General features: G+C 44.3%; 13 protein-coding genes, 2 long non-coding RNA genes and 1 other non-coding gene across 47 annotated transcripts; 9 read left to right on the forward strand and 7 right to left on the reverse strand.

Annotated features, from left to right (window-relative positions):
- Nucleotides 1–10,198: 10,198 nt before the first annotated feature.
- On the reverse strand, nt 10,199–57,195 carry TTL (tubulin tyrosine ligase). Its single transcript, XM_084829080.1, has 7 exons — nt 56,252–57,195; nt 28,745–28,823; nt 23,236–23,468; nt 19,573–19,708; nt 19,136–19,405; nt 16,619–16,762; nt 10,199–13,217 (listed from the first exon to the last, which is right to left on the reverse strand). The coding sequence occupies exons 1-7, from the start codon at nt 56,406–56,408 to the stop codon at nt 13,103–13,105; spliced, it is 1,134 nt and encodes a 377-aa protein (XP_084685206.1). The 5' UTR covers nt 56,409–57,195; the 3' UTR covers nt 10,199–13,102.
- A 4,717-nt stretch (nt 57,196–61,912) lies between these two features.
- Nucleotides 61,913–80,349, forward strand: LOC146360194 (uncharacterized). Its single transcript, XM_084829074.1, has 7 exons — nt 61,913–62,122; nt 62,746–62,929; nt 68,129–71,431; nt 73,882–74,073; nt 74,699–74,871; nt 77,067–77,184; nt 78,412–80,349. Exons 1-7 carry the CDS (start codon nt 61,917–61,919, stop codon nt 78,598–78,600), a joined length of 4,365 nt encoding a protein of 1,454 aa, XP_084685200.1. The 5' UTR covers nt 61,913–61,916; the 3' UTR covers nt 78,601–80,349.
- Nucleotides 80,057–110,103, reverse strand: ZC3H6 (zinc finger CCCH-type containing 6). 4 transcript variants are annotated; one of them, XM_084829075.1, is made up of 12 exons: nt 109,146–110,103; nt 101,414–101,597; nt 100,704–100,826; nt 97,967–98,204; nt 96,440–96,552; nt 94,593–94,709; nt 93,787–93,898; nt 92,625–92,734; nt 90,490–90,743; nt 85,473–85,942; nt 83,595–83,837; nt 80,057–82,427 (listed from the first exon to the last, which is right to left on the reverse strand). In XM_084829075.1, exons 1-12 carry the CDS (start codon nt 109,235–109,237, stop codon nt 80,935–80,937), a joined length of 3,549 nt encoding a protein of 1,182 aa, XP_084685201.1. In that variant the 5' UTR covers nt 109,238–110,103; the 3' UTR covers nt 80,057–80,934. The 4 variants fall into 4 exon arrangements, with proteins under 4 accessions (XP_084685201.1, XP_084685203.1, XP_084685204.1 ...); XM_084829077.1 differs by having other exon boundaries at nt 92,625–92,732; nt 93,785–93,898; nt 109,834–109,970; XM_084829078.1 differs by lacking the exon at nt 109,146–110,103 and adding an exon at nt 107,141–107,257.
- A 55,620-nt stretch (nt 110,104–165,723) lies between these two features.
- On the reverse strand, nt 165,724–205,275 carry FBLN7 (fibulin 7). Its single transcript, XM_084832830.1, has 8 exons — nt 205,201–205,275; nt 198,349–198,508; nt 193,268–193,438; nt 183,266–183,391; nt 182,540–182,677; nt 177,238–177,375; nt 171,397–171,535; nt 165,724–166,096 (listed from the first exon to the last, which is right to left on the reverse strand). The coding sequence occupies exons 1-8, from the start codon at nt 205,273–205,275 to the stop codon at nt 165,724–165,726; spliced, it is 1,320 nt and encodes a 439-aa protein (XP_084688956.1).
- A 16,253-nt stretch (nt 205,276–221,528) lies between these two features.
- Nucleotides 221,529–221,600, forward strand: TRNAL-AAG (transfer RNA leucine (anticodon AAG)). The gene has a single exon. It is a non-coding gene; the product is annotated as a tRNA-Leu (tRNA).
- Nucleotides 221,601–227,757: 6,157 nt separating this feature from the next.
- On the reverse strand, nt 227,758–316,125 carry MERTK (MER proto-oncogene, tyrosine kinase). 2 transcript variants are annotated; one of them, XM_084829087.1, is made up of 19 exons: nt 315,871–316,125; nt 304,801–305,230; nt 301,442–301,542; nt 300,292–300,462; nt 290,226–290,312; nt 286,239–286,354; nt 275,825–276,008; nt 274,168–274,319; nt 266,333–266,486; nt 264,239–264,362; nt 258,486–258,571; nt 257,049–257,144; nt 251,463–251,543; nt 248,433–248,525; nt 247,340–247,458; nt 243,762–243,871; nt 234,611–234,770; nt 232,053–232,189; nt 227,758–228,493 (listed from the first exon to the last, which is right to left on the reverse strand). In XM_084829087.1, the coding sequence occupies exons 1-19, from the start codon at nt 315,938–315,940 to the stop codon at nt 227,992–227,994; spliced, it is 2,973 nt and encodes a 990-aa protein (XP_084685213.1). In that variant the 5' UTR covers nt 315,941–316,125; the 3' UTR covers nt 227,758–227,991. The 2 variants fall into 2 exon arrangements, with proteins under 2 accessions (XP_084685213.1, XP_084685211.1); XM_084829085.1 differs by having other exon boundaries at nt 264,239–264,395.
- LOC146360199 (uncharacterized) lies at nt 254,644–256,300 on the reverse strand. The gene is made up of 2 exons (XM_084829621.1): nt 255,286–256,300; nt 254,644–254,753 (listed from the first exon to the last, which is right to left on the reverse strand). Exons 1-2 carry the CDS (start codon nt 256,298–256,300, stop codon nt 254,644–254,646), a joined length of 1,125 nt encoding a protein of 374 aa, XP_084685747.1.
- A 19,688-nt stretch (nt 316,126–335,813) lies between the features above and the next one.
- On the forward strand, nt 335,814–428,875 carry ANAPC1 (anaphase promoting complex subunit 1). Of its 15 annotated transcripts, none has more exons than XR_014786951.1 (48): nt 335,814–335,978; nt 337,041–337,277; nt 339,365–339,526; nt 341,038–341,089; nt 341,247–341,356; nt 341,703–341,785; nt 344,305–344,378; nt 347,378–347,526; nt 360,737–360,957; nt 362,746–362,952; nt 364,293–364,388; nt 365,389–365,479; nt 365,596–365,661; nt 367,196–367,333; nt 367,734–367,874; nt 369,287–369,347; nt 370,934–371,121; nt 376,688–376,762; nt 377,269–377,534; nt 378,957–379,048; nt 380,016–380,164; nt 381,670–381,748; nt 381,876–381,912; nt 382,643–382,713; nt 383,427–383,605; nt 383,820–384,046; nt 386,205–386,323; nt 388,032–388,303; nt 390,564–390,798; nt 391,169–391,260; nt 391,467–391,601; nt 392,082–392,164; nt 393,149–393,227; nt 395,083–395,157; nt 397,250–397,326; nt 400,468–400,558; nt 402,938–402,991; nt 406,220–406,413; nt 411,797–411,883; nt 412,320–412,437; nt 413,744–413,821; nt 414,708–414,775; nt 415,792–415,930; nt 417,682–417,764; nt 423,956–424,051; nt 424,481–424,679; nt 426,580–426,714; nt 427,867–428,289. XR_014786951.1 is itself a non-coding variant. In XM_084829090.1 (48 exons), exons 2-48 carry the CDS (start codon nt 337,065–337,067, stop codon nt 427,980–427,982), a joined length of 5,868 nt encoding a protein of 1,955 aa, XP_084685216.1. In that variant the 5' UTR covers nt 335,814–335,978; nt 337,041–337,064; the 3' UTR covers nt 427,983–428,875. The 15 variants fall into 15 exon arrangements, 14 of the variants coding, with proteins under 14 accessions (XP_084685216.1, XP_084685219.1, XP_084685218.1 ...); XM_084829090.1 differs by having other exon boundaries at nt 417,682–417,780; nt 427,867–428,875; XM_084829093.1 differs by having other exon boundaries at nt 417,682–417,768; nt 427,867–428,875.
- A 3,007-nt stretch (nt 428,876–431,882) lies between these two features.
- Nucleotides 431,883–609,322, forward strand: LOC146360201 (uncharacterized). Its single transcript, XR_014786960.1, has 4 exons — nt 431,883–432,238; nt 500,527–500,617; nt 538,518–538,594; nt 601,382–609,322. It is a non-coding gene; the product is annotated as an uncharacterized LOC146360201 (long non-coding RNA).
- A 6,968-nt stretch (nt 609,323–616,290) lies between these two features.
- LOC146360202 (uncharacterized) lies at nt 616,291–853,465 on the forward strand. Of its 7 annotated transcripts, XR_014786956.1 has the most exons (7): nt 616,291–616,786; nt 643,615–687,521; nt 725,350–725,466; nt 787,676–787,750; nt 836,903–837,020; nt 839,906–839,988; nt 851,523–853,465. It is a non-coding gene; the product is annotated as an uncharacterized LOC146360202 (long non-coding RNA). The 7 variants fall into 7 exon arrangements; XR_014786955.1 differs by lacking the exon at nt 851,523–853,465 and having other exon boundaries at nt 839,906–841,464; XR_014786957.1 differs by lacking the exons at nt 787,676–787,750; nt 851,523–853,465 and having other exon boundaries at nt 839,906–841,464.
- BCL2L11 (BCL2 like 11) lies at nt 724,847–779,715 on the reverse strand. Of its 5 annotated transcripts, none has more exons than XM_084829112.1 (4): nt 779,579–779,715; nt 771,264–771,688; nt 752,101–752,213; nt 724,847–734,856 (listed from the first exon to the last, which is right to left on the reverse strand). In XM_084829112.1, exons 2-4 carry the CDS (start codon nt 771,667–771,669, stop codon nt 734,767–734,769), a joined length of 609 nt encoding a protein of 202 aa, XP_084685238.1. In that variant the 5' UTR covers nt 771,670–771,688; nt 779,579–779,715; the 3' UTR covers nt 724,847–734,766. The 5 variants fall into 5 exon arrangements, with proteins under 5 accessions (XP_084685238.1, XP_084685237.1, XP_084685239.1 ...); XM_084829111.1 differs by lacking the exon at nt 779,579–779,715 and adding an exon at nt 773,099–773,474; XM_084829113.1 differs by lacking the exon at nt 779,579–779,715 and adding an exon at nt 773,099–773,472 and having other exon boundaries at nt 771,279–771,688.
- A 9,225-nt stretch (nt 853,466–862,690) lies between the features above and the next one.
- Nucleotides 862,691–925,718, forward strand: BUB1 (BUB1 mitotic checkpoint serine/threonine kinase). Of its 2 annotated transcripts, XM_084829105.1 has the most exons (24): nt 862,691–863,125; nt 863,957–864,156; nt 869,452–869,511; nt 869,598–869,742; nt 872,152–872,348; nt 875,348–875,391; nt 876,765–876,847; nt 880,377–880,429; nt 882,119–882,315; nt 883,626–883,774; nt 884,987–885,390; nt 887,030–887,082; nt 891,682–891,810; nt 893,601–893,702; nt 896,181–896,259; nt 911,142–911,223; nt 915,248–915,419; nt 917,447–917,584; nt 919,496–919,611; nt 920,587–920,748; nt 921,277–921,434; nt 921,542–921,719; nt 922,286–922,392; nt 923,310–925,718. In XM_084829105.1, the coding sequence occupies exons 2-24, from the start codon at nt 864,023–864,025 to the stop codon at nt 923,503–923,505; spliced, it is 3,138 nt and encodes a 1,045-aa protein (XP_084685231.1). In that variant the 5' UTR covers nt 862,691–863,125; nt 863,957–864,022; the 3' UTR covers nt 923,506–925,718. The 2 variants fall into 2 exon arrangements, with proteins under 2 accessions (XP_084685231.1, XP_084685232.1); XM_084829106.1 differs by lacking the exons at nt 862,691–863,125; nt 863,957–864,156; nt 869,452–869,511; nt 869,598–869,742; nt 872,152–872,348 and adding an exon at nt 874,247–874,605.
- Nucleotides 925,718–977,152, reverse strand: LOC146360205 (two pore channel protein 2-like). Its single transcript, XM_084822488.1, has 20 exons — nt 976,861–977,152; nt 976,561–976,808; nt 966,343–966,425; nt 963,155–963,269; nt 962,589–962,717; nt 961,658–961,774; nt 953,032–953,150; nt 951,665–951,766; nt 946,927–947,053; nt 945,511–945,712; nt 943,415–943,559; nt 943,042–943,227; nt 942,109–942,173; nt 940,119–940,206; nt 939,265–939,334; nt 936,301–936,533; nt 935,188–935,268; nt 933,289–933,402; nt 927,646–927,770; nt 925,718–926,352 (listed from the first exon to the last, which is right to left on the reverse strand). The coding sequence occupies exons 1-20, from the start codon at nt 977,150–977,152 to the stop codon at nt 926,207–926,209; spliced, it is 2,787 nt and encodes a 928-aa protein (XP_084678614.1). The 3' UTR covers nt 925,718–926,206.
- Nucleotides 977,153–991,350: 14,198 nt separating this feature from the next.
- MTLN (mitoregulin) lies at nt 991,351–993,162 on the forward strand. 2 transcript variants are annotated; one of them, XR_014786952.1, is made up of 3 exons: nt 991,351–991,560; nt 992,029–992,076; nt 992,858–993,162. XR_014786952.1 is itself a non-coding variant. In XM_084829116.1 (2 exons), the coding sequence occupies exon 1, from the start codon at nt 991,374–991,376 to the stop codon at nt 991,554–991,556; it is 183 nt and encodes a 60-aa protein (XP_084685242.1). In that variant the 5' UTR covers nt 991,351–991,373; the 3' UTR covers nt 991,557–991,560; nt 992,029–993,162. The 2 variants fall into 2 exon arrangements, 1 of the variants encoding a protein (XP_084685242.1); XM_084829116.1 differs by having other exon boundaries at nt 992,029–993,162.
- Nucleotides 993,163–993,254: 92 nt separating this feature from the next.
- NPHP1 (nephrocystin 1) lies at nt 993,255–1,031,568 on the forward strand. Of its 2 annotated transcripts, none has more exons than XM_084829108.1 (20): nt 993,255–994,886; nt 995,966–996,039; nt 997,610–997,670; nt 998,073–998,209; nt 998,675–998,901; nt 1,000,339–1,000,436; nt 1,003,035–1,003,138; nt 1,004,702–1,004,744; nt 1,005,861–1,005,945; nt 1,006,563–1,006,657; nt 1,008,131–1,008,259; nt 1,008,479–1,008,553; nt 1,010,696–1,010,806; nt 1,011,702–1,011,784; nt 1,021,005–1,021,081; nt 1,021,697–1,021,796; nt 1,022,816–1,022,928; nt 1,024,426–1,024,499; nt 1,025,608–1,025,652; nt 1,028,340–1,031,568. In XM_084829108.1, exons 1-20 carry the CDS (start codon nt 994,719–994,721, stop codon nt 1,028,616–1,028,618), a joined length of 2,178 nt encoding a protein of 725 aa, XP_084685234.1. In that variant the 5' UTR covers nt 993,255–994,718; the 3' UTR covers nt 1,028,619–1,031,568. The 2 variants fall into 2 exon arrangements, with proteins under 2 accessions (XP_084685234.1, XP_084685233.1); XM_084829107.1 differs by having other exon boundaries at nt 998,675–998,897; nt 1,000,335–1,000,436.
- Nucleotides 1,031,569–1,032,096: 528 nt separating this feature from the next.
- On the forward strand, nt 1,032,097–1,062,811 carry MALL (mal, T cell differentiation protein like). Its single transcript, XM_084829088.1, has 4 exons — nt 1,032,097–1,032,263; nt 1,053,618–1,053,785; nt 1,054,604–1,054,741; nt 1,060,523–1,062,811. The coding sequence occupies exons 1-4, from the start codon at nt 1,032,153–1,032,155 to the stop codon at nt 1,060,583–1,060,585; spliced, it is 480 nt and encodes a 159-aa protein (XP_084685214.1). The 5' UTR covers nt 1,032,097–1,032,152; the 3' UTR covers nt 1,060,586–1,062,811.
- Nucleotides 1,062,812–1,084,358: the final 21,547 nt, after the last annotated feature.

Consider the following 1,084,358-nt stretch of genomic DNA (forward strand, 5'->3'; position numbering starts at 1 on the left):
GCTGGAGCAACCAATGCTGCCACAGCCTGCCCCCTGTTAAAGAGGTAATATTGATGAACTATCTGCAATGGCATTGGCAGGCTTTCCCCCCAAACTCGGGGAAAAAACAACGCATCACATTTTTTTCCTTAGAAAGATCATGAACTCCTGTCTTTGCTACTATTTGGGGGTGTGTGCGTGTGTGTGTGGTGGTGGTGGGGGGCAACAGGTAAACACACTATTGCCCAGTTACACTAAAATCCTGGATTCCTCAATTGTTGTCTGTGGGGCAGCAATCACTTCACCAGGGAAGGCCAAACTAGGAAGTTCCTTCTCCAGATAATAGGTGTTGTCAATCATTGTTGTGTTTTCATTCATGGGCTAAAAACACTGAAAGGCAGGAGCAGGCTAGTTTCTCACAAAACAAATGGGCATAACAGTGCCTGCACATTTTGCCTTGTATCCCAGGTTCTATAAGGGTCAGACCAACTGCGACCCTCCAGATGTCGTTGGGCTCCAACTCCCATAGTCAAGGATAATGGGAGCCTTAGTTCAACATCTGGAAGGCCAGAAGTTCCCTATCCATGGGCTAGACACTTGCTTTTATAAATCAATGCTCTTCATACAGGGATTAAGGCTCAGTGAGGGGGTTGCAACGGCCTCCATGTCCCCCTCCTGCAGACACCCATGAAGAACTATGTACATTGCTTTGAGCTCCTTGGAGGAAAGGCAGGATAAAAACCGTGATTAAAAAAAAAAATCATGGCCAATAACTCCCTGAGCCAATGGCAGTTTTCAATTGTTACCAGAAATTCAGGCTATGCCACTCTATCTTGTTTCCTATTTTTATGCCCAAATCCCCTCATCTCAACTCTCAATCTCTTCCATGTGCCCTCCTACAGAGTTTTTGACCACGGCCTGAGTTTGGGTGGCGGTTGTTTTATATGAGGGGAGTATATGCTGTGTTCTTCTTGCTGTCTAATCTGGCCCTTCTGTCTGGACTAGGGAGGCCTTTGGTCTGATCCAGCATGGCTCTTCTTATGTTCTCCTCAATATTTAACCATAAACTCTCTCCACGTTGAAGCATTTCTCTGGTTAGACATTTGAGAGAGCTATACATTAGTAAGGATATACAGCCAGCTTTTTAGGTTCTTGAAAATGTTCTTCAGATACAAGTCGCCTACCTAATTTGTTGTATGAGCCTGTGCTGCCATATATTTTAATGCCTTTTTTCCAAGATGGACACACACTCACAGCCCACAAATAAAATCAGGTTTTATATTTTTAATTTGCTTAGGAGAGGTCTGAGTACAAATGTCAGCAAACCATGCACTGCTTACAGTCACATATTCCATTAGGCACAAACACACACACACTACAATTTTCTGAAGACAAACAAAAGATCTGCATGATGTAACTTCAGACGCTGAGTATATATGACATGACAGTTTGAAGTCTTGTAGATGATAAGTTGTTTTTCCATAACCTAGTTCAGCCAACACTAAGGATACATTTGTTGGGCTACATTACACCACATTTTTCTTTTAACAGACAACGCTCAGAGAAGGAGACATGCATTAACCAGTCATACACATTCAGTCCTGAAGACTCTCAAACACAGTGCAGAATGCAAGCCTGACCACTTAGGTGAAGTTGGTTTTGGTCAGAAAGAGCATTAATGCATTTCTAACGGTATACATGCCAACCTCTAAAACTGTAGTAGACATTCTACGAATTTTAGCACAGAAGTTGTAATTTTGAAAAGGATATTTTCCTACAAGATAAAACATTAATCCATTTCAAAAAAGATGCAATGAAGTTAAACTTCACTATACTCCAATGCTACACCATCCCATCCCGTCATGTCGCTTGGGGGGGGGGGAAATTTGGTGAGTTGGGAGGGCCACATTGCTCTCCCTGGAACTTACCAAGAGCCACCCCACACACCGCCAAGTGAAAATTGCCACATTGCCACTGGATTCCTAGCAGAATCACATTCCTCCAGCCTGATAAACAGCTTTGGTGGGAACCTAGTGGTGCTGTGGCAGTAGGGAACCCAGCAGGGGCCACAAAACCCCCATAGGGGGCCACATGTGGCCTGTGGGCCATGTGTTACCCACCTGATGTAGCCAATAGAAAATCAAATGAGTAGATTCAAACCTGCCTTTAATAATCTATCTCCATGCCATCTTGCCTGTCAGACACATCCAACAGCTTTGCTCTACCATATTCTTTGGGGGAAAGGGGGGGGGCATGCGGAGCACTGCATTTTTAATATGAACTCCAGTCAACTAAGATAATCCATCATGAAAAGAGAAAGCGGGGAAGATTCCTGATGGGGAGAAGGGGGGGATGTCTCAATTTGCTGTTTCCCATTGCAGCAACAGGGTCTTTTGTCTGCTAAAAGGGTGGCTACCTGTTTCCTAAAAGGCCACCTGTTTCCTGTGTCAATTCCATAACAGGCAGAAATTCAACAGATGTAACCTACATTCTGGGAAAGCCAGAATTTGTCTGCCATGCAGTTGCTGAAGGCACAAAGTCACTGTCAGAAAAAAAGGTGGCAAAATTACTTACATCTTTGTATGATGGCCTTTCATGTTTCCCTCTGTGGTCATTTCTTACCTTTTCGTGTTTCAAAACTGTTTTTGAGACTTCAGTTGGAACCCAAACTATGACACAAAGGCAGTGTTGATGATCAGTAGAAAGCCTCTGAGGTGGCAACAGTAGCAACCCTTGAGTAACAGTGCAAACCTACGCATGTTTATTTCAGAAGCAAGTTTCACTGTGTTCAATTGAGCTTACTCCCTAGTAAACAGAACTGCAGCCTAAGCTTGCAATCCTATAAACACACCTCAGTTCAATGGTGCTTATTTCTCAGTATCCAATGGCGTCCGTCCATCAGCGGAATGGAGATTGCTGGCAGAATGAATCCCCCCACAGGGCCCTGCGAAGTATCTGCTCCGGAGGGTTGGGGGTTCCTGCAGAGTCGTTTTGGAGGGGGGGAATGGGGGGGTATGGGGGGGTGAGAGGAAAGGTAAGTCTGCTCACACAATGTTGAATGTAGCAGGTTACAAAAACAGAAAACACACACAAAATCCCTTGCTTAAAAGGATTACACAGTAGGCTCAGAAAGTTCTCAACAGCTGGCTCACTTCAAGTTCTGACTAAAGACTACAGTTCTCATAATGCTAGATCAATTTGTTCCAGGAAACCCTGGGGCTTCTTCAGTGCCAAACACACACACACACACACACACCATAACCACAACCAGTAATGTTGAACCAATTTATCTTACAGACGACTTGCTCACCAATACTGAGCTTCCTCTGCAATGGGCACCTGCAGGAGAATGTTAAGTATACTTTACGGCAGGGCAAGCAGCAAGTAGATCTCCAAATGTTTTTGGTTTCCAACTCCCAGCATTCCTGACCACTGACCATGCTGGCAAGGGCTTCTGGGCGTTGAAGTCCCAAACCTCTGGAGATCTACCTTCTGCCCATCCCTGCTTTACAGCACACTCTCCATTCACATGTGGTGACAATATGACCCAGAACAAAAACAGGGAGGAATTGTAATCACGAAAAAAAGCAAGTGACAAAGTCACAACAGTGGCTATTTATTGTGTTCTTTGCCTGCCCAACGTTTCAGAGAAAAGTCTCCTTCTTCCGGGGGTGCCTGCAATATCTCAAAATATACAAGTTTAAAAATTGTCTTACATAAAATGCATACAGCATACAGCGCAACAATAACCATGAAATGTTTAGTTCCTCAAGCCAATTCAAGTAGCACAGGTAAGAATGGTTTGTTTTTAGGGTTTTTCTTAAACTTTGGAGGGTGGTTTTATGGTTTTCGTAACAGAATGGTATTCTTATTTATTTAGTATTACAGTTATATCCCACCTTTTTTCCTCTTGCAAGGAACCCAAGGTGGTTTATACAGTCCTCCTTTCCATTTTATCCTCACAACAACCCTGTGAGGTAGGTTAGGCTGAGAGTCCATGAGAATCACCCAGTGAGCCTCATGGCCAAGTGGGGACTAGAACCCGGATCTCCCAAGTTCCAGGCCAACACTGTAACCACTACACCACACTGGCTCTCACATAATTGCATTTGTAGATGTGAATGTATTTACTTTTATTCAGTCCATGGTTTCATTGTGCTGTACACAGTATGGCTTTTATGTGCAAGTTTTTACACTTGCATATTTTGTGGTATTGCAGGCAGCCTGTGAAGGAGGAGACTTTTCTCTGAAACATCAGGCAAGCAAAGCACAAAGTAAATAGGTGTTGTTGTGACTCCATCACATACTTTTCTTTTTGATTGTATGGTCCAACAGACCTGGCCAACATCCTGCATGAACTAAGTGCACACCCTAGAATATCCCAGTATCCTCTCCAACACACTGGAGTTCCACAGCAGATAAGGCAATGTGTGGAAAGGATTCCCTGAAGATAGAATATCTGTGCTTATTCTTCAGAGAGCAGAGCCATACTTAAACTGCTATGTAGGAATTTCTTGTGGTCACAACTCAAAACAGTATGTGCTCAAACATTAGGAAATGCTCTAAACCATGGTCAAACCCCACCTGAGCTAATCCTTTTCAACCTCCTTTCAGAGTAGGCCTCCTCAGGCAATTCAAGTAACACTGAGCCACTCAACCTAAAATTACACAAAGCAAAGTCACATCAACAAAGATTGCACTAAATATTGTACTTAGACAGAAAACACCACCATTTACTAGCTTGAAAAGGTATAAGTGTCAAGTTATCAGTATTGACTTCTTCATGAAATGGCTGGGCTTTCCATTTATTGATTTGAAATTGGGCAACATGTTCTGTACACTAAAATATGGACAGGGCCACAAAGCACCCATTTTTATTTTTGTTTGTGGGAAATGATGCTTCCGGTCTTAGGTTCATTCACTCACTCACTCACTCGCTCACAAACTAGCTCTTTATTTAAAACCACCTTCCTTGTCAATATCTACTATACAACATTTCATTCATTTTATGGAACAAATGTACATGATATCTGCACTGAGAATATGGGTATTTACACCCTAGTACTTGAATTCATTCTACATTTATTGCTTTGAAGGTTTGCTCAGCAGATTACCAGTTCTGAAATTTTGTTGGAAAAATCTGCTAGCCAATGGATTTTGACAACATAATGAACTTCAGTATGTATGATTCCACCACACTATAAAGGGCACACAAATCAGTTACAGTGTAGAAAATACATACTCAAATATCAGAAGAGGCCATACACATAATTGTCTTATAATGAAATACAGCCCTTTTTAAGAGTTTTTTAAAAAAATCGTATGTGCTATATTAGTGTTCCTAAACAAGGCTTTCCCACAGTTCATTACAAAACCAAAACAAAGATCCTTCATAGTTAATGGACAGAAATTCCAATTCCGCAAGTTAAGGTTTTTAAATACTTTCTTGCTATCCTGTATTTGTGAAACTCTTTCACAAAGTTATCCCATGCCTGATGTTTTGTTTGCTTCCTTCTTCCATTCAAGGTTTGCATGCAAAGGATGTTTCAGGGAGCCACTCCAAGGCTGGTAAAACCTCCGTCATCCAAACCTCTATTATCTTACTTTCAACAATTAACAACACAATCCTATGCATCTACTCAGAAGCGGGACCCATTGAGTTCAATGGGACTTACTCCCAGGTAAGTGTGGACAGGACTGCAACCTGAAGAGAACTTTGTATCCTATCACCACGTCAGTGCAAACAGCGACCCACCCAAGTCATCTCAGTGGTAGATTATTCAAATGTACTGGACGTTTTTAAATTATTTTGAATAAATGAGGTTACATTGTAATTTCTTTGCTTATAAAGAAGATTCAATGCAAATAATCCACAATCCAAGCAAAGTTTAACAGCTTCACTGATAGTTCACATCTTGCCTCCTCAGCCATCAAATTGGTACTTTACAGAGAATTTTGGGGGGAGAGGGGAAATCCAGACAATGAATGGTACAGCGTGTGTGGTGTTAGCAACAGATTGACAGGAGTAAATGACAATGAATGGAAAAGTATATTTAAAAATGTTTAAATGAAGATACCAACAATATCAGCAGCAACTGACAGAAAACTGACAGCAGCAACTTCTGTCAGCAGCAACTGACAGAAAAATAAACCAACAGACATGATCCTAAAGCACCCGTAGGTGCTGGAAAAAAAAGGCATCTGTAGCAGCTATGGAGCACCAAAAGGGTCAAAAGCCACTCAGATATATACACGAATTGCTAACAAGAACAGAGGAGCTGAATGGCTCACTTGAGACCTGAAAAATCCCTGTATGGACATGCCTCAAGGCAATGGGTTTGTCAGAAGCTTATCATGAGAAGATTTATAATGGTGACAAGTCACTCATCCTCGACTATCAATATTCCCCTGCAGCATGCAAGCACAGGAAAGCACTGGATAAGCACAAGTGTGCTCTCAGTTCATCCAAACTGATAACAAGGCCAGACAGGTGTGAACAGCATCCAGTACCCCAGAACACCGCCCCTCAATCTTCTACAGGAGAAGTGGGCAGAAAGTAGATCTCCAGATATTTTGGACTTCAACTCCCAACATTCCTGACCATTGACCATGCTGGCAGGGACTTCTGGGAGTTGAAGTCCAAAACATCTGGAGATCTACCTTCCCATCCCTGCTCTACAGACTGCACACAGGAGGTCCCACAGAAGACATGCCTCTGTAAAGAAGAGGGTCAGTGACTCAGTGGTAGCGCACACACCCAACTTAAACTTTGGAATTAGCTACCACAATAGTTAGCAATGGCCACCAACTTGGATGGTTTTAAATAGGGATTAGACAAATTCATGGAAGATAAGGCTATCAATTGTTACTACTACTACTACTATGTATTTATTTTCTATCCTGCCTTTCCACCCCAAAAAAATGGTGCTCAAGGCAGCTAACACTAAAATCCAGGGTAAAATCCTACGGGGAGCTTACACCCCCATCGATTCTCTTCAGCCCTGACAACTGCGTTGCGCAAGCAGCCCCCACCGCTTGCACAACAGCAATTTAGCGCTTCCTGGGCAACCCAAAATGAGGCAGATCGGTGGAGCGCTCTGCTGACCTGCCTCCTTCCAGAAAAAATGTTTCTGCTTGTTTCAAGGCTTCCCCATGGAAGAGCTAAATCTCCCTTGCGTAAGCGCTTGTGGTAGAGAATTGGCAAGGCAGAAAAGAATCGGAGGGGGCATAAGTGTCCCATTGGAGTCTGCCCCCAGATTAACAAAATCTCAATTAAAACATAGCATATTAGTCAAGATGACTATATATAACCTCCAGGATCAGAAGCAGTATGCCTCTCAGTACCAGTTGATGGGAAACATGAATGGGAGGGTGCTACTGCCCCTGTGTCCAGCTTGTGGGCTTCCCCCAAACATCTGGTTGACCACTGTGGGATCTGATTACTGGACTAGATGGGCCTGTGGTCTGACCCAGCATAGCTCTTCTAACATTCTTATGTGGTCCTTGAAAGCCACTGCCGATCAGAGTCTAATTCTAGGCCAGACAGACAAGTAGTCTGCTTTGGTATGTGGCATCTTTCTATATTCCTTAGCAGGCAAGTCAATGATAAACGTATTCCCTGATGTTTAACCCACCACTGCCCTAGGATTGCTTGGGAAGAATGCAGGATTTCCACCATTTTATCTCAGAAGCCATGGATAGATTTTCCTTTTCCATTCAGGGAGGAGGCCGTACCACCATAGAGGAGAATACTGGAAATGCAGATGAATAGCCGCCTGAGACGGTAGGCCTAATCCACAGTCCAACCAGATTTGCTAAAGAAGAAGGAAAAACGACTGGTTTGGCCAGCTCCTGCACCTTTAACTATAGCTGATTTGCAGAAATTAGCAGGTGAAAAGTTTTACAACATCTCATCATCACGCTGTAGCCCAATAACAAGTTCTAGATAAAAGTTGGCAACCCGAAGCCCAGCTAAGCCAAAGCATTTGCATTTAGGCCCAAAGAGACATGCTAAATTAATCTGAAAATTTTGGAAGCACCTTTCTGACATCGAAGAACTTGTGATGGTGTCACCCAGAAAAGGATTTTATTGAAACTGTTTGGGCAACTTAGGGAGCAATCCTATGGGAACTAGACAGTGGCTAGAAGGCCATAGAATATCTGGTTTTCCAGGAACTGACCTCGGAGGCAGCACAGAACAGTCCCGTCCTCTGCACTCACAAGAGGAGCGCGGAGCGGCCGAAAAGGGGCGTTCCCAGATGGCGTTCCGGGGCGGGGAGAGCGGAAATGCCTGTACGACATATCCAGTGTGTCATACAGCAGCCTCCTCCCCGGCTCTGTCCTCCCGCGACTACACAGCCGCAATCGGCTGTCTAGCTGAAAATACAGGGCAGGAGAAGTGCGGAGGGAACAATCCCCTCTGTGCTTCTCCTGCCCTGCGGTGGATAGGTGGTTGCCTCCAAGTTCAGAGGCGGCCGCCCATCTGAATAGGATTGTGCCCTTAATAGGTTTCACAAAATGCCAAAGACACGCTTCTGTAGCTAAGTTTGCTATGGTAGTCCAGAGTTACAGACACAGTTAATGTTTGCTCAGCTTGGCAAAGCAAGTATCACTTAATGTTCGCTTAAAGAGCTCTACTGTGGCCAGACCCAAAGGCTCAGTAATCCCATGCCTGAAGGGACATCATTTGCAAGCATGTCATACAAGGCCAAAATTATACCATCATATTCAGTGCCCAGTGCCAAGCTGGCCAGCCAGAAGCCTGAAACCTGAGGAGTACATTTTCTATATTTTTATTTCACTTGCATGCAAACCATCACCTTGCAACAATGATAGGGACTCACACACGCAGCCCCAATCCTATGCATATTTACTTGGTAATAAATCCTACTGGGTTCAATGGGATTTCCTCCCAAATGGGTATACATAGGACTGCAGCCTTAAAGCATGATCCTAAGCATGTTTACTCAGAAGTCAGTCCGAAGACAATAGGACTTACTCCTTAACGTACGGGCACAGAACCTCTTTCATCCTGAGGGCCAAATTCCATTTCGGTGAAGCTCTCAGGGGCCGCATTCCAGTGGTAGGAGGGGCTGAAGGCAAAAAGGGGGCAGGATCAAAAACACCAGCATATTTTAGCTTCAAGCTCTTACGGCCAGTAATAAAGCCTTGGGAGAGGCATTTCAACCTTTTAGAATAGGGAAAATCCTGCCTCCAAACCAGGAAATCTCCAAATGATTAGTGGTTGGGGGAAAGGGAGCATAGCCTTCTGGGGAACCCTGGAGGGGCAGATGTGCCCCCCAGGCTTGAGATTCTGCACCCCTACCTTAATGAGTTTACTTCGGATCGCCAGCCTAGAATACCTGAGAATTTTTTATCCACAGCACCCTTCCTAACCACAAAAGGCAGGGCCCAGACTCTTACTGGATGGGTTTGCTATGGGTCATAATTATGTCCTCCACTCCTAACAGGGAGGTCATCTGGTCAAAACTGTCTAATCTTGGATGCTCCTCCCCTTGTAAGCAACTTAATTTCACTCACTTTTCACATTTTAAAAAATTGTCCAACACCTTTGAACTAAACTATTTTAGCATGCAATTATGTTTAGAAATGACAATGTCTTCACAATGCATAATAGTTTATAAACTCTATTGCGACTTCATGAATATTAAACCTAAGGCTGTGATCCTAAGTACCCGTACATGAAGTAGGTTCCATTGAAATCAACTGAACTTATTTCTAAGTAAATACTTATAGGATCAGGGTATATGTTTGCAGTCAGCATCTCTTCTCCTACCAAAAATTCTGAAGATGCCACAAGTGCAACACAGACTACACATGAGATCTAAATTATGTAGCCTACCTCTTGGGTTACTAAGAACGCAATCCTATGCATATTTAGATAGAGAAAAGGCATACAACTCCCAGCATGCCCCAGCCAGCCATACATGCATAGGATTGCACCCTAAGAGACCAACATTCCTTTATTAAAGAAGTTCTAATATTTTTTTCCCTATTGCACTCACTTACTCGCACATAAGTAGGCTTATGACTAAATGCAGAGCTCTTAAAAAGGTACACTGCCAACTTCTTCATACCATAAATCGAATTCCTTTCTTGGCTTTTAGAAAAGGTATGAAGACACATCTTTTAAATTTAGCCTTTAAAATTATGTTATTGTTTTAACGTTTTAGTTTTTAATGTTCTTTTTATTGTGTTAAGGTTTTATTATTTCAATTGTTGTTCACCGCTGTGATGGCTTTTTAGCAAATAAGGTGAGATACAAGTGCTGCTGAATAATAAAATAATAATATTAATAATCCTAAATATTATTATTCATTTTTGATGGGAAATATTCTGTGAATCTCTTGGGCTCATAGGGCTGTATCCCATGTTAGTACAACTTAAGTCTCATTCAATGAGTCTACTCTATGTAGGACTAACACTGGATACAGTCCATATGCCTTTGCCATTTATGAATATACAAAAATATTTCAGAGATATAATCGGGGGCAAAAAGCCTGCCTGCCCTACAGAGGTCACAAATTGTGTTACATTCTGAAAATCTCAATTTTAATGTCAATAGGGGAAGAGTAGGAAATATATTTCATCAGCTGTTTTGCAATACCAGCTTAAAAAAAAAAAGACATAACCTTAATTGGGCATATTTTGGCTGACCATAAACTCATATACCCCCTTTGGTTGTATTCAATGTCAGTCTAACTTAAGTCCCATTCATTTCAGTGGGTCTACTCTAAAAAGGACTAATATTGGATACAAGCCATTATCAGCCCTAGTTTTAGAGGGTCAGTGTCACAAAGGGATGGATGGTGTCAGACAAGGCCCAATCTACCCCTGAAGTGGGCTGCCAGCAAGTCTCCTTGACACAGCCGCCTCTCCTTCTACACACTGCTCTTGCCTCTGGGTTGGCAACTGGTACTCCTCAGGGTGCTAGACTTGAGCCTATAACCTCAACTTGTTGTCTGCTAACACACACAGTGACCTGGTTCACACATAATGCTAAGCCACTGTGCGTTAATTAACCCATGGGGTTTTGCGGTGTGTGCCAGCCGCCATTTTGAATATGCAAGCTGTGGTATGCACATAGTATGGCTTGTTGTGCCATGCAAACCCGAGCAGCATGGGTTATGTGAGAGTTAAGCAACATGGGTTGTTCTGGAGTTATCTGAGGGTTGTTTAATCCTCACATAACCCACACTGCCTGGGTTCGCACAACATGACAAGCCACGGCATGCACGCCACAGCTTGCATATTCAAAATGGCCGCCAGCACACACTGCAATGCCCCACGGGTTAATTAACCCACCGTGGCTTAGCCTTACATGCAACTGGCCCACCCTCTTGGCATTAGTTAACAATGGCAGAGAAACACAGGCCTGTATCAAATGTCATAGCCATACCATTATTTGGCTGTTATGAATGGGCATCCCTCCCTCCACACCCTGATTCAAGGTAACACAGCTTACCTTGATGCATGGAGCAGGCAAACTATGGTTACCACAAGCTGTAATTTGCCTCTAAACCATGGTCTGAACTGGGGTATATCTGGGAATCAAGCTATGGCTGTAGTAACCATAGTTCAGAAGAAGATATCATGGCAAGCTATAGTTACTATGCAAACCAGGAAGCGAGTAAGGGTGTAGGAGGGAAAGAGAAAGGGAGGTGAGAAGAACATGAACTCCAAGCACATTCACAATGGCCAAACCACAGTTTGGTTGTGACGCCTGATTCAGGCCACAACATTTGTCAAACAGGGAAGGCCTCAGTGGCCTTTAGAAGCTTTTATTTTATAGTAAAGTGAAAGGACAGGCAAACGGGATGGGTTTTGTTTTTTTTAAGTGACAGTCAACGATGGCAATGTTCCTTTCCAGTGATCTTTCTCCCTTTAAGACATGTGACTAAAACCAAGGAAAGCATGATAAAAACCAAGAAACACACACACACACACACACATCCCCATGAAAGGAAATCTACAGCTAACAACACACAAAGTTTTGGAGTCCAAATGATGTGAACGTTTTGAAAAATAGTCAAATTCAATCCCAGTGCTAGAGCAAATATGCCATGGTTTCAATGCTTTTTTTGCTATTGGTTTCAGCAGTACCAGAACCTGAGCAATAATGGATTGAAACTGCATGAGGGAAACCACACAACTTGTGGCCAACAAAGTTAAACACTGCCCGTTAACTGCGTACGGCAGCCTATCAGAGGCTTACAGCCCAATTCTATGCATATTACTCAGAAGTCAGTCCTGCCGTATTGAATGGGCAGGTAAGTGCATATAACACCACAACCTCAATAAAAAGTTCTGGTTTCAGCTGCCTGCCAGAGACTAAAAACACATGAGTATTATCAAGTGTCTGGTGGGTTGTGTTTTGACTTGAAAGGGCATTAATTGTGCAGGTTTGTATTAGAGGAAAAAAGGGGGGATACAAGTCCTTCATCCTTCAGGTTAGTCTGACTTTCAAAACACACACACACACACGCATATATATATAAAAACAAAGTTTTTCAAGGAATGGTTTATACCCCACAGAACAGGACAGTTTTTTTACAAACCTCTACAGAATAAAGCAAGAACAAAATAAGTTAATTACTGGGAACAAAGCTAAGGCACTAAAACTGCAGCAGGCAAAGAAGAAAAACAAACAAAACCTCACACATCTTGACTTGACAAATGCTCCAAGCCATGAAGTCCTTGGAAGGATCCTGGTACTACCATTTCCTAAAATACATTATGATGTTAGGGGGAGGGAGGGAAAGGAAGGGTGAAGAAAAACTTGACCATACCCCTGGTTTTGCTTACATTATTAAAAAAGGGTTATGCTGTTCTCCCAGAGGAATTTGCAGGTATTGTTTCTAAAGCAACGTTTTCCCCCAAACACACACAGAGTTGACGAGACAACTTTGGTACATCTTGGACTTTTCTTCTGGAACTTTCCTCCCCTTATGAAATTCCAAGATGGATGCCAGCCTTTATCCCTTGTTTTGCCATGATGCGCAGGTGGTGTGATTGATTCATGTATCTTCTTTGTCCCTACAATCAACAGGTGGCAGTTCTCCCATGTGTGTTGCACGGATGCTTCATTCTTCTTTTTTAATCATCACAACTTAATAAATATTGATTGCTGGCTCTGCTTTTGCAGGGTGTCACTAAGGGGAAAGACACTAGAGATGGCTACATCCACTATGCCTTGGCAAAGCTCTGCATAAAGTTTCCTAAAAACCAAAATCAAGAAGGGAGACGTTAAGATTAAAAATCTAACTTAGAAAACAAAACAAAACCATCATGTGTTGATTCAAACTAATTGGTACACCGGCCCCCATGAAAAAACTGATGTCACAAGAGACATCGCCTTACCCATTTTGACTATGGAATTCACTACCACAGATGTAGCGATGGCCACAAATATGGGTGGCTTTAAATGGAGATTAGATAAATTCATGGAGGAGAAGGCTATCAACAGCTACTAGTCCTGATGGCTATAAGCTGCCTCCAGTATCAGAGGCAGTATGTCCATGTACACCAGTTCCTGGGGAACATGAGAGGGAGGGTGCTGTTGCACTCATGGGTTTCCTAAAGGCAGCCAGTTGGCCACTGTGTAAACAGAAAGCTGGACTAGATGGACCTTTCATCTGATTCAGCATAGCTCTTCTTATGACTCCAGCCCAGAACCTTGCATTCTTTCCAATGACAGCTATGGCAGAGGCAAACTTCAATACCTTTTCCAACTTGTGAGCATAGATCCCAACTGCTAAATCCCTGGGGGGGTTTAATTACTCTAAACTTGAATCTAATTTATATCACAATGTACTATCATCATCCTGATTAACAGATTCAGCTGCAAGAGGGAATATCAAGAGTCAAGGGGCCAATTTGCATGCAATTAATATTGTTTACACATAATTTTATTAATATTATTTATTTATAAGCTTTCAGCTGCCAAGCCCTGAACTAAACCCAGATTCAGAACTAATCTTCAACTCCCATCAGCCCCAGCCAGCATGACAAATGGTGAGGGATGATGGGAGTTATAGTCCCAGAGATTTTGGAGGGCACCAGGTTGGGGAAGACAGATCTACAGGGTTCTTGTTGGAAGGCAATTTCCAGAGGGGTAGCCATGATAGTCTGTTGCAGCAAAAGCAACAAAGGGTCTTGTGGCACCTTAAAGACTACAGTCCATTTTGTCAGATGCATGAAGTGTTATCCTGAGTTACAAGTATATACACATGGTGGAAATTGTAAAGTGAGGTCAGTGGGAAATGAAATGCACTTTCTGTACTTTCTGCATTTCATTTCCCTATGACCTCATTGTATACAAGCCCACCCCATGTGTGTTACATATTCCTGTAACTCAAGGTAACAATTAATGCACGTGATGAAGTGGGCTACAGTCCACGAAAACCTACGCCATCATAAATTTGTTAGTCTTTAAGGTGTCACAAGATTCTTTGTGATTTTGTTGGAAGTTGGAAAGGCTTTGTCCTTTGATATTATTGTGCTGGGAGGAACAGGGTTTCAGAATCCCTGCTAGGATCCACCATGAATACAGACCACCACCCCACAAGAATGTTCAACAAGCACAGACAGAGGGTGGACAAGCCAGCTGGCCAAGACTCTAGAAATGTATCAAGACATCTGTTCTTTAATCCTCTGTCAGTTCGCTTTCATGTGTAGTCTTACTGGTATGAAACTAGCATCCAGTGTTGCTAACAAGCTGATATAAATAGCAGAAACACAATTGTCTACATGCACCAACTGATCCCTTTGGCTATTTTATTTTCATGGTCAAAATTCAAGACTGCTGGTGTTCGTAACCTCTGTCACCTCCTCCATCCCTCCCTGGTTGCAGGAGTGAATGGGAATGTTTCTGAAACCCGAGGAACAAGCAATTTTGCCTTTTGAAATTCCTGTCCTACCACATGAGGAGGCCCTTTAAATGGGTAATTCTGTATTCCAAGGGATTGTGTTTGACTGATCTTACACTAGTATGCAACAGTTTTTTGTGCTATTGCCTGCAGCTGCTCCAACAAGGAACAGTTTGAAAGCAGATTTTGGAAGGAGCAGAAATGCATTCATTCATGCAGATTCCCTTTCCAGGTTAATAGGTTGTTCCCTATACTGCTTTGACTACTGCATTCTTCTTCTGCTCCTCCTGCGGTTTTCCACTGTTGAATCTTTGTGCACTCTCACATCTGTCCAGCACTCTGCTGCCAAAATTATTCCCCTCTCTCGTCACTTAGACCACGTGACGCCCCTCCTTAAACCCCACCGCTGGCTTCCTGTCCACTCCTGCATCCTGCACAAGCTTTTTGCCCTCATCTTCAAACCCCTTCATGGCCTTGGCCGCTCATCTCTCTGTGCTTAGATCCTGACATGTCCCTTCATGTGATCTTTGCTTGGCCAGCTCCAGTGCCCACAGCTGTCCAAAGCTCTTCCTGGAATGACTCTCCCTTGCTTCCCCTTGCACCAAGAACTACATCCTAGAACACCTCCATGCTACCCCCGTCCTTATTTCTTTTAAGTCCTTCCTCATGACTCACCTTTTTCTGGGAAGCCTTTAGATCATCCCTCCAGTCCAGCCTACCCCAACCTGGTGCGCTCCAGATGTTTTGGACTACCATTCCCAGCATTCTTGATCATTGGCCATGTTGGCTGAGGCTGATGGGAGTTGAAGTCCAACACATCTGGAGGGCACCAGCAGGGTTGTTGAACCTCTTTCAGCCCATGGACCAAATAAGCTTTTGGGGGTTGCATTCTAGTGGTGGGCAGAGCCAAAGGCAAAAGGGGAAGAACCAAAATGCAAAAAATACCAGCATACTTTAGCTTAAAGTTCTTACTGCCAGTAATGCAGTTTTATGTGCGACATTTCAACCTTTTAGAATGGGGAGGGGGAGAGAGAAACGGTGCAAAAGCCAGGAAACCATCAAATGATCAGTGGTCGGAGGATAAGGGAAGTGGCCACCGGGGAAACCCCAGAAAGCCTAGACTGGGAGCCCAAGCAGGCCAAATTTGGCCTGAGCCTCATCACCACTGGCAGAAAGCAAGGGCCAGGCAGTTTACTTAAGATCACTCTGCTGAGGGCGTCTTTTCTCACCTCTTCTCCTCCCTTGAGAGGAGGAACTCCAGTTGCTTGGAGAGTGGGGGAGAGGACAGTTTTAGGGCAAAGTGCCACCTGGATGGGCCCCCTCCACTAGGTAGGTTTACCTAGAGCCAAGCAGCAATAGCGTTCCAAGCAGCACCAGGCAAATGACCTCCATTTTAGTTTCTCACAATGTCTCTGATGTAGTGATGCTTTGGGGCATTGTGCGAAGTTAAAATGGCAGCTAGATGCAGCAGCCCAGTGCTGCTTGGAGAGTCAGGCCAGAAAATATATTTTAAGAGGACTCCCCAGGCAGGCATCAGCACTGGGACTCTGGCCATTATCCAAGGCTGCCAGTCCCTGGGAGAGGGGGACGAAATGTTTGTGTCTATTGTTCCCACCCAAACCTCGCCCTTTGGTGACAGCTTTAAAATCACATCGTATTTTTTTGACAGAAATTCCAGGGAACATATTGAGGCACCACAAACATATACTCAGGGGAGTGTATTAGCGTGCAACAAAAATAGGAATGCTTACTGAGCACATGCAGGGGCGCCATTGACTTCGATTAGCCAGACCTTCAAGTCTTCATCAACCATGAAATCGAAGCCAAAGAGCTGGAAGCTCTGGTAGTGAAGGTGTTTGGTGCTGATAGCAGGTTCTATACACATAAGGCAGCTTCTGCAAAAAGGATGGAACACTCCTGAATCAGCCACCAGCATTGTTTTGGGTTTCTAAGGCTGCAATCCTATGCATGTTTAGACAGAAAAAAAAGTTCTGCAACTCCCAGCATGCCTCAGCCAGCATGGCTTGCTGGGGCATGCTGGGAGTTGCAGGACTTTTTTTCTGTCTAAACATGCATAGGATTGCACCCTAAATGACCTCCCATTCAGTCTCTGAGGTCTACGCCAGCTTTCCCCAACCTGGTGCCCTCCAGATGTGTGGGACTACAACTCCCATCCTCACTGACAATTGGTCATTCTGGCTTGGGTTGATGGAATTTGTGCTCCAAACCATCTGGAGAGCACCATGTTGGGGAAAGCTGGTGTAGCATAGGGCTGTCTCATTATGCCTGATCTTGTTGGACGAGGCTTCTTTAAGTCCTCCAACCTGCTGGAACTGGGCCCAGTAACTAACAGCTGGCCCTCCTTTTGTTACAGCTTGACTGGGAACAGGTGGGTCATTCTCCGGCATCCTCCCTTATTTATTTATTTATTTATTTATTTATTTATTTAATTTCTATACCGCCCAATAGCCAAAGCCCTTCAGCAAAGTCTGATAAAAGTATGCCACACTCTGATGGGGGAGGGGAATAGCTGTAGTTGGAAGGACTGGAATCTTGGTCTCTGTCTCTCTTCTCCGTTAAGGAGGTAGAGAATTGAGAGGTATCTCCTGGGAACTGGAGTATGGGAGCAAGTGATTAAAGTATGCAGGACATATAGAGTGTAAGACTGTCTTTACATTAAAGAAAACCCACAGTCCTCCCACTGTGGAGCCTTTCTGCGTTTACAGCGGGCTCCCAGACGGCGACCACAAGATCCCCGAGAGGGAATTTTTAATTTTCAAGGTTCCATAGACAGCAATGAAACAGCGCCACCTAGTGGCTGTTTTAACAGTGTAACAATCTGACTTAAACAGTTCATTATTTCCGGATCTTTTTGAGATGGAATAACCAGGAAATACCTCTGGATGTGCCCTGGAGGTTAACAATGTCATGAAAAGGACCTGCAAACTTCTGTGAGTGAGCAATCTGAATAGCAGGGTAAAAGCTCCATGTGAAGAAGCCCTAAGTTAGGTTTGTTTTTCATCCTCTGTTTATCTTCTGTTTTGTATTAGTAAAGATTACCTTTTGGACTAATCTGGTTGGTAAGAGTTTGAGATTTCTGACCTACACTCCAGGGAGAGGATATCTCCTCCCACATGATCTAACCACTCTGAAGCTACTACCAAAGTTATTAGCTCTAAACTGTAAATAGTGAGTTGCTTCATAAAATTCCAAGTTCCAAGCCCCAAACGTCATAACCAAAACCAGAATCTCATTGGACTGGAGGCCATTCGCATTAAGAATGAGAAGTCTGACCATTTTTAGGGTGGAAAAATGTGTCTGCCTGTGCCAATGTTCATTTCAGCACTAATGTGTGCCCTTGCCTCTGACTCAGATGCCTAAGTGCATTACTCATCTCCAATAAAGATCAGAAGTGTAAGTAGGAACCCAGTTAACAATAAGTAGATCTGGCTTCAGTTCATGATTCCCCCATATGTTTACCGAGATATTTTTAGCATCCAGCATTACAAAGAAATGCCCATTAACTGAACCCTGAAAGCCATTTTTTCCAGGAAAGGTCATTTCGGGAAGAGGCAATTGGAGTGGAAGAGTAAAAGGAGGAGCGAAAAGGAATGCTTGCTCCTCTCCTTAGCTGCCATCTCTACTGCACTTCATCTCGGGGGGGGGGGGGGAGAGTGCTGTGGTTTGGTTACATGTTTTTGCATATCATTTGTAGTCAGGCCCTTAGCTCTTCTTTTTTAAGATAAGAGATAAGCATAGCACTTTGGCTGTAAAATGTGTTGTGATCCAGTGATGCCTTCAGCTGCAGGAGCTTTTGGGAGATATGGATCTCTTCTGCCCACAATGACTTCCCATCAATGAATGGGCCTTCTCTGTGCATGCACGTAAAGGGGTGCCCTCTCCACGGAAGTTAAAGGGGAAACAAGGGCTACATAAGTACAATCTTGGGCTAAGTCTTACTGTGCACACATAAAGTAACTGCAGTAATGGTACTGGGCACTGTGGCGTAGTGGTTAGAGTCTTCAAGTAGGACCAGGGAGATCAAGATTCAACCCTCACTCAGCCACGAAGCTCACTGGGTGTCCTTGGTCAACCTCTCTCCCTCCCTCCCTCTCCACCTAACCTACCTCAAAGGGTTGTTATGATGGGGATACAATGTGGAGGGAGAACAACGGAAGCTGCTTTGCACTTGGAGGAAATAAATAACAGCAACCTTTGCCTTGGTAGGATCTTCATGGTAGTGTTGTAACAAACAAAAAGTGCGTTACCTTATTATATTTTTGACTTGTAGTAAGATTGTATTTTCCAGAGTAATGTTCAAAGCACTCATCAGATACTGATTAAACTCCTCAAAAAACATCTCGTTCCCTTCTTCATATCTCCCATAGTTTTTAGAATATTCCTTCTGTATGCAGTGATTGGTCAAATGGCAGGTTTTGTCTAGAAAATTAGCGCTATTGTAAGGTTCTGAAGAGGTCCGTAGAACGCCTTCTCTGTAGAGGTAGATATTATATTGGTGATCCACTAGTACCCAGCTTCTAAAAGTTAAAAGAAAATACAGAATGTGGGTGGTGGTTGTTTTTTTTAAAAAAATCATGTCTCAAAATTCCAATTCAGGAGAATAAGATTTAATAGCTAATCTTTCATTTCATCCAGTTATTAAAGCAAGTTTTAAGTATAAATATATATAAAAAAACCTGGTTACCTAATATCAAATTTGCGATGACCCGGTTCTAACAGCATAGGCTTCTCGAGATATTTCTGAATCACATGCACTTGCCCTTGATTATCTATAAAGTCTAGAAGTTCAGTAGCCTCTGAAGAAATAAGAATCCCTTCACCTAACCAGGAAAAAAAAGAATAAAAGTCAAAATGTTGGACAGGGGGACTACCACCATCACCATACAACTACAACATATACTTTTATTTTGTGTATTATATTTATATTGTGACCATGATAAAAATCGCTGGGCAGCTAACACCATTAAAACAATAAAATACAACACATCTAATATAACCATCAACAGAGAGGAATAAGTGCACAACAGAGATCCAGTCATATTCACTGACAGCTCGTAAATGTCTGGGTAAACAGCCTGGTGCTGAAATGCCAGTAAACCTGGTGCCAGGCACAGATTTTGAGGGAGGGAATTCCAGAGTCAGGGTACCACAGCAGAGAGGGTCTTCCGTTGTGTTACAACCTGATGTACTTCCCCTAGTGGTGGGACAACAAGACAGGCCTCTCCCTCAGATCTAATGAGCCGGCTGTTACTGGGAGAGGCATTCCTTCAGATACCTTTACATCCCTTCTCAGTAGTGGCCCTGCACCTCTGGAATCAACTTCCACCTGGGGTTGTCAGGCCCCTTCTTTGCATGTCTTCAGGAAAGCTCTGAAAACCCACCCATTTTCACTAGCCTTCCCTTAAGTCTGGGCCTGTTGTTTCTTATTGATAAGTTTAGATATGTAATGGTTTTAACTGGCACTCTCTGTTTTTATGGATTTGATTGAAACATGTCTTTATGGATTTTTATTGTATCCACTTTGTGTGGTTTTTATCTTGTGCGCTGCCTTGAGAGGGCTCCACCCTTAAAGGCAACTAGAAATAATTTTAAATCGATAGATCCCTCAGTAGCACCCAACTAGTCCTTCAGCATCACCAGACTTCCCAAGCCAAGAGGATCATGGGTGGCTGTGACAACCTCTCAACCAGTGGAAGCTGGTGGCTCAGATGTTGGTGGGCCGGTGAATCCACTCCGGGTTTCAATCAGAACCAGGCAGCACTCTAAAGGAGCTATCTAAGGTGCAAATGTTGGACAGCAACTTTAGAGTTCTGACTGAAACCCGGAGCAGATTCACTGCCCCACTGACACTAGAACCACCAGCCTCCACTGCTCCCAACTGGAATGGCCTGTAGTTCTCTCCTCCACCCAGTAGCCCCAGCTACACAAGGAGCAACCACTTTATCTAGAGGGATCCTGGCACATGAGAGAAGGAGAGGCAGAGCAAAGAACATCCTTGCTGGCCATGCTGACTGCGTGACATCAGGAAATGGGGAGTGTCAAAAATGACAACCTGTTTTCCATCATAAGATTAGGCCAGGCAGTCATGTAACCACCTGGGATTGTGTGTTATCTAGAGGCTCCTCGGCCATTTGCTCAAGGCCAGGCGCAGTCCCTGCTAATTGGGAAGTACTAAAGCTGGAGTTTGGGGGGGGGGGAGTTCCAGCCTCATGGAGGCAAGGGTGGTCCACCCAGGGGCTGGGCCAGTGGTTGGCTGAAGGAAAATCAGCCCTGGGTTGCCAGATCTGGGCTTTAACAGAGGGCTGAGGTGGAGGCATGGTGTCTTCCTTTTTCCTGGTGGTTCTGGACAACCAGCAGATTGCTGGTTGCTGTCCAGGGAGATCCATACTTAGGCGTGTACGGATAGGCCAGGTAGCTTTATTACTTTGGCTTGGGTGTGCGTTCATAAAGCTCCCTGTATATGGTTAAATAATTGGCTTTGTACCCTCTTGTGTAACTTGCTACTTCCATTCTTCCCTTTCCCTCTACCCCGTTATTTTTATCTTAATAAACCTTTATCCAACCTTTAGTTGGTGTGATTTCTCTGCATAACCTCAGTGCTAATTTCAGTGCCTCTTGGCTTAGGAGGGTGGCTACAGGGTATTTTGGGGGACTGGAAGGCTGCGTTTGGCCTGTCCTATTTTTGGAAGGAGAGCCAGGATCATTTCCTGAGTGGTCCTACCTCGCAGGGAGGTTGGGTCTGGTCCCAACAGATCCTTCACAGGGAGGTTAAATTTTCAGCAAGGGAGGATAATAAGGCAAGGCGAGAGCCTCCTTGTCTGGTTTCCATCTTTCCTGGCTGGCCAGTTAGGATATTCTAGGGCCCCCCTCCATAGATATACTGAAGGGAGTGGGACCATTCCTGCCAGCCCCACCCCAACATTTCACACCCTGCTGGCCCCCAGCATCTATGCGTTCAGTGCAACTTTTGCGTTGACAGCCTACGTGCGTACAGGTGCACGTGCACAGGCTCCCCTTTCAAACGTCACACAGACATCAGGAGCAGGGCCAATGCACCACGTGATGTCGGGGGCATGGCCAGTGGGGGCGCTCCCGCTCCTCCCCCCCATGCACTGGACGTATGCCAAAAGGGTTGTCTGAACAACCCAGCATCTAGTCAAAGTACAGAGCTTACTGGTTAAAACTTTAAAACGAACACTCATGGAGAGAGCCTGTAGCTCAGTGGTAGAGGAGATGCTTTGCATGCAGGTTCGATCTCTGGCATCTCCAAGGAGGGCTGGAAAAACTCCTTCCTGAAACCCTGGGGAGCCACTACCAGTCACTGTCGAAAATACTGGGCTACATGGACCCAGTATTGGCCCGACTCAGTATAAGGCAGCTTCCTATGTTCCTGTATTCCTAACAGGAACAGTCCTCCACAAGCCCAGGTCGGTCTGAATGACGTACATGGTCTCCTAAACTATTTTGTGGTTTCTTGGAATTTAATGTATGGTCAGCACAAATGGATTTTCTGAGGCCTTTTGACAGCCAAAAGATTGATATTACAACATTGGAAGGATAAATGTTCACCTGCTACAATGCAGTGGACTGAGGACCTAACAACTCTACCAACATTTGAATGGGTGGTATATAGGCGCCACTCACGAATGGATAAATATATGGATATTTGGTCTCCTTTCCTTGAAGCTTACACATACTCTCATGTTTTATTTGAGTTTTTTTAGAAAGTTGTATCTAATGGAATATTGACATTTCTATGCATGTAATTTCTTGTCTTTTTTTCTTTTTTCATGATTTATTTTGTTAAAATCACAATAAAAAGATTAATGGGGGGGAAAGGGCTAGCAGTAGACATTTGTGATGAAAGTGTATTCCTCACCCATCAGGATAATAAGACTTAACATTTATATAGCATGTTTTGAGCATTCAAAGTGCTTCACATACATGCTCTCGGTAATCCTTACAACAAACTTGTAAGGCAGGTCAGCACTGTTATCCTCACACTGCCGGACCCTGAGTCCTAGCGATACTGACTTGACCAAGGCTAACTAGTGAGTTTGTGGCAGAGATGAAATTTGAATTTGGGACCTTTGGAGGCACAGTTCAGGCTTTCAGACATCACAGTACCCTAGCATCTATAGCAGGGATAGGCAACCTGGTGCACTCTGGATGTTTTGGACTACAAGTCCCATAAGATCCAGCCAACATGGCCCAATGGTCAGGTATTATGGGAGCTGTAGTCCAAAACATCTGGAGGGTACCAGATTGCCTACCCGTAAGCTATAGGATCAATGAAAAGTTGTATAATGAAAACTAATGCATTCCAGAGTCTTTGCCAGACGCTAACCTTTGGCACCTGCCGAAGATTTGGCTATCCACACGCTCCCCTCTCCGCTCTCTTTCCTCTTCTGGTAGGATGCCAGGAAGACTTCCCTTTCATCCGTTCTTGTGTTGTTTATCAGATGATGAATCCCATTCTGTGCCGGAGCTACTGGAGTCTTCAGGTTAGTTGGATAAATCACATACGATTCTGGGAACCATGTGTAAGACTCTGCCAATTCAGGACTTGTCTTAATTAGTCTAAACAGAAAGTCAGGGGAGCGGGGGAGATTTCATTTGGTCTTGTTAACACTAAGCTCCAAGTATGTCTATAGGGCACATTGCATTTAAATACCATTCACATTAACACCAACATGTCTCTCCGCTGGAACATTTATAGGTATTCACTACATGGGTCTGAGCTAACACACAGCATCAGCACAGGAGGACATGGAGACTTGACATGTGAAATAGGGGCATCACCCTGAACGTATTTCCAGATCTTACAGCCAGGGGATGCCCCTGCTGAATGAGGTGAGGCCGGAGGCTGCTAAGGAAGAGGGCCTTTTCAGGGGTGGCTCCTGGCTGTGGTGTCCCATCCCATCCCCCAGGCTTGCCGGGTGCCTACATTGTGGTCATTTCGGCACCAGATGAAGACCTTTTCATTTTCCCAGGCTTTTTAGTCCTTCAGTTTTACAAAGTGCATTTTTAGATCTTTGCACAGCTGCTGGCTTTTACTCTGGTTTGTTTGTTTTTTTACTTCAGTTTCATTCTGTTTTAAGCTTAAGGTTTTTATATTATGTTTATTGTACTTTATGGTTTTAAGTTTTGTTTTGTGAACTGCCCAGAGCGCTTCGAATATTGGGCAGTACAGAAATTTCATAAATAAATAACTTTTGGAACCAATCCTGTGGCAAATGTAATGTACTCCTTGGCCCTTGTAAAATCTCGGCCTTACGGTAGCTCAGTAGTAAAGCACCTGCTTTGCTTGCAGAAGTTCCCAGCACCCTTATTTCAGCTTCCAGTACCTTGAAACCTTGACCTTGCTGCTTCTTGGTCTAATCTCCTGTGCTGCTGACCACTGGACCCCTGATAAGGCCCTGCTTTTGGACTGCCCATTTGCTGGTCTGATAAAACTGTGCTCTGACCTTTTGCCTGCCCGATGACTTTGCTAAACAGATTTGCCCTATACTTGGCCCCAGGGCTGAGCCTGTCCCAGCCACAGCAGGACACCCATAAGCATAGCGAGTTGGGTCCTTGGTCTATCCAGTCTACCGAACTTGACAGTTGCTCTCCAAGGCCTCGGCCAGAGTTGTTTCCCGACCCTGCTACACAGGATCTGTTTACTGGAGATACCAGCGATTGAACCTTGGACTCTCTGTACATGGAACATGATCATCCCAGAATGCAGGACACGGAATAATGGGCTCAAGTTACAGGAAGCCAGATTCCAGCTGAACATCAGGAAAAACTTCCTGACTGCTAGAGCAATACGACAATGGAACCCATGACCTAGGGAGGTAGTGGGCTCTCCCACACTGGAGGCATTCAAGACAAGGCTGGACAGCCATCTGCCAGGGATGCTCTGACTTGGATTCCTGCATTGAGCAGGGGGTTGGACTCGATGGCCTTGTAGGCCCCTTCCAACCCTACTATTCTATGATTCTATGAACATGCGCTCCACCACAGAGCTATGGCTCCCTCTGAGCCTTGGCCCAGGCCAGCTTCCAAATGCTTCATGTGCATCTGCTGCCATGAACAGAATTTAGGATATGTTTGGCCTTTGGGAAAGCACTGCAAACCAAAGGTAAAAACCCAACACAACTCCTACTTGGAGTAGACCCATTAAATAAACAGGACTAACTTAAGTCCCATTCATTTCAATGGGTCCACTGGAGTTGTGTTGGATTGTACTCGAACGTTGCTATTTGCGGTGTTCCTAAAAAGCCATTTTGATTTACATAAGAGCATAAGGAGAGCCCTGCTGGACAAGACCAAAGGTCCATCTAGTACGATATCCTCTTTCCCCACAGTGGCCAACCAGACGTCTATGGGAAGCCTGCAAGCAAGCGTGCTGCTTCCAACCCTGGAGGTAGTGTATCACCCTCTTGACTAGTAGCCATTGACAGCCTTCTTCTCCAGGAATTTGTCTAATCCCCTTTTAAAGCCATCAAAATTGGTGGCCATCACTACATCTTGCGGTAGCGAATTCCAAGTTTAACTATGTGAAAGGATGCTTCCTTTTATCTGTCCCAAATCCCCCACCATTTAGCTTGATGAGTTGAGCCTAGTTTCTAGGGTTACGAGAGAGGAGGGCAAAAAGCCTTTCTTGATCCACTTTCTCTGCACCAGGATAGAGGTCCCAGGAGTCAAACCCACACTGCAAAGGCCACCACAGATCTTCCAAACCATGACAAGTTAATTTTTGAGTATTTTATTGGGATGGTTTTGCTCAGAGTCAAGGAGTATTATAATCCATCAGATGTTTTGATAGCTTCAGGATTAAACATAAGCACTGTTTTAGGAGGAAGGTGCTCTTGTAATTCCAGCTTGATTTCTAGCATTAAAGGGCAAGCTGCATATAAATTTTGCAAAGTTCACAGACGGGTCTTAAAAGGCAATACAACTATGGCAGAATCACTGAGCCATTTATTTTTGCCTTCCCAGGGAAAGGTCAGGGATTTTTAGAAATGCTGGCTTGAAAGTAATGAGTCACATAGCCTCAAGGCTTTTCTCTATATGTAAATAAAGACCAAATCAAGAGCTTGCATAATGCAGCTATATATTACCCATTAAAACATGCCCTCAAGCATTCCCTCTCATTGAGTCCCGAAGTTTATGGAAATCGAGCAAAGTTCTGAAAGAAGAGCACTAAAGGAATGCCTCCAGTCATATTATTATTTTACTTAGTTATTTTAAAGAGTGCCTCTGATATCCTTGAAAGGAGAAGCTTGTACTCCAGGGAAATTATCTGTATTGGTACTATTGGGAAGGAGGGAGAGGAAACAGCAAATTACACACAGAGGGTAAAATCCAACTTAAGTCCTACTTAAGAGTAGACCCATTTCCCATTCATTTCAATACGTCTACTTTACATAGGACTTATGTTGGATTTTACCCAGACTGCATCCCTTTGAGATCAGTGTATTGTAACTAGCATCCAGATTCAACCAACGATGGAGGCAATGCACTTTTAAGTAGGGAGACAGCAGCAAGGATCTGGGACATGAAATTCCTACTGCTAATGGTGAGGAGCAGCGTTGAGAAGGTAGATGGGAGTGGAAATTACACGTGACAAGCTCTGGAAAAGGACGACCAGACACTCTACCGACACTCTACCGTAGGGCTGGTTCACACATGCATATTCCTCTCTTGATAACTACAGCATCACAAGTCAAACACCCCAGATAGAGCCATCGCATCATTTCACATCTCTTCAAATGCTGGCTATGCCAACATTTTTAGAGGCTATTCACTCCAGTTTTTACAGATTATGGACTATAACTTGTTATATTCCTGTAACATTCTCTCATAGTGGCTATGTTCAGATGTCATTATTTGTTTGTTTATTTATTTATAGTACTGTTATAACGCTTAATATATTAAAATCCCTAAGCAGTTATCATGATCAATCATGGTTTATTGTGATAGGAATGAGCCTAGCCTCCCCCTCGGTTCATGCGCTCCCCCTCCCTTCTCCAGTGCAGACATGAGGAGTTCCAAAGCTTTTGGTTCCATTTTTCATTAACTGTAGCTTCTTGTGTGATCCAATCCCAACAAACCACGATTAATTTTAACTATAGTTTATTTGAAACAAGCCAACTTCAAACCATGGGTTATGAAGTTGGCTTGTTTCAAACAAGTCACAGTTAAGATTGACCATAGCTTAGGATGCAGACAACACACTAAACTGTGGTTAATCTAAAACGGAAGCTTCCAATCTCCTTGCGGCCTTGCTGGACAATTAGCGGGGGAAACACACAAGCCTGGGGGGGAGCTAGGTTCATTCCCATCATGATAAACTACGGTTTATTGTGATGTCTGAATGCAGCCACATTGGGTGAAGCAGCCAAAACACAAAAGGTCATTTTGGCCCACTTTGGGAGTCTGCAGTCAGTTGCTGTGATCAAAAAACACTCCCTTGACTCTTCTTTAGACATGCTAGTAACTTGTAGAAATGGTCTTAAGCTGCTATCATGGGGACTGGTCTATTCCCAGAGAATGGGCTCTAGTCACGAAGCATATTTGCAAGACCAGCTGGTGCATGGTAGCTGCGAGAAAAGCCTATGCATATTAGCTTTCACCCAGTGGCAAGTTGGTCATGTGTATTCACTGCTATGCCTAGGATTTGGCTTTTGCAAGGCCACATGAACTGATAGTGTCACTTTGAATGTCTGCTGTGGTCTACCAGAATCCAGATCCTATGCATGTTTTTTTTTAAGGACTGTCTTTCAACAATGGTTTCCAAGGCTGGTTTACAACAATACAAACCTTAAAGCCTATTAAAATAGATTTTTAAAAATGCAAAAAGATAATCAAACCACCAACAATAAAGCAAAGCAACAATAAAGGAAAGCATCTCAACTCTGCTTCCCAAACCCAAGAGAAACACACAACCATCTTACTATGGGGTGTAAGACAACATAAACACATTGTCAGCCACTTTCAGCCATGGTCTTAAGTACATGGTCTAATGCATAGGTCTAATCACAATCGCCTTAGTTCCAAAGATAAGAGTCACAGACTATATTTTCTCAGTAAAATGCAGAGCAGGGGAACCTGCGGGCTTCCAAGTATTGTTGGACAGTGACCCCCATCAGTCCTGGCCAGCATGGCCAATGGTCAGGGCTGACAGGACTTGTATGTCAACCACAAATGGAGGGCCATATGTTCCCCCTGGTCAAATCCATCACTCTCAAACTATACAACCTTTATTTGCATATACAATATAGAACAGTTATTCTAAACATACCACAAAATGCCATATGTTTGTTTTTAATGAGAATAAAGATTTAGAATGCTAATGTTCCTTGCCCTTGGCCAAAACAGAGACCAGGTTCACATGACCCCTGCAGCCCACTGTGGTTTATTTAAGCCACGATGGGTTGCGGTGCGGGCCGGGTGACTTTTGCAAATTCAAGCCACAACTGTGGTTTCTCGTGCAAACCCAGCAAGGGTGGGTTGTTGGCATGGTTAACAAATCACTGACAACCCTAAAACAGCTCATGGGTTGTGGGTAGTTTGTTAACCACGCCAACAACCCACCCTTGCCACGTTTGCACGACAAGACAAGCCTCAGTCGTGGCTTGAATTTGGAAAAGCCACCCTGCATACACCGCTAAGCTCCAAGGGTTAATTAACCCACTGTGGCTTAGTGTGACGTGTGAACAGGGTGAGTGACAGCATTTAGAATCTTAAATAGTTAAACATGGAGGATGTGACTGGATGTAATGTAGATATGACGTCAGGGGAATGGCAAAAGGGTGCCTGTATGTTGACCTTTATAGCCCATATTTACACACACACACAAACCTTACTTCACTAAGGATGCTTTGCGACAAAGTTTATCAGCTCCTCTGTAGTAGTTCACCAGTTGTGCAAGCCCAGGTTCATGACCTAAAAAAAGGGAAACACATGAGTTTTTACATCCAGGTTCCTTGGATTTTGGAAGCTTGTGCATTCCTGTGTGTGAGAGAAAGTTTTAAAGAACAAACATTTATGCAAACAATACTGAGGGCCAAAACAGACATTACTTTAAATCCATACCAAGCAGCCATGTTTCCCCCACCCCTGTTTTACTCTACAGAAGACACAGAGCCCCCAATCCAGATCTTAAAAGTCTTCCCGCCCCCGACACTAGGGTCCAATCCAGATCAAGGGGGCCCTGCATCTGAAAACTTTTGCTCGCCTCCTCACTGCCACACCAGAGGAGGAGAGGAAGGGGGAAACACGGGAGGCTGAGACTCATTCACATAATGATAAGCCAGGGTTTACTGTTACATCTCAGTGCAGCCGATGTGTGATCTAATAATACTGAAAGGCAATACACAGATAGGGACTGACACGAAGAGATTAATGTGTCCATCTGTGTGAAGAGGCAAATTTGACCATGCGAGAAATTGGGCATCCTTTAAGTCTGACAAACATAGTGGCTGCAATCTTACAGACAGGCTGCTTAAATTCCATTTGGGGGGGGGAGAAGGATTTAAACAGCTTAACTGCAGTCAGAGTTACAGTCTAAAGTCATGTGTATACAGATCTAAACCTATATGCTGGAAGGAGCCATAACGAAACAGCAGAACACATGCTTTGCATGCAGAGAGGTGACAGGTTCAATCCCCGCCATCTCTAGTTTTTTTCTTCTTCTTCTAAAGGATCAGCTAGCACAGCTTTTCCCAACCTGGTGCCCTCCAGATGTTTTCAACAACGCACAGTATTTCTGACCACTGGCCATACTGGCTTGGGCTGATGTCTAAAACATCTGGAGGCACCAGACTGGGAGAAGGCTGAGCCAGCAGGTGATGAAAAAGATCCTTCCCCCTCTGAGAGCCTGGAGAGCTGCTATGAGATTAGGCAATCCTGAGATAGATGCACAAATAGTATAACAGGGGTAGGCACTACGTAGATCGGGATCAACTGGAAGGCCTCTGGGTGATTTGCAGTAGATTAGCAAGGGTTTCTGAATTCTAGTTATTTTATTTATTTATTTATTCTTGATTATTACATTTATAACCCGCCTTTTCCCCTTTTGCATTGAACCCAAGGTGCCATACACGGTCCTCCACTCCATTTTATCCTCACAACAACCCTTTAGGGTAAATCAAGCTGAGAGTCAGTGACTGGCTCAAAGTCAGCCAGTGAGCTTCATGGCCGAGTGGGGACTAGAACCCAGATCTCCTGAGTCCCAGTCCCACCCTTTAACCACTACACCACACTGGCTCTCTTCTTGGCCATCTTTCAGAGCAGGAGCCTTCAAAAGGTGGCGTACAATAATAAAACACACAATAAAAACCAGTATAGTCTGACAAAGCAATAAAAACAGCAATTAAAACAGCGAACTTTGAATCTTTGTGCCTTCAAACCATAGAGAACATAAAAATACTCTTACCTAACATTTATAACATCCTTTGGGCAGCAATGATGGGTGTCGCATAAAGTTTAAAGATGGTCTGGGAAACTGATCTACAATGCCAAATAGACAATGACATTTGGACCAAACTTTGGACCAAACTTTGGACCTACCTTTTAAGACCATCTCTGCCAATTTGAAAGAGCTGACAATTAAAACAATATACAGATGGCACTTCACTCCAGCCACACTTCATCAGATGAACCCTTCCCTGTCTCCATTTTTGCTGGAGGGGATGTGGGCATGTTGGGACACTGGTCCATATGTGGTAGGACTGTCTCCAGATTTAACACTTCTGGTCTGGAGTATTTGGGGTGATTTCAGATATTCTTCCCCTTCATGGATCACTGCCTTGTTGTGGCGAAGGGGCTTGCGTAACTCAGTGAAGCCATAAGCTATGCCGTGCAGGGCCACCCAGGACGGACAGGTCATGGCAGAAGTTCTGACAAAATGTGGTCCACTAGAGAAGGAAATGGCAACCCACTCCAGTATTCTTGCCAAGAAAACCCCATGGAACGTATCACAAGGCTAAAAGATATGACGCCGGAAGATGAGCCCCTCAGGTCGGAAGGTGTCCAATATACTACTGGGGAAGAGCAGAGGGTATTTCCAAGTAGCGCCAGAAAGAGTGAAGCGGCTGGGCCAAACCCGAAAGGACACTCAGCTGTGGATGTGTCTGGTGGTGAAAAGAAGGTCCGATGCTGTAAAGAACAATATTGTTTAGGAACCTGGAATGTCAGATCAATGAATCAAGGTAAGCTGGAGGTGGTCAAACATGAGATGGCAAGATTGAACATCGACATCTTGGGAATCAGCGGACTAAAATGGACAGGCATGAGCGAATTTAATTCAGGTGACCATCGTATCTACTATTGTGGGCAAGAATTCCTTAGAAGAAATGGAGTAGCACTCATAGTCAACAAAAGGGTGGGAAAAGCAGTACTGGGGTACAATCTCAAAAATGATGGAATGATCTCAGTACGAATCCAAGGCAAACCATTCAACATCACAGTAATTCAGGTCTATGCCCCAACCACTGATGCCGAAGAAGCTGAGGTTGATGGGTTCTATGAAGACCTATAACACCTTCTAGAACTAACACCAAAAAAAGATGTCCTCTTCATCATAGGGGATTGGAATGCTAAAGTAGGAAGTCAAGAAATCACCGGGATAACAGGCAGGCATGGCCTTGGTGTACAAAATGAAGCAGGACAAAAGCTAATAGAGTTTTGCCAAGAGAACACGCTGATCATAGCAAACACTCTTTTCCAACAGCACAAGAGATGACTCTACACATGGACATCACCATATGGTCAATATCGAAATCAGATTGATTATGTCCTTTGCAGCCAAAGATGGAGAAGCTCTATACAGTCAGTAAAACAAGACCTGGAGCCGACTGTGGCTCACATCATGAGCTGCTTCTTGCAAAATTTCGGCTTAAATTGAAGAACGTAGGGAAAACCACTAAACCATTCAGGTATGACCCCAATCATATCCCTCATGAATATACAGTGGAGGTGAGGAATAGATTTCAGGGATTAGACCTGATAGACAGAGTGCCTGAGGAACTATGGACGGAGGTCCGTCACATTGTTCAGGAGGCAGCAACGAAATCCATCCCAAAGAAAAAGAAATGCAAGAAAGCCAAGTGGCTGTCTGATGAGGCTTTACAAGTAGCTGAGGAAAGAAGGGAAGCGAAAAGCAAGGGATAAAGGGGAAGAGATATCCAACTGAATGCAGAGTTCCAGAGAATAGCAAGGAGAGACAAGAAGGCCTTCTTAAATGAACAATGCAAAGAAATCAAGGAAAACAACAGAATGGGAAAGACTAGAGATCTCTTCAAGAGAATCTGAGTTATCAAGGGAATGTTTTGTGCAAAGACGGGCATGATAAAGGACAAAGAAGGCAGGGACCTAACAGAAGCAGATGAGATTAAGAAGAGGTGGCAAGAATACACAGAAGAACTATACAGGAAAGATCTGAATGTCCCTGATAGCCATGATAGTGCGGTCACTGAACTTGAGCCGGACATCCTAGAGAGTGAAGTCAAGTGGGCCTTAGGAAGCATTAGTAACAACAAAGCTAGCGGAGATGACAGTATTCCAGCTGAGCTATTTAAAATCCGAAAAGATGATGCTGTTAAAGTGCTGCATTCAATATGCTAACAAATTTGGAACACTCAACAGTGGCCGCAAGACTGGAAAAGGTCAGTTTACATTCCAATTCCAAAGAAGGGCAACGCCAAAGAGTGTTCAAACTACCGCACAATTGTGCTCATTTCACATGCCAGCAAGGTGATGCTCAAAATCCTACAAGCTAGGCTTCAGCAGTATGCAAACCGAGAACTACCGGAAGTACAAGCTGGGTTTCGAAGAGGCAGAGGAACTAGAGATCAAATCGCCAACATTCGCTGCATCATGGAGAAAGCAAGAGAATTCCAGAAAAATGTCTATTTCTGCTTCATTGACTACACTAAAGCCTTTGATTGTGTGGATCACAACAAACTGTGGCGAATTCTGAAAATGATGGGAGTACCAGACCACCTTACCTGTCTCCTGAGAAACCTGTACGAGGGTCAAGAAGCAACAGTAAGAACCAGACATGGAACAACTGAGTGGTTCAAAATTGGGAAAGGAGTACGACAATGCTGCATATTGTCACCCTGCTTATTTAACTTATATGCAGAGTACATCATGAGAAATGCCGGGTTGGATGAATCAGAGGTCGGAATTAAGATTGCTGGGAGAATTATCAACAACCTCCAATATGCAGACGATACCACCCTAATGGCAGAAAGCGAAGAGGATCTCAAGAGCCTCTTGTTGAGGGTGAAAGAGGAGAGTGCAAAAGCTGGTTTGAAACTCAACATTAAAAAAACTAAGATCATGGCATCTGGCCCCATCACTTCCTGGCATATAGAAGGGGAAGAAATGGAAGCAGTGACAGATTTTACTTTCTTGGGCTCCAAGATCACGGCAGACGGTGACTGTTGCCATGAAATTAAAAGACGCTTGCTCCTTGGGAGGAAAGCTATGGCAAACCTAGACAGCATAGTAAGAAGCAGAGACATCACCTTGCTAACAAAGGTCCGTCTAATCAAAGCTATGGTTTTCCCAGTAGTAATGTATGGCTGTGAGAGCTGGACTATAAGGAAGGCTGAGCGCCGAAGAATTGATGCTTTCGAACTGTGGTGCTGGAGAAGACTCTTACGAGTCCCCTGGACTGCAAGGAGGTCCAATCAGTCCATCCTAAAGGAAATCAACCCTGAGTGCTCATTGGAAGGACAGATACTGAAGCTGAAGCTCCAATATTTTGGCCACCTAATGCGAAGAGAAAACTCTCTGGAAAAGACCCTGATGCTGGGAAAGACTGAAGGCAAAAGGAGAAGGGGACGGCAGAGGATGAGATGGCTAGATAGCATCACGGATGCAATGAATATGAACTTGAGCACGCTCCGGGAGAGAGCGCAGGACAGGAAGTCCTGGCGTGCTATGGTCCATGGGGTCACGAAGAGTCCGACACAACTGAACGACTGAACAACAACAACAACAAACAGATATTGTTGGTTGCATCAGTGTGCCAGATTCCCTCTTAGCACTGCTATCTCTAATGGATAAAGCAAGAGGCAATTTGTGAAAAAGCTCTATTTCTGTTGTTAGCAAGAGCACCTAGAAATAGTACTACACTGGAAAACAGGGGCAGGCTGCACGACGCAGGGCTGGTTCAACAATATCTGGAGAATTGTACTTTCAGAGAGACTAACCCACCATCACAGAGTTCTGAGACGGGGGGCCAAACATAACCACTTCATGGAAGTCTGGTTTCCCTTCACTGTGTTTGTCAACAAAGGGCAGTGGCTTCTAAGCCTCCGATACCTTAAACATCATTTTGGAGAGATCTAATTAAATGAGGGGTGCTCTAAGAACATTTTACTCAATTAAGAATGGGAACACAGTTTCTTTTTATATTTCTTGTTTGAATAGTTGCCCGTTATTTTATTTGTTGACTATAAGCTTGTTGTACTATACACAACAATTGGATAAAACAAAGAAAATAACAACAACAGTGAACATATCAGGGGGGAAGGACAGAGTAAAATAGTATGTTTTCAGGGCCTTCTTGAAAGCCTGCAATGACGGGGCCTGGCGGAGCCCCGATGGGAACTTATTCCAGAGGTGTGGGGCCACTGCGGAAAAGGCCCTCTCTCGTGTGGTTGCTCGCCTTGCTGTGCTCACAGGTGGGCCAGTGAAAGAGACCTCCCTTATTGATCTTAAAGTGCAGGCAGGCTGATATGGGTGAAGATGGTCCTTCAATATTGTTATTGTTTAACAACAGCAACAATAACAAAATGACACCCTCCTAATTATATATTGATGAAATTAAGGCAAATTAAGGGGGTAGGGATAACCAGGAGTGGATTTTTTTGTACAACAGGACTGTGGACTCCATTTAGTTCTGGTATGCAAAACAAATTCCTAGGCTCATTTTTTGTTTTGTTTTGTTCCTGAGTGTATGTCTTTTGAACCTGGCTCCAGTTGGTGGATTTGGGGGTTCTAGTAAAAACACAATAACGAACAAAGAAGATCCTGCAAGCCTGAAGTCTGCCCACCCTGTAGTATAAGACAGATTCTGATGCTGTGCTAATATGCACTTGAAACATCCCGCAACACAATTGACACGATTATGCTCAAGCACCATTATCTGTGTTTGTTTAAGAGTGGAATAAATCAGTTGCTTTGTGTAAACCACCCAGTTCTTTTGTGATTTGCCCAGAGAGCTTCAGCTATTGGGTGGTATAGAAATGTAATAAATAAATAAATAAATGATGTACATCGTCAAACAGCAAGTTGGTCATGAATGCAGCATCCTCCCAGCTGACCTCGGGTGATCTTTGACTGGGCTCCTCATGTATAATGCATCCCACTAGTACCGTAATAGCTTCACAAGGCGTTGCTGGTAAGGCTACTGAACAGAAAATATGTTCATGGAGAGTTACAGGACAGACCTTGCATTAGGACAAGGTTTAGCTAGACTCCCAGACTTGCCCACCCTTGCTGAACACCAATGTTCTCAAAAGCTACACCAGTGGGATTGCTTGTAGAATAAAGTAAGGCTAGGAACATATTCCAAATTTTTAGGCTTCACTGTCACATATAAAGATAAACCATATTTAAATGGATTAAGGCGATATGCACAAAGGGGATTCAAAGGGGAGCTCTACTTCCTCCCCACCGATGCTAGAGCAACTATGAACAAAATGCCTTTTAAAATGGCAACAATGGAGCATTGACAGAACTGAAGAGTTGGTGCTTAAACAAGGAACAGAAAGCATGCCAACGAGCCCAGACTGTATTTATCCAAGTGTTTTTAACCACTGCAAAGAGAGGCTGATTATGAACAAGGGATTCCAGGATTCTGTCTTTGGAGTTAGCTCTGTGCTGGGCCAGATGTTAAGACAGGTTATTAAAACTGTAAGAAAAACCTAAACTTAGACAAGGAGTGAAGGAGCAAAAAGCTGCAGATGACGTAGCAAGTAATTTAGAGTAATCAAATCAGAGGCAGGATTTCAGGGGAACCTGCTCAAGCTATATAGGAGAGGAATCTCTCTGGTACATGAAGTTCAACTTGGATTAGAGAGAGAGAGAGAGAGAGAGAGAGAGAGAGAAAATATGAATATAATTAAGGGATATTCAGCTACACCAGAGGTGGGCAACTTGTGGCTCTCCAGGTTTTTTGTTCTACAACTGCCATTATCCCACACCGCTGGCTATGTTGGCTAGGGCTGATGAGAGTTGTAGGCCATCTGGAGGGCTAAAAGTGACCCATCCCTCATCTACACTAAGGACATGTGTAGCTTCCTGGGGACCTCCAGAAGTCCAGATTTGGCCCTCGGTTCTACATCCCTGTAGCAGAATGTCTGCACCCCAGGTGGCCAGAAGATGGATTGTGGGGGAATCCCAACCATGCATGGTAGTCATATAGCCCACACCTAGGCCAACGAAACGGAAGGGGAGGACAAGAGTTTTCACTGAAGGTATGCTTAGGACTGGGGTGGGCAGAAGGTACATCTCCAGATGTTTTGGACTTCAACAACTTTCAGCCACAGACAGCAGGGGCAATGGTGAAGAATGCTAGGGGATGAAACCCAAAACATCTGGAGGTCTCCTTTCTGCCTACCCTTGGTTTAGGATTACAACATTAAAGTGACAAAGGGAAGAAGGAGAAAGGAAGGTCGGATTAACAGCCCTGCTAGTTAATCCGACCTTCAGCAAAAAATAAATTGCAGCAAAAAATAAATTAAAATAGTGCATTTTTGCTGAAATGGGTTTAATTCAATGAAGCAGGCTCTTCCCTACAAAAGTTCATACCATAATATATTAGCTTTTTTTGAGAACATAAGGAGAGCCCTGCTGGATCAGACCAAGAGTCCATCTCATCCAGCATTCTTCTGTTCACATAGTGGCCCACCACCTGCCTGTGAGAAGCCCCCAAGTAGGACATGAGTGCAATAGCCCTCTCCTGGTTGTGTGCCCCAGCAGCTGGTATACAGAGGCATATTGCCTCTGATACTGGGGGTTCCTTGCCATTTCAGATTATACAGGACTTTCCCCCTTTGAGCTACTCCTCATGAGTTATGAGGCTTATGCCTCTGAAAAAACCAATAATGTTAGTCCTGCACTTAGCCACTCACAACTAACCATTCCTTCCAGGCACGAGTTTTCCAGACCCACCATTCAAGCTATACCACAACTCAAGTACATGCGGACAAGTGGGCAAGTATATTCTGTGAACTCATCTACAAGACCGGATTGCACAAATAAGCCTTAGCTGTCTCAGCTAAAGAAAGAAACCTAAGCATAACTAAATAAACAAAGAACTAAAATAGAACGAAACCCACCATTGTACAGTATGCAGCTGTGGTTCAAGTATAAAAGGGGGAAAGAGCCATTATACTGCTATTATATCAATCAATAATCCATCCTTGTTGGAGATACTTGATAGACTGCATTGGTACATGTCTCAGAGAATGGAGAGAGTTCAGCTAAGGAGAACAGAATCATTAAAACAACAGGGCAGGGCCAGCACAGGCAATGGTCAGGGATTACAGGAGTTGAAGTCCAAAATATTTGCAACAGAGGCTGCAATCCTATGGTCCCTGGAAGAACATAAGAACTTAACAAGAGCCCTGTTGGATCAGACCAAAGGTCCATCTAGTCCAGCATTCTGTTCACACAGTAGCCAATCAGCTGCCCACAGGAAACCCACAAGCAGGACATGGGGGAGCATCCCACAGGCCCTCAGATTTACCTGATGTATTTATCTGATGACTCTCTGCAAGGGCAGAGAGAGAGATCCGCCCTCAGAGGGAGAGAGAGAGAGGGAGAGATCTGACCTCGTAAGCCTCCTTCAGGAGGATGTGTAAAGGTCCACAACCAGTGCTCCTCTGACAGAGCTCCAATGTCAGGGAAGGCAGGGAGGTGTTCCAGGAGAGCCCTCCGGTTCCTAACACGACCCTGGAAAGGGAGGGGGAACCTACTCCTGCCCCGGAGCTGGTATGGTTTATTTCCATCTCACTGGAATCAATGGGAGGGCAATTGTTAAAGAAAAAAAATCCCACAAGAGAAAAAAAAAAGAGAGGAACTGTACTCCCCCTGACCCCACACACCATCTGCCTTGCCTGGATTCTCCCTCCCAATCCCCATAAGATTGTTCTGTTAAAGAATTAGTATGGGTACTACTGGGAAAACATGATTAAACGGAGCCAACAAAAAAGATACCAGTATATCAGTATGGAGAAAGTAGGTAAGCTAGTTCTCCCCTAGCTTATGACAATGAAGAAACCCCATTCATAGCAGTGGAAAGGAGCATTCAGAAGCGATAAAGTAAAATACCTTTCTTCATATTTGTATCACTTTAGTTTAAAATTACAGTTTAAATATAACTAAGCGTGCAATTCTATGCATGGCTGGCTGAGGAATGCTGGGAATTATAAGAATTTTTTCTGTCTAAACATGCACAGGATTGCACCCTAAGCGAGTTTATAGGTAATTGCTTTCTGCCATCTAGCGTTCAAAGCAATTGTCAATCATAAAACACCCAAATTACATAAACCACCATCACCAAAAAAAGAAGAAAAAGACCTCCAACTCACAAAAAGAAATCCACTATTGAGAGCTCAAAGAAAGCTCAGAAGGGGGAAAAACAGTTTTTGCTCAAAGCCTGGAAGCTATAAGAGCAGGCGTTATCCATCCTCAGAGGATTTCTACAGTAAGAGGGCCGCTGAGGAAAGATCGCTGTTTCTAGAGCAGAAAGCCTTATTTCTGCCAGAAAGGGCATCCGATGTAATGTGTCTCTATATAAACTTTAATTTATGGGGGAGGTGTATCCCTACAGTACCTTGGACCCAGGCTAGCTAAAAAAGGCAGAACCAGGATCTTGAATTCGGCCTGGAAATCAAAGAAGTTGACAAAACATTGGGTTTAAATGATTCCTGTACCTAGCCCTTGTCAACTGCTATGCTACTGCATTCTGTATCAGTTGAAGTTTTCAGCCTGTCTTCAAGGGCAGCCCCATGTTAAACACAATCCAGAAGTCAGGTTTATTTCTTCCCCTGTAAACCCCACAACTCCATTAAACTTGGTCTATAATTTCTTTTCTTTCTTTTTTAATTTTAGAGCATTTTATTTTATATGTATTAAATCTGAAAAACAAAATACACACATGCACAAAGAAAAGATCTCACTAAAATTAGAAATATTAAAAATACACAATCCAAATTAAACTCTATTAAGACTGAAAACAAGATTAATACAGAACATAGAACCTTAATATCCAACACACTATCAAAACCTGAGTAGATCACTAAAACATTATATGTAAGGCCTATTTATGCATTTTGCACCCATTATCATAATTCATGTAGATTAATAATTTATAGCTGGATTTATAATTTTTTTAAAATTTCATATACATTTGAAATCATTCATTTTTATTTTTTTGCTGCTCATAATAATTATAAATCGTATTAACAGATTGTTGGATCCAACAACCTTAATTATGCTTAGACAGGTCCACTGAAAACAATGGGGCTTGAGTCCTGACTAACTTGTCCCATTAATTTCAGTAGGTCTACTTTAAGCATGAATTAGTCTACTTTTAAGTCCAAATTAGGGATGGGCGAACATGTGATGTTCAAGATCACAGAGGTTTTCCTAATTTCTCCTTGAAGCTCAGTTCACCTTGTTCGTATTCCTGAACAAGAGTGTCTTTTTCCCCCGTGATAGGAAAAAATGTGCATTTAAAAAAGTGCACATTTTTCCTGATCGAAAAATGTGCATTTCTCCCCATAGGTTAAAGTGTGAAAATGTGGATTTTGGAGGGAAATGCACATTTGCACACTTGTGCAATGCACATTTCCAAAGTTCAGGAAATTGCAAAAATGTCCAGAGAATTGTGTTCCAGTTTGTGTTCGCATTCAGGGTTGCAAATGGGTCATGTTCGCATGATTTGCAAACATGAACAAAACTCTCATACATCCGTAGTCTGAATCGAACTCAGACTTTTAAAATACATAAGTCATTAACACAAAGCCTCACTCACATCTCTGTCCTTCCTTAGATTAAAGCAGAGGAAATTTTATTTATTTACTACATCTCCATACCATCCAACAGCCAGAGCCCTCTGGTGGTTCACAAAATAGAACATGAAATTAACTGCTATCACGTACTCTACTAATTATACCTAGCATTCCAAAAATCCCAAAAGCATGGGTGGCCAGACTTCAGGCTTGTGGGATCTACTTTTGTTTTTTATAAGAACACGCGATCCAACAACCAGTTGCTGTTTATTCGGTCAATCGCTTCCGACTCTTCGTGACTTCATGGACCAGCCCACACCAGAGCTTCCTGTTGGCCGTTGCCACCCCCAGCTCTCCCAAGGTCGAGTCCGTCACCTCCAGAATAGCATCCATCCATCTTGCCCTTGGTCGGCCCCTCTTCCTTTTGCCTTCCACTTTCCCTAGCATCAGCATCTTCTCCAGGGTATCCTGTCTTCTCATGATGTGGCCAAAGTACTTCAGTTTCACCTTTAATATCATTCCCTCAAGCGAGCAGTCTGGCTTTATTTCCTGGAGTACGGACTGGTTTGATCTTCTTGCAGTCCAAGGCACTCTCAGAATTTTCCTCCAACACCACAGTTCAAAACCATCTAACTTCCTTCGCTCAGCCTTCCTTATGGTCTAGCTCTCGCAGCCATAGGTTACAATGGGGAATACCACTGCTTGAACTATGCGGACCTTTGTTGTCAGTGTGATGTCTCTGCTCTTCACTATTTTATCAAGATTGGTCATTGCTGTCCTCCCAAGAAGTAAACGTCTTCTGATTTCCTGGCTGCAGTCAGTGTCTGCAGCAATCTTTGCGCCTAGAAAGACAAAGTCTGTCACTGCCTCCATGTTTTCTCCCTCTATTTGCCAGTTATCAATCAAGCTGGTTGCCATAATCTTGTGTTTTTTTAGGTTTAGCTGCAACCCAGCTTTTGCACTTTCTTCTTTCACCTTCGTCATGAGGTTCCTCAGCTCCTCCTCGCTTTCAGCCATCAAAGTGGCATCATCTGCATATCTGAGATTGTTAATGTTTCTTCCAGCGATTTTAACTCCAGCCTTGGCTTCATCAAGCCCAGCACGTCACATGATGTGATCTGCGTACAGGTTGAATAGGTTGGATGAGAGTATACAACCCTGCCGTACTCCTTTCCCAGTCTTAAACCAGTCCGTTGTTCCGTGGTCTGTTCTTACCGTTGCTACTTGGTCGTTATACAGATTCCTCAGGAGGCAGACAAGATGACTTGGTATCCCCATCCCACCAAGAACTTGCCACAATTTGTGATGATCCACAGTCAAAGGCTTTAGAATAGTCAATAAAACAGAAATAGATGTTTTTCTGAAACTCCCTGGCTTTCTCCATTATCCAGCGGATATTGGCAATTTGGTCTCTAGTTCCTCTGCCTTTTCTAAACCCAGCTTGTACATCTGGCAATTCTCATTCCATGAATTGCTGGAGTCTACCTTGCACGATCTTGAGCATTACCTTACTGGTGTGTGAAATAAGTGCCACTGTTTGATAGTTTGAACATTCTTTGGTGCTTCCCTTTTTTGGTATGGGGATATAAGTTGATCTTTTCCAATCTGTTGGCCATTCTTGTGTTTTCCAAATTTGCTGGCATATGGCATGCATCACCTTGACAGCATCATCTTGCAAGATTTTAAACAGTTCAGCTGGGATACCGTCGTATCCTGCTGCCTTGTTATTAGCAATGCTTCTTAAGGCCCATTCAACCTCACTCTTCAGGATGTCTGGCTCTAGCTCACTGACCACACCGTCAAATCTATCCCCGATATTACTATCCTTCCTATACAGATCTTCCGTATATTCTTGCCACCTTTTCTTGATTGCTTCTGCTTCTGTTAGGTCCTTGCCATCTTTGTTTTTGATCATACCCATTTTTGCCTGGAATTTACCTCCAATGTTTCTAATTTTCTGGAAGAGGTCTCTTGTCCTTCCTATTCTATTATCTTCTTCCGCTTCTGCGCATTGCTTGTTTAAAAATAATTCCTTATCTCTTCTGGCTAACCTCTGGAATTTTGCATTTAATTGGGCATATCTCCCCCTTTCACTGTTGCCTTTACGTAGATTTACGTAGACTACGGCGAAAATAAGGGCAACACAAATAGCGTTGCCCTTATTTTCGCCGTAGTCTACGTAAATCTTTACGTAGACTACCCGTGCCCAAATAAGGAATGCAAATGGCGGCGCCCATGGGCGCCGCCATTTGCGTACATGCTTCCCCCCCCCCCAAAGTCAGCCGTGATAGGCTACGTAAAGATTTACGTAGCCTATCATGGCTGACTTTGAAAATCTAGCCGTGATAGGCTACGTAAATCGTTACGTAGCCTATCACTTTTTTTTTTTTTTTACAATTTACTTTTTTATTTCGCGGCCGGGGAGACAGGGAGCTCCCCCCCCGGCCAGCATTTCGGCGGGGAGGGATGGGGCGCCTCCCCCTCTGCCAAGAATTTCGGGGGGAGAAACGGAGCACCTCTCCCCCCCACCGAAAACAGCTACGGGACCAGGTAAGGGACTTTCGTCCATCCTTAGGTTTTTGGAAGAGAGTGTTTGTTATGCACAGTGAGTTGTCTTGGCAAAATTCTATCAGCCTATGTCCTGCTTCATTTTGTTCGCCCAGACCATGCTTACATTTCAGGTTCCTATGGTGTGTTGATCTTTAGAACATCAGATTCGTCGTTCACCACCAGCACCATCAGCCGCTAGCCGTCCTTTCGGTTTTGAGCTAGCTGCGTCATCACATCTGAGGGTAGTTGAACTTATCCTCTGTTCCTCCCCAGTAGCATTTTGACCATCTTCTGACCTGGGAGTCCCATCTTCCAATGGTATACCAACATATCTCTGGTTGTACTGATCCATTTAGTTTTCATGGCAAGAATACTGGGGTGGGTTGCCGTTTCCTTCCCCAGGGATCGTATTTAGTCTGACCTCTCTGCCATGACCTTCCCGTCTTGGGTGTCCCTTCACGGTTTAGCTCATGGCATCATTGAGGTGCTCACACTCCAGCACCACAACAACGTAATGATCTCCTTTGCTGGAGCCAACAACCAGAGCCAGGTACAAAAGATCCACAGTCCATCTCAAGAGTGTGATCATGCAGACACCATGACTTAAACATCAAGTCCACTTTCTCACCCCGCCCCCCACTGCCCCGGCAACCTGTGTTTTGTAACATTTTGCCTGATAAAGAGATATGGAGATCTTGAAAGCTTCCTCATTTTTTGTGATATTTGGGTTGGCCTAACAAAGCTATTATACTGATATGGACTTTGGAATGTTGTCTTATGGCCAATAAGGCCACCTTTCCTTTTTGTGTGGCTTAAAATTAAAGAATACTGAGCCCAGCCAATTGTCCTGAGTAGCAGAACAGAACAGAGATCACAGTACTTCCACAAAAAGTCCACGCTTAGTTACCCCAGGCTTTCCTCGTGTCAGCAGTATAACTGAGGCTGGGAGGTGTCATTTTGTTGCTGCTCTTGGGCAGTATCCAATGGTAACTGTCTGCAAGTGGGGCCCACCGCTGCTTCCATTCCACAAATGGCCAGCCCTGCCAAGTCCATCATGCAAGCGGGGCCTGCAACTTGCACAACGGAGATTTACCACTTCCAGGGGCAAGCCCTGAAACAAGTGGAACATTGGAACCCACTTGCGCAACAGAATTGGTGGGGCGGCTGCTTATGGACAGTCACGATTGGATACTGCCCACTGTTAAGTAACTGGAAGTAAGAAATCCTTGCTGATTTACTGAAAATCACCCAGAAAAAGACCAAGCTTCCAGAGTGTGGATAACTGTTGCTGGGCTATCTGTGTCCAGATAGGGTCGCAGTCGGTATATCAACCTAAGCTAACCCTTCTCTACTGCTAGAGCACACAACTTTTTTTTTTAAAGGAACAGTTTATCTCAGTCTTCCCCAACCTGGTGCCCTCCCAACCCCCAGCCAGCCAACACATCTGGAGGGTACCAGGTTGGTGCCAAGGCCACCGTTACCCACCACACCACCCATTACACATGGACATGACGTAACGCTACTGATGCTGGAATGGAGAGAGGGGCTCATTTGTTGTCTGGCAAAACCCCAAGGCTCCATAGCAGTCCTTTATCCATTTATAGTGGTGGTACCCAGAACTGTACAGACCTGATCAGAGCCAAGTCAAATCAGCATGAGTTCTCGAAAGTTAAACCTGAAGCTTCTGCTAATGCAACCCATTAGCCTTTTATGCAACTGTACCTCATCGCTGACTCATGTTCCATTATCATCAGCCCTAATTGCTTCAGACTCCGTTCTTCTTACCACTCCTACTGCCTTGGCCAGCTACACTGATTTTGCATTTTGTTTATTATAATTCATTGCACTTCTCTGCAGCTCCCTTCTGCAGTTTACCAAGATTACTTTTGAATTCTGACACCATGCAGAAGCATGCGTTTGCAATTTCTCAGAGCTCTGGGGAGAAAACACACTTCTTTCCTTTATTGCAGTCTTCCCCAACCTGGCGCCCTCCAGATGATGGGATTGGACTACATATGCCATCATCTCCCCAAGCCAGCTATGCTGGGGGAAAGTGGGGGGGGGAACCCCCAAAATTGGGGAAGGACCAAATTAAAAAAAAAAAAAACCCAGAAAAAAAATTTTCCCTAATTTTTCTCCCCCCCCACTTTTTGTCTGTTTTTTTTTTTTTGCCCAGGCCTTCACATCTCTAGGCCAACCAGATGCTTATGGGAATCCCACAAAGAGGTCATGAGGGCAAAAGCACCCTCCCCCTCATAGTCCCAGCAACTTGTCTAATGCAGGAACCAGTCTCCTTGTTGCCACCTCTCTGCACAGAATCACGTGCTCTATCAAATACTAAAAAGCCTAATTGTAAAATGTTTTATCTCTACTGAGTTCCCTTTCTCCATTAAATAAGTAAGATTGTGACACCATCAAATGTTTCCCTCCCAAATCCACAAGAAACATAGATCAGAAGCAACCTGATCCAGAAGTCACTGGCCGTTTCAGATTGGACTAGAGGCATGGCCACGTGCTGCTGTTGTTGTTCAGTCGTTCAGTCGTGTCCGACTTCGTGACCCCATGGACCATAGCACGCCAGGACTTCCTTTCCTGCGCTCTCTCCCGGAGCGTGCTCAAGTTCATATTCATTGCATCCGTGATGCTATCTAGCCATCTCATCCTCTGCCGTCCCCTTCTCCTTTTGCCTTCAGTCTTTCCCAGCATCAGGGTCTTTTCCAGAGAGTTTTCTCTTCGCATTAGGTGGCCAAAATATTTCAGCTTCAGCTTCAGTATCTGTCCTTCCAATGAGCACTCAGGGTTGATTTCCTTTAGGATGGACTGATTTGACCTCCTTGCATTCCAGGGGACTCGTAAGAGTCTTCTCCAGCACCACAGTTCGAAAGCATCAATTCTTCGGCGCTCAGCCTTCCTTATAGTCCAGCTCTCACAGCCATACATTACTACTGGGAAAACCATAGCTTTGATTAGACGGACCTTGGTCGGCAAGGTGATGTCTCTGCTTCTTACTATACTGTCTAGGTTTGCCATAGCTTTCCTCCCAAGGAGCAAGCGTCTTTTAATTTCATGGCTACAGTCACCGTCTGCCGTGATCTTGGAGCCCAAGAAAGTAAAATCTGTCACTGCTTCCATTTCTTCCCCTTCTATATGCCAGGAAGTGATGGGGCCAGATGCCATGATCTTAGTTTTTTTAATGTTGAGTTTCAAACCAGCTTTTGCACTCTCCTCTTTCACCCTCAACAAGAGGCTCTTGAGATCCTCTTCGCTTTCTGCCATTAGGGTGGTATCGTCTGCATATCGGAGGTTGTTGATAATTCTCCCAGCAATCTTAATTCCGACCTGTGATTCATCCAACCCGGCATTTCTCATGATGTACTCTGCATATAAGTTAAATAAGCAGGGTGACAATATGCAGCCTTGTCGTACTCCTTTCCCAATTTTGAACCAATCGGTTGTTCCATGTCTGGTTCTTACTGTTGCTTCTTGACCCTCGTACAGGTTTCTCAGGAGACAGGTAAGGTGGTCTGGTACTCCCATCACTTTAAGAATTTGCCACAGTTTGTTGTGATCCACACAATCAAAGGCTTTAGCGTAGTCAATGAAGCAGAAATAGACGTTTTTCTGGAATTCTCTTGCTTTCTCCATGATGCAGCGAATGTTGGCGATTTGATCTCTAGTTCCTCTGCCTCTTCGAAACCCAGCTTGTACTTCCGGTAGTTCTCGGTTCGCATACTGCTGAAGCCTAGCTTGTAGGATTTTGAGCATCACCTTGCTGGCATGTGAAATGAGCGCAATTGTGCGGTAGTTTGAACACTCTTTGGCGCTGCCCTTCTTTGGAATTGGAATGTAAACTGACCTTTTCCAGTCTTGTCGCCACTGTTGAGTGTTCCAGATTTGTTGGCATATTGAATGCAGCACTTTAACAGCATCATCTTTTAGGATTTTAAATAGCTCGGCTGGAATACTGTCATCTCTGCTAGCTTTGTTGTTACTAATGCTTCCTAAGGCCCACTTGACTTCACTCTCTAGGATGTCCGGCTCAAGTTCAGTGACCGCACTATCATGGCTATCAGGGACATTCAAATCTTTCCTGTATAGTTCTTCTGTGTATTCTTGCCACCTCTTCTTAATCTCATCTGCTTCTGTTAGGTCCCTGCCTTCTTTGTCCTTTATCATGCCCGTCTTTGCACAAAACGTTCCCTTGAGATCTCCAATTTTCTTGAAGAGATCTCTAGTCTTTCCCATTCTGTTGTTTTCCTCGATTTCTTTGCATTGTTCATTTAAGAAGGCCTTCTTGTCTCTCCTTGCTATTCTCTGGAACTCTGCATTCAGTTGGATATATCTTCCCCTTTCTCCCTTGCTTTTCGCTTCCCTTCTTTCCTCAGCTACTTGTAAAGCCTCATCAGACAGCCACTTGGCTTTCTTGCATTTCTTTTTCTTTGGGATGGATTTCGTTGCTGCCTCCTGAACAATGTGACGGACCTCCGTCCATAGTTCCTCAGGCACTCTGTCTATCAGGTCTAATCCCTGAAATCTATTCCTCACCTCCACTGTATATTCATGAGGGATATGATTTCGGTCATACCTGAACGGTTTAGTGGTTTTCCCGACGTTCTTCAATTTAAGCCAAAATTTTGCAAGAAGCAGCTCATGATCTGAGCCACAGTCAGCTCCAGGTCTTGTTTTTACTGACTGTATGGAGCTTCTCCATCTTTGGCTGCAAAGGACATAATCAATCTGATTTCGATATTGACCATCTGGTGACGTCCATGCGTAGAGTCGCCTCTTGTGCTGTTGGAAAAGAGTGTTTGCTATGATCAGCATGTTCTCTTGGCAAAACTCTATTAGCTTTTGTCCTGCTTCATTTTGTACACCAAGGCCATGCCTGCCTGTTATCCCGGTGATTTCTTGACTTCCTACTTTAGCATTCCAATCCCCTATGATGAAGAGGACATCTTTTTTTGGTGTTAGTTCTAGAAGGTGTTGTAGGTCTTCATAGAACCCATCAACCTCAGCTTCTTCGGCCTCAGTGGTTGGGGCATAGACTTGAATTACTGTGATGTTGAATGGTTTGCCTTGGATTCGTACTGAGATCATTCTATCATTTTTAAGATTGTACCCCAGTACTGCTTTTCCCACCCTTTTGTTGACTATGAGTGCTACTCCATTTCTTCTAAGGGATTCTTGCCCACAATAGTAGATACGATGGTCACCTGAATTAAATTCGCCCATGCCTGTCCATTTTAGTTCGCTGATTCCCAAGATGTCGATGTTCAATCTTGCCATCTCATGTTTGACCACCTCCAGCTTACCTTGATTCATTGATCTGACATTCCAGGTTCCTAAACAATATTGTTCTTTACAGCATCGGATTTTCTTTTCACCACCAGACACATCCACAGCTGAGTGTCCTTTCGGCTTTGGCCCAGCCGCTTCACTCTTTCTGGCGCTACTTGGAAATACCCTCTGCTCTTCCCCAGTAGCATATTGGACACCTTCCGACCTGAGGGGCTCATCTTCCGGCGTCATATCTTTTAGCCTTGTGATACGTTCCATGGGGTTTTCTTGGCAAGAATACTGGAGTGGGTTGCCATTTCCTTCTCCAGTGGACCACATTTTGTCAGAACTCTCTGCCATGACCTGTCCGTCTTGGGTGGCCCTGCACGGCATAGCTTATGGCTTCACTGAGTTACGCAAGCCCCTTCGCCACAACAAGGCAGTGATCCATGAAGGGGACGTGCTGCTGTATTAAGGAGCAATTCAATGCACTGCATCATCAAGTTTTGGGGAAGAGCGTAGCAATGAAAAGGCAGAGCTGGAGGAAAAGATGAAGTGCTCGCAGGTCACAGAACAGCAATATATCCCCACTTCAGTGCAAGACAAAGCTACAGCAAGCCTTCCTTGCTTGGCAATGTTGCTGTATTTCAGGGACAGCAAAGGTGTAGCCCTCCAGATGTTGCTGGAATACATCTACCATCATCCCTCACCACTGGCTATGCTGGCTAGGACTAATGGGAGTTGTAGTCCAACAACATCTATAGGGCCACACGTTCCCCACCATTGCTGTACTTCCAGGTGGACTTTCAAAAGGGTGGGGGAGGACCTAATGATTTCCTCATAATACAAAAAAGCCTGCCTTTCGAAGCTCATGTGTGTATGAGCTCTTAGCATCAGAAATAAATGAGCAGCTACTTTTATCTTCAGATGCTTTTATCCAGTTATGATGAATGCAGTCCTTAAATAAACAATTTCCTTAAGTTATCCTCTTTAAGCATCCTACTATGCTCAGTCATAGTAGCTAAAGGGTCGTCGTCCCCCATCACATTTAAAAAAGTAGATAATGGTCTTGAAACATCTGCCAAAGAGAATCTTGGAGGGGCAGATCAGGTGGGAGGAATCTGGACCGCTACTATTTGGGGACCGAAGACTTGATGGTTTCGAACTGTGGTGCTGGAGAAGACTCTTACGAGTCCACTGGACTGCAAGGAGGTCAAATCAGTCCATCCTAAAGGAAATCAACCCTGAGTGCTCATTGGAAGGACAGATCCTGAAGCTGAAGCTCAAATATTTTGGCCACCTAATGCGAAGCGAAAACTCACTGGAAAAGACCCTGATGCTGGGAAAGACTGAAGGCAAAAGGAGAAGGGGACGGCAGAGGATGAGATGGCTAGATAGCATCACCGATGCCATGAATATGAACTTGAGCACGCTCCGGGAAAGAGCGGAGGACAGGAAGGCCTGGCGTGCTATGGTTCATGGGGTCATGAAGAGTTGGACACAACTTAACACTGAACAACAACAACAATAACAACAACAAAGGTGCAGGGGGAAGGAACACCAACTCTAATCCTTTAACTTAAAAATGTCACAACTTTAAAAGCTTGGGTTGGTTTTTGGTCCCCCTTCCCAAATTTCTTAAAAGCCCAATTTTCCTGCTGCTGTTATCAAGAAAAGCTTTGGGAAAAACAGGAGTAAAATTGTATGCAAAAGGATCTGTTCACAAGCTCTAGTTCTGCTAACAAAAACAAATTCCTGGGCTGAGTATTTGCTTAGAGGCACTTTGTCCCACAATTTTATGTCCGCCTTCTTGAGTCACTATTTTGCACCTGGCTCCAGTTGATGAACTTCAGGGTAAGAGGGAAAACAAAGTAGATCCTATAAGACTGCTCGGCCCGGATCAGGGCCGAGCAGTCTTATAGGATCTACTTTGTGTGACACCTCACAATTCTGTAGCCTGCAGGTCCGAGTGACAATTATCCAAGCAAGGAAACTTTGCTACTTGGTTAAACAAGATAATTTTTAATGATACTGTACCGCAGGGATGGTCCACTTGTGGTCCTCCAGATGTTTCAGCCTACAACTCCCATCAGCCCTAGCCAGCAGAGCCAAGGGTGAGGGAATGATGGGAGTTGTAAGCCAAAACATCTGCCCCTGCTGTACAGCATAGCACTTGGTGGAGCCGTGTTCCAAATTAAGGTACCTGACAACATTCTACAGCAACATAGGGTGTTCGCAGACTACTTGCCCTAACTTAAAAACAAGAACTAATGTAATGTTTGCCTCATTTAAAACAATGGCTGAGATTTACAGTGAGTATAGGAGGTGAAATGGCAAAGCACAGAACTAGTAATGTTGGGGGAAAAGCACTTCTGCAAACTGGGAGCAGAGCAGCACAGAGGCCTATGACAGAGTCACAATTCCCTAAGGCTAGTTTCCATGACATTGCTAGGCCTGGATAGAATATATGGATGTGTTTAGTTTGCCTAATCATGATCCAATCGTATACCTGCTGCAATTGTATCCCTGCTGGGCAGCTGGTTGGCCACTGTGTGAACAGAATGCTGGACCCTTGGTCTGATCCAGCAGGACTCCTACGTTCTTGTGGAAGTAAGCCCCATTAAACTCAGTGGGATTTATTTCTGAGTAGAAATGCATAGGATTGCACTGTAGGCCGCTTTTCTGTTTACTAGAATACTAATAGTGACTCAGAAAAAAATATTTTGTATACAGTTGTCCGCTTATCACAGAAAGAAACACAGGGCTCAATGTGTGATCAGCTACTTCCATACTAGTTCTCCTGATACTTCCATTTTTAGGAGGGAAGGTGGGAATGTCTAGGACAGGGGTGGGGAAACTGGGCCTCCCGATGTGGCTGGACTACAACTCCTATCATGCCTGGCCACTTGCCATGCTGGAGAGACACAGGTTCCCCACCCCTTGTCTAGGACTTTCTTCCCTAGTTTGTTTTTCTGCAGCTTGAAAAATATTTTCCTTGTTGTTATAAGCCACCATCTGTAAATACTCTCACTGTACAAAGCACAGTGATTCTGATCTCAGTCTTATTCCATCCTTCCAAAGCTTCTCCTAGAATCATAGAGCTGGAAAGGACCTGAAGGGTCATCTAGTCTGAGTGCCTGTCAATGCAGGAAATCTGCTGTTATAGGATCCCTGATAGGTAGCTGTTATAGGATCCCTGATAGGTAGCTGTTATAGGATCCCTGATAGGTAGCCCTCCAGCCTCTGCTTAAAAACCTCCAACAAAGGAGAGTCCATCACTTTCTGAGGCAGTCTGTTCCACTGTTGAACAACACCATCAGGACGTTCTTCCTAATTACACATTTGACCTCGATTCCTGAAGTGAAAGTGCAGGTGGTACAACCTCTAACCAAATTTGAACTACTGACAGAAATTAATCCCAACTCAAAAGGTTGGGATTTCTCACAAATATACAAAATGCTGGAGGCATTTATACAAAATATCAATGGAAGACACTAATGGGGTAAGGCGGGTATGGGAAAAAGATCTAACTGCCACTGTTGAAGATGGTTGGTGGAATTCATTGTGGGCCCTATCCCCATACAAATTGATTTCATCTAAGCTGAGGGAAAATGCAGTTCAAATAATATAAGGTGGCATCTCACATCAGTAAAAATCAGCTGTATTTACAAGGGAGAAACCCCCAATACTAGAGAAGCTGGGCTCTGAAAGGGACCTTTAAACACTTATGTGGTGGGATTGCGAAGTCATAAAGAGATTCTGGCTAGAGGTATTTCATTTGGCAAGAAAAATTACAGATCAGGACATATGCAAAACAGTGAAACTGGGACTACTGTCCCTCTCTGTGGGAGATAACAACCAACTACTGTGCAAGGATTTACTGACACTGTTCTGCACTGCGGCAAGAATGGAAATTGTGTCAGTCTGGAAATCTATAAGCAGGTGTCAATTGAAAGCTGGGAAAGGAGACTTTGGGATATTGCCTTACTAGAAAAACTAACCAAAGAGCTAAGGGCCATGCACAATAATGCAATTGACAATGACTTTTATACATGTTGGCAACCCTAAATTTCTTTAGCCAACCAGAGCAGCAGGGGCTTGGAACTCCAAAATGACATGTAACCATCTGGAAAGACCTATTCAATACCCCCTAGGTAAATCTAGATCGTAGACCCTCAAGATAAAGTCTAGCCATACAGTTTTATATATCTGTATCACTATATGCAGGCCATTGTCAATAGTTATTTCATGCTTGGTGTCAGTTGTGTTTTCATGTTGTATTGTTTGTTGATGAAATAATAATAGAAGAAGCTTTAGTCAAAATTCCCTTTCTTGTAATCTGAACCTACTGATTTGGGTAGGTTATGGAGCAACTAAAGGCAAATTTGTTCCATCATCTATGTGACAGACTTTCAAATATTTGAAAATGACTATACTGAGAGCCTTTACAGTTGCAAAGTGACTTAAGGCGCAATCCTATGCATGTTCAGACAGAAAAAGTCCTACAACTCCCAACTCCCATCTGGGGGGGCCATAGGATACTTCGCATTTCCGGATCCGAGGTTGGAGACGCTGCTCCATCCTCGGAGGCGGGAATCCGTGCTCCCCTCCCGCTTGCAGCCTGCATGGAGAAAACCACGCAAGTTGCCTCTCCAAGGTCACAAGTATGACCGTGGAGAGGGGGCGTTCTGGTGGGCGGGAAGGGGAGACTAGACAGGTTGGGAGGTGCACTATCCCGAGGGCTCTCCAGCCTCCTTCACACCTCTCCAACAGGCCCAAGCGTCTAGCTATAATACAGAACGAGTGGCAGGAATAACGATCACCTCTGCTGCTGCTCCTGCTCTACACTGGATGCTCATAATCCTCCAAGTTCGGAGACTTACGAGCATCAGCAACGGAATTCATAAGACTGCGCCCTTATACTTTAAGCTTGGTAGGAAAAACACCCACCTCCTATCACTCAATGGACTGAAGATCTTTGTGCTCTTGTTACGTTTGAGCATATCTCCTACAACCATCAAAGTTGTATGGATGCTTATTGAGATATATGGACTGCTTATATTAATGTATATGTATGAAATGTTAATCCTTTTTCTCCCCCTCCTTGTGTTTTCTTTTTTCTTTTCCTTTTCCCTAAGGGTAATGATTACAGTATATTGATATGTTTCATGATATGAATTGTTCCCCTTTCTTTGGGCTTTGGTTGTTGTCATCGTTGTGTTGCAAGCAAAAAGATTTTTAAAAGAAAAAGAAAAAAGAAAGAAAATGGCTATCATATCACCTCTTAATTGTCTGGTCTCCAGTCTAAACAAACCCAGCTCCTTCTATCTTTCCTCACAGGGCTTGGTCTCCTGTTCTAGATGCAATTACTGTAGGTCATTTCCCACAATCTGCCAGTACGGAAGATTCCACTTCAACTGTTTGAGCTACATTCTGGAGTTGAGATCCAGCCAGTGTAAAGTACTAGAGTGCAATCCTATACATGTCTGCTCAGAAGTAAGCCCCACTGAGTTTAATGGGACTTACTCCCAAGACAGTGTGTACAGAATTGCAGCTTAAGGGCGCAATCCTATGCATGTTTAGACAGAGAAAAGGCCTACAACTCCCAGCATTTTTAGCATGCAACATGCAATGATATTTAGAAATGACAATGTCTTCACAATGCATAATAGTTTATAAAGTCTATTGCGACTTCCTGAATATTAAACCTAAGGCTTTAAGTGTCCCAAGTACCCGTACATGAAGTAGGTTCTATTGAAATCAACTGAACTTATTTCTAAGTAAATACTTATAGGATCAGGGTATATGTTTGCAGTCAGCGTCTCTTTTCCTACCAAAAATTCTGAAGATGCCACAAGTGCAACATAGACTACACATGAGATCTAAATTATGTAGCCTACCTCTTGGGTTACTAAGGGTGCAATCCTATGCATGTTTAGACAGAGAAAAGGCCTACAGCTCCCAGCATGCCCCAGCCAGCCATGCTGGGAGTTGTAGGCCTTTTCTCTGTCTAAACATGCATAAGATTGTGCTTTAAATTTCTCACACCAATGCCAGTAAGGTCTGAATGTGTTTAACTGTGGCTGGATTATCTTCCATTATTGTGACATTCTCCTGGTGCTGTCCAAAGGCACAGTAATCTAGTCCTTAGAGAGACCACCTGTTTCTGGAAGCAAACTATTCTCTTTCATTCCTTTTGGCAGGCTGACTCAAATGTTGACGAACAGCATTTTAAATAGCCCCCTTGAAGAAAATGAGATTACTACATACACACAAAAGGCAGAAAATTTGCAGAGTGAGTCTTCTCTTTTTTGTTCACTGAAATGTGGATCAGCTCCAAAGTGAGTGAACCGCTAACTGTGAAAAAGTCAAATACGGATCAACGTAATGGAACTTTTTACACCAGCCTTCCCCAACGTAGCTCCCTCCATCCTGGCTCCCATCCCGATGGGAGTTGTGATCAAACACATCTGGAGGGCGCCAGGTTGGAGAAGGCTGGTTTACACCACGTGCCATGACTTCATAATAAAGATATAACAGTTGTTCACGTTTCATCCCATTTTTGGACCCAATCTTATTTCCCAATTAATTTCCCCATCTTAGAAGACATTTTCCCCATGTAATTTCAACAGATGGCACTTCATTACTTCTTAAAACTGTTATAAAACATTCACAATACGTCGTTTCAGCAGCAACCCCACAGAGACTTACAGCACAATCCTATACATGTGTACTCAAATGTAAGCCCTATGTAAATGAGTCGGAGGGAGCAATCCTATGGGGATAGAAGGTCGCCTTTGAACTCAGCGGCATGCGCCTATCCAATGCAGGGTGGGAAGAGCACAGGGGGGACTTCGGCTGTCTAGTCGCGGGACTTTGTAGCGTTGGGGGGAGGGGAGGCCAGACGATGCACAGGAAGTGTGGTACTGGCACTTCTGAACTCCCTGCCCCCAGGAATGCCCCCTTTTGCCCCACTCATCTGAGCATGGAGCCCAGGGACGATCCGCACCACCTACGAGGCGGCAGGGGAGGGGTGGGGAGGTGGTTTTGCAGGAACCAACCTTGGAGCGTCAGCTCCAACGTCGGTTCCCAGAAACTGAACAATCCTATGGCTGTCTAGCCACTGTCTAGTGGACATAGGATTGCGCCCTGAGGTTGCACTCTTAGCCTGCAATCCTATACCCAGTTTCTTGGGAGTAAGGCCACTCAGGTCAAGGGGGCTTACCTCTGAATATATACATATAGGATTGCATGATTAAGCATGCTTAAACCCCTTGAAATCTATGGGTTTATGTGCAGCCATTATCACTAGATGCATCTTCATATTTTTTTAGCAAAAATGGTGGAAATGGAAAACTTTTCTGCCCATAATTTAATATTGACTCTAAGTGTCATTATGAACTATCTGAGTAAATATATCCAGTCACTGTTAAGAAATGGGAAAGTCCCCAATCCATAGGCCATTAAATACACACCTGCACCTAAAGCAAAGCAAAATGAGGAATTAACTTGGGGGCCAGGGTCTTGGCATCATCAGTGCAGAATGTTATACACCGTTGTTGAGCACATTGGGGTTGAGAAGTCTAAAATGTTTTGGTAAAAGTTATTTACACCCTTCCATAGGGCAGCTTACTGGAGGGAATGTGCTTTGCTTTTCACCAACTTCTAATTTTTAGAAAGGAAAAAAAATCAAAACCAAAGGAATTAGCAAATGTAAAATAAGTGACCAGCCTCCATGTAAGTTTACTCAGTTCTTTGTTCTTCAGTGCTTCATTATTATTATTATTATTATTTGTAAAACCCTTCTGAAAATGTCTGAAAGTTCCTCTGAGGCAGTCCTCTGGATGTGCTGACGTACAACTCCCATCATCCCCAACTAAGTATGCCCAGTGGCACTGTTTGCTGGGATACTGGGCGTTGTAATACAACACATCTGGAAAGTGCCAGGTTGTGCAAGGCCGCTCTAAGGGCTCAGCATTGTGTTGCAATAAAAGTAAATGAGGACTGAAATGTAGTATTATGATTAGGAAAAGAAAATATATCAGTGCGAAATGAGTTCCACCACTGCAGAAATACTACTTTTTCTGGGTAATAAAAATGTTACTAAAATAATAATAATAACAACCAAAAGGTTTAAAATATAGGGCTCCGTTTGAACAGATAACCCACCATGCCATAAGTATATCCTTTACATTTATTCTTTCTCTCCTCCATACACACTCAACAAGCAAGTGGTCCCCCTGACTTACTAATAGCCAAGTCACTCCCTTGTTGCAGCAAGACAACACCCAAATCTAGTATCTGCAGCACGAGGCAGACCTCACTTCCCCGCCCCCAGCACGCAAACTTAAGCGGCCGAATACATCTCAGCAGCTCTTGGGGAGCAGAAACTCCAGGGTCGCGTGGATTCGAAGGGAAGCACCCAGGCCGCGCGCCCATTCCCACGAACAAGCGCGGCTTATTCCGCCGTTGCTGGCCATGCGTGTGCGCGCGGCCCAGCTCGCTTACCCAGTCTCCCAAAAGGCAGCCTGTTTCTCTCCCCCAACATGAGGTTAAATCTGGGGTTGTCTCTTTTCAGCCTCTTCCATTGTCCGGTGGAAAGGAGGAGTTTGGAGACTTCAGCATAGATGCTGCTGTTTTCATCTCGGACCACAAACGTGTACATTTTTTTAAAAAAAATATATAGTATATATTTAAAGAAGAAGAAACCAGCCAGATCAAAGAACGAGCCTAAAATCGCTAATTAGCAAAGTGTGGAGCCCTTCCGCGCACGCCGGTTTCTCTTAGCAGGCTGCAGAAATCTTTTTTTAAAGCCGGCATCACAGGACATCTCTTTTCCCCCCAGGCTCAGTAACAGTTGTAAGCCGCTCCAGGGATAGCGAGAAAGCTGCGCCCTCGGGCCATGGAAATAGGCAACGCTCGCTCGGCCCGATCCCCGAGTCCCCTCGCCACGCCGGGCAGGGAAGGCGATTTAGGGAGGCGCGCGCGTGTCCTTAAAACAGAGCTTGATCAGCACCGTCCATTCCCGGTCCGGGCCCCGAAGCACTTCCTGCAGGCTAGAATGCTTCCTACATGATGATGAAGAAGACGATGATGGTGACGGAGGCGGCGGCATACAGAACTGAGGATCAGAAGGCGGCGGAGGCGGCAGGGCAGCTCCCGAATCTCTCCCGCTTCCTTTGCGCGGCCATCACCGCACCTGCCGACGATGCCCACAAGCCCAAACTTTCGCCGCCCTTCCCTGCAGGCAGGCAGGCGGGCGGGCGGGCAAGGCGGGCAGGCGCACGCTTATTTTATGCGCGGCCGGAGGAGAGGGAGGGAAGAACGGAGGCGCCGCTTCTTCCCCGCTGACTCCTCCCTCCCCACCATGATCCGGTATTGTTGAGCGCATGGGGCGCGGGGCGGATCAAAAAGGGGGCCGGGCCCCAGCGACAGGCTTCTCGGCGTAAGGGGCGGGACAGCGCCGCCGCGCCACGCCCGGTCACCCAAATCCCATCCTTCCGTCAGAAGTCTGGCACGCGCTCGAGCTGGAGTGGGCGTGCATTCATTTGTCTCGCCCTCCCGCGGTACCTTTGCAAAGCCCCTTAGGACGCAATCCTATGCGTGTATAGACGGAGGGCGGGAAGTCCTGCAACTCCCAGCATTACCCAGCCAGCAAAGCTGGCTGGGGAATGCTGGGAGTTGCAGGACTTCCCGCCCTCCGTCTGTACATGCATAGGATTGCACTCTTAAATAAACAAAAAAACGACCGCACCAACTCTTATTTTGCATCTAATAACGAGGATCAGCAATTTTGGTCAGCTGTTTCTCCCTCTCCCCCCCCCCCCCCAATTCAACAAGGGAAAAGGAGCACAGAACAACAGCGGTCCAAAATAAATTTTGCAGCGACCTGATACAGAGCCAGATAATAGGATATGGGCTCTTCCTCGTTTTGTTGCAGTGCAGCATACTGGTGAAAATGAGAAAAAGCCCACCTTATGACTTCCATCAGTGGCTGGCTAGATGTTACGTTGTTGCCTTAATTTAGAGAAAAAGAAGAAGGGGGTGAAGGGGACATGCATGACAGAGAGGTATATAAAATTATGCCTGGTGTAGAGAAAGTGAATAGGGAGAAGTCCCGTCCCCCCCATCTTTCTCATAATAGTGAACTGCTCGGAGATCACTGGCTATTATAGAAATCTAATAAACAAACAAACTAGAGGCCGGGATCATTTCATGAAGCTGGTGGGAAATTCTGGACAGACAAAAGAAATCCTTCACACAGCGCATCATTAAACTATGGAATGTTATACCACAAGATGGCCACCAACTTGGAAGACTTTAAAGGGAGATTAGCCAAAGTCATGGAGGACAAGGCTATCAATGGCTACTAGTCATGAGGTTTCTATACTACCTCCAGTATCTGAGGCAGTATACCTGTGAACGCAAGTTGCTGGGGAACACAAGTGGGAGGGTGCTGTCGCCCTCATGTCCTGCTTGTGGGCTTCCCATAGGCATCTGGTTGGCCAGTGTGAGACACAGGATACTGGACTAGATAGGCCTTTGGTTTGATCCAGCTAGAGGTGCAGCTTGAGCTCGACCTCCAGGCCAAAATCCAGGGCACTGCAGCCCAGGGGAGTGCGGACTGACCACCCAGAGAGCAGCAGGTGATGGGAGCATCAAGGCAGCAGAAGGAAACCCCATTTTATTCCTGCAGTCAAGATGGTGCTATGAGTTACATGAGTTTAAAATGCAAACCTGAATATTCTCAGAGTAATTTTTTTTAATGGGCTGGCAGTTTCGTTTTGTCTAATATAACAGGAATTTAGAAGCAGTTTTTAAAAATAGAAAAGCAGTTGGAGTGTGTGTGTGTGTGTGTATGTGTATGTGGAGGGAGAAATGTTAGTTGTGTGCTTCACAACTAAAATAATACACATGGCTATTGGAAGAGACCACCACCACCATAAGACCATTAAGTCCAAGGTCTAAAATTAAAGCTAAAAGCAGCATTGAGCGCCATTTTTTCGTAGAAAGGTGGGGTACAAATCAAATTAATTAATACAATTACCCAGCTGCACCACTGGATCTAAGCACTGCTGATGCACCACACCCATCGAAGCATCACAAATACATTATTTCTCCTGCCAAGTCACAGATATACACAGCACATTTTGACACATCAGGCCACAGTGCAGCAACTCCAGGATTATTGCTCGTCATTCTCTGTTTTGTTGGGGAAAACTGCATTTCTGGCAGTAAACATACAGGCTAACTAAACCAAGAACAATTGGCAGATCCATATTTCAGCTGTGGAAGTTTCTACCACGGTCATGGTTTCTTTAGCTTTATTTTTGGAAGCAATGGAATGTTTTCACCCTTTCAGTTCTTAACAACACAGGTGACCATTTGCCAGCTAGCACCAGGGTAGCCATGGTTAGGCACCTGCTGAGGGCCCACACCCAGCAGGGGCCCACTGGAGTTGCTCCTCTTTTTCACCATTGCAAACCTGCTCGTTCACCTGCCTCTCACTCTGGCTGAGGCAACGGTGAGGAGGAGCAGGAGATGTCAAGCAAGTAAGTGGTAGCAGTGACGAGGAAGAGGTCGAGGCGCAAGGCAGGCTCACTGAGGGAGGGGATCTTTGAGGGTGTCTTGTCCAAATGCCCTCAGAAACCTGGAGCCACCACTAGCTAGCATCATTTTCACTGATGTCCAGTCTCTAATAGGCTGACGGCCTGTTGCCATGAGAGACATCGTATCTGCCGAGGGCTCCCGTTACTTGTAAACAAGCCAATATAAATGATGTATAAAAGCTGCCATCTCTGTTACATGAATGAAAAGTGCATGTTCAGAAACCCACAGAAGACCCTTAGCAGCAAAGTAAGTTCCCATTCTTATTTTCTGTCACGTATATGTGTCCCTTGGGGGTGGTGTGTGTATCTGAATGATCCTCAGAAAGGAGGGTTTGCCCTGTCATTTTTACCATTTATTCTGAAAAAGGAATTTTGTGCTGGTATTGTGCGTACGGGTTTTTTTTCTTGAGCGTACTGGAACTTCATGATATTTATATTTAAATGTTTTAGATGCAGACGGTAACTTAGGAATATGTGAGATGACCACAGGAAAGAATTGTCTGTCATGTATATTAAATGCCCCATTTTAAAATCATTGCAACTCTTTTCATCCAGCGTAACAGAGAACGCACCGTCAAAGAGGTTCCTTTCTCAGATGGGTCACTATCAAAACTGTTTCCTGTTTTATGGGTTGCGGACAGCTCTTTTAGGGTTCTGACTGGTTCTGACTGAAAGCTGGAGAGGATGCATTGCCCCACTGACATTGGAGCCACCAGCCTCCACTGCACAAGAGGGTGTTATCAGCACCCATGGGGTAGCTTGAGGTTTGTAGAAGTACAAAAAATCGGCAGGGGGGAACCCTAAAGAGGGGAAAAAACCCAAACAGCCCAATGAGGACTGAGCGTGCTCAGTCAGTGGCAGTGGAATGCTGACTGATTATTGGGGGAGGTCAGTGAAATGGAGCAATGCCAGCTCCAGGTTTCTGAGGGCCCTTCGGGCAAGACATCCTCAATGGCCCCCTCCCTTAGCGAGTCTACCTTCTCACTGCCATTGCCAGTTACTATTGGTCCTCATTCTCTTTCTCATCATTGCTACCTCTTCATTACTACATTTATGTCCTACCTTTTTTCCTTTAGCAAGGAAGCCGAGGCGGCTTACATAGTCCTCCAGCTCTTGATGTTATCCTCACGACCCTGTGAAGCAGGTTATGCTGAGAGCCAGTGATTGGCCCAAAGTCACCCAGTGAGATTCATGGCCAAGCGGGGACCAGAACTCGGATCTCCCGAGTCCCAGTTCAACACTCTAACCACTACACCACACTGACTCTTGCTTGCTTGACAGGCAGAGAGAGAGAGAGCGCCAGTAAGCAGGTAGGCAGTGACAGATACAGCTCCTCCTTCTCACCACCACCGTTGTCTGGGCCAGAGTGAGAGGCAGGTGAACAAGAACATTGCAAAGGAGAAGACGAGGAGCAAGTCCAGGGGGCTCTTGTCTGTGGGCCCCTGCTTGGGTGTGGGCCCTGGGCAAGTGCCCAACCATACCTACCCTTGATGCCAGCCCTGAAATGGACTCTCCTAGAAGGGGGCATGGCTGACTAAGTGAAACCCTGAACATGAGCACTCTACGCTGCAACATTTTGTTGCAGGTCCCACTTGTGTTAATGCAATAGGGGAGAAGGGGAGATTTTGTCTGTTGGTGTCTCTAAAGCAGCCTTCCCCAAGCTAGTGCCCCACAGATGTGTTTAACTAAAACCCTTCATCCCCAGCCAGTGGGGAGCCTGTGTGGTGTTAAGAGTGTTGGACTAGGAACTAGGACACCAGGGTTCAAATCCCCAGTCAGCCAAGAAGCTTGCTGGGTGACTTTGGGCCAATCACTATCTCTCACCCTAGTCTACTTCATAGGGCTGTTGTGATGATAAAACAGAGGTGTGGGGAAAGATGGGATATAAATGTAAGGTGATTTTGTGTTTTGCTTTAAAAAAAAAAAAAGGTGTTTGTTCCTATGGTAATTCTGAGTGCAAGAGTCCAACCACTCCTGCAACATCATTCATATAATACATCTTTGATGTGTTCACAAAATGGGAAAACCTCCCAGTGAACAAAGGGACTCTGCACTGGGCAACCTACCATGGTAACCTCAGATCTCAACATATTCTGAATGGGCTTTTCACTATATTTTTTGGGTAACCTGGCACTAAGAGCGTAATGGTCCTTATGAAAATGTATCTCTAGCCTTTGGCATGTTAACTGCATTTCTGCCAATCACTGATAGGTGTGACATGACATCAGACACAGAACTGGGAAGTTTTTTTAGCTGGAGCTGGCTAAAACCGAGATATCATTGGAGTGCAATTGTTCTTTGGGGATCTGATACAGGATTAGTAGTTCTGTTGCCTGCTTCCTTCCTTTAAGATCTGTTGGTATATTTGTAAATATTAGTAAATATACTGTTATTATAAATACAGCACAAGTCTCCAATCCTCTTTCATCACAAGGAAACAGGCCTTGCAAGTGCCCATATCTGGAATTTCCTACAGCATACAATGATTGTATGATATCGGGATATATCTATACTGTAGAAATGATTGAGGTCATTGTGTCCTTTCTGTTTCCAGAGCAGAAGCAATGGAACCCTTTTCTCTGTATGACATCAGTGCTAGAGTTTACACCAAATCCACCGAGAGAATTATTTTGCCCATGGTTGTTGAACTTTACCATTTAATTATAGCAATAGAGTGGGGAGAAGTGAACCATGAAGGTCTTGCTTGTTTAGAGAAGACTGCAGAAGAATTAGCCAAAGCTACTGAAGAGCTTGCCTGTGTTTCAAGGAGGTAATATTTATTTTAAAAGGTTAAATAATTAATTGTGAAATTTGGACTCAGACCAAACAATCAAACAATGGACTGATTTTTCCTATTATGGGAAACCCAGCCCCATGTCTTAAAGCAGGAAATGGAATTGCCAAGTCCAGACCTTAAGTGGACTCCTTGTACCTTTCCAGGCCATTTTCCGCATTATGCTGCTGCAGCAAACCTGTTTTTGACTCAAGAGGGAGTTGCCGGAGATCCCAGATTTCTGATGTGGCCTCTGTCCTCTGAAGTGGCCCCTGCCATGCCTCCCAAATTTGGGAGGCGGGGTGGCAGGGGGAAATTGATGGCTTGCTGCTGAAATTCTGTGGCAAACGGCCAATTTTTTTTTACCACTGCTGCATTTCAGAGGCAGAGCAGTGGCAGGAATACAGCCCACAGCGGGCTCAGGAGGTAGAAAGTGCCCTCCAAATCCCCCCAAAGTTATTTCACCCCTGCAATAGCAGCTGTAGTTCCCATGAAGCAACAAGCAGCATAATAACATAACGTGGAGTGCACACATGATGACAAAGACAGGTTTTGTTCATTGTACCAGCATGACAGCATCCATAATTGAGCTGAGCTCAACTTCTTTCGTCTAATTCTAGATTGGCTGAAGAATCTGATGATGAGGAACTTAAGCAGGAAATGGTGCCAGCTGCAGAATCTCTCTTGATCTCCGGGAGGAGCATCCTTCTGGTAGCTCAGAAACTTCTTATTCAACCTGATGCTGATAACTGCCTAGAGGAATTGGCTGTCTCCGCAAGAAGGGTTCTTGTGGAAACCATAAAAGTACGCTAAAAGTAAAAGTATGCTGTTTGTTTAGACTTACATTTACATGATGCTTTTGAGTGGCATAATTAAGGATTTGCAGAGATGAGATGAGCATTTGTGAAAGCCTGTTGCTAAAGTCAGACCCTGTCTTCCATCTAGTTCCTTGTGTAGGTCTTGAAAGAAAAAAATGGGCAAAGGAGTGCTGATTTCTGCTCTCCTGTTCACTCTCTCTGCTTCAAGTCCCCACTCATCTCCTGCCCTGCACCAGAATGAAAATGTAGGCTAGAAGAAGTGGCATAAGCTCAGATATGTGTAGGGTTGCCAAATTTTCAACCAGCCCTTGTAGCTATGCCTTTAAGAGGGGCTAGATATGCACTCATTTGTAAATGATATTTATCTCCATGTGATGAAAACCTCCATCTACTAATACCTGGAAAATCAAGACTGCTGTTAAAAAAGCAGGGCTACAGAGCTCAACTGAGAACTTGACAACCCTTTGGGTATATTCCATGCAACATCTGTACAGATCTGTTAATCTAGACCGGAGTGTGTGGATGCAAACTGCACATAACTCCCCCTGATGTGGTGACGCAGCCATTTTTGATGATAAGGATGTAAAAGAAAACAACTTTTAATGTGTGTGTCTGTCACATAGATTGCACATTGAGCAAAGTGTGATGAGTTCCCCTCGTGCTCCCTGTTCTCTTAGGTAAACCCAGTGCCGACTCCAGGTTTCTGAGGGCCCTTGGGCAAGACAGCCTCAATGGACCCCCTCCCTCTCACTGATCCTCCTCCTCTTCTTCTTTCTCCTAATTGCTACCACTTGCTTGCTTGACAGGCAGAGAGTCAGTGAGCAAGTAGGGAGTGGCATCTACTGCTCTTCCTTCTCACCAGCACTGTTGGCCAGTGCCAACAGCAACAACAACAGTGCCTTCTTGGCCAGGGCAAGAAGCAAGTGAACAAGCAGGTTGCAATGGTGAAATGGAAGAGCAACTCCAGTGGGCTCTTGTCAGTGGGCCCCTCTGGGGTTGTGGGCCCTTAGCAGGTACCCAGCCATGTCTCCCTTTGATGACAGCCCTGGGTAAGCCAGACTGAAGAGGGCTGGGTGTTCCTCGCTATAGTGGTGCCAGTTGGGTTGGTGGCTGGGAGAGAGTGGCAGGAACAGGAGACTTTTTTATTCCCCTGGAGGGGTATTTGTGAAAGGGCTTGTTTACATGGAGCTTTTATCCTGCAATTGAGATTGCTCACTCATGGAACTTTGCAGGCCCTTTAGATGACGTCGTCAACCTCCAGGGTGTCTCCCGCACGAAAGGACCTTTATTCCGTTTTTTTAAAAGATGGAAGATAATGAGTTATCAAATTACCCCGCTTGTGTTTCGCTTGCGTTCCCTCTGTGAAAAAGGAAAAGCCACAAGAAGAAGAGCTAGATCAGTGAAACACATGGAAGACTCAGATAAGGGAGAGGAGGTGGGGGAAAGGAGATGGGGGAAAGGAAGCACGCGTAAAGGGATTCCATTCTGATCTTGCATTTAAAATGGAAGCAGAAAGCTGTTTTAAATGCAGGATTTTAGGCTGGTGTAGAGATGCTCAAAGATATCTGCCCCTCTATTAGAAGATGTCAAGTTGTTGTTTTAAACTAGATTTGTATTCAGCATTTCAGAATTACAAATGCAAAGAAAAGACAATTGACTTTCAAACAGACCAAACAATAATAAATCAATACACTTTGCTAACAAAAATAAGTATAGAAGAATGACATATGTAAAAGTATAATAATTAGAATCTGGCAGGAAGTGCTTTAAACTGAAATATGCTGGTATTTTGGTCCGGCCCATTTAGCCTTTGGCTCTGCCCACTGCTGGAATGAAGCCCCTGAGCTGGAAGAGGTTCTGCACTTCTGCATTAGATGATGTTCTTGAAAATGATGAAGAGATCACATCCTTCCAGAATGTGGTGTGAGACTGAGCAAAATGTTGTAGAGCTGGATTCCTGTTAGCATTCAATAGGAATGGGAACTAATGCCCAGTAAAGTGATCATTCTGTATCACACCGTAAAGTACATGAAATTGCTGTGTCAGTTAGTCCAGGACTGTGAGCCTCCAGATTGGATGGTACCACTGAGAAATGGAAAGTGGTTCTGTATTTTGCTTAGAGAGCTCTAGCTTAGCTACTTAGTAGTCAGCGTGTGATTAAGTCTTTATAACATCCTTCCCCAACCTGGTGCCCTCCAGATGTTCTGGACTTCCACTCCCATCAGCCCCAGCCAGCATGCCCTGTGGTCAGGGATGATGGGAATTGTAGTCCAAAACATCTGGAAGGAACGAGGATGGAGAAGGCTGATTTATAAGAATAATAATCCTGTCAGAGCTGGGCCATGTACAGCAGTCAGAGGTGAGCCAGGAGCTGTGGAACAAGCCAGTATTTACAAGGCCACAAGGTGAATCCCCCCGCTCAGGCAGCAGATTGGGAGGGGCAGCAGAGGGCCCCCATGGGCACTACTGCCACTGCCTTACCAGCCCTGCTTGCCCACTGCAACCAGCCCCAAAGCAGGAGAGCAGCCAATACAACTCCTTGGGGTAGTCCCCTCCCCCATCTCTCACTCTAAATACTTTACCTGAGCAAGAGATTGCGGGGAGGGGCGCTTCTCCAAGAAGAGGCTGCTCTCCTGATCTCTTGCTTTGGGGGGGGTCCTCAGAGCAAGAGATCAGGCAGGTGGGCTCTCTGGAGACCTCTCACTTAGAGGACTCTTCCAACACAAGAGATTGGGTGAGCTCTCATTCTGAGGACTCTCCCAGAGTGACAGATCAGTGGGCGGCCTCTCAGGAGAGCTACATCAGCCACACAAAGTGGCTGACCTGGCTCTCTGGAGAGCTTGCCCACCCAGTCTCTCACTCTGGGAGAGTCCTCAGAACAAGAGATCAGACAGGCAGCCTCTCCAGAGAACTGCCCAGGCCTAAATACCATGCTTTGAGCAGTCCTTCCTCAAAGCAGACATTGTGAGGTGGCCTTGGAAGGACCCCTCAAAGTGCAGCATTTGGGCCTGGGCGGCTCTCTGGAGAAGCTGCCCACACGGTCTCTTGTTCTGGGGAGCCGTGGATGTGGACTGTGGCAATAATGGGGAGGCATGGGCAGTGGCAGTGGCAGTGGGGGAACGGCAGCACGCATCCCCCTGCTGAGGCGGTGGGACATTTCGCATTGCCACTGAGTAGTCAGGATCAAAGAGCAAGTTGGGACCTAAGAACAAAGCAGGATACACAATTAAGAAGCAAGTCAGAAATCAGGACTGAAAGGCAACCAACAGATACAGGAGCATGCCAGCGCTCAGAAACAGCTTGTTGCCGAAGGGCCCAACTGGCACAGGAAGCCCTTTTATACTCCTTCCTCTCTAGGAGGATCCAATAACCAGCCTGGCTAGGCAGAATCAGTCCAGGGCTTAAGGATACTAAACTGCCTGTACAGAGGCTCCATGTGCAATTCAGAGGCTTACCACACAGGACAGCCTCACACAAATCTAAAGGCTCCCATTTCAAGCTCCAGCAACTCTTGACCACAAACCCACATTGTCAGAAATGTTAAGCATGGATGTTGGCCAAGTCTTAAGACCCAGAGCTGCAGATAATGGCATTCTCAGGACAACTTCTAGTGGCACTTCAGAAGGGAAGATGTCATTTTGCCACTCTAGTGCCCTCCCATAGGCTGAAAAATCCAAGTTAGTTACACAGAAATTAGACAGGCACCAACCCTTCTGGGTTTTCAGCACCTACTGAAAACATAATTTTTCCAGCATGCATTCCTGGGAATCTTGTCCTCTGATACAGTAGTAATATACAGTATTTAACTATGATATTATACTGTATTGTTTTTTACATTCCTTAGAAGTTTATTTTAAGTAAGTGATGCATAAATTGTTGTTGTTTATTCGCTCAGTCGCTTCTCACTCTTCGTGACTTCATGGACCAGCCCACGCCAGAGCTTCCTGTCGGCCGTTGCCACCCCCAGCTCCCCCAAGGTCGAGTCCGTCACCTCCAGAATAGCATCCATCCATCTTGCCCTTGGTCGGCCCCTCTTCCTTTTGCCTTCCACTTTCCCTAGCATCAGCATCTTCTCCAGGGTATCCTGTCTTCTCATGATGTGGCCAAAGTACTTCAGTTTTGCCTTTAATATCATTCCCTCAAGTGAGCAGTCTGGCTTTATTTCCTGAAGTATGGACTGGTTTGATCTTCTTGCAGTCCAAGGCACTCTCAGAATTTTCCTCCAGCATCACAGTTCAAAAGCATCTATCTTCCTTCACTCAGCCTTCCTTATGGTCCAGCTCTCGCAGCCATAGGTTACTATGGGGAATACCATTGCTTTAACTATGCGGACCTTTGTTGTCAGTGTGATGTCTCTGCTCTTCACTATTTTATCAAGATTGGTCATTGCTGTCCTCCCAAGAAGTAAATGTCTTCTGATTTCCTATCTGCAGTCAGCGTCTGCAGTAATTTTTGCACCTAGAAATACAAAGTCTGTCACTGCCTCCACATTTTCTCCCTCTGTTTGCTAGTTATCAATCAAGCTGGTTGCCATCATCTTGGTTTTTTTGAGGTTTAACTGCAACCCAGCTTTTGCACTTTCTTCTTTCACCTTCGATGCATAAATACCATTAAATAAATAAATGGGGTGGTGCCCCTAGTACCACTGCATCTGTTATTGACACTTCTGGAACCCAATTAACTTTTACCATCCTAATTGCCAGTGTTTTTAAGGCTTTCACCACAGAGGGAATATATGGCTTTCACCACAAAGCTGTTAAGGACAGAAATCACTTTGTGTCCATACCGACTCATGGCCAATGGCAGCTTTTAATGCAAACAGACATTCAGGATGTGTGTGACTCCAAACTTTAAAAATATGATTTTGTACCCTGCCCTAGGCCCTCCTCCTGGTCAGTGGGGAGTTGGGGGCAGGTACTTCCTGGTTTCCATGGTGGCTGCATGATGCCAGGGGAAGCCATGTTGCCCAGCAGGGAGGAGTAAAGCAGGATGTTGTATTCAAATAGGTTCCCACTGTAGTGTGTTCTACATTAAAACTAAATCACATCGTTGATATCTTAGGATAAAAGCGCTATGGAAGTTTCCAAATAGCTTATTGCAATTATCTTGACTTTTATAAAATAAGATGAGAGGTCTTGGAGAAATGCTAATATTGCTGGGGTGTTTTTTTTAATTAATTTGCTAGGTCCTCCAAACAGAAGATGATGTGATGGTCAAGAGGATAATCGAAGCTGCCCATTGGCTCTTGGACTGTTTGCTCACGCTGGAATCTGCTGAAGGTGTGTCAGCAATGCTGGTTGCTTTCCGCAATTTTTCAGAGGCTTTGCTGTTGCTGACCAATTTGACAGAAAGATTCCTTTGGGATCTCAAAGAATCTCCTCATCAGAAGCATTTGGCTCAAAGCCTGCAGATCCTTAAAAACTGTATTCCTATGTTATACACAGCAAAACTCAGTAACCTAAAGTATCCCTGTGATCAGCAAGTGAAACTATCAAAAAGCTATATTTTTGACTTGGCAAGAAGCACAGTGAAAGAACTGATCTCCCTGCTAAGGAAGAATGTGGGAACAAAAAAGCTACATGAAAGAAATGGCCTCTTTCCCCAACATTTTCATAAGCTTTTGAACCTCCTGTCCAGTCCTCAACCTATTGATCTACAGGAGGGCAAAGTAAACTCTCTGGTAGAAGCTCTAGTGTCCTACTGTTTGCTGTTAGCGGATTCATCCAGAGCAGCTGTCAAGCTGAAGGTGGTCAAACTCTGTCATCATCTCCTGAAGTTCAGAAAGGAGATTGCCAGGGATGTAAGCACAATTGATGGCTTCCCAATGGAAACCCAATTAGGGGAAAATATCAAAGACAAATGTTTTGCCATGAGAGCTGAGCTGGAACACCTTAATCAAGCAGTACGTACTGCTGTTTTCTATCAGATTCTAGACAGTTTTGCTGAAACTAAGGGGCCCCTGGAGAGGTTGGTGGAAGCTGCCCTAGAACCATGTTTTCCTGCTGAGAAGGGAGGGTTCCTAAGAAAACTGAAGCCTCTTATTACTGTATTCTTCAGCCATTCCAGTCAGATGCTCAAAGCAGCCCATTTTGTTCTTATCACATGCACCAAAACAGAAACCATTCAAGGCATTGAAGAGTGCATAGACCATTTGAGTAGGCTTCTCGCTGCAGTGCCTACCCTGCTCAGTGAAATGAGCTGCTACCCCGGCGATAGCAACATATCCGAAAAATTGCACTTCATGTGTCAAATGTGGTCAAACTCAACAGAAAGCTTGCTGATGTGTTTGGACAAAGTAATTGACCTACACGAATTCCTCGATTTAGCTATTCAGGAGATGGCGGGACACAAAGAGGGGAGTGAAAAAGCATTAGATCTTCAGCACTCTGAAGAATTTTCTTGGCATGCATCCAATCTTTCCAAACAAGCTACACAAGTGGTTGAATTTGTCAGCAGACATGTGGATAGAGCCAGAGATCCCATTTTCCGGAACGGACTGCTAGTTTTAATGAATCAACTGGAAAATGCCATACTGCAGGTGAACATTGCCACAGATCAGTGTATGGCAAGAATGACTGGTCTGCAAGCCAAAGAGGAGTATTCAAAGGTGGCAAATGAACTGATTGAGTCCACTCGCAACATCAGAATGGGGCTAGATGAATGTAATCAGCCAGATATTCTTAGCCCGCTTCGGGAGGGTGCTCGGAATCACCACGTTTCCAAAGACTTTCCAAGCTGCTTCATTTCCCAGGATCCCTTAGAGCCTGGTGCACATATCACCATAAAGCACAGCAGTACAAGGCATTCAGAATTATTGGCAGAGTTCTCAGACAGATCTCTTCCGGTCTATTCCCAAAAAATTCCTAGAGGCAGGATTTTATTCTCTGAAGGTGCAACTGGAAGAGTTGATTTACACCCCGTGATCAGCGAGCTCATAACAGCAACAAAGACACAAGACATCAGGAGGCTGAATGGCGCTTGTTCTGATTTATTGGAGCTTTCCAACTGTTGTGTTGAGGCAGCTAAAGAGGCCTTAAAAGTTGCCAAGTCACCAGTGTCGGAAAAGCTTTTGCATTACAGAGAAATAGTGTCATTAATCCCTTGTCTTATCAGCTTAGCCAGAGAGGTGGACCGAAACCCTGTTCCCAGCACAGAGAGACTTCTGCAAACAGCAATTTTGCTCTCTGAGAGGATTGACAAAACTAAGCAATGTCTGACTGTTGTTGCAAGCTCTTGGTACAGCCTGGCAAAGCAGTTATTTTGCATTGTATCTCCATCTGATTTTGTGGACACCACACAATTGTTAGATGAGATCATGGAGGTTTTAAGGACTGTTGTTCAGCTGGCTGGCAAAACTGCCTGTAGAGATCGCAGTGAGGAGCTCCCCAGGTTTCCCATGGATCATGAAAACTTTCTGCGAGTTCAAGCTAACTTTGCTTGTGTGCAAGCCAGGACAACACACTTGCTTGAAAAGGCACTGGTTGTTAATAAATCCCATTCTGACAGAGCTAAGCTGGAGAGCTTTGATGTGAACTGCATTTTGTGGTCTGTCACCATCCAAGCATTCCTAAATTCGGTGGATCAGTTTACAGGAAGGGATGTATTGTCCTTGAGGGTGTTACAAGCCCAGATGAAATGCCGGCTTTGTTTGCAGAGCACCCTGGCAGCAGTATCAGAAAGTTCTCTGAGAATACAAGAAGCCACCCGGCTGTCATTTCTGTCATGCCCTGGACACAGTGGTGAGAAGGAGATTATAGAGCTACAGGAACAGATGAAAATACTGACAGAATCTTTGCTTCAGCTTGCAGATGTTCTGTCTGCCCGTGCTTTGCCTGCCACACATTTGTCCATTCGTTTTGAGCTTCTCCAAAGACAGCTTGCCATAACAGTCAAAGTCCTCCTGCTTCAACTGAATACAGTGAATGGAGAATACTTGAGCAGCATCCAAAGCGTTGTTGGACTAACTGAGCTGATGCCATGTGATGGTGACAGTGATATAATCAACAAGGAGGCTTTTGAAAAAAGTGCAGGCCAGTTCATGGCAAATATCCAAATGGTCAAAAAGATAATCAGAGACACTCAGGAGAACCCTTCTTTCTTGGAGCTGAAAGAGAGTTTACTCTCCATGGCAGACCACCTTCTGCTCCTCACTGAAGAAGTGATGGGAAGAACTGGGAAACTCCAAAGCCAGTTCGACAAGGAGCATCTCTTGGGAGACAGTATTCTATATGAGTGGTCTGCTAAAGCTGGTTATCTTGTGAGACAGCTTCAATCCATAGAGGGCATCAGTGCAATGACCTTGGAGTGTGTTAGGGGGTGCTTGCAAAACCACGATGGACATATTTGTTCAAGTCAATCTTTCTGTAAAACACAGCCTTCCCCACAGCAGGAAAGGGAGAGCATAAAGTGCCAGAATCTTGCGACTCCAAAGCACAAGGCCGCTAAGATCGGGCAAGGAGCTTTGCTTGCCAGGGACATAAATGAAGTGGTAACATTGATCTCTTCTCCTATAGTCATTTAGCAGAGTAGTGATTAAGGATGTGCTTTGGCAACAATGCGAATTTGCATGTCACAGCTCTTTCAGCGATGATATTGGGATGCACAGTGAGGAGACAGGGACATACTTCTACTCCTAGATACTTTTCTGCAAAATCCACTTGGCAAATTGCATTCTGGTGTAATGTTTTAATCCAGCCTTCCTGAATCTGGTGCCCTCCAAATGTATTAGACTACCACTCACATCATCCCCTAAAATTCCCATGATCCTCAACTTCCAACATCCTCAATGGCCATGCTGGCTGGGGATCGTGGAAGTGATAGTCCAGCATACCTGGAGGGCACCAGATTGGGTAAGGCTGTGATTCTTTCATGGAGGAAAAGAAATTTGCATGCTATCCTGCAACTCTAAGAAAATGCCAGAAGAGTTTTGTCTGGTTCATCAGCTTTAAAGAACTGATGGCCTTAAGTCAATTAACCCTATTTCTTTATAAAGACAAGTTCTCCTTGGATGTAAAGTGACATCACAATCACATCTGGGGGTAAAGAGTAATCTCCAATGTTATTGGAAGTGAGAATTAAACAGTGGGCAGTTTCCCAAAGGCTTAATCACTGAATTTGAGTCAGGAAAGAGAAATGGCATTCCAGAAAATAAGGAGAGAGGCAAAGCCTCAAACTGGTGCTCAAAGGTAGTAATTGATTGTTAGGTGTAAATTGCCCAGCGTGTTTCAACAGCAGTCTTCTTCAGGGAGAAAAGGGTCTCCATCTTACTATACTGTATCAGCTAAAGCAGATCACTAAAAGAATTCTTTAACTGAGCTGTTTTAGTTGATGTCCTAGGGTAAGATTGGAGCTACAACCTATAAATCAATCATTTAGTTCATTAGTACATTTTTAAAAAACGTTTTTGGTTGACTGAAAGGCCCCTCCCCCCACAATTAATTGGGCAACACATTTTAAAATGTTAATTGTTTTTAATGGAAGTTCTTATAAAACTTGCTAGTGGCTGGTGCCGCTTTAAGGCTCCAATCCTATGCACACTTTCCTGAGAGTAAGCCCCATTGAGTTCAGTAGGGCTTATTTCTGAGTAGACATGCATAGGATTGTAAAGAGGCATTCCCCATCCACCAATGAGGGAAGCCTCTTCTAAGATAGTGTATTTATGTGTTGCAGCAGGCACTATCTAAAAACGAAGGAAGCACAAAGAACCCTGCTGGGTCAGCCTAAAGGTCTACTAGGCCAGCATTCTGTTAGCTGTAGGTGCAAGTAGATGCCTCTAGGCTGTGGAGGGTGGTGGCTCTGATGTCAGTGGGGCTGTGAATCCACTTGGGTTTTCGGTCAGAATTCTAAAGCAGCTATCCAAGGTTCCCCCACTGACATCGGAGCCACCAGCCTCCACTGCAGCTAGGAAGCCTACAAGCAGGACATGACAGTACCTCTCCTGCTGTTGCTCCCCAGCAACTGGCTATCAGAGGCTTGCTGCCTCTGAAACCTGATCATAATAGCCTTCAAAACAATACATTACTACCTCTGAAGTGTAATCTCTTCTTCTCCCCCGCCCTCCCCAATCCCCATCCTTGGCTTTCTGGTGTTGATCCTCCCTCCTCCCTTCTAGAAGTCCCACTGATATATTTATCACAGATCTCCAGCAAAGGCATCTGTCAGGAAAGAGCAGGCTGCATTCCACACAGAAATGCACAAATGACGTGTGGGGTGATGATTGTTTTGCCAAAGGCAACATTTTCAGCCTGCATTGCATGGTAAACCAAGGCTTCATGGGAAAAGCGGACAGAACGGGCTGACAGTTCGCTTGGTAAAAAAAAATAAACCCCTCTAATTTGTGAAGTGTTTCAGTGCTTCTCCTTGTAACAAAGTGGTGTAGAACCTCAGGACTGGGGGCCAAATCTGACCCACCTGAGGTCCCAATCCATCTCTCTGGGGTTCCCCAGTCATGCCTCGTTTCCATGGCACCACGCCCTTTGTCACAACCACCGACTGTTGGGTTGTTTCTCAGCTTTTGTGTAGTCCCTGCCTCGCCTAAGGTTTAGTTACTGGCAGTAAGAGATTTAGGGCACAATCCTATGCATGTTCGGACAGAAAAAAGCCTTACAATTCCCAGCAGTCTCCAGTCAGCCATGCCTGGCTGGGGAATGCTGGGAGTTGTAGAACTTTTTTCCTGTCTATACATGCATAGGATTGTGCCCTTAAGCTACAATATGCTGGTACTTTGGCTCTGTCCTTTTGCTTTTGACTCTGCCCTGTTTGCCTTTGGCCCTGCCCACCACTACAATGTGGCCCCTGAATGCTTCTCTGAAATGGAATTTGGCCCTCAGGCTGAAAGTGGTTCTGTACCCCTGTCATAGCAGAAACATGCCATCACTACTGGCATATGAATGTTATGGGGCCCAAGAGGGAGGGTGACATGTTCTGTTATCTCTGTAGCACTGGAGAGATCTTCGAAGTGGATTCCAGCCCAGTCGCTCTGCACGCAACTTGAGAACCAGTACGACTTCCTCGCCGGGAGACCCTGAAAAGTGGCAGCATGGTGGTTGCCCAATTTCACAAGTCACCAAGCACATAACAACTCAGATGTCATACATGGCTCAGTTTCTAAAAAGGAAGGGGCCAATCACGGTATTTCTTCTTTAATGCTTTCTCCTGTAAGAGCGGGTCCATGGGGGCGCCAGGAAGCTAAGATTTCTGTTTCAGGACAAAGGCTTAGAAGGCCACAGTTATTTATGTATCATTTGTTCATTTAGAATGGGTGTTGAACCTCAGGCCCACAGACCAAATCTGGCCCTCAGAGTTTCCCAGATGGCCACGCCCCCATTATTTATTTATTGCATTTCTAAACTGTGCAATAGCCAAAGTTCTCTGGGTGGTTCACAACAGCAGTGGTCAGTTTCCCCAACCACTGATCATTTGTAGTTCCCCAACTTCCCACAAAAGTCAAGAAAGAGGGTGTGGATTGACATGGGGACATGGTCCTTTGAGAAATCCTGGAGGGCTGGATTTAGCCTCCATGCCTGATGTTCTGCACCCGTTCTAGAAACAGGAAACATTCCGATACCCCTGCAGCACAAAGTGGTGCAGTGTACAAAAGGTTTGCCTCTCAAGACTGCAGATTATACAAATTGACTCTGAAACACGGCTCTGTGTTCTTTGGACAGAGGGTAGAAAAGCAGAAAAATATTAATAGAGAACAGGACTGATTCTGGTGTGGGGTCTATTTTATTTTTTGTAATTGCTTCTGATTTAGACCAAAGAGCAACTCCTTGCCTGCGCTACAGAGATCATTTCTGGAGGACATGCACTGGTAAAGTTTGCTGGCATCATTGCAAAGAATTGCCTAGATGAAAGATGTGCAACCGAACTGCTGTATGCCATGGAGCAAACGAAGACAATTAGCTATCAACTTAGCATCATTTCCAGGTGACTGGCTCTTTAAAAAGATGGTCTATAATGTTTTCCATATGATAAAATACTTTGCATTTTATACTTACCATACTTTTTCTAGTGCCAGGATCGTGCCATTCCGCTAGTGCAGCATTCTCCAACCTGATGCCCTCCAGACGGTTTAGACTACAACTCCCAGCATTCCTGACCATTGGCCATGCTGGCTGGTGCTGAGCGGGGTTGAAGTCCAAAACATCTAGAAGGCACCAGGTTGGGGAAGGGAGTGAGGTGATGTTGGATAACCATGCCACTGTCCGCAATGGTTTGCTTCTGTAAATGGGGTTCAATAAGCACATCCATGTTGGCTTTCCATAGTCAACAAGGAAATATTATTATTAGTGACAGGTGAACCTCCCCCAACAGAAATTGTAATTTGCTCATCAAGTTACGAATTCCAGCTAATCTTGGGCGAAGGTTCTCCATTATTTCGAGATCTCGTTGTGTATATATGAATTGTGGCGCATGTGCAGCAACAAAGTGCATCTTGAGAACTGTAGTATGGCATTATGTTACACGTTATGATATCTTGCATTCTGTTCCCATCTCTGATGGGTTGTTTTCACATGCTCTACAGTTGGCATTAGGTATTGGGGGGAGTAATTTGTTCATTTTTCATTTTAATGCGAGTTTACCTAATTTTGCATTTTCGAACTACTATGTGAACCAGAACTGCGTTACCCTTCAAAATTTGCATTTCTCTGAATTTTGCAGTGGAGTACTCCAATGAAAGAATGCACACAAAAATGTGTATATTGAAAAGAAATGTTAAAAAATGCATTATATTAGAAAAATGTGTATATTTTTGTGTACACATATACAAATGTGTATATTAGGCAAAAATGCATACAAAATGCATGTATTAGGAAAAGTGTGCATAAAAATGCTTATAAATTTTCATGTGAATTTGAAAACATATATTCTCAAAGTTTAGAATCAGCTGATTTTAAGACTGGAGAAATTCTCCAAGTTTGATATGAACTGAATTTAAGATTGGAAAAATTAGAAATTGAAATTGAGAGATTTGTCCATCCCTAGTTGATATGGAGCTGCTGGAGCCGGTGCATGTGGCGCAAGTAGGAGCTGAGGAAGAAGCAGCTCCACACCAGCCAGCTGCCCTGGGCTGCATCCTCCCCTTCTGACCACCTCCACCTTGGATCCCATTTTAAGTATAACCCCTCACCCTGCCACCTACCAATGCCCAGGTCTAAAGTAAACTTTTACTGAACAAACAAGAAAAAAAAATTCTGTGCAATACTACAGAGAAATGTCCGTGTTGACTAGCAGGATCCAGAAAGGAAACCAAGCCACAAATGAGAAAGTGACCTCGAACAAGGGGGATACCAAGCTACATGTTCTCTTTCTTCAAACTTGATTGGTTTGTTGAAGGATGTGAAATCCCAGCTATTACACTGATTGGTTTGGGAAACAGTAACAACAAAAGAGTTAATGTGGCATCATTCTATGAGCATTGCAAATAGGACATTTATATTTCCAGCCCTGTCCTCCGTGCTCGCAAGAGGAGCATGGAGTGGCCTAAAAGGGGCGTAGCTGGGGGCGTTCCAGGGAGTGGAGGGCAGAAATGCCTGTACGACACATCCTATGTGTTGTACAGCAGCCTCCTTCCCCACTCCATCCTCCTGTGTCTAGCCAAAATGCAGGACAGGAGAAGCACGGAGGGGATTGTTCCCTCCGCGCTTCTCCTGTCCTGCTTTGGATAGGCGGTCACCTCCGAGTTTGGAGGCGACCGCCTATCTGGATAGGATTGCACCCTTAGTCATACAGACCATGCAGGTGTTCGCAATCAATCTCAGTTTGAATAACAAAAACACTGAAGTTTGTTAAACAGCCATCCTAGATCAGTATACGTACGGGCATTATGAACATAATAGATTCTACCAATGAAGAGTCTAATTTCAAGTTTTGGCAGCATTCCTATTATTATTGATCCAGATTTGCACTTAGTTCCCATTAAAATCAATGGGAAGTAAAGTCATTACTAAGTTGTCCCATTGATTTAAGTGGGACTTGCTTTCTGGCAACCTAATAATAATAAAGCGGGGCCTGCAACAAAATGTTACAGTGTGGAGTACTGCTGTTCAGGATTCCAGCCATGTTACACCTGTTTTGGCCCTTAGGTGTTGCATAAAATGCTTCCTCTCCATATTCCCAAGGGTAAATGCATCGACAGGCAGAAGCAGGTCATCTGCAGAACACCTTGTGAGCAATGCACAGAACCTAATCCAGGTGGCTCTTCAGATGTTAAAGGCAGCAGAAGCAGCTTGTGTCAAAGTAAGTAACAAATTCTATTCTTTGGAATGTTTTACAAGGCACATTTCAGTAGGAACCTTAGGGCACAATCCTATGCATGTTTAGACAGAAAAAAGTCCTACAAGTTCCAGCATTCCCCAGCCAGCATGGGGAATGCACCCTTAAACTCCTTTATTCTCTTTAAGTATTAGCGCTCATCCTGCTTCTATTCAAAGTGAGCTTTAGCATCACTTTTATTTTTCTTTCTACATAACTCATAAATCTTGGTGCTTCTCTTTGCCCAACTCAGCTAAAATTCACCCCCCCTCCCCCCGCTCCGTCACTATAGCTATTGTCACATTCAGAATGGTGCCACTCACTTAGGTCTTTCCTTGCCATTTTGATCTTATTTATTTGATATCACCCTTATTTATATGCCACCCTTTTAATAGGAATCATCAGGGCAGATTACAGACAACAATAAAACACAATAATAAAAGCATAATTAAACAACAATCAAAAGAGTGGAATAAAAGCAGCAGTAAAACAAATATTAAAATCTTATCAGAGGTTAAAAGCCTGGGAAAATAAAAAGGTCTTCTTTACCTGGTGATGCTGAAATGACCGCTTATGTTTCTCTCCATTAGGTTAGGACCAAGGCAGACATGACTTGAGAGGTTTATGATCAGATGATCCCTTTTACCTTTTTAAAAAACTTAAATCCAACCCTGGGAAGCTCAGATTTTGACTGTGGGAGAGTGTTTTAATCCTTTTACTCTATGCCATTTTCTTATAGAAATGGTCTCCATGAAGTTGCTGTTAGTCCCACCTAGCATAAGGCAGCTTCCTCCTTTTAAGTATTTTTCCCCAGAGGGCTACTAGCTGCTTTTGGAGTAGGAGGGAAACTTGACATCCAGAGAAAGTGGCAGCTTAGTCTTCAACCTCTCCTCAGAGCCACTGCTCTGATCAAAATCAAAGCCCTCCCTGCAGCTGCTTTAAAGTAAAACACAAAAACATCCGGTGACCTGATCATGGATCTCCAATATCATGTCTATTTTGAGTCTTTATTTTACAATGTAAAGTACACAGACCCTGGTTGAAACAGGAGCATTTTCATACCTCTCCTTTTTGTGTCTCATCCTGAAACGTGCAACCCGTTTTGGCAGAGCATTCTGTTATTTCGCACAGTGCATAATTTTAAAGCACTTTGTTGTGAATTAATGACATATTAAAATGGTGTCACCCTTTTCTCATTTTTCCTCCCTGCAGGGTTTGCAACAGCCATCCCATAATTCAGAAGATGCCAATGTAGCTGCATTTTGCAACCAGTGGAGAAAAAGTCTATGGTGGCACAGGGTCAAGGAAGCATTGAATTCAGATAGAGATGAGTTAGGACTCCGCAAAACAAGATCATGGCCTGAACCCACCTTCACATCTATGATCCAAGAACAGCTATGATCAGCTCAGTAAATCCCCCAGTCTAAATATTTTGGAAACCACCAGAGATACGAAAGTTGCTCACAACTAGCAAGATGGCCACCACACACACACACACACATTGCCCACCCTTGCTACCAGCAGCTCTCTCATCTCAGGCAGAGGTCTTTGCCATCACCTGCCACCTTTCATTCATTAAGTGGATGTGCTCCATCCTGACCGGCTGTCCCTCCGTGGTTCCTCCCTCTTCAATGAATTAAAAACAAAAGATGCTGAAAGTGTCAGGGCACTATTGCTGTAGGAAAGGACAGCAGAATTTCTCCATGCTGGTGAGAAATAATGTGCATTTATTGCACAATAAACTGATCACACAGAAAAGAGAATTTAAAATTCAGGGTACCTTGCCCACTCCATTGCAGCTTAGATAGGATTATTCACCCACCCAACATCACATGGGGAAAGACAACGATTGAGGGGGAAATGTCAGCTACCTGGGCGGGGAAACAACCAAATTCCTTTCCTCAGTCCTGCCTGTGCTGCTATTGAAGAGGTAAAGAGCATCTTCACTCTCCCTCCAGTATTAACTGCCTTTTCCTCAACTTGAGTGTAGCAATCACAGGAGAAATGCAAACAGGGAGTGGTCAGAGCCCACATAGGGAATTTAAATTCTCCAACCCTACTATACAACAAATTGCAAGCAATAGTCTAGGCTGGGGTTGGGTGGGTGGGGAGAGATGGGGGACTAATTAAATTCTGTTTAAATTATTCAGGGATAAGCCAAGAAAGACAAATGTGAAAGTTTATCAACACTGCTGGTTCTGTCCAGAGGCAGGCTGAGACACTGACACTGTTTATGCTCCAACTTGTAGAAAGAGACATTGCTGACAGAGAATTATGTTCTTCTTATTAATTATAGTTGCTGCAGACGGAGTACTTAAGTTCCATTCAGGACAGAATGCTAGCATAGGGGGACATGGGTTCAAATCCCTGCTCAGCCATGAAACTCACTCTGTCTCAGGCTGACTTACCACACAAAGTTGCTGTGAGGATAAAATGGGAGAGGAGAAAATTACTAGGAGAACCAACAACCATGTACTCTTTGGAAGAAAGTCAATACAAGGTTGTATCCAATGCTGTCCCTTCTGCTCACAGAAAGCTCTTTGATCCAGCACAGACTTCCATGAATGGAAATGGGAGGGAGGGAATTTTCACTAATTCCACCTTCCCTCTGCAGCACTTTATACCCTCAAAAATCTACTCCAGAGAATCAGGGGGCTCTTCAGAACAGCGTGGAATGTCGTACAAGGGACTGCAGGAGAAAGGGAGAGCTGGCAAAAATTGTCTCCCTCCCTCATCTGTTCACAGAAGCCTCCTCTGGAGCAAAGAGCCTTCACTGAACAGAAGGACAGCACTGTTTGCAATGCAGATTTTCCAGCATTTAACCCACATGTGTTTTAGTAGTCTACTCATGTCAAGGTCAAGATTTTCTCACTTTTTTAATTTGTTAAAAATGTCAGACACATGAATACATGTTACTGTTGTTACATCAATACAAAAAAGCAATACAAATTAAGCCATTGAATACAAAAATACATTGAATACATGAACACCACAATGTGACATAGCACTAATTGAGAATAGTGTATACATGAAAAAAGTAAATACATTTTTAAAAACACAGACAACTTAGGGTGGTTTCTACTTTAACAGTAATGTTTCAGTTATGTCCTTTGCAATTTCTTCTATATACAGCATAGAATAAAATACTTTAAAAAGTTGTTACAGCTCCTCAATATGCAATACAGTATTTTTTTAGGCTAAGAATTTCAATTTAATGAATAAAAAATGATACCTTGTGTCAAATGTTCAGAAAAGATCAATATTTTTTATTTTACTTAGCAAGTTGGACTTGATAGATTAGATAATTGTCATCTTAAATAGTGTCTCTCACAGTAATGTACATTATATTGCTTGAGCCTGTACAATCATACAAAAGTGGCAAACATTCTCTAAATGATTTTGAAAAGACACATTACACATATACAAGTCTTCAAATTAAATCCTTAACGATGATTATTTACAATGAAAGTGCTTCTCTCGGGTCTAACATGATATACTAATATATATTTTAAACAGATCACTGATTAATCTCCCTGAAATGGGAAAATTATATAGAAAATACCAACTTGGCAAACACTATAGCATAATGTATTACTGCATGTGGTTCTGGAAATAGCAGCCGAAAAGTGTTTCTGGTTATAATTTAAAAATAAATAAAGCATAGGGGTAAACCAGTTACAAAACTGCAGAAACCTGCATTATTCACAATGGTAAAAAGTCTTAGTAAACAAATAGCTAACAAAAAGGTGAAGCAGTTGGGTCAAAAGTCTTGAAAACGTCTTTCAGTGATTTGTCATCCGATTCCCCATTAGGATCACTTTCTGGTGTTTGACTGATTTGCCCAGGCTGCCTTACTTGCCTCTGATCACTGTACTGTGGCCTGATTAACCCTGATAAAGCTTGGATAGGAAGATTGTGCACTGCTGGAGCAGCACTGGAGTGTTTAGTCTGAGATTTATTGGCACTACCCACTTTATCTGGACTGGCTTCTCCAAATGCTTCCAGGTTTTTTTCTACGTGTGGGGATGTTTTTTGAGGCAACTGTTCTTCTGAGAGAGTAGCTTCATTTTGGCCAGCATTTTTCAAAATACCCTTTTTCTGATTCTCTCCATTCTCCCCTGAATTAACTGGAGAGGGGTCCAATGAAGTGTGATTTCTTGGATCGTACAAACTAATGCCACTTAGTATTGAGCTAGGAGTGCCCAGTCTAGCACTAGCAGATGACAGCTTAGGGGCATATGGAGGCAACACATCTGAGTCAGCCTGAAAGCTGGCAACTTCTGAGGACTGTGATGTACCAGTGCTAGATTTAGCTATCCTGGGATCAGTTTTTGGAGGCAAAAGATCCTTCCCTATTCCGTGGTGGGAGTCTGTACTGGATAGTCTATGGAGTCTGGGATCAATGGTTTTCTGCAAGCGAGGATCTCCTAATTTGCTTGAGTTACCAGGATGTGAATCTGTAGAGTGGTCCAAAGAGCCACTTCTGTTTGCTAAATTTGTATTTTTTGCTTTTGCTGCTAATCGTGGGTCAGACGGAATTGCACTTGGGATAGGATCACTTTTGATGTTCCGTAATTGGTTAAATCTCTGGTCAGCTATAAGTGGAGGAAGGGGTAAATTGATTGAGGATACTGGGTCTGGTTTCGGCAAAGGTACTGGCAACAAATCTTCAGGAGCCCATACAATATGCTTAGCAAAGTTGGGTTTGCTCAGAACAATGTCCATTTTAATATGGCTGAACTGCCTAAGCTGAGATCTTGGATCACGTAATGTTACTCCAGGTAGAGGTTCCAATGGTATTAAGAAAGCTCTCTCTCTCAGCTCTCGTTCTACATCCTCCTCATCTTCATCCAGTCCTTTTTGCATGGTCTTGACACCAGGGTGTGTGTGATGCAAGTCCAGCTTTGCTCCACTAGCAGATGAGCTTGTATGACTAGTTTCATTACTTTTTAAGATTCTAGGATCTCGTGCAAGCCTTGGGTCCAAAGCTCCTGGCTCTGTTTTTCTAGAATTTGATCTTGAAGCTGATCTGAGCCTGGGATCAACTGCTTGGCTTCCTGGGCCTCGCTCTTTAGCAAGTCTTGGGTCAGTTGGCATAACTCTCAGCTGTTGGTCTGCTGACTGCTGATTTCTAAATGTCTCACTTTGTTTCTTTAAGGTCTTTAGTATTGATTTAACACTGCTTCCTTCTTCCTCTTCACTACTGGAGTACCAGTTTACATTATCATCTAGAAAAAGGAAAGGAAGATACCATATAAATGACAGGAGCTATTATATTGTGCATTTTCTAACCTAAGATAAACAAAATAGAATTTTTCAGTGGTGCCTGGGAATTTTTAATAAAAATCAGATTACACAAGAGAGTTTCTAGTTTCTCAATAGAAGGACAAATAATTTCCCATTAAAATGGCAAATCTAGCTCTGTCTGAGGCTCGGTAGAAGCATTAATGTTCAGATGTAAAGCACTTTGCACACTGAAAAAGTACATGAACATGCACATATTTTAGTGGGATGAAAAGTAGGTAAAACATGAAAGCATTCTTCCCCTTTCCCCATATTTCTTCCTTCCCATATATCTACCTTCTTGCAGCTATGCAGAGGGTAGGAAAAAGGAGGAAAAGGTGATTGGGAAGATTATGCCCATACCTGGTACAAGCCAGTTTTTATTTGAAGAACTGCCTTCTCTCTATCCTTTCCTCTAAATGTTGAACTACTGCATGGAAAGAACTTCATTTTCATCCAACAGTGCAAAACTGAGCAGGCTCTGGACACTCACTGTCCAGGCTCAGAGTCCAGTTCAATGTTGTACTGCTTAGGTTGGAAGAAAGCCTGGCTATTAAAAAAAAGTAGAATCTAGTGCTGCTGAGAGAGAGGGAAACCACTGATTCCCTCTATATTAGCTTCAAGATGAAAATGCCTGTGGTCTGAAGTTTTAATCTTCCCAGTACCACTGAGATAATCGAAGTTCCATTGTGCAGCAGCAGCAGCACTAGTTCTGCTGGGGAATGAATGTATTTACCCTCATTCCCTTCTTCCCATGAATGTATGTCACCTTTGTCAATATGTACTTTATGTAAATGGTGGTTATAAAAAGAACAATGGTTATCCTTGGCCCCTGAAATCAGGATGCAGAGAGACTACGATGGAGAAGCAACACTGTCATTTCAAGATTGACTGTTCTTTGGTGGGGGGAGAAGGGAGATTGCCAAATCTTCATAATGGAATCAGCTTTCCCTGGACCAATTGATTGCAATGTGAGAAAGTGCCTTTAGTAAAAATTACAAGGAACTAAACTGAGGCAAGCAGGTAGTATAGCACAATGTTCACAAACATCTGAAAAGGACAGTTACATGTAAGAATATTACAGTTTGTTTAAAAAGTGAATTTGACAATACCTTCTTCTCTGCTCAGTGACCTTTGACACCGACTGCTCATCTGCTCTCCGTCATCTTGTTGTTTCTGACTGAGCCTTACAAAAAGAGCTTTCTGCATGGCAGGAAGAAAGTCTGGTACATTAATAGATGAATTGTGGCCTGCTGTTGTGGCACCGTCTGACTCATACTCATTTCCACTATTATGTGAATCTGAAGAAATGTGGTGAACTTGGGGATCTGTAAATTCTCCTGGCCATGTACCATCTGCATTCAGTATTACAAATGATTAGTATTTACGATGAACACAAGTTAAAAAGACATTTCCAAGCAACACTGATTACCATTTGATAATGATTGGGTTTGGATGATATGCCATGGCACTTGCGGGCACTAGGTTGCATATGCACCCTCTGCTTGGGGTTTGTCCTGTTGTGCAAACCTAGCAAGCATGGGTTATGCAAGAGTTAAACAACCTGCACATAACCCTAAAACAGACTATGGATTATGCAAGGGTAGTTTAATCCTCACATAGCCCATGCTCGCTGGGTCTGCATGGCACAACAACCCCCAAGCCAGGGAGGGATATTCAAACCGGTAGCTGCATGCACCCTGTAGTCTCACCATGGGTTAAATAACTCATGGTGTGCTGTCATGCCATGCAAACAGCCCCAATATTTCTATAAAAGTTAGTAACCAGCATTCTGTCATGCATGGCCATGAAACATAATTGATACTGTTGCTAGGCAGATTAAGAGGTAAGGCTGTAGAGATCTGAGCAGGGTTAATTTTCAGAGGCTGGAGTCACCAGGGGCAGGGAGCAGGCTTACGTCCCACCCCAGTAACTTCTCTGGGTTTACCCTTTACTTTTTTCCCATCTAAGCAGGTTTCAACAGTTCCACTTACCATGGCCAGCTGACATCACAGACACCTCTGGAAAGCATGTTGACTAACCAGACTTCCTCCCAAATTTGAAGATGCAGGGATGGGCATGATGATTCCTGCCACCTCTCCAGTGCCAAAGTTGGGAGGAAGTCTGGGTACTGCTTGGAAGCTGTGTGGGCAAGGGACCTAGAGCACTCTGGCCTCACAGGGCCAAATCAGCAATCCTCTGCCAGCCATTCCTGATCTGGAACAGGAAAGGGGCTGACAGGTGGGTGGGTTGGGTGCTGCTGCCTGAAGGCACTTGGGGTGTCTTCAAGCAGCGGTACTCAAACTGGCACTGCTCCCCTCCCTACCAGCTTTTCCCTCTGAAGCGGCTGTGTTCAAGCTGGGACACTTCCATCCAGGGAAGGCCACGAGGGAAGGGGAAAGAGGTGTTTTGGTGCCGGAATCTGTGTTATGCCTTAATACCAAGCCCCTAAAAGTTGTATATAACGTGACTGCAAGCATGCCCCTCACCCCAAGGGCACCTCAAGCCCTTGGGAAAGGCTGGTGAGAGGCTTGCTGGGTGAAGAGGGCTGGCAACTAAAATATTTGGCTTGAACCAGCTATAAACTGCAGATCCCTGCATGGAAGTTGCCATTCCCCCTTATGGGAAAACTTAAGTGCTGTACTTGGTGGGAACCACTGCAATAGTGACAGGATAACACATCCTCCACACCTGACCAAGGATGTCCCAGGTCCCACTAACAAGAACTCTATAGGAGGGCTCAAGTGTCTGTGCACAGTGCACAGCGCACAGAGACATACTGCACCTTCAAGAGTCATGCAATAGACAAGACCTTCCTCTGCACACAAACACTCCATCATAATGATGGGTATTTTGAAAATACTTTTGTAAATCGTGAATAAGAATTAAGACTAGATGACTGACAACTATAAGACATATCAAATTCTCCCAACAGATACACCTGTTTAATCCACACATCTAAGGATAAAACTTTATATATTTAAACTTACCACCAGCATTATCGGTTGTCTGGAAGCTATGTACAGCCTGATGTGAATAGTAATTGTCATAGAAATTGGCTGGATTCTGAAGAGACTCATAACCAGTATTTGGTTGCCGTTCACCAGGAATATGCTGATACGGTGGACCAGGTGGGCAGTGATTGTCCCTGGGCATATTTGCCATATGTTCTTGAGCAACTGCACAGCCGTATGATGCACCAGGTGGTGTTAAAGGTGGACCACCCTGCTGACCATGCATAGGGATGCCGGCTTGACCCTGTGGTCCTAAGTAACCTGGAGGAAGTGGCTGCAAAGGTGGACTCTGTGGCCCTGCTGGAATTGTGCAGGGATGCCCAGGAGAACCTGGGAGTCCTGCTGGTCCATTATGTCCTGGGCTTGATTCTGAGTTGTACATATGTGGATCATTTCCTTCAAATTCTGGTCCTGGTGGTGACGTGCTGTTATAGAATGCTGGTGGACTGTAAGATAGAAAGTTAGGTCAAGGACATTCTTGTACAAATATTAAAATCAGACTATAGACAGCATTGTGGTCAAAAAGTTAAAAAATGGCGATATATACTTTTACTTTCTCCTGAAGGGGAACACTACTACTCAGCATGGTGTGTTGTTTTTAAACACTACACCACAGCATACCATAAGCTTCCAATTATTCTGGCCCCCACCTAATTAATGGTGAAGAAATTGGATATGTTTGAGATTACATTGTGAAGGAGCACGACTGTGGTTCTCAAATATTTAAGAGCCAAAGAAAAAGATGGAAAGCAACTGTTCCCCTTACAGGACAAGACAGAATGGGTAAAAACTGCAGGAAGAGAATCCGGTCTAAAGTATTAGACTCCAGCAGTAAACTCTCACTAATAACATAAGGGATGTAGGAATTCCTTATTTAGACATATTTAAAATAGGATTTGATTGGACAACTAACCACCCATCCTTCTCAAAAGGATTTCAACAGAATGCAATTAGATTTCAAACAGAGGTCAGATTTTAGCTCAAGAGGCAGACAATTATTATTTAATTATTTAAAATATTTCTTGGCCACCTTTCAGGCCAGAAGCCGCCCAAGGCGGCTTACAAAAACAAAATACTTAAAAAAAATTAAAATATTAAAAGTGATAAAAAGATAAAAACAATAAAACCAACAACAAAGTTAAAAGCAGCAACAGCGATGCTAACAGCAGCAACAGCAACAATAGCAGTCATATCAACAGAAGGCCAAAGTAAAATAATATGTTTTCAAGGCCTTCTTAAAAGTCTGCAATGATGGAGCATGGCAGACCTCTGATGGCAGTTTGTTCGAAAGGTGTGGGGCCACTGCAGAGAAGGCCCTCTCACCTGTGGTCACCCACCTGACTGCTCTCACAGGTGGGCAAATGAGAAGGGCCTCTCTTTCTGATCTTAAAGTGCGGGCAGGCTGATATGGGTGTAGGTGGTCCTTCAAGTATCTTGGTCCCAAACCATTTAAGGCTTTAAAGGTCAAAACCAGCACTTTGAATTGGGCTTGGTAACGCTCCAGTAACCAGCGCAGCTGGTGCACTATAGGAGTTATATGATCGAATCGCCTTCCTGCCACCAATACTTGGATGGCCGCATTCCGCACAAGCTGGAGTTTCCGAACCATCTTCAAAGGCAACCCCACGTACAGCACATTACAGTACTCCAGCCTAGACATGACTAGTGCATGGATAACTGAGGCAAGGTCTGTCCTCTCCAGATAAGGCCGCAGTTGGCATACCAGCCTAAGCTGGTAAAAAGCACTCCTGGACACTGGAGCCACCTGGGCCTCCCCAGTTAGCTCAGAGTCCAGGAGGACTCCCAAACTGCACACTTGGTCTTTCAGGGAGAGTGCAACCTCATCTAAGACCAGTTGTAAACATCCATCCGAAGTAGTTGGTTTCCCAACCCACAGTACCTCCACCTTGTCTGGATTAAGTTTCAGCTTGTTCACCCTCATCCATCCCAAAACAGCCTCCAGACACTGGTTCATGAGTTCACAGCCTCCCTGGGATGTGCAGATGGAAACGAGAGGTAGAGATGAGTATCATCTGCATACTGATGACATTTCAGCCCAAACCTCCTGATGACTTCCCCCAGCGGTTTCATGTAGATGTTAAAAAGCAGTGGGGACAAGATAGAACCTTGCGGCACCCCACAGGTTAATGGCCATGGGGTTGAACCAAAGTCCCCCAGCACCACCTTCTGAGACCACTCCTCCAGAAAGGAGGAACCACTTTAAAACTGTGCCTCCCAAGCCCAATCCAGATAAATGATCCAGAAGGATACCGTGGTCGATGGTATTGAAAGCTGCTGAGAGGTCCAGGAGAACCAACAGGGTTGTACTCCCCCCATCCATTCTCTGGCGTAAGTCATCAACCAGGGTGACCAAGGCTGTTTCTGTCCCATAACCAGGCCTGACACCTGATTGGAATGGATCTAAATAATCAGTTTCACCTCAAACTGTTTGGAGTTGTGAGGCCACCGCACGCTTCAGGACCTTGTCCAAGAATGGCAAATGTGATACTAATTATCTGGAACCATGGAATCTAAATTTGGTTTCGTCAGCAAGGGCCTCACCACAGCTTCTTTCAAAGCTGCAGGGTCCTTGCCATCCCTCAAGGAGGCATTTACCACCTCTGAGGTCCAGATATCCAGCCCAGCTCTGGCAGATTTCACAAGCCAGGATGGATCTAAAGGACAAGTAGTAGGCTTCAGTCCTCCAAGCAGTTTGTCCACATTCTCAGGTTGCACAAGCTGAAAGGTATCCATAACATGACTAGATGGTGCACCAGCCCCATCCATGTCAGACTCTGTCAAAACAATGTCATTCAAGTCAGCGTGAATACCAGCAATTTTATCTGCAAAGTGTCTGGCAAATTGTTCACAGCGGGCCTTTGAAGGTTAGAGTCCTTGTGTTCCAAGGCAACCCAAGAGGCCTTTAACCACATGAAACAGCTCTGCTGGATAACACTGAGCAGATGCAATGGTGGCGGAGAAGTAGGATTTCTTCGCTGCCATCACCGCCACAGAATAAGATTGCAAGTGGATTCTTACTCGTGTTCGATTGCATTCATTCTAAGTCTTCTGCCATTTCTGCTCTAATCGTCAACACAGTTGTTTCATTGCCCTCAGCATCTCAGAATACCAAGGAGCTGACACAGTTCTAGGACTAGGTCTAGGACATTTGGGAGTGATCATATCAATAGCCCAGGTCATCTCCTCATTCCAAACAGTGACCAGGACGTTGCCAGGACCACCAGCGAAGCCTGCAGGGAAATCCCCAAGAGACCTCAAAAATCCATTTGGATTCATAAGTCCCTGGGGGCGGACTATCAAATTTGGTCCCCCACACCTGCGGAGGTTACAGGTGGCCTGAAGGTCAAAACTGATCAGATTATGATGTGTCCATACCAAAGGAGTCACTACTGGCTCCCTCACCTGCAGATCATTTTCTCCCAATCCAGCACAGAAAACGAGGTCCAAAGAGTGTCCTGCCACATGTGTTGGGCAAGATATTATTTGAGACAGGCCCACTGGTTGACATGGCGGCCATGAAGTCCTGACAAAGTAGCCTCAGCATGAATATTAAAGTCCCCCAAGACCATAAGCTTTGGGGTCCTCAACATCATGCTCGAGACCACCTCAGTCAGTTCAGGCAGGGAGACTGTTGAGCAGCAGGGCGGGCAGTACACCAACAGAATCCCTAACCTGTCTCGGGTGCTCAACACCAGGTACAGACACTCAAAACTGGCTGACTGTCGGACAGGGAATCTGACCAAGGGGATAGAATCGCTATAGACCAAGGCTACCCCCCTTCCCCACCCCTCTAGCTGAGCTTGGTGCTCCACAAGAAATCCTGGGAGACACATTTGGGAGAGACTGACTCCTCCCTGTTCATCCAACCTGGTTTCGGTAACACAAGCCAGGTCGGCATGTTCTTCAGCTATAACCTCAGAAATTATGTTACTTTTTGAGTAGCCAACCTGGCATTAATCAGCAGCAACTTCAGGCTAGAGGGGACTGCAGGCAAGCCACTAAAATCACTGAGGTTGGAAGGTGGACTGGAAGGGGATACAGCATGCAGGTGACTCAACTGCCTTCCCCTCTCCCGATGTCGTCGCCCCCCACCACCATAACACCCTCTGCCCGGCACTACATCTATAGTGGCCCCAACTTCCTCCATCGGTAAATACATTTCAGGCCCACTAAAACCACATTCCAGGTTCTGGTTAACTGATGGTGCTCTCCCGAATTACAGATTGACACACTGGAGGAGGTCAGGTGGTAGTATCTCTCCCCAGGAGTAGATGTTCCTGCTGCTGTTTTTGCTGTTGTACCTGTGTCTTCCAAGATGGAGGGAGAATTCTGCTGTGTACTCCTGCGTGCATCTCCAAGTGCGTCACTCAGTACGCACGTATTGCATGAAATTTTCACTAAGGTGTCAGTTCAAACATAGCAGATCTGAATAAGGTTTTTAACAATTGTTTTTAACTCCATTCTCCTAAAAACTTAATGCAGCCTTGCACCTTGCTATTGGTATGGGTGGAGTACTGCTACCCTAGCTGAGCAACAGTGTGGCAAACTGCACCTGCACCCCACTATGATATGTACAAGGGCCACTGTACTTGCAGTTCTCGTTTTCTCTTCTAGCCTTAAAAAGAATCAGTAGCAAGAAAAACAAAGAGAGCCACACGTGCATTGAGCAAAGCATGTACTGTTGGATGCCGACAGGAGAAGCAGTTTGATGCTGTTCTGTTGCATGTGTGCGCCTTTCCCTCTTCTAGTGCTAAGCAAGAGTTCCCCACTTCTGGAAATGTGGGACTGTGCTACAGCAAGGGAGGAAGGAGAAATGGGGTAGAAAGGGGAAGAGTCACACCCAAGTGGAGCAGGGGGTGGATGACTAAGTCCTGAACATGTTTACTCTAAGCTTGCCATTCTAAGGCCACCAATTTTCTGAACTCTTCATTGCCTCATTAAAATCTCACGTGCAATTTTGACAAATACTTACGTTTTTCCAATTTTGTGTGCTAAATCCACAGTAGGTTTCACAACTATCTCAAAGAGAGATGGAATTTTCTTGAATTCACCAGAGGGATCCTGAAAGTCTTCTCCATCTTCCTCAGTAAATGAGTATGGCTCTGGTGGGGTTGGCAAAAGTCCAACTCCTGGAGGTGGCTTAGGAAGAGGAACGATGCCACGCTTCCTAAGTTCTTCCACTTCTTTCTCATCATCATTTTGTGGCTCCTCTTCAGTATTCAGTACCTAAAACACATTAAAAAGTATATAACCAAAATTATAAAAGTTTCAGTTCTGCAATCTTTTGGAGGCCATTACAGAAACCCACCCTCATGTACGTAATTGGAATTCTATCTTGCCTCACCCTGAAGGTTCAGGGTAGGTTAGAAATCTTCAAAATTGAAACGAGAAACATCCAGTGAATCCAACAAGACTAAAACAACAACACAATATGGTATACCCATGCTTATCTCAAAATTATTTGGAATTGCCCTTCAAAATCCCTCCCAGCTTATGAAGACCTAGCCAAGATTTATGCAGAGCGTATCGTTAGCCAGACTTCCCCAAGATATGGTGGACTACAACTCCCATAATGTCCAGGGATGGCACCAGATTGAGAAAGGCTGTCCTAAGCTTTTAGACCAGACTGCAGTCCACCATCGAAATTTTCACTGCTATGAGTGTTTTAACTCCTTGGCAAACTGAGATCCAAAATGGGGGCACGGTCTTTCCTTCAAAAGGAAACTATTTCAACTAGTTTCATATATGGACCTGGTTCAATAATCTCACTTGCCACCTTCACCATGGCAAGAGGATCGTCAGGCTCTGGCAAGTGAGATGAGCCCAAGGCAGGATTCCTTTGAATCTGGAGCTAAAGAGAGGATTTCCTTTCCCTAACCCCAGTGTTCTGCTGAAAGCTCTGTTTGGTTTGGCTGTGCATTTTCTGGGCACAAGCACAGAGCCACACCAAACCTCTCCCTCCCTTCTCCAGCCCCAAGCTGGAGATGTGAGTTGGAAGCAAGTGGGCTTGTTTCTGTGCCTGCCGGACACAGAAGCAGAACAAGCCAACCCAGCTACGTATCTCTTTTCCAGGTCCAAGGTGGTGGGAGGAGAAGGTGCTCTATACCTGAAGGGCGCTCCGAGATTGCAGCTCCTGTTGGGTGAAGAGGCAAAGCAAGGCAACACACCTCTGCCTCTCCCTTCCAGCTCCAAGCTGGAGGGAAAAGCAGAGGTATGTGGGCTTGCTCTGTGCTCACTGGGCTCAAAGGCAGAGCAAGCTGACACGCCAGTGCTTCTCCCACTCTGATCTTGGAGCACCCAGCTACAAAGGCAATGCAGGTCAATGCACTTACAATTCTCCCTTCCTGCCTGACATTCACATATGTAACATGCAAAGCTTATGAAGCTGGAGGAAGCCTGGCTCACCCTACGGTTGAGGAACCTACTGTGAACTCCCTTTTTATATTATGTCTGTCTCCACTCCAAGATACTGGGCAGAATAAACAGGGTCCATGGTACAAAAGATGCCTAATCATCTGTTTCAGTCTATCTTTGTATATGCCAGACAAGATGCAACACGGAGGACATATATAAGGGGACAAGCAGAAGAGAGTTGTTTCTAACTCCAGTAGGAGTGCAGCCCTTTCTAGTTACCTCAGCTCTCTGCACACCACAGGTGGTACATGGGATGGAGGAGAGGAACTGAGGGGAACCCAAGGAAAGAATTCCTTTGGGCTGCCAGCAGAACTGGATACCCTTTTACTGGGCTTTGTCTTGCATGGAGAGAGTGGAAGGAAGGGTTAGGGGCAGGCTGCAATCTCATCAGATACAACTTTAAGGGACTGGGGTTAAGGCACAATACAGCTTCCTGCACCAAAATATATTAAGTTAGCAGATGGCATCCTAGCTTTGTTGTAAATAGTTGTATAGAAAAGGCAAAAGCAACCCTATTTTTACACACTCTGCAACTGAGCTCTCAAATGACTTCCCCACGTTCCTTGGAAACTCCAGTTAAAACTGTGCTATTCACTGGCTTTTTCTCATTTCTGAGAAATAGCTTTTTAAAATAACATCTTCAAATTAAGGCACAAGGCTGCATATTCCATTGAAAGAAGGAGCATTACTTACCTTATCAAGCAGCTCTTTTGTCTCTTTAGTTAGTGGATCATGAGAAAACTTGCACTTGTCACCGTGGTAGCATTTAGCTCCTGTATGATAGAACTTGCAAGGAAATTCATGTGAGCCAATATTAAGGATTCTTAACAATTATAACAATTTTTTATAACTTTCCTAACAGTACTAGTTATACAGCCATAATTTTGACAGGTATGGGGTGGTGGAGTGGGGAATATATTGAAAGGAGCCTGTGGAGGTGTCCAGATTGCCATGTGAGGGATCACTGTCACTGAGGGGTATGGTGAATGGGATCTCTATGGGGAGTTAAATCTTTTGGATACAATTTTCTCCCTTTCATAAATATACTCGCCTGCTTGCCAGTGACAAATGCCCCTTTCCCATCTGGCAAAAGCCCTTCTTGTGGAAGATAAGCCACATTTCCTCCATGGAGGAAAGATGTCGTTCCACTGAAAGTTGTGCTCTCAGCAGTACCTCACTGCCGCTTCCAGCAACAGGAAGAGAGAAAAACTACCCCCCTTTGTTGCCATTTCTCTGCCAAGGAAAGAAGGGATATTCTTTATTCCCCTTCCCATCAGGCTGGTGATGATTAGGTGATCGCTCTTTCTGAAAAAGCACAATTTATAAGAGAAAATCCACCTCTCCTTTTCTCTCCCTCACATCTTTACAGAGGCAAGAAAGGATAGTTTTCTCCCTTCCTGTTGGAAGTTCTGCAGGAAGTAGCAACAGAAGGTGCTGCTTTCACCTTCTACAAAACCCCAACGCAACAGGAAACAGCCCTCAGTTCTCCAGGTTCTCTTAACACGCCGTTAAGACTTAGGAAAGTGTTGGCGATAGCAGCAAATAATGAGTTTGGTTAGTAAGCCAACCCAAATTTTTGGACTCCTGACTTTGAATTACAATTTTATAAAAAGAAGCAACACCAATAGAATGTTTTAGTAACAAAGTAACATTGACAGATTACCTTAAGTATAATACCTCCTGTAATATATGCATGACTATGAACTCCCAACACCCCTATCTAGTGCTCTGGAAATATCAGTTTATGTTACACGTTAAACAATTTTATAAAACTTCTATATACTAGTACAAATGGAACTTTAAAATGAAACCGCTCTAATTACAATATTGTTAGAATGTTTTTATCAAAGGATATTATGCATATAAATACAATTTTCTCCTTTGGAACAATAACCCTGTATATAAAATTTGCAGATTTCCTTTTTCTTCTCTATTTCTGCATCATGATCAAATTTACACTGGTCTCCCTGTGTGCATAAAAAGAAAGTTATGAATCACAAATGTAGAATTCTTATATTTCAAGTTGAATTTACAATGGTGATACAATAAACCTTAGCAAAACATCATTCTCTGCTTTTCAGTTATTTTTCCACCAATGAGGCTGGAGAAAGTTAAAAGCTGATTTTACAAGTAACAGGTGAAAAAACATGCCAAACAAGTCATAAAGGCCACAAATAACAAGAAGCTATATCTGCACTGTCATAAAATAGATTGCACCTGTTTAGAATGTACTGACAGTGTCTGTGTTTTCTTATATAACAGATTGATCCAACTGCTAAAAGCAGCTCTGTTTACAGTGATGCAACACTCTGCAAGAACTTGTATAACACTAGCTACCAGAACAACGATGTTAATATATAACATCAAAACATTTTAAAAAGGAGATCATGACTTCTATTTATAAATTGCACATGTTCAATATTAAATATGGAAGTCTGTTCCAGATCTTAGAAATATTGTGGCCCATTTATCCTTTTAACTTAGTTTCGTGGAAATTCTATAAGTAATTTTCTCCAGTTTCTTTTTATACTGAATACATTAAAACAGACAAAGCTCTAGAAGTCTGATAAATGCTGTGTTGCTAGTGAGCAAACTGGAATAAAATTCCTATGATTCCCCACCACCCCATTTCAGAAAGAGAGTATACAATTACATATCCACCTTAATGCATCGTGCCTCTAGGAAATATTTACAAATCTGTTTTCCTTTGTGTTCCACAGTATGCTGGTTTATGAATGCCTGACTCATAGTTGGCCATTTCTTCACTGGCTTTATTTCCTGTAAAACAAATCTTGTTTTAATGTGGTTTCCTCAGGTGTCACAGGAATCAAGACAATTTCAGCTCTTCAATGATAATATACAATAATCAGTTGAGCTTCTCAAAATGTTTAAGGTCAAACACAGTCATTGATATTCCAATTATGGTAAAAATTACCAGCATCCGGCATAATTGTTATACATGAGTTTCCTCTATAACAGTCTTCATAAGGAAGCAAATAGGATCATCATGGAATGCGAACTAAAGTAAAAGACAAACAGGATTTTGCCACTCTTGTCTTTAGTAGTAGTGATGAGGGAGGGAAGTGACAATACAGATCCCCAACCAAACCATTTACTGCCTGACTTCTCTAGAACTACAGATTTTGCAAATGCAGCTACTGACTACTGATATTTATCTTAATCATGTTACTCTTTCCAAATTACAAGATTTTTACTACCCTCCCTCCAACTTAGGCTCATAAAAAGTTGATTTCATGATGCATGTATCCTTAGGCTGCAATACTCAAGCCACTTACTGCATTCATACTGAAAACCTGGGGGGTATCTCCACAAGCGATTTACTCCGAGCTGGCTGCATTTGGAGGTCACTAGGGATACATGATGTCATGGCCATCCCGCAGCCACCCTGGAGCTTATCACAGAAAAATTGGATTTCCTGGGACTGCTTATCGATTCTTTTCATTAAGTTGGTTTCTCCGTGGTGTAGTAGTTGTGTGCCCCAACCCCCGCATTTACCTCGGGTATGCTAGCCCTGCTCAGGGGTGTGCCTTTCACCGTGACCCTGGTCAAGATGTTTCCTGTCCCTGTGTTTACCAGCACAAACCAGTGCTGTTTGTGCTGGTAAACACAGTGTCTACTCAGAAGTAACTCCCATTGTGATCAGTGAGGCTTGGCCCCTGAATGCCCACTTCAGAATTTACAGAGATCCCCCTCAATTGAAACAGCACATTTTAAAGCACTAATTCCCTAAATGCTGTAAAGCATGATCTCGATGCTGCGATTCTCGGTTGTTTGGTTTATTGCCATTCAGAAGTAACCACTGCGCCCCTGTGCTGCATCAGGTTAGAAAGGGGGCTGGTTTCCCATCCCATTGTTGTCCTGTCCCTGTCTTTCCCAGCACAAACATATGTGTGTCTACTCAGAATTAACTCCCATTGTGGTCAATGAGGCTTGTTCCCAAAATGGGCACTCCCAAAGTTACTGAGATTCCCATGAATTGAAATAATGCATTTAGGAGCCTTAATGTCAAAGCTTCGATCCTAACAGGGCAGGGAGAACACTGTTCCTGTAATAATTGTTGCTTTAAGGAAGTACTTAATGGGGAGGGGGGGAGGAGAAAGAGAAGGACAGTGATGTTGTTATGACACGGGAGGAAACCTCCCAGGATTTTATCGAAGGGGGGGGGAGCCTGGATGAGGGTGGGGAAGCCTCTCTTATTGGTTAAGCAACCCCTGCTAGTCAAATGACATTTACTCCACACACACCCCACCACCCCGGAAGTATGTTCTGTGAAGTGTATATTGGTGCAGCGCACTCACTCGTGGAGCCCTGAACAGACCAAAGTGCACCAAAGTCGATCCCTTGAAAAAATCCGGGTAATCCTCCATTAGCTTCCCCCTGCTTATTCTAATTTAGTAGTATCAGGTCTTCACACTAAACACTTCCACTGGGGCCTAAATAAAAATCCCAAGTTCTAATATAATATAAACCATTGCCATTCCATTTACCTCTTCAGAGACTTTATTTATCCCTCTTCCCCTTCCACGGTCTTTGCGCTTCAATTTCTTTTGCATGCCACGCCCTCGGCCAATACCATAGCTATTGCTTGTTTGTGAAGCACCTACAAAAACACAATTTAACGTGTTCATTTCAAAGTGTTTAGGGCATAAAGATTATGATCTGGAAGAGAACAACGTGCATACGTACCACTTCTACTTTTCTGTTTAACAAATGGGTCACATAAGGGCCTGGTTCATACATAACAACCCAGAATGTGACTTGGTTTGCATGTAAAGTCAACCCAGAGTACTGGTTGAATATGGGTTGTTGTTGAATCTATGGTGTAGCTATGGGTTGTTAACCACAAACAACCCAGGAAGAGAACCCATGGTTTGTTGTTGGGTTGTGACCTCTAGGTTGGTCATGGTTCACAGGCCATGTAACCAACAGTACAGGGTTCACATGTGACAACATACTCTGGGTTACCAGGTCACCGTCCCTTTCCTGCATTTCCAGTCAGAGCTTATTTTTGATGTAATATCCGAGATTATAAAATAGTTAAGTGTTTCTGGATTCCCCTGAGATCTTTTAAAAAATTGTTCTAATGACTAGGCATGTTTTCATTCTCTGCCCACTTAAATATTTAGCCCCCATAGATGCAATAAATGGGAGTCACCCCCCCCCCCCCAAAAAGAGAATGAAGGGAACTGTAGAAAGTAAATTACAAAGAACTACTCTAACCTGGAAAAACTTGATCTGGGGAAAAATAATGTAAAATCAAAGTTGGATGGAAGAAACAAGAAAAAAGATACATGAAATATTCCAAATGAACCAATAAGAATATTATTACATTATTTGAAACAATATGTTGGTATGGTTGATACTGAGATGATTAACAGAGTAATCTATGAACAGCAGCAAAAATCTCAATAGCTATGTAGTAGAAAAAGAAAGTGGCTCCGTCTTTGTCAGATTGGTTCTACAAGATCTGGGACATAGCTATAATGCTTAAATACACATATTATATTTCGGGCCTGTGAAAATCCAAAATATGAAAATCAATTTATTAGGAAATAGACAACCTTCATCAATTTTTGGAATGATAAATTTGGAGATGATATATATCCCTACTCATTGTTTATGTCGGTGTAATCGCTTCAGTATTGGCTCCCTTTTAAAATATATTTATTAAACAAAATCTGTGATTTATATATGTATAAATGTTTGTTTTTTGGACATTTAGAATTAAAATAAAACAAAAAACATGTAAAAAGAACAGTAGTAAATGCTTTAGAGGAGGAAGGAATGGTCAAGAGATAAAAATTCCCAGGAGCAGAATACGCTGCAGTGTAGTAGGCCTTCAGGTTGCCATAATAGTACCACTTGCCCAGACATTAACAGAAAGTGAATGTACAGCCTCAACACAAAAATGTTCCATTCCAGACTGGGAAAACTGCTAGTTTAGAGCACTATTTCACTGTTAATTCTGTAACACTATTCTGCAAATGCAGTCTGTTCTTAGACTACTGCCCTACCTTTCTGGATACCTTTCATCCCTTGTTTTTTCACTGGTTCTTTTGAAATTGGAGGTTCTAAATCAGTATTTGAAGTTTCTTTAGCTTGTCTATATTGTTTTAGCTGGTCGGCAAAATCCTGTTTTTCATCTTCATTGTAGCCAAAATCATCGCTATAATTATCATAGTCTTTGTTTTTGGATTTTTTATTATGCTGTGTCTTCTGTGAAGGGGTATATTTTCCTGAAATATGTCCATGCTGGATGAAAGATAAGAACAATTAGAAGCAAATTAAGATACAATTCATAATAGTTCAACTAGAAATGTCAGGACTGAGACTGGGTCTTTGTACAGGGAAAGCATTTACCCTATCCATTCGTTCCTCTATTGAGATGTTAGTTTTATAAAGAAATACAATACTTAGGCTGCAATCCTATACTCAGTTACCTGGGAGTAAGCCCGACTGAACTCAAAGGCACTTACTTCTGAGCAGACATATATAAGATGGCATGCTTAGTGTTGTTCCTCTGTATTTTTATATCCCGAATGACACTTATTCTTTGCGAGTCATTACATTAGCGCTGTTGCAAACTAAAAATAGCAGAGGACTGCCTCTAGTTCCTGATCATCCACAGATGGATTGACAGGTGTTATGATGAAAGCAGATCTGTGCCTCCCAATTCTAGCTGAGATTTCTGGCATCCCAAGACTTCCCATCCCATCATTTCAGAGAAAGAACACAAGTACCAGTCTTGAAAGACTACAAGATAAAGTGGGGTGACAGTGGAAATGGATCACCATGGATCACCTCTTTTCCAAAATCAGTCTGTAAATCACATGAGAGTGGTCGAGGAAGAAAGAACTGTCTTTATCAGAGACTTGGTGCAGACTCTGTGCTAAGCCAAACGTGTATATGTAAATAATGCAGCTGGATGGAAAAAGCAGTACTGAATTATATTTTATAGCCCCACCCCCACACAGATGCTCAGGCACCCTTTTAACATGTGTCAGGCTATCAATAGTAGCCAAGGCTACATGACTTTGTTGAACACCTGATTTTGTTGCAATGAAACTGGAGAGCACCAAGAAATAATCGAGATACAAAATATTTAAAGGACATAATTTTCTTATGCTTTAGGACACGAGCTGTAACAAACGCCACAGAAGTGTAGGCAGAATGTTTTGCATTAAAAAAACATCCAAAAGCATGTGTGTGTCAAGTTAACTCAAATTTGGCTCCAACCCCCCCCCCGAATAATGCAATATATATGCAAATTAGCAATTTAGTTTTTTGTTTATTCAAATTTTAGCAAAGTAATTCGGGCATGAAGGATTTTTTTTCAAGATCAACTACAGACTTCTCTGTAGGCACTAAAAAGATATCCTGAAACATAACATGTACATTACAGATACTTTTAGCATTAATTATTTCTCAAATGAGAACTACTAAATTCAACTCTTAACATTTCTTACCTAATTTTCTGTAGCATGAAGATATTGGCATACACAAGTGACTACATCCTATTCTCTAGGAGTCAGAATGAAGCAATTCTTTTGCCCTGTTCCACCCCCTTTCCTCAGGGAGAATATCCAATCTGATGACTTCCAGAGATGTGAATAAATTAAGATTAGTAACACACTGCTCGAAGAGGGTTTCTCTGAATTGTCTGGAATATTTGCCTCGCTCTGAGCTCCCCTCTTAGGAGTTTTCTATTTGAATTTTGTTGCAAACAATATTAAACCTTCATGTGATCATTGCAACAATTCAATTGGAATTGTTTCTTGAAGTCAGGCATCACTCTGATTGCACCTTAATTTTAAATGTGTTTATAAGGACATACTGCATATTAACCCATCTTAAACCAAACTCCAGCTAATACAAAGATTACTACTGACTTTACAAAACAGGCATTAATGAAATGGTTTGTGATTCTGAACTGACAATCATCTTCTCACAGAGTAATTGTTAGAAATAGTTAAGAGAAATCAGATGTCCCCACAAAGTCTTATTTTATGCCAATAATGGAAGGAGGCCTTGAAATGAATTCCTCTGGAGATGAAGGGGCCTCTTGAAAATGTCCCTTTTACCTTTGGGAGATATTCAGTTGAGTCACTTAAATATGCTTTCATATTTGAAATGAAAAAAAATCCGTAAGAAACCTTCATATGGAGAACTGAAGTGTGATACTCTGCTAATGATCCTTCTGAGGATCCTTCCCTGATACTGGGATACCACATAGTAAAAAATTAAGCAATGAAGATCTCAGTGGCAATTAAGGATATATGCTACCCAAATCACCTATCTCTAGTTCCCCTGCATTTTTCTTTATTATGAACAAATATAAGAGGCAACAAGAAAACCAAAACACTGGTAAAACCAAAGGTCACACTAATTTCCTTTGCAACAACTTTCATACTGGCTGGAAAAGGGTGGGGATAAAAAATTGTGCCATCCTGACTTGAAACGTTACTAACTGATTAACAGGGAAAATGTAGTCCCCTTTGCCTTGTACCCCTCACACCTATATCAGAAAAATGGTAGCAAACCAAAACAAAAACCACCCACACTCTCCAAAAAATAGAATTAGGCATAATGAACATAAAAAAATAGTGTATTTCTAAATTAACCTAATATAGGTCCAAAGTGAAAACATGCATCTTTTAAGAAAGGATGAATGTAGTAGCCTGAGGTAGGATCATGTGCATAGTTAAATACTGTGGAAAACAAACTAAATTAGGTCCATTTTGAAAGCTGTACCTGAAGAAATGAAGACTCATAATCTCTATAGAAACCAGCTCCTTTCTTATGGGATCTTTCTGTATGTTCAGCATCAGAATCAATACTATAGTCAGAACTGTCATCACTAGAAGGGGAATTATGCTGAAAAGCAAGAACAGTTTCATTTGTATACTGTGAGGATATGAGCAACAATGTATATTGCATTTAAAACACTACGAAAAAGGAGGGATGGAAGAAAAGTAGATCATAAGACCAGTGGTGTACAACTCAAATCACCATGAAGACCAATTTATTACAAATAATAAAGGTTGATTGAACCTTAACTATATGGGCATACTGCAATATTGTATCACCTCATAAGCCCTGCTGCACAGCCAAGCGTACCCCAAGGTATCAGAGAATCACAGAAAAGTAGGGTTGGAAGGAGCCTACAAGGCCATTGAGTCCAACCCCCTGCTCAATGCATATTATAATGTGCTCTTGAGTACACTTCTATGCTCACATGTGGGGCTAGGAAAGCTGGAAGAAATGTGACAACTCAGTAGTCTGGTTCTCTTGACTACCTTGTAGTCCATGGGGAACCCCACCTTCCCAAAGATTTCATTTTCGGTGAAGTCATGCAAGCGTTTCCTAAAGTATATATTGTTTTTCATTGCTTTGAATACAGGAAAAATAATTACTCTAGTTACATGCATAAGTTGCACAGAACATTGAGCAACAATTCTAACCTTATGTTTATCATGTCTTCGCCTTTTTGATTTTTTCTTCTCTTTTTCTTTTTTGCGCTTCTTTCGGGATTTTCTATGGGTTTTCTCATTTTTCTGTTTATCTTCAACTTTTGCATTTTGTTCTTCCTTGTCTTCTTCAAATCCAGCATCATCTATTTCACCATCTTCAAGTTCACCATCCTCTCTGTTTCAGAAATAGTTTAAACTCAATATGAATTTGCAAAATTAAAAAAGAAAGATACAGTTGACAGTGCAATCATACAAACTTGTTCCATGTTTATCTGTCCATCAACCAAAATGGATTACATAAATGCATACAAATTCACCTTAAAGTAGCATCTCATATTTGTTCACATTTCAGGAAATAGCAGTATGTAAATTTCAATTTACTATCTTAAAGTTATAGGTAATTTTAATAAATATTTGTATGATGTTTTTGAACTTTACAGTTTAAATGTGGCTCACAACTACAAAATTCATAAAACACCAATATAAACCAAAAAACTATTAGTGTACTAATAAAGAACCCAAGACAGAAAAGCAGCAGCAGACAAAACCAATAAAGCAGCTAAAACTGAGAGTAATAAAGCAGTAAAGCAACAAAATTAAATGACGACAATAAATTAATCATTAATTAATTTGTCCAGGGGGAAAGAATAGATTTCCTTGTGTCTACATGATGCTAGTGTAGGTGCCCCCTTCACTTGTCTGGGGAAAATATTCCATAAGTTAGGGTTATAGATTATTTTAAATTGTTTTTGGTTTTAATAATTGGAGGTTTTATTGCATTATGGTTTAACTGACTGTAAGCCACTTTGATATAATTTTTTAATTCTGAAAAGTGACATAACAAATTCTTAAATTAATAAAAAAGAGGGGCATCACCCACCAACATAGCCCTCTCTCTGGTCAGCACTAGACTGATTTTGGAAGGTTAGGGCATCTGGACAAGGGCCTTTGTTGAAGATCTTAATGATCAGACAGAGTCATATGAGAACAAATGTAGTTGTTATTGATTCATTATGATAGTACTCCTATAAGGAGACAGTAATGTTCTGTAGCTTGGTTGTGAAAATACACAATTTGTAAGGGAAAATAAACCTTAATTGTCCATTTAATGTTGTGCAGTTACAATGAGTATGTTGTGCATATCTGTTGTTCAATCCCTGTACTTACGACCTTGCACAAATTGTTACTTTTCTGGTTAATCTACCTTACCTTATTGCAAGAACAAGTGAATTTCAAAAAGACTTGAAATACACTTTGTACTATAGAAATGATGAATTATCCAAAAGAAGTGTTGCATAAACAACTATGAAACACTGGGTTACATTCAATGTTTTACTGACAAAAGCCTTCTGTCAGCAGAGGTACACTAGTTGGATTTCACCCACTGATTGTAAGTTGTACAGGACATTGATTTAAAAAGAAAAGTGCCTCACACTAAACATGTCAACAATTTTTTTAAAACTCTGATTTCTCTTATATACACTTAGAAGTTATACTGACACATACATTTAGAGTAACTTTTATGAAGTGCTTATGTTAAACAGGCTATTCTAAGAACAGCTTATGTTTGAAGGCCTAATAAAACTAAAGTTAACACTGACCTCACAAATTTTACTATGTTCTTGATGTTAACAATAGAGTTCTGCCCTTAAGAGTAATGGTTGCTGCTCAGTAAGGCAACTATAGATAGGAGGGATTAAACCTGGTTTAAAGTGTGTATGACTATGCTTAGCATGCCTGCTATTTGCCTATGGGCAAAATTATCAACAGCTGATAGAGAGATCTTAAAATACTGACAAAAAATATCTAGCTCGGGTGAAATTTCCAAACAACATTCCTACACATGCCCTTATTATGGTACTCAGATAACATAATAAACATGGAATAAACTTAAAATATAATGAGACACACAGGCAACCACTTGTTCAGGATGCTGGTTGGGACGGAGGTAACAAAATTCTCACTATAAACAAAGGACATTGATCTAGTTCATCAAAATACCAAATGAGGTGGTGAACTTGTTTCTAGACGGAACCACTTTAGACTGTAAGTGTGGGATCAAACAGTTGAATTCATGAAAAAAAATCCCAGCACAAAGAAAACTACATGTCACAGATAATTTTAGACTCGCCTTCTCCATGGCATGCTAATTTTCTACATGCAAGGAATTTCTTTCATAAGGAAACATTCAACCATTTGGTTCCACACTTGCAGTCTTAAAGTGGTATTTATTTATTTGATTTATACCTTGCCTTTCTGCCAGGAAAATGGCACTCAAGGCAGGTTTTATTTATCATAGATAAAAACTTGATGAAAAACAAACAAATACAATAAATGCACAATTAAAAGCACAACAACAGCAGAATAAAAACAGCACACAACCCAACAGACCATCTTACACGCCAAAGCCCTGCTTGAATAAAAATGTCACTGCCTGCTGGTAAAATAACAGCAGAGAGCGAGCCAACTTAGCCTCCCTCAGCAGAGAGTTCCATAGCCTGGGAGCAGCCACCAAGAATGTCCTCTCTTGTGTTGCCGGTACTAAACATGCCAGTACTAAAAAAAAGGCCTTTTAAGTGATACAGCCCAGAAACAAGTTCACTACCTCATCTGCTATTTGGATGAACTAAGGGAGCAATCCTACTTGCCCCTAGACAGCATCTGGGGGGGGCATAGGAAAGTTTGGATTCCTGGATTCGAGGTCAGAGACAGCACTCTGACCTTGGACCCAGGAGTCCAAGCTCCCCACCTCTTCCCCCTCACAGCTGGTGTGGAGAGAATTGCACCAGCTGCCTTTCCAAGCTTGCAAAAACAACCTCAGAGAGGATGGAAAGGGGGTGCTTCTGTGGGTGGGAAGGAGACTGGGGAAGTGGGGACATAAGCTATCCCCATCCTCCTTCCCTCTCCATCCACACAGCCCTAGCTGGATGGGCAAAAACAGTTGTCTAGCAAAAATGCAGAGCGGGAGAAGTGCAGAGGTGACAAACGCCTCTGTGCTCCTCCTGCTGTGCATAGGATGCCTGTCAGCCTCCCAAGTGCTGATGGGCATCCAGATAGGATTACACCCCAAGTCTACATTTCAATAATTGGCAAACACTACCTAGGTCTGTAGGAAAAGTCAACATGATGCTCACTACAAGGCTGGGCCACAATGTCCACAGGCATCTTGCACTGCCCAACTAGGCAGGGTGCAGAGTTAAGGCTACTGTTTCAGTCATTTGGAGAAAGAATTGCTCAATGTCTTCACTGTGCCTCTACTGAATATTTATCTCAATCACACACAGACATGGGAGGGGCTAAAGAAACTTTAAAGAACAGATAAAAATTCCAAAAAAGAACTTGATGGACTCAAGAGCTCAACAAATATAACAAAATGAAATTCAACAAAGCAAGTGAAAAACATTAAGACAAGGAGGATTAAATCCTCAACCATAAATGGAAGAGAAATAGTTAAGGGGTAAGAAAAGAGATTTAGTTCAGCCATGGAACAAACTGTACAAGGAATATATTAAATCTTCTTTCAGAGTAAGGATGTATGGGGTGATTAATCTACTGAGACTGAGGGCTGGATCCAGATTCACAATGGATCAGCTTTGCTGGTAGAAGTCAAATCCCCAGCCCCCCGTTTGCCTCGGTGGCCCCTCCAGCCCACAAAAATGCTATACAGAGTTAGGAAAAGGAAAGGTTCCTCCTGTGCAAGCACCGAGTCATTGCTGACTCCTAGAGGGACGCTGCTTTTGCTGGCGTTTTCATGGCAGACTATAGTGGGGTGGTTTGCCATTGCCTTCCCCAGTCATGACTACGTTTCCCACAGCAAGCTGGGTACTCATTTTACCAACCTCGGAAGGATGGAAGGCTGAGTCGACCTGAGCCGGCTACCTGGGACCCAGCTTCTGCTGGGATTGAACTCAGGTCATGGGGAGAGTTTCGGTTGCAGTACTGCCGCCCAGCACTCTGAGCCACATGAGGCTCTTACGCAGAGTTAGGACACCCTGCTTAATGGGGTGTGAGAGGCGGGATCCCCAAAAACTAGGCAGAGGAAACTTCCTGGAGCAGAGCCCTTCCTCTCACAGAAGGGAGATTCTGGGTCCAACCCCGAGTTATACTAATGACCTGTGGGACACTTTCCAATATATGCAAGATGCTATAAATATGCCTGTAATTGAACAGTTAAATGTTTATTAAAAGGCTAGTTGCAGGAATTTGGCTGCTGTAATTTTGTAACTAAGATTGACTCATCTCAGATATTTAGGAATTGTATGTACTTAAATTACAAAACGTACTTTTTGCCATATATACCTGTAAAGCATTTTAAAACAAGTCCAAAGGGCTGGTACTTATAACTAAACATAAGCACCACAGCATATAGATTCTGCTCACCCAGTGACAATATATCTTACAATCTGACTTTGAGAACAAGGACTCAATTTTGAAGAAAGGTCTCCAAAATTTCTTCACTTGTTTTTTTTCAACACTGCCCTGCTAATAAACAGGAGCTTTTCTTTAATGATAATGAGCCATTAATAAGATGGTTTTCAGTATTTAATTCTTGACATCTAAAAACAGCTTAGGTGCAACACTATGGGTTATATCCAATATGTTAGTCTAACTTAAGCCCCATTCATTTTAATAGGTCTGCTCTAAGGAGAATTAACAGATACAATCCTATACTTGTTTCCGTTATTTAAACTGAACTCCATAAATCTATGAGCAACTTTATATTCAAGATGACTTTATAGATAGATTGATGGACTTCAGCGATATGAGAAAGGAAAGCTCTTATCTAGGCCGGTAAAAAATGTAGAAATGTTAATGCAAGAAAAAAACATTTAAGTTAGTGAACAAATATGAGAATGGCTCCAAACTGTTTTTACCATCTTTTACCATAACTGGCTGTGGAATGCTGAGAGTTGTAGGACTTATTTCTATCTTAAAGATGCATAGGATTGCACCCTTACGCTAATAAATTCTAAGGCTCCAACACTGGAGACTTCAGTAAGCCTTCTCTAGAGTACATTATTTGGGAATTTCATTGTTAGTGCAGTCCTTGTGCCTATGAAATTTGATGTTACTATAATGGAAAATTATATGTATTTGCATTAGGAAACTATTTAAAGGGTGCATAGTTAAACTATGGAATATAGTTCAACTATAGAATTCACTGCCACAAGATGTAGTGGTGACCACCAATTTGGGTGGCATTAAAAGGGGCTTAAACATATTCATGGAGGATAAGGCTATCAATGGTTACAAGTCATGATGGCTATATGCTACCTCCACTATAAGTGGTGGTATGCCTAGGTATACAAGGTGCTGGGGCATAAGAGCAGACGTTTGCTGTTGTACTCATGTCCTATTTGTGGGTTTCCCACAGATGGCTGGTTGGCCACTGTATGAATACAATGCTGGACTGGATGGACCCTTGGTTTAATCCAGCATGGTTCTTCTTATGTTCTTAATATATAAAAATACTTCCATGTTAAAAAAGATTAGAACTTTGTGATTTTAAGTAACAACACCATTTTGCTTCCTAACATTTGAGCACATAATTATGGAATGACAAATATCCACATGTCATTATGATTAATACTGCATTTGTATTTTGAGCCTTTGGCTGCCAACGTAGCAGTTTGCTTATGGACTCCCAGGTAGGGATATGCACAGCAAGTGTGGCTTCACCATGCAGCAATAGTCCAAATACACATCCTCCTCTCTCACCTGCTGCAGAGAGGTTTAATGCAATGAATGGTACAGGAGAATGGTCAGTTGGACCTCCAAGCATTAGGATGGGACAGCAGCATCTGCAAAACCTTTACAGGGCTCCCTAACCTAGATCTTTTGTATCAAAACAAAACAGGGGATCAAGTCAGAAGTAGTAGCCCAATTTCTATTCAAAATATTACATTTAAGAGCTAAAGAAAAACCCCACTTCACTGTTTTTGAAACTATTCGATGTGGATTTTTCACCCTTTTTGTTTTGCAAGTTAACACTTTTTCTGTCTTTCCTCAGAAAAAGAATATTCTCTGCTAACCACAAGAAAGCAAGGAAGCGCAACTCTTAACTCCACCTAAAAACCCCTTTAATTTGTTACTGGGTCCTTTCCGAAGCTAGAAAGAAACACTATAAAGAAACATTAAGACATATGATAAACAAGCAGGGGAACCAGCCCATTCAAGATCTGTTATTGCTACAAAGCTATACAAATTTACAAACTTTGGCTGTGCTTCTCAAACTACTTAGTGCACCTCCAGCGCATCTCAAAAGATTCTATAGAGGGAGATAGATTGAGGGGAGGGAGGTCAGCTGCTTAATTTTAGTATAAAATTTTTAAATGCTTTGTTTATACCTATAGAAAAATATTGAGTGTCCTCTTTCTACAATGGAGAACAGTTTGGATGAAATGGACTTTGTATTTTTCCCCACTGGTTTCAATTTTAAAATAGCAGTATCTCTAAGAACCCATAGGATAATTAGCCCCGGTTCTATTAATAATTCAGTACTGTGCAAGCTTTTCTTTTAAACAATATTTGCAAGACAACTCAGGTGGCACTCATGACTGTTTATGTTAAAAGTAACAATACTGCACTAGGTAGTATCCATTTTGAAGTACAAGTTGTTTCATTAACATCTTAAACTGCTACAACTACTTTCCTGAAGGATTGCTGGTATGTAGATCTGCGATACAAGGCCCAGACCTGATTCACTGTAGCTCCGTGCAAGTCATTTTAATTGCCGTATGCCTCTGTATCCCAGCTTGTAGAAGAGGAAAAACTATACATTACAGTGCTGCTACATGAATTAGGGGCTATGTAATGTTTTGTACCACTTTGGTTAAACGGTGTTGTATATGGTTGTGTAGGGGCATAGGGACCATAGACATATTTGTCCATTATTTGGACCACCATTACAAATCTTAATCTAAAGAATAAGATTTGCATACATTTGTTGAATGTCAGAGAAATGTTTTCAGAGGGCTCCCCCCTTAAAAAAAAAAAAAATGAGAAAAGCTAGATCTGTATGGAAACAAGAAGCCTGCACAAAAGAGGAAGGCAGTGGACCTCAAACCAGAAAATGCCTCTGGTTTGTTGGCTTAAAGCGATTGAAAAGTGTCAAAGATAACATCAGACAGAACTTCACCTGCACAAAAAAAGAGTTCCAGTTAAATGTGTAAGGTGTAAACATTAACATGTAGTTCCATGTATGTTATATACAGGGGCAAAACACACCGTCTTTGATTTCAAATGGCAGCAGGGTTAGGGACGATAAGAACAACGGTGACATTATACAGACACCCGATGTAAAGTGCATTTTATGAAAAGATGTGTTTGCTTTTTTTTTTTTTTACAAAAAGAGAATGAAATGTAAAGAAGAATGCATGCAAAATGCACCTTGAAGAGAATCACCCCCCCATCAAAAACATTCTTGAATCTAGATTTTTTTTTAATACAGCACCACCACCCCAGGCTGAAGGTGACTTCCCCCCCACTCCACCCTACCCCATACAATGCTACAGACATTTTCTTTTCCTTAAATCCTCCTAGGCATATTTAAGACATCGTTATTATTACCACCATCATCATCATAATCATCATCATCTCACAGCATATCGTCATTTTTAGTTATTATCACCGTTAATTACCACCATTGAGAAGCGGAGAGAAAGAAAGAGAAAGAGAGAGAGAGAGAGAGAGAGAGAGAGGAGAGAGAAGAATGTTACTCGACCTTTCGTCCCCTGCATGTTGCCTGTCAGAGTCGGGCATGTTTTGGTCAAGAACTGGGTTTGGGGGCTTGGAGAACAGGCTTTCAAAGGCCATTGTGCTGGCTCTGGCTGTGTGTGCGGGGAGGAGGAGGAGGAGGAGGAGGGAGGAAGGCAGGACAGACACCGCTGCCAGTGGTGGGGCGTTGGGGAGGGAGGGAGGAGGGGCGCACACCCACACACCATGCACGCTCACACGCACAGCAGCGGGGCTGCGCCTGCCGGGGGACAGTGCTGCGGGGCTCCCCCCTCAGGGAAGCGGCCGGCGGGCGGTTTAATGAGCGGTGGTTGTGGGAGGGGGGCACACGCATACACGGAGGGGCACTTTTAACGGCCGCTCTTGGCGAGGCGAAGCTGCCCAGCGCCTCACCACAAAGGACAGTGAGGCGATGCAGGTGGGGGGGAGGGGGGAGGAGGAGTCCCGGCTGCTGAGGGGTCACAACATCCAATACACACGCACCGCAGCGGGGGGAAGCAACACAAAACGGAGGGACGGGGCGGGAAGCGGCTGGCCGGAGAGTGGCTTGCTCTGGTTATGTCTTCCTTACAAACATGGAGCCCGCTCGGTTGCCACACAGAGAAGAGGGAGAAAGAGAGAGAAATGGCGCGCGCGGGACGGGACGGGACGGCGGGGGAGGGGCGGGACACGCTCACAAAATGGCGGCGGCGGCGGCGGCTGGCGTCGCTCACAAAGCGCCGAGGAAGGGAAGAGGAGGGAACAAGAGCCGCCCAACGCCGCGCTCTCCCGGGTCGCCGCGGCCGAAGCGGCGTTTGGTTGCGCGCTCTTCTGTGCTTCGCTGTCGTCATCGCTCCGCGAAAGGGCTTCTCCTCCCGCCATTGGCCCGCGCCGCTAGCGGGGGAAGGCGCCCATTGGGCGGACGGGGTGACCGTTAAGGCCGCCTCGAGCTAAAGGGAGCGGGAGCCGCGCGGGCACAGTTGCGCAATCGCTTTTGTAATCTTGCCTCCGCCGCCAGTGCCAGTAAACAAAATGCCGGGGTGGGGTGCGTCGCCTCCCGCGCTTTCGTTGGCGCAGAGGTCGCCCAAGGCGCTGGTGCTGTGCGAGGGCAGGGGCGCCTCTTGTAAAGAGCAGGGACACTTCATTTGTTTTGATTAATTACTGTCAGTCCTGTATCCCCACTCCGCAGCGCTAGGACCGCAACAATGAGGCAAGGACATGTCGTTATCCTCATGCACCAAGGAAAGGTGTGAGGGTAGCGCCTCGTGGCGTGAAGTAGAAGCAAACACTTTATTCGTATTACTATGTTTTTATTTATGGACTTGAGCACACCCCGGGAGAGAGCGGAGGGCAGGAAGGCCTGGCGAAGAAGACCCCACGGACCCCATGGTCCGTGGGGTCACAAAGGGTCGGATACGACTTAAGGACTGAACAACAACAACAACATGTTTTTATTTATGCAGCACCTTCAGATTTGGCCTGAGTCATGTTGATGTGGTCCTTGGGGCAGACAATCCAAATGTGCCCTCACAGTGCTAAAAAGATGGTAATAAAACAAATAAGTGGCAGTGTGCTCTCAAATTAGGCCCAGGTTATTTCTTTGAAGACATGCCGCTTTTTCTTGCTTGTTCGCGGGTGAGAGAGATGGCACGCACTGGGTAGAGGAATTAATATTTTGAGGGTGTGGGCAGACACAAAAAGGGTGGTAAAAGGACTGTCCCTGAGCACCATGGCTATATTTGTCAACACAGGAACTTAAGCAAAAGATAACCATCTGCCTGGATTTCCAGAGGGGTAGCTGTATTTGTTGCAGCAAAAACCACAAAGAGTCTTGCCGTCCTTTAGAAGACAAACGCATTTGTTATGGCATAAATTTTCCTGGGCTTCACCGAATTCAATGAGGCGTACTTCTTAGTAACCACCTACACTTGTAGGTCTGCAGCCTTAGATGGCCGTGAGTGGGTGGGAGACGCTGGGTGACAGGGTTGGTAATATTTAGAGCATTAGTCCGTACAAAGCTTAAAAGTGGATTTGAACCTCTCTTCTACTAGATGGCCCAGGTGTGAATGTTGTTAATGGAACTAAAATTGAAGAAAATAAGTAAGACCATGTTGGGGTGCTCCAGACAATAACAATAACAACAAAGCAACATGTGAAGGAATTATGCTATGTTGCTTCATATCTATAAGGATTGCTACAATAATGACAGAAGCTTTGAAAATTGCTACAAACTGGCACACAAGAAAAACAACATTTCAGATAAGCTCTCACTGGGCCACATTCCAGTGGTGGGTGAGGCTGAAGGCAAAAGGGGTGGAGCCAAAAAAGCTAAATACCAGCAGGTTTTAGCTTAAAGCTCTTACTGCCAATAACCAAGCCTTAGGCAAAGCATTTCTACTTTTTAGAATGGAGAAAAAACTGCACAAAAGCTGGGAAACCACCCAACAAAGGGTGGTTAGGGGAAAGGGGTGTGGCACATAAGTTCTGGGGAAACCCAGAGGGCTAGATTTGGCCCCTAGGCCTGAGGTTCTACATGGTAGGTTTCTTGAAGTTTAACTTGAACTTTTCCTTTTTTCTAACAGCAAAGACTTAATAATTTGTTAATTGAGTTTAACGTAGTTGAGCATCTTGTTATTGTACTTATTAATCAGTTTCTATATTCTTCAACATCAGTTTCTGTGGTGGCTTATGAATAGTGGTAAAACGAAAGCATTTTTTGTGGATTGATATACACACCTGAAAGAGAGGAAAGAAAATTATGTATGTTAGATTATGTATGATAGAAAATAATATGTAAAATTATAATGAAGGTGCTATATTTGGATATTTTTTGTTTCCTCTTGCCTTTTATTAGGTTCCTGTTCTGAGTTCTTATTGTTCATAAACATTATTTACAATGATCATATTGACAAACAATGTTTATTTAAAAAAAGTAACAAAACAGAATTCCAAGGAAGATATGCTCAAAACGAGTAAGGATAAGCAAAACACCCACATAAAAATAGTAAGAATAAAAAAGGCAATAAACATACACCACACATTACAACAGTTATAAACCATAAGCAGCAAAAATGGTTAAAACAGCAGGAGAGCTAGAGCTAAAGAAGAAGTTCTAACACATTATTATTATTATTTCATTTCTCAACTGCCCAATAGCCAAACCACATGACACCTGTAGACTAGCTACAGCTATGCATGCCATGTTAACCTCACATTTGGATTACTGTAATGCATTTTATGTGGGTCTGCCTTTGAAAATGGGCCAGAAACTTCAGCTGGTCCAAAATAGGGCAGTGAGATTGTCAGCAAGGACTGAGCAATTTGATCAGCACTGGCTGCCAGTCTGTTTCTAGACCAATTCCAATTGGTCAATTGATCTGCCCAATTCAAACTGCTGGTATTAACCTTTAAAGCCCTAAATGGCTTGAGGCTAGATTGCCTTCCATATATAACTGCCCAGACCCTAATATCATCCTAAGAGGGCCTTCTCTAGGTGCCCCTGCCAAATGAAGTGAAGTGAGTGGTTACTGAGAGCTGCTTCATTGATGGCACCCCAATTGTGGAATGCCCTCCCCACAGAGACTTGGCAGGCACTGTGGTCTTTCCAGTGCCAGGTGAAGACCCTTCCCCCGCCCCCAGACCTTTTAGTCCTTCAGTTTTAAAAATGGCACTAGTGAATTTTTTAATCTTTGCAGTGGTCTTGGCTTTTACCCTGCTTTTTTCCTTTGGTTTTATTCTATTTTCAACTTAAGCTTTTTATATTATGTTTTACTATGTTATTGTATTTTATGGTTTGTTTTGTGAACCACCTCGGCTTCAGCTATTGGATGGTATAGAAATGTAATAAAATAAATAAGGTACTAGGAGACAGCCTAATCTACTGGAGCAAGGAGTCCCACACCCTGGGCGTCACCTTTGTGTGCTGCCACCAACCATATCTCTGAAGATAGTGGCACAAGGAAAAGGGCCTCACTAGAAGATCTTGGAGGGTAAGCACCTTCAAATGGGTAGAGGCAGTCCCTATGGTATCCTGGCCCTAAACCATATAGGGCTTTAAAGGTAATAACCAGTACCTTGAATTGCACCCAGCATATCGACTGCACAAATATAAAATGGAGTACAGTTACATATTAGGGCAAAGATGGATAAATCTAAAGGTGCAGACACAGCTTTAGAAATCCTATGCTTCACCAGCACCAATTAAATAATTAGATTAGAGCAAACAAAGAATAGGGCCAAGTATGTGAGATTACAGGAGAGTTAGAAGGGGTCAGATAGAAACAGGAAGATGGGATCATCATATATTCTTTTTCTGACTCATTTCTCCAAGTTCTAGTGCTTATGTAGCCAAAATGTTTCTGGCAATGCACAAGAGGAAGGTATCAGCAGATTCAGGGGAATCCCAAGGTTTGCAAAAGAATGAAAAATACCCTAAGGGTGCAATCATTTGCATGTTTAGGCAGAAGAAAAGTCCTACAACTCCCAGCATTCCCAACTAGGAATGCTGGGAGTTATAGGACATTTTCTGTCTAAACATGCTTACGATTCTGCCTAAGAGATGGAGCAATCCTATGGCTGCTAGACAGTGGCTAGATGGCCATAGGGTATGCTGTTTTCCGGGAACCGACCTCCCCTCATGTCCACACTGCCTTGGAGGCAGCACGGAGAAGCCCCATCCTCCCATGCTTGGAAGAGGAGTGCGGAGCGACTGAAAAAGGGAGGGGCTGGGGGTGTTCCAGGGCGTGGAGAGCGGATCTGCATGTATGACACATCCTATGTGTTGTACAGCAGCCTCCTGTCCCGCTCGGCCCCCCCTGCGGCTAGACAGCCGAAATCACAGGACAGGAGAGGCGTAAGGGGAACAATCCCCCCATGCTTCTCCTGCCTTGCTTTGGATAGGCGGTCACCTCTGAGTTCGGAGGCGGCCGCCTATCTAGATAGGATTGCACCCTAAAAAAACCAAACAGCCGAATGTATGGGCATGCTCATTAGCCACAGAATGCTGACCGTTGAGAGGAAAAAATCTGAAAACCAGGAAGAATGGGGAATAGAATGGAGTGGCTGAAAATGGGCAGAGGGAGAGACACATAGATTGAAAGGCACCCAATTATTTTACTCAGGGTGTCTCTACACCCATGTTTTGTTGTGCATTCGTCATTCCTCAAGCATAGAATTTTCTGGATGCTTTACATGACTTTGTTGTCTTCCAGTGGTTTTCCTGTGTTTTCCACATGCTTAGCCTGTGTTATTCCCGAATGGGGAAAATGCAGTATTTTCTCTGGTCTCACCATGAAAGTGCCAGCACCAGCCTATATACTAGTACCATGGTGAAATGAGTCACTGTGTGTGGACAGTTGCGGGGTGTGGTTGCGATGGTGATGGCAGTGACAACGACGGGGTAGGAGTGCCACCCTGCCACGCCTGCGCCCTTCCACCTCCTCATCATTCCATATTGTTTGCCAACACAGCACAACGTTGTGGGAGTCCGTAAGAGTGGCAGAACGGCATGCTGCCATACCATGATCAAGAAATAGCCAAACAGTACAACACGGAATGGCCAGCATGGCGGCATTCCAGCAGTCTGCCAGGCAACCAAAAGCCATGTCTGGGGGGGCGGGGTGTCAGTGGGGTTGCTATCCATTCATATTGCATGGCCGTGTCTTACTAGACATGTTTGTTCAGTTATATCTTTGCAAGTTTTATACTAATTAAGCCTCATAGGACCCACACAAATAGAGGTTATACATGCCGATGGTTCTGAAGCTGAAATGGTACCATCCATGCTGAAGAGGGAAGTAGCTGTAATTTTGCAGAAGTACAAACAGAATTTAGAAAGAGACACTTAATAGGGCTGGGAAACCCCCAAAACAGCTGAATGAGGAGTGAGCATGCTCAGTGGCTACAGAATGCTGATCAGCTGTACAGGAGCAGGGGTGGGGATGGAATGGAAAACTAGGTGGGAATGGGAATGAAATAGAGTATTCTAGAAAAAGGCATGGCCAACTGACTGGAAGTTAAACAGACACAATCCACATGGCAAGATTTTCTTTTAGGTCCCGGTTGTATTGATTGCTATAGGACTAGGTTGATAGAAGTTTATTATTTATTCTTTGTCCACCAGGTGGCATATATGAGCTGTATATGACCATGTCTCAGCTCTTGAGAACTTCTTGCTAGTGATAGCTTTTTTTTAAAATGGGAGAATTTGTGCTTCCCAGAACAAAATACAGACAAGATGATTTCCAGAGGGGTGGCTCTGTTAGAATGATACAGCAAAACAAGAAGGAATTTTGTGGCACTAACAAGTTTGCGCAATAAATGTTGTGGGCCAGAGCCCTCTTTGCCAAATGCATGTAATGCCCACCTTTGTGGACAGATATATTCTTTTCAGGGTAGGAAAAGTAACTGCAACTCACCTATGTGACTTATAGCATTGGAGGGGTCTTCGTAGGCCATCTAGTTTAACCCCCTGCTTAATGCAGGAATCTGATGGCTAAATGCTAATTACGGGGGAAAGGAGGCTTTCCTTGGAAGCTCCTTTTGCATCCCAAGCATTGAATGGTCTTTATTTTTTAGGAAAAAACAAAGGTAGCCATGTTGACCATAAGAAAAATCCCAAAATCCATAGTAGTGTAATACCTTTATTAGGCAAACCAAAAGATCACCAAAAAATATGCAGGCTTTCGAGATCTCCAGGGGCTAATCCACACCAGGCTTTTTATTCCACAACTTACCAGGGCTTCTACATCTGGATTCTTTGTGGGATTAATATCTGCTCCTTACACATGCTGACATGTGCTGTTTTTTGGGGTCTTTCTTGGGAAATTCTATATGTTTCATTTTACAGGCAGTAGATGGCACTGTGGTTATAGCGGAACTGTGCAATTTCACATGGCCATTAAAATGGATTTACATTTGTTACTGCATTATCCCTGATCTTAAAAAGCAGGATAGTCAGAAAGCACAGGAGATGCCCTGGAGGTTCACGATGTCGTGTAAAGGACCAACAAACTTCCGTGAGTGACCAATCATGAATGTACAAGAAAAGCCTGGTGTAGAAATGCTTCACATCTCTTCCTCAGGCAAGATGTTGCAAAAAGCAAGTCAGTTCATGTACCTGAATAGAGCAAATCTGTGAGGAGAGGGAGTGGTATAGCCCCTCCCCTGTTTGTCATCACATCACCCTGTACTCATGGAGGGCGACAATCTGAAGAGGAAAGCCTTCTGTATCTGCAGAGGCTCTCCACAAGAGCAGAATTACTGGAAAAATCACGGTTCTTGCTCACATGGGGAGCCTCCATGGATACAGGAGGCTCTCCTCTTCAGACAGCCACCCTCCATGAATACAGGGTGATGGAAACGTGAGGAGGGGGGCAGGGCTGGAGCGTTCCCTCTCCTTACGTGTTTGTACAGAACACCTGATAAAAGGCTTCACTGTCTGCATGTTCAGAGTCCCAAGATGAGATGGGGGGAGGGGTCTGCAGATATTCAAATGAGGATCTGCAGTTCATGTGATGGTTACAAGGTTGGATCTGGAGCTGCCCCTAGGGCCACTGGGAACAAGAAAGGGAAATAGGTTGGCTCCCTCATTTTGGAAATACAAAATCCAGCTGTTACTTAGAGGTGTTTCCATCCTGGGTGACACACACTGGCCCCTTTTACCAGTGGATCACAGTGAGGAATTAGGCAGTCTTTATATTAATCAAGCGGGAGATAATGTTAGATGCTGTCCTAGGTCTGGGGTGGGGAGGCAACAGAAGCCAAACTAGGTAGCTTAAACTAGTAGTTGGAGGGGTTCATCATCTCTCTATCTTTTCAAGTAGAAGTCCCTGTTTAACCACGCAAGCACATTTTCTGTTCTATAAAATATTCAAAGCAGCCTACAATCACAAATACAATGAAATTATACAAAACCTACTGGTTTAAAACCAGAGTTAAGGCTATCTCAGGTTGTCTCAAGTTCCACAAAGCCAGGAAATTGGAAGCAAAGGGCTTCTTGACATGGGGCTTTTATCCTGTGATTGAGATTGGTCACTCATGGAAGTTACCAGGTCCTTTACATGATGTCGTCAACCTCCAGCACCTCTCTCGTACTTTCCAAGCATTTCTGCAGCTTAATTTGAAACGGAAATAATGTAGTAACAAAAAGATCCATTTTCCATTTCTCTATGAAAAGAAGAAATCCTGCAATAAGAGGAGCTAGACCACAGTGCCATCTAGTGGCTGTATAAATAAAATATATAGCACTCGTGGGTAAAGGGGTCGGCAGGCGGGGGAAGGAAGTGCATGTAAAAGGCAATCTTAATCCTGGAAAGAATCCAGAAGCCGAAGCCCTGGTAAAATCACAGGACAAAAAGCCTGTGTGTGTAGAAGCCCTAGGGCTGATGCCTTAACAGACATGCCCCATGATCAGTAATGATATTGTGTAATGTCACAAATTGTGCTTGCTGACAACTTACCCTCCATGCACTCACACTTTTCCTTAGTCTTTCAGGCCCAAATCCAGATGGGGAGGATGGGGCACCTGTTACCAGCAATGATGCCCCATGTTGTCCTGGTCCTATATTGTTTTATGAAGCATCTGAACCTTACAGTATTGCTAGAGGAATCATACTTTGAGTTGATTCATACCTTTTTGTTGCTTGCAAGCAAGCACAATTTGTGACAATGCACAACATCATTACTGATCATGGGGCATGTCTGTTAGTTTCCAGTTTCCTGGCTTTGTGGAGCTTGAGGTAACATGAGATAGCCTTAATCCTGGTCTTAAACCAGCAGGTTTTTCTACCATTGAATTTCGGAGGTTTTTAAAAAGGAAATGCATTATTATAGTATTCTTGGGGGGAGGGGCAAAACACACACACAAACAAGTCATTAACTAAGAAGATTTGTACAAATGAATAGATATGTCTCTGTATGTTCAGAATAGGTTGCTTCTGCATAAGATTCCAGCACAGGTTTTTCCTTTTTCTCCCTCTCTTCACCAGTGATTTGTCCATCAGTGAGAGTGATTCCTCCAGCCTTCAAAATTATCTCACTTGACAGTTTTCTGCTATCCCTCCTCACTGTCAGAATGCTGACAGGAACACTGGAATTCAAAAGAATGGAGTACTGGTTACATTCTAGTTTCGGAGTAACACTGAGCATCCCTGACATAACTTTGCAAGCAGGTGCTGCCATAAGCTTTCATGGGGAAGAAAAAACTTGATAACTTTTCAACTGCTGCTCAGAATTTCACCAAACCAATAAAAGGCACACGTCCTCAACAAGCCTTCTCAAACTGGGGAGAGGTAACGAGTGGGGTACCGCAGGGCTCAGTCCTGGGCCCAGTGCTCTTCAACATTTTTATTAAAGACTTGGAGGAGGAGGTGCAGGGAATGCTGATCCAATTTGCAGATGACACAAAATTGGGCGGGATAGCTAATACTTTGGAAGACAGAAACAAAATTCAAAGTGATCTGGATACACTGGAGCGCTGGACAGAAAACAACAGAATGACATTTAATAGAGCTAAATGCCAAGTTCTGCACCTAGGAAAAAGAAACCAAATGCACAGTTACAAGATGGGTGATATGTGGCTCAACAACACTACAAGCGAGAAAGATCTTGGAATTATTGTCGATCACAAGCTGAATATGAGCAAACAATGTGATGTGGCTGCAAAAAAGGCAAATGCTCTTTTGGGCTGCATTAATAGAAGCATAGCTTCCAAATCCCGGGAAGTACTAGTTCCCCTCTACTCAGCACTGGTTAGGCCTCATCTGGAGTACTGTGTCCAGTTCTGGGCATCACACTTTAAGAAGGATGCAGACAAACTGGAGAGGGTTCAGAGGAGGGCAACAAAGATGATCAGAGGACTGGAAACAAAGCCCTATGAAGAGAGACTGAAAGAACTGGGCATGTTTAGCCTTGAGAAGAGAAGACTGAGGGGAGATATGATAGCACTCTTCAAGTACTTGAAAGGTTGTCCCAGAGAAGAAGGCCAGGATCTCTTCTTGATCATCCCAGAGTGCAGGACACGGAATAATGGGCTCAAGTTAGAGGAAGCCAGATTCCGACTGAACATCAGGAAAAACTTCCTGACTGTTAGAGCAATACGACAATGGAACCAGTTCCCTAGGGAGGTGGTGGGCTCTCTGACACTGGTGGCATTCAAGATGAGGCTGGACAGCCATCTGTCAGGGATGCTCTGACTTGGATTCCTGCATTGAGCAGGGGGTTGGACTCGATGGCCTTGTAGGCCCCTTCCAACCCTACTATTCTATGATAAGTCTGAATAAAGTACATCAGTAGTTTCCCCCAGAATTTGAAAGAAATATATGATATGCAGAGCCACAGCTTGGAATACAAAGTGAAAATGTATTCAACACTTTTAAACTTGCTGTATCTCTGACAATTTGTTTCGGACCAGTTTGAAGGTTTGCATAATTGTAGACCTCACCAGGTAGCTTATGGATGCCTGGTTCCATGTTATGAGCTCAACGGGTGGCATAAAAAAAAAAAAAGCAATAGAATTTTGAAGAACCTTTGTGTGTGACTCATCTTAACTAAAGGGGCACTCCTGTGCCCTTTAATACATAATAGTAAATACAAGTTATCAATAAATCCAACAATCATTTTTCAAAGACTAAACAAGCAGTAGGAGAGTGAAATGAATTCAGCAGAAATTCACTAAAATAAAACAAAGGTGATAATAGACTAGATATTCTGGCCCCAAGCCATGTAAGGCTTTGAAGTTCAACTTCAACACCTTGAACTGAGCCCAGAAACCAACTGGCAACTAGGGAAGCTTGGACAAGTTCAATGTAGTATGAGCTGCAATGGGCTGCATTTTGAACCGATTGAAGTTTCCAGACTATCTTGAAAGACAGCCCCATGCATAGCATGTTGCCATAGTCTACTATGGAGGTGCCTAGAGCGTGAATGACTGAGGCTGGGTCCAGTTTCTCTAAAATTAAATAAAGAGGTGTGTGTGAGGGGAGATGCAGCTGACATATAAGATGGAGATGGATAAAGAAAAAAAATGCACTTGGCTACTGCTGCCAATGCCACCTGGCAATCCAGAACCAGGACTGGAACAGGGAAGCTACATGAAGCTGGAGACAGGGCCAGTGCCAAGAAGAACAGCTGCTTGTCCTGGCATAGGGCGAATAGCTTCATGCCGTGCCTGGCATCCACAGGGGAACACGGAACCACACAAAGTAGGGTGATTGCTTATGAATCACCCCAAAAGAAGAAATGCATCACAAAAAAAAGGAATTTATTTATTTATTTATTAAATTTATTAATCGCCCATCTGGCTGGTCACCCAGCCACTCTGGGCGATGTACAACATATAATAAAACAGTTTAAAACAATAAAAACATTTTCTAAAATACCCTAACCCACACCAAATGCCTGCCTGAACAACCACGTTTTTAATGCCCGGCAGAAGCTCATTAAAGAGGGGGCATGACGGAGTTCCTTAGGGAAAGAGTTCCACAGAGTAGGGGCCACCACAAAAAAGGCCCTCTCCCTCGTCCCCACCAGTCTAGCTGTCCTGGCTGATGGGACAGAGAGAAGGCCATCCGAGGCTGATCTTGTTAAGCGGCCTGTCTGGTGTTGCTGGAGGCGCTCCTTAAGATAGGCTGGGCCGGAACCATATAGGGTTTTAAAGGTCAAAACCAACACCTTGAATTTGGCCCGGAAAACGACTGGTAACCAATGCAACTCCTTCAGCACTGGAGTGATGTGATCTTGCTGGTGGCTGCCTTTAATTAGGCAAGCTGCCGCGTTCTGTACCAGCTGCAGCTTCCGAACCATCTTCAGGGGTAGCCCCATGTTGAGCGCATTACAGTAGTCTAAACGAGAGGAGACCAGGGCATGTACTACCGATGGGAGCAGATGGTCGGGAAGGAAGGGGCGCAGCCGCCGTATCAGATGGAGTTGATACAGCACTGTCCGGCTCACAGCTGACACCTGAGCCTCCATGGGCAGCTGGGAGTCCAAAATGACCCCCAGGCTGCAGGCCTGGTCTTTCAAGGGTAGCCGTACCCCATTCAACACCAGGTCAACATCCCCCAGCCTCCTCTTGTCTCCCACCAAAAGTACCTCGGTCTTGTCAGGGTTTAGCTTCAGCTTATTCCTCCCCATCCAGCCACTCACTGTCTCCAGACGTTTGGACAGGGATTCTACGGCCAACCTTGGTGAAGATTTGAACGAAAGGTAGAGCTGCGTGTCATCCGCATACTGATGACACCGCACCCCAAACCTCCTGATGATAGCCCCCAGCGGCTTCACATAGACGTTAAATAGCATCGGGGAGAGAATGCAACCCTGTGGTACCCCACAAATGAGTGGCCACGGGTCCGAAACCTCCTCTCCCAGTGCTACCCTCTGGTACCTGCCGGAAAGGAAGGACTGGAATCACCGCAATACGGTGTCTCCAATGCCCAACCCCTCCAGGCAGTCCAGGAGGATACCGTGGTCAACGGTATCAAAAGCCGCTGAGAGGTCGAGGAGAACAAGGAAGGAGCATTCACCCCTGTCCAGAGCCCTCCTCATATCATCCACCAAGGCGACCAAGGCCGTTTCTGTCCCATGCCCAAGCCTGAAACCCGACTGAAATGGTTCTAGATAATCGGTTTCTTCCAGGTGTGCCTTCAACTGCATCGCCACCACCCACTCAATCACCTTGCCCAAAAATGGCAGATTTGAGACTGGGCGAAAGTTGTTCAGAACTTGGGGATCCAAGGAGGGCTTCTTTAAGAGCGGTCTTATCACTGCCTCCTTGAGGGCTGATGGCATCACTCCCTCCTCAAGGGAGGCGTTCACCACCACCCTGATCCCCTCACCCAGTCTCTCCCTGCAGCCCATAATGAGCCAAGATGGGCAAGGATCAAGTAAGCAGGTGGTCGGCCTTACAGATGAAAGCACCTTTTCCACTTCATCAGAAGGAAGAAGCTGGAACCGATCCCACAAAACTGGTTTGCCACAGGCCGCTTCTTGCTCACTAACTGTATCCACAGCATGTGGAGTAACATTCCTTATCTGATCAATTTTATGTGCAAAGTGCCTTGCCAAGGCCTCACAGGAGGCCTTAGAATGCTCCAGTGGTTCCGGAGCCACAGGACCGACCAGGCTCCGGACCACTTGGAACAGCCTCCTGGGACAGCACTCTGCAGATGCGATAGAGGCAGCATAATATTCCTTTTTTGCTGCCTTCACCGCCACGTGATAGGCTGAAGATACAGCTCTAGCCCGTGTCTGATTGTCTTTGGAGCGAGACTTCTGCCACCGGAGCTCTAGCCATCTCACCTCCTGTTTCAGAGCTCGTAACTGCAGATTGAACCATGGTGCAGTCCGAGCCCTGTTCAGGGGGAGAGGGCGTTTCGGAGCCACCCGATCTAATGCCCCAGTGATTGCGGCATTCCAGCCACCCACCAGGATCTCGACCGAGTGGCCATTGGCATGCTCCAGAGAATCCCCAAGCGCGTTCAGGAATCCATTCGGATCCATAAGATGCCTGGGGCGGACCATTTTAATGGGTCCTCCACCCCTGCGGAGGGGTTGTGGAACTGAGAAGTCTAACATCACCAGATAGTGATCTGACCATGACAAGGGGGTGGTGGATATACCCCCGACTTCCAGATCACTCCCCGCTTCTCCAGAAACAAACACAAGGTCTAGTGTATGACCGGCTACACGGGTGGGCCCAGTTAGAATATGGTGCAGCTCCCAGGAAGCCATGGTCTCCATGAAGTCCCGAGGTGCTCCTGTGAGGATGGCCTCCGAATGTACATTGAAGTCCCCCAACACCAATTAAGTTAGGGGACTGTACACGCACATCAGAGACCACCTCAAGCACCTCGGCCAGGGAGTCAGTCGTGCAGCGGGGTGGACGGTACACGAGCAGAATCCCCAGACTGCCCTTCGGGCCCAACCTCCAGTACATGCACTCAGCAACCTTGGTCTCCCGGAAAGGGGGTCTGGTGAGGACCAAGGACTCTTGGTAGATAAGAGCCACTCCCCTTCCCCGATCCCCAGCCCTTAGCTGCTGTGCATACGAAAATCCAGCTGGACACATGGCTGCAAGGGTTGGAGCAGCAGCCTCGGCCAGCCAGGTCTCTGTAATACATGCCAGGTCTGCACCCTCATCCAGGATCATGTTATGGATGAGGGAGGTTTTCTGGGTAACAGACCTGGCATTGCAGAGCAGCAAACGAAGGCCAGAAGATGGGGTCACGCCTCCCCCAGCCATCCTTTGGCTCTGGACAGGCCCGGAGCAGGGGACAGATACTATACATCTCTCCTTTGTTCCCCTTACCTGGCATGGCCTGCCCCTAGCGCTCTGCCAGCGCCTGCCGCCCAGCCTCAGTATGTTCTGGGCCCCAACACTCCCCCCACTGCCTCCATCAGGTGGACACATGCCCCCTCGCTCCCGCCTATCAGGCAGGCTACCCACCCCTAAAAACACAACAGACTCCCCCAGAAATTAAACAACAACAACAACTAAAAAATCCCCATAAAAATGCCAGGCAGAAGTCCGTGGGGAAGGCCTGCTGGCGGCGGCAGCTGCAGCAGGCCCAGCAGCAGCAAGCACGCCTCTTCCCCGGTGGTGGTGGTGGTGGCTTCTCTTGCAGGCCCTGGCTGTCCCAGGCCACCTCAGCCAGCCAGCTTATGTAGCCCCTCCAGGGAAGAGCAGGTGGAAGCAGCACAGCTGGCTCGGTACCTGGGGGCCTGGGCCTGCAGGGACTGGCTGTCTGCCAGGCAGAAGTCCGCGGGAATTATGTAGACATTGATCTACATAAAACCTGCATATGCTAATTTATATGTGTATACACAAATTTATAAATTATTATAATTTAAAAAGAAATACAGTACATCTCACATAATGTTGAAGGCTGTGACCAGGGAACCTGTGTGCCTGCTTGCTCATGCTGCTCATTGATAGGCAACAGTTTTTATGGTTCTTTTAAACTAGAATTGGACAGGATAGCCCTTCAAACAGAGGACACGTGGCTACCCTAACATGAAGACAGGGACTCAGCCTGTGCTGGGAGGAGGAGCCTCTGCAGCTCCTGGTGATGATGTCAGTGGGCATGGCTATGCCCCCTATATGATATTGACATCACCTGGCCCATGGTAGGCCTGGTGGGGAACAATCTACCCTCCCACCTCAAAGCAGTTTTGCACCCCTGTTTTAAACCAAATGTTAGCTTCTTTGAGTATAAATGATAGAAAAGCAGGTTATAAATATATACATCCTGGAGGCATTATATAAGCAACTATCACATAAGAAGGATGGAAGGAATTGCATTTGAAAAAGCTCCATGCACATTTACTGTGTCACTCAATAAATAATTCCTTTGTATTTTGTTACATTTATGGTGTAAATTTCTAACTGTACATTCTCCAGTCATCCTTTTTCCTCTCACAAGTGCAAAACGAATGCTAAATGAACACAAAACTATGTAAAGAGCAAGCCCTCCAACAAACATTTGCTTAACTATAATTACATGTGTTTGTGTTGTCAAGGAAAAATGGTAGGCGCATAGGAACCTAATAAATGGCTCTATTTCATAGCTTCGAAGTATAACTAAACTTGGCTGTTTTGGCTAAAGAAATCCCTCAGTACAGTATACATTCTCAGATTACACAAACATCATCGGAGCCAGGTTTTGGTGTGGATAACTTAGCAACATACTTAGCAACCATAACAAATAAAAATATTATGGTTCAAAGTTTCATTAAAGTCTGCAGTGGGATTAATAAGAGTTCTGGAATGTGTTCTTGCTCCTTGGATCTAGTAAAAGTGTTTAAATATAAGCCCTTCAAAGAGATGAGATGTCTAACAATTACTGACCCTGAAATTAATTTCCCTACAATTTAATTGTTTTCGAGCAGTACCAATTTAGTAGTCAAATTGACAAAACTCAGAATGGCCCTGCTCTGCAATTATTTTTCTCCTACCCACCCCAATATGGATAGTGGTTATGTAGTTGAAGATTTGACAGGTAGACAAAATGCACTGTTTTAACAAGAAGATGTATTTCGCATGCTTACCCTCTGTTTTTTCTACAGTGCTTGTAATTTGAACCTAGTTTATATAATCTGTTACTAGTTTTGAAATATAGAGCATCATCAGTGTGACCAAAGTAACCATGTGGTTCCTGCTCAAAAAGTCTACATTCCATCTTACTTTCAGAAAACACGAGTACACATGTCTGCATTCAAGATGCATCAAAATATAGTTGTTGTTCAGTTGTTAAGTCGTGTCCGACTCTTCGTGACCCCATGGACCATAGCAGGCCAGGCATTCCTGTCCTCCGCTCTCTCCCGAGTGTGCTCAAGTTCATATTCATTGCATCGGTGATGGTATCTAGCCATCTCATCCTCTGCCGTCCCCTTCTCCTTTTGCCTTCAATCTTTCCCAGCATCAGGGCCTTTTCCAGGGAGTTTTCTCTTCACATTAGGTGGCCAAAATATTTGAGCTTCAGCTTCAGTATCTGTCCTTCCAATGAGCAGTCAGGGTTGATTTCCTGTATGATTGACTGATTTGACCTCCTTGCAGTCCAGGGGACTCGTAAGAGTCTTCTCCAGCACCACAGTTCGAAAGCATCAATTCTTCGGCGCTCAGCCTTCCTTATAGTCCAGCTCTCACAGCCATATGTTACTACTGGGAAAACCATAGCTTTGATTATGCGGACCTTTGTCGGCAAGGTGATGTCTCTGCTTCTTACTATGCTGTCTAGGTTTGCCATAGCTTTCCTCCCAAGGAGCAAGCGTCTTTTAATTTCATGGCTACAGTCACCATCTGCGGTGATCTTGGAGCCCAAGAAAGTAAAATCTGTCACTGCTTCCATTTCTTCCCCTTCTATATGCCAGGAAGTGATGGGGCCAGATGCCATGATCTTAGTTTTCTTAATGTTGAGTTTCAAACCAGCTTTTGCACTCTCCACTTTCACCCTCAACAAGAGGCTGTTTAGATCCTCTTCGCTTTCTGCCATTAGGGTAGTATCGTCTGCGTATCTGAGGTTGTTGATAATTCTCCCGGCAATCTTAATTCCGACCTGTGATTCATCCAACCCGGCGTTTCTCATGATGTACTCTGCATGTAAGTTAAATAAGCAGGGCGACAATATGCAGCCTTGTTGTACTCTCCCAATTTTGAACCAATCGGTTGTTCCATGTCCGGTTCTTACTGTTGCTTCTTGACCCTCGTACGGGTTTCTCAGGGGACAGGTAAGGTGGTCTGGTACTCCCATCTCTTTAAGAATTTGCCAGACTTTGTTGTGTAGTACACAGGGCCAATGTGGTGTTGTGATTATAGTGATGGATTTGGACTAAGTTGACTTAGAATACTATCTAATCTCCTTTGGCATCCAGGTTAGGATGGGGCAGAAGTGCCCCTCCACCAGCCAAGCGGAGCCGTGGGGGCCCCCAATACACTTGAAGAAACCTCCATAGATCTAGATCTACTACTGCTATTCCTGCAGGTGGTAGGCCCCAAAACAGGATGTTCTTGGGCTGGGCCAGAGGATCCAAAGCCCCTTTGTCCCCCCAAGAAACCCCAGGATTGAGCCCATCAACTATGCCAGCTGTTGTTAATTTTGCCTCCCATTGGGTTCAATAGTTTGTTGGGACTTATCATTATTATGAGAGAAATGGTGGTGGATTCGATCTAAGCCTGAGTATATGTTCTGTACGTTGATCCTTGTTTTCTATCAGTATACCCTGCTTTTTTGCCTATGAATAAGTAGGCCCCATTTATTGATTGAATCCTGTGACATGATTTTAGAGATGCCTTCCTTGCAGACCTGCCCCTCGACGTTGCCAGCTGTGGATTCATATGCAATGTTATGCCAGCCCCAAAATTACAAGAGTTCTCATTGTTCCGCTGGAGATCGCACAACCACTATCACCACAACTAGTGCAAGCAACACCTAGTCTAATAAAGTCACAATGCCTTGCACAATGCCTTGAGCAAGTGGAATCAAGGTATTGGACTGGACACTTGTGCAAGGACAAAAACGGGGTTTCCACAAGCTTTGCACTACCATAATGACATCACTGGATACAATCCTGTATCTGGATTTATAAAGATCAAGGGTGCTTCTGGTCCAGCGTGGAAAATATAGGAAACAGGGAATGATGGTAGTGACACTGCCGGAACAGACCTTAATTATAAGTAGTTGTTTGTTAATACTGGAGAGGCTCCTACATTATAGGACGATGGGATGTGTCACAATATGCCATTAATGTTGTAGCAGTAAACTCTACAATGGACCCCGGAGGAAACCTTTTTCTGCTGTGCTGTTTGAGTTAAGTAAATACCTGGTCTTGTATAAATGGACTTAGGTTGAACCTTGTTAGAAAGTTTCCTTTAATAGAAAAAAATTAAATCATGCACCAGCATGAACATTTAAAAAAAAAACTTTTAATTAATTAATGGCTCATTTTTCCATGGGGAACATCTGCTTTGTTAGACACTTCCTTAAACAATATAGCTGGTATTTCAACAAATCACACTCAGACATCCAAAGCTTCCCTAACTTCATTTACTTGTTGAGCGGAGGGATAATAATTGACACAATCCGGCCATAGTCTGACATTAATAAATCTCATTGATCTCAGTGGGAGAGAGGCTGCAATCCTACACCCATTCCACCGGCAGTAAGCCCCACTGAACTCAACTGGACTTATTTCCGAAAGGTACATATAGGTTTGCACAGTAGTTAAGCATGTGTTCTGCACTGAAGTAAGTGGGATTTAAAAGTACTTCACTTTGGCTGAATTGTGTCTACATTTCTTTCTTCTATTGTGGTTTTAGTACTTCACATGGTTTACCACATCAACACTTACAACAGCCGTATAAAGTTGACTACCGTTATTTCCCTGTTACAGACCAGGAAGATCCCATATATTTTTCTGTCCCTGCATTCATTAACAAACACAGTGGGGCATTGCGTCTATACTATGCTTCTTAGGGGCCACTTTATCATGCACAAATAGAGCAACCAGAAATGTAGTTGCAACAGTAATATTTTAATTTTATTTATTTATTTATTTATTAAATTTATTAATCCCCCATCTGACTGGTCACCCAGCCACTCTGGGCGATGTACAACCCACCATAAAACAATTTAAAACAATAAAATTTTACCATAATTTTTTTTTTTTAAATACCCTAACCCACCTCAAATGCCTGCCTGAACAACCACGTTTTTAATGCACGACGGAAGCTCATTAAAGAGGGGGCATGACGGAGTTCCCTAGGGAGGGAGTTCCACAAAGTGGGGGCCACCACAGAGAAGGCCCTCTCCCTCATCCCCACCAGTCTAGCTGTCCTGGCTGATGGGACAGAGAGAAGGCCATCTGAGGCTGATCTTGTTAAGCGGCCTGTCTGGTGTTGCTGGAGGCGCTCCTTAAGATAGGCTGGGCCGGAACCATATAGGGTTTTAAAGGTCAAAACCAACACCTTGAATTTGGCCCGGAAAACGACTGGTAACCAGTGCAACTCCTTCAGCACTGGAGTGATGTGATCTCGCCGGCAGCTGCCTTTAATCAGGCGAGCCGCCGCATTCTGTACCAGCTGCAGCTTCTGAACCGTCTTCAAGGGTAACCCCACGTAGAGCGCATTACAGTAGTCTAAACGAGAGGAGACCAGGGCATGTACTACCGATGGGAGCAGATGGTCGGGAAGGAAGGGGCGCAGCCGCCGTATCAGATGGAGTTGATACAGCGCTGTCCAGCTCACAGCTGACACCTGAGCCTCCATGGACAGCTGGGAGTCCAAAATGACCCCCAGGCTGCGGACCTGGTCTTTCAAGGGTAGCCGTACCCCATTCAACACCAGGTCAACATCGCCCAGCCTCCTCTTGTCTCCCACCAAAAGTACCTCGGTCTTGTCAGGGTTCAGCTTCAGCTTATTCCTCCCCATCCAGCCACTCACCGTCTCCAGACATTTGGACAGGGATTCTATGGCCAACCTTGGTGAAGATTTGAACGAGAGGTAGAGCTGCGTGTCATCCGCATATTGATGACACTGCACCCCAAACCTCCTGATGATAGCCCCCAGTGGCTTCACATAGATGTTAAATAGCATCGGGGAGAGGATGGAACCCTGTGGCACCCCACAAGTAAGTGGCCACGGGTCCGAAACCTCCTCTCCCAGTGCTACCCTCTGGTACCTGCCGGAGAGGAAGGATCGGAACCACCGCAATACAGTGTCTCCAATGCCCAATCCCTCCAGGCGGTCCAGGAGGATACCGTGGTCAACGGTATCAAAAGCCGCTGAGAGGTCGAGGAGAACAAGGAAGGAGCATTCACCCCTATCCAGAGCCCTCCTCATATCATCCACCAAGGCGACCAAGGCCGTTTCTGTCCCATGCCCAGGCCTGAAGCCCGACTGAAATGGGTCTAGATAATCAGTTTCTTCCAAGTGTGCCTTCAACTGCACCGCCACCACCCACTCAATCACCTTGCCCAAAAATGGCAGATTTGAGACTGGGCAAAAGTTGTTCAGAACTTGAGGATCCAAGGAGGGCTTCTTTAAGAGCGGTCATATCACTGCCTCCTTGAGTGCTGATGGCATCACTCCCTCCTCAAGGGAGGTGTTCACCACCGCCTTGATCCCCTCACCCAGTCTCTCTCTGCAGCTCATAATGAGCCAAGATGGGCAAGGATCAAGTAAGCAGGTGGTCGGCCTTACAGATGAAAGCACCTTGTCCACTTCATCAGGAGGAGGAAGCTGGAACCGATCCCACAAAACCGGTTTGCCACAGGCCGCCTCTTGCTCACTAACTGTATCCACAGTGTGCAGAGTAACACACGTAATCTGATCAATTTTATCTGCAAAGTGCCTTGCCAAAGCCTCACAGGAGGCCTTAGAATGCTCCAGTGGTTCCGGAGCCACAGGACCGACCAGGCTCCGGACCACTTGGAACAGCCTCCTGGGGCAGCACTCTGCAGACACGATGGAGGCTGCATAATATTCCTTTTTTGCTGCCTTCACCGCCACGTGATAGGCTGAAGATACAGCTCTAGCCCGTGACTGATTGTCTTTGGAGCGAGACTTCCGCCACCGGCGCTCTAGCCGTCTCACCTCCTCTTTCAGAGCTCGTAACTGCGGATTGAACCATGGTGCAGTCCGAGCCCTGTTCAGGGGGAGAGGGCGTTTCGGAGCCACCCGATCTAATGCCCCAGTGATTGCGGCATTCCAGCCACCCACCAGGGTCTTGACCGAGTGGCCGTTGGCATGCCCCAGAGAATCCCCAAGCGCGTTCAGGAATCCATCTGGATCCATAAGATGCCTGGGGCGGACCATTTTAATGGGTCCTCCACCCCTGCGGAGGGGTTGTGGAACTGAGAAGTCCAACATCACTAGATAGTGATCTGACCATGACAAGGGGGTGGTGGATATACCCCCGACTTCCAGATCACTCCCCGCTTCTCCAGAAACAAACACAAGGTCTAGTGCATGACCGGCTACACGGGTGGGCCCAGTTAGAATATGGTGCAGCTCCCAGGAAGCCATGGTCTCCATGAAGTCCCGAGGTGCTCCTGTGAGGATGGCCTCCGAATGTACATTGAAGTCCCCCAACACCAATAAGTTAGGGGACTGCACATTCACATCAGAGACCACCTCAAGCACCTCGGCCAGGGAGTCAGTCGTGCAGCGGGGTGGACGGTACACGAGCAGAATCCCCAGACTGCCCTTCGGGCCCAACCTCCAGTACATGCACTCAGCAACCTTGGTCTCCCGGAGAGGGGGTCTGGTGAAGACCAAGGACTCTCGGTAGATAACAGCCACTCCCCCTCCCCGATCCCCAGCCCTTGGCTGCTGTGCATACAAAAATCCAGCTGGACACATGGCTGCAAGGGTTGGAGCAGCAGCCTCGGCCAGCCAGGTCTCCGTAATACATGCCAGGTCTGCACCCTCGTCCAGGATCATGTCATGGATGAGGGAGGTTTTCTGGGTAACAGACCTGGCATTGCAGAGCAGCAAACGAAGGCCAGAAGATGGGGTCACGCCTCCCCCAGCCATCCTTTGGCTCTGGACAGGCCCGGAGCAGGGGACAGATACTATACATCTCTCCCTTGTTCCCCTTACCTGGCACGGCCTGCCCCTAACGCTCCACCAGCGCCTGCCGCCCAGCCTCAGTATGTTCTGGGCCCCAACACTCCCCCCACTGCCTCCATCAGGTGGACACATGCCCCCTCGCTCCCGCCTATCAGGCAGGCTACCCACCCCTAAAAACACAACAAAATCCCCCCCAACAAAATAAAACAAACAAACAAAACAATTAAAATCCCCTTAAAAATGCCAGGCAGGAGTCCACAGGGAAGGCCTGGTGGCGGTGGCGGCGGCAGCAGGCCCAGCAGCAGCAAGCACACCTCTTCCCCGGTGGTGGTGTTGGTGGCTTCTCCTGCAGGCCCTGGCTGTCCCAGGCCACCTCAGCCAGCCAGTTTATGTAGCCCCTCCAGGGAGGGGCAGGTGGAGCAGCACAGCTGGCTCGGTACCTGGGGGCCTGGTCCTGCAGGGACTGGCGGTCTGCCAGGCAGAAGTCCACAGGGAAGGCCTGGTGGTGGTGGCAGCGGCGGCAGCAGCAGGCCCAGCGGCGGCAGCAGCAGGCCCAGCGGCGGCAGCACGCCTCTTCCCCAGTGGTGGTGGTGGTGGCTTCTCCTGCAGGCCCTGACTCTCTTGAAAACAAAATATTAACTTGTAAACTGTACTCAGAATGAAAGACAATTTAGCATTTTTGTAGCATGTGGAGTGTACAAAGTGTGTTGTGATTCTTACCTAATTAAGGCTGCAGTTCAGTACACACTTATTAGGGAGTAAATTCCATTGAATGCAATGGGATGCACTGTGGAGTAAATATGCATAGGATTGGGCTGCAGTTCTCATAACACTCTTATGAGCTAACTTAGGGAGAGAGATGGGGGTGGCCAGAGAGAGAGAGAGAGAGTGGGGGGACGACAACTTGTATTTAGATCAAGTGGAATCCATTTGACTTCCACACCCAGGCTACCAAATTTTACAGACCAGATTATCATTCCAAGATTATTCTGGAAGGTGCCTTTTGGGAGGAGCAATAAAGGATCCATTCACTCTGAGGCACATATTAAGCTCTTGACACGTATGTCCTTCTACTAACTCTTTCTTTAAGCCTACTGGAGTTTCATGAATGTCCACAGGATTATTACTCATGACACCAATGAACTTTAAAGCAAAAATGATCTTATGGGTGCAAGAAAATATTTCCGGGGGGGAGAGGGCAGGAACAATCCTTCAAGTGAGCACCATTGCCCGACAATGGCTTCCACATGTACAAATAAAAGCTGAACAATAGCATGGGACATCAGATGATCCAAAAGCATTCTCATTACCACAGGAGTGTATTCTCTTGAGGTCAGCAGTGTTACTTCAGCAAGCTTGACACTAATGAATTTTCAGTATTTCTTGGAGAACACCCACACTCAGGGCCTTAGGGATTAATCCAAAGCCAGCTGAATTCAAGGCAATGTTTCCATTTAATTCTAGATCATGTCCTAGTAGCGTAAGCTTTGATTAATAGTTTGGGATCCAATTGTCAGAATATCCAGGGACTAGCAATTCTGGCAAAGGAGGCTCTCTGCTTGTCTTTATGTAATGCCATGTGTGCTTTGCTTTGCCTTGTAGGATTCCATTTTATATAACTCATCACACATCAGCTGCTTGTCTTTAATTCTGTAGATGCGATCTGCTAACAGTATAAGTTGGCAGAACTTGTATTCTTAGGACATTTCTCCTAATGTTTAGCTAAAATCTGACTCTCTGCCATTTCCATCCTTTGATTCTAGTCACGCCCTCTGGGGCAACATAGAACAAGGGCTTCTTCACATGGAGCTTTTATCCTGCTATTGAGATGGCTCTCTCATGGAAGTTTGCAGGCTCTTTAGATGATGCCGTGAACCTCCAGGGCATCTCCTACCACTTTCCCCAGCCTATCCTGTGTTTTCCCCAAATGCAAAAAATGTATTTTTTCCAGCCCATGGAACAGGAGCGCCATGACCTCCCCATGAAATTCTCCAATCGCAGAAGAAACTGATGTATCTGGGTGGCTGTGGGCATCTGTTTTTGGTTGTTAGGGGCACAAAAAAGGCATTGAGGATGGGCTGTGGGGTGTGTTGCACCCGGGAGATCCTGAGCAGGGATCCTCTTAGCAAAGAGGGAAGAACAGGTGGTAGGGTTCCTTGCACAGAAGAAGACCGAGCAGATTTGACAGGCGTGAGGGCAAGAATTGCCCACTGTGCTTTCTCCGTGCCTGCCATGTAAATGCTTGAGCACATTCCTTGATTGGAGGGAGGAGAGGGTAATATGCTTCCCTGCAACGAAAGGAGACAGATCTGATCCCCCACCCCACCAAGCTCAGAATCTATGTCCTCTGTTGCTTCAGAGCACCCCATTAAGTTCAATGGGGCTTACTTCCAAGTAAGTGTGCCAAGGGTTGCAGACTTAGTGTGCAATCTTATGTCTACTCAGAAGTAAGTCATAGCTTTCCTGGGGGCTGCGAGGAAACAGTACAGCACAAGTTAAGAGATGAAAACAAGACTCCCCCCCTCCTTTGCACACATGCCAGGGAGGTGGGGGGAGGTGCTCCTTTGATTCCCTCTACCTTTAAAGCCACTAGGAGGGCTTCCGACTTCCCTCCTGCTGCAGAGGAGTGGAGGGATGGGCGGAGCCATCAATCACGTTATAGGAACCAATGATCAGCCTTCTGTCCCGATTTTTCTGTGCAGACATGAAAAAGTATAGAGCGGAGGGGAACGCTATGAGAGATGCCTGTATACAGGGCCAGTCTAAATCCCGGAAAGGATCCAGAATCAAAAGGATCAGTTTGTAGTGGGATAAAATGCCAGGTGTGAAGACAGCCTAAGTCTGCTCCATCTTTTTACATAACAGCCCTTCAGATATTTGAAGATAGCCATCATGTTTCCCCCTAGGGTTTTTCTACACAAGGCAATTATCATGTGCTCATCACTCTCTGCTCGTGGTTGTTCACAGGTTCTTTAGACAATGTCCTGACCCTCTAGTTTTGCTTCTGTGTCTAACCAGCATTTTCAGTGAGTTTTTTTAGAGCAGGGAAAATGCGGCATTTAATTGTGAAAGTGAAAGCACAATTTCTTCATGTGTATTTGTGCTATTCTGCTATACCACAGTGCCATCTAGAAATTATGTAGTGAAAAAGCAGGAAAGGAAACTCTCCTCATGTAGTGCTGGGATTTCAATTCTGATGAAACTGAAAGTAGATACAGTGGATTCACAGCAGATTAACAGCCTTGTGTAGAAAAGCTCTTGATCTTATCTTCTCCAAACTAAATGTGACTAGTGTGTATCTGCATGCATATATATATATATATATATATATGAGCCAACAATGTGATGTGGCTGCAAAAAAGGCAAATGCTCTTTTGGGCTGCATTAATAGAAGCATAGCTTCCAAATCCCGGGAAGTACTAGTTCCCCTCTACTCAGCACTGGTTAGGCCTCATCTGGAGTACTGTGTCCAGTTCTGGGCACCACACTTTAAGAAGGATGCAGACAAACTGGAGAGGGTTCAGAGGAGGGCAACAAAGATGATCAGGGGACTGGAAACAAAGCCCTATGAAGAGACTGAAAGAACTGGGCATGTTTAGCCTTGAGAAGAGAAGACAGAGGGGAGATAGAATAATAGAATAGTAGGGTTGGAAGGGGCCTACAAGGCCATCGAGTCCAACCCCCTGCTCAATGCAGGAATCCAAGTCAGAGCATCCCCGACAGATGGCTGTCCAGCCTTGTCTTGAATGCCTCCAGTGTGGGAGAGCCCACCACCTCCCTAGGTAATTGGTTCCATTGTCGTATTGCTCTAACAGTCAGGAAGTTTTTCCTGATGTTCAGCTGGAATCTGGCTTCCTGTAACTTGAGCCCATTATTCCGTGTCCTGCACTCTGGGATGATCAAGAAGAGATCCTGGCCTTGCTCTCTGGGACAACCTTTCAAGTACTTGAAGAGTGCTATCATATCTCCCCTCAGTCTTCTCTTCTCAAGGCTAAACATGCTCAGTTTACACAGAGTGTCCACCTCACTCTGCCTAATGGTAGGGCTGGCCGTGCTGGTAATGCACCAAACACTGAAGGCAGACTCCAGAGTCGCAGAAGACGTGTTTCAGTCTTGTAGAGAGTGTGAGAGTACTGCCACGCTGCACAATGGAGACCCTGTCAGTATGATGCAATTTATTAGTCTAACTATGAGACTTTGGGCGATTGTCGTCTAAATTCTACTGACGTTTTCATGCTTCTTCTTTCTTTTTTTTTTTAAAGATCTGTTTGGTTTGGCTGCCTCTCAGAGTTTACTGAAATATACTGTGTGTTCGCATAAACAGTACAGGGTGAAAATAACCACAGACCATGGGTACATTCCGATTTTGCTTAATCTTTCTAACACGAGTCCTTCTAAGAGACATTTCCTAAAATAATCATAATTTTCAAAAAATATAAAAAGCTGCTAGACTGTTAGTCTGGCTCTTGATAACACATCTTTGTTTAGCTCCACTGGAACAAAGAAGCTATAAGCTTGCTCTAGGCAGAGCAGCGAAGCACACGGCTTTATGTCAGCTGCTTTCTTCAGTCCTCTGGTGTTACAAAACAACTCTCCTGGACTTTTCTCAAGGGTGGCCATGTATCCTGCTTTACGGAGGACAGGCCTCTGTTGGAAGGGCTGTCGGAGGACCATCCTCTGTTTGAAGGCATCCTCTATATTGGAAGGTCTGTCCAGTTCAAGTCCGTTTTAAAGATAAAGAACCCTAAGAAGGGAAAGTAGGTGTCTTGAAGTTGAACCTCAACATTTAGCACCTGGGGAGCAGACAGAGGGCTCAACGATGTGCTATATTAAATATGTAGCATGCAGATCATCCTAACATTCTTTTTTACCTTCAGGTAAGTAAGGAAGATCAGGATCAATGTGTGTGGGTAGGGGAAGTTTAAAGCTCCCCCTCACAAGTGCTTTCCTCTCCTAAATTCACCCTCACACAAACATGAGGTGGGGGGGGGATAAAAAGAGACAAAACCCCTCCATTGGTGGTATGTGCAACAGTGAAAATGAAAATCCCTTACTTTCATCAGCTACAACACCCTAAAGTGCCAAATGCTTTATGTAAGTTCAAATGTATCAGGGTCTCCTTTTTCCTGTAAACTGTAAATGCCATGTTACTATATCAGACTTGGATTGATAAAAGTTGGATTCAGGGCACAGACTAGTTCCTGTTACTAGCAGCTTGCTAGCACACACATGGAAGTCATTCATACCAAAGCCTCATACTTGGATGATAGAGATGAGCCACCACTAAAAAGGAGTGCTACAAAAATTATATAATGAGGCCAACATCAAGTTGACAATCCCAGAATATTTATGTCTTTGTATTTTTCCATGACTTATTTTTGTCTTTAATTTTTAAATGCACACAAGTAGGGTCTCTTCTCTAAGAGCTATTATATAATTGCATTATTGTGACTGTCTTCTTATGTTCAAATTGGAATGACATGTTGGGATTTTGATTCTGAGTAAAGGAGACTGTGGTCTACTCAGCTCTGTATGTTGTCCAAAGTGCTCTGCTGGCATAAACTCATGGTAATTTGGGCCTTTTGAGATGAATGTTGTTACCAGTTTCCTGTAGGGGATCCAACTATTCTCTAGGCTGTGTTCCTGTTGTAGGGAGATCACATTTTCAATAATATTTTGCTGCTGAGAAAGTGTGTGTGTGTGTGTGCGTGTGCGTGTGTGTGTGTTTCTTCACAGGTAGCTCATCCGTTGTAATGGGGCATGTTCTGTGGACTGTATGTGTATTACTGGCACCTATTGGGCAGTGCTGGTGCATCATTAGGAACACAAAACACATCTTCTGAATTTTGTTGCTGTATCTCAGGGCTCCCAACCTTTTGGGGTCGGTGGGCACATCTGGAATTTTACAGAGTGTCATGGGCACTCTCAAAAATGGATGCCATGAGGGACTTGCTTATTCATAAAATGGCTGCTATGGTGGGCATGGCCAGCCACAAAACACTTATTTCCCAGAAGAAAAACTGGCGTGACTGAAAGAAAAGTACTTTGCCCAAGAAGTACAAGGCAGAGGTGAAACCTGAGCTCCACAACACAAAAACACTCTTTTAAACCCAAACGAAGATGGCACTGGAGGGCAGCTCTTTGCTTTGCAGCATACCGGCCTCCCAGTTTTAAAAATAAATAAATTTAAAACTTATTTTTTGAGATCATATTTTAAAAAATCTTAAAGAACAAAACAAAAATCAGGAGGGGCAGAGAACCAGGCACCAACAGAAGTGTCTGTGGGCACATTGGAAACCCCCAGTGCTAGGGGGTGTCTCTATTGAACCATAGGGTTGGAAGGGTCCTACAGGACCATCCAGTCCAACCCCCTGCTCAATGCAGGAAGCCTGATTCCCAGGCGGTCTCCCATCCGAGTACTAACCAGGGCTGATCCTGCTTGGCTTCCGAGATCAGGTGCATCCAGCCCTTTGTTCGATCTGAGCAATTTACTCTGAGCTGGCTGCGTTTGGAGGTCATTAGGGATGTTGTGGCCATCCAGCAGCCACCCTGAAGATTTTCACGGAAAAAACAGATTTCCTGAAACTGCTTAAAGTCTGATTCTTTTCCTTAAGTTGGGTTCACTGCGGTATAGTTGCTGTGTGCCCCAATCCCCGCATTTACCGCAGATATGCTAGCCCTGCCCAGGGGTGTGCCTTTCACCATGACCCCAGTCGAGGGGGGTTTCCCATCCCTGTGTTTCCCGGCACAAACCAATTAGTGTCTACTCAGAAGTAACTCCCATTGTGGTCAATGAGGCTTGTCCCCTGAATGCACACATCAGAATTTACAGAAATCCCCCCCTTGAAATAGCACATTTTAAAGCACTAATTCCCTAAGGGCTGTAAAGTGCTTTCTCAAAGGTGTGATTCTCCATGGTTTGGTTTATTGCTATTCGGAAGTAACTACTTCCACCTTCGATCATCTGATCCTGCGCAGCATCAGGTTAGAAAGGGGGCTGGTTTCTCATCCATTTGTTTCCCCTCTCTGTCTTTCCCAGCACAAACATGTGTGTGTCTACTCAAAAGTAACTCCCATTGTGGTCAACAAGGCTTGTTCCCGAAATGCGCAGTCCCAAAGTTACTGAGGTTCCCATGAATCGAAATACCTCATTTAGAGAGCTTTAATGTCAAAACTTTGATTGATCTCAGCAGGGCAGCAAGAACACTGTATTCCTCTAATGATTGTTATTTAAGGAAGGAAGTAATGGGAGCGGGGAGAGAGAAAGAGATTGTTCCTGTCCCCCTGTGTTTCCCAGCACAACCCAATTAGTGTCTACTCAGAAGTAACTCCCATTGTGGGCACTGAGGCTTGTCCCCTGAATGCGCACATCAGAATTTACAAAGATCCCCCCTGCCCCATTGAAATAGCACATTTTAAAGCACTAATTCCCTAAAGACAGGGGAGGAAACTTCCCAGGATTTTATCAAAGGAAAAAGCGGGGGGGGGGGTGAGCCTGGAGGGGGAGGAGAGCCTCTCTTATTGGTTGAGCAGCCCCTGCCAGTCAGATGACATTCACTTCAAACCCCCCATCCCACCCAGAAGTATGTTCTGTGAAGCAACTTTTACTGGTGCAATACACTTGCTCCTAGAGCCCTGTGTGGAGCAAAGCCATCTCCTTGAAAAGTCCATGCAAGCCACGATTGGCTTCTCCTTCTGTTGTCATGGAGAAACCACCCTAGTGTTTGCAGATGAAGCTCCTGTTAAAGGCGCAGTTACAGTGGCTGGTTAGAAGCCGGGGGCCCAGCTTCAATGTGTGTTGGCTTTCCCCAACTGGGGAAAGCCTGTGCACACCAGGGTCTCTCTGGCCAAGGCACCAGCTCAGATGGGGCAGCTTTGGTTGTCCCATGCCCTGCCCCAGTGAGAAAGCCTCTGTTGGCTTCTGATAGAGGAGTGAAAGAGACTGAGCTGGGTTAGGTTCACTCCACTCACACTCTCCTTGGCTGGGGAAACTCGGGTAGATTGAAGAAGGACCCTTCACTCCTGGTTTCGATGTAGTTTGGGAATTCTCCAGCTGGGGAAAGCCCACACACACTGAAGCTCCCTGTCTGAGGTGCTGGGTGAAGGAGCGATCCTCTACCCCTTGTCTCAGTTAGGGTGGCTCTTGTCGACCCTGTGTCTTCCCCCATTAGGGAGGACGCAGGGCGGGTGAAGCACTTAGCATGCCACTCCTTCTGCCAATTGGGAGGGAGAATGGCACACAGGGGATTCATAAGGATGTAAGAAGAGCCATGCTGGATCAGACCAAGGTCCATCTAGTCCATCATTCTGTTCACACAGTGGCCAACCAGCTGCCTACGAGAAACCCACAAGCATGACACAGCTGCAACAGCACCCTCCTGCCCATGTTCCCCAGAAACTGGTGTACATAGGCATACTGCCTCTGATACTGGAGGTAGCATAGGGCCATCAGAATTAGTCACCCTTGATAGCTTTCCCCTCCATGAATTTGTCCAAAACCCTTTGAAAGCCATCAAAATTGGTGGCCATCACGACATTTTCTAGTAGCGAATTCCATAGTTTAACTATGAGCTGTGTGAAGAAGTATTTCTTTTTATCTGTCCTGAATCTCCACCAATCAGCTTCAGGGGATAATCCTGGGTTTTAGTATTATGAAAGAGAGAGAGAGAGAGAGAGAGGGAGAGAGAGAGAGATGTCTCCCTACCCACATTCTCCACACCATGCATAATTTTGTAGATCTCTATCATGTCTCCCCTTACCCTCCTTTTTTCCAAGCTAAACAAACCCAGCTGTTGTAATCTTCCCTCATAGGGCAGTTGCTCCAGCCCCTTGATCATTTTAGTTGCCCTTTTCTGCACTTTTTCTACAATACCTCTTCCCTCTCCCCACCTCCTCCCCAAGTCTCCAGTAGCCCCCATGGGGCAGGGCTTGGGAAGGGTGAGGGGCCCACAGATGAAGTCTAAGCCTCTGCAGCCTGGATGGGGAACCTCCGCTGGGCAGCTTAGGCCACGTGCTAGAGGCTTATGGGGAAGGGCCATAGCTCAGTGACAGAGGATATGTTTTGCATGCAAAAGTTTTCAAGTTCAATCCCCAGCATCTCCAGATAGGGCTGGAAAGGACTCCTGTCTGAAGCCCTGGAGAACAGTTGCCTGTCAGTGTAGACAACACCTAAGCTAGATTGCTCAAAAGTGTGATTCACTGCAAGGCAACTTCCTACGTTCCTACCTCCACTTGGGACATTACACTCCTGGTGCTGGATCAGTGCAAGCCCACATACAAGTGTTAGGAGATCAGGCATAGCAAAGGTCCTAAATTTCACAGAAGCCATTTTTTGTATTGGCAAAGATACGATGGCTTATTTGACCCAGTTTTGCTTGCCCTCTAAGGCAACCTTCCCCAATCTGGCACCATCTGGATGTGTTGGACTACACTTCCCATGACCCAGAGGCATTTACCATTCTGGTTGTGGATGATGGGGGTGGTAACCAGGCTGGGGAAGGCTGGTCTAAGGTATTGCCATTTCTATTATCCAATCAAGAAGGAGAAGATGGATGAGTGCAATGCCTGTGTAGGAGCTTATGCAAATGCAAATAAGGGGTGTTCCAGGTGTTCAAAATTGTTGCCCTTTCCCCTTCCTTTGCAGCCGGACATTTAACTTCACCATTAGCTACAGTGGATTCTAGCCTTAAAGTAGCAGGCCAGTATCCTGGCTGGTTGCTGCTTCCCAGCCTGTCAAGAAGACAGAGAACAGAAGTTTGGACAAACCCAAAATGTATATAAATTCCTGCCAAATTTTTATGAGCTTCATGTGCTCCTGATTCATTCTTGTTAAGGCTAGTAAATGCACCATCACCACAATTTATTTTGACATTGAATTTTGTTCTTAAATGGCATCCTGTAAATTGGAGGGTCCCCCCGTCCCCAGTTCCAGTTTGTCAGATCTGATAACACTGATTTGTTCAGACCATCTGTCATAACAAAAAACCTAGTTTGATGTACAACATACAAAATGACAGGATCTATACAGTCATTTTCATGACAATAATCGAACAGAGAGAGAAAAAAACGCCTTTGGTTACACCCCCCGCATAGGTGTATAAAGCCGCCTTTTCAGTTCCAAGTCTATTACTGTTGTGGGCTAGTAGAAATTCTTTTTTGTTGTTGATTTGATAAAAAGCTGCCACCACCAGTGCCAGCGGAACAACAGACGGGAGGTGAGTTACTTGTGAGTCATGAAAAGAATCACATGCCCCCATCACCATCACCTCTAGTTTGGCCTTGAGTTACCTCTTGGTAAGAGGGCAGTCATTTTCCTTTGAGGCAAGGTTGAAGGAGCTGTGGTACTGTTCTTTTTAAATGAAAGCCTGCATCCCTGTCAAGAATAACAAATGCATACAGTTGAGTCAGTGCCTGCCTTTGCAAGGGCTGTTCCTGCCAATGTTCCCTGTAAGTCTCAGGGCTACAGGAAGTGGAAAATGCTATTGGCATCCCTAATCAATCACTGTGCCAACCCCAGAAACAAAATCAGAGCAATCAAGAAAGCAGCACTGGTACATATTGAGTTTCTTCACATGGGGCTTCTTCACATGGAGCTTTTACCTGCTATTGGGATTGGTTACTCATGGGGGTTTGAAGGTCCTTTAGATGACGTCATCAACCTCCAGGGTGTCTCCCGCACTAAATGACCTTTATTCCATTTTTTAAAAGATAGGAGACAATGAGCCATCAAATTACAGCACTTGAGTTCCCTCCCTGAAAAGAGGAAAAGCCGCAATAAGAGGTGCTAGAACACAGCGCCATCTAGCGGCTGTATAATGAAACATATGGAAGACTCACATAAGGGGGAAAGGTGGGGGGAAGGGGGGGAAGGAAACATGTGTCAAGGGAGTCTGTGGTGATCCTGCATTAAAAATGGAAGCAGAAAGCCCCATTGTAAATGCACGATTTTAGGCTGGTGTAGAGATGCTAACTGTGTATGAGAGATAAATTGCAATATCAACCTATTGTGTTTATCTTAAATTGGTTTTAGGTCATTATCACCATGCAATCACTATGTAATAGGGCAGGGGTCCCCAACCCAGCACCCATGGGTGCCATGATGACTGCAGGGACCTCCAATTATACTCACAAAGCTCTCCCCTCCCTTTCCCCTTCGAAAATTGTTTTAAGAAAAACCTTGGAACATGTGAGGGCAGTTTCTTTCTAGCCTCTAGCCTTGCTCTTTCTCTCCCCTCTACCCCTTGGCCTTGCTATTTCCCCCTCCCTTCTAGCCTCACAATTTATCTCCCCCACACCCACCTCTTCAGCTCACCTTTGACTAGCCAGGCCTCCACAGCAGCCATTATGTGGCTAGCCATATCCACCATGGGAGACATTTTGTGGTGGTGCCCACAGCAGTTTCTCAAATTCCCAAATGTGCCCACAGGTCCAAAAAAGTTGGAGACTCCTGTAATACAGATAGAGTTGACTCGAATATGTCCTCCATATCCCTAAACCACCATGGCAGCTTTCTCCAACCTGGTGCTCCTAGAGGTGATGTACTACAACTCAAAACACCTTCTCGTGTCTTTTTCCATATCTCATCTTGTGTCTTTTTCCATATGGCCACCCTTGCTAATTCAAACTAGGGGCAAAGGCTGTTACTTTGATGGTCTCTCTTCTTTTGGGGTGATAACCTGCCCTCGCAAAAGAGATCGTCCAAATACTAGCGCCAGCAGTGCAAACTGAATTATTTTCTTTCTGATTTTTAATATAGGATAAAAGTACTTTGTGTGGGGGGGGATTCTGCTGCTTCCCCTTTAACAGCTTTTATCAGCTCAGGCTGGTATACCAACTACGCCCTTATCTGGACAGAGATAGCCTAGCTGCAGTGATCCATGCTCTGATAACTTCTCGTCTGGATTACTGCAATGCGTTATACGTGGGGCTGCCTTTAAAAATGGTCCGGAAACTAGTTCAGCTAGTCCAAAATAGGGCAGCAAGATTGTTAACAGCGACTGGCCAATGAGATCACATTACGCCAGTACTTTTCCAGCTGCACTGGGTACCAGTCCATTTCCTGGCCCAGTTCAAAGTGCTGGTATTAACATTCAAAGCCTTAAACGGCTTGGGGCCAGGTTATCTGAAAGATCGCCTCCTCCCATATATGCCTGCCCAGACCCTAAGATTGTCCCTTTTTCATGAGCCCCCTCCAAAGGAAGTGAAGCGGGTGGCTACCAGGAGGAGGGCCTTTTCTGCTGTGGCACCCTGGCTGTGGAATGAGCTCCCTAGAGAGGTTCGCCTGGCACCTAAGTCGTACTCCTTCTGATACCAGGTGACCTTTTTATTCTCCCAGTATTTTAGGCTTTTACCTTCCTAGTTTTTTTAGCTTTGGTGTTTTAAATCTGTATTTTAAATCTCTGCATTGCTGCTAAGCTTTATTCTGGTTGTTTTGTTATATTGTGGTTTTAATGCTTTCATATTTTATATTGTTTTATCCTGTGCTTTTTGGTTTCAATTTTTGTGAACCGCCAGGGACCTTCAGCTATTGGGTGGTATAGAAATTAAACAAACAAACAAACAAACAGCTGCATGACAAACAGAAATCAAATAGGTGCAGTTTTCTCCAGCACGACAGCATCCTGTTAAGGAAAGCTGCTCCTTTTGAACTTCTACCCATTATGCAGCTATTAAAGGCACATAACCTCTACCAAAACACGAAGGTGGGAACACCACCTTTCTTTTATATACTTCCAGTTTAGTGTAGGAAGCTGAAATGTGAATGATGCTTCAAAGGCTAATGATCGTTCAGACCAGATCATGTCATCTACTTGCACTTTGCTTGTGCCTGGGGATCATATGCAACTGTATTTGTGTGTGTTTTAGAGATATTTTTAAAGTAAAATAAGAGGACAATGTTGAAGCATTTGGATTGTAACCAAGCTGGTGTTGCTGTGATCTCTTCTCCCTCTCCCTGCCAGGTTAATGTTTTTATTGGAAGCTACAGATGACTCCGCAAGCAGCTCTCTCAACGGAAACCCTTGGACGGAAACAAAATGGTTCACAGTTTACTTTGCAGAAGCCAGGTCTCTGTTCCAGCATGATCCCCCTGCCCCTCCGAATTCCCCAATGCTAGTTTTACAACAGATCTTGGACTGCAATCCTAGACACCAGGGGTGGCCAACTTGTGGCCCTCTGCCTAATTTCATGTGGCCCGCAGCATGATTTCAAAAGCCTTTTGCAAGTGATCCATTCAGACTTCTAGCAAAGTGATCTGTCCCTCCCCACCCAGCCTGCTGTCCAAGGAGGAAGGAGGAGAGAGAGAGAGAGAGAGAGAGAAGGGGTAGTGGAGCCTGGTGCAAAGCACCTTGGATAGCTCCTTTGGAGTTCTGATTGAAACCCGGAGTGCATTCACCACCCCACTGACATTGGAGCCACCAGCCTCCACTGAGAAGGGTATGTCAGAAAGAGAGGGAGAGAGAAAAGGGGGTGAGAGAAAGAAAGGGGTGGCAGTAGGGTGGCCCTTACAAATCGCCGAAAAAGAGGACATTCTTCATGAAGAAAGGACAAAAGAGAGCATACATTTGCATATACTTTGCATATGCTACTGGATATGGATAGAAGCAAATTTAGAAATAATAATTATAGACTGAGACTAGGCAACCTGTGTGCCTGCCTGTTCATTCTGCGGTCCAGGTACTAACTGTTGAACAGCAACTGTTTTTGTGGTTCTTTATCTTTAAACTGGACTTGGACAGGACAGCCGTTCAAACAGAGGATGTCTTCAAACAGAGGATGGTCCTCTGGCAGCCCTTCAAATAGAGGACTGTTCTCTGTAAAAGTGGACACATGGCCACCCTATCCTCGCCCATGGCAGAAAGAGAGAGAGAATTGTAAGCTGCCTTGAATGCCATTTTGGGTAGAAAGGCAGGGCACAAATCAAATCAATCAATACAAAGAGGTGACCCCGCCCACTGCTCCCTTTAGCTCTGCTCATGTCTGGTTTCAGCCCCACCTGCTACGGGCATGCTGCTCCTGAAAGATTACCCCCAAGGGAATGCAGCCCTTGACATAAAAGAGCGCCCCCCCCGCCAGCCCTGCTATAGAACTGACCTGGGAGTAAGTCCCATTTAACTCAATGGGAGTACACATCTACTCAGAAGTGACAAGTATCAGAATACGCTGTTAGTAAAGAAGAGCCTTAATGGAAGGGATAATAAAACAAAGATGGCTGGCGTATTAACATACATATGGAAGGGTTTGAGGATAAGGGCAGGAGCATGGAAACCAAGCATGTGAAGCATGTTTGAAGAGCAGTTAGAGCAGGTGCTTTACCTGTGTAATGAATCCAACTCTTGCTTGCAGTGACTTCCTTGCCCAGAGCGAATTTGGCACATAGGCCAATAAAAGTTCACCACCTTGCCTTAAGGACTGCATTCACTACATGCCCCTTCCTGTATACTCAGGGCTTCTCCACGAGGGGCTTTTATCCTGCAATTGAGATTGGTTACTCACGGAACTTTGTGGGTCCTTTACACGATGTTGTCAACCTCCATGCCTCTCCCACGGTTTCCAGTCTTTCCCATGGCTTAATTTGAAACAGGCTAATTTCAGGCTAATAAGCTAATAAAAATAATTGGTTTGAATTTGTCTGTGTAAAGAGGAAGGCATTCTATAACACCAGCGCCACCTAGTGACTGTATAATGAAACATATAGAACTCACAGATAAAGGGGGGGAAGGGACGTGTATATAAAGGGCCAATGTTAATCCCACAAAGAATCCAGAAGCAGAAGCCCTGGTAAAATCGTGGGATAAAAACCCTTCATGTAGAGAAGCCCTCAGATCTGCTAAACACCCTTCTAGTTGATTGATGCTTACCTTCTTCAGTTCAGGTCTTTAGGCCCCTTGGAAACCTTTCTCTTCACTGCAGCCTTTCCCCAAGAAAGGCTGAATGGCGTGGGTGATTAAGTACATGAGAAGAGCCCTGCTGAATCAGACCCAAAGGCCTTCCTAGCCCTGGATTCAGTTCCCACAGTGGCCCATGGGAAGCTCACAAGAAGGACTGGAATGCAATAGCACCCTAGAGGTAGCCAGCCTCTGAAACTGGAGACAACGTATAGCTATCAGGACTAGTTGCTATCGATAGCCTCATCCTCCTAACCCCCTAATTCTTCTACCCCTCTTTTAAAGCCATTCAAATTGGTGGCCATCATTACATCTTGTGGAAGTAAGTTCCATAGTTTAATTATGCACTGTGTGAAGAAGTACTTCGTTTTCTCTGTCCTGAATCCCCCACCAATGGGCTTCATGGGATGACCCAGACCAGTTGCATGCACCTACATAGAAATAAAATTTCTATTTATTTAACTTTTAAAATTTAGCTCTCACTAAAGAGAGCTTCAGCTATTGGGCAGTATAGAAATTAAATAAACAAATAAATAAATAAATAAATCTGGGTCCATCCCAACAGTAATATTGATATAGTCCTCAAAATACTTCCCCCCCCCCATCCTTTATTGTCTACTTGCGTTCACAGCAGTTCTCCTCTTAGTAACTGTATACCTTATCTGATGTAGCCTCATGTATCTTATATCATGCCTCTGTGCATTTTTTGTGAGGACTTGGCTCTAGAAAGCAGCATATAAATATTCTGAATAAATAAATAAGCAATTTGTAAACAAGTTGCAAAACTCATCTGAGGACTGCAGGGAAGAGAAGGTTGGTTGGTGATGTCACAGGCAGCAGCCAGTGGGTGCCTTCCATCACCAGATTTCCCCCCAAAACTCTGAAAACTTGCTGAACCAGGATTTTTTGGAGTTCACTTCAGAATCGTAAAAAGACTGCCTATAATGAAAGTGCTGTTGCTGCTCTTGCAATGGTACATCTGTCTTCACCCTATAGACATAATCAATTATCATGGGATATTTCCTGAACTGATGCCAACCTCTGATTTGTTTGCATGTTTAAGGAGTGAATCTGAAATGGAAGTGAGATGAAAGACAGTAGGCAACCTCTGTCAACTTCATGGGCTCTTTACTCACCTCTTTCACCCAAGTAAGGGCCTGTTTGTACAAGATACTTTTGTACTTGGGTATAAATAGTTAAGTACAGAATACACGCACTTCACATCAAATATGAAAGGCACATGCATGTAATTTTTGTCCTGTCTTTAAGATCTGCATGATCAGTGATCTGGCCCTGATCAGCCTCTTGATCTCTTGAATTTTATAGTAGATCAAGGCTAAATAAAATATAATACACTCACACACTCTATAATACATGTATTTTATACTTGGGCATATAAACCTGAATACAAAAATTTATCTAGGGTATCATCCTAAAGTGATCATATAGTCCAGACCTCCCCAACCTAGTGACTTCCAGATGTTTTGGACTACAACCCCAATTTTCTGATCATTGCTCATGCTGGCTGAGGCTGATGGGAGTTGAAGTCCAAAACACCTGGAGGGCACCAGGTTGGGGAAAGCTGATACAGTCAAGAGCAAGGTTGTTAAGTGATTTTCTAGATAAAGCTGGTTTTTAGCAAAAAAAAAAAAATCATAATGTAGTTTTGTCACTGCTGTTGCATGGAATTCATATGCCTTTTTTAAGGAAATGCTTCTATTGATGAAATAAAGTCTTACCCATGCGGTTGTTTGTCGTGTTAAAATAATCTTCCTGGTTGTGCTCTCCTGCATGGGAGTTATGAATAATGTAAATAAAAACTCTGTAAAGTCTTTCTGAAACTTAGAGCCAAGCAAATTAAAATAAAATAACCATTGTGCCCAATGCTGCCCCCCTGGATGGACTCGATGGTCTTATAGGCCTCTTCCAACCCTACTATTCTATGGTTCTATTAAAAGTTAACAGCTGCAAGAGGGCAGCCTTTTTTCCGATTACCACTAAAAAAATCTGGCTGGGTGTGCAGGGCATCCAAACCAGGGTTGGGGGGTGTTTGGCCCACTGGCCAAATTTGGCCATCCGGCCTGGCCCATGGGCCCTCAGCCAAGGCCCCTCCCCCAAGCCCCACCCCCAGAAAGCTAGCGGGGACAGGAATCTCCCTTAGCTCCCTTAGAATGCCGTGTGCCATCCCAATTGGGAGGGTGAGCAGCGAGCTGAGTACTTTGCCTGCCCCCTGCCCTCCCCAGTGACAGAAGGCGTGGGAGAGGCAAAACCATCCTGACTGAGGCACTGGCTGGAGGAGTGCTCCCCCAGCTGGCGCCTTAGTCGGGGTGGCTTTGCTGTGTGTGGGGTTTCCGACTGAAGCTCCAACAGGAGGCACTCCAGCCAGCATTTTGGCCACTGTTCGGACTGTGTCAGGTAGGCGTGGCCCTGCCCCCTGATGTCATCCCGCCCGCAGAGGGCCCAGTGGGCCGTCTGACCTTCACTTGATTTAAGTTCCCCACCCCTGATCCAAATGATCAGGGTGAGGGATACTAAGGCACAAACTAGCACAGGTAAAGGAAGACTTGTGTGGCTGTTACTAACTCCACCACAAGCAACAGGTGCCGCTGATGACTCTCACAACTGCATTCACCATGCCAATAGGAATGAATGCGCTATCTGGGGAAGGAGCGCATTTTCCCAGGTGCAAAATATACCACTGTGATGATTTCCACAGCAAAGGAGCTGCCTTGAGGGGATGCTCCTAGGAAGCCAATGCACATTGATTTGATTGCGCAGAAACCCTGGCTGTGTGGAACAGCCCTGAGCCACATATAAGATTGCAGCAATCAACTGCTTCCTAGTTATCGAAACAATACACCTTCTCTGCCAGTTCTTGCTGTTATTGAAATGTTTTGAGTTTAGGAAAAGACAGCTGTACAGATTTCTCTATTTATTAATTTCTTCTTTGGTTTTGCTTCAGGGTGTCATGTTCTCCATTTTTTCTTGGGATAATTACTCTGCAGGGTACATCAATAAAAGGAAAAGCCAGTTCCAGCAGCCGTGACTGAATGATAGGCCAGTGCTGCAGGGCCTGGTGGAAGGTTCAGTTTGTTGCTCATAGATGTTCAAGCCATGGATGGGCTCCTACACATACCTGCACGGCAAAGTGGGCTGCAAAATTTTAAAAAAGTTTACCAGGGTGTAGCAGGGTGGGCAGCAATGCTGTGGCAAACAGCGATGGGAATGGGTGGCACCACACAGCCTGACACTCCAGAGAGAAGCACCAGGTGAGGTGGCTGCAGCAATGGCCATCTTAATTTCCCCAGAATGCCTCTGGGCCCTACATCCAGGCCCAGAGGCATTCTGGGGAAATTAAGATAGATGTGGCTACAGCCACCTCACCTGGTATTTCTCTGCTGGGCTTTAAAAAAGAGGATTTTCATAGAATCATAGAACAGTAGGGTTGGAAGGGGCCTACAAGGCCATCGAGTCCAACCCCCTGCTCAATGCATTTTTTTTTAAGGGAGGCTGGCATCAGCAGTGATGGGCCCTGATATTTACCCCACCATGCCGGGTTATGATGCTGGGCCTACCTTTGAGCCTTTTTGGATTCATACTTAGCTTCCATGGGATTCAGGAGCACTTACTGGGAGTTCTCTGAAATCCTCAGCCCCTGCCTTTTGCTGCCTGGAACCTGCCACCTGTTTCTGTGGCTGAATGTGTCCAGCAGACAAACAAAGAGATCCTGACAGTGTTCAAGATATCAACACAAAGTGCAGTGCAAAAAATATACCTATTTTTTTTTCTGATTTACCATGCAACACCAGTGCAAGGAACATCATTACGTGCTTGTTACTGGCAGGAGACTACTTGCACTGATATTACAAGGCCTCCATATCTTTGCATTTTATTTCTTTCTGTAATATCACATCTCCCTTCACTTGGAATGAAGAGTGGAACTTTCCATGGCGGCACAGGGGTAGACATTCAGTCTCCAGGACAATAGAGAATTCACATAGCCAACACTTGTCCCTGTTACAGAGGGCTGCCAGCACTACCAATCGGAAGACATTGTGCAGCTATTCCACCTTTTTCTCCTTAATGGATTTTAGAAAGTAAAGAAAGGAAGAAGCTGTGGGAAACCTCGGGGGGGGGGGGGGTGTTACAGGTGAAAGATGATGATGTCTGGACCCTGTCATAAAATTCTGCGAATGAAGCAGGTAGATGGCACCATAAAAGCCTCATCTGGAAGCAGCCATAGTGGCTCATGGGCTCACAACCTCGATTTAAGAGTGTTTATTATTTGTTTCCAAAGGTTGTTACCCACTTGCAACCTCCTGGGAAAGCCAAATAAACAGTCACTTTTATAGCCACAGCTGGTGCATGTCAGAGGGCAGCTGGGAATGACGGGAGTTGCAATCCAAAACATCTGAAGGCTGCCAGGTTGGGGAAGGCTGTCATAGGGTCATTCTCTGCATTGATGATATTCAGGATTACTAAAACAGGGGAAAGCCAGCAACCCTTCGAAGTATGTTAAAATTCCGCCAAATTTTATTTTAAGAGTATCTCTCTTAAAATCCCACAGACGAAAATGCCTTTGGTGTCCTTACATATGCCTTACGCAGTGTTTTGCTTTGATAGATATACTCTTGTATCAAGCACTCAGATATTAGGCCTCTCATGCTAAAGGTGGTGGCTATTTTTATGACTTCGGGGCATAAACAAAACTTTGGCTGCACACGAACACAATTATGATCCTGTCACTAACTTCAGATCAGCTAGTTTCAACCTCAGATATACTGCCTGGGGAATTCCAGCTAATGCAAACTTCCTACTCAGTTACATAAGATCTCCTGAACAAACAGTACTTCTTCTTATTTAAGCAAAAGGAATGAAAAAACAACCTTTGCAGTATATTAACGGGGACAAGTGTTGGCTATGTGAATTCTCTATTGTCCTGGAGACTGAATGTCTACCCTTGTGCAGCCGTGGAAAGTTCCATTCTTCATTCCAAGTGAAGGGAGATGTGATATTACAGAAAGAAATAAAATGCAAAGATATGGAGGCCTTGTAATATCAGTGCAAGTAGTCTCCTGCCAGTAACAAGCATGTAATGATGTTCCTTGCACCGGTGTTGCATGGTAAATCAGAAAAAAAAATAGGTATACTTTTTGCACTGCACTTTGTGTTGATATCTTGAACACTGTCAGCATCTCTTTGTTTGTCTGCTGGACACCAAGAGGTGAGGCATTTGGGGGTGCAGAGTAGAGGGAGAAGCAGCAGTATTATTCTTCCAAAACCCAGCATAGCTGTACCCCAGGAAGCACACTAGCTCTTCCTCACTTGGCTAGGCTATAAATACTGGTCAGGCTTGACTTTTTGCCTGAGCAACAATCCACCTGGTCTTGAGCTCAAGTGTTGGCTTTGTGCTCTCCAGCCTCTGTCCCTCGGCCTTAGTTTCCAGTAGGTGTGTACGGATTTTGTTAAATCTGTTCTATGTTTCATGGATGGCATCTTTTGTTCCATCATCTGCACACTGATGGAATAGACTATTCTTTAGGGACGCACGAGAATTTTGTTCCACTTGTGCAAGTGTGCTTTAGCACTAATGTACATTAGCATGAATGCACATTAGTGCAAGTGCACAATTTCATTAATGCACATCAGTGCTAATGCGCACTAATGCGCACAAATCTCACCCAAAAGTAAAAAAAAAAAAAAAGTCCTCAAGACTTGGAAAAAGCTGGTCCACTGTTGAATCCACTGTCAGATTCATCGAAATCTAAATTCATTTGAATCCATTATGGATTTCTCTGACATCTCTAGTTCAGAACAACATAAAAAGAGCCCTGCTGCATCAGACCAAAGATCTGTCTAGTCCCTCATTCTGTTCACACAGTGGCCAACAAGCTGTTGACCGGGAACCCACAAGCAGGGCATGAGGAGGGCAATGAAGACAATCAGGGGACTGATCTGTCAGGGATGCTTCAACTTGGATTCCTGCCAACCGTCCTGCATTGAGCAGGGGGTTGGACTCGATGGCCTTATAGGCCCCTTCCAACCCTACTGTTCTATGTGCAACAGCACCCTCCTGCCCATGTTCCCCAGCAACTAATTCACATAGGCATACTGCCTCTGACAGTGGAGGTAGTTTCCAGTACCTTTTCCTGGATCCTGACCTTGGCTGTTCTTGATTATGACTCCAGCGTTGGTTGCTGTTTTTTGACTCTCAGCCACACAACCATGGCTTTTGTCCTTCTTTGTGCTTGTTGCCCTGATTGGACTGTTTGTTCAGACTGAGACCTGACTTGCGGCTGACTCTGTCTCCACATTGATGCTGCTTGGGATCTGCATCGAGGCTCTCTCCAAATATTGTCTTGCTTCTGCCAGGACTTCGACCTCAGCCCACCTGCCAACTGCCCAGTGCTAACGACTATTGCCCTCTCTTTATGTTCAGTTCCTTTGCTGTGGTCATAGAAGATTTAAAGGACAAAGCAAGGGAAAGGCTTTCAGTGGGGAAACTATGGTTCTTAATCCAGAATTCTCAAACTGGCTTGTAATGAGAGTCATGGGATGTTCAAGCAAGGTGTGCCTGATCATGACACGGGCTGAAGTTTGATGTCTTACAGCATGGTCCTATATATGTTACCTCAAAAGTAAGCCCCATTAAGTTCAATGGGACTTACTCCCAGATAAGTGGGTATATAGGATTGCAGCCTTAAGCAGCAAATGTTCATCCCCTGCATTGCAAACTAACCAACTTCAGCATCCTGTGGTCATAATGGTGGGCAGAAGGAAAGGGAAAACTTATCCAAGATGGTGTGAGGCACACACACAGAATAAAAGTTTCCCAGAGCATTTGCAGTAGGATAGCGCTATCAGTGGTGGCCGTTGGCTCCAATGTCAGTAGGGTGGTGAATCCACTTCAGGTTTCAGTCAGAACCAGTCAGAACTCCACTGAGTGCTATGTTGTCTAAGCTGGGGCCATCCCACAGCAAGTGCTCTAGGGGCCTGCATAAAATGTATATGCTCAGCTCCACCTTGGAGCCACCTTTCCTCCAGAAGAAAAGGCCAGCTGCATCTGAGAAGGAGGTACTTGGGTGTGGAAGCTGACTGAATGTCGCAGTCAAGATTATGGACCCACAGAGATACCTGGCTGGACTCAAAGGATTTATCCAAGTCAGCAACTAGAGAGGATATATGTTTTAGTAACTTTTCAGTACTAAGGACAGCAACAAGGCAACTTAGATGTTGCTACAAAACCCAACCCAAACCCTGAACTCTTAGGTACTGAAGATGCGCCTTGGCTTCTAACCTCACATGCCAATGGCACTTCCTAGCTGATGCGCCTAATTCTGCTAGATCAGGCAGAGGTTCCTTGGGAAGGGAAGGGACTTGAGTTGTTGGTGAGTTCTCAGGGAGCACAACTTGTACTCCATGGTAGTGCCATGGAATTCGTTGGCCATGGGTACAGGGCCACACCTCCTCCTTTAGGGGAATCTTGAAACAGTTCCACCCCAATAAGAACCAGAGAAGGTACTGTTTGCCTGCCTCTTGGTTCTGATGTACTGTTGTTCCATAAACTGACTCCAATCTAGAGATCCTTGTGCACAGATTGTGGGTATGTTGCTCTGTGCAAGGATTGTCTTCTCCAGCACATAGGAATTATGCTAATTATCTGTGGAGAGGGGGAGGGAAGAGGAAATGGAAGTGCCAGGATAGAACTGCTCCACTACGACATCAGCACCACTAGAGATGACAGTGCTGATTTTTCAATGATGCTTGTACTTTGCAGGAGACCCACAATGCATCCTCATTTTGCATGCATTCTCCACTCCTTTGCACACACACACCTCACACTTTTGCATGAAAATGACTTGGTTCAGAAGGGCAGTCTGCCCACAGATGTTTGTTTCCACACACAACTTGCCCTTGCTGGATAAGTCCTTTTGGACGCCTTTTAATGTAAACAGGTGAGTTTTCAAACCACAATCGAGAGCTAAATTTTAGACAAGGGTGTGTCTGAAGAAAGAATTTGTGACCCATTTAGTATTCTTGAAGTTGTAAGATCTAAACCTGGTGGACTTTCTAAGTAGGGATGGACAAATGTGTCAATGTTGGTTTCTCACTATTCCAGTCTTAAATTCAGTTCATCCCGAACTTTGGGAATCCTCCAGCCAGTTGTGGGCCTTTTTTCTGTCTAAACATGCATAGGATTGAACCTTTAATGGGCTGGAGCAGGGCACCTAGGCTTAAGTACACAAGGCTCTTGATTTGCTCCTTCACCTTGCCTGTAGGACCTCTCCTATACTATCAACCTGTCAATCATTCACAAATGCTAATAGTGAATTCAATTGTATGATTGCTGGCCCTTATGAGGCCAAAGCGGCACCATCCACGCACAAGAGGGAGGTATCAGGAGGTTTGAGAGAATCCTTAGCTTTGCAGAAGTGCAAAACAGCTTTAGAAAGAAATTCAGATGTGGGAGAAACAGCCCAATGGAGGCTGCATGTATTCTGTGGGCATGGAATACTGACTGACTGTCTGGGGAGGAAAGGGAATGGAATGGGGTATCCTGAAGAGGAGCACTCCATACTGCAGCATTCTGTTGCAGTTTCCATTTGTTTCCTATTATTCCTGAACATCGACTACCCATCTGCTTCCAGGCTCTATTCAAAGAGCTGTTTCTGAGCTGTAATGGTCATAAAGAGTAGCAATAGTCGAGAGACAGGGAACTATTGAAGGATGCCTGTAGTTTCTCTGTGCTTTCACTAGCTAGTCAGGATCACACATTTCCAGGCTGTTCTCCACATCCTTGATTCATGTGATGATGTGCTTAGGTGGTGAATGTGCACATATGCACAGAACATGTGTAGACCTGGCTGTAGCACTGTCTAAAAGGAGATGGAACTTGAAGGAGAGAGAGGGTTATGCTTCCATTGATGCAGGGCTGGCATCAAAGGTAGGCATGGTGGGGCACCTGCCAAGGGCGCACACCCCAGCAGGGGCCCACTAACAAGAGCCCCCTGGACTTGCTCCTCCTTGGTGGGATGACTCTCATGACTGGAATACAGCAATTGAAGGATATCACTTGTTCAAAAAGAACAGGAGGAACAGAAAGGGAGGTGGGGTTGCACTGTATGTGAAAAATACATATCTCTGCACAGAAATACAGGAGGAGGAGCTTGGTAGCCCCATCGAGAGCATCTGGGATGAAATAAATGGAGCAAAGAATAAAAGGAACCTGGTGGTCGGAGTCTACTACCGGCCACCCAATCAAGGAGAAGACAAGGATGAAACTTTTGAAAAGCAAATAGCCAATGTTTTAAGGAAGCATGATGTAGTAATAACGGGGGACTTCAATTTCCCTGGTATTTGTTGGGAGACAAATTCTGCAAAACATGGCCCCTCCAGGAAATTCCTGACTTGTGTGGCGGATAACTTCCTCCTACAGAAAGTACAGGAAGGAACTAGAGGATCGGCTATCCTTGACTTGATCCTAACCAACAGAGATGACTTCGTGGATAAAGTAGCAGTTACAGGAACTCTGGGGGAAAGCGACCATGTTGTACTTGAGTTCTTGGTTCTAAGGGAAGCAAAAGCTGAGTGTAGTCAAACGCATACCCTGGATTTTAGGAAAGCTGATTTTCATAAACTCAGAACAATGATCAGTAAGGTCCCATGGCAAGCGATGCTAACGAGAAAAGGAGTCCAAGATGGGTGGGAGCTTTTAAAAAAGGAAATTCTCAAGGCACAATCACAAACAATTCCAACAAAAAGAAAAGGTGGAAGACAACAGAAGAAGCCAATGTGGCTTCACAAAAAGCTTAGGGATGACCTGAAAACAAAAAAGACACATATAGGAAGTGGAAAGAAGGCCAAGTAACAAAGGAAGAGTACAGGCAGGTAGCACAGAATTGCAGGGATGGCGTCAGGAAGGCTAAAGCTGAGAATGAGCTGAGGTTAGCAAGGGATGCTAAAAACAACAAAAAGGCTTTCTTCAGCTACGTGCATAGTAAAAGGCAGAGGAAAGAAATGGTGGTTCAGCTATTAAATAAAGATGGCAAAACGATAACAGACGACAAAGAAAAGGCAGAGGTGCTCAATTCCTACTTTGGCTCAGTCTTCTCCCAAAAGAGGGTCTATGACCCCCCTGGCAAAGGCAAAGTACAGGCTGAAGGGGCAGGATTGCAGCTTGAGATCAATAGGCATATGGTCAAGGAACACCGAATTACTTTGCATGAGTTCAAATCTCCAGGGCCAGATGAACTGCATCCTAGAGTAAGAAAGGAACTGGCAGAAGAACTCTCAGAACCGCTGTCTATTCTCTTTGAGAAATCATGGAGGATGGGTGAAGTGCCAGATGACTGGAGGAGGGCTAACGTTGTCCCTATCTTCAAAAAGGGTAAAAAGGAGGAACCTGGGAACTACAGACCAGTCAGTCTGACATCAATCCCTGGGAAAATTCTGGAGCAGATGATAAAGGAATCCATCTGGAAGCACCTTGACAACAATGCCGTGATTACTCGAAGCCAACATGGATTTGTCAAAAACAAGTCCTGCCAGACAAATCTGATCTCGTTTTTTGATCAAGTAACCTCCCTTGTGGACCGTGGGAATGCTGTAGACATCATATACCTCGACTGCAGCAAAGCTTTTGACAAAGTGCCCCATGATCTCCTGATGAGCAAACTAGCTCAAAGTGGGCTAGATGAAACAACGATCCGGTGGATCCACAGTTGGCTACAGAATCGGACTCAAAGAGTGCTTATCAATGAGACCTTCTCAAACTGGGGAGAGGTAACGGGTACCGCAGGGCTCAGTCCTGGGCCCGGTGCTCTTCAACATTTTTATTAATGACTTGGAGGTGGAGGTGCAAGGAATGCTGATCCAATTTGCAGATGACACAAAATTGGGCGGGATAGCTAATACTTTGGAAGACAGAAACAAAATTCAAAGTGATCTGGATACACTGGAGCGCTAGGTAGAAAACAACAGAATGACATTTAATAGGGATAAATGCCAAGTTCTGCACCTAGGAAAAAGAAACCAAATGCACAGTTACAAGATGGGGGATACGTGGCTCAACCACACTACAAGCAAGAAGGATCTTGGAACTGTTGTCGATCACCAGCTGAATATGAGCCAACAATGTGATGTGGCTGCAAAAAAGGCAAATGCTCTTTTGGGCTGTATTAATAGAAGCATAGCTTCCAAATCCCGGGAAGTACTAGTTCCCCTCTACTCAGCACTGGTTAGGCCTCACCTGGAGTACTGTGTCCAGTTCTGGGCACCACACTTTAAGAAGGATGCAGACAAACTGGAGAGGGTTCAGAGGAGGGCAACAAAGATGATCAGGGGAGTGAAAACAAAGCCCTATGAAGAGAGACTGAAAGAACTGGGCATGTTTAGCCTTGAGAAGAGAAGACTGAGGGGAGATATGATAGCACTCTTCAAGTACTTGAAAGGTTGTCCCAGAGAAGAAGGCCAGGATCTCTTCTTGATCATCCCAGAGTGCAGGACACGGAATAATGGGCTCAAGTTACAGGAAGCCAGATTCCGGCTGAACATCAGGAAAAACTTCCTGGCTGTAAGAGCAATACGACAATGGAACCAATTACCTAGGGAGGTGGTGGGCTCTCCCACACTGGAGGCCTTCAAGACGAGGCTGGACAGCCATTTGTCAGGGATGCTCTGACTTGGATTCCTGCATTGAGCAAGGGGTTGGACTCGATGGCCTTGTAGGCTCCTTCCAACCCTACTATTCTATGATTCTGTGATTCTATCCTCTTCACCATTGCACCCTGCTTGTTCACCCACCTCTCACTGTGGCCCAGACAATGGTGGTGGTGATGGTGATGAAGAGGAAAGTAGATGCCACTTCTTACTTGCTCATTGGCTCTCTGCCTGTCAAGCAAGCAAGCAAGCATAGCACTGATGAGAAAGAGGATGAGGGGCAGTAGCAGCTGGTGACAATGGCAGTGAGAAAGGAGACTCATTGAAGGAGGGGCCCATTGATGATGTCTTGCCCAAGACCTCACGGGACCTGGAGTTGGCACTGCAGCTATGGAACACTCACAGCTCAAATTTTCCTTCTAAATTGATTGCATTCCACCTAACAAGATGGCACATGTTTACAGGCAAGAGATACTATTTAACAAATAGGTGGTGTGACCTACATACATATGTACTTTGATTTCAAAAACCACATGAAAATGCATGTTCACTTCCAAGGTACAGACTGGCACATGTTCACTGATTGAAAGAAGCCCAGACTCCCAGGTCTTGGTATTTCAAAGACACCTTCTTCTCTCACACGTTGTTCCAAGGACTGGGTGTATATGATGTACAGCAATTGTTTTACCCTGAGATTGAAGGATGTTATATACGTCATTCATAGTATACTGAACTTGGAGGGGGAGATCTAAAACAAATGGAATTTGAGTGAGTTAGAAGCAATTTGCAAAACCAAGATGGTTTGCTGGTAACATGGGTTGACTGGATTTGGGACACAGTCTCATCATGGCTACTGTTTTCAGGGTCAGTTCACAAATGAAGTGTTTGCCACTAACTGAAACGTCAGCTTTAGTCAATTTCAGCTCTCTAGTGAGTGCACTGGTGTAAGCAGAGCGTCCACTTCCACATCATAGAAAAAGAGGAAATGCATCACCAAAAGAGGACACCAATTTGCATAAAAGTTTGTATAGATGCAAATTTAAAAAGCTGTGCAGGCCTACAATTTAAATAGAAATATTATTGTTGTACTACTACTACAATTCCTACTACTACTACTTTTATTACTACTACTACTACTACTAAAGTCTCCCTACAGCTGAAGATCTCAGGGCAACATACATAATTTGCAGGTGACTTCTGTCCCTGCTCAGTGTGCTGTTGAGGTGCTATTTGTTGGGAAACTGAAAGGCTCCTGATCTCTCTTGCTATGGTTCTTTAAAAAACAACAACTGTACTTGGACTGGGCAGCCTTTCAAACGGAGGACTGTCCTCTCTAAAGTAGGACAGGCCAACTCCTTAAGTGTAATGGGTCTGTGGAGTCCTGGGACTACATTTCCAAACAGCCGCTGCTGTGACTTTTGTCTCCGGGCTAGAGACAGGTGGGTTGTTTTGTTTTCCTGTGAGGAAGCAGGGAGAAAAGAGGGGCAGAGGAAGGACTACAGCCTGGGAGGAGCAGATCCGCAAGGGCAGGTGAAGCACAAATGGGTGAAGATCCTTGTTAGCAGTTTTGGAAACAAAAGCAGCTTTGGGACTGTTGCTGCATGAACTGACTCTGTGGAGAAAAACCCTGGAAAAGGAAGGCCTAACACAAGGGGGAGAGCAGAAGGAAGACTGAGATTTTGTGGTGGTGGGATTGGTAGAGCAACTATACCTTTCATCCCCCATCCTACTGCTAATATGGCCATGAAGTCCAACCCTGAGCCACAAGGCAGGATTCTCCAAGCACCAGCCCCTGTAGCAAGGGTTGGCAGCACACAGCCCCTGCTGGCCCGCCACTGAAATCCACAACAGCTAGGGAAAAAGCACCCGTTTAGTGCTATAGAGTGGTAAATAGGTCAAACTTAGCTTGTTCCCAAGCTAAATTCAGCCTAATTACCACTCTGTAGAGGGTTGCTACTGAATTTTAGTATAAAACTACCACTTTTTTTTGTTGTGCTGCAGGGGGAATTCCTCAGGGCACCAGCAGGAGTGCGGCCCACAGGTGGGTCTGGGAGGCAAATATGGCCCCCAGATCCCGCTGCAGTTGCTCACCTGTGCTTTATGGATTGACCCACATAATTCCATGCTTCCCTCAGCATCTACTGCAGGAAATATGAACAAGTGAATAAAAGCAAAATTAACAAACAAAGCTATTTTTCCCCATGGAGAAGTACAGTGCTAGGGTTTGCTGTTCTTGGTTGGGAAAATGGCAACATTCATTTGGTTAATTGATATGATGTAGATAAATCAACTACCTGCATGAAGCAGTAAGCAAGCATTCAAATGTCCAATGGACCATGCTGATCCCTTAGACACAAATGGTGGCCTGCCCACATGATTTGGCAAGACCCTCGTGGGAACCACTGCTGCATGGGAAGCTTATACACCCAAGCCCATGCACTGGAAGGAACGTTCAGTTTTGTTTGCTCCTCTGTGTAAATGCCTTTGAATTAGTTCAAGCTTCTTAGCCAATGGCTTAATCACATCATTGACATAAATGTTTTGAGATAATTTTATGTAAAAAGAATTGGAAAGAGATAAAAGCTATAATCACCATTGGCTTATTAAGAGGTTTCCCATTTGTATTGCTAACCCAGATTTATTTTCCCTTCTAGCTCTCCCTGGTAGCATATTTATTTATTTATTTATTTTCCCCAATACTGGGACTCAAGGCAGCTTTACAACAGTTGTACATTTAAAACATATAAATAGGAATATACAAAAGTTAAAAATACAATTAAATCATCAATAATATTAAAATTGTATAAAATATCAAAATTTAAAAAGACAACAACGATATAAACAATAGTATCCATCCATCATATTCCTACAGGTCCAGACTATCTATCCCCAAAGCCCTGCCAGAACAGAAGAGTTTTTGACAGCCTGCAGAAACATACCAAGGAGGGTGCAACTCTCGCCTCCCTGGGAAGGGAATTCCAGAGCCTTGGGGCAGCCACTGAGAAGGCCCTCTCCCATGTTCCCCTCAGGCGAGCCTGTAATGGTGGCAGGACCGCGAGAAGGGCCTCCCCTGAAGATCTCAGGGCACGAACAGGCTCATAGGGGAGAATATGGTCTTTCAGATAACCTGGACCTGAGCCGTATAGGGCTTTATAGGTCATGACCAACTTTTCAAATTGTGCCTGGAAACCGACTGGGAGCCAGTGGAGCTGTTTTAGCAGGGGAGCTGTATGCTCCCTATAACCAGCCCCAGTCAACAGTCTGGCAGCAGCTTTTTGAACCAGCTGAAGTTTCCAAGCACTCTTCAGAGGCAGCCCCACATAGAGCGCGTTACAGTAATCCAAATGGGATGTAACTAAGGCATGTGTTACTGTGGCCAAGTCAGACATCTCAAGGAACGGGTGCAGCTGGCGCTCTTGCTTTAACTGTGCAAATGCACTCCTGGCCACCACCGAACCCTGGGCATCCAGGCTCAGGGCTGAACCCAGAAGTACACCCAAGCTGCGAACCTGTGTCTTCAGGGGGAGTGTAACCCCATCTAGCACAAGCTGAATCCCTATTCCCTGATTGACCTTTCGACTGACTAGGAGCACCTCTGACTTGTCTGGATTAAGCTTCAACTTGTTTGCCCTCATCCAGTCCATTACTGCCGACAGACACCGGTTCAGCACCTCAACAACTTCCTTGGAATTATGATGGAAAGGAAAAGTAGAATTCGGTGTCATCAGCATACTGGGCGGATGAGTGTGTTTCCAGGAGCCTGTCTGATCAGCTGTAGCTTGAATGCAGGTTACACATTCTTATGGCGGGCAAGTGGAGAAGTGACCTGTTCTATAGGCTGTTGTATTGTTTATAGCTAAAGATGTTACCTTAATGCGAGCTGAGGGCTGGAAGATGCTCACATAAATTTACATCGATGGCTTATGAGATCTGGTGGCTTCTAGCAGGCCAGGTGAGCCCAATATCTTATGTCAGGTTGCAGAGAAACAATTTCAGCAGCAGAAATGTAAGCAACAAGAGAAACAGGAGCCTGAGGGTGAATTCAGTTGTGTCTGCTAGCAACAAGATAGACACAGTTGGCAGGTCAGGTTCTTCCTCTCCCTGCATCCCCTGTACCCCCCTAATCTGCTTTGGTTGACTGGGGGACCCTCTAGAGCAAATTTGGCAGGGCATGGGCAAGTGTGGGGGGGAGGAGATGAAAGGGAAGTCCCATTGCCCGAGTGGAAGTCCACTCACATGACACTGCATGGAACCCTGAGCTTTCCACCAGAGTTTTGCACAAGAGGATTCCAGGCAGGTATTGTTTGCCTTTGAGGAACTGATGCTGTTGTAGAGATGAGCACCTGTGGGTACTCCCACAGGCTTTTATATTTGTAAATAAACAAACCAGGTTTCTATACTCTCTTCGCAAAGGAGTTGAACTCATGAAATGAACTTCTGATCACTCTGGGAAGGGTGGGGTGGAGTGCAAAACAATGTGATTGTTTTTCAGAGGTCCCTTGTTATACCAGAACTCTAAGTTCAGGGGTGAAATCATAGAATTTTAGAGTATAATGGACCTTGGGGTTCATTTTAGTCTAGCCCACTGCTCACTGCAGGAATCTTGCAAATACAACAACCCTGACAGATGACTGTCCAGCCTCTGCTTAAATACCTTCTGTGAAGGACAGCCCATCATCTGCCTTGGCAGTCTGTTCCATGGCCTGTACCTTTCAATACCTGTCCTCTTGCGCCACTGGATATAGTGCACACCAGCAAGGGGTGGTCATAAGAACATAAGAAGAGCCATGCTGGATCAAACCCATCTAGTCCAGCATTCTCTTCACACAGTGGCTGACCAGCCACCTGGGGAAAACCCACAAGTAGGACATGAATGCAATGGCACCCTGTGTCTGTGCTTGGCAGTTCAAGATGAAATTGGGCTCCATCTTCACATCATTTCAGGTATACATGACAACTGTTGTGGTCACATAGGATCATAGAATAGTAGGGTTGGAAGGGGCCTACAAGACCATAGAGTCCAATCCCTGCTCAGTGCAGGATAGGCTTGGACATGAGAGTCTTCTGGGAAGAAGCCTGTTGCAGAGGTCAATGGGCAAACAAGGGAGGGCAGGAGAAGGCGGGTCAAATGAATCTAAGCCAGGAATTCTGATCCTTTTGGGGGTGGGTGGCCACATTTGGAATTTTAGGAGAGTGTCATGGGCACTCTCATAAAATGGCTTCCAGGGGGGCGGAGAGCTTGTCCATTCATAAAATGGCTGCCATGGTGGGCATGGCCAATCACAAAACACTCATTTCCCAGAAAGCATACTGATGAGACTAAAAGAAAAGTAACTTGCCCAAGAACCTAACTGCAAGAGAGGTGAAATCTGAGCTCCAAAACACAAAACCACTCTATTGAAATCAAATAAAGATGGCACTGGAGGGCAGCCCTTCGATTTGCAGGGTACCAGCCTCCCAGTTTAAAAAATCTTAAGCAATAAAATGAAAATCAGGAGGAGCAGGGAGCGTGGCAGGCAGCACAGGAGGTATCTGTGGACACATTGGAGCCGTGGGCACCATGTTGGAGACCGCAGGTCTAGGCAGTAAGGGAGTGTTGGCTTGAAGGTGACAGGTCACAGTCGGTAAGGTATCAGGGATCTCAAACCAGTAATTCTGACAACTGTATCCAAGCAGTGCACATTCTCTACAGCTGTGATAGCTTACTAGAAGAAGTAGATGCTGACCTCCTGCCCTTAAGGGCACCACCAATGCAGCTGGCCAGAGAGCATGGTACTTGCACTAGTCAGCTGATTCATGGGATCAGTAGTGGTCTACCTGGCTCTATAAAAGCTCAGAGTCTAGCCTGGTTCTCAGTCAGAGGAACTTGCTGTTTGTTTGAGTGAAACCCAGCCTGATTTTAGAATGTCCATCCTGACTTGCTTGGGGATTTCCATAGATGTTCTCAGAATGTCCATCCTGACTTGCTTGGGGATTTCCATAGATGTTCTCAGAATGTCCATCCTGACTTGCTTGGGGATTTCCATAGATGTTCTCAGAATGTCCATCCTGACTTGCCAGGAAATTTACATAGGTGTTCCAAGCCAATCACATGGCTACGCTGGGAGCCAATCAGAGCCTAAAATAACCCCCTGAGGGAACAGCAACTTTGATATTTCTTCCCATGTTTCCGATGCTGGCAGCAGCCTGGACCCAAAATGCCCCCAGGGACTGGCAAGCATAGAGAGCCAGATTTCTATGGAGATATTGCAGCTGTTTCTGCTACTCTTGGAGAACCATTTTTTAAAAAAATGTATGCAGGTGTAACACCAACCAGGAGACTGAATAAACAAGACAAATTTGGATGAATGGAGGCTTGCCACTGTTCAGCTTTATATATGTTATAATCCAGATTTCTCTGCTACATTTCAATTTTTATGATTTATGCTCCCAGAGGCATATATATATATATTACAGAAGAAAAGAAATAAAATCCAAAATACTCAATGAAAAATGCAAACAAAGACATGTTTAATAGAATTGTGTTCCCCACATTTCTTTGCCCAAACAAAATATCTAAGTGGAAACCAACTTCCCATTATAATGCACAACAAATTGCAGGAGGGAATGCAAGCAATTGGGGGGGGGGGGTGTCATTCCCTGTAATTGATGCTACTGAGTTTGCCAAATTTGACAGTTTTTACAATTCCAGTAAATTACCAGTTAATATTATAGTCCTTAAAAATTCTTCATCAAGCCTTAAGATATAGTTTCTTTGAAGTGTACTTCAAAGCTGTATTTCATAGGCAAAGTTTGTGGGGCGGGGGGAGGAAACATTCAAATGTGAGTCTTGATGTTTGATTGAAATTTTGAATTTGTGGCAAAATTAGTTTCAGCTCTATGAAGCAGTATGAGCATAATCCAATGAAAGATAAGGACATCATATCACACTGATTTCAATGGGAGGAATGTGGACTGAAATCGTGCCTCCGAGTAGACATGCATAGGATAGTGCTGTTAAGCACATGTTTATTATCTCTCCCACTGAAATAAAATGGAACCTAACAGTGATTCACATGGACTAGATCATGCCTAGGGATGTCGGAGGAACCTACAACGGAACCAAATTAGTTCAGATGTATATGAATCTGACCTGCCAATTCCGCAGAGGACCGGCTTTTCCCCTGTTGGGCAGATTCTGTGGATTTGCAGACTGTTTTTCTAACCTTCAGGAATTCTGCACAAATTTTGTCATAGAAAAATACCCCCAAATTTTAAAAACAACCAAAAGTGCTCATTTCCTCCATTGGCTAAAGCATGAACATGCGCATTTTGGGGGGATTTATACATTTTTGCATGTGCGCATTTGCGCAAATTCACATTTGAACAAATTTGGAAACTAAAAAAAATATCCAATTCCATTGATGGGCAGACAACAGAATGAAAGGCACCTGACAACCCACAAAACACAGATGGAACAGATTTTTCACAATCCATACATCCCTAATCATGCCCTCTATTTTCTATGTCATATCAGGACTTAGCACCATACAAATGTTGGAAAGCAGAATGAGATCTCTTGCAATAGAGCTATGAGATTATTGTTTATATACATTTTCCCAGATACATTCCCCTTTGTTGAACTTCTGCCTAGAATGCAGGCAGAATGTCTGCATTAAAGATAAGCTGTCTGTATGTGTGGCATCCTGGGTTGGCCAGCAAAAAGCAGGTTAGAGCTAGATGGGTTACATCAGTAGTTGGTACTAAAGTACATTATTATCCCTCCCTTCCTCCAAGGAATTCAGGGCTTCTAAAGGAATTCCTCCAAGGAATTCAGGGCTTCTGCTCTTAACACAGGCAAGTGCCCAGACTGCCATGCCTGAACTCAGTCCCTGGATATTATGGCACCATTTACTGGAGCTGATGGTTAAACAGAACAAAAGGCTCCCAATGAACATGAATAGTCTATGAGCTACTTATTTCCTCCCTGTAAGCAGCTCCCTTTAAAACTCATAAGCAGACACAAAGACGGTAATCTTGGAAACATGCTTAGCTTGGAAGGTGCGGTCCAGGTACTCTGACATGTCCACCTCCACTTCTATGGTCTGAGGCCCCTGCACACTCTGCACCAGAATGAGTTCTCCGGTCTGCCGGTCTGAGCGCTGCATCACAAAATGTCCTCGGCTGTTCCCTCCCATGATCCCAAACCGCAAGCTGTCAGGGCCGGGCCGTCCAGGAGCCGAAGCGGTGGCCATGCGGAAGAGGGGGGTGGGAGTGAGGAGGTTAGATGGCAGAGGGAGGTAATGGAACGAGATGGTCTTTGGGGCATGATGGCATGACCTGCTGTCCATTGGACATGGGTTCCGTTCACACTGACTAAGAAGAGAGAGAAACAAGAAGATTTAGACCCTTGGAAGGATTGTCAGAATCTTAAACAGAAGCATTTGTTTCCATGAATGCTTTGAGGTTGATTTGCTAAAGCTACTTTTATTGTTCTGAATGTTCTGTCTATCAAGCAAGCAAGCGGTAGCAATGATGAGAAAGAGGATAAGGAGCAATAGCAGCTGGTGACAATGGCAATGAGAAGGTAGACCCACTGAGGATGCCTTGCCCGGGGGGCCTCTAAACTATGGGGCTGGCACTGAACCACAGGTATTCAGTTAGTGACTAGAGACAGCAAATGGGGATGCAACTTCCCCTCCTAAGTGCAAGACGGATGGAAATGCAATCCTCATCCACTTGGAGCATTGTGGACAGGGCATGCATTTGCACCAGACAACATACTTCTGGATGAACATATACATCAGAGCTGTTTTTGGGTTCCCAGTCCAGCATGGGAATCTGTGGATGCAAATGTGCTTCCATGCGGTAGCAGCACCAGAATAAAATATTGGGAAGGGCACAGAAACAGCAAAGTGCATTTCAGGGAGGGGGTTGAACATATACAGAGTGCCTTTCCTTCAAGTAAACACAGGGACCCCACAATGGGGGGCTGGACAAGCTACTTTTCTGGTAGGGCACTTAACCCACTGCCTATGGTGTGGATTTCCTTTGGTGGATCTGAGTATAATTGTGTAAAATTATCAAATGCAGTCTCTTAAAATAACAACAATATTAGTTATATCTCTGCCCTAATCACACCGGGTTCCCAAGTCAATAATTTTCCACCCAGACTTTAAAGGCTAAGAGCAAAAGCCAGACAATGTCAGATACTTTGGGGCATCCAATACTGCCCACACACTATCAGGACCTTCCACTAGTGCAAAGCAATTGGAAATGAGCAGAAACAGTCATTTTGGGAAGGGCGCAGTTCAGCAGAGCAGAGCTTGCAGATGGGAGGACTGCTGACCAGTCCTATTCCTGAAACGAGCATTTTCACTCATTTCTGGAGTTCCTTTTGGAAGTGCTAGTTGCTGTTGTGTTAGTAGTAGTGGGTCCCGTGAACACGACGGAACCAGCAGAGGTGGAACAGCAGTACTGGATAGTGCCCTTTAAGTACTGTTTATTTCCAAGGGCAAAGTTTAAGTACATAATTAGCTCTCCCATTGAAATCAATGGGATTTAAAAGTGCTTAACCTTGGCTGGATTGAGCCCAGAATGTTGTCTAAACTCACACAAAGCTGCATGTACAGCGCGTCGCTATGATGATTAATCATAGGAACAGTGCATTGGCCTCATATCAAAGAAAAAATAACCAGTAATCTTCCTGGCCGCAGGGAAAATATTCATATCAAATGTTCCGAGATACGGACAGGTTGTTGTAATGTTTTCCAGTCTATGATCAAACAAACACCAGTAGCTCAACTGGCAAGTTATTCATTTTGATTCTTAGCTTTAAAGGGCAATTCAGAACTGCATTGTGAATTTTCTGACCAGTAATTATTTCCTCCTTTATGCCCACGACTCTCTCCTCAGCATCTTCAAGAACTAACTGAGCATGAGATTTGCTGAGGTAATCTGGAACTGTTTTACACTCATTTGTGGTGTAGTTTGTACTTTTCATTCAGGGCTAATTCACACCAAATCTTCCTATATGGCTAACGATAGGCAGAGCTGGCACAACCATAGAGGCGAACTACATAACTGCCTGAGGCACCAAAATTCCAGGGGTTCCTGTCTCAGCTACATAAATGTCTTGGAGGGGAGAGGGGCATTGCTAGCATTTTTGAAGGAGGTACACATATGCAGCTTAACAGCTCAGAGTGGATGATATATTCTGCATCCCAAGACATGATCAAGAGCAGAGTTTCTCAAACTTTCTTTGTGGTGGGAAATTGCTGGGAGTCTTATCATCCCACTTAATTAACTGTTTTTGTTCTACGAATCAAAGCACATATATAACTCATATTTTAGTAACATCAAAACCAGAGCCATATTAGGAAAATCACAGGTCCTAGGCCAGGCTACTGAGAAGGGTCCCTTTAACTGGTACTTTTGTAGGGACAAATTAGAAGCCTAGACCAGAACTATACTATAAAAATCACAGCCCCTGGGCCAGAGACTGGTTAGCCTGTTCAATAATTTGGCCCTGATGAAAATGACCTTGACCTCCATCATCAGAAAAGAAAATTAAGTGCGGGACCTAGTGCAAATATTCCCTACTATTCCACAACCTTTCTATGGACCATCTGAATGGAGATCACGGACCATCACTGGGCTGCAGACCATAATTTGAGAATCTCTGATCTAGAGCCTTCAAATTACCATCAGCTGTCCAAGGCCTAAACACAGTTGTAAAGGGAGGAAGTCAAGAAGCGACAGGCCTCAAAATTGAAAATGATGAAACAGTATGCCAGCCAACTCTTGAATGTTGTATTATGATGGGGCTTTGAATTTTAATTCATGTAAAGAAACAAAAAACAAAGAAATCCCTTGGGCTGGCCCTGAAGGTAGGGATGTGGTGAAACCTTCCAGGTGGTTTAAACCCATTCACTGTATTTAAGAACAGCACTCCTTGTTTGTTGAAATTTCACCAACAGGAGAAAGAAAGAAAGAGAGAGAGAGAGAGAGAATTCTCTTTTCCCTTTGCCTGATTTTTCTTTACAGATTTACTGGGTATTATGGGCACATGAATAACAAACAAACAAAAAATCAGGTTTTGGGGTCTTTGAATTGTCACTATTCAGCAGTGCCAGCTCCAGGCTTTTGAGTGCCCTTGGGCAAGACACCCACGATAGGCCCTCTCCCTGTGAGTCTACCTTCTTGTAAGCTGCTATTGCTCCTCATCCTCTTTCTCATCACTGCTAGCACTTGCTTGCTTGACAGGCAGAGAACCAGTGAGCACTAGGCAGTGTCATCTACTGCTTCTCCTTCTCACCAGCACTGTTGTCTGGGCCAGCGCAAGAGGCGGGTGAACAAACATGTTGCAATGGTGAAGAGGAGGAGCAAGTCCCAGGAGCGTGGGCCCTTGGCAGGTGCCCCACCATGCCTACCCTTGATGCCAGCCCTGCATCAATGGAAGCATAACCCTCTCTTCCTTCAAGTTCCATCTCCTTTTAGACAGTGTTTCACTTGTACAGCCAGGTCAACACATGTCCTGTGTAGGCAGGTGCCTGACCAAGCCACTGGCCCTGATATTCAGGTTGGAATTCTGAACTTGTTAGTACCGCCCTAGAATACATAACAGAACTAAACTCCAGCTTGTTAAAGTTCATGACATAAGTAGAGCAGTATCCAACTGTGCTCCGGCGCTACCACCAATGGTGTTACACTAGCATAAACCAACAATTGTACAATGTAACTAGCACTTCCCGGGGCAATGGGGAAAAGCGGCAATTTACTGCCATGTTGGTTTACACTAGCACACATCATTTGCACTAGTATTGAGGCACAGGGGAATACTAGCCCTAGTCATGGATTCAGCAGCTTAACTGAAGAGGGTAGCCACGTACCATTGACTAGGAAATTTTCCATGTGCCGCCTCTAGCTGAGTCTTGGGGCTCTTTAACTGTTTCCATTACTGCTCAACCAGCGGCTTTAATCATAAAAATGTTCAGACATGATGGCTCTTTTGCCTTTAAGGGCAGCTTGATGTGTGCAGAAATTGACCAGCTTTTCACAGCATGGAGACCAACATTATATCACCTGCTAATGTTTGCTGATCAAGCGGCTGTTAAAGGCAAAGCTACTGTGGTTGACTGAAAATATGAGAATCCCAAGTCTGACCTATCTATCTATCTATCTATCTATCTATCTATCTATCTATCTATCTATCTATCTATCTACTTGAAGTTAGAAAGACTGAATCAGTCCTATTATTAGTGCTTTTTAAATCTCACTAGTACCAGTGGGCAATGCAGTCCTCTGAGAGCTGGTTGTGCTAGGGCAGACAACAAAGTAGGTGCTTGCGGACTGATACAGTGCATGAGATCCAGCCATGGCTCCATCACCCCTTTTTAAGTGGCTAATAATTACTTGTTGTTTGCTTGTTATCACTGCTGTTTTCCTGAATTGCTCCTAATTAGTCAGTTCCTGTTCCCTGTGGGATGTGTGCCCTTACATACATAACATATTTCTATCCTATTTGCAGCCAGAATAAGGGCTCTTTTATTTTAATTTTGAATTAATGCAATTTCAAAATTACTAACCTAACCTAAAAATTACTATTACTAACTAATAATTCAAAATTATTAACTCCTCCTCCCAGGAATAGGAACTGGCCAATTAAGGGACATTTCAGGAATTGCCCTTAATTAGTCACTTCCTGTTCCTTGTGGGGTGTGCTTGCTTCAGTTATTGGTTTCCTGTTTGCAGCTGGAATAACTGTTCATTTATTTTAGTTAGTTTGTTTTTTTTAAAACTAGTGCACAATTACTAACCAGTTATTAATCCCCTCCCTTTCCCCGGAATAGAAACTGACAGATCAAGGGACACCTCAGAAATGCCCTAGCCATAACAAGCAAACAAGAACCCACTAATTAGCTACTTCCAAAGAAAAGGGCTGGGAGGAAGCTACTAATTAAAGGGGCAGTAGTCCTTGCAAATCCCACTAGAGCTTTGTCAATCTACACTGGACAGGTTGGCACTGCAATATCTACCGAACATTTCCCACAACTCAGGTCTGAGAAAAGATGGATGGACAACATAGAGTGGAATGCAACCAGCTGATGTTATCTCGATTCTCCATAAAAACTGAGTAAACAAATTATGTCAGTTCCATACTAAGTGGCCAGACTGGAAGCAAACTCTTTGTCCTCCAATCAGTGTGAAAGGATCAAGCTGTTCGTGCATGCCTCTCCACTTTCAAAATGGTCAGTCATTGGGCTAAATAATTGTATTTCTAAACCACATTAACTGAAAAACCTATGTTTTATCAATTAGGGTCATTAAGGGCGCAATCCTATGCATGTTTAGACAGGGAAAAGGCCTACAACTTTTGTTGTAGCAGCATACCTCAGCCAGCATTGCTGGCTGGGGCATGCTGGTAGTTGTAAGCGTTTTCTCTGTAAACATGCATAGGATTGCACCCTAAGTCTACACTCACAGATGCTAATCTTTTAAAAAACAGATGTAATTTTTAATCCAGGGCTTAGTGCAGCCTTTCCTAACCTGGCACCAATGACCATGCTGGCCAGGAATTATGGGAGTTGTAGTCCAACACATCTGGAGGGTGCCACGTTGGGGAAGGTTGGAGTGTGTCTGGATTGTAAGAATATATGATTTCCCCTTATGCTTACAATGGTGATGTTTTCACATAGCTGACATTTCCACTAGACTTGGGACATTCTGAAATAACACACTGAAAGCCTCCTCCTGTGTTAATACACGTCATTCCTCTAGTGCAGTTATGCAATGAGAGCGCACATTCATCGATATCTGCAAAACAAATGAAAATGTGAAAGATATAGTACCAGATTCAATGTTTAGGGTTCACACCCTGTGGCAGGAACACTGCTGGCAGTTGATTCAAATAGGAAGATGCCTTATATCTGGTGAGAACATTGTTCCATCTAGCTCAGTGTTGTCTACACCAGCCTCCCTCTGCCTGATGCTGTGCAGATCAGGACTACAACTCCCAGCATTCCTGAACATTTGCCATGCTGGCTGGGGCTAATGGGAGTTAAAATCCTAAACACCTGGAGGGCACCAGGTTGGGGAAAGCTTGTCTACACTGATTGGCAGGAGCTCTCTTGGGTTTCAAACAGGAGTCTGTGGTAGGCCTACCTGGAGATGCCAAGGATTGAACCTGGGACCTTCTGCATGTAAAGGAGATGCTGTACCAGTGAGCTATGGCTGCATGAGAGGGAGTGACTGACTAAATTGCTGGCCTCCCCTTCCCTTGTTGTTCAGTCATTCAGTCGTGTCCGACTTTTCGTGACCCCATGGACCATAGCACGCCAGGCCTTCCTGTCCTCCGCTCTCTCCCGGAGTGTGCTCAAGTTCATATTCATTGCCTCGGTGATGCTATCTAGCCATCTCATCCTCTGCTGTCCCCTTCTCCTTTTGCCTTCGATCTTTCCCAGCATCAGGGTCTTTTCCAGTGACTTTTCTCTTCATTAGGTGGCCAAAATATTGGAGCTTCAGCTCCAGTATCTGTCCTTCCAATGAGCACTCAGGGTTGATTTCCTTTAGGATGGACTGATCTGACCTCCTTGCAGTCCAGGGGACTCGTAAGAGTCTTCTCCAGCACCACAGTTCGAAAGCATTGATTCTTTGGTGCTCAGCCTTCCTTATAGTCCAGCTGTCACAGCCATACGTTGCTACTGGGAAAACCATAGCTTTGATTATACGCTTGGGCAAGACATCATCAATGGGCCCCTCCTTCAGTGAGTCTCCTTTCAGACAGCCACTTTGCTTTCTTGCATTTCTTTTTCTTTGGGATGGATTGAGTTGCTGCCTCCTGAACAATGTTACAGACCTCCATCCATAGTTCCTCAGGCACTGTGTCTATCAGTTCTAATCCCTTAAATCTATTCCTCACCTCCACTTTATATTCATAAGGGATATGATTTAGGTCATACCTGAATGGTTTAGAGGTTTTCCCTACGTTCTTCAATTTAAGCCGAAATTTTGCAATAAGAAGCTCATGATCTGAGCCACAGTCAGCTCCAGGTCTTGTTTTGACTGACTGTATAGAGCTTCTCCATCTTTGGCTGCAAAGGACATAATCAATCAGATTTCGATATTGACCATCTGGTGATGTCCATGTGTAGAGTCGCCACTTGTGCTGTTGGAAAAGAGTGTTTGCTATGATCGGCGTGTTCTCTTGGCAAAACTCTATTAGCCTTTGTCCTGCTTCATTTTGTACACCAAGGCCATGCTTCCCTGTTATCCCGGTGATTTCTTGACTTCCTACTTTAGCATTCCAATCCCCTATGAGAAAAGGACATCTTTTTTGGGTGTTAGTTCTAGAAGGTGTTGTAGGTCTTCATAGAACCGATCAACCTCAGCTTCTTCGGCCTCAGTGGTTGGGGCATAGACTTGAATTACAGTGATGTTGAATGGTTTGCCTTGGATTCATACTGAGATCATTGTGTCGTTTTTGAGATTGTACCCCAGTACTGCTTTTCCCACCCTTTTGTTGACTATGAGTGCTACTCCATTTCTTCTAAGGGATTCTTGCCCACAGTAGTAGATATGATGGTCACCTGAATTAAATTCGCCCATGCTTGTCCATTTTAGTTCACTGATTCCCAAGATGTCGATGTTCAATCTTGCCATCTCATGTTTGAACACCTCCAGCTTACCTTGATTCATTGATCTTACATTCCAGGTTCCTAAACAATATTGTTCTTTACAGCATCAGACTTTCTTTTCACCACCAGACACATCCACAGCTGAGTGGCCTTTCAGCTTTGGCCCAGCCGCTTCACTCTTTCTGGCGCTACTTGGAAATTCCCTCTGCTCTTCCCCAGCAGTATATTGGACACCTTCCGACCTGAAGGGCTCATCTTCTGGCGTCATATCTTTTAGCCTTGTCATACGTTCCATGGGGTTTTCTTGGCAGGAATACTGGAGTGGGTTGCCATTTCCTTCTCCAGTGGATCACATTTTGTCAGAACTCTCCACTATGACCCGTCCGTCTTGGGTTGCCCTGTATGGCATAGCTTATGGCTTCACTGAGTTATGCAAGCCCCTTCGCCACAACAAGGCAGTGAGAGGGAGTGATTGACTAAATTGCTGGCCTCCCCTTCCCTCCTTAGCACTAAACCTCAGATGGCAGTCTCCTTGGACAGATCCTTCCACTGGCAAAAGCCACCTTCTAGGGAGACCTTTCCAAGCAGAGGCATCCAGTTTAGCCTTGAAAAGAAAAGACTGAGGGGAGATATGATAGCACTCTTCAAGTGCTTGAAAGGTTGTCACAGAGAAGAAGGCCAGGATCTCTTCTTGATCATCCCAGAGTGCAGGACACAGAATAATGGGCTCAAGTTACAGGAAGCCAGATTCCAGCTGAACATCGGGAAAAACTTCCTGACTGTTAGAGCAATACGACAATGGAACCAATTCCCTAGGGAGGTGGTGGGCTCTCCCACACTGGAGGCATTCAAGATATGGCTGGACAGCCATCTGTCAGGGATGCTCTGACTTGGATTCCTGCATTGAGCAGGGGGTTGGACTCGATGGCCTTGTAGGCCCCTTCCAACCCTACTATTCTGTGATTCTGTGGTTGCAGGGGTGGGGAAGGGTCCCTGTCATGGCGAAGGCAAACAGCAGCTTCAGCCTTGCCCTGGCTGGAGGGCAAGCACAAAACAGCTGCACAGGTGCCTCCGAGACACTTTCCATCTTCCAGCAGGGTCTGTTGCTGGATTGTGCCCAGTATCATCAACACAACTGGTTTTCTCTGACACTTGTCTCCATTTCTTGAAATCCATACAAATCATGGTATTGTTTACAAAAAAAGGAAAGGTATGGGGGGAAAGTAACAGCCTCCATGTGCTGGCTTTTTCATGTGCCAGCCATAATGCAGAACAGTTTGCTGGGTGGAGTCTCAAAGCCACCACTAGATCAGGTGTTCTTAGAGGCGGCAGATGGTTTGTATCAATGGAAATTCTCCACGCAGTCAGAATTAAGGATGGGCAAACCTGTCAAATTCGATTCCACTCAGTTCCTTGTTTTTCCAACATTAAGTTCATTCCATCCCATTTCTGGATCAGTTTGCAATTCCGCCCTGAAACTGAAAGTCCACTTGAAAATTCAGGCATACTTTTGTGTGCATTTCTCCTAGCATACACATTTTTGTACACACTTTTCTTAATGAATGCATTTTTGCAAGCAATTTCCCCTAATATAATGCATTTTTGTGCACACTTTCTCCAATTATATGCATTTTTGTAACATTTTTTAAATTTGTGAACTGCTTTGCAAAATTCAGAAAAGTGCAGGTAACACCATATAAGTGCATTATGGTTTGCATGTAGGTCCAGGAGGTGTGAATTTGACAAGTTTGATTTAAAATGTGAACTGACAGCATTTCTCACCCATCCCTAGTCAGAGCAGCCCATCTGGTGAGCTGCTTTCAGCCACAGTGTGGAGCAATAGCCACACAAACTAATTCATAGAGGGAGAGGCAGCCTCTGTCTGGAGCCTGCAACACGTAGGCAAGTCTTCAGATAATTAGATAGACGACAGAAGCCATGGTCTCTCTCTCAAGCCCTATGCTGTAGCACGCAGATCTCTAGCAGCTAATCCAGACCTGATTAAAACTCACCTCCACTCATAAATTAGCAGCTTTCTCCAAGCTGGTGCCCTCCAGATGCCTTGGACTACAACTCCCATCATCCCAAGCCAGCATGGCCATAGCCCTCAAATGCAACATGTAGAAAGACCTAATTGGAGTTTAACTGTCCCTGTGTGAGATTATTGTTTGAAATTTTAGCCCTTAGCTCTGTTGAGACTCTGATCCTTAGGAAAAAGGGTAGCTCAGGGGTCCCCAGTATGGCCCCTGCAGGTACTTCCAATGGCACCTGTGAAGGGGTTCCCAACATGGCACCTGTGGGCACCTACAAAACTGTTTTTTAAAAAAAAGTTCCTGTTTTTTTTAATATATGTACATGGATTTGTATATATGTATAGCAATGAATACATATGAAATGCATACAACTTTTTAGCAATTATACATCAGCTTCAACAAAGGCAGACCAAATATCTAAATAAATATCCATTTGAAGGTGGTGTCTATACGCCACCCATTCAAATACTGAAAGCGTTGTAAGGTCCTCAATCCATTGCATTATAGGGGGTGAGTGTTTATCCTTCCAGTGTTGTAATATCAGTCTTTTAGCTGTCAAAAGGGCACGAAGAATCCATTTACGCTGACCATTTGTTGATTTCCATGGAGCAGGTAAATAATTTTAAAGAGTGTGTACATCAGTGAATATTAAAAACTGTTCCAATACAAAATTTATCCCCCAAAGAAGCAGCTACTGGACATTGCCAAAACATATGTTTCAAAGAAGCATTAGCTGTATTGCTCTGACAGCAATAAGATGTATTAGATAATCCCTTATTAAAGAGATGTTGCAGTCCAATAAACATGAAACAAGCATTTTTGCTGAATAGGACACAGCCTAAGACCCATAGATATGACAGGTAGATGCCAAAGCAGCAATCCACTGATTGAGCATTTTGTGGTGGTGCCCACAGCAGTTTTTCAAATCCCCAAATGTGCCCACGGGTCCAAAAAGGTTGGAGATCGCTGCCTTAGGGTGTGGTGAGGATAAAATGGGATAACACTCATGAAACTCTACAGAGGAAAGGTGGATAAAAATTAAAGTAAATGACAAGCTGAAGTACTCCAGTTTAACTGGCTTGTGAAGTGGAAAGTAAAACTTTGAAGCTTTTCTAAGATAAGATGTTTAATTAAAACAAACCCTAATGAACAGCTCTGTTTTATCATAATTTGAAGGCATTTTCTGCAGCCGCCCAAGAGCACAGAACACATGCTTCATAGATACAATATCACTATTCAATTCCAGGCAGCTTTTGGCACTTCATCTTCATACCTTCCAACATACCTTAAATTGCACTACAATGTCCACCTTGTTTTGGGGTCTCTCTCGGTATTCACAGCTAATATTTTAAGTCGTGGTGCATGACAAACTATCACAGAAATCTGGTTTGTTGTGTGGTCTTGGGTAAGCCTGGCTTCTATTCTGTTAGTATTTCATTTCATTAATAGGCATAAAATGGACCTAGTGTCAGCTGTACTGGTGTGGGGACAGGGAGTCTGTTGGAGGGAAATTGAGTAGTGAAAGAATGACAGCCAGCATGTGCACAGGCACGAATTAGATGTTACAGTGGTGCGACCCATGTCTCAAAACGTGGGTTGCATGCTGATTTCCTATAAAGTAGGGGTGGAGGTGGGGTGAAGGGTGCTGAAACTTTTCCCCAAAACTGCTTCTCCTCAGACATTTTTCTTCCAATGGGGGTTGCTTCTAGCCTCAGAGCACCACTAAAAGAAAAGCAAGAACTGAGAAGAAACAGATGTGTGTGGACACAGAAGGAAGAAGAGACCAACACCCCCTCCTCATACCTCTGCCATCTGCTACATGCTTAGCAATTGTAAAACTATGTATCACCTTCACAGCTTTTCCCATCACTGAAGATCCTGTATCCACTGGGGCAGGAGCAGCGGTATGAGCCAGGAATGTTGATGCAAGTGTGCATACAGAGACGAAGGCCTCCTTCCAGTTTGTAAACTTCACATTCATTCACATCTGCAGGGGGAGAAAAAAGTGGCTTTATCCCATAATTCTACATGGATAAATACATCATTTCATAACATGGCTAGGCAGGGGTGGGGGGAGGGGGAATCGTTTCTGGGAGATCGTCGCTACTGATATCAGTGGCATGGCTTTTATTGTTCCAAATCTATGGGCTGTGTGGATTTGTACAAAACATAGTTCTTGGTATTCTTCGTTTGGAAGAACAACAAAGAGTCTGGCAACACCTTAAACATTAACAAGTTTATTATGGCGTAAACTTTCAGGGACTACAGTCCCCTTCATCTGTTGCAAGGAGTGTTATCCAGAGTTGCAGCTATATCTACACATGATTGGAGAGGGACTGTAGACAGTGAGGTCAGAGTGAACTGAAATGCAGAAAGTCACCTACTGTGAAAATTACGTAATTAACAGCGGGCATTCACAAAACAGTTGCTGAATGGTAACACAAACATCTTAGCATCGGGTAAACCAATTAATACATCTAGTAGAGCCTTCCTTTCATCTCCTCCAAAACTAGGAGGATGGGAAAGAAAAACATGCAGTAATAAAGATAGCAGAGAAAGGAAGTGAAGACGATTAGACGTAAACTTGAAATGATAGAAAGAAAAAGTGAACTAAAAATACAACAGTTCCGTGCTCTTGAAATCTGGAATGAACAGGAATTCTTGCAGCAGATCCTAGAATGTGACTCCACCAGACACCTTCTGGACTCTTAGAGAGCTCTTTTCCCAGACCCTGAGTAAAGTCCTGAAGATGTCCTGAAAGCCCCCCTGGGTAGAAGCCTGACATACTCACAAGGGATGTGCAAACGAGTGTTTTTTGCGCTCGGCAAGGCTCTCCTTTCCCCACACCGATGCTCACTTTGCCTGGTTCTCGCTCGCAAATGTATGTTGAGTTTTTTTCCAACAGAAAAAGTATATATTTTCGAACAGGAAAAAAGTGCACTTTTCCAAGTGTGCACACAAATGTACCCCCATTAATTAAAGCATGAAAATGTGTCCTTTTTGAAAAATGTGCCATTTAAATGTGCATGTTTCAAAAAGCACACATTTTGCGAATGCGACCGCAAGCTCTAGAATGTGTGAGTTTCCCCCCAATATTGCAATCACATTTGTGCCTGCGTTTGGGGTTGCGAGTGGGGCATTTTAGTCAATTTTTCAAATGGAAATGAAATTCTCATAGATCCCTAGCTCTGACACCGGTCGATGGCATCAAGGACCTGCACTGACATGGCAAGCCCAGTATGCCGCTACAATTGCTGCCTTCCCTTCCCCATCACTGCAACTCTAGAGGACCAAGACTGGTGCACCAGCATGGGCTCATGACAAAATACTGATGTCAGCCTGCCAGGCCTGGGCTTAGTGAGGAGGCTTCAATCCAGATGTGAGTTTAAACCAGGCTTATTTTTCAATGCCCAGTGGACTTCTGGCAAAATAACCAAGTAGGCTCCGACTATTTCCAGACCAACAATGAGTGATGTTTGGTCATCCACAGTGCAAATGCTCTCTTACTTCAAGCTACAATTTTCTTAGGCTGACGTAACTCATCTGTTCAGATGATCTGAAGGATCATCAAGGTTATCTGAAGGATCGCCTCCTCCCATATGTGCCTGCCTGGACCTTAAGATCATTGTCAGCGGCCCTTGTCCGTGAGCCCCGGCTAAAGGAAGTGAGGCAGGTGGCTACTAGGAGGAGGGCTTTGGAATGAGCTCCCTAGTGAGGTTCGCCTGGCACCTGCATTGTATTCCTTTCGCCGCCAGGTGAAGACCTTTTTATTTTCCCAGGCATTTTAGCTTTTTAGCTTTCTAGACTTTTAGCTTTGCTGTTTTAAATCTGTATTTTAAACTCCTGCACTGCTGCTAGGTTTTATTGTGGTTGTATTGTTATATTGTGATTTTAATGTTCTATATATCTTAAATTGTTTTATTGTGTACTGTTTGGTTTTAATTTTTGTGAGCCGCCCAGAGAGCTTCGGCTGTTGGGCGGTAGAGAAATGAAATGAAATAATAAATAAATATCATTGATGGGGTGGTGGTGGTGATTTACAGTTCCTGAACTCACTTCATATGAACATGGGTTTGTATATGTTCACAGAGTAAGTAAGATACAGTCCCAAGATGAAGAAGAGCAAACATCTTCTGGCAAGATTACAAATTCTTAACTCTTTTTGAACTGAGGCTAAGCAGATCATGTAAATAACAGCAGGATTGTTATCTCTGGTGACTGGAGTTCACAGTCTCAGAAAAACACTGTGACCTGTGAATGACCCAAGGCAATCTGCACAGTGGTGTTGAAACACTCTGGGATTCTTTATTTGTGTGACAGAGTTTGCTATTTTCAGACAACAACCTTGGGATAAATAACCATGATATTAAGGCTTTTGCTTCTTCACTGCATATGTATCCTTCCTTGAAAACCACTTTTTCCAGGAAGCCTGTTGCTCTTCAACTCATGGTTGCAATTCTATGTTTACTTGATTTTGGAGTAAGCTTCATTGAATTCAGTGGTACTCATTTCCAAGCAAACATGCTCATGGTTTGACTGTTGTTCTCCAGGAATTAGTATTCAGAGACATGCAGCCTTTGGGCTTCCCCACACGGGGCTTATATCATGCAATCAAGATTGGTTACTCATGGAAGTTTTCGGGTCCTTTACATCAGGGGTCCCCAACCCCCGGGCCACAGATCGGTCCCGGTCCATGGCCTGTTAGGGACTGGGCCACAGCAGGGCGTAATAGGCATAGCCTATTACTTGCAGAACAGGGACGCAAATGGCGTCCGCGCGGACGCCATTTCCGTCCCAGCGGCCGGAAGTCCGCAAGTGGCCGGAGCCGGCTGGCAGCTCCGAGGACTTGGAGCGGAGCCGGCCAGGGCCGGTGAGGATTCCGGGGGGGGGGTGGATCGCCTCCCTCCCCGGACCCAAGGTAAGGGGGGTTCCCACACCCCTGCTGTGGCCCGGTTCCATCCTGCCCCCCGGTCCGTGGAAAAATTATTTTCCACGAGATCGGTCCCTGGTCCCAAAAAGGTTGGGGACCGCTGCTTTACATGATGTCATCAGCCTCCAGGGCCCCTTCTGAGGTTTATTACCTTTATCCTGCCATTGTAAAGTATGGGGAAAGTCCGATTTTTCTCTAGGAAGCACTTATGAAACACTTGAGTTGCTGTGTAGGCCCATAATGCTGCTATAACAGCAGCACCATCTCGTGGCTGTAAAATGAAACATATTGAACTTGCTGAGAAAGACAAACAGCACATGTTAGTCCGTGTAAGGAGCCATTCTTAATCCTGCAAAGAATCCGGAAGCAGAAGCCCTGGTAAGTTGCGAGATAAAAGGCCTAGTGTGGTGAAGCCCTTTGATACTGGATGTAATATATAGCCATCATAACTAGCAACCATAGATAGCCATGAATTTTTGTAATCCCCCTTTAAAGCCATCTAAGTTGGTGGCCATAACCACATCTTGACATTAGAGTGAGGCAGCCACCCAGGCAGTAAATTTTGGGTGTCATGAAAGGGTATTTTGGGTGTCACAGAACATGTGTACTATAACTTATTTTATTTGTTTTAAAATATATATCATGGTTTTCTTTATAAATTAATTCAAAGTGGTTTATACTTGCACACCTTCATCCCTTATTTCCCTTGCCTCTTCCTTCCCTCCGTTTGTCATCTTTCTCAGTATTGAGATTTATATTGAAAGCTCCTTAGAGCAGGTATCAGTGGGTGTTTTTTTTACTTATGTTATTCTATAAAGATTATACTTCTTCATTGTTAAACTATGGAACTCATTACCGCAGCCAATCCAAGACATTTTGCACCCCAAGGCGGAGCAGCAAGTGCCCCCCCCCCCCGCAGCAAGTATCCCAAACCAGCCAAGTTATTTTCACACTTTAGGTAGATCCCCCCACCCCCACACCTCTATCCATCCCTGGCAGTAAACAACAACAACAACAACAAATTAAATAACTAACCATTTGCTGTCCTTTCACGACACCCAAAATCTACTGCCTGAGATGGTTGCCTCACTCAGCCTAATGGGCCAACCCTGCCCAAGATGTGGTGATGGCCACCAGTAATGGAAAAGAATAGCTTCTGTCAACTGCCAAGGCCCAGCCCTTTTCCAAGATGGCAGATGATTGATGGACCTGACATCACCAGAAATCCCAGCCCTCCCAGATGCCCCACCTCAGGGGAGGGATCACAGCAGACCAACCCAAAGAGTTTTTATAGCCCTGAGACAGACGCGGACAGAATTGGCTGCATAGTGGGTGGGATTTCTAGTGATGCCAGGGCCATAAATCATCCACCATCTTGGAAAATGGATGAGGCTTAGCAGTTTGACAGGAACTACCCTTTTCCACTACTGTCACAAACATAGATTACTTTAAAGGGGGGGTCTATCAATGGCTTGTAGTCATGATGGCTATATACCACCTTCATGATCAGAGGAAGCAGGTCTCTGAATACCAGTTACTAGGGAATAACAACAGGACAGGGGTATTGCCTCCATGTTCTTCCTTGGATTTCCCATGTCTAGTTGGCCACTGTGGGAACCAGAATGCTGGATTATATAGGCCTTTGGTCTGATCCAGCAGGACTCTTCTTAAGTTCTTATGTTAAAGCTCCATTTAAAATGATGAGATGATATAAATTACCATCAACAGTGGTGTAGTGGTAAATTCTAAAGTACAGGCACTCATCCTGACAGTTCCCATAGCCACGCCCCCAAGAAGAGTCCAAAAATTCAAGCAGCTCTGTTGATATATATTGACTAACCAGTTCTAGCAGTCTTCATCTCCACCAGGAGCAGGACTTTTGTAACACTAATGGGTCACTGAAGACCAAGCCACCCCAAAATACTTTGCATCACAACAGGAAACAATATATTGTTGCTGGAAAAATTCATTTCCACCCAGCTACTATGAGAATTGCAGCTAAGGATGGAGGGAACAGGGAATTCTGAGGTGGCAGATGACATCAGCATTCCTGCTAATAAAAAAGTGCTGGTGCTGAGTCCTTGCAAGTCCTAGCTCCGCTACACCACTGAACACCACTAACACCATATTTTGCAGCTTAGACACAGCTTTAAGTATAACTGGGAGCTAAAGTAGTTAACAGTGTTGACCTTTCAGAGGTATCATTCAACTAATCTTTTACCCTGACAGATGCTGTTTTCTGTTGTGCCACTCATATGGAAGCCTGCTTCACAGCTGCAGTGTTGCATTCTGTCGAATTTGGCACAGCGTGGCTTACGACTGAAAGCCGGATCATTTGTTACACTCCATGCTGGTGGTACTAAAAGACAGGGAAGGAAGAAATTGCCTCCAGAACATCTGACACTGTGGGGATGTATACACCATCATTTCTACAAGAAAGTAGGGAAAAGGTCTATCCTTTCTTATTCCTCTTCCTCCTCCTAAAGCACTCTCCATTTACACAAGTTCCCATTCTGTCTTTCTTTTTCTTGTAATTATTCCAAAATTTATGCAAAGGGGCCTTTTCCCCCTCCAAAACATTTGGGTGAAAATGTTTACATTCAGATAAGGGAAACCTCAGGACCACGTGTTCCTTCCTCCCCTTGCACAAGGGGAGGAGATTACAAGGTCAGCTTCTGGTCTGAAGCAAACCACACTTTGCAGTTTGGTCCCCAAACATGGCAAAAATTACTGTTTGAGCAAATAATAGTTTACCACAGCTGGGCGCAACAGCAAACCACGGTTTGCTGCACACCAAAGGCTTCTAAACTCCTCCCCTGATACATGGAGGGAAGAAGGAACTTCCAGGGTCTCTCACCATCCACACCCACCCCACTCTCTCAATCTCTTATTTAGGCTTAAATATTCCTCATTTCCATCCTCTTTCACTCATCAGCAAAATACATACCTGTCTGGGTTTGATACTGGCAGTTGGGACCAGTCCACTCCTGTGGACAAATGCATTTGTATTGGTCACCTCCATCAACACAGGATCCCCCATTCTGGCATAGATAGCTTGTGCATTCACTGATATCTAAGAAAAAACAAATAAAATAATAAAATGTATGAGCTTAATTGGGGGCGGGGGGGAGTCATCTATGAGCTCCTTCTGAACTTCTTCAGCGAAAGCTATAGAATTTTGCCTGGAGGAGGCAATCTCCTACCATTAGAAGACCTAAGGGGTGTACACCTGCTGCAAAATGATGCTGAGGTCCCTCCATTGGCTTTGGTCAGGGACAGCCCTACCATTAGGCAGAGTAGGGCCATTGTCTCAGGTGGCAGATGCTGGAGGGCAGGAGTGGAACCCCCCTGGCCTTTCCTCCTGAGCTTCTGGCCATTACCTCCTTTTGGAGGACAGAGCTGTGTGTGACATACAGCCTGTTCTGCACCCCCTAAACTAATACGCTGCCCTTGGGTGTGGTAGAAGACTGTACCCCATTGCCAGTGTTGAAGACTGAAGTGCCAGACCAGCTGGCATGTGTGTGTGGAATGAAGGCGGGCAACCACATTTGCTGCAGGTATGCTTTACAACACATGAACCGCAAATGGCAGAGAGGCATGTCTGGGGACCCACAAGTCCACTACCCAGGCTCACCATGGTGAGTACCTCACCACCCTCCTTGGGCAAACATGATAAACTCCAGTCTTCCTCCTGATCTGGGAACTGGGGAGGGGAACAGGGTGCCTCAGAAGCACACAGGGGCACACTTACATAATTTTAGACTCTGGACTGAACAGTCTTATGTTCACTTACTTCAAAATGTGGTATGCCAGTACGGTGGCCATGCATCCTCTTTTACAGAGGACAATCCTCTGTTTGAAGGGCTGCCAGAGGGCCATCCTCTGTTTGAAATTGTCCTCTGTTTGAACAGCTGTCCTGTCCAAGTCCAGTTTAAAGAACCATAAGAACTATTGCACCTGTACAGCAGACTGGACAGTCATCTATTTCAAGGCATCAGCTATTTGAAGGGCTGTCCAAGTGTGTTATATAGATAAAGCACCACCAGAAGAGCTGGGCCTTAAAGGTGCCCATCAACAGAACCTAGACAGGAGACCCAGCAAGGCACACAGGTCACCTAGTCTCAGTCTTCCATACTTGACTTAGATTCCTGCATTCAGCAGGGGGCTGAACGCGATGGTCTTACAGGCCCCTTCCAACCCTACTATTCTATGATTCTACTGTGGGGAGATTTGCTATATTTCTATTTAAGTTACAATAATTATTTCTAAATTTGCATCTATATATATACATTAGCACATTCAAATTATATGCAAATGTGCCCTCTTTTTTGTTGAGACATGTCCTTTCTTCTTGCCGTTCATACGTGGCCACCCTATATGCCAGTCTTCTCCTCATTCTGCTGAGTAGTGGGCCCTTGGACTTCTGCCCTGAAGTCTTCTCCTAATGGCACCACTGGAAGCACCAGCCACAGCCCTCCTCTCAAGCTTGGAGCTGGAGCTGCACTGGAGATCCTCTTCACAGTCATGCTGTCCATCTGAGGTGCTCAAAGATCCTCAGAAGTGCAGTGCAAGGGCAGGAATGATCCCTTGCTCTCCTCTCCAGCTGAAAAGAAGGGATGCGTCTTGCCATTTTCATGCTGCAGTCTCAAGGCATCCTGAGGGCTTGAAGCTGAGGAGGAGAGCCGGGGTTGGCCTTAACCTTGCACTGAGTTTTGCAGGCACAGTGCAAGGTCAAAACAGGCCCCTTGGGAGAAAAGTCAGAGTAACCCTGGCAAACCTCACATTTTTGGTTGGGCTATGAAGGGCAGCCAAAATGTGTAGACTTGCGGGCATGTTCTTAAACTCCTGGACACTTGTTGAGGAGACACAGCCCCAAACCTGGGCTCCTGGGTGTGCATAAGTGTGATGCTTAAGGCCACGGCTGGCGTCAAGGGTTGGCATGGTTGGACACCTGCCAAGGCCCCACACCCCAGCAGCGGATCCACTGATAAGAGCTCCCTCCTCTCCTTCTATGTTGCAACCTGCTGGTTCACCCACCTCTTGCTCTGGCATAGAGGTAAGTGAGCAAGAAAACAGCAGTGGTGGTGAGAAGAAGGAACAGTAGCTGCCACTGGCAGCTTGCTCATTGGCTCTCCACCCGGCAAGCAAGCAGGTGGCCACCATGATGAGGAAAAGGAGGAACAGTAACAGTGGGTGGTAATGGTGGTGAGGAAGTAGATTCACTGAGGCGGGCGGCCCATTGAGGGTGTCTTGTCCAAGGGCCCTCCAGACGCTGGAGCCAGCCCTGCTTATGACGACCTGTTTGCCGATCACATGTTACACCTTTGTTCCAGGAAACACTAGCATGTGTTACCCGTGGTGAGCACAACTGCTCTGTAAGGTGTGGAGATATCTTCTCTCACACTGGCTCAATGAGTCTGCCTGCCTCACCTGCCCCAACCCCACAAATATGAGGAGGGGGGCATGGTGCCAAAAAGAAATACAGACACCAGCAATACGTTTGCCATGTGGAAATTTGCCACAAGGGCTAGGCAGTTTCCTCCAAGTTTTGAAATGTCCACATTTATTTCTTGAAGGCAAAAGACCCTGAACAGAAGAAGTGAAGTCCCACAGAATTCCTTTCTCTGCAAGAATTGGGCCAGATTGCCCCCAAATTCCTGTTCACCTAAGGCCCCCTTTCACCTCTCCCCGGCTTATTATGTGTTGAAATAATTAGTGTGGTGGAATTCCTTGAAGAAACGGGCTTTGAATGCTGTGTGGGTTGCAGTTGCTTTGCATCTGCCCAAAGCCAAGTTCTCCTGCTCATCATCAATAGAATATTCTAAATAATCAGGGGTCACCAGACCATGAAGTTATTGAATGAGCAGCCAAGGAGTCGTGACCTTCGCCCCCATGTCCTTGAACGTTCCACTGAGTTGAGATTCCCATCTGGTTTGTTGCGGTGAGTGTGTGCACTGGACCTCAGCAACACCTGGGCCAGGCAATGGTTGGACGTGTTGTAAACTTGTAATGCAAATGACAGTCACTGCTCAGGTATTTGAAAGGGAGGAAAGTGCAGGGTTCCCCCCACCCCTGTGCAGAAGCCAGCTGCCAGCCGCTTTCTGCGTGTGTGTTAGGGAAGAGAATGTGGAAGAAAAGCAGAATCGATGTAGATTATATGAATCACTGTCCTCATCCCTGCCACTCACTGGATTCTATCTGGCTAATACAGTGCCTCGGAATCTCTTTGAGAGACTAAACTTCCACCTTCTCAGCCACAATGGAGAGCCGCAGCTCAGCCAGTGGCTCAATGGCTCATTAGCATTTCACACAATGGGACGGGAATTCCCTTAAACAAACAGTGCTGTCCGCATGCAGGGGCCTGAATGGTCTAAGCGCCCTAAGGAGGAGCGTGTGAAAATTCAAACCACACAGACCAGGGCAGGAATTTTTGCATCCAGTTAACTTCTTTTTTTTAAGAGTCAGGAAAATAGATGCAAATACACTGTGTGTGAGAGTGAGAGAGATTGTCCCGTACACCCTTCAATAGATACATACTTTAATTCAATCCAATGCTTGAGATGAAGAATTCTCCATCAAATGGCAATGCATGAGGAAGGACCGATCTCTTAAGAAGAAACAAAGGGGTCCGGGGTCCTGCAACAAAATGTAGCAGCATGGGAAGCTCCCTGACCATGATTGCTGCCATTCCGTTCCCCCTTCCCCTACTTGTCTGTTTCCCTCTGCCCACAACAGTTAGCTGGCCACTGAGCATGCCTAATCATTATTAGGCTGTTTTGGAGATCACCTCCCTTTTTTTTTCTTTCTTTCTAAAAGTGTTTTCCCGCAAACACTGGGGATCCCCCAAACCAGCTGATACCTACCTCGTGTGTGTGTGTATGAGGGGGCACTTTGGCTATGTAAGCAGTGGCACTTACATGAATAAACCTTTATTGCTGAAATGGCCTATGGCCGCCATTACAGTTTCAATGGCACTTACAAGCTGAACATTGGAAGCAGAGGGAATTATTTTTAAAAATTTAGTTATTTCTATCCACCTATATTATATATAATGATAATTAATTAATTTGCATTATCCTTATATTTGTTTCCTTTTCAAATCATTTCACATAACTCTGATGGTTAAAACTTCTCATTCTTAACTTTGAGACTTCATCAGACCTTCTTCACTGGGGAAAACAGTATACTTTATAGTTTTACAGTTTAATACTGTAGGATTCCGTGTGTTCCAACAAGCATTTTAAAATATTCTAAAGGAGACCTTCACACTGAGCTTTTATCCTGCGATTGAGATTGCTCCTTCACAGACGTTTGCAGGCTGTTTACATGACACCGTGATCATAGATTCATAGAATAGCTGGGTTGGAAGGGGCCTACAAGGCCATCGAGTCCAACCCCCTGCTCAATGCAGGAATCCAAGTCACAGCATCCCTGACAGATGGCTGTCCAGCCTCGTCTTGAATGCCTCCGGTGTGGGAGAGCCCACCACCTCCCTAGGTAATTGGTTCCGATCATTCAAGGAGTCTTCTGCACTAAATGCCCTTTGTTCCATTTTTTAAAAGATCACAGATAATGAGCTATCAAATTACCCTGTTGTGTTCTGCTTCAGTTTCCTCCATGAAAACAGTAAAAGTGGCAAGAAGAAGAGCGAGATCAATGAAAGATAATGGAAGACTCAGATACAGGGAGAAGGCGGGGAAAGGAGGTAGGGGAAAAGGAAGCACGTGAAAAAGGGAGTCATTGTAATCCTGCATTTAAAATGGAAGGAGAAAGCCTCATTTTAAATGCAGGATTTTAGGCTGGTATACAGATGCCCTCAGGAAGGCTGCCACCTTGTCCTACCTCTGCCCCTCGTCTTTAACAGCAGGCTGAGTGAAAGAAATTTAACAAGTTAAGAATGTTCTGGCATGGAGGCAAGTGATGGGAAAAGCGTCACCTATTTCATGCTACTGTTTAAAGCAGAGGTGCAAGGTCAGAAAAAAATGTGGCAACCCTAAGTAAGCTAGAGGCCAATTTCTTTGGCTTAAAGCAGCTAATAATTTCCTCCCTTACATTTTATTAAACAAAAGACAAATATAAAAAATATAATTTAGAGATAAATGTAGACTAATGAAAAATTATTGTTCAACATATAATTTTTATGCCACTGGTTCCAAAATTAACAAACATTTCAGGAGAGTCTACATTTAGCAAATCTGTTTAAATAACCAGTGTTCCAAGATTTAATTAACCATGCATTAATATCTGGTATGAGCACAGATCTCACATTTTTGGCGAAAGCACAGTTATAATAAAATTATTCAGCAATTTCAAAGAAAACTGATTTACTGTGTCATTCCTGCACCCACAATCACTTGCCAACTTTGGCAAATCATGGCTTTGGACTGTAGTGGGTACACTGTAAGTCGTCGATCTGCAGGTGTTATGCCCTGTAACTTTTGCTGTAGCTACGCACCTTTTAGGGCACAATCCTAAACTTGAATTAAGAACATAAGAAGAGCCCTGCTGGATCAGACCAAGGGTCCATCTAGTCTAGCATTCTGTTTACATGGTGGCCAACTAGCTGCCCACAGGAATCCCACAAGCGAGACATGAGTGCAATAGCACCTTTCTGGTCATGTGCCCCAGCAATTGGTATACAATAGGCCTTCTGCCTCTGATACTGGAGGTAATATATAGCCATCATGACTAGTAGCCATGGATAGCCCTATCTTCCATCAACTTGTCTAAGCCCCTCTTAAAGCCATCCAGACTGGTAGCCATGACTACATCTTGTGGTAGTGAATGCCATACTTGAACTATGTGGGCCATGTGAAGAAGAACTTCCTTTAATCTGTTCTGAATTTGTCACCATTCAGCTTCTTGGGATGACCTTGGGTTCTAGTATTATGAAAGAGAGAGAGAAAATGCCCCCACTCTGCACCCCCTCCACACCACTGCAGAATTCTGTATACTCTCTCAGTTCTCCCCCTTATTCACCTTTTTTCTAAGCTAAGCAGTCCCAGACATTGTGACTTTTCCTTATAGGTTATAAGTTGCTCCAGCCCCTGGATCATTTGGGTTGCTGCATTATGCCAACTGATTTCTGAATTACACCAGCTAAAGGGCTATAGGATTTGATGGAAGCCCCTTTATGCTAGTGGAATTTGAGGTACACTGTTGGCCTGAAAGATAAATCAGAGGAACTGCCCAGATATGCCAGTGGAACAGTCTGCCTGCAGTCTCCTGGAGCACCCCTCCCACAATGCCTGGCTGTGAGGAAGGGCCCCCTCAGAGCCAAACACCTGGGCCTGGCCATGGCCAGCTGTCTGAAGAGCCACACCAGTCAGAGCACCCGACACAGCCCTTCAGACAGCCTGCCCTTGGAGATGGCGGCAGTGGTGGCGGTGGCAACCAGGTGAGGGACAGAGACAGGGTGGGGACACAGCAGTCATGGCGGTGGCGGCAATGCGGGGGTGGGGAGCAGCAGTGCTGCTGCTACCAGGAGCCAGGAAGAGCCATGCGGCTCAAGCAGCCGATCAGGAGAGGCAACGGATAATGCCCCGATCCGTTGCCTTCAGGGCTGACCTTGCCCATTGCAACTGCTACTGCACCACCATCCATCCCTGGAGCACCGCTGCTTTTGGTGCTGTGGCAAATATTGATTTTCAGCAGTAATTGCCACAATGGAAAAGGGGCTGGCAGCTCTCCCTGGAGTGCCCATGCCTCACTCTGAGGAAAGGGCCCTTTCTCAGAACAAGGCATTAGGCAAGGTGGCCCAAAAGAGCATCCCAGTGCCACAGCATTCTTGTCTTCTTGTGGCTACAGGCAAACACAATATAACATCTCTTCCAGCATTTAAAATGTGTGTGTTAATCCAAATGCCTTCTCACCATCGCATAACACTCTTCTGCCCAGTAAATAAGTTTTAATAGCAGTAATTATGTATAATTTTCTTGTTTGCCAATCTGGATAAACCACATCTTGGCAGAAGGCATGTTTGCAAATAAGAATATTAGAGTAATAATTACAATGTTTGTGCCATGCCAGTCACTTTTTCAGATTCTAGCATCTGTTATTACAAATAAATTATCTATTATAGGTTTTGATTTATGCCTGGATCTAATAACAGTGAATAACAGTCACATGGATTCAAAACAATAGGCAATATTCAGGGTATATAACTCTTATGGTCCATATGAAAGACTGTATTTTTAAGTCCAGATTAATGGTTTTAGAATAACTACCACTCTAGTTCAAATTACACAGATTAGGATCATCACTCCACCAATAAGCATATATCAAAACTCTCTCTTTTGCTGCTTTAGGTACAACAGTGAGAAGTCTGGTCACAGATAAATTATCTGTATCAACTTATCTTGATTTCATGCCATTAGGCATATCCTAAAAACATTTGATCTTACATTCCAGGTTCCTAAACAATATTGTTCTTTACAGCATCGGATTTTCTTTTCACCACCAGACACATCCACAGCTGAGTGTCCTTTCAGCTTTGGCCCAGCCGCTTCACTTTTTCTGGCGCTACTTGGAAATTCCCTCTGCTCTTCCCCAGTAGTATATTGGACACCTTCCGACCTGAGGGGCTCCTCTTCCGGCGTCATATCTTTTAGCCTTGTGATACGTTCCATGGGGTTTTCTTGGCAAGAATACTGGAGTGGGTTGCCATTTCCTTCTCCAGTGGACCACATTTTGTCAGAACTCTCTGCCATGACCTGTCCGTCTTGGGTGGCCCTGCACGGCATAGCTTATGGCTTCACTGAGTTATGCAAGCCCCTTCACCACAACAAGGCAGTGATCCATGAAGGGGGAATGCTTATTTAACTTATATGCAGAGTACATCATGAGAAACGCTGGGTTGGATGAATCACAGGTCGGAATTAAAATTGCTGGGAGAATTATCAACAACCTCTGATATGCAGACGATACCACCCTAATGGGAGAAAGCGAAGAGGATCTAAACAGCCTCTTCTTGAGGGTGAAAGAGGAGAGTGCAAAAGCTGGTTTGAAACTCAACATTAAAAAAACGAAGATCATGGCATCTGGCCCCATCACTTCCTGGCATATAGAAGGGGAAGAAATGGAAGCAGTGACAGATTTTACTTTCTTGGGCTCCAAGATCACGGCAGACGGTGACTGTAGCCATGAAATTAAAAGATGCTTGCTCCTTGGGAGGAAAGCTATGGCCAACCTAGACAGCATAGTAAGAAGCAGAGACATCACCTTGCCGACAAAGGTCCGTCTAATCAAAGCTATGGTTTTCCCAGTAGTAATGTATGGCTGTGAGAGCTGGACTATAAGGAAGGCTGAGCGCCGAAGAACTGATGCTTTCGAACTGTAGTGCTGGAGAAGACTCTTATGAGTCCCTTGGACTGCAAGGAGGTCAAACCAGTCCATACTAAAGGAAATCAACCCTGACTGCTCATTGGAAGGACAGATCCTGAAGCTGAAGCTCAAATATTTTGGCCACCTAATATGAAGAGAAAAGTCACTGGAAAAGACCCTGATGCTGGGAAAGACTGAAGGCAAAAGGAGAAGGGGACGGCAGAGGATGAGATGGCTAGATTGCATCACCGATACAATGAATATGAACTTGAGCACACTCCGGGAGAGAGCGCAGGACAGGAAGGCCTGGCGTGCCATGGTCCATGGGGTCACGAAGAGTCGGACACGACTGAACGACTGAACAACAACAAAAAACATTTGAGAATAGAGCCACAAATTCCTTAGTCATTACTTCTTCCAAGTGTTCATCATAATTTCTAAGACCAACCTAGACCACTCCATCTTGACAATATGACAAAAATGGCCTTTCTGAAGCTGCTATTCGCATTTTTGGTGCCAATGGGAGTTTCCCTTGAAATGCTGTGGTTTCAGAAAAGCCATTTTTGTTAGAACTGTGGCAGTTAAGAATGTAAGAAGAGCCCTGCTGAATCAGACCGAAGGCCTCTCTAGTCCTGCATTCTGTTCCCACATTGGCCAACCAGACGCCTATGGGAAGCCCACAAGCAGGACATAAGCATAATGGCACCGTCCTGCTTGTATTCCCCAGCAACTGGTATACAGAGGCATACTACCTCTGATCCTACAGGTAATATGTAGCCATCATGACTTGTAGCTACTGAGGCTTTCTACACTTTTATTGTGCGCTTGTGGTTCCTCACTGAAGGTAGTTTGCTGGTCCTTTACACAACATCGTCATCCTCCAGGGCCTCTCCTGTGCTTTACAACCATTTTAGCTTTTTTTTTTTCCTAACGAGGAAAGTCTGGTATATTTCTGAATGGTGTTACAGAACTCTCATGTATTTGTGAAATTCCGCTATACCACAGCACCACATAGTAGTTGTGTAATGGAACATACAGAAAGGCAGAGAAAGGAAAAGCCCAGAAAAAAACATGTGTAAAGGAGCTGATCTTAATCCCACAAAGAATCCAGAAGAAGAAGCCTCAGTAAAGGTGCAGTGCAGGATTAAAGCCTCATGCAGAAAAGCCTATTGTTAGCCTCAGCCTCCATTAATTTGTCTAATCTCCTTTCAAAGCCACAGTCATGCGCTGTGTGAAGAAATACTTTCATTTGTCTGTCCTGCGTCTCTTACCACTCAGTTTCCTAGGATGACCCCAGGTTCTAGGATTATCCACCTTCCCCACATCATGCATAATTTTATACACCTCTATCATGTCCCCCCTTATTCAACCCTTTTCTAAGCTGAAAACTCCCCCTCCCCACCCCAATGGTCCCAAGGCGATTCCCCATGGCTGCTATTCACATAACAAAAATGTGCACATTAATTGGTTCACACAATTAACACAATGTCTAGCTTTATCGTAACCTTGCACATTAGTCAGGAACAAAGCTTTGCATAAGAGTGGCTGCTTTGGTGGTATTCTTCAAACAGTATCATGTACAGTCTTGTATGATAACTGGATGGAAAGGAATAAAAGGGCAAAGTACCTTTGCACTGAGGAAGCTCTCCAGACCAGCTGCCATTTGGCTGACACACTCGAGAACTGGAACCAATGAGCTGAAATCCAGGATCACAGGTAAAATGGACTTCATGGTCTACCATATTCTTGGTACCAAATCTTTTGCCATTCAGTGGGGCATCCAGTGCAGGGCAGAACACTACAAGCACAGTTGGGTTACACAGGGGTTAGAAGATATTTGGTTAGTTGCTCCCAGAGGAAATAGGGCAGAAATTCACAGAAGTATTCTTGTGTATTACGATCTGGATTATTGACTGTGTGCATGGTGACAGTTGATTGATGATTGGATTCACATCACAATGAAGTCATCCTTTGCTTGCTTTACCATGAAGCAATTGAGAAGCAAATGCAGATAACAAAGTCCAACTCAAACCTCATCCTTCTGACAACAAGCCATATTACTAGCATGTACAACATCCTTTCTAATCTTATCAGCAACTACTAGAAATGTAGCTATTTTAGGTACGCTCCCCAGATTATTAAAGCCTCTACAGAATTCAGTTATTGACACATTAAGTACATCTCTCCGTTTCTGGAGATGTATTTCTGTGTCTCCAAAAATGCTGGGCAAGAGCTTAAGAATTTAGAATAATCCCTTTGGATTCCATGTATGTAATTTTCCAAATCCACTAGTTCTTGGACCTACTTATATGACCTGGCAGTGGCTACTTGAAAAGCCTGAGGAGACCAACTGCCACCTTTTGGCAAGTGGCTTCTATGAACCTACCAGCAGATGTAGCATAGGAAGCTAGTCCATCATGGACTATTCCAAATGGCATTGGCTCTCCAGAGTCTCAGCGGAGTTCTTTGCCATCACCTGCTGTCCGATCACTTTAACTGGAGAAGCTGAAGGTTGAACCCTGTGTGCAAAGCATGTGCTCTACCACTGAGCTATGGTCCCTTCCATTATATACTCTTTTTGGTAAGCTCTGGAAAACAGGATTGCCAAGGCATGGTGCAAATTGGATTCAGTGGTAGTGGCTAGAGATGGGGCTACAAGGCCCCACTCTAAAGAAAGGTAGCCACATTTAAACCCAGTTGAAATTAATGCAGCTTCAATTAGTAATGAATGCACTGAAAATGCTTCTATAACAGGTGTCTCTCACCTGCCACTGAGATAACAGTCCTTTCAACACAGAGGCTGTTAAATAACTGATCTGTGTTTGCTGATCTGTGTTTGCAAAGTCCCTCTAGCCTCTGTGTCATGAAAGCATATAAGGGTTTAAAACTTTGGCTCCTGAGTCAAGAACTAGGCTTTTTGGGGTCGTAAAATGTCCTCCATGTTTAAAGTACTGAGTAAAGGAAGGGCATGGTTATTAACAATTTTGGTGCCATCCTCCATGTTCTCCTAGAAATGGATCAGACCCTGTTCACTCGTTCAAAAGATGGGATTGGAACCATGCTTAGAAGGGCTGACTATCCTTAAACTTTATCTCTTTTGATTTTATTTAATGATAAGTTCTGATTCTAATACTTCCATACCTCTATATTATATCATAAACATATTTGTATTTCTGTCATACTTTTAAGAATCTATTACCATTTTAAACTTGACCTTTTTATTTTGCAGCTCTTATAGCCTGTTTGTTGTTTATGGTAGATAGTAACACCTGTTGTGCTCTCTTCCTAATATCTGTTTAGTGCTTAGGAAGACGAAGATGGCAAGAGCTAAAAGCCTCTATCCCAGATTCACATTTTCAGAATTCACACTCCTATAGTGGCCCAATGAATTGTTCAGAGCTGCCATTAAGAAAAGTTGTCAAGAAGCTGGATTCTCACATAGAGTCAAAAGTACTTTCCTGTTGGTAGTTCTATTTCCCTGCCTGTTCTGATTCGGGTTGTACCAAATTGACAAAGACCATGTCCCAGCCATTTCATCCACCTCAAAATTGGCTGTTTTGTCTCAACTATATTTCAGGAGTGAGGCAAAATTCTTTTTTGGGAGGTGGGGATAGAAAATTGGAATGGCTGCCATTTTGTTTTCCTAGAAAGTCCTGTTTTAAGGTGCTTTTGAATTTTGGGAAGTTCAAAATGGCTGCCACCCTTGCCACTCACTGGGAACTGCCATTATAATGAACAGCAGTTGAAATCTACAGAAAACCCACAGTGGACCAATGTTTCTCTAGCAGCTTCTTTAATATGAGAGGTGCAGCATTAAATATCATTCCAAAGAAAGGACAGTGACAGAATCAAGCTCGTTTAAAATTTAAAACCGTTCCATACAATGCTATTTTTAAACCAGAACTACTAGCAAAAATGCTTTTTTAACATCTGGATTTTAAAAAAAGAAAAAAGAATGTCTTGCAGAAAATCCTGAAGATGTTCCATTCAAAAGCAAACCCAGTGGAAAGGCATCCCAAGCCAATGTGGTGTGTGTGTGTGTGTGTGTGTGTGTGTGTGTGTGAGAGAGAGAGAGAGAGAGAGAGATAACAGTGCAATCCTAGCCATGTCTAATCAGAAGTAAGACCCACTGAGTTCAGTGGAACTAATTCTGAAGCAAACCAACAAAACAATTTGGAGGGAGGGTTGATTTGGAATTGGGAGAAGGACCATTTCACAAAATGATTTCTCCTCAAATTATGGAGTCAGTTCCACAAACGTTTGGTAAAATCACTCTTCTCCCCAGCTCTAGTTTTGATCTTCTGTGAAGCACCTTCTGTACTTCACAATACATTTTTGAATGGTTTTAAAGTTTTCAAATTGTGCTTTAAAGGTTGTTTTTTTAAAATTAAATTGTTGCAAGTTTTAACTGTAAGTCTCCTGGTGCGGTCATATTTGGGCTGATAGGCAATTCATAAATGTACAAATAAGTTAATCAGTTAAATAAAGACCACTGCACATCCACTCTGTAGAGCCGGTATGACAACCTTTATTGCAAATAACAGACTGTTGTAGCCCTGCGGAGTAAGGAATGGCCTTTCCCCAGACTTTTGTATAATGGATAGCTAAGAATGCTTGGACGTTGATGTGGGGCTGTCTCCAGGTTTGAGGGCACCTTGGGCAAATCGGACTCCCTCCTCCAGCAGAAGGCACCGGAAGCATTATTTGGCAGTGGAAGGCAGCAGTGGGTAGCAGCATTCCAAGCAGCACTGGGTTTGGGGCCACTTTTCGAGAGCCAATGTGGTGTAGTGGCTAGAGTGTTGGACTGAGAGTCGGGAGATCTGCGGTCTACTCCCCACTCAGCCATGGAAGCTCACTGGGTGACTTTGGGCCAGTCATAGACTCTCAGCCCAACCTCCCTCCTAGGGTTGTTGTTGTGAGGATAAAATGAAGAGGAGGAGGATTATGTACGCTGCCTTGGGTTCCTTGCCAGAGGATAAAAGGCGGGATATAAATGTAATAAATAAATAAATAAATAATATTCACATTTCCCTCAATGCAGTGGAGGCTGGTGGTTCCAATGTCCGTGGAGTAGTGAATCCGCTCCAGGTTTCAGGCAAAACTCTAAAGGAGTTCTTTAGAGTTCTGAGTGGTTCTGACTGAAACCCAAGGCGGATACATTGCCCCACTGACACTGAAGTCACCAGCTTCCACTGCCACAATGCCCCAGAGTGCATTGGATTCACTGTGGGAAATTTAAATGGTGGCTAGAACCAGCTGCTCAGTGCTATTCAGAGTGTTGACCTTTTAAGGGATGCTCAAGGCAGGCATCAGCAGTGGGCTGTGCCAACTGCACAAGGATGTCTGCTGGCAATGCTGGTCCTCCACTGATAGTTACAAAATGCTCGCTAAGGATGCATGGCTGGCTGGTGGCTTCTAGTTGTTGACACACTTGACTGCGTTGGTGAGGCTGGTGAAAAAGAGTTTGGCAGCTGGAATATAACCATAGAAGAAGAGAAATAGTTTTGCATACCTATGGATGGGCTGTCCAGTGCCATGCAGTTTGCTTTGCGTGGAGCTAATGGTGCTGGCTCTGTCTATCTGAATGCCTGCCTGCTTCCCCCACCCCCACCCCCAGCTCAACCCGTATATTCACAAATATTACAAAACACAGTGTAATTCTCCAATTCCCTCTCCTCCCAAGGAAACTGACCCTGTACAAATGGCATCTGCTGAAACTCCAGCCTGAGAACTGGGGAGCCACCAAATAATCTCATGTATTTGAGGAATGCCTCTAAAGAATGCACAGAGGTGGCTCAGTGAAGATGAATTCTGCAGACAAAGCAGATCTCTGCTCTGTGACAGATGCACAGGGAAGGAATGAGAGCAATATTGCTGCTTGTGGCCCATCGACATGGCTGGGGAGTGGTATGTTTGGCACAATGATGCACTGAGATCTAGTATCCTAGGGAGAAATGCTTACTGAAGATGTCACTTTCTACAAAGTGACATTCATTTTAAGCTTCCCTAAGAGATTTGCAAATGTCTGAAAGCTGTGAAAGGTTTTGGTGTTTGTTAGTTTTTTAGTGCTAACTTCTCAACCTTTCAGGTTGCATGTGATCAATACCCTGAATCAGAGCATCATTTCCTTCAAATCATACATTGATGTGGGGGAAGCAAATGGTCCGTCATTCCAGTTGCTACTCATTCACATGGATTAGTAAAATCAGCAACGAGGAAGGAAGGGGGGTAGCGTCACATCTCAACAGCGATGGTAGCGTGACACACCTGCGCTCACAATGAAGCACTTTTTGATCAGATGCTTTCAGTTTTGGAGGGAGGTTTCCCACTCTCATTGCTCCTAGGAACCAACCCTTAGATCTTTTCCACTCTGCAATGCACAGGAGCTCAAATGGAGGACTCTGATAGCAGGATCCAGGTGTAATAACTTGCTAGAGCAGGGTGACTACAACTCCCATCATCTCTAACCATTGGCCAAACTGGCTGGGGCTGATGGGAGTCCAAGTCCAACAATGTATGGAGGGTCTCATATTCCTCAACCCTGTGGATGGGTCTGCTGTTCTCTGCTGTGCTTTCAGCGCCATCACTGCAGTGGTCAAAGGCTGGTATCGCAGCTAGCAACTCAACAAGGGTCAAATGGCCCAAGGAGCCAATAGGGTTCTACCTGTCCCTGCCTTACCACCTCCACTTTAAAGTTCTAATTTTTACCAGTTGGTGGGTCTGGGGTGGCTTTAGCCACTGTGTTTTGCAGAGTTGTCAGTCGGTGTTTCATGATTCGTATTCCCTCTGCAAATCGTGTTTCCTGCCCCTTTAGAAGTTGCTGCATTTGGCGGATGGTAGCCAGAAGATGCTGCTTGCTCATGCAGTTCTGTGGAAAGAAGCAGCTGGGTCAGTGCTTTAAGCATATCACACAGTTGCGGACACTGCTGCCTTATCTGTATATTAAGTATCATAGTTAAGTACAATTCCAAAGCAGTTTGTCCCACTGTCTCCTCCGCACTTCCTTCAAGGGGCTCAGGGTACCATTTTAACCTCACATAAACCCTGTGAGGTGGGATAGGCTGAGCCATTGTGATTTGCCCAATGCCACCCAGTGAGACCCATAGCTGAGCAGAGAATTAAACTGGATGGTCACTTCACACAATACATTTTGAATGGAAAGACATGAAACAATTTGTATACACTCAAAACTGTAAGATGTGCATTTGTCAAATGTGTTTAAGGCTGCAGTCCTATGCACAGCTAACTTGGGAGTAAACCCCCTTGAACACACTGCTGCTTACTTCTGTGTAAACATGTGTAGGATTGCGTTGCGCTTGAGTGCAGTGCATGCATAGCTCTGCGCATCCATTTCCCTAGCAATATAGTCAAAGGAGTTGATATTATGCTGGCTGCTCCTTAGCTGTCCCCGTGTTTTAGGTTCATCCCACACAGCAAGCAAATCCAATGCTTGCTATTTGGGGTGAATGCTATTTGGGGTTCCTGTTGCTGGTCGTCATCTTCATTGCCAGTACTGGTCAACTGAAGATTGGGTCCAGCCCGCTCAGTGCAAGTGCCAGAAGAACATGGGTCTGTATTGGCCCCAGGAGTGTAACCAAGTCACCTGTAGTGTTAGAGTGGCCTAGAGACCCATAATGCTTGCTTAAGTTCATTATTGGTCCAATTCCCTTGCTAGTAAGCCTCTGAGCATGTGAAGATGAGTAAAAGGGCCGATAGCATGGCCTAGCACATTCCATACTAATGAGTAGAGTGCTTTATCAAGCACTCTGCCTGGAAAGCAAAGTTTGTTTGTCTTAAAGCTGCAGGTGGCTGTGCTGAGAACCAGACACTGTTAGTCCATGCTGGGAATGAATGCTAGGAGGTGCTTGCTGCTGTTATGCTGCCTCATTGCTAACATGTATGGTATAAAACCCATTGTACCCCATGGCTCTGGGTTCAGAGAAGCTGTCTGATCCAACCATTGGGTACGCCTGTGTGCTGAAGTTACACAATAAAGTACTCCTTGTAAGTAAACCTGGGTCTGATTTATCACTATCTTGGCACCTCTAAATTAAGAGGTCAAAGCCCATGGCCAGGGCAATACAGGGTCTTGGACAGTGCTGAGGAGCAACTAGCATAGGTGGGAGCTGATGAGGTCATTACCTCACAATTGTCACTGGCTGCCATGCTGCCAATCCATGGTCTGAGTTCTCCACACCTGGGTCAGTGATAGGACAGCCAACCTTTGATTCCAAGAATATTATCTTTCTAGGAAGGGGCAGAGTGTAGAACCTGGTGGTTCAGCAGTGGAGTCTGAATGGAATCTGGCAGGTTATGGGTGAAATCTCACATGATCTGTGTGGTCATGAGCAGAGCTTGACAGAAATGGGGAGTTCTTTGGCATTTCAAACCCAGTACTAGAAGCCAGGGTTTTGTTTTTTGTTTTGACTAGAACAGTGAAGTGCTTGTTGGCTGTTTCATAGAATCATAGAATAGAAGGGTTGGAAGGGGCCTACAAGGCCATCGAGTCCAACCGCCTGCTCAATGCAGGAATCCAAGTCAGAGCATCCCTGGCAGATGGCTGTCCAGCCTCATCTTGAATGCCACCAGTGTCAGAGAGCCCACCACCTCCCTAGGGAATTGGTTCTATTGTTGTATTGCTCTAACAGTCAGGATGTTTTTCCTGATGTTCAGCCAGAATCTGGCTTTCTGTAACTTGAGCCCATTATCCCATGTCCTGCACTCTGGGATGATCAAGAAGAGATCCTGGCCTTCCTCTCTGGGACAACCTTTCAAGTACTTGAGGAGCGCTATCCTATCTCCCCTCAGTCTTCTCTTCTCAAGGCTAAACATGCCCAGCCCTTTCAGTCTCTCTTCATAGGGCTTTGTTTCCAGTCCCCTGATCATCTTTGTTGCCCTCCTCTGAACCTTCTCCAGCTTGTCTGCATCCTTCTTAAAATGTGGTGCCTAGAACTGGGCACAGTACTCCAGAAGAGGCCTAACCAGTGTTGAGTAGAGGGGAACTAGTACTTCCCGGGATTTGGAAGCTATGCTTCTATTAATGCAGCCCAAAAGAGCATTGGCCTTTTTTGCAGCCACATCACATTGTTGGCTCATATTACGCTTGTGATCTACAACAATTCCCAGATCCTTCTCGCTTGTAGTGTTGTTGAGCCACGTATCCCCATCTTGTAACTGTGCATTTGGTTTCTTTTTCCTAGGTGCAGAACTTGGCATTTATCCCTATTAAATGTCATTCTGTTGTTTTCTGCCCAGTGCTCTAGTCTATCCAGATCACTTTGAATTTTGTTTCTGTCTTCCAAAGTATTAGCTATCCTGCCCAATTTTGTGTCATCTGCAAATTTGATCAGCATTCCCTGCACGTCCTCCTCCAAGTCATTAATAAAAATGTTGAAGAGCACCGGGCCCAGGACTGAGCCCTGCGGTACCCCGCTTGTTACCTCTTCCCAGTTTGAGAAGATCCCATTGATAAGGACTCTTTCAGTCCGATTCTGTAGCCAACTGTGGATCCACCAGATCGTTGTTTCAAGCCCACTTTTAGCTAGTTTGCTAATCAGGATATCATGGGGCACTTTGGCGAAAGCTTTGCTGAAGTCGAGGTATATGATGTCTACAGCATTCCCACGGTCCACAAGGGAGGTTACTTGATCAAAAAATGAGATCAGATTTGTCTGGCAGGACTTGTTTTTGACAAATCCATGTTGGCTTCGAGTAATCACTGCATTGTTTTCAAGGTGCTTACAGATAGATTGCTTTATCATCTGCTCCAGAATTTTCCCAGGGATTGATGTCAGACTGACTGGTCTGTAGTTCCCAGGTTCCTCCTTTTTACCCTTTTTGAAGATAGGGACAACATTAGCCCTCCTCTAGTCATCTGGCACTTCCCCCATCCTCCATGATTTCTCAAAGAGAATAGACAGCGGTTCTGAGAGTTCTTCTGCCAGTTCCTTTATTACTCTAGGGTGCAGTTCATCTGGCCCTGGAGATTTGAACTCATTCAAAGTAATTTGGTGTTCCTTGACCATATGCCTATCTATCTCAAGCTGCAATCCTGCCCCTTTGGCCTGTACTTTGCCTTTGCCAGGGGGGTCATAGACCCTCTTTTGGGAGAAGACTGAGCCAAAGTAGGAATTGAGCACTTTTGCCTTTTCTTTGTCATCTGTTATCATTTTGCCATCCTTATTTAGTAGCTGAACCACCATTTCTCTCCTCTGTCTTTTACTATGCACGTAGCTGAAGAAAGCCTTTTTGTTGCTTTTAGCATCCCTCACTAACCTCAGCTTGTTCTCAGCTTTAGCCTTCCTGATGCCATCCCTGCAATTCTGTGCTACCTGCTTGTACTCTTCCTTTGTTGCTTGGCCTTCTTTCCACTTCCTATATGTGTCCTTTTTTCTTTTCCGGTCATCTCTAAGCTTTTTGTGAAGCCATATTGGCTTCTTCTGTTGTCTTCCCCCTTTTCTTCTTGTTGGAATTGTTTGTAATTGTGCCTTGAGAATTTCCTTTTTTTAAAGCTCCCACCCATCTTGGACTCCTTTTCTCGTTAGAGTCACTCGCCATGGGACCTTACTTATCATTGTTCTGTTTGGTAGCGTTGTCCAACCTGGTGCCTTCCAGATGTGTTGGGCTACATCCTCTCATCATTCCCAGGCAGCAAAACCAATGGTCATGCTGACTGGGGATGATGGAGAACGTAGGAAGCTGCCTTACACTGCGGGCTTTTCTACATGGAAAATTTATCATGCACTCGTCATTCCATACTCATAGCTGGTTACAGGTTCTTTAGACAACATTGTTTTGCTTCTGTGTCTAACCAGCACTTTCGGCGAGGTTTTTAGAGCAGGGAAAATGCAGCATTTAATTGTGAAAGTGAAAGAAAGCGTGATTTCCTTGTGTATATTTGTGCTATTCCTCTGTACCACAATGCCACCTAGAGGTTATATAGCAGAAAAGCAGGAAAAGAAATGTTCCTCGTGTAGCATTTGGATCTCAATTCTGTGATGAAACCAAAAGTAGATACAGTGGGATTAACAGCCTTGTGTAGAAAAGCTTCATGACAGACCATGGGTCCATCTAGCCAGGTACTGTCTACACTGACTGATTGGTAGCAGCTGTCCAGGGTTTCAGGCAGGAGTTCTTCCAACCCTACCTGGAGATACCAGGGATTGAACCTGGGATCTTCTGCATGCAAAGCATATGCTCTACCACTGAGCTACTGTGCTGTAATCCATCCCATCTGGAGGGCACTAGGTTGAGGGAGGCTGCCCTAGTCACTTGGTCCCATGCCTTCCAAGGGCTCCAGGATTGGTGCAAAGTTGGTAGGGCCCCTTAAGTAGTCTGGGCCCCACCGAGTGCATAAACCTGCCATCTACTACTGCTGGCTGTGTTATGCCTATATAGGGCTTATCTACATTAAGCTAAAATCCCACAACTTTGCCAGGGCTTCTCCTTCCGGATTCCTTGTGGGATTATGAGTGGCACCTTTCCACAGGGTTTTCTCCTTTTTTTTTTCTTTCTGGGCAAGTTCTATATGTTTCATTATAAAGCCACTAGATGGCACTGTGATATTGCTGCAGTAAAGCGCCATTTCATCAGTACACCATAGATTTACCACGGTTCATAGTGGGAGGAGGGAAAATGCTGGACTTTCATCATCATGAAAAAAAATGCGCAATAAAGTGGGAGGTGCCCTTGAGGATGACGACATCGTGTATAGGACCTGCAAACTTCTGTGAGTGACCAATCATGAATGCGCAATAAATGCCTTTTGTAGAAATGGCCATAGACTAGGCATGTATACCAGATTTTTTAAAAAATTTATTCCTTCCACTTTTTATCCCATAACAAGAAGGGAAAATGTTCAGAGGCACTTTCAGTGTCATATGAGAAACACTTTCATGTAAATGTCAGCCTAGTAGAGAGCAGATGGAACATGAGGGTGCTATTCAGCGGCTGCTGACCCTGCTCTGTGAGCTCTGCGTTTCCTTTATGCCCTGTGCCAAGATGCTTACCCTCATTTGCCTGTGTCTTGGCATGTGCAAGATGTGCGCCGCCATGGAGCATAAAGGGAAGTCTTCCACAGCAATGTTATCTATGACCCAAAGGTTTGATACCTATATCAAAATGAGTATCTATATGGATATCTATACTTATATCCACCCATTAATGCATATCTATATCTATGCATATTGATCAGTGCACATCTGTCACGTACCTACGCATATATCTTTGTCTATGCTTATCAGTGTCAGCCTTCCCCAACCTGGTGCCCTCCAGATGTGTTTGACTACAACTCCCAGCATCTCCCAGCCAGCATGATTAGCTGGGAGATGCTGTGAATTGTAGTCAAGCACATCTGGATGGCACCAGGTTGGGGAAGGTTGATCTGTCTATTCACACAGAGAGAGAGTTTTCACTCTGAAATTGACTTTCTTTGTGAATTGCAGAACTCCACCAGGATTTAAAAGCTAATATTGGGGGCTGGAGCCAGCTCAAACTGAGTGACCACCGCCACAGACACAGCATACCTGACTTTTCTTGCATGTTTAATAAGTAAGAATCTAATTGCAGTATTTCCTATAAGGATGTGCTGGGGCAGAAAGGTTTCTTCTTGCCCAAGACTCTTATCATATGTGGCATGCAGCAGCAGACTGCAAAAAAGGAAGGCACACTGCATACTTTTATAATAAGCTCTTTGTCAAAGGGTTATTTTTAACCTGAACCACTGCGGTACACTTAACCATAATAAACTCCACCAAGGAGCAGCTCACTCAGTCCATGCTGATATTCCAGCAGGGTGACTTAGAATCACTTGGTCTGTGATTACTTGATTGGACCTGTTTATTTAGGCATTCATAGAGAAACAGGTTGAGTTTATTTTTTTAGTCCAGTGAGAGGGTTGCTGTTGCATATTCAACCAATATGATGCAAGAAATGTAGCTAGCAATAAGGTGCAGAGCAAAATCAGTTGCAAAAGTAAGCATTATAAGCCCAGTCCAAAGCTACACTCAGCTCTTCGCCTAGGCTAGTGTGGAGGAAACTGAGAATTATGTGATGGAAAGGCTATTTTTCTTTGGATTCAAATTTCCCCCAATGAAATACTGCTATTACTTTAGGCAATTATGCTTATTGTACTCCCTTTGTATCAGTTACCTTTGCACCTTTTAACTGACTTTGTTGCTTGCACGTCTTTTCTGATTTGCAACACATATACCATGTCTCTTGTCTGTTGATCTAAAGCTGAAAGTTAGAAGATGTATATAAAAGCCAGAGAGCACTAACTGTCATCATCTTACATTGCTGTTACCTTTGGCAAGAGAGCCGAAAGAAAGAGCTAGAAAAGTTCAGCCTTTTCAGCAAAAGTTAGCAAAAGAACTGTTGCTCATTTTACTGTCAAGGAGAGCTGCTTTTCTTTTTCACGCATTGCACATATATTTCCACCACCACCACCAAATTATTAAAATATAGATGTTCTTTTTAAAAAAAGCAAGAAAAATCTTTTCCAAATGAAACAGCAACAACTGGTGGACTGGGAAAGAGAAAGCGGCATAGATGAGCACTTACCTGGGAAGCCCGAGATTCCTGACATGACGTTAGGCACAAGAAAAGAAAGAGGCTGTATTGCAATCCAGAAATCATGGTATTGTTATTCCAAGATAAAAATCCTTCGCGTTGGAGGAGTACTTGCCTAAGCAGCTTCCTCAACAGTCGAGTTGCCCTGGCTGCAAATCAGTGTGGAAAGACGGCAACCGAGCTCCTTTGCTCAGATCAGAAATGACTGCAGCATCACACAGCAGGTTTCCTAAAGAGTAAAACTTCTCATTGGTAGACTGCCTGTGGTGCAAGTGAGCTGTCGCATAGGAGCGGTTTACCACCCCCGCCCCATTTTACACCTAAGATTGTTGGCTCTTCCTGGGAAGCTGACTTGCTTTGTTTCTGCTGCTCAGTGATAACTAGTATAAGCAAAAAGTCCCCCCATCCATCCCTGCTCCCAATTTTAAGAAGCAACATGTCTATTGGGGTAAAAAAAGAAGTATATGATGGATATGTCCTGCTCAAACTGGACAATAATTATGGATAGTATTTGGATTTAATAGAACCTTCCCTCCCAACCCAGCAGGGGTGGGGAACCTGTGATCCTCAAGAAGTTGTTGGACTACAGCACCTATCACCCCCAACCACTGGCCATGCTGGCTGGGGCTTGTAGTAGTTGCAGTCCAACAACATCTGGAGGACAACAGATGTTGTTGGACTGACTAACAGTAATCATGAATGCAGTAATCATGAATCCCCACCCCTGACTAACAGTAACCATGAATGCTGCCTGTGTATGCATGGGGGTGGGGGTTGGAGACTGCTTGTATTTGCTAGTCAGGAGGCAGAAGGGAAAATGGTAATAATGCTTAGTGTTTATATACCATTCCACACAATTAGTGCAGCAATCATTGCAATAACTTTGTAAGGTGGGACAGTATTATGATCCTTAGTACTATTTGCTATGGTAGTGGAGTGGCTCAAGGCCAAACTACATGGGTTGTACCCTATGTTAATCTAACTTAGGTCCCATTAATTTCAATGGGTCTACTCAAAGTAGAACTAACATTGTATACAACTCCATCTTATGTTATTCATGTTTTTATATATAAAAAACATGTGCTCAACTCATCCAACAACCCTAAAAATATACATGAATGTGTTCTGGAGTCTTTTTACTACACAAAGCCATTTTCCAATGTATCATGGGGTGGTAAAATGCCCCACAAACTCAAGTGTGTCTCTAGTATCCTAAGTGTTGTTGTTCAGTCATTAAGATGTTTCCGACTCTTCGTGACCCAATGGACCATAGCCCACCAAGCCTTCCTGTCCTCTGCTCTCTCCTGGAGTGTGCTCAAGTTCATATTTATTGCTTCGGTGATGCTATCTAGCCATCTCATCCTCTGCCGTCCCCTTCTCCTTTTGCCTTCAATCTTTCCCAGCATCAGGGCCTTTTCCAGGGAGTTTTCCAGATGCCATGATTTAGTTTTCTTAATGGTGAATTTCAAACCAGCTTTTGCACTCTCCACTTTCACCCTCAACAAGAAGCTCATTAGATCCTCTTCGCTTTCTGCCATTAGATCTTTAGATCCTCTTCGCTTTCTGCCATTAGAGTGGTATCGTCTGTGTATCCGAGGTTGTTGATAATTCTCCCGGCAATCTTAATTCCGACCTGTGATTCATCCAACCCGGCGTTTCTCATGATGTACTCTGCATATAAGTTAAATAAGCAGGGCGACAATATGCAGCCTTGTCGTACACTTTTCCCAATTTTGAACCAATCGGTTGTTCCATGTCCGGTTCTTACTGTTGCTTCTTGACCCTGGTACGGGTTTCTCAGGTGACAGGTAAGGTGGTCTGGTACTCCCATCTCTTTAAGAGTTTGCCACAGTTTATTGTGATCCACACAATCAAAGGCTTTAGCGTAGCCCATGAAGCAGAAATAGACGTTTTTCTGGAATTCTCTTGCTTTCTCCATGATTCAGCGAATGTTGGCGATTTGATCTCTAGTTCCTCTGCCTCTTCGGAACCCAGCTTGTACTTCCAGTAGTTCCCGGTTCACATACTGCTGAAGCCTAGCTTGTAGGATTTTGAGCATCACCTTGCTGGCATGTGAAATGAGTGCAATTGTACAGTAGTTTGAACACCCTTTGGCATTGCCCTTCTTTGGATTTGGAATGTAAACTGACCTTTTCCAGTCTTGTGGCCACTGTTGAGTGTTCCAAATTTGTTGGCATATTGAGTGCAGCGTTTTAAGAGCATCATCTTTTAGGATTTTAAATAGCTCAGCTGGAAGACTGTCATCTCTGCTAGCTTTGTTGTTAGTAATGCTTCCTAAGGCCCACTTGATTTCACTCTCTAGGATGTCCGGCTCAAGTTCAGTGACCGCACTATCATGGCTATCAGGGACATTAAGATCTTTCCTGTATAGTTCTTCTGTGTATTCTTGCCACCTCTTCTTAATCTCATCTGCTTCTGTTAGGTCCCTGCCTTCTTTGTCCTTTATCATGCCCGTCTTTGCACAAAACATTCCCTTGAGATCTCCGATTTTCTTGAAAAGATCTCTAGTCTTTCCTATTCTATTGTTTTCCTCGATTTCTTTGCATTGTTCATTTAAGAAGGCCTTCTTGTCTCTCCTTGCTATTCTCTGGAACTCTGCATTCAGTTGGATATATCTTCCCCTTTCTGCCTTGCTTTTTGCTTCCCTTCTTTCCTCAGCTACTTGTAAAGCCTCATCAGACAGCCACTTGGCTTTCTTGCTTTTCTTTTTCTTTGGGATGGATTTAGTTGCTGCTGCCTCCTGAACAATGTTACGGACCTCCGTCCGTAGTTCCTCAGGCACTCTGTCTATCAGGTCTAATCCCTGAAATGTATTCGTCACCTCCACTGTATATTCATAAGGGATATGATTTCGGTCATACCTGAACAGTTTAGTGGTTTTCCCTACGTTCTTCAATTTAAGCTGAAATTTTGCAAGAAGCAGCTCATGATCTGAGCCACAGTCAGCTCCAGGTCTTGTTTTTACTGACTGTATAGAGCTTCTCCATCTTTGGCTGCAAAGGACATAATCAATCTGATTTCGATATTGACCATCTGGTGATGTCCATGTGTAGAGTCGCCTCTTGTGCTGTTGGAAAAGAGTGTTTGCTATGATCAGCGTGTTCTCTTGACAAAACTCTATTAGCCTTTGTCCTGCTTCATTTTGTACATGAAGGCCATGCTTCCGTGTTATCCCGGTGATTTCTTGACTTCCTACTTTAGCATTCCAATCCCCTATGATGAAAAGGACATCTTTTTTTGGTGTTAGTTATCCTAAGTAGTGAGTTTTAAAACTTAAAATATTCAAAATATTAGTAAAACTTTAGGCAAAACATTATTACTAAAACTAAGATTTTTGGCTTGTGTTGGGTGTTTTTCTAACCCCATAATGAATTTGTCTCTGATGAATTAAATGTTCCCCCAATGAAATTTCATGCCTTGGGCTAACCTACTGACACCCAGAGCACTTAACTCTGGTTCCCTATGCCAGTTTTCTTTGGAAAAATTAACAGTACATTTTTTTTCACTCCAGTACATTGCTTGTGTTTGGGGCATAAATGCACCCCAATGGCAAAATCAATAGATTATTGGGATATTTTATGTCCCAAGTATGTTTTTGTTTCCAGAAAGAAAGTGTTAAATGGTAAGAGGCTGAAATTTGGGGACATTGTGCAGGTAACAGTACCCAGCAATTAGGGATGTCACGGGAGTCTGAGAGGGGGGTGGAGTCCAGTGGACTTCCCCCCTGCTCAGCCTCCCAGACTCCAGTCTACACAGACCACTATGCTTGCCTAAATTGGCGCATGCCGAGTTGGGCAAGCGTGGTGGTCCCCACTGGTCTGCCAAGCTGCCATTTTGCATAAAAATGGCAGCTCATTCTTTTATGTAAAGAGCCTTTTATGCAAATGGCAGCCGTAAACCAGCCATTTACGCAAGGTGACAGGTGTAAATGGACATTGGTGTAAATGGACCATTTACACCTGTAATCTTGAGTAAATGGCCACTTACGGCTGCCATTTGCATAAAAGGCCCTTTACATAAAAGAATGAGCTGCCATTTTATGCAAAATGGAGGCTCACTGAAGGATCAGGCAGCTGTGCATCACTCAGCAGGCACCCGTGGACCGCCCAGTGGCTCGCTGCATGTGGCAAGCAGGGGCAGGTGGCCAGCAGGGGTCCAGTGAGTGGTGTGTGAGGCAGACTTGGGTGATTCCGTCCATTCCTGCCAACAATATCATGGGAGGACTGTGTTGTAGGTCTACTTCTGTGTAAATTCTGCAGCGTAAAGTGCACTCAGGGTAACTTTGTCCCTGCCTTATTGGACAAGGGTGACCACTTCTATTCTGGAGGAAAAGTGGCTGTGCAGGGCCTGTTCCCATCAAGCATACTTCTAACATTGGTGGAACATGCAAAAGGCCTCCCCAGCTGACCTCAGTGGATGGGCAGGATCAGATGGAAGGAGAGATTCTTTTAAGTACCCTGATCCAAAGCTGTTTATGGGTTTAAAGGTGATGACTAGGGGTGCTTCCAGACAAGGCTTTTATCATGCAATCACCCTGCCTCATTCATGGACTCTAATGTGGGATTCAGATAATATCATCTTCCACTTATAACCCTCTTGGTGTTTTCCCACCAATTCTTCTGCCTTTTCTTCATTCACACACACACAAAATCTGTTAAGGAGGAAAAGACAGAATAGCTGGACAATGCCTTTGCTAGGAACCATCTACTAATGGGACCTGCAAAAAATAAGCCAGCCAGCCATGTCCTTTCCCCCGAGACTCTATTCCCCCTCTCAAAGAGTCAGCCAGCATTCTGTGGGCACTAAGCATGGTTGGTCTTCATTGGGCTGTTTTGGGGGTCCCCCCCTTTTAAAAAAATTCTTATGAAAACCATGTGCTTTCCCAAAGCCTTCCAAACCCTCCCTTGTCTTGCGCATGGACTGTACTATTTTGGCTACGTTAAGAACCTCACGTGGAGAATGAATCCAGTATTAGTATATAGACTAGAATGAGGTGGTAGACTTGAGGTGGTAGAATTCTGGTGAGTGTGCATGTTTTGCATGTTTGCATTGTCAAACCTTGGTATAGCAAAGTGTCGTAGATTGCCCTGTTGGAAAAATTAACGTATCAGCTCAGAACCTCAAAAGAACAGAGTGAAGCAGATTCATTCTGTGCAACAGGGGTAGAGAAACTTTTTGAAGACCCATTAGCTTTACAAAAGTCCTGCTCTACTAGGACTTCTGTAAAACTGATATGGATCAACCCATCTGCCTGAAATTCTGGACACTCTTTGGGGCTAAGGAGACTGTCATGATGGGTGCCTGCACTTCAGAATTTACCAGTACACCATCGCCTTCAAATCTGGGGTGGCCTGAGGTTAGACCCGGCTCTACTAGTAGATAGTTGGGTGATTTGCAGTAGTTCAGCAAGGGTTCTGACTCCCAATTATTTCTGACTCCCAATTATTAAATAAATAAATAAATAATTTAACAATCACACTAACAAATAGGCTTCCTCACCTGCTTACTTTGGCTGTTAGAATCCTTGATCTGCAGATGTGTACTTGCATATACAGGTCATACTAGTATATGGTTCATGGCATGCAATAGGCTCTGCCCCTAACCCACCATTTTGTATCTGGTTTTGTCTGGGGGATCTTGGGGTTCCAGTAAAAAACAAAGTAGATCCAAGAAGCCAAGAGTCTACCAATGGCTGCTTTAAATCTCCTGCATCCATTGCTTTCATACTATCTCTTGCTAAATAGGCTCTTCTCTGGAATTTACCTCAGTGGCTAAAAAGTCCACCAAAAAACACAGAAAGCAGTACAGAGCAAAGAACTGGAAGCTTCCTCCAGCCCTTTAGCCTCCAATAAACGTAATTCCTTCTAATAGCAAACTGTGGTGGTTGAGTACCTAACAGTCTAGAAGTGACATGGAAGCTCCCAAAAATAAATTAATAGTTACTACATACTCAGGTGCTTTCTTAGGTACACAGACATATGCATATACATGAGTAAATTAATCTTTGCAAAACAAAAACAAAGACAAAATGGTGTTGTGAGCTCCTGGCTCTATGTCATGTAAAAGGCATAGAATAGAGAAGCAAAAATTCTTAGAAAACTCACTGCAATGCCTAGCATGGGAGCTACCGGGTTCATGTTGAACTCTTGTCTTTACCGCTACCTTTTTTTTTGGTGGCAGGGCTGCTACATGCTAAAATCCTGGATTTCTCCATTGTTTTCTATCAGCATCTCTCATTTCTGTCCCTAAGGTGGGGTCTAAAAAGGGTGGGCAACTTGTGGCCTTCCAGATGTTTTGGCCTACAACTCCCATCATCTGTCACCATTGGCTATGCTGGCTAGGACTGATGTAGCCCAAAACAACTGGAGGGCCACAAGCTGCCCACCCGAGGAGCTGGAAGTCAGGCACACATCAAGTCTAGAGATTACTTTTCTAGTTGATTATGGTTGAGCCATGGAATGCTGAAGGTGTCAGCTGGGCAAGGCTGTGGGGAGGAAAACGGTGGGAGAGGGGGGAAATGGGCCTGCCTGAGCCCCTTTTATCTTCGAGGTGAGTGTTAAGTGCAAAAGCTGTCCTCTCCCACCTTGCAGCAATAAAATGCCCAGGTTCAGGGCTGGCAACCAGACCCAATCCTGAGGCCTTTGGTACTATATGCAACAGTGGGGGGATGTTTCAGGAGGTGGGGGGAGGTACCCTGAGGAAGACCCACAAGACACAAGACTAACTGGAGTCCAGAACAAGAGCCATTGGTGGCTGAGGATACATTGCAATGTTTTGTAACGGGTGCTCATTTGTTTCATATCTCATTTGGAACTCAAAACAACAACTATGAGTGCTGATAATTTACTTAAGTAAAATGATAGAGGAGTTTGAAAATCCTAAATCCCACAGTCCAGATTTTAACAGCCCGCATTTGGCAGGGAATGGGGAAGAAACACACTGCAACATTAAAGAGAGATGGGAGAACCAGGGATGTTCAGGCTCACCAAAATTCTCTGAACTTCACTTTGAAGCTCTGTTCAGCTCACTACCATTTTCATTTGCAACGTTTTCAGTTCATTCAAAAAGGAAAAGTCTGCATTTCAAACAGGAAATTTATGTGCACATTTATGTGCACATTTTCCAAAAATGCGTTTTTTCCCCATTGACTAAAAGGTGAAAATGTGTAGTTTTTAGAAAACGTGCATTTCAAATATGATTTTTTTAAACACAATCACAAGTTCAGGATTGTGTGGACATTTTTCCAAAACATATACTCCCATTTGGGGTTACAAACAGGGCAAGTTCAGATGATTTGCAAACTGAAGTGAAACTCTTGTACAACTCTACAATTAAAGAAATAATTAATTTATCTGGAGCTCTAGCACCATCTGCTGTATAATTTGGTAAAAGTGCTAAAGTTTAAGCAAGTGTAAAGTGACGCATGTTGAGACAAAAAAATCCTAACTTCACATATAAACTGATGGGATTTGAGCTAGCAGTGGCTGACCAAAAGAAAGATCTTGGGATTGTGGTGGACAGCTTGATGAAAATGTCGATCCAGTGTGTGCCTGCTGTGAAAAAGACAAATTCCATGTTAGGCATAATTAGGAAAGAAATAGAAAATAAAACTGCCAATATCATACTGCCTTTATGGTACAACCACACTTGAAATACTGTGTACAGTTCTGGTCACCACACCTAAAAAAGGATATTGTAGAGTTGGAAAAAGGGCAGAAAAGGGCAACTAAAATGATCAAGAGGCTGGAGCAACCCCCGTGTGAGGAAAGTTACAACACCTGGCCTTGTTTAGAAAAGAGGCTTAGAAAAGAGGCAAGTAAGAGGAGACATGATAGAGGTGTACAAAATTATGCATGGTGTGGAGAAAGTGGATAGGGAGACATTTTTCTCCCTATTCTATAATACTAGAACCTGGGGTCATCTCATGAAGCTGATTGGTGGGAGATTCAGAACAGATAAAAGTTCACACAGCACTAGGCTTCTTCACACAGCACTAGGGATGCTGGAGAAATCTTCAATGGATTTAGATGAAATTCTCCAAAATCCGCAGATTTATGCTTAACGAAGCACCTTACAGCCACAATCTGTTAAAATATGCTAATTATGGCCATAATTTGCCCAAGATATACAAATGCTTATGTCTTGCTCAGACTGCTGTCTGGGTTCATTTGATGGGCAGCGTCAAGTCCCAGTTCTTCCTTCTGATGGATCTTTATGATTATACCACACTTGGGCTGATAGCCCTTTAAATAGTGGATGCTTTCAAACAGAGGACTGTCCTCTGGCTGCCCATCAAATAGAGGATTGTCATCTGTAAAAGAGGATACCTGCCACCCCCCGGAGGGTGGCCGACTCAGAGAAGGGGACCCACTGAGAGCATCTTTCCCAGGGGTCTCACAAACCTCGAACTGACACCGTGTTGGCCTCTGGGTTAAAAAACCAGCACCCTCCGACCCCAGCACTCTGCTGCTGAACTGGGTACTGCCCTGTCTTCTACGGAAGCATCTTTTCCTCACAACTGAAGACCCTCCTCCACCGCCACCTTCTCTCCAACCTTTCTTCTCACACCACTTTTTTGTTGTTGTTGATTCAAGCCCATGCAGAGTGGTGTGGTGGAGGCTGCTGAAAGTGGTGGTGGGCATTGCTTTGTTCACTACTGCCCTTTCATTTTCCTGTACAGGCTGTGGTGGCAGTGGTGCCAGGAAGGCTGCTTTCCTGATGAAGTGGGGGAGGGGGGAGATCCCACATGTGCACATGGCGGGATTTGAACTCCACTCCTGAGAATCTTGTATAACACTTTTACTACGGTGGCCAAGCATACAATGTGAAAAAGAGAGGACATGCATCACCCCCCCCCAAAAAAAAAGAGGACCGAAGAGGTCACAGGCTTGCAAAAAAATTGCATGTTGTTGTTGTTGTTCAGTCGGTAAGTCGTGTCCGACTCTTCGTGACCCCATGGACAATAGCATGCCAGGCCTTCCTGTCCTCCGTTCTCTCCCGGAGTGTGCTCAAGTCCATATTCATTGCTTCGGTGATGCTATCCAGCCATCTCATCCTGTGCCGTCCCCTTCTCCTTTTGCCTTCAATCTTTCCCAGCATCAGGGCCTTTTCCAGGGAGTTTTCTCTTCACATTAGGTGGCCAAAATATTTCAGCTTCAGCTTCAGTATCTGTCCTTCCAATGAGCACTCGGGGTTGATTTCCTTTAGAATTGACTGATTTGACCTCCTTGCAGTCCAGGGGACTCGTAAGAGTCTTCTCCAGCACCACAGTTCGAAGGCATCAATTCCTCGGCGCTCAGCCTTCCTTATAGTCCAGCTCTCACAGCCATACGTTGCTACTGGGAAAACCATAGCTTTGATTATACGAATCTTTGTCGGCAAGGTGATGTCTCTGCTTCTTACTATGCTGTCTAGGTTTGCCATAGCTTTCCTCCCAAGGAGCAAGTGTCTTTTAATTTCATGGCTACAGTCACCGTCTGCGGTGGTCTTGGAGCCCAAGAAAATAAAATCTGTCACTGCTTCCATTCCTTCCCCTTCTATATGCCAGGAAGTGATGGGGCCAGATGCCATGATCTTAGTTTTTTTAATGTTGAGTTTCAAACCAGCTTTTGCACTCTCCTCTTTCACCCTCAACAAGAGGCTCTTTAGATCCTCTTCGCTTTCTGCCATTAGGGTGGTATCGTCTGCATATCTGAGGTTGTTGATAATTCTCCCGGCAATCTTAATTCTGATCTGTGATTCATCCAATCCGGCGTTTCTCATGATGTACTCTGCATATAAGTTAAATAAGCAGGGAGACAATATGCAGCCTTGGCGTACTCCTTTCCCAATTTTGAACCAGTCGGTTGTTCCATGTCCAGTTCTTACTGTTGCTTCTTGACCCTCGTACAGGTTTCTCAGGAGACAGGTAAGGTGGTCTGGTACTCCCATCTAAGAATTTGCCACAGTTTGTTGTGATCCACACAATCAAAGGCTTTAGCGTAGTCAATGAAGCAGAAATAGATGTTTTTCTGGAATTCTCTTGCTTTCTCCATGATCCAGCGAACGTTGGCGATTTGATCTCTAGTTCCTCTGCCTCTTCGAAACACAGCTTGTACTTCCGGTAGTTCTCGGTTCACATGCTGCTGAAGTCTAGGTTGTAGGATTTTGAGCATCACCTTGCTGGAATGTGAGATGAGCGCAATTGTACGGTAGTTTGAACGCTCTTTGGCTTGGCCCTTCTTTGGAATTGGAATGTAAACTGACCTTTTCCAGTCTTGTGGCCTCTGCTGAGTGTTCCAAATTTGTTGGCATATTGAATGCAGCACTTTAACAGCATCATCTTTTAGGATTTTAATTAGCTCAGCTGGAATATTGTCATCTCCGCTAGCTTTGTTGTTAGTAATGCTTCCTAAGGCCCTCTTGATTTCACTCTCTATGATGTCTGGCTCAAGTTCAGTGACCACACTATCATGGCTATCATGGACATTAAGATCTTTCCTGTATAGTTCTTCTGTGTATTCTTTCCACCTCTTCTTATTCTCATCTGCTTATGTTAGGTCCCTGCCTTCTTTGTTCGTTATCATGCCCGTCTTTGCACAAAACTCAAATATTTTGGCCACCTAATGCGAAGAGAAAAGTCACTGGAAAAGACCCTGATGCTGGGAAAGATTGAAGGCAAAAGGAGAAGGGGATGGCAGAGGATGAGATGGCTAGATAGCATCAAGTAGGAATTGAGCACTTCTGCCTTTTGTCATCTGTTATCATTTTGCCATCCTTATTTAGTAGCTGAACCACCATTTCTTTCCTCTGTCTTTGCTATGCATGTATCTGAAGGAAGCCTTTTTGTTGCTTTTAGCATCCCTCTCTAACCTCACCTCATTCTCAGCCTTAGCCTTCCTGACACCATCCCTGCAATTTTGGGCCATCTGCCTGTACTTTTCCTTTGTAGCTTGGCCTTCCTTCCACTTCGTATATGTCACCTTTTTTGTTTTCAGGTCATCTCTAAGCTCTTTGTGAAGCCACATTGGCTTCTTCAGTTGTCTTCTACCTTTTTTTCTTGTTGGAATTGTTTGTAATTGTGCCTTTAGAATTTCCTTTTTTAAAAACTCCCACCCATCTTGGACTTCTTTTCTCATTAGAGTCGCTTGCCATGGGATCTGACTTATCATTGTTCTGAGTTTATTCAAATTGGCTTTCCTGAAATCCAGGGTACGCATTTGGCTACATTTGGCTTTTGCTTCCCTTAGAACCAAGAACTCAAGTATAACATGGTCGCTTTCCCCCAGAGTTCCTGGAACTGATACTTTATCCATGAAGTCATCTCTGTTGGTTAGGATCAAGTCAAGGATAGCCGATCCTCTAGTTCCTTCCTCTACTTTCTGTAGGAGGAAGTTATCAGCAAACAAGTCAGGAATTTCTTGGAGGGGCCATATTTTGCAGAATTTGTCTCCCAACAAATATTGGGGAAACTGAAGTTCCCCATTACTACTACATCATCCTTCCTTGAAACATTGGCTGTCTGCTTTTCAAAAGTTTCATCCTCGTCTTCTCCTTGATTGGGTGGCTGGTAGTAGACTCTGACCACCATGTTCCTTTTATTCTTTGCTCCATTTATTTTAACCCAGATGCTCTCGATGGGGCTACCATGCTCATCCTCCTGTATTTCTATGCAGAGATGTGTATTTTTAACATATAGTGCAACTCCACCTCCCTTTCTGTTCCTCCTGTTCTTTTTGAACAAGTTATATCCTTCATTGCTGTATTTCAGTCAACAGGGAAAACAGGGAATCCCATTCCTGACATCCTTTTCCTTATGAACTTAGGAATGTGCGCTCTTGCTGTGTGCTAGTCAGGGTAGCCAAGCACTCAAAGCCACTGGGCTTAACTTGCAGTCTCTGTCTGGAGGTGTTTGCAGAAATTTTAGCTTCTGACATGGGATTGTCAGGGTGGCTGAGTAGTCCAAGGTATAACGGTATGGTTGCAGTCTTCATCTAGAGATGTGGGTTTGAATCCCACTCTTGACATCTTTGTCCTTGATGTGAAGGTGAGGGTTTGCAGGGATTTAACCCCCTGAACTCCCCTTCATGGATCACTGCCTTGTTGTGGCGAAGGGGCTTGCGTAACTCAGTGAAGCCATAAGCTATGCCGTGCAGGGCCACCCAAGATGGACAGGTCATGGCGGAGAGTTCTGACAAAATGTGGTCCACTGGAGAAGGAAATGGCAACCCACTCCAGTATTCTTGCCAAGAAAACACCATGGAACGTATCACAAAGCTAAAAGAGATGACGCTGGAAGATGAGCCCCTCAGGTCGGAAGGTGTCCAATATACTACTGGGGAAGAGCAGAGGGAATTTCCAAATAGCGCCAGAAAGAGTGAAGCGGCTGGGCCAAAGCCGAAAGGACACTCAGCTGTGGATGTGTCTGGTGGTGAAAAGAAAATCTGATGCTGTAAAGAACAATATTGTTTAGGAACCTGGAATGTCAGATCAATGAATCAAGGTAAGCTGGAGGTGGTCAAACATGAGATGGCAAGATTGAACATCGACATCTTGGGAATCAGCGAACTAAAATGGACAGGCATGGGCGAATTTAATTCAGGTGACCATCATATCTACTATTGTGGGCAAGAATCCCTTAGAAGAAATGGAGTAGCACTCATAGTCAACAAAAGGGTGGGAAAAGCAGTACTGGGGTACAATCTCAAAAATGATAGAATGATCTCAGTACAAATCCAAGGCAAACCGTTCAGCATCACAGGAATTCAAGTCTATGCCCCAACCACTGAGGCCGAAGAAGCTGAGGTTGATCGGTTCTATGAAGACCTAAAACACCTTCTAGAACTAACACCAAAAAAAGATGTCCTCTTCATCATAGGGGATTGGAATGCTAAAATAGGAAGTCAAGAAATCACCGGGATAACAGGCAGGCATGGCCTTGGTGTACAAAATGAAGCAGGACAAAAGCTAATAGAGTTTTGCCAAGAGAACACGCTGATCATAGCAAACACTCTTTTCCAACAGCACAAGAGACGACTCTACACATGGACATCACCAGATGGTCAATATCGAAATCAGATTGATTATGTCCTTTGCAGCAAAAGATGGAGAAGCTCCATACAGTCAGTAAAAACAAGACCTGGAGCTGACTGTGGCTCAGATCGTGAGCTGCTTCTTGCAAAATTTCGGCTTAAATTGAAGAACGTAAGGAAAACCACTAAACCATTCAGGTATGACCTAAATCATATCCCTTATGAATATACAGTGGAGGTGACGAATAGATTTCAGGGATTAGACCTCATAGACAGAGTGCCTGAGGAACAATGGATGGAGGTCCGTCACATTGTTCAGGAGGCAGCAACGAAATCCATCCCAAAGAAAAAGAAATGCAAGAAAGCCAAGTGGCTGTCTGATGAGGCTTTACAAGTAGCTGAGGAAAGAAGGGAAGCAAAAAGCAAGGCAGAAAGGGGAAGAGATATCCAACTGAATGCAGAGTTCCAGAGAATAGCAAGGAGAGACAAGAAGGCCTTCTTAAATGAACAATGCAAAGAAATCGAGGAAAACAATAGAATGGGAAAGACTAGAGATCTCTTCAAGAAAATCGGAGATCTCAAGGGAACATTTTGTGCAAAGACGGGCATGATAAAGGACAAAGAAGGCAGGGACCTAACAGAAGCAGATGAGATTAAGAAGAGGTGGCAAGAATACACAGAAGAACTATACAGGAAAGATCTGAATGTCCCTGATAGCCATGATAGTGCGGTCACTGAACTTGAGCCGGACATCCTCGAGAGTGAAGTCAAGTGGGCCTTAGTAACAACAAAGCTAGCAGAGATGACAGTCTTCCAGCTGAGCTATTTAAAATCCTAAAAGATGATGCTGTTAAAGTGCTGCATTCAATATGCCAACAAATTTGGAACACTCAACAATGGCCGCAAGACTGGAAAAGGTCAGTTTACATTCCAATTCCAAAGAAGGGCAATGCCAAAGAGTGTTCAAACTACTGTACAATTGCACTCATTTCACATGCCAGCGAGGTGATGCTCAAAATCGTACAATCTAGGCTTCAGCAGTATGCAAACCGAGAACTACCGGAAGTACAAGATGTGTTTCAAAGAGGCAGAGGAACTAGAGATCAAATCGCCAACGTTCGCTGGATCATGGAGAAAGCAAGAGAATTCCAGAAAAACGTCTATTTCTGCTTCATGGGCTACGCTAAAGCCTTTGATTGTGTGGATCACAACAAACTGTGGCAAATTCTTAAAGTGATGGGAGTACCAGAGCACCTTACCTGTCTCCTGAGAAACCTGTACGAGGGTCAAGAAGCAACAGTAAGAACCAGACATGGAACAACCGAGTGGTTCCAAATTGGGAAAGGAGTACAACAAGGCTGCATATTGTCACCCTGCTTATTTAACTTATATGCAGAGTACATCATGAGAAATGCTGGGTTGGATGAATCAGAGGTCGGAATTAAGATTGCTGGGAGAATTATCAACAACCTCCGATATGCAGACGATACCACCCTAATGGCAGAAAGCGAAGAGGATCTCAAGAGCCTCTTGTTGAGGGTGAAAGAGGAGAGTGCAAAAGCTGGTTTGAAACTCAACATTAAGAAAACGAAGATCATGGCATCTGGCCCCATCACTTCCTGGCATATAGAAGGGGAAGAAATGGAAGCAGTGACAGATTTTACTTTCTTGGGCTCCAAGATCACGGCAGACGGTGACTGTAGCCATGAAATTAAAAGACGCTTGCTCCTTGGGAGGAAAGCTATGGCAAACCTAGACAGCATAGTAAGAAGTAGAGACATCACCTTGCCGACAAAGGTCCGTCTAATCAAAGCTATGGTTTTCCCAGTAGTAATGTATGGCTGTGAGAGCTGGACTATAAGGAAGGCTGAGCGCCGAAGAATTGATGCTTTTGAACTGTGGTGCTGGAGAAGACTCTTACGAGTCCCCTGGACTGCAAGGAGGTCCAATCAGTCCATCCTAAAGGAAATCAACCCTGAGTGCTCATTGGAAGGACAGATCCTGAAGCTGAAGCTCCAATATTTTGGCCACCTAATGCGAAGAGAAAACTCTCTGGAAAAGACCCTGATGCTGGGAAAGACTGAAGGCAAAAGGAGAAGGGGACGGCAGAGGATGAGATGGCTAGATAGCATCACGGATGCAATGAATATGAACTTGAGCACGCTCCGGGAGAGAGCGCAGGACAGGAAGGCCTGGCGTGCTATGGTCCATGGGGTCACGAAGAGTCGGACACGACTGAACGACTGAACAACAACCCCCTGAACTAGCATTACTTCCATGTGCATATCAGGGTGGCCGAGCGGTCCAAGGCACTGTGTTTAGGTCGCAGTCTCCATCTGGAGGAGTGGGTTTGAATCTTACTCCTGACATCCTTTTCCTTGGTTTGGAGTGTGGGTTTTCACAGAGATTTTAGCCATGGGTCTAGTACTCCTTCCATGCACTTGTCAGGGTGGCTGAATGGTCTAAGGTGCTGCATTGAGGTTACATTCTCCATCTGGAAACACTGATTTGAACCCCACCTTTAGCATTCTTTTCCTTGATGTGAATATATGGGTTTGCAGAGATTTTAGCTACGGAGCTAGTATGCGTTCCATGTGCTTGTCAGGGTGGCTGACTGGTCTAAGGTGTTGCATTCGGGTTGCAGTCTCTGTTTGGAGGTGTGGCTTTGAACCCCACTCCTGACATCCTTTTCCCTGTTGAAGAGATGCGAGTTTGCATGGATATGTGCCTCTGAATGCTCAGGCTAGCAGAGTACTCAAAAGCCCTGGGTTTAAGTGGCAGCCTCTGTCTGGAAGCATTTGCAGGAATTTTAGCCATGGGGCCAGCACTCCTTCCATGTGCTTGGAAGGGTGGCTTACCAGTTTAAGGTGCTGTGTTTAGCTTGCTGTCTCTCCTGGAGGTGAGGTTTTGAATCGCACCTCTGACATCCATTTCTCTGGTGTAGATGCATAGGATTTTACCCATGGGGCTAGTCTCTTCCCATGCGGTTGAGCTGTCCAAGGTGCTGTGTTATGATTGCAGTCTCCACCTCAAGATGTGGGTTCCATCCAACCTCTGACATCTTTTTCCTTGTTGTGGAAATGAGAGTTCGCAGGGATTTTAGCTACAGAGCTAGCATTACTTCTATGTGCTTGTCAGGGTGGCCGAGCGGTCCAAGGTGCTGGGTTCAGGTTGCAGTTTCCATCTGGAGGTGTGGGTTCAAATCCCACCCGACAGCCTTTTCCCTGATGCAAAGGTGTGGGTTTGCAGGAATTTTAGCCAGGGGACTAGTGCTCCTTCCATGTGCTTGTCAGGGTGGCCGAGTGGTCCAAGGCGCTGCGTTAAGGTCTGGAGGCGTGGGTTCAAATCCCACCTCTGACATCCTTTTCCCTGGTGCAGAGGTGTTGGTTTGCAGGAATTTTAGCAGTGGGGCTAGTGCTTCTTCCACGTGCTTGTCAGGGTGGCTGAATGGTTAACAATGCTATGTTAAGTTTGCAGTCTCTCCTGGAGGCATAGGTTTGAGTCCCATTGCTGGCATCTTTTGCTATGGTGTGAAGGCCTGGGTTTGCAGGAATTTGTGCCAAGAGTCTTGCACTCTTGCCAGGATCCATTTGTTTTAATGGATCCATTAAAAGTGAACACATTATGTAATATTATTGGAATCTAAAAATAATATAGATTTTTTAAAAACAAAACTGATCACATTAAAAGTGTTCTATTTGGTTTAATAGAACACTATTTGGCAATGCAAATTGCAGGTGAGGAGGGCCCAGTTGAGTCTGGAACTGCAGCAGAGGGCTAAAGCAGCTCTACCTCCCATGCTAGGATTCCAAACTGGATTAGGGGTCCTATGCTTTCTTTGCTGTCATGAAGGAAGAAAAGACATATCTGTTAGCTATGTCTTTACTTATATGGCCTGACCTGGACAATGCCTTCCCAGGGGAACAGCCCTATGGCTGGAAAGATGAGCCAGCCATAAGGCTGATAATGCAAAGGAGGGCCAGGAATTAAGAACAAGGGTCTGTTGTATCATTGTAACAGAGGCTTGCTTGATGCATGATGCGTTAACCAGAAGCAGCCAGTTCAGCTAACACCTCAGACTCTCTCCTCCCCAAGTCGGCCTCTTCTATGCCCCTGGAGTATAATTACTATTACCTCAGAGGCTATTCTACCTGGTCATTATGTAATGGGAAATTTTAGGCACCTGAATTTGTCTGCTTCCTTCTTTTCTCCTCATACCCCTTTCCTTCTGTGACATGTCTTTTAGACTGCAAGCCAGAAGGCAGGGCTAGGATCATCCTTTAAAATATTTGCATGGCCCCTAGAAAATGTTAGGCACTTTTATAAATAATCGAATAAAGAGATACATAAAACCTGTTTGGCAGTTGAAGCTAAGGGAGAAAAGATTTCCAAACAGCTAATAGCCAGCAGAAAGGACAGCTGGTAAGGGCTCCAGGAAAAGTATTCTCCTTACATACTGCTGCCCCATTAATGAGGGAAATTCAATTCACTATGAGGTAAACCAGCCTTCTCCTAACCTGGTGCCCTCCAAATGTGTTGGACTACAACCCTCATCACCCCCAGGCAGCACTGGCTGGGGAGGATGGGAGTTGTAGTGCAACACATCTGGAGGGCACCAGGTTGAGGGAAGGCTGAGGTAAACAATTATTATTGGCAGGGTAGAATTGTCAGCATCTGACAGGAAAAGTATTACCCTTACATAGCGTTGCCCCATTTGTGAGTGCAATTTACTCTGAGGTAAATGATTACTATTGGAAAGGTAGGGTTGTCAGCTCCTGACAGGAAAAGTTGAGGGAGTTCTTTTCTGTTCATAGTGCCCAACAACAGGGGGGAAAGCAACACATACTAAAATTCTGCCTGCTATGCAGGGCTCAGTTTGAGCTTGGACTCAAGGGCTGTAAGATATTAATATATCTACATAGGGAAAGCCTGTCTACTGAACAATAGCAGCATCCCACCATGGCAAGACACTACTCCTCTTGCCCATAGAGCAGGGATGGGCAACTTGTGGCCCTCCAGATGCTTTGGCCTTCAACTCGCATGAGCCCTCACCATTGGCTATGCTGGCTTTGGCTGATTGGAATTGTAGGCCAAAACATCTGGAGGGCAAGTTGTCCACCCGTCACAGAGATATACTGGAACATGCATATGCCTACAAATACACCATCTCGAAGAACACAACATGCATGGCAGCTGGATTAATGTGGATTAACTTTCATAGGTGGGAAAGAGAAAGACTGGTTTCAGTTTTCAGTTTGAATAATGGTGATTACCCCTTCATGGATCACTGCCTAGTTGTGGCGAAGGGGCTTGCGTAACTCAGTGAAGTCATAAGCTATGCCGCGCAGGGCCACCCAAGATGGACAGGTCATGGAAGAGAGTTCTGACAAAATGTGGTCCACTGGAGGAGGAAATGGCAACCCACTCCAGTATTCCTGCCAAGAAAAGCCCATGGAACGTATCACAAGGCTAAAAGATATGACGCCGGAAGATGAGCCCCTCAGGTCGGAAGGTGTCCAATATACTGCTGGGGAAGAGCAGAGGGAATTTCCAAGTAGCGCCAGAAAGAGTGAAGTGGCTGGGCCAAAGCCGAAAGGACACTCAGCTGTGGATGTGTCTGGTGGTGAAAAGAAGGTCCGATGCTGTAAAGAACAATATTGTTTAGGAACCTGGAATGTAAGATCAATGAATCAAGGTAAGCTGGAGGTGGTCAAACATGAGAAGGCAAGATTGAACATCGACATCTTGGGAATCAGTGAACTAAAATGGACAGGCATGGGCGAATTTAATTCAGGTGACCATCATATCTACTATTGTGGGCAAGAATCCCTTAGAAGAAATGGAGTAGCACTCATAGTCAACAAAAGGGTGGGAAAAGCAGTACTGGGGTACAATCTCAAAAATGATAGAATGATCTCAGTACAAATCCAAGGCAAACCGTTCAGCATCACAGGAATTCAAGTCTATGCCCCAACCACTGAGGCCGAAGAAGCTGAGGTTGATCGGTTCTATGAAGACCTACAACACCTTCTAGAACTAACACCAAAAAAAGATGTCCTCTTCATCATAGGGGATTGGAATGCTAAAGTAGGAAGTCAAGAAATCACCGGGATAACAGGGAAGCATGGCCTTCGTGTACAAAATGAAGCAGGACAAAGGCTAATAGAGTTTTGCCAAGAGAACACGCTGATCATAGCAAACACTCTTTTCCAACAGCACAAGAGGCGACTCTACACATGGACATCACCAGATGGTCAATATCGAAATCAGATTGATTATGTCCTTTGCAGCCAAAGATGGAGAAGCTCTATACAGTCAGTCAAAACAAGACCTGGAGCTGACTGTGGCTCAGATCATGAGCTGCTTCTTGCAAAATTTCAGCTTAAACTGAAGAACGTAGGGAAAACCACTAAACTGTTCAGGTATGACCGAAATCATATCCCTTATGAATATACAGTGGAGGTGACGAATACATTTCAGGGATTAGACCTGATAGACAGAGTGCCTGAGGAACTATGGACGGAGGTCCATAACATTGTTCAGGAGGCAGCAACTCAATCCATCCCAAAGAAAAAGAAATGCAAGAAAGCAAAGTGGCTGTCTGATGAGGCTTTACAAGTAGCTCACGAAAGAAGGGAAGCGAAAAGCAAGGGAGAAAGGGGAAGAGATATCCAACTGAATGCAGAGTTCCAGAGAATAGCAAGGAGAGACAAGAAGGCCTTCTTAAATGAACAATGCAAAGAAATCAAGGAAAACAATAGAATGGGAAAGACTAGAGATCTTTTCAAGAAAATCAGAGATCTCAAGGGAACGTTTTGTGCAAAGACGGGCATGATCAAGGACAAAGAAGGCAGGGACCTAACAGAAACAGATGAGATTAAGAAGAGGTGGAAAGAATACACAGAAGAACTATACAGGAAAGATCTTAATATCCCTGATAGCCATGATAGTGCGGTCACTGAACTTGAGCCGGACATCCTCGAGAGTGAAGTCAAGTGGGCCTTAGGAAGCATTACTAACAACAAAGCTTCCGGAGATGACAGTATTCCAGCTGAGCTATTTAAGATCCTAAAAGATGATGCTGTTAAAATGCTGCACTCAATATGCCAACAAATTTGGAACACTCAACAGTGGCCACAAGACTGGAAAAGGTCAGTATACATTCCAATTCCAAAGAAGGGCAATGCCAAAGAGTGTTCAAACTACTGTACAATTGCGCTCATTTCACATGCCAGCAAGGTGATGCTCAAAATCCTACAAGCTAGGCTTCAGCAGCACCAACTGGTTCAAAATTGGGAAAGGAGTACGACAAGGCTGTATATTGTCGCCCTGCTTATTTAATTTAGATGCAGAGTACATCATGAGAAATGCTAGGTTGGATGAATCACAGGTCGGAATTAAGATTGCTGGGAGAATTATCAACAACCTCAGATACACAGTTGATACCACCCTAATGGCAGAAAGCAAAGAGGATCTAAAGAGCCTCTTGTTGAGGGTGAAAGTGGAGCGTGCAAAAGCTGGTTTGAAACTCAACATTAAAAAAACTAAGATCATGGCATCTGGCCCCATCACTTCCTGGCATATAGAAGGGGAAGAAATGGAAGCAGTGACAGATTTTGTTTTCTTGGGCTCCAAGATCACCGCAGACGGTGACTGTAGCCATGAAATTAAAAGACACTTGCTCCTTGGGAGGAAAGCTATGGCAAACCTAGAAAGCATAGTATGAAACAGAGACATCACCTTGCCGACAAAGATTGATATAATCAAAGCTATGGTTTTCCCAGTAGCAACGTATGGCTGTGAGAGCTGGACTATAAGGCTGAGCGCTGAAGAATTGATGCCTTCGAACTGTGGTGCTGGAGAAGACTCTTAGGAGTCCCCTGGACTGCAAGGAGGTCAAATCAGTCCATCCTAAAGGAAATCAACCGTGACTGCTCATTGGAAGGACAGATACTGAAGCTGAAGCTCAAATATTTTGGCTCCCTAATGCAAAGAGAAAAGTCACTGGAAAAGACCCTGATGCTGGGAAGGATTGAAGGCAAAAGGGAAGGGGACGGCAGAGGATGAGATGGCTAGATAGCATCACCGATGCAATGAATATGAACTTGAGCACACCCCAGGAGAGAGCAGAGGACAGGAAGGCCTGGTGTGCTATGGTCCATGGGGTCACGAAGAGTCGGACACGACTGAACAACAACAACAACAAGAGTGTTGATTTCCAGAATGTTTCAGAAGCTGTGATAAGGTCAACATGGTCAAACAGATACAGAGCTGGCCACTATCTGACCATAGGCCTTAAATGTCTCTGGACCTCAATTTCACACCTGTACAAGGGAACATGTAGACCTGTCTCACTCACTTTACTGTTGTGAGGACAAGACAAAATAAGGAGTATAAAGCACTTTGCAAATGAGAGCTGTTATATAAAGAATGTGCAAAGCAGGCACTTGAATCTAGGGCCAATTCTACTATTAGGCAGAGTGAGATGGCTGCCTACGGCAGCTCATTTTGGGTGCCGTGAAAGGACAGAAAATTGTTATTTATTATTGTTGCACTTTCACTGCCAAGGAGAAGCACTTGTTGGATTTTCTGCCTCAGCTGCCAAAATAACTTGACCAGCCTTGCCTACTATGACTAGGGGAGGGGCACCATTTGCTGCTCCACCTCAGACAGCAAAATGTCTTGGACATTCTGAGAGGCAATACACAAAAAAAATTCAACCAGCTCAAACTATACAATAAATTTAAAATGGCTGGGCAAATAATTTGACCTGGCACTGAAAAGTATACAATGTCAGTGCCGGTCTTACTTCTGCCTTGGATTCTCTTCTCCCACCCATGAGGTGGCTCTACCCAAGTATCAGAAGCAAAGGGCCAAGTTAGACACGATGTTAAATACATCATAGTTCTTCTAAAAGAATTAAAATATCAGCTGTGGGGGGGGGGGTCCAGATTCGGACTTTGGCACAGGCAAAGGGGGCTTAATACTTTCCCCAGCACCATTTTCCACTCCCCCTCCATATATAGGAAGTTGCCATCTACCTAGTCAGATTATTGGTCCACCTGCCTCAGTACTGTCTACGGTACACTGACTGGCAGTTGTGGCTCTCCTGAGTTTCAAACAGGGGTCTTTCTCAGGCCTATCTGGAGATGCTGGAAATTGAATCTGGGGCCTTCTGCATGTAAAACATGTGGTCTACCAGTAAGCTACTGCCCCAAAGTTGGTATTTTGCTCCTGAATATGCCATTTGCTGTCATTTTCAGCATAACAATAGAAGCGGGGGAGGACATGGGTTTTTGTGTATTGTCCCCCTGACATGGTGCCACTCTGGATTCCTGCTGCTACTAAAAAAGAAAAAAATGTGCGACAACAGTGTGTTTAATCTCATATTTATAGCTCATAGAAGCTGTGAAGGAGCCAAAAGACAAACCACCTGTGAGCAAAACCATAATTTAGGGAACCAGGTGCAGGAAAAGAGGAAAAGAAACCAAAAAGTAAACCCAGGATAAGAACAAATAAAACAGACTATCATAATGGGGTGTTGTTTATTAAAATATAATCTCTATAAAGATACCATACTATACAAATAGAGAGAAAAAACATTGCTTCTGTTAGTCACTTGTTGAACAAGGCTTGGAGAGGTTGCTACAAAAGACTGGCTTTGTGTGACAAGAACAAGAAAGTCCACCCAAAACATTTCTGGGCAAGAAGGAGCTCTGATTTGCACTTCAGAAGAGTCCCATTTCTTCTTTCACAGCATGATTTCAGAGTCCTCCAAAGAGTCATCTGCAAACAGCAGTTCATCTGTCAGCATGCTTCCTACAGCGAGTGTGCTAGCTTGAGACCATAACATCCCATTCTGTAAGGGAGTGTGCTGGAGTAGAGGTATATCTTCCTCTTCTGACCTTACCAGGTCAGCAATGTGTTCCTCGCTAACACCGCTTAAAATATATCTGTCCCCCATCCCGTTGCTCTCATGTATGTCGACGTTGACCACCGTGGTCTCTGGTCTCTGGGAACAGGACTCTATGATGCAATCAGGATCAAGGTCCGTGTCTATCTGGGGAAACTCGGAGTCCTCTGGCAGCTCTTCCATGCTCTCCTCCAGCAGGTTTGTGTTAATATAAATTACGTCGGCAGGTTCACTGAGGGTGGGTAAACTTTCCAACAGCTTCTCCAGGTGAAGCTTCAGTTCCGAGAAGGTGGGTCGGTCCACAGGATCTGCCCTCCAACAGGAGTACATTATTTCATACCTGAAGTAACAAGAAATATGCTGTGATGAGGCAAATGGGACCTTAATTCTGCAAAGGAAGGTGAAGAGAGAGAGTACCACTCAAGTATAATAAATCTCATTAATTCGGTGGGGTTAACATCCATTCAAAAGCTACTGTGGGGAACTGCTGGGACTCACCAGCTCCTCGAGGCTCCAAATGGGGAGGGTCACTGTAGGAAACATGCCAAGGACAGCTCACCAGAAATGCCACAGCTGCCACTTATCAAGGAAAGTGGGGCCAAGGCAGAGTTGAAAAGGCAGAGCAGAGGCATAGCTTGGAGTGGGTGGGGTACGAAAGGAGGAAGGAAAAGCCAAACCAGGAATGACTGAAGAGTCCAAAGAAGGCTGGATGGAAAGGCAAGTGATGACCACCTAGTAGAGGAAAAGAAGAACAGAGAAGCATGTGGAAAGGAGGAAGGGATGGGACCTCTGGGAGAAGAGAAGAGCCTCGGTTAGAAGGTGGGAGTAGCCAGTAAGCCTGGGCAGACAAGAACAGTTCTGGCCAGTCACTGTGGAAACAGAAGACGAGGGACTTGCTCTGACCACCCCAGATAGCTACTTCCCTCAGAACCAGAGATTCTATGCAGAACTTCACATACCTACGTGTGCAGGGCATAGAGGAAGAGCAGCCAGTAACAAGCTTTGGGCATCAGAGTGGCTGGGGGAGAAACATGAGAAGAAACCAGAGAAGGGGAAGCTCCCAACTCTTTATTTCCCAGATGAAGGGCATAATGTATATTTACCTGACCCCTTAGCTAGGAGTGAGAGACGTAACTCTTTGCCCTGAAAGGAAGTAGTCTGTGGAAGAGGGGGAGGGGTTGACAGACGAGTGAGGTAAGTAGCAGTACTCAATCAACATCACAACTAACCCTTACTTGAGTTTAATGTCTTAATAGAAATGATGGAAGATGGTACCTGCCTCCTCTGTGCTTTTGGGACATTACAAGACCTCTGTAGCCCCATGGAACAGCTCCCTCCAAGCAGCTGCTGAAGGATAACGCCTAAGGTAATCAATGCTTTGGGGACATGTAACTATGTTTGGGAATAATGCTTTGGGGTTGAGCAGATAATGATATAGGCTCTCTTTAATCAGTTAAAAACTGAGCACTGATATTGACATTGGGTGCGGGGGGCAGCTGTGGCACATAGCACGATGATTGGAAATCTGTGAAATTGTAAGGTTGAGAGATGGCAGACAGCAGAAACCAAGATTCTTGAATGAATGGAAAACATTTACTGAATATTGGAAAATAAATTAAAATGTCAAAATTAGTATTTATGCACGCTTCAATATTTCTTAAGTATCACATTCTGTATATGAAGTTTTAATTTATGGTAGGATGTATTTTGGGTATGGATAATTATCAATTCATTACTCTTTATCTAATTTAATTGTAATGCTGATAACAAGATGGTGTATAATGTTGTGTTTATGTATTGGTAAAATAAATTTAACTGAAGAAAAGGAAGACATGTGGGATACGAATTGTTATTTTTATTATTATTACTATTTAATAGATTTCTTAGATGCCTTTCTCATGGTGACCTACTGCAAAATTAAAACATAGGAAATTCAAACCAGCTAAAACAATTATCCACTGAAATACAACCACCCCCATAAATGAACTTAAATAAATATAGATTAATAAATAATAACCTTGAAGTAGTTCTTTTTGTGCATACAGGGAAGGAATACTGGGGCGTCCTAATATGGTAGAGGAGAATATGTCACGAGATGTTAGGGAGGGATAAACTACAGCAGAATGATGCCCCTTGTGAGGGCTGAGGTAACCTGGTTTTTAACAACTGACTTGGTAGCCATAGGTGCCCAGGACTTCTATGCAGGCAAACAAATGGGCTGATGGAGGAGGGACCGATGGCAATTATTTTTACTAAGAGGCTAGTAGCCTGCATTTCCATGTTGGCTGGAACAGAGCAGGGGGGTCTTCCCTTCTCTGCAGTTAGCATGGAAACACAGCATACTAGCCTCTTACCAGGCTAGCAAAAGTTTCACAGACCAGTAATTTTTGTGGGCTTATTTAGAAGTCTCAGTTAAGCTATTAGGGATGGTGAGGTAAGATTAAGTTAAAATTGTATTTTAAAATGTTGCACACTGTTTTAATATATCTCTATCTATATATCTTGCATAATAAAAGGTACTCAAAATTGTGCAATGAGTCCCATGTAACTGTATTGGCCCCAGGAGTGTAGCCAAGTCATTTATAGTGTTAGAGGGGCCTAGAGATCCATACTGCTTGCTAAAGTTCATTATTGGTGCAATTCCCTTGCTAGTAGGCCTCTAAGCATGTTGAGATGAGTCAGAAGGCCGATATCAAGATGTGCCTGGGAAGCAAAGTTGTTTATAACCAAACACTTCTAGTCTATGCTGGGAATTAACGCTAGGGGTGCTTGCTGCTGTTATGCTGCCTTATTGCTAACATGTATTGTATAAAACCCATTATACCCAAGGCTCTGGGTTCAGAGAAGCTATCTGATCCAACCACTGGGTACGCGTGTGTGCTGTAAGTGACTCAATAAACTATCTCCTTGTAAATAAACCTGGGTCAGATTTATCACTATCTTGGCACCTCTAAATCAAGAGGTCGACACCCACGGCTGGGGCAAAACAGTAACTGAGAAACAGTGGATGATTGCCAGGTAGAACACAATAATCCACCAATCCCTCCTAGTGTTAGTCTTTACTGAGCCAGAAGACTCTCGCAGAAGGGCTGTGTACAGTCTAGTATTACAAAATTGAAATGTACATTTAAAATTTAAAATGAAAATTCTGTCCCAAGAGAGGTGGAGTTCTCAAAGTGGTTTACATTTATGCAAATTAAGTATATTTTCCTTCATGTTGCATAATTTATTCTGCTTCTACTGGGCATAGAGGGAACAAGGAATTATGCAGGGTGCAAAAGCTCATGACAATCCTGCTAGCTTTGGAGATTTTGCCAGGCGTATTCCACAGTTTTTCCAGCCTATCTTCACAGCCATAAGGCTAGAAACATGCTTTTTAAAAAATATTAAATTAAATGCTGAAATAGTATGTCCATAGCTCAGTGAGAGTCAGTTCTTGGCATCTCTAGTCTACGATCTCAGGTAGCAGAGCTATGAATGTGTTTTTTCCTTAATCAAAGGTTGTAGGGAAAGTCCAAAGTGCAGGGAAACATAGAGAGACCCTCCAGTTCCCCAAGCATTGTTTGAGGGTCACCATAGTGTAAAATCTAACTTTTCTAGATCTGGGGAAGCTAATCTGGTATCTCTCCATTCAGCTGAAAATTCAACCACTTCCCAGAAGACACTTCCCAAACAGACAAGTTGGGAGGAGAAAGAGCATTCACAGGGGCAAGAAGGGAGAGAGAGAAAAAGTCCCGTCAAAGAGATAGCAGCCAAACAAACAGTCCTCATAGCTTCCAGTTTTCTAAGTTGGCAGACTACAGACATAACAATTGTCTTGAGCGAGCCATGGTGTTCTGCATTCTACAAAATCACTACCAAATTACGGCATTATTACCGCAGTGAGATCAAATACTTACAACTCATCTAAACATCCTTCTGGCTGCTTCAGCCTGTGCCCATGAAGGAGATAGTCGTAGATTTCATGGTTCTGCACTCCGGGGTATGGTGTCATCCCTCGGGTTGCTATCTCCCACGCTGTAATACCAAAAGCCCACTACAAGGACAAAGAGGGAAAAAAAGACACATAGATGGCATTGCAGAAAGACTGAATTAATTATTTGGGAAAGTTAATTTCCTAAGTCTGCAATCCTATATAGACTTATATGGGAATATGTCCAATTCAACTAGGGGTGTTGGAGAAATCCGCAATGGAAACAAATGAGTTCGGATTTTGATGAATCCAACCAGCAGATTCTGCATAGGCTTTTCCCCTCTTGGGCAAATTCTGCTGACTTACAGACCATTTTTTCCCTAACTTCCCTGATTTTGTGCGAATTTCGTTGTTGAAAAATATGAAAAAATGGCCAAAAATACGCATTTCCCCATAGGTTAAAGTATGAAAATGCACATTTGTGGGATTCTGCACATTTTGGGGAAATTTGTGCATTTTCACATGTGCGAATTTGCGCAAATGTGCATTTGCACAAATTTGGGAGCTAACCCCACCCCCATTCAATCAATGGGTGGACTGTGGAACAAAAGGTGCCTGACAATCTATGAAACACAGATGGAATGGATTTTACCCAATCTGTACATCCCTAAATTGAACTCAGTGAGATTTATATTCAGGTAGACATGCACAGGATTATGTTGTGTTTCTTTGCATGTTGTTAAAAATCATATTTGTGATACTCAGTTCTCAAAGCATTCGATATTATTGTAGTGAAGCTCTCAACACAAACATACACGCACACGTATGTATCTTTTTTGCTGGTGTTACATAATGTCAGTTGCATTACTTTTAGTCCTGTTGTCGTAGAACTAGTAATTTGGGCAAGTAGAAGAACAGACACGGATGGATATCTACTTTCTAATACATTTTAGCACGTGAGCTTTACCAGTTGCTCCTTGATAGAGACGCCACAGCTTATTAGTAGAGTACATGCTTCTTTACGCATAAGACCCCAGGTGCAGTCCCTGGCACCTCCACTTAAAAGATTCTCAAGCCATGGGGCTGGGAAAGACGTCTCCCTGAGACCTCGGAAAGCCGTTACCAGTCCGAATAGACAGTACTGGGCTATACGGACCAATGGTCTGACTCTATTTTGAAGCCTCAGCATAGCAACTTCTTTCGAAAGTAGGGGCTCCAATGCACACGTGGTGCTCCCCACCTTCAACGGCTTCTCCACTCAGTTCATTGCAAATCCTTTTGTGTGTGCAGAGCTACTTCTTCAACTTAAATTAATGGGAGAGCCATACGTGCAGGAGCTCCATGGCAATGCACATACCAGGACTGGATTGCAGCAATGATCTAACATCATGAAATAGTGACCACTTGGCAATGACAGTGTCCCATACACCAGGGGGAAGCTTGCAGCAATGACCTCATTTGACTTATGCAAGAAGGACGGGAATACGCAGTTCCTAAATCAGAAATAGGTTTGCCGGCTTTTTTACCAGGTTGCTATATCTGTGACTTTAACTGCAGCTTGATGTGCTGTTGACATTGCCAAGGCAGCACATGTTTATCTCTCTGCTGTGACAAGAGGTAAGTTGTCGTTTTTTCTGATCATTTCGCAACCCTAGTCAGAGAATGGAGGGAAGAGTCTGAGCAGCAAACACAGTCTGTAACATATTTAATAAGATCTGCAGAAAGCAGTGGTATAATTAAGGCTTTTGTGTTCTCTTGAATAATCAGGGCACTATGAAAACAAACTACTAAATAGAAACAGCTTAAAAATAGCCATGCTATCAGTGCCAGCTCCACGTTTTGGAGGGCCCTTGGGCAAGACACCCTCAATGGGCCCCCTCCCTCAGTAAGCCTACCTTCTCACTGCCATTATCACCAGCTGCTATTGTTCCTCACGCTCTTTCTCATCATTGCTACCACTTCCTTGCTTGACAGGCAGAGAGCCTGTGAACTAGTTAATCGTTAAGTGTTTTCAAACATGTGGCATTTCAGTTTTGCTGAATATTGTATTCGCTGATTTGCTGCATGCAGCCCCGAGTCTGCTTTCTCACCACCACTGACTCCAGCTGCTATTGCTCCTCATCCTCTTTCTCATCCTTGCTACCACTTACTTGCTTGACAAGCAGAGAGCCCGTGAGCAAGCAGGCAGGGGCCTCTCCTGCTGCTCCTTCTCACCACCACCATTGTCTGAACCAGAGCGAGAGGCAGGTGAAGAAGCAGGTTGCAGTCGTGAAGAAGAGGAGCAAGTCCAGGGGACTCTTGTCGGTGGGCCTCTGCTGGGGTGTGGGCCCTTGGCAGGTGCCCAACCATGCTTACCCTTGGTGCTGGCCCTGCATGCTATAATTCCAAAATCACTTTATTGTGTAGAAGAGTTGCTGAGCAAAAAACATAAGAGCCCAATTTCTTTCAAATTAGAATAAGAATTCTGCTGATTCTACACCGGCTGCCCTTCTGGAGCCTGTTTTTTAACACTGAGATCAGGGAACCATTCCCTCGATTACATACCACATCACTTTTTGTTGTGTAGACTCGATCAGCGAGACTTTCTATCGCAATCCACTTCACAGGCATCTTTGCAATGCGCCCCTGCCGGTAATAATCCCCACTGTAAATCTTCTTGGATAAACCAAAGTCTGCTACACACACCGTCATGTCATCGCGTAACCTGCGTGTTGAATTAACGCACAGTATTCAAATAAATGCATTCACAGGAACAGAGACTAGTTTAAAAAATGTGTAGTTACATTATCTGTGGGCTTCTGGGCAGTGGTGCAGTTAAGACTGGAGCTTGGAGCCAAATTCCAGGGCCCTACATCTCAGCCCCCCCACCCCGCCATGTCCACTCAGAGAGGAGCAGGCGCAGAAGCAAACTGCATTTAATTCCTGGAATCCTAATGGTGCTATAAGTAAACTGAGAACACAAAACCGCACATGTTCGGCGTTTGTTTTTTTTTAAAAATCAAGGTTGGCAAACAGTTGTTGTTAAGCATATCAGGAACACAGAAGCAAATTAAAAGCATGGAGTGGCAGTTGGAGGGCGTGAGGAAGAGAGATGTTAGTTGTGTACCTCACAACTGAAGTAATACACATAGACTTCTAAAGGAGGCTCCCAGAAGATCATTAAGTCCAGGCTCTAAAATTACCTAGCTGCACCACTGCTTCTGGGAAAGACAAAGGCATGATTCATAGCTTTGAATCCACATGGCTTTCCCACCAGAACCCTGGGAAAATGAAGACATATTAAGGGATTTCCAAAAGACAATTCTCAGTGCCTTCACTAAACCACAATCCATGGGAAGGCCTTCAGAGTTAAAACAGACCTTTAATTTTGTGGCTTATGAGCACCTTTGGTGACTCTTAAACAGGTCCAAAATAACAGTTTGCACTGATGGGATGTCTCCTGGCATGATTCTTATCAATGAACATTGATAAACAGGTTGCACTAGTCCATGGTTGCAGGAAGATGTTTAAACTGGACTCAAGCAGATGCAGAGAAGAGAGGGTTTAAATACAAGCTGGTACTGCTGAGCAAGGCATACTAAAATATTTCACTGCTGCCTAGCCAAGTCAAGTACACTAGTAAAACCGGAGATCTCAAGGGAACGTTTTGTGCAAAGACGGGCATGATCAAGGACAAAGAAGGCAGGGACCTAACAGAAGCAGATGAGATTAAGAAGAGGTGGCAAGAATACACAGAAGAACTATACAGGAAAGATCTGAATGTCCCTGATAGCCATGATAGTGCGGTCACTGAACTTGAGCCGGACATCCTAGAGAGTGAAGTCAAGTGGGCCTTAGGAAGCATTAGTAACAACAAAGCTAGCGGAGATGACAGTATTCCAGCTGAGCTATTTAAAATCCTAAAAGATGATGCTGTTAAAGTGCTGCATTCAATATGCCAACAAATCTGGAATACTCAACAGTGGCCACAAGACTGGAAAAGGTCAGTTTACATTCCAATTCCAAAGAAGGGCAACGCCAAAGAGTGTTCAAACTACCGCACAATTGCGCTCATTTCACATGCCAGCAAGGTGATGCTCAAAATCCTACAAGCTAGGCTTCAGCAGTATGCGAACCGAGAACTACCGGAAGTACAAGCTGGGTTTCGAAGAGGCAGAGGAACTAGAGATCAAATCGCCAACATTCGCTGCATCATGGAGAAAGCAAGAGAATTCCAGAAAAACGTCTATTTCTGCTTCATTGACTACGCTAAAGCCTTTGATTGTGTGGATCACAACAAACTGTGGCAAATTCTTAAAGTGATGGGAGTACCAGACCACCTTACCTGTCTCCTGAGAAACCTGTATGAGGGTCAAGAAGCAACAGTAAGAACCAGACATGGAACAACCGAGTGGTTCCAAATTGGGAAAGGAGTACGACAAGGCTGCATATTGTCACCTTGCTTATTTAACTTATATGCAGAGTACATCATGAGAAATGCCGGGTTGGATGAATCAGAGGTCGGAATTAAGATTGCTGGGAGAATTATCAACAACCTCCGATATGCAGACGATACCACCCTAATGGCAGAAAGCGAAGAGGATCTAAAGAGCCTCTTGTTGAGGGTGAAAGAGGAGAGTGCAAAAGCTGGTTTGAAACTCAACATTAAAAAAACGAAGATCATGGCATCTGGCCCCATCACTTCCTGGCATATAGAAGGGGAAGAATGGAAGCAGTGACAGATTTTACTTTCTTGGGTTCCAAGATCACCGCAGACGGTGACTGTAGCCATGAAATTAAAAGACGCTTGCTCCTTGGGAGGAAAGCTATGGCCAACCTAGACAGCATAGTAAGAAGCAGAGACATCACCTTGCCGACAAAGGTCCGTCTAATCAAAGCTATGGTTTTCCCAGTAGTAATGTATGGCTGTGAGAGCTGGACTATAAGGAAGGCTGAGCGCCGAAGAATTGATGCTTTCGAACTGTGGTGCTGGAGAAGACTCTTACGAGTGCCCTGGACTGCAAGGAGGTCAAATCAGTCCATCCTAAAGGAAATCAACCCTGAGTGCTCATTGGAAGGACAGATAATGAAGCTGAAGCTCCAATATTTTGGCCACCTAATGCGAAGAGAAAACTCCCTGGAAAAGACCCTGATGCTGGGAAACACTGAAGGCAAAAGGAGAAGGGGACGGCAGAGGATGAGATGGCTAGATAGCATCACCGATGCAATGAATATGAACTTGAGCACGCTCCGGGAGAGAGCGCAGGACAGGAAGGCCTGGCGTGCTATGGTCCATGGGGTCACGAGGAGTCGGACACGACTGAACGACTGAACAACAACAACAAGAACTGCTCCATATTCTGGCACATTAAGGTAGGGATGTACAGATTTTGTTAAATCCATTTCATTTGTGTTTCACAGATTGTTAGGACTTTTTTGTTCCATCATCGTTCATTGACAGAATCAGATTTTTTTTTACCACAATTTCATTCTACTTGCACTAATTTGCATTAGCGCTAATGTGCACTTCCATAAGTGCGCAAATGCGCATTTATTAATGTATATTTGTGCAAATCTCCCCCAAAGTGGAAAAAGTGAAAAAACCACAATACCACAAACAAAACCCTTCTGCATTTTCACACTTTATTCTATGGCGGGGAGAATGTGCATTTTTGATAGGTAGTTGTTATTTTTCCCCCTCTATTTTTGGGCAACCAAATTGGCATAGAGTTCCGGAAAGTAAGGAACTGGTCTGCAAGTCTGCGGAATCCGCATGACTCAGGAAAAGCTAGTCTGCTGCAGAATCCATGGGTCGGATTCATAGAAATCCAAACTCGTTTGAATGTGTTGCGGATTTCTCTGACATCCCTACATTAAGGGCCAGTCTAGATATGATATGGAGGGAGCAATCCTATGGCTGCTAGTCAGCGGCTAGATGGCCATAGGATATGTCGGTTTCTGGGATCCGACCAGAACTGACCTTCCTCCCCTCCCGCGCTGCCTCATAGGCAGCGCAGAACAGTCCCATGCTCTGCACTTGGAAGAGGACTGCGGAGCAGCCAAAATGGGGTGTTCCTGGGGGCATTCCAGGGTGGGGAAGGTGGAAATGCCGGTATGACACATCCAATGTGTCGTCTGGCAGCCGCTTACCCTGCTCCGCCTTTCCGCAGCTAGACAGCCGAAACTAGCTGTCTAGCTGCAAATGCAGGGCAGCTGAAGAGCAGAGGGGATGATCCCCTCCGCGCTTCTCTTGCCCTGCATTGGATAGGCAGTTGCCTTCGAGTTCAGTTATCAGTTATCCTAAACGTGTTATTTCCTTGAAGTATTACTACCTCATTCTTCAGCCCCAAAGGCTCCTAGAGTGGCTTATATAAGATCAATAATAAACAAAGTTGTCCTTGCTGGCAGGCTTACAATCTAAAAGAAATTACAAAGAAGGAAAAGGGGATGGAGAGGGTAGAGGAAAATCAGCAAACTCAGGCACCACCTCTAAAAGTTACATGGTTGTTCTTATGAATGACCAGCTTGAACAGAAATATGTTCAGGGAGGGAAAGAACCAAATGGCAGCTGCTCTCTCAGCCAAGCCAATAGAGTAGGCCCTACTGTCCCATCTCTCCCTCTGCATTAAATGCATGTTACTTATTTTTAAAAAAGCAATGCGCAGAAGCGGAAGAAGATAATAGAATAGGAAGGACAAGAGACCTCTTCCAGAAAATTAGAAACATCGGAGGTAAATTCCAGGCAAAAATGGGTATGATCAAAAACAAAGATGGCAAGGACCTAACAGAAGCAGAAGAGATCAAGAAAAGGTGGCAAAAATATATGGAAGATCTGTATAGGAAGGATAATAATATCGGCGATAGATTTGACGGTGTGGTCAGTGACCTAGAGCCAGACATCCTGAAGAGTGAGGTTGAATGGGCCTTAAGAAGCATTGCTAATAACAAGGCAGCAGGAGATGACGGTATCCCAGCTGAACCGTTTAAAATCGTGCAAGATGATGCTGTCAAGGTGATGCATGCCATATGCCAGCAAATTTGGAAAACACAAGAATGGCCCACAGATTGGAAAAAATCAACCTATATCCCCATACCAAAAAAGGGAAGCACTAAAGAATGTTCAAACTATCAAACAGTGGCACTTATTTCACATGCCAGTAAGGTAATGCTCAAGATCTTGCAAGGTAGACTCCAGCAATTCATGGAACGAGAATTGCCAGATGTACAAGCTGGGTTTAGAAAAGACAGAGGAACTAGAGACCAAATTGCCAATATCCACTGGATAATGGAGAAAGCCAGGGAGTTTCAGAAAAACATCTATTTCTGTTTTATTGACTATTCTAAAGCCTTTGACTGTGTGGATCATCACAAATTGTGGCAAGTTCTTGGTGGGATGGGGATACCAAGCCATCTTGTTTGCCTCCTGAGGAATCTGTATAACGACCAAGTAGCAACGGTAAGAACAGACCATGGAACAACGGACTGGTTTAAGATTGGGAAAGGAGAATGGCAGGGTTGTATACTCTCACCCTACCTATTCAACCTGTATGCAGAACACATCATGCGACGTGCTGGGCTTGATGAAGCCAAGGCTGGAGTTAAAATCACTGGAAGAAACATTAACAATCTCAGATATGCACATGATACCACTTCGATGGCTGAAAGCGAGGAGGAGCTGAGGAACCTCATGATGAAGGTGAAAGAAGAAAGTGCAAAAGCTGGGTTGCAGTTAAACCTCAAAAAAACCAAGATTATGGCAACCAGCTTGATTGATAACTGGCAAATAGAGGGAGAAAACGTGGAGGCACTGACAGACTTTGTCTTTCTAGGCACAAAGATTACTGCAGACGCTGGCTGCAGATGCTGACTGCAGCCAGGAAATCAGAAGACGTTTACTTCTTGGGAGGACAGCAATGACCAATCTTGATAAAATAGTGAAGAGCAGAGACATCACACTGACAACAAAGGTCCACATAGTTAAAGCAATGGTATTCCCTGTAGTAACCTATGGCTGTGAGAGCTAGACCATAAGGAAGGCTGAGCAAAGGAAGATAGATGCTTTTGAACTGTGGTGCTGGAGGAAAATTCTGAGAGTGCCTTGGACTGCAAGAAGATCAAACCAGTCCATACTCCAGGAAATAAAGCCAGACAGCTCACTTGAGGGAATGATATTAAAGGCAAAACTGAAGTACTTTGGCTACATCATGAGAAGACAGGATACCCTGGAGAAGATGCTGATGCTAGGGAAAGTGGAAGGCAAAAGGAAGAGGGGCCAACCAAGGGCAAGGTGGATGGATGATATTCTGGAGGTGATGGGCTCGACCTTGGGGGAGCTGGGGGTGGCGACGGCCAACAGGAAGCTCTGGCGTGGGCTGGTCCATGAAGTCACGAAGAGTCGGAAGCGACTGACTGAATAAACAACAGCAAACTGTTTTTAAAGTGCACATTAAAAAAATGGTATTAGCTATCATGAGGGAGCTGAATGGGGAAGAGGAATGTAACCCTGCTACAATCTCTAATGAAAATGGCCCTTGCCCTCCACAGCGCTATTTACACTGGAAGGAAAGCTCCCTCAAAGAAGCTAATGTCAGGGTTTTCATGTGCATGTTTTTATTTATTTATTTATTCATTTCATTTCATTTCATTTCATTTCTATACCACCCAATAGCCAAAGATCTCTGGGCGGTTCACAAAAATTAAAACCAAACAGCACACAATAAAACAATTTAAAATATACAGAACATTAAAGCCACAATATAACAATGCAACCACAATAAAACCTAGCAGCAGTGCAGGAGTTTAAAATACAGATTTAAAACAGCAAAGCTAAAAGTTCAGAAAGCTAAAATGCTAAAATGCCTGGGAGAATAAAAAGGTCTTCACCTGGCGCCGAAAGGAATACAATGTAGGTGCCAGGCGAACCTCGCTAGGAAGCTCATTCCAGAGCTGGGGTGCCACAGCAGAAAAAGCCCTCCTCCTAGTAGCCACCCGCCTCACTTCCTTTGGCAGGGGCTCACGGAGGAGGGCCGCTGATGATGATCTTAAGGTCCGGGCAGGCACATATGGGAGGAGGCGATCCTTCAGATAACCTGGCCCCAAGCCGTTAAGGGCTTTAAATGTTAATACCAGCACTTTGAATCGGGCCCGGAAATGGACTAGCAGCCAGTGCAGCTGGAAAAGTACTGGCGTAATATGAGCTCGCAGGCCAGTCCCTGTTAACAATCTTGCTGCCTTATTTTGGACCAGCTGAAGTTTCCGGACCATTTTCAAAGGCAGCCCCATGTAGAACACATTGCAGTAATCCAGACGAGAAGTTATCAGAGCATGGATCACTGTAGCTAGGCTATCTCTGTCCAGATAAGGGCGTAGTTGGTATACCAGCCTAAGCTGATAAAAAGTGCTCCGTGCCACTGAGTTCACCTGTGCCTCAAGTGACAGTTCTGGATCCAAGAGCACCCCCAAACTACGAACCTGATCCTTTAGGGGGAGTGCAACCCCCTCCAGAACAAGTTGAATATCACCTAGCCGGGCAGACGAACCACCCACTAACAGTACCTCCGTCTTGTCTGGATTGAGTTTCAGTTTATTGACCTTCATCCAGTCCATTACCGTGCCCAGGCACTGATTCAGAACAGCCACTACCTCACCTGGATTTGATGAGAAAGAGAGGTAGAGCTGGGTGTCATCCGCATATGGATGGCACCTCAGCCCACACCTCCGGATAACCTCCCCCAGCGATTTCATGTAGATGTTAAACAGCATGGGGGATAGAATAGAGCCCTGTGGAACCCCATGGCACAATTGCCATGGCACAGAGCAATAATCCCCCAGCACCACCTTCTGGAATCAGCCATCCAAGTAGGAGCGGAACCACTGTAATGCAGTGCCTCCAACTCCCAACCCAGACAACCTATCCAGAAGGATACCATGGTCGATGGTATCGAAAGCCGCTGAGAGGTCCGGAAGAATCAACAGGGTCGCACTCCCCCTGTCCTTCTCCCGGCAGAGGTCCTCCCACAGGGCGACCAAGGCAGTTTCCGTTCCAAAACCAGGCCTGAAGCCCGATTGAAATGGATCTAGATAATCCGTTTCATTCAACAGTGCCTGGAGCTGTCCTACAACCACTCGCTCAAGCACCTTGCCCAGGAAGGGGATGTTGGCCACTGGCCTATAATTGTTAACATCCTCTGGGTCCAGTTTAGGCTTTTTCAGGAGTGGTCTAATTACCGCCTTTTTTAAAGCAGCAGGCACCACTCCCTCTCTCAAGGAGGAATTTACAACCTCCTGGACCCAGCCGGACACTCCCTCCTTGTTTGATTTAATAAGCCATGAAGGGCAAGGGTCAAGCATACAAGTGGTCGATCGGACTTGGCCAAGCACCTTGTGCACATCCTCAGGCCTCAGTAACTGAAACTCATGCAATAAAACTGGACCAGATGGTGCTCTGAATGCCTCTACCAATGGAGAGTAGTAGTGCATTGCTTGCTCTCATAGCCATATTGCATTGTCAGTGTTGGCTTTTCCTCTCCTGTTCAACCCATGGAGGGGGATCATCAGAAACTACAGACTGCAGAGCATGGCGCAGGGGAAGGGAAGCAGTGAAGCTGGAGAGGGCAGAAATTAGGGCAGCTCAGTAAACAACAAATGGCCTTTGCTTCAGTTTACTGACCATGGATGGCCCTCTACCAGCCTAGAAGCTAAGCCACTCTGCTGCCTTCAGGTGCGGTGGAAGATGTTGGCGTATTGCCAGTGTTGAAGGAAGGTTCAAGATCCAGTTGACTTTTGTACATGGAACGCAAGCAGCTGCCATCTTGTCCTTTGCTTCAGGCAGCAGAATGTCTTGGTCCAGCCCCAGCCTTATCATACTGCTGGCTCATGTTCAGCTTGTGATCAACTACAATCCTGACATCCTTTTCACATGTACTATTGTCAAGCCAGGGATCCCACCATCCTTTTGGGCCTTCACTCCTATTTCCCCAGCTATTTTCCTGAAGTCAATTTTCCAAACATTTGTTTGCAGTTGCCTCGAGAAAAGAAGCTGGAAGAGAGGAATGCTAAGGGCTAAGAAGCCTTCCCCACTCTGAAACATAAACCAACCCTTGCCAGCGCTTTTCACCTGTTTGAAACCTGAGAACTTAGGTTCTCAGATCTGGGTTCTGCAACTGAACATCTAGGTCATGAGCTCTAAGAAGAGCCTTGCTGGATCAGTCCAAAGGTCCATCTCCTACAGCATTCTGTTCACACAGTGGACAACCAGCTGCCTTTGGGAAACCTACAAAGTCAGCCTCTAGAAAACTACCCTATCAGGGAGAATACTGGGCTCAAGTATTTCTTCCTAATGTTTTCGTTTTCTAAGTGCAGGGAACCTTTTTGCCCCAGAAGGAATATTCAAATAGGAAATCCTTCACATACCGTTTGAGGCAGTACAGTCCCAACAGGGCTATATCACACAATGATTTTGAATGCGTGTATCCGCTCCTCAAAACAATGTTCACCAATTTTGAAATGAAGGATTAGAAAAATAGCTTTCACTCGATCTTTGTTCTGTTCATGGTTACAAACTCTGGGCAAGATTCTCTCTGTCTCTGTTTCTGTCACACACACACACACACACACACACACACACTATTCTCTCTTCTAGAGTTACAAACACAGAATTAAGATGAAGCCAGACTATTCTATTCAGAGTAAAAGAAGGAACTTCATAGGAACTCACATGCAGTTTCGGGCAGCCAAGTCTCTATGGAGGAAATGTCTGTTACTGAGGTACTCCATTCCAAGAGCAATATGGACCATAAACTTCAATAAAGTCTGCAGTGGTACATACTGGGAAGGAATGAGACAAAAACTGTCCTGAATTTATCATATTATTAATAAATAATCATAATACATAATGATACTACATGAAAGTAACACATTTGTTTTAAAGCTGTTGCAAATGGGCCTGGTTAGAAAACTGTACATTGATTTAAAACAGCAACCAAAACACATTTTCCCCAACAATTCTATACGGAGCAAAGAACATTCTTGCAATCGCCTCAGTACTTTCCATTTACATAAGCCAACCTTTCCCCAACCTGGTGCCTTCCAGATGTGTTGAACTACAACCCCATCATCCCCAGCCAGCATGGCCAATGGGCTGGTCGCCTGGGAATGATGGGAGTTGTAGTCCAAAAACATCTGGAGGGCACCAGGTTGGGAAAGGCAGGCATAAATTTTCCCTTAAGGCCATTTTCAAGATTACTCATTTATTAATTTTATTACAATTTTTATCCCATTCTTCCTCCAAGGAGCCCAACACAACTCCCTGAGATAGGTTAGGCTAAGAAATAGTGGCCAGCCAGATTAGATATGCATTATTGCACTTTATTATTTGTACTCACCAAAGAATAGCAAAAAGGTGGGTGTGCCCCACACTTTCAATGCATACAAGAGTGCTTGGGGAATTCTAATCCATGTTGCAAGTTATGTCCGTTGCATGCATGCCTTCAGGGAGACGAATGAACTGGAACCTGAACTGACTACTTTCCTGCCTCTATGGAGTCATTGCCCACATAGTCTGGGCCAATTTTAACTGTGTAGTTCAGCCCTCCGCAGGCCATCATATAGTACTATGGAAGAGTTGGTACCTGCACTTGTTTATTTTCCTTTTCTTCTTCCCTTTCCCCTTTTGTATCATGTGTATTAGCTATAAGCCATTATTTTAGATTGTAAACCGCCTTGAGCTCATTGGCAGGAAATTAACGTATAAAGGTAGGAACAAATTAATCAATCTTTTCTTGGACAGTACTACTTCAGGCTGCCAGTGGAGGGTACAATGAATGAATGCGTCCCTATGGGAAAAAAATCTCCCTGCACACAGACACAGAAAGAAGGATAGGCTGAGCCTTTCTCTCTGACATGTTAGTTGTTGACATACAGGGATGCTTTTAGATGGGGAAATCTTCAAGTATGGTGATTCCTTACTGAAGTGGTACAGTCCTTTGCCACTAGGTCCTGCTGAATGCATTAACTGGTCTGAGTGGGCAGACAGGGCAGTGATGGTGTAGCTATTTAGGTTTAATTCAGAGTACAGAAATATGCTATTGCATAAATGGCATTAATGTATGTGTAGCCCCTCCAGAAGAATATTGAGGAGGGACTTGGCTAAAAACACTAAATATCCAGCCAGATACTATACAAACATTCATTCATTCATTCATTCATTCATTCATTTATTTATTTAATTTACTCATTCAATGCATGAGTTGGCCTATAGCCACAACTCTTAGGGCAATGTATGTAAATACTAAATAAAACAATAAAATTAATCAAATCCAGCTACATACAATCAAGACTAGCTGCAGCAACAAAAGTACAATTTCCAACAGGGTGGAATGAATTCACCATTACCACTGAAGTAAAGACAAGGACTAAAGATTACAAGGTATTTGCAATATTACAAGGTGCTTCATTTTGGATTAAATGTTCATTAAAAAATCTGAAAGAAGATCATGCCTAGACTAATTAGAGTCGGTTTTTTAAAAGCTGAAACTACTTATTTATGGGAAATGGGAACAGTTGTAGTTTCTCAGTTCCTCTCCTATGAACCTACCCAGTAGCTGGTGAGTTGAAAACAAAATATATTTTGAGATCTTTGGGGATTTCCTGTGAAACAGAAAATCTCTTCCTGAGCCAGCTCCATACAGATACTACACCAAATACTTGGCCCCTCACAGATAGGCTCTAGCGAATGATACAATGAATGCATCTCACTACATTTAAAAGTGGGAGAAATGCCATCCAATTTCCATCCCTCCTCAATGGCTGGCAGAATAAGGCTGTCTTTGATGGTTCCCAATTACACGCAAAGACATCATTTAATTTTCCACTCATTTGCAGTTCAAGTAGATTCATATGCTGAGCCATGAACGACTTCATTGTTTATAGCCATTCAACAAAATAATCATTTGTTTATAGCAGGGTTGTTTTTTTCATTTTCTTTAGTGAAATAAATATGGGGAATAAAATTAAGCAATTCTATCTTATCACACAAGGGAACGTCATCAACAAATGTGATGATGTCCTTGTCACTGAAAGACTCTTCAATGTGCTGTCCTAAAATGCTCCTTTGTGAGAGGAATTATCAAAATAACCAAAGCTGCTTACACCATAAAATGTGGGAAAACCATCTCTTCCAGGGTGCTGTTTCCAGAACAATTAAAGCTTTTATTTACTGTTCTAATGGCGGAATGACAGTCTATCCATGTATATCACCAACAAATAGGACCACGGGCTGTTCAGTTATCCAGAAAGCTGTCATATAGCTTGTTAACCAGACATTAACATCAACAGGCTTTTTGGTGTTACCATGTTCCCTTCCGTCTAGCTTGTTGAGCAGAAGGATTGTGGCCTTTATAACTTACTGACAATGTGACACAATGAAAACTCAAAGGTCAAGAAATGGCAATGTGGCAGAAGCACACGCAGAATGCAGTCAGAGCTGTTCCAAACCAAGTGACAAAGCAGACTGATCCTCACTCTCATCCTTATTTGCTTACAATTCTAGATCACAACTCTTCTTTGGCCCTCTTCAGGTGTTTGCCAAAGAGGGCTTTACTGTAACTGCGGAGGGAGAAATGATGACACAGCAGGATTCAGGTCTGGTTTCTATATGTTTTGCCACACTGGGTAATGTTGCTGGATAGAGACTCCCAAGCTTCTTAGGAGAATGAAGCAAGATTTTGTTCTCTGCTTTGAGAAAGATATCATAGAATCATAGAGTGGGAAGGGATTGCAAAGTTAATCTAGTCCAACCTCCTTCCAAAGCAGGAACTACACTGCTACAGCATCCCTTATAGACGACCATCCAGCTTCTGTTTAAAAAACTCTAATGAGGGAGAGTCCAGCACCTTCTGTGGGAGTCTGCTCCACTGTCAAACAGTTTGCACCACTGGGACATTCTTCCCGATGTTTAGTCAAAAAACCCCTTCTTGTAGTTTGAACCGGTTCATTCAGGCCCTGCCTTCTGGGGCAACAGAAAACACATTTGCTCCATCAACTATGTGACAAATATTGGAAGATGGCTGTCCTATCGCCTCTTAATAATTTCTTCTCCAGACTAAACATCCTTCAACCTTTCCTCATAGGACTTGGTCTCCAAGCTATTCACCATCTTTGTCACCATCCTCTGGACACATTCCAGTTGAAATGACACAGCATTTCATAACATCAATACAAGCCTCTATTATCTCTTTCCTATCTGGCCTCCCAACCTTCTATTCTGCTGCAATTTTCTGCTAAGATGTTCATTACCTGTGGGCCCATTCCAAGCCTTGAGCGAAGGAGGAAGCTATGCAAATCTCCATATTTCATGAATGGGAGAATCACCATGGGCTTTGGAACCTGCTGAGAACTTGGTTCTATACACACACCTGGGAAAGATTAAAATAAATCAGCACAGCCCTTTCATTCAGTAAAGTGTGCCTGAAATCATGAATGAGGAATTGGTCCAGCAGGATATTATAAAAACCATCTTCAGTAGTCCTTCTTCAGGAGCCCCCACCAAAGCGGCTACTAAGAGGAGGGCAAAGCAAGGTCCACACACAGATACACACTCATGATAAAAAATCTATGTTGTAGGAATGCACGAGTCTTACTACAAAAGACCAAGGGTTCATCTACTCCATCATCCTGCTTTACACAGTGGACCACCAGATGATTTCAAGAATGGAACAGCCCTCCCTTCAATTATGCCCACCCAGCAAGTGGCATTCAGTGGTAAACTGCCTCTGACTATGGTCACTCTATTTAGCTATTGCAGATAACAGCAGTTTATAGATCAGGGGTGTTGAACCTCTTTCAACTCAAGGGCTGAATTTAATTTGGAGGAGCTCTTGGGGGCCGCATTCCAGTGGGTGTGGGCCAAAGGCAAAAGGGGCAGGACCAAAAATACCAGCATATTTTAGCTTAAAGCACCTAGCGCCTTAGGAGAGGAATGTCAATCATTTAGAATGTGAGAAAATTGCACAAAAAATGAGAAACCAACAAATGATCAGTGATTGGGGAAAGGGGTGTAGCCATCTGAGGAACACTGCAGGGCCTGACTGAGACCCCAGGCAGGCTGGATTTGGCCCCCAGGCCTGAGGTTCTACACCCCTGTTATAGACCTACCATTCATGAACTTGTCTAATCCTCTTGGCTATCACCCCATCTTATGATGGCAACTTCCATAAGTCAGCCTTTCCCCACCTAGTGCCCTCCAGATGTATTAGACTACAATGCTCATCATGGCCATGCTGACCAGGGAGGCTGGGAGTCGCAGTCCAACGTATCTGGAGGGCACCAGGTTGGGGAAGGCTGGATTTAATCTTGTACCCAACAACTTGCTACTTGCTGGTTGACTCACCAAGAAGTTTGATGACATGTGGGTGATCAAAATCTTTCATGCATGCAGCTTCCCTAAGGAACTCTTCAATTTCTCGTTGGGAAAAGCTGTCCACTGTAAACATAGTAAAAAAAAAGTCTTGTTAAGGAAGTTAATATTCCATTTTTTTAATGTAACACATCCTTTTGGCTTCCATTTCCTTATCTGTACAAAGGAAGCATTAACATGTTCTGCATAGCTATGAAAAGAACAGGCTGTTCCTGGGGGCTAGATTTATAGGAAGGTCAGTTTGATGGAAATTTAGAGAAGTACAGTATATTCCGCCCACCTCCCTTTCAGTTAATACAAAGGTCAGGAGGCAAGCATGCAGTCTATCAAAACCAGAGTTGTTACCCCCACAACATTTTTTAAGTAGGACAACTAGATATTTTGGCTGAATGTTTCAAAGCCAGCTTTTAGGTTCAGTTGGAATTATGAAATGAGGCAGCCTTCCCCAATCTGGTGCCATCCAAATGGCCACATGTAGGCTGGGGATGATAGAAGTTATAGTCCAACTCTTCTGGAGAGCACCAGGTTGAGAAACGCTGAGCTGAGGCCACCCTTTCACTCCATGGCTAAAATGCAGATTTGGATCCAGATCTCTGAAGTCCAAAGCTCTATCCTTGGAACTGCAGGGCTACAGGATAGGATGCATTATAGCAGCCTTCCCCAACCTGGTGCCCTCCAGATATTTTGGACTTCAACTCCCATCAGAGCCAGCCAGCATGGCCAATGGTCAGGAATGCTGGGAATTGTAGCCCAAAACATCTGGAGGACACCAGGTTGGGGAAGGCTGCATGAAAGAACATGTGATAATTTCACGATGGAATTATTTCATTATCTAATTCTGTTTTCCATATATGACCTCATGAAAACAACTGCCATTTTCAATGAAGTTCTAATACAAGACAGTGTGTATAGTGCCATTATATAGTGTCGGCACTAGGTGGCACTGGACTTAGTTATGTATTTATGTATTTATTTCTTAGATTTATTAGCCGCCCATCTGGATGGAGTTAGGAGTTTTGTGTTGCTGTTCTGTTCTTGTTTAAGAGAGATAACAGGTGCTTCCAGAGGGAGAAGTCTTAGTGCCAGTAGTCAGAAAGCATTGTACAGCTGTTCTATTATTTTCTCCTTAACAGATTTTCTGCATTAAGGCAAAAGATGGAAGAAGCAGTGGGAAAACATGGGGGTGTGTCTGTCATGAACAGAAGGCATCATCTGGACTGCCTATAAAATTCTGTGAATGAGGCAAGGCGATGGCGCCATAAAAGCCTCAAGTGGGAACGCCCAATACAGTTCTTGTCTAGCTTCCTGACTGGTATTTCCTCTAAGCTTTCCATGACAAAGACGAATACTATGATTTCTAATCCCCTAACTAGAGTTGGTCTACTTAAAAGTAAAGGAGAAACTTCGACCTCGTCCCTTGTGTCTAGAACACCACATGGGGCCCATAGGCTGTATACGCCCCCCCACCCCAGGCCTGTTTTGCAGCCCGCCGCTGCCACATTTGCCACCAAAATTTGGTGGCAGCCAGGAAAAATAGCCTGCTCTTAAAGCCAAAAGTATGATTTTCTGCCCAAATTGGTGGTACAGCGGGGACAAAAATGGGCTGTTTTAAAGCAAAATAGTCCCTTTTTCCTGCCACCGAATTTCAGCGCCAAACCACATATTAGATTTTAAAACCAGACTATTTCCCCTTGGCCATGGTAGGGGACAGGGGTGCAGCCCCTGGTCGGGTCCAGGGTGCAATGTGGCCCCTGACTGCTGGAGGTTGCTCATCTTTGGTCTAGAAGTACATAATTTCAGTGGTGAGCCCACTGTGGAAACATACGCACACCAGTTGCAACACATCTTCTCCCCAGACCGAGCCTAGTGGGAATGGGTTTTTCCGGATTGAGCAGAAGATGGTTTACACAGTGCTGATGAGCTGGCTCTTGTATCCGTCACAAAGTTATCTCCTCCTGGAGTGGCCATGTGTCCTAATTTACAGAGGATAGTCCTCTATTTGAAGTTCTGTCAGGGAACAGTCCTCTATTTGAAAAAGTCCTCTATCGGAAGGGCTGTGCAGTTCAAGTCCAGTTTAAAGATAAAGAACCATACGAAAGGAGAAGAGGGGCCTTCAAGTTGCCCATCAACTATTAGCACCTGGACAGCAAGACTGAGCAGCTAGGCACCCAGGTCACCTGTTCACAGTCTATCCCACTATGGTGAGAGATACTGTATTTCTGTTTAAATTTCAGTAATTATTTCCAAAGTTGCTTCTATACCTAAAAATTACCATATGCAAATATTATGCAAATTGGTATCCTCTATTTTGCTCATGTGTAATGGGCAACCCAATCTCCTCCTCCCTTCTCAAAGCAGGCCTGTGCCCAGCATTGATTGGCTGCATCCCTTGTCAATCACAAACCCACCCAATCTTGTCAGAGCAGTTTTCAGAGTGTTAAAACACACACACAGAGGAAACAAATTTCCTGCAGCAAAAATGACTCCTCAATCACTTCTGATTAAAAGTTCTTCTATACATTCTATGCCTAAATATTTAGAACTAAACTGAATGTATGTTCTTCCTGTTTACTTTCATCTCCACCCTCTTCCTCTCCCTTTTATACATCCTTGCCCACTCTGGAGTCCTCCAGATGTGTTGGACTACAAGTCCCAACCACCCCAGCCTCCTGGCTGGGGGTGATGGGAGTTGGAGTCCAGCACATCTGGTGGGCACCAGGTTGAGGAAGGCTGTTCTGTTACTTTCCCCGTGTCAGATTTTAAATTTGGAAGCACAGGACAGAGATCTGTCTTTTTATGCACATTGCTGATGACATACGTAGAAAAGTGGACCTTCTTTCTCTCCATGTACTTGCTGGATTCCTCATCCAAAAGGGGTCTTCTATTATTCTTTCTAGAGAAGTTACACAGCATTGTCTGGTTACCTACCTACATACCTGGAATGCCTCTGAATGCTTCTCCAAACAAACAAATCTAGACCTGTCAAGGTCTGCTGATACTTACACTTCATCGTTTTCACAGCCACTTTCTGAATAGTTCCATCAGGATGGCTGAGATTTCCTTCCATGACGGATCCAAACTCCCCTGAAGGAAGGAAGGAAGGAAGGAATCTGCATTTGTTTCTATCCCTGGCATTACAACCATGAGATTCAGTTAGCAGTTTCATGTTGAAAAGAGGTTATGGTATCATGCCTGTTGGAAGATTTTTTAAGAACTTTGAAATAGCTAGTCTTTAACGGCGCAATCCTACGGCCGCTAGACAGCGTCTAGACAGCCATAGGATTTTTCATTTTTTGGCAACTGAGTGCAGAGCCAGTGCTCCAAGAGTGGTTCCCAGAAAACCAACTCCGCGCCCCTCTCGCGTGCCGCTTCATAGGTGGTGTGGTTTGTTCCCGGCTCTGCGCTCTTAAGAGCAGCATGGAACGGCCGAAAAGGGGGCATTCTTGGGGGCAGGGAGGGGAAGGAGGGAGAGCTGTTACAAGGCTTCCTATGCACTGTCTGGCCTCCCCCCTCTGGCTCTGAGGTGCCCTGACTAGACAGCCAAAATAGGCCATCTAGCCACAAATGCAGGGTGGCTGGAGTGTGGAGGAAAAGATCCCCTCTGCAATCTGCCTGCCCTGCATTGGACAGCCAGTCACGGTTACCTATCCCCATAGGATTGCGCCCTAAGGCAACTTTCCCCGGGACTACAAGTCCCAGCGTTCCTAGCCTTTATTCTGATCGTATTTTTTTATGCCCCGCCTTTTTCCCAGTACTGGGACACAAGGCGGCTTACAAACATTAAAACATATACAATTAAAACGTATGAAAATGTACAAAAGTTAAAATATAATTAAACAACAATACAATTAAAATTATATTAAAACATTAAAACAGCATTTTAAAACAGCATTTTAGCAGCTTACCCCCAGGTGCCAACTATGTCCCAAAGGCCAGCTGTAACAAGAATGTTTTAGCCTGCCTCCGGAAACACATAAAGGAGGGCGTCACAACAGCCTCCCTGGGAAGGGTGTTCCACAACCGTGGGGCAGCCACTGAGAAGGCCCTCTCCCGGGTTCCCACCAAACATGCCTGTGACAATGGTGGGACTGAGAAAAGGGCCTACCCAGAAGATCTCAGGACACGGGCGGGTTCATAAGGGAGGATATGGCCTTTCAGATAACTTGGACCGGAGCCGTATAGGGCATTACAGGTCATAGCCAGCACTTTTAATTGTGCCCGGAAACAGAATGGAAGTCAGTGAAGCTGTTTTAACAAGCGAGTTGTATGCTCCCTGTAGCCAGCCCCAGTCAACAGTCTGGCAGCAGCTCTTTGGACCAATTGCAGTTTCTGAACACTCTTCATAGGCAGCCCCACGTAGAGCACATTGCAGTAATCCAAACGGGATGTCACTAAGGCATGTGTCACTGTGGCCAGATCAGACATCTCCAGGAATGGGCACAGTTGGCGCACTAGTTTTAACTGTGCAAAAGCACTCCTGGCCACTGCTGAAATCTGAGCATCTAGGCTTAGGGCTGAATCCAGGAGCACCCCCAAACTGCGAACCTGAGTCTTCAAGGGGAGTGCAACCCCATCCAACACAGGCTGAATCCCTATTCCCTGATCTGCCTTTCGACTGACCAGGAGCACCTCTTAAGTTTCAGTTTGTTCTCCCTCAGCCAGTCCATTACTGATGCCAAACTCTGGTTAAGGACAGAAACAGCTTCCTTGGAATCTGGTGGAAAGGAGTAGTAGAGCTGGGTGTCATCAGCATATTGGTGGCAAAGGTAAAAAGGTAAAGGTGTCCCCAGCCAGTCGTGTCCAACTCTAGGGTGTGGTGCTCATCTCCATTTCTAAGCCAAAGAGCCAGCGCTGTCCGAAGACGCTTCCGTGGTCATGTGGCCGGTATGACTGAACACCGAGGTGCACGGAACGCTGTTACCTTTCCCGCTGAAGCGGTACCTATTTATCTACTTGCAATTTCTTGCTTTCGAACTGCTAGGTTGGCAGAAGCTGGGACTGAAGACGGGAGCTCACTCCGTCACGCAGCACTCGGGTCACGAACTGCTGTCCTGCCGACCTTCCGGTCTGCAGTTCAGCATCTTAACCACTAAGCCACCGCGGCCCCATATAAGCCACCGCAGCCCCATATTGGTGGCACCGAACTCCAAAACTCTGGACAACCTCTCCCAGCAGTTTCATGTACTGTAGATATTAAATAGCAAGGGCAACAGAACAGAACCCTGAGGGACCCCACAAGCTAACGGCCACGAACAGGCATCCCCCAACACCACTTTCTGAGTTCACCCCCCGCCCACCAGAAGGAATGGAGCCACTGTAAAACAGTATCTCCAAATCCCATCCCAGTGAGGTGTCCCAGAAGAATACCATGGTCGATGGTATCAAACACCGCTGAGAGGTCTAGCAGAACTAACAGGGACACACTCCCCCTGTCCAATTCCCAGCGTAGGTCATCCACCAAGGCAACCAAAGCAGTCTCTGTCCCATACCCAGTCTTGAAACCAGACTGAAATGGATCAAGATAATCAATTTCATCCAGGAACCCCTGGAGCTGGGAGGCCACCACACGCTCTAATACCTTGCCCAAAAATGGTACGTTAGAGACTGGATGATAGTTATCTAGAATGGTGGGATTCAGGGAAGGCTTCTTCCACAGAGGTCTCACAACTGCCTCTTTTAAGCATAATGGAACAATGCCTTGCTCCAGAGAGGCATGAACCACTCCCGTTGTCCACTCAGCCGGTCCTCCTCTGGCCTCTTTAATAAGCCAGGAGGGGCAAAGATCCAGCATACATGTGGAGGCTCTCACCGCTCCAAGAATCCTGTCCACATCCTCGGGCTGCACAAATTGAAAAGAATCCATCAACACTGAACAAGCAGGAGCTAAAGTGACATCCACAGAATCTGCATCAACTACAGCATCCAAGTCAGAACGGATCCGAGCAATTTTATCAGCAAAGTGCTGGGCAAATTGTTCACAATGGGCTGTCGAGTGGTCAGAATTTTCATCACATGGGCCGAGATGTAGAAGGCCCCTGGCCACTCGAAACAGCTCCACTGGCCGGCTCCCTGCAGACACAATGGTGGCAGAAAAGAAAGACTTCTTTGCTGCCCCCACTGCCACAGAGTAGACTCTCAGATAAGCTCTAGCCCGTGTTCGATTGGACTCATTCCGAGTTTTCCGTCAACGTCGCTCTAGTCTCCATCCCATTCGCTTCATCGCTGCCAGTTCCCTAGAGAACCAGGGTGCTGGTGTGGCTCCACTCTGTGACAGGGGATGCTCAGGGGTGATTGAGAGCCCATACCTAGGGAGGCGGTGGGCTCTCCCACACCGGAGGCGTTCAAGACGAGGCTGGACAGCCATCTGTCAGGGATGCTCTGACTTGGATTCCTGCATTGAGCAGGGGGTTGGACTCGATGGCCTTGTAGGCCCCTTCCAACCCTACTGTTCTGTGATTCTATGAGATTTGATAGTGCTCTTCAAGTACTTGAAAGGTTGTCCCAGAGAGGAAGGCCAGGATCTCTTCTCGATCATCCCAGGGTGCAGAACACGGAATAATGGGCTCAAGTTACAGGAAGCCAGATTCCGGCTGAACATCAGGAGAAACTTCCTGACTGTTAGAGCAATACGACAATGGAACCAATTACCTAGGGAGGTGGTGGGCTCTCCCACACTGGAGGCGTTCAAGACGAGGCTGGACAGCCATCTGTCAGGGATGCTCTGACTTGGATTCCTGCATTGAGCAGGGGGTTGGACTCGATGGCCTTGTAGGCCCCTTCCAACCCTACTATTCTATGATTCTACTATTCTATGATTCTATGATGGTGTTCACAGCCCTAGCCATTTCCCTATTCCAGCGATCAGCCAGGGCTTCAACAGAATCACCTGCCAAGGCAGCAGGAAAATCCCCAAGAACCATCAGGAAACCATCTGGATCCGTCAGCCTCCTGGGGCGAACCAGCTTAATCGGTCCCCCATCCCTGCAGAGGCACTGAGTTCCAGTGAGTCTAAACCCCACCAGGTAGTGATCTGTCCATGACAACAGAACAACAGAAAGTTCCTCCATACCCAGATCACGGTCATCCTGCCCAGCATAGAAAACTAGGTCTACAGTGTGACTCATACAGTGTGTATGAGTGGGGCCAGAAACCACTTGGGACAGACCCATGGTCGTCATGAAGGACATGAAGTCCTGAGCCACTCCCAACATGGCAGCCTCAGCATGGATGTTGAAGTCTCCCAGCAGAACAAGCTGAGGGGACTCCATCACCGCCACCGAGATTACCCTGGCTAGCTCAGGAAGGGAGACTGTTGAGCAGCGCAGTGGGCGGTACACCAACAGAATCCCTATTCTGTCCCGAGCACCCACTTTTAAGTATACGCACTCAAACCCAGTAGACTCTGGGCCAGGGCACCTGGTGAGGGGAATAGTATCATGACAGACCACTGCAACTCCGCCCCCCAGTCTAGCCTGCTGTTCTACAGAAAACCCTGGGGAATAAAGCTGAAATAAATTAACACCCCCAGCTTCATCCAACCAGGTTTCTGTAAGACATGCCAGGTTGGCATGATCATCCAGGATCAAGTCCTGGATGGCAGCTGTCTTACCATTCAATGACCTGGTATTCACCAACAGTATTTTCAACCCAGGAAGACTGCTGCCAAGGCTATCCAGGTTATTTGTGTTGGGGGACCGCTTGGGGACAACCAGGACCCTGTTCTGGTCCCCGCTCCCCTGAACAAGCAACTGTCTCCCCTCACCATATCTCCCTCTGCCCTGTATAATTGTGATGGCTGCTCCTTGTGTCCTTTCATCTCCCCTTCTTTCTTTGAAGCACATCCCGCAAAAGATAGATGTGTAACCAACACCCCCCCACCCCTCTGTTGACAAGGGGCAGGGCCCTCGCCCGTGTGTTTCTCCGAAGTGGCTCCCCCAAAGGCATGAGACCCTTTGGTGTTGTCCCGCCGGTGGCTGTCCCACCCCCACAGGAGCCTAGCTTTTATGCCCCCAGGCCAGGAAGATGACACAATTGGGCTGGGAGGGGGTGGCAGTCCTGGGAGAAGCTGCTGAGTCAGGGCCTTAATCCTGCAAAGAGGTGGCACTCACAGTGATGTGGTGGATCAGGAGTCCCAGAGGCAGAAGGAGAGGTAGCAGCAAGCAGCAGATTCCCTCTCCTTCCACCTTGCAGTTGTTCTTGGTTGGGGTCCTCCTCTCTCTTCCCAGGAAAGCTGTGGCCTTTGGCTCTGAACCTTTGGTTCTGTTGGCTGGGGCTGATGGGAACTGAAGTCCAAAACATCTGGAGGGCACCAGGTGGGGGAAGGCTGCTTTAAGGTGCCACAGGACTCTTTGTGGTTCTGAAACTAATTCTTTTACCACACTCTGAACCTCTCTGTGTTTGGAAAGGGAAATACTGTGACTTCTCAGGGAAGACATTTCATCTGGAAGAGGCCAAGAGAAGCCAGCTTGCATCTTGTAGCATCTCTCTCAGCAGAGGGTGACTGGGGACTCACTCATGCATGTTTGGGAAGCAGAAAGTATTATCACAAGTTTGGGACATGCGCTACTTACAGAGATGTGTGAAACTTACCCTCTCCCAAGACCTTCCCCAGGGCCAGGTTGTTCCTGACAATAACAACATCCTGGAGTTTCTCTTGCAACTCTTCGCTCACACCAAGGCTGCCCACTGTAAGAGAAACATTTAGGTGAGCTAGGAAAAAGGGCATATCACATGCCTGAGGCAAGAAGAGGCCACCACCTGGGACAGAACAGCGCATAATTAAACTGTGGAATTCACGACACAGGATGTAGCAACGGCCACCAATATGGATGGCTTTAAAAAGGGGTTGGGCAAATTCCTGGAGGAAAAGGCTATCAGTGGCTACTAGTCTTGATGGCTATGCGCTACCTCCAGTACCAGAGGCAATGAGCCTATGTACACCAGTTGCTGAGGAACATGGGTGGGAGGGTGCTGTTGCGCTCATGCCCTGCTTGTGGGTTCCCGGTCGACAGCTGGTTGGCCACTGTGTGAACAGAGTGTTGGACTAGAGGGACCCTTGGTCTGATCCAGCAGGGCTCTTCTTATGTTCTTAGAAGCTGATCAACATGCGTTATGAATAAGTATTCACAAAAATGACATAGAGCCACTGAAATCTATGGGACCCAAATCCATTGACTATATACTGGATTGTGGCCAAGCGCACACACAAAGGATAAAGACAGGGGTGCAGAACCTCTTTTAGTCCAAGGGCTGAATTACATTTCAGTGAAGCTCTTGGGGGCCACATTCCATTTGTGGGTGGGGTCAAAGGCAAAGGGGCAGGGCCAAAAAATTAACTATCCCAGCACATTTGAGCTTAAGGCTCTTACTGCCACTAAGCCTTTAGAGAGACATTTCAGCATTTTAGAATGTGGGAAAATACGCAAAAACTGGGAAACTCCAAAATGATCTGTGTTTGGGGAAAATGAGGTGGGGCCAGGGGAAGGGGGTACCCAGGAGGGCCAGACTGGGAACCTTTGGGAACTATTTGGCCCCTGGATCTGAGGTTCTGCACCACTGGAAAATAGAAAGCCCGGCCCCAGAATCATCTTGTTTCCATTCTCAGCCTAATTCCTTCATTTCCTCATCCTCTTTCCCCCTTATTCTTGCTCTTTTAAGAGGGGAAGAAAGTCACAAATGGGGCAGGGAGAGGGGCTCCAGGACCTACCCTTATACAATTTTAGAAAATAGATTGTAACCAATGAGTTTGCAGATGTTTAATTCAGTACTATTATGTGGCATCCAGTTCCCCTCTTCCTTGCAGGTGCTAGTGAGTGAGGGCAAGCCAGGAAATTAGGTATAAATTGGTTGCTTGTTAATTTCTCTCTCTCTATATACACACACACATTTCTTTTGATTTCCCTGCTAGGATTATTGTTTTGTTACACCAAATGCATAATCCTGAGGTCATTCCAGCAGCATTGTTTCGTGCTATTTCTTTTAAAAAACACACACAAAACAGCTGTAGTGACACATCTAAAAACTTACATGTCAGTTCAACAGCTCTGTGGCGGTAGGACTTCTTTGCTCTGTAATTTACAGCAAGTTCTGACTCATCACTGCTGAAAGCAGACCTAATGGGGGCAGAAAAACATAACATTTTAATACCACCGAAATATTATTCCCGTCAATGTGAATTATTTGGAAAGTATGGCAGTTGCAGCTGCAAAAAAAGGAAAGGAAAAAAAGCTAATGTTTATCTCATGAGGGAGTTGTCACAGACAGGTGTTTGGCTCACAATGAATAAAAAGAGAAGGAGGTTCCAGTATTCCCATCATGTTTAATTTTTTCCTCTGACTGCATTACACGATATACTTATATCCATCATTTTATCTCAACATGCACTCAATAAACTATACTTGACTGTAGAAGATATGCCAAGTCATTAAACTATTTTGGGATGGGCGGGAGGATGGGAACTATGCTATTCCTTCCTGTTTCTATAGCAGTATTCATTAGTAACAATGTAAAAGCTAAAAACTTTCACTTCCATATGCAGATTTCCTTTTCACTTTATAACTGAACAGTTCCAACATCTCAAAGGAGAAACCAAAAGCTTCTGAGCGGCAAGGGCCAAAGTAATGAATATGAAAGCAATTAATGTTCACTCTTTCAAAATTTAAATAGCTGCCATGGGAAGGGATAATTTTCAGGACTGAAACACACACACACACACACGGGGTGGGGGTGTATTGCTTTCCTCCCCCATCACAACCCTAACAATACCCCCTCCACTAATATTAACTCCAGGAGGAAAGTTTCGATCTAAGCTGAACTGATGTAGCATCCATAGCATCAGCATTCCCAGTGAACTCAAATGGTCATCTTCTCTACTTCCTCTAAATATATATATTTTTAAAAACAAAACCTATTCCAGCAAGGAGAACATAAAAAGCCCACATTTCACAATATCTGAGCTCAGAATATTGAAAGTGACCTCCAGTCTTCAAAAAGCTGTGCTCTGATGTGATGGAGCTTGGAGTCTGAGACACCTGGAATATTATAATATTTGGGTGTAATAATCTGCAGGGGGCTTAAGAAATCAGATGACAAAGTTAGCTTACAGACAGCTCCAAAGAGACTGAAAGGTAATGTAACAAGGAGGGCAAGGACCAAACCAGACATAAGCATGTTCAGTGAAACACATACTTGTTCTTTCAATTATAAAGGGGGGGGGGGTAACTTTTTACACCAAAAGGAACATGCGGAGGAAGGGAGGAACACCCCTGCCTTACCTCCCCACCCTCTGCCACTTTCAATCATTACCCCCTGTGGCGATTCTACATGCACAGTATATAAATAGTAAAGGTTTGTATATACGTATGGTGGCTGGTATGTATCTGGAATGACTGACAGGTGAGTGTGAGGCGGGGTTTGGCAGAGTATGGGCAAGAATGACAGTTTGGCAAGCGGAAGAAAGGCAGAGTGGCTGAGTGAGAATGGAATGCAGGGTGACTGGATGAGAACTTGTGCAGGAAAAGGTGGGGTGACTGCTTCTGGAGAGTCAGATAAGTCTGGGAGTAAGGTAGATTGGGTACAGCTAGATAAGTCTGAGATCAGATTGAGAGATAAGAGTGAGAACATCTAGTGAGATAGTCTGTGGGTTAGAGAGTGTCAGATAGTGTGAGAGAGGGTGTGAGAGGTTTTGAAAATAGAACTAAAAGCAAGAGTTATATTGTGCAGTTTATAGTGTTGCCTTATTTTAATCATCATTCCTGATATCGTTTCCTCATCCCAACCCGGTTCCTATTTCCAATCCCGTTGTACCAAATTCTTTGTTTCTTCTTTGTTTTCCGTTTTAAAAGACAGTTTCCTTTTTATTTCTTAAGAAGGGTTTTGTGGAATAAACATGCCGGCTGCTTGGTCTGTGCTACCAGAAAGGAAGAAAGCAGCTCAAAAAGGGTTATTGGTGGCAGCAACTGAGTGGTGAAGCATCGCAGTGCACCAACAGAAGCTTGCGGGTGAGAGCCTAAAGGTAGCAGTGTGAGGAGAGACACTGACCAAAGCACCTGACCTAGTGACTAGAAGTAGGATCATGAGGTGGTCAAAAATGCCTGCTCCTTCCCTGCCTGCTCTGACTTGGATTCCTGCATTGAGCAGGGGGTTGGACTCGATGGCCTTGTAGGCCCCTTCCAACCCTACTATTCTATGATTCTATTCTATGAAAAAGGCCTCAGGTCCTCACACCCCGCAGCCTGGCTCCAATCCCGGAAGTGGGCAGGCAGGGAGAAAACATCTGAAAGCTGAAGAGCAGGCAGGGAAGGAGCAGGCATCATTCCCATTTGCTGCATACTCCTTTAATGTAAAGTAAACCCAACCTGCAATTTTCTAGCCCTTTAATAAGCACTGAATGTCTGGTTTGGCCCTAAGTGTCCTGCTTGCAGTGGTGCGGGGACAAAGCTCTAGGGAACTAGGCAGGATCAGTACCAAAGGCAAGGTCCATAAGGAGTTCAAAGTCCAAACAGAGGGAGTTCCAGAGAAGAGCAGCAAGGTTATCGGGGAAATACGAGGCAGGAGTCTAACTTTGCAATACTAACTTCGCCTGTTGTGGTCCAAAACATCTGGAGAGCACCAGTTTGAGGGAGGGTTTGGTAAGGGTTACTGCACTAATTATGGAATTTGCCCTCCTACGGCAGCTCCCTGTACTCCCTCGCATATAAATCTGCTCTGGAGGGTTGGGGAAACTCTCCAGAGTCCAAAGCAGATTTTGGAGGGGGTGGGGGCTGCGGGGGGGGGGAGGGGAAAGGAAAGTTCTGTTGTGCAAGCAAAAGTCCACTCGCACAGTGCTAGATCCCTCCCACTGTATTTTTAACTAGATAATTATGCTTCTAAAAGGAGCCCTGTTTACAGTTAAAAACTGCAAGCTACAGTGAGATTTAAAATACTGCAATCTATAACATTCCAACAAAGAAGAACCCCACAGTCTGTTGCATATAAGTGTGATGAAACAAGGAAGATTTTGCATGGAGGTTTCAGCAGAGCTATGAAAAAAAATTTTTGGTACACTCGGGACAGCTGGTTATTTCAAAAAGGTTTTTAAAATTGAAGGGCAAGAGCTGATCTGTTTGGGACTTCATTGTACAAGGTCACAAGGGAAGGCGTTCTGTGAACTCAGACTACAATGGGCCTTTGTTGATGGTATAAAACAATCCTCACATAATGTGGCAGATTGTGGCTGACTCCCATGTTAGAAACGACTAAGGATTAAAAGTGGTGTTTGTGCTGTAAACAGACTAACGGATGCACAGCACAACCTGTTCTATTTCTAGGGTGTTTCACTGCATTCACTTACCAATGCCACTTCGTGAATAGTCACTATAATTGTTTTACATACATCTAAGCTTTAACGTAATTATCACTGTCCATATTTTTTGCATTTCATTATGAGCCCACGGCTAACATTTTTTCCCCTCTCTTTACACATATACCTGCCAATTCACAATGATATTCCATGAGTCTGGTGAAGTGGGCTTTGGTCCATTAAAGTTCATGCCATAATAAATGTGTTAGTCTTTAAGGTGCTACAAGACTCTTTCTTGTTTTGGCCTGTATTTGATTCCCATTGAAAAAATCACTTCCAGTTTTATAATAACCAATGACACATTTCTTTCATCTAAAAGTTCATTCTGTGCAGCACACACTTTCTTGGAAATCACCAAGTACCTTCACTGAAATCCAGAGAGCTTTCAGACACAAAAAAAAGCCCAATAAACTTAAATGTTAAGCTTGCAAAGAACCCTAATCACCTTCATTAGGATTTTATCAATTATATGATGAAATATTTCCCCCTAATTTTTCAAAGTTCAAATATTAAAAAGAAACTTTTTCAAGAACTCCCTCTTCCACATAATCCTTGGGTTTCTTTCATGAGATTTTGTGGTGCAATAGAAAAAAAACCCAGGGCAAGACATAGGCCTGATTCACATATCATGCTAACCCATGGTTTATTTGACCCATAGTTTGTTGCCCTATCCAGGGTTTGTTTGGCAGACAATCGAACAAACCGTGATTTTTTTCCTCAGTCCCTGAGTTGTTTCCCTCCTCCCTCGCCTGCTCCCTCCCTGTATCCCAAATGTCTTTGTGGTGCTGTAGTACTGGCATGTAGAGCAGGTGGTTTTTTGTATAGTTTTTACCACTCTTGTCTACAGCCTCTGTAGCCTGGAGAAACAACCCATGGTTCTGGGTTCACACAATGACAACTCATGGTTTAAACAACCCAACAACAAACCACGGGTTTTCTTTCTGGGTTGGTGGTAGTTGACAAACAACGGCACAGCTGTGTTAGTACATCACAACAACCCATAATTCAACAACCCATAGATTAAATAAACCATGGGTTAGCATTATGCATGAACCAGGGTACTAGGTTGTCAGGTTACAACCTGATTATCTGTAGCAGGTGATAAGACAGAAGCAGGTTCTCCCACTGGTTCTTTTTCTGGTACTGTCATCTGCTCCCCTCCTTCTGTAATGAGCAGAACCTCAGGTGTGCTACGCAATGGGTAGGAGAGAAAGTAGATAACAAGACCCGAAGAAGAATGGACAGGAGAAGTCATTCATTCTGCATGGATGAATTTAAAGGTACAGTGTGGGTTTCTGGATTGCAACCTGGCAACCCTAGCAGGACAGAGGCAGCTATAAAAATATACTGAAGGGAACCCAAGGCAGAGGGTTTGAGCTAGAGAGGTCTGAAGTTTTGAGAGACTTCATTGTGTATCTTGCAGTAAAAATATCAAAGACAATTAAGACATTTAGCAGTTTACAAGCTGTTTACAATCACATGCTCAAATGAATCATGCCCCCCCGCAAAGTTTCATAGCAGAACCTCTGTTATCCAGATCTGCTGATTACATGAATCCCTACTCTGTGCTCTCTTTTAACTCACTGGGGCATCACCAAGCCAATATTTCATTTATTCCAATCCTCTCGGTTTGAGCAGGAGAAAATTAAACCAATGCTTACAGCTGCAGTCTTATGCATTCTTACCTGGGAATAAGTCCCACTGACCTTTGTGTAAATTACTTGTGAGCAGACATGCACACATCTCCCATTTAAATTAATGGGACTTAAAAGTGCCTAACTTTGGCTGGATTGTATCCTTACCAGAATTCAAGGTACTTTATTAGCTGTGGATCATATACATCCTCCCACAGCCTTGTTAGTAGAGTCATTATTATTTCCGTTGCACAGATGGAGTATTAAGGGCACTAACAGAGCAATCTTATGCATGTTTACTAAGACATAAACCTCAGTGTGTTTGATGGGGCTTACTCCCAGGTAAGTGTGCATTAGGATTGCAGCTAACATCTAGTCTTGGGCCAAGCCTGGATTTGAAACCAGATTCGGCACTCTATCAATCAACCACACCGAGCTCTAGATTGAAATAGAAAATATTTCAATCTAGAGCTCCTATTTTCCGCAGCTGAAAATAGCTTTCACCACAGGTGAACATTTGCAACATTCACAGGTTGCGAATGTTCCAGATGCATGTAACTACTACTCTGGTTTAACATGGAAGGTAGACATTAATATCAGTTGTGTGCTGGACTGCTTTGGGAAACCAGTGAAGTCCCACATGAACAGCGAAGAGGGGAGGGGCTGGGGAGAGGCTCTGCCCCCTTGACATCACCCAGCCTGCTGGCTTGGTACAGGGGGTGGAGGCAATTGGCCCCCAGACCAAATTAGGTCCCGCCACACTCCTGGCTTAGATAGTTACTGTTTTCTCTTTCTTTGTTACTTACCCAAACTTGGTCTCCTCTGTCAGTCTTTTTCTTATAATCACAGACACATACAAGATTAATCCAACAACAACAACTCCACATATAAACCCAAGGACAATTGTAATTGAGTCTGTGTTTCCAGATGCTGTAGTTGAAGAAGGTGCCGTGGATATCAAACCTAGGACAATAAGACAAGTTACAGAGAAAAGACACCATAATCTTCATATAATTCAGGGGCGGTGCTGCTTATAGGCAGATTTACATGAACATTGCTTACATTTGTAGATCTATATATTCTGAGCTGTTTTGAGAAATGTTTCAAGTTGGAATAGCCCCTCCTCTTTGAGCTGCAAGGTATTTTAAAGGCATCCACTGCAAGAAGCAAAATGGACTTATACCACAGCAGAACACCCTGATTCAGTTGGAGAGGGCAAGGAAGTGACTCAACGGGCTGGTTTTCATGATCAAATAAGCCATGGTGGGCCGCGATATGGGCGAGCAGCCATTTTGAATATTCAAGCCACAACTGTGGCTTGTTGTGTTATCCAAACTCAGCAGGGTTGGATTGTGCGAGGGTTAAACAGCCCTCATAGAACCCATGGCTTGCTTTAGTGTTACGTGAGGGTTATTTAACCCTCGCACAAGCCACCCCACACCAGGTTTGGTGACACAACAAACCACAGTCACAGCTTGAATATTCTAAAGCCACCTGGCACATACCGGCACATGCTGCAACCCACCATGGCTTATTTAAGCCATGGTGAACCCTGGTGATCATCTGAACCAAGTCAGTAGCTTACTTAGCATAACTATTAATTCAGCCTTGTCCATAAAACACAGTGCAACACATAACAAAGTGATCCTGCTTCAAGGCATCCACTGGCTCATCACACTTTATCATCAAACATGTCTCTTAGGAGGAAGCATAGGACAACCAGGTGCTCAGATACTTCCATATCTTGTTCCTTCCGAATTCCACCCCCACACACACACCCAGATTTAAATTATTTTATTTTACTTTATCCTGGTTATGAAATGGCACTGATGCATTTGCTTTCTGCCATTCTTCCAGTCTGGGATTCTGGAATTTGTACAGACTGCTGCAGTGACAGTGCAGACGCGTGATTTAAGAACATAAGAAGAGCCCTGCTGGATCAGACCAAGGGTCCATCTAGTCCAGCATTCTGTTCATGCAGTGGCCAACCAGCTGCCAACCAGGAACCCACATGCAAGATACAAGTGCAACAGCACCCTCCTGCCCATTTTTAGCAGCAACTGGTGTTCATAGGTATACTGCCTCTGCTACTGAAGGTAGCACATAGCCATCAGGACTAATGGCCATTGATAGCCTTCTCCTCTAGGAATGTATCTACCTCCCTCCCTTTTAAAGCCTTCCAAATTGGTGGCCATCACTACATTTCAGTCGGAGTTCAGGCCTGGTTTTGGAATGGAAACTGCCTTGCTTGCCCTGTGGGATGACCTCTGCCAGGAGAGGGACGGGGAATGTGACCTTGCTGATTCTCCTGGACCTCTCAGTGGCTTTCGATTCTATGGTATCCTTCTGGATAGGTTGTCTGGGTTGGGAGTTGGAGGCACTGCACTGCAGTGGTTCTGCTCCTACTTGGATGGCCGACTCCAGAAGGTGGTGCTGGGAGGTAATTGCTCTGTGCCTTGGCAATTATGCCATGGGGTACCACAGGGCTCTATTTTATTCTCTATGCTGTTCAACATCTATATGAAACCACTGGGGGAGATTATCCGGAGGTGTGGGCTGAGGTGCCATCAATATGCGGATGACACCCAGCTCTACCTCTCTTTTTCATCAAACCCAGGAGAGGCAGTGGCTGTTCTGAATCAGTGCCTGGGCACAGTAACGGACTGGATGAGGGCCAATAAATTGAAACTTAATCCAGGCAAGATAGAGGTACCGTTACTGGGTGGTTCATCTGCCCGATTAGGTGATGTTCAGCCTTTCCCCACCCACTATGTCAGTCTCCAAAAACGTCCGAGGAACATGCACTCCTATGGGATTCCAAAGGAATCTGGATTATCTGCCTCCTTCCAGCTTCTGAATTTACTCAGCTTAACTCATATCATTACATTATTCTGACTCACCATTCCCTGGAATAAAAACTCCTACTGGATTACTGAATGGCCCAGTTCCACCATTCGTGACTGCAGCTACTCGCACTGTACAGGTGGCGTTAGTGGCCACAATCGGAATGTGGATGACACTGGTATCTTTGCTGGCATGACAGGAGAGATTCCGCTGCAAGAAAAAAAAGTTTTAAAAACGCGGAAGAATTAGTGAGAAAACCTTCTTCCCATTACACCCATTAAAACGGGGTCCCAAAACTGTTTGCATTGGTGGGCACATCTGGAATTTTGAGAGTGTTGTGGGTGTGCTCAGAAAATGGCTGCTGGGGGGGGGGGGGCTTGCCCATTCATAAAATGGCTGTCATGGTGGGCATGCCCAGTGACAAAACACACATTTCCCGGAAGGCAAATCGCTGAGGCTAAAAGAACAGTAACTTGCCCAAGAACCTAAGGGCAAGGCAGAGCTGGAGTCTGAGCTCCAAAATGCAAAACTACTCCTTTGATCCAAATAAAATGGTGCTGGAGGACAGCACCACTTTGTCTACCAGTTGTTGTTTCTATTAAAAAAAAAAAACAACCTCAAGAAATAAAATAAAAACCAGGAGGGACTGTGAACCTGGCAGGTGCCAAGAAAGGCATCTGTGATAAGTTTCCAGATTACATTTCATGCTATCTGCCTACAGTAACTCACAGGCATTAATGCCAAGAGAACAACCATCTATTTATGGAGAAAGATAGTACTTCAAGCACTGGGAGGGAACAATGAAATAGCTGACAAGCATTTCTTTTTAAACCCTCTTAACTGCTGAAGTCAGAAGTCAATATAAATTTTGTCCAGTTGTACAAGCTGCTAGCTGCGGTCCATCAGACCTAGTCATTACAAATCTGTCTTCCTACTGGCAAAGCTAAAAAATGAAAACAAAATAAACCTCATAACAAAAACAAAAAGCAGATTGTTCTGTGAAAACAGATGACATGAAGTTTGTAAAATTCCCCCCCTTTCCTATACCCCCTCCCACACCTCTGACTTTACAAAGCCAAAGGAATTGTTCCAAATTCGTTTTTGCTCCCATGATGTGATTCCTGATTGCCTGGAATCACTATTCCCAGCAACTAGGGCCATTTCTTTAAAAAACAACAACCATAGAACAGTTGCTGCAAGGGACAGAGAAGAAGCACAACAAGTTGAGGTGTTGGGGAACATTTCAGAGGCAACGAAAATGACACCTAATATAACATCAAAAATGTTTGTCCATGAACATAATGCAGTCCAAAATAGCAATCCTATCTCCATTGCTTGAAAGTAAGCCCAACTGAGTAAAGTGGGACTTCTGAGTAAACAAGCAACGGACTGCTTGTTTGTTCATATTCCTAAACGTTTTCTAATGATCTGAAAATTACCAGTGTTTAATGCGGTATCACCATAAATGAAAAGATTAATTCAGACAACTAGCCATTCCCTTAACACTGGTAGTAACTGGTTATAGCATGCAAATCCCAAGGGACATGCAGGTTTTGTCCTTGTCATCCTTGTAACAAGGATTCCTCCAGTGATACAATGGGCATTTGAGAAGCCAAATAGCACCAAACAAGAGCAACGCAAATTGTTTTAACAAACCTAACTAACACAGCATCATCCCAACCAGATATGGAAGCCTTCTCCAATGTGGTTCCCCCCAGATGTGATAGACTACAACTCTTAGCATCCCCTAGACAGCCATGCTGGGAGTTGTAGTCCAACACATCTGGAGGGCACCTCACTGGGGAAGGCTGAGATATGGGTTCCATGGGATAGCAGCCGCCTGTCAGATCTGAAACAAGAGATTCCCTTTCCCATAAATTCATTGTCATTTCCTGTAGAGTCGATGAGTCAGCGAAGCTGCCGAGAGAACTACCGTTACTGCTTCCTAGTGAATTAACACCCCAAACGCCGTAAGTTTAGTGATTCACAGTGCAGCTGGCAAGCTGGTATGTAATGTTCAGTAGCTTAGTGGGGCAATGAACTGACTAAGCCAGTATAAAAAATTCTTTGTAAACAGGAACTATACCCTCAGCACAATTATAAAACCATTAAGGCTTCCAGATTTTTTATATATATATGTCACACTTCAAAATGGGCAGATAGTTCGCAAAGCTGTAACAAAGGAGGGATTAGTTTCAAGTGTGCTAGAATGATGGTGCTCATGGGTCCTGTCAAATCGAATATATTGATGTACTCCTTTTCTGCAATTACTGCACTCAGTGTGGGTTCACAACAGATAAGAGTGGTGGTTAAATAGACTTTTACAGTGCATGTTTATTCAGAGGTAAATCCTGCTATGTTCAATGGGACTTGCTCCCAGGAAAGTGTGTATAGAACTGCAGCTTAAAGTGTTTTTCATATATTATAGTGTAGATCAGGTGTAGGCAACCTGGTGCCCTCCAGACCTGTTAGACTACAATTCCCAGAAGCCCCAGCAAGCATGGCCAAAGGTCAAGGTTATGGGAGTTATAGTCCAGAACATCTGGAGGGCACCAGGTTGCCTACCCCGATATAGATTTTAAAAACTGTCCCTTGATTTGCACCAACTTATATACATATCTAACTATACACGACTTTGTAGATGTAGCTAGCAGCTACTTCTTTCTTATTTATTCTAAAGTAAACACAGGGCCCTGATCCAGATTGCGACCCTAGTAACGGGAGTAGGAGGCCTTTAACCTGTTGCCCCTGCTGTGGTCCCAATCCATGCCTGAGATTTTCGTTGTGAAAAAGTAATCAATTAAAACAAATAGGTCCCTTTTGGGCAATGAACATTACAGGCATGATGGCCTTGATCCAGATCAGAACCACAGAAGGGGGCAAAGGGTTAAAGCCCCCTAGCCCCACACTAGGGTATCAATCCATATCAGGGTGTGTGTGTCACTGTGCTTGGTTGAGAGAGAGAGAGAGAGAGAAAGAAAGAAAGAGCTAGCGACATCTTCAAAGTAACATAGTTTGGCCCTAAGTCTTGTCTAAGAGATTTCTACTGCTTAATAAATCTCTCCAATTGCTAGAAGCCACTTGTCCTTTGAAAGGCTTTATTAAGAACTTTTGGCCAGACAATTGATTTTCCATCAAACTTAGGAATGTTAAAACAAACAATGGAGGCCATTAAATTACATCTTAGAACTAGGGATGTACGAAAGTGACTTACGTTTCCACGGATTATGTTGATGTTGGGGGGGAGGCGCTCCGTTCCTCCCCCCCGGAATCCTGGCCGGCTGGCTCCACTCTGCAACGATTCTGCGGAACCGCCGGCCGGCTCCGCCAGCAGCCGGACATCCGGCCAGAGGCGCCGCCGTTTGCGTCCCTGCAGTCAGCCGTGATAGGCTACGTAAATGTTTACGTAGCCTATCAGGGCTGATTTAAAAAAACAACAAAAAAAACGCGTGTACGCAAATGGCGGTGGCGTCTATGCTATTTGCATTCCCCTTATTTTTGCCGTCTTAGTCTACATAAATGTTTACGTAGACTAAGATGTGCCAAAATAAGGAATGCAAATGGCGGCGGCCATGGCCGCCGCCATTTGTGTACGCACGTCTTTTTTTTTTTTAAGTCAGCCGTGATAGGCTACATAAACATTTACGTAGCCTATCACGGTGTTTTTTTTAAATCTAGCTGTGATAGGCTACGTAAATCTTTACGTAGCCTATCACGTTGTGTTTTTTTTTTAAACCTGGAAATGGCGGCGGCGGCAGCCGGTCGGAAGACTGGCCGCCGCCGCTGAACCGCCGCCGCTGAACTGCCACGGGAGCCACCGCTGCCAGGAAGATCCACCCAAGGTAAGTCCCGTCCCAGGGGTGAGGCGGGCCGTTCCGCCACCGATTTTGGGGGGCCGAATGCACTAGCATTCAGCCTCCCCGAGATCCGTGGCGGAACTTTCGTACATCCCTACTTAGAACAGGGTTGGCCCTATTGTTAGGTACAGTGAGGCAGCCACCTCGGGTGATGGATCCTAGTGATGGGGTTTGATGGTGAGTTGTTAGAGAACAAAGTTATGTGCTCCACATGGCCTGCCCCATTCCCCCTAAGCTAGTCTGTTGCCCTTAGGTGCAATGCAGGATTCTATCCTGTCACCAGTGTCAAAGCAACTGCCAGTCCTTCTCTACATGGAATGGGCAGGAGGTTCCAACTCATCTTTTGTCTCAGGCAACAAAATGTCTTGTGACAGCCCTGTCTTACAACTTTAAAAGGCACATGTAAAGTATAAACTGCCTATATCTAAAAGTTTTGACATCTCATGTTTTACTAGGAAAGCAGGCACATAGATTTATGTCTTCCTTCCGAGGATGAGGCCTTTAGCCTGTTGTCTGTAGTATAAGTTGATGAGTTAGCGTCTCTACCCTGTACCAGTCACAAGATCATACTACTTTGCTGATTTGTAAATTCTAAGCACATGTATTAAAAAGAGGAACAGAAAACTCAAGTCCTACAGAAAACAGACATGGATGAATCACCTTTTTTTCTTTCCATGGGAATTTTTTTTTTAACACATTTAACCTGCAATCCTAAACGCATTTACCTAAGAGAAGCCTCACTGAATTCAGTGGTGCTGAATTCAGTGAGGCTTACTGAGCAGACATGCATAGGAGTGTGCTGTGAAGTGTGCAATTTCTTTTCTGTGTCTCAAACTCTGGACTAAAAAAGCCAATCCGATATAAATAAAATCAACTGGTGGGGTGGGGGGGTGTCAAAGCAATCTAAACAAGGGAGGAAGCAGGTTCTGTTTAGGAGCACATGTCTTTCACAAGTACCAGCTTCTTTTTTTTTTTTTGCTTCCCCATGAGATTTGTTTCACAGTTGTTATGAAACACAGACACCCACACACACACAATGGACACAACAGCAAAGACTTCGGGCCAAAGCAGACCTTACATTACATTACTGTTTACTCTAATGTAAGTGCAAGGCCCCCGATCCAGATCAGAACCCTAGCATAGGTGGTGGAGGGGGGCTAACCTCCCCCCTCCCCTGCTGAGGTCCCAGTCTGGATCAAGGTCTTCCACATCTGCAATTTATAGTGCAAAATAGTGATCCATTCGCTTTTATGGATAGAGGGCCCTGCGCTCACACTTGAGTAAAAAAGAATGAAAGACATCACTGCTTGCGATGTCATTAACAAAATGTCTGCTTTGGCCCTTATGCTGTTCTCAGCCAAGTGCCGCCTCAGAGGCCACAGCTCACCAGGGTCTTGAAGTTCAACTGGCTTATACTCTGAAAAGCTCCTACACAAAAGCGCACACAAAATGCTTCAGAGAATTAGATCACAGAGTCTTTCCAAACGTTCCTTTTGACTGCAAGCAGCTAAAGATCTCAGGCCCAATTCCTCTCTCGTTCTTAAGGCTGAGGATATGGAGTGAATGCAGAGACCGGGTCAGGGCAGACTTAAAACAGCCTCACAGCCTAATCCTAGGCATATCTACTCAAAAGTAAGTCCTACCGGGTCAAACAGAACTTACTCCCAGGTGAGCATGTATGGCAGGGGTGAGCAACTTCAGGAGATCTGGTGACCATTTTTGCCCTCCACCCGCACCATAGCTCCCTTCTCAGCGCCCCAATTTAAAAAAAAAAAAACATCCCGAGCGGCTATGGAGTGCCCAAAGGGTCAAAAGTAGCTTCTGTTCAAGCTACCTTTGAACCTTTTGGTGCTCTGTAGTAGCTACGGAGCACTGCAAGGGTCAAAAAGGCTTCAAAATGGCCACTTGGGATGCCATTTCGTGTTTCTGAAATACAACCCCTGGCATACAGGATTCCACACCCAATCTTTTAATTGCAGTGAAATATCCGAGACTGGTTGCACAAAAACACATCCCAGAGCAAACATCCTTAAGGAATATGTCAGCACCAACCTTAATTCAGTTAGTGCTATCCAGGTAACCCTTAACATTAAAAGGGAATCTGGTTAGCATTAACCATCACTGGTTAACTGTGGTTAAGGTGTAGGGCGGGGTGGGATTTGTTTCTGAGAGTGGGGATGCTCGAGAATTTTGTTTGGTCTGCATTTTTGACTGAATCAACCTAGTTTGCACTTCCTGGGCTTATATGTGAATTAGAACACAATTATCCTTTGAATTCTGCAATTCTCAGAATTTTGTGATGCAGTTCTTGGCTCAAAAACTGAGGACAAAAATGTGTATATTAGGGAAAGATGCATACAGAATGTGAATATTAGGGTAACTTGCCTATAAATATGTATGTGATTTTGTCTGTGTGCAGTTTAATAAAAAATAAAAAATTACACAACGATGTGGAAATTGGACAAAATGGATTTATGATAGAACACTTATGAAACTGACATGGACTGGATATAGACTGATTTGTACATGTCTATCAGAGTGGGGAACATGCAATCCCACAGCACACACCAAATCAGGGCCTTTATATTTGCCCTGTTCCAATCAGGCTTTTCAAGAATGAAAATAAATCCTTTTGGACCAATTATCTGCTGCTACTGCTGCTTATTTTTTACAAGTTCAAAAACAGGGGCCTGGCCAAAACTAAGGGCGAAATCCTATGGGAATAGGCGGCCGCCTTTGAACTCAGAGATGACCGTCTATCCAATGCAGGGCAGGATAACCATGGAGGGGATTGTTCCCTCCGCACTTCTCCTGCCCTGCATTTGCAGCTAGCTGATTTTGGCTGTCTAGCTGCCGGAAGGCGGAGCAAGGGAGGAGGCTTTCCCCACCCCAGAACGCCCCCCAGAACACCCCGTTTTGGACACTCATGCTCCTCTTCTGAGTGCGGAGTGTGGGGCAGTTCCGTGCTGCCTGCGAAGCAGCGTGGAAGGTGGGGAAAGTCGGTTCTCCAGGAACTGACCTTGGAGCACGGGCTCCGAGGTTGGTTCCCGGAAACCGACATAACCTATGACTGTCTAGCCGCTGACTAGTGCCATAGGATTGCTCCCCCCATGTTTTTAAACATGGAACAACTGTAATTATGCAGAAAGAGGGAGGCGAGGGTTCTAATTGTACAAACGAAAGAGGTGTGTGGGTGAGGAGTGCAGAACCTTCCCCACAAGCCATCACTGGTATCCTTGCAGTTTCTCCCCTCAGCATTCTTCTCCTCAGCCAAGCTCAAGTGACCATGGTCGGGAGAAAAGCACCTAGAAAAAGGAGGGTAAGTAAGGTACAGGGAAGGTTCTTCACTCTTCACCTGTGCCCCCTTTTGATTTTAAAATCTTATGTTCAACACTGCTCCTTCAGGGTGAGTTCCAGGTTTAAAACATACTTACTGCCACCATCATGCCCAGTTTGGTCCTTAATGGGAAACGGTGGCCATAGCTCAGTGGTTGAGCAGATGCGTTGCATGCAGAAGATCCAAGGTTCAGTCCTGGCACTTCCAGTTAAAAGGATCAGGTAAGAGGTAATGGGAAAGACACTCTGCTGAGACCCAGGGCTAGATGCATAAATAGTCTGACCTGGTTAAGGCAGCTTTGTATATTCATAATCGAGTATTCTTTACGTTACTTATGAAAATACCTAAAATTTCAGACTGTAAACACATCTACAATACTAACACATGCACTAAAGTCTTGTAGATCATTAATCCTGCCAAAGGAGTTTTCCTCTGACAGTTCAAATACCTAATAGAAAACAAACTCTTTCCCAATCAACACATCCGTGCTCGGTTAAAAGCTGTTTTTGTTGGAGGAATGGTCTTGGAAAACTCCTTCAGTGGGATTAATGATCTACCAGGCTTTGGAAGATAATGCATATATCTTCACCAAGTTACCAGTTTACTTGCAATAAAATAAAACTTGGGTAAAGAAGAAGCCAGCCCATTTAGTTCGAACAACCATTTTTGCTCAGGTTATTAACTGTCCCATACTTACAGACAACTCTGAATTCTGCCACACATGAGAGATGAGGTAGCTTTGAAGTTCACCATTCATCTGTGCTGCAGGAGGCTTCATCCATGTGACTATCACGGAAGAGCTGGACTCATTGATTGAGAGTGTGATATTTCCAGGAGGGGCAGAGGGAGCTTAAGAACAAAACATGTACACAAACAACAGAGGCCGATCAATTTTGTTTTGGTGGGATGGGGAGGTAAATATGTAGCATTTGAAAAGCACGATAATGGGGAAGAACAAAGAAAGAGAAGACATCCTAAATACAAAGAGGGAATTCCCCTATACCCCACTCTTTAACACTCATTATCCCCCAAATGTCCACCACTTATGAACAACAATGCAATGGTTGTATTTAGCTTCCCATTTTTTCATTTAATTAAGGAAGATGTGTGCTGCTGACTTCGGAGGAGGGGAGAGCATATATCATTCAAAAAATAAAAAAAATAAAAGCAAGTAGATCATAAGATAGTGAGGCATGGGGTGTGTAGCCTTGTTAGGGTTTTCTACTCTTTTAAATGTTTTTATACATTACTTGAGTGACAAAGCTGGCAAATATTCATAAGGACATAAGAAGAGCCAGGCTGGATCAGACCAAGGGTCTATCTAGCCCAGCATTCTGTTCACACAGTGGCCAACTAGCCACCTACTCATCCACTAACAAAGTGGCACAGGCATGGGAACAGGAGTGGAGGTGCCCTGCTCATCACCAATGACATCACTGGCACTATCCAACTGGTACCCATGATATCCATGTGACTACATTCCATGTAACAGCCATTATCCTAATTGATGTGCTCCTAGGTCGGATCGATGGGTGGGGAAAACTTCATTTTCCCACTGACAAAATATTGCAGCTTGAGTGATAGCTGTGATTTCCTCACAACTGAAGTGATATCTTGAGAAAAAGAATTTTGGATCCCGATGGCACAAATTAGTACGACATTGCGCAATTACTGCATAGCAAAAGATCTAGAAAGTTCTCAAATCATCACACTGTGATACAAAATATAATTTGCAATATATATTGATATAGTGCTAAATATGGAAATATGATTGGATTTTTCTTGAATCTAATGCTGTAAAACCGGACAGAGCTAAAACAGCTACCCTACAGAGGCAGTGTAACACGGGGCTCCTTCACACAGAGCTTTTATCCTGCTATTGAGATTTCTCACTCACGGAAGTTTGCGGGTCCTTTTCATGACATCATTAACCTCCAGGGTGCACCCAGAGGTATTTCCTGGTTGTTTCATCACAAAAAGATCCAGAACGAATGAGCCATTTTTTAACTCGGAATGTTATGTGATTAAAACAGCCACTAGATGGAGCTGTTTCATAGCATTCTATGGAACCTTGAAAATTAAAAACTTCCCCTCTCAGCAATCACATGATCGCTGTCTGGGAGCCTGCAATAAATGTGAAAGGCTCCAGAACAGGAGGACTGTTGGGGTTTTCTTTAGTGAAAAGGCAGCCATGGTGGAAACATTGCTGGATTTATTTATTATTTATTATTGCATTTATATCCCGCCTTTTGGCTGGGTTCAAACCCCTGCTCAGCCATGAAGCTGCCTGATTTACCTTCTGCCTACCCCTGCCATACTGTCGGTCTCTCTTTTGGTTGGTTGGTTTTTCTTACCTCCTTCTGTTGTACTGGCCATAACCCAAGGGCTGAAGCCAGACCATCCTACTTCATTCAGACAAGAAACACAGATGTTGTAATCCTTCAAAGCCGACAGATGCTGAATACGGTACAGATGAGGTGGTGTAGAAGTGTTAAAAGTCATCACAGAAACATTACTTGGCGCAAAAACATCCTTCACCTGAAATGAAAATCAAAGTCTTAAGCAAAGCTGATTAAGCAAAGCTTTCCTACACTACAGACGTTGTAGACAGCAGGCCTGTCAATAGCCCTCCTTAATTTGCAATAACAAAGGTGACAAGCTTGCCAGGAAGCATCCCTGTTAATCCCAGATATTAACCATGACAAATGGCTTTCTGCACATGCTCTGCAGCACTATCAGCTCCTCCAGGTGTTACCGAAAATGCCAATTGTGAGACAGAGAGAGATGGGCAGAGAGATTTTAGGGGGTAATGCAAGCTTCAGAAACACAGTTTGAACCCGACACAGTCAACCCCACCATCTCAGGTGAAAGTCCCGGTATAGGGGAACAAATGGCAAGAACTGTTTTCACTTTTGGCATTAAATGCCCCCTTTAGAATAGCAGGAGTAACCTGGTAGAATGTAGCCCATTTCAAACAACATGAGCCAGAAACATTCAGACTTTAAAATAAGACTGCAATTGAAATGAGGTTAGATGTTTCATTAAAAGATGTCTTTTCAGTGAATGCAGAGTAGTAGACATCTGCTGGATCCATGTATGGTAGTTGGCCATGAAAATCTTTGAAGCTATCTGTCCCAAAGCTTTCAGAACTCTTGGGACAGAGCTACACAAGTCTAGTTCTGTGATTATTATGTTTTTATATTATTTTTAATAATTGTTTTCACTGAGGTCATTGGAGGGCATGCTCCTTGTGGTTCCAAATTGACCTATGGCTCGATTGGAGCCCACCAGGAGAAGAGCCTTCAGTGTGGTGGCCCCCTTTCTTTGGAACTCCCTGCCCTGGAGGTCAGGCAAGCACTAACCCTGGGTTGTTTCTGGCGCCTCCTGAAAATAGCACTGTTCCAGGAGGCATTCCTTAATTGACCAGCCATGGTTTCTATTGGCATTGGGGTTTTTTTAAGCATAATTCTAATATGGTGTTTTAATCTTTTTTTCCCTTTCTTTTATTGTTTCATCTTTTGTGTTCACCGCTCCAAAATCTGTGTTAGATATGGAGTGGTACGCAAATATTGCAAATAAATAAATAAATAAATCTAAGGATGTAAAAATAATAACAAAATATAGTCAGCATGGATGCAGTTTGAAGGTGAGTGCAAGACCAGTGCAAGTTGAGAGTGCCTTCTTAACCCTTTCCCTTCAGGCAGTTTTTCAGCTGAAACTCCCCCCTGCTGCTTTTCCCCTCATGTAGAAAAGAGACAGGTACTCATATACTTGCCCCAGCAGGAATAAAAAGCATCTGGGCAGGGGGTGATCATAATTCCCTCTATTTTTGATGTTCAAGTGTGGGTCCATTGCTAACGGAGCCCAAACAGCACCACCCACTCACAAAAGGGAGGTATCAGGAGGTCTGGGGGAACTCCAAGGTTTGCAGAAGTACAGAAAATTTCTAGAAAAACAAATGCCAAAAACAGCCCACTGAGGGCTGTGCTTGCCCACTGGCCACAGGTGAGTGGGGAGGCGGAGATAGAAAACCAGGCAGGAAGGAGAATGGAATGGAGTATTCTGGAACAGGGCATGGCTGGCTGGCTAGAACTCTGGACAGGAACACTCCACACTGCAACATTTTGTTGCAGATCCCACTTGTTACCCTCTAATTCAACTTCTTTTTTTAAAAGAATGTAGACCCTGCCTTTGCACAGTTGTTTAAGGCAGCTTTCAACATCAATAAAAACAGTTCATAAAGAGCTGTGTATACAAGCTAAAAACTAAAATGAAAAAGAAGCAGAGTCTGAATTTGGGTGCTTGGAGGGAGCAGCTAAACCTCCCCACATTGGTCATAGCATTTGGAGCATTCACACGACACTACCAGGGGTGTGTGTGTGTGTGTGTGTGTGTGTAAGAGCTTTCCTCACAATTCTTTCTCCATTCCAACCACACATACCTTCCCCTTTGCAGATGGGCTTTGCGACATCTCTGATCTCCAGGTAAATACTGCAAGGGGCTCTTATGTTAGATAAGCCAGATGGGTGACCCAGATGGGCCCCCTTTCTTTGGAACTCCCTGCCCCTGGAGGTCAGGCAAGCACCAACATTGGGTTGTTTCTGACGCCTCCTGAAAACAGCACTGTTCCAGGAGGCATTCCTTAACTAACTAGCCACGGTTTTTATTGGCATTCTGTTTTTAAAAAGCATAATTTTAATATGGTGCTTTAATCTTTTTATTCTCTTACTATTTTATTCTCTTACTATTTTACCTTTTATGTTCACTCCTCCAAAATTTGTTTCAGATATGGAGCGGTATAAAAATATTGTAAATAAATAAATAAACCCTTATTTTCCATCACTTGGCAGGAGTGCAGCCAGCCACAATCTAAAACAGGGAAAACTGAAAGAACAGAAAGGTCTCTGGATTCTTATCTTGAAACATAACTTCCTTTACACACTGCTGTAAATAGCGCTTGGGAGCTATTGCAGTACATGATGAAATGTGAGACACATATATATATATATATATATATATATATATATATATATATATATATATGCCCCTCAGGGCATATGTAAGTATGGGCATGCTCTATTAGATAGGACATAATATTCACCAGGAAAATTAACATCAATGGTCTCATCTGGGAGACATCTCTCTCTCTTCAGTATACCTGCATTATAAATTTAAACCAGTTTGAAAACAGTTTAACTGTCCTGGCTTCTTCCAAAGAAACCAGGGAACTGTATTACTGTGTGGGTGCTGGTCATTTTTTAATTAGAGATCACTTAGATTGGCCCCTTATAGAACTACAGTTGCTTGAGTGACAGTCCCCTGTCTGCTCATGTGCAGGGCAAAAGTGTGGAGGGGGACATGGGTGCGGGGCACCTAAGCCCCACCCCCAATGTCCCCGCACACCTGGCTACCAGTTAGACCTTTGTGTGTTGAGTGTAAAGGACTATGAAGGGCTCTGTAAGCCCTTCTCCAAGTGTCCCAGCACACTGAGATTCAGTGGGTAGCTACTCATGAGCAGGCCTTTTCTGCAATGACCCCCAAATTGTGGAATGCCCTCCCTTGAGAGGTCTGTCTGGCGCCACCTTTGTTGACTTTTCAGCGCCAGGCAAAGACCTTATTATTCTCTCAGGCCTTTTAAACTGCTGCTTCTTTTATTTTTAATATGTGTGCTGCTGCATTTTAAAATAATCTTCTCTGTTTTCAGCTGTTTAGTATTTATCTCTTTTAAATGGGACATTTTTGTTGCTGCTTTTAGAGTTATACTTTTTAAATGTTTTATTGATTTTTATCATTGGTTCTATTGTTTTTTTACTGTGTATGTCACCCCGAAAGCTTCGGCTATAAGGAGACTCATTGAACATTTCTACACGAGGCTTTTATTGCGCACTTGTGACTGGTCACTCACAGAAGTTTGCGGGTCCCTTACAAGACATCGTCAACCTGTAAAGTGTCTCCTGCACTTTTTGAGCTTTATCCTGCTTTTAAAAAGATTGGAGATAAGCTGACAACAAATGTTAATGCGCGATATCGGCAGTGTGTAATGATGACATTGTGCCATAATACAACCACTAAATGGCGCTGTATAATGAAATATATAGAACTTTGCCGAAAAAGGAAGTTTACAGTTCAAATCATGTGTCCCCTGTGCAAAGGAGCCCACTGTAATCCCGCAAAGAAACTGGAAGCAGAAGGCCCCAGTAAAGATGCGGGATTTCAGCCTCGTGTGATGAACTTCATATATTGAATCATCATCTGTAGGCGTATTCAGCTGAACACACTAACAGAGATTCCGTGATTGCGAATCCTGCCTTATCAAGGAAGGCAGTGTGGAAAGGGGGCCTGGGGAGAGGGGGCAGGGCCTGGGGAGAGGTTGGCGGGCTGGATGCGGAAGATCCGTGGGATGTATCCAGCCCACAGTGCAGAAATTCCCCATGCCTATGCTAACCCTTCAGTACTGCACCCACTAGACAGGAAAGCAAAATGAAACATCCTTCGATGCTACTTGGTGCTTTGACAAGGAAATACAGGAGAGTAATCATAACCAGCTGTTCCTATTTTTGGATTATTTCAATTGTAAGAAAGTCATAAATATCTTTCTGCCTCTGGTATTCCCAAAGGCAGCAAAACAAGAGGCCGAGGCTGCTTGCTTCAGGTAAAGTAACCAAACCGCACAACCATTTAAAAACATCAACAGTGCAGTAATTCTGGCCTGGGATGTGAGTATCACATGCTCAGAGCTCTGAAAGCTGACTCGCTTTGGAGGTTTCATACACTTTCTAATTTAGAAAATCCATTCCTATGTGTATCATTGCATATCTGAAGCGGCCAATGCAAAATATGAAATCATAGGACCCTCCAACTTATTTCCGGAGCTTCAATAAGAATGCATTGTTGAATACCATTCATATGACAACATCCGGAAAGGAAAGGAATCTATGCCTGTTCCTGATCCACCCACCATAGCTCACAGAAGCAGATTATTCAGAATTGCCAAAAGGTGTTGCTTAAATTGACACCACGGACATAAGAAATATGACATTTAATAGCCAGGCTTCCACTTGCTTAGATTTGCACGGCTGCTCTTTTCTCAGACTTTCATTTAGGTGCTAAAAGGGCAAAAAGGCATGTGTGAGAAATGAGATATGGGAAATTTTGCCCTGACCTTTCTTATGAATGAGTCCCAGTTTCAGGAAATCCTCATGCTGTTTGGTTATTGACAAGAAAGGGCACTTCCTCGGCTGTATGAAGCAATTATTTAAAAATGCTGGATGATCACAAACGGTGCAGTCACAAACCTGTTGTGCGGATGTGACTCTGTGCTCCTGCACTGCTCTGGGACATTGGCTCTCTGTCTACATCTGACTTAGACATGCTCTCTGACACCCCTGTGCAGGTTTCCACTGGTCTACACGCAATCACGGAAACAACAGGGTGCAGTGGGCGTGTGCTCGTGCCCAGGAGCACTTGTGACTGCTCCAACCAATCACTGCACTTGGACTGTGCCATCCAATCACTGCACTGCGCCTTTGCTTCAACTAATCACATGGAGGGGGTTGCTCAGCCAATAACCCATGTGGCTCTGTAACCGAGATCTGTAGCAGAGATTTTCTCTGTTCTGTACAGCACCTAGCACCTTGCTAAGGCTGGCCCAAGACATTTAGCTGCCCAAGGCGTGGCAGCAAATGGCGCTCCATCCACACACCCAAGTCGAGAGGCAAAGCCAGCCAAGTTATTTTGGCACATGAGGCAGAAAATCCCTCAAGCAGCTCACCCTGTCCCTGGAAGTAAAAATGTGATAATAAATACTTAAGGCTGCAATCCTATGCGTGTTTCGACAAAACGTCCAGCTGGAGCCATTTACCATTCATGGAAAGTTCAGCTGAAGCGTTTCTCCTGAGCCCCTCCCCCAACTGCTCCTCCGGTTGGACAACAGAGCTGTGTGTCCCACAGGGCCTACTTGGTGCCCCTCGGTTAGCCGAGAATACACTGCCCCATCCGCAGTGTGGAAATAAGATTCAACTGCTAGTCCAGCTGGCACCTGCACATGGAATAAGGTGGGGAGGGGCACCATCTTGGCCTTTACCTCAGGCAGCAAAATGTCTTGAGCCAGCCTGCCCCCGCTAGTGACCCCTTTTCTCCTCAAGAAAAACTGCTACAGGAGGGGGACAATTTGGGGCTGAAAAGCGGGGGGGGGGTGTTGCTGCAGCTGCTCCCTTTTTTGTACCCATCATTTTCCTTCTTCAAATCTACCTTAACAAATATGTGTTTTGAGCTTGCTGGGGAGCGGCAATATGGAGTGGGAAAGCGATGGAAACGAGGAGGGGTTAAGAACCCCCTCCCCTGCCACTACTTTTCCACTCAAAACTGTCCTCTCCTGGACTATATTATTATTATTAATTGTTGTTGTTGTTATTGTTGACAAATTCTCCAGGTACCATACAATTAAAAATAGAATAATAATACAATAAAAGTGGGAGATACCTGCATTGCTCTGTTCTCTTTAGTGGAAGGATGGGTTAAATTGTAACAAATAATGTAAGCATCCTTATGATCTCAATATAAGTGCTAAATAAGAATGGTGTTGCTCCTCCTCTCTCCAGGCAAAATAAATATGCAAGCATATATCCCTGCTTCAGCATTCATGAGATATATTACGGGTTGGATCCAGACCTATGGTGCTTCCAGACAAGGCTTTTATGGTGCCATCACCCTGGCTCATTCACAGAATTTATAGGAGGTCTAGATGTCATAATCTTCTTCTTGTAACCCTCCCGTGTTTCTCCGCCCACTTCTTCCTAGGGATGTTGAAGGAATCCGGTTGGGGCGTGGAGCTTGATGAGCTTTTGTCCGCTCGGTCCCCCGGACTCCATTCTAACCTCTGCCAGCTGGCCCAACTTGGTCTGCGGCAAGTCAGGCCAGCTGGCGGATTTTCCATCTTTTTTATTTATTTGCGTAAATAGACATTTTTGCGTAATTTGTGGCTGCAATTTGCACAAATGTCTATTTATCCCTCCCCCCCTAAAAAAGTTCCCAAATTTCTGGGAAAACCCACAGCTTGCCTCACAAATGCAAGTCAAGTTTGGGGCCCCACAGAAATCTGGCGAGCCCCCAAAGGGCTGCATTTCCCAGCAACAAACTTCCCTGCTTCTTCCATCTTTTCTCTTACTACAGAAAATCTGTTAAGGAGAAAAAGAGGGAATCGCTGCACAATGCCTTCTAATTAGGAGTGCTAGGAGCCCTCTTTCTGGAAGCACCCCTAGTCATAATAAGAACAGTTCCACTGAAAATCAACAGAACTTAATGAAATCATGACTGCAATTCTGCCCGTAGGCTACCTAAAACCCACAAGGAGTCAAGGAGTGTAACTGTGCACAGGATTGCAGCCCACACCTCAAGGAATTTCAGACATACAAAGAATTATTGTGGAAGCAAGCAGCTTCAGAGAAACCAAGAAAGCTTCCAGCTAGAAATAAAAATGGTTTGGCCATGCTCCAGCATTTAGACAGTTCTGTTCCTTCAATGTGGTTTGACCAAAGATAAAATAATATTGTGGTACTGTGAAATATGTAAGTGTTACGCAGCTGGTGCCTGACCTCATGCAACGTTTGATAACTTCTGGCCATTTGCAAATTACAAGGCATTTCTCCTTGTTGGATGAACTACACAGTAAGCTCTTTTGGCAGTATAAATAATTACACAGTGTAAATGACAAATTCACCCAGAGGACATTAGTTACTGGGTTGATTAGAAATATAAACAAACAAACAAACAAACAAACAGGATTCATGAAGGATGGAATCTAAAATCAAGTGTTACTAGGCAAGATGGTCAGGAGATTAAAGTTTACTCTTTATTCATTTTAGCTGTAAACTGTTTTTCAGCCACCATTCCAGCCATGGGGTAATCAAGGTGACATACAATAAAACCTCATCATCATAAAACATCCATTATAAACACAAGAAGATTAAGCAGCTGAAAAACAACAGCACACAAAAGCCAGCATGCTCAACAAATCCTGGCAAACGACTTGGTAAAAAAAAGTTTTCAGCAACCAGCAAAAGCTTTAAAAGGAAGGAAGCCAACCCGATCTCCTGGAGTGGGAGTAGGGGGCGTTCCAAAGTGTACCTGCAGCCCTCTCTGACAATGTCACCTATAGCTCTGTGCAAAGGTGTATTCCAGGTAGAAATGAAGCCATGGGGAAGGAGATCAGGATTTTGGCTGTTGGCCCTTCCCTGGCTTTCACATGTTCAAGCTGTGATTTGCAAAGGCCCCTACATGTGTATACTTAGGTGTGCGTAGGCTCCTTATGTGTGATCCAGGGCCAGTATCAGAGGTTGACATTGCCAAACTCCTGTCACAGCCCCCATCCTGTTAGGGAGCCCACTGCCAATCCCTGCAACCTCATGGTCCTGCTATTTCTCTTTGTTGCTCTTGCTGCATGTTCACCCACCCTCTCCGAATGAGTGAGCAGCAAGGAGAAGGAGGAGTAACTTCCGCGCACCTTGCCCCACCCCTCTCTCTCTGGGAGCTGGTGCTGACTGGGCCCAGAAGAAGAGGCAAGCAAATGGCCAGCAGGCAACAGCAGCCAGGAGTTGGGCTCAAGGACGGGGTCCTATTGGGAGCATCTTGCCCCAAAACCCAGAGCCCCTGCTAATGCAATCCAGACCCATTGTTTTTCCAGGACATGGATTGTGCAAAGGGAGCCTATGCATGCTGGGTATTGCACCTAGGCTCTGTGCAAATGAGACTTTGAATGTGGGGAGGCTAGGAGTGGGGCTAGCAGGCCTCACCCGCAGATCCCCCTCCATGCACTCATTTTCATCTGGAAGTAATGGGAAGGATTCAACACAACATCAGTAGCGCTATTGATGTTGTGCTAGTGCTGCTGATGCTGCACTATCATAAACCAATAGTTCTGCAACGTAAGTAACACAATGGGGAAAAGCGATGATTTGCTGCCAAATTTCTGTGCACTTTTTCCCATTGCACTTGATATGTTGCAGAAGCATTGGTTTACGCTTGTGCAACATCAATAGCGCTAGCAGCAGCATAATGTTGGATCCTTCCCTTAGTTTGCACAGAGCTTATGCTCCAGTCACAGAAGGTGCTGCATTTGGAGAAGGGGGCCTCTGAGGACTGGGAAGTTGGCTTCTGCCAATCCCCTTCTGTGGGCAAATTATTGTCAGGGTTGGATCGGAGCCCATAGAGCCCCAAAGCAGTTCTGATTCTGAGGAAGAGATAGAAACAATGAGAGAGGAACCCGCGCACTGTTCAGAGGCGCTGCCAGAAGGACAGCCCCTTCCTGCCCACATTCCTGAGAGTGGTAGCGACCCTGGCAGGCAGCAGGAGGGACAACTGGAGCTTTGGGATGCTAGGTGCCAGCACAGGGACAAGCAGAAGATGGAGGGCACCAAGAGGAGGCACTCAGCTCGCTTGGCATGACGTCAACAGCTGCGCCCCGATGCCCCACAGGAAAGGGGGGGACTTTCGCCTCCTAGCCCTTAAGTTCAGAGGCTTCCCGCCTTTACCCTCAAAATGGAGATCAACTGATTCACTAAGGCTAGAAACCCCTAATAGGCAGCTCTCTTAAGTTCCCTCATTAGGCTCATGCGATTAGCATCTGTAAGCGTTATTAGGTTGAATGGAAATAAAGCCTTGGAAAAGAGCCCTATTGTCTGCGTGTTGATTCTGGCTACTTAACGATTTCAGAGGGCAGCAAGGGCGCTCCTGACAATTATCTGGATCCAACCCTCTTTGTCAGGATCTGAGAGCAAGAGCAAATGAGAGGCATTGTCTTTGGCTGCCCCACCAATGAAACTCATGTATGCTGGAGATTCACCACAGTCCTATCCTGAGCACCTTTAGAAGGGTTTTATGATCTGCCTGTTTGGGCTGGCCTGAGCAAGAGTCGGGTGCTTGTAATGTAATGGCATTTCCTTCTGTTTTGCTGGAACCTTTCTGTTCTTGTTGTCCGCTTCAAGTCTTTAGGATGGGTGAGGCGCGTGCACACACATGAACACACACACAGAACAGCTGCGCTGCTCTTTCACCTGGGTGACCGGCTGCCTGATCACCAGGCACTTGCCCTTTAATTTTGTGACCAGACGCAGAAGGAGTTCACAGCAGACTTTCCCCATATTTTGCACCCTAAAGACGTGTAACTGACTGAGGCTTTTGCAACTGGAATGACTCATTGTGCCTTGCGTCAACTAAAGGACGTTTGTCTAGATGTGCCACTCAATTATCACCAAAGTGGAACTGAAAGTGTCACTTATGCATATATCACCCAGTGACAGGAAGGCAAATTCTCCCTTCACCTTTACACTGAATCCACTTCCTGCTTCCTGGTGTGTTTATAGGACTTTTCTTTCCATCCTGTTCTGGCACAAGACAAAGCTGGGGTCTGAGCCCCAAATGCCAGATCACATATTTGTCCTCACAAAGCACAACAAAATACCCATTTCACATGTGGGGCCAGAGGCATTCTTGGAAATAAGGATGCCAGTGAAGGCTAGAGCTGCTCTTTGCCTCCCAGTTAATTTAAAAAAAAAGTCAGGAGGGTCTGGTAGCCTGGCAGGCACCAAGAGAGGTGTCTATGGGCACAGTGGTGCCCACGAGCACCATGTTGGGAACCCCAGGTTTAGAGAAAAGATGCCATGCAGTGCAATCCCAATTTGCACCATCAGCAAAAAAGCATCTAAGTACTATATAAAGGATCCAATCGAAGCACTACACAAACATCTTATTATTCTTATTCTTGTTGCTTACCTGCACACTGCAGCAGCTCAAAGGCGAATAACCATCAAAACCTGGGATCCAAGACACCACGATCGTGTGAGCTGTTCTATTCAGAACGTTCACCTTAATCGGCGGGGATGGGATTCCTGCATTAGAAATAGCAGCATCTTCAGCAATAATGCTTCTATATATGATACACAGTGAAAAAAGGCATGCCACTAAAAGGCAGTTTGGACACAGTGCAAAACCATCAGAATTATTGGATTTTATGGGGGAAAAGAAATACATATGGAACAAGAGAACATGTTGTTCAGTCGTTCAGTCGTGTCCGACTCTTCGTGACCCCATGGACCATAGCACGCCAGGCCTTCCTGTCCTGCGCTCTCTCCCGGAGTGTGCTCAAGTTCATATTCATTGCGTCGGTGATACTATCTAGCCATCTCATCCTCTGCCGTCCCCTTCTCCTTTTGCCTTCAGTCTTTCCCAGCATCAGGGTCTTTTCCAGAGAGTTTTCTCTTCGCATTAGGTGGCCAAAATAGTTGAGCTTCAGCTTCAGTATCTGTCCTTCCAATGAGCAGTCAGGGTTGATTTCCTTTAGGATGGACTGATTTGACCTCCTTGCAGTCCAGGGGACTCGTAAGAGTCTTCTCCAGCACCACAGTTCGAAGGCATCAATTCTTCGGCGCTCAGCGAGAGAGACATAAATACTGCCAAGTTGTTAGCTTGTCCCCCACCCCTCAAAAAGTATATAGAAACCCCTGGGGTGGATGTTTATCAACCTAACTGTGCAATTCTATGGATGTTTACTCAGAAGTCCCACTTTGTTCAATGGGGCTTCCATTCTAGTAAATGTGTTTGGGATTGCAGCCTAAAATGACTATCCTTTAATTATATTAAGGCGCAATCCTATGCATATTTAGATGGAAAACAGGGCTACAACTCCCAGCATGCTCCAGCCAACATGTAGGCCTTTTTTTCTGTCTAAACATGTATGGGATTGTGCCCTTAGTTACATTATCTTACTGTTCATTGAATGTCTAAGGCCGCAAACATATGTATGTTTAGACAGAAAGTCCTACAACTCCCAGCATTCCCTAGTCAGCCATGCAGGCTAGGAAATGCTGGGAGTTCTAAGGCTTTTTTCTGTCTAAACATGCATAAGATTCTGCCCTTAGTATATATTTATGTTTGCCCCATCCTCTCCAAGGAGCTCAGGGTGGCATACATGGTCCTACCCCCCACACACACTTATCCTCATAACAACCCTGTGAGGTGGGTTAGGCGGAAAGAGAGTGATTGCTCAATGTTCTCTAGTAACCTTGATATCTCTTGTTATCCATAGTCTAGTTACCCTGGGGCTGTACACCAAGGGGTGCCTCCAGATGGATAGCTCCTAGCACCACCATTCAAAAGAAATTGTGCAGCTATTCCGCTTTTTCATCCTGAATGGATGTTTGTCAAAAGAAAGAAGACAGAAGAAGTGGTGAGAAAACTCAGGAGGTTTGGAAGTAGAAAATCATAATGTCTTAGTTCTGTAAAGTTCTACAAATGAGGCAGGAGAACTGCATGATAAAAGCCTCATCCAGAAGCATGCCAAGTCGCCCTGGCATACATCCAACACTCTAGCCACTACTATACTGCCCAGTTATGGAAAATGGGAGAAGCTCACACTGCTGACCCAGGGCCAAGTCTGAGCTCAGTGGCATCTTGACCATCACCTGGGACTTGGGCTTTTGCCTTATACTTTCTTCTCGCTGTGTGAGGGAGAAACACCAAATAAAAAGGGTAAAGGAAGGGCTAGAAAGGTAAGTTAATAAAAAAGAAAATCATAAAAACAGTTCTATCCAAGGCAAACATCACTCCTTCTCATGCAAACACAGAAAGAAAATGGTTTTTTTACTGACTTGGCACTAAGAGTGGAACCTTTTTTGCCCTCTGTCCTTCAGACAAATTATTTTAGCAGATTTACAGCACAATCCTATACATGTCTACTCAGAAGCAAATCCCATTAAGTTCAATGGGACTTACTCCCAGAAAAGTCCCATTTCAATTCAGTGGGACATGCTTCTGTGTAGACATCCATAGAATTGCACTGTTATTTCTCTAACAATGTAGGGAGCAATCCTATGGTCCCTAGACGTTGTCTGAGGGGCCACAGAAGAGTGGGGATTCCCTCCTCTGAGGTCAGAGACAGCACTCCGAACTCAGAAGGGGGAGTTGGAGATCTGCCCCCCTCCAAAGCCCCCTCACAGCCAGCACGGAAAGAATCACACTGCCTGGCCTCCAAGGTGGAAAAGTCAACTTCGGAGCAGGGGAGAAGGGGGCATTCCTGTGGGCGGGGAGGGGAGGGGAGCAGAGAGGCCAGGATATGAGCGATCCTGAGCCTCCTCCAGCCTCCTTCCCTCCCCCTCTGTAGCAACATCAATAGGCGGGCAGAAAAGACATTCTAGGGAAAAACGCAACCATCAAAGGATCAGGAGGCAAAGATCGCCTCCGCCACTCTTGCTGCTCTGCTAGCTTCAGCCCAGCAGGGCACTGGACACACGGAAGTCTTCAGATTTGGAGGCTTCCATCCTGTGGCGGCACAACCTGTAGGATTGCGCCCTTAGGGTACTTTAAGTGACATTGGTGCTGGACATCTATTTTGCAAAATAAATAAATTACAAAGAAATCATGGGGGAAAAAACATTAGGGTGGAATGTTTGCTGGAATTACAGAGTTATGAACTACTTATGAAAGTCTTTGCAATACATGCCACAAAGCAGCACTTCTGCATGATCCTTGTTTAGGACCCTAAACCATAATTTGCCTTATTTAAAAGTAAATTGTGTTCTTTTTCATCCCAGTCCTAAACTTAGGGAGATACATGGAGAGTAAAAGCAAGAGAAAGGAAAGGGATCTTTTTAATGTTAGGCTCAGTGGAGTTCCTTAACAAATTTGATCATACATCCCCTAGTAAAGACAAGCTTATTTCAGAAAGCAATAGCTTCCTATGTAGTTAAAACACCTTAAATGTGTGGAATGTCTAAATCAGTACATTTAACTCCCAGGCCTGTTCCAAAGCAGCAAAGTGTATAGGCCCCATCATGCTCCCAGCAAAGCTGCAGTCTGGAGTGTTCCTCTTCAGTGTTCCAGCCAGCCATGCCTTCTTTTAGGATATGCCATTCCATTCCCCCTCCGCCTGGTTTTCCATTCCCCTACTCCCCAATGGACACTGAGCTTCCTGTAGCCACTGGGCATGGTCAGTCCACATTGGGCTGTTCAGGTTCCCTCACCCCATCATGTTTACTTCTGCAAACCTTGGGGTCCACCCAAGCTTGGTGCTACCTGCCTCTTGCTCTTAGTAGCCCCATTTTGGCTACATTTGCCATAACACCATTAGACAGTTCCCATGCTTACTAGCGTCTAGGCCTCAGCCTGATGGTTCTTATGAGCCCTTCTTAATTTTAACTTCTCATTTTTATTTATTTTATTTTTTATTACATTAATATCCCTCCTTTTTTCCTCTTGGAAAGAACCAAAGGTGGCGTACATGCTCCTCCTCCTCTCCAATTTATCCTCACAACAACCCTGTGAGGTTGGTTAGGCTGAGAGTCAGTGACTGGCCCGGAGTCACCCAGTGAGCTTCACAGCCAAGTGAGGACTAGAACCTGGATCTCCCGAGCCCCAGTCTGACACTCTGATCACTACATCACACTGGCTCTCATTGATCCAGGAGCGTCCAGGCCTAGTGAGGCACAGCCTACAGACAACTCGGCAGGATGGAATAGGCCAGAGCAAAAGAGAGGACAGGAGGAGGAAGCTACTTTTCTTTTAGCCTCACCCATTTGCCTTCTAGGAAATAAGTGTTTGAGACTGCCCACGCCCACCATGCCAGTGAATGGGCAAGCCCCCCGCCCCCCAGTCAGCTATTTTGTGGAGGCAAGCACCCTCAACCCTCCCTCAAAATTCCAAAAGTGCCTAGAGGCCCAAAAAGTTTGGGACTTCTTTAAAGTTCATTCCACACTTCTGACTGACCTTTTATATTGATTCGTGCTTCTGTTGACGTAGTCACTCCCTTCTTGTTATGAGCTTCACAATGGAAAATAGCAGTTTCATTAAGACCTGCAGTCCAATTAAAATAAGCAACATAAACTGAGAATGGTAGTAGAACGGTGGGAAATGTGATGACAACACAAAGAAAAGCCATTTAATTCATTTCTCCACTAACCTGGCTTCTTTCTTGAATGCAGACCACAACAAAAGAAAAGAAAAGGAACTCTCAGGTGTTGTTTTACATTTTGGATAAACATCTCTTCAAGTACAGCACTTCTCTGACCGCAAGGGAGGCGCTTCATGGGAAAGGCCGGCTCCTTTCATTTGTTTTTTGCTTAAAAAAAATTACTTTCCTTTGCCAGATATGTGACTGAACTCTTTGACAGAACTATTTTAAAACCTGCCTGTTCCTTATTCTGCAGCTCTGGCCGAGCAGCAAACAAAGCCACGAAACGGAAAATTTTAATGAACCAATTGGGAGCATGGGAGACGCATCGTGCCAGAGGTTCCATGCCAGATTTGTTGCTTCACAGCAGGAGTAGGCAACCTGGCACCCACGAGCCATTTGGGACAATTCCCATCAGCCCCAGCCAGCAGGGCAAATGTTGAGGAATATGGGAGTTGTAGTTCAAGACATCTGGAAGGCACCAAGTCGCCTACTCCTGTTTCACAGTATCTGGGCTCTGGCAAATCACAGTGCTACACCTGTCATTCCACCCATGTCATGAATTAAGGTGCAAGGCTACAGCACATACATGCCACTCAAGGTGCAACCTGCCTGAAATGGCAGGTTGCACCTTGAGTGGCATGTATGTGCATGAGATGTATTCTGGACTGTGGATAACGTGCTGTAGGACGGTTTCTGTTTTTCAAGTGTATCTTTACCACAAAGATCAATCGATCTTCCTCTTGGGTTTTAAATCAGTGGCGGGAAGCTACTGCAGAGTAAACAAATAAAGCACCTTGCAGATGGAGCAGAGCCTTCAGCAGTACATCATGGTGGGGAGTGGGGCAAGGTGTTTAGGCAAGGATCCCTGGCTTGGGACAAGAGCTGGAGTGTTCAAGCACATCCCCACTTTTATCTGGGAGATCCTAGACTCATACAGTTAGAGGGGAGTCCTTGGAGGCTGCCGAGTTCAACCGCCTGCTCGAACGAGGAAATACATCACCCAAAAAGAGGCCAAAAGAGGGTACTGCTTAGCATAACATTTGCACATGCTAATTTATATGTATAGATGCACATTTACAAAGAAATGCTATCCTTTTACATAGAAGCACAACACATCTCACTGTAGTGGGGTAGACTCTGGGCCTGGTCAACCTGCTGTCCAGGAGCAAACTACTGATGGGCAACTTCAAGGCCCCTGTTGCTCTCCCCTCTTAGGGTTCTTTCTCTTTAAACTGGACTTGGACTGGGTGGCCCTTCAAACCGAGGACTGTCTTCTGTATACAGTAGGACACATGGCTACCTTACTGAGTGAGGAAATCCAGAACAAGAGCATTCCTAACAGACAACTGTTTGGCCTCCACTTGATTACCTCCAGCAAGAATAGCTCGGCAACCCATTAGGTAATTGGTTCAAACTGCTCTTTCCATTGAAAAGGTATCTCCTAATGCTCAACTGAAATAAACCCCCCTGTAACTTAAGAGCATTAGATCTAGTCTTTGTCCTCTTAAATGCAACAGCCCTCTAGGTATTTGAAGAGTGCTATCATGTCCTGCACTCAGTTTTCTCTTCTCCAAGCTAAACATGCCCAGTTCCTTTCACTTTTCCTTGTAGGACTTGGGTTTCCATTGTCACTGTCCTCCTCTGAACCTCTTGCAAATTGTCTATTGCTGGAATGTTGGCAGCTATGCAACATTCTAAAGCTAAGCCAGAAATTCAAGAACAGGGGTGTAAAAACCCAAGTGCCCAGTCACCACTGGTGTCTAAAAAATTGGGCCTGGTGACGCGGGGTTACTGAAGATGGCAGGAAAGAGGTTTCTCTTCCTCCCCTTCCTTCCTTCCTTCCTTCCTTCCTTTCTTTCTTAAATGTTTATACCACTCAACTGGCAGATGCCTTCAGAGTGGTTTACATTCATAAAAACAACACACACAACAAACTCAAAACAGCCAAAACAATAAACACAACAATAACAATATTAAAACATTAAAAATGCTTCAAAATCTTAAAGAGCCAGCTGAATAATCAGAGCACCAAATTAGAAATTAAATGCCTGCTGGAAGATGAAGGGCTTAACCTAGCATCTAAGTGTACACAGGGAAGATGCCAGGTAGATCTCCCTAGGAAGGGCATTGCCCAGACAGGGGGCCACTACAGAGAAGGCCCCTCCCCGGTAGCCACCTATTTGTGGGCAGCGGCACCCAGAGGACAGCCTCCAAAGATGGTCTTAGCAATCAGGCAACACATCTTAGCATATGTGCTGCTAATTGGCCTCTGCCTCATCTTACATCTTTTTAGAAATGGAGACTTCTTTCTCTTCTTTTTTTCTGCCTGACATCCTGTCTAGCTCTGTTATCTTTTTTCAAGGATGAAAATGGGGGAGTTTCAGTAGCAGTTCTGTGTTGCTGTTTTTGTTAGGAGACAACAGCCAAACCAGTCCCCCCATGCCCTCGTAGACAAGTCCTTCAAAATTCCCTCTCTTCTCTCTGATTTCCACCCCATGTAGTGCACAGATTCACCCCACCTCAGAATTATTAGTCTTTTGAAAAGCAGGTTTTAAAAATTTGTAACATGACTGTTTCCATTTAAAGATAAGGGAGCAATCCTATACATGCTTAGACAGAATAAAGTCCTACAAAAGTCCTACATGGATGCTTGGGCCATGCTGGGAGTTGTGGGCCTTTTTTCTGCCTAAACATGCATAGGATTGCACCTAGGATTGCACTGGATTGTTAAACCAGCTATTAACATTTTAAAGGAAGATGCTCATTCTAAGCAGGTAAAAGCTTCTGAACTTAAAAATAACCATGTGTGCACGCATGTACGCACAACACACAGTTCTGACACTAATAATTCAGACGCTATAGCTACAATTGTAAATACTCTTACCTGGGAATTAATCCCATTTAATTCAATGGGATTTACTTCTTGGTAGACATGCACAGGATTGCACTATTAAAAGGCTGCAGTCCTATGCACCCATACCTGGGAGGAAGCCCCATAGAACGTAATGGGTAGGATCCAGATTAGTCATAGTTAGAGTAGACCCATTGAAATCAATGGGATTTAAGTTGGTCATGGCTAACATAACTGCCATTGATTTCAATGGGTCTACTCTAAATATGACTAAGACTAGATCCAAGCTGACATAACTTTCTTCCAGATAAAGAGGCATAGGATTGTGCTATAAAATATCTCTATTTAAGATGCTTAGGTTAGGCTTGTAGACAGGGTAATAGGAATTCTTGGTATTGTTATGAACAAATCAGTTCTTTTGCATTCTTCTTTTTTAAAAAGCCCCACCTAGAAATGTGTCAGCCTTCAGTGGAGCAGCAGTCAGGCAATTCTAAATTTAATGGTCTTATTTCCCTACCACCCTTCGAGAGAGGAAGGCTCTGGGCAGTAACTTTCTCTTATCAAGAAGCAGCAACATGGGCTGCTAGGCGTCTCTATTTGTGTTGTTTGAGTAAACAGCAACAGCTTTTCCTTAGCAGAAACCAGAACAGTTGCCACCCACCCTCTATTCACCTTAACGGGGCATTCAAGATTGATTGAAATGAATGGAAGCTGCACAGCGGCAATGCTTGCTGGAATGTGCGCTGCAGCTTTAATACTGTTAGGAAATAGGGGACATGTTGCAGTCCGGCTGGTGGGTGGAAAGAGATGTTTGTAGACTTTTAGGGTAACCAAATTTTTCAAAGGACAACTTCCTTTAAAAAAAAAGGCATCAGGCCTTAAACAGCAGAAGTTTTAAAATGATCCTGCTGTTTAAAGCCTACAAACTTTTGCCAAAATATTTATCTGTATCTTCCAAGGATGCAGGACAACTTCTGAATTACCAGACTTTTCTGCACATTAAGAACATAACAGCCACGCTGGATCAGACCAAGAGTCCATCTAGTCCAGCATTCTGTTCACACAGCGGCCAACCAGCTGCCCACGGGAAACCCACAAGCGGGACATGAGTGCAACAGCACTCTGTTGGATGTTATTCCAGTTGAATAACATAAAGATGCAAATACTGCACTCAGAATCAATGATCCAAAGTTAGATAATGTTAAGCTCCTTTAAATGTTGAACATGGCAACCTTGTATTGAAGCACTCGCCTGGTAGCCATAGGCAGTGGTGTAGTCCTGCCAGGTCTCACCAGGTCTTCGTCCCAGTACCTTTTCTTGAGCCGGGTCCCAACTCATCGATGTGGGACGGACGGTTGGAAGCAGGCTGAGAGGCTGTCGTGCGAGTCCTAGCGCAGCTGGTGCTGCTATTGCAGGGCTGCAGTAGCGGCCGCCACCCTCACTGCTGCTCTCTCATCTCATCCTGCAGTACTGCCCACCCATCCTGAGAGATGTCGGACAGTGCTTCAGGCACGGCCTCCTGAACCTTTGGTGAGGCCGAGGAGGCGCCATATGGCGCTGCGCTACTGCATGCCCTGCCGTGCCCCTGCCTGTCCTTGCTGCGTTCCGTCCCTTCGGGGAGGGCTGCGTGGCGCCCCTCTCTGCTGCCCTCCTACTAAGCCGTCCCCAAGGCACAGCACTGCGGAGCTTGGCTTCTACAGGGCAGGCACGCAAAGGGATTCCCTTCCACCCCGCGCGGCCCAGATCAGCGGATGGTGCAGCCCATTGATTGGGCAGCTTCACCCAGCTTTGTGATTGCAACTCTCAAGGACCCAGGGCGTTTGGACCTAGGAGGAGCGAATTAGGCTGCCTCGCCTAATCAGCAAGCAGGAGGTACTGTAACATTGAGATTGTGGGGGTGGGGGGTTGATAGATAGATAGACAGACAGACAGACAGACAGACAGATAGATCCTATTTTAGCTCTGTGTGTGCGTGTGTAGAATTGGCTTTCCTCTCCTTGTTTTAGTCCTGGCAACCTTAAGACGAAACCATCCAATGGAGGCTTACTAGGAGTAAGGCGCCCATTGAACTTAGCAGGGAGTTATTCCAAAAGGAACATACACTGGGCTGCAGCGGCTCAGGAAAGAGAGCGCTGTCTGCTTGTGCTGGGTTGGCGGTGGCTTCCTCAGGCAGGGCTCCAGCTGCTCCTGTTGCAATGCGCTGCCAGGGGGCTGCTGCTGGCGATGGCAGCCAGACAAGCTCCCTGCGGCCAGCCGAGGGAGCCATCGATTGTCGCTGTAGGAAGGAGAAAGGGAGTTGGGAGCTTGCGTGGTAAGCTTCTTTCCTTTGTCTTGTCTGTCTGCAGGGAGAGCACACCCGAGTTTGTACACTCCCCTTCCTCTGTTCCCTTCCTTCCCCTCCTCTTGATCCAGCCTCCCCCCGCCCCATCTCTCCTTGGCCAAAGTTATTAGCACAAAGAGGGAGGAGGAGGCTGGGTCTAAGAAAGCTCCTGCTGCCTTTCTGGTTTTTTTTTTTCCCTTTTGCTTTTCCCTATGTGCTTAGTGGGAGGGAAACTGGGGAAGGTGGAGTCTGTCCGCGTTGTGCCACTGCCCAGTACATGGTTTCGAGGAGGTTACATTAAAAAAAAAATGGCAGGCGCAGGACCCTAGAAGTTAATGGGGTATGAACACTCATGGATTCCTGACAGGCCTCTTTGATTTCTTTATAACAACAAAACAGCCGGTTTGGCCGTTGCATCTGAAAGAGGCACTGAGCCAGTTTATGTCTCTTTCTTGTGTGTGTGTGTGTGTGTGTGTGTGTATGAGAGAGTGCATCAATGTGTGTTTATGTTTTCTGTGTCTGTGCACTGCATTTTGTAAAAGAGAAGCTTGTGTTAGTATTTGAGTTTTCTACCTTGGAAGAGATATAAGTCTTTTGCTTCCAGGGAAGCATGGAAGATGATTTCCACTAAAATATGTAGTGAAATTTTTTTTTCATTATTACTGAACATTGTTGACTCTCTCTTTCTCTGTCTCTCTGTATGTATGTGTGTATGTTGAGTGTGAGTTCAGTACTGGGGGCAGAGTAGGAGGCTCACTAGGGACAGCTACTCTGGGGTCCATCATGGCCTTGAGCTGGCCCTTGCTGTGTGGCTTTGAGGATATCATCATTAGCAGTGGCGGTAGCAGTTGTTTCTCGAACAAGAGAATGTGGGTCCGGAGGAGTGCTTTTGTGTACTGTGATTTCCCCAAGGTTGAGACATTGCTCGGAAGGCCACATAAAGGGTTGGATCCAGACTTAGTCATGCTTAGAGTGATACTCACTGAAATCAGTGGGAAAAGTTAGTAAGACTTATGACTATCTTTAGGTCCTCTGATTTCAGTGAGTCTACTCTAAGCATGACTAAGTCTGGATCCAACTAAAACACCATAAAATATGACTGACCATGGACTCTGGACTCATAAGGAAAAAAAAAAACCCTATGAAGTCAGTGGTGCAGAGGCCACAGAATGTTGAAAGAAGCCAAAACAGTGATCAACAATCCAGACTGCTGCTCTAGGGAGAATATAACAAGATTTGTTTCTGGCACTTTGGGTGATCCACTGGAACCTCTGGATGCTATCATTGTCTTCTTCTTGCTGAACCTCAAAAAGACATACCTTCATCCTGCATTCATCACTCAGCAAAACTCCAAAATGACCGAAAGCTCATTTTTATTGTATAATCTTACAAAGCTGTATAATCTTAGAAGGGGGTGTGGCTGTGAGGGGGCTTGGCTGTGACTATCATGAAGGGACCCTGCACTTCTGAATTTGCCACTACACTACTGGCCATAGGTGACAAGAAATTGCATGCAGGTGAGTGAGCAGGCAAATCAGCCCAGCATAGACACCAAATGGGCTGGCAAAGGTGAAAAGAGTTCTCCAACCCTCCTTTGTCAGCTCCCAGCAGGTTGATAATTTGTTGTGGCTGTTTGCAGGCTAGTAACTTTTGTGAGCTTATTTACAAGGCCAGGACAGGGAGTGTTAGGAACCCAGGAAGTTGTCAGACTATTTGCTCATCTAGCCTAATACTGTTTATTCTGACAACAGCTCTCCAGGTTCTCAGCCAGAGGGTCTTTCCCATTATCCACTACTTAAAAGCCTTTTAGCTGGAGATGCCATGGACCTGGGACTTTCTGCACGCAAACCATGTGCTCTGCTACTGAGCAATAGCCTCTTCCCATTAAGCAGAAGATGACAGCACAATCAAAGCAGCAACACATTAAAACTGTCACAATAATTTAAAAAATAACACAACAGTTTAGACTAAATAAAATAAAACCTTTGCATCATCACTGCTGCCCTCCTGGGCCATTTCCAGAATAACAGCATCGTGTTGGACTCCCCGAGGTAGGGCTCACAAGGTATGGGTGATGGATAATGGACAGCCATGTTCTCTCCCCAGCATTGTCCTAGTTGCCTTGGTAGTATGGAAATACACTTTCTGTCCTAATACACTGTGCTGCATGAGTGGGCAATAAAGAGCTTTTCTTCACAATGCTGTTAATCTGCTGTATCTACTTTTGTTTCATCGCAGAATTGAGACCCGAGCACTACACAAAGAATGTTTCCTTTCCTGCTTTTCTGCTACATAACCTCTAGGTGGCACTGTGATGTAGCGGAACAACACAAATATGCAGGTGTAAATTGTGTTTTCTTTTGCTTTCTTTAAATAATACTGCATTTTCCTTGTTCTAAAAAAACTCATTGAAAGTGCTGTTTAAAAACATAAGCGAAACTGGAGGATCACATCTAAAGTACCCGTAAACAACCATGAGTAGGGAATTACAAGCACCCAATAATGCCTTGTGTAGAAAAGCTCCAAATCTCTGCAGGACAGGATGTTTGGATCCAGCTGGTGCTTCACCAATGCAGGGAAACATTCCCTTCTCTCCCCACAATGAGTGAGCAGTTTTACCCATTTGCAGCTTGGGAGAGGTGGGGAGGTCACTGCTCCCCTCACCCATAGTATCAGACTGCCTCTGCTGTCGGCAGAGCTGACAGAATGGCTCTGGTCCCTGCTTTTCTGTCAGCCTGAATGCAGTTTGCAAACCACTGGCTTAAATCCTAGCAAGATTGACAGCTCATTTCAGAATACACAAACAAATGTATGGCCACAAAATAGCTCAAGACTTCAAATCAAGAGGGGGAAAAACTTCTAAAGAAACAATGCAAATCTAAACAGAGGCCACCACTGATGACTAGAGTTCATACAGCTTTCTCCTCCCTGATATCTATCAAATTCTTAAACATTGCTGATAATTTTACTAAGAAAATGAGCTAAGTTGTATAAAGGAGGGGAGGGGGAATGCCTGCCTCATTCTGTAACACTGAAACCATTTTAATAAAGGCTTTGGCAAAAAACAAAACAGATAAGCCACTTCGAAGACAACACCCATTCAAATAATCCCTCAACTTGGAAACTGTGTGGCTCTCTTCAACTATTTAAACATACCTCAAACCCCACATACCATCTTCCAGCAATAGCCCTCTAGAACCACAAATGTGGAACTATGAGATAGGCTGGAGAGATACAAATGCCGTTCTGATCACCACTGACTCAAGTTGGTGGGCTTGTGTCTTTGTCTGGTCTTACACCAGCTTCTAAGAATCACTTCACACATTACATTCTTAGCTGATACAAGCTAGACTAGCATTGCATACCCATCAAAACCCACTTCACACGTTAGCTGGAGCAGCAGGGTTGCTCAGATGGTGAATTGTGTGGCTTAGTGCACAATCCTGTATGTGTTTAGACAGAAAAAAAGTCGTTCAACCCGCAGCATTCCCCAGCCAGCCATTCTGGCTGGGGAATGCTGGGAGTTGTACGACTTTTTTCTGTCTAAACACACACAGGATTGCACCCTAAATATCACACTAGCAAAGTCCACTCCGTTGGTAGTTGCAATCCTCCTCCATATATATATATATATATATATATATATATATACATACATACATACATACACACACACACACACATACATACACACACATACATACATACACGTGTGTGTGTGTGTGTGTTTTAGGAATGTATGCACCTCCTTTCAGCTTTAAAAGTCCTCAAGGTCTCCTTACAAGTTGACTGATGGCTGAATTACATGCTGTGTTAAATATGTAGCATGCAGGTGACCCTCACCATTTTGTTTACCTTAGTGTAAGCGCATGGGACAACCATGTGTGGGTAGGGGAGGTTTAAACCTTCCTACCCAGTCACTTTTTCTCCCAAAACTGCACCCCCAATGGAGGATAAAAAAAAAAAAAGAGGGGGCAGAATTCAATTGGTGCCAAAGGACTTTTTTTTCCTTTTTCAGGCCTTGCAATGGGGGAGATTTGGGGCAAAAAAGTGGCAGCGTGGGATGTTTTAAACCTAACATGCCCATGTGCAGCAGTCCCAGTCTGGATCAGGGCCCAGACACCTACCCTGCAGTAAACAAAATGTTGAGGACCAGCTGCATGCTACGTATTTATTATAGTGTATAGTTTAGCCCCCATTTGGAACAGGAACAACATCAATACAATAGGAATATAGGAATCTGCCTTCTCCTAGATCAGCCTCTCTTTTGTCAACTCTGAGTAACAGCAGGTCTCAAGCAGACGTCTTTCCCATCACTTGCTAGCTCATCCTTTTAATGGGAGACACCAGGGATTGAACCTGGGGATTTCTGCATGCGAAGCATGTGCTCTACCACTAAACCCATCCCTTCCCCTAAAGCAGAATGTGCTGCTGCAGTAAAAGCAGCAACACGTTAAAACTGTAGCAATAATCAATAATAACACTGCAGCTTAGGCCAAATAAAATAAAAACACTGCATCATCAACTTCTCCTTCTTACAGAATGGGCCTGGAGAGCAAGGCAGATGACTCCAGGTTCAGCATTAGACGTTTGGATAGAGTGCCTGGAGAATTTTAACAGGCCCCTATTTCAGTGCAGAATAGCGCTGAAATCGTTCAGACGCATATAAGTGCATTTGACTTGAACTCAGTGTACCATTCTAACTCACCTGGCACAATCAAGACAGATGGAGAGGGAGCTTTCTCTGTAATTTGGCTGCTGTTCTGATACCAGTGAATGTCAACAGGTTCAGGAGGCCCCACTGCATGGCATGTGAGATTGAATGGCTTGTTTCGGGTAACGTTCAGTTCCAGGGGCTGCTGGATGAAGTATGGCAGCCCTGCGTGCAACAGAGGAGGAAAGGACTATTACAAAGACTTAAAAATGATAAAGAGACGCCAGGGAATAAAGCTGGACTTTGATTCTCATCATCCCCAGCCAGCATGATGGGGTAGTCCAACCCATCTGGTGGGCACCAGGTTGTGGATGGCTGGACTCTTATGGACAATGGACATTTTAGATTTTCTTAGGGCACGATCCTATGCATGTTTAGACAGGAAAAAGTCCTACAACTCCCAGCATGCCTCAGCCAGCATCAAGAATTCCTCACACATTAGACCAGAGGTTGGGGAATTAGAATTAGACCAGGGCTGGATTAGACCAGAGGTCACCTAGGCCAATTGACCAGTGATTCCCAAAGCGTGTGCCAGAAGAGGGGTGAAGTGTTCCCTGAAAGATGAAGCAATCATGTTGGGTACATCATCCATTCTATATACGATGGAGTGGGGAAGCACTGATCTCTGCTCTATGGGCAGTGACATTATCTAAAGCAGCAGTGGGGAACCTGTGGCCTTCCAGATGTGGGTAGATTACAACTCCCATCTATTCTAGCCAGCATAGCTAATGGTAGAGGAGGATGGGAAGTCAGAAAGAATGCAGTGTTACCTGGGATATGCTGCAGCTTAAGTGAGGATATTGTTCAAGGAGCTGATGGACTAAAGTGTATATCTTTTTGAGTATTTTTACGAACAGAAGAGCCATGCTGTATCAGACCAAAGGCCTTTCTAGTCCAGTATTCTGTTCACACAGTGGCCAACCAGCTGCCTGTGGTCAGTTTCTCCAACTGAACCCCCTGTACCAAAAATTTGAGAAATTCTGCAAACAGGTATCTGCTTCCTTTTTCTATGAGTAATTTCCCAAATTGGTTCTGTGTTTAATCCATTTGTCTGTCTCCAACTATCATATTGCTATGCAAAACCACCCAAGCCTACAATGACAGTCTCTTGTCACTGAATACATTATTTCAAACCTAAGCTTACCTTCCAACAAAATCAGAATAGGATCTGATACTATTTCCTCACTGTGGACTTTTAGTTTGCAGCTGTAGGACCCATTATCAGAGCGCTGGAGTTTGAGTATGCTGCATGGGAAAAGGAAGAAAGACTTATAAGGCGATCAAGGTTTACTCTGTAACTTCGCCAAGAAACATGAACACTAAAATAATGCTGCAGTATTTTAAGGCTAGTCAAAAATAAATCTAGTATGAAGGCAGTGATGGGAGCCGTATGAATTCACATGGAAAATGCCTTGGGAATTTTATTTTTACTGGCATTCTCAGTATTTAAGAGCGCTCCCAGGCACCATTTAACCAGATCGGTGACGGTTGCATATAACGACCAGATGGTCGACACTGAAATCAGATTGACTACATCCTTTGTAGCCAAAGGTGGAGGACATCTATGCAGTTGGTAAAAACAAGACCTGGAGCTGATTGTAGTTCAGATCATGAACTTCTTATTGCACAATTTAGAATCAGACTAAAGAGAATAGGGAAGACCCACAGATCAGTTAGATATGAGCTCACTAATATTCCTAATGAATATGCAGTGGAGGTGAAGAATAGATTTAAGGGATTAGATTTAATAGATAGGGTCCTGGAAGAACTATGGACAGAAGTTCGCAACATTGTTCAGGAGACGGCAACAAAAAACGTTCCAAAGAAAAAGAAAACCAAGAGGGCAAGATGGCTGTCTGCTGAGACACTGGAGGCAGCCCAAGAAAGAAGGAAAGCAAAAGGCAACAGTGAAAGGGGGAGATATGCCCAATTAAATGTAAAATTCCAGAGGTTAGCCAGAAGAGATAAGGAATTATTTTTAAACAAGCAATGAGCGGAAGCGGAAGAAGATAATAGAATAGGAAGGACAAGAGACCTCTTCCAGAAAATTAGAAACATCGGAGGTAAATTCCAGGCAAAAATGGGTATGATCAAAACAAAGATGGCAAGGACCTAACAGAAGCAGAAGAGATCAAGAAAAGGTGGCAAGAATACATGGAAGATCTGCATAGGAAGGATAATAATATCGGGGATAGATTTGACGGTGTGGTCAGTGAGCTAGAGCCAGACATCCTGAAGAGTGAGGTTAAATGGGCCTTAAGAAGCATTGCTAATAACAAGGCAGCAAGAGATGACGGTATCCCAGCTGACCTGTTTAAAATCTTGCAAGATGATGCTGTCAAGGTGATGCATGCCATATGCCAGCAAATTTGGAAAACACAAGAATGGCCAACAGATTGGAAAAAAGCAACTTATATCCCCATACCAAAAAAGGAAGCACCAAAGAATGTTCAAACTATCTAACAGTGGCACTTATTTCACACGCCAGTAAGGTAATGCTCAAGATCTTGCAAGGTAGACTCCAGCAATTCATGGAACAAGAATTACCAGAAGTACAAGGTGGGTTTAGAAAAGACAGAGGAACTCGAGACCAAATTGCCAAGATCCACTGGATAATGGAGAAAGCCAGGGAGTTTCAGAAAAACATCTATTTCTGTTTTATTGACTATTCTAAAGCCTTTGACTGTGTGGATCATCACAAATTGTGGCAAGTTCTTGGTGGGATGGGGATACCAAGTCATCTTGTTTGCCTCCTGAGGAGTCTGTATAACGACCAAGTAGCAACGGTAAGAACAGACCACGGAACAACGGACTGGTTTAAGATTGGGAAATGAGTATGGCAGGGTTGTATACTCTCACCCTACCTATTCAACCTGTATGCAGAACACATCATGCAATGTGCTGGGCTTGATGAAGCCAAGGCTGGAGTTAAAATCGCTGGAAGAAACATTAACAATCTCAGATATGCACATGATACCACTTTGATGGCTGAAAGCGAGGAGGAGCTGAGGAACCTTATGATGAAGGTGAAAGAAGAAAGTGCAAAAGCTGGGTTGCAGTTAAACCTCAAAAAAACCAAGATTATGGCAACCAGCTTGATTGATAACTGGCAAATAGAGGGAGAAAACGTGGAGGCAGTGACAGACTTTGTCTTTCTAGGCGCAAAGATTACTGCAGACGCTGACTGCAGATAGGAAATCAGAAGACGTTTACTTCTTGGGAGGACAGCAATGACAAATTTTGATAAAATAGTGAAAAGCAGAGACATCACACTGACAACAAAGGTCCGCATAGTTAAAGCAATGGTATTCCCCATAGTAACCTATGGCTGCGAGAGCTGGACCATAAGGAAGGCTGAGCGAAGGAAGATAGATGCTTTTGAACTGTGGTGTTGGAGGAAAATTCTGAGAGTGCCTTGGACTGCAAGAAGATCAAACCAGTCCATACTCCAGGAAATAAAGCCAAACTGCTCACTTGAGGGAATATTAAAGGCAAAACTGAAGTACTTTGGCCACATCATGAGAAGACAGGATACCCTGGAGAAGATGCTGATGCTAGGGAAAGTGGAAGGCAAAAGGAAGAGGGGCCGACCAAGGGCAAGGTGGATGGATGATATTCTGGAGGTGACGGGCTTGACCTTGGGGGAGCTGGGGGTGGTGACAGCCGACAGGAAGCTCTGGCGTGGAAGCTCTTTGTCCATGAAGTCATGAAGGGTCGGAAGTGACTGACTGAATAAACAACAACAAGAGAGAGAGCTGGTAGGGATGTGTATGCAAGAGGGGGAGGGTGAAGGGGGATGGGTGCACCCATGACCTGATCCCAATCCCCAAAGCAATTATACATCCGCATCGGGCCTGGTTAGAAATCTATTTGTGAATGACTCTTAAAAAAATGCAAAGTTGCTTGCTACTCAATGATTGCATACCATGCAAACATCTTTTAACAAGGTAGCACTTTTGTGTGGTGGCTTCCACATATCCTGGATCTTGTCTCAGGGGCAATCAGTAATATCCACTTCCCACATTACAAGAGAAGGAAAAGATAAAATTCAAGTCACTTGTATACTGCTTTCTTCTTTGCAACGCTTATAATGGTCCTAAGTCTTCTATAACCTTAAAATTCGTAACATGTGGTTTTTAACATATAGTCCTGACATTAAATCATTAACGGAGGGTTGTATCCAATAGGGTCCCCTCCACTGACAGAATGCTCTTTGATCCAGTGAAAGCTTACATGAGGGGAAAGGTGAAGAAGTGATCTTTACTGATTCCCGCTTCCCTCTGCATCCCCCTGTGCCTCCCAAAAATCTGCTCTAGGGAGCTGCAGGTCCACCTGGAACATGGGAGGTGGCATAGGGACCTGCAAAAGGGTACTTTGCAAAAATCACCTCCTCTCTCCCTTTCTGCTCACGGAAGCCTCAGCTGGGTCAAAGATCCATCAGCCAGTGGAGGAACATGATTGGATGCAACCACTCAACTCTAAAATTGTATATAGCTTATTTACCTGAAAGTGGATATCATAGTGGTGTCTTCATTGTCATCAAATTGATAATATTGGCTGGCCAACCTGTCAGCATCAAGAAGCTCCTTCCCATTCTTCCACAAGGAAATAAGTGCAGAGTCGTGGTTGATTAGTGATTTAGGAACAGTGATAGAGCAATTAAATTTGATGTCCATGTGTTCAGCAATTTGTATACTTCGTACTGTAGGATTAAACTTAATTGACCGAAGGGGATGATCTGCATAACCTTCAGTAGAGGTGAGCCTACTGCCCTTCACAGTACTGGAACCCACAGGACGTGCCGATGCATAGATTATGGAACCATTGTTTCTCTGGACTGGAAAGGAATGGGGTAATCGGCGTACAGTTGTTGAGGGTGAATTTGGTTTTGTGAATGAGTACAAGCCAGATCTCTTTGTTTCTTCAATGGGATCTGCAAATCGAGATGTACAGTTTTGTCAAATTTATTGTTTCAGTAAATACAACCTCCAAGTTCTCTGCATTGTTATACATTTTTAATTTCTCACTATCTTCAGCATTTCCCATCTGAGTAGTTTTTGCTTTGCATATGTGCTCAAGATTCCCACCAATACCATTCACAATGCCACTTTTATGGGCACTTTTATGGGCAGCTTTCTTTCCACAACATCGTTTTGTGTATTGCTTTTGTCGACCATTCTCAAGATGGAAACAAAGGTATATTTCACAGATACCCCTTGAGCAGTTGACTGGGTAGGTGGAAGTCTTATCTGTGCTACATTTGTTCATTCTTGGCCCACAGTTGCCTATGAAGTGCATCATCACTACTGGGAACTGCTGGTTGCCAGTTGCCAATTGCCACTGCTGGGCAATTAAAGGAGCATGGAAATTCATGCTGTTGTTGGTAACTGTCAGGAGGCAGGGATGTACGGACTGTGTAAAATCCGCTCCGTGTGTGTTTTGCAGATTGTCAGGTGCCTTTCGTTCTGTCATCCGCCCACAGACGGATGCAAATATTTCTTTTTCGTCATGCGGAAAAATACAGAAATAATTACGTAAATATTTACCTAAGTATTTACATAAGTATTTACATAATTACCTCAGTATGTAACATTTAGTGTATTGTCCCCATTCCATTCAATGTTTCCTCAGCAGAAACTAATATATTTGTCTACAGATTTATATGCGTAAATTTCACTAAAGTAAAAAAATCATCCAAAAGTCCACGGACTCCGCACGGCCTGAGGGGGTCGCTCTGCAGTGGATTCCGCAAGTCGGATTCTTAGAAATCTGAGCTCATTTTAATCCATCACGAATTTCTACAGCATCCCCATCAGGAGGTGGCAGCGAAGGCAGGAGAGGTTTCCTCAGCACATAGTTGCTGACTGGCTAGCCACCATTGCTGCCATCAGCAGCCCATGCCAGAGGCAGCTAGCCAATCAGCAACCACGGTGTGAGTGAGGCACCTCCTGCTTCCATTGCTGCTGGGTTACAAGAATTCCCCTCCCGCCTCTTAACGGCCCCTCAGCAGCAGCTGCCGGTTCCCATTAACAAACCACTTCACCAACCATTGCTGTTCATGGTAAATATTTCTGTCACTCCTTACCACCTTAGTATATGAATATCAAATTAGTAGTAACTAAACATTAGACTCCTAAATTTTCAGGTGTCAGGAAAAGGCCATAGGGCTGGCATTTCCCGTGGTGGAACTAGGTAATTTTTTACCCTGGACTTAACGGTCTTACAGGGAGGGCCCCGCTTAGATGGCCGTGTGTATTACTTCAGCTGTGAAGCACATAACTAGCATTTCTCTTCTCTCCCCCCTGCCCCACCACAACACTGCCATTCCGTGCTTTACAACTGCTTCTACATTCCGGAGATGGATAAGCAGATTTGTCCAGGGGGTGGAGCTTAGAGGCCAAGTCCTGCCTACTGGAGGAGCCCAAGGTGGCTGGAGGTTCTGCATCCCGGCACTAAGTAATTCAGCCCCCTGGTTGGATGGGAAGGGGTCATGTGACATATTCCCACCATACATATCAGCCTTCTGGGCCCTGCTCATTCCTTCAGTCTGAACATTGTGAAGACTCCTCTTTGTTGTTGCTCTCATCACTGTGAAACCAGCCTTGCCTTTCATTGCCCTGGCTTATCACCTGGGAGAGGAGTTTGCCATGAGCAACAGCAACGGCTCTCATGGCTATAACGCAAAACGAGAGAGATGAGCAAAGGTTGGGATGGAACGCTTTTCCGTGGCATTTGTTTTCAATGTGGAGGAAATGCTTTTTTATGGAGGAGCATTTAGTCACGCAAGCCTCCAGCTTGCAGTCTGAAGTGACACAACCCAGACACAGATTTCCCCACCACAGCAAGTACTGGGCCTTAGCCTACACGGGACCATAGAACACATGAGTTTCAATGGTATGATGTTACCAATATGGGGAGATGGCTGTGCATAGAATCATGGGGTAGATAAAGTCCTACTTTGAGTAGACCAATTGAAATGAATGGAACTGAGGTTAGTTAAGTCCCATAGAGTCAGAGAAGTCGATTTAGCCTTCCCCAACCTTTTACACTACAACACCAATCAGCCCCAGCCAACACAGTCAATGCTCAGGGTGATGGGAATTGTCCAAAACAATTGGAGGGTGCCAGGTTGAGGAAAGCTGGTGTAGGACTTATAGTCCAACCTCTGGCTTGATACGGGACAGCTAGAGCTGGCACATCCCCAAAAGATGGCTGCTCAGCCTTTACTTGAAGACTTCCAGCAAAGGAGACCCTACCCCCACCATTGGTTACTGGTTCCATTCTCAAACTGCTGTTACCATTAAGAGGCTTCTCCTAATGTTCAGCTGAAATCAACCTTCCTATATCTTTAGCCCATTAGATGTAGTTCTACCCTCTGGAGCAGCAGAGAACAAGTCTTCGCCATCTTCTGTTTGGCAGTCCTTCAGTATTTGAAGAGTGCTCATATATCCTCCCTCAAGCTTCTCTTCTCCAGGCTAAACATACCCAGTTCAGCTAACCCAGCCTTCCTCAACCGGTTGCCCTCCAGATGTTTTAACTAGAATCATAGAATAGTGGGGTTTTAAGGGACCCATAAGACCACTGAGTCCAACCCCCTGCTCAATGCAGGAACCCAAGTCAAAGCATCCCTGACAGATGGCTGTCCAGTTTCATCCTGAATGCCTTCAGTGTGGGAGAGCCCACCACCTCCCTAGGGAATTGGCTCCATTGTCATATTGCTCTAACAGTCTGGAAGTTTTTCCTGATGTTCAGCTGGAATCTGGCTTCCTGTAACTTGAGCCCATTATTCTGTGTCCTGCACTCTGGGATGATCAAGAAGAGATCCTGGCCTTCCTCTCTGGGACAACTTTTCAAGTACTTGAAGAGCGCTATCATATCTCCCCTCAGTCTTCTCTTCCCAAGGCTAAACATGCCCAGTTCTTTCAGTCTCTCCTCATAGGGCTTTGTTTCCAGACCTCGATCATCTTCATTGCCCTCCTCTGAACCCTCTCCAGCTTGTCTGCATCCTTCTTAAAGTGTGGTGCCCAGAACTGGACACAGTACTCCAGATGAGGCCTAACCGGTGCTGAGTAGAGGGGAACTAGTACTTCACGTGATTTGGAAGCTATACTTCTGGCTGGGGCTGATGGGAGTTGAAGTCCAAAACATCTTGAGGGCACCAGGTTGGGGGAGGCTGCTAACCTTTCCTCATAGGACTTGTTTTCCATACACCTGACTGTCTTCATTAAGGAAGCAATGAATATGCTCCTTAAAAGATTATGAAAGATCCCCTAAAATGGATGCCTTTTAATTATTTTTTGTATGTTGTTATACAAATTGTTCCCGCCTGCCCCCGTCTATTCTATTATAAACTGCTGTGAAGGTCTTATTCAGTGGGAAAGTGGCCTATATATTTAAATATAAATAAAATATAAAATGAGAGATCAGTAGTGTCACTTTGACATTCCAGAATGCTCATGAAATAGCAACCAACTAACATTTATATGCAGCACTGGTGTCAAGGATAGTCATGGGTGGGCACCTGTTGAGGGCCCACACCCCAGCAGGGGCTCACCGATCAGAGTCCCCTGGACTTGCTCCTCCTCTTCACCATTGCAACCTGCTTCTTCACCTGCCTCTCGCTCTGGTTCAGACAATGGTGGTGGTGAGAAGGAGCAGCAGGAGAGGCCCCTGCCTGCTTGCTCACGGGTTCTCTGCTTGTCAAGCAAGTAAGTGGTAGCAATGATGAGAAAGAGGATGAGGAGCAATAGCAGCTGGAGTCAGTGGTGGCGAGAAAGCAGACTCAGATCTGTGTGTGTACCAAATCAGCAAATACTATATTCAGCAAAATTGAAATGCCACATGTTCAAAAACGCTTAACAATTAACTAGAATTTTGCTTGAACTTTGCCTGTGCAATGTGTGTTTATTGCTCAGGGCTGCTTGAGGATTTGCAGCCAACACTGCCCAAGTTTAAATGGCAAAATATAACCATGGTGCCATCAAGGGTTAGGGTAATGCTGCAGTAGAAAAACAATGCAAGTCATGCCAGCACAAACTCAACAAGTCTCTCACATTGAAAGGCCTGCAAAGGAATGATAATAATTTGGATACATGGGTCCCATTTCTAGCACAGGCGAACAAAAAAGAGCAATCACTGTATGAATGCATATGAATGTTGAAAGGCGATAACAGAAAAGCAGTGAGAAAGTAACAGAAAACATTTTAAAAATATGTCCATGGCAGAATTAACAGTTCATTGTTCTGCTGAGCTTAAGGATGGGGAGATTCCATTTGCAAAACAGAAGCAAAGTCTCCCCATAAGGTAGTACATTATAATACTAGTGAACAGACCTGGCTTTGCACGAGCTAGAAAAGTCCTTATTTCAGGCCTCTGCAATGCAGTGACCGCAGCTACCATCGCACCTGCAGGAACCTCCAATGGAGCCCGTGAATGGGTCCCCAACAGGCACCCAATTCCCCCCCCATTTTTAAAATATTCATACATGGATTTATATGAAATGCATACAACTTTCAAGCAATTATACATGGGTTTCAACAAAAGTGGACCAAATATCCAAATAAGTATCCATTTGAAGGTGGCACCTACGTGCCACCCATTAAAGTATTGAAAATGTTGTAAGGTCCTCAATCCATTACATTATGGGAGATGAGTGTTTATCCTTCCAGTGTTGTAATATCAGTCTTTTCGTTCTAAAAAGGGTGCAGAGAATCCATTTACGCCAACTATTTGTTAATTTCCATGAAGCAGGTAAATAATTTTAAAGCGTGTGTACATCAGTGAATATTAAAGATTGTTCCAGTGCAAAATGTATCTATGTAATAACCTCCCCCCAAAAGAAGCACCTACTGGACATTGCCAAAACATGTGTTTAAAAGAAGCATTAGCTGTATTGCTCCACCAGCAATTAGCCAGATTAGACAATCTCTCGTTAAAGAGACACTGCGGTGTCCAATAGACATGAAACAAAAGTTTTTGTTGACTAAGATGCAGCCTAAAATCCATAGACACGACAGGTAAACACCAAAGCAGCAATCCACTGGTTAGGCATTTTGTGGTGGCGCACACAGCATGGTCTCAAACTTGCAAATGTGCCCACGGGTCCAAAACATTTGGGGACCCCTGCCTTACTGTGATACAGCAAAGCCGTTAAGTACACTTACCAGCTGTCAGAGGTGGACACATTTTGGTCAGCTTGGGATCACAACACGTGATGGTGTGCCTCTTCTGGCATGAACTGACCCGTATACTATGCTCAGCATCCAAGGCCCTTCTCTGAGTGGCTCCTCCAAGGGAGGCTCAGAGGGCAGCAACAAGGGAGAAAGCCTTCTCAGTGCTGGCCCCCCAATTGTTGAATGATCTCCCCAACGAGGCCTGCCTGGCGCCAACAAGGGCATCTTTTTGGTGCCAGGTAAAAACTGCCCTCTTCTCCCAGGTGTTTGCCAGCATATAATGAATTTTAATTACATCTTGGACTGTCTTTGGCTTATTGTTAAAAAAAATTGTTTTTAGATATATATCGTCCATGCGTGTGTTAGATAATATATGTTAGATAATATATGTGTGTGTCTATATGTTTTTATGCACTTTTTTTTTTAACTTTGAGTAATGTATTTTAATGGTTTTTAATTTTTGTGAACCGCCCAGAGCTTCGGCTATGGGGCAGTATAGAAATATAATAAATGAAATGAGTGTAGGCATACCCACTGGCATCCCTAGGCATGGCCCTACCATGGTACACCCATAAAACCCCCTAAGCGAGGGGCCTGTCCACTCCTACCCTGGGAGGGGGAGGTCTCATAGCAGGGGGGAAGGGGCAGCTGTTTAACTGTTCCTCGGCCTACTAATCTCCTCTGGCTTCAAATTGCATGAAGTGCAAAGCCATGCACTGGTTAGGGACGTCTTCCCCTAGTGGCTGAAGATGTTACTGCAAGCTTCAACCACATGAACACATTTAAATGAATTTTGATTAATTAATGCTTAAAAAAACAAACAACCCCCAAGGTACACACCCCAAGGGTCCCCTTAGTTATACATGCCGAGTCCAGATTTCATAGTCTTGGTGCTGTGGTGCTGACGGATGGACGGACAGACAGACACATCCTCTATTATTATTATTATTATTATTATTGATACAATATATTGTCACCAAATAAGAAAACTGGTTTTGAAAATATTCCTTAACTTCCATGCCAGTTCAGTGAAACAAAGGCTCCATTCTGAAAAAATGCATATGTTCACTACTTCTTAGGAAGAATAGAGGAAGCTGCAGAAGCTGCTGGTTTCAGTCAGAGCCAGACAGAACTCTGAAGGAGCACCTTGGATAGCTCCTTCAGAGTTCTGACTGGTTCTGACTGAAACCTGGAATGGGATTACTGTCATCCACTGTCATCAGAGCCACCAGCCTCCACTGGGAAGCTGCCTTAAGCAAACCCTTGATCCATATAACTCAGAACTACCTACATTGAGCAGCAATTATTCTCCAGGGTTGCAGACAGGAGTCTTTCCTAGACCTGCCTGGAGATGCCAAGAACTGAAGCTGGGAGAGACCTTCTGCATGGAAAGCATCTATTTCTGAGCTACAGCCTGGGCTTACAAACTAATAGTGCAACATCCTTTGCGAAGGGATGTATTGGTCTCTCCATGTGTTTACCCATGAAAGGTAATACTCTAGAGCAGAAGTGTAGGCAGACAGGACACTGGCCTCTAGCTTAGTCTCCTTCCATAAAGTAAACAGAAACGCCTGCCCTAAAATACAACAGCATTAGCAACTCTCTTGCACTAAAAAAAAGAACAGACAAAAAAGAGTGCACTGTAAATCTTAACTACAGTTTATTACTTGATTATCTTGCTTCTAACAGTTTTATTACCTAATTCAAATACATGTGATATTATACAGACATGTGAGGCTGTATGTACTCCATAGTTTTTGGAAAGCACCATGCAAGTGCAGAATCTGGTACAGGGCTCAAATTATTGCAAGGGGGGGTGTTAATTAAATCTACAAGCTCCATTGCCTCCATTTTAGCCAAACATACCTCTCCCCACAGCCTTCTTAAAACAGCAGCTAACAGTACAGTCATACATATCTGCTCAGCCCCATTAAATTCTATGGGACTTACTCCCCCAAGTAAGTCTGTATATAGCATTGCAACCTAAGGGAGCCATCACAAAAGGAGGGGGGATGGCCCCCTTCCACCCCTCATCCTTGTAACTGCAACCTAAGGGAGCCATTCCACCCTTCATCCTTGTAATTCAAGTACTGATCTTGTACCTGATGCAGCTTTCAGTGTTCAAAGAATTCTAGCTTTTAAACAAATTATTATTATCATCAACAACAACAACAACAACAACAACAACAGCAGAGGCACTTTTATTTTGGTACTTAAAACACACACAAAGAAAAATAAAACAAAAACTAAGGGCACAATCTTATGCATGTTTAGACAGACAAAAGTCCTACAACTCCCAGCATGCTCTAGCCACAGCCCCACCCCAAATCCCCCCTTTTACCTCTCTTCTATCCCAATGTGCTCACCGATCCCATCCAATTCCAAGCAGAACACTACATTTAGGGGAATTTTTGATAACAATAATTACCGAATCAATAGATTCACCAATTAACAGAATAACATATTTTTAAAAGAGAGAAAAGATTAGGGAGAAAAGTCATGATTCTGATGACAAGCTTGAAGGTTAATCATGGCTGAAATCTTAGTGAGAAGTTCTTCTCTTCTTATAATACTAGAATCCTGGGGTCAGCCCTCTGAATGGTGGTTGATTTAGGACAGTGCAGAGTTAAAATAAGGAATTTGCTTATTTGTCCCTGCTCAATAAGTGGTCTGTCTACACCAGGGGTGCTGAACCAGAATGGGGGGGGGGAATTGCCCCCTACCAGGCTCTCCATGGGCTGGTTATGTCAGTGGGCATGGCCACAGGCACTTACATCATTGCCCGACATCCCCCACTGCACCCCATTTTGCTTTTTTCTGTGCCTCCCCCAGCATGGAGGAAGGGACTCAGCCTGTGCTGGGAGTGGCTGCGTCCCTGGCTTCATACACCCCATGGGGACACCATGTGAAGCCACTTGCCCGGCACTGGAAAAAGTGGCTTCTTCTCCCAGTGCCAATTCCTCCAGAGGGCAAGTCTTGGAGGCAGCAGAGGGTAGTGGCTCCCGTGTCAGTGGGGGGTGAATCTGCTCCAGGTTTCAGTCAGAACCAGTCAGAATGCTAAGGGAGCATTTTGGATAGCTCCTTGGATAGGAAGCACCTTGGATAGCTCCTTTAGAGTTCTGACTGAAATCCAGACCAGATTCACCGCCCCACTGACATCAGAGCCACCAGCCTCCACTGCTTGGAGGAACCCAAGGAAATTCTGTGGGCCAGATGCAGAACCTCTGCAGGCTGCATTAGGCCCATGGGCCAAATATTCCACTTGCCTAGTCTAGCCCATTTGTTTGCAAATTTACTCATTAGAAGATGACCCTCGATGGCCTTTAATTAAGGTGGCAACTGGCTTTCTGTTACAGTCCCTTCCTTTCTCAACATCCAGAGAGTTGCCCAACAGGGTCAGAGACTTTCAAGTGAGTTTAAACTGCTGCAGTTTCTTTTTCTGAGCTAGCAGAAATGTCCCAGTTTCTCAAGGATAGAGATGTGAAAAAAAGGAAATGATTAAAAAAAACTAAAAACTGATGACATCAGGAGCTGAGAGATTCCCCATTACCTCTAGTCTCACAAAAGGAAGCTCTTAGAAAGAAAATGTTTTCTCATAACTTTATGGAATTACTGCGCAAATCCAAGCGCATGTCCCCTAATACCCTACAGGAGTACAAGTGGAAGACCTTTATAGGAGGTATTCTCCAAAATGTTGAGCAAGTTGGCACAAAATAAACTGGCACCAGTGTGATCCTGTATGTAAAGCACTTTGGATAGCTCCTTTAGAGTTCTGACTGGTTCTGACTGAAATGTGGAGTGGATTCACAGCCCCACTGGCATTGGAGCCACCAGCCTCCACTAGTCTCAGCCTGAGCAAACATAGGGAGGCTGAGATAGGAGTACCAGATGAGGTCGATAGGAAGGAAAAGAGGCGCCAGGCAGCTTTGTTCATCTCAGCATGTGTCTCCCAAAGCAGACCACCCCCCCTTGACAGTCATCCCCTAGGAGCTGTGCACCATGCTGCTCTTACAACCATTTGAGCTTTGCATAGAAATGTCAGCAAATATGGCACTGTTTGGAAATTCACTGCATTCCTATGATGATCGTTCGGAAGGAACCAACAGGTCAGGCAATGTTATTCTTTTCCGATATATCTCCACATACACATTGGAAATTCTGGCCAGAGCGGGAAGGGCGGGGGGGGGGGGCAGCGGTGTGTGTAGGGCAAACAGAGCTCGATTTAAAAAAAGAGAATGAACGTGATTTTCAAATCCTGCCTGGGAGTGATGTTCTCTCCTCTAGACACCCCTATTCCTAATCCAAGGCGTGTGAGAGAAGGAAATACACTCTGCACTTCCTCGGAAGCATTCTCTCTACTTACTCATTTACAATTGAACGTAGGAAGCTGCCGTATACCGAGACAGATCCTTGGTCCATCTAGCCCAGTATTGCCAACACTGAGTGGCAGTGGCTCTCCAGGGTTTCAGGCAGGAATATTTCCAGCCCTACCTGGAGATGGCAGGGATCGAACCTGGAACTTTCTACCTGAAAGCAGGTGTGCTACCACTGGCTACAGTCCCTCCTGTGCCAGGTTTTGAGCTCTGTTGCTGACACGTCGCGGGACTGAAACCTGGTGAGCTTTCCGGTTCAGATTCAGCACAACCAACCAACCAACCGATTTCCCCCACTTTGGCAAGCTCCTCCGTAAGGAGCGCCTGGCAGGGTTTGCGTTCCTCCACTGGTCACACAGCACCTTTCTGGAACCTGGGAGGGAACGAACTCCCCTGAAGGGAACACAAGAGTGGAAAGGCCAGATCTACACCCACCCACCCCGCCATCTGGATACGATCCCATCACAGCGCCGCTCCACATCTCTCGCGCGTAGCACACAGTCACATCTGTTGCGGCGTTTGGATGATAAGAAGAGCCAGTGTGGTGTAGCGGCGAGAGTGTTGGACTGGGAGTCGGAAGATCCCGGTTCTAGTCCCCACTCGGCCACAGAAGCTCACTGGGTGACTTTGGGCCAGTCACAGCCTCTCAGCCCAGCCCACCTCACAGGGTTGTTGTTGTGAGGATAAAATGGAGGAGGAGGAGGGCTATGTATGCCACCTTGGGTTCCTTAAGGAGGAAAGAAGGCGGGATATAAATGTAATTAATAAGGAAAGAAAGAAAGAAAGAAAGAAAGAAAGAAAGAAAGAAAGAAGCGGGGAATAACGCTAGAAACGCGGTACGTGGAATGTGCCCCACGAGTGAGCGGCGCACCTCAATCCCGATAAGAGGCACTCGCGCAGTTGCCCCCGCTCCAGCCCGCGCGCACCTTCTCGGCATCCGGCCCCAAACGGCTCTGCCCCGGGACGGATTCCACCCTTGTTCCCGGTCTCGCCCTTTGGACGCGAAGCGAACGCGAGAGACGCGCTACCTTGTGCGGAGGAGGCCGACGCGAGCAGCAGCAGCAGCAGCAGCCGCCGCAGCCCCCGCGCGCCTTCCATGGCTCGGCACGAGCGTCGGGTCGGGGCAGGCGGGCGCACTGCCCCCGCGCTTTCCCTAGACCACCCCGGAGCCGTCGTGTCCTCCGCCGCCGCCAGGCGAGCAATCCCCGGGGGCCGCCCGGGCGCTCAGCCGCCGCCGCCGCCAAGCTGCGCTGGACCGCTGGACCAAAACAAAAGTTCTCCTCGGCAAACTTGGGGAGAGGCGGGACGAAGGAGGGCGCTGGAGGGAAGGCGCCTCCTCCGCCTCTGAGGCCGAGGCGGGGCGGCGCTACCTGGAGCGGGAGCCGGAGGACGCGCCTCGGTGCGCCGCTCCGCGGGAAGGGAGCGGCGCCGAGGGAAGGGGCTCGCTGTCCGCGCAGGGGGCAGCGCGTGGGTTGCGGGGAGCCCCGGAGCGAGGCCGGCGGCGCGGGGAGCCCCCTGACGAGCGCGCCGGTTGCGGCACGAGCGGCGTACACGCGCGCGCGCGCGCGCCCGGAGACAAACGCGGCCCGCAGCCGCAGGGCCAGAGGGCGCGAGACGCGGAGCGGGGATGTTTCTAGGCCCGAGCCTCAAATCGGGACAAGATGGAGACGGCACGCTTTACAGAAAAATCTGGCCTGCGCTTGAGCTTTGCGTAGAAATAGTTTCCAGAGGATCGCCGTGTTAAGTCAACTGCTGCAGAAACAACAAAGAGTCCGGTGGCACCTGAGATGCAACTAACTTACGTCCCATTCCTTTACCTGGGTCTACTCTACATAGGACTTACATTGGCTACTGCCCTAGGGGCGCAATCCTATGCATGTTTAGACAGGAAAAAAGGCATACAATTCCCAGCATTCCCCAGCCAGCTATGTTCTCCAGAACTCCTAGGGTGCAATCCTATGCATGTTTAGACAGAAAAAAAAGTTCTACACCTCCCAGGGTGCTGGGAGTTGCAGGATTTTTTTCTGTCTAAACATGCATAGGATTGCCCCCTTATAAGTCTTTAAGGGCACAATCCTATGCAGGTTTAGACAGAAAAAAAGTCCTACAACTCCCAGCATTCCACAGCTAGCTATGCTGGGAGTTATAAGACTTTCTTCTGTCTAAACCTGCATAGGATTGCACCTTAAAGCCACAAATCCTATGTGTATTTAGGCAGAAAAAAGCCCTACAACTCCCAGCATAGCTGGCTGGGGAATGCTGGGAGTTGTAGGACTTTTTTTTCTATCTAAACATGCATAAGATTGCATCTTAAGTTTTTAGACTTGACTCTTTAGTCCACAAGACTCTTTGTTGCGTGGAAATGTACCTCTTGCATTTCACAGCCTTTTGACCCCACTTTACATTTTCTCTATCTGTGTGTGTGAACTGAGGATGCATTTCAGCATCAGATGAACATTTATGCTAAAAAACAAACTATTAACCTTCAACATGCATTAGACTCTTGGTCCGTGTTTAATCTTTAAGGTGCGGCAAGACTTCTTTTTGGTTTTGCTTAAAAGAGAGATCAAGGTATCTGATCCAGGAACTGAACTTGGGATCTTTTGCATGTAAAGCAAACACCTTATCACTGAGCTACAGCCCTTGTTAGAGAACTTTAAATTGCTTCAAATAAGAGGACTAATTCCACAAATCTGATCTACTTCCGACTGTTGCAAGGTAACTTATCCTTCTTAATGTCTCCCAATGAAGAATGAGAATTTTTTTTAATGTGCAAATTGCAGTCATGGGGAGGGTGTCAAAGGGTTAAAGTCCAGCAAACCCCTACGCTAGAGCCCCAATCCACGTAAAGATAACCCATCCTTACTTTTGAGTAAGGAAAAATAATGCTAAGTATTAAAGGGAGTGTGTAATTTGACCCTTAGCTCAAAATTCATCGGTATCTGATATGTTCTGTGAAACTGAGTTGGTGGGAGCAGGGAGCTTTCTATGCTTTGGGTAGTTTTGCAATGGTGTTATAAAACTGGGCAGCTATAAAAATGTCAATTACACCTGGATTAGTGATACCAGTGCTCTGTCAGTCATCACAAACAACAAATGCATCTGATGAAGTGGACTCTAGTCCACAAAAGCTTGTGCTAAAGTGAATGTGTTAGTCTTCAAGGTGCCACAAGACTCTTCGTTGGTTTGGCTGCAACAGACTAACACATGGTCCAAGCATGTAGGGTATTCCAGATACAAACTGCTTGTCAAAAATAAATAAATAAAAACAAAGGGGAAGAGGGAACTAGCAAATTGTTCCCAGATGCCTTGAACTCTTGAAAAATGCTTATTTGGTATACAGTCCAAGCTGCATTACTGCCAGTGTATTGAATTTCTGTTCCACTCTTTTAGCCCCTGCAAACTTCTAACATCTTGAAATAATCAGCAGCTAAAAAAAGGCACGTGCCTCTAGTAACCAAAGGGCAAGCTAGACGTGACAGCAGCAGAACTGGATTGTGGCCAGTTTCCTCTGAAGCAAGAGGGGATGTAAATTGAAAATACAGCAAGTTCTGAAAATATGGGGGGTGCTGAATCTCTCCCATGATCATGCTTCCCCCTCCCCTGAAATTGCTTCTCCCCAGCTGTTTTTATCTTCGTGGGGCTAACCCCACACCATAAGAAAAACAATGGAGAAAAGCAATTTCAGGTGCAAAGGAGCATTTGGAAAAGGGTCCAGTAGCCCCTCTGGCACTGTAAACGCCCCCCACCTTGTTGAAAAAGAGGTGGTGCCTGAATTCTGACATATGGGTCATGCTGCCATAACATCAGATCCAACCCTTGGAAAAGAACAACACAAAAATGCCAAATAGCTGTTATAAGAAAGAAAACTCAAAAACGTTTTCTTTCCTTTCTAAACTTGACTTCTCTGTTTTTGTTGTGCTCCCATGATGCATACCTCCTTATTTCTTTCTTTGTTTTACTTATTTCAAAGTTCTACAGATGTGAGGTCAGGGAAGGAGGCCTAGAGTCAATTTACAAATTATGACTTTTTCTTTTATTTCTTTCTTTCTTCCTTTCTTTTTTAGAAGAGGAGTTCCCTTCTTTTTGGTCTACATTGGCCCATGTTTGCTTGAATCCAGTGGCATTCAGTTTATCTTTAATCACAAAAATCTGCGCATGACTATCTATAGCAGGGGTGGGCAACTTGTGGTCCTCCAGATGTTTTGGCCTAAAACTCCCATAATACTTCACCATTAGCTATGCTGGCTAAGGCTGATGGGAATTGTAGGCCAAAGCATCTGGAGGGCCGAAAGTTGTCCACCCCTGATCTACAGGGAACCTTTCCAACACCAGCTTGTTTGTCGAGGAAGCCCTGCACACAGGGCATCATTTATGCCAGAACTCAGCACTGGCATCTGCTTTTAGTACTAGAGTCAAGCCATGGACTTCATGAAGTAAGACTGGAAGAAAATACCCTGAGCAGGTGAAAAGGGCAGTTCATAAGAACTCAAGAAACTCCTTCGTGTCAGGTCAGACTGTTTATCCATCTAGTTCAGTGTTGCCTACTCTGACTGGCAGCCGCTGTCCAGGATTTCAAACAGTGTTTCCCCATCACCTAATGCTTTGAACTGCATACCCTCTGAGTGCCTGCAGAGTGTTCCTTTCCACAGATCAGAGATTAGGGGAAAGTGCTTTCGGATCAGAGGGTAGTATTTCTAGACAGACCTGAGCCCCAGCAAGCATCTCCTTTCTATATAATGGTGCCCCTCACAAGGGTTATAGTGATTGTGTGCTGACCTTCAAATAGCACAGCAGGCACCTCACGACGACTGGTGTGGACCAGTGGTGTAGCGGAGTCAGGGCTCGCAGGGATGACACTTTTTGATTAACAGGGATGCTGATGTCATCTGCTGCCCCCTCAAAATTCTCTGTTCCCTCTGAGCTTAGCTGTAATCCTCAGACTAGTTCGATGGGAGGGGGATGAGTTTCCTAAGCATCCATATATAGTTCTGAGCTATCACTGTCATAATGCAAAATATTTGTGGGGGGCTTGGTCTCGAACAGGCAGTTAAGACCTAATAGCTTTATAAACGACCTGCTCTCGGTAAAGATGAAAACTGCTAGAATTGTTTCGTTGATATGGATCAACGCACTGGCCTGAATTTGGGGCCTCTCCTTTCGGGGTGGCTAATGGAGATTGTCATGTTGAGCATTTACACTTCAAAATTTACCATGACACCACCGGTGTGGATAGAAAATAACGGGATGTACTCAGAGATAAAAAGCGACACTCTCTGACAGTGTAGAAAGTCGACTGCAATTCTGCTTGTAGCTTACAGCAGAACAGCAATGATTGGAAGCCCTCATCTGGAGGCAGCCTGTCTGTGCTGCACATCTGCCATGGATGGAACTCCTGCTGCATGTTGCAGATAATTCTGGAAAATGTTATATGGCATGCACTACGAATGACAACATTCATCATGTTAAAAATAGCCACTTATAGCCAAACAGTATGATTTTTGAACAGAAAATCAGGAAACTTGGTCTGCCATTATTGAACTTCTGAATGAAGATTCCCTGTTAAACTTCTGAGGGTCCTGCAGAGTTTTCTGGAGCACAGTTTGGAAAACTCCAGCTTTGGTCTCAAGAGGAAGGAGGCAAGAACAGGGGGGCGGGAGGAGGTAAGCAGGTGAGGAATGAATTTGGCCGGTGGAGGCTGGTGGCTCTGATGTTAGTGAGGCATCCAATCCACGCTTCAGTCAGAACTACTCAAGGTGGACAGCTCCTTTAGAGTTCTGACTGAAACCTAGAGCGGATGCAATGCCCCACTGACATCAGAGCCACCGGGCTCCACTGAATTTGGCACCACTAAGATTGCTACCCAAGCAAGCAAGCCATTTGGAAATAAAACTCAGCCCTAACAGAGGTGGCCCCTTGTGTGTCGTCAAAAAAAAAAAAAAGAGGGTGCAGATTTGCATATAATAGGCATGTTTTGATTTATATCTACAGATGTACATTTAGAAATAATTACTATATTTTAAGTAGAAATACCATATATCTCACCATGGTGAGGAAGACTGTGACCTGCTGGTGGCCTCTATGCTGTCCAGGGACTCATTGTCAAGGGGCAAGTTCAAGACCCCTGCTCTCCCTGCTTAGAGTTCTTTATCTTTGGACCCCTCAAAAAGAGGACTATCGTCTGTCAGCCCTTCAAATAGAGGACTGTGGAGTAGGACACATGGGCACCCTAGATGGAGGGCATTGTAGGCCAACACATAAGGAAGCAGGAACCGCTGGCTTCTTTTCTCCCTGCATTGTTTATCTTTGCTTATCTCTCTCTTTAGGTTCTAATTTCCCCTAAGACTTGGGAAGGAGAGGAACAGGGGATGAGCAGCTAAAGAGCAAGATAAGGAGTGATAAGTGTTGGCCTAGGATACCCTCTGTCTTTCTCCAGTCTCCCCTCATCTCCAGATTAGGGGGAGCTTTTTTCTGGTGAAAGCTGCATTCTCTTGGGGGCTGAAGCCAGTGGTAGGCAAAATTGGAGCCAATAGTGGGCCACCCCTTTTTCTTTCTCTCTATCTCTATCCCTTCTCTTTCTCTCCCTCCCTCCCCCCTCTCTGTCACTGCTTCCTCCCTCTCTCTCTCTCCCCGCTGCTGAGGGAGGGACAGATCCCTCTTGCTAGAGTTCTGAAGAGTGGAGGCTGGTGGCTCCGATGTCAGTGGGGCAGTGAATCCACTCCAGTTTTCAGTCAGAACTCTAAAAAAGCTATCCAAGGTGCTCCTTTAGAGTTCTGTCTGGTTCTGACTGAAGCCCAGAGCGGATTCACCTCCCCACTGACATCAGCCTCCGCTGGTGCTGAACTGTTCGCTTCTAAAGGGCTGTTGGAAGTAGGCAGATGAGTGCATGAAATTAGGCCAAGGGCTATTTATGGCCCTTGGGCTGCACGTTGGCCATTCCTGCTCTTGGGAGGACCTTCAGAATTTTCAACAGGCTGAGCTTGGCTATGATATAACTACTTTTCACATGGCAAGCATAACATGTAGACGAGCTCAGAGTTCACACATCGTGCTGGCCAGGTCAGTTGGTCTTCACCATTGCTCTGGATGAATGCATTCTTCAGAGGATGCATCCCAGCTGCAACTGTGCATTCTAGGGGGCAATTGGTAGCAAGGCAAAAGCAGTCTTTCAGGAATTACTTTTCTTCTCATTGAGGAATCCCTGATGAGTTTCCGAGGATCCCTGTACTGGCCTGTACTATATCCAGAAATATTCCCAACCCCTTCTAGAAGAGGTGGGATCTGAACTTTTGCTGTTGCCACAGTTGCCAAGCTCTGTGGAAATCATTTTCAAAGTCAAGGTAACCGAGGGTCGATTTTCGCTGTTGTGCAGTTGACATGTTGACATATGTAGCCTGACATGCAGGGCGGGGAGGGGGGAACCCCTGCACCTACAAAAATCCCTTTTTACAAATTGTGTTAAAAAGACACAAGTCCGGTCCTCCCTTTCATATAGATAACTCAAGGAAGAGAGTTCCTTAAAGCATGTGTAGAGTACCTCTCCCTCATTACTGATTAGCCTCCAGTTATCTGGCATAAAGGTGAAGGCACATTGTTTTAGAAATGTAGCACCAGGCTGTAATCTTTGACTATTGGGCAGCACAGAAATGTAATTAATGTATTAATTTATTAATAATCAGCAGTGGGAAATGGTTTAAGAACAAAGTAGCATTTATTTTCAGGGCATCTGTTTCAATTAATAAAGGTTGTTCCTGATACTAATTTGCTCCTGAGCTGATTGCACTAATCTATTTTGCTTGTGAAATAACGGTTGTTGTGGTTAAACTTAGGTGTGCATTGGCATCTTTCTCTAAACAAAGGTTGCAAATGTACACACAAGTTTTGCTGAGTTAAAGCAGGCCTTTGTGTTTTCAGAAATGGAGATCAGCCATTGCTCCTGCTTCCCAAAATGCATTGCTAGGTGTAATCTGATACCTGTAACACGCAGCACTGGCTAATTCATTCAAACTGCAAATTTTGAGACTGTCTCTATCTAAATTGCAGATCTCATGGTCATAACACCTGGCCCATTTCTTGGATTGTGTTTCTTCCCCTATCCCCTCAAAAACCTGGCACAATTTCGTGGAATTTTGGTTGGTTCTAATAAAGGTATTGCCCAACTGTGGATTTTGGATTTTTTTTACCCAATTAAAAGACACTTGCTCCTTGGGAGGAAAGCTATGGCAAACCTAGACAGCATAGTAAGAAGCAGAGACATCACCTTGCTGACAAAAGTCTGTCTAATCAAAGCTATGGTTTTCCCAGTAGTAACGTATGGCTGTGAGAGCTGGACTATAAGGAAGGCTGAGCGCCGAAGAATCGATGCTTTCGAAGTGTGGTGCTGGAGAAGACTCTTACGAGTCCCCTGGACTGCAAGGAGGCCAAATCAGACAATCCTAAAGGAAATCAACCCTGGCTGCTCATTGGAAGGACAGATGCTGAAGCTGAAGCTCAAATATTTTGGCCACCTAATGTGAAGAGAAAACTCTCTGGAAAAGACCCTGATGCTGGGAAAGATTGAAGGCAAAAGGAGAAGGGGACGGGAGAGGATGAGATGGCTAGATAGCATCACTGATGCAATGAATATGGACTTGAGTACGCTCCGGGAGAGAGCGCAGGACAGGGAGGCCTGGCGTGCTATGGTCCATGGGGTCACGAAGAGTCGGACACGACTGAACAACAACTAAAATTTCATGGACCAGGTTAACAAAGAGTCTTGTTAGAAATGGCACATTCCCTTTTTTTTAAGTGTCACTTCTGTGCAGTTAACAGAATGCGACCATGTGGTTCTAATCCTTTCTGAATAAAAATCCTGCAGTAGTAAATCACAGAACATCATAATGGTGGCCTGACACCTAGTGCCACCAACTGGAGATGCAGTTGACTTTTTATTACTTCACCATGTATTTTCAACATCTGTCTGCAGCAGCTGAGTTGAATTAAGATCAGAGCTTCAGGTTATCTTCCTGAGAAGAGATTAAAAGTCTGGTGGTTAGAAAATGCTAACAAAACAGGAATGTTTTATTTTATCTAAAGATGTTTCCACACTAGCTATTTTCTCTGGAACTAACATCATTTGTTCACTACACTATTAAAGGAAGTCTAGGCAACTTTGCATATCAGCATTTTTTCTTGTCCTCCTCAGTTTGGGTTGTGACTATTTTTCTGAGTTTCAGTGCAACTGCAGCACCAGCCTTCCATGTGCAGACTGGCAAAAGTAATATTGACGCAAATGGCATGATGGACTAGCTTGTGACAGAGGTGTTTAAAACCCTGCCTTTCTGTATTTTTTTGGCTTACACTTCCACTGCAACCATTGCAATTAATCACAAGTTGAACATGAGTCCACATGCTAGGGTTGCAAAAAAGGTTAGTACAATTTTAGGCTGCCTGAATAGAACCACAATTCCCAGGTCATGAAAAGGAATCTTTCCTCTTTATTCCTTCAATCAACCCAACAGTCAAGGTAATAAAAACAGAGACCCTTTTTTACCCACTCACTGCATACCTATGGATGATGTAGGGCAGCTTTCCCCAAGATGTGGAAAGAAGTTGTAGTCCAAACACACTCTGCAGATGTGTTTGGACTACAACCCCATCCTCCTCAGCCAGCATCACCAATTGCTTGGGATGATGGGATTTGTACTTCACACACAACTGGAGAGTGTCAGGTTAGGGAAGGCTGAAGTAGGGATTTTAATTCTCTTTTTCTTCTTGTAGCCCACCCTAACCCAAGGGCTTAAGACAGGTAACAATACCCCAAGAATTTACTGCTGGTTTGATTGTGTGCTGTTTTTATTCATTGTTTATATTTTATTTTTAACGTATTGTACACCACCCAGAAAACTTGGGTCTGAGTAGTTTAAAGGTATAATCAATAAATCGTATCCCATCGCTTCCTGCTTACACTGCTTCCAGGAAATTGCAGAGGCTCAAGAGAATTCCATAGTTGAAGAGCAAGCACTAGGCATGCCTTCATGTTCACCCGTGCGGTCTTGATTTGTTGTATCAGTGGTGTACTTCACAGTGCATCTCTGTTCAGTTCAAGGTCATGATGGAGAAAAGGATGAAAATGGTCTCAGGTATGATGGACATAGGTCTTTAGGGCTTTATAGGTTATCATTAGCACCATGAATCAAATCTGGAAACTAATATGTGGCCTGTGCACTATCGCACCAGTGTAATCTCTTGATGATTCACTCCTACCAGAAGAAAGGCCACAGAGTGTTGCACTACCTGGAGCTTCCAAACTGTCATCAAGGGCAGCCCTTCATAAAGCTCATTACAGTAACCTGGTAGCTTTTAAGTTATTGTTGGGTCTGCATCTATAAGATGGTGTGATTTCACTGCATGGTTATGATTAAGGTGAGTATACTGTGCCACTTCAGTGATTGTAAGTATGGATCTATAGTTACATGGTTCTTAATATGAGTTAATGTGCAGGAACTGAAGACCTGTCCTTGTGTATTGGCACTAAGATACTTCCCACTCCTGTGAGCTTAACTGATCATGTGTCAGTTCCTAAGATCAAGCTGATATGAGTACATGTATTCTTTGAAACAGAGCACAGTGAAAACAAAGAATATGATGGCACCTTCAAGGCTATCAGATGTATTATGGCATAAGCTTTCATGAACTCGACTCCATTTCATCAAACATGTGTAAGTGCAGAAAGGGGGGAAATGGAAACAGTAAGGTCTGGTAGAAATCAAATGCAAAAAAATTCCCACAAGACTCTTTGTTTTTTCTGCTGAAACAGATTAATATGGTTATCTATCAAGAAAGAGCAAAGTGAGTGATATTCTCTGCATTGTTTTCGGTAGCACATGATGCTAAATGAGCATTGTTTGCTTCAGTGTGCCAGTAAATGGCTAGATGGAACCATGCTCTGTGTGATCTTGTAAAGTTGGCCATAATTCTTCTGCAAGGTGGGGGCACTGGAACATTGAACTCTCTTCCCTGTGGATATATGGAGCAGGATAAATGTTTATATCAGTTGAACCATCTTCTATATTTTGGCCACAGTCACAAAATTACTAGTTCTCTGGAGCTGAATGAGACACTAGCACATTAATTGATTCAGCCCATAAGTTGTGAATGAGAACTTCATTCACAGTCCAAAGCACAAATTGCAAGGAGCATTGCTTGGCATATTAAGTTGCTGGATGTGCTCCAGGGGCTTGTCATTCTGAAGGAGGTTTTTACACAGCTGAGCCTTATTAACCACTTGCATAATTGTAGCTTTTGTATTCCTCTCAGATAAAACAACTTCAACTAATAATATAATACAGAGGGAAATAATGAGGACTAGGTTCAGGGGGTATGCTGACATTTGAGAGGTGTGCTTGTTAGCCATTTCCTGGAACATCAAGACAATGAATGTTAAATTAGCAACAAGAGCTACTGAAAACAAGGAGACAGTTCTACTGTAGTGTACTCTGGGGGGGGGGGAAGTACTCTTATCAGCCTGATCCTATGAGCTAATGCATGAGCAATTAATCTCATCAGTTCAAGGGATGGCATCCTAGCACAAATGCGAAGGCACAAGTAGTGTTGAGATCTGACTGCAGCACCTGTGCAATAATAACCAACAACTTGGCACTGTTTTGTCAGGTTTGTGTGCCTGTGCCTGGGCAAGGGGCCAGTTCTCAAGATAACGTAATGCAGATTAGTTCTGACCCTAAAGTGTGAAACGGGGTGGTTTGCACTGACCTCTATGGCTCTTGTGGCCTCCCAAAGCCCACACGAATGTTGGGGTATGTGGGGCAGAGAGAGCCCTGCCGCCAAGCCAATTTCCCACCCTTCTTCCTGCATCTGCCAAAAAGACATCACCGAAAGAGAAGCATTTCAGTATTCCTAAATCAATTGAAAAGCACAAATACGTATCCTAGGGACTCTCCCAACAGTTTCATACTGAAGAAGAAGACAGATGTAATATATAGAGAGCGATGGGGACTGAGTGGGAAGTGGCCTCAGTACTTTCTGTACAAATGTACCTATTCCTCTCAAGGGTTGGGCTTGGAAGAAAGTGTGTATGTGTTGTGTCGGGGGGGGCAGGGGGAAGAATGCATCTATAATCTGTTCATTTGCAGCAGAAACCAAATTTTCTTTAAAAGTACCATGGTATCAAATGCCTTCTTTATTCTGAACAATATTTTACATGTATTATTCTGTCTCTTCAGTCCTGGTTCCAGATTTTAGGGACCCTTGGCTAAGATGCTCTGCTCTACCCTGAGTGTGCCTACCTCCTCCTTGCACCTCCACTTGGCATCCTTGGGCAGATGTCCTCCCCCTCTCCCTTTTAAAATGAAGTTCCAGGACCCAATTGACAACCATAGTACTTACAGAGTTCAATGGGAGACCAATAACCCCCCTGATACCACCACATGGGAAGATAATAACCTGATGAAGGACAGAACCAGTTCATCCTGACTGGTCTCACCCACCACCATACCATATCTGCCAAGATCACCCCTACAAGTAAAAGTGGCGGTGTGTCCAAAATGAAGCCCAGAAGCGAAGGCATGAGCCCTTCCCTCTTGAGCCCTTGTCATGAGGAGGAACCCAGACTCCTCACACTACCGAAATAGTGGTGGGAAAACACTGGAGGGTTACGAATTGAAGACAATGACATATAGATCCCCCTGTGAAATGGTGTGAATGAGACAGGGCAATGGCACAATGAAAATATAGTCTACGGATGGGTATAGGGAATTATCACACAGGGTACGTATTACTGTGGCAAAAGATTCTCAGTCGCTCATTCTCTGAGAGGCTACAACATCAGCACTCTGGGCAAAGTTGGTTGCAGGAATGAAACGAGATGGGAACCGGAGGCTCCTCCAAGTTCTGGAACCAGAAGCAAGCTTAATGGTAACCATGGCAACACATCCATGGAGAGTATTTGTTGTGGCACCTTGAAGACTAACAGATTTATTGTGCCATCAGCGTTCATGGGGTGCTTCCAGATGAGGCTCCCATGTTTTACCACCACTTCTTCCAGCTAAAAAAATCCACTAAGGAGGAAAAGATGGAAGAGTTGTGTAATGCCTTCTGTTTGGTAGTGCTAGGAGCCCTCTGTTGGAAAATATTCATGGGCTACAGCCAACTTAAGAGTGTTGAACTGGAACTCGGGAAACCCAGGTTCTAGTATGCACTTGGCCATGAAATGCTTTGGCTAGCCTAGCCTCCCTCACAGGGTTGTTGTTAGGGTAAATGTAGAGCAGAAAGATCATGTACGCCACCTTGGGCTCCTTGGAGGAAAGGCAGGACATAAATATAACAAATAAATAATAACACAAACTTTGCCAACTGCATGCAGTGTTAACGTCGGCTGACATGGATACACACAGATATACAGGGAAACAATGGGCCACTTTGCACAATCAAACAGCCCAGCATGGCTGATTTAAGGCACGGTGGGCTGTGGTGTAGGTGGGCAGCCCTTTTTAATATTCAAGCCTTGACCTCGGCTTGTCGTGGCATCCAAACCCTGTTTGGCCTGTTTTAGGGTTATGGGAGGGTTGTTTAACCCTTGTACAACCCATCCCTGCCATGTTCAAATAACACAACAAGCTACAGTTGTGGCCTGAATATTCCAAAGCTGCCCAGCATGCACCACAATCCACCGTGTTTATGTGAACCAGATTATTGTGATCATGTGAATCAAGTCACTGTGTAAATAGTGGGACCAAAAGACCATAAAGTGCAAGAGGTCCAGACTGTAAAAATCGTATCCAGTTCTCTTAATTTATACAATGGCCTTCCCCAACTTGGTGCCCTCCAGATGTGTTAGACTGCAACTCCCATAATCCCCCTCCAGCTGGAGGGCACCAGGTTGGGAAAGGCTGAAGAAAAGTACAATAACTACTCTCAACAGCAGTAACCAGTGATACATCTTCCCAGCTTTCCTTTGCTAATTAAGCTCCTGTAGTGGGAGAAAATACCTAGTCTCCGCTCCTAAACTAATATAATAAAACTTAGCAATAAATTCTAGTTCAGCTATTTCACAGTGTAAAGCAGCTTTCCCCAACCTGGTAGCCTCCAAATGTTTTGGACTTCAGCTTCCATCAGCACCAGCCTGCATGGCCAATGGCCAGGAATGCTGGGAGTTGTAGTCCAAACATCTGGAGGGCATCATGCTGAGGAAGGCTGCTGTAGAGGATGTGTACAGCCCACTGAGAGGGCTTTGTAACAAAAATGCAAACACATTTGCACAATTTCAGGAGCACTTTGCCCGTCTTTATTTCCATAGGGAGAAACATAACTCAGCATATAGCCAGGACCCTGAGCCTGAGGTGCCAGATTTTTTATGAACAAAAGGTGGCAACAACATCTGCTCCCCACCTGCACTGGTTTTTCCGTTTGTTGAAGGAAGTATCCAGGCATACTTATGGCTTAGCACCTATGGCTTGATCTACACACACAGCAGAATGCGGTAGAAGAGTCTTGAGGTGGAGGGCTGAGCCATATAAGTAGTATCCAGTGTTAGTCCTACTTAGAGTAGACTCATTGAAATGAATGACTTAAGTTAGTCACACCAAACTTAAGTCCTATTCATTTCAATGAGTCTACTCAGGACTAACATTGGATACCACCCTACCATTTCACACTGCAGGGAGGGAAGGGTGTCAATTTATATATATATATACACACACACACACACACACACACACTTCACCTTTAACCGCCCCCCCTGCAAATAGCATGAAGCACATCAGTGAGAAAGGTTCCAGCTTATCTCGCTCCCTGCTGTACTAGTTTTCTAGTTGCAGGGAGTTTTCATTTTAGTGTAGCTGAGCGTTCAAATATGTGATTTCCTCTCCTGCAGCCTGAACTGGTATAGTCCAACCACCTGCCTCAGGATTCCAGCAGCTGCCCCCGTCCTATATATGCCTACTCAGAAGTAAATCCCACTGAGTTCTATGGGATTCCCAGGTAAGCGTGCATAAGGTTGCAGTATTAACTACCATGTGGTAGCACATTTAGCCAGCACCCTGTTGCTTTAGAAATAGCAGAGGGCATAAAATCCAGTTGCACAATACCTCTATATTAGGGCCATCCTAAATGCAATGCAAGTTGCCAACTTTCGAGTAGCCCAGAACTTTTCATCAGGCCAAATGGTACTAAAAGCAGGGGACAGGAAAAAATCTAAGTCCCCCACCTGCTGCTTTTTGTATCACCTCACCCAGCCTTCCCCAGAAACATGGCTCCCTCCAGATGTTCTAGACTACAGCTCCCAGCCTTCCTGACCTTTGGCTGCACTGGCTGGGGCTAAGAAGAGTTGAAGTCCAAAATGTCCGAAAGGTACCTGTTGAAATCCAAACTGGGACAGGCAGAGTCCTACCTGACTAAAGGTGCAATCCTATGCATGTTTAGCCAGAAAAAAGGGCTGTAGCTCCCAGGAAGCTGGGAGTTGTAGGACTTTTTTCTGTCTAAAAATACATAGGATTGCACCCTAGGAATTCTGGAGAACCTGAAAGCTTGCACACACATGCCAGCAAGGTTATGCTCAAAATCCTACAAGCTAGGCTTCAGCAGTATGTGAACCGAGAACTACCGGAAGTACAAGCTGGGTTTCGAAGAGGCAGAGGAACTAGAGATCAAATCGCCAACATTCGCTGGACCATGGAGAAAGCAAGAGAATTCCAGAAAAACGTCTATTTCTGCTTCATTGACTATGCTAAAGCCTTTGATTGTGTGGATCACAACAAACTCTGGCAAATTCTTAGATGGGAGTACCAGACCACCTTACCTGTCTCCTGAGAAACCTGTACAAGGGACAAGAAGCAACAGTAAGAACCGGACATGGAACAACCGATTGGTTCAAAATTGGGAAGGAGTACGACAAGGCTGTATATTGTCGCCCTGCTTATTTAACTTATATGCAGAGTACATCATGAGAAGTGCCGGGTTGGATGAATCGCAGGTCGGAATTAAGATTGCCGGGAGAATTATCAACAACCTCAGATATGCAGACGATACCACCCTAATGGCAGAAAGCGAAGAGGATCTCAAGAGCCTCTTGTTGAGGGTGAAAGTGGAGAGTGCAAAAGCTGGTTTGAAACTCAACATTAAGAAAACTAAGATCATGGCATCTGGCCCCATCACTTCCTGGCATATAGAAGGGGAAGAAATGGAAGCAGTGACAGATTTTACTTTCTTGGGCTCCAAGATCACCGCAGACAGTGACTGTAGCCATGAAATTAAAAGACGCTTGCTCCTTGGGAGGAAAGCTATGGCACACCTAGACAGCATAGTAAGAAGCAGAGACATCACCTTGCCTACAAAGGTTCATATAAACAAAGCTATGGTTTTCCCAGTAGCAACGTATGGCTGTGAGAGCTGGACTATAAGGAAGGCTGAGCGCCGAGGAATCGATGCTTTCGAAGTGTGGTGCTGGAGAAGACTCTTACGAGTCCCCTGGACTGCAAGGAGGTCAAATTAGGAGAAGAATTAGACGCCACTCTGCACCAGTGGAAGCGGTGGAGCTGTGGAACCGATTCCAGGTACTTGCGGATGAGACTGGAGGACAGCCTGCAGAGGAAGAATCACAGGGGAACCTGCATGAGAGTGAGCAAGAGGCTAAAGGTCAGTCAAACAGAGGCGATGAAACCCAGGCCTACAAGAAGAAGAAGAGAGGAGTGGTAGTAGTGGGAGACTCCTTGCTGCGTGGGATCGAGACCCAAGTATGTCGCGAAGACCCATGGACTCACCAGGTATGTTGTCTCACGGGAGGACAGATTAGAGATGTGACAGAAAGGTTGCCTGCACTCATAAAGCCCACTGACAGGTATCCCTTTCTTCTCATCCATGTGGGAACAAATGATACCGCCAAGCGGAGCTACGAAGAGATCATGTCAGACTTTGAAGCTTTGGGAAGGAAACTCAAGAACTTTGGGGCCCAGATAGTTTTCTCATCCATCCTTCCAGTAATTAGAAGAGGGATAGAAAGGGAATGAAAAATACTCCGGGTGAATGACTGGCTACAAAGGTGGTGCCGACGAGAGAGATTTGGATTCTGGGACCACGGGCTATACTTCCTGGAAGATGGGCTGTCGGCAAGGGACGGGTTGCACCTCACAAAGGATGGGAAGAATGTGTTTGGCCACAGCATGAAGAACTTCATCAGGAGGGCTTTAAACTGAATCCTACGGGGAAGGGAGATGTAATGTTGGGGGTAACAATGGACATAGGTGCATGCACTGCAATGGAGAGAACAGCTCTGATAGCGCCCAATCATAGTCTTCAGACACATGTAGGAAGAAAGCCAGACTATGAAGCACATGGTCTTCGATGTCTATATACTAATGCCCAGAGTATGGGAAACAAACAGAACGAACCTGAACTCTTAATACAAGAGGGAAATTATGACCTGATAGGTATAACTGAGACTTGGTGGGATGACTCTCATGACTGGAATACAGCAATTGAAGGATATCACTTGTTCAAAAAGAACAGGAGGAACAGAAAGGGAGGTGGGGTTGCACTGTATGTGAAAAATACATATCTCTGCACAGAAATACAGGAGGATAAGCATGGTAGCCCCACTGAGAGCATCTGGGTTCTGGGTAAATGGAGCAAAGAATCAAAGGAACCTGGTGGTCGGAGTCTACTACCGGCCACCCAATCAAGGAGAAGACAAGGATGAAACTTTTGAAAAGCAAATAGCCAATGTTTTAAGGAAGCATGATGTAGTAGTAATGGGGGACTTGAATTTCCCCAATATTTGTTGGGAGACAAATTCTGCAAAACATGGCCCCTCCAGGAAATTCCTGACTTGTGTGGCAGATAACTTCCTCCTACAGAAAGTACAGGAAGGAAATAGAGGATCGGCTATCCTTGACTTGATCCTAACCAACAGAGATGACTTAGTGGATAAAGTAACAGTTACAGGAACTCTGGGGGAAAGCGACCATGTTGTACTTGAGTTCTTGGTTCTAAGGGAAGCAAAAGCCGAGTGTAGTCAAACGCGTACCCTGGATTTTAGGAAAGCTGATTTTCATAAACTCAGAACAATGATCAGTAAGGTCCCATGGCAAGCGATGCTAGTGAGAAAAGGAGTCCAAGATGGGTGGGAGCTTTTAAAAAAGGAAATTCTCAAGGCACAATCACAAGCAATTCCAACAAGAAGAAAAGGTGGAAGACAACAGAAGAAGCCAATGTGGCTTCACAAAAAGCTTAGGGATGATCTGAAAACAAAAAAGGACACATATAGGAAGTGGAAAGAAGGCCAAGTAACAAAGGAAGAGTACAGGCAGATAGCACAGAATTGCAGGGATGGCGTCAGGAAGGCTAAAGCTGAGAATGAGCTGAGGTTAGCAAGGGATGTTAAAAACAACAAAAAGGCTTTCTTCAGCTACGTGCATAGTAAAAGGCAGAGGAAAGAAATGGTGGTTCAGCTCTTAAATAAGGATGGCAAAACGATAACAGATGACAAAGAAAAGGCAGAGGTGCTCAATTCCTACTTTGGCTCAGTCTTCTCCCAAAAGAGGGTCTATGACCCCCCTGGCAAAGGTGAAGTGCAGGCTGAAGGGGCAGGATTGCAGCTTGAGATCCACAGGCATATGGTCAAGGAACACCTCATTACTTTGAATGAGTTCAAATCTCCAGGGCCAGATGAACTGCATCCTAGAGTAAGAAAGGAACTGGCAGAAGAACTCTCAGAACCGCTGTCTATTCTCTTTGAGAAATCATGGAGGATGGGGGATGACTGAAGTGCCAGATGACTGGAGGAGGAATAACGTTGTCCCTATCTTCAAAAAGGGTAAAAAGGAAGAACCTGGGAACTACAGACCAGTCAGTCTGACATCAATCCCTGGGAAAATTCTGGAGCAGATGATAAAGCAATCCATCTGGAAGCACCTTGACAACAATGCCGTGATTACTCGAAGCCAACATGGATTTGTCAAAAACAAGTCCTGCCAGACAAATCTGATCTCATTTTTTGATCAAGTAACCTCCCTTGTAGACCGTGGGAATGCTGTAGACATCATATACCTCGACTTCAGCAAAGCTTTCGACAAAGTGCCCCATGATCTCCTGATGAGCAGACTAGCTCAAAGTGGGCTAGATGAAACAACGATCCGGTGGATCCACAGTTGGCTACAGAATCGGACTCAAAGAGTGCTTATCAATGGGACCTTCTCAAACTGGGGAGAGGTAACGAGTGGGGTACTGCAGGGCTCGGTCCTGGGCCCAGTGCTCTTCAACATTTTTATTAATGACTTGGAGGAGGAGGTGCAGGGAATGCTGATCAAATTTGCAGATGACACAAAATTGGGCGGGATAGCTAATACTTTGGAAGACAGAAACAAAATTCAAAGTGATCTGGATAGACTGGAGCTCTGGGCAGAAAACAACAGAATGACATTTAATAGGGACAAATGCCAAGTTCTGCACCTAGGAAAAAGAAACCAAATGCACAGTTACAAGATGGGGGATACGTGGCTCAACCACACTACAAGCGAGAAGGATCTTGGAATTGTTGTCGATCACAAGCTGAATATGAGCCAACAATGTGATGTGGCTGCAAAAAAGGCAAATGCTCTTTTGGGCTGCATTAATAGAAGCATCGCTTCCAAATCCCGGGAAGTACTAGTTTCCCTCTACTCAGCACTGGTTAGGCCTCATCTGGAGTACTGTGTCCAGTTCTGGGCACCACACTTTAAGAAGGATGCAGACAAACTGGAGAGGGTTCAGAGGAGGGTAACAAAGATGATCAGGGTTCTGAAACAAAGCCCTATGAAGAGAGACTGAAAGAACTGGGCATGTTTAGCCTTGAGAAGACTGAGGGGAGATATGATAGCACTCTTCAAGTACTTGAAAGGTCACAGAGAGGAAGGCCAGGATCTCTTCTTGATCATCCCAGAGCGCAGGACACGGAATAATGGGCTCAAGTTACAGGAAGCCAGATTCTGGCTGAACATCAGGAAAAACTTCCTGACTGTAAGATCAATACAACAATGGAACCAATTCCCCAGGGAGGTGGTGGGCTCTCCCACACTGGAGGCCTTCAAGACGAGGCTGGACAGCCATCTGTCAGGGATGCTCTGACTTGGATTCCTGCATTGAGCAGGGGGTTGGACTCGATGGCCTTGTAGGCCCCTTCCAACCCCACTATTCTATGAATCTATGAATTCTATGAATCTATAAATCAGTCCATCCTAAAGGAAATCAACCCTGAGTGCTCATTGGAAGGACAGATACTGAAGCTGAAATATTTTGGCCACCTAATGCGAAGAGAAAACTCCCTGGAAAAGACCCTGATGCTGGGAAAGACTGAAGGCAAAAGGAGAAGGGGACGGCAGGGGATGAGATGGCTAGATAGCATCACCGATGCAATGAATATGAACTTGAGCACGCTCCGGGAGAGAGCGCAGGACAGGAAGGCCTGGCGTGCTATGGTCCATGGGGTCACGAAGAGTCGGACACGACTGAACAACAAACAAGGGTGTTGCCCAACCGTGTATCTTGGATATGTTTGCTCTGGCTTTCCGCCAGCCATGACCTGCCTACCTTTGTACCAACCTCATGATAGGGGTGTGTGTGTGTGTGGTGTTTTCTCTTTGTTGGTTTGTATTTATTCTTTTGTAAACCGCTTCGGGATTTGTTTCAAATGAGAAGTGTGTGTGTGTATAAATATATATGTATGTATGTATATACACACACACATATATATAATTTTCTACGAGAAGAGGGTACAGAGTCCGTGGCCCTCTCGTTGTCATAGTAACAACGGCAAGATTCCCCCGCCCTCCTGGTCGTTCCCTCTCCTCGGCCACCTCCCAGTTGCCATAGCGACGGTAGAACGGTTGCACTCTACGCTCCCCACGGCCCTGCAGCCGGGTTTCCGCGCTCGCCCTACGCCGCGCTGTCTCTCTCCACGGCCAGCTTGCGACAGTGACGGCAGTAGCCCCGCCCCCGGGCTGTCGCGGGCGGTGATGGGAGTCCCAAGATGGCGGCGCCCGTCTGAGCACTTGCAGGGAGCCCACCTTGCTGCTACTACCACGACTGCTGTTGCTACCCAGCGAGAGACACGGGGAGGAGCTGCTGGAGCCCAGGCCTGCAGCCGATCGCCCTTTCCTGTGTCACTCAGGTCCGTGAGTCCCCCTGCCCTTCACGGCTCCCCCATCGCAGTGCTGTTCCCGCCTTCCTTTCCCCCATCCCAGACGGACGGCCGGCCAGTCAGTGCCTCGCTCCCACGCTGCAGGCGCCAGGGCTCATCCTGTGCCCCTTGCTCCGCATTCATTCATTCATTCATTCAGAAGAGTACTTGGCATGCTCTGATTCTGTGTCCTCCCAGTAATCGCTCAAGTGGAATAGAATCCGAATTACCCTTAGGTTCTTTCATTCTGAAAATGCACGCGTTGATATTTGTTGCCAGCTCTCTTGCCAGAGCTCTTAAAGAGATATGTACAAAAGAGGAGAAAGAGACAAGTGACAACCATTTGGTTTAAAAATAAATAAATTTGGAAAAGTGCAGTAGTAAAAAGAAGAAACACCAATGCTTGCATTGGAAAGTGTGGGTGTGGGGAGCAATCCTGATATGTAATTATTCTGAATGATAAATGCAGGAAAAGGGGTAGCTAAAGGATAATAAATTAAGGCTACAGTTCTACGCATGCTTACCCTTGAGTAGGCCCCGTTGAACTCATTTGACCTTTCTTCTGAGTAACTATATATAGGGTTGCACTATTAGTCTTTTTGAGTATGCATCACAGAATAATTACCAGTATGTATTTCTGGCTGCCCATCCATCATATGTCCAGAGGACACACACACAGCTGTGTGTCATTGACGTCGATGTCTAATTTATCCCATCAACTGTATGGTATCCCTTTATGTATAGCATTTGTTGTAAATCAATGCAATTTCATTATAAACACTTGCTCCCAATTAGGCAAAACAACTGGCACACAAGATTTTCAGGATGTTGTGTCAGCTGAAAATTTCCAACACAATAAAGGACAGTTTTGTATGCGGGAGATCTTGGTTCAAATCGTTCTTCAGCTACAAAGTTATTGGGTGGTCTTGGCTAAAGCTCCGAGAGGTGTTGAGATAAATCAGGGTGGCATCATTAATAAGGGTAATAAAGTATTGTGTCAGCTGGGCAAAGTCGCACTTAATGACTTCAACTTGTATTTTGGTCTTGCCTCAGAAATAATGTTGATATTTAGGACTCATGTCGAACATCTATGAAGAGAGGGCAACGATGATTGCAGCAGGGGATTTGCAGGAGTTTGTCCCTTTTGGCCGTGACCACTGCAAGCACCATCCCAATGCGCTGAACCTACAACTTCGGCAGCTGCAACCAGCCTCGGAACTTTGGTCGTCAGATGGAGCAGCTGGTTTGGTGGGATCCCTTCAAGAAGTTACGATCCACGAGAAGCACAAGGTACAAATGTCTTCTAAGGCAACGTTTAAGCTTTAGAAAACACGTATGTATAGCATGCACCACAATGATCAACAAGGGACAGAGGAAAGGGATAAGGAAGAGGATGGGATGCGGAAGGGAAATATTATAGCCTGTTAAACCAGTTATGGAGGGAGCAATCCTATGCCCCCCAGACAGCATCTGGTTGGGTGGGGTGGGGGGCACTGGATAGTTTGGTTTCCTGGCACTGAGGGTGGAGCCAGAAAACTGCACTCCCATCCACCTCAGAGCTGGCACAGAGAGAACCATGCCAGCTACCTCTCTCTTTTCAGAAAATGGACTATAGGGACATGGACAAGGGGGCATTCTCAGGGGAGGGGAGGAGACTGGGACAGCTGCACTGTGACCTATCCTATGGCCATTCCAGCCTCCTTCCCTCCCCCTCCAAGTTTCTGCTGCTAGACAGGTGGAATTGCCAGTCTAGCAGAAATGCAGGGCAGCTGGCGCACAGAAGCGAAGATTGCTTCTGCTGTCCTCCTGCCCTGCATTGGATACTCGGCAGCCTCCAAGTTTGAAGGCTGGAGGGTATCCTCATAGGATTGCAGCCCAAGTCATACGAATATGAGGTATACCTTTTGATACTGTATGGATGTCAAGTTTAATGAAAATTCAGTAAAAATATTAGTAACGTGAACAGATATCGTAGATGGTGGAATAGAACTGTGGATGTGTTGAACACAACAGGGAATCATCAGCTGTTGCAAGGTTTACAGCCTAACCTACAACTGTGCAATACCAGCTCTGAATACTTCAATTCAGGTTGCGCTGGCATTGTATTGCTATTGACTGGTTGCGCTGGCATTGTTTGCTATTGTAGAGATTGTTCCTAGTGTCACATGAGTGCATTTCCAATCCCTTCAGTTTTCTCCCCTGTACCAGTACTAAAATTGGGGCTGGCTCAGTGCTCTCATGGACAGGCTAAGGAAGAGACATGACCTTTTCTGTTAGAAGTAGTAATGGCCACACTAGAAGAACTGAATTCAAAGGAGAGTTAAACAAAATTTTTGGAAGATAGAAGTATCAGCAGCTATATGATACAATCGTAAGGGCAGTGTGCCCTAATGCAGTATGTTCCTATTACATTAAACATCTAGAGATGAGGAATGAATAGCAGTAGGCTGAGCAATCTGTTGGTATCTTGTGCTATTAAAAATTTCCTCAGATACTACTGTCAGAGATTAGATATTGGGCTAGGTGCTGTTAAGATCATTTGTTTTATTTAGAGAGTAGCATACTGATCAGTGACTTTCCCTTGTTTTGTAGTTCCCTTACCACGCATGAAATTCTTTCTCCAACTAGTGTTTCTTTTTGCATTTATATGGTTAGAAAGGGCACTACTAATGCATGTTTTCCTTCCCTGTGTATTTATACAGCTTATTTTTGGACTACCCATTTGTATGTCATACTCAGTGTAGCTCTGGAGGTTCAGTACAATCTTTGATTTCTTGTCAGAAAGTAATATGCAGAAGCACATCATTAAAATGCATCAGAAAAGCAAACCAAATCTACTGCTTGGGTTGAGTGGTCTGCTGGATTCTGTTGCCCATATGGAACTCTGCACAGTCAAAGGCTGTCCATTCTCTTCATTGTCTATGTGTGTTAATGTGCATGGGCCTGTTTGATTGTTTGGAGGTCAGTCCCATTGATTTAATGGCTTTTTATGGCCTTTCATGATATAGATGAATGCCAATAGGCCAATTTAAAAATAATTAATTTGCCAAGTAGAGCACTTACTGTGCTTCTAGCTGTGTACCAATGGACACATTTCAGACATGATCTGAAATTCTGTGTTTAACTCTAAGAAACAAAAATGTTGTATCCTACTCTTCAGGAAGCTCAGACCACCTTACATGAGGCTAATTAGGCTTCAGGAACTAACCAGTAAGTGAGTGTAAGGCCTGCTTAGCTTTTGTGATATAACAAAGTTTTGTGCCCTAAGACCATTCTCTGGTTGCCACTGGATAGATTTTTAAGGTTCACATTAATGACTCTAATGTTCAGTATTTGTAATGCTTTCTTGTTCATCCCTCCCCTGCATCTTTTTTTAGGAATCTTGGCAGTTAAGGAAGGGCATCAGTGATGTTGGGGAAGAAGTGCAATATGATGAAGAACTGTATGTGGCCGGCAATATGGTCATTTGGAGCAGAGGAAGTAAAAGCCAAGCTTCTGCAGTTTACAAAGCGTTTACTGTCGACAGCCCTGTTCTGCAGGTATGAAAGCTGACAAAAGTACTATAGAGCTTGTTTAGTTGCATGTTGCGAAGGAAGCCTAGGCCACAGTTGTTCTTACACCTGCTCAGGGGAAAATCCTATGGAGATCAGTGGATCCGACAACCAGTCAAATACTTAGGAAGCTCACAAGTAAAGCATTGTGGGAAACACCATTCCTTCTGGTTTGTCTTCAGCGTTTGGCCATTGGAGAGAGATCTTGGTTATCATGGGTAACCGTTATCGATAGTCCTGTTTTACTATTCTGACTGTGGCAGAAAGTTCAGGGATTTCCCATGTTGTGGCGGTATCTCCTGTAAAAACAAATATATAGTCATGCTTCAGCGACTGGCCAGGATCCAAAGATCAGCTTAGGCTCACACGAGGGGCATTATACTACACCACCCTGAAATCTGATATGAAGAAGGGCTGTATAAAAATGTTTTAAATACATAACTAAATGCTAGCCCAATGGAATGTCTGACTTCTTTTCTTTTGAACAGCTGACTCCCTCATGCACAATTTGAACAGTTAACTCCTCGTGACCCCTTGTAAACAGCTGACCCCTTGCGAGCAAAATAATATATTTTACGTTGTTTTGAAATTAATGTATGATTTTATGCATTTGTTATTGATATAGACTTACAGTTTTTGTTGTAAGTCACCTTGGGAGAACTGTAGTCTTGAAAGGTGGCTAAGAAACATATTAAATAAATTAAGGGTGCAATCCTATGTACGTTTGGACAGAAAAAAAAAACTGGATTTTTTCTGTCTAAACCTGCATAGGATTGCACCCTAAATAAATAATACATATCATAAACTGCTTTTAAAACTCCCCTCACTTTTAAAAGCAGTTTGCCAGTCTCCAAGTGAACTAAACAGGCTTTAAGGCTTTTTTTTAAATGTTGTCTGGGTTGTACCTGGCATTCCCATCAGTGCCTTTAGTTTAAGAGGAATGCACTGCACTTGTTACTTTAAATAGACAATGTCTTTTAATATGCAGCTCTTTACATCACACCGTTTTAATTAGCCAGTGTAGAAGTGGGATCTCCAACAAAACATTGCAGTGTGGGGTGCCCCTGTTCCAGTCATTCTGTTTCATTTGCACTCCCCCCTCCTCACCTCTCCCCCAGGTTTTGCATTTTCCCTCCACCCCCAACAGTCCATCAGCATTCTGTACCCACTCAGTCATCATTTGACTGTTTTTGAGTGCCCCCACTTGGATTTTTTTCTAAAGGCTTTTTTGGTACTTCTGCAAACCTTGGGGTTTCCCCAAGCTTGCTGATACCTCCCACTACTACGCGGATGATGCCATTGTGATTGCATAAGGATCTACACTCACGTCTGAAATATGGAATTAGATGGAACGCTGCTGTGCGTGTTACACTGTCTCAAGAAGCTAAGTTTTCCATTCAATCTGTTGGGTTGTGGATGTGTCAGGGGAGGAGGAGTATCTTTCAAAATATGTAAATAAAATGAATGTGTTCTTTCATCACTTAATGTTTTTGTTTCAGGCATTGTGGTGTGATTTTTCTGTACCCCAGGATAAGCCTGACAAAGCGGAAGGCAAGTTAAATTTTTAATCAGTTTCCTTTGAGGTTTGGGATTTGAAAGGCACTGTCCTTTTCAATGTGCTGCTTCTAAAACCAAATGCACGAAATATAGGCCAGTTCTGTGTGTGGAAGCTGAATGGAAGATTGTTAAAATGTTGCTTTTTTCTCAGTTTCAGATAGCAATGAAGTAGTAGAAAAGTGTATCTGCATATTACAGAGCTCTTGCATAAATATTCACAGTATTGAAGGAAAGGATTACATTGCTTCCTTGCCCTTTCAGGTAAGTGTGTGTTTAAAAAAAAATTGAATAAATTAAAGTCTTCTTTTCCCCCTGGCATATTTTGCTCTTAGCATTGGTTCTAACTGGAAACCTAGCCGTAGCAGTGTGGTGCTTTGATAACTTCCTTTGTTATTCCCAGTCAGAGGGGAATAACAATCTGACTGGGAATACCAAAGGAAGTTATCAATGAAGCAGAAATGTACTGTGTCTAGGTAGTTTGTACTGTGTCTAGGTAGCTAAAACATGACATTATGGTCAAGTTGTTCAAAATGAAAAAAAAACACCTTTCCAGTATCACTTAGAAATATTAGAATATTAGAAATATTCTAATTTTTTTGTTTTATAGGTAGCAAATGTCTGGTCAACAAAATATGGCTTGTTGTTTGAACGTAGTAGTTCTTCACATGAAGTGCCTCTAAGTCCAACCAGGTAAAGGAGCATGGATGATTATTTCTTATATTATAGCAGAATAAAGATAATTTTCAATAAATGCGATGATTCTCTGGATCTTTACTTTTGTTTCTTGGCGAGATAGTTTCATAGCTGCCAGAGTAGATAAAAATCAATTAGGGCACAATCCTATTGGATCTGCCCTTGATAGTCTTAAGCCTCTGAACTCGGAGGCTTATGAGTATCCATAGCAGAGTGGGAGGTGAGTTGCACCTCCCTCTCTGCAGTTTAGCTAGATGGGCATTTTTGCCATCTGACTCGGAATAACAAAGGAAGTTATCAATAAAGCATTTTTGCCCATCTAGCTGAGGCGTCGGGGAAGGGCAGGGAAGGAGGCTGGGGAGGGCTGGCAGTACGGCTTAAGCTCTCCCCTCCCTGCTCACCTGTACGCCCCCTTTCCCTCCTCTCTGAGCTCGCTTTTGCCAGTGTGTAGAGGCATCTGGCGTGGTTCTCTCTGCGGGGGGGGGGGGGGGGGGGCAGGGAGCTCAGACTCCTGGGTCCGAGGCCAGAGTGCTGTCTCCGGCCTCGGATCCAGGAATTTGAAAAATCCTGTGGGCCCCCAGGTGGTGTTCAGGAGCCATAGGATTGCTCTCTCTCTCTCTCTCTCTTTTTAAATCAGGTTGAAACAAATACGTCTGACTTCATTTTTTATTTAACTTCAGCTGTATTGAATGTCCCTTCAAAATAACCCTGTCTTAGAAATGATACCTGAATTTAAGAACATAAGAGCTATGCTGAATCAGATCAAAGGCCTATTTAGTCCAGCATTCTGTGGGACAGAATGCTGTCTGTGGGACATGAGCTCAAGAGCACCCTGCCGTTGTTCCCCAAGAGCTGGTATTCAGAGGCATACTGCCTCTGATACTGGAGGTAATACATATTCATCATGATTAGTAACCATTGTTATCCCTGAATGTAACGGAATGTAATTCAAGCATATTAATAAGTCTATACTTATAGGTTGCCTTCAGATATCATGTGCTTCAGTTTTTCAAAGAATTGTTTGAAGGATTGGGAATAAGCCATGTATGTACCCCCTACTCCCCTTGTGTGCCCACCTGGCTTAATAGAATACTTTCTAGTTTGTCAAACCACAGTTCTACTGTTATATGCAAATTTACGATACATTTGAAATGTGGCCTGCAATACTGACTAAGGGCTCAATCCTATGCATGTTTAGGCAGAAAAAAGGCCTACAACTCCCAGCATAAGAACATAAGAAGAGCCCTGCTGGATCAGACCAAGGGTCCATCTAGTCCTGCATTCTGTTCACACAGTAGCCAACTAGCTGCCCATGGGAAGCCCACAAGCAGGACATGAGTGCAACGGCACCCTCCCGCCCGTGTTCCCCAGAAACTGATGTACGTAGGCTCACTGCTTCTGATACTGGAGGTAGTATAGAGGCATCAGGACTAGTTGCCATTGATAGCTTTATCCTCCATGAATATGTCTAACCTCCTTTTAAAGCCATCTAAATTGGTGGCCATCACTACATCCTGTGGTAGCAAATTCCATAGTCTAACTGTGTGTTGTGTGAAGAAGTACTTCCTTTTCTCTGTCTTGAATCTCCCAACAATCAGCTTCATGGCATCACCCCATTGGGTTGTAGTATTATGTGAGAGGGAGAAAAATGTCTCCCTATCCACATTTCTCCACACCATTCCTAATTTTGTACACCTCCCTCATGTCTCCCCTTACCCTCTTTTTTTCCAGGCTAAACAATCCCAGCTGTTGTAAACTTTCCTCAGAGGAATCATAGAATCATAGAATAGTAGGGTTGGAAGGGGCCTATAAGATCATCGAGTTCAACCCCCTGCTCAATGCTGGAATCCAAGTCAGAGCATCCCTGACAGATGGCTGTCCAGCCTCATCTTGAATGCCTCCAGCATGGGAGAGCCATTGTTGTATTGCTCTAACAGTCAGGAAGTTTTTCCTGATGTTCAGCCGGAATCTGGCTTCCTGTCACTTGAGCCCATTATTCCGTGTCCTGCATTCTGGGATGATTGAGAAGAGATCCTGGCCTTCCTCTCTGTGACAACCTTTCAAGTACTTGAAGAGTGCTATCCTATCTCCCCTCAGTCTTCTCTTCTCAAGGCTAAACATGCCCAGTTCTTTCAGTCTCTCCTCATAGGGCTTTGTTTCCAGTCCCCTGATCATCTTTGTTGCCCTCCAGCTTGTCTGCATCCTTCTTAAAGTGTGGTGCCCAGAACTGAACACAGTACTCCAGATGAGGCCTAAGTGCTGAGTAGAGGGGAACTAGTACTTCCCAGGATTTGGAAGCTATGCTTCTGTCAATGCAGCCCAAAAGAGCATTTGCCTTTTTTGCAGCCACATCACATTGTGCCTTTAGAATTTCCTTCTAAAGGAGTTGCTCCAGCCCCTTGATCGGGCATTGTAGGCCTTTTTTCTGTCTAAACATGCATAGGATTTCACCTTAAAATGTTTATACCAGCACTTACTGCAGTGTGTTATATTTTTTCGGTCCATTTTCTTTTCAGAGAACCTTTGCCCACCATGTTCAGCATGCTTCACCCATTAGATGAAATAACACCAATGGTTTGTAAGTCTGCAGGTAAAATATATTATGTATAAAAACAAGGGGGGATGTGGAAATCAGCTGATCAGTATTCAGAGAAGCGCCACAAATTTTGGGTGGTCCCTGCTTTGGTGGCATCTAGAAAAACAGAATTATGGAGTGTGAATTGATCCATAGATTACAGTTATGATTTTGGATGTGAGTATCGTAAGGTAATGCTCTTGGGTTTGAAGATAGGTGATTTAATATATCAATTTCAATGCATATGTATGAAGGGTGTATGTATGTATATGAAAATACAGGTTACTAAGAACTATACATAAACTTCAGCAAAAGCAGACCAAATATCCAAATAAGTATCCATTCGCAGGTGGTGTCTATACACCACCTGTTCAAATGTTGAAAGTCTTGTAAGGTCTTCAATCCATTGCATTATAGGAGGTGAGCATTTATCCTTCCATTGTTGTAATATCAGTCTTTTAGCTGTCAGATGGGCATGGAGAATCCATTTGTGCTCACCATGCGTTAACCTCCAGAAAACAGATAGCTAATTTAAAAGAGCATGTACATCAGTAACTGTTAGGGAATGGTCCAATACAAAATTTATCTGTAGGATGCCCTCTTCCCCAAAAGGGGTAACTAGTGAGCATTGCCAAAACATATACTTAAAAGAAGCAGTAGCTGTGTTACACCTCCAACCATGAGCTGACTTAGATAAACCCTTATTAAAGAGATGTTGTGGCATCCAATAGACATGAAACAAACGTTTTTGCTGACTAGGACGCAACCTGAGATCCATAGACACATCAGATACAGATGCCAAGGCGGTGATCCATTGATTAGGCAAAAAGGGACAATCCAGTTCCCTATTCCATTCCTGCTTAATACCTTGTATATCATATTCAGTCACCAACAATAAGTATTTATAGACATGAATCATAGGTCAGTTTGCCTGACTGGCCTCAATAAGTCCTTCCAATAGTAAGGGGGACGCTGAAGCTGTAAAAGCAGCAGAATACTAGATATTAACAAATGTTGCAATTGCAAGTATTGCCATTCAGCTATAGCTTTCAAATCATTTTAACCCCGCAAAATAGAGAATGACAAAACTCATCATCAGCAGCCACCAGTTGATCCAAGTTAAAAATTGACTTACCTGTTCATGTGTGCCACAAAAACTTTTTTTTAACCCATTTTTAAATAGTGTCAATTTAGCATGAGAAAATGGATCAAAATGTAATTGATGTGACATTTTACGCCACACATCTCTAACAGCCGTAACTATGTTATGGAACCCCATCCAATTGAGTATGCCTAGAACATAATGCCATCTGTTTAGAGAGAGGGTCCAGACAAGAAGATTCCAAACCTGACCAAGGTGGAAAATCTCATTGAAACGGAAATGACCAAAATTTAGTACGAGTCAACAAATAAGCCTGATGATTTTAAGTGAGATCCGGAAACTAAACCCACCTCCGGATGTTTTGAACTACAGCTCCCACCAGCCCTCATGGCCAATGGTCAGGGCTGATGAGAGTTGAAAACATCTGGCGGGCCACAACTTGGGGAAGGATAATAAGTCATTTTGCTGAAGAAGGTTGTCCTCTGTTGCTTTTGTGGTCATATAATTACGGAATGAAAAAAGGGGCTGCACTCTGTAGCAGGGATAGAAAGGAAATAAAGGATTCCAGGGACGTAGGAAGAAAGACATTGATTTCGTTTATAAACCATCCTATTGATAAAATGTATTGACATGCACATCTTTCAGGCAGTCAGAATCTCAAATTGCACAAGTCAATCAATCTTCTGTGAATATACAAATCAAAACAATATGCATGCAACTTATGAGTACTGGTTCCTTCTAATTTTCTGTGTCTCTACGATTTCAAGAAAGATAAAACACAACATAAGTTGTTGTTTCGTGACCCCATGGACCATAGCACACCGAGCCTTCCTGTCCTCCGTTCTCTCCCGGAGTAGCCTTGTGATACGTTCCATGGGGTTTTCTTGGCAGGAATACTGGAGTGGGTTGCCATTTCCTTCTCCAGTGGACCACATTTTGTCAGAACTCTCCGCCATGACCTGCCCGTCTTGGGTGGCCGTGCACGGCATAGCTTATGGCTTCACTGAGTTACGCAAGCCCCTTCGCCACAACATGGCAGTGATCCATGAAGGGGACATATGTTGTAAGAATACCTTAAAATGCTTGTGCTTAATTACAACTGTGTGAATATATTTCTGCAATTTACATAAGATCAGCATTTATGATTTTCCAAACTGATTATTTTGAAGTGTGTTACTCTTAATTTGGTGTTAGGTAGATTTGTACATTTCAGGCGTTACTGACTTCAAACAGTGCTTTATTGTCCATGAGCGGTGATGAATCTAATGCATCAACTTCAGCTATTGGGTGGTATAGAAATGTCATAAATAAGTAAAAATCCTCTTTGATGACTTCCATTGTTGTCAGATGCCTACAATAAGAGGAGCTGAAGCACTTCCACTTCCTCCTCTCCTCACCTTGCTTCTGGTCCTTCTAGTCCTTGATTCCACTTCCACTTCCTCCTCTCCTCACCTTGCTTCTGGCCAACGAGCTCATATTACACCAGTACTTTTCCAGCTGCACTGGCTGCCAGTCCATTTCTGGGCCTGATTCAAAGTGCTGGTATTAACATTCAAAGCCCTAAACGGCTTGGGGCCAGGTTATCTGAAGGATTGCCTCCTCCCATATGTGCCTGCCCGGACCTTAAGATCATCCTCAGCGGCCCTTCTCCGTGAGCCCCTGCCAAAGGAAGTGAGGCTGGTGGCTACTAGGAGGAGGCTCTTTCCTGCTGTGGCCCCCCGGCTCTGGAATGAGCTCCCTAGTGAGGTTCGCCTGGCACCTACATTGTATTCCTTCCGGCGCCAGGTGAAGACCTTTTTATTTTCCCAGGCATTTTAGCTTTTTAGACTTTTAGCTTAGCTTTGTTGTTTTAAATCACGTCCACTGCACAGCATTTTTCTTAGGAGCCTAACCTGATCTTTTGTCTACTTAGCAGGTTTGTTTGGCTCTGCCAGAGTACAGTATGTTGCTGACTACTCCATGAGAATTGTTTTCCTCAATGCTGAGCCTTCCATCTTGATGACCTATGATGCTTCTCAGAGTTTGCATACCATCTGGGCACTTCGTAGAGTAAAAGCTGAGGTAAGAAGCCAATGGGCAAGCACATGCTCAAAACGGTAATGTTAAAAATGCAGAGGTGTGTTGATCACTTGCATGGTCTGGGGTGGCTTATAGTTTTGCGTGCTGTGTGGATATAATTTAATTTCCTAACATCTCTGACATCCAGCTGGTGGACAAGGAAGGGCCTTCCTGTTGCATAGATCACCATTTCAGGAGCAGCTGGAAGATCTTGACTATTGTAGAGGAGAAAAAGCCTTTCATCGATGGCCTTGCTCATGGTGTCACCACCTTCTGAAGAAGGTGGTGTTGCAGAACCCAGAGTCAGAGAGACCACGGAGTGAAGGAAAAAGAGATTCTTTATTTAACGCGCGGGCTTAAGGCTGGAATCATTTCCAAAGAGCCAGAAGCCCCGAAATACATCAGCACATTGGTTTTATAGACATTGTGACACATATGAAACGGCTCCTCCTCCCCCTCTCGCGTGGGGTTGCAGTCCTCAACATTTCTTCTCTTAGCACCATTGTTTATAATACAAGAACTGGGTTATAGGGTAGCCATGATAAGGAGAGAACAGAAGAGAACAGCAGGGAACAAGATATACAATTGTATGACCTTTGACAAGATAAGGAATTCCTGTGTCTCGTCAGCTTACAACAATATATTCAAGGGAGAAAGAGCTCAGCAAGAACGTGAAGCATGAGACTGCATGAGGCTACTTAGTCTGACCCCCGATATGGCTGCTACATTCCCCCCTTAAATGCATAATTTCATTACAATTATAGCATTTCTGATAACTATACAAAGCTTTTTGTGACATACATATTACTTAGCCTCTTGTTGGGCTATTAGAGCGTAGAGGGCAGCAGTTTTATTAGCTGAGACATAAAACAGATTGGTTAAACAGCACATAAGACAAGGAACGCAGAGACATAACAGAACTTTTATGAACAACACTGGTAGAATTAGGATGAACAATGCTTCAAGCCAGCTAAGATCTGGAAGCCAAGGGGTTAATTAATTGAGCTAATTGTTTTGTCTTATTGTTTTGTTAGCTACTATATTGTGCAGCTTGTTGATCTGTTCATCTACAGCATTGCCATTATCAGTTAAGTTAAAACAACAGAGCTTTTGGTGTGTCTCACAACTTAAATGATGAAGAAGGAAGAGGTAATCTATATCAGCTCTATTTTCTAGAACTGCACCTCTTAGATCACGCCACTCTTTATTTAACAATGACAATGCTTGTGAGGTGGCATTTATGCTTTTGGCTAAGCTGCAAGCTAACCGGTTGATTTCCAGACCATTAGCCAAGGCTAAACCTGCAACCCCAACCAGTGACATTGCTAAGGCCAATTTTTCTGAGTCAGAATATAACTGCACATGACTATTACAATTTTTAGTTAGTTGGAGTGCTCGAGGCTGCCGTCGACGGATTTTTCTCGGGCCACAGGGGAAGAATTGGCACCAGGCGGCTGAGGCAACATGGGTGGTTATTAGACAAGTTGGCAGGAATGAATGACCAAGTGCGGGAACTACATGTTTAAAACCATCCATGAGGCAAAAGCATGTGGGCATCATTAAAAGATATGTTTTGAATTTTATTACAGTAGAAGGGGGCCAGGGATAGCTTTATATTTTCTGGGAAATTTTTGACAATTAAGCATTCATGCACACGTAGCATTTGTTTCAGCAACGATGGGGGTGCGTAGAGTGAACTCTGTAGGGGGTAGGATCTTTGCAACCACGCCCCAATTAGCATTTTGGGAATAAGTTAAACTTACACCATAAACTCTTAATATGGTATCTTTTTGAATTTTCCTAGGATGTCTACAGACAGGTATTAGGCAAGAGCTAATAAGCCTGTTTGCAGGTATACCTCTTGGCAAACAAAAATGTTTTATTTTCGTGATGTTAGCCAGGTGAAGCCAGTAATTATCAGCAAATCGCTGGGACAAACTTCTCTTTCTAGGGGCAGACCCCCCTTTTTGCTCCTTATTAAGGAAACACAATGCAACACTACTAACACTACTAACACTACAACATGCATGTTTGATCTTCTTTGGGATCTGACTGTACGCTGGGCAGCTATTCACCTGGCAAGCTGCAGTAGGGTCTAGTCCCCTTTTTTAATTCTCCAGTTGCAGGTCTGACTGTACGCAGGGGGACAGTTTCCCGGTGTGTCCACAGTAAGGTCTAGCCTGAGTCTTCTTACTGCTTTTTCAGAATGATTTTTAAAGGATTTTCAGGATTTCTGTTTACAATCTACTCTCCCCCTCTCGCTCTCTTGACTCGTGTCCAATGTATCCAGGGTTTAACTCCAGCTGCTTTCATAGCTGCGGGGGTGGAAAGTATGACAGTTCTCAGTCCTCTCCATCTGGGAGTCAAAGGGTTATTTTTCCCTCTTTAACTCATACTTTAACTCTTGGTTGGAAAGGATGAACTTCTGTGATGGGAATGGCTTATTTTTTAAGACAAAGCAACGCTGGGCTTGAAGAACTTTGCTCGGTGTTTGGACTTTTTGTTTAAGGCTAATGTTTGCTTGCTCTTGATGCCACTCCAGTGTCAATCATGAAGTCAATGTCACGGCCCCTCTCAAGCTGTCTCCCTCTTCGCCCATTCTGGCCCCTTTGGTTTTCTCCTTTGTGTATTTGATTTATTTTATTTGGGCATTCATGCCACTAATGTCCATCTTGTCCACACTGGGCACACTGGTTCTTTTTTAAGAATCTTCTGCCTCTGCCGGGTCTTCTTCTTTTCTTCTTTCGTCCACGTCTTCTTGGGCCTCTGGGTCGAGGGGGGTATACTGGCGATAGGCATCTGAAAGACGCTCCAAGTACGCTCTGGGGCCTCGGTGGCACCTTGCAGCACTTTAGACACTTTGGTCATATTAATTGACTTCTTTATACCTGCTTTCATGGCTTTTAACAGCAGGGTTTGATACTGGGTGGGGCACTCTAGCCCCACTTGTGTTTTGGGATTCCAGCGGGGGGGTTTACTTACAAGGAGACTTTATTGGGTAACTTACAGCACACAGGCGTACTTAATGGTTGGATCAGACAGCTTCTCTGAACCACGAGCTATTGATCTAAATGGGTTTTGTACCATACATGTTACCCATGAGGCAGCACAACACTAGCAAGCATTTTCAGCATAGGCTAGAAGTGTTTGGTTCTCAGGCACAGCTTTCTGTTAACAACTTCACTTCTCAATGTGCTCGATAACACTTTTATTCATTAGTATGGGAAGACAAATATTTTCTCTTTTTCTTTTTCTTTGCTGATCTGCCTGTATTGCAGATCATGTTTCAAACTTTTTACATAAAACTTTCTGCTCCATGCACCAGCCTTGTCTCTTTATTTGTCTTTTTTTAAGTTAAACTCACTTACTTAAACCTTTCTGCCTTACACTAGTCCCAATGACACACATTTGGGATAGGCTGTTCTTCTCCTTCTAGTTACATTTTCTTCATCTTAAAGAACTATTACATTATTGTGGCTACTTTACCCCAGGTAATAAGCTCTAGGCACAATCAGCTGCTTTTAATTTACCCTGGGGGCAACTATGGCCACGCTTCTTTTCTACAAATGTTTTTTCTTTGCCTCTTGCCTTTTCTTTCTTCTTTTTTTTCTCTCTTCTCTATCTGTCTTTTACTTTCTCTATTCCTTCTTTTCTACTTGCTTTTGTCTTTTCTCCTTGTCATCCATTGGGAACCACACTTAGTATTATTTGGAGTTGCAACTAACACTAATCTGCAAATATCACATATATTTTATGATATTTAAGAAATCATAAAATATACACAACAAACTTTTTCTGCAATTTAACACAATGAATGGAAAACACTTTTTGCATGGTAAGGCATGATGGAGCAGATCCAGCAATCATACTGCTCTTCTGGCTGAAAGCTCAGGGCCCATTAAAATCAAGGGACGGGCATACCCACACACGCAAAGAGTTCTAGGTCACCATTTTTGCATCGGCAACTCTATGCTGCATGAGTTCTGGCAGAAGGAAATCTAAAAGTCATAGATCAAACTCAGCCTGCTGTACACTGAGCTGACTACAAAAACAGACACACGGTCCACAGCGATGAGAGTTCAAGTTTATCAAAAGCGTCACAGCACTGTCCATGGCAAGTCTTTGACAATTTAAAATTTTAGTTCATGTGAAGAGTGTCTCTAAAAAGCCCAGATGATGATGGAGGCAAACAGAGAAGGCTCTGGGCAGTGAAGATGCGATGTTTCCAGCAAAGGCTCTCCACTTTTGCATCAGTTTAAAAAGGGAAAGTGTGGCCCTACACCCCTTCTGACAGACAAGGGCCTTTAACTTTTTAGCAAGGCCTCCTTCTAAACAGAGTGGCACAGCTCAGCTCTCTAGCTGTGACGCTTTAACCTGGGCAACTCCTCTGTAAATTCTGTTTTACTTCTGTCAGGTTCTCACAGACATTCTAAAAACTTACTCTTTTTTTTTTCTCTTCTAACCTGGTACATGAAAGCACTGAAACACTGAGTGCCGAAACTCAGGACGCTGGGTGGTGATGGGCATCGCCTTATACTTGCATTTTTCAGGCAGCCATTAATCTTTGGGGAGGTGGTGGGGTGATTTGCAGGACTTCAGAGGCAAGCTTCTCAGTTTGTTTGTATTTGTAAATCCCAAGCTCAAAACAGGACATGATGAGGTACAGGGCAGCTAAATCTTTGCTTTGGCACGGGCAACAAATAACTCGGGTCAGCTTTCTTCGCTGGGGTCTCAAACAGGAAAACAGTCTTAATTTAAAGTTGTAACATCACTGACAGCGTCAGCCAGCCAGTTACACAGATCTCATCGTTTTTTAAGACAGTTGCTCCAATATCTTCTTTTCTTCTCAATCAGGTTGGGTCTCCCAGCTTACACAGTTTATTGCAGCTTTCAGGAGCATGGTAGTAGCGTGATTTTGGCTTGGCCAGGAACATGCTGTCTGGTTTCTCGGTCTCTTCTGCACACACACTTAGGCAGTGTAACACTGGATGCTTAAATCAGTGAGATTTTTCATTGCAGGGAATCCCACGGCAAAAGCTTAATGGTTACGCTCTTCAGAAATCATATAGCCGATGGTCAGTAGCTACAGGCTCTATGCAATTCTAATCACAGTTCAAAGCTAAACACGGTTACCTTGACAGAGATTTTTAACATGGTCTCTCCGCTTCATTCTGCTGGCACACTTTTCACTCGAAGAGGGGTCTAGCCTGTGCTCTGGGGGCTGATTCTTCACCTTTATTTTTTATTTTGCCTTCATCTTCTGGGTCTTCATTTTCAGTTTCCATTTCTTAGGGATTTCATCTCAATTAGGCGAGGTGATGATGTTGCACAACTCAGAACGTTGTGGGCAATTTTCCTGCCCCCCCTCTCTCGGCGCGCTAGGCTAACAGCTACTTCTTCGGCCTTACACTCTCACGCTCCCACGCTTTGTTAAAAGCCAGACTGTCCTGCGACATTTTTCTAATTAACAGCCTCAGATCTTGTTCTTTTTTTTCTCTCAGCTCGACCTTGAGCTTTTTGCTGTTTTCTCTCTCTATTCTGAATCTTTTTTTTTTTAAACCCTTTTCTTTCTTTGTTTGACATACATCTCAAGGGGGTGCAAGTCTTGAGCAGTAGACGAGCTCGCCTCCCCTTTTTTGTGAGAACACATCTTTTTAAGGGTCACTGCCGATTTTATTAAATCTTCTGCCCAACACTTCAATTCTTCAATTTCTTTTATTAATGCTGATTGAGGTGTAAGAGGGGAACCTCCCGATCCCGTAGAGATGAAAGTCTCGGCAGACAATATCTGGGAGTTGAGGACCGTAGCTGAAATCGGCGAATTACTGCCGGTGGGGCTTGAAACTGATGGCGACAGTTCTAAGTCAAAGCGAGGGGCAATGCCTCTGTAGGGGGGATGGCAGGGGCTCAGGAGCCACAGGATCTGGATCTCGACGGGGCGGTCTTACAGTAACATGGGCCCGTGGTGGAAGCAGGGCATAAGCAGGTGGAAACGCCGTTAGCTCTGCCAGATCTTTACACGAGGCTTCTAACACTGGTTGTAATTTCTTGGCCAATTTTTCTTTTCTGAGCACCAAAACTTTTGCCTGGGATTCTAGGCATTTCTTTAGCCATGGAGGAGAAGCGCGGACTATGGAATCTCACAAGTTTATGTAGGGAAATTGGTCGGGGTGCCCAGGTCTCCCAACCACAATGGCATATACACAGCTGATTTTGCTGGGCTCTAAAGAGCCTTTAGTAGGCCATCCTACACCAAAAGACGGCCACTCTTATTTCACACAAAGTCTGCAACCGTTGAGGATTCATGGGGGGATCCCCATAATCTCCACTAAAACTTTTCTTAAAATTTGCTAGCATACATCCCAAGGGGGTGCAAGGTTTGCTTCCCCCACCACCCATAGCCTCCCTCCTAAATTGAAGACAGACACAATTAGGGAATGGGAATTGGTCAGTGAGTAAGGGGTCTCACTGGCCGACACAAGAGGATTTTACACACCACGCACTTTGCTACTGGCCTGGGCACCCGGACGGTCAACGGTATGCGTCAGAAACCGCAGTAGCCACTCACACAATCATCAATCTCTCCACTGCATCCATATGTCCCTGCCACCCACTTTTCCCACTTTTTACCAGAGCGGAAAGCGGCTTCCCCAGCTTCCTCAGCTTCCTACTGAGTACTGGCGTGCTGGGTACTGGCGCCCACTCGGGGGTGTGATCAGGCCCCCCTTCTACCCGCAAGGAGTAGGTTCTTTATGTATACGTATACCACCAACACTGACCTTCTTCATAAGGCGGGGCCCTCTTTTTTTCTGCCCAGTGGCCTTTCTCCCTAAAGGCGGGGCCCTATTTTTCTCCATATACTTGCCTTTCTCCTGAAGGCTTCCAATGTGGGTTTCAACTCAATTGCAGCTGCGATACAGGCAGGGCTCAAGTTCCTTCCTCCGCTTCCCAAGGTTCTCTTGCTGCTCGCTGCCGTTTGGGCGATCCCGGTGCAGGCTTTCTCCCATTTACCCGACAAAAAGGTCGGTGGCGCCAAGAAAGGGAGGCATGCGCCGAGCTCGTCTTCCTGGTGCGGCGATCAAGAGCAGGCAAATGCCACCTGTCTGGATCAGAGCCTGCCACATCCGAGTCACGGCACCATTTATGTTGCAGAACCCAGAGTCAGAGAGACCACGGAGTGAAGGAAAAAGAGATTCTTTATTTAACGCGCGGGCTTAAGGCTGGAATCATTTCCAAAGAGCCAGAAGCCCTGAAATACATCAGCACGTTGGTTTTATAGACATTGTGACACATATGAAACGGCTCCTCCTCCCCCTCTCGCGTGGGGTTGCAGTCCTCAACATTTCTTCTCTTAGCACCATTGTTTATAATACAAGAACTGGGTTATAGGGTAGCCATGATAAGGAGAGAACAGAAGAGAACAGCAGGGAACAAGATATACAATTGTATGACCTTTGACAAGATAAGGAATTCCTGTGTCTCGTCAGCTTACAACAATATATTCAAGGGAGAAAGAGCTCAGCAAGAACATGAAACATGAGACTGCATGAGGCTACTTAGTCTGACCCCCGATGTGGCTGCTACAGTGGCTCACTACCAGAGACAGGGCTTTCTCTCTGGTGCCTCTTTGTGTTTAGAACTCCTTCCCCATGCTTAGGGGGCACAGGGGGTAAAGTAGAGTACCTTATTTGAGTGCTATCAGTTACGAATCTTGTTCTTTATTTGGCACTAGTAAGATTGACATTTTTAATTTAAAGTAACTGCTGAATTGACTTCTGTTTTTAGTTAATAGCATGTTACTGTTTTGATTCTTTTTTTTAATTGCCTGGCTTTTTTATTGATGTGAATTGCTTTGCGAGATAACAATTGTCTGGAAAATGGGATTTTAAAGGCAGTAAATAAATAATAAACTTTTGTTAATGAGCTTTGAGAACCACTGGTTAATAGGAGGAATATAAAAATGTACATAAATACAGTCTGGTTCAACATTTGGTCTATGTTTTAGCCCAGTATTCCTACTAGTGTTCTCCTAGTGACTACTGAAATTGGATGTGCAGCAGCTCTGTAGAGAATTTTTGTGCCCCTCCTGGCAGGAGGTATGTTTAAACTACCATCCAGTTCAAATTAATTGGAGCAAGCAGTTGAAGGGAGCAGGAGCCCCATCCTAAGCTGTGCACAAACCACAAATATATTAATCTTATTACTTAGATAAAGACATCATACAAATTACAAAATCAAATAAAACATAATACAATAAAAATCCAAGATAAAATCTTTACCAAAAAAATCCTTGATACCCAGTACAAAAACACAATTACCTGCTCAGTAGCTAATATACTAATCGTAGGAGCAAAAACCAGAGGGACTAAATTATACTAAAATCTGTACAAACATAAATACTCCAACAACATCTTAGGGCACAATCCTATGCATGTTTAGACAGAAAGAAGTCCTACAACTCCCAGCATTGCTGGCTGGGGAATGATAGGAGTTGTGGGACTTTTTTCTGTCTAAACATGCATAGGATTGCACCCTTAGACATTCATGAAGTGATAAGATAACATAACTTGGAATGATAGTCATAAGATTGAAAAGTCCTGGGAGAATTAAAAAACCCATGGCCTGGTTCCAAAAGGATAACAATGTGGGCCCCAGGCGAGCCCCTCTAGGGAGAGTGTTCCATAATTTGTGTGGGGTGGAGCCTTGCCAAGAAAGCAGTTTGTAGAAGTTTAATCCATGTTACATCATTCTTTGAAAATTATACTCCCCTCATTCCTTTCACCACCCTTTCAGAAATACTCCATGCATATGTGTGTTTACTAGCATATTCCATGCTATATAATCGATTTTGCATTTGTATAGTGAACTCGCAGAGATGTGGGGTAGGCACATACTTGGGGAAAAGGCCTTGTTGCTGTTTTTCAGGTATTTCCCAGCTTGTTAACCATATAAAGCACAGTAACAAAACCAGAGGATTAAGGCATTTCTTAGAGCTGAACTGCATGTGGCAGGAAAGATGTATGATCAATCTCCCAATGCTTTTTCCTTACTTCTGAGCAGCTGTGCTGGTGTGGCTGAATTGGATTGGGGTGTGGTGCTGGGAGAGGGGGCTAAACTAGTACTTCTCAGTCTGTGGGTTGTGACCCACAGGTAGGGATGTCCGGACTGTGTAAAATCCATTCCATCTGTGTTTCGCAGATTGTCAGGTGCCTTTCATTCCGTCAGGCGCCTTTCATTCCGTCATCTTCCCAGAGACGGATGTGATTTTTTTTCCCGACATGCGGAAAAATACAGAAATATTTACATAAGTATTTATGTAAGTATTTACATAATTTACCTCAGTACGTAACGTTTAGTGTATTGTCCCCCATTCCATTCAACGTTTCCTCAGCATAAACTTGCATATTTTTCTATGGATTTATATGCGTAAATTTTGGGAAAGTAAAAAAAGTCCATGGACTTGGCACGGCCTGAGGGGGTCACTCCGCAGCAGATTCCGTAGGTCAGATTCTTAGAAATCCGAGCTCATTTTAACGCATCGCAAATTTCTCCAGCATCCCTACCCACAGGTGGGTCCTGTCATGTTCTGGGTGGATTGCACAATGTGGAGCTTGTTAAAAATAATTTCCATGGGCTTATTTTCTTTCACCGGGCTGATGGCACACCATTACTGCTGTTGGGCCTCTTTCAGAGACTGGCTTGCTCCCTCCCTCTGTGTCAGCTCTCCCTAACCTGGTGCTTTCCAGATGTGTTAGACTATAGCTTGCATCATTCCCAGTCAGCGTGACAGTGGAAGCTGGTGGCTCTGATGTCAGTGGGTGCTGAATCCGCTCCAGGTTTCAGTCAGAGCTCTAAAGGAGTTTGCATCTTGGATAGCAACTTTAGAGTTCTGAATGAAACCTGGAGTGGATTCAGCACCCCACTCACCTTGGAGCCATCAGCCTCCACTGTAACGTGGCCATAGTCTTTCTGGTTGGGCATAATAGGAGTTGTAGTCCAATATATCTGGAGGGCGCCAGGATGGGGAAGGCTACTGTATATTAAAAATGAAATGCAGAATAGTAACTTCTGCAGTGTTAAATATTAACGTGATATTCTTTTTTTACTATTCCAGAGCAGGAATTAGGGCTCAAATGGTGGAGTAGTTTACAAGTGGGTCCCAAAAGGTTGAGTAAGTTTACAGGCAGATCCCACTTCAAGACATTTGAGAAACACTAGGTTAAACCCTTTCACATTTCCCCAATTAAAGTCCTACCACTCCTCCTCCCAAAGCTACTGTTAGCCCCACTGGGTGGAAAAATACTCATATTTGTCTTCTTCCCACCCCCCTTCCCTGCCCCTTGGGTAATAGCATCTTCAAGGATGGGGATTTTCATTTTTGGGAAAATAGCACAGAGGGACAGACTGTTAACCCAGGGGTGGGGATCTGGCGACCCTTCAGATGCCATCGGACTCTAACTCCCATCATCCCCAGCCAGCTTGGCCAAGGTTTGAGGATTATGGGAGTTGTTGTCTTGGAACATCTGGAGGGCTGAAATTCCTCCACCCCTGCTCTAACCTCCCCTGCCATGCTAGCCCTAAGGACGTGTTACCGGAACAACCACATACTGCTTTTGCATTCAGCCTTCCTTCTTCTTCCCTTCCCTTCTTCTATCAGTTTTCCCTGTGTTGAAGTTTAGATGAGGGCAGCCATCTCTCCTCTTGGACTCTGCAATGCTCCAGGCACACTGATGGAGCTATATAAATGAATAATGCAGCCCTGGTCCAGTTCAGCACATGGCCCCCCTCCTCGCCGCCGGGGTCTGCAGTAAGGAAAAAGACTTTGGGAGATCCTGTCCTGGACCCCTCTTGTGCCACATGTCTTTTGTCCCTTAACAGTTGGGTACACGGAAACAGGTCATGTTTTAGACTTAGATCTATATCTCAAGATTTTATTTATTTATTCGTGTCAGAAGCATCACAATTAAAAAACATACTATAACACATAACATTTAAAATATAAAATGTAGAAGTTAAAATATATAGAAATTAGACAAATCTTGCCCCCAAACTAGCAACATTAATTGCGTTCTGTTGCGCTGTCATAAGGTCCTCATGTGTACATTGGTCAGGGCACAAAAGACAAGTATACATGTGTGTTGTTGTCTGCAAGTCTCCGCAGTCGCATAGGGCAGAGATCTCCGGATAGCCCTATTTATTCAGAGTATCTCTAGATCTTGTTACACCCGTGCGCAGTCTAGTCAATGATTTCCAAACTTCCCAGCTCTCATAGAAACCGGGTGCCGGCTCCTCTGCTGGTTCCCTCCAGGGTTGATTCTTTGTAGCTTTCCATAAGTCCATTCTGCTTTTGAATTCATCAAAGTCTTCCGTTGATCTGAGGAAGCTTTTCCTGGAATTTAATATCTGAGGAGCTGGTTGTAGGCCGTAAAGTGGGTGTTATTTGGATATTGAGAATTTAAGCCTCTCTTTGTAGGCTGCTGCTTCTCTACGAACAGCAGGTGGGGCAATGCCAGCTGTATGGTAGATCTTACCTAGAGAAGTAGGTTTTAGACATCCGGTAATGATTCTACTTGTTTCATTCAAAGCAACATCAACTTGCCCAGCAAGGGCTGATTTATACCAAACTGGGCAGGCATGTTCGCCAGCTGAGTGGCAAAGGGCTAATGCTGTAATCTGAAGAACCCTTGGTTTAGCACTCCAAGTAGTGCTCGTTAATTTCCTAATGATGTTATTTCTTCCGCTGACCTTCAGTTTAGTGTTAATGCAATGCTGTTTATATGCTAAGGCCCTATCCAAAGTAACCCCTAAATATTTAGGGTTAGTGCAATGCTCCAATAACACTCCTTTCCATGTAATTTGCAGCTTCCTAGCAGCCTGCTTATTGCGTAGATGGAAGGCACATGCCTGAGTTTTTGCTGGATTTGGCCTTAGCTGGTTTTCACAGTAATATCGATCCACCCCTTCCAGAGCTTCGCTTAATCGTGGTTCTACCTCCTCAAATGTTTTTCCTTGTGTGGTCATTGCCCAGTCATCAGCATATATATAATTATTAGTGCCTGCAGGAAGCGGTTGATTGTTAGTATAGATACTGAAGAGGGTTGGAGCTAATACACTTCCCTGTGGTAGACCATTCCTCTGATTTCTCCACCTACTTCGTCTTCCCTGGAATTCCACAAAAAACCTACGATTCTGAAGCAGATTCCTAATAATGTTTGTAAGTTTAAAGTTTTTAGTTATATACTTTCTGCTTCAGTCTCCTAAGGTTGATGGTATCATATGCAGCCGTTAGATCTATAAATACAGTTCCTGTTACACTACCCTTTTGGAATCCATCTTCGATGTATTGAGTTAGATTAAGGATTTGTGCGGTACAGCTTCTTTCGAGGCGAAATCCAGCCTGCTGCGGTATAAGCAGGGGTTCTACAGCTACAGTAAGGCGATTTTGTATCAGTCTTTCAAAGATTTTATAGTATGGCACAAAAGAGAGATTGGTCGGTAGCTCTCTTAGGGTTATTAGCCTCTTTACCTGGTTTTAGAACTGCTATAACCTTAGCCTTTCGCCAAACACCAGGGATCTTGCATTGTTCCAAACAGGCATTAAACATTTCTAATATCCACTGCCTTGCTTTCGGCCCAAAATGTGTTATCTGCTTGGTAAGAATATCATCCAAGCCTGCAGCTTTCCATGGTCTACATTTCCTTATAGCATTTCTCAACTCTTCCATGGTAAAAGGGGATGATAGGTTAGTTGTTTCATCCTCCTTTTTTCTATTAATTTTAGTCTTATGATTTAAAGGCATTTGTTCTAAATTGCCATTCTTAAGGAGCTGGCTAGCTATTTGGTCTGCTGTTACATTGGCACATTCTCTAGAGCTAGTTGGATCATTGTTCAGGCGCCTCAGCAGTCTCCATGCTTTGTGGCTACTTGTGCTCATATCTAGGTCCTCTACTAATCTAATCCACCTTTCTCTCTTGGCCTCAGATATATGCTGGCCTGCATTCACTGTATCCTCTGCTATTGGGTCATCGTCAAAGAGAGCTAAATACTTCTGCAATTTATCCTTTGTCTCATCTGTCAGGCCTTGGATATAGTTGGTTTTACATCCCCATGGGATTGATAGCTGGGAACATTTTTTGACATGAATGTAAAATCCACATGCTGCTTTCAACCACATGAGCAGATTTTTAAAGTTTTACTTTTACTTCTGTGCAGGAGCAGAGCGCTGTCCTAAAGTTCTCTGAGCAGGTGGGGACCCCCCAGCATGTAGCTGCTAGCAGCTCCTTCACTGTCCACCTTCGGAGTCTGTCGAAGGGAGACTCACCAGTGACTTCTCCGTTCCAGAACTATTCTTCTATTCACAGTCAAAGCCGATCAGCATCATCCCCCAGCATCCACTCCCGCTCACCTTCTATATCCAACATGGCAGCTCTCAGGTAGGTTGACACAGTTGTGTTTCAGTTGTTGAGTTATAGCCGTCTTCCCCAACCTGGTGCTCTAGTGGGCTGCCGCTTCCGTCATTCTCATCCTCAGCCATGCAGCCATTAACTGGGGTTTCCAGGTGTCACTTTTGGTAATCCCAGCTCTCAAGATTCCCTTGGAGTCTCAGTTTCTCCTTGTCAGTTCCTGGGCAGCCTGGAAATTGTCATCCTCTGATTAATTTCTTACTGTTATTTGTACAGTCCCATACATTTATTTTATTTATTCACAACATTTATATACCGCTGCACATCTAGACAGATTCCAGGGTGGTGGACAATAAAACATACAAAGATAAGCTTAAAGGAAAAACCTCCATGTTAAAAATTATTATTTAAAAAAAAAACACGATTCCGGTAAAAATTGTGGCTGGTCAGTCAAGGAAGGCTTCCTGAAATAAAGATGTTTTCAAGAGGTCCCGGAAACAATACAGTGTTGGCACCTGCCTGACCTCCAGAGGCAGGGAGTTCCATAGAACGGGGGCCACCACACTGAAGGCTCTTCTCTGGGTAGACTCTGGTCTGGCCATAGGCCCATGTGGAACCACCAGGAGCATAAATGCATACATGAACAAAATTAATTTTGTTTTGTTTTTTACCCCAGCCTTCTCTCAGGAGCTTGGAATGGTGTTCAGCATATCCCCCCCACCCTCAATTTCATTTTCACAACCACCCTCTGAGGTAGGTTAGGCAGAGAGAGAGATAGACTAGGCCAAGGTCATCCAGTGAGCTTCACAGCTGAGCAGGGAATCCTACCCGGTCCGCTACATCACATACAAAGCGTTACAAGCAAAAATGACAGGTCCCTACCCTCAAGGAGCTTACAGTCTAAACTGGTGACTGTGGCGGAGGCAATAGAGGAAGGGGAGGGAGAGTCACAGCGGGGAGGAAGGGATAAATGTGAGCAAGTGCAGCTGCAATACTTTTGTTTGCTTACAGTATTGTAGCCAAGTGTGTTGTCACTGGTAGTAATAATTATAATTCTTAAGCGGGATCCAAAGAGCCCCCCACCCCCAAGGGTGCCTCAAGCACTTATATCCATGCACAGAGGCTATGTCAATTTCCCATTCTGACTGCAGTCCCTGGTGCTGTTTTGGGTGCCGCTCAGCCCCTTGGATCCCCTGACACTGAGTTGGCTCAAAGTGGGGGAGCATGGCAGGCTAGTATTTTTATCCCGGTATTATACATGTGGGAGATGAAGCTGAAAGATAGTAGCTTGCCTAAGCTACCCGGCAAGTTCTTGGCTGATTGGAAGATTTGAACAGGGGCTGTCAAACTTGGAGCTCCTGCTCTACAGCAAGAGGCTGTACTACAGGGGTACAGACCCTCACGCTCAGGGCCCAAATGCGGCCCGCCCGGGGGTCCCAGCCCAAGTCTGGTGTTCCCCAGATGGCTATGCCCCTCTGCCCCAGTCACTGGTGGTTTGGTGGCTTCCTGGCTTTTGTGCAGATTTTCCCCCTTTCTAAAAGATTGAAATGCCTCTCCTTATTACTGGCAGAAAGAGCTAGCTAAAATATGCTGGTATTTTGGGTATTTGGTCCCTCCCCCCTTTGCCTTTGGACACGCCCACCACTGAAATGAGGCCCCCGGGGAACTTCTTCAAAATGGAATTTGGCCCTTGGGAAAGAGTTTCTGCACCCCTGCCGTACTACCTCAAATGCTAAAGTACGGACATCTTGCCCTGCTGGTGGAAAGGGGTGCCCTACGTACAACTCATGGCTGCAAAACAATCTTTCTTTCTTGCAGCCGGTCCCACTCCCCAGCCTTAGGGGTGCATTCTTTCTCAGGCGTGCAGAGATTCAACTTCTCCAGTCACGCTCAGTCTCCCAGGAGGCACAGTGCTTGCCATTCTCCCAGCAGTGCCACTGACTCCTTCCTTGCCCCAGAAACTGAGCTCATTGTTCCAGAGCTTTGCATAGACCATCTGTGGACAGAAGCCTTCACTACCACGAGGTCTGGAAGAATCTATTTATTCATGATGTTGTCTTAATAGAAGCCTTGCTTAACTCTCAAACTCACTTATTTACGGTTTTTAGCCAAGGGAGTAGGTACTGACCACATTCACACGTAACGACAAGCCAGGAATCCTGGCTTATTCAACCATGATGCGCATGAGCTGTATGCTGGTGCACACAGACTGTTTGCTTCTGCTTTGCTTCTCCTGCTCACGTGACCAGGATGACAACTCAGGCTCAAAATCTGGCTTGTTTGGGTGCAATGAATCATAATTGCAGGTTTGAACGTCACATGAAGCTATCCCTGCCAGATTTGTTCTTACGGGAAGAGCAAAGCAGGAGAATATGTCCGTACTGTGCCATGATTATTAGGCCCTGGCTTGTTTAGCCACTCCTGCTGGTAGGAGGAGCCACGTGGGAGCTATTGAGCCGCATGCACTAGCTTGCTCATTGCAGATTTAAAAATTCTGGATTACCCTGGCATCTGAATGTGGTCACTGTATATTTTGTGTTTAGGTTGTACAGAAGAAAAATAACAGATATTACTATTAATACGTGATATTAAATGATATGTTTGGTAGGTTATAATGCAGGAGTGGGCAACTTGTGGCCCTCCAGATGTTTTGGCCGACAACTCCCATAATTCCTCACCATTGGCTATGCTGGCTAGGGTTGATGGGAGTTATAGGCCAAAACATCTGGAGGGCCACAACTTACCTACTCCTGTTATAATAGATAGATTTATAAAGAAATATATGATTTATACAGATAGCATCATCATCATAATGAATAACCACAGATTAAGAGAGGCCTAACTTACAATAAGGTCACTCCATATCACTTCTATTTAGGGCTGTCAGTTAATGAAAGAATCTTAGTGTATCTTTTTGCCGGTTAAATTGATCAAGGATACAATCCTTTGCATGTTTAGGCAGAAAAATGTCCTACAGCTACCAGCATTCCCCAGCCAGTATGGGTGGCTGGGGAATGCTGGGAGTTGTAGGACTTTTTTTCTGTCTAAACATGCATAGGATTGCTCCCTAAACTGAAATAAATTTGCATTTAACTGCAGTATAAGTGCATTTTGAGACTTACTAAGCTAGACTTAGGGCATTTTGAGACTTATATGTGACTACTCAGAAGGAAAGCCCATTGAGTTGTGCAGCTAACTCCCAGCTAAGTATGTATAGGATTGCACTGTTAAGAAAGTGTAAAATAACATTCAGTTTAATAACAAAAGCAGGCTTAGGCTAATTTTTAGGCTTCTTATTTGAATAATTCAGCCTTTTTTTCTTTTTTGTTTTTTTACTATTTGGCTTATGATTTGAATGTTGACAGGGAGAAGAACTCTCAAGCCTCCAAAGTATTTATTACAACTGACCTTTGTGGGCAAAAGTTTTTGTGCTACTTAGTGGAGTCCCAGCTCCAGTTGCGGTGAGTGTTTTTCAGTATGTGGACTTCTTTTAACTGTTGTGTAAAATATTGGGACTGTAACAAACGGGAACCGATGGCAGCATCCAACACTGTCTGTGTGCCGGCGGGACCCATTGCTAGTGCAACGGGAAGGCTGGCAGCTCCCAAAGCAGCCCTGGAAATGGGCCGAAAAGCTCATTTTGGGAATGGGGCAGGTCAGCAGAGCTGACAGAAGGGAGCTCCGTTAACCTGTCCTGTTCTGGAAACAAGCATTTCCGCTCTTTTCTGGGGTTGCTCTAGGAGGCACTCCCTTTTGTGCTGGCAGGCGCAGCAGAATGAGTGGAGGCACAAGGGCAGTCTTGGATCCTGCCCTGAATGTTATAGCAAGCGTCCAAATCCCATTTTCAGTATTTAGAGGGGAAGAAATATTTTTGTGTGCTATTGTTCCAGTCCCCCCACCCCAACCTTGAGATAGAAGGTGTCATATCTCACTTCCCCAAATCCCCCATATAACGTTGCTACCTGTGATAATCAGCCTGGAGGAGCAAGGTTTTAATTGATCATAATCTGTATGAGGAGAATTACTATGTACCATAAACATTACACTGGATAAAATAAGTCATTGATATTATTAAGTCTAATACTTTATTGAAGCAAAATCATCACGCCAAGCACAAGCCATGGTTTGCAACCCCACTTCAAACCATGGCGTCTGATTCTGGTTCAGTGGCCGATTGCAAAGCATGGTTTGTCAATTCAGATATCATACCAAGCCTAGTTAAGCTTCCTTAACCGTGGTTTGGTGTGATGACTGCACGCAATTCCTGTCTTAACTTGATGAATCAAGTCAAGTAGCAACATTTATACATATTTATCAAAAAGCTGAACACGAAGGAGCCCTCCCGGCTGGCAATCTTGGTTTTTGGAAAAGATGATAGTGTAAATCTGCTCATATTATACCACAGACATTTCTCATATTTCTCAAGACTTTGATGGCATCATTTTCTTTCCTGCCTTTTAGCTGTGTCAAGTTTCAACAGACTAACGACATGTCACAGTTGATCTTCGGCTCTGTCACCAACATACAGGCAAAGGATGCAGCTCCAGTCGAAGTAAGTTTGCGAATGTAAAATGTAGAGCACAGAGGAGGTTTATGTCAGTTGATTGCATTCATTTAGATGGCAGCAGATTAATTCGCCCTTTTCTTTTTTGTGGGGGCTGTTTACAGAGCATTGGCACAATGCTGGTTCTGGAAGGCAACGGGAACTTAGTCCTGTACACTGGAGTAGTTCGGGTATGGACAACATTTCTTCCAACTAATAGCTCTTCTATTCTCTTGTGCATTTCATTCGGTAGATTGGTCTTCAAAATGTCTCCATTCTTTCCCCCCTGTGTCTTATGCAATCCTTTTCACCTTGGCATGTGTTTCTACCTGTTTTCCTCTTCAATGTTTGGCCGGGGGGTGGGTGGTAACCTTTTTATTTGTAACACAAGTGTAACAACAACAACAACAAAAGCAACAAAAAGGGGAGGAAATTAATATCATGAAGCATATCAGTATATATTAATCATTAACATTCCTCTTGATATAGAGAAAAGGAAAAAAGAGAGGAAAGAAAGAAAACACAAGAAGGGGGAAAAAAGGATTAATATTTCATTTTCAAATACATAGCTTAATATAAGCAGTCCATATATCTAAATAAGCTGCATCCATACAATTGTTTGTAGGAGATACTCTCAAATGTGGCAAGAGCAGCAAAATCTTCAGTCCACTGAGTGATAGGGGGTGGGTGTTTTTCCTTTTTAATGTTCTTCATGTCGTTGTATCTGGGTTGCTCCCCTTGTCGTCCTCCTTCCCAGTTTTCCTTCAGTTATCTCCTGCGTGAACCCCGTCTGTCTTGAAACAGGGCCAGTCAAGTATGGTGTGCCCTTCCATGCCTGATTGCCCCTGTTTCAATGAGTCTGAGAGCCAAATGCATGTGATGCTCAGCCATATGTAGCACCTCCCCTCCCCGCATTCATTCTTTTAAAAATGCAGCCACGATAGCTGCAGTCTGCAGTAAGAAGCCCACATGGGGAGAGGGGCAAGTTTATTAATTTTTCCTCCTCTGGCAAGTTTTCTGCTAAAAATCATGCTCCATGAAGGGAAAAAAGCAGCTTGGGAGAAAGGACTGTTTCTAGTGGAAAACCTGCCAGAGAGAAAGGGGTGGGGGGTTCTTCCATTTCAGATGGCAGCTCTCCAAGAAAAAGCTCCAGGGAAACTACATGTGAATATCACATGTAGTTTGGTGTTTGGTATATATTTTTTTTAAGAGAATACGTACCTAGGAAGTGGGGCAGGACCATAGCTCAATGACAGAAGACGTGCTGTGCATACAGAAGATCTCAGGTTCAACCCTGGCTTTGCTAGTTTTTAGAAAACGGGTCAGGGGTAGGTGATGGGAAATCCAGGAGGGCTGCTGCCAGTCAGAGTAGAATTTACTATATCAGCTTTCCCCAACCTGGTGCCCTCCAGACATGCTGGATTACAACTCCCAGGATCCTCCAGCCAATATGGGGAAGGTTGGGGAAGGCTGGGGTGGACAATATTGGTCTAGATGGACGAATAGTCTCACCTGGTCTAAGGTAGCATTTGAAGTGATTCTATCCATTTCTCTGTGAGCATCATGGAGCAGTTCATTCATGTGTCGTTTATTAAGCATACAGCTTGTTCTAATAATCCACATCCATTGCTTGGGTTTGTTGTGTTTTTTTAAGGATGTGTTGCACTTGAAAAGTTAGCTGTCTTGAAACTTGGCTTAGCTTTTCTCTTTGTTGCCCATTACAAGGTAGGAAAGGTTTTCATACCTGGCTTGCCAGCTCCATCGCTGACCATGTCGACCCAAATGCCTCGGCCAAGCACTCCTTTGGACAGTATTGGCACTCCTTCCAAGCCTTTGAATAAGCACCTTGGACCCTTAGACGAGGTAGGGTCTTTTGCTGAGAAGGCTTGTCTTGCATGTTGTCCATGTGTCTGCATGTAAAGATTATGGATCCTTCTTTGTTAACACAAAGTGGTTCTGGAGTTCTGCCTCACCTGCCTACAGTTTCCCTTCTGGCGCCTGGAACTGACAGTGCTGTTTTTGCTTTGGTCGATTATTCGAAGTTCCTCTTGCCATCTCAGTTGCTCTACCTGTGCTTGTGGACAGAGTGGATACCTGTGTTGAGAGGCCTGTGGAGGTACTTAAGCAGAGGCTGGACAGCCATCTGTTAGGGATGCTGTGGTTGCATTGAGCAAGGGGGTTGGACTAGAATGACCTCCAAGGCCCCTTCCAACACTTTTGATTTTATAATGCTAAAAGATTATAACTTTTGTCCTGTTTATAGCAGGGAGTGTTGTCCCCTGTTCCGGAGCTGAGGGATTCTTCCAAACTTCAAGACTCCTCTTATATTGATGATTGCACTTTTCAGCAACTTGGGACTTTTGTTCATTCTGTGAGAGATCCCGTCCAGAACAGAGTGACTTTGGTAAGTGTTTCTCTCTAGATCAAACAAAGCAAAGTAAGCTGTGCTGGTCCATATGCAAAAAATGCCAAAATCCTCAGTCAGGCAATACCTTTATTAGGACCATTGTTAGTACCAATAAAATATGCACAAAATTGTGGGCAGGTTCATCTCATTAACTGGTATCAGAATACCCTGATAGGAGTGTTTGCATCTAGATTATTAAGTACTCAGCAAGCAGTTAGATCACTAACCATTTCTGAATATTTATGTTCCCAGACAGCCTTTAAGTCCCTATTATTTAAAAGATATTAGTTTTGGAATCTTGTGACAGCAGTAACTGACTAAGAACAGCATTGGGTTTCTATATTGGAGTCTGAATGGAAGACTGTATGATCTAGACAACCTTTGAAAACTACCTTGGTGGTAACTTGTGAGTTGTATTTGAAATTAATAACACAGATGGCAGCAGTTCACCCTGTGCAACTTCATTATATGAAATAATAGCTTACCTCCTCTGTGTTGGAGACGATACCAGGGAATCTCTGTTTCACATGTGGTGGTCTTGCACTGTTATATAATACCCTGAAAGAGCTTGATGCCTCCTTCATTGTAAACCTACGTAGACATTAAGATTGTTTCCTGAGGCCTTGCTCTGGGTACCCCTTCCAAATGAGGTACAGAGGTGGCTACTACAGAGAGGGCCTTTTCAGTGGTAGCACCCCAGTTGTGGAATACTCTCCCCAGAGAGGGCCTGTGTTATGGTTATTTTGGTACCAGGTGAAGACCTTTTTATTTACCCAGGTTTTTCAATGTGTAGTTTTAAAAATCTTCTAGTGCTTTTAAGGCCCTTTGTACTAATATTGTTCACTGTTACTGCTTTTACTCTGATTTTATGCTGTTGCTGGTTTGAGTCTGTTTTAGATTTCATATTTGTGCCTTATTTCTTGGTATGGTTTTAATTTTTACTGTAAAGTGCTCTGAGAACCCACATTACTGGGCAGTATAGAAATATTGTTTTGGAAACATTTGGACATAAGAACAGATTTTGCCATTAAATCAAACTCTAGAATAGCTGTCACTATAGAATGAAATGTAATGGCTATATAATATCTAATGAGACTCGTAAAACAGCTCATTTATCAATATCAATAAAATATTTTTAACAAATCTGTTGTATTTTGTTTAATTTAAATTTGATTTGCATATAAGCTGCCTTGAATGATTGAAAGGTGGGATTTGAATGCAATCATTTATTGTGAAATTCATTTGTTCTTAAGACCACTCAAGGAGGGATGCAGTGCTTTTGATTGTCGGTGCCTTTCTAATAGAGCATACCTTGAGCATGTTACGGATCAATTTAGTTTGTGTAATGATATGTGCTGTAGAAGTTGAATGTCTTCCTCAGGGTGATATATCTCTGTCTTTTCTTCTAGGAACTCAGCAATGGCTCAATGGTTAGAATTACCATTCCTGAAATTGCAACTTCAGAATTAGGTATGATATTGCATCATTGCTCTCCTTTTTCTGATCATTGATATAGAATCCAACAAAGTCCAGGCTCTGGACCAGTGTAGACATAACTCTACTCGTGCTCCCAGTCTCTAACCAGACAGGCCCAGTGCAAGTGTAATGCTGTCTATGCTCACAGCAATTGCTGCCAGGTGGCCTGAGGAACTTAACATTTTGCATCTTTGTATGTTCACATAGTGAACAGATGTTAATGAAGAAGAGATTATTCTTTAAAGAAGCATTATTTAGTCCTATTCCTCTTTAGCTTGTTCACTCATGGAAAGAAATACAACGTTGTGTAAATACAGAAGCAGAGACTGGGCATGTTCAAAAGCCCAGGGGGGCATTCTTTTCATGGTATGCATCCTTCCCCATCAATCTCATTCACATGAGAGCTGGTATTTCTCAGATATTTTGCTTCTTCAGACAGATTCTTTGAGATTTGAAATCTCATCATAGTCATGTTTACATCTGCACCTATGTTAACTATGGTTAGAGTTAAACAAATTCCTCACTTTAACCCAGTTTCTCTTTTAAGCTTTTTATTAATTTTTACTAAATTAGATTAACCCTACAACATGAATTATTTCCAGTATGTATTCACAACAAAAATGTAGAGGCATTAACTATGAACATATATACCATTACATGCAGGTTAATACAGCATGAGAGACATATATTTGTTTAAAATTAGTATAGTTAATCAATGCTAACCCACATATCTCAAAAAGTTGTGTTTTCCTTCCTACCTTCCTTCCTACAGTTGTACAGCCTCTGTTTAACAGAGCTTGTAATCTGGGTTTTAAACTCCGGTTTGAACCTGGTTTGACAAACTCTGTTTGAGAGAATGTGGTTAGCCTTCGTTAATTAATTAAATTTATTTCAAACACATCCCACCTTCCTATTGAAAATTTAAGGTGGCAAACAACGTTAAAAGAAAAATCTACAACAACTAAAGCAATATCACAAATATAATTTAAAATGGACCTGAAAACAGTTCAGTCATCCATAATTGCATATTAAGACATTGGCAGTCAGATTTTGCCATCACAAAGCAATACCCCAAAATGCAAATTGAAAGAGATGTCTTAGCTATCCAACAGAAAGCAAGTGGCAATGGGCCAGGTGGACTTCCTTTGAGAAAGTGTTTCAAATTATTGATGCCACAACAGAGAAGGCCCTGTCCCTTGTGCTCACCTCCCATACTTCTCTGACAGCAAGAGGATCGGGAACAGGGCCTCAAAGGTAAATCTCGATGCTTGAGCAGGTTTGTACAAGAGGAGGTGTTTTCTGGTCCCAGATTATGTAGAGCTTAACTTCATTTATCATTGTTGCTGATGAAACTCTTAACAGTAGTTAAGCCAGGTAGGGGCAATTCTTGCTGGGGAAGAAGCACATAATGCCACATTCTGGTCCATCTTTTAGTGAATAAGATCACTATAATTCCATCTGTACTGTCCCTGGATGAATTAACATCAAATGCGTTTCAAGTCAGATAAATTGATTGAACGGCTCAATGACAAAAAAAGAGAATCTAACCATTATTTTTTGTCCCTCCTCACCCTGAACAGTCAAAAGATGTTTACAAGGCATTAAATGTATCCTGCCCAAAGAGATTGCTGTCCAAATGCTTGTCAGATGGTATAATGCTTACAATGCCCCAGGAGGACCAAGTTACTACTCAGAGTGGAACTTATTTGTGACTTGTCTCATGAACATGATGGGTTACAACACAGACAGAGTGGCATGGACGCGCAATGTAAGTAACCTTGCACTGTCATTACTTTCTAGCCAGCAGCTCATATTAAAGTATCACTTAAAAAGAGCAATTCCCTACAAGTTCTGAATGTTAAACCAAACATCTTCTGTTGCATAATGGCCAACCCTTACTTGCTGGTAACAAGGTATTATCAAGATAATGTTACACTCCCCAGTCCTCCCAAAGTTCAGGTTTTTGCCTCGTACCTCTCACAGAGGAGCTGTTTGCATGACATGACAGTCCACCATGGGGTTATTTAACCCATGATGAGGCTACAGGGCACGTGCAACCACCATTTTCAATATGCAGCCCGTTCGGGGGTTGTCATGTCATATGAACCCAGTGAGCATGGGTTATGTGATGGTTAAACAACCTTCACATAACCCATGGTCTGTTATAGGGTTGTGTGAGGGTTTTCTAACCCTTTCATAACCCACATTTGCCAGGTTTGCATGACACAACAACCCCCAAGCAGGGGCTGCATATGCAACCTGGTGCCTACAATCACCATGGCTCATCCTGGGTTAAATAACCCACGACGAGTTGCAGTGTGTTCTCTAAACCCAGTCATAATCTATCTTAGAATTATTTGAGTTATACACAGAGGATAGGATCCAACACTGCATGAGTGGACTTCTGCTGTTGCAATGGGACTTCACCGTCCTCTGTTCCCCCCTGCAGCCCCCCTCACGTGGCCCAACTCTGCTCTGGAGAGCAACACCCTGGAGCAGATTTGGGGGGCGCAGGGGAGGCTGCATGGGGGAGGAGAAATCCGTTCTGCTAGTGGTTTCCGTTCCACTAGTAGATGACCAGCACTGGATCCAACCCACTGTTTCACAGACTCGAGCAGCAGCATGATTCCTTTGATTTGGCCAGATGCACATTTCACAAGTTATTCCTTCGCTTTGCATGAATCAATACAGATCTTAGAATAGCATTCTGCAGTGGTTACTCTGGTCTTTGCTCACATCAATAACCTTTCTTGACATGGCATTAACTAACTTGAACTGGGATGGCCGAAGCATGGTATAACTTGTTTAAATATTTATGTTTAAATATAAATTGTTTAAATATTTTGTTTAAATATAATACAAATATATTTGTATTAAATACAAAATAACAAAAAGTAACATGAATGTGTGAACTCTGTTACAATTCTAAATTGTTTTCCTCTTGAGTGAAACCGTGGGAAACTTTTTTAAAAAAAAAGATAACTTGATTAAAATTTGGTTGGGTTGACAGGGGCCAGATCTAGTCTGTAAGTCACCAGTTGGTTATCCCTGAACAATCAAGTAGCTTATTACAAAAGCAAATCATTGGAATGGGTTTACATCAGTATTCTTCTTCCCTTACTGCACCAAATATTTACATCAAATTTGTTTTATATGAACAAATGACATATGAGAACAAGTGACACACACGCTTTTTTCTGCATGTATAATTATATATCTGTCTTTGTTACATACACTCTTGTGAAAGCCAGTAGTACAGTTAATAAAATCCATGACTCCACAGTGCAGGGACCCCCCAGATGCCTGCTCAGAGAGTGACAAGTGATGAGGGCAGCAGAAGTAAACTCCATTTTATTCCCATAGTAATGATGGTGCTATGATTCGAATGAGTTTAAAATGCAAAACTGTACATGCTGAGAGTAATTTTTTTAAAAATCAGGGTTGGCAAACAATTTTGTTGTTCAAACATCAGCAGTGTAGAAGCAGTTGTAAACCATGAAATGGTGGCTGTATGAGAAGAGAAATGTTTGGTGTGTGTTTCTAAATTGAAGTAATACACATGGCCTTCTTAAGGGGGGCCCCATAAGACCATTAAGTCCAGTATCTAAAATTTCCTAGCTGCACCGCTGGTGAAAGTTCAGCCTGCGTTCCACAATCCAATGAAGGTGGAACTCTTGAATCTAGGCTGCACATCCCAAATTGCTTAGTCCATAGCCCCAGTGAAGTCCCCCACTCAAGTGGATTAAGGACCACATCCAAAGTTCCGTTGACTTTGATGTGTGGGGACAGGTGGGGTGAAGTCTATGATCTTCAGCTTTTTTACTTATGAAGTCGGTTCCTTTGAAATTAGTGGGCTTGCTTTAAAGTGAAAGTAGTAATGATCATGGTTGCAAAACAGCCTGAATCCCAATTTCTCCATGTGACCGTGGACAAGGAAGTGTAGTAATTAATGACCCATACTTCATAGTATTCCCCCTCATGGATCACTGCCTTGTTGTGGCGAAGGGGCTTGTGTAACTCAGTGAAGCCATAAGCTATACCATGCAGGGCCACCCAAGACGGGCAGGTCATGGTGGAGAGTTCTGACAAAATGTGGTCCACTGGAGAAGGAAATGGCAACCCACTCCAGTATTCTTGCCAAGAAAACCCCATGGAACGTATGACAAGGCTAAAAGATATGACGCCGGAGGATGAGCCCCTCAGGTCAGAAGGTGTCCAATATACTACTGGGGAAGAGCAGAGGGAATTTCCAAGTAGCGCCAGAAAGAGTGAAGCGGCTGGGCCAACGCCGAAAGGCCACTCAGCTGTGGATGTATCTGGTGGTGAAAAGAAAGTCCGATGCTGTAAAGAACAATATTGTTTAGGAACCTGGAATGTCAGATCAATGAATCAAGGTAAGCTGGAGGTGGTCAAACATGAGATGGCAAGATTGAACATCGACATCTTGGGAATCAGCGAACTAAAATGGACAGGCATGGGCGAATTTAATTCAGGTGACCATTATATCTACTACTGTGATCAAGAATCCCTTAGAAGAAATGGAGTAGCACTCATAGTCAACAAAAGGGTGGGAAAAGCAGTACTGGGGTACAATCTTAAAAACAATAGAATGATCTCAGTATGAATCCAAGGCAAACCATTCAGCATTACAGTAATTCAAGTCTGTGCCCCAACCACTGATGCCAAAAAAGCTGAGGTTGATGGGTTCTATGAAGACCTACAACACCTTCTAGAACTAACACCCAAAAAAGATGTCCTCTTCATCATAGGGGATTGGAATGCTAAAGTAGGAAGTCAAGAAATCGCCGGGATAACGGGAAAGCATGGCCTTAGTGTACAAAATGAAGCAGGACAAAGGCTAATAGAGTTTTGCCAAGAGAACACGCTGATCATAGCAAACACTCTTTTCCAACAGCACAAGAGGCGATTCTACACATGGACATCACCAGATGGTCAATATTGAAATCAGATTGATTATGTACTTTGCAGCCAAAGATGGGGAAGCTCTATACAGTCAGTCAAAACAAGACCTGGAGCTGACTGTGGCTCAGATCATGAGCTTCTTGTTGCAAAATGTCGGCTTAAATTGAAGAATGTAGGGAAAACCACTAAACCATTCAGGTATGACCTAAATCATATCCCTTATGAATATACAGTGGAGGTGAGGAATAGATTCAAGGGATTAGACCTGATAGACAGAGTGCCTGAGGAACTATGGACGGAGGTCCGTAACATTGTTCAGGAGGCAGCAACGAAATCCGTCCCAAAGAAAAAGAAATGCAAGAAAGCCAAGTGGCTGTCTGATGAGGCTTTACAAGTAGCTCACGAAAGAAGGGAAGCGAAAAGCAAAAGAGAAAGGGGAATGCAGAGTTCCAGAGAATAGCAAGGAGAGACAAGAAGGCCTTCTTAAATGAACAATGCAAAGAAATCGAGGAAAACAACAGAATGGGAAAGACTAGAGATCTCTTCAAGAAAATTGGAGATCTCAGGGGAATGTTTTGTGCAAAGACTGGCATGATAAAGGACAAAGAAGGCAGGGACCTAACAGAAGCAGATGAGATTAAGAAGAGGTGGCAAGAATACACAGAAGAACTATACAGGAAAGATCTGAATGTCCCTGATAGCCATGATAGCGTGGTCACTGAACTTGAGCCGGACATCCTCGAGAGTGAAGTCAAGTGGGCCTTAGGAAGCATTAGTAACAACAAAGCTAGCGGAGATGACAGTATTCCAGCTGAGCTATTTAAGATCCTAAAAGATGATGCTGTTGAAGTGCTGCACTCAATATGCCAACAAATTTGGAACACTCAACAGTGGCCACAAGACTGGAGAAGGTCAGTTTACATTCCAATTCCAAAGAAGGGCAATGCCAAAGAGTGTTCAAACTACCATAGAATTGCGCTCATTTCACATGCCAGCAAGGTTATGATCAAAATCCTACAAGCTAGGCTTCAACAGTATGTGAACCAAGAACTACCGGAAGTACAAGCTGGGTTCTGAAGAGGCAGAGGAATTAGATCTCAAATCGCCAACAGTCGCTGGATCATGGAGAAAGCAAGAGAATTCCAGAAAAACGTCTATTTCTGCTTCATTGACTACGCTAAAGCCTTTGATTGTGTGGATCACAACAAACTGTGGCAAATTCTTAAAGAGATGGGAGTCCCAGACCACCTTACCTGTCTCCTGAGAAACCTGTATGAGGGTCAAGAAGCAACAGTAAGAACCAGACATGGAACAACCAATTGGTTCAAAATTGGGAAAGGAGTATGACGAGGCTGTATATTGTCTCCCTGCTTATTTAATTTATATGCAGAGTACATCATGAGAAACGCCGGGTTGGATGAATCACAGGTCGGAATTAAGATTGCTGGGAGAATTATCAACAACCTCAGATACGCAGATGATACCACCCTAATGGCAGAAAGCGAAGAGGATCTAAAGAGCCTCTTGTTGAGGGTGAAAGTGGAGACTGCAAAAGCTGGTTTGAAACTCAACATTAAAAAAACGAAGATCATGGCATCTGGCCCCATGACTTCCTGGCATATAGAAGGGGAAGAAATGGCAGCAGTGACAGATTTTATTTTCTTGGGCTCCAAGATCACCGCAGACGGTGACTGTAGCCATGAAATTAAAAGACGCTTGCTCCTTGGGAGGAAAGCTATGGCTAACCTAGACAGCATAGTAAGAAGCAGAGACATCACCTTTCCAACAAAGATCCGTCTAATCAAAGCTATGGTTTTCCCAGTAGCAACGTATGGCTGTGAGAGCTGGACTATAAGGAAGGCTGAGCGCCGAGGAATTGATACTTTCCATCTGAGGTGCTGGAGAAGACTCTTACGAGTCCCCTGGACTGCAAGGAGGTTAGAATAGTCAATCCTAAAGGAAATCAACCCTGAGTACTCATGGGAAGGACAGATACTGAAGCTGAAGCTCCAATATTTTGGCCACCTAATGCGAAGAGAAAACTCCCTGGAAAAGGCCCTGATGCTGGGAAAGATTGAAGGCAAAAGGAGAAGGGGATGGCAGAGGATGAGATGGCTAGATAGCATCACCGATGCAATGAATATGGACTTGAGCACACTCAGGGAGAGAGCGGAGGACAGGAAGGCCTGGTGTGCTATGGTCCATGGGGTCACGAAGAGTCGGACACGACTTAACAACAACACTTCATAGTATTAGTTAAACTCATAAATTATGTAAAGGAACAGTAGCAGCTGTATGCAGAACAATTGCATGTCAGCTTTGCTTCTTCTGACACAATCATTTCTGTAATGTATGTATTTTAAAACGGAATTTCAGGACCTTGGACAATAACTTATTTATCTCTATTTTAGCTTGATTTTGAAGGATCTCTTTCTCCAGTCATTGCTCCCAAGAAAGCCCGGCCTTCAGAAACAGGATCAGATGAAGTAAGAAAAAAATGTATTCATTTATCAGCAATTCCTGACAGGCTAGAGAAATCCTTCTGATTCAGGAGGAGCTGTTTCTTTAGACTTGTATGATGTTTAGTTCAAAAAGGCTTCAAGTCATTTTTGGATAGTGGTTTATTATGTTGAGAGAATGTGCACTTCAGTCTTGACATGATGTTTTGGTCCTGAGGCTGATTCACATACATACATGTCACTTGACAACTTACTGTTTGATGATTATCAGCTCAGCGCAAAAGGGACAGCTGTGTTAATCTGTTGCAGCAAAAACAACAGAGTCCTGTAGCTTCTTAAAGACTAATGAATGTATCATGGCATAAGCTCTTGCAGACTGAAGTCAACTTCATCTGTTCTGGGATTTGGAATTTGGCAGCTCGGTGTGTGAACTGTGTCATTGAAAAATACCGAGCTGGATCCAGATTTAGTCATACTTAGAGTAGCCCCATTGAAATCAGTGGGACTTAAATTAGTTCTTTCTGCTTTACTAGGACTGGGAATATCTGCTAAATTCTGACTACCATAAAAATGTTGAGTCTCACCCGCTGGCCAAAGCTTTACGGCTAGATCCACTGGAAGCAAAATTTCCCAAGGACAATCTTTCGCACAACCACTGCTTGGATACCACCACTCTTCTCTTCCCTCACATCCCAGCCATTTTCTTTGTGCTTCATTTAATCTATGAGGAGCTCAAGCTGAATTGTTTGATGGGTGAAGGGATTCGTTCCCTTGTTGTTCTTCTGGTTCAACTGGCAAGGTACGTCCCCCACAGAAAGCAGTGTGTTTCTTGGCTGCAATTAAGAGAGTTTGGAGTCAGACTTTAAACCAGGTCTAACTTTTGTTACACATTTCAGTAAGAAGTGAATAGGTGAGTGGCCAAGAGCTACTTATGACAAAGAGAAAAAGGAGTCTTCTGCTTATGTCAAAGAGGGAAAATTATGCATGATGTGGAGAATGTGGATAGAGAGAAATTTTTCTTCACAGTTGCAAAGGAAAAATCTGTTGGTGTTGCTCCTCTGCTATCAGTGCTCTGATGGCTGAAGGTCAAAAAGGGAGACATTCTAGGGGCAGATGGGAAACCACCAGATCCAAAACCATCCCATTCCCCCGACACACCCCTGGAATGGGGGAAGAAGTGGGTCCAATTGGAACGAACGTGTAAAGCAGCCTTCCTCAATCTTGCACTCTCCAGATGTGTTGGACTCTTAACTCTGACGATTCCCAGCGAGCGTGGCCAATGGCCGTGCTCACTGGGAATCATGGGAGCTGCAGTCCCACACGTGCGGAAGGCGCCAGGTTGGGAAAGGCCTACATAAAGGAAAATGGTGGGGGGAAAGCAACTGAAAATGGGGAGAGGAAAAATGCAGCCCCCCTGCTGACTCATACCTAGGAGGGCACAGAAAGTGGCAGTTCATCAACCATGAAATCTCTCTCCCCCCCGCTGTTGGTACCTTTGTGTTCATTCTCCCTCCCTGCCTCCCTCCCTGTGTGTGTGTGTGTGTGTGTTTGTGTTAGAGAGAGAGAACCTTTGAGACCCAGTTTGGGCTAGCACTGCGGAGTTCTGGAAATAAATTCCAAGAATGTATTTGTTCCCCTAAAATCTGCTCTGGGGGCACCAGCCCTCCAGAGAAGACGTTGAAGGTGTATGGGGAGGAGGAGCTTCAGGGGAAATGGGAATCACCACTACTGCCCCCCCATCCCGGTTCCACTGACAGAAGCTGTTCTGTCGGTGGGAGGGATTAATTGGATCCCACCCACTTTTGCAAAGCATACGTAGCACTGCGCATCCTCCCTGCACTTTGGGAACATGGAGGTTAAGTCTGGTTTATGTACTGCACAGCTTCCGGGTGGCGGCCTCTTCAGATCACCCCCAAAGCCCTATGGACAGTCCTACCAGTAGGCAAAGGGAGGATAGGACACCATATTTTGTGGTACTTAGAAATGGCAGTGATTTGGCCACTATTTCGCTTATTATTTTTACCTCCAGTCCATGGAGCCATCATTTGGCTTTTCTGCCTCAGGCGCTCAAATGTCATGGGCTGTCTCTTGCTGTGCTCAGCTGCTTCTGTGCCAGTGAAAATCGCCCCGTCCCCATTCTCCTCCCCCATCCCCCAAATTAATAATTTCATGCAGTCTTGCACATCTTACACATTGTGCACTTTGTTATTTCTCTTTGTAGGGACTTAAAACTGGAGGCTTATCTTGATTATTACTACAGGGACTATCCAGTGCTTGTAAAGACTTCCAGGCAGGCATGCATAATTGATCCAGGTAAGTTTCAAGAGAATAGCTTGGATTCTTTGGGAGAAGATAATTCATTCACATTATTTTTCGTGTCGATAGATATGCTTGAAGCCATATTTCCAGGTTCTGACCATGGTGTTACTACTATAAGGCAATCCTAGATCTTTTTAGCTTTATCCATGAGCTTTGCTGTGTGGTGCACTGCATTCTGGCAACATATATTTTTTTTAATTTACGGCAGAGTTAGAAAAAAAATCGCTAATGCTTCATGTAATTATAGATCTTTATTGAATACAGCGGTCTCACTTTTACGAGTGATGCTAAACACTGTGCATTATATATCTTCCAAACATATTTCTTCCACTGTGCATTATATTTCTTGCAATTGTGTGACTCACATATTGCACTTACAGTTTTCTTTTTCTGTAAGTAACATTTGCTCTTTGCTGATCCTCAGAACCCTTTTTAGTGCACACACGTATTTTTGGAAGTTGAAGGGAGGTTTCTCCCTCCCATCAAGGGAGGTTTTTTGAGGCATGTAATTCTGCTTTCTTAAGGATTATGCAGACACTTCTGCCTTCATAAGCTCTCTTAATAAGCCATCTACTCACTACAGACAATATGAACACTCACCATAAATTATGAATGGGTGGCCACCTTACCCAATCATCCATGTATTTTGTGAACCAGGGTATAGCACAGAGATTCCTATGGAAAGAGCAGCAGGGGAAAAACAGTGCTGCTGCAGTCATGGAAATTTCCACTGTCCATGTTCCACCCCGTCCATACCTGGGTGTCTTCATGCATGCGTTCAGAGGTGTGGGTGTGGCCAAGGGCAGCTGGGGGCTGCTTGTGTGTAGGAAGGGCCCACAGTGGCCAGATCACATGGGTCCTGGTCTTTTACAAGTGGTAGAGTAGCTGTCATGTTTTAAAAGTAGCTTATTCTTGCAAAGGGTTCAGGTTATGTGTAGCTCATATATGTCATATGATTCAGCCCAAACAGGTTTCATGCATCACCCTCCCTTTTTTTCGTCCGAGCCTCCAAGCATCTTTCAGTGGCTGAGTTCCTGCTTGAAGGGTGAAAGTGTGCCACCCTACCCTTACTTGCCTGGAATCTGTGAAAGGAGCAAGCTAGTAGTGCTGGTATGTAACACCTGCAGAAGAGACTTGCTTCTGCAAATAGGCATCTGCAACACTTAGCAAATGTGTGAATAAGGTAGGCCTATTGACCATCCCCTAATTGTAAATTCTGTGAGAGCCTCATCATTTGAATGTCCTAAGTGCTTCTTAACAGGAGAAATGGAGACGTTTTAAGGGGCAGGATGCATAATGGAACTAGCTGAAACTGAGGAGAGCAGATAAACAGGGATCTGATGGGACTAAACTGCTCATTATTATTAGGCTATGGAATCATAGCCATACTTCACATGAACAAAAATAAATATTTTAATGGACAAACTGCTGAGGCATATGGATGTGGCTGGTCCTACCACTGGGCAGCATGAGGCAACCTGCTTCAGAGGCAAAATTTGGGGGTACTGCTTATATGTAGGACATTGTCAATTGTTTCTTTGATCATTTCCCTATCACCTCCATCATGTGTGGGTATGGGGGTGCCACTTGTATTTTTTTCCTCAAGCACCAAAATGTTTTGGGCTATCTCTGTGTCTGGATATGTGCTCAAGAAAAGCACATAGTCCTATTCCCTTGTCTGTTTAAGTTATCTCTCAGGCTGTGTTCATACAAACAGTTGTTTCAGTTTTACAAAGCCCTAACATGCTTGTAACTTTCTTTCCCCCCTGCTATTCTCGCTGGGAGAGAAATGTTGAGTAGTGTAGTGTGGCATTTCTAAATGGGAAAATATGTTTTGCCTTGATGCATTTCAGTATATAAAGTTAAAGGCTGCACTGTGCTTTTAGTCTTTATAATATGATACATATCATACATGGATAATGCATACATGAAAGTGCAGAGCTAGCCCAGCATGAGCAAAATTCCTTCTAGGTGATAACTTTGCTATATACTCACTGTGGAACAGATGAACTGGAAAAGTGGTTTGTACTAGTTTCAGATCTGATGTACAACAGAAGCCTTAACATCAGGAGCGTCAGACCATAAAACCATAGAGCATCACTGGGTCTTCTTAGTATTTTCTTTAAAATCATGTGTAGGCTGCCTTCAAGGGTAAAATCCTCTTAAGGATAAAATCTCCTTAGCATGGCGCACGATTTATGAGACCATTCTCAGAGCTAGGAGGTTGGTGCCCGTCATAGGGCAACAGGGTGGCGGCAGCTGCATGCTGTAGCTTATGCTTTGAATGGAGAAGATCCAAGTTTCCCTCCCTGGCATCTCCAGCTGAAAAGGTCTGGGTTAGCAGGGCTGGCAAATACATTTGCCGGAGACCTTGGAGAGCCGTTGCCTAAACACAACACTGCCCTAGATGGACCAGTAGTCTGGCTCAATGGAAGGCGGCATTATATGTTCCTGCGAATTTGACCTCCATCTTTGGCTTATCTGATCTGAACTTAAAGACATATCCTCATGTAAATTCAGTAAATGCCCCCCAAGTGGTTTTTCTTCCTTCCCTCTCTCAGCCAAGATGAATTTTCTAAGTAGACCCTAATGCAGAATTCCTTTCTCCTGAGCAGAGTGTTGTGCTGTACATACTGGGTGACGAAAGAGCTGTTTCAAATGAAGCATCCAACTATTTATCCAAGATAACTTCAGGTAATATAATTTTGAGGCTACGCAAACACCTGAAGAGGTGTTTCTGTCCATAGTTTGCTGCTTTCCTTATAATCCCAAGTAAAAGCAGGAGTAGTGCATTTTTCATTCTCTCTTCTCTTCTTTTTAGGGCAGCGAAAGCAGCAAACTGTACAGGAAGAATCTCAGTACGTTGATTAGTGGATAGTATAAAATTGCATTTGGAAGCAGTTCTGTTGCTCATCCCATTTGTCATCTCCTCCTTCAGCAGCATGAGAATGCACCCTAGCGCAGCCTTCCCCAACCTGGTGCCCTCCAGGTGTTTTGGACTTCATCTCCCATCAGCCCCTGCCAGTTTTTGGCCAATGGTCAGGAATGCTGGGAGATGAAGTCCAAAACATCTGGAGATCTATTTTTTGCCTGCCCCTGCTTGAAGGTGCTTTTTCAGTTTGTGTGCCCAGTCCCGCAATGGCCCCTCCCACCAAAGGCCCCCTATACTCCTTGAGGTGGTCCCCATCTCTCTCCTTTCTCTTCATGGTCTTTTTCCTGATTTGCTCTAGCACAGGCTTGCAAAAAACAGGATTCAGCGAGATTTTCTAAGGCTGAGATGGAAGGAGGGAGAGATGGAGACCTGAGTTTGGTGGTTTCCCAGCTTTTGCACACGTTCCCCCCTGCCCCTTCTAAAAGGTTGGAATGTCATTGACAGGAAGAGCTTTAAGCTACAGTATGCTGGGATTTTGGCCTTGCCTCCTTTTGCCTTGAGCACTGCCCACCATTGGAACGTGGCCCCCAAGAGCGTCTCTGAAATTGAATTCAGTCCTCAGGCTAAAAGAGGGCTGACAGTCCTGGTCGGATGTGTGCATTGCTTTGGGTGCTAAATAAATCAGTACATTAACCTGCTTCCCTGTTGTTGTGCAGGTGCAGTCTTAGACACAACGTGTCTTCTTCCAGTCTTGCTGAAAAGCTAGTTGTCTGGATGACGAATGTTGGTAAGGAGATCTTTAACTTTTTCTGGGGATGGGTGTAGTGTACACAAAAAACAAATCCGCATGTATGAGTTTTGCATGCATTTTTAGAAGTTTTGTCTATAGCGGGGGATGGGAATCCTGTCTCCCTCCAGAAGTTGTTGGACTACAACTCCCATTATCCCTGACCATTGACCATGCTGGCTGGGGCTGATGAGAGTTGCAGTCCAACTACATCTGGAGAGCCACAGGTGCCCCACTCCTGGTCTCTAACCATGAAGGCTAGAAACATCCTTTTAAAATGAGTAAAAGTTGAGGCTAGAGACAGATGTTAGTTTTTTCAATGAGTTGAAGGCAGTTTAAAAGTGGGATTGCTGCTTGTGTATGTAAACATCCCATTGTTGTCTCTGGCCAAACAGGTTTTGCAGGTTTCTGTTTTAAAAATTTGCAAAACCTACTTGACCAGAGTCACAGTGGGGCAGAAGAAATAGATATGTTACACCATGGGAAGTGTGCTTCTCTCAGAGCACTTTCAGCTCTCTTAAGAACTATTGTCTGCCTTCAGCTTGAGATTCTGCTGCAGGTTTTTGATCTTGTGCCACAGCACCTATATGGGAAATTTTCACATCTCTGCTTTTGTGCCTGTGAGCACTAATATGCATATTGGGGCTTTAGATGGATTTATAGAAGTTAGTAGGTAAAATGATTCTCAGGCTTGTATTCTTTGAAAATATTAGGATTCACCTTAAGAGATCTGGAGTCTTTGCCATTTGGAGTTGCTCTTCCTATCAGAGACGCAATATATCACTGCCGACAACAACCTGCCTCTGATTGGCCAGAAGCTGTCTGTCTTCTCATAGGCCGTCAAGATCTTTCCAAACAGGCTTGTGAGGGAAACTTGCCGAAGTGCAAAGCTGTAAGTTCCAAAATTCTCACGTCAGGAAAGATGCGTCCTTTCATAGATTTTATGCATGGGAGTGACTTTTTATCATTTAAATTAAGATTGATTGATATTCCCAGTTTAACAAAGGGTGCATTTTTGTGGAAAGGAGGGCAAACATAAATGTTTAGATTAGCACCTGCGTATTTAGCAGCTCACCAAAGAAGCCATCTTTTTCTTTCTCCAAAAGTCTGACACCCAGGTGCTCTCATCCGAGATGCCCTCGACCACAGAGTCAGAGGAGGACGATGATGGGATGAATGATATGAACCAGGAAGTGATGTCGCTCATATGGAGCGAAGACCTGAGAGTGCAAGAGGTGCGCAGGCTTTTGCAGAGCGCACATCCGGTCCGCGTCAATGTAGTTCAGCTGCCAGAAGTCAGTGACCACGAATATATAGAAGAAAAAGAAAACCGGTAAATGTTTGGCATTCCTAGCAGCTTGTTTATCAATGTCCTACTGTGATAGTACAGTTGGTCCTCACATGTTTGCCAGAGTGAATCTTCCCAGCAGCGCCTCGAGCTGTGAGAAGCTCCTAAGGATGCTGGGATCAGCAACAGTAGGGGGCAATCCAGAAGCTCAGTGAAAAGTATCTTATCTGAAAAGGTTTCGAGAGGGTTAGTCTATTGCAGCAGAAACAACAAAGAGTTCTGTGAAATCTTAAAGATTAACAAACATATCCTGGCATAAGCTTTCGTGGACTGTAGCTCACTATATATGTTAATTGGCTTACCTAGTTTGGCTTGCCCATTTGTTATCAGCAACAACTGCACTGTGGAAGGCCACTGTTAATAGTCTCTGTCAGTACCTTCTGCATTTATGTTGCTTCTGTCTGCAATTCTTCCTCCCACGCCTCACCATGTGTACTGTATATGAACCTGAAAGTCTCCATAATACTCCATACATCTGATGAAATGGGCTATAGTCCACAAGAGCTTATGCCAGAACAAATTTGTTGGTCTTTAAGGTGCCACAAAACTCTTTTGTTGTTTTTATTTGAAAAGGCTCTTCCTGTTGCAAGGGTTAAGATTGTAACATCACTGATCTGACACAGTGTCAGCTCTGCCACCTGGCATTCTGAGTCCTCTGCAGCCCTATCCATCCCGAGGTGCCTTTGGCACAGTAAATAATTTTATAAGCCTCTCGAGGCATAACTAAGACATAAATAATATGGATTGTTTGTATGGAGGTACTCTTGTCTTCTGCCTGGTTCTAGAACCTCTAAAAGAAAAGGTGGGAGAAGAAATAGGGTTCAACTTGGAGCCTACAGTCCTTTTTTACAGTTCACAGAGAGAGAATCCTAGACTGGAAGAAAATAGAGTTGTTCCATTGATCCCTAATACAATCAGGGTAATAGTACAAGGGGAACACAGTCTGTTTTCTTTACGTAGGTTATGCTACGTTTGCAGCAGGGAAGAGAGACAGGGAGATATGTCCTGTCACAATTTTTCTTGGCCCAGTTAAAACATTTGTGGGAGAGGAGTTAGGGAAAAGCTTACGTCCTGCTGGGCCAACCTAAAGGCTGCATCTTAGGATTCCAAGGACCATTTCTCACATTCAGCTTTCTGTGTGGGATTAATGTGCCGCCATCCTTCCGAGGTCGGTAAAATGAGTGCCCAGCTTGCTGGGGGAAAGGTAGTCACGACTGGGGAAGGCAATGGCAAACCACCCCGCTATAGTCTGCCATGAAAACGCCAGTGCGAGCAGCATCCCTCTAGGAGTCAGCAGTGACTCGGTGCTTGCACAGGAGGAGCCTTTCCTTTTTTCCCCTGGGTAACATGAGAACTCCAGGGCAGGACACACGCCGCGGCTCCTCTCTACGCCCACGTCTATCCTCTTGGAAACTGGGGCAGCACGAGCGTGGGGGAGGAGCTGTGGCATGGGGCACCTCCCACCAAGTCCACAGAGTCTCATTACCTGAGTGGCATGAGAAGCAGGTGCCCTGCAGGAGTCCCCGCACCAGTGCAGGAGAACCTCCGCTGAACGCATAGAAGCCATGCTTCCTATTGTGCGGCACATTTGTCCCCACGCAGGCTGGTTCGCGCATGTACATTTATCCCTTGAGGACTGCACCATCACGTGATGACTTGCATGCTTCAGGGTGGGTCATTGTGGGCGAGACACTACAGGGAGGTCCTCGCATCACCTCAAACACCATGTTTTTAAGTAGAATCGTTTCACACATTCAAACTGTATGTACGTTTGTTCATCAGACGTACACTTATAGCTAAACTGTGTACATTCGTGTGTCCACCAGCCCACAGATTGGTAGGTTTCTGATCTGCTTCATACGTTGGGCTTTTGAAGCGTCTGATGTGTTGGTAGAATATTGTGGGGAAGTGGGTGGGTGAGTTTGCACTGCACTTCATTCTTACTACATTTTATTAACCAATTTAAAATGGAAGGGCACTGCATGTAACAGCGACATAATATGTATAACATTTATTTATTTAAGCAGTTGGTACTAATATATTGCCCACTGTTGTGTGTGTGTGTGTGTGTGTGTGTGTGTGTGTGAGAGAGAGAGAGGAATACTGTTGCCTACATTGTTTCTGATACTGATTTCCACAACAGGCTTCTGCAGTTGTGTCAGCGGACTATGGCACTGCCTTTGGGAAGAGGAATGTTCACCTTGTTCTCTTATCATCCAGTTCCAACAGAACCATTGCCTATTCCCAAGTTGAACCTGACAGGTGTGTTCTGTGATATTTAGCATGGTTTCCTTCGAAACTCATGCGCTCTTGCTCTCTCTGCTGGATGAAGAATTTGAAGCCTGTTCTAGAGTAGTACTATTGAAGTGTGAGGAATGGCAGTGGTGAAATGGAGAGGGGGGAAAATGTAGGAATCCTCTAAAGGACGTTTAAGATCTAACCCATTCTGTTTAGATCTCAAAATGATGGATGCATTGCGAAGATCAGCCAGCCAAGATAGCCGCAGGAAAGCACCAGATAACCACAGGAACACCCGCTAAAAGAATGTTGTTTGTATAGAAGCTATTTAAGACCTGCTTCTGGAATCTGAGGGATGCTTCACGCATTACAGAATTAGGAAGTACATTTCTGTGCATCCACGGTGTATTCTCAAAATGTTTGGAACATTTGTATGTTGCTCTTCTTCCAGGATGCTCATAGGAACATTGAGAGTTGCCTTATACTGAGCTACACCACTGGTCCATCTAGCCCAGTATTGTTGACACAGACTGGCAGCCGCTTTCCAGGGTTTCAGGCAAGAGTTTTTCCTGCCCTTCCTGGAGATGCCCAGGGATCAAACCTGCAATCTTCTGCATGCAAACCATGTGCTCTACCACTGAGCCATGGTCTTTCCATGATACATGGCATTTTTCTTCTGCAGCTTCCTGCAGTATACACAGACTATGGGGCAGGCCAGAGGTGGTGTGGGGGGTGGAAGAAGAAAAGTTATTTATTTATTGCATTTATATCCTGCCTTTTTTCTTCTAAGTAGCCCAAAGTAACCATACATAAATAATCCTCCTCCTCTCCATTTTATCCTCACTACAGCAACCCTGTGAGGTAGGTTGGGCTGAGAGTCTGTGACTGGCCCAATGTCACCCAGTGAGCTTCCATGGCCGAGTGAGTGGGGACTAGAACCTGGGTTTCCCAGCTCCTAGTCCAACACTCTTGCCACTACACCACACTGGCTGTCAGTTATATATCCATGTTATGCACAGTTCAGTTCAGATGATCCTCCAAACCATGGTTCAGCCAAGCAGAATTGAACAGTGGGCTTGTCTGCACCTTTCTCTTCCCCTGTTGCATTTAGAATTCTCCAGGTTATCTTAGACTAGAGGTGGGGAAACTTTCTTCTGTCATGGGCTGTATTCCCTAAGTGGCAATCTGTCAGGGGCAACATGCTGGTGGTGGGTAGGGCCAGAACCTGAAGTCAGGCTGCCCGAAGGCTGCCACGTGGGGGGCAGATGACTCTTCCCAGAGGTCTGAACTGATTGCTTGCAGAAGGCTTTTGAAATTTAGCCAAGGGCCACATGAAATTAGGTTGAGAGCTGCATTTGGCCCTAGGCCCTCAGGTTTCCTACCCCTGTTTTAAATGATGTACAGGTAATTCCTGCCTTGAGTGCCATTTTTCTAGGTAGAAAGGTGGGGTATAAATCAAGTAAATAATTTTAATGTCTTTTCCTCTGTTCCTCTTTCTTCCTTTAAAAATAAGATTAAATGGACGTTAATGGGATTTGTAATGCAATAGCACAGCTCTTTGCACTGCACAGCTGAGCCTGTTCCCAAAGTTCTGTTGGTTGTATCTTGTTAGGTGGTGATCTGCTTTCAGAAGTGGAGCCTTGGAAGCTCTGACAAAAGAGAAAACGACAGAAGAAAAACATGCATTTTAGGTTCAGCTACATTTAATTGATTGATTTACCCTTCTGTGCAGGCCGGGCTCCTCCTAGGAATACTACTGTGGACCTCAACAGTGGGAACATAGATGTGCCCCCTAACATGGCTTGCTGGGCCAACTTTCACAATGGTGTGGCTGCTGGGCTGAAGATAGCGCCAGCTTCCCAAATAGACTCAGCATGGATAGTCTACAATAAACCAAAAAATGCGGAACTAGCCAATGAGTATGCAGGCTTTCTCATGGCCCTGGGCTTGAATGGCCATCTCACTAAGCTCGCAACACTCAACATCCATGACTATTTGACAAAGGTAAGCCCTTGGTTCTTTGGCGGGCAGTCTGCAGATTACTTTTTCCATCAGCTGAGGAGGCTACTTTGACAATTCAGCCACTCCATGAGCTAAATAGTGACATCTAGACCCACTTGTCATGTAGATCCTCCCAGTGATGTGGAGAATTTCCTAGCCATCTGATCATTCATCAGACTGGTTGGCACAGAAAGTCAAGGCAAGCGCTGTTGGTGTTAGCGTTGCATCAGTTGTTCTGCAGTGGCTGCAATGCAGACAACTTTCGTTTGTTGAAGATACTGTGTTGACAACTCCTTAGGCTTTAGACTTTTTATGTGTGTTGTACTGAAAAGTGTTATCTGTTATGAATTTTCAAAGCTCTGTGCGTGGTGTGCTGCGATAGTTCTTTGTGACAGCAATTTTTGGCTCAGTTCAGATGTCACACCAAACCACTGTTTTTGCTAACCATAGTCTAGAACCCAAAACCTGGTATGACTTTCCAAATGTGTAGACAAAGTATGGTTTAAAGCTGCTTGTTGGCTTTTCATAGAATCATAGAATAGTAGGTTTGGAAGGGGCCTACAAGGCCATCATTTTGTTTTCTATCTGCACGACACTCCAGATTCAGCAGTCTCCAAAGACAGAGGCCCTGTTCAGACATTCACCTGAACACGTGAGGGCTTAAGGCGGGTTGAGTCTTCATTTCCAAGCATGCTAGCTCCACCCACCTCACTTCAGACCATGCCGTTCGCATCTGTAAGGTCTGAAAGGGAGTGCTGTTTGCATTCGTTTGAACACGAGTAGAACTCTCCACGCTATCGCAGACCATGCCTTAGCAGGGTTCCTGATCGTGCGGAGAGTTCTACTCGGGTTCAAGCAATCCCAAGTAGAACTTCTTTTTAGACCTTGCTGGTTCAACACAGCAAGATCTGAACTGAGGGGGGTGAGGCCGGTGCGCTGTAGACAATGAGGGGCAGGGCCAGCATGCATAGTCCTGACTCTCTATTCACTTAAAGCCCTCACATGTTCAGGTGAATGCCTGAATAGGGCTCATGTAATGGCTATAATGATGGTTTGCCAGTTCAGACATTGCAGCAAACCATTGGGTTGTATCGAATGCTGGCTTAGCACTAGCGGAAGGAACTTCCACCCGCACAAGCTGGAGCACCTGGTTTTTGCTGATTCTCCCCCATCCCCTGAGGTTCTCCATGTCTCCAGAAAAGTTGATCCTGAGAGTTGGGAACCGTGCAGAACAGTACGGGATATGGCGCAGAAGGCCACAGTCGACTGGAGAGACGGGTGAAAATTGGGTGCCCCCCTTTATGTGAGTGGAAGTGCTTTCCACTAGTGCAAAGCCACCAGCGGATACAGCCCCCCATTTCAAAACCCACTTCAAACCATGGTACTGTCTGATTCTGGTTTCCTGGCTGATTGCAAACTATGGTTTATCAGTCCAGATATCATAACAAGCCATAGTTAAGCTTCCTTGACCATGATTTTGGCATGATATCAGGATTAAGACATTGTGTCCGATTGAAAATGAGTAACTAGACCATGTTACCTATAAATGTTTCTTTCAGAACACTGAGGTTGTGAAATCTGCCTCTTTTTGGCCAATACCTTTCTGGCTACAAAGTACAGTTGAAGACTTGTTTGTATTTTGTTTGGGTTTAATGCAAACAGTATATTTGTCTTTTTTAAAACTAAGTTCAGCTGGTGATTGTAACAATACCTGAACGTTATACGTTATATTCCAATCTTGCTTTCAATAAATGCAAAACTAAATTTGAATATTGCTAAGAACTCAGTATAGTTGCCTTTGGCAGATATTGAATGATGTGCAAAATAAAGTACAGTTTAACAAATAAAAGCTACCACTCATTGTTAGAAGGTAAAAGGCCATCTTTAACATTTTCTCTTACACTTCCTTTTGCATTCACACTGGAACCAAAATAACCTCAGAAATAAGCCAGTGTTCCTTAACTCCACCTTGGGTTTCCTTAAGGAGGAAAAAAGGCCGGATAGAAATATAATACATAAATAATAAATAAACTCTCAGGCCTACGAATTAAACTTTGCCCTTATTGATTAATCAATGAATTACTTCAGTTGATTTAATCTATCAGTTAAGGGCTGCAGCCAATATATGTGTTAATTATACTTTTTTAATGAAATATTAAAACATGATCCAATCCCACTTTTACCTTTGGAATGAGTCTGGTTTTGCACTGGTTTTGTTCCAAGCCAAAATGCTTCTGACCAAGGCTCTTGTTTCTGACGGCAGGGCCACGAGATGACGAGCATTGGGCTGTTGCTTGGGGTTTCTGCTGCCAAGCTGGGCACCATGGATATGTCTATCACTCGGTTGCTCAGCATCCACATCCCTGCCCTGCTGCCGCCAACATCCACGGAGCTGGATGTTCCTCACAATGTGCAAGTGGCAGCTGTGATCGGGATAGGCTTGGTGTACCAAGCGACGGCTCACAGGCACACCGCTGAGGTTCTGCTGTCAGAAATAGGTAAAAAAAACCCTACCTAAATTGATTTTTTAAAAATTGTTATAGGCTAAATAGTTCCTGACATTGCATAAATTGGCCCTTCATTTGTCTCTGATAACAATATTGGGCAAAGTATAATGGTCTAAGTCAGCCTTCTGCAACCTGGTGCCTGCCGGATGTGTTAAACTGCCATCATCCCCAGCCAGCACGAAGGTGATGGGAGTTGTAAAAAATAAACTCCTCTGGAGGGCACCAGGTTGGGGAAGGCTGGTCTGAGCTTCTCAGTGCTACAACTGTAGTTCAGGCTTGAACTTGAAAACGGAATGAACGTTTGCTTGCTATTTTCAAAAGTTGACTTAGAGTTGCAGTTATTTGTTTGTTTTGAATGTAGGGCGTCCCCCGGGGCCTGAGATGGAGTATTGCACTGACCGAGAGTCCTATTCGCTAGCTGCTGGCTTAGCTTTGGGCATGGTGTGTCTTGGGGTAAGCGCATCGCTCTTTTTTGTTAACGCTGGTGCGATTCCAGATTGTTTGCTAGATTTTCATTCAAAAGCAACAGCTCTCTGTTTGCTGGATAAGTTGTATGTCTCCAGCTCCCTGCCCACAAATATGTAGGCTTGGCTGTGGCCGTGGCTGATTATAGGATACGAATGGGCTGTGTAACCCTCTCTTGTCGGTTCTTCCCCCAGCATGGTAGCAGCTTGATAGGCATGTCGGACCTCAATGTGCCCGAGCAGCTTTACCAGTATATGGTTGGTGGCCATCGGCGTTTTCAAGCTGGGATGCACAGAGAAAAACACAAGTCTCCAAGCTACCAAATAAAGGTGATGGTTCTGGTTTTATTTTGTTTTTTAAACTGTGCCTTATACCAGATCAGTCTGGCAGCTGCTCCTCAGCTTTTCCGGCAGATGCTGAGGCTTGAGCCTGGGGCCTTCTGCATGCAGTAAGCGTGCTTTGCCTCTAGCTGCGGCCCTCCTCGCTGAACTTTGGCCAGAAGAATTCTTGATGCACTGCTGTTTTGGTACAGAATAAGTTAGATCGATGGATTGACACATGGCACACCTTTCTTCCCAGGGAACTCAGAGCACCTTCAGTGGCATTCCCAGGTTGTCTTCCATCTAACTCACTAGCCAGGCTCAGACCTGTTTTGTTCCAGAGGTGGGGCTCCCTCAAGCACTTCCGGAACATTCCCTCAGCCCGCCCACCTGCCACCCAAAGCAAAGCTGCTTTGCATGAGCTCTGTGTCCAGCTTTTGCTGGACTCTCTGGTAAATCAGCCTGAATGTGCCCTCTTTATCTTGACAGGAAGGAGATACCATAAATGTGGACGTCACTTGCCCAGGGGCAACGCTGGCACTAGCGATGATCTATCTGAAGACTAACAACAGGTAGGGGGCTTAGAATTGTGCTGATGTATAAGATGCATAGCGTTTAGAATCACAGGACTGGAAAACAGTCCTCAGTTCGCCTGCCCATGCTTGTTCAGATCACCATGTGCTACAACAGCACCAGGAGGATTGGTGCTGCGTGCTAGGAGGACTACGGCAAAACATCTCGTGGAGCAGAGTGTTCCAGATTGCTCTAGAAGCCATGTGACATGGGACCGGTTAGTTAAACCCTGAGAATGAAACAAAACCCACTTGATCAGAACTGCCAAAAGAAAATGTCATCAGACTGGCTTTCTAATCTATTGTATAATGTTGCTTTGTGCTTTTTATTTGAAATAAAGCTGCCAGTTCTGATCTCACTCAACCAGTTATTCTCCTCTAGAGAGTGGTTGGCTGCAGATGTAATGTCTCCTGATATCTTAACCACGGTTAAGAGATTGAGAGCACCATGTGAACTTGGGTGTTCCCTGCCTTCTCTTTCCATCATAGGAAATCTCCCGTTCCCTTTTCAGTGTCAGCAGTGTGCCTGTTGCTAGTTCTGATTAGCTTTAAACCAGAGTGATCAGTGATTGGGAAACGTTGTCTACAGTGTACCCTCATGGGGCACTTCCTTAATTTCTGTAATACCAGTTCCAGACTAATGTTTTGGGCCTTTGTTGCCTTTTTGTTAAATTGCAAGAATTACGTTGATACTTAGGGCTACTTCCATCCATCACAAAAGTCAGGTGCTCACTGGAACATGATGATGGCAGCAGCCACTCAAGGAATCTTTGCAGTTCAGTCTGAGCGATGGGCATTGTACCTCTGCAAGAGCAAGGATTGTGGCAGTAGAGCAGCGGAGTTTGGGGAGTAGAGAGGAAGTCAGTAAAATCAGCAAGCAAATTCAGCCGTTCAAGACATGCTCTGCTGAAGCATGTCTTTGTGCTTCACTAAACAAGCCATTTCAACTCATGGCTCTTTCTGAACTTTTTAACATTTTCTTAGGTCGATTGCGGACTGGCTTCGAGCTCCAGACACAATGTATTTGTTGGATTTTGTGAAACCAGAATTTCTTTTATTAAGGGTATGTTCATGTTTTGAGTTTTGCTTTTCTGCTTCAATGCAAGCTGCTCCAAATGGAGTGACTTTTATGCACTGCTGTGCCATGTCTATTAAAATAATTCCTGTGAAATACCTTTGATTTTCTCAGTCTGAACACTTGCAATCTTGTTTCTGCTTGGGCCATTCCTTTTTTTGTCCACACTGCTAGCTTTTAACCACATAGAGCTCCATCCTATCCCAGCTTAGGGTCACTTTGCATAATGCCAAGTTTGTACATGCAAAGCCAGTTGTGGCCAGCAGCTGTATAATATGCCTCAAAAGACACACATGTGTGGTCATCGCTTGAGATTGCACTTGAATCAGTAGAGTATATTGCTTGCCATATAAGAAATTGTCCATTGGTGATCTTCAGCAGCATAAACTAAACTTAATGACAGTGCAGCACAGAAAGTTGTCCGAATGATACAATATGTTTGGTAATTGGACTCAAAGCCTATGGCCTTGATAAGAATGTTACTTCTCTAGACTGATCTGGTCCCATTGGCTGGCAGTACTGTGGTGGGACCCAATTATCCAAGTGCAGAAAAGGGTGACTAAAATGATCAAGGGGCTGGAGCAGCTCCCCTATGAGGGAAGGTCACAACAGCTGGGACTGTTTAGCTTGTAAGGCGAGTAAGGGGAGACATGAGAGAGGTGTACAAAATTATGCATGGTGTGGAGAAAGTGGGTAGGGAGACATTTTTCTCCCTCTCTTATAATACTAGAACCTGCGGTCATCCCATGAAGCTGATTGGAGATTGATTCAGGACAGATAAAAGGAAGTACTTCTTCACACAGCACATAGGCAAGCTATGGAATTCACTTCCACAAGTTGTAGTGAGGGATATCAAATTGGATGGCTTTAAAAGGTGTTTAGACAAATTCCTGGAAAAGTCTATCAATGGCTACTAGTCCTGATAGCTATGTGCTACCTCCAGTACCAGAGGCAGTAAGCCTATGTACACCAGTTGCTGGGGAACATGGGTGGGAGGATGCTGTGTGAACAGAATGCTGGACTAGATGGAGCCTTGGTCTGATCCAGCAGGGCTCTTCTTATGTCATTATGCCTACTCTTTTACAAACGCTACTGGAGTAATATGGGACTGGACTCCCATGCAGTAAAGGTAATATTTACATGAGGCCATATTGAAGTTAAACTTGATAAAAGAGACTCGATGGCCTTGTAGGCCCCTTCCAACCCTACTATTCTATGAAAGGCTTAGAGCAGCCTTCCACAACCCAGCCATACTCTCTGAGGATGCTAGGAGTTGTAGCACCGCACACTGGGAGGGCACCAGTTTCGGGGAAGGCTGGTTTAGGGTAAATTTCTGGTTCATGTTGGCAGTGACAGAAGTGCAGTAAAGCCTGTTTTATAAGCTTACATTTTAAAAGCCTCCCCCACCCCGCCCCGCAAAATGTTGATATTTTAATGACACGTTTGTACTTCCAAAGACATTTCTGGGTAATTCTAGCCATCACACTTAGATAATGTTTCAGAAGGCTAGAAAAATGAGTTAAGTGGTGAATTTATTTTAGTACAGCTTTTTAAGAAATGCGTGTCACTCTTTGGCTATGAAAGCCAATGCCTGACTCATAAGAAAACATAAAAAGCACAAATCAGCTAATTAACAATGACAGGTTTGCAAAGCAGAACATTGACGTAGTGTCTGTTCAAAAGGAGAGGTTGAATTCTCTTGTACAGTTCAGGGCACTTCTCAGTTCTAAATTTAACTTTCTAAAACTATAACATCCCTAGCCCACACACCTTGATTTCTTCAAAATGCTTAAACTGTTGATGTTTTCTAAGCTTACTGCCATTTGCTTTTCTTTGTTTGCAGACGCTTGCTCGGTGCTTGATCTTGTGGGATGATATATTGCCCAGTTCTAAGTGGATTGACAGCAATGTGCCACAAGTAAGTAGCCCACATCCAATCAGTGTCCTATAATAAGTCAGTGGTTTTTGGATTTACTACCTTCAGGAAACCCATTCCACATAATCTAGTCTGCTTGCACATCTGCTACAGAACGCCATGTGTTTCAGAGGAGTCAGGGGACCAGGAGTATTCCAGGGCAGACGTTCATTCAGGTGGAACGATGGCCAGCTGTGTTGGGTCTTATAGTTGCCCATGCATGACCTCTGTCTTAGAACATACCCCACATTCTCATGTGGCAACACACTGCAGGTGAAGTTCGGTAATGGCAGATTCAGCCAAGTTTGCCTGCCATTCCTGATCTCCTCACTGCAGAATCTCTGATAAGCACCCAAGAAACCCCAGTGTTTCCTTGCGCATACATTGAAAACCACTTATCTAAATGGAGGCTTCCAGGCAGTGTTGTGTACCCGTAATCATAAGCAGTGATTTATACCCTGTAATGCAGACTTGGTTGAGTCTTGCAGGATGCTGATAACCTTACATTGTTTCTTCCTTGCTAAAGTGTCATGAAGCAACAAAATGTGGGTGATGCTTTCAGAAGGCAAAAATATGGAGCTCCTGAAAACCTGCCCACATCCTCTGTTTCCTGACAGTGCAGTTGGAACAAAGGCTTCCAGACAGAGAACTACATGCAAATGAGACATTGGGTTGGATCCAGAGTTTGCTCCCACCAGTGGGAGCACTCCCTGAGTAGAGTTGCACTCATGATGCTCCAGCCTGTGGGGTGAGGGAGATGCTTTTCACCAATTTCCACCCTCTCCCTTCCGCTAGCAAACATGTCTTCTCCTCCATTTCACTATTCCACCAGTGGACATCAAAAGCACTGGATCAAAAGTCTTCTGAGGATGAAAGGTGTGGATCCAAGCCGTTGATTCATAGAAACTGACTAACAGGTCAATCTTATGAGTGCTTACTTCGGAATGATGGAGGGTTGCTTCCAGATAAGCATTCATAAAAGTGAACTGTAATTTTCATTAGTTATGGACTGGGTTCAGATGACAGGATAACCCATGATAGGTTAAATAACCCTCAAAGGTTTATTTAACCTATCATGGGTTATTGTGTCGTCTGTCGGGGTTTTGAAAATCCAAGATGGCTTATTTGCCCGAAATAATCCACTCTGATAACCCACAGTCTGCAGTAGGGGTTATTTAACCCAATGCAGGCTATCGTGTCATCTGGTGGGCACCTTGGGTCAGTAGTGTCTATTGTGGGGAAATGTGCATTTGGGAACACCTTAAGTTTGCAGGATTGGGATAAAACTTCATGCACAGCCTCCCCTAGTGAGGAGGCACCTGATGCACCATCAAAACCCTGTGTCCTCTCACAAAGGAGAGGGAATCCTGGGTACACCAAAAAGGGAGTCACTATAGTGAAAAGTCACTATAGCGCTTTAGCGAATGAGTGAGAGCGTGCCACAGCTGTGTATGAAGTTTTGTCCTGATCCTGCAAACCTCCAAGGCTTTATAGCTGCCACCCCCTTTTTGGTGCACTCGAGATTTTCGCTCCTTGGTGAGTAGTTGCGCTGGGTTTTGGTAATGCATCGGATGCCTCCTCACCAGGGGAGGCTGGGTATGAAGTTTGATCCTGATCCTGCAAACCTCCAGTGCTTTAGAGTTGCCATCCCTTTGTCAGGGTGATGCTGGAATGTTGTCAATGGGTGAAACAGTGCCACTACTCGGCCAGGAGGACTGCAGCAGGATAGGGATGACTTCTCAAGCAGGAGGATGACTCAGATTGCACACAGTAGTTTATTAGCCTGTTCGTGTGGCGGGGCATCATGGATTATTAAAAAAATAAGCTACTGTGAGTACATAGAATTCTTATAAAATATATTCGCAATGGAATAATATTTTGTTACCACAACCCTTGCATTTTCAGGCACATTCAAACATCCAAAATTATAGCCTTACTGCTTGGTTCTGACTTAAAAGTTGGAGTTTGCTAATTTAATAATGTTAGAAGAATAATTTGTCGCATAACTTTAATAATAGGAGACTTACTTCCATAAAACTGTGGAAACCTTTGGAGGATTGAGAATGGTCAGTTGCATCTGTCATGTTTCTTACAGATTGTTAGGGAGAACAGTGTATCCCTTCATGCGACAGAGATGCCTTCATCAGAAGATTTGAATCTGGAGACGCTGGCGTAAGTAACCGAATGAGACTGGTTCCTGATTGCCGTTCTTAGGACAATCGTAGCGTCCTTTCACACGTTACATTTGTGGTGTGGGAGCTGCTGCAGTGTGGCTCTTTCTTGTGCTGTGAAAGTAATGCCAGAAGTCCTGAACCATGTGGGAAGAGCCCCTTCCCGAAACTGACAATGTGGGCAGGAGATACCGTGGAGCACCTCCAGTATTACAAGTGTAATGTTGAGTAGGCGCCTGTAGAAATGACTATTCACAGGTATTTTCTTCTGTCTGTTGAGCTTTTGGAGGAGAACAGGAACACAATAAGTGATTTTGTCCAGTACTTACGGCTGAGCTCACGCAACATGCTAACCCACCAGGGGTTAAGCGAGTTGTCTGAATGCAGTGCGTTTTCTGCAGGATGGGTTAATGTGCTGTCTGAATGCAGCACCTTTTCCGCAGGGTGGCTTGTTAACCATGCAGCACTGTTTGAGAAAAATAAACAAGCCACCTTGAGAACCCATGGCTTGTTGTTGAGTCGTTCAGGGTGTTTAATAAGCCCCACTGCATGGTTAACAAGCAACCCACAGAAAACACACTTTGTTCTGACAACACGATAACCCATGGTTCAACAACAACCCACACTGGGTGGGTTAGTATGTTGTGTGAACCCACCCTATGAATAGTCTGGTCCTTTTCTTTCCATCCATCCAGTCCCAAAGGTCCAGGTTTCAGTTACGACTTTGAATCAATAGTACGGCAAAAAAATCTTGAAAGCTAAACCTATAAAACAAGAAAAAAAATCCCAGACTTAAACTCTCCTGATCTATTTTAATTCTGGCCACTAAACCACACTGGGAGAGCCACTTTTCTGGAGGTCGTCCCATGGCACAGCTGTAATGTTTAAAGGCCTGCAACCACGGGAGCAGGACCTGTGGCCTGTGTCCTTAACATGGAATCGTTCTCTGGCCAGTAGAGGTGGGTACCAATGAAGTGCTAAAATTCCTGTATACTTGGCTCCTCCCACAGGGTTGTGCTCTTCAACATTTTTATTAATGACTTGGAGGAGGAGGTGCAGGGAATGCTGATAAAATTTGCAGATGACACCAAATTGGGTGGGATAGCTAATACTTTGGAAGACAGAAACAAAATTCACAGTGATCTGGATAGACTGGAGCACTGGGCAGAAAACAACAGAATGACATTTAAGAGGGATCAATGCCAAGTTCTGCACCTAGCAAAAAGAAGCCAAATGCACAGTTACAAGATGGGGGAGACGTGGCTCAACAACACTACAAGCGAGAAGGATCTTGGAATTGTTGTCGATCACAAGCGGAATATGAGCCAACAATGTGATGTGGCTGCAAAAAAGGCAAATGCTCTTTTGGGCTGCATTAATAGAAGCATAGCTTCCAAATCCCGGGAAGTACTAGTTCCCCTCTACTCAGCACTGGTTAGGCCTCATCTGGAGTACTGTGTCCAGTTCTGGGCACCACACTTTAAGAAGGATGCAGACAAACTGGAGAGGGTTCAGAGGAGGGCAACAAAGATGATCAGGGGACTGGAAACAAAGCCCTATGAAGAGAGACTGAAAGAACTGGGCATGTTTAGCCTTGAGAAGAGAAGACTGAGGGGAGATGTGATAGCACTCTTCAAGTACTTGAAAGGTTGTCACAGAGAGGAAGGCCAGGATCTCTTCTTGATCATCCCAGAGTGCAGGACATGGAATAATGGGCTCAAGTGACAGGAAGCCAGATTCCGGCTGAACATCAGGAAAAACTTCCTGACTGTTAGAGCAATACGACAATGGAACCAATTCCCTAGGGAGATGGTGGGCTCTCCCACACTGGAGGCGTTCAAGACGAGGCTGGACAGCCATCTCTCAGGGATGCTCTGACTTGGATTCCTGCATTGAGCAGGGGGTTGGACTCGATGGCCTTGTAGGCCCCTTCCAACCCTACTATTCTATGATTCTATGATCACAGGTGAGCCATGGGCTAAACCTGTAGAAAAGGGTCTCCCCTGATGCAGCAGTCACATTTAAAAGCGACCTAAAAGACAACTCTCACACAAGAGCGTTGTACATCACTTCTGGCAAGCATTCAGGTGTGGGTTCAGATGAATCCCTAAGACAGGCTTCCTCAACCTGGTGCTCTCCAAATGTTTTGGATTACAACTTCCAGCATTCCTGACCATTGGCCATGCTGGCTTGGGCTGATGGGAGTTGAAGTCCAAAACATCTGGAAGGCACACAAGTTTGAGGAAGGCTGCCCTATAACTACTGTTGCCTTGCACAGCTTCTGGTCAGTTCAGTCAGGCTTGCACAGCAGAACTTCCTGGTGGATTGTATATAAATTAGAGGCGTGTGTGTCGGCGGGGGCGGGGGGGATTTGTAGTCTTGGGTACCCACATGTCTTGTGCTGGTCTTGTGGGGTATATAGAGTCCAAATCTTTGTAGGATAGGGGTGGGCAATCTGCAGCCCTCAGCCTAATTTCAAAAGCCCTCTGCAAGTAAGCAGCTCAGACCTCTCGCCAGAGCCATCTGTCCCCTTCCCTCCAGTAGCCTGCTGGGCAGGGCGGGAGAGAGAAGGGGTGGGGAAAAAGAGAGAGAAAAGGGGGTGGGTGAAAGAGAGAGAAAGCAGGTGATCCTGCTCATGACTGGCATGTGCTCCCCCATGACCAATTGCACCCAAGGGAATGCAGCCCCTGGCAGAGAAGTTTCCCCACCCCTGTTTTAAAGCCTTCTTGTGTGTGTGTTGCATTATCATGAAGTCAATACAGTGGTTGTAGCAAGCACTATGGAAAGGAGAGAGAGCTCTCTGCTTCCTCTTCCTCTTTTTGGAGCCACATTCCTTTCCTCCTGGTCCTGGAAGAAAAAAAAAAAGCCTATGTTTCAAAAGTCTGGATTTATTTTATGCAGAGAGACCTTTTGTATAACCTCATATGCTAGGCTATTTGTGGGCATTCCTATGATGGGTCAGTCCATTCCTCCATTGTTCTCCTCTAGGGCTTTTTAGGGCAATGCTAGCCTGTTACAGAAGGTGCTTGAGCCGTTGCATGGTGGTCTTTAACTGGAGAGGGAGTGGAAGCCACCCCTGTGATGCTTTGATGTAACCTTTCATGGTGTTTGAAACCCTTTCATGTCAAATGAATTTTTCTAGGCAGGCTCACGTCTACATCATTGCTGGGGCCTGTTTGTCTTTGGGTTTTCGATTTGCTGGTTCAGAAAATCTGGCTGCCTTCAATTGCCTGGTAAGTGGATTGGTAGCTCACGAGTATTTATCATGGGCTTACAGGAAATTTGCAGGTCCAGGGCACTTCTTTATGGCCCCTCATAGGCCCAGTTCCTGGACCTAAAAGATGAAAAGGTTTGTAAAGGATGTTTCCTCCGGGCCCTGTCTTCTGTAGAGCTCACTTGCTTGAGCCATGCAGATGGTTTTACCCAAATTGTAATGGAAGGCATGGGCATCTCATGGCTGGGTGTGGGACAACTTGCTCACTCCTGCTTTCTGCTGGTGGCACACTGATCTCCACATCATTCTTGTTAAAATCTCTAGGAAGCAAAAGCATGGCTATAAATTTAATTCATTTAAACACGAGTATCTCCCAACCAACATTTTTTAAAATATGTATTTAATTTATTTCTAGCCTACCATTTGATCCAGAAGGATTCCCAAGGTAGCTTACATAAAATAATAAAATACAATGACTTGGTTCACACATCATGACCCAACTATGGGTTAACCCATAGTTAGTTGGGGCCTTGCAGGAGCAAGTTAGTGCACTACTGCTCACCACTTCTGCTTCATTTCCGCTTTTGTAAACAACCCAGGAATGCCCCTGTTGCTCAGTTGTTCATCCTGATGTGCCAACCCTGAACACTGGGTGGTTGAGAGGGAAACAAGCCAGACTTTTAACCCAACAACAAACCATGGGTTAAAACTCTGGGTTGTTTACCCCTCAACAACCAACAGTTCCAGGTTGGCACATCGCAACAAACAACCCAGGAACAGGGGTTGTTTACAAAAGCAGAAGTGGCAAATGGGCAGGAGACAGTGTGCTCACTCGCTCCCGACAATCCGTGAGTTAAACAACCCATGGGTTGTCGTTATGTGCAAACTTGGTCTTTTGGTCTGCTTCTACTTCCCTTGGATACATAGCACTGGTCTGGGGTAGCATAGTCTCCCCCCCCCCCAGACACCCCCCCCCCCTTCTCATTAGTTTGAATTGGCTGTTCCCATTCCCTTGTATCCTATCTCACTCCCCAACTGCAGGCAACTGGTCATTTCATTATCTGGCTGCTTGTTGCTTACTCTCTTCCACGCAGGACTACAGGTCTTTTCATTAGCCAAGGGCAGGGAGGGATGAGCCGAGCGCAGCAGCAGTGTCTTCTATTAGTTTTTAAGGTACCAACAGTGACACAGTGGTAAATTTCAAAGGGCAAGCACTCATCACTGCAGTTGCCATTGCCACACCCCCAAGGAGAGTCCAAAATTGCAGGCAGCTGGGTTGATCCATATCAATAAACCAGTTCCAGGAGTTTTCATCTGCGAGGAGTAGGCCTTTTGCAAAGCTAATGAGTCTTAATTGCCCACTGAAAACCAAGCTACCCCCAAATACTTTTCATTTCAACATGGAACAATATATTGTTGCTGGGAAAGTTCATTTCTCCCCAGCTGCTAGGAGAACTGCAGCAAATCTCAGCAAAAACAAGGAATTCTAAGGATGCGGGGGGTGGGGGCGTATCCCCCCCTTAATAAAAAAGTGCCAGTGCTGTGTCCCTGTGAGCCCTAGCTCCGTTACACACCTGGGTACCACAAGGCTCTGCTGCTTGTGCTGCAACAGACTTACGTAGCTACCCCTCTGGGAATTTATGTTATTTGTATTTATTAGACACCTATAAAACAACTTCCCTAGGTATCATACAGTCATTTTAAAGCAGAGCAACAGTACAGAAAAGCAGACAGTAAAACTATAACACACAATAACAATGCTTTGGTTTCTCTTCAGTTCGTATAACATACGGTAACAAAAAAGCAGCAAAATAAAATGCAATACAAATTGTGGAACTAGAAACCAGCCAATAAATATAGGAGCTAAAACCATCGGATAGATCAATCCATCAGCTGTCTTATTGCAGCAGTAACAAAGTTCAGAATGGCTTCCATAGAATGCCATTTTTGAATAAGCATGTTTTAAACTCGTTTTTGAATACTTGCAATATGAGTCTCTGGCAGGCCTGGCGTGTGTGTTTGTGTTTGGAGGTGGAGTGGGGTGAGTTTCAGGAAACATGGGCTATAATGGAGGAGGCCCCACTTCTTTTCTCTGGATTACATAGATTTAGAGGTTCTTGCTTCAGGGCCAGGTGGTCTTCTGGTATTTTCTGACTCTGATCCTATGGAAGAAGGATGCAGGGCGCTTCCTTATGGGTGGGATAGTAGCAGAGTGGGTGGTTTGCAGGATTTGGGACCCTAGGGCAGCCTTCCCCGACCCCAGTCATTGGCCATGCTGGCTGGGAATGATGGGAGTTGTGGTCCACACATCTGGAGGGCTGCCTTTGATTCAGTCCCTGCTTCAGAGTTGGCTGTTGCTCTGTTTTAATCTGTGCTCCTTTTGAATTCCTCTTTCCAGTTTGCATTTGCAAAAGATTTCATGAAGTGTTTATCCTCGGCAACAGCTTCCATCGTAAGTTTTTCTCCAGATTCCCTATTAGTAAAAGTGAAACTTGAGACTTCATGATATTGTTCTGGTTGGAGTCCGTTGGGGTTGCCTAGATCCACACATCCCTTGAGCACTGCGTTGCCCTGCTCTTCCACCAGCCAAAGCAGTGGTTGTTTGGAGGCAGGCACGGGTGCTCACACTGAACTTGCTCCCCAACAGTGGGAAAGGGCTTGCGGGTGCCACACAAGGATTCACAGGTGTGTTGCCTGCTGCCGAATTTCCAGGCCGCATTTCCCTCTGCTTTTAGAACTAGGACTGGTGGATGTGGAGGATGCTTCCCCCAAGGACAGGCTGTTGTGCATGTGGGAAGGATCCATGTTGGGAAAACTCAAGGCCCAGATGTGCCAGTATTTGACACATCTGGGCCTTGTAGTGTAGTGAATAGAGCAGTCTTCCCCAGCCCATTGCCCTGCAGATGTGTGGGACTGCAACTCCCATCATTCCCATTAGATAGACGGGGAGGGGGGTGGCCCTCTGGGAAATTGCAGAGGACCAGATGTGGCCCGCAGGCCTGAGGTTTGACACCTTTGCTATGCATACTTACCTGGAAGTAAGTCCCATTGAACTCAGTAAGTAGGAATGATGGGAGTTGCAGTCCAAAACATCTGGAGGGCACCAGGTTGGGGAAAGCTGGGTTAAAGTGTCAGATTAGGACCAAGGAGACCCAAGTTCAAATCCTCATTCAGCCATGAAGCTCATTGGGCGGCCTTGGGCCAGTCACTGTCTCTCAGCCTAACCTACCTCACAGGGTTGTTGTGAGGATAAAACATGGCGGGGGGGGGGGAATCATGTATGCTGCCTTGAGTTCCTTGGAGGAAACTCAGGATAAAAATGTAATAAATCAATTTACTATTTGTAGTAAACTGGAGTTTTCATCCTTTCACAGCCCCTATTTTGGTAGATGGATGCCTAGAAATACAATTAACTGAGTAGCTCTGCAAATAATTATTGTGATTTTTCAATAATTCTTGTGTACTAAAAGAGGGGGAAAAACCATATTCTAATACCAGGAAGTGTGGTATAGTAACTTTCTAAACTGCTCTGTGACTTAAGCACAGAATGGGTGACAGTCATTCTAATACAAACACCATTAAAATGCCCATGGTGCAATCCAGGGTGTTGCAAGAAATGTAGACGGAGCTCATGCAAGCATAGCTTTCCACCTGGGGGAGGGGGCCGATGGAAGGGAGAGGTTTGTGGTAGGAAACATCCATATTCTGAGCACAGTGCGTGGGAGGAGCGGGGGAGGGAAGCAGTGGAGGACTGGATCATCCCCTAAGAGCACAATCCTATGCATGTTTGGACAGAAAAAGTCCTACAACTCTTAGCATTCCCCAGCCAGCTATGCTGCTGCCTGGGGAATGCTGGGAGTTGTACAACTTTTTTCTGTCTAAACATGCATAAGATTGCACCCTAAAAGTATGGATTTTAAAAACTGCTTCAGTTAAACCAATCACTAGCCATTTAAAACTGACTTGAATGAAAAGAATAACAAAGTGTTACGTTGCTTCTGGAAAACCCCTAGTCTCTTAACTTTTTGGTGGGGCAGGGGAAACATCCACTGAGAGAGGGGCAGTTTGATACCACAGTGCTGTTAATGACACTGTGCCTCCACTTAACTTTTAGGGTAATAACTTCTGTCAAGCCGTAAGGAAAGCATTCTTCTTGTAATGGGGTGGTCCTGGGTTGGCAAACTTCAAAATAGAATGCCAGGGTCCATCAGTCACAGAGCCAGGAGCAAAATAGTGGCTCATGGTGAGTGGATGTAGAATGAACAAACAGGATACAGGATGCCTCTGATCACATGCTCAGGCCGGGAGTTTGTTAACAGAACCAGAACTGAGCTCATAGTCCTTTCCTAGTTTTCCTGCAAGCTTTCTTCTTTTCAGCAACTATGATGATGATGATTGGGAAACCCTTGCTCATCAACTGCATAATAATATAAACAACAATAATAGCATTGCTATTGTTAAACAATTGGGAAGCTCTTGCTGATCTAACTGCATATTGCTCAGATCTACCAGTACAGCTTTATTTCTCTTCTTTCTGCTCCTGGTTTAGACAATGCTAAAGTCATTGGGACAAGTATCTGTGAAGTTGGTATGCCTTGTATATTTTGGTGCATTGCTGAAATTAGATTCTTGAAAGGCTGTACCAGGGATGTTGAACCTCTTTCAGCCCAAGAGCCAAATTTGGTTTCGGGGAAGCTCTCAGGGGCTGCATTTCAGTGGTGGGCAGGGCTGGAGGCCAAATGGAGCAGGACGCAAAATGCCAGCATATTTTAGCTTCAAGCTTTTACTGCCAGGAATGATTAGGGATGGCAGAGAAATCCACCACGGACTCCAGTGAGGCCAGATTCCGTGGCAGAATGGACTGCTCCCCCCCGCCACCCCGCGAAGTCCAGTAGGGACGGACCCCACCTGGCGCTGGCCGGTCCAGGGCTGTCTGCAGCCATCTGCTCCCGGGCTGCGGACGCAAATGGCGTCCGGTGTAGCGGATGCCATTTGCGTCCCTGCCTTTGGCCGTGGTAGGCTACGTAAATATTTATGTAGCCTATCACGGCCAAGGGCAGGGATGCAAATGGCGTCAGCTACGCTGGACGCCATTTGCGTGGCAGCGGACGGAAGTCCAGCTGCGGATGGGCCCGGCCAGCGGCTCCGCGGACTCGCCGCGGAGCAGAGCTGGCCGGGAAGGATTCTGGGGGCAGGGACGGGTCGCCTCCTCCCCCCAGCGGACACCACAGACTGGACGGGTGAGTGGGGTTCGTACACCCCTAGGAACGAAGCTTGAGGAAAGACATTTCAACCCTTAGATTGGGACCCATGCAAAAGCTGGAAAACTGCCAAACAATCGGTGGTTGGTGGAAGCCACTTAGAGATTTTATTATGTTTAGCAGTATATAAATATAAATAAACAAACAGGGCAGGGGAAGGGGGTGAAGGCCATCTGGGGAACCCTTGAGGACTGGATTGGGTCACCAGGCAGGTTGGATCTGGCCCATGGGCCTGAGGTTTCATAACCCCTGCTATAATGGAAGTAAGTCCCATTGAACTCAGTGAGTAAACATGCATAGGACTGTGCTAAAGGAAAAGCCGTTTTAATCAGGCCTTCTGCCTAAACATGGGACTGTATGTCTGGCCTGCTTATGTGTAAAAGTGAAACTGACACGTTCTCTCCTCCATGTATATTAAGGCCGGTCACTATAACTTGGAGACTTGTCTGAGTGTGGTGTTGCTCTCCCTTGCAATGGTGATGGCAGGATCTGGAAACTTGAAGGTCCTCCAACTCTGTCGTTTCATGCACAAGAAGACCGGTGGGGAGATGAACTATGGATTCCATATGGCGCACCATATGGCTCTTGGACTCCTCTTTTTGGGAGGGGGAAGGTAATAAATTTCAACAATAACCCCTTCCTCCTTAATAACTTCCTTCCTCCTTAATGTCAGCGTGCATATAAAAAGCCACGTAACAAAATATTATCAGCTCTTGTAATGACCAAGGAACCCAAGAACTTTGCCTTTGTATTCAGTAAGGCTACAAACAGGGATGTGTGTATTCATGCCCACAATATTGCTGGGCAGGCACAGAAACTGGCATTTTGGGTGACCTTCACCTAATAGGAGCTTCAGTCTCTATTTATTTTTTACAAAACCAGGTTCCCAATACTTATGACTCAGGGGTCAGGGGAAAGCACGGGCAGTGTCGGATAAAATCTTGAATGGCTGAGCAGGAATTGCAGTGGTTAGGAAGTGGAGCTTTACAGAAGTCCCAGATTTAATCCCGGGCATCTCCATTGAAAAGGACATCAGCTAACAGGGCTGTGAAAGACCTCTCTCCAGGACACTGAAGAAACTGTGTTCAGTCGTTCAGTCGTGTCCGTCTTCGTGACCCCATGGACCATAGCACGCCAGGCCTTCCTGTCCTGCGCTCTCTCCCGGAGCGTGCTCAAGTCCATATTCATTGCATTGGTGATGCTATCTAGCCATCTCATCCTCTGTCGTCCCCTTCTCCTTTTGCCTTCAATCTTTCCCAGCATCAGAGTCTTTTCCAGGGAGTTTTCTCTTTGCATTAGGTGGCCAAAATAGTTGAGCTTCAGCTTCAGTATCTGTCCTTCCAATGAGCACTCAGGGTTGATTTCCTTTAGGATTGACTGATTTGACCTCCTTGAGGTCCAGGGGACTCGTAAGAGTCTTCTCCAGCACCTCAGTTCGAAAGCATCGATTCTTCGGTGCTCAGCCTTCCTTATAGTCCAGCTCTCACAGCCATACGTTGCTACTGGGAAAACCATAGCTTTGATTATATGAACCTTTGTGGGCAAGGTGATGTCGCTGCTGCCGCTGCCACCACCACCAGGCCTTCCCTGTGGACTTCTGCCTGGCGGACCACCAGTCCCTGCAGGACCAGGCCCCCAGGTACCGAGCCAGCTGTGCTGCTCCACCTGCCCCTCCCTGGAGAGGCTACATAAGCTGGCTGGCTGAGGTGGCCTGGGAGAGCCAGGGCCTGCAGGAGAAGCCACCACCACCACCACTGGGGAAGAGGCGTGCTTGCTGCTGCTGGGCCTGCTGCCGCCGCCGCTGGGCCTGCTGCTGCCACCACTGGGCCTGCTGCTGCCGCCACTGCCACCACCACCAGGCCTTCCCTGTGGACTTCTGCCTGGCAGACCGCCAGTCCCTGCAGGACCAGGCCCCCAGGTACCAAGCCAGCTGTGCTGATCCACCTGCCCCTCCCTGGAGGGGCTACATAAGCTGGCTGGCTGAGGTGGCCTGGGACAGCCAGGGCCTGCAGGAGAAGCCACCAACACCACCACTGGGGAAGAGGCATGCTTGCTGCTGCTGGGCCTGCCGCCACCGCCACCAGGCCTTCCCTGTGGACTCCTGCCTGGCATTTTTAAGGGGATTTTAATTGTTTTGTTTGTTTTATTTTGTTGGGGGGGGATTTTGTTGTGTTTTTAGGGGTGGGTAGCCTGCCTGATAGGCGGGAGCAAGGGGGCATGTGTCCACCTGATGGAGGCAGTGGGGGGAGTGTTGGGGGCCAGAACATACCGAGGCTGGGCGGCAGGCGCTGGTGGAGCGTTAGGGGCAGGCCATGCCAGGTAAGGGGAACAAGGGAGAGATGTGTAGTATCTGTCCCCTGCTCCGGGCCTTTCCAGAGCCAAAGGATGGCTGGAGGAGGCGTGACCCCATCTTCTGGCCTTCGTTTGCTGCTCTGCAATGCCAGGTCTGTTACCCAGAAAACCTCCCTCATCCATGACATGATCCTGGATGAGGGTGCAGACCTGGCATGTATTACGGAGACCTGGCTGGCCGAGGCTGCTGCTCCAACCCTTGCAGCCATGTGTCCAGCCGGATTTTCGTATGCACAGCAGCCGAGGGCTGGGGATCGGGGAGGGGGAGTGGCTGTTATCTACCGAGAGTCCTTGGTCTTCACCAGACCCCCTCTCCGGGAGACCAAGGTTGCTGAGTGCATGTACTGGAGGTTGGGCCCGAAGGGCAGTCTGGGGATTCTGCTTGTGTACCGTCCACCCCGCTGCACGACTGACTCCCTGGCCGGGGTGCTTGAGGTGGTCTCTGATGTGCGTGTACAGTCCCCTAACTTACTGGTGTTGGGGGACTTCAACGTACATTCGGAGGCCATCCTCACAGGAGCACCTCGGGACTTCATGGAGACCATGGCTTCCTGGGAGCTGCACCATATTCCTGGGAGCTGCACAACGGCCACTCGGTCGAGACCCTGGTGGGTGGCTGGAATGCCGCAATCACTGGGGCATTAGATCAGGTGGCTCCGAAACGCCCTCTCCCCCTGAACAGGGCTCGGACTGCACCATGGTTCAATCCGCGGTTACGAGCTCTGAAACAGGAGGTGAGACGGCTAGAGCGCCGGTGGCGGAAGTCTCGCTCCAAAGACGATCAGACACGGGCTAGAGCTGTATCTTCAGCCTATCACATGGCGGTGAAGGCAGCAAAAAAGGAATATTATGCTCCCTCTATCGCGTCTGCAGAGTGCTATCCCAGGAGGCTGTTCCAAGTGGTCCGGAGCCTGGTCGGTCCAGTGGCTCCAGAACCACTGGAGCATTCTAAGGCCTCCTATGAGGCCTTGGCAAAGCACTTTGCGGATAAAATTGATCGGATTAGGAGTGTTACTCCGTGCGCTGTGGATACAGTTAGTGAGCAAGAGGCGGCCTGTGGCAAACCGGTTTTGTGGGATCGGTTCCAGCTTCTTCCTCCTGATGAAGTGGACAAGGTGCTTTCATCGGTACGGCCGACCACCTGCTTACTTGATCCTTGCGCATCTTGGCTCATTATGAGCTGCAGAGAGAGACTGGGTGAGGGGATCAAGGCGGTGGTGAACGCCTCCCTTGAGGAGGGAGTGATGCTATCAGCCCTCAAGGAGGCAGTGATAAGACCGCTCTTAAAGAAGCCCTCCTTGGATCCTCAAGTTCTGAACAACTTTTGCCCAGTCTCAAATCTGCCATTTTTGGGCAAGGTGATTGAGCGGGTGGTGGCGGTGCAGTTGAAGGCACACTTGGAAGAAACTGATTATCTAGACCCATTTCAGTCGGGCTTCAGGCCTGGGCATGGGACAGAAACGGCCTTGGTCGCCTTGGTGGATGATATGAGGAGGGCTCTGGATAGGGGTGAATGCTCCTTCCTTGTTCTCCTCGACCTCTCAGCGGCTTTTGATACCGTTGACCACGGTATCCTCCTGGACCGCCCGGAGGGGTTGGGCATTGGAGACACTGTATTGCGGTGGTTCCGGTCCTTCCTCTCTGGCAGGTACCAGAGGGTAGCACTGGGAGAGGAGGTTTCGGATCCGTGGCCACTTACTTGTGGGGTGCCACAGGGTTCCATCCTCTCCCCGATGCTATTTAACACCTATGTGAAGCCGCTGGGGGCTATCATCAGGAGGTTTGGGGTGCAGTGTCATCAATATGCGGATGACACGCAGCTCTGCCTCTCATTCAAATCTTCACCAAGGTTGGCCGTAGAATCCCTGTCCAAATGTCTGGAGACGGTGAGTGGCTGGATGGGGAGGAATAAGCTGAAGCTGAACCCTGACAAGACCGAGGTACTTTTGGTGGGAGACAAGAGGAGGCTGGGGGATGTTGACCTGGTGTTGAATGCGGTACGGCTACCCTTGAAAGACCAGGTCCGCAGCCTGGGGGTCATTTTGGACTCCCAGCTGTCCATGGAGGCTCAGGTGTCAGCTGTGAGCCGGACAGCGCTGTATCAACTCCATCTGATACGGCGGCTGCGCCCCTTCCTTCCCGACCATCTGCTCCCATCAGTAGTACATGCCCTGGTCTCCTCTCGTTTAGACTACTGTAATGCGCTCTACGTGGGATTACCCTTGAAGACGGTTCGGAAGCTGCAGCTGGTACAGAACGTGGCGGCTCGCCTGATTAAAGGCAGCCGCCGGCGAGATCACATCACTCCAGTGCTGAAGGAGTTGCACTGGTTACCAGTTGTTTTCCGGGCCAAATTCAAGGTTTTGACCTTTAAAACCCTATATGGTTCCGGCCCAGCCTATCTTAAGGAGCGCCTCCAGCAACACCAGACAGGCCGCTTAACAAGATCAGCCTCGGATGGCCTTCTCTCTGTCCCATCAGCCAGGACAGCTAGACTGGTGGGGATGAGGGAGAGGGCCTTTTCTGTGGTGGCCCCCACTCTGTGGAACTCCCTCCCTAGGGAACTCCGTCATGCCCTCTCTTTAATGAGCTTCCGTCGTGCATTAAAAACGTGGTTGTTCAGGCAGGCATTTGGGGTGGGTTAGGGTATTTAAAAAAAAAAATTATGGTAGAATTTTATTGTTTTAAATTGTTTTATGGTGTGTTGTACATCGCCCAGAGTGGCTGGGTGACCAGCCAGATGGGCGATTAATAAATTTAATAAATAATAATAATAATAATAATAATAATAATAATGTCTCTGCTTCTTACTATGCTGCCTAGGTTTGCCATAGCTTTCCTCCCAAGGAGCAAGCGTCTTTTAATTTCATGGCTACAGTCACCGTCTGCGGTGATCTTGGAGCCCAAGAAAATAAAATCTGTCACTGCTTCCATTTCTTCCCCTTCTATATGCCAGGAAGTGATGGGGCCAGATGCCATGATCTCAGTTTTTTTAATGTTGAGTTTCAAACCAGCTTTTGCACTCTCCACTTTCACCCTCAACGGGAGGCTCTTAGATCCTCTTCGCTTTCTGCCATTAGGGTGGTATTGTCTGCGTATCTGAGGTTGTTGATAATTCTCCCGGCAATCTTAATTCCGACCTGTGATTCATCCAACCCGGCGTTTCTCATGATGTACTCTGCATATAAGTTAAATAAGCAGGGCGACAATATGCAGCCTTGTCGTACTCCTTTCCCAATTTGGAACCACTCGGTTGTTCCATGTCCGGTTCTTACTGTTACTGCCTGTTAGATCAAACAGTACTGGGCTAGATGGAAAATGGTCTGATTCAGGATAAAACAGCTCTTTGTAGCCTTTCCTTGACATGATATTAGTGTGTTACCTTGGTGGGGAATTTGGAAGGGCAGATTACATGCATCCTTGATTATGTCCCCCCAAATCCATATCATCCAGGGGTAGGTGCCCTCCATATGTTCTGCACTGTAACTTCCATCATCCCTGTCCATTGCCCATGCTGGCTGGGACTGATGGGGATTGTTGACCAGGAGATCTGGAGGGCACCCGGTTGCTTGTTCCTGATTTAATCTCTGCTGTACAAGGTAAGGCCATGTGCTGTATTGCCTCAAGATGCTGTTTCTTTGCAGGTACTCACTTAGCACCTCGAATTCTTCCATCGCTGCTCTTCTTTGTGCACTGTACCCTCACTTCCCAGTTCACAGTACTGACAACAGGTAAGGCTTAACCAACGGGCATGGCTGAAACAAAATCCTAAAAACACAGTTTGGCACCCAGGAGGCTTTGTTTCAACTCGCAGGTGTCAGGAGCGTGCAGTCAGGTTGGAATCATCATCTCCTTCATGGGGTAATTGCAGTGATCCAGTTACAGCCTGGCTATTTGACATTCCCATCATGTCTCTATGTGATAGATACATAAATAGAGATATTAACATGTGTACGGAGGACTGACTTAAGGAAGACTGAGGCAGGTGGAGTTACATGGAAGCTTTGGCACAATTAGTGGACTCTTTGTTTCGTTAGTGATTTTGATTGTTATTATGTACGTTCTTGTTTTCGTTGCCTTTATTTTGTTAACCTTATTTCAAAATAAAACGAAATTTCATGAAGAGAAAAAGAAGGACGTTCCCGAAACCGCTGTCTTTCTGTGCAGGTATCACCTCCAGGCCTTGCGGCATCTGTATGTCCTGGCAGCGGAGCCCAGGCTCCTTGTCCCCGTGGATGTGGATACAGATACCCCTTGCTATGCGCTGCTCGAGGTTACCTACAAGGTAGATGGGTTCCGTGGGGCGTGGGGGACTTAAAGGAGGGGTTGGCGAAGGGCTCGTCGTTCTCTAAAATGCGGGGGGAGGGCAGAGTGGGAAGCCAGTCTGCTCCCAAATTAGCCACCACTACTAGGCCAGTACTTTGTTGTGTGTTTTGCTAGACTTGGAGAGACCTGGTAAATCATTGTTGCTCCTTCTGAGTTGGGAAATCAAGTTTCTCTGAAGTTTTTGAAAGGGTAGATCTATGGAGACAGAACATGAGGAAATCTTTACATGCACACAAATAGGTTAAGGACCTGTGCACGTGTAGACAGAAAAAAAAAAGTCCTACAATTCCCAGCATGCCCCAGCCAGCCATGGTGGCTGGGGCATGCTGGGAGTTGTAGGACTTTTTTCTGTCTACACGTACACAGGATTGCGCTCTAACGAGATTATTATTTAGCTGGGACTAACCAGTATTATGTACTCATTAACGGTGATATGTCAGTGAGTGGAACAGAGAGCAGCCATTGGGGTGGTATGGGGTGGATTTGGAGACTGATTCTGGCCAGCTGGCCTCCCAGCTTGGATAGTTAGTACCTTGCTCCCAAATTAGCCACCGCTGCTAATGATGCTGAGCCCAGTAGCTAGAATGGTACAGGGAGAGGTCCTGTGCTGCTTCTCCCCTATTTCAGCCCTAGCAGAATGTATGAACTGGAGCATATGGTTCTATAGTGTAGAAGAAGGTATATCTGCAGGTGCAGCTCATCATTTTGTCATGCTGCAGAGGAGAGAAAAGTTCACTCCCAGCATCTTCCAGCGTCGAAAGCACTCCCCACTAGGGAACCTTAATAGTGCTTGATGAAATTGGTGTATCTGATGAAGGATTTAGTCTCTCTGTTCCAGCCTTCCCCAACCTGGTGCCCTCCAGATATGTTGGGGTACAACTCTAACCATTCCCAGCCAGCATTGCCATGGTCTGCAGGCTGGGGGTGATGGGTGTTGTAGTCTAACACATCTGGAGGGCACCAGGTTGGGGAAGGTGACTGTCCTTTTGAAAAGAGGTATGTTCCCAAATCATATGGGCTAAGACAAACTTACCATGCTGCTTGTCTTAACAAGAAAAGCAGTAATTATTTTTTGGGAGAGGGTGGATCTACATCACCCTTCCTCACCCTGGCCCTCCTGGCTGAGAATGATGGGAATAGTAGTCCAACAAATCTGGAGGGAACCAAGGAGCAGAAGGCTGCAATCTAGACAAGAGGTCTGAATTAGTGTGGTTATAGTCTGCATATCAGAATACTTTTTGGCTAAAGTATTTTGTATTTCAAAGGGAACTCAGTGGTATGAAGAGACAACCGAAGAACTAATGGCACCCACCCTTCTCCCGGAACTTCACTTGTTGAAGCAGGTATAAAACAGACCCACTTCATGGGCTACATATGTAAACAAACTTGTTAGCCTAGTGAGAAATATTATGCTTCAGAGTTGGAGAAGCATCTTGCTGATTAATGAGTAGCTCAAAGAGCTTTCTGTGGCTCACTTTGCTCCTAACACCTAGTTCCTTCCTTAAGCCTCTTTCTGGCAAGTAGGAACTGATTTGAATCAAGGCAATTCAAATAGTATTTTTAAGGCTCCAAGGAGACAGCTTTGAAATTACTGCTTGTTAATTAACATTTACACTGCTTTTTACATTCCCACATCAATTATTTCACTACGAGTCATTCTAACCTGTGAAGGGGAGCGGGGGACGGGACCACTTCATTTCCAGCTTAATAGGCCCTATATTCTACATTTAGTATATCTTGTTGCAACCTAGAGTTGTGACCAAGGTTGTGTGTTTATGTACAAAAGTGACAAAGTTGAAATGGGGGGGTGGGGTGAAGCAGTTACAGCTTTAATATTTTGAGATTTCGGTTAGTTCCTTTTCTACGGATAAATTCTGGTCGTGATTTGTGTCAAGCTCCATTAGTATGGAAATAGCTAAATAAAGGGAAAAAATCTGTCTTTATATAGTACTCCAGCTAAATTTTAAAGGGTTCTGTTATAATGATAACAGATTTTTGTTATGTAAAGTGGCTGGGATCTGTCTCCACACCCCCACCCCACAACCTTTTGTGTGTCATGGAATACAGTTCTAGAGGTCCCTGACTCTGGGGCATGTGGGTGCTTTTGGGGGATCTTGGAGGGCTGTTGTGGGAAGGGAGGACTTTTGAGTATCACCACCTCTAGTTCTTTGAGTCCTATCCAGTATGTATCATTTTTTTTCTATAACTGAACTATTTTTCTTTTTGCAGATCAGAGTGAAAGGCCCCCGTTATTGGGAACTGTTGATTGATTTAAGCAAAGGCACAAACCACTTGAAGTGAGTAGTCATGATGAAGGTTTTGCATAGTTTCACAGTGCTCCACAATTATGGTGCTCTGGAGACATACCAGCGTCCAAATCTAAACTGCTCCTGCAGTTGTTACAAAATCTTGTTTGCAAAGGTTTGTCTCCTTGCTGGTGTTAATCAAGTATGGAGCTTTTAACTATTTTTTAAAACAAACAGACAGACATGTCCATCTGATCCAGCAGTTCTCTTCTACGTGTGGAACCCTTGTGGATTCCATCCTGAAAACCAGAGCAGACAGAGGTATCCAGTGCAGTCTGGTGGAGCAAGGTGTTATGCAGGAGAAACAACAAATAGGAATGCAACATGCTTCCATGTGTTTACCTAATATATCAGCAGCGTGAAAAGTGATAAAATCAAGTGGCCCATAGAAATGGAAGCATCAAGGCAGATAGCCAACCAACCCATCAAAATGGTGTTCCTATCCTCCAAATAGTGAATAATTTGCCAAGAAAGAAATCTCTTTGAGACCTTCAAGGACATCTGAGTCCCGTCCCTTGAAATATTTTGGGAATCACTCATTTATCTTCAGTAATGGGCTGTGTTCCTTCACCACCCCCATAGCTCTCACCCTTTTTGTGACCTCCTTATCAGAAGATTCTTGTCCCAGATTCTTGCATGCTCTTGAGGGCACATGATGCAGCCATTTCACTGAAGCTAAGTAGGGCTGGGTCTGGTCAGTGTCTGGATGAGAGACTGGATGAGAGTTTGATGTGTGTGTGTGGGATCCCTGTGTATATTTCCTTGAGTTTCATGGTGGAAGAAAGGCAGGATATAAATGTACCAGATGAATAAGAACTGCAAAAAAAGTGCTTCAATAGGCATGCGTGAGAAGAAAACATGGGTGGAACTTATAATACCTATCCCAGTGGAACAAAGCACTCCTGCTGTAATATCTGTACATATGACCAGGTATAACTTATTAAACTGGAAACGTGGGTTTTTTAAAAACAACAACAACAACACCCATTTTTCTTCCTTTTTTCCAGATCAATTCTTTCAAAAGATGGTGTCCTGTATGTAAAATTGAGAGCTGGGCAGCTTTCGTACAAGGAGGATCCAATGGGTTGGCGAAGCCTGCTAGCACAGACTGTCACTCACCGGAATGCAGATGCCCGTGCATTCAAGGTAGTTCCTGTGCCGTTGTTGAGTAAAGAAACTGAAAGCGGCCATCTGTTGCCTACTAATTATGCTAGCAATGCTGGTAGCTGAAACAGGGTCTTAGGATGTCTTGCTTGCATGTTGGCAGGACTTTTATAATAAAACTCTGCTTAGAAAGCTGAATGTCTCACTAAGTTATTAGACAGAGTTGTGGTAAAAAGGCAATCACTGAAAATTTAATGCAAGCTTGAAAGTGCTTTTCCACCCCCAGCAGACACCTTGAGTTGATTTGTAGATCTTTGCTGGAATATTGGAAATCCCAGCTGCCATTCAAAAATTAAAGCACATTTTGAGGGTATGCTCCCCCCCAAAATTCAGAGGGGTATTTGGAAAAATTACTTTGTATGTGTGTATAGAAGGAGACAGAGAAATTTCCATCTGTCATGGCCCAAAGTCCTAAACTGGTCAAGAACTCCCAAAATCCTACCACTGGCCATAGCTCAGTGAAAGTGCTCCTGCTTTTACATGCAGAAGCTCTCAGGTTCAATCCGCTGGTATCTCCAGGTAGGGCTGGAAAATAAGACCCCTGTCTGTAGACAGTACTGAGCTAGCTAGATGGGCCTGTGATGTGATCTCTGTATAAGGCCTAGTCCGATCTCCTATGGTTTCTCCCCAAGAGCTGGAGAGTCTTAAATCTCCTTTACTTGTACTCCCTGCATCTTTTCAGTGTGATGTCATTCTGTGCTGCGAGGGGCATCTGTGTGCATAGAGTTCCATGAATCTTTCCCACAGAATCAGGACCTCGCCATGGGAAAGGCCCATGGTCTTGCCCTTCCTAGTGTGCATTGTGACACTGCAATTGCAATCTTGAAAGGCCAAAGGGCTATGAAAACGATAAACACCTTCACTTTAAGAATGCTGGAGGAAGGAAGGGTCTTCTGTTGCAGGTTTTACTGGTAGATTCCAGATTGCTCCATGTTGGCCACTATGGCACCTTGTAAGTGTGAAATAACCTGTGAAACCTAACTGCTTTTGAGAAAACTTAAATTGCCTGGCTCTGAAAGTTTCTTCCAGGTGGGTTCAGATGATACAATTTTGTTGAATTGGCTGTGTTAGTAAAGTAGTAAAGATTGTTAGCTGTGTACAACTCTTCTTTTCTGTGGTGGCTCCACAACTCAGGAGTAGTCTGCACAGGGAAATTCATTTGTTGGCTTTTAGATGGCCTCTAAAGACCTTTTTATTCCAGTTCATTTTTGGATGATTTGTGATGCTGTAACTGTTTTATTTGCTGCCACTATTTTGATGTGTGTGTGTTTTTTAATTTGCTGCTGTTATTTTTTACTTGCTTGTTATATATGATTTATTGATTTATGCACTGCTGTTTCTTCTGTGTGATTGTATGATGTTTTAATATTGAAATGTTGCTTTTATATGATCTTACTATGTTTTACTGTGTGATTATGATGTTTTACTGACTGTTTTAAATACATTGAGAGGATAACTTATCCTGAAAGGTGGTTTTAAAAGCCACTTTAATAAATACATGAATGAATGAATGAATGAATGAATGAATGAATGAATGAAATTCAGGGCAGAACCTTTTGCTAAAAGATAGTTACTTGTTCTGACCATGGATTTTTTTCCCCCAAAAGGTCATACCATCTGTCAGGAAAGTGACAGGTTGCAGTAAGGAAGGACTGTGTAAATGGCAGTTTCCCATAAACCACCACGACAAAAAAAGGAAATAATTCTTAATTAAAATGTCACTTTATTTTCAGCCAGAAGCTATTTCTGCTTTCACATCTGATCCTGCGCTGCTTTCATTTGCTGACTACTTTTGCAAACCAGCTGCAAATATGGGGCAAGTACGTTGTCAGGTGCAAAATCTAGCTGGGAAAAAGGGAGGTTGTGCTTTGATGAAGATGATGATGATGATTGTGATAAAACAGATTTTTAAATGGTTTGATGCTCTAGATAACAAATTGTGCATCCTCAAAGCAATCTATCCTTAACCACTTTTAAACAACAAAACAAAATAGGTTTAAGGAAAATTGTGTGCATAAAAATATAAAACAAAATGTTAATATAAAAACTAATATTTCACACAAAGTTTAAAACAATAGATTAGTAGTCTAACAGTATATCATACGTACATAGTTGCAACACTGATTATCAGATCAAAAGGCTGTACAAATATACAATGCCGTTGTCCCAAACACGTTTTGACCAAACTAATCCTCATCAGTGGGAAAAATATAAACAGTAAATACAGTCCTTGTTAAAACAATCTTTTCATGTCAAACTTTCTACACAGAACCAGTAAATATTATCTATGTAAACTTTGTAGTCATCATGTGGTTGGTAACAGAATGCAAAAAAGCGGGACAAGAACATTCCCTCCTACATTCAAAGATGATCAGTTCCTTCCGTTGGTAGCAGCTGTTTGGCCCATACCACAAAGAATAAACAGAATGACAGTTATGTCGTTTAGAATGACAGTTATGTTCCAGACCACTGAACAGATCCATCCTATCCATCCATCAGTGGGATTCCTAATCATCCTAATTTCACATATGCAAAATTCCTAGGGCTGGTTCACACACGCAGCAGCTCTGCCAGATGAACTTCGTGAAAATGCCCTTGGCCTTGCACTTGCTCCCATTTGAGTCTAGGAGCTACCATGTAAACTGGACGAACATTCATACCCAGTTGCAGCAATTCCCCCAGTTACAGCAGCTTCAAATAAATCATAGAATCATAGAATAGTAGGGTTGGAAGGGGCCTACAAAGCCATTGAGTCCAACCGCCTGCTCAATGCAGGAATCCAAGTCAGAGCATCCCTGAGAGATGGCTGTCCAGCCTCGTCTTGAATGCCTCCAGTGTGGGAGAGCCCACCACCTCCCTAAGTAATTGGTTCCATTGTCATATTGCTCTAACAGTCAGGAAGCTTTTCCTGATGTTCAGCCGGAATCTGGCTTCCTGTAACTTGAGCCCATGATTCAGTGTACTACACTCTGGGATGATCGAGAAGAGATCCTGGCCTTCCTCTCTGTGACAACCTTTCAAGGACTTGAAGAGCGCTATCCTATCTCCCCTCAGTCTTCTCTTCTCAAGGCTAAACATGCCCAGTTCTTTCAGTCTCTCTTCATAGGGCTTTGTTTCCAGTCCCCTGATCATCTTTGTTGCTCTCCTCTGAACCCTCTCCAGCTTGTCTGCATCCTTCTTAAAATGTGGTGCCCAGAACTGGACACAGTACTCCAGATGAGGCCTAACCAGTGTTGAGTAGAGGGGAACTAGTACTTCCCAGGATTTGGAAGCTATGCTTCTATTAATGCAGCCCAAAATCGCATTTGCATTTTTTGCAGCCACATCACATTGTTGGCTTGTGATCAACAACAAGTCCAAGATCCTTCTTGCTTGTAGTGTTGTTGAGCTACGTCTCCCCCATCTTGTAACTGTGCATTTGGTTTCTTTTTCCTAGGTGCAGAACTTGGCATTTATCCCTATTAAATGTCATTCTGTTGTTTTCTGCCCAGCGCTCCAGTGTATCCAGATCACTTTGAATTTTGTTTCTGTCTTCCAAAGTATTAGCTATCCCACCCAATTTTGTGTCATCTGCAGATTTGATCAGCATTCCCTGCACCTCCTTCTCCAAGTCATTAATAAAAATGTTGAAGAGCACTGGGCCCAGGACTGAGCCCTGCGGTACCCCGCTCATTATCTCTCCCCAGTTTGAGAAGATCCCACTGATAAGCACTCTTTGAGTCCAATTCTGTAGCCAACTGTGGATCTACCTGATTGTTGTTGCATCTAGTCCACTTTTAGCTAGTTTGCGCATCAGGATATCATGGGGCACTTTGTCGAAAGCTTTGCTGAAGTCGAGGTATGTGATGTCTACAGCATTCCCACAGTCCACAAGGGAGGGTACTTGATCAAAAAATGAGATGAGATTCGTCTGGCAGGATTTGTTCTTGACAAATCCATGTTGGCTTCGAGTAATCACTGCATTGTTTTCAAGGTGCTTACAGATGGATTGCTTTATCATCTGCTCCAGAATTTTCCAAGGATTGATGTCAGACTGACTGGTCTGTAGTTCCCAGGTTCCTCCTTTTTACCCTTTTTGAAAATAAGGACAACATTAGTCCTCCTCCAGTCATCTGGCACTTCACCCGTCCTCCATGATTTCTCAAAGAGAATAGACAGTGGTTCAGAGTGTTCTTCTGCCAGTTCCTTTATGACTCTAGGATGCAGTTCATCTGGCCCTGGAGATTTGAACTCATTCAAAGTCATTAGGTGTTCCTTGACCATATGCCTATCGATCTCAAGCTGCAGTCCTGCCCCTTCAGCCTGTACTTCGCCTTTGCCAGGGGGCTCATAGACCCTCTTTTGGGAGAAGACTGAGCCAAAGTAGGAATTGAGCACCTCTGCCTTTTCTTTGTCATCTGTTATTTTGCCATCCTTATTTAATAGCTGAACCACCATTTCTTTCCTTTGTCTTTTACTATGCACGTAGCTGGAGAAAGCTTTTTTGTTGCTTTTAGCATCCCTCGCTAACCTCAGCTCGTTCTCAGCTTTAGCCTTCCTGACGCCATCCCTGCAATTCTGTGCTACCTGCCTGTACTCTTCTTTTGTTGCTTGGCCTTCTTTCCAGTTCCTATATGTGCCTTTTTTTGTTTTCAGGTCATCCCTAAGCTTTTTGTTTTCAGGTCATCCCTAAGCTTTTTGTGAAGCCATATTGGCTTCTTCTGTTGTCTTCCACCTTTTCTTCTTGTTGGAATTGTTTGTGATTGTGCCTTGAGAATTTCCTTTTTTAAAAGCTCCCACCCATCTTGGACTCCTTTTCTCGTTAACGTTGCTTGCCATGGGACCTTACTGATCATTGTTCTGAGTTTATGAAAATCAGCTTTCCTAAAATCCAGGGTATGTGCTTGACTACACTCGGCTTTTGCTTCCCTTAGAACCAAGAACTCAAGTACAACATGGTTGCTTTCCCTCAGGGTTCCTGTAACTGCTGCTTTATCCACTAATTCATCTCTGTTGGTTAGGATTAAGTCAAGGATAGCCGATCTTCTAGTTCCTTCCTCTACTTTCTGTAGGAGGAAGTTATCCGCCACACAAGTCAGGAATTTCCTCGAGGAGCCATGTTTTGCAGAATTTGTCTCCCAACAAATATTGGGGAAATTGAAGTCCCCCATTACTACTACATCATGCTTCCTTAAAACATTGGCTATTTGCTTTTCAAAAGTTTCATCCTTGTCTTCTCCTTGATTGGGTGGCCGGTAGTACACTCCGACCACCAGGTTCCTTTGATTCTTTGCTCCATTTATTTTGATCCAGATGCTCTCGATGGGGCTACCATGCTCATCCTCCTGTATTTCTGTGCAGAGATATGTATTTTTCACATACAGTGCAACCCCACCTCCCTTTCTGTTCCTCCTGTTCTTTTTGAACAAGTTATATCCTTCAATTGCTGTATTCCAGCCATGAGAATCATCCCACCAAGTCTCAGTTATACCTATCAAGTCATAATTTCTCTCTTGTATTAAGAGTTCAAGTTTGTTATGTTTGTTTCCCATACTGTGGGCATTAGTATATAGACATTGAAGACCATGTGCTTCATAGCCTGGCTTTCTTCCTACATGTGTCTGAAGACTATGATTGGGCGCTATCAGAGCTGTTCTCTCCATTGCAGTGCATGAGCCTTCGTCCATTGTTACCCTCAACTTTACATCTCCCTTCCCCGTAGGATTCAGTTTAAAGCCCTCCTGATGAAGTTCTTCATGCTGTGGCCAAACGCATTCTTCCTAGCCTTTGTGAGGTGCAACCCATCCCTTGCCAATAGCCCATCTTCCAGGAAGTATAGCCCGTGGTCCCAGAATCCAAGTCTCTCACGCCGGCACCACCTTCGTAGCCAGTCATTCAGCTGGAGTATTTTTCTTTCCCTTTCTATCCCTCTTCTAACTACTGGAAGCATGGATGAGAAAACTATCTGGGCCCCAAAGTTCTTGAGTTTCCTTCCCAAAGCTTCAAAGTCTGACGTGATTTCTTCGTAGCTCTGCTTGGCGGTATCATTTGTTCCCACATGGATGAGAAGAAAGGGATACCTGTCAGTAGGCTATATGAGTGCAGGCAACCTTTCAGTCATGTCTCTAATCCGTCCTCCCAGGAGACAACATACCTGGTGAGTCCATGGGTCTTTGCGACATACTTGGGTCTTGATCTAACGCAGCAAGGAGTCTCCCACTCCTACTACTCTTCTCTTCTTGTTGTAGGCCTGGGTTTCATCGCCTTTGTTTGACTGACCTTCAGCCCCTTGCTCACTCTCATGTAGGTTCCCCTGTGATTCTTCTACAGGCTGTCCTCCAGTCTCATCCTCAAGTACCTGGAATCGGTTCCACAGCTCAACTGCTTCCACTGGTGCAGAGTGGTGTCTAGTTCTTGTTCTCCTAACTGTCACCCTTTTCCAAGGAGTATCCTCTACTGCATTTTTCCTCACCTCAGCATTTCCCACTTCTGCCTCAGGTTGCTGTTGCTCTTCAAGCTTCTGGTCTTCACTTTGCTGCTGTAGTTCCACCATTCTGTCCAAGAACTCTTCATGTTCTCTTATTCCCCGGAGGGTCAACAGTCGCCGCTCCAGTCCTCTTACTTTTTCTTCCAGCAGCGTGATCAACTTGCACTTTTTGCAGGTGTAGGCCATGTTGTTCTCAGGCAAGAAAACAAACATTGCACACACCTTGCAGGTCTCCACCACTTGTTGTAGGCCTGGGTTTCATGGAATTGTGTGTAACTGTGTACATATGTACTTCTAGGCAAGAGGTTATTTCCTCCATCCAAGCAAGCATGTGCCTAGAGATGTTTACATAGAGGACATTTCGTGTGACATTTGTGAATTGTTTCTTCATTATCCACATTCTGAGTCCCCACCCCCTGCACCCCACTTGACTCATGCAACTCTGTGTAAACAGGATTCTTATTTTGCCAAATCTCTGATGATGGATAACATCCCAGGCATTCCTTAATTTAACTGAATGTGTACCTTGTCCTATCCAGGCTCAGATGCAGCATGCCACTGAATATCAGGTGCTGGGGTGGAACAGCAGGAGTGAGCTATTGCCTTCAGGCAGTCCTTGTGGGCTTCCCAGGGGCATCTATTTGTCCACTGTGGGAAACAGGATGCTGGACTAGATAGGTCTTTGGTCTGATCCAGCAGGGCTCTTGCATCCTTACTTGAGCGAATATCAGAATGATACTTCCTGAGCTTGGGGCTGATGAAAAGTATACTTAAGGCCACCAACTATTGGGATTCCCCATTTTGCTGTGCATTCTGGCTTCACAGTTTTTGACTATGACACTACTGCACAAGTTGGCGTATCTCAAGGTTACGTGAAGTTATTTTGGAGTGAGAACTCTGTATATTATTCCATATAGGCGAAATAGGAGGGTAAGCTTCAGTTGTGCTAAGGCATTGAGAAGACCCTAAAACAGCAGCGGGGAATCTCCAGTCTATGTGTTGGATCTCTCCTGGCCACACCCTCTCATCTGTTCCTTTTCTACAGTGATTTGATGATGCAGGAAGAGTTGGGTCTGTTCCTACATTGTTAGATTTCTGCATTTTCCTCTGTGTACACTGAGAAAGGGAGTGCCCTGTTTCAGGACAGATAGAGGTTGCAGGGAGAGAACCATGAAAGTAAAGGGGGAGAGAGAGAGAGAGAGAGAGAGAAGGGAAATAAGATCAGGGGAGAGAGGAAAGGAGAGAGAACAGATATAGAATATTGCTTTGGCTACTTTTGTTTTGGCCATGCCCACCTCTGGCAGCCAGCCCTTGGAGAAAATGCAATACCTTGGGTTGGAAAAGGTTTCCCACCCATGCCCTAAAGTATGTTTTTACATAGATTTTTTTTTTAAAGAAAAGAAAGTATGAGTGGGGAGATGCACATTCCAGCTGAAAATATTGGCCATCCCAGAGTTTAACAAAGATACAGGCAGAGTAGACAATAGTCAGTAGATGTCATGCATGATGTACCCTTTGTGAATTACCTCTTTTTCCCCCAGAAACAGGAAGTGTTTGACCTCTTCTCATCTATCCTGTACGAGTGTGTAACTCAGGAGAATCCAGAGATGCTGCCAGCTTACATTGCAATTGACCAGGTAAAGTATACTATGCAGTTCATTCCCTCCGCGCCTCAACAAGTATGCTTGTGCACGTGGTGGCTTATTTTCCTGCTCCTTTTTAAAGATGTTTATATGTTTCCAGTTACATTTGGAAGGGTGAATTTATGCAATCTCTTTTTATAGGAAAGTGTCACCTCATTTCTATATCTTCCTTCTCTGATTCAATAATGTATTTCCTGTTGTTGTATCTTGATTTCAGCCAATGGATATATATGAATGACTCATCACAGAAGAATCTGGTCACCTTTTTACACTGATCATACACATTCACCCTAGGTTTCCTTCCATTTAGTTGAGTCTGTATAGGAGGATTTTATAGAGTAATTATCTAAAGCTATATAAGAGAAATGTATTGTTGCCCCTACACTATTGAGTTAATTCAATCTCCGTTTCCTTTTCTACTAGGCTGTGAGAAGATTAGAAAAAAGAGAAATGTCCGAGACATTTGATTTGTGGCAGATAAAGTTGGTTCTAGAATTTTTTAATTCCAGAAGTCACCAGGAGAGAATGAGGAAAAATCCACACCCAGGGCTCTTCATGAACTCAGAGTTTTTACCTGTGATGAAGTGTTCTATTGATAATACCTTGGATCAGTGGCTGCAAGGTAAAAGTAACTAGTGTTAGATGAATCTGGCAAGTTTCACACGGCTGACAGATATTAGTCTGAACTGTATTGGATCAGATCAAAGGCCAAACTAGTCCAGGATTCTGTTCCCACAACCAGAAGCCTACAGGAAGCCCACAAGCAGGACATGAGTGCAATAGCACCCTCCTGCTTGTGTTCCCCAGCAACTGCTATTGCGAAACGTGTTGCATCTGATACTGGAGGTAATATGTACAGTAGCTGTCATGACTAGCCATAGATAGCCTTCTCCTCCATGAATTTGTCTAATCCCCTTTTAAAGCTATCTAAGTTGGTGGCCATCACTACATCTTGTGGTAGCCAATTCCATAAGTTAACTATGTGTGGTATGAAGAAGCACTTCCTTTTATCTGTCCTGAATCTCCTACCACTCAACTTCACTGGATGACCTTAGGTTCTAATATTGAAAGGAGGGGACAACGACTTCTCCCTATCTACTTTTCCACACCATGTATAATGTTATATACCTTTATCATGCTCCCCCCTGTTACCCACCTTTTAAGTTAAAGCGCCTCAAACATTGTAATCTTTTGTCATAGGGGAGTTGCTCCTTGATCATTTAGGTTGCCCTTTTCTGCTTCTCTGAATGACAGCACTACTAAGTCAAGAACATGAACTCCTTCCCTCAAATGACTTGATTGAATACATTTTTTGCAAAACCAAGAAGAAGTCTTACAAGCCAAACAGCCATTCTGTTCACACAATGATTTGAAGCTGTTCTTTTTCTTTTAAAAATCTGGCTGTGTAGACCTTTGACAATGCATATTATTTTGTTTATTTCTGTGCCACATTCAGTTTAAAAATTCTTAGGGCAGCTCCCACCAATGCAGTCAATAGGAAACATTAAGACAGCAATAAACAAGCAAAAAGTATAAATTAACAGAGTAAAAAAATCAAACCCCAACAGCAGTAAAAAAAAAAAAAAGCCATCAGAGCTTAAAAGTTAGAAGCCTCAGAAGTTAAAAGATTCTTTGCCTGGTGCCAAAAAGATAGCAAAGCAAAGACCAGTAGGTGAGCCTCCCTGGGTATATCTGCAGTTCATGCTGCATAGCGTAGATTTCAGTGTGCAGAGGTCTCTAGGGAAGAAGGGGGCAAGGAACGTGAATGGTGAAAGTGCCCCATCCTTGTGTCATTCTGTGTGTGTGTGTATGTGGTGGGGGGAGAGCTACTGATGGGCCCTCTGTGCACCTCCCCAGGGAAGTCCACCTCCTTTCAGGTTGGAGATTGAGATCCTCTTAGTAAGTTTTGGCCTGGGAGGAACTGAACAATTCTGATACTTTCTATCCATCTAGTCCAGGGTGGAGAACACCTGGAGCATGAATCAGATCTGGCCCCACACTAGCACTGTCCCAAAACACACACCACTCTGGCCAGGCCACATCCCCTCCAGCCATCCTGAATAGACACAGCAGCAAGCACTCGTGTTGCACCAGGCAGCTTTATTCTTTGGAGAATGGCAGGGAGACAAAAAGAGAGAAGCAACTGCAAGCACTCACCCAACTCATTCTTGGGAGTGCTGATCCTTACGCTGCCAGAATGGCAGCATCCACACATAAGAGTGTGTCTGTGTGTCGGGGGGTAAACAGGCTCAGGGGACTGTCAGGGTTTGCAGAAGTACAAGAAAAACTTTAGAAAGAAAAATAGAGAGTGGGCGGCAAAACACAGCCCATAGAGGAGTTAGCATATTGAGTGGCCACAAAATGCCAGCTGACTGAGAGGGATGAAACAGGAGGCCCAAGGGAATGGAATAAAGTATTCTGGAAAAGGGCACTGGAACTGTGAACAGGAGCTCTCCACAGTGCAATGTTTTGTGGCAGCTCCCACTCACGTCCTCTAAATCTGATCTTCTTGTGTGTTGCAGCTGGAGGAGATGTCTGCTTGCACTCCTATTTAAGTGGACAGCCTACTGATGAATCTCAACTTAGTATGTTGGCCTGCTTCCTCATATACCATTCAGTCCCAACTCCAGGACAACTGTTAGCTGGAGGCTTGGAAGGTAAAATTAAACTTCAATTCTGTATTTAAAACAAACAAAGCTGAGAAAACAGTGTGGCTTTGCAGCACTATTAGTAGAATGGTTGGTCCATCTCGCTCTAAGCATTTAGGAACATAGGAAGATGCTTTGTACCAAGTCGGACCATTAGGACATGATCCTATTCATGTTTAGACAGCAAAAAATCTTGGCTGGCTGGGGAATGCTGGGAGTTGTAGGACTTACTGTTGTCTAAACATGCATAGGATTGCGGTCTTAATCTCTCTAACTCCATATTGTCTACATCAGGGGTGGGTAACACATTTGAGATGGGGGCTAAATTGCCACCCGCTGGGCCCAATCCTTTGCATCAGTCATCATCCTTGCCTCTTTTGCCTTTCTCCATGCCGAGAAAGGGACTCCTATGGCGCTGGGACAAGCTGTTTAGCCCAGCACTAGCTGAGTTACTTGCTTTGTGTACTGCGTGCTGTCCCCAGAGGGGCAGTATGTGGCACACAAGCGGACTCAGCTGTCGCTAGGAGCCACTTCTCCCAGTGCCGGCTGAATCCGTTGCCACTCACATCCCCACTGCTATCTCCAGTCTGTGATCGGAGATAACATTGGGGGTTCCTCTGCATACTGCTTGCCCTCCCAATGGGGAGGGGGAGAGAACAGTGGGGAGGGGGAGGGATCCAAGGAGGCTCCACGGGTCAGATAAGGAACCTCCGTGGGCTGGATTAGGCCCATGGGCCAGAGGTTCCTCTTCCTTGGTTTGCATTGATTGGCAGTGAGTCTCCAGGGTTTCAGAGAAAAGTATTTTCTAGTGCTACTTGGAGATGCCAGGAACTGAACCAGGAACCTTTTGCATACAAAGCATTATGCTCTACACTGAGCTGCAGCTCTCTGCCAAGCAAACGATTGTGTTACTTTATTTGCTAACACAATAACTGATAGACTCTTGTTCTCTGTAATGTTACCTTACCTTTTATAAGAGACAGAATGAGTTAATGGCAATACAAATTAAATGTGACACTTAGGTAGCCATATATTTTATAAACAACATAGGAAAAACAAACTTCTAAAGTGGGGAAACACTTTTCTGCTTCCAAAATCCAGCATTTTGATATGTGCATTCTGTCTGCAGATGTGATCAGTTTTTCTGTTTTATTCTCCTAGGTAGTGCAAGCTTCTCAGAACTGCTGTTGAAATTCAAGCCACTGAAAATGCCAGTCCGTGCACTGCTAAGACTCGCACCTCTGCTGCTGGGAAATCCACAGTCAATGGTTTTGTGAAAACAATAATATGAATTTGACACAACCACTTGACCAAACATCAGTACTGATACAGTATTTGACATTAAATGAAAGACACGTTAATGAAGTTGGCTTCACTTTCAAGTTCACAAACTTCTCATGCCTTTTTCATTCCCTTTTTATGTTTTTAGAGCGATAAAGAGAGGTTTATATATTGTTGGACGGTCGACATGCCTGTGCAAAGTAATACATTTCCTTTTTGTAAATAAAGCTTGTTTGCAAAACAAACAAACAAACCCTGCAAAACACCTTGATGATGAATTTAGAAAATAAACCATCTGGAAGCAATTTGTCAGCCCTGTTTAGCACAGTATCCCTGGACCAGTGGCATTTGATTAATCATTTCTAATTGTAACAAAGCTACAAAAAAGATGAATAGTAGTAGCTGAAAATCTCTTGGGGGAAAAAGACACAAAGCCAAGCTCAGCTCCTTCTCTGAAGCCTTATTTGCAAGTCCATTTCCAAAGGCTCAAATTGCTTGAGACAAGCAAAATGTATAGTAAAGTGTGGGATATCCTATGCTACTTATTTCATATATATTCTTTCAGTGTAGGTAGGAGAATGTTAGAGATATTACTTGGGGGTGGGGGTGGGGTGAAGAATTTGCTCACTCCATGCAATGGGCCCTGGGGCGGTGCCAAATAAGTAGTGTGTTCTCGTTGAGGCCTTTCTGCATTTGCAGCACTTTCAGGGCAGAACTAAACATTACAAGAAATACAGGGGTAGCACTGAAAAGTAGTCTTGTGTCATTGTCATCCCTGTGGTATCTATTATTTATTTTAATTTTTTTAATACTGCCTTTGAAGGCAAAGCCTTTTCAAGGTGGTTTACAATTTTTTTAAAAAAAAAACATAAAAGCATAATATAACTTCTCTTGTGTCCTGATGTCAGTGTGTGTGCTTTCCCTGCATAGTTCAGGGGTATTGCTCATGCGTTGCATGCAGAAGGTCCCAGATTCAATCCCTGGCGTTTCCACTTAAAAGGAACAGATAGCAGGCCTGGGAAATGGACTTCTTCCTATATTGGCACATGGGGAAACATACAGCATTATGATGTTGGGTCATGGCATACGTTGCGACAGGGGAAGGGGAATTCTGACATGGGTCCACCCTGGTTTTTTGTGGGGGTGTGGGGTAGCTTCCCATTCTGCCTCAGTGAGCTGAGGATTGTTGAGGGTAGTGCTTGCTAGGGGCGCTGGGAAGGCAGCAAGGTTTAAAAGAAATTTTAATTTAAAATTTGCCTTATCTCCAAGGAATTCAGATTACAGCAAAGTGAATAATGTATTCATTTAAAACATCCTTTCAAATACAATTTAATTACTAAGCATTAAAACAGGAAACCAGCAGCAGAAAACTACCAACGCAACAGCAATTGATTTTTTTCTTTTTTTTTTTTTGAAGAGACAGATTAGACAAGGTTAGCTTGCTGTTGCACCTGAAGTTACTGCAATTCACAGCTGCTGGGGAAGTAAAATGGCACTAAATGTGCAAGAATTATAAATACCACAAGGAGAACAAAAAGTTTCATGGAAGTGCTGCTTTTTCAGAGTTTTCTTATGTAGCCCTCTCTGAATGAGTTAATCCTAATGAGCCTGTCATTGCATCACTACAAGAAGACAGTGTGTCATATCAAGCAATGTCATTCTGTTAACACTAACTATATTGCGCTAGCATAAGAAGCCTCTAGTGTAATGCCTCTGGTTTCCCTGGATAATCTGTCATGCAAGCTAATGCTATTGACATTGCGCTAGAGGTCCTTTAGTCTAGCACAGTGTAATTTGCATTAGCAGAATGAACTGTTGGATGCTTCCCAGTACATCTAAGCATTTATAATCCAGGAACGATGCCACTGGCAAGAGCCCTGCAATGACGTGCTGTCAGTGAACTTAATAGTGCTGTGAGGACTCTCCTCTTTTTTGGTCACTCTTCACCTGAAGGGTCTCAATGCTTTTAGAATATATTAAGGGGCAGAGGATAGGGCCTCTGCATGACCCTAACTGCAGAGAAACCTGAGGTAATTGCTGGAGCCCAATGGTAGCCATAGGGCTTATTTTATAGCGGACAGCCTTCTGTTTGGAGGGCTGTCTAGTCCGACTGGTTTAAAGATAAAAGAACCATTAAAAAGGGGAGACCAGCTGGGGCCTTAAAGTTATCCATCAATGATTAGCACCTGGACAGCAACCTGAGGAGTCATACTGGGCAGCTAAACACAATCTTTCTACTTATGGTGTATTTCTATTTCAATTTAAGTCATTTTGAAATTTGCAGCTATGCCAGCAGTCAGCATATGCAGTTCTGATGCGAATGTATATTGCCTTTTGTCCTTTTTTGATAGTACATTTCCTCTTTTTTGGTGATGTGTAAGTGGCCACTGTAGGTGGCCACAAGGCTAATGTGCTTGTCCTTTTTTGGTGATACATTTCCTCTTTTTTGGTGATGCTTTGATCACTGGGTTTATGAACCTATAAAGCTGCCTTATTTATAATGAGATGGACCATTGGTCTGTCTAGGCCAATATTCTCTATTTTTAACTGGTAGAGGAGGGATGTGGCCCTTCAAATAATGTTGGACTGCAACTACTCAGCCCTCCCATTGGCTATGATAGGGCTGATGGGAGTTGCCGTACAGCATCATCCGGAAGTCCGTACATTCCCCATCCCTGTAGCAGAGGTTCTGCATGGTCTCAGGCAGAAGTCTTGTGCCAATCCTGCTACCTGAGGTTCTTTAAACAAGGGTTCAGGAAGTGAACATGGGATCTTATGTATGCAAGTGCCTGTACTCCTAAGCTGTGGAATCTCGTAAAGAAATTCAGTGCACAGTATAGATGGAATATGAGTTCAGGAATATATGCTTGCAGAATGCAAGTTGTAGCATATACAAATGGGTGGAGATAAAGTGGGGAACAAACAAAGCTGAGAAATGAAAGAACAACCCATACTGATTGCAGGTGCTCTAAATGTAGGAATTTTATACTCAGATGGGAGATTAATTCCTAGTCACTCATAGATAGCATAAACATATGCCTATCTACTGAAAAAATAAAAGTCTCAAGTGAGTTCAATTATGTTTACTGCCAGGTAAGTGTGTGCAACCTTAATAAGCAAACTGATACTTATTTTAGTAACAAGGTGCAATTTACTAGTCGTGATGGCTATATGCTACCTCCAGTATCAGAGGCAGTATTTTATTTATTAAATTTATTTATTAAATTTATTAGTCGCCCATCTGGCTGGTCACCCAGCCACCCAGGATGCCTATATACACCAGTTGCTGGGGAACATGGAGGGGAGGATGCTGTTGCATTCATGTCTTGTTGGTTTCCTGTTGAAAGCTGGTTGGCCACTGTATGAGCAGAATGCTGGACTAGATGGACCTTGGTCTGAGCCAGCATGGCACTTAACTATTTTCTTATGTTTATAATTCATCTACCGTATGCATTCCTGGGTTACACACAGCTGCTGCAAACCCATGGTGTCTAGGAGTTTTAAGCTGGTAATATCTGGGGAAATTTGGAATGGGGAGAAAAGAGTCTTTTTAAAAAAGAACTATACGAGTTCTATTTAAAACAAAATTGTGGAGTGTGGGTTTCTTCCTGACAGAAAAGGAATGCAATAATTTTATGTTTAGGAGTGGCCTCTTCCCTCCCCCAAACCGTGCCTGATGTATTGCTTGGTATTTTAGCAGACAACGCCCCCGGGCGTCTCCCTTCTCGTTCTTGCTGTGTGAACATGAAACCTCCCAGTGAGTAGGAGAAAAAGATCTCAGCTTTGGTGGTTTGCAGTGAATCGAGGGATCCGAAAGGCAATAAACAGTGCAGAAGGGGTTTCTGGCTACTTTTGCAACTGGTTATTGAGGGGCGGGGGGCGTGCATGCACGCACGCACACGGGGCTGGAGGAAGCCTAACGAGTGAAAAGACCTATGCCCCAGCATGTCATTAGATCTAAGAGAGAAGCTTCCTGTCTCTCTGCCTCTTTTATAAAGCTGTCACAAAATTTGAAATCAGCCGGTAACGTGACCCGGACCAATGATCTGGGCAGAGAACGAGTTTCATTTCTGGCGCCCGTTACAAGTGCGAATTTTGCTCTTCTCCCTGCACACGTGGAGGCGGCGGCGGCGGCAGTACCGCAGAGCGCGTCGCAATTTTTAAGGCTACCCTGAAGATGAATGGATTGGCTGACAGCCAAGTGCGGGAGGCTGATCAGAGAGGAAAAACCCGTTCGCGTGAAGCTACGTTGGTAAGATGCAACTCCCCGCTTTCCGGGGATCCCCTTTAAAAACTACGCTTGGGGGACACGACAGCTGGCCCGGACCAATCCTTTAGCCGCAACCGATGATCCAAGTCGGTCTCATGGATGCTTTCGTAATAATATTCGACGTGAACCTCCGCGAGTCCCGCTTGATATACTGCGGTGCAAATGGCACTGCGCGTGTAAGCCAGCAAGGGCCGCGCAGATCCGATCTGTAACGTGCCCGGTGCTTAATGGGGGAGGGGAGATCAAGGGTGTCAGGAAACGCCACCGTCTGATCGGAAGGCCCTTCCCCCTAATCCCTGATGGGTGGAGACTGTGTAAATTACTCAGTGGTGCGGGAAATGGATTCTGATTCTGCTTACTTCAAATGTTCCAGACTGGAGTCCGCGCTTTGAAAACGGGCACTAAGCTCTGATACTGCCCTTTCTGCCTGCTTTGCGAAGTATCCGTTATGTGTGACTAGGAAGGAACTATGGCCTGCTGACTTAATTCTATAAACTGACTAATTATGAGGACCAGTAACTTTATGGTATTCTATTGATAAACGTCTGTGTTATTTTATCGCTTTGGAAGCACACCTACAGAACAGGTTTTGCATAAAGATACGTTGCTTTCTACTGAACAGCCATATTTCAGACTGCGTGTAATTGTGATGGCTAAAAAATGAACAACCACCCCCACCCCAGGGACTGTTATAGTAAATCAGAAGCTGTGGAGGAGTACAGAATGAGATTCTGAGTTTGTGTGGAGGGTAGGAGAAAGTAACAAATTGGCACTTGACTGGGTGGGAGGCTGAACCCCCTCCTTTTGCAAAATATTCATTGCAAAACCTGAGTTGTCAAAAACAAAGCACTACTCTTTTTCAATCTATCTAAAATTATTTCTAGGCAACCTTTAAGGGTGGAACTTTTTGCGTGTGCAAGAGTTAAGCTTTTCTGGAGCAGGGTTTAGCAAAAGCTGTTTGGGCTTGATGTGGGTGCAGATGCAAGGGTTTTCCTCAAGTTTTTCTCTGGTGGAAGTGGAGAGGGGGGAGGGGAGAAAGCAATGCAAGTATTGTAGGAGAAAACAGAATAAAGCTGTAAATCTGCTTTTCTGAGCCTTACAGTATGGCAGTATGAAATGTCTTAACATTTTTTAAAAATTCAAAATATATTTGGGACCAATATAAGTGAATGGGAAAGACTCCATAGCTTAGATAGAGGGCTAGGACAACCTCTACGTGAGCTGCTGGTAGTCGGAGTAATCAGTGTTGGGCTAGATGGACCAATAGGCTGAGTCAGTATAAGAAAGCTTCATAAGCCCCAAATCTCCTTGAGTTAGTATATTTGCATCCTGCCCTTCCCTGCAGGAGCTCAGAGCAGCATTTTCTTTCCTTTCATGAACCTTATAAATTTGGCTAGGCTGAAGGACAGTGATTTGTACAATGCTTCAGAGCTAAACCTGAGCTTCCCAGAATTTAACCCTTGACTCTAGCCACTATGCCATGCTGATTTGCCACTGTAAGCATGAGTCAGATGGCAGTGGAGCCTCAAGGTCTGGAGAGGCCTTTAGATCTTGTATTTTGTTAAAAAAAAATCAGTGGAAATAACATATAAACTGGAAAATGAATGCAGAATTAAATAGATTAAACTGATAATGTGTGGGGTTAAACTGAACCCTCACGCAAGTGGAAGTGTGCTTGTGCAATGGGCCTTCCACATCCTCTTCTGGCCCCCTACAGCCCCCTGTGCATGCCTTAAATTGGCTCCAGGGGGTCCCCCAACCCTCCAGAGCAGATCTGGGGTGTGTGCAGGGGGCTGCAGTGGGGAAAGGGAAATCTGTTCCACTGGCAGTTCCCTTCCGCTAGCGGAATGACACCATTGGATACAACCCATGGTTTATTTGTTTGAAGCACTCTGGTGCTTTACTGAATGTATTCTTTGACCAGTCATTATATTACCAGAGCCCAACCATGCAGGCCTTCAGAAGTACTGTCAGTTTGCATTCTCCTCCTGAACTGAACTTTGCTGATATGGATAGAAAGTGACGGGTAGAAAGCTGAGGGTAAAGTAGAAGCTGTGATCAGGGAACCTGCAACCTTTCACTCCACCAGTGTGCTTTGCTCCTGTGAGTTGCACAGCCATAGGAGTGTCACTGCTTTAAGGAGCCATCAGCAGTTGTTACAATCCACACCCTTAGCTCAGACATATTTGCATGCTTGGCAACCACAGGGCAAAGACAGTTATGTATATCAGGCCTGGAAGCAAAGAGCTGAGGCTGAATATGGGAACATGGAGGTGAGCTACAACCCCTCCCACTCAGCTACACTCTATCTTTATGGTCACATCTCCATACACATTAACACTATTTTCAGTGGAGTGTCTCAGTAGTAGTTTATCTGGTTTGAATTTTAGTTATAAGTTGATGTTTTCTGTGATCATTGCTGCATAAGCTAGCTATCAATTCAACATGTAGAAGAGATAAGGATTGTCAAATTTGTCAGTCAGTCAAAAACCTGGTCAGGCTGGTTTAAAACTGTCCGGGTGGCAAGACCATTGTAGCCATTCCTGGAATGTCTTGCAACATCTAGTAAGGATAATGGCATTAAGCACTGTTTTTATCTTGGGATTGGGAGCTGGAAATTGGAACCCCAACATACACAACATCTTTCCCTCACATTCTGTGAAATCAAAGGGCCCAAACAGACAGTCCTTTAAATCTGTGTCTAGCAGATGAACATCTTTGTTCATTTTTAAAGTAGGTGCAGGGACCCCAACTGGGATCTTAAAAGCCCTCCTACCCGCCATCTTACGGTCCTGGTCCAGATTGGGCCCCTTGTGCCTACTCTAGAGTAAATATTTTAAAAATGACTGCTAGACACAAATTCAAAGTAATGTCTGTTTTGGCCCTCAGTGAGTGGATTGAAGAATGCTGGGAAACAATGCTATATTGAATAGAGAGGCCAGTTTTAGCCTTGGTATAACCCCCCCCCCCGCCCCCCCCTTACAAATTCATGAATACTCTGAGCTTTAAAACAGCATTGGAGCCCAGAGTGTCGATACCTGGTGATGGCTTAACATGCCATGGGACTGCTTCCCAAACTGCTCCAAACCCTTATCATCTGGATACGGGGTACTAATGTGTGAAGAGAGAGTGTTTGGTGTGACCTTCAGATGACCTTCAGGCCTAGGCCTACTGTTTCCTAGTGACAAGAACTTCCACAGCTCACCTGATCAAAGGAAGGGGACAGGCATCCATATAAGGTAAAAAGGAGAGAAGAGAGCAAGATTTGAGTTCTTCCTCTCCCAGCATGAGAGCGTATACTCAAAACCTCTGTTTCCTCTGGCATTCTTCCTCATTTCAATCTGTACTGAGGTGACATTGCTTCCTTACTAGTAAGTAGGAGCAATTATAAAGCCTCAGACAACACCAGCTGCTAACATGTTGGATGTGTTGTTGTTTTTAAACCATCTTTTAAATTTAGGGTTGCTGTGGGGTTGCCAACTGATCAGAAACAAATGGCGTGGCCTGTTCTTTATCAACAACTTGGTCTGCAGAAATCAGCGGGTGCAGCTTTTGAAGGCAAGGAGATCAACATCTATCTGCTGACCACTGTAGGTCAAGCTGTTGTTAAAAGGCACAGGAACAAGGGGAGGGTAAAAATTGGCAATGCCAGGTGCCAGCGTGAGATCCTGAGATGGCTCCCGCCCTTTAAAAATGTGCACAGAAGAGACCATTTCACCAGGCATGTCTTCCCCCATCCCAGTAATGGGAGAAGCTGTTATTGGTATAATTTTCGTTTGTTAAAGGTGAACAGATTCTCCCAGAGTTTGAACCTGGCATCATAAGAGGTTGCTCCTTCCCAATATTCTGTCACCATACACTCCATCTTAATCCTAGTACTGAATATTTAGTTTTAACAGAGCGGAGTACTAGGTGCATTTAGGGCAATGCCAGCCTAGATGCAGTGCCAGCCTAGAGGGGACACACCATCTACGTTAGATGAATAAGAGAAAAGTTGATTAGATTGGGACGGAATAGGGAAGAGTCAGGTGAGGGCTTCTCCACACAGAGGCTTTTTGTCCTGCGATTTTACTGGGGCTTCAGCTTCCAGATTCTTTCCCAGATTAAGATTGCCCTTTACATGCTTTTCCTTTCCCCCTTTTTTCCCCTTTATCTGCAAGTTCTATATGTTTCATTTATACAGCCACTAGATAGTGCTGTGGCCTAGCTCCTCTTATTGCAGGATTTCTTCTTTTCATGAAGAAATGGAAAATGGATCTCTTTGTTACTAGATTATTTCTGTTTCAAATTAACCCATGGAAATGCTGAGAAAGCACAAGAGAGGTACTGGAGTTTGATGACGTCATGTAAAGGACCCGCAAACTTCCGTGAGTGACCAATCTCAATCGCAGGATAAAAAGCCCCATGTGCAGAAGCCTAAAGTGTGTAAGGCTCCCATTTTATTTTCATGACAGAGGCTCAGTTTAGATAGAAAGTCAACAGATAAATGTTTATTCTTCAAACCTTTATGTATCTCCATGGAGGAAAAACCTACATCTGTTGAAATCTGCCTGTCAGGCAGCTGCTAAAGGCCCAAGACCACTGACAGGAAAAAATGGCAACCCTAATGCCACCCCATGTGGCAAATTTGGCCCAGTGAGGTAGTCCGGCCTTCCAGTTGTTGAACATTTATTCACTTTTTCTGAGCATTTGATTGTTTCTTCTACTTCTCAGCAGACTGGGTAGGGCTCCTGGCTGCCCCCTAGCATTAAAAAAAAAAAAAAACGTGGGTGACACACAATCGTGCCTGAACATCTGGATCTCAACTACCATTTGTAAAGCAGAGCATAAAATAAATAGGAGCTGTTCTAGACTCACATCTCAGTGGTGCTCTGTGCTGTTTGCCTGCCACTGGTTACCTCATACAAGATGGCATTTGATTTGTAACTGGTCTACAGCACTGAAGCCCCATCGATCTGAGCTTCCATGACTGCCAACCACACAGCCTCCCTCTTCTCCCACCCACGTCACTCTCGCTGAGCTCCCAATTCCAAAAAGGCTTTGTTGAGGAAATTTATATTCCATATTTCATAGCCTTTGCCCACTGTGGGCTGCATCCAATATTAGTATTCAGTGAGTAGACCCACTGAAATGGGACTTAAGTTAGACTAATGTTGGATGCAGCTCACTGGATTCAACCCTATACGTTCATTCCTCTTTTTTTGTACACCTGGAGTTTGTATCTCATCATAATCCATGACAGGTTTATATACTGACGCTGACCCTGTTTGGATATAACAGTGGTGTCCAGCAGCAATTTGTGGGTTAATTTGTGGGGATGAGAGCGGCTTCCGTTTTCCTGGAACAATCTACAAACGCGGCATTCGTAGTTTGTTGCCGTGACGTCTGAACGCAGGCACTTGGGGCTGTTTGTGGGTTAAACAACCCCAAATTAGCCCATGGCTTGTTCTAGGGTTAACTTGGGGTCGTTTAACCCACAAACAACTGCAAGTGCTCTGGTTCAGATGTTATGGAAACAACCAATCACAGGTGGTTCCAGGGAACTGGAAGCGACTCACACATGGCGCACATCCCTGAAATTCATGGGTTTATTATTATAACATTAATTAAAATTAATCACGAATTGCCACCGGACACTGCCATTTTGTCCAAACAGGGCCAATGAGTTCAAGTTCCGTAGACAAATGGCCACAAAATTACTTTATGTACACACTCCAACTTTGGGAAGCCTTGTTCAATAAGCATGAAGAGGCCTTATTTCTTAACTCTCCACAACTACCCCCTATAGGTTTGTTCCTCTGTCTACTGCTAACTTGATGAAGTACCAGAGAAAATTGTTTCTGAACACACAAGGGGAACCCAAGTAAGGTAAAACAACACATTTTAGTGGACCATTTTCCACAGATGGTTGTAATCATTGTCACAAGTGACCTCTTCTCTCTACTGTGCCTGCTTTGCAATTGTGAATACTGTAGCTGCGGTATTTATCTTTGAGAAACAACACTTTCAAATCCCAGTGCAATTTCCTACCTATTCTAGCAGAGCAATCCAAAGTTGGGCTTGAGAGGAGAGGAGCAGTGGATCCACTGCTGCAGGAAATGCCCTGCAAGTACAAGGCAGAGGTGAGGTCTGAGCTCCAAAACACAAAACCATTCTTTTGAACTCAAATAAAGATGGCACTGGAGGGTAGCACTTTACTTTGCAGCAGGCCAGCCTCCTAGTTAAAAAAACATTTTAATTTAAAAAATCTTAAGTAAAATAAATATCAGGAAAGTCAGGGAGCCTGGTGGGTGCCAAGAGAGATGTCTGCAGGCATATTGGTTTCCCATCGGCACCAAGTTGGAGATCCCTGCTCTGAAGGATCAGCTACGCAGCTTGGGAGTTCTCTTGGATCCAGTGCTGCTCCTGGAAGGTTAGCCTTTTTTTTTAGTTCTCAGCAGGGAAAAGCTCTTCTCTCTGATCAGCCTGCTGGGGGGCCCAGAGCTGGTAGGTGGGATAGAGAATCCCTGGGGGCTGTATCTGGCCTGTGGGCCAGAATTTTCCCATACCGTGTATATCGCCTGAAGCACCTATTAAGCAGAGGGGTGAATCATAAATGTACGAAATCAATACAAGAAAATTAAAAACCTGTTTAAACAACCCACAACAGAACAGCAATAGAATCAAGTCAAAAGCCTTTGCAGGGTGTGGAGAGTCTTCGTTAGCAGACAGCAGGCAACAAGGAGGAAGCCAAGCATACATCTTGGGGGGGAGCATTCCACAATGAACTCCCTACCCCACAGATGCCAATAGCCAATGGGGGCTTTCCTCATGGTTCTAAAATGTGGAAGGGATGTTTGTCAGGACCGCGCTGGTGGGGAGGGTTAACCTTCATATGCCATAGTCCTGATCGTGCTTCCCCTCCCAAATGGCAGCTATTTACATTTTTTAGACCGTGCATCTTAATTACTTACATGCAATTATCATCCCATCTAGTTTGGCCCTCGTGTGTGTGTGTGTGTGTGTGTGTGTGTGTGTATTAGGGAAGAGGTTGCGAGTGGAGTTCTGTGGGCCTGGTTTTTCCTATAGCAGCCTTTCCCAACCCAGTGCTTTCCAGATGTCTTGAAATACAACTCTATTCATCCCCAGCCAGCATGGCCATTGGCCGAGTTAGATGGGGATGATGGGAGTTGCAGTCCAACACATCTAAAGGACATTGGGTTTGGAAAACATAATTTGATCCTGGCTTGTTTTGCTTTTGCTTCAGGACTATCTATACATTTAGATGGGGTTTCCTATATGTTTTGAAAGACCGTTGTCTTTTGCATTGTAAATACAGCTAAAAACCTAGAAAATCTTACCTTAATTCCTTTAATGTTCCCTGAAATTCCTACAGACCCGGCCTCAGAGCTCTTCTAGATAACTTTTGCCTGAGAAGGGACCTCCAGTTATCCTTCACATTCTGAAATGTTGACATTTTAGTGGCAGTCCTAATATGTATCAGATCAGCACAATGTTGTTAATTGGAGCTAGCTCAATGCAACTACAGGTCCTCATGTGATGAGAAATCCAGTGATGTATTCAGAAGCAATGACTACATTAGTACAGAATAATAAGTCAGAATTCCTACCTTCTACCTACCTACCTTCTGTGAACAAGTAACATGCTGGTACACACAGCCTGTTTGCTCATCCTTTTTGCCCAAGCAAGTACAATTAACCATGAAGCAATTGCTTATCATGATGTCCAAGATCAAGATTCTGGTTCGTTGTTCCCAAACAAGCCAGGATCATAAACTTTTTTTTGTGAACCGCCCAGAGAGCTTCGGCTATTGGGCGGTATAGAAATTAATTAATTAAATAAATAAATAACCTAACAAGAAACCCTGGATTATTTGGGAGCAATAAACCAGGATTTGGATGTCATGATAAGCTATCGCTCCCTGGTTTATTTTACCCAATTGTGCGAAGGGAGAAGTGAAGGGCTGCATGTAGCAGCACACTGCTGGTTCACACAAGCCAGGACAACCAAGGAATCCTGGCTTATTGTTATGTGCAGAAGTGACCAGTGTAAAGAAAAGAGACTATTAGAACATCACATGACTGTTGACTGTGAATTTCAGGAGGAAGAAAAAGCCATTATATTCTCCTATTTGTTGTAAACAGGGTTGTTCATTGTGGTTTTATATCTCCCCAAGTGAAAATGCAAAACAAAAAAGTATCCTTGGAGACTGCATAATCATTGCACTAAATTACAGTATTAACAATGTAATTTTTGCTATAACAAGTCAAATAGCAACTGACCTAATCATAAACCACAATACTGGATTAATCCTATGCTCTTTCATAACTTACCTTGCTCATTTATAAACTTGACTGTGGGTTTTTAAAATGTTTAATACTTTCCTACTCATCAGTAGCACAAAGTTAAACAGTCATTTATAAGGCAGAGATCTAGAAATGATGACTGGGCTTTGTAAGCAAGCATTAGTCTCTTCTAGCCAGCTGTGAATTCCAGTCACACTATGATAGTTCAACAATATTATATTAATTTATTAACACAGATACTATTTGAAACTGATGAAGCTGTATAACTCAGGCTTTATGTAGATTGAAGAACACAGTGACATTACTTTTATGTGATGATTCATTACACAGGTTTTGGTAGTTTTTTACCCTTTCAAAATGGACTTAGGCTAGTATGATACTTATTTTTAATTTTTAGTCTAAGAAATTTTACTACAAAGATGGAGGAAGAATGAATACAGGGCGGCATCATGGGTAGGCATGGCTGGGCACCTGTCAAGGGCCCATAGCCCAGCAGGGACCCACTGACCAGAGCCCCCTGTATTTGCTCCTCTTCAGGAGTGCAGCCTGCTTGTTTACCTGCCTCTCACTCTGGCCCAGACAGTGGTGGTGGTGGTGGTGGTGGTGAGAAGGAAGAGCAGCAGATGCCACTGCCTACATGCTCACTGGCTCTTTGCCTGTCTGACAAGCAAGTGGGCAGCAATGATGCGAAACAGAATGAGGAGGACTCACAAGTGGTGACAATGGCAGTGAGAAGGTAGACTCACTGAGGGGGCCAACGGAGGGTATCTCGCTCAAGGGCCCTCAATAACCTGAAACCGGCACTGAATGAGTAGTTTTCCTAAAAGGAATCCTGTAGCACCTTAAAGACTTCGTGTGTGTGTGACATGACTGCAAAATCCTTTACATAATCGCCTGGAAGTATGCTTCATTGGACTCAGTGGTGCTCACTTCTGAATGAATAGGTTCACCTTGTAAAACATGCTGAGCTTTAACAGAGGATCTTCTTTAGCCAGCTGAAATGGAGCCTCCGGCTTTTAATTAGAAACGCAAACAATCTTGCAAAGAAGTGGCATCCCTTGCAAGGGTTCTCGGAAGCAGTTCCAAGCATACAGGGCTTAACCCAATTGCTGTGTCTCCTTTTCAGTGCGCTCTTGGGAGGAGACAATTCTCAGCAGAGAAGCAGTTGGAGGGGATGCTTAACCCTTCACCTACCAGACACATTTTCCCTTAAAGACACAGACACACACACACACTGTTCAGACTTGTATTTAACTGACAAATGTAGATCATCTGGATCCCTGTGGGAGAAAGCAATTGGGGGTAGGTTATGGGGAAAAATGAATAAAATATCCTTTGCCCTCTTGCAAATTCTTCACTGAAAACCACCTCTTTACAAGGGCCTGTTGTAAGGGAGAAGCAATCATCGGGCTAACATTACACACAGTCACAGTGTAATGTTTAGTTTGTCCTTTAAAAGTGCCTAATGTTATACACATTATCTAGGACTGGTCTCAGCTATGAATTAGTGTGAGGCAACTGCATTGGATGGCAGATCCAGGATGTTGTTGTTGATATAGGGATGTTATGGGGGGTGGGGAAGGACATCACTTTGAATTTTGCTTCATTCATTTATTTTAAAACATTTATACCAGCCTTTTCTCCTTGGAGTTCAAGGCAGCTTCAGGAACCAAAATGTCTTGGCCAGTCCTGAATGTTATCTGAAGCAACTGAAATATTTGTCCAGGCGTATGAAATGAGCTTCAAAAGCTACCTGAATTGACTGAGACCTCTGTTTTAGTATCTTTCTGCCAAAAGGTTGGATTCTATAGCCCTCTTCAGGCATTCAATTCCAACCATGTGAAGGGGCCTCTGGAAACCCACCAGGCTTGCTCCACCCCCTTCATGACACTGCACACGCTGGCAGTGCTCCCAAGTGGAGATTTAAAATTTCCAGAAATTTTGAGGCCATGGGAAAAAAAACACATTTCAGAAAAATGGAAAAATAAGCAATAGTTATTTTTTTAGTGCTCTTTACACATCTAAAATCACTTTGTTGCTTTAAGACAGCCTTCCCCAACCTGATGCCTTCCAGATATTCTGGCTGTCAGCTCCTGTCAGCCTCAGGCAGCATGGCCAATGGTCAGAAACGCTGGGTAGTCCAGAACATCTGGAAGGCACCAGGTTGGGGAGGGCTGCTTTGGGAACATAAAGCAGCCTTTCTCTTCCTGAAGTTATTTTATATATGACTTAGTTTGCTCATAAAATTATCATTATATTTTAAAACTTTTAAACGTAAACCCAGTAAATTTCTAATTATTGTCTGAGTAGAATTGTTGTTCAGTCGTTCAGTCGTGTCCGACTCTTCGTGACCCCATGGACCATAGCACGCCAGGCCTTCCTGTCCTGCGCTCTCTCCCGGAGTGTGCTCAGGTTCATATTCATTGCATCGGTGATGCTATCTAGCCATCTCATCCTCTGCCGTCCCCTTCTCCTTTTGCCTTCAGTCTTTCCCAGCATCAGGGTCTTTTCCAGAGAGTTTTCTCTTCGCATTAGGTGGCCAAAATATTTCAGCTTCAGCTTCGGTATCTGTCCTTCCAATGAGCACTCAGGGTTGATTTCCTTTAGGATGGACTGATTTGACCTCCTTGCAGTCCAGGGGACTCGTAAGAGTCTTCTCCAGCACCACAGTTCGAAGGCATCAATTCTTCGGCACTCAGCCTTCCTTATAGTCCAGCTCTCACAGCCATACATTACTACTGGGAAAACCATAGCTTTGATTAGACGGACCTTTGTCGGCAAGGTGATGTCTCTGCTTCTTACTATGCTGTCTAGGTTGGCCATAGCTTTCCTCCCAAGGAGCAAGCATCTTTTAATTTCATGGCTACAGTCACCGTCTGCGGTGATCTTGGAGCCCAGGAAAGTAAAATCTGTCACTGCTTCCATTTCTTCCCCTTCTATATGCCAGGAAGTGATGGGGCCAGATGCCATGATCTTCGTTTTTTTAATGTTGAGTTTCAAACCAGCTTTTGCACTCTCCTCTTTCACCTTCAACAAGAGGCTCTTGAGATCCTCTTTGCTTTCTGCCATTAGGGTAGTGTCGTCTGCATATCGGAGGTTGTTGATAATTCTCCCAGCAATCTTAATTCCGACCTCTGATTCATCCAACCCGGCATTTCTCATGATGTACTCTGCATATAAGTTAAATAAGCAGGGTGACAATATGCAGCCTTGTTGTACTCCTTTCCCAATTTGGAACCACTCGGTTGTTCCATGTCTGGTACTTACTGTTGCTTCTTGACCCTCGTACAGGTTTCTCAGGAGACAGGTAAGGTGGTCTGGTACTCCCATCACTTTAAGAATTTGCCACAGTTTGTTGTGATCCACACAATCAAAGGCTTTAGCGTAGCCCATGAAGCAGAAATAGATGTTTTTCTGGAATTCTCTTGCTTTCGCCATGATGCAGCGAATGTTGGCGATTTGATCTCTAGTTCCTCTGCCTCTTCGAAACCCAGCTTGTACTTCCGGTAGTTCTTGGTTCACATACTGCTGAAGCCTAGCTTGTAAGATTTTGAGCATCACCTTGCTGGCATGTGAAATGAGCGCAATTGTGCGGTAGTTTGAACACTCTTTGGCGTTGCCCTTCTTTGGAATTGGAATGTAAACTGACCTTTTCCAGTCTTGCGGCCATTGTTGAGTGTTCCAAATTTGTTGGCATATTGAGTGCAGCACTTTAACAGCATCATCTTTTAGGATTTTAAGTAGCTCAGCTGGAATACTGTCATCTCCGCTAGCTTTGTTGTTACTAATGCTTCCTAAGGCCCACTTGACTTCACTCTCGAGGATGTCCGGCTCAAGTTCAGTGACCACACTATCATGGCTATCAGGGACATTCAGATCTTTCCTGTATAGTTCTTCTGTGTATTCTTTCCACCTCTTCTTAATCTCATCTGCATCTGTTAGGTCCCTGCCTTCTTTGTCCTTTATCATGCCCGTCTTTGCACAAAACGTTCCCTTGAGATCTCCGATTTTCTTGAAGAGATCTCTAGTTTTTCCCATTCTGTTGTTTTCCTCGATTTCTTTGCATTGTTCATTTAAGAAGGCCTTCTTGTCTCTCCTTGCTATTCTCTGGAACTCTGCATTCAGTTGGATATATCTTTCCCTTTCTCCCTTGCTTTTCGCTTCCTTTCTTTCCTCAGCTACTTATAAAGCCTCATCAGACAGCCACTTGGCTTTCTTGCATTTCTTTTTCTTTGGGATGGATTTCGTTGCTGCCTCCTGAACAATGTGACGGACCTCCGTCCATAGTTCCTCAGGCACTCTGTCTATCAGGTCTAATCCCTGAAATCTATTCCTCACCTCCACTGTATATTCATAAGGGATATGATTTAGGTCATACCTGAATGGTTTAGTGGTTTTCCCTACGTTCTTCAATTTAAGCCGAAATTTTGCAACGAGAAGCTCATGATGTGAGCCACAGTCAGCTCCAGGTCTTGTTTTGACTGACTGTATAGAGCTTCTCCATCTTTGGCTGCAAAGGACATAATCAATCTGATTTCGATATTGACCATCTGGTGATGTCCATGTGTAGAGTCGTCTCTTGTGCTGTTGGAAAAGAGTGTTTGCTATGATCAGCGTGTTCTCTTGGCAAAACTCTATTAGCTTTTGTCCTGCTTCATTTTGTACACCAAGGCCATGCCTGCCTGTTATCCCAGTGATTTCTTGACTTCCTACTTTAGCATTCCAATCCCCTATGATGAAGAGGACATCTTTTTTTGGTGTTAGTTCTAGAAGGTGTTGTAGGTCTTCATAGAACCGATCAACCTCAGCTTCTTCGGCATCAGTGGTTGGGGCATAGACTTGAATTACTGTGATGTTGAATGGTTTGCCTTGGATTCGTACTGAGATCATTCTATCATTTTTAAGATTGTACTCCAGTACTGCTTTTCCCACTCTTTTGTTGACTATGAGTGCTACTCCATTTCTTCTAAGGGATTCTTGCCCACAATAGTAGATATGATGGTCACCTGAATTAAATTCGCCCATGCCTGTCCATTTTAGTTTGCTGATTCCCAAGATGTCGATGTTCAATCTTGCCATCTCATGTCAGACCATCTCCAGCTTACCTTGATTCATTGATCTGACATTCCAGGTTCCTAAACAATATTGTTCTTTACAGCATCGGATTTTCTTTTCACCACCAGACACATCCACAGCTGAGTGTCCTTTCGGCTTTGGCCCAGCCGCTTCACTCTTTCTGGCGCTACTTGGAAATACCCTCTGCTCTTCCCCAGTAGTATATTGGACACCTTCCGACCTGAGGGGCTCATCTTCCGGCGTCATCTCTTTTAGCCTTGTGATACGTTCCATGGGGTTTTCTTGGCAAGAATACTGGAGTGGGTTGCCATTTCCTTCTCCAGTGGACCACATTTTGTCAGAACTCTCCGCCATGACCTGTCCGTCTTGGGTGGCCCTGCATGGCATAGCTTATGGCTTCACTGAGTTACGCAAGCCCCTTCGCCACAACAAGGCAGTGATCCATGAAGGGGCTGAGTAGAATAGAACTACATTAAATGTCTGCTACAACATCAGAAACACAGGACTCTATAGAACTAAACCCAAGCTGTCAAGAATGCACAACAGTGACTCTGCTCACATGTTGGGAAACTGAGCATAAATGTCTATCAGTAAAATATACTTTAGATCAATAATATTCTACTCTCTGAGTAGAATAGAACTACATTAAATGACTGCTACAACATCAGAAACACAGGACTCTATAGAGCAAAACCCAAGCTGTCAAGAATGCACAACAGTGACTCTGCTCACATGTTGGGAAACTGAGCATAAATGTCTATCAGTAAAATATACTTTAGATCAATAATTTTAATAAGGAATGAAAGAACTAACCATGCTGGGAATCTTACAGAGAGGATTAAAAAAACATTTCCCCCATGGCTTCAATTATTTCCAGACATTTTACCTCTCTAGTCTTTCTATAAAAGTGTTCTTACTACATAGTTTCTAGAAACCATTTTGGGGGAGTAAAGGCTGTGTAACAATATATACTTTGTCTTAAATTCTAAAATTCCAGGTTTCTTTCCGGGCCTTCTCATCTCTACTCCCAAGCCAAGCTGATGCACAAATTGGCTGATTCTGAAGGGGGCAACTTCATAGGGACCAGAACCCTGATTAGCCAGAGTTCCCATCCTCATGTTGGAAACGCTGTGCATGATGAAGGTGTCCTGTTCAGACTCACCTGATTATGCATTGACTCAGAAGTGTTGCCAGCATGTACAGCATCCAGAGGACAGAGCTAGCCCTCTGCGTTCCTGTTCAAGCATTTGGAAGTGAATGACTGCAGAGGGCTGACCTTGTCAGTAAAACAGGGCCTGGTAAGGAACTTTGTGCCTCTCTCTACACAGAGAAAGGGATTCGGTCATTGCCTGGAGGAACAGCTCCTCCAGACATGACTTGCTGTCTCGCTACTCCAGGCGCTGGTCAAGCCGGGTGCCTCCTTTGTGCAGCGCATCCAAAGGAAATCCCTGATGTTATCTCTGATCAGCGACTGAAGATAACAATGGGGATTCCTCTCCCTGTGGGGAGGGAGCAGGGTCTGAGCAGGGGCTTAGGGAGGGAAACCTCTGCAGGCCAGATGGGGAAGCTTTGTGGGCTGCATTTGGCCTGCGGGCTGGAGGTTCCCCATCCCAGTTAGAGCCCCGCCGGTCAAAGCAAGTACCACTGGGCAATGGTCTTATACAGCAGTGATATCGGTTTTGCCTTTAGGGGAGGGACCATAGCTCAGTCGTAAAGCATACGCTTTGCTTGCTGAAAGTCCCAAGTTCAATACCTGGAATCACTAGTTAAAAGGGTCAGGTAACAGGTGATGTGAAAGACCTCTGTCTGAGACTCTGGAAAGCAACTGTCAGAATACTGACCATGCTGACTGGGGATGATAGGACACCAGGTTGAGGAAGGCTGGAGTAGACAATTCTGGGCTAGAAGAACCAACTATCTGACTTGGTACAAGGGAGCTTCATTTGTTTCCTTTCCAAAAATTTCTTAATTATACTTAATTAGTATATCAGATATTTATTAATTAATATATCAATTGTGATATAAGGGCAGCATCACATCTGGAAATCTGTGCTTTTAAAAATGTTTAGATTGTCACAAGATCAGATATCATCTTTCACACTTCCAACTTTCTTTTTACAGTGAGGTTCCCCCTTTTTTGGGTCACAGTCCTCAGTATCTATTTTTCAGTGTCTTTGGCAGCAGTGCCATCTGCTGGAGAAAGCAAAAGGCAACTAAAGACAAAAAGCCACCATGCCTTGGTGTTTTCACTCACGAAGCAGGAAGTATAAGCCCTTGTTTATGTATCTGCTCTGTGAATGTGTAGTTTACATTGGCCGAAATGTACATTCAGTTATTTAAACGTCTCTCTTCCAAGTTCTAGTACCTAAGGGTGAAGACAGATAATATTTTTTTAAGAGTTGAAGGTGGCTTGAAAGACAGTCCCTGCTGTGGTAGAGTATACTTTTGTCCCACTCCAACTTTTCTAAAAAATTTTCCCCAGGTTTTTGTATTGTTTCAAAAGCATTTTGACTAGGGGCAGCATTGTGGTGAAAGCAATTGATGGGAAATGATGGTGCCTCTCAAAAATTGTGGTCTATCTCCAGCCTAACATGCATTAAAAACATTAGGACTGCATTCCCTGGCACAAAACTACCTAAGTATTAAGATCACCCATGGAGGCCCATCTTTGGATCCCCACCCTCATCCGGGGCTTCAGGGACAGAGCTTTTTTGATTAAAGCACCCCAGATTTAGAACACTCTTCCTGACGAAGCTTACGTACTGCTGAGACTGTATGCCTTTTTTCAGCACCGGGGGCCCATCTAAATGGGAGGTTTTCTCCGATGCTGCTGTGGCTTAAAGTCAGTAGGGACACATGACGTCGTGGCCACTCTGCAGCCACCCTGGAGTTTACCTGTGGGGAAGCTGCATTTTACTCTGTTGTTTTTCTTTACTTCAGCCTGTGGATCAGCTGCTGTGTGTCCATCCCTCTGCTTTAAATTTGGTGTGATGTGGGGGCATTCCTTTCACCTGGCCATGCCCTTGGTAACCTAGCTAACTAGAATAACTAGCCTGCCTGTGCTAGAGCACTCTTTCGAGCCTTCAGAATCATGCTGCACTTCCTCTTTGCCAGTGGGAGTAACTAGCATCCATGATTATGTTTGCGTTATTTAACTTCTGTGATGTTGTGTGAAGTAGCTTCTCTGATGTCTTGTAATTTCGCTTCTCTGTGATCCTTGAAGTAAGGGCTTAAAGGCATAAGCCCTTATGCGCATAGGGGTTTAATCGCAGTAGCAATCAACCATGGTCTCGGGATCATGGGACCAGAGAAGCCTGTCATTACAAGCAAGGAGAAGTGGCCAGAGAAGGAGAAAGAGGGCTTGGAAGTGATAACTCTGTAACAGTTTGCTGGAATCGGGAGAAATTGGGTTGGTGGGATGCTCTCATGGAGAGCCTTCAGATGCTGCATTGAATAATGGGGTTTTTAGCTTCTTCAGGGAAATCTGAGCACATTGGGGAAAAGGGGGTGAGAACAATAACTCTGCGACAGTTTGCTGGAATGGGGTGAAATTGGGGTGATGGGATGCTCTCATGGGGAGCCTGCAGATGCTGCACTGGATAATTGGAGATTCTGGCTTCTTCATGGAAAAGTGAACATTTCCCCCCCATCGCCCCCCCATTTCCCTCTATTCTCTGCTTTCCTTTGGCATTAAACAAATCCACATAAGGTTTTTATTGCAGTAGCAATCTACCACGGTCTTGGGATTCGTGGGAGCAGAGAAGCCTGTCATTGCGAGCAGGGAGAAGTGGCCATAGAATGAGAAAGTGGGGTTGGAGCTAGAACTCCCTGCCTGTTTGCTAGAATGGGGCTTATTTGCGCTGGTGCGGGGCTCTCATGGGGAGAGAATCTCTAGCCTGGCTTTTTAGTACTGTTTCTAGCCTTCAGAATTGTGAATTAGTTACTCTCCATTCATAATAATTTTGTAGCAGGGGGGAGCCTGGACAGGGGCAGGAAACAAGCCTCTCTCATTGATTGAGCAACCCCTGACGGGTTGGTGATGTTCGGTTCTTCTCCCCAAACCCAACCTGGAAATATGTTCCTTTCAAGCACTGTGTGACCAGTGAAAAGCGGATTTTTAAGGTATGGTACACTCAGCTTTTATTGCTTTGTGTGTCCCTGAAGGACCAAAGCCAATTCCATGAAAATCTGGTTAATACTCCAACGTGCTTCTCATTCTGTTGCCATGAAGATCCCCCACAGGTGAAGATTGTTTTATTTGCCCAGGATTTTTAGATCATTTAGTCTTTTAACACTGAGATATTCTCTTTAAATTTTTGTACTGATTTTTTTTTTAATTGGTTGTTTTTAATCCCTTTTCAGACTGAAGAGTTCGATATTAAGTAAGCTGAATAAATAAACATTCACATACATGCACCCGTAGCACAAGAGAACCTCTCTTAGGGCCAGTTCAGACATAATAGAAAACCCATGGTTTCCCACTTTGTGCAGGCACCATGGTGAGCTTCAGGCTCATGTGTTCCCTCCTCTCCTCCCCTTTTGTGTGCAAGACAAAGATATTAGAAGCACCCACTTTTGCTTTAAACAAAGTCTTTTCATTGGGCTGGTTCGCACAATCAAAACAAGCCCCCGTTGGCTGTTGTAAGGTTATTGGAGGGTTGTTTTCCCCTCCAACAAGTCATGCTGCCCAGGTTCGTATGACATGACAAGCCGTACCTGGGTGGTAATTATGGATATTGCACCCAGCACATGCCACAATTAAATAAGCCATCGTGGCTTATTTTGCTCATGTGAGCCTGGTCATTATCGTCAAACTTGCGGAGCTGTGGTTTGTTTGAGCTTGTTAGTTCAAATAAGCCAGGATCAAACTATAGTTTATGATTTTGGCCTGAGAACCAACTACAGTTTAAACAAATCACAGTTCTCCAAGTTTGGATGTAATGGGAAACTGTGGTTACTTTAAAACTGGAATTGGAGTGTGTGCCAGGGGAGGAGAGCAGAAAGGTGAGTGCACAAACCCAAGGCTCAGCACAGCTCATGCACTTAGTGAGAAAGCATCATTTCCCATTACAGTCAAACTGGACCATTGAGTCTTGTGTGAAAATGCCCCTAGTTGCTAAAGACTACTGTATCATTCTTCCCACATGAGGCTGCAATCAGATAAGCTCGTAATTGTCAGATGTTCTCTACCATAAGCTATCTCTTAATGTTATTTGTAGTAAACTAGGAACAAGAAATGTGAATATAATTTATTTGTTTTTATGCCACATTTTAATTAAGATTTGTTTTAATTAAGGTTTTTTTGTTAGCCACATTGAGTGCCATTCTTTGGCAATAGGCGGGATATAAATAAATAATTTAAAAAGTGCGACCCTCCAAATGGCTCATAATTAAAGAACAATAACATTTATGGCAGTTCATAAAGTTCCCATGTTACATGTAAAGACAACAGCTCAGGGCCTCACACTTTCTATTGGCAATGATTATATAGCCAAAATAATATAGCAGTTGTATTTTTAATCAGTAGATGGCGCAAGGGACACACTACTGCTGGCAAGGATGTCGTAGTGTCCTGATTTTTTGTTTTCCTTGCAAGGGGAAGGCATATATTTTTAAAGTCCAAAACAGAATCACATTAAAACACACACACACCAGCGCCTGGTATGTCTGTAAACACACAGGCCAAAGAGCAGCTGCCACTTCTGATCAGAACCACATAACAGTTATCAAAAGGTCTTCTAAGGACAAGTAAAACACACACACACATGCACGCACACACACACTCCTCTGGGGCTCTAATTTAAGAGGTTTGCAGTCAAACCTCTGTGACTCATGTAAACAGAAGTGGCGCAACTTGTGAGTAATCCCGATAGCGCCTTTCTGTAAATATTTAATCGCAGACAGGCTTCCAGTGAGCCAATCAGATTTTTGGTATTAAGACAATTATACAATCTTAAGAGGAAAGAATGAGGGATGGGAAAGAGCTGTTTTTGTCAAATATGACTTCCCACTTGTTTTTACACGTTGTATTGTTGACCTCTTTTGTTGTAGGTATTTCAAATTTGCTTTGATTCTTGTTGTAAGCCTCCCTGAAAACCTGGTTAGAGGGCAGCATATAAATGCCAAAAATTAATAGTATTAGGGCTACAAATCAAGGCACCAACCCTTTGTGCTTCTGCTAGAAATATCAGTATTTGACTTTTCAAGACATTAATCTTCACTCACAAACATATTTGGGACAAAAGGAGAGCTTTGAGGAAGTGTAACATGATCTCTGAAAAACTCTCTTACACTGTGCTTTTTTCAGTTGTTATTCCACAGTCCTGCCCTGTTCTGTTTCCCTGAGTGATCTCAGCCCATCAGGGACCACAATGTAGGGATCACAGTGATGTCACATCTGTCATCATAGTGCTACATCCGTCAATCAGATTTGCCACTGTGGTTGATAGCCTCTCAGATCTTCAGAAATTTCATTACACCTATGGTAGGTTTGGTCTATAATTTTTTAATGGAATTTCCAGGTGTCGGCTCCCTACCAACAGTTCTTACAAAGTAAAATGGGAAGTAGTTCATTAAAGAGGTACCACTTTCGCACACTAGAGCAGTCCCATTCACCCTTGCAGGGCCATAGCCTCTCAGGGAAGGCTTTTTCAGCAAGCTGCTTGGGCCATGTGAGCAAAGGTCAGGAGCAAGGAGGAAACTAATTGGGGGATGTAAGCTGAGGTTGGTTCCCAACTGGCAGAGCAAAGAGGAGTAGTTAGATAAGCAGGTAGTGAGACTAAGCTTGAGGAACCAGGGAAGGTCATGTTGATAAGCAAAGCAGAAACTGGCAAGGCTTGGTCAGGTACTGCGTACAGGAAAAGCTTTGTTGCATGGGCACAGCGCCTGCAAACAGGAAGGGGAAGTTTATACAGGAAAAGGATGGCTGTGACCAGTCACCTTGAGGAGAAGTGGAGCAAAGCAAAGAAGCCTGTCAAACTATTGGGACCCAAGGAAGGCTATGGCTCTCCACAAAGATAATGACCTTGCTTGGCAATTGCTCTTTCCCTACCTGCTGTGTGCTAATCCTGCTCATGCAGCAATTGGCATGGGAGTAGAGTGGACATCTGGATTGTGGACGTCTGGTGTGCTGCTTTATTAGGACACTTACAGTGTAATCCTGTACATGTCTCCTCAGAAGTAAGCTCTAAGTTCAGTGGGACTTACTGTCAGGGAAGCATGTACAGGATTGTAGCCTTAAGTCTCCTGCAGACTGGTTGCTCTGGTTGCTTGAGAAAATCAATCGCCCATGCAACTGTTTCATACATGCATATATAGCACCTAATACAGTGGCCAGAGAGGCAGCTGGAACACACACGGCTGTTTATTTTTTAAAAAATGTTTGACTACTCGGGGGGGGGGGTTAGCTATGTATTTTAACATCTTTATTGCTCCTGTTTCACTGGCATCTTGTTTGCGTTTTTTTGTTACTGCTGGGTTCTGTTGGTGATTTTTGTTCCCTCCAGATTGACGCAGAGCCCCTAATGAGCACCCGTTGGGTATTGTTGTTCTAGTCAAAGCTGTTATTATAGTGATGTTGGTTCTATAATGCTTGGGAATTTGTATTAATCTGAAATTCAGTTTTGGTGATTTATTTATTTTTGCAGTATTGTTGTATCAGTATCTGTTGTGAAACCAGACTGAATGCAGTAATTACAGAAAAGAGGTATATAAATAAACCTGGTTTGACTTGACCTTTCAGGTGTGTTTTTAGTGCACATGGTGGAAGACGTGGGATTGCAAGCAATGTCCCTGTACCAATTTATACATGCAGGCTCTATTACAGAGGTAGAAAACCTGTGGCCCTCCAGATGTTGCCGGAGTACAACTCCCACTATCCCTCACCACTGGCCATGCTGGCTGGGGCTGATGGGGATTGGAGCCCAAGAACATCTGGAGGGCCACAGGTTTCCATTCCTGCTCTATTCCAACCATAAAATGAACATGCATAGGTTGGGGATGTAGACAGTGAACACTATCCTGCTCATGTGTGTGTGCACACACACACGCACCCCTACACACCCATGTTGCATGAAAAGACTAGCTCAACTTTCCCCAACTTGGCGCCTTCCAGATGAGTTGGACTACAACTCCCATCATCCCCAGCCAGCATGAACATTGGACGGGAGTAGTCAACCTGGTGCCCTCCAGAAGTTTTGGACTAAGCTCCCATCGCCCCTGATCATTGGCCATGCTGGCTGGAGATGTTGGGAGTTTAGTCCAATACATCTGGGCTAGAGCCTCATCACTCACTGACAGACGCCAGATATGTTAACGTACCTCCATTAGACAGAGCAGTACTTGAGGAGAACTCCTCTGAACGCTCTCTCTCTCTGGGGTGTTTGAGATCTCTGGGTGCCTATGTCACACTTGTAGTTCCTCTTAGCTATTTGGATAGGGATGAGGAAAGCTTTCTGGTATGGCGCTAACATACTGACCACCTTATGAACTACTTTGTGCATCTGAGAGAGACAGTGCTGTAGCCTTCGTAAACATACAGTGCAATAATTTTAGCGTGTTCGTCTTTGAAATGTCATAGGATGCTTTGTTGACTTTGTTAGCAGGTGACATAAAGCCATTTTCGGTATCCTCCTTCCCCTATTTCAACTCAAAACAGAAGAAAAAACAAACCTGGGGTGGGAAGGATTCTTCCCTTTGTGGGTTCTCAGCAAACAAGCTGACATTATTTTTTAAAACTGCTCTGTTTTAAAGAATTATCTTGTTTAGGGGTGGGGCAATAGCCTGTCAGATATATAAACACTATAAAGCACACCACATACATTGATGGTGCTATAGAAATCATAAATAACAGTAATAAGTAGCTTAAGTGTCTTTTTCAATATTTTTAATCTGGCAGCATTACTTGGAGTCCTTTTCACTCTGGTGGGAGCTTTTCTTGGCTGAACGATGTATTAAACGTGCCCAGTCCTACTTGATTGCAAACAATGTCAAGAAATCAGTTTCATTAAATCTTGCCTCTTGTCCCTTGATGATCTTGGTGCATACAGTGCCTTCCAAACCAGAGATTAATCTTCAACTGTGAATGGATAGAGAAACCTGATCTCTACAAAAACAAAGACTTCCTTCCCCCAGTCCAATCTCTTTTGCCTCTCCCTACAAGTGAGCGGTTGGCTTCTATGTCCAGAGTACTCCCTCCCTCTCCCCAGCAGGCCTGGTATAACCATCCAGCGTCTCTTATCTGCCAACAGCAGTCAAACCAATAAAAAAAGGGCTGAATAAGACAGAGCTTATCTGGAGAGTGAGGCCTTATCTCTAGTGTGTCTGGGAGCTGGCAGCCCACTGTGTTTACAGTGAGAGGAAATAATTTTCTCAGAAGCAACAGCAGGAATTTTGCTGCAAGATCTGTGTCCTTGGAGACTTAAGTCCTAAGGAGAAAGGCTTTAACTACAGGAGCCAGTGGCTTTTGTAACCAGTTTCAAGTTGCTTGAAAGCCAAGTGACTTGAAATTTAGGGGAGGAAATGGACCTGCCCCTTCTCTCTATGTATAAAAATCAAGGGACTTGCATGTACACAGGAAATTATGTAACCGATTCACCGTCAGAAGTACCAGTACGATCCCAAGTTGCAACTAGGCATCCCTCTATATTGTAGTTTAGTTCAGAGGAAGTTGTGCTGGTCTCAAGGGATATGGGACGCAAAGTACGTAAAATGATGTATTGGACTGGCTTGGTTTGGTGGAAGTATGCATGTTTTGAATAGGCTTGCCTCCTGTTCCTTATTTCAAGGAACAGTTCCTTATTTATGAGCTTTATTTATTGGTGAGATGCGCCATAACTGCAAAAGACAACTTTGATTTAAAGCACTATAAGAAGAGTATATTCTGATAAAAGGACTGTTAATGTTCTGACAAATGTGATATGTCATTTTCTTATTGTCTCACAATGGCTGTGTTCTCACGTCACAATAAGCCAGAATTCTAAATAATTCTGGTTTATTGTGAACGAGCCAGCGTGCTGCTATATGTTGCTCATGGGGGTGGCTAAACAAACCACAAACCTTCCATCCATGGTTTGTTTATCATGACATGCAAACTAGGAACTCTGGCTTGCCTCTCTCTCAACAAGCCAGAATAATAAGCCAAGAACAAACCATGGCTTATGACTCTGGCTTGTCTGGGGAGAAACAAAACAGAGTTCCTGGTTCATGCACCATGATAAACAAATCATGGACAGCAGGTCCACAGTTTGTTTAGCCACTCCTGCTTGCTGACAGAGAACAGTCTTTCCCTATCATGTGCTGAGATCTTTTTAACTAGAGATGCTAGGGATTTGACCAGGGACCTTCTGCATGGGTTGTTGGATGGAAACACAAAGGAAATATGTATCCCAACTGCTCAAAACATGACAAACTGACCATCGGTAAACACTGCCATTGGAAGCAGGAATTATAAACATTATATTATTTTTACTACTGAAAATTCATGAACCCTCCTAGCCTTGAAGATTTTAGAGGTCCATTGTAGGAGGGTGTTTTAGCTTTATTATTACTTTAGTATTTTGCTTCTGATAAGAACTTCAGTTATAAACTAATGGGTTTATTTATTTCTGTTAAGTATTTGTTTTATTGTGTGTGTGCATTTTTTTTGTAGTTTGACCACTGAGGAAGACCTGTGTCGAAACGCGTTTAGTCATTTTATAATTATTCCATATTGTGGTTGTATTGATTATTTTAATTTGTGTTTTTATATAAAAAATAGCATAAAGATTCCAACAACAACAAAAATTCTTTAGAGTTTTTAACGTCACTAATTTGTGGTGCATCCCAATTCAGTGTTTGCCACAGGTTGTTATTGGAAACATAACAGGAGAACGAATCATGCCAATAATTTACTTTGGTTCTATTAAACAATACTCTTCTGAAATATCCCTTTGCTGTGAGGTGGATTCATGTATGGAAAGACAGTGTTAGAAAGGAAAGGTAATGGGAGTGCTCAGAAAGGTTTGCTGGCCATTTTCTATGTAGTGTCAACTTAAAAAAAACAAAAACCTGGACTTGTTGCCAAAGTGGAATTTGGATCAAATATTGTGCTTCATCACTTCCAAATCCAGATCAGAAAGTTCTGGTAGCCAGAATGTCCAACAAATCTTCTTACTAGTTATGGTTACATGAAGAGGCATTATATGAATGAGCATAGGAAGCTGCCTAATGCCAGCTCATATTATTTGCCCATCTGAGCCCACTCTGGACTTTTCTACATGAGGCATTTATCATGAACTCGTCATTGCCTACTCACGGTTGTTTATGGGTTCTTTAGACAATGTTTGACCCCCTAGTTTCGCTTCTTTGTCTAACCAGTACATTCAGCGAGTTTATTTAGAGCAGGGAAAATGCGGCATTTAATTGTGAAAGTGAAAAAAAATGTGATTTCCTTTTGTGTATTTGCGCTATTCCACTATACCACAGTGCTACCTAGAGGTTATGTAGCAGAAAAGCAGGAAAGGAAATGTTCTTCATGTAGGCCCTGGATCTCAATTCTGCGACGAAACCAAAAGTCAATACAGTGGATTAACAGCCAATTAACAGGCTCGCCTAGAAAAGCTCCCTGACTGGCAGCAGCTGTCTGATGTCTCAGGTGGCAGAACTTCCCATTACCTGACCCTTTTAACTGGAGATGCCAGGGATTGAAACTGGAACCAAAGCATATGCCCTACTACTGAGCTGTGGTCCATCCCAGGATAATATAACTGGTTCTCATTATATTTTGGGGCTTTGTTTTGTTTTTGCGACCAGCCACTTACATTGTGATGATTTAACCCATTCACAGAAAACTGTAATTCTGAATTACTGTAATACTGTAATATTGAAACATACATGCGCAAGAATAACAATTTATGTGGGTTTAAGACTACAAAATCCATGACGTAGCGCAACTAGGAGCAGCACAAACATGTACAAAACCTTCCTGGGCGTTCCTGAGCAGTCGAAAACATTGAAGGGAAGGCAGGATAAACTGAACCAGCCAAACCTCAGATAGGCGGATTTTCAACAGAAATATACTTCTTGAGGCTGGAAAAACAAATCTGGAAAATAGAATTTTGTCTGTGGGTTTCACATATGCCTACTTGGGACCCTTAGCCAGCAATTTTAAAAGCACACATCATGCCTGGAAATGCGTGTTAGTGCCTTAACTACCAACTGGTTTGAAAAGCCAGTGTTGGCAATGGGAACTGAAGAAGACAAACATTTTAGAGGTGGATAGAACTGAAGAAGGTAAAAGCACATTCAGACTGCAGATTCCCACACTCCTAGCCAGATGCACCTCAAGGAGTGAGGGAATGGCTCTTGGGAAAGGGAGTATCTGTTCTACCCTGAATGTACTTCTCACCTCAGGCAGCCAGTCATGTAGACTGTTCAAACCCCTTGTGAGTCTTTATTAGATGATGTGGGGGTGGGAAAGGGCAGACCACATAGCACAGTGAACTGGCCTAAGCACAATGTAAAGGCCAGGTCCAAGATGTCCTCTAATGAGCATGAAAGACACCTTCCTCCAAAGCTTCTGCCAGGAGTAAGGGCTTGTAGACTTTGGTCACCAAAGAATATAGCTCATCACTGTCAGAATCAGCGCAGGATAAAGATTCAGGAAAAGCTGCTCTACAGAAAGAGACTCCTTGGGAAATTTCTCCACATAACCTCCAGCTACTGCCATAGGGGGCTCTCTAGAGCACCCTCCATGCTATAGCCCTAGGTCAGCTTTTGAACCCAGTGCTTATCACAAGAAACTGGGGAATTGGCCAGAGCTCTTGTGTAGTAGGGGAGCAATTGGTTTTCCATGGAAAATTTGTGGTACCATATTGTGGCATGCTTTTTTCCTTGAAGATGTTCCCAACGTGGTTTGGAATCTGCATGTTGCCATGACACTTCCGCTGCAGTGGGGGCAGGCAAGGGCATTCAAAATGATCACAACTTTGTCCAGAAAACTGGCAGTATCTCCCTCATGTATGATTGTACAGCAACTATTCATGACACAAATTAGCTGTAATTTTATATTCTATAACTCTGGTCTAGGGGAGAATCCAGTGAGATGCTTATGCCCCCACTGATTCCTTTCTGCCCTGATGCTTCCCTTCCACAAGCAGTGGGACCCTCCAATTCCAGTGCACAAGCAGGACCCACTGCTTACACAAAGGAGATTTAGCGCTACCTAGGGGAAACCCCGAAACAAGCGGAAATGCTTGTTTCTGGAAAGAGGCGGGCTGGTGGAGCTCCCTCATATGAGCTCTGCCAATCTGCCTCCTCCCAGGAACAAGTGTTTCCACTTGTTTCAGGTTGCCCCAGAAGTGCTAAATCACCACTGCACAAGTGGTAAGGACCGCTTGCACAATGGAATTGGCGGAGTGTAAGAGAATCGGCAGCATAAGCACCCTGTTGGATTCTGCCCTAAGTTTGGATTTATAAGAACAGTTGTTAAGATGCGAAGAGCAAACTGGGGAAATCCATGCTTTTGCAATATTCCTTTATGAATAACATCTTAATGATGGCCTTTGTGAAAATTTGAAACCAATGCTATAGAGCATGAAATTACTGTTGTTCGAGCTAGTGAATTTCTTAATAAGAATTATATAATTTTATTTACTTAAGTCAGTCATCAACACATATTTGAGTAATTACCATTCAGTGCATACAAATGGGAGCAACTCTGTGAGTAGCAGGGCGGTAGTTGGCTTCCTGTTGGAAATTTGTGGCAAAATATTGTGCATAGGTTTTTTGAAGATGAAAATCCCCCATGCCTAGGTCATGCTGCTGTATATACAAATGATGTTAGACCTATGTTTGTTAATACAGGCAGTGAGAACAGGCAATTGGCAACTCCTCCTGTCCTCCCTTGATGCACTTGTATTTTTTGCCCATAAGCAGAATGCTTCTGCTATTGGGCAGTATAGAAATGAAATGAAGGAATGGATGACTAAGCAAGCACCACTGTACACAAATGATACCCCCTGAACTTGGCAGAATACAGAGTAAGCTAATGTCAAGTCCTGAGTTATATGCTGAGTTTTGTAAAGACAGTTAGGTTCTTAAGAAAAACATTGTCTCCTTCTGTGCTATATAGGAGCAGATCATGCTCTTGAACATGCAAACTGAAGCATGAAAATGAGTAATCGAATTGGCCTGATGAGGATTCCATCAGCCTGAACACAGTTCTTCTTAAGCATTGCTTAAGGAGCATCTTAAGCATCTGCTGTGGCTTTTCTGGATGCCCAATGCAAAGGTAAAACAGTTAGTACCACACAGTGGCATGGACATCATGAAGATACAAATGCTTTCTTAGAGCGGCAGGAGCGTAATTCATTCAAAGAAAAATCTGCTAATCTGTTGAATTGTGTGACAAAGGTTAGAATGGGTGATGTTTAAAAAGGACATTCGTGATGGACATGTCACTGGACAGAGAGCATAAAAAGAGTTTGTTGAAACATATGGAAACCAGTATCATCGATTTGTGGTCTCCTATGAGAACACTGAAGCTTAACACATGGAAGACAAATTCTAAGACTGCACCTGTGGAACTGTTCTAAGGTACTGCACTTAAAGGAAGATCATGGATTTTTTATGAGGCTGCTGTTGATTGCCAAGTCTAGACCAAGTGTAGATCTGAAAGATGTCATTAGGAATTATGAGCTTGGCATGGTTCCACACACACTCTTTACAGGTGAAGGTGATCTTCCCATGCCAACTTAGAAGTATGACCTTGAGCTGCATGCTGGTGAATAACAGATAGTGATGTACCAAAGCCACAACACATGCAGGTTGCAATCTTTGATGGTATGGCATTGTTGCAAAGTCTCGATAAGCCTCCAGAGCACCCGGGAAGATTTTGCTAACCATTTCCTTGACCCGTTATAATCCTACTATGGTTCCTATGACAAAGGTACAAGCTGTATTACTTGAACCAAATACCTCTCAGGCAGTCTGGCAATTGCGTACCGCGTTATAGACATACTAGGATCAGGAATGTTTCACTGAAAATGTCAAGTATGCAGACAAAAGCAGAAGTAATAGTATACTTGCTCACAAGATCATTGACAAATTTATCAAACAACAAAGGCATGTAGTTGTAGCATGGGAAACAACACTGGCAGCCATTCATTGTCAGCAGGTCCACCCAGGGAGCCCACAAGAATCAGCTTCATGTGGTTCGTGCGACTTCACCAGGTGCTACCTTGGTCCACATTCACTCACTGATTCCCTGATACAGATGTTGTGGTACTAGCACTTGAACGATATCCCATGGTGTGCCCACCAACCTCCTGTGGTATTGGCACAATTCAGAGGAAAAGGCAAGTTCCTCTTCAACCTATTTATGATGCTTTAGGTCAGAGATGGGCAAAATGTGGCCCATAGCTTGTATACAGCACCCCTGGTATTCAGTGCAGCTCCTGTGACTCCCTACGGCCCCTGACACTTCTGAAATAGCTGTTGTAGCAGCAGCAGCAAAACAATCAGCAGTTTGCCACTGAATTTCAACAGCAACTTGCGACAGTGGCCTAAAAAGCCCGAATTTCACTTTAAAGTTTTATTTTAAAGCTAAATGTGCCCTTTTTAGGCCACTGTCGCAAGTTGCCACCAAAATTCACCGGCAAACCGCCAATTGTTCTGCTGCTGATGCTGAAATTCAGCAGTGCCCTGTGGGGATGTGGCCCCTAGGGGTTTGAAATTGGCCCCCAGAGCCCTAGATGTTGTCCACACCTGCTTTAGGGTCAGACAGGGTAGACTCTATGATAGTAGGTGTGGTGAATGTGATACCTAGGTAGTCACAGTGGTTGTGACACCACCGTTGGTTTTGCTAGTAAAGGCAAGTTTCCTTGTTGGAAGGCTTGGCAGCAACCAGATGAAAATATTTTAAAGACTTTTGCTGACCTTGGACTGGATGCAACACAGTATGCCTATGTACACCAGTTGCTGGGGAACATGGTTGGGAGGGTGCTGTTGCATTCATGTCCTGCTTGTGGGTTTCCCGTGGGCAGCTGGTTGGCCACTGTGTGAACAAAATGCTGGACTAGATGGACCCTTGGTCTGATCCAGCATGGTTCTTCTTATGTTCTTAGCACAATCAGATGCTACAACTGCTGCTTTAGAACAGTTGTTTGCCCACCTCTACCAAAACAAAAGCTGGAGATGTCAGATGGGCTCTGTTCCAGAAGACGTTTGCTGAGCCACAGAATATGCCACCAACACAGGCTGCTGTTCGATTTGCCATACTATGGGAACGGAACCAATGTCTGCTATGGCAAAATGACTTCATTGCTAATCTGGGCGTTCCATTGCCAGAGGCAGGTTATGGATGGGAGATACAAGCCAACAGTTTAGTACCTAAGATGACTATAATACCACCAGGCTCGCAGGCTACTTGAGCTAGTGAAATGTTCATGTAAGAAGACCAGATGTGCATCAAAACTTTTCAGTTGCCATTGCATGCACTGACATATGTAACTGTATGAAAGCGGATGAGAATGACTCTCAGAAGTGCAAGAATCAGATGGTGGAGGACACATAGACATCAGATGATGACAGTGAATGGGATTGATACATATGATATTATTGTATGAATGCTTTCTTGATCTGAGATGCACTATATAAGTTCCATGAATAACATATGCTTATATCACTGATACGTCTACTATTGCCTTCTTTTGTAGCATGAAATTGCACCTCACAGATAAACATGTTTGCTTATACCTGAATGTATTGAATGGTAATTACTCAAATATGTATTGATGACTGACTCAATAATAAATAAAACTACCTAATTTTTATTAAGCTAGCTCAAATGAGAGTAATTTCATGTCTACAATATTGGTTTCTAGCCAAGTTTTTATTGAGGCCATTGTTAAGGTGCTGTTTATAAGGAAACATTGCAAAAACATGGATTTCCCCAATTTTTGTAGCACAATATTGTTATATTGTGGTAAATATAACAACAGGATCTGCACGGAACCCACAGATCTTACCAGTTGCTCCTTGACTATGGGATGCTTCCAGACAGAGTTTCCTAGTGCTACCTATGGAAAGGCATTGTGAATCTTTTCCTCCTTAATGTTTTTTTTTTTTTTTGTAAGAAAAAAGACGAAAGAAGCAGTGGGAAAACATGGGAGGATTACAAGTGGAAGACAATGTCATCTGGATTCTGTGTTCGAGGTTGGGTGATTGAAGAGTAAAAGTCTTGTCTGGAAGCACCCTATGTGTGGTTGCAAAACTTGAGAATTGAACATAATAGTGGGATTGGGGGGAAAAAAGATAAGGATTTCTGCTCACCATCTGGTGGAGCCAAAATATGTACCTGAGTACATAAAGGCGGTAGAAAGTAGGGCTCAGCTAAAAAGGGGTGCGTTTTGATAACATTCTCTCCTCCCCCAACACCCTTTCGGCTGGTTGTTTTTGGCAGAGGGTGCAAAACGGGCTAAAATGTTCATGCAGTGAAGCACACCCAACACATACTCAGGCATCTCCCTTCTCACCCCCCGGCATCTCTTGGTTCCTGTCATTCTATCAGCGGCGCTTAAGAGTGAATTCTTTAGTGCTCTGCTTGGCTACAGCTTTGATGCAGTTTTTTGTTTGTTTAAGAACAGGCCTCCCTCATCTCCTAGTAATAGTGACATAGCACCTCATAGCCAAATCTGATTGACTACATGATAATGTCACTGTTACCAGGAGGAACAAGGGCTATTTTTCAAACAAAACAAAAATGGTGCCAAAACTGCAGCTGATCCGGGATGCAAACTGGAACCAAAACAGCTAAGCTGGTGTGTGTGTGTGTGTGTGTGTGTTGGAAAATGCCCTAGGGGCCCTCGTGTCAAAACTGTTTGCCCCAAACATTTGACACAGCCTTAGTATCAAGGCAGCAACTTCTTATGCATCCTCCTCCGTTGACCCATTGTAACTGCCCCCATGTGGTGAGCCGTGTCACTGCAGCTTTTCAGTGAAGAACCTTCTGGACTGACTTAGCCCAAGCTAGCCATTGGCTGCTCCTGGGCAGGGAAGAGTATAGGGGGCTTCCAGTCTCACTGGATCTTTGCCTGAGCACTAAGATCTGAGCTCTGGCGTGTCTTGTGTTTCTGGTGTTGCTCTCGGTCCTGCCTTCTAGTTTGCCCTCTGATCCTGATTGCCCTTTGGTCTTCACTTCTGGCTCCTAACTCACTCCAGAATGCTGCCCATGACCCAGCCTTGACACCCAGGTCCTTGAGACTCTAGCCTTACTTCCAACCGTCTGGCCTTGCAGCTGATGCTCTCCAATTAGACCAGGGATGACAAACCTCCAGTTTGTGAAGCCTCCTAGTATACTTCCAAGCCCTGCTCCCTGGAAGAGCCCCCACGGTTATCCCTGAGCTGTGATCAGAGATAGCAGCGGGGATTCCTTGTGCACTGCTTGGGCAAGCAAAGCCCAGGAGCATCCCTCCTGTCATCTCCAGTCACAGAGTGGAGAGAAAAACGGGGATGCCAACAGTGGGGGACTCAGCTGGTGCTGGGAGGAGCTGCTCGGTAAGGATGGTTTTGCCAGTGTGGTGCCTTCCCCTATTGGGGCGGACACTGTGTGGGCAAAGTGGCCCTGGCTTCACCAGCATTGAACCTTCCTTCATGGGGGAGGAAATGACATGGGCAAAGCCACCCTGGCCCAGGTGACAGCTGGAGTACTCCTCCAGCCTCTACCTCAGTTGGAACGGCTTTGCTGCGTGTGAGCTTTCCCTAGGCGGGGAATGCCTGTGTACAGCAATCGGTACCTGGCCAAGCCACCAGCTGGAGTTCCAGCCAGTGACCAGATGATGTCAGGATGGCCATACCCCTCACAGTGGGGTTTGTGGCCACACCCCTCATGTCATCTGGCCCACAAAAGGCCAGGTGGGGGTCATTTAGCTGAGTAGAGATACATTGTTTGTTTTAAACCTCTACAAATGGGATCTTCTTTTTGGGCCATGACAACTTCCCATCCAAGGAGAGTATCTGTTTCTGGCCACATATACCTGTAGTAAAATATCCCTAAAATCATAGCTGTATGGATGTACGGTTAAAAATTGGGGTCCGTATCGTAATTTTCTCATTCCCAATCTATGACCCTGGTGCTTTGTGTAAAAGGTGAATCAAGCAGAAAGATTCCGGTAGCATGGATCCAACTGGCTTCATGTTCTCCAGACTAAAGGGCTGTATGTCCAAGGCCCACAGCACAGATGGTCTTGTTCTAGTGGATCTCTTGGAACTCTCTCTAAGAGACTCTGGGTCTCTTGGAACTCTAATTACCCACCATTGTATAGTGGAAAAAAGGGAACAAACTTGAGTCACTTGGGTAGTCTTCAACCAGAAATTCAAGTTGCTACATCAAAGAGTTGTGCAGCTGTGAAGCATGAAAGACAAGAGGTCCAAATTAGCAACAAGGTCACATAAAAGTTCAGATAATGCCCAGGGCATGTGCAAAAGGAACATCCTTGGGAATGCGCAATCCACAAAGCAACTGCCATATTGTCTAGACAATTCCGTGAAGGCTGCCATTCGAGAGGGGATGGAATCCTGTCCCCCTCAATACCACCACTTCAGCTGATGTAAATCCATGTTGTCAATATCTGCCAAAGTCAATAGACTTTGGCCTTGTTCTTATGAACAATTTCTTCACAGTTTAATAATCCCTTAATAGTACATTATCTCCTGTTCTTGTTGGGCTGGTGATGGTAAGAGTTAAAGTGAGGGGCTGGCTGAACTGTTTACATATTTCTGCAACTGAATGCTTTTCTTCCTAAGATCATTACCAGAATAGGGCTGTCTTTCTCTCTCCCCACCCCCCGCCCCCCTGCCTTAACTCAGAATGCCTTTGTGTACTATAGAGAGGATATCTACTTTGTCTGATACTGTATGGAGAAACTAATCACCCAAGACTTGCAAGGATTTCTGGAAAAGCATAGCAGAGGAGCTATCTGACTTATTGTTGATGTTTATTTTTAAACATTATTATTACATTCTATCCTCTTTTTTCCTCTTGCAAAGAACACAAGTTGTGTTACTTGTATTATTATTATTACTACTACTATTACTAATAATATTAAAATTTATATCATACCTTTTTGACTTTAAAATATCTCCAAGGCAGCTATGAAAACCAGTAAACATTATAATAAATCAAAATACACACACAACAACAAAACCAGAATTAAAAGTGTCAGGAGGCACAATTCATCTGTCCTACCTGGTCCCTTCCAAATGCTTTATGAAAAAAGCAGGTTTTAACAGCATGGCGGAATGCCATCTTTGATGGGGCCAAGAGGCCTCTGCCACACCTGCATCAGATCAAGCAGCAGTTAATGTCCTTTGTTGGTGGGGCTTCTGTTGTTTATTATTTATTCTCATTTCTCTGCCTGAATTTAATCCTCCTTGTGGGGATAAAGACAAGTACTTGTCAGGGTGGAAACTGAGCCGATAGAACCCCAGAGCAGTTCTGATTCTGAGGAGGAACAGCAATCCGTGGGAGAGGAGCTCGCTCATCTCTCACAGGCACAGCAGCTGGCAGAAATTCCTCCTGCCAGCATTCCTGGGATAGATAGTGACCCTGGCAGCGAGAGAGTGCTGGAGGGGGGCTTGCTGGATGCTCGGCGCAGATGCAGGGAGCGACAACGGATAGAGGACGCCGAAAGGAGGCATAGCGCTCGTTTGGTGCGCAAGCAACAGTCGCGTCCCGAGGACCCAAGGGAAATAGGGAGGATTTCTCCCTAGCCCATAAGTTCAGGGTCTTCCTGTGATTCTCCTTCAAACGGGGACCAACTGCCTAACCTGAATCATAGGATACTCTGCTGTTCCTTGCTTAGTCGCTGGTGATTAGCGTCTGAAAGAGTAACTAAGTTGTAAAAGGATTAAAGCCTTGAAAAGAATCCTTTCGTCTGTGTCTTGAGTTAGCTATTGGAGTAGACTGAAAGAGGCCGCCAGGGCGCTCCTGACAGAACTCTGTAAATAAATCATGTATTAACTGTACAAACCAGAGGCACTTCTGGATCCGTAATGTTATAGAAGCTTTTTACACAGTTTGCCATTGTTTATAAATGGAGCATAAAGTGTCTGTTGAGTACATGGAGCTTCATAAGGACATAATTCTATGATTCTATGATAAGGAGAGCGATGCTTGATCAGACCCAGGGTCCATCCAATTCAACGTTCTGTTCACACTATAGCCAACCAGCTGCTTATGGAAAACCCACACGCAGGACATGGGTACAACAGCACTCTCCCCCACCATGTTCCCCAGCAACTGGCGTACATAGGCATGCTGCCGCTGATACTGAAGGTAGCATATAGCCATCAGACTAATAGCCATGGATAGTTTTATGCTCCAAGAATTTGTCCAATTCACTTTTAAAGCCATCCAAACTGGTGGCCATCACTACATGATGTGGTAGTGAATTCCATAGTTTTACTATGCATTGTGTGAAGAAGTACTTTTATCTGTCCTGAATCTCCACCAATCAGCTTCACAGGATGACCCTGGGTTCTAGTAGTATGAGAGAGGGAGAAAAATATTTCCCTATCCACTTTCTCCATACCATGCATAATTTTGTACACTTCATAGAATCATAGAATAGTAGGGTTGGAAGGGGCCTATAAGACCGTTGAGTCCAATCCCCTGCTCAGTGCAGGAATCCAAGTCAGAGCATCCCTGACAGATGGCTGTCCAGCCTCATCTTGAATGCCTCCAGTGTGGGAGAGCCCACCACCTCCCTAAGGAATTGGTTCCATTGTCGTATTGCTCTAACAGCCAGGAAGTTTTTCCTGATGTTCAACCGGAATCTGGCTTCCTGTAACTTGAGCCCATGATTCCATGTCCTGCACTTGTGAGATGATCAAGAAGAGATCCTGGCCTTCCTCTCTGTGACAACCTTTCAAGTACTTGAAGAGCGCTATCTTATCTCCCCTCAGTCTTCTCTTCTCAAGGCTAAACATGCCCAGTTCTTTCAGTCTCTCCTCAAAGGGCTTTGTTTCCAGTCCCCTGATCATCTTCGTTGCCCTCCTCTGAATCCTCTCCAGCTTGTCTGCATCCTCCTTAAAGTGTGGTGCCCAGAACTAGACACAGTACTCCAGATGAGGCCTAACCAGTGCTGAGTAGAGGGGAACTACTACTTCATGGGATTTGGAAGCTATACTTCTATTAATGCAGCCCAAAGTAGCATTTGCCTTTTTTGCAGTCACATCACATTGTTGGCTCATATTCAGCTTGTGATCGACAACAATTCCAAGATCCTTTTTGCTTGTAGTGTTGCTGAGCCATGTATCCCCCATCTTGTAACTGCATTTGGTTTCTTTTTCCTAGGTGCAGAACTTGGCATTTATCCCTATTAAATGTCATTCTGTTGTTTTCTGCCCAGTGCTCCAGCCTATCAAGATCACTTTGAATTTTGTTTCTGTCTTCCAAAATATTAATAAATATTATAAATATTAATGTTTATTTATAATATAATATTATAAACAAACATTAATAAAAATGTTGAAGAGCACTGGGCCCAGGACTGAGCCCTGCGGTACCCCACTCATTACCTCTCCACAATTTGGGAAGATCCCATTGATAAGGACTTTTTCAGTCCGATCCTGTAGCCAACTGTGGATCCACTGGATCGTTGTTTCATCTAGCCCACTTTGAGCTAGTTTGCTCATCCGGATATCATGGGGCACTTTGTCGAAAGCTTTGCTGAAGTTAAGGTATATTATTTCCACAGGATTCCCACAGTCCACGAGGGAGGGTACCTGATCCAAAAATGAGATCAGATTCGTCTGGCAGGATTTGTTCTTGGCAAATCCATGATGGCTTCGAGTAATCACTGCATTGTTTTCAAGGTGCTTACAGATGGATTGCTTTATAATCTGCTCTAGAATTTTCCCAGGGATGGATGTCAGACTGACTGGTCTGTAGTTCCCAGGTTCCTCCTTTTTACCCTTTTTGAAGATAGGGACAACATTAGCCCTCCTCCAGTCATCTGGCACTTTACCCGTCCTCCATGATTTCTCAAAGATAATAGACAGTGGTTCTGAGAGTTCTTCTGCCAGTTCATTCTCGTCTTCTTCTTGATTGGATGGCCAGTAGTAGACTCCAACCACCATGTTCCTTTTATTCTTTACTCAATTTATTTTAACCCAGATGCTCTCGATGGAGCTACCAAGCTCATCCGCCTGTATTTCTGTGCAGAGATATGTATTTTTAACATATAATGCAACTCCACCTCCCTTTCTGTTTCTCCTGTTCTTTTTGAACAAGTTATATCCTTCAATTGCTGTATTCCAGTCATGGGAGTCAAGTTTCAGTTACACCTATCAAGTTATAATTTCCCTCCTGTATTAAGAGTTCAAGTTTGTTCTGTTTGTTTCCCATACTCTGGGCAGTAGTATATAGACATCGAAGACCATGTGCTTCATAGTCTGGCTTTCTTCCTACATGTTTTTGAAGACTATTATTGGCCGCTATTAGAGCTGTTCTCTCCATGGTGGTGCATAAGCCTTCACCCATTGTTACCCCCAACTTTATGTCTCCCTCCCCTGTAGAATTCAGTTTAAAGCCCTCCTGATGAAATTCTTCATGCTGTGGCCAAACACATTCTTCCCATCCTTTGTGAGGTGCAACCCGTCCCTTGCCAACAGCCCATCTTCCAGGAGGTGTAGCCCGTGGTCCCAGAATCAAATCTCTCATGCCAGCACCACCTTCGTAGCCAGTCATTCACCCAGAGTATTTTTCTTTCCCTTTCTGTCCCTCTTCTAACTACTGGAAGGATGGATAAGAAAACCATCCGGGCCCCAAAGTTCTTGTTCCTTCCCAAAGCTACAAAGTCTGACGTGATTTCTTCGTAGCTCAGCTTGGCGGTATCATTTGTTCCCACATGGATGAGAAGAAAGGGATATCTGTCACTGTCCCACATGGATGAGAAGAAAGGGATATCCATCCTCCTGGGAGACAGCATACCTGGAGAGTCCGTGGGTCTTTGCGACATATTTGGGTTTTGATCCCACGCAGCAAGGAGTCTCCTATGACCACTATTCTTGTCTTCTTGTTATAGGCCTTAGTTAGATATCTCTAGCATGTCCCCCCTTACTCACCTTTTTTCTAAGCTAAACAATCCCAGCTGTTGTAACCTTTCCTCATAGGGGAGTTGCTCCAGCCCTTTGATCATTTTAGTTGCCTTTTTCTCCACTTTTTCCCAGTCTACAATGCCCTTTTTCATGTGCGGTGACCAGAACTGTACACAGTATTCCAAGTGTGGTCGCACCATAGATTTGTATAAGAGGAGTATGATCCTGGGAGTTTTATTTTCAGTTCCTTTCCTAATTATGTCTGACATGGAATTTACCTTTTTCATAGCAGCTGCACACTGTGTCAACATTTTCATTGAGCTGTCCACTACAACCCCAAGATCTCTTTCTTGGTCAGTCACTGCTAGCTCAGATCCCATCAACTGGGATCCCCCCCCCCCCAACATGCATCATTTTACCCTTGCTTACATTGAACTACAATTGCCTTTTAGATGCCCATTCTCCAAGTTTGAGCAGATCCTTTTGGAGCTCCTCGCAATCCTGTTTTGTTTCAACCACCCTAAATAATTTAGTGTCATCAGCAAACTTGGCCACCTCGCTCCTCACTCCTAATTCCAGATCATTCATGAATAAGTTAAAAAGCATTGGTCCCAATACAGATCCCTGCGAGATAGCACTGTTTACATCCCCCCATTGGGAGAATTTACCATTTATTCCTATTCTCTGCTTCCTGTTCTTTAACCAGTTACTAATCCATAAGAGGACCTCTCCTTTTATTCTATGTCTGCTAAGTTTGCTCAGGAGTCTTTGGTGTGGGACTTTGTCAAAAGCCTTTTGGAAGTCCAAGTAAAGAATGTCTACTGGATCACCCCTGTCAGTTCCTTTCCTAATTATGCCTAACATGGAGTTTGCCTTTTTCACAGCAGCCACACGCCGGGTTGTAATGATAGGTCTTGATTCTACATCTCCCAGGCAAAAATTAATCGGTGTAAATAGATGGAAAGTTATGTTCAAACTGTATCCATATAACCTTCCCATTGGCAAAACCATATATGTAACACCTAATGAGAATGTAGGGTTTTGTTAATGGATCATGTCTGCATAATTTCAGTGGGTAGTTGCTTGCAGCTCAACTTCTTATGTGTGTGCACACTCATTCCAAAACGTTATCCCAGGGGTGCCAAGTGTAATGTCTGAGATGAGCCCAGGTTTTTCTTTCCATAAAGTTTCCAGCAGGAGTATGACAGCATGGGACGTTTAAAGGCTCACTGGAAACTCTTTGATTGGCTTTTATGTCCACACAAATGTTCTTGACATATAGGGAAAACATTAAGGAGAATCGGTGGCTTTGCATGTTTCAGAGAAAGGAAGCTTCCCAGTGGTGGCTTTTTCTGAAAACGTTGGTTATGACCACAGAGCTCTGTTTATCTTTCAAAAAAGAAAGAAAAAATGGTTTTGTGGGAGCTTTTCCAGGATTCTGCCTAGGGGGAAAGGCCCCTGCCAGTTTTCCTTAATCATTAGGGCTTATGGGTGAATGTTTTTTGAAGAAGGCTCCAGCCATCTGGGCAGTATACGGACATGTAATTATGCCGGTGTTTAAGGCAAACAAAAGACTTGCTGATCAGCAGTTTTTGTGCAGGCTGCAGGTGGCTGAGAGTTTTTTTAAAGGAATGTCACAATGCATGAGGGGAGGCTGGGCTGGGGGGTGGGGGGATGACTCAGAAATGCTTGGTCACTTGTGGTTTCTCGTTCATGGTTTTGCTATGACTATTGGCTTGTTTTTACTTTAACAAGAAAGCAGGTGTTTTCTGTGTTGGTGCAAAACAGCATTTTGTAACAGGGCTGCTACTGTTCATGCAACCCATGGTTGCTTAGCCTGCCAAGAAGGCAGCTTTCTTCCTTTTTTAATACACCAGGGTCTTGAGTGGTTTTCGGTAACTTTTCTGCATTATCTATAATATCTTGAAAGTCACGGATAGACAGACAGACTGACTGTAGTCTTTGGAAAACTTTTGCCAGGACTGTCCCTGTAAGCACAGGAACAGGTGCCCAAGATGATCATTTAGGTGTATAACTATAAATGGGTGGTTGTTCGTTGTTGTGTAAACTGGTCCATAATCTCTAGCACTTGATTGTATAAAAAAAAGTCCTATGATTGATGGGGAAGTAAAGTTGCCACCAGATTGCAACCCAGAGAATGGTAATATTTTACTTATTGAATCTATATCCCACACCTTCAGAATGGCTGCTCTCAGGGAGGCTTACAAGAGCTGAATCCCATACAACATAAGTAAAATAACAGGACACAAGCATCATGTAGAATATGATCAAGCAGTAAATACCAAAAACGGAAATGTTTATAACCTGGCCTTTTAAATAGATTTTAGTGGGCTTTATTGTTGTTGGTTTTTAATATTTTTAATGATGCTTTTATTGCTGGTTTTAGTATTTATGTTGTTTTATTTTTTTTATCTGTTGTATGGGGCCTTGGGGGTTTTTACAGAAAGGCAGCATAAAAAATATTTTAAATAAATATATAAATAACGAATTGAGCACCATCCCATCCAAAAATTCTTCTCTGACTTGGAATATAAAACCAGGTTTTACAAGATTTTGTGCATGTCAGTGTTCAGCACACTAGAGGCCCAAAACTGCTGCTTTGTTGTAGCATGTGCAAAACTTATTTAATGTTAAATCTCTTACTCTTGCTGAAGTTGCGATTGATTGCTGACTATGTAACTAAGCAGGCTTTTGTTTGGTGAGTTACCTTCTCAACTTGGGGCAATTCTTTCTTACAAACACTGTATTCCATTGCTGACTCCCATCTACATCTAAAACCTTCTCATATTCCCAGGTATGTTTGTTATGTGAGGGAAGGGCGGCTCTCTGCCACATGGCTGGTACTGGGGTGGGAACTACTTTTCCTAGGAGGCAATACAATAAGGTGCATGTGTGCAACAGCACCATCAGTGCTCATGCACCAGCATTACAAGCTGGGAGCGGGTTCTTGAAAAATTTGTTGTTCAGTCGTTAAGTCATGTCCAACTCTTCGTGACCCCATGGACCATAGCATGCCAGGCCTTCTTGTCCTCTACTCTCTCCTGGAGTGTGCTCAAGTTCATATTCATTGCATCGGTGATGCTATCTAGCCATCTCATCCTCTGCCGCCCCCTTCTCCTTTTGCCTTCAATCTTGAAGCTGCCTGAGACCGGGCTAATTGCCTATCTAGCCCAGTTTTGTCTACTCTGGCTGGCTAGCAACTGTTCTCCAGGGTCTCAAGCAGAGAATCTCTCACATTACCTGGCACCTGATCTTTTTAGCTAGGGATGCCCGCTATTGAACCTGGATCATTTTGCATGCAAAGTATGTACTCTACTGCAGAGTGATCGTTCCTCCCTGGAGAAAAAATCTACAATAAAGGTGATAAATGCCCAGCTGACTCCAAACTGAGCTGAGGGGTTTGGCCAGCACTAGCCTGGTGCCCTTGCCAACTCTTCTTCCTCGCTTGCTGTGATGAGCAGGACTCTGGGTATGTTGGGTATTTTGTCCTTACAGTGTGCAAAGAAAGAACATTGGGGTGGATTCCAGAAATCATTGACCCATACAGGTTAGATCTGTGAGTAGCAACTCCATAGTCTACATTTCAGGCAGAACCAGATGTATTCTGCCCCAAACCTAGTTTTGCAGCACCCTACTAGGGAATTCCAGGTTTGCATAGCATGATACATTGGGATTAAAATCAGTGCCACTTGTGCTATATTAATGTTCTTCTGCTGACATTTCATAGCAATCGCTGTCCCTGCCCAAGTGCTGATGTTATTGCAGCATGCAAAGTGGGTAAGGCTCATTGTTACTTGACTGTGGCGAGGGTGGCCATTTATGCATCACCAAAAAAGATGAAATGCATCCAAAAAATAGGACACAGATTTGCATGTTTTGATTATATGTGTAGATGCAAATTTAGAAATTATTACTATCGTTTAAATAGAAATAGAATACATCACGCCATAGTGGAGAAGAATGTGACCGAGTGACCTGTGTGCTGTCCAGATGCTAACTGTTGATGGGTCACTTCAAGACCCCTGCTGCTATCCCTTCTTAGGGTACATTATCTTTATCTTTGGAATGGGCAGCCCTTCAAATAGAACAGGGGTGCAGAACCTCTTTCAGTCTGAGGGCTGAATTCCAGTTCAGAGTAGCTTTCAGCGGCCACATTCCAGTGGTGGGCAGGGCTAAAGACAGAATGGGTGGAGCCAAAATGCCAGTATATTTTAGCTTAAAGTTGTTACTGCCAGTAACTAAGCCTTAGGAGAGCCATTTCAACCTATTATAATGGGGGTGGGGGTATAGGGCGGAAATTTCAAAACAGCCAGAAAACAACCAAATGATCAGTGGTTGGGGGAATGGGGAGTGGCTGTCTGGGGAACCTGGAGGGCCAGATTGAGACTCCAGGAGGGCTGAATTTGGCCTGAGGTTCTGAAACCTGAAATAGAGGATGTCTTCAAAACAAGGATTGTTCTCTGTAATATAGGGCACACGGCCACCCTAGCTATGGCTCCCTACAGGACCAGCTCCAGGTTTGAGGAAGCCCTGAGTAAAGAGACCCCTGGTGGGCCCCTCCTCTGTTGGTGTGTCCACTTGGTCTTACTGGCTAGTGACCAGCAGCATTGCTCTGAACCATGCTACAAGAAACACCGGGTGGATGGGTCTTGTCGCATTTTAATTCCCTACAATATCCCAGAGTGATGCTATGTCAACAGCACCATGGGAAATGGATATGGCAGTTAAACCCAGCCACCCAGTACTGCTCTGAGAGCTGTGCTGAAAATATTTTTAATGGGTGGCCTAAGGCAGGTGTCAGCAGTGGGTCCTACTGGGACACTGTGGTCCCAGCAGCTCCCCAAAGATGCCAGGTGCTGACCCCAGCCTACTTAGGAGTGGATGGAAAAGTAATTAGCCCATAATTATAATTATAAATAATCATAAAAGGGAGCCGTCAAGCATTCAGAACCTGCAACCAGAGGCAGTTGCATTGTTCAATTCATTATCCAATCCTCCTGCTTCTGAATTATAGAGGGGAATAAGGAACTGCTTTTAAAATGCATACTTCAACACAGCAGACATTCCTTCCTGTGCTTCCATGTCCTGATACAGACTACATTACAAAAGTTTGTCATTGGCCAGGCATGCCGCTTGCTCTGTTTGATTAACAGGAAATTTAATTGGCTCCACAGATGTATAACTAACTCAAGGCTTGAAGGGATCTGAATAGCATTGAATTAAATTCCTTCCCAAATCACTACACTAGCCAAAGGAAGTCACCCTGCAGTACCCAGTAAGGTTGCCAACTAAGTCACCAGCACAAGCAAATACCCGCTTAATAAGCACGCATACCTCACAAAATGAGATGCCTGGGGTGGAAGGCAGGGAAGAGATCAAACGGTTACTGTGCCCTGGTTAGGCTCCAGGCCATAATTACGCTCCTGCTGTTTCCATGGTTTCCTAATCGCACAGCGACTTCTCCAGTAGGATTGGTCAATTGTAGGGGAAGCAGGCCTGCCTTCTGGAGCCTGGCTGCTTGTGCAAGACCCTTTCTGTTCTTGGCAGCACAGAAGAAACTCCACACCAAAAGCCCAGTACTTTCAAGAGACACAGAGTCATTTTGTATGGCCAATATTGTCTCCATATTGGTCAAACATGGAGTCCCTCTGGGGCAGATTTATGCTATTTATGCCCATGAACCACAGTGGGGTTTGGGTGGTGAATAGTTGCTCACTGTTGTTCCAAACGGATGCACGTTTGCTATGCTTGCAAACTTAGCAGATATGCCATGGGCATCTGTAATATACTCCGTAACATCTGGGTTGAATACATGTTTTTTCCCCATGATATGTGTGTACATAGTGTATATTAGTGAAAAACAAGATGTGTTACAGAGCACATGATGTGGTAAATATGCTGATCTGCAACATGTGAAACATTTCTATGTGGATATTAAATTTGTGATTTGGGGTTTTTAGTTATTAACTTTATTCTCATATCATATATGAATGCTATGAACTGCCTTGGTTTTTCCTGATCTGTTTAAAAATAACAATTGTCTAGTTAATAGTAATCCTGCTAGAACTAGATTGTCATCATTCCTCTCCAGGGAATATGTGTTGATGGGTGGCCATATAAATCCAATAGTAGTATTATTTATTTAATTCATTTTTATACCGCCCAATAGCTGAAGCGGTCTGGGCGGTTCACAAAATTAAAACCATAAAAATATAACAGAAAATGCAATATAAAATTCAATAGATTAAAACTACAGAATAAAAATACAACCAGAAGTAGCAGTAGTAGTAATCATCCATTCAGGACTTTCTCCAAGGATAATAAACCTTAATACAGAAATGGCAAACTGTGGGTTAGACCCAGCCCCCAAAGCATCTTTATCCAGCTCACCAAATTTAAATCAGAGTGTTCACTTTTGCTCATGTCCTTCTGGGGAGAGTCAGTAGTTGAGTGGCAGATCACGTGCTTTGCATGCGGAAGGCCCCAGGTTCGGTTCTTGATGTCGTCAGGTAGGGGTGTGAAAGACCCCAGTCTGAAACTCTGCAGAACTGCTACCAGTTCACTTCTAAGGAAGTGTGTATGTTCCTCAAAAGAAAAAGAAGCAATGAGGATTCATTTGTACTTCATATAAATTTGGTTTGTATTGCTGTGACATTCGCATTCTGGACAAGCTGTGTCAGCTCCAGGCTTTTGAGGGCACCTAGGCAAGACACCCTCATGGGCCCCCTCCCTCAGTGAGTCTTCTCTCTCACTGCCATTGTCACCCACTGCTACTGTTCCTCATTCCCTTTCTCATCATTGCTACCACTTGCTTGACAGGCAGAGAGCCAGTGAGCAAGCAGGCAATGGCATCTATTGCACCCCTTTCTCACCACCACTGTTGTCTGGGTCAGAGCAAGAGGCAGGTGAATAACCAGGTTGCGATGATGAAGAGGAGGAGCAAGTCCAGGGGGCTCTTGTTAGTGGGCCTCTGCTGGGGTGTGGGTTCTTGGCAGGTGCCCAACCGTGCCTACCCTGTGGACAAGCAACAGACCACTGCCAATCTGCCTCTTGATGGGATCTTTCACAAAGTACAGTGATTTCCTAGCCCCACCTACCCACTGTAGTTTATGACCTCATACCATCTGAATTCATATGCCCCATACTTAGGAAGCCCTCACTGCTAGGTGATGCCATTAATCTCTCCCCCTGCCCCTCCCACTAAAAGTGTTTCCTAGATGGCATAATTGCAGGACACAGGTAGGGCTTGGCATGTTTGAACACTCCCCTACAAAAAAAAAAAAACTCCCTGCGTGCAGCAAACCAGCAACCTAGGGACAGGGTAACTGTCCTTTGTTTTGTTTTTTAAAATGCTGCTCATCCATAAGGAAATCCTCCCTCCCATAGAGGATCGTTTGAACATGGAACCCTCAACTTGCAGCCTGAAGTGGCACAGTTGAGCAAAACCTCTCTTGCTTGATTAGGATGAATGTATAAACTGGCCCTTACTCAGGGTTCAAGAAAATGTGGTCACCAGGTCACTATGATGGATCATACGTTAGTTCCTGCAACTCCCTGCCCAGTCCCAGCATGCCATGAATCACACCTTTCATCCCAGATGCAGACAGCTAGGACAAGGTAGCGATCTCTTCTTTGTTCCAGGAGGCTGATATGCACTCCCCCAAGTCTTCTGCTTTGTGCAGGTGATTTGGGGCTGGGGAGGAAGGAGCCTCTCACTTGGTGCCAGGGTTTGAAGGTGGCCAGGAAGCGACAAGAATCTTTCCAGCTGCCTCTGGGCTCCTGCAAAAGCCCGCATGGAGTGAAAGAATAGCCCCCTACTCCTTCCACAGAATCTTTCATAACTTGTGGAAGGGACCAGACAGAATCATCCACTCACTTCACACTAGGAAGACGCTTGGAAGCAGACAGATTCTTGCTGCTTTTGAGTGTCTGCAAAGCCAGAGGCTGAGTCTTCCCCTCCCTTGAACTAGTTCTCTGTGACTGCCAGAGGACATGGGAGAGGGGAGGGTGAACCCAGATAATGGATGCTCACTGAAGCCAACCAAAATCTATGGACACCCAGTCCTTAAAGAAGTAAAATCAGATGTCCAGCCTGCCTGCTCATAGATACCTAAACATCACAGGGAAGTTTGAGTAATGGGTTTGGCAAGTTACTTTCCCAGAAGAAGTGGCTAACAGCAAGAGTGCAGTAATTTTTATTTGTCCAGGCTTTTCTATTGCTCACTCAAGATTCTCTCAAGGACACTTTCAACATTACTTTTTAAAGACACAGGTCTTTATATTTTATGATTAAAACAAGAACAAAAAGTCAAATTCCTGTGCTTATTAAATTATACATAATGAAAATAACAGAAGAATAAAGATTGTCAAAGTAGTCTCCAAAAATATGGAGTATTTTGGAAGTCTTGCAAAAATGCCCTTAGTAAGTATTCTGTAATCCAACAAGTTTCTTCTAACAGATCCTGCTGCACATGAGGCAGTCAGACTGTTTTGGATCAGTATCTGGAGAATAGAATACCCCAGCCACCCACCCAATACAGAAATAAGTAAAACTTTGGCCATAACAACCATATGACAATATCAAATACAAAATAAAGTCCAAGAGCAGTACTTGTACATTTATTTGGACCACAGCTCATGGCAAGCCATGACGTGGGGATCAGGATACAAGATATCAAAATGTATTCAGTCACTGATCATTAAAACAATCCACCCGATGAACAGAAAGGAATCATAGAATAGTAGGGTTGGAAGGGGCCTATAAGACCATCAAGTCCAACCCCCAGAAAAAATTGGCATACATGCTCCTCTGCAAAGCCATATAGAGCTGCATTTTAAGTTCTGTATCTATTGCTGTTGGTTGATTGAATTAATGTTTTGTTTTGTTGATTCACCAAATGAATGGTGCTGCTTTAACACTTTTCAAGATTTATTCTTGTTGAGGTTTAGACTTTCAGTAACTTTTCCCCTCTGCAAGGGTGGCGGTCCTATTAGAATGGTCCACTCCTGGAGCTAATGGCTTCCAAAGGGTTCTGGGGGATTTTCCACTTGGCGTCACTGGTGCTCCTGTCGAGGACACTGGTCACTCTGTGGGGCATGGAATTGACCAGGGTGGTTGACACGATTGTGCCCAAGCACCCTCTCTCCCTTGGCAAAGCCAGATTAGTTCTTGATAGATCTTGGAGCTGAGGGCAATGAAGCAAGTGGGACATTGGCTAGAACGTAAGTGGAAAAAGACTCGTGCTAAATCCAACTGAACACTGGAGCTCATTTTTAAGGCTACGATGTGGTGGTGAGGGTGGCAGAGAAGTTCTTTTCCACTTCCATTGCACCTTCACAGTGTCATCCAGCAGAGCTGTTTTGGGTGGTGAAGGGGTTATTACAATTGGAGCCTGAGATTAATTACACCTTCATCAGCTTGCTGTGATAAATTCGCATGACACTATGAAGATAAATTTTCTTGTATGACTTGGACTTCTTTAATAGTGTGGTTCCATTAATGGAGGTATTCAGAGCACCATCTGGTTCAGTTATATTGGATGAGTTTCAGTTGTTGAGGCATGAGGATGCAGACAAGGTGCTTGGATGAGTTTGACCGGCCAGTTGTATGCTCAGTCCTTGCCCATCTTGACTTGTTGCATCTTACAAGGAGGAGATGGCCGGTTGGATCTGGGAGGCTGTAAATTCTTCCTTGAGAGAGGGGACAGTATCGGCTTCCTTAAAAGAGGCAGTAATCAAGCTGAAGAAACCTAACCTGGACCAAGAAGAGGAGAACAACTATAGGCTGGTTGTTAATATCCCCTTCTTGGGCAAGGTGCTCAAGTGCATGGTTGCAGATCAACTCCAAGCATTTTTGTATGAAGCTGATTTTCTAGATCCATTTTAGTCCAGTTTTAGGCCTGGTTTGGGGACAAAAACTGCCTTGGTCACCTTGTGGGATGACCTTTGCTAAGGGAGAGACCGGGGGAGTCTGACCCTGTTGATTCTCTTGGACCTCTCAGCGACTTTCAATATCGTTGAGCATGGTATCCTTCTGGAGCGGCTGTCTGGGTTAGGAGTTGGGGCCCTGTTTTACAGTGGTTCCATTCCTACTTGGATGGTCGCTTCCAGAATGCAATGCTGGGGGATTATTGCTCTGTTCTGTGGTAATTATGTCACGGGGTTCCACAGGGGCTCAGTTTTATCCCCCAGTGTTATTTAACATCACATGAAACACTTGGGGAAGTTATCCAGGGATATGGACTGAGGTGCCATCAATACAATGATGAGACCCAGCTCTGCTTCTCCTTTTCATCAAACCCAGGTGAAGCAGTGGATGTCCTGAATTGCTGTGTGAGGAGGGTAATGGACTAGGTGAGGGCCAAGAAACTGAAGCTCAATCCAGACAAGATGGAGGTAATTAGCAGCTGATTCATATGCCCGGTTGAGTGGTATTCAATCTGTTCTGGAGAGAGTTGCACCTCCCCTGAAAGCTCAAGAGGGAGTGCAGGAGCAGTTTGGAGGTGCTCCTGGATCCATCATTGTCACTTGAGGCCCAGGTGGTCTTGGTGGCCAGGTGTGCCTTTTATCAGCTTCGGTTGATATACCAGCTGCAACTCTACCTAGACAGAGATAGCCTGGGGACAGTTATCCATGCTCTAGTAAACTCCTGGTTGGATTACTGCAATGTGCTGTTCAGTTAGTTCAAAACAGAGCTGCTAGGTTACTAACTAGGACTGGCCAATATGATCATGTGATGCCAGTGCTTTGTCAGCTGTACTGGCTTCCAGTCCATTTCCAAGTTCAATCAAAGTGATGGTGTTGTTGACCTTTAAAGCTCTAAACGGTTTGGGACCAAAGTGTCTAAAGGAACATCTCCTTCCATGTATACCTGCTCAGACCCTTAGGTCATCTTTGAAGGCCCTCCTCTGGGTGCCACCACTGAAGGAAGCTGGATGGGTGGCTACAAGAGAGGGCCTTCACAGTTGTGGTGGCCTACTTATGCAATGAACACCCCAAACAAGTTTGCCTGGTGCCTATGTGGTTACCTTTTCAGCACCAGACAAAGACCTTGCTTTTCTCCCAGGCATTTTAGAGACCTAGTTCTATATTTTTATTGCTGTTTTATTGATTCATATGCTGCTCGTTGTTTTGCATTGCATTGTATTGTATTCTTTCAAATATTTGTATTGTATTTTATATTTTAACTATTTCTATGGCATTTTACTGTTTTAACTGTTTGTAATCCACTCAGAAAACACTTATTGGGCAGATTAGAAATGTAATAAATAAATAAATAACACTTCTCAAGAGTTATTCCAAGTCAGCTAAGCGCTTATCAGTCAAGAGCGGTCCTAGAAAATAAGGCAACTGCCTTCAATGTCTGTTTTGGTATGTGTCCGGAAAAGAACAACAACCCTTGCTGTTTTTAAAATGTGAAGTTGTTAACTTGCTGCACCTGAATGCACCTCTTGACTTTTCAGGTGTTTAGTAACTATGCAGGGGGTCTAGACACATACGTGCTAAGTACAAATTATCAGCAGCATTGTGGAGTCAATGATGAATGGCTTTTTGTAACAATAACCTGAAGAGCATTCATTCTAGACGACAACCTGCATTTTTCATTTACCCCCAGAAGAGCTTTGGTCTGCCTCCAGCCATCTACCAAGAACCGTAGTAAATAGTTCATAGCAGAAGTCAATCATTCAGGTTGATTGGCAGGGTAACTTTAGCTTAGCATATTGTTTTCGGCTTTTGGTATAAGACAGGAAATCTGGAAAAGAGGATGGGGAGTGGGGTAGTGAGAGTTTGTTTTTGTGTGTTTCCTCCCATTCACCACCTAGTATGGACCAAACATTATGGGAGAAATATGGTAACACTTAGGTCTGTTGTGTATCAATGAAGCAATCCGGGAAATCTTCCTGGTGAAAAGATCACATTGCTCATTGAAATTCAAAAAGCTTTCCTTAGACTTCCCCATCTTTATTTTACTGGAGAGTTTCTTGTAAGTGTATCCTAATCCCTTAAGAAATGTAAGTCTCTGGGTTGCAAGTCTTGGGCCAGGAGGGCACAGATAGTTCATATTGATATTGATTTTTGCATTCGGTTCTTTTGTCCTTTTCTCCCACTGGCCTCTCTAATTGGCTGCCAGGGTCCCTTTGGAGATTGCTAATAGTGTGAAAGTGCATCTTCCCAAGATCTCACATTCAGCAGGAACTGAAAAGACAAAAGAGAGGAGGAAAAAAAACCCTGCTAGGAGACAAAGCTTATTGGCATCAATTCTAAAACACACTTATTTTATTAGCTTCACAAATGCCCTTTCCAGATGTTTGTTTGAATGGCTCCTGGATTTTCATTACATTTCTACAAGCCATTAGTGTTTGCAAGCCTGATTATTAGATTAATGACTTCAGTTGTGGAGTTATGGAGTGATATAAAAAAAGGTAATCATGCTTTGTCACTTATTGAGGATCCAGATTCCCGTAATTAATGAAGAAAACATGGTCATGAATTGTTCACACAAATGCATATTTGATTCAGTACTGGAAATGAGTATGTTTCACATATATCACTTAAATGTAGTAGCTGTGTGCTGCAGTAAGAAACCTGTAAGCTGATTGTTTTTCCCTTTCAGAGCATACCGTTTCAAATTATCATAAGGAGAGGTGGGATGGAAGAGGCAAGGACAACAAGGGATGCATTTAGGCAAATGCAGTTACATTTATTTTATTTAGTTGTGGGTTTTTTTAAGGAATATCCTGCCATTCCACTAAAACAGTCTTCAAGGCGACTTTAGAAGTTCCATTAAAAACCCACAATGGTATATAATAAATTAGTAACAAAGAATCCTAAAAGTAAAATAAATAGTGCAAAACCAGCCATTTATATATTGGTAAAAGACATCTCATAAAGGTTCAAGGTAAACAGAATTGACTTGGCTAGATGTCTGAAAGACACCAGGCAAATCATACTGGGAAAGGAATTCCAGAGTTACATGTACAAGACTGTGGGGTTCAGAAAGGACTAATAAGAAGAGGAAGGTTTGGAGGAGGGATTTAAATGAAGAGACATAGGCAGTTTGGAGGGGATGCCACTGGCAAGGGGAAAGGGGCACTGGAAAAAAGGAGATCAGAGTGGGGACAGAAGGGCTTGGCGGCGGACAAGATGGATTCTGCTACCAAGTCCCCTGGAATGTCAAGTGGAGCTGACTGGAGGACTGGCGGGGGGGGGGGGACAAGCTACCCGCTGTGGGTGGTGTACCAATCATCTGTTGAGCATGGCAGCCGTGCACTGTGGGTTGTTACAAAACAACCCTCAGCGTGTAGCTTGTCACCCATTGTGGATTAGCATGTCATATGAACATATCCAGTGTGTCAAGGAGGCAATCTGGAAGCGAATTCCCAACACTAGGCAGCACAGGAGAAAAAATGGAGTCCTTTTTGAGATCAGGAGATCTTAAGGTATTTGAGTACCTCAGGGGTTCCAGTCAACATTTCTGGAATCCTGGACAAAAAGGGTTGGGCTGAATCCAGAAAGGGATGGGAAGCCAGCATAGGGATCTGAGGAAGAATACCTCATGGTCTGAGCAAGAGAGGGGTGAGTGATCTTGGTAGCAGAACTCGGTACAGAACTGAGGTATTACCAGGGAAGGCCAGAGAGAGAAGAAAGCAGCAGTAATCAAGGCAAGAGATGAACCAGAGTTTTACCTGTGAGGACCAAGAGGGAAAGAGAGACCTTTGCAATGTTGAATAGTGAAGAAGCAACATAACTCAGGGATAGATAGAATGTGTGGCGCAAACTTGATCACAAAAATTTTGATTATACAGTAGTATTTGGTCATTGTTGGCTTGGGTAATTAATACTTGATTGACTTTCCAAACAGGAAATTGAACTGGTGAATTCCTTTATCATCACATTTCATAAAGGAGTGTGTTTGGAGAATTATAGACTCTTAGTAGGGATGGGGAAATGTGAAGTTTATTAGACTAGTTTCCTATTTCACTTATGGGTCCATACTCTTCTTTCTGATTAGCGACCCATCCCATTGTACACACTCCAATCTCCAAGCCCACTAGCGCCTTCACTAGAAGGGAAGTGAAAAGCAAGGGAGAAAGGGGAAGAGATATCCAACTGAATGCAGAGTTCCAGAGAATAGCAAGGAGAGACAAGAAGGCCTTCTTAAATGAACAATGCAAAGAAATCGAGGAAAACAACAGAATGGGAAAGACTAGAGATCTCAAGAAAATCCGAGATCTCAAGGGAATGTTTTGTGCAAAGACGGGCATGATAAAGGACAAAGAAGGCAGGGACCTAACGGAAGCAGATGAGATTAAGAAGAGGTGGAAAGAATACACAGAAGAACTATACAGGAAAGATCTGAATGTCCCTGATAGCCATGAGAGTGCAGTCACTGAACTTGAGCCGGACATCCTAGAGAGTGAAGTCAAGTGGGCCTTAGGAAGCATTAGTAACAACAAAGCTAGCGGAGATGACAGTATTCCAGCTGAGCTATTTAAAATCCTAAAAGATGATGCTGTTAAAGTGCTGCACTCAATATGCCAACACATTTGGAACACTCAACAGTGGCCACAAGACTGGAAAAGGTCAGCTTACATTCCAATTCCAAAGAAGGGCAATGCCAAAGAGTGTTCAAACTACCGTACAATTGCGCTCATTTCACATGCCAGCAAGGTGATGCTCAAAATCCTACAAGCTAGGCTTCAGCAGTATGTGAACCGAGATCTACTGGAAGTACAAGCTGGGTTTCGAAGAGGCAGAGGAACTAGAGATCAAATCGCCAACATTTACTGGATCATGGAGAAAGCAAGAGAATTCCAGAAAAACATCTATTTCTGCTTCATTGACTACGCTAAAGCCTTTGATTGTGTGGATCACAACAAACTCTGGCAAATTCTTAAAGAGATGGGAGTACCAGAACACCTTACTTGTCTCCTGAGAAACCTGTACGAGGGACAAGAAGCAACAGTAAGAACCGGACATGGAACAACCGATTGGTTCAAAATTGGGAAAGGAGTATGACAAGGCTGTATATTGTCGCCCTGCTTATTTAATTTATATGCAGAGTACATCATGAGAAATGCCGGGTTGGATGAATCACAGGTCGGAATTAAGATTGCTGGGAGAATTATCAACAACCTCAGATACGCAGACGATACCACCCTAATGGCAGAAAGTGAAGAGGATCTAAAGAGCCTCTTGTTGAGGGTGAAAGTGGAGAGTGCAAAAGCTGGTTTGAAACTCAACATTAAAAAAACTAAGATCATGGCATCTGGCCCCATCACTTCCTGGCATATAGAAGAGGAAGAAATGGAAGCAATGACAGATTTTACTTTCTTGGGCTCCAAGATCACCGCAGACGGTGACTGTAGCCATGAAATTAAAAGACGCTTGCTCCTTGGGAGGAAAGCTATGGCAAACCTAGGCAGCATAGTAAGAAGCGGAGACATCACCTTGCCAACAAAGGTTTGTATAATCAAAGCTGTGGTTTTCCCAGTAGCAGCGTATGGATGTGAGAGCTGGACTATAAGGAAGGCTGAGTGCCGAAGAATTGATGCCTTCGAACTGTGGTGCTGGAGAAGACTCTTACAAGTCCCCTGGACTGCAAGGAGGTCAAATCAGTCCATCCTAAAGAAAATCAACCCTGAGTGTTCATTGGAAGGACAGATACTGAAGCTGAAGCTCAACTATTTTGGCCACCTAATGCGAAGAGAAAACTCCCTGGAAAAGACCCTGATGCTGGGAAAGATTGAAGGCAAAAGGAGAAGGGGATGGCAGAGGATGAGATGGCTAGATAGCATCACCGATGCAATGAATATGAACTTGAGCACACTCCAGGAGAGAGCGGAGGACAGGAAGGTCTGGCGTGCTATGGTCCATGGGGTCACGAAGAATCGGACACGACTTAACGACTGAACAACAACAACAAGATGCTGCAAGACTTTGTCATTTTGGCCACTAGGGGGCATTCTCACTGTTCCAGCCGAATAAATCATGGCTTATTAGGTGGAGATTGTTACATCTGACTTGGACCACAATCTTAGGTTTTTTGGACAGAAAATACATATGCCCCTGTAACATCTGAATATAGTCACTATTAACTCAGGAAGCCATATTATAAAGCTTAACACTTTTCTCTATAGGTACTATCACAAACAAACCATTTCATCTGGGTAGATATCCTCACAGCCATTTTTACACATACCTGCTGATATCTTCCCTGTTCTTTGTCAGATGAATAGACCCTTCTCTGCTTTAAATCAACACATTTAATTGTGATTTCTCTCTCCCCCCAAAAGCTGCATCAGCATGCTTGGTGGAAGCAATATTTACCTTCTGAAATGAGGAAATCTGGAACCAGCTCCGAAAAGGACCAGATTTTGCCAGAGTAAAAAATTTAAATAAGGCAATTTAAGTCACCAAGAAAAAAGTATTCCTCTACAAGATGGAAACTAATGGTCAGACCACATGTTATGTTAAGCTTTTTTTTTTTTTTTAGGTGTGCTTAATGCCCGCCACTTAACTTTTCAAGAAAAAGCTGCTGTGTGGGACTCCAATCTGGACTTGGTCCTCTGGGATGATGGATTTAACCCTTTCCTCCCTGTACCAGTGTCCTAGTGAAAATCCCCCCTGCTGCTAAGTGCTATTTACAGCAAAAGTCAAAATGAAAGTGTGCAGTGTGAAGCACACTTTTAAAAAAAGCATGCTTGACTTAATGTTGTTTGACCCTAAGTATCCATGTTGTGTGGTTGCATGCATACATATTCACAAATTGCCATAACAATAAATATGACCTATTATGTCATACTTATAATGCTTGACCTCAAATGAGTCTGATATGTCATGTTTCCCCATCTCGTTCCCCCCGCACACACATGCATACGTTTTGGTATTTTATTAGAAAGACAGGCTTTTAATCAACATTTTTAATTATGGGGAACATGTGGCCCTCCAGAAGTTTTTGGACTGCAACTCCCATCTGCCCTAGCTAGCATAGCCAGTGGGGTGATGGGAGTTGTAGTCCAACAGCATCTACAGGTCCACACATTTCTCATACCAGTACTTCCAGAAGATGGTAATGCTTACTCACATGCTAAACATGGGCCAAGCTAAGCAGTGAAATTATTGACAGAGGCTGGTTATAGAGAGTGTATGACTCACTTGTCACAGCAGCTTCATTGGCTACCGGTCCATTTCTGGGCAGAGTTCAAAGTGCTAGTTATGACCTATAAAGCTCTATATGGCCTGGGACTTTGCTACTGGAAATTCCACTTTCTCCCATATGAGCCTGCCCGGATTTTAAGGTCCTCGGGACAGGCCTTTCCCTCTGTCCTGACACTATCAGAAGCACACTTGGTGGGGACCGGAGTTCTGCCAGATTCTGGAACGCCGTCCCAAGGGAGGCCAGGTTAGCTCTATCTCTGTCCTTCCACCGGCAGGCAAATACATTTTTATTCAGACAAGCTTGTGGTGTTTCACATGTATTTTATTGTTAGACATGTTGAATTTTAGTGGAAAGACAGGATATAACATTTAATAAATGCTTAAACCTGTGGTTTTCTGCAAATCATGTTGCAGTTAAAAGCACAAAAGCAGGCCTGGCCTGAATTTTTGGTCAACTGACAACCCTCATAGTAATTCCAATCCAACACAGTTAGTTGGATTCAGTAGTGCTTAACTCTGTGTTGTCTTGGGGCATTTAAGTATTAATCTTAAACCAGATTATTTTAACAGAAAAAAACACATTTGATTAAAATGTTGTTAAAAATCCTTGTAAAAGTTTTTATTCATTGTGGAGTTTTACTAGTCTTGTTCAAGTAGCACTCATGACCCTGAAAATCGAGAAGGTTAATCTTCTATAGCTAATGTTTATTTGTTTTCTTGCAGGGCTCCTTTACCTTTAACAGCTGCACAACAGAAAGAATCTAACAGGTGCATCCCCCCCCCCCCCGGCATAACAATGCAATGACCAGTTGATTTTGTGCAGCTAAAGACATGAGCCCTGCTAGAAAAAGATCTTTTAAGTACAGAGGATTGGGGAAGTAGTTCTACAAAAGGACACCAAACTGCTGTTTATTATGGGTGAAGTTGGCAGAAACTGTCCCAGAAAATTGGCATGCAAATTGCAGTGGCAGACAGGTGGAACTTCACTTTAATGCGTTTAACTGACACAAACAGGTTCTGTGCTCAGTTTGATTTTTCAGACTCAGGCCCCTCCTCCAATTTCTCTTGAAAGCTGGCCAAGTTGGCCACAAAATAACTAGGCTGTGTAAGATTTCATGTACTGACACATTGAAATAATTACGAAAGGACATTTTCCTGTTTCTTAATCTTTGAAGTGAGAAGGAAGAAAAGGGCAATATGGCAAATGAAGGGAATCCTTACAACCTCTCCATCCACTTAGCAACTGTGCTGTTGTCACATGCAGATTTACAGAACAGGCCTAACCTTCATGAAGCCAGTAGAGATTTAGCCATCAGCATTTTGAGATTCAGTATTCCAATCTTAAGTGGCCACAGGAATCTTTTTATGATGACCTTAAAGGCCAGAATGGCCCCAGATGGCACAGTGGGAGACAAACCTGCAGCTGCTGTGATTTAGGATAGCTCCACAGAAGTCACCCGAGCTCTGGAGATTTACAACACTAACCAGGGGTTGCTCTTGGCATATAAAAAGGTCAGTGCTTCCTCCTCTTCCTAGGAAACTATACATCATTCACAGAATCAATGCATGTTGCCAAAACAAGGAAGAGTTACCTTTTAAAGAACTTAAGTATACAAGGACAGAACAAAATGGTTAACAAAATGGAGTACCATTGGTGCTACAAACCATGTTATGATGGTTTCTAGCACCCTGCACTTCTGGGCAGGAATGTCGGAGAAATCCGCAATGGAACCAAGTAAGTTCGTGAATCCAACTGGCAGATTCTGCAATGGAGCAACCTTTCCCCTGTCAGGCAGATTCCATGGTGTTGTGGACTGTTTTTCTAAATTTCCCAATTTTGACATAGAAAAATATGCATTTTTAAAAGAAAAATGGCCAAAAATGTACATTTTCCCCTTAGCCTGAATTGTGAAAATGCATATTTTGGGGGATTTTTGCACATTTTGGGAGAATTTGCGCATTTTCATATGTATGAATTTGTGCAACTGTGCATTTGTGCAAACTCAGAAACTAAAAAACCATAATTTCACCAATGGGTAGATGACGGAACAAAAGGCGCCTGACAATCTGCAAAACACAGACAGAATGGATTTCACACAATCCATACATTCCTACTTCTGGGACATAGTTGTAGGTGCAGTTATACATAAAGAAAGAATTCTGAGGAATTCCCATTCTTGCACTGAACCTGTCTCCAGCCCCGTTCCCCATCTGGAACTAGACCAGCAAGCCATAGGTGGTTATTACATTAAATCTATAGACAGAGGTCTTCTTAGAGTTTAGAAATCCTATAGGGTTGGAGAGCCTGAGCCCAAGATGATAGGGTGATATGGGGATTATATTTTGCAAGCTGATCTGAACATGTTACTGAAATAAACACATATTCTTCCCCTGTTTCATCCCTGCTGCCTTCACCTCCCACTCCTTCCTCAGTTGCCTCCCCTGTATCAAATGTTAGATTGTAAGCTCATCAGGGCAGGGGACTGTCCACTTTTACGGCATAAATCACCATGTAGATTGATGGAGCTCTATAACAGGGGAAGGGCCGGGTCTCAGTGGCAGAGCATATGCTTTGCATGAAGAAGGTCCCAGATTCAGTGCCAGGTAGCACTGGGAAAATTTCTGCCTGAAACTCTGGAGAGTCACTGCCTGTCATTGTCGACAATACTGGGCTAGATGGACAAATGGCCGGACTTGTACTAAGGCAGCTTCCTATGTTCCTACAATTCATAACAATACCTAAGCAATAACTGGGTGGGGGAGGCAAGCCCTGGGCTGCATCATCCAGATGCCTCACTGAAGCTGAAATGGAAACTGAGGGGTGGAGAGCCAAGAGGCTGGGTGAAAGGAGCTAACGCTGCTGGAAGCCTCCAGTCTCTATGGGTTTAACTTCTACTGTGCCTCCTCAGCTGCCTACCACTGAAGTGTAAGAGCAGAGGAGGTTTCTGGCACGGACCTGTATGATAGATACACAGGTAAGAATGGCAGCTTCTCTCAGTATGGGAATCCAGAGGAGGGGATGTGGCTGGGGCAGCTGTACCTGCCAGTCGTGCAGCTTATGAAGGTACAGGGGAAAGGGAAATCCCTTGGTGCCAGGTAGCAAATAGGAAAAAAAGAATGGGGGGGATTCTTTTCCTGGACGTGTCTTGGACATTCTTTTTGCTTATGGACTCCACAGAGAAGAAGCCTGTGAAGTGGATTTTTGGCAGGAACGACTCCCAAGGGGCGTCAGGCTGGACAACTTGCACGCTGCCCCTTCATCTTCACAATCTACAATTTCTCATGTCATAAAATAGGCAATTCAGATCTTTCCCTCCCCACAAAGCAGGGCACAGCATCGAACTAATAACTGTTAAAAACATGTTATTGAGAGTTACAAAAACTGTTTTCCAAAGTGTTTTAGGTCTATACAGGGTCTAAACAATGTGCAGAAAAGATCATGCTGAACTACAGTCTTAGGGATGTTAAGGAATGTAGGTATCTGCCTATACGGGGTCAAACTTTTAGTCCATCTAGCCCAGGGGTGCATCATCTTTTCATCCCTGAGGGCTGCATCAGGTGTCTGCTGGGTTGCCAGGGTACAGAGACACGCATGTGCACATACACACTCATTCACAATCTCAAATACACACATACACTGACACTCATACACTCACACCCACTCATATGCCCACCCATTCATTTGCATTCCCCACCACACGCACACACACTCCCCCCGCCCCAAGCAGGGCTTTCCCTAACTAGCGCTAACAAGGGATCCTCGGGGTGGGGGGGGGCTCCACAGGCCACACTGGAAGCTGCTGAGGGCTACATGTGGCCCAAAGGCCGTGGATTGTGCACCCCTGATCTAGCCCAATATTATCTGCTCTAACTGGCAGTGGCTCCCCGGGGTCTCAGGCAGGGACTTTTCACCTGCTACCTGATCCTTTAAACTGGAGATTCCAGGGATTGCACTTGGGACCTTCTGCATCAGGGCTGGCGTCAGAGGTAGGTATGGTTGGGCACCTGCCAAGGGCTCACACTGCGCAGGGGCCCACTGACACGAACCCCCTGGACTTGCTCTTCCTCACCACCGCAGCCTGCTTGTTCACCTGCTTCTCGCTCCAGCCCGGATAACAGTGGTGATGATGAAGAGGAGCAGCAGATGCAACTGCTGACTTGCTCAGTGGCTGTCTGCCTGTCAATCAATCAAGTGGTAGCAATGCTGAGAAAGATGATGGGTAGCAAAAGCATCTGGTGACAAGGGCAGTGAGGAGGTAGATTGGCAGAGGGTGGAGAAATATTGAGAGAGTTCTGCCCAAGGGCACTCAAAACCTGGAGCTGGCCCTGTTCTCCATACAAATCATGTGCTCCACCACTGAGCCATGGCACCTCCCTGAGATCTAAGGTTATGGTGCCCAAACCAGCCACAATTATGGGCTTAAGGGCAGTCATCAAATTGTAATGCAGGGGTGATAACTACATGATAGTACAACCTTTCAGCTGAATTTGAAAATCTGAGGTTAACTCAAAAACATAAGTTTTTTTAAAAACAAATTCCAGATGAAATGCCTTTTTAACGTACAGCTACTGGATAACTTAGAAAACCCACAGAGCCCATAAGAAAAGTGAAATGCAGATTGCAAATTCTACAGGTTGTTGCTTTTGACGTACTATCTCTGTGGGAAATTATGATCAGAAAGCAAAACCACTAGTACTGCAGGTGCACTGGGATTGGAACTCTGCAACTGAACATAAAAACTTCAGTGTCCGTATGGCTGAGCATACATCAATTTGTTGTCCAAAGAAAACAACATCCCCCAATTCACCATGCATCAATGAGTATGCCTTAATTATTTTATTTCTTGGATGACATCAGTATTACATTCCCTCTGGAATCACAAGGTCAATAGATTTATGTAAGGGCAGTGTTTCTTCGGCATTAACGCATACATATTTTGTCAGAAGAAGAGATAGTAAGAAATCAAATACCTGGGGGTGGCCAAAGTCCCTAAACCTTACAGCTATAAACCACAATCTCAGTGTGACTCAGAGCCACAACTGCTACCTCATCTTCTTCCTCAAATCATATAATCAGATCAGCCTACTCTTGGCTCTCCAAAACACCAACCATATAGCCTCTACTCTTGCACTCTCCTTTTTATCCTTTCCTAACAATTTTCCCTCCACATCCTTACCCATTGTGGCCTTCCCAACTTTGCAGCATCACCATCCCAACATTGGCCACTCTTCCCATCACTGGGAGCTTTTCTACACAAGGCATTTATTGTGTGCTCATGATTCCTTACTCATGGTTGTTTACGGATTCTTAAGATGATGTTGTTATCCTCCAGTTTCACTTCTGTTTTTTAAGAGCACTTTCCTGGGTTTTTTAGAGTGGGGAAAGTGGGGTGTTATTTATGAAAGTGAAAGAAAATGTATTTTCCTACTTGCGTAGTTGTGATATTCTGCTATAGCACAGCACCACCTAGGGTTTATGTAGTGGAAAAGCAGGAAAGGAAAAGCTCTTTGCATAGAGCTCGGATCTCAATTCTGCAACAAAACCAAAGTAGATTCAGTGTTTAACAGACTAGTGTAGAAAAGCTCTGCCTGCCAAAGTTTACCTTTCTGCCTCACTTTCCAACCCCCCCCCCCAGTTTTCTTTCTCCAGTTAGACTGTTGTTTCCCTCCCCCTTCACTCTCCTAGACCATGATCCTCTTTGGGCCTTTATATATATATATATATACATATACATATACATATATATATATATATATATATATATATATATATATATAAAAATATAAAATATTTCTTGGTTGCCTTTCAGGGCAAAAATCCTCCCAAGGAGGCATACAGCAATAAAACACATAAAACTGATATGATATAAAGAGCAATAAAAACAGTAAGAACACAATAAAAACACCACTAAAATCCAACAACAAAACCAGCAATAAAACAGCAACAACAGCAATCTTATCAGGAGAAGACCAGATTAAAATAATATGCTTTCAAGTCCTTCTTAAAAGCCTGCAATGATGGGGCATGGCAGTCCCTAGTGGCAACTTATTCCAGAGGTGTGGGCCACTGCAGAGAAGGCCCAGTCACATGTGGTCACCCACCTAACTGCTCTTTCAGGTGGGAAAATGAGAGGGGGCTCTTTTGCTGATCTTAAAGTTAGGGATGAAAGCAGTCTTTTAAGCAATTTGGTCCCAAGCTGTTTAAGGCTTTAAAGGTCCAAGGCCTTACAGAATACTGATGCCATCACCTCCTTTATTTGTCTTCTTGTCTCAGGATCCTTCCTCTCAAATATGTAGCTGAAGGGCACGGGAGTAGGGGGGTAAGGAAAGGAAATTGTAGTCTTTATTGTTAGGATTGCATCCAGTGGATTTACCTCAGCAGGAAGCAATGCTTCACTTTAACATGATTATGTCTCAGACCAGGGCCAGGGTCAAGGGTAGGCATTATTGGGCACCTGCTGAGGGCCCACACCCCAGCAGGGGCCCACTGACAAGAGCCCTCTTCAACACTGCAACCTGCTTGTTCACCTGCCTCTTGCTGTACCTGAGACAATGGTGATGGTGAGAAGGAGGAGCAGGAGATGCCACTGTCTGCTTTCTCACTGGGTCTCTCCCTGTCAAGCAAGCAAGTGGTAGGAATGATGAGAGAGAGGATGAGGAGCAACAGCAGCTGGTGACAATGGTGGTGAGAAGGTGGAGTCACCGAGAGAGGGGGCCGATTGAGGGTGTCTTGCACAAGGGCCTCAAAAACCTGGAGCTGGCACTGCATCAGACTGTCCAAGACTTCTTGCACTGAACGTCCTAACCTTGTTTTCATAGGCCTCACAGTTCATCTTTCCAAACCATAACACTATTCATTTTCTCATATCCTCTCTGGCCCCTTATTTCCCGTCCCACAATCTCTTTTCATTTTTTTTGTCCTCTTTAGAGACCACCCATAAAGTATGGGAGGATGCAGTAAATAACTACAGTGCCATGTGCTAGGCTAGAGCTATGGCATGGTTGTGATGTGGCTGTGAACAGCCTGGACTGTGACAGGTGGTTAAGACTAAGGAGCCAGGGTAGTCAGCAGTTTTATAGGACCTGTTGGGCCTCTGTTGGCCACCTTTTGTCACCTGGTCCTTGCTGATTTTATAGTTTCAATTCCACCTTCTGCTTCTCTTCAGTGGTGGCACTGCAGCATATTAGAGAGCAGGCTAGCTGCTCCCTCCTCTGACAAGGGGCATTTCTACATGAGGCTTTTATCAAGGGATGTACGAAAGTCACTTACCTTTGCGGAGCTTAGATTCGCGGTGGGGGGGAGGTGCTCCGTCCCTCCCCCCAGAATCCTCCCTGGGGCCGTCCTCAGCTGGAGTTCCGGCTGCGGACGGGCTGTAGCGGCCGCCATTTGCGTCCTGCGAAGCTGCCGTGATAGGCTATGTAAGTATTTACGTAGCCTATCACAGCAAGCCAAAAAAACACACAACAGCGTACGCAAATGGTGGCAGCTACAGCAGCCGCCATTTGCGTTCCCTATTTTTAGCCGTTTTAGCCTACATAAATATTTACGGCGAAAAACAAGGGGAACGCAAATAGCGTAGTGGGTGCTATTTGCGTTCTTTTTTTTCGCCGTAATAGCCTACGTAAATATTTACGTAGGCTAAAAGGGGGGGGGGGGAGGAACGCAAATGGCGCCCACTACGCTATTTGAGTTCCCCTTGTTTTTCGCCATAATAGCCTACGTAAATATTTACATAGGCTAAAACGGCTAAAAATAGGGAATGCAAATGGTGGCTGCTGTAGCCGCCACCATTTGCGTATGCTGTTTTTTTATTTTTGGCTTGCCATGATAGGCTACGTAAATACTTACGTAGCCTATCACAGCTAACGGCTAATGCCGGGACGCCTTTTGCGTCTCTGCAGAGGCCGTGATAGGCTACATAAGTATTTACGTAGCCTATCACGGCTATGATGAAGAAGCAAATGGCTGCACAAGTCAGCACAGACGGCAGCAGGTAAGTGCTCCGTTTCGCGTGCCTTTAGTGGGTTGGGGGGGCGGGGGCGTCGTTCCGCCACGCATTTCGGGGAGCCGAATGCACTGGCATTCGGCCTCACTGAGATCTGTGGTGGAATTCTCTGACATCCCTACTTTTATCCAAGACCTTTACTGAGGCTTCTGCTTCTGGATTCTTTGTGGGATTAAGCTCAGCCCTTTACACGTGCTTTCTTCGGGGGGGGGGGGGCTTCTCTACCTTACTGTATGTTTGTTTCATTATACAACCACTAGATGGCACTGTGGTGTAGTAGAACTGTGCAATTCCACACTGAGTGGCATTTGGGAAAATACTGCACTTTCCTTGATATAAAATAACCTGCAATATTGGTTGTAAAGCACAGGAGAGGCCCTGGAGGAAGAGGATGTCATATAAAGGACCTGCAACCTACCATGAGTGAGCAATCACGACTGCACAGTAAAAGCCTTGTGTAGAAAGGCCATATTTGCCAAGGCTGCCCAGAAAGTAAGTGCTATAATCTCTGGTTCCCTGGTCCTTATACTGCCATAAGGACCGCTGTAAACACTGGAGTGTTAAACAGAACTATATGCCATATAAGAAATAATAAAGGAAGGATTTACTAAAATGGTGCTGTGTGTGTATGTACAAAGGCCTTAAAAGTGCAACATACATTATGAACAATCGATTATCACTATATTGCCCTTTGTTTTTGAGTTACCGTGACTAGTTAAATTATCTTTAATAACAACTACTTATTGAAGTCCACTTCGTCCTTGGCATCTTAAATGCATTTTTCTTTCTCAGTTGGATCTATGCTTATCCTGTCTTGAACTATTGTCCTCTTGTCAAGGTTAGGACACTAATCCTTAAAACTAAAAACTTAGGGTATTGGGTGGTTTAGAATTATAATAAATAAGTATGCAAACCTATCAAGATTAGGGGTGGGCAGATCACTCACCGTCCATTCCGCGACGGTGTCCGCAGGGGGGAAGGTGATCCGTTCCTCCCCCCCGGAATCCGTCCAGGCCGGCTCCGCTCTGCCTCGAACCTGCAGAGCCGGCCGCCAGCTCCACTTCACTGGCTGCATTTAGGCTAATCTACCAGCCTTACGGCCGCAAATCACACCCACTACACCATTTGTGTCCAGAGCCTGACTTACAGCGATATGGCACGGCAATGGCTGCCGGCTGTATTGACATTCGCCAGAGAGACAGAGCAGGTGGCTGGCTCTGCATGGTCAAGGCAGCAGTGAATCTGACCCGGATGGATTCTGCGCGGAGGCGGAGGTGAGTGCTCCGTCCCGCCATGGGCCCCAATGGGGCCAGCTTCTTAGAATCCGGCCTCATTGGGGTCTGTGGCAGATTTCTCCCCCATCCCTAATTAAGATAGATGTCAGCCTCCGAACTCGGATGCTGACACCTATCCAATGCAGGTCAGGCAGAGCATAGAGGGGATCCTCTCCTCCATGCTTTGCCTGTCCTGCACTCTCGGCTAAATGCAATTTTGTGCGTCTAGCCGGGGCTTCGGAGGGGGGCAGGAAGGGGCCTGGAGACCCCATAGGAAGTGTCAGGGGTGCTTCTGAGCATAGGCAGTGGCAGAGTAGCTCAGATTCCAAAGAGGAACCGCAAAACATGGGGGAGGAACTTTCCCAGACTCTTCCAGACAGGGAGAGACAAACTCCTCAGGTTTCAATAGTCCAGCTGGACGGAGAGAGCTTCTCTTCACACACCCCTATGAGAGACAGTGAACGGGGAGAGGTGGGGCTTGGACAGCCTGAATTCTTAGATGCAGGGCCAAGAGAGAGATGGCAGGGGCAGAGCTTAGGCAATCTGCCCGAATGGCCTGGCGGGAAACTTCCTGGTTTCCCTTTGAACTCCCTGAAGGCTTTTCCTTTGTAGACTGTGAGTTACTGACAATTAACATCTGTATGACCCATTGAAGTAAAAGGATTAAAGAGTCGTGGATAGAAGCTTCTTGTCTGTGTTTTGATTTGGCTATTGAAGTTCAGCAGGGACAAAAGGGAGACCTGACAGGAAGCAACATACAGGGGCTTCCACAGTCTCTCCTCCCTGCCCTGGGAATGCACCCTTTTCGCCTTCTTTTTGCTCTGTTTTATGAGCACGGAGAGGCAGCCACCACAGTTCTCCCCGCACAGGCGGGGGGGGGGGAGGGGAGCACAGTTTCTTGGCTCGGAGAGCTGTCTACAGGCTCGGAGCCAATAAAGTGGAAAACCCTGTGGCCCTCTAGACAGTGTCTAGTGGGCATAGGATTGCTCTCTAAAACACCTAGCTACATAAAAGCCTTTGTAGGATTGGACTACATTACATTTATTACATTTCTATACCACCCAATAGCCAAAGCTCTCTGGCCAGTTCACAAAAATCAAAACCCTCTAATGCAACATGGATTCTCTTACACTATATAGCCTGAATTCACACTGAGGTTGTAAACCTGTATCTGGGCTACAGCACTATAGAGTGCATGTCATAATTGAATGCTCCTCCATAGAAAAAGTTCCCTTTCATCAGCCTTGAATTTTAACAACTTGCCTTGTAAATATAAGTGACCAAAAATTCCAGGCAAGCAAGTGAGCAGGCTGGGAGAGAAAAGAAAGATTACTCTGCCCCTCTTCTACCAGCCCTCTTGGTAGAAGGCATTTCTTTTTACTAGAACCAAAAAGAGAGAGCTAGTCTCAAGATCTAGTCTCCTAATGAATATTCCTAATGAATATGCAGTGGAGGTGAAGAATAGATTTAAGGGACTAGATTTAGTAGATAGGGTCCTGGAAGAACTATGGACAGAAGTTCGCAACATTGTTCAGGAGGCAGCAACAAAAAACGTCCCAAAGAAAAAGAAAACCAAGAAGGCAAGATGGCTGTCTGCTGAGACACTGGAAGCAGCCCAAGAAAGAAGGAAAGCAAAAGGCAACAGTGATCGGGGGAGATATGCCCAATTAAATGCAAAATTCTAGAGTTTAGCCAGAAGAGATAAGGAATTATTTTTAAACAAGCAATGCGCGGAAGCGGAAGAAGATAATAGAATAGGAAGGACAAGAGACCTCTTCCAGAAAATTAGAAACATCGGAGGTAAATTCCAGGCAAAAATAGGTATGATCAAAAACAAAGATGGCAAGGACCTAACAGAAGCAGAAGAGATCAAGAAAAGGTGGCAAGAATATACAGAAGATCTGTATAGGAAGGATAATATCGGGGATAGATTTGACGGTGTGGTCAGTGAGCTAGAGCCAGACATCCTGAAGAGTGAGGTTGAATGGGCCTTAAGAAGCATTGCTAATAACAAGGCAGCAGGAGATGACGGTATCCCAGCTGACCTGTTTAAAATCTTGCAAGATGATGTTGTCAAGGTGATGCATGCCATATGCCAGCAAATTTGGAAAACACAAGAATGGCCAACAGATTGGAAAAAAGCAACTTATATCCCCATACCAAAAAAGGGAAGCACCAAAGAATGTTCAAACTATCAAACAGTGGCACTTATTTCACATGCCAGTAAGGTAATGCTCAAGATCATGCAAGGTAGACTCCAGCAATTCATGGAACGAGAATTGCCAGATGTACAAGCTGGGTTTAGAAAAGGCAGAGGAACTAGAGACCAAATTGCCAATATCTGCTGGATAATGGAGAAAGTCAGGGAGTTTCAGAAAAACATCTATTTCTGTTTTATTGACTATTCTAAAGCTTTTGACTGTGTGGATCATAACAAACTGTAGCAAGTTCTTGGTGGGATGGGGATACCAAGTAATCTTGTCTGCCTCCTGAGGAATCTGTATAACGACCAAGTAGCAATGGTAAGAACAGACCACAGAACGGACTGGTTTAAGATTGGGAAAGGAGTACGGCAGGGTTGTATACTCTCACCCTACCTATTCAACCTGTACGCAGAACACATCATGCGACGTGCTGGGCTTGATGAAGCCAAGGCTGGAGTTAAAATCGCTGGAAGAAACATTAACAATCTCAGATATGCAGATGATACCACTTTGATGGCTGAAAGCGAGGAGGAGCTGAGGAACCTCATGACGAAGGTGAAAGAAGAAAGTGCAAAAGATGGGTTGCAGTTAAACCTCACAAAAACCAAGATTATGGTAACCATCTTGATTGATAACTGGCAAATAGAGGGAGAAAACGTGGAGGCAGTGGCAGACTTTGTCTTTCTAGGCGCAAAGATTACTGCAGACGCTGACTGCAGCCAGGAAATCAGAAGACGTTTACTTCCTGGGAGGACAGCAATGACAAATCTTGAGAAAATAGTGAAGAGCAGAGACATCACATTGACAACAAAAGTCTGCATAGTTTAAGCAATGATATTCCCCATAGTAACCTATGGCTGCGAGAGCTGGACCATAAGGAAGGCTGAGCGAAGGAAGATAGATGCTTTTGAACTGTGGTGCTGGAGGAAAATTCTGAGAGTGCCTTGGACTGCAAGAAGATCAAATCAGTCCATACTCCAGGAAATAAAGCCAGACTGCTCACTTGAGGGAATGATATTAAAGGCAAAACTGAAGTACTCTGGCCACATCATGAGAAGACAGGATACCCTGGAGAAGATGTTGATGCTAGGGCAAGTGGAAGGCAAAAGGAAGAGGGGCTGACCAAGGGCAAGATGGATGGATGATATTCTGGAGGTGACGGACTCGACCTTGGGGGAGCTGGGGGTGGCGACGGCCGATAGGAAGCTCTGGCATGGGCTGGTCCATAAAGTCACGAAGAGTCGGAAGTGACTGACCGAATAAACAAGAAGTCTCAAGATGCTAAAAAAATAGCTTTGTTTTTAAAAAAGCCCAATTTGGGGCTTCCTAACGAATAAAACTATTTTTTCAGCATATTGAAACCTTTCTATATGCAGGATTTCTTGTGTGCTCATCATTACTCATGGTAGTTTGCAGGTGCTTTACATGACATTGTCATCCTCCAGGGCCTCTCCCATTCTTTGGAACCATTTTAGCAACGGTTTTTCTAATGAGGAATGTCTGGTATATTCATGAATGGCAACATGAAACCCTAGAGTATTTGTGCAATTCTGCTATATCACAGCACCACCTAGTGGTTGTATAAAATGGAACATATAGAAAGGCAGAGTAAGAACCCCCCCCCCCCCGAAAAACTGTAAAGGAACTGGTCTTAATCCCACAAAGAATCCAGAAGCAGAAGCCTTAGTAAAGTAGCAGGTTAAAAGCCTCACATAGAAAAGCCTTACCTCTCTCTTTTTGGATCTGTTTTGGATGCTTGCCAGTTTTCTCATATTTTCCTGTTTCTTTTTACTAGCCTGCTAAGAAGCTGCTATCTTGTATTTTTCCTGCTGGCTGCAAAACAGGGCTTCCACTCCATGGCAAGCAAGGAAATGGAGGCTACTAACATCTTAACAAGACAAGTAATTTGGGATGCAGAGGGCTGAGGGAAGGCTTATTTACAAGGCTACCTGGTAGATAGTAAACTAGCGAGAAGGCTTGTAACCTAATCCTCTCCCTCATATACTAGTTTTCTATCTGCAGGATTCCTTACCTGCATCACTATGAAAGGACACTCAGTGATGAGAGCCCCCACCTCCAATTAGAAGTAGTACAGATCAGTGGGATGAGGTTCTTATATCTTCTCTCTCTCCTGCTTTTTTCCAGAGATTCACATTTACTGACTTGTGAATAAAATTAAAGCATGTATCTTCCATATAAACACACCAGCTCTGCATTGAAGAAGGATCGTCCAGAGGTAAACAAAGTACTTTTGTGTTTTTTGTTTTGCTTAGTGCTGAAGCCACACTCTTTCCTCACGCCTTAACTGTGTTTAAAAATAATGACTATGGTTTGCGCAAGAATTTATCACTGGCACCGCAATCCTCCCCTTCTCCTGCCTTTATATGGGCTGGCATTTTGAGTAATACTGATAGGGTGGTACCTGTCTTGGCAGTAGTTTGTGATTTCTGTCCTTTTCTTGAACTTTTGCAATACTTGTGTAATTTATCCTGCCAGTAATGCAGCACTCAGCTGAATTATATTTAGGAAAACTGCTTAAATATGTTTTTAAAATGGATTTCAGGATGTACCATTTCTCTTATTATCACTTTCATAAATAACAAGTATGACGAATCAATTTTTCCAGGTAGCAAAATGACCATAAGCTATTAATACTTCAAGAATAACCACCCTTTAAGGATCTAGCTTTAGGATTGTCTAGAAGCTACATTTGCCAGTTCAAAATTGGCCAGGCAGATAAAAAGTATATTAAATCAACAAGGCTGGAAAGATTACTTGGCATAGAGTGACAGGTGGTAATGAGTGATAACACAAAAGAGCTTGTAAAGAGTCAAGATATGAACTGAGCAAATATGATGCCAGAGTCGCTGAGTCCAAGTATTTATAACAGAAGGGTGGGTGGTACCTGTTCTGGCACAGACGTGAGGGCTCTGCCCTCTTCTTGAACTTTGGCAACACTGGTATAACTTGTCCTGCCGGTGATGTCATGCTCAACTGAATTGAACTGAACGCTTTGGAACAAAGCTATCCGAGCAAAGTGTTTATCGCCAATCCGCTTTTTAAAAAATCAATAAATCTGAGACCTTTATATTTACTTATATTTTTTGTATTTTTAAATTCATAGGCTGCTTTTCCAACATATGGCCCTTTGTTCAATGTGATCCTGCATAATCAGTGTTGGCACGTTAAATGGTTTTATTTGTTTATATTTTATTTATTTGTAAATTTATGAGTCACTTTTCAGCCCAAATAGGGGCCCCAAGGCAACTTATAGTTAAAACTTGCAACAATTTAAAAGCTTTTTTTTTTTCAAAAATGTAAACTTTAAAACAATTTGAAATCTGTAAAAATAATTTAAAACTTTACAAACTTTAAAACAGTGCCACCAGCAGAAACAAAGAGCAGGACTGAATATTAAAAATAAAGTGCAGAGCTAAAAGATTTAGGGTGCACTCCTGTGCATGTTTAGACAGAAAAAAGTCCTACAATTCCCGGCATGACCCAGGCAGCAATGCTGGCTGTGGAATGTCGGAGTTATAGGACTTTTTCTGTGTAAATATGCATAGGATTGAGTCCTTAAGGGAGCAATCCTATGGCTACTAGTCACTGTCAAGAGGGCCATAGGATTTTTCGGTTTCTGGGAACCGAGGTCTGAGCCAGGGCTCCAAACACGGTTCCCAGAAACCGTGCTCCCTGACCCTCCACCCCCGTAGCCAGCACGGTTCTCTCCGCACTCAGAAATGGAGCACGAAAACAGGGAAAAGGGGGCGGGGTGGGGAGGAGACTGCGGAAGCCATGTTTACGCAGCTTCCTATGTGCTGTGTGGCCTTTATACAACCGCATCAATCTCCAGGGCCTCTCATAGAATCATAGAATAGTAGGGTTGGAAGGGGCCTACAAGGCCATCGAGTCCAACTCCCTGCTCAATGCAGGAATCCAAGTCAGAGCATCCCGAACAGATGGCTGTCCAGCCTCGTCTTGAAGGCCTCCAGTGTGGGAGAGCCCACCACCTCCCCAGGGAACTGGTTCCATTGTCATATTGCTCTTACAGTCAGGAAGTTTTTCCTGATGTTCAGCCGGAATCTGGCTCCCTGTAACTTGAGCCCATTATTCCGTGTCCTGCACACTGGGATGATCAAGAAGAGATCCTGGCCTTCCTCTCTGTGACAACCTTTCAAGTACTTGAAGAGCTCTATCCTATCTCCCCTCAGTCTTCTCCAGGCTAAACATGCCCAGTTCTTTCAGTCTCTCTTCATAGGGCTTTGTTTCAGAACCCTGATCATCTTTGTTGCCCTCCTCTGAACCCTCTCCAGTTTGTCTGCATCCTTCTTAAAGTGTGGTGCCCAGAACTGGACACAGTACTCCAGATGAGGCCTAACCAGTGCTGAGTAGAGGGGAACTAGTACTTCCCGGGATTTGGAAGCTATGCTTCTATTAATGCAGCCCAAAAGAGCATTTGCCTTTTTTGCAGCCACATCACATTGTTGGCTCAAATTCAGCTTGTGATCGACAACAATTCCAAGATCCTTCTCGCTTGTAGTGTTGTTGAGCCACGTATCCCCCATCTTGTAACTGTGCATTTGGTTTCTTTTTCCTAGGTGCAGAACTTGGCATTTATCCCTATTAAATGTCATTCTGTTGTTTTCTGCCCAGCGCTCCAGCCTGTCCAGATCACTTTGAATGTTGTTTCTGTCTTCCAAAGTATTAGCTATCCCGCCCAATTCTGTGTCATCTGCAAATTGGATCAGCATTCCCTGTACCTCCTGCTCCAAGTCATTAATAAAAATGTTGAAGAGCACTGGACCCAGGATTGAGCCCTGCGGTACCCCACTCGTTACCTCTCCCCAGTTTGAGAAGGTCCCATTGATAAGCACGCTTTGAGTCCGATGTCTCCCAACAAATATTGGGGAAATTGAAGTCCCCCATTACTACTACATCATGCTTCCTTAAAACATTGGCTATTTGCTTTCCTCATCTTCTCCTTGATTGGGTGGCCGGCAGTAGACTCCGACCACCAGGTTCCTTTGATTCTTTGCCCCATTTATTTTGATCCAGATGCTCTCGATGGGGCTACCAAGCTTATCTTCCTGTATTTCTGTGCAGAGATATGTATTTTTCACATACAGTGCAACCCCACCTCCCTTTCTGTTCCTCCTGTTCTTTTTGAACAAGTTATATCCTTCAACTGCTGTATTCCAGTCATGAGAGTCATCCCACCAAGTCTCAGTTATACCTATCAAGTCATAATTTCCCTCCTGTATTAAGAGTTCCAGTTCGTTCTGTTTGTTTCCCATACTCTGGGCATTAGTATATAGACATCGAAGACCATGTGCTTCATAGCCTGGCTTTCTTCCTGCATGTGTCTGAAGACTATGATTGGGCGCTATCAGAGCTGTTCTCTCCATTGCAGTGCATGCGCCTACGTCCATTGTTACCCCCAACATTACATCTCCCTTCCCCATAGGATTCAGTTTAAAGCCCTCCTGATGAAGTTCTTCATGCTGTGGCCAAACACATTCTTCCCATCCTTTGTGAGGTGCAACCCATCCCTTGCCAACAGCCCATCTTCCAGGAAGTATAGCCCGTGGTCCCAGAATCCAAATCTCTCTCGTCGGCACCACCTTCGTAGCCAGTCATTCACCCGGAGTATTTTTCGTTCCTTTCTATCCCTCTTCTAACTACTGGAAGGATGGATGAGAAAACTATCTGGGCCCCAAAGTTCTTGTGTCTCCTTCCCAAAGCTTCAAAGTCTGACATGATGTCAGGAGTGCCCTAGCGGCCTCTTTCAGTCCACTCCAATAGCCAACACAAGACACAGACAAAAGGATTCTTTTCAAGGCTTTAATCCTTTTACAACTTAATGACTCTTTCAGATGCTAATCACCAGCGACTAAGCAAGGAACAGCAGAGTAGCCTATGCTCCGAGTAGGCAGTTGATCCCCGTGTGAAGGAGAATCATTTGAAGACCCTGAACTTATGGGCTAGGGAGAGATCCTCCCTCTTTCCCTTGGGTCCACGGGAGGTGGCCGTTGCTTGTGCGCCAAACGGGCGCTACACCTCCTTTCCGCTCCCTCCGTCGCTCCCTGCGTCTGCGTCGAGTGTCTAGAAAGCCCCCGTCCCGCACTTTCTCACTGCTAGGATCACTATCTATCTCAGGAATGCCGGCAGGAGGAATCTCTGCCAGCTGCTCTGCCTGTGAGGGATGAGCTGGCTCCTCTCCCACGGATTGCTGATCCTCCTCAGAATCAGAACTGCTCTGGGGTTCTGTCGGCTCAGTTTCCACCCTGACACGTGATTTCTTCATAGCTCAGCTTGGCAGTATCATTTGGTCCCACATGGATGAGAAGAAAGGGATACCTGTCAGTGGGCTTTATGTGTGCAGGCAACCTTTCAGTCACGTCTTTAATCCGTCCTCCCGGGAGACAACATACCTGGCGAGTCCACGGGTCTTCGCGACATACTTGGGTCTCGATCCCACGCAGCAAGGAGTCTCCCACTACTACCACTCTTCTCTTCTTCTTGTTGTAGGCCTGGGTTTCATCGCCTCTGTGTGACTGACCTTTAGCCTCTTGCTCACTCTCATGTAGGTTTCCCTGTGATTCTTCCTCTGCAGGCTGTCCTTCCAGTCTCATCTGCAAGTACGGCTCTCCCATGCTTTGCAACCTATATCACGGGGTTTTTTTAGATTGAGGAAAGTGCAGTATTTTCCCCGAATGCTGCTATAGTTATAGTGTGTAATTGCACAATTCCGCTATACCACAGTGCCATCTAGTGGTTGTATAATGAAACATATAGTAAGGCAGAGAAAAAGAAACCCCGGAAGATAGGACGTGTAAAGGGCAAAGCTTAATCCCGCAAAGAATCTGGAATCAGAAGTCTTGGTAAAGGTGCAGGATAAAAATTGCATGTAGAAGTGCTCCATGTCTTGTGTTCCCACCAACTTAACATCTCTGGAAGCTGGGACATGCAGAAGGGCATCTGAAAAAATCTTAATCTACAAGCATGTTCATATGTTGTTTCATTAATGCAATTAGGGTTTTTTGCTGGGGGAATAATTTTTGTCTTGTAATAAAGAAGTACGCAAAAAGGCGAGGCTGCCTGCAACATCATTTGTATTTGGTGGATTGTTTTAAAAATAGGATTAACAATGATGACTTCTTTGGAAATGAGCCCTTTCTATTATTTGCTGCCTTTTTCAGCAACAGTGCCGGAGCTGAGCTTTGTTCTTTCTGCTCTGTTAGGCTTGGTGTAGGCATAACACTGCGAATCTTGTAATAAGTCATTAAGAGATGGGGAAGAGGCTTGCAAGTTCCACCCTTCCTCATCTCCTTTCTGATGCAAATTCTCTTCCCTGCCCTTTCCATCGTTGGCATTCATAGTGGTTTAATGTTGCATCTTGGCTGACATGATGCTAACCAGGGCTCCTATTTCTTCCACCAGAGTTTGAAGTAGGTTTCATAACCATGAATTATTGTGTTTAAAATAATGCTAAACTATGTTTAAGGTGTCAAGGGGCAATTTTTGCTGAAGAGGAGAGGAGGGATAGGGCAGTAGTGGGTGAGACCCACTCCTGATCTCTCAGCCATGGATAGGAAATCAGTGCATTACTCCTGCATTGCTCCCATTTCCCTTTATTTCAGTGGATGTCCTTATAATGCTGGATCAAATAAAAAAGCATAGAAATATCATAGATCAGAAACGGCACAAGTAAGTCTACTAGGATAAATTTACTAGGAAGTGATTATGGTTTAACAGCAAACTTGAGGAAGGTATAAAAGGTAACGAGGCTTCTTTTAAAATATGGTTTTGCCAAAATGAAGAAAATAACATTCAAACTGTGGACATTAAAAATACAAATCTACAATAAGGCATTCCAAGGAGGGATTTTAAATACAAATTGACAAAGATATGCAAATACTAATAAACTTCTATTTTATAAAAGAGGTAATGGAACCATTAGATGACACTTACGAACTGGACATGGAAGGAAAACAGGGAAATTGCGAAAAACGTTAACTGTTTGTGTTCACTGCAGAAGAAGTTGCAGGGATACCCACACCTAAGCTATTTATGGCTTCCTGGAAGTCTCTGACGATTGGTCTTTATTAATACTCTGATGTATGTCAAGATCATGGTGCACCACATCCTGGAAAACCTTTGAAACATATGCTGAGCCAGGAGTTGGTGATGAGTCACATTTATTATTTGGAGCATTCATAAAACTCATTCACCACCATGGTTAGCTGAAAAAAGCAACTCATGTTTGTTTCACACTGCTAAAAAAGGCAATGTGAAACAACCCTGAATTTTCCACGTTAAGTGCATCAGATGGAATGTTATGCTAAGCTCAGTGATGTCCTTTCTCCCTGAAAGCTCAGGGCCAATTCAGAGGTTCTCTTCTGAATAGAGGAATGCATGGAACCAAGCCCTTGCTGATGTCACCAGTGCTTGTCTTCCTTCCACTCCAGAATAAAGCAACAGGTTTTCTTCTCCCAGCAGCCAAGTCAGGCACCCGCAATAGCAGCCAGTTGTCAATCCTAGCACTAGTCTCTACAAAATGAGAAGCCATTGCCAGGATCTTTCTCCAGCAGCAATTGCTTACCTAATTAGTGAAAGAAGTGCCAAACTACACAAGATGTGGGAGATCTGTGATCAGATCTCCCAAGGCCTTTTTATTTTCCTAAATGCTAGCTTAATGGAGGAGGGAGAAGAGGGGGAATATGAATTAAGGGTTCAGCAGTTGGGGAGGAGGGTTGACCCCACTGGAGGTTCTAGTGTCAGTGGGGCAGTGAATCTGCTCCAGGTTTCAGGCAGAACCAGTCAGAACTGCTTTACACTTTAGATAGCTTCTTTGAAGTTCTGACTGAAACCCAGAGTGGATTCACTGCCCCACTGACATTGGAGCCTTGAACTGGTTGAACCTTTCCCTTGCATCAATTACCTCATGGAAATCAGCTGCTCCCCACCCTCAAAGTTGTTATTAGCATGGAGGAGAAAGAATTCAGGTACAAATGTTTCTCAGTTTTCCCTTCCATGGTTAACAGAAGCTTCAGGAAGGAAGGGTGATTTGTATTGGGGAATCTGGAGATATAATATGGAGGGAAGGTTAAAAAAAAACTCTCCTCCCTCAGCACCACAGCCACAATCCAAATCAACACATGCACACACACACACCCATCTGCTTTTAGTAAAATAAAAAGATCTTGGGAGATCCCGTCAACAGATCTCCCACATCAGTCTTCGTGGCCATGACAAGCAGAAGCAAGGATTTGTCCTCAGACTAATTCACTGCAGTGAGAAACACATGATAGTTCCAAAGCCAGCCAGGAGTACTTGTGCTGGTGGTGGCTGGAGAGCCTTGTGTCTGTTCCTAGTAGCGTAGACAAGCATCAGTGGGGGACTGATTTCTGTCAGGCTCCTGAGCAATGCTTAAGAGGCTTCCTTGCCAGACAGAGTGATTTCTTGAAATGTCCTCTCCAGTCAAAGGAGGGTAGCAGTGTCCGATCCCTCTCCAGCATCCCTTAGGCCCCAGGTTTAGCACTTGCCTGAGTCCTGACAGCTGCATATATTTCCTGATTAATAAGGTAATCTCTCCTCTCAAGAGGCCCCAAGGTTGACTTCTGTGTAGTTCTGCTTTACGTTGCCTAAGGATATGCCTGCCTGTCTTCTGGATTTAAAACACTGCATTGTGTCTTGACAGTGTTTTAAATGTCCACCCCACAAGAGTGCAGCTAGGTGCCTTGGAAGCCTCTCCTTTTTTTTTGTATGGCTTCCTTGTAAATCCTGAGCTAAGGTCTTAGCCTCAGGGCTACCTAATTGGTAAGGTTCTTAACAGCTGGTAGAGAACTACAGACTAGGTGACAGAACTGGTTGAACCGGTCTTCTTATATCTGTTTCCCAGAAGAGAGGGGAATATTTTTAAATTACCAAGAAACTACTTCTCCCATGTCATATTGCTGGGCATGTTTGGACAGGTCTTCAAGAGCCATGGAACAGTGAGCTAACTATGTCTGTAATTTGTGCACGGTTCTGATTATAATGTGTGCATTATGTGTTTCCTCTGTGTGTCCTGAATAGGGCTATGTGTATCTAGTTTGCAGAAAACCCCCTGCAGATTTGGCATCAAAGAAACCCAGGTTTGCTTCCACATTATGCCCTTTTATCTAGAACTGCCATCTTTTCTTCACTCACTCTTTATTTGGGAGTCCACACAGTGTTGTTGCCAGATTGTTGTATTCCAGTATTTTCTGTGTTGCCTTCCTCTATCTTTTCAAACTTGATTTATGGCAATACTTCAAAATAATAAAACACACCTGCAATACAATAGTGCAGCAAAGCACTATTGTGGTTTTTAAGGGCTACCGTGCCTTTAATTGAAAGAGTAGGGTTAGTGTTGTTTTATTGTTTCCTGTTCAGCACAGCTGAGGGATTACTGTTAAATTGCCCCTTCATTAATCAGCTGTTATTCAGGAGGCCAGTTCGCACAATCGAAACAAGTCACCTGGCAAGATTTCCGTAATCACCTGGGTGCGGCTTATGGTGTCATCCAAACCTGAGTGGTATAGCTTGTTGGAGGGGAAAACAACTCTCCAATAACCCATGGGCTGTTGTAGGGTTATTGGAGGGTTGTTTCCCCCCCCCCAACAAGCCATGCCACCAGGTCTGGACAGTATGACAAGCTGTGCCCAGGTGGTGATCATGGGAATTGCACCAGGCATGCGCTGGCATGCGCCACAGCTCATAACGCCTTGTTTAAGCCACACAGCTTGTTTAAGGTCAGAATGGTAAATCAACTGCTATCCAGGACTTGATCCTGGATGAGCACACTGACCTGGCCTGTATTACAGAGACCTGATTGGATGAAGTTGGGGGAGCTAATCTCTCTCAGCTCTTCCCTCCAGGGTTCTCTGTCCAGCAGCAGGCACGTCCTGGGGGGCGGGGAGGTGGAGTGGCAGTGGTCTATCAGGATTCCATCCCCCTGAACCAGGTGGCCTGTCCCACAGTCTGCTGGGTTCAAGTGTGTGTATTTGAAGGTGGGTGCCCAGGACAGAATAGGGATTCTGTTGGTCTGCCATCTGCCCCGCTGCTCAACGGTCTCCCTTCCTGAGCTAGCCAAGATAGTCTCAGGGTTGGTGATGGAAACCCCTCGGCTTGTTGTGCCAGGGGATTTCAACATCCATGCTGAGGCTGCCCTGTCGGGAGTGGCTCAGGACTTCATGCCCGCCATGACAACCATGGGTCTGTTCCAAAAGGTATCTGCCCCCACCCATGCTGCTGGACACACTCTGGACCTTGTTTTCTGTGCTGGATGGGGTGATAGTCAGGGATGGACGAAAGGGACTTAACTTGTCCCGCAGCTTGCTTCGCGGTGGGGGGGAGGCGCTTCGGTTCTCCCCCTGAAGTTCAGGCGAGGGGGGGAGGTGCCCCGCCTCGCCTGGCCGAAATTCAGGCTGGGGAGGAGTGCCCCGTCTCCCCGGCTGCGGAAAAAAAAAGTAAAAAAAACACACACACACGTGATAGGCTACGTAACGATTTGCGTAGCCTATCACGGCTAGATTTCCAAAGTCAGCCGTGATAGGCTATGTAAATCGTCACGTAGCCTATCACGGGTGACTTTGGGAAGAAAAAAAAAAGCGCGTACGCAAATGGCGGCACCCCATGGGCGCCGCCATTTGCGTTCCTTATTTTGGCACGTCTAGTCTACATAAAGATTTACGTAGACTACGGCGAAAATAAGGGCAATGCAAATAGCATTCCCTTATTTTCGCCGTAGTCTACGTAAATCTTTACGTAGACTACCCCTATCCAAATAAGGAACGCAAATGGCGGCGCCCATGGGGCGCCGCCATTTGCATACGCGCTTTTTTTTTTCCAAAGTCACCCATGATAGGCTACGTGACGATTTATGTAGCCTATCACAGCTGACTTTGGAAATCTAGCCATGATAGGCTACGTAAATCGTCACGTAGCCTATCACGGGTGTTTTTTTGTTTTTTTTTACTGTTTTATTTTGTAATGGTGGCGGCGGCAGCCAGTCGGGAGACCGGCCCCCGCTGAACCGCCGCCGGGACCCGTCGCTGAGAGGGACATTCGCCGAAGGTAAGTCCCATCCTGGGGGGGGGGGCAGGGGGCCAGCGGAGAATTTCCCCAACACTTTCGGGGGGCCGAATGCGTCGGCACTCGGCCTCCCGAAGATTCGTGGAGAAATTCTCCGCCATCCCTAATGATAGTGATGTGAGAGTGGAGGAACTCTCTATAGCTCCGTTGTCATGGACAGATCACTACCTGGTAGGGTTTAGACTTGCTGGCACTCGGAACCTCTGCAAGGGTGCAGGGCTGATTAAGATGGTCCAGCCCAGGAGGCTGATGGATTCAAATGGTTTCCCGACAGGTCTTGGGGATTTTCCTGTTGCTTCGGCAGGCAATTCTATCGAAGCCCTGGCCGATCTCTGGAATGGAGAAATGACCAGGGCCATGGACACAATCGCTCCTGAGTATCCTCTCTCACGAAGTGGAGCCACACCAGCACCCTGGTTTTCTAGGGAGTTGGTGGCAATGAAACAAGTGAGAAGACAACTAGAGTGACATTGGCAGAAAACTCGGAGTGAATTCCATCGAGCATGGACTAGAGTCTATTTGAAGGCCTACTCTGTGGCAATACGGGCAGCAAAAAAAAAATATCTGCCACTATTGTGTCTGCAAAGAGCCGTCTAGCAGAGCTGTTTCGAGTGGTCAGGGGTCTTCTATATACTAGCCCGCAAGAGGATAATTTCAACCTCTTGACAGCCCGCTGTGAACAATTTGCTCAGCACTTTGCAGAGAAAATTGCTGGGATCTGCTCTGACTTGGACGCTATAGTTGATACAGACCCAGTGGATGTAACTTTGGCCCCTGCTTGTCCAGCATTATTGGATATTTTTCAATTTGTACAGCCTGAGGTTATGGACAGGATCCTGGGAGAGGAGAGAGCCACCACGTGTGTTCTAGAACCTTGCCCTTCCTGGCTCATAAAAGCAGTCAGAGGTGGACTGGCTGAGTGGGTAAGTGGAGTGGTTAATGCCTCCCGTAGTCAAGGCAGAGTTCCAGCCTGCCTGAAGGAGGCGGTGTTGAGACCTTTGTTAAAAAAAAGCCCTCCCTGAAGCCCCCACCATACTGGATAACTATCAGCCAGTCTCCAAGATTCCATTTCTGGGCAAGATATTGGAGCACGTGGTGGCCTCCCAACTCCAGGGATTCCTGGATGAGACAGATGATCTAGATCCAGTTCAGTCTGACTTCAGACCCGATTATGGGACAGAAACAGCTTTGGTCGCCTTGGTGGATGACCTACACCAGGAACTAGACGGGGGGAGTGCGTCTCTGTTGGTTCTACTGGACCTCTCAGCGGCTTTCGATACCATCAGCCATGGTATCCTTCTGGACTGCCTCACTGGGATGGGACTTGGAGGCACTGTTTTACAGTGGCTCCATTCCTTCTTGGAGGGGCAGACCCAGAAGGTGGTGCTGGGGGACTTCTGTTCGACTCCCTGGCCCCATGCTATTTAACATATATATGAAACCATTGGGAGAAGTTGTCTGGAGGTTTGGGGTTCAGTGTCACCAGTACGCTGATGACATCCAACTCTACTTTTCCTTTCCAAGGAAGCTATTGTAGTGCTAAACTGGTGTCTGTCGGCAGTAATGGACTGGATGAGGGCAAACAAATTGAAGCTTAATCCAGACAAGTCAGAGGTGCTCCTGGTCAGTCAAAAGGTCGATCAGGGAATAGGGATTCAGCTTGTGCTGGGTGGGATTACACTCCCCCTGAAGACATAGGTTCGCAGCTTGGGTGTACTTCTGGATTCAGCCCTGAGCCTGGATGCCCAGGTTCAGGTGGTGGCCAGGAGAGCATTTGCACAGTTAAGGCTAGTGCGCCAGCTGCACCTGTTCCTTGAGATGTCTGACTTAGCCACAGTGACACATGCCTTAGTTACATCCTGTTTGGATTACTGTAACACACTGTACGTGGGCCTGCCTCTGAAGAGTGTTTGGAAACTGCAATTGGTCCAAGGAGCTGCTGCCAGACTGTTGACTGGGGCTGGCTACAGGGAGCATACAACTCCCCTGCTAAAATAGCTCCACTGGCTCCCAGTCTGTTTCCAAGCACAATTCAAAGTGCTGGTCGTGATCTATAAAGCCCTCCACGGCTCATGTCCAGGTTATCTGAAAGACCTTATTCTCCCCTGTGAGCCTGCTCATGCCCTGAGATCTTCAGGGGAGGCCCTTCTCGCAGTCCTGCCACCATCACAGGCTCGCCTGATGGGAACATGAGAGAGGGCCTTCTCAGTGGCTGCCCCAAGGCTCTGGAACTCCCTTCCCAGGGAGGCGAGAGTGGCAGCCTCCTTGGTATGTTTTCGCAAGGAGGTAAAAACTTTTTTGTTCCAGCAGGCCTTTGGGGATAGATAGTCCGGACCTGTGAGAATATGATGGATTGTTAATATGGTTTATATTGTTTGTTGTGTTTTAAAATTTTGATATTTTATACAATTTTAATATTATTGATGATTTAATTATATTTTTAACTTTTGTATATTTCTATTTATATGTTTTAACTGTACAAGTTTTTAATGTTGTAAAGCCGCCTTGAGTCCCAGTATTGAGGAAAAGGTGGGATATAAGAATAAGCCACGGTGGCTTGTTTGGATTGCGTAAACCGGATCTTAGAGTCATCCATTGTAATTGATTGTCAGTACATGTCATAAGTGAAAATAAGATGTGGAGATGGCCATTAACTTTGATGGCTCTAAAAAAGGATGGAAGAACTTAATGGAGGAAGGTATGTTCATAAGATGACATGTGGATATGAAAGAATGGTCCTCCCACCTATGTTGGGAAGTGCATGGAGGAAAATTGGTCAGGGGAGAAGGCCAAGGCCAGAAGCAGGGAGAAGAAGTCAGTATGAGCAGCAGTCTTCATATGCTATCACAACACCTGCTCTTGCTCAACCTGTCTGCTATGTGGCTAGAGGGAAGAAGCAAAGAGAGGAGCTAGAAGAATTGTTGAAGCAATGGTGGGAAGAAGTTGTTACCTCGCTGCCTCTGCAAAATCAGTGCATTTCTGAAGTATGGGTACCAAAAAATTAGAACTGACCCATATAAATTGATGCCACTTTGTGGTAAGCAGGATAACTGAGAACTACCATTTTGTTGCAGTCATGTTGCTGTCACACACACTATCACAGACATTCACATCAATGTGGATAATAAGTATGATATCATTTTCCTACACCACTAAATAACACCAGAGGCTCCAAACCCCCCCAAACCAATTAATATTGCCTCTTGATATCCATGACAACTTTTTCAATACATGTCTTGCAAATAGGGCCCTTACATTTCTTCTCTATAAGTCTCTCATGTTTATTTCCTCTAAGTATTATGTGACAAAGGAATTCCTCCGTTTTGGTTCCTATCTTGTGTTCTTCCAGTTGCCCAAACGAACGCCTGCCCTGGCAGATGCCCTGGCTTCCTTTCTAGCACACGTCCCAGTTCTTTCTATCTTCATTTACAGTTGACTTTGAAGACATGCACTTACTGAACTCTCTGATGAATCTTGGCATATGTTAAAATTCATTCCATTTTGTAGTTAGTCATTTCCTGTGGTGTATGCTTGCAAATACATTTGGAAATGTCCTTGTGTATGTGTTTTTCAGGCATATACTCAGATTTTACAACCCTATATTAAGGCTGGGATAGGGCATTTGGGGGTAAATCATTAAGCTAATAAGATCTTGATTTTAAAAAATGGTGTTCCTTCTGCGACCTCTTGAGCTCCACCAGAATCTGCTCCAGAAGGTTAGGGGACTCTCTGAAGCAGTTTGAGAGGTATGGAGTGCATATGGTCCCGTCCTGGTTCACACATAATGCTGACCCATGAGATGCGTTGTTGAATTCTGGGTTGTTGTGATATGTGAATATGTCCGTGCTAACCATTTTGTTAACCACAAATAACCCAATAGGACCTGGTTTGCCTGTAACAAACCATGGTTTGTTGAATCGTGGGTTGACATTACATGCCAAATTGGAACTGTGGGTTTACTGTGGGTTGTTAACCATGAACAACCCACAAAGAGAACCCATGGTTTGTTGTTGGCTTGTGAACTGTGGGCTGTTTAAACCATGAGCTGTTACATACGAACCCAGAATTGTGGGTTGTTCATGGGTTGTATTGCCAGGCTACAGAGGCAGCAGGCAAGAATGGTAAAATAACCCAGTGCATTTACATGCCAGTACTGCAGTGCCAGAAAGACAGTTGGGATACAGGGAGAGAGCAAGCAAAGGAGGAGGGAAATAACTGGGAAAACAAGTAACTGTTTGTTCAACCATCTGCCAGACAAACCTTGGGTACGGCAATCAACCATGGGTTAGTGTTTTGTGCTAACCAGGCCATTGAATGTTCTGCAAACTGTGAGTAAGGGCAATGGACTTTGCTCCAGCATTTTTGAAACCTACACATAGAGCCACTGTGTGTGAACATGATCTGAGAATGTATGGTGATTTCAAAATTCTAGATCTTCACATGCCATGTCTGTTTTATCTTCCACACTCCGTATTGCAATAAAGGCAGTATCGGTAACAACCAGAAGAATAGCAGGATGCACCTGTGTTTTACAGAAGAGAGTGTTCTGCACAGATCTCTCTAACCTAGGCTTACTTCACTTACGTAGCACTTTATTTATTTTGCACACACCAAAATGACATTTAAGAATATGTCACCTCTTATATTGTAGCAAGTTTCTCTCTCTTTGCAATATCGTTTTGTTTAAAGTCACAGTAATCTATATACCTGGAAGGAACCATGAAATCATAGAATCATAGAATAGTAGGGTTGGAAGGGGCCTACAAGGCCATCGAGTCCAACCCCCTGCTCAATGCAGGAATCCAAGTCAGAGCATCCCTGACAAATGGCTGTCCAGCCTCGTCTTGAAGGCCTCCGGTGTGGGAGAGCCCACCACCTCCCCAGGTAATTGGTTCCATTGTCGTATTGCTCTTACAGTCAGGAAGTTTTTCCTGATGTTCAGCCGGAATCTGGCTTCCTGTAACTTGAGCCCATTATTCCGTGTCCTGCACTCTGGGTTGATCAAGAAGAGATCCTGGCCTTCTTCTCTGTGACAACCTTTCAAGTACTTGAAGAGTGCTATCATATCTCCCCTCAGTCTTCTCTTCTCAAGGCTAAACATGCCCAGTTCTTTCAGTCTCTCTTCATAGGGCTTTGTTTCCAGTCCCCTGATCATCTTTGTTGCCCTCCTCTGAACCCTCTCCAGTTTGTCTGCATCCTTCTTAAAGTGTGGTGCCCAGAACTGGACACAGTACTCCAGATGAGGCCTAACCAGTGCTGAGTAGAGGGGAACTAGTACTTCCCGGGATTTGGAAACGATGCTTCTATGAATGCAGCCCAAAATAGCATTGGCCTTTTTTGCAGCCACATCACATTGTTGGCTCATATTCAGCTTGTGATCGACAACAATTCCAAGATCCTTCTCGCTTGTAGTGTTGTTGAGCCACGTCTCCCCCATCTTGTCACTGTGCATTTGGTTTCTTTTTCCTAGGTGCAGAACTTGGCATTTGTCCCTATTAACTGCCATTCTGTTGTTTTCTGCCCAGCGCTCCAGTGTATCCAGATCACTTTGAATTTTGTTTCTGTCTTCCAAAGTATTAGCTATCCCACCCAATTTTGTGTCATCTGCAAATTTGATCAGCATTCCCTGCACCACCTCCTCCAAGTCATTAATAAAAATGTTGAAGAGCACTGGGCCCAGGACTGAGCCCTGCGGTACCCCACTCGTTACCTCTCCCCAGTTTGAGAAGGTCCCATTGATAAGCACTCTTTGAGTCCGATTCTGTAGCCAACTGTGGATCCACCGGATCGTTGTTTCATCTAGCCCACTTTGAGCTAGTTTGCTCATCGGGATATCATGGGGCACTTTGTCGAAAGCTTTGCTGAAGTTGAGGTATATGATGTCTACAGCATTCCCTCGGTCTACAAGGGAGGTGACTTGATCAAAAAATGAGATCAGATTTGTCTGGCAGGACTTGTTTTTGACAAATCCATGTTGGCTTCGAGTAATCACGGCATTGTTGTCAAGGTGCTTCCAGATGGATTCCTTTATCATCTGCTCCAGAATTTTCCCAGGGATTGATGTCAGACTGACTGCTCTGTAGTTCCCAGGTTCCTCCTTTTTACCCTTTTTGAAGATAGGGACAACGTTAGCCCTCCTCCAGTCATCTGGCACTTCCCCCGTCCTCCATGATTTCTCAAAGAGAATAGACAGCGGTTCTGAGAGTTCTTCTCCCAGTTCCTTTATGACTCTAGGATGCAGTTGATCTGGCCCTGGAGATTTGAACTCATTCAAAGTAATGAGGTGTTCCTTGACCATATGCCTGTCGATCTCAGGCTGCAATCCTGCGCCTTCAGCCTGTACTTCGCCTTTGCCAGGGGGGTCATAGACCTTCTTTTGGGAGAAGACTGAGCCAAAGTAGGAATTGAGCACCTCTGCCTTTTCTTTGTCATCTGTTATAATTTTTCCATCCTTATTTAATAGCTGAACCACCATTTCTTTCCTCTGCCTTTTACTATGCACGTAGCTGAAGAAAGCCTTTGTGTTGTTTTTAACATCCCTTGCTAACCTCAGCTCATTCTCAGCTTTAGCCTTCTTGACGCCATCCCTGCAATTCTGTGCTATCTGCCTGTACTCTTCCTTTGTTACTTGGCCTTCTTTCCACTTCCTATATGTGTCCTTTTTTGTTTTCAGGACATCCCTAAGCTTTTTGTGAAGCCACATTGGCTTCTTCTGTTGTCTTCCACCTTTTCTTCTTGTTGGAATTGCTTGTGATTGTGCCTTGAGAATTTCCTTTTTTAAAAGCTCCCACCCATCTTGGACTCTTTTTCTCGCTAGCATCGTTTGCCATGGGACCTTACTGATCATTGTTCTGAATTTATGAAAATCAGCTTTCCTAAAAAAACTGAAGTTGGAAGAATCTTGTATTCTGACTACTTTTCCTCTGTTGTTTTCTGAACCTTCTCCACAGTGTTAGCGTGCTCCTTTGATGTGTTCCAAGTTGGGTACACAGTGCTCCCGCTGAAGTGCATTATTTGGTGCAGGGTGTCCTGCAAACTGCTAGTTTTTCTGCAGTACTGGGGGAAAAACCCCCAAAGGAAAATCATTGTGCATGTACTAAAAAGAGCCTTCTATAAATTCATGATGGGGTTTTGTTTTTGCCTCCTTCTTCCCCTGCGCATGTATGGAAGGCTGTCTTTTTCCAATAGATGTTGTGCATTACCACAAAATGTACTGATGTCTTTAACTATCATCTGTGCATGTACATACAGCTTGTTGTGAACCTGTGTCACTCCTGTACAGACAGTGGAGTGGGGAGATTGCCGCTGATTACTGCTGCTGTTTCACATGCATTTACTGCAACATGTAATTTATAATGCTATTTCTTCTGATAAGGCAAGGAAACCAAATATGCCTATTTTCATCTGAAAGAGGTTATGAGGATGTAATAGAGAAGTTTAAAGAGCAATAGGTAGGAAATAAAAATCTGTTTGGAATGTATATCTTTATATGAATTTCCATACCAATTGATTGAAACAAAGGATGATGTTGTTTTTCGCAGAAGCTAAGAACAGAGCATTTTCTTTTAAAGAATAAGGATTTATAAAAATCAGTAGACTTCATTAGCTAGCTCCTTTTATATTTCACAACTCTATTTCGGTTGCTTAAACTCTTTGCTGCAGTTTGATTTTTGACTGCGGTTTGAGAGATTTATTTTTTTGTAGTGCAGTCAAATATGTCATGTGAAGCTTAGCCACACATACTTCAATCCCTTAGAATGTTTGGAAAAGGATTGGAGTTTTCTGATCCAGAATTTCTTGGCACCACTTTGTTAAAGCACCTGCAAAATATATATATATATATATATATATATATACACACACACACACACACACACACACACAAGACTACATCCATCTGGCTTGGTTACATGTGAACTGCCTACATTATGTCAAGTGTAATAAAGACAAGAATAAAAACAAAACTATTATCAGCTAAGGACTTGCAGAGACAATCTAATTTTATTTTATGTTTTGAGCTCTGGGATTATCTTTCCACCTAGTGTCACACTAGCAATGATCCTGCAGTAGTAGTATGCTAATGAGCATAAGCGGAGTGGAGAGAAGCGGAGGCGTGCCCGTGGAGTGGGTCTCGCTGCATGTGAAAAACTCATGTCCCTTTTAAAAATGTAATGGGAGAATGACAAATGGTCCCTCCATTGCCAGAAAGGAAGAAAGCACGAATGCTTGAAGTGTTTTTAAACCTCACAGAAGTTCTTGAAATGGGTACAGAGGGGGATGTTACTGTAGTGGTGATAATTACCATGAACTATTTTTTTAATGTCTGCAGTGGAGGAGCACTCACCTTTTACAGAATTAAAGAGACTTTTATGGTATGGGTTTTTTTTAAACCTAGTGCCAAAATTATATAGCATGGGGAGGAGGATGTGGATTATGTCTCCTTCGGTTTTCTTCACAGGTATTTGTGATAATCACACAACAACATTACTCAGTTCTTTCATGGGGGGAAGGGCCATCAGTGGCAGAGTACATGCTTTGCATGCACAAGATCCCTGGTTCGATCCCTGGCAAACCCAGGTAGGGCAGGAAAAACTTGTGCCTGAAAGCCTCGAGACACGCTGCCAGCCAGTGTCAACAATACTGGGCTAGATGGACGAATGGTCTGAATCAGTATAAGCCAGCTTTCTTGTGTTCTAGGGCCCTGGCTTGTACCAAGGCATGATGGAGACAGCCGCATGTTCACCCTACAGAAAAGCATTGCATGAGAAAAGCAATTCCCCAAATCCAGAGGAAGTACTTCAGTTTTGTGCAAACTCCTGCACCAGGATTTGTATAAGCTCCTTATGTTTTCATAGCCCAGTAGAGTTTATATACAATAGGCTGCAATTCTGTACATGCTTACCTGGGAGTAAGTCCCATTAAACTTACTGGGCTTACATGTTTAGGAGCGCATTGATAACAATGCACTGTTATTCACCTTCTTTCTCATACTGTAACACAATTCTGGATACATTGTGGCACAAGAATTCATGGAACAGCACACAAACACATGTTATCCTGCTTTGGATCCAAGCCAATATAAAAAGGACTGCATGCAACTATGGGTGGATGAATCCTGTTCATAAAGTACAACAAGCTTAGGCATCCTTGCAGTCCAGATCCTTGCAATCCAGCCATCATTTATTACGAGTCTGAAGATGTCCACAATTTAGGAATTTCTGTCCTAGCAGCTGCTAATTAATTTGGGGCCTGCTCCACATCTATTCTCAAGACTGCTTTGGCCAAAAAGCCCAGAAGATAACTTTGGCTCTGCTGAGAAACCTCATCCATTTAGATCCTCAACCCATCATCTGTCACCTAGCAGCACCCAATCCATCAGTTTCTTTGCTCCACAACAGCCACTTTAAGGTCAGTAACAGAGTGTCCTGTGAGGCTAAAGTCTTCTGCCACTGGTTTCTGAATATTGCCATTTTTGATGTCAGATTTGTGTCCATTTATTTTCTGTAGAGATTGACCTGTTTGTCCAATGTAGAATGCAGAAGGGCATTGCTAACCGAAGATGGCTAAGGTCCCATCTGCATGGAGACACTTTCTGAGGTGATTATGTTTAAAACCAGATTTTCATGAATTCAGATTTGCTCCTCCCGTGGCACATGTAGCCAGTAAAGCGGTATACATTAAAAGAATCTGTTTTTGTGGGGCAAACGATACCTGAAACCGCATTAGTTCGGGGTTGCGTGGGCAGAGAGTCCTGCGAGTAGAACGGAATATCCTCAACTATTTCTGCATAGGTGCAGTGAGAGGAATGTTTAAAGAGTCATCCCAAAAGCAGTTCCCAATTTCTCTTCCCTCTCTCCAGTGCTGAGTAAGTGCAATTGAAGACAATGTGATTTACTTCCAAGCAGACCCAAAAAGAAAAGGCAAAGCAATTCCCAATTCCCCACCCCTTATGCGCAGGCCTGCTGCAGTGGCTTATCAGAGATTTAAAACAAAACGCAAAGTAATTCCCAACTCCCTGCCCCTCTCTCCACTCCCGTCCTGAGTAAGTCCAATTGAGACAATGTGAATTACTTCTGAGTAGATATGTTTAGCCAACTCCTCTCCTCGTGTCCACTCTTTGATGATGCAACTTTCCCTTCCACTGATCAGTGCTGCTCCCTGCAGCTGGCACCAAAGGCAGTATCTAGTTGAGATCACAAAGACTCCCAAACCACACTGAAGCCGGTGTGATGGGAAAATCCATCACAAAATGACTTGGCAAAAATCTGGGGTTTGTGGCATGAAAACCCGTGGTTGCTGCACAGAGGGGGGAACATTATGTGCCACAACCGTGTGTGAGGTAGCACCAGAGTGAATCCCTATGTAGATCCATCCCAAGAAATTTCACAAGGAGATTAGCATGAGAGACTGCCGAGTTAGAATTAAACCTGTTGATGAATTCTATCACCAGAATCAGGATAAAGGATTTTTAAAAATCACACTGCATGTATTAATTGGCTTACTTAGTGCCAGGGTGTTTGTGATATCAGCAACAACTGCACTGTGAATGACCACTATTAATAATGAGATTGTCACTTTCTGCATTGAGTTTCCTACTGACCTCACTGTTTACAATTCTTTCGCAGAAGACACACACTATATTTACTGCATATAAACCTGAAACTCCCAATAATACTCTATGCATCTGATGAAGTGGACTATATAGTCCACAAAAGTTTATGCCAGAATATATTTGTTAGTCTTTAATGGTGCCACAAGGTTCTTTCTTTTTTCTGCAATAGACTAACATGGCTACTCTCAGGAAACCTAAAACAAACTGCCCTTGTGACATCGCTTCCTACCAGGACTTTATATTTGCATTTTATTTTGGCTAATATAATTTCTCCATATAATTTTTCCCCCTGAGTTGTGGCAAGCATACATTCTTTTCATAAATTAATTTGTCCTTGTAAAGCCTAATGTCAGCATCTTTTTATTCCCTTTTGTGCTTGACATTTAATAGTTTTTTTGTTTTCCATGGCAAAAGATACCGCTCTGTTATTTAAGTAGTAGAGGAGGAGAGGGGAAGGTTAAGCCAAAAGCAATAAAAAAAAAGCATAACCGCAATTAAATGTCAGCTGATCGGGTTTTAGAAAACAGTCCGCTCCTTCCTTCTCTCCCTTTCTCCACTCTCCTTCCTTCAAAGTGCTGTAATTTAGCAGCAAGCCAAAGCAGCCAATGAAGCACTTGTTTTATGCAGCCAGCTTTTAGCAATGTGTTATTGGTTATTCAAAGGCGAAATGAGATGTGAAACATGAACTGTCTCTCCTCCCCACTGTGGGTCCATTAAATTATAGAGACAATATTGTAGTGCTTAGCTGGCATATTTATTGCAAGATGTATCTCATTATTATATACTAGGGAAATGAGTACTTGTAATGAACCAATTAGCAAGGAGGTAGCTATTCAGTTTAGATTATTAACCCCATTTTATAGGGAGGTAAGCAGATCTTTCCCAAAGCTGTACGGTCAGTAGCAGAGGTGAAAAAGGGACCTTTTGAACACACAACTGTATACATATTAAAATTTTCCATTGTGAATGTACAAGTTTGGTATGCTACAGAAGGAGCATGTGATTCTTGATGACTGAAGTATAAGATGATAAGATGCATATATTCAAAGAGAATGTTCATGTTCACATCTCAGTTTGTAATATAGTTAATTTCAAATGCTCAGGGTGCAGGATAAAAGCAACTATGTAATTAAAAAAGATTCTGAAATGTGTGAAGAAATTCACTTATTTGGCCACTTTATCTGGGTTGCATGCTTTTATAGAATCTTTTTTGTTTCACTTGCTTTGACAGATAGTGGGTACAGTTTTGGGAGACTGATTCAGATGAGAAGCAATAAGGCAATGGGGAAGGGTGTAGGGCAGCTGCTGGCTGGGGGTTATGGGAATTGAACACATCTGGAGCACATCAGATTGGGGAAGGATGGTGTTGGGCCATTGGGATGTACTGAATTATTTGTGCTGAGTGAAGTTTCTTGACTACTGCAAATGTTAGCTACCTCCATTTCTAGTTTCTAAATAGCACAATAAAGCTGACTCAGACAGTCAGAAAAAATAAAAGGAAATGTGATATAGTTGTCCAGTCCCAAGACTGTGTTACCTCTCTACAACACCAGAACACAGGTGGGAGATTGTTTATTTGACCACTGTCTCAGATTTAAAGAAAGCCCCTACATGTTTTGGGGGTGGGGAGAGTTTCTGACCATCAGGTTCTCCCTGGGCTTTTCTACATGAGGCTGTTAATCCATTCCATCTACTTTTGGTTTCATCACAGAATTGAGACCTGAGGAGTGTTTCCGTTCATGCTTTTCTGCTACATAACCTCTTGGTGGCACTGTGGTATACCGGAATAGCGCAAATACACAAGAGGAAATGGCGCTTTCTTTCACCATCAGAAATAATACCCCATTTTCCCTGCTCTAAAAAAAATCACAGAAAGTGCTCTTTACAAACTGAAGGGTTACAATGTCATCTAAAGAATCAGTAAACAATCGTGAGTAGGGAATGATGAGTGAACAAGTGCCTTGTGTAGAAAAGCTCCCTGAAATGGTCTGTCACTTGCAAAGTGATTGTGATATAGCAGCAGTGCTCAGAACTTTTCTACACAGGGCTGTTAATCACTGTATCTACTTTTGGTTTATTGTATTTTTATTGCTCTTAGTGTCATATTGGTTTTATGTGTTTTCTTGCTGAAAGGCAGCCACGAAATATTTTTTAAAAAATAAATAAATAAATAAATAAATAAGGCCCAAAGAGGACAGGAGAGTAAAGGGGGAAGGAATCAATATCTAACTGGAGAAAGAAAGCTGGGGTGGCAGGCATTGGAAATTGAGGCAGAAAGGTAAACTTTGGCAGGCACAGCTTTCCTATATGAGTCTGTTAATCGCTGTATCTACTTTAGGCTTTGTTGCAGAACTGAGATCCAAATTCTAGACAAAGAGCTTTTCCTTTCCTACTTTTCCACTACATAAACTCTAGGTGGTGCTGTGCTATAGCAGAGTATCATAACTACACAAGTAGGAAAATTTCTTTCGCTTTTCTTTCGCTTTCACAAATAATACTCCATTTCCCCTGCTCTAAAAACCCCTGGGAAAGTGCTCTTAAAAACACAGAAGCAAAACTAGAGGATCACAACGTCATCTGAAGAGCTCATAAACAACCATGAATAAGGAATCACAAGCGCACAATAAATGCCTCATGTAGAAAACCTCTTAATAGATTACAGAGGGAGCATTCATATATGCTTTTTCTGAACGTTTAAGTTTCCGCTCAGAATACTGCTATTGGAGGGAAGCCAGTTGATCATCTAGTCCAATTCCCCGTCCTCAGCCAGGAAACAAACCTGCCCAAATGTTTGTTTTAAAAAAAATCTTCGAACAAGGAAGGAAGATTCTATTACTTTCCAAGGAAATTTATTTCTCTGTTCAGTAACTCTTTTAGGAACTCTTTTATATTTATCTTCCTCTGTGCAGTTTAAAATGTATTTCTTGCTTTGTCTTCAGTTAAGGTTGCCAGGTCTTCAGCATCCAAAGCCTGAGACTCAAGAGGTGGGGCACCCGAAGAGGTGATGTCACAGCATTGCCAACTCTTGAAAGATCAAAACATGGATATGTGGGTTGAGCCTGGCAGCGGGACTCTGGGGTGGATTTAGACATGCAAACATCTAGAAAAATGGGGTGGGGGTAATAGAGAGAAAGTGGGGAGGCGTCTATTTTGGGGTGAGGGAGAATTGAGATATGTCATAAAAGCACTTTCCCCAACACCACGTGACTATTAGACAGGGCAATCCACTACTCCTGTGCACTGTGTGTGTGTGTGTGTGTGTGTGTCTTGGTGCTGCATGTGCAAGTAATAATGTCCATAGTTACCCCAGGCAGGCAAGCAGGCAGGCAGGCATCAGCCCATCTAGAACAGCTGAGTACGTAGAAGAAGCCATCCAAAGAGCAAGTGTGGGACACTAGCTGATAGGCCTGAGATTTAACTTCATGACCTAAGGACCTGTGAATGAGCCTTAGAGACACTTGAGACCTGGAACCCCACCCTTTGTAGATAGGACACTCAGTAGATAGGCACACACTTTCTTCACAAGATTCTTGTGAAGATTTTAGGATATTTTCAGACATGATATTAAAAAGCCATGGTTTGCAATTCCCTCAACTGTAAATTGAAAGTAATATTTTAAGCTCCTTGGGGGGAAGGAACCTATTTATTTCCCCCTATACAACTCCCTAAGGCACTGTGTACACTGACTGTGCTGAATTTATTTGTAATCATAATACATAATGAATTGTAAAATATTTCTTTTCCACTGTCTATCCTTCAGGGCAAAAATAGATGAGATGCTAATCTCATCTATTGCAATTAGTAATTGTGTAATTGGCTTTTAAAAAGTAAATTGTATGCATCATAGCATGGGGGAGAGTGCAGATAGGGAGCTTTATCTCTTTCCCCATACACGCACACTGCAGTCCCAATCTGGATTAGGCCCCCCATGTCTACAATTTACTTTTTAAAAGCCAATCACACATTTGCTAAATTGGTGTCTTGTCTAGTTTGGGCCTCACTAAGAATGTTCACAGGAACGTACCACTGTCTTGAGAGAAGCTCTGTGTTTTGCTACATTTTGCTTTTACTCATTGCTTTTGGCCCAGGAAAGCCATCCAGCTATTCTCTGACCATAGGAAGAAAGACATGAAGCTGTACATAATCAAACAGGCCTTCTCAGTTAGGATCCTTACAGAAAGCCAGTTTTCTAAGCAGAAGCTAATAAATGAGTGCGACATAGAAATCTGGAAGTTGCTTACCGTAGGATTCACAAGAATTTCCTAGGAAACAAGAAAAGGGCTTACCTAGTTAAGATTGCGTCCCTCTCAAAAGAGCTGCCTCATGTGGAAATTGCCAAGATGCATTATGGAGTGTGGGAAGAGCAGCCACAGATGTCCAAAGGGAGGAGAATTGCACTTAGAAACTAGTAGAGTAGAAGTAGTCTGGCTGAGGGGAAGTGCTTTTCATGAGCTCAGTAACTCCTATGAAAGCTTGATTTACAGTCAGGAAAAAAAAAGACCAGGGATGGCCAACTTCAGGAGATCCAGGGGCCATTTTCACACACCCCCCCAGACACATACGCATACTCCGTGGGCCACAGTCTCCTGAAATACGTTTGTTTTTTAAAAGAAGGCATATAGAGACCAAAACGGTCAAATCTAGCTTCTTTGCAAGTGAAATTTGTCAATTTTAGGGCTCTGTAGCAGCTAGGCCCTGGACTCCAGAGAAAATTACTTGGAACAGAGAGGCTGAGCCATTTATTGTCTTGGCTTTGGTTCTGCATTAATAAAGCAGGGCATGTTGACGCTAGAGATCAGCCTTCTCCAACCTGGTGCCCTCCAGATGCATTGGACTACAACTCCCAGCATCCCCCAGCTGGGAGTTGTAGTCCAATGCATGTGGAGGGCACCAGATTGGGGAAGTCTGACCTAGAAGATTTAATCAAGAAGAGCCAAGCTATGCAAGAAGCTTGCTTACAGAGCGTGCGCATGTGTGTGCACGCCTGTGCACGGTGATCCTGGATGGCCTTGGCTCATGTTTCATCTTAGGTATAGCCCTGTTCAGGCATATGGGGGCTTTAAGTGAGTACCTGCGTCTCCAGGCATGCCTCAGTTCTGACCTTTTGAACTGGCAAGGTCTGAACTGGAGTTTTATTTACATTTGCTTGTTTTCCTATTCATTTCTATTGGAACAACCTGTACAGGTCACGGGAAACAGGAAGACAGACAGGCCAATGAAACTGACAGATATAAAATGGGATCTGTAAAATGGAGACCCTTTGTCCTGTCCTATCTGAAAGTTGCAGGTCAGATCCTTTGCAGGTGGGGTGGGTAATAAACTGCCTGAAAATGTCATGACAATCGGATGGAAGATGCAACAGATAAAAGCAGGGGAAATGCACCTGGTCTCCCATTGTAATCTGCTGGGAGAGGTCATACAGAGATATGATCTCTTTTGGTGCCACTAATACACGGGTGACAGCCAGCTTTATCCTTTCCATCATATTCCAAGGAAGCTGGTGGAAGTTCTGAACCAGTGTTGCTAATGGGCTGGATGAAGGCTAACAAATTGAAACTTAATCCGGAGTGAATATTTCCAAAAGTGACATGGAGCAAAACTAAACCGATTCATCCAGTCCTACCGCTGGCTCCTTGGCATCTGATCAGTGGTGTAGTGCAGCCAGGCTCACAGGGGACTCAGCACTGACAGTTTTTGATAGGCAGGGATGTTGATGTCATCCCCCTTCCATCAGAATTCCCCGTTCCTTCTGAGTTTAACTATAATCCTCATGGGGGGGTGGGGAATGAATTTTTTCAGTGACAATGATATGTAGTTCTGAGCTATCCCTATTGTAAGGCAAAGTGTTTTGGGGTGGTCTGGCCTTGAATGGGTAATTAAGACTAGTGCTGTGCCAAAATTTCTCCCACATTTTTTTTTGAGCATTCTCATTCAATTTGATGGAAGGGAAATAGCTTTTGAAAAGAAATTCAGTAGTGAAGAAATTTCAGAGACTTTCTCACGGGTTGGGTTTGGATTTCTTGGGCTCACCTTATTTAGGAGGTGGCCAAGGCGTGAGCACAAGTATCCTCTTTTTCATTGTACAGTCATCTCTGGCCGCCTGTGGCCTCCTCATCTTTCTACATGTCAATTAAAGCCCAGTTTAAGGCACCATGAGGTAATTCCTCCCATGGGGCCTTTTTAGATCAGGAGGTGCAGGCAGCCTGGGAAGCTAACTGCAATTACATCAGGAAAAACTTCCTGACTGTTAGAGCAATACGACAATGGAACCAATTCCCTAGGGAGGTAGTGGGTTCTCCCACACTGGAGGCGTTCAAGACAAGGCTGGACAGCCATCTGTCAGGGATGCTCTGACTTGGATTCCTGCATTGAGCAGGGGGTTGGACTCAATGGCCTTGTAGGCCCCTTCCAACCCTACTATTCTACTATTCTATGATTCTATTAGGTAAGCTCAAAAACACAACAAAAATAAATTATAAAACATAGTGAATGAGACAGAACAATGGCAGCCTCTTTCATGGGGAGGAGAAAACTTTCAGGAAATTGGAGGACAGATTTTGGCAGGGCACTAACTCCACCTCATCCCTGGAGCTAGACACAACACTGCTCCCACCTGTATTTAGGGATGATGGAGAAATTTGAGACAGACTAAAATGAGCTCAGATTTCTAAGAATCCAACCTGTGGAATCTGCTGCAGAGCGACCCCCTCAGGCTGCTCAGAGTCCGTAGCCTTTCTGATCATTTTTTTGCTTTCCGAACTTTACGCATATATATTCGAAGGAAAATATGCACGTTTCTGCTGGGGAAATGTTGAATGGAATGGGGGACAATACACTAAATGTTACACACTAAGTAAATTATGTAAATACTCACATAATTATTTGCATATTTTTCTGCATGACGAAAACAAATATTCGCATCAGTCAGTGAGCAGATGATGGAACAAAAGGGGCCTGACAATCCGTGAAACATAGACGGAGCAGATTTTACACAGTCCATACATCCCTACCCGCATTGCGGGGGATGCAAACTGGCGGCCAGCCTGCCAAGACAGTTTATGCTGTTGCAGCACGAAACCTCCCAAAACCCTTAGGAAAAAAGAAAGACACTGTGCTACAAGCTCTGCCAATGGGGAGCCCTAGTGGAAGAAGCTCCCTGGCCTAACCCAGGAAGGCGGTCCACCTATACCTATATTTATATAACACCTTAGAATATTCAGAGTGTTTCACTTAGTTATTTAGGTAATTCTTACAGCAACCCTGTAATGTAGATAAGCATTATCATCCCTTTGGTGCAAATGATGAAAGAAGAGTAACTTGTCTAATAAGACTACCTAGTGAATACATAGCTGAGGCATGATTCAGACTAGAGACTCAGCCTCTGCTCAGTCTCTTAGTCACTATACTACACTAGCTCTGCATGCAGATAAATTCCAAGTTGTAGTCAAACACTTGAGCCAATTTAATATGACATTTGGATTTCAGATTAAAAGACTGTAATCTTGTGCTAAATTGTGAATACATAGCTCCTTTCAGTGACGTGATTCGCCTGTGTGAATTAGTTGTTGGGTTAACTTTGGGTTGGGTAACACATGATTAACCCATAGTGTCTGGGTTTGGATGTCACGGAACACCCTCTGACCGGAGGCTGCATATTCAAAATGGCAGCAGCATATGGCACGGCAAATTGTGGGTTAACCCACAGTTTGCCACTGTTACGTGTGAATGAGATCAATAAGTGCATAAGATGGTCGATACTTCTGTGGGTAGAGTACATGTGTTGCATGCCAGAAGTCCTACGCTCAGTCCCTGCCATCTCCATTCAAAAAGATCAGGTAGCAAATGATAAAGTCCTGTCTGTATCTGCGGCTGAGTCAGAGTAAATAATACTGGGCTAGAGTAAGGCAGCTCCCTATATATGTTCACAGCTCATTCAGTTAATCAGTTATGTCTTCAGTTTTATTTGGGAAGTACTCATATTGCTTGGTATTTTTTCACATTAGCAGTAAGGGAATTAACTTCTCCATTGAAAGGCCTGGTCCAGATTCCACAGAAGTCAGTGAGAGTTTTGATGTTGACTTCAGTGTGGGAAAGATTGATCCTTAGTGTTCCCATGGAAAAAGAAATATTTCTCTGGCCTTCTTTCTTCAAAGGTCTCCATGTTCGCAGGAAATTAGAGCCATAAGTTTTGGTTATTTTTCTCAGTTTGTTTACCCATTTCCTCTAATTTTTTTTTTTTTTTAAATAAGGCCCAGTTTTAATCTCAGTTTATAATTTTCCCCAGCAACTTCAGTTTCTTATGAAAACAGATTTCGGTCTATTTAAAGGGACAGTAAAACCTAAGTGATTATAAAGTGTGGGAAAACATTATGCCTTCGTTTCCTCCGCTGCCTTCATTCTTTTTGGCACAGGATTGACATGAGACCTAGTATGGTTATTATTCCCAAGACAAGCGCCTAGGTTGCAGTTGTATTCTGACCTGCATCAGTCTCAATGGAAGCCACAAAAAGGAAATGAAAGGTAAGGAAATGGCAAGTCGCTTTCTATGAATGTACATTATATGAAAGAGTCATGTGTGGTGTGACCACATTTCTAAAGGCACAGGATGTCTGTTGCTTTAAGAACCCTGAAACAGGACAACATCCAGCAGGCACCCATCTCTGCAGCAGCGTGATGGGAGGAGCTGCACCTGTCAGACTTCTCTTTTCCTCAGAGCTCTTAGAGGAACCCAAACCCTGTCCTGGAGGGAATATGGTCGCTCTAGACAGCTGCACTAGACAATGTTTGCTCTAGGCAATGATTTTTATCTGTCTGCGGCGTGGTGAGCTAGACGTAAAAAATCTGGTATTTATTGAAACAATAGACAGAGGTAAATAAGCCTTGTTTTGACTATCTAATGCTATTGTTATATATCCCACTCTTCCTATGACGTGATTTCCCACCCAGATAGCTTGCTGGGCCAGGCCTGCCCAACTTCAACAGTAGGCTGCATTGTAAGCCCCCAGACCCTTTTCTGTTGTTACTTTTCCTGAACTTTTGGAACGAAGCAAGAGAGAAAATCGACTCAATACATATGTAGAACAAAAAATATGTAGCACAAGGGAGGGATCACAGCTGGGTGGTAATGCCCACATGCTTTGCATGTGGAAGGTCTCAGCTTCAATCACTGGCACCCCCAGTTTAAAAGTATCAGGTAGCAGGTGATAGGAAAGACCTCTGCCTTCAATTCTGGAGAGCTTCTACCAGTCAGAACAGACCATGGGCTACGGAGACCAATGGTCTGACTGGGTATAAGGCTGCATCCTGTCTCATTTTTAGTGTGAAATGCCCATTGTCCATTTTTAGAATAATTCTGGGTGCTAGATCAGTATAGTCCCAGTTTTTATAGATGGGAGCGAGAGGCTGAGAACTAATTACTTATCCAAACCTTGCATTGCATCTGTGATCTGTGCTGGAATTTGATCTATAGTTATCAGATCCATATCTGATACTCTGTCTACTAATAGCTGAGAGATACGCCCTCTTTGTAACAGTACAATGATGTCTCCTTGTAATGACTGATGAAATCAGAACAGCATGTGTACTGTATAGAGACAGGAAGCCATTCCAGGAAGAGTGTAGAAGATTTATAAGGTCTGAGCTGTGGGATGATATTTTTCTTATATGCATGAATGCTGCACCTTGCCCATTGTTATCTGATGAAAGAAAATTGTGTGGGGTTTTGTCAGAAGGTTTTGTTTTCTTTTAGAAACTATGTGATAACTAGACCCGTTTAAAAGTTAAAATGGCTTTTGATGAAGAAAAGGTGGTGTGTGACTAATATATACATAATACATAATATACACATGCACTGAGGGAACAATACAGTATATACTATTAGAAGTTTCGGCTTTGCAAATAGGTTATCCCATTTCCTTCATATTAAATGAAAATATACAGATAAGAGTTCTGTGAAGCCCTGAAGGTAAGCTGATGTATTACAATGTAAGGGTTCATACTGCTGTGGTTTATTCACTTCAAGTGGCTGCATTTTCACATGAACAGAAATGAAGAGATTTGTATTATTTATTTGAAAATACAGCTCTTAAGAACAGGAGTATAGAATGCTGTGGTTTCCTTCAGGATGATCATATAACATGAATCATGTTCCATTATGTTTGTGTGGCTATCCGCAAGCTGTTTTTGGTTCTGCTTCCTACAGTGCAAGTAACCAAACTTTCTGCAGCAAAGTATCAGAAAAGATAACAAATAGGCCCTACTCCTCTTATATTCACACAAATGTATGTTTCATGTGAGCATGAGAGGAGTATGGCCTGTTTGTTCCTTCTTTTACTGAGATAAAGGAGCAGGAATTATTCACCCTAGCTCCCGAATACGTAGTCCAGGAGCTAAGATATGTCACTCCTGTTCCTTTATCACTTTAACCCCTCTATCAGGGCCAAACTACATATTATGCTTATTGCACAGAGTGTATCTATGTTTGTTGTTTTACTTTAATTAATTACGGCCAGAGGGGGTGGGAGGTGTTATTTGGATCACCTTGTACCATGAGGGGAGGCTATTCTTCCTCTCCCCAGGTGTGGCCTCCACAAAAATCTCTCCCCCCGCCCCCTGTTACAGGGCTTAGTAAAAAAAAAAAAGTTCCTATTGGCATCAGTGGGAACTTTTTTTTACTAAGCCCTGTAGCCACATTGGGATGGGTGATTATCGGGGGCAGGGGGTTGTGGCTGGGGAGAGAAAGGATAAGCCTCCCTGGCCTGCATGCTGCAATCCTGAGAATTCCTCCCCTCCACCCATGATTGCAATAAAAGAGATATGGCTATATGCTACACTTTAAGCACAGTGAGTAGTTTGGCCATAATACAAAGACCTTTCAACTTAAGTTGCATTTGTTTACTCTTAGCATGACTAGCCAGCCCAAGAAGTAAATAGGATATTTTGGCCCATGTGGTAGCCCCTTGAAAAGGTGCTGAGCATCACACTGTTGAGTGCGTCTTCTCACTCCAGCTATTCCCAGTGTGACAGCAGAAGTATCAGCCAGCCATTTTGTCTGAACTTAAAGTGGGGGTGCCAGTAAGGCAGATGAGGGCTGCTCCCCCTGCCAAACTTCAGGGTTCAGGAGAGGATATACAGCTGGCTTGTATACCTTTACCCCTTATCCCCACCTCCTACTGAAATTGAAGTGAGACTTCTGGCCTAAGGTAACTGCAATTGAAGCCTGTGGTTGCCCGGCAATGGCATGCACATCTTCTCCTTTCTCACAACCAGTTCTTTTTGTCAGCAAGGGTTTTCCACAAGAGGTAGCAGAAGGGGATGAAGGAAGAGGTGAAGGGAAGCAGGAATGAAACTTTGAGCCAGAATGAGCAGGCAGGTGGCAGCGGTGGGGAGGGGGGGTATCCATGAGATACTCCTATTTGAAATTTAACTTACTGCTTAACTTGCATTTACCCTGAAGTGCCATGATGGTCTAAAACACTATGGGACCAATCCAGTTCCAGGCACCAGAACCAATAGGCCATAGAGTTGCTTCCTAAGAGGTGCATCCTGATAGACAGGGGCACTCAGGTGAGTGATGTCCAGTAACTTTTTTTAATGATGAAAAGTCTCAAGATCAGATGAACATGCTCCCTTATAAAGAGGAATATGTTGTTTACGGTTCCAGTCTTATTCACCATTACCTGGGAGTGAATCCCATTGAGTGCAATGGGGCTTACTTCTGAGCACAAATTATTAGGATTGCACTAAGTCTCTACCTGTGTTAATAGATATGGCTATTATCTGTAGATGTGGCTACAGCAAGTGTAGTTGTCACTGCTTCCTCTATTTTAGTTGTTGCTTGGTAGCTTTTCAGAGACGGACCTGAGACTTATCTCTCTGGCATGCTGGGGCATGCTGGTTCAGATGACCCTCACTTGTGAGTTATTTGTAGCCCAACAAAGGCTGTTCGAGGTAGTTCTGGTGAACTAACATGTGTAGGCATTGCTCTTTATGTACACACATGGAGAGAAAATTTCTAAAATTATACATTCTAATTAGTATTGGGAAATACTAATTCCTATTTACTGAGGGAGGTTCAGAGGAGGATGGCATCAAGGGATAGGGCTTTCTCAGCAGTGGCCCCTCAGATTGTGGAATGCTCTCCCCAATGAGGTCCACCTGGTACCAAGATTGTCATCTTTGCAGCACCAAGTTAGAACTTTTCCTCTACTTTTGATGGCAAATTATGGGGCGTTTTAATAATAGTTTTTTATCGGGTCCTGGGAGCTTGATTGTTAATTGTTTTTAACTGTTTTACATTTTTGTATGTTAAAGGGTTTATATTGGGGTTGTTCGCATGTCACAGCAACAAATCATGGGTTAATTTGCCATGGCGTGTTCTAGACATGTTCCACAGCCTTTCTGAATATTCAACCCTCAATCGGGCCAAACCTGGACACTATCAGGTTAATTGTGGGTTAAACTAACTGCTAATTGTAGGTTGATTATTATTGTTTATCACTGATTGCTTATTTATTTGATTTTTTGTTATTTTTTATGTTTCTAGTTATTTTTAATTGATTATTATTGGGATTTTTACATGTTATTTTATTGTGTATTCCATTGTTGTCAGTTGTTTTGAGACCTTAGTGAGAAAATAAGTATTTGTTCTTGGATTCTGTGTCCTCATCCTCTGAGTTCCTTCTCAGGCCCCTTGTTCAGCAACACTTTTCTGAACCATCCTGGCCAGTTTGTACATAAAGACAACCTGTTGGTTTAAAAACTGGTAGGTTGTCAGGGAGGGTCTTCTTCCACTTTAGTGCACAACCCATGATTGGCTCCTTTGTAGGTTGTGCAGCGTGATGTGCGTACCCAACTGCTGAGTTGTTTAGGGACTAAGCAACCCAGCAGTTAATCCATGGTTTGTTGTTGGGTTAACTGCTAGGTTGTGTAACCCCTAACCAACCCAGTATCCCAGGTTCACAGGTTAGGCTAAACAGCCTATGACCTGGCCGACTGTAGCTTGTTGACTGAAGTCGGAAATGAGTGCGTGGGAGGCAGTGCACTTGCTTACTCCTGCTCATGTATAGCAAATTGTGGGTTAATTAACCCACAATTTGCCTTTATTTATTTATTTATTATTATTATTATTAAATTTATTAATCGCCCATCTGGCTGGTCACCCAGCCACTCTGGGCGATGTACAGCATACAATAAAACAGTTTAAAACAATAAAATTCTACAGTAAAAACATTTTCTAAAATACCCTAACCCACCCCAAATGCCTGCCTGAACAACCACATTTTTAATGCACGACAGAAGCTCATTAAAGAGGGGGCATGGCGGAGTTCCCTAGGGAGGGAGTTCCACAGAGTGGGGGCCACCACAGAAAAGGCCCTCTCCCTCGTCCCCACCAGTCTAGCTGTCCTGGCTGATGGGACAGAGAGAAGGCCATCCGAGGCTGATCTTGTTAAGCGGCCTGTCTGGTGCTGCTGGAGGCGCTCCTTAAGGTAGGCAAACTTACAGGCAAACTAGGTAATTGTGCTTGCTGCGTACACCAGTGTAGTACCTGCGTTTCCTATACCAAACACATAAAGGGTGGGTTCGCATGTCACAATAAGCCATTCAGCAAATAAGCCAACATAGGTACTCCTGACAGATGGGAGTACGCATCTGTTGGGAGTACCCATGATGGCTTACTTGCAGGGTGTTCCAGACAGACGATCAGGCTTTCCGTGGCTTGTTCACCCCTCAGCATGTCAGCACATTTTCTGCAGTTGGTCCACTGGGGTTGCCAGCTCCCGAGGGAAAATCCCCACCCAGCATCAGATCGCCAAATGGAATTAATTTTCAGAGCCCTTATGAACATGTGAGCACATTCACCAGCTCTTGTTTTTAATTTTTTTCCCAGGGAATTTTGCTGTTGCGCAAGAGCGCCTCTCCAATATTTAGCCCAGCAGCCTGAAATCCCTCTCTTGTCAGTGTCCTTGTCAATTTCATCCTCCATTCTCTGCTTGCCTTTCTAGTGAATACTTTTATTTAAAGGCGGCTTCACATTACACGGAAGTAAGAACACCCGCCTGCAAAGCACCTTCTCTTCCCCAGCCACTTTCAGCTCCCTCCTCCCTTCCCCCGCATCAGATTGCAAAAAAAAATAAAAATAAAAATCTGAGCCCTTATGAACATGACAACTTGTTCACCAGTTTTTACGTGTTTAAAATTTTCGGGGACTTTTGCTGTTGTGCAAGCATGCAAGTGTGCAAGTCTGCCTCTCTGATATTTAGCCAAGCATCACCATATTCTCCTCTTTCACTTCAGTGCTTCTCTTGTTAGCTAGTGAAGATCTTTTTAAAAAAAGACTGCTTGATGTTACACTGAATTAAGCACACCCACTCCCAAAGCCCCTTCTCCTGTAGCTGCCAACAGCTTTCAGCTCCCCCCCCCCTTGCTTGTTGCTTTTCTCCATTGCTAGCTGTCACATCCTGATATGGGTTACAGAGCAGTGAGCAGGATCGGTAAAGATACACAAATGTCATACCAGTAACACCGAGTGTGAAACTTTGCAAATCTCAGGGCAGAGCAGTAAATGGAAGCGAAAATTGCATAAATGTCATGGCAGAGAAGTAAATGGAAGGGGAAATTGTGCAAATGTCAAGGCAGAGCAGTAAACAGAGGCAAAAATTATGCAAATGTCAAGGCAGCTATCATTCAGTTCTGCGCACTTGCACAAGACTGAAAAAAAAGTTGCAAATGCATTCAGACACTCTCCAGTGTCCTTTCTTTGCAATTTTTAGAGACATGGGGCAGAGGGCACTGAAAAGGGATGAGGGAGGATGGTGGTGGCATGAGCGAGCGAGGCTGTGAGGAGTGGCAGGGGTTTTCGTTCCTCTTGCCAGCTGGTTCTGTAGCTATTCCCGGCAACCCATGACAAAGTCACCCTGCCAGGCTGAAACTACACAACAAACCACCATGGGTATCAACAACCCTAAAACAAGCCATCGGTTCTCAGGGTGGCTTGTTCATGAAAAATAAGCCATCCTGAAGAAACTGCACCAGCTTTGAACAACATGACAACCCACCATGGCTGATAGCAAACCCACGGTTATATAATGGGAAGCCACATTTAAAGCTCCCAGGTGAAGGTAAACAGGTGATTAAGGGGGTATGTCGATTGTTCTCAGTTTACATACTTGCTAGCAGAAATGCTAGTGTGTAATACTGATTTTTTGCTCCTTTGCTGCCACCTAATCCCCCTGACCTATCCCCACTACTCCTGTTCAATCCCTGATCTCTTCCACCATCTCTGTCTTGTCCCTTCTGGGTAGGCACCATAGTAAAGCCAGTACAATGTCTCAAAGCATGCTATTAGGCTTGTTTTATGGTTTTTGCCATATTGATGATGGAACTGGGGAGTAGAGAAATGTGCTAGGTAATAGTTTCTTCTGGAGGGTTGGCTACCAGGTTAGCTCTGTCATTTTAAAGTTGTTACCGGTTCCTTTGGGAAAGGGCCATGGCTCAGTGGCAGAGCATGTGCTTTGCACGAAGAAAGTCCCAAGTTCTGTCCCTCCCCTGTATCTCCAAGTAGGGTTGGAAGACGTCCTGCCTGAAACTCTGGAGGGCTGCTGCCAGTCAGTGTTGACAGTTCTAGGCTAGATGGACCAATGGTCTGAACTCATTATTAAGGCAGCTCCCCATTTTCCCATGATCCTAGAAATTTCTAAGGTTAAGACTACCAGGTCAGAATATGGCTATGTATAGTAGTATATTGGTGGTGCTGAATAGGTATTCTGTATTAGTAGTTTTGAGACTGAAGCTTGGGACCGTTCTAAAAGATCAGCTGTGTATGTATTCTACGCTAAGTATGTAATTCTGCAGCAGAGCAACCCAGATTTTGTTCCAGGAAAAACTGAATTCCAAAACCTGTATAAATTACGCAGATTCATACGGTTTGCATTTTTATGTTATTTTACATAGGTTATTCTGTTTCTGCTAGTTATGTGGAGGTGCAATCTGCTGGAGCCCCACTCCTCTGACTACTGGAATTCTTATTTAGAAGCCATTATTCTTGCTTCTGAGCTTTCACAGAGTGGCCACCTCCCAATTGCCCAAAAGAGGACATTCTTTACCAAAAAAGTTGTATGCACGGATTTGCATGTGCTAAGTTATATGAATAGATGCACATTTAGAAATAATTACTATAATTTAAATAGAAACAACCCATCTCACCGTAGTGGGGAAGCCTGTGACCAGTTCCCTGCTCAGTCTGCTGTTGATAGGCAACTTGAAAGTCCCTGCTCTCCCTTCTTGATGTTCGTTTATCTTTAATCCAAACTTGGACTGGACAGCCATTCAAGTAGAGGATGGTAAAGTGGGACACATGGCCACCCTATCTCAATCATGTCTTTGCAGTCATAAAGAAAGCTGACCGTCTTAGGAAGCTGATTTCTGCAGCCAGTGCCAGAGGCTTTTCAGTGCCTGCACAGAATCACAGTATACGCACACCTTGCCTGTAAAAATAATTCTTTCTCATTATGACAAATATGTTCTACTACTCGTGATTGTTATTTTAAGGTTATTCATTTTTCATTTTGAGCAAGATTACTATAAATCAGGTACAAGAATAAATGATGGCAATACATAAGTATTTCAAGTGCATCCACTAAACGTTGAATACTATCTGTAATTCCTGACTCTATGGCACTTTTTGCATGTCAGAACAATTTCTGGGTTGTTTAAGCCAGGAATTGTCGAGGCTGAGCAGCAACGAGAAAGTGTGCACTTGTTGCTCCTGTGCACGTTGCCTCCTGCGCACTCATTGCTTCTGCATTCAGTCATGTTTATGGGTTAAACAACCCAGAGTTAACCCAACAATTGCCCATGGTTTGTAGTTTCGTAAAACAGAAGTTGCGAGCAGGTGGGAAGCTGCACTCTTGTTCCTGCACAGCCACGCCAATTCCTGGGTTATTTAACCCAGGAACTGGGTATTACGTGCGAACCAGGTCTGTGTGTGAGTAAGAGAGAGAGAAAAGCAACACCCCAAACATATTTTTCTTTGTGGGATACAATTGCTTCTTTCAGATGGAATAGAATGGAGAGCAGGATGTCTTTATTTAAACAGTGTTGGAAAATATTTTCCTCCCACGGTATAGACTGAAAAGGCTCCTTCCTGGAAGAAATTAAGATACAGAGATCCTGAGAAGTTGACTAGTCATACTCTGAAGTATGAAGAGAATGTAACGAGAGGAAGTGGTGGTTGGTGAGTCAGCATGAGTAATCTGGTTACAGTGAGCATGAAGGCTGAGTTGTGTTTTTTCTCCCCTCTTAATCATTTCATGAATTATTTTTTAATGAAGGGAAATAAGTTATATTATGCCTTTGGTGCTAGCAGTTCTTCTAAACCCATCTTTAATAACACACTAACCATCTCTAGATCACAGTTTTTATCCCGATGGACACCTTCTTTCAAAGAGTATGGAAGGAAGAAAAGAAAGGAAAAGAAGTCCAATGGTAAGCATGTCCATTTTCTTTCTTTTTATTTTTGCAGATTGTGCTACTTAAGCATATACTGGAATTTTAGTTGTTTTCCCCAGTAAGCAGAGGCATGGTCCAGAATTCATTGCATTCTCACAGGGGCAGAATGTGGTTCTGTTGTGTATCAGGTTTTTAAAATTCTAGTTCTTAATGTTTCACCTTTTAAAAATTGTTATGTTTTAACTTTAGGATCATACTTAGTTGAGAACAGGCTTGCAAACAAACTGTCTGTGTTGCAGACAGACTGAACACTGAGCAGTCAAGTGGTGCAGAGAACTGCTTGTCCCCTCTCCTGGGAAACTGATTTCAGAATTCAGTGCTGGTTCTTGGACAAACTTGGTACAAGACAGAGCTATAGTTGTTGGATGTCCCTGATTTTAGAAGGTGTCCCTTATAACAAAAAAATCAATTTACATAGTTCTCTTTGTAACACTTGTACCACAAATCCAGAGTGTCCCCCTTTAAATACACACAGTGTTGAGATGGCAATCCTGGCTGAATCATTTCCTCTATTTCATGATATACAAGAAGATGATTTGAGTAACTTGTTGCTATGCCGTTGGATTGACTGTGCTGACAATGCTATGAAACTTAACATATGGACAATTCAGCATGTAAGGCTGATAATTCAAATCGGTGGGAATCTTGCAGGTGAATCCAGTGACTTTGCACTCCTGAAACAGCCACAGGTTTGTTTCACATTCAGTGCATGCCAACAGGCTACCAACTAGGGTTGGGCATTTGAGGAGTAATAATAATAATAATAATAATAATAATTATTATTATTATTATTATTATTTTTAAAGGGTTAATTGACCAGTCAAATAATGGTCAAGTATTTTTAAAGCATCAGCTTAATCAGACAAACAACATAACAACACCAGACTTTAATCACAACATTATGCTAATTATGAAAACATTAATTGCTTCACAATAACAGTTAACTAAATTAGGGTGCAATTATATGCATGTTTACACAGAAAAAAGCCCTACAGCTTCCAGCAGTGCTGGCTGGGGAATGCTAGGAGTTGTATGACTTTTTTCTGTCTAAACATGCATAGGATTGTGCCTTTAACTGTTTAAAAGTTTTTAAATTTCTACACCTGAGCCCAGTCCCACATAGGAGCTTTATGGAGTCACCTGCCAGATCCCATGAATTGGGATACTGCCTGGTTCCTGTAGCAAGGATTGAATCTTGGGTGGTCCTAAGCATTGAGCTTTGCTCCTGATGCTTGCTTGCATTCATGTTTGGTGATGCCTGCAGTCCTAATAGGTGGCCAATGTAAGAAATGTTCCTATGTTTCTAGGTTAGCTTCTAGGTTGCATGTACTGCTACATGCAAATAGCCCTCACTGCTACCCTTGCTAACAAATGACATGATATTTTTAAGGTAAGTCCATCCACACAGTAGCATTCTTGCCTTCATGGAATATTTGACAGCAGTTCAATCATAGGTGGTCAGTTGGTAATTCAACCCAGCTGTCCTCCCATCCCACACCTGTACATTGTCCATGCATCAGGCACTGTGAGTTTTGAAGCTTGTCTACAGTAGAGATAGATAGATACCCACCTACCCCTGTCTGATTTGTAATGAATCATCCAAGAATTGGCATTTCGCCTGTTTTCCAAACTGAAAGATAGACACCTTCTTCCCCTATTACCAGCAAACAGACCTATCAGTTACAGACTTTGGTACTGGCTCCACTATGGAGGTTTATTGGTTGGTTTCCCTCCCTACGTAGTAGGATGTGTTATAATCTGCCAATCCAGCCCCACTAAAAGTCCTGTTCAACAACATACTGACATCTGGTCAGGTGACTCCCAAAGCGCTGCTGATTGGTCCCTGCCCTGATAAAACTGAAGTCTCCTCCCCCCCCCCCGACACACACACTTCCTTGTTCTGAGAAGAATTTATCAGGATGCTTCACACAGAGGACCATTTCCTCCATGAATATCACTTAATTGTAGGAAAACCTCTTCTCTACTGCAAATAGTTGCTATGTATATCGTTTTCCTACATGGAAGTGAAAGCCCTGTAGGAAAATTGTCCTGTATACAGTGAGTCTCTGGCTAGTTGCTGGTACTAGAAGTCTATCTAGACTTCTAGATAGACCTTGTATTCACACTCTTGTCTATATCTTTACCCAGAATAAAGTTCTTTGCTCACAAAGGACCTGACATTTTGTCTAACCATGCTGTATCAGGAAGCAGATCAGCTTGCACTATATTATCCCTAAGTTATAATATGTAATTTCTTTTTAATTCCTCCTGGGAGCTTTGATAGTCAACATGTAGGAGACACAAGAGTGGACGGCTATGTTATGATGCAAGCATGGGGTTTCCAGTCCTGTATTTTATGAAATGCTTAACATATGGCTGTGGAGGGACATTTGCAGGGGCCAGATGGTGGGAGGGGGAGAGCTTTCCCCCACCCATCAAATCTTTCTTGCCAGCCCATTCTCCCTGCCCCTAGCTGGGCTGTGGGACCAGAAGCAAAAACAGCTAATTGCCTTCAGGGGGGCATTTGTAGAGTAGAATTGGCGCATGTGAGAAAATGTCACATTTTGGACAGAAAATGTCACAAATGGCACCACCCACCCACCAATTCTTATCTACAGATGTGTCCCCCCCACACACACACATTTGTGTTATCTTGGTAAGCTCCAGTTTGGGAACATTGTTGTTTGCTGAGGAAACATGCCCTTAGACTTCCTCTCTGTGCACAGCAGCGTTGTGAAAGTACCAGCCATTTCAAATGGGACATGAATGGAACGATCCACAGGACAGCAGTGTTAGCAAGGGACTATATCCACCTTTGCAAAGTTTAGGGGCCAGCTAGACAGGACATTTGTCATGTAGTTTGCCTCTGTGCAGTTGACTTTTTACAGCATAAATAGCCGGTGCAGTGGTGGTGATGGCAGAACAGGCCTGGTTAGGATTTATGTACTGTGGTCCCAGTCAAAATCGTACCTCCCCACATAACTGCTGCTCACAATGAGAGGAAGTTCCCATTGGTTCCAATCAGAAGAATGAATCCCACTTAAATCCAAAGAGCCATGAAAGTTTCAGAGCTGTAAACTAAAAGTTAGGTCCTGTGTGGAACATCTCTGGAAATGAAACCTAAGGATACATTAAAAATGTATTCTTACAGTCCGTGATGATTGGCGCATATGCTCTGGTAAAGAAGTTTATGTATGAGCCCTCTCCCCATCCTATCCTATCCTATCCTGTCCTGTCCTGTCCTGTCCTGTCCTTTTCTTTCTTTTTCTTTTTGCAGATTGTGTTGCTTAAGCATATACTGGACTTTTAAGTTTTAGCTGCTCTTCCTAGTAAGCAGAGGAATGATCCAAAATTCATTGCAGTTTCACAAGGGTAGGATGGAGTTCTGTTATGTATCAGGTTTTTACAGTCTAACTCTTAATGTTTCATTTTTAAAACTGTTCTGTTTTAGCTTTAGGATCATACCTAGTTGAGAACAGGCTTGCAGACAAACTGTGTGCTGCAGACAGATTGAACACTGAGCAGTGAAACGTACAACCAACTGCTTGTATAACAGCTTTTGCAAGCAGAATCAAAGTATTGGATTTGACACTTAGGCAAGGATAAAAACAGAGTTTCTGCATTTGGTTGCAGCTTTGTCCTAGTGGAATGACACCACTGGATACAAACCTTTGTCTGTAGCAGTCCACAGCTACCAGATAAGAGGAAAGAACTGCTTTGCTTGAAGAGGCTTCAGTCCTTAGTTTTTTGGTGTAAGCCTAGTAGTAAATGAATGACCAAGAAATGTTTGACTACAGAAATATACCCTCATCCCAGAGAGAGAGAGAGAGAGAGAGTATAAAAACTACAATGTCATTGTAGGTGAAAGCAGAATTTGAAAGGTGCTGGTTAGCAAACTATCACTCGTCAATTTGGTGCTTTTTTCTATTGGAATTTCTGTGCGTGTGCGTGTTTCAAGTGGTTATAGATTACAGTAAATGAAACTGGGTCTACAGTGTTCACATTTACAAGAGGAGACTTTTTTGGGGTCATGTGTATATTGCTGAACTCCTGACAACCTAATGGGGGAAGAGTGCTATGCTGTCGCCTACATATAATCACTCTAGCGTGTCGGTTTCTGGGTTAAAATGAGTAAGCAGCATGTGTTTTAAAATTACCTTGTTGCTGATGAGAAGAGGTTAAACCAGTGTTCATCAAACAGAAAATGTGCCCTTTGGTTGTCCTGGCTGGTAATTTTTTTTTTTTTAATGTAATGTAAATGTAAACTAGATGCTATGGCAGCATGACTTGTATGCCAGAATGTAGGTTGTGTCAAATTCCTGTAGGGCTGCTTCACACAGAGCTTATATCCTGCGATTGAGATTGCTCCTTCACAAATGTTTGCAGGCTCTTTACATGACGCTGTGACCCTGCTCGGTGTCTCCTGCATTAAATGCCCTTTGTTCCATTTTTAAATAGATTGCAGATAATGAATGAGCTGTCAAATTACCCCATTGTGTTCCGCTTCAGTTTCCTCTGTGAAAAGAGGAAAGGCGGCAAGAAGAGGAGCAAGATCAATGAAAGATAATGGAAGATTCAGATACGGGGAGAAGGAGGGGGGGAAGGAAGCACATGAAAAAGGGAGTCGCTGTGATCCTGCATTTAAAACGGACGCAGAAAGCCCTGCTTTAAATGCAGGATTTTAGACTGGTGTAGAGATGCCTGTACAGAAAGAAGGGCTCTTTAAAACAGGATGGATTGATTTAAATTTTAAATCAATTGTTTTATACTATGATTTAAATCAGTAAGCAAAGCCAATTTAAACAGTTGATCTGAATCAAGTTTCCTTTTGATACTTCTTAATGTATTTCCTAAATAATGTGCACATCTGACCACTAAACCAGGAGGGAATATATGTTGTATTTTCTTTTATTTGGTTGTGTCCAGTGGTGCCTTTCTGCCAGCAGAACAGACATTGCCAGCAAATCAATTTCCCCTCTCCCCTGCAGCCTCCAGAGCAGATTTGGGGGACATGTGGAGGGCTGCAGGAGGAGGAAGGGAAACTCCCATTGTGGTAGAGGTAGTCAAGTTATGGTGGAGTTAGCCCTTAGACAACAGGCGTTTTACTAATTTAGAATATGTTCTGACAAGTGAATGAAGTGATAATAAGGCCTTCAAGTTTTACTATAGTTTATGACAGATTATCATATAGGCAGTCAGCGAATGAGGAAAATAATTAAGCAAAGGCTAGATACTTCTTTCATTTTCTTTGATAGAATTCCTACTACATACTAGAAGTTTAAATGGTAAAATTTCTTTGCTAGATGGTTTGCATTTCTAATTAGAATCACAGAATAGTAGGGCTGGAAGGGGCCTATAAGACCATCGAGTCCAACCCCCTGCTCAATGCAGAAATCTAAGTCAAAGCATCCCTGACAGATGTCTGTCCAGCTTCATCTGGTTGAAGTTCTTTTTTTAAAACTTGGTGTGCCTTACTAGTTAAGCCTATGCAGTTAGAAGGAAGCAGCACTGAGTTCAATGGAGTTCATGAACTATGCACAGGATTGCAGTCATGCGGATCCTAATAATTGGATTTTATGCAAAACTTCAAAATTTACCACCACACCACTGCTTTTAGGATGAGAGATGTCTGCGTTCTTTGAGCCCACCTAGAGGAATTATTGGCTGCAGATGCTGCAGATGTTTCCTACTCTGGTTTTGAGTTCTCTGGAACTGTTTGGCAGCATATCTGCAGGATAGGACTTACTGTCCTTAGAGGTCTCCTCTGGGACAATTGTCTTGTTCCAGCAGCAGCCAGTAAAGAGCTGCTGGGGCATGATGAAGCACAACATCACATATTTTGTCACATATCAAACTTCCCTAATCTGGTGCCCTCCAGATGTGTTGACTGCAGTTCCCATCATCCCAGCCAACATGGCCAATGTTCAGGGATGATGGGAGGTATACTCAACATGGGGGGCACCAGGTTAGGGTAGGCTGCAGTGCATGCTATTGGTTAACACAATACAACTTATAGTGAAACTATGGAATTCACTTCCACAGGATGTAGTGATGGCCACCGATTTGGATGACTTTAAAAGGGGATTGGACAAATTCATAGAGGATAAGGCTATTAATGGCTACTAGTCCTGATAGCTCTATGCTACCTCCAGATCAGAGGCACTATGCCCATGTACACCAGTGGCTGGGGAACATGCTTGTGGGATTCCCATAGGCAGCTGGTTGGCCACTGTGTGAACAGAATGCTGGACTAGATGGACCCTCGGTCTGATCCAACAGGACTCTTCTTACATTCTTATGGTGGAGAGGGAAGGAGATGCAGGCTGGTATATTCTGTGGCAGCCAACCATTGTCCGTAATGTGAAGTTCTGTCCTAAGGGAAATAGATTAGCAGTTCTAGTAGAAGCAGCAAATTAGAAGGTTTATTATTGCTATGCAAAGCAGAACAGTGTGCTGTTTTTTTGTGCAAAACAGCCATTGCACCTGTCTTGGTATACATCCCCTAGTTTGGACTGAGCTAACCACATGTTATGAGTGGCACAAATACTTGTAAGCGCAGCGTCCCCCGCGTCTGATTTGTTCAAGGCATATTTATTTATTTATTTATTTATTTTTATTACATTTATATCCCATCTTTTTACCTCCTTAAGGAACCCAAGGTGGCTTACACAATCCTCCTCCTCCATTTTATCCTCACAATAACCCTGTGAGGTGGGTTGGGCTGAGAGTCTGTGACTGGCCCAAAGTCACCCAGTGAGCTTCCATGTCTGAGTGGGGACTAGAACCTGGATCTCCTGACTCCTAGTCCAACTCTCTCGCCACTACACCACACATATGCTCTCCTTCATAACTCAGGGTAAAGAAGAAAACCAAATTGGCAACGTGACTGGAAATACTACACCAGATTGCTTAATCAGTCCTAACACAAAGGCAGTAAGAGGTGTAAGCAGTGTTTTGTCTCACTTGTCACTGAACCTCAATACTTATTGATGAAGCTGGCTCCATCCTGGCATCGTATAAAGCAGTTTTACACATCAGAGAGCTGTGTGGAAGTTGGAGCATGGCATGGGTAGCAATTGTGCTCTGCTGTGGTCGCCCTGCGAGGGACAATGGTGGCACACTGTGGCTGCTGCCTGTTAGCTGTGCGCTCCTTTTAGCCCCAGGTAAATCTATATAAAATAAGGAGGACTTCAGCAGAAGCAAACCATGTTGCATGCTGGCATTGGGCCTGGGCGAGCATCACGCATCTCTTCTGTGGTGAGATATGTGAACTGCTCATACCAACTTCACAGGGGAGATATGTGAGCCCCCAGTTTCGACACTGCAGAGAAGTGTGAAAGCAGGCAATGCACGCCACTTATACTTCCTGTTCCTTTGGTGAGATGTAACATCAAAAGCTACTCATCATCCAGGACACAGAAAAACAGGGGCTCTGTTTCCACCAGCGATTTACTCCAACCTGGCTGCGCAGTGAAGTCTCTGTGTTTCCAGGACATTGTGGCCATTCAGCACCAGCCCCACATTTTATTGCAGAAAAACCACTTCTTCTGAGACTGGTTATAGTCCAACTTTTCCATCGGCTCCGTTACTGACCTGTTTCCACAACTGCACTGGGTTCGGTATCATAGTCCTGCCCATGGGACGTGTAGCCCAGCCCTTTTGGGTGTGTTGCTCATGACTTCAGTGATCCAACCCTTTCCCTCCCTGTTTTCTGGAAGTTTCAGCGCCGTTTTGGAGTGCCGAGGGACCAACTTTTAAAACATCATTGAAAATAAGCACTAGAACACTAGAAAATAAGCCTGCTGTCGCAGGAAAGCAAATAGTCCCACTACAGCCTGAAAATCAGGTTTATCTCAGGTTGCTTCCCCAGAACTACATGTGGGGAGGATCCACAGCTAATATTCCTTTGTGTCGTTTGGACCAGGGAAAGGATGCCACAAGCATCATAGTCTAGTTTTCGTATTACACGCTAAGTCGCTATCTCATTATCACACTATTGCCCAGGTCTTCCATCAGTATGCACATCCTCTATGTCAGTATCTTCTTATGACTCTACCACTCAATCGCGAAATAGCACTAACATGTATTTGTGCTATTGTGCGATAGCGCTACCACACAATAGCGCATTTTCTGGAACAAGCCTTCTTGACCTTAACAGGAGTCAGCAAGCACCCCTGGACTAATGCGCTATCACGCAATAGCACAAATGCGTGTTAGTACTATTTTGTGATTGAGTGATAGAGTCATAGCAACATACTGACATTGAGGGTATGCGTTTTGATGGCAGACTTGTGCAATGGTGTGATAGTGACTTAGTGTGTGCCTGCTAATGCGGTAGCCTGCTATTTAGAGGGAAAGGAAAAAAATGGGCGGAATGAGGCATACATCCAGGAAGTCTACTCAGAAGTAACTCCCGTTGTGGTCAATGAGGTTTGTTCCTGACATTGCCATTAAGGGGAGTAGAGCCTGGAGGGGGGAGCTTCTCTGATTGGTTGAGCAGCCCCTGCCAGTCTGATGATGTTCACTTCCAATCCCTCCACCCCACCTCGACGTATGTTTCTGTCCGTGACTTATAATGGTGCAGAGAAGTTGTAACTGGAGCGGCACACTACAGGAACAATGGGAAGGGTCGCAGTGCCTGTTAACGTGCAGCTGCGCCTCTGCTTTTTCACTCCTCTTCGTTGAAGCACAATTACGCTTTAAAACTCACTTTAAAGGGAGGAAAAAAGGGCTCGGAAGGGAGGAGACTGGCCAGACTGGGAAACTGGAGCAGAGCAGAAGGGGGAGAAGGAGGAGGGACTCAGCAAGAGGAGGAGGCAGGAAAACGGATGAGGTAATCAGACTCAACCCAGACTCCACCCAGTCATCAAGAAAATAATTCGATTAGAGCTCAGTGGAAACAACACAGAGCCCAGGCTACAGCAGTGATAAGCTGGGACTTTAAGCACTGTGGAAACTGGAAAAGGAGCAGATGTGATTGGGGAAACACTGTAACAAAGCTGAAAGCTAGGTGAAGCTGATAGCGTGGAAACACACCCAGGTTCTCACATTGAAAGCTGATTTGAAATAAAAATTTCAAATTTTTTGAAACGTCACTATCTGGTGACGTTGGACTTCTCGGTTCCACAACCCCTCTACAGGGGTGGAGGACCCATTAAAATGGTCCGCCCCAGGCGTCTTATGGATCCAAATGGATTCCTGAACGCGCTTGGGGATTCTCTGGGGCATGCCAACGGCCACTCGGTCGAGACCCTGGTGGGTGGCTGGAATGCCGCAATCACTGGGGCATTAGATCAGGTGGCTCCGAAATGCCCTCTCCCCCTAAACAGGGCTTGGACTGCACCATGGTTCAATCCGCGGTTACGAGCTCTGAAACAGGAGGTGAGACAGCTAGAGCACCGGCAGCGGAAGTCTCGCTCCAAAGACGATCAGACACGGGCTAGAGCTGTATCTTCAGCCTATCACATGGTGGTGAAGACAGCAAAAAAGGAATATTATGCTCCGTCTATCGCGTCTGCAGAGTGCTGTCCCAGGAGGCTGTTCCAAGTGGTCCGGAGCCTGGTTGGTCCTGTGGCTCCGGAACCACTGGAGCATTCTAAGGCCTCCTGTGAGGCCTTGGCAAGGCACTTTGCAGATAAAATTGATCAGATTAGGTGTGTTACTCTGCACGCTGTGGATACAGTTAGTGAGCAAGAGGCGGCCTGTGGCAAACCGGTTTTGTGGGATCGGTTCCAGCTTCTTCCTCCTGATGAAGTGGACAAGGTGCTTTCATCGGTACGGCCGACCACCTGCTTACTTGATCCTTGCGCATCTTGGCTCATTATGAGCTGCAGAGAGAGACTGGGTGAGGGGATCAAGGCGGTGGTGAACACCTCCCTTGAGGAGGGAGTGATGCCATCAGCCCTCAAGAAGGCAGTGATAAGACCGCTCTTAAAGAAGCCCTCCTTGGATCCTCAAGTTTTGAACAACTTTCACCCAGTCTCAAATCTGCCATTTTTGGGCAAGGTGATTGAGCGGGTGGTGGCGGTGCAGTTGAAGGCACACTTGGAAGAAACTGATTATCTAGACCCATTTCAGTCGGGCTTCAGGCCTGGGCATGGGACAGAAGCGGCCTTGGTCGCCTTGGTAGATGATATGAGGAGGGCTCTGGATAGGGGTGAATGCTCCTTCCTTGTTCTCCTCGACCTCTCAGCGGCTTTCGATACCGTTGACCACGGTATCCTCCTGGACCGCCTGGAGGGGTTGGGCATTGGGGACACCGTATTGCGGTGGTTCCGGTCCTTCCTCTCCGGCAGGTACCAGAGGGTAGCACTGGGAGAGGAGGTTTTGGACCCGTGGCCACTTACTTGTGGGGTGCCACAGGGTTCCATCCTCTCCCCGATGCTATTTAACATCTCTGTGAAGCCGCTGGGGGCTATCATCAGGAGGTTTGGGGTGCAGTGTCATCAATATGCGGATGACACGCAGCTCTACCTCTCGTTTAAATCTTCACCAAGGTTGGCCGTAGAATCCCTGTCCAAATGTCTGGAGACGGTGAGTGGCTGGATGGGGAGGAATAGGCTGAAGCTGAACCCTGACAAGACCGAGGTACTTTTGGTGGGAGACAAGAGGAGGCTGGGGGATGTTGACCTGGTGTTGAATGGGGTACGGCTACCCTTGAAAGACCAGGCCTGCAGCCTGGGGGTCATTTTGGACTCCCAGCTGCCCATGGAGGCTCAGGTGTCAGCTGTGAGCTGGACACCGCTGTATCAACTCCATCTGATACGGCGGCTGCGCCCCTTCCTTCCCGACCATCTGCTCCCATCGGTAGTACATGCCCTGGTCTCCTCTCGTTTAGACTACTGTAATGCGCTCTACGTGGGGTTACCCTTGAAGACGGTTCGGAAACTGCAGCTGGTACAGAACGCGGCGGCTCGCCTGATTAAAGGCAGCCACCGGCGAGATCACATCACTCCAGTGCTGAAGGAGTTGCACTGGTTACCAGTTGTTTTCCGGGCCAAATTCAAGGTGTTGGTTTTGACCTTTAAAACCCTATATGGTTCCGGCCCAGCCTATCTTAAGGAGCGCCTCCAGCAGCACCAGACAGGCCTCTTAACAAGATCAGCCTCGGATGGCCTTCTCTCTGTCCCATCAGCCAGGACAGCTAGACTGGTGGGGATGAGGGAGAGGGCCTTTTCTGTGGTGGCCCCCACTCTGTGGAACTCCCTCCCTAGGGAACTCCATCATGCCCCCTCTTTAATGAGCTTCCGTCATGCATTAAAAATGTTGTTGTTCAGGCAGGCATTTGGGGTGGGTTAGGGTATTTTAGAAAATGTTTTTATTGTAGAATTTTATTGTTTTAAACTGTTTTTATTGTGTGTTGTACATCGCCCAGAGTGGCTGGGTGACCAGCCAGATGGACGATTAATAAATTTAATAATAAATAAATAAATAAAATCCTCAAAATCTGGAATGTATGGTGGCTTTGCATTGGCCTTATTAAAGAGGGCCGTGCCTTCAAAAATATTTCACATCCACTAATAATTTCTCTGTTTATCTGTCTGTTTTACTGATGGCTTCTATGGATACATCCCTATTTTGATCTTGTTCACGTGCTTTAAGAAAATATATATTATTCAGGATTCCACAGGGAGGATGTTCTTAGTTTTCACAATCTTTGATATTTATGCTGAGATCATGTGATACAGACTCTTTCCTGAGGGAGCCCTTTCCATTACTGTCAGATTGCCCAGGAGATATGAAAGCTGGATGACTTGCAGCTGTTAATAACTAAAAAGACTTTTAAAAAGAAATAATTGTTTTGATTTTCTATGACACTACATTTAATGTTTTCACCTGGACTTGAATATGTTCTGCTTGTCAAATTGTAACCACATCCAAGCTGTAGATGTGTAAAAGTTTGCAGCTAAATTTTCATTCTGGCATTCAGAGTTGCACAGTGGCAGGCAAAATGTTTTCACCATTGTTCTAACACAAAGGAATATAATTAAACATAGCATATTAACATTGTAGTCTGTGCTTTTATTTTCCTTTGTTCATCCTGGCTTATCACTTTGCCATATGGTTTCCTAAAGCCAACTTTAAACTCCTTCCGCATTTAAAAGGTGTAGTGGTATTCAACATGAATTTTGGAGTGTATTCTGAGCTTGGGCAAGTATTGATAACTCATTGTACAGCTTTCAGGATAGGTAATGGGATAAAATCTTATGGGACAGGATCCTACAAACATCCTAAGGGCCCCCCACACACACACACACACACCACCCAAGCATCTCTACTACTTTAACACTCTGAGAATTGCAATATTGTGTGAGGCATCTCTTTAAGGAATTACACAGAAGCTGCCTTATACCAAGTTAGACCATTGGAGCTACCCTGGAGCTACCAGGGTTTGAACCTGGGATGTTCTGCATGCAAAGCATGTGCTATGTTGTTGTTGTTGTTGTTCAGTCGTTCAGTCGTGTCCGACTCTTCGTGACCCCATGGACCATAGCACGCCAGGCCTTCCTGTCCTGCGCTCTCTCCCGGAGCGTGCTCAAGTTCATATTCATTGCATCCGTGATGCTATCTAGCCATCTCATCCTCTGCCGTCCCCTTCTCCTTTTGCCTTCAGTCTTTCCCAGCATCAGGGTCTTTTCCAGGGAGTTTTCTCTTCGCATTAGGTGGCCAAAATATTGGAGCTTCAGCTTCATTATCTGTCCTTCCAATGAACACTCAGGGTTGATTTCCTTTAGGATGGACTGATTTGACCTCCTTGCAGTCCAGGGGACTCGTAAGAGTCTTCTCCAGCACCACAGTTCGAAAGCATCAATTGTTCGGCGCTCAGCCTTCCTTATAGTCCAGCTCTCACAGCCATACATTACTACTGGGAAAACCATAGCTTTGATTAGACGGACCTTTGTCGGTAAGGTGATGTCTCTGCTTCTTACTATGCTGTCTAGGTTGGCCATAGCTTTCCTCCCAAGGAGCAAGCGTCTTTTAATTTCATGGCTACAGTCACCGTCTGCGGTGATCTTGGAGCCCAAGAAAGTAAAATCTGTCACTGCTTCCATTTCTTCCCCTTCTATATGCCAGGAAGTGATGGGGCCAGATGCCATGATCTTCGTTTTTTTAATGTTGAGTTTCAAACCAGCTTTTGCACTCTCCTCTTTCACCCTCAACAAGAGGCTCTTGAGATCCTCTTCGCTTTCTGCCATTAGGGTGGTATCGTCCGCATATCGGAGGTTGTTGATAATTCTCCCAGCAATCTTAATTCTGACCTGTGATTCATCCAACCCAGCATTTCTCATGATGTACTCTGCATATAAGTTAAATAAGCAGGGTGACAATATGCAGCCTTGTTGTACTCCTTTCCCAATTTTGAACCAATCGGTTGTTCCATGTCTGGTTCTTACTGTTGCTTCTTGACCCTCGTACAGGTTTCTCAGGAGACAGGTAAGGTGGTCTGGTACTCCCATCACTTTAAGAATTTGCCACAGTTTGTTGTGATCCACACAATCAAAGGCTTTAGCGTAGTCAATGAAGCAGAAATAGACGTTTTTCTGGAATTCTCTTGCTTTCTCCATGATGCAGCGAATGTTGGCGATTTGATCTCTAGTTCCTCTGCCTCTTCTAAACCCAGCTTGTACTTCCGGTAGTTCTCGGTTCGCATACTGCTGAAGCCTAGCTTGTAGGATTTTGAGCATCACCTTGCTGGCATGTGAAATGAGCGCAATTGTGCGGTAGTTTGAACACTCTTTGGCGTTGCCCTTCTTTGGAATTGGAATGTAAACTGACCTTTTCCAGTCTTGTGGCCACTGTTGAGTGTTCCAGATTTGTTGGCATATTGAATACCACTGAGCTATGGCCCTTCCCATAGATTGCACATAGTTGGGTAACCATGTGTCTGTATCTTCGCTAACTGCGGAGAAGAGACAATTTCAGCACATGCAGCTGAGACAGGCATGAAAAAATTGCACTAACTGAAATTCCCTTCTCTGCACATCTTGTCACCCTATGCACAAGCTTCCTGTTAGAAGCTCAGGCCTGAGAGCAAGTGAATACCCTGAGGCAGCCCCACTAGTCTTGCTGGAGCAGAAAGAGAGATAACCGGAATGCCTGAACGAATCGTCCAGACTGAGGGAAGTCTAAGGGCATCTCTACATCAGCCTAAAATCCTGCATTTAAAATGGGGCTTTCTGCTTCCATTTTAAATGCAGGATCACAACTGACTCCCTTTACACATGTTTCCTTTCTCCCCGTATCTGAGTTTTCTATTGTCTTTCATTGATCTTGCTCCTCTTCTTGCCGCTTTTCCTCTTTTCACGGAGGAAACTGAAGCAGACACAGGGTAATTGGATAGCTCATTATCTGCGATCTTTTAAAAAACAGAACAAAGGGCATTTAGTGCAGGAGACACCCAGCAGGGCCACAGCATCATGTAAAGAGCCCGCAAACTTCCGTGAAGGAGCAATCTCAATCGCAGGATAAAAGCTCAGTGTGAAGGAGCCCTAAGGGTCTGTCTTTATATCCAGAAGTGGTGTTAGATTGGCCTGCTAGTGTCACCTGACTTCCAGGCCAGGAGGAGGATGGGCTCTTCCATGACACTCCCAGCTGGAATTCCCTGTAGCTCCTTCCTCCACAGGTGGCACAGAGAGTCAGTACGTGCACTGGAGGGCTTCTGGTTCAAGGCCCACAGCACCTGCCTGGTTCCTCCCTTATCTCCTTCGTGAAAGACGTGCCTATGCAGTCACGCAGAAGTCTACTTGTCCTAATTTTAGTGTAGTGTAGGCTAGACCAGGGGTCCCCAACACAGCACCCTCAAGTGCCATGGCACCCACTGGGGCTTCCAAAGGCACCCACAAAATTCTCCACTTCCTATCCCCTTCAGAAAAGATTTTCTTAATAAAAACCTTGGAAAATGTTAGGACAATCTTCTTTCTCTGCGTTTCTAGCTTCTAGCATTGCTCTTTCTCTCCCTTCTACCTCTTTGCCTTGTTATTTCCCACTCCCTCCCAGCCTCAAGCTTCACTATTCCTCCCCTCCCACACACACTTCTTTAGCTCACTTTAGCCAGGCCCCCAGGGTAGCCATGATGTGACTAGCCACATCCTCCATGGGAGCCATTCTGTGATGGTGCCCACATAAGTTTCTCAAATTCCCAAATGTGCCCACAGGTCCAAAATGGTGAGGGACTCCTGGGCTAGGAGTTCTGGGAATTCAGGCTTGCACCTTCCTCTCCCTGCCACCCCATACTGTTTTCTGCGCTTTGGGTTTAGTACTAAATTTTCACTCTTGTCCTCCACAGACTAAACTCCTAGAGGACTCTTCTGAAGGCATACCCTCTGTCTGTATCATGCATGCAGTATTGGGGGATGTGTGACCTTCCAGATGTTGTTGGACTCCAGCTCCCATCAGGCCTAGCCAGCATAGCCAATGGTAAGGGAAGTTGGGAGTTGTAGTCCAACATTTATTTATTTATTTATTTATTTAAAATTCTATACCACCTTTCTGGAAAAATCAGTCGAGCCGGTTTACAAAAACATTCAATAAACAAAAATCATCAACAAATAAAAAATAGTCAAACGTTACAAACAACCTTAAAAACCATAACAACAATTTTAAAAGCCAGATTAAAAAAAATATGTCTTAACCCCATTCCTGAATGCACAGGGAGTGGGAGCCAGTTGTAACTCCAGCAGGAGTGCATTCCAGAGGCTGGGAGCAACACAGGAGAAAGCCCTTTCCTGGATGCCAGACAAATGGGACTCTGTAAGCAAGGGTATCTTCACATACTCTGTACGCAAGACCTCTAGCAGACGAGCAGGTTCAAACCAAGGTAGGCAGTCCCTCAGATAGCTGCTCCCTAAGTCATTTAGAGCTTTAAAGGTTAAAACCAACACCTTGAACTGAGCCTGGAAAACAGTTGGCAACCAGTGCAGATCTGGTTAGAGGTGTACGAACCCCACATACCTGGGTCCACTGGGGGGTCTGCAGGGTGGGGGGAGGCAATCTGGTCCTCCCCCAAGGAATCCTCCCCAGCAGGCTTCACTCCACGGCGAGTCCGGCCGCTGCTGGACTTCTGGCCGCGGCCGGTCTTCGTCCGCAAATGGCCTCCGGCGTAGCAGACGCCATTTGCGTCCCTGCTCTTTACCGTGATAGGCTACGTAAAGATTTACGTAGCCTATCACGTTAAAGAGCAGGGACGCAAATGGCGTCCGCTATGCCATTTGCGTCCCTGCTCTTTACCGTGATAGGCTACGTCAACAGTCCAGCAATACAGCCATGGCGGCCGTATCGCTGGGTCTTCGGAGCTGGCGGCAGCGAGGATCTGCCAGCGAGGACTTCGCCCTGGAAGATATGGTAGGAGATCCGATCCACAGACTTCGGGGGGCCGGATTCAATAGAATCTGGCCTCATTGGGGTCCGTGGAAGATTTCTCCAACATCCCTAGATCTGGTTGCCAATTGCACTGCCTCTGCCAAGGTTACATCCAGCTGACCTGCCCCAATACTGGGGTTTAAGCCAAGGCGAATCCGAGTGACTTTATCCTCAAAAAATGAGGCACAGTGAGCCTCTGTCCTGTTCTGAGCACACATTCCCCATCCCTGAAATTGAGAGATGATATTTGGCAGTTGTCCCAGTTTCCAGGCCTAAGGCTGGAGACAGATGATACACTTAAGAGTTGAAAGTCACACATGTGCGCGCACACACTTTTTTCTCTAGACAAACAAGTTTTGTAGGTTTTTGAAACAATACAAAAACCTGCTGAACCTGTTTACCAGAGACGCTAGTGGGATAGGTATAAGCAGCATGAGCACTGATTGCTCCCACATATGGAATAGCTGTCTGTCAGGGATGCTGTGATTACACTGCAGATGCCGCACTGAGCAGGAAGTTGGACTAGATAACCTCCAAGGTCCCACCCACCTCTCTAATTCTATGATTCAACACTGGGAAAAAATAATTTGCAGTTTCTCCTTGGACTTTTCCCATGGATTTTTAGCCAGGCAATCTTAAATATACTAACATCATTTAACTTGGTGGGACTTTTCTAAAGTGCATTAAGGATCAGGATATTTTTTAAATGAGAAAATCTGATTGCGAATTAAGTATTCTCAGACTGTACAACCATGTAAATAGAAGGCATTTTACATAGTGCTTGCAAGATTTTTGTGATGGTCCAAGAATTCTTTTTTTTATTTATTTTACTTAAGTGGGGCTCTTGGGAGGTCTTCTATCCAAGTTTCTAACAAGCTCTACAGCTGATTAGCTTCACCATGGAGATGCCACATCAGATGTTCCTGGATCACTTACTGGGGCCAAGATCCACATTTGTGTGGTGAAATCCCCTCAAATTCTACCTTTTGAGACACGTACAGTGCTTTCTGCCAGGGACATATGGCCACTTTGCACATGATGGAATGGCTGGAATGAGAGCCTTTTTGGTGGTCGCCCCTCACGTTTGCGATGCCCTCCCCTGGGGCTAGGGATGTCAGAGAAATACACAATGGAACCAGATGAGTTCGGATTTTCATTAATCTGACCTGTGGATTCTGCCGCAGACTGGTTTTTCCTCTGTCAGGCGGATTCCATGGACTTGTGGACCATTTTTCTAACTTTCCTGAACTTTGCGCAAATTTCATTGTAGAAGAATATGCAAAATAAAAAAACAGCAAAAAATGCGCATTTCCCCCATAGGCTAAAGCATGAAAATGCTCATTTGGGGGGGGGGGATTTATGCATTTGCACAAATGCATAAAAAAAATCCAATTCAGTCAATGGATGGACAAAACGGAACAAAAGGCACCTGACAATCCAGGAAACACAGAACGGATTTTACACAATCCGTGCATCCCTACCTGGGGCCTCTGCTAATGACATTTAGGCCAGGTATCCCCACAAGCACCAGCAGCTTTTACAGAACTTTTCAAAACTTTGGAATGTTTTTTAGCAGCTCAGATAGAGATTGCTGTTGTTGTTCAACTTGATTGTTTCTGCTGCTGTTGTGTTTTAGTTTTTTAGGCTGCAAATCTATACCTAATTCCCTGAGATAAACCTCATTGAAATGAATGGGATTTACTTTTGAGTAGACATACATAGGGCTGCACCATTATAGTTGTATGTAATGTGTTTTATGTTATTAGATTTCATGGTGATTTTGGGACATTGAAGGTACAGGATATAAATGGAATGAGTGACCAAATCAATAAATAGTGCACAGTTGGGTGGGTTGTGGAGGTGCAGGCAGGGTGATGCTTGTGTAGATTAAGATTTTTAAAAATTTGAATCTTCAAACCTTCTTGTTCTTAAGACCTTCTTTCATATCTTTTTAAATTCTGCAGTGGGAATTAAAAACCTAAATGGCAACAGAATCAAATAGATTTTGCTACTGCAAGTAATCCAGGGAGTTTAGAATCCAACAGAAGAGGGGTGGGTGTTTTGTTTTGTTTTTCCGTTGTTGTTTTTTAAACTTACACCTTTGCTTAATGGTGAGCTATTTACCTTGGAAATAAATGCAGCCGTGGTCATAGGTCAAAATCATAATGGGTTAATGCTCTTCTCTGCTTTTGGGCTGCTTAAAAATAAATGTAGTTCTTTGTGAAATTTTGTACTTGACCTCACTTACTGCCAAGAATTAGGTTGCCCACTGACCAGAAAAAAATGGCCTGGCCTTCTCTTATGCTTTTAATAGAAGCTACATCTGCAGAAATCAGCAGGTGAAGCTTTTGACAGTGTGGAGATCAGCATTTTCACCTGTTTAATGTCAGCAAGCCATCAAGCCCTCCTAAAAGCACAGCTAGAGAAGCCAGTTAAAAAGCTGACTACTCTGTTTGGAAGTCACACATTCCTCCCTCCCCTTTGGTTTGCTCTGAGTGTTGTGCATTAGGAGGTGGTGGGGGAGGAGGTCTTACTGATTTTTGAAAGAAGCATTGAAGGTAATGTGGACATCTGGTTTCATTTGGCTCTTGATTGGATTCTGAGAATTGCTAGAACCACAATTCCTAATATGGTGTTCCAAAACTCTCCTGGCACCTCACTATTAATCCCTTTTTACATATGGGGAAATTGAGGCTGGGAATGCGAATTTTGCAATGCCACACAGTAAGTTCATGGCAGAGGCTGGACCTGAATCCTACCTTTCAAAATTCAAGTTCAACTTTCTGTCGGAGGGCTACTGTTAAATCTGCACCACCTTAATGGTTTTTTAAGTGAATAAGGTGGTATATAAATGTTTAAAATAAACAAATATTTTACAAATGGATAACTGACACTGAGAGTGATTTGGCCATCATATAGCAGAGGCTGTTCCTGAATCCCAGTCAAGCCCTTTTTGAAATTACAGCCTCTGTTTCCCAAGTTGTAACTACATGAGTTTGCTATGAAATTGGGGGGGGGGTAACTTTTCCTCCTGGTGGACCCTTCCTTAAGTGGGTTTCCCAGGAAAAGAATTTGTGATAAGCTGCCACCAGTCAGGATGAACTTCCTGACACACCCCAGCCTGTCCAGCTGCTTGGGGAGTTTTTGAGCCCTATTGCCAAGGACCCCTCCCTTCAGCCGAGACCTAGAAAAAAGAAAGGTGCTCTGAACTTCCCTTCTCAAAGCCCAGGAACAGAGAGCTTACCAAAACCCTTAAAAAAAAAACCTTCGAACACAAGCCATAGTGTTGTAACCATGTGGTTTTCACATGGGGAAATGTTCAGTGAGAAATCCCTTTTAAAACAACACAGCCAAATCTCTAAATAGAAAAAGGAGTTTAGGGGAAAAAAGAGAAAGGGGGAGGGCAGGGAATGCGACAATCACACACATACACAGAATTGCAAATAAAATCAAAAGGTCAATCTAACTTATATAGTGACATTACCTACTTCAGTAAGTCTTGGATCCTAGAGCATATGCCACATTTATTGCAGAGAGGATGCTCCGAGAGAGAGCGCGAGCGCATCTGGCTTCCAGTTAGATGGTATATAGGAAAGTTCTAGAATTATTGAGGGAATGCTTTTATGTAGTTCTCCACTCTGTAAAAGCTAGCCCCTTTGCAGAGGTTGATAGTTGGTCAGTCTAATCCCGCAATAGCCTCTGTTTCTGATGTCAGTAGTCTAGCCAGCAAATCAGAAAATTACCTAGTGGCTGGACCCACCTTTTTAATGATGGTAACTTACAACTCAAAAGCCCAAGATGGTTGGAACCAGTCAGCCTAGTCAGGAAGAGGGATTATGGGTTTGTTCCACATTTTGGAGGACAAAGAAGTGAGATAAGGCTAGGTAAAACTATTACAACCGGTTGCCTAGCAGGGTGCCAACTGACCAAATGCTCTAGGGAGTACTGTGGATCTATATCAGAAGTAGGGGTTTGTCACAGAGTTCCTCTCTGCATGTGCTCAAAAGAATGCTTTCTATTGACATGGCAAGATGGAAATAGCAGCATAATGGGAGAAGCTGAATTTTGTCAGGGTTTTCTTTGAAAGGAGTTCTTAGTACTTCTTTCACTGTAGTAGCCTCTGTTGCTTCCAAGACCTCTACGCATGCAATTTGTGACCCATAAGGGCAATGGCTAAATAGGAAGAGCCCTGCTGGATCAGACGCAAGGGAGATCTAGTCCAGTATCCTGTTTCCTACAGTGGCCAAACAGATGCCAACAGGCAGAGCTACCCCAGCAACATGTATGCAGAGGCAGCATATACTATATGCCATATAGTCCGCATTACCATTGATAGACTTACCCTTCATGAATGTGTCTAACCGTCCCTTAAACTTTAAGAGATTTTGGATGGGGGTGGGGGGCAGAACAGGTCCTGAGAATAGGTGGTGGGGCCAGGGAAGCCCAGGTGGAGACAGCCGATGGACCAGATGGGGAACTCTCGTGAACTGTCTCAGGCCCACAGACTGGAGGTTCCCCATACCTACTTTAACACCATCTAGCATAATGGCTGTCACCACAACCTATGGCAAGCAAAATCCATAAGTTAACTATGTGACAGTTCCTTCACCCATCTAAGGACAGCCAAAGAAGGCACTCATGCTGCCACTGACAAGTTGTGAAATAATATACACTTTTTTCCAGTTTTGAGATTAAGTGGAGATTCATCTCTGCGTTGGAAATAATAGCATGGGGCTGAAAGGAATGGGAGTCTCCTGTAAGTCAGAAGTTAGTAGCCTTAAGTATAAATCTCTGGAGAATCAGGAGATAAGATGGGCTGTCTGCAGCTGTAATTTCAGTTGCGCAGTCTTCACTGCGGAGCAGGAAATTCTACACAGATTCCTGTAGAACATCAGGAAGCCTTCAAGTGAATGTGTTTCTATAACCTTTTCCTGTTGTCATCTTTTTCAGAGCGCAGAGAAGGAGCTTTATAAGCAGGGATCTAATTGTTTAATGCTGTATATTAGACACTTGATCTTGCTTTGTATTAGGAATGGATCCCATTTTCCTATAAGTGTTGCAAGATGAAATTAATGCTAGATGACATTAATAGAAAACATATTATTCTATATATACAGTTCCTGGGCGTGTCCATTAGTTTTCGCTGTGAGCCGGCTTTTGTAGCTTGCACCTTGATTTATCTCACATCAACATTCTCATAAATCAATTGAGACCTATGGACATGCCCTTAGAAAGCCAGAAGCCAGGAATAAAGACCAGTTGATTAAATCAGCAGAAGTTTTCTGCATCATACCATTTCAGGTTGTAAGTAAGAAGTTGCTGCTGGGGAAAAAAATGAGGGCACAATCCTATGCATGTTTAGACAGGAAAATGTCCTACAACTCCCATCATTCCCCAGCCAGCATGGCTGCCTGAGGCATGCTGGGAGTTGTAGGACTTTTTTTCTGTCTAAACATGCATAGGATTGCGCCCTTAATGGAGGAGCCCTGTGTTGTATGTGTTGTACTTACCTACAGGGAACCCACCCACCTGCCTGCCTGCCTGCCCACCTCCATGGTGCCCTTATTCAAGACAGTGACACTGTCTTGAGTAATGGCACCAATTCAGTTGATGCAGGTCAGAGGTGGGCAACCTGTGTGTGGGCAACCCAGAGGTAGATCTGGATTTGCTGGTAGATCTGTGGGTGATTTGCAGTAGATCAGCAAGGATTTCTGACTCTAATTTGCTTAACAGCAGCAACAAAATGACTCTTCCTCTTAAATTATACTGCTGAACTGAAGAAAGCTTAAGGTAACCAGGAGTGGATTTTTTATGGAAGGATTATATGCTCAGTTCAGTTCTGGTACTCAAAACAAATTCCTGGGTTCAGATTTCTTTAGCCCTGTGTATGCCTTTTCCACCATGTTCTGGTTGGTGGATCCCAGGGTTCTAGTAAAAAACAAAGTAGACCCCATAATACTGAAGTCTGCCCACCTCTGAAGTAAATGGACAGTTGGCCTGATCTCAGTAAGACTGTTCTTGTGTTTTTAGGCTCTGCTCTTTGGGAGTCAGGCATTTGAATTAGTCATGCCACTACTTCCAACTGATCCATTTTCCAGGTTGTGCAGTACAATCTTATACATGTCTGCTCAGAAGTAAGTCCCATTGAGTGTGTGTAGAGGATTGCAGCCCTGGAGAGCAATCGGATTACCCCCTCTGAGGTAGGAGACACTGCTCTGACCTCAGAAGAGGGAGTCGGAGATCCCTCCCCCAACCCCTGCAGCCAGTGCGGAAAGAATTGCGCCAGCTGCCTCTCCAAGGTCAGAAATAGACCTTGGAGAGTGGGGAAAGGGAGTGTTCTGGTGGGCAGGGAGGGAAGGAGACCAGAGAGGCAAGGGAACGATTTATCCTGAGCCGCCTCCATCCTCCTTCTCTCCCCCTCTGAAAAAAAACAAGGTTGGAGTATGGGGGGGGGCAAAGATCGCCTCCGCCACTCCTCCTGCTCTGCTGCTTTCAGCCCGGCAGGGCATAGGAATCTCGAAAGCCTGTGAGTTTGGGGGCTTCCGAGTAGCAAGGGCACAGACATAGAATTGTGCCCTTAATGGCTTAGTTCTTACTAAAATCAACAACATTTTTTGTTAATGGAACCTGGAATTCATTATATTTCTTGAGTTGAGTGAAGAGGCAGAGCACTTCCTCCCCCTCCTTGTCTGAGTCAACTGAACCCAGACAGACAGACAGACAAACAGATGATAGATCGAAATCTTACATCTTCAGAGTTAATCAACAGGTGGTGGAAACACTGAGTTACACAACATGACAAAAGCGAAGCAGTAAGATTGGGCACTCCCTAACCAACTCATCCATTCATCTATAGCAGGGGTGGGTAATTTGTGGCCCTCCAGATGTTTTTGCCTACACCTCCCATCAGCTCTAGCCAGCATAGCCAATGGTAGATGCTATCTGTAGAAAAGCAACACATGGCTTTCCCCACACAGTAAACATCAACGAGCCATTGCATCAGGCTGGAAGGTACAGAAGTTACAGCCGTGGAAAACTTCAAAGGTTTTGCCATTTCAAAGTTGTTGAAGCACACCCAAAGAAAAGATTTCAGGCCAGGGCTTGGTGCCAGGTAAGATTAATATGGGATAAGGTAGGAGTTCAGCTTTTGTCCATTATTAAAACTGGTAGAGCTGTCAGGTTTGGAAACGTAGCTGTGGATGGATGCTTCAGATGGATATTTAAAAGATGGGCTTTCAGCATGACCTGGAGTCTTGTCCTAGCATAGCCTTCTCTAACTTGGTTCCTTCCAGATGTGTTGGATTGCAACTCCCATCATTCCCAGCCGGTGGAATGATGGGGGTTGCAATCCAACACATCTAGATGGAACCAGGTCGGGGAAAGCTATCCTAACATTATGGGAGTGGAACATTAAAAGTAGGACTGCAATATTTCATTGGTTAGATTAAGCAATTTAAAAACGTTTGATTGACTAAAAAGCTGCCCTGAGTAATCGGACAGCAGATTTGAAAAACATATTATTTTTAACACAAACTTATAAAAGCTTCAGGTTGTCAAGTTCCATCTTCAAAGAAATTTCTGTACTCACACATGGGAGGTAATGCCTTTTCTCTGACCATTCCTGTTACTATACACACATGCACAGTCTAAAAACAAGAGAGGTATGCTTTTTGCTTACAAAGTATCGTTTTCGCTAGTATGAAAATGGAATTGATTATTTATTCAAGTAAAACTGATATGATTCATTTACTACGATTTTTTTCATCAGTTGACAGCACTAATTATAAGCGATGTCTACCACCAGTTCGCTCCAGCAGCAAACAAATGATGAATTTGTCATTCAAGACTACTTATCTCTTGCTTCAGTTTGGGTGTCTCTAAGCAGCACAATAAATACTGAATATACTCCAAAAAGAAAAGAGGTTTTTTTACCTAAAAAAGTTAACACAAATTGAGAACCTGTGCATTGCTACAACTTCTATTCTGTGATACTCCAGATTTACACAACCTCATTTTACTATGAACCACTAATTCTGTCTCCTAAACTTCGATAAAATGACAGCTATGCCACAGTGCTCAAATTTGTGAAATTTGATCATTTCTTTTCTCTCTGCTGCTTGTTCTGTTAGTAGATTAAGGACGGCGTTTTTTTAATTACTGACATCACAAGAGTCGTATTGACTCATTTACTGCTCTCAGGTCCTCCCACCACCATGGAGGAATTCCCAGTGCACAACTAATCCAAAACCTTTGTTTGTAAATTGTGGGCAAACTTGACATCTCACTTCTGTTACGTAACATCATTTTCATAGTAATGTAAAATCTAAAGTGTGTATGATCAGGCCAAACCTTATTTATGCAATACAATCTAGCTGATTAAGGACAGAATCCTGAAGTGGGACTTTTGATCATTAATAATCCTGAAATGTCACACTATAACAATTGAGCCATAGGTTCTGGTGCCAGAATGTGCAAGTCATGGATCTCTGGAAAGGGGCCAGAACCACCCATGCAAACAAGGCTGCTGGGTGCTAGCCATGGTCAGAGTAGGGATGGACAGATATTTCTGATTCTCATCAACTTTGCATGTGTTCAGTCGTAAATCCTTCCCATCCCAATTCCACATTAATGTGCACTTTTTTAAAAGCCGCATGGAAATTCATATATACATACTTATTTCTAAGTCTATTTTCTCACAAAATATGCTTTTATAAGTGTATTTTATCTAAATGTATGCATTTCTAAATGTATTTTATTCTAAAGCGCACATTTTTAAATGCATTTTGGTATGTCTTTTGAGCCGAGATCTCCATCATATAATTCAGAAAAGTACAAAATCTGAAGGATCATTAGTTCAGATTAGTCAGGGAGGTGCAGATCAGGTCACATTGCTTTGGAATTCCTCAGCCTTCCCTCCTTTAGAGGCAGTATGCCTTTGAATGCTAGATGTTAGGGAGAACTATTGTGCAGTGTCAAGACCCATCCTTGGAGGCGCCTGACTGACCACTGTTAGGAACAGGATACTGAAGTAGATGGATCCTTGGCCTGACCCTGAAGGGCTCTTATATAGGGCCCAATTAGGCCTGAAGACAACAGCTAAAAATAATTAAGGCTAGTCTGGCAGCAGAGCTGAAGTTTAGTGCGTACGTTGTACCAAATGGCACAAAGTGGATAGCCTGGCAGCAGGCACTCCTTGTCTCCAGCATGGCCTCCTGATAGTTACCAGTAACAATGGGCTTTTCTCTCCTCCCCCTATTGCCCCACGTGGTCAGTGCCTGTGTGGGAAATGCCTCCCTGAGCTCCTTGGAGGAGAAGATAGGATAGATAAGTTACAAATGATAGACAAGAAACAAGCCTATGCACACTTGCCTACTTGTGAGTGGGAAGTTACCTCTCAGCCAATGTTGGCTCTGGGTTTTAAGGGCCCTTGAGGGTCTCCTCCCTCAGTGAGTCTACCTTCTCACCACCACTGTCACCAGCTGCTGTTGTGCCTCCTCCTCTTTCTCATCATTGCTACCACTTGCTTGCTTGGAAGGCAGACAGCCAGGGAGCAAGTAGGCAGTGGCCTCTCCTGCTGCTGCTTCTCACCACCATTGTCTGGGCAAGAGGCAGGTGAATAAGCAGGCTGCCATAGTAAAGAGGAGGAGCAACTTCTGGGGGCTTCTGTCAGTGGTCCCCCGCTGGGATATGGGGACCATGCCTACCCTTGATGCCAGCCCTGTTCTGAGTGAACCTGGGAATAAAAGTGGACTTCTGAGTAAGCATGCATAGAATTGCCCTGCAGTCCCACACACTTTACTCTTCCAAGTAAACTTGTTCAGGATTGTGCTTTAATGTTTCTCTAATATTAACTTACTTGGGAGTAAGCCCCATTGAACTCAGCAGGATTAACTTCTGAGTAAACATTAATAGGACTGTTGTTGTTGTTGTTGTTCAGTCGTTCAGTCGTGTCCGACTCTTCGTGACCCCATGGACCATAGCACGCCAGGCCTTCCTGTCCTGCGCCATCTCCCGGAGCGTGCTCAAGTTCATATTCATTGCATCCATGATGCTATCTAGCCATCTCATCCTCTGCCGTCCCCTTCTCCTTTTGCCTTCAGTCTTTCCCAGCATCAGGGTCTTTTCCAGGGAGTTTTCTCTTCGCATTAGGTGGCCAAAATATTGGAGCTTCAGCTTCAGTATCTGTCCTTCCAATGAGCACTCAGGGTTGATTTCCTTTAGGATGGACTGATTTGACCTCCTTGCAGTCCAGGGGACTCGTAAGAGTCTTCTCCAGCACCACAGTTCGAAAGCATCAATTCTTCGGCGCTCAGCCTTCCTTATAGTCCAGCTCTCACAGCCATACATTACTACTGGGAAAACCATAGCTTTGATTAGACGGACCTTTGTCGGCAAGGTGATGTCTCTGCTTCTTACTATGCTGTCTAGGTTGGCCATAGCTTTCCTCCCAAGGAGCAAGCGTCTTTTAATTTCATGGCTACAGTCACCGTCTGCGGTGATCTTGGAGCCCAAGAAAGTAAAATCTGTCACTGCTTCCATTTCTTCCCCTTCTATATGCCAGGAAGTGATGGGGCCAGATGCCATGATCTTCGTTTTTGTAATGTTGAGTTTCAAACCAGCTTTTGCACTCTCCTCTTTCACCCTCAACAAGAGGCTCTTGAGATCCTCTTCGCTTTCTGCCATTAGGGTGGTATCGTCTGCATATCGGAGGTTGTTGATAATTCTCCCGGCAATCTTAATAAGACTGTACTACGTATTAATAAATTACATGTGCCCCATACTAGATAATGGGCACCATCTGCATCCTTTAAAAGCAATGGTAGTTTTGCCATTGACCTCAACTGGTGAAATCTAAGGAAGTTTTTCAGCTGATGGAACTGCTTCTGTCAGCGGAAAAAGGAGGGGGCAATTCTCGCTGCAGCCCCCTACACACTCTCAGAGCCTACTCCAGAGGGTTGGAGGATCCTCCCGAGCAGATTCTTAGAGGGCACAGGGGTTACAGAGGAGAAGAGAGAGGAAGAAACTCCTGTCATGCAAACAGATTTCTTCTTGCTATATGGATTGCACCAAAAAGCAATTTATTTCAGTATTAGTAAAATACATGGCATAACATTGTAGGATGTAAGTATATGTGCATTTATGTGTAGATTTTTCTTAGAAGAGCTACCTGCTATACATGAGCGAAACATATGAAGTGATCACAAGCTCTTGTTTTTTTAATGGACTTGAAGTAGCAAATATATGACTTGCACTGCAGTAAGCTTAAGCACATATAAACAGGAAGCTTAAGAAATATATTGTCTACAGTTGCCTTAACTAAATATGTCTGGTACTTCCAGAGCTAAATTTCAGATGCTTCTTTGTTTTAGTAGAAACAGTTCCAGCCAAAAGTCTGTAGGGGGTGTTATTAATAAAGGAATCACACTAGAGGCACTGTTTGATTTTTAAGTTCTTTTACATTTTAGGTTATCGTAGTTTAAAGTGTCTCTGTGTATCAACATATATAGGTTTTGCACTGCAAGTCTAGGTGAACAGTTTGTAAATACATTAAAAATTTAAATTTAATTTCAAGTGTATGGTTTCAGAGGGATCGCTAAGCATCTTTGTGGCTTTTCTTGAAACGAACATGCTGGTGTCTTTTCAGTAATAAACAACCTGGGAAATTCCTATTTAACATCTAGATATCGGGTATCTGGTATGCTGGCACAAGGGCTTGTGGACATGCTCTTCGTTTGCCCAAAGCACTATCATCACAAAGACAGTGCTTAACTCAGAGAAAAAATCTAATATGTGTGTTCCATTGATACAGACCCATTTGGCAGAGAACTGAATCTTCATCGTATCAAGAACATTTCTTGGAAAATATCTGATTGCTCTGGGAATTTTTTAACTCGTTCATGTTAATTCATTTGTATTTTTGTTGCTGCTGAGTTCTGCTGGTGTTTTGTTTTTTTGCTGTTTTGTTTGCTAGGTTGGGTAAATGAAATGACTTTCTGTTTAAAGTTGTCATTATAGGGTTGTTGGTGAGTCTAGTGTAATGAATTGCTAGTAATTGAGTATAATACTGATGACTGAATTGTTCTCAAATTGTTTGGATGATTTATTCATTTTTGCAATGAACTTAATTGTTATGTTGTATCTATATCTGTTGTGAACCCACTTTCAGTGCAGTAATTGCAGAAAAGGGATATGTAAATAAACTTAACTTGACATAAGATTTTAACCTGTACACACATTTTTTTACAGTATCAGTTTGCTATTGGCATCTAATAAACCCATTTGAAGTCCTAGCTGGACATTGTTAATAACTGATTTCAAAATTATACCAGTTTTAATATTGGTATCATTTCCCCTAAAAAACATAGTCTTAACACAAAAGTTAGTGGGGGTGACTGTGGGAACAGAATGCTGGACTACATCTGCCTGTGGTCTGATCCAGCAGGGCTTTTTGATGTTCTTATGAGGTCCATAGGGCCCCACAGAGTTACCTTCAATTCTTTATTTTGCTGTGATGAAGGCATAGAAGAGAAAACAGAAGAGATGCGTAGGTGAATATTGGGATCATAAGAATAGAGAAACGAAAACACACAAGAACAAAAAATGCCTGGGTGAAGTACTGGACTCATAGTAAATAATGGAAGGTGTCCAATATACCCCAATAGCTTTTAAGGTGTCCCCCCCCCAGCAAGAATATTACAAATAAGAAATCAGTCTTGCAAGTTAACAGTATGAGAGTGTTAACTTCCATATCAAGATAAAGCCAGCATGAAGCAGAATTAACCTCTTAGGCGAAAATCTACTCCTGGGGTGTACAGACCCCTGCAGTGCTTTGCAATTTAGGGGAGGGGCACAAATAGGAATGTTTGTTTTTAAAGTAGAAAAGTAGCCAGCCCTCCAGAAGAACAGGGGATGGAGGGAGGAGATAGATGGCTGTCATTTGTATTGCAAAGACAGGAGGATGCTTGACTCACCCTGTGAAGGGGCCAGGAACGCACTGTGACTTCTGTTTTTATGGTACATCTGTACGCAGGCTGGCTCCATTCATGTTGATGTTCCTAACTGAGTTCCTCTCTATAATTAAAGGAGTCTTAGTGTAGTAGATGTTTTTGAGAGGCGCTAACCATTAGCAGACTGCCATAAAATATCAGCTTTATCATGAGATGTTGACCTTGCCATTATCCAGCCTCCTAAGCTGTATAAACAGAACGTTCGTTCTGGGCGGTGCCTGCAATGTCTGGTACAGCATGTTTTTCAGTGCTAGAACTCCAAGGTCTCCCTTTCCTTAGGTAGTCTGAGGTTTTTCTAGGGACAAAGTTCAGGAAAAGGCTTTTGGGACCCTGGAGGACTGGGTTAGTTGGGGCAAGGCTTGGTCAATTCTTTGCTGTCCCCATCCGTCCACACCCAGGCAAACACATCCATGCCCCAATCAGTTGAGGGAAAGCATGAGGAGGACAGGGGTTACTTCCACAAGATCCCAAGATGGCCTGAGGCAAGCCGCTATCTTTCAGCCTCTAATCTGGGGCTAATAAAACTGGCCAGCCTATTCGTAAGGGATACAGTTGGTGATTTTGAATATTACAATATGCAGTGAAAAGCAAGCATGTGTAAATGCACTTGTGTTTCCATTGTCTGAGTAGCATCTTTTAAAAAGAAAAGAAAAAAAGGGGAGGGGGAAACTTGCACACCTAAACTGCTGTAAGCAGCTTTTGAGTAGGGACCTGAAACTCTAGAGTGTACAAGAGACAGAGATGGCCAGAGAGAAAAACTCCACAAGAATTCAGGATCTTAGGGTAATAGGAGTGTATGGTGCAGTATTACTTTACCTCTGGGGCCTGAGGCAGCACAGTTGCCACATTAGCTCTTGTTGCAAAACAGAGGCATATTTACACAAACACAAAGAGTCTGAGGTAACAACGGGCTTCCTGAAGAGCACATTTGCCTTGAGCGCCCTCTATGAAAGGGCACCTAATAAATAGAATCAGTTAAATAAATAATATTCTTGCACATGCCTTGAAGGCAGGTGTTGCAATATTCCACAGGAAGATCTGTTTTGTCTGCTTGAGTTCCTTTCATGAATCATGACAGCAGGATGATTCTCGCCCATGGTTAGGAAAGGCTCTTGTTATCTCTCTTTCACTAGGAGTGTTTTCACTGATTTTTTTTTTACCCATACTCATTGCAAAACACTGGTCTTACCCACATATGTGAGAGTAAAGCTTTCTTTATAGACTCATTTCATTTCTTTCTTTTTTCTTTTTGGTTTGGCTTTGCATGAGTATGATTCTTTCCTGCATATGAATGCCAATTTGAGACTCTGAGCCGCATCTGATCTGCTGAGAGCATCAGATGATAGAACAGTACTAGTTTTTGAAGAGGGGCATGTAATAGTTCCTCACTTCAGTAATAGTTAGTCACTTCAGTCAGCATAACAAAAATGTGTAGGGTGAGTTTCTCTAAATTGGGTATTGTAACAGCCAGCCATAGACATAGCTATTTTTTCCACTCTCTCTTAATTGAACATGGGTCTGTCTTTAAAGACATTCATTTAATTCTGTAGCTGCTTTATCTGCTGCTTTTTAAGTTGTCCTATTCTGATTTTAAATTAATATTTTACTTTGCACATTGCCCAGAGATTTTTGTTATCAGGCAGCTGATGAATGAATGAATGAATGAATGACCTCATGGCACAGGAATATAGCTATGGATGCTTCTCAAGAATAGTCCAGGCCTCTTCCCTGCATTTCCAGGTTTTATTTTGAAAAACAACCAACTGATAGTCTCTAGCCCATTTTATTTATGCATAGTTAAGGGAAAACATGCAAGCAATATTCTGCCCAGTTTTTCAGTAAGAAGTAAGCTAATTCCTTCCTTCCACAGTTCTGCCAATAAGTATAGAGGTCCTAGGATAAGTGTCAGGCACTTGGGCATTTGTCAATTACTTATTAAAGTTGAAATGTATTTTATTCAAGGTAATTAAATAACTTTGATTGAAACATTCAGTTAAGCTTTTGCCTAAATACATTGATCTCCCCCTCCACCAGTGTACCTTTGAGGCCTCTACCACTACAAATGTTGTAACTATATGTTTGTTGTGGTGTGTGCACACAGACTCATACGTGCACATGCGCGCACACACAATGCTCCCTCTTGCTCAGTGTGCAGCTTGGGCCTGAGATTGTCCTGCTTTCACTGTGAATGTCCCATTTAAAATCCTGACACAAAGTCACAAAAATGTATTTTGTTTTGTTGAAGAGCAACATACAGAAGGATAATGCAAATTAACTGTAAAATAGCTATTTAGAATACAATCATTGACATCTGTCTTTAACATTAGTATTATGTTGTATAAGCTTATCCAGAAAAAGCTAGAGCTGTCGTAGGACAGGAATATATTTATTTAATAACAAACAAAGGTTCCACGTTTTGCCTCTTTAAAATTTGACAGCGGGTCCATTGAAATCAATAGAAAAATGCTCACAGACATAAATAGGATGTGAAATATTGGGTCCAATAATCATTACTAATAATGTATAACTTTTATTGTCATAGCTGGCAGTTTATCACTCATTTGGATCTTTGCAATGATCTTTGGATTGAGCAATAAATGCATTACCTACTTACTCATTTGGACACAACATACACAGTCTCACTCTCTGTGTACATATATCGTTGTGAGGATGGTTATGAGTGTACATTTTTCAGAGTATATTTAATATTGTGCTGGAAGCACTATTTTCTTTTACTTTGCATTAAAATCTTCTTTTTGTACTCTATATTGCAGCTTTTATATTTGTACTTTTATACTGAGCAGATAATAGTTGTGTGCTGGGATCATTTTTTGACCAGCATTATTAAAACTGTTGTCCTTTTGTGGTGCAGAGTGTGGAATACAGTAGGTGTGAGGACATGTGACATATGCATTTTCAAATTCTTAGAGGAGTTAAGCTGATTTGCTTAATAGTTTTGAAACAAAAACTATCAATTTAGCTCCAGGAAGGCCAAGCTACAAAATCTGTGAACAGATTGCCAGGGCATTACTTGGATATTCCAACTATACCTTTAATTTTTTAGCTGAATCAGGAGAGGAGGAAGCTATAGGTTTTCCTACTACACATATCCCCCCGCCCACCAGTCCTGTCTTTTACTTCCTCCCTTCCCTGCAATGTGGCACACTAAGAATGTTTCTACACCATCCTAAAATCCTGCATTTAAAATGGGGCTTTCTGCTTCCATTTTAAATGCAGGATCACTACGGACTCCCTTTATACATGCTTCCTTCCCCCCCTTTTCCCCCTTATCTGAGTCTTCAATATGTTTCATTATACAGCCGCTAGATGGTACTGTAGTCTACCTCCTCTTATGTCCGGTTTTCCTGTTTTCATGAAGGAACTCAAGCGGAACTCAAACGCTGTAATTTGATAGCTCATTATCTCCAATCTTTTAAAAAATGGAATAAAGGTCATTTAGTGCAAAAGATGCCCTGGAAGTTGACGACATCATCCAAAGGACCCACAAGCTTCCACGATTAACCAATCTCAATAGCAGGATAAAAGCTCCATGTAAAGAACCCCCTAGAGTCTCCTTTTATCCAGCATGGAGAGAAAGGGGTACAATGAGTAGGAGAAACTGTAGTTTAAATTCATTGGTGAATGTAAATAGGAAGCTCTAGATTTCAGTCCAGCAACCTTAATTGTGAGAGGGAATATCACTTTACCATTTCTACACAAATTATCCCAGATTAAATGTCAATTTTGCCCAATACGTGTATTGCCATTATTATTTCATTAATAAACACCTTTCTTGAACCTTGTATTAAAACTCATCAGGAGTTTTAAAATTCAGTACACACTTGTAAAGATTTGTTGTTGTTGTTCAGTTGTTAAGTCGTGTCCGACTCTTCGTGACCCCATGGACCATAGCACGCCAGGCCTTCCTGTCCTCCGCTCTCTGCTCCGCTCTCTCCCGTAGTGTGCTCAAGTTCATCTTGTAAAGATACTAGGCTCATTTTTATTTACTTGGGGTGGGGGGAGGACTAACTTCCAGTAGATGCTAAATCACTGACCCTGTTAAAGAAAGGTGCTTCATACATCACTTATGCTATGGCAGAGATACCCATTAACTGTCGTGAGTTGATACCATGAAGGCCTTCTGAGTCCCCTTGTCAAGGACATCATAAACAATTTCATAACAACTCAGAAACAAATGTATGGCTAAAAGAAACCACTACAGGCCCCCCTTTTTTCCTTTCCTTTTTTTTGTGTGGAAAGGAAGAAATAAAGAGCATAGATCTAATTAGTGGAACAGTGTCTTATGTTTATGTAATTCCAATGGTGCAATGTATAATTCGGGGCCGCGGTGGCTTAGTGGTTAAGACGCTGAACTGCAGACTGGAAGGTCGGCAGGTCAGCAGTTCGAGACCCGAGTGCTGCGTGACAGAGTGAGGTCCCGTCTTCAGTCCCAGCTTCTGCCAACCTAGCAGTTCAAAAGCAAGACATTGCAAGTAGATAAATAGGTACCGCCTCGGCGGGAAAGGTAACAGCGTTCCGTGCACCTTGGTGTTCAGTCATGCCGGCCACATGATCACGGAAGCGTCTTCAGACAGCGCTGGCTCTTCGGCTTAGAAACGGGGATGAGCTCCGCACCCTAGAGTCGGACACGACTGGTTGGGGACACCTTTACCTTTTTAATGTATAATTCATACACAGAATAGAAGATAAAAAAGTGCTGGAAAGCAATCTAGTGATAGTTAATGTTGGCACTGGTATACTCTAACACCATCCATGCATTAGACAAATACAGTCTAATTCTTACTTAATAAATAAAATACAATTGACTACTTACTGATCCATTGGATTATACTTTCAAATACATAGTTAATCGATGTCTCATTTACCACAACTCAGGATTAAAGTGTAATGAGAGTTAAAAGAGGGAGGGCAACATAATGGTACAAAAGCTTTTGGCTGTCAAATTATATATAATTGTTTTAAAAATTACTTTTCTTGTGAAAACATATATATAGATACACACATAAACGCACATACACACCCACTTAAATCCTGTATCTTCCAACCAAAGGATTAACTTGAATAACTGTTGTGCCATAAGTTTTGGCTAGTGATAACCAGAGGCTTGGGCCCTGAACATGTGAGTATATTTACTTAAGCCTGTACATTTATTAATATACTTCATTTATGTCCTGCTGTATTCCAATTTCCAAAGGCTGTGGGAAGTCTACATAAATATTTTAAAAATTACATTAGAAAATAAAATTAAAAACTAAGAGCACAATCTTCTCCTTGTTGATGTTCTTGCTGGGAGAGGCGGGGGAGGGGGGGCGTTTCCTTCCAGTAGCACTTCTTCCTTTGGCTTGTAATTAGTGCCAGGTTGTCCTTATATGCCATTTCCTGTGCAATCCTACACATGTCTACTCAGAAGTAAATCTCATTGTTTTCAATGGGGCTTACTCCCAGGTAAGTGTGTATAGGACGGTGGTAATGCATAATAATATTGTATAAATTTGCATTTCCTACAATCTTGACACACAGGTGGCTTGCAGTGAAGTGGGCATTTGAATATCCCACAGAGATGGCCAAAATAACTTGGTTGAGCTCACTGGTGTCAAAGTAGTGTGGTCATCTGTATCATTGTCCCAAGCATTAAAAAGAAATGTATCACCTTCAGGAGCAAATGGGTGGTAAAATGGCTATCTTTAACCACTCTGTGTTGATCTTGAAGATAATTGTTGTAAAGGAGGAGGTGTTCTCCCTTTTAAGCAACTGGATGTCAATGGCTGCCTATTAGGGGGAGAGTAGTAATGAACTTGTGGAAGATTTGTGAACTGCTCTCTGGACTTTACAGAGATCTGCAGCCTTGTTTATCTCTGTGGACTAACACAAATATGCAGGTAAGTTTTACATGGTATACATACAAATATACAACTGACCTGCATCATCTGCATTCCATAGAGGAGACTGCTGTCTGCACACATCCTGGGATGCTGTTTTAGCACCAGCTCATCCTACGTGACCATTAAGCATTGTTACGTGTATGCTGCAATACAGTAAAATTGTACAGTAAGAACAATTCTGCCAGGTGTTCTAATTCTGCACCAAGAAAAGCTGAATTCTGCAATCTGTGAATGATGCAAGTTGGACAAATTTCCATAACTTCTTTTATTTAACATTATTGGCGGGGTTGTTGGTAGACATGGTGAAGAGGAAGGAGCTATGCAGGGCAGTGAATCCCCACCACCACCACCACTGGAAATCTTATTCAGTCACCTCTCTGGCTTCTGAGGTTTTGGCAGGCATTGACACACACTTTCAATTATATATTAACCTAGCCACAAGGTCTAGAAACTTGCTTTTTTAAAAATGAAAGTGGAGATTCTCAAGGAGCTAACTTCTGCACTTTTTCTGCACTCCTACAGAATTGTGGCATACAAACAGCCCGGATAGTAAGAGGCTTGGTGTGTGCCGCGACTGTTCTTCCCTGGTTCTTCGCCTGTTGGGTTCAAAGACATGCTTCAGTTGGACCATGTGTTGTTGTTGTTGTTCAGTCGTTCAGTCGTGTCTGACTCTTCGTGACCCCATGGACCATAGCACGCCAGGCCTTCCTGTCCTGCGCTCTCTCCCGGAGTGTGCTCAAGTTCATATTCATTGCATCGGTGATGCTATCTAGCCATCTCATTCTCTGCCGTCCCCTTCTCCTTTTGCCTTCAGTCTTTCCCAGCATCAGGGTCTTTTCCAGAGAGTTTTCTCTTCGCATTAGGTGGCCAAAATATTTGAGCTTCAGCTTCAGTATCTGTCCTTCCAATGAACACTCAGGGTTGATTTCCTTTAGGATGGACTGATTGGACCTCCTTGCAGTCCAGGGGACTCGTAAGAGTCTTCTCCAGCACCACAGTTCGAAAGCATCAATTCTTCGGCGCACAGCCTTCCTTATAGTCCAGCTCTCACAGCCATACATTACTACTGGGAAAACCATAGCTTTGATTAGACGGACCTTTGTCGGCAAGGTGATGTCTCTGCTTCTTACTATGCTGTCTAGGTTGGCCATAGCTTTCCTCCCAAGGAGCAAGCGTCTTTTAATTTCATGGCTACAGTCACCATCTGCGGTGATCTTGGAGCCCAAGAAAGTAAAATTTGTCACTGCTTCCATTTCTTCCCCTTCTATATGCCAGGAAGTGATGGGGCCAGATGCCATGATCTTCGTTTTCTTAATGTTGAGTTTCAAACCAGCTTTTGCACTCTCCTCTTTCACCCTCAACAAGAGGCTCTTGAGATCCTCTTCGCTTTCTGCCATTAGGGTGGTATCGTCTGCATATCAGAGGTTGTTGATAATTCTCCCAGCAATCTTAATTCCGACCTGTGATTCATCCAACCCGGCATTTCTCATGATGTACTCTGCATATAAGTTAAATAAGCAGGGTGACAATATGCAGCCTTGTCGTACTCCTTTCCCAATTTTGAACCACTCGGTTGTTCCATGTCTGGTTCTTACTGTTGCTTCTTGACCCTCGTACAGGTTTCTCAGGAGACAGGTAAGGTGGTCTGGTACTCCCATCACTTTAAGAATTTGCCACAGTTTGTTGTGATCCACACAATCAAAGGCTTTAGCGTAGTCAACGAAGCAGAAATAGACGCTTTTCTGGAATTCTCTTGCTTTCTCCATGATGCAGCGAATGTTGGCGATTTGATCTCTAGTTCCTCTGCCTCTTCAAAACCCAGCTTGTACTTCCGGTAGTTCTCGGTTCGCATACTGCTGAAGCCTAGCTTGTAGGATTTTGAGCATCACCTTGCTGGCATGTGAAATGAGCGCAATTGTACGGTAGTTTGAACACTCTTTGGCATTGCCCTTCTTTGGAATTGGAATGTAAACTGACCATGTAGAAGCTGTGAAAAGAAAGTTGTATGAGAAAGTTCCCTTAAATAACACTAGCAGAGCAAACAGCTCACTTCTACCTCCCTCCCTCCCTCTCTTTAGGAATTACGTCCCCCCTCCCACACACACAATCTGTCTGTCTGAAGAATCTTTGGCTTTTTAAACACAAAAGTCACATGGAAAATGAGAGGCAGGCCAATTTTGCTGTTTTTGAGCATCTGAGGGTTAATCTAACCAACTCTGAGAACAATATGTGATTGACAAAAGCATTGATAGTCTCTCTTTAGTACATAAGACCACTTAAGACTTAAGTGATATAGCTTATAGTAAATCCCACAATGATGAGTGTGTGCTTAATGTCTTCTGCCAGTGACGTGTGGCCCTGGCATCTCTTTCCATTCCCCTGCTTCCATCAACAGGCTAGAAAATTACCTCAGAACTGTGGGGATGGGCAGTTGAGGGGTAACTGGCATGCAACATGTTTTAATAATAAGGACTGGAGTGGGAGTGGGGGAGAGCCAATTATTATAGACTATCATCCTGCCATAAGAACAAAAAACAGTTTCAGCATTGCTCATGTCCAAGATAAATGTGTGCACTATCCCTTAGGTACAGAAATAAGTAAGTGGCATCAGTTTAAGGGGACATTTACAAGATCACTTTCATTACTCTGAAGAAAATGGATACCACAGAAAAAAATATGAGGCAGATTTGGAAGCATGTGAGAAGTAAGTGACCCAGAGCAAATGTATGTCAGAACTCAGAAGTGAGGTGATTTGTGATGTAAACTTGCACTTATTCTACCACACAGAATGCTGTGTTTCCCTTTAGCAAACTCATGCCTCAGTTATGCTGGCTTTGAATTAAGATCCTTTGGGATTTAATTCTTAGCTTTTGTCTCAAGAACCCCAGCCTCCCAGCAGCCCTTCTAAAGGAAGTAGGAAGAGACGGATGGCAGGATTGTTAACAGCAGACATTAAGCCTGCCCAATTAAGCCTATTTGTCTTCTCTTGCCCCCGCTGCTCTGCCCTGGTCTTCAAGATCCTGTGGATCCTGCTCTACTTGGCATCCAAGGCCTCTAGTCCACCACAGGCTTGTTTTTGACTCCAGACCAAATTAGCAGTGATCTACCAAAACTGTCAAGACTGGGAGTGTCTCTACACGAGTAATTTATTGCACGCTCGTGATTAGTCCCTCATGGAAGTTTGCAAGCCCTTTACACAATGTTGTCAACCTCTAGGACATCTCCTGCACCTTTTCCTGTTTATTCCACTCTCAAAAAGATTGGAGATAAGCTGGAATAGGGATATCAGCAGTGTGAAATGCTGGTGTAGCGCCATGAACTTGCTGAGGAGAGGCTTTCCTCCATTCAAACCACATGTCTGCCATGTAATGCTTAAGCGCATTTTTCGATTGGAGGGAGAAGAAAGTATAATGCCTCTCTGCAACTAAGGGAGACAGATCTGACCGCCCACCCCACCAAGCTCAGAATCAGTGTCCCCTGTTGATTCAGAGCACCCTATTAATTTCAGTGGGGCTTACGTCTAAGTAAGTGTGCCGAGGGTTGCAGACTTACAGCGCGATCTTATGTCTACTCAGAAATAAGTCATAGCTTTCCTGGGGGCTGTGAGAAAACTACAGCACAAGTTAAGCGATGAAAGCAAGACCCCCACCCCATCTGCTCCTTGGCCCACATGCCAGGGAGGGAGGGAGGTGCTCCCTCGATCCAAACCATGTGTCTGTCATGTAAAAGAGCCCCTCTTAATCCTGCAAAAAAACCTAAAGCAGAAAGCCCTGAAGGATGTGAGAGTTTTGCCGGTGGTTTGCTAATGTAAAGACACCCTGGATCTAGAGTAGAGTTTGGGCACCTCCCTCCAAACATGTAAAGAGAAATGTAGCTTGGCCTGGAGATGTTTCTGGGTAGGCAGAGAGTGGTATTGGATTAATGGCTCCATCAATATCACACCTCGCTGGTGGCCTTTTGTATGTCTGGGGAGGCCTAGTGTGGCTTGCAGCATTTCTGATCCAGAAATGAGTTCATCATCCCAACTGAAACGCAGGAATCCATCCTCAGGGTTAGCATCATTTTCAGTGCCAACCACACTGTTTACATAACAAAGCTGCAGAGCCTCTCCATAGCACTATTGTCCAGGGAGGGTTTAACCAAGCTGTCAGTATGGGCATTCTTGGACTTTCATCTTTGCTTGTCTCCTACAATGAAGATCCCTCACCATCTTGTTTGCTCGCTTGCTTTCTTGCTTGCTTGCTTGCTTGCTTGCTTGAAGAGAGGAGGGTTATCCTTTCTGCAGGATCTAGGGGTCAAACATTAAATGGATAATGTACTATTATATCTGAGTTTTAAAAAAATAAATAAAATTGAGCTTTTTTTTCTAAGGATAAATGCAGCGTGGGGCGAATATTCATTGGGACTGCAGATGGGGAGGGAAGTGTTAAACTTTCTGTCCCTGTGTGCTGCATTGCAGTTGGAACCCTGTGCTCGGTCTTCATTTTTTCTCCCAAAGATGTTGCATGCTATGCATGTAATGTAACATGTTGTTTGATCCTAAGACATGTGGGAAGTACAGGTTTCCCCCCAAAATAAGAATTAGGCAGAAGATAGACTTGAGAAGAGGGAAATAGTTGGGGGCAGAAAGTAGAGGCTGATCTAAACAACTTGCAGTACCCTGTTTTTGCTATACTGTAGAAAAACAAATTGCACTACTAGTGTTATTTTCTGCTGCTTATTAAGGTGCAAATATGTGTAAATAAATGCTTTCACAAAGGCTGCATAAGATCATAACCAGGCGGCAGCTTGAGTCCAGTAGTATTACATACATGTCAACCCATGCTGGATCACTAAAGAGAACTGGTTGGACTTTTGTGTGTGGGGTGGGCGGGTTCCTCCCCTCCACATTCTCTGAGGGTACAATCCTATGTATGCTTAGACTGAAAAAAGTCATACTGCTGGGGAATGCTGGGAGTTGTAGGACTTTTTCTGTCTAAACATGCATAAGATTGTGCCCTCAATTGCCCTTGGATTTCAGTGGTTATTTCTCTGAAGGAAACTTTAGTCATTCACTTTTTCTCTAATAAATCTATGGCCTTGAAATTACTTCATATTGGGCTGCTAAATTGGTTTTATTGGCTGTAGTGAATTGAGCATTACTGAATTTTTATCAGATTCAGTGTTGTATGGGCCCATTATAATGTTTTGTATTGGTTTAGTACTGTGAGCTTCCTTGAATATCCTGGTGAGAAGGCTGATTCTGAACTGATAAAAACTGATAATAGTAATAATTATATGCAGACTTCTGATGGAAAGGCTGCTGTGAACTTCCCACCACTTGTGGAAGGGGCTGTAGTGAAACAAACATGAATCTTGGTATTAAAATCAAGTGAATTTTTATGTGGGAGATATGCCACCTCTTTGCGGAGGCAACACATTTATCATTGTATAATTTGCTGTTACATAAATCATAAGACATTTTAGGAAAAGTCAACCAGCCCCCAAACACAGTAGTTTTAATGAGTAGAATACATTAAAACACCTCCGAAGTGCAGTTAATCAGCTGCATGTGAATTGGTAAGAAGATCGGCGTTCATTTCTTCAAAGGGTTCACATTAAAGCAGAAACCAAGTGTTTGCAGTAGATGACAGAATGAGGTTTCTTGAGCTCCCCTGTGGATTGCAATGCAGGGGGAAGAAAAACCTAAAGGTTGTACTTCTACTCCAGTCTCACATAAATTGTCATATTCCTCCATGAAAGATTGCCAAAACACGGGTAAAAGGAAATGAATTCGTTTTGAACAATTAGAATTCAGTGAGGAAGCACATGAGGGAATATGCTAGGAAGCATTCCAGGATCTTGCCAGTAGACAACAAAATAGCTCACAAAAGAAAGTCACATCCATGGAATGGCAATAACTTTAGTGCAGTAATATTCACTAGGCCACATGTATGGTACCTAGGCCACCTGCTAAAGATGCTTTGCTTTTACCCCTTAGGGCGCAATCCTATGCATGTTTAGACAGAAACAAAGTCCTACAACTCCCAGCATTCTCCAGCCATCTGTGCTTTCTGTCTAAACATGCATATGATTGTGCCTTTAGTGTGTTTGCCTTCCAAGTTCAACTCATTTCCCTGCCATCTCCTCATTTTATTTCAGTAATCTTTTCAGTCAGTCAGTTTGGGGTACACCCTGGGATGTAAATGGTGTGTGTGTAGGACAGAGAATTAACTGGTGGTCCAGGTGGGTGGAAGAGCTGTTCATGTAAAATGAGTGGGTGTATGTGAGAAGTTGCAAACCATTTTCTTTCTTTAGGTGTCAAATGTAGGGCTGCAGTGATTACTTGGCTAGCTTAATCAGCTAAAAACACGTCCCCAATCAATTGGGCAGCAGACTTTTTAAATAGTGTTTTATCATTTTTAATTCAAATGTTTACTTAAAAGCTGTAGGTGGAAAACACCACCTTGAAATAAATGTTCCGACTTTTCACACACAGAGGAAGCAGGGATTCCACGTCTAATATGAGGCCTGCTAGGAAAACAAAGATTCCCTTAATCAGGTGACAATCTATTAAAAACCACATTCCAGCAAATCCATCTTTGTGTGTAAATGCTTCCTCCCCCCCCTCCTTTTTTTGAGGGCCAGACAAGCGCTGCCATTCATGCAATTAGTGAAGTAGGAAATGGAGAGAATGGCATCTTGTCTAGTTTGGCTTTCGGTAGCCTCCATGGAGGCTAGAAAACCACTACAAAAGTATGCCGACAGATGTTCTGGGCGGCTGCCCCTTGGCGTGGACAGATCAATTTATTTCCGGTCCTTATCAGTTTCTCATGCTTTCATTCATAAGTCCATTCATTCCCATTTCTGCATGATATTTTTTTTAATCTACAAAAAGTTATACTTAAATATGTATTTTTGAATGTATTTTCTCAGGACCTACACATTTCTAAATATACTTTCTCCCTGAGAGAGAGACTGGAAAACCTTTGTTGAAAATCTCAACTGATCAGAGAGTGGTATGGAGGCCTGAAGATGTTAGGTGTAATATTTTATCTATTTTTTAAAAATATATAATTTATGTTTATATAGTTTATATAAAAAACTTTACAAAACTTGCTTCTCACATCATTGGATTTGCAGTCACTATGGACAACTTCACAGATGCAGTTTAAGGCTTCTTTTCTCTTTGTGTGGTGCTCCCACCCAAGAAGAGATGTGTACTTGTAAAAAGTGATACTACATGTATTTTAGTGACATACCTCTCTTTACAGCGCAAGTGAAAAAAGCAGCTGCAAGACTTCTTTTCACTGGTATGATACAATGTGCAAGAGAATTGCTTCTAATTTTTTTTTCCAAATTTGCATGCCACCATTCTGGCCCAGATAAACCCTCGAAGCTAGTTATATCAACCCATAAAACAAAGATGCAAAAAATGCATTACAAGAAATAATTACATCTCAAAATCCTAAAATGGACATGGTTGGTATCCTCTTTCCCATGGACTAGGGATGGTAGGGGGAGCACTACAGGGAGAGAATATTGTCCCAAACTGCATATTCAAATTTGCCCTTTGTTTATGTGTACTTATATAAACATAAATTATATAATTTTTTAAAAATAGATAAAATATTACACCTAACATCTTCAGGCCTCCATACCACTCTCTGATCAGCTGAGATTTTCAGCAAAGGTTTTCCAGTCTGTCTCTCTGAGAGAAAGTACATTTAGAAGAGACATTCAAGAATGCATATTTATAACTTTTTGTACAGATTTTTAAAAAATATGCAGAAACGAGAAGGAATGGACTTCATTCATAAGTCAATTCCTTCCCGTTTCTGCATATTTTTTTTAAAAATCTGTACAAAAAATTATACTTAAATATGAATTTTTGAATGTGTTTTCTCATGTGAACAAATGAGAAACTGACAAGGACCAGAAATAAATTGATCTGTCCACCCCAAGGGGCAGCCGCCCAGAATATCTGTCGGCATACTTTTGTAAAGGTTTTCTAGAACATGGAACATGCTGGCATGCTTAACAGCTGGGTCCTCTTATTTAGTCTTTGAGGTTGTGGTGATACCGTCCATGTCCCAAATTAGGTCAAAGCAGTCTCTCAACTGTAGTCAGGGATGTCAGAGAATTCCGCCATGGATCTCGGTGAGGCCGAATGCCAGCGCATTTGGCCCCCCGAACTCCGTGGCGGAATGGCCTGCCACCCCCTACCCCCCCGCGGATCCCCCCCGGGACGAGACTTACCTGGGGTGGATCTTCCGGGCAGCAGCGGCGGCGGCTGGTCTTCCAACCAGCTGCTGCCGCCGCCATTTCCAGTCTTGGTTAAAAAAATAATAAAAAAAGACGTGATAGGCTACGTAAAGGTTTACGTAGCCTATCATGGCTGGGTTTAAAAAAAACCAAAACCACGACGCGATAGGCTACATAAATCTTTACGTAGCCTATCATGGCTGGGTGGGTTTAAAAAAAACAACCCGCGTATGCAAATGGCGGCTACGGCCGACACCATTTGCGTTCCTTATTTTTGGCCATCTTAGTCTACGTAAATATTTATGTAGACTATGACGGCGAAAATAAAGGGGAACGCAAATAGCGTAGCGGGTGCTATTTGCATCCCCTTTTGATTCGCCGTTTTAGCCTACGTAAAGATTTACGTAGGCTAAAACAGTGAATCAAAAAGGGACGCAAATAGCGCCCGCTACGCTATTTGCGTTCCCCTTTATTTTCGCCGTCATAGTCTACATAAATATTTACGTAGATTAAGACGGCCAAAAATAAGGAACACAAATGGCGGCAGCCGTAGCCGCCGCCATTTGCGTATGCAGGTTTTGTGTGTTTTTTTCCCTAGAGCCCTCTGCGGCCGGAAATCCGGCTGCAGACGGCTCTGGCCTGGCTGGGCCTGGCCAGCTGCTCCGCAGAGCTGCCGCAGAGCACAGCCGGCCATTCGAGGATTCCGGGGGGGAGGAACAGATCGCCTCCCCCCCCGTCGAGGATTCCGGGGGGAGGGACGGAACGCCTCCCCCCCCATCAACATAATCCGCGAAAGGTAAGTCACTTTCGTACATCCCTAACTATAGTATGCATTTCTTTTGTACGTGGCCCAATCTACATGGCCAATTTAATGCAGAGCGGCAGCACATCAGGGTCGTTCACGACAGATGATGCTGTTGCCAATCCGCAGCAACCCCACAAAAGACGTATTTTCATAAAGTCCTTTTAGTGTGTCTTCTTTCCTTAAATGCAGCTCCTGCACGTTTCCGCTGCAGTGTGCCTTGTCCATGCCTATTTCTGTGAGCTGGCAGTGATCTGCCAGTGACATGGTCACAGGGTGGGGTCACCCCTTTCCCCCCTTGCCTCTTTTCCCCCATTTGCTGTAGGGCTTCTTTCCCATTCACAATATCTTAGCCTGTTTTTCCCATTCATAGTATCAAAGTATTGAAGCAGAATTGTTTCAAGCATTCACAATAGCGCAGTAGCTGCTTTCCCCATTCACAGTATGTAGCCTGTATTTCCCATTCATAAAATCGCAACTGCACTGTTTCAAGCATTCACAATAGTGCATTAGCTGCTTCACCTATTCAGATTATGTAGCCTGTTTTTCCCAGTCACAACAGAACAGTATCTTTTAATCTTTCACAGTATGCCAACGGTGGATGAGAGGGGAGCGGTGTGGGTAAACTCCAGGAGCTTACTTCAGCACTTCCAGTAAACTTCCCTGAGCAGGGGAGCGTGGGCAGGGGTGGGGAACAAGCCTATCTCATTCACCGAGCAGCACCTATGGGGTTGATGATGTTTAATTCTACTCGGCCCACCCAACCCCAAAGTATGAGGGTTTCAAGAGCTGTGTGCCTGTGCAAGCAGGTTTTTAGGTAACGTATTCTCTGCTTTTCTTGCTTCATGTTCCCCTGACAGACCAAAGTGATTTCATGAAAATCCAGATATAACCAGAAAGCGATTCTCATTCTGTTTCCATGTAGATGGAGTCCAGATGCTTAAGACTTGGGTACTCTTATTCAGTCTTAGAGGTTGTGGTGATACCATCCATGTCCTAAATTAGGTCAAAGCAGTCTCTCAAATATAGCATGCATTTTTTTTTGTACATTTATACTCATTATGCTCAGGATTGTGAACTAAGATAATTATGATGATTTTACTACTATGTATGTTCACATACATGTGTGTTCCCCTTTTCCACCCTAATAAATTGGCTGCAAAAATACAGAAAACCCCAAAATGGCACTTGTAAAATAGCATAGCTGTGCAGGTTAAGAAACAATCTCACCCTGCCTTCACCAACAAATGGAATTAGGGCTCTTGGTGAATGTGCAGATGTCGGTAAATTCAGATTTTTTTAAAAAAAATTAAAGAACAAAAGGTTCTGAAGGAAGAGGAGTGCAACAACATAAACTTGAGATATTATGTAAACACTGTTATCTGTTTGATGCATTATTGATTTTCATGCTAAGAAATGCAGAAGTGGACAGATAACCATGAGAATTTACACAATGAAGTGCAAATTGCACATGCCATTTTTGTTAATTGTAGGTACCCATCATGGGGGACTTAGCTATAACCATATATTCCAGGAACCACGGTTGTAGAATAAAGATATTTTAGATCTTTGCTTAAAACAAGGAACAGCAGATAACCCTCTTTTTGCATTAAACATAAATGCACAGAATTCTGTTTCTCCATGTGGGTGGGTGATTTTTTTTTTCTTTTTTCAATTTAAGTGGGGGTAATATGGATGTTTTTCTAAATTTGAAACTGGCAAGGGCTTGTCTGACTGTTGAATCTCTTGAAGCGGGGTTTCAGCTAAAGATAAATATAGGCACTGGGTGTGTAAAGCTGACATGTGTGATGATTCTAGCTCCTTTTAAATGTCAGGTATCTACAGCACATGTTATAAATGCTACCACTCATCAAAAACCAGAGCCTTTTTCTTTTTTAAAAACAAAATATTTTATGTAAATTTAGTCTTGTAAAGCCACAAGCTGTTTCTCTCAGTTTTGTTTTCAGCTATCTTTGATGAAAAGATTAGCAGCCTACACATCAGTCAACAGTTACTCCACTATAGATTTAAATAAATATGCCCACAGAAATTTTGTTTGTAGGACATTACACTTGCTCAGTTTCCAGGTTTGCTCCAAATATTTTGGTGGGAGGGGGTTCCCCACCCTAAGAGGACTATTCACTGGAGACTACTATAAAGGCCTTAAGTCTAGCAAAATCTGGCAAGTTTAACCGCTAACTAGAGCAAATTTCGTTTTAGGAGTCATTACAGTACTGCACATGAACTTCCATTGTTGGAAATATTTATCATATATTTTGAACTAACACTGGCCAACTTTTATTCATGAGTATAAATGCACTAAATGATGGAAGCCAGTGGAGTCCAGTGTATATTATTCTTTAGATTAGTTTTTAAACCCTTTTCAGTCCTGAGCTCATGTAGGGCCCCACAGCTGCAGCCCCACCATCTGTAAAACGAGCATAATAGTGGCCTTCCTCACAGGGTTGGTGTGGTGAGAAATGAGGCAAGGACTGCACAGCACATTACTGTAATGCTATAGAAGTGAATAAAGGAAAGAAAAAAAATAATGTAAAGATTCTTAATTCATCCTGTTTTCTGTAAATGTAAACAATGTAATTTGGTTTACCAATCAATTCTATATTGTGAAATGCCTTTTCTGATACTTCAGCTGGGTTTTATTTTTAGAAATGATGTCCCCAAAATACCATAGAATGAAACTTTCCCCAAGAGTAGTAATAGTCTGAAACATCTTTGAGTGAGGAGATGGAATTGTAAAGAGATTGGAAAGTGTTGGAAAGAGCTTCCTATGGCCCCCTGTTAACCAAACAGGTTTTGCAGGCTTAGAAACCATATAAAAACCTGCAAACATGTTTACCAGAAGCAAATATGGGATGGGTACAGACACCATGAGCAATGGTAACTCTTGAAACTGCCTTCAGCTGTGAAAAAGGGTTGTCTTGTCTTCAGCCTAAGGATGCAGTCTTATGCATACTTACTTGAGAGTAAGCCTTAGTGAATTCAGTGGGATTTTCTTTCAAGTAAAAATGCATGGGATCAGATAGTGTATGTTTAGTGAACTATGAGTAGTGATGTTTCTGCTTCCTTTTCTGTACTTGAGGCATGACTGCAACAAGAACATTAAAGATCAAAGTGACATGCATCATGTATTAGGCATTTTCTAATTGTCTTTTCATTTTACCTGCAGCAAAGTGCTGCTTTACTGTTGATATTGGATTGGATCCAGGCTACGTTAGTTGAACTTTGGCCCTGTTGAAATCAATGGGGCCAGTTCATAATGATTTCAATGAGAACTAAGTTCTACTCACTTAGTCTGGATTCAATCCATTGTATTTTCACCTAATTTAGATTAAAGATTTACATATTGTATCTGCAGGGATGTCACTATTTTATTGTGAAGGAGCTGGATTTCTTCTCTCCTGCTTCCCTTTTTTTAATAGGGCTGCAGTATTTAATCGATCAGTTGGTTAGATTAATTAATTAAAACACTCTTAATCAACTAAAAAGCACACCCAATTAATTGTGTACCAGATATTAATTAAAAAAAAAATACAACCCTGCTTTTGTCAGCACACATCATCCTAAAAGAGGCATTTCTCTCCTCTCTCACACTTAGTAGGCCCGGGAATGCTTCTTCTAAGATGATGCCAGCTCTGACACGTGTACATCATCTATTCAAATTATAATTGATTGATGTAATTGTCTAAAACTCATATGATTAATCAACTAACAATGCAATCCTATACATGTCTACTCAGAAGTAAGTCCCACTGAGTTCAATGGGTCTTATTCCCAGTACATGGGTATAAAACTGCAGCTTAATATTTGTTTGACTGGGTAACAGACCTATATTTGTGTATTAATGAATCACTATATGTGTTTTAGTAACATACAAGAACTCAAGGATCTTTGATCTTTTCATGCTTTTTAAAAAAGTGATGCTCATAGTAGGCAATTGATATTTGGTTCTCTAGCAGTATTCTTTATTTCAATATCCCTAAATGTATCCATCAGTGGTGTCCCTGAAAAGGAACTGTATCTGTATTTTCTGATTCAGTTTTTATGACATTGTCAAGTTTTGCTCTTTCCACAATATTAAAAAATATTCAACATTTCTGGACTGTTTGAGCAGCAAATACAAATCAACATCATGCACGATCAATTTCTGTGAAGTCATTTTGAGTTTTGTTCTTGGCAAGGGTGGGTTACGGTAAATCGCATGCACACAAAGAAAATGTTTCAAGAAATGAATGAGTCAAAAGCTGAGGATGTAATAATCAACTGTATAAAATTTAGCAACTTTAAAAAAACGTGACAGCAGTTATGAACAGTCATTTTGGTGAGGAACGCACTATGTAATTAGGAAACAACAAGAATTGCTAATTCATTTCAAAATTGTGCATTTAGCTTCAACAATAATTACTGTTTATTTTATTATTGTATTAATGTGCAGGCTAGTGTATATCTCACTGTTGTTCTAGGCTCAGCATTTCTTTTTTATTATATGAAGATAATGGCTGTACTGCAAGCAGGTGATTTTATGTTTGGTTTATCAGCAGAAAAATATATTTCAGGTTAAGGGATAATTGGATAATTGATAATTGATAAGAACAGACTGGAAGTGAAGAGGATAATGGAAAAGCAGAAATACATTTTAGATTGCTTGTCCTAATCCTTTTTTTTTTTTTTTTTGAGACACTGGTGATTAACAGATCATATACATGGTTACTCAGAAATAAGTCCCACTGGATTCACTTGGGCTTACTCCTTAAAATGCATAGGGTTGCAGCCAAAGTCTGATGTCTATTCTGTACCAATTTGACAGAAAATTGTTAATCTTTCATTGATGATGATGATGACGACAGTGACAATATTTAAAGAGAAAGAGAATAAATATGTTAAGTTTGACTGCAGTTGATGGAATGACGTCCTTTCTAAATCCAGCAACAAATGAAAGGAAACCAGCTTGAATGCTATGATTTCTGAGCGGGTTTGCTGTTTTAGCTGTGCCCACTTTTAGAACCCTGTTTTGAACCTTTCAGAATCGGTTTAATTCAATTTTGACTTTCATGGTTATTAGCAGAAAAGGGAGGTTTAGTGAATGGTTTCAGAATGTGTCATTCTCTCTTGACTCACTCCAAGACAGAGCGTGGGAGATACAACTGCTTTAAAGAGCCGAAAATACTTTTTAAAAATTATTGCTTCAGATATTGCCTAACTGGGAATTGGGTTTTCATAGTAGCTGGTTTTATTTCACCACTAGATTGTCTCGTTATTTTCTCAACAGTACTGGTTTGTTTCTTTTAAACCTCGAAGAAAACGGTTACTTGATTTGTTTGTCTTAGCTGGGCTATGTACAGTTTAGTGTAGCAAGGCAAGAAATTAATCCTCTGTTTTTTAAGGGTAAATGGCAATTTAATTAGTTTGCCACATGTGGCAAAATTACTGTTGTGTTTCGTATCTGATTTGACTTCTATTTTGCTTTTGAAGTAACTTTAATTTTTTTCTGTATGGTTAAAATATTGTTATCTCTAGTATACATATTTCCCTCTATTTGTTAAATATTAAGAGACTTCTAATTTAGCTTTTATTTGTCTAGTCATTTAAAAACAACCAAAATAGGTTTTAACAACAAATAGTTTTGTGGCACCTTAAAGACTAACACATTTATTGTGGCACATGTTTTCATAGACAATGTCCAGTTTAGATTTTGTGGCTGGTTTAATTAACATGTCTTAATTCAATAAGAGAAATTGTTTTGATATTAAACTGCTTGGAATTATATTAATAATACCTCACATCGTATGAAAAGTTTTGACTCTTGTTATTCTCAAAAAGAGGTGAGTGGAGTGGCTGGTTGTCAGGTAGTTTGAATTAGATATATTGGAAACAAAACAGAAAGATTTTAAATTTAAAAGACATTCAATTATTTAGATTCAAAATGGCTAGTATTTTAGTCATTGCTGCATTTAAAGATTGGTTAAGTATTTAACTCTTGGATTAAAATATCTTCACTCTCTCCCCACCCCCACCCTTCAAAAGTTGTGGCTTTCCACAAATTGGGTGTACTGTACATTAGCTGAAGTGTTATAAGAAGTTCAGGAACACAGTGTCTACCTAAAGCATGAGAGAACTGGCCACAAATTGCAGATAGAACTGATAACAGAAGCCAACAACATAAAATAAGTACAAAAACAACACATAAAAAGCTGAAAGACCACTAGACGTGTGTGTGTGTGTTTGTGCATGTTTTCCCCTCATGATGGGACTAGCCCCTTAAATTTAAGCTTAAAAGAAAGGGTTTGCAGTATTTAGATGTTGTTTGATTAATGACCTTGATGAAAATCTTTTTGATAACCCCACTGATAGCAAGTGCTTCTGCTGTCTCTGGGCTCACAATTCAAAATCTGTCTGCTGCATATCCTAAAATTGCTTCACGACCATCTGTATTTAAAATGAAATATTCTTTCCTGTCCAGTGACACAGATTTAAATAAAAGCTTTGTTCAGCTTTTGAATGTTTTATCGTGGCTATGATTGCTGATAAAAGTAATGATCTGACATTTACCTTGTAGTGTTCACATGCCTGCACTGTTTGTTGCAATTGAAGGGAACATTTAAAGGGAAAAGCCACTGTTGTATGATGAAATTACTGTATTAAATATGTATTTCCATAGTAGTACAAAGACAGTGGAAACCTTCAATGTGGTTCATTTGCTATGTTCTGAATAATTTTTCCCTACAAATTGCAGCCTGAAGGCAAGAACACCACCTTTTCTCATCCTCTCAAAGTGTGAGGGAACAGCTATCTGTTAAGAGACTACAATGCATTTGTCTGTTGAAATAAGCAAGTTGTAGAACAGAAAATCCAGGATGAGGTTTTTGTTTTTCTTCTGCCACTTTAATCTTTGTTTTTACAAATAAATACAAATAACTCAAACTGAAACTTGATGACTTTTGGTGATACTAAATGAGCAGCCCTAGGGGGAAATTTTCTTCATTTAACATGGGTATTTCACAACCCACACTTGGTTTCGCTAGGAAAATTGTTTTAACCTTTTCAGCAGCAGAAGCAGAAGGCTTTGAAGTCTAGACATGCTATACAACCTTGGTTCACAATTTGGGCCCTTTCCAGATTCCCATTAAAAAAACCCAAACAAACAAATGAACGAATTCTTTTTATTCTTTGCACTGTAATAAATGGTAGCTCCCTTGATCCAGCAGCAATGGTACAATAACCCATGCTTATGTAATATGTGGAGACAGCCTTGCTGCAGTGGACATAACATTTCTAATTAATTAATTACATTACATTACTAATCTGCCCAATAACCAAGGTTCTCTTCAGGTTCCCCTCCCCCAATTAACTTTTTAAAAGGAGGTGGTGTCTGTCATAATTCTGGGGAGTGGGTGCGCACAGTCTCCAAATGATTGATTGTAGTTTTTTTAAAATAGGAAAGGAAAACTAAACAGAACAGTTTCTCAAAAAGGCTTGCTGGGCTGAGCATCCTTTTTTTCTCTCTCTTGTTTTGCTTTTAAAGGACTTCATGCCTGTGATATAGTGAAGGAGCACTGAGACTGCAATCCTATACCCACTTACCTGGGAGCAAGCCCCATTGAACTCAGTGAGACTTACTTTTGAGTAGATGTGTATAATGTTGCTCTGCCAGTGTCTTAAAAACACATTCTTATTTTGCATTTTCTATATAAAGAAGGGCCCTTTCAGGTGACAAAATGTTGAGTGGGGGGCTGAGGGAGATGTTTCCCACAATTTGGAGGGGATAGTCCAATTCCCCCACCCCACCCCACCCCAGAAACAAAACAGTACAGTTTAAATGATGAGGAAATGGTATTTCCCTACAACCATAGCACTAGCAGGGATGGGAAAGATGTTTAGATCCCCTACAGCAATTGAATACTAACTGTGCATTTGTGGGTGCAGTAATACAATTGTCTGCGGGGTGGCGGGGGGTGGGAAAGCCCTTGAACTCAGAGCAGGATACAGTGAGACATTACATTTATTCACAGTGCTGAAATCAGTACAAGAGCGTTGCCCGCGGTGTACATATTCATCACACAAGGTTTTGCTAGGTTTTGTGGTGCTCCAGAAACCTGAAAAACCAATTTAATCAGAGAAAACAGTGGAACAACAGAAATAGGTGTGTATTGTACAGCCCAACTTCAAGTCTCTTAAAAAATGTTGTCTTTCTATAGACATATCTGAAAATGTATGTGCAGATGAAATAACACCATGGTTAGTGTTGCTCAGGGGAGATCCATTTAAAATGTGAAATAACTATAGTCACTACATACATTTCCTTTAGGCAGTTCCATTTTTTCTATTTAAAAGAATAAGTAAAATAGTTTTAGAGTAATTGATCAATTTTAGACAAGGCTCTCTGAAAGATACTGGTTCTTCAGGGTCAGAGCAGTATTCAGAATCAAATATAACATATTTTAAATGTGTTTCATGCTGCATACTGTTTTTCTCTGGTTTATTGGTTTATTTTTTCTCTGGTTTCTTATCAGTTGTATGTGTTTTCTCCTTTTTTGCTTTAATTCATAGTGCCTGGTGACTGCAAAGCTTTCTTTTTGAGAATTGAAATCGAGGACTTATTCTGTCAACAAGGGCAGCAAAAAAACTATATAGCTGGCAAAGTTTTTGCTGAGCGAAGGCTCCCGCCATGTTTGTGACTGGGATGTGCTGTAATGGCTACCTGAGCAATACAGTTTAAAACTCTGTTCTTCTGAAATGCCAGTGCTGGAAAATCTAAATTCTCTGTCTGCTCCCTATGTAGCTTCATGGCAATGGAATCTTACGTCAGCAGCACTCTTGCTTCTGTTATTTCTAATTGTCCTGAAGTCACTGTGTGCCCCCCACCCCGCCCCAATTCAAGTTGCCATGTGGATGCTTTTTGACCAGCCTGACTGGAGCATTTCTTCCAGTTTGTATGAGCTCAGCCTCATTGTTAGACAATGCATAATGGTAGACTTTAATGGTTTTTAATGAATTAATGTGTGCCAATGATCTGTAGCCATTTCTACAGCCCTTCTGTGATTTGGTTGATTTTTTTTAACAGATCAGGGTCGGCAAATTGTCCAGCATGGAAGGCCACACACCAGATATCTGTAATGAGCCAGAGTGCCACAGATAAATTGCATATGTTTTTGATGCATGTAGTCAACATAATTTGCATGTACTTTTCAGGAATCTGACAGATGCCAAACTACAGCTAGTGGAAATTCTTTTTTTCCTGCATTTGGTGCCATCACAGCAGACAAACCTGAGACAGCCTTTGAAAAATGTTGCTGCGTGAGCTTAGAAAGAATAGAAACAACCAATACATGTGGGCTTTAAAAAAAGGCTCCTGAACCTTTAGCACATTTTTGTGTCATATTTTCATACTTACATGTGCAACCATGAGGGCCAGTAACTTTTTTTTTTTTAAATGAAAGCTGGTTCTAGCAAGAGCCCAGGAGACATTGCATACTTCCCACCTGTGCTATAAATGTACACTGCTAGCGAGCTGACAGCTGCTTATATTAGGAACTGTTGAGGAGGCAGATACCCACAAGTCTGTGGCTTCTGTGATAGCAAAACAACTTGAGATGTTTATGTATTTCAAATGGAAGGTTTGGAGGGCTGTGTGTGTGTTTTTGCCCTACATGTGTCTCAAATATACAGCTATGATGTTTTGACAAACCGGGATGCTGAAAAGCTAGACTCAGGGTTTCGGTGAGATGTTCACATTAAGCAAGACACCGTGTCTCTGAGACTCCCAAGTGAAACGTCTTCATTTCCCTGTTACTGTTTTTTTTTTTATTCCTGACTCTGTGCTGACAAAAATGTGTAGCAATGAAAAGTTTGGTTTGTTTGAAGCCAATTTGTTTTGTTTTTGTTTTTGTGATAATTTGATCACAATAATTTGTTTTTGTGATAATTCTTATCACCAGCAGATGTGATACTGAGTGGAAGGATGCTCTAGCACCTTATAGGAATGAAGGAAAAGTTTTATGCTTTGCTTTAAAAAACCAAAAAACCCAACCAGACGGACAGGCTTATAAATTACCACTTTCTTGGTCACCGGTAGCGACTAAGAATCCTGGTAATAAGACTACTTATCTTGTACACTGAGTTTTGCATAGAAATGTCACAGACTGTCGTCTTGCATTTCATAGACACTTAGCCCCTTTTCGTCTATGGTTCTCCCCACCACCCCCAACGTGTGTGTGTGTGTGTGTGTGTGTGTGTGTGTGTGTCTATATACTGACCAATTGAGGAGAAGATTTCATGCATCTGATGAAGGGGGCTCTAATCTACAAAGGCTTATGCCACAATAAATTGGACAGACTGCCATGAAACAGTTTGTTGTGTTTGCTGTAACAGAGTAACACAGCTGTCCTTCTGGAGTAAGAATCATTCTCTCTCTCTCTCTCTTTCATGTCCCAAACAATTAACATAAATATGTGTGGAGCACACAGTATAGTAGAAGGAATAAATAGTGGGCTAATGAATTTATGTGGACCTATTTGCAAGACTGCTGTAGGAGCCCTCCCTCCTTCTAAAGCCCTGTTCCCAGTCCAGAAGAAGTTAGTTGTGTGAAGAGGTGGGGTGGGGTGCTGGTTCCTTTCTTTTCTGTTTCCTTTTCTGAAATCCTAGTGCAAATTTTTCAAGGCAGCTGAATTCACATGGACAACACAAATCTCAACAAACTTCACATCATCCCTGTTATCTTTCCTCAGTGTGCCCATCCATCATATTTGAAGTGGTCAGCTGGCTTCGCTCTCTCTTACACACACACACACACACACACACACACACGCACACACTTCTAGTCCTTCTAGTCATGGTGTTTGTGTGGTTAAATCAATTATTTTCCTGGTTAAGCTGATACTTAGAGCTTCTGCTACTGAGAATGGTCTGTGGCTATGGAAATAATTATCTTCATAAGATCACTGCATATTTACACAACAAAATTAAGACTTCGCCAGAAATCTTACATGTTGACTTTCTGTATTTTGCTGCTCACTCACTTCCTGTGAGGCCAGGTTTGTTTATCATGAAAAATCCTATTTTTAACCTGTTTCTGCCAATAAGTCATTTGAATGTTAATGCCAGTCATTTGATGGTGTTTCACTTTGATACATGGTTGGGCTCTGCAGCTGCTTCTTTGCGAAATATGACATTCAGAAGAACCGTAATTTGCAGGGGGTGGGAAACAGACATGTTTTCTAATATTAGGTGAGGGGAAATCAGTTCTTCAAGGGAAAGACGACTTCCTAAAACTATCTAAAGTCAAATTCTGTTCCATCTGGTCTGGTGCCATTTATGCAAAGTATTATCTGTGGTTTACAGCATATGAGATATTTGAGGAATTAAAAAAGATTTTACATATTAGGCCTGAGCCTGAACCATACGAGATGTGCCAGTTTTGTAGACTTTCCAGCTCTTCCTCTCTGGCTGGTAGGAGATGATCTGGTTCATGCATGTATGTTTCTCATTTGATGACGTCAAATGCCGTTTGGCAAATGGTGACTAGCCTGTGTGAATGAGCCATCACCGAAACCGATCAAAATGCCACACCCAGAACTTTCATATCACCTCACATCTCCTCACATGTGATTCTTTTCAGTGGAGTCTGTTGGAGAACTGGGCCTACCATTAGGCAGGCCAAGGCAGCCCACTTCGGGCAGCAGATTTCAGGGGTATCATAAAAGGGCAGCAAATTCCCAATGGTTTATGGTTTATTACTATATTTTAACCACCAAGGTGGTGCCACTTGGTTGTTCTGCCTCAGACACAAAAACATCTTGGGTCATCTCTGGTCCACAGACAGAAAGGAAACAGGGAGGGTCTGTGGTTCAGTGACAGAGCTCATGCAGAAGGTCTCAAGTTCAATCCCAAGCTTCTCCAGTTAAAAGGATCAGGTAGGTGAACCTCTGCCTGAGACCCTGGAGAGCTGCCGCCAATCAGCATAGACTATACTGGGCTTGATAGACAAACAGGCTGGCCTGGCATAAAACAGCTTCCTGACTTCACATAATCATGTGATCATTCAGAGTTTGAGTAATCAACCGGTGAGAACTCAAGGAATCCTTAAAAAACAGATTAAACACATTTATGGAGGATACATCTATCATGCTGTCAGCCATGATAACTGAATGCCTCTGAACTCTCCATATTCAGAGGCAGTGTACTTCTGAATACCAGCTGCTGAAGATAAACAAGGGAGGCCTGTTTCTTTTATGTCTTCCTTGTGGGCGTCCCAAAGGCATCTGGCTGACCACTGATGGGAACAGGATGTGGGACTAGATGGACCATCAGTCTAATCCAGGTCCTTCTTGTTTTCATATATTGAATTCCCAAGGGAGGGGGAAGGGGAGACATCTATTAATCTCAGTATGAGCAGACACTGCAGCTTCATTGCAAATATTCAAAAGCAGTTACAGAGCCGCACAGTGTTGGAAAATATGCTAAATTGTGCCCACAATTTGCAAGACACAACTCTAGTTTTACTTGTAACTTGGTTCTCTCTTTGTACCACAATGTTTATATTTCTGGCAAATAATCAAATCCTTCCCAGGAAACCTTTTGACTAACAAAAGCTACCTTTGTACCCATCTCACATCATTTCTTAGTTTTTTTTTTAAAAAAGCATATATTAAGTCATGTGATTTAGCATGAGATACTATTAATACTTCGGACAAGCACAGACAAGCCACTGATATCCGATTGCTTTTGAAAGCCTGACCCTAACCGTGTTTACTCAGAAATAAGTCCCACTCCCTGCCTCCAATTACACTTTCAAAATTTAGGGATTATTAATTCTGTCAGTGTTGTTGACAAAGCTATGCATGCTTTTGATGACTTGGTAAAGTTTATAGCAATGATGTTCATAAGTTGTTTTTTTTTTAATATCCCCTTGTATTTTTTATCAACTAAAAAACAATACCAATTTAAAGTAAGTGTCCTAGAATTGCAGCCTGGGAAATACACAGTGCCTGTGAATAGGGAAGTTCAGTTAAGGTGCAATGCTATGCATGTTTAGACAGAAAAAAGTCCTACAGCTCCCAGCATTCCCCAGCCAGCCATGCTGGCTGGGGAATGCTGGGAGCTGTAGGACTTTGTTCTGTCTAAACAAGCATAGGATTACACCCTTAGAGAGCAATCCTAAAGACACGCACAGTCCATTGTTGATAGCTGGAGAGGCTTAGGATGTAGTAGAGGTGGCCCTCAACTGGTGAAGGGAAGCTCTGCCATGGCAGAGGCCCCACCCTACCTGTGTGGGGGAAAGTTACCACCGGTGGTTCTCCCATTGGCAATAGCTGGCAGAAAGACCCCAAAGGAGTCAGAGGGTCCAAAGCCCCTCCATGCTACAGAGAATGGCCTGATTTGGGCTTATTACCTGTGACAGCCCAGAGCTGGTGTAGGAAAATTCACTCCCTCCGTGACCAAAGGGGTTTTTCTTTTTGTTTTAAACCCTGCTCCACCAGGGAACAAAAGAAAAAGACCACCAACCCACCTTGTGCCCTGCCAACAGGAGTGAGCACAATTGTGGATGAGGCAGTAGATCCACCGTGTTGCACCCCAGTCCAGCCTGGCCCCACTTAGGAGTGCTGTCCCTGGCTGTAGTCCAACACATACTTACCTGACAGTAAGCCCCATTGATGTCAATGCAACTTACTTCTCAGTAGACATGCATAGGATTGCATACATAGTAGACATGCATAGGATTGCTAGCTGTCCTGGATAATAGTCATGGATAGACCAGACTTTCATGGATTTGCATTAAGCCCATAGTCTTCAGCTGTTTGGGGCCCAGCTTTTATCCTAACCTATAGCATGGAACCCAGTTTAAATGATTTGTTACATAAGGAGGACAATGGAGCTCCTGCAGTTTTAACAGTTGTGGGAAGGCATTTTTAGCGGGGACAGCTTGGCATACAGGGGTGAGAAAGGGCTGCTGAATCTGTCGAAATCATCTCTGCTACGCTACACAAGTGTAGTTAAGAAGAAAAGGAAACGTTCTCTTGTCTTTTTTTAGCAGCTGTGGATCACCTTTATCCCTTTCTGGTTGTGTGTTTTAAATTAAACAACAAGAAGAAAATGTTCATGGAGCCACTAGTGTGACCCACAGCTAAGATCAGTGTGATGTGTTCAACTGACCAATTGAAAATTAATAGTCTGAGCCTTTTTGAAGCCATCTAAGCTGGTAGACCAATTAAATGCAGGCTCCACACAGGTGTTGGTAACTTGCCTGATTTATTTGAAGGTAAGGTACTGCTCTCTGTCAGGCCTCCTGACCCAGACCTGCAGCCAGGTCTACCCTAGTCCAAGGGAAGGGAGGAAGCTTGAGTTGGGTTGCCTATAAGGGAACAGTGCACAGTTTTCATTGTGCTGCAGTAGACATCACATGTTATAGCAGTGATTTCCCTCCAGTTAATTATGCATTTTTTCTGAGAAAAAGTACTTTCCTTTTTCCGGGGATTGCAGGGTATCTCAGTCCCTCCCACACTATGCTATGACTTTGTCTTATCACACAGTCTGGATGAAACTTGAGCAGAAAGCAGTTGGGGCTATTCCCAAAAGGCATGGCTGCTTCTGCCCACGGCATTCTGTAAGCATCACAGCATCACGAAGGGTGGGCAGAGCTGGCCTAAAAAGATGGGAAGACCCACATACTCTCAGCTGCTTGATAAGAGGCAAAAATTATAGAAAGATGCCCATCCCTGAAGAGTTATCCAGCCTCTTCTTTTTCAAATGGGACCTATCTGTGTGAAATGTTTGCAACTTGGAACATATCACCACTGTTGCAAAATGCAGCATTTCCTGTTCCAAACACAGAGACTGAAAAACAAGCCAGGATCATAAGCAGTCTCAGGGTGTGCCCATCCTAAGCTGTTTTTCCTGAGATACGTTCCAGATCATTGGTTGTAGTCATGCAGTATACTAGGTAGCTCTTTGACTAGAGGCCCATATCTATATCTTAATACCAATACGGAGAGGTGAAAGGGCTGAACAGTTCCTCTACAACTCCACTAAACACTTTTGTGTTTTGTTGCTATGAAGTTAGTAGCTCATTAAGTTGATGCTCACCTCCCCCACAGTGTTCCTTTTGAGACCTCCTTTTAAACCGTACCCAGTTTTGAGTTTGTCACTAGAAACTGGAGGTTGAGGGGAGAAGGACTACACCAGCTTTCCTCAACAGCTGGTGCCCTCCAGATGTTTTGGACTGCAACTCCCATCACCCCATTTTTACTCTGTTGTCTGGTTCTGATGGGATTTGTAGTCCAAGCCATCTGGAGGGCACCAGGTTGGGGAAGGCTGAACTCCACCTTACAACAAGGCAAACAGGGATGCCCAAATCCTCATTTGCCTTGTAATATGGATGCAGAGGACATTTCAGGGGAGTACCAGCAGGGTGGGATAGGAGTTTAACCCTCTGCCCCATCACCTATCCATTATCCTGTACAATCCTTCCCCCTGACTTTACTTCACCACCCATTTCTTCCACAGTCAGGCTCCAAGACCAGAAATAAGCCAGGGGAGAGGGGAGGAGAAAGAAGGACCATAAGAAGAGCCCTGCTGGATCAGACCACGGGTCCATCTAGTCCAGCATTCTGTTCACACAGTGGCCAACCAACTGCTCACAGGAAACCAACAAGCAGGACAGGAGTGCAACAGCACCCTCCCGCCCATAATTCCCAGCAACTGGTGAACATAGGCATACTGCCTCTGATACTGGAAGAATTGGCAGAGATGGGACAGTTTAAGTATCTACATGCACATACACATACTCCAGTTACCCCCAGCAAATGCCCCCCACCCTGCCCCACATTCAGGGGATCCAAGCAGCAAGCTGGTGCACCACCAGAGTATGTGTGTGGAGAAAAGCTCCAGCTTGCTCTGACTTCCCTTGTCCCAGAAAGAGATTCCAGTGGGGTAGGCTAGCTGCATTTTATCTGTTGTGGCAAAAACAATCACAGAGGGCACTTAAAGAGTGTGTGTGTGTGGGGGGGGGTGCTGTGTGAATTTGGTTGTGTAATGGAATGCGTTAGCTTTCACGTAATACGTGCAGACGTTCTTCAGGGCAGGAGAACAAATTTCATGTTTTCAGCATTGCTGTCCTGTTGCAGTGACCCTTCATCTGAACAAAATGATGATGGCGCTGCTACTGATGTGGTGAAATCGGTACAACTTTGCTTCTTCTTTTTCCAGTGACTTAAGTGTGTGGAACCAATTTTGTGGGTGTCTAGACTGACTCATCCACATCTTCATTCATCTTTTTCCCCAAAGAGTTTTCAGGACATGGTAACTGACAAGCTGGACAGGGTCAGAGCATTCACAAAACCAGTTCAATATGTTGAAACCTTAGAAAAGAAAAGAAAAGAAAAGAAAAGAAAAGCTCATATTGATTTGATTGTGCAAAAGATGTGATGTCTGGGCACATTTTCTACTAGATTGACAAGATGCAATGTTGAGTAGGGCTCCTGTACTTCTAATGGTTGTGTAGAAGAGGGAATTTTGGCACCTGCTGGAATTCTCCGTTCTATCCAGTTAATAAATCTGTACAACTTGCGATTCACCAAGCCAAATGAAGCCTACCAGCAACATATGCCAGCCCATCAGGCTGTGAAAAACCTCCTGGGATTTTTTATCTACCTGCCTAGGACTGCAAAACAACTGTCACGCACCTGGCAGGCCACACTATTTAGCTGGTGGTCTGTATTTGGCTTGGTGGGCTGTAATTCATGCAGGTCTATGTTAAAAGTACAAAAGCCCTGTCTTCATTTTGCCTCTGGTCCCCTGAATAACCAACACAGGCATGTTTGTGTGGTAGGCATGTTTAATCCTATTGAAATTACATGAATGGGCTTAAGCACACCTAGCTTTGTTCTGGATTGCAGCCCTGTGCGTGAATTTATCCTCAGCCTGTGGGCCAAACTAGATATTATGAAGGTTCTGTGTTCCCAATCCCAAGTTTCACTTGTTAATGCTGATGCTGAGGTGGATGGATGGATGGATGGATGGAAATGAGAAAGTGCTTAACTCTTCTTGCACCACTTATTCTCACCTACAAATATTCCCCAGGTAATTTTAAAAGTTTGCCCTGTCCCCCAAGTAAGCATTTGCAGGGAAGGATCAACAGGCATGAGAGTTGTTAAGAACGCCTCCCTCCTGTTTGCTGATCCTCCACTTTCAGTACCCCCCTTCTCAGTTTTGGATCATACATTTTACTGAGATAAGGACCTGGTTTGGATGACATGACAGCCCACCATGGGTTAATTAACCCTCAGGGTGTCACGGCATGTGCTGTCTGCCATTACGAATATGCAAGCCCTGGCCTGGGGTTGCCATGGCTTGTGGTGTTGTGCAAACCTGGCCAGTGGGAGTTATTTGAGGGTTAAACAGCCCTTGCAGAACCCATTGCCTGTTTTAGGGTTATGCGAGGATTGTTTAACCCTCAAAAAAACTGTGCTGGCCGGGTTTGCACAACACCACAAACCGCAGCAACCCCAGGCTGGGGCTTGCATATTCGTAATGGCAGCTGGCACACACCACAGCTCCTCGCTGGTAAATTAACCCACAGTGGGCTTTCTTCATGCGAACTGGCCTGTTGTCTGGTTTGGCCCTGAGCTTTTGCACACACTGAAACTCTTGAAGTGCATTTTCACACATTTCTTTGTTCAATTCAACTGCCCCAAGTTGTAAGCCTTATGCGTAGAGGCAAAGGCTCTGTCATAGTTGACTCAACAGCTGCCCAACTGGTGCACAAAAAACACTGCTGCATCTTGCCCTTGTGGCTAAAGGCATCCCATGACCAAATCCTGGAGTGTCCTCACTTTTCTTTGGAAATGCCCCCGTTAAAAGCAAATCAGTTTGAATGAACAGTAGCATAGCAAATGGTCTCCATGCTTACTGCTTGTTTGTATTTAATAATAAGTGGTGTGTGTAGAGGGTGCAGTTCTGCTTGGGATGGGCCCATGTGTGAAGGAGAAATGTTATCACTCCTTCTGCTTTTGTAAAATACGTGTATTGAAAAGCATTCTGAGATTAAGTCACTAGATACCAAGTTTCAGTTTAATGGGGGAGGATACGGCTAGAGAGTTTCACCAAAAAGATCTAAAATGTGGAACTAATGACACTGGTAACCACAAAGCTGAATATAGGCTGATTTCTATTGAGGTAAGATGTATTATTCCCTAAAACGCTTTTGAGTCTTAGTGCTGAGCCTTACACATAATAGTGTGTGTATTTTTAATTGGTTTTAATTTTGGTTTTATTAGGTGTGGTTCATAACTGTACATTGCCTTAGGGACTAAACTGTAGTAGAAAGTCATAAACATAAGGAGCTGCTTTAATTCTGAGTGTGCTTCCAAACCTAAAGCTCTCAGTGCTACCTATCAAGAGACATCCTGCAGCTATTCCATCTTTTTCTCCTTAACAGATATTTTTCTGATAAGAAAAAAAGACAGAAGAAGTGGTGGGGAAACACAGGACGGTTACAAATGGAAGATGAGGACATCTGGAAACCACCACCACCACACTGTAAAATTCCATGACTGAAGCATGGTGATTGCACGGCATTAACACCCCAACAGATTCGTGTTCCTCATCAGATTTCTAGGGGAACCCATAGCACCACAGGATTTCCTGCAGAGATCAAGTTAGCTCTTTGCCTCCTTTGTAGACTGGGCTCTAGGACTATCTGCTTAGAACCACAGGCTAGGCTAGCCCCCTCCCCTTGGCCTAATTCGGACAAAAGGGATGAGTCATCTTCCATTCAGGTAACTCTCAGGACATGTCTGGGCAAGATCCAGCCAGACCACATTCCTTAGGGGGGAGAGGGGGTGGAAGGAAGCCTCCCATTCACAGATCTGGAGGTGGCTAGGTTAAACCTGACCAACCAGTTTGATCCATTAGAGCAGTCTCCTTTCACCACCAGCAACTCACAGGGTAGGGGAAATGCCTTGAGAGATCATTCAGACTGAACCTCTGTTCCCCCCCTCCCAGTCCCCAAATCTCATTACAAGGTGTGTGCATCATAAAAACATAGAATGCATTCTATGCAGAGGGACCATAGCTCAGTGGTAGTAGAGTCCATGCTTTGCTTGGGGTTCAATCCTGGCATCTCCAGTAGAAAGGCTGTTAGGTAGCTGGACTGTGAAGATCTCTGCCCAAGCCTCTGAAGAACCGCTGTCAGCAAGAGGAGACAATTAGATGGACTTTGGTATAAAGAAGCTTCGTATGCTTTTTTTAAATTAAGGATTATTAGTTTTTTTATGTGCAAATTTATGCAGATTTAATCAATTGATTAATTAATCAAATGCATATAATTAATCAGCTAACGTTTCTTGAACCATTTGACTAGTCCTATTGACAAATGGACAGTTAAAAAACAAACACCATTTTGCTCTTACCTCTTAGACAGATCAGCTTTTGGAAAAGCATTTCATTTATAGCAAATGATTTACCAACAAGACAAAAGCCTCAGGAAAAGGATGATATATTTATACCAGTTGATTCCACCCAACTGAATGTGCTCTAAATGATTACAGGATGGATTCTAGGAAATAATGACATTCATTTTTATTTGTTGTGTCTTGCATGAATAGAGCCCCTTCAACATTGGCCTTAAAAGTTTGCATATTTATGGCCTGAGATCCAAACTTGCTGCACTAGCAAATAAATTGGTCCAGATGGGAGTATTCAGGCTACTGTGTCTGTGCAGTGTCACAATCCAAAACATTACACCAGTATTTCAGGCAGATAGTCCAGTGCATGGCATCCATTCAAGACTAGGAATGCCAGTGCACAAAATGCCCGTCTGTTTGCATGCTGAGTCACTCTGAAATGTGTAAACGTGGATAAAATGTTAAACTAATGCAACATCCCAGTGTATGCTTGTGTTTCTGTGTAATTTCTTCTTTTTCTTCTTCTGCTGCTGCTGAACGTTCTCACCAGCACATGGGGCTTACCTCTGAACATTTTGAGCCATTGACATAGAAAATTGACTCTTGATGCTCAAAATCGACTTCCTGTTGGGGCTGCCTTGCTCTGCCTCTTAGTAAGACCAGCCTTGCTAGCAGAAGCGGGCAGGGGAGAGACAGTTGGAAAGGCAGAGAAGGAAATAGGCTGTGATTGGAGAAGTTGAGATTTACGGGTGGGGGTTCCAGATACCCCTTAGCCCTCACTGTGGTGTGGATGGCAGAGTAAGCAGTCCTGAGTTTAGTTACTTGGGCTCAGTTGCTCTTGGATGTGTGATGTAATGACAGGTATTTATTTATTAAAAGGTTTTGTTCCCGCTTTTAACAATACAAGTCCTTCCAAGATATCTTACAATCAAAATACATGAATAAAATCACAGTACTTGTTTATTGATTATTAACTTTCATATACCACCTTATCTGCTAACAGCCTCCCCCGCCCCATCAATATGGCAATAGCCAAACATAACAATTCATCCAGATCCTTCCCACAGGGTATTGGTGTCAGTTGGTCCTGGGTAGAGGGGAGGGAAAAGGGGGAGTTCAGCTGCAGTAGTCTCTGATGACTTCTTCACCTGCTTCCCACACTCTCCTTTCCCTTTCCATAGGATAGGTGGTGTCATTTGACTTGAGATAGTTCCTCTGACCGCAAGCCATAGTTCCTCTGATCATGTGCAGTGTACTGTTCCCGCACAACTGAGTAGCCCTTGCACACACAGACGTTTAATTTGATCCTGTTTCAGCTTGGTATAGCTATGTCAGCTTGGACCTATGGCCCGATTGGAGTCCACTAGGAGAAGAGCCTTCAGTGTGGCAACCCCCTTTCTTTGAAACTCCCTGCCCCTGGAGGTTAGGCAGGCCTCAACCCTAGGTTGTTTTTGGCACCTCCTGAAAACAGCACTGTTCTAGGAGGCATTCCTTAATTGACCAGCCACAGTTTCAATTGACATCTTTTTAAAAAAAAAAAAATCATAATTTGAATATGGTGTTTTAATCTTTTTATTCTTTTTATTGTATTATCTTTTGTGTTCCCCGCTCCGAAATCTGTTTTAGATGTGGAGCGGTATACAAATATTGTAAATAAATAAATGCATAAATAAAAGGTCCTGTTACTGGCATCAATCCAAGAGTGTAAGACGAGCCCGGCTGGATCAGATAGAGGGTCCATCTAGTCTCACATCCTGTTTCCACAATGAGCAAGCAGATGCATCTGGGAAGCTCGGAAGTCAGGCTTGAACACTTCAGCCCGCTCCTGCTGTCAGTCCCAAGCAAGAGGTGTTCCGACACAAACTGCCTCTGGAGGTTCTATACAGCTGCCGCTCCCTCTAATAGCAGTACCTTCTCACCCCTCTAGGGATGGGTGAGAAGTTCAGTTCTGTTCAGTTTTGATCTGAATTTACCAAAATTCACAAAGTTCTCCGTATTCAGGACAAAAAGAACTTGAGAGTTAAAAAATTTGAATGTGGGAGAAACTGTAACAGACAGATTTATCCATCCAGTCTCAGGGTTTTTGAGTGCTTTGCTCTTAATAGTCTGGGTATTAATCCCTTTGTATTCAACCACGTTTGTGGTGCTGAATTAGGGTTGCCGCCCCCTTTTTCTGACAGGCTCCTCATCTTTAACAGCTATATGGCCTGCAAGTACAACATGGTTCTCTCCATGCTGGGAATAGCTATACCGATTAAATTTAGCTGGTGCAAGTGAGTGAGAGTTTAATTTCAGTTCGTTTTTTATTAGAATTTACCAAAATTCTTAACGTTCTTCATATTTGGGAGAGAAAGAACTTGAGATTTCAAAAATTCAAATGTAGGAGAAGGCAAATTGATATATTCGCCCATCCCTAGATGCCAGAGGGAGGTATCAGCATGCTTGAGGGAACCCTGAGGTTTGCAGGAGTATAAAAAACTTTTTTTTTTAATCGAGGGGGCAAAACACTTCCAAAAGCAACCCCATGAGGATTCATTCTTAGTCAGCACAGAATGTTTAGTATCAGTTGGGGAGGGGGGGAATCGAAACAGAAAATCGGGTGGGGGTGGAATGGAGATAAACAGAGGATCATGGAGTAAAGAGGGCCTTCACATGTCTACACCACATATTTGCCATGGTGAACACTGTAAACTGTGAAAGAAGACGCATATCTATAGCAATGCAGTGGCTATGCTCTAGGGAACATTAACCAAACACAGCTATTAGTGAAATGGATTGCCCACCGTATGCCCCTGCACCAACGTGCACGTGGCAGGCAGGTCTGTTTAGTACAGTGTGAATCAGCCCTGATAGTCATTATGAAACAAACTCCTATGACCAAAAAGGAGAAAAAAAATAGATGAATTATCACTGTGGGTTGATGTCGTGTTTTGAAATGGGACTTTTTCTCCCTTTCCCTCACGCAGCACCTCCCCCAATATAATCCATTGTTGAGTAAACAGTCATAAATCTGTTGCAGACGGACTGGCTACGCCTACTCAAATTGCCTACTGCTGCAATTTCAGCTTCAAGCTTTAATGCCCTAAACATGAATAACTTTTGTGAGCAAGGCACAGATCTGATTAATGATGCCGGCTTGCCAACTGCCATATCCAACGACTACTCCCCCCTCCCGCCACATGCACATATCCCGCCCCGGTCTTTTATCGAACTAAATAAGCAAATTTCAGCACAAAAGCACTAGAGGAGCTTAATAAACTGTAGGACATGGCTGATAAGCTTTTGTGGCCCCACTGGACCAACAAACTCAGCAGACTTGTTCTTTTAGCTTTCTGTTCTGTGGTGTTTACTGTCTTTTCAACTGTTAATTCAGACATAGAAGGAGGAACATGTGTGGTTACTTGGTTAATTAGCCATGTAAAGCAGTGCTGCTTTCCCAGACAGACGGGTGCTCCCAAGCCAGTCAGTATGACTGAAAAACTGGGCAAGGCTGGATTGGCTATTATGCTAAGCATGCTGTAGAAAGGGGGTTCTGATTTGGTGTAATTATGGGAGAGCATAATCCCTATGAGCATTCCTGCAGTTTTGGCTTACAATGGCATAGAAGTGACCGGAGCTTAGAGTTACCATCCTTTTTTTTTCCTGACAGGGTTCCTCTGATTACCTGACAGGCAAAATTTGTGTTTTATCTATCGCATTTCTATCCCGGCCTTCCTTCAAGGATCTTAGGGACAAAATATATGGGATTATCACTTTCTACCTTCACTCCAACCCTGCTAGGCTTGGAATTAGTGATGCATCTAAGAGTATGTGAGCTACATAGCAGAGCAAGGAGTTCAACTCCAGTCTTCCTGATCCAAATCTAATTGCCTGTCCACCATGCTGCAAGAATTCTGTTCTATAGCTGAATCTTTTCCCAGCATGGAGAGGCATTGATGGAAAAGCCTTCACTTGGTTGGGTTGAACTATATGATCTTCAAGGGAATCTCCCTACTCTAAAATTCCATGATTCTGTGTTATATTTCTACCAGTCATCCAGCTACTAAATGCAAATGAACTGTGCCAGGAAAAGGTTGGCAGTCCTATGTGAGGAACCTGCAATAAGAACATAAGAAGAGCCATGCTGGATTAGACCAAGGGTCCACCTAGTCCAGCATTCTGTTGACACAGTGGCCAACCAGCTGCCCACAGGAAACTCACAGGTAGGACATGAGTGCAACAGCACCCTCCCGTCCATGTTCCCCAGCAACTGGTATACATAGGCATACTGGGATTGTTTAGTTTGGGGAAAAGGAGGGTAAGAGGAGACATGATAAAGGTCTATACAATTATGCATGGTGTGGAGAATGTAGGTAGGGAAACATTTTTCTCCCTCTCAAAATACTAGAACCTGGGGTCATCCCATAAAGCTGATTGGTGGGAGATTCAAGACAGATAAAACGAAGTACTTCTTCACACAGAGCATAGTTAAACTATGAAATTTGCTACCACAGGATGTAGTGATGGCCACCAACTTGGATGGCTTTAAAGGGGGGTTAGACAAATTCCTGGAAGAAAAGGCTATCAATGGCTACTAGTCTTGATGGCTATGTGCTACCTCCAGTACCAGAGGCAGTGAGCCTATGTACACCAATTGCTGGGGAACATGAGTGGGTGGGTGCTGTTCTACTCATGTCCGACTTGTGGGTTCCTGGTCAACAGCTGGTTGGCCACTGTGTGAACAGAATGCTGGACTAGATGGACCCTTGGTCTGTTCCAGCATGGCTCTTCTTATGTTCTTACGCCTCTGATACTGGAGGTAGCATATAGCCATCAGGACTAGTAGCCATTGATAGCCTTCTCCTCCAGGTATTTACCTAACCCACTTTTAAAACCATCCAAAATGGTGGCCGTCGCTACATCTTGGGGTAGTGAATTCCATAGTTTATGCGCTGTGTGAAGAAGCCCTTCCTTTTATCTGTCCTGAATCTCCCACCAATCTGCTTCATGGGATGGCCCCACTGGGTTCTAGAATTATATGAGAGGAAGAAAATACACATCATAATATCAGTCCTGCTGGATCAGAACAACAGTCCGTTTAGTTCAGTATCCTGTTTCTCACGGTGACCAACCAGCTGCCTCTGGAGAGCTTATAAGTTGTAACTATTGAATTTATTTTGGATCTTTATAGGGCCTGAAGGCAGTAGCCTTCCCCTGCTGTTGCTCCCCACCAACTGGTATTCAGAAGCCTGCTGCCCATCACATTCTGTAGCCTCCACTGATTGTCTCACTTCAAGGAATTTGTCTAATCCCCTTTTAACACTATCTAAGATAGTGCCCATTAGACTTGCAATAGCAGCATTGATGACTTGTGGGAATCGGCATTTGGCAAAGTATTGATTGATTGATTGATTTGATTTATGCCCCGCCTTTCTACACCCCCCCCATGGCACTCAAGGTGGCTTCCAAAAATAATTTAAAATAGATTAAAACAATAAAACAGATGAAAATACAATCAAAACATATCAATTACAAAATAAAGTGTTTCCTAAAACACCGTAATTCTCACTTTACTTCTTCCTCAGCACCACTACTTGCTTTCCCCTCTCCCCAGCCTTTCCCACATTTTCAGTCCCTGACCTCTCCCCTTATCCTTGTCTTTTCTGCCCAATATAAAGACTCTGGTTGTAGACTTTTCAGTTCTGTGTCTACATCAGGAAGGCTTGCATTGGCAGTGTAATATGGTTTCTCCATGGGATAATCCAGCTGCAATATGTATAGTGCAATCTAAATTGGAAAGGATCCCCATCCATTCACACTGTGGTTATCTGAATCATCTGGCAGTTGCATCTGGCAAATACGTTTTGTGTTTTCCTGAAAATTCAGAATTTATGTTTTCTTAGAATCAGCTCACACCCATCAAAATTGGCTCTACATACAAATGTATAGTATAGATGTTCCATCTAGAAAGTGATTGGAGAGCTGCTAGATACAAAATACCGTGCAGATATTCTGCGTGAAGGCCAACAGGGACCTTCCCACACACGCAAGTACCTTCTTTTTTAAAGATTTTAGCAGTTGATACAGCGTGTTTCAAGTGTTTATTTATAGCCAGGATGAGTGAAAGAAACCTGCCTTTAAAAAAAGAAGAAAAAAAGCAGAGATGAGATTATACTAAAGTCGCTGTATTTTGCACTCAAACTTAAATTCTGTGCTGCCTTGCACTATCAGAGCTGTGCAACTTTCTAAACTCCTTGTTTAAGCATTACATTCTTACTGTGATTTATTTTCCTCCTGGAGTGCTGAAGTGAATACGGTCCAGTAAAATTAATTCCAAGGGAAAAGAAACTGGTTCAACTCTCCTGAGGTCAGGCTGCTATTTCCCTGAGGGAAAGCATCCTCGCCGTTTGAGAAATGTGCCTCTTCCTTGACGCATTTTTCATGCATTGCATATTAGCAAATTAAAAGATGGCAGATATATAATTGCTGCAAGAGGCAAATACATAACAGAAGTCACCTAGTTTGTTTTCCTGTTTCCTTGGGCACAGTAATTGTCTGATAATATGTAATAATCCAAATGGCAAACTGCATGCAAAGTTTAAAAAAAATTGAAACATGTCATTTTGCCCTGCCAAGCCCTCTTTGCTAATCCCCAACATATGTTACAGAAATACAAGGCTCATCTACTGAGCAGGAAGTTGCAGTGCAAGGTATTATGAAGGCCCTAAATTTTGGTGCGCTATCAGCCCTGATGCTGGTTCTTAAATATGATTTGCAAATGGGAGTTGCTGAACAAGCTTTTGGTAACGCACATCACCTTCGTTGACCATGCGCCTCAATATTTTTCAGTTGTGAAGAATTGGCAATGCACTTTTGCTCGCTGTAAGAATCTGGGCCGATCTCCTGAAAAGACACATGGGAGATTTCCCACATTCCTTATTTATTGAACTCTGTGTTTCCGCTTCTCTTGCACTCAAGGCAGTTTAGTCCTCTAAAAACACTTCAGACTGCATAATAAAATCATAGAATCATAGAATAGTAGGGTTGGAAGGTGCCTACAAGGCCATCGAGTCCAACCCCCTGCTCAATGCAGGAATCCAAGTCAGAGCATCCCTGACAGATGGCTGTCCAGCCTTGTCTTGAATGCCTCCAGTGTGGGAGAGCCCACCACCTCCCTAGGTCATGGGTTCCACTGTCGTATTGCTCTAACAGTCAGGAAGTTTTTCCTGATGTTCAGCCGGAATCTGGCTTCCTATCACTTGAGCCCATTGTTCCGTGTCCTGCACTCTGGGATGATCAAGAAGAGATCCTGGCCTTCTTCTCTGTGACAACCTTTCAAGTACTTGAAGAGTGCTATCCTATCTCCACTCAGTCTTCTCTTCTCAAGGCTAAACATGCCCAGTTCTTTCTGTCACTCTTCATAGGGCTTTGTTTCCAGTCCCCTGATCATCTTTGTTGCCCTCCTCTGAACCCTCTCCAGTTTGTCTGCATCCTTCTTAAAGTGTGGTGCCCAGAACTGGACACAGTACTCCAGATGAGGCCTAACCAGTGCTGAGTAGAGGGGAACTAGTACTTCCCGGGATTTGGAAGCTATGCTTCTATGAATGCAGCCCAAAATAGCATTGGCCTTTTTTGCAGCCACATCACATTGTTGGCTCATATTCAGCTTGTGATAGACAACAATTCCAAGATCCTTCTCGCTTGTCTTGTTGTTGAGCCACGTATCCCCCATCTTGTAACTGTGCCTTTGGTTTCTTTTTCCTAGGTGCAGAACTTGGCATTGATCCCTATTAAATGTCATTCTGTTGTTTTCTGCCCAGCGCTCCAGTGTATCCAGATCACTTTGAATTTTGTTTCTGTCTTCGGAAGTATTAGCTATCCCGCCCAATTTTGTGTCATCTGCAAATTTGATCAGCATTCCCTGCACCTCCTCCTCCAAGTCATTAATAAAAATGTTGAAGAGCACTGGGCCCAGGACTGAGCCCTGCAGTAAATGACAATAGGTAATTGTAAGGAAAATAGGTAAAACATAACTATATTCAGCTCATTAAGAAAAACATTCACAATATTTCTGGGGCATCTCTGAAGGTGATGCGATGTTGGGGTGGGCCTCATAGTTCAGTGGTACAGCACTTGCTTTGCATTCAGACAGTGCCAGGTTAATTCCTTGGCACCTCTTATTTACAGGATCTCAGCAGCTTTGAGAAAGGTCTGAGACCCTGGAGAGCTGCCCGAATCAGTGCAGGTACTGCTAGGCGTGATGGATTAATGGTGCAATGTCATGCAAGGCCTGTTCATTTGTGACTTTAAATGTGTCGCATTCAGGCTTAGTTTTGAAATATGTTGTTGCTGTTGTTATTTTTAATAGTTTGATGATGTATAATTAGAGCTGTACGTATTGTGTAAAATCCGTTCTGTCTGTGTTTCATGGATTGTCAGGCACCTCTCATTCTGTCGTCTGCCCATCCACAGAATTGGATTTTTTTGTCCAAATTTGCACAAATGCTCATTTGCACAAATTCACACATATGAAAATGTGCAAATCCCCCCCCCCCATGCACATTTTCATGCTTTAGCCTATGGGGGAAGTGTACATTTTAGGCTGGGTTTTGTTATTTTGTGTATTTCTCTATGATGAAATTTGTGCAAAATTCAGGACAGTTAGAAAAATGGTCTGCAAGTCCATGGAATCCACACAACAGGGGGAAAGCCAGTCCACTGCGGAATCCATGGGTAGGATTCATGAAAATCCAAACTCATTTGGTTCTGTTATGCATTTCTCCAACATCCCTATGTGTAACCTGCTTTGAGTCTATGCTTTTAAAGGCAAGAAGTACAACAATAAACAGATCCCTACTAGGTGGTAATCTTCTCACATTTAACACTTAGATCTGTACCTAGATGATCTCAAGGCTAATGTTGAGCTCTGAGCAACGGGAGACATATAAACACACATGTGCATTTTAAACCCCTTCTGATTATCACTTGGGAATCCCTCTCTTCCCTCCCTCCCCCTTCAGTGAATGGACATTGCCATGTTTGCATGTTATTTTTTCCTGGTTTAAATGTAACTACACCTCCCTCCAGGTAGTTCCGAAGAAAACATTCCTACACTTGGGTACCCTAGATACCCCCTCATCGTGCCCTGTGACTAGACCCAGATACAATCCCATAATACAGTGTTTATTCTTGTCAGTATCACTTCACATTTCTTTGTTTTTAAAAAAGAGAATACCACTGGTATAGGTGGTTCAGTGCTACCGTGTGCATTTAGGGTGCTTACAGATAGATGGCTCCTAGCGCTACTAATCAAAAGGCATTGTGCAGCTATTCCATCTTCTTTTCCTTAATGGTTTTTTTTGTGGAAAGAAAAATGGTGGAAGAAGAGGTGGGAAAACACAGAAGGGTTACAAGCAGAAGATGTTGTCTGGACCCACCCTAAATTCCATGAACAATGCAGGTCAATTGCATAATAAAAGCCTAGTCTGGAATCACTCATAGTCTTTAAAAAAAAAATGCAAGACCTTAAAAGATGATTGGGAACTGAGGATAGGGAGTGAGCAAGAAAGATCCGAGTGAAAAAAGTGCAGAGATAGGCCACTGTTTTTCCATTTCTGCTGTAAACTGTCTCTTTAAAGTTGCAGTTTACTAATTACGCAGTGACCTGGTGCACATGCCGTGGCAATTCCTGGGTTGTTTAACCCAAGGTTGTTTAACCCAAAGCATCTGGAGTGCACCAGGTTGGAGAAGACTGCTTTATATGATGCAATGTACCATTTGTGCCATTAATTCAGCATTTTCTTTTGTTAGTTAGATGACATCATTTAAGTCCTGAGCATGACATTTCTGGCAACCAGTTTGGCTGCTTATATGATGAAGTTAAAAGTGCTTTTATTTTAAACTTTCTCCTCTATATTAAATAAGAATGATTAATTGGATTGACTTTTAAAAAATGTATCTTTTCCCTCTCTGATGCAAAGCAAGCAGTGGGGGGTGGTGGGGGGGAGAAGCCTGCAACTCCAGCAGTCACACCACCTTGCAACCACTGGCACTTGCACTACTTTTGCTCTGAGATTCTTCAGAAGAAAATGAGTTGGCACGTTATTGAACTTATCTTCTACTGAATCCAAAAGCGCTTACTGGGCTGGTTCACATGTCACAATGGCAATACCTGAGTTGTTTAACCCAGGAATTGTAGAGACGAGCAGAGTATGCAAGCTGCATGGTAATCATTTCCATTTTCAGTTAACAACTCAGGAAATGCCCCATTCCTGGGTTCTTTTGGGATGTGAGAACTCGGAAACTCTGGAGAGTTTATGGGTTAAACTACCCACAGTTAACCCAACAATTGTCCATGGTTTATTGTTAGGTTAACTCTGGGTTGTTTAACCGATAAATCAACCCAGAGTTTCCAGGTTTGCATGTCACGAAAAAAGTAATTTTAAAGCAGAAATTACAAATGGCAGCTTGTGTGCTCTGCTCGTCCCCACAATTCCTGGGTTAAACAACTCAGGTATTGCCATTGTGACATGTGAACCAGCCCAGTAAGTGCTTTTGGATTCAGTAGAAGATAAGCAGCTCCCTTAAACTTGGTCAGACCATTGGTCCACCTAGCCCTGTATTGCCAACATGGACTGGCAGCAAATTCCCGCTCGGAATTTTTCCAGCCCTATCTGGAGATGCCAGGGATCAAACCCGGGTCCTTCTGCATGCAAAGCAGTGTGCTCTGTCACTGAGCTCCCCCCCACCCCCATGGGACTTACCTCTGAGTAGATATGCTTAGGTTTACATTGAACAGCTGTAGTCTCATGAATACTTGGGAGTAAGCCCCAGAACCTTGATTGGGCTTACTTGCAAATAAACATGCATAGGGTCAAGCTGTAGAGCCCATCATGTCTGACTTCTCATTGCCATTCGCTTCACTGGCCAGAGTGCCTTTCCCCAGTCCTCCTCTTTTAATTTGGCACTTGAAGGCAGCTTCACACATGAGGTATTTACTGTACAGAGATAAATCAAAGGTATATGCACTTTCTAATGGTTGTATACAATGTTAGTCTAACTTAAGTCCTATTCATTTCTATCGGTTTACTCTAAGCAGGACTAACACTGGATACAACACTGAATAAGGTTCGTGACTGCTTCTTAACGTGGCTAGAATTCTGTTGATAAGCCCTTAATACCATCACAGAACCTTTCTGGTGAATCTCCTATACTATGTGCGATCAGTGATCAGTCGTTGTGGTGTTACTGCAATGCGTTGTTGTTATAATGAGGACTGTTATGTGACTGATGCTTTTTAATGTAGTGTTGCAATTTATAAACTTGCTGTAACTCAGAATAAGAGAACAGAGGAAAGGCATTTAAAATTTGATGGAGTATTCTGGCCAAAGAAGGCTTTGCATTTGCATTACAAAGCAATTTTTCCACTCCAAACTGCTCCCCCCCCCCAAACCCACTTTAAGCCTCATGTGTGAAAATATCCTAAGGCAGAACAGATATTGGAGCACTAGATTAAATTTTAGGATGTTTTATTTAATTGATTTGGTGAATTTATAAGCCAGTGGCTCCCAGCATGGCATACACTTACAAACAATAAAAACACAATAAATATGCAGACGTAAAAACAGTAAAATCATTCCAGCAGCAGACCATTACCAGGTAATGTGCAGCATGCCACCTGCGCCAGAAAAAAACAAACCAAAACCAGTTGCAGCCTTCTCACCAGATGGGGATAATGAAAAGCACAAGTTAGCCATCGCCACAATCTGATGATCTGGGTTCAGTCATCCAAGAGCAATGAATGGAAGGCTGCAAATTCCAAATGACCAGGGCAGACTAATGGCGCAACCCTATGCATGTTTAGACAGAAAAAGTCTTCCAACTCCCAGCATTGCCCAGCCAGCCATGCTGTGCTGTGCAGGGTGGGTGTGGGAGAGGTTCAATATCAAATGTGCAAAAAAGAGAAATTATCAAAAATCCTACACATCCATATTTTGATTTTCTCTGGCAAGAATCAGTCTTTCCCTGGACCTTCATTCCCTGAGGGAATTGCCAGCAATGGAGAGGGAGAAACAGCATGTCTCTGACAGCCAGCAAGATAAGGAGATTTTACAAAGGCTCAGGAGAAGAGACTATTTGCCTGAGAAAACCACTAGTAACTCAGAGAAGAACAAATGTACTCCCTGTATTACTTGAGATACTTATCTCTCTCCCCATCTCAGAACATTTGAGTTCAAAACATTAACACGTGGAATTTGTTGCATCACGGTTGGACACTGCCTGCCTTTTTGCTACTGGGCACAGTAACCACTGTCAGCGGTAGGTGTTTCTATTCACTTCAAGGTTTCATCATGACCTCAGTCTTGTTTTGTGGTTACCTTTTATGTGTTTATTTTTAACATTTTAAGCTCACCTTTCAGTATGCTTAAGGTGGTAACAATCAATGGTTTTTTAAAACAACAACAACAACAAAATAACCGCTTAAAATTATAGTACAGTTCAAAACAGAGTACAAACAGCAGCAGTAAAAACCCTCTTCAAAAGGCAGCACTAAAATTGCCCACTGGAAAGGATGGGTCTTAGCTGCCCGGCAATGGCAGCCACCAGCAAAGGGGACAAGCTAACTTCTTTGGGCAGGATGTTCCAGTGTCTGAACACCTCCATCAAAAAGACCCTATCCCTCTAGCCCGCCCACCCTACTTCCAATGGTGGTGGTAGGTTGTGAGGCGAGGGGACAAAGGGGGGTCTCATAGCTGATCTTATGGTTTGAAGAGTTTCATAATAGTGGAACTGATTTGTAAGATTGTTTTCTTTCTAAGATTGTTGGCTTTCCTATATCTAGTCCCCAATCCTGAACTGACACCATGTAATGTAAAATGTAGAAGTGGGAGTAAAGCAGCCTTCCCTAACTTGGTGCCCTCCATATGGTTGGATTGCAACTCCCAGAATTCCCCAGTCAGCATATTGGGAGTTGTAATTCCACGCATCTGGAGGGCACCAGGTTGAAGAAGGCTGGTGTGAAGGCAACTCACTCCGAAAAGTCTGCAAAATGTCGCCCAGAATATTCATGTGTACATTAAACAAGATCAGTGACAGGATGGAGCCTGTGAAATCTCTCCTGAGAAGTCCCCAAAAAGACAGCAAGCCACCCATTTTTGCTGTCCTTCCTGCAGGAATAAGCAGATTTGTGCGAGACCAATTGTCACACAAACTCCTGCCAGGTTCCGCAACATTTTGTATCAATGGTGTGGCCAGCAAAAGGTCAATAAAATGGGAAAGCACAGATGAACATTGCAAGTAAAAGCAAGCAAACAACAAGGCTACAAGTATGCCAGAAATGGCAGTGGCGGGGGGCATTAGAAACACAGCAGCTACGAATTGTTTTATAGATCTCGTCTGAGATACATATTTTTAGCATTTGAGGTTCTGGCGTTTTGGAGTTAACCACAGTGATAATTTCACATCGTAACTCATGCAGGCTGAAGTATTCATATTTCTACCGAAAAAGTCCCTCCACAGAGCTTTCCAGAGCTGACAGATATAGCCCAAGTGATGCGATGTAAAAGCAGCTCAGAACATCAGCTGGAGAATTGCCTGGATTTAATCAGTTAATTACTTTCTACATATGGGAGGGGAGATTTAAACCTTCTACTCATAAATTTCAGGCTCATAATGTTTGGATGTTGGCAACTTGTTTTATTATTTTATAGTTACTGTTTTAAATTCACAGCTACTATTGGTGCCTTGTATTGCTCTAGCTTCTGCAGACATTTGGTGTGGAGTCACATGGTTGTAATGGTCTCTGAAAATGAGAAAGACACAGACTGCATTCTTTAAACTAATCTGGAGCAGGCTCATTCATTCAACATGACTATTCTGGATCAAACAGCTGGAGGTCTGCAGCCGCAGTGTATAACAGCCTTCTGCAATCTACTACCCTCCAGATGTGCTGGACTGCACCTTCCACAATTCCCAGGCAAATGGGGATTATGGGAGTTGCAGTCCAATATATCTGGAGAGCACCACACTGGGGAAGGCAAGTGTATCGTACTTTTTGTTGGCTCCAACTCCTAATACCTTCCCTACATTTGGGTATATCTACATGACAAATTTACTGTCAGTTCTGGCTCAAGGTTTCTGAGGGCCCTTGGGCAACACACCCTCAATGGGCCCCCTCCCTCAGTGAGTCTTCCTTCTCACTATCATTGTCACCAGCTGATATTGCTACTCGTCCTCTTTCTTATCATCGCTACCCCTTGCTTGCTTGAAAGGCAAAGAGCCAGTGAGCAACTACGCAGTAGTATCCTCCTCCTCACTGCCTCCGTTGTTTGGGCCAGAGTGAGAGGTAGTTGAACAAGCAGATTGCAGTGGAGGAACAACTCCAGAGAGCTTTTGTCAGTGGGCCCCTGCTGGAGTGTGGGTCTCAGCAGGTGCCCAACCATGCCTACCTGTGACAGAAGGTATTCAGAGAGAGAGTGAGAGAGAGAGAGAGAGAGAGAGAGAGAGAGAGTTATATAACTTCTTTATTCTATGGCGTTTTCCCCCTCAACGGAAGTGCTGTGAAGTTGGAAATTTTGATTTTAAAATGTAGAGGATGTTCACTTGAAAAGCAGGTCAATAGAAAGAACAAGCCATTCTTTTTATCTCGAGATGTTGAACCTCAGGCCCATGGCCAGTGTGGTGTAGTGGCAAGAGTGTTGGACTAGGAGCTGGGAGATCTGGGTTCTAGTCCCCATTCGGCCATGGAAGCTCACTGGGTGACTTTGGGCCAGTCACAGACTCTCAGCCCAACCCACCTCACAGGGTTGTTGTTGTGAGGATAAAATGGAGAGGAGGATGATAATGTAAGCCGCCTTGGGTTCCTTGCAAGAGGAAAAAAGGCGGGGTATAAATGCAATAAAATAAATAATAAATAAATGGCTAAATCCACCCTGCCTGAGAGCCAGGCCCATAGCCAGCCTAAAAATTTGAGAGGGGCTGTCAAATGTAGTGGGTTATTTCATCTGGTTTGCAGGCCTTTTAAAGACAACATTGTTTTCTTTTTTTAAATTGTTTGTAAAAAAAATAAACAATCGGGGGCAGAGAAAATTTAGGGGGGCAGGGCACCCCCCCACCCCGGGCTACAGGCCTGGTGAGATCCCAATCCAGCCCTTAGTGTTCCTAAGATGGCCACTGTCCTTTCTCCTGGCACCACCCCTTTCCCCTAACTACTGGTTTTCCGGCTTTTCCACTGTTCTTTTCCCATTTTAAAAGGTTGAAATGCCTCTCCTAAGGCTTAGTTGCTGGCAGTAAGTGTGTTAAGGTAAAATATGCTGGTATATTGACCCTGCCCACTTCTGCCGTTGGCCCCTCCCACCACTGGAATGTGGCCTTCAAGAACATCACCGAAATGGGATTCAACTCCTAGGCTGAACGAGGTTCAACACCCCTGCTCTTAACCAAAGTATGGGTTTACTTTCAGACTCCAAGGTTTCTCCATTTCAAGCTAATTTTTGAAAATATCATCTCTTCTAGCCTATGTGTAGTTTTTTTTTGGTGTCTTGGCAGGAAAATCTGAATACACATACTAATACAGAGAGAGAGAGAGAGAGACATAGATTTAGAGCTCTGGAAATTCTCCACAGTCATGAGGGCTAAGCTCCAGCCCAGATCACAGTGCCAGAAAGCTTTCCCCCTACCTTTCTTGCTCCATAGTCTTGGACCTGACATTTCAGTACAGAGAGCCTATCTGAGACAAGCTCTGTTTGAATTGGTAATTCCTTGCTCTTTGGCAGCTTGCAAGATTGAGCTACAGTCCCTCCAGTTCAATAACTTGCCAACTCACACTCATTTTCTTCTGAAGAATCTCAGAGCAAAAGTAGTGCAAGTGCCAGTGGTTGCAAGGTGGTGTGACTGCTGGAGTTGCAGGCTTCTCCCCCCCACTGCTTGCTTTGCATCAGAGGGAAAAGATATATTTTTTAAAAGTCACTCCAATTAATCATTCTTATTCAACATAGAGGAGAAAGTTTAAAATAAAAGCACTTTTAACTTCATCATATAAGCAGCCAAACTGGTTGCCAGAAATGTCATGCTCGGGACTTAAATGATGTCATCTAACTAACAAAAGAAAATGCAGAATTAATGGCACAAATGGTACATTGCATCATATAAAGCAGCCTTCTCCAACCTGGTGCACTCCAGATGCTTTGCGCTTCAACTCCCATCAGCCCCAGCTGAATGGTTAGGGATGCTGGGTGTTGTAGTCCAAAACATCTCAAGGGCACCAGGTTGGGGACAGCTGATATAAAGTAATTGGGAAATAGTTTGGGTGGAGGCTGAAGGAATTTTGGCTTGTCTGAGACGACCCATTGGCCGAGGCAAGATTTGAACCAGGGACTTCCTGGTTTAGAATTCACACTCTTTCAAAAACGTAATGATCAATCATTAATGCATTAAGATTTTTCATTGTCAATAACAATGAGTGATAGTAGAAATGGAGGAGAGGAATTATAACTAAAACATAAAGTTCTGAAAAACATATGTCCTTTTGAGTGGTACATAACTATTAGAAAGAAAAGAGGCTTATAACAAATTGCCCCTGGTCCCAATGGGAACTTTCCTCCCAATGCAAATAGCAGCTTCAGAGGATCAATTTTCATCAGGACCACCACAGTGGGGAGAGAGGAGCCCCCCTCCCCTCCTGCTACAATCCTGATAAGTATCAGCTGCCCCACCCTGCAGCTGCTATTTGCATTATTTGTAAGTTGAGGGATCATTTTGACAATTTTCTGGGGTTAGGGTGAAAATCTGCCAAACTTACTGGCAGTGGCATTCCTCTTGCCTGTTAAATGCAAAGTTTAATTTAGGCTGCAATCCTATACACACACACTTACCTGGGAGTGTCTACTCAGATGTAGTACTTCTGAGTTGACACATTTAGGATTGTACTGTTAGTAGCATCTAGTTTGATCCTTAGTCGTTACTTCAGTGATGACATGGAGAAGCCATTAGCATAGGATTGTGCTGTAACGGTCTTGGCCTTAATATTTATTTGTACTTGTTTATTTCATTCATTTATAGACGACTTACCATATCCAAAAATATGTCAAAGAGGTTTACATTCCAAAACCAATATTGATTTATTTATTTACTTACTTACTTACAACATCTGTATACCATGCCACATCTTAAACAGATTCTGGAGTGGTGAACATAAAAAGTAAAATGATAAAGAGATAAAAAGAATTAAAACACCATATTAAAATTGTTTTTTTTAAAGCAGAATACCAATAAAAACCAGGGCTGGTCAATTAAGGAATACTGCCTGGAAAAGAGTTGTTTTCAGGAGGCACTGGAAGCAGCACAGTGTCAGCACCCGCCTGACCTCCAGGGGCAGGGAGCTCCAAAGAAAGGGGGCCACCACACTGAGGGCTCTTTTGGTTGACTCCAGTCGGGCCATAGGTCCATGTGGAACCACCAGGAGCAAGCTCTCTGATGACTTCAGTGACCAGGCAGGTTGGTAAGGGAGAAGGCGCTCTCTTAGGTATCCTGGCCCCAAGTTGTTTAGGGCTTTGTACACTAGTACCAAAACCTTAAACCTGGCCTGGTAGTGAATAGGCAGCCAGTGCAGTTCCCTCAGCAAAGGAGTTGCATGCTGAAAAGGGGCTGTTCTCAACAACAACTAAGCTGCTGCATTCTGCACTAGCTGCAACTTCCAGAGCAGCCTTAAGGGCAGCCCCGCATATGCAAAACATGCATTAAAATTCAAAACATCATCATAATAGGATGACAAATCCTCATAAATTAAAACTCAGAACTCAAAAAGAGTTTTTAATTCAGCCATTCAAAAACTGGGTAGCACAATCCATCACCAGAAGTCAGGAAAGGCCTGAGTGAAAAGATGCATTTTTAGCAGACACTTAATAGCATTCCGCTGTTGGCACCTCCTGGGAGAGGGCATTTCAAAAGGTGGACACCAGTATGAAGAAGTCCTGCTTCTGGATTGTTGCCAGATGGCAATCTACAGGTTGCAGTACAACAAACAAGGCCTCCCCAATCTTTGCAATTGAACAGGTCTGTATCAGGGAACAAGGTTGCCCTGTAGCCTGGTCCCAAGTTGTTCAAGGCTTTCTATGTCAACACCAAGACCTCGAACTTGGCTCCGTAGCTAACAGGCAGCCACTGCAGTTATTTTAACACTGGTATAATATGTGCCTGGCCGGTCCCCCACTCAGCATCCTGGCTGCCACATTTTGTACCAGCTGCAGCTTGCAGACCACATAAAGTATATTACAGTAATCTAAATGTGTTCTGTATTTGTGGTGTGTATTTCTTACTTTTTAAAATTAGAAATAAAGCAAATGACATGAGAAAGATGACTTCAAGCTTTCTTCCTAGAGTTACCAAATCTGACCCCAGGTGGGGCTTGTTAAGGGCTCACGGGCAGTTTGAGGGGATGTAGTCTCCCTCTGTACCAACTTTCCTACTGCTCCACCCACTCTCCTGTTCTGCCTGCTATGGGATGTATTACTTTTCTTGGTTCAAGGTTTTGCATTCCAACCTGAAAACCTGCCCCATAACCCCAGACCAGTACGGATGGAGCTACACTCTGTATAGACTCAGGCCCCATCTACACCGAGCTTTTACTCCAGGGCAGGTGCAAGTCAAGGCCCCTCGTGATAGATGACGTAGTCGCAACTTCGCAGCCATCTGTGGTTTTTGCCCGGAAAATGCCGAGTTCCAGGGAGTAATTTTACTGCAGTGGGGGGGGGGGTATTGCGGGTTCCCCTGTGGTTGCGGGCCATCTGTTCCTTCCCCGAACCAACTTCACATTTTACAGTGGGCGTGTTGTAGGCGTGCATATTGCCTGCGTCAGACTGTCATGCCCCTTGACTCCCTCCATCCCTTTGCAGCTGCGCAGTTACAGAGGCACCAAGGGGTGTTTTCATCTATTTAATCACAGTTTTGCACAGTTTTGCAGCTTTGTATCTTCACAACGGTTGTGGACTCAGTACCCAAGAGCCGGGGGGGGGTCCTTGGGGGAGGACCGACATTGCTCCAGCCACCATTTAAGAGCGATGGCTAAGTACGTAGCGCTCACGCTTCTGAGTGTGAACCATCGCGAGAATCTCGGGCCGGGGAACTGACAAACTAATGGTGCAGAAATGAAAGAGCACAAAACACCCACTTTTTACCTAAAAAGGGACAGAAAGACACAGCAGAGCCCCTCAAATACAAAACACCCACTGAAGTGTCACACCCCCACACTCAGGGGACTGCACAGCTTTGCACAGTATAATAGCAAAAAAAAATAAGAGGGCACGGTGAGTCTGTTAGGGAAGCACGCAGTACATGGCGAGTGTATCGCAGGGCATGCTGACTCAAGGCTGCATTGCTGCACAGTTGTGATGGGGTGCGGGGTCAAAGCGGTGCCATATAGATGCAGTCTCAGAGACATTGCCTTGTATTTTATTAACATAAAGAACTAGTGCCCTCGCAGTGAAAATAGGTTCTGGAGATAATCTCTGTCTAAGGATGGACGAAAGTCCCTTACCTGGTCCCGCAGCTTGCGTCACGGTGGGGGGGAGGCGCTCCGGTTCTCCCCCTGAAATTCTTGGTGGGGGGGGACGTGCCCCGCCCCCCCAGCCTAAATTCAGGCCGGGGGGGAGGCGCCCCATTCCTCGCCGGCGAAATTCAGGCCGGGGGGGAGCGCCCCATCTCCCCGGCCGCGAAATAAAAAAAGTAAATTGAAAAAAAAAAAAAAAAAACGTGATAGGTTACGTAACAATTTACGTAGCCTATCATGGCTAGATTTTCAAAGTCAGCCGTGATAGGCTATGTAAATCTTTACGTAGCCTATCACGGCTGACTTTGAAAATCTAGCCATGATAGGCTACGTAAATCATTACGTAGCCTATCACATTTTTTTTTTTTACTTTACTTTGTAATGGTGGCGGCGGCAGCCGGTCTGAAGACCGGCCGCTGCCTCCGCCCCCGCTGAAACGCCGCCGGGACCCGCCGCCAAGAGGGACATTCGCATGAAGTAAGTCCCATCCCGGGGGGGGGGGGAGAATTTCCCCAACAATTTCGGGGGGCCAAATGCGTTGGCATTCGGCCTCCCGGAGATTCGTGGAGAAATTCTCCACCATCCCTATCTCTGTCTCAAATTAAGTCCTGTTTATGTGGACCTTCATAGCTTTGCAAGTACTGTGTCCCTGCCAGAGGGAGAACAGCTAGAGGTTTTCTACTTGTTGAAACAGCTAGACTTTCATCAGTAAGTCTGATTCTGTTCATTTAGAACTCAGTCGAGACCAAGGTTTTCTCTCCCACTGCAAATGTTAAATTAGCACAGCAAAACTAGGAATATTGTGTTATCATTGTTATTGTGTTATCACTGGTGTTGTGAATGATCACCATGCTTATCTTAAACACACAAAAAGTGTAGGTAGCCATGTTGTTATGAGGTAACAAGCAAGCTTTTGAGTTATGTTGAACTTTTTTTAAAGCTGGATATTAAGCAAAACAGCGAAAAGTGGGAGAGGGGAAAGTTTGGCAGGAGGGAAAGATCCCAAAGTCTTCATTTCATATCTTTCTGGAATGGAGTGTGGGGAATGCTATGCGGACTTAATTAGATTAATTATCATTAGATTTAATACAACGCAATTTGGCTTCTGTTGACTCTTTACCTCATGCATCACCCAAAATTAATCTCCGGCTTTACCAATGTCTTTATTTAGAAGATTTATAGCCCACCTTTCGATCACAGGATTGATTCTCAAGGTCATTTACAAGCAACAGGTTGTAAGAATTCCCCCAAAAGCTTATGGTTCTCTCTTTCTCCCATACACACACATACACACCAGCAGCCTTTAGCCCTCCAGCTGATGGATGGTGCCAGACCATGCTTCTCTTTGGTTCTGCAGCCCCAGAGCAACTGTTAGCCAGAGCCAAGTGTTCCTGTCCCACCCCCATGTCCCCCATGCATCTCGCGTGGGCCTTGATCGCAGTTTGTGACCTTTTGACCCCACCGTTTACAAACCCATTTTCTGTATAGCCATGTATATAGCTCTATATCTGTCAACCAGGGAGAGGCTTGGTGCAACTGCCAAAGTGGGCTCCAGTCCACAGAAGTGTATGCTACAATAAACCTGTTAGCTATTAAGGTGCCCCACGACTCCTTTTGGGTTTTGCTATAACAGGCTAACAGATGCCCCCCTGGAATCTGGGGTGTGCTTTGTCATTTGAAGGCAGGAGTGTGGTTTGCTTTCCTATGAAGCGTCACTGTCCCATCTGGCATGTGTGTGAGGTTCCCTTTGAGCTGTCCGCTTTTGCGACATTTCAGGCTGCTGGGTGGAGCCGGCAGTTGAAAACTGCCCGCCGCTCTGCTCACAGAGACTGGAGCCAATTGCTTTCCCTTCCTTGGGTTTAGGTTTGGAGGTGATGATAGTGATGGGGAATTCCAGGGGGAGTCATCTTTTCTTGATTTCCTTTGTTTATTTACAGATTTGTCCAATGGATTCTCTTGCACTTTTCAGCCACAGGCTCTTGCTAGACAGATGGCTCATGTGCTGGTATTGCTGACCCAAATCCCACAAGCAGTCTCCTTCTAAATGGCCGGTGATATTTGCAAAGGTGTTTTATATAGCAAAACATGATGAAAAGAGAAGGGTATTTTTAGGCTGTGGGTGTGGATCAAGGGGGAAAGCGGCATCTGATAGGTTTTTTGCTTTAAAAAAACCAACAACCGCAGAACCTTTCTGTGATGGGGTCAGAGTTTGGAGTGGCTGAAGGCCAGAGGCAGACCAGAGTTGGCTCTCTGCTTCCAAGGTCAGAGGCAGCATGTCTCTGAATACCAGTTGCTAGGGAATAACAGTGGGAGAGGTCTGTTGCCCTCATGTCCTGCTTGTGGGCTTCACAGGGGCATCTGGTGGTGGCCACTGGGGAAAACAGGATGCTGGACTCAACAGGGCTTTGATCTGATCCAGCAGGGCTCCTCTTATGCTCTTACAGTTTATTATCCTCTCTGAAAGAGCCATTTTAAGCTCTGCTAACCCCTGATAACTTCAGCTTCTTAAAAAATAAATAAATCTTGATTTCTGTCCTGCTCTGTTAGAAGCAGCCAAATCCTGCTGCCCTATCTTGAACTGAGCAGTACTTTTACTTTGCAAATAATCTTAACCACAACCCGTGGGGCTCTTCACAGTATAGGAAGCTTCTCCGTATGAGAGAGTACAGAGCAAAATCACGGTATTGACGTGTATTCTTTTCTGGATAGGGTTGATTAAAGAGCCTAGCTTGTGCCAAATAGATATGCATTATTGTTTAATAATAATAATAACCACCACCACCTACTTACCTGGCTTTTCCATGCTGCTTATGGCCAGAATGTCCAAAAAAGCAAATATGGCAGAGTTTCTTTCTTTTTTAATTGGAAATAATTTTGGCAGCTCTGAAGGAGACAAGAAAGGACGAGAGAAGAAGGAGAATTTAAGACAGTGAATAGAAGACACTGGAGTGGGGATAGGAAGAAATTACACAGATATGTGGTCTAAGGAGGACACTGTAGAATAACCAGTAATGTAAGAGTAACATGCACTGGCTCAGAATTACAGATCTATGAGACTGATGTGTGTATCCACTGCTCAGATGGTTGGCACAGTCAGCTTTGGTGGAGCCATCATGTGTTTTGAAGTGGAGGAGGTAAGGATAGAGGCTTGAATTCAGAATTTTCACAGACTGCCCCTCCCAAATAGGTGATTTGCTCTGATCTTACCCCAGCTCATGGGACTGGACCTGGCATGGGGGCCTTCTGTAATGTGAATGTGTATCTGCATGTTTGATCCCATTTAGATATGTAAAGAATAGTCCTTTAAATTTTCCACTGGTATGGCAGGTCCAGACATAAAATATGCAGAGAGAGGCATTTGTAGTCCCTCTGGTTATAGACTATATCACTTTTATGTTCTGCATATCACTTGGCATGTGGCTGGGGCAGTATACATGATAAATCATAGTAATATTAGAATAGAGTAGGAAGGGGTGCTGATCACATAATAGGAGGCAAAGGCCCTAATATCTCTCGTGAGTACAATGAAGTTAGTCAGATTTTAATATCCAGATTTAATATCCAGATTTTAATATCATTAGGTAGGATAAGATTTTGGATGCCTTTAAAGGGCCAGCAAATTGATGATGATGATGATGATGATGATGATGACGATGATAATGATGGTGGAGCAAGCCCTGATGTTGCCTTTGCCTGCTCCAGTTGGACTCCCCCTCGCCCCCCCACAGGGCTAACTGACATCCATGGCCCTATGGGGAAGAAGAAAGAGCGAGCGAGCAGGCAAAGGCAACATCAGGGCCTGCTCCAGTTGGACTCCACCCCACCCCACCCCACAGGGCTAAGTGACATCCATGGCCCTGTGGGAAAGAAGAAAGAGCGAGGGAGCAGGCAAAGGCAACATCAAGGCCTGCTCCGGTTGGACTGACCCTCCTTTGGGAGATGATTGGGGGGAACGGGGCCATCCCACCAGCCCTGCTGACAGTCTACCTAATTCTTTTTTCTCCCCTCCCCATTGTCTTTTCCTTGTGTGTTGTGTCTTTTTTAGATTGTAAGCCTGCGGGCAGGGACTGTCTTCTTTGTTCGTTGATTGTAAGCTGCTCTGGGAGCCTTTTTTGGCTGAGGAGCAGGATAAAAATACAACAGATAGATAGATAGATAGATAGATAGATAGATAGATAGATAGGATTGTGCCCTAAAGAAACTACCGCAACAATATGTATGGCCATGATTTAATTCTTTTGGACCAGTTTGCCTATATTATTATTAGTTGCAGTCACAGTATTCTGCCGTCTATGCATGGTGCTTTACTAAATACAAGAGGACAAGTGTCCCCATACTGAGTGACTTACTCATTATTCAACTCAGAGGAGACATCAGAAGAAGGGGAGGGAAATGGGGCATGACTAACCAATAGACAGCATAAGGCCAGGGAACTGGATTGTGTTCAGAGGACATCAACAAAGATGGTGAAGGTCTGGAGACTACCTTGTTCTATGAGGAACGGTTGAAACAGTTGGGTTTGTTTAACCTGGAGAAGAGATGATTTAAGAGGTGATAAGATTGTCATCTTCAGATATTTGAAGGGCTGTCTCATAAGAAGCAAATCCACCAGAGGGTAGGGCCTGGACCAAGGGCTTCAAATTACAGGAAAGGGGATTTCAGCTAAACTTTAGGAAGAACCTCCTCCTGGTATGGACTGTTTGACAGTGGACGAGGCTACCTCGGAAGATGGTGGACTCCCGTTCATTAAATACTGTCGATTTTAATCAGAGGCTGGAGGGCTACCTATCAAGAGTGCTGCAGTAGTGGATTTCCTGCATCAGCAGGGGATAAAACTATATGACCTTTGAGGTCCCTTCCAAATCTATGATTCTGTGATTCAGCCTGGCAAGAATACTGACACTGTAAATAATTCCCTGCCACTGGAAATAATTCCTCCAGAATTACTGCCTGCAAGTGAGTTGTCCTTATCATACAATGGCAGCACAGGAAAGTACCCCTGCCCTTACTTTCTCTGTCAAATTATCCTGAAAACAGACAATAGCTGAAAGTGGTATGGAAGAGGTATTATTGTCTTTGCTATAGACATACATTTCCTTTTGCCTTGCTACCCTTTCCACTCAAAACAGTCCTACTGGTTTTTGAAACACTACAAAGGCCTGCAAAATCTGTTTACTGGAGATGGTAGTGGGGCAGTGGTGTACAATGCCTCTATCATGCCTCCTCCAACACTCTGAAAAAACTGTTGCTTGCTTCCAGACTTACCTGTGCCTTCCAGAGTTCAGCATTTGCAAATGCCTTCCAAGTCTATCTATACAGTATCTTAGAAGTTCAGATTTCAATAATCAATGCATGGAAGGCAACTTGAATACATAACACATCGTACTGGGAGTTGAGAGAGTTTATTTTCATTCCACATAGGTGGCTATTTTTAGATCCCCACCCCCATCCCAGTAACAGAGTATTTAATCCTTAAAAGGGCAAATCTATCTGAGTAACATAAAACTCATCAAGAAATTTTGGACACTTTAATTTAAAGAGTGTCCCATCTGGATGCTTTAATCTAAAGAGTGTCCCATTTGGCACAGTCTGGATACTTTCTGCTGAGTGAGATGAAATTGCTAAGACTCTCTGAGAGCTGGAACTCTGAAGAGAAGACCAAGATCTGTATAAGCTGAATAAACTTTGCGATCTCTTCCTCACCATCCCCCACCCGCATCAACCACAAGCTACACTCTTGATATGAACCATGTGTTTCAATTATTGAAAACAATACGGATCACGTCTGTATCAACAAGAAGAATGTTGCTTTATACTACTTCAATTACTGCAAAACAGAACCAGTTCCAAAGTTGGCAGAGCACCTTTTCATGCAGAAATAAACTAGGTGTCACCTGACAGGTAGCCAAAGCAATGGCTGGTTAACATCACCGGCGTGTGTTTGCTTTATCCTAATCTGACCCGTTTTACAACATTTAGGGGAGCTTAGCAGTGTCTTGTGCCTGGAGCGGGCTATGCTATCCTAGCCTCTGTGTTATCTGAATAAGTTGCTGTGTGTACTGACATAGGCTCCGGGCCAGGATATAGCGTGTGGGGAACTGAAGACGCGAGGAACAAAACACTGTCTGCTTTGAACAATGGAAGTAAAGTGTGCAGCTCAGGCCAGCGGACTTGATCCAACTGGCATGAGGGGAATGCCGGTCACACAGAACTGTGAAGAGTTCCGCATGTGCTGGAGCAGCCGTGTGATTGTTTTAGCATAGGCCCAACTTGTGGCAACTCGACAGTCGACCCACAGTTACAGAGTGGGCTCTTTGTGGGTGGAAAGCGGCTGTGGGCTGACTATGGAAAGAAGGGCAAATAACAGAGCCTGTGCATGGTGTGGAGGGGCACTTAGCTGATGTTGCCATACTCCCCCCCGCCCTTTTTCAGGTCTTGCTTCTGTGCCTTTAACAGCAGCCTGATAGTATTGGAATTAAACAGGTAATGCTTTCCCCATTGCTTTCTCTCCCTGTGACAGGGGGGAAAATTCACCTGCTGTGACAGACAGCTGTTAAAGGTGCAGGAATAGGATTCCCCCCCCCCAACAGTGAGAAATCTATTCTTAGTCATGTGAACATTTCAAAATGGGGCTCGTGGTTTTAGGATTGATGGACATCCTGCTATAGTTTAAGGCAGAGAGTGGTTTGCTTTATATAGTTCCCCCCTCTCTCAATCTCTCCTTAATTTTGCTTGCTTTGCTTATTGTATGTTAAATATATATCCTCCCATGACTATGTTTAGGCTGTTTTCTTGTTAACTCTGTGGGAGACCAACAACATGCAGTGTATAGATGCGAGGCACGACATCGCAGATTAGGGCCTTACGTAGTTATACATCTGGAAACATGGGAAATGCCAGCATTTTCAGGGTTAATCAGCAATCTGCTGCATATGAGAACGTGCTCAGAATGCCAACGGTCACGGGACATTTAAAACCTGCCCTTCGTCTTGACCTAAATCCATTTGTGTAAATATTCAACTTGTAAACTGTAGGCAATAATGCTGTAAATGTCAGAGTCAGGGCAGTAAATTGCAAAGGAGGGGATTGTGTGAACCCTATTTTTTCTGACCATTCTCTCCCTGTAAAATCTACTCAGGTGGGTGAAAAGCATATGGAACCACTAGAATCAGTACCTAAAATCCAAGTGATTTTGATGCTGATTCTAGTAAACACATTTTCCTGGAAGTACAAATCATTGGAGGCAATTGGATTTAGTTTCAAGTGCTTTGCATTGGGGTGTCAGGCCTTCCAGTCATCTCCTTCATTTGAACCATTATGAAATAAAGCTTTAAAAATGAATATATATTTGGATATTTCCATCAATTCATATCATATTCCTAAGTGTACATTTAACACAAAAACAGGAAAATGCTTCATAGAGACTAATTAGCAGGTTTAAGTTTCTTTATTCTTCTTCTCCATAAATTCTCATGTAGGGATCTCCTCTTGACTCACTACCAATGAAGCTATCTTGCAAGGTTGTCTGCTATCCCAATCTTAAATCTGAGCAGAATTGGAAATAATAGGAGACATATTGCCAAACTGTGTCTTTGCTATCTCTTCCTTGAATCACGTAGTACAACTTGGTACAAATACAATCCATGACATGACTTCATTGCGCTGTACATCTCCCCTTTCCTGCCACACATCATTAGCTGGTGAGATGCACAGCACTATGCTGTCATAGCATGCATTTGATGATGATGTCACGTGCATTATATTGTAATTCACATTATGAAGAGAAGGCAAAAAGCACTTCATTCTGCCAGGAGCTAACAGGAAAAGCAGCTGATGGACAAAGACCTCCATTTTAACTAGTAGCTCAGGTATTTAGTGACATCAGCCCAATTGGTGTTGTCATGTGCATGCGCACACACACACAGAAGGAAATTAAATTTAATTAATGTTATTTGCAGTGGTGGAAGGGCACATAATCTGGTTGGCCTTTTTCTGCGCTGTGGCCATTTCCTTTACATCATGCCTGCGGTGGGAGTCTGTAAAAGGTGGACTGGAGACCCCAACTCAAGAGACTTTAGTCTGCCAGTTGCCAATTGCTGACTATTTTATTCACAGCCTGTGCAGCCTCTCTCCACTGAAATCTATGGCAAAACTCCAGTTAAGTCACCCATTAAGTCTAGACAAAAAGATTGAGATCTCTTCTATAAATAACGTATGGGTGGCTACTAATAAAAGCAGTTATTTGCTAACAAAGGCAGCACAAAGCTCAACAATGAATGGAATTGGGATGCTGCGAGCGGCGGCAGCAGACGCTCCGTGTAGATTTGTGGGGGAGAAGGGCTGTCGTAGTTATTAGAATGGTTAGTGGAATGGAACGGGAAACATGAGGAGGTTGTGACATCACCATTTCAACTTGACATGCGCCATCTATCAGTGATGGCTTAAGGATAATGAAATAAATCAATGCATGATGCAATGAGATGGACGAGATGACCCCACTACTGCTTCCTTTCAGCACTAGTAACTCTGCAACCGGAAAGACTGTGTCTACCAAACATGCTGTAGAAATCTGGCAAGCTACACTTCTCTGGTTCCAAGGGCACCGTTCCCACGGGTGCACAGTTACTTAGTGCCTTGAGACAAGAAGAACGCTATCAATCCTTTCTGACCTACTTTTCCAGTCTTTGCCTATTATAAGTGCCTTTAATATTTCCTTCCCCTGCCCCATACAGACACACATTTCTTGAAATCATTCTCTACAAAGACATGTAGGAAAAATATCTGGGGCAAATGTAGGATAGAGTCAGACAATAGCTTTACACAAACTTTAACATGGTTTGAGAGAGGCTTTGCTCCCCATGATATACACATGTTACTTTTGTCTCACTGCCAAGTCTGGTCAAACAGGTTTGGCAGGTTTCTGAAATAATTCAAAAACCTGCCAAAACTCTTTAACCAGAGACCACAGTGGGATAGGTATACTCATGCAGAGCAGCAATCCCTCTCCCTGTTTGCTTACAACTCCCTGAACAAACCCTTGTCTTGTCTGCAGCCATGTGGAACTGTTACTTCTACAATTGCATGTCGCTGAGAGTAACTTTGAATTGAATTATAGCTTTTCCTTTTAAAACAAAACAAAGCCATGTAACCATTTCCACAGGGTGAAACACATACACAACAGAATTAGCTCTGAAAAGAAAGCAAATAATATGCACTTTCTACGCTCTGCTTGCATCTTTTAAAAAATCCAAATCTAATGAAACTTGTCATTCACTATTGTTTTCCGCTGGGTCACTTATTAAAAAGGGACTTTATGATTTAATAAAACAGGTGAAGATCCGCAGCAGGGTGTAGTGGGAAATGAAAAATCTGCTCTGGTTATGTCAGACCTCCTTAAAGCGTTTGTTGGATGGCAATTTTACTTTATTGTCTCTGATAGCACAATTTTAATACCTCTGCTTCATGTGGCGCATTTGTACTCTGCAGTGCCAAGTTCTGATATGAAGAGAGGACATTATATTAACACACAGTTTGGAAGAGGATGATCAAAGACAACTAAGGATATTGCAGTTCTTTGAACCAATGTAACTGTCGTGGCTTCCCCAAAGAAACTTGGGGATTCACAGTTTTGGGGAAGGTGGAGAGAATTTTTTTGTGAAAGAACAGTCTAAGCAAGCAGACTCTCTAAATCTGTAGGGTTGCCTTAAACAAAACTTAGTTCTGTGTGAGCTTTGGAAGCAGAGCCAGGATCCTTCGTATCTGCAGTCAAATTGCCGACCTCTCAACCATCCTGAGAACCCATCTATGTCCCCAAAGCTTCCTTCTAGCCTTGGCAGCTAGTGTTTCCCAGATTCTGATTGCCTTCCACCATGCTTTCCTGTTTTTTTGGCAACCTTTGTAGCCAAGGACAGTTAATGTAGAGCTTTTCTACAGGAAGCTGTTAATTGGCTGTTAATCCGCTGTATCTACTTTTGGTTTTGTCACAGAATTGCAATCCCAGCACTACATGAGGAGCGTTTCCTTTCCTGCTTTTCCACTACATATCCTCTAGTTGGCTCTGTGGCAATAGTGGAATGGTGCAAATACAAAAAGGAAATCATGCTTTCTTTTGCTTTCGCAATTAAATGCTGCATTTTCCCTGCTCTAAAAAAACTTGTTTAGACACAGCAGTGAACCTGGAGGGTCACAGCGTAATCTAAAGAGCCCATAATCAATCGTGTGTAGGGAATGATGCGCTTGCAATAAATGTCTCGAGTAGAAAAGCCCACTTTCTTAACTTCTGAATGCCATGAGGCAGTTTCCAGACACAGACACACCCTGCAACTATGCCCACCATGCTGCTTGTTGCAGTGGCTATTATGTTGTACAGCATATCACTGCATGGATTTTCTCCAATGTGAGGAAAGTCTTTGCCATGACATTTCCTCTCTTGGGGTTGGACCCAGGTTTAAGCTGGATCAACTGCCCCCTTCCTTCCCACAGCAGCCCCTCCAGCCTCCTGAAAATGCCACAAGAGAATCAGGAGACCCTGCAGATTGGGGTGAGTTGCAGTGTGGGGTGGAGGGGGGATCCCCAGAAGTCAGACGGAGGGAACTTCTGTGAGCCAAGTCCTTCCTCGGGATCCTGGATGCAATCTTTGGATGATTGTGTGGATGCTGCACACTGTGCATCAGCCTTCCACAACCTGGTGCCCTCTGGATGTCTTGGAGCACAATTCCCATCATCCTCAGCCAGGATGGCCATTGGCTATGCTGGATGCAGATGATCAGAGTTGTGGGCTCGAAGTTGGGGAAAGCTGTCTTATTACATCTACTGCATATGGAGAAGAGTGGTAGGTGGCATTATTGCAACCAAAACTCTCCCCACAACCTGAGTTCGATCCCAGCAGAAGCTGGGTCTCGGGTAGCTGTCTCAGGTCGACTCAGCCTTCCATCTTTCTGAGGTTGCTACATGAGTACCCAGCTTCCTGCGGGAAAGGTAGTCACGACTGGGGAAGGCAATGGCAAACCACCCCGCTACAGTCTGCCATGAAAACGCCAGCGCAAGCGGCGTCCCTCTAGGGGTCAGTAATGACCCGGTGCGTGCACGCCCATGTAGTGATTACAACATCTGCACTGGCCCTAAAACAAGATTGCAGAGAGGTTTTTAAGAAAACACGAATTTGATTGCTTTTGACCCATATCCTCCACGATCATTCCAGACTGATCAAAGTTGTCACTCACTTGGAATTCTGCAGTCAAGTAAGGAGTTATGTGCTGGCAAAAAGAGGCTTTGGCACATCTTGAATTTGTTTGCTGCTAATCTGGAAATGCCGAGATTTTCCTAATTCTCAACAAATTTTAATGCCACTCAACAACATATGTGGTAAAATGTTAGGGGCATGTGTGGAGAAGGAGTTTTAAAAGGCTTACTTTTTCCATAGTTGAGCCCGTTGTTATCCTCCAAATTGTAATCTTATCATGTATACAAGCTGTTCCATATAAATAGACCCATGTATATTTTCAGTAGTTTCAGCTGAAACCCGTTAAGAGCAGATGTGCATATGGTTTCCTGGCAAGGATCCCTCCAAAATGTATTTTTCCGTTAGCAATGTTTCCCCATCCAACCCCATCCCCTTTCCTTCCCTGTCCTGGGAAGGGTGGCAGTGGGGGGAGATGCAGAGAGAAGAAAGGAGGAAAAAGTTTTCATTCATCATTAGAGCCAATCTTAAACGTTTTTGAAGCTGGCTTGGTTTATGGCGTTTGTTTATAGGCCTTTAAGAACTTGAAGTGCTGAACAAAAGATGCCTAGAAATTTGTTAACCCAAGAGACATCTTTTTCTCCACCTCTACCTTTTATGTTATAATCTCACTTCTCTGGCCAAAGTAGATGTCATGCATGGAAGATCAGTGATCAGATATCCCAACATTTTTTTTAATGTTAGAGCAGACATGGGGCTTGCTTTGTTATTATTATTATTATTGGAACTACAGTTCGGGGGAGGGGAGGCTTAACAATTCCCCCTCTGCCCTGATATCCTTATCTAAATACCCCCAAAACTATTAGCCCCAGTGAGGAGAAAAGATAGATACAAACTTGTTAGTCTCCCCCACACCCCCCCAGTGGGGCTAATAGCACCATCAGGGAGGAGGGCATTTGGATAAGGAAAACAGTGTAGGGGGAAGGCTTAAGCACTCTCTTCTCTTATAAACATTTTGTTAGCATTTCAAGTTAAAGTTCTAAGATTTGCTCTAATGAAGAATGAAACCATTTTCCTCCTCCAGGTACCCCTCTATTTCCCCTGGTGGGTCTAATAGCCGGAGAGGAGAGGTGACCTTTAGATAGGAAAATAGCATGTGGGAAAGGGTTAAAACAACTCAGGGACAAATGTACTGACAGCTCCCACATGAACCTGCCCAGTTATTAAGATCACTTACAGTGGCCCTGCTGCATAACCTCCCCACCTTCAGAAGTAGAGAGCCAGTGTGGTGTAGTGGCGAGAGTACTGGACTGGGAGTCGGGAGATCCGGGTTCTAGTCCCCACTCAGCCATGGAAGCTCACTGTGTGACTTTGGGCCAGTCACTGCCTCTCAGCCCAGCCTACCACACAGGGTTGTTGTGAGGATAAAATGGAGGAGGAGAAGGAGGAGGAGGATTATGTATGCCGCCTTGAGTTCCTTTCCTTAGAGAAAAAAAGGCGGGATATAAATGCGATAAATAAATAATAAATAAGTAAGGTGTATGGTGACAGGAGTTGGGGCCTTTTCATTTGTGGCACCCCACCTGTGGAACTCCTATCCCAGAGAGGTTTGGCTGGTTCCACCTTTTATTTTATTTTTGCCCCCATCTTAAAACCTTTTCATTTACCCAGGGGGGTGTCTCCACAGTCGATTTGCTGTGAGCTGGCTGGGTTTCAAGGTTGTTCAGGGCACATCATGTCATGGCCATCCCGCTGCCACTCTAGAGCTTCTCATGGAAAAACTGGATTTCCTGAGACTACGTTAAGTCTGATTATTTTCCTTAAGTCGGGTTATCTGCGGTATAGTTGTTGTGTGCCCGAACTCCTGCATTTACCTCGGGTATGCTAGCCCTGCCTTTCACCATGAGCGTGAGAACAGGCTCTACTTGAATGCAGTTAGAAAACTTGGCACTGCCAGGATTCCTGACTGTGAATGCATGTATGGTATTTGATATGCATAGAGCCCATTCTTGCATGGTGCACAGTGCCTGGAGTTCAGCGGTGGGTGCACAGATATTGGGGGCAGGGCTAATGACCGAGATTCCCCTTCTCTGCATGTGTTGATTGAACTGGTGGAATGGAGTGTGAGAAGGGGACTAAATCAGTCACATCCTACAAGGGTCTACAGTTAGGCAGGGTGAGGCAGATACCCCAGGTATAGTATTCCAGGGGAGAGGAGATGATCAGAGGACTGGAAACAAAGCCCTATGAGGAGAGACTGAAAGAACTGGGCATGTTTAGTCTTGAGAAGAGAAGACTGAGGGGAGAAATGATAGCGCTGTTCAAGTAACTGAAAGGTTGTCACAGAGAGGAAGGATTCTTCTCTTCTTGATCCTCCCAGAGTGCAGGACACAAAATAATGGGCTCACAGGAAGCCAAGTTCTGGCTGAACATCAGGAAAACTTCCTGACTGTTAGAGCAATATGACATTGGACCAATTACCTAGGGAGGTGGTGGGCTCTCCCACACCGGAGGCATTCAAGACGAGGCTGGACAGCCATCTGTCAGGGATGCTTTGACTTGGCTTCCTGCATTGAACAAGGGGTTGGACTCGATGGTCTTATAGGCCCCTTCCAATCCTACTATTCTATGAATCTATGACCCCGGTCCAGGGGTATTTCCTCTCCCTGTGTTTCTCATCCTGTGTTTTCCAGCACAAACCAATTAGTGTCTGATCAGAAGTAACTCCCATTGTGGTCAATGAGGCTTGTCCACTTCAGATTTTACAGAGATCCCCCTCAATCAAAATAGCACATTTTAAAGCACTAATTCCCTAAAGGCTATAAAGCGCTATCTTGAAGCTGCAATTCTCTGTTGTTTGGTTTATCACCGTTTGAAAGTAAGTAATTTGCACGTTTGATCATGCGCAGCAGCGGGTTAGAAAGGGGGCTGCTTTCCCATCCCTGTGTTTCCAATCCCTGTCTTTCCCACCACAAACATGTGTGTCTACTCAGAAGTAACTCCCATTGTGTTCAATGAGGCTTGTCTTTGATGTTTACTTCCTTTCTTTTTGGCAGTAATTAATTTGCAGCTTTGCTCCTTTGCAGCATTGGGAGCTTCAAGGGAAAGGAGAAACAGGCTGGTTGGAGCCAGGGTACTTCAAGTATTCATAGGATTAAGTCTCCGAAAGGCTCTGAAGCACTTTTCTAGCTGTAAGGCAGTAGTTAATGCAGAGCCACACTCCATCACAGAATGGGGAGCTTTAATGGAGGGAGAAGATCTACAGCTGTGTTTCTGTAATGTTTCCTGCTGTAAGGAAGTAATTAATGGGTGGGGGGGGGAGAGAGAAGGAATGTGCTTTTGTTGAGACACAGGAGGAAACCTCCCAGGATTTTATAGGAGAAAGGTGTGGGGGAGAGCCTCTCTTATTGGTTGAGCAGCCCCTGCGAGTCAGATGTCATTCCCTCCAACTTCCTCCCCACCCAAACCCAGAAGCATTTTCTGTGAAGCAACTTATGCTTTTGCGGTGCACTCGCTCGTGGAGCCCTGCGCAGACCAAAGCGCACCAAAGCCAATTCCTAGGAAAATCCAGATAATCCTCCATTCAGTTCTCCTTCCATTGTTGTGGAGAACCCCCTCTGGTCATCTAGTTTTGTGCTTATGTTATGTTAGTTGTATGGACTTCTGGCTGCAATTGGCTACTGTGTATTTTACTGTATGTACCATATTTTTATTTTTTGTTTTTAAATGCCACTCTGAGTGTTCAACCATGGCTGGAGACCAACAAATAAATGGCTTAATAAACAAACAAACCCTCTCCTAGTGCTGCTGCTCTTTCTATCAAGATCAGAGCCCCCTACATATACTTTAAAGTTAAAAAAAACACACACAAAAAACACTGAGAGATCAGCCCACGGATCTCCCACATCACATTTGTTTTGGTCCTGAAGAGATTCCTTAAGTTCAAGAGAGCGAGGAAGAAAACAAAAGATAATACTCTTTGAGTCTCCTTGGGGGTTGCAAGAGCAGAGAAAATGTAGACAGCTAAGCTGCTAATAACACTTGGTATTTACTTATATAGGAAGCTGCGGCCTAGTGAGTCAGGCTATGGGTCCATCAGACTCACTACTGATGGGTAGTGGTTCTCCAGGTTTTCAGAGAAGGGTCATTTTCAGCTCTACCTGGAGATGCCTGGAACTGAACCTGGGATCCTTTGCATGCAAAACGTGTGTTACAGCCATTCACTTGGGATGTTCCAGTACACTGGTGTGGAAAAAAAGACAATAGATACTGTGGCATGTGAAGATCTCCCACAAGTGTTTATTTCTCTGGGTGCAGACTTGCTGTTGCTATGTCATGTGCAAAGCAGCCCACAGTTGGATTCAAGCAAGAGAATGCCCTTCTTTGTTTAGTTATTGATTGCTTCTAAATGGCTTTAATTCATACTATAATTGTACTGCAGTCTGCACTCTAGCTGCTGTTAACCCAATGGGGACCTGCTCTTACGGATGGAAGGCAGGATAAAGAAGCAAATAAATAAAACTTGAAAAAAATATGCTAATGTGATCTCCCTAGATGACATTGCCCATTAGTGTGCACAGGCTGTTTCTCTCCCCACCACCCACTGGTGTAGTGTTGTAGGGGGCGGGAAAACATCATGTGTGAAGAACCTCATTATCATTAGTGGAGCATCCATAGCTCAGTAGTAGAGCAAATGCTTTACATACAGAATGTTGCAAGCTTCAGCCTTGGCTTCTCCAGTTTAAAGGGGTGATGGGAAAGACCCTTTGCACTGCCTGTGACCTTGGAAGGTCACTGCTTGTCAGAGTAGACCATCCTTTCCCAGTCTGGTGCCCTCCAGATGTGTTGGACTCTATTCCCATTATTCCCAGGCAGCATGATGGGAGTGGAGTAGAGTCCAACACATCTGGAGGGCACCAGGTTGGGGAAGGCCGGAGTAGGCAGAATTTGGGTTAATTGGACAAGCAGTATAAGGCATCTTTCTATGTTCATCCTCATTGTGAGGGTGAAAAAAGTAAGGGGCATGTTTGTACAGCAGTTGTTTTGGGGATCAGGGTCGTCTACTCCATCTCTGCTCACCAAATTTACATAAGGACATAAGAAGAGCCATGCTGGATCAGACCAAGGGTCCATCTAGTCCAGCATTCTGTTCACACAGTGGCCAACCAGCTGTCGTCCAGGAACCCACAAGCAGGACACAAGTGCAAGAGCACCCCCCTGCCCATGTTCCCCAGCAACTGGTGTACATAAGCTTACTGCCTCTGGTACTGGAGATAGCACGTAGCCATCAGGACTAGTAGCCATTAATAGCCTTCTCCAGGTATTTATCTAACCCCCTTTTAAAGCCATCCAAAATGGTGGCCATCACTACATCTTGAGGTAGCGAATTCCACAGTTTGTCTCTGGGGCAAGGGACTTCTGCTATTTTTCTGCCCATCCACAGTGCTGACAGGACCTATTGAGGGTTCACCTCAAGTGGTCTGCCAAGGGCATCTACCAGGGGTGCAGAACCTCTTTCACTGGAGAAGCTCTTGGGGGCTGCATTCCAATGGTGGGTGGGGGCACAGACAAAAGGAGCAAGTCCAATTTTTTTTTAAAAAATTAGCATATTTTAAGCTCAAAGCTCTTCCTGCCAGCAACTAAGCCTTGGGAGCGGCATTTCAACCTTTTAGAATGGGAGGGAAAACTTCACAGAAGCCAGGAAACCATGCAAAAGCTGGGAAACTACCAAACAATTGGTGGTTGGGAAAGGCGTGTAGACATCTGGGGAATCCCTGAAGACCGGATTTGGCCTGGGCCAGAGGTTCTGCACACCTGGATTGCACCGTTTCCTGCTGTCAGCATGAGAAGCAACCAAGAGAATAAGGCACCTGCATTTTCTAGGGGTGCTTCGGGCATTTCTTGTTTGGTGCAAAAGCATTAAGCCAGGAGAATGGGCAGCTGCTGTGTGTACATGGTCCTAAGGGAGGGAGGGACAATCAGCACCATTTTTTTCTGACAGGGCTCCTGCGCCAGCTGCATGATGAGCAAATTAGTGAAGCTTTTCCCACCGTGGAGATCCAGTGAGGGAGAAGCTGTATCTGTTGATTTCCTGCCCATTATACAACTGTTAAAGGCACAGGGAGGGGGATGGAATTTCTGGGGAGAAACTGGTGGTGGGGGGGAATGGTTTAATCTTTTCTTCCCGAAATGTCATGGACCCAATCTGGGGCTGTGTGCGCTTATGCAGGAGTAAAACCACAGCAGTGAACCATTGGATTTTCAGAATTGCGCAATTCTGCAATTCCGGAGGAGGAGGAGAAATACAACTATTATTAGTTGCTTCACACATGCACACACACACACCCCTATTGTTCTGAGGGAGACAGCCTGTTATTCAGTGGGAAGCTCAGAAGGTGGTTATCTACTTTTGGCTTAAGATAACTTTTCAACAGGCCTCTCTTTTTGTACTACTAGCATATGAAGACATGGGAACAGAATATGGGCCACCAAGATATGTGAAAAGATTTCTATGCTGGGCCTTTCCATGGGCTATTTGATTGCAAGGAGCTATGGTGGTACTCGTCTGGAAGTCTCAAGACATCTGATTGATATTGATTTTGAGACTATTGCAATACTAGTGGCCAAGTGCTGTTCCAACATGCTATATGGGGGAAATTGCCCCCATAATTGTATTTTATCTGCCTGTATGGTTTTCTATGGCTCATAACTAAAGGCAGATTAAACACCTTGCAGTTAACGGAAGTTAAGGGTGCAGTCCTATGCATGTTTAGATAGGGAAAAAAAGTTCTACAACTCCCAGCATTCCCAACCAGCCTAAGGGATGCTATGGTAGCCAAGATGGGATGGATAGACGTTGTTCAGTTGGAAGCCAGAAGGTAGCGGGTTTGGTCCGCTTTCTTTTGCAATGCCTGTTATATTTGCACTTGAGGATTCAGTACCTTGACCTGCTGGCATTAGAGATCACTCCCCTTTAAACAAAATACTGTTTTTATGGGCTGGGACAGACCACTTTGTGACATACCACACCGTTAAATTTGTTAAGCTAACTCTAGGAAAGAGGAAGTTCTTTACTTCAACAGATGATAACACAGGTCATTGAGCTATTTTAATTTAACAATTTTGTTGTTGTTGTTGTTCAGTCGTTAAGTCGTGTCCGACTCTTCGTGACCCCATGGACCATAGCACGCCAGGCCTTCCTGCCTCTTCTCTCTCCCGGAGTGTGCTCAAGTCCATATTCATTGCATCGGTGATGCTATCTAGCCATCTTATCCTCTGCCATCCCCTTCTTCTTTTGCCTTCAGTCTTTCCCAGCATTAGGGTCTTTTCCAGTGACGTTTCTCTTCGCATTAGGTGGCCAAAATATTTGAGCTTCAGCTTCAGTATCTGTCCTTCCAATGTGCATTCAGGGTTGATTTCCTTTAGGATGGACTGATTTGACCTCCTTGCAGTCCAGGGGACTTGTAAGAGTCTTCTCCAGCACCACAGTTCGAAAGCATCAATTCTTCGACGCTCAGCCTTCCTTATAGTCCAGCTCTCACAGCCATACATTACTACTGGGAAAACCATAGCTTTGATTAGACGGACCTTTGTCGGCAAGGTGATGTCTCTGCTTCTTACTATGCTGTCTAGGTTGGCCATAGCTTTCCTCCCAAGGAGCAAGTGTCTTTGGGAGTCTTGGGCTCCAAGAAACTGTCTGCAGTGATCTTGGAGCCCAAGAAAGTAAAATCTGTCACTGCTTCCATTTCTTCCCCTTCTATATGCCAGGAAGTGATGGGGCCAGATGCCATGATCTTAGTTTTTTTTAATGTTGAGTTTCAAACCAGCTTTTGCACTCTCCACTTTCACCCTCAACAAGAGGCTCTTGAGATCCTCTTCGCTTTCTGCCATTAGGGTGGTATCGTCTGCGTATCTGAGGTTGTTGATAATTCTCCCGGCAATCTTAATTCTGACCTGTGATTCATCCAACCCGGCATTTCTCATGATGTACTCTGCATATAAGTTAAATAAGCAGGGCGACAATATACAACCTTGTCGTACTCCTTTCCCAATTTTGAACCAATCGGTTGTTCCATGTCCGGTTCTTACTGTTGCTTCTTGACCCTCGTACAGGTTTCTCAGGAGACAGGTAAGGTGGTCTGGTACTCCCATCTCTTTAAGAATTTGCCAGAGTTTATTGTGTTCCACACAATCAAAGGCTTTAGCCTAGTCAATGAAGCAGAAATAGACGTTTTTCTGGAATTCTCTTGCTTTCTCTATGATCCAGCGAATGTTGCTGATTTGATCTCTAGTTCCTCTGCCTCTTCAAAACCCCGCTTGTACTTCTGGTAGTTCTCGGTTCACATGCTGCTGAAGCCTAGCTTGTAGGATTTTGAGCATAAACTTGCTGGCATGTGAAATGAGCGCAATTGTGCGGTAGTTTGAACGCTCTTCGGCATTGCCCTTCTTTGGAATTGGAATGTAAACTGACCTTTTCCAGTCTTGTGGCCAGTGCTGAGTGTTCCAAATGTGTTGGCATATTGAGTGCAGCACTTTAACAGCATCATCTTTTAGGATTTTAAATAGCTCAGCTGGAAGACTGTCATCTCCGCTAGCTTTGTTGTTACTAATGCTTCCTAAGGCCCACTTGACTTCACTCTCGAGGATGTCCGGCTCAAGTTCAGTGACCGCACTATCATGGCTCATTCAGATCTTTCCTGTATAGTTCTTCTGTGTATTCTTTCCACCTCTTCTTAATCTCATCTGCTTCTGTTAGGTCCCTGCCTTCTTTGTCCTTTATCATGCCCGTCTTTGCACAAAACGTTCCCTTGAGGTCTCCAATTTTCTTGAAGAGATCTCTAGTCTTTCCCATTCTGTTGTTTTCCTCGATTTCTTTGCATTGTTCATTTAAGAAGGCCTTCTTGTCTCTCCTTGCTATTCTCTGGAACTCTGCATTCAGTTGGATATATCTTCCCCTTTCTCCCTTGCTTTTCACTTCCCTTCTTTCCTCAGCTACTTGTAAAGCCTCATCAGACAGCCACTTTGCTTTCTTGCATTTCTTTTTCTTTGGGATGGATTTCGTTGCTGCCTCCTGAACAATGTGACGGACCTCCGTCCATAGTTCCTCAGGCGCTCTGTCTATCAGGTCTAATCCCTTAAATCTATTAGTCACATCCACTGTATATTCATAAGGGATACGATTGAGGTCATACCTGAATGGTTTAGTGGTTTTCCCTATGTTCTTCAATTTAAGCCTAAATTTTGCAAGAAGCAGCTCATGATCTGAGCCACAGTCAGCTCCAGGTCTTGTTTTTACTGACTGTATAGAGCTTCTTCATCGATCTTTGGCTGCAAAGGACATAATCAATCTGATTTCGATATTGACCATCTGGTGATGTCCATGTGTAGAGTCGCCTCTTGTGCTGTTGGAAAAGTGTGTTTGCTATGATCAGCGTGTTCTCTTGGCAAAACTCTATTAGCCTTTGTCCTGCTTCATTTTGTACACCAAGGCCATGCTTGCCTGTTATCCCGGTGATTTCTTGACTTCCTACTTTAGCATTCCAATCCCCTATGATGAAGAGGACATCTTTTTTTGGTGTTAGTTCTAGAAGGTGTTGTAGGTCTTCATAGAACCCATCAACCTCAGCTTCTTCGGCCTCAGTGGCTGGAGCGTAGACTTGAATTATTGTGATGTTGAATGGTTTGCCTTGGATTCATACTGAGATCATTCTATTGTTTTTGAGATTGTACCCCAGTACTGCTTTTCCCACCCTTTTGTTGACTATGAGTGCTACTCCATTTCTTCTAAGGGATTCTTGCCCACAGTAGTAGATATGATGAATTAAATTCGCCCATGCCTGTCCGTTTTAGTTCGCTGATTCCCAAGATGTCAGTGTTCAATCTTGCCATCTCATGTTTGACCACCTCCAGCTTACCTTGATTCATTGATCTGACATTCCAGGTTCCTAAACAATATTGTTCTTTATAGGATCGGACTTTCTTTTCACCACCAGACACATCCACAGCTGAGTGTCCTTTCGGCTTTGGCCCAGCCGCTTCAACTCTTTCTGGCGCTACTTGGAAATTCCCTCTGTTCTTCCCCAGTATTATATTGGACACCTTCTGACCTGAGGGCTCATCTTCCGGTGTCATTCCGGCCTTGTGATACGTTCCATGGGGTTTTCTTGGCAAGAATACTGGAGTGGGTTGCCATTTCCTTCTCCAGTGGACCACATTTTGTCAGAACTCTCCGCCATGACCTGTCTTGGGTGGCCCTGCGCGGCATAGCTTATGACTTCACTGAGTTACACAAGCCCCTTCACCACAACAAGGCAGTGATCCAATTGAATTGTTGAATTGTTTCTCATTTTTTATCATTTTGCTTGGTCTGATTCCTTTGTATGTTGGCATTTTGTATCTCTCTTGGTTTTGACTTTTAGTTTGATGTGTATGCAAAAGCCTGGTTGGCTATTGAGCAATAAACTGAATTGAACAAAACCAGAATGGCTGTCTCGATCAGTGAAGTTTGGACCTGCAAGCAAATGTTTCACCAGCAGCTTTTATTTTTTTCCTTTTCTGATTTTCAGGTTTTCCAGATGACCTGCAGTCTCATTGCCTCCTCTTGCATCATGCAGCCCCCAAGCCATATGCTTTCGTCCAGAAGAAGTGACTCCTTCCTCACTGCCAGGGAACAGCTGATATTTCAGAAAAGGTACTTCCCCATGTCTAAAAACACCATAAAGTTTGCAAAGGTACATACGAGTGCTGTAATGTTGGGAACATGACGGAGTGGCTTTTCCTCATTCAAAAAACACAGATGGTGTGTCAATCAGCAATGAACCTGGGCCTAATTGCTCCCGAGGAAATGGCTGATCCTATTACTAATGGTACGGTCTCCGTTGTGTGCTAATATAATAGAATGAGGTCACATAGTACGTTATCTGGGCTATGTTCTTGAATAGTTGGTACCGTGAGATCTTGCTTCTGCTCAAGTTAAAGTTTGGGAGCCTGAGCTGTATTTTGGAAACTTACAGAATTACACTTCATGATTCAGCTGAAGGTTGATGACTTCTTTTTTATTTTTTCCTGTCTCTCTCTAGGCATGCAGAAAAGTGCTTTCAGATATAAAATGGAGATAACCGAGCTGTGCTTGACCATGTGTATGAAGTGAATGAAATTTGTAAGCTAGTGCTTGGCTGAGTGGATGCCGGTGTAGCATTTGTGGCTAGGATATGTCTTGCGGATATTCAAGGAAAGTTGTTTTACAGTTGTTGTCTCAGCATTACCATGAATCAACTATGATTGTTTACAACGGCAGGGAATCTCAATGTGGCATTCTCCAGATAACTTGACATGGATTAGTTGCCTTTAGTACATTTTAATTGCCTTCCTGAAACCTGGGGGCGGGTGTGCTTTTTCACACTTAAAATAATAATAATATGAAAGTAGTAAGTGCCATATAATGGTAGCAGTGTGGAAGTGGAGACCATTGGTGGCATGAGAAGGTGGAGCAGGGAGGTGGCACACCCTTGCATATTCATCTTTAATAGGGTTGTCAAATCAACTAGAATGTTGCTGGTCCGACCAGAATTTCCCCCTTTTGGCTAGTTGCTGGAATAGGAAGACGTAAAGCTGGTGGTGATGGTGGTGGAATTGTGCGGTCAGTTCATATGTGTTTATCGTTTCTCTGCTTCTTCTGAGGTGTATTATTTTAAAAGAAAATAGCATACTCTTTAGAGGAGAACTCTGTACATTCGCAAAGGCACCCTGTTTCTATGTTTATGTTTTAAGTCTGCTTCACTTGTCAGATGTGAAGTACATGCTGCGCATGCTCAAGAGCAGTTGGTTCCGCTCAATAAAGTGACACTTTGCACATGCTCAGGGACACCTGGGCTGAGGTATCAGAATTTTTTGAAACCTAGAAGTGGCAACCCCCCTTTTCCACTGAGGGAAAAGGAACATTTGACTGTGCCAATTTTAGAATCCCAAAGAAAGGAGCAGATTCCTCCATCAGCCAACAGAAGGAGATGGACATGCCGACTAGATCAGTTTCCTCTTTCCTCCCCCTGCCTTTCTGCAGGGAAGGTGCTGCCACGCACCAAGCTGGCCTTGAAGCAGCACCACCTGAAGTGTTTCCAAACAGCAGCATCAGCTGCTCTCCTTTTACTATTAGACAAAGCCGAATGATGCTATGGTTAACGCGGCACTTCTGCTGCTTGGGAAAAGTCTGGGGCTGCTCTGAGGATAGCTTGGCATACGGTAGCTCCCCTGCCTCCTCCTCCTCCACTTTTGCAAGAGAAGGGATGAGCCCTTCTTGCTTCTGGTAGAGTCAATGAGAGGTGTGGTGCAATGGTAAGAGTGTTGGACTTAGACGAGGGAGACCTGGGTTTGAATCCCCACTTGGGCTGGGATGCTCATGGGGTGACCTTCTCTCAACCTAACCCACCTTATAGGCGGGTGGGGATACAGAAGGGTAGGTCTACCCAAGGATGCCACCCTGAGTTCCTTGGATGAAGGGTGGGATACAAATGTGAGTGGTGGTGGTGATGATGTCAATATGAGTGGTGATGACGATGATACAAAGGTGATGATACAAATGTGGATGATGATGTGAGTCTGCTCCTTTTCTTGGTGTTCTAAAACAGGTCTATGGAGCAAGACTCAATTGCATCATAATCTACAACATTTCACAGGTGGCAATCAGTCCCCTTGTATCTACTTGTAGCACCCCTCCTTTCACATTGTCTGAGCCTACACACACACATCATTTCACATGGCTGAGCTCTCATCCCCATCCGTTAGGTTCATTCCATCTGCTCTATCCTGTCCCACAATGATTTGAAAGCAAAGGAGTCTTTTCCCCCCCTTTTGACAAACGATATACTCAAAACTGGGAGACCCAGTGGAGCAGATCTTTGGGCGTTGCAGAGGGCTGCAGTGGGGAGGAGAGGGGGAGAAAGTTCTGTTGTGCTTGTGGACTTCTGCTAGCTTGATGTTGGATTTGACCCGTAAACATGAACCTCATCATCTGCAGAGTGTAAAGTGGCAGCCTATGCACTAAGGGGTGCCTGAATGTTGATGCATGCATGCATTTCTTTGGCTTGCATGTGCTCTCGAAACACAGTGCAGTCTCTCTTACTCTGAAATTTAACTTGAAGAGTCCCAGAAGAAGAGCCAAGTCCTGAAGAATGGCAATTCTAACATCTCATAAAGACATCCTCCAAGGAGGCAAAAGCTGGACAATAATTTACCAGGGAAAGGAACCAGAAAGGGAAAACTGCCCCCCCCCCCCCGCCGGCTCAAGAGGGAGCACTGGAGATTAAAAGGCATATGTAGCTCTCATTAGGAGGGTTGTGAATCACAGCGTTTAGAAAGGGGACAGAGCAAAGTCTTGGAGTTACCCTGAGCCCAGATATGCTGTAACTTGGGCCTTTCTAGAATCCCATTTTCTTCCATGAAATGGCATTTTTCTGTAGGGCACATTGAGATCTGAAGTATAGGATCAGATTCTAGAAAAGATGAATCACTCAACTCTTCTTTATGATAACATCCTTTCCTTCCCCTCACCACACACCCAGCCTACACTCTTCTCAGATCTTGAAGTGTAAAGGGCTTTTGCAAACCTTATACTGAAAGAACAAGTGAAAAAAATAATTAAGAAAGAAAAACCTCAGTCTGATGTGTTTTGACTACTATGTTGTCAAAGTGGAAAGCATTGCAAAGGCAGAGTTGGGGTTGGTTTCTGTTAGGGTGATCCAGATGCAACTCCCTACTCGGTTATTAAATTCCCTGGATATGTCTTCGTCCATACATCTACCACTCAGCGTACATAATCTGTTTCACAGTTGTTACAAGAATAAATGAAGTGAAGATTATACCAGCCTTCCCCAACCTGGTACCCTCCAAATATGTGGAACTACAAATCCCATCTCCCCAACCAGGGGGTGGGCTGGCTTGCTGGGGAACATGAGTGTTGTAGTTCATCACATCTGGAGGGTGCCTGGTTGGGGGAGGTTGGATACACTTCCGAGTGATCTTAAAATTATTAATGCCTGGCTCCCTTCTAATGCAAGGGGAAACAGGGCATTGGTCACCTTGGTTTAAATAACACGCTGCATTCCTCCAAGTGTCATTCAAGCTATTGTGTGTGGTTGAGGCAGAGTTAAACTGGGATGTGGATTTATTTTTTAAAAGGAATGATCGGGGTGCAAAGAATATCAAGGCAAGAAATAAAAAAAATCAATCTCAGTTATTTTTCAAAGTGTTAGAAACATAGGAAATTGCCTTATTCTGAGCCAGACCAGCGGTTCATATAGCTCAGCAGAAAAAGGCTGACTGGCAGCCGCTCTCCAGGGTTTCAGGCAGTAGTTTTCCGCAGCCCTACCAGGGATGAGACGTGGGACCTTGTGCACACAAAACATTTCCTCTGCAACTGAGCGAGCCCCTCCTTCCCTTCCCTTCCCTTCCCTTCCCTTCCCTTCCCTTCCCTTCCCTTCCCTTCCCGCTCTTTGTTGTTGTTGTCAAAGAGAAACACACACGCCTCCTTTGACGGACCACCTTCTCCCATATGAACCCTTCTCTGCATCCCCTCCTACCTTTGGAAATGAGGTGGTTGGGACTGGGACAGGGTTTTTTTGGTTGTGGCACCCCAGCTTTGGAATGTTGTCCCCAGGGAGGCTCGCCTGATGCGGAGTCTTTTCCGCACCAAGAGAGGCCCTTTTTATTTACCCAGACTTTTTAGAACATGTAGGGCACAATCCTATGCATGTCGAGACAGAAAAAAGTCCTACAGGTCCCAGCATGACCCCTGGCTGGGTCATGCTGGGAGTTGTGGGACTTTTTTCTGTCTCAACATGCATAGGATTGTGCCCTTATCTTTTTTTTATGCTGAGGCTTTGGACCGCTCCACTGGATTTCATAATGTTTATCGATTGTTATTGTTTGCTGCTGTTTTGTTTGTGGTAAGAGCCACTCCGAAAATCTTTGGATGAAAGAACGGGATACCAAAAATAGTAAATACTCCTGCTGACTGCTCATGTCAGCTCCTTCCTTAGGAGCAATTTCAGTGTTGAGACGCCCGTGATTGTACCAACTCGGAATGCAAGAGGGGAGATTGTATTTGACATGACGTGAGGGGGTTTCTGAGTATAGAAGTTCTTTGTATTTTGTACGATTATTGTATTAATTGGTTGTGCCTAGTTTTTTCCTGCTGGTTTATTTTATTTTATTTTATTTATTTATTTCATTTCTATAACGCCCAATAGCCGAAGCTCTCTGGGCAGTTCACAAAAATTAAAACCAAACAACACACAATAAAACAATTTAAAATATATAGAACATTAAAGCCATAATCAGAATTCTGTTAGCTCCTTTAACAAACGAACAATGATGATGATCGTACCATAGATTTCTATACAGGCAATATCATACTGCCATTATACAAATCTGTGGTGCGACCACTCTTAGAATACTGTGTACAGTTCTGGTCACCATGCCTAAAAACAGATATTGTGGAGCTGGAAAAAGTGCAGAAAAGGGCAACTAAAATTATCAAGGGGCTGGAGCATCTCCCCTATGAGGGGTGTTTGCAACAGCTGGGATTGTTTAACTTGGAAAAAAGGAGGATAAGGGGAGACATGATAGAGGTCTACAGAATTATACATGGTGTGGAGGATGTGGACAGGGAGACATTTTTCTCCCTCTCTCAAAATACTAGAACCCAATGGGGTCATCCCATGAAGTTGGATGGTGGGAGATTCAGGACAGATAAAACAAAGGGCTTCTTCACACAGTGCATAAACTATGGAATTCGCTACCAGAAGATGTAGTGATGGTCACCACTTTGGATGGCTTTAAAAGGGGGTTAGGCAAATTCCCGAAGGAGAAGGCTATCAACGGCTACTAGTCCTGATGGCTATGTGCTTCCTCCAGCACCAGAGGCAGTGAGCCTATGTACACCAGTTGCTAGGGAACATGGGCAAGAGGGTGCTGTTGCACTCGTGTCCTGTTTGTGGTTTCCTGTGAGCAGCTGGTTGGCCACTGTGTGAACAGAATGCTGGATTAGATGGACCCTTGGTCTGCTCCAGCAGGGCTGTTCTTACATGGTGATCTCCCAAATCCAAAATGTCATGTGCTTGGAAAGTTCACCTATCATAGAGAGAGGTCCTAGTGCAGACCTCTTCCTAGCACCTTCAAAGACCTTTCCCTATAACTGAAGTCCTGTCTAAACCCTGTCTGTCCCCTGCTACTTTTAACAACTGCGTGGGCTGCTGCCGGGGGCTGCCTGCAGCTGTGACTTCTGCTTTGTCGCCTACTGTGTAGAGGCAGCCTCCAGGAAGAAGCGGTGTGTGTTTCCTTTCAGGAGCATTCTTGGCTCTGATTCCAGTTCTTCCGTGCGAACAGAAGCATAGGCTCAGCTAATGGGGCACCTGCAGGCAGCTGCTGGGAATGGATGCTCTCTACAGCCATATAGGCACTCTTATTTATTTATTTTGCATTCATTTTGTTTTCTTCAGCTGGCAGGAGCCGTTCTCCTTTGAAGAAGAAAGCAATGATAAATTAATAATGCTAATACTGGAAAGCAGGAGTTGGTATTTTTCATCATGTGGAACTGAAAATTGGTTTTCAAAATGAGGGCTGCAGTGTAATGTAGCACAGTGCAATGCATTTTCTGCAAACAGCCCAGAGAGCTTCGGCTATGGGGCAGTATAGAAAAGTAAATGATGATGATGATGATGATCTTTACTCAGAAGCAAGTCCCAGTTCTAAGGCTGTGGTGGCTTAGTGGTTAAGACGCTGAACTGCAGACTGGAAGGTCGGCAGGTCAGCAGTTCAAGACCCGAGTGCCGCGTGACCGAGTGAGCTCCCGTCTTCAGTCCCAGCTTCTGCCAACCTAGCAGTTCGAAAGCAAGAAATTGCAAGTAGATAAATAGGTACCGCCTCGGTGGGAAAGGTAACAGCGTTCCGTGCACCTCGGTGTTCAGTCATGCCGGCCACATGACCACGGAAGCGTCTTCGGACAGCGCTGGCTCTTCGGCTTAGAAATGGAGATGAGCACCACACCCTAGAGTCGGACACGACTGGTTGGGGACACCTTTTACCTTTAAGTCCCAGTTCAGTTTAGTTCCAGGGAGGTCTTATAGCACAATCCTAAAATTGTTTACACAGAAGTAAGGCTCTCTGATTTCAGTGGGACTTCCTTCTGTGTAAGTGTATGTAGGAATGCTGCTGTAGTCAGTTAATTGGATTAATCAGTTAAAAACACTGTGTTTGACTAAAAAGGTGCACAATGAATGGGGCAACAGATTTATTTTTAGCACAAGTGCGTATAAACCCTTCAGATGGCAGGCACCATCTTAGAAGATGCAAGTTCATCCTGTGGGGGAAGGAGGGAAGATACCTCTTCTACGATTATGCCCAGCCGCAATACATCTAAAATCAAAGCAAGCATGCTTTTTTCTGTAGAACTATTGTTTTGCCTTGAATTAAATTTTATACAGATTTAATTGATTAACCAATGAATATGATAGACTAAGAATGGTTGAAAATATATTGAGATCCAGTGTGGTATAGTGCTTATAGTGTTGGACTGGGACTCAGGAGACCCAGGTTCTAGGCTCTACTCAGCCATGAATCTCACCAGGTGACTTTGGGCCAGTCATTGACTCTCAGCCTAACCTACCTCACAGGGTTGTTGGGAGGATAAAATGGAGAGGAGGAGGATCGTGTAAGCTGCCTTGGAGGAAAGACGGGAGATAAATGCAACAAATAAATGAATACCATTGCCATAGCATCTTGAAACCATATAGTTATTGTACCTGAAGTCAGCCATATCTCTCCTTGAGTTGTTAATGGATGGCCAAATAAGGGCACTTGAGCTGCAGCAGTGACTGAATGCAAAAGGTCCTTATCATCTTTCCTGACTTGTAATCAAGGCGTGAGACTCAGTTTTGGCCCTTTTTGTTTGTTTTTAGTTCACCTAGGAAACCAAGAAGGTGGGGGCAGGAGTGATGGCAATGATGACAAGGTCCCTTGACAAGACACTGAGCATTTTCAAAGCGTATGAGTGATGTGGCTATTTGTCTTCTTAGAGACAGTTTGGTTCAGGAAATGATGGAGCTGCAGTGGCTTCTGCATAAGGAAGGCACAGCGGGCCAAGAAGGTGGTGTAAAGACAGTTGAAATAGTTCTGTCCCTGGATCTCAGCTGGGAAGAGAATCCGCTATGTGTGTTCTCCCAAAGAACAGTGGAATAAGAATATGATAAATGTCCTACCTGCAGCTGTGGTGTGTAGACCAGCCTTCCCCAACCTGGTGCCTTCCAGAGGTGTTGAATTAGAACTCCCTGGGGGATTCTGGGAATTGTAGTCCAACATATCTGGAAGGCACCAGGTTGGGGAAGGCTGGTGTAGAGAAACTCACGGCATCAACTGGGGCCATCACATTGTATATGTGATGACAAATAAAATAACAAGTTTTCCTGTTTCTTCCTTCCTTTTATTTCTTTATTTTATTTGTACCCAGCTTTTCTACCAAGAAAATGGCACTCAATGTGGCTTAAGGCTGGCAAAACTCACTGTATGGATGCTGGACCAAGCTAGCAGGAATGGCACCAATGGAAGCTTCCCATGAAATGCAAACAGCTCTTTCACAGATAGCCATGTTCAAATTCACCAAGGTTCTCCAAACATCAGCTCAATGCTCGTCTGTCCTCAATTTGTGCTTTAGTTTACAATCGCTGTTCATTTACCGTGATGGTGAAAATTACCCAATTTTCCCCAAACTTGCACTTATTTCCCCCATAGCTGCACACTATCTTGAACAACTGGAACTGCATAAGCATAGAAGTTCATTTACCTTGGCCCGTCTAAATGGACTCTCCTCTGCAGTTTTGGAGGGACGGTACAAAAAGATCCCCTGGTCAGACTGCCTTTGCTCCTGTGGCATGGAACAGATAGAAACTACAGAGCACGTTTTGCTATGGCGTATATTTTATAGAGATATTCGTGCCGCACTCATCTCCCCACTGATGTCCCGCTTTCCGGGATGTACAGGACAACAATATACCTACATATTGTTGTCTGACACTAATTCGACATTTACATATAGTGTCGCCAAATTTTTTGCGGCCGCGATAGGTGTTCGAAGAAGGATGCTGAGGGAGCTCAGACTTACCTAGCTGGATGAAAGACAAAGTCTGGAGAGTAATGCCATTCACCCAATATGGCTGATATGCATTATACATTGTGTTGAAGTGTCTATTAATTTGATTGGGGATATATGGCAGATAATTTTAATGTAGTTCCTTTTTTGAGCTGGTCTTTGACGGTAATAAAGTTTTATTCTATTCTATTCTATTCTATTCCCCCATAGAAAATGTACATTTTTTAAATGCAAAGTTTTGAACTTTTTTCCCAGCAAATTTTTTGTATTTCTCGACCGTGAGAACAATTTGCAAAAATTTTAGGAGAACACGTTCTGCTGCTTGCGCTCATGTTTGGGGTTGCAAACAGGGCATGTTCGCATGTTTTGCAAGCAGAAATGAAATTCTTGTACATCCCTGTTCAGAGAGGTGATTTTTGTCCCAATGGTGTCAGGGAGAGAAAAAGTTAGACCCCTTCTCACCCAGCCCCCACAGTCCTCACCTGCGATTTACACTGCAAACCCCCCCAATCATGGACGTCAATTGCATCCACGTAATTAACATGTTTGGCTCCAAGTTCTAGGGGACGATGTGGGTGGAGGCTGCCAAATTTACCATAGGGAGGCAATTTCCTGTGGCAAATGTAACATCTAAGGCAGCACTGAATTGAACCTGTACCACTTAGCTTTAGCCCCTCCCATTTGCTGCTTGCAAATACACAGGGTTTTTTTTAAGCCAGTATTGAAATTAAGAAGACAGTTGAAAACAAGTACGGTCCCCCTATCCCTAAGGGACAGATTAGGTGGCTCAGAACAATCCAACATGTGTGGATTCAGGATGCACCTGTAATGCAGTAGCACTATTGTATTACTACTGCAGGAACAAGAAAATGATGATCAGATAACACCATGTTGTAAATGCAGTGCGGGTGACGTGAAACGACCCCTGCATCAAATAGAAGTGCATTAACTAACAGTGCAGACATGGTGTGAGTGAAGAGGGTTTTGGCTGGACCATCCATATTCCACAAGAACCGTCAAGAGTAGTTCCTTTGTGACCACTGACAACTTAGGCAGTACAGCCCTTTCCTGATTTATGACCAGGAACTGGGCAGACTCAGACCTAGAAGTGTAAAAGTAGTTTGAATCCATCTTTGCAGGCACACACCCAGTAGTGAGTTATGCCAAGCATATCATAGCTATATCTCCACATCTGGAGTGGGGTAACTCTGGCTGCTCACACACCCACAATACATTTGTGTGTGTGTGTGTGTGTGTATAACATACGTGTGTGTGTGTGTGTGTGTGTGTACTATACATACACATTGACAAAGTAATTACTCCCTACTCTTCACTCAGCAGTTCATTACTCATCTAGTAAAACAGCTTCCCAGTGTCATGTTGCTGCAGTCCTAGGCAGTTATAGTGTGGGTCGCAGTTCCTGCCAAATTGTATATCAGCCAGAATTTTCTTGACAGTTCATTAAGAGTAATTCTTGTTTTCTGGAGCCACAACTCAGGTTTATGTGTCTCCTTTTGGACCAAAATAAAATAAAGCTTGACTGCCTGTAACCACACTTAACAGTTTGTTTTGTGTCAATATTGTAACTGTAGATCTCTAAAAAAATATAAATTGAGAACCATAGGCCAACAAGGAAAGTAGAGGAGAGGAATGTATTTTGCTTTTTAGGACCTGACATCTGGGGAAACACATAAGTCCTTTGTTTATGTTTGCAGTCAGCAAACAATATGAGGTTTCTTTGTAATGTCTCCTTCTCTTCTGTAATTGCTTCTTTTGTAATTCTTACCCTAAATGACAACAAAGCAGCATGGAACATGGAAGGAAGAATGTGTTCTGGATATCCTGACATTCCAGAATTACAGGGGTTTGGATTAAAATCTGCAACTAAACTTGAAAGCAGAATGAAAGAATGCAGTGGGGGGGTTAGCTGTTGGTCATTACAAATCTATCTCTCACACACAGAGACACATACAAAGTCTAGAATTTTGCAAAATAAAATCTACACATAATTTTCTAATTTAATCTCTCCAATAATAGGACCTTGAAATCCATCAGGTTTCTGGGAAAATTGACTGGTGTATCAAAACCCGAATAAAATATTTTACATTCATTCCTGGATTTACTCTCTTTGTCACACACTATTGTGACCAAGAAATGGAATGGAAGTTGGCGTAAGCAGATGAGAGGTGGGGCAATGTTTCTACAGAACAAGCTTAAAAAAAAAAATTACAAGTTGGCTTACCTTGGAGGCTTTGAATTTTCCTTAACCCTTCCCACCCTCATTGTGAGACACCACTGGGTTTTGTATACTGTTTGAAAAGGTTCAAAACTTAATGAGTCATGTGTACTTGTTGCATTGAATGATGGGAGTTTGGGGCCAATCCAACGATACACAGCAGGGCGTCAAAAACAGCTGTAAAAAAAAACAACCACAGAAAGCAAAAGCTGCACAGATTGCTATTCTTCTGAATACATTTCAAAATATCTGTATCAAGAGAGAATTCTTAATATTTAGCAGAGCACTGTTCCATATAATGTTCATTCTGCAGGTAAGTTAGTTGCAGCATGTCTTTAAAAAGGTGTAAAGGTGTCCCCAACCAGTCGTGTCCAACTCTAGGGTGTGGTGCTCATCTCCATTTCTAAGCTGAAGAGCCAGCGCTGTCCGAAGACGCTTCCGTGGTCATGTGGCCGGCATGACTGAACACCAAGGTGCACGGAACGCTGTTACCTTTCCCGCCAAAGCGGTACCTATTTATCGACTTGCAGTTTCTTGCTTTTGAACTGCTAGGTTGGCAGGAGCTGGGACTGAAGACGGGAGCTCATTCTGTCATGCGGCACTCGGGTCTCGAACTGCCGTCCTGCCAACCTTCCGGCATGTCTTTACTAAGGAGAAAATATAAGAATTCTCCCTTGGTAAAGATATTTCAAAAGGTGTTGGGCAGAATACCCATCTATGGAGCTCTTCCTTTGTGTGGTGGCTAGTCCAGGCTAGGTTCAAAACTTTGGCTGAATGTGTGGACCGAGAGGGAAGAGCCAGCAGCATGATCTCATCCCTTCCTTGTCCTTATCAGCAGTGTAGTGAACCATTCCTGTGCTCCCCTGCCAGCTACTGACTGGGTTCACATGATCACGGAGAGGGAAATAAGCCACAGTGGCTTATTTCCCCCACTGTGCATGCCAGAGGGATTACCATAATTACCCTTGCCAGCGCAGCTTGCTGTGTCATGCGAACCCAGCGAAGGTGGCTTGTTGCCATGGTTAATGGGTTGTTGTAGGGTTCTGGGTTGGCTTATTAACCATCACAACAAGCCACCCTTGCTGGGTTCATACAACACGGCAAGCTGCGCTGACGAGGTTATTAAGCAAATCCCCCTGCTATGTGACGAGCACACGCAGTGGGGGAAATAAGCCACTATGGCTTATTTCCCCTTCCACGATTCTGCGAACAGGCCCAGGATCAGAGGAAATGGGGAAGTCTGAGTGGGGGGGCAGGTGACATCATTATCCCTGCTAATCAAAAACTCCCTGTGCTTTGACCCTGTGTACCCTGGCTCCACTCCACCACTGCTCCTTATGTCCAATGTGTCATGTGAACAGGGCTCTGTTCTTGCAGCAAAGCTGGGGGTGGGGGTGGGGGGAGAACAGAAGGGAGAAGAGCTGGAGAGGAAAACTGATGGGTGGAAGATGCATCTCCCGTGCAAATGCATTCCCTACTCCTGCTGTGGAAGCAAGTAGGATTGGGAATCCCATCTTTGCTGCCTTGGGCCTAGTTCTGATATTTGCTTTAGGAAGGATTGCTGGCAAGGGGAGGAAGTTTGTGAACCCCCCACTTCTGCTTATTCCAAACCCACTCTGTATTTGCTGGCTAGTGAACCGACACTGACATCAAAGGCATCCAAAACAAGAAATCATCTCTTCCTGGGTGGGAGGAGAGGATTTGACTGAGAACGTTTGAAGTGGGTAGCAGCATGTGAGCAGGGGGGAGTCCCTTTCTATTAATATGCTTTCATTGTGTAATAACAGAGCCTTCCAATATTCTGTCTTTAGAGTTTGGAGACAAGCTGGGTATATTAGTGAATTGCTGACCTGGTTGCAGCTGATCAAAGAATTCCTGCAGGGTAGTTTGCATTGAAGCATTTACAATGATGTTATCTGCCAATACCATAGGAGAGCTGCAGAAGGCTCCTTCTCCAGCCATTCAGTACCTCTACAGTAGATTCCAGCAAGGCACAGTTGGCATTAATTTGTTGAGTTCTTCTCATTTTATTTATCCTGCTGAAACATCTGATGCTAACACCACAACATGGATCTTTTTATGTTGCATTCCTGCACATTTTGAGAAGAAAAGTACAATCTTTAACACCAAGCTTTTTATTTAAGTTCCCTACTTTTGTATTTTCTATAATGTCTTTTAAATGGTTTTTAATTTTTGTGAACCACCCATACAGCTTTGGCTTATTTTGGTATAGAAATATAATAAATGAAATGAATACTTTTTGTCACAATGAAAGGGTCTGGTGGCTGGCTCCCTTTCCAAAATGGAATCCCTATGATATTTTTTTTAACAGGTTGGACAGATGCAAAATGAGATGGATTACATTTGATGGGCACAACGGCAACACACAACAGTTCAAAATATGGAAGTCCAAAACCTTGGGAGAGACCTCCAAGGTCATGGACAGTTCCAACATGCTATGGCCATAATTATTAATTCCATTTTATTCTGATCTTCCTTCAAGGATTTCTCAGGGTAGGACACATGGTTCTCCCCCCACCCATTTCATCCTTACAGCCACAACAATTAGCCTGAGAGATGTTGACAGGCCCAAGGTCATTGAGAGAGCTTCCTGCCTGAGGGTGGATTTGAACCTGGGCCTGCTTGATCCTAGTCTGACACTCCAAGCAATATGCCGCACTGGCCATGAGCCAAGTTATTGGGTGGGGGAGGGATTCTTAGGTACCTCTTTCTGGCCCTTCTGGCCATCCAACAATCCACTCATAAGATACAATGAGGCCATTTATGGCCTCCATAAAGGAGTGAAGGCTGGTGGCTCTGATGTCAGTGTGGCAGTGAATCCACCCTAGGTTTCAGGGGTGGAAGTGAGGAGCTGCATAAGTAAGGGCTGGGGTGGGAGTCTAAAAGCATCTGAGCTGGTTGGATTGAGGTCTGTATCTATTACTCTGTGAATATGGATATAGCAGTATACTGTATTCATGCTGAACATCATTTGAAAGAACTAAATGGAGATTATAGCTTCAACCTTGACTCCCAAGGTCCTTACACATTACCTCAATGGCTGCTGTCTTCCACCTGCGGCATCCTGGTGGCTGCTGACCATAGGGCTCTGTAATGTGTGTTTGCCTGTGGCAGTCTTTTTTTCATCTGGGCAAATGTGCCAGCATGCTCAGGAACATTAAAATGTGTTTTGCCTAGGGGGTTGCCTGGAGCAACAGCAAGAGAAGGACTGGATCCAGGATTTTGTGGTCAAGACCTGTAAGGGCCCACTGGTAAACAGCAAAGAATGGAAGGGGTGAAGAGGGGCATTTCAACCCAAAAAGTGTTTTCACACATGCACGCATCCCTGGCACTCACTCTGAAGGTGAGGGTACAGAAAGCCAGCCCCTCTCCAGAAGACCTCAAGAGGCATTTAGTCCTCAATTGTCCCCTCTGCAGACTTGGTTGCTCACCTGGTCCTCTGGTCTGGTGTCCTCTCTGTGTTACTCACTCTGCAGTGTACAAATGAGTTCGGGAGCATCTCCTACTTCATACTAGGTTCTCAAGAACATTAGAACAAAGCAAGGCATTCCTATACTGGTTTTGACCTTCCTAGCATGAATGGTGGTGCAATGGGCTTGATGGGTTCTCCATAAGCGTCCAGGCTTCTAGATTTGTCCAACCAGTAGCACTGTTGATAAGCAGCAGGCCTTGAGGCATCAATGATGGCACTACATCACAGGCCAGTAGAGTTCTCAGCAAAGTAGGAAGGACGTTGCCCTTACAAGTGCTACTTTTCCGCTTGAAGTAGTAGATTAGCAACCATGTTTATTTCTTTCTGAATTAAAAGACCATGCTGTGTTTTACTGCATTACTGATTTGATGCAACAGTTTCCTGTGCCAGTCAAACTCTAAACTAAACACTGGATGCAGAAGCTTTTTCTGAAAGCATTATCATAAAGAGCTAAATTGCGAGCTGTTGTGGCTGAGTGACATTGAAAACTCTGTAACTCACCTGAGTGCCAAAAGAGCAGTTTGAAATGTTTTCAAAAGTTTGGACCTTGCTGTAGGTCAGGAGCATTTGAAAATCTGGGCTGCAGCCCATCCCACAGTTTGATTTGCTTAAATCCCTTTGAAACCAGCAGGTTTTAAACATGATTAATTGTGGCCTGGATTGCATCCTTGGCCCATAAGACCAAAAGGGAAGGAGTTATCAGTTACTTGCTTCATGGAAAATAAGATACTATCCACAGGATCTCTGGACCTGTTTCCTGTGCAAGGGGTACAATCCGTTTCTGCTCTCATGAAGTCCAACTTCAGATGGCACACCAGCTGTGCCTACTCCTATAAACGGGGCGTGTGTGTGCGTGCGCACGCCTTGCTGCTGTCAAAAATGTGTTCTGATGCCTGGATCCTTGTCCTGTGCCACACCAAACTGTGTAAGCTGTAACCAATAAATGTGTGGCCATTTTTAACCCATTTCTGATCTTAACATGATGCTTGCTCTCTACACCGCATGCTTTGTGCTGCAGGCGCAGCTGACTTTACATTTGGATTATTGAAATGTACCCTGTGTGGAGCTTCCCTGAAAAACACTCCAGAAATTACAACTGGTGTTGAATGCTGTAGCCCAACTTTTAATTGATGTGAGCCAGAAAGAACTAATTGGAGCTGTGCTGGAACAGAATCTTTGGTTGAACAACGAAAGAAGCTACCTCGTGAGTCAGGCCCAACAACAAGAGAGGGTGACAGCCTAAAATAAGAAATAGCAAACGGCTCACCTTGTTTCAAAATCAAAGGGGTCTTTTTGGGGAAAGTTATTTGGTGTAAGGAGAATTTTTGAACATGTAAGTCAAGTGGCAAACCACATATGTGACAACCTTTCCCCCTGAAGACAGACTCCTTTTGAGTTTTTCATTGCATTGCGACTCTTGGACTGAACAAATCTTGTTTATATCCATAGAAGCTTTGGGGTGTCACACCACAGATCCATGTAGTCCAGTGCTCTGTCTATTCCAACTGGCAACAGATCTCTAATGTCTTAGGCAGCCCTTCTGTCTAAGATTCCTTTTTTCAAACTTAGAGATGCCAGGGAGTGAACCTTGGACTTCTGCACACAAAGAATGTGCTCTACCACTGCGCAATGGCTCCTCCTCAGAACTGCCAAGCAAGCTGGTCACAGGTTCTATTCTCAAGGGCTGCCAGAGGCCAGTCCTGTGTCTGAAGGCATCCTCTCTTGAAGGACCATCCAGTCCAAGTCCAGTTTAAAGCAAAGAACCATAGGGAGGGGGAGTAAGAGATAGCAGCTGGATAGCAGACTGAGCAGGCACACAGGTCATCTGGTCAGAGTCTTCCTCACTATGGGGAAATGTATTGTATTTCTATTTAAATTACAGTAATTATTTCTAAATTTGCATCCATAAATACAAATTGGCATATTCACTTTTGATGCAAATGTATGCCCTCTCTCGTCCTCTTTTTTGGCGATGCATAAGACGCCACCCCACTTTGGGCTTATTCCAAGATGCCAGCCTTCCCCAACCTGGTGCCCTCCAGATGTGTTGGACTACATCTCCCAGAACTCCCCAGCCAGCATAGCTCTAAGCCGCTAGCACGAGTGGAGAAAATGCAGCCTGCCATGTGGGAGTTGGCCCCCGCTCCACCAAAGCAGAGTTGAGATTAGGAAGAACGTGGGGCCAGGGTGGGAGAGGGACTGGCTGCCTTCTGCAAAACGGTCCTGCCAATCGTTTGTTGGCCTCGCTGACTGCCAGACCCAACACGCCTAAGGAACACGGAGGGCAGCTCTGCCAGCGCCAACCCAGCAGAGCTGGGTGTGGCGCTGGCAGCTCTAGATGGGCTGCTTTCAACAACAAAGCAGATCGGTGACCGAGCGCTTGGCTTCCAAGTGAGCCGTGTGACTGCTTGTGCTCTTTGGTGGATTTTCTATTCAAATTGCCTCGTTTTAAAGCCTTTCTATGAGCTCCCCTGGGAGCCAACTTATCTTTCACCCTGTCGTGAATTTCATAGTCCTGTCATTGATGAGTCTTATTTCAGATAATATAATGCGCACTTTGCTATCTCAGGATTTATATTGAGGCTCAGCCAATTGCTCTTCCTCCTGCTGTTGTTTGCTTATTAATTGCACAGGGCTTTCAAAACAGCAAACATTATTTTTGAAAGTTGCACGGCATCATTTCCCCCCCTCTTCCTTCAAGCGTTGTTTTCGTAGCTCGTTTTCTTCTACCAGGTTACTTTCCCCAGAGAAGGAAGATCAGAGAAGCTGCTGGTAAGAAACGGAGAGCCATAAAATTAAAAGCTTCTCTAGTAGTAACTGCTGTCTGGCATCTGAAAGCTGACTGCTGGTTTCCCAAATCAAATGCTCATACATAGGACTTTCCTGGCTTCTAAGGAGATGGAAGCTGTTTCTGCATCAGCCTCCTCTCCTCTCCTCTCCTCTCCTCTCTCCTCTCCTCTCCTCTCCTCTTCTTTTTGTCCCTTTTGTCCTTCTGGAAAAGCATTCCAGTGCTGCTTTTTTTCTGTTTGCAATCCACATTTATAAAGAACAGCAGGCCAGACAACTTTCTTGCAAGTACATCTCCTCACATACAAGTGTATCAGATTGCCACTTGAAATGGCAGACTTGGACACCAACCAGTGAGCAATTCTACTGACACATAGGTGCACCAGCTTGCTGTTTTAAATGGCAACAAGCTTGTATGAAACAATATTCCTTGTAAACAAGTCAAAAACAAAAAAAGCACCTTTGTAGGAAATACCTTAATGTTTTTTAAAAAATGAATTACTCACTTGCCCAGACCAAAACTCAGAAGTGAACACTACTCAGTAATGTGGTGCAGCTTACACTAGCTGTTCTGAGGAATCACAGAAATGCAGGTCTAGTTTACACAGTCAATTTCCCCTACATGCAAGCCACTGCTGTTGCTGCTCTTTACTCATGCATGGGCTTGCAGTTCTGTGTGGAAAGGTTAATGTGTGATCTGGAATCTACACAGATTCAGCCAGTAGCTGTTCCTGTGGTCGTAGTGGCTGGAAAATCTCTGTCAGCAGTGTCTATATACAGCCTATTTGCTTCTTACATTTGCCTCCATGACCTTGGGGCTGGGGTGGGGGCTGTGGGAGAGGACAGCATGACACTTCCCCATAGGGGAAGTGAACTGTGTGAACTGGTCTTTAGGCTCTTGAACTGGGAGGGAGACAATGTAGCAAAAAGACTAACTTCTTGATATAGGATTTGATAGGGATGAGCTCCCCTGGTGTGGGGACAGATTGGGGCCTGTTTGCATTTATGAGAGCAGCAGCACGTCCAAGACAGGGTGAGATTGGCAGGTGATCAAATCAGTACCAAGGCCAGGGATCAGGAGTGTGTAGGAGGGTGGATGGCAAAGTAGAGACCTATCATTCATGAATTCACCAGGTAGCCTTGGGCAACCAGTATCTGTCAGCCTCAGCTTGCCCCATCTGTATCTTGGGGACAATAATACTGACCTACCTAGTTACTGCAAGATAATTACGTGAACTGCAAAATGTTATAAAGTCAGGCAGGGTTCCGGATGGATTTTGGCACGGAAAAGCCTTGGTTGCCCTGTGTCAAGAGAGAGACCCTGTTGATTCTCCTTGATCTCTCTGTGGCTTTTGATATCGTCAGCCATTATATCCTGTCTGAGCTGGCAGGGGGGGTACTCCACTGCAATGGCTTTGGTCGTATTTGAATGGTCAGCTACAGAAGATGTTGCTTGGGAGATATTGCTCAGCCCTGTGGATTCTCCAGTATTGGGTTCCACAGGGGGTGGGTTTGTCCCCCATGCTATTTAACATCTACATGAAAAGCTGAGTGGTGTCATCTGGAGTTCTGGAGTGTGCTGTCATCAGTATGCTGATGACATGCAACTCTATTTCTCCTTTTCATCTTCACCAGGTGAGGCTATGGGTGTGCTAGATCAGTGCCTGGCTGCAACAATGGACTGGATGAGGGCTAATAAACTGAAACTCAATCCAGGCAAGACAGATGGTATTGTGGAGGCTGGAGGGTTCTTCTGACTGGATGAATGGTGTTCAGCCTGTTCTGGATGAGGTTGCACTCCCCCTGAAGGAGCAGGTTTGCAGCCTGGGGGTTCTCCTGGAGCCATCATTGTCATGTGAGGCTCAGGTGGCCTCAGTGCCGTGGAGTGCCTTTTTACCAGCTGCAGCCGGTGTCCCAGCTATGCCCCTATCTGGACAAGGATAACCTGACTTCAGTAGTTTATGTTGTTGTCATCTCCAGATTAGATTACTGCAACGTACTCTGTGTGGGGCTGACTCTGAAGACAGTTCAGAAAGTGCAGTTTGTGCAAAATGCAGAGGCTATATTGATAATGGGGACCAGAAGGTTTGAGGATATAACACCGATTCTGGCCTGCTTTCATTGGCTGCCTATACGTTTCGGAGCCCAATTCAGGTTGCTGGCTTTAACCTACAAAGCCTTACACAGCTCAAGACCACAATACCTGATGGAGCTCCTCTTCTGGTATGAACCTATCTGTACTCTATGATCAACATCTGAGGCCCTCCTCCAAGAACCTCCTCTGAGGTAGGCTCAGTGGATGGCACAAGAGGGGGGTGGTCTTTGGGGTCATAATTCGTCCTCCTCCACTCTCAATTGTGAAATGCTTTCCTTAGTGAGGCGCTCCTGGCGCCAACATTGCCATCTTTTCAGTGCCAGGTTAAGACTTTTCTCTTTTCCCAGGCATTTGATGGCATATGGTGGGCTGTTTAATGCATCAATTGAATTGTTTATGGTTGCCACTGATGTTTTAGTTGTTTTATGGGGTTTTATTTTAGTGTGGAATTGTTTTAGCTGTTTTACATTTTGTATGTTTTGATTTTGTTGTAAACCACTTTGAGTCTTTTTTCTTTTTGTTTGAGAAAGGCAGCTAAGAAATCTAGATGATGATGGTGATGATTTGAATGCTAAAATGGTGCTAGACAACTATCAGCCCAGTGACACGTGGAGCATGGGTTCTCAAGGTACCTGGTCATGCTTAGCAAACGGTGATGAATCACGTCATGATAAGCCACACTGACACAAACAAGGCTCACAACCCACTGTGGTTTATCATGCCATGCGAACCAGGTCAGTCTTTCACCAATCACTGACAGAAGAAATCAAAACTAGGGATGTCTGAGGAATCTGACCAGGGGATGGAGCTTCCCAGGCTTTCATCAGCTCAGCCCCCTGGATGTTGGCTCATGTCCCCCCGAGCTGGCCCAACTGGATCTGCATCCTAGTTGGGCCAGCTCGCGGATTTTTCCAGTTTTAAACATTTATGTAAATAGAAATTGTGGGGTGCAATTTGCATGATTTACACAAATTCCGGCCAGAATTTGTGTAGGTCACGGAAATTGCACCCTGCAATTTGTGCACATTTCTATTAACATAATCTTATTTTTTGTTTAAGGAGAAAAGTTCCTGGATTTTGGGAAAAGCCCTGTGGCTCAGCCTGCAAATGCAAGCTGAGTGGGGTGCTCGCCAGGAGCCCATCGAACCCCAAAAGGGCCAGATTCCACTGTGATGGACCAGTGGAATCAAAACCAAGCAACATAGCATCCACTCAAGCCATTCATCCCTCATGGAATGGTTGTGTGAATTGGCCCTATGAATGTATCTCATGATGATCAGTACTTCAGGGACCATATTAAAACTAAGAAGTGCAATAAAGCCTGGTGAAAGGGACCTGACTCATCTGTGAAGAACTTAATCTTGTGTGGATTTATTGGGCTGCATAAGCAGCTTGTTTACCTAGCTTTGTGTGAGATTACCGCCTTTAGAAAGAGCGTGCTTATTTTATCTTCGGCAGAAGCCGTGGCAGTCCCCCCTCTGCCACTGCAGACTAATTGTGTTCATTACAGCAGACGACGCAGCAGGTTGCCTCCCCTCCTTGACTGGACTCGCTGCAGCCTCCCGCTGTTCGTTTACTTGATGTGGCTGGAGTTATTAAATGGTTGTTTTCATAATGACATCAGCTCTGAATTAGATAAGGCTCATCCAGGAAAGATAATTAGCTCAGCTTCAAAAAGAGCATGCATAAATACTTGGCGCAAGGAGAGGAGCCATGGCTGGATTCTTGGAGAATAGCTGACTACAATCTAAACCCTTGTGTTTAAGGAAAAAAGAGCATTGTCACACATGAATTACAAATGCTTTTGTTGTTGTTAAAAACACACACCCAGATCTGTAATTTGGATGTAAGCATGTGCATGTATTAGAGAGTGTCTTTGATCTGATCTTTCTGGCCTGCATCTGACAGCATTCATGCATGTATTTGTATAGCGCAAAGGAAGCTCACAGGTGCTTTTAGTGCCATGTGTGATACTCAGAAAATCAGCCTAGCAAGATTTCCTAATTAGAAATTAAAGATTGTAATGCTCATCATCCTCAAACTGATTAGTTAGAGCAGACTGCCCCAACTTGATGCCCTCCAGATGTGTTGGACTTCAACTCCTGGGGATGACGAGTAGGTTCCCAGGTTGGGGACAGCTGAGTTAATTTTATCCACCTCTTATCCAGCTTGTTTGCAGAACTTCACACAGATTCTTAAGGTCATTTTCATATCCAAGCATGTAGTCTACCTCTTCAGCCTCTCAGCTAAAAGCCAAGCTAGATATGACATTTGTTACATAGTTTGCCCTTGCAGAGGTGATTTTTCTTTAGCAAATCACCAGGGGATGGGGGGTGGTCTGAGCTGGATCAGGACAGTGGCACATGGAGGAAGGGCGCTTTAACACTGTGACCCTGCCACAGTCCCACAGAAAGCTTCCCTTGTGAATAGCAGGTGCAGGAGGAGGTGATTCCATTTGGGCCCACAGTGTGGGCAAAGAGTTAAAGTCCCCCTCCCTCCATACCATAGTCCTGATCCTTCTCACCCCCCACCCCTGCAATGGCTATTTCTTAAAGAAAAATCACCTCTGCAAAGGCAAATAACATGTTAAACATCATGTCTAGTTTGGCCCTAAGATTATAGAACTCTAGTTTGGCCCTAAAATTATAGAACTCAGAGCCAATTCAACATCTAGCAATAGCCAAAAGCTATATTGCCCACCAGATTCTCCCCATGTATATGTTGACACCCCCAATGTATTCTAAAAAAAGTTGATGGAAGCAAGACTCCCCTTTGCAGAAGCCATGCTGATTCTTCTTCAGCAATGCTTCCTCTTCTTCGAAGGGCCAATCTACATGTTCAGATAGATCATGTGGATCAGTATTCCTGGGGCTGTACTATTTCAGACTTCAGCTTGAGGACTGTAACAGTCCATTCCTCTCACACCAAAATCTCCCTGCTAACGGACACGTAAGAGAGGGGCTCTCTAACCTAGCTTTCTCCCTGTTGTGATAGTTTTCTGTCTGCCAGGATTTTTTGTACTTGGGGAAGTAATCAAACATGCAACTGCCACTTGTTTTCTGAAATGGTACAGTCCCTGGTACTCTATAAATGTGATGTATTTGTGTCCATTGCCTCTAAACATTTCATAATACTTTGCAACAATTGACTTGGGACAGGTCTGTAATTTCTAGGATTCCCCATAGATCCTTTTTAAAGGGTGGTAACATCTTTCAAGCCTCTGGTAAGGAGGATGAATTTAGCAATAAAGTTATAATTTAGTGAAAAGATCAGCAATTTCAAATTTGAGTTATTTAAAAACTGTAACTTTTTAAAATAGTTTATTAAAACAGCATAAATAGTACTATTTGATATTTGCAATGCACTTAAACATATCTAATGCAATTATAACTACATTTAAAAATGGTGCTTTTAAAGCAAGACAAACAAGATTCAAAAGTTCATATACCAAGTACAAACATAAATCCAGGGGAAGGCGGAAGAGAAGTGAATGCCATCTGGTTGTGATTACCTATTAGTTTTGAATTTGTCAGTCAGTTCTCAAGAGTCATCCTTTGCTACCTCTGTATTTTGCTGGATTTACTCCCCAAAACAGTGGTTCTGCTGTGGATATGTTTCCCAACTGTTCTCTTTAAGGTCACTGGCTTTTTAAACCCATCCTTTGTCAACAAACGGTCCTTCTGCCTCTCTAACTGGTTTCTTGTTTCTTTCTTGGAATACTGGTCACCACACCTCAAAAAGGATGTTGTAGAGTTGGAAAAGGTGGAGAAAATGGCAACCAAAATGATTAAGGGGTTGGAGCAGCTCCCCTATGAGGAAAGGTTACAACATTTTTAGCTTAGAGAAAAGGTAAGAGGAGACATGACAGAGATGTACAAATTTTGTATGGTATGGAGAAAGTGGATAGGAAAACGTTTTTATCCCTCTCTCATAATACTAGAACTCAGGGTCATCCCATGAAGCTGAATGGTGGCAATTCAGGACAGATAAAGGGAAGTGCTTCTTCACAACAATACAAAGTTAACCTATGGAACTCATTACCACAAGATGTAATAATGGCTACCAATTTCTATGGCTTTACAAGAGGATTAGACAAATTAATGGATAAGGCTATCAATGGCTACTAGTCATGATGGCTACATGCTACCTCCAGTATCAGAGGCATTGTTGTTGTTGTTGTTGTTGTTATTATTAACATTTCTATACCATCCCATAGCTGAAGCTCTCTGGGCAGTTTATAAAGGCCTCTATATACTAGTTGCTGGGGGATATGAGGGGGAGGGTGCTATCGCACTCATGTCCTACTTGTGGGCTTCCCACTGGCAGCTGGTTGGCCGCTGTGCGTACAGAATGTTGCACTAGATAGGCCTTTGGTCTGATCCATCAGGGTTCTTCTTATGTTCTTCTGTACTGTAAATGAATTAGTATTAATGTTAATATATCTAACAAATTGGTCCTCAAATTGGTTCTCAGCTTGCCTTGTTGTGAATGTGACATGTGGTTTGCCAGAGTTTGCCTTTGTTCAGGCAAGACAGAAGGTTAAAGGGTTGCATGTGATTCTTAAGATGCCATATGGCCACAAGGAATAGGTGAGCAGGACATTCCATAGAGCAGGGTATGGGGCATGTGGGCTCTATAGTTCCTTGTTCCACCCATGGCTAACAGAAGGAAAACACATTGACCCAGTTCCTACCTATTGACAAGCCACTGTGGGTGAATTCCCTCTGTGGGGCTTGCCATCTGCCAGTTTTAGAATGCAAGCCATTCTAAAATGGCTTGGCATTAGGTGCGAACCTGGCCAGGGTGGGCTGTTGAGGTGGTTAACAAACTACCCACAACCCTAAAACAGCCCGTGGGTCTTCCCTCCCTCAGGGAAGGACTTTGGGGCAGACGCTCAGGGCTCCACTCTGCAGAATGATCAGGAGGGCCCCCAAATGCAGTAGGGTGGCTTGCCACACATTGAAGTAAGTGAAGTAATACCCATTCCTGTTTAGAAAGACCCTTCCCCTCTTGTAAGGCCATTAAGTGCAGAGCCTTAAAATTGCCCCCAAGTGCACTAGTGGGGAAACAGTCTTGAAGAGGACATATGCAGGGGAGAATTGGCAAGTGCAGGAGAGGTTAAGCCCACCTGCTTCCCACCCTCCAGTCCTCCCCTGTAAACAGCTCCCCTGTGCCGTCATTATCTCGAGGGCCAGTTCTACCATCAGGCAGAGTGAGGCAGTAGCCTCAGGCATCAGATGCTGGAAGGCTGCAAGGTATTGGAGGAGATAGCTGTGTCTCATGTGGCTTGCCTTGTGTCCCCTAAGCTAGTCTGCTGCCTTCAGGTGCATTGGAGGATGGTTTCTCACAGTTGCCAGTCCAGTTGGCTTTTCTACATGGAATGGAAGGTGCCATCTTGTTCTTCACCTCAGGCAGTGAAATGTCTTGAACAGGGCTTGGTTATCTCAGCAAAGTTGGAGTGGGAATCATGGCATTTGACAAGATAATGTAAAGTTTGGTCCGGAAGCGCAACATATTCACAGACGTGCACATGATAGGCTAAAAGGCCGTGGTAGGAGGAAGGAAGGACCCTCTCTGTCATCATCTTTGTAGAGCACAATGTGGTTTTATGGTCTGTTGTAAATAACAGACAGTCGTTTATTAACACACATACACACACACACACAAATCTGTGGTCACAATTCTGTGGGCTTACTGGAACAGAAACAAAAGAGAAAGCGGGGGGAGGGAAGTGATGAGGGTAGGAAAGCAAATAAATCCTAACCACTCCTTATATTTTACAACCTCGTTTCTTTCTCTCTTGAGTGAGCTGGAAAAATGGATGTCTTAAGAAAAGAAGAAACTGATTTAATGGTTTCCAAATCCTTTAAGGTGGCAAGTCTCCATAGCTAGCAATTTTCTTTGTTTTCTTTCTTTCTTTTTTTTTAAAAAGGCAAGATTCCCAACTTAAGACACCATTAAAATTAAACCACCCTTAAAGATATACAACAAAGCCAAAGTCCTCAGCAAAGATCCCAGTCTTCAGAAGAATGCTTATGTGTAAGTAATGCGATGCAGCAGTTACTATAGCAATTATCTCCTCACAAGCCGAACCTGCCTCTGACAAGTCACATTTTATCAGATTTGGAAAATAAAAGGTTGATGCATTGGTGGTTTTGAATGGGATTTCTCTGGCCCACTGACAAGTCAGGCTAGCACCTCTGATCAGGAGTCTCTTATATGCTGTGTTTAAAAAAAAACAAAGAAAGAAAGGAAAAGTTGAAATTCTGTGCCATGGTAACCCCAAAATCTATGCCAAGAAAAGCAGAATCTATGACCTATGTATACATTATGCACATTGAATGAATCTATATGTACATACATGCATATGTATGTTGTTTAACAGAATTTATTCTACTTTTCCTAGTTATGGGTGAGGCAAAGAGATACGTAGCACACTGAAGGCCCACCCATGAGAACTGGGAATTCTGCTCATACGCCTTTTGGCTTCTGACATTTCACCAGGTCTACACACTTTCAGACTTTTCTCATAGGACACATGTAAGTTTTTGCAGTAAGCTTGCTATGGAAGTGACACTCATAGGCATATTGGAACTGTGCTGGAAAAAGAACAAAGGCCTATCTAGTCAAGCATTTCCCACAGTGGCCAACCAGATGCCCCACGATAGCCCCTCCTGCTTGTGTTCCCTGGCAAATGGTATTCAGAGGCATACCACTGTCTTTTGATTAGATACACTGTCTTCTCTCCCAGATCAAGGTTAGGAGAAAACCTGTTCATCTGATTTTCAGCAGGTGACAAATCTGCATGGTGCTGATTGGCTGGCCTTAGTGTCAGTCACAAAGCCCCCTCTCCCCATTCTCAGAGCAATTTTAAAAATATTTTTACAATGTAAAAAATATTTTTGAAAAATTACGGAACAAATGTTTAAGCAGAAAATGCAAAAATGAAAAAAGAAAAGAAAGAAAAACAAGGCAGGCAGACTGCCTGCCATATGAGGGGAGTGGGGAATGTTGCTGGATCTGCAGCCAGTATGTCTGTCATTACAGGAGCAAAGGCGAAGAGAAGCAAATCTTATCCCACAATGAGAAAACCTGTACTCACTCCTGTTTGAGTGTACAGCTCTATCAGCAGTGTGGTAGAGCACAATGTTGTGCATGCAGAAGGCCCCAGGTTCTCCAGCTTCTGAAGACAGGGCTAGGAAGGAACCTTGCCTGAAAGCCTAGAGAGCTGCAGCTAGTCAGTGTTGACAATACTGGGCTAGATGGACCAACAATCTGACTCAGTATAAGGCAACTTCCTTTGTTCCCAAGAAGAGCCATGCTGAATCTTTGAGATTTGTTTGATGAGAATATTGCTCACCATCATCAGCATCATCAGGGCCAAGATGAAGATGTTACAGTGGTGACAGACACTGATACCATGTGATGAACCAAGGAGAAAAAGTAGGGTGGATTGGTGCTGTTGAGAAAGGTCTGAATCAGCGCAAAATTTTACATCACAGGAACAGTGTGGTCACTCCTCTCCATGGTTCCATCCCACACCTCTCTGATAACATAAGAATTTAGAAACCATATGGGAGGTGTAGCACCACAAGATGAATCCAACCGTCCTGATTTCCCTACATGATGATCCCACAATTTCTGCATTCTTTCATTACTGGAGTGGCTTGAGACAAAGCCATGGAGAATGCAAACACATTGCTCCTCAATGGAAAAAAAAGCATATTTTCTTCATATGTGATGGAAAGTGAGTTTAAAAAAATGGGATTGTGAAATGCTTCAGTACTGTGAAAGCTAAAAGGGGCAGGTTTGCTCTCTGTCAGGGGTCCGGAACCCTTTCTGGCTGAGGGTCAATTTGGCCCCAGGCCAGTACGTTGGGGGGGCCACTGCTGGCATGCCCCCGCATAAACACACACACATTTTCTATGCCTATGCATATTGGTAGTGCAGCTAGTTGCCTGTTGTGGTTATTGTTATTATTAATATACATTTATACAGCACCATCAAGACAGATGTCATCTTGCAGAGTTATGTAGGCAACATTTACATGTGCCTGCCCCCAGGGAGCCTACAGATGTAATACAGACAGTGAGGAAACAGTGAAGGGTGGAAGAGAAGAATGTGAGCAAATGCCACCAGCTGTATCATACTCAGCATGGCTATTAGTTAGACCTTCTAACCCTTCTGTAAACACAGGTGAGGTTCTACCTGGGCCATGTGTAAGATCCCCAGGGTTGTTTACACATGACAAGGTGCACATTGGGGCTGCGGGATTCAATGAGAGCCTTCACCTAGGTCATTTCCAGCCCTGTATGTAAATAGCCTCAAGGGTTTTTGTGCATCAGGCAGTAACCTTTGTCTATTTCACCTGGGCTGAACCCAGCTTATAGGATGTTCTGTTGCTGTCAGTGTCTCTTTTACATCTCCTGGCCAAGAGGTATTGAGCCTGACTGTTGGGCAAACAGAGCACTTAATACACTTGCATCCTCTGACAAACAGACTCACTAGCTGGCCACAAGGTACGCTTCCTAGAGTTGCAAACCCTGAGCTCCGCCAGCATTTCGGCTCATGTGACCTGTGTTTTTGCCAGGTGCCAGAGAAAGGGAATATGGTGATTTGCAGTTGCCTAGTGTGTAGGGCTGATTGGTGGATGACAAGGAAGACTGATGAACTGTGTGCTGCCAAAGTGGAGCTAAACTGCCCAACACTTATGCGATGCATGGGGAAGTGTAGGGAAAGTAAGTTTCGCACTTTTCCTTCTCCCAAAGATCTAAATTGCTAAAAGTCATATCACACTTCTTCAAATTGATTTGTTGTTGTTGTTCAGTCGTTCAGTCGTGTCCGACTTCAAATTGATTTGTTGTTGTTGTTCAGTGGTTCAGTCGTGTCTGACTCTTCGTGACCCCATGGACCATAGCACGCCAGGCCTTCCTGTCCTGCGCTGTCTCCCGGAGCGTGCTCAAGTTCATATTCATTGCATTGGTGATGCTATCTAGCCATCTCATCCTCTGCCGTCCCTTTCTCCTTTTGCCTTCAGTCTTTCCCAGCATCAGGGTCTTTTCCAGAGAGTTTTCTCTTCGCATTAGGTGGCCAAAATATTTCAGCTTCAGCTTCAGGATCTGTCCTTCCAATGAGCACTCAGGGTTGATTTCCTTTAGTATGGACTGATTTGACCTCCTTGCAGTCCAGGGGACTCGTAAGAGTCTTCTCCAGCACCACAGTTCGAAAGCATCAATTCTTCGGCGCTCAGCCTTCCTTATAGTCCAGCTCTCACAGCCATACATTACTACTGGGAAAACCATAGCTTTGATTAGACGGACCTTTGTTGGCAAGGTGATGTCTCTGCTTCTTACTATGCTGTCTAGGTTTGCCATAGCTTTCCTCCCCAGGAGCAAGTGTCTTTTAATTTCATGGCTACAGTCACCGTCTGCAGTGATCTTGGAGCCCAAGAAAGTAAAATCTGTCACTGCTTCCATTTCTTCCCCTTCTATATGCCAGGAAGTGATGGGGCCAGATGCCATGATCTTAGTTTTTTTAATGTTGAGTTTCAAACCAGCTTTTGCACTCTCCACTTTCACCCTCAACAAGAGGCTCTTGAGATCCTCTTCGCTTTCTGCCATTAGGGTGGTATCGTCTGCATATCGGAGGTTGTTGATAATTCTCCCAGCAATCTTAATTCCGACCTCTGATTCATCCAACCCAGCATTTCTCATGGAAAGGTTTAAAAAGTGTTTGTGTGTGAACATTTGCACTTGCATCCCTTAAAGACTAGAAATCTTGCTTTCCTCCATGAGATTCCTCCACAAAGCTTTGCAAGGCCAGCTTAAAAACAAAGCAAAACGAAACCTTCTCGCAAATTCCCCCAATGGGCATGTTTGTGAAAACCCATTTTTAAAACAACATTTCCCCCATATTCAGGGGTTGGTCACATTCCCAGTTTTTGAAATAGCTCCTATATTCATATTATGCTCGCCCCGCTTCTCTGAGCAATGAGAAGTTCCAGGGGTGCAGTGTTCATCCAAGTTTGGTTCTGCCTGGAAGGAGGTCACTGGGGGCTTACTGGTTTTGTAACAGTTGTCTTTATTTACAAATATGCAGCTAGAGCATATGGAGGCACAGACAGAAACACTCCCAACAGTCAGCTGAAGTTCACTTCTCCCACATCAGATTCAGATCTCATGAAAGAGAGTGAGCTCCCCAAAATACTGTTGGTCCACAGTCTAAAGCTTAGGTCTTTGTCTTTCTGTGCCTTTCTTATTCTCTGTCTGACTCAAATTGCAGCCTATTGTTCTTTTCACACACACCTAGATTACAACATCTCCAGCCAAGAGGGGTGAGGGGGAGGTATCCTCCTTTCAGGTATTTCCTAGCCATTCAGCAGGCCAGCTGTTCAGAGCAATCAGCCAAACTCACTGACAAAAGAAAGGCAGTTGGCAATTTTGTCAGGACTGTTAAGGCAGTCTCCTGTAATACTCCTGGCTTCATTAACCCTCTCCTGTCCAAACATCCAATCTTACAACAATATTCTGAACAGGATGAAACACACTACACAGAGCTCCAAGTAAAGTGTCCTGTCCCACCATTACTGCCAGATCAAGATGGCAGACATGGGTGGGTTACCCCATTTTAACTTCTCAACAGCCCTGTGAGGTAGATTAGACTGAGAGTGAATGATTGGTTAGGAGAAATTGAAACCCAGATCTTCTGTCAAGGCTGACCCTCTAACCACTGCACCACTCTGGTTTTCGGTGCTTGGTTGCCTGTCTGTGTAAACAGCCTGCTCCCTTAGCCATTGGCTAATCTGTGATGTTACTCAACATTCACAAACATTCTAACTTCTTAGGAGAAGTGTTAGTTATATAGTGCAAACAAAGAGTACAGCTTCTATGAGGAAAATTAAAGGTCATTTTGGCAAAGGGAAAAACCTCACCGGATGTGGTGTGTGCGTCCTGAAACAGGAAATGAGAGGGCTAATGGCAGAGGTGAAGCTCATGAGGTGGGGGAAGGGGCTGGGGATAGAAGTGAAGCTGGGCCTATCTGTGAACTGTAAAGAAGCTCTCTTTAGAATATAAACAACCCTCTTCTATCTGTTCCAATAAAAGACTTCATGTGCTTCAGCTTCAAGTGCCTAATCCATTCCTCCCAGCATCCGTCATATTCTTGGTAGGAGGCAAAAACTGAAGCTTTGGGTGGCCTTTCACAGCAGGTTGTGGTAAATGCTTCAATAAGGGGGCTGGGGAAGTTGGGGGCCTTAATGAAATCCACAAGCTCTATCACCTGACTCCTCATCTCTCTCTCTCTCTCTCTCGCACACGCGCACGCGCGCACACACTTCTAAAAATAGTAGTTTAAAGGGGCTGTCACAAAAGGTGAGGCAGTCAAGCACTGGTTGGGATGGTCTTTTTTGGAATAAAATTGTATGTGCAGTTGCACTGCCAATATGCATGTTCATAGTACAATCATACACCTATAGGACTGTAAAGTGGGAGTTCTAGATGTAAAGTGGAATTCTTTGGTATCTTCAAACTAGTGTTTGGTCTTTGAAATGTTTGTAGCAGTTCCCAAGTTTTGTCTGGCTGTGTTGCTTCACTTAAACTGGCAAATAACTGCTTGGACCAAACTGTGGAGCTGGTTTTCAAGAAGCTGCAGAAGAGAGCTGATGCAGCATCGTAGCTAAGCATGTAATAGGATGTCCCCTGTTCCCGTCTCACCTGAACCTGAACTAGATAGCCTTAGGGAACCCACCCTTCTTTCAGCCTTATCCCTTTATCTGCAACATGCGGATAAAGGTACTGGTCTACCTTATTGGGCTGTTTGGTTAGAATTATGGTGATGTGCTTTGAACACTTGAAATGTGGTGTATAAATGCTAGGGCTCACAATATAGATCGCAGTGTGTAGTGGTTGTGCGGCTAGGTTGTGTATAGCATGCAATCCATGAATGCTGGATTGCTCTTTGGATGAACTCAGACCCAACCGGCTAGTACCGTTTAACTAGGTTTGGGGTCCAGAGGCTCAAATAGGATAACCAGCTTCTCAACCTGCCTCTGTAGCCATACCTTGATATGCAGCAATTAACAGGAGGCAGCGTTTGTCTCCATGCCATGAAATGTTTCCTCTCAAGCCACTGTTAAAGGTTGAGCTACAGAGTCTGGTTGAAAAGATGGCAACCCTAGGTTTACGCACTTTGTACTCTCATGGTGAAACACCTGGGGCGGCTGCTTACACATCACCAAAAAACCAGAGGAAATGCATCACCAAAAAAAGAAGGCAAAAGAGGATATCAATTTGCATAACATTTGCATCTGCTAATTTATATGTATAGATGAAAATTTAGAAATAATTGCTGCCAGTCCATTTCCTGCCCGATTCAAAGAGCTGGTATTAACGTTCAAAGCCCTAAACAGCTTGGGGCTAGGTTATCTGAAGGATCATCTCCTTCCATATGTACCTGCCCAGACCCTAAAAAGGAAGTGGGGCAGGTGACTATCAGGAAGAGGGCCTTTTCTGCTGAGGCACCCTGGTTGTAGAATGAGCTTCCCAGAGGGGCTCGCCTGGTGCCAGCGTTGTGCTCTATCCAGTGAATAGCTTTTTATTTTCCCAGGAATTTTAGTCTTTTAGCACTGTTTTAAATCTGTTATGGTATTTTAAATCTCTGCATTGCTGCTCAGTTATATTTTGGCTGGTACTTTTATACTGTAGTTTTAAACTTCTGCATTTTGCATTGTATTTTATTATGTATTTTGTGGTTTTAATTGTTGTGAACTGCCCAGAAAGCTTAGCTTCGGCTATTGGGCGGTATAGAAATGTAATAAATGTAAAAATTGAAATACAGTACATCTCACCATGGTGGAGAAGACTGACTAGGTGATCTGAGTGCCTGCTCAGTCTGCTCTCCAGGTGCTAACTGTTGATAGGTATTTCAAGGCCTCTGGTCTTCCTCCTTATGGTTCTTTATCTTTACACTGGACTTGGACGGGACAGCCTATCAAACAGAGGACACCTTCAAATAGAGGACTGTCTTCTGACAGCTCTCTGAAATGGAGTACTTCCATGTGTAAAGTAGGACACATGGCCACCTAGAACACTCTCTGAAGCATATCCTTGTGCCAAAGTCAGAAATGGCGCCTTCTTGTTCCAAATTGAACTCTTATTACAAAATGACACACAGAGATGGAAACTGGAGGCAGGAAAATGGTGTCCCTCAGGAGTCTTCCTCCTGAGGCTAATTCTTTGTGCTGCTTCCATTAAGGTAGAACAAAGGGCTAGAGTGGCACCCAGCCTGAACTTCTGGTAAACCTGAATGCCACCATTACCCATGATGCCCTGTGGCACAGAGTGCCTCCCCCTTGGTGCACGATAAGCACTTCACTCCCTCTTTCATCTCTGAGCCCCACCTGGCACAAGAATCACAAAGTCCTGTCAGTGGATAGTGATAGATCATATTATCACACAGACAAATAATATTAATGTCCACCAAAATATGGCAGGAGAGAATATGTTCATTTGCTTCACATGAAGTAAGGATATGGGTGTGCCATTTCTATGGACTATGGTGGCATTTCATTTTCCACAACCCAAAGTACACATTTAGATGTTCTAAATCTGTGCACATTAGCTGATTTCAATCCCAATATCCAAAAATTCAAAACCGAGTGCAAATTTCTGCACAATGCCCAAATAAGTCAGATATCATTGTGCCAACCCAAATAGGTCAAGTGTTAGGTACACATCCAGTATACACGAGCATTCAGTACACATAATGAGAAAATTAGAATTGCCGATACTAAAAGTTGGAGGATATGAATATTTTTTCTGCTTTTGCTTGTACTAATGTGGTTTTGTGGGTTTGAGTTTTGAAAAATAATCGGTAGAACAGCGATAGCTCATAATAAAAAAACCTAGCATTTTGTCAAGCAGTGGTTCTGCCTGCAAGTGAACAATGAAAACAACAGGTTACTATTAACTTGAGGTCTTGAGGAGGTCTTTTTAAGATGGAAAGGGAAGTTATAAATATTTTAATAAATAATAATTCAGTAATTCCATCAGTGTGTTTGGGACTTCACAGAATAACAATAAATGGTCCCTGCTTTGAGGTTAATATTAAGTTAACATCATGGTAAAAAGCTTGAATAATTAATAATTATAGTTTAATTGGTAGGACAGTCAGCTAATAGCTCAGTCGTATTCATGCTTACTCCACAGTGCTCAATGGAGCTTATTCCCAGGTAACTTAAGTGTGCATAGGATTGCAGCCTAAGACCCTGATCCAACATAGTTCTACACATGTAGCAGTTGTGCTCACGTAACACTTTTTTCAAAAGCTGGAACTCCATCAATCATTTGTTTGGTGAGGAGGGAGGGAAGTGGACTGAATTTAGCTCCCTGCTCCAACTCCTCATTCAGGTTCAGCTGTTTCTAAAGGGCTATGGGAGCACAGCACCAGCTGCTGGATTGGTGTGGGGAATTGCGCATGTAGCATCAGTTTCTGTGCATACTTCCCTATCCAGCTAGGGCACTCTTCCTTAGCTGGTATGGTTGTGCTAGCTGGGGATGGTTGTAGTCTAACACACCTGTAGGGATCCAGGTTGGGGAAAGCTGAGCTAGGGCAAGGGACAGGAACCACTGGCCCATGCACCAGATCTACCTCACAGTGCCTTTGGATCCAGCCCAGTGCCTTGGCCTCATCCCCATGCAGTAATTAATCCTTGTTTTAAAAAACTCCCATTGGAATCAAGGTTAGTCTTGGCCCCGCCCACCACTGGCATGCAGCCCCCAGAGGTTTAGCCATGAGGGAATGCAGCCCTTGGGCAGGAAGAGGTTCCCTTGCCCATGTCATGTAGAATTGATGATGCCAATTTTATTCCATGGGGCTGGGAGCAAAAATCATACTATTAACAATTTATTTAGACGATTGGTTATCATAATGAGAAATAAACAAAAACAATTATAAAGAAATTTGCCCTTAAATCTGGCATTGCCCTTGCCTGAATATTTTATAGCTGTAGTGGGGGGGCGGGACAGTTCTGGAGATAGTGCCCCTCTCTGCTTTTCAGGATAATTATTACAAGCTGTTCAAGGCTTAAACAACTCAGCTCTTTCTCTTCCTTACTCTCCATTTTCCTTGTTTTGGTAATGGTGTGTGGGTTGTTCGCAACTAACACATAAACGTTTTGTGCCTCAAACTGTTCTTGGCCATAAACAAGCTGATGGACTCCCACAATATTTTTGACTTTTTATTTCTTTAGACCCTTTCCCCTCCCCCACCCCCTCTCTTGCTTAAATGACCATCACCATTCTAGAAACTCACAGGCTCCTTTAAGGTACATAGAAGCCATTGTCTTATTTTTGGATGGCCCCATTTCACTTCTAAACTGGCACTCAGGCACTTGAGTTCACTATTACAGGGAATAATATTTAAATTTAACCAGCCAAAAAATATCAGTCAACTGACAATGGTTAATGGGTGACAGCCTTTTAAACTGGAATTACAGTGGGTGGAGATTAATTTGGCAGATTCTTTCTCAAGCAGTCTAAGGCAATTTGTTCTCTTTGTATTATAAGGGAAACTCTTTATATATGAATTATTATTATTATTATTATTTTAAATCTTTCATTGTAAATTTTCCTAACTCCCACTGTTTGCTTAAAAAGTCTCCCTTACAAGCCTAGTTTTCTCACACAATATAGGGCTTCACTGCCACAAACAATTTTGGAAGAATTATCTCTTTCTAGCTTCTTTAGCTAGCCCTCTATTAAACTGCAAGGTGCCTTAAAAAATTGCATGCTACAAATGTTTGGATTTATGGCACTTTACAAAATCCATCTACAAATCGTTCCAACAGACAAGTTTGCATTTTCCCATAAGTCCTGGCAGAGCCATTTTTAAAAATCCTTGATGTAGTATGCTGATCAGATCAGATTTAGCACCATAAATTAAATCTGCCCGAAGAATATACCGTGGTGAGTTAGGAGGATGTTGCAGGATCTTGCTGTCACAGAGGGTTCTGTCTGTAATACAGCCTTGCCCAAGATGGCTGTAAAGTAGAAATACCTGATTTTAGTACTTTATTGTTGGGGTCAATAACATCAAACCAGGCTGAAAACTAACAGCGTCCGTAACGGAATGCTGAATTGCTCTTTGGAGGGCTGTAACATTAATCAGAGATACTCAACTCCAGTTAAAAAACCTGCAAAGTCCCCAAACCTAGAGGCTTAAGACACAAAAACAAATCTATATTTGCACAGTTGATTTAATCTTAAATGCACACTGTCACAAATAAATGGCTACATGTTTTGACTAGCATGGTAAGAAGGTAGCCTGATCAGTCATGATCAAACGGAAATAATTAATAGCTGTACGAATTACAGTTTGTTGACAAATCCTAATGTGTTTCAAGCTGAAATGTTTTTTTCATCAGGGGATATTTAATTCAAATATTCTTGTACATAGCATAGAACATAATATAAAAGCTCTTTGTGCTGTCACCAGATAACTATTCATGCCCCAGATTTGGTCGGTAAAGTGTGTTTTAGAACCCCTTTCCTTGCATCTTACATGATTTAACTGCCAACCTTTCATATAAGTGTTCAGTCCATTTCGCTCATTGAGGTAGTCCTTTATGTGGCTAAAGAACAGTTAAGATATGAATGTTGAATTTTATGTACTTTTAAAACTGTTGTAAGCCACTGGGAGAATCAAATGACAGATGGTTAAGATTGTTCCTTATTCCAGAACAGCAGAGTTCTGCAAGCAAATGCTGCTTATTTCAGAACTTGGGAACTCGCATTCCTTACTTTTGATTATATAATTTTAAAATTTTGTTTCCCAATACCATCAGTACAGTTACAATATTTCAACTTAACACATATATAGTATATCAATTGTTGCTAAATCCCCTGGTTGGAACCTATTCCAATAATTGATAAACAGTATCCAACTTTTTTGGAAAGTCTGAATGAAGTGCATTTTTCCCTCCCATAGCAACTTAGAACTTGTTATTTTATTTATCACCATAGCAGTCCAAATTTTCTTTCTCCATTGTACCAGAGATGGCATGCATGTTGATCGCCAAACTCTTGCTCAGAGGATCCTTGCAGCTATTAACTCACCATCGCCACTAAATCTTGAAGGATCTAATCTTTAGTATCACCCAGGAGTATAGCTGTTGGGGTTAATTGCAACTCACAGCCTGTAATTTCTCTGATGCTGTTTATTCCTTAACTGGATTACAATGCCACCATATATAGGCAAAAGTTCCTCTACCACCATCTCTTACCACTGGGAAAACATTTTTTTAATTAAAAATCTGTGCTGAAGAGATGACTTTGTGATTGACACAAGGGCTGGCCAATCAGCACTGTGAGAATCCAGTTTCTGCTGCAAACCAGAAAAAAAAAAAACCCTCCAGTCTCAGTTTGGGGGAGAAAATGGCATGTGGGTGTTTCTAGACAGAAGGTTCCTAGCACTACCAATCAAAAGCTGTTTTGCAGCTATTCCACTTTTTCTTCCTTAATAGATTTTTTTCTGTTGAGAAAAAAGACATAAGAGGCAGTGGGAAAACACGGGAGGGTTATGAGTAGAATGCAGTATATGTTACTGTTGCTTTAGGAGCAACTCCCAGAGGATCTCTAGCAGGAAGAAGCTAGTCATATGGCTAGGAGCTGGAGCGAGCTCAATGCAGTCCGAGCCTGGCAGAGGCTTGTTGTTAATATGAGTTAACCAGCTGACACCTCAGTTAATAACTAGCTTTAGTTCAACTATCTTTCCTCAACTGTTTTTTCCTGATCTCAAGAGAACACTACACAGAGAAAGACGTTGTCTGGACCCCCCGTAAATGTCTGTGAATGAACCACATAAGTGGCATGAGAAGAGCCTCACCTGGAAGCACCCTTCATGTCTAAAACATGGCGAGTATACTTCCATAGTGGGCTCATGGCTGCCTCTACTCTATATGAATAATCAGTAGCACTGGCTACTGGACCCAAGTATGGACAGAGGGAAGGTACGCTTTACTGGGGATGGTACACTTTGAGGATGGTACACTTTGAGGAGGCTCTGTACCTAATGTCCAGATCTTGTGATATTTACTTAAGCCAATCAGAAGCAGAGTTAGAGCAGAACTATAATTTGTTTTTATAGTATTTTATTGTATATTTATTGCCTATTTATATATTTTGGTATGGTTTTTATTCTGTACGCTGCCTTGAGGGGGGTTTACCCTGAAAGGTGGCCTAAAAATAATGTTAATAAATAAATAAACAAGCAACATATTGAACAGTTCTCTAAAACTATGATGCAAACCCTTCTCGGAAACAGGGGGCATCTCTACACCAGCTTACAATCCTGCATTTAAAATGGGGCTTTCTGCTTCTGTTTTAAATGCAGGATCACAGCGACTCCCTTGTTCATGTGCTTCCTTTCCCCCCACCCCCTTCCCCCTCCTTCTCCCCGTATGAGTCTTCTATTATCTTTCATTGACCTCGCTCCTCTTCTTGCCATTTTTTACTCTTTTCACTGAGGAAACTGAAGCGGAACACAATGGGGGTCATATGATAGCTATTCTATTTAAAAATCTATTTAAAATCTATTTAAAAATGGAACAAAGGGAATTTAGTGCAGGAGACGCCTTGAATGATCATGGCGTCATGTAAAGAGCCCGCAAACTTCCGTGAAGGAGCAATCTCAATCACAGATTAAAGGCTCAGTGTGAAGGAGCCCAGGGTGTGTGGGCTGGCACAGTTAAACAAGCAGCCAAACTACATGTTACCTGGCAGCTGCATTATTAAAGAAAAATTACAGAGGGGAGCATTCTGGTTTTTATTGGGACCTCCACAAGCAGCGAGGGGAAGTTTAGTACTTCTCTCCCTAATTGCAGTTATAGTGGTAATTCTCCCCCCCCCCCCCATGCAGCTATGGGACTTAGAAAAGAGCCCCCATTGGTGCCAATCGGAAGGAAGGTTTCCCCTCAAACTCTAGCCACGTGCGCAGTGGGAGTGTAGTATGATTGCAAGACTTGTAGTGTGAGAAGCAGGGAAGCACAAATCGTTGTAATGTGACATGCTTTCTAAAGGACTACCAATCCCAGGCTTCCTTGTGCATAGGCAGAAAGCAGAGACAGCTGGTTCGAGGGACAAAGCACAATAATACAAATAATACCAATCAAGGACATTGATCCCAGAGATTGGGAGAGGCAGTGCTACTGATGGGATTTACAGATTTTTTTTTTTTAAAGTGAGTAAAGGTCGCATGCAGGGGAGCCGAACCTCAGGTCCAGGGTCCCAATCCGGCACTCCGAGGTTCCCCAGATGGCTTTGCCCCCTTCACCTGGCCCCAACCCTTTCCCCCAGCGACTGCTCATTTGGTGATTTCCTGACTTTTGTGCACTCTTCCCCCATTCTAAGAGGTTGAAATTCCTCTCCTAAGGCTTACTTACTGGCAGTGAGAAATTTAAGCTAGAATATGCTGGCATTTGGCCCTACCTTTTCCTTTTAGCCATGCCCCCTTTTCCTTTGGCCGCAGCCACCATTCGAATTTGGGCTCTGAGAGCTTCCCTGAAATTGAATTCATCCCTCAGGCTAAAAGAGGTTCCCTGCTCCTGGTCTAGTGCACATGCATATACATACGTACCATACTTCCATGTAGTTAGAAAAATAAGGAGGGTAAACAAAGGGAACTAAAAGAAGCTGAAGGATGCCAATCAATTCCTTTTTTCAAAACAGACAATAACTTTTTGCCACCTGGCTTAGGTAGTAGGCTACCTAGGGAAGTAGCAAAACAAAATAATAATAATAAAAAAAACAAAAATATAGAGACTGCCTGTGTTTGTGGTAACTGATGATGAACACAAGCTGCTAAATGCATCATGGAACTCCAGTTTAATGCTTCCAAAAGATAGAAACTTTGGTGAGATATTCATGATTTTGCAATGAAAAATGCCAGAAACATAAAGCTTGAAAATGAATTGGTCCATTTATAAAATATTTGCCACTGTGCTAGTACATTAGAATAAAAAAGTAGAGACATCAACAGGATAATACCTTTCATAGGACCAACCAAAACGTTACAAAATAGTAAGCTTTGTATGCTGGATGTTAAACAAAATTAGCACAAGTGGGGGAGGCAGTTTTGGGGCATTGTAGAAATAGAAAAGCCCCAGTGTGGGCCATGGTGTAATTTCAGAAGTGCAGACAATTACATTTCAGAGTTAAAATAGAAACCTTTCTTTCATGACTCATGAAATTTTATGTGTGGGAGGGGACCGTAATATGTGTGTGGGAAGGGGCCTCTGTTACAGGTTTGTACTGAACCCCCTGAAATCATGTGTGAGCCTGCTCTGATCCTGAATTAGAGGTCAGCAACTGGCAACCAGTCCATTCCCCAAAGGGATGCCACCTGCTTGGTCCCCACATGACAAATCTCTCCTTCCTGTAGCCCTGGCTGTGAGGCAAAGGGAGATGAAGACTGCATACATAGATAAGCCACAGAGAGGCTTGTTATGACTGACAGGCTCAAATATTCATAAAATTTGGTTTGACAATGAATGCAACTGTTGGATATTTATGTGGATTAAATTTCTATGAATAAGAGACATAACCATGCATTTAGTTATATGAGCTCTTCTCTGTAATTAAATCTGTATTTTAAAACATGGGGGAACTTCCTTCCATTCTCAAAAGTGATGGAAATCTCAAGAGAGTTTACATGTGTGCTGATGTTGCTTTTTTTATGACTGAGGGCACAATCCTATGCATGTTTAAAAAACCTACAACTCCCAGCATTCCCCAGTCAGCATGGCTGGCTGGGGAATGCTGGGAGTTGTAGGACTTTTTTTCTGTCTAAACATGCATAGGCTTGCACCCCAAAGGTATGAACTTGGCTTCTGTACTATTGTAACCCTGTGTTCTGTGCTGTTGCTGTGCTGTATTCATTACAGATGTGATTAGTGCTTATTTCCCCCTGCTCTTGCCACCCCTGTCTTAAGTATTTTAAACTCTCTGTTAGTTTCATTTATAGCTGCTGATTGGTTTGTACATATTTATGTTCGCTTTACGTATTGATTTATTTATTGTTTTAATTTTTGTAAGCCTCCTTGAAATCCTTGATAAAAGGAGAGATGTTATATAAATGTTTTAAATAAATAAGTCAGGTGTAGTTTCAACCATTGTTTTAGTATTATCTGAATAGTTACAAACTGGGGGAGAATAGATTGGGATAGTCTTGAAAGCCCAGCAGGAGCCTGTGGCAACCTTCTTGGGATGATATCGCCTGCAGCAGCCGTTCTAGGCCTCTCCTGATCTCTCTTTCATGAGCCTGTGGAAGTTCACCCACTTGTACAAATAACATGGGTGTTTAAACCCTGGGTCATCTTCCAATCCCAAGAGTCACAAATAATGCCTTTCAGATTTTCTGTTGCCCTCTGACTTTAACCATGAGCCAGCAAAGAAATCCAATCAATCATAAGAACCAAGGTGACACTTTCCTGCCGATAACAGAGGGCACTTTCTGGCCCGGTAATAGCACCAGGTGGCCAGCCAGTTGCAGCCTTGAGAGCTCTGGTTACATCCAGTTAATGGCCAGTCCACCCATGACGAATTTGCACACAAAGGCGGCCAGCATCTCAGAGCACAGCATCAGTTCAGACTCCGTTGAAGTTAATGGGGCTTGTGGCTTTAACAACAGGGCTGTCCAGCAGGGAGTTCTTAATCCCAGCTCCATCTTATTTTATAGGCCACGCAGAAGATGGCGTAGAGAGATAAGGTGGCATTTTGGCGAGGGCGCAGGGGTGGGGAGGGAATGAAAGCGAGTGAGCACGAAGGCCTGTTTTGGAAAACACAGGTGCTGAGTGTAAACAGAGACAGACTCCTGTCTAGACAGTGTGCTGCAGGTCTACGAAAAGCAACTGCCGAGAGAGTACATCCATGTCCCTTGAATGATGGCTATTCATGAATTTTAGCATTCAGCATTTATATAGGAGCTGCACTTAAAAGAAACCAAACTGGCTAGACCAGTAGGCTGACTTGACCTGACCTCTTCCAAACACTTTTATCAAAAGGGTGTATATTCAGGGAGGATGAAGTCACTGATGTTTTTATCCAAACATTGTCTGAGATAAGGTCCCGCCCCCCTCTCTTTAGCTCAAAAGAGATCCTAGGGGCAGGGGGCAGGGGAGATTAAAGTTATTGGTAAAGAATGACAGAAATGTGATCTGCTGTGATTTTAATATCTGGGATTCATACATTTAAAAAGTAATTTTAAGAGCTTCTGTTTCTCAGCCAATTAATTCTGTACTGCACTTTGTTGATAGGGCAAATACAATGTCTATAAAGCAGCTTTCCCCAGCCTGGCACCCTCCAGACGTGTTGAGCTACAACTCTCATCATCTCCAGCCAGCATGCTGGGAGTTGTCCAATGCATCTGGAGGGCGCCAGTTTGAATGACACTACTGTAAAGTAACAGGATCTACTTCCGCCTTAGCGCTTCTGTGGTGTTAGCTCTAGTCCAGAATCAGTAACTTGGCTGTGATCCTGCGCTTGCTGAGTAACCACAGGGGGGCAAGGTGCAGAGGCTATGCACATTTGCCCATGTACAGCAGGAGCCAGGCTTGGCCAGCTGCCAGCATCCTCCTCCTTGCATTTGTACTGGGGCAGTGAATTGGTTGTAGCCTGGTTTCCTGTAAAATGAAAATTGATGAAAATGTGTGGCTTTTTAAATGGACTCTTCAGTGGTCTCACTTGGTTGCCAGTTGGTGTCAATTCCCTGGCCCAACAGCTGTTGCCTGACCCAGTACCCAGAGAACAGGATTCTTTAAGATCTCCACCGAGACCCATCTCTGGGTACTGCCACCTTCAGAGGTGGCGCAGATAGCAACTGAAGATGGCAGCATTTTGGTGGTAGCCTGCCAGTTGTGGAATTCTCCCCCAGAGCTGATGCCTACTTGAATAGCTTTTTGGCCGCAGTGTGGAGATGTTTTTTATTCTCCCAACTTGGTCTTAATGGTTGGCTTACTTCATTCTTCCTTCCTGTTTCTCTGCTTTTGTTGCTGATTTTATTGTGGGTTTTATGGTTTGTTTTATAATTTTTAATATATTTTGTTGTCTTAAGTCAAATGTTGAATTGTATTATTTCCCTTTATTGGTAGCTGCCTTGCAAGCTTCTGTTCAATAGGAATATTTTTGAAATAATAAAAAATGGAGTAGTGACCCTTGTTGCAGGGGAGAAGACCTTTTCACTCTATTTTCCTAATTCCCAGTTGCAGAAATTGCACACACATGCACACACACGCATGTGCATTGGTGTTAATAGCCTCAATGAGAAAATGTGTGTGTGTGTGTGTGTGTGTGTGTGTGTAGGGGGTTATATGGGTGTCATTCCTCTAGCAGGGCTAATAGCAGAGCTTGGGGGGCGGGGAGACACACACCTCAGTCAACTTAGTGGAAAGGAGTTAAGTACCTTCTGCCCCATTCCAATTCAGGGGCCCCTGCAGCATCTTTTTAAAAAGATGTCAAGAGAGAGAGAAAAGTGGTGGGTGGCCACCAACAGAAAGAAAGGTTTCGCACTCCTGTCTTAAGAAGTTCACCTCTTCTGAAACAGTACTGTTCCATAGGTCCCATGAATGTCAATGGGGCCTATGCAGGAGAATGTCCCGGTGGATTTGTATCCTAAAAGTCTCATGGTTGAACCGAGCTCCCCTCTCAGCATCTCTTTCTGCTCCCAGGTCTTCTGTGTCATGTATTGTTTGGCCCTTACAGGCTCTTGTTTCTGAAGAAAATAAACAGAAGAAACAACCGTACTTACCTCTCCTCCTCTCCCCACTGCCCTCCGTACTTACTTGCAGTGAAGTTATGAATCAAACATTCTCTGTATTTTTAACTTGAGATCTGCAGGGCAGGGATTTGCAACCAATGTTTTGGAAAACCAAACGTGTTGGTGTAGGACAGGGAGAGACTAGGAAAGAAAAAGGAAATCCTAGTCATTGCACAGCATCTGTTATTTGCTACTGTTGGATATCAAACAAGTTTTTACATGGGGGTCATATATAGCAACATTTTGTAACCCAAATATATTCCTGCATGAGGAGGGTACATATTAATGTATCTGTATCTACACATATATAGGAGAGCCCCTTAGCTTAATCATTCAACATTATTATTGTATGTAATTACTTTTCAGTAATTCCTCAGGCTACAAGTAGCTTATATTTATCTATTTAATTATTTGATCAATGTATATCTTGCCATTCAGGGAGAACCCTCAGAAAGTGGTTTACAACAAATGAAGAAAAAGTAATATATCAAAAAAAGACTTTAAAATTGATATTATATTATATGGGCCAGGATTATGGATTAGTCTTTATTAGGGCTGTTTACAAGTTTAAAAAGTTCTAATTATTGGTTGTATATTTACTTATATAGCATTATCTGCTTAATTATCATTGCATTTCTATGAATGTTTATTCAGAAGGAAGTCCCACTGAGTTCAGTGGGACTTCCTCCCAGGTAAGTATGTATAGGATTGCAATGTGGCCTAAGTGATTCAACTTAAACCAATGTGAATATTATATTTTTGAAAACCTTACATACATGCCTCTCAGGATACTGAAGTAAATGTGAGATAAGTGAAAATTTCAAAGACAAAAGCTGGGCATTCACTGGGCACAATCCATCCTACGCATCGCATCGTGTGCACATGGCCCTGAGGAGAAGCAGGATCTGCATCTGAAAGGTGTGTACCACAGCCACTTCACTTACCCCATAACATTTTAATGTTTGTATATTAGCAATCTTTATAGAACATTGTTCCAAACCACAAATTGATATTATCAGCCATCTGCTGCCATCTATTATCTGTGGTGTAATAGAAGGCAGGAGAAGTGTAAGTAGGTAAGAAACGTGCATCTCAAAACAATCCCATTTTTCACGTCTTCTTGGTGCTTACCATGAAATATATCTGGCCATAAAACACCAGGCCCATTGTGATTGCTGCATAGACAATGAAATGGAAGATGCATGCTAGAGAGAGAATCAGAGAGAGAGAGGCTTAACCTGCCAAGATGGAAATGAGGAACGCAGATGACTGAAATAGAAAAATGACTCACGTGAGAGGCATAAGAAGAATGGAGAAGCAAAGATCAAAATGATGAACTGGTTTCCTTTCCTGCCCTGCTTTCTAGTCCCTTTGTGTGCTAAAGATAATTATTTTAACATTACGCAGTCCCTTAGGTAATGTTGCCTTTTCTCACAGAATTTAGACCTTTGGGCGAGTAACTTCTTGTACCTAGAATGCCCAAGCTTGTGCAGTTCAATAACTACCTGATTTGGCAATTGCCATAGAATTTCTGAAGAAAATTTAACTGGATATGAAATATCCAGAAGTAGCACTAGCTTCAATATCGCAACAACAAGAACAAAAAACAACCCAAGAGAGGTATTTTTGCATGACATCTGTCATGCATTTCTCTGCCTAGCTTTTAAATTTTAATTAAGCTGCAGCATGCTGCTGTTAAGAATAAGTGTATACAAATAAACCTTACATGGAAATCTTCTTACACATTGCTGCAGAACACACACTTCACCAGCTAGTTCTTTGCTGTTCACTATGGGTGAAAGAAGAGAGGTCAAAATCTACAGGCCAAATTTATGGACAGTTCTTACAGGAGCTTGCAAACTAGCCCATGTGTACAGAAACCTCCAGCTACCTGTAGCAGCTACTGGCTCTGCTGTTTCTACAGGAGAATTAAATGACATGGGGAGAACCATGTATGCTGCCCTAAACTTGGGAGAGGGGAACTTACAAATATCATAGAAGCAAAAAGGTCTTGTGGCTCCTTAAAGACTAACAGTGTTCATAGACAACACACCACTTCATTGGATGGATGCAATAAGTGTTATGCTGAGTTACAAGTATAAACAGTGTGGAAAATGAAATGCAGAAAGTACTGACAGTGATAATTACCTTATTAATAGTGGCCATTCACAAAACATTTGGGGTGATAACACAGACCTCCTTGCATAGGTGAGCTGATTAACACATGTAGTATGATTTAAGATATAGCAGGAGATACAGTTGAACCTCTTGAAGAATTGTAGTTCAGCTGTTTTGCACTGCAGTTGGTCTTTGAAGTTTTTTCTTTGTATTATTATTATTATTATTATTATTATTTATTGCATTTATACCCTGCCTTTTTTCCCCTTGCAAGGAACCCAAGGCGGCTTACATTATCCTCCTCCTTTCCATTTTATCCTCACAACAACAACCCTGTGAGGTGGGTTGGGCTGAGAGTGTGTGACTGGCCCAAAGTCACCCAGTGACCTTTCATGGCCGAGTGGGGACTAGAACCCGGATCTCCCAGCTCCTAGTCCAACACTCTTGCCACTACACCACACTGGCTCTTTGTATTCTTTACTTAAGAATAACCACCTTAAGGTCAATGACAAAGGGCCCGTTTACACGATCAAGCAGCCCACCATGGCTGATTTTGGATCTTGAAACCACAAATTGTCATGTTGTCCAAACCTGGTGAGGGTCAGTTGTTGGTGTGGTTAACAAACCACCCACAACTCCAACATAGCCTGTGGGTTCCGAATATTCAGAAGCTGCCCAGCATGCGCTGCAACCCACTGATGCAATTCTGGTCAGAGCGTCCTGGGAGGTTAAAGTGTTCCCCCACTGTTTTTTGTATATTTCCATTTCCGATGTCAGATTTGTGTCCATTCATTCTCTTTCATAGAGATTAGCCTGTTTTTTCTATGTAGTATGCAGAAAGACATTGCTGGCAGATGCCATTGCTGGCATATATCACACTGAAAGATGAGCAAGTGTATGAACCCCTGATGTTGTGGATAACATTATTATGCCCTGTAATAATGTTGCCAGAGTAGAAGTAGGGACAGAACTATTCTGGCAAATGAAAAGGGGCCTTGGACAAGGCTTTCTGTGCTTCGGGTTGGGTTTTCTATGTCCTTCGCAGCTTTCTAAGCCCCGGTTTGCATGGCATCAGGCATTCTACCACTGCCACTGTTAATCTCTCTCACACACACACATACACACACGCACACACTTCTCCTCCTTTGTGTTTTACCATTTGCCAAATAGACTGAATTCTCCAAATATCACCATCACAATAAATATAGCCAGTGTGTTTTTTAAATGAATGATTTGCAAAACTTGAGAGAAAAATTTGGTGCAGAGTACGTTGATGCAGAGTACGTTTAGATGGGGGTGTGATAAAGAAAAGGTTAGGAGTAGCAAGCATCGCTTAATATATTCATCAGATTGAAAATGGAGTACATGTTTTGCTGGAACTCCTAGAATGTTATATGGTACTCTGAAGAACGTTGGTGAAATATTCTGCCTGTATTTCATAGTTTTTACTAATCATTATTTTTTAAATTACATTTATATCCCACTTTTCCTCTACGGACCTCAGGGTTGCCAACATGTTTCTTCCTACCCACCTCATTTTATGCTCACAGTATCCCTGTGAGGTAGATTAGGCTGCAAGAGAGTGACTGACCCATGATCACTCAGCGAGCTTTGCAACTTGGGGGCGGGGGGGGGGGAGAATGCTCCAAGAAAAGACTAAAGAAATTCCTGTGTTACCAAAATCATCTTGAAGAGCTCACAGACACGCTGCTTTTTTTCTCTTCTTCTTTAAAAAAAAATTGATTTGAATCTTAGCTTAACTTTTCTTCTTCTTTGACTTCTTTTTGATGACTGGGAAACTCCTCTTCAAGGAACCCAGCTGGGATTATTTCTGTCTCTCTTAGCCTCCAGTTTTGGCTGTGACACTGGTGGTCTGTGTCAGTCGAAGCCTTCCAAGGCAATTGCCGCAGCCAGCATTTTCAGAAACAATTAAGGCCTTTGTGAGGTTATGGTGCTTGGTCATTTAGATAGGGCCACAGAGATCATGCAGATTCTGTCAAAACTTTCAGCCATAGCCCTGTGGGAGTATACGAAGTACCAAACTAGATATGTTGGTGGCACTGTCATGTACTTAAACCAAAGTCTGCCCCAATCACATATAAAGGGTTATGGTGTGGGTCAAATTTCTAGAGTGAAAGGGACACGTGAAAAGAACCTTCCCCACAGTTGCAGCTGACCTCCTCATAGGCTCTTCCCCCACATATTTCTCTCAGGGTCAAACTGCACATTATGTTAATTGCCTAGCGTGTAGCTGAGGATAATCTTTTATTTTACTTTAGGGCACGTGCACATGGTGTTGATTCAGATTGGGACCACAGCACACCAGGAAGAGAGGAGTAAACCTTTCCCCCCCACACACACACACAGTTTTCCCCTCAAAATCCTCCCCTCCTTGTAGGCAGTTGTCCTGATCCAAATCATGGCTGTGCGCACTTGCTGTACAGTAAAATAGAAGATTACTCTCAGCTAGCTAGTTAACTAGCAAATTAACATAATGTGCACTTTGACCCTCAGCCTCACTTTGGAGATAAACAGGAGAAAAGAGCCTGAAGAACAAACTGTGAGGAGGGAAACTGGGGGCACGAAGGCGAGGGTTTAGCACCCTCCCCCAGCTTGTCCCTTTCATCTTAAAAATCAGCCCAGCTCCACAATCAGGGCAGACCTGGTTTTAAACAAACAGGACTGTCCCTCTCATTTCAAGTCTAAACCTGAGCGATCATGTAGAAAACTTGTATATCAAAGGGAAGCTCAGCAAGACCTTTTCTCCCTGAGGTGTTACTTTCTGAACACAGGGCATTTTTTAAAATCAAAAACACACACACCTCACGGTTTAAAATCATACTGTCCCAGAAAGGACTCTACTATGTGATCTCCTGAATGTGTTCCTTGGTCCCAACTAACCTATTGATAGGTAACGGTTAAGGGATGGAGCTGTGAACTTGGTTTGAATTTCACCTCTGTCATAAATTTTCTAGGTGGCAAACCATAAATTCAGCAAACCACTTTCTCTCAGCCTCAGCCCCCTCCAGCTGCAATATGTAATGCAATAATGTTGACCGACCTTATAATATTGTAAAGACTTCTGAAATAATATGTGTGAAACACTTTAAACACCCTAAAGATGTTATATAAATGCACAGGATTCATCATAGATCAGCTACTTTGGGTGCTGGGTCAGTGCTCAAAATTATGAGGGGAAAGGTAAGGGAGCCCTTAATTAAATCCACAAGCCCCACCCCAACTTTCCTAATGTTAGCCACATTCTGGTCTCCCATAGCCTTATAAAAACAGTAGCTAAGGGGAGCACCACAAAACATAAAGGGACTGCCCCCTCCCTCTGCCCCTGTTAATTTGAACACTGAATTGGTTGAGTCTGATGCACCTTTTTATATATTTTTATTTTTATATACAAAAATAAATATTATACACACACACACACACACTATCCTAATATCTGTGGGAAGATTATCCTCTCCATCTCAAGCAATAATGTTGAATGGGGAGGTATTTTTACATATTGGTTTATTTTCACACTTCTCTGGTGATTTTCCAGAAAGCAGTGAAACTGTTGAGGGGGAAATCAAACACAATGGGGTCTGAGGCACTCGGAGGTAGACACAATGGGGCAGACAGAAATGTGACACAGGTCATATACTCACTGCTGTTTAACTCACAGCTGTTTACATGAGCACTCTTGGGAGTTACTGAGCAGAAAACGGGGGTGGTTTTCTTTGTTTTTGAGGTGAAAAATGAAACTTTGTCTTGTTTTTCTCCCTTTTGTTTACTTGCAGCTAGGTTTTAAATTTGGCTGACAATTTCTGTTGTGCGGTTGAAAAGGCAAAATATATTTTCTATCACTATTGAAACCCATTCCTGGAACATTTAGTCATATATCTCACATGTATATTTTAAATACAATGTAATGTTAAACAGAAACAGAAGTGGTGAACAATGTAGGTTTCTAGTGAAATGCCCACCAAATGAATTGGTAGGAGCAGCTGTGCAAAGTTATTGCTCACCTCTGTATAACCACATTCATTATTGACCCTTTCCTTCCAGGCCAGTTAAGTATGGCAGTCCTTGCCCTTTGAGTTAGTGTGAGGTTTGTTGGTTGCTAGGCATGCAAATAGATTTGAAATGAGATCAGTGCAATGGCTGTGGATGTCACAAATGTACCACTTTTTGCCCAAGGCAAGGAAAAAGCAGTAATATTTCCCTATATGGTTCCTAGGGGGAATGGATATTTGAAGGAATCCTCCCAGTCCAAGAAGAAAGGTTACTGGTTTCTCCAGTACAGTCTATTTTCTTCCTCTCAGCAGTCTGACAATACTTTTCCCACCCATGCTGGCAAGGTGGAGGAGGAGGAGGAGAAACAGACCAGTCCAGACCAACACACTTGCCAGAGTGTATGACATTATTTATAGATTTCTTTGCATCCTGGTAGTGTGGGAACATTAAAAAAAATGTACAGAAGTTCTGCAGACAAGGATTTGCAGAAACCTTCCCACCTATATTTGACAGTGCAGATCATGTACTAAGGGAGGATGTGAAGCAGTGGTGGAGTGGTAAATTCAGAAGTGCATGAGCTCATTGAGACACCCCTCACAGCCATAGTCACACCACCAGGAGATAAATATAGGGATATAGATACATGCTTTTCTATTCCTTATACTAAAAGAAACTAACACCCTAGATTAAAATGACATTATAAAACACAGACATCAAAAATAAACAAAAACAACCACTAATGAAATCTCACAATTCAGTTCACGGTGCATTACTCCAGTCCTATGCATAGTTACCTGGGAGTGAGCTCCATTGAAGTCAGTGGTTCTTACTTATGTTCATCTTTTAAAACACAAAAAAGCTCTTCATCCGACTGAAATGCAAGCTTTACTTCTAATTAGAAATTGAAACAGTCTTGCAAATAAGTGTTACCATTTAAACTGCCAAAGTGAAGTAGGAACCTCATCAAAGAAAAAAAAAGTATCTCTGCTTGCTTATTTTCCTCATTCTCTGACTTGCTCTGTGGTAAGCTGTCACAAACAATATGAAAACCTGGAAGCCTCATTATCACCTGGTTCACTTGTCAGAGCAAGGGCAATCCATCAATTACCTTGGCTCTCTGCCAGATGTCATCATTTCCCCTGCTCTGAAATAAATTCTGGAGCCGTGTTCCCCCTCCACTAGTGGGGAGAGGGGATGAGGTTCTGGCCTTGGAATCCTCTAAAAATGTTGAGCTGAGCTTACTTATCATCTCTTTGGTGCTGTATGTATGGCCCCGGTCCAACAAGGGGAAGCAACAATGGGTCCCCCAAGTTTCATATATAGGGTCCAACCCCAAGAATCACATGTGGGGTATGTTGCCAAGGCAGGAATCCACACACACACAGATGGCCTTTGCTGGATCAAGGTGAGAGATTACTACAGCCTAACAATATCTCTTTATGTTATAACTGGTAATGTTAGTTCATTAATTCACTGGTTTTAAATATGAATCTTATTCAGAGTTCCTCCTGCTTTTAACAGACACAGAATACATTTTAATTCTCTTGTTTAAATTTAGCCCCTGAATAGGAACAAAAACAAGCACAGGGATGCCTGTCCCCCTGAACAACCTTCCTCAGAGATCTGCTTGGGATTGCTTGCAGCAAGACTAATTCAGACATAAGGGAGTGACTCATCCCAGAGAGGGGATAACACACTTTTAGAAACTCCCTCCCCCTTCTTTTTCTATTTCTCTACTGTCTAGACTTGTGCTTCTCCCCCCCCCCCCGCCTGTTCTCCTCCCATTATTATTACAGTTATACCCTCCAAGGAGCTCAGCATAGCATACATGGTTGCCCTTCCCACATTTTGACCTCACAACAACCCTGGGAGGTAGGTTAGGCTAAGAGATAGTCACAAAGCTCACTGCTTAATCTTGGGCCAGTCACTGAGTGGGGGATTCAAAACTGGGTCTGTCTAGAGCATCTCTACACCAGCCTAAAATCTTTCTTTCTGCTTCCATTTTAAATGCAAGATCACAGAGGACTCCCTTTACATATGCTTCCTCCCCCCCTTCCCCCCCTTTCCCCCCTTATCCGAGGGCTCCTTCACACGAAGCTTTTATCCTGCTGTTGAGATTGCCCACTCATTGATTTTTGAGGGTCCTTTTCATGATGTTGTTAACCTGCAGGGCATATCCAGAGGTATTTCCTCGTTATTCTGTCTCAAATAGATCTGGAACTAATGAACCATTTTTTAAACTCGGAATGTAACGTGATTAAAACAGCCACTAGATGACGCTGTTTCATTGAGTTCTATGGAACCTTGAAATAGGGATGCACGAAAGTCACTTACTTGGTCTCGCAGCTTGCTTCGCGGTGGGGGGGAGGCGCTTCGCTGCTCCCCCCGAAGTTCAGGCCGGGGGGGAGGCTTCCCTCCTCGCCCGGCCGAAATTCAGGCCGGGGGGGGGCTTCCCGCCTCGCCCGGCCGAAATTCAGGCTGGGGAGAAGTGCCCCGTCTCCCCGGCCGCGAACTTCAAAAGAAAAAAAAACAAAACGCCCCTGTGATAGGCTACGTAACGATTAACATAGCCTATCACGGCTAGATCTGCAAAGTCAGCCGTGATAGGCTACGTTAATCGTCACGTAGCCTATCACGGGTGACTTTGGGGGAAAAAAAAAAGTGCGCACGCAGATGGCGGCCCCCATAGGGAGCCGCCATTCGCGTTCCTTATTTGGTCCCTGTACTTTACGTAAAGATTTACGTAGACTACGGCGAAAATAAGGGCAACGCTATTTGTAGGGGTGCACGAAAGTCACTTACCTGGTCTCGCAGCTTTTCGCGGTGGGGGGGAGGCGCTTCGCTGCTCCCCCCGTGAAGTTCAGGCCGGGGGGGAGGCTTCCCGCCTCGCCCGGCCGCGAAATTAAAAGTTAAAAAAAACCGCCCCCGTGACGGGCTACGTGACGATTAACGTAGCCTATCACGGCTAGATCTGCAAAGTCAGCCGTGATAGGCTACGTAAATCGTCACGTAGCCTATCATAGGAGACTTAAAAAAAAAAAAAAGCGCGTACGCAAATGGCGGCCCCCATAGGGAGCTGCCATTCGCGTTCCTTATTTGGTTGCTGTAGTCTATGTAAATCTTTATGTAGACTACGGCGAAAATAAGGGCAACGCAAATAGCGTTGCCCTTACTTTCGCCGTAGTCTACGTAATCTTTACGTAGACTACAGCGACCAAATAAGGAACGGGAATGGCGGCTCCCTATGGGGGCCGCCATTATCCGTACGCGCTTTTTTTTTTTTTTTTTAAGTCACCTGTGATAGGCTACGTGACGATTTACGTAGCCTATCACGGCTGACTTTGCAAATCTAGCCGTGATAGGCTACGTTAATCGTCACGTAGCCTATCACGGGGGCGTTTTTTTTTTTTCTTTTATTGGAATGGCGGCGGTGGCAGCCGGTCGAAAGACTGGCTGCCGCTCCCGCCCTGGACGAAGACCCGACGAACCGCCGGCCGGACCCGCCGCCAGGAGGGACATTCGCCAAAGGTAAGTCCCGTCCCGGGGGGGGGCTCGGGGGCGGGGGGGGTGGAGAATTTCTCCCCGAAACTTGTTCGGGGGGCCGAACACGTTGGCGCTCGGCCCCCCGAAGTTTCGGGGAGAAATTCTCCGCCAACCCTAGCTATTTGCGTTGTCCTTATTTTCGCCGTAGTCTACGTAAATCTTTACGTAGACTATAGGGACCAAATAAGGAACGCGAATGGCGGCTCCCTATGGGGCCCGCCATTAGCCGTACGCGCTTTTTTTTTTTTTAAGTCACCCGTGATAGGCCACGTGACGATTAACGTAGCCTATCACAGCTGACTTTGCAAATCTAGCCGTGATAGGCTACGTTAATCGTTACGTAGCCTATCACAGGGCCGTTGTTTTTTTTTAACTTTTCTTGTAATGGCGGCGGCGGCAGCCGGTCAAAAGACCGGCTGCCGCCCCCGCCCCTGGACGAAGACCTGCCGAACCGCCTCCGGGACCCGCTGCTGGGAGGGACATTCGTGAAAGGTAAGTCCCATCTGGGGGGGGGGGCGGGGGGGGCGGAGAATTTCTCCCCAAACAACCTTTGGAGGACCGAATGCGTTGGCACTCGGCCCCCCAAAGTTTCGGGGAGAAATTCTCCCCCATCCCTACCTTGAAAATTAAAAGCTTCCCCTCTCAGCAATAGAGAGGACCGCGGTGGCTTAGTGGTTAAGATGCTGAACTGCAGACTGGAAGGTCGGCAGGTCAGCAGTTCAAGACCCGAGTGCTGCGTGACGGAGTGAGCTCCCGTCTTCAGTCCCAGCTTCTGCCAACGTAGCAGTTCGAAAGCAAGAAATTGCAAGTAGATAAATAGGTACCGCCTCAGTGGGAAAGGTAACAGCGTTCCATGCACCTCGGTGTTCAGTCATGCCGGCCACATGACCACGGAAGTGTCTTCGGACAGCGCTGGCTCTTCGGCATAGAAACGGGGATGAGCACCACACCCTAGAGTCGGACACGACTGGTTGGGGACACCTTTACCTTTTACTCAGCAATAACATGGTTACTATCTGGGAGCCCACAATAAATGTAGAAAGGCTCCAGAATGGGACAACTGCAGGGGTTTTATTTCGTGTAAAGGCAGCCTCAGTCTTCAATATGTTTCATTATATAGCTGCTTGATGGCAATGTGGTCTACCTTCTCTTATTGTGGGTTTTCCTCTTTTCACTCTGTGTGAAGAAGCCCCTACTTTGACACTAACCATCATACCACACCAGATCAATAAATACTTGCATAATAAGTTACCAAATAGATCCAAACTGCACCATTCTAATATATAATATTAAACTTAGAATAAAATTGTGCAATATTAAACTTTAAATGGACCATGCCAAATGACAAAAGCACTAATGAAAAAGAAAACCTTGGGGGGGAAAGAAAGAAAGAACCAAAGTAGTATGTCTTGATGGCTGCAAGAAGCAAAAGAATGATGCAGATGAGACAACACTGCCCCAGGCACCATGGAGAGAAGGACATAGCCATCACATCAGTTGGTGTATAGCTCCTTGAGTGCCATTTTTAGGGAGAACGGTGGGATGTGTGCAGCAGCCCTTGCCCATGCTGGTGGGGTGATGGGAGTTGTAGTCCATCACATCTGGAGGGCACCAGGTTGGGAAAGACTGGTTTAAGGGTGGTTGCATAAAGGCCCAGGGTGCAGAACTAACCCCACTTATTTGCTTTCATAAAGCAATGACCATCCTAAGCGTATCCCATGAGGTAGGAAAAGTTGCTGAAGAATGTGTAATGCTTCCTGAGAAATATCCTATTACATGATGCTGAACTGTAGTCCTAATTAAATTTGACGTTTCATTTAGTCTAAAGTACGTCATTCGTTGCCCAGCACTGAATCACACACACTACTGAGGAGATCCCTTCTTTCTTGATTCAAGTTAAAGGTAACTACACAATAGTCCCCCCCCTTTTTTTTTGCAGGAATTGCCATTAGCTTCCCCCCACTTCCTACACTGTCATAACTTTTTAATGAGCTCTAACTTTCACAACTACACGCAGGAGAAAATGTCAAGAGAATAAGAATAACCTACAGCAAAAAGTTTGCAGATATTCATTTGTGCATGTTGGGGGGGGCATGGGGGGGGAGACTATGTGTACCAAAAAAGTATTGTTCTACTTTAAAGACTAATAAATGTACTATGGCATATGCTTTCATAGGCTAGAACAGGGTTGGGCACAGGCCCAGCATCAGGGTTGGCACCCTCGGGCATTTGCCAAGGGGCCATCAGTCCACTGCTTTATCTCCCCTTCCCTTCCTTCTCCTTCCCTTGTTGAAGCAGGTGCAAGCAACAGCAAAAAAAAAAAAAATGGTCTCACTGCCAAGCACCATCATTTTAATCCCCCCACAATGTGTCCAGGGTCACAATGGAACATTGTTCTGGAACGACACTCCGAAGAAGCCTCAGAGATACTGTAGGGAAATTGAAATGGTGGGCACTGTAGTAGTGTTTGCCAGCAAGACAAGCTTTCCCCCTGCTGCTGGTCAACAAGGGAAGGAGAGGCAATCAGAACCACTGGTGGCCCCATGTTCACTGCCTAGGGGGAGAGCTTTGCCAGATCCAGAGCTCTTGCCATTGCTGGTGGGGAGGCTGTACCACCTCCTCTGCCCATGGGAGTCTCGACTACCTGTAGGGGTGGGGGATGGGGAGCTTTACTGGTGCTGATGGCCCCATTTGGGAAAGCTGCTGAGGGTCATGTCAAAACTGACATCAGACCTGGGTGGAAAGTGTTCAGGCTTGCAGGATCTACTTTGTGTTTTATTAGAACCCCTAGATCAGCCTTGCCCAACCTGGTGCGCTCCAGGTATTGTGGACTTCAGCTCCCATCAGGACAAGCCAGCATGACTAATGGACAGGAATTCTGGGAGTTTTGTTCCAAAATATCTGGAGGGCACGAAGTTGGAGAAAGGCTGCCCAAGATCCACCAACCAGAGCCAGGTACAAATGACATAGGCTTAGAATTAAAGAATTGTGGGCCCAGGAATTTTTGAGTACCTGAACTGAACTGAACTGAACCCACAGTCCTTCTACACAAAAATCCACTCCTAGTCTCTCTCACAGACACAGACACACGTGCGCACACACACACGCACACAGACTTAGCTTTCTTAATTTCAGCAGTATAGTTTAGGGGGAGAGTCATTTTGTTGCTGCTGCTATTAAACAATTGAGAATCAGAAATCTTTGCCAATCTACTTCAAATCATCCAGAAATGTACCAGTAGATCCCAATCTACCCTCTGTCTACCCCTGGACTGGAGTCCACTTCATCACATACAGGAAGAGTTATCCTCAGTTGACAAGTATATTATACATATGTCTGTAGACAACAAAATATAAACATTGAGGTCAGATGGAAATGAAAAGCAAAAAATTGAGTCTGTGAAAATTATGTTAAAGCTTAAGCATGCAAGCTAAGCACAGTAGCCATTCATAACGTAATTGATAACAAGACATCCTAGCATAATTAACAACTGTAGTGGGATAGGAAACCATTTTCCCGATTCAAGCCAGAGGTGACAGAATTTAACTTCTTGATAAGTTGTAATTCAGCTGTTTCATGTTGGGAACTCCCTTTGAGGTTCCTTTTTTGAAGAATGATCACTTTCAGGTCTGCAAAAGAGTGTCATAAAGGCTGAAGTGTTCTCCCACTGGTTTCTAAATATTACCATTTCTGATCTTAGATTTGTGTCCATCATTCTTTTGAGTAGAGACTGGCCTGTTTGTCCTGTGTTTAATGGCATTGCTGGCAGATGATACCATATATCATATTGGAAGATGAGCGGGTAAATGAATCCTTGATACTGAAGTTGATGCTATTAGGTCCCAAAATACATTTGCCTGAGTAAATATGGGAGTTAAAATCTGAGTTTGTTGCAGGGTCTGGTCCCTATGTCTGTGTCTCTGTTTAATGTTGTGTAAAGAAGATATATTTAAACAGAAAAACCACACTGGAAGAATCTCATGATTTAAACATCAGCTCAAGATCTTTCTTTCTTTCTTTCTTTCTTTCTTTCTTTCTTTCTTTCTTTCTTTCTTTCTTTCTTTCTGCCATCACATGCTGTGTATCATACTTTCAGTGATGCGCAGGAAATGAAAACAAGCTCTACTCCTACACCCATTATCAGAGTGTATGCATTTGCTTCTTTACAAGAAGCATACCTGTGGCATCTGACTTGGAAGTTAGCTGGGATCCTCCCTTGTTGAAATGCTATTCAGACTGGGTTCGGATGATCAGAGGAGGAAAAGAAGCCACCATGGCTTCTTTTCCCCCATCACACATGCTGCTTGCACGCCCACCATTTCCCTAATTACCGTCGCTGTGGCTCAGGTTGCTGTGTTGTCCAAACCCAGCAAGTTATGTGGCAGGGGTAGCTTCAAAACCACCCCATAGCCCTGACAACAAGCCATGGGTTGTGGGGTGGTTTGGAAGCTGACCAGATTAATCATCTGAAAATATTACTCTCTTTTCATATCATTCCCTCTATATCCAAAGTTCAGGAGTAATTGTCTATCCTTATGAAGCTAAAATGGCAGCATTTACATTGTTTTGGCTACACATCAGCAAGCTCCTGGAAACCCGAAGATTTGCAGAAGTAGGAAAAACCTTTAGGGAAAAAAACTCTAAGGGGGCACCCCCATCCCCAAAGCAGTCCAGTGATGCTCAGTGGCCATAGAATATTGATTGATTGTTGTGGGGGGAATGGAAAACTGAGTGGCGGGGTGATGGAATACAATATCTTGGGGAAAATATTTATTTATTTATTTATTTATAAACTGCCCAATAGCTGACTCTCTATACCTCCCAGCAGCCAAAGCTGAAAAGGACATAGCTAGCTGGCTGGCTGGAAACCTCAACAGGACCACTCCATAGTGTAACACCTTTTTTGCAGGTCCTATTTGTTCCTTCTTTAATATCAAAGGGAACCAGATACAGATACTGGTTGAGTGAAGATGGGAAAGCCTTGAAAACACATTGGGGGGGGAAGTGGGGGGAAGCAGGCCCAATTAAGCCTTATTCTTACATCCTAAAACGACTGGGAAATCCCTTTATCAGGGAAAGGAGGCAGCAACAGAATAACAACTTCCTCCCAAGGGACAGTCTTCCTCTTCCAACCAGTCATGATGACAAGTCAGAAAAATAATCTGAGAAGGAAACTCAGACATACAGGGTAGTCTCACAAACAAGCAGAGCAAGAAGGAGAAATGGCTAAGTCATGAATAGTGAGGCCAGTCCAATTAGAAGAGCAGAAAAATGGACAATGGGGTGGACTTACGAGAGCCCAACTAACACCAAAGAAAACTAGTCCCCAGGAGAAAATCTAAGCTCCTTGAATATGGAAGGGTGTGTCAGGAACAGAACCTTACAGGTAAGAACAAAAGATCAATTTCTCTGTCAGGATCAGGTGGGAATCCTGAAATGACTGGGACATACAAAAGCAGGTGTCCCAGGGTGGGTTCCCAAGGAACATGTACTGAATCACAAATAGGCGCACCTTGGGTGGGGATTGCTGCTGATCTGGATAGAGTTTCAAGTGGTATTAGAAAGGGTTGCATTCCCCCTTAAGATCCAAGCTTGAGGCTTAGTGGTCCCACTGACTGTGGCAGCAGTAGCCAGGAGGGTCTTTTGTCAGCTTCAGTTGGTATGCCAGCTGCAACCCTACCTAAGGAAAGTGGGCCTGGCCTTAGTTACACATGCACCTTGTTACATCCAGATAGCACTACTCTAATGTGACATATGTGGGGCTGCCTTTGAAGATGACTTGGAAAATTTAACTGGTACATAATGCGTTGGAGCTAGATGGTCAGATGATATTACACTAATCCTGTACCAGCTGCACTAGATGCTGGTGCGTTTCTGGGCCCAATTCAAAGGGATGGTATTGATCTTTAAAGCCCGAAATTGTTTGGATTCAAGTTATTTGATGAACCGCCTACTCCTGTATGTACTTGCCCATGTTTTAAGATCATCTCTGGAGGGCCTGTTTGCTGATCTGCCACCAAGATCAGTAAGGCTGGTGGCACTAGATAGAAGTGATCCCTACCATATGGAATTCCTCTCCACAAGAGACACAGCTGGCCATAGCTGTGGCTACTTTTAAGATGGTTTTAAAAACGTATCTGTTCTCCATGGCTTTTGATTGAAAACTTTTATCTTATTTGCTGCTGTTGGATATTTTGGAATTGTATTTTAATGTCTTTTATTGGTTTTACTTAACATTGTTTATATTTGATATGACTTTATTAATATGTGTTGCTTTTATGCTGTGAGCTGCCTTGGGAAGACTATGGTTTTGAAAGGTGGCTAAGGAATGGATTAAATAAATAAATAAATATATAAATATATAAATAATAGTGGTTATGGGTTACAGCATCTTTATGCTAAAGGTAGCATCCACAAACATTGAGATGCCCACCTGATAATGCCTGGTGAAAGTGTGGATACTTGGCAGCTCCTAAAGCAGACTGGGAAGGAATACCCACAGGCAATCTCAGTATCCCATGAGCTTTAATAATGGTTGCATTAAGCCACCTCACCAGTGTCAAAAGTTAGACAGCCTCTTCTCTAGGGTGGCAGAATGAGACAAAAAGGTAATTAGTACAACGAAATGTCCTGGTACAGTCAATAGAATACTCAAGGGCCTTCCGGATATTTGGTTGGGTCCAACATCACACAGGTGTAAGTCTGCTCACACAACAGGGCTTTCTCATCCTCTCCTCTGCCCCGCAGCCCCCTGCATGCCCCCCAGATCTGCTCTGGATCATCCCCCAACCCTCTGGAACAAATTTCGGGGGTGCACAGAAGGCTGCAGGGGGTAGGGGAAATCCATTCTGCCAGCAGTGTCCCTTCCCTGGCGGGAAACAGCTCCATTGGAACCAACCTACTGAGAGTGTGCCAAATCTTTTTTTCCTGGGGGTGTTTAGGGTCTGGACAAAAAGAAGACAAGGAGAGCCTTGCAACCTGAATCTACCTTAGAGATGAATGATGAGTCTAGGTATGAACCGCAACCTTGTCTTTATGAAACACACAGGCCTCTAGACATGGGATGCATGTAGCCTGGCTGAGGTTAGAGCTACCAGGAGCATGGTCTTCCAAGGGAGAAACATCAAGGGAATGTTCCCTGAAGGCTCAAACACAACTTTAATAAATAACTGAAGAACTAAGTCCAGGCCCCTGACTGAAAATACATAGACAATGGGTAAATGAAATAATTTAACTCCCTCCAGGAAACTTTGAAAATGAATGTGATCTGAAATACCTTTCCTCCTCTTGCAGGAGAGAATGAACCTGCTCGTGTTAGCCAGAAGACCCTGACTCAAATCTTCCCGAATATTATGAGTGTGGAACTGTCCAAAACGTATACAGAAGTACTGCATGCAAGGATGTGCAGGCACTCGCTCACTTAGATTTAACAATGCAGATAACCTATTAAGGGGCATGGCTGACTGGGGCATGCTGGGAGTTGTAGGAATTTTTTCTGTGTAAACATTCATAGGATTGTGTCCTTTGTTTATTAATTCAGTGGTTTTAAATGCGGATCTTAGTCAGAGTTACTTGTGCTGCTAACAAAGACAGAATACATTTTAATTCTCTTGTTTAAATTTAGCCCTTTAATATGAACAAAAACAAGCACCAGGCTACCTCTCTCCTCACACCCCCTAATGACCTTTTCTGAGGAAGTGCTTGGGATTGCCTGCAGCAAAGCTCATTCAGACAGGAGGGAGGGGGTCATCTCAGCGCAGGGGGCAATGGATGAGAGACACACTTCTTTAAACAAAAATCTTGCTGTTTACTTCTCTAATTCTCTACTGCCTCAAATTCTGCTTCAACTTTTTTTCCTTCCTTCCTTTTCCTTCCCCCTGCCATTATTTCCTCCATCCTCTCCAGTTGCACATAAACTAGAGTTAGTAGTATTTTATGTATTATAAAGCAGTGAGCCTTCATGATCTAACATAAAATGTTTTAAAAGACACTTAACATTTAGTAATGATTAGCATAAAAAGGGGGGGAAAGAAAAAGCAGCAGGACAAATATTCTGTGTATCATTTTTGTTGTTGTTGTTCAGTCGTTCAGTCGTGTCCGACTCTTCGTGACCCCATGGACCATAGCACGCCAGGCCTTCCTGTCCTGCTCTCTCTCCCGGAGCGTGCTCAAGTCCATATTCATTGCATCCGTGATGCTATCTAGCCATCTCATCCTCTGCCGTCCCCTTCTCCTTTTGCCTTCAGTCTTTCCCAGCATCAGGGTCTTTTCCAGGGAGTTTTCTCTTCGCATTAGGTGGCCAAAATATTGGAGCTTCAGCTTCATTATCTGTCCTTCCAATGAGCACTCAGGGTTGATTTCCTTTAGGATGGACTGATTTGACCTCCTTGCAGTCCAGGGGACTCGTAAGAGTCTTCTCCAGCACCACAGTTCGAAAGCATCCATTCTTCGGCGCTCAGCCTTCCTTATAGTCCAGCTCTCACAGCCATACATTACTACTGGGAAAACCATAGCTTTGATTAGACGGACCTTTGTCGGCAAGGTGATGTCTCTGCTTCTTACTATGCTGTCTAGGTTGGCCATAGCTTTCCTCCCAAGGAGCAAGCGTCTTTTAATTTCATGGCTACAGTCACCGTCTGCGGTGATCTTGGAGCCCAAGAAAGTAAAATCTGTCACTGCTTCCATTTCTTCCCCTTCTATATGCCAGGAAGTGATGGGGCCAGATGCCATGATCTTAGTTTTTTTAATGTTGATTTTCAAACCAGCTTTTGCACTCTCCTCTTTCACCCTCAACAACAGGCTCTTGAGATCCTCTTCGCTTTCTGCCATTAGGGTGGTATCGTCTGCATATCGGAGGTTGTTGATAATTCTCCCAGCAATCTTAATTCCGACCTCTGATTCATCCAACCCGGCATTTCTCATGATGTACTCTGCATATAAGTTAAATAAGCAGGGTGACAATATGCAGCCTTGTCGTACTCCTTTCCCAATTTTGAACCAATCGGTTGTTCCATGTCTGGTTCTTACTGTTGTTCTTGACCCTCGTACAGGTTTCTCAGGAGACAGGTAAGGTGGTCTGGTACTCCCATCACTTTAAGAATTTGCCACAGTTTGTTGTGATCCACACAATCAAAGGCTTTAGCGTAGTCAATGAAGCAGAAATAGACGTTTTTCTGGAATTCTCTTGCTTTCTCCATGATGCAGCGAATGTTGGCGATTTGATCTCTAGTTCCTCTGCCTCTTCTAAACCCAGCTTGTACTTCCGGTAGTTCTCGGTTCGCATACTGCTGAAGCCTAGCTTGTAGGATTTTGAGCATCACCTTGCTGGCATGTGAAATGAGCGCAATTGTGCGGTAGTTTGAACACTCTTTGGCGTTGCCCTTCTTTGGAATTGGAATGTAAACTGACCTTTTCCAGTCTTGTGGCCACTGTTGAGTGTTCCAGATTTGTTGGCATATTGAATGCAGCACTTTAACAGCATCATCTTTTAGGATTTTAAATAGCTCGGCTGGAATACTGTCATCTCCACTAGCTTTGTTGTTACTAATGCTTCCTAAGGCCCACTTGACTTCACTCTCTAGGATGTCTGGCTCAAGTTCAGTGACCGCACTATCATGGCTATCAGGGACATTCAGATCTTTCCTGTATAGTTCTTCTGTGTATTCTTGCCACCTCTTCTTAATCTCATCTGCTTCTGTTAGGTCCCTGCCTTCTTTGTCCTTTATCATGCCCGTCTTTGCACAAAACGTTCCCTTGAGATCTCCAATTTTCTTGAAGAGATCTCTAGTCTTTCCCATTCTGTTGTTTTCCTCGATTTCTTTGCATTGTTCATTTAAGAAGGCCTTCTTGTCTCTCCTTGCTATTCTCTGGAACTCTGCATTCAGTTGGGTATATCTTCCCCTTTCTCCCTTGCTTTTCGCTTCCCTTCTTTCGTGAGCTACTTGTAAAGCCTCATCAGACAGCCACTTTGCTTTCTTGAATTTCTTTTTCTTTGGGATGGATTTCGTTGCTGCTTCCTGAACAATGTTACGGACCTCCGTCCATAGTTCCTCAGGCACTCTGTCTATCAGGTCTAATCCCTGAAATCTATTCCTCACCTCCACTGTATATTCATAAGGGATATGATTTAGGTCATACCTGAACGGTTTAGTGGTTTTCCCGACGTTCTTCAATTTAAGCCGAAATTTTGCAAGAAGCAGCTCATGATCTGAGCCACAGTCAGCTCCAGGTCTTGTTTTTACTGACTGTATGGAGCTTCTCCATCTTTGGTTGCAAAGGACATAATCAATCTGATTTCGATATTGACCATCTGGTGACGTCCATGTGTAGAGTCGCCTCTTGTGCTGTTGGAAAAGAGTGTTTGCTATGATCAGCATGTTCTCTTGGCAAAACTCTATTAGCTTTTGTCCTGCTTCATTTTGTACACCAAGGCCATGCCTGCCTGTTATCCCGGTGATTTCTTGACTTCCTACTTTAGCATTCCAATCCCCTATGATGAAGAGGACATCTTTTTTTGGTGTTAGTTCTAGAAGGTGTTGTAGGTCTTCATAGAACCGATCAACCTCAGCTTCTTCGGCCTCAGTGGTTGGGGCATAGACTTGAATTACTGTGATGTTGAATGGTTTGCCTTGGATTCGTACTGAGATCATTCTATCATTTTTAAGATTGTACCCCAGTACTGCTTTTCCCACCCTTTTGTTGACTATGAGTGCTACTCCATTTCTTCTAAGGGATTCTTGCCCACAATAGTAGATATGATGGTCACCTGAATTAAATTCGCCCATGCCTGTCCATTTTAGTTTGTTGATTCCCAAGATGTCGATGTTCAATCTTGCCATCTCATGTTTGACCACCTCCAGCTTACCTTGATTCATTGATCTGACATTCCAGGTTCCTAAACAATATTGTTCTTTACAGCATCGGATTTTCTTTTCACCACCAGACACATCCACAGCTGAGTGTCCTTTACGGGTTTGGCCCAGCCGCTTCACTCTTTCTGGCGCTACTTGGAAATACCCTCTGCTCTTCCCCAGTAGCATATTGGACACCTTCCGACCTGAGGGGCTCATCTTCCGGCGTCATCTCTTTTAGCCTTGTGATACGTTCCATGGGGTTTTCTTGGCAAGAATACTGGAGTGGGTTGCCATTTCCTTCTCCAGGGGACCACATTTTGTCAGAACTCTCTGCCATGACCTGTCCGTCTTGGGTGGCCCTGCACGGCATAGCTTATGGCTTCAATGAGTTACGCAAGCCCCTTCGCCACAACAAGGCAGTGATCCATGAAGGGGGTATCATTTTTAGACAGCTACATTTCTATCCCCCAAATCCTAACTTCTGCTGCTAAAACACCAAACTTCATCAGTTATGTTATGTATCTGTCTACAGCATTTAACAGATATGTCATCTTATACAGCAAGGGCCAGCCTACCATTCTGACCAAGAAGGAGCCAGCTATTTTCTCTAGGAGCTCTGTAAAGGGAATAACCCATAAGGATGAACCCATCTTGTCAAAATAAAAAGTGTTTATCAAATATCTTTAATAGAAAGTATCGGCTCCTGACTATTTTTTAATTAAAATGCATCTTCATCTTCATCATGAGATGTTCAAGAATAGTGGAAGAAGTAAAGATGCTGCCTTCTCCTATGCATGTTTACTCAGAGGTCCTATGAGTACAGTAGGTCTTACTGTTTAATAAGCATGTGGGGGGGGGGAGCCTAACAGTGCAATCCTGTACATGTCTACTTAGAAGTAAGTCCCACTGAGTTCAATGGGACTTGTGCTCTAGGGTTGCAGCCTGTCTCCTCAGGACTCAGATCCAGAAGTAGCCTGATCAGGAGTGTGGAGTTAGATCAAAGCAATTTTTAATACAGTTCTTTTGTAAAGAGTTTCATTAAGCATTTTGGCTTCTTGGTGATACTGAATATCCTTCCTGGAGCGGGTGGGGTTGGCTGTGTTTGATTTCTTGAAAGTCAGGTTTGTTTTTCTTTTTACACAGCTGGCTTGGAGACGAAACCTTGCCCCCACATCCAGCTGCTCAGAGCAACTGCCCACAGCTCTTGAGGGAGGCCTGCCCCACATGTTGCAAATTAGAGACCTAGACAGTACACCAATGACTGAGATGTTACTAAATATCATGCTGCCCCCCTCCCACATGTGTTCACCTAGACAGTACACCAATGACTGAGATGTTACTAAATATCATGCTGCCCCCCTCCCACATGTGTTCGTGAGATAGCTCAGCATTTACTTGTGAACCAGTCTGGATTTTCTTCATTCTTCAAACCTTCTAAGCGTACCTATTTAACAAATGTAGAGCCTACATTCTCAGTAGTTATGGCAGTTGCTGGTCTTTGGTTTGGTTTGTGCCAATTTCTACCTAAGTCGTTTAGGGTGCAATCCTATGCATGTTTAGACAGAAAAAAGTCCTGCAACTCGCAGCATTCCCCAGTCAGCATGATTGGCTAGGGAATGCTGGGAATTGTAGGACTTTTTTTCTGTCTAAACATGCATAGCATTGCACCTGTAGTCAACTAAAAAGGTGCCTCCAATTCATTAGACATAGCGTGCACCTGTGGCCTACTTTACAGAGGACAGTCCTGTATTTGAAGGGCTGTCAGAGGACAGTTCTGTTTGAAGCTGTCCTCTGTTTGAAGTGCTGACCAGTCCAAGTCCTGTTTAAAGATAAAGAACCCTAAGAAAGAGCACGAGCTCTGAAGCTGAACTTCAACAGCAGATCACACAACAGACTGAGCAGGCACAAAGATCACACACTGGCTTGTTTTAATCCCTGGTGTGTGCTGGTGCATGCCAGGCACCATTTCTCTAATTATCCACCCAGGCATGGATTGCCGTGTTGTCCAAACTAGGGTGCCTGGGTGGGTAATTAGGGAAATGGGGATTAAAACAAGCGGCTTGTTTTGACTGTGCAAACTGAGTCACTGTCTTCCTCACTATGGCGAGATGTATTGTAATTCTATTTAAATTATCACCATTCTTTCTAAATTTACATCTATATGCATAAATTAGCATGTGCAAATTTTATGCAAATCTGTGTTTATCTTTTGCCCTCTTGTTGGGTGTGTGTGTGAGATGCATTCCCATTTTTTTGGTGATGTGTAAGTGGCCACCCTAATCAGGTAGCAACTATAGACATATAATTAAAAAAAAAAATACAAGCGCATATAAAAACTGCAGATGGCAAACACCATTTCAAAAGAGGCATCCTCTCTTCTCTCAGACACAGGAGGAATGCCTCTTCTAAGGTGATGCCTGCTAAGACACATGTATTTATCCTCTAAAACAATGTTTCTTTCTTTGAAAATATTGTTCTTCTTACCGATAAGCTAATTTAATTGGTATATTAATGTATTAATCAAGTACAACCCATATGATTAATCAATTAAACTTTATTTAATTAGGTTGCAGCCCTAATTAAAAGCTCATACAGTGAAATGTGTTTTTTAAATCTCCATCATTTTTGAAGTTGCAAAACTGTTCCAGGGTGAAGGATAGATAAGGTAATGATGTCAAAGCCATCTGCCAGTGAATGCAAAGCACAGCTTCCAACCCACAAAACCAGTTTTTCCTGAGCTTATTATCCCTGGAAAGAAATTGGTAGTTTCTGACAACAACATGTGGAGCTCTGGAAGCACACTCACTAACACTTTTTGTTAGGTACGTCTGAACACATCCTAAGAAATTAAAGGCTTGGGAAAGGTAGTCAGTACTCCGAAATCAAGTGGACACTTTTAAGCTTTAAAGATTGCTTTGGGGGGTGGTGAAGGTCAAATAACAGTGGAGACCTGCGGTTGGATCCAGGACCTTCCTTCCATGGAGGGAAGGGCTACTCATGGAAGGTGAGTGGTTTCCTGATAGGCAGCTGGTTGGCCGCTGCTTGTGGTTTCCTGGTTGACAGCTGGTTGGCCACTGTGTGAACAGAATGCTGGACTAGATGGACCCTTGGTCTGATCCAGCATGGCTCTTCTTATGTTCTTAAGGTGCCTTTACCCTATTTTGAGAAATCCCCCTACCCTTCCCTCCCCCCCCACACCACAGCTTACCCCATTCAACAGGCCCCACTGACCCTCTGTGTAGCATTTTCAAGGGCCTGGAGGGACTGCCATGGGGAGGTGAGGGTGTGGAAGTCCACATCTGTCAGCCTGGTTGCACGTGCCTAAATCTGGATCCAACCCCTGGAGAGCAAGTCTCATACTGAGTCTTTTCACCAGTGTAAGCATCAAAAATCGGCCCGGAGTGGGGGGATCTTGTGTACTCGGGGAAGTACAACCCTCAGAGGATAACCCCAACATTGGAGCAGGCTCCTTTGTGGCAGGTGGATTGCGTCAGGGCAAAATTGGTGGATGTGCCACATCTTTAGGCTCCTCAACAGGTTCCAGCACCCGTTTCCATAGTGTGGCTTTCAGCCGATCTGACCTGTTTCTTCTTGCTTCCTTTGAGAAGACTGTAGAATGAGGACAAAACTCAGTGACATGACCTTCACCAAGGCAGAACAGGCAGAGAGAGTGCCCATCTGAGAGAGGCAGTTTTGCCCCACAGCAGGTACGCTCTGAGGGCCATACACTCGTGAGGGCGACTGCGAAAGTCGCAATATTTTTTTTAAAAAAACTAAAATATAAGGAGATAGAAATATTTGATTGAAAGAAAGAAGAAAACCTCAGCTTTTTGTCAAAAATGCTTTGAAACAGCGAAATGACAAGAGAGTCTTCCCTACAAGGCGCAAGCAATGGCAATTGAAAGAGAACTGAGGGAATAAGTGGGAACCCGCTAGGGGCCTGTGCACTGGGCTGGAGGGGGAAGTGTTCCCGCCAAAACTTCCTCAGCTACAGAAGCTTCCCAAATCGAGGCTCCATGCAGGCACAGAGCCCATATATGTGATGCATAGAGACCATGAAGAAGAACCAAGAGTTTGGTCTCTATGGGTGTACTGTTTTTATTTAGGCAAGCATTTATGTTTAATGTTATGGAAGTTAATTCAAGCTATGTTTTCTTTTTCCCTGCTGGTGGAGAGAAACTGCTAATACAGTTGTTATTGTGATTTTATTATCGTCAATTGGTCTTTATTATTGCCAATTATTGTCTTTTGAGCATGAGAGTCCCCCCACACACACACACACTAATGAATATTGGAAAACTTGACTTCAAATACACATTTATTTATTTATTTATTTATTTCGATACCGCCCAATAGCCGAAGCTCTCTGGGCGGTTCACAAAAATTAAAGCATTTCAAATCCCTCCTCAAAACTCAACTTTTCTATGTGGGCGTATCCCTTTAAATATGCAATCCTATGCATGTTTTACACAGGAAAAATTCTTACAGCTCTCAGCATCCCCCAGCTAGCATGTTATAGGACTTTTTCTTCTAAACATGCATAGGATTGCACCCTAATTCTCATTCCTATCTGTAGCCAAGTTTTATATTTGCCCACATTCTTCATTTCCTCTCTACCTCACTTCTCCTTTATTTTTGATTGTAAGCTCCTTGGCATCTGTCTATTTTCCTTCTGTAAAGCACCATCTACATTGTTGGCACAGTATTAAATAATCATGAGATGTCACAAATGTTTATTTGTTTAAGCACTTTTTATCCCACTCAAGGATAAAGTACAAGGGCTCACAGAGCAGTTAACAATCCAAACGTCCTCCTCAACTTCTTCTATTCCCTCCACATTTACAGCAGGGGACAGGGGTAATGAAGAACTTGAGACCTGGGGGGTCAAGCCCTCCAGGATTCCCGAGATGGGCCCTGCCTCCTTTCCCCCAACCACCTATCATTTGATGTTTTCCTGGCTTTTTGGCAGTATTTTCCCCATTCTGAAAGGTTGAAATGCCTCTCCTCAGGTTTAGTTACTGGCAGTAAGGGTTTTAAGCTATTTAAAATCCTAAAAGATGATGCTGTTAAAGTGCTGCACTCAATATGCCAACAAATTTGGAACACTCAACAGTGGTGACAAGACTGGAAAAGGTCAGTTTACATTCCAATTCCAAAGAAGGGCAACGCCAAAGAGTGTTCAAACTACCGCACAATTGCGCTCATTTCACATGCCAGCAAGGTTATGCTCAAAATCCTACAAGCTAGGCTTCAGCAGCATGTGAACTGAGAACTACCAGAAGTACAAGCTGGGTTTTGAATAGGGATGTATGAAAGTCACTTACCTTTTCGAAGGGTGACATTCGCGGTGGGGGGGAGGCGCTCCGTCCCTCCCCCCGAAATTCTCTCCAGTCGGCTCCATTCCGCGGACATTCCGTGGAGCCGCCGGCCAGGGCTGCCCGCAGCCAGACATCTGGCCGCTGGGCAGCCTGCAGGGATGCAAATGGCGGCTACCGTAGCCACTGCCATTTGCATCCCTGCATTTTGCTGTGATAGGCTACGTAAATATTTATGTAGCCTATCACGGCAAAAAACCCCAAAAAACAGTGGATGCAAATGGCGGCAGCTACGGTGGCCGCCATTTGCGTTCCCTTTTCTTTTTGCCGTAATAGCCTACATAAATATTTACATAGCCTAAAACGGCAAAAAAGAAAAGAAAAGGGGGAACGCAAATGGCGGCCACCATAGCCGCCACCATTTGCGTTCCCTTACTTGAGCCGTGATAGGCTACATAAATACTTACGTAGCCTATCACAGCTTCCGCAGGGACGCAAATGGCGTCCCTGTGTTAGCCATGATAGGCTACGTAAGTATTTACGTAGCCTATCATGGCTACATGGACGAAGTGAATGGTGGCCGCAGATGCGGCCACCATTCGCAAGTCAGCGCGGACGGCAGTAGGTAGGTGCTCCGTTCTGGGCCCATTTTGTGGGGGGGGGCTTCGTTCCACGGAACCGTGGCGGAATTCTCTGACATCCCTAGTTTCGAAGAGGCAGAGGAACTAGACATCAAATCGCCAACATTCGCTGGATCATGGAGAATGCAAGAGAATTCCAGAAAAGCGTCTATTTCTGCTTCATTGACTACGCTAAAGCCTTTGATTGTGTGGATCACAACAAACTCTGGCAAATTCTTAAAGAGATGGGAGTACCAGACTACCTTACCTGTCTCCTGAGAAACCTTTACGAGGGTCAAGAAGCAACAGTAAGAACCAGACATGGAACAACTGATTGGCTCAAAATTGGGAAAGGAGTACGACAAGGCTGCATATTGTCGCCCTGCTTATTTAACTTATATGCAGAGTACATCATGAGAAATGCCGGGTTGGATGAATCACAGGTCGGAATTAAGATTGCCGGGAGAATTATCAACAACCTCAGATACACAGACGATACCACCCTAATGGCAGAAAGTGAAGAGGATCTAAAGAGCCTCTTGTTGAGGGTGAAAGTGGAGAGTGCAAAAGCTGGTTTGAAACTCAACATTAAAAAAACTAAGATCATGGCATCTGGCCCCATCACTTCCTGGCATATAGAAGGGGAAGAAATGGAAGCAGTAACAGATTTTATTTTCTTGGGCTCCAAGATCACCGCAGATGGTGACTGTGGCTATGAAATTAAAAGATGCTTGCTCCTTGGGAGGAAAGCTATGAAACCTAGACAGCATATTAAGAAGCAGAGACATCACCTTGCCGACAAAGGTCCATCTAATCAAAGCTATGGTTTTCCCAGTAGTAATGTATGGCTGTGAGAGCTGGACTATAAGGAAGGCTGAGCGCCGAAGAATTGATGCTTTTGAACTGAGGTGCTGGAGAAGACTCTTACGAGTCCCCTGGACTGCAAGGAGGTCAAATCAGTCCATCCTAAAGGAAATCAACCCTGACTGCTCATTGGAAGGACAGATACTGAAACTGAAGCTCAAATATTTTGGCCACCTAATGCGAAGAGAAAAGTCACTGGACAAGACCCTGATGCTGGGAAAGACTGAAGGCAAAAGGAGAAGGGGACGGCAGAGGATGAGATGGCTAGATAGCATCACCGATGCAATGAATATGAACTTGAGCACACTCCGGGAGAGAGCGGAGGACAGGAAGGCCTGGCGTGCTATGGTCCATGAGGTCACGAAGAGTCAAACATGACTTAACGACTGAACAACAAATGCTGGTGTTTGGGGCCCTACCCACCGCTGGAACGCGGCCCACTAAGAGCTTCTCCGAAATGGAATTTGGCCCTCAGGCTGAAAGAGGTTCTGCACAGCTGACTCAAGAGTCCTAAATATATACTGTACACACCCTAATAAGGGAAAAGGTAAGTGGAAACAGCAGTCAATCCTGTAAGAGCACCTGGATATTTTTTATTTAAAGAAGCTTTTTAAAGAGGGTGAATGTCAAACAGTGATGGAAATTTGGAGACAGCAAGTCCCACACTGAGCGGCTACACCAAAAGCTTGACTGTCGACTGACTGGAGATGTGATGATGTTGTGAATCTTTAATATGCCCTGGCTATAATTGGGAACTCCTTCTGGAACTGCAGCCTAATAGATTCTCACAATCAGTTGACAGTCAGACTTTCAGTGTGGCCCCTCAGTGTGGGACTTGCTGTCTCCAAATTTCTATCACTGTTTGACATTCACCCTCTTTAAAAAGCTTCTTTAAATAAAAAATATCCAGCTGCTCTTACAGGATTGAGCTCCGGGCCCCTTGGGTCCCTCTGACTCTGCACGAGCACCTTGTGACTGAGATCAGTCCATACAGGCTGTGTTGGTCAGCACCCCAACATGAGAGGAAGAGCCAACTCTCCCACTTGCTTCAGTACAGACCTCTTGAGATTGACAGCGACTGTCCATACTGTCCACCAATCCCTTCCTCTGTGATGCAGTTGCCTGTACTGACAATCTTACCCGCTGTTCCACTAATGTGCCGTCCCCTCTTCGGTGTCATGCTCGAGTTTGATGTTGGATACCCAAGGTATTTCTCTTGGTTACGAGGCTGCTATGTTGGTCTAAAGGAACTGAGGTAATAAGCGGAAACCTGCTAGGGACATGCACACTGGGACGGTGGAGGAGGGGTTCCTGCCAAAACCTCCTCAGCTACAGAAGCTTCCCGAAGCTTCCACGCTGCCTGTATGCTCCGCTGTCCCAGAGTTCCTCATAGAAATTGCTCTTTCCCTGCCACTGCTAACAGCAAGGAAAGAGACAGGATCAGGATCACTGGTGTGTGTGTGTTTATATATGTGTGCTCATGTACATGTGGCCCCCAGCCCTCAAGCCAGTATCACATGCAGCCCTTGGGACCGAAGAGGTTATGCACCCCTGCTACGGGGCTTTAAACGTTAAGATGCCTGTCTCGAATTTAGCTCAGAAACAAATTAGTAACCAGTGAAGCTCTTATAACAGCGGAGTAATGTTCACTCAACACAAGGCTGGACAACACACACCCTGCAGGCTGCACGTGGCTCCCCTGGCTTCCCCCCCCACCACCCCATCTCTCTGTGCTGATGTGCTGCTGAATTTGCTGCTGAAATTTGGTGGTGTAGCAGCAGCAAGAAAAACAGCCTCCTTTTAAAAGCCAAAAGCAACCGTTTGCTGCCAAAATTCAGTGGTGTGTGGCAGGGGTGAAGGCCAGGGGGGCAGTACCCCCCCCCCAGCATCAAGGGCAGCTACACATATAGCATGTTACTGTAGAGTTCAGTCATGAGGGTGGCAGGGCAAGCATAACAATGGGAAGATCTCTAACTTCCAGGAAGAGACTCAGCTGGTGACAGAATGCATGCCTCCACTGGAGAATCGAGCAGAAATGGTTGAATAAAGCAAACTGAGGGCATCTCTACACCAGCCTAAAATCCTGCATTTAAAATGGGGCTTTCTGCTTCCGTTTTAAATGCAGGATCACGACTCCCTTTTTCATGTGCTTCCTTTCCTCCCCTCTCCCCTTCTTCTCCCCATATCTGAGTCTTCCATTATCTTTCATTGATCTCGCTCCTTTTCTTGCCACTTTTCCTCTTTTCATGAGGAAACTCAAGCGGAACACAACTTGATAGCTCATTACTTGCATCTATTTAAAAACAGAACAAAGGGCATTTAGTGCAGGAGATGCCCTGGAGGGTCACGGCATCATGTAAAGAGCCTGCAAACTTCCGTGAAGGAGCAATCTCAATCGCAGGATAAAAGTTTCATGTGAAGAAAGCCTATATCCAGAAACTGTAGGACTTGGCAAACTTGATTAAGTCATAAACAGATAGTCCCCTGGCTAAGCAGCCAGAAGTGTAAAACACCAGAGCCAATCAAGCCAGGCTTCTACCAGCATAAACCCACCACTAGTATTACGTGTACTGAACATGCTTGTCTTTTTTATATATATAAAAAAGGCCAAAAAGGAAATGTATCTTGCCCCACTGGGCTGCTAGGCAACATTTCCCCTCATCTTGTGACCCCTGTTTGCACCCAGGGCTCTCGTGCATCCAGAGCTGTTAATTCGATCTGCACCCTGAGTGAACCTGGCTATTGCCTCTAATAACTACTTTACAAACTCCAAGAACAAATTAGCCCCTTCATTCGTGTGATCCTCTGACATCGCTACTCCAAACAGTAACAGCTATTCCAAGTCACTTCCCAGCTAAGTGAGTATTGGATTGCAGCCTAAATTAGAAGCAGAATTTATAGGCTGAAAGGCAGTTCGTTTGTTGTTGTTTTCAGATAATCAGTCAATCAATCTTTATTGTTACAACTGTAAGTCACAACAGAAAATGAACAAAATAATAACACAAAATATTCACAATAACAATAAAATATCTAACCTATTTGTTTGTTGTACCTCTGAGAAAACACAAAATTTGTCTCGCGCTTTAGAAGCAGACAAGGCCACTTCTAAACCTGCCACTGCAATAGGGCCACCCTATTACAAGAAGCCTGGTTCCTGTTGCCGTTTCCCAGAAAAGCTGAAAGTGGTATGACACAGCCATTGTTCCTTCTGCCATGTAATAACTCATGCAGTCTTGCTTCTGTTTGTGGCGTTGCAGATTTCTGCAGTGCTGTGCTCCAAAAACCTGTTTGGCCAAAGAAAAGACTGTTCACAGCTGTGGTGAACCATAACTCAGTTGTAGCATACGTGCTTTGCATGGAGAAACTAAGTACAGTGTCCAGCATCTTCAGCTCAGGACCTCAGGTAACATGGCTGGCACACTTCTTGTTGAGACATTGGAGAGCTGCTTCAGGTCAGAGTAGAATATGCTGGTCTAGATCAGGAGTGCAGAAGCTCAGGTCTGGGGGTTCTCCAGGGTTCCCCATATGGCCACATCTCCTTCCCCTGGCCCTACCCCCTTTTGACCAACCACTGAGTGTTTGCTGGGTTCCGGGCTCTTGGGCTGCTTTTCCCCCATTCTAAAGGGTTGAAATGCCTCTCCTAAGGTTTCGTTACTGGCAAGAAAAGCTGAAAACAGCCTTCCCCAGCCTGGTGCCCTCCAGATGGGTTGGACTGCAGTTCCCATAATTTCAGTCCAACTCACCTGGAGGGCACCAGGATAGAGAAGGTAGCTTAAAATATGCTAACATTTTGCCCCTCCCCTTGCCTCTAGCCCTGCCCACCACTGGAATGCAGCCCCTGAGAGCTTCTCCAAAATGGAATAAGAACATAAGAGTCCTGCTGGATCAGACCACGGGTCCATCTAGTCCAGCATTCTGTTCACACAGTGGCCAACCAGCTGTCAACGAAGAACCCACAAGCAGGGCATGAGCACAACAGGACTCTCCTGCCCATGTTCCCCAGCAACTGGTGTACGTAGGCTCACTGCCTCTGGTACTGAATGTGGCATATAGCCATCAAGACTAGTAGCCACTGATAGCCTTCTCCTCCAGGAATTTGGCCAACACCCTTTTAAAGCCATCCAAATGTGGCCCTCGGGCTGAAAGAGCTTCAGCACTTCTGGTACAGTGGACCAATCGCACCTTGTTCTGTTCTTTCTTGATGTCACTTTTCCAAGAACTCTGTGAAACAGATCAGTATTTTGCCCATTTTAGAAAGTAGAATACTGAGGCTGAGTGATTGAGCTGGGGTCTGAAATGAGGTCCATTCCACACAATATGTAGTGGGGGAGAGAGAGGAATGTGGATTTATCACCAAGGGTACACACAACAGGAAACTGTATCCAGTTCTAGGTCTCTGATGAGTCACAAATTCGAAGGGGGTCACCGTGTTAGTGTGCTGCAGCAAAAACAACAAAGAATCCTGTGTTATCATAAAGACTATGAGATGTATTGTGGCTGAGGATTTTGTGGATGCTTCTGATGAAATGGATTTTAATCCACGGAGGTTTATGCTACAATAAATCTGTTAGTCTTTAAGGTGCACCAAGATTCTTTGTTCTTATTTTTTCTCTGATGAGTGTACCTGTATGATACAAGATTCCAAGAAAAATTTTCTCTAAGTCACGCATTACATGTTGAAGGTGTATTCCTAAAAAACAACGCCTTAATGGGTGAAGAAGCCTTCGAGTCCCAGTCAAGCAGATCTCTCAGTTTGTTCTCTACTTCTTCCATAGGTCATAATGCAAATCTGGAGTTACTAAGAGGACATCTGTGCAATAGTATCTGTAGTCCTGAAGAGTTTTTGATGGTATAAACATGAACTGCTGCTGCTGTTTCCTCAGCACCTGCAGTATGCGAGCACTTGGCCAGGGAGAAGCTTCCCCACCATGCGCCACAGCTGTTCTTACCCTTGCCACTAACTCCTGCTGTGCTGGGTCATGAAACCACCCTTGACAGGGCTTAATGGGAAACAAATGCTGCTATAACAACGGTCAAAAAATGGTTGGCTGTACACGGCCTACGAGAGAGAGGAGGGGCTCCCATATTACATTGCACCTCTGTTGAAGTGTTTTATGATTAGGTACATGATACTCCATAAGAAACCATGGCACCTCGTATGAAGCACAGTCTATAACAGAGCCTTCCTCTGTAATTCAAGCATGTGAAGAGCCTTTTGAAGGATTTATTTTCGGGGGAGGGACACAGCTAACCCACCCTTAGTGTGATTCCTTCCTGCTGCTCCTTATTGCATGTAAAGTCAAAAAACAATAAAAATGAATTGAGTCAGGATGTGGTAATTTGCAATCTAGACTAGTGATGAGCAGACCTCCACTCTCCCCCCATGTCCAACTCAGAATTAATCAGAAAAAGGACATTAATATAGCTGACATTCAAAAACTGATCTGGTTGTGAGGGCCACAGATTAATTTTGAATCTTCAAGGCCTAAAGGCCCAGGCCTGCCCTAACTCACATAATTGGAAGCATGCATGTTGGGGCCACGAGCTTTCTCTCACCTCATCCTCCCAGTAAATAATGCAAAAAATAGGGTGGCAGGAGGGTCTAATCTTGGTTTGTTTACTTATTTAATTTTATTTTTTTTAAATTTGACTGACTTTCAGGGCAGGAGCCTCCCAAGGCAGCAAAAAGCAATAAAACACATAATAAAAACCAATGCAGTAATAAAAACAGTCAAAATACAATTAAAGACAGCAATAAAAACAGCAACAGCAGCAAACATTCTAAAATACAACAAACACCAGCATAAAATAAAACAACAGACAACTGCAGCTACAACTCAGTCTGATAAAATATAATCAGAGGAAGGCCAGATTAAAATAGAAAGCTTATAGGCCCCTTCCAACCCTGCTATTCTATGATTCTATGATTTACCAGTCCTTCTCAAACCTGCAATGATGGGGCCTGGCAGACCCTCTGTGGCAACTTATTCCAGAGGTGTGTGGGGCCACTGCGGAAAAGGCTCTCTCTCATGTGGTTCCTGACCTAACTGCTCTCACAGGTGGGCAAATGAGAAGGGCCTCTCTTGCTGATCTTAAAGGGCAGGCACACTGATATGGGTGAAGGTGACTCTTCAAGTAATTTGGTCTCAAACCGTTTTAAAGCTTTATAGGTCAAAACCAGTGCTTTAAATTGGGCTCAGAAACACACTGGTAACCAGTGCAGCTGGTGCAACGTAGTAATTATATGATCTAACTGCCTCGCCCCTGTTCCCGCTCGGGTGGCCACATTCTGCACCATCTGTTTCTGGACCGTCTTCAAAAGCAGCCCCACTACAATGCATTACAGTAGTCCAGTACCGAGGCAAGGTCTGCCCTCTCCAGATAGGGCCACAGCTGGCGTGCCAACCTAAGCTGGTAAGATGCACTCCTGGACACCACAGCCACCTGGGCTTCCCCAGGAGGACTCCCAGACTGCGCACTTGGTCTTTTAGGGGGGAGTGCAATGCCATCTAAGTCCAATTGCAAACCTTCATCCAGAGTAGTTGGTTTTCCAGCCCATAGTATCTCCATCTTGTCTGATTAAGTTTCAACTTGTTTGCCCTCATCCATCCCAGAACAGCCTCTGGGGTGTGTGCGTGCGCGCGCACACACACATGCCAGTTGAGGGGGCCTCAGCTGCAGAGAGGCTTCTTGGCCTGGTGTGCTCCTGATGATGTCCTTTTCAGGGCCTTAAAAGCCTCTGTGCTTCCTGAGCCTCTTCCACTACAGACCAGACACTCCTTACTGCCTCTACACGAAGTCTCCTGGGGCCAGGGGGAGCAGTGCATGTAGGTAATCCCTGAGGCTGTAGGGTGCCCTGGTCATAGGGTAGCCATGTGTCCTACTTCAGAGGGCAGTCCTCTAGTTGAAGCCATTCTCTATTTGAAGGGCTGCCAGTCCAAACCTGGGGTAAAGATCAAGAACCATCAGAAGGAAGAGCTGGGTCTTGATTTGCCCATCGACAGCACCTGGACAGCCAACTGACCTGGCACACAGGTCACCTGGTCGCAGGCTTCCACATTATGGCGAGATCTATTTCTATTTAAATTATAACAATTATTTCTAAATGTGCATGTATAGATATAAATTAGTACATGCAAATTATATGTCAATCTGTGTTCTCTCGTTTAGTTTCATAAGAAGCCACCCTACCTGGTCCACCTCTCATAAGTGACCTCTTGTAAGTGGCAGTGTGCCTGAACCTAGAAGAAATATTGATCTGGAATTAATTAGAAAGCAAAATTATATGTCGGCCCCAATTTTTCCTAAGAATTATAGCTACGCGGGGCGGGGTTACATATCAAGTGAACCTCTTGTTTGGCTCTCAGCACTGTGAAACGGGAGCTGAAAAATGTGAACACACCCAGACATACCCATCCACTCTGTCACTAGACACATGTTGAAGCAGTCACAAGAGCGGTCATTTATTTGTTTGTTTGTTTATTTATTTATTTATTTGCAACATTTGTGTACTGTGCCACGTCTAGACAGGTTCTGGAGCAGTGAACAATAAAAATACAAAATAGGATAACAGAAGAAAACATAATGTTAAAACAATTACTATTTTAAAAAAGAAATAGAATTCTAATAAAACTGTGGCTAGTCAATCAAAGAAGGCTTCCTGAAATAAAGATGTTCTCAGGAAGTGCCAGAAACAACACAATGTTAGCACCTGCCTGACCTCCAAAGGCAGGGAGTTCCATAAGAAGGGGGCTACCACACTGAAGGCTCTTGTCAATCCATCGAAAAGCACAGCTCTGCAATATGGTGTCTCCTTTCCACTCTGTTGCAATTTGTGGGGTGTTCATGCCTCACAGGGCCCCCAAGATGCAAGTAAACCAGAAGCCCGTTCTCGCTCTACCCCCTCACATGGCCACTTCCTCACACATGGCCTCAGAATCATGGCTGCTTGGCAGGTTGCACAAATGATAATGGAGCACAGGAAGCGGTTGCAGTCTCCAGGATGAAGGAAGGAACACGGCCAGCGCTCAGACAGCCCGCTGATTCAGCAAAGTGCGCACAGGCCGATTGAAACCCTATCTCTTTCTCTCTGTTTCCCCCACCAAAATGCAGCTGCTTGGAAGAGTGAACCATTTATCGGTGGGTTTGCATCTAGAAATTCTGTGCCAGCACATACAACTTTTGCAAACTGACAAGCAGGGTGCTGATTAGGAGGCTTTCCCTGTGGCCTGTAGATTAAGGGGGACTTTTAGGACACTAATTTCCCATATCCTCCCCCTCCCCTCAAAGAAGAGTACTGATCAAGCAACCTTATTTACTACATCTAATGCTAGCTCTCCCCACTCATGTAAGGTGCTTCAAGACAGAGGGCTCTTAGTGCTACCAGTCAAAAGGCATTTTGCAGCTCCTCCAGCTTTTCCTCGGCAGATGCTTTGCTGGTTAAAAAAAAAAAATGAGAGAAATGGTGGGAGTGGAAGATGACAATGCCTGGGCCCCCTGTCAAACTCCATGAATGAGGCAGTGCAATTGCACAATAAAAGGCTCCTGGTAATCCTTAGAGACTGGGAAACCCAAGATTCCAGATAAGTGATAGCAAACTGCATAAAAGACTGAAGAATCAAATTAAGGGATCACACATTCTCTGTTATTTGTAATGCTTATGTACACCTCAGCTGGATCTACACGGAGGCATTTAAATCTGGATTTTCATGAAACCAGTTTAGCTCTTTCTGGGGCAAACAGTAACCAGAAACATGGTGTATACATAAAACAACACCCGCTTGCATGGGGCAAATGGCACCTGAAACCACATTAGTTTGCGGCTGGGCGGGCAAAGTCCCGAGAAGAGCACTGAGGAGCAACTGCCTAGGTGCAGGGCGGCGAATGAACGGAGGCGCTCCCACATGCATAGCTTTCCCTTCCACCAATCAGCGTTGCTCCCAGCAGCCCTCACCAGGGGCAGTTCAGGTCACACAGGCTCCCAAACTGTGCTAAAGCCATGGTGGCAGCAAAATCCATCAGAAAACTGGTTTCCAAAAAAATTGATTTTAGAGAAGCAGCACGCTTGCTACGGAGAAGGGTATGTGTCATCATCCCATAATCATCTTGGGGCCACAGCAGGACCAGAGTAAATACCCCATGTAAATAGGTCCCCAATCACAGTAATTGGCAATCTTAAGAACATAAGAGGAGCCATGCTGCATCAGACCAAAGGTCCATCTAGCCCAGCATTGTCTTCATTTATCTGTTCAATCAAGAGCAAAGTAGCTCCTTCCTCCCAAATAGGAAATTAACCAAGCCCTGTTGCCTCCATGTGCACCTTATGAGAGTGAGGATTGTCCCCAGATACTGTGTTCATAATACAAATTAATTTTGTGGGCTAGTGGTTTAGCCCTGTGACTGGGCTTTTTTCCTGCTTAACTCTTAATTGCCCTCTGGCTGGTTAGCAACAGTCAAAAACAACTTTGCTAAGTTGCTTGATGGGCCTCAGATGAGGTCACCTTGTTAGTTTCACATCAAGGCCTGGTTAATTTCCTATTTGGGAAGAGGGAGCTCCTTTGCTCTTGATTAAACAGATAAATGAAGTCAAAGATCCATCTAAGGCAGCTTGACATGTTATGATTTCTTCCCAGAGAGCACTTGCATGTAGTACAGAGCACACAACCCACACGCAGATGGTCCCCTGAGATTGTACATGCCTGCAGCTGAGTGTAGGGAAACAATGGCAGCTGGGACAACAGCCACAAATTCAGAACTGGGCCTGGGAATGTATGTCAATGAGAAACTGGAAATATTGGGTGGGAAGGGGCAAAGTATGTGCACTGAGAACAGGTCGTAAGGTCCTTCATGGCTAAGCAAGGACCTCTCGTAGTGGCTGGTACACTGTGTAGGGATGGAATGGTGCTGACAGACCAAGAGCAGCACAAAACAATCACACTCAGGGCGTACAGTCTGTCTGTTGCCCCTCCCTCACCATACAAAATGAGTAAGAATACCCCCACCCAGAGACCTTGCATAGATGCAGAAGGCATCAGCTAGGACATGCCTGTGAACATTATGGGCAGGCTACACCTCTTGTGTTTCTCAAGCTGATGGTAATGTGGGGATGAGTTGTATATACTGGGGATGATAGGCTGGAGGAGCCGTGTAAGTTTTTGTCCCCCCACCAATTCCCCACTATAGCCTCCCTCCCTCCCAGCTTACATAAGAAGAACTGTGTTGCATCAGGCCAAAGGCCTACCTAGTCCAGCATTATGTTCATACTGTGGCCAACCAGCTGCCTATGGAAAGCCCACAAGTATGGCATGAGTGCAACACCACCCTCCCACCCATGTTCCTGAGCAACCGGTATACTGAGCCATACTGCCTCTGAATCTGGAGGTAATATATAGCCATCAGGACTAGTAACCATTGATAACCTTACCCTCCATGAGTTTGTGTTAGCTAATTCTGTAGTTTAACTATGCACTGTGTGAGGAAGTATTTCCTTTTATTTGTCCTGAATCTTCCACCATTCAGCTTCATTGGATGACCCCAGGTTCTAGCATTATCTACTTTCTCCACACCATGCATAATTTTGTACACCTCTTATGATGTTTTTCCATACTCATTTTTTCCTAACCTTTCCTCAAAGGTGAGTTGCTCCAGCCCCTTAATCATTTTGGGTGCCCTTTTCTCCACATTTTCCAACTCTACAGTATCCTTTCTGAGGTGCAATGGCTAGAACTGTGCACACTATTTCAACTGGCAGATTTATTTTCAATTCCTTTTGTAATTATGCCCAACATGGAATGTGCCTTTTTTTTTTTAACAGCTGGGTCAACATTTTCATCAAGCTGTCCACAACCCCAAGATCTCCTTCCTAGTCAGTCATCTGATCCCCTCAGCATATAAGTGAAGTTGGGATTTTTTGCCCCAACATGCATCACTTTTACACTTGCTTACATTGAACTGCATTTGCCATTTTAATGGCCATGCCCCCAATTTGGAGAGGGCCTTTCAGAGCTCTTTGTAATCCCTGCAACTTGCACTAACAATTCCTCTGTTTATGGAGAGTGATAAGGAACCTTTCATTTACATCGGCACTGATTTCCTGATCAAAATGACATTACTTGAGAGCCCCTAATTGTCCAGAGGCTCCTTTACTCAATCTGGGTCTTTCTGATTAAGCCCTCAAACATGAAAATGATCACATGAAAACATGAAGGGGCTTGCTTGTTCAGCTTAGCTAGTAGTCATCTATGTAAGAAGCCAGAAGCATTCATTTTAAGTTATATTCAACAGTCAGGTTACATGTATCTAAACAGCCTTGACAGTGTAATTGGCACTCAGTTTAGATGAAGCAGGCAAGAAGATGAGAGGCTCTCAAGACACTGTAGAACTGGATGTGGTCATAGTATAAAGCCCTCTTTCATGTCTGTTACAGGCAGCAGCAGCATTCCTGAAAAACCTTCCTCCTGGTCACCGATCCCCCCATCTTTGGATTAATTGAGCTGGACTACTCTCAAGAACAATCTTGGCCCTCTGTTCTGATGCAGAAGAGGTAATAGTTTCTACTAATCCATTTATAGAAGCATTAGGACACTGTGGCCTATTCCTGGAATATGAGAGAATTATTTTGGTTTGCTCCCCAATATTAATGTCAATGGCTGTATTCTTCTACCTTGGTCTAGAAAACATTGAATGCCACAGGCAGCAACATGTCTGCTCCTGTGCTTACAGTTCCCCAGGGAGAAGGATGCTGCAAATGTATGGGAATCCAATGGTATTGGAATTACACGATTCTGCATGCATTACTCTGTTACTGGATATGGGTCTTCCTTCACTCCTGTGATGCTGCAGCATATTGTGCTTCCATTACATCAGAATGGTTGTCTTCCACTGAACTGGTGTGGATCTCTTTATTTCTGACCCCCATGTCAAGATTGTGTGTGTGCTAAAAAAATAATTAAATAAATGTTGATCAAAAGCAGACAACCCCAGTTTTGCACAAAGAAATGCTGAATACTGTGACTTGAATATGTGACGCAAATTAAGCACATGTTCATATATTTGCACATTTTACATAATGTGCATTTTAATCCTATGCATGCTTGCTTAGTTAGTTCCCCTAAGTTCAGTCTCAGGGAAGTGTACATCCAAATGCAGGCTTAGGACAAAACTAGATGTAATGTTGGGAGATCTGTGATCAAATCTCCCACTTCCCCACCCCGAAAAGTAAAAGCAGCCACATCTCCCACAATCAGATTGGGACCTCAGCGGTTGAGTGAGTTTAACAGCTTCTTCACCTTCTGCTGTTTTCCCAATGAAAATTAGGTCATCTCCTAAATGCTGTTTGCACCATGGGGTAAAACTTAACTGCTTTGGGGCAAATAGCAGATTCTTGGGCAATTCACTGGAGATATGGGAAGAAAGGCTTAATCTGGGGGGGGATCCCAATTTCACGTATAAACTGATGGGATCTGAGCTAGCAGTGACTGACCAAGCAAGAGATCTTGGGACTGTGGTGGACAGCACAACAAAAATGTTAACCCAGTGTGCGTCTGCTGTGAAAAAGGCAAATTCCATGTTAGGCATAATTAGGAAAGGAACTGAAAATAAAACTGCCAAGATCATACTCTCCTTATAGAGATCTATGGTGCGACCACACTTAGAATACAGTGTACAATTCTGGTCACTGCACTAAAAAAGGACATTCTAGAGCTGGAAAAAGTTCAGAAGAGGCAACTAACATGATTAAGGGGCTGGAGCAACTCCCCAATGTGGAAAGGATACAACAGCTGGGATTGTTTAGCTTAGAAAAAAGGCGAGACATGATAGAGGTGTACCAAATGTTGTATGGTGTGAAGAAAGTGAATAGGGAGACATTTTTCTCCCTCTCTCAAAATACTAGAACCCTGGGTCATCCCATGAAGCTGATTGGTGGGAGATTCAGGACAGATAAAAGGAGGTACTTCTTCACACAGAGCATAGTTAAACTATGGAATTCGCTACCACAGGATGTGGTGATGGACACCACTTTGGATGGCTTTAAAAGGGGATTAGACAAATTTATGGAAGATAAAGCTATCAGTGGCTACTAGTCTTGATGACTGTATGCTACCTCCAGTATCAGAGGTAGTATGTCTATGCACACCAGTTGCTCGGGAACATGGGCAGGAGGTGCTGTTTTACTCATGTGCTGCTTATGGGCTTCCCTTGGGCAGCTGTTTGGCCACTGTGTGAACAGAATGCTGGACTAGATGGACCTAGTCTGATCCAGCATGGATCCTATGAAAACATGAGCCCACTTTGTGAATTGTTACACATTGGATTAGAGTGATTTAATCATACTTAAGCATAAACCATTGAAATAAATGAGATTTAAGGTGGTCATAACTTACATCCCATTAATTTTAAAGGGTCAACTCGAAGTATGGCTAAATCTGGATCCAGCCCATAATCTCTGCCCTTTAGCTTTGTTTTCCCCCTTCTTTTTTGCATTGTTGTGGCTATATCTGCCTTATTTTTGAACACAGTCCTTTTATAGTTTTATCAGGAAGATTTCAAGCTGTACTGTGAGCACAGGGAATGCGGGGGTTAGGGTAGACGGGTGTTTCAAGGATGTATTGACAACATAAGCTTTGATAAATGATTGTACCTTTATTATAGAATTCTAATTAACTGTTAATTTTTAAAACCAAGCAGTTCAGGTAAGTGGAATAGGCAGGATATGAATGTAGTAAACAAGGCCTAAATGGAAAGTGAGATGTTTGTGGTTCCCTGTTCTGATTGTAATTAATACACCGACTTCATTGGAGGTACTTTCGTATCTTAGATATTAAAAACACAAGCAGCAGCTTGCTGGCTCAGACCAACAGTCCATTTGGCCCAGTACTGTTAAGAAGTGTCCAGTCTATGCCTTTGAAGCTCTCAAGCAGCCTGTTGAGATGAGAGCCGTTCCCTATTGTTTGCCTCTGGCATCTACTAATCACAAGCATATTTTTTCTGGACATGGTTTCCATTTAGCAAACATGGCTAACAGCTGTTGACAAACCTGCCCTCCACTGATTTGTCCAATGTCTTTCTAAAGCCATCTTGAGCTAGTGGATGTCGTATCTTGTGCTAGTGCATTCCTTGTTATTTATGCTCTCCATGAAGTACTTCCTTTGTTTTGGCCTGACCCCACTACTAATCAAATTAATTGGCTAACCTTTAGCTCTAGTATTTGCTTTTTTATTAATGGTGTTGTAAACAGTAAGAGTGTATCTTTTGTCATTTTTCAGTTGCTGTTTTCCCCCCCGTCTCTTTTGTTATAATTGCAAATTAAAAATTAAAACAAAAGTTCTAGTATTATGAGACATGGAGAAAAATGTCTCTCTATCCAGTTGCTTTGACTTTATGATTGCTTTAGGTGCTCTGTTCTGTAGGAGGCCCCAACAATAGTTGAATACTAGGGATTGGATCCAGTATCTGCATTCTATAGATAAAAGAGCTCTGCTCACAAAAGGTGCCTGTTTTGGGGGGATTCCCCCACCCCAATTCAGCTGGTGTGCCATTTTCATGGGGCTGGAGGGGCTGCCATCAGGAGGAGAGGTTGGGACGTCTGCTTCTAGCAGCCCAGTTTCATATGCCTAAATCTGGATCCAACCCTAGAGGTATGAGAGATGGCATTGGCAAACTGCTCTGATACTTGAATGATTCATCATAAGGATTCTTTGGTTATGCACATTTTGAGAGAGGTTTATGGAAATTTAAACTTCTGTGCAAATACAACATCCAGATATTCAAGTCCAGTTCATACCTTTTTGTGTGTATACATGGATGTGTAATTGCAAAAAAAAATTTGTAAAAAGATCCATTGTTAAATAAAAGAGAAATAAACTACACAATGAATAGTTGAAAGTTTTATTCATATAAAATTCATTATTAAGAACATAAAAGATTGCATCTTAAAAAAAGATCTGCAGTTATTTACAGCAGTATTGCACAAGTAAAGTGGCAATTACCCTGTCCAATTTCATCAGTGCAAAACACAAGTAAGCCAGGGAAACTGCAATAAAAATGCTACATATGCTGGGTTCTATCAAACACATTAGTGATTAATCAGTACAAGATCAGTGCTACATTGATGTTTGTACCTGATGACGAGGTGCTGCCATACAGTAACTAGTGGTGTTTAAACCAGGGTGCAAAATTTCACTCTTTCCCTAAAAATTTAGTAGTTCTTGAGTAAACTGCAGGTACGTCTTGTTCATGAGGTAACAGACATATCCTGTGCTACGTAAACTGAGGTCAAGGGATGAGGTCTTAACAACCCTTAATGCAAGCACAATTGAAGGAAGAAACAGGAAGCACCAACAAGGTTGTGAAAACTGGCATCTAACGAATTCTCTACATAAATCTACTTTTAAGATGGGATGCCTGGGAAGCCGAGTTCTCTGTGGACACATGGCATGTGCGAGTTCTCAGGACACATTTATCATTTTTAAAGACTGACTAGCTCAGAGCACTGCACGTTGCTTTAGTAAAACTTCTTTGTAAGCCACCTTCAGTCTCCACAGACTTATTTGGAACAAATTCAAATTAAAAGATACAAATGAGATGCTGGAGCCTTGAGTATGTGCAATTTTTCCCCAATCACACATTTGAATCCCCACCCCTGCCTTCACTTCATATTTGAACACCTTAACAAGATAGGGCAGGTGGCAAGAGGGCAGGTAGAAAACCAAGGGGGTTAAAGTGATATCTAAAATAGCATCATCTATCTGAAACTAGTAGACAGTGCTCTAAACTGATCAATCACTATTTTCATATATACGAAGTAAAATTCAAAGGAAAAGAGACTTTACAAGGACTTAAATAAGCAGAAAATAAATATACATTTCTACAAGTTACAGCATTATGAAACAGTAGAGTGCATTAATTACAAAGAAAAAAGGAATCTACAGTATTTAACAAGGTCAATTCTACAAAAACATTTTTAGAGAAATTTACTTCTGCTATTATACAAAAAATCTTACATGACATAGTAAGAAAAGAAGAAACATTGCACACAGGTAACATTTGGCTCAGATGAGAAGAACAACTGCTCTAATCTAATAAATACTCAAAATATTTACAGTCATTGAATGAAAGAAAGAAAGAAAGAAAGAAAGAAAGCATAAAGTCTTAGTAGATACATTTTCTCTAGGAAGAAATTTGAATCTGGTTTCTCCACAACCAAAGAAAATTCTTCATAAAATGTTTTGGCAGGAATTTTTTTTAAAAAAAGGATTTCTAGAAAAGTTTTTAAAAATGCCTCTACAAGACAAGGTTAGATACATTAACTGACACAAAAGATTTTAAAAACCCACAGGTCTACTGTGGACACAGTGGGGTTGTCAAGGCACAAAACCTGCATTGAACTGTGAAAAACCAAATGGGTCTTGCTTGATTTAGCTTTTTAAGACAGGTATATATATTTATAGATATATATTTATATAGATTAATGTCTGGTAGAGATTTCTTGAAAAACAAGAGAGCTTGGGTTTGGGCCACACAGTGCCAATATCTTGTCATTTACTGTTTACGTTATAATTCACAGAATTTTAAAAAATATTAGGCTTGCAATAAATTTGCCTGAAGCCATGGCAGCAAGCTAATTGCACTCCCATGCTAGCAGTTAACACATATGAATGTGTACACATCTCAAGGCACTGGGCCAGCCGAGCCTTATAAGAAAGGGGGGAGAAAAGGTTGGGGTGGGGTCCAAAGGGCCGTGCATAAGCTGCTGCTCATGCACTGGGGTCCCCTCCCCGCAGCAGCTCCTTATTCCACTAAGCCCTCCCGCCTTAAAAAAACCCTCATCAGGAACAGCATGTCACTATGGAAGAAATTAACAAAGTCCTCCTGCTTCAGGTGCGTGCAGAGAACTCCATGGAATCCAACCACCGATATTATGTCTATAGGAGGAGCTTATACTGAAAGGAATTAAAACTAGAGCACTCCGAATAAAAAAGCATGAACAAAGGTTACACTCTAAATAGAAAATGTGCTTTGGTGATTTCTGAAAGATGAATTCTAGTCCCAAATAGAATTTTAGAAAGCATCATGTTGGGTCAGTGGTGACAACCAACATGAGTCAGTTTGGCCTTAAAGAGACTTCTAATCATTCCCATTGAAAACATGGCCAAATTGAAATACGGGATGTCTACATTCCTATGGCGTACAGACAGGATTACTGGCAAACTCCCAACCAGGAAAAGTGGGTTTGTGTTTAAAAGCTGTGTATCAATGTTACTAAAGCTGGAACAGAAAGGACGTCTTTATGTTCTGGCTTTTGGGATGCCATGAAAAGTCCCTATTGCACAGTATCAATTTAAGCAGCATAATGCTAGATGTTAAAATCCACTTCCTTGCCTTTTCCAATAAACCAGCCTTTTGTGGGTAACATGCAATTATATAGGCCAAATTCCTATTAGCGATGCTAACATTTCTGCTTAAGATTAAAGAAACAAAACAAATTAAAACACAAAGCTGTTGACCAAAACTAGCAAAGAAGAAAATAATGTACCTACAAAGCTACCAAGGCCATGTCCTTGTTAGCCTCGCAGCCATTTTTGCCTTCAGATGAACAGCCTGACCTAGCAAGAGCTATGCATACGAAGTAACAGACTTGCGTATATGCTTTCCCTGTTGAACCTGGAACAGCAAGCTCCAGAAGAGGCTGCATGTGCAGCAGCTGGGAATGGCTCTGGATCCAAAACTTGGGGATGTGTGTGCAGTTCCCAATAGTCAGCTGGGAAACATGCATGCCGTGCCCGTCAACAGCGCTATCAGCTTGGAATGAGCCACTTGCCTCTTTGACGGGGCAGGGAATGGAATATAACACATCCTTCCCTCCTCCCTTGTCTTGAACGGGTGATCAGCCCTATCAACATTGACCCTACCACTCACCTATCAGGCAGCTAGGCACAACTTAACATGTATTCTGATCCTCTGGTCTTCAGAACCTCTGTAGAACAGGGATGTGTCTACATGAGGTGAATTAACCATGTATCCCAGGCAGAGGGTGGAGTCCAGGATATATGATAGAATACAGAGGGATAGACAAAACTCTAGATTATATAATAGCGCTTTGAATGGCTTCAACACAGCTCAACAAAGAGTGCAACTTTTCAAAAGCAGTCACGACATTTTCAGTGGTGCAGGTGAAACCAGAAATAAGTAGCATAGCATTTGGAAACGTGTTTCAAGTAAGATTGAATTGAACCACTGCTTCATGCAAAGTCTCTGCACCATTTTTTGTAACTGATCAATGGCCAATACGTGGGCAGAGCAGGATAAGGGACACTTACATACACAGAACCTTTTAAACAAATACACACTTTCAGAAAGCTCATCTTACAGTTACCTCCCATGGAAAAGTAAAAACTGAAAAACTGATCCATACATGAACCACTTTACCATAATGTGGTGCAGCACAGGTTAATTGCTTGTTTGGTTTTCCTCCTACAAAATTGTCACTTCCAGATCTGGGTTTTCTTTAAATGCATCACCTACTTAGTGACATCTTTTAAAGTTTTACTACTATCCATGACGTATCAAAAGTCAAAGACTAAAGCAATTTGGCTGCAATCCTGCACCCACTTACCTGGGAGTAAGCACTACTGAATTCAGTGGGACTTAACTTCTGCACATGATTGCAGTAAGTATATTTTTAATAAATCACCAAGTGTGATGGATTTCACATAAGCAAAAGCTTTGTTTAATAAAAAGTCCGCATACACATCTGTGCTAAATGCTGGCTACTGGCTACTTTAGTGGACTTTTACTTGATTCTCTTGTCTTTTGGTTAGCTTTTATTAAGATTGGGGCTGTTCACATACCTTGATTCTTTTATCAGTTTTGTATAGGGTTCAGAATTCAGTATCCTGAGAATTTCAGCTCTTTTTTGAAAGCAACTTTTTAACCCTTTTGGATGCAAGGATAAACCTGAAAGTGTCTTCGCAATGTCTGATGAACTCTCTGCAGGCGAAGGATTGCTGGGCAAGATTTCCATGGGGAGTTTCAGAACTTTGATTAGGTCCTTACCAGTGTTTCTCAAACTTTTGATACCTGGGGCACAATGCCAATTTTCCTTCCTGGATTAAAATTAGAGGCATTTCACTTTTACATATCTATTTTCTTAATCAACTCTGGCAATAAATGGGCTGGCATCCTTCTTGCAATGGGCTGAATCAGAGATCTAGTGACTCCTTCCCTCAATCAGGATCTCTCTTCCCATATATTGGCAGAGAAAGGGAGTGGCAATCCATGTTACATGGGCCTTTCCTCAGTCCAACAGGCATCTAACATGGTGGCTTATTTTTCAAGACACACTGCAGCCCCACCCCGGCATACTACTGTGCCCCGTCCACAGCTTGGGAATCACCATCCTTACCCCTCCCTATGGCTTACAGAAACAATTTGCTTAATTTGCATAATTGATTAAGGTTACACAATTTAACTGTTTGTAGTGGGTTACCCTTGGTTCAGAATTTTGCTTTTTTTCCTTTGCACATCACCGATAGCGCTGATTAAGAACATCACAAAACATGGGAGAGCTATATTGTTCCTACTTTGTCTTTTGGAGTTTTGATCCTCTGATTAATTTGAATACTGTGCTGCTGTTGACCTCAAACCCATGCAGCGAGTCAGTAGTCTTTATACATTCCACATTATGGTTGCTCGGTCATCTCTCATTACAATATACTTCAAGAACAAAGGCAGCAATAACAAAATCCAGAGTGCTTTAAAAACAAAGACACCAAAACTGGATTTAAACAAAAGTAAAATACCAAAGTGAGGATCAAAACAGTGCCTGGACTTATGCAGTAGGACCCTGTTGTAACAACTTGGGGCAATATTGCACAGGTGTAGGAACTGCTTTCACCCACATGCAATGACTTATTGCTACATTGCCCCCCCACCCCATCCCACACTTCAGTATATGTTCTAGAATATACATGTTTATCTATACAAATAATATAGGAAGAAAATTGTAGAAGGCAACCTGGTGTAATTATTTGGACCATTAAAATGTTCACAGTTTAATCTCAACTTTCCAAGCAAATTCAAGATTTCTCCCTCCGGGCTGCAAGAGACGGAAGCTTTGCACAACAGGAGATCTGAAATGATGCTTACACGGCAGATGGGTGTATATATTTTTTGCAAACTTCTTCTGTGTGTAAGACTTACGTACAAGGAGAGCTGAATTTTAGGTGGCACATAAGGGCGTGTTGTTGTTGTTTTGAATAACCAAAAGTGCCAGTTCAAACCTTTTCCATTTTGCCTTCACCAGCTTCTTTTACGATTATGTGCTCTTGTTCTGGAATGAATGGAGGACCTGTTACCAGAGTCTGGTCTCCCACTGCTTGAGAATATATTTTTTTAAAAAGCTGTACAGTAAGTCTTCTTTAATATAAAAGCTAACGCAGCTTTACAAAGTAGCTGGCTCAGTCAGTTCTGTTGCAAGATATAAGAGCAATCTACATGTTTCCAAACATGAACACAACATGATTCAATGATTTTCTTGAAAGCTTTATATTATACAGTTTTAAAAAAGAGTTTCAGCAACCAAATGATGTCAGCTCTACTCTCACACAAAATCTTGTTTTTAAAAAAGGTGGTCCATTTCCAAAAATCCATTGTAATTTGTTAACTTGCTTTTCTCAAAACAAAAAAGGCCAACACTGCTTGATATGGAGTCCTCCAGCTCCTTTTAATTTGCTGGATGTTTCTTAAAGACAGGAAGGACCTGTTAACTGCATCCAGAGACACTGTTCATGGTTGCTATTGCTGAAAACAAGTAAACAATTCCAATTGCCTCTTGAAGCATTAGTCACTGCATTCTCCATATGAGGCGGACGATGTAATGCAACAGGCGCAAAATTACGATCTGATGGTTTACTGCTTGGTAATCCAAGAAACCCTGTAAGAGGAAATGAGAGATTATTTTAACTCATGAAGCTTTCCTGTCTGGCAGTAATAATTACTACATTTATAGGCCATCCCTAGGAATTGCTGTGCTAGTGCAAAAGCGCTTAGGATAAGGAATTGTAACAGTTACACCAGTGAGAAGCACAACACGGTACCACTGTTATGCTGGCACTGCAGGCAGCTATGATAGCAGCTCAAGCAGCCAGAATTGATGGATTATACAGTAGTGCCAGGTAGGATACTGCCCAAGATTAATATATATTATACACACATGACACAACTTTAATAAAATTGCAAAGTCAATACATATTGTGAATATTAGCCTCTGTTCACAAATAGACGATTAAAACTAGACTACCCTTATTTTACTTTTCTTTAAGAAAAAAAGAAAAATACGAGCAAGAAAACATGCTCTCTCTTGCTCTGAGTCCCTTTTCCCTTGGCAGGCCTATTGTAATTTAGGCGCCCAGTTGTCAGCATCTAACCCAAGACAGACTGTATCTTTTATGTTTACATACATAGGGGAGGGACCACAGTTCAGTGGTCAAACACATGTTTTGCATGGAGAAGGTCCCAGGTTCAATCCTTGGCATCACCAGTTGAAAGGGTTAGCTAGCAGGCAATGGAACCCTGGTGAGCCTCTTCCAGCCGGACTAGACAATACTGGGCTAGATGAGCAAGTAGTCTGACCTGGTATGAGGCAGCTTCCTACATTCACCACTTGATGACTGCAACTTATGGCTTCAATGTACGAATGAGTCATCTCAAATATACCAACACAGACAGAATTTTCATAGTTTAGGCTCACCTTAAGCACAATCCTTTGCAATTAAGACATGTACGCATTCACCTGCCAGTCATTAAGTGTACAGTATTCAAGTGCAGAAAAGTCATGTGATGTATATGCATGTGTGAACCAGCCTCCAGATTAGCCACTACAGTGCACAAGCTCTTGAAGAGCCTGAGCTCAGAATTGGAAGCCCCCAGATTTCATTTTAGCTCACCCATGAACTCAGTTGAGGACAACCCACTATCTCTGCTTTTCACACACATTCACCATGTTTTTTTAAATATTTGGGGGGGGGGGATAATAACACTGGCCTACCTTGCAAGGTTCTTTCTTATAAGGATTACCAACACAGCGTATGCAGTGTGTTTTGAGCACTCAATATTTACATAATACTGCTCTTAAAAGGAGAATTAATAGTAAACAAATAAAGCAGCTGTTCGCATGTATCGACAACCCACTGGTTTATAAAATGATGGGCTGTTGCTCCCTGCAGCACACCCACCTCTTTTGCTTTTACTCAACAACCCATAATCGGCTCCTTCATAGGTTACTGAGCATGACGTCCAAACCCAGACCGCTGGATTGTTTAGGGGCTTAACAACCCAGCAGTTAACCCAACAACAAACTTCTTAACAGCAGTACTGATAGCAATCAACATAAAAGGGCTGTTCACACGTAATGACAACCCATTAGTTTTTAAACCAATGGGTTATTGTTACATGCAAACCAGGTCAAAATGTGCATATTTCATGGTACCTTATCTAAAGAGGTACTGACACTCAGCTGCAGGCCATTTCAGGAGGCATTCAAAATTGAACAGTGTGTTCTGCTGTAACGGGTGGAGAACATGTGGCCCTCCAGATGTTATTGGACTGCAACTTCCATCAGCCCCAGTCAACATGGGCAATGCTGAAGGATGATGGGAGTTGTGGTCCAACAACATGTGGATGGCCAAACATTCCCTGGTACAAAAGGCCTGATACAAAAGGTGGGGTGTAAGCAACAGTGTTGCACTTTAATCCTAAACAAAACCTTCTAAGTAAATGCAGTTAAGATCTAGTCAGTGAGTCAATGTCCTTAGTAATCATGCACGGTGTTAAGTGGAACATTCTATTCACGTTAAATGAAACTTCACCGGTGTATATGTCTGTTTGCCTGTCTCTTTTCTATTTCCATTCCTCACCACCATTTTCAGGCACTACCCTGATTACCGGAGTGTTTGTTTATGCTCATGCAGGTGCATCTGTTCAAATGGATTCCCTTCACAAAATATGGAGGGAACACGGGGCCATTACAGCATGCTTTCAACCTCCTAGGGGATAGTTTGTACAAACAAATGTGCACTGATTCCCCTATACTGTGTTTGGGATGTTTTAGCATTCCACCTTCTGGTCTAACCTATTCTAGAAGGACGCTCATGAAAAGCTCATGTCTCCCTCAGCAACTAACCACACTTGCCCATAGGGGCTGGCTCCCAGTTTTCTGCATGCTGTTAACTAGAAGTAAATGCTAGGCGTCTTTATCACTGGGTCTAGAGCAGCTGTCACTATATTTAATCTTGTTCTACACTGCTTAATTCACTGCCACTAAGCTTAATGTGAGGTTTGTTACAAGAAACAAATGGTATATAATTTATGAGATCTGGTAGAGCACGCAGAAGGGAAAAAAAATAGGAGAAGCCAAAAACAGGATGGTATTCTTGGAGTATAATTGTGTCATTGTCTAAATTGTTGAGGCCCCAAAATGTTAGAGATTCCCAAAGGATGAAATCTGGTAGCTATAATTTATCTGAGAAACCAGTGATTTGGTGTAGTTTGTGCCAAGAAGCTAAATAAAGCTATAGGCAATCTGTGCCAGAGCTAATGAACTAGTGAACCTCTAAATTATTCTCAAGTGATTCCACCTGTGTAAACACCCACTGGTTCAGTTTGGGTATAAATATATGCAAGCAGATATATTAGAAGAGATGCAGCCACGTAACGCAAAGCATGGCAGGCACATTGGCTGCGCTCAATCTTGGCGAAAGCTCACATGCTGAAGGGAAACAAAGAGGCTAATTGGATGGGACAGTCATGCCAGGTATTTTTCTTTCTACTCTTATTTAGAAAACATTGCCTTCAGATAACTATAGGCCACCTCACACATTACGTTTCTAAGGTATACAATGTTTTATGGGTGTACACTCGAAAATGTCATGGACACATGCAACAAACGTATGCTTTTAACTATATGCATCATACAGGCACGTGTACGAGGGAACCTGAGAAGACAGGTTCAGAGGGATAATTGTATTGCAACAAACACAAAGGGTGTCTCGTGGCACCTTAAAGACTAGCAGATTTATTGTGGCATAAAATTTCATGGACTAGACATGAACTAGAGCTCGCTATATCAGATACCACAGTAAATCTGTTACACTTAATGCACCACAAGACTCTTTTTTCATGTTAAGACCAGAGGCACGACGTATTCTCTTATATCACTGAACTGGTATTTGTTTCAACTGGGAAATACACTAAGGTAGAGCACTTGAAAAAAACCCAGAAGGAGGTGCAACTCACCTAGTGCCAAACTGTTAAACATGCCATGAAATACCTCCCCTCAGTTTTCAAGTCAAGCAAAGGTTTAGCTCCATAGAGAATGTAGCTGACATTTCCAGAGACTAAGCAAAGGAAGGAGAGCAGCAGCTGTTGTAGTTTGGCCATGCCCTTGCCCGACTCACCTAATGGGATTGCGATAAGACCATGGCACTTCCCCTCCATCTCTACATACTAAGATGGGAGGAAATCAGTTTCATGCCTGCAGTTCCTGCAGAGGCACTCTTACAACAGCCTCTGATTTTTATCTTAGATGTACGGGATTGTTCCAAAATTAGCCTTTCAAAAATTTGCTTTCAAAACTATAAACAGTTTATTTTAGGTAGTGGGGGAAAAGAATGAATGCATTCCCTTCCAAGGCAAGCCTGACTTGAGTAGCAAAGGCAGCAGAAAGACTGAATAGAATCAATAGGTAATTATCTCCCCCACTGTTTACAGTGAAGTCTACCATATGGGATGCCAAAAATATGGTGATGCCACCAAAAGCTGACACAAAGACGCATAATACTTCCCCCTCCTTTTTTGCTTTTGTCTGTTGTTGCCATTGTGTTTCAAATAAGATTTAAAAACAAAAAAAATGAAGACATGTAATAGAGTACACAGAAAACAAATTAATCCGAAAGAATAACCTAACACCCAGTTCGGACAACAGGGATACAGTCTCTATATGATGTCTACATGGTCCCCTCCCCAACAAAACGTAGATGAAAGAGAGACAGAGAGAGAGAGAGAGAGAGACTGGTGTTCTGCAGAGACACCAAATTCATGTGATCTTCCTTTTCAAACAAGGGGGAAGATTCATGCAAATTAGGCACTCACATGGAGCAGCTCTGGCATACATAATTGTATGTGCATGGCAAGCTGGAGGTGAGCATGCTTTCTCTTCCACTACATGAAAAATGTCACCTTTCCTCTACATGTATGAACCAGGCCAAAATTCCAAGACACTACTTCTGTGGGGGAATACCTAATGGAAAGTGTAGCTGTATATAAAGGGAATACAATTCAAATAGCCACAACTGCCTGATTCAGAAGACTGACACAAGAAAATTTGGGTTATTCTTCTGGATTTCCTGCACTTCTTCAGTCTTCTTCCCTTGAGCACACAGGTCTGAAAGCACATGATAAGGCAACCTTCATGAAACTAAGCAGCTCTGGTCAAAGCTGAGATGGAAGCCTATCTCGTATGCTTCCTTGAATTCCACAGAAGGTGGGATATAAATGTGATAAATATATAACAGACCCAAGGATACTTGGAGGTTATATAAGGATGGTTGTTGTTGTTCAGTCGTTCAGTCATGTCCGACTCTTCGTGACCCCATGGACCATAGCATGCCAGGCCTTCCTGTCCTGCGCTCTCTCCCGGAGCGTGCTCAAGTTCATATTCATTGCATTGGTGATGCTATCTAGCCATCTCATCCTCTGCCATCCCCTTCTCCTTTTGCCTTCAGTCTTTCCCAGCATCAGGGTCTTTTCCAGAGAGTTTTCTCTTCGCATTAGGTGGCCAAAATATTTGAGCTTCAGCTTCAGTATCTGTCCTTCTAATGAGCACTCAGGGTTGATTTCCTTTAGGATGGACTGATTTGACCTCCTTGCAGTCCAGGGGACTCGTAAGAGTCTTCTCCAGCACCACAGTTCGAAAGCATCAATTCTTCGGCGCTCAGCCTTCCTTATAGTCCAGCTCTCACAGCCATACATTACTACTGGGAAAAACATAGCTTTGATTAGACGGACCTTTGTCGGCAAGGTGATGTCTCTGCTTCTTACTATGCTGTCTAGGTTTGCCATAGCTTTCCTCCCAAGGAGCAAGCGTCTTTTAATTTCATGGCTACAGTCACCGTCTGTGGTGATCTTGGAGCCCAAGGAAGTAAAATCTGTCACTGCTTCCATTTCTTCCCCTTCTATATGCCAGGAAGTGATAGGGCCAGATGCCATGATCTTAGTTTTTTTAATGTTGAGTTTCAAACCAGCTTTTGGACTCTCCTCTTTCACCCTCAAGAAGCGGCTCTTTAGATCCTCTTCGCTTTCTGCCATTAGGGTGGTATCGTCTGCATATCAGAGGTTGTTGATAATTCTCCCAGCAATCTTAATTCCGACCTCTGATTCATCCAACCTGGCATTTCTCATGATGTACTCTGCATATAAGTTAAATAAGCAGGGTGACAATATGCAGCCTTGTCGTACTCCTTTCCCAATTTTGAACCACTCAGTTGTTCCATGTCTGGTACTTACTGTTGCTTCTTGACCCTCGTACAGGTTTCTCAGGAGACAGGTAAGATGGTCTGGTACTCCCATCTCTTTAAGAATTTGCCACAGTTTGTTGTGATCCACACAATCAAAGGCTTTAGCGTAGTCAATGAAGCAGAAATAGACGTTTTTCTGGAATTCTCTTGTTTTCTCCATGATGCAGCAAATGTTGGCGATTTGATCTCTAGTTCCTCTGCCTCTTCGAAACCCAGCTTGTACTTCCGGTAGTTCTCGGTTCGCATACTGCTGAAGCCTAGCTTGTAGGATTTTGAGCATCACCTTTCTGGCATGTGAAATGAGCGCAATTGTGCGGTAGTTTGAACACTCTTTGGCGTTGCCCTTCTTTGGAATTGGAATGTAAACTGACCTTTTCCAGTTTTGTGGCCACTGTTGAGTGTTCCAAATTTGTTGGCATATTGAATGCAGCACTTGAACAGCATCATCTTTTAGGATTTTAAATAGCTCAGCTGGAATACTGTCAACTCCACTAGCTTTGTTGTTACTAATGCTTCCTAAGGCCCACTTGACTTCACTCTCGAGGATGTCCGGCTCAAGTTAAGTGACCGCACTATCATGGCTCATTCAGATCTTTCCTGTATAGTTCTTCTGTGTATTCTTTCCACCTCTTCTTAATCTCATCTGCTTCTGTTAGGTCCCTGCCTTCTTTGTCCTTTATCATGCCCGTCTTTGCACAAAACGTTCCCTTGAGATCTCCAATTTTCTTGAAGAGATCTCTAGTCTTTCCCATTCTGTTGTTTTCCTCGATTTCTTTGCATTGTTCATTTAATAAGGCCTTCTTGTCTCTCCTTGCTATTCTCTGGAACTCTGCATTCAGTTGGATATATCTTCCCCTATCTCCCTTGCTTTTCGCTTCCCTTCTTTCCTCAGCTACTTGTAAAGCCTCATCAGACAGCCACTTGGCTTTCTTGCATTTCTTTTTCTTTGGGATGGATTTCGTTGCTGCCTCCTGAACAATGTTACGGACCTCCGTCCATAGTTCCTCAGGCACTCTGTCTATCAGGTCTAATCCCTGAAATCTATTCCTCACCTCCACTGTATATTCTTAAGGGATATGATTGAGGTCATACCTGAATGGTTTAGTGGTTTTCCCTACGTTCTTCAATTTAAGCCAAAATTTTGCAAGAATCAGCTCATGATCTGAGCCACAGTCAGCTCCAGGTCTTGTTTTTACTGATTGTATGGAGCTTCTCCATCTTTGGCTGCAAAGGACATAATCAATCTGATTTCGATATTGACCATCTGGTGATGTCCATGTGTAGAGTCGTCTCTTGTGCTGTTGGAAAAGAGTGTTTGCTATGATCAGCGTGTTCTCTTGGCAAAACTCTATTAGCTTTTGACCTGCTTCATTTTGTGCACCAAGGCCATGCCTGCCTGTTATCCCAGTGATTTCTTGACTTCCTACTTTAGCATTCCAATCCCCTATGATGAAGAGGACATCTTTTTTTGGTGTTAGTTCTAGAAGGTGTTGTAGGTCTTCATAGAACCGATCAACCTCAGCTTCTTCGGCCTCAGTGGTTGGGGCATAGACTTGAATTACTGTGATGTTGAATGGTTTGCCTTGGATTCGTACTGAGATCATTCTATCATTTTTAAGATTGTACCCCAGTACTGCTTTTCCCACCCTTTTGTTGACTATGAGTGCTACTCCATTTCTTCTAAGGGATTCTTGCCCACAATAGTAGATATGATGGTCACCTGAATTAAATTCGCCCATGCCTGTCCATTTTAGTTCGCTGATTCCCAAGATGTCGATGTTCAATCTTGCCATCTCATGTTTGACCACCTCCAGCTTACCTTGATTCATTGATCTGACATTCCAGGTTCCTAAACAATATTGTTCTTTACAACATCAGACTTTCTTTTCACCACCAGACACATCCACAGCTGAGTGTCCTTTCAGCTTTGGCCCAGCCGCTTCACTCTTTCTGGCGCTACTTGGAAATACCCTCTGCTCTTCCCCAGTAGTATATTGGACACCTTCCGACCTGAGGGGCTCATCTTCCGGCGTCATCTCTTTTAGCCTTGTGATACGTTCCATGGGGTTTTCTTGGCAAGAATACTGGAGTGGGTTGCCATTTCCTTCTCCAGTGGACCACATTTTGTCAGAACTCTCTGCCATGACCTGTCCGTCTTGGGTGGCCCTGCACGGCATAGCTTATGGCTTCACTGAGTTACGCAAGCCCCTTCGCCACAACAAGGCAGTGATCCATGAAGGGGATATAAGGATGGGGGAGGTTATAAATGGCTGACTGGGGAATGCTGGGAGTTGCAGGACTTTTTCTGTCATAGAATAGCGCCCTTATTCACTTAGGTTTACTTAATTCTGAGTAAACATGCACATCATTCACAGTTACTTGTGGGAAGCACGCTTGCTGCGGATATACGTTCTGCTGCAGGGAATGCTAGATAATATCGCCTCATTTTGGCAGTAGAAAATGAAGCACTTGTTTGAATTTGGTACAGACTGACAGTACTCAGTTTAGTACAAACTGAGAAAACACAAAGTGAACCAAGCAGCAAAGCTGGGGATGGGAAAAGAGGGAAGCTATTGTTCAAGTTCCAGGCAGGTTAACAGAGAATAAAAAGCACAGTCCAAAACCATACTGAATACACCCCTATTAAACTGTGGTTGTGTTTGAGCAGTACCAATTAAGGGCAGCGCACAGGAAACCCTGGCAATTGTTTAACCATCCTAGGTGGTTCTTACTGATCCAGCACTTTTCAGTGATAGTTTCTTAGGAGTGGTGCATATGCAATGATGCTGATTTCTTAACCACAGTTAACCAACCAGAAGCTAGGTGCAGAGGTGCTCACACCATTACATTGGCACCAGAGTTTTAGACCTAACCAGGGCTCGTGTGTTAATCATGATCTGAAACTATCTATGGTCTATCAGTGCCAATGTATGGACTAATTACAGTTAAACACAGTGAGGGGAATCAGCAAGAACGATCTAACATATGTTAAGCAACTGACAGTATTACATCTATGCTGTTAATGAATTAATTAATTATATTTCTATACCACCCAATAGCCGAAGATTTCTGGGAGAGGCACTGTACAATCCCACGGCCCATTCTCCATTATTTAACCATGGTTTAAGTAATCACCAGCATCACATGTATGCATAAACTCTTAAGGAAAGTTTTATCACTGAAAAGAACTGTGTCAACAAGAACCACCAATTCAAAAGGCTTTTGCAGCCAGCTGCCTGCATGTTTGGAAGCTTGATTCTCAAGAAGAACAGATGAAGCCAAATGGAGGCACACAGTCAAAGTGCAGCTGCAGGTCTTTTGGAAGAGGGAGGTGAAGCTCTGGAGAAAAACTGAAACTTAAGACTTGGGAAGTGAAGAGGAATGAGGTACACTTTTCACGATCATCCTAAAGAAAGCTTGCAATTCATTAAGACCAGACCACACTGCAAATTCTGTCTCTATTAGGAATAGATTCCTTGCAACTGTATAGAAAAATAGAAGGAAAACAGTTCCTGAAGGTGAGAAAGACTTCATAAGATATGCCTTTTTTTCTTGGTTAGGATCGCTCAGGCCAACCTTCCCCAACTTGGTGTCCTCCAAATGTTTTGAACTACAACCCCCAGCATTCCTGACTATTGGCCATGCTGGCTGAGGCTGATGGGAGTTACAGTCCAGACATCTGTGATGAGCGATTTGCCAAAAGCCCCAGCAAAGGAGAAAAAGTGATTTTGCCTGGCTGAAGCCAAGGAGTCTGTAGCCATGCAGACAATTCAAATTAGAAGAGAAATTTCTCCCAGTCAAGAAAATCCACTCACAGATCTTCCCTGCACATGGGCATGTCTTCAAAGGTTGTGGCCTTCTAGCTTTCATAAACCCTCACTGTGTGATCCAAAAGGCGGCTGCTCAAAGGCTCTTTACAACAGGGGTGGGCAATGCTGCCAGGGGTTTCTAGGAGGTGATGCGTACATGCTCCTCCTCCTCTCCATTTTATCCTCACAACAATCCTGTGAGGTAGTTAAGCTGAGAGTCAGTGACTCACCCAAAGTCACCCAGTGAGCTTCATGGCCAAGTGGGGACTAGAACCTGGGTCTCCCAAGTCCCAGTACAACATCCTAACTACCTGCACAACTGGTTCCCAATCATGTTGAGGGCTGTAACCCTGTTCAGCCGAACATAGTTACAACTTCTCTTCAGACACTCCCCATCAATCTAGATCATCAACACAGGGACAGCAGGGCCAGTGCATCCATCCCAATATCCCCTCCACTGTTTCAATTTCTAAACACCTGAATAAGTCTAAAGTCTTGACCAAAACACCAAGGACTTTGAGCAAAGTTTTGCTCCCTTCAAGACCTAACTAACAATTCAGGTCAGAATATGCCCCAAACCATGGTCCAGATTAGAAGGAAGGCTTCAGTGAGCTACATCATTTAAAATAGAGCCATGGGGCTGAAATAAGAGCACATGGCAAGAAAGAGGGTCGTGTGTAATTGAGCAGACATAGGCAGCTAGCGAAGGAACAATGAAAGGCAATGAAAGATAGCTATTACACAAATGTCAGAAGAACGGCTTGCAAGAAAGGAGTGTCAGCCAATCTCTAATCATTGTGCAGATATTATTTACCTGAGACACTGGTGTAAGATGCAAGGCTGGCATAATACTATCTTTTGAGACTTCACAATGGAGTTTACTGTGCGTTACAATCCTGCGCAGTAATGTAGTAAGTATTCAGAATCTCAGCTGATATAGGACATGCTGAATTTGCCAAGGTCACTGATGCACAGGAACTTTAAAGGTGCCGTGGGAGTGCCCAACCACACAGATAGTCCATAATGGGATAGCTGTAATTCTCTCAAGTAAGCTTTTCCCCCAAGGGTTAACTTCTGTGACTTGATCGACTCCACATGCATGATGTTCTGCAAGTGCTTGGACTGACACAACAGTGGAATGAAGAAATACCCAAATCAAAACAATCTGCAAGTTCAATCCAGGGAAGCAGGTGCATAGGAAACAAAAACAGACCTTGACAGCCACTCGCACTTTCTGAAGTCTCTTGTGAGTTTACTATTGTTATCAGTGGTAACATTTAGTTGTGCATTCTACTCAGGTTTCCCCAATATGAATGAGGAAACCAAAAGGCTGTATAAAACCCAGTAAACCAAATGACTCATCACAACATTTCATTACGGAACAGCCCTTCTGCACGTTATTTTTGTGTGTGTCAAATCAGGTGTGTGATGCTTTGCCAGCTGAACAAGAAAGCTACATAGTCTAAAATAAAGGCATGAAAAACGGGACGGAGCTAAATATAAAACATACTAAACAGCCAGAGAAGTTTAGCCAAAACAAATAGCTAACGGGAAGCAAAATAGTATTGAGGAAATATTTCTTAAGCTGAAAATTGCAGCCTGGAAAAGACTGGTGTGTCAGTCACATAGGTTTAACCAGTAATGCAAATAATGTGGAGGCATTTGGAGGGGAGAAGTGGCAGATGGGAGCTTAACCCTTGCTTCCTTCCCTCACCCCCCCCATGTCCCATGCTTTTCTCCCAAGCTAGCACTAAGATTGGGGGGAAAGATAAATCATCCCCTACCATCAACCACTTTTCCTCTGCAAATGTATCCCTCCCCCATACATTCACTTTAGGTGGCAAACATGAGAATTCCTTAACAGAATTTTTGCCTGTAAATCTTTCACATCCCATGTGGGAAAAGAGCAAAAGAGTGATGCGTCACTATTGTTTCCACAGATCAGTTTGTGGTGACAACATGTGAACTTCCAAGTGAGGTTATTAGGTCTGCCAGCATTGCCTACAGATAGAAATATACCATTCATGAGAGAGAGAAGACAACAAGAGAAATGCAACAGTAATGGAAAAAAGACTGGGGAATGAGGAGCTTGTTACATACATGGGCGTGAGAGAAAAATAAATCCCAGAGTTTAAACATTTTTGAAGGATGGTTTCACTTCAGCAAAAGGAACATACTGCAATCAATTTACTATTTGTAAAATAGGAAGAATCAGACTGTATTAACTGCAGAGTAGACATGTCTGTACTTGTACAGAAGCAAAGCAGAAGTCCTGTCCTATCTACAAATGTGCAGTGCCATCCCTATGTTTCTGTACAGTAGCAGAGTATAATAAACTATTATGAAACACCAATAACAGTCCTTAAAAAAAGTTGTCCTCTTGCCCTAATTATACACAGTCATGATCCCAAAGTAGTTGCACTGCAATGGCAAGGAATTCACATATTTGGAGTCATTATTGCTCACCAAAAGCATTAGTAGTCAGCAGGTAGCCTCACAGGAAAATACAGGCATTTGTGCATGTGAAGGTGACTCTCCTCTACTTTGTCTAAAAGCCAAGCATACCTTCACCTATAACTGCCAACTTTTCTACTGGCCCTGCTCTTCTGCTTTAATAGCAGCCTGGCACATCAAGGTTTAGCAGTTCCAAGCTTTCCTCACCATTTCATCTTCATGCCAGGAAAAACTTTACCTGCATAACATCTCCATGCGAATCTATTGTTGGAGTAATTGCAGCAGGGCTAGTAAACATGTGCACTCTTTACTGCAATTGAATACTCCTTCTGGCATACTGCCCATAAAATCCAAAATGCACTGAACAGCACTGAAGTTCAACCACCATATAAATATAAGCTATTGAAAGAAAAAAATGCATTGGGTCTCAAGCTCTGCCTACTATTTCTTCACCTGATAAATATCTACTCTTCTAGTAGTACAACTGAATTTGTTTGCAATTTTAAAACCTGAAGTTTAATACTGTATGTTGAAGTAGAATTTACATTTTTTGCTTTAAAAGTAGCCTGAGGTAGGCTGAAAACCTGTATCTAATTCTAGCATGTTCAACTTTTAAAGCCAGTTTTCCAAAACCCACTCTCCATTTTTCTATTGACACACAGCTTTTATTGCTAATCCTAGTTTCTGATATTAAAATTGTTGATGGTCTAAGTCAGCCTTTCCCAACTTGGTGCCCTCAAGATAATTTGGACTTCAACTCCCATCAGCCCCAGTTAGCATGGCCAATGGTCAGGAATGCTGAGGGGTATAATCCAAAACATCTAGAAGGCACCAGGTTGGGGAAGTTGGGGAAGTCTAAGTTAACCTGTCACAGAGCTCGCTCAATAGTTCCTTGTCCCCCACCCTCCCACCCCAATGTAGGCACTAACTTATTACAAAGCATGCCAGAATATCCCAAACTTTATGAAACAGGAAAGAGAGAGAAGTTTCCTTCCTTCCTGGCCGTGTTGGTATTTCCTACAGTGATTTTACTAATATGCTCCAATTCAAATCTATGTACAACAGCTATGACACACACACACATGCAATACAATCCCTCCCATCCTCCAATTTCTCTATAGTTTTGCTTTCAGCTGCACTTGTGCCAAATGCCTAAGGGCGAAACCAAACTATCTGTGTAAGACAAAGGAGCAATCTCCCAACTTAAAACAAAACTGAAAAGCTGTGGAGGGCTGTGAATTTGATTGGTGCAATAAGCAGGGCGGAATGAGGTGCTGAACCCATTCCCTTTTTTGATCATAATAGTCTCCCCCTGCTATTTTCCCACCCAGGGCTGACAAGATACATCCCTGTATGTTTCCCCTATGAGGAGCCAGGGATCATTTTGTCTGGAAAAATAGCCCCAAGGGAAAGGATCATCTCTCCTCACAGAATCATAGAATAGTAGGGTTGGAAGGGGCCTACAAGGCCATCGAGTCCAACCCCCTGCTCAATGCAGGAATCCAAGTCAGAGCATCCCTGACAAATGGCTGTCCAGCCTCATCTTGAATGCCTCCAGTGTGGGAGAGCCCACCACCTCCCCAGGTAATTGGTTCCATTGTCATATTGCTCTTACAGTCAGGAAGTTTTCCCTGATGTTCAGCCAGAATCTGGCTTCCTGTAACTTAAGCCCATTATTCCGTGTCCTACACTCTGGGATGATCGAGAAGAGATCCTGGCCTTCTGCTCTGTGACAACCTTTCAAGTACTTGAAGAGTGCTATCATATTTCCCCTCAGTCTTCTCTTCTCAAGGCTAAACATGCCCAGTTCTTTCAGTCTCTCTTCATAGGGCTTTGTTTCCAGTCCCCTGATCATCTTTGTTGCCCTCCTCTGAACCCTCTCCAGTTTGTCTGCATCCTTCTTAAAGTGTGGTGCCCAGAACTGGACACAGTACTCCAGATGAGGCCTAACCAGTGCTGAGTAGAGGAGAACTAGTACTTCCCGGGATTTGGAAGCTATGCTTCTATGAATGCAGCCCAAAAGAGCATTTGCCTTTTTTGCAGCCACATCACATTGTTGGCTCATATTCAGCTTGTGGTCGACAACAATTCCAAGATCCTTCTCGCTTGTAGTGTGGTTGAGCCACGTATCCCCCATCTTGTAACTGTGCATTTGGTTTCTTTTTCCTAGGTGCAGAACTTGGCATTTAGCTCTATTAAATGTCATTCTGTTGTTTTCTGCCCAGTGCTCCAGTCTATCCAGATTACTATGAATTTTGTTTCTGTCTTCCTAAGTATTAGCTATCCCGCCCAATTTTGTGTCATCTGCAGATTTGATCAGCATTCCCTGCACCTCCTCCTCCAAGTCATTAATAAAAATGTTGAAGAGCACTGGGCCCAGGACTGAGCCCTGCAGTACCCCACTTGTTACCTCTCCCCAGTTTGAGAAGGTCCCATCGATAAGCACTCTTTGAGTCCGATTCTGTAGCCAACTGTGGATCCACTGGATCATTGTTTCATCTAGCCCACTTTGAGCTAGTTTGCTCATCAGGATATCATGGGGCACTTTGTCGAAAGCTTTGCTGAAGTCGAGGTATATGATGTCTACAGCATTCCCACGGTCTACAAGGGAGGTGACTTGATCAAAAAACGAGATCAGATTTGTCTGGCAGGACTTGTTTTTGACAAATCCATGTTGGCTTCGAGTAATCACGGCATTGTTGTCAAGGTGCTTCCAGATGGATTCCTTTATCATCTGCTCCAGAATTTTCCCAGGGATTGATGTCAGACTGACTGGTCTGTAGTTCCCAGGTTCCTCCTTTTTACCCTTTTTGAAGATAGGGACAACGTTAGCCCTCCTCCAGTCATCTGGCACTTCCCCCATCCTCCATGATTTCTCAAAGAGAATAGACAGCGGTTCTGAGAGTTCCTTTATTACTCTAGGATGCAGTTCATCTGGCCCTGGAGATTTGAACTCATTCAAAGTCATTAGGTGTTCCTTGACCATATGCCTATCGATCCCAAGCTGCAATCCTGCCCCTTCAGCCTGTACTTCGCCTTTGCCAGGGGGGTCATAGACTCCAGTTGCTCTGATCAAATTTACAAGTTTCCACAGCTGCTTTTCAGTATAAGCAGTCCTAATTTGTTTTTTTAAAGTTAAGGGAGTTTTTAGAAAGCTGTTTTGGGAGATTCTGTCAGGAGGTACTGAAAGACAACTGACAAACACACTTTGGTATATGCTCTGGATTTCAGCAAACATCTCCCTTAATGGCCACTACTAAAACATTTATATATTATGATGCAGTTTATTTACTCGTAGACACAAAATATAAACATGCAAAAATATCCAAGTGATTCAGAAAAGGACTTTAATACTGTAAACCTATTTTTGTGTAGATTTTTTGTTTGGCTTTAAGGTAGCTGAAAATAGCTTTATGGCACAATCCTATACATGTTTAGATAAAAAAGCATCCTACAACTCCCAGCATGCCCCAGCCAGCCATGCTGGCTGGGCGATCCTGGAAGTTTTGAGACGTTTTTCTGTCTAAGCAAGCAATGGAATGTGCCCTTAGTCATTTTAGTTACGACTTCTCTGGATCACCCATGTACTGAACTTTACTGCAGCACAAATGCACATATGGACAATATTTTAAAATAATACCTGCATAATCTAGGCTGAAAGGAAATTTTTTTTTTTCCTCAAGTGAAGATCTGATTTTGGTATACCTTGTAGCAGTTCAGCCACTGACTGGGATGAGACCGAAACATGATCTCATCAGCAAATGGATGGTATGTCATTTATTTTGAAAAACCAGCCAGCTTACTACTTGCATACAGTCACTGAGATTTGGCCCTGTGATTATACGCAAGTGGTAAGCTGGTTGGTTTTTTCATGTTTCTCTTCAAACATGCTTCCTTTTTTACTTGTCTCCAGATTGTAATAGAAGCTACTCACCTTGAACATAGCTCCTAAAAGTTCAATGTGAAAAATTCAGCCTAGTCCCAGGTGCTGAACTATACTTCTCTTAACTCATCTGGCTCAGTAGCCTAAGCTGACTTCTGCATGAACTTCTGCTCAGTTTGAAGGTACTACATTCAGCACTCAAGTCCCAACAGGACCTACTCTGCTAAAATCAGACCTTCTTTTTCTGAGCCAATCTACCTGGTACGCTTCTAGCACTAAATGTAGTTCTTACAGCTGAGCAAATGCAAAGAAAGAAAGGGGGCACAGAAAAACAGATTACGTGATTCTGTATGCAGGTCTTACAATCAAATGCCTAGGCAAGAGTTTGTAGCATAAACATGTAAAGTGTTCAGAATTTTCAGACACTCCAGAATATGGCAATTCTATTCCACGCAAATGTACTTACATGTGTTGGCTCATATTCAAAGCAGCATTAGCACGATAGCAACCAGCAGCCCAGGTAGATGCACCAACAACATGCTAATGCTACAAGGAGTGCAAGCTGGCACACTGGGCGAAATCCGACATCATGTGAGCAGATTTCCGCTTGCACAATGGGACTTTTCCCACCTCTCCTCCCCTTGGCAGCTCTTCACACACACCCAAATCTGCTCCAGAGGGTTCCCCAATTCTCTGGAGCAGATTTTGAGGGTGTGGAGGAGGCTGCCGGGGGGGGGGGGAGAATCCCCCTTTCTGTTCTGCTGACAGAAGCTGTTCTGTCTAATGTTCAGTTAGACATTCTAACTCTAGGAGGAGTTAATAGGAAATAAGTTGATTTAATCAGAGATGCGCACATGGAATGCTAACGCAGATAAGTTCTTTCTTCATAGCCTGAAACATGTACAAAGTTGGCAAACCACTAAGTTATGAATGTCAATTCCACTTCCTGTCTATACCAACGTATTTCTGAAATGTATTTTTGGGCCTCTATTTGACATACTTTCTTCTGCCCTATAATACAGTAATCTACCCAGAAACTTGCCCTTGAGTGTGGTGTAGTGGTTAGGACTGAGAAGACTCATATTCAAACCCCCTCTCAGCCATGAAGCTCACTGGGTGACCTTGGGCCACTCACCATCTCTTTGACTAACCTACCTCACAGGGATGTTATGAGGAATGTACAGGAAAGGGATATAAATGGAGGAAAGGTGGGATATAAATGTACTAAATAAAAAATAAAATTACTATACTGTAAAAAAAGGTGAACTGTTTAAGCAGGTGAGTGGTTTGTAAGTTGCACCTTAAGGGAAATGTGGTATTCCTTGGTAAAGTTTGAGAGCGTTATTAAAGGACTGGGACACCTTCATTGTGTGTGCTTTCCCCTGCAATACTTAAGAGCTCTCTGGGCTACATCGCTGGATAGTATCAAAGAAATGAAAAATAAAAATATTGAAAATTACCCTTCTTGGACAATAGGAAGCATTAAATTCATCTCCAATGCGCCGTAATTCCTGTGCAATCCATATTTCTGGCCGCATATCTTCTGGGATTGGCTGAGACTGCCAACTGGAAGCTGGGTCAAAGCAACACAGAAAAAACACATTTTAAGATTTCCAAATGGTATTTCCCCACCCATCCCCCAATGTGCCCATACATCCAAAGGTTCTATTACATTTTTCTGTCCATATTAGAAGACTGAGAATGACAACTTTTAATAAAAGTACCAAGAAAAGTTAACATTTCACTGAACAAGTCACCAAGAAACTTGTAATTATATTTTACATTAAAGTTAGCATAACATCAGAACTTTCCATCCTTTGCTTACTAAATCTATTCTTAAAATTTAAATTTTCTAGCATAATAATAGTGAATCTGTCATGCTTTTAGGTCAGAACGTTGGTCTAAGGGTAACAATAGATGGAGCAATAGATGGAGATCCATGGACATCTGTGGGTCTTCATATGCTACTTACCCACCCACCCAGGGGCAAAGTGTAACCTACTGGTTTTCCAAAACATCCAAGGCTGTTCCACCAGCTGCACAGAAGATCTAACACTCAAGAGAAGCCAGATACCAATATACAGATTTACAAATAACTCCTAAAATCAGACACTGACAAGTAAAAAGTGAATGGAAATACTGGAGGATTCTCTCTCAAGAAAGAAATTATAATGCAAAGGTGAATCTGCAGCAAGCAAATGTCCTGATACCATGGCGTTCCATGTCCCCCCCCCCCCCATGCTCCTAATGGTAGCAGCAGCAGTAACTGAATTTGGGAAGGGAAAATGCAGAAAGTGTATTAAAGTTTACAGAAGCGAAGAGGAAAGCTAGACATACGGCTGCATTTTTCGTGGCAGTTCTGTGTTTACTCTAAAGTTTAGTTTGGCCCTAATACAAACCCTTGTTTGTAGTCTTGCCCTTCCTCCAATAATCTCACAGTGATGTTTAACCTTAACATCATCACTGGAACACAGGTTTGGCTGAGACAGAATGATTTACTCAAGGCTTCATAGCCAAACAGTGATCTCAACTTAGTTTTTTCTCATCCAAGCCCAACATTCTAGGCATTGCTGTTTTAAGTCTTTGACCCAGTTCACATGTCACACTGACTAAGCCAAAGAGCAGCATACATCCACCTTCGATCCTCCCTTCATGTGAGCAAAGAAACAAGCCAGGATCCATCACTTAAACATCGCTTCCTGTGTTGTGTGAATCAAGAGCTATGGTTAAGTATGTGCAAGCAAGCCAGGATTTGTAACCTAACTTTAAACCCTGGTTTAAAGCTAGGTCTTGATTGCGAATATTTAATCATAGTTCTGAGTTCACACCTCACAGGAAGTTATGCTTAAGTGCCAAATCCTGGCTTGTTTGCCACTTGTATGAAGGGAGGAGCATGTAAACGTATCCATTAGCATCTTAGCAACACAGTAAGGAATTTTAAAAGTCAGAGGTCCTGTTCTAGGGACAGGCCTCAGGTGGAAACAAAGGATACTGTTTACGAAGAGGAAATTCAACCAGCATGGACAGGTATGTTGTTTCACAGAATGAGAGGTTTATAGGCTCTGAAAAAACAACAACTATCTGTTGAAAAAGGCGTGTTTGTTGACTTTGCCAAAACCATCTGTGTAAGGGGTTTTCCTTGTGATGCACCAAACTGCACCAAACAAACTAATAAAAGACTCAATGAAGTTTGATTATTCTGAGAGCACCCCCTTGCATTTCAATGACAGTATGCAATCATAAAAACAGAACCAAACTATGCCTTGTTCCACCTTTGGCTGATGGTCAACAGAAACAGTTGTATGTACACCTGAAAGCAGTAGTCTTCATCCACCAAGTTTCATGCCTCAAAAAAGAGGTACTAACGTCTGTACGTTGTCTTTAGTCTTACAAGGTGTACTGCTGTGAATCTTTCAAGAAGCATGCTGCCGTTTCCTCTCAAGTAAATCTATTCCAGAGGATGCACAGCAATGTGCCAATTTGAGCAGAACATTGCTATGTCTACTCAAATATGTTTACTCAAAAGGAAAAAAAGTAGCAGCACAGTGCTTGAATCCAGAAAGGATTGTCCCTGTGGGATTCAGCTGTGCTTCTTTTTAAGTGAATTTGAGTGGAAGCACAGATGTGCCATTTCAAGCACCTAGTCTCAAGTTCACTCACAAGTAGATGCTGTGGCAAGCCACTGGAAATTGTACCACTTGATTTGGTGTGTCCCTTACAAACTCACCTTTTCCATGAAGCCTTTGGCCCAACACCCTAGTTCCATGCTCTACTGCAGCCTCCCCCAACCTGGTGCCTTCCAAATGTTTTGGACTGCAACTCCCAGCATTCCTGACCATTGGTTATGCTGGCTGGAAGTTATGGGAATTGACACCCAAAACATCTGGAGAGCACCAGATTGGGGAAGGCTGCAGTAGAGTAACCAAGCCTAAGTATGTGCAAGCATTTCAATTGAACATTATTTCCTGTTTACCCCGCCCCATCTCCCCTTCCTCTGTTTCCCCTGTGTAGAACAGAGTGTACTATCCATTCCCCTAGATTGAATAGATTGTGAACTGCCCAGACAGCTTTGGCTATTGGGCAGTATAGACATGTAATTAATTAATTAATTAATTAATTACATTAGCTCCTCAGGGCAGAGACCTTTCCTCTTGTACTCTGTAAAGTGCTATTTACACTGATAGCATAGTAAGAATAATATTTTATCTGTTGCTCTTTGCAGCGATGTACTGCATGTGGACAATGAGACAGAAGGGACAAACCAATTCAGAACAAAACAAAGATTTATGATATATGCATAACCTTGCACTTCAGAAGACAGACTGATCTGAGAAACAGCAGAGGAGTATTCAAACAGGAATGCACGCAATACAAGTGCAGCACATCTCAATCCTTTCCCATTGGCAACAGCAGGGAATGCTTCAAGACATCAAATAATACTGTATTATCTAATTCCTTCCCTCTCTCCATCACCTCCGCCTTTGCTCAATCTTGGCACATGAACAAAAACAGTCTATACCTTGCCTGACAATTAAGCCTAGTAGTTAACTATTTATTTATTTCATTTATGTCTCGCCTTTTTTTCCTCTTGCAAGGAACCCAAGGTGGCTTACATTATCCTCCTCCTCTCCATTTTAGCTTCACAACAACAACCCTGTGAGGTAGGTTGGGCTGAGAGTGTGTGACTGGCCCAAAGTCACCCAGTGAGCTTCCATGACCGAGTGGGGACTAGAACCCAGATCTCCCAGCTCCCAGTCCAACACTCTTGCCACTACACCACATTGACTCTCTAGTGCTTTTGTCAATAAATATGAGGTGAAACAGAAATGAATTCAATCTCCAATACCTTCACTGGCCCTTCAAAATTGGGGAACAATTTGCCGACCACTTAAACTGACCAATTGCTTTATCCCCTCTATGGTTACTACTACTAGCAACAATAGTACTAATGAAACTGTCTCCAGATGCACACAGAAAATATTCCACAACATAGTACATTGAGGGCCAAATTAGACATGGCAGCAGCAGACCTGTCTCTTGTGGCTGAGGGTCTGATTTTAAGTGCATAGGAGTGCATGGATGAAAAGAGCTGAACTATCCCCATTATTTATTTGATATATTTCTGGATCGCCCTTCTACTCAATGAGTACTCAAGGCAATTTACAATGAAGACATAAAAACAATGATCCCATTCGCATGCAACAGCATTTTGTGGGTTAATTAACCCACAATTTGCTATGCACAAGCGCAAGCGAGCAATCGAGCTGCCTCCCATGCACTCCTCATTTCTGCTTTTATCAACAACCTACAATCAGCCAGGGCGTAGGTTGTTGAGCATGACATGCGAACCTGGAACACTGGGTTGTTTAGTGGCTATACAACCCAGCGGTTAACCCAACAACAAACTAGGGGTTAACTGCTGGGTTGTTTTGCCCCTACACAACCAACGTTTCAGGTTAGCATGTCATGTTTAACAACCTAAGACCCAGCCAAGTGTAGGTTGTCAATTAAAACAGAGGTGGCTGATGCACTGCAGCAGCACATCCACTCTCTCCCGCTTGTGCGAAATGGGTCACTAAAAAGTAACTATTCCTAACAAAGCTGATAAAATACATACAATGCAATAAAGCAGGAGAACCTTTTAATATGCCACTGATTGCCACCTTCCCATGATTGACACTTACTTCCACACAATAAAGTCTCTGTGTGAGTGTGAAAATATATATATATATATATATATATGAATGAGAGAGATTTGCATAAATGTTATGATGCAGGGAAGGTGGATTAACTCTTTGCCCCGATGCCAGTTCCTCAACTTAAAAATTACCTCACTAAAGCTATTTGCCCTTTATGGAAATGTGTTGTTGTTCAGTCGTTCAGTCGTGTCCGACTCTTCGTGACCTCATGGACCATAGCACGCCAGGCCTTCCTGTCCTGCGCTCTCTCCCGGAGCGTGCTCAAGTCCATATTCATTGCATCGGTGATGCTATCTAGCCATCTCATCCTCTGCCGTCCCCTTCTCCTTTTGCCTTCAGTCTTTCCCAGCATCAGGGTCTTTTCCAGAGAGTTTTCTCTTCGCATTAGGCGGCCAAAATATTTGAACTTCAGCTTCAGTATCTGTCCTTCTAATGAGCAGTCAGGGTTGATTAGTAAGTAGCAAGTGTGTGGGTGGGTGGATTTAAACTAGGGAATCAAAGTGGGGGCACCACACCACAGCTCTGATCCAAATCATCTCACCCCACTACCTGTGGCTGCTTTTTGAAGAAGAATAACTTGTGGAGTTCCACATGTACTTTGGCCCTTAGTAGCAGAATACAACTGTATCAGGGCTGGGCAACTTGTGGCCCTCCAGATGTTTTTGCCTACAACTCCTATGATCCCTCACCATTGGCTATGCTGGCTAGGACTTGAAATGTAACATTTCTGGACATTTTGAGGCCATGGGAAAAAAACTTTTTTCTGTTTTCTTTTTGGAACAAACAGAAATTTGGGGGGAAATTGAAAAATAAGCAATACTTATTTTTTTAAGCACTCGTTACAGATCTAAAGTCACTTTGTTGCTTTAAGGCAGCCTTCCCCAACTTGGTACCCTCCAGATATTTTGGACTTCAGCTTCCATTGGCCTCAGGCAGCATGGCCAATTGTCAGGAATGCTGGCCATTGTAGTCTGAAATATCTGGAGGCCACCAGGTTGGGGAGGGCTTCTTTAGGAATATAAGAACACACATAAGAACATAAGAAGAGCCATTCCGGCTCAGACCAAGTCCAGCATTCCGTTCACACAGTGGCCAACCAGCTGTTGACCAGGAACCCACAAGCAGGGCATGAGCACAACAGCACCCTCCCACTCATGTTCCCCAGCAACTGGTGTACATAGGCTCACTGCCTCTGGTACCAGAAATAGCACATAGCCATCAAGTCTAGTAGCCACTGATAGCCTTTTCCTCCAGGAATTTGTCCAACCCCCTTTAAAAGTCATCCAAATTGGTGGCCATCACTACATCCTATGGTAGCAAGTTCCATAGTTTAACTATGTGCTGTGCGAAGTAGTACTTCCTTTTATCTGTCCTGAATCTCCCACCAATCAGCTTCATGGGATGACCCTATTGGGTTCAAGTATTTTGAGAGAGGGAGAAAAATGTCTCCTTATCACATTCTCCACACCATGCATAATTTTGCAGACCTCTATCACGTCTCCCCTTACCCTCCTTTTTTCCAAGCTAAACAAGCCCAGCCGTTGTAACCTTTTCTCATAGTGGAGATGTTCCAGCCGCTTGATCATGTTAGTTGCCCTTTTCTGCATATTTTCCAGCTCTACATTATTATTTTTTTTAGGTGTAGTGACAAGAAAACTGCACACAATATTCCAACTGTGGTCGCACCATAGATTTGTATAGGGGCAGTATGACACTGTCAGTTTTATTCTCAGTTCCTTTTCTAATTATGCCTAACATGGAGTTCGCCTTTTTTACAGCGACCGCACACTGGGTTGACAACTTCATTGAGCTGTCCACCACAACCCCAAGATCTCTTTCCTGGTCAGTCACCGCTAGCTCAGATCCCGTCAGGCTATACTTGAAGTTGAAATTTTTTGCCCTAACGTGCATCACTTTAAATTGTAAAGTGTATAAAACAGCCTTTCTGTTCCTGAAGTTATTTTGTGTATTTCTTGGTCTCCTCACAAAATTATCATTATATTTTAAAACTTTAAAAGTAAACTCAGTAAATTTGTAATTACTGTCTAAATTAACTATACTTTTACATTTAATGGACCAAACATGATAATTTTATGAGTAAACCAAGATATGCGTGACATATTTTAGGTCCCAATTTAATGTCTGACTAGCAGGAACATCAGCAAGTAGTCCCTGAAACATCTGAATCATCCTAGAAAGAAGCAGGAAGAACTGGAGGAAGAGGAAGACTGGTGTACAGCTCTGTTCCTGTTTGTAAGGAAGTTTAGGGAAATTCCTAAACTGTTCATGTTTGTGGGGTTGTGTTTAGGGAAACCTGATCTGAAGGAAAAGCAACTGAGATTTTATTTAGCCAGGAAAGACTCAACTTAGGAATGTCTATCAGTAAAATATACTTTAGATTAATTATTTTAATAAGGAAAGAAAGAAATAACTATGCTGGGAATCTTACAGAGAAGATTTAAAAAACCATTTTCCCCCATGGCTTCATTACTTCCAGACATTTTACATCTCTAGTCTTTCTATAAAAGTGTGCTTATTACAGTTTTTAGAAATCATCTGGGGGAAAGTTAAGGGCTGGGTATACATAAACACTTTGCCTTAAATTCTAAAAGAAAATATTTCATAATCCAAAGCTGTTCAATTTTTCAGGGAAGAACAAAAAATGGTCCTCGAAAAAAAACATGTTTTTTCTTAATTTTTCTGGGCCTTCACATCTCTAGCTAGGGCTGATGTGAGTTGTGGCCCTCCAGATGTTTTGACCTACAAGTTGCCCACTCCTGGTCTATACAGACATTTTTTTTTAATCAAATAAAAAACAATGATTGGCTAAACAGAGAGTGATTCTTAAAGAGAATGTATTCTAATGTATAGTTTGCAAAAGAAAGCATTATCAGTGTTAAGCAGCAAATATTAGTTAACATAAAACCATTGTACAATTTCCCTATAATTTGGAGAGTGAAATTAACTTTTGCCCTTCAAAATATCAGTATTTCGAGGTTACAACTGTATTAATATCTAGCCAAGGGTCGTATCAGGTAGTGCGCATCCACCAGTGGAACAGACGCTACTGGCGGAATGGATTTCCCCTCCTCCCCTATGCCCCCCCTCATTTGCTAAGAACAGTTCGGAGACCCTCTGGAGCAGATGCATGGAGAGGAGAGGAAAGGGAAGTCCACTCCCATGACATTGGATGAGCCCAGAGATTATTTCAGTCAACGGTACTGCCATTGCAGGGGTTCTGATAAGATTACCTTGGAGTTCTTTTCAGTTCTATGTTCCTGGTCTGACTTTTCTCCCCTTCAACAAACATGAGCTGAGCAATGACAGCAAGCATGACAGCACTTCTTACACAGAATATTCCACAAACTTGGCATTAAGACCATAACAGGATCATAGGGGAATACTCATAGCTTCCAATCTCACAACAATCAAAAGCTAGCAAAGCAGTGAAAACGTTAAGCAAATGCGCCTGGCTCCAATCTGGATGGAAAATTTATTTCAGAGCCAAACTAACATTTGCTTGGCTTACAGACGTATTGTTTTCACATTATAGTAGTGAAAGACCCTATCAGTTTTCAAAACAGAGTTTGCATCAGGCTCAATTTTAGACACTTTCTTAGCTGCTGAAATTCATTCATTCCTTGCAATACTGGCTTACTCAGTGCCTAATCTTCCAGTCATTTTAAAAGACAAGACTGGGGAGCCAACCAACGAATCTTATTTTACCATGAAATATCCCAGGAGGAGTTCTCCACAAATGGCATCAAATAATGTCAAGGAATTTTTCTTTTTTCTCCAACCAAAATTTAGTAATTTCACTCTGCTTGATCACCACAAGGCATACCTGAGCAGGCAAGCCCCAAGATGGACCACAAACTAATCTCACCCCTGTACAAATCAACACAGTTCTCAAATGGAGGAGACATGGAAAAGACACAACAATCTAGCACAAAAATCATGTTCGTGCCAACAGAGGATCAAAAATATATCCTCTCCCAAACCCAAATTCCTACTCCAGACAGACCAAATTCATTTCATTCAATGGCAGCATGAAGCTAATCCTAAAAAACTCCCAGACTACAAATGCCACTCAAGCAAGTTCTGACACCCAACACAGAATGCAAGTTACACACACAGCAAGTTACACACACACACATGCCAGCCAAAACATTTTGATGCTTGCAGCAGAAACTTCAATTGGCAAAGCTGACAGGCACTAAACAGAGCCACAAATGTGGTGAAAAGGGACATCTAAGCAGAACCAAATCTTAGCGCAACCTTGGCCAAAAACAATACTCCTTCTGCCAGTGGGAATGTGCATGCAGATAGGTGTCTAGGCAGCCTGACAATTAATGTACAGCTTTAGACTAGTTCTCCCCACCAGCCCTCAATCTATTTATTATTTGCCAAGAGGTTTCTGGGTACAATCATATTGATTAGATCAAGGAAACACTGCCTTTTCACACTGAATAATGTACTACATAATTTCAGTAGTAAAGGGGCCAACTCACAGAAGACAAATTTCTTATACGGAAGTCACTTCTGTGTTGGAAACTGTGTGAACTCTGGGTGTAATTAACCATGTGTGGGTGCACATATACCAGTGTTTTACTGTGTGCCCACACAATTTAATGGCTTCCATGTAGGAACTCTCATGCTATTGGTTGTTTGTGAAAGTACATGATTGTCAGGCACGAGGAAAATCTATGATGCGTTAAAGATTTAGGGAAGAGCTGTGCTTTTCTCCTCAGCTAAGTTCTATATTAGAAAGTTACTTCTAAGCCACATACACAGAACTAGCAAGTGGGAGTTTTGCATTATTACACACAGGTCTCAACATACCAAGGACCCCCAGGAAGATAGATGCTTGAAGAGCCACCTGCTTAGGCTTTGTACAAAACTTGACAAGATGTTAGTTTCACATAAGCACACAAAAGCAGAACTGTGCAATTTGCTACCAAAAAAATATATGAACACGCAATGGGACCTAAGGGACTGTGTACATATGAAAAACCTATATTGACTTCAAATGACAGGTTCTACAAGTCAAGAAATTAATATAATGTTTCATGTGGTTAGCAGTGAAATCAATCTGAGGCTTCATAAAGGACTTTCTGTGGTACTGAAAGATCAAAAAGATCAGGAGTGTCAAGTCATTTAGCTATGCAAAGTAGAGATACGTTTTCACCATTCATATTTAATATAATCCATTCCAAACATATGTAAATAAAGCCATATTCAAACAGTACAAGTTATATTTTGCTGCCTCATTAATATTGAAGAAAAGCTTTCTAAAAAAAAAATCATTGTTGCATAGCAAAGATGCCCAACATACATTCCATGTGCCACTTCTAAGACATCCCAGCAAAATCTTGGGAGCTTAAATCTTGCTTTAGACAAGACATCACTAGTTCTTAAGATAATCAAAGAGAAAATCTTAAAACATTACTACAATATCCAATGGAGTCTTAAATGACGGCCAAACTCTCATAAAAACAGTCTATGTTATGTGAGTGCTCCAGCCCATCTCCTGTATCCAACAGTGACCAGCAAAATTAACTTAACTTCTAAAGTGTTTATTTATACATTTAAAAAATAATAAATTGTACCCTCCCTATTAGTGGTGCCTTATCCCCTGATTTGCCAGTTGCTAAATCATTTTTTGTACAAAGGTGAATTAAGAACTGCACTCCACGATTTATAAACTTGTGTTCAGTAATGACCTCATAATATCAAGAAGCCTTGCAATAATTACTTTTTTATCATTAAAGGCCAAACACACCTACAGCTCAGCTTCCATTAACAAATATAAAGCTGTCCTTGATTGGCAGCAAAACTCAAAAAGTGCCTCAGGTATAACTGTCCAATCCTGAAGTCTGCAGTGCCAGCACAAATGCACAAGATAGGTCATTATCAACTCATTTGTACAGTGCAAGACATTACACCGGCGATGCAAAGATATTACTCCCACACTGAGGCTCAACACATCACCACAACTGTTTTAAGATAGGGCTGTAAGAGACTCAAAGGTGGCAAACATTTTTTTCACGACAATAGCTAACGTAGGATTTCCAAGTTGATAAGTCTGGCAGATTTGTACACCACAGACTGACATGGAACAGAGAAAGCAGAACTGAAATTTGATAGCTTACAGGATCTTGTACCAAAAAATGTTTATTCCCAACTAAAATGGAGCTTCTGGAAGGAAGGACAGGTGTTCCGCACCCACCAGGCACTATCCACATAACACCAGCGTCCGCAGTAGGAAAGTTGTAGGCAGCTTACTTGTCCTATTTGAGCCATACTGAACATCCCTTCTGAAGTAAAGAGTGTGTATGCAAAGACTTTGAAAATGTTTAGATAACAGATGTATATCCTGCCTTATCTCTGAAGAGTTCTAGGCAGCTTACAACAAAGTTAATAATTTAACAATTAGAAACACCCTTCAAATTTACAAAAACACGTGAATATATAGTTGTCAATCAGATTAAAAACCAGAGAAAAGCCAGAGGCCATTGGCATGTTGGCTACTTGGGAGAAAAATAAAAGCTGTCAGGTACTCTCCAACGTTCTCGGTGCACTATCCATGTGTACATGACCATTCAAGCCGTCACATTAAATTTAAGACAGCCCATAGAACAGCTGCTGGAATGTGACGCCATAGGTCGTAAGTCCTGAGTAATGCAGCTGAGCTCTTTATACTTCTAGAATGAATTGCTTACTTGCCTTTACTAACACTTAGAATTATTTCCATCAGTTTAATCTCAGAAAGATACTGGCTAAGTAAAAGCACATTAGACATAGGAAAAGTTAATATTCATAATATTCACAATATTCACAATACTCACAAAATATTTAGCAGCATTTGCAGAATCTCACAACACTGCATCACAATGACTGCAATATTTAGTTTAAAGTCCCTACTTTGAAACTGAGAGAATGTCAACTTTCACTAGATCAAAAAGTGTTTAAAATCACACAATTCCTGAGAAGAGCTGTAAAAGACCATGGAGTGCCTTTAACAACACAGAAACCAAATATACAAATATTCTTTGTAGCATCCCTGACTCATAGTTTCTGAACATTTGAGGTTGATAGCACAGTATCAATGTGAAACTAGTCTACACTGGAAAACCTCATACACCATTTAAAACTGCAGTATATCGTGCATACAGGATTCTTACAAATATGTATTTTTCATCAACAAATGTATAGAAGTGTACTGAATTCTCTCTTCAACACAGATGTGTCATAGATGTAATCAATCTAATGAATGTATTAAAGCTTCAGAAAATCCCCCCCACCCAATCCTTACAGATATATAATTAATTTAGCTTAGCTTGTCCTATGCCTGCAAGGGGGGCGGGGGGAGACCCAAAGTATTTTCTGTCTGCTGCAAATGGCTAACCACCTTAAATTACTCCTCTTCATAAATGGTATTGGGTCCAGCTCAGCAATACTCTGAGGCTTCTGGAAGCAGTCACTAACAGCTGTGGAAATGAACAACCCACTCCCCTTGACCAGTACTTTAAAATCCTCTGCAACCACTATTTGAAGCAAGCTCTAAAGCACAAGGAAGAGAATAGTGTACAGTAGCTACTATAAGGTGGCTCCAAATTACAGTCACTTGAGCACTATTTTCTGGAAACAACTATTTTCTTTTCCTTCCTAAGGATTCCCTTACTATGAAAGATAGACACCTAGTTTCCATGCCAAATTAAAACATTCAACACCGGTAGTTATGGATTTGTTAAATCTTTTCAAGCCAAGTTCTAAATGCCATCAATATTTTTCAAAAATTGAGGCAAGGAACCCGTATGATCCCCCACAGAATTTAACACATGCAAATTCTCACAGCAAGGCTAGAATGTTTAGAATATATTATGTATTAGTCTAGCAAAGTAGCTACTTCAACAAATAACTATGTTCATTTAACTGCATTGGAACATTCTGTTATGTGCAACAAAACTACAGAGGGATATTCAGTTTCACTACATTCCAGAATACAGACCTAAATCCTAAACATGACCTATATTTTATGTTTCCAAAGCCAACAGACATCTCATTTTTAAATTAATCCAGCATTACTAAGTATATCAATCATATGTAACAGTTTTTGCCACATCCTATATAAGAAACTCATGCATTTTTTTTCTTTAGAGTATAAAATCCTAGCAATAAAAAGAGAAACTAGTTGTATTTTTCTTTTTCTGTGAGCCAAGGGGTGAATTAAGCCAGCTGAGCTGAGGTAACCACTTGTAGGGAGTAACCCGCTTTCTGCCTCACACCATCTCCTCCCTGTTCTTCTCCACAATGCGGTTGAAAGAGTAAGAAGTAGCGAGAGAGTTGGCAGAGAGGTCATTTAGCTGCCTGTGGAGCAAGCAAAACTGTGACTACTTCCAACTACCAGGATCTGTTGGACTGGAGTCAGAAGGACCTCTAGTGAACTCCAGGAAGTGTAGCAGGAGCATCCAGGAGTGGGAAATGAAAACACTACAACAACGCTATCTGATGCAAGCTGCTTCCCCATTCAAATTGGAAGCAGTTATTTTATCAGTAGAGTGAAAAACAATGTTTTTATTAAAACAGAGTTATAATAATAAAGCAAACACTACCGAAAGAACTGTCCATGTTACTGTGACCATTTAGATCTCAGTTCTCTCTAAGGGGTTAATCACACGGAGCTTTTATCCTGCTACTGAGATGGCTGTCATGGAAGTTTGCGGGCACTTTAGATGATGCTGTTACCCTCCAGGGTGTCTCCCGTAATTTCCCCCAGCCTATCCCATGTTTTCCCCAAACGCAATGAATGTAGTACTTTTTCCAGTCCACGGAACAGGAGCATCATGACCTCCCCATGAAATTCTCCAATAGTGGGAGAAACGGCTCAGTGTGCCTACTGCAGGCGTTTGTTTTCAGTTGCTGGGGGCATGCACGGTCAGGATGATGAAGGCATTAAGGATGGGAGCAGGGCATGCAGGAGCAGATTTGACAGGCACGAGGGCAAGAATCACCTGCCGACTGCAACTCCTGCCTCCGCTCAAGTTTTGCTGAGGAAGGACTTTCCTCAATTCCCAGGTGTCTGCCATGTAAATGCTTGAGCACATTTCTCAGTTGGAGGGAGAAGAGGGTAAAATGCCTCCCTGCAACGAAGGGAGTCAGATCTGATCCCCCACCCCACCAAACGCAGAAGCAACATCCTCTGTTGATTCAGAGCACCCCGCTAAGTTCAGTGGGGCTTACTCCCATGTAAGCGTGCCGAGGGTTGCAGACTTATGGCATAAGCTTACATTTTATGTCTACTCAGAAGTAAGTCAGAGGTTTCCTGGGGGCTGCAAGAAAGGAGTACAGCAGAAGTTAAGCTACGAAAACAAGACACACACCCCTACTCCTTTGCACACATGCCAGGGAGCCCTTCCTAATCCCGCAAAGAAGCCAAAAGCAGGAAGCTCCAGACAGGATGTGGATTTTTGCGGGTTTTTTGCTTAATGTAGAAACACCCCAAGACGGTATTTGCCTGTGTCTGGGGCTCTACCACTTCAGCCTGCAAATGGAAGGGGTGTGTTTGTGTGTGTGTGTGTGTGTGTGTGTGCGCGCGCGCGTGCGCGCACGCACGCACGCTCACAGGATTGAATGCCTCCACAACAAAAAATAACACTATCCACAGAGAAAATTAATAATCAGGAACAAGGGTTCTAAACTTAACCTTCTCCATGATTTCTCATTTTCTACGTTCAGGGAATTTTTTATATGGAAGAAGCATTTGATCATGAGAGTCTGCATCTGCAGTCTGAAGTGGTACAGCCCAGATACAGGCTTATCACCTCAGTGAGAATCAGGCCTTTGTAAAGTAGAATTTAAGATATAACAAAAACGGTATCATAGAACATGTTAGTTTTAAAAAAAGAGAAATCTAGTAAAACTACCTTCTCATTGATTCTAATCTGAATAAATTACATTTCTGAAGATTCCACCCAGACTGAATTCAACATTTTAGGGGTGGAAATTCAGATGTTATGATCTTGAGGTATATCATAAAAAAAGCTGCACATCTTTTCTCAACCATAGGATGTGGGAGCCAGATGAAAGTATGGCTTGCGCACATCTCCACTGGGAGATAAGCAGCTTCCCTCTTTGGATGTTACACCAGAATTGCAAAAAGAAGATGCAGGAGCTTTTTGCACTTCTGCTCTCCCTACAAAATGTTAATGTTGGAAGCCACTCACCATTATTACACAGAAGTCTACACAATCAAGCCTTTTAGCTGCCAAGGTTTTGGAGAACATAATCTCCGCTCACTAGAAAATGTTCAAGTCATCATGTAGGAAGTTTTAACATCTTCTAGGAAGAGAACATATATAGAATGTAATCCATCCCATATGAGTAGGCTTTTTTTTAAATAATTCAAGAACTGAAAGCAGCAAGGATTTTATTCCCTTTCTCCATCACAACAGAAGTGTTATATATCAGTGTGTAACTTAGCATAAACCATGTGTTATCTTCAAGATCTGTGAATGCATTTTTTGGCTAAACCAGGGATGTTGAGTCTGCTGCCCTCCAGATGTTTTGGACTACAATTTCCATCAGTGCTAGCCAGCATGGCCAATGATCAGGGATTATGGCAGTTGTAGTGCAAAACATCTGGAGGGCACTGGGTTGCCTACTATTGGTCTACACCAAGCATTATCTTTTGGTGAGCTTGTGAAACTTGCCTTCATTTTCTAAGAGGACATTTTAATACAGCTGCTTTTCACTTTTGCCACCATTGTGTATAGATTTTTTTCACTGCAATGCTTACGTTTGAGTTTACTATTTAAAGAGACTTTCCAATATACAATCCTATCTCATCCTATCTCAAGAAATATTGATACTATTTCTTGGTTGAAGTGTAGACATATAAACAAATGGACTTATACTGAAAACAAGTCAAACATAAAATCAACTTTCACCTGGAATATGAAGAAAGGGAAGTGGTTATATAAACTGCACAATGCAGAAAACTTCCCCTCTCTTTCATCACTGTAAACTCAGATGTAAACTTTGCCTGAAGCTGCAAAAAAAGACAGGCTTTCAGAAATTGGTCTTTAAGAGAAAATACATCTTAAAAGTCAATTCTCTGCTACAGATATGGTCATCATAAATTACCATAGGACTGAACTTCACAAACCCTATTACCTGTTTGATAGCAGCTGTGTGGCTAACTTGCCTAGTCAATTCTGAATGGTTCATTCTGCATGATCTGTCATGCATATACAGCAAACAACAATTATGAGCAACCCTTAATATTAAAGCAGCACTACTTACAAAAAGGCAAGTAACAGACTTAAATGCAGAGAGGAAAACCTGTAAACTTTCCCCCATGCTTTTATAAAAGTTATCAAAATGCATTATTATAGCCAGAGCTGAAACAGAGGTCTATCACCTTGCACTTCCAAAACTACCTCCTTTGCTGCTTTATAAAACAGAATTGGGGGCCTTGAAGTTTATTATAAGCCATGGGGCCATGGCCAGTTTGCACATCTCAGCTGCACTTGAGCTTTGTGTGCGTCATCCTCAGGAAACCCAAGTTACAGTGGATGGACATGTTGTACTTGCTCTACAGCAGTGTTAATTTGAAACTATTATCTTCATATGATATGCAATTAGAATTCATAAAGCATGAAATTCACCTGCAGAATTTTTAAAAACACACCTCCCCATTTTCATTTTTTAAATTGTTTTTACCATCTTATTTCCTAATTTATCTGGAAAATTATACTTAAGATATAATTGTGAATTCTCAAGACTCTAATCAGAGGCTGCAAGCCACATGCAAGTACCACTGGAATCTTATGAAGCCTGTAGATCACATATTGGTTACAAACTGGCTTATGAGTTTGCCAGACTTTAACAAATGCATACTTTGCCCTCCCACCCTATTCCTAGGACAGATGCAGAAGGAAAGAGCAACATCACAGAACAGCTTTACTGCCCTGGCAGTTGCCTGCACCTGTCTATGGAGGTCTGCCCCAATGCACCAACACAATGGGGCTGAAATAGCAGAAGAACCCTTAAAAGGAATGCCAAACTCTTCAACTCAGGACAACCACCTCAAGCTGCAATCCTCTCTACACTAACTAGGTGTATGTCCCATCAAACTGGATAGGTCTTACTTCCAAATGAAATGCACAAGATCATGTTTCAATACCACCAGTAGATACAAGTTGAGCACCTTTGTGTAGTGATCAAAAATCAGGCAAGTCATCTACACAACAAGAGCAAGGAGTGGCATCTTTGATAGCTGTTCCAGGACTGTGGATTTTTCCCCCCTTGGGAGGCCTGTTAAATCCTACTGCCCGTCAGAAGACTGTTCAGACTTCTTGGTTGCTTTATCATTTGGAGTGGAATCCTAAGGGATCACTATTCAATAGATATTGGGCTTCAAGAGTGGAGCCCTCTGTCTACTGTATGCCTTGCCGGCAGGTCAGGCAGCGGACAGAGGTGAAAACATCTCTTGTTCCTCCTTTTCTTTACATTTTCAGGTAGATGAGCTGAGATACTCATCTAGCTGACCGACCTTGTGAGCAGGACAGGCAATGGAAGAGGCTTTAGGATCCTGCCCATTTTTCCTCCTCCCTCCCCTCCCACCCCCTTTTTCCTCTCCTCAAGCTCTTCCAACATCGCTGTTGTGCTCAGAAGAGCAGCTACTGTGGTGCATTGCAAGGCAGAGAGGGTGGGGAATGATCCGATCTCGGATTCCCCTCCAAAGGTCACAGAAGTCTCTGGAGCCTGGGTGGGGCAGGATCCACCATATCCTATGGTCCTTGGGACACTCTCCCAGGGATCACAGGACCAAAGCAGGTATGGTCAATTTCCTTTCGTTTAGTATGTTTGACATTTTATTACCATCTCATAACATGCAATCACACTCCCTGGTGTCTTGGAACACAGAGAGATTTTTTTAACCAAATAAATTCCAAGAGTAGCATCATTTCTGGGTAAACTGTTACTAAACAAAGTCAATACAATCAGAAGTATTTGGTAATTTATATGTTTGGTTGCCAGTAGTGTGTGAAGCCCCTTTTCACTTGTTACCTTCATTCTTTACCGGGGTTGCCATTTCTTCCCACCACCACCACTACAAAAAGCTCCTCTATTTTTAACAGCTGCAGTCAGAGATCCAACAAGTACAGCTTTCCCCATCATTTCATCTCCATGCCAGGAAAAGTATTGAATTTGTACCTGCCTGACAACTGTTAAAAGGCAACAAAGCCTCTATCATGGAAAAAGATAAATATTCTGTATACAATTTAGCAGCAATCCTAAAAGTACTTAGAAGCAGACCACACTATTTTTGGTTTGATGTTTATTATCACTATCCTATTACCTAATCAATAGGCTGCACAGATATTTCCCAAATGTGTTCAACATTCTGCCTTTTTCAGTTAAGCAAGAAAACCTAAGCCCCAATACATTTTAAAATATCAACTCAAAAGATGCTATTAAAAACCAAGGGATTGTTTTTTTCTAGATTCTGATTGGTAGAATTTTCAGGAAGTGCCTTCAGTTACCATGGTAAAAATGGAAAGATAAACATGCTTGCTAAGATCCCTAAACCACTATAAAAGGTATGTATGCACTTGGGAGTCTACTGGCTTAAGAGCGTGCCTGTGCAGCAGCTTCCCATACCCCTGGTTCAATGCTTTATAACACAAAATTAGACTACTGAAAGAATCCCTGAAAGTGGATGTTACCTTTTCCCTCAGGACGCTTCAGCACTCAAAGCAGGAAACCAACCATGCTGAAGTATAGGGAACAGGATGCACTGTAACCACTTATGCCTCCCCACCCGCCGCCAAGGTAGAACCAAGTGAGATATGCCTTAAGTGGTCTGTACATCACACTGTCAGTTTCAGGTTTGTGTTCCACATTAAATATTGCTGCCTCTTAACTTCATATTGGGCTGGACACAGGTAAACTAATATCACATGTGTGTTTCAGTAATATGTAAAGCTCAGCCAAATATCCCCCTAAAGTGGGTGCAGGGGGAGAGAAGATTCAGCAACTTTCAGGGTGGGTGAGTTCCAAGAATTTACAAGGCGGCCAGTTTCTTTCTTTGCTTTCCTAAAAAGCTCACAGAACTTGCTGGTGCTTCAAGCAGCAATTTGGCTACAGCCTCATTCCCAAGGGCATTCTGTCCCAGGAATTCACCTGAACAGCTTCTGGTGGTTTGGGGGGTGGGGGGAGAAAAGCCCTCAGCAACCTCATATGTAAAGGTTGTATATTTGGCTATTGTTCTCAAATTAGGGCCACGCTACATGGGACTCTATGTCACTTCTGTTTTGTGCACATTTTTAAAATGATAATTAGCTGGCACAGGCCTGATCAGGTTCACAGTGTGCAGGGAGGAGTGGCTCTGTCACTATGGTCTGGACGATCCCAGCCCTACCCCCAATGCTGCTATTAGCTCCAGGAGGGAAGCTACCATTGGTATCAAAGGGAACTTCCCTCCCAGGGCTAATAGCTTCAGGGTGATTTTCATCTGCAGCAGCGGAGGAAAGGGCTAACCCCCTTCCCAGTGGACCATGGTCCCAACCCTAATCACCTCCATCCGAAACATAATATTTAACATTTTACAAACTTTCAGGTTACAGGTTACATGTTTAGTGTTGTGTGTAGTCCGAGCCTTATTTTTTCCAACAGCCCCACAGACTACTCTAAATAAAAGAGCACAATGGCCAAGTATATTGTGAGTTCGTGCTTTTCTGGAATATTATCAAGAAATACTGGACCTCATGGATCACAGTTCAGTCTCTCTTAACTACTACACTACATTAATTCATTCCTTCAAACTTAATGACAAACACACAAAAAGGAGCCCAGGCTTGACAGGCAAGTGAGAGAAAGCAGGTTATATTCATAACACAAATGGAAAAGTTTCTTACCATGGTCTTGCTTACCCATTGCACTTAGATAATGGTTGATGGCTTGACACGGGGGACTTGGTGTCTGTGTGGCCTTGTCACAACTCATAGGTGCTGGACTCCTGTCGGTGTCAAAAGAGAAATACCCACTGGAGGATCTAGACAGCAGTGGGGATCTTCTTACAAATATGAATAACGGGGATCTGGTAGCAAACGGACTGGGGCTGGAGGGTGGTGCCAATGGTCCCTGAGGGCTACTGGGTGATGAACTGTCCCGCTCACCAGAATGATTACCTTGGTACTCAGTTTGTAAGGAGGTAGGGGCCCCAGGCCGAAGATGCTGAGGCTGAGCTGGCCTTTCAGCAGGCTGCAATTGTCCACCTTCTCTATCGCAATCAGAATTTAAATCAGAAGATTGCTTTGCCATTTGGTCTTTTTTTCCCGCCCTGGAAAAAAGGGAAAAAAGAGAAGAGAAAAACATCTCAAATTACATGTAAAACAAGGTAAGAGTGGCTTGCAGGAGTTTATGAAATCACTACTACAATATTAACCATGCAGATCACTCTGCATTTTACATCCCCTCAGAATTTCAAGTACTAATTAACCTACGTGCCAAAATTTAAAAGAAGAAAAGATCAAACATGATTGAAGGCGTAGTATCCAGTCCAACATCACTCAGAAAAAGCCTTGGTAAAAAAGAAATCGACAGCAAAAAGTTTTTAAGACAGAACTTGCTAGCCAGCTGAGCAGTGTTCCAAGTCTGGTCATGCTTGGGAGGGGAGATGGTTCAATTAGCTAAAAAAAAAAAGGAAAGATGGAAAAAGAAAAAAGAATATTACACTCAAATCCTCAACCCCCTCAAGTAATTAGACAGGAGGATCAGATACAGTGTTGAAATGTTAAGTGAGGAGTCCATGCTGTGATTGTGCAGGACGGGGAAGTCCGCCAGGCTCTCGCTCCATTGTTCTACCGAATATGCTGATCACAGCAAGTCTGGAAGGTTTGGCAAGAGCAATCAGTTGTAAAGTGCGTCACAATAGAGTTTGTACACTGCAAGTGCTCCTCCATTCACTCCTCCTCCCCTCATCCTTTTACAGCTGGTTCACCACCCCCAAATCCTTCTCTTAGCTACACGTACAGAGAAAGACACAGGAAAATGTTTCACTTTGAAACCTCCCAAGAAGCTGCAGTGTTAACAGATTTTGTTTTGGGGGTGGCAAAGTCAAAGGAAAGCAAGAAGGGAACCAAAGCAGGTCACTCCAGTAGCAATACAAGAAGAAACCCTATCCTTCCCACCCCTGTTCCCACTCACCTTTATTTACTTTCTTTCCAAAATGTACACTGTGCCTTGACTAAGCAAAGCGCTCCATCGTTGCCCGTAAGGCAGACAAAAGCAACAACAGGTTGGAAAAAAACGCCAATTTTTCGATGTGCATACACAAAGTTGACAAAACCATCACAAGCAAAGAACAAAAAGGTGTGTGTGGGGGAGTCATAAAGAGGCAAATATACGGGAAGGTATTTTCGGGGGGGGGGGGAGAGGCAGGCCAAACACCCCCTTGCTGTGACTCGAAAAGAAATTCAATTGCAAGTCCAAGTTACTCCTCTCGGGTCTGGAGGGCGCTCCTTGCCAAACGACACCGGGTGAGAGCCACGACCAGGAACGTGGAGGACGAATCCCTTCTCACATGAAGCCCAACAAAGGGAGAGCGAGCGCAAGGCAAGAGAATAACAGACCGAGGGAGAAGAGAAAGGGGGAGGAGATAAAAAGGAGAGAGGGTGGAGACACGGGCACACACCAAGAGACCCCGGCCCACAATCTCGTCCCGTATACCCCTCCCCCGGCCGCTACTTACGCTTTATGGCTTCTGAGTCATCCCCGGGGCAACTCCAAAACTTCCCCCAGGCTGATACCCCTCCGCGCGCGGCCCGAGACTAAAGGCAACACGCGCGCGCGCGCCCGGACAGCAGCGCTCCGCCGCCGCCGCCTGCCCGCCCGCGCAGCACAGCACAGCACAAGCCAGCCAGCCAGGAGGGCACCGCCGCCGCGCTCTGACTGCTTCTCCAAGCGCAGGAGAGGGAGCCCTCCCCGTTACCAGTGAAAAACATTGGCTGAGGCAACGAGGCCAATCCGGGCGCGCCAAGGGTGGCCCTGCTCCGCCCACGGCAGCGCGAGGACACTGTTTACAAACTCAGCCAGAGAACGAGAGAGGCACGCATATGCGCGCGCCCGCGCGGCCTGCCACAACCCTGCTCAGCGCCACGGCCCGCCCCCGCCCTCCCTATCTATGTCCTGAGGAGCTTCCTGGAGCAGCCGCGGTGGTGGCGATCAAGACGCGCCGCTGGCTGCGCCGCAGCATCCACCCTGAGCCTTGCCCGCCCGCCCGCCGCCGACGAGCCACATTCCCATTTTGTTTTCAAATCATGGCAGCAAAAACAGCAAGGAGTCTAGGGGCACGCCCCCTCCCCGAAAGCCTGGCAACACATTTACCGTGGCGGCAGTTTTCGCAGGCAAGAGCGCCATGCTACGTCAGAGGCAGAGCCACGGGTGCAGCAGCGCCACACGACATTCCCTACTTCCCCTGCGGTACTGGCTTCTCCCCTAAAACACTAGACTCTGCTCCGCTTTCGCTGAGCAACCCTGCAAATCCAAGGCTATTCACCCCGTTAACCCGGAGCATCCCCGCCCACTTCTCCCGCTCTCAAATCATAGATTCGAACACGTCTGCATTACCATATGTAGTGCAGCCCTCTCCCCTAGGGCATAGCAGGGCCATCCGTCAGCCCTTCCATTTTCTCTTTCTTCCCCCAACACAAATTCTTCACTTTCTGACTCCACACCCCATTCCTCCTAACACATACCATCCTTACCCAGATTCCCACCTTCATGTACCTACCTGCAAGCATGCCCTCCACCATCCCCATTTCACCCCATCAAACACACACAGTCGAACTGCCCTTGCTGCAAATCCTTGGTCTACCATTGCCAGTTACCTACTTTGCCCCCATTCAGCCCACCAGCATCTAGCACCAGCAGTCCTCTCACTCCTGCAAACAGGCCCTCCTGCAGCCACAACACACTGACCTGGTTCACATATAATGACAACCTAGGGTCGAGTATGGGTTGTCATTGATTCATGGGTTGTCGTTCTGTGCCAACCTTACACTATGGGTTAACTATGGGTTAACCACAAATAACCCAGAGTCCACAACCCACCAACAAAGCATGGACTAGTTCACTTCCTGGGTTGTTTGTGGTCAACGATCCATAGTTAAACCATAGTGCAGGGTTCACACATAATGACACCCACAATTCAATGATAACCCAGAGTATGGATTGCATATGGGTTATCATTACATGTGAACCAATGGGTTATTAACCATGAACAACCCAGGAAGAGAACTCATGGATCCTGTACTCTAGGTTGTCATTACGTGTGAACCAGGTCATAGTTAAACCATAGCACCGGGTTCTCACATAACGACAACCCACGAGTCAACAACCCACAATTCAACAACAACCCATTCTCATTATTATTTTTATTTATTACATTTCTATACCACCCCACAGCCAAAGCTCTCTGGGCAGTTTACAAAGTTTAAAACATTAAAATACAATATGCAAAATTTAAAAATATAAGAAACACACAAATAGACAGTATTCACAAAGTCAACATTTGAACAATCAACCAAACCATAAAACAAATCCAGGATTAATTGTTGTTACATGCTAACTAGGCCATACTCAACCCATACCCTGAGTTGTCGTATTTTGCAAACCAGACTGCTATTCCACTTTAGAAAGTAGTAGCAAACCTACCAAACCTATACAAGATTCCCACAGTGTATTCCCTTTCACCCCAGATTCAGACAACCTCCATGAGTTTTCCCTTATGTCTCTCACCCCACCCAGTTTTAAGCTCTGCTCAAATGTGCCATATTTCCTTTCTTCCTCCACAACACCCCCTCCTGTCCATACCACATTGGAAACCGCTCTTCAGCATTACGTTTCATTTCCACCACACATACACTATGAGTATTTATTTATTACCGTTCTATACCACCCAATAGCCAAAGCTCTCTGGGCATTTCGCAACAGTTACAACCATAAAATACAACAACATGACAAAAGTGATGCTTTGAAGACAAAGCCTTGCAGCTCTGCTCCCACAGACTACAAACCGTTGTCCTGTCCCCACCACAACTCTCGGAAGGTTACAAACGGAAGGAGAGGTTGTCCGGACACACACACACACACACACCCTGCCATAAAATTCCATTAATGAGGCAAGGTAATAAAAGTCTCATCTAGAAGCACCCAGACTGTCTCCACTCCAACCAAGCATGCAGTATCATCATGCCATTACTCGCAGCACTCCACCAAACCCTTCCAAAAGCCTCAGGTGTGGATCCCGCAATTTACATTCTCACTCCTCCACACAGAATCCCCTATCCATTGCCAAACCTACCAGAACCTTGCAAATGATCTTGATCTGACACATCTATCTAAAATGAACTCTAACATGGTGCAGTGGTGTTGGGTTTCAGTATATAGGTTCAAACCCCCACTCATTTATATAGCTTGACGGTTGGCCTCATCTGTTTCTCAATCTAACCTGCCTCACAGAATTGTGTTGCTCTAAGGAGGATAAACAGAATATAAATGTAAAAGATAAAAATGATGCCCTAATCTTCTGCTTCTCAAACTAGAGGCACAGGGGAAGAGGTGGTACAAACACTTTTGCATCTCTTTATCAGTAACAGGCCTATAAACAGTCAACCCTGTTGGCCTTTTTCTTTTTACTGGCCTACTCTTGGCCAGCTGCCTATCCAAACACTCACAGTACTGATATGTTATGGGATATCATTAAGTCCAAGTGCCCTTTCCCTCAACTAATTATCACATGGGTCTTTTAACAGAGCCAGGAGTTACTAGCATGGATTGCTGAAAGAGAAGAGCGGGGTTGGAGATAGTAGCTGGGTTCAGATGACACATTAACCCACCATGGGTTGCATTCATGAGTGACCCACAATGGGTTAGTGTGTCATGTGGGAGGCGTTTTTCCCACTCACAATTGGTAAATTACCCACCCGTTACCCACCCTCTGCAGTAGGGGTACGGGGCCCCAAGGTGGCTTACCGTGTCATCTGTTGGGCAATGTGTGGATAAATCTGGCTGCTCTGTGGATAAGTCCCAGCGATCATAGAGACAGCAGTCTAGAGCATCTGGAACTTCTGGTGATGCTCTAGCCAGTGCAGGCAATCTCTATAGCCGCTGTTGCTTAGCGACGGCTGGAGAGGCCAGAGTGATACGCCGCAGCAGCCACTGGGATACATGGCCTCCGCCGTGGGAGGACAACGCAGGAACCACACTGTGGGGATGGGTAAGAGAACCAAGTTGCTCTGCGTGGTGCCATGGTCGTGTGAGGGGTGTACGCATCATAGTTTCCTTACTCCTCCCTGCAGCATAGTCCCCGCCGCCCGATCGTGTGAATGGGCCCAGTGGCACAAGGAGAGAGGTGTATGACAGCAGGCAGATAGGAGAAACATGGTGTGTTGACAATGGGTAGAAAGTGGGGATGAAGGACTCCAGTGGGTACCAAATTATGATACTAGGTGGAGAAGAGGATGGTGACAATCTCCTAATTGTGGAGAAGGGAGCAGGTATAGGTACCTACCAAGCTGAAGTTGAATAGCCTGAATAAATTTATTTATTTAGTATATTTATATCCTATCTTTCTTCCATCATGGAACTGAAGGTGGCATACATAGGGTTCCCTGGTGGCATCTCATCCATGCATCGACTAGACCTAGACCTGCTTAGTTTCACACAGGTGGCTGCATCATGTGCCCTCAGGCCATGTTCTCAGAGGATCTGAAATTTACACATTTTTCACCCCTAGGCTGTCCTGAATCCTGCCAGTGACTCCTGTCATACAAATTAAGTAACCACAATGATAGATCGTCTCCTAATCTTAAACACAACCTGCCACCAATACTGCCTCCCTGGAAGCACTCCTTCCCATACTTGAGAACACTTAGAAAGTTCCTGGCTTTTCTTTAACTGTCTCAGCCCCACCCTTTCACCCCAGCTAATCTGTATATATACACTAGGTCACACTTAACTCCCACCCCCAAGTAAAGCCTCTCTTAAATCCTTCTTCCCCCTCTGCCACCTTGTCACATGTCACTCTATTTTAACCATTATATTCACCCTCTTTTATCACAACGATACTACTTCATAGCTCAGCTATCTGGCGGAATACAAATTCTAGTATAAATAAGTGAGGGGGGGGGAGGCAAGACAACTCCCAGATATTTCGATGCCTGAGGCAGAAAATCCCTTTCCTTCCACCATTAAAAACACAATAACACATGAGGTTTGGAATCCTGTGCACACTTACCTAGGAGTAAGGCCTGTTGAACACGATGGAACTTACTTTTCAGTACACATACATAGGACCGTGCTGAGCAAGTTTGTAGCTTGGGGGTGCTTCTCAACTCAACCCTACTTCTGGCATCCCAGGTGGAGGCAACGGTGAGAACTGGCTGTTATCAGCTTCGGCTGATACGCCAGCTACACCCATTCCTGGAACATGTGGACCTGGTAACAGTGGTGCACACGCTGGTAACCTCTAGGCTTGATTTCTGCATGCGCTGGACTTTGGGCTGCCTTTATATTTAGTTTGGAAACTTCAACTGGTACAAAATATGGCAGCCAGGTTGGTCTCTGGGAACATCCCGTGGAGACCATATTACACTGGTTTTAAGATCTTTACACTGGCTGCCAATTTGTTTCTGAGCAAAATATAAAGTGTTGGTTCTTACCTAGGCCTTACATGGTCTAGGTCCAATGTACCTTAGGGAGCGACTTCTCCCCTACGTCCCAATCCACCACCTATGGTCCTCTGAGGGCTAACTGCTGCAGCTGCCTAATGTGAGACTGGCAGCCACACACAAGAGGACCTTTTCCTTTGCCACTCCGCAGTTGTGGAACGACCTGCCGGTTGAAATGTGCCCGCTGACCTCGTTGAAGGTTTTTAAGTAGGCATTAAAGATATTATCATTCCAGCGGGCCTTCCCTTTTTAGAACTCCTGTTCGTTCTGCTGACTTTTGTATACTGATTTAAGCAGTGTTGTTTTAAGCTGTATTATATTGTTGGATTTTTTTAAAAAAAATGTTTTTAGTTCAAAGTTGTTCTAGTTATATGTTGTTGTATATATTGTCCATATGTTTTTATGTAAATGGTTTTTAAACTTTGTATATGTATTTTAATGTTTTAACTTTTGTAAACCGCCCAGAGAGCTTTGGCTGTCGGGCGGTATAGAAATAAAATAAATAAATAAGGGAGCAATCCTATGGCCATTAGACAGCGGCTAGACGGCCATAGGGTATCTGGTTCCCGGAGAACTGACCTCCCCTGACGTCCACACTGCCTTACACATCCCTGTACTCCGCACTACAGAAGTGTAACATGTGGGGCAAAGCTTGCCCTCCCTCCTTTCTTTTTCTGGTTCTGCATTGCAGCGCCCCTCGAACACCTTGTGCTGGAAAGGCGGGCTACAAATGCCTTTAAATACGCCAACCAAAAAATGACACCCCCGCCTTTCCTCCTCCACCCAAGACATTTTACTGCGTGAGTCAGAGCAGCAAACGGTATGCTCACCACAGTCGTGGTCCATCAGGATACCCAAGAGCAGTCAAACTATTTTGACACCTGAGGCACAACACCCCACAAGCGCCTCTCCCCGGCTCTGGCAGTAAAAAAAGGGTTACAGTTATAAATTAAACCAGTAACCATTATACGCCCTTTCGTGGCACCCAAGAACAGCCTCCTGAGGCAGCCGCCGCACTCCGCCTAACGGTAGGGCCGGCTCCATCCCCACACCTCTCAAGATCACGTAGCGCCCCTCTTGCTTCGCAGGCTGCCCCACACCCCGCTCATCTTTCTTCCCCCGCCTCCCCAAAGAATACCACACTTGTAAAGCCTTCTTTTTTTTAAGCTCCCCCTCCGCGCCGCAGTCCTCCTCACTCTTCGCCCCATTTTAATCTCCACACACCCAGCGTCCAGCCTTATCATGGATGGCCCCCTGCCGGTTTCCTCTCCCACAAGTAGCGCGGACGGGAAGGCTGGCGCACAGAGGGCGCCCCAGGAAGGCGGGCTCGGAGGTGGTCAGACGAGGCAGCCGGCTAAAGCCGAGGGGAGAAGGAAGGAGGGGCGGGGGGCCGGGCGCACACGCCGCTCCCGCGAGAGCCGCCTCCACAGGCAGCGGCTCCTCCGCGTTGGGGAAGGGAACACGAAGGCCCGAAGCCGCCGGGACTCCCGGCCACTTGCCTGCCATTGCTTCCAGCCCGCGCCGCGAGCTTGAGGAAGCGCCCGCCCGGGACGCTCTGGCGGGACTCCCGGCTTCGGGCACCAGTCACCTGCGGGGCGGAGCCGCGCCTGAGGAGAGAAGGGCAGCGCCGCCGCCTAAACAAAAGCAGCCGGGTCGCGCGCGTGTTTGCGTGAGGCGAACGGACGAGCCCGCGTCGTGGAGTCGGAGGAAGCTGGGAGACGTTAGCGGGAAAACTCCGGAGGAGGCGCTCTCGCCTCGGCTCCACGATTTCCCGCCTTCCTTCGATCAAGAAGCCCGTTCTTTGGGTCACGCAGAGTTTCCCCCGCGCGTTGTTCCACAGGACCCTTTCGCACGGAAAGCCCCCAGAGCCGTCACGTCGCGTAGCAAAGCGCATACACGCACACACCCCGCCCTGAGCTCGGAGAAGTTGCCTCTTCCAAAGCTTACGAAGCCACCCCTGTGAACAAGGGGATATGAAAAGGTGTCGGCGAGTTACATCCTTCACATTTATGTCGGGGAGAGAGACTCTTAATTCCCCTCGAGTATGAAGCCAGTATTCTGGATTAATTTGGAACAGAAGGGTGCGGTGAGCCGTAAAAAGCCAGAAGCAATCGAGGTTTTATAAAACTTCTGGGGGAGGTTGAACGCCTCTGATTTTGCCGAGACCCGCTCAAGACAGTACCTTTTGAACAGAGCTCAAAGTGGGTTTGTGATGCTTCCCGTGGTGGTTTCGTGATGCTTCCCGTGGTGCACAAACACCTTTCTTTTTTCCTGCAGTCACCAAACAGGGTGAGCAGGTTTTCGGAAACCTGCCAACTTACTTACCAGAGGAGAATGCGCGATAAGTGGGAATGTGAGCCGGCAACGCGATGCAGCTCCTAAAATAGCAAATGCAGTCTTCAGCTGCATTAACAGAAGTAGTGTCCCAATCACAAGAAGTAATAAGCCCTCCTCAAGTGCTGAAAAAGCATGTAGGGTCTACACATAAAGAACAGGAGTGGGGATGAGTGCTTTAGGCCCTACCTCCCCATTCACAGAACTGTTCTTGTGTAGAGAGCAACTGTCTGCAGCAGGGAGCATCCTCTATCTGTGGAGACTCCACATGATTTGGATCCTGATTTTCCAGGGTTCTAAATTGTGTGGAGAGCCTCCATGGATAGAGGAAGTTCCCTGCTGCAGATAGTCGCTCTCTACACCTGGAGGGTGATGAGAACATTTTTATTTATTTATTTATTTATTTCATTTCTATACCGCCCAATAGCCAACTCTCTGGGACAGAGCTAGTGTGTTTGTTCCTGCTCCCCCTCCTCATGTGTAGACCCTACACACTTTTTCAATGCCTGAAGAGGGCTATTCTGCACTGGTCAGGCTGTATCTGGAGTACTGTGTCCAGTGCTGAGTGCCACAAAGAAGGACATTGAGTGTGTCCAGAGGAGGGCTGCCAGGATGGTGAAGGGGTTAAAAACCAAGTCCTATGAGGAACAGTGAAAAGAGCTAGAATGTTTAGCCTGGAGAAGAGAAGATTAAGGGGGAGACCTGAGAGTGGTCTTAAAATATCTGAAAGGCTATCTTGCAGAAGATGGAGCAGTCCTGTTCAGTGTTGATCCAGAGGGCAGGACAAAAATGAATGGCTGGAAGTTGCAAGGAAGCAGATTTCAGCTAAACGTTTGGATAAATTTCCTCACGGTACAAGTTTTTCACTGCCTTGGGAGGTGGTGGGCTCTCCTTTGTAGAGGTATTTAGGCAGAGGCTGGATGGCCATCTGTCAGGGATGCTGTAGTTGCAAGATGCCTGCACTGAGCAGGGGGTTGGACTAGATGACCTCTACGGAAACCTCTGTTAAGATAAAATTACCTTCAAGGTCTCTAGCTAGGTGATCAAGTTGACTGAGATCTGGGAGATAATTTTATCTTAACAGATCATGGAGAAGGCAGGGGGCGGGGAAGTGAATGACGCTCTACACGTGAAGGACTCATCTGAAGGATGTATATAGTGAAGTTCTTTTGATGAGAATATTCCTATTTTGTTGGGGGGTAGGAGGCGCAGAGACCCTATAGATCCCAAGTAATATAAGTAGTACTTCTATTCCTTCTGGGACAATTCAGAGTAAGGTTGACTTGTTTATAACATTACAACAGAAACTTGGAATTTGTTGAATGTTGATGAAAGTTAAAATATTAATTGAAAATATGTTTTGGAACAAAAAAGAGCAGGATAAGATGACCTTGGATACAGGGAATGACAATTTCGAAACGATGAAAGGACTCAGGAAACTCCCTGATCCTTTTCTAAAGGCTCTTTTGGAGATAGGCCCGTCCCCATGGGATAACAAAGAATGCTGGGAAGATATCATTCCTTCTAAGGAGGTAATGAGTGAATTCTTCTCTACCTATATTTTGTCTCATAAACCAAGGCACAAAGAACAGAAAGCTGCGGCAGAACATGTAGCATACATGGGGTGCGCAGGAGCCATGAGTAAGCTTAGAGCTGAGACAAAAAAGAGGGAGACAGCTGAAAATGTAACTATTAAATTAAATAAGGCCATTGATGATATGAAAACCAAGTGGCACTGCTAAGGGAAGAAATGCTACCAGCAAAGGAAAAGGTTGCAATTTAAGGAGAGCAAAAGTATTTTCTGAAAGAAAAGGACAGGACTTGCAGGGACAGTTGTTCACATCCCAGGGTTCCAGGAGTTGTTTAAAAGTCTCTCTAAGCAACTTGGAGACCTATCTCCCCCGAGATCTTGTGGTTGTAAGGTTAAAATGCAGAACATAGTGAGAAAACTTGAACAAGCTAAATTACAAATAGCTTGTGTTACAGATAACAACAGTAGTGATGACCCTTGTGATGGATTTTATTTTTCACTGTGTGAAGATCATGAATATTGGGATGACACATGTTGTAATCCTATTGGGTCATCTGTGGCAGTGGTGACATGATGATCTACCACAATACCAGAGGTGGAAGGAGATGGTGCACCACCAGTCACTACTACTACCATTCCTTTATCTCCTGCTGATATCGCTACAATTGCTAAGGAGACTGGTCCTACTAAGGGCTTTATGGATAAGATTGATAGATTATACAAAGTCCATCTTGCTTATAACCTAGAGAGGGGAGAAATGGAACAGCTGGTAATTACATTGGACCTCAGTAAGGCCACTAGTGTCTGTGAGGCATCTGCTGATGCTGGGGCACGAGCAGAATGGACTGTTTTAAGATTTCTTAGGAAACTTGGCTTACAGATGGGAACTAGAGAAAGACGGAGGTTGTTAGTCAGTGAAGAGCAGGAAGAAATAGGAGACCTCTTGGCATATTTGCAATGCTCCACTTTGGCCCAAATTGTTCTTGGGGAGTTATCTCCAGGCCAGAGTGCTACTGTGCAAGCTTGCGCTTGGACCACTAAGTTACTTAGGGGCATTAGTACAGGCTTGCATCCTTATTGGAAGGATAAATTAGGTATGTGGGAACAGTGATACAGTATGGCTTGGCAGAAACTACAGTGATGGTTAAGAAGAAAATTGCTTTAATCACACAAACACCACCTTCTGCATTTTCTAGGAGTTTTGAAAGCGGTTCCACCCCAAGTAAACCGAGTGATAGGTGGTATGTAGGACAACCAAGTTTAAGGGGTTGCAGGCACAATCCTAAGTAGATAGGTGGCCGCCTCCAACCTCGGAGGTGACCGCCTGTCCAAAGCAAGGCAGGAGAGGCATGGGGGGATCGTTCCCTCTGCGCCTCTTGTGCCTTGCTCTTTTTCTCTAGACGGCCGTTTTTGGCTATCTAGCAGCGGGGAGGCCGACCGGGAGAGGAAGCTGCCGTATGACACATAGGATGTGTTGTACGCGCAGCTCCGCTCTCCCCGCCCCGGAACGCCCCCCATCTCCTCCCTTTTTCAGTCGCTTCGCACTCGTCTTCCAAGCGCAGATGGACGGGGCTTCTCTGCACTGCCTCCGAGGCAGTGTGGACGAGGGGGGAGGTCGGATTTCTGGGAACCAAGGTCGGTTCCCGGAAAAGAGCATATCCTCTGGCCCTCTAGGCAATGTCTAGTGGCCATAGGATTGCACCCTGCATTGGTTAAAGATCTTTGGTTGTGACATGGCTAAATTTGATAAAATTCCTGCTGAAGATCTTATAAAGGCTTTGGTACTGGAACAACAGAGATTAGAACAGGCTCAAATCACAGGGAAAGCAGGAGCTGTACAAGCTGTTAGGACTTCTCCTGTCTCTTCCTTGGTTCCTTCTGCCCCATTACATGAATCTCCAAAGGAGTTTGAATTATTAAGAAAAGAATTAAACGAATTAAAGGAAGCAATGGGGCTTGATAATTCAAAATCAGATTAGGGATGCCTTTCCAAATTTGAAATTCTACTATTCTTGAGTGTTATAGTACATACTGGTACTGCAAAAAGTCAGGCTTCTAGCACCCAGCACTTATACACCAATTATATTTCAAGTGTTCAAAGCGCTTCACTTACATTATTTTACAATAGCCCTGTAAGGTAGAACAATGGTACTGCCTCTTTATTACAGATAGTTGTGTTACACCGTAATTACGATGCAGGTAGGAAAGTTCTCCCTACTTGTTTCACTTTGCAAGGAATAAAAATCAAAGAGTCAGTGGCCAACCAAACCATTTTTATGCAGCATCTCTCTCCCTCCCCATTACCAGTAATGTGAGCTCACTGACCATTACTACCAATCCACTACAAACCAATTAAACATTATGGAACAAAAAGACACTGTGATCTGGTGACTGACTTCTGTGTAACTAGAGTCAGGATTTCACCACAGATTAAAAAGAAAAAAAAATCCCCTCACTATCACCAAACACTGTAATCAACTCCATGCTTCAACCCTGAAAGAGTGGATCACAGTTTTCATAAGAGATGCTCCAACTCCCTATAATAGTAATACTGAATTTCCTCCATCTGTAATCTGAATGGCTTATAATTTGGAGGTTTTGCAGGTTGAAGACAGGTTGGATTTTTTTTTAGGTTAGTTTAAAACTGAGGCTACTATCACTTAAGCTGCATTCCTGTATACATGCTTCCGAAAGTAAGCTGCATAAAACTCAGTGGAGCATCCTGCTGAGTACACATGTATAGGATTGCACCTGTAGTGTGATTTAAGTTGCTATAATCAATGGCTGAGTTAAAATTAGAAGAGTGCAAGAGTATGGACTCTTTCTGAAAGAATACATCTTCCCTACTCCCAAGCTTTTATTAATGTAAATGTCAATAAAACAATGCCCATTCCACTCCTACCTATGGTGCTACAGTCCACCTTAGAGAGAAGGCGTAGTTACTCTATAGGATGGGTGGGCAGAAGTTAGATCTTCACAAGTTTTGGACTTGAATTTCCATAAGGCCTTGCCAGTATGGCCAATGGTCAAGAATGCTGGGAATTGAAGTCTAAAACGTCTGGAGATCTATCTCCTGCCCATCCCTGCTCTATGAAGCAGAGTCAAAGAGAACTCTGGGTTTTCCTCCCTCCCTGAACATGGTCCTTGTGATGGAAAAAATATGGTGAGGAAGGTACTCCTGTATATAAAGCAACCTTCCACAACATGATGTCTTCCAGATGTGCTGGCTGGGGATGGTGGGAGGTGTAGTCCAACACATATGGAGAGCACCAGGTTGGGGAAAGGTGATGTAAAGAGTTTGTGAACAATACAAAAATAATGCATGCCATCCCCCTACATAACCCCTATGAGAGTAACTAATGCTATTTAGGAATAACTATTTATTTATTAATTAAATTTCTTAATCACCCATCTGGCCAGTCACCTGGCCACTCTGGGTGATGTACAATGGTACAATTTAAAACAGTAAAATTATACATTAAAACATTATTTAAAAATACCCTAACCCACCCCAAATGCCTGCCTGAATAACCAAGTTTTCAGTGCGTGGCGGAAGCTCATTAAAGAGGGGGCATGGTGGAGTTCCCTAGGGAAGGAGTTCCACAGAGTGGGGGCCACCACAGAGAAGGCCCTCTCCCTCGTCCTCACCAGCCTAGCTGTCCTGGCTGATGGGACAGAGAGAAGGCCATCCGAGGCTGATCTTGTTAAGCGACCTGTCTGGTGTTGCTGGAGGCGCTCCTTGAAATAGGCTGGGCCTGAACCACATAGGGTTTTAAAGGTCAAAACCAACACCTTGTATTTGGCTCGGAAAACAACTGGTAACCAGTGCAATTCCTTCAGCACTGGAGTGATGTGATCATGCCGGCGGCTGCCTTTAATTAGGTGAGCCACCGCGTTCTGCACTAGCTGCAGCTTCCGAATTGTCTTCAAGGGAACCCCACGTAGAGCGCATTACAGTAGTCTAGACGAGAGGAGACCAGGGCATGTACTGCTAATGGGAGCAGATGGTTGGGAAGGTAAGGGCGCAGCCGCCGTATCAGATGGAGTTGGTACAGCGCTGTCCAGCTTACAGCTGACACCTGAGCCTCCATGGACAGCTGGGAGTCTAAAATCACCCCCAGGCTGCGGACCTGGTCTTTCAAGGGTAGCCGTACCCCATTCAACACCAGGTCACCATCCCCCAACCTCCTCTTGTCTCCCACCAAAAGTACCTCGGTCTTGTCAGGGTTCAGCTTCAGCTTATTCCTCCCCATCTAGCCACTCACCGTCTCCAGACATTTAGACAGGGATTCCACGGCTAACCCTGGTGAAGATATGAATGAGAGGTAGAGCTGTAACTAATGCTATTTATAGAGGAAGCTGTCTTAAACTGTGTCAGACAGTTTAGGTCCATCAAGTTCAGTACTGCTTACAGTCCCAGCCCTACCTGGAGATGCCAGGATTGAACCTGGGATGTTCTGTATGCAAAGCATGTGCTGTTCCAGTTTGCTACTGCCTTTCCTCATCCTAAATCGAATGAAGTTAATGTACAAAATGCAATAGGAATAGATCCAGCCACCTTTGAGATGTGTGGTAGGTTGTACACTCTGCAATACTTTGTGGTCACAGTTGGGGGGTGGTTGAGGGAAGGGGAATGGCCAAATCTGAGCTCTACAGGTTCGATCATGTGGCCAGGGGCACCATTTAGAGAGGACAAAGAGGTAGTCATCCCCTGGCTGATTTCAGAGCGTGGATGATTATATTTCCCAGAAGTACTCATATCCCTATTTCTTGCGAAGTAAGAAAATTAACCACAACAACTGCAAATAGAATGCATTGCCTTTTTTCAATTTAATTTGCATATATTCAAGAGTAGATATTTGGGCATTGCTCTGAAGCCTCCCCCCTCCCCCCCACTGAAACCTGAAATGGTGCCCCTGCATGCGGCACCTGCACAAGGATGCATGTGTATCATTCACCACTATTCGGAAGCATTGAGTGGCTGCTCATACATTGCCAAATACATCAGAGGGAAGGTGGGGGAGAACAGGGGATGCAGATTTGTATACACTTTGCACATGCTAATTTATGTGTGTAGAAGCACATTTAAACCCAGGTTCATCCCATCTTATCTGGGTCATCCTATCTTATCCAGGGTCATCCCATGATGTGAAAGTAAATAGGGAGACATTTTTCTCCCTCATAATACTAGAACCCTGGGTCATCCCATGAAGCTAATTGGTGGGAGATTCAGGACAGACAAAAGGAGGTACTTCTTCACACAGAGCATAGTTAACTATGGAATTCACTTCCACAAGATGTGGTGATGGACACCACTTTGGATGACTTTAGAAGGGGATTAGACAAATTTATGGGCGATAAAGCTATCTGTGGCTACTAGTCCTGATGGTTATGTGCTACCTCCAGTATCAGAGGCAGTATGCCTATGTACCCCAGTTGCTGGGGAACATGGGTGGGAGGATGCTGTTTCACTCATGTGCTGCTTGTGGGTTTCTCATCGACAGCTGTTTGGCTACTGTGTGAATAGAATGCTGGACTAGATGGATCCTTGGCAGATCCAGCATAGCTCTTCTTATGTTCTTAAAAAGAACAATACATCTCAGCATAGTAGGAAGACTGTGACCAGGTGGCCTATGTACCAGCTGCTCAGTCTGCTATCCAGGTGCTAACTGCTGATGGGCAACTTCAAGACCTCTGCTCTCCCTTCTTATGGTGCTTTATCTTTAAATAGGACTTGGACTGGACAGCCCTTCAAACAGAATCTGCCCTCTGACAGCCCTTCCAGCAGAGAAATGACCCCTGTAAAGTAAGATGCATGACTACCCTACACAAGCATGAATGGATTGATACAATCGATTAACACCAATGTAGACTCACTAGAAACTTCTGCACACACAGCTGAACCTGCATCAAACAGTTCTTCCCTTCTACTCAGCCACCACTTGGCAGCTGTATCAGTGCAGGCAAGGCTGGCATCACCCAGCATCCTCGAGCAGCTGCTGGTCCCCCAGCAGGGCCCACCACTGATGTCTGCTCGGGGGGGGGGGGGCTTTTCTGCTGCTCTGCTGAGTGCCAGGTGGCTTGGAGTTACCATTTAAATGTCCTATAATACTCCAGAGTGCTCCTGACATAGCATTGTTCTGGGGTATTGTGGGAGATAATGGTTTCAAGTCATCCAGTACTCATCTCTGTGCTGCTGCCAGTGCCAGGGGCTCATGGGCCCCCTGAAGGAGAGGCCCCATTAGAGGGCACTATGCCAAGGCCTTGAATGTAAATGGAACCAAGTAAGAGTTAAGAATGCAGGCAGGAGAGTAACTCAGTGACCCAGAAGGAAGGCACAGATTGAACAATGACTAGGAAGTGACTCAGCATAATGGCAGAGGAAGAAAAAGAGAGAGAGAACAGGATTGAAAGGCTAGACAAAGTTCAGTTTTGTATAATAATAATAATAATAATAATAATAAAGTTTTATATAACTCCTGATAGACTCTTAATTGATAGCGTACACCTCTTGCAACAGCAGCCATTTTTTTTCTACATACGTTTGACTGCCCTGTGATATTTTCATGGTTTTCATATTTGACTGTTGCAGTGTTCCAAGACGCCATTCAATTAATTCAATTCTATTTTGAGCTCATCCTCTCCGACGAGGATCATTCAACCTGATCTGTGTTTACTCAGAAAGAGGTCCCATGGGTTTTAGATCATTAGGTAGATAAGTCATGCAAATATCTTCAGCATTGCAGGAATGAAGATGAGAGAGATGGGGTGGGGGAGAGAAAATCCATTTGAGTCCAAATGATTCAAGTCTGGGGGTTGCTGAGCGTGATGAGAAAGCAGAATTCCCCTTCAAAGCTTCTTCCTCTATGGAATCCCCAAGCACTCAGCACTTGGGAGTTGCAACAGCCTATTAGTCAGGTCATGATAGATTGCTTGCATTTAGGGTTCTCCAGCAGCTATCACAAGTGCCCCCTACATTCTGTTTTCTAGGGTGCATCCACATCAGGGGTGCAGAATGTGTAGACTACGGGCAGCCACCAAAAAAGAGAGAGGGAAAATGCTTTAGGAATGGGCTCTATGCTTTCTTGCCACACAAACCTCATTCCTAGAGCATCCTAGAAAGCAGTATTCAAAGGTTCCTGCCTGCTTCCTAGGATGCTCTAGGAACAAGGCTTCTATGGTAGGAGCCATAAAGCTCATTCCTAGAGTGTTTTTCCCCAGCTGTGGAGGGAAGGGGAGGGTTAAAGTTGTGAGTGAGTTGGTGTGTGTATGTGTGAGTGAGAGGAGAAATGCATGGATGTGTATATGAGTGGTAGTAGTTTGTGTATGTGATGGGGGCATAGGAGGGTCCTGATCCCTGACAGAATATCCCTAAGGGAATGTATTTATTTAAGCTGCTTCTGTACTGCTTGACATCCCAGGATTTCCCAGCGGTTTACATAAAAACACACAATACAATATGAAACAGTATAAAACAATAAATACCTTAAAAACATTACAACAAAAGCAGTAAAACAGCAGTGACTACTGATTACAAGTCAGGGAAAGCCTGAGTGAACAAATGTGTTTTCAAGAGGCGTTTGAAGCTTGCCACAGTTTCCGCCTCTCAAACCACACGTGGGAGAGTGTTCCAAAGGGTTGGTGCCACTACCGAGAAGGCCCGCTTACATGCCATTCCCTGATGATACACTATTGGTCGTGGAATGACCAGTAAGGCCTCCTCAGAAGATCTCAGGGGTTGATTTGGTGTATAGGTCAGGGGAAGGTGGTCAGCACATGTTACCCACCCCATCTTAAACTGAAGGGTTTTAAATATTGGAATGTATACAAGACAAGCATAGAATGAGTGAGTGGTGTGCATGTATGAGTGTGAGTTGTATATGAATGTGCATGCACATGTGCTAGTCCCACCACACCAGCAGGCACCTACCTTATGTGGCCTCTGCAGCCATAAAGGTTTTGCACCCTGACCTACATGGACCCCATTCACTAAATCTGGGGGGAAAAAAATCCCTTCTCCACCCCAAAAAGGACAACTGTCCTTAGAGTGCAACCCTATTCATGTTTACTCAGAAGTAACTCCCACTGTGTTCAGTATCCTAAGTGTGCATAAGATTGTAGCCTTAATGTATAGCCTGAAACACAGGAAATAGCACCAGAAGAAAAGTGCTATTTTGAACAAGGTTTTGCATATCTTTCCTCCATGCAGATTCCACCACCCACAATGACTAGTCAGTTCCCCCAGCCTAGCAAAGGACTAACAACAACTGACCACCAAAGGTCCAGCACTAGTGTTATATGGCTTGTAAGCAGAGAGGGATCAAGTCATTTTGGTGTCTGCAGCAGAAAATCTAAGTGGCAATCTCGATGATGATGATGATATATTAAATAATTGACAATCTGCTGCCCATTAATAGTATCCTAAAATCTGCTGCCTGAAGTAAACAGAGACAAAGAGAGGTTTTGGAGTTGGCCGAAGGTACAGTTTGATGGAATGGAAGCACTTATTTTAGGATTTGCTGCTTGCTGAGGGAGTGTCTGTTTGCTTCCAGTGGGCTGTCCTTTCTTTTTGTTAGGGTGGGGCACCTTTGTGGAACCACCACCTTTGTGGAACCATTCATCCCCCATGAAGTGGGGGGAATACTGACAGTGTTTGTGGGATGGCCAGCTATTGGGTGGGGAGTGAATGTACATTTCAGCACAATGTTCTTTCCCCTTTATTTAACTAAAAAAAGAAAAAGAAAAAAGAACAGCTAGGCCACTGGTCCAAACTCCATGGGCCAATCTCACCCCCCACCCCCTGCAAGAATGCCCCTAGGAATGACACTAGGTCATGATGTAGCATCACTCCCATGGTGTGTTTTGGTCCAAATTTCCAAAAGGAACGGAAGCTGGGATGCCAAGTGTAGCTAAGCCTCCACTTGGGGCAGTGGATTAGCTTCTTTCTTTTTTTTAGTTAAAGAAGAAGTAAAGTAAAAACTCTTGGCTAATCTCTCACCCTAAAATCGGTGATTCCCTCTCCCAATGAATATAACCTTTGGGGGGAGTTTTCACCCACCCCACCAAAAAGAGCTGAAAAAAGCAGGGCCAAATACTTTAGTCCAGCACTAATTTTGTAAATAAAGCAAATATTATAAAGACACTGTAAGACTCGAGTGCTCTCTCATCCAAAGGAAACTAAACTGGGACAGGGGGATGCCTTACAGTAGTATTAATAATGTATTCCTGTTGTGTTCTTAAGCTGGACCTTATTATATTGGGCCGATTTAATGACTGTGTTTTATTCTCACTGAAAAAGAAGAATGGCTGTGTTAAGTGCATCTGGTGAAGTATCCCAACCTTCCCCCACCTGGTGCCCTCCAGATATTTTGGACCTCAGTTCCCATCAGCTCCAGCCAGTAATGGTCAGCAATGCTGGGTGTTTTAGTCCAAAACATCTGGAGGGCACCAGGTTGGGGACGGCTGAAGTAGCCATAGCTGATATTCATGATAAGGCTGAAATCCTAAATTCATTTACTAGAGAGTAAGCCTCATTGAATACAGTGGGGCTTACATCTGAGTAATCATGCATAGAATTGTGTTGCGCATCACATCTTTCAGGTACTTCATTTCCCTTTATTTTGCAGTGGTGATATGCTTTTGTCTCTTTATTAATATGCATATACCATTGCTGGTATCTTTCTGCAGATTGGCTATTTTAAAAATAAGTTAGCGTTTTCAAAAAGATAGTACGTGCATGGAAAGAGGTAAAATATGCACTGCAAGAATTGCCTTCTGCATGTTATGTTTTTCTACACTGAATTTTTGCAAAGACAATTTGGTCATGTGCAAAGTTCAGAAAGATCCGAAGTATAATAATATTTTTGCACAGTTGTTCCTTTCATGTGCTGAGCATTTTTCTTAGGTTTGGGATTCCGCTGGTTGATTTCTGTGGGAACGGAGCGTGGTCAGCTTCTCCCATAAGGGATTCAACATCTGGCTGAGATGAACCCATATAGATCCAGTTCTTTGTGTTGTCTCTAAAAGCCATGCCATGAGAGAGCGCTTATGTGGCTTAAAAGAGCAATGACTCACCCCTTCCCCTCCTGGTTCCCATGAAGTCAGAAGTCACTTCTGGTGCTAATATTGACAACTGAAAAGAGAAAAGGGCCAGTGAACAAAGCTCACATGACTGCAATAGACTCTAGGTACACTGAGAAAATTCACACACAGATGCCTATACTGCGTGCTGCTTTGTCTTCCCTGATTCCCAAGAGAGCTGGGCATTTATTACAACTGGCCTCCAAGGTATCAGCTATACAGCCTCTGCTCCATTTGCAGCTTTATTTTGGTGCCTCCTGGGACAGCATCACTGTGGTGTTCAAGTAAACAGAGCTATCAGCAATTTTTTCTGGAGACTGATCTTACAGATAAAAGTTCAGCTTTTGTCACTGGTGTTGTAACAATAGGAGAGATTGAAGCCAATTAACATAAGACTAAAGAAAGAATAGGGTTGATTGTAAAGATAAGCTTGCATTGGTCTCTGGGACATTGACAGAAGAAATATTTGATTTCTATAATTCAATAGTCGCTTTTTCTTCTTGTGTGTGTGCAATCCTATGTATGTTTAGACAGAAAAAAAGTCCTATAACTTCCAGGATGCCCCAGCCAGGGTTGGGATGCTGGAGCATATTGGGAGTTGTAGGACCTTTTTCTGTCTAAATATGCATAGGATTGCACCCTTCAGATTTAAAAGCAAAAACCATCAGGGGGTGGGATGGGGGGGGAAATGACAGGAAAACACACAACATCATAAAAATACCAGATTATAGCGACAATTGCTATTTCAGAGGTGACTGAATGATAAATCAGCAGTGGCCAGCAAAAGCTTTCAAGAACAAATATTCACTTCCCTCCTATTCCTCTGCTGTTTCCCCAGTGGTACATTATAGACTTTGACAGAGCTGGCCCAATACGTTTTGCTGCCTGAGATGGAGGAGCAAATGATGCCCCCACTCCTAAAATCAAGTATTTAAGACCAGTCAAGTTATTTTGGTACATACAGTACATCTGAAAATACCACAAGTACCTTTCCGCTTCCCTGGCAGTAAGAAATAATAATAATAATGACAACTACAACAACTAACCATTTTATGCCCTTTCATGAGACCAAAAAACAGCTACCTCACTATGTCTAGTGGTAGGGCCTGCCCTGGATTGTGAGTTCCTCAGAGCAGGGACCTGTCCTTTTGTACTCCATACAGTATCATGCACACTAATGGTACTATAATTAATTAATTAATAAACAAATAAATAAATGGTAGCTAAAATCGCTAATGAAAAGTGATAACTGAAACTAAGTTGAGGACAAGATAGACATACCTCTCTCCAAAAGCATGCTCAGGGGGCGGGTGTCTCTTGCAGTTTTTTCCCACTTTTACTTCTTTACTGACACACATTCTTGGCTTCTACTCCAGTGACAATTTTAGCTCTGTCTCCATGCTTTGAGAAATCTCTTCCCTCCCACCCTGGTTTCCCAGCATGTTTACCATTTGTAAACCTTTATTTGGCAACATTTTTTAAAGTTTTCTTTTTGAATGCATAAAAAAAAAAAAACTTGGAGTGGGGGGAAGTGACTTCATGAGTGCCACAAGAGCCCGCCAGTCAGCACTCTGCACAGCCGGTTTCTCCTGGAAACAGGAAGAATGGTTGCTCCTGAGCAGCATTCACTTTGCAAGTTTGTATATCTGTCCTAAAAAGGATGACTGCAGATCTACAGGGGGCTCACACCATACAAAGTGTATATATCTGACTCAGCCCTTAGTAAAACAGTTCCACAAAGGGAGGGTGTCACAACTGAAAAAGTTTATGGGTATCCCAACTTGCAGTCAATTTAAGATGGAATTGAAACCAGTTTAGAGAACAAGCCTATGTTGTCGGAGTGGAACCTCTGATATTAGAGGCTCTGCTCTGTACTATACCCTGCTGACTCTTGCTGACAGGGGAGAGGTGTGGTGGGAGGTGGGGCTTACAGTATTTTTTTCTTCTGTCCACAGACAGGGGAGGAAACAGAAAACAGAAATATCTGGCCAGATATTTGACTTTTCTGTTTCTTCCGTTATCCTCTGCTTTTTGTAGGGGAGAACTCTGGAGAAGTCTAAAACTTGCACATTTTTGTGGAATTTTGGTTGGTCCTAATAAAGGTATTGCCCAACTGTGGATTTGGGGTCTTTTTCCCTCATGGACCAGCATGCCTATCTTTGTTTCTGGTTTTTGTTTTGTTTTTTAAATATTTTTTTATTTGCAGTTTTAACAAACAAAAAAAGAGAAAGGACAAAAAAGAACATAACAAAAACAAAAAAAATATCCATTCCCAGTAACAATTAACAACATTCACAACACAGTTAATAAAAAGGAAAGAAGAAGAAAAAGATCCAACACTTCTATTTCAAATATATACATTAATATAAGTAGTCCATATATCTCAATAAGCATCTGGACAAAATTAACAACTATAGGATATACGTTCAAATACATCAGGAGCAGTAACATCTTTAGACTATTGAAAGATGGGTGGTGGGTGTTTATCCTTCCAGGCTTGCTGTATGAATCTCTTTGCAATGGTAAGAGCTCTCAGAGCCCACTTTTGCTCTCCATCTGTTAATCCCTAATTTAAAAATGCACAAACATCCACAGTTATCACAGATAATTATCTATGATTATTTTTGTGTTGTTTTTAATTTACTTACTTTTGTGACCCACACCTATTTGTTTGCTACCAAATGCCAGGCTATACCTGAAACTAAAAAAGAGGGTTACTTCTTTGTCAGGTGCAAACTATTAGCTCAGCCCATCACAACAGGGATGTGGCTTTAACTGGAGTGGCACAAGCCAGCATTTGCACCACTGCTGCTAAAACATTTAAAAGGACAAGCTGTTAATCTCATTATAAATTGGTTTTAAGGGACACACAGATTTTTATGCATTTTTGCTGAAATTCAAATAAATGGCTATGATGATAAAACTAACTGTAAAGAAAGGTGACCATTGTTTAAGAAAACAACAAATGTGGAATTCTTATCACCGGTTAACAACTTGCTTTTCAACACCTCACTGCGGACTACTGTGCAAATGTTGACTGGCGCACGAAACCTGACGAAAGTCCTGACTTATTATTCCCTTTCTGGTCTCCCACCACCAACTCTAACATAGGTAAACATTCCTATAAAAACACAGATGTTGAACATTTTGGGGTTAATGCTATATTTCTGAAATGTGGTCTGGGTAGGTAATGTTTGCCCAATTAAAAGCACTAAATTATAGATCCACATCAGTGCTAGGAATGTTAACAGTGTAACTCAAAAATACAAAGTAGTGCCATGTAATACCTAACCAAAGCAGTTTGGTTTTTGAAAGGAAGTTTTACTAGCTGCTAATTCCAGGCTTCAATACCGTGCATTTGCTGTTCAGAAAAAAAAAATCTATTAATGAAAATAGGCTAGAAATAGGCCTCTGCAATGATTTATGCATTCGGTTAACGTCTTGTGCTGCGAGTCAGCTCTTCTGAAACCTATAGGGTTCTTCACGATGTGTAAAGTTAAACTTGCATAAATCTTTTGCAGAATGAAAAACGGAAAAGAGGAACAGCACTAACTCAGAATGCAAAATCCTGTTGGATATTGTAGTGAATACAGACAAGTATGAGAATTGGAACAAAATTGCATTGACTGGATCTAATTTGCTTGGAACTGGATCAAAAAACAGTCAGTCAATGGTTGCTCCATGTAGAGTAGATAACAAAAGCCTGTCCTTGAGGTTGTGAAGGCACTTGGATGACAGCTGGCAAGTCTGAATCTAATAGGAAGGGCCATCACTTCCATAACAGATGGAGCTGTTGAATGATATACTTGGCCATCCGCCCATTCTGATAGTCTGGGTGCAATGATTGATCCAAGGCCATCTCAAGGCTATGAACCCATGTGATCAAGGGAGGCTAGACCCCACAGATGGAGTTGTTATAATCTCTATTGGCCACAAAGCTTGACCATCATTTTGTCTTGGTTTCGCCTCAGTCAACTCGCATCAAAACCTCAAGGCACCAGATAAGCATAGAGAGTGCAGGACATGGGTCATAAGAAAAGCAAAGGAGTACAGTTGTGTGCCATCAGCATACCCATGATACTTAAAACTTTGTTTGATCTCACCTAGTGGCCTCATGGAGGCAATGAACAGGAGGATCAAGATGGAAGACTTTTGGATTTAATCATCATGCTTAGAATTTATACAGTGCCTTGGTTTTCAAACTGTTTGGGGGAACCCAGGAAAGTTTTTCAGGACCTCAGCAGTGAGAAGATTGGGCTACTGCAATGCATTGTAAATGGGGCTGCTGCTGAAGACTGGCTGAAAACTGCAGTGAGTTCAAAATGCAGCTGCTAATCTACTAACCTTGAACAGTCAGTGAAAACACATCTTGCTAGTGCTTAAAGAGCTTCTCTGGCTTTTGGTCCTTTTCTGAGCACAGTCCAGGTGCCAGTGCTTACCTTGAAAGTCCTACATATCTTGGGATCTGGGTACCTGAGGGAACACCTTCTCCCACATCAACCTGCCTGTACGTTAAGATCTTTTTCAGAGACTCTTCTCACTATCTGAAGTTGTAGCACCTCCATTTGTGGAATTCTGTTCCCAGGGAAGCTTGCCCAGCATCTGCAATGATGTCTTTTAGATGCCAGGCAAAGACCTTTAGATGCCAGATGAAGCCCAATTCAAGATGCTGGTTTTGACCTATGAAGCTCAGGACTACAACAGGTGACCGAGTGCCTCTCCTGCTATGAACCTAGTCATACACTGCAATCAGCATCTGAGGCCCTCCTCAGAGTGCCTCCTCCAAGGGAGGTTCAGAGGATGGCAACAAGGGAGAGGGCCTTCTTGGTGGTGGCGTGGAATACTCTCCCCAGTGAGGTTCACCTGGCACCAACATCATCAACTTTTCAGCACCAGGTCAAGACTTTCCTCTACTCCCAGGCATTTCAAGGCATATGATGGGCTCTTTATGCATCTGTTGTTTTGATTATGGTCTGCACGAAGGTTTTAGTTGTTTTATTATGTTATGGTATTTTTAATCGTTTGTGGTTATTTTATATTTTATATGTTTGTTGTAAGTCTCCTTGGGTCTTTTTTGAGAGAAAGGTGACTGAGAAATTTTACAACAAGCCTGATTGATAGGCTTTTCATTTCCATTATGTGTTTTCATTAAGTGCTGTCTCTAACCATTGCTTATTGTTGCTTTGTCAGTTACAGTTGTTTTATTGTTTTTGTTTTCTTGATGTAGCTGTACACTGCCTTGGAAATTTGTAATTGAAGGGTGGTATATAAATATTCATAATTAAAGATCAGAGTAGCCTTCATAATTAATAATAAAGTGGCTAAAGCAGTGCTTGGATACAATCCAAAAAACGATAGAATGATCTCAATTCGAATTCAGGGTAAGCCATTTAACATCATAGTGATCCAAATATACGCCCCAACCACAGATGCTGAAGAAGCAGAAGTAGATCAGTTCTATGAGGATCTGCAGCACCTACTGGATAATACGCCTAAAAGAGATGTTATTTTTATTACAGGAGACTGGAATGCTAAGGTGGGTAGTCAAATGACACCTGGAATTACAGGCAAGCATGGTCTGGGAGAACAAAATGAAGCGGGACATAGACTGATAGAATTTTGCCAAGACAACTCACTATGCATAACAAACACTCTCTTCCAACAACCTAAAAGACGACTTGATACATGGACTTCACCAGATGGCCACCGAAATCAGATTGACTACATCCTTTGGAGCCAAAGGTGGTGGACATCTACGCAGTTGGTAAAAACAAGACCTGGAGCTGACTGTAGTTCAGATCACGAGTTTCTTATTGCACAATTTAGAATCAGGCTAAAGAGAATAGGGAAGACCCACAGATCAGTTAGATATGAGCTCACTAATATCCTAATGAATATGCAGTGGAGGTGAAGAATAGATTTAAGGGACTAGATTTAGTAGATAGGGTCCTGGAAGAATATGGACAGAAGTTCGCAACATTGTTCAGGAGGTGGCAACAAAAAACGTCCCAAAGAAAAAGACAACCAAGAAGGCAAGATGGCTGTCTGATGAGACACTGGAAGTAGCCCAAGAAAGAAGGAAAGCAAAAGGCAACAGTGAAAGGGGGAGATATGCCCAATTAAATGCAAAATTCCAGAGGTAAGCCAGAAGAGATAAGGAATTATTTTTAAACAAGCAATGCGCAGAAGAGGAAGAAGATAATAGAATAGGAAGGACAAGAGACCTCTTCCAGAAAATTAGAAACATTGGAGGTAAATTCCAGGCAAAAATGGGTATGATCAAAAACAAAGATGGCAAGGTCCTAATAGAAGCAGAAGAGATCAAGAAAAGGTGGCAAGAATATACGGAAGATCTGTATAGGAAGGATAATAATATTGGGGATAGATTTGACGGTGTGGTCAGTGAGTTAGAGCCAGACATCCTGAAGAGTGAGGTTGAATGGGCCTTAAGAAGCATTGCTAATAACAAGGCAGAAGGAGATGACGGTATCCCAGCTGAACTGTTTAAAATCTTGCAAGATGATGCTGTCAAGGTGATGCATGCCATATGCCAGCAAATTTGGAAAACATAAGAATGGCCATGAGATTGGAAAAGATCAACTTATATCCCCATACCAAAAAAGGGAAACACTAAAGAATGTTCAAACTATCAAACAGTGGCACTTATTTCATATGCCAGTAAGGTCATGCTCAAGATCTTGCAAGGTAGACTCCAGCAATTCATGGAACGAGAATTGCCAGATGTACAAGCTGGGTTTAGAAAAGGCAGAGGAACTAGAGACCAAATTGCCAATATCTGCTGGATAATGGAGAAAGCCAGGGAGTTTCAGAAAAACATCTATTTCTGTTTTATTGACTATTCTAAATCCTTTGACTGTGTGGATCATAACAAAGTGGTGGGATGGGGATACCAAGTCATCTTGTCTGCCTCCTGAGGAATCTGTATAATGACCAAGTAGCAACGGTAAGAACAGACCACGGAAAAACGGACTGGTTTAAGATTGGGAAAAGAGTACGGCAGGGTTGTATACTCTCACCCTACCTATTCAACCTGTACGCAGAACACATCATGCGACGTGCTGGGCTTGATGAAGCCAAGGGTGGAGTTAAAACCTCTGGAAGAAACATTAACAATCTCAGATATGCAGATGATGCAACTTTGATGGCTGAAAGCGAGGAGGAGCTGAGGAACCTCATGACGAAGGTAAAAGAAGAAAGTGCAAAAGCTGGGTTGCAGTTAAACCTCAAAAAAACCAAGATTATGGCAACCAGCTTGACTGATAACTGGCAAATAGAGGGAGACGTGGAGGCCGTGACAGACTTTGTCTTTCTAGGCGCAAAGATTACTGCAGACGCTGACTGCAGCCAGGAAATCAGAAGACGTTTACTTCTTGGGAGGACAGCAATGACAAATCTTGAGAAAATAGTTAAGAGCAGAGACATCACACTGACAACAAAGGTCCACGTAGTTAAAGCAATGGTATTCCCCGTAGTAACCTATGGCTGCGAGAGCTGGACCATAAGGAAGGCTGAGCGAAGGAAGATAGATGCTTTTGAACTGTGGTGCTGGAGGAAAATTCTGAGAGTGCCTTGGACTGCAAGAAGATCAAACCAGCCCATACTCCAGGAAATAAAGCCAGACTGCTCACTTGAGGGAAGGATATCAAAGGCAAAACTGAAGTACTTTGGCCACATAATGAGAAGACAGGATACCCTGGAGAAGATGCTGATGCTAGGGAAAGTGGAAGGCAAAAAGGAAGAGGGGCTGACCAAGGGCAAGGTGGATGGATGATATTCTGGAGGTGATGGACTCGACCTTGGGGGAGCTGGGGGTGGCGACGGCCGACAGGAAGCTCTGGCGTGGGCTGGTCCATGAAGTCACGAAGAGTCGGAAGCGACTGAACGAATAAACAACAATGGAGGACAAGGTTCCCTGAAAACATTTTTGTCCATCCCTACCGATCTCCCTCTGCAATGTTCACAAGGAGTGAATAAGTTTCTTGAATAAGTTTAGTGTGAATCTTCTGCAGAGCATAGAAGTTCCATGGGGGAGAAGTCAATGTGGAAAGTTTTCTCTGAAGCTGGAACAGTGTCAGCATCAGCACCTAGGTCAGGGGCTGATTGCATCTGTGTGCAGCTGCCCCATGTGGTGAATCACAGAACTGCAAGTGACAGCCTCCTCTGTGAAATAATTTCAGGCCATGGACTGACTCGACCCACCCAGGCTGGCCATTGGCTTCTCCTGGACTGGAAGGAGTATAAGAGGGCTTCCTGTTCCAGTTGAACCTTACTTGAGCAGCAACGTCTTCCTGAGCTCTGGTGTGTGCCTGTATCCTTGGTTCTGGCTTCTGGTTTGTCCTTTGGTCCTGATTTGCTCTTTGGTTCTGGCTTGCTTCTTGAACCTGCTTTGTCCTTTAGCTCTGAAGTACTCTTCTGCTAGCTTGTCCTATGGCTTCTGTCTTACCTCAGACCATAGCCCAGCCCTAGCAACCTGGCATCCTTGCGAAGCTACCAAGGCCCTCTGCCAGCGCCTGCCCTGCCCACCCCCCTAAAAAAAAAATCTGGCCTGGTGTCCTGAGCAGCACTGGCTAGCTCCTGCTATCTGCCAATTTAATGTCCAACAATTTCCCCAAAGTAACACTATATTGGGGGCACTGGAAAATTAAAAAGGAGGTCAGACACATTCTCCTGATGCTGTTTGGTGCCCTATGGTTGCTGCTGCTGGCTTCCATGTAAGCCCAACAGGATCCACCACCAGAGGGGCTTTTACCTAGAGGCCCCTCAAACCCAGAGCTGGCCCTGAGCTGGAAGGGTCCAAAAACATTGGATACAACTTATTACAAGATTTCCAAGCTCTTGTTTATTTATTATTTTATTGTTCATTATAAATAAATTAAGAGCAATGGATGCAACGTATGTCAAAGGTTCCAAACTCTCTATATACATTCTGTCATTAATACTGGCCACAGCTCCCTGAAGTAGGCCAGTGTTATTCTCGCCCTGTTGCAGATTGGAGGGGTGGTGGTAAGTGTGGGTGGGTGGATGGGTGAAACATAACATGATAATGGTTCCCGTAAGGGACCCTAGTGAGTTTGTTGCTGGGGTAACTGTAAGAACTGAAGGAGAGGCTTCTCAGCTCATAGCTCACACTCTTCTAAGAGTCACCTGCTCTTGACTTCACAGGGAAGTCCTGAAGAGCTGTGAAAACCCATCCCACAAAACTGTTTGGGGCCACCCTGTCATGAAAGCAGAACCAAACCAGGGCTGTCTATCCATCCGTAACTCATAGTCAGTGGCATCAGTGCTGCAAGGTTTACACAGACCTCAATGACTAATAGATGCATTGTGGCATAAGATTTTGTGGCCTAGATCCCACTTAATCAGATGTAGGAGCTGTTAGTCTTGGTTGGTATGTGCACGGGCACAGGTGTAGAAGAATATAAACAGTAGGGCCAAAAGGCTGTGAAATGGAAAGAGGTACCATCTGTGGCATTTCTTTGCAAAGCTCAAATGTATGAAAGATAAGCACAGTGACTATTCACAACAGTGGTAGTGATCACAGTCTTCCTACCTTGGCTATGCTACTTTTACAACTGGAATGGTAGGGAAACCTCTGGTTTTGATTGAGAAATGTCAAACTAGCTAATAAATCCTAGTTCAGCAATTTTACATTGGAGTCTCCTTTGAAGTTCTTGCTGTTGTTGTATGACTTCCAGGTCAGCAACAGGATGTCCTGGGAGATTTGAAATGCCTCTCCAGTCATTTCTGAATGTTGTCATTTTTATGTCAGATTTGTGTCTATTTATTCTTTTGCATACAAAGTGACTTGTTTATGCTATGTAGACAACGGAAGGGTATTCTTAGCAGATGATCACATATATCACACTGGAGGATGAGCATGTAAATGAACCCCTGGTGATTAGATCCCATAAGAGTAGGTTCTATTAGGTCCCTTAATGGCTACAAGTAGAACTAAAGGATCAACAGGTTAACATTTTCCTGGTAGATCTCTTTCCAAGGATTAAAAACAAGGAAGAATATTGTGGCAGCTTATCCACAGACTACTAGTCAAGACCACAAGAGTGACAAGCCCAGAATGAAAGCCAAACCAGCAGAGAAAGCTGATGATACCCATGTATGCTTGCACTTGTAAAGTAGACCTCCAGATGTTTTGGACTACAACTCCTGTAAGTCCAGCCAACATGGCCAATGGTCAGGATTATGGGACTTGTAGTCCAAAATAACTGGAGGGCACCAGGTCACCTACCACTGTTGTAAATCCATCTCCTGCTCATCAAAATAACTTTTTGTTACTGATCAGACCGAAGGGCTCCAGCATCTTATTCCCATCAGTGTCCAGCTATTGATCATTAACACATCTGGTGGCAAAGAATTCCAGTAATTAAATACGCATTGCAAGAATTACTTTCTTTTGCTTATCCTGCATCTACTGGCAATCAATATCATTGGAGATCTCAAGTTCTGATATTACAGGCTTTTCTACACGAGGCGTTTATCATTCCCTACTAACGGTTGTTTACGGGTTCTTTGGACAATGACATGGCCCTCCAGTTTTGCTTCTGCATCTAACTAGCACTTCCAGCAAGGTTTTGGGGTTTTTTTGAGCAGGGAAAATGTGACATTTAAGTGTGAAAGCAAAAGAAAGCATCTTTTCCTCTTGTGTACTTGCACTATTGTGCTACACCACAGTGCCACCTAGACGTTATGTAGTGGAAAAGCAGGAAAAGAAAAGCTCTTCATGTAGTGCTCACATCTCAATACAGTGGATTAACAGCTTGTGTAGAAAAGCTCTATAAGAGGGAGAAAAACTTATCTCTGTCCACTTTCTGCAGACCTCTGTGTGTGTGTGTGTGTGTGTGTGTGTGTGAGAGAGAGAGAGAGAGAGAGAGAGAGAGAGAGAGAGAGCTGCTTTGTTTGTTTGCTGGCTTTGGCATGATGTGTCTTTTACCTGGGTTTGTGTGTATGTTGTGGGGATGTTTGTGTTTCTGTGAGCATCACCAATTTGCCTTCTGTGAAGTGGTTTTCTGTTGTGCTTTGTGGGGACAAATCTGTGATTTGGCATTTGGGGCTCCCTACCTCTGCCTTGTACTCAGTTTCTCGGGCAGGTTACTTGTCCCCAAGCCTCATGTGTTTGCCTTTTGTGAAATGGGTGTTGGTGCAGAAAACGGTGGGTTCAGAAGAATGGTTTTGTGTTTGGGAACTCAGGCCCCACCTCTGCCTTGTAGTTAGGTTCTTGGGCAAGTTACTTTTTTTTAGTTTCATGAGTTTACCTTCTGGGAAATGTGTGTTTTGTTATCAGCCACATCCACCATGGCAGCCATTTTGTGAGAAACCCATGACATACTCAACTTTCCAAAGGTGCCCACCTACCCAAAAGGGTTGGGGACCCCTGGTCTATGACACTCCTAAAATGAACACATTTATTTTGTCATGAGTTTTTTGAGACAAGGAGCCCACCTCATTAGATGCACAGTGAAGTGGGCTCAACAATCTCACCCTCAAAGGGGAAGTTTGAAGACCAGATGGTAACCGGTTGTGAAATCGGCATTGCAATTGACCATTTGAGTAGAGGCTGATTTGAGGAAGTGTGGCATGGCACCCTGGCTTACCTAAATGATACAACAATTACCCCAGCCAAGATATTATGTCAAAAATTCTTTCATTTTGAAGCTGGGAGGATATTGGGCTTCTCCTCTTTCAGAGGAGACCGTGGGCCAAACTAGACGTGACATTAAATGTACAATTGTATTTGACGTGTCTTTTTTCTTCTTCTAAATAACAAGCATGGGAGGCCGCAAACAGAACTGAGACTACAGCAATTTGGATGGCTTTAAAAGGGGATTGGAAAATTCATGGAGGATAAGGCTATCGGTGGCTATTAGTCCTGGTGGCTGTATGCTACTTCCAGTATCAGAGGCACTGTGCCTATGTACACCAGTTGCTGAGGAACATGGATGGGAGGATGCTGTTACACTCATGTCCTCCTTGTCGGTTTTCCATGGGCAGCTGGTTGGCCACTGTGTGAACAGAATGTTGGACTAGATGGACCCTTGGTCTGATCCAGCAGGGCTTTTCTTATGTTCTTATCATGGGCGTATAAGCCTGCCTCCTCCACCATGGTCCCAATGAAAATCTTACCGCAGAGCTGCCTGGGAGAGAAGCGTCCACTGGCACCTATGGATGTTTCTTCCTGGGGATGAGATGGGGATTTTCATCAGGGTCACATAGAGCAGCGGTCCCAAGGGCCGAATTCAGTTTTGGAGGAGATCTCAGGGCCGCAGTCCATTGGAGGGCCACTGGAGACAAAAAGAGGCAGGGCCAAAATGACCAGAAATACCCCCAAAGACCAGCATGTGTTATCTTAAAGCTCTTACAATCAATAACTAAGCCTTAGGAGAAGCATTTCAACTCTTAGAATAGAGAAAAAACTGCAAAAGCTGGGAAACCAGCAAGCTATTGGTAGTTGGGGACAGGGGAATGGGGCGTGGCCACCTGGGGAACTCTGGAGGACAGGAGAGGCCCAGGGGCCTGAGGTTCAACATCCTTGCACTAGAAAGAAAGAGTTAAACTCACATCTCTATGCACTTCATTCCCAATCCTGATCTTCCCTCCACCCGCCCTGCCTGTTATTTAGAAGAAAAACCTGACAAGCTAATGCACTCACACATTTAAGGTCACATCTAGTTTGGCTTCTAACAGCACAATACTATGCATGTCTACTCAGAAGTAAGCCCCGTTTAGTTCAATAGGACTTACTCCACTGTACGTGCATATAGGATTGCAGCCTACTTTAGTCTTTTATTTTCATCTTATGTATTTCCCATAATTTATCCCATGCAACACAGCATCAGATGAGGAAGGACAGAAATGTTCTTAGCACAGTCTCTGACCTTTCTACAACAGGCAGTGTAGAAAAGATTCAGAAAAGTCCATTCAGAAGAAATGTTAACCAGGGTGGGTTTTTTGTTTGTTTGTTGGTCTTAATTTAGAACTTTTTGTGTATGATTTTTCTTTTTTCTCCACAGGATGCATTGGCTTAACCAGGCGACACTTCCTACATGGCAGGAGTTTTAAAATCCAGTTAAATCTGTGCTGAGAGAGGAATTATTGCTTCAATTGCTCAGCAAATCTGATTAATGCCATGTAAGATTATTTCTGGCGCAGGAGGGAGTCATACTTGATTCAAAGCAATGCAACATTTGGCAAGATCTCTGCCTCCTTGTAACATGAGGTTTAGCCTGGGGTCTCTCTCACACAGAAATAATCATTTACCTCAACTCATCCATTAAAAACACACATAACCAAACCATGACCAGGAAAGCCAAATGCAGTGCAACTGAAAGTGACATTAGATTCTTTGATCTTATATTGTGAACTCTGTCCAGTGTCAAGGAAAGTAAGTCATAAGAATTTGTGGGGAACAATGGCTAGAATTGTTTTCTGGCTTGTGTGGGAGACTTGTTAATCTGTGTCCTGCTGGCCACATTGGCCCAAATCTCTTGGATTCCATTTTGGACTCCAGACTCCATCTTGGAAGGCATACGTACATACAGCTGGGTCTGAAAGGCTGAAGCCATGACTCACCTACTCCAAGTGACTTTTATTACTCAGAAGCACACTTTGCTCTGAGTGTGACCCCTCTTGGGAGGAAGAGGAAACCGTCAAAGCCTTCTCAGCTCAGGGGGGAAACGTGGACACTTTCCTGAGCATGCTTATCTAACCCTTTGGCGCCAATGGGGATTTCCTCCCAGTGCAAATACTAGCTATGGCAGAGGGATTTTCCTGGGGATCACAGCAGGGGAGGAAACAGTTCAATTCTCTCTCCATGCCTGCTCTGATCCAGTTAATTATCAGTGCCCCCCAGCTGATGCAATTTGCATTTAAAAACAAAACCTGCAGGTTAAGTTAAATACAAAGAGGCATTTAACCTGTCCTGTCTAGTCTGGCCCTGTGATTCAAGGCCTTTTCAAATAGCTCTGTAAAACCCTCCTGAATCAATTATCAAGGACTATCATGATTCAGACACAGATGTAATTGTCAACAAGGCTTTGTTCGCTACTGGAAGGAACCAGATCAAGACCCTATCCAGTGGAAGAGACCTTTGTTTTCTAAGTTCCCTGTTCATCAAGGCAGCCATTTGGATGGGGAGGATAGGAGTTGCAGTCCAACACAACTGGAGGGTGCCAGGTTGGGAAAGACTGCAACAAGGTGTGCTATATGGCAAGTGGGTTTCAAGAGCAACATAATTTAGGAACTTCGTTCTAACTAGTGATGGGGCAACAGCTACGCTTAGGCTCACAATTGCCCTCAAAAGGCCAAACTCCCCCCTGCCCCCAAATCTGGAAAATAGTTCAGTTTATTTATTCTGAGCCCAGTTATGAGCCACATTGGACCCCATCACACCCCTGATGGTGTCAGCAGGATTATAAGGGTGTCCAAGGCCATCTTCAAATGTGCCTGCCCTCCTCCAGCCCAGCCCGGGCTGTGTTTAATTTTGCTTGTGATGGCTGGAATGAAGAGGCTCTTGGTGGGCCCAGCCACCCGCAGCACTTCACACAGGTTTGGAAAGACTACAACAAAACCCGCAAAACCTATTTACCAGAAGTGGCAGTGGTATGACTATAAACCAGCCTTCCCCAATTGGGTGCCCTACAGATATATTGGACTACAAGTCCCATCACCCCCCAGCCAGCATGTCATGTCACTTGTAGATGATAGAAGTTGGAGTCTAACACATATGGAGGACACCATGTTGGAGAAGTTTGCTGTAAACCAGCCTTCCCCAACCTGGTGCCCTCCAGAAGTTTTGAACTACAACTTCCAGTATTCCTGACCATTGGACATGATGGCTGGGGCTGATGGAATTTGAAGTCCAAAACATCTGGCGGGCACCAGGTTGGGAAAGGCTGCATACTCTACAGGCAAGAATGTCTCTCTCATACCACACTAAACTCTGAAACTCACAGGGTTGTTGTTGTGAGGATAAAATGGAGAGGAGGAGGATAATGTAAGCCGCCTTGGGTTCCTGCAAGAGGAAAAAAGCGGGGTATAAATGCAATAAATAAATAAATACTAGATGACCTAATGCGAGCCACTCTCTCACCAAGTCTCACCCCTTTTTGTAAATATGCGGATGATAATGCCAACCTAACAGGGTTTTATACATATGATAACAGAATCATGTGAAACCCTTTAAACTTTCTATAGTGCTGAAAAAGTGCTAAACATTATTATTAGCACTAAACATCTGATTGTTCTATTTTAAGGCCAAGCATGTGTCACTACTTTCTGTATGAATTTTCTCCCTGTCTTTGACATCTCACATTGTGAGAAATTAACAGATGGAAGTGCTGCATTAAAAGGAAAAAGAAATCAGAAAATTACACACACTTTCCTGCACAAACAACTTTGCTTTTACATAAAGTATTGCTGTGGGTCTGAAATTAAATTTTGCTTGTCAGCACTCCGTATATTACTGTTAACTTGCACTGTTGGTGTATCAAATATTCTTGAGCAGGGGTAGGCATCCTGCTGCTCTCCAGATGTTGTTGAACTACAGCTCCCAGAATCCCTTACCACTGGCCCTGCTGGCTGGGGCTGATGGTAGTCCGAAACATCTGGGGAGCACCAGATTGCCTACCCATGTTCTTGAGGATTGTCACATAAAGCATATATTCCATAGAGTTGGGTTCCTCTAGAGCAGGGTTAGGCAGAAAGTAGATAGGAACTACTGGTAGACTCTAATATGATTTGCAGTCAATTGACAAAGTTTTCTGACTCCCAATTGTTTAACAACATCAACAATAAAAAGGCTCAATGCCCCCCTCCTTCCCGGCCCCAGGAAGCTGCTAAAATCTCTGATCTATAGTAGTTCTAATGTAGATTTGTGCTTGTACATGCAGGTTATCCCAGTGTGTATGGCTCAGGAGATGCAACTGATAATAGGCTCCACCCCATGAGCAACCAGTTTGAATCTGACACCACTCCCAGCCATTATTTGGCACCTGTTGATGAATCTCAGCATTCTAGTAAAAAAGAAAAGAAAAAAAGGCAATCCCATCAGCCTGAAGTCTGCTTGTGCATAGGACTGGGGAAACCCAGGTTCAGATCCATGGTCAGCCACAAAGCTTACTGGGTAAGCTTGAGCAATCATTATCTCTCAACCTAACCTACCTCACAGGGTTATTGTGAGGATAAAATGCTGGGACCGGGAGGGAACACTGTGAATTCCTTGGAGAAAAGGTATGTCAGGATCCCATGTGACCCAGACCTCTTCGGACAAAGAGGGTTAGGAATGTGCAGGAAACCCCACTCCCACAGAAGACCAAAATGATCCAGGGGCTGGAGCAACTTCCCTATGAGAAGAGGTTACAATATCTGGAACCTGAATTTAGAAAAAAAGGTTAGTAAGGGGAGACAGGACAGAGGTGTGCAGAATTATGCATGCTGTGGAGAAAATGGGATCCCTCTCCCGTAATACTAGAACCCAAGGCTGGCCCTCCCATGAGGCAGGAGGAATCCCTTGCTCAGGTGGAAGATCGGGAGGGGCATTGGAGGGCCCTTACAGGTACTTCTGCATAGCCAGTAGTGCTCCTTGGAGAGCAGCGCCCCAAAAGTGGCATAAAGAGGCCAACATGGCTTTCCAGACAGGCCGCTCACCTGATCTCTCGCTTTGGGACAGTCCTCAGAGAGAGATCAGGTAGGTGGTTTCTCTGGAGAGCCACACAAGCCGGAATGCCACACTTTGATGGGTTCTTTCTCAAAGTGAGGGACTGTAGGTGAGGTAGCCCTGGAGATTGCCTGTCTTTCGATCTGGGGGACAGGGTTGTGTGGTGGTGACAGCAATTGGCGGGGGTGGGGGTGTCGGTCGGAGGAACTGTAGCAGTGTGGAGAGCAGCAGTGTGCATCCTCCCACCTCAAGAGGCGGGACATCTTGCACCACTGCTGCTAGAACCCGGGATCATCTGCTGAAGCTGATTGGTGGGAAAGTCAGGACAGATAAACAGAAATACTTCTTCACACAACACAGAGTTAAATTATGAAATTCGCTACCACAAGATGTAGTGATGGCCACCTCACTGGGTGGCTTTAAAAGGGGGCTAGACAAAGTCCTGGAGAAGGTTATATGCTACCTCCAGCATCAGAGGCAGTATGCCTAAGTACTCCAGTTGCTGGGAAACATGGGTGAGAAGGTGCTGTTGCACTCGTGTCCTGTTTGTGGGCTTCCCACAGGCATCTGTCTGTTTGGCCACTGTGTGAACAGAATGCTGGACTAGAGAGGCCTTTGGTCTGATTCAGCGTGCTCTTATGTTCTGTGTTCTTAAGACCTGGAGGAACATGCAGTGGACCAAAGGCAGCTTGAGAAGCTCACTCACAGGACAGGAATGCTTCGTGGGGGTGGGGGAACACCAACCCTGTTCCAAGACCTGCCTCTCCTTCCTTGACTCCTGGGTCCAGAGCTAAGATGACAGAGCATCTGGTAAGAAACTCAGAATTGCCGGAGGAGCACCCGTTTGGCTGCCAGAAGGCTCTATGGCAGTGGGCCTACTCAGGGAGAGTGAGTGACTCAGGAGAAAGGGTCTACTCATGAGGATGGAAAAACCCAGCTGTGAGCAAAAAACCATCACAGGACCAGGAAGCTGGCAGTGTCCATATAAAGCCTTAAGACCCCCCTGGATCTCTGCTGGGTTAACAGCTCCTTTTGAGCCCATTAGCTCCAGCTTCCACACTAGGTGTGCCTGTGGGCAAGAAATGATATTTATTGATGAATTAAATATGAATTAAATAATAAAATTTAAGCCAACAATCCTCATCCACTGCAGTGCACTTGTAGTCAAGTCAGTGGGAATACTGCAAAGCAGGACTGGGAAAAGTAGCACTTGCCTGGTGTTGGACTACAAGTCCCATCATTCCTGACCATTAGCCATGTTAGCTGGGGCTGATGGGAGTTGTGGTCTAACAACATTTGGAGGGCCACAGGGTTTCCACCCCTGCTATAGAGTGTGATGCATTCTGAGACATATCATGACACAGCCAGTGAGGTTTAGTGGTGACGATGACTGCCTGAAAGCTTTTTAAGCTGTTGTAGCCGCTGCATGATCTATATGAAGCTGTCCTCCACTGACTCAAGCTACGAGTCTAGTGGCTGGCAACAGCATTCCAGAGTCACAGACGGGGTCATTCCCACCCATGTTACTGGAAAACCTGTGAAACCTTCTGAATTTAAAGCATTTGTTACACCACTGAACTATGGTCCCTATGACAAACTATGGATGAAGCAAATAGCAGTAGGTTTAATGGTCTTGACTGTGGGACTAGGGCAGGGGTGCAGAACCTCAGGCTTGGGGGCCAAATCTAGCACTCTGGAGTCCTCCAGAAGGTCACCTGGTCACAGTCTTCTTTACTATAGAGAAAAATACTGTATTTCTATTCAAATTATAATAATTATTTCTAAATTTGCATCAATCTGTATAAATTAAAATATGCAAATTTTATGCCAGTATGTGCCCTGTTTTGTCTTCTTTGGCAATGCATTTTCTCTTTTTTGGGCAATGTGGGCCACCGTATCCCACCCCAGCAGTTTCTCTGTTGCAAATTGGCCCTTTCTCTCAATAATATTTTGAAGCAGAACAGCAGCAGCAGCTGCGTTAACATTAAATGCCGCTGCGGTATAATGTGTAGTTCAGCCTTCAGAATAACCACTCTGGGAGGTGATCTGACCCTACCGTTCGGCAGAGTGAGGCAGCCATCTCAGGAAGCTGATCTTGAGTCTCATGAAAGGGCAGCAAACTGATTTAATTTGCTGCTGTTGTAGTATTTTTACTACCAAGGAGGGAGAGATGTGGGATTTTCTAACTCAGGCACCAAAATGTCCTGGCTGGCCTTGGGACCTCTGCACCTTGTCTTGGGAGGGAGGACGGTTCTTGCTCCACCTCAGGCAGCAACATGTCTTGGGCTGGCCCTGAGTGGGCGACAGGAAACCTGGCCAGGCATTAGCTCCACTCAGTTAATTAAGCCACTGTCAAGAGAAGTTTAAATACAGAACCAACTGAAATCTCTTGAGAATTATCTGCATTCCTGGCTAGTGCTGGTTGACACCCACTTTCCTGTCATACCCAAACTCGAGAGACAGTAGTTGTGCTCATTAACCAGCAGCCCTCCTACTCAGTGATGACAAGATTATCCCTGCAGAAGGGAAGAGCTTCAGCAATGATAAATGTGCTCTCTTGCTGCAAGTCTTGCTACCCCTAAGAGCAATTAAAAGCGTTACTATCCCAGAAGGATCATTCCAATTTAAGTAACATGGCTTAATTAATAGTGTGCTGCTTTGGAGCTGGACATATTTTCCATGAGGAAACAGAAGCAGCTAGAAAGAGTAAAATATGAAGCTGAAATACGTGTGCTATCATACTGTATGAGCAGCAAATGTTATCTGTCTTGTCTGTCTCTGTGGCCAGGCCAGGCCAACAAAAAGTTCTAAAGCTGCTCATCTGATTTGTACAAACTTTTCTTCTGAAAGCACATGGCAAAGAACCAAGACTTGCACAATTTAATTTAATAAACATTGCTTATGGGGCTTGGTCTTCAAAGTCCTTCTAACTCTCCCCTGTGTGGCTTGCCCCTTTGTGACATCAGAACAGCTGACCCAATGCAAGAGAGTGCAGCTGTGTCAGTCCTGTCTTCCCAGACCTAATGTATGAAATCTGAGAAAGTTATGATCCGAGGATACCAAAAACAGCAACAACCCCATTGTGAGTTTTATAGATACATATCTCATCACTAGTCCATCTTTTTTTGTTGAATATATTATTTTTTATATGTATGATGCTTTATATTATTACATTTATATCCCACCTTTTCCCCTCTTGCAAGGAACCTCATGCAACTTACATGGACCCCCTCCTATCCATTTTATCCTCACAACAACCCTGTGAAGTAGGTTAGGCTGAAAGCCAGTGACTGGCCCGAAGTCACCCAGTGATTTTCCTGGTTGAGTGGGGGCTAGAACCTGGATCTGCTGTGTCCCAGTCCAACACTCTAACTACTACACCATGCTGGCGCTCTCCATTATGCATATCTTTGTGTACATTAGGGGTGTGGAACCTCTTTCAGCCAGAGGGCTGAATTCCATTTTAGAGAAGCTGGGGCGGGGTGCATTTCAGTGGTGTGTGAGGCTGAAGGCAAAAGGGGCAAGGCCTAAAAAACAGCATATTGTATCTTAAAGTCTTACTGCCAGTAACTAAGCCTTAGGAGAGGCATTACAACCTTTTAGAATGTGTGGGTGGGGGAAGAGAGCACAAAAATCGTGAAACCACCAAATGATCAGTGGCTGTGGGAAAGGGGTGTGGCCATCTAGGAGACACCAGAGGGCTGGACTGGGGGTCCAGAAGTCTGGATTTTGGACCCCCAGGCCTGGGGTTCCCCACCCCTGGTGTACACGTTTGAGATAAAAGTATTTTGTACATAATTGAGGTCTTGTGTTGTGGTGGGATACGTATCAGAGAAAGTCAGCCAATAGCATAACAAGAGGCAACGTAAGTAGGAATTTTTTTTTAGGGGGGAATGAAAATTGTTATGTGTGCCCCATTTCTCTGAGCAGTGAGAAGTTTCGGGGTGCTTTGCTTACCTGGCTTTGGTTTCATTTAGAAGCAGGTCACTGGAGGCTTACTGGCATTTTGTAATATCTGTGTTTATTTACAGATAGTCAGGTTGAGCATAGGTTGAGGTACAGCATTAGACACTCCCACCAGATGCCCAAGGTTCACTGCTCTCACATCAGATCTCGGGGGGGGGGGGGGGGCAGCCAGCACCTTAATATGCTTGCAGAGCCAACTCAGCTCTATTAGTCTGCGTTCTCTAAACAGTTGGATGATATCATTCCTAGCCAAGGGAGGGGGGAAGGTGTGGGGGAAGACATACCCCTTTCTCCAAAATGGTTCTCCCCCTTCCAGAACAGTCTCTGGCTATTTCCTAGTCCTTGTGGGCTACTTACCTGTAATTTCCGTAACAAAGGAGATATTTGCCAGAACCATTGAGATAATCTCCAGCAGTCCTACTGGTTTTGTTAACCTCCTGTCCAAACCCTAATCCTTGTTGTTGTTGTTGTTCAGTCGTTCGTCTCTTCGTGACCCCATGGAGCATAGCACGCCAGGCCTTCCTGTCCTGCGCTCTCTCCCGGAGCGTGCTCAAGTTCATATTCATTGCATCCGTGATGCTATCTAGCCATCTCATCCTCTGCCGTCCCCTTCTCCTTTTGCCTTCAGTCTTAACCCTAATCCTACACCCATACAATCATAGATTTGGAATGGACGTCAGGAGGTCATCCAGTCCAACCCCTCAGTTCCATCTCATTGTACCTAGCTTCCAACAGGCTTTCATGAAGTCCACATCTGGTCACATGGGCCAGAGGCAAGAGGCATCGTAGTGAACCAACTGGAGGTCAGGTATCAGATCTGACAAGCAGGAACCAAGGGCCAGAAACAGGAGATGTAGTCATGGACAGCATGAAGATCAAGCACCAGACTGGAGAGGGGAAAGTCTGCATAGTTACTCAGTAAGACAAGTTGCTCAAACTACAGAGCCAGCCTAGAAGGAAGGGCTTTATAGCTCCTGGTACCTCTCCATTGGTTTGGGACAACATTCAAGCCAGCACTGCAGCCTAGAGGTTGCTCTTGCTCTGTAGAACCTAACCTGACTGGCTAGTCAAAGGCCCAAGGTGCTGGTGACAGTGTGGTGTACTGGTTAGAGTGTTGGACTGGGACTTGGGAGATCTGGGTTCTAGTCCCCACTCAGTCATGAAGCTCACTGGGAAACTTTGGGCCAGTCACTAACTTTCACCCTACTTACAGGGTTATTATGAGGATAAAATGGAGAGGAGGAGGAGGACCATGCAAGCTGCCTTGAGTCCCTTGCAAGAGAAAAAAGTGGGAAATTAATAATAACAACAACAACAATAATAGGAGGCAAATTACAATATGTGCAGACCTCTGTTGTATTTGAGCAACTCTGGCCTGGATTGACTGTGTTTAATACTGGAGCATGTAAATACGGTAACAAATGCATGCTTCATGCTTTCTGCTATTTTTGCAGCCTTAAACTGCCCACTGAAGACGTAACTTCCCCATTCTATGAATGTATAACTTCTTTCAAATGATGCTCTTTCAAGCTTTTGATTTGTGGGACTATTGTGTTAAGACACTCAAATGCAACAGAGGGGCTGCTTTTATTTGATCATGTGGGGGGGGGGCAAAACACAGAGTTATTTTGCAGGTCAGAAGTCATGGGTGTGCACTGAGTGTAAGGAGCTCTTGGCTGTTAGGGAATAAGTTCTTTCTCATCCATGCACACCCTGCTACCCAGCAGAATCGGTTCTGCTGGGAAACAAGGCACAAGGGAAGACTCCCGTGTCCTGTATGGCGGTGGCAGCAGCAGCATGGGAGTGGGGGGGATTGAGGGGGCAGGGCACCCACGATGGGCCACATGTGAGGTTCATGTTACCCATCTCTGCTCTAAAAGATCAAGGTTGTTGACCTGGAGCTGAGAGAACCAGAGAGGTACATGGGCAAGATGTCCAGGGGTGTAGTAGAAGAGTCCCACTCCCATAATGAATGCTCCTGCATGGTCACAGACTAAGAGAGGGCAGGAGGCTCTCAGTGGAGGAAGTTAGAAATGATCCCTGAGAAGGGGCCCAGTTCTCAAGTGATAAACCGATATTCTCTCATGTCAGGGGTGAGTGGGCTTGATCCTGGGAGATGTGATAATTAGGAGGACAGAGAGAGAGAAAGATGATTTGTGATCTAGAGTTAGGAATGAGCAGGAAGATAATAGCCAAGTTTGTGAATGGCACCAAATTATTCAAGATAGTGAAAACTATTAATGCTGAGCCAAACTTTTGAAAAGCCAAACGTTTGGCCTGAATTTGGGGTGCTTTTTTAATGGTAGTTGTAGAAGGAGTCTAACTGCCTCTCCTTTTTTCTATTTTCATAAGTTGGGGTGGGGGGCGGGGGGAGGAGAGAACCTGTCAGAGCTCTTTAAAGTTCTTACCAGATTTCTTAGAATGCCTGCTATTGTTCTGTGTTGACCACCATTATTTCCCAAAATGCCCCTCAGAATAAGACATGAGTCTAAATGGTGACTGCCAGTGGGCAGAACTCTGAAGAACTCTGGTAACCCCCCCATTGCCCCCCCACCACAAAACACACAGATACTTTTCCCAGCCTCCAAATGGGACCACGAAATTGTGTGTGTGTGTTGGGGGAGATTTTGCTACAGCATTAGTGAAAACCCAAAGAGATTTGAAAGAGCCCCCAAAGGTTCTCTTCAAATGAAGTGAATGGGCAGCAAAGTTCAAAATAAGGATCGGTATAAATAAGGGTAAAGCATCACAAAATGGGGCAACTCCCCTTTTTGACATAAATACACTGATGGGGTCTGCATTGGCAGTGACTAATCAGGAGATGGATCATCAGGTCAAGTAGATACAGCTCAATGAAAACATTAACTCAATGTGTAGTGGGTGTGAAAAAGGAAAACACCATACAAGGGACTGAAAATACAACTATCTGTATTAGGGCACAATCCTACCAGGGTAGGTGGCTGCCTCTGAACTTGGAAGCCTCCGCCTATCCAATGCAGAGCAGGAGAAGCGCGGAGGGGATCGTCCCCTCACCACTTCAGCTGCCCTTCATTTGTGGCTAGAGAGCTTCATTTCAGCTCTCTAGCCATGGGAAGTCGGAGCAGAGGAAGTGGTAGCTGGACAACACAATGGATATGTCGTACCAGCATTTCATAGAATCATAGAATAGTAGGGTTGGAAGGGGCCTACAAGACCATTGAGTCCAACTCCCTGTTCAATGCAGGAATCAAAGTCAGAGCATCCCTGACAGATGGCTGTCCAGCCTCATCTTGAATGCCTCCAGTATGGGAGAGCCCACCACCTCCCTAGGTCATGGGTTCCATTGTCGTATTGCTCTAACAGTCAGGAAGTTTTTCCTGATGTTCAGCCGGAATCTGGCTTCCTGTAACTTGAGCCCATTATTCTGTGTCCTGCATTCTGGGATGATTGAGAAGAGATCCTGGCCTTCCTCTCTGTGACAACCTTTCAAATACTTGAAGAGTGCTATCATATCTCCCCTCAGTCTTCTCTTCTCAAGGCTAAACATGCCCAGTTCTTTCTGTCTCTCTTCATAGGGCTTTGTTTCTAGTTCCCTGATCATCTTTGTTGCCCTCCTCTGAACCCTCTCCAGCTTGTCTGCATCCTTCTTAAAGTGCAATGCCTAGAACTGGACACAGTACTCCAGATGAGGCCTAACCAGTGCTGAGTAGAGGGGAACTAGTACTTCCTGGGATTTGGAAGCTATGCTTCTATGAATGCAGCCCAAAAGAGCATTTGCCTTTTTTGCAGCCACATCACATTGTTGGCTCATATTCAGCTTGTGATCGACAACAATTCCAAGATCCTTCTTCCTTGTAGTGTTGTTGAGCCATGTATCCCCCATCTTGTAACTGTGCATTTGGTTTCTTTTTCCTAGGTGCAGAACTTGGCATTTATCCCTGCAAAATGTAATTCTATTGTTTTCTGCCAGCATTCCAGTCTATCAAGATCACATTGAATTTTGTTTCTATCTCCCAAAGTATTAGCTATCCCGCCCAATATTGTGTCATCTGCCAATTTGATCAGCATTCCCTGCACCTCCTCCTCCAAGTCATTAATAAAAATGTTGAAGAGCACTGGGCCCAGGACTGAGCCCTGCAGTACCCCGCTCGTTACCTATCCCCAGTTTGAGAAGATCCCATTGATAAGTACTCTTTGAGTCCAAATCTGTAGCTAACTGTGGATCCACTGGATCGTTGTTTCATCTAGCCCACTTTGAGCTAGTTTGCTCATCAGGATATCATGGGGCACTTTAAGCTTTGCTGAAGTCGAGGTATATTATGTGCACAGCATTCCCACAGTCCACAAGGGAGGTTATCTGATCAAAAAATGAGATCAAATTCGTCTGGCAGGATTTGTTCTTGACAAATCCATGTTGGCTTCGAGTAATCACGGCATTGTTTTCAAGGTGCTTCCAGATGGACTGCTTTATAATCTGCTCTAGAATTTTCCCAGGGATTGATGTCAGACTGACTGGTCTGTAGTTCCCAAGTTCCTCCTTTTTACCCTTTTTGAAGATAGGGACAACATTAGCCCTCCTCCAGTCATCTGCCACTTCCCCCGTCCTCCATGATTTCTCAAAGAGAATAGACAGTGGCTTGGAGAGTTCTTCTGCCAGTTCCTTTATTATTCTAGGATGCAGTTCATCTGGCCCTGGAGATTTGAACTCATTCAGAGTCATTAGGTGTTCCTTGACCATATGCCTATTGACCTCAAGCTGCAATCCTGCCCCTTCAGCCTGTACTTCGCCTTTGCCAGGGGGGTCATAGACCCTCTTTTGGGAGAAGACTGAGCCAAAGTAGAAATTGAGCACTTCTGCCTTTTCTTTGTCATCTGTTATCATTTTGCCATCCTTATTTAATAGCTGAACCACCATTTCTTTCCTTTGTCTTTTACTATGCACGTAGCTGGAGAAAGCTTTTTTGTTGCTTTTAGCATCCCTCGCTAACCTCAGCTCATTCTCAGCTTTAGCCTTCCTGACGCCATCCCTGCAATTCTGTGCAACCTGCCTGTACTCTTCCTTTGTTACTTGGCCTTCTCTCCACTTCCTATATGTGTCCTTTTTTGTTTTCAGGTCATCTCTAAGCTTGTTGTGAAGCCACATTGGCTTCTTCTGTTGTCTTCCACCTTTTTTTCTTGTTGGAATTGTTTGTAACTGTGCCTTGAGAATTTCCTTTTTTAAAATCTCCCATCCACTTGGACTCCTTTTCTTGTTAGAGTCGCTTGCCATGGGACCTTACTGATCATTGTTCTGAGTTTATTAAAATCAGCTTTCCTAAAATCTAGGGTATGGGTTTGGTTACACTCAGCTTTTGCTTCCTTTAGAACCAAGAACTCAAGTATAACATGGTCGCTTTCCCCCAGAGTTCCCATAACTGCTAATTTATCCACTAACTAATCTCTGTTGTTTATGATGAAGGCAAGGATAGCCGAACCTCTAGTTCCTTCCTCTACTTTCTGTAGGGGGAAGTTATCCGCCAAACAAGTCAGGAATTTCTTGGAGGGGCCATGTTTTGCAGAATTTGTCTCCCAACAAATATCTGGGAAATTGAAGTCCCCCATTACTACTACATCATGCTTCCTTGAAACATTGGCTATTTGCTTTTCAAAAGTTTCATCCTCGTCTTGTCCTTGATTGGGTGGGCGGTAGTAGACTCCGACTACCATGTTCCATATCTGTGCAGAGATATGAATTTTTCACATATAGTGCAACCCCACCTCCCTTTCTGTTCCTCCTATTCTTTTTGAACAAGTTATATCCTTCAATTGCTGTATTCCAGTCATGAGAGTCATCCCACCAGGTCTCAAGTTTCACCTATCAAGTAATAATTTCCCTCCTGTATTAAGAGTTCAAGTTTGTTCTGTTTGTTTCCCATATTCTGGGCATTAGTATATAGACATTGAAGACCATGTGCTTCATGGTCTGACTTTCTTCCTACATGTTTGTGAAGACTATTATTGGGTGCTATTAGAGCTGTTTTATCCATTGTGGTGCATGAGCCTTCATTCTTACCCCCAACTTTACATCTCCCTCCCCTGTGGAATTCAGTTTAAAGCCCTCCTGATGAAGTTCTTCATGCTGTGGCCAAACACATTCTTCCCAGCCTGTGTGAGATGCAACCCATCCCTTGCCAACAGTCCATCTTCCAGGAAGTATAGCCCGTGGTCCCAGAATCCAAATCTCTCTCATCAGCACCACCTTCGTAGCCAGTCATTCACCCGAAGTATTTTCCTTTCCCTTTCTGTCCCTCTTCTGACTACTGGAAGGATGGATGAGAAAATTATCTGGGCCCCAAAGTTCTTGAGTTTCCTTCCCAAAGCTTCAAAGTCTGATGTGATTTCTTCGTAGCTCTGCTTGGTGGCATCATTTGTTCCCACATGGATGAGAAGAAAGGGATACCTGTCAGTGGGCTTTATGAGTGCAGGCAACCCTTCAGTCACGTCTCTAATCCGTCCTCCCGGGAGACAGCATACCTGCCAAGTCCATGGGTCTTCGCAACATACTTGGGTTTTGATCCCACACAGCAAAGAGTCTCCCACTATTTCCAAGTTTCCCACCCTGGCATGCCCCCAGGAACGCTCTGTTTTCACCGCCCTGTGCTCCTCTTCTGGGCGCAAAGTGCAGGGCCTTTCCATGCTGCCTACGAGGCAGTGCAGGAAGGGGTGAAGGTTGGTCTTGGAGCATGGGCTCCAAGGTCAATTCCCAGGAACTGACCTATCCTATGGCTGTCTAGCCGCTGACTAGTGGCCATACGATTGCTCCCTTAGGGTATTTTTGGAAAATACTTTATTGTGTCATTGCACTGCCTTGTTCATGGAGTTTTGGGGGGGCAGATGTCATTGCCTTCCACTTGTAACCGTCTCATGTTTTCCTATCGCTTCCGTTGTCTTTTTTCTTTCCAGAACAAAATCTGTTAAGGATTTTACAATGCCTTTTGATTTGTTGCACTAGGAGCCCTCAGTCAGAAATACCTGTATTGCCCTTAGATCAGGGGTGTTGCACCTCTTTCAGCCCAAGGGCCAAATTCCATTTTGGAGAAGTTATCTGGGGCTGCATTCCAGGGGGTGGGGGTGGGGGTGGGGGGAAGGCAAAAGGGATGAGGCCCAAAATACCAGCATATTTTAGCTTAAAGTTCTTCCTGCCAGTAACTAAGCCGTAGGAGTAGCTTTTCAACCTTTTAGAGTGAGAATAAAATGCACAAAGTTGGGAAACGAAATAATCAGTAGTCAGGGGAAAGAGGGTAGGGCCAGGAGAAGGGAGTGTGGTTAACTGGGGAACACTAGAAGGCTGGATTGGGACCCCAGTGGGGGTGTATTTGGCCCCTGGGCCTGAGCTTCTGCACCCCTGCCTTAGATGAACTGATGATACAGTTAACAGTTCTGGTCACCCTGTCTCAAAAAGAGATATCATAGAACTGTAAAAGGTGCAGAAGAAGCTAAGCAAAAAGTTCAGCAAGTTGGAGGACCTGCACTACAATGAAAGGCCAAACATTTGAGTCTTTAGAAAAAATGTGATTAAGGGGAGACATTATAGATGCTTATAAAACTGTGCATAGTGTGGGGAAGTGGATAGAGCAAACTTTGTCTCCTTGCCCCTTAACACTAGAACTCAGTGTCATCACCTCATTAAATTGATGGGAAATAGATTCAAGACAGTCAAAAGAATATGCTTCTTCAGAGGATGCATAATTAACTAACGGCCACGAGATGGGTGAAGCCCACTAGTTTAGATGACATTAAAGGAGATGAGCCCCTTCATGGATCACTGCCTTGTTGTGGTGAAGGGGCTTGCGTAACTCAGTGAAGCCATAAGCTATGCCGTGCAGGGCCACCCAAGATGGACAGGTCATGGTAGAGAGTTCTGACAAAATGTGGTCCACTGGAGAAAGAAATGGCAACCCACTCCAGTATTCTTGCCAAGAAAACCCCATGGAACGTATCACAAGGATAAAAGACACGACGCCGGAAGATGAGCCCCTCAGGTCGGAAGGTGTCCAATATACTACTGGGGAAGAGCAAAGGCTATTTCCAAGTAGCGCCAGAAAGAGTGAAGCGGCTGGGCCAAAGCCGAAAGGACACTCAGCTGTGGATGAGTCTGGTGGTGAAAAGAAAATCCGATGCTGTAAAGAACAATATTGTTTAGGAACCTGGAATGTCAGATCAATGAATCAAGGTAAGCTGGAGGTGGTCAAACATGAGATGGCAAGATTGAACATCGACATCTTGGGAATCAGCAAACTAAAATGGACAGGCATGGGCGAATTTAATTCAGGTGACCATCATATCTACTACTGTGGGCAAGAATCCCTTAGAAGAAATGGAGTAGCACTCATAGTCAACAAAAGGGTGGGAAAAACAGTACTGGGGTACAATCTCAAAAACGATAGAATGATCTCAGTACGAATCCAAGGCAAACCATTCAGCATCACAGGAATTCAAGTCTATGCCCCAACCACTGAGGCCGAAGAAGCTGAGGTTGATGGGTTCTATGAAGACCTACAACACCTTCTAGAACTAACGCCAAAAAACGATGTCCTCTTCATCATAGGGGATTGGAATGCTAAAGTAGGAAGTCAAGAAATCACTGGGATAACAGGCAGGCATGGCCTTGGTGTACAAAATGAAGCAGGACAAAGGCTAATAGAGTTTTGCCAAGAGAACACGCTGATCATAGCAAACACTCTTTTCCAACAGCACAAGAGGCGACTACACATTGACATCACCAGATGGTCAATATCGAAATCAGATTGATTATGTCCTTTGCAGCCAAAGATGGAGAACCTCTATACATTCAGTCAAAACAAGACCTGGAGCTGACTGTGGCTCAGATCATGAGCTGCTTCTTGCAAAATTTTGGCTTAAATTGAAGAACGTAGGGAAAACCGCAAAACCATTCAGGTATGACCTCAATCATATCCCTAATGAATATACAGTGGAGGTGAGGAATAGATTTCAGGGATTAGACCTGATAGACAGAGTGCCTGAGGAACTATGGACGGAAGTCCGTAACATTGTTCAGGAGGCAGCAACTAAATTCATCCCAAAGAAAAAGAAATGCAAGAAAGCCAAGTGGCTGTCTGATGAGGCTTTACGAGTAGCTGAGCAAAGAAAGGAAGCGAAAAGCAAGGAAGAAAGGGGAAGATATATCCAACTGAATGCAGAGTTCCAGAGAATAGCAAGGAGAGACAAGAAGGCCTTCTTAAATGAACAATGCAAAGAAATCGAGGAAAACAACAGAATGGGAAAGACTAGAGATCTCGTCAAGAAAATCGGAGATCTCAAGGGAACGTTTTGTGCAAAGACGGGCATGATAAAGGACAAAGAAGGCAGGGACCTAACAGAAGCAGATGAGATTAAGAAGAGGTGGAAAGAATACACAGAAGAACTATACAGGAAAGATCTGAATGTCCCTGATAGTGTGGTCACTGAACTTGAGCCGGACATCCTCGAGAGTGAAGTCAAGTGGGCCTTAGGAAGCATTAGTAACAACAAAGCTAGCGGAGATGACAGTCTTCCAGCTGAGCTATTTAAAATCCTAAAAGATGATGCTGTTAAAGTCAATATGCCAACAAATTTGGAACACTCAACAGTGGCCACAAGACTGGAAAACGTCAGTTTACATTCCAATTCCAAAGAAGGGCAATGCCAAAGAGTGTTCAAACTACCGTACAATTGCGCTCATTTCACATGCCAGCAAGGTGATGCTCAAAATCCTACAAGCTAGGCTTCAGCAGTATGCGAACTGAGATCTACCGGAAGTACAAGCTGGGTTTCGAAGAGGCAGAAGAAATAGAGATCAAATCGCCAACTTTCGCTGGATCATGGAGAAAGCAAGAGAATTCCAGAAAAACATCTATTTCTGCTTCATTGACTAGGCTAAAGCCTTTGATTGTGTGGATCACAACAAACTGTGGCAAATTCTTAAAGTGATGGGAGTACCAGACCACCTTACCTGTCTCCTGAGAAACCTGTACGAGGGTCAAGAAGCAACCGTAAGAACCAGACATGGAACAACCGATTGGTTCAAAATTGGGAAAGGAGTACGACAAGGCTGCATATTGTCGCCCTGCTTATTTAACTTATATGCAGAGTACATCATGAGAAACGCCAGGTTGGATGAATCACAGGTTGGAATTAAGATTGCTGGGAGAATTATCAACAACCTCAGATATGCAGATGATACCACCCTAATGGCAGAAAGTGAAAAGGATCTCAAGAGCCTCTTGTTGAGGGTGAAAGAGGAGAGTGCAAAAGCTGGTTTGAAACTCAACATTACAAAAACGAAGATCATGGCATCTGGCCCCATCACTTCCTGGCATATAGAAGGGGAAGAAATGCAAGCAGTGACAGATTTTACTTTCTTGGGCTCCAAGATCACCGCAGACGGTGACTGTAGCCATGAAATTAAAAGACGCTTGCTCCTTGGGAGGAAAGCTATGGCAAACCTAGACAGCATAGTAAGAAGCAGAGACATCACTTTGTCGACAAAGGTCCATCTAATCAAAGCTATGGTTTTCCCAGTAGTAACGTATGGCTGTGAGAGCTGGACTATAAGGAAGGCTTAGTGCCGAAGAATTGATGCTTTTGAACTGTGGTGCTGGAGAAGACTCTTACGAGTCCCCTGGACTGCAAGGAGGTCAAACCAGTACATACTAAAGGAAATCAACCCTGAGTGCTCATTGGAAGGTCAGATACTGAAGCTGAAGCTCAAATATTTTGGCCACCTAATGCGAAGAGAAAACTCTCTGGAAAAGACGCTGATGCTGGGAAAGACTGAAGGCAAAAGGAGAAGGGGATGGCAGAGGATGAGATGGCTAGATAGCATCACTGATGCAATGAATATGGACTTGAGCACACTCCGGGAGAGAGCGCAGGACAGGAAGGCCTGGCGTGCTATGGTCCATGGGGTCACGAAGAGTCGGACATGACTGAACGACTGAACAACAAAAGGAGATGGGAGAAATATATGGAGGATAGACGACGAAGAGTCTTGTGGCACCTTAAAGACTAACACATTTATTATGGCATAAGTTTTTATGGAGTACAGTCCACTTCATCAGATGCATGATGTCATTGGCGCAGGGTGGGAGTGGGGCAGAGAATTGTTAACACTGAACAGAGGGAATTGAAATGCAGAAAGTACAGATGGTGATAATTACTTTAACTGTGGCCATTCACAAAACTGTTGTTAGGTAGTAACACAGACATCCTTCCATTGGTGAGCTAAGCAACACATGTCGTGTGATTAACAAAAAACAAAAAACATTATCCCTGTTCAAGCCACAGGAGAAAGAGTTAAATCTCTTGATCAGGAGTGGGGAACTTCTTTCGGCCTGAGGGCGGAATTCAATTTCAGAGAAGCTCTCAAAGGGCAGTTCCAGGCAGGGCCAAAGGCAAAAGGAGTGCAGCCAAAACACAAACAATACCACCATATTGTAGCTTACTGGCAGTGACAGCCTTAGGAGAGATATTTCAGCTTTTTAGAATGGGAAAAACTGCACAAAAGCTAGGAAGCTATCAGTGGTTGGGGGAAAGGGGAAGGGGCAGAGATTCCCTACCCCTGCTTTTGATGAACTGCAGTGTTTCACATTGAAACCTATAGTTGATCAGTGGCTGTTAGCCATGATAGCTGCCAGGCTGTACTCTGAATATCTAGTGTGGGAGAGGCACAAACAGCAGTGAAGGACTTTTGCCTCCCTGCCCTGCTTCTGGGCTCCCCATGAGCATCTGTCTGGCTACCAGGGAGGGGCTGTAGCTCAGTGGAGGAGCCCTAGGTCTGTATTCAGAAGGTCCAAGGTTCAATTCCTGGCTTCCCTAGGTAGGGCGAGGAAAGAATCCTGCCTGAAACCCTGGAGAAATGCTGCCCATCAGTGATGACAATACTGGGCTTGATGGGTCCATAGTGTGGCTCAGTATAAGGCAGCTTCCTACGTACTGTCAGAAGCAGGGCACCAGACTACATGGACTTTAGGTCTGATCCAGCAGGGCTGTTCTTATGTTATTTGGTTCACTTCTCACATCATTCACTTCAGCTTTACTTGTTTTTCTTTCATTGTTTTGGACCTTTTGGCAGCTTGATCTCTCACTCTCCCCAGGTGTGTAAAGTTTGCACACACGTGCAAACACATGTGCATGTGCACACCCACGCTCTTCCCTGCAGATTCAAAAGAAAGCTCTTGCTCTTGACAATAACTTTAGTGTTGTTCTTTATTACATATATGGAAGAGCATTGTTGTTCTTCATTGTGACAATCCTTTTGTAATTTTGGTTAAAATGTGATGGAACAGCCACCTCATTTTTGTTCTTATGATGATCTGTGATGGTGATGATGATGATCATCATCAACATGATGTACAATGCACAGACTCCAAAAAGACTCCTTGTGCGAATTTGCATCTGAGTCCTTAGAGTATTGCATGTGTGTCTGATGTGATGAAGCAAAACAAAACCCCAGCTATGGATATTTGTCATTTGGTTATCTCAGCTGCCTTTGTGGTTTGACATTAAGGCAGCTTCCTATTGCTCTGGGATGTTGTTAAAAGAAATGGGGTGGGGGGGCTTGCAACATCACCAAGCTTGTTTGCAAAGGCAGCTTCCTATTTTTTATAAAATAAAAAAAATCCAATTTGGTATGAACATTCAAACAAGGCACAGGGCCTATACACACAATAATAATAAAAAGTGTGTCCCCCTTGCAGGAGGGGCTGTAGCTCAGTGGCAGAGTACCTGCTTTGCATCCAGAAGGTCCCAGGTTCAATCCCCAGCTTCTCCAGGTTGGGCTAGGAAAGAATCCAGCCTGAATCCCTAAAGAGTGCTGCCAGTCAGTGTCAACAATACTGGGCTAGATGGACCCATGGTCTGACGCACTATAAGGCAGCTTCCTATGTTCCTAACCACATTCTATTCTTTTAGGGCAATACTCCTGATGTGTGTTTTTCATGGCTAATGTTTGTGATACATTATCCAACAGGTTCACATTATGCTTACATAAACCACATTCCACATGGCAGTTACAATTGCCATAGCAATGGATGTACTATCTGGGGAAGTATCACGGTGCAAGACTGGGCAAAAAATAGTTTTAATCCCACTCTAGTAAGCAGCTTTGACTCACATTCCAGGTCCTGGCATCAATCCACTGCCCATAAGGTTTCTCTTTCCCTATCAAAAATCACATCAGCAAGCCTAGGAAAGGTGACATGTCTTCACTTTGTGTAACGTAAGGGTATGGTTGTAGCAATATTTTACAACTGGCTTCTTCAATGGAAAACGGAACCAGTCATCAGCAGCTATCTTTGGATGCTTGAAGAATTATTTATTATCTAGAGTTCAATATAGCAACCTTATGCATACGATGTTTTCCCAAGTATAGAATAGATGCGATCTCTGTACGGATAATTTGCAATCTATATTAAATAGACAACTTGCAGTTGTAGTGAATGGCCCCATATTAGCCAGTGAGTAATGAGCGTGAGTTAGAGGAATGATATCAACAAGTTCAAGGGGTGATGTAGAAAATGACAGGTTGGATTCTTAGAGTAGACCATTGGAATCAGTGGGACTTAAGTTAGTCATGACTAACTTAAATCCCATTGATTTAAATGGGTCTACTCTAAGCATGACTAAATCTGGATCCAACCCAATGTATGGTGCAACATGCCCATAGGCCTTGGGGTGGTTTAAGAACATAAGAAGAGCCATGCTGGATCAGACCAAGGGTCCATCTAGTCCAGAATTCTGTTCACACAGTGGCCAACCAGCTGTTGACCAGGAAGCCACAAGCAGGATATGAATGCAACAGGTTTATTCTGTACTCAGTTACAGTTGGGATGCCAGTCAACTGATTGATCAAATACCAAATATTGCATATAGTCAAAAATGCCCCAGTGTAAGTGATTGTATCATGGTAGAACTAAGGACTTCTTGCTGTGGGAGCCTGTGCACAGAGGGGAAAGGCAGAAGCTCAGGGGTAGAGCACATGCTTTGCATGCCAAAGGCCTCAGGTTCAATCTCTGACATCTCCAGGTAGGGCTGGGAAAGACCCAAGTCTGACACGCTGGGGAGCTACCGCTAGTAGAGTTGTAGATAAGTCTGATCTAGATGTGCCAGTGGTGTGATTTAGTATAAGCCAACTTTATATGCAAAATCAGAGCGCCTGTAGTGAGGTGAACACTGAGAATTATACTATTTCATGGAACATGCTGATCTCTATATTTAAAGAAATGATCATATCCTGATTTTTTTCATGGGGCTCCCAGTGGCCTCCATCCCAGAGACTGATCAGGTCCATATCTCCTTATGTTCCACGATGTTTCTCAGATTATTCACACATCTCACACTTTGAGGTGTGAGAAAAGATTGATTTAGCTTTAGAATGGCTGAATGGCAATTACAGCAATAACACTTTCTAACATTTCCTAAACCTATTTTACATTCTTGCAGGATTTCACAGTGTTATGGTACAGTGTAAAGGAGCTTGCTTTCTTTCTTTCTTTCTTTCTTTCTTTCTTTCTTTCTTTCTTTCTTTCTTAATTTAAATGGGGCAACAGTCAAATGCTCTTTCTATTTTCTCCCTACAGCTTGTTTTGGTTTCTGTGTGGGTGGCTCATGTGAGCCAAAATGTTATGGGGTAAATGTTTTGTGAGTGGAGAACAAGTTGTCCTTTACAAGCTGAAATTTAAAAATTTGCATTTAACTATATTGTCAAAGATAAAAAAACCCAACCACTACTTCTTAACCTGCCTGTACAATAGCATAGGGCACGTGTTCTCCATGAAATATTCTCCAAGAAATCATAGTCAGAAGGGAAATAACAGTTTACAGAAATAAGAGCTATTGGCTTGTTTTTCAAAGTTACAGGGGTGGGGGTCATCAGCTATATTCAGTCATGATGTGTGAACCCAGTGCACTTACAAACCATGGGTTGTTAACCACGAACAACACAGAAATAGTAGCCATGGTTTGTTGTTGGGTTGTAAACACTGAGTTGTTTAAACCATGGGTTGTTATGTATGACACCAGAACCAGGGTTGTTTGTGGGTTCTTTCGGCAGGCTACAGAGATGGTAGGCAAGAGTGGTAAAAAAAGACACCAGTTGCTCTACGTGCCAACTCTCACTCTACATGTGAGTTTTTCTCTTCTGGGCCATTTCATATATTATAATGAGGCAAAGGCGGGTTTTATACCAAGTATAGATTGAACAACCCATATAGTGAGTGTAGTGGTTATTGTCTAGTCTATTTATTTACTTACTTACTTACTTACAATATTTCTAAGCCACTGTTCATCCAATGGATTGCAGGTCATTGTACAATGGATGTAAGAATTAAACAAAATACTAACATGGTAAAACAACACCCTTCATAAGAGTTACAGATTGAGAGACAGTAAAAGACCATAAAAATACCACATGCAGATTGCGGCAACATAACCTTTTTGAATGTCAGGGCGAATAGAAATGTCTTAACTGGGTACTGAAATGATCGTGTCGGCACCAGTCGTACCTCTTTTTAGGTGGCATTCCAGACATTGAGGCATTACCACAGAAAGGTCCCTCTCTTTAGAGCATTCATAACACACCTCCGCTAAGGAGAAGGGCCTCAACCAAAGTTTTTAAAGCATAGGCAGATTGGTATGGGAGGAGGCACTCCATCAGGAATTTGGGTGCCATGCTGTTCAAGGCTAGGAGTGGGGGGACCCACGTTCAAATCCCAACTCAGCCATGAAGCTCTCACCTTAGCCTGGTCACTGTCTTTCAACTACCTCAGAGATGTTGTGAGGATTAAATGGGTTGTGGGAAGGTTAGAGCCATGTACACTGCCCTAAGCAACTTGTAGGAAGCACAGGGTATTGGGGTGCAACCCTATGTATGTTTAGATAGAAAAAAGTTGTACAACTCCCAGGATTCCCGAGCCAGCCATGCTGGCTGAGGAATGTTGGGAGTTGTAGGACTTTTTCTGTCTAAACATGCATAAGATCACGCCCCTTAATGTCATAAATAAATAGGGAACTGCAGCCATTTACAGCTCCCTATGACACACATATTTTAGGCATATATCAAAGAAATTAATTCATGCTGGCCTTCTTTGAATTGGAATTCCTTCCTTGCGCCATCCTTGCTGTCCATTTGGGCAGAGGTAGGCAACATGGTGCCCATGGACACCAGTGCGCCCCCAGACACATTTCTTGGGGCCCACCAAGGTGCGCTACCCCTCCCACTTATTCTTTAAAAAAAATTAACACATTTTCTTAATTGCAGGTGAATTTGCTGTGAAATAGCTGAAAACTGTGGGTTCAAAGGAGCTGTTTAGTGTGTTGGGGCTCAGACCCTACCTCTGCCTTGTACTCAGTCTTTTGGGCATGGTAGTTGAAGTTTGCCATGCCTCCTATGTCAGCCATTTTGTGGTGGTGCCCCAGGACAGTTTCTCAAATTACCAAATGTGCCCATGGCCCCCAAAAGTTGCCTACCCCTGCCTTTATCAGGATCTTGACATTTTAGATACCAAGAAGGTACAAAAGGCAGACGTACAGTATTTTAATACCCCCAAGCTTTGTAGGTCTTTACAAGTAATCACAAATCACCAGCACCCTCTTAACATCCTCCATGCAACCCCCCCCCCGCCCCAAAAAAAAGATTCCCTGGCTGAATATAGAAAACTAGCATGTCAGGCAAGCTAGACTCCTTATCGCTGACATCTAGTTTTTGATGTGGAGGGAATTTTTTGTATGGAGAGGCGTTCAATCATGTGAACCCATACAGCAGTCTGAAGTGACACAATCTAAACACATGTTTTTCACCTTGGTGAGAAGTAGGACTTTTGTCTGCACTGGTGTTGGTGGTTGTAGACTTTCACTCCTATATAATTTTAGGACCAGAAACAGTAAGAGGTCATCATCTTCTCCTCCTCGTCTTCACATCTGCAATCTATTTGGAATGAACCAGACCATTGCTTCTCTGCCTAAAATGACTGATTCTCTGACCACATTCTCCCACGGTGATTCAACATGAGCTATTTTCTTGGAACTAATCCATTCTGATGTTGTGTCCTCATCTGTGTTGGAAACTAACTCAAATATGAAGTCAAATGTTTATTTTGAAATGGCACCTCAGGAGTCACATGACTGAAACCAAGCTTTAAGCAATGTGAGGGCAAAACCCCCACACACAAAACAGCAACACTGTTTTTGTTTAATGACAAGGTGGACCTTGAAACGATGTTCCCGGAGGATTTCCGGCTGAATGAATAGGGGCATCATAGCTGACTTGTTAGATGTATCTTGACCCAGCCCTGACAGGGTTTGTTGGCTCACAGACTTTCATGGCCTAAAATAAACCTCTGGGTGTAAACCATGACCCCTTGGGTGAGTCAAGCTGGAAAAGCTAAAGCTTTGGTTCTAGAGAGCTGGTGTAGCACAGTGCTTAAGAGGCTAAGCAACAGATCACAAAATTCAAAAATCTCACCTCTACTGTGAACTCATTTGTTGGCCCTAGGCAAGCCATTCTCTCTCAGCCTCAGTCTGCAATATGGGGTGGGGGGTGGTAATAACACTGACTGGCCTTACAGGGTTGTTTTACAGATTACAACTAGATAATGCATGTGAAGCACTTTGAACACTTGAAAGTGCCATGCAAATGTTAAGAATTATTATAAGTTTCAGCTCTGCTATAGAACAGCCTTCCCCAATTTTGTGCCCTCCAGATGTTTGGACCTCAGCTCCTATCCTGGGAGTTGCAGTCCAAAACATCTGGAGGGCACCAGGTTGGGAAGACTGCTATAGAGCCAGGGCTTCCTGCATATGGAGAGGCTCACTTCCTGGTAGCTCGAGGTGCTGCAGATAGTAGCTGAAAGACAGCAAGGAGGGCTATGAATGCCAGTGCCATAAAGGTGATCATCTGTTGCTACAGAACCACTCTGAGTGAAGGAGGAGATGGCTGTTGGTCACTAGAGTCCCATGGCCCATCTCTCCAAATGGTTTCCTGCCAAGTGACTAGGCCTGCAGTCCTATACACCAGCCATCCTCAACCTGGTGCCCTTCAGATGTATTGGACTACAACTCCCAGCATCCTCCACTTTTACCTATGTGATGGGGGGAGTAATACTCTGGGTCCAAATCTGGCTCAGGGGACACACATGTAATTTTAAAAGGGTGTTATGTCCCTTCTCCTCTTTAGATAGTGGTAATATGTAGTAATTATTTCAAAATCTGATATGCCAGCCCGCTGTGTTTGGGAGCCCTCCTGCTCATTCTGCTGAGTGGGGCCCTAAGCCCCTGCCCCAGAGTCCTGCTGTAATGGCACCACTGCAGGGCCAGCCGTGCTATTCGGCAGAGTGACATGGTTGCCTGAGGTGCCAGATGTTTGGAGGCGGCAGCAAGGGCCTCGAGAGAGCCGTTTGCCAAGCGACCTGCCCTGTACCCCTAAGCTAGTCTGCTGCCTTCAGGCACAGTGGAGGATGCAATGTTGAAGAAACATCCCAATCAGTGGTTGTACATGGCATGGGGGGGGGGTGTCATTATGTTCTTTGCCTCCGGTGGCAAGGTGTCTTAAGCTGGCCCTGTACCACTGGACATACCGCCAATTGCTAACCCCTGACTTACAGTAAGCAGGTCTTGCTCTTTCAACTCCTGTTGTTAACTACTGGTACATATTAATAAAAAAGGGGGGGTTGGTATTATTGTACAAAGAGAAGCAGCAGGATATTATTTTTATTATAAAATGTCACAAATTAGAGAGCCGGTGTTCTAGTTCACTAGAACTTTTCTTCAGGATAGTTGTTAATCAAAAAATATAGTATAATAAAAGAATAAGGGAAGGGGAGTGAAAAATATGTTCTTGGGTATGGTGGGAAAGCCCCAGTGTGCAACTGATAGACTGTGGAGGAGGTGTTGCAGACTAAATTAGGTTAGTTAGTGCTAGGTCCAATTAAAACAAAAGAGTTGTACCAAAGGCTCTTAGGAGAAAGAAACAATGGGGCTGTTCGCATGTAACAGCAGCAAGTCGTGGGTAAAGTAACCCACAATTTGTTACAGCATGTGCTGGATGTATTCCGCAGCCTTTTTGAATATTTAGGCCCCAATCAGGCTGATTGGGGCTTGTTATGTGATGTCCAAAACCAGACACTATAGGTTAATCATGGGTTAAACAACCCAAAATTAACCTAACTACTAATTGTTATATTCAGCATGGCCAAGGAATGTGCCTTGTACGCATATGCACCGTGGGATTTGCCACTGCTATGTGTGAACCATATCAGTGACTGTTCTTGTCTGCTCTGGAGTAAAAAACAATTGGCTTTCATTTGATAGTAAATGTTTGTTCAGTATGTTTCTGGTAATTAAAAAAAAAACATACCTCATCTTTCATGCTGCAAATGCACATTCAGGGCAGCTTCTGCCATTAAAACTGGCCTCATTCTTAACATGTCTAGCTACTCTTGCACTGGCTAGGCCTCATCTGGAGTACTGTGTCCAGTTCTGGACACCACATTTTAAGAAGGATGCAGACAAGCTGGAGAGGGTTCAGAGGAGGGCAACAAAGATGATCAGGGGATTGGAAACAAAGCCCTATGAGGAGAGACTGAAAGAACTGGGCATGTTTAGCCTTGAGAAGAGAAGACTGAGGGGATAGGATAGCGCTGTTCAAGTACTTGAAAGGTTGTAACAGAGAGGAAGGCCAGGATCTCTTCTCGATCATCCCAGAGTGCAGGACACGGAATAATGGGCTCAAGTTACAGGAAGCCAGATTCTGGCTGAACATCAGGAAAAACTTCCTGACTGTTAAAGCAATACAACAGTGGAACCCATGACCTAGGGAGGTAGTGGGCTCTCCCCCACTGGAGGCATTCAAGACGAGGCTGGACAGCCATCTGTCAGGGATGCTGTGACTTGGATTCCTGCATTGAGCAGGGGGTTGGACTCGATGGCCTTGTAGGCCCCTTCCAACCCTACTATTCTATGATTCTATGAAAGGAACAGTGAGCAAAGAGAAGCATGTCAGATACTGAGCAGACATCTCTTTGGTAATGCTTTGCACCAGAAGCTGTCAGAAGTGCCAGACCTCAGCATCACATTTACTGGCTGATGGTAAGACCTGATTATCAGGTGATGGATAACCCATGTTTTCTTGGTAGCAAAACAAATTATTTTGCAACATTGGAAAGATGAATAGGGCCCATTTATCTGGGAGTGATCCCATTATCTTTTCTTTTTTATTTCACTCCACGAGTTGATACTGTGCAAGAAACCCCTGAAGCCGGATATTTAGTTAAAGAATTGGAAAGCATATACCGGGATGGGTGACCTCTTTCAACCCAAGGGCCAAATTCTATTTTGGAGAAGCTCGAGGAGGCCACATTCTAGTGGTAGGTGGATCCAAAATATCAAACGTATCAGCATATTTTAGCCTACAGCTGTTACAGTCAGTAACTAAGACTTAGGAGAGGCATTTCAACCTTCTAGCATGGGGAAAAACCCATGTGAAAGCTGGAAAATGACCAAATGATTGGCAGTCAGGGGAAAGTGGCCAGGGAAAGGGTGGACAATAGAACAACCCCAGAGGGTTGGATTGAGACCCCAGAAGGGCCAAATTTCCCCACCTCTGGCATATAAAGATATCAATGCATAAACCAACACAAAGATTACCATTCTCTTTAAGATGTTCTTTCTCGGTATAGCAAGGGTGGGCAACTTGAGGCCTTCCAGATGGTTTAGCCTACAACCATCAGCCCTAGCCAGCATAGCCAATGCCAAGGGCTTGTAGGTCAAATCATTGGGAGGATCACAAGTTGCCCATCCATGCTGTATAGGATGGGACCACTAACTGAAGAAACCCCATTTTCCTGCAGGTGCAGTCTTGTAATAGGAAGGACAGCCTTGTAGTGTGGAGAAGGGGGCATTGTATTCATCTTCTGGCACATCACTGGTACAAGTAATGTGTGAATTGAAAACAACAAGTTTTTTAAGAGCTCAACGTGCTGTACAGATAGATGATGTATATGTGTGTGAGAGTGATATTTATTTGTTAAAAGATTTATTTGATTCCTTTCTACCATAAATGGCATTCAAGGTGGCTTCACTACAAAACATAAATACATACATACATACATACATACATACATAAATACATAGTCACAATACACACAAAACATACCACTTATGGGGAAGGGCCATAGCACAGTAACAGAGCACATGCATGACATGCAAAAGATCCCTGGCATCTCCAGGTAAGGCTGGGAAAGATGTCTACCTGAAACTATGAAGAGTTGCTGTCAGTCAGTGTAGAGAATGCTACCCTGGATGAATGAATAGAGTGACTCGGTATTAGACAGCTTCCTATGTTCCTGTGTAACCATTCAAATACACCACAGTAGTTAAAAACAGTTCCAGCAGCCAGTATGCCAAACCAAAACTATCACCGTGAGTAACTAAAACCAGAGAATACGACAGCATTAAACTATGCCCTCAAAGCCCCAATAAACAGGACAGACTTTGGTGCCTAAAAGAAAGTAATAAAGGTGCCAGGAGGATCCATAAATGGGGGACAACCACAGAAAAGGCCTTTTCTTTGGTAGCCACCTGTTTAATCTCAGCTGGCAGGGGCACCTGGAGAAAGGCCTCTGATGGTAAATTCTGTTGCTGGACTAGGCAGTCCTAGTCCCAGGATGCTTCCAGACATGAGGCCCCTAGTGCTGTCTTGATGTAAACTACTACTGGAATCGCAATTGACATTCGACGCTAATAGGGATATTGCACTTTTTCCTATATGTTCATCCTGCTATATTTTGTCCATGCAGTGGACGTGACATAAGTGCTGTGGATGGGGAAAGTTCAGTTCACCTGAGCAGCCATTTGGAAAAAAGAAACAAATTCCAACAGCACTTCAAAAGAAATCCAGTTACTTATTTAGCACTAAGCACTTTAGCACTAAGCACTTATTTAATTAAAGCATTATTGCCCATTGCTGTCCATGAAATATTTTTAAAAAACCAAAGTATTTAACATTTGTTTTGAATCAGATGTGTAGACTGGAAGCGTTTCATTAGGAACCCCCCCACACACACCCACATTGCTAAAATAGCAAACAACAATGACTAGATAAGGGGTGTTGAACACCTTTCCGCTGGAGGGCCAAATTCAGTTTTGGAGAAGTTCTCAGGGGTGGGGCCAAAACACCAAAAATATCAGCATATTTTAGCTTAAAGCAATTACTGCCAGTAACTAAGAGCATCTCTACACTAGCCTAAAATCCTGCATTTAAAATGGGGCTTTCCGCTTCCGTTTTAAATGCAGGATCACAACAGACTCCATTTACATGTGCTTCCTTCCCCCCCCCTTCTCCCCCTTATCTGAGTCTTCCGTATGTTTCATTGATCTAGCTCCTCTTCTTGCGGCTTTTCCTTTTTCACCGAGAGAACTCAAGCGGAACACAAGTGGGGTAATTTGATAGCTCATTATTTCCAATCTATTTAAAAACAGAATAAAGTTAATTTAGTCCAGGAGACGCCCTGGAGGTTCATGACATCATCTAAAGGGCCCGCAAACTTCCATGGGTAAGCAGGCTCAATAGCAGGATAAAAGCTCGGTGTGAAGAAGCCCTAAGCCTCAGGAGAGACATTTCAACCTTTTAGAATTGGGGGGGGGGGGAGATGCAAAAGCTGGGAAACCACCAACTGATTGGCAGTTGTGGGAAAGGGGTGGGGGAAGGAGGAATGGCCTTCTGGGGATCCCTGGACATGTGGGCCTCATGTTCTGCACCCCTGGACTAGATGGACCAATGCTCTGTCTCTGTAGAAGACAAGTTCCTGGGTTCAAAAGTATATAGATAATGCAGATGAAGTTCTACACCAATGCGAAGTATTATTAGTAGGTTTAAATGTGAGTTTCTTAGGTTTTTAACAATCTAAACATACAAGTGAAATCTCCCAACCCCTCCCCAAGGTTGTATTTCTTCCTATTAAAATCCATATAAGTGAAGAACCAGTCATCATTTGAGAGGGCAGATATAACTTCCATTACCATATGGCGCTCTGATGGCATCTTATCTGTCTTTTTCTGGCTAGTTGTCACATTAGCACGACCCTCCAAGACATTTTGGAGGGGCAGAGGATAACGTGTCACAGCTAACTCATGCTGTAGGATTCACCATGTCAATTACAGAGAGGGAAGGTGGATGAGTTGACTGCTCTGGGAATTGCACTCAGCTACAACTGTTTTCTTCAAGCTTCTGGTAGACACAGTGTCAAAGAACTCTGTGTTGTATATTTCTAAATCCCACCTGATGAAACTGACACAAGGCTGGCCACCAAAGCTGCTATGGAGCTATAAATGGGTATGCTTTGACATGTATGTTCAGATTTCAAAGCAAAGCACAAAACTAATAGCCAATTAGAAGTGTTCCCTTTGGACATGGGCTTGCCCAAGTGATCATGTCAAATGAAACTTTAGAAGTTGTTGATTCTCCAAGAGGCTCCTTCTGTCTTCTCAGACCTGAAACGTTGACATTCTAAAACATGTTCTTGTTCCATTTGTAAAGGAAGGTGTCACAGGACCAGCAAGCAGTCTAGTTAAGACAACAGTCTTCTCAAACTCAGACCTAGTCTGGGTATTATTTTCACACACAGGAAAAGGTGGTAGGTTTACATTTTCATGTTGGTTCCTAAATTCAGGGTTTACTGTCACTTCCTTTCCATGCATAGAGATACAAGTGGGTGAAGGACACAGGTAAGAGTACTAAATATTAAGTGCCCCTTTCCTATTTAACACAAAGGTGTATCCACTTCTTCAGATACACTGTTAGGTTGCAATCCTAAACGCACTTACTAGGGGGTAAGCCCCATTGAACATAGCAGATCTTCAGTGTAAACATGCATAGGATTGTAAAAATGTATACAGAAATGTGGTATACAAATAGAGTAACTAGGATTATGTTAAAGACTAGTCTAATTGGTGTAGGAACAAAGTGGAAAAAAACTATGTAGGCTTGGACCAGACCTCTTGAATCACCCAAGGCAAAACTTTTCAATATTCTTAAACAAAGAAACATTTATTTAGGGAAAATGAAAAAAATACAATTCAGACATGTTCTAATCCCCATGAAATACCATATTGCCTAAAATACTGTCTTCTTAGCTTAGATGTAGAAGACAGAAAAGCTGGGTACAATATTCTTGCATTACAATGCTAACAAAAGATACTGTTCTTTTCCAGGGTCTCATGGAGCAATAGAGCTGGTCCCAAAGCAACAACTTCATGACGGGTTCTACTCCACTATTTCACCATTCTGAAAAGGGATGGAAGCTTTTGAACAATTCTGGACCTCAGAAAGGTAAACTTGTACATCACTCCCCTGCCCCCCCCCCCAGCACTTCTGGATGGTCACTCTTGAGAACATAGGAAAATGCTTCCATCCTTCCTCTACTTCAGAAAGGGGACTGGTTCACATCTATAGAGTGAAAGGATGCTATTTTCGTATCTCCATCAACATCAGTCATTGACGTTTCGTTCTGTTTGCAGTCGGTACCAAGGTGTACCAGTTCTGCCTATTGCCATTCAGGGTTGCTACGGCACTGAGGGTCTTCACCAAGTGTATTGCCATGGTCATGGCCCACCTTCACATCCAAGCAGTGTCAGTATATCACTATACAGACGATTGGCTACTAGTGGCATTTACAAGAACCGGGATCATCAAGGCCTTGTCCATTACTTGCCATCTACTAATAGACCTTGGTATCTACATCAATGTAGAAAAGTCCCACGATACCAATGCAACACATCCAGTTCATCACTGTGATACTATTTTCTACTTTGGGTCAAGCCTTCCACTCTCTAGACCAGCCGTCAATATTGGCATGCCTTGCAGGAGAATTAACTATATGGATTGTGGTCATTGCTAGATGGGTACAGAGACTGCTGGGACGTACGGCAGCTACTACCATGGTGGTTGCACTGGCGTGCTTACTGATGCAGACAGTCCAGAACTGGTTTATCCACACATTCAACCTGAGGTGGGAGACCAGACAGACTCAATAGCACTTCTCCACATACGTGGCTGCTATGCTGACTTGGTGGGCAGATGTCCTCCACCTCCAAGTGGGCATACCCTTCTCTCTGCCTTCCTTGTCACAAATGGTGAAAACAGATGCTTCCTTCTCAGGATGGGGTGCACACTGTGGATCCCTGAGAATTCAGGGCAAGTGGACCATGTCAGAGGCAGCTCTGCATATCACCTTTTTGGAACTCCTGGTCATCGAAAAGGCCCTGGGGGTGTTCAAGACAGAGCTAAGGGGATGCTTGGTTCAGATAGTATCCAGGACATCACTATCATTTCCTACCTGAGCAAGTGAGATGGAATGAGGTCTCTTTCCCTTCTCAGGCCTAAACTCCATATTTGTCACTGTGCTCCCCTCTTTGTATTGTACTCATAGGGGTAGACAACTGCCTCGCCAATGGCCTCATCCAAAATTATTCAGTCTCTTATGAGTGGACAGTAGCATCGTTGGTGGTCTTAAATCTGTTTTGCAGATGAGTGATCTGCAGATAGATTTGTTCACTCAAGAGCAGAACAGCAAGCATCAATGTTTCTGCAGTAGGTCAGGAATAGACTTGGGATCGCTCAGAGATGCGTTTCTCTACCATTGGATGGGTCCACTATTCTGTCTTTTCCCACCATTTACTCACTGGGGTCTTGATGAAAATCAAAGCAGATAGGATGAATTGTATACTTCTCACCCCATGGTGGCCAAGACAATCCTGGTTTGCTCTTCTCCTCCACCTGTCACTCAGGGGGTATGTTCACCTCCCATCGATCCCAAACCACCTGACATGGGATTGTGGCAGAATCCACCATCCAGATCTGAAAACACTTCATATGACAGCATGGGGGATTCGGTGACTACTCAGTCTGGTTCAGTGCATCCTTGATGTGGCATGCAAGTCAGCTCATATGCGTGCAAATGAATGTCTTTCTGCACTTTTGCAAATCTTAATGGTTCGATCTGGTTCAGTGCCCATTGCAACAAATTCTACAGTTTATTTTATCCCTTTACAGAAGGGGCTTGTTGTTGTCTTCCTTAAGAGTTTATTTAGCAGCAGTCCCTGCTTCTAATCTTCCAGTGGATAGAGTATCCATTTTTTTCACACACTCTGGTCAGTTTCTCCATGGAGTCCGCAATCTTGCCCCATCAATTCGGTGACCAGTACTGGCATGGAGCCTGGCTGTCATTCTGCAGGCCTTAACCACCATTAGCCATGGTGGACCTTTGTCTGTTCTCCTGGAAGATGGCTTTCCTAATGGTAATCACCTTGGTGTGTAGATTAAGTGAACTTTGCACATTGAACCAGCTTATGTTCTGTCATGATAGGGTAATGCTCCATCCTGACCTGACTTTTCTGCCTAAAATTGTATCTGACTTCCATCATAATCACAGGACATTGTTTTGCGAGCATTTTCTCCTTCACCTTCCTCTCCAGTTGAATCTGCTCTTCATCTTCTGGATGTCTGGCATGCACTAGCTTTCTACAGATCCCAGCCTGAGAATATTCACAAGTAACTTTGCTTGTTCCTTTGCTATGGAAGTAAGGGACAGGGATTTCCGGTGTCACATCAAAGGTTCTCCTCTTGGGTAGTATTCACCATCAAGCTGGCTTATGAGTTGGCAGGCCTTGTACCCTATTCGGGCTCATTCCACTTGAATAATAGCTACATCAGTGACATTTAGTAGAGATGTTCATCTTCCAGAACTGTGGCAAATGGCTGTCTGGTCAACTTTCATCAGTCACTACCACCTGGACATCCATGCTAGAGCTTACTGCTAGTTTAGATGGGCCATTTTGTTGGCTGTTCCCCAAGAGGACACTGACCCCAACTCTGCTAAGTGAGCTTGCTACTTGCCCATATGTGTGATGCACATATACCATGAAGAAGAAAGACATGTTGCTTACATGTAATTGTAGTTCTTTGAGTGGTCATCTGTGCATTCACACAACTTGCCCACTGTCCCCATTTTGGTGTCTCCATCAATACTGAAGTTTATCTTGGTTCTGAGGCTGTTTTTGGCAGTCTCAAAAAACTGATAGAATAGGTGGGAACCTGCTATGGACATGTGTGCTGGGACGGTGGGGGAGGGTTCCCACCAAAAATGCCTCAGCTATGGAAGGTTTATTTATTTATTTGTGGTGTTTATAGATGACTGAATATCATAAATTTTTCAGTGGTTCCTGATCAAGGCGCTGTGCAGATGCAGAGCCCATATATGTGAATGCACAGATGACCACTCAAAATACTTAAGTTACAGGTAAGCAATCTGTCTTCCCATTATTAGACAGATCTTTCTACCTTACAGTCTAGAGAGCAATGCAAGCTTCTGTGTCTCCAGCTGGGACACATTAGATTTCTAAAAGAAGCTTTCAAATGGAGAAACCACATCATTCTTCACAAGAGAAAAAAATTGATCCTTGGGATTACATTCTGAATATAGTTCCACTAATACATGCTTTATTTGTTTGACTTTAGAATGTTGTATGACAGAGCATGTAGGAAACACTGAGATAAAAATCTAACGACAGTGATGATCACTGTGATATCTATACATAAAAAAGCCAATATCCAACATTCTGTCACATTGTACTGTGACCAAGAAACACTGCAGAGGGGCTGTCGCTCAATGGCGGTGCACCTGCTTTGCATGCGGAAGGTCCCAGGTTCGATCCCCGGCATCTCCACATAGGACTAGGAAAGAATCCTGCCTGAAATTCTGGAGAGCTGCTGCTAGTCAGTGTTGACAACACTGGCCTAGATGGACCAATGGTCTGACTCACTAACCCGATTTATACGTCACGGTGGGAATTCCTGGGTTGTTCAACTGATACAGAGGACTGTATTGTCGGGGGTGAGCAGAGCGCGTGAACCCTTTCTGCTTTTAATCAACAGCCAAGGAACTCTGGGTTGTTTATGGGAAGAATCCAGAGTTAGCCCCAAAACAAACCACGGGCAATTGTTGAGTTAACTCTGGGTTGTTTAACCGATAAACAACTCGGCTTTTCCATCTTCGCATATCACAAAAGAACCTAGGAACAGGGTGTGTGTGTGTGTTCCTGCATTGTTGATTAAAAGTGGAAATGGCTTGCATGATTGGATGCTTCGTTCATCCCCAGGAATTCCTCGGTTAAACAATCCAGGAATTGCTGCCATTAAGTGCAAACTAGGTCAGCATACGACAGATCCTTATGTACCCATGATGAGGCAATGCCAATCTGAGCAGGCTGGAGTCCCCAGGGAGCAGGATTTAGGCTCCACTCCAGACCTGTCCCAGATACCCCTTTATTATCTCTCATATAAGTGAATGGTTTCCACCCAGGGCCAAAGTGTGGCACCATTCACTCAATTGGCAATAATTTAAAAGTGTAAACTGCGGGTGCAAGGGGCCTGATCGAGATCAGGACTCTGGTGGAGGTGGAAGAAGGGGCTTTAACCCTTTGCCCTTGCTGCAGTCCTGATCCAGAACAGGGACCTCCCCCCTCCCCGCTAATTACACTTAAAATTCCATTCACACAATTGCTAACTGCATGAATGGTGTCATGTTTAGTTTGGAACCCATTCCTATAGAGAAAGTAAAGCGGTGTACTCTGAGAAACGAGAGCATCTGGATCAAAACCGAGAATCGAGAGCATCTGGATCAAAATAAATGGAGCAAAGAATAAAAGGAACCTGGTGGTCGGAGTCTACTACCGGCCACCCAACCAAGGAGAAGACGAGGATGAAACTTTTGAAAAGCAAATAGCCAATGTTTTAAGGAAGCATGATGTAGTAGTAATGGGGGACTTCCATTTCCCCGATATTTGTTGGGAGACAAATTCTGCAAAACATGGCCCCTCCAGGAAATTCCTGACTTGTGTGGCGGATAACTTCCTCCTACAGAAAGTAGAGGAAGGAACTAGAGGATCGGCTATCCTTGACTTGATCCTAACCAACAGAGATGACTTAGTGGATAAAGTAGCAGTTCCAGGAACTCTGGGGGAAAGCGACCATGTTGCACTTGAGATCTTGGTTCTAAGGGAAGCAAAAGCCGAGTGTAGTCAAATGCGTACCCTGGATTTTAGGAAAGCTGATTTTAATAAACTCAGAACAATGATCAGTAAGGTCCCATGGCAAGCGACGCTAATGAGAAAAGGAGTCCAAGGTGGGTGGGAGCTTTTAAAAAAGGAAATTCTAAAGGCACAATCACAAACAATTCCAACAAGAAGAAAAGGTGGAAGACAACAGAAGAAGCCAATGTGGCTTCACAAAAAGCTTAGGGATGACCTGAAGACAAAAAAAGACACATATAGGAAGTGGAAAGAAGGCCAAATAACAAAGGAAGAGTACAGGCAGGTAGCACAGAATTGCAGGGATGGTGTCAGGAAGGCTAAAGCTGAGAATGAGCTGAGGTTAGCAAGGGATGCTAAAAACAACAAAAAGGCTTTCTTCAGCTACGTGCATAGTAAAAGGCAGAGGAAAGAAATGGTTGTTCAGCTATTAAATAAGGATGGCAAAACGATAACAGATGACAAAGAAAAGGCAGAGGTGCTCAATTCCTACTTTGGCTCAGTCTTCTCCCAAAAGAGGGTCTGTGACCCCCCTGGCAAAGGCGAAGTTCAGGCTGAAGGGGCAGGATTGCAGCTTGAGATCGATAGGCATATGGTCGAGGAACACCTAATTACTTTGAATGAGTTCAGATCTCCAGGGCCAGATGAACTGCATCCTAGAGTAATAAAGGAACTGGCAGAAGAACTCTCAGAACCACTGTCTATTCTCTTTGAGAAATCATGGAGGACGGGGGAAGTGCCAGATGACTGGAGGAGGGCTAACGTTGTCCCTATCTTCAAAAAGGGTAAAAAGGAGGAACCTGGGAACTACAGACCAGTCAGTCTGACATCAATCCCTGGGAAAATTCTGGAGCAGATGATAAAGCAATCCATCTGGAAGCACCTTGACAACAATGCCGTGATTACTCGAAGCCAACATGGATTTGTCAAAAACAAGTCCTGCCAGACAAATCTGATCTCATTTTTTGATCAGATAACCTCCCTTGTAGACTGTGGGAATGCTGTGCACATCATATACCTCGACTTCAGCAAAGCTTTCGACAAAATGCCCCATGATATCCTGATGAGCAAACTAGCTCAAAGTGGGCTAGATGAAACAACGATCCGGTGGATCCACAGTTGGCTACAGAATCAGACTCAAAGAGTGCTGATCAATGGGACCTTCTCAAACTGGGGAGAGGTAACGAGTGGGGTACCGCAGGGCTCAGTCCTGGGCCCAGTGCTCTTCAAAATGCTATTTTGGGCTGCATTAATAGAAGCCTAGTTTCCAAATCCCGGGAAGTACTAGTTCCCCTCTACTCAGCACTGGTTAGGCCTCATCTGGAGTACGGTGTCCAGTTCTGGGCACCACACTTTAAGAAGGATGCAGACAAACTGGAGAGGGTTTAGAGGAGGGCAACAAAGATGATCAGAGGACTGGAAACAAAGCCCTATGAAGAGAGACTGAAAGAACTGGGCATGTTTAGCCTTGAGAAGAGAAGACTGAGGGGAGATATGATAGCACTCTTCAAGTACTTGAAAGGTTGTCACAGAGCAGAAGGCCAGGATCTCTTCTCGATCATCCCGGAGTGCAGGACACGGAATAATGGGCTCAAGTTAGAGGAAGCCAGATTCCAGCTGAACATCAGGAAAAACTTCCTGACTGTTAGAGCAATACGACAATGGAACCCATGAACTAGGGAGGTGGTGGGCTCTCCCATACTGGAGGCATTCAAGATGAGGCTGGACAGCCACTTGTCAGGGATGCTTTGACTTGGATTCCTGCATTGAGCAGGCGGTTGGACTCGATGGCCTTGTAGGCCCCTTCCAACCCTACTGTTCTAAGATTCTATGATTCTAAACCTGTCCATTTGATACAGAATGGCCTGTAGGGAAAGGGTATAGGGTACCTTTATTCACAGAGCACACGGGGAAGAACAGCACCCCCAAGCATTCGTGTAATAATATTGTTATGAGATTGGGGGTTGCACTGGATGACCTTCCTTCCCACTCAGTGACTCAGATTTCTGTGAATGGTGTAGGTTGACTGAGGCATACCTGGTAAGAGCCTTGGACTTGATAATAGTAATAGAATCATGGAGCTGCAAGGGATCTCAAAGATCATTTAGTCCACCCCCTGCTAATGCAGGAAATTCCCCACTGTAGTACCCAGTGGGTGGCCATTCAGCCTCTGCTTAAAAACCTCTAACAAAGGGAAGTCAACCCCCTGCCAAGGTAGTCTGTTTCACTGTCAAACTGCTCGTACCATCAGGATGTACTTCCTCATGTTTAGTCAAAATCCCATTTCCTGTCATTTGTACCCACTGGTTTCAGTCCTACTCTCTGGAGCAACAAAAACAATAATTTGCTCCATCATCTGTGTGACAGCCCTTCAAATATTTGAAGATGGCTATCCTATTGCCTCTGAACCTCCCACTTCAGATTATTGTTGTTGTTGTTGTTGTTATTATTATTTTCATTTCTATACCACCCCATAGCCGAAGCTCTCTGGGGGTTTACAACAATTCATAAAAAATACACCAGCATTACAAAAAAATTAACATGATAAAAACAGTCTAATTTTTTTTAACACAAACAATAAATGCTATAAACAGCTAAAAACAATTTGAGATAAACAATATTTTCCCTAATAGACCTGTTCAAAACAGCAGACATAGATGTCCCATCATATGCCATTAAATGCCTGGGAGTAGAGCACCACTAAACCCTTGTTGCTCGGCCTCAACAGTGAGAGAGGCTGTTGCCTTCTTGTCCTCCTTCTGGGCTTCCCAAAGGCATCTGGTTGGCCACTGTGAGAAACAGAATGTTGGAATCGATGGAACATTGGTCTGATTTAACGGGGATGTTCTGAGTGAGGGAGAGGGGGAGAATGTGACATTTTTACTGCAACCCTAGGAATCTCTGACAATCGCCCATTAATCATGGTGTAGTCCCAGGCTTTTAGGAAGTTCCCTATGTTCTTCAGTGAGCAGGAGGAAGCTCTCTGCATGCTTGAAGTGAATGTGCATGCCTGTGGAGGGTTTTGTATCACACCCACACATCTATTAAGGTGTGAAATAGGTCTACTGGGTAGGGTTTTTTTTGCTTGGCCATGAAAATATTTCCCTCTGAAATCACATGGTATGCTATCCTAGGATTTGTTCAGTTTTTCTTAATATCAAAAGCAATGACCCTCAGAGTGTGTCACTGGTCTTTAGAGATTGGGCTGATCACATGACTTCTACTTTCTGTTTCCAGCTGCCACATAACATTAAAAGAAACTAACACTTAATGCTTTCCTTAATATTACTTTCCATATTTCTCCAGAGTTGCCATGGGGATGTTACGTGAACATGACTAGAAGAGAAAGTGATCTAAGAGGAAACCATTTCCCTATCTAGCTGTTATTCATGCTAATTAAATAGCAGAAAACTACTTTCATGGCAATTGGCATAGAGACAGTTTGGGGGGGGTCCCCACCTTTTCTTTTCATTCGTCTGCTTTGTAATTTTCTGTGTTCGTTTTTGCTTTTTAAATTCTGGCCTCAGTTCTTGACAAAGAGCTTGTGCACTCATTTTATATTGCTGACATTAAGGCAATGATTTGTAGACCATGATCCTAGGAACACTGGGTGTCTTCAGAATCTTTCGAAGTGTTCCTCAATGAGAAGATTGGTAATGGGAGATCAGCCGCCCAAATGACAGCCATCCCAATCCAGTTAGGGAGGGCCATATGTGCAAGGAATAAGGCGAGCACAATTCATTGAATTGCATGGACAATTCAGTGGGGAATTGTGCATGCAAATTGCTGCTATGAGTGCAATTTCCCCACCCATTTCACCATCTGGGTGTGCAGGTAACCCTGGTTGGAGACTGATTTGTGTTTGTTGGAAGTTGGGAACCAGGGGGTAGTGGGTCTGGTGCCCTTCCATTCTCCCCTCCCTGTCAAACAGCTAATTGTCACTTTTCAGTGTTGTTAACTGAATTGCTAACTGGCAACTGCACATAGGTAGATTTGGGCTGGGGACAGCTGCTCTTTTGTTACCAATCTTCCCCTAAATCAGATTGGGAAATGCTAGCCTGCAAGCCTCATCTGGCCCATGGAGGATCCACATCTGGCCAGCAGGGGCTTGGACTCCCTCTGCATGTTCCAGCCACTCCCCTCCCCATGACCTATCCACTTGCCTTGAGGCTAATGAGGTCTTGGGGAGGAAAAGAGGATAGGAATCCTCTTGTTATCTGTGGTCACAGATTGGAGATAACAAGGGGATTCCCCTTACTTAGCCTGCTGCTCCCCATTCCAATTGGGGTGGGGAATGGCACACTAAATGCTTTGCCCACCCCGTATCATGTCCAATGGGGGAAGGCATGGAGAGGGGAGAAGCTGGTCCCCAGCTGAGCTGAAGCAGGTTGGGGGAAGTGGGTCCCTCCTCCCAGCACTCTCTGAGTCCCTTTTACCATGCTGAGAGAGGCACAGAGAAAGTCAAAATCGTCAGGGGTGGAGTGATGATGTCAGTGGGTCTGGTCACATCCATCAGCAGGCATGGCTGTGCCCTCTGACATTCAGCCTGTGGAGCGGGGGAGAATTCGGCCCCATGCTGAAACCCTATTCCCCTCTGCCCTAAAATGTGCAGCTACAGGGAGAAGATGCGGCAAAACCCTGACATCAACTTTTCTACTTGTAAGATGTGTAGATGGAAATTGAATGCTGTGTGTGTGAGAGAGAGAGAGACAGAGAGAGAGAGAGTGAGTCAGTCTTCCCCATCCTGGTACCTTGGTTGGGAATGATGGGAATTGTAGTCCAACAGATATGGAGGGCACCAGGTTAGGAAGGGCGATAAACAGATATCTGTTCATCTGTATACACGTACATACACGCACACACGCACACACACACTCAATTGCAGTCTAAAATGGGACAGCTGAGGAACAGTTTTGCCAGCTCATCTGCTGTTTGTATGAACAGAAACTCAGTCTCAACACCGTATATTTTGTTGCTTAAGTCATATTTTGCAGGAATTCGGCAACAACTGTTGAATTATCTCTAGACTTTTGGAAGTCACAAAATCATTTTGGTTTTTCCCCCTTGACTCAACTCCTCTGCTTTTTGTTAGATTTTATCTTTCACAGAAGAGCTTTTTTCTTCTCTATATAGAGAAGCTGAAGGTGATTTTAGTCTGAGTCTTCAAATCACATTGGTGGCTTCTGTCAGGGTTAGGGGTAGGGTTATAGAGCCCATAAGCACCTGTTTTAAAAAATTACAGCTACTAGGGAAAGATTTACTTTGAGAACATCCTTATAAAGATTTCATTTTGAGCTCGAACAACATGCAGAAAAGCAAGTGGCTTACCCTTCTCCAAAACATTCTGCTGTCACCAAAAGATCTATCAAGCTTATCTCTGCAGATAAGAATCAGTTTAAGCCACATGTGCCAAATGCAAGCCTAGGTTGATCCTGTTTTTGCAGTTTGACCTTTAAGGTACTGAAGCAGCAGTACTAGACCAAAGCTGTGTATGAGAAATGCCATCTTCTTAAAAAATGCAGACGTTTTCGACATGAAGCAAAAGCAGCACCTGCAATGCTTTCAAAAAGTAAGCTTGAGGCCAAACTAGATGTGACATTTGTCACGTAGCTTGCCCTTGTTGATTTAAAATACCAGATTTATTTAAAATAACTTGAGCCAGCCTGGGACTATGGAATTTGGGGTGGGGGGAGCTTTAACCCTTTCCCAACAGGAATCCCCACCCATGCCCGCCATTCACAGTGGGAGGAAAGCTCTCATTGACCTTCAGTTCCAATCTGGACTGCGGGGCGCGGTTTAAAATCCCCTCCTCTTAAAATCCCATGCCACAGTCCTGATCCATCTGCTCCCTCAAACCCCATGCTGGCTACTTATTCTTTAAAAATTGGCTATGCAAGGGCAAACTATGTGACAAATGTCAAGTCTAGTTTGGCCCTAAATGACAACGGATTTTTAAAAAGATTTTTTAAGAACACCAAACCCTTTCAGTGCATGAGGTCAGCTATGGAAATATGATATTTGGTAGCATGCTATACAGTGGTATTTTTAACCCTGTTTGTGAAGGAGCCTTATGGCTGCTCTGGAATAAATGACTTTTAAAGTTGGCAATAGTTTTAGGATTAATTGGGAGCAAAACCTGTTTTGCAGGCAGTGACAGAGCTTTGGTTTCAACTCGTTACTTCTGAAAATGTGTTCATTTCATGTCAGTTTCACAGGAATGAATTAGGCATCATATGGGTGCACATCTGGACACAGATCTACCCATCCATGGATCTTAAGACATTGACCTTAAGATTCACGTTGACAAAAAAAAGTCTAAAACAACCACAGAGGACACCCTCATGGAAACAATAGCCTCGTGGCTCTTGTGTGGCCTAGAAGATATTTCTCTTATCCTTTGGCATCCAGCCGGCTGCCTTTCATCATGTGCTAAACTGGGTGTGAAAATATCCTATGGGAATTGTAATATCCCAGTGGGTTGATGGTAGGGGAGAAGAAGGGTAGAACCCTGTTTTAACAGAAAGACACCAATAATTGGAATACATAGGAACGTTTCACGCTTTAAAATATTTTTTTTGAAATTGTTGTTTTCAAGATATTCTTTCCATATTCAAGGAAGCCCTTGTCCCAGTACTCTATCCTAGAGAGTTCATAGTTCAAAGCATTCACATTGAACATGTTGCTGTTGCACCATAAGCTATTGTACAAGACCTGCCATTACTGCATATAGATTAGAAAATCTGTTGTGGAAATATTCCCTACTGCTAATATTGTATGATAAAAACCTTACTGCATGATTCTCAGAATATCAGGTGAACCTTCTTAAGGAGGCATGGACATGCTATGGAAAGATCAAAGTAGTATGGCTATTAATCAGATGTCTTTCTTCAAGACTTCACTTTTCTTTCTGAGAATCTGCATTTTTGCAGCACTTAAACCACAAAATGTTGTTGCTGGGAAAATGCAGCTCTTTCTCTACCCATCAGTTGCTATAATGAGGAGCAAACTAGATGCAACTTTATTTATTACATTTATATCTTGCCTTTTTCTCCAAGGAGACCAGGCAGTGTATATGATCCTCCTCTCCATTTTATCCTCACTTCAACCCTGTGAGGTAAGTTAGGCTGACAAACAGTGGGCTTCTCCACAGGCTTTTATCCTGCGATTGAGATCGGTTACTCATGGAAGTTTGCGGGTCCTTTACATGACCATGTCAACCTCCAGGGCGTCTCCCACTCTAAATGACTTTTATCCCATTTTTTTTTAAATTGGAGATAATGAGCTATCATTATCTCCAATTTGAGTTGAGTTTCCTCATGAAAAGAGGAAGTTGCGCAATAGGAAGAGCTAGACCACCGCACCATCTGGTGACTGTATAATGAAACATAGAACACGCAGATAAGGGGGGGGGAGGCAGGGGGGAAAGGAAGCACATGCAAAGGGAGCCCATCGTGATCCTGCATTTAAAACGGAAGCAGAAAGCCCCAGTAAAGTTGTGGGAATTTAGTCTGGTGTAGAAATGCCCAGTGACTGGCTCACTCCCCCCACAGTGATATCTTCACAATTGCACAGCCCATCTCACTTTTATGGGGCTGCTCCTCTTTCAAATTCCCTTTGCAGCCTTCCCTGAAAGTTGAAAAATAAATAAAAAGAAAAGACAGAGACAAAAGAAAGAGGTCAGTTTCATTTCACTGCCTTGGCTAGCTCTTGACAAATTGTTTTCCTGATCTATATTCTATCTCATGTTGAATGGACATAGTGCTAGGCAGAAATAATGGAAAAATTGTGGTTGAGGCTTGCTTTACAGGATTGTAATGGGACAGGACTGTGTATACACTGTTATTTTTGTGAACTGTGGGAGTGACATTCTCTTTACTTATTACATTTATATCCCACCTTTCCACCAGAAATGGCACTCAAGGTGTCTAACAGTAATAACACAGAGATTAAAACAAATGTTAATTGGGGTATAACATAAAAACAAATAAATTAAAAATACAATTAAACACACAACAACAAAAGACATGAACAGGATCCAATGCAATAAAAGCCCCTCCAGCAGCAGACCAGCTTAAATGCCAAAGGCCTACCTGAATAAAAATGTTTTTCCCCACTATAGTGAAACTGGCCCTCATCCAGCTTTTGCAGGTTGACAGTTGTATAAACCTAAGGATGGAGAAGGGGCTGGCTGGTAAAAAAAAAAAGTCTTATCCTTCTCCATTTAACTTTTTTCAAATTGCAGTCGGTTTCCCTAGTTTTACTGAAGCCAATGAAGCAGTGAAACTCACAAGTACTTTAGGTACAGTCCAGCCTTCGCCAACCTGGTGGCTTCCAGTCTTGGGCTACAACTCCCATCATCCTCCAGGCAGCATGGCCATTCTGGCTGGACGTTGGTGGAAGTTGTAGTCCAACACTTCTGGAGGGCACCAGGTTGGGGAAAGCAGATATAGTCAATTTCATTCCTGAGGTGGAAAGAAAAAAGAGAAGAAAGCATTTGCATAGGTCAGCCTTCCCCAACCTCGTGCCCGCCAGGTGTTTTGGACTACCTCTCCCAGGGTTCCTGATCACTGGCCATGCTGGCTGGTGCTGATCAGAGTTTAGGTCCAAAAACATTTGGAAGGAGAGGTAGCCTTGCACTGTTTTGCTTACTTTTGAAAGAGCCATATTTAAAGAGCACGCATACCCATGACAGTGTAAGAACATAAGAATCCCACTGGTTCAGACCAAGAGTCCATGTAATCCAGCATCATGATTCAACAGTGGCCAGCAGGTGGTCCTGGGTAACCCCAAAGCAGGGCAACAAGGGCAGGGCATCCTTTCACATACTGTAAAAAAAACTTTAAAACTGCTTTAAAAACAGTTCTAAAATTGCTCTAGGCATGATGGAAGAATTATATTCTTCACCATGGGCCCTATTCCATAAGCTCCCCCAATAAGTCACACCAAATTAGCAATGCTGATTGAACTTCTTGTGGACTTGTTGTGGCTTTTCCAGAGTACAGGTGGAAGATGCCATGAAACTGCAAAACTAACTCAACCACAGACCATGGCAGGAAACAGAGGGGGTGCGGGGAGTGTGCACCAAAGGGAATCGCTGCTCCAGTACTGCCTCCAGTTCTTTGAAAATGTATTATTGGCACACTGTGTCCAAGATAGGATTGCTTTGGCACTTGCTCTCTACAAGTTTACCCTAGTAAGCTAGGAATTGCAGTCCATCCATCATAATTGAAACAACAACAGGGTTTCCACTGGAGGACTTTGTTGCACTGCAAAAGTTATGTTTTGAGGAAGGATGGCAAGCGTGCTTGGAGTGGGTGGATGGGTTTTTCCTGTTGCTTTGATTCTCTGGCTGGCTGAGTTCATTTGCATGATTGTTTCAGGCTTCTGTCTGCCAACGTTTATGTCTGCGATCATTTAATACTACTGCTGGATGAATTGACAACATCTTATCAGTGCAGGAAAGTATTTAATACTGTTGGCTGTTCGCTGCTGTGTTTATCGTAAGGCAAGCTGGCACAGTGCCTGGAGCTTTCACCGCTGGAAAGTCTGATTGTTTAATCAAAGTCAATAAATATGGAGTTCCATTATGTGGGAATGAAGGAAGATTTATTGGTTGGCAAAGGCCTGGGTAGGGCATTTTCATATCACTTCAGGCTTTAGCCTATTAGCTAGCCCTTGGGGGATTTCACAGAGGTTGTGCCTTTGCACATTTTCATTCTGACCTAATGATCTTCTGTGGCTGCAGGGAGTCCCATGCGCACACCACAAAAGCTAGAGTAACACAGAGCATGAACTTCTGCACTGAAGGACTGCGTGCACCACTGGAATCTGTCTGTTAAGATAACTGTTGCCCTGAGACTGCACAGCTCTCACTCTGGCCTTTGCCATGCATTTGTATATGTGTATGTTTGAATCCTCAGGTTTTTAGTATTAATATTATTAGCTTTCAGGTAAAGTATGCTGTTATGTTTGGTATTTTGGCCCCATTCCTTTTCCCTTCAGCCCTGCCCACCACTGGAAGGTGGCCCCCAAGAGCTTCTCTTGAAATTGAATTCAGTCCTCAGACTAAAAGAGGTTCTGTGCCCCTAGTATATATCTTAAAAATAAATAATAAATACATCATCTGAAGCCCTCCTCTAGTGGCCCTGCCAAGGTTGCCATCAAAGATCAGATGGGTGGTGACCAGGAAAGGGCCTATTGGTCACAGTGCCCCATCTCCTGACTGCTCCTCCCAAGGAGGATAGCCTGGTGTCAAATCTCATGACTTCTCACCACGCAGTGAAGGCCTTTTTATTTGCCCAAGCATTTTAGTTTTGATCATATTACTGCTGTCTGTATTTTTTAAAGACTGATTTCAAATCATTGTTGTAAGCTGTCTTAGAAAGTCATTGAACTGAAGGACAGGGTATTGAATTTGAAAAATAAAAGTAAATAGAAAGCTGACATTGGCCTGCATTGTCTCTGGATGGAGACAGGGGCCTTGCTCTATCCCCACACCTCTATGGTGAAAGTCCTATATCCCTGACATAGGCAATTAAGAGTCAAAATCAGTTCAAGTGTTATCTCAAAAGTGAGTAAACTCCTGGTTTTGTCAGATTTCACCCATGACCCCTCTACCACACATTCTTTCAGGCTGTGTCCATAATTCACTGTGTTTTTCCTGGCTTTGCCTCAACCTTCCAAATTCTGTCTTGGTTCCACCTACGGCCCATTAGATTCCTCCCAAGTTACACCTATCAGTATCTACCCCTATCAAAGGGGTAGTATTCTTGAAATCAAAAGTAGACAGCCATGGTTACTTCTAGCACAGGGGTGGGCAACCTGTGGCCCTCCAGGTCTTTTGGACTGCAACTGGCATGATCCCTCACCATTGGCTATGCTGGCTAGGTCTGATCAAAGTTGTAGGCCAAAACATCTGAGGGCAGCAGATGTGTTACAGCAGAATACAGTGGGATTCGATTGGAACAAATAATCTCATATTCACAACTTTTTAACAGCCTCTTGGTGCCAGGTCTAACCCACTTTTACAGGGCTATTGTAAAAATTACATGTGTATGTGTATACACACATACACACAGGGCTTTTAACATGTAGAAGTACCATATAAATAGTAAACTGGTATTATTAGTCATGGCTTCCAGAGTTCTAGCCTGTGAATGTAAAGGCACCAACACTTGGCACTAACTTTTTAATTTTATTGAAATATAATTTTATTTATAATAAGACAAAATAAGGTAAACAAATTGAAAAAGACTATGTTTAATATGGGGGCCTTTTGTACTATATTATTATATGGCATACCTTAACTTGAGCAATTTATCATTATACTTGTTGTAATTAATTACTTGGTTTATTCTTCCCTTCTAATAAAATGGTATATGAATCCATGATTATATTTCATTCTTAATGTTTTTTGTTTTGAATACAAGGATATATGTTTAATGAGCTTCCGTCGTGCATTAAAAACGTGGTTGTTCAGGCAGGCATTTGGGGTGGGTTAGGGTATTTTTTTAAAAAAAAAATTATGGTAAAATTTTATTGTTTTAAATTGTTTATGGTGGGTTGTACATCGCCCAGAGTGGCTGGGTGACCAGTCAGATGGGCGATTAATAAATTTAATAAATAAATAAATAAAAATATGTTACATTTAGTGTTTTATGCTTTTTGTATTTTCTCTTTTTAATATTTAAAACATTTTCTTTGGGCAAAGGTTTAAAATATAATTATATTTCATTAAAGCTCATGTAAATCAAATAAGTAAATATATCAGATTACTTATATTCAGGTTTTTGCTATTTGGGTCTCCCCATTCCTCCTTCCACATACACTTACACCTCAAACCATCCACAGGCCAATAGCTAAGCTCTTTTCATTAGGAAACTGAATAATCCAGACCAGCCTTACACAACCTGGCTAGGGAATATGGGATGGTAGTCCAACATAGCTGGAGAACACCAGATTGGGGTAGGCTTGAAGCCAGAATGAGAACCGTCTCTTGAAACTGAAGCCTTTGAGGGGTACGTGTGTGTTTTGGGTAAGATACAGTATGAAAGAATAGACATGGGGGTGTTTCCACAACAACAGAAGAAGCAAATGGAGGAGTACCGGATTTTTAAAAAGGAATCAGCTTTGCTGTGCTTTGGTCCATGCAGGGCTCCACAGGCAAGTGCTCCACACCAGTAAAAATTGCTTCACAGAACATACTTCTGGGTCGGGTTTGGGGGTTGGAGTGAATGTCATCTGACTGGCAGGGGTGGCTCAACCAATAAGAGAGGCTTCCCTTTCTCCTTTCCCCTGAAGGTCCAGATGCACCTGCATTTCAGGAGCAAGCCTCATTAACCACAGTGAGAGTTACTTTCGAGTAGACACACACATGCTTGGGCTGGGAAAGTGGGGGGGGGGGAGACAGAACACAGGGATGGGAAACCAGCCCCCTTTCTAACCAAAACGATACTGCATGGGATCTCTATAATGAAGCAGTGAAGTAGTTACTTCCAAAGGCAATAAACCAAACAATGGAGAATTGGAGCCTTAGAGTATTTAGGGAATTAGTGCTTAAACTGTGCCATTTCAATTGAGGTGTATCTCTGTAAATTCTGATGTGGGCATTCAGGGGACACGCCTCACTGAGCACAATGGTAGTTACTCCTGAGTAGACACTAATTGGTTTGTGCAGGGACAGGGAAACACACAGGAAAGGCCCCTTGACTGCGGTCACAATGAAAGGCACACCCCTGGGCAGGGCTAGCATACTCGAGGTCAATGCAGGGGTTGGGGCACACAGCAACTATACGAGGGAGAACCCGACTTGAGGAAAAGAATCGGGCTTAAGCAGTCTCAGGAAATCTGGTTTTTCAGTGATAAGTTCCAGGGTGGCTGCTGGATGGCCACGAAGTCATGTATCCCTAACGACCTCAACGCATAGCCAGCTCAGTGTAAATCAGTGGTAGAGACGCCCCCATGGTGTGTGTCTGTGTGGGAGATGAATTGGAACCTTGTGAGAGAAAGGCAACACCTACACTCCAGGAAATCTCTCTTTGCTGTGTAGGTGGAGGTTCTGAGATGTATTATCTTTAAAGGGCAGTTCTGGGGATGCCTTCATCATCTTCTGTCATGAAGATAACAGCTCATCATTTTTCAAACAGAAGCAAGGGATGGAAATTTTACAATGACAAGAGCTTAATGTCATTTGACAGAAAGACAATTGTATGAAAAAGGAAAGTATTGCCTCAGTCATCTCCATTCTCAAATAGCAAGATGTTTAAATCAGAGCAGGCCCAACAACCATATGTATTGGTTTGGAAAGAACAATACCAGTTGTATACAATAACTGTAAGATGGAGCCTTCACCTGAAATTTCACTCTAGTCAGTAGCCAATCTATCATTCACCAACTGAGCAAAAGACCTTATTCCTATATTTACAAGGCTTTCAAAAATAAAAATGTATCTTTTAAGTACTCTGAGCACTTCTTCAAACATTTGCCCTATTTTATTTACAACCTGGTCTGTTCAGAATAGCTCAAAGCCACTTTGGGACATAACAAAGCCACATTTTTAAGGTCTCTTCCCACCAGCCGTTTCGGTCTACCTGATCTGTGTACCTGCGGTGAAAAATACACTTGGGCCACCCATCATATATTACAAAATACATGTCTTTTCCTGCACAAAGATTAATGTTCACACAGGAAAATGTAAGACATAAAGCAAACTTCAGAGGTCATCTACCCTTTTATTTTAGAGCTTTTCTGCATGATCACTCCCAGACAAAGAGGTATGGCCACCAGGAATTTATTTATTAAGCTTAGACCCCCCACTTTTAGAGGTTTCCATATGGTTCCCAGGCAATCTCTTGTACAGACAGCATACAGGACCAGACCTGCTTAGTTTCAGAAACAGAACTGCAGAAGTAGGACCTGCAACACATTTTTGCAGTGTGGAGTGCTTCTGTTTAGGGTTCTAGCCAGCCATGCCCTCTTCCAGGGGGTTACCCCAAAGGGGTTTGCTGCACGTTTGCTGAGTTTGGAGGGCATTTGGAGCACATGACATCGTGGCCATCCTGCAGCCACCCCAGAGCTTTGCACCGAAAAATGGTTTTTCTGAGACTGCTTTTATTCTGTTTCTTTTCCTTAAATTGGCTCCTCTATGCTTCTGTTGTGGTGCGTACCAACCCTCCGCATTTACTTTGGTATGATAGCCCTGCCCAGGGGTGTGTCTTTCACCTGGCTGTGACCTCACTGACCCCAGTCAAGGGATATTCCCCCAATGTTTCTGCCATTTTGCAGTTGACTGTTCAGGAGCTCCCTTATGTAGTTACTTCACCTTGCCTACCACTAACTTCTGGCGGTCATTCCTGAAAAGCATAGCTGTGCTCTGCTCAGTGGCCTCTACCTTAAAAAAAAAACCCTCTTAAACCAATACTGTGTAAAGGTGCAGTATAAAAATAGTGCATTGCCACTACATTGTGAACCTGAAGCAAGCGCTCCCATTCCAGTGACCACAGCCACCAGGGAGGGAGTGGAGTTATTTACAAGTGGGGTATGGTGTGAGTGGACACAGTAAGAAAAAAAGGCGTGGAGGCCAATGAATGAGGCTTGTTTCTCACCTAATTTTTCCCTATGTGTGCACTTTTTCCTATTGCTTCAACCCCGCCCCCCTTTCTCTTCCCCCTGCTTGCAATGAAAAGGAAAGATCATAATAAAGTGGAGAAGGAACTTTACATAACAAAAAACTACAGAACATCAAAGAATCACAACATTGCAATAGCATCTAAGACAGCATTGGAGAAGCAAAAGAGTGCCTTAGGGCGAGCTACTAAACTTAGCCTTTAACCCTTTCACTGCAGGGGAGCGAGATTTATTTCTTACTTCCGAGTAAAGAGAGTTCCCCCTTTTTATCCATACAACAACCCTGTGAAGTAGGTTTGCTGAGAGGTAGTGAATAGCTGAGGCTCAGCCAGCGAGCTTTGTGGTGGGGTAGAGATTTAAACCCAGGTCTTCCTGGTTTTAGTACAAGACTCTAACCACTGTGCCACGTCAGCACTGCCAATCCGGGCTTTCTGCGATTTGCAAGCTCTAACCTTTGTAGCCCCAGTTAGGTGGGGAGCTGGTTGTGGTGACGCTCTGGTGGTGGAGAAAAGGCACTCTGCACATGTTCAAATGCACCCCTTCCTCTTTAATCCAGTCCAATCCTCCTTCTCCCAGTTTCCATCTCATCCCTCCCCATCAGCATTCCCTGCCCACTAACCATGTTCAGTCATCTTTGGGCTATTGGGGGGGGGCACCTTACAGCTTCCCCCGTTAAAGACTGGTGTATATCTGCAACCCTTAAGGTCCTCCCAAGTCTGCTAAAACCTCACTCTAGTGCATGGGCAGTGCCATTTTGGCTCCATAAAGAACTGGCTCTCTGAAAACTGAGATCTCTATTAGTATATTCAAGTGGGGCCTGCAACAAAATGCTGCAGTGTGGCATGCTCCTGTTCAGGGTTCCAGTCAGTGAGGTATGCCCTTTTCTAGGATACCTCACTGCATTTCTCCTTCCCTCCAGTTTTGTATTTTCCCCCTAATAGCATTCTGTGTCCACCGAGCATGCTCAGTCCTCATTGGGCTCTTTTCTTGGTGGTGGTGGGGATTGCCCACATAGGCTTTATTTCCTAAAGACTTTTTGTACTTCTGCAAGCCTTGGGGAATCCCCCAAGTTCCCCAATATCTCCCTCATGTAGTCAAAATAACTCCATCCACACACAAGAATCCATATGGAGAATGAGTTCACTTTTAGCATATACTAGATTACCAGAGAACTATCTATATGTGTACAAACTCTTATAGCAGGTACACTTGAGACAGCATGGTTTAGTGGTTAGAACAGTCTTCTCCAACCTGAAATATAAGAACACCACAAATATTAGAATTTTATGCAAGAGTGTGTAGGGATGTATCTGAGAGCAGGAGTAAGTGTGGTTTGACATGTTTACCTGACCAAATACTTGCTCTGTGTTTCAAAAGGGTGGTGGTGGGGTTTTACAGTTTGTCAGTATAAACAGTGTACACTAATATTGGAGATTGTGACTTATTTCACACCGCCACCACCAAATGGGGAAAAATGGGTGACTGGTGTTCTGAAATCCCACCACTAGGACACCAAATCTGACAAAAAATGTTACCTATTATAGTGGGTTTCTATCCCACCAAACATTCCCAAACTGTAGAGAATCTGACTATCAATCCTTCTTCAGGCTGTATTATAAATCCACATTTTATCCCTTATAGTTCTCTGCCACCACAACACTCTAGTAAAACCTTCCCCTTATTACACCATCAGTATTAAAGTAGCAGTGTATTAGGCCTTCAGCATAAGATGAACAAATACAGATATTTATAGGATACACACACACACACACTTATTTACAATAATATTATATAAGATATTATATAGTTATATAAGCTTAGATGTTATCAATAAGTAATGTACTGTCACTTTAAGGAAGCTACTACCTCCTTCTCTGAGGTCATCTCCTTAAATAAAACTCATATGCCAAGCACTTTTTCCTTAACTCCACCCCAGTTTGTTGTTGTTCAGTCCTGTCCGACTCTTCGTGACCCCATGGACCATAGCACGCCAGGCCTTCCTGTCCTGCGCTCTCTCCCGGAGCGTGCTCAAGTCCATATTCATTGCATCAGTGATGCTATCTAGCCATCTCATCCTCTGAAGGCAAAAGGAGAAGGGGACAGCAATCTTTCCCAGCATCAGGGTCTTTTCCAGTGACTTTTCTTTTCGCATTAGGTGGCCAAAATAGTTGAGCTTCAGCTCCAGTATCTGTCCTTCCAATGAGCACTCAGGGTTGATTTCCTTTAGGATTGACTGATTTGACCTCCTTGCAGTCCAGGGGACTCGTAAGAGTCTTCTCCAGCACCACAGTTCGAAAGCATCCATTCTTCGGCGCTCAGCCTTCCTTATAGTCCAGCTCTCACAGCCATACATTGCTACTGGGAAAACCATAGCTTTGATTATATGAACCTTTATCGGCAGGGTGATGTCTCTGCTTCTTACTACGCTGTCTAAGTTTGCCATAGCTTTCCTCCCAAGGAGCAAGCGTCTTTTAATTTCATGGCTACAGTCACCGTCTGCGGTGATCTTGGAGCCCAAGAAAATAAAATCTGTCACTGCTTCCATTTCTTCCCCTTCTATATGCCAGGAAGTGATGGGGCCCGATGCCATGATCTTAGTTTTTTTACTGCACAGAGGACAAGACTGTTAAGTTTTCCCTCTGCTCAACTCACTGGAAAAAAATACCAAGTTGAATATAACCCTTGGACCCACCATGGCTTATTTCAGGTTCTCCCGAAGTCTTCTTCCTTGTCGGTTACTTGAGAGACGGGATAGAACCAAAAAGATATCACAGTTGCCTCCTCTGCATCTTGAGACCAACTACCTTCTTCTGCTCCTCTAGCCAGAAGCTATCTGGAGAACCACCTCCAGAGTCTTCCTCTCCTGGCTTGCTCTTACAGCTTCTCCCTTCTGTGATCTTGACTTTTCTCTACCTAGGCTCTCATTCTTCTCATACTGCCTCCACTGATCATTACACCAGACTGTTCTGATTGCCTCTTTTATATGGTTTCAGTCAGGACACACTGACCAATGACCTACGATTCCTCGTTAACTGCAAGCTCATTGGCCTATAACTACAAGCCAATGAGAGCCAATAGAATGTTTGTAAATGACCTATCAAAACTTGACCTTTGAATCCCCCTGTCTAATACATAAGCTGTCAGGGCTATGAATCCCCAAGGTCATAACAGCTTTTTTTGGTAACAATAGTAACATCTTTGCAGACAGCTGGCTTATTGCCAGCAGAGGCCTTAGTCACAAAGTAACTAACTCAGAAAAGGTAACCTTTTCCCCTCTCCCAGGTAACTTTTATAAATAACTATATCACATTACAGAATACATTTATAAGTTTTACACAACATTTTAATTATATTTTACCTCAAGATTCTTAGATTCTCCACAATTGTTTAGAGAAGGGAGGAAGTTGGCTTTGTGACTGACACAAAGGCCGACCTATCAGCACTGTGTCAATCCTGTTTCCAGAAAAACAGGTTCCCTGCAAGCCCGCCCTAGGCTAGAACGCAGTCATAACTTATTTATTTAAATATCAGCTATCAACAAAGTCCTCAGGGCACTTTACAAAAATTATGAATCAATAAATTACAGACATAGAATCATAGTAACATCAAGCTATATTTTAAAATATTAATAGAGCCAACAAAAAAACATTAAAAAACCAGCATAAAATTAGTAAAGAAAACTCTGCCAGCTTAAAACAAGTATAGGGGAAGATAAATAGTGCCAAAATGCACTAAAATGTTATTTAAAAAAGGAGAATAGAAAGGTTCGAAAAGACCAGAGCATAAGCACCAGGCAGGCCTCTTTGGGGAGGGCATTCCATAACCAAGGTGCCAGCACTAAAAAGGTGCCCTCCCTAATAACAACCCACCACACCTCATTCAGTCACTCTGACATCAGAGCCTCTAATCTATCCTAAACCCTGCCAGGCTCTTGCCAGGAGGGCAGAAGTGAGCCTCCTCATTTTCTTTTTTCTTCCCTCTGTGGGGGGCTAGGGTTGGCAGGAAAAAAAATCTTCCTATTGCAAGCAATGAGAGAGAAACAAATTACACCAGCTCAAGGGCTGGTATAACTTACACCTTATGCAGGGTGGGAACAGAGGCTGGAAGGGCTGTAGGTCCACAGCAGTTTCCTCCCCACCCATGGGCACCCCAGTCCCAACATGCCTTGTCCACCCCGCCAGCCTGAAGTCACAGTTCTGACCTCAGGGAGGAAGCCAATATGGAACTTTCCATAGTCGCTAGGAGAGGAGTTCTGGGGTCAGATTTCCCCTTTGGACCTCTCTCCACCCTTGAAGGGGGAAATCCACTTCATCCTATGGCCCCTGGGACACCCTCTCAGGAACCATAGCATTGCTGTCTCAATGTGTGTGTGTTTTTGTCAGCTATGAGAAATTTTTCCTCTAGCCTATCAGCTTCACTGTCAAACTTGGCATGGCCTACTGGGCATCCAGATGTTTCATATCAAGTCTGAAGAGCTTCCATATGAAAAGAGGCCAGACTACAAAATAGGCACACCTGATTGCACTAAAGAGTAATCTGAGATTAATTTGCCAGAAAATGTTGAGAAAAGCACCAGATGCAGTTAGTGGCTTCTACAAATCACCCAGGCATTATTTAAAATAAACATGACTCCAAATGAAAGGATAATACTTAAGGTATGATGATAGTGATTATTAATTATTATTATTATTATTTATATCAAGGCTGGCCTTCAAGGTGGGTTTACAAGTCATGTTGAATAACACAAAAATATGCACTCAAACAAGCTTGAAACAAAAGTGGAAATCCAGGATCTATGAGTGGAATCCAACTAAAATCCTACTTAGAGTAGACCCATTAAAATGAATGAGACATGTTAGTCATTCATTTCAATGGGTCTACTCTATGTAGGACTTTAGTTGGCTTCTACCCTATATTTTTATTCTATATTACAGACAGAGCAATCCTACATCCCTCCCATGGATTCCAATTGGATGGAAATAAACTATGCCAGCTCCAAGGCTAGTGTAGTTCTACTAGGGCTAAAGAACTCGATACAGCAATCCTACGCACTTATTTGAATAAGTGTGCAAAGGATTTTAACTGATAGATTGGATCTGATGAAATGGACTCTAGCCCACAAAAGATTATGTCATAATAAATGTTAGTCTTAAAGCAGGCATGGGCCACATGCAGCGCATGAGTCTCAGGCAACCCGCCAAGGCCATTTGTGAGGTATCCCCTATTGCCATGCTGCCAAACATCATCTCTTAGATTCCAGCGCTGCCACCATTTCCAATGGTGATGCCATGGTGACTTCCCCCAGTGGTGATGTGCGGCCCCGGAGGTTCCAGGATGGGCAATGCCGCTACCTTGAATTTGCCCACCCATTTTAAAGGCTGCAACCATGTACACACTTACCTAGAAGTAAGTCCCACTGAATTCCTTGGGCTTTCTTCTGAGTAGACATGTATAGCATTACACTAGAAGTTAACTAAAAGCTCCTTGCTGTTTCTGGCTAACAGGACTACCTACCTCTGGAAGCTGACACAGTTACTGATAGCTTTAAAAACATAGCCTACAAAAAGAAGAGGCCTCTAATTAGGAGCAACAGGCAATAATAGAAGTTGAATTTCACCCAGAAGGCGAACTACTTCTAAGAAAGGAATGGAGTGCTACTGGTTAAAAAACTTATTGTTTGCCACCCTCTTGTGGAAAAGTTGAAAATTAAAACTGAAGTCAGGAAATATAGATGAGCAGTAAATAACAGTAAAAAAATAAATTGGGCGTCCTAAAAACTAATAAGTGTCTTGCGGCATAAGCCTGGATGGGCTAGAGCCCATTTTGGCCACATAATGAGAAGATAGGATACCCTGGAGAAGATGCTGATGCTAGGGAAAGTGGAAGTTTATTGTTTTAAACTGTTTTATTATATACTTTGTACATCGCCCAGGGAGAAGACTCTTATGAGTCCCCTGGACTGCAAGGAGGTCAAATCAGTCCATCCTAAAGGAAATCAACCCTGACTGCTCATTGGAAGGACAGATACTGAAACTGAAGCTCAAATATTTTGGCCACCTAATGCGAAGAGAAAACTCTCTGGAAAAGACCCTGATGCTGAGAAGGATTGAAGGCAAAAGGAGAAGGGGACGGCAGAGGATGAGATGGCTAGATAGCATCACTGATGCAATGAATATGGACTTGAGCACACTCCGGGAGAGAGCACAGGACAGGAAGGCCTGGCGTGCTATGGTCCGTGGGGTCACGAAGAGTCGGACACGAATGAATGACTGAACAACAACAAATGCGAAGAGAAAACTCTCTAGAAAAGACCCTGATGCTGGGAAAGACTGAAGGCAAAAGGAGAAGGGGACGGCAGAGGATGAGATGGCTAGATAGCATCGCTGATGCAATGAATATGGACTTGAGCACGCTCCGGGCGAGAGCGCAGGACAGGAAGGCCTGGTGTGCTATGGTCCATGGGGTCACGAAGAGTCAGATATGACTGAACAATCACATCGCCCAGAGTGGCTGGGTGACCAGCCGGATGGGCGATTAATAAATTAAATAAGGCAAAAGGAAGAGGGGCTGACCAAGGGCAAGATGGATGGATGATATTCTGCAGGTGACAGACTCAACCCTGGGGGACCTGGAGGTGACGACAGCCGACAGGAAGCTCTGGCGTGGGCTGGTCCATGAAGTCACGAAGAGTCGGAAGCGACTGAGCAAATAAACAACAATAAGGTGATTTCCTAAATCTGTCGGTTTATATCAGGGGTGGGCTACTTATGGCTCTTCAGATGTTTTGGCCTACAAATCCCATCAGCCCTAGCCAACACAGCCAATGGCGACGGATGAGAATTGTAGACCAAAACATAAGAAGGGCTACAAGTTGCCCATCCCTGCACAACAGTACAGAGAGAGTGGGGGATGATTTAATTATGCAGTGGGCTTCCAAAGTCAAGAAAATGCAAGACGTTGTGGTTCAGCGTGCCCTGTTTCTCTACAGGACAACATAATAAATACAGTACCTTCCCCAGCCTGGTGCCTTCCAGATTGTGGGACTACAGCTTCCATCAGCCCCAGCCAGCATGTAATCCTCACACAGCTCTGGAAGGAAGTAATTGGAGGCACTTGTTCCAAAGGGATATATAGATAGATAGATATGAACACATTTTATAGGAACTTGGGAAATAACAAAACAGGGCCACAGTATGCTGAACTACAGCTCCCATCCCTCCCCAGTCAGCGCGGGCGGAGGCTAATGTATAGGACTGAGAGGATCATATCTCCTATTTAAACCCCACACTTTATTCAACAAGGGCTCAAGGAAATTATAACTACCACTCACTTCCGGTTCCCAATTGACCGGGAGAAGCAACCGATGCAAAACGGCAACAAAGGGACGAGGGGAAAAAGGACAAAACATCTCCCCGTGCCCTATTATGCTCCTGCCCGCATATGGCGGCATCCACATAGAAACCGGAAGTGAAGGTCGTGCGTGACGCTCACTTTTTCCCTCCCCCTGCTTGTCGCTGTGGCATATTCTTCTCCAAGACACTTTTCTCCCTCCAGAGACCGAAAGCGTACGTTATCCTTCGTTCTGATTGGCTCTTCTTCTGGCGACACTAGCCAATCCCGATGAGGCAAGGACGCCTGTGCGGCTGCGCGGGGAGGTTTGAATTTTCCCCAGCGCCTCAGCCAGTTATGGTGGACGCGGCTGCTTCGGGAGCGCCCATCGCGGAGGCCGCCATGGACCTCTCCGCCCGCGCACAGTGAGTCCTTCCTTGGCCAGCAGAGGCGGTTTCAGGGCGGGACTGATCTCTTAAAGCGGGAAGATCCTAGGCGCCTAAGCCAGCCTAGAGGCTCGCTCTTACCTCTTGCTCTAGAAACCTAAGTAGACGTGGGAGGACGTGCTAAGGCGTCCGGGGTTATTGTTGTTCAGTCGTTCAGGCGTGTCCGACTCTTCGTGACCCCATGGACCATAGCACGCCAGGCCTTCCTGTCCTGCGCTCTCTCCCGGAGTGTGCTCAAGTCCATATTCATTGCATCCGTGATGCTATCTAGCCATCTCATCCTCTGCCGTCCCCTTCTCCTTTTGCCTTCAGTCTTTCCCAGCATCAGGGTCTTTTCCAGGGAGTTTTCTCTTCGCATTAGGTGGCCAAAATATTGGAGCTTCAGCTTCAGTATCTGTCCTTCCAATGAGCACTCAGGGTTGATTTCCTTTAGGATGGACTGATTTGACCTCCTTGAAGTTCAGGGGACTCGTAAGAGTCTTCTCCAGCACCACAGTTCGAAAGCATCAATTATTTGGCGCTTGGCCTTCCTTGTAGTCCAGCTCTCACAGCCATACGTTGCTACTGGGAAAACCATAGCTTTGATTAGACGGACCTTTGTCGGCAAGGTGATGTCTCTGCTTCTTACTATGCTGTCTAGGTTTGCTATAGCTTTCCTCCCAAGGAGCAAGCGTCTTTTAATTTCATGGCTACAGTCACCGTCTGCGGTGATCTTGGAGCCCAAGAAAGTAAAATCTGTCACTGCTTCCATTTCTTCCCCTTCTATATGCCAGGAAGAGATAGGGCCAGATGCCATGATCTTAGTTTTTTTTAATGTTGAGTTTCAAACCAGCTTTTGCACTCTCCTCTTTCACCCTCAACAAGAGGCTCTTTAGATCCTCTTCGCTTTCTGCTATTAGGGTGGTATCGTCTGCATTTCGGAGGTTGTTGATAATTCTTCCAGCAATCTTAATTCCGACATCTGATTCATCCAACCCGGCGTTTCTCATGATGTACTCTGCATATAAGTTAAATAAGCAGGGTGACAATATGCAGCCTTTTCGTACTCCTTTCCCAACTTTGAACCACTCGGTTGTTCCATGTCTGGTTCTTACTGTTGCTTCTTGACCCACGTACAGGTTTCTCAGGAGACAGGTAAGGTGGTCTGGTACTCCCATCCCTTTCAGAATTTGCCACAGTTTGTTGTGATCCACACAATTAAAGGCTTTAGCGTAGTTAATGAAGCAGAAATAGACGTTTTTCTGGAATTCTCTTGCTTTCTCCATGATGCAGCGAATGTTGGCGATTTGATCTCTAGTTCCTCTGCCTCTTCGAAACCTAGCTTGTACTTCCGGTAGTTCTCGGTTCGCATACTGCTGAAGCCTAGCTTGTAGGATTTTGAGCATCACTTTGCTGGCATGTGAAATGAGCGCAATTGTGCGGTAGTTTGAACACTCTTTGGCGTTGCCCTTCTTTGGAATTGGAATGTAAACTGACCTTTTCCAGTCTTGTGGCCATTGTTGAGTGTTCCAAATTTGTTGGCATATTGAATGCAGCACTTTAACAGCATCATCTTTTAGGATTTTAAATAGCTCAGCTGGAATACTGTCATCTCCACTAGCTTTGTTGTTAGTAATGCTTCCTAAGGCCCACTTGACTTCACTCTCTAGGATGTCCGGCTCAAGTTCAGTGACCGCACTATCATGGCTATCAGGGACATTCAGATCTTTCCTGTATAGTTCTTCTGTGTACTCTTTTCAACTCTTCTTAATCTCATCTGCATCTGTTAGGTCCCTGCCTTCTTTGTCCTTTATCATGCCCGTCTTTGCACAAAACATTCCCTTGAGATCTCCGATTTTCTTGAAGAGATCTCTAGTCTTTCCCATTCTGTTGTTTTCCTCGATTTCTTTGCATTGTTCATTTAAGAAGGCCTTCTTGTCTCTCCTTGCTATTCTCTGGAACTCTGCATTCAGTTGGATATATCTTCCCCTTTCTCCCTTGCTTTTCGCTTCCCTTCTTTCCTCAGCTACTTGTAAAGCCTCATCAGACAGCCACTTGGCTTTCTTGCATTTCTTTTTCTTTGGGATGGATTGAGTTGCTGCCTCCTGAACAATGTTACGGACCTCCGTCCATAGTTCCTCAGGCACTCTGTCTATCAGGTCTAATCCCTGAAATCTATTCCTCACCTCCACTGTATATTCATAAGGGATATGATTGAGGTCATACCTGAATGGTTTAGTGGTTTTCCCTACGTTCTTCAATTTAAGCCGAAATTTTGCAACAAGAAGCTCATGATGTGAGCCACAGTCAGCTCCAGGTCTTGTTTTGACTGACTGTATAGAGGTTCTCCATCTTTGGCTGCAAAGGACATAATCTGATTTCGATATTGACCATCTGGTGATGTCCATGTGTAGAGTCGTCTCTTGTGCTGTTGGAAAAGAGTGTTTGCTATGATCAGCGTGTTCTCTTGGCAAAACTCTATTAGCTTTTGTCCTGCTTCATTTTGTACACCAAGGCCATGCCTGCGTGTTATCCCAGTGATTTCTTGACTTCCTACTTTAGCATTCCAATCCCCTATGATGAAGAGGACATCTTTTTTTGGTGTTAGTTCTAGAAGGTGTTGTAGGTCTTCATAGAACCGATCAACCTCAGCTTCTTCGGCCTCAGTGGTTGGGGCATAGACTTGAATTACTGTGATGTTGAATGGTTTGCCTTGGATTCGTACTGAGATCATTCTATCGTTTTTAAGATTGTACCCCAGTACTGCTTTTCCCACCCTTTTATTGACTATGAGTGCTACTCCATTTCTTCTAGTAGATGTGGGAGGACGTGCTAAGGTGTCCGGGGTGGTGGTGGGCAAAACAGTTGCTCTCTGCACATGCCCAGAGACCATAGCTATGAGAACTGCTCTCTGTGCACGCACAGAGGTGTGCTCCTTGCCTGCCGGTATGTAATGGCACAGAGCGGAAAAAAACCCAAAATTAGCCCCAGCTGATGTATGCAGTATTATATTATAGATCATGTGCAGTCTGTCTAATACTGCACATAGTATTACACTTTTAAAATTATTATTTTTAAGTATTTTAAAATTATATTTTTAAAGTATTACACTTTTAAAATTATTTTTCTAGATTTTTTAACAAAACATTAACCAGCATTAAGGGTGCCATCCTATGAGTGTTTAGTCAAGTCAGTATGGCTGGCTGGGGAATGCTGGGAATTGTAGGACTTTTTTCTGTCTAAACATGCATAGGATTGTGTCGTAAGACAACTTGGGAATACACTGACCGCCATCTGTCATCAATATGCCATATTACAATACAGAGGTTGTCCCACCTATATTCTCTTCATTGATCCTACTCCATATCCCATTATCCTAACAAATCTTTCTATAATTGACCACAAGTTTCTGGTGCGTTTAATATTTCCTTGTCCCTAATCATATAAGTTATAAATTGATGCCAAGTCGAATGGAAGTCTTGTTTATCGTTACCATTCCTAGTTGCTCTTTTGGCTTTGGTCAATCACTCTTCTGGAAAAGCTGATCCAACTGGCTTTGTGTGCTCCTTTCCAGCTGGCTGCAATTTCCATCCAGGCTGCTGCCCATAAGAAAGTCAGTAGTTCTTTGTTTTGTAGTTTGTTGTTATCTTTGTCATATATCGATAGCAGACCCATAGCTGGAGACAGATCAGTCACTTGCCCTGTGATTTTACCAGCTTCTACAAAACCTGCCAAAATTGTTGTATAATGATACACATATGAAAAAATGTACATATGTACACATATGACAGCCACATATGAAAAAATGTACCAGTCATATTACAGTTCCAACAACACTTACTATTAAACTTCTTTTAAAAACAAATTGCATCCTACTTTTTTTCCATGAGGGGAGCTCAGCACTTTTAGCTGCAATCCTAAACACAGGTATTAGGAAGTGAGCCCAGTTCAAGATGGTGGGACTCGTAAGTAAACACGCATAGGGTTGTGCTGCAAGACAAGATCAAATAGCATGATCAAATCTTATAACAGAATCACCAGATAGAACAGATTATGATGTAACTTCCCTGAAGGCCTCTCTAATGATCTAGGTTCTTCACTAGGCACCAGAAAGCATATATGGAGGGTCATGGCAGGCATTTCAGGCTGTTGATGCCACAGCTGAAAAGACCCTGTTCCATCTGCCCACCTGCTGAATTTCAGTTTCTGTTGTTCATCTTGTTCTTGCTTACATTCAGGAGCCAGTTCCAGCTTTTCAGGGACCTTGGGCAAAGTGCCCTCTGAGTGACCCCCTCTCTCTTAGTATGAACTGGTAGGCTTACATGGCCTCAGCAGTAGTGCTGTAATTGGCAGATGGCAGCCAGAAACTAGATTTTTTCATGAGGGAATGGGTCAACTGCAGATGGAAACAGAGGAAACCAAAGGAGTTGAGGATTTTGTGGGGTTGGCAAAATGAATCATGCTATGGGCTTTGGCTAGAGGAGATTAGGGAAATACCTGGCCCACACTAGAGTGCCCCCCCCCTGAGGATAGTAGTTTCGACAAGCCTGACATGTATTTATTTAGCTCTTTATAACTAAATTGCTAAATAAAGGCTCTAGGATTGATACTTTTCTTTTTTACTGGCTCTGCTCTCATGTGTTTAAAGAGCAGCCTGCTGTTTAACCATGGGTCCCCCAACAACTCAAAGTTCCACATTTGGACATCACGCTAGACATCCCGGGGATGAAGCATTCCTAGGTTGTTTATTTTAGTGGGGGTGAGCTGGCAGAAACCAGTGTGCTAACTCGCTCCTGCTCATCTTTTCAACAACCCACAGTTTGTTAACTAAGAGTTGTTATAGGGTGCAAACTGGGCCATAGTGTATTCTGGCTGCATGGGAGGAGGAGAGGGGAGCGCATGAGGCCAAAGCTTCACTCGAGCTCACAGACACTTGCAGATGTAACACTAAATCCTGGCTTAGTGTTGCATGCGAATGTGGCCACTGTGGCATCATCCATTCAGGGAAAAGATTTCCCATGAGGTTGAATCTGAGGGCCAAGACAGATGAGATGTGGGAGCCCAAACTGAACCAGGGCTGCAATGCTGAGTGAATTTTTAAAATCTCCTCCTGTACCCTTTCCCCAGTCTACATCCACCCTGCCCTCCATCTGCTAGTAGTCCCAAAGGGGGAAAAATACAGATATCTGTGGAAGCCTCTATAAAGTCACTGTGGTCTAGCCCTATTCTAATACTACTAAACTCCTGTCTTGTGGTCAGTGCAAATACTGATATGACATCTGGTTTGCTTCATAGAATGTTTGAAGCACACATACAGAACTACAGCGGCAACGACCCACTTGATCCTTGGTATAGGTTGGTCTTTTCTTTGACTCTACTCTTTAGTTCCAATTCTAAATTTACTGTAAAGCACACAACTGATGAACTCATCTTGTATTTAGGTACTTTCAGTGGGTAGAAGAGATGTCGGAAGCAGAGGGAAGACAAAATTTCCTATTGCATTTGCTAGAGCGGCTTGTGAAAACATTTTTAAATGACAAGAGGTACCAGCACGATGCAAGATTCATCAACTGCTGTGTGAAATTTGTACGTACACAGGGTAGTGGCAAACTTTACAAAACTTTAGCAAATGCTAAAGAGTAAATTAGTAAGTTGTTTTATGTATTTATGTATGTATGTTCCTTCATGCTTTTAATAAGGGGATAGAATCTGTTGCATTCAGAAGAAACATGTTGAGTTTTCCTTTTGATACCATTTTTTGTTCTAAGATTGTTCATGTTTAATGGGAATCCAGTTTATCTGGTTAGCCATTAGCTGTTTTGTATTTAAACTGAATGCAAATTGAACTTTAGGGTGTGAAAGGAACATGTAGTACTGGTGACCTGGAGACTTTATCAGACCTTGCACGCTCCCCATCTCTTCCCCTCAACATCGCCCATCCCATCCCCCTTAGGTATCTCTGTTGCTTCCTCCTATGTGAATCAAAACACAAGCAAAAAAGTTATTTGACCCCTTACTACCCTGATGTCAACCGCAACAGAGGCTCTGTCATCGAGCACAGGGAGACAGCTCTTTTGCCACACATCCTGCTGCACATCTGTACCGCTTGTGTGGTAAAATTATTCTTGCCATAGGAAGCTGCCTGCTATTAAATCAGACCACTGGTCCCTCTGGCCCAATATTGTCTACTCAGGTTTTAAAAAAAATCAGCAGGATTGCCTAATATTCAGAGTGGTAGTAGCTATCCAGGATCTTGGGGTGTGCTCTTCAACATCTGGTGATAGAGATCCTGTTAACCAGAGATATCAGGGATCGAACCGGGGACCTTCTTTATAAATTCCAAATGTGTGTTCTACCACTCAGTTGGACCCTCGACCATTTGGCAAGATGATATAGGCAGATGACCTTGTCCACATGTGCTTGGAGTTCTCCCCACACGTGCCTCAGGTGTTCACACCTGGTAGCCTATTTCTGGGTTGCACAGGGGAGTGAGCAGGTGAGATGGAGGAAAAGCCATGCCCCCTCTTTAATGAGCTTCCGCCACGCAGTAAAAACATGGTTGTTCAGGCATGCATTTGGGGCGGGTTAGGGTATTTTTAGAAATATGATGTTTTAAAGTAGAATTTTATTGTTTTAAAATTGTGTTGCTGTACATCACCCAGAGTGGCCGGGTGACCGGCCAGATGGGCGATTAAGAAATTCAATAAATAAATAAAAAGAGGTGCAAGAGCCCTTTGCTTGTCTCTTGGCTCATGTGGGTATGAGTCAGTGCGTGGAACCAACATTGCTGGCCTTTCATCCCTCACTCAATTCAAAATTTGGCCTCTGTTAAATAAATTAATGAAGTTGCTGTCCAGGTTAATACCCTGTCCTGAAGGATTTCTTCCTGACATTCATGGAAAGGTCTTTTGCAAACATAAAAAGAGCCCTGCTGGATACAACCAGTCCTATCTAGTCCAGCGTTCTGTTCCCACAGTGGCCAACCAGATGCTTCTGGGAAGCCCACAAGCAGGACATGAGGGCAACAGCACCCTGCTTGTGTTGCCTAGCAACTACTATTGAGAAGTATATTGCCTCTGATACTGTAGGTAATATACAGTCACCATAACTAGTAGCCAGTCATGGCCTTATCTTCCAAGAATCTGTCTTAATTTATTTATTTAAAATATTGATATACTGCCCTTTATCAACAAATTTCAGCGCGGTGTACAAAACACATTATAACCGAAACAAATTAAAATTAAAATCTCCACTTAAACAGAAAGTCTAATTAAGCTAGGCATTAAAATCAGCAAATGCTTGGTTAAATAAATAGGTTTTTAACCAGCATTGAAACACCATCAACGTTGGTGCCTGTCATACTGTAGTGGGGAGAGAATTCTGGCCTGAAAAGGTGCTCGTCCTTGTTGCCATCAAATATACATGTGCAGGCGACAGAATAACCAGGAGCCCTGATCTGTAGATCTCAATGAGTGGGCAGGTTGACATGGGAGAAGGTGGTCCCTTAAATCTTTTTAAAATGTCCGAGTTGGTGACCATCACCACATATTGTGGTAACAAATCCTATAGTTTAACTATGCACTGTGTATAGAAGTCCTTCCTTTTGTCTGTCCTGAATCTCCCACTAGCCAGCTTCATGGGATGACCCTGGATTCCAGTATTATGAGAGAGGGAGAAAAGTGTCTCCCTGTCCACTTTTTCTACACCATGTTTAATTTTCTTCATCTCTCTCATGTGTCATTCCCCTACCCCTTTTACTTGCACTTTTTTCTAAGCTAAAAAGCCCCACATGTTGTGACCTTTCCTCATAGGGGAGTTGTTCCAGCCCCTTTGGCTGTCCTCCTCCTCCACCCTTTCCAACTCTTTAATGTCCTTTTTGATTGTGTTGCTGGTTGCTCCCTTCTCCGTTTTATAACACAGTGTTATCACAGTTGAGCTGATGTTCCTTTTTTTTAAATTAGTGCATTTATGTGCTTATGTCTGTGTCTTCCCTAGGGCACCTTCATTGATAACCCGAGTCAGTTTTTTGACTATTTATACAGCCAAGGAATTGGTAACAAGTCATCCATTCTGTATGTTGCTTGGGCTCAGCAACTTGGCATGCAAGGAAATGTGTCTCATGCAAACGCTGTTATTCAGAAGGGTATTCGCAACGGAGCACAGCCTGTTGAAAATCTACATCAGCAAAACCGGTCAGTCTGTGTATGGCCTGTGCTTGACAGCTAATCTTGTAGAGTAAACCAGTAGACTATAACCAACATTTTACATATAGGAGCTCATCAAAAGATATTGTCCAAGGAAAGAATATTGAGCTGCCTTTATGTGATTTAGCCCTTTCCCAAGCTACTGATTTTCTCCCCACTGAAACTGTATGCAAAATACAGGTGGTCCAGCGAAGATGTACAGTTATGTGTTAGCTAGCCAACTAGCAGGTCTTTAACAATGCAATCCTATACATATATACCTAGAAGTGAGTCCCAGTGAGTTCAGTGGGCTTACTACTATGTAAGTGGATTTATTTATTAGTAATACTTATATACTGCTTAATATAATAAAGAAGTATTTTTACGTCACTCCTCAACCAAAAAGACTCCCAGAGTGGCTTACATATAATTAATTAAACAAGACAGTCCCTGCCCATAGGCTTACTATCTAAAAAGGCATGACACAAGGAAAAAGGAATGGGGAGGGAAGAGAGGGAAACATTTAGTCTTTCAGCAGGGCTGGTGGAATGGCCCTGCTTCCCCTTCTTGTCTCCCTCAACTCAGCCTGCTGGAATGGCTGGTAGTGGTGACATTTGAGGGAGGAGGAGCCTTCCCCCCTCTTTCTCTTTTGCATGTGAGAGGAAGAGACTGAGAGAGTTTGGTTTTGAATAAGCCACCTTTTCCTGTGCCGTCCAAACTTGGGAAATGGTGGTTTATTCTAACTGTGGCTGGTTAAAATCAGCCAGGATGGATGTAATGGGAACAGGGCTAGATGAATCAGCTTGTTTCCTGTCCATGTTGCTTTCATATGTGTTTAGCTGTAAGCCCATTCTCTGCCGTTTCCACATTAATCTACGATTTATATTTTTAAGGCATGAAAATTCACATTTAAATACGTATGCCGAAAATAATGTGTTTTAAAATGTAATTTGATATGTTCTTTGAGGAGAGAACTGCATTGGACTATTCAGGTAGTGCAAAAGCTTGTGGATTACTTGGTTCCGGTCCATACATTAGTCTAGAAGGTATGGATCTGGTTAGTTCATGCTGGAGTTGGCAAAGAATGAATTCCTTCCACTTCCTTAAATGGGGAACTGTGGTTTGTTTGAAAATCTCCTGCACTTGTGAGTGGAGGAGAGGGGAGACAGGAGCATGTGAGCCTGAAGCTCATGCTCAAACAACGAACTATGGCTTGTCGTGTTTGGAAGAGGCCTTGACAAAGGGCTGTGCACATTTGGTGTTCTTGTTTAATTGGATGAGATTGCAAGTAAGTAGGGAAGGTGGTAAGTGAAAATAGGCTAGATGTACAATGTTTATAAATATCATAATTATTTGAAATAACCAGCTGAAAGAGGCAAGGTCCTATCCAGAGAGGTGTAATTGTAAGGGTGGATTCCAGTGTCACATGAGCAGACTTCTGTTAGCATGATGGGACTTTCTCCTCCACCCCTGCAACCTCCCGCTCCCAAAAATCTTGAAGGATCCCCAAATCATCTGGAGCAGATTTTGTGGGTTTACTGGTGTGTGTGTTGGAATAATGATGGCAGGGGATGACACCCCCCCCCCCAAAGGGTGCAAGCTAAGGGTTAGTGTAGGGTGCAGAGCTTGTTAACAGTTCTGCATGCGTTAGATAGCTTGGGATGCAAATAGAGTTTACGGGGGGGGGGTGTTGCCTAGCAACCAGGTAGCACCAAACGCATTTCATTTTTAGCCTGCGTTTCTTGTGTATAAAAAGACTAGCATGTTCATTATGTTCTGTAGTACTAGTGGCTTCATTCTGTTAGAAGCCTAGCATGATTTGCTCTGCTGTCTTATACCTCTGGCTGCTCAGCCAGGGGACTGTCTGTTTATGATTCCGTAAAGTTTGCCAAGGCCTTCACCTTCTGGATTCAGTCTGCTCATTTATTTAGCTAACGGGGGAATTGCCCCCCACCTGCCTCTGCTGGAGGAAGTAGTTCCCTGTTCTAGCAAGGAGGCATCTATGGGCTGTGCTCCCCACATCACTCAGGGCAAGACAGGGATCATGTGACCAGGCCTTTGACCTAGTCCCTCTGATTGGCTCCTCCTCTCCAGTTCATTCCCTTCCTTTGCCGAACACAGAGCTTGCCTCATTTTCTCTGGCCCTCCCTGTCAGCCTTCTGCTTCTGCAACTTTTTCCTATTCTCTTTCTTCCGTATTCTGTCAGTAGAACAACTTCATTGGATTTTCCTCTTAGCAGTGTATTTCTCTGCATGTCTACTTGGAAGTAAGTCCTGCTGTGTTAAAAGGGGCTGACTCCTAGATAAGTGTTCATGGGATTGCAGCCTAAGATGGACAATACTTAAAAGCAGGGGGAAACACATACAAATAAATTGGAAGGATTTAAAACAGAAAAAAATGGTGGAGGTACATAAGGGGAAGAGGAAAGATTGACCTGCGCACGCCATACTGTATAAATAGTTATTGTGGTCGCTGACAGGGGTGGGTGGCAGGGTGGAGGAGGTGTTCACTGAGATTTTTCAGCCTAGAGTGTTGTTTATTTTTTTTATTATTTTTTATTTACCATATTTATATACCGCTCCTCATCAGAAGTATACTAGTTCACACTTACCAGACAAAGAATTGCAAATACAAGGACCGTACATGCTTTTCTGAGTGTAAAAGATGCTGCTTCTCTGTTCATCATGACAATGGCGAAATGGGAAATGGGACTTAAAAGTTAAAGGCTTTCATAGAGTGATTGGCATGTTGACGGCGCTACGTGTGGTGGTGTCAGTGGCGATAATTGGAGAGCATGGAGGAGATCAGACAACAGTTTCAGTACAGCCAACTCTAGAAAACTTTGCCGTTGGTTTCTTCATATATGTGACACACTTGGAAGCTGTTTTTAACAGTTTGTAATAAACATTTCATTTCTGTTCAGGTTCTTAAATTAAATCTTATTTAATGCAGAAATATCTGACTTATCTTAGATAGTGTTAGTTATGGTCTCTTCTCTTCAACCTTAGATTGTTACAGAGCTGCTTGCCCCAGAATCACATTTCAAATCAAGGTGGGTCTAATTCTACTTCATAAATATATTACTATGCAATAATCTTAAGAACTTGATTTTTTTTTAAAAAAATAACTAGGTATTTCTCCTGAACTTATGAAAGCAAACTTGAGATATACTTTCTTCAAGGAAAATGCCAAAAGTGAGTTAACTTAAAAACAGTTGTGGCTCTGTTTGATTTTATTTCTTTTTTAGCCTTCTTTGGAAGCAGAGATCTCAGTCATATATATATAGAGAGAGAGGGGCGGTGGGGAGAGAGAAGAGCACTGAATTTTCTACATACCTAAGATTTTTTTGCCTGGATGTTGATATTTAGGAACTGGGAGACTAAGCTGTTTATGGCCGGAGACCTGGTTCTTGACTGATGGTGCTAAGCTTCTTCCTTAATATATAATTAAGACCACCCAGTGCCCTCCAGAGGTTTTGGTTACAACTCCCATCAGCCGTAACCCATCCCATCCTACGTTGTTTGGGAGGGCCCCCAATCTTCCACAGAGGTTTTTTAGGGTGCACAGATGGTTGCAAGGGAAGAGCAGAGGACTATTAACTTTCTTAACTTATCTTTAAGATCCAGGCTTTGGGGCCAGTTAGATCGATCACCATGACTTGAACAAGTCATGGTGGCTTGTTTAAGCAGCGGTGCATGCTGGGGATCATTTGCCTAATTATGCAGCTGGATGCAGCTTGTTGTGTCATCCAAACCTGGACGGCATGGCTTGTTGGAGGGGAAAACAACCCTCCAATAACCCATGAGCTGTTGTTAGGTTATTAGAGGGTTATTTACTCCTCCAACAAGCCATGCCGCCCGGGTTCAGACAGCACGACAAACTGTGCCCACATGGATGATTAGGGAAATGGCTTCTTTAAGCCATGGTGATTGTGTGAACCCGGTCATAGAGGGCTGTTATTGGCATTATTTTGCTAGACAGAAGCTTTTGCTAGACAGAAGCTTACCTGTCTCTTCTATACTCTTTTTTGCCTTAAGCAAATAGTAAACGAGTAAGATAAGATTGTAATCTAAATCTCTACTTGTTTGAAGTGGTATTGCTCTTTTGGTTCATTCTGCGTTGAAAATTTGAATATCAAGGAATGGAAGCCATGTTCTAGAAACCAGTTTATTTCCCCATAATCGTCTTGTGGATGTGGGTTTAGATCAGCCTGCGCCAACCTGGGGCCCTCCAGATCTATTGGATTTCAGCTCTCATCAGCCCCAGCACGCAATGGCCAACAGTCAGGAAAACTGGGGATTATATTCTAAAATCTTGAGAGGGCACCAGGTTGGGAAAAGCTGGGTTAAACTTTGTACTGGTCACAGCTTACCTTTAATCAGTGGGATCCATTTTTAACTTATCTAACGGTGTATTTTTCTGTAGTTGGTGCCTTGCAACCGCTTAATCCCCAGCTGTCCAATCAAATGGCTTCTAAAGATGACCCGGCCTCTGTTTTTCCAAATCAGGTATCTAAAAATAATAGCGCATTTGAGACATAAGAAAATGGGATCGTGCAGGAGGGTGGGTTGAGTTTATCCTTGCATCCTTCTTCATTGACGTTTTGGGATATAAATGGAGATCAGACAGGTCAGTCACAATGTGATTGTGATGGAAACCTTCGTTTCCTCATCTTTTTCTTGTTTTATGTTTTAATGGCATTAAAAGTTAATATTTCCATAGTATTGTGGGGAACTACTGTGTACTCCCATAAATATCTGTTAAGATCTAGCTGGCCCAAAGCATCACTGAATATAGCCTATATAGAAGAAGAATGTAGCCAAATTAAGTATTCTGTGTCTTAAGAGGTTTTGTGGTTGTTGTTCAAACTTGAAAAATTCTTATCTAACCTTTGCAAATGCTGAGTGAACCCAAGTGTATTGGGTTAATGCATGCAGACCATCTGATGAAGACAGCATTGTAGTTACATATTAATGGGGTAATCATTCACCGTCTCCAGGTTTCTTTTTCCTCCTAGGAGATGCATAGATATAATCAAAAGCTGCTTTCAGGGCCTTATGACTGAAAAGTGGCCTATACATTTAACTATACATAAACAATGGCTGGGTTTGGGTAGAACACTAAACTATGGTTTATTGTTATATACACCACCCTTAGATTTGTGCACTCCCCCTGCCCTCTCCTCCATCAGCACAGCCATGAAGAAAAGATCAGACGCTTTTGCTTCCATTTGCAGCTAAATGTGGTTTGCCATTTTATCCGAACCCAGGCAAACAGGTTAGTCTTGAACTATGTTTTAGGGAAACAAGCCAGGATCAGAAACCACAGTTTGAAGTTGGCTTGTTTTTCCTAAGCCATAGTTAAGATTAATCATAGTTTGCTGGGTTTGGACATAATGACAAATGGTGGCTACTAGAAAACAGAAGCAAAAGCTTCCAGTTTCCACCCCATGGCCACACTGGAGGAAGAGGGGGGAGTGGGGAGCTTGCAGACTCAAGCTTCATACACGTAATGTTAAACCATAATTTAGCGTTGGGTCCAAACTCAGCCAATATGTTTACTACTACCGGGCACTTACAAATATATAGCCATTTCAGTATATTGGAATCTCAAGCTTGGATCCAAAGATCCAAGGATGTCACTGATGTCATTCCTGTCAAGGGCTCCTTGGAGGCCTCTCTCAGTCTAATCTAGTAGCCAAGTCCAGACACAGACAAAGGGATTCTTTTCAAAGCTTTATTCCTCTTTTACAACTTAACAACTCTACCGTTAGCAATTAGATATGAGCAGCAGAATACCTATGCCCTAAGTTGGAACAGTTGGTCCCCGTTTGAAAGGGAATTACTGGCAGACCCCTGAACTTAAGGACTAGGGAGAGTCCCTCCCCTTTTCCCTTGGATCCTCTGGGCGCAGCCGTTGTTTGCGCGCCAACCGGGCACTACACCTTCTTTCTGTGCCCTCCATTTGGCGCCGCTCTCTGCGTCAGCGTCGTGCGTCCATCAAGTCTGCTTCCCGCGCTCTGTCACTCCCAGGACTGCTATCTAAGCTAGGAATGCTGGTGGGAGGAATCTCCGTCAGCTGTTGGCCCTGGGAAAAAGGAGCACGCTCCTCTCCCAGGAGCGACTGCTCTTCCTCAGAATCAGAACTACTCTGGGATTCTATGGGCTCTGTGTCCACCCTGACAATTCCTCCCACCTGCACCTCTCTGAAACTTCTCTGAATGCTTAATTATTTTAAGGAGCTGGAGGGTCCCCCAACCCCTTTAAGCTGGGTTTTTTTAACCTGTTGCATGGTGCTTCTTGAGCCTGTTTAGTGAGCTATAATAATTGTTTTTTCAAATTCCTCTCTCCAGTATATGAGCAGCTTTTTAGGTGTTATGCTGCCACAAACAAGTGAGGCTTCCTGTGAAACCACAATAGACATTCCGTCCAGCCTTAAGGCTTGTGGATAGCCTTTAGTGCAGAGGTCCCCAACGTGGTGCCATGGTGCCCACAGGAACCTTCAATGGCGCCCACAAACTTCTCCACTCCCTGCCCCCTTCAAAAATGTATTTTTTAATTAAAAAAACCCTGAAAAACGTTAGGGTGCCCACTTCTGCTTTGTGTTCATGAACCTGCAGCTGATCAGTTATTCAGCAAACAGGAAGAGATGGAAAGAGTTGCTTCCCAGCCCTGCCCAGTCTTCTGCCCACACAGACTTTTCCCCCTTGTGCTCTCTCTCTCTCTTCATCGCCAGCCTCTAGCCTCACTATTTGTCTCTCCCAGCTCCTTTCCTTGCTATTTCTCATCCTTCTGCATCCCCAGCCTTCTTCTTTCTCTCTCTTTCTAGCCTCACTCTTTCGCTCTCACTCACCCCTTTATCTTGCTGTTTCCACTCCCAGCCTCTAGCCTTGCTCTTTTTCTCCTAGCCCACATCTTTACTTCACTATTTCTTCCAAGGTCGGCCCAAGATACTTTGCTGCCTGAAGCGAAGGACAAAATGGTGCCCCCCCCCATTCCCTGTACAGAAGCCAACTGGACTGGACTCACAGTTGAATCTTATTTCAATACTAGCAATCAATAGCATCCTGAGGGCAGCAAGCTACCTTAGGGGACACAGGGCAGGCTGAGTAACATACACAGCTCTTGTCCTCAAACACCTCACTGCCATTCCCTGCCCATCAGCATCTTCTGCCTGAGGCAAATGCTTCACTCCGTCTAATGATAGGGCTGGCCCAAGGCTTCTGGCCTTGCTTTTTCTCTCCTCCCGCCTCTTTAGTTCGCTATTTCTCCCCACTCCTAGTCTCTAGCCTTGCTCTTTCTCTCACTTCCCCCCTCCCTCCCAGTCCCTAGCATTGCTCTTTTTCTCCCCTTCCCAGCCCTTTCTGTTGTTCTTCACATACACACATGCACACAGAGCACCTTCCCACCTTCACTGAGCACCTACCATTGTACTGTGATGGTAGAGGAGGAGGTAGGGGTGCCAGGTGGGGAATGGAATGGCTGAGCCTGGGTTGAGGCAGGGAAAAAATTTTCCTTTGGGGGCTGGGGGCATTTTCCTTTCCTTTGGGCTTCGGGAAAGGTGTGTGTGTGTGTGTGTGTGTGTGTGTGTAGAGCGTGAGCAGAGCAATCCAATGTAGGCCTACTCAGAAGTAATTCCCACTGCGTTCCATTTAAACATGCATAGGATTGCAACCTTAAATGGGTATTTTCTTGTGCTTCTGTGGGGTCAAATATGTGGATTGGCTTTGGAGTTCAGATGCTTCCTCTGCTTGTATTCAGTTTCATGGATGAATTACTTGCCTTTTGACTAGCCAGGCCCCTGCAGTAGTCATTATGTGAATAGACACATCCTTTGTGGGAACCATTTTGTGGTGATGGCCACAGCAATTTCTCAAATTCCCAAATGTGCCCACAGGTCCAAAAACGTTGGGGACCCCTGCTTTAATGTCGCTCTTCTCCCCGCCCTCCGGGTTGCAGGAATTGGTTGGTCCTGTGTTAGAAGAATCCTCTTCTAACTTCGAACTTTCCTTTTCAAACTTTCTGTTTTCTTTTGTAGAAGCCAACCAATTCTGAACCACAGCCCATTGCTTGTAGGGGACAAGAAAATACGTAAGTAACTGTTTTCAGAAATACAATGCTAAATTATGTTAAGTAGGTTCAGTGTTTTGTCATGGCTAGGGATGGCGGAGAATTTCTCCCCGAAACTTCGGGGGGCCGAGCGCCAACGTGTTCGGCCCCCCGAACAAGTTTCGGGGAGAAATCCTCCGCACCGCCCCCCACACCCCCCCCGGGACGGGACTTACCTTCCCTGAATGTCCCTCCCGGCGGCGGGTCCGGCTGGCAGTTCGTCCGGTGTTCGAGCGGGGCGGGAGCGGCAGCCGGTCTTTCGACCGGCTGCCGCCCCCGCCATTGCAATCAAAGAAAAAAAAAAAAAAGTCCCCTGATAGGCTACGTGACGATTCACGTAGCCTATCACGGCTAGATTTGCAAAGTCAGCCGTGATAGGCTACGTGAATCGTCACGTAGCCTATCACGGGTGACTTTAAAAAAAAAAAAGTGTGTACGGATAATGGCGGCCCCCATAGGGAGCCGCCATTCCCGTTCCTTATTTGGTGGCTGTAGTCTACGTAAACATTTACGTAGACTACAGCAACTAAATAAGGAACGCGAATGGCGGCTCCCTATGGGGGCCGCCATTCGCGTACGCGCTTTTTTTTTTTTTAAGTCACCCGTGATAGGCTACGTGACGATTGACGTAGCCTATCACGGCTGACTTTCCAGATCTAGCCATGATAGGCTACGTGAATCATCACGTAGCCTATCAGGGGACTTTTTTTTTTTTTTTTTTTTTAACTTTCGTGTTCGCGGCCGGGCGAGGCGGGAAGCCTCCCCCCCGGCCTGAATTTCGGCCGGGCGAGGCGGGAAGCCTCCCCCCCGGCCTGAATTTCGGCCGGGCGAGGCGGGAAGCCTCCCCCCCGGCCTGAATTTCGGCCGGGCGAGGCGGGAAGCCTCCCCCCCCCCGGCCTGAACTTCGCGGGGGGAGCAGCGAAGCGCTCCCCCCCACCGCGAACAAGCTGCGAGAAAAGGTAAGTGACTTTCGTCCACCCCTAGTCATGGCTAACTCGACAGAACACATTTAAATGGCCTGGGTCCTGCATACCTGAAGGGACATCTTTGTCCGTATGTACTTACCTGTCCTTTGCATTTGGGGAAGAAGGTCCAATCTTTGTGACGACCTTGAGTCAGATAAAAGCAGCAACGCAGAGCTTTCTCCATGGCATCACCCACTCTACAGAAAACACTTTCAAAAGAGATCTGTCTGTCCCTGTCCTAGTTTTTTATTTGTATTTATTACATTTTTATCCAGCCTTCAAAACCCATCCCACCCACCCCTTTAATCCTCACTACAATCCTGGGAAGTGGGCTAGGCTGATTGATGGAGAGACTGGCCCAGGCTCACCCAGTAAGCTTTGTAGCTGAGTGGAGATTTGACCCTTGGGTCACCTTGGCCCAAGTCCAGTGCTCTGGTCTCACAACTACGCCATCGGTTTCAGTGGCAACTGAAAACAATTCTGTTCTGAAAAGACTTCTCTGGCATTTGAATTGGTGGTGCTGTCTGGAGGCAGCTTATTACTATTTTATTAACTGATCAGTTGTTGGTATTTAATATTTGCTGGCTGCTTGATTGGATAGAATGTTTGTTTGTGTTTATATGCTGCCTTTCTTATTTTGGGTACCCCTTGGCTGAGTAGGCTGCTGATAAGTGCCATAAATAAATCACCACTTTTTCCTTCGCAGGGAACAGCCTAAATATGTAACCACCATTTCCAAATCAGAAGTGTTACCAACGCCTTCATCCAATGCTGTCCTTGAGCAGAAGGCGATGTATGCCAAGAACCTTCTTTATTGTGAAGGTTCTGAACTGTGCTTTGAAGAAGTAAGAGCCAAAGCATATTTGAAAAAGGCCGAACGTCTGAAAAGGCACAAGGAATGGGGTAATTACAACTTAGACTTCTTGTTATCCCTGTTCCTGAGGCTGAAGATGCGGTTACAATATATTAAAAATAGACTATGTTCAATAAATGGATGATATTCTAGAGGTGACGGACTTGACCTTGGGGGAGCTGGGGGTGGCGATGGCCAACAGGAAGCTCTGGCGTGGGCTGGTCCATGAAGTCACGAAGAGTCGGAAGCGACTGAACGAATAAACAACAACAACAACAACATGTTCAGTAAACGCACACTGGGTTGGATCCAGGCTACGTTAGTTGCACAAGTCCCATTGAAATCAATGGGACTTAAGTTATGACTGATTTTTCCCATTGATTTCAGTGGGACCTAAGTGCAACTTACTTGGTCTGGATCCAAGCCATTTTCCTTTTGGACTGTGCTTAACATCAAGCTGAAACCTAATCCTGCATATGAACTTAATTCTGACCCCTGAAAGGCAACCTAAATAAAATGGCCATAGACTGTGGACTTCAGCAACTATGCAGGGGGAGGGAGTTGTAGGCTGCCACATGAAATTCCTGTCTTTGTGACCAAACCTGCAGCTGGGGGCGGGACAGGGGAATTCTCTGTCAGTTTCGCTTTCTCCCATGTTTGCTTTTTGTTAACTCAAGTTCTTTCCATCTGTTTATGAAGAAATGTACCTCTGGGCTCTCTGGCCCTTCGTTTCTTTACTTTCAGGGGCTTCCACCCAATCAGCTTTCCAGCCTTTAGCCTGGACATACAGCTATTCCTTCTGTACAGCTGCTGTGAGACTTTAATCCTAGCCAAACTGACAATTATCGCTTCTCAAAGAAGCTGGAGTGTGTACCTTTTCTTGTTGGCAAGTTTTGTTGCTGACTAGGTGGGACGTTCTCTGCCATTGCAGCAGAACAACCAGACAGAGTTAGAGGCTTCACCACACATGCAATATACAGTATAGATCTTTTGTAGTCTTGGTCCATCATCTAGAAGTCTTGCTCACCGTTCTGTTATTTCCAAAGCCTATCCTTGCTGACCTTCCCATGAATACTCAAATGTGAAGTTACCCAAATACCTCCTTCTGTAGGTTTGTGTGAATATTATTTGTCTCTGGGGATCTTAATGTATTCAGAACTAGCAAGTATTTTTGGACATGCTGTTTTGTCATCCTGGCCTGCTGTGTCTGATCTTTCCTGGGGTTTTCAGGCTTGCTAAATGTCCCCTTTCCCAGCTTTTAACACTAACAAAGGGTGGGGAGAGTCTACCCCCCGCAAACCGCCCCCCCCAGATCATATGCATGCTTTGATCTCTGAAACATGGATTTTGATGCATTCAGAAGATGAAGACAAAGAGTTCATGAAAAAGAAAGAAAATGACCTCCTTGAGCTCCAGGAACTACAGCAGAAACTGGATCAGCTCTCCCAGACGTCATCTTCATTCCAGAAAAGGCCGTCTACACACCAGTCTCTTCTAAGCACCACACTGGTATGTTTGTGGTATTTTGTATTGGGGAGTGGTATCGGCATTTGTTCATATAAATGTGCACCCCTCAATTGTTGACATCATCATTATCATGTTACATGACTGGAAAAGAAGTTTTGACCTTTCATATCTTTAAGAACGCCCTCTCCTCTATATCTCATAGTGCCCGTTAAGGGTATCCCCTTAACAATGCCCACCCATAGAATCTGGGACCTTCTCCCTGCAGTGTGTGTGCTGTGTGACAATGCTGTGACTAGGTTATATTTTGGTCAATAAGGGATATCCTTTGGATAGTCTTGTCACTGTCTTTCCGTGCTCACAGCACTGAGGCAGTGACTGTATCGGGGCAGGTGTTCTGACCCATTAAGTGTGGGTTCCACTGACAGTTAGCCAGGGTAAACAACAGACACAATGTCTGTGAAACAGTGAAAACAAATACTCAGTAAACTGAAGTTTGGGATGAATGCAATTAGAGCTAGTAATCTCTTAAACCAGGCTTCTGCAGCCTGGTGCTCTGCAGTTGTTTTGGACTTCAACTCCCATCAGCACCAGCCAGCATGGCCTATGGTCAGGAGACCTGGGAGCTGTAGTCCAAAATATCTGCAGGGCCAGAGGTTTTTAATATTTCGATATGTTCATTAGTTGTATCTATTGGTTTTGGCTTATGTTGTTGGCTTATGAAGTTGCTGGCTTATGAAGTCTGGGTTGTTTAAACTATGGTTTGTTGTGATGTCTGAACCCAAAACCATGACTTGTCCCTCGCTTGTTTGTGCTGTTTTATTGTTTTGTTTTTTTATGGTTGTAAATTGCCTTTGGGGCATTTACTAGTTGGATGGTGTATAAATAAATAAAACACACTGAAGTGATCTCCTCCCCTCCAGACTCAAACCCTAAACATGGCTCAATGCAGGTTGTCTTTTAAAATTCACATTTCCTGACTAAGCCTTCAGGATAGGATGGGATGCACATTTGGTAGAACCCTTCCTTAAAGCTTGAAACCCAATCTACCTGAGCTTATACATATCCATAAAGGATTTTGTGAACATGGTGAGATTAGTTCTTTTTAAAATTTTAAATGAGTGTGTGAGGTATCAAAACCATGCATACATACACACTTTGAAATTTGTAATGGCATAGCTCAGAAGTGTTTCAGGAATAAAAATCATCATGCAAGGTTCTGTTTGCCAAAATGTTCTCCCTTCTTCACTTGATAAGGGGGGTCCCTGTGTACAAATCAGCACAGCTCAGTGTTGGCCGGAATGGGCAGCACCTTCCCCAGCTGGATATCCACAGAATTATTTGAATTTGGGGACCGACCATCAGAGTTCAGTTGGAGATGCTTCTGCTGCGCAGCCGATTGGAGACTGGCAACAACGATCCATTTTCGGTGAGGTTTCGGTAGGCAGTACTTCAGTTCCACAGCCAAATGGAAATCTCCGGCAACAATCGGTTTTGGTTTCTACAATGGTTGCGCTAAGCGAAATGGCTGCATCCAAAGCTGAACTTGATCTTGAAGACTGTGAGAGTAGCCTGCATAGACTTCACGTCAGCTGTGAGGATTCTGTTCAGCCGCCTCAGAAACGAGCTACCATCTCCCACAGTTACCATCATGGAGAGCAGTAAGTAAAAAATCGGCATCTCAGCTCCTACTTCAGTTGTTTTTCCTTTAGCCACACTGTGGCCTGGTCTGCATATAACACTAAGTCATGGTGTGGTTTGTTGAAATCTGGCTTGCTGTTGTGTCGGAACCCATCCCTGCCAACAAACCACGATTTATTAACCAGCTATAAACCACAAATAGAAGTCACGGTTTGTTGTGATGTCCAAACCCAGAACCATGGCTTATCCCTGACTTGTTCGTGCTGCTGTCTGCCCTGAAACAGCAAGAGCAGCCTGAAAATTGAAACCACTCTGAAGGCTGGTGAAACGGGTGAGAGAGATACAAACCAGAAATAGGGAAAATAACCCGCAGTTTCTTTGTTTGTCTGTAAGTCAGTTAACGGCGAAAGCCACAACACATGGTTAACAGAAACCATAGCCACAGCCATCATGGCCAATGGTCTGGAATTCTGGGAGTTGTAGTCTAAAACTACTGGAGGGCACCACGTTGGGGAAGTCTACACTGAAGCAGCCCTCATGGACATTTTTAAAATTGTTCCAGCCAAGTAATTGTTACCTTATCAAAACGAACTTAACTGAAATTCTCACCCATCCCTATTTGCAAAAGCCCAATTTCCACACCAAGGATCTGCCTGAATGACCCCTCCCCCAGCCATTGCCCACTGCTGAAGCCTGCTTTCTCCCTGAAGTATTAATTAACTCTTCAGTAGACTGCTTCATACCAGCTTCTCAAGTAGTGTGTTAATAAACTGATGGTAGCTTTTCTTTTCACCATGGATCTGTCGCTAGTTCTAAATTACATGCAGTTTGAGCATGCTCAGCAAGATTTATTTTCTGGATGCACCAGATTATTTGCTCTTTGCCTATGGATCCCAGGGGTGGATTACTTCTCCAGGATTCTACACCCCTATTGATTCTGCTCTCACACCAGTACTCAGCAGACACAGGTACGATAATAGATCTCTTCCTTTCAATTAAGAAGTAATTGTCACAGTGAATTACGGGTCTACAGACAAACTAATCTGCTGCATTTTCAGATAAGGAATTCCAGACTCTTCCATCCTTACATCTGGTCAGTTTTTCTCCCGTGTTTGTGATCAGCATGGAGTGTTTCCAAACGCTGGCTAGTGAATGCCACTGTGCTAATCTTAGGCTACCATCCTAAGCACACTTACAAGAGAGCAAGCCCCATTGAATTCGGTGGAACTTACATCCAAGTAAACATGCAGAGCATTGTTTGGTGAAATATCAAAAATCCAAATTTTAGATACTACTTTAAAACTGAGGACTACACATAATTCTTTTCAGTGGATGAATGTTCATGATAATGTTGTACAAACTTGTGTAGAACTCGTGTTCTGAAGGGCATTATTTCTAAAACCAGCGCTAGAAGCGGGGCAGGATGCCTTTTCACTTTTCTTCATGCAGACCTAAAACCATCCCGCTTCTCTTTCAACAGACATAATTAAGGCACGGTCCACCTTTGAAAACCCAGCATCCCACTTTGAGCACTCGCTAAAATGAATGCTCTGCGTTGATCATATTTCAGTATTTCGTTTTATTTTTGTCCTTGTAAGAATTAGGTTGCCTTTAGAGTGGAACCTATTGAAGAACTTATATGTTCATTTTTCCACACAGGCACTTGGATACATCTCACCAGAAACTGCAGCATTCCACAGAAATGAGAGATGGTAATAATCTACTCTCCTGCTATCTTTGTAATACTCTGTCAGCCCTGTAATATAGCAAGTGGACTATCGATCTATACTCAAGGATGATTAACCTGGCGTAATCTCAGCGGCTATTTTTATCCCCCAGACAGTGATCGAGAGTCCAGCAGTGTTCAGGCTTCTTAATAAAGTTGGCACTGTCTACCATAGGAGCATCACAGTTACGGAGCACCGCATAACACAGAGAGCTAAGAATGGTGATGGCTACAGTGTTGGACTAGATGTGGGATGGCCCAGGTTCAGATCCCCACGCAGCCGTGAAGTTCACTGGATAATGTTGAGCCAGTCACATGAGCCATTTTTATGTGTACAATCATCACCTGGAGGTGGGGAGGACTGGCCCCTTCCCCCCGTAGGAATAGCAATGGCTGGAGATCAGACTAATAGAAAGTTTCACCAAAGGGTTCATCTGCTCTTAGAGTGCTAGAGACGCAATAGCAGAGGTCACCCAGGGTGCAGTGCTTATCAGCTCCCCTGGATACATGCCTACTAGCAAGGCAGAGCAAAAGAGGTGTGCTATTTTAACCAGGCCTGCTTCTTGTCCAGAAGAAAAAATTAAGTTCTTGTGTCTAGTGTTTGTGTGTGCCTTTGCCAACCAAGTCAAGTTTGTTTTGCCAAGCCTTCACTTCGTGGACTCAGTTATTCAGCCACTCAGGCTAGCGCCCCCAAGGTCTGCACAAAAGTGGAATGTGCGAAAGGAGGACCTATGTCCACACAGGTAATGGGAACTTCCAATTGTGTGCAGGGAACACCTACAGCTATATATGCACAGGTGCTCTTTTTCAGACATGCTGCTCAATACACCAATGGGTGTGTGGGGGGCGGGGGGGGGGCAGCTTCCATCTGATTATAGGATGCATGATGCAAATGTGAAAAGGGCTTATATTTCAGCCTAACCTACTTTGCAAGGCTGTTGTGAGGAGGATAAAAAATAGGCAAAATATTGCTGCAGAAATTCTTAGGATTGCATTACGTCAGTCCTCTCGCCTGCACTGGCTTCCAGCTCGTTTCCGGACCCAATTCAAAGTGCTGATTTTGACTTATGAAGCTCTTACGCGGCTTCGGACCTGATGGAAGGCCTCCTTCCATCTGTACCTGCCTGTACTTCTAAGGTCATCCACAGAAGCCTGTCTTCAAGTGCCCCCTCACTGTGAGGCTCTGAGGGTAGTAACAAGGGAGGGGGCTTTTCTCTGGAAAGCTCTCCCAAGGGAAGCTTCTGGCGCCCACACTGCTATCTATTTGACACCAGGCTAAGACGTTCCTGCTCTCCCAGGCTTTTAAACCACTTTAGTGTTTTGGTGTTTTATTATTTTAGTGCCTGTGATGTGCTTTTACCTGTTACACCTGACATTTTATTGTATGTTGCGTTGGCACTTTTATTAGTGGTACATTGTTGATGTTGTTGTTTCAAATGTAAAACGCATAGAGAAATGTATGAGACATTTGAGAGAGAGAGAGAGAGAGAAATAGGAAATAAAGTAAAAAAATAAATGAGTGGTGTTGGGGGAGAATAAATCATATATTGCCATGAGATTTTTTGTAGGAAGGGTGGGATACAAATGGAGAGGATTGATTTCGTTTTCATTTCATTTGTTACATTTCTATACCGCCCAGTAGCCAAAGCTGTCTAGGCATGTTACAAAGATTAAGGGGGCAATCCTATGTCCCGTAGATGGTATCTGGGGCACATAGGATTTTTCAGTTTCCCGACTCTGAGCTCGTAGACAGGAAGTCGCACTCCCCGCCCCTCTCCCTCAGAGCCAGTGCAGAGATTGTTCCGTGCTTGTAAAACAGAGTGTGCGGATGGGGTGAAGGGGGTGTTTCCAGGAGATGGGAGGAGGCTGGGGCGGCATTCCTATGATCTTTCCTATGGCAACCCCAGCCTCCTTCCCTCTCCTCCCCGAAGCCTCCAGTAGACGGATGAAATGGCCCATCTAGCTAAAATGCAGAGAGGCAGGCGCCAGGCGCCTCCCTCTCCACATAGGGTACTCATAAGCCTCCAAGTTCGGGGGCTTACAAGTACCCAAGGTGCAACCCATAGGACTGCACCCTAAAAACCTTGAAAATACAGTATTACGCACAATATAAAAACAGTTTTGCTACAAACATATTTATTTATTTTATTTTATTTATTAAATTTCAGAAGTGCCCACCTGGCCAGTCACCCGGCCACTCTGGGTGACGTACAGTAATACAACAGTTTAAAACAATAAAATTCTACATTAAAACATCATATTTCTAAAAATACCCTAACCTGCCCCAAATGCCAGCCTGAACAACCATGTCTTTAATGCATGGCGGAAGCTCATTAAAGAGGGGGGATGACGGAGTTCCCTAGGGAGGGAGTTCCCCAGAGTGGGGGCCACCACAGAGAAGGCCCTCTCCCTCATCCTCACCAGCCTAGCTGTCCTGGCTGATGGGTCAGAGAGAAGGCCATCCGAGGGTGATCTTGTTGAGCAGCCTGTCTGGTGTAGGGATGTACGAAAGTCCCTTACCTGAACCCGAAACTTGATTCGCGGTGGGGGGGAGGCGCTCTGTCCCTCCCCCCGAAATTCTGGCCGGGGGGGGAGGCGTCCCGTCCCTCCCCCCCGAAATTCTGGCCGGGGGGGAGGTGCCCCGTCCCTCCTGCAGTGAATCCTGGCCGGCCGGGATGCAAATGGCGGCGGCCGTAGCCGCCGCCGTTTACATCCCTGCAGTCAGCCGTGATAGGCTACGTAAATGTTTACATAGCCTATCACGGCTGAGTGAAAAAAACAACAACAACCGCGCGTACGCAAATGGGCGCTGCCATTTGCGTACGCGCGGTTTTTTTTCTTTTTTTCACTCAGCCGTGATAGGCTACGTAAACATTTACGTAGCCTATCACGGTGTTTTTTAAAAATCTAGCCGTGATAGGCTACATAAATCTTTACGTAGCCTATCGTGTTTTTTGTTTTGTTTTGTTTTACTTGGAAATGGCGGCGGCAGCCGGTCAGAAGACCGGCCGCCACAGCCGCCGCCGCCAGGGACATTCGCACAAGGTAAGTCCCATCCCGGGGGGGGGGGGGAGACCGTTTCGCCACCAATTTCGGGGGGCCGAATGTGCTGGCATTCGGCCTCCCCGAGATTCGTGGCAAAATTCTCTGACATCCCTAGTCTGGTGTTGCTGGAGGCACTCCTTGAGATAGGCTGGGCCTGAACCGCATAGGGTTTTAAAGGTCAAAACCAACACCTTGAATTTGGCCCAGAAAATAACTGGTAACCAGTGCATTCCTTCAGCACTGGAGTGCTGATCACGCCAGTGGCTGCCTTTAATCAGGTGAGCCGCCGCGTTCTGCACCAGCTGCAGCTTCCAAACCATCTTCAAGGGTAACCCCACGTAGAGCGCATTACAGTAGTCTAGATGAGAGGAGACCAGATATAAACAGAGCAGACACACACATACATATCCAGGCAATATCCCACAACCAGATTAAAAACCTGTCGTATCCTGCCAAGCGCCTGGGAGTAGGAGAAGGTCTTAACGTGGAGCTGAAAAGATAACGATGTTGGCGCCATCACGTATTGCGGTCCTGAGCTGTGTAAGGCTTTATAGGTCAAAACCAGCACTTTGAATCGGGCTCGATGATGATGATGATCATAATAAAAAATACATAGAGATATTCCTGAAAATCCGAAAGAGGGGTGTACTGTTAAATTTTGGAATCTCTGGGCAACATCCAACATGGCACAAGTGGACTTCCACTTGTACAACGGTTCTACCTCTCCTCTCCCCTGCATGCCCCCCCCCCATGCCAGCTCTCTGGACTGGATTCTGGGGCTGTGCAGAGGGCCACAGAGGGGAGGGGCAACTCTGTTCCACAGCGGTGCCCATTCTGTTAGTGGACAGACACCAGTGCATATCACCCTCTGTTTCTTTTGCCTTGAAAACATGATGGTTCAAGAGGCCAAGTAAAATAGCTTCAGGGGCTGCGTCAGGCCTGTGAGCTACCACTTAGCTGTTTGGGACCTACATTAAACCTCAGTTAATGCTGTCCTTTTAATCTTTATTTGGGATTCAAGCCTTTTATCTTTCTGTAGGATATATGTTACGGGTTTTGCAGTAACGTAGGGCACCGGATGTTACAGGATAAATGTCTCGCCCTCTTTGGGGACTGCAGTAACAAACCTGGGATGCAAATCTAAAGCTAAAAAAAAGTCTTTATTGAAGTATTTTTCTGCTGTTTTTCAGCTAGAAAGGCTCCTGGAGCGGCTTACAATCAGTTAAACAATACCATCCCGGTCTGTATGCTTACGATCTAAAAAGGCATGATACACAAGATAAAAGGGATGGGAAGGGAAGAGGAAAAAATGAAGTATTTCAGCAGAGCTGGTGGTGTGGTCATGCTTTCCCTCTCATCTTCCTCTGTTGCAGCCTGCTATAAGAGGATAATACAGTGTTGTTGCTTCTTGTTCCAAAGTTACACAAAGTGTGCCGTTTCTGCAGCAGTAATGGAGCATGTATGTGTGTAACAAATCCCATAAACTTAAAGCGTGTATTCTACAGTCTATATTCTTATGTTGTTTTTCTTATGATTTTAGCATCGGGTGGTAGAAATGCCTCTGCTTTCTTTGGTAATCGTCAGGCTACTCCAAATACATCAAGCCTGATGCAAGCGACTCCATCTAAAGTACAGCCTTCTCCTACTGTTCACACAAAAGAGGCCTTGGGTGAGTGAGTACATGGTCCTTTAAGACAAACAAAATCCCTGGGTGCATTTGGGGCCCGTTTTATTCCTCTTTTTATAGAGTCTTAAGCATGCTGCAAATTTGTAAGATAAGCCAACCTTGTACTTAGGTAGGTGAGTGAGTAGCTGCCTTATAACACAGGTACAAGAATAGATGTATTGGACTACAACTCCCAGTACTGCTTAGCAGGCTTAGCTAGTGGGGGGAGGTGCTGGGAGTTCTAGCTGAACACATCTGGGCGGGGTGTACCAGGTTGGGGAAGGCTTGATCTAGTTAGATTTTTGCTAACCAGTGACAGCTTCCAGAGCGGAAAGATTGTTTGACTTGGTTTGAATGTAACGACAACCCATCGGTTTAAAAACTGATGGGTTTTCATGCGCAAGTGGGTGCGCTACCTGCAGCATGCCTGCCTCTTCCTCTTCAGTGCACAACCCATGATCAGTTTCTTCGTAGGTTGTGCAGCATGACATGCGAATCTGGACTGCTGGGTTGTTTAGGAGCTAAACAACCCAGCAGTTAACCCATGGCTTGTTTTTGAGTTAACCGCTGGGTTGTTTAGCCTCTAAACAACCCAGTAGTCTGGGTTTGCGCGCCACGCTGCACAACCCACGAAAGAGCTGATCGTGAGTTTGCATTGTGAAGAGTAAGAGGCGTGCATGCTCGTGCACAAAAACCCATCGGTTTTTAAACTGTTGGGTTGTCATTGGACATCACATTAAAGAAGGCACAATGTGAATGAGCTTTTCAGTTTTGAATATATATTTCCACATTTTGTCCTGAGAGGTGGAAGGCAGCCAACATTCAGCACAATTTATGACAGCTTCATTGCTGGTAGGTCACAAAGCTCAAAAACTTGTACTCATTTATGTGTGTATGCTTCCTGGGAACAATTTTTTTTGAGCTGAAGAGCAAGATAGAGCCCAGGACATTCTGAATGCAAAGCAGTGGGCTCAACTATGGAACCTTCCTTCCTTCGTACCAAACACAGGCAACGATCCTGTTGCCACTCACGACGAGCTGTATCCTTGTCTAAATGTCCTCGGGACTGGCTCTTTCTGTTGATTTGGGGTCCTGATTCTGTCAGGGCCCAGTCAACGATAGATTCTTTTAGATTACCAAGATGAAACGAAGCCACCTGTGACAAAAAGATGACTATTGACAGAAAATGGATGCAGAATGAGTACACACACACACAGACACACACACACGCACGAAGTTAATACCTCCCCTCAGTTGACAGAGTCACAAGCTGATGTGTCTGTCTGACTCCCCAAGACAGATGGGGAAGCCATTCCTGGGCCAAAGGTTCTCCAAGCTGGTAATGCATATTTCCCCTTGAAGCAAGACCAAATTAGTCTGCTTTTAGCACAAGCTTATATAGGTTTTTCCCTCTAAGTTCAATAGCTGACAGGTTAGATTCACACACACGCATAGGAGAAGTGGGGCTTCCTTCCCCCCTAGGTGCTCGAAGCATCTCAGCCTGGGAAACTAATTGCCTTTCCAGAGAGAGAGAGAGAGAGAGTGGGAGAGTGGAAACCTCCCAGCTCATGGGAGAGATAAGACACCGCTTTCTGTGAGAAAATGGTGAGGTAACCAGGCATATGTAATACCATTTATGGAGTGGTGTGAAAGGCCTGCTTACTTAACCATGGTTAAGCTAAATTACACAGGTCTATTACCAGCATCCAAGAACTCTGTGAAGTCCACAGTTTTGTTCATGAACCAACTCACTACACTGTTTTAATTTTACTTATTTTTTCTTGCCTCGCTAGGTTTCATCATGGATGCATTCCAAGCAACTTCCTCAAAAGATACTACTATGCTTTCAGAGGAGGAGGAAGAAGATGAGCTTGAGGCCTTCTGTAGAAATAAAGGTAGGTATGGAGAGCAACATATGGCAAGGACATCAGCCCTTGTAAGGTGTATAAGTGGCTTTATTGGTAGACTTCTAATGCCAGGAGTTGGAAAGGTGAAAGAGTGCCTCATTGACCAGGGATGCACCTTGATCAGTCCTTAGAGAAGACCTATTTGTTGTTGTTGTTGTTCAGTCGTTCAGTCGTGTCCGACTCTTCGTGACCCCATGGACCATAGCACGCCAGGCCTTCGTGTCCTGCGCTCTCTCCCGGAGTGTGCTCAAGTTCATATTCATTGCATCCGTGATGCTATATAGCCATCTCATCCTCTGCCATCCCCTTCTCCTTTTGCCTTCAGTCTTTCCCAGCATCAGGGTCTTTTCCAGAGAGTTTTCTCTTCGCATTAGGTGGCCAAAATATTTCAGCTTTAGCTTCAGTATCTGTCCTTCCAATGAGCACTCAGGGTTGATTTCCTTTAGGATGGACAGATTTGACCTCCTTGCAGTCCAGGGGACTCGTAAGAGTCTTCTCCAGCACCACAGTTCGAAAGCATCAATTCTTCGGCGCTCAGCCTTCCTTATAGTCTAGCTCTCACAGCCATACATTACTACTGGGAAAACCATAGCTTTGATTAGATGGACCTTTGTCGGCAAGGTGATGTCTCTGCTTCTTACTATGCTGTCTAGGTTTGCCATAGCTTTCCTCCCAAGGAGCAAGCGTCTTTTAATTTCATGGCTACAGTCACCGTCTGTACTGACGGTACAGACGGTGACTGTACTTGTATCCAAGAATACTGGAGTGGGTTGCCATTTCCTTCTCCAGTGGACCACATTTTGTCAGAACTCTCCACCATGACCTGTCCGTCTTGGGTGGCCCTGCACGGCATAGCTTATGGCTTCACTGAGTTACGCAAGCCCCTTCGCTACAACAAGGCAGTGATCCATGAAGGGGGAAGACCTATTAGGTCTATTAAAATAATAATCCAGAAATCACAGTAGGGTGATACCTTCATTAGGGCCAGCTAAAATTTTGAGTTCTCCAGACCTTTTTTTCAGGCTGAATTTTAAGCAAAACCAAGACACAAAGGAGTAAGGGAACAGAGGAAGCTGTCTTATACTGAGTCAGATGCTTGATCCATCTAGCCTGATATTGTCAACACTGACTGGCAGCGGCTCTCCAAGGTTTCAGGCAAGAATTTTTCTAGCCCTACCTGGAGAAGCTGGGGATCGAACCTGGGACCTTCTGCATACAAAGCAGGGGCTCTGCCTGTGCGCTACAGTTCCTCCTCTCTCTCTCTCTCTCTCTCTCTTCTTCTTCTACTTCTTCTCCTCTTTCTTCTTCCACTTCCTCCCTCTTCTTCCACCCAGAGTAAACAGTATGCAAGCGCGTGCTCATTTGGCAGCTTCTCAGGAGAGAGCGATGCTCTGAGCATAGGTTTTTCTCCATGTTCCCAAGGTTTCCCCCTGCAGCTGTCAAAGCATGAGAAATATTCTAGTGGCTCTCATATTGCACTGATGATCAAGGAGAAACATTGCCCATAGCTACCAAATGACGGGAAGATTGTATCCCTGACATTCTCAGAATAAGAGCCTGGCTAAAGTTGCCTTATCAAGTGGCAGATATCGTGAGTGCTTTGAACAATCTGCCGGCGCAGCAGATGGGGACAAGCTAGCTGGAGCTAGTCTAGCCTCCCAGTTCAAGCAGCCTTCCCCAACCCTGCAGCCCTCCACATGTTTTGGACTTCAACTCCCATCAGCCCCGGTTAGCATGGCCAGTGGTCAGGAGTGCTGTGAGTTGTAGTCCAAAACATCTGGAGGGCACCAGGTTGGGAAAGACTGGGTTCGAGTGTGGGACTAGGACTGGGGATGTTTGTGCTCTAGTCCCCCACTCAGCCATGAACCTCACTAGGTGGCCTTGGCCCAGTCACCGTCTCTCAGCCTAATCTGCTTCTCAGGGTGGTTGTGAGAATAAAGTGGGGGTGGGGGCTGATCGACCTCTCAGCCTAACCTGCTTCACAGGGTGGTTGTGAGAATAAAGTGGGGATGGGGGCTGATCGACCTACGCTGCTGTTTGGACGAGGGGAAGGTTGAAAATAGAATGGACCTGCTATTCAGTGGATGATGTTATCCACAGCCAGTGTAGTGTAGTGGTGAGAGTGATGGACTGGGAGCCGGGAGATCCAGGTTCTAGTCCCCACTCGGTCATGGAAGCTCACTGGGTGACTTTGGGCTAGTCACAGACTCTCAGCCCAACCCACCTCACAGGGTTGTTGTTGTGAGGATAAAACGGAGAGGAGGAGGACAATGTAAGCTGCCTTGGGTTCCTTGCAAGAGGAAAAAAGGTGGGATATAAATGCAGTAAATAAAATAAATAAAACAGGGGTTCAGAGATCAACATGCGGAGGTTGCATTACGTCTTCTCCTCCTTCCTGCTAAGAAAAGCCAGATCTATTTGTGTCTCTCTCCCACCACCCTGCTTTGTTGTTGTTGTCCTCTTTAGGACCATGTGAGGCTGTCACCATTAAGCCTGCTGCTGCTGTACAACCTGCTTTTACCATCTTTGAAGACGAGAATGCAGAGTAAGTTCAAATAGTCTGTAAGGCATGTTTGTAGGGACCAATGACATTCCATCCTCTCAAATAGCCTCCTTGGCGATCTTCAGGCTTGGGCTTCTCTTGGTTCAGGAAGAGTATTGAAATCAAGGCTGAGCAAGTAATGGAGCAAATAAAATGGCCAGAAGGTTTTTTTCCCCTTCTAATGAGCTTTCTTTTGACAGTTGCAGGCAGGCAGGCTACCTCTGAGGACATTCCTTTAGCCAAAACCACACAAGCAGAAACCATTTTGTAATGAGAAGCCTGCCAACGCATGCTTGACTCACAAGCTGTTTCTTTTTTTATTCATTTTTTTAATTGTGAGTTTCAACAACAACAAAAATAACAAAACCTAAAAACTGAAAATATAACAACATACTCTAAAGTCCTCAGTTTCAAATAATACAACATTCTGGGGAGAAAAAAATGGGGAAAATAATAGATTACACATAAACTTCAGTAAAAGCAGACCAGATATCAAAATATAAGTCCATTCAGAAGTGATGCCTATATACCACTCTTTCAAATGTTGCTAGTATTGTTAAATCTTCAGTCCATTGCATTATAGGCAGTGAGCTTTTATCCTTCCAGTATTGTAGTATCAGTCTTTTAGCAGCCAAGAGGGCGTGAAAATCAATTTACACTGACTGTGTGTTACGTTCCAAAAAGCAGATAAATAGTTTAAGAGAACATGTACATCAGTACATTTTAAAGAGCTTTCCAATACAAGATAGCTTCCTCCCAAAAGGAGGCAACTATTGGGCATTTCCAAAACATGAATAAAAGAAGCATTAAGGGAGCATTCCTATCTGGATCGACGGTTGCTTCCCAGCCCAGGGGTGACTGCCTATCCAGTGCAGGGTGGGAGGAGCGGGTGTCCTCTGCGCTCCCACCGCCCCGCTCTCGTGGCTAGACAGCTGATTTCAAGGACCTTGGAGAGTGGGAAGGGGTGGCTGGACAACACATAGGAAGTGTCATACTGGCACTTCCGACCTCCCCACCCCAGCCTGCCCCTGGGAACGCCCTGTTTTCCCTGCTCCACACTGCTCTTCTGAGTGTGGAGCCAATCCGTGCTGCCTACAAGGCAGTGTGGGAGGGGGTGGAGGTCGATTCTCTGGGAACTGACCAATCCAATGGCCGACTAGCTGCTGACTAGCGGCCATAGGATTGCGCCCTGATTGCATTACGCCTCCAACAATTAGCCGAGCTTGACAAAGCTTTGTTAAAGAGATGTTGTGGTGTCCAATAAACCCCAAACAAAAGTTTTTGCTAAATAAGACGTAACCAGAGGTCTACAGAGATATTAGATAAAGATGCCAAAATGGCAATCCATTGATCAGGCAAAATAGGACATTCTGATTCCCTATTCCATTCCGGCTGTAGACCCCATGTATCATATTTATTCACTGATCATAAGTATTTCTAAACATAAATGGTAGGTCAATATACATGTTCAGCTTCAGTAAGTGTTTCCAATAGCAAAGGTGACTCTGAGGTAGTAAAAGCAGCAAGACCGAATCTAGATACTAACAAATGTTTCAACTGCAAATACTGCCATTCAGCTGTAGCTGGCAAATCAAATTTATCTTGCAAAGTTGAAAATCCCAAAATTCATCATCAGCACCCAATAATTGATCCAGGGTAACTGCCTTGTTGTGGCGTAGGGGCTTGCATAACTCAGTGAAGCCATAAGCTATGCCGTGCAGGGCCACCCAAGACGGACAGGTCATGGCGGAGAGTTCTGACAAAATGTGGTCCACAGGAGGAGGAAATGGCAACCCACTCCAGTATTCTTGCCAAGAAAACCCCATGGAACATATCACAAGGCTAAAAGATATGATGCCGGAAGATGAGCCCCTCAGGTCGGAAGGTGTCCAATATACTACTGGGGAAGAGCAGAGGGAAATTCCAAGTAGCGCCAGAAAGAGTGAAGCGGCTGGGCCAAAGCCGAAAGGACACTCAGCTGTGGATGTGTCTGGTGGTGAAAAGAAAATCTGATGCTGTAAAGAACAATATTGTTTAGGAACCTGGAATGTCAGATCAATGAATCAAGGTAAGCTGGAGGTGGTCAAACATGAGATGGCAAGACTGAACATCGACATCTTGGGAAACAGCGAACTAAAATGGACAAGCATGGGCGAATATAATTCAGGTGACCATCATATCCAATACTGTGGGCAAGAATCCTTTAGAAGAAATGGAGTAGCACTCATAGTCAACAAAAGGGTGGGAAAAGCAGTACTGGGGTACAGTCTTAAAAACAATAGAATGATCTCAGTACGAATCCAAGGCAAACCATTCAACATCACAGTAATTCAAGTCTATGCTCCAACCACTGATGCCGAAGAAGCTGAGGTTGATCGGTTCTATGAAGACCTACAACACCTTCTAGAACTAGCACCAAAAAAGATGTCCTCTTCATCATAGGGGATTGGAATGCTAAAGTAGGAAGTCAAGAAATCACCGGGATAACAGGCAGGCATGGCCTTGGTGTACAAAATGAAGCAGGACAAAGGCTAATAGAGTTTTGCCAAGAGAACACACTGATCATAGCAAACACTCTTTTCGAACAGCACAAGAGGCGACTCTACACATGGACATCACCAGATGGTCAATATCGAAATCAGATTGATTATGTCCTTTGCAGCCAAAGATGGAGAAGCTCTATACAGTCAGTAAAAACAAGACCTGGAGCTGACTGTGAATCAGATCATGAGCTTTTTGTTGCAAAATTTCGGCTTAAATTGAAGAATGTCGGGAAAACCACTAAACGGTTCAAGTATGACCTAAATCATATTCCTTATGAATATACAGTGGAGGTGAGGAATAGATTTAAGGGATTAGACCTGATAGACAGAGTGCCTGAGGAACTATGGACAGAGGTCCGTAACATTGTTCAGGAGGCAGCAACTCAATCCATCCCAAAGAAAAAGAAATGCAAGAAAGCAAAGTGGCTGTCTGATGAGGCTTTACAATTAGCTGAGGAAAGAAGGGAAGCGAAAAGCAAGGGAGAAAGGGGAAGAGATACCCAACTGAATGCAGAGTTCCAGAGAACAGCAAGGAGAGACAAGAAAGCCTTCTTCAATGAACAATGCAAAGAAATCGAGGAAAACAACAGAATGGGAAAGACTAGAGATCTCTTCAAGAAAATTGGAGATCTCAAGGGAACGATTTGTGCAAAGACGGGCATGATAAAGGACAAAGAAGGCAGGGACCTAACAGAAGCAGATGAGATTAAGAAGAGGTGGCAAGAATACACAGAAGAACTATACAGGAAAGATCTGAATGTCCCTGATAGCCATGATAGTGCGGTCACTGAACTTGAGCCGGACATCCTTGAAAGTGAAGTCAAGTGGGCCTTAGGAAGCATTACTAACAACAAAGCTAGCAGAGGTGACAGTATTCCAGCTGAGCTGTTTAAGATCCTAAAAGACGATGCTATTAAAGTGCTGCACTCAATATGCCAACAAATTTGGAAAACTCAACAGTGGCCGCAAGACTGGAAAAGGTCAGTTTACATTCCAATTCCAAAGAAGGGCAACGCCAAAGAGTGTTCAAACTACCGTAGAATTGCGCTCATTTCACATGCCAGCAAGGTGAAGCTCAAAATCCTACAAGCTAGGCTTCAGCAGTATGTGAACCGAGAACTACCAGAAGTACAAGCGGGGTTTTGAAGAGGCAGAGGAACTAGAGATCAAATCGCCAACATTTGCTGCATCATGGAGAAAGCAAGAGAATTCCAGAAAAACGTCTATTTCTGCTTCATTGACTGTGCTAAAGCCTTTGATTGTGTGGATCACAACAAACTGTGGCAAATTCTGAAAGTGATGGGGGCACCAGACCACCTTACCTGTCTCCTGAGAAACCTGTATGAGGGTCAAGAAGCAACAGTAAGAACCAGACATGGAACAACCGAGAGGTTCAAAATTGTAAAAGGAGTACGACAAGGCTGTATATTGTCGCCCTGCTTATTTAACTTATATGCAGAGTACATCATGAGAAACGCCGGGTTGGATGAATCACAGGTCGGAATACAGATTGCCGGGAGAATTATCAACAACCTCAGATACGCAGATGATACCACCCTAATGGCAGAAAGTGAAGAGGATCTAAAGAGCCTCTTGTTGAGGGTGAAAGAGGAGAGTGCAAAAGCTGGTTTGAAAATCAACATTAAAAAAAACTAAGATCATGGCATCTGGCCCTATCACTTCCTGGCATATAGAAGGGGAAGAAATGGAAGCAGTGACAGATTTTACTTTCTTGGGCTCCAAGATCACCGCAGACGGTGACTGTAGCCATGAAATTAAAAGACGCTTGCTCCTTGGGAGGAAAGCTATGGCCAACCTAGACAGCATAGTAAGAAGCAGAGACATCACCTTGCCGACAAAGGTCCGTCTAATCAAAGCTATGGTTTTCCCAGTAGTAATGTATGGCTGTGAGAGCTAGACTATAAGGAAGGCTGAGCGCCGAAGAATTGATGCTTTCGAACTGTGGTGCTGGAGAAGACTCTTACGAGTCCCCTGGACTGCAAGGAGGTCAAATCAGTCCATACTAAAGGAAATCAACCCTGAGTGCTCATTGGAAGGACAGATACTGAAGCTGAAGCTCAAATATTTTGGCCACCTAATGCAAAGAGAAAACTCTCTGGAAAAGACCCTGATGCTGGGAAAGACTGAGGGCAAAAGAAGAAGGGGACGGCAGAGGATGAGATGGCTAGATAGCATCACTGATGCAATGAATATAGACTTGATCACGCTCTCGGAGAGAGTGCAGGACAGGAAGGCCTGACGTGCTATGGTCCATGGGGTCACGAAGAGTTGGACACGACTGAACGACTGAACAACAACAACAACAACAACAACAACAAAGATAATTTTATTTATTTGTTTGTTTGTTTGTCCAGGTCCACACAGAAACATTTTCTTTCTATTCTTAGATGTGGATTTCCCCATAAAGTCAATTTGGCATGGGAAAATGGGTCCAACTATAATTGGCGTGACATTATATGCCACACATCTTTAACCACCGAGATTGTGGGAGGAGCTCTGTCTGGCCTTAATGTGCCGGGAACCTAATGCCATCCATTTGGAGAGAGGCTCCAAACAGGAAGATTCCAAAACTGACCAAGGTGGAAAAACAAATCTGAGTGGAAAAGACCAAAATTTATTACAGGTGAGCAAATAAGCCCTATGATATGCAGCAAGATCAGGAAAATTGAACCCACCTTCTTTAATTGGATGTTGCATCCTTTTCAAAGATATTCTTGGTGGAAAGGAACCCCATAAGAATTTACGAAACAAAGCATTAAGTTTTTGGTAATATCTGCCAGTAAGAGGATCCCATGTATAACATAAACAATTTGAGATATAGTATTCATCTTAAGTGTATTAATCTTTCCCCATAAACTCAACTTGAAAGATGCCCATCTATCTATTCAATTCAGTTCAATTTTATTGCATTGACAGCCAGTCATTTGCAAAACAATGAACCAGGCCGCACAGCTAAAACATATTTAAATTTAAAAAAACCCACCACTGGTTACCTCCAGAAATTCAACAACCCTTAAAATTCAATACTTAAAACCTCATTTTATTGGAAGCAAGTATTTGTCCTAATTCCTGTTGACCCACATTTTGCCATTGAATCCTTATTCTGGCACTCCTGAGTGGGCCTCTGATTCTAGTCCTGGCTTCCCGTCTCCTCCTGGAGTTATGAATATCTATTGCTAGGCTCAGTGGTTGATGGTCCTGCTCTGGATAAGATCCAATTGAGAAATGCCTGACCTTGTCTAGGCAACCCCCTGAAATCAGAATGTAATCAATCACACTTGCCCCCCAGTGACTAAAGAAGGTAAAGTCACCCTCAAGATCTTTAGAGCTTAAACCATTTAACGGGATTAAACCTGTCTCCCTTATCAGCGAGCAAAGATAATGACCATGGCTATTTACTGAGCAGTCTGTGGACTGGCTTGTGGGTAAATCCCAAGTTGGACTCTACTTGTCCAACCCCTCTTCATTATTTTGGACCAGATCCCAAGATGACCCAATGCGGGCATTGAAGTCACCAGCCAAGATGATCATGGATCTGGGAAACTTCAGTTGGATGGCCCCAATTGATTTGTCCAGCAATTGCCACATTTGGGCGGAATAATGAGGCAAGCCCCTCGAAGGAATGTAAACGTTAATCAGTATCAAATGTAGTCCTCTAAATTGAAGACTAATAGCTTGAAACCAAGGGGGGGTGGATAATCAGTTCATTCGAGTGTACCTCAAGGGATGTTGTAATTCCACAGGCAACACCACCCCATCATGTTGAGAGTGGAAGGCCAAGTTTTTATTTAAAGAAAGTTTTTTTCCTGAGTTCAAGAGGACAGGATGGCTGCAAGTCTTAGTTGACTAACAAGACAAATCACTGGAAGTATGTATTAATCAATTTCATCAATGCTGGAACCGACAACTGGAGTTTTGAAATAAACAGCAAAAGATCATCAGCATAAAGGCTAATTTTAAATTCTAAGACAGAATGCACCAATCCATGAATACTACTATTTTGTCTAATAGCACACGCCAGGGGTTCCAAGCATAAGTCAAGTATCAATGGGGAAAATGGACAACCTTGTCTTGTGCCCCGCCCAAGTTAAAAAAAGCCAAAAATACATCTTTAGTCTTTACTCTCGCTCTTGAAGCCAAGTATAAAATTTTATCCCATTTCAAAAATTCTATAGGAAAACTGAAGTTAGTCAATGTGGTAAAAAAAATTGCCACAAAAAAAAATTACCAGCCTTCAAGACGAGGCTGGACAGCCGTTTGTCAGGGATGCTCTGACGTGGATTCCTGCATTGAGCAGGGGGTTGGACTCGATGGCCTTGTAGGCCCCTTCCAACCCTACTATTCTATGATTCTATGAAAATAATTTCCAATGGATTTTGTCAAAGGTCTTTTCTGCATCCAAGGAAATGATGGCCGCCTGGTCAGTTCTTTCAGAGTTTAAAGTGACTAGATGGACAACTAATCTAAGATTATCTGCCCCCTGTCTATTTTTAATAAATCCCACATGGTCTGGTCTAACCAATGTGGCAATAATTTGTTGCAGTCTATTGGCCAAAATTGCTGTTAATATTTTGATATCTACGTTGATTAATGATATAGGTCAGTGGCACAATAGGTATGATCCTTGCCAAGCTTAGGAAACACGGTAATATAAGCATCATTTAACGATGAGGAAAGGGAGCCCATCTCAGTAATATGAGGCAATACAGCTTTGGAGCTAAAAAGCTGGAGAATGTTTTAGACCACTCAATTGGAAATCCATCCGGACTGGGTGATTTCCCAGTGTCCATATTCATAATTGCATTCATAATTTCCTCCAAATGTAAAGGAGCCAAAAGAAGCTGTCATTGTGAAGAATCTAAGCATGGAAGATCAATATGAGAAAAGAAAGCTTCCATATCATTCATTCATTCATTTATTTATTAAATTTATTAATTGCTCATCTGGCTGGTCACCCAGTCACTCTGGGCGATGTACAAAGCATATAATAAAACAGTTTAAAACAATAACATTCTACAATAAAAACATTTTCTAAAATACCCTAACCCACCCCAAATGCCTGCCTGAACAACCACGTTTTTAATGCACGGCGGAAGCTCATTAAAGAGGGGGCATGGCGGAATTCCCTAGGGAGGGAGTTCCACAGAGTGGGGGCCACCACAGAAAAGGCCCTCTCCCTCGTCCCCACCAGTCTAGCTGTCCTGGCTGATGGGACAGAGAGAAGGCCATCCGAGGCTGATTTTGTTAAGCGGCCTGTCTGGTGTTGCTGGAGGCGCTCCTTAAGATAGGCTGGGCCGGAACCATATAGGGTTTTAAAGGTCAAAACCAACACCTTGAATTTGGCCCGGAAAACAATTGGTAACCAGTGCAACTTCTTCAGCACTGGAGTGATGTGATCTCGCCGGTGGCTGCCTTTAATCAGGCGAGCTGCCGCATTCTGTACCAGCTGCAGCTTCCAAACCGTCTTCAAGGGTAACCCCACATAGAGCGCATTACAGTAGTCTAAAAGAGAGGAGACCAGGGCATGTACTACCGATGGGAGCAGATGGTCGGGAAGGAAGGGGCACAGCCACCGTATCAGATGGAGTTGATACAGCGCTGTCCAGCTCACAGCTGACACCTGAGTCTCCATGGACAGCTGGGAGTCCAAAATGACCCCCAGGCTGCAGACCTGGTCTTTCAAGGGTAGCCGTACCCCATTCAACACCAGGTCAACATCCCTCAGCCTCCCCTTGCCTCCCACCAAAAGTACCTTGGTCTTGTCAGGGTTCAGCTTCAGCTTATTCCTCCCCATCTAGCCACTCACCATCTCCAGACATTTGGACAGGGATTCTACAGCCAACCTTGGTGAAGATTTGAATGAGAGGTAGAGCTGCGTGTCATCCGCCTACTGATGACACTGCACCCCAAACCTCCTGATGATAGCCCCCAGTGGCTTCACATAGATGTTAAATAGCATCGGGGAGAGGATGGAACCCTGTGGCACCCCACAAGTGAGTGGCCACGGGTCCGAAACCTCCTCTCCCAGTGCTACCCTCTGGTACCTGCTGGAGAGAAAGGACCGGAACCACCGCAATACGGTGTCCCCAATGCCCAACCCCTCCAGGCGGTCCAGGAGGATACCATGGTCAACAGTATCAAAAGCCGCTGAGAGGTCGAGGAGAACAAGGAAGGAGCATTCACCTCTATCCAGAGCCCTCCTCATATCATCCACCAAGGCAACCAAGGCCGTTTCTGTCCCATGCCCAAGCCTGAAGCCCGACTGAAATGGGTCTAGATAATCGGCTTCTTCCAAGTGTGCCTTCAACTGCATCGCCACCACCCGCTCAATCACCTTGCCCCAAAATGGCAGATTTGAGACTGGGCGAAAGTTGTTCAGAACCTGGGGATCCAAGGAGGGCTTCTTTAAGAGCGGTCTTATCACTGCCTCCTTGAGGGCTGATGGCATCACTCCCTCCTCAAGGGAGGCATTCACCACCACCCTGATCCCCTCACCCAGTCTCTCTCTGCAGCCCATAATGAGCCACGATGGGTAAGGATCAAGTACGCAGCTGGTCGGCCTTACAGATGAAAGCACCTTGTCCACTTCATCAGAAGGAAGAAGCTGGAACCGATCCCACAAAACCGGTTTGCCACAGGCCGCCTCTTGCTCACTAACTGTATCCACAGCGCACGGAGTAACACTCCTAATCCGATCAATTTTATCCGCAAAGTGCTTTGCCAAGGCCTCATAGGAGGCCTTAGAATGCTCCAGTGGTTCTGGAGCCACTGGACCAACCAGGCTCTGGACCACTTGGAACAGCCTCCTGGGACAGCACTCTGCAGACGCGATAGAGGGAGCATAATATTCCTTTTTTGCTGCCTTCACCGCCATGTGATAGGCTGAAGATACAGCTCTAGGACGTGTCTGATCATCTTTGGAGCGAGACTTCCGCCACCGGCGCTCTAGCCGTCTCACCTCCTGTTTCAGAGGTCGTAACTGTGGATTGAACCATGGTGCAGTCTGAGCCCTGTTCAGGGGGAGAAGGCATTTCGGAGCCACCCGATCTAATGCCCCAGTGATTGCGGCATTCCAGCCACCCACCAGGGTCTCGACCGAGTGGCTGTTGGAGTGCTCCAGAGAATCCCCAAGCGCGTTCAGGAATCCATTTGGATCCATAAGGTGCCTGGGGCGGACCATTTTAATGGGTCCTCCACCCCTGCGGAGGGGTTGTGGAACTGAGAAGTCTAACGTCACCAGATAGTGATCTGACCATGACAAGGGGGTGGTGGATATACCCCCGACTTCCAGATCACTCCCCGCTTCTCCAGAAACAAACACAAGGTCTAGTGCATGTTCGGCTACATGGGTGGGCCCAGTTAGAATATGGTACAGCTCCCAGGAAGCCATGGTCTCCATGAAGTCCCGAGGTGCTCCTGTGAGAATGGCCTCCGAATGTACATTGAAGTCCCCCAACACCAATTAAGTTAGGGGACTGTACACGCACATCAGAGACCACCTCAAGCATCTCGGCCAGGGAGTCAGTCGTGCAGCAGGGTGGACGGTACACGAGCAGAATCCCCAGCCTGCCTTTTGGGCCCAACCTCCAGTACATGCACTCAGCAACCTTGGTCTCCCGGAGAGGGGGTCTGGTGAGGACCAAGGACTCTCGGTAGATAACAGCCACTCCCCCTCCCCGATCCCCAGCCCTCAGCTGCTGTGCATACGAAAATCCAGCTGGACACATGGCCACAAGAGTTGGAGCAGCAGCCTCGGCCAGCCAGGTCTCCATAATACATGCCAGGTCTGCACCCTCGTCCAGGATCATGTCATGGATGAGGGAGGTTTTCTGGGTAACAGATCTGGCATTGCAGAGCAGCAAACAAAGGCCAGAAGATGGAGTCACGCCTCCCCCAGCCATCCTTTGGCTCTGGACAGGCCCAGAGCAGGGGACAGATACTACACATATCTCCCTTACCTGACATGGCCTGCCCCTAGCGCTCCGCCAGTGCCTGCCGCCCAGCCTCGGTATGTTCTGGCCCCCAACACTCCCCCCACTGCCTCCATCAGGTGGACACATGCCCCCTCGCTCCCACCTATCAGGTAGGCTACCCACCCCTAAAAACACAACAGAATCCCCCAGAAATTAAAAAAAAAACCACAATTAAAAATCCCCTTTAAAAATACTGCCAGGCAGGAGTCCACGGTAGTGATAGCAGTGGTGGCGGCAGCGGCAGGCCCAGCAGCAGCAGGCACGCCTCTTCCCAGTGGTGGCAGCTTCTCCTGTGGGCCCTGGCTCTCCCAGGCCACCTCAGCCAGCCAGCTTATGTAGCCCCTCCAGGAAGGGGCAGGTGGAAGCAGCACAGCTGGCTCAGTACCTGGGAGCCTGGTCCTGCAGGGACTGGCGGTCTGCCAGGCAGAAGTCCGCAGGGAAGGCCTGGTGTTGGTGGCAGCGGCGGCTACAGCAGGCCCAGCAGCAGCAGGCACGCCTCTTCCCAGTGGTGGCAGCTTCTCCTGCAGGCCCTGGCTCTGATATCTCACTACCAGTGCTGTAAAGTTCAGAATAAAAATCTGTAGGAGAAGTATATACTTTGTCACTCTCATCTTTAGTAGCTGAAATGACATTTTGATGTGCTTAGCATTCTGCAGCTCTTGATAAAGCTGTGCAGTAGGGGAAATGGTAAACTGAATTATAAGAGATTTCAGCTTTTTATTTAAAAGTATCTGTTGAGCTTTTAAAAAAAAAATTGGTAAGAAGCATAAGCAATAATTCGGCCCCTTATAAAAGCTTTACTGGCCTCCCATGCTCATGAACCCACCGTACTCTCATTAGTATTAAAATACTGTGTCAGTTCAGCTAACATCTGAGTTTTAAACATCTCATCATTAAGAAGAGAAACATTAAGGTGCCAAAGACTGGGGGCCCTAGTGGTGTCAGAAAATTGCAGTTCCAGACATACAGGGGCGTGATCTGACACTACCAATGTGTCAATCTTACAGTCATTTATTTGCCATACCAAAGATGTAGAGGCCAAAAAATAATCTAATCTAAAGCAATTATGGTGAACTGGCAAAATAAAAGTATACTCTCTATCAGCAGGATGTAAAATTCTCCAAGCATCTTTTAAACCATATTCCATCATGTAAGTTTGGAGTGCCAGTATCACAGCAGATTGAGGCTTAGTACTCCCATCCAACAAAGGATCTAAGACCTCATTAAAGTCTCCACCCACCATCAAATAATCATAAGCGATATCAACCAGTTTAGCAAAACAATAATGAAACATAACCGGAGAATCAATATTAGGCCCATATACAATGATCATAGCAATTAATTTATCCATTGAGAGCCAGTGTGGTGTAGTGGTGCGAGTGTTGGGCTGGGTGCCGGGAGATCCGGGTTCTAGTCCCCACTCGGCCATGGAAGCTCACTGGGTGACTTTGGGCCAGTCACAGACTCTCAGCCCAACCTACCTCACAGGGTGGTTGTTGTTGTTGTTGTTGTTGTTGTTGTGAGGATAAAATGGAGAGGAGGAGGATCATGTAAGCCACCTTGGCTTCCTTGCAAGAGGCCAAAAGGTGGGATATAAATGCAATAAATAAATAAAATTAATAAATATACTTCCCAACCAGGATCAAAAAACACCCTTCACTGTCAAGAATCACCCATTGAACTGAAATATAAAGTTGCTTATAAATTAAAATCGCAACCCCTTTACACTGTGTTGAAGTGTCTGTAACATAAACCTCACCAATCCAGTCCTTTTGCAATATGTGTCCATCTACAGCCATCAAATGGGTATCTTGTAAAAAAGCCATATCAACATTAAGCTCTTCTAATTTAGAAAGAACTTTTTTCAGCTTATTTACATTTCGCAGCCCCTTGACATTCCATGAAGTCACATTAAGCATTGAAAAAGCAAAAACAAATTATTTGCCCCTCCGCCCAAACACATCTTTCCATATTTGCAAAAAATAACTAAACTTGTATAGCGTAAGTAGTAGGAGGGAGCAATCCTATGGCCACAAATGCAGGGCAGGGGAAGCGCGGAGGGAATGATCCCCTCCATGCTTCTCCTGCCCTGCGTTGGATAGGCGGTCGCCTCCAAGTTCAGAGGCGGCCACCTATCCCCATAGGATTACGCCCTTAGAAATACATCCTTAGTTTACATTTAGGACTAACCATATCAAACAACATCAGACTAATTTTTATTATATAGAAACTGAGAAAACTTTAAAAATTACTCAAAGGTATAAACAATAATTGAAATTCCCCCCATCAAATAATTCAATTGGTGTCCAAACCTTTTAATTAATTCCAAAAAGAAAAAGTGTCAAAGAACTCCAACAAAAACAAAACTAAAAAACCTTAACAAAAAATAAAAGCTTTTGCCTTTTCTTTGGACTGATGTGCAACCACAGTACTCAGCTAGGTCCCTCCCTCATGTTGAATGCATACACAAAGCAAGATTACAAACAGACTTAACCAGCAAGAAAATAATAATAATAATAACAACAACAACAACAAATGGGTATTTAAGGTTATATTTTATCTGGAGATAAAACTATGTTTAATGTGATAATTACATATAGCCTATGTTTAATCAACATATTTAAATATTCACACACAGACACAAATTATATATGTGTGGTATGGAAAGGAAAAAAAAGAAAGAGGGGGGGAAAGAAGAGGGAAAAAAGGAAGAAGCAATAGAATGCAATGCAATGAAGTCTGGCCTGCTGCCCAGACTTACTGTCAGAAAATGCCAGCGCAAACCAAAACAAGACATGGAAATACTAGCGAGCAACCAAAAATAACCAACCCCTAGCTGAAGATTCAAGGAGATGAGGAAGACAGCTCCTTTGTTTTAATTTTGATGCCAGTGAGAAATGATTCTGCAGCATCAGAACTTAAAAACTTCTTCATCTGGCCTTCGAAAAAAATGTAAAATGTGGCAGGTTATTTGATATGATATTGCAAATTGATTTGCTTTGCAAGATTTCTCACCTTGGTACATTGTCTTCTATCAGCGATTTCTTTAGTATAATCAGGAAAATATAATCTTGTCATTGGCTGGCCCCTATTGAAGAAGCTCTCCTCTCTGCCTGCCTGTACACTGCAGATATTCTTCAATGGAAGCCCGTAGAAACTGAACAATAACCAGCCCCGATCTAGAACCTTGGGTAGAACCTGGAACATGATAAGCACGCTCAATATCGAGTGGAAAATCAGAAGGCAGTATCAGTAACTCATGCAGAAAACTCACCATAAACTCAGCAAGATGAAGGTCTGTTGCCAACTCTCTAAGGCCAAGAATATGCAGATTAGCTCTTCTAATTGAGAAATCCAAGCAGATAATACACTGTGAGAGGCATCCATGCAGTTTCACGAGCCGTGATCCGGTCTTCAGGTGCATTGACTTTTGACTCCATCTTTTGAAGACGAACATCTGTTGAATCTACAGACTCTTGAAGAGTATTGATGGAATCCTGGATCGATTTTAACTGTTCGAGCCGCTTTGACTGAAAAGATAACTATGAAATATTTTTTATCAAATCAGGCGGCTCTTCTCCTTCAGTCGCATATTTAGAAAGATTTGCAGGGGGGGACGATGGTGGTGTTCCTAAGCTTTTCTTCCCTCTTGATGTAGCCATGGCCCCTCTCACTGCTCAAAGCACAACACGCAGATATAAATGTAGAAAACAAAAGCTTTAAACGAGGTTAGTAGCAAATACCCAGATAACACAACAGTCTCAAAGAGGTTTTTTAAAAAGGTGAAACTTGGGAGAGATACAGCGAAGATTCAATCACGATGCCGCCTCCAACTGGAAGTTGACTCATCAAGCTGTTTCTTACAGTGTTAGGCATGCCAACATGTCGATCCCCCCATCGGAATTCAAAAAAGTCTGATGGCATTTGAGGCTGCTACATTGTTAATGCTAAGGAGGTCTTGGTCTGGTCAGTGCCTAGATGGGAGACCGTCTGAGAGTTCCATGTAAGTGGCACAGAGCTTCCTGAAGGAAGAGCAGGCTATGTAAAACAACACATTTGCCAGGAAAGAAGGGAGGACTCCTCTCTTTCTCATGTTGTCTTTATCTTTATCACATCTGGCTGGCATGGCCCACACAGGTGAATTGGCGGCCAGCAAGGAGGAGGGTGGGGTTGAATTACAAGGTATGCTACAGACATTGTAGATGGAGCAACGGAGAAGGGCGAATCAGAGAAGATCTGGTTTCAGCTGTTGCCTGAGATTCCCCACTCCTGAAGTACAGTTCAGACATTCTGTGTAAGCTGCGTTGTCTGAAGTCTTACCCTGAATTAAAGTTCTTTCCCTTTTTAGGGTCCCCCAGCCACTCATGAAGTCAACAGAAGTTAGAGTCTTTGGTGAACGTCCCTCAGGAGGCTGTGCTGCCAAACCAGCTGTAAGTGAATTACCTTTGTATCAGGCAACACGTGTCAAGGATGCTGTTCATGAAGTACAGCAACATTCTTTTTGAGAGATTTGCAACAAACACTGTCAATAACCCATGCAGAGGTTCCCGCACTATGCATAGCGTTTCAAAGGAATTATGCTGCTTTAGCCCTGGGACCCACGAACTCCCTTACCACCTGACAATCACACATTAAACTTTGCATTTATGTAGTTTAACACACCCTTTGAGCAGTTGACTAATTGAATCAATAAGCATTGATCAAGGATAAAACCCTATGCATGTTTAGACAGAAAAAAAGTCCTACAATTCCCAGCATTCCCCAGCCAGCTCTGCTATGCTGGCTGGGGAATGCTGGGAGTTACAGGACTTTTTCCTATCTAAACATTCATAGGATTGTACTCTACTTGTATGAGTTTTACTTGGTTAACTAGATTCATAAACTGACATGAGGAAAAGTAATAGTTTCAAAGGAAAGCGTAGCATTTTTTTGTTTTTAGATGAGCTGCACATGTGTCTTGGCATTCCCCCTGCCTCTCTCTTTCCTGCTGGCCTTTGAAGAGCCATCCCCCCTATTGTCTTTCACGCAGGATGGAATGCCTCCGCTAAGATGCAGCTTGCCAGATACAGTTTTTATAAGAACTTGTGTTAAAAATGGTTTAGCGTTCTTTTCGAAATCTGATCAGGGACCCCCTCTTTTTTTAGTTAAGATATGTTTAATCGATTAATCCAGCCAACAAATCACCTAAACATGACCCTATGTAGATTTCAGGGTGTCTAGGCTTTGAGGTGTACCGTTTGTACAGATAGGACCTCTACATGTTGGGCACTTGTTTTTGTCTGCCCCAATGAAAGCAAAGCCCAACGTAGTGAATATGGCTGTGTGCACATGGGTAGGTGCATTGGGGGTTTCACATTTTTATTTTGTTGTTGTTCAGTCATTAAGTCGTGTCCGACTCTTCGTGACCCCATGGACCATAGCATGCCAGGCCTTCCTGTCCTCCACTCTCTCCCGGAGCGTGCTCAAGTCCATATTCATTGCATCGGTGATGCTATCTAGCCATCTCATCCTCTGCCGCCCCCTTCTCCTTTTTCCTTCAATCTTTCCCAGCATCAGGGTCTTTTCCAGGGAGTTTTCTCTTCGCATTAGGTGGCCAAAATATTTGAGCCCAAGAAAATAAAATCTGTCACTGCTTCCATTTCTTCCCCTTCTATATGCCAGGAAGTGATGGGGCCAGATGCCATGATCTTAGTTTTTTTTAATTTTGAGTTTCAAACCAGCTTTTGCATTCTCCTCTTTCACCCTCAACAAGAGGCTCCATATTTTTATTTACATTTACAGTAACATATATTACTGGAATGCAATTGTGGCCCAAACTCCACTGTGCAAACCTCCCAAGTGAGAGTCACATTGTGGGGAAGCTAGCTGCCTCCAACAGCTTGCTTTAGAGAGTTGTATAAGGGGAGAAGGGCGCCATCTTGTAGAACAGCCTTCCCCAACGTAGTGCCCTCCAGGTGTCTTGGTGGGATTATGGGGACGGGCTTGAACTTGGGGGAGCTAGGGGTGGCGATGGCTGACAGAAAGCTCTGGCATGGGCTGCTCCATGAAGTCACGAAGAGTCGGAAGCGACTGACTGAATAAACAACAGCAACAAAAGTCCAGCACATCTGGAGGGCTCCAGTTTGTGGAAGGCTGTTGTAGAAAGATGAGAGGGGGCAGCTGCTTGGCTTCCTTGTCAGTCTGCCCCAAGTTGGATGCCAAGCCAACATCCTAAGGATCCCACTGGAGCAGACCAAAGGCAGAGTAGGATTAGTGGTAGATCTGTGAATGATTTGCAGGAGATCTCCAAGAGGCTCACTATACAGACCTAGAGAGAATTCTAAAACACTTAATAGGTTGGTAAAATACCAGCCATCCAGTACCTTGACTCACACTCGGATCCCAAAAACAAAGTGGCTCCTCTTGAATCCAGGCCACCAAACCAACCAGTTTATCCCCTCCTTAAATGTATGCAAAGTAGCCCATGCATCACCTCCAAAGTGGTGACCCTCAAGGGGTGAGATGCCTTTGATGTAACCCCTTGGTCAACCTGCTGCCAAACGCGGCCTTTGAGGAAGCAGCTCTGACTGAGGAAGACAAGAAGTAAATCCTTCTCGGGTGGGGTAGATTCTCCGCTGGTGCTGGTGCTCTCTCTCCTGCAGCGGTGTTAGCCTCCTAGGGAGGCTAGATGGCAATATCGCCACCAAGGATTAGGTTGTCTCTGGTGATCACTATTTTGTCGGGGGGGTGGGAGCTGCATTCAGTGATATACTGTTGGAGGTATAGTTGCTGGAGTAAGAGAGGTTGCCTGGCTATTTGGGGTTTGGGGCCAGGATATCTGAAGGACTGACTCCTTCCATATGACCGTGCCTGTAATTTGTGACCATCCGAGGAGGCTCTGTTGTATGTCCCACCGCCTAGAGAGTCTAGGTTGCTGGGTACGTGAGACAGGGCATTTTTGGGAGCAGCACCCCAATCATGGAACTCCCTCTTGAGGGAGGTGAGATTGGCTCCTTCCACTAAAATGATCAAGGAAGGTTTAAACTGTTGGGATTGTTTAGCTTGTAAAAAAGGAGGGTAAGGGGAGACATGATAGAGGTGTACAAAATCATGCATGGTGTGGAGAAAGTGGATAGGGAGACATTCTTTTCCCTCTCTCATAATACTAGAACCCAATGGGGTCATCCCATGAAGCTGATTGGGACATTCAGGACAGATAAAAGGAAGCATTTCTTCACACAGCGCAGAGTTAAACTATGGAATTTGCTGCCACAGGACATAGTGATGGCCACCAATTTGGATGTCTTTAAAAGGGGGTTAGACAAATTTATGGAATATAAAGCTATCAATGGCTACTAGTCCTTATGGTTATGTGCTACCTCCAGTATCAGAGGTAGTATGCCTATGTACACCAGTTGCTGGGGAAGATGGGTGGGAGGCTGCTGCTGCACTCAATGTCCTGCTTATGGATTTTCTGTGGGCAGCTGCTTGGCCACTGTGTGAACAGAATGCTGGACTAGAACAAAGATGATCAGGGGACTGGAAACAAAGCCCTCTGAGGAGAGACTGAAAGAACTGGGCATGTTTAGCTTTGTGAAGAGAAGACTGAAGGGAGATTTGATAGTGCTCTTCAAGTACTTGAAAGGTTGTCACAGAGAGGAAGGCCAGGATCTTTTGTCGATCATCCCAGTGTGCAGGACACAGAATAATGGGCTCAAGTTACAGGAAGCCAGATTCCGGCTGAACATCAGGAAAAACTTCCTGACTGTTAGAGCAATACGATAATGGAACCAATTCCCTAGGGAAGTGGTGGGCTCTCCCACACTGGTGGCATTCAAGATGGGGCTGGACAGCCATCTGTCAGGGATGCTGTGACTTGGATTCCTGCATTGAACGGGGTGTTGGACTCGATGGCCTTGTAGGCCCCTTCCAACCCTACTATTCTATGATTCTGTGATTCTAGATGGACCCTTGGTCTGATCCAGCAGGGCTGTTGTTACGTTCTTGCCTTTGGGCCATACAGACTGTTCTGTTCCATCGCGTTTTTAATGCTTTAATGTTTTGTTGCTCTTCAGTTTTAACCCTGCTCTCAAATTTTGTGTATCTTTCCTCCTTGTGTGTATTTTGTCTAGTTTCATGAGCTGTTTTAATGACACATAATCCTGGATGCTTGCTAGGCAGAGGGTGCAATGTGTAAATCAAATAAATATTGTCATTGTGTGAGGGAGGGCAGTTGTTGGTCCTAATTGCCAACCGGTATGCATAATGTGGACACGTCATTGGGCACTCATGCCATATGCGTGGCCTGCATTGGGAAGACATAACTCTTGTAAGCCTGCCATCCTCTCACTAAGTAAAGTGGATTCTCCGGAAATCCCGTTTTCCTTTTTATATGTCTAATTTTCTTGCTGAAATTCAACTTTCTGCTTCGAATGAGAAGGTGGACGCAGTATGCGTATGTCTTGTTTTCTTTAGGAGGAAAGCCAGTCTGCCGAGGGCCTGACGGACGACTGCACTGTGTGGGCGAATAATTGCAACCGAACCCTGGCTCCTAGTCCGAACGATACGGGAGATTTTGCTCAGGCTGCTCGCCTCGTCTCTACACCATTCAGCGCCATTCTGGTGCACTCCTGCCAAGGGGCTAAAGGTAAAGTGTTGTTCCAGGAAGAATGTCCCCTAGTACATGGGGCTGCCAATAGTCTCGGGGCACAATCCTGTGCATGTTTAGACAGAAAAAAGTCCTGCAACTCCCAGTGCTGGCTGGGGAATGCTGGGAGATGTAGGACTTTTTTCTGTCTAAACATGCATTGGATTGTGCCTTTAATGGTTTCCCTAGGCAAACTCTTCTGGCTAGACCTATTTTGGGAGTGTTCTATATTTTGTGTGTGTTTGATTGTCTTGTTTTAGTTTTTCATTGTCTAATGGTTGCATTTTGTTGGATTTGTAAGCCACCTTTAGTGCTTTTTAGAGAGAAAAGTGTTAGGCTGCAATCGTATACACCAAGGGTGTTGAACCTCCGGCTCCCAGACCACGCACCGTCCCCCTGGCCCCTCTCCTTTTCATTTCCTGCCAATCATTTGATGTTTTCCCAGCTTTTGTGTCCCCCCGCCCCAATTCTAAAAGGTTTTCTAAAACTCTCCTAAGGCTAGTTCAAGGGTGCAGAACCTCTTTCAGCCCGAGGGTTGAAGATCTTGAGCCTTGGAGTCATAATTTTGAAGATCTTTAGCTTTGGAGTCACAAAAAGCAGTCTTCTGAGATGCCGGGATGTTACAGTGAGCGCTTAAAACATGCTTATCCCCATGATGATAGAAACAGCCACTTTAAAACAGTAACAGTGCTATCCAATGCACAGCTACTGGGAAGTATGTCTAATGGAGTTCAAAGGGGATTTATTCCCAAGTGTGTAAAACAGGGGTGTTGAACCTCTTGCAGCCCGAGGGTCAAATTCCATTTCAGAGAAGCTCTCAGGGGTTGCGTTCCAGTGGTGGGCAGGGCTGATGGCAAAAAGGGGTGGGGCCAAAAATACCAGCCTGTTTTAGCTTACAGCTGTCACTGCCAGTAACTGAGCCTTAGGAGAGGCATTTCAGCCTTTTAGAATGGGGAAAAAACTGCACAAATGCTGGGAAACCACCAAATGATTGGTGGATGGGGAAAGGGGCGTGGCCGTCTGGGAACCTCAGGAGAGCCAGACTGAGGTTCTGCACCTCTTCTAAGGCGTAGTTACTGGCAATAATAGATATAAGCTTAAGAATGCTGGTATCTATTGGTGTTTTGGCCCCACCCTTTCTGCTTTGGCCCAGCCCCCTTTTGCCTTCAGCCCCACCCACCACTGGAATGCAGCCCCCGAGAGCTTCTCTGACATGGAATTCGGCCCTCAGGCTACAAGAAGTTCAACACCCCTGCTATATGCACCTGGGAGTAAATCCCCTTTGAGCTCCATTACACCTACTTCCCAGGAGCCGTGCATTGGATAGTGCTGCTAATGTTTTAAAGTGGTTTATTTATTTACAATTTATTTACAGTATTTATATACTGCTCCATATCTAGAACAGATTTCGGAGTGAACACAAAGGATAAAACAGTAAAAGCATAAAAAGATTAAAAACCTACAAAATTACACTTGTTTAAAAGCAAGTGTTATTTCTGTCATCATGGGGATGAGCATATTTTAAGCGCTCACTCATCCTGGCATCTTGGAAGACTGCTTTTTGTGACTCCAAAGCTCAAGATTTTCAAAATTGTTCTTCGTGGCTTGGGCTTAGAGACTGAGGGTGTAATCCTATGCATGTTTAGACAGACAAAAGTCCTACAACTCCCAGCATTTAAAATATCCTTTTTAAAATGACTTTTTTCTTTTCTTTTGTCTGAAATTCAGCTATAAGGCAGCTGATGCCTAAGGGCTGAAAATCCATTTTTGTGGGATATTTTCTATCGTTTTTTCCCCTTCACTGCTTCAGGCATGAAGGCAATGCTGGGAGGCAATGCTGGGAGTTGTAGGACTTTTGTCTGTCTAAACATGCATAGGATTGCACCCTAAACCTCCATGCATTCTCTTCCAGTTTCCAATGTTTAGGCTTGTTTCTTCAAACGTTGATAACTCTTGTCAGTGAGAATCTTGTAGTTATTTCCCTGATCGTTGTCATTGACCTAACCAGCTGTCCCTCTTTTGTGAAGTCATTGAGAACCCTTGGGATGACACCTTGATCCGCCAGCTTCTGTCCAGGCTGCCCAAGCCGATAAGTGCCTACTCAAACACTTTTGAATGGGGATCGAATCTTCCAGTTCTCAGACCTAAGGCTGAGCTCCAGTTGGGTAAGGCCCACCTACTGTGCTTTTTTTTTTTCTGTAATGCGTGGTGCGCACATTGAGAGTTCTGAGAAGGTGATTTGGATTTCTTGGACTTCCTGTGCCCAAAATGAGAACCTGGGTGTTTGGGCTTTTGTTACTCTGAAGCTGATGTGGTGTTCTCTGGGAGCACAAAATATTGTAAAGGTGCAGAGCCCTATCCTGAAAAATTTACCTCTAATGGCTTTGCTTGTTTTTCTTTTTTTCTTTTTCAAGAATATTTTTGGTCCTTGTGGTTGCTAAGACATGTTAGAAAGGGTGCTGCAATCTCAGAAGGGGGAGCAGAATAAGATGTTCATTTCTTGGGACAGATCTTCAGTATCATGGCTTCTCGCCATGACTAGCAAAGCCAGACTACATTGTGCAAAGGAACTAAAAACTGCAGGATGGATCTATGCAAAACAAGTGATTATGCAAATGTGCATAATAAATGTATGCATGTTGAAGAACTCAATTTTTCGTGCACAAAGTATTTTATTTTATTGTTGTTGTTATGGCATGGAATACACATGGCCCTGGTTATATATTTCAGCTGCATAGTTACTTGAGATGTATACTTGAACACTTTCAGGAGATAAACCCGTGCCCCTGAAATCCCCACAAAACGTGATAACGGAACAGAGATTCATTTATCCATCTTTGACAGTGCATTTAAGGAGTAGAATGCAGGAGGAATGTTGGGAGCTGACCATCTTTTTTCCAGTGCAGATATTCTATTCAGTCATCAGGTTGACCTTTCACAAGTCCCATTTATTTAATTTTTATTTACAATATTTATATATTGCTCCACACCAGAAGATTTTGGAGCTGTGAACAACAAGGATAAAAGAATAAACCACCAGGTTAAAACATTTTAAAAAAAGAAATTCCATTAACAGTTGCCCTGAAATATAGCCAGTCCTTGGTAAAATTGAACGGCGATGTCCACACATAACATAAATCATAATGTAGGGTAATGTGTACAGGCAGGAACAAGCCTGCGCAAAGCACCAGACTCATGCACTCCACTCTCCTCCCCCCATGTGCCCAGGAGGAGGAATAAACCTGGCTTCAGTTTTGCTTTAGCATATTCCTGGTTTGTCATTACATCCAAACTAGGAATTGTAGTTTAAAATAAACTAGTCAATTGCTAAACGAACCACAAAAACAATCCAGTGGTTGAAGCTGGTTTGTTTAGTAATGGACTAGAGTTTATTTTAAACCACAATGGTAATGATAAGCCCTGAATCTGCTAAAGTGAACCTAAATTCGCATTTATTCCTCCTCCCAGCCACGCAGAAAACGAAGAGGTGGGAAGGAGTGCTTGACCCCAGTGCTTCTCCCAGGCACGTACTTGTTTATGCACGTAACCCGAAATTGTGGGTTTCTGTTACATGCGAACTCAACATGTGCATGTACTGGGAGGGGTGCGGGCGGACAGGAATTAAAAGACTTTAATTTTAAAAAACCTGGTGAAATATCACTGTTTGCAGGAACTAGTTATGGGAGACCATGACTAGTTTAACCGCTGTCTCTTTCCCCCTCATGCCAACAGACACAAACTTTTTTTAATTAACACAAGTCAAAGGATAGTTTGAAGCAGTTTTATAACATCTCCTGCCTTTTTCCATCCTGGGACTCAAGACAGTGTGTACATAAGATTCCCAGATGGAATCCCATCCAGGCACTGACCAGTAGTCTCAAGCCAGCTTTGCTTCAGTAGGGCTGCATTATCATGTGTCTTCATATGAGGCTTTGAAGGCCTGTGTTCCGCAGAGTTTCTGGGGAGGCTACTGCAGACGGGTTGGAAAGCTGACATATTGAAATGGGTAGTTTTTGCTGTATCCTAACACCTGTCCTACAAATTTCTCCTCTTTCTTGTCCTCACCACTTACTCAGAATCCACATCCTTCCATATTGACTGCTTGCTTGGAGAAGGAGCTTTTGCACATGTCTATCAAGCATCCATCTTGGATATGAACAATGCAAAAAATAATCGGAAAGTAATACTGAAGGTAAGTGGGCCTGGTTTTGGTTGTCGAGCTCCATCCAGTTAGGTGGGAGGACCTCTGCTCATGCAACGAGATTTTCCCTTGCTTTCTTCACCCTGTGCACAGCTCGGATTTGCTCCAGAGGTCCACTAACCTTCCAGAACAAATTTGAGGAGCCGCAGCGGGGAGGAGGAAATATGTTCCCTTGGCAGACAGACAGCTTTTGATAAACCCTTCAGTTCGCTTGTCTAAAAGCAGGAGAGTCTCACAGGGCCCTTGTAAGAAGATCCATCTTGAATGCCTCCAAGCAGGGAGTCTTCTCTCTCCATGTGCTGAAGCTATTGGGGATTCCAGGTTTAAGACTAGGGACTGTACTGGAATAAGAGGAGTTGTATTGTACTGGAATTGCCTCTTTTGTTATATGCCCCATGACCCACAATTATACACCTATAAGGTCATAGGTCGGCCAATGTTACAAGAGCTACTGGACTTCTGGGGGGCCTTTTTTAGCCCCAGTTTAGCACAGCTGAAGGCAAAGGGTGAGTGCGGCTGGGTAGAGGGGATGTGAACTGGCAGGAGAGCTTGCTGGGCCAGAGGCTTCCCACTGCTGGTTTGGAGTCACTCTGCCACGGCACAAGATTCTGGGACAGTCTCCTGCGTGAACGTCTGGCCAGGTGGGGGGCATTGACGGTATTCCGCCTGTAACCCAGCAAGACGTGGCCCTGTTTCTGTCCTCATTTATGGTGGCTATAACGAGGCGTGGTGGTGAAGTGTCCTAGAGACAAATACTTTAAGCTGGGTGGGGAATCTGTGTAGACCAGCCTTCCCCAGCCTCATGCCTTCCAGATCACCCCCCACTCATCTCCAGGCAGTATGGCTGATGGCTGATTGTTAGACCAGGGCCTTCTTGCTCTTGGTATGCGAATCATCAGGATCCTTCTTTCCTTCTGTGGTTACCCGAGTGTCTTTCTTTGTAAGATAAACCTTGTTTGTTTGCAGGCACAGAAGCCTGCCAGCCCCTGGGAATTCTACATCGCAGCTCAGCTGACGGAAAGGCTCAAGCCAAGCATGCGCCACCTCTTCATCCACTTCTATTCCGCTCACTTCTTCCGCAATGGAAGTATTTTAGTTGGGGAACTTTACAGTTATGGAACTCTGCTGGTAAGCATGGCCTTGGCCTCAATGGATGTAAAAGCTACTTTGTGTGGTCTTAGTCTAAATGAGGGTGGGGAACCTGTTGCCCTCTAGATATTGTTGGACTCCAACTTCCATCAGCCCTAGCTAGCATAGCCAATTGTCAGGGATGATGGGGATTGTAGTCCAGCAATATCTGGAGGACCACCAATTCCCCTCACCCTTGGTCTAAATGTATATTATCATTCTCTTATTCACATGCATAAGTAATCTCGATCAAAATAGGTCTTGGAGCTACCAGGGTGTGTGTCTTGTTATAGTAGCAGTACCATTTTCAGGTGAAGCTTCCATTCAATTGAATGGGGCTTGTGCAGGAGAGCTTCCCAGTGGATTGTACTCCTGCAGCCCAGTCGTATGCATATTTACAGTCCCACTGTATCCAATGGGGATACAGTGGTAAGTTGACATAGGGTTGCAGTGTTATTCCTTCATTCTTTCCACTTGTGGCTAGATTATGCATGTGCTGCGTCTTCTCCCCAACTCTCTCATCCTTAGAACACCATAAACATATACAAAAAGCTGACGGAGAAGGTGCTGCCCCAAGCTCTCGTGATCTACTTCACCATAAAAATTCTGCACATGGTCGAAGAGCTTCACAAGTGTGGGATAATCCATGGTGACATTAAACCCGACAACTTTATTTTTGGTGAAAGGTAAGTGTTTTCACTTGTGAGTTGTCTATCACCTTGGTTTGTTTTCTTAATCTGCTCTGTTGAACTGCTCTATGGTAATCATGGTTCCACTTCTTTGAAACATGTAGATTTTTGGACAACGACACATGTGACGTAGATGGCATGTCTCATGGCTTGACAGTCATTGATTTTGGCCAAAGCATAGATATGAGCCTGTTTCCAGAAGGAACAGTATTCACAGGAAAGTGTGAAACGTCTGGATTTCAGTGTATTGAAATGATGACACACAAACCGTGGAATTACCAGGTATGTGGGGTGGGGTGGGGTGGAGTTACATACATAGACTGACTAGTTCTATATAAACACTAAGTCAGACTTTGGAGGCGGTAATGAAAAATCTATTGTTTTTATGTTATAGTTCTCATAGGTTGAACATTCTAAGATTATGCTAACCAGTGTAGCAGTGGTAGTCTTCCCTGACCTGATTCTCTCCAGATGTTTTGGACTTCAATTCCCATCAGCCCCAGCCAACATGGCCAATGGTCAATGATGCTGGAAGGTGTAGTCCAAAACATCTGGAGGGCACCAGGTTGCAGAAGGCCAGGTTAGAGTGTTGGATTTAGACCAAGGAGACCAGATTCAAGTCCCTGCTCAGCTGTGAAGCTCGCTGGTTGACCTTAACTGATCACCAACTCTCAGCCTAACCTACCTCACGAGACTGTTGTGAGGATAAAATGGGAGGAGTAGCAAACTTGTATGCACACAGGGCTCCTCGACAGGGTGGGATTAAAAAATAACCAATTGTGGGATTGGATCCTGATGACGCCATGCAGCTATAAAGCTTTCTATATTATCCCATTCTTATTTTTCAGACAGATTATTTTGGAATAGCTGCAACAGCGTACTGTATGCTGTTTGGCACATACATGAAAGTGAAAAATGACCAAGGGATCTGGAAGCCTGACAGTGTCTTCAGGAGGTTGGTCTAGAATGGTGCCTTTTCAAACTTTCTATCTTTGGGTCAGGCTTTCTGTGTCGGTGGGCTGGTTTATCAAATAAGCCACGACAAATATGCCACTCATTAAAAAAAAAAACACCTTAGGGAGAAAAGAACAGTGCAGTTAGGAGTGAGCGGTAGCCACAGAATGTTGCGTTTCAATTTGAAAGGAAAACTAGATAAAGGGGGATGGGATGGAACAGAGTATCCTGGAGAAGGGCATGTCTGCGTGGAATCCTGGACAGGATATAATCATACACAGCAACATTTTGTTGCAGGTCCATCTGGTTAAGATTTAATGCAGGCAAGACTGTGGTGCTCTTGATCAGTAGGAAATCCGATTCAGGATTAAATATAAAGCCTGTTTTGGACTGGGTTGCGCTCCCTCTGAAGAATTGGATATATAGTCTAAAGGGGTGCTCTCGAATCCAGCTTTCATTGGCCTGGGACAGGGCCTTTTCTGTAGTGGCAGCCAGGTTATGGAATTCTCTCCTCCCAGAGATGTACCTAGCCCCCATGCTTCAGGCCTTCTGTCAGGTTTTTGAGACTTTATTGTTGTTGCCCTGAAATTTTTTTTACTGATTTTTTTTTTCTGCTGCTTTTCTGTTTTTTTAATTACCTTATTTTACTTGTCTGATTGTAGCTTTAGCAGTTAGCCGCCTTGGGAAGAAAGGTGGACTATAAAGTTTAAATAAGACTACAGTAAGCAATGTGCTGCATGTTAAGTGGGTGAGCTTTAATCCAGTGACTAATAGGGTGTAGTTTTTTCTTGGTTGAAAGGACCAACGTTGGTCTCTTGCATTAAAACACTGGACCATGTTTATTAGGATGCAACAGGGTTGTAGCAGGTGCTGTTTCCTTACCAGGCAGAGCTTTTACCCCTGCGTTTATTCCACCAGGATTCCTAATGCTGATGTTTGGACCGACTTTTTTTTCACCTTGCTGAATGTACAAGACTGCAACAAGCTGCCCTCTTTGGGAACCTTGCGGGCAAGACTGAGAGACTTATTTCTGAGTACTTACGCCAATAAAGTAACAGCACTCCGTAATAGGTTGGCAGTGTTGCTTGTGGAAAACAAACGTTCACGAAAGTAGATTTTGAAGGTTTTGGGAAAGGGGAAATCATTGATGGAAACATTTCTTGATATAGAACGTTCTCCACTTTGCAGTTAAGATCCTGCTTGACAACTTGTATAGGCTGGAGTGGCAACGTTCTTTTGCTTAAATGATGCAATGTTCATTTTTGGTTTTACGAATAAACAACTTTCTTTGGGGTGATAACACCTGCCAATGTTATATTGCAAAGTGGCAATGTCAGAGATGAACACTTTCCTGGGGCATGGCACAGTGGGAAGAGAACCTGTCACGGGTTTGAAAGTCAGAATAGAATTGAAAGCAGGCCTCAAGTGAATAGAAGAAGTGGAGCAAAAAGGGTGCATTAAAGGCTGGGAGAAAAATGTATAAAATAAATAAAAATAATAAAAATGAAGATAAAACCGATGGAAGGGGTCAATCTGTTGTAGAACTAAATACAGAACCAGAATGTAATCTCCATTTTGTTTTGGAATGAGTGTGTTTTCAGTCTCTATACCATTTACTATCTGCTTGTGTGATGGAAACAATTTCAGTATTTTTTTCCCCTATGGGTTGGACTATAGGAACAATGTGTGCTAAGCATGGATAATTTCTCAGAATCGGTCTTTTCTTGGCATCTCTAAGGTAGGATAATAGTGGGCTGGGTAGACTGGTGGTCTGAGTCAGTTTAAGGCAGTTTTCCCCCAACCCAATGCCCTCCAGATGTGTTTCTCACACCCGGGCCAGCATATTGGCTTGGGATGCTGAGAGTTGTAGTCCAGCACATCTGGAGGGCAGCTGGTTGGAGGAAGGCTCGTATAAGGCATCAACATTTAATAGACAGATTTAACTTAATGCAAAACTAGTTTGATAACGGCAGTGACACAACATCTGAGGAGTATCATCATGACGATGACGAACATCTGCGGAGTCATTTATTCAGTCCTCTAGTAATAGGAATTAATGGACTGAGACGTCTTCTTAAAGCTGTTATTTAGCTGATCTTAGGTAGAAAGTACACCTCTGCCAGAAATGTATAAAGACAGAAGCCTCTGCTAAGTTGGAAGATGCCCTACAGTACAGTCTCAACAAACCCTTAATTTTAGTTCATCACTGTCAAGAGCAGAAAACCTGGAACTGGGTCATTTGGCAAAGCGAGGCTAATCATTCCCTCTAATAGCAAACTGAAGTTGTTGACTACCTAATCAGTTTGGAAGCAAAACAGGGTCACCTAAAAATAAGAATTTTCTGTACCAGCCTTCCCACCCTGGTGCCCTCCAGATGTTTTGGACTATAGCTCCCAGCATTCCTACCTTAGCCATGCTGGTAGGGGCTTCTGGGAGTTGAACTCCAAAACATCTGAAGATCTACCTTCTCCCCACCCCTGCCTTAGGGCATAGAGAATGGTGTCTGCTGATGGGGAAAAAGAAACTGGTGGCAGGGGATGGAGACAGGGAATTGATTTGCCCAAACCTGTAACACCTTGGCGTAAACATTTGTGGGTGGGGATGTGAATGCATGCAATGAGGTTAAAAACTCCCTTCCCATTCTCCAGAAACATGGTTTGCCCTGCAAGCAATAAAATGCTCAGAACTTGCCAGAGAGAAGAATCTAGGGAATTTAAGGAGGCCAACTGAATTGGATCAAAGGCCTATTTATTTTCCTCAGTAGTCAACCAGCTGCCTATGGGAAGATCACAAGCAGGACTGGAGGATAATTGCCCTCTCTTGCTGCTGCGCAACTTGTATTCAGAGGAATGCTGCCCCCAATTGTGGGGGTTACATGTAGCCATCATGACCAGTAGCTATTGATAGTCCATAAGTTAATCTGGTACCCTTTTAAGTCCTGCTTGGTTGGCATCCATCACCACATCTTGTGAACTGCCATAGTTTTCAATGGCAATTTAAAATATAGATCCTCAAGGTGGCTTACAAATGGGTAATGTCTGTTCCTGCCCGCCTGCCAACATTTAGTTCTCTGGCTTATGGAGGCAGCGGGGATTGTAGGATACAGGACTTTTCATCACATATTGCCAGATGCATGCTGGGTGGCTGGGGCTGTCCCTGCTCGTCAACTAAGTACTCTGACATCTTTATTTCTAGCTGCCATCTTGGGAAGATGAATTCACACAAAAATATGCCCCAGATATTTCGGCCTTATAAGCACTCTTACCAGTTCAGTACCAGCTTGCCCAAAGATCCAGCATTTTTAAGCCAGGCCAAAAAACAAATCAATTTGTTCCTTTTTAGTTGACTAAAAAAAAAAAGACGGGAAAGGCGAAGAACAACTGCCTGGTCTTTACAACTTTATTATTGTTTCCCTTGCATCTTGGTTGATAATGCATCCAAGAAAAACTTTACTGTAGTAGGCAACTGCATTACAGAGTTAAATATTAGACATTTTGTACAAGTCTTAATGCTGTGCATTTATGTAGCATTCTAAGTTCCTATGGTGAAAATTGAGTACTTTAGGCACATCCAATGTGCTTTTCCCTTTGTAAAAATACTGCACTTTTCATGCTTTATATACATATATTTTTAAAAAAATCACTGTGGATTGCTTAATTCATTGGAGGGAAGAATTGGGAAAGCAGAGTACCATGAACCTTATAGTTCCAAGTAGTAAATGGCCCTGGGGGCAGCTGTGAAGGCAGTAGCCGGTGAGGCACAGAGAGGTCTCAAAAAGACAAAAAGTTTCCAGTTATTTCCATTTATTCTCCATATTATGTAGCACTGTCAAAGGCAGGGTTCTTCGGGTAAGCATCGTCTGGGGAAAGGTTTAAGATCTCATCCAGTGACGGACCTTCTTCTTCTGCAGGTATCTCTGCTTCAAACATGCGCTGAAGTAAAGCATCCACAGTCCTGTATCCTGGAGCCAGGGCCAGAACCAAAACAAAACAGTTATTTTCTTATTATAGATGTGTGCAAATACTGAAGTTCTCCCACAAGGGATACCTGACTTAACAGACAACACAGTATGGGGGATGTGCATTTGTTCTGTTGACTACAGAAAGGGTACATGTTACATTACAGGTTGTTAGCTGAAGCAGCCTTTTATTTAAGAAACTTACAGACTGCCTTAAAGGGTAAAACCCTCTTGAGAGGGCTTCCAATAGTGCATAAAACATCAGCGTCAAAAAAAAATTCAAAGTACAAATGAGAAGAACTAACAACTAATACAAAAACATTAAAATCCTTTAACAGCTACAGCTAATAATTTCCAGTTAAGCAGCCCAATGAACCCATTTAGAAGAAATCCACCAAGAACAGATACGTTTTTAAGGCTCCCCTAACGGTCTGCAAATAAGTGGCTGGATGCACCCAAGAGATTGTGTATTTCATGGCTGTGGGGCCACTTTTCCCTTGTGCCCCACCAACCTAGTTGCTTTCAGGGCAGGGTTTCACTCAGGAAGCCTTGGGTATAAACATAAAAGTGTATTACGGGGAAAGCAGTGTATCGCTTTTACTTGTCTGGTGGCCCAGCAGAGCTGGTAACCTAAAAACCATTATATTCCCTACCCAGAGTTTGTCTTGCAGACAATTGAGAAAACAAGCCATGGTTTGTTCAATCCCTGTTTTTTCCCCCCTCTTCCTTTACCTGCTTCCTCCTTTTATCCCAAATGGTTTTGCGGCACTGCAGTACTAGCATCTAGAGCAGCTGGTTGGGGTTTTTTTGCCATTCTTTCCTGCTGCCTCTGTAGCCTGGCGGAACAACCCATGGTTCTGGGTTCACACATAATGACGTCTATGGTTTAAACCCAGAGTTAACAACCCAACAACAAACCATGGGTTTTCTTTCTGGGCTATTTGTGGTTAAGAAACCATGATTTATTAGTGTGGCTGGGTTCACACATCACAACCCAGAATCCAAGAATCCACGGGTTAAATAAACCATGGGTTAGCATTATGTGTGAACCAGGTCTATAACTTGTTTTGTTGTTTTTAATGCAAACACAGAAGCTACACCAAGCAAAAGAGATTCCACTTATGTTCTCCCCCTTCATGCATGCATATGCACACACGCTTCCCTTGGGTCAGTAGAACACCACTATTCTACCAAGGTGTTAGTGCAGTGACTTATCCCTAACCTAAAAGTAGCACACATTTGAAGATGTTTTCCATGCCAAGCATTCTACAATAAAACAAGTTTCTTGATACTTACTTTTGGAAGCAATTTTAAACATCAGTCCTTTAGGCTTCTTCTTTGCTGCTACTCCCTCTTCTCCTCCAACGTCATTTTCACTGGTTTCCATGTTGTCTAGCAGTTTGCCATCTAGTAGTTCATCCCTTCAGGGAAATCCCCCCCCCCCAAAGCCATTAACACACGTGAGATAGCGTCAACCTTCTCAATACATCCCCCTAAAGCTTGGGTGGCTGGGGAGGGGAGGGGGCATTAACACCTTGATGCTATTGCTACAAGACCAAAATTGGCTGCTGCTGGGATGAGTGCATACATGAGCGTGCGCAGCCCCTGCCACCCCAGCAGAACATGATGCTGCCCTTGGGGCCAAAAACGTTGGGCGCCCTTGTCCTAAAAGGCTGAGAGGAGTTTCTTTTGCTAGTTGGTACAGAGCCCTCTCTTATATTTCCCTTTAGAGATATCGCAGCATCTCAGGGTCACTACAGGTGTTGTTACAGGACAGCATCTGTACCTGGTAACCTGTAAATGACATATGTTGCTTTACTTTTTTTTTTTTAAGCAAGCAAGCAAGCAACACCATGGCTGCGTGCTACAGATGGGTAGAATCGGCTCCCAGCTTCCTGTGCTATTAACATGGGTCAAATAAAGGGCTTGTTTCTATTGCTGTATTGCAAATTTGAACTTTTAAAAGGCATATGGCATTTGTTTTCCCGACCTAGCATAACATTCCAGATAGAGCATATCTGGAATTTTGCAGTCTTAAAGTTTAGACCACTGTCTGTAGGTATGAATGCTGCTTGGGTGGTTGCAATGTCACACTAGTAAGCTATTTTAACTTGGGAGTGTGTGTGTGTGTGTGTGTGTGTGTAGAACCATGTATCTCAAAAACAGCTCCCCGCAAGTGCTATGGCCCAGAAGCAGTGGAAGCTGGTGGCTACGACTTCAGTAGGGCTGTGAATCTGCTCTGGGTTTCAGTCAGAACGCTAAAGGAGTTACCCAAGGTGCTGAATCCTATCCCCAAAATAGGTTCCAGCACCTTGGATAGCTCCTTTAGAGTTCTGAGTGAAACCCAGAGCAGATTCACAGGCCCACTGACATCGGAGCCACCAGCCTCTGCTGCCCCGAAGCCAAGGGCTCGGCTGGTACTAGGAAGAGTAACTGCTCTTCCCAGTGCTGGCCAAGGCAGCTTGGGGAACGGCCCACAGCACGCACAGCCAGAGACACGGCCGACGCCAGGAGCAACGTCTGTCCCTCCCAGCACCACCGGAGCCCCTTTCTCTGTGCCTCTCCCAGCATGAAGAAAGTTGAAATGCCTAGGGGGCAGGGCAGTGACATCAGTGGGGAGTGGCCACACCGACTGACATCATCTGACAGGTTGTTGTTGTTCAGTCGTTCAGTCATGTCCGACTCTTCGTGACCCCATGGACCATAGCACGCCAGGCCTTCCTGTCCTGTGCTCTCTCCCGGAGCGTGCTCAAGTTCATATTCATTGCATCCGTGATGCTATCTAGCCATCTCATCCTCTGCCGTCCCCTTCTCCTTTTGCCTTCAGTCTTTCCCAGCATCAGGGTCTTTTCCAGAGAGTTTTCTCTTCGCATTAGGTGGCCAAAATATTGGAGCTTCAGCTTCATTATCTGTCCTTCCAATGAGCACTCAGGGTTGATTTCCTTTAGGATGGACTGATTTGACCTCCTTGCAGTCCAGGGGACTCGTAAAAGTCTTCTCCAGCACTACAGTTTGAAAGCATCAATTCTTCGGCGCTCAGCCTTCCTTAAAGTCCAGCTCTCACAGCCATACATTACTACTGGAAAAACCATAGCTTTGATTAGACGGACCTTTGTCGGCAAGGTGATGTCTCTGCTTCTTACTATGCTGTCTAGGTTGGCCATAGCTTTCCTCCCAAGGAGCAAGCGTCTTTTAATTTCATGGCTACAGTCACCGTCTGCAGTGATCTTGGAGCCCAAGAAAGTAAAATCTGTCACTGCTTCCATTTCTTCCCCTTCTATATGCCAGGATGTGATAGGGCCAGATGCCATGATCTTCGTTTTTTTAATGTTGAGTTTCAAACCAGCTTTTGCACTTTCCTCTTTCACCCTCAAGAAGAGGCTCTTGAGATCTTGAGAGGCTCTAAGAATTTGCCAGAGTTTGTTGTGATCCACACAATCAAAGGCTTTAGCGTAGTCAATGAAGCAGAAATAGACGTTTTTCTGGAATTCTCTTGCTTTCTCCATGATGCAGCGAATGTTGGCGATTTGATCTCTAGCTCCTCTGCCTCTTCGAAACCCAGCTTGTACTTCCGGTAGTTCTTGGTTCGCATACTGCTGAAGCCTAGCTTGTAGGCTTTTGAGCATCACCTTGCTGGCATGCGAAATGAGCGCAATTGTGCGGTAGTTTGAACACTCTTTGGCGTTGCCCTTCTTTGGAATTGGAATGTAAACTGACCTTTTCCAGTCTTGCGGCCATTGTTGAGTGTTCCAAATTTGTTGGCATATTGAATGCAGCATTTTAACAGCATCATCTTTTAGGATTTTAAATAGCTCAGCTGGAATACTGACATCTCCGCTAGCTTTGTTGTTACTAATGCTTCCTAAGGCCCCCTTGACTTCACTCTTGAGGATGTCCAGCTCAAGTTCAGTGACCGCACTATCATGGCTATCAGGGACATTCAGATCTTTCCTGTATAGTTCTTCTGTGTATTCTTTCCACCTCTTCTTAATCTCATCTGCATCTGTTAGGTCCCTGCCTTCTTTGTCCTTTATCATGCCCGTCTTTGCACAAAACGTTCCCTTGAGATCTCCAATTTTCTTGAAGAGATCTCTAGTCTTTCCCATTCTGTTGTTTTCCTCGATTTCTTTGCATTGTTCATTTAAGAAGGCCTTCTTGTCTCTCCTTGCTATTCTCTGGAACTCTGCATTCAGTTGGATATATCTTCCCCTTTCTCCCTTGCTTTTCGCTTCCCTTCTTTCCTCAGCTACTTGTAAAGCCTCATCAGATAGCCACTTGGCTTTCTTGCATTTCTTTTTCTTTGGGATGGATTTCGTTGCTGCCTCCTGAACAATGTTACGGACCTCCGTCCATAGTTCCTCGGGCACTCTGTCTATCAGGTCTAATCCCTGAAATCTATTCCTCACCTCCACTGTATATTCATCAGGGATATGATTTAGGTCATACCTGAATGGGTGAGTGGTTTTCCCTACGTTCTTCAATTTAAGCCGAAATTTTGCAACAAGAAGCTCATGATCTGAGCCACAGTCAGCTCCAGGTCTTGTTTTTACTGACTGTATAGAGCTTCTCCATCTTTGGCTGCAAAGGACATAATCAATCTGATTTCGATACTGACCATCTGGTGATGTCCATGTGTAGAGTCATCTCTTGTGCTGTTGGAAAAGAGTGTTTGCTATGATCAGCGTGTTCTCTTGGCAAAACTCTATTAGCTTTTGTCCTGCTTTACATTGTACACCAAGGCCATGCCTGCCTGTTATCCCAGTGATTTCTTGACTTCCTACTTTAGCATTCCAATCCCCTATGATGAAGAGGACATCTTTTTTTGGTGTTACTTCTAGAAGGTGTTGTAGGTCTTCATAGAACCTATCTACCTCAGCTTCTTCGGCATCAGTGGTTGGGGCATAGACTTGAATTACTGTGATGTTGAATGGTTTGCCTTGGATTCGTACTGAGATCATTCTATCATTTTTAAGATTGTACCCCAGTACTGCTTTTCCCACCCTTTTGTTGACTATGAGTCCTACTCCATTTCTTCTAAGGGATTCTTGCCCACAATAGTAGATACGATGGTCACCTGAATTAAATTCGCCCATGCCTGTCCATTTGAGTTCACTGATTTCCAAAATGTCGATGTTCAATCTTGCCATCTCATGTTTGACCACCTCCAGCTTACCTTGATTCATTGATCTGACATTCCAGGTTCCTAAACAATGTTGTTCTTTACAGCATCGGATTTTCTTTTCACCACCAGACACATCCACAGCTGAGTGTCCTTTCGGCTTTGGCCCAGCCGCTTCACTCTTTCTGGCGCTACTTGGAAATACCCTCTGCTCTTCCCCAGTAGTATATTGGACACCTTCCGACCTGAGGGGCTCATCTTCCAGCGTCATCTCTTTTAGCCTTGTGATACGTTCCATGGGGTTTTCTTGGCAAGAATACTGGAGTGGGTTGCCATTTCCTTCTCCATCTGACGGGTGGGGGGGGGAATTTGCTCCTCTCCCAAATACAGCTCTGCACCCTGGTTTACTCCCAAGCTTCCCAGCAGAGAACAGAAAAAGCTGGAAGTTATTGCAAGTCAGCCATTTTGCAACTGTAGGTGGCAGAAGAGATCATAGAATCACAGAACAGTAGGGTTGGAAGGGGCCTACAAGACGGTCGAGTCCAACCCCCTGCTCAATGCAGGAATCCAAGAGAGAGACTGCAATGCCTACTCTGAACGCCGTTTTTTTTTTTTTCTTGAAAAGTGATTTTTAGGCCTGTTCGAAATAGGTTTGGGATCCAGAGGAGCCATTCAGTTACTGCTTTCGTTTCGCTAGTAAGCATCACATTTGTCAGAAGGTCAGAGTGAAAGAATGTGAAAGCCCGATAAAGCTATGGGGATGAATAGTGTTTTGACAAAGCCTTTCAGTGCCCCACAAACTGAACACAACCCTTGTCAAAAAGTCTTCCATTTCCAGGTTATGACTGAGGCCCCACTCACACTAACCGTTTTCCAGCATGTTCAGAGAGGCGCACCATGAATACATATTTTTCAAAAAGGGCACATTTGACAGTAATTGCAATATGGCTGTTATGCCAGTTTTGTAGTTCTTAATGAAGTGGTTGCACAATCAAACAACTGCCGTAGTTAAAAGCAATCGTTATTAAGTACTGCAGCTCCTGAGGGAACATGGAGATAATGAGATGTGATAAGCGGATAAGGGCCGGCCCAAGGTATTTTGCTGCCTAAGGAAGGCCTCGCCCCATCCGAACTCAAAGTGCATAGCACTCAAAACTGGTCAAGTTATTCTGGCACCCAAGGCTGAACATCCCACAAGTACGTGTCTCCCCGCCCCCACAGTACAGTACTAAATACAATACTCTCTAAAAACACACAACTAGAAATGCAATAATAAAAGTACATACGTAATAACTTCCTGTCATAAGAACATAAGAAGAGCCCTGCTGGATCAGACCAAGGGTCCATCTAGTCCAGCATTCTGTTCACACAGTGGCCAACCAGTTATCGACCGGGAACCCACAAGCAGGACATGAGTGCAATAGAACCTTCCCACTCAACAACACGCTTCCACCCATGTTCCCCAGCAACTGGTGTACATAGGCTCACTGCCTCTGGTACTGGAGGTAGCACGAAGCCACCAGGACTAGTAGCCAACGATAGCATTCTCCTCCATGAATTTGTCCAACCCCCTTTTAAAGCCATCCTTTCAAGACAGCCAAAAATACACACACAAATTATGTGTGTGTGTGTGTGTGCGCATGCGCGCACACATACACACAGTGCCAAATGGCCACAGAAGTTATACTGAAGCTTCTGTTCTCCCACCCCATAGATGGTAACTACTCAGCTTCGCACCAGACATACAATCAGCAACTCTCCCTCAACAATCTGTAGCATGAGACCAAAAGGGATATCTATTTGGCTATTGGATTACTTACTCTTGGATCCCTACACCAAGTTCTTGGATTTTCTTCTCAATCGCAGTTTCTACTTCACTCTTTTCAAGGGAATACTCCACAAAGAAAGCTTCCAGAATAAACGCTATGAAGATGCTTAAAAAATAATGAGTTGAGACATGAACACTGCACTGCAGATATACCACCCTTCCACGTCTTCCCCCTTTTACCTGCTCTATTTACACAGCAATTGGCATGGAAGTGTGTGATCCACGCACCTTCTTGGCACTCATAGCTGCCTTTGCGCATATCAATCATCATTAGGAAAATATTCTTAATCTAGACCAGAAGAGGCCATATATTTTACAGTATGCCCTAATCCAGAGAGATTTGACAATAGAAATGGATGGGACTTCTCCCCAAGTAAGAACAGCTGAGATCTCAGCTTAAATAAGAACAGTCAGGGCTAGGTATATAGGAAGCGGTTTTACGTCACGTCGAACAATTTGTCTATCTCATCCAGTAATGTCTGTCTGGCAGTGACAACAGCGCCAACAAGCAATTACAATTCCCAGGGACAGCTTTGCAAGGGAGCAGCCACTGCTCAGCTGTGACCCTTCTAGTGCTTAATCTTATTATGGATTTTAGATTTTTTGTGTTTTTGCTTTTGCCGTTTCTTTTAGCTTGTTGAAAGTATGTTTTAAACTGGTTTTTTTTTAATTCTGTAAGCCGCTTTGAGCAATTCCACTTTTTTTTTTTTAAGAGGGGAAAAATGGGGTAAACATCTCTTAAATGAAATAAATAAGATAAGATGCTTTCCATGCAGAAGACACTAGCTTCAATCCCGAGCATCTGCAGTTAAAAAGGACCAGCTATAGGTGACGAGAGAGACCCTTCTCTGCCCCAAAGCTTGGAAAGCTGTGACCCATTACAGTAGACCAGCCTTCCCCAACCTGGAACCCTCCAGATGTTTTGGTCTCCAAATCAGCCCCAGCCAGTTAGGAATGCTGGGAGTTGTAGTCCAAAACATTGGGAAAGCACAAGGTTGGGGAGACTGGAGAAGACAATACTGTGCCGGATAGACAAATAGTCTGTCCTGATACATATTAAGGAAGCTTCTTGGGGTCTTACAGGCAAAGCCTGATGAAATCCGAGGAGCCAGAAAAGTGAATGAACAAGTTATCTAGCAGCTGAGAATGGAGTTGTGCAGCACTGTCCAGGTCTACTCAGAAGTCAGTCCCACTGTGTTCAATGGAGCTTACTCCCAGGTAAGTGGGTATAGGACTGTAACCCCATGTAGCTCCTTGACCCGTCACAAGATGGTGAAATAAGGATTTGCAAAATAATCGTTATGGGAGTGGTTCGATTTGCATGGTTTATGCAGATTCAGCTTTTCTTGGCATATAAAAATTAAAGTTATCAGAGCACACAGACATGGATAACCATCCTGACAGCAGAGTATAAACACATTGGTGCAAAATGTTTTTGAAAGAAGTCTATTGCTTCAGTGTCTAAGATCTAATATGCAGGTAAATATTTGGCTGTTATAGCAGCTAATGTAAAGTGTGGTACATTGGCTGGCAGAAACACACCCAGTGCATTTGAGGGAGAAGAACCAAGGTCTTCATGATGCTGTGATCTCCCGAAGACCTTTGCTCCTTCCCCCCAAATGTGCCAGAGTGCAGTTCTATATCCATGACCACACTTCACATTGGTTGCTATACAAACCAACGCATGTACTTCTGGGTAGATGCACGGGTGCTTGAGGGGATACAATAGAAGTGACCAAGAACCTACCCGCAGCCAGTTTTAGAATAACATTGCTGCTGTCTCTGCAAGTGCGTGCACACACGGTTTTGGAACTCAAACATGACATACACACACAAAGTCAAGAGTCCCACCTTGACGCCTATCAAAGGGGAGCAGCAGCACTGGACTTACTTAATAATCATAATAACTACAACGATGTGGAAGGTGATGAAGTACAGCTTTGCCGCCTGGTGAGTCACAAGGGCATATCCACTGGCAAGGAGTGCAGTGTTAAGGACTACAAAGAGAGGCAGCCTTTATGCGCATGTAGCAGCTATGCCCAGCTATCAAGCCAGGGGTTTGGAATACATGATGCTTCCAGCCATTTCGGCAGCTGCATTCCCTCTGGACAGGGGATATTCAGTGACGGCTGTGGATCCAAAGAGCCCCACGGGGAACATGCACCAACACTTGTCATACTCCCTTCTCCCCCCAACCACAGCTTCGGCACTCCTTCCTCTGTGAAAGAAGCCCTTTGTGCTCCATATCACAGGCTTCTGCCAAAGCTCCTCTTGTTTCAAAAGCAGACTCATTAAGAACAGAAGGCTGCTTTAAAAAAAAAAAGAGGGGGGCTCAGAAGCCTTACCTTTAAAAAAACACTCATTGCACTTTCCAATCCTGCTGATTTCTATTCTTTTTGAGGACAAACATTCTAGTTTAGCTAGTACATTTAAGTGTGCACAAAGTCAGCTTAGGAGATCTCTGGCTAGCTCAGGGGTGATGGGAGTTGCAGTCTAACAATATCTGGAGGACCACAAGTTGCCCACCCCTGAGCTAGAGTCTGTGCCGTCTAGGTCAGACCTATATTGGGTTTTATACCAGTTTAACTATCATAGCTTCCCCCAAAGAATCCTGGGATTTGTAGTCTGGAGAGGGTACTGAGAATTCTGTTAGACTGAAATCCCTAGTCCTGCAGGGTATCCTGGTAAAAGAGAATAGTTATCAGTGACATTAAATCCATGGAGTGGGGAACACCAAAAATAATGTTTAGAAGCCTGCCACCCATCAAAGCGTTTCCTCAGTGGACACTTTTTGTTCACCATGTTTTTAAAATTAAACTTTAGTGATTACTTCCAAAGGTCAACACGAGGTTTACTATCGTTTTCAAGGGGATTTGGGGGAAGAGATTGCATATACTCATTTGTGCATGTCATCAAGCTATTTGCCCTGGAAGCATCTTTTGGCAACGCACCTACGCTTCTACTTGTGGGCTTCATTTTAGGGTTCATTTTTTACAATGTCCACGTGCAAAGGATATCATGCCATTGGTTGACAACAGTTAATTCCATAAGGACAATGAAAGATGACACAATGTCATTGAAGTTATTTTTGCAATATTTGGCTTGGGCAAACGTTGTGTCTTTCAGAGAAGGATTTCCGCAGTACAGAGCATGTTGCACGGTAGTGTTCCCGGGAAAGAACTGTACCTTCCCATGGAAGATTTCCATCCCAACAATGGAAAATATGTAATACACCACCTAATGGGAAAGAGAAGGACACAGATGAGTCGGTGAACAATGCTGGAAATATTTTATGTTCACATATATTAGATGGGCTAAGAATGATCAAAGCCAGCATGCCTGGACATTTTACCATTCATGTAAATAATTAGCCCTGGAAATCCAGACATTTGCACCCTCAGCTTCTGCTAATACAAAATGTAACTCTAGCCATACCTGTTCATGCCAGTCTAGGTACCATTGCAGCTGTGCATGTTTTTCAATTCAAGGTGCCAGGCACTTTATAGTGGGTGAGGATTGGGTTTTTTTTTTTAAGAAGTAAAGTAACTTGTTAGAATACATTTGCTTGGATCCACCTTCTGGAGCATCAGGAGAACATTCCCACTGGCAGGAAGGTGGAGGGTGGGGAGAAAGAGAGACAATCTTTGTTGATCCCTCCCTCCCCCACTGTTCTGGAGGAACTCCTAACCCTCTGGAGTAGCTTGGTGTGGGCACAGGAGATGGGAGGAAAAATTGGTCAAAATCATGTCTCCTCCATTCCACAAGCAGGATTTCTCCAATGGATCAAAAGCCTCCTGTGGACGAAAGGCTCCCTTCTGTTCATGGGTGGCAGAGTCTAATCCGGCTCTTATAAGAACACAGTACAGTCTCCAGACATAATTACACAGTAACTCTAGGTTTATTTATTTTATTTACAGAATTCATAAACCACTCTATATCTAAAAAGAAGAAAAGATTCCTGAGTGGTGAACAGTAAAGAAAGGAAAAAAGTCCCCAAATAGAAAAGAATAAAAATATTTCAAATCAAGTTATACCAATAAAACTGGGGCTAGTAATTCAGAAAAAGCTTATTCTTTAGCAGACACTGAAAACAAAACAATGTTGGTGCCTACTAGGGTTGTCAGTCATGGGAAAATCAGGCCCTTCTTGGGCCCGACAGATCCCCATGATGGACCCGGCTCGGCTTGCATTTGCAAACCGAGCCATGTGAACATTCCTGAAACCTGGGAACTTTACCCGGGGGGGCGGGGGGAATGAGCACAAAATTGCCAGCTGATTTGCACAAAATCACGACCATATATAGGGCAATTCGTGCAAATGGTTAATTTTGTGCAAGATCATGGCTGCAAATGGTTAATTAGCACAAATTCGACCATTTACGGCTGCAATTTTGCACGTTGCACTATTACAGCCATGATTTTGCATCAAACATGATTTGTGCACCCCCCCCCGAAAAATCCATGAATTGGCCCACCTCGTCACATGCAGAATCAGGCCAACTCGCAGGTGACTGAGCCAGAGTCTGGGGGGGCCGAGATGGCTCCACCCACGAAACGGATTCCTCCGACATCCCTAGCACCTGCCTGACATCAACTGACAGGGAATTCCACAGAGAGGAAGCCAACACACTAAAGGCTCTACTCCGAGTAGACTCTAAACAGGTGCACGTAGAACCACCAGGAGTAGCTCATCCACTGACCTCAGTGACCAGGTAAGCTGGTAAGGAAGAAGGCTCACTCTCAACTGTCCAGGTTGCAAATTGTTTAGAGCTTTATACATCAATAACAAGACCTTAAGCCTGAACCAGTGGCAAATAGGCAGTTCCCCTGGCAAAGGTCTTACAAGCTGAGAAGATTGAGGTTTAACACAAGGACTAGATCTTTCACTCTTTAATGCAGGGGTATAAAACTGTTTAGGGGGGCAAACTGCCCCCCCACTGGGCCACCCATGGGCCAGATGATGTCACATGCCAGCAGGGAAATCCCCGATCTCAGATTGGAGATAGCAACAAGCCCTCCAAGGGGATTCCTCCAGGAACCCAAGCACCAACCCCTGGAGGAGTCCCAAGGGGCTCCACAGGCCAGATTGGGGTGCCTCAGCACCCCTGCTTTAGCGCCTCGTTCTGACGTGCTGAGATGGGGGCAAGAGTATGGACTCTTCTTTAAAGAGGGGCAATACTAATCCCCTCTTCAGTTGCAAGTGGGGCTCTCTTTTCTGCCCAGTGTGCTGTTTGCTTCCTGGGATGCAAAAGCAGTTCTGGAGAAGCTGAGAGATGTTCTGGAGAAGCTCAGAGTTGGGTTTGTAGCTCAGTGGCTGATCAGAGTATCTGCATGCCGAAGGTCCCAGGTTTGATCTCCAGCACTTCCACCTAAATAAGTCTCTAGAAGCAGGGCCAAGAATGGCCTCTGCCTGGGACCTTAGGCATGCAGATACCTAAGGTCCCAGGTATCTTAGTTAGTTAGCAGCTAGTTAGCAGCTAGAAAAAGCTGCTAACACTGGGCTAGTGGGACCAGGGGTTTGACTTTGTATGAAATATCTCCCAACGTTCACCTGACTCTATCACGCATGAACCTCCTGGAGGAAAAGGCACCCCTTATTCTTAAAAATATGCCAAGACTACAAGAGCAGCTGCGGCCTCTCTAAATTCTAGAATATTCTTGGCATATATTAGCCAGCACTTTCCTTGTGGTCACATGTCACAATCCTCCACGTGTACAAGAGATCACCAAGCAGTAAAGACACATCCAAGCTGCCTTTCCCAGGTCACACTATTTCTTCATGTAGGTAGGGATTGTCTACTCCAGGGTCTCAGGCAAAAGGGTCTTAACTGGGATTGAGCCTGGACCGTCTTCTATGCAAAGCAGGTGCTCCACCCTGAGCTAAGGTCCTTCCCCAGCTCACAAAGCCTTTGTTGCTTCAGGGGTGCGGAGGGGAAAGGAAGATGAGTAAAAGTAAAAACATTGCTCACCAGCACCAATCCACCAAAGGTCAGCATCGTAGGTACGATGTTTATTAGTGTATTCATGATGACACGGAACCTAGAAGGAAACAGTGCATGAGAACACCACGAGGAGAGGGGAGACCTTTTTCTCCTTCTCTCATAATACCAGAACCCAGGGTCACCCCATGAAGGTGATTGGTGGGACATTCAGGACAGACAGAAGGAAGGACTCCTTCACACAGCACATAGTAAAGCTATGGAATTTGCTTCCACAAGATGTAGTGATGGCCACCAATTTGGATGGCTTTAAAAGGGGGTTAGAGAAATTCCTGGAGGAGAAGGCTATCGATGGCTACAAGTCCTGATGGTCATATGCGACCTCCAGTATCAGAGGCAGTAAACCTATGTACACCAGTTACTGGGGAACATGGGTGAGAGGGTGCTGTTGCACTCATGTCCTGCTTGTGGGCTTCCCATGGGCAGCTGCTTGGCCACCGTGTGAACAGAAATGCTGGCCTAGATGGACCCTTGGTCTGATCCAGCAGGGTTCTTCTTATGTTCTTATGAGATAGAGAGAATGCTTTCGGCACCACCAGCCAATTCAATACCAAATGCAGGCACTTTCATGCAGTAGAAATCACCAGTTTCTTTCAGATGCCCTGCTTTAGCTAAGCAGTTCCTCTCATGCCTTTGCTGCTAGAGCTCTGCCCTCTCCCCACTCATTCACTCAAGCGCATTGCATCGCATCAGCAGCAACTCAACTCATTGGACTATGCTAAACTTGCGTTTGCCTGCTACAATCTGTGTTTGCGCACGCGCACATGCACCCCCCCCTTCATGCAATGCTGGTAAAAAAACACAACCACTACGAGTTATTTTACCTTTGTATACTGTCAATAATTCTTATGAGCCTAAGAACTCGTAGGATGAACACGATGTCCAGTACTTGCTGGCTGTTGTATACAGTCACTAAGGAGAGAAATGCACACTGAGAATATTAGCCTCAAGAACAGTCTCTGTCCTAATCCTCATGCCTGGCCATCCATTCCTCACTTTAGCACTGTTTCAGCCTTGCTGGAAACAGCCCTCCTTCCCTCCCCTTGGACACGTGCACTAAGTAGTAATCATATTTTTGTTGAGATGACTCCTTATTTGAACGCAGGCTGGAGTGCATTCCACATCGGAACGTACGCTGGAGGAGCGCGTTGTAACTCATCAGCCCTTGATTCTCAAATGCAGCCATCAACACGGGAGTACAGGAGGATGGGAAGGAAAGAACGACAGCAAAAAAAAAAAAATCAGAGGAAGTATATAAAGCACGGCATACTTGCTTGCTGCAGGCCATCTTGTCCTTGGGTCCAGAGCAGCAGGCAAGTATAGTCCTCCTGCCTCAGCCAAGCGTGCCTTGAAAATGCTGGATGCTACGTTGGATGCATCCGCTGCTCTTGCATCTAATGGAGCAGCCCAGTTCTGCATTGAACCCCCCCCCCCCCGCCCCCGTGCCAGTCTAAGGGCAACAGTGTCATCCCAAGGGAGGGAGGAAGGATATATTGGGAATATATCCCAGTGCAGGGGAATCCCAAAAGCATCAGTCACCCAGAAAGTATAGCTCCATCTCTGTGCTCTGAATGATTTGCAGAGGCAACAGCAGAGTGCCTCGGACTACTCTACGGTTGCAAGGATGATACAGGGCCACAGGGGTGTTTCCAGGTTTTTGAGGGCCTTTGGGTGAGACACCCTCAATGAGCCCCCTCCGTCAGTGAGCCCACCTTCTCACCACCATTGTCACCAGCTGCTCTCGCTCCCCATCCTCTCTCTCATCATTGCTACCACTTGCTCGCTTGGCAGCCAGAGAGCCAGGGAGCAAGCAGGCCTCCACTGCTTCTCCTTCTCTCCACCACCATTATCTGGGCCAAGGTGAGAGGCAGATGAACAAGCAGATTGCAATGATGAAGCCAAGGAGCAGGTCTAGGGGGCTCTTGTCCGTGGGCCCCTGCTGGGTTGTGGGACTCAGCAAGTGCCCAACCATGCCCACCCTTGACACTGGTCCTGCCTGTCCAACAGATCTGGGAGCTGCTAAAGAAAATGCAAATGAACCCGAGGCCACAGCTAAATATCCATTATTTGAGAACTCCTGGATTAGTCTGCGCTGGTTTCATCCACAGGTGGAGAGTCACCCTATAAAGGTCAAACTGTCGAATCATGATCTAGTTAGATCCGGGAAATGGAGTCTTGGCCTGGGCCCAAGTCAGTTATGAGACTGAACCGCAGCAAGCATTGGGCTCATATCCCTCCCTCTCCTCCTCCAGCATGGCCACAAGGAGGAGTTTGGAAGCCTTCATTTCTATCCATGATTAACCACAGCTTGCCTTATCATTCTAACCTGACAAGCTGTGGTTAATCTGAGCTAGGTTTTTGTTTTGTTTTTAAAAAGGCCAAATGGTGAGTTATGAATCTGGCTTGTTTCAATAAACCATGGTGAAGGTTAACCACAGTTTAAGGTTCAGATGCAATGCTATGCTAAATTGTGGTTAACTGAAAACAGACACAAAAGCTTCTGATGTCCTCACAGCTGCACCAGAGGAGAAGAGGTGAGTGTGTCAGCCTGGGAAGAGGTTAGGCTCGTTCCCGTAACACCAGCCTCCACTAAATCATGGTTTAGTATTACGATCAAATGACGCTCCTGTGACTTTCCCCAAATTCCTCATGTTTTGGACTTGCATTGTTTTGCCATCTGTTCTCTGCTTCACCAAGGGTCCCCAGAAAACTGTACTGGAAATGGAGAAGTGCATTAGTCTCACTTGCCGTATACTTCTCCACAGAAGAGATTTAATACACACGCACACACACACACACACACACCCCTCTTACCTGATTTAAGTGTAGTGTTGAGCACTGTTGCTATCAGCGCAGCAATAATGATGGAAGTATCAAACCTAGGAAAGATGAAAAGCAGCAGAAAAGATGAAAAGATGAAAAGCGGCAGGCTAAAATAGAGAGCCCGTTAATTAATTAACCCATGATTTGCTGGGTTGCATGCTGTGCACAAGCCAGTTCTGCTTAGCATAATCAAGCTCCGCTTATAGGTTACTGCATGACATACGAATCTGGACACTATGAGTTGTTTGTGAGTAGAACAACACAAAGTTAACCTAAGAAACAATCATAGGTTAACTCTGCGTTGTTTAACCCATGAACGACCCAAACTGCCCAGGTTCATATGTCATGCGGCAACCTATGATTGGGCTGGAGTTGATTAAGCAAACTGGAAATGGCACGTGACCCGTCAAATCGGTTAATTAACACATGATTTGCCACTATTACGTGCCAACTGGGTCATAGTGAACTCCCCTAAGGCACCTGCCTATTACAGTCCAGACAAAGCTGAATTTGTGCAGTCAGGTGCAAGCCTGGGCAGGGAGTATGGGGCCTTCCAGGTCTATGGCTGGGAATGATGGGAGTTGTAATCCAACACATATGGAGAGCACCAAGTTGGGGAAGGCTGGGCTAGAATGTGCTGCCCTTCAGTTCTGCAGAGCAGGAGCTTTTCACTCCCCAAAGCATATCTCCAAATTCAACTCTCTAGTGGTCAGCACATCCCATTATATCAGGTTAAGGCGAAAGAAGCAAATGTTTTTCCTAGTTTTGAAGTTATATCTTGCTCTACCAACAAGATCAAAAACAGCAGCTACCAGAAGGTTCCATGTTGAATGATCTCCAGTGACAGGATGCAAAAGAGAAAGAGGAGGAAGCGAAACTGGGCTTGTTTGTAAGGAGGACAGCCAAGACCAAGGATGCACTTACCAGTTCCAGAACTGAGTCCTTGCAAAAAAGGTCCTAGGTTCATAGGTGTACACTTTCAGGAGGATCTCAAGTATATACAGACAGAGGAACACCCACTCGGCATAGGAAATATATGGATTCTTCTCATCCAAGGCAATGAAGACAGCATTAATTAGTATGATTACATCATATACCCAAACAAATCCCCTGCAAGAGAAGGAAGGAGAAACTGATTTGGTAATCACTCACCAAGCTGTTTAGTTTAAATAACGTTGATTCTGACACATAAACAGCCGCTCGGCTGGGTGCCATCCGAGAAAGCCCTGCGGGCAGATAGGTGGAAGTATTCTGCTGGTGGCCATCAGAGGCCAAAGGGCAAGTGATACAGACTTACTTGTGCTGGACCATACTGCGTACGAACTGGCTGGGAGCAGAGTTGTACACATGGGGGAGCCAGATGTCCAAGGGATGGCTGTGGAGCTTCATTGTAATCACCTGTATATTCAAAAGATCGGCCAGACGTACAAAAGATGTTTTATCTGTAATACACAAAGCAGTAGAACAAATTACATTTCAGAAGCCGCTTAGGCCATTAATTAGCTATTAAGACAATCATCACATAAAACCAAAAACAAGAACAGATGCAATCTGTATTTGATCAGGTGTTGGAGTTCATGTGCGTTGAGTGTGTGTGCGCTAGAGATGTTGAAGGAATCCATTGGGGGCGGGGGGTGAATTTAGCTCGGCTCCCCAGACTTTGGCTCACTTTCCCATAAGCTGGCCTGATTGAAATCGGGCCAGCTTGCGGATTTCTGTTTTTCACCAAAAAAAATTGTGCAAAGCAATTTGGGCAAATTAAAGCTGCAAATTATGCAGATTTTGGCCACAATTTCTGTAATTTGCACAAATTACTGCCGCAATTTGTGTGATTTGCACAAATTTCCATGCCTGATTCAAGGTGCTGGTTTTGACCTCTAAAGCCTCACTCAGCTTGGGACTGCAGTAGCTCATGGAGCTCCTCTCCTGGCATGAACCTAACTGTACAACTACACTCATCATCTGAGGTCCTCCTCCAAGAGAGGCTTGGAAGGTGGGAACGAGGGAGAAGGCCTTTTCAGTGGTGGCCCCAATTATGGAACAATTTCCCCAGCAAGGCCCAGCTGGCACCAACATTGTCATCTTTTCAGCATCGGGTTAAGACCTTCTTCTACTCTCAGGCATTTGGTAGCATATGATAAGGCTTTTAATAGGGTCCTAGGATTTCTTACTGTTGATTGCTTCTGTTTCTCTCTCTCACTCTGTGTGTGCGAATACACAAACACACACACACACACACACACAATGTGTGTGTGTTGTCTGTTTACATGTTTGTCTATAATGGTTTGTATGCAATTGTTTTTATATTATGTACAATAATATATTTTTAAGGTTTTTAATCTCTGTAAACCCCCCAGAGAGCTTTGGCTTTTGGGCTGTAGAGAAATGTAATAAATGATGAATAAAATGAACAGCTAGCAGAGCAGAGGACTGGGGTAGAAATTATCCCCTCTACCACCACCACCTTTAGGTGAGTTCTTTTTTGTGGGAAGCATTCAAAAGTGGTACCTACAGTTTCAGAGGTGGTACAAGTCCACTTCAGGATGCTGCACATATAAAGGTAAAAGGTAAAGGTGTCCCCAACCAGTCGTGTCCGACTCTAGAGTGCGGTGCTCATCCCCGTTTCTAAGCCGAAGAGCCAGCGCTGTCCGAAGACGCTTCCGTGGTCATGTGGCCGGCATGACTGAACACCGAGGTGCACGGAATGCTGTTACCTTTCCCGCCAAGGCGGTACCTATTTATCTACTTGCAATTTCTTGCTTTCGAACTGCTAGGTTGGCAGACACTGGGACTGAAGACGGGAGCTCACTCAGTAGAACAGGTTTAATATTCAGTTCTCTCTCTCTCTCTTTCTCTCTCAATCTTTTTCACCCTGCCTCCCCTGCCCCCTAAACCCCATCCATCCCTCTTCCTCATCAGTTCTTGCAACTTCACTTTCCAGCCACATGGTTGGGTGGTATTTCAGTTTTCTGCTTCTAGGAAGGGCCAAATTGGTTTATTTCTGGTCTGTGTCAGTTTCACATGTGTTCATGCACAAGCCTGTTCCATCCCAGTTCTGCATTAATGAGCAGTAAAAAAAAAATCACTTTAAAATGTGTATACTGTATGGAGATATTATATTAAGCAGTAGGCAAGTATTATTACTTAAAATAAATCAGTATTTAAAATATGTGTTCTCACATAAAACACATTTAATCTAAACGTATGCATTTCAAAATGCATTTTCTTCTAAAATATGCTTTTTGGAACATTTTTGAGCCAAGAACTGCACCACAATCTTTGGGGGAGTGTGAAATCCAAAAGATAACTGTGCCCCGAACAGGTCTGTTTGCATGAGGATTTGCAAAGGTCAAACTCCTCAAGCCGCCCCCAGCCCTGCCTGCTGCTACTCACCCACATTGCCCTTCTGTTCTTCATCGGATATTCTTAACAAGAGCTCTCTATGGGATGTGCTAATATCAGGCGCCACCAGTTTTACAAGACGCTTCCATTGGTCTTCCTTGACAACAAAGTCCACTCCCTCTTTGACCTTCACGAGGTTGAAGGCTTCTATCATCTTGCGACGTTTCATGTAAGCAAGTTTGCGGATCTCATTCTGGGAAATACAACAGTTTTAAAGAGGAACAAAATTATAATAAAAAAAGACTTATGGGGAGGCTCAGGAGCATGCTTTGGAGCTAAGGGATAATGGTCCTCAAGATGGCTGCCTAGGCCAGTGTCTCCCAGACTCTTGATAACTGGGGCAGTGCCCCACCCCCCGACACTGAAGGCACATCATCCCCTCTATTGACATAATTCCTTCTGTTTCCAGCATCTAGGCTGAGAGTGCTGATGCTTGTCACCAAAACAGCTTCACCCGCACACAAGAAGGACTTATCAGCAGGCTTGGGAGAATCCCAAGATTTGCAGAAGTCCAAAAAATCTTCAGAAAAATCCTAAACGGGGGGACACACCTCATGAACAGCCCAGTGAGGATCACCCATGTTTAGTGGCCACAGAATGCTGACAAGCTGTTGGGTAGGGGGGCGGGGGGAGAAAGGGGGGATGGAACAGAGTGGCTAGAATCGTGAACAGCAACACTCCTACAGATGTGAAGGCTTGGGGGGGAAAAAACCCATGGGGAAAAATTGGGGTGGGGGAACAGAAAAATTCAGGGGGATTTTTTTCCTTCAAATTCTCCAAACATCTCTGGAAAAGAACCTGGATTTTTTAATCTCCCCACCCATATTTTCTGTGTTTTTCCCAGGCCTTCACTTCTCTAAGCACTCCACACTGCAACATTTTGTTTCCAGTCTCGCTTGCTTTCACTCTACACTCAAAGTATCTGTGCTTCCTCGATAAGCCCCTAAACAACCTGTAGATGTACTCCTTTAACTGTAAGATAGCCCAGTTAACATTGCCTTGGGGGATCCTGCCCTCCCCTTTGCTCAGGCAGCATTCACATTTAGGGATGGGGCCATGCTTTCTGGGCAAGTGTGATGCTTCTGGGAGTCCTCTGCACCTTTAGTATAAGAAGTGTCAGAGAACCCCTGTGAGACCTTAGCCCCCCAGGAAGAATGGCCAAGGCGACTGTCATCCCCACAAAGTATCTGCTGCCTGAAGTGCTGCCTCATTCTGCCTAATGGTAGGACCGGCACTGTAAATAAACAAAACAGAAGACATACAACTGGGCCACCCTATCGACATCGCTGCAGTATCCAAATAGTCCCAGAGCAACATGGGAAGAAGCTGCCAAAAATAATTCTCACCATCACTTCCAGGCAAGTGAATTGGGCTTCAAGAACCAAGCCTTCCCTATGCAGAACTTACTTTTAAGTGTTTTCTGTAATTGTTGTACACAACAGCCAAGAAGACAGACATGAAGATGTACGTGTTTATTATAACATAGATGATGAAGAAGAGGCAGTACCACCCACTGACGTCATACGCTGGCATCCTATAGGAGAGAAATTGGATTGGTCATTAAATATAGCATGGAGAATGCGCAGAGCTTTGGAACTGACCAAAAAAATTACTAAATGAATGCAAGTTATTTCCAGAGACTTCTGGGTGTTGGATGAAGAACTTGAGAGTGCTCACCCCACAATAGGGTCACAGAGACAACTTGTGCCAAAGCCCTGTATATATGCATGCATATTCAAATACTGGTGGTAACCAAGTAACATCATTGGCACAGGCACTATTGGTAATTAGCACTATACTCCTGCAAAAAAGAGTGTCGGAGGTAACATGAACCCAGCAGCAGCTGGTGCTAGTCTCTTCCCACTGAATGTTAAACAGAAATGTTTTTCCATACAGCACTATTTTTAAAAAGTCACAAAAAGTCACACTAAAATAAAAACCCTAGAATCTAGACATCACATTCCAAAGTCTAAACAGAGATAATCAACTTATTGATTATTTACTACATTTGTATTCTACTCCACATCCAAACAGATCCCAGAGCGGTGAACAACAAGAGATAAAATGAACAAAAGATAAGAAACATGATATTAAGATTATTCTTTAAAAAAAAAACCAGAGTGTCGATAAAAGATTATTCTTTTAAAAACTTATGCCAGAGCCAATACTTCTGCTGATCTGATCTGATTCTAGTATACTAGAAATGGTTCTGATGCTTTTTGTAATATTATAAAAGGGGGATCATCTCACCCCAGAGTACAAGAATGACAACATTGCATCCAACTGTGTTTGGATTCCACTGGAACAGACAGTGCTGGTGGAATAGATTCCTCCTTCCCCCCTGCAGTTTCTGCTCACCCCCTCAAAATTTGCTCTGGAAGATTGGGAGACGCTCTGGACCAGATTTAGTGAGGAGGAGGAGGAATGGGAAGTCTCCTCGCACAGCATTGGATGTCACCCAATAATAATACTTTCACTTATTCATCGACATCATTTGCCAGCTCTCCCTGTGCCAAATTTCTATTGGAGGCAGCCATTCTTGAGAAGAATATTTTGCTGGAAGGATTCTAGATGAAGTAAATGAATTAGCAACCAAAGTTCTATGTTGAGTTCTAACATAAGGATTCAGGCAATTTAGTAAGTAGATGCAAGAGTAGCCTGTATCCAGTAAACCTCTGAACACATTTACACAGCACCGTTGTTAGAATCAGTGCTGAAAGCTACTGCGGTTCTTAGTCATACATGTTTAACTCCTCTGGGGAGCACATCTGTGACAGGGTTCCATGAGTTCTGTTGCCCAAATAATGTCTCCTCACCACTCTGCTGATCACCCCGGCTGTTCAGTAAAAACGTTTCTTCCCAGTCAGGTCTCAACAAACTACAGAAAACCTGGAACAGGTGGGTATGTTTCAGGTAGACCAGACTTCCCCAACCTGGTGCCATCCAGATGTGTTGAATCTCAAGTCCTATCATGGATGGCCCATCTTGGCTAGGCATGATGGGAGTTGTAGTCCAACTCCAGGTTGGAAAAGGCTGTGCTAGGCACAGGCTAAATGTGCCCTGCCTCCACCACCAAATACTCTAGCACTCATTGAGAACTCGAGCCAAGGAACAGACAGAATTGGTTCCACTTACCAGTGAGGTCGCAAGTCTCCCTCATTGCTTCTGCCTCTTACTAAAGCCCCAAACAAACTCCATCCCATCTCTGAGTTCTGATCATAAGCCAGAGGACTTATGCAGAAAGTGTAGAAAAGGGCAACTAAAATGATCAAGGGGCTGGAGCATCTCCCCTGGGAGAGAAGGTTACAAGAGCTGGGATTGTTTAGCTTGGAAAAAAGGAGGGTAAGGGGAGACATGATAGAGACCTACAAAATTATGCATGGTGTGGAGAATGTGGGTAGGGAGACATTTTTCTCCCTCTCTCAAAATACTAGAACCTGGGGTCATCATGTGAAGTTGACTGGTGGGAGATTCAGGACAGATAAAAGGAAGGGCTTCTTCACACAGCGCATAGTTAAACTATGGAATTTGCTACCAGAAGATGTCGTGATGGCCACCAATTTGGATGGCTTTAAAAGGAGGTTGGACACATTCCCAAAGGGGAAGGCTATCAATGGCTACTAGTCTTGATGGCTATGTGCTTCCTTCAGTACTAGAGGCAGTGAGTACACCAGTTGCTAGGGAACATGGGTGGGTGGGTGCTGTTGCGCTCATGCCCTACTTGTGGGTCCCTGGTCGACATCTGGTTGGCCACTGTGTGAACAGAATGCTGGACTAGATGGACCCTTGGTCTGATCCAGCAGGGCTCTTATGTTCTTATGACTTGCAGGGGAGAGGAGGAGTTGGCAACAGTGGGGAGCCAGAAATAGCGGCCACCTGCTAAGCCAAAGTGAAGTCTGTGGAGCCGTCTGTCTGCCTCCTGTGTCCTGCTCCCAGAGATGGAAAGATTACACTTTAAATGGCTGTCCCTCTGGGGACCAAGCATAAGTGTAAATACAGTTTCTCAGGAGCAACTAACACATGATGCTTTATCTTTATTCAAATACTCATGAGAACTTGCCAGAGAGAAGAATCAAGCGAACATAAGAAGAGCCCGGCTGGATGAGACCAAAGGGCTGCGTCAATGTTCTTCACTGCAAGGCCGGAAGGCGGCCACTGTTGCTCCCAATCACCACAAGTGCAGCTCTTCACCTCTCTCTCATAGACTCAGGCCCCATCTATATGGCACCGCTTTGACTCCCCACCCCATCGCAACTGCACAGCAATGCGGCTTCGAGTCAGCATGCCCTGTGATACACTCGCGATGTACTGCGTGCTTCCCTAACCGACTCGCCGTGCCCTTTTTTTTTTTTTTTTGCTATTATACTGAAATGCACAGCTGTGCAGTCCCCTGAGTGTGGGGGTATGAGACTTCAGTGGGTGTTTTGTATTTGAGGGGTTCTGCTGTGCCTTTCCATCCCTTTTGAGGTAAAAAGTGGGTGTGTTGTGTGCCTTCATTTCCGCACCATCAGTTTGTCAGTTCCCTAGCCCGAGACTCTCAAGATGGTTCACACTCAGAAGCGTGAGCACTACGTGCCTAGCCATTGCTCCAAAATGGTTCCTGAAGCGATGTTGTTCCTTCCCCCAAGACCCTCCCCAGCCCTTGAGTACTGAGTCCAAAAGCAACCATTGCAAAGATACGAAGCTGCAAAAATGTGCGAAAGCGTGATTAAATAGATGAAAACGCCCCTCCGTGGCTCTGTAACTGTGCAGCTGTGAAGGGAGGGGGGGAGTAAAGGGGCGTCACAGAGCAACGCAGGCCCTATGCATGCCTACAACACGCCCATTGCAAAATGTGAAGTCGGTTTGGGGAAGGGGCAGATGGCTCACAAGCATGGGGAAACCCGTAGCAAACGAAAAACATCACAGCAAAACGACTCCTTGGAACTCCGCATTTTCTGGGCAAAAATGACGGATGACTGCGAAGTGGTGACTGCGTCATCTATCACAAGGGTCCTCAGCTCGCACCTGCCCTGGAGTAAAAGCCGGATGTCCATGGGGCCTCACTCTCTTTTTGCAGAAGCAGCTCAATTTCACCTGTAGCAGCCCTCTAGTTTACTTTATGTATTGAAAGTCTTTTTATTACTTAAAAAGACTTCAAAGTATTTTTAGCAAGGTTTCGCCTTCTTGTTTGCTTTAGCAGTTGGAGGTGAAGGGGAAATTGAATGCGTGGGCAAGAGAGAGAAAGCAACATGGAAATTTGGCAGCACTGAGGAGAGCAGCGATGAGGAAAAAATCCATCCTGATCCAAGGACCAAGTGAGCCTGCTGGAATTTGCCTGCCTGGGGACTTGGTGACTGAACGATTGAGGCCTTGCTTGGATGTCACGGACCGGCATGGGGAGGAGAGGCCTGAAAACGCATCCCGCCAAACATGGTTCACACCACTGCCGCTTGACTGAGTGGGAAGGGGGAAGAGGAGAAGCCCCTCATGGCCTGGGAAAGCCCCCCCCGAGCAGTCCTCGCATCAGTGCCCAGAGCCAAGAAGCTCCTGCTTGAAAAATAGTGAATACCTCTGGCCTATGTAGTCCAGCATTCTGTTCCTACTGTGGCCAACTAGATGCCTATGGGAAGCCCATAAGCAGGACGAGAGCATAATAGCTCTCTCCTGCTATTTCCCCAGAAGTGGCATTCAGAGGCATCCTGCCTCAGATACTGGAGGTAGCATATAGCCATCAGGACTAGTAGCCATCGTCAGCCTTATCCTCCATGAATTTGTCCCCCTTTTAAAGTAATCCAAATTGGTGGCCATCACAATGCCTTGTGGTAGCAAATTCCATAGTTTAACTACATACTGTGTGAAGCACTTCCTTTCATCTGTCCTGAACAGGAATGGACAGAGCACAGAATTGCTCAGGGGCAACCAAGGAGTAAATGAGCTCTCACCCTCTGCTGTGCTGCTATTTTAATGTTTTTAATCATTTCCTAACAGCTATTTTTTACTCTATTGTAAACTTGCACTGCGAAGGCTAACTGGCCATTGAATGGGGGAGTATGTTTCAGAAAAATATAAATTAGATGGTCCTAAGTGGTGAGGTTGGGTTCTTCATGTCACTGGGAAATGTCTAGTTACCACCACTCAAGTCTGGAGAGAGGCAAATACCTACATGATGTCAGGGCTATTTGCCGTGGTCACCAGCACGTACATATCAAACACGATTTCAAGGTAATTCGAAAAATATGGCAAGCCTTCCTCAGTCTTCAGGTTCCTAAAACAAAAACAAAAAATGAAAATGAGGAAAACACACAGGACATGTCAGGGCAGATGCAAAGGGTACTGAGTTCAATCCACAGCATTCCAGGCACAGCCGGAAAAACATCTGCCTGAAATTCTGGGGAGCAGCTGCCAATCAGTGTCGACAACACTGGCCTAGACGGCATGTTGCCAATGGCAATTGCCTGATGCAGTATAAAGCAGCTTCCTATGTTTAGCCAGAGAGGACTTCCCCCCACACACAGTAGCTGCTGGGCACCCATCTAGAATGGGCTCCAGACTGGGGCTCCACACCAATTCCCCCCCCCCACGCTATTTACTGCAAACAGCACCTTCCATGGGAAAATAGCAGCCAGTGACAATTTTCAGAAGAAAACTGGCACAGGTTCCATATCCTAAATCAGGCCAAATCCTGAATCGGACATACATTCTGGATCCGCACCCCACAGCTGCTTTTTCTTCAGTATAAAGATGGGCACTTCAAAGTAAACATTTTTTTTTAAAGTATGCAAATTATGCAACAGGTTAGAGGACTTTAAGGTCCTGTTGCTGAAATCCCACTTTCTGAGCACAGCGGTCTTTGAACAGCTATAACAGCTTTCCCTAATCTGGCACCCTCCAGATGTGTTGGGACTCTAATGGGGTAGGTGGGTGGAGGAAGGTCCCCCAACCACCCCATCCTCGTTACATTATTGACCACCAGGTATTTCATATAAACACCCTTTCTCCTTTTCCTCCACTGCATTCTTTTTGATTTGGTTGTTAATATTCCCATGGGTAACCGCTGTGGGTGTTGATGCGATAATTGGTCATCTCATCTCTGTATTGGAAGGCACTGTTGTTTTTCCCCCTGATCTCTTTGTCTTTTGTCCTCCATTGCTTAGAGTTGGAGTCAGCAGGTGTCAGGGTTGTGTGTGTGCACTTTTTTAAATATACTAGAACCCCAAGATCCATCAAGTACAAAATAATGGCTGGACACACACCAAGAATTAAGGAACAGGGTGCCTCTGAGCATATACTCAGCCCAAGAATTTGTGACCAGTACCAGAAACTAGCTACCAGGTCTTTTTACACAAAAAACCACCCCTGCTTTTCCCTCCAACTGTTCTATTTTAGCAACCTAATTGTTTTTGAGGGGGGAACACTTTTTAATTGTTGCTATTATAAGACGATTGCAAGTCAGAAACTCTTGCTGATCTACCACAAGTCACCCAAAGAATTACCTGTAGATCCTAATCTACCTTCTGCTGGCACCCTTACCTGTCCCCAAACAGCTTCAAGGCCATGAGAGAGAACATCAGGACGCTGAACATGAACAGCAGAAAGACATAGGTGATCTCAGGCAGAGTGTTGCGGATGCTGCGGAATGCTCGTCGGATCTGCCAAGAAGGAGCAGGCATTCCTTAGGAGCAGACGTCAACAGTATCTCTATTCCATCAGCGTTACCCTTTGCATATGGAGATGAACCCATCAGCAGGCAGGCCTATACGCCCCTATTTCTGTCTGGATGCAAAGCCTGGACACCCTCTATCCAGTCCCAAAGTTGAGATTTTTCAGATAATGGGGAGAACACAAATGAGTTGGAAGGAGAAAAAAGCCCTCAGGTCCACAGTACTGCTTTTCTAGGTGATTGTAAGAGTTGTTACTGATCACAAAAGTCAATGAACATCCAAGCAGTGTCAGGCTGGTTGAAACCTGATTTATTTGTTTATTTCATTTCATTTCTATACTGCCCAATAGCTGAAGCTCTCTGGGCAGTTCACAAAAATTAAAACCAACAAGCACGCAGTAAAACAATATAAAATATAAAAACAAAACCACAATATAACAATACAACCAGAATAAAACCAGAATAAAACCTAGCAGCAATGCAAAGATTCAAAATACAGACTTATAAGAGCAAAGCTAAAAGTCTAGAAAGCTAAAATGCCTGGGAAAATAAAAAGGTCTTCACCTGGCGCCGGAAGGAATACAGTGTAGGTGCCAGGTGAACCTCACCAGGTAGCTCATTCCACAGCTGGGGTGCCACAGCAGAAAAGGCCCTCCTCCTAGTAGCCACCTGCCTCAATTCCTTTGGCAGGGGCTCACAGAGGAGGACCGGTGACGATTTTCTCAAGGTCCAGGCAGGCACATATCGGAGGAGGCGATCCTTCAGATAACCTGGCCCCAAGCCGTTAAGGGCTTTGAATGTTAAAACCAGCACTTTGAATCAGGCCCAGAAATGGGCTGGCAGCCAGTGCAGCTGGAAAAGTACTGGCGTAATATGAGCTCATTGGCCAGGCCCTGTTAACAATCTTGCTGCCCTATTTTGGATTAGCTGAAGTTTCCAGACTGTTTTCAAAGGCAACCCCACGTATAACGCATTGCAGTAATCCGGAAGAGAAGTTATCAGAGCATGGATAACTGTAGCTAGGCTATTCTGTCCAGATAAGGGCGTAGTTGGTATACCAGCCTTAGCTGATAAAAGGTGCTCTGTGCCACTGAGTTCACCTGTGCCTCAAGTGACAGTTCTGGGTTCAAGTGACAGTTCTGGGTCGAAGAGCACCCCCAGACTATGAACCTGATCCTTTAGGGGGAGTGCAACCCCCTCCAGAACTGGTTGAGTATCACCTAGCCGGGCAGATGAACCACCCACTAACAGTACCTCTGTCTTGTCTGGATTGAGTTTCAGTTTATTGGCCCTCATCCAGTCCATTACCGTGCCCAGGCACTGATTCAGAACAGCCACTGCCTCAACTGGGTTTGATGAGAAAGAGAGGTAGAGCTGGGTGTCATCCGCATATGGATGGCATTGGCACCTCAGCCCACACCTCCGGATAACCTCCCCCAGCAGTTTCATGTAGAAGTTAAACAGCATGGGGGATAAAATAGAGCCCTGTGGAACCCCATGGCACAATTGCCATGGTGCAGAGCAATAATCCCCCAGCACCACCTTCTGGAATCGGCCATCCAAGTAGGAGCGGAACCACTGCAGTGCAGTGCCTCCAACTCCCAACCCAGACAACCTATCCAGAAGGATACCATGGTCGATGGTATCGAAAGCCGCTGAGAGGTCCAGGAGAATCAACAGGGTCACACTCCCCCTGTCCCTCTCCCAGCAAAGGTCATCCCACAGCGTGACGGAAGCAATTTCCGTTCCAAAACCAGGCCTGAAGCCCAATTGAAATGGATCTAGATAATCTGTTTCATTCAAGAGTGCCTGGAGCTGTCCTGCAACCACCTGATCAAGCACCTTGCCCAGGAAGGGGATGTTGGCCACTGGCCTATAATTGTTAACGTCCTCCGGGTCCAGGTTAGGCTTTTTTAGGAGTGGTCTAATTACCGCCTCTTTTAAAGAGGCCAGCACCACTCCCTCTCTCAAGGAGGAATTTGCAACCTCCTGGACCCAGCCTGACATCCCCTCCTTGTTTGATGTAATAAGCCATGAAGGGCAAGGGTCAAGCACACAAGTGGTCGATCGGACTTGGCCAAGCACCTTGTCCGCATCCTCAGGCCTCAATAACTGAAACTCATCCAATAAAACTGGACCAGACGGTGCTCTGAACACCTCTACCGATGGAACTGCATTAATCATGGTGTCCAATTCATGACGAATCTGAGCGACTTTATCTTCAAAGTGCCTTGCAAAGTTGGCACAACGTGCTACTGAGGGTTCCACAGTCTCTCTCCCTGGCCCAGAATGTAACAGGCTGCGAACCACTCAAAAAAGCTCAGCTGGATGACACTGAGAAGATGCAATGCTGGTGGAAAAGAACTGTCTCTTTGACACCCTCACTGCCACAGAGTAGGCTCGATAATGAGCTCTAACCGTTGTTCAGTCAGACTCAGCACGAGTTTTCCTGACCTGCATTCTAGCTGTCTCCCCTCTTGCTTCATTGCCCTCAGCTCAGGTGTATATCAAGGAGATGAGTGGGCCCTGCTCAGAGGGAGAGGGCGCTTGGGCGTGATTGTGTCAACTGCCCGAGTCATCTCTGCATTCCACAGAGCGACCTGGGCTTTGACAGGAGCACCAGCCATACCAGCAGGAAAAACCCTGAAAAGCCCTCTGGAATCCATCAGAATCCATTAGCCTCCAGGGGTGGACCATTTTAATAGGTCCCCCACCCTTGCAGAGGGGAAAGGCTGCCAAGAGTCTAAACCTCAGCAGGAAGTGATCTGACCATGACAAAGGGACAGATGTTAATTCCTCCACTTTCAGATCACCACCCTCCTGCCCAGTCGAGAAAACCAGATCAAGCGTGTGTCCTTTTACATGTGTTGCATTCCAGATAATAGCAAGGAGAGACAAGAAGGCCTTCTTAAATGAACAATGCAAAGAAATCGAGGAAAACAACAGAATGGGAAAGACTAGAGATCTCTTCAAGAAAATTGGAGATCTCAAGGGAACGTTTTGTGCAAAGATGGGCATGATAAAGGACAAAGAAGGCAGGGGACCTAACAGAAGCAGATGAGATTAAGAAGAGGTGGCAAGAATACACAGAAGAACTATACAGGAAAGATCTGAATGTCCCTGAGAGCCATGATAGTGCGGTCACTGAACTTGAGCCGGACATCCTAGAGAGTGAAGTCAAGTGGGCCTTAGGAAGCATTAGTAACAACAAAGCTAGCGGAGATGACAGTATTCCAGCCGAGCTATTTAAAATCCTAAAAGATGATGCTGTTAAAGTGCTGCATTCAATATGCCAACAAATCTGGAACACTCAACAGTGGCCACAAGACAGGAAAAGGTCAGTTTACATTCCAATTCCAAAGAAGGGCACTGCCAAAGAGTGTTCAAACTACCGCACAATTGCGCTCATTTCACATGCCAGCAAGGTGATGCTCAAAATCCTACAAGCTAGGCTTCAGCAGTATGCGAACCGAGAACTACCGGAAGTACAAGCTGGGTTTCAAAGAGGCAGAGGAACTAGAGATCAAATCGCCAACATTCGCTGCATCATGGAGAAAGCAAGAGAATTCCAGAAAAACGTCTATTTCTTCTTCATTGACTACGCTAAAGCCTTTGATTGTGTGGATCACAACAAACTGTGGCAAATTCTTAAAGTGATGGGAGTACCAGACCACCTTACCTGTCTCCTGAGAAACCTGTACGAGGGTCAAGAAGCAACAGTAAGAACCAGACATGGAACAACAGATTGGTTCAAAATTGGGAAAGGAGTACGACAGGGCTGCATATTGTCGCCCTGCTTATTTAACGTATATGCAGAGTACATCATGAGAAACGCCAGGTTGGATGAATCACAGGTCAGAATTAAGATTGACGGGAGAATTATCAACAACCTCAGATACGCAGACGATACCACCCTAATGGCAGAAAGCGAAGAGGATCTAAAGAGCTTCTTGTTGAGGGTGAAAGTGGAGAGTGCAAAAGCTGGTTTGAAACTCAACATTAAAAAAGCTAAGATCATGGCATCTGGCCCCATCACTTCCTGGCATATAGAAGGGGAAGAAATGGAAGCAGTGACAGATTTTATTTTCTTGGGCTCCAAGATCACCACAGACGGTGACTGCAGCCATGAAATTAAAAGACGCTTGCTCCTTGGGAGGAAAGCTACGGTAAACCTAGACAGCATAGTAAGAAGTAGAGACATCACCTTGCCGACAAAGGTCTGTATAATCAAAGCTATGGTTTTCCCAGTAGTAATGCATGGCTGTGAGAGCTGGACTGTAAGGAAGGCTGAGTGCCGAAGAATTGATGCTTTCAAATTGTGGTGCTGGAGAAGACTCTTATGAGTCTCCTGGACTGCAAGGAGGTCAAATCAGTCAATCCTAAAGGAAATCAACCCTGAGTGCTCATTGGAAGGACAGATACTGAAGCTGAAGCTCAAATATTTTGGCCACCTAATGCGAAGAGGAAACTCCCTGGACAAGACCCTGATGCTGGGAAAGACTGAAGGCAAAAGGAGAAGGGGACGGCAGGGGATGAGATCGCTAGATAGCATCACCGATGCAATGAATATGAACTTGAGCACACTCTGGGAGAGAGCGGAGGACAGGAAGTCCTGGCGTGCTATGGTCCATGGGGTCACGAAGAGTCGGACACGACTTAATGACTTAACAGCAACAACAACAATTTTTGTCATGGTGGCTATGAAGTCCTGAGCTGCCCCGGATACAGCAGCCTTGGCATGGAAGTTGAGATCCCCCAGGACCATTATCCTAGGGATCCTCAACACCAGCTCTGAGACCACCTCCGTCAGCTCAGGCAGGAAGTCTGATGGGTGGCACACCAGCAGAATCCCTAATCTGTCCCGGGTACCCAACACAAGGTACAAACACTCAAGATCTGCACTCGAATGAGCAGGAAGCCTAGAGAGGGGGATCGAATTCCTATAGACCACAGCAAGCCCCCCTGCCCGACCCTCGAATCGGTGTTGGTGCTGCACCGAGTACCCAGGAGGGCACAGCTGGGAGAGAGTGACCCCCCCCAGTTCCCCCCCCCCCAGGTCTCAGTAATACATACCAGGTCAGCCCCCTCATCCACAATCAAATCATGGATGAGGGAGATTTTATTTTGGACCAACCTGGCATTCAGCAGCAGCACCAGACCTGAGGGCAAGCCGATAAGGCTGCCAGGAACCATCAGGCTGGGGGAAGAACCAGAAGAGGGGACAGCCGTAAGGTGTCGAGCCCCTCTTCTCCTCAGCTGGCTTGTCAATCCCCCAGCGCCATACTCCCCCTGCTCGTGACCACACTTACGGCGGCACCTCCCCGACCCCCTGCGTTGCTCCATGGACGTCCCAGGCACGAACTGAAATGCTAAAGTTTCAATGGCATGCAAAGATCCATGCCGTCTAGACGAGAGGCGCTGAGTGTCTTTCAGCCCAAGGGCTTCAGAGAAGCTCTCAGGGGCCGCATTACAGTGGTGGGAGGGGCTAGAGGCAAGGGGAGGTGGGGTCAAAGGCAAAAGGGGTGTGGACAAATATATCCGCATATTTTAGCCTAAGGGTGCAGCCCTATGCATGTTTAGACAGAAATGAGTTCTAGAATTCCCAGCATTCCCCAACCAGCCATGCTGGCTGGGGAATGCTAGGAGCTGTAGGACATTTTTCTGTCTAAACACGCATAGGATTGCGCCCCAAAGCTCTTTCTGCCAGTAGCGAAGCCTTAGGAGAGGCCTTCCAACCCTTTAGAATGGGAGGAAAAAACTGCAGAAAAGCTGGGAAAGCCACCCAATGATCGGTGCTTTGGGGGGTGGGGGAGAAGGGGGCATGGCCATCTGGAGAATCCCAGAGGGCCACATCGGGACCCCAGGTCTAAGGTTCTGCGCCCCTGATCTAGACAAGCAGGACAGGTGCCTTTTCTGCACAAATGATGTCTCCACAGCACACACAGGTGGGCAGCTGTAGCTGGCACAGGCTCCCCCACCCCTCCATACAATGGACTGGAGTAGCTGTGGGGTGAGTAGAGGCTGACTGACCGACCATCACTTCCTTCAAGTGCAGGGCTGTTGTGGGGGAGCAGGTGTGATATGCAAGTGGAAAGGTATAGAGGCAGTGAAGCTCTAACAAGCAATGGCTGGGAACAAAGGAGAGCCATCACCTCTGTTGTCCTCTATGTGAGCTGGCAGCCCCCTGCTGGAAACAATATGCTGGGTCATGGTGTGATCGAGCAATGCAATCTTTGGGTTTTGGGCGGAATGAGGTGTAAGTTGCGACAAGCGCTCTTGTTTTGTTCACAAATAGCAAAAGATGTGAAGCCACAGGGATACCGGGGGTGGGGGTGGGGGCTAGAAAAATGGAGAACTGAAAAATTCAAAATACAGTTTTCCATTCCCTCACCCAATGGATTTTTTTTTGAAAATTTTGAAAAAGATATCACCCCCATGAATTTTTCTATCCCCCCCGCACAATTTTTCCCCAATTATTTTTTGCAGGCCTCATTTTAAAAGAGGGCCTGCATGGGAACAGCCTACCATGCCTTCTGCAGGATGGCACATTTTTCACACTGGCCATGAGGTCTGTGGGACTCTGTGGTACTTTTCAACTAAAAACAGCCCTCTGTGTGAACAAAACCCACAGCTGAGGCACCACAGCTTTTGTGTAGAAACAAATCTTCCTTGCTTACCATGAGAGAGTCAACCTTGGGATTCAGATAGAATCAGTCCGAGTGACCCGACTATAGCTGGGTTCTGTTGTCATTGTAATTCCTGAGGGCCTTGCATTTGATCCTGGTGGCCAGAGCGTGTGTGGGCTCAGAGCCCATCTAGACATAGGGATGTCATGAGAGCGCGCGTGCGTGTGTGGTCTGATGGACTCCCCCTCGCCCGCCCTCCCAGACCCTGCTTGCCGAAATGCGGGGCAACCCTGTACCCGCTCGGCGAGCACCCCGCGGCTGCCCATCCTCCCTAGCGAGCCGCCATCCTGCGCAACGATGGTGGTTCAAGGGCTTCTGGGTAGGAAATGTTGTGTAATTGGCAGCCGTTAAGGGCCCATTTACACAACATTACAGGCACAAATCGAGCATTCACACGATGGAGTTGTGCACAGTGGTGGCTTGCTAGGGAAGATGGGCGGCCCTGCGGCTTTGCTGGGTGCTTGCTGGGCCATGATGAAGCTCACGCGGCACCGTGAACTGGGGCAGGCCGGGGCTCGGCAAGCACCCGACAAAGCCAGGCGTGGGCAAGTCTGTCCATCCCTATCTATGCAACACACTCAAACCAACGCAGCTGTCAAAGCATCTATCCAGGAGTACTGGGAAGTGTAATTTCCCCAAGACTGCTGAAAGCCATGGCAGAGGTCCTCAAAGTATACGCCAAGACAATACAAGCCTAAGTCAGTTTCAGCATACTAGACATGCCCTTTACTAGCCAGCAATTAGCACTGCCCATTTCTTCCGCTCCCTCTTCAGAAGTTATGGCCACATGTCAATCAATGCATGAGTAGGGCTGTGCCAGCTAGGCCCTTTTAAATTATTGCACTTCAGATATTCCAGGGCTCAGCCCCATGCCTGTAACAGCTTAGGATGTGACTGACGGCTTTTCTACATGAGGCTTTTATCCTGCACCTTTACCAAGGCTTCTGCTTTTGGATTCTTTACAGGATTATGCTCAGCTCCTTTACACATGTTTTTTCCCCTCCTGGGGTTTCTCTCTCTCTCTCTGCCCTTCTATATGTTCTATTACACAACCACTAGGTGTTGCTGTGGTATAGCGGAATTGTGCAAATACACAAGGGTTCTATAATGCCATTCAAAAAAATTCCAGACTTCCCTCGTTAAGAAAAAAATGTGATAATGGTTGCAAGGCATGGGAAAGGCTCTGGAGGATGACGACATTGTGTAAAGGACCTGCAAGCTACCAAGAGTGAGCAATCGTGAGAGCAAAATAAAAGCCTTGTGTAGAAAAGAACATAGTGCAGGAAGAACATATACACCTCCTGTTCCATGGCATGTCAGTCACATCTGGCAAACACCTTTGCTAGCTGTCCTGCCTAGAAGAAGTGCAAGTTCCCTATACATGTCCCAAGGAGAAGAGAGGCAAAGAAGTCATGCAGAGGAACATTATTTATTTATTTGCTGTGTTTTAACACTGCCCAGAAACAGTACTCCCTGTTGCTTGCACCTGAAGTGACTCAGATGAGCCGCTTTCCTTCACCTCGTGGAAGATTCCCAGCTCCCCGCCAAACCACTGTTTTCCCCTTCTTTAAGGGATCTCCTGACACCTTACCTCACGCTTCAGTTTTCCCAAAGCCAGGCCAGGCTTAAGCCTGCCTGGATGCATAGAGGAGAGAAAAAGCAGAAAATGGTTTCAAAAGGGAGAGAGGGATAGATCTCTGGAGCAGGCAGACAATTAAGAAAATTGAAGCAAGGTCCATTTCCCTACTAGTGGTAGGTTACTTTAACTAGGTAATCCTTCTGGAAGACTGATGCGCACACAGTCTCTTACCTGTCGACTTTCTGCAAAGTTTATTAAGAAGATGGGTCGCATAGGCCTGGACCATCGGACACCACGGATGCTGGAGATCCTAAGAGCTCCATAGATTATTAGGTCAACCAAGGTCATCTGGAGGGGGTGGGGGGGTGGAGGAGAAAAAGCCACTGAAATTCAAGGAACTGTGCTCCATAAACAGCTTAACAGATTATTTTCTGATAAGCAGAATGCAGAGGGCAAAGACACTCATGAATTTGAGTTTCACGCTTGAGATATTAGCAATCCAGATTCAGGATTCTGGGATGAGAAAGTTATAAACCTGGTTCCATGGGAGTTGTAGTCCAACACATCTGCTGGGCACCAGGTTGGACAAAGCTGGTTTAAACCTTGTGCACTAGTGCTCCGCACACTTAAGATACCATGACACGAGTTGCGGGAAATTCAGCTGAAGCCTTATGGGCAGCCATTCTGCACACTGCTCTCGGCTCAAGCAGGATTGCAGCCTAGAGGTCTTACAGAAATTATAAGTGAATTTTAGCTACTCAAAAAGGTATTAATTGGTTTTCAATAGCAATCACAGACCCAGGGGCTGATTCAGAAAATGGCTACCACAGGGGAGCTTGCCCATTTATAAAATGGCTGCCATGGTGGGTGTGGCCAGCCACAAAACACCCATTTCCTGGAAGGCAAACTGGTGAGATAACAGAAAAGTAACTTGCCCAAGGATGTAATTACAAGGCAAAGGTGGAGTCTGAGTTCCAAAGCACAAAACTGCACTTTTGAACCAAATGAAGATGGTGCTGGAGGGCAGCATTTCACTTTGCAGCATGCCTGCCTTCCAGGTGGATCCCAGTTTGGTCGTACTTGGACAGACCCATTGAGATCAATGGGACGTCACTTAGCCATGAGCAACACTGCTACCAGAAGACCGTAAGCTACAACGGACCAGGATTGTTATCATGATGCAGATGTTCTTCGTATCCTTCCAGAACACAAGGCGAGGAGTGACCTGGGCAAAATGGACGAGCCTTCCAAAGAAGACCAAAAGGCATAAGACTTCAATCAGCGAGGTAACCTGTTGAAATGAAGAGAGCGGGTGGAAAGTCAGAAGATAAGGAAAGCCGCACTGGACGGGACCAAAGGCGTATAGGAACAGAGGAAGCTGCCTTATAGCATGTCAGATAATCGATCCATCTAGCCCAATATCGTTGACACTGACTGGCAGCGGCTCTCTGGGGTTTCAGGCAGGAGTTTTTCCATTGAACCTTGGGCCTTCTGCATGCAAAGCAATGAGCTGTGGCCACCTCCCAATGCTATCTAGTCCAACATCCTGTTTAAAGCTAACCAAGATGGCGGTTTTATGCCAAATTATTGTAAAAATAAAATAAAAGGGGGAAGTGTTTGTTTTTTTGATTGTGCTTAAGTTGGTCATTTCAGCTCTCTCACACACTTTATCCAGCCTCCAACTTCAGGATGGAATTATCACCTGTTATATTTGGTCCATGTGCTTACCAAGAAAGGAAGTGGATACAGGGCAGGCTCTTCGAACACCGCGAGTGCAAGGTCCACGAAAATAAAGAAGTAGGTGGCCGCTTGCATAGTCCAGTGGTTATAGAGGTAGTAAAGCCTGGGAAGAGAAGAGTCATAAAAGGACTGAGAATGTCAGTAGGAAACAGTGGAGGCTGGTGGCTCCAATGTCGGTGGGGCAGTAAATCCGCTTGGGGTTTCAGTCAGAACTCTAAAGGAGCTGTCCAATGTGTGAAGCACCTTGGATAGCTCCTTTAGAGTTCTGACTGATTCTGACTGAAACCCGGAACGGATGCACTGCCCCACTGACATCAGAGCCACCAGCCTCCACTGGTAGAAAAGCTCAAGCAAGTGGTTTCGGTGGCGACAGCAGGAAGAACGTTTAGCCCAGGGGCTGGCAACCTGGTGTTCTCCAGATGACTTGGACGACAACTCACCTAAGCCTCAGCCACCATGGCTGATGGTCAGGGATTTGTGGGCGTTGTAGTTGGAAAACATCTGGAAACACTAGGTTGCCTATCCCCAAATTGGCTCATTCAAAACCATCAGAAGACCCTGTTCTAAGATTTTAGAAGTCAAAGTGATGTAAAGTCTAGGGCAGCCGTCCCCAACCTGGTGCCCTCCAGATGCGTTGGACTGCCATTTCCCAGCATCCCTCAGCCATCCATGCTAGGGGATGCTGGGAAATGACATCTGGAAGGCACCAGGTTGGGGGAGGCAGGTCTAGGGACTCAATCTTGATGGTGACTGGAGATTTTCCTCCTGAGTTGGCACCAGAAGTAGGTCTTTGTTGAGATTCCTCATGAATTATTTCCAGGCCACTGAAAACTCATGACAGCAGGTGTTCTCCCCCAAATGTAGGAGAGATATAGCTAGGGAAGCCAAGAAACCACATGTCAAAATACCAGAGAGCCTTGTCATGACAGAGGTGTACAAAATCATGCGTAGTGTGGAGAAAGTGGATAGGGAGACATTTTTCTCCCTCTGTCATAATACTAGAACCCAATGCGGTCATCCCATGAAGCTGATTGGTGGGATATTCAGGACAGATAAAAGTACTTCTTTGTACAGTGCAGAGTTAAACTATGGAATTCACTTCCACAAGATTTAGTGACGACCACCACTTTGGATGGCTTTTAAAGGGGATTAGACAAATTCATGGAGAATAAGGCTATCAATGGCTACTAGTCCTGATAGTCATATGCTACCTCCAGTATCAGAGGCAGTATGCCTATGTACACCAGTTGCTGGGGAACATGGACAGGAGGGTGTTGTTGTTGTTATTATTAACATTTCAATATCACCCCAGAGCCAAAGCTCTCTGGGAGGCTTACAAAGATTAAAAACCATTAAAAAATGTTGTACTCATATGCTTGGCCACGGTGTGAACAGAATGCTGGATTGAAAAGCCCTTTGGTCTGATCCAGCAAGGCTCTTATGTTCTTACTATTTAATTTCTTTCCCACTTTTCAGTAACACATGAACTCAAGACTTTTACAGTGGGACAATGGGCAGTATCCAATGCGACACTACTGCTAACATAAGTTACATTGTGCTAGTGTAAATGACTTCTAGAACAATGCCAATAACGCTTGCTGGAGTAATGGGGTTTCCTGGAAAACTCATCATGCCAGGAGGTGTTATTGGCATTGTGCTACAGGCCATTAGTGCTAGCACAATGTAAGTTGCTTTAATGGTAGTATCATATTGGATACTGCCCCCCCCCAGTTCATAAAGTTACAATTACAAAGTTTTAAGAAGCAGAGGAATCACAGCATCAAGGAGCATCATAAAAACAACACAGAGTGCAATTTTTAAAGGCCTGGGAAAATACAGAATCAGAGAGTTGGAAACAGCCTTCCGGGTCAGCCAGTCCAGCCCTCTGCTCAAGGCAGGAATCCAGAGCTACAGCATCCTGAACAAATGGTGGTCCAACCTCTGCTTAATGCCCTCCAATGAGGGAGAGCCCACCAACCTGCTAGATCAGGGGTCTCCAAGTATAGTACCAATTGGTACCACTGTGACTATGGACTCCTCTCTTGGCACGCACCAGGCTCCCTGCCCCTCCTGATTTTTAGTTTATTTAGATTTTTTTAAAAAAATGTTTCAAGCGGGAAGCCGACATTGTGCAAAATGAAGCACCAGCCTCCAGCACTATCTTTATTTCAAAGATTGCCTCATGTAGCATTCTTGGCCAAGTTACTTCTCTTCTCTGAGCTTCATCCATTTGTGCAGAAGACTGTGGGTTCAAGAGAGTGGTTTTGTGTTTGGGAACCTCTTGTCTACCTTGTCCTTGGCTAATTTACTTTTCTTTTAGCCTCACCAGCTTGTCTTCTAGGAAATGGGCATTTTGTTACTGGCTATGCCCACCACGGCAACCATTTGGTGAATGGCCAACTGTCCCATGGCAGCTATTTTGCGAGAGCATCCACAATACTTTCAGAATTCTAGGTGCATCCACCAACCCATCCCTGCTTTAGGTAATTGATTCCATTGGCAAATCACTCTTACCAGAAAGAGGTTTCTCCTAATGTTCAGTCAAGATCTACCCTCCCATAACTCAAGCCCTTCAGATTTACCCCCTTAAGGTCTTCAGTTGGCAATTGATGTCAAAATGGGCACCAAGCAAACCTTCTTGGAAAGGGCATTCTAACGGTGGGGCAACCCAGCTATAAATGCCCTCTCTCAGCTATCATCACCCACCGCATTTCAAAAAGTGGGGGGTGGGGAGCACCTAGAGAAAGGGCTCCTCCAAGAATGACCTTAATACATGAGTAGGTACATGTGCCATGTTTCAATTTCTCATCATAGCAAGCTCAACACCATTCTTCTCAAAACAGATACACAGCCCCAACAAAACTAACTTCAAGAATAACCACTGCTTTGCTAGCCTTGCTTTAAAAACACTAAGAACACGTATCAGCCACGTTTGGGACCAAATCCCAAGAGACACTTGAGATCACTATAGGACCACCAACCGTATTCCGTTCAACACAACTCTTGGTACCATATAGCCTGTTACAGAACTGAACTTTTCACCACGTGATTTTAGGACCATAACGTGACTGCCCAGCAGGGGGAATGAGCAAGCCCTGGGCGGACTTGTGTTTCACAACGCAGCATTTTGCACCATGCATCAGAATTGTCAACAGGACGAAAAACCACGCATTCACCTGACTGCCTGTGGCGAGGTCTCAAATGGGATGTTCCTGTTGTACTGGGCATCATAGACATATGCTGCTGCCAGGAGGAGACCCTGTTGACAATTAGAAAGATGGATATTTTCAATATAGATACATTTTGATCGCTGTACACTTTACTTAGTAGCCTATTCTAGGCAGATCCAGGATTTCACTACTCTCTTCCTACCCCTATTCAATTTTTCTACTCTCTGCAGCCCCTTTTACCACTCCTCCACCTTACTGCCACAATGGTTATCTTATCCACAGAATGGAATCACCCAGCCCTGCTGTAGCCACCTGTTGACAGTCAGTGATGGCAGAGCGTATTCACGGCATAGGTGGATGGGAAGGCTGGGCATGTATAAAGTATAGCTGCTTTTCAGGGCTAAGCCCTCACAAAGCAACTTAATAAAAGCAGAGCAACATTAACATAGAATGCACATAGAGAAGCAGTTCTGAAATACAAAGTTAATTACAACTTCAGTTTATGGCAGCACTGAAGAGGAAGGCCTTCAAGTCTTGCCTGAACACAAGATGAAGGGCAGATTCAGAAGCCCTTCTCGGACAGAAGGGTCAAGATGAAGTCAATAGGAACAGAATTCCACAGTTTTGGGGCCACCACTGAGAAGACCCTACCTTGTGTGCCGATTCTCAAGGAGGACCCCTGAGGCAGATCTTAATGTACAGGCAGGACTGCATGGGTAAAGGTGGTTCTCTAAATAACAGGGTCCCAAGCCATATAGGGCTTTCAAAGTTAAGACCAGAACTCTGAATGTTATAGCAATCCTGTGCACACATTGTGGGAAACACGCCTCATTAAACACAACAGGATTTACTTGTGGGTCAACACACATAGGATCTGGCTGCAGGACTGGCTAGATCCGTCTTCCCCAACCAAGCACCCTCCAGATGTTAATAAATACACCTTCTATCATCCACAGCCAGCATAGCCAATGGCTGGGATGATGGGAGTTGTAGTCCAATACAGGCTGGGCTACATTAGAGGAGGCAAAAGCTCCATCCCATCTGTAACCCACAGCTGAAAAACAACAACCCACACATGCTTAGTTTAAGATGTTCCTTGGATTGCAGCCTGATGACCAAACAGTTCAGAGGGCACACAGCAAAACATGTAATGAAAGAATACAAGCTGATAACACCAGCAAGGACTATGCAATGCAACAGTGTCAGGGATTATTTTAACTGCATGGTTTAGCTATTAAAATTTAATGTTTAACTCCCCCTGCCCTTAAGTAGTTGCCTTGCAAGAAAGAGCCTGTTTCTGGCAGAAAGATAACTTAATGGCAGCTGTTCAGCTCAAGAGGCCACTCCTCACAGAACTGAAGTGGGGGGCGGGGCAGGGGAAATCTAGTATAATGCTATTTATCCTTTTTTTTAAAACCAACGTGGTCTATAAGTATGCTTTTAGCATAGTCAACAATGCAGCCTACAACCAGGTGGCAGAAGCTGACAACACAAATAACTAATAGCAGAGTTGTAACAGGTTATGTTCAACCCGACAATGTATGGTGCCCTGTCACACCTGTCGACAGCATCACACTTGTCATTCAGGGCAGACAAGCATCCAAACACTCATTTCTGGATTGGAGCAAGTTAATTCTATTGGTGTCTGTGTGGGGGACAATGACAATGCCCACAAGGCTGGCCTAAACTGTATGACTGCTACTTGTCTCTCAGCAAACATAGTATTATTTGAAGTTGCATGTTGAATTACAAACAATTAAGGCACCACACATCTGGTTCTTCCTGAAACCTCTATCATGTAAGCCTATAATCAACCCAGATTATGATAACATCTGTAATAAAGGAAAGCCTGTTCTGGCGGAATGAATGGGAGACTGGACTTTGACCTGGGAAACCCGAGTTCAGGTCTCAGCTATGCCACAGACTCATTGTACAGCGTTGACCCAAGTGCAGCCATCTTTAAGAATGGGAACAGCAGCAAGCTACCTTACAGGATTCTTGCAGGGGCAACAGTTTCACAGAGAATTTTAGATCTGGACGGGATCTTGGAGGTCATCTAGCCCAACCCCCTGCTCAATGCAGGATCTTGAATCATAGCATCCCTGACAGATGGCCATCCAGCCTCTGCTTAAATACCTCCAGTGAAGGAGAGCCCAACACCTCCCAAGGCAGTTTGTTCCACTGCTGGACAGCTTTTACCACTGGGACAATTCTCCTAATGTTTCGCCAAGGTCACCCTTCTTGTAATCTCCAACCATTCGTTCTAGTTCCAATCTCTGCAGCAACAGAGGAGAAGTCTGCTCCATCTTTGGCAGCCTGAAGACCACCAGCTACTACATCTTATCGTTTGCATTAACCAGTGTTTCTGGCATTTTATCGTCAGTTCATTGTGCTTCATATTTATTGTCAATGTTGTTTTAGTGGCTGGGATTCTGAGACAGGTCAACTTAAGGGAGTTTGCAGGAGGACTGTTTACCAATCTACTCCTTCCTGGAGCTCCCAAAAAAGTCACTCCAGGAAGTTGGAGGAACTGTTTGTGGAGTGGGAGGAATTCCCTAAAATTGGTCAGGCCTCCACCCAATTCTGGGTGACTTCCCGCTGCCCCCACTCCCCATCCCACATTATTCAGGGGGGGCCCTGACCCTCTGAAGAGGCTTTTCAGGGATCCCAGTGGCTGCAGTAGGGAGGAGGCAACAGGAAACATTCCTTCCATGAACTTCCTTAAGTCACCTCAATTTTCAAGCCATTATCTTGTAGTAAGCTACCCTGGAGGGTTTCACTGAAGGGTGGAACAGAAATATTTAAAATAAAATACATGATCTCTGTGGTTATCAGTACCACTAAGACGATTTCAAACAGACTCGTTGCCATGATCCTTAAGACAAGCTAAGGAAGAGCAAAGCTCACAGGACCGGCCCTTTTGCTGCCCACAGTATGAGATGGCCTTTCCAGATCCACCTTTTCTTTATTTAATCCAGTGGTGGGGAACCTCAAGCCCACTGGCCATTTCCAGCCTGCGAGGCCTCCCCACCTGGCCCTCCAAGGCCCTCCTTGAAGCCACGCCCCCGCAGTGCAGCCATCAGGAGCCCCCACCTGAAGGCACCTGCAGTGCCTTGATGCAGCAGTTCTCGAAGGAGCAGATCTCTCTTCAGGGAGTTGAGCAGTTGAGGGGGTGGGTGGAGGTCACAAGGAAGGTGAGGTTTAAACCTGCCCTCCCCACACTAGGGTGGCACTGTGACTTACTTTACAAAGGACAGTCCTCTACTTGAAGGCATCCTCTGAAGAACTGTCCAATCCAAGTCCATCTTAAAGCTAAAGAACACTAAGAACAGAGCAGCAGGGGCCTCGAAACTGCCCATTAATCACCTCGACAGGAGATCAGGCAGCAGTCAACTGGTCACAGCCTTCCCATCTACGGTGAGATGTATTGGATTTCTAGTTAAATTATAGCATTTTTTTTTTCTAAATTTGTATCTGTACTTACAAAGTAGCATATACAAATGTTATGCAAATGTGAACTCTTTGTCCTCGTCTTTGGTGATGTATTTCCCTTTTTTGTCAATGCATAAGTGGCCCCTCTAATCTCCCCATCCCCCTGCCCAGCACCAGTGAACAACATTGGATGGTGGTGGGGGAAATGCATAAGAACGTAAGAAGAGCCATGCTGGATCAGACCAAAGGTCCATCTAGTCCAGCATTCTGTTCACACAATGAACAGAATTTTGTGAACCGCCCAGAGAGCTTCGGCTATTGGGCGGTATAGAAATGAAATAAAGAAAGAAACACTGGCCAACGAGCTGTTGACCGGAAACTGACAAGCAGGACATGAGTGCAAAAGCTCCCTCCCACCCATGTTCCCCAGCAACTGGTTTACATAGGAATACTGTCTCTGACAGCTGGAGTTAGCATATAGCCATCAGGACTAGTAGCCATTGATAGCCTTCTCCAGGAATTTGTCTAACCCCCGTTTAAAGCCATCCAAATTGGTGGCCATCACTGCATCTTGTGGAAGTGAATTCCAAAGTTTATGCACTGTGTGAAGAACTGCTTTCTTTTATCTGCCCTGAATCTCCCACAAACAACTCCATGGGATGACCCCGGGTTCTAGCATTATGAAAGAGAGAGAAATGTCTCCCTATCCACACTGCAGAGAGAGGATTAAATCTCACTTTCCTCACTATCTTCCCCACTCCCAGTGCTGCTCAGTTCACTGGGAAACAGCTGAGTGAGGAAAGGGGCAGCGCAGCCCCACCATCATGCAAGCCCCCTGACAGGTTTCCACGAAGGCAATGTGTGTCAGGAGCGCTCTGGTGGCTTCTCCCAGTAGATTCCAATAGCCAACTCAAGACACAGACGAAAGGATTTATTTTCAAAGCTTTAATCCTTTTACAACTTAATGACTCTTTCAGATGCTAATCACCAGCGACTAAAGCAAGGAACAGCAGGGTAGCCTAAGTTTCAAGTAGTCAGTTGATCCCCATTTGAAAGAGAGTCACTTGAAGACCCAGAACTTATGGGCTAGGGAGAGATCCTCCCTCTTTCCCTTGGGTCCATGGGAGGCGGCCGTTGCTTGCGTGCCAAATGGGCGCTACGCCTCCTTTCTGCGCCCTCCATCGCTCCTCGCTCTTTGCGTCTGTGTCGAGCATCTAAGAAGCCCCCCTCCTGCATTCCCTCACTACTCAGGTTGCTATCTATCTCTGGAATGCTGGCAGGAGGAATCTCTGCCAGGTGCTGAGCCTGTGAGGGATGAGCTGGCCCCTGTCCCACGGATAGCTGTTCCTCCTCAGAATCCGAACTGCTCTGAGGCTTTCTGGGCTCAGTTTCCACCCTGATATCGTGTCTCTCAGGCCCAAAGAAGCTCCTCACCCCTGATCTTTTCACAGCCCCCACTACCTTTAAGAGCCACGCATGGAACAATGCAGCCTCCACAACAGAGAGAGTTGGCTACATGACGGGCCAGCCCACGGCATGCAACAGCATTAAGGTCAAGCACTCGAAAAATGCCAGCTCTGGGGCAGCCACAGGACGAGACGTGCATATATTGTTGCAACAAAATGCCGGTTCATATGTCCGCATGTAACCCAAGTGCTTGGGGGCAGGATTAAACAAGCCCCACATTATGCCTACTTCAATGACAAAGCTGTCCATTATTGCCCAGCTGTTTTCCTCCTCTGCAATCCCTCCTAGTTTACAGCCAAAGCTATAAGATACCTTTAAAAAAAAAAAAAAGCTACAATTTTGATCTCTGAGGTGGACCCCTTGCTATGACACTCCCCACAATTCCACACAACACAGTGGCCTGGTCTTCACAGTCGTTTTCAGCCACAATGGCTTAAATAAGCCACTGTGGTTTGCGGCAAGTGCCGGGCACCTGTTTCGTAACCCAACGCTCACTCATAGGTTGTCGTGTCATCTGAACCCAGCAAGGATGAGTGTGACATTCCTGCCTGGATTCTACCTTTTCCCAAACCACCACCTCTGAAACTGAGAAACAAACCCCTCAGGAAACGCCTCCTTTTACCTGGATCAGTTGTTCCCACTGACACCCAAGCTTGAGCCCTTTAACTTTTCCTGGGTTCCAGAGAAACTCAACATGCTCAATTGGTTTTCTCAACCCACTACAGGAGAAGTAAAAAGGAAATAGATGTAATACTGACAGTGTAACAAATTCAATCAACGCATGGGAGTCTGTACTTTAAAAACAAATAAAAGATGTATGTGTAACATGAAGAGTTATATGTTATTATTCATTAATACTTGGTACTCACTTCCCTACCCCTTCTAAAATTCTATCCACAAACCCCTTACTAACTAGCTGTAACTTCCTCAATCCATAAGGCCCTATCTGACTCTTGATGGTTAATTCATTCCTTTTATAACCTCAGAATCTTCACACATGACCAAGCCCCCCCACCTTTCTCTCACTCCTTAACACTCTATTAACCCTCACTTACGTGGGTTACATAAAGCAATATAAACACCTATGTCACAATAACAGGCATGTGCTACAATGAGTTGTTGGCATGGTTAACAAACACAACCCTAAAACAGCCCATGGGTCCTGGGTGGTTTGTTAACCATGCCAACAACCCATGCTCACTGGGTCAGACAACATGACAACCTACGAGCAAGGTTGGATTAAGGAATGGGCGCCCATGGGCACCCGGCATGTGCCGCAAACCACAGTGGCTTATTTAAGCCACTGTGGCTGAAAATGGTTGTGCAGACCCACCCAGAGAATACTTCCCTTGGTGCATATTACAAGCACCAAGCTTCCTCCTGACCTTGGAGCTTGGGGTAGGGAACTGTGCTGTGCTGTGCGCGTGATCAGGGGCCATGGCTCAGTGGCAGAGCACCTGTTTTGCATGCAGAAGGTCCCAAGTTTGATCCCCAGCATCTCCAGATAAGACCGGAAAGACTCCTGCCTGAAACCTTGGAGAGCTGTTGCCAGTCAGTGTCAACAATACTGGGCTAGATGGACCCATGGTCTGACTCAGTACAAGGCAGCTTCCTTGCAGAAAGACAGCGTGATGAGCACACGCCCCAGCTGTCCTTTCAAACTTAGATGTGTGGGCTTACAGCTCCCATCATCCGTAGCCAGCAGAGCCGTTGGGCATGCTCATCCCCATCCAAACCAGAGCCCAAATACACACGAAGGTATTTCCTCACCTTGAGGTATCTATTGTTAATTTTGATTCTTTGCTTTCAGAGCCAATGTCAAAAACAGTACCACATTGACAGACCACCGTTCTTCCATGATGCAGCTCAGGGCAGTGCACATGGGGGAGCCACAGATGGCTTCCCATCCATGCACTGGCCAGCTCCTCTTGGCTTCACCAAGGTGGCCGCATCATCTATTTTGTAGACGCACTCCCTGACAACATTTAAAGTTGTTGTGGGTAGGGGCTTACTTTTCCTTGCTCGTGTTGTTCCATGAAGTGCTAGGTATCTAATCTTAGTGATTTAAAATAAACCAATTTATTTATCTTTTCTGCCAATCTATGCGCACCCACCATGAAAATGGAAGCTTCCCTATTGGATCTAATAGCAAAGGGGGGCAGGATTTCATCAGAACCAAAGCACTGGGGCGGGGAGCGCAATGTTCTAGATCGTTGATCAGCACTGTGCTGAATGTTTGGATCTATTTATTTGCAACCATTCATTGGGGGGTGGGGGAGCTGCATCCAAAAACTGTGGGAAGGGGCGAGAATTTCGGAGAGATTTATCAGGGCACAGGGCTGCAGTGCATACCTTACTGTAAGGAGGTGGCTGAGGGTGTATGTGCTCTTTCTCCCCCCACCCCCATTCTGTCCTTGGAGCTTCTCCGGCTGCTTGAGCTTCTTGGAAAGCCCCCCTAGAGGACATAGCCAGGATTCCTCCCTTGGGGCTTTCCAGTGCTGCTGCCTACTGAGGGCCTGCAAGCCGAGGGAGGAGTTGGAGAAGAACTCCTTACTCAGCCGGGAAACAGAGAGGCTGCAATGCAAAAAAGCAGGTGGGGTCTTGACACAGCACTATTGTTAATTACAGCCGACTTTCTTTGTAAGAATGGCCCATCAAGTCCAATCTTTGAGGCCAGGAAAGGAGAACATCCTCTGCATGAAGACCTCTGGCTGTGACTAAGCCCGGTTTGTCCACCTACTCCAGTGTTGTCCCTTCTGGCTGGCAGCAGCTCTTCAGGGTCTCAGACCGAAGGACTTCTCCATCACCTGCCATCTGGTCCTGTTTTGTAGCTGGAGATGTCAGGATTTGAACCTGGGACCTTCTGCATGCAAGCATGTGCTCTGTCATTGAGCCATGACTTCTCCCCAACGAGGATGGCAGTGAGCTACTGTGGTGTGTTGTGTCTTTGAATTTTCCTACAATACGTTCCCCACCATGTAGACTCTCCTTGCAAAGATCTGGAAGAGTCACTTCCTCCGTCATGAGAGCAAATCAAACCACAACAGAAGCCTGTTTGCAAGATCCAGCTTACGTGCAACAGGCCTGAAGAAGTACAGCTAAGAATACAATCCAGTTTTATGTCACCTTGCACACTGCTTCCTCTTCTGAACAGGACTTTTGCAATAAAGACTTTCCATCTCCCTCCAGTCCCCATCAAGGGAGGAAAATGGCCTACCAGCCTTTCCTAAACCTTGCGAACCCAATCATTGTTGGACTCTTAACTCCCACCATCCCCATCCAGCCTAGCCAATGGTCAGGAATTATGGGAGTTGTGGTCCAGCACCTGAGAACCCAAAGTTGGAAAAGGCTTACTCTTAAGCAGGGATCCCCAGCCTTTTTGGGTTGGTGGACACATGTGGAATTTTGGGAGAGTGCCATAGGCACTCTCACAAAACAGCTGCCTCAGGGAATCAGAAAATTAGGGTTGGAAGGGGCCTACAAGGCCATCGAGTCCAACCCCCTGCTCAATGCAGGAATCCAAGTCAGAGCATCCCTGACAAATGGCTGTCCAGCCTCATCTTGAAGGCCTCCATCTTGAAGGCCTTCATCTTGAAGGGAGAGCCCACCACCTCCCCAGGTAATTGGTTCCATTGTCGTATTGCTCTTACAGTCAGGAAGTTTTTCCTGATATTCAGCCAGAATCTGGCTTCCTGTAACTTGAGCCCATTATTCCGTGTCCTGCACTCTGGGATGATCAAGGAGAGATCCTGGCCTTCTTCTCTGTGACAACCTTTCAAGTACTTGAAGAGTGCTATCATGTCTCCCCTCAGTCTTCTCTTCTCAAGGCTAAACATGCCCAGTTCTTTCAGTCTCTCTTCATAGGGCTTTGTTTCCAGTCCCCTGATCATCTCTGTTGCCCTCCTCTGAACCCTCTCCAGTTTGTCTGCATCCTTCTTAAAGTGTGGTGCCCAGAACTGGACACAGTACTCCAGATGAGGCCTAACCAGTGCTGAGTAGAGGGGAACTAGTACTTCCTGGGATTTGGAAGCGATGCTTCTATGAATGCAGCCCAAAACTGCATTGGCCTTTTTTGCAGCCACATCACATTGTTGGCTCATATTCAGCTTGTGATCGACAACAATTCCAAGATCCTTCTCGCTTGTAGTTTTGTTGAGCCACGTATCCCCCATCTTGTAACTGTGCATTTGGTTTATTTTTCCTAGGTGCAGAACTTGGCATTTGTCCCTATTAAATGTCATTCTGTTGTTTTCTGCCCAGCACTCCAGTCTATCCAGATCACTTTGAATTTTGTTTCTGTCTTCCAGAGTATTAGCTATCCCTCCCAATTTTGTGTCATCTGCAAATTTGATCAGCATTCCCTGCACCTCCTCCTCCAAGTCATTAATAAAAATGTTGAAGAGCACTGGGCCCAGGACTGAGCCCTGCGGTACCCCACTCGTTACCTCTCCCCAGTTTGAGAAGGTCCCATTGATAAGCACTCTTTGAGTCCGATTCTGTAGCCAACTGTGGATCCACTGGATCATTGTTTCATCTAGCCCACTTTGAGCTAGTTTGCTCATCAGGATATCATGGGGCACTTTGTCGAAAACTTTGCTGAAGTCAAGGAAGGGCACCCATTCATAAAATGGTTGCCAGAGTGGATATGGCTGGTCACAAACCACTCATTTCCCAGAAGGCAAACCAGTGAGACTGAAAAAGAACAACGTGCCCAAGAACCTAAGCACAAGACAGAGGTGGGGGTCTGAGATCCATAATACAAAACCACTGTTTTGAACCCAAATAAAGACAGTGCTGGAAGGCAGCCCTCCCCCCCCCTTTTTTTTTTAGCATGCCAGCCTCCCACTTAAAAGAAAACTTTATAAAATAAAAATCAGGAGAGGCAGAAAGCCTGGAGAGCGCCCTAAGAGGTGTCTGCAGGTACCACGCTGGAGACTGGCTGTTAAGAGCACAGATGGCCAAGAGTGAGAAGATGGAGGCAAATCACCGCTGTCCCCCACCAGCTGTGCCCCAGGACTCCCAGGAAATAGCTGGCTCAAGGTGCTGATGCCACACCAGAGAGCTTCTAGAACACGCTCTCCATGTGTGGCAAGGAGCCAGCCACACCCAGAACGGCACAAGAACTGGAGCTTTTCTACACCATGGCCTTCAGTGAAAGACATCGCAGGTGCCCCTTGGATGGCACCACCCTAGTCAGCCACTGAGTTTGCCGGTATAGTCCCGCCGGCCCCTGGCCAAGGAATGCGATGGAAGTGCCTTGCTCAGCTCTTTAAGCGCTTGCTGGAAAGCAGCCTGCAAGTACAAGGGGGATCTAAACCTCCTCACCTGAGGGTTGCCAGTCAAAACGCGCGCACGTCCATTCCTTTGCCCCGCGGAAGAGAGCGCCCTTGGTGGCACCATGGAGCTCAGACGTTCTCGCCCGCCCGTTACCACAGATCGTGCGGCGCTGTTAAACGCGTGGTAACACGGGCCAGCTGAGAAGTTCAGCCTCCATCTCAGCTTCAGACGCGCGCGCGCGCACACGGAGCAGGTCCGATGCCCAGCGATGCAACGAACCGCCCAAAGACCTTCGGCTATTGGGCAGCATGGAAAGGCAATAGCGCAGTACACAGAGGAACAAAATACAGCGAGATAGCGGTGTTTTGTGCAAGAGGGTCGCTGCAGGCTTGGAGCGTAACCGCGGCTTTAAAAAAAGGGGAGGCGGAGAAATCTGGGGAAAGGGAAGGAAGGTTCGGATGAGACGCAGCAGCCGAAGGGACGGGAAGGAAAAGGGGGGCTGAGCGGCAGAGAGCGGGTCTGGGCTCAGCCCGGGCTCGGCCAGCGGAGCAACATGGACGCGGCAGCCCCCCCCCCCAGCGCGGCTCCCGCCGGCCCCCCACTCGCGCCCCCCGGTCACCTCCTGCGCCGAGGCGCCCATGGCTGCGCCGGACGCGGCCACGGCGGCGCTGCTCGACGGCGCGGGGGCGCAGCTCGCCTCCGGCCGACAGGCTCCGTCCTGGACCAGCCCAGCTGGGGAGCTTTAATCCTGGACCAGCCCAGCTGGGGAGCTTTAATCCCCGGCGCCGCACGTGACGCCGGGCGGCGGAAACGGCTCGCGGGCCCGGCGGAGGATGGAGGAGTGGGTGGGCCGGCGGGCGAGGCGCGCTCGGCGCGAAGGCGGCTGCTGTGGTGGATCCCCGCGGCTGCGGCAGCAGAAGCCACTCGAGGCAGTCTGGTGGCCCCTTGGACTACAGTCCTAAACCCGCTTACCTGGGAAGTAAGTCCCGCGGAACTCAGTGGGGCCTACTTCTGAGTAGGCATGGCTAGGATCGCGCTCCTGAAAGCCTGAAAGTCATTCTGGCATGCGCTTTCGCGGACGCCATGGGCTCCATCAAATGCGCGCCGTGTCGCGGTGGCCATTCTTAAACAGAGGGAGTTCAGAGACACGATCAAGGCGAAATGGCTGAAGTTTAATTCTTATTTCCTGCAGTTTGAACGGGACAAAAGTTTGTTTTTTAAAATCACACTGTATATGATAATCTGCGCACCACTGCAAGGATGTCTGTGCCACCCAACAACCTTTTGCGAATGGCAACTGTTAAGGTAATTGGCAATGACTGTACTTTGTGCATTTCAAGTCTCTCTGATCGTGGGGTTTACAACCACCCCACTCACCCCTCCCAGCGTGTGAATATTTGAGGTTAACACTTCATGCATCTGATGAAGTGGGCAGTGTCTGTCAAAGTTTATGCCAGAATAACTTTGTTTCTCTTTTAAGGTGCTAGACGTCGTTGTTTCTTTTGCAAAGTAAGCTTGCGTGCAGCCAGATCCTCAGAATAATCTCTCATTGAGTTCAATGGCATTTCCTGCTCCCGTGCAAATGTGCATTAACCCCCCCCCCCTTCATTCTGTGCCACCCAAGGCATGTTTAAGCCAGAACTGGTAAATGGCTACGGGATTGCAGCAGCCGTGTCCACTCTACATGTTTACTTGAGAGTAAGTCCCTCTGAGTCTACAACTGCTGGAAGCTGTAGGGCTTTTTTCTGTCTACACATGCATAGGATTGCACCCTAATGGAATTCAATCCCAAGGACGTGGTGGGAGTCCCATTAGACTGAGTTGGTTTTGTATATTACTGCCTAAAGACATACGTTTGAGAAGGGGAAGGAAGACAACCACCTGAGCAGGCTTTTCTGTTTGTTCGTTGGTAATTGTGGATGCCCGCATATATGTAGGTCAGTGGATGTGTACCTTTAATACAAGTGAACATGTGGCCTCCAGCTGTTGTTGGACTCCAAGTCCCATCAGCACCAACCAGCATGGACAATGCTCAGGGATGGGAGTTTGAGTCCAACAACATCTGGAAGGCCACCCCTGCTTTAACAGCTGGACAACAGAAGATCTATAGGCAAAACTCTGTCCAGAATGGAAGAAAGCATCACCCGTTGATTTTCTGCCATTCATGCAGCAGTTAAAACCACCAAAAGCATAACAATGAAGACAGATGGTCCCAGGGCATAGTCTGAAGACACATAGGGCAGCCACCTTGCTGAAGCTAAGCAGGTCTGGGTCTGGTCAGTGCTTGGAGGGGAGACCACCTGGGAACCACATGTAGCCACCTTGCATTCCACATTGGAAGAAAGGTGGGATATAAATGTAATAAATAAGAGCCCTGCTGGATCAGACCAAGGGGTCTGTCCAGTCTAGTGCCTTGTTTAGTGTTCAGGGCAGAGCACATGCCTGGTCTGTGGAAGGCCCCACGTCCAGCCCCGGCATCTCCACTTGAAAAGTGCTGTGGGCAGCTGGTAGGAAAGATTTCTGCCTTGGAAGCTACTGCCAGTCAGAGTAGACCAGGGGTGGGGGAACCTGTGCCACCTGCCAGATGTTGTGGGACTCCAACTCCCATCAGCCCCAGCCAGCTTGGCTGATGGTCAGGAATGATGGGAGTTGGGAGTCCAACATCTGGAAGGCTGCAGGCTCCCCATCCCTGGAGTAGGCAATTGTTTGACCAAGTATAAGGCAGCTTCCCATTTTCCTAATCAGGTGACACCCCCCCCCCACTGCTCCCATCTCTTTAACAACTGCTGAATGATAGACAGAAATCCAGCATGTGCAGTTTTCCCCTCTCACCACAAGGCTCATTCAAACTTTAATTTAAACAGGAGGAAAAACGCAGAAGCTCCTTGGTTACAAAGTTCTTATAACACCCGGCTGGAATGTGAACAGTTAAAGCAGAGGAAGATGTTGCTGTTGGCCTCTCAGCTACAGGCCCTGTTTCCCTTTTCTCCCTCTACTGCAGCCTGATGGAGGTAACAGTTGATGGAGGGAGGAGCCTGATGGAGCTGGCTGCTCATCAGAGCCAGAGAAACAGCCCTGCATCCCTTCTCTCCCTCACTGTAGCATTTTTAAAGCTGAGACATCCAGTGCTGCTGGCTGGGGCATGGTAGGAGTTGTAGGACTTTTTTCTGTCTAAACATGCATAGGACTGCACCCTTAACTGGACTATTGGGCTGGAGTAGATTCCTATTTACCCCTTCAAGGGCCAGTTTGGTCCATCCACACTTCCTAGACTGATTGGGTTACACTTTACCACATACATTAGGGGTGGGCGGGCAGGGAAGACAGGCCAGCAGACAGGGCTGGCTCAGGCATTTTGCTGCCTGAGGCAAAGGACAAGATGGCACCCCCTCCCATTCAACGTACAACAGCTAAATGGACTGGCAATTGAGTTTTCTTCATAATTGGCAATGCGGTAGCGTCATCCACCACCCCTGAAGGCAGTAGGCTACTTAAGGAGGCTGCATTGACCACAACCCTGAGAGCTGGTGGAAGCCTGCTTGCTGCAGTTTTCAAAAAGGGATCCGGGGGGATCTGGGAAATTAAAGGCCGGTTACCTTAATGTCTGTTCCGGGTAAATTGGTTGAAGGCATTATTAAAGATAAAAGTAGTAAGCATATAGAAGGACAAGCCCTGCTGAAAAAGAATCAACAAGGTTTCCGCAAAGGTAAGTCCTGTCTCACTAACGTTCTTTGAGAGTGTCAATAAACATGTGATCCGGTAGACATTGTTTACCTGGACTTCCAAAAGGCTTTTGGCAAAGTCCCTCACCAAAGACTCCTGAGCAAACTTAGCAGTCATGGAATAAGAGGAGAGGTCCTCTTATGGATCAGTAACTGGTTAAAGAACAGAGAGCAGAGAATAGGAATAAATGGTAAATTCTCCCAATGGAGGGAAATAAATAGTGGGGTCCCACAGGGATCTGTATTAGGACAATGCTTTTCAGCCTGTTCATAAATGATCTGGAATGAGGAGTGAGCAGTGAAGTGGCCAAATCTGTGGATGACACCAAATTATTTAGGGTGGTTAAAACAAAAAGGGATAGTAAAGAGCTCCAAAAGGGTATCTCCAGACTGGGAGAATGGGCATCTATATGGCAAATGCGGTTCAGTGTAAGCAAGTGTAAAGTCATGCACGTTGGGGCAAAAAATCCCAACTTCAAGTATAGCCTGATGGGATCTTAGCTAGCGGTGACTGACCAGGAAAGAGATCTTGGGGATGTGGTGGACAGCTCAATGAAGATGTCAATCCAGTGTGCGGCTGCTGTAGGAAAGACAGACTCCATGTTAGGCATAATTAAAAAAGGAACTGGAATGTGGCCCCCAAGAGCTTCTCCAAAATGGAATTTGGCCCTTAGGCTAAAAGAGGTTTAACACCCCTAGTGTAGACAATAAGTCAGAGGAAAATGGAACCATGGTCTGACTCGGAATAAGGCAGCTTCCTATATGTTGTGATGGTTGCTACTTTTCTTATAAAGGCCTGGAAAATTAGAGAGTTTATAAGCCAAGATGGGGTATTTTAATCCAAGGTGGTTGCCAAGACCATTTTAGTCCAAAGTGGTCTTTAGATGGTCTTTAGGTGGTTTTTGTCAGGGTGAAAACTGAGCCCATAGAGCCCCAGAGCAGTTCTGATTCTGAGGAGGAACAGCAATCCGTGGGAGAGGAGCTCGCTCATCTCTCACAAGCACAGCAGCTGGCAGAGATTCCTCCTGCCAGCATTCCTGGGATAGATAGTGACCCTGGCAGTGAGAGAGCGCTGGAAGGGGGCTTGCTGGACGCTCGGCGCAGACGCAGGGAGCGATGATAGATGGAGGGCACGGAAAGGAGGAGTAGCGCTCGTTTGGCGCGCAAACAACGGTCGCGTCCCGAGGACCCAAGGGAAAGAGGGAGGATCTCTCCCTAGCCCATAAGTTCAGGGTCTTCCCGTGTTTCTCCTTCAAACGGGGACCAACTGCCTTACCTGGAGCTTAGGCTACTCTGCTATCTTTCCCCAGTGCTGTTCCTTGCTTTGTCGCTAGTGATTAGTATTCTGAAAGAGTCATAAAGTAATGAAGGAATAAAGCCTTGGAAAGAATCCTCGTTGTCTGTGTCCTGAGTTGGCTATTGGAAGGGACTGCAAGAGGCAGCTAGGGCACTCCTGACAGTTTTCAAGGTGGTTGTTAGGTGATATCTAAAGGTGGTCTTCATTTTAGTCCAAGGTGGACCTTTTAGTCCAAGGTGGTTGCCAAGACCAGTTTATTTAGTGTTACTTTCTGTTTTACTTACGTAATGTGCATATATTTGTTTTGTTGTAGCTCTAATTAATAATGGGATAGGCAACCTTCTTGACTTGGATGATTCCAATACTTCTCCAGTCCATATCTCTCAGAATGTAAAAGCCTTAATCACAAGGGACCCCAATTTAGTACAACCTCATATACTACCTAATGGAAATTTTATTTTGAGGAAGAGACTCTTTTGAATACCTTTTTAATTCTCCCCTTCGAGGTACAAGCTGAAATAATAGATAGACTAGCAACTCTGCGAGAAATTCTGCTCGGCCTCCAGGAAGGGAAAACTCTGATTTCAGGAAAATCTCTAGGTTTGGTCCCATATCTAACAACCATGGCTGATAGAAAGACCGAACAAATAAGATTAGAGCAAAGGAATAACTATAACATTGATGACTCGACTAAAACAGCATGCAGTGGGGTTATTAGAAATGACCCCCTTGTGAGAGAACACAATCTCACCCCTATTGTAGCTCATCCCATGATGGATAGGGAGTGGCTGCAAAGAAGGTTTTTAGAACCGAATGAACTGGGTGAGCACGATCTCACACCAGTAAGACAGCCAACAGTGGAAGCTAGCGTAATTGGACAACCACCTATGAGAAATGGGGCAGCGTTTGTTGATAAAGGAGGATAATTAGACCAGATCCATACAGCTGATTGACAACCTGAGAATCAAGGAGCGCAGAGTAGGGATTCTAAATTGTTTAGACCCTGTGCTGATTCTTTGGCCCTTGATAACTTACAATTGGCATCTCTAAATAATTTTCAGCTTAACATCCTTTCATGGAACATAGCTGGCTGGAATTCTAAATCCAGGGATGTTGATGTAATTGATTTTATTGGGAAGTTCGATATTATTCTCCTTCAAGAAACATGGTGTACTGCAAAGTTAGACTTTAATGGCTATTTTATTAATGACTTAACAGCTGTTGCTCCAATTGGAAGAGGAAGACCAAGGGCAGGGTTAGGCAATTTGATCTCTACTTCCCCCTTCAGGTTACTATCAAATGTCTATCGCATTGCGGTCACATTGTAGAAACCTGTCTAATTAATTTTGGATCACTGAGTTTGCTATTTGTTAACATCTATATTCCTATTTCTATAATTGATCAAATTAAGCAAGAATGGGAGAAATTAGAAAACTATATAGTAGATTTAGAGTCACAATTTCCCTCAGCTCATCTAGTTGTGATGGTGGACTTTAATGCACGTATTGGGCCTAATAACGATATCTTGTTCTCGTCTCTGTTTGCGGGTTTGATTGAACATGAGGGCTATATATTTAACAATGATAGGTTCTCCAAGGATTCTAGGGTTAACTTTGCTGGTATATGTTTCGTTCAAATGGCTGCCTGTCTTGCTCTTAGAATTCTTAACGGGACTCTCCTTTTTGAGAAATGTGGTGAATATACATATATCTTGGGGAAGGGAAAGTAGTACAGTTGATTATGTAATGGTCTCTAATGCACTTTTTGCCCTTATTAACAGTTTCTCTGTGGCTGACAGACTTGAAAGTGATCATTTTCCTCTTTCCCTTACTCTCTTAGCCTCTTCTAGATCTGAGGTACAGGTAAACTACCAGTTAGCTGACTCAGCTTTGGTACTTAGGCACAGGAAACTTTTTTGTTCTGAAGGTGTGAATGCTAAGATCATTGCCTTCTTAAATTCTTCAGAGGGTATGAGGCTCAAAAATGTTATTACTGAAGCTTTGGATAATTATACTCGGTTGCTTTCTGGTTTGGATATGACACTGAGAGTGACTCAGGTAAAATTTAGGAACTTAAAGTATAAGGGTATGTCAGCATGGTTTGACAAGGAATGTTTTGAAGCCAAAAAACAGTTAAGGGCAGTATATTGCCAATATAGAACAGATAATGTAGAGCATTACCTCAGTCATATTACCACCTTAAAGGGCATTATAAATCCTTGATTATCTGGAAGAAGAAAGAAGCTATGCAAAGGCAATGGAATATTCTAATAAATTCTTCTTTGGAAAAGGATACTAAATGCTTTTGGTCAATAGTTACAGGTGCATTAGGTAATCTGTCGGGTTCAATAGCATGTACAATTCCTGCCCAGGTTTGGGAACCATATTTTTCCGTGGTTTTTAGGGAACCCAGAAAGCGGGTCTCAATGGATTTTCTTTTTTCCTCTTCAGACATCTCTGACTTCTCAGACTGGGCTCCTGTGACCCAAGCTGAAATAAAGATATTAATTTCTCAAATAAAATCTGGAAAGGCTCCAGGGCCAGATCTAGTTAAGCCTGAACTTTTGAAAGTTAATGTCACATGGTGGGCACCTTTATTAGCAGCCCTGTTTACACAAATTAATAGGACTGCTCAATTGCTTAACAACTGGTCTCAGGCTATTATAATCCCTATCTACAAGAAAGGAGATAGAAATGATCCTTCTAACTATCGTCCCATCAGCCTACTATCAGTAGTAGGTAAGTTGTATGCTCATTACCTTAATAACAAACTTGTTACCTGGACAGAGGATGAAAATATCTTAGGCGATGAGCAGGTTGGCTTTAGAAGAGGCAGGTCAATATTTGACCATTGCCTAGTCTTACGTCACTTATCTGAAAAATATATAAGATCTCTCAGCAAGGGATTATATGCTGCTTTTATAGATTTAAAATCTGCTTTTGATTCGATCCCAAGGGATAAGTTATGGGAAAAGCTTTATTCCTCTTCCATTGATAAAAGATTACTTTATTTAATTATGCATTTATATCAGAATACTACTGTGCAAGTGAGATGTGGTATCGAGGGCACTTTAACTAATTCTATCCCTGTTACTAAGGGAGTATGCCAAGGTTGTATACTTGCACCTATGCTATTTAATCTGTACCTTAATGATCTATGTAAGATTTATTCTCCATGGGATTTTCACGCCCCCAAACTGGCCACAGTTAGCATTCCCATACTTTTATATGCAGATGATGCTGTTCTCCTTTCTTTTACTACAGTTGGCTTAAAACAAATGCTGGGAGCATTTATAGGCTATTGTAAAGAAAATGTGCTATTAATTTTAGTAAAACCAAGATTATGTTTTTTACCAAAAGCCTTTCTCTGAATAAATGGGTTATAGGTGGCCAGACTATAGAACAAGTTAGGCAGTTTAGATATTTGGGGATTGTCTTTCAATCTTCTGGTTCTTGGGTGGCTCACCAGACTTCTGCTATACAATCAGCATCGAACAGTGCTAAAGCTATAGTTTGTTTCTTTTATACTAGTGGAGGACAGTTTATCCCTGCTGCACTCAGAGTAGTTAAGGCTAAGATGCTGCCACAATTACTATTTGGAGTTCCAGTGTGGATCTTAGGGTTTTCCTCTGCCTTAGAACAAATACTTTCATCTTTTTTGCGTCGACTCTTTGGTGCACCTAATTGTGTGCCATCAGCAGTCTTAAGGCTCGAAGCTGGGTTTTCATCGGTGGAATGTATTGCTTGGCATTGGGCATTTAGATACTGGCTAAAACTTGTTAATGCAAATTCCAAATCAGGATATGTTCCCCTTCTCTGGGAAGACAATTACACCAGCCAGTGGTCTAAAGCTATCAGAGGCAAATTACAGATGTTGGGTTTTTCAGATAGCTTTCTTTCCAGCCAAGATATTTCTCAAGCAAAATCTATACTTGCGCTCCAGATTAGACATGGATACCCAATATTCCTTATCTGCTGCCCGTACTACTTGTTCTCCAATTCAACTAGGCTTGACATTTGACATGAAGAGTTGTGCAAAATACCTTGTAAATTTTGACCATTCCTAAATATCGCAACATCTTTTTTAAGCCAGGTTTAATGCAATTCCTTCTGCTGTATTGGATGGTCTCTTCCAGGGGATCCCTTACACAAATCGTCTTTGTTTATGTGGAGATGAAGCAGTAGAGTATCGCACCTACTCCTTTTCTGTAATTTCTATAGAGACGAGTGAATAAGACTTATTATACCTATTGTAAATAAATTCCCTGGAAGATCCTCTGACTGGTATTTGAGTTACTTATTGGCTGATACTAATAAGCATGTAACAGAGGCAGTTTCAAAAAAATTATTTTCTGCTGTTTATATCCGTAAGCTCATTCTCCAGACTCGTATGTAACAATTGGCTGATGACATTTTAATATACTGTGTTAATTGTATTTAAGTGTTAAATATTTAAAATAATTGTTGAATGGGGGGGTTGGTCTTAAGTATTTTATTTTGAGGATTATTTGGTGTTCTAAATGGTCTGTGACCGTATAATAATAAAGTTTGTTGTTGCCTGGGTGGGCTTTTGACAAATAAATGGATTGACCGAGTTGTTGCAAAACCGGTTGTCTTAAAGACACAGCTACAGAGGACTGCTGAAAAGTTGGCGGCCTCTGTGGGCTGTGGTTAATGCTTGGCTGCAATGCTCTGGTTTGTTCCTCTGCCATTGGCGGGGCTTGGCATGCAGGAAAAGGAAGTTTGGCATTACAGTGAGCTTAATGTTGTTTCTCTAAGTCTAAGCAGTGCCCCAGGAATGCTGAGGAAGCAGTTATCTGCCCAGGGACATACACAGGACGAGTTTAAACAGAAAGGGCACAATAAAGTTCATTTAACTGTATTTAAAGGGTGGCAGAGAATCTCAAAGATTATTAGATTAGTCAATATGGACCTACTAATGCAAACTGAACAGAGTTCTAGGGCACCCTAAAGGCTAAAGGATTATTGTGGCATATGTTTTGGTCAGCCAGGGTCCACTTAGTCAGATTCATGAGCTGTTATCCTCAGTTGGCAGATTTTCACACACACACACACACACACACACACACGTGTATAAACAGAAGGAGAGGGTGGGTGGGTTTGTAATTACAAAGTGAATGACAGCGCAATCCCATGCATGTCTACGTGGAAATAAGTCCCTCTGAGTTCAAAGGGACTTACTCTCAGGTAAGTGTATTTACTCAGGATTGCAGCCTTAGAGGTGTCCCATTCCTACGCAGAGTCAAATGCAAACAAAGCCCACCCAGGGAAAAAGGCAAAAGATCCAGTCAAAGCTGAAGTTGACTAACTCCCGCCTGGTAACTGTGATGTCACATGTATATGCTATGAATCTGTGTATGTATATACATATATATATATGTGTGTGTGTGTGTGTATGCATTAATGTTATGACTGTATTTCTGATAAGTAGATCTACAGAGTGAGTGTTATGAGTGACAGGAGGTATGTTGTATTTGCATATGTCAGATGACTGACTGAGTGAGTGGGGAGGGAGGGAGGGAGAAATGGTGTGTGATACTTAAACAGGGCGCAGTGCCTGTGGAGTTTTAGATAGGGAAGAGATAGATAGGGCTTGTGAGGGGATAGCGCGGAGGATCTGTGTCCATAGGATTAGAGTGGGGATTGACTGTGTGTGCATGAGAGGATATATAGAAGGTTTTAAAGAGCCAGTGTGGTGTAGTGGCAAGAGTGTTGGGCTGGGAGCTGGGAGATCTGGGTTCTAGTCTCCACTCGGCCATGGAAGCTCACTGGGTGACTTTGGGCCAGTCACACACTCTCAGCCCAACCTACCTCACAGGGTTGTTGTTGTGAGGATAAAATGGAGAGGAGGAGGATCATGTAAGCTGCCTTGGGTTCCTTGCAAGAGGAAAAAAGGCGGGATATAAATGCAATAATAAATAAATAAATAAAGTGACTCATTACTGTATCAATTATTTATATGTAGGAGGAGAGTAAAGTCGTTATTTACTGGTTAATGGATAAAAAAGAGGAGGGGAGGCACATGTACAGGAAAAAACAATGGAGAAAAGAAATTGGAGAAATCCTAGGTGCCTATAGAAAAAGGTTTATTGTAGTTCTTTTATATTGGCCTGACGCGTTTCGTAAGTATTGATTTCTTTCTTCAGGGGCTACAATAAAAATATATACATACATCATCTTGGTTATTTCATGTTACTCCAGAACACATAAAAACATCTCAAACACTCCTAAAATAAATAATTACTATAAAAATTATATAAATTTCACCATCTACCTCCTCCCCTTGCAGGAATCTTCAGACTTGGCCTATAGAGATGATAGCCCAGGTTGCAGAACTCCATCATGGATCTAATCCAGCCCACCGAGGTCCCCAATCCAGCCTGCAGAACCTCTGGAGGAATTCCCCCTGGAAGGAATCCCCACTGTGATCTCTAATCTCAGATCAGAGGACTTTGCTGGCACGGAGAAGAGCGGCCACTTTTCTCCGCACCGGCAAAGTCACTTTACATAGTGCCCACACATGGTGCGGTGGTGGTGGGTAGAACAGACCAGATGATGTCAGTGGGTGTGACCCATGCCTCAGAGGGTCTGCGGGGGGAGGGGGGCAATCCCCCCCCAGAACAAAGCTCTGCATCTCTGCTGTAGCCACACTCCCTATTGTAATAATTCCAAAACTGTGTGTTGCAAGAGAACTCCCAGTCTGCCTGTTAACAGCTCTGCAGAAGTCCCTGTTCAGGACTTACCTCCTACTACCCAGAGGCGTATCCAGGACAGCAACCCTATACAGCACATCTTTGCATGGGTTTTGTGATAAATGGAGCTGAGGGAGGCAGGACCAGATCATCAAAAGATATGGTTCTAATGTAAAACAGAACCTTGGCTGGGCCTTGCAAAGGAATAGGGCTAAAAGTGGGTTTGTTGGGTTGGGTGCTGTTTTTATTCTGTAATTTTTGGTGTGTTTTTATACATGTTTTTAATGTACTTGTTTTATAATTGTTTTTAACTACATTTTAAAATGTTTTATGATTGTTAGCCAGCCTGAGTGCCATTTTCTTGGTGAGAAGGCAGGGTATAAATTTAATAAAAAAATAAGTCTAGTTCTGCGTTAATCTGATTTTACTACACGAAGGGCGCAATCCTATGGGGACTGGCAGCCGCCTCTGAACTCGGAGGAGACTGCCTATCCAATGCAGGGCAGGAGAAGCACGGCGGGGATTGCCCCCTCCATGCTTCAGCCGCCCTGCATTTGCGGCTAGACAGCCAATTTCCGCTGTCTAGCTGCGGGAAGGCGGAGCGGGGGAAGCGGCTGCCAGACGACACATTGGATGTGTCATATCAGCATTTCCACCTTGCCCGCCTTGGAACGCCCCCTGGAATGCCCCGTTTTGGCCGCTCTGCGCTGCTCTTCTGAGCACGGGGCTATTCCGAGCTGCCTGCAAGGCAGTGCAGAAGGGGTGGTGGGGAAGGTCGGTTCTCCAGGAACTGACCTTGGAGCGCAGGCTCTGAGGTTGGTTCCCAGAAACCCACATATCCTGTGGCCGTCTAGCCACTCACTAACAGCCATAGGATTGCTTCCTACATACCCTTGACACTAGAAATGTTTAAGACCAAGTCCTGTTGCTGTTTGGAATTGCAGAAATAATTACTGTTATTTAAATAGAGATATAATACATCTCAGCATATTGAAGAAGACTGTGACCAGGTGATCTGTGTGCCTGCTCAGTCTGCTGTCTAGGCACCTGCTGTTTATGGCCCCCACTCTTCCTTCTTAGGGTTATCTTTCAATAGAGGACTGGGCAGCCTTTCCAATAGAGGACACCTTCAGAAGGATCAACAACTAAATATTAGATTGGAAACCTTTTATAAAATTCGTACAAGAAATGGGGAAAAATGATATCTATGTACGTGGATTTTGAACTTTGAGATGGTTCCTTTTGTTGTTGTTAAAATCAGGAGAGAAATGAGATAATGTCTGTGAACTCCATGTATGATATACAACTAAGATAAGAACTAGAGAATAATAATAAGCATTTATTGTGTAAGGGGAGCCAAAGGTAGATATCTTACAATTTTAGTGTATGTGTATTGTGTGTTTATGTTGTTGTTGTGTTGCGTTTTTCTTTAAAAAAAAAAAATTACTATATATAGCAAATAGAGGACACCTTCAAATAGAGGACTGGCCTTTGTAAGTACAGCATATGTCCACCATAACTGATAGATATCTACATTTCTGCATAGAGGAGATCCCTTTGGATCAAGGTATATTTATTGGGTTTAAATAGTGATGGGGACAAATCAGGCTAAAATTCTATTGTCACATGGAATAAGGGAATTAGGTTTCCGAAACATATCTTTAGAAAAAACACAGAGAAAAAAACCTTTCCGTGTGTGTGTGTGTGTGTGCGCGAGAGAGAGAGAGAGAGAGAGAATTTAGATTATGGCATTGAACTGGTAACATATTTACCAGTATTACCTTTCCTGATATATAGGCATGCTTTAACATTAGCCAGGTCCAGCGTTTTAGTCTTGGCACTGCTACAAGGAAGATTCCAGGGTAGCTAAGAACATTGTTGTTCAGTCGTTCAGTTGTGTCCGACTCTTTGTGCCCCCATGGACCATAGCACGCCAGGCCTTCCTGTCCTGCGCTCTCTCCCGGAGCGTGCTCAAGTCCATATTCATTGCATCCGTGATGCTATCTAGCCATCTCATCCTCTGCCGTCCCCTTCTCCTTTTGCCTTCAGTCTTTCCCAGCATCAGGGTCTTTTCCAGGGAGTTTTCTCTTCGCATTAGGTGGCCAAAATATTGGAGCTTCAGCTTCAGGATCTGTCCTTCCAATGAGCACTCAGGGTTGATTTCCTTTAGGATGGACTGATTTGACCTCCTTGCAGTCCAGGGACTTGTAAGAGTCTTCTCCAGCACCACAGTTCGAAGGCATCAATTCTTCGGCAGTCAGCCTTCCTTATAGTCCAGCTCTCACAGCCATACGTTACTACTGGGAAAACCATAGCTCTGATTAGACGGACCTTTGTCGGTAAGGTGATGTCTCTGCTTCTTACTATGCTGTCTAGGTTGGCCATAGCTTTCCTCCCAAGGAGCAAGCGTCTTTTAATTTCATGGCTACAGTCACCGTCTGCGGTGATCTTGGAGCCCAAGAAAATGAAATCTGTCGCTGCTTCCATTCCTTCCCCTTCCATATGCCAGGAAGTGATGGGGCCAGGTGCCATGACCTTCGTTTTGTTAATGTTGAGTTTCAAACCAGCTTTGCGCGCTCCTCTCTCACCCTCTCTAAGAACATAGGAAGCTGCTTTATACCGACCCAGACCCTTGGTTCACCTGTGGCCCAGTTCCGTCGACGCCGACCGGCAGGCTCTCCAGTGTTTCAGGCTGGATTCTTTCCCGGCCTTACTCGGAGATGCCGGGGGCCGAACCTGGGACCTTCTCCGTGCAACGTAAGCGCTCCGCTGAGCTGTAGCGCCTTCCCTCTTCAGAAGGCTTTGGGCATTGCTCTGAGGGCTGCGTCCTGGACCCTAAGTGCTCGGCACCTTGAATAGCTCCTTTCGAGTCCCGGCTGGTTCTGAGTGAAACCCAGGGCGGATTCAGCACCCCGCTGATATGGGACCCACCAGCCTCCACTGCTCCCAACCGAGCAAAGTTCGCCCGCGCAGTTTTGCAGCGCGGGTCTCGCAACGCTTCGATGCCGCCCTCTAATGGCCGCTGGAGGGCGCTGCACCGGCGTCAACGCGCCTCCCCGTTTTTCCGGAGTGCGGGCGAAGTAGTTTGAGCCGCGGGCGCCGCCGTAGGAGGCCGGAAGCGCGGGCAGCCATGGCGCTAAGCTCGGAGCCCTTGTCTGAGCGCGCCGTGACGGTGGCGGTGCTCTTGGCCTTCGCGTCGGGAGTCCTGGTCGGCTGGCAGGCGAACCGAGCGCGGAGGCGCTACCTCGACTGGCGGAAGCGGCGGCTGCAGGACCAGCTGGCGGCCACGCAGAAGAAGCTCGAGCTGGCTTGAAACCGTGAGAGAAGGGCGGGATGGCGGCCGGGAAGGGTCATTCCGCCCGTGGCTTTGCGGGAGGGTTGCTCGCTTCTGAACGTGACCTTGCAGCGGGCCCTTTAACAGCAGTTTCAATAAGCCGCAGATCGCTGGCGATCGTGTTTGGCCTCGTGCACGGAATAGCTTGCCATGGTTTCTGCATATCTGCTTAATTATTATTTTTTTTAACCCCCTAGCCGGTTAACAACACTAATTTGGGCTCTTAGGGCATAATCTTGTGCATGTTTAAACAGAAGAAAGCCCTACAGCTCCCAGCATTCCCAGCCAGCTGGGAGCTGTAGGGCCTTTTTTCTGTCTAAACATGCATAGCATTGCACCCGTATTTTACTTTGAATTTTGTCCTTCCTTTTAGCAGCTGTGGAAGCTTTTCAGTTAAAAACTGATGCAGAAAGCTTGGTATATTTTACTGTTTCTTTCATTTTCCTTGCAGGAGTCCTGTGGCTTTGATAATACTGGCATGAAATGAGAAATTCAACAGGTGAAGCTTCCACTACTGTTGCAGTGTTATTTACTGCATTTTTATCCCAGTTTTCAGATGGTTCTTGTCTCCCAAAGCCGCTCGAGGGGGAGAGAGGCCCAGCTATCAGGCTTAAAAATAAAATGACAAGACACACAAGGAAGGGAAATGGAGGGAAAAGAAAGAGCAAGTAGATGAGTTTTTCAAGGCCAGAACACGGTGGTGAGCTGTAAGCAGGCATTTAAATGCACTTCAGGCCAGGGTGGCCTTCCCTTGCTGTTGTTCTTGCGCTGAATAGCAATTGGTGGCTTTTGTTTCTTTCACCGATGGATGGGGCCAGAGCATTCTTTCCCCTTGCTTCTGCAGTCCCAGGGCAACCATCAGTTGGGGCTGGGTGTTCTTCCTGGCAGGAAGGGGAAGCAAGTTCCCTGCAACTGCTCCTGGTCTGACTGATAGATGGGCCAGGTTGGTCTTCCCTTCGGATTGATATTACTCCTAGGAAGTAGGGGGATATAGCCTCCCGGTGGCCCAAGGACCCCAGAGACAGAAGCCAGAGTGTACTTCCCTTCTGCTCATGTTGGGAGGGAACCTTTGCCTGATGAATTTCTGCCCATTTGGTTGTTTTAAGACCTGGGAGATCTTCCATGGGGGAAAATGAGGGTAACCATGGGTTGCCAACTTTGCAAACAGTTTCTGTAGCTGTGTCCTTATTTAAAATATTTCTAAACCACTCTATATTGATAGGTATGTACAACTGGTTTTCAATTTATTTCAATTTATTTCTCTTTCTGTCAACAACCAGGCAAAAGTAGAAGTTACAAGAAGCACTTGAATGAAACCTAACTGCATTTTAAATGACATTAAAGGACACACATACACAATGTTCTTGTGCAGCAGATTGTTATGAAAAAAGACACTGATGGAGTTATCTTTATCTCAGACTGATATTGGCAAAAACATTCAATGTGTACGGAAGGAAGTAATCTAAACAAATGTTGTCTTGCCATATTTGGAAGAACTGATTATTGACACTTGATGAACTATGATGAACGAATCTTGCTAACAAGGTTCTGAATATGACTAAATAAAAAACCTTTATTTTAAGAAGTTATTCCATCTAAATTATTTTGGTGACCTTGTTTACTTTGGCTATGAGAATGAAGGCATGAACCATTTCATTTCCAACAATCTGTGTGAAAGCTTTACCACCTTGTAAACATGAGGGTTAACTTAAGTTAACCTATTCTTTATCTTTGAGTCAGTCCTCAGAGCTGAACTTTTATTTTTTTACTGTAGTATGATCTCCTGTAGGCAGCAGTCAGCTTCAACCACTGCATAAAAGGACTGAGGACTGGAGGTAGTAAATATGTGGGTTGAGACAATTGGTTCATCTTCCAGTGTATTTACTTCAGACATTTGAATATATCACTTTTCATATGCAGGCATGCTCCTGAAGCAGTTCACAATAACATTACAACAACAATCGATTTTTTAAAACAGTAAAAATCAGCAACAGAGAAAACTTTTATAACAGCCAGATAAAATCACCAGATTAAAACTAAAAGCCTGGCTGAATGAAAATGTCTGTACCTGGTGCCAGAAAGGTAATACTTTAAGGTGAGGTAACAATATATAACTTTGCTTAATGTGGGTTTACCTCAGCCAACACACACACAATTTATGTCTATCATATATGCTGTTCATTTACACATCTGGTGAAGAAGGATATATGAATGCTGTGATAAGTCCTGTAATCCTATACCTGCTTACCTGGGAGTAAGCCCCACTGAACTCAGTGGGACTTACTTGTGAGCAGATATGTATAGATTGTGCTGTAAATCAGTGACAAGATGCCTCCGAAGGGCAGTTTAGAAGGAGAACATCCAAAAGGAGGGAAATCCTGTGTTCTGTAAAGAAGAGACCATTATGGTGAGGGAGAGAAGACATGCAAAGATAAATTTGTGGGCTTTGTCCCAGAGAATATAAAACATTTAGAAATCTTGCATTAGTAATCTAGTGGGCATTTCAGCCTGAGATGTTTGTGCAGTTAATCTGAAATAAAATACAAAAAAGTAATAATGGATGTTGTACATGCTGTTGCACACAATGTAGGCTCCTCTCTTCTAGTAGCATGTATCTGTATGCCACAACCTATTGAATTTAGGCCAGTTTAACTTTCGTGGCATATTATCAATAGTTCTTCCGCATCATCATAAGATTTTTTTGACTCTGCAGACTTCCTGACTAAAACACCTAGTCAGCCTTCGTTCCACCATCCACCTGCTTTTTTATAAGATGTTGCCTGATGAAGAGATCTGGAGATCTCAAAGGCTTGCACATTTTTTGCGATCTTTGTGTTAGGCTAATAAAGGTATTATGCTATATGAATAGTGTTCTTGGGAACTGTGGTGTGAAGGTGCTGAGAATTCTCTGGACTTAAAAAAGAAAAAAAGCCACCTCACAGAAATACGGTTTTCAGGATTCCCTTAGAAGAAGGAATGTCTGCTTCTAAGTTTTTCTTTTTCCCCTTTATGGAGAACATTTCTGGTTTCTCGGCCCCGCTGCATGCCGGGGCGTGTAGTTCGATTCGTCCCGTTCTCATAGCAGCAAAGCCCGCCCGATTCTCCATCCTCCTTCCCTAGGAATCCTCCTGGCGCCTAGAGATGACGCCACTATCCCGGGCCGCAGCATCCCGTCTCCTTAGCGACCAGAGGCAGCCGTGCGCAAGGCGGCCTATAGGCCTCGCGGTCGCCGGAGAAATGACCGGGCGTCGGGGCCGGACGGGCCCGCTGCAAAGTGCTCTGCGCCGGGGCCGAGAGCTGCGAGAGCAGGTGACTGTGCGCCTCCCCCGACTTTGCGGAGCGCGGGCGGGCGCTGCGGGAGGCGGGTGCCCAGCCGGCCCTCCTCGCTCCAAGAGGGCTAATTGTGGCACAGTGAAGAGACGGCTCCGGCCCTTGGTGGGGACGGTTCCTTTTGTGCATCTCGCACGCGTGTGGCCTGGGGCAACGGCAGGCAGGCAGGCCCCGATAAAGGGGATCCCTCCAGCTGGAGATCCCCAGCTGTTTTCAGCAACTGCTCGTCACAATACTTCCTGAACACTGAAGTTAAAACCTAGAACGTATCCAATGTTAGTCTGACTTAAGTCCCTTTCATTTCAATGGGCCTACTCTAAGTAGGGCTAATGTTGGATTAGTTTTGTTCTGATACACGAAACCACTGCAACAGGGGTGGGCAGAAAATAGATCCCCAGAAGTTTTGGACTTCGACTCCCAGCATTCCTGGCCATTGACCATGCTGGCATTGCTTCTGGGCGTTGAAGTCTCGAATATCTCGAGATCTATCTTCTCACCCCTGTTCTAGAAGATGCAACAAGGATGCTCTTGCGGATTAAACGGTTAGTTTAAAAAAAAAATTAAACGGTTAGTTTAAAAAAATCATACAGTAAAAACCCAGCAACAGAGAAAATATCTATAGAAGCCTGATAAAATCACAGGCTGTTGCAGTTGCTACAGAATCCACATCTCTGCTAGCACGTTTCTGACAGACATACAAATACCCTGGCTGGGCTGAACTGGTTAGTATAACTCATTCTGTGAGTTGGGACCATCCCTTACAGTGTAATCTGAAATGTGCTCAGAAGTAAGTCCCACTTAATTTATTATTATTTATAAAGTTTCTGTACTGCTCCGCATCTAAACAGATTCCGGATTCCAAATTCAATGGGCTTTACTACCATTTAAGTGTATTTAGGATTGTAGCCTTAGACCTATGCCCACTAACCTGGGAGTAAACCCCATTGAACTCAATGCCACTTCTGTGTAGACATGTATAGGATTTTAAGTTTTACATATATGAGGCTGTACAACTGTTTTCCTTTGACAAAATGAATCTTAATAATAAAATATTTTAGGTGGGTGCTTTGCTTCAAGAAAGCAAGGCAGCAGGAGCCCTGGATTCTGAAAAAAGGAAAAGCTTTAGTCAGAGGTAATGTATATTTTAGAAATTCTTTCTAAATGTATTCAATGTCAAAGTTGCAAAAATAACATTTATTGATGCTTAGTAGGTTTTTCAGATGTGAACAGATTAGGCTACAGTCTTAAAATAATTTAAATTATTTTAGGCTACAGTCTTAAGCCCTGTTATATGGAATAAATTTTCATTGAAATCAGTTGGATTTATTTCCAAGTATATATTTTACATTTGAGGTGTATGATGAAGTTGTATTTATGCAAGGATGTTCATGAACATAAACATTTGGGACCATTATGATGTGCTAGAGGACTGATGAGATCTATTCTCAAAGAACTGTGAAGAAACTCACTGTGTTTTGACAAAATATCTTCTGGGAGCAGTGAATAATGTTATTTCTTTAAAGAGAAAAAAATGTTGATATCCTTTCTCCAGTTGGTTATCTAGAATAGAATGGGCTGCTTTTTAAAAAAATTGGAGCCTGCATGGTCCACCATCGTGTGTGAAATTTGAAAAGCAAGGCATGATGGCAGTATCATATTTATAGTGATTAGGAATGCTTTAACTGTTGCTTTAACATACCGTAATATTAAGGTTCTCTTAACAGTTGCTAAGACATGCTTAATTTGTTAAGTGATCATGAGTATGTGGTCTTGTCTAAACATGGAAGTGTCTTACTGGGTCACATCTAGGCCCACTTACTGCAGCATTATTTGCCAGAATCCCAGCAGCCAGGAGGTACTGCTAGCTGGGATAGGCAACCTGCTGCCCTGCAGATGTTTTGGACAGCAACTCCCATAATCCCTAATAATTGGCCATGTTGGCTCCATACGTTCAAAACATCGAGAAGGCACCAACTTGCCTATCCCGAGGTGGTTACCAGTGGACCCTGATCTACCTTCCCTTCCCTTCCCTTCCCTTCCCTTTCTTTCCCTTCCCTTCCCTTCCCTTCCCTTCCCCCCACCCTAATCTAGAAGCTGATGTTGCACTTTGTCTGCTTGTGCACAAGACCTTTCTCCCTCTCTCCTCCTCTCTGCAGCCCACTGCAGCCCCTGCAAATCTGCAAATCTTGCAGAGCAGATTTTGAGGGCATGCAGGGGGCTGCAGGGAAGAGAGGGAATCCCCCCACACACAACACAGTGGTTGTGCTGATGGAAGTGGTTCCATCAGTGGAAAAATTTCACTGGATGTGATCTTTAGTTGAGATCCTCTAGGAAACAAAGCAGTTGAGTCACTCAACTCAAGTTGAGTTGATTGACTCAACTTGTATAATTCCCTATATATTAGGGAAATATAGCGGAGCACTTTGATGGCTTCCAATGTCAGTATTTCTCTCTCTCTCTCTCTCTCTCTGCACACCAGAAGGAATCATCTAACAGCCAGAGTGCTCCATTGCCTTTCCCTGGCTAGTGAAGTACATTGTAGTGCTGTGGTAACACTTCTGTTCATTCTGGGGCGAGTGGCAAATTAAATGGCTGGTCTATTAAAATTAAGCACAATACTGTTTTGGAAACACTTGGGCTCAACATCTGTCATTCTGGCTGTGTAGGCGATATATAAAATGCAGGCTTTGTTTTTGTTGTAGATGTTTGGAGTTGAAGAAGTCTGTGGATGAAAATGCCTTTGCACTTCAGAACCTGAAGAAAGTAAGTTTTTTTTTTTAAGTACAATGCTTGTTGTTTCCGGCAAATAAACTGGACATAAAGTTCAGAGAAACCTTTTGTCAGGTAGGACCTAACATTACAGCACTTCTCCTGTCCAGGCTAGTATATAGCTCTCTAGATTTATGTCCTCCTACATTCAGTTCAATCCTGCTGTAATGTACACAATTGTCTTGGACAGCTATACATATCCAATATTATTGGTAAAGATAACCCAAAGACAAAGTGCAGGTGTATTTTTTAGCATAGGACCATGCTAATGTCTGTATGTAATTAATATACCTTCTGTGAACGTGATTAATATCAGGCTACCCTCGATCAAGCATAGTTCAAATCTTAAAGTGCACTTGGATGCTCCCAGCAATCTGCTGTGTTGTTGTCTCACAGTCAGATGAGCCTGCGCCTGTGGGAAATTATAACCAGAGAAAGGAAGAAGAAGAAAAACATTTGTTAAAGCTTTCTCAGCAGCTGGGGAAACTTGCTGTAATCTTTGGCCGGGAAAATGTGATCAAGAGCTCCAGCATGTAAGTAGATGAACAGTACAATCCTGTATCTATCCAAAAATAAGTCCCATTGAGTCCAATGAGACTTACTCCTAGGAAAGTGTGGATAGGATTTCAGCCTAAAACAGGTATTGAATTTCTTACCAAACTGGACTATTGCTGGTCTGCTCCAGTCTGAACATGAGTATCAGAAAGAACCAATATTAAGCTCCCTTGTAAAGGCTACAGATGAGAATAACCTTTATGCTTTGTTCCCTACAGCACTGTTGTTATTTGTTACCTTCATCTTGTTTAAGGGATGGGGCAGCTTAGAAGTCTAAATACATTCAAAAAATGAAATTGGGGATCAATTGCAACACCTGATTCCTCCTTGTACCGCTAGAAAAAGAAAGGGGAAGATTTCTTTGATATTGGCTGAATCATGGGTGGATTAACATAAGCAATTATCAAAAGGCCATTGTTGGTTCTATTTCTTTTTTTGGTTAGGGATGTGAAAAGGAAAGACAGCCCAAAGATACAGCAGGAAAATGAGGAGATGGAAGAGGAAGATGAGGAGGAGGAGGAGGAAGAAAGTACACAAGATGAAGAAGAGGAGGAGGAAGATGAACATGACAGTAATGATGAAGACAAACCAGATGATTCAGCTGTTACAAATTGTATCACTCTTGGTGATTTTGCTGCACAGCAAGAAGGGGATCTGACATTTAAAGCAAGTAAAATGTAACATTATTAGATTCTGTGGGCAGAATTCACCAAGCACCGTGGCTGTGTAGCAGCCGTTTGTTATGGTGGAGCTGGTATAGATGTTGCAAAGTCAGTCATCCCTGATGCCTCCCTGCAGTGTGCAACAACTTAATTTGAAGGTGCTACACCACTCTGGTAATGGTGGCTGTTGCTAGAGTACAAAGCTGGTCTGTGCTGCTACATGGGTGTGATGTGCTGAGTTGGCTCGTGACACCAGGGCAGTTCTACAGGTTGTGACAGGGACACAGGCCCAGCAGTTCTTCACAACCCTAAATGTTTATTGGCTATCAGATGGCTTCACAGAAACAAGTAGCTATTGTTATTTTATCATCATGGTTGGAAAGAGACCTTTGTATTGCAGGGGACTGTGGAAAGTAGGAGGATAACAGTGTGCCCCATCCCCATCCCTGGGGCCATTTTCAGTGGAATTTAGAGACCTAGTTTGCACAGTTGCCACAGCTTATTAGCCACAGTGGGTTGCAGTGCCCACGGGCAGTAGGTTGCCCGTGGGCATTTCTCATTATGTGCGAAGCTGGTGAGGGTGGGTTGTCAGGCGGTTGACAACCATGGGCTGTTTTAGGGTTGCAGATGGCTTGTCAACCACCCCAACAATCCACCCTTGCCAGGTTCGCATGTAACAAGAAGGTGCAACGCACCCCTGCCATGCTCTGAATATTCAAAATGGCTGCAGCCACAGCAAGATCCCCGCAGGGAAAATCACCCAGGGTGGCTTCTCGTTATGTGTGAACTGGGGCAAAGTTACAAATCGGGATATGGCTTTACCTCTAGTACAATATGTCCCTAGTGACCCCAAATTTTTGTAAATTTCAGCAAAGAAACAGAATGCAACATTAAACTTTGTACATATGACGTCACAGTTCCCATTTATTAGTACTGGTTCAATCCAAGTCTATTAAAATCAAATAGAAATGTTTTGATTAAGTTGAATGGAACAGAGCTTGCTTCACTGTTTGTGAATTTCCAAGACAACGTTCTGGTATACTGTGTCAAGCCATTTTCTTTCCTTTTTAAGAATAGCAGTCAGAGGCAGCGCATGCCTATATACACCAGTTGCTGGAGAACATGGGTGGAGGGTGCTGTTGCACTCATGCCCTGCTTGTGGGTTTCCCAGACAGCTTCAGCTATGGGGTGGTGTAGTAATGTGGTGGTGGTGGTGATGATGATGTTGATGATGTGCAGCTGGTTGGCCACTTGATGGACCCTTGATCTAGATGGACCCTTGATCTGGTCCAGCAGGGCTCTTCTTATGTTTGTGGCAGAAAACAACGAAGTCGACTACTTCTTTCATTATATATTCGGCACATACAGGAGATACAGTCCCTTTAAACATTTGAATATTAATGTGGTTTTCATTTTATTTTATCTCTTTCTAATACTGAAGAAAGGTGAAGTCCTCCTCATACTGGAGAAAAAGCCTGATGGTTGGTGGCTGGCAAAAAATTCCAAAGGGGAGAGAGGCCTTGTGCCAAAAACCTATCTTATGGTTGGTATACTTTTATTTCTCTCTATTCAGTTTCAACGTTTTAGTAGTATTGTGAGCATCTTGAGAGCCAGTGTCGTGTTGTGGTTAGAGTGTTGGATTGGGACTTGGGAGATCCATGTTCTAGTCCCCACACAGGCCATGAAACCCACTGGGTGACTTTGGGCCAGTCACTGACTCTCAGCCTAACCTACCTCACAGGGTTTTTGTGAGGATAAAATGGAGAGGAGGAGGAGGACCATGTAAGCTGCCCTGGGTTCCTTGCAAGAGGAAAAAGAGGCAGGATATAAATGCAATAATAAATCTATCCATCTTCTTGAGACAGTAGGCTTTCAGTATTCCTCTAGGTGAAAGTGAGGGTAAAATACTCTTTACATTTCCTGCTGCAAAAACCTGGACTTTGCTATGGAAAATAAAATTTGCCTGGACCTAAGTTCTTCTTGTTGACCTCACAGCTCCAACATATCTGGTACTAGCTCATTTGCAAGAGTTTGCTGCAAAACGTGCGTGGATTCCATCCACTCCAGCATTTTGTCAGGGTAAACTCTCAGAGCTTTCAGCTCTTCCAAGGTTTACAAAAAAGATAGTGGTGTGGGTGTGGGGATGAGATTCATTAGGAATCTATAAATAAATATCAATGACATGCCAAGAGAGAGGCATTTCCTGCCGTTCCCTAAATCAGCCTTCCTCAACCTTGATCCCTCCAGATGTTTTGGGCTGCAGCTGCCATCAGCCCTAGGCTGCATGGCTAATAGTCAAGAATGATGGCTATTGTAGTCTAAAACGTATGGAGGGAACTAAGTTGAGGATGGCTGGTTTAGGGAAAGGGCGTCTGCCAACGTATGTGGAACCAGCTCATTTGCAAGAGTTTGCTGGAAAATGTGTGTGGATTGCTCACTATTCCAGCAGGTTGAGAAAAGCTACTCTAAACATTTAAAACTACTCTCTTGAGATACTGAATCAACAATAAAAAGCAAAGGTAGTCATGTAGGTCCATTACCCCCCCCCCCCCCCCCAAATCCACACTTGGGCAATACCTTTATTAGAACCAAACAACATGTCACAAAATAGTAAGCAAGCTTTCAGGTTCTCCAGAGCTCTTCATCAGACAGGATATGGAAGTAAGAGGCAAAATAGAAAAGTGCAAAGATTAGGCTAGATGTTGTAGCCATAAAGTCTGCATTTAGAACCAGCCTGAAGATGAAGATTGCAGACAAAATCAGTTAGTCTCTGCAGGTGCTGCATGGATTACTCCTAGAATTCTTGGATAAAGAAGCAACCTCATTTTTTAAAAAAATATAAAGTTTGGCTGTTACCCAGATCACTCTCTAACTGTAAGAGAACACACAGGTTCCTGATTAAGCAGAGAGCAGGAGTAACCTGCTTTGCACGATTATTTTTGGACATGGTGGCTTAAATAGGCCACAGTGGTTTGTGGCATATGCCAGGTGCCCATGGGCACCCGTTCCATAACCCAACCCCTGCTCATAGGTTGTTGTCTGAACCCAGCAAGGGTGGGTTGTTGGCATACTTAACAAACCACCCACAACCTTAAAACAGCCCATGTATTCTGGGTGGTTTGTTAACCATGCCAACAACCTACCCATGCCATGTTCAGATGACATGACAATGTATGAGCAGGGATTGGGGTACAAATTGGGTGCCCATGGGTGCCCGGTACGTGCTGCAAACAACAGTGGCTTATTTAACAGTGGCTTATTTAAGCCACTGTGGCTGAAAATGGTCGTGCAAACCTGCCCAGTGTTTGTATTAGCAAATGCAGAGATTTGCTGTGATTTTGTCAGGCAGTTGCTCTATGATGAGCGGTGGAGGAGAATATTTCCTTTGGGAAAGTCTTGGCGGACCAGTTATGACCTCTAGGCCATATATTGCTTTCCTGTACCCTAACCCTTGAACTTACTAAATCTTTTTATGAGCTGCTTAAAAAATTAGTACACTTAAGTATGATTTTTTTTAAAAAAGATGGCTCGGATGAAGATAAGGTCTTGGAAACATGCCAGAGCAGCTATCCTGTCACGATACAATGCGGCAACATTGTGTGACCTTGTTATTGTGACTCCTTTCTGAAGTACTCAAAGCACTTTACACACATTATTTCTGCAGCCTTTATGAAGCTCTGCAAGGAAGGCCAGTGAAATGATCCCCTAGTTACAGGGGAGCCTGAGCTTTAGAGGCTGTGGCCTACGTAAAGAGGCTTGGGATCCAGAGTTCCCATGAACTCCACTTGTGGGATGCTTCTGCTGGAGGAAGTGGGAGAGAGCTGATTTTTGCCGATTCCTTCTCCTTGCAACCTCTTGTGCCTCCTAAAAATCTGCTATGGAGTGTTGTGGGACCCTTTGGAATGGGGAATTGGCACAAATCCTCTCTCCCTTCAGTAGGTGCCTCTGCTGGATTACGGTCTCCTTCAGTGAATGGAAGGCAACCTTCCGTTTGTGGCAACTCAGGATCCAACTCATGGTGTCTGAAACAGAACATTCCAGCTCATGCTCATTCCAGCCCACCTATTTAGCTGTATTATCAGAACTTATCTTCCTCTTATAATAATCAGGTGAAAATTATTATACTGTGTTAACTTTGCAGATAAATGTCAAGGAAGGAGAAGACCAAGAACCAAGTGAAGAGGAAACGGAGGAAGATATAGAGGTGGCAGATGAAACCGCAGGAGGAGCCAAAATTCTGAAAAGGTAGAGGCTTTGGCTGCAAATAAATGATCACCTTGTACTTTGTGAATGGGCTTATTTAGTACAAAAGCAGCCTTGCATAGTCTGTGCACTCTCAGTTGGATTTCACCACCCATCCATCTGGTCCTTTACTGATAGCATTTACGTGTTATGCCAGCTCACTGTGGCTTAAGGTGCAATACTGTGCATGTTTAGAAAGAAAAGAAGTCCTACAACTCCCAGCATTCTCCAGCCTCATGCTGGCTGGGGAATGCTGGGAGTTGTAGGACTTATTTTATGGGCATGTAGGATATGCCCATTTAGCTGTGGGGACTGTTTCATTGTGCTGGGCAGCTGTGGTTGCCATTTTGCATGGTTCCTATGGGCTCCTGGCTTGCTGTAGCTTATTGTGTCTTGCAAAGCCAGGTGGCTGGGGTTCTTTGAAGGTTCAACAACCCTCAAATAACCCTGAAACAAGCCATGGGTTATTTGAGGATTGTCTAACCCTCAGACAACCTATGCTGCCTTGGTTCGCATGACATGGGAAGCCAAGCGCCTGTAGGCACCAATGGCACCTGTGGACACCCAGTTCAATGTGACAGTGTAGGTAACTTAATCCACGGTGGGCTGTGATGTCATCTGAACCAGGTCTTTATCTACCAGAAGAGCAAATGGAGCAGAAGTTGGGTGAAGCCGTGTAAAAGGCATGTCTGTATAATAAGAAAATCAAACCGTTGCAGTAGAGATAGGGTGTGTACGTGTGTGTCTCTGAAAAATAATTTATAATTTTAATTTATTATTAACATTTACATACTGCCTTATTCTCTAAAAAGCCATCAAGGCGGTGAGATATAAGAATCATAAAGAAGAAATCCAGAGAGAAGTAAAGAATGTATTTAAATGTAGCTGTCCTCCTCATTTCTCTTGGACTTCTGACCGTATTTGCAGTTGTACACCAAAAATTAAATAACAGGACAACCGTATATATGTCTACTCAGATATAAGTCCTATTGATTTTAATGGGGCTCACTCCCAAGTACTTGTGTATAGGATTGCATCCTAAATGATTATAGGGTGCTTCCAGTTGAATTTTTTATAGCGCCATTGCCCTGCTTATTGACAGAATTTTATGGAGGGGTCCAGATGTTGTCGTCTTCCACTTGTAACCCTCCCATGTTTTCCCATGACTGCTTCTGTCTTGTTTCTTGCCACATAAAATTAGTTAAAAAAATATAGAATTGCTATTCTGTACTGCTCTGACTGCTAAGATCAGGAGCCCTCTGTCTGGAAGCACCCACATTTTGTAATAAAGTGGGTTACATATGATAGTGAAAGGTGAGCATGGAGTAAGAAGGCTAAGGCTGCTGTAGCCACAGGACAAAATTATATTAAGATCCCACCTCAGTTACCACTTGGTCAGAATGCAGATTAACAGAAGTCTCCCACTGGGAATTTAACTTAGTGTTATAGTAATCAACAACCCATCAACAGACACACATATTGCCTACTTGCCTGTCTGCATATTTTTAGTAAATTAATCTGTGGGTTTGGTTTCCATTATATTCCTTTTTTTTATACCACCTGCAGAACAGACTCACACTGGAGTGCTGTTAAAAAGGCCATCACAGAGGTAAGATTGTATATTATAGCATTACATTTATATGTCATTAATAATTTCTGATGAGACCCTCCTTTTGGTCACTGGATTGATTTTGGTCACAAACCAAAGACACCATCATATTCATTCCATCAAACTTGTTACTCCAGCTGTCAAATGGTCTGCCTCTGTATTGCACAGTTAGCAAACTAGGGATCATTATACTTGAAAAGGACATGTGCAGTGCAATCCTGTACATGTTTACTCAGAAGCAAGTCCCACTGTGTTCAGTGGGGTTTACACCCAGGTAAGTGTGCATAGAATTGCAGCTGCAGAGTATTTCTGTTTCGCCAGTGGCTTTTCAGGATACTTGGTGTTCAGTGCCCTAATAGCTGGAGATCAGTGCTTCGCTAGGGATGGACATTGGGCTGCAGGTCCTGGGCCCTACAGCCTGGTGGGCCCGTAAACAACTGCTGGGGGAGACAGTGATGGCAGATTGTGGGTATTGGTGGCAGCAGGAAACAGGCTCAGCACTAGCCCCAAACATGGGCAGCTGCATACAGGGTCTGAGGCCTGGAAACAGGCACAGCATCAGCACCCAGCATGGGCAGCAGCATATGGGGATTGAGGCCTATTGCCATGCAACATCCTTTTTTCATTTTCTTTTTAAACATTTAGTTGGGCAGATGTGCTGCACAGTGAAGTACGTGCTGCTGAAGTTCCTGCTGCCACCAGCTGCTATCTTAATGCCCCCATAGTGCCTCTGAGCCCCACTGATAGAGCCTCAGAAGCAGCTGTGCAGCATGCCCATCTGATGAAACGTTAAAAAAGAAATGGGGGACTGCTGCCTGCCACCACTGCCTGGGAAGCTGTGGGGGGAAGAAGAGCAGAGCGGCCAGGGTGTTGGGCAAGGGGCGGAGGGTGGCAGAACGGGGGCGGCGGCAGTGGGGGGGGAGAAGGCAGGGTAGCAGCTGCGGAGCACCAGGGCAAAGAAAGTGGAATGGTAGCGGAACAGCCAGGGCAGCCCTAGGGGGCACCTTGCCCAGAATCCCCTCAAACCTGGCAGAGCTGCAGTTATAGACTAAGACAGAGACGGAAGTGAACAGCAGAGATATAAAAACTTGAAATATCTCTGTTCTGAATGAATAGAATAATACCTTAGATGCACTGACAACCATGGGAGCAGTTCCTGCAGGATTCCGACCTTCAACACTTGCACAGCTATTGGAAGAAGGTAGGAGTTCCGTAAAGCTATTCCATTAAGTCCAGAATTCTCAAGAGTGTGATGCAGGTTTCCCTGAGGAGGTGTGAATGTTTACTAGGAGAGGACTGGAGTTGTTACTGCAGAATACCATCACTGTTACTGTGTTTATGTGTTTTTAATCACGTTTTTATTGTCACATTCATTCCTTTTTAGGTGCTGGCCAGCAGTGATGGTAGAAACCTTTTAACAGAGTTTAAAAATGCCTCTGTTCCTTCACGATAAGTGTCTATGCTTTAAAGTGTGAATGTGATAGAAACAGATTTTCCAGCACAGGTCATGCAGGTATATTTGCCAGGGAGCTGAGATTAGTGTTTGAGAGAACACTTGGTGCCAAACCTGGCTTGCTGCTGCATAATTTGTGAAAAAGCCACAGGGTTGTGATCCTGGGCACAGTTACTTGAAAGTAAGTTCTGAAATCAATAAAACTTACCACCAAGTCAGTGTGTTTCACACTGAGATGTTCGTCTGTAACTGAGCTACTACTGCGGTCCTAAGTTTTCTAACTTTCAAACCCCATTGAAGACAACCAAGACACATAAAGGGATTAAGGACCACAACCAAATGAAAAGTACATCTTGTTCTTTTAGGAATTCAGTTTCGAGCCTCTTACTTCCTACAACCGGAGCTCACGCCTTCCAATCTTTCTTTCCGAGATCTAGTGTGGAGCCCTGAAAAAGGCACTGTAAGTATTTGTTCTTAATAAAGCCACATAAAGACTAGGTTCACACAAGACAATACCCACACTCAGTGGCTGAGTATGGGTTGAGTGTGGGTTGTCACTGAACTGTGGTTTATCTTTTTGTCTGAACCCAGCACATTTTTCTCAGGTTGGCTTGTTAACTATGCAGGATGGCTTATTTTTCTTGAACAAGCCACCTTGAGAACCCATGGTTTGTTGTTGGGTTGTTCTGCGTTTTCTGCAGGATAACAAGCCACCCTGCAGAAAACGCGCTGGGTTCAGAGAACACGATAACCCACAGTTCAACAAAAACCCACACTCAACCATAGATAATCAACAGGGTATCATGTTGTATGAACTCAGTCTGAGAGTCTGATATCTTCACAGTAACAGAAGACGGGGAAATTGCTAGATGTGGTGTACTAAAACTCTGGAAAACATATTAGGAAGTAAATGTAGCTATAAAATACTAATTTTCTTTTTTGCTGTAGGCAATCTGCATTTGTTTTTATCATTTTGCAGTTGCTAATATTTTTAAAACATGAAATTGTGAGCCATGTGGAGCATCTCTGTTGTTTTTCATAGCTGGTTCCTATGAGAATGTTTGTACTTGGGTATTAATACTGGAGTACAAAATAGACAAATAGCATGTCAAATGGTTCACATACTGATTGCCTTGTGTATGTGTCTTAAGGAGGGACAGTAATCATTCACGAAGCCATGGTTCACATTGGATGCATCGCTCCTCTATTTAGTGCTTGGGCATTCACATCCAAATACAGAAAGTCTAATGTTGGGAGGCATTACTGGGTTACTTCAGGAGAAGGTTAGACTGGGATCCAGACTTAAGATTCCAACAATCACAATAAAGTGATTGGTGCCTTAGAACTTTTGGCCACTTGTAAGCTTTGTGTGGCTCTTAGAAAGTTAGGACACTGGCTAACCATGATAGATTTAAACTTATTTTTTTTTTTTAACAATGAACATTGCCTCTGAAATAAGCTAAAACCTGATATCAATGTAAAGGATGAGATGAAACAAGCCATGATGTTTATTAACACAGCTTGATTGGCTGTTGAATACAAGCATTAGTTGTTAAACCAACAATTAGTTTATTATTGGAAGGGAATTGTTAGCCTGTTCCTGAATGGTTCTGGCTCAACTTATAAGTGGTATTTAGCACACTCTTATTTGTGACTGAAGCTGGTGTTTTATACCAAAGCGTTACATTTTAAAATCTGTTTTTATTTTAAAGCTATAAAATTAATAAACTGGATGTGCTACTGGTGGTCATTTGTTTTGTTTTTGGAGTGCCATATCATGCACATCACATCGCCTGCATATCAGTTAAACATGATACATAAATCTCAGTAACAGACTTATAAAACCTGATAAAATTCCTAGAGAATTGCTGAGTATCTAGAAACGTTAGTGTAGACCTAACGTCTTGCTCTGTTGTTTTGTCTCTTGTTTCAGATTCAGGCGAGGCCAACCCGTATATCGCTAGTTATGACCCTGTGGAACTGTAAAGGGATTCCTTTTCCTGGACTCAGCATACAGGTCCTCAGTAGACATGTTCGACTCTGTCTTTTTGATGGTAGCAGAGTAAGTTCTACAAATCAATTAATTTGACAGGTTAAAACTTGAATTCCATGCAGTGGGTGGATGAATTCCGTGAAGTTCTTCTGTTGACAGAGCCGCTTCTGTCAGCAGAACTGATAAACTAACTTCTGATTCTTCATCGTTGTTTTATTGTCTTAATCTACATTACTTTATTCAGTACTTACAGTTTAAGTCTTCCCCATGTTTTCTTATTCATTTTAGATCCTGAGTAACATTCATACAGTTAGAGCTACATGGCATCCTAAAAATCCCAAAACATGGACCTTTTCTCCACGGGTAAGTATACAGATTGTGATTATGGGAGATAGTGATATTTGATATGATGCATTTTGTGTGACTTCAGGGTTATAGTGTGTACAATTATTTCTAACACTATCTGCTGATATTCCCCCAACCCCACCGAACAAAAACCTTTACCAAAGTGCGTCTTCAGCATTACTTCTAATTCAGAGGATGGGAAACTGAGCCAAGTTGAATGAACTTAAATGCTGCAATGCTGCATGTTGCATGTTCTTTGACAGCTAAATCTTAAACTGTATTGACCAAAACTTATTTACTGAGTACCAACAAGATATGGGATATCTGTGATCGGATTCCTGATGTTTTCTTTTTAAAAAATGAAAATAAAACATCAGTTTGAATTGGGGTTCAGAGTGCTGGGATGGGGGTTCCCTTTAACCCTTGTGCTGTTTTCCTGATCTAAATGCCCCTCTCATCTCCCATTTGCCCTGCTGGAGAAAACATGAGCAAATAGCAGCTTGGAGGGTGATTTTAATCAGGAAAACTGCTCAGGAAGTTAATCCCCTCTCCCAGTGCCTTGGCCCCAAGTGAATTTGTGTTCCCCAAGACTTGCTCTCTCTCACTTTTTTTTTTTTTAAAGGAAGCATGGCTCTTCTAGTTTGGCCCGAAAAATTCTGAGCTATATATAAATAGAAGGAAATGTCTTGTATTCTTCAGCAGGTGGCAATGTTTCCTGTGAAATATTGAAATTCTACAGCAGGTGGGAGGGGGAAGTGGGCAGCTTTATAATGAGCTGTCTGCAGGCATATACTTCAAATGTACATTTTCCCTTGTGTTGTAATTATATCATATATCAGTTTTCACAAGGCCGCTGGATATGTCTAAAGCATGGCAGTATTTTTAATCTCTGGGTATATTTGCATGTATTTCTTCAATCTCACATCAAGTTCCCCCTCTTCTGCCCTGTAACATGTAGTAATGGAAATCCATGATGTCGTGTCTTGACACTGTGAGTGCCCCCTCCCACTGTGGCAGCAGGGGCCTGCAAATGCATGACATGATTGTGTGTCATCATCCATTTCCCTTACTACACTTAAGTGGGGAAAGAACTCAACACAAGGTGACCATTCTAGGTCAGTGGAGGTTGGAGCCGACAGGGATGGGTTAACGTCTCTCCTCCATGAGAAGGCAGGGCTAGAAATGTGACATGTCCCACCCTGAGAAGAGGCACCCCTCAGTCTTTGGCTCTGCCTTCCAGGGAATGGCAGGGTGCCTTAGACTGCTTCAGAACTACTACTGTGCAGCAAAGCAAAAAAAGAGAAGAGAGCGGGCAGACATCTACCTTCTCTTTCCCCCCTCCATTATAGATTAGTCAGCGAGGCAGGGTGGGTTGGGTAGCCTTCACCCACAGATCTTCCCTCCATCCCTCAGGGCACTCCTGGGCTTCCTTGGGAGAGGGTGACTGGGCACAGGAGCTGGAATGGTGCTGAATTTTCTCTCGTTAGATAGTTGAACTTCGCTTGCTTCACAATCAAAATACTAAGGGGGAGAAGGCTCCAGGAATATTCAGACGTGGAGGCCATTGCAAAATAGGCACTCACTTGTGGCTGATGCATATGGCTTGGGTCTGCAGTTCCTGTGAGCAGAACTCCACTCCCAGGATGCTCCCGCAGGAAGAGGGGTGGGGAACTGATTTTTGCCAGTTGCTTCTCCTCCTTGCAGTCCCCTGTAACTCCTAAAAACCTCCTCTGGAGGGCTGGGGGACCCTCTGAACAAGTATGGGAGGTGGTGCTAAGGTCTTCAGGGCGAAAGGGGAATCAGTGAAATCGCCTCCCCGCCTCCTTCCCCCAGTGGGGTCTCTGTTGGATCTCAGTCCCTTCCATGTATGGAAGGAGCCCTTTCTTTTGTAGAAGGGCAAGTCTGGATCCATCCCAGTATCTTTGTGGTGAATAAGACATAGTGCCCGCCCAGTTGTGTAGCTTGCCAAGCACTTGGGGAGTTAACGTCATTACACACAGGTAGACGGTGTGGAAAGATGCTGACTCGGGGTGATGCTTATGACTGAATTTGATGGCTTTCTTTTAAAAGAATACAGGGAAGAATGATATTGGTGTTCTTGAAAAGGGACTCCTAAATAAAATGCTCAGTTCTGTTTGTTGCTTTCCCCCCATTTCATAGATCACCGGCATCTTACCATGCGTGCTTGATGGCGATTGTTTTATTAGATCCAATTCTCCATCTCCAGACGTTGGCATATTATTTGAACTTGGGATCACTTATATTCGCAATGTACGTTCATGCAGGTGACTCAGTGTGTGAAATGGTATTAGACAACTCTGCTTATATGAAGAGCTTAGCATCATAAGCCACAGAAATGACGCACAAGCGGGTTTCAGAATTAAAAGAATGTCAACCTTCCATTGGAACTGGCATGTTGAAAAGAAAAGTTCTTTGCCATTCCCTTGTGGAGTGATCTGGCAGCTTGATCGGTAAATTATATACTTGTGATAAAGAGTCTCTGTCATCTGACACTTTTAAACAGTATGAATGAGGACTGATGTACAAAAATTAATACATCAAAATGATTTCAAGTCAGAAATGAAAACGATGATAAAGACCATGAGGATGTTTTTTTTTAACCTTCCTGTTTTTTGGTAGCTCATGAGATATCAAAGGACTGACAGTTTGTTTCTCTCTTTAACTTGCCATGTTTAATGGCAGGCCCCTGAACCTGTTGCTCTGTTATGTGCAGAAATAACCAGTTCCTAGGGACTGCAAGGGGAAAAAACCAAGTAAGGTTATCTGAGTATGCAGGCTCCATTGCCTTGGTCATAGCAGCAGCCAGTTGACCAGCCCTCCAGATGTTTTGGACTACAGTTCCTATCAGCCCCAGCCAACATTGCGAATATCCAGTGGTGATAGGGGTTGTAGTCCAAAACATCTGGAAGGTGCCAGGTTGCCTAGCCCTGCCTTAGCCATGCCTCTTTGTATGATTAAACCCACCTAGCTTTGAGAGGGCAGTCGTTATTCCTAAATTGGGGAGGAAGGGAGAGGCCTCCACCAGCCTTGTCACTGTGCTAGCATGGATACAGGGGGAGTGTGCAAACACAAGGACTGGATTGTGCCCAGTCGTTTTACACTTTTAACAACCTGGATAATCCATTTCATTCACCCTATTTTCTAGTCAACAGGTGAGAGAGGAGAACTGAGTTGTGGCTGGGCATTTCTAAAACTTTTTGACCCGAGTGGATTTCCAGTTTCCTCCAAGTAAGTTTCCTTTGTGAAGATGGGCGGGGGGTGGGAGGAGGAGCAAAACAGAGCCAAGATACGAAGAGAATTCAAGCAGTTGACATGGTTGGCTTTGCCTGCTGCAGGCCATGTGCCAGCAGTGAAACTGTTGCGTCAGGTAACCCCAGGAGTTCCAGTCATCAGAGCTGATGATTCAGTAACACTAACCTTTATTATACATTATTTTTTATTTAAAAATATTATTTATACATTTATACCTTTCCTCTCTGCCAAAATAAGCATGGAAGGTGGCTTATAAATTAGTATGCATTACTTCCTTTCCTCCTCCCAAAGTTCAAAAAGGCTGACCTCAGTCAAGCTTACCTAGTATTACATCCAATGTAATTTCCTTTTCTTTTTTTTTAAAAAGAACCTTTTCTATGACAGGTAAGGCAGGGCTAAAATTGACTAATGCTATTTAATTATGATAATTGACTAATGCTATTTCCACCCAAGCATTCTACTAGTGTCTGCATTCCAGGGACTCGGCCCAAGGAGTCTGCCCTTGAGATGTACTTTTCGCAGCATACTGCAGATCCTTGAGCTGGGTTTGGATATTGTCTCAAGAACTATTCATTTTGAGGCTTGTGCTAAACATGTCGCATGGCCTGGGTTTTAATGCTGAAACTTGATCTCAGATGATATGTATGCAGCCTGTTAACAGTTTCTGAGAGTGTTAGGCTTGTGAAACAAGTCTCACACCCTGAACAGTTTTGAAGTGTGATTTGAAAATAAATGAAACTTGGGCCCACATTTTCTTTAAAAACACACACACACCCAACAACTTGCATATGGACTTGCTGTATGACTGTTTTAGCAATTGTTTTATATTATTATTTCCTCATTCCTGACTATAGATGTATCCTGGTTTTAACAAAAGGACTAAAAATAAGAGGGGGGGAACGTATTGTCTGCCTAATACTGTTGTTCTAATTTGTAAATTGCATTATTTATTATTTATTTATTCATTACATTTGTACCCCACCTTTCTTCCACTGTGGAATTCAAGGTGGCTACATGTGGTTCTCAGGTGGTCTCCTTTCCAAGCACTGACCAGGCCCAGACCTGCTTAGCTTCAGCAAGGTGGCTGCCTCATGTGCCTTTAGACTATCATCTGGCTTTATAATTTTTAATGTGTTAACCAATCCCATGAGGGAGTTCTCTCTTCAGGACTTTCTGTATGGTCAATTTTTAATGCTCCGTTACCCATTTTAGCATTGTACAGTTTAGACATCTTCCCTCAAAGTTCTGTTCCTATGGTAGAGATATTGCATTTTCCCAGCACTGGATGCCCTTTGTTTTGTACCTAGGGAAACTGTGATTCTCCTCTCCCAGGAGTCAGAATAGCAGATTGCTATTGGTGATTGTGTTGTGTTTTGCAAGTGTCATGGGCATCTGTTGGGCATTGTTTGTGTAGAGCGACCCACTCTCACCCCCATCTCCATCATTTTCTAAACTTTTAAAATTTGTCTTGATCCTTAGTGGCTGTGTGCTCCCCTGGTTTGTTATCCCAGAGCTGGAATGTTCATGCAGCACTGTTAAATAATAATTAATATACCTATCTAAAATTATTTCAAGGCTGCCTTTAAGGATGGAACCCTTCCAAAGTGGAATACAAGACAAAAGCCACACAAAGAGGATACAATAAAAACAAATAAAAATATATTCAATAAAATCCATAAAAACAGATTACCAAATAAAATCAATAAAAACAAAACTTACCAATAAAACCACATCCTAGATTTACAGGAAGGCCAGTGCAAACAGGTTGGTCTTCAGACCTTTCTTGAAAACCTGCAAAGAAGGGACTTGACCAATCCCTGATGGAAGCGGATTCCAGAGGTGTGGGGCCACCACCGAGAAGGCCCTCTCCCTTGGACTCACTAGCCTAACCATCCTTGGTGGTGGGCAAGTGAGAAGGGCCTCTGTTGATGATCTCAGTGTGGGCAGCCTGGTATAGGAGAAGATGGTCCTTCAAGTAGCTTGGGCCCAAACCATTTAAGACTTTAAAAGTTAAAACCAGCACTTTAAACTGGCAACCAGCGCAGCTGACTAAAAAGCTTGATTTTTAAAAAAATTAAGCAACAATATGTCTGTCTCACAAAACAAAATTGTCCCACAAAGCAAGACTTTCCATCCATCATGTGGTTCCTGCACTACTGGTAGTGAATGGGAGCTTGCAAGCAGGAGTCTGTGTGTTTTTTATTTGTTCAGCACCTAGAACATATTAGGCACTCTTAAATAAATAATATTTGGTGATGATGGGAGGTTGTAAGAATGCTGTGCTGTGTTATATAGCAGGTTTATTTTTCATGGTGGAGAGGCCTTTACTTTCATTTAGAGGTGGCTGGAGATAGTGGCTTGCCCAAATTGGGCAGGGGAGGGAGGGGCTTGGAATCGAAGTCCTAGCTAGATCCAGGTCCAATGCTCTGCCTGCTGGCTCTGCATTGCCTGGGATCCGTGAAATCCTCATGCCCACACAGTTGTGTTGGCATTTAGAAAATATTCAGCTTAATAAAAAAGCAGTCCTGAATTTCTTAGTCTGTTAGTGATACTTAACCAGGATGCAGTCTTGCCTGCTGGTTGCATCACATTTTTTAAGGGCTATACTGCACAAAGGATCACAGGAAGGGGGGAAGATTCCAAGGGCACAGTAGAAAAAGATATTGTGGTGCTGATACAGTGCTGCCCTTCAGGGAAGCAAGTAGATTTACCAAATCCTTTTTCTGCAAATGACATACTTCCCTGCACTGCCAAAAATGTATGTACACTGGCTATTTTAGAAAGCCTGAGGCTAGTGCGCCAACCATGCCCATTACTAGAGATGTCTGATCTGGCCGCAGTCACACATGCCTTAGTTACATCCTGGTTGGTCTACTGTAACGTGCTGTATGTGGGGCTGCCTTTGAAAACTTTTCAGAAACCTCAGCTGGTCCAGAATGCTGTGGCCAGACTGTTGACCTGGGCTGGTTACAGGCAGCACACAAGTTCCTTGTTACAACAGCTTCACTGGCTACTCTGTTTCCAGGCAGAATTCAAAGTGCTGGTTATAATCTGTAAAGCCCTATACAGATTGGGACCAGGCTACCTGTAAGACTACCTTCTCTCATATGAGCCTGCCCATTTCTTAAGATCTTCATGAGATGCCCTTCTTTTGACACCTCTGTCTTCAGAGTGTGTTTGGTGGCAATGCGAAAGACCTTGGTAGCTGCACCCTGGCTGTAGAACTCCCTGCCAAAGGAGGGTAGGTTTAGGTTTGCTCCCTCTCTCCTGTCCTTCCACTGACAGGCAAAGACTGCTTCATTCAAGTGGGCCTTTGGTGTGTAAGCAGGTCTGTTGAGCTGGATGCTGTTTTTACTCTGTTGTGTTTTAATTGTTTTTAATTGTGTTTTAAAAACCAATAATGCATTTATTATTGTTTTTATCAAGTTTTATTAGTGATTGTAAGCCAACTTGGGTGCTGTTTTTGGTAGAAAGTCGGGGTCTAAATGAGAAACAGGGTCTTCTCAGTGGCCACTCCCTAGCTGTGGAACTCCCTGCCCAGGGAGGCTAGTTTTGTTCCCTCCCTCCAGTCCTTTCACTAGCAGGCAAAGACTACTTTATTCATGTGGGACTTTGGTGTGTACGTGGGTCTTTTGAGCTGGATGCTGCTTTTACTCTGTTGCTCTGTTTTAATTATTTTTAATTGTGTTTTAATGTGTTTGTTATTGTTTTTATCAAGTTTTATTGGTGATTGTAAGCCACCTTTGGTGCTGTAAATCAAATCAATGGATCAATAATAGTGCAGGGTTCGCATGTAACAACAAGGCACAATTATATGGAAACCAGGCCTCTGTGTCGTATTTTCTGAGGGCTGGAGGGGCTGCCATGGAAGGAGGGGGCAGGGAAGTCTACTCCTGCCTGTGCAAGTTGATCCAGCTTAAATCTGAATCCAACCCCTGATGATTAAGTTGCAGCTACTGTATGATGACTAGCACACAATGAGGTGAACACCCTTTTCAGATTATGTCTTCTTTTAAATCCAGTGTTGAGAGTTGGCAGGTGCAGAGAGTACCGTCAAAACATTTCACATTTATCACCAAGTTTTGAGTACCAATATAACATAACAGGAATTTCCGCAAAGCATATAATTCAGTCATCACTTCCAGACAGGAAATCATATTGAACTGATTAGCACTAGAGTGTTTAATCTGGGAAGAATAATACCTGAAACAATGATAAAATGCTTCCTGTTCAAATAATCATGACAAGCTTTAAAAAGTTGACCTCATTCTGTTCAGAGCAGGTTTTCATGCTTATATGTTGTTGTTTACATGTTTATCCACCCTTCCTCCATGGAGCTGAGGGCAATGTACGTACTGCTCCCCTTATACTCACAACAATCCTGTGAGGTAGGTCAGGCTGAGAAATGGTGAGTGGCTTTAAGTCATCCAGCATGCTGAATTTGAACCCAGATCTTCCTGGTCTAAGTCCAGTGCTCTAGCTGCTATACCACACTAGAGTTGTAGACCAAGATGATTCTAGTAAATATTAGGCTAATGTATTTATTTGAAAACATTTATATCCCATCTTTCTGCCTCAGTTACAGGCATTCAAGGCAGTTTACATCAACAACTCAATGAAAGTAGCAGTTAACAAATTAAAATAAAAACAACCAGGAGACCACAGATAATACAGAAGGAACATAACAGGGAGTCAAGAGGAAAAATAAATCCAAATCAACCATCCAGCAGGGCAAAGGCTTGAGCAAAGACCAAAGTTTAGCAAGGACCAGTTTGTGGCAGTGGATGTCTTTGGATGTAGCTTCTCCATTTTATAGGCCTGTACCTAGCTTGGAAAACTGGCCCATCCCCTGTTCCAAGGGCCAAGTGAAATCATGCTTCTGCAGATAATGGAACTCATTTCTATGTTTGCAAATGCAGGCAAATGTGTGATGCAAACTGATAAAACACACATTTGATTCACCAGCTCATGTGTGCATATTCATTATTTGATATATGCACTGTAAAGTAATGACTTGCATGTATTAATGAACCATCCCAGATTGAACACCGGAACTTCCATATTGCCTCAGTCATCTTCTGCCCAGTTCTTTTTGATGGAATCAGTTCACACAAGGCAGCTGCCAGTCATCAAGTGATGAGAAATAAAGAAACATACATATATGAAATGTATGCAGCAGCCTAGGGAATCTGGAATAGAGTCTGGGAGACAAAAGCCCTGGGAATAGGTGTGGGGCAGTTCACACAAAATGCTTGCTGATGTGTACAGTGAGGAATAATTCTTTTGCCTGCAAAAGAGTAACATTTGAAATAGTTCTAAATGGTGCTGGAATTTCCTGTACTTGTTGAGGGTACTGAGATGCCAGTCCATTGATCCTTTAGTACAGGGGTGGGGGACCTCTTTCAGCCTGAGGGATGAATTTAGTTTTGGAGAAGCTCTTGGGGGCTGCATTCCAGTGGTGGGTGGGGCATAAGGCAAAAGGGTGGAGTCAAAGGCAAAGTCGGGGAATATGACTAATACTGGCATATTGTAGCTTAAGAGAGCAATCCTGTGCCCCCTAGGCAGCAACTGGAGGACATAGGATTCTTCAGTTTCCTGGACACGAGGTCAGAGACAGGGTTCTGACCTCATAGCCAGGAAGCCACACTCCCCGGCCCCTTGTAGCCCCTGTGGAGAGAACCGTGCTGGCTACCTGTCTGCGCTTGGTAGATGGAGCACGGAGACTGGGTAAAGGGGCCATTCCTGTGGGTGGGGAGGGGAGTAGAGGCGACCAGAGCAGCTGGCTTACGTCTTTTTCTGTCGCCATCCCAGCCTCCCTCCCTCCCCCTCCTTGAAGCCTCCACTAGATGGGCAAAATCACCTGTCTAGCTTAAATGCAGTGTGGGAGGTGCGAGGTGCCTCATGCTCTGCATAGGCTACTCCTAAGCCTCTGAGTTCGGGTGCTTGCGAGTACCGAAGGTGCAACTTATAGGTTTGTGCCCTAAACCTCTCAGTGCCAGGAGCTAAGCCTTAGGAGAGGCATTTCAACCTCTTGAATGGGGGGGAAAGCGGCACAGAGCCAGGGAAGCGCCAAACAATCAGTGGTTGGAGGAAAGGGGGTGAAATCAAGGGACGGGGAATGGAGCCACCTGCGGAAGCCCTGAGGGCCATATTTGGCCCCCAGGCTTGAGGTCCCCCCCCCCCGCTTTAGTAGGAAGGGCCTCCTGTACACCCTGTTTAGAAATTCAGCACTAGAGCATTGCTTTGTCACACTTCGTCCCTTTATCAGTTATTTCTGTGACCCTGGGAAAGTTAACCCACAAATGGGGATCGCTTCTGGACATTCTCTGCAGTTTAGATGAAAAGCATAGAATCATAGAATAGTAGGGTTGGAAGGGGCCTATAATACCGTCGAGTACAGTCCCCTGCTCAGTGCAGGAATCCCAGTCAAAGCATCCCTGACAGATGGCTGTTCAGCTTCATCTTGAATGCCTCCAGTGTGGGAGAGCCCACCACCTCCCTAGGGAATTGGTTCCATTGTCGTATTGCTCTAACAGCCAGGAAGTTTTTCCTGATGTTCAGCCGGAATCTGGCTTCCTGGAACTTGAGCCCATTATTCTGTGTCCTGTGCTCTGGGATGATGGAGAAGAGATCCTGGCCTTCCTCTCTGTGACAACCTTTCAAGTACTTGAAGAGCGCTATCAAATCTTCCGTCAGTCTTCTCAAGGCTAAACATGCCCAGTTTTTTCAGTCTGCCCTCATAGGGCTTTGTTTCCAGTCCCCTGGTTATCTTCGTTGCCCTCCTCTGAACCCTCTCCAGTTTGTCTGCATCCTTCTTAAAGTGTGGTGCCCAGAACTAAACACAGTATTCATGATTAGGCCTAACCAGTAGAGGGGAACTAGTACTTCCCGGGATTTGGAAGCGATGCTTCTATGAATGCAGCCCAAAATAGCATTTGCCTTTTTTGCAGCCACATCACATTGTTGGCTCATATTCAGCTTGTGATCGACAACAATTCCAAGATCCTTCTTGCTTGTAGTATTGTTGAGCCAAGTCTCCCCATCTTGTAACTGTGCGTTTGGTGTCTTTTTCCTAGGTGCAGAACTTGGCATTTATCCCTATTAAATTTCATTATGTTGTTTTCTGCCCAGCGCTCCAGTCTATCCAGATCACTTTGAATTTTGTTTCTGTCTTCCGGGGGTATTGGCTACCCCACCCAATTTTGTGTCATCTGCAAATGTGATCAGCATTCCCTGCACCTCCTCCTTCAAGTCATTAGTAAAAATGTTGAAGAGCACTGGGCCCAGGACTGAGCCCTGTGGTAACCTGCTCGTTACCTCTCCCCAGTTTGAGAAGATCCCACTGATAAGCACTCTTTGAGTCTGGTTCTGTAGCCAACTGTGGATCCACCTGATAGTTGCTTCACCTAGCCCACTTTGAGCTAGTTTGCTGATGGGGAGATCTTGGGGCACTTAGTTGAAAGCTTTGCTGAAGTTGAGGTATATTATGTCCACGGCATTCCCACAGTCCACAAGGGAGGTTACCTGATCAAATAATGACATCAGATTAGTCTGGCAGGATTTGTTCTTGACAAATCCATGTTCACTTCAAGTAATCACTGCATTCTTTTCAAGGTGCTTATAGATTGATTGCTTTGTAATCTGCTCCAGTATTTTCCCAGGGATTGATGTCAGACTGACTGGTCTGTAGTTCCCAGGTTCCTCCTTTTTGCCCTTTTTGAAGATAGGGACAACATTAGCCCTCCTCCAATCACCTGGCACTTCACCCGTCCTCCATGATTTCTCAAAGAGAACAGACAGTGGTTCTGAGAGCTCTTCTGCCAGTTCCTTTATTACTCTTAAGATGCAGTTCATCTGGTCCTGGAGCAAAGACCAAGGTTCAACAAGGACCAGTTTGTGGCAGTGGATGTGTTTCGATGTAGTTTCTCCATTTTATAGGCCTGTACCTATCCTGGAAAACTTCCTCATCCCCTGTTCTAAGGGCCAAGTGAAATCATGCTTCTGCAGATATGGGACTGATTTCTGTGTTTGCAAATGCAGGCAAATGTGTGATGCAAACTGATAAAACACATATTTGATTCACCAGCCCATGTGTGCATCTTCATTATTTGATATATACACTGTAAAGTAATGACTTGCATATGTGAATGAACCATCCCAGATTTAACACTGGAACTTCCACATTGCCTCAGTCATCTTTGACCCAACAGAGGGAACAGGGACTAGTCACTTCTGCATGGAACTGTATTGTGCAAACAGCACAAAAGTGGGCAGGTTGGAATGGAATTCAGAACAGAAGTAAATTTAGCACTAGTGTGTCCTGCCTTAAATGACATCTGTGGATGTGCCCAGGGTGTATCTTTCACTTCAGCAAAGCCTGTCGCATACTCACCTGATGAACTTGATGATATGAACCACAGCCCAGAGAACTGCGTGATAGCTGCACACCCAATAGGGCTTTGGACTTTAGTTTCTCAAACAGCGGCTGCTCGTGCCAATGGCTAAAAGACTTTTGAAATTTCTGAGAGTTTCAAAAGTAGCTTATGATACACCATTCATAATGGGGGCTGTTGTAGTTTTTAAAGGTCAAGCGTTCCATTTGGGGAAATGCAAAGGGGGCATTCCAGATCGTTCCAACCTTAGTATGGAGATTAGAGATATTAACAAAGGGAAGAGGGAAGAGCATCCCAAATCACTAGCTTTTGTACATATCCATCTACTCAAATAGCTACCATAAACTGCTAGATAGAATCTGAAAGTTATTTATTGGATGCTGTCTTGTGAAAGATGATCTAATATACTTATCAACCTGGGCTCACCTGGCTTGTTGGGACTATTATTGGGTCATTTTTCATAAGACAGCATCCAGTAAATAGTTTTATATATTATTTGGCAGTTTATGAAACCTATTTGGGTGGATTTGTGAATAGCGTAGTTCAGCACAAAACCTGACATCACACGCACACAAACACACACGCACTAACCATTAAGAAAAACATGCACTAATATTTTTTCTTATTTAAATGCCATGCTAATTCAGAAGAAGTGTAGCATTAAAATTAAATTAAAACTGATGGGATTACTTAATTTTTAATGTTTTGTCATTTCAGGAAAAGGCACATATTTTCACTTCCATCCCCGCTCTGCAGCCCCATGTCATAAAGGAACTTAGGGTCTCTGTTTATATATTTTGCAGAACATATGAGCTGCTTTTGAATGGTGGGACTCCCTATGAAAAAGGGGTTGAGGTAGACCCATCCATTTCCAGAAGAGGTATAGTTTATCTCATCCTTTATCTAAAAATGTGAACAAATGAGTGGGCACAGGATATGCATGTCAGAAATCCTCAGTTGTTATTATTTTATGAAACACTTAATGTTGCAGCAGTAATGCTGTGCAGGTTTTAAACAGAAACCAAAACCACTGGTTCTTGTCAATGGCTTACAATTCAACAGCAAGAAGCATTAGGAATAGGGAAGGGATTATTAAAATAAAACAATTTTAAAAGTGCTGTTGCATGTATATGGATTGCCTGATTGCTGTCAGGTACGGAAAGCTGAAGAGAAAAGAGCAGCTTTAACATTTTCTTAAAAGGAGAGCATGTAGCAGTGACATGATGTGTATGAGAAGGTAAAGATTTCTTAATTGCAAGGGGAGGCAAATGGTACAGAAATGTGTGACTTAACAAGTAGGACAAAATCAGAAATGTGAAGAAAATAAGCCAGAATAATAGAGATCAGAGTAAAACCTCGCATACATACAGATAAATAGGTTGCGAAAGTACCGGAAAACAGAAATGAAGGATTTCTTTAGGACTGTTTAGAGGTACCTTTTTGCTGACTTTAGTATCAATAGACTTTGTTTTATGTATTATTTCTTTTACTAAAGCCACCAGTAGCGTTTTCCGTCATATGATTACACTGAGGAAGCAGCCACAACTTCTAGTAAAACTGAGGTCCTTAAACACACGATCCAAAGCCATATTGAAGTAAGTGAGCAAAATTGGCAGTAGATTTTTCATGATGTTTAGATTGTTGTTGTTTCTTCTGTATAACTTTCTCTCATATGTTGTGCCTATAAGGGTATCACTGATTCAAGATCACTTTTGAGATTTTTCCACATAACGTTAAAAGCCTCTTAAGTCCAAAGTTGGAATAAAGCTCTGTAGTGCGCATTACAGGGTTTTATACTACTACATGGCAACTACGGAATGCTAAATACTATTGCATGTCAACTGTGATACTGTCCACATTACTAAGTGCTATTGCATGTCAACTGTCAGATGCAAAATATACAAGTGGGGAACCAACAGGATACCCAAAACTGTGAACCAAAAGAGAAGATGGGGAGAAACCTCGCAATAAATCATAGACCAAATTAACATAATACAAAAATATTGAAGCTGCAATGTTTAGTTGTTTAATCCATTAGATTTATCAATTTAAAACATTTTGTTCAAATAAAAATGTGTCCCCAATTAATAGATCATCAGATTTTAAACTTTTTTTAAATACAAAAACTTTTAAAAAGAGGCATTCCCTCATGTGTGGGAGAGAATGGGAAATGCTCCTTCTGAGATGATGTGACATGGAAATCTGATACTTTTTAATGGATAGTGTCTGCCTGGGAGCATAGAGGCTGATAACATTTAATTTTGCATAAAAGAAAAAATCTGGAAGGTAAAAGTACTGTCCCCTGCAGTGTTGGGACCCTAATACGTTGCACGGAGAAATACAGAATATGCTACCTTCTTTGGTTAGGGTTTGATTCCTTAAACTGGGTTGGGCTAATATGAATTAACATGTTTGCTTAGCTGTCTTTTTTTGGCTACTTAATGCCAGAATTCATTAGTAGCCAAGAAGACCAAAATAGTAGTTCACCATTGGTCAGAATAAAGTCTGTGTGTTAATATGTTTTCATTTAGAAATCTTGCATGTTAAGTTGTGCTAAAATATTTTAGGAGGACTCTTAACGGGCGCCTTGTTTCCTTTTGTTCTTTTTATCCAGTCTACTACCAGAAGTATTAATTGGCAGCATGTGTTATATACACATCATATTGTTTTATCGTCAGATTCTTGGTGATGTGCTCCTCAGGGACAGACTAAACATGCAAAATGCGGGTAAGCGTGGGTGCTTTCAGAAAAAAAATAGTAGCTGCTTTCTCCACTTGGCCAGGCATGGGAGATGCTTTCAAAATAAAGAGATGCCCCATAATACAGCACACAATTAGTGCATACTCAGGATCTCTGAAACAGTTAAAGAACTACAGATCTGTGCTAAGTGATGCTCAGCATGCACTCTTCCTTAGGAACATAAGGGACTTTCTGGATGGGATAGAGATATTCCAAAATGCCATACAGAGCACAGCATTTTTTTTTTTTGCAAGAATCCCAACAAGCCACAGGTGCTAAGGGGTTCACTGAGGTCTGTTTGTGCCCATCCCTCTCCTAAAAAAAAGTTCAGGTACTAGCACACAACGATGCTTCTCAGGGATTGCAAGATACAAAAACACTGTGTTCAGCAGGCTGGGTGGGCACAGTTCTTGAGCTCAAACCAGCCCCTAGAATAACAGTGGCCAAGTTTTGGTTGAGTGGCTGAATGAGAGAACGTGATGGATGCAGAAAGAAGGCACTGCCAAAGATACTGCTTTTTAAAACTGGTTGTGGTGCATCCGCTGAATTCATGGGTGAGCAGTGATTTGATCCTATATCTTATGGCCCTTTGCTAGTATTTAGAGAGTAACATTCCTAATGAATGTAGTTCCCAAGTGTAAATATCCTGTGGCTGAAGCCTTTGTGTAAAAATCAAGCCACTTAAAATTCCTGTTATGCTTGGTAAAGAATCTGACAACATTTGCACAGTTTTATAGTAAACATTGTGTAATGCACAGCATATGGCATGTGCTCTGAGCCTTGAGTGTTGGATTCTTGAAATATATGTTGGTATAGTGCTACACACACACACACACACACCCTGCCCCGAAACCCACTGGATAGTATGATATATTATTAATAATGTCCACACGTATACAAATTCTAAAAAGTGGAAAACCACACGTTAAAATGTACTGGCTTCTCTTATAAGACAATCAGTTAATTTGCAGGGTCTCTTGCCACACTCTTGCAAGCCATGGAGGGTCATTCTTTTTCCAGTACCTAGGAAAGGAGTATGAGGAAATCAACCCTGACTGCTCATTGGAAGGACAGATACTGAAGCTGAAGCTCAAATATTTTGGCCACCTAATGCAAAGAGAAAAGTCACTGGAAAAGACCCTGATGCTGGGAAAGACTGAAGGCAAAAGGAGAAGGGGACGGCAGAGGATGAGATGGCTAGATAGCATCACCAAGGCAATGAATATGAACTTGAGCACGCTCCAGGCGAGAGCGGAGGACAGGAAGGCCTGGTGTGCTATGGTCCATGGGGTCACTGTTTCTCCACATTCTAGCTAGCATTTCTGGTGTTTATTAAACTGTCCTTGGTGGATGTTCAGAATCTTAAAAGGCCGAGGCGATCGTTTAAATTCTTCTGCAAATTGCTTCTGTCTTACATAAAATATTACTAATGCATCTACAAATAACAAATGCCTTTTAATCTCCCCCCTCCCCCCCCCAATGCAGATTTGATTGGCAATCCAATTTTGGCAACTTTTCCCAAACTCATGGAGCAGCCGGATCTTATGGATGCACTCAGGGTGGGTGAAACGTATTGCATCGCTAATCTGAAAGGACAGCACAAATGAAATCCCATTTCTTTCCAGCACGGGAAGACTGAATGCCTTTGCATGCATACCTCTATCTCATGGCTCTCTAAAGCAGCTGCTCTGATGATGTTAGGCTTGGGTAAATATTCTGGAAGCAAAGTAAACAGAAACAAAAGCAAAATGCCCAAGGTCTTCGGAAAGAGGTGGTTTAGGAGGGGCTGGAATGTAATGACAATGTGTGGTGTGTTGAAAGAAAAGCTCCAAAAAGTTTGTCTTTCCAATAGTCATCACTGAAGGCGTGATTTCTGTTAAAATCTCCAGTGGCTTAATATGAATATGGGGGAAAGGACCTCAGTCTGTGTAGCCTGTGTGTGTGAAAAGTAGATTCGGGGGTTGTATTTGGTAATATCCAAATATTTAAAAGGATGGGTTAGGAAGAGAAGGTGGGGACGTGATTTTCACTGATTCCTCTCCTCCCTGCAGCCCCCTGAAATGCTGCTCTGGAGGGTTGGGGGACCCTCCGGAATAGTACAGGAGGTGGCACATGGGGCTTTAGGGGGAATTGGTGAAAAGTGCTGCTCCCCTGCGCTCCAGCAGAGCTTCCACTGGATCTCAAGCCCGCTCAGTGTTCATGAAAAGAACACTGGATCTAACCCAGTGGAATCAATTATGCCTCCATCTCCATTGGGAGTGTCCCATGAGTGGAGTTCTGCTCATGAAAACTCTGTATCCAACCCATTATTTTTTTCTAAAAATGTAGACCAATGGATTTAGCCTACCTAAAATGTAAATTTGTGTTATACATCAGGGAATCATCCCCACCACACACACTTTAGGAACAGTTCAGTGGGACATGATTTTGGTTGTACAATTCTCCTTTGGAGTTTTTCAGGGGGAGGTTGGAATGGCATCTCTCAAGAGATACGGGATAATGTGTTGTGTGCGCAGCCCCAGTGTGTGTGCGCATTTGGAATCTGCTATTGTCACCTCCAACCCTGTGCTCATAGGATTCTTAATGTTTTTGCCATGTGCAGTCTACAAACTGTTTGAAAACTTAACCTGATGCAAAACCTTGGATCTTTCTATTTTATCTTTTTAGAGCGCCTGGGCAGAGAAGGAAAGCACACTAAAGAGATCTGAAAAGGTCAGAAGGCGAGAGAGCTTTTTTTCTTTATCAAAGTCATATTTTATGTATACTTACACATTTAAGCTTGGCCCTATGCACTTTGGTAACTTGCATAGGATTCAGCGGGGGGCTCCTGGCATTGGCTGAAGGGGACTGGAACCCTGCCTTTGCGCTGGCCCAGGGCACCCATGTCCCTTGTCTCAAAGCCATTGGCACCGTTACTTCGGGGATGAGGGATGATTGTAAGCCGCACGGGAAGACCTGCACAAAGGTGTGTGTTAGGAGTGTTTCAGGGTGGGCTGCCATAGACCCTTCTGCGGTAGATGTAAAGGGCCAACAAGTCTTCATGCCAGCATTGCCTTGTGCTGGTTAAGAGCTGTACCAAAGAGATTCCTCCTTGGATTTAGTGGCATGTGAAGTATTGTAACTGTGCCACAAGTCTGAGTTTGGTTCTTAGTGGCTACAGCAGGGGATAGGATCAGTCTGACCATCTCATTCAGCGGTGTTTGTGAACATTAGAGCTTTAGTATAACATTCCTAACCATAGTCTCCTGCCATTTTACACTTGGGACTCACCTTGAACCCCAACCTGCAACACTGGAACTACTGTTAAGTTTTCCACTGTGTGTTTGTCTTTCTCTCTTCCCTCCCTCCTTCCCTCCCTCCATTTGCCTGCTCTTTAAAAATGATGCTAAACAAAAGGAAGACAAAAAGGCAAATGGTGGTGGTGTGAGCTGCATTAGGTAGAAATGCAGCCCGCTTGTGGGACCTGGCCAACCAGGTGGAGACCAAGTGCTTTAGAACAGGGGTAGGCAACTGGGTGGCAAGTCAGGGGTTACATGCACACACATACACATCCCCCAGACAGGCAAGGATGTGTGTGTGTGTTAAAGCTCCCCTCCTTGCCTGCTGAAATGGGATTTCTGTTAACAGGGATCTCAGCAGCACCAGAATTTCTGGGGGCTGGGGAGGTTAAAGCCTCTGCCACCCTCCAGCAACCCCAATCAGGATTGCTGTTTTCCCCACCACCATTGGCTGGGTGGTGGGGAAAAGAAGGTGGGGCTTCCCGGGACTCTGCAGGCTGCATGGAGAGCAGTGGAAGGCTGCATGTGGGCCATGGGTTGCCCACCCCTGCTCTGGAAAGTGCATTGCAAAGGCTGCTCTCCTCGCCTTTCTCTTCTTTAACTACATCTGTAAAATTGAGGTGAGGCAGGGCCGCACAGAGCGGATGCGATACAAATGTTTAAACTGATGGTTTGGCTTACTGTAATTAAGTATATGAATAACTAACCTGGCTAGTTTATTAGTGTAATTAACCACTAAAGTTTTGTTTTTAGTAAATGGAGTGCAGTTAATTGGTCTGTGGTGCTAAAGTGAATTAAAATGTGTCTCTTAATGGCCAACAGCACACATACACCCCTTATATATGGATGACTAAGAAAGGTAGTCATTTGCTGCTCCTTAATGGTTTATTCAAGGTTGGGATTTTTTTAAAAAAATGACAGATCTGAATGAGTGAATTGTTCATCCCCAAATAACAGGCCTTTGGTGGCTGTTTATCAAGGGAAGTGTACCAGGGCTTGATCCTCACGGGTGGAGTTTGGAGCTGAGATTCTTAGTCTTCGAGCTGCCAGAGTCAGGATGAGGCTCAACTTGCAATTAAGGACAATCTCTTCTGGCTTTATCACCCCCGGTGGTTGAAGGGGTGGGGTGGAGGATTCTCTGCACCTGGCAGGCTGATTTTAGTGATGGTGGATATAATTAGCTTCAGTTCTTTCCTTCCAGTTCCTGATATTCTGACATTTGTCTTTATAGGGTCTGATGGTCCTTTCCCTCATTAGCGCACCCCCTAGCTGGCTAGTTTTTATACACTGTGGTCTGGGCTGCATGGATTGATCTGTAGGGCGGGGCACCCATAGGTAGATTGTCCTTCCTTTTTGGCTGCCCTGCATATCTTATTTGAAGGACGGGATATACACTTGGATAACAAGTAAGTAAAATAAATATCTGTGTGTTCTGCAAGGGCAGTATCCAACAGTGTCGTTTTGCAAACTCAAAAACTGCTAGCGGAGCTCCACTGAATTTTTCTGCTGCGCAACTGGTTGCACAACTGGGTTACACAAACGGAGTGCACAACCAGTTGCACAACAGGTTGCACAAGAGTTACGTGCACCTGGTTGCAGAAGCATCCAGAACCGCCTGCGCAAATGTAACTTTAGTTGGATTCTCTTCTTGCGCATAGCTTAGAACCTATTTTCCACTAGTACAACATCATTTGGGCTAACAGAGTGACACAGTTGGATACTGCCTCAGTGTGATAGAATTCTGGACTATACCACTTTAGACTAGAGGTGAGGGGCCATATTTTTTAAATGCTCCCCACCGAGGAGGCTGGGGAGGAAAAAAAATTCTTGCATTTAATAAACTTGCTCATCGGTGCACGAGATTTAGTGTAACCCTCTCCCTGATGTGCTGTTTTACCAGAAACAGAGAGCTTTACATGTGGGGAAGCATTAAAAAATACGTCGTCTTTCCCATGCACCTACAGTGATTATCATGTGACAGGAAAAAGCAAGGTGAGATCCATGGGTAATTTCTGAGCTGACTTTGGTGATTTCAGTGCTAGAAAATAAACATATCTTTAGGATGTCCTAAAAGAATAATGTATTTCAAGTATTCTGCTTCTTCCTCTTCTTCCTTGTTAGAGAGACCGAGAATTTCTGAAGTCTGTGTTCGTCCTGGTGTACCACGATTCTGTCTTCCCGCTTCTCCAGTCTGTGTTCCTCCCAGAGTACAAGTGGGCAGAAGAAGAGTCCGAAGGCACTCGCTGGCACATGATTGCTGACTTCCTAAAGAAAAACCGTGAAAGAGGCAGTGCCCTGTCCTCTCTGCTGTCATCAGAAAGCCTGCACCAAGCTTTCGACATCACAGAAATAGCATATGATTTTCTAGGAGAGGCAAGGAAGAGCAGTCCTTTAGTATGAATGTATTTTCATTCACCTCTGCCAATTGCCATGCTAATATGAATCAATTAAACATAATGATGAGGCCAAAAAGTCATATTTTTTAGTACATCAATTTTATAAATAAATTATATTGGCATGTTACCTTTTTTGTATTCATATATTATGTTGGCTTGGCTATTGGGTTTATTTTTCAAAGTATGTAAAGATATGTTTGTTACTTTTGATAAAACGTTTCTGCTGTGTTTTTAACTGGGTTTCTTTATAAAGTTATCAGTGAATTATCCCTCTGGAGCTTGCAAATATCACTTGGTGAATGTTGATATTTATTGCTAATCTTCATATTTTAGGAGACAAGTGGGAAACGTCATAAACACTGACCTTGACTAGCAAGTCTCAAGAATGACCATGTTTCATCCTTATGTAAATGTCAGAATTGCTTCTGTCGTGATAGTTGCTTTAAACGTTTCTGAATCTACCTTGGTAAATGTCAGCATTTATTAGTAACAGATGGAAATGAAGATATCAGTCACCAGTCAAAAGACACATAGTGGGTTCTTGAGAAGTGCTGGTAAATGTGGGAATATGACAGTGTTTCCCACTGCCCTTCTAAAATGTTAAGCATTACTGGCAAGTGTCAGCATTTCCTGTAACATCTGTAAAGAAAGTCTCAAATAATTGGGCAAAAGCATGAATTTCATAGGGTCTGATCTTGGCATGTGTGCATATGCCTCCTTGTGGGATCTGTATTGTGTTATGACTGTTGGCATCAGGCTGGAGATAATTTGTAGTCACTGTAATGCTGTCTGGCAGTGTATGTAATTGAAAGTTTGTTGGGGATCCTATCAAGCTGCATTCCCCCACAACTGATAATCCCATTGCTGCTGGTTCGACATAGTAGGAACAGATTTGGTTTCATACAGTTGCTGCACATAAATGCTCTCGATGGAGCTTACCAGCGTCTTTCAGTGTCACTAAACATATCAGCCCACCATTGTTAGCAGAAATGCTTGTGCAGCTTTTAAAAGACTGGATTGTGCTTTTGCAACATGGTCTGCCTCAGGAAATCCCCCATATTTTGTCCTGGCACAAATCTCATTGAAATGAATGAGGCTTGAGTCTCCCAAGTGGTATAGAAATAGGGTGGTAATTCACAGTGCAGTTATTTACGATGTTTGCTTAATGGGCCCAAAAACAGGAATGGCACCTAAGTGGAGATGAAACTAGTTCAGCAAGGCTAACCAGAAATAAGTATTTGTTGGACGCGTTCCCAATCCATTATAACAGCAAGACAATGGGGTCCTTCAGCAAAGCGCGTCGGAAAACCTTTAAAACGTTTAGAAAATGTGCTGCTACTATGTTAATAAAAGAATTGCCCAAACCCCCAAAGTGTGTGTGCTTGTATACATGCACTCACACATGCACAAGGCTTCGAGACTGAGCTGGCAGGACTATACCCTCAAGACTAGATTTGCATTTCATTTGGGGATGTTTCACACATGACATTTTTCTACAAGGGTGTTTGTGTGTTTCTTTCATGCATTAGCACAGAAAGTTTATTCTGTGTGCATCTGTATGTGGATCTGTAGTGACTTCCAGACTCAGGTACACAATGCAGAATAAACACTAGTGCAATGTTCACACCCGATGAGTTATATTGAAAGAAAAGCGTGTACACCCATTTTAGTTTATTTAAAACATTTATACTGCATTCTCTGCCATAGAAGAATGACACCTGAAAATGGCATGCAACAGCCCCCTAAAATGTCATAACAAAAATATAATTGCTTAAAGAACAATTTAAAATATTGGAAATATATTTATAGTTATTGGTCTCTGGCCTTGGGTTGTCTCCAGTCATGCAGCTGTAAATGGATAGCCAAACCACTGGCTCAGAAAAGAAAAGCAGTCAGAAGAGGTGCTCTTTGTATACCACAGGCCATATAAGGCATGGGCTTTGATTTGCATTGCATCCACAAAATTGAAAACTGCAAAGCTTTTACTAGCATTGTGGAGACATTGTGAAAATCCCGTGCTTGATATTTCAAAAGTAAGTAAAGACTACTACATGCCTTTCCCCCTACAGTTCAGTTGTGTTCTGTGGAGAAAGCTCAACTGGGCTTGTCTGCCACAACCTCTGGGAAGAAGGGGTAACGGAATGGGGAAGAGATGGTTAGAACTGAGAAGAATTATGAACTGGGAAGAAGTGGGAAAAATTGTTACATTCTTCCCTCTTTGAAGAATGTAACAAGATAGCTTGCATGCTGCACCATGAGTTGTTGAACACAGTTTTCCCATAGTATCTGGTGGAATACTCCCCCATGCTTTCTGGGGACAGGTTGGATAGTCAGGGAGATACTGTGCTCAAATGCAGAACAAATCAGTTCACTTCCTAATGTTTGCACCACAGTGAAGGGAAGGGTCATGCAAGAACCAAAGACGTCCAGCATTTTCCTTTGAATGTAGTGACTGAGTAGGCCCCAAAACATACCACAGCCAACTGCCGCAGCCATCGTTGTCCTTTCCTCCAAGCAAACCCCTTGTGTTGATCTCAGTGCAAAAAAGAGGCTAGAGAACTTGCGGCAGGAGCCGTTCTTCCTTTATTCCTCTCCTCAGGCTTCGTCCTGTTGCCCTACTCTCCCTTTCAGGCATTGGCTTAGAGGTTTATACCAGTGATGATGAGCTGATGCTGACCTGTAGTGTAGTTCTTGCGCAGTGCCTCTGAAAGCCAGAGGGAGACTCTCATCCTTCGCCACTAGTTCCTTTTCCCACTCTCAGCTGGGCAAAATTTAGATTCTAGAAATCTTAAGTTTAACCTTTTAAGACCGTGAGATGGGGTTGTGTTTTGATAGGTTTTCTGAAGTTCGCAGTCTTTCAGAACAAAAGGGAAGTGACCTTTTAAAGATTACTCTCCCAAGTCACAATGGCTAGAAACTGGTGAGTGGAAGAAAACCCTAATGCCCAGTAAGCAGTGGAGGTTGGTTCAGCACCTTGTATAGCTCCTGTGGAGTTCTGATGGAAACCCAGAGCAAATTTACAGCCCCGCTGAAATCGGAGTGACCAGCCTCCACTGCCAGTAAGATGGCACCCTTGAGAAGGCCTGGAGTACAAAAGCACAGAAGCCTCCCCCAACCTGGTGCCCTACAAATATGTTGGACTTCAAGTCCTATCAGCCCCAGCCAGCGCGGGCGATGGTCAGGAATCCTGGGAATTGTCCAAACATCTGGAGAGCACCAGGTTGGGACAGATGGCACAGAGTCTTGCTACTGAAGTACATGCTTCTCTCTCTCTCTCTCTCTCTCCCCTTCTTGAACTTTCCTTCTAGAGGGGCACTTGATCTCTGAGCTGTTTCTGATGGGCTTTAATAGCCTTAACATAGTTGATGATTCTCTTCTGATGACTGCAGCTACCTGCCAAGCTGGAACTGCTTTCACCTTTGACGTCCACATGGGTGTGTCAGTGGATAGTATTTTAAGCTTCGCATGCCAACAGTGCTGTCGCACAGATAACCAAGTGTAGTGGAGCTGTAACTACACTGATTTACACTGTATAGAAATGGATAACAAAATCTCAGGACCAGCTCCTGTCTGTCCAGCACCTGAAAATATTCCTTCTGGACTTGATGTTTTAAGAACAATACCGTATGCCTTGATCCTGCCAGAACTGGTAAGTCAACTGACTGTCTTTTATTATAGTTCTTTTTCAGTCCTATGTTCTATTTAACCAAGGGCCACTTCCCACATTACACAGTGAGAAATGTGTGTTTCCCACAGCATTTAGACATGACAGGGGATAATGACTCCTGGCATTTGCCACTTGCATGATATATGCAGATTGACACTCATAGACATGTTGTGCACCCTAGTTCTATAGGTAATAAAAGCCTTGATCCTGGATGAGGCAATCCACATGTATAAGCAGGCTTCTACAGGTGTCTCACTTACTGGATCAGAAATGGCATGGGTAAACCTAATGCATGTCAAGAGTGTCATCGAATTGCTGACACCATCTATCTGCATCCTAGTGATGCAGTGTCTCTCCAGGATCTCAGGTAGAGGATTTTCCCCATCAGCTGCTGCCTGGTCCTTTTAACTGGAGAAGTCAAGGATTGGACCTAGGGCCTTCTGCATGCAAAGCCCGTGATTGTCAGTGAGGCTTAAGGTGTCTTTGTTATGTGAGCTTGCTTGCATGCTTGGTTGGTTTATTTATATCTGGGCTACCCTTCAGTAAAAACTCCCAGGGCGCAGGGGAGCTGGTGGATCTGATTTCGGTGGGGCAAAGATTCCATTCTGGGTTTTAGTTACAACCAGCCAGAAATCTAAAGGAGTTACCCAGGGTGCTGGACCCATTTTGGGGATAGTCCAGCACCTTGAATAGCTCCTTTAGACTTCTGGCTGGTTGTAACTAAAACCCAGAATGGAATCTCCACCCCACCGAAATCAGATCCACCGGGCTTCTCTGCAGGGTGGCTTACAGCATAATGATAAAACTGTTCCTATCACAATAAATATAAAATTGTGGCAGAGAAATATAAAATGGACAGAGAAAACTGCTGAAACAGCCATATAGTTTAGCGAAAGTACATTCCTATGAGACACATTCCCAGAGCAGTTCCCAAGGCTGCACCCTCTCCCCCAATTTCCAGCTAACTGTAGCTACACAAGTCTCAACTGTTTCTCTCTGCCCCGTGTTGCGCATACGCCTGCACACAACACATGCAGGACTGCCCTTTAGTTGGATGGGTGTTACTTCCATGCCTCCATGGTTAACTCATTCACAAACACAGAGAGATTCCCAACTATTATTTACACATATATGCAGGCTAAGACGAGGGTTCGCAGCATTAATACTCGTAACAGATTTCTGTTCCCTACCAGACTTGCCTTTCATCTCTTCTTCCTGGTAGCCCCCTATGCCTTCTCCCAGTGGTTAGGGGACCCTCCCAAATTGGGCTGAAGGGGAAGAGGGCAGCACTGAAGGCGGTTCCGCCCAATTTTTGATATTCTCCCCTTTCCCCTCAGTCCCCTGTGTCACAGTCCACCCAAGAGGTCCCCCAACTCTCGGGAGGTGCTTTTTGGAGGGTGCAGGGGGAGGAGGGGGAGGGAAAGTCCCTGTCCACCCAGCCCTTCCCCCAGCATGTCTCTAGATCTGAGCCACTAACAGCAAACAATACTGCATCAGCCAGACCTACAAAGATTGGGCAGTTTCTTTTAGAATGCCCCTTTTTTGGCACCCTGGAAACCACACATCCTTTTCAGCCGAAGCTGCAAAGCTTCTTGTGCATCTCTTTAGGACTCAGCTGGAGTCCAGGGCTTCGTGTACCCGGTGAAAACAAGCCAAATATAACCTCCATGTTTAGAGGTGGCGTACCTCTGATTGCTGTATACTGGAGGTCAACAGTCTTGTAGGCTCTATTTGGCTCATCTTGGCTTATATCAGGGGAGGCAACATAGTGCCCATGGGCACCAATGTGCCCCTGGACATCTTTCTTGGCTCCTACCAAGGTGCCCTACACCTCCCACTTTTAAAAAACCAATTAACACATTTTCTTAGCAGCGGCTGGGATTGCTGTGAAAAAGGTTTCTGTTAGTACTGTAAATTGTGAATTCAAAGGAGTTCTTTAGTGTGCCGGGGCTCAGACCCCACCTCTGCCTTGTACTCAGTCCTTTGGGCAGCTTACTTGTCCATTCATTCATTCATTCATTCATTCATTACATTTCCATATGACCCAATAGCCGATGATCTCTGGGTGGTTTACAAAGATTAAAACCTTTAAAATACACTATAAAAACCATTTACATGCAAACATATAATCAGACAGCACATATAGGGACACATATATCTAAGACAATTTTAAACCATCAACCATAAGACAAATCCATGACCTGATTAAATAACTCATCATATGCTGCCAAATGCCTGAGAGAAGAGGAAGATCTTAACCTGGTGCCAAAAAGATAACAATGTTGGTGCCAGGCAGGCCTTGTCAGGGAGATCATTCCGTAATTGGGGGCCACCACTGAGAAGGCCCTCTCTCTCGTTGCCACCTTCCGATCCACCCTTGGAGGAGGCACCTAGAAGAGGGCCTTAGATGATCAATGTAGTGTATGGGTAAGTTCTTGCCAGGAGAGGCGCTCCATGCCTCTCATGGCAGCCATTTTGGGTGATGCCCAGGACAGTTTCTCGAATTGCCAAATGTGTCCAGTGCCCTAAAAGGCTGCCTACCCCTATCTTATATCCACCAATAGGCCTTGACTTTCATGAATCTGTCACATCCTTCATTTAAAAACAAATCTAAGCAAGGGGCCATCATTATGTGTTGCAGTGAAATTACATGGAGTTAATGGTGGTGACATTTTGCAGCTTTGCTTCACTTTGAGACCTTTCAGGAAGTTGTAGCTCATGATCTGGTAGACATGGCAGACTGAGTTCATCGCTGCAGCCCAACCATCTTCCCAGTGAGTTGTATGATGTGTGGATTGTAGCGCTGTTGGACTTTGACAAGGGTAGGGCATGTACCTGTCACTAAGAATGCTATTCAGCAAAGGTTGCTACAGCCACTAATTTAGCGAATTGGAGGAAATGACCAAATGGCATTGATAATAAAGACTTAGCAAGAAGAAATATCTGCTTTGCAGAGTGGAAAGCCAGTGCTATGACTGACACACCTTACTTACCTCATCACTCTGGAATCTCCATTAAAGAGGGCAATACATGTTCAAGTACATAGATGGCACAGAGCCTGCAGCACATCAGGGAAACAATGGCTGCAAGCAAACATGGAAAAAATGGCAAAACAGTGGAACAGAGCTTTTGTTTCCCTGCACTGCTCCTTTTCACACCCAACAAAACTCAGTATTCACAACAGAGGTCACAAAAATTTGGTGCAGTGCTAAAAGACTCTCATTCTATGTTTGGACTACATTCTGCAATGAAGTGGATCCAAATTGCATCATTCTGGCTGTCAAATTAAATGTGTGATATGTTTTTTTCCCTTCAAATGTTGGCTGTAGTTTAGGTGGTGAAGGGGAAGGAAAGGCAGTTCATGGGGGATACCATGGGCAACCGCTGAATATAGGGTGGTGTGTGTGTGTGGCAGGGAGAGAATCAAAGTTATGAAGACAGAGAGAAAACTGAGAAAACACCTGATTCCCTCCCCCTCCCCCCAGCAATCCACATCATTTAAGAACATAAGAAGAGCCATGCTGGATCAGACCAAGGGTCCATCTTGTCCAGCATTCTGTTCATACAGCAGTCAACAAGCTGCCCACGGGAAGCCCACAAGTAGGAAATGAGTGCAACAGCACCCTTCTGCCCATGTTCCCCAGCAATTGGTGTACATAGGCATACTGCCTCCGACACTAGAAGCAGCATACAGCCATCAGGACTAGTAGCCACTGATAGCCTTCTCCTCCAGGAATTTGTCTAACCCACTTCTGAAGCCATCCAAATTGGTGGCTGTCACTACATCTTGTGGTAGTGAATTCCATAGTTTAACTCTGCATTGTGTGAAGAAGTCCTGCCTTTTATCTGTCCTGAGGGGTTCATCACATAGAGCTTTTATCCTGCTATTGAGATGGCTCTCTCTTGGAAGTTTGTGGGCTCTTTAGATGACACGGTTACCCTACAGGGTGTCTCCCAGCATTTCCTCCAGCCTATCTTGTGTTTTCCCCAAATGCAAAAATGTGGTATTTTTTCCAGTCCACAGAACAGGAGCTCCATGACCTCCCTGTGAAATTCTCCAATAGCAGAAGAAACCGCTGTGTCTGCCTGCTGTGGCCGTTTGTTTTCAGTTGTTGAGGGCATGGTCAGGATGAGATTTGACAGGTGCGAGGGCCAGAATTACCTGCCGAATGCATCTCCTGCCTCTGAATTTCTCAGCTGGAGGGAGAAGAGGGTAAAATGCTTCCCTGCAACCAAGGGAGATACATCTGATCCCCCCCACCCCACCAAGCTCAGAAGCAACGTCCTCTGTTGTTTCAGAGCACCCTATTAAGTTCAATGGGGCTTACTCCCAAGTAAGCGTGCCGAGGGTTGCAGACTTACAGGGTGGTCTTATGTCTACTCAGAAGTAAGTCCCATTGAGTTCGGTGTGGCTTACTCGCACATAAATGTGCCAAGGGTTGCAGACTTACAGCACAATCTTACATTTTATGTCTAACCAGAAGTAAGTCAGTGGTTTCTTGGGGGCTATGAGAAAACAGTACAGCAGAAGTTAAGCTACGAAAACAAGACTCCCCCCGCTTCTTTTGCGCATATGCCAGGGAGGGAGGAAGGCACTCCCTCAGGTCAAACCATGTGGCTGCCATTTAAAGAAGCCCTTCCTAATCCCGCAAAGAAACCGAAAGCAGAACATTCCAGAAAGGATGTGGGTTTTTGCGGGGGTTTTGCTTAATGTAGAAATACCCTGAATCTCCCACCAATCAGCTTCATGGGATGATCCTGGGTTCTAGTATTATGTGTGAGAGAGAAAAATGTCTCCCTATCCACTTTGTCCACACCATGCAAAATCTTGTACACCTCTATCGTGTCTCCCCTTACTTGCCTTTTTTCTAAGCTAAACAATCCCAGCTGTTGTAACCTTTCCTCATAGGGGAGTTGCTCTGGCCCCTTGGTCATGTTACTTGCCCTTTTCAACACTCTATAATGTCCTTTTTTAGGTGTGGTTGCTGTTCCTTAAATTGTTCAGGCGTCTCTGACCTGGTGCACCTTTTTTGCTTTTCTTGTGCCCAGCTAATGTCACTATTAGCTTGGATAATGTCATTATCCCAGATAATGTCACTAGAGCTGCAAGCCTCTGCACATGTATGTGGGAGCAAGCTTTCCTGAACAAAGAGTGAAGAGAGATTTACAGGGCAATGCCTATACATTTAGTCTCATTGAGTTCAATGAGCTTTGCTCCCAGATAAATGGATATCAGACTGATGCCTTCAGCTGCAAGCCTATACCTACTTTCTTGGGTAGACGTATGTAAGTATGTATGTATGTATGTGCCATCTGTACACTTAAATATTTATATACTCATACTTGATGTATTGTTGCTGTTGTGGAATAATGAGGTTTGCTCCTGCATAAGTGTACAGAGAGCTGCAGCTCTAGTGACATTATCCAGGTTGGAGCTGACTGCTAGAAAAGCAAAAAAGGTGCCAGATATGCTTGGACAATGTAAGGATATATAGAATGAGTAGATGGAACGTTGGCAGTGGCGTAACTAGATGCTGGATGCTGGTGGCTCTGATGTCAGTGGGGCGGTGAATCCGTTCTGGGTTTCAGTCAGAACCAGCCAGAGCTCTAAAGGAGCCATCCAAGTGTTTTGCCTTTAGAGTTCTGTCTGGCTCTGACTGAAACCCAGTGGGACATCGGAGGCACCAGCCTCCACTGTAGGTAATTTAATAGGGACAAATGCCAAGTTCTGCACCTAGGAAAAAGAAACCAAATGCACAGTTATAAGATGGGGGATACGTGGCTCAACCACACTACGAGCAAGAAGGATCTTGGAATTGTTGTCGATCACAAGCTGAATATGAGCCAACAATGTGATGTGGCTGCAAAAAAGGCAAATGCTATTTTGGGCTGCATTCATAGAAGCATCGCTTCCAAATCCCGGGAAGTACTAGTTCCCCTCTACTCAGCACTGGTTAGGCCTCATCTGGAGTACTGTGTCCAGTTCTGGGCACCACACTTTAAGAAGGATGCAGACAAACTGGAGAGGGTTCAAAGGAGGGCAACAAAGATGATCAGGGGACTGGAAACAAAGCCCTATGAAGAGAGACTGAAATAACTGGGCATGTTTAGCCTTGAGAAGAGAAGACTGAGGGGAGATATGATAGCACTCTTCAAGTACTTGAAAGGTTGTCCCAGAGAAGAAGGCCAGGATCTCTTCTTGATCATCCCAGAGTGCAGGACACGGAATAATGGGCTCAAGTTACAGGAAGCCAGATTCCGGCTGAACATCAGGAAAAACTTCCTGACTGTAAGAGCAATACGACAATGGAACCAATTACCTGGGGAGGTGGTGGGCTCTCCCACACTGGAGGCCTTCAAGACGAGGTTGGACAGCCATCTGTCAGGGATGCTCTGACTTGGATTCCTGCATTGAGCAGGGGGTTGGACTCGATGGCCTTGTAGGCCCCTTCCAACCCTACTATTCTATGATTCTAATGTTAGACTTGACTGCTCACACCCCATGCCTCTGTAGACAGCCACGTGTGTCACCTCACTTGTGAAGTGAGCACAGCTAATATTTTTCTTCTCCCCATCCCCATTCCATGCTTTACAACTCCTACATTTGTGATATGTTAGAGCAAAAAACACCCCCCCACACCTGTTTGCCAACTCAGTTTGCCTATTTATATATATATATAAATCTCTGAGCACATGCAGCTTCCCCACTTTAAACTCACTTAAATCATAGCACCCTCATGACTACAGAGAAAAAATGGAGCTTGCTTCTGCTGCCCTGATGCTAGACACATTTATTTGGGAATAAGCACCCTTTTCTCGTAGAAAAGGCTAATACAGTTTTAAAGTGAAAGCAATAAAATGAGCACCTGTAGCCATGTACTTGTCTGGCCGGCAGTGGCAATTATAAAAATAAGGTAGAAAGGATGCTGTTGTGAGCAGTGTCAGCCTCAATGGCCCCTGGCATCCCCCCCCCCCGTGCTGTTTGCCGCAGCCCCCATTGCCTGCGATTCTCCGGTAGTCACGTGGCTGCACCACTTTGGTCTCTCTCTGTGCATGTGCGTGTGTTTTCTTTTGTACAGACCATAGTTGGTTACTCTTCTCAAAGTGCTCACATTTTCTAAATAACATAACATTTTAGAAAACAGTATGGTTTTTTAATCATAGAGCTGGAAGGAGCCATTTAGGCCACTGAGTCCAACCTGCTGCTCAGTGCAGGAATCTAGTTTAAAGCATCTCTGACAGATGGCTGAACAGTCTCTCCTTGAATACCTCCAGCGAGGGAGAGTCCACCACCTCCCTAGGCAGTTGATTTCATTGTCTGACCATTAGGGAGTTTTTCCTGATGTTCAGCTGAAATCTGCCTTCCTGTAACTTAAGCCCGTTCTTTTGTGTCCTAAGGTCTCTTGGATGACAAAAAACAGGTTGCAGCCCTCTTTTGTGTGACAACCTTAGGTTCTTGAAACATGCCATCACATCCCCCCTCAGTCTTCTCTTCTCAAGACTAATGCCCAGTTTCCTCTCAGGACTCAGTTTCTAGTCCCCTGATAATCTTTGTTGCCCTTCTCTGAACTCCTTTCAATTTATCTGAAACTGTACACAGCCTTATCAGGACTGAATCGGTGAGGTTCTGACCTTAATTCCATTTTTTTTAAGGCACACATATTTTTCCCTCCTCACCCTCAAGAACCTGTCTGATTGCTTCTCAAAGAGGGTGGATCATTGCCTTCCTTCAAAGTGATCCTTGCCCTTGTACTTATGAGTAAGCAAAAGTCAAAATGTACCTTTTAGTAGGTATGGAAATTTCAATGTCAGGTTTGTTTATTTCCCCCTTCTTGGCCTCCTAGCTCTGGGTAGCTCAGGGAACACCTTCACAAAATATGTGTCTGTTTACAGTGGTTGCTGAAGTAGGTATGCAGGAACTGACATCCAAGAGAATTGCATGGCCGTGTTCTTTCTTCAGGATTAATCACCTGGAAGGTTCATAGTCTGTTCATAATGAAATGTTTGTACAAATGATATGAAATATGCCCTCAATATAATTACATGTGCCTCCCCCACCCCGCCATTAGCTTTTCTCCAGTGGAGACTGGGGGCTCCGATGTCAGTGGGGCAGTAAATCCACTCTGGGTTTCAGTCAGAACCAGTCAGAACTCTAAAGGAGATATCCAAGGTGTGGAATGGATGCACTGCCCCACTGACATCGGAGCCACCAGCCTTCACTGCTTTTCTCTGCATTATGGCTAAGCATCACAGCTATCCATATAGCACCTGTACATTTTGCCCTACAGAGCAAATAGCAGTGTTGGTTTGGGATAAAACCCTTCCTCCCTAGTGCCATGGTCCCAATCCAAATCAACCTCCTCCCCCTAGGCCCATGGCAGCTGTTGTTGTTGTTGTTACTATTATCATCATCATCATCATCAACTACACAGAACTGCAGCACCATGTCTGGTTTGACCCTCAGTGCAAAACAAATGACAACCCAGGAAGTTGCCTTATACAGAGTCAGACCACAGGTCCATCTAGCTCAGTATTGTCTATACCAGGGGACGGCAGACTTCAGACTTGTGGGCACTGTTGGTTTTTTCCCCTAGGACTCCAATATCGATCAACTGGAGCCAGGTGCAAAACATATACACTTAGAATTAAAGAATTCTCAGCTCAGGAATCTGTTTTGAATACCAGAACTGATCTAGGACTTTTCTACATGAGGCATTTATCATGTGCTCATTGTTCCCTACTCACAGTTGTTTATGGATTCCTTAGACAACATTGTGACCCTCCAGTTTCGCTTCTGTGTCTAACCAGCGCTTTTGGCAGGGTTTTTATTAGAGCAGAGAAAATGTGGCATTTAATTATGAAAGTGAAAGAAAGCACAATTTCCTCTTGTGTGCTATTATTATTCCACTGTAGCACAGTGTCACCTAGAGGTTAAGTAGTGGAAAAGCAGGAAAGGAAATATATTTTCATTTATATTTATTTCATTTCTATACCACCCAATAGCTGAAGTTCTCTTGTGTAGTGCTCAGATCTCAAGTATGCCACGAAACTGAAAGTAGATACAGCAGCTTAACAGTCCATTAACAGCCTTGTGTAGCGTAGCTCCTAAACTCACAGTTCTTTGACAAAAACCCACTCCTGTGTATTCTCAACCCCCTAACCCCCAGCTTCAGTAGTATAATTTAGTGGTCATGGTGGGAGTCATTTTGTTGTTATTGATCTACTTCAAATCATCCAGAGATCCACCAGAAGATCCCTATCTTCCTTCTGTCCACACGTGGTCCATGCTGACCAGCAGTGGTGGCATTCCAGAGTTTCAGAGAGGGATCTTTTTCCAGCCCTACCTGGAGATGCCAAGGATCGAACCTGGGACCTTTTGCATCCACTTAGTCATGAGCCCTTGAAAAGTTCCCAATCCAAATGTTCCTATTCCGAAACATTTACTTCAGTCCAGAGTTCTGTGCTGCACTCAGATGTACATGCTGAGATTCTGTGCTTGCAGTTGTCCTCATTCACTTCAATGAAGGAGGAAGCTTTGTGTATTTTTTTGCATTCATGGAGCTGCATTCTCCATAGGAATGAATGGGAAAGCCCTCACAGGGAGGGGAGCATCAGGCTCCAGTTTCCACAAGGGAGTCATTGAAGTGAGGCAAGAGTTTTTATGATACTCAAGAATCCCTAATAAAGTAAATGAATGACATCAGGGCAGTTTCCTGATACAAGCCCATCCTTCTACAGTGGCCACGATACTTCTCTAGCTTCTTCAATCCCATCCATTTCTCCATTATTTGTCACCTGTTCCTTTCCCTTCTTTTGCTATTTTGTCCTTGCTGTCTCTCTCCTTGGGTAGCAAGGACCTGCCTCTGTTTTTTGTTTATGTTACTCTGTAAAGTGATATGCACATGGCATCTCATAAGGAGTCGTGAGGCCGATCTACATTGCGCCTGCCATCGCAACAAAGTCAGGGTCCTGTCGGGTTAAACGCACTTGCATTAAAACGTGATTACCCACACTCACCCATTTTCCCCATTGGGGTTCTTGATCGAATGCACGAGCTCGGTTCACACTCAAGAGCTGCGCTGTTTTCCTGCTCTTAAAGACAGCGGCTCTCATTGGAGGAGCAGAAACTCTCCCTGTTTCTGCTGATTCCCCTCCCACTGTCCCTTTCTTCCTTTATCCCTCTCTCTCTGTGTGTGTGTGTGTGTGTAGGGATGGTGTAAGCACCCTGTTGGGGCTCGAACCCCGTTGAGAGCTTGTCCCTTGCTGCCGCCACTGTAGCAGGTGGGGGTGGAGGGAAGAAGGAGGCACCTATCCTCTTCTCCCCCCCGACCTGCTGGAGGCCAGGGCGAGAGGCTAGGGGGTGTCTGCCCTGCACCAGCCCTTTACAGCCAGCACGAGGAAGAGGGGCAGTGGTGACAGTGCCCAGCACTTGTGTTTTGGGGGGGCTGCTAGCTTCTTCAAAGCTTCGAAGAAGACTGTGAGATGACATTGCATAGGTTCCTCAGCACTCAGAGCTTTATCATCAACAAGGAAATGGCTGGAGGTGCCTGCTCTTGTCTGGTCTGTGGAAGCTCAGCAGGGTTGGTCCTGGTCAGAATTTTTGATGGGAAACCGCAAGGGAATCAGGCTTTCTGCACTTAGCAGGGGGTTGTTCTCTCCCTTCAAATGATGCTAACTTTTACCTCCTTCTATCCCCTGCTTTGGCTTTTTTTTTTAAATTAAGGATCACAACTGAGTGCCTGTACACACCCTTCCCCCCATTCTAGCTTAACTGGTGCTGTAATGTTTTCTCGTGACCCCAACCCTGGGCACTCAGTTACTCTGGAGTAAGCCACATTGAACTCAATGGAACTTACTACTGAGTAGACATGAGATCACCCTGTAAGTCTGCAAGCCTCGAGTAAGCCCCATTGAGCCCCATAAGGTGCTCTGGAACAAATGAGGACATTGCTTCTGAGCTTGGTGGGGTGGGGGATCAGAGGTGTCTCCATTGCAGGGAGGCATTTTATCCTCTGCTCCCTCTGATTGAGAAATACAGAGGCAGGAGATGCTTAGGTGTGTGTGTGGGGGGGCTGCTTGTGTCTTCGAAGACTGCCCAGTGAAGAAATTTATGCTTGTGCGCAGGGAAATCAGGCTGGAGAAGGCCTAAACTTCGAAGATCGGAAGATCTGAAAATTCGAAGTTAATGCCTTAATTTAAAAAATAAATAAATAAATCACTTACAGGGTGATCTTATGTCTACTCAGTAGTAAGTTCCATTGAGTTCAATGTGGCTTACTCCTGAGTAAGTGAGTGCCCAGGATTGGGGCTGCAAGAAAATATTACATGACCAGTTCATTACATCACTTAGAATGGGAGGGACAGGTGGGGGAAGGCACTCAGTTGTGATCCTTTTTTTTTTTTTTTTTAAGCCAAAGCAAGGGATAGAAGGAGGTAAAAGTTAGCGTCATTTGAAGGGAGAGAACAACTCCCTGCTCAGTGCAGGCAGCCTGATTCCCTTGCGGTTGCCCATCCAAAATTCTGACTAGGGCTGACCCAGCTAAGCTTCCCAGATTAGACAAGAGCGGGCACCTCTAGCCCTCTGCTGGTTGGTGATGGAACTTCCAGTACTAAGGAACCTATGCTATCAGTAGCTGGAAGACCAGATGGAGGCATCTAGAGCTGTGATCGGACAGGAGGGAAATACAAACACCGCTGTATATGGACAGGCGTGGGAGGGGACTACGACCTTATTAGGTAATGAACATGGAAGAGCAGAGCACATGAATGGGAAATACCGGGATATCACGGTATTCAAAGTGAGAACACAGAAGTGGGAAATTACGGTCCCAATCTGAGACAGGTCCTGTGTAGTATGAAAGACGAGCGGTGAAACCTTATTGGAAGCAAAAAAACACGTAAGTGTAGATTGGCCCTTAGTTACATGGTGCCATCAATTCTTTATTTATGTATTCCTTTATTTTGAAGACTGATACCCCGATTTCAATCAAATGATTCTCAAGGTAGCTTACATGCTACAATAATACAGCAACACCCCCCCCCCCCAGTAACTAAAAGAGCAATCCTATGCATGTTTAGACTGGAAAAAAGGCCTACAACTCCCGGCATGCTTCAGTCAGCATGGCTGGCTGGGGCATGCTGGGTGTTGTAGGTCTTTTTTTTTCTGTTTAAACATGTTTAGGATTGTGCCCAACTCACTCACTCCCCCACCCACCCACTCCTCTCTCACACCCACACCTCAGCAGCCCTTTAGTCCTCCGCATGAGGGATGAGGCTATAGTATGTTTCCTTTCGGTTCTGCAGTCCTGGGGCAACCAGCAGTTGGAGCCAAACGTTCCTTCTGGTGGGGGTGGGGAGCAAGATCCCTGCACCTGCTACTTCTCTAGCTGATAGATGGGACCTGGTTGATCTCCCCCTTGCCATTAAGTTCTTCCCGAGAGGCAGGGAAGGCAGCCTCCCAGTTGTTCTTTGTCCCTTGACTAACAGAGGCCAGAGCATGCTTCCCTTCTCCTCTCCAGTCCTTGGGCAATTCTCATCATCAGTATTATCATAAGAACCTCAAAAGAGCCCTGCTGGATCAGACCAAGGGTCCATCTAGTTCAGTATTCTGTTCACACAGTGGCCAACCAGCTGTCAACCGGGAACCCACAAGCAGGACACGAGCACAACAGCACCCTCCTGCCCATGTTCCCCGGCAACTGGGGTACATAGGCATATTGCCTCTGATACTGGAGAGCCATCAGGACTAGTAGCCATTGATAGCCTTCTCCTTCATCATCTGAAAACACATTCCCTTAGATTTTCAGGTCACCACCACCTGAAGATTTTCTTTCCTTGGGCATCTTTTCTTCACACTGCACAGAATACTTTTTGTTCTTTGGGGAACAAAGGCAAGGATGCAACAGACAAAAGACAGGCAGCCTTGGGTGCTGGCTGCCATAACTAAGGCTGCAATCCTAAGCTTGCTTGGATAATGTGGGACTTATTTCAGAGTAAACAAACATGCATGGGAATGCGCTGCACAAACAGAATACTCTGGCCACTGCTTCCTGCTGTCTCCCTCCCACTTCCAGTGATTGATGGGAACAGATGACCACTTTATCATTTGACATCCAATCTTTGATGATAATAATTTCTAAATCTCTGCACAGATTGAAAGGAAGTCCCAGAAGTGATTGTGTGAATCAACTACGTGCTGTAACCAGTCAGGATCAGACAGCATTTGAACTTGGAAGTTGCCTGCTTTGGCTTCATCATGGTTCTTCCCCCAGGCATCCCATTGCTTCTCTCTGATCTGATCTGATCTGGCTATAAATGCTTCCAGGTCATGCCTGGACATCACTCTAGTTTCAGAGTACCTATCATCTAGCATCTGCCTCCAGTGAAGCATGAACTTTCTCCATTCTTTCATTGTATTATTATTATTATTATTATTATTTAAAAGTCTAACCTTTTAAGTGTAGAAAAAATGTTTGAGTAAGGAGGGACATTATGGAGGTGTATAAAATTATGCATGGTGTGGAAAAAGTGAATAGAGAGATATTTTTCTCCCTATCTCATATTTCATTCAATGAAGCGGAATAGTGGGAAATTCAGGACAGATAACAGGAGCTACTTCTTCACACCATGCAGAGGTAAGCTATGAATTTCGCTACCACAAGTTTTCTATATAAGGCATTTATTGTGAGCTCATCATTCCCTATACATTGTTGTTTATGAGTTCTTTAGATGACGTTGAAATCCTCCAGTTTCACTTCTATGTCTAAAGAGAACTTGTGGTGAGTTTTTTTTTAGAGCAGGGGAAATGCGGTTTTATTAGTGAAAGTGAAAGAAACACTTTTTCACTTGTGTATTCACGCTATTCCACTATATGTCAGTGCGACCTAGAAGTTATGTAGTGGAAAAGCAATAAATGAAACGCTCTTTGTGTAGTTCTCAGATTTTAATTCTGCAACAAAACCAAAAGTCGATACAGCACATTAATGGCCTCATGTAGAAAAGCCTGTAGTGATGGTCAACTTGGATAGCTTTAAAAGGGGATGAGACAAATTCAGGGAGGATAACGTTTTCAGTGGTTAGTAGTCATGATGGTTATATTACCTCCCATATTGGAGGCAGTATTCCTCAACATACCAGTTGCTGGGGAGTACGAGCAGGAGGGCGCTATTGCACACATAGCCTATTTGTGGGCTTCCCACAGGCAGCTTGTTGGCCACTGTGCAAATAGAATGCAGGACTAGATCATCCTTTGATCTCATCCAGCAGAGCTCTTATGTTGTTTGTTTAGCATTTTAAAAGAAACTTTTTGAAGTGCTGAACTGGGGGTACAGAATGTAATCAAGAGTTGGTCTCTTGGTGACGTCACAGGGAAGGAGCCAATCAGTGCTGTACAGAGCTACCTTCTGCTACAAAAATCAGAACCTCACCTCTCTCCCAGACGTTCAGAAGTAAGCTCCACTGAGTTCAATGGGGCTTCCTGCCAGGCAAGTATGCATAGGATTGTCACCCAGGGTGTATGGGATTGCAGCCTTAGGGTAGTATCCACGTTCTGGTGCTAGCACTAGTGATGTTGTGCTAGTGTAAACCAATGTTTGCACAATGTAACTAGTACAACAGGAAATCAGCAATTTGTCACTGACATTTGGTGATGCAGCGGCAAAAAGGGGCATTTATTTCTCAGAACAAAGTGCATGCCCCGCACAATTTTTTTGGAAGAAAAATAGTCTATTTCTTTGCCGCTGCACTGCCACATTTTGGTGGCAAATCACCACTTTCCCCATTGCACTAGTTATATCACGGAAGCATTGATTTAGTGCGAGTGTCACAATGCTGGATACTACCCTTAAACTGGTTGAAGAGAGGGCACTTTTAGAGTAGTTACACTGCTCTACAAATGTTATGTTTTCTTTCACCCATAAAAAATCTTAACTATGCCTCTATTCAAAAAGCAAAATGAAGAAAACCTTAAATCAAAACTAAGATTTGTGTCAATGTGTGAGGAAAATTCCCTTAATTTACCTTTTCTTCTTTTAACGACTACTTCCAGGCATTTGTCAAAATGCTAAGATAGCCCAGAACGAAGGCATGATTGTTGCTGGTTGTTTTTAAAGATAAGCTCTTTCATAAGTGTCCGTTTGTTAAACAAGAGAAATGCTTGTACTGTATTCCTCTGAGTCCTGTTCAGTGGCTTCTGGGTGGGTGGCCTTGAAAAAGAGCTGAGCAAGGAGAGTCAGAGGAAGTGGGTGTGGAGTCCAGGGAGAGAAGAATCCATATTGCAAGCTGTGGGAGGGTGTGGGTTGCTGGTGTTGCCTTAGTAACGAGGCCTGAGAGTCCTGAGGACTCTGTAGATAGCGTAGAGCCGTTCGCGTGGCAACAAGATGGCAGTCAGCTGGCTGCTAGCCAGCTGTGTGGGGAAAGCACACCTTCAGCCTAGTTGAAACCTGGACAGTTTGTACATCTCTCGTAACCACTCTGCAGCAGCCAGTGAGGCCTTTCCTCCATTTGGCTCACCCTTCCTTCCCAACTGCTGGAGCAACCAGGACTCTACAAGAGGCAATGGGAGGGTTGGGGCCATGGGACTGGGGTGGGAGAAGTCATTACGGCCCCCTGTTGTGTGCTGCTGTGGAGCTGTTAAAGAGAGAGGCGTGGACACTGGGTTGTATCTAGAGTTATAAGGAGGGGCTGTGGCTCAGTGGGAGAGCACCTGCTTTGCAAGTAGGAAGTCCCAGGTTCAGTCTCCGACATCTCCTCGTAGGTCTTGAAATAGTCCTGCCTGAAACCCTGGAGAGCCGTTGCCAGCCAGTGTCGACAATACTGGACTAGATGGACCCAGGGTCTGACTCAGTATAAGGCAGCTTCCTATGTTCCGATATAACGTTGTCTGAGCAGACTTCTGCTCGTGCAATGGGTCTTCCTCTTCTGCTCCTGTCCCTGCATCCCCAAATCTGCTCCAGAGGGTCTCCCAGTCCCACCAGTGGACAGACACTACTGGATATAACCCTTGGTTTTGTGAACTGACTTCTAGGTGAAAAAGTGTTATATAAAACATATAAACAAACCCAAGAAACCAGCAGGGAAGCCAGAGGAATCCAGTCAGGGAGTCGAGCTCGACGAGCTTTCATCAGCTCAGCCCCTGGGCTTCAGCTCATCTTCTGTTAGCTGGCCCAACTTGGGGCCGATCTACACTGCGCCCACCATCGCAATGAATTCAGTGTCCTGTCGGGTTAAACGCTCTCGCATTAAAACGTGATTATTCACACTCACCCGTTTTCCCCGTTGCAGTGCTTCATCGAATGCACGAGCTCGGTTCACACTCAGGTGCTGTGCTGTTTTCCTGCGCGCGCTTATCTGATCTCGATGCTAAGCGGGGTCGGCCCCGTTGGATGGGCGACCGCCTGGGAATCAGGCTTCCTGCATTGAGCAGGGGGTTGTTCTATCCCTTCAAATGAGACTATGTTTTACCCCCTCCTATCCCCCGCTCTGGATTTTTTTTTAAAATTAAGGCGTTATCCTCACAGAATCGGGGCTTCTCCGAGATTTTTTTTTACTAATTCAGGCATGATCTTCAAAGATTCGAAGTTGTGAAGCTTCACAAGCTTCACAACTTCAAATCTTGGAAGATCATGCCTGAATTAGAAAAAAAACATAGCAGAGAAGCCCCGATTCTGCGAGGATAACAGCTTAATTTAAAAACAACAACATCCAGAGCGGGGGATAGGAGGGGGTAAAACTTAGTCTCATTTGAAGGGATAGAATAACCCCCTGCTCAGTGCAGGAAGCCTAATTCCCAGGCGGTCACCCATCCAACTACTGACCGGGGCCGACCCCGCTTAGCATCCGAGATCAGACAAGCGTGCGCACATCCAGCCCTTTGCTTGTTGATGAGGAAATGGGGGCTGCTGAGGAAGCTATGCGATCAGTAGCCGGAAGAAGACATGGGGCCATCAAGAGCGGTGATTGGACAGGAGGGAAATACAAACACCACCGTATATGGACAGGTGGGGGAGGGGACTACGACTGGATGCGGTAGCGAAGGTGGAAAATCACAGCACATTAAGGGGAAATACCGGGAAAGGCGGGCGGTGAAGCCTCATTGGAAGTGAAAAAAGGTAGCAAGTGTAGATCCAGCTGTATTCCACAGCGAGTCGGGCCAGGTAGTGGATTTTCCATTTGTTTGTTTTTATTTGCAGAAATACACACTTGCGTAAATTCTGGCCAAAATTTGCACAAATTATGCAAATTTTGGCTGCAATTTATGCAAGTGTTTACTTCCACAAATAACAAAAAATACAGAAAAAGGTCCCAGATTCCGGAAAAAACACACGGTTCAGCTTGCAAATGCAAGCCAAGTCAGGCACACCGCAGAACTCTGGTGAGTCCCCAAAGGGGTAAATTTCTTGGCTATGGATGTGCCATGATTCCCAGCCAGCATGTTGCTGTCCAAGACAGCTGGGGGGCACCAGGTTGCAGAAGGCCACTTTAGAAAGTCCAAGAGGACAGGTCCCTGCTTCGAGAAGCTTGCTATCTAAAAGTTGATACAGGGAGATAAACAGAGGACAGGAATGGGAGGTAGGAGTAAACAGGGAAGAACTTGCAATTATTTCAGTTAAGTCCTTTTTCACTCAGTGCTGGCCTGTCTTCACTGTACTGCACTGAACGTTTGCAGCCCCAACTTAAACACATTTATTCAAATGCAAATCCCACTAGAGGTGCTTCCAGTTGGAGGGTTCCTACTGTTGCCTGTTATCTGTGGTAAGAAAAAAGATGGAAGAAGTGGTAGGAAAACATGAGAGGGCTACAAGAAGAAGTCAGCATCATCTGGATACTCCATAAAACTCTGTGAATGAGGCAGGGTGATGGCTACGAAAGCTTCCATTGGAAGCATCCAAAGTAAAATGGGACTTTCTTGCTAGGGTGCTTCCAGATGAGGCTTTTATAGTGCCATCACCCTGCCTCATTCAAGGAAGTTTACATGGTGTCCAGATGTCATCACCTTCTACTTGTGACCATCCCATGGTTTCTTACCGCTTCTTCCATCTTTTTCCTTAATACAGAAAATCCGTTATGGAGAAAAAGAGCAGCTGCATGATGCCTTCTCACAGGTAGCGCTAGGGGTTCTCAGTCTGGAAGCACCCACAGTACAAGTGTTTATGTAGCTTGAACCTATGTGCATTTGCTCAGAAGGAACTCTCAGAGTTCAATCATCCTGGTGTGTATATAGAATTGTGGATTTGATGCAATGCCATGCCAGCCAAACCATATATACCAGGTGGGCTCGAGTGGCACTCTGGAGTGCTCAAGTTCCAAGGACGGCTGCAGTTGTAAAGGGAGAGCACCACTGACTGCACTTTTGGAGCAGGGGCACAAAGGCAATTGGGTACATAGGAATATAGGAAGCTGAGTCAGACCATTCGACCATCCAGCTCAGTATTGTCAACAGTGAGTGGCAGCAATGGCTCTCCAGGGTTTCAGGCAGGATTGTTTCGTCCCCCTACCTGGAGAAGCCGGGGATTGAACATGGGACCTTCTGCATACAAAGCATGTGCTCTGTCATCCTGAGCTACGGCCCCTCCTTAGCTCCCCCCATGCTCGTTGGTGAAATGGGGATTCTAATTCATGTTAATCATAGTGCCAAGTATCTGGTGTGTTATTTAGTCCAGATGTGCAACTAAATGTGCAGCACAATACTATTGTCAGGATTAGGCCCAGGCTCCTGGTGGAGTCGGAAGATTCTGATTCAGAGGCGGAGCTAGGAGGAGAGCAGCTGGGCCAGAAAGCGGGGAAGAAACTCCCAAGAGTCTCCAGGAGACAGAGAGAATTGAGACGCTCCGCCAGGCTAGCCACCCACCGGAGTCAATGGAAGGAGGGCCCTCCCCGAGGGCAGCCCTTCTGGTTTTATGTAAGGTGCCAATTGTTAGTTTTGCGCAACTCCCTCACCCTACTGAAGTCTTCCCTGTTAGAAAGCTCAGGATTAGCTAATTAAGCCCTGGGGCAGTCTTTGGGCTTCTACAGAGTCTATATTGTTTGAAGGGCTCGCCATTAGCATAATAACAAAGTTGTGACTTAAAGGTCTGCCTGTTGATCGCACAGCAGAAGGGCTCGGAGTTTTGACAACTATAAAAGTTACATCACCGAAACTAAAAATGAACACACATGTTGATCATTTAGGCTGCGATCCTAAAAGGAGGGAGTGAACACCACTGAACACAAGTAAACATGCCTAAGGTTGAGCAGTAAACACGCTATTGTCATACTGCTCAGAATATGATGAGACGGTGGTGGTGGTAGATCTTAAATTTTTTAAGGAACCAAAAAAATTGTGCCAGCCCTTCTTTTTAGTGTGAATATCTACTACTCTGACCTGGATGCAATGAATGGGTTTAGTTTTTTTAAATTACTCTTATAAATTTTTTTTTAAGTATTTGTAATGCCTTAGTAAAGAGTGTTTAGATCAAAACACATGGTGACTTGAAGGGATTTTGTACACAAAGCTTTTTTCTTACATTAAATAATTTTTTCTTGCTGCTAATAGTTGGATGGGTGAAATCTAATATTTCAGGGTTGCTTAGAAAGTGATCAAGAATAAGCTGACCTGCCATTGAACTTACAAAGAAGAAATGAGATTGGATTTTGTAACTGTTAGTTGCACATTAGTCTTGCTTCCTGTACTCCATCCAATATATGCCTCTTACTGTTAGATTAGCACAGAACACTGAGAGAGCTAGTTTACACATTCCAGTGTCAAGATAAACCTGAATAATGTTAAGATGTAATCAAATGCAGTAGAGGAACACCTGAACATGGAATAATGAGGGGGCGGTTGGCACATGGATATGTAATTGTATCCACATTTGATAGTTAGGGGGTTTAGTGGTGCATAACGTCAATGTAAACCTGCAAACCTATGGAAAAATGTGTTGATTGTGAACTATACATGTTACCCCCATGTACAAAGTTCCCTTCCCTATCTGTATTTGTGCAGATACTCCAACAGGGCTGGCCTGAGACATTTTGCTTCCTGAGGTGGAACAGCAAATAGCAACCCCCACCCAGGTCAAGGTGCATAGTACCCAAGGCTGATCAGGTTATTTTGGCACATGACATAGAAAATCCCACAAGCACCTCTGCCCTTCCCTGGCTGTAAAACTACAATAATAATAAATGAAATAACTAATAACGCTTGAGGCAGCAACCTCACTCTGACTAATGGTAGAGCTGGCTCGGTACTCTATGACTTCATGTGAACAATTGCTGGTAGTCTCTATTTAACTCATGTTAAACACAACATAGAAACATACTACCTACATGGGAGAAAATTGTTCTGGTGCTCCTTTTCCTGGATCAGAAGCTTCTTGGGCAAAGGATTAAGTTTTTGTTGTTGTTATTATACTATCATCAATCATCCTCATTGTCTAGTAGTAGCGATTCCAATTCTCTGAATGCCATTATAGACAAAAATATCCAGCACCATCCATGTACAAGAAGGAGGTATCAGAATGCGCGGGAGTTTCAAATAAGAGGTTTGCAGAAGTACAAAAAATCTTTAGCAAAAAAGTCCTAAGGGGGTCACCCCCAAAACTGCCCAAGGAGGACTGAATCTGCTAAGTGTAGCCAGGGAATACTGGTGTGTGTGTGTGTGTGTGTGTGTGTGTGTGTGTGTGAGAATTTGTGTGGGGGAGGGGCATGGAAAACCAGGTAGGGGTGGGGGGAATGGTATGGTGAGGCCAGAATTGTGAACCGCAGCATCATTCACACTGCCTCATTTTACTGAAGGTCTATTTGAGAGAGAGACAGAGAGAGAGAGAGAGAGAGAATTCACAGCTTGTGAGGCACTAAAATCAAACCTTGAATCGATGCAGTCCATGTCTAGAAGCCTGAACATCTAAGTAAAGGGATAGAAGCAACTTGATGATACGGTATCAGGGCCAGCGTCAAGGGTCTGGCACCTGCAGAGGGCCCACATCCCAGCAGGGTCCCCCTGACAAGACCCCCCTGGAGTTGCTCTCCCTTTTCACCATTGCAACCTGCTTGTTCACTTGCTTCTCGCTCTGGCCCAGACAACGGTGGTGGTGGTGGTAAGGAAGAGCAGTAGAAGCCACTGCCTACTTGCTCCCTGGCTCTCTGTCAAGCAAGCAAGTGGTGGCAATGATGAGAAAGAGGAGAAGGAGCCATAGCAGCTGGTGAGTAGGTTGACTCACTGAGGGAGGGGACCCATTGAGGGTGTTTTATCCAAGTCCTCAAAACCTGGTGCTGGCGCTGTACGGTATAAATGGATTCAGTGATGCTGATGCTTATGATTGTGTCTTTGTGTCTCTCTCTACCCGCACCCCCTTACAGATCTTTGGCTGCTGGGTTTGGATCCTTGTAGCAGCTACCACTGTGTATTTCCCTATGCTGCAGGGATGGGTTATGTACGTGTCAATCAGTTCCTTTATCATCTCCCTGCTGCTTCTACTGTCCTACCTGTTTGGCTTCCACAAAAATTTTGAATCCTGGAGAATCCTGGTAAGGATGGAAAAGACAGATAGTCCGAGTAGATTTGCTGGAGCCACAGCTTCATAGATCTTTTGCCCCTTCTCATGACTATGCATATATTTACTTCATTTGCATAATATGCATAGAGCCTTTCTACACAAGGCATTTATTGTGCGCTTGTGAATCCTCACTCATGGTAGCTTGCGGGTCATCCTCCAGGGTCTCTCCTGTTGCTTGCAACCATTTTAGTTGGGGGGGGGGGTGTTTCCTAACGAGGAAAGTCTGGTATATCTGTGAATGCCAGCAAGAAACCCTGGTGTATTTGTGCAATTCCCCTATACCACAGTACCACCTAATGGCTCCATAATGGAATGTATAGAAAGGCAGAGAAAGAAACCCCCTGGGGAAAAAAAAAAAGTATAAAGGAGCTGATCTTAATCACATGAAGAATCCAGAAGCAGAACCCTCAGTAAAGTGGTGGGTTAGAAGTCTCATGTAGAAAAGCCCATAGGCTACAGAATTCATCTTTTCTTTTTAAGCCCTGATCTTAGAGTCTAGATGGGAGCAAAGGTGGAGGCCCCACATAGCACACTTCTTCTCTTAATGTAAATTGGCATGAGCTGCATTAAACTAGATTTGTAAAACGGACAATTAAAAAATAAAAGCACATGGCTAAAATATTTCAAAATTAACTTCGCCCTGCCCCTTTGGCTCCACCCACTGTGACTATAGCTCCACCTCTTCAATTCTGGCCCCACTCATCTCTGGAATAGGGCCACCAAGACCCTTCCAAAAAATGGTTCCCCACCTTTGATCTAGACAAAAATATGTTGCTCTCCGTTTTTCAGGACAGCCTTTACCATGGAGCCACTGGCATTTTATATATGAGCGCTGCAGTCTTACAGGCTAACGCAACGATCCGTTCTGAGACAGAAGTAGAGGCACAACATATACCTCGCTACTATCAGCTCAATGCTGCTGCCACGGTAAGATACCTGCATAGCCCGGTGGTTCTACGTTTTCCAAGCCTTCAGTTCAGGGCTGGTCCAAGACATCTGAAGCAGAGTCCAAATGGCACCCCCTACCCCTGCCCCCCACTAGGTTCAGCACTTTGGAAAGTCTCGCTGGATCATTCAGACATGAATTCCTACTTTCATCTATTCCCCTTCACGGTGCCACCTGAAACAATTCACTTTGCCCTGCTGCATGGTGGTAGCCATTAGCGATAGACATGGATTTTGAAAAGCAGAGAGATATTTATTATTTACAGAATTAAGGTGTTAAACAGTAAATAACCACTTTACTCTCCTACTGCACAGAAGTAATTGAGTTACAGTACTAAGTCACTGTGAGAAGCTGTTATTTTATTTATTTATTTATTTCATTTATATCCCACTTTTTTTCCTCTTTGAGGAACCCAAGGTGGCATACATAATCTTCCTCCTCTCCATTTTAGCCTCACAACAATAACCCTGTGAGGTAGGCTGGGCTGAGAGTCTGTGACTGGGCCAAAGTCACCCAGTGAGCTTTCATGGCCGAGTGGGGACTAGAACCCAGATCTCCTGGCTCCCAGTCTAACACTCTAGCCACTACACCACACTATACACCACACAGATAATGCCTCTCAGAGATGGTTTAGTCTTTCTCAGTCCTTTGGGAGAGCTAAATATCTTTCCAGTTAGGCATTGAAGAAGAGATAGCTGGCTCGTCACAGAAGCTGATGTTTTCTCATAGATGGTCCAAGTCTCAATTGCTCTCCCAAAACAAAACTTGCCTGTCTATCATCCGGCTTCACACACAGGACTCCTTGTCTTCTCCTTCCACCACCACCACCCTTCCTTTTGTCTTTTGTCTGTTTTTATATCTTTCCCATTGTTGCTTGGGCTCATTTGCTGCATGTGGCAGCCAGCTCCCACCTCCTTTGGGAATGCCACAATTACTTTCAGGTGGAATAGCAAGGCTATTCCACCCATACATGGCCTCTCATGGTCACTTTAAAACCTTCTATATCTCATGATCACTTTAAAACCTTCTATAGAGAGCTTCGGCTATTGGGCGGTATAGAAATAAATAAATAAATAAATAAATTCTATATATCATCTCATACATACACACTCAATTACCACTCTAATCCTATGGACACAGATCCTCTGCATTATCCCCTCACAAGCCCTATCTATCTCTTCCCTATCTAAAACTCCACAGGCACTGCGCCCTGTTTACGTATCACACACCATTTCTCCCTCCCCACTCACTCACTCAGTCATCTGACATATGCAAATACAACATACCTCCTCTCACTCATACCACTCACACTCTACATCTACTTACCAGAAAATACAGAGACATAACATTAATACATACATATACACAGGTTCCTAACATATACATGTGACATCACAATACCTGTATAGCCCAGTGGTTCTACGTTTTCTATCCAAAACCCTTCAGTTCAGGGCTGGCCCAAGACATTTGAAGCAGAGTCCAAATGGCACCCGCCCACCCTCAGCTAGACTGAACACTTTGGAAAGTCTTGCTGCATCATTCAGACATCAGTTCCTACCTTCAACTATTCTCTGTCATGGTGCCTCCTGACACTGTTCTCTTTGCCCTTCTGCATGGTGAAGCCAGCCTTGTTCCATTTCCTCACCTTTCTTTTCTTATGTCCACCTTATGTGTGGCATGCATCAAGCTTTATATCCAGCAGTCTCTAGAAAGCCTCTACTGGACAAAGCTGGTGTGCCCCATGAACTAAATGTAGATTGGTGTGTGTGTGTGCGCGTGCGTGCGTGCAAGGAGGCTAAGTTCAAGACACTCCACCTCTGCTAAGGCCTCCTTGTGTTTCCCTGAGTTTCTATCTCTTAGCCTCATTTAAACCCATCTGTAAAATGGGAGTAACAGTGATCTATCTCATGGGATTGCTGTGAGGGTTAATTTACTAAAGGCTGAGAAGTGTTTTGCCAATTGAAAGGACGTATATTCCAACCATTAGGTAACACTACTCAATTTGGCTTCTGTTGATTCTATACCCAGTACAGGGGTCCCCAACCTTTTTGGGTCAGTGGGCACATTTGGAATTTTGAGTGAATGTTGTGGGTACTCTCACAAAATGGCTGCCATGGGGGGTGCTCACAAAACACCCATTTCCCAGAAGACAGACTGGTGAGACTAAAAGAAAAGGAACTTGCCCAAGAGCCCAAGAACAAGGCAGAAATGGGGTCTGAGCTCCAAAACATAAAACTACTCTTTTGAACCCAAATAGGGCGGAACTTTACTTTCCAGTATGCCAGCCTCCCAATTAAATTTAAATAAAATAAAAATCAGGAGAGGCAAGGGAGCCTGGTGGTGCCAAGTGAGGTGTCCACAGGCACATTGATGCTCATGGGCACTGCGTTGGAGACCCCAGACCTCTAGTGCATCGTGTGAAAGTAATCTCCAGCTTTGTTACTATAAGCCTGGGACTGCCACACCTTCCTTTACCTCATAAGAGACTTGTGAGTTCCAACAAATGCTAGAGACAGATTCAAGTAACTGTTGGCTTTTATATTTTCAAAGGCTGTTGCCTCTTTTTCTCAATATGTTTTCATGTTCAGCCTGTGATCTTTTGCACTGGGCATGAACTACCCCAATTAGTTTGCAAAGCGCATCCTAAATCACCATATTAAACATGTAACTTTTGGTAGCTGGGGCTTCTATTCTTCCCTCTGGTATCAGTGGCTTGGATCCAAAGTGTCCCTTGTGCAAATGGAAGGCCTTTTGATTCAGTAGGCTTCGCCCTGTGGAAGGGCGGGAGGAAAGGTGATTGTCACTGATTCTGCCTCTGCCCTGCAGCTCCCCCTTTCTACCCCCCTCCACTATACCAGAGGGTCATGTACACCTGTAGAGCAGATTGGAGGGGGGGACTGCCAGGGGAAGGGAGAATCAGCAAAATCTCCCCCCTTCCACCACTGGGGGTGTCCCAAGAGCTGACTTCCAGCTCATGGACACTCAGGAGCCAATCCAAAACATTTTTCTCCCCATTCTCTTTTTTTAAAAATTGAACCCGAGCTAGCTTAGTGTTTTCTGATTTTTAGAATGTCCTAGTAGGAGTATTATGACACTTTTCTCATTTGAAAAGACTGTATAATTAAGTTGAGGTTTGGAAGGAGAGAGTGGCTGAGTTTGTAAATAATGCTAAACAATGGTTTTAGAATATTCTTCTATTAGGACATTCTAAAAATCACAAAACACTGAGGTAGCTTTTGAGTTTCAGAGACTACCCATGGTTTAGCATTACGAAGAGGAGCCTGTGCAACCCTTGGGCTCATACACTCCTCCCCTCCAGGTTGGCCACAAAGAGTTCAGAAGCTTTCACTTCTATTTCAGACTAAACGCTGCTTGTTGTGATGTTTGAACCCAGACAAACTGTGGTTAGTCTTAACCATGTTTTACTAAAACAAATCAATTTCAAATGGTGGTTTATGAAACTGGCTTGTTTTAGTAAGCCAAAGTTAAGATTAACCACAGTTTAAGACTCAGACATAACACAAAAATGTGGTTAATCAAGAGCAGAAGTGGAAGCTTCCCATCTCCTCGTCATGGCCACACTGGAGGGGCGGGGGAGGCTCATCCTTGTAATGCTAAATCAGCCTTCTCACACCTGGTGTCCTCCAGATATTTTGGACTTCAACTACCATCAGCCCCAGCCAGCATGGCAAATGGCCAGGAATGTTGGGATTCATAATCTAAAACATCTGGAGGGCACCAGGTTGGGGAAGGCTATGCTAAACATTATACGCAAATGCAGTGTGTGTGTGTGTGTGTGTGTACTCCATAGTCTCTCTTGTTGTCTTTGTATAGTTGCATGTCGAAAGCAGTTAGATGAGACATGTACAGTTTCTGCAGCAAAGCTCATTTTTCAGAATGAGCTAAAGTGAGTCCTGATGATGCCCACAGGAATTCAGGAAAATGTTTGCACATCTCAAAGGGCACATTGTTTGTACCTCAACATTTATAGTTCACATTAGAATAGATTACATTCATTTCCCACTGATTAGCTCAATTAATTAATTAACACATCCAGCACACCCATATGTAGTGTTCATCTGATAGATTGTGTCTGTTTAATGTGCAAGAAAAAAAACCTCTAATTCTAAAGCAATATACACTTTCAAACACCCAGTTGGTTTATTATGGCCCACATGGTGGGTAAAGATATTTTAACAGACAGCCAGTGTGGTGTACTGGTTAGAGTGTTGGAGGAGACCCAGGTTCAAGGCCCCACTTGGCCATGACGCTCACTGGGTGACTTTCGGCCAGTCACTGACTCTCAGCCTAACCAACCTCACAGGGTTGTTGTGAGGATAAAATAGAGAGGGGGAGGAGCATGTGCTCTGCTTTGGGCTCCTTGGAGTTAAAGGTGGGATATAAATGTAACAAATAAATAATAATAATAACAACTGCACACTCTTAGTTACTCACATTAGTTTTATGACGAAGAGTGGTTCCAAAGAGAGGAACCTTTGGCATGTAACCTTTGCCTTCCAGTTTACAGCTGCAGGTTGAATAACAGACAAGGATCTGTGAAATGTACAGCCTGTAAAATGTACTGCACTACCAGAACCTTTGCTCCTTAATTCCTACAATTAATGGGCAATCAAGGTCACATCCAGTTCCTTGGAGGTTACATTCTTAACTGTTTGTATTTTGATCTGAGGGCGGTATGGGATGGGAAGAGGCAGTTTTGAACGTGGTGAGGCTGGGGTTTTGGAGAAGACTAGCAAAAACCTGCAAGTTGCTTTGCTTTGGGGGGATATCTGCAATTTCCCCCCAGAGATGGGAGGAACTATAGGGCAGCCGTCTGACCAGCCGTTTGCCACCTATGGGGCCAAGAGCTGGAGAACCAGATCCAAACTGGAAAGCATGTGATATGGGACTGGTCACCTTGGCAATGGGCTTGCTGCACCCTCAGGCCAGAAGGGGAAGAGATTTGTGGCCTTTTTGCCATGGCAGTGGGGATGTGCCTGCTGACCCGAAGGGGCCTACATGTTCTATGAGGGCTTGCGGAGGACCAGGGAGCCTTCAAGGCTGCATTTAGAGCTGGTCCTCCTTAAGCCAAGTGTCTGAGAATGGGGAAGCACTGCTGTGCTGCTTAACCCATTTCCTCCTTGATTTGAGGCTTTAACTTGAGGTGAATCCAGTCTATTTGCCAGGCCATACCAACCTTTTCCCATATAGGGAGCCTAGTGATGCTTTAGGAAGGGCACAGCCTATCTGTGTGACTCACTCTGTTCCCACTTACTCTACTGGTATAACAGAAGTTAAATGATTAGAAAAACACCAGAATTGCCAATATTCTGTCCTCAGAAAATTTATTTATTACATTTATATCCTGCCTTCCTTACTAGGAGCTGTGTACATGATTCTTCCCCATCTCCATTTTATCTTCACACCAACCTGAGGTTAGGCTGAGAAAGTGGGTCTGTTTGCACATAACGGCAGTGAATCATGGGTTAACTAACCCAGAATTTGCTGCTGTTATATGAGAACTAGGTCAGTGACTGGCACAAGATCACCCAATGTGCTTCATGGCTGAACGAGGATTTGAACCTGGGTCTCCCTGGGCCTAATCTGATGCTCTAACTCAGCTTTCCCCAACCTGGTGCCTTCCAGATGTGTTGGACTGCAAGCCCCATCATTCCCAGCCATATTCTGGGAAAATGGGAGCTTGAAACAATATGAACAACAATAGGCACTATATATCAACCCTCTTTTCTTTTATTTTTCAGTTCTTTGCATTCGTTACCACACTGCTGTACATTTTGCATGCCTTCAGCAACTACTACAACTGAAAACTGCTGGGGAAGAAAGCGACATGAGGCCAAAGACAACAGCCCAGTGTGTCACCACTTGAAATCCGTGTTCCAAAACAAATTGTTAACATCTGTATAAGAACAGAGCTCAGCTGAAACTGTGGTCATTCAGCACCTTCTTGTATTAGGTGAAAGAGACACTGGTTTTTGTTAAAACTTACATCTCGCTCATTTTATATTGTGCTGCTGAGCTCTGTGGTAGAACGACTATCATCTGTTTCTTGATTATCTCATTCTTGCAATTCCCTAAAATCATAGTCTGTTCCCCAGGTTTGTGCCTTGTAAAGCTTATGTAAATAATATACTCATTTATCATTGTACCTTCAGGGAAGCATGTTCACACCAACGTCCCCGCTGAGGAGCCTCTGTGTGTCTGCTATGGAACCCTAGCATGTTGCAGAGGATTTTGGAAGAATGCACACTCCGTTGACATGGAGCATTGGCCAGGCCAATGGCAGTGGTGTCAAAGCTCTTGCAGCTCAAGGGCTGAATTTAAATCTTGGAGACACTCTTGGGGGCTGCATTCCAGTGGTGGGCAGGGCTGAAGGCGAAAGGGGCAGGGCAAAAAAAAATAAAGTACCAGCATATTTTGGCTTGAGCTCTTACAGCCAGTAACAAAGCCTTAGAAGAGGCATTTCAACCTTTTAGAATAGGGGAAAAACTGTGCAAAAGCCGGAGAACCACTAAACGATTGGTGGCTGGGGAAAAGGGGCTATGGCCAGGAGAAGGAATGTGGCTATCTGGGGAACCCCAAGTGGGCTAGATGAGGACTGGATTTGGCCTGCAGGCCTGAAGTTTGACGCCCCTGTTGTAGAGCCTCACTGTTGACTTACATGAACTCAGGGGGTAACCTAGAACAGGAGCTAGCAGAATCGACTGGTTAGATCTCTAGGTAATTTGCTGTATATCTCCAAGGGTTTTTAACCCCCAGTACTTTAATGAGAGCAGGTAAAATTGCAAGGGAAAAAATTCCTAGCATCCTTGTGCTAACTGCATATCTCTCCGCTTCACTGTTCCTCATTTGTGAAATAGGAGCACTCATTGATTACTTTTGACCAGTTCTTTGTTCAGTTCTGCTGGGCAGTTTTAAAGTGTGGTATTAGAAGCACCCCTGATCTCTGGTAACTCACATGTAGATTTGTTTATATCCCAGTGTATGGTTCATGGGGTGACTCTGCCACCTGAGCCACCATTTTATGACTGGGTTGGGTAGGTAAACTTTGGCCTTCCAGTAAAAAAACAAAATAGATCCTGCAAGCTTGAAGTCTGCCCACTCCTGTCCTAGAACACACCCAGTACCCCCCCGTGGCTACATATACATGAAGGATATACACTCTGTGTGTGTGTGTGTTGGGGTGGGAAGCCATCTTCCAAGGAGACTTGTCTATGACTGATTTTTTTAACTTATCAGGTTCCTCTGATAAGCTTCCAGAGAATTCCATGGTTCCCTGGAGCACAGTTTGAAAACTAGGCCCTCAGGCCATTTGGATAAAACATGTTCAGCTTGGCTACTACAAACAAATGAGGATTATGACTGTTGTCCAAGTGACTGCCAGGAAATACCCGCACGTTACTTTTTGATAGTGTAGTGTTGCCATAAGATGATCTTAACCTCATAAAAAGGGAATCATATCTTAAGAATGTATGTGCCTGTAAATGGCAACAGCTGCAATTAATGTCAGGGAAGGACATTAATAAGGTTTATTATATGGTACATACCAGTTGTCTCCATATCGGGATGCACTAACAAGAAAGATGCATCATGTGAAACTGGAGCAGTAGTCATTCCCTCATGACAAAGTTACCAGGTCAAAGAATAATGAGAGATTGGCTCTTATCTTCCAACAATGCTGATACATATAAAGGGGTTCTGTCCTTTGTTATTACATAGAATGTGTTGTTCAGATGGGGAAACATGAAGTAACTTATTGGTAAAGCTTATGTATTTTTTAATTTCATTTTATATTACTGTTTTAGTTAACTATCTTTTGCCTGGACAATATGAACAACTTTCCCCTTTCTTTTCCTGGCTCATGTGTGTTTCTTTAGCTGTTGCTATAAAAGGAGTCTCATCAGAGATCTGCCAGAGTAAATTCTGATGCCTGCTATATCTGGGTGGGAGGTATTCCTGTGTTCTGGTGATAACACTGCAGAAGATGTAATTACATGCATATCTATGCCATAAACTTGAACTAGCTTTGAACGAACATGGAGGAACTGTGGCACTTTATAGGCTTGCGACATTGTTAGGGATCAGAGTATTGAGGGCATATCTAGATCATGGTTTATTTCCAAGCAAATCCAATGCAAGTCACAAGTCACTCATAGAATCATAGAATAGTAGGGCTGGAAGGGGCCCACAAGGCCATCGAGTCCAACCCCCTGCTCAATTCAGTAATCCAAGTCAGAGCATCCCTGACAGGTGGCTGTCCAGCCTCGTCTTGAAGGCCTCCAGTGTGGGAGAGCCCACCACCTCCCCAGGTAATTGGTTCCATTGTCGTATTGCTCTGACAGTCAGGACGTTTTTCCTGATGTTCAGCTGGAAACTGGCTTCCTGTAACTTGAGCCCATTATTCCGTGTCCTGCACTCTGGGATGATCAAGAAGAGATCCTGGCCTTCTTCTCTGTGACAACCTTTCAAGTACTTGAAGAGTGCTATCCTATCTCCCCTCAGTCTTCTCTTCTCAAGGCTAAACATGCCCAGTTCCTTCAGTCTCTCTTCATAGGGCTTTGTTTCCAGTCCCCTGATCATCTTTGTTGCCCTCCTCTGAACCCTCTCCAGTTTGTCTGCATCCTTCTTAAAGTGTGGTGCCCAGAACTGGACACAGTACTCCAGATGAGGCCTAACCAGTGGTGAGTAGAAGGGAACTAGTACTTCCCGGGATTTGGAAGCGATGCTTCTATGAATGCAGCCCAAAATAGCATTTGCCTTTTTTGCAGCCACATCACATTGTTGGCTCATATTCAGTACCTCTGGTCGTATCATCAGTCCTGTGATAAGCTGTTAAAGATAATGCCTCTCAGAGATGGTTTAGTCTCTCTCAGTACTTTGAGAAAGCTAAATATTTTTCCAGCTAGGCATTAAACAAGAGATAGCTGGCTCATCGTAGAGGCTTATGTTTTCTCATAGATAGTCCCAGTCTCAATTAGTATCCCAAAACAAAACTTGCCTGTATGTTGTCTGGCTTCACACACAGGACTCTCCGGCTGGGTTCACACGACATGTTAAGCCATGGTGGGTAAGTTCTGGGAGCAACCCATGAGTAGTTAATGTGTCGTGTCTGTGTGTGTGTGGGTTTCCTGGGGTCTCTCCTTTGGCTATGACATAGCTCCTAAACCACTGCCTGTAAGTTTCTTCAGTTATTTGATACTGCTTTTACTTTGTCATAGTCTAAGGCATGAACATTATTAAGAGACCTGTATACTGTTTGGGCAGGGTCTGTTAAATAAGGAGCTAGCAGAGATGCCCATTGTCCTCTATGCCACCTGGCCAAAGTAGCTACACTCTCAAAGATCACTAGTTAAGCTTCTATATCATCCTCATTGGCCAGGTTTGGACTTCTCTATATTAAGCAAAAATCCCGCACCCTTACCGGGGCTTTCTTCTTCTGGAGTCTTTCTGGGTTTACAATGGGCTTCTTTAGACAGTGAACATGTGATTTGGAATTGAAAACTTATGTACCTTCTTGGCAATGCTTTGTATGTTTAATGAAACAGCGCCAACTAGCTGAATTATAGCACAACAGCGGTATTTCACACTGCCAATATGGCGCCATGAAGGTTTAGTACAGATTATCTCCAATCTTACTGAAAGTGGGATAAAGGGGGAAAAGTGTGGGAGATATCCTGGAGGTTGACAATGTCATGTGAAGGACCTGCAAACTTCCATAAAGGGCCAATCACAAACATGCAATAAAAGCCTCATGTAGAAATGCCCATTGTCAGCTTAAAGATCGTATTGGGCACCTGTTCTGCTACCAGTGGAGCCACTGGCCCTTCCCTAACCAGGGCTTCCTGTGCTGCCTGTTGACTCAGTGCTAGTTGTTCCAACAATTCTCCATGGTATTTTGCCATCCCCTCACCAAACACAGCAAAATCCACGACACCCCCCGCCTCTGGATTCATATTTCTAGAAACAGGGAATAGACTCCTCCCTGTACGGGCCACCACCTGTGAGAAGCTGTTAAAGATAATGCCTCTCAGAGATGGTTTAGTGTCTCTCAGTTCTTTGAGAAAGATACATATTTTTCCAGCTAGGCATTAAAGAAGAGATAGCTGGCTCGTCATAGAAGCTGATGTTTTCTCATAGATCGTCTACATTCGTCTCCCCCCAAAAGACTTGCCTGTCTGTTGTCCAGCTTCACACACAGGACTCCTTGTCTTCTCCTCCTTCCACCACCAGCCTTCCTTCTGTCTTTTGTTCATTTTTATAACTTTCCCATTATTTCTTGGGCTCATTAGCTGTATGTAGCAGCCAGCTCCCACCTCCTTTAGGAATGCCGCAACTTTCAGGTGGAGTAGCAAGGCTAGCCAAACTTCCACCCATACATAGCCTCTCACAAGTACCATGCTTCTCTACAAAGAACAACACTGAAGGCCAAAATAGATATGACATAATTCATGTCTTTAGCCTCTGTGTACCTGATTTTAAAAAGATAAATAGGTGGTGTGTGTCCCTGCTCCCCATAAGATGGGGAGAAAACCCATTTTCCCTGCTCTAAAAAAACCTCCCAGAGAATGCTGTTTACAAACATAAGTGAAACTGGAGGGTCATTTTGTCATCAAAAGAACCCGTGAACAACTGTGAGTAGGGAATGATGAGCACACAGTAAATGCCTTGTGTAGAACAGCTCTTAGTCTGTGCCTCTGCAGCTACCAAAGGAGCATATCCTGTCTGACTGTGTATTTGGTGTTCCTAAAGGGATGATTTTTCTTCTTCCAGAACTCCTGTTCCTTTAATAGCTGCCCAATCTGCAGAAATATAGCAGGTAGGCTTTCCATACCACTTTGCCTCTGTACCAGGAAAGCTTCACCAGCCAAAGCTTTATATGTTGGACGGCTGTTAAAGGAGTCCTACCGACAATCCTACATCCCTAACCACTTTGTTAATAAAGACATGCAGATAAATGCTGTTGGTGCCCAGTGAATGCCCTTGCGTGACAGTGCTGCACCATGGCAGGGTGAGGTACTGAACTGGCTCAGTGGCTGGCACCCCATCCTACGCAATGTTGTGCCACCACAGTAAGTGCTTCAAAAGTAGCCATTTTCTCTGAAAAGGATATCATTTATTCGCTTTGCTGCTACAGAGAATCCAGATGGCAACATGGCTAGATCATTGCATTCCAGGGTCCCCCCTCCCCAAACTCACAACTTTTTCAAAACCTAGTTTGTGGGGACTTTTCTGACTTCTGCAATTGTAGCACTGGGTTTCCATGAAACACTCAACAGAACTAGAGATCGAGAACAGACATCCTAAGTTTTCTTGCCCATATTTTTTCACTTGCTGCATTATCTTGGAAGTGTTTGAAGAATCCTGAGCACTTATCCATTGCTCTAGTGAGCAAGGTTGCAAATGACTTACGATCTCTACTGGAGATCAATCTAATTAAAATAGGCAGCGGTCAAAGAATTTCTCAGGAAATTGTTTTCTGTGAAACATTGGCCCAGGTCTAGTGATTACCCATACCCTGCAGCCCAAGATGACTGATTGCTGAGAAGCAGTTATCTTTCCACAGTGCCACTGAAAGATGGTGGTGTTTGTAAAGGCCAAGTCCTAGGAGGAAAGGTTGGGGGAGCTGGGCATGTTTAGCCTGGAGAAGAAATGATTAAGCAGCAATAGCATAGACATCTTCAAATAGCTGAAAGGCTATCATGGATGATGCAGCGAAGTTGTTTTCTGTTGCTCCAGGGGGTTGAATCCAAACCAAAGTGTTCAAATCATAAGAAAAAGATTAAGTCTGGACATTAGGAAGAACTTCCTGATGGTACAAGTTGTTTGATAGTGGAACAGACTGCCTGAGAAGGTAGACTCTCCTTCATTAGAGGTTTTAAGTGGAGGCTGGATGGACACCCATCAGTGATGGTAGTATTGGATTTCTTGCATTGGCATAGGGTTAGACTTGATGACCTTGGTTTCCGCTTCCAGCTCTATGACTCTATGAGTAATTTCGTTAACAGAAGTTGATCCAGTAAAAGGTAGCTTCTGCCTGTTGCCCTGCTGGTGAGGAAGCACTCAGAACACATTAAAAACAAAACTTGTGGCCCTCCAGATGTTTTGGCCTACTGTAGCAGCCATATCAGGGGTCAGACTAAGTAGCCTCATGCAGTCTCATGCTTCATGTTCTTGCTGAGCTCTTTCTCCCTTGAATATATTGTTGTAAGCTGACGAGACACAGGAATTCCTTATCTTGTCAAAGGTCATACAGTTGTATATCTTGTTCTCTGCTGTTCTCTTCTGTTCTCTCCTTATCATGGCTACCCTATAACCCAGTTCTTGTATTATAAACAATAGTGCTAAGAGAAGAAATGTTGAGGATTGCAACCCCATGCGGGAGGGAGAGGAGGAGCCGTTTCATATGTGTCACAATGTCTATAAAACCAATGTGCTAATGTAAATCGGGGCTTCTGGCTCTTTGGAAACGATTCCAGCCTTAAGCCCGCGCGTTAAATAAAGAATCTCTTTTTCCTTCACTCCGTGGTCTCTCTGACTCTGGGTTCTGCAACATAAATGGTGCCGTGACTCGGATGTGGCAGGCTCTGAGCCAGACAGGTGGCAGTTGCCTGCTCTTGATCGCCGCACCGGGAAGACGAGCTCGGCGCATGCCTCCCTTTCTTGGCGCCACCGACCTTTTTGTCGAGTGAATGGGAGAAAGCCTGCACCGGGATCGCCCAAACGGCAGCGAGCAGCAAGAGAACCTTGGGAAGCGGAGGAAGGAACTTGAGCCCTGCCTGTATCGCAGCTGCAATTGAGTTGAAACCCACATTGGAAGCCTTCAGGAGAAAGGCAAGTATATGGGAAAAAGAGGGCCCCGCCTTTAGGGAGAAAGGCCACTGGGCAGAAAAAAAGAGGGCCCCGCCTTATGAAGAAGGTCAGTGTTGGTGGTATACGTATACAAAAGAACCTACTCCTTGCGGGTAGAAGGGGGGCCTGATCACACCCCCGAGTGGGCGCCAGTACCTAGCATGCCAGTACTCAGTAGGAAGCTGAGGAAGCTGGGGAAGCCGTTTTCCGCTCTGGTAAAAAGTGGGAAAAGTGGGTGGCAGGGACATATGGATGTAGTGGAGAGATTGATGATTGTGTGAGTGGCTACTGCGGTTTCTGACGCATACCGTTGACCGTCCGGGTGCCCAGGCCAGTAGCAAAGTGCGTGGTGTGAAAAATCCTCTTGTGTCGGCCAGTGAGACCCCTTACTCACTGACCAATTCCCATTCCCTAATTGTGTCTGTCTTCAATTTAGGAGGGAGGCTATGGGTGGTGGGGGAAGCAAACCTTGCACCCCCTTGAGATGTATGTCAAACAAAGAAGGAAAAAGGTTTTTTTTAAAAAAAGATTCAGAATAGAGAGAGAAAACAGCAAAAAGCTCAAGGTCGAGCTGAGAGGAAAAAAAACAAGATCTGAGGCTGTTAATTAGAAAAATGTTGCAGGACAGTCTGGCTTTTAACAAAGCGTGGGAGCGTGAGAGTGTAAGGCCAAAGAAGTAGCTGTTAGCCTAGCGCGCCGAGAGAGGGGGGGCAGGAAAATTGCCCACAACGTTCTGAGTTGTGCAACATCATCACCTCGCCTAATTGAGATGAAATCCCTAAGAAATGGAAACTGAAAATGAAGACCCAGAAGATGAAGGCAAAATAGAAAATAAAGGTGAAGAATCAGCCCCCAGAGCACAGGCTAGACCCCTCTTCGAGTAAAAAGTGTGCCATAAGACTGTCCCAAAGCAGAATAAAGTGGAAAGACCACGTTGAAGATCTCTGTCAAGGTAACCGTGTTTAGCTTTGAACTGTGTTAAAATTGCATAGAGCCTGTAGCTACTGACCATCAGCTATATGATTTCTGAAGAGCGTAACCATTAAGCTTTTGCCGTGGGATTCCCTGCAATGAAGAAATCTCACTGATTTGAGTGTCCAGTGTTACACTGCCTAAGTGTGTGTGCTAAAGAGACCGAGAAACCAGACAGCATGTTCCTGGCCAAGCCAAAATCACGCTACTGCCATGCTCCTGGAAGCTGCAATAAACTGTGTAAGCTGGGAGACCCAACCTGATTGAGAAGAAAACAAGATATTGGAGCAACTGTCTTAAAAAACAATGAGATCTGTGTAGCTGGCTGGCTGACGCTGTCAGTGATGTTACAACTTTAAATTAAGACTGTTTTCCTGTTTGAGACCCCAGAGAAGAAAGCTGACCCGAGTTATTTGTTGCCCGTGCCAAAGCAAGAATTTGGTGGCCCTGTACCTCATCGTGTCCTGTTTTGAGCTTGGGATTTACAAATACAAACAAACTGAGAAGCTTGCCTTTGAAGTCCTGCAAATCACCCCACCGCCTCCCCGAAGATTAATGGCTGCCTGAAAAATGCAAGTATAAGGCGATGCCCATCACCCCCAGCGTCCTGAGTTTCGGCACTCAGTGTTTCAGTGCTTTTGTGTACCAGGTTAGAAAAGAAAAAAAAAGAGTAAGTTTTTAAAATGTCTGTAAGAGAACCTGACAGAAGTAAAATAAAATTTACAGAGGAGTTGCCCAAGTTAAAGCATCATGGCTAGAGAGCTGAGCTGTGCCGCTCTGTTTAGACAGAGGCCTTGCTAAAAAGTTAAAGGCCCTTGTCTGTCAGAAGGGGTGTAGGGCCACACTTTCCCTTTTTAAACTCATGCAAAAGTAGAGAGCCTTTGCTGGAAACATCGCATCTTCATTGCCCAGAGCCTTCTCTGTTTGCCTCCATCATCATCTGGGCTTTTTAGAGACACTCTGCACATGAACTAAAATTTTAAATTGTCACAAACTTGCCATGGACAGTGCTATGAAGCTTTTGATAAACTTGAACTCTCATCGCTGTGGACCATGTGTCTGTGTTTGTAGTCAGCTCAGTGTACAGCAGGCTGAGTTTGATCTGTGACTTTTAGATTTCCTTCTGCCAGAACTCATGCAGCATAGAGTTGCCGATGCAAAAATGGTGACCTAGAACTCTGCGTGTGTGGGTATGCCCGTCCCTTGATTTTAATGAGCCCTGAGCTTTCAGCCAAAAGACCAGTATGATTGCTGGATCTGCTCCATCATGCCTTACCATGCAAGAAGTGTTTTCCATTCATTGTGTTAAATTGCAGAAAAAGTTTGTTGTATATATTTTATGATTTCTTAGATATCATAAAGTATATGTGATATTTGCAGATTAGTGTTAGTTGCAACTCCAAATGATACTAAGTGTGGTTCCCAATGGATAACGAAGAGAAAAGACAAAAGCAAGTAGAAAAGAAGGAATAGAGAAAGTAGAAGACAGATAGAGAAGAGAGGAAAAAAAAAAAAAAGAAAGAAAAGGCAAGAGGCAAAGAAAAAACATTTATAAAAAAGAAGCGTGGCCATAGTTGCCCCCAGGGTAAATTAAAAGCAGCTGATTGTGCCTGGAGCTTATTACCTGGGGTAAAGTAGCCACAATAATGTAATAGTTCTTTAAAATGAAGAAAATGTAACTAGAAGGAGAAGAAGAGCCTATCCCAAATGTGTGTCAGTGAGACTAGTGTAAGGCAGAAAAGTTTAAGTAAGTTTAACTTGAAAAAGACAAATAAAGAGACAAGGCTGGTGCATGGAGCAGAAAGTTTTATATAAAAAGTTTGAAACATGATCTGCAATACAGGCAGATCAGCAAAGAAAAAGAAAGCAAAAGAAAGAGAAAAAATTTGTCTTCCCATACTAATAAATAAAAAGTGTTATCAAGCACTTTAAGAAGCGAAGTTGTTTACAGGAAGCTGTGCCTGAGAACCAAACACTTCTAGCCTATGCTAAAAATGCTTGCTAGTGTTGTGCTGCCTCATGGGTAACATGTATGGTATAAAAACCCATTTAGCCCAATAGCTCGTGGTTCAGAGAAGCTGTCTGATCCAACCATTAAGTACGCCTGTGTGCTGTAAGTTACCCAATAAAGTCTCCTTGTAAATAAATCCCCCCGCTGGAATCCCAAAACACAAGTGGGGCTAGAGCGCCTCACCCAGTATCAAACCCTGCTGTTAGAAGCCATGAAAGGCAGGTATAAAGAAGTCAATTAATATGACCAAAGTGTCTAAAGTGCTGCAAGGTGCCACCGAGGCCCCAGAGCGTACTTGGAGCGTCTTTCAAATGCCTATCGCCAGTATACCCCCCTCCCTCAGCCCAGAGGCCCAAGAAGACGTGAACGAAAGAAAAAAAAAGAAGACCCGGCAGAGGCAGAAGATTCTTAAAAAAGAACCAGTGTGCCCAGTGTGGACAAGATGGACATTAGTGGCATAAATGCCCAAATAAAATAAATCAAATACACAAAGGAGAAAACCAAAGGGGCCAGAATGGGCAAAGAGGGAGACAGCTTGAGAAGGGCCGTGACATTGACTGTGAGGGGCCGTGACATTGACTTCATAATTGACACTGGAGCAGCATCAAAAGCAAGCAAACGTTAGCCTTAAACAAGAAGTCCAAACACTGAGCAAAGGTCTTCAAGCCCAGCGTCGCTTTGTCTTAAAAAAATAAGCCATTCCCATCACAGAAGTTCATCCTTTCCAACCAAGAGTTAAAGTATGAGTTAAAGAGGGAAAAATAACCCTTTGACTCCCAGATGGAGAGGACTGAAAACTGTCATACTTTCCACCCCCACAGCTATGAAAGCAGCTGGAGTTAAACCCTAGATACATTGGACACAAGTCAAAAGAGCAAGAGGGAGAGAGTAGACTGTAAACAGAAATCCTGAAAATCCTTTAAAAATCATTCTGAAAAAGCAGTAAGAAGACTCAGGCTAGACCTTACTGTGGACACACCGGGAAACTGTCCCCCTGCGTACGGTCAGACCTGCAACTGGAGAACTGAAGAAGGGGACTAGACCCTACTGCAGCTTGCCAGGTAAATAGCTGCCCAGCGTACGGTCAGATCCCAAAGAAGATCAAACATGCGTGTTGTAGTGTTAGTAGTGTTGCATTGTGTTTCCTTAATAAGGTGCAAAAAGGGGGGCCAGCCCCTGAAAGAGAAAGTTTGTCCCAGGGATTTGCTGATAATTACTGGCTTCACCTGGCTAACATCACGAGAGTAAAACATTTTTGTTTGCCAAGAGGTATACCTGCAAACAGGCTTATTAGCTCTTGCCTAATACCTGTCTATAAACATCCTGGGAACATTCAAAAAGATACCATGTTAAAAGTTTATGGTGTAAGTTTAACTTATTCCCAAAATGCTAATTAGGGCGTAGTTGCAAAGATCCTACCCCCTACAGAGTTCACTCTACGCACCCCCATCATTGCTGAAACAAATGCTACGTGTGCACAAATGCTTGTCAAAATTTTTTTCCAGAAAATACAAAGCTATCCCTGGCCCCCTTCCACTGTAATAAAATTCAAAACATATCTTTTAATGATGCCCACATACTTTTGCCTCATGGATGGTTTTAGACATGTAATTCCCGCACTTGGTCATTCATTCCTGCCAACTTGTCTGATAACCACCCATGTTGCCTCAGCCGCCAATTGAACTGGTGCCAATTCTTCCCCTGTAGCCTGAGAAAATCCGTCAACGGCAGCCTCGAGCACTCCAACTAACTAAAAATTGTAATAGTCACGTGCAGTTATATTTTGACTCAGAAAAATTGGCCTTAGCAATGTCACTGGTTAAGGTTCCAGGTTTAGCCTTGGCTGATGGTCTGGAAATCAACCGGTTAGCTTGCAGCTTAGCCAAAAGCATAAATGCCACCTCACGAGCATTGTCATTGTTAAATAAAGAGTTGCGTGATCTAAGAGGTGCAGTTCTAGAAAACAGAGCTGGTATAGATTACCTCTTCCTTCTTCATCATTTAAGTTGTGAGACACACCAAAAGCTCTGTTGTTTTAACTTAACTGATAATGGCAATGCTGTAGATGAACAGATCAACAAGCTGCACAATATAGTAGCTAACAAAACAATAAGACAAAACAATTAGCTCAATTAGTTGACCCTTTGGCTTCCAGATCTTAGCTGGCTTGAAGCATTGTTCATCCTAATTCTACCAGTATTGTTCATAAAAGTTCTGTTATGTCTCTGCGTTCCTTGTCTTATGCGCTGTTTAACCAATCTGTTTTATGTCTCAGCTAGTAAAACTGCTGCCCTCTATGCTCTAATAGCCCAACAAGAGGCTAAGTAATATGTATGTCACAAAAAGCTTTGTATAGTTATCAAAAATGCTATAATTGTAATGAAATTATGCATTTAAGGGGGGAATGTAGCAGCCATATCAGGGGTCAGACTAAGTAGCCTCATGCAGTCTCATGCTTCATGTTCTTGCTGAGCTCTTTCTCCCTTGAATATATTGTTGTAAGCTGACGAGACACAGGAATTCCTTATCTTGTCAAAGGTCATACAGTTGTATATCTTGTTCTCTGCTGTTCTCTTCTGTTCTCTCCTTATCATGGCTACCCTATAACCCAGTTCTTGTATTATAAACAATAGTGCTAAGAGAAGAAATGTTGAGGATTGCAACCCCATGCGGGAGGGAGAGGAGGAGCCATTTCATATGTGTCACAATGTCTATAAAACCAATGTGCTAATGTAAATCGGGGCTTCTGGCTCTTTGGAAACGATTCCAGCCTTAAGCCCGCGCGTTAAATAAAGAATCTCTTTTTCCTTCACTCCGTGGTCTCTCTGACTCTGGGTTCTGCAACATAAACTTCCATCAGCCCTAGCCAACATAGCCAATGGTGAGGGATGAGAGTTGTAGGCCAAAACATCTGGAAGGCCACAGGTTGCCCACTTCCTGCACTAGATAAATGTTAAGTATTATACAGGCCTAGAGCTGGAAATTGTGGAGGTGGGTCCTGAAGGTTAATTCAAAGGCAGGAGGGAAGGATGGTGGATGGTAGAGGATTATCATTCACAGCAAAACTGCAAAAGCTGCACTGCAAATAATACATTATTTTCAAAGTCATTTAGTTTCTCAAATCAAATGTAATGCTGATCAAATATTTTAAAATGCGAAACACCTATGAATTGGGAGAAGGTTGCTTCTGACTGAGCACTTTGCTACAGCAGTATCACCTGCATATTTCCACTTGGAATTCCACAAGTAGAAAGGCCAGACACTATGGGCTTCTTCACATGGAGCTTTTATCCTACGATTGAGATTGGTTACTCACAGAAATTTGCGGGTCCTTTAGATGACGTTATGAACCTCCCAGGCATCTCCTGCACTAAATGACCTTTATTCCATTTTTAAAAAGAGCGGGGATGATGAGTTATCAAATTACAGCACTTGAGATCTGCTTGAGTTCCCTGTGAAAAGAGGAAAACCAACAATAAGAGGATCTAGACCACGGCACCATCTAGTGGCTGTATAATGAAACATATGGAAGACTCAGATAAAGGGGGAAAGGAGGGGGAAAAGCAGGGGGAGAAGGGAGGAAGCACATGTAAAGGGAGTCCATGGTGATCCTGAATTTAAAATGGAAGCAGAACGCTCCATTTTAAATGCAGGCTTTTAGGCTGGTGTAGAGATGCTCTAAAGGGAAACAAAGGGTGAATATTTAGAGAAGGGGGCTCGGACTATCACCAGGATTGCCAGTGATGGAACTGGCCACTGTAGCTGTCCCCTTAGCAGCAGTTTGCCCTGAAACAATTGCAGGCAATCATTAACCCCACACAATGAAGTTTTCTGCATATGAAATCTCATCACAGAAACAGGAGCAGCCCAGGATATTGTTATTCTGGCCAACTGGCAATCTCAACTATCTCTGAGAAGGCCTGTTTCCTGCAGCCTCCTCCCCCACCTCCACTTTTCTTCTTCTTCTGGATGAGATGTATATATGTAGTTTAGTTTTGCTCTTCTAGCAGCACCGCCCAACCACCATGTAATTGTCTGAGCTGGCCACTGGGTGTCTGCAGCGCTCCAAGCAAACACTAAGGAATAGCCTCTTTCCTCCTTGGCGATACTCCACTTTGATGCAGTTCCTTTGAGAAATGTGAGCCATTCTCTTCCAAGATTTGAAACTGCTTCCTTTAACTCATCCTTTAGTGCCAATTCTCACTTTACAAGATAATGGCCTGGTTCACATAGCACGGCAGCCCACCATAGCTTAATTTACCCGCAGGGTCCATTGCGTTGTGCCGGACACCTATTGGTGCCTGGCTTACTGTGACTTGTCGTGTTGTGTGAACCTAGGTGGCAGGGGTTATTTGAGCATTGTTTGAGAGTTAGACAACCCTCAAATAACCCATGGCTTAAACAATCTCAAACAATCCCCGCTGCCGGGGTTCACATGACACGACGAGCCATAGAGTGTCATGCGAACAACGCAACAGCCCCTGCAGGTAAATTAGCCCACTGTGGGCTGTCATGACATGCAAATAGGCTCATTCTGAACATGTATATCCAGCAGGTCTATAGCCAGGCCTGTCATCAAAGGTAGGCATGGTCAGGCACCTGCCTACACCCCAGCACAGGCCCACTAAGATGAGGCTTCTGGAGTTGCTCCCCCTCTTCACCACTGAAACCTGCTTGTTCACTTGCCTTTTGCTCTGGCCCAGACAACAGCTGTGCTGAGGAGGAGCGGTAGATGCCAGCTGCTTACTGGCTGCCTGCCTGCCTGTCAAGCAAGCAAATGGCAGCAATAATGAGAAAGATGGGGCAATACCAGCTGGTGACAATGACAGTGAGGAGGTAGATTGACTGAGGAAGGGGGCCATCTGAAGGTGTCTTGCCCAAGGGCCCTCAAAAACCTGTAGCATGTAGCCAGAAATGCTGTGGTGAGGGAGCTGAAGAAGAAGCGGGATTTTGCAGAACATCCATACACAGAACATCCCCAGCCTGGCTGGGGAATGCTGAGAGTTGTAGGCCTTTCTTCTGTCTAAACATGCATAGGATTGCACCCTGAATTATAGTATTGCTTAGTGAGCAGTTGGACAGAATACTGCCTGAATGCTTTCCCTTCATCTCTACAAGTAAAATGGTGAGACTTTTTAAAACAAACAAACTCTGAACATGTAGGAGAGGCCTGGGATATTCCTGAGGGCGTCAGCCTTGATTTTCAGTGGTGCAATTAGGTTATCTTAAGACTATGAACTTCAAGGCCATTAAGTCCAAAGTATAAGATCACTTAACTCCATCACTGAACATCAATATCTAGTGCCCTGTCTCTTTAAGAGAAACTCCAGTAATGCAGGAGGACAGCCCCTTGGAGAGCTGACCCTTGGGTGTGGCTGGCTACAATGCAGAGGAGTTTGTAGGTTTCATTTGATAAGAAATAAAGTTTGTTATATTTAACTATCCCATCTGCTGTCCAGGAAACCAGAACAATAAATGGTGTCAGAGTGAAGTGAACCATCGTCCTCACCCAGAGCAATGCAAGAAATGTGGTACTTAAGGATTTTGAAATGGGAAACACAGCAGAGAACTGGATAAGACAGAAAGTTTTAATGGAGGTGATGCAGATATGTGGTCTGCACAGCCCCCAAAGGCCGTATACTTTCCAATACATATTGGGCAAAAGGGTAGGGATGTCTTCAGAGCATGCACTTCGAGTAGCGAGCTCACAGAAGCAAATAAGAAAGACCCAAACAAATAGTTTGAACTTTTTGAGCCCTACTGCAAGCCAAGAAAAAACACCTCCATAAAGAGGAAAGGTTTATTTTTTTATGAGAGAAGCCAGGGCCCAAGAGAAACCATTGATGAATGGGCAACCCAGCTGCAATGAATCCTCAAAGTCAGTGCCTTCACAGATGGGGATAATATGCTACAGGATAGAATACTAATGGGATCAAGCTCACAAGTCATACAGGAAAAGTTACTTATGGAGGACAACCTAACACTAGGAAAAGCCATAAAAATAGTCAGAGCACATGGGACATCTAAAGCACGAATGGAAAACACTTAATAACCACTACTCAAATGTGGATGCAATACAACAGAGAAGCAGAGGTATATTTGCACAAAAAGTAGCAAAAGAAAAATACACAGCAAGAAAGTGAACTCTGCAGGTCTGTAGGAGATGTGAATTTCAACATGCCAAGGTAGATTTGTGCCCAGCTGTAGGGCAAATATGCATGAATTGCCACAAGGCAAATCAATTTGCATGAGCATGCTGCCTAAATTCACAAAGAGACAGAGGAAGCACAGTACAAAAAACATGCATGATGAAGAATCCAGCAGTGAGGATCCAACAATGTTCATATCTACCTACCATCCAGGGCGAAGAAAAGAACAATAATGAAGCCTACATAACCATAGGGATAGACTTCAAGAGCATACCCCTAACATTTAAAATTGGCCTTGTGCCGAGGTGAATTGCATCCCAAATGCAGAATACAGGGGACATCTAGCTCACCATTTCACAGTGGTGACTTGGAACTTGACAGGATAGGGATAGAAAATACACCCAGCATTTTCTGCTTAAAGTGCATACAAAGACAGATCCAACAGAAACAGGAAATGTTCCCCAGCCCTAAGCAATATAGCAACGAAACAACTGGGTTGAACTTACTGGTGATAATAAATATGTATAGCAAAATCTAATGATAAACTTTTTTATCTGTGTAGATTAAAAACATCCATCAAAACAGTAAGGGAGGATACAGTGTTGTTGTGCTGTAAAAGCCTCACCATACCCAAGATAACCAATACCAAATAAACCAAATGCATTTTGACATAAAGTCTTCCTGAGTGGTCTAGTACATAGGACGAGGTCTAGTGTTTTATACCGTTTATACACCAGACCATGTCCTATGTACTAGACCACAGAAGAAGGTAAAAAGGTAAAGGTGTCCCCAACCAGTCATGTCCGACTCTAGGGTGTGGTGTTTACGTCAAAACACATTTGGTTTATTTGGTATTGGTTATCTTTGGTATGGTGAGGCTTTTACAGAACAACAACATTGTATACTCCCTTATTGTTTTGATGGATGATTTTAAACTACACAGACAAAAACTTTATCATTAGATTTTGCTATACATATTTATTATCACCAGTAAGCGCAACCCAGTGGCTTCATTGCCATAGAAAGACAGATGTCTATTTGAATTTTTTTGTGGTACATACCCCTGCAAAACCAGTATTGGGACTGAAGGCTTCAAAATCCTTGAAGCTAATAAAAATCCTAATGACAGTGGAAACAACAAACAGACCTGTCACAGCAGAATTGGTTAAGAAAAGTTTTCCGGATGTGCTGGAGCAGAGGTCCCCAACCTTTTTGGCACCAGGGACCAGTTTCGTGGAAGACAATTTTTTCATGGGGGGGGGGGATAGTTTTTCTGGCAGACTTCCGGCTGCTGGGACGCAAATGGTGTCCGCATAGCGGATGCCATTTGCGCCCCTGTTCTTTGCAGTAATAGGCTACGTAAAGATTTACGTAGCCTATTACGTAGCCTATTACTTGAAGAACAGGGATGCAAATGGCATCCGCTATGCGGATGCCATTTGCATTCCAGCAGCCAGAAGTCCGCCAGCGGCCGGAGCTGGCCGGTAGCTCTGCGGACTTACCGTGGAGCCAAGCCGGCCAGGGCCGGCAAGAATTCCGAGGGGGAGGGACGGATCGCCTCCCCCCTGCAGACCCAAGGTAAGGGGGTTTCACACACCCCTACAGCCCGGTTCCTAACAGGCCACAGACTGGTACCAGTCCGCAGACCAGGGTTGGGGACCCCTGTGCTGGAGGACATAGGATGCCTACCAGGCTCCTGTAGAATCAAGCTACTGGAAGATGCAGTGGCAGTGATTCATGCGCCATGCTGTCTTCCTTTACCACTGAAGCCTAAAGTGGAGAAAGAATTCCATTGCATGGTACAGCTATTTAAAAAGGTAAAGGTGTCCCCAACCAGTCGTGCCCGACTCTAGGGTGTGGTGCTCATCTCCATTTCTAAGCCGAAGAGCCAGCGCTGTCCGAAGACGCTTCCGTGGTCATGTGGCCAGCATGACTGAACACTGAGGTGCACGAAACGCTGTTACCTTTCCCGCCGAGGCGGTACCTATTTATCTACTTGCAATTTTTTATTGCTTTCAAACTGCTAGGTTGGCAGGAGCTGGGACTGAAGACGGGAGCTCACTCCGTCACGTGGCACTTGCATCTCGAACTGCTGACCTGCCGACCTTCCGGTCTGCTGTTCAGCATCTTAACCACTAAGCCACCGCGGCCCCTACAGCTATTTATTTATTTATTTATTGTTATTTTATTTATTTCATTTCTATACCGCCCAATAGCCGAAGCTCTCTGGATGGTTCACAAAAATTAAAACCAAAAAGCACACAGTAAAACAATATAAAATATTAAAGCATTAAAACCACAATATAACAATACAACCAGAATAAAACCTAGCAGCAATGCAGAGATCTAAAATACAGATTTAAAACAGCAAAGCTAAAAGACTAGAAAGCTAAAATGCTAAAATGCCTGGGAAAATAAAAAGGTCTTCACCTGGCGCCAGAAGGGATACAATGTAGGTGCCAGGTAAACCTCACTAGGGAGCTCATTCCACAGCTGGGGTGTCACAGCAGAAAAGGCCCTTCTCCTTTTAGCCACCCACCTCACTTCCTTTGGCAGGGGCTCATGGAGAAGGACCATCGAGGATAGGGATGTCAGAGAGTTCCGCCACGGATCTCGGGGAGGCCGAATGCCAGTGCATTCGGCCCCCCAAAATCAGTGGCTTAACGGCCTGCCACCCCCGCCCCCGCCCGGGACGAGACTTACCTGGGGCAGATCTTCCAGGCGGCGGCGGCTCCAGCGGTTGCTCCAGTGGCGGTTCAGTAGCGGCGGCAGCTGCGGCGGCCGGTCTTCTGACCGGCCGCCGCCACTTCCAGTATTAAAAAAAAAAAAAAGACGTGATAGGCTATGTAAAGATTTACGTAGCCTATCACGGCTAGGTTTAAAAAAAAAAAACTGTGATAGGCTACGTAAATGTTTACGTAGCCTATCACGTCTGACTTTTTTTTAAAAAAAAACACGCATACGCAAATGGCGGTGGCTATGGCCGCCGCCATTTGCGTTCGCTACGCTATTTGCGTTCCCCTTATTTTTGCCGTCTTAGTCTATGTAAATCTTGATGTAGACTAAGACGTGCCAAAATAAGGGACGCAAATGGCGGCGGCCGTGGCTGCCGCCATTTGTGTACACACGTTATTGTTGTTTTTTTAAGTCAGATGTGATAGGCTACGTAAACATTTATGTAGCCTACCACGGCTGACTGCAGGGAAGCAAACGGTGGCGGCTACAGCCGCCGCCATTTGTGTCCCTGCTAGCCAGCGGCCAGATGTCCGGCTGCTGGCGGAGCTGGCTGGCGGCTCCGCAGAATCCCTGCGGAGTGGAGCCTGCCGGCCAGGATTCCCGGGTGGAGGCGCAGAGCGCCTCCCCCCCGGCAAGGATTCCGGGGGGAGGGACAGAACTCCTCCCCCCCACCATCAACATAATCCGTGAACAGGTAAGTGACTTTCGTACATCCCTAATCGAGGATGATCTTAAAGTCCAGGCAGGCACACATGGGAGGAGGCAATCCTTCAGATAACCTGGCCCTAAGCCGTTAAGGGCTTTGAATGTTAATACCAGCACTTTGAATCAGGCCCGGAAATGGACTGGCAGGCAGTGCAGCTGGAGAAGTACTGGCATAAAATGAGCTCATTGACCAGTCCCTGTTAACAATCTTGCTGCCTTATTTTGGACCAGCTGAAGTTTCCAGATCATTTGCAAAGGCTGCCCCACGTATAACGCATTGCAGTAATCCATATGAGAAGTTATCAGAGCATGGAAAACTGTAGCTAGGCTATCTCTGTCCAGATAAGGGTGTAATTGGTATACCAGCCTAAGCGGATAAAAAGTGCTCCATGCCACTGAGTCTACCTGTGCCTCAAGTGACAGTTCTGGGTCCAAGAGCACCCCCAGACTATGAACCTGATCCTTTAGGGGGAGTGCAACCCCCTCCAGAACAGGTTGAATATCACCTAGCCGGGCGGACGAACCACCCACTAACAGTACCTCCGTCTTGTCTGGATTGAGAGAGCTTCAGTATTGGGTGGTATAGAAATTAATTAAATAAATAAATAAATTGAAATTTCAGTTTATTGGCCCTCATCCAGTCCATTACCGTGCCCAGGCACTGATTCAGAACAGCCACTGCCTCAACTGGGTTTGATGAGAAAGAGAGGTAGAGCTGGGTGTCATCCACATATTGATGGCACCTCAGCCCACACCTCCAGATAACCTCCCCCAGCAGTTTCATGTAGATGTTAAACAGCACAGGGGATAAAACAGAGCCCTGTGGAACCCCATGGCATAATTGCCATGGTGCAGAGCAATAATCCCCCAGCACCACCTTCTGGAATCGGCCATTCAAGTAGGAGTGGAACCACTGAAGTGCAGTGCCTCCAACTCCCAACCCAGACAACCTATCCAGAAGGATACCATGGTCGATAGTATCGAAAGCTGCTGAGAGTCCAGGAGAATCAACAGGGTCGCACTCCCACTGTCCCTCTCCCAGCAGAGGTCATCCCACAGGGCGACCAAGGCAGTTTCCATTCCAAAACCAGTCCTGAAGCCTGATTGAAATGGATCTAGATAATCCGTTTCATTCAAGAGTGCCTGGAGCTGTCCTGCAACCACCTACTCAAGCACCTTGCCCAGGAAGGGGATGTTGGCCACTGGCCTATAATTGTTAACGTCCTCACGGTCCAGGTTAGGTTTTTTCAGGAGTGGTCTGATTACCACCTCTTTTAAAGAGGCCAGCACCACTCCCTCTCTCAAGGAGGAATTTACAGCTAGGTGTAGTTGAGCATGTGGAGGAACCATTGGAGTGGGTCAGCTCAATTGTTGCTGTAGAAAGAAAGAACACATGTGCAAACAGAATATGCATAGCGCCCCAAGACTTAAATAAGGTGATCAAGAGGGAGCACTCCACCTTACCCACTCTAGATGACATAACTCACAAGCTATCTGCTGCCAAGGTAGTCAGCATTCTAGAGGCCCAGTCCGGCTATTGGCAAATCAGACTGGATCAAGACAGCAGCAAGCTCACTACTTTCAAGACTCCATTTGGAAGGTGGCTCTTTGAGAGAATGCCATTTAGTATTTCATTGGTGCAGGACATTTTTTTTTAAGGCTCATGGAGCATTGGAAAGCCTAAAAGGTGGGTTTTGTTGTTTATTTGTTCAGTCGCTTCCGACTCTTCGTGACTTCATGGACCAGCCCATGCCAGAGCTTCCTGTTGGCCATCGCCACCCCCAGCTCCCCCAAGGTCGAGTCCATCACCTCCAGAATATCATCCACCCATCTTGCCCTTGGTCGGCCCCTCTTCCTTTTGCCTTCCACTTTCCCTAGCATCAGCATCTTCTCCAGGGTATCCCGTCTTCTCATGATGTGGCCAAAGTACTTCAGTTTTGCCTTTGATATCCTTCCCTCAAGTGAGCAGTCTGGCTTTATTTCCTGGAGTATGGACTGGTTTGATCTTCTTGCAGTCCAAGGCACTCTCAGAATTTTCCTCCAACGCCACAGTTCAAAAGCATCTATCTTCCTTCACTCAGCCTTCCTTATGGTCCAGCTCTCGCAGCCATAGGTTACTACGGGGAATACCATTGCTTTAACTATGCAGACCTTTGTTGTCAGCGTGATATGTCTCTGCTCTTAACTATTTCATCAAGATTTGTCTTTGCTCTCCTCCCAAGAAGTAAACATCTTCTGATTTCCTGGCTGCAGTAATCTTTGTGCCTAGAAATATAAAGTCTGTCACTGCCTCCATGTTTTCTCCCTCTTTTTGCCAGTTATCAATCAAGCTGGTTGCCATAATCTTGGTTTTTGTGAGGTTTAACTGCAATCCAGCTTTTGCACTTTCTTCTTTCACCTTCATCATAAGGTTCCTCAGCTCCTCCTTGCTTTCAGCCATCAAAGTGGTATCATCTGTATATCTGAGATTGTTAATGTTTCTTCCAGCGATTTTAACTCCAGCCTTGGATTCATCAAGCCCAGCACGTCGCATGATGTGTTCTGCTTGCGTACAGGTTGAATAGGTAGGGTGAGAGTATACAACCCTGCCGTACTCCTTTCCCAATCTTAAACCAGTCTGTTGTTCTGTGGTCTGTTTTTACCGTTGCTAGTTGGTCGTTATACAGATTCCTCAGGAGGCAGACAAAAAGGTGGTAGAAGTAACAATCAATGACATTCTGGTTCATGGAAACACTAGAGAAGAGCATCATGAAAACCTAACAGCACTACTCACGTGATGCAGAGAGTGCAACCCGCATTATTTATGGCATTTCTATCCCGCCTTTTTTCCTCTTCCAAGGAACCCAAGGCGGCTTACATGATCCTCCTCCTCTCCATTTTATCCTCACAACAACAATCCTGTGAGGTAGGCTGGGCTGAGAGTCTGTGACTGGCCCAGAGTCACCCAGTGAGCTTCCATGGCCGAGTGGGGACTCACAGCTTCCAGTCCATCGCTCTCACCACTACAACACGCTGGCAATTAAACCCCCACAAGCTGTGCACTGGAATAGAACAAGTGAGTTGAATGAACCTTTATTGTTCAAAGCCATAGGCCATCACAATTTAAAAAACAGGACAAAATACAATAAAAATATAAAATCAATTTTAAAACAGTGAAAACAGTGAGTTATTTTGGTCACATTCTCAAAAATGGAGGTGTCTGTCCTGATCCAAAGGAAGTGGAAGCCATAAAATAACTAAGAGCACCAACATCACTAAAAGAATTAGAAACTATGCTTAGGATGGTGTCATACGTCTCATAGTTCATCCCCAGATTAGTGGAAATCACCCCCACCCCACAAGAGATCTGAGGGAAAAAAAGGAGTGAATGGAATTGGGACAACAATCTAGACAAGACATTTCAAAATGTGGAAGAAGTCTTCACCCAAGAGGCAAAGCTATTACGATGAAAACAAAGAACGAAACCAACACAAGTAGACGCCTCACAAGTAGGGATGGTGGAGAATTTCTCCCCAAATCTTCGGGAGGCCGAGCGCTGATGCATTCGGCCCCCCGAAGTTGGTTGGGAAATTCTTCGCCAGCCCCCCGCCCCCCCCAGGACGGGACTTACCTTCGGCAAATGTCCCTCTTGGCGGCGGGTCCCGGCGGCGGTTCGGCAGCGTTTCATCACGGGCGGGGGCGGCGGCCGGTCTCCTGCCGCCATTGCAAAAAAAAAAAAAAACTAAAGTAAAAAAACAAACACCCGTGATAGGCTACGTAACGATTTACGTAGCCTATCATGGCTAGATTTCCAAAGTCAGCGGTGATAGGCTACGTAAATCGTCACGTAGCCTATCACGGGTGACTTTGGAAAAAAAAAAAGCGCGTACGCAAGTGGCGGCGCCCCATGGGCGCCCTTATTTGCGTTGCCCTTATTTTCGCTGTTGTTGTTGTTGTTCAGTCGTTCAGTCGTGTCCGACTCTTCGTGACCCCATGGACCATAGCACGCCAGGCCTTCCTGTCCTCTGCTCTCTCCCGGAGTGTGCTCAAGTTCATACACCTTCCGACCTGAGGGGCTTATCTTCCGGCGTCATATCTTTTAGCCTTGTGAAACGTTCCATGGGGTTTTCTTGGCAAGAATACTGGAGTGGGTTGCCATTTCCTTCTCCAGTGACCACA

Source organism: Heloderma suspectum, chromosome 1, assembly GCF_057233095.1.
Source record: "Heloderma suspectum isolate Gila_16-S chromosome 1, 16-S_ref, whole genome shotgun sequence".
Taxonomy (NCBI): Eukaryota; Metazoa; Chordata; class Lepidosauria; order Squamata; family Helodermatidae; genus Heloderma; species Heloderma suspectum.

Coding starts and splice junctions, on each gene's coding strand:
- TTL (XM_084829080.1), bottom strand. CDS start 56,408: ATGTACACGTTTGTGGTCCGAGATGAAAACAGCAGCATCTATGCTGAA. Junction 23,469..28,744: donor CGCAAAGCATCCTTAGTGAA/GTAAGGTTTGTG, acceptor CTTTCTGTTTAG/ACTAATTAAGACAAGTCCTG. Junction 19,709..23,235: donor ATCTTCGGCAGGTGCCAAAG/GTTAGCGTCTGG, acceptor TTTCCTGGTTAG/GTGAAGGGATTCTTATTTCT.
- LOC146360194 (XM_084829074.1), top strand. CDS start 61,917: ATGGAACCCTTTTCTCTGTATGACATCAGTGCTAGAGTTTACACCAAA. Junction 71,432..73,881: donor CCAGGGACATAAATGAAGTG/GTAACATTGATC, acceptor TTATCTCTGTAG/CACTGGAGAGATCTTCGAAG. Junction 74,074..74,698: donor AAAGGAAGGGGCCAATCACG/GTATTTCTTCTT, acceptor CTTCTGATTTAG/ACCAAAGAGCAACTCCTTGC.
- ZC3H6 (XM_084829075.1), bottom strand. CDS start 109,237: ATGGCCTTTGAAAGCCTGTTCTCCAAGCCCCCAAACCCAGTTCTTGAC. Junction 96,553..97,966: donor GATGAAAGGTATCCAGAAAG/GTAGGGCAGTAG, acceptor GTGTTTTTGTAG/GTGCTTCACAAACAAGCAAT. Junction 90,744..92,624: donor CAAAAGAGCTGCTTGATAAG/GTAAGTAATGCT, acceptor AATGTGTTTTAG/GTACTGAATACTGAAGAGGA.
- FBLN7 (XM_084832830.1), bottom strand. CDS start 205,275: ATGATTTCTGGATTGCAATACAGCCTCTTTCTTTTCTTGTGCCTAACG. Junction 183,392..193,267: donor AGAGCTTCCTCAGTGCAAAG/GTACTTTGCCCT, acceptor GTTTTTTCTTAG/ATATCAGTGAATGCACAAGC. Junction 166,097..171,396: donor TATGTGAAAACATCACCATT/GTAAGCATAAGG, acceptor CTCTCTTCTTAG/TCAGTGTGAACGGAACCCAT.
- LOC146360199 (XM_084829621.1), bottom strand. CDS start 256,300: ATGTGCTTCAAAGAAAGAAGGGGAGATGAAAGGACACAAGGAGCAGCC. Junction 254,754..255,285: donor AATGGCTAGGGCTGTGAACA/CCATCATAGAAT, acceptor GGTATGGGCTCT/CAATCACCCCTGAGCATCCC.
- MERTK (XM_084829085.1), bottom strand. CDS start 315,940: ATGGAAGGCGCGCGGGGGCTGCGGCGGCTGCTGCTGCTGCTGCTGCTC. Junction 290,313..300,291: donor ATCTGTCTTGATTGTGCCAG/GTGAGTTAGAAT, acceptor ATTGGACTGCAG/GTCTTAATGAAACTGCTATT. Junction 232,190..234,610: donor ACACAACAAAAAGTGATGTG/GTATGTAATCGA, acceptor TTGTCCTTGTAG/TGGGCTTTTGGTATTACAGC.
- ANAPC1 (XM_084829090.1), top strand. CDS start 337,065: ATGTCGAACATCTATGAAGAGAGGGCAACGATGATTGCAGCAGGGGAT. Junction 406,414..411,796: donor CTCTTTTTGGGAGGGGGAAG/GTAATAAATTTC, acceptor GTTTCTTTGCAG/GTACTCACTTAGCACCTCGA. Junction 413,822..414,707: donor AACTTCACTTGTTGAAGCAG/GTATAAAACAGA, acceptor TTCTTTTTGCAG/ATCAGAGTGAAAGGCCCCCG.
- BCL2L11 (XM_084829109.1), bottom strand. CDS start 771,723: ATGTTTTTCTCTTCTCTTTTTTCCCTTTTTTCCAGGGCGGGAAAAAAA. Junction 752,214..771,263: donor AATGGGTAAGCAAGACCATG/GTAAGAAACTTT, acceptor GCTTTGACCCAG/CTTCCAGTTGGCAGTCTCAG. Junction 734,857..752,100: donor CTTCCTATTGTCCAAGAAGG/GTAATTTTCAAT, acceptor TTCCTCTTACAG/GGTTTCTTGGATTACCAAGC.
- BUB1 (XM_084829105.1), top strand. CDS start 864,023: ATGAGGCAAGGACGCCTGTGCGGCTGCGCGGGGAGGTTTGAATTTTCC. Junction 872,349..875,347: donor AATCTACATCAGCAAAACCG/GTCAGTCTGTGT, acceptor CTTCAACCTTAG/ATTGTTACAGAGCTGCTTGC. Junction 893,703..896,180: donor GGCCTTCTGTAGAAATAAAG/GTAGGTATGGAG, acceptor TGTCCTCTTTAG/GACCATGTGAGGCTGTCACC.
- LOC146360205 (XM_084822488.1), bottom strand. CDS start 977,152: ATGGGCGCCTCGGCGCAGGAGGTGACCGGGGGGCGCGAGTGGGGGGCC. Junction 961,775..962,588: donor GCATCATGATAACAATCCTG/GTCCGTTGTAGC, acceptor CACCCCCTCCAG/ATGACCTTGGTTGACCTAAT. Junction 940,207..942,108: donor CAACACTACACTTAAATCAG/GTAAGAGGGGTG, acceptor TTCTCTCCTTAG/TGACTGTATACAACAGCCAG.
- MTLN (XM_084829116.1), top strand. CDS start 991,374: ATGGCGCTAAGCTCGGAGCCCTTGTCTGAGCGCGCCGTGACGGTGGCG.
- NPHP1 (XM_084829108.1), top strand. CDS start 994,719: ATGACGCCACTATCCCGGGCCGCAGCATCCCGTCTCCTTAGCGACCAG. Junction 1,004,745..1,005,860: donor TTAAAAAGGCCATCACAGAG/GTAAGATTGTAT, acceptor CTGAATGAATAG/AATAATACCTTAGATGCACT. Junction 1,025,653..1,028,339: donor CACTAAAGAGATCTGAAAAG/GTCAGAAGGCGA, acceptor CTTCCTTGTTAG/AGAGACCGAGAATTTCTGAA.
- MALL (XM_084829088.1), top strand. CDS start 1,032,153: ATGGATAACAAAATCTCAGGACCAGCTCCTGTCTGTCCAGCACCTGAA. Junction 1,032,264..1,053,617: donor CCTTGATCCTGCCAGAACTG/GTAAGTCAACTG, acceptor ACCCCCTTACAG/ATCTTTGGCTGCTGGGTTTG. Junction 1,053,786..1,054,603: donor TTGAATCCTGGAGAATCCTG/GTAAGGATGGAA, acceptor TCCGTTTTTCAG/GACAGCCTTTACCATGGAGC.